General features: G+C 37.2%; 45 protein-coding genes and 3 long non-coding RNA genes across 113 annotated transcripts; 21 read left to right on the top strand and 27 right to left on the bottom strand.

Moving 5' to 3' along the window:
• The first annotated feature begins 1,612 nt into the window (after positions 1-1,612).
• Positions 1,613-18,243, top strand: LOC117213727 (cleavage and polyadenylation specificity factor subunit CG7185-like). 16 transcript variants are annotated; one of them, XM_033459323.1, is made up of 13 exons: positions 1,614-1,788; positions 2,140-2,172; positions 3,078-3,302; positions 3,416-3,643; positions 4,397-4,696; positions 5,709-5,753; positions 6,453-6,579; positions 6,857-6,970; positions 7,456-7,748; positions 7,897-8,194; positions 8,348-8,612; positions 13,481-13,561; positions 14,367-16,752. In XM_033459323.1, the coding sequence occupies exons 1-13, from the start codon at positions 1,732-1,734 to the stop codon at positions 14,533-14,535; spliced, it is 2,235 nt and encodes a 744-aa protein (XP_033315214.1). In that variant the 5' UTR covers positions 1,614-1,731; the 3' UTR covers positions 14,536-16,752. The 16 variants fall into 16 exon arrangements, with proteins under 16 accessions (XP_033315213.1, XP_033315210.1, XP_033315214.1 ...); XM_033459312.1 differs by having other exon boundaries at positions 4,214-4,696; positions 14,388-16,752; XM_033459309.1 differs by having other exon boundaries at positions 1,616-1,788; positions 4,214-4,696.
• Positions 18,244-20,975: 2,732 nt separating this feature from the next.
• On the bottom strand, positions 20,976-27,498 carry LOC117213725. Its single transcript, XM_033459307.1, has 6 exons — positions 27,265-27,498; positions 26,670-26,780; positions 26,323-26,556; positions 24,205-26,195; positions 24,015-24,132; positions 20,976-23,877 (listed from the first exon to the last, which is right to left on the bottom strand). Exons 1-6 carry the CDS (start codon positions 27,349-27,351, stop codon positions 23,623-23,625), a joined length of 2,796 nt encoding a protein of 931 aa, XP_033315198.1. The 5' UTR covers positions 27,352-27,498; the 3' UTR covers positions 20,976-23,622.
• A 249-nt stretch (positions 27,499-27,747) lies between these two features.
• On the bottom strand, positions 27,748-29,829 carry LOC117213726. Its single transcript, XM_033459308.1, has 2 exons — positions 28,406-29,829; positions 27,748-28,308 (listed from the first exon to the last, which is right to left on the bottom strand). The coding sequence occupies exons 1-2, from the start codon at positions 29,489-29,491 to the stop codon at positions 28,096-28,098; spliced, it is 1,299 nt and encodes a 432-aa protein (XP_033315199.1). The 5' UTR covers positions 29,492-29,829; the 3' UTR covers positions 27,748-28,095.
• Positions 29,830-30,352: 523 nt separating this feature from the next.
• LOC117213677 (probable GPI-anchored adhesin-like protein PGA55) lies at positions 30,353-35,305 on the bottom strand. The gene is made up of 3 exons (XM_033459218.1): positions 35,255-35,305; positions 34,570-34,768; positions 30,353-34,428 (listed from the first exon to the last, which is right to left on the bottom strand). The coding sequence occupies exons 1-3, from the start codon at positions 35,303-35,305 to the stop codon at positions 32,078-32,080; spliced, it is 2,601 nt and encodes an 866-aa protein (XP_033315109.1). The 3' UTR covers positions 30,353-32,077.
• A 2,038-nt stretch (positions 35,306-37,343) lies between these two features.
• On the top strand, positions 37,344-43,100 carry LOC117213687 (probable cytochrome P450 301a1, mitochondrial). The gene is made up of 11 exons (XM_033459232.1): positions 37,344-37,753; positions 38,588-38,661; positions 39,370-39,751; positions 40,591-40,707; positions 40,959-41,035; positions 41,118-41,319; positions 41,403-41,565; positions 41,646-41,815; positions 41,918-41,996; positions 42,110-42,313; positions 42,869-43,100. The coding sequence occupies exons 1-11, from the start codon at positions 37,743-37,745 to the stop codon at positions 42,974-42,976; spliced, it is 1,587 nt and encodes a 528-aa protein (XP_033315123.1). The 5' UTR covers positions 37,344-37,742; the 3' UTR covers positions 42,977-43,100.
• Positions 42,868-48,941, bottom strand: LOC117213688 (probable cytochrome P450 301a1, mitochondrial). Its single transcript, XM_033459233.1, has 11 exons — positions 48,702-48,941; positions 48,285-48,531; positions 46,120-46,236; positions 45,702-45,778; positions 45,401-45,596; positions 45,159-45,318; positions 44,857-45,026; positions 44,568-44,646; positions 44,219-44,416; positions 43,060-43,179; positions 42,868-42,983 (listed from the first exon to the last, which is right to left on the bottom strand). Exons 1-10 carry the CDS (start codon positions 48,898-48,900, stop codon positions 43,072-43,074), a joined length of 1,551 nt encoding a protein of 516 aa, XP_033315124.1. The 5' UTR covers positions 48,901-48,941; the 3' UTR covers positions 42,868-42,983; positions 43,060-43,071.
• Positions 48,942-50,465: 1,524 nt separating this feature from the next.
• On the bottom strand, positions 50,466-53,918 carry LOC117213801 (RNA-binding protein 28-like). Its single transcript, XM_033459463.1, has 11 exons — positions 53,727-53,918; positions 53,501-53,646; positions 53,258-53,426; positions 52,876-53,168; positions 52,476-52,807; positions 52,035-52,371; positions 51,795-51,963; positions 51,475-51,692; positions 51,235-51,384; positions 50,781-51,146; positions 50,466-50,700 (listed from the first exon to the last, which is right to left on the bottom strand). Exons 1-11 carry the CDS (start codon positions 53,737-53,739, stop codon positions 50,584-50,586), a joined length of 2,310 nt encoding a protein of 769 aa, XP_033315354.1. The 5' UTR covers positions 53,740-53,918; the 3' UTR covers positions 50,466-50,583.
• A 583-nt stretch (positions 53,919-54,501) lies between these two features.
• LOC117213800 (transmembrane protein 131) lies at positions 54,502-64,765 on the top strand. 2 transcript variants are annotated; one of them, XM_033459462.1, is made up of 23 exons: positions 54,502-54,893; positions 55,651-55,715; positions 55,978-56,006; positions 56,476-56,559; positions 56,631-56,754; positions 56,916-57,029; positions 57,112-57,234; positions 57,378-57,541; positions 57,608-57,794; positions 57,870-57,978; positions 58,039-58,298; positions 58,375-58,791; positions 58,877-59,065; positions 59,169-59,397; positions 59,493-59,874; positions 60,546-60,761; positions 60,835-60,974; positions 61,134-62,383; positions 62,482-62,806; positions 62,886-63,313; positions 63,392-63,599; positions 63,697-63,878; positions 63,950-64,765. In XM_033459462.1, exons 1-23 carry the CDS (start codon positions 54,800-54,802, stop codon positions 64,037-64,039), a joined length of 5,409 nt encoding a protein of 1,802 aa, XP_033315353.1. In that variant the 5' UTR covers positions 54,502-54,799; the 3' UTR covers positions 64,040-64,765. The 2 variants fall into 2 exon arrangements, with proteins under 2 accessions (XP_033315353.1, XP_033315352.1); XM_033459461.1 differs by having other exon boundaries at positions 54,503-54,893; positions 62,883-63,313.
• A 275-nt stretch (positions 64,766-65,040) lies between these two features.
• Positions 65,041-66,275, bottom strand: LOC117213804 (cilia- and flagella-associated protein 97-like). Its single transcript, XM_033459468.1, has 2 exons — positions 65,255-66,275; positions 65,041-65,182 (listed from the first exon to the last, which is right to left on the bottom strand). Exons 1-2 carry the CDS (start codon positions 65,942-65,944, stop codon positions 65,099-65,101), a joined length of 774 nt encoding a protein of 257 aa, XP_033315359.1. The 5' UTR covers positions 65,945-66,275; the 3' UTR covers positions 65,041-65,098.
• A 232-nt stretch (positions 66,276-66,507) lies between these two features.
• LOC117213803 (THO complex subunit 3) lies at positions 66,508-68,235 on the bottom strand. The gene is made up of 3 exons (XM_033459467.1): positions 68,117-68,235; positions 67,572-67,732; positions 66,508-67,339 (listed from the first exon to the last, which is right to left on the bottom strand). Exons 1-3 carry the CDS (start codon positions 68,160-68,162, stop codon positions 66,557-66,559), a joined length of 990 nt encoding a protein of 329 aa, XP_033315358.1. The 5' UTR covers positions 68,163-68,235; the 3' UTR covers positions 66,508-66,556.
• A 27-nt stretch (positions 68,236-68,262) lies between these two features.
• LOC117213802 (protein ABHD18) lies at positions 68,263-71,408 on the top strand. 3 transcript variants are annotated; one of them, XM_033459464.1, is made up of 9 exons: positions 68,263-68,752; positions 69,056-69,140; positions 69,210-69,392; positions 69,472-69,584; positions 69,682-69,820; positions 69,929-70,126; positions 70,205-70,481; positions 70,829-71,186; positions 71,314-71,408. In XM_033459464.1, exons 1-9 carry the CDS (start codon positions 68,661-68,663, stop codon positions 71,372-71,374), a joined length of 1,506 nt encoding a protein of 501 aa, XP_033315355.1. In that variant the 5' UTR covers positions 68,263-68,660; the 3' UTR covers positions 71,375-71,408. The 3 variants fall into 3 exon arrangements, with proteins under 3 accessions (XP_033315355.1, XP_033315357.1, XP_033315356.1); XM_033459466.1 differs by having other exon boundaries at positions 68,264-68,752; positions 70,919-71,186; XM_033459465.1 differs by having other exon boundaries at positions 68,264-68,752; positions 70,901-71,186.
• Positions 71,409-72,097: 689 nt separating this feature from the next.
• Positions 72,098-102,696, top strand: LOC117213571 (la-related protein 1). Of its 8 annotated transcripts, none has more exons than XR_004488685.1 (18): positions 72,098-73,981; positions 86,009-86,082; positions 86,284-86,337; positions 86,731-86,899; positions 87,006-87,110; positions 87,179-87,333; positions 87,551-87,669; positions 87,746-87,935; positions 88,301-88,870; positions 89,189-89,346; positions 89,660-89,885; positions 89,955-90,122; positions 90,216-90,469; positions 90,558-90,718; positions 90,965-91,219; positions 91,456-91,589; positions 91,675-95,117; positions 96,568-101,800. XR_004488685.1 is itself a non-coding variant. In XM_033459022.1 (18 exons), exons 1-17 carry the CDS (start codon positions 73,150-73,152, stop codon positions 92,176-92,178), a joined length of 4,128 nt encoding a protein of 1,375 aa, XP_033314913.1. In that variant the 5' UTR covers positions 72,098-73,149; the 3' UTR covers positions 92,179-92,199; positions 102,393-102,696. The 8 variants fall into 8 exon arrangements, 5 of the variants coding, with proteins under 5 accessions (XP_033314913.1, XP_033314912.1, XP_033314915.1 ...); XR_004488684.1 differs by having other exon boundaries at positions 91,675-96,753; positions 100,279-101,800; XR_004488683.1 differs by having other exon boundaries at positions 91,675-101,408; positions 101,514-101,800.
• A 616-nt stretch (positions 102,697-103,312) lies between these two features.
• On the bottom strand, positions 103,313-105,672 carry LOC117213699 (PBAN-type neuropeptides-like). Of its 3 annotated transcripts, none has more exons than XM_033459255.1 (3): positions 104,706-105,672; positions 104,101-104,337; positions 103,313-103,654 (listed from the first exon to the last, which is right to left on the bottom strand). In XM_033459255.1, the coding sequence occupies exons 1-3, from the start codon at positions 104,809-104,811 to the stop codon at positions 103,410-103,412; spliced, it is 588 nt and encodes a 195-aa protein (XP_033315146.1). In that variant the 5' UTR covers positions 104,812-105,672; the 3' UTR covers positions 103,313-103,409. The 3 variants fall into 3 exon arrangements, with proteins under 3 accessions (XP_033315146.1, XP_033315147.1, XP_033315145.1); XM_033459256.1 differs by lacking the exon at positions 104,706-105,672 and having other exon boundaries at positions 103,313-103,507; positions 103,601-103,654; positions 104,101-104,542; XM_033459254.1 differs by lacking the exon at positions 104,706-105,672 and having other exon boundaries at positions 104,101-104,539.
• Positions 105,673-110,472: 4,800 nt separating this feature from the next.
• Positions 110,473-115,584, bottom strand: LOC117213697 (heart- and neural crest derivatives-expressed protein 1-like). Its single transcript, XM_033459251.1, has 3 exons — positions 115,242-115,584; positions 113,816-114,453; positions 110,473-111,528 (listed from the first exon to the last, which is right to left on the bottom strand). The coding sequence occupies exons 1-3, from the start codon at positions 115,324-115,326 to the stop codon at positions 111,394-111,396; spliced, it is 858 nt and encodes a 285-aa protein (XP_033315142.1). The 5' UTR covers positions 115,327-115,584; the 3' UTR covers positions 110,473-111,393.
• Positions 115,585-127,379: 11,795 nt separating this feature from the next.
• Positions 127,380-146,556, bottom strand: LOC117213685 (O-acyltransferase like protein-like). 2 transcript variants are annotated; one of them, XR_004488701.1, is made up of 12 exons: positions 146,158-146,556; positions 136,251-136,462; positions 134,588-134,799; positions 132,967-133,058; positions 132,383-132,576; positions 131,905-132,240; positions 131,115-131,314; positions 130,418-130,550; positions 129,818-130,007; positions 129,423-129,565; positions 128,161-129,165; positions 127,380-128,129 (listed from the first exon to the last, which is right to left on the bottom strand). XR_004488701.1 is itself a non-coding variant. In XM_033459228.1 (11 exons), exons 1-11 carry the CDS (start codon positions 146,426-146,428, stop codon positions 128,647-128,649), a joined length of 2,502 nt encoding a protein of 833 aa, XP_033315119.1. In that variant the 5' UTR covers positions 146,429-146,556; the 3' UTR covers positions 127,380-128,646. The 2 variants fall into 2 exon arrangements, 1 of the variants encoding a protein (XP_033315119.1); XM_033459228.1 differs by having other exon boundaries at positions 127,380-129,165.
• A 4,952-nt stretch (positions 146,557-151,508) lies between these two features.
• On the bottom strand, positions 151,509-154,194 carry LOC117213620 (UMP-CMP kinase). Of its 2 annotated transcripts, XM_033459115.1 has the most exons (3): positions 154,051-154,194; positions 152,077-152,427; positions 151,509-151,969 (listed from the first exon to the last, which is right to left on the bottom strand). In XM_033459115.1, the coding sequence occupies exons 2-3, from the start codon at positions 152,395-152,397 to the stop codon at positions 151,688-151,690; spliced, it is 603 nt and encodes a 200-aa protein (XP_033315006.1). In that variant the 5' UTR covers positions 152,398-152,427; positions 154,051-154,194; the 3' UTR covers positions 151,509-151,687. The 2 variants fall into 2 exon arrangements, with proteins under 2 accessions (XP_033315006.1, XP_033315005.1); XM_033459114.1 differs by lacking the exon at positions 154,051-154,194 and having other exon boundaries at positions 152,077-152,563.
• A 39-nt stretch (positions 154,195-154,233) lies between these two features.
• LOC117213617 (4-hydroxybenzoate polyprenyltransferase, mitochondrial) lies at positions 154,234-156,868 on the top strand. 2 transcript variants are annotated; one of them, XM_033459112.1, is made up of 7 exons: positions 154,234-154,338; positions 154,403-154,855; positions 154,952-155,118; positions 155,178-155,325; positions 155,607-155,800; positions 155,904-156,092; positions 156,174-156,868. In XM_033459112.1, exons 2-7 carry the CDS (start codon positions 154,507-154,509, stop codon positions 156,363-156,365), a joined length of 1,239 nt encoding a protein of 412 aa, XP_033315003.1. In that variant the 5' UTR covers positions 154,234-154,338; positions 154,403-154,506; the 3' UTR covers positions 156,366-156,868. The 2 variants fall into 2 exon arrangements, with proteins under 2 accessions (XP_033315003.1, XP_033315002.1); XM_033459111.1 differs by having other exon boundaries at positions 154,261-154,855.
• Positions 156,582-158,546, bottom strand: LOC117213619 (protein Abitram). Its single transcript, XM_033459113.1, has 3 exons — positions 158,464-158,546; positions 157,941-158,052; positions 156,582-157,861 (listed from the first exon to the last, which is right to left on the bottom strand). The coding sequence occupies exon 3, from the start codon at positions 157,698-157,700 to the stop codon at positions 156,849-156,851; it is 852 nt and encodes a 283-aa protein (XP_033315004.1). The 5' UTR covers positions 157,701-157,861; positions 157,941-158,052; positions 158,464-158,546; the 3' UTR covers positions 156,582-156,848.
• A 416-nt stretch (positions 158,547-158,962) lies between these two features.
• On the top strand, positions 158,963-165,774 carry LOC117213783. Its single transcript, XM_033459438.1, has 7 exons — positions 158,963-159,430; positions 159,817-159,905; positions 159,981-160,126; positions 160,217-162,071; positions 162,150-162,356; positions 162,445-162,506; positions 162,593-165,774. The coding sequence occupies exons 1-7, from the start codon at positions 159,309-159,311 to the stop codon at positions 162,782-162,784; spliced, it is 2,673 nt and encodes an 890-aa protein (XP_033315329.1). The 5' UTR covers positions 158,963-159,308; the 3' UTR covers positions 162,785-165,774.
• A 339-nt stretch (positions 165,775-166,113) lies between these two features.
• Positions 166,114-171,188, bottom strand: LOC117213784 (protein king tubby). 2 transcript variants are annotated; one of them, XM_033459440.1, is made up of 8 exons: positions 170,309-171,188; positions 169,696-169,831; positions 169,542-169,634; positions 169,292-169,464; positions 169,056-169,223; positions 168,635-168,980; positions 168,408-168,560; positions 166,114-168,289 (listed from the first exon to the last, which is right to left on the bottom strand). In XM_033459440.1, the coding sequence occupies exons 1-8, from the start codon at positions 170,348-170,350 to the stop codon at positions 168,156-168,158; spliced, it is 1,245 nt and encodes a 414-aa protein (XP_033315331.1). In that variant the 5' UTR covers positions 170,351-171,188; the 3' UTR covers positions 166,114-168,155. The 2 variants fall into 2 exon arrangements, with proteins under 2 accessions (XP_033315331.1, XP_033315330.1); XM_033459439.1 differs by having other exon boundaries at positions 169,292-169,467; positions 170,309-171,186.
• Positions 171,189-172,581: 1,393 nt separating this feature from the next.
• LOC117213781 (transmembrane protein 62-like) lies at positions 172,582-176,563 on the bottom strand. Its single transcript, XM_033459436.1, has 13 exons — positions 176,051-176,563; positions 175,827-175,938; positions 175,609-175,746; positions 175,174-175,500; positions 174,834-174,966; positions 174,575-174,730; positions 174,329-174,476; positions 174,088-174,210; positions 173,924-174,005; positions 173,714-173,842; positions 173,454-173,628; positions 173,123-173,347; positions 172,582-172,979 (listed from the first exon to the last, which is right to left on the bottom strand). Exons 1-13 carry the CDS (start codon positions 176,252-176,254, stop codon positions 172,946-172,948), a joined length of 1,986 nt encoding a protein of 661 aa, XP_033315327.1. The 5' UTR covers positions 176,255-176,563; the 3' UTR covers positions 172,582-172,945.
• Positions 176,564-176,923: 360 nt separating this feature from the next.
• Positions 176,924-182,712, top strand: LOC117213780 (serine/threonine-protein kinase KSP1-like). 4 transcript variants are annotated; one of them, XM_033459435.1, is made up of 9 exons: positions 176,924-177,102; positions 177,181-177,191; positions 178,013-178,087; positions 178,247-178,447; positions 178,542-178,706; positions 178,779-178,928; positions 178,993-179,095; positions 179,162-179,413; positions 179,498-182,712. In XM_033459435.1, exons 3-9 carry the CDS (start codon positions 178,013-178,015, stop codon positions 180,886-180,888), a joined length of 2,337 nt encoding a protein of 778 aa, XP_033315326.1. In that variant the 5' UTR covers positions 176,924-177,102; positions 177,181-177,191; the 3' UTR covers positions 180,889-182,712. The 4 variants fall into 4 exon arrangements, with proteins under 4 accessions (XP_033315326.1, XP_033315324.1, XP_033315325.1 ...); XM_033459433.1 differs by lacking the exon at positions 177,181-177,191; XM_033459434.1 differs by lacking the exons at positions 176,924-177,102; positions 177,181-177,191 and adding an exon at positions 177,413-177,431.
• Positions 182,353-188,045, bottom strand: LOC117213676 (cilia- and flagella-associated protein 70-like). The gene is given in 21 exon segments (XM_033459217.1): positions 182,353-182,491; positions 182,493-182,590; positions 183,109-183,258; positions 183,372-183,492; positions 183,602-183,732; positions 183,854-184,000; positions 184,148-184,308; positions 184,431-184,579; positions 184,667-184,800; positions 184,909-185,091; positions 185,181-185,324; positions 185,571-185,694; positions 185,797-185,948; positions 186,012-186,157; positions 186,234-186,364; positions 186,474-186,574; positions 186,643-186,819; positions 186,965-187,212; positions 187,397-187,564; positions 187,656-187,848; positions 187,980-188,045. Coding segments are annotated over 21 exon segments (2,970 nt in total). The 3' UTR covers positions 182,353-182,445.
• Positions 188,046-188,742: 697 nt separating this feature from the next.
• Positions 188,743-217,571, bottom strand: LOC117213778. Of its 3 annotated transcripts, XM_033459429.1 has the most exons (27): positions 217,372-217,571; positions 214,272-214,608; positions 213,444-213,731; positions 211,163-212,899; positions 203,383-203,547; positions 201,698-201,883; positions 201,407-201,583; positions 200,958-201,123; positions 200,627-200,735; positions 200,326-200,452; positions 199,493-199,559; positions 199,319-199,428; positions 199,051-199,238; positions 198,799-198,916; positions 198,524-198,714; positions 198,299-198,428; positions 197,999-198,219; positions 193,651-193,760; positions 192,374-192,567; positions 191,806-192,258; positions 191,248-191,490; positions 191,069-191,167; positions 190,822-190,976; positions 190,405-190,600; positions 190,184-190,332; positions 189,956-190,114; positions 189,744-189,864 (listed from the first exon to the last, which is right to left on the bottom strand). In XM_033459429.1, exons 2-27 carry the CDS (start codon positions 214,500-214,502, stop codon positions 189,744-189,746), a joined length of 6,090 nt encoding a protein of 2,029 aa, XP_033315320.1. In that variant the 5' UTR covers positions 214,503-214,608; positions 217,372-217,571. The 3 variants fall into 3 exon arrangements, with proteins under 3 accessions (XP_033315322.1, XP_033315319.1, XP_033315320.1); XM_033459431.1 differs by lacking the exon at positions 203,383-203,547 and having other exon boundaries at positions 188,743-189,864; XM_033459428.1 differs by lacking the exon at positions 217,372-217,571 and having other exon boundaries at positions 188,743-189,864; positions 214,272-214,502.
• LOC117213782 (carbohydrate sulfotransferase 11-like) lies at positions 207,226-209,827 on the top strand. The gene is made up of 6 exons (XM_033459437.1): positions 207,226-207,756; positions 207,873-208,021; positions 208,371-208,542; positions 209,043-209,202; positions 209,294-209,493; positions 209,576-209,827. Exons 1-6 carry the CDS (start codon positions 207,613-207,615, stop codon positions 209,801-209,803), a joined length of 1,053 nt encoding a protein of 350 aa, XP_033315328.1. The 5' UTR covers positions 207,226-207,612; the 3' UTR covers positions 209,804-209,827.
• Positions 217,572-218,479: 908 nt separating the features above from the next.
• On the bottom strand, positions 218,480-220,671 carry LOC117213689 (UDP-galactose transporter senju). Of its 3 annotated transcripts, none has more exons than XM_033459234.1 (6): positions 220,584-220,671; positions 220,098-220,212; positions 219,980-220,026; positions 219,486-219,625; positions 219,256-219,411; positions 218,480-219,177 (listed from the first exon to the last, which is right to left on the bottom strand). In XM_033459234.1, the coding sequence occupies exons 1-6, from the start codon at positions 220,669-220,671 to the stop codon at positions 218,704-218,706; spliced, it is 1,020 nt and encodes a 339-aa protein (XP_033315125.1). In that variant the 3' UTR covers positions 218,480-218,703. The 3 variants fall into 3 exon arrangements, with proteins under 3 accessions (XP_033315125.1, XP_033315126.1, XP_033315127.1); XM_033459235.1 differs by lacking the exon at positions 220,584-220,671 and adding an exon at positions 220,296-220,558; XM_033459236.1 differs by lacking the exon at positions 220,584-220,671 and adding an exon at positions 220,353-220,558.
• Positions 220,672-221,348: 677 nt separating this feature from the next.
• Positions 221,349-226,458, bottom strand: LOC117213751 (TBC1 domain family member 23). The gene is made up of 9 exons (XM_033459373.1): positions 226,184-226,458; positions 225,453-225,673; positions 225,162-225,366; positions 224,836-225,072; positions 224,390-224,765; positions 224,113-224,326; positions 223,729-224,040; positions 223,236-223,368; positions 221,349-223,168 (listed from the first exon to the last, which is right to left on the bottom strand). The coding sequence occupies exons 1-9, from the start codon at positions 226,210-226,212 to the stop codon at positions 222,895-222,897; spliced, it is 2,001 nt and encodes a 666-aa protein (XP_033315264.1). The 5' UTR covers positions 226,213-226,458; the 3' UTR covers positions 221,349-222,894.
• An 844-nt stretch (positions 226,459-227,302) lies between these two features.
• Positions 227,303-230,946, top strand: LOC117213752 (mitochondrial import receptor subunit TOM70). The gene is made up of 8 exons (XM_033459374.1): positions 227,303-227,752; positions 228,118-228,291; positions 228,370-228,577; positions 228,665-228,806; positions 228,911-229,262; positions 229,413-229,637; positions 229,724-229,944; positions 230,064-230,946. Exons 1-8 carry the CDS (start codon positions 227,510-227,512, stop codon positions 230,227-230,229), a joined length of 1,731 nt encoding a protein of 576 aa, XP_033315265.1. The 5' UTR covers positions 227,303-227,509; the 3' UTR covers positions 230,230-230,946.
• Positions 230,947-231,075: 129 nt separating this feature from the next.
• LOC117213756 (UDP-N-acetylglucosamine--dolichyl-phosphate N-acetylglucosaminephosphotransferase) lies at positions 231,076-236,097 on the bottom strand. 2 transcript variants are annotated; one of them, XM_033459381.1, is made up of 7 exons: positions 235,833-236,097; positions 235,613-235,727; positions 235,066-235,511; positions 231,941-232,129; positions 231,798-231,868; positions 231,557-231,720; positions 231,076-231,363 (listed from the first exon to the last, which is right to left on the bottom strand). In XM_033459381.1, the coding sequence occupies exons 1-7, from the start codon at positions 236,009-236,011 to the stop codon at positions 231,298-231,300; spliced, it is 1,230 nt and encodes a 409-aa protein (XP_033315272.1). In that variant the 5' UTR covers positions 236,012-236,097; the 3' UTR covers positions 231,076-231,297. The 2 variants fall into 2 exon arrangements, with proteins under 2 accessions (XP_033315272.1, XP_033315273.1); XM_033459382.1 differs by lacking the exon at positions 231,076-231,363 and having other exon boundaries at positions 231,569-231,720; positions 231,802-231,868.
• Positions 232,557-234,980, top strand: LOC117213755 (beta-1,4-mannosyl-glycoprotein 4-beta-N-acetylglucosaminyltransferase). Of its 2 annotated transcripts, XM_033459379.1 has the most exons (3): positions 232,557-233,050; positions 233,332-233,621; positions 233,692-234,819. In XM_033459379.1, exons 2-3 carry the CDS (start codon positions 233,463-233,465, stop codon positions 234,817-234,819), a joined length of 1,287 nt encoding a protein of 428 aa, XP_033315270.1. In that variant the 5' UTR covers positions 232,557-233,050; positions 233,332-233,462. The 2 variants fall into 2 exon arrangements, with proteins under 2 accessions (XP_033315270.1, XP_033315271.1); XM_033459380.1 differs by lacking the exon at positions 232,557-233,050 and having other exon boundaries at positions 233,463-233,621; positions 233,692-234,980.
• Positions 235,890-238,897, top strand: LOC117213753 (E3 ubiquitin-protein ligase RNF14-like). Of its 2 annotated transcripts, none has more exons than XM_033459377.1 (5): positions 235,890-236,241; positions 236,962-237,840; positions 237,903-238,131; positions 238,240-238,412; positions 238,570-238,893. In XM_033459377.1, exons 2-5 carry the CDS (start codon positions 236,962-236,964, stop codon positions 238,849-238,851), a joined length of 1,563 nt encoding a protein of 520 aa, XP_033315268.1. In that variant the 5' UTR covers positions 235,890-236,241; the 3' UTR covers positions 238,852-238,893. The 2 variants fall into 2 exon arrangements, with proteins under 2 accessions (XP_033315268.1, XP_033315266.1); XM_033459375.1 differs by having other exon boundaries at positions 236,238-236,564; positions 238,570-238,897.
• Positions 238,898-239,274: 377 nt separating this feature from the next.
• Positions 239,275-241,370, bottom strand: LOC117213754 (tubulin alpha-1 chain-like). The gene is made up of 3 exons (XM_033459378.1): positions 241,197-241,370; positions 240,556-240,778; positions 239,275-240,474 (listed from the first exon to the last, which is right to left on the bottom strand). Exons 1-3 carry the CDS (start codon positions 241,197-241,199, stop codon positions 239,348-239,350), a joined length of 1,353 nt encoding a protein of 450 aa, XP_033315269.1. The 5' UTR covers positions 241,200-241,370; the 3' UTR covers positions 239,275-239,347.
• A 2,113-nt stretch (positions 241,371-243,483) lies between these two features.
• Positions 243,484-246,821, top strand: LOC117213750 (coiled-coil and C2 domain-containing protein 2A-like). Its single transcript, XM_033459372.1, has 3 exons — positions 243,484-245,480; positions 245,564-245,718; positions 245,801-246,821. Exons 1-3 carry the CDS (start codon positions 243,842-243,844, stop codon positions 246,338-246,340), a joined length of 2,334 nt encoding a protein of 777 aa, XP_033315263.1. The 5' UTR covers positions 243,484-243,841; the 3' UTR covers positions 246,341-246,821.
• A 223-nt stretch (positions 246,822-247,044) lies between these two features.
• On the bottom strand, positions 247,045-265,652 carry LOC117213757 (elongation of very long chain fatty acids protein 4-like). 2 transcript variants are annotated; one of them, XM_033459383.1, is made up of 7 exons: positions 265,313-265,652; positions 250,834-250,915; positions 250,506-250,693; positions 250,345-250,425; positions 250,101-250,272; positions 248,843-249,120; positions 247,045-248,771 (listed from the first exon to the last, which is right to left on the bottom strand). In XM_033459383.1, the coding sequence occupies exons 2-7, from the start codon at positions 250,910-250,912 to the stop codon at positions 248,619-248,621; spliced, it is 951 nt and encodes a 316-aa protein (XP_033315274.1). In that variant the 5' UTR covers positions 250,913-250,915; positions 265,313-265,652; the 3' UTR covers positions 247,045-248,618. The 2 variants fall into 2 exon arrangements, with proteins under 2 accessions (XP_033315274.1, XP_033315275.1); XM_033459384.1 differs by lacking the exon at positions 265,313-265,652 and adding an exon at positions 253,810-254,187.
• An 8,715-nt stretch (positions 265,653-274,367) lies between these two features.
• On the top strand, positions 274,368-280,075 carry LOC117213707 (glycine receptor subunit alpha-1). 10 transcript variants are annotated; one of them, XM_033459265.1, is made up of 10 exons: positions 274,408-274,647; positions 274,927-274,997; positions 275,366-275,377; positions 275,591-275,690; positions 276,079-276,266; positions 276,841-276,996; positions 277,817-277,957; positions 278,053-278,282; positions 279,024-279,161; positions 279,662-280,068. In XM_033459265.1, the coding sequence occupies exons 1-10, from the start codon at positions 274,574-274,576 to the stop codon at positions 279,914-279,916; spliced, it is 1,365 nt and encodes a 454-aa protein (XP_033315156.1). In that variant the 5' UTR covers positions 274,408-274,573; the 3' UTR covers positions 279,917-280,068. The 10 variants fall into 10 exon arrangements, with proteins under 10 accessions (XP_033315162.1, XP_033315156.1, XP_033315157.1 ...); XM_033459267.1 differs by having other exon boundaries at positions 274,424-274,647; positions 276,112-276,266; positions 279,662-280,065; XM_033459271.1 differs by lacking the exon at positions 279,024-279,161 and having other exon boundaries at positions 274,368-274,647; positions 279,662-280,075.
• Positions 280,076-280,134: 59 nt separating this feature from the next.
• Positions 280,135-284,488, bottom strand: LOC117213705 (periodic tryptophan protein 2 homolog). The gene is made up of 15 exons (XM_033459262.1): positions 284,344-284,488; positions 284,082-284,194; positions 283,895-283,989; positions 283,688-283,816; positions 283,312-283,582; positions 283,058-283,242; positions 282,734-282,971; positions 282,140-282,644; positions 281,635-281,972; positions 281,393-281,540; positions 281,135-281,300; positions 280,916-281,059; positions 280,772-280,846; positions 280,484-280,703; positions 280,135-280,425 (listed from the first exon to the last, which is right to left on the bottom strand). The coding sequence occupies exons 1-15, from the start codon at positions 284,359-284,361 to the stop codon at positions 280,284-280,286; spliced, it is 2,787 nt and encodes a 928-aa protein (XP_033315153.1). The 5' UTR covers positions 284,362-284,488; the 3' UTR covers positions 280,135-280,283.
• Positions 284,489-285,264: 776 nt separating this feature from the next.
• LOC117213709 (V-type proton ATPase 16 kDa proteolipid subunit) lies at positions 285,265-292,316 on the top strand. The gene is made up of 3 exons (XM_033459276.1): positions 285,265-285,617; positions 287,709-287,898; positions 288,437-292,316. The coding sequence occupies exons 1-3, from the start codon at positions 285,533-285,535 to the stop codon at positions 288,639-288,641; spliced, it is 480 nt and encodes a 159-aa protein (XP_033315167.1). The 5' UTR covers positions 285,265-285,532; the 3' UTR covers positions 288,642-292,316.
• Positions 285,420-286,188, bottom strand: LOC117213710. The gene is made up of 2 exons (XR_004488709.1): positions 285,770-286,188; positions 285,420-285,690 (listed from the first exon to the last, which is right to left on the bottom strand). It is a non-coding gene; the product is annotated as an uncharacterized LOC117213710 (long non-coding RNA).
• A 2,095-nt stretch (positions 292,317-294,411) lies between the features above and the next one.
• On the bottom strand, positions 294,412-306,370 carry LOC117213706 (eukaryotic translation initiation factor 4 gamma 2). Of its 2 annotated transcripts, XM_033459264.1 has the most exons (8): positions 306,259-306,370; positions 300,321-300,432; positions 299,975-300,191; positions 298,956-299,892; positions 298,738-298,875; positions 297,594-298,483; positions 297,086-297,388; positions 294,412-296,771 (listed from the first exon to the last, which is right to left on the bottom strand). In XM_033459264.1, exons 4-8 carry the CDS (start codon positions 299,851-299,853, stop codon positions 296,664-296,666), a joined length of 2,337 nt encoding a protein of 778 aa, XP_033315155.1. In that variant the 5' UTR covers positions 299,854-299,892; positions 299,975-300,191; positions 300,321-300,432; positions 306,259-306,370; the 3' UTR covers positions 294,412-296,663. The 2 variants fall into 2 exon arrangements, with proteins under 2 accessions (XP_033315155.1, XP_033315154.1); XM_033459263.1 differs by lacking the exons at positions 300,321-300,432; positions 306,259-306,370 and having other exon boundaries at positions 299,975-300,202.
• A 531-nt stretch (positions 306,371-306,901) lies between these two features.
• On the top strand, positions 306,902-311,711 carry LOC117213589 (syntaxin-12). 2 transcript variants are annotated; one of them, XM_033459065.1, is made up of 6 exons: positions 306,902-307,106; positions 307,833-308,092; positions 308,166-308,331; positions 308,414-308,541; positions 308,981-309,114; positions 309,187-311,711. In XM_033459065.1, exons 2-6 carry the CDS (start codon positions 307,866-307,868, stop codon positions 309,360-309,362), a joined length of 831 nt encoding a protein of 276 aa, XP_033314956.1. In that variant the 5' UTR covers positions 306,902-307,106; positions 307,833-307,865; the 3' UTR covers positions 309,363-311,711. The 2 variants fall into 2 exon arrangements, with proteins under 2 accessions (XP_033314956.1, XP_033314957.1); XM_033459066.1 differs by having other exon boundaries at positions 306,905-307,106; positions 307,889-308,092.
• Positions 311,712-313,629: 1,918 nt separating this feature from the next.
• Positions 313,630-346,047, bottom strand: LOC117213588 (ankyrin repeat and BTB/POZ domain-containing protein BTBD11). Of its 5 annotated transcripts, none has more exons than XM_033459064.1 (14): positions 345,915-346,047; positions 336,918-337,152; positions 319,272-319,476; positions 318,763-319,008; positions 318,206-318,685; positions 317,137-317,467; positions 316,494-316,729; positions 316,214-316,416; positions 315,363-316,097; positions 314,989-315,257; positions 314,704-314,909; positions 314,330-314,623; positions 314,074-314,256; positions 313,630-313,945 (listed from the first exon to the last, which is right to left on the bottom strand). In XM_033459064.1, the coding sequence occupies exons 2-14, from the start codon at positions 337,118-337,120 to the stop codon at positions 313,739-313,741; spliced, it is 3,798 nt and encodes a 1,265-aa protein (XP_033314955.1). In that variant the 5' UTR covers positions 337,121-337,152; positions 345,915-346,047; the 3' UTR covers positions 313,630-313,738. The 5 variants fall into 5 exon arrangements, with proteins under 5 accessions (XP_033314955.1, XP_033314953.1, XP_033314954.1 ...); XM_033459062.1 differs by having other exon boundaries at positions 345,577-346,043; XM_033459063.1 differs by lacking the exon at positions 345,915-346,047 and adding an exon at positions 337,798-337,923.
• A 1,360-nt stretch (positions 346,048-347,407) lies between these two features.
• On the top strand, positions 347,408-349,622 carry LOC117213693 (ADP-ribosylation factor-like protein 1). Its single transcript, XM_033459249.1, has 5 exons — positions 347,408-347,608; positions 347,756-347,855; positions 348,127-348,243; positions 348,403-348,514; positions 348,692-349,622. Exons 1-5 carry the CDS (start codon positions 347,605-347,607, stop codon positions 348,899-348,901), a joined length of 543 nt encoding a protein of 180 aa, XP_033315140.1. The 5' UTR covers positions 347,408-347,604; the 3' UTR covers positions 348,902-349,622.
• Positions 348,671-355,291, bottom strand: LOC117213691 (DNA polymerase delta catalytic subunit). 2 transcript variants are annotated; one of them, XM_033459245.1, is made up of 15 exons: positions 355,134-355,291; positions 354,742-354,844; positions 354,518-354,553; positions 354,027-354,138; positions 353,784-353,956; positions 353,433-353,692; positions 353,127-353,353; positions 352,894-353,060; positions 352,547-352,792; positions 352,170-352,472; positions 351,644-352,114; positions 351,131-351,537; positions 350,404-351,057; positions 350,205-350,328; positions 348,671-348,883 (listed from the first exon to the last, which is right to left on the bottom strand). In XM_033459245.1, exons 1-14 carry the CDS (start codon positions 355,184-355,186, stop codon positions 350,232-350,234), a joined length of 3,309 nt encoding a protein of 1,102 aa, XP_033315136.1. In that variant the 5' UTR covers positions 355,187-355,291; the 3' UTR covers positions 348,671-348,883; positions 350,205-350,231. The 2 variants fall into 2 exon arrangements, with proteins under 2 accessions (XP_033315136.1, XP_033315137.1); XM_033459246.1 differs by lacking the exon at positions 354,518-354,553.
• Positions 355,292-355,312: 21 nt separating this feature from the next.
• Positions 355,313-357,440, top strand: LOC117213692 (leukocyte surface antigen CD53-like). Of its 2 annotated transcripts, XM_033459248.1 has the most exons (6): positions 355,313-355,695; positions 355,775-355,957; positions 356,034-356,204; positions 356,305-356,394; positions 356,596-356,715; positions 356,909-357,440. In XM_033459248.1, exons 1-6 carry the CDS (start codon positions 355,471-355,473, stop codon positions 356,963-356,965), a joined length of 846 nt encoding a protein of 281 aa, XP_033315139.1. In that variant the 5' UTR covers positions 355,313-355,470; the 3' UTR covers positions 356,966-357,440. The 2 variants fall into 2 exon arrangements, with proteins under 2 accessions (XP_033315139.1, XP_033315138.1); XM_033459247.1 differs by having other exon boundaries at positions 356,596-357,440.
• A 1,499-nt stretch (positions 357,441-358,939) lies between these two features.
• LOC117213690 (teneurin-a) lies at positions 358,940-1,061,796 on the bottom strand. Of its 7 annotated transcripts, none has more exons than XM_033459237.1 (26): positions 1,060,401-1,061,796; positions 855,767-855,802; positions 804,908-804,966; positions 790,553-790,798; positions 762,291-762,494; positions 761,353-761,520; positions 750,477-750,503; positions 747,870-748,040; positions 603,339-603,414; positions 405,418-405,698; positions 391,888-392,007; positions 390,659-391,302; positions 389,459-389,672; positions 385,414-385,678; positions 383,887-384,017; positions 382,967-383,113; positions 382,208-382,415; positions 376,125-376,151; positions 371,000-371,119; positions 369,081-369,265; positions 368,502-368,653; positions 367,543-368,201; positions 367,148-367,383; positions 363,728-367,050; positions 363,384-363,567; positions 358,940-363,072 (listed from the first exon to the last, which is right to left on the bottom strand). In XM_033459237.1, the coding sequence occupies exons 4-26, from the start codon at positions 790,785-790,787 to the stop codon at positions 362,111-362,113; spliced, it is 8,739 nt and encodes a 2,912-aa protein (XP_033315128.1). In that variant the 5' UTR covers positions 790,788-790,798; positions 804,908-804,966; positions 855,767-855,802; positions 1,060,401-1,061,796; the 3' UTR covers positions 358,940-362,110. The 7 variants fall into 7 exon arrangements, with proteins under 7 accessions (XP_033315128.1, XP_033315130.1, XP_033315129.1 ...); XM_033459239.1 differs by having other exon boundaries at positions 368,502-368,644; XM_033459238.1 differs by having other exon boundaries at positions 391,888-392,004.
• On the top strand, positions 373,655-377,209 carry LOC117213695. The gene is made up of 2 exons (XR_004488702.1): positions 373,655-376,022; positions 376,100-377,209. It is a non-coding gene; the product is annotated as an uncharacterized LOC117213695 (long non-coding RNA).
• LOC117213696 lies at positions 1,012,431-1,038,266 on the top strand. The gene is made up of 3 exons (XR_004488703.1): positions 1,012,431-1,012,448; positions 1,035,802-1,035,818; positions 1,038,255-1,038,266. It is a non-coding gene; the product is annotated as an uncharacterized LOC117213696 (long non-coding RNA).
• Positions 1,061,797-1,086,440: 24,644 nt separating the features above from the next.
• On the top strand, positions 1,086,441-1,089,719 carry LOC117213675 (potassium/sodium hyperpolarization-activated cyclic nucleotide-gated channel 2-like). Its single transcript, XM_033459216.1, has 3 exons — positions 1,086,441-1,086,676; positions 1,087,295-1,087,459; positions 1,088,528-1,089,719. Exons 1-3 carry the CDS (start codon positions 1,086,441-1,086,443, stop codon positions 1,089,717-1,089,719), a joined length of 1,593 nt encoding a protein of 530 aa, XP_033315107.1.
• Positions 1,089,720-1,099,175: the final 9,456 nt, after the last annotated feature.

The raw sequence follows: 1,099,175 nt of genomic DNA, 5'->3' as shown, positions 1-1,099,175 counted from the left end.
ACGGATTTTAATATAGTAAATATTAAATGAAGATAAGCATTTATGCTTCTTGAATGAAATGTTTATTTAAAATATTCAAATTTTAATTTGTAAAATAATAAAAAAATGGATAGTGAAATGATTTTAAAATTATCTAGTGAAATACTAGAGACGTAATTAAAAAATTATGAGTTTTTAATAATAATTCTAATTTTATAACCATTAGTTTTTACTTATCGAAATTTAGCGAAATGTAAATGCAGCTTTATATTAATAATTATTAAAAAGAATTGATTTCTCATATAAGCATTTGTGGCATTAAATATATATACATAAAGTTTGAAAAACCGAAATTCTAATATAAACCTTTTGTAAAATTTTATTTTGTAATACAAAAAAGTGTAAATAAAAAAGATCTTAAATTACGCATGGTGTTTTAACGAATATACATAGTAGCTCAGAGGAAATTTCCTTTCTAATAGTAGAATATACTAAATTGAACTAATTGATTCTAGAACCTTGTTCGTGTTCTGGTTGTAGTATTAGAGATGAGTAGCTATCATTTTTGATAGCATATACATAGTAGCTATTCATTCTAACCATGATTCCAATGAATTTGAAATAAGAAAATCGGTAAAGTGGCCAATAATATTCTTTTCCAGTTCATTGTAGCATTTTTTCGTTATACCATACTCCAGTATATTTTCCTTTTTTAAAAGAAAAGAACGAAGGCTATCAAATAATTTAAGTCAAAAGAGGTAAATTTAACTGATCACGTGATCTGTAACTATTGACTGTTATCGACTCGCTAATGAATTATTTCGTATCACTGTAGAAAATTTCCAACTCCTATTTTCCTTTTCTATGTTTATAAAAAATGTATAGTAAATGGTGTCTTATATATTTTATGCAAAGAAAGATTCTATATAAAGTAAATATATCGTTTAACCAATACTCGATTCTCATTTCCTAAAAAATAATCATTCTTCATTTTCAATATCTAATTTTTACGATGAAATATTTCAATAATAATAACTTGCAGCTATAAAACTAATCATAAGGCAGGGGGTTAATGTAAAAAATGTAGTTTGCCAGTTTATAACATATCAGAATTATACCAAAACCACCGATCAGAAAAAACCAATCAGAATCAATCGATTTGTTTTAAAGCGTAGATTATAGAAATACCAAAATTATTTTGCGAAATCTTATTATTATTAAAATATTTCACGATAATTATCTTTGTATTCTATTCGATTTTTCAACGGTGGCAGACATATTGAATGTTGATATAGGTAAAATGCATACAACATATACATATTTTATTTTTATATTATGAAATATTTTAATAATAATAACTTTCTATAAAATAATTTTGTATTTCTGTAATCTATGCGTTAAAACTAATCGATTGATATATAACATGTTGCAATTCGTAAAAGGTGATTTTGTTAGAAATATATATACATACACAGAATTATGAATTCGAACCTTTTCCCCTAGATTTCGATCACATGGTTTTATTTACCTCTCCTAACTCGACTCAAGCAAACTACATACACATAATACATATATATGTATAGTTCCAATGAATTTATTGGTTACCTCGGAAGGGGAAAAGATGGCGGTATGACGTCATATCCGTTCAGCACGAAAACGTAACGTAATTCGCTAACACGTTTTCTCCTAGAACAGCATATTTCTTTAGGCTTGGCGCCTTCGTCAAATGCAGTGAGCGTCGGTGTACGTAAAATGGCGGACGGTGACATTGATTTGTACGCCGACGATCTCGAGCAAGATTTCGCGCAGGTAATTCGTTTTTATCATTGCTAATAAGTAACGAGTTGTTCTATAGGCGTTGTTGTTAATTGGCTACTTTAGTAAAAAACATTGGAAACTGTGAGAAAAATGCGATAGCAGAGCGGGGTTGTTCGGCGTCATGGAGGAGAAACGGTAACGATTGCCTCGACAAGCGGTGTCCGATTCTCGTTCAGTCGGGATTTCGATTTTAACATACATCTCATTCGTGACGAGTAGACGTTGCATTTGATTATCACGACCGATAAACATTTTCTCTATTCTGTTACATAATTACCGTGGCCCGTGCACGTTCTATTGCATTGGGGAAAAACTTAAAAAGCAAATACGTGTAATACACAGATTCACAGCAAGAAAAGCAAAATGGTGTTAGCGGTAAGGCAAATGTCTCGTAGCGCATTTTATTCCTCCACTTCGTTTAGTTTTTAACTAAAGTTTTCATTATTGCATGCGAGACACCATTTTCTTCTTACAGCGTTTATATTATTTTGAAGTTTGAACACTTTATTTGTATGTGATGTTTTTTTTTTCTTTTTTATTCCGACCGAAATTGCACCGAAACGATCCGTGCTTATTCAAGAAGCGAATTTTTTTTTGTAGGTATGTGTGTACAGTTTTAATGAGCGTCAATGAAGCGTCTTATCCAGAAAAAATTGTTATATTTTTAATCTTTTTGTACTTTTTATCTATTACACTATTTTTTGACTTTTGTAAAATAATTTGTATTCTATAAGATGATTGAAATTCATTTTAATACTTTATAAATTATGTTTTTGTTCTTGAAGGAATATGTTTACTTAGAACTATTTTTTCTTCATAGTTAAATATTTATGTAATACAATGGGAATAGAAAATATTAGAAAAATATGTGAAAAAAAGGTAGTAGCATATGTACAATTTATAAATTATCCTTTATCAAAGAGATGGAAGGTAGTAAATTAAAATATTTATTAATGTATTAATTATTTTTTAAGCTTTCTTCAATATTATTTTTGAAACTTTAAGTAGATAACATAAAAATTGTATTTTGAATTTATTATTAATATGTATTAAATACTATGTATAATATTTGTTATATATCAGTATACTTCATATACTATATATGCGAATGATTTAAAAAGGAATTGAATATTAAATTAATTTTTGTTTGTATAAATACTGAAACTGCACATTATTTTCACAATATAATTTATAAGAATATTCAGTTCACGTGATGTAAATATATTAAATTCTTATGGTAATTAATCAGCTTATGATATATCTTTAATGATCTGTTTTAGGATGAATTTGCTGGTGATGGCGTTGATTTGTATGATGATGTGATAGCAGCTCCTGCTGGTGGTAATGGTGGCGTTTCTACGGGAAATAGTGGAGATGGTGCTGGTGATACTACTTCACCAAATGAAGAAACAAATGGTAGCGCACCTTACCATCAACTTGGAAATAATATTCAGCCAAACCAAATTGGGAGACGTCATCAATTATATGTTGGAAATTTGACTTGGGTAAATAATTGAATATTAATTCATTTTCATTAATTAGCCTTTACTTTAAGAACTTAGAGAAAAAGTCAATATTTTTGTAGTAATTTAAACTTATTGAAATATTTTTATTGCAGTGGACAAGTGACCAAGATATAACTGATGCTGTTCAAAGTATTGGTGTATCAGATTTTGTTGAAGTAAAATTCTTTGAAAATCGAGCCAATGGACAATCTAAGGGATTCTGTGTGATATCTTTGGGATCAGAACAAAGTATGAGGATATGTATGGAAAGATTACCTAAAAAGGAATTGCATGGACAGAATCCAGTAGTAACATTTCCAACTAAACAAGCTTTGAATCAAGTAAGTATAGATATATCGAAATTATGAACAAGCAACTATTTATGGGAAAGAAATAATTAGTACTGTGAGAAATTTATTTTTGTTATATGATTCTTTTCATGAGTTTTTACTCTGATAGGTGTAAGTAAAATATAAGATTGAATCTGCAGTTTACTTCTTTTCTTTTAAAAAAATTTACTTGCGAAAATGTCAGATTGTTGTTCATTTTTATATAATTTACATTAATATAGTTTCCATTCAAACTAAGCATAGTTAAATCTTTTAAAAAATTAACTCCTTTAATGTAAATAATTTTGCACTTTTACACATATAGAATTTTCATTATATATGATATATTATCAAGAAATTAATGTTGTCCTTTAATTAACTTCTCTCAATCAAAACACATATAATTGGTCATGTCTATAACATTTAGAAATCTTTTTTATTTCTTCCTTCACATTAGTACTGTATTGCATCTTTTCAAGAAAACAATATGAATTTCTTGATGGCTTAATCGTTATTTCTCTTCCCAATAAATAAATGAAAACTTGACATTTTGTACATTTGAAATTGTGTATATGTTCTCAGTTTGAGTCTCAGTGTAAGACACGACCAGCTCCGGCTCCTCAACAGAGTCAGAGTCAGCGTCCCCATAATCCACATCAGCATCAGTCACCAATGCCACCCCATCAACAGCATCCACAACATCCCCAACACCCTCAACATTCGCAACAAAATCATGGTCCTAGGATGATGATGGGTCCTCCGCAGGGTGTACGACCACAGAGAATGCCACCTCCAGGGATGGGTCCACCAGGTCCGGGTGGACCTGGCCAGCAAGGTCCACCGCGTATGCATGGTCCGCCGATGGGTCCTGGACCGGGACCGCACCATCCTTTACCTGGGCATCCTAACCAAGGTCCACCACCTCCTGGTTATCAGCAGGGCCCATGGAATGGGCCAAGACCTAATGGTCCACCTGGACCACCAAGAGGCCCAAGTGGACCTGGTGGTCCACCTCAACAAGGACCACCAGGACCAGGTCCTGGTCAACATCGGCCTCCAGGAATGGTATGTAATAGAGCTTTTATTTAATTATTCAATGTAATTGTGTGCATGTAGTTTGTCCTTTTGTTAATAATTATACTTTTTCTGAACCAATTTTTTATATCTATAAAACTTAATTTGTATTGCAAACTTGTGTTTATAGTAGTTGTGGGACTTTGCTTTTAACATAAGAATAGAAGGTAACTAAGAACGATAAGAAAGGAGATAAGAATGTAATATGTAATTGTCTAATATAATTGTGTATTATATAGGGTGTTTGGCTACAGGTGTAAAAATATTTAAGGGGTGATTCTTAAAGTTAAAGTAAGACGAAATTAAGAATTAAAAAATTGCATTTTTCGGCTTTGTCTATTTATTAATTATTTATGGAGGCAAAGGTTTAGGGGAAATATCAACGCTGTCTACTCGAAAATTCCATGAGGCGATTTTCGATATGCTGTTGTGGATTTTAGTAAGTAGACAGGTACAATGTTTAATCTACGATTTTTCTTACAAAATGTTGCGTAGGATGGTTTAAGTCTTCAAATGTCATAATCTTCTCTACGATTTGTGCAAGGTAAACTACTGCCCATGTATTGTTGGATTTGAGGATACCTATGGACCCCACTGTTTAGGTTGACCTACTTTCGTTTGTGTAAAGAGATTTTCGCTCGTGCAGACATATTTCGACTAATTTTTAATTGTCAATAACTAAAAGACAAAGTCGAAAACGCAATTTTTTAATTCTTGATTTTCGTCTTACTTTAACTTTAAGAATCACCCCCTAAAATCTTTTTGCACTTGTAGCCAAACAGCCTGTGTAGCTTCCCCAAAGCTATAGAAAAATAACTATAGAAAAGAAATTTTTTTATTATTCTTCAGATAATACTTGATATATTAATTAGAAATTTCTGTTAAAGCTACTCATTTCTTGGTTTTTACAATTTTATGATATATTTTATATAAATCGATAAATTATGGTACAAATTACAAGAATATTTTTTGCACTTACATGTCTTACGCTTCGCGTAAACAGAGTTGTACTAGAGACCTTTCAGAAGCCAGTTACCATATACCACAGGTAACACACAATGTGTTGTTTTTCCTGCTTTTCACGTTGTAAAAATTATCCATTCTTCAAACTTTTCAGTATTGATTTGTTTTTATACATAAAATCTGATCGAACACTATTAAAATTAATAAATATTAAATTGAAATTCTATTATTTTTAGAATTCTAAAATATTTTAAATTATACTTATATGGAAAATAAGATTTGAATTATATTAATAAAAAAGTCACCTAACTGCTATCTTTCAATATTTCCTAATTCAATTATCTTTCTTTTGAATGAAGCTGTATTTAGTTATATTTTGTATAAATTTCAAGTGTTAAAAGAAAATGTAATATAAAAATATAATCTGTAAAATTTATTTCTTTGAAAATTACAACATTAGCAGTGCATGAGATATGTATAACATGAAAAGCTCTTTCAGAAATCAATAAATTATTTCATTTCAATCTGTTTAGTGGTTAATTAAATTTATACAGCACATTGAAAAGCTTTTGATAAACCAATAACTGGCTCTGATATTTTAATATTTTATCATTATTATTAATTACTTTATGATCATTGTTTAATAATAGTATTCGATAGTAACTCGTGTTATTGATGCATCTCATTATTAATTAATTTTTTGCTGTTATTTTCCAAGTATAGAGAATGATTTTTAATTTAATTATGGTAGATTGAAATAGAATCTTCGTTTGTCTCCATTCAGCAATTTCATGGTGGTCCGCCTGGTCCACCTGGTCAAGGACCTCCACGTGGTCCACCTGGACATCCTGGTGGACCTCCAGGTGATCCAAGAGGTGCTCAACCACGTCCCGAATGGAATAGACCACCAGGTTTGTTAAATATCTTGATTCATTATAGATTATATACTGAAACATCTTGGACTCACACGCTCTGTTCTTTCCTTCATTTCATGTGTCATTATGATAAAATTCTTCTTTTTCCACAGCTTATAGTCTGCATGATAAAGTAGATTATGAAAATTATCAAATTTACTATACAAAACAGAATATAAGGAACTTTAGTAATAAATCACTTCCAATAACAAAGTATTATGTAATCAAGTTTTTGTGAATAAAGTTCACTGATGTAATTATTCAATGTGCATAGGAATGCATCACGGGCCTCAGGGACCACCAGGTTTCCCTCAACATCAACATATGCAAGGCCCGCAACCTGGTCAAGGCCCACCACAGAGAGGACCTCCTCCAGGTTCTATGGGTGGTGAGAAATTTAGGACGTTCATTGAATATTAACAATATCGCTATTAATTTTTCTTATAATAATGCATGATATTGAGGGAAATTTTATGCTTAGGAGTATGAAGGTACAAGGTGTTTCAGATAAAAGTAACATAAACAACAATTCAATTTTTGTTGTTGTCACAATTTCAATGAATATAAAGTATATAATTGAAAGTATTTTTAAATAATACTAAAAAAATAAGTAATAATAACATAGGAAAGAAATAGTTCAATTCGAATAAATATACTTAAAAGAGTAAAAATATATTATTAATATATATATTAAATATTAGAATATACAAAGAAAGATGGAAACTTGTCATAATCTTACAACATTGTGCAAGCATATTCTAAAGCAAAAAACATACTTTATCAAGTCAATCATACAATAAAAATTGTTTTGTGTAATGAAAAAATTTATAAGCTTGCTATACAGTGTTGCAAGCTAACAAAGATATTGATCAGGAATGTTACCAGGTCCAGGAGGTCCACCACCTGGTCATGGTGGCCCACCTCAAGGACCACCACAAGGACCCCCAGGAGGACCTGCACCACATGTGAATCCAGCATTTTTCCCACAAGGACCACCTCATCAACATCCAGGACAACATCCACCAGGTCCTCCTGGTCCACCCCATGGACCACCTCATGGTCCACCACATGGTCCACCACATGGTCCACCTCATGGTCCACCTCATGGTCCTCCACATGGTCAACCACATGTGCCACCTCATGGTTATGGACCACCTGCAGCACAGGTATATGGTATTCTATTTTATATTGTCCATTGTATTAATATCTTATATTATATTTCTGATATTATTTAGTGGCTTCACTATTACATTTCATAATACTACTGCTTTATTAAAATCTTAAAAAAATCAAGATGAATTATATATCTTACAGCCACCTTATGGCGCACCAGGACCTGATCATCGCCCAGAAGGTCCTCCTCCCCTTACAGAACAAGAATTTGAAGAAATCATGGGTAGAAATAGAACCGTTTCTTCTTCTGCTATTGCTCGAGCAGTATCTGATGCTGCAGCAGGGGAATACGCAAGCGCTATAGAAACCCTGGTTACAGCCATCTCTTTGATAAAACAATCCAAGGTTGCTGCAGATGATAGATGTAAAATTTTAATCAGTTCTCTTCAAGACACCTTGCGTGGCGTCGAAACAAAGAGTTATGGATCCGCACGTAGGGGTAAATATTTTATTTCTTACATTTAGAATAATAAAAAATAGATGTATGTTTAATAAATTTTTTAATCACTTGCAACGGCTTTCATATCTCCTATGATTCTATCGAAATTAAGATTATTGTATTAGTTAATCTAGATTTAATGAATTATTTCAGAACGATCACGTTCACGAGACAGGGAACGCAGTCACAGAAGAAGACGTGAGCGATCAAGGAGCCGTGACAGGGAATACAGAGAAAGAAGCAGAGACAGAGATAGAGAACGTGACAGGGAACGCGATCGTGAAAGGGAAAGGGATCGTGATCGTGACAGAGAACGTTATTACAGTGAACCATATCCACGGGAGAGATCACGAAGCAGGGAGAGGGATCGTGAACGTGAAAGAGATCGCGAATATAGAGAGCGAAGCAGAGAAGAAAGGTAAGCTCAACATCTCATAATTATTTTAACTGTCACTACTGGATGTACCTTCTTATTCAATTTAGTCAAAAATTAACTGACAGTTGCAACTTATAACTGATAGCCCTCGTAATAATAGCCACGTATGCGTGTGATTTAGAAAAAGAAAATGAGTACGATAAGTCTATATTTATATAAAATAATCCGACGTTTACATTGTAACAGATCGTATATAACTATATACAGATTACTAAAATATATCATGCAATTTTCTTCGCAAATAGATATAGCATTATAGCAACGATATTGATCTAAGTAATATAAGTCCCATTTATTGTATTATATATTTTGCAAACATTTTCAATCATGCTATTCAGAATATTGTATGCGGAGTTCATTCGAAACGTTCGATTTGAATACTTAGTTAAAATACCATTAAATGGTATGAAATTTGATAAAAGTGCAAGTAAATTAAATGAATTGTAACTGGTATTAATGATGTTTAAAAGAGAACGCGTTGATTTATAATGTGTTCAATTGTAAAATAATTAATAATGTGTGTCTATTTAAATACTAACGTATTTCATTGGGACAAATTTAACTGTCATTAAATATTAATAATTGTAACATTTCTTAATATTTCCGTATTGTCTGTATTAATTAGTTATTCTGGAAAAATTTATAAGTACAGACAAAGACCATAGATAATTTTACATGGTCATATAACAATAATTTATAAGACTCAAATATAGTTGATTTTATTAATGATAAAAAGTGAACTTAACCCTTTTGCTGTAATGTAATCTCAAATCTATGTGTTATAATTCTAGAACATCTATACTTTACAAATAGATGTCTACAATTGAACAAAAAGAATCTGTTGTAATTATTATGTAGAATAATTGCGACTGAGTTAGTTACTGAAAGGATATTAACTCTAATCAAGCAAAAATATTTGCTTATATAATTGACAGCGACAGGGTTAAATAAAATTAACGTTACTTTGATACATTAATTGTTATTGGGCATTTCAGATCTTGAATATTTATATATTTTAGTATGATATCTTTTTTAACAATTACTAAATATTAAATAAAAATCTATTTAAATGAAAGTACTTTTAAATTTTCTCTGCTATCAGTTTAACTTTAACCCTTTGGGGACGGGACGGTTTGAAGTTAACCGTACCGTGAGACCGAGCTGCTGCCGCGATAGTCATTTAAAATTGCCAGCGCGCATTAGATGTGCTTTTCGTTCATAGATGTCAAATTCTATACATATGTACATGCACAGATTCTCCACAGGATAAATAAAATGTGACACACATATGAATCCTTTGGTTCTATCAGTTGTCTTCTCCAAACGCGTATATGAGTTTCTCGCCCTTAGCGACGCGTTTACGTGGAACACATATATGAGTCGTTCGGCTCTACCAGTTGTTTTCGCCAAACGCATATATTAGTTTCTCGGCCAAATTGATGGCTTACGCAGAACGCATATATGCAGCGGTAGTCCGCGAAGGGTTAATTTATAAGAATTCAAAATATTATTAATCTTTAATCTTTGTAAATTATATTGGAGATAAAAATGTTAATCACAAGGATATTTTTTTATCAAAATTTTAGACATTCATAAAATGTGAAAAGTAACAATTAACGTATCAATTAAATGTTTTTTTATTATTGTATCAGATTGTTCGTTAATGTCTACTTTTTTAATCTACTACATAAAATTTGTTAAAAGCATTAATCAGAAACAAATATTATATTATTATAATAGTTACTTGATACTTTGAAAGCTAAAAGTGGACATTATTCTTAAAACAATTAAGTATCTTGATTTAGGTGCTCTGCGTTATTATTGAGTGTAAAAGTGACAGGTAAATTATAAATATTGAACTCCAAGGACTGTTATTATTCCTATGTTAGCTTCAATTTGCTGTGCATATGATTATCTAATGGTAAATATTATTGTTATAAAGTTCTAATATAAGATGATCTTCTCATTAGATAACTCAAAAGCGATGCCGCCATCATATTCTCGTTCCCATTCTTATTTTACATCTATATGTCGGAGAAGGAAAGACAGCGGGATTTCTCGTCCGGAATGTTGGGAAAAACCCCAATACACTAGTCCAGACTTTTACTATAGCCGCACTTAAGTAATAAAAATAAGAAATAGTCTTAATGTTCCAATCTGACTTTATGACGATGGGTTTGGGCTCGATATGGCTCTCCTTAAAACAAAGATTAACCCGAGAAATGGGTACAGGAGTATATAAGGGCAGCCTCTTTTGGATTAAGTGAGTTAGAGTTAGAGTTAGTTAGTTGGTTAGTGAGTCGTTGGATGAATTGCCGATGGAGTTATCGGGAAGTTACCCGAATCGAGCAGCACGTTAATACTAGTCCTCCCGTGGACCGTGGATTCATTATCGAACCTGAATTCGTTGTCACCATCATCTCGACCATCCTATTACCATTACTCGTAGCGTCTGGTAGTGTCCACATTCGTACTGATAGAGATTGGCTACATTCGCGACGGTAAAGTAAGTAAAGGTTCATCGAACGCCCCAAAATGCCAACCTGACTCCGACATATATATACATACATTTACCCTATTTCAGTGGTATCAATTTCTACTGATATTGTAAATCATACAACCGATATTGTTATTGGCGATACTGTTTTTGAGTTAATTAGCGAGAGAGTCACTAAACAGTATAATGAAAATATAAACGTATTCATCTTTTAATAAATCAGTTCTTTATAAAAAAATTGTAACACGTTATTATGATTTCAGTATTTAACAGTAACCTAAAATATTCGAAGCAACTAAATACAGTACAAATTTATTTCATACTTTTTAAAATGTTATTAAAACATTGGCAGAAATACAAATTATATTTAAAAGATGCTCAGTATATATTGGTTAACATAGGAAGAAATTGATTGTTTATCAAATAGTACAAAAAAAATCATAAAGCATCCTTATGTTTGTTTTAAAATAGCAGACATTTAAAATTTTTTTCGTCCTAATATCATCAATCAGCGATAAGTAGTAACCACAAGTAATCACTATTGATTTTCATTAGTTATGGTTTTAGAAAGTAACAGGGGCTTTTTTTATGATAGAGAAACTGAAAACATTGTGATCTCAATTTTTAAACAATATAATATTTTAGGAACATATATATATATAATAGTAATGTAATTTAAATGACACAATTGAAATAACAATTCTATTTGCGAGTTATAAATTTTATTGTAAATTGTTCAAAACTTTAACATGCACTAAAACGACGAGATTGTAATTTTTTTAATCTATTTGTTTATTGTTTCTGGCATATTCAATAGTAAGTGAGACTGAAGTTTCAAAGATGAAATAGCCAACAATAAACGAAACTTGCCCATAATTGAAATGATTGGAAGATTTGTAGATTAAGGCGAACATCCGTTCATTAATTAAATATTAGAACAGATTTAAGGAATGTTTGCATCTACATTTTTATTTCATTTTTGTAAATACGAGGGAAGAAATGAACTTTGTACTCAGTATCAATGATACTTCTGCAAGTTATTTTTGTCACATGATATTTGAAGTGTGTGCGTGGATACACTTAGAGTCTGAATCTTATTAATTTACATCAATAAAAAGATAAAGGTTGAAGCTGTGTAACAATAGTTTTTCTAATATACAATTGACAATTTTGGAATGTAAACAGATGTTAGCTTCTTCTTTGAGATAAGTCATACAGTACATTCAATACAATTGTTCCTTCTTGTTCCTCCTGTGTAGTTGTAATCTTTATTTCCAAAGTCGCCATTGGGAAAAGTATGTAAAAGAATGTGCATATCTTTTTTGTAGATATTGCTTTCTATTCAAAACACTTCAATATGTTTCATAGAGATATTGTAAATGAAATTTTTGCCAAGTATATTTAAGATGTGATAGAGAATTAAATATTTAATTTATGAACTACATCTATTGGTATTTTAAAAAATTACTGAGCTTTGTCTAGCAATAGAATTATTGCAGTTATTAATCCTAACAATTCGTAAGATTAACAGTTCATGAATTAAATAGTCAGTTTCCATATATTGTTATCTTTAGTTATTTATAAAACATGAGTAGGAATAATTACAATTTTACTTTATTTATTAATCTAGCATATTCATATCATGATATACATATCTTGATATACATAATGTAAAAATACTTACAACGTATAATTACTATTTATATATTAAGATGGTTAAATGCTTCTTCAATTTATATATTATGTTAACATATATTAACACAAGATCTACACTTATCCACAGAGATACTGTAATATTGATTCTAATATCAAGTTGATATATGTACAGATCTACAAATACTTTACTACAGTAAAGTAGTCATAATCCTGAAACCATAAAAAGAAATGAAATCTATGCAACACAGTTATATCTTAGAAGAAATTATCTTCTATTTTTTCATGTTTTGAAGTCAGTTATTCTTGTTTCATTTTGAATATTCAAATATGGTTACAGGTTTAACAACGAATCTCAAAACTTCTTTGAATATATGTAGTATTGTACACATGCACTTACATATAACTGGTAACTGTAGTTAGTATTATTTCGAATAACATATTGACATATCTTCTAATTTAATCTATATTTCAATAGAAAAATGCTAAAAAATGGTTGTCTTTTATATAAGCAATTAAGTCGTAGAGTAAGTTTACAATTTATTATAAATTTTGCTCGAATAAGTGATCGTTGCTAAATTATAGTAGACTGAAAAAGGAAAATTGAATATATTTCTTAACATAGCTTATTTTAACTAAAGAAACGTATTAAGCCTGGTAACAGTATAAGTCATAACGAAGTATGCATATTTTCCATTAGTACGACACGTCAGTCAGCCAGGCCAAGAGTAAAAGAAGAACCGCCAGAGACGGCTCCCGTCTCGTCTTCCAAGGCGTCTAGGTAATTTACACTTTTTTTTTCATTAAAGTGAATGCATGTAGATCTCATTACAAAGTATTATCTTGTTAGATGCAAAACAACAAATTAGAGTTATTCTTAAAGAGTTTGATTCAGAATTCATGTATTGATTACATTATCCATCATTTCATAAATAGGAATATTTTAGAATTTAAATAAAAATTTCGTAAATAAGTGGGAGAGAGAAGGGGGAGAATACAAAAAATATAAGAAGTAGAAAAATAAGAGACAAGTATAAAGAAAATGTTTCAACTCACTTTTGTTTCTTCACATGCATATAATGATGAGAAAAGGTATTAAAAGTTATAATTCTATTAGAATATCGCACGAATTCAGTGAATCTTTTGCTTTCTGACTACAAAATCGTTTATTGCAAATTGTTGGAAAATTTAGATAAATTAGTTTGTCTTTGTTATTAAAACTTCTTGTTAGAGTAATGTGTTTAGTTCTTGAAGTTATCAGAGACTTTTTTATGCAGTAAATTGTCTCTTCTAAATGCTTGGTAATTTTTTTCCTTTCTCTTAAGCCTTTGCAATAAGTAAAAACTTGATCGCAAAAATCGAAATGTTAATAGAGAGCAAGGAAACGAATAAAAAAAAATAAAAAGTTATCATGAACGAAGAAGGTAGGGTACATTAGAGAAAGATACATAGCGTATCAAAGAGTCCCTGAGTTAATGTAAATATATCTTAAGAAGGCATAAAAAGAATTAAAAAAAGAAAAAAAAAAGCAAATTAATAGTGTACACCGGTAAAGTAAGATAATTGGCTGACGTGTACTTGTGTAGGTATTATGACGATCGCTACAGAGAGCGTGAACGAGACAGAGATCGAGAACGAGAGTCGAGCCGAAGACCATCCGAGAGAGAACGAGAACCGGAGCGTGAACGGGAGCGAGAACGAGAAAGAGATCGTCGCGACGAACGTGGAGACTCTTCGCATCGTTCAAGGCATTAAAGGCGATTACGTGTCGGAGAGAATAAAGAAGAATTCTCGTTTACAAAAAAATCAGAAATAACAGAAAAAACAGTGAGAATAAAAATACAGAAGGGCCAGAAAACGAGGAAGAGGTCACGTCTTAGCATGCAGTGTTTGCAGGATCTTACCGGTCATTTTCTTGCAAGCGTCATTGAGAAACGGATCCAAGAGGACACTCATACACGTTTATCTCTTGAGAGCACATGCTTATCTTCTGTATTTTGTCTGAATATCAGTAGTATTTAAACACTTTCTCGGCTGAACAGGGAAACCATTGGTTTCGAAATGAAAGAAACACAGTGACCTTGCAATTAATTAAATTTTTTGATAAATCTATCATGATTCCATTTATATATGATCGGTAATTCAGAGCACCTTTCGATACAACAGATTTAGTCTTTGTATTAGAAGTATAGATAACCATCTTCCAGTTATTTGTTTTACATGACAAATAGCTCTGTACTAGAGGTCTGTAGTTTATGTGTATTTAATATCTATGTGTACACGTGTATGAACTGTATCTGTATGTTTTACCACGTAATTTTTAGTACGTGTTTATCTGTATATTAGGAGTATCTAATTCACGTATGTTTAAATATCCGGGTACATGCGTATTGATGCATTCATATTCTAACTTACAACTTGGAAGTCTATATTTAAAAAATTTTGTTTTATACACTTATTGTTGTACTATTGTATCTTATTAGTAGAATGGTTATTAATTCTTAAGTTTCATATTAAAGTATAAGATCGTGATCAATCACAATTCCCTTTTTTATAAACATTTAAAATTCTAATTATAGGGAATTAAGAACATGAATTTTGTATTTCCTAGTAACATGCTACACGTGTCTATTTATTGCACGTTTAGGAAACTATGACCTCTAGAATTTTTATCAGCTGCAACTGAATGACTATGTTATGATTGTATTAAATTATAAATATCTATTTTTAGGTGTGCTTAGATACATTTATCAGTATGTGACGAAGCATCTAAAAATAGAGAATCTCGGTCGAGAAAGTGGCGAATCCCAATTATGTTTCGATAACATAAGTTGCAAGTCTCTGTGTAAACTTTCGACAGAGTTCCGAATCGCGAGCATTTTAGCCAAATTACTACGGGTGGTTTTGTCATAGGGGATTCTTAGCAACACGTTGCATGGGTGGTTGATCGTAGAATTTGACATACAGTTTCTTTTTGAGTCATCGATGGTGTTGTTTTTTTCTTTTCTTTTTTCTTTTTACGTAGCATACACTATCATATTACTAAATATTATTACACTAATTATAAAAAAAACAACAAGAAAAACTGATAATGAAGCTAACGAAAACGCATACACCACATATGCATATATACATGTATATCTATGTAACATTTAAGCAGAGAGTATTTGTTTAGTTTTCAGAAAAAAGTAGTGAGAGTGAAAGAGCGAGAAAGAGAGGGAGAGTATGTGTTATTCACGAATAAAAAAAAAGAATAATGATAATAGCAACAACAAATTAACAAAAGGAAAAGGTGGCGAAAGCACAACGAAAGTTATGTTTCACGAAGAGTTGTGTTCAGTTGCGGTTTATAGAGAAGCTGAAGAAGAGGCTTGCGCCGCACCTATCGGCGAACGGTATTGTGTTTGCCGGTTGCCTCGGGGAAGAATGAAGATCACACTCTGGACTCTCATCATCGGTCTTCTATCTCCGCGACGATGCAAGATTGTATCTTAACTATAATATATATATACGCTTTCAAAAAAATATACGTGATAAACATGTCTTTACTTTATTCATCAGCACACACAATCTTCCTGATAAATATGTTATTTTTGTTTTTGTGCTATTGCATTATTCCATTTATTAATCGAAAGGTGGAACCAATCGAAAGACGCATACACGGCATCCGATTTAAACACTTTCGATCTTACCTTTAATTAATTTATTTCTGTACAATTTTTGATGTTCGTAACAACGATCGATTGGGGATCGAAAGTGTATGATAACAGGGGTGGAACACGATATTTTACATGTAAAATAATGATTATGTTCCCCATTATATTCTATGATATATACTAGTCTCATCCATGAAATTGGAAGGATCAATGTCAGAGTTATATATACTCTCTGATAGTTGAGTGTTTGAAAACTAACTTATCAAAACTACCCAAATCTGTTCATCTAAAAATAATAAAAATTATTATCCTGATATGATCATAATTGTGTTTATTAATTGTAAATAAGTATAGATATTCTAAGATCATCGACTTGGGTAATTTTGGTAAATTAATTTTATGTAATAGTGCCATCTTATTTTTCACTGTTTAGTTGAAACGGCATAGAAAATTATTTATAACGATACATAGTATATTGTGAAAGCGTAACACATTCACGGAACGACTTTGTTTGAATTGTCAAAAAGGTCCTGTGTATTATTTGAAGAAAAGAATTTCTCTCCTGTGTACGCTCTTACAGCGTACAGATTAATCCTCGTATAATCAAGGTTTATGTAATTAAGAGTTCTATGAAGAATTATGTTCACCTCTTATGCACTTGAATGTATAATTTAATATACATAAAAATATCATAAATATGATATTGCGTTCGTCAAATGTTACACATTTTGAAAATATGTATTTTAAATTCAGTAATATATTATGGTGATCTCAATTCTTGATTGTACGAGGATTAGAAACTAGAAAAGTTAGTATTCGTGTGCAGTAGCAGAAACTCTTTCATGTTTTAGAAGGATCGGTATTACTGTATTTTTCTATGCTCAAGCATGATGTTCTTAAGACTTAACGTCCCTCTTCCTTGTATATTTAATCTTCATTTTTATGCATCTTTTCCGATCTGAAACGAGAATATATCATCTTATAATTTATTTTTTAGTCACACGTTATATGTATTATTTTTTAAGTAATATGTTATCCGATCGCTATAGTTAGATGTAAACTAAACTACGAAGTTGTAAAAGTCATATACTACAAGCACTGAATTACGCATGAAAGAGTTGAGAATAGCTCGAAAGAAATTACAACTAAATTGAACACTATACATTCGTCCTCTCTAAGAGAGGAAAAAGTATCAAAAGTTAAGCAAAGACAGCGAGGGTGGTTCACCTTTCGAATGGATTTTTATCAGGGATCATTATGAATGATGATACACTTAATAATAGCTCTGTGAGACAACGTTGTATGTATATATTAATTTTTATCATGTATCGCATAATCATTCGTTGTTTTAGCAGAACCCTCGACGGTCTTCTTTCATGTATAACAAATTACTATATAAGATAAAATGAAATGAATTTTATATATATATATAAAATATATTATATATATATAATGTACGCACACATTATATAATTTCTTATATTATAAAAATTTATTACATTTTTAATATTTATGAAATGATTTTGTTGCGCTACGATTAGCGATATATTATTATTATTTCTATATGCTTGTGGAAGCTTAGCTGTATAACTTTAGTTTATTTCACTTGGTATAAATTTTTAACCAGAAGCGTCATGTTTTAGAGAGAATGAAAAGGGAAGAAGACCGCAAAGGGCTGAGCATTTGGTACCTTTTAACAAGTACCAGGAAACGGATGATGGACTCTCACAGAGCACAATACCAGATAGTTAAATTCTCAGCAACAAAAAAGAAGGAAAATCCCAATAAATTTTTATGTTGTAATATACGAGACCAGTTTGCATGATCACATACATATACACATACGTGTCTCGTGAATGATTATGTTTCGATGTGCCATTTTGAAGTAACCATATAATGGTTAACTTGACCATGCAGCTAGAAATAAGAGACACTGCTGGATGGAGTACGACCAACTCATAGTCCAATTGTTTGAGTTTATTCATGCTTTGATCCTTTGTGATTCAATGTTTCCAATTTAAGTTAATTTATTTTATATCAGTTTTCATTATTGTTATATTATGAATTATAATTTGTCAAACACATTTTCTATGAAATTAAAATAGAATTGTTTTTATCATTAATTTAATTCTTGTAAAAGTGATTTACGTAGCATATTTCGTTATCTGATACTGGAAATACAATTTATTTTCGTAGGATAATTTAGTAAAATGAAACAAGTATATTGCTCAACATAATTGAAGAATAAATAGTAATTACTATTAAAGTAAAGAATTGCAAAGGATTAATGTAAAATGCTTTTTTCACTCCTACTTATCTTTATAACTGAAAATTCAATATTTTTGCAACAATCAGTCTAAAAATCCGAATACAATGACTACATTATTTACAAACAGTATAGACAATTCGACTATAAGTATAGTTCTTAGAAAGTAAAATGTATAAATTGTAGTTCTTATGAGAATCATCGAGCTGTACACACACTGCAACAAAAGCCTGCATCTCCTGGATTTGTTAGCACTGTGTGCGGCTTTCTTTATGTATAGATTTTTTTACTGCGATTCACCAACCAGAAAGATATTTTACTATAGCTCAGTCATTTCGTCTTCGATTCCTATGTTATGTTTAAACGGTGATTTTTCGACAGAATAATTAAGGACACATTACTTTAACTTATCAGGATTAAAAAGAAATTTTTACCTTCAGTTCAGCGCAGGTTCCAACGATTTCATTGAGGCATCTAAATAATCGGAGTAATTATAATATTATTTTTTCTGTCATTTAAAATTGAAAAAGAAAAAAGTCTGCATTGCATTCTTACATTACAAATATGCGACAAGTATTTTTTTGTGTACTAATAATAAGAATTGTCCATTTAAAGCGCAATTTTAAGGTGACAAAATATTGGTGTTTGTAAGGTATTTGTCATTTTCTAATTTTTCCTTATTTTCTTTTTAATGTGAAAGAGATATTGTTTCAAAGAAAGTTAATGATTGTTTATAGAAAATTAAAATATACTGACGATTAGGTAATCTTATTTTTAATTCTTTTCTTTTCTTTTTTTTCAATTTTATCGTCTAACTTATGGTAATTAGTGCTAAAACTATTTCATAATCTTAGTGGTAGTTGCGTTTTAAATGAATAGTTCTGTATTTGTTTCTTATCAAGAGTACAAAGAGCTGTGAGATATTTTTATCTGTAGCTTTATTTTTTAATGATTTATATTTAACGACATTCTATTTATAGAGATCATATTTTGTTAATAGAGGTCTCGGTCAAGTGACGCTGTGAATTATAGGACTTATATAAACAATCATACGATAACACGTGAAAAAGGATAGTTTCAATTTTTTGAAACGCAAAGCGCTTTGTACTGAATAGTATTATTATACAGAACTATTACAGTTCTACGTGACGATATCAAATAATGCGATTATTATCAAGAAAATTTTATAAAAGCTAAAAGAATCACATTTCTGTGAATCTACACAAATGATTGTTAATATTTAGTGGTCTTAACGAAACCGACGAAAATCTTTTGTAATGTTGTGAGAGCACTATAAATCTAATAACAACTTTTGTAAGTAAGTATTATAATGGCATATTTAGAATCATGCAATGAAATGCATAGAATTCTCAATATTTACAATTCATGATATTAGTATAGTTTTTTTTAAATCATTCAGAATTATAAATCTGAAACATGAAAAAGATTAATGTTAATTTAATAGACAAACATATAATTGTGAATTTATGATCAATTGTCAAAAGAAATTAGAAAACTCTCAAAGAGATAAATTGATGTTAAAAGAAAAATATATGTATATATATAATACATATTTAAACTATATCAAAAGTTACAACTCTTCAATACAATGGAATTTTAAAGAAGTCAATAAATCAATAATAGATCTTTCTATAATATCAATGAAATTTTTGTTGTATTATCAAGATTTATAAATGTTTTAAAATACTTAGAAAAATACAAACGACACAGGCATTAGATATATATATATACTACGAATTTTCTTCTGTGATCTCGTAAAAACGTTTAAGAAACGTTAAAATATGCACAGAATATTGTAAAGTTTTACAAAATCAAATATTTAGTATTCTAATAATTTTCTTATTAGTACAAAATTAAAATCTTAAAAATGAACAAAAACATTCTGCGTTAATATTATAGAGCTTTAAAGCATTTGTTCCTGAAAGATAATAGAAAAAGATAACAAAAAATAAGTGATAGGAATGAGCGGTTTATTAATTATAATTTATTCAAATTCGGTAACAACATATAATGATGCGGATTTTTAATGAACGTAGGGGTTTAAAAAGGTCTATTTTCCGAGTATGCCATGCATGGCGCCCTTTGCACAACAATTGCTCGTTACGATTTCTTCTTTACGCATACATACATACATATATATATATACATACACATATATATATATATATATATATATATATATATATATATATATATATATATATATATATATATATATATATATATATATATATATATATATATATATATTGTTGTATAACGTACCACTTAAACCTGTTAATATTTTACTAAGTCGAAAATAGAGATTGCCTGGAGAAATGTGTATGGAGTTAATGGGTAAGTGTATAATATCACAGAATACAGCTTTAAAAATCGATACCTCCCATGGATCACGTTTGTTTTTGTACGTTTATCAATAGTCTACATTTATATATACATATATACGTATACTTCCAGTCGATATACGAGCTAAAATTTTGTTCAGACGTTTATATGTTACCCTGGTTTTTCTGAGAGCGTATCAAGTAGTTAATTGCTTTAATTGTGTAAGCAGGAATAATTAGTCCTACAAGAATCGAAGCTAAATTCGAGAATTCAAGTCACTAACATGTTAACGATTCAAGATGAAGGAAATTTTCTTCTAATTTAAACAAGAAAATTTGTGATTTTACATATTTGTTTGTTGTTCTTAGTTAATTAATTAATTAACATGCTGGTTTCTACTAGAGTCCTCGAAATTATCAATTTTGCGGATGTTCAAATTTCATCGATATAAAATTGATATTCAAGAATTCGAAATAAAAAGAAAGATAACAGGTAATAAATTGAAATTTGAGCATCGTTTTACGTTGATGATGGTCATAATTTGTATAAAGAAACATTGTACGATTTAATAAGATCGAAATTTTTGTGTACTTCATTACATATCGGTAAATTTGTCACTTTTGTATTATTCAGATACAAATTTTACAAATTCTAGTCACTTGTGCCTTTACCAAATTAAGCAAATTTTTCGATTTTCCAATTCGGAGTTTGTAGAAATAGTTGACGAAAAAATTTAATATCGTTCCCTCATGTGCTTTCAAAATCGAATCCTTTGTATAAGATGCTTTTAAAAAAAGTAATAATTATTCGTCAATTAGAATTAATTGCATAGAATGCAATTACGGCAATTATTGAGTTATTTATATTACAAAAAGAAAACGCAAGAGAGTTATATACATACATACATACTTTGCGAAATTTTACGCAACATGTAGTAGTGTATTGTTATATGTAAATCGATAACATTGTGTGTGCGCGCGCGTAGAAGTTATTTACATATAAATAATTTTACACGAAATCAATTCTTATCATGATAAATAAAATAAATATAATTCATATTTTATATCCTATACAAATATCAAGAAAGCAAAATATTTATGATTTTTGCATTAGATTCATTACATTATATTTTGCACACACTAAGAATTATAAATCACTATCGAAGTTGTAACATAATGATAGATTTAAGTATTGCGTGTCAAGAGAAGTTATATATCTTCCTAGTCAATTATGATCGTAGAAAAATCAATATTCCAATATCATAACGTATTGATCGACAAAATTGCATTTTTTGCGTGATCAAATTCATTGAGCGTAAAAAGGGGAAAGAAAAATATGCATTACATTTGTTACAAACAAATTACCATATGTCAATGTAATTCGAAATATTTAACAATATTTTGGCTCGTTACCGTAGAGTAAGGAATTTTAAATCCTGTTTTATGCAGATTGAGGCATTTTTAATAATTCTAAATATTTTTATCCTTCATATACTTTCTTTTTTGTTTTATTTAAATATATTTACTTTTAACAAAGTTGTGCAAAAGTTACGGAAAAAGTAGTTATTTTTGTTACCATATTACTATTATTTTAATCCTTAAGATATACTTATGTGGTTAGACCAATTTCTTCAATATAATAAATTTTGTTTCTTGCAGTTTAGAATTTTCTAATTTAAGGGATAATGTGATAATGAAGGAAAAATATATTCCTGACAACTTTTTAAGGGTCGAGGTTATGTACAGTGAAAATCTCACGACTCATTGTTTTAAAATGAATTTACAATGCACCCTCTTCTTTTTTCACCTTTTAAAGATACTTAAGACTATTATTAGAATGCAGCAAGTTTTTTGAAACACTCGTTTGTATAAAATTTTAGAATATATATAATTTGAATATGCCTCATACTGCATAAATATTTTGGAATTAAATAATAAATATATCAAATAAAAGAGAAGGTAAGTGTCAAATTGAAATTGGAATTCCTTAATTATATCGTGTATATAGTTGGTCGTAAAAGGTACAAAAAAATTACGATACATATACAAATATAAAATAGTACATTATTTTCTAGAATAAAACTAAATTTTTGAAATTATAACAGTCTAATTCTTAATTTTTATAAATATTTTAACAATTTCAAGTCTTTTAATAACTAATTTAAGGAATGTACTTTACTTATTACATAAGAATTTTCAATGCTCAATTTTTATTCATATACTCCTTTTACACAAATACTAGTTTCTATTGTAATTTTTATTACTTGCTTATACAAACAAAATTGTATTTGATAAAATCATTACATTTCTTTATATCATAAGAAACTCAAAAAATCTATCTTTTAAATTCAACTTCATTGTTAAACCGCGAGATTTATCTGTGATAACAATTTGTATTTCGACAATAAATTTGTAAATACGCTTATATGAGTACGCGCAAACAAATTTTTTAAAGACTAGATATAGTGTGCAGTTTTTCATTCTGTAAACTACCTGAATGAGACTTTGTTTACACGTTAATATTTGTATCTTCTTTTACGAGATTTATTTGTATATATTTGTTGTGCATGTACAATTAAGAATGAAGATTACAGGCAGTGAGTTTTTTTTCTATCATACAATTTACATGGTAAGCGTGGCCGCAATCAAATATTGCGATTCCATTATTACCTAATAGAACTGGTGTTTGAAGGGATAGTGTGCAGCAAGAACATACAGATAATTTATTCTGATAATGCATTCCCCAATGATGCGGCCCATTCTCGAAAATATTTTTATTAATCGGTTTACTTAAGTCTTTTTCAAGAACTTCTGCCACTTGATCTCGAATCTGTAAAAAACATAAATTGTTTATATATAAATTATGGTTTAGTTAAGACATAAAAGATATAGATACAAACTGAGTTTTTTCTCTCTTTAATAAATATTTTCTGATGACCCAGAAGTCAATTAAAAAATAATAATTACCTTTGTAGAACATATTGTATTGTATTCAGATGACTCCAAATTAGTTTTATTAAGATTAACGGCATACTTCATCCCATGTTGATATAAAAGTTTTGTAAATACTAATGACTGAAATATACTGCAAAAAATGAAAATACTTAATTATTTTTACCTGATTCTATGCTTAAATGTTTAGAAAGATAATACTCACTTTCTATCAATAGGAACATTTGGAATAGCTTTCTCTAATTTTATTAATAATGTCATGGCAATATCAGGTCCCTGTTTCTTCATGATTTCATATATCACAGCAGTCCAGTTTATCCATTCTTCGTGATTTCCTCTTTTTATAGACTTTCTACAGAACAGACACTGTCCCTCTTGAATTTCTTTCGCGTATGTCGCTATATAGTTCCAATGTTTCCCATCCAATAAAGGTAAAAAAATGGAAAATATAATATTATCTCTAGTTTGAAGACATTGGCGTATTAGATCATTCGTCATTATACCATGCTGTTCTGTGTAAAGTGGCAAGTAATCTCGCCACATATAAGGTACTTTGTTACATAAATTTATACACTCCTCCTTATATTCATCTAACATTTTCTTAAGAAGGGATTTACCAATCCCCAGGAACTTTGGTTCTATTAGTTCATTTGTTGGATACACACTACCACAGGTACATCTTCTGCAGCTTTGTGCATTTACATTAACAAAAGCTTTTATTATTTGTTTTATAATATTTTCATTATCTGTAGATTGTATTAGTTGTATTGAAACATTTTCTAATAAAGCATTGAAGTAACATAGTTCTACGCTTCTTAATATTTCATATACAAAGTTCTTTAGTTCATCTACATTTTCATATGAATCTTTGATAACATTCATTCTCCAATCTATATCTAAAATTATTTTTTCTAAGTCTTCTTCATCCATTGAAGGCTTAATATTACCAACTACCGTATATATAATTTCCAGATCTGCTTGTATTCTTTGTGTTACACTTTTGTTCAAATTCAATTTTTCTTTGGTTTCATCATGACCTTCTTCTACATCCTTGGCTGTATTGCAATTCGTGTCTTCATCCTTTTTCGTTTTATTATCGGAACCATCCAATAAATTGGTTGATGTTTTTTCTTTTTCTATGTTTAATTCGGTTTCAAAAAGCCTTTCATTATTTTGCAAAGAACAATAGGATACAGAATGAAGCCCCAAATTTTCCTCATCTTTCAGGTCTGAATTTCCGCAATTAACGACTACAATACCTGAATCTAATTTTTTTGGAATTATTTTTATATTAGATTCCAATAAAAGTATTAAAGGATGTAATAATGTTGACAATTCATCATCTTTAAATATCTGCAACCTATTCTCTATATCACAAACATTATTAATCTCAGTATTATTTACTAATTTTTTTAATTGTAGTTTATACATGAGGCATATCTCTAAACATTCATAATATTTCTTTTTATTATACAATCGTAATATTAAGGAATCTAAGAAATATAAAACTAAACAATGAAATTCCCCATCAGAGGTCATCAAATATATTTTATTCTCAATAGTTTCTGCTAAAGATATATTTGAAAATTCATTATTCCACAGTACCACAGTTGCAGTCAGGGGATCAATAATGTATAGGCCAGTAGAAGTATATGAAAATAAATACTTCTCTCCAATAACAGACAGATAGGAGAAATTAATAGATTGTGGCAGCCAGGTTGGTTCTGTTTGCTTTTGATAAACAGATTTTCTAATGCTTGGCCTACATATTCTTATAGGTGGAATAGCAAGTGCTTCTTTAAACTGATGAGTTTTCATTACTATTCCATTTGCAGACACTTCCCAAAGTCTAGATCCTGGTCTAGCACAAAAGATTTGAGGAAAATTTTCTTCTTGTATCTTACTGTTACCTTCTGCAATGAAATTAAAGGAACCCTTTTTATTGACTACTTTCCCTTCCTTTTGGCTGTCTGGAGCATTCTTATTCTCTATAAGGCATGTTTTATAGAAACAGGCACCAAATTCTCCATGCCGTGCTTTATTTCCTATTTGTTTATACTGTTCCTGTATTGTATCACATATGTAACAACGAGTCAAAGTTGACACTAATAATAAAGGTGATAAGAAATTAAGTTGTACAACGCTTGAATCTAAATTCATCAATGTACAAGTTGGTGCTTGAAACATGCCATTTACCTGAAAGATTATCATTTTATTAGTATTAGTTTACTCTTAGAACAATCTATATAAAACATAAAAGTTACTAATTTAGTAAAATATATGTTAATAATGTTTAAAATATTAAAATATTAAAGACTTATACCGTAAAAATAGATAGTGCCATAACAGAAACTTTTCCATGCCCATCTCCAATATATACCTCAGAGCTATTATCATTCCAACACAGGCAGTTAACTCGTTTGTGAATGTGCTCGGTTGATATAGCTATCAATTTTGGCGTAGATTTTAGAGCTATTAGACAAACTATGCCACGATTTGTTGTCAAGGCAATCGTTTTCTCATCAGGTGATATGAGAATACGAGAAACTGCACCTTCCTGGTGTTATAAAGATAATAATTAGAAATTATCTTTTTTATAATCTTTTACATTGAATTGATATATAAATTATGTAATTTCTTACTATAGTACATTAAGGAAAATTTATGTACCGATAAGGGTATTAACTGTATAAATGAGCATGGTTTCCTTGAAAATAGATAAATACTGCCACTGGTTGAACCTAATACAATATAGCTGGAAGACGTATTGAAACATGTATACTGAAACATAATTAATTTCATATTACTCTCAAATTCTACTTTCATAGAAACAAACTTTTTGAAACTATTTTATTACAATTTTAAGAATACTACTTAAAAAAAAAACAAGTATATATTTCTGTCCCATTTGAGAATTAAAAGAAAAACAGCATTTAGTTTAATTGGTTCTTACTATAAGTAGAATTTGTTATACACAATATATTTAATTCCATCTCACTTATTTAAATTTCTAAAATAAAATGTAATTTTCTAAAACAGATATATATGCTGTATGACACTGAAAAATAATTTCGTTTCAAATATTTGTGCAATTTCAAATTGTACTCCAAGCAATCGCATAAACCTTATTTAACAATAAACTAAATTAGAATGTGTATAGTGAGTCGTTAAAAATGTAATTAGTAGAAACAACACAATATTATGATAACACATAACATGCATTATTGTGTTGCATAAGAATTGTTTTTCAACTTTAAAGAAATACCTTGATTCGTTGAGTTGAGTTGATAGGCTTGTAAAGAAGAGGATTTATTTCCTCGTACTCTGATAACACGTAAGGAAATTCCTGCATAGTCCGCAAAAGTCTCGTGCGTAACTTATGATGAGTAACGATAGTTATTACGCACGAGTTTTACGATAATTAACTCTAATAAACTACGTTAAGTTTTTGCATATAGGTTCATACACACATACGCGGTTCACCGTGTTTCATACATGACTGTGAGATATATTTCATATAAGATTTGCGGAGCATCGAACGTTTTCATATAGAGGGCCGTCCTTACTATTTAAAGTTACTTACATGCTATAAGCAGTGGCTGTCAATAGATTAATTATAGGATCGTTTTATTTAAAATCTTTTTACATTGCTTAGGTTTTATAAAGTTGAATAGAATGTATGTTATTTAATTCAAAATAGTCTACTTCAAACTTGGTCATTAACATTTTTCTGCCTATTCTGAACTCGAATTTAAATCAAATTTAATTCAAACTTAATTCAAATCTACCATAAATATATCCATTTCTTACGCATATTTTTGATATTAAAACTAAACAGCGGCCGCATATACAAAACATTATTGAAGATATTATTTATTTAATTAAAATATTAAATATATACGATGAAATTAAACATTCAATATTAGTAAATTAAATTTACTAGTTTTTCACAATGTCATGTGTGGGTCAACATCCTAAAAAGGCATTTGGTTTTTATTATCATACAAAGAAGTAATATTTGTCACAAGTTATGAAACTGAATAAGTATATCATCATCTTCCTTTGCAGTCAATGTTTTCTTTCATTGGAATAGTCATTAATATTTTCGCGATTCTTGCGGAAGCTGTGACGTTTTACTATTTTCGAGATGTTTTACTATGTCCTTGATTGCAGAGGGTTTTACAAGATTTTCCATGCTTCCATGTATCAAAAGACGTCTACGATCTTCATTTTTTTTTGCAAGTACTTCCAAAAGCTGTTGATTTCTCTTCCCTCTATAAATAGGATGAATTGTCGCGTTACGTTTGACCTGTAATTTTTATTATGTTGTTAAAAGATCGAATGTAATTTAATTTAATAAACATTTATTCAATTAATTAAAAAATATATATATTTAATTGTTTTACCTGCTCAAAATTTTCTTGATGGAAAACGATTGCTTGATATGAAGAAGTTCTTTGTAATATTTTATCATTTTTACAACCAATTATTTTTGTGTCCTCCAATAAATGATCACAAGACATAAAGCGTTGAGGTCTCTCCTTAGTTTTAGACTTTTTCCACTTTATCATGGACACAAAGAAATTTTTGAGCGACTTACTTCTATTGAGTCTTTCTGTGAAAGTATTTCTGTCTAAATTTCTCTCCTCCCTCTCTGAATGTATAAATATTTTCTCTAACGCATTTTTTTTGTGATCGTCTTGGTCGTTTTCTAAAAAATAGGAATTTATAGTATCTGTTCGATTTTGTAACTCGACCCGATATCGATTAGGATCGAACGAAGAAGAATCATAAAATTTTTTTCTTTCATGGTTACAGACTTCGATGTCATTTCTTGAACTGTAGTGTACATAACCTTCTTTATAATATTTTTTATTTGATTGTTCATTTATTTTAAAATTATTCTCTTGCTTATTGAAAGTTTCGTCTACTGATTTCTTAGAATTACTATTTTGAATATAGATTTCTAGGGAAGCTTTTTTTCTCGTTCCAATATTTGAAGATACAGGTAGGTGATATCTGGTAGGCGTTTCTGGTCGAGAATTCTGTATCTTGTTATTATCTTCCAAAGATACTTTACTTGTTTCTGTTTCCATATTTGAAATTGGAATTTCATTTTTTATCTTGTTAGAGGTCTCAACTTTTCTATTGAAGGAATGATCAAAATTAAGATTCGAGTCATTTCTTCTGTTATATTTTGTAAAAAATTCGTCATTTGCTGTACAAGCTTTGTTCTTTTTTTCCAAAGAAGCAATTATTTTCCTCACGAAGTTTTGGGATTTATTCGCAAATTGCACCTCTTTTGGCTCACAAAATAAGTTTTCCCTAAAACATTTCTTTCTTACTTTGAAATTTTGGAAAGTATAGCTTGTGTATTTGTTTTCAATCGAAATAGAATTATTTTGTGATTTCTCCTCATTGTTTACTATTTCCGAAGTATCTGACGTAGGTTTCAAATGATTGCTTCCTGACTGTAGCGCCATCTTCTTCATTAGTTTTTATCTTTAAATGCAAAATAATAACAGGGAAGGAATTTCTCTTTGGTAATAAGTACACAAGTAGTATAGCTTGTAAATTTTTGATACTTTTTCACTTCTTGGATTCAAAATGTATTATGTTTGTGTCTCGACACTTAGAACGGTAATGACAACGTCTGTAATTTGTTGCTCGTTATTCCGTTAGGTGATAAATATGGTAAAGGTCATACACGCGTGTGTACTTCGGAATGTACACTTTATTTGAAATAGATTAATTTTTTCAGGTTCTTCTTATGTTGTTCTTAATCTTTCATAATATCAAACGAGGATGATACATTATTTGTATCACACACATACACACACAGAATGCACATATATAGTAATATAGAATGATTAAAATCGTTTGTAAACTATTAGCTGTGTGACAAAGTACATACAGAATAAAATTTACATCATTTCAAAAGAGATACGTATCTGCAAAAGTTTAAGGATACTTTCTGTCTTACATTATTTGTGTACAAGATTTTGAAGATTATTTTGTATTGAATAAAAGGCTGTCCATTGATCACGCTTTAGAATTTTGCAATCAATTATTCATAGCAATTACATAAAAAATAATCGATTTGAAATTTCAAGCGTTCTACGACTTTCTGCTGTGTTATTATTCGTTCGCGTAATTAATTATAAAAATATAGATCTGTAAAAGCGATTTATAGAAAAGGGAATTTGTTTTATGTAATTCAAATATATATATTGAAGATTATTTTTATTTTTGTTTAGATTTAAATTTATATTCTTTGCTTTATTTCTCCAAATCTACTTTTACAATTATCATTATCATTATCATTATCACGATATTATTTTGTATTATTTTTAAAAGATTATGATCATGCTGCTATAACAAATATTGCTTCAAAGATGCTGACTTACTTCGCATAAGAAATATTTTACAAAATAATTTTACTATTATATTGGAATTCCGAAATACTAGAACTTTGTAAGAATTCTCTCTACGATTTTTCGTTAAAGAAGCATTACTATACTTTACAGTAGTAGACACTATGTACTAGATGGCAAATAAGTCAGTGTTAAAACTTAATCTTATAATTAAACATTCCATTGCGTTTTAATTTTCATTCATACATTTCGTCGCATTCGGGATTCTAATGAATCCATTGATTCTGAAATACGTTAGCAAATAATTAATTTGTAGTATTACAAAGAAAAAAAATTAGATTGAATTTTAGAAAAGAGTTTTGCCAGTATCTTTTTAACGCGAAAGAGTTAAAAAAAAAGATTAATATAGGAACGTTAAAAGTGGTTTATATACGTAACTATTACCTAGTATTACAAGAATTTTTGTAGCTAATTTTCCACTAGAAAATTTCCAAATAAGTTCCTAGCCGAGACAATTTATTTCTATATAGTTATCAGTGACTATCGCCGAGTATCCTGGCATTTGTTCGAATCGCCAGAGAAAAAATTTTTCATCGAAGACATGAATAAATTGTATATATAATGGACAATACTATGTTTCATCAAACACGTACATTGAAACAATATCTTAAAATCCGCTTTATACACTTATGATTCGCATAGTTTATAGCTTTGAACATCACAACTGTGTCTTCACGTTGTCCTAGTCAGACTGAAAAGTATATTTAATGTAAAATAAAACTAGTTTGCTATACTATCGATGCATTATTTCGATACTAATATCGATAGAACATCACTTCCAATATAACTTTTTTACAAAAAACTAGTTAAGTTTATCGGTAAAAAACAATCAAAATCAAATTCTTCATTTTCAGATATTAAACAATATTAGATAGATATAGGAAATACAGTTTCGTATGCATATAATATGCGTGAAACGATTGAACATTCACAATTAAAATAATTCGTTATTCTAAGAGATTCGAGCTCGACTTGAAAGAGGAAGGCACATTTGAATTTCACGGAATGCCTACAATATTCAGACTTCGTTCATATCATTAGTAAATATAAAATCACATTATTTTGATCAATCACTTGCTTGCAATAAAAAAGAAAAAAAATAGATCAAAGTTGAATTGCAATGAATTTGAAAATTATTTACCGCCAATTTGTCGCATGCGTAATGTAACGAAATGTTCGCAAAAATATGAATATTCTCAATGTAACTTCGATCTTTCCAGTCTTTGTAATATTCAATATACCTATTATTACATATACATATACATTAAATTTTATTATATACATATACTATATCTAATTTCATTATACCACAATATTATTATTTTATATTTGCAGAATACTCAAAAGATACGATACGTGTTATATCCAGTCACTGGAAGCATCATCTGGAAAGTATCGAAGCAAATATCCAAATATTCGCGATTGTAGAAATAAATTCTCTGGCAATCAGATTACATTTTACGTCAAATTGAATCATGAAATAATTCGCAAATTCCTCTCTTTTGACTTTTACCGACTTAATCACTCGTAAAGAGTGACTACATTTTTCTCTGATGACTATTGAATGTAAATAAGTTTTTATCAGAAATTTTTGATACACTCGCTACCGTGGGAAAACTCAATGGTCGAAAAATAAGATCCACTCTAATCAGAGTATCCTGAATCTATCACTACGGTCTCGTGGAACAATTTCTTGGAGAGTGGGTTGCTCGTCTTGTAACTAGCTCCCCAGCTTGTTTGTAATGAATATTCGACTTCATTCGGGCTTTTAATCGGACTGATACATGGAGAGTGATCAGGGTTGGACCATTCGGAGATCATGCTCAATAGAGAACTACTTCTTGGTAGTGTAGATCTAGGTATGGATATCCAATAAACAGAATCATCCCCAGCACTTTTCTTCTCTTTGGCTTCCAACGTGTCTTCTTTGAGGCATTCAGAAACGAATGTTTGATCGTCGTCGCTGTTCAGAGTCGGCGATCTTTGACTATAATCACTGTAATCCGTATCCATGGGGAAGTTTGATGTGACGTAGGATTTTGTCTCTGATTCGCTGGGGTTGTCTTCGTCGATTGTAGAACTTCTTGATAATAGGGTTGTCACTCCAGAAATGTCTCCCTTATCCAAAGCATTCACTATTTGCTTCACATAGCACTCTTTGTCATCATCTTGGCTATGACGCGGCTGCAACGATTTTCTCTTTTCTTTTTCATTTAAGTTTCGAACGATCTCTCGAACTATATTCTTCTTGCAATTCAATTGTTTACTCTGTAACGAAAGCTCAAAGTCTATGGAGTCACTCGATTCTTGGAAACTGCTGTGCGTTGAATTCATTTCGAAGATAAACGTCTTTTCCAGAAGATTCGGAGATATCTTCTTAAATCTTCGAATATTCTCAGACTTGTTCGACACATTCATTGATTTGTTTTCGAAAATCAAAGATCTCTCCAGTATGCTGGGTGAAATATTCTTTTCTTTTGGACTATTGATGATGATAGCAGGTGAAAATAGTTGGGCTTGAGAGAATTTTGGAGTAGAATTGGCACGAAGTTTGAAGAATTTTGGCTTTACATCTGGTCCATTTAAAGGAGTCGTCACAACTTCAGAAGCTTGAGAGAATTTTGGAGTAGATTTGGTACGATATTTGAAAAATTTCGGCTCTACATCTGACGTACTTAAAGGAGTCGTCACAACTTCGGCAGCTTGAGAGTATTTTGGAGTAGATTTGGCACCATATTTGAAAAATTTCGGCTCTACATCTGGCGTACTTAAAGGAGTCGTCACAACTTCGGAAGCTTGAGAGAATTTTGGAGTAGATTTGGTATGATATTTGAAAAATTTCGGCTCTACATCTGGCGTACTTAAAGGAGTCGTCACAACTTCGGAAGCTTGAGAGAATTTTGGAATAGATTTGGTATGATATTTGAAAAATTTCGGCTCTACATCTGGCGTACTTAAAGGAGTCGTCACAACTTCGGAAGCTTGAGAGAATTTTGGAGTAGATTTGGTATGATATTTGAAAAATTTCGGCTCTACATTTGGCGTACTTAAAGGAGTCGTCACAACTTCGGAAGCTTGAGAGAATTTTGGAGTAGATTTGGTATGATATTTGAAAAATTTCGGCTCTACATCTGGCGTACTTAAAGGAGTCGTCACAACTTCGGAAGCTTGAGAGAATTTTGGAGTAGATTTGGTATGATATTTGAAAAATTTCGGCTCTACATTTGGCGTACTTAAAGGAGTCGTCACAACTTCGGAAGCTTGAGAGAATTTTGGAGTAGATTTGGTATGATATTTGAAAAATTTCGGCTCTACATCTGGCGTACTTAAAGGAGTCGTCACAACTTCGGAAGCTTGAGAGAATTTTGGAGTAGATTTGGTATGATATTTGAAAAATTTCGGCTCTACATTTGGCGTACTTAAAGGAGTCGTCACAACTTCGGAAGCTTGAGAGAATTTTGGAGTAGATTTGGCACCATATTTGACGTAGTTTGGCTTTTCTAGTGTTTCTAAAATAGTCGTTACAGCTTGGGGAGCTTGAAAGCTGACGTTCGTTTGTCTATTCTCTCTTCTTTTGTCTATTATCACATCGACGTTTCGTAAATCTTCAGTCTTAGTAGTCCTATCAACGTTAAATGGTCGTTCCTTTAAAACAAACGTCTCTCTACTATCGTCACCGTTATAGTCGTCATTACACATGTCTTCATTTGGAAATTCAATCTTCGGACCGGGTGGAAAAATGATATTTATGTTTTGGATTTTTCTAGAAGGCGACATTTTAGGAAAAGTCTTGGAAATTTGTCTAGGGAACTTCATTACCGGAATGTTCAAGTCCAATATTTCTTCCTTGGGTGAAGAAGACTTCGTCGAGGATCTCGTGTGTTTAGTTTCTGGTAATATTTGCTGACAAAATGTTTTGTTGTTGTAGGATGTTATAGGCGGTGCCACTTTCTTAGCTTTCTCGTGTACATTTTCCTTCACATGTGGAGATATATCTGAAATTCAAAATTATATTGTTAATATAACACAGTCAATATAACTGGCATACTTCTTTAAAAAAAGACCATGACTTACAATTAAAAAATCTGTCATTTGTTATCTCTACATTTTTATAAGAATCGAACATTAACAAATACCTATTGAATCGGAAGACGATGAATTTGATATATAGTTTCTTCTGAAAGTAGGATTCTTCCATGATGGTAGACGATATTCAATCTGCATGCCTTTTAATATCCTTTGTGGATTCGCATATTTGTTTTTATACCAATTTGTGGTGGAAATTTTTTGAAGAGACTGCTGAATTTTTAATTCGGTTTCCGCCAATTGCCTACTCTATTAAAGAAAAATAAGAAACAAAAATTATTAAAATATTCAGATCAAATAAAACTTAATTCTGTAATAAAAATCATGTATACGTAAAATTCCTCGACGTTCTAATATTAGTGATTGCAAACTAATTAATAATACAATTGATGCTCTGTGGCAAAAGAGTAACGATAATTAACGTATTGAATGTATGAAATACAAAATAAAATTGCAAAGTAAAGGGCTAAGGGAAATTTATTCAACGAAGCTGAACAAAATTTAATTATTGATTAAAGTTATACATTTTCAAAAGTCCGTTAAAATCATAATACATAAATTAGTTAAATAATTTTTCTTCGATTGTATCACGTATATTCAATAGTCTGTTCGAGGTCAAAGTAAATCACAGAATGTCAGTTACAAATTATGACAAATAGTACATTTCGAATAAGAAAACCATTTGATAAGGAAGAAATTTGCAATCACAGATTCAAATTCATAAAATCAACTTACGCGTTCATTGTCAACAAACAGCATATTATTTTTAATCCACTCTACTGCCATTTTCAATTAACAATTATCACCAAAACGAACAAGTGAAAATCACCCAAAAATCGAAAGGACTAGAACGGAAAACCAATCTTCTAACGCACCTTCCCGTAAATGACATGCCAACCCTCTGTGAGCTCCTTAATATAGTCGACTGGATCCAAATTCCCCCACTTCTGGAACAAGACGAATATTAGACGTGGATTCTTATTTCCAAGTACAGTTATTTGCAGTTTCTAGGAATCCTCGAAGGGTGCTTAGAGACTCCGTACCTGCAAATAAAGAATTACGAGACTACCTCGAGAGGTTTTATTGTAGCTTACTTGAGAGATCCGATTATCTTTTGAAGTAGCTTGCTAACAAATTTTATATCGCACTTTTACCTGGTTTTATTAGGGTCCATGGTAGCCATAATGAAAATGGAAAAGTTTAATTGCTTTCCCTTGGACACAGGGTACTTTCCTTTTTAAAACCTCTTAAATCCAAAACCCGAATTTCTGGCTTTTGTTTACCTAGCGTGAACGTCTGAGGGCGTGAATCGTGAATCTTCTGTTTATGAAACGTCAATTCACTCTTCCTGTTTACAAAGTTTTCAGTTGTATCGAGCATCGTCAACTGCGATAAACGTCTTCGATAAGCTGAGTTTTAGTTATTGTATAAATTACAATATGAAGCTGGAATTTGTTGAATGTGGCGATGAGTATTTTCGCGAATATAATATCATCAGTATACACGGTGATACGGAAAATGAAAATAATAATCGATAGGATTGTGTAACAAACTCTTGAAAATTTCTTGAAAATACTCGTTACTCATTTATTAAGTACCTTTGAATGCTGTATGAGGACCGAGGCTATATGTAACGTATATATATGCAAAATCGTGCGGGTTACAATGTGTTTATTTTCTGATATTGCGCGGGCAGTCTTTTAAAGTCTTAAAACTGAAACTACTTAAAACTAAGAAAAGCTTAAAAAATCTTTTACGGTGTTCGTACTTTAATCTCATTATTTGATGTAATATAAATTGTTTGAAAAAATTTTAAAGACGAAATAATAAAATTAAGGATATTCGCTACATTAAATAAAGTTACTATGTATATATATAAGATAAATAAATGAAATAAGGTTTAGTAAAAAAAATTAACAATTTTTTTTATGTGTTTAGAACGGAATTAAATGAGTTTTACTATTTATGGTGGGTATATAACTAACTATTCTTAAAATGCAGATATTGCAGGACAAGGGAGAAGAACTTAAGATAAAAGTAAAAGCACGGTCGCCTAATCCGCTGCCAACAATAAAATAGCCAGCCATGCAGAATGCAATAAATTATTCAAGATGTATACCTGTTCCTTTCCATAAATTATCCCGTTACTGTCGTTGTAAATTTACTGTTCTGCGCTAAAGTCAATATTCGTTGTCCTATACTTCAGCTACGTTAAATAAACATTTGTATACATAAACATATTGATAAAATATCATTTTTTGCATTTTCATAAACTTTGCACATGTTATTCTAATTATATGTAACGAGAACGATTTGCGTGAACTATTCCAAGTTAATAACTGTTGAAACATCTAATTAAAATTATAATGTTCACCTCTGTTGGAAAATGCTTACGTACATTTGCATGTGCATATAACTCACATGCCTATACAACACCTTGTTTAAGATAACCTACAAAAAAGTGATAATAAGTGAAACTGGCTGAGAAAGTTCATAATGTTTAGAAGATAATTGATAATTACGAGTGTAAAGAATTATCGAGGGCAATAACCTGTTGCATAATTGTTTAATTAAAGTTTGATGCAATCACAGTCGATGCGTGTTATCATAAATGTCCGTAACATCTTCTCGAGTATAAAAGATGGGTAATAATCAACGATTTTTCGCCAAGATCAATTGTATTTCTATTGTTTCTGTAATTATTACATATCATGTAATTATAATCGAAGAAAAGTTGGTAAAGAACTCAGAAAGCGCAATATTATTATACAGTCCTTATTAAACTTTCTAATATTTCCTCGATTTCCGCGCGAATTAAACGCGAAAGTGACGACAATACATTCTCCTTGGGTATCGTAGTGGTGCCTCCACCGCAGCAGCGAATTCAAACCGTTAAGTAATGGAGGGAGATTTCAAAGTGGGGAGTTCACTTCGGTTGGACACTGTAGTCTCGTTTTACGAAGAGTATTCCGAGCATTCCACCACGATCTCGTGCAAACCGTGGCGTCCCATCTATCAAAAGGAAAGGAACAATTATTATTTTTTCTTCAAACGACAAGTGTTAAAGAAGATTTAATATAACACAGTAGTACCTTCATATTGTTAAAGATTGCTTAGAATGACAATACAATCTGATGTGATTTGTCAGTATTATTTATGGTGAAGAGTTTACCTCGTGCCATAACGGGACCAATCAAGCTAGAAGGAACAAAAGACGATTTCAATGAATTTCAGGTAAGGAGATTATACAGGTATAACTGCAGGAATCCTTGAAACTGTCATTAGGTACTTGCATTATTGTCAGTCCAATGTTTATATATAGGGTTATATATAACAAATATATATACAAAGTGTTCTACTTTCTCTCGTAAAACTTTATCAAGATTTCCATGGGTATAAATAAAAAAATAAATGTTATTCATAATAGAGGTTGTTTGAAACTTTATCGAAAAATTATATGGAAATGGGGAATGCGAAGAGAACAATATTTAAGCTTCAACGAACTTACAAAATCACTAAACTTTCTATACATGGGAAATTTTGAAAGAAGAAAATATATCATATAATTATTGTGTGAAACATGTCAAGTGCTTTAGTAAATGAATAATAATGAATAGCTTAATTAGTATTTATCGTAGATATTTAATAATTTCATTTTAAATATTTTTACTTGTTTTAGAATATAATCTATAATATATTTCATCGTATTCGAAGAAATAATGTTTAGAATATTCACCATTTTAAAGCAATTCCGTAGGATTATAGTGTTATAATCATAAAAAGGGTAAGCTAGAGGCCGCGAGACATGAGAGTGAAAGCGGGTTTCCTTTAATATACAGTATAGAGGCAGGCGAAGAAATTGATTTCCTTTCTTTTGATATACGTGGGGAGTAACATTAATGCACCATGTAAAAGTGTATCTTTTTTATTACTCGAATCATTATTACTATCAAATAACGATTATTAACTTTTTCTACAAAAGTATATGATATTATTTACAATATAATAAAGTAATAATATACGATAAATATATTAATAAAGTAATCATATCTTTATTTGAATTAGTAGAATGACACGACAGCTATTATTGGTACGTCAGCTTTCACAATCACAAAGCGACCTTCGAAGAATTTTATGCACAGGTAAGAAAATAACGTAACAAATGATCGCTTTCTTACATTCATTTAAATATCATTATCATATCATCTTCATTGAAAGGCGTTCAGCGTAAAGCACAACATACAGACTTCAGTTTCTAAATCATGCCACGCAATTTCTTTTGAAAAGATTAATAAGTGAAAGAATTTTTTTATGAAAGTTACTTGGTGTTGATGGTAGAATATTTTCACTTGAAATGTAGCTTGTAATTTTCTTTTCTAGCAGTACGAATGAAATCTCATGCCGGTCTGTTTGTGATCACTGATTTATGATTGCCTTGAAACGACTTCAGGATTGTGTAAATGTCACGCCCAAGGTCTCTTAATACTTACTTTCGAAATGGATTCAATGTAATCAGTATTGAGACTGATTATTTATGTCTTGTTATAATAAAAAAATAGAATATCTTTTATTCCATATAATTTATCCAATAATGAATTTAGAATAAGATTCTTTCACAAAATTATTATTATATTATAATATAATATAATATAATAATATTAATTAAAGTGTGAAGAATAATTTTAGCAACAATTCTTTAAATATTTCTATTATCTTCGTACAAAACGTAGTTCGTTTAATTTTTTTGAAGACCTTCGAAATACATTGGCAGTGCGTTCGACCTTCATATCGAATTCAAAGTGCGTCCGTCTTCCAGACTTTTCATTGTCCAGTTCCATGCATTCGTACAGGTGCAGTGACCTCGACGACAAGGGAATGCACGGTCGATCACGATGCAACGATCGAAGTGAAGCCATACGAAGACATACCAGGACCAACGCCGGTACCAATTTTGGGAAATACTTGGCGATTATTTCCAATAATCGGCCAATACCAAATATCAGACGTGGCGAAATTGTCGCAGATATTCTACGATGAGTACGGGAAGATCGTTCGTTTGACTGGTTTAATAGGTCGACCGGATCTGTTGTTCGTTTACGACGCTGACGAGATCGAGAAGATTTATAGACAGGAAGGACCGACTCCATTTAGGCCGTCTATGCCGTGTCTGGTGCATTATAAGAGCGTCGTGAGGAAAGATTTTTTTGGAAGTCTTCCTGGTGTCGTTGGAGTGTACGTAGACATGATATTATAGGATGTGATGATGATAAAGTAGAGCGGTCTCTCCATTATTAGTACTCAAGTAGTGCTCTATATCACGAAATCTGTTTGAATAACAATTGATGATTTGAAAAATAAGAAGTTCATTAAAACTATGGTTACAACGGATGCATCTCTGATGCAATAAAAGACGTACATTGGTTCTTATGAGAGCAGTTATATTGTATGCATTTCTTATTTCAGGTGTTTCATTCGTCAATCGCATTTATTGTAATTATGATCTTCTCTCGTCCACCTGCAGTACTATTCGCTTAAATGGCCACAACTCAGATATTAACATTATGTGTCGTAAATGATAGATCGTAAAATAGATGCTGTGACCATTAATTTGTTAACTGAGAAAGTCGTCACTTGGATTACCAATATTTTGTACATAATAATGTATACACCCAGGAATCTTTTATCTTTAATACCTACTGTTTATAGTACAGGGGAAAAACAATACACTAAAACTTGATTAAAATTGATGCGCAAACGATCAACTGTTAATTTCGTTATTAAAGAAGTTTCTGAATAATTAACAAGTTATATGTATTGTTCAACGAACTCTGATACTAAAGGAGAAGTTTGCTTATGCATTGCGCGTTCTAAAAAGCGCATTAGCACTAGCACGATCACTGTTTGGACTATACCAACATTGCCCGCTTATAATTAAATTTTATGTCAACCTTCTGCTAACCACGAGTGGTTTTCCTTGACCTTGAAACCATTCATAAAACACTACGCGTAGAAGGAATGACGTAACGCATCAATAACGAATGACATAATGGAACATTTACACTTCTCTGCAGACACGGTGAGCCATGGAGAGAATTTCGTACGAGAGTCCAGAAACCTGTTCTCCAACCGCAGACGGTGAGGAAATACATAACGCCTATTGAGATGGTTACGTCTGATTTCATACAGAGGTGAGTTTGCATTCTCATAAACACTGCGAGACTCGTAACTTCTCGATTTTTAATTAATTTAATTGTTGAAGATTATCGAATTGTCGAATTTATAAGCAAGAGCTTTCGACATTCTGTTTAATCTGGATAGATAGAAGTAAATAAACAGATATATAAAGATAAAAAAAGAAGTAGAGAAGTTTTATAAAAAAATTTAAGATACAACACGACTTACAGCATCGCACAAAGACGTGATTGATGATTATTTTCAGAATTCAGGAGATTAAAGGAGAAGATGACGAATTGCCAGCAGACTTTGATAACGAAATACACAAATGGGCTCTAGAATGTTGGTAGAAAAATTGTTGCTTATACGTCTATAATTGTAATCTTATGAAATTAAAAATTAATCGTTCTGTTTAATTGTACAGGTATAGGTCGCGTCGCCCTTGACGTGAGATTAGGGTGCTTATCAGGTAATCTGACACCGGATTCGGAGCCTCAAAAGATTATCGACGCGGCCAAATTTGCTTTGAGGAACGTAGCAGTGCTTGAATTGAAAGCTCCTTACTGGAGATACGTGCCCACCCCTCTGTGGTCACGATACGTACGAAACATGGATTACTTCATCGAGTAAGCGAAATTTTACTGTTATTTTCGCTAGAATGTAATAAGAATTATAACCGATTTTTAAATAAAATTTGTCCGTTCACCAGAGTATGTATGAAATACATCGATGCAGCGATGGAGAGGCTGAAAACAAAAAAATCTGTTGACGAGTTTGACTTGTCTTTGGTGGAAAGAATTTTAGCCAAAGAAAGTGACCCTAAAATGGCTTATATTCTGGCCTTAGATTTGATTTTGGTTGGAATAGATACCGTACGTAAAAACGAGTACTTTTTTGTTATATTACGGAATATTTAATATACAGAGTATTAAATATTAGTGTTGTATTATAGATTTCAATGGCTGTTTGTTCAATATTGTATCAACTGGCAACTAGACCGGAGGAACAGGAAAAAATTTATCAGGAGCTTATAGAAATTCTTCCTGATCCATCTGTACCTCTTACTACGAGTCATCTCGATAAAGCTATTTATATGAAAGCCTTTATTCGTGAAGTTTTCCGGTATAATTAATCGCTTCGCGAGCATCTAAATTGCATGGATAAATGTAACACTAGAAGAATACTTTATAATTTCTCCATAAAAAAATATCGTATTTGTTTTAGAGTATATTCTACAGTGATTGGAAACGGTAGAACATTACAAAATGACACCACAATTTGCGGCTATAGAGTACCAAAGGGGGTCAGTACAGGTTTACAGTACATATACAGATATATAGCGCAAATTTTATAATAGCGATACATCTACCGTGCACTTTATTGTAACATATTAGAGTCATAACTATCTTATTGTAGGTGCAAGTCGTGTTCCCAACTGTGGTAACGGGAAATATGAAACAATATGTAAAAGATGCAAAAACGTTTAAGCCAAAGCGGTGGTTAAAAGAATCTTCTAACGAAACTTTGCACCCTTTTGCATCGTTACCTTATGGTCATGGCGCACGTATGTGTCTAGGTAGAAGATTTGCCGATTTAGAAATACAAGTTCTGCTTGCCAAAGTACGTACAAAAAATGTTTTCCACTTTTATAAAAAAGTTGCTGTCGTATAATATATATGTCGGATTAAGGTTGGAATTTTGGGGGCGTTCGATGAACCTTTACTTACTTTACCATCGCGAATGTAGCTAATGTTTATTACCCGAATCGTGTAATACACGATAACTCAACCAGCAATTCGTCCTGCCCTTATATATTCCTGTCCCACTTCTCGGGTCAATCTTTGTTTTTTTAAGGAGAGCCATATAATCATTCCATACCTCTGTCAGGTACACGTCCCTCCCGTGACCGTGGCTACGTCCAGTGACCCGCTATGTCACTTCGAGCCCGAACCCATCGTCATAAAGACAGATTGGAACACTTAAAACTATTTCTTATTTTTATTACTTAAGTGTAACTATAGTAAAAGTCTGACCAAGGTACTGGGCTTTTTCCCAACATTCCAGACGGGAAGTACCGATGTCCCTTCATCTCCGACATATATATAAGTTTAGCTATTATCATAATACATTTGAGGTATTAAATGTATAAATACTATTGCTTTTATTCGCTTACAGCTGATAAGATCTTACAAATTGGAATACCATCATAAACCACTTAAATACAAGGTTACATTTATGTACGCTCCCGACGGTGAACTCAAATTCAAAGTACTTCAAAGATAGTGATCATCTAAAACAGTATCCTTTTGATTTTATAGCAATAAAGGCAATAAAAAATAAAGGAAAAACATATCGTTTGTACATACATTTAAAAATTATTATCTGTCAATAAATTTTAAATTTAAGGGTCCTTTAGGCGTGTACATAGGATTGATGTAATACTCTAATTTCTCGTGATGATACTCTATCTTGTAACGTTGCAAAATCTGAAACAAAAAATTACTATATATTAACGCAATAAATTATTATTTTTGCTTCTAATGCAAAAAAATTTGTGCCTTCTTATTTATATACATATAATAAAGTATAAACATCACAATACTTTCCTAAAAAATCAAAAAAATTTATCAAAATAGCAGAGAGTAATTTAACATTTCTCCAGTTACCCTCTATCTAATTGCTTGGAGGGAAAATTGCAAGCTCGTACAATAAAATACAAGAAAATCCCCAATTCAAAAGACCATATTTGTTACGACATTTAACGCAAGCAATTTTGTTGTCGGATCGTCAAGTGAAAGATAATAAAACTTATAGGAGCCTTAAAATTAATGGAATAATTTATTATAGATCGAATCCAGGTGAACACACATTATAATATCATTTCAGTTCTATATTTATAATATTTCTTTAACCAACCATGAAGGAGATTACAAATCTAAAATGATGTGTGAAAGTTTTACTATTTAATATCTACAGAGGAAGTTGCCTGTCTGTATAAACGATAATTGATGATGCAAAATGTAATAACTGCTTTTAAGTATTTTTTGTGTTAAGAATTACATACTACATACTTGGCTATTCCTGAGAAAATTATAAATGTTAAATTAATATAGGAACAAAGCAACAAAAGAATCAACGAAAAGAAGCTTATGAGCATGTTTCGTACATCCTGGTAACGGTACAAATTACTGTGAGATTTGTGTGGCAAAATAATGACAGTCTAAAAAGACACATTGTACCTTCACACTGAAACGAAGATTCAGCTGCTGAGGTGAATGTTCATTGTCTATGGGAATTCACTGTGATAATTGACAAACTAAGTTATCCGGAGGCTATAGTCAAAGCTAAGCACCCAATCTATGGTAACAAAACTACAAGATTAAGAGGCACTCATTTTCTATCTTCTGTTGTTTCCTTTTGTATAATTCAGGAGCTCTATTATTTATATTTTATTTATATTCTTAACCATAACAAAAAACTTGTGCTTTTAAATATATAACAAAATAATTAAGTATTAATTATTACCTTACTAATAACAACGAGCATCTCAAGTTCGGCGAAACGTCGACCGAGACACATTCTCCTTCCATAACCGAAAGGAAGCGATGCGAATTTGTGGTACACACCGTCACTTTGCAACCATCTCTCTGGAAGAAATTCCTCGCTGCGTGGAAAGTACTTCTCAAGATTACTTATTACGTAATGTTGGAAAACTACTTGTACCTGTGTTAACCAATTTTTATTCATATTATAATTGTAACAGGCAATGTCCATTCAGCAATTTAGTAGTTATTATGAAAATTACGAAACCTTTACTAGTAATTATGCTAAAATTAATACAATAAAGTTAAATTGAGGAAGAATTTTTTCTTACGCCTTTTGGTACACGATATCCCTTGATTATTGTGTCCTTAGTCATACATCGTCCATTACCAATAACCACTGGATACATCCTAGTGAAAATAATTATTCTTTCATTAAAAACTATCATAATATAGTATTTCTTTATATAGTATTTTTATTAACATATTACAACCAATTTAAATACTTCGGCGTGAAAGTTGTTATTTTTGGTCTAAAAGTAACTTGACTTGAGTTCTCAAGAAGGCTAAGAATTACTGTTAGGATTAAGACCCTAAAGGATTAACGGTTGTCACGCAAACCTAAGAGTTTCCTTAATGCACGCCTTTAAGTATTTCAATTTATCTAAATGCGTCCCTTCAAGCTGCATATCTTTATCTGGTAGCACGTTACAGACTTCCTCATAAGCGAGATTTTGCTTGTCAGTGTGCAAAGCTAATTGATACAAAGTTGATGCTACCGCACTGGAAGTCTAAAAATAAAATTTAAGGATTTAGAAATTTAATATTGCGCACTTATGTTAATAAAATACATAAATAGTATTTGTGTTTTGCAACCTTGATATTTAAAAGTAGTAAATTCCAATTTTTATTGAGCTACTCACTGTATCAATGCCAACTAAAAATAAATCAAGAGAAAGGATAGTAGCCAATTTAGTATCATTTTCAAGAGCCAATATTCTTTGCAGAAGAGACTGTTCCTTATCAGATTTCTCTACTTCTTTTATCCTTGAAAGAGCAGCCGCCGTGTATTTAGACGTTATACTGGACATAAGGATACTTTTCATTTATATTTTGCATATTTTTTTATTTAGTTGTTTTGTAATTATATTTTATTGAAATTCACTTTACTATGGTGTCGAGAGCGTTCACATATTGTAGCCACGTAGGTGTATTGAATAATTTCCAGAATGGAATCTTTAATTCTAAGACTCCGACATTCTTAAAGAATATTGTAACTGCGTCAATTAATTGCTGAGTTTTGACATTAGCATCATCATCCAAACAACCCAATCGAACGTCCAATGCAACACGGGCAATAGCTATAAAAAAGGTGCTAAAAGCATTCTCGATAACATGAAAGTTTATTTAAATAAAGAGTAAACTTAAATGTTTAAAATCATCAGCATAATCCATTTATTACTCACATTCTAGTGACCATTTGTGTATTTCATTTAGAAAATCATCAGGCACCTCGTCATCTTCATCCCGTATTCTTCTAATTCTAAAAGTAAAAATTCTAAAATTACTCCAGAAAATTCGTATGGTTCTTTGTACATTTACTATTAAAATATTTTCTAAATTATCATTACAATAGGGTTGTATTTTCTAATAATTATCATAATAGAGTATTTTAACATATTATTGCGTAGGATCAGACAAGCTAATTATGCAATATAGACACGACCTATACAATCTGTCTTAAGATAGAAGATACAGCCGGATAAACAATGACGAATATTCTAGAGTATCTGATACATTGTATCTGAACGAGAACAGGGGCAGTAAGAAAAAGTGAAAGGTAAGGTGCACGTGTGCTATCAAGATGATTGTTTGCCAGCGAACCTGCGAAGAAATGCTAGACTCGCTTCCTCGATAGCGCTAATGTACATTCTTGCTGTTCGTGGTTGTAACATTACTTGTTGCACCTTGCTCCGGAAATTGTACCAGCTCTCACCATGTCTGCAACAATCGCTTTCATTACTATTTTTGTTGCTGTCAACTTTCTTCAATTTTCTTTTCTTCAATTTACGAAATTTGAATGAGAAGAAAATAAATGAAAAAAATTAGATAATGAACACTTTTGTAATGTATACATGTAACTGTTTTTTAAACTATTGTAAAAATTATTTATAACTTAACAAAATATTGGATATTATTAAATAAATTGTAAAAAGATATAATTTAAATCTTTGCGTTGTTTAATGACATTTTTTTATTGTGTATTTTACACCGTGTACTTAACATGATAAATCATGTGCATAGTTGATTATTTACTAGACACATTCATGAATATTTGCAATAAATATGAAAGAGATTGCAAAGCTCATTACATCATTCTGAATTAATTCATCCGTCGATGATCTGTAATAATCAATATTGTCGTGTTTACTAATCATCAAGTATAGTTCAATGAAATCGAAGTGAAAAGAGAATCTACAGTAACGCAGTCTTCAAGGTTCTGCTCTATTTCTCGTAAGTCGACATTGAGAAATTTAATAGATATTTGGAATGACTTCGATAAAGTCATTAATAAACAAGAAAGCCAATCTGTCTAGTATATTGAAAAATGTGTACATGATTAAGATAAATTGGGACCATGACATTTAGTCTACTCTACATATTCAAAAGATCGTGCATACATAATGAATAAAACGAATGTTAAAAATTTGGAAACTGGAAGTAACAGGTATGTGAAATATAAAAATAGTATAAACAGATAAAAAGTTCCCTATTTTTCATACAACACGCATATATTACGAAGAAATTTAATACATCAATCTATAAATAACTAAGTGACTTTCGCGATTTGAAATTCAAATATGAAATTCTTGTATCTAATACATTTCTAATTTACGATCTCGCTACATTTCTTCCACTAAATATGTAATTTGTTAATCCAATATAATTTTAGGTCTGGCCGAAAGTGAAATGTTGTTGCACAAGAATATCCGGCTGAGTGAGATAATTACAAATTAAGACATTACCATGTGTACGTGCGTGTGTTGTCACGCGAATATTAGGAAAAGAGGCTACATTAAATGCAATTGCAAAATACGTTGTCATGCGGGAAATGATAACATAACGTGCATCAATATCCGATTGCACAAAATTTACTTTCTAATAAGTAATATGTCTTGTACAGTATGCGTAACACTTAAAGCCACCACTTGTTTACTCTTGTCCTAATTTTCGTCCGGTTTCCGTTTCTATTTATGTTGTGACTTTTTCACACGAATATCTGTAATGTACACAAGTTAGATGGATGAATGCTTATTGCATTGTATTTTCATAACATTTATTCAAGATGGATGAATCTTGTCATTAAAGTAATGGACACATAAATAGTAAAGAGTGATGAAAGCTCACGAAGTTGAAGCGTGTACAGAAACAAAAGCATAGTGATATCTAGTTAGCACGTTCCCAAAAGCGCAAATACAATATGCGTAGCAAATATTTGCTATCACAGTGGTTTGCTAACCAAAAGAGTAAACGACACCATTAGAAGATCTGTAATTTCAATATTTGACCATTATGGTACTTAATGAGGTTTGCATACATGATGAAGTTGTGTGGACTCATAGATGAGTGTAAATATAGCGCACATTTACTCAACTTCTAGCATTGAATTATTCCATTATATTTTATAATATTATGCTGTTTTCATGTAGTAAAGATGCTATTTATGATATTTCAAAAGTACTATTAAGTAAAAGTCCCATTGAAAAATTTTAACGAAACTCGTCATTTTGAAGTCTTTATTTGTGAAAAAAATTATATAAATATTTTGACTAAATGAAGTATCAAAGAAATTCTTAAGATTGTTTTGTATTACATTTTCCATTAGAACACAGAGCGTTGTTATAAATGGTCCTATAACAATATGTATCTAAAATACAACCGTTCCGATAGACGCTTCGTATTTAACAATAATTAATAATTAATTAAACAAATAATAATTTTCTCGAAAATTAGTAAATACATATACAAAAAAATGATACAGTGCTTACACAGCGATTACGCCGGCATTATTTTTGAAGAACTCCTTTCTAAGCACGTGTTTGTAATAATTTAACGACGGCATCGAAGGTCTATATGGCATCCTCTCTTCTTGCCGAAAGATACGCTCGATTTCGTTTGCATCGTAGATGAAAACCATATCCGGTCTACCTAACAGACCTTCTATTTTCACAATATCTCCATACTCTTTATATAATTTCTTCGACACTTGATCTACCGCCTGGATCTCGAAGTTACCTGAAATGAACGCATCTTGTATGTTTAGAATATACAGAAATCGTCTTAGCACTAGTTTAAATAAGTTTGTAATGCTATAGTTATACAACACGGCCGAAATTGTATCTCGGTGTTCTCCCATCATATTTTCTGAATATTATTTAATCTATTTATGGCAAATCAGTGTATACCTATATATGGTATAAATCGCCACGTGTTACCCAAGAAGGGAATTGGTTTGGGACCAGGAATTTCGGTATAAGGACGACACTGCGACCACTCTTGCTCCTCGATTTCTGTTGTCAAAGTTTCTATAGTTCTAATAATAGAACTTGATGGTTCAATGGTATATTTTACAAATTTGATAAACTTGCGATTCAAGATACTCATTTTTAATCTGCAACGTAGAAAAATTATAGTAGAATTTTTACATTAAAATTTTGCGGACTGCTGTTAGTTTCTTTATATGATAAATTAATAAATAATGAAACGCAAAAACTATGCTTGCTTTCTTTTCCATAACACAGGAATTGCATTGTGAAAACCACAGTAGCCCTTCCAAGTGAAACCATGCGGCGTAATTGTTTTGTGCTATTTACCAGAATCGTTCGCAGAAGTGGTTTCACGAAATACAACGTGTCTCGTAATTTATGAAATATATCAAACAAGAATGAATTTTTTAAGAGGCATTATGATAAAAAGATGAAAGATTTCGAAGGACTTGTAAAATATATATTTTTTACTATCAGTCAGCTAATTGTAACGGAGTGTCCCTATCGAGATAACTCTGGCGATTTCAGTCAATTCAAATCTATCAACATGAAAAATGAAAGCAAAATGTTCTAACCAGAGTTACTGCATGCGATTACAGGCCGGTAAATTGTAGCGTCATGAATCCTTTTTAATATTTTTTCTAAAAGTACATCGTTGTAAATTTATAAAATTTCTATAAAAAACAATAAATTAAATTTTGAGCACTTTGATCGTTCTAATATTAATCTTGATTGTACATGTATATTGGAATTTCCTTCCTTGTATACAGTAATGCTGAATAGAGATTCCAAATGTTAAATTCAAAAATTTCTTGAAAGTAACAGCTCATATTGAATAATTTCTTTATCCTATATTTTAAATAAAATTTCATTGATGCCTACCAGAATAAAGATATAATTCTTCACAACGTATAAAATAGAATTTTTATTTCACACACATTTACTATGTCAATTTCTATCTACGCTATCCACAATTTGAAATTGCACGATTTTATTTGAAATGAATCATATTATCACCATCACTGATTTCAGTAAATCAGAAGCTGCGTTTGAATAAAATATTGCACATTTCAATCAACATTAAACTTTTTTTAAACGGCGACACATAAGTTTAATTGTCACTTGTTATTATTCAACATTTTACTTTATATAGACACGTACCACGCTTAATGAACTACTTTTGAATGGGAACACTTTCGATCGAGACGAGTGCGTAACCAGCCCTTTTATTCCTCAAGAGATCCGGCCAAGTATCAAACATTTCTCAAGGACTTTAGTCATCTCTAAATTTTCTCAAGATGTAGTTAAGATTGAAATAAGAGCAATGCATTTTATTTTAATCAAAATCATATTTACATATTTCACATAATATGTATACATAATAATTTTACGTTATATTATACATTTTTTATATAATATGAACTATATAATTTTAGAATGGACTTTAATATTCTTTCCAACTACTAGAAGATGTAATCTTTGAACTGGATCCTTTCTATTTTATAGAACAATGCTATTGGTTGAAAACGATTTGGGCATCACTTATTGGGAGAATTCTAATGTATCACGTGAATGGCGGGAATTCTAAATGTTTTACTATTTTATACAACCTCACATGGATTAAATTAAAATGCTATAATATTTATTTTGTAAGTTTTAAAATAAAAAGATGTATAAAGGTAGTTTTACAATTAAAACCCTACAACGTTTTGCCGTTTTATTTTTCTTTATAATGTGTATACAGAAATTAGCTTTTCGGTACAATTTCTTATCGTAAAATTCCTATTGTAACAATTAAATTCTATGATTCGTACCATTTAGATTTTGTCAATTCTATTGATTTTAATTTGTCTTTGTATTTATTTACAAGTTTCTCCAAATTCACATCATCGTGGTTTACTTTCGTTCTTTGTTTTGGCTGTAAAGAAAAAGTCTCCATTAAAGAATATAAATAATTGTTATGCAATCTTCAGTTTTATAGATTTAAAAAATGCTTACTTTAACTTCATTTCTATCGGCAATTTTCTGCTTCCTTTTTATTTCTAATTTTTTAGAAGACTTTTTGATCTTTTTCTCTTTTTTTACTGCTTGACTATGCACCATTGCTTGAATTTTTAAATTGTGTTTTGACCGTAATTTATTTTCACCAGGTTTTCCAACCATTCCAGCATACGGTTTTATATTAAACTTGTCCTCATTTTCAGTTTTTAGTCGTTTCGCTGCAACTTCTTGGTTTGTATCTTCTCCTTTCGTTTTAACTTTGTTTCCTGAGTAAAGAGGATTATTTTCGCGACTTTTTTGAAGTCTCTTTTGTTTAGCATTCACCATTACTCGGTTTTCTATTGAAAAGGATACAATTGGTCTCTAAATAAATAAAAATATGAGATATGTAACAGTGTAATTTAAAAGAAAATTATATTTATATTATTGATGTTATTTATATATTATGTACCCTCTTAGGAGTGAATATATTTGGATTATTATTCACACTTCTCAAAGTCTCAAGTGCATCTTCGTGTTTCGTAAACGAAACGAATCCATATTCTTTCGATTTCCACACTCCCTTCAGATCCACATTTTTTGGATCTCGCATAATACGTGCCTTTATAAAATTAACTTAAAAATTAATTTTCTAACATAAGTTTATTCAACATTAAATATTTAATTTGGAATTATGTAATCTAATAAATACCTCTCTTATAACCGCTGTAGGAGGACTATGACGTTCAAGGATTTTTCTGAATTTATCGTCATTTAACGTAGCTGGTAAATTATGAACGACAAGTCGTACTCTGGACACGAACATATTTAAATTTCGCAATATCTGTGATTTCCACCGTTCTATTTGCAAACGTTTTGACATATCTGTCGCTGAAACTCCAACTGCAGCTGAACTTCCAGCTAATATAACTAAAAAATTAAAATTTACTTATCAGTTAATCTCTAATATTATACAAAATTATTACTAAAAGAAATTTCTCCTCTTCTTTTTTTATTTTATACAATATATACCTCCTTCCTTTACAAGATATAAATTCCTAGAATCCTTTTGTTTGTATTGTTTTGAATTTGCCTTATTTTCGATTTCATTTCTATCCAATGCTCTGTGTGCTTCAAGTATTTGATCTTCCATTTGCAGTTCATTCCCTGCTGATAAACACTTTTCGGCATCTTCAACATTCTACAATCAAATCTTTTTGATAATGTAAGTTCTGTTATGAAAAGGATAGAATATATTTCATAAAAATTTACCTTAAATTTAACAAATGCTGTACCTCTTGAAAATTCAGTTAATGGATCTATGCACACGAGAGCATAATAAACAGGTCCATATCGTTCCATGTATTTCTTCAACTCATCATTTTTTACCGAATATGGTACGTTTTTTAGAAATATGGTTTTTCCTTCAGAAACATCATGAGATTTGAAACGTGGTTTTGTTTTTTTTACATCTATCTTTCCTTGTTCTTCGTCTTCATTTTTTTCATTATTTCCAGATATTTCACTTTCATTGTCTGTTTCTACTTCATCTAAACAATTGTTATCAAATTCAACATTTTCTGTGACAATATCGAGTTTTTCGTCTTCACTGCAATTACATTTTGTTTAGTTACATCCTAGTTGCATGCTTTTAAAACAGTATTTAAAATACAAAATTACATATCCTTTCTTTAAAATTATAAATTTACTCACCCCTCTAGCTCCCCGTTTAAACTTAATTGTTTTGTATTATCTGTATCTTCTATGTCACTTTCATCTTCCACCTTTACTCTAACTTCATCTTCCTGTTTATTTTCAGAATTATTTTGTGCAAATTTATTTTTAGATACTGCCCAATCAACTATAATGGGTCTATTTAAAAGTGGTTGTAAGTTTGTATAATGTATAGCTTTAGCTGCACTTTGTACATGTTCAAATTGTAAAAATGCACATCCTACATTTTTGCCATCACTTCTCTTCAAAATTCTGATTTCTTCTACTGCCCCATATGGAGAAAAATGTTTTTTCAAGTCTTCTTCAGTTGCCTACAATTATGATGAAAAATATAAATCTTTTAAAAGAAAAATAATGTAAATTTTTACCATTATCTTACCTGAAATGATAAATTTCTTATTATAATTCTTGCTCTCTTTTTTCTATTTTTGTCCTTGAACAATCTTCTCCTTTCCCTTTTTATTTGTAATAATGTTTCCTGTTTAGATGGATCTTCTTCTTCGTCTTCATCCTGTTTCATTTGTTTATTTTCATGTTTTTTATCTTGATTTCTCTCTGTACCCTCACTTGTACCATGTTCATTATCCAAATTTTTTGCTTTTTCTGAATCTTTTTTCAATTTTTCACAGTATTTTGATCTTGAAACAGCCCAACTACTATTTATTATTCTACCTAAAAATATGTTTTTAACACATTATTGTCAACAAATTATTACTTAAATTATCAATACTGGTAATTTTTATTTCTTAATAGAACAATACCAAGAAATTCCTTTTTATTTGTACTAAATATTGCTTTTGAGGCATCTTTTAGCTGTTTAAATTGAATAAAACAACATCCAACTGGGGAACCATCTGTCCGTTTTGGAAAATTTATTTCTAATATTTCTCCGAATGGTTCATACAATTTTTTCACATCTTCTGGAGTTGTCTAACGACATAAATAAATATGAATTTGCTAATATAGAAATATATTTCTTATTCAATATTGAAAAGTGCACTAACCTTAAATGGTATATTGCGTACAATAATCCTAGGTTTCTTATTTTCATCTGTATTGTCATCTATCTCTTGTGTCGATTTCTTTGATTTCTGTGATTTTATCTTCTTCCTACATATCCAAGAAAGTTTCTTTTTCTCAGTTCTATTGCCTATTTTATTTAGAATGGGGATTAATTAAATATCTGTTTAATAATAATTCTATTAATAATTTAACATATACATCACATACTAGTATTCCGCATTTTGAATGTCTATTTCCAAATTAGTAAAATTTTTATATTAAAATGCCCAATATATAAAATTCTTTAAAACATAAAATGTTCCCCGTAATAATGTAATACTTTTTTTTCTTATTTACTTATTAGGTTATATGCAACACATGTGCAGATAGAGCTTTCATATTTGAAAGCTTGAACTGGCTCCAAATAAATTAAATACTAGGGTTTCCTATGTTTCCCCTAGATATTGATCACATGAATTTCCCTATCTTCCTTGATCAGATTCATTGAACAAACTACATAAAATATTTATTTAAAATTTACAAAAATAGCTTTTTAAGTTAGTATTAAATAATCAATCGTGTTTATTTATTCAACTAATATATTAAACGATATAAAATCAACTTCAAACTTCAATAAAATATTCAAAAGAAACCGTGAAGTTGTCAACTTTCTCACAATAAAGCAACGTAATTGGATAGTTTATAATAAGGTTCTGAAATATTATTTACGATTTTTACGTAGGTGTTTGGAGATATAAAAATCAACAAAATTACACGAGCCAATATTTTAAATTGTATAATCAATTCTGGAATAATAAACGGACATTCTACTAATCAAATATAAGTATCATTTCGAAATCATCATAACATATGCATATACATATATGAAATCGCAAATTACCAATATATATTTTGAAATAAAATGAAAAACCACAACTTTTAATTACAAACTTGCAAGTCTTTACCCGCCTATAAATTATAAGTGATGAATCAAATGACGTGATTGTTTGATTACTTTGAGAACTTGAACTATTTACAGAAAAACGAAATAATCGAGAAATTAACATATCAGAGATTAATATATGAATGATACATTGATATAACAATAAGATATAGAGATAATACATATATAATCCATCTTCGTCAGATTGGTTGTATGAAATTTATCTGTGGAAAGGTTTCAAATCGGACGGAAGTAGAATCGATACTCCAGAATTCGATAGTGGCAAAAGTATGGCCGAAAGCGGATTTTCATTTCTGCTAAAGACAAAACAGCAAACAACACAGTGAAAACTATTATTATGACTGAGTTAAAAGTACTTTATTGTATCTTCTTGTTAACGTTTTTCGAGTTGACGTCACAAATTCGACCGTCCTTACATGGGCACAATAATGGTAAATGTATATTTATACTATTTTAATTATCTTCATTTCGCCACAATAATATACATCTTAAATAACGTTTCTGTACTGTTATTTGACATATGATCAGACATTGTTTACTTGAAATATAATTTTATGTTAATACAAAATCCTATGTGCTTGTTAAAAGTCAATAAATTCTTATTTTTCTAAGAAAATTTAAAGATCTGTACTTACTTGCTTGTTAACAAAGATACTTCATGGTATGTTTATTGATAGTTTCCTTTTTTATGTCGTTGAATTATAAATTAATTCATGTATTCGCACAAATACAAGGTTTTCTTTATTATTTTGTAGTTATCATTATATTGTGAGCATACTGTCAATTATAATGACAGAGATTTACAATGTTTGTAGTATTATACTGTGGCAGATAAAATGTTGATATATTATGTTTTAGGAGATAAGTAAGGAATTGTTAGTGACAATTTTATGTCATACATGTGCATAGAAACTTCATGAATGTAAAAGTATAATATGACATACATAAAATTTTATGTTAATGACATTAATGAATGACAATATTTACCAATTAATAACTGTTTTCTAATGATGAATCTGATTATTATTATATCAAATCTCTCTAAATGATTAATATATTTCTGAAGTAATATTTTATAACTTATGATGCTTTTATATTGTTTATATTTCATAATTTTTGTTACAAATAATCTGTATAAAAAATTGATAATTTATTTAAGATTTTTATCTAATAAGAAATGTTTCATAGCCTTCGTACAGGATGACAATGATGTTCAATACCTTTTGGACAACATACCTATGTCTATGCATAAGGTTAGTTGCATTTCTTTTCTTATCTAAATTGTCTTATCTTATATTAGATTCCATTAGATTACATTAGATTAGAGAAGAAAACCAAAATTTTTGCATTAAATAGATAGTTTCAAATAAACAAATTTTTAAATATAAAGTTGACTGCAATGAGTATTTTTCTCCAAATATTTTAATGAAATTTTTTTATTTTTTAAAAATATATATTAACATTCTAAAACAAATGTTATATGATTCTATATGATGTTAAATTTTTATTTTATAGGATTTTACTAATACAGTACAGGGGGCTGGGTAAGCATAATACTCATTAAAATAATGGTGAGTGAAAGTAGGAAAGGTTTTCATTATAAATTTCCTTCTTCAGTTTCAAAATGTTTATGTACAGTACTATAATTTTACATCAATCTCTTTTTTATTTCATGCAAGGCTAAAAATTGAAAAGATATGAGATAGATATTTAGGATTTTTAATTAATTAATTGTCTTAATATGATAGCACAAAAACAATATAATAGTTTAAAATGTAAAAAGATACGTTATTAAATACAATGATTTTAATTATTTAGTAAAATATTTTAATTGTTTTATTACAATAATATATTTAAATAACAGCTTTTTTTTAAATTCTAAACACTTCTTTACTAACTGTGATTACTTCAAACTAATTTTTCTCATACCTTTCCTATTTTCAATTTCCACTATTACAAATACGTTTGAAAATTATTATTAGATATATTAAAATTTTCAAACTGATTTTTAAGGGATACGACATCAGACGAAGATAAAACACAAGATTCATTATCTTATGTTTATTTCAAACCACATGTTTTGGACTTTAAAGAGAGGTATATAAATTTTGGCTGTGTCACATTAATATAGGTGAATATACATACAATGAAGATGTTTTTGTTTCTAGACAACTTGGTATACCTCACCAAGAAACTGTGATCTTGTTTAATAAAGATCACAACAAAACAATCCACCTTTTATCAATTTCTGGAAATACGCGTCATTTCCATTCATCATTCTTTCGAAACAAAGTAAGTTTTTCAGGGTGTAAGATTTTATGTCTATTTTTCAAGAGACAAAAGAAATGAAAATATCTAAAAGAAATAAAAGATTGATAAATTAATCTTAAAATAATATAAAACAATGTAAGTAAAATACAATAAGTTTCATCATCACAATTTAAACTGTATAGGTAATTCCACCATTGGGGAATACAACATTCGATGTTATCTTTCTTGGCCGAGAAGAAGGTGATATTGATATACACCTTTTCATACATACCGCAGATGGAACTGTGAAATATCAAGTAATCACAAACTATTGTATTTATAATTGTAAATTCTACATATATTTTTCTTTATTAAAAATATAATCTTATCTCCACATAGGTGAAGGGAATAAGTGTCAGTAGTCCATATCGACTCAGACCTGTAGTGGGTGTTAAATTACCTTTAAATGCAACATTTACTCCACTTATATACATGCACAATCCACACTCAGAAGCTTTACAAGTATGGATTTGTTTATATATTTTTTAAATTATTATATAATATTAAGTTATATATTATATAATATATAAGTATAAATTATTTTAAAAATTATTTACTTTTTATTTTATTTAATAATTATCTGTATTTTATATTTTATGAATAAGGTATTAGAGGTATATAGTAGTGGTGGAGAATTTCAACTAGAATTACCATCAGGAGAAGCAGAAGGTTCACGTGAACTATGGGAAATTCCACCATATCAGACAAAGCCTATCATAAGATTACATTTTAATGCTTACACAGAAAAAAATCATACTGCATACATTAGGTTTGTGTCACAAATGTTATCTTTAATTATTCTAGATTTAATTATTGATATTTGTCTTAATTACAGACTTAAAGTAAACAATACTTCAGAAGTGCTTATTGTAACAGTTGAAGTCGAAGTTAAAAGTGGGGCTGGTCTTCATTGGGGTGGAAGTTCTGGAGTAATTAACTTAGGCATGGGCGGCTCATTGCAACCTCCCATCCAATACCCTATTGCTTTGAAAAATTCGGCAAAAAAGCCAATAAAAGTTATGGTAAATAATTTTTTTAATATAATTTATGAAGTATTTGGATCATTATAAACAAAAGAATTTTTATATATTTTACAGAATATAATTAGTACGCCAGTTTCTAAAGCATTAAAACTTCATTTCGAGCAGGCGGTAATTCCTGGAGATACCGATATACCGATTGCCATAGGAGCATTAATTTATGACTGTACGTAATTTCGCAATATATATAATATATCATATAATAATATATACTATTTTATTTTAGGGAAGACTGGTTTAGAATTACAACATTTTAAGGGGAAATTAGTGATAAAAGCCATAGGTCCTGGTGGTTCTAGTCAAAAACTAACAATTCCATGGGTAGCACAAGCTCTACAGGGTGGACTAGAAGTAAACGCATCAATTACGCATTATTGTTCTCTCCAATCTAATCAAACACGAAATTTTAGCGTTGTTAATAAGTTTAAATTACCATTAGCTATTACAAATGTCACAATGTCATCGCATGTAAAGACACTTTTTACAGTAAGTTACAATGATAATACAAAACTCCAAGAAAAAATTTAATTAGAAATTAAAATATATATCTTTCATTTTACAGATAAAAAATTTTATTCCAAGAGTAATAAAACCAGAACAGAAAGTTAATATATTTTCTTTACAACTCGCAAAAGATAGGAAAACTGATAATGTGAAGATGGAATCGTCAATTTTAATTCATTCAAACGTTTCTGTAACTGAAGTTCCATTGCTAAGTTATGATGGAAAAGTAAGGAAAATTGTTCCTGAAGAAAGAGAAAGTGACGAAGGCACGATGAATTTTGGCACAGTAGGAAGTGGAACTGAAAATGAGGCTATTTTTGCTTTGGAGAATCAAAATCCAATTAATATAGATTTACATGGTTGGGGTGTTAATATGCCTGGTGCAGTATTGGAACTTATGGGTTGTCAAAAAGGTCCTGCTGATTTATTGGATAAAGAACTTCGTAATATAACTGTATGCAGTCACACGGGTAATGTAAGTAATAATTCTATTATAACAAATATTTATTACAATACAATAATCATAAAAACATTAATAAAACATTATTACTTAATTTTAGCAATACATAAAACCTGGTCACTTAGCTATTTTTAAAATCAAAGTTAAAACTCCAATGGTTGAGGAAGATACAATTGTGGGTGATGTATTCGTTAGGACAACTTATGAAAGATTTATTTTACCAGTTTACATGCGAGTTGCATATGGAAGAATTTCTTTGAAAAAACTTATTTTTACAGATTGTTTCCCTGTAAGTGATTAGAATATTGTACCAAATTATTGGTGGATTTATCTGAATTTTTTGAATTTTTAATAAACCTTTTTTAATAATTTCTATTGTAATAATTTTGCAGGGGTCAATTTGCGTACAGCAAGTAAAGGTATATTCAACATTTGTTAAGCCTATGCAAGTAACTCGAATCGCACCAGTAAATAAAGATAACAGAATAAAATACATACCTTTAGAAGAAGCATCAATGCCTGTTATAACGAAAGGAGAAAATTACATTGGTTCAGTAAGAATTGAACCATCAGTGGCTTGTAAGCATCATTGTTATTTAGGCTTATCATTGGACAGCAATGGTCAGTTATCTTATTATACACACTGTAATTTAAATGATGTTTATATATGTACATGTGCTTATATTATTAAACTCATACTTTTTATCTTGTTACAGCTGGTAAACAGTGGTTAAACACCTTGGCCCTACCTTCACATACAAGAGACTCTGATTTAAATTTATTAAATACCAGATATACACGATTTCTTAATTCAACAGGCGGTCGTTCTTGGGACAATATTACGATGCGTTTAGATACAACAGAAGTTCGCGGGCACAAATTTTATTTAAATATAAAACCACATTGGCCCAGTTTACTAACTGGTTTCGGTAATAGTAAAAATAAAGTCGCTTTGGTGTTTCCTTTGACGCAAATTGGAAATACATCCTATAGCACGATCAAAGTGTACAATCCAAGTATCACTCCTTTAATAATACAATTAGTTATGGATTGGAATTATCCACAAGGAACAAGACTTTATCATTCGTTACCTGCTAAGTATGTATTTTTTGAATAAATAAACAAATATATATACAGGGTGAAACTCATAACTTTTAGGATAGTACTTTCCAAATGATGAAAAAAGTCCTAATTAAACATGGGTCAAAAAATGAATATTTTCAAAGTTATAAACAACTTTATTTCGATTAAAGCGACAAACTTGCTTCGGGAGCTATCGTACCATATTCAAACAGTGGATTACATTATCATTTCTTCTTTTTCTGATTACAGAAAGCTTTCTAGATATCCGCCTTCCATTTTCACACATGCTTGACATATTTGTATTAAATTGCGTACTTTTTAAAAAATTCTTGGACGTGTTCTAACTATTTGACTAGCATTTTATATTTTCTGACGTAATTCGTCTATGTCATTAATTGTTGAAGAGTACACTATACTTTTAAGAAATCTTCACATTATTTCCTTATGATATGATAGCTTCTGAAGCGAGAAGGTCAGTCGCCTTAACTGAAACAACAAATTGTTTTTAACTTTGGAACTGTTAATTTTTCGACCCATGTTTATTAGGACATTTTTTCATTGTTTGACAAATACTATCTACCCTAAAAGTTATAAACTCTTTTTTTGTTTCACCCTATATAAAGTGTTGTCCATACAAAAATTATAACAAAAACATGTAATATGAATGAATATATTTTTATGTATAGGTTTAAATTTACATGTGTAGAATGTGGATCTACAATTGCAGAAGAATTCAAGTTAGAAGAAAGTATAATAGATAGAGAAATGTTCGAGAAAGAATGGGACATTACAGTAGCATCACAATCTATTCCTTTGTATTTAAAACCTTCGGAGTCGAGAACTGTACAAGTATCATATACACCTTTCTCACCATCTTTATCATCTGCACTTTTATATATTAGGTAAATTTCATCACCAAATTCGTCAAAATAAAGAAATGAGTAATAAATCTTCCTTCATTTTCAATAATTGTAGGAATAACATGACTATTTTGGAAGTATTGCGTGTGATGGGTCAAGGAGCAAATGCGCAGTTTAGATTTGGAAATCGAAAGCCAGGTTCTACTACGCCTTTACTATTCGAACTTGCGGAAAAACATCTTAAAGATTGTGAACGTATGTACGTTTCTCTACCCTCGTTCTACCCTTCAAGCATAATGAAAAAATGGAATTATTTTACAAAAAATTACTATCTATTTAATAATTACAAATTAACATGAACTAATACATAAAAAAAAACAACTTAATATATCTTGTTCTTTTTCTGAATAATAGGAGAACGATTTAAACGAAATCCGGTTCCAAATCTGACGGTAAAGAGATCCTTTATGGCAAGGAATACAGGAGAACTTCCTATAGAAGTCTACGATTTTTATATTAACGGTTTACGATGCGAAGGGTATGGTTTCAAGGTATTGAACTGCATGCCGTTCAAATTGAACCCAAATGCCACAAAAAAGGTGGAAATAGCATTTACGCCAGACTTCACCTTGTCACGAATCGAAAGGAAGCTCCTGATATCTACAAGTTTGGGTTCTGATAGTGATATCGAGAACGGTATGGTGATACTTAATTTACTCGCTACTCTTCCTCCGCATTCTTTGGAAGCTTGCACAGCGGCACTTGCGAGACCGTCATGGGAATACACTGTGCAATGGGCAGCTATAAGTCTTTCGTCGATATTATTAATATGTGTTCTCGCTATTTCATTTCTTGAAGCGGATCGAATATTACGGGGAGCTTTAGCTAACTTCTCGAGAGAAAGTTCAGTTCAACCACCTCTAGATTTAAGGTTATTATCGCACATGCCTGTACATACAACGCAAGATTCGACTTCTTTGAAAGAGAAATTAATAAACGAGGAAAAACAGAAAATGGCAAAAAAAGAAGAAACGTATCCAGATTGGGCACTGATGAACGTGAAAAAGTATAAGGACAAAGATAACATGCAAAAAGGACTGAAAATTCCTGACTGGTCTGCGGATGAGGAACGCAGATTTAAGCTAGACACCGAATCAAAAGACATGTTGACATTTAAACGGTGCGAAGAATCGAATTTAGATAACAGTAACGTTATAAGCAATATTACGCTTGGTGTCAAGAAAAGGAATAATAAAAAGCAAAACAATGCACAGGAAGTTCAAATGGATAATTCTGTGGCAGAGAACGCATTTTCTGATATCCAGGGAACTCAAGAAAAGAAATACCCTATAAATACGCTTACAAAGACAAGTCCTGTAACGAATAGGAAAGGGAAGTCTAATCAAACAACAAATGTTAAGACGGAAACGAAGCTGGTCGATCATGAAGTTCAAGTTGACACAACGGGACTTCTTAATAATACTCGAACTAACAAGCTAGATAGTAAAAGAAAACAAACTGCAGTTGGAAATAGCAATAACAATCACGTATCCTTTAAAAAATTTGAGCCGAATAGTAATCAACGGAACATTCATCTTTCGGAGGAAGAAACGTCGTCTACAACAACAGAGAGTTCTGTTCAAGATGATCCACCGCTTTGTAAGGTGAGAAACCTGGTCAAACTGTATGTACATCAAATTACTACTTCTATTCATTTTACAAATTATAAAATAAATTTTACAATAAATATTATTTGTTACAGAATTTCGATCAACCTTGTGGAAAATCCGATAAGTTGCAAAGGAAACCTGCAACTAAAAAGACTAAACCTCAATCAATTGTTTCTGTGCCATGCGTAGATTATAGAGATAATTACGAAGGTGACTGTGACGACGATGAATATGATAAAGAAAGACACAATAATCCAAACAGATGGAAAACGAATACAAGATCTACTATGAAACACCATATTCATACAACCCGTACTGTTGAGTCATCCTTCAAGTTACCACGACAGAATAAAAATCCTCCTAGAAAGGATAAGGGATCCCAGAAACGTCGAGTCATCGATAAAGGACATATAAAAGGTATATAAAATCTCCAAATCTCTTAATCTAATTTTGTTAATTATTGACCATTAATTATTAATTATTTTTATTATAGTAGCAACATTAAATGGAAGTACTAACCAAAGAGAAGATGTAACACGTGCATTGGGAGCTGTTTCCGCTCCGTTACCTCCGCCACCATCATATTGGGGTGAAAATCGAGCTAGGTTTAGTGACGTCGTAGCACGAAATCAAGAGAGTATTTCGTCGTTTTCGGGCTTAAATAAGTTGCACAAAACTCAAACGACCACGCATAACATGTCAATGGTTTTCAATAACGACACCAAAGATGTAGATTATACTAAACAACAATCAAGTCAAGAATTAATACATAGTACGAAGGAATACAGAATGGTATCGAAATCTCCGTCTTTCTGCATTCAATCTGTTGAGAAAGAGAAGCCACTTAGTCAAGATTCTTTGAAAATGCAGAATAATTCGCAACATTCAAATAGTTATTTCATAAATGCCTTCACAGAACCACTGGTAAGTTAAAAAATAATTTAATTTATGACTGTGTGATACTAATATTTTTACAATCACAATTCGATTGGAACTTTTCAGTTTGAACGTGAATTGGTTCCATACGACGATCTTCCAGAAACCGATGAACCATTAATGGAATTAGAGAGTCCTGAGGAAGATACACGATGTCAGTTATGGGAAGATAATAATCCTATGCTTAAATTATTGTCTGATAGTACAACTGGATTTCAGTTGGATTCACCAAAATCCTCAGAGAAACCTCCAATGTTAATGGATACATTAAAGGGTAAAAAATCTTTTTATTACATAGTATATAGCAACTAAATATGACCATATTTTTTTTATTTTAAAATAATCAAAATATTATGAACTTGAATTTACAGATAACTGGGTAACAGTTGAATCAAATTGGGAACCTTTATATACTAGAACAGCAGTAGGAGAAGAAAGAAGTGGTGTTTGGGGAATAAATACAGGAGGTGTATGGGCTGCAAGTCCATGGGGTGCAGCTGCACCATCTCTAGTTTCACAATTATCTTCATTACAAACAGAATCGGATACACAAGTAAGAGAATAATTTTTTACTCATATATTTATCTCGATTCTATATACAAAACTTTTTCAATATTATTTTAGGAAAGATCGGATTTCGATCCATTTCGTTCGCTCAGTACAATATGGACACCATCATCCTCAGAGTCTTGGAAGAAAAAGCACGAAGACTAATCTCGTTTCCAAAAATTTTCAATATTGTATCTTGTGATATCTAGACCTGGTTAAAGCAATTTTCTTTTCTAATATGGAAAGTAATAATGTATTTATTAGCAACACCTTTCGTGATTGGTAACGCTTAAACCACAGGCTGATTTTGTTATTATTCGTGTTTCGTGCATTTGTGATATGTTGTTGAATAGTACCTCGTATAATAATACCGAATAATTTCGGGCAAAATTGTTTTGTACTTGTTAAATTTTTAACGTTATCATTTGTTGTCTTATGTTATTATTGGTACTTTAATATGGCACGTTGAAATTTCGAAAAATATCGAATCGAAATCACAAGCTTTTTCATTGTTTCGAATTAGAATGACCAACTAAAATCTGAATTGGAAGTAAAATTTTACAACAATCGAAGCATAAATCAATCAAAGAAATGAACATATAAAAATAAGAGAATTTCTAATTTATTGATTTTTGTTTTTTTGATTATTTGTTATTTTATACTTTCTACTCATACATGAAAAATTATTACAATACTCAAAGAATGTTGGTCTTGATGTTACGTAAAGAAAGGTAATAATTAAGTTATTTGGAACGAGTGTGAACTGTGATTTTTATAGTCTTGACTTGTAGAAATTTCTTCGGTAAGTTTTCAAAACATTTTACAAAGTTATGATGTATACAAAACAAAATAAAAATGTGTACCTACTCTTCAAGACTGGTAAAAAAGTTACTGCGTTTTAATAATTTGAATCTTACTTTTATAAATAATTTGTTTTAAAGAAAGTGGCTTAAAATATTCAATTATTTATGAAAAGAATTATTAAAATCTGCTTAAAATAATTTAGTAAAATAAGTTTTATTACAAAACTGATAAAGTATATTTATGAAATTTGACATCTTTTCTTTATAATTTTAAAATATAAGTATTTAAAATTTTTTGTGGTGCAGAAAATAAACCACAGTTATAAGGTTTGTATTACAGATAGTTAATGTAAAATAAGACAATATCAGTCAAAAATTTTCTGTAATCTAAGACATATAAAAATTATTTTTTTCTTACAGATTATAAAATTGTCTGTCTACAACCAGGTTTTGTTGTATTGTTCATAACACGTGATTTAGTTTGTTGTATCCTTTGCAACAGTAACTGTAAATGTAAATATATTTCATTAATTTATCCTATAACTAATTACATTAAACATATTTACTTATTACATACTATATTTTCATTTTCTATTTTCTTCTGTAATTTCTTTCTATTTATTGCAGAGCTGCTTATGCGCGTTGATGGGACATTTTCATGAAGTATCTTCTCCTTTGGTCTTTGTTGTGCCATTATCTTTCTCAAAAGAATTTGATTCTCCCATTCGATCTTCCGAATTTCATCATCTGTAAAACTCATATTCCTCCTTCTGTTCCTTACCTGTTTGATGCCTATAGAATTATCTTCAGATATTGAACTTCTACAGGAAACTAAGTTTGTAATTTCATTGTTTTGTATTATATTTTCAGATCCTTCTTCTTTTTTACTTTTTCTATCTTTTTGATTACTTGTGCAATTAGTGATTTCAGGAGAATGATGGGACTCATTAAGCGATCTTGATGTGATGTTAGTTCCTTCAGATTCATCGCCAGACTCATCAGAACAGAACGAGTCATTGCTATAGATGGAATCTTCATCTATAGTGTCTTTTGCTAAATCTGCAGATTGTTCAATATCTTTGGGGGTCTTTGATTCTTGATCACAGGTATTTTCCTCGTCAGTTTCTTCTTCATCCACTTCATGAATACTGGGCACATGATTGAAACTATCTTTCATTTCAGAAAATTGTTCATGAATTATTGCATCTGTTAACGTTAATGTATACAGACACCTACAATCAGCCTGACTCTCTTCTAAGCATGACATGGGAATGTATAATCAATAAAAAGATTCAATAATAAAAGATTGAACTAATAATAGTATAAAATAGATTCACTGATATTTTCAGGTTAAGAAAGAATTATAACATATATGAGTTTTAGTAACTATGGCAGCAAAATAGCAAAACAATAGAATATTGAAAATCTTCATCAATTGAATGTTTCAAACACTATATACAGGGAGGCAAAACTAAAAGGGATCAATTAGTACAGTGTTCATATCCAAAATAGAGCACTCTACACTAATTACATGTAATTAATTAATTATCTAGGAAATCGGCATAATAGTATACAGAGAAAGAGTTACAGTTTTAATTTAATTTAATTCCTAAACAGGTCAAGGATTTGCTTTGTAGACTGAGAAATTGAATTTTTTAATTACGTCATAAAGAGATTAGTTCCATCTTTCCACTGCTAAGTGGTTATAGCATTTTAATGTTCATAGATTAAACTTTTTTTGAACCAATATACAATTATGATAATCTGAAGTATTTAAAAGTATGTATTTAAAAAATTGTTAGGACAGGTACGAAAATCAAGTTAAATCATTTTTTTTACACAATAATATATTTTTATATAAAAGTTTAAAAATATTGTTTTAGTCATTGGCAAATCCAAATACTTTCAAACTGCCAGCATCACGTTTTCTGTCATAAGTATCTTTGTCATCACATGCATATGCTAACAAATATTGTTTTGGATGCCATGCTACTGTAAAGGTTGCTGCCTCTACTGGTATATCTGCAATCTTCTCTCCAGTTTCAACTTCACCTATATCTATCACAAGATCCTCAGATGCTGCAGCCAATAATTGTCCATCATAAGAAAATGATATGGTTCTCACTGGCCATTCTAATCTTGAAAATGTTCTTAAACAACACAGTTCATCTGCATCCCATAAAGAAACTAATGCATCTGCTGAACCAGTTGCAAAATACCTTCCAGTAGGATCAAATTCTATACAAATACATGTCCCTGGATGTGCTTTGATTACATGTAACAGTTCTAAATCTGGATAGCTAAGTATATGAACACAGCCTTGGCCATTAGTTAGATAAAACGTATCAGAATCCTTATTCCATGAAATTTCATTCACTTCAAAGTTAAATTGTTCTTCCGCACGAATTTTCATCACCCGTGCATCAATAAAAGTCACTAAATCTTCTTTATTTCCTACTGCTATTGTATTACCATCAGGTGACCATGATATATTAATATTTTCACCCCTTGTACTGATGTTTGCTGTGCATTTTTGAGTCCTCGTATCCCATATACGAACTGTCTTGTCTCCACTCGCAGTAGATAATAATTCAGGGTAAAAGGCATGCCAGCACAATTGATCCACACTACCACCATGCCCTCTGAAAGTTGTTTCTTGTTTCTACAATGAATTATATTAATAGATTGAAATTGGTCGAACTGGTTTTTAGAACCACAACCTCAAATAATAAAATCATCAAAAAGATTATTTTATATTAATCGTAATTTCATAAAACTGCAACTAACTAATAATAAACATTAGATAACAAGTAAAATTAAAAATTAAGTGTTAAATAAAGAAATCACAACACAAAAGAGAAACGAAAATTGATATTGAGGTTATATTAACTTACTAAACGATCTGGACAAAGGGAGAAAATGCAAACAGATTTATCAAAAGATCCGGAAGCTAACAGTTTCCCATCGCAACTCCATCCTACGCTATGTACTTTAGCAGAATGACTTTGTTGTTCTCTAATTTTGTTGTGTGATTTGAAGTAACTGATCAGCTCATCTACACGAGAAGCGGACATTGTTATTTTCATTAATGTTAGCTTAGCTAACTTTGTTTATTTACAACCGTCTAACTATTCCTTTTTCGATAAAATATAATTAAGTAAGAAACAAGTGACATGCAAATATTTACATAATTCTTGATTAATTATTAAAGTAATTATTTACATGTTACACGTTTCATTTTAATCACAAATGAATTATGAGCAAGACCTCATATCCAATGCATTTTTGTGTCGCATAATTTGACAATTTACAAACTTCCTTAATATTTTCAAATTATTTACAATATTACTATCTTAATACACAACAAACATTTATAGGAATGGTTAGAAATTCAATAATGTGTTATATATATAGTGTTACAAAATAATATTATTTGAACCATTTGATATTCCTTTAAAAAAATAAGTAATCAATAGATGGCGCATATTTATTAGCGAAATTAGATAGAAATCAGGAAAGTCTATCTAATTTTATTATTTGTGCTCCTTGGTTCGGAATTAACATTGTAAATACGTAACAAATCGAGAGGTAGCAGCCTCTTACCAATGGTTGATATTTAAGGAATTTGTCCGTCGAAATTGTAGTTGTATTTGTAGTGAGGTGAAGATGCGAGAAGCGGATGTTCATACGCGATATACTCGCAGAACGTCACCTGATTCGATCATTCCTATCGCCTGATTAGTATACGCGATAATCTGTTTATCGCGGCAAGTTTGCAGTCAGTCCAAGAACAATGTCGACATCGTTAACAGCATTTTGAAAATTGCGATATGAGAGTGTTTGCGCAAAATATCCGAATTATCTCAAATCACAAATCGAATAACAAATATCCGAATAAAATTAACACGTTTTTATCTCAAATAAATTTCTATCGTCATTAGGATAAAAAGCGTTTACAAATTTTTAGAAATTAATGATTCATAATGCCACGAAGTCGTTTGGATGCCGTTTATAGAAGTATTTTGCTAACTAAATTCTTTACGAAGGGCTGGGGTAGTCCTCACAATCTTAAAAGGTAAGAGTACTTTAATTTTTATCCTATTTAGAATAAGGTTGAACATTTGCACTGTGTTCTAGAATATTCTAAAGTATACATATACCAATAAAATGCTTATTATAACGTTAACTATTATTTTTTATTTTGTGAATAAGTAATATTTTAGTCTTGTTGGGAGAAAGATATGAATGTTTAATTTTTAAAAGGAAAATAAACAAAATTTTAAAAAATGATGGATTCTGAAATTTAAAGTAACATAAATGTATATGCAAAGTAACATATATGAGTTATAAAGTATTAATCATTAAATTTATATTTTAGGATTTTTGAATTTAGAAGACTCCTTGCCAACAGAGAAACATGTTATAAACTTATACCCCGTGACTATCCAGTTAACATAACTAAGGTATAATATAAATGTTTTCCTAAAAAGATATATGTATAATATCTGTAATTTATATATATATTTAATTAGGATGAAGAATGGTCAGATTGCCATATCATAGAAGGATGTTTTGAAAGTCCATTCAATAAACACCTCCCTGATATAATGCCTTATGAGACAATAACTGCACATTTCCAATTAGTACTACCACCAAAATGGCATTCCCATAAAGTAAAACCTATTTGTTTACATCTTGCTGGTACAGGAGATCATGTGAGTAGATTATTTTTTAAATAAATTATAGTATTACTTTTCATTTTAAATATAAAACTTACTGAAAACATAATATCAGTTCTTTTGGAGGAGAAGAAATCTAATTGCCAAACCACTACTAAAAGAATCAGGAATTGCATCTTTGTTATTGGAAAATCCATTTTATGGTTCAAGGAAACCACAGAATCAAATGTAAGAACTTATATTCCAAAGGTTTGTAACATTAAAAACATATTGTATTCCAGAACAAATACACATTTATTTATTAATATGGATTTGATTTTTGTAGACGATCTTGTTTACATAATGTATGTGACATCTTTATCATGGGAGGGTGTTTAATAATGGAATCAATTGTTTTACTAAATTGGTGCGAGCAACAAGGTTTTGGACCTTTAGGATTGACAGGCTTATCAATGGGTGGTCATGTTTGTATTCTTTAATTTCATTTTAAATCTAAAGGTTCAGTAATATTGATAAATTAAATTATTTATAGTAAACATCAACAATGTATATTGATTTTTTGATTTGTTTAGATGGCTTCATTAGCAGCGACTAACTGGCCAAAACCAATTCCATTAATCCCTTGCCTTTCATGGTCAACAGCATCACCAGTATTTACTCAAGGTGTAATGAGCGCTTCGATTAATTGGACGCTTTTAGAAAACCAATATTTTGAAAATGAACAATATCAAAATGATCTTGCCAAAATGGTGAAAGTTATTGGTAAAGAAGTAAGTGGATAATTATCTCAAACGAGACATAGATTTTTATACACAATTGCAAGAAAAAAATATTTCGTTTATTTCTAGGATGCGTTTTTAGCTGGCCAACATTTTGCACAGCATTATCCTTCGAGTATGAAAAGAGTTAATGAATTAAATCATATGTCTGACAATACTACCGAAGATGTACATACTACAACTGCCTCTGAAACTGTGATTAATAATAAAGTACATAACGACTGTGATTCGCAAAACCAAGACAATACTCTGAAGAATCAAGTTGCTGAGGAAAAAGCAGCAAGGATATTTCCTTTAAACATTTTATCAAACAAATTTGGATTTAAAGATTTAAATACACTTAAAGGTAATCTACCATAAGGTAATTTAATACTTTGTATGTATATTTATAACATATTATCATTATCAACAATGATAAATTTATTCTTTCCCTTTTTTTTTTAACAAAATATTTCTATGGTTTAAATGTAGGTATCGAAAAACATAAAATTCTTCAAAAATTAATTTATGTATTTGGTCTCCCATAATTTAATAATTCTAAATGGTAACGAATTTCGTTGTTCTCATACATTTAGAATAATTCAAAGAAACGTTAACCACAACATTTACAAATGTGTAATGTGATAATAGATAACAACCTACTAATAGATATTTACATTGCTAATATATTTATATTGTTTCTATATTCCTCAGTGTTAAATGCTAAATTTACAAAAGCATGGTTTGGTACAAGCACGTTTATAGCACGTTTTGCTTTGGCAATAGGTATTTGTTTGTTACCAGTTCCAAGACATCCGTTATTTTCGGATTGTAAATGGCGCGAACGAGAAGCATTGCAATTTATGTGCGGAATAATGGACGAATGTACGCATTTAAAAAATTTTGAAGTGCCTGTTGATACTGAGCTGATTATTGCTGTCTGTGCAAGGAACGATGCGTACGTCCCACGTGATAATTGTATGAGCTTGGATAAAATCTGGCCAGGAGCTGAAATTCGGTACATAGATGCTGGACATGTATCTGCCTATCTTCTTCATCAGAAAGTATTTAGGTATGCAATTGTATGTCATATGCAGGAAAATATAAATATACATATATTTGGCAATAAGTACTATATTTCTTAACTACAATCTAAAGTTACTCTTTTGGTTTGTATTTAATTCGTTTACTATTTGCAGGTCTACTATAGTAGAAGCGTTTGAGCGATCAATGAAAAAATATCCTATGCAAGTCAGCTGATATCTACATACGCAATTTCAGCAGATGTCTAATGTCTTGTCTAAAATTTAGATAACTTTAAAGATAGCCTGAGCAAGTGGTTACTTTTGAAATGGAATTTTGTGTGATTATTCATGATATTATTAAGAAGCATTATATTTAAATCATTTTTTAGATATTTTACGATTTTTATTGTGTCATTTGATCGATTTTACGAACTAAAATACCGAGTGAAGATAATCGTATATGTGAACAGATCCTTTATACATTGTATAATATACAAAATGTTGTTTATTATCATATAAAAACTATATAAAATAGTTATATTTTATGTAATGCGAATAAATTGTAACATAATCTGTAAAAACGAATAAAATATCTAAATCATTGTTTATCTGTTTATCATGTTATTCATATATGATTAGTGGAAGCTTACAAGGAATAAAATATTAATGTAAAATATTATAGACAATGTGAATTACTTATCTTATCAATAAAAATCATACATATTACAGACCGCCATATAGAAAACAAGTTAAATTGTATTAAATATTCAGTGAAAATATGTCAAGTATGGACAATAGGATTAGAGGTAAACAGATCTTTTTCTTTTTTATTTCATTTAAAACTTTTGTTTAAAATTCTCGCAGTTACCCGAACGTACTAATTTAAATCGTGCTGGCATTAATAAAAAAGGAAATACGGTGCTGCTATCTGCAGAACTGCCTAGTAAAATCGATTAAACCGGAAACTGTGTAGCCGCTCGCATACAGGCCAGGAGCAAGCGTTGGCCACATGTGTTTTGCAGACCGTTTTACCGTGGAAAAAGATCGCCGAAAATGTCGTGTTTACGTAATCCGTGGTAACGTGACGTTGAAACGGTGCTCCTGAACTCGCTGCTGTTGTGACAAAATTTTTGACATCAAACAATCCAGGAAAGATACGCAAAATATAAAGAAGAACGCAAAGAAGAAAAATTACTTTTATTAACAAGGTGTATTCTGATTGTCTACTCTAACTTCCTCGTTTCTACTCGGCACGCACTGCGTGTACTCCTGTATTTCTTCGACGTATATCATCTATAAAGAAGGTAGATTAACCATCATTTAATTATTCATCGGTTAGGAAAATATTTGTACCGGCTGATTTTCGATCGTCTAGTGAAATCGCCGAGTCAGCGTGTTCTTAACCACGCAACCTATTGCCTCGTGTACATAAAACGAGAATTCTTCGTACATTCGATTGAATTTTAGTAGAAATTTTTTCGTCAGAAATTTGTTCTTCGTTGAATTTCTAAAGAACATTCTGGTACGGCTGAATTAAAAAAGTATAAGAGAAAAAAAGAGACGTTATAGATATTCAGTAACGACCGCGTGTGCACGCCGCGCCTTCTGGAAAGAGCGATTCCTCGTGACGAGTTTCGAGTGGGCGTTCTATTCGTCAAGGAAAAGGAGTAACGGCTAATGTTCTACGTTTGTGTTAAATTTAACGCCAACTTCTATTAAATTTAATGTGTTCGTGCTTTGTCGAGCACGAACTCAAAAGAGACATGAGTCCAGTCTGTAGTATGGAGGATATCCTTAGACTGATATTTTAAAGCCGAATCGACACACGATACGTCTCGAATCTCTAATCAGGCAACGAGGCTGTTCGGTTAGATTAATGTGTCCGAGGGTGTTCGACGTTCCTCAGGACTCCTCAACCGCCTGAGAGGAAGCAATATCTTATAAAACCTTTTTGAACAAAATCCTCGTGTTCGGACCTCGTGTTTTGTCTTTCGGCGCGTACTATTCAAAATGGCGGCCAAGGTGGCCAGTGGCACGCAGGGAAGTGCCGAGAAGGAACAGTGCCCCGGAGTCTCTTATGCAAGTATCTTGAATCCAAAAAGTGGCACCGAGACCCGAGTTGTTAACAAAGGTAACAACAAGGAGAACATTGGTAGTCAAGTGGTTCAACAACAATCCGTACCTATCAAGGATTGTATTGCTTCTCAGAATTTAACTGTTAAAGGGAAGTCTTATCAAAGAACTGGAAGGAGAATCAACTCACAAAGCAAAATCGAAAAATGTTATGGAAACGAATTACCAACTGGCATTGAACAGAATCAGTTAGTTATTCAGAAGGATAATTTAGTTGAGAAAAGACAAGAAGCCACTGTTGAACAAATGAATGGTGACATAGGAAGTGATGGAGAATTTCAAACAGTAGCACCAAAGAGTGCTAGAAGAAAAGAAAAGTTAAGGGAACAGCAGCGAGATTTTAGAGAAAGGCAGAAACATCGTGATCATAGACATCCTCTTCGTGGTCATACTGGAAGCAATGAAAGATCTTATAAGGAACGAGATCGTGGAGATAGAGGAGGTATGGAGCATGTTGTGGGAAATAAAGATGTTTTGAAAGATAAAGAAGAAATAGAGGCAGAATCGGAAGTTCAATCTTCAGCTCCTGTTAAATATGTAGAAGCTCCTTTACCTGCAGTCAATCCGTGGACTAAAAGTAAAATTATAACACCAGTTACACCTGCAAATTTTGTCTCTACTGTACCTTCAGGGACTGTGGTATCTATGGAAAAACAAACTGACAAAGAAAAAAGAATACTTCAACCTCAGCAGCAGCAAGGGATTGTTGGTAAGTGCCAATACTCATTTGTGTTTGAAATTATTTATATGTATTACTTATACACTATTCAAGTCTTTGTTCAAGAAAAAAGTCCCAATTTTTTAATATACTAATATAACAGAGTTGCATGCTTTTCATAAATTTCAATGTCATTACATTCCAAATATACTATACAGCTTTGGAAATACTTTTACAAAGGTATTTTCATTTTGTTTGCTTCTTTTAAATTCTAACATGATTAAGTCATGGTGGTTATCAAATTTATTGTGAATAGAATTACTGTGTAAATAAGCTAATCAATTTTTATAAGTCCTTCTGTCTTATGGTATTTTTATCAATATGACTTTGTACTTTATACATGTGATGAAAAAGATTCTTATCTAGTCAGAGTATATGGAAGTACTTTTTCAAAGGTACTGATGATATGGATAAAGTATTTGGAGAAGGGGAAACTGTGGTATTTACACAATTATTATTACATAAATAATACTTATAATGCAACATTTATTAATATTTTATCAAAACAATTTTAAAATTACTAAAAAGCTTACTTTTTAAAAATATTTACTATTTATTAAAATGCTATTATAAATTATTACATATAGTATACAGGACAAATTATAAATCTTGATGACCTTAAATAATTTCTAAGAAGTATGTTGCACAGAAAAATATCTTTTTAAAAAATTACACCTTGTCAAAAGTAATAAATGATGCTGAAATGTATTTTCTTATTAACTTGTTTATTGGTAAAATATCAAGGTCATTGGGATTTTTTAAAACAATATATAATTTTCGTGCCAAAACTTGGAAGAACAGTTACATTTTGATGTATTAGTGCCTACTTTGCTAATAATTATTAATAATTATTAAAAATATTTACAATAACGTTGATGGTTTGACTTAGTTACTTTCTTTACAATTAGTAACACTATTAATCGCAACAGCAATGTCGTTTTATTGTCTCCGTACAATCGGCACACGTTCACAAACTATACAGTTATTAGAGAACGGCATGTAATGAAATAATAAAATTGTAACAAAGTTGATATTTTTTACATTTAATTTAATGCATGAAAGTCAATAGAAACCATTTTGATCACTTACTGCAATTAACACAGTTATATTGTCATGCTTCGGGTCATTTTCAATCCATTTATGACTGAAAATGAAAGATAATTCTTTCTCGCGAAAAAATTGACTATTATTTCAAATTTTTATGCAGAACATGTTTTTTATATTATTTTAGGAAATATGTTTTAAAAATTCATTTCAGCATCATATGTAATACTAACATACATTTAACATGTAATTTTTTAGTAGAACGTATTCTTTAAAAATATGTGTACGATTGTATAATGATTTTAGAAATGTGATTTGTAAAATATTGCAAAAAGCTTACATAAATGAGCTATGTTGCTTAAAAATCCAACGAAGAAATAAAAGAGAGTTCTCGATTTCCTTATCGTGCATTTGCTATGGAAAGTAGGAAATGAAAATGTGTGCTATTACGCTGCGCGCCAATTTTGAAACTGGTTATAGACGCTTAACCATAAAGACGATCAATCTTAAACATTATTGTAGACGATTAATTTTACAAAAATTCTTGTGAAACACATTTCTATTTGCAGATTGTCAGTAGTTTCTTAGTTTTGAGCGGAATTATAAAAATATTATATGAATAAATAAAAGTAGGGAATTATTGAGAAAGTGACCTAACTACGAACAGAGTGGTGTATATTAGGTGAGACTTGTTACGAAATCTCGAACACAAGTAGAAGCATTAATAAATAAATAATAAGAAAAATTCAAAATCAACATGATATGTTACATTAATTTTGCGACTTAGGAATTCCTTGTTTTAATATTCGAGTTTCCCAATTCTAACAAAAATTTATTAATTAATTTAAAAATATAATCTTTCTGAAGAAAACCTTTTACCGAGTTTTTTAAATCATGTCTAATTTAATAAAACGGATTAATCATATACGTAATATATTAAAACGTAAGTAGTAATAGAATTTTTGAAACTTTTTATATGTAACTTTTATAAAAGTTGCAATTTATTTCTCGTGTTTGACGCGATATTCTTACATAAGAATACGCGATGTTAGCAAAAGTGAACAAATTTCGTTATATAATGTAACAGCTTTTACAATGTTTAGTCAGATGTAATGTTATTTAGGAAAAAAACTGCATCTCCATGTAAGAGTACAGGTGGACGTTATACGTATCGGTAATTCAGGTGTTCGATCACTATAACAATAGTAGTAGGGAATTTCGAATGGTTGATTCGATTGTCTTATCTGAACACTGTTGACAAGTCTTCGGTATACGTGGCCAGAAAATAACCATGTTGGCAATCGAGCACAACACACGTCACCTATAGTCTTTCTTCATTTGCATAACAAATTTTTGATCCCCTTCCCGACCGGTCCTTTCTCTGCTTCGTAAAACTTTCGATCACTTGATCCAACATTTCTGCAACATTAATAGCGCTATATATATAATATATCTTATTATTATTTCAAGCATTACTTAAGATATATATAGCGCCATTAAGAATCTACGTGAATTGGTCTTTTTTCAAGTTAATTTATTTAGAAAATACGTTATTATGCACGCTATGTAAATTGAAAGTATTAAAACAAAAAATAGTTAAATTAATTAAAATTAAACAAAAGATAAAATAAAAATTGTAGCGAGCGATACAGCAAAAATTTATTAACATTCAAATGAATGTAAAATTTTAAGAAAATATCAAGTATTACGTACAATATAATGTAGAACATTGCTACGTGACATTGCAATAATATTAGTGATCGAAAAGTTATTTATAATTTATATTATGAAAGAGGGGCTATAAAATAGGAAGGAATTAAAATAAAATGAAGCTATTGAACTATTGGTAACACTAAGTATGTAGTTCGAAAAACGAGATGTTTGACAGTAGAGTTGTTGGTAAACTAACTAATAAGGTTACTTAATAAATTCGAACTGTTAGAAATACAAGACCAGATAACGATTGGGTGATTAGTAAACGAGCTATTAGTTACGATTATGAAAACAAATGTATAGTATGGCAAGCTGATGTGCAAGTAATTAGTTAGTACAGGTGTATATTTATTATTCAACATAGCTTCTGCTGTAAAAACTTGTTAGTTTATATTAATACATTAAAAAACATACTGATAACATACATTTTTATTTGAAAGAAAAGGCTAGTATATTAGCTGAATGTTACTTTTAGTTTACTACATGGTAACTTTTCAGAATTGCGAAATCTATCGTAAGAAGGAAAAGTAATTAAAGTTTTTAATAACCAAAACTAATCTAAATCTAGTTAATGTTCTCTAGTTAATGAACTTACGATCCCTAGGTAATGGATCTACATAAAGAAATCAGTTACTTCGTAGTTCAATTCATTTGGCGAATCCATTGTTGGCAGATTAAGTTTCATTATTTGGTTGCTATCGATCAGTCCAATTATTCGATTTATGTGCAAATAGTGAAGACGTCAAGACAGCATTAACACTCTTTTTTAACGGTTGACAGTAGGGAGTAACACGTGATGCAATTATAAAAGCCTCGTAACCAGGCCTGTGAAGTTGGCATTTCAAAGTGCAAATTTGTATAAAAAACAAACAGTATTATTTATCCACATTTGTCCAACCGAAATTTTTATTTGTCCTTTTTTCAAAAAGTGTTACGACGAAATTAAAACATTTGATATTAGCGCCCCCAGGAACAACTATGTTTATTTACGAATATTTGAAAAGCATCCTTAGTTTATTACGGTGTTTAAATATATAGAGATCTTATAGATTTCTACCAACTTTTCTTTTTTTTTTTTTTTTTTTTTTTTAATACTTAGCCAACCGTGCGCGCCATAGAGAGCAATACGTTTCCACCGTGCTCGGACAAGCCAACCTATACGCTGTCCACCGCGCATTTTTCCAAGTATCGGAGACTAATATTCACTACTTAAAAAACAAAGAAGTCTAAAAATTATTTAAGTGGTTAATTATACGATTTCACATGTTGTTTATATAAAATATCAAATTGAAAGTATATATTAAAAGTATAAAAAAATATAGGTAAAATTGAGAACATTAAAGATGACTAAAGAGAAATAACACGACTTCAACGTGAAATTAGTAATTTATAATGCATTTTAATATTTTCTTGCAGTGTGGTATGGTTCGATTATAACTTTATTTAATCATAACTGATAGTGTAACTTTTTAATTAATTTTAACATCACTAAATTGCTACATTTTATTATATACTGTACTTTATAAAAGCAGAAAAAGTAGTACAATTAATTGGCAACAATTCCAGGTAAACAATAACCAATAATAACAAGAACAAAAAAGAAAACGCGTTGCTGAAGTTAAAAAGGGAGATCTCCCCTTTCTGTCACGCAGCGATGTTCTTCACAGAAGGGAGATCTTTCCGTTAGGTTGGCTAAGTGCTAATACAATTCTACAGTCATTTTCAATACATTACAAAAATGAATTACCGGAAGCATACCTCTCCTGACATCGTCCTCCGGATGGCATACCTGTCCGGGATTTTGGGTGACCTTCGGTTTACAATACGGACAGCACATCTGTCTTTTTGGGAAAGTCCGAATTTCCTACCTTTCAAGCTATAAATTTTGCGATGCATACCTGACCGAGAGGTTAGTTAACACCCTAAGTGCTCAATAGGTCCGCTCTAAAGTAAACATCTGGTATCAAGATGCACCCACGATGGTATACAATTGTAAGATTGGAAGGAATAGATTCCCATCCCATAAAAACTATAATGAGAAGGACAATCCCTGGACAGTGCAAATAAATCAACTAAACATAACATTAGTCTGCATCTTTAATTTACCTCCACTGTGAGCGTTAATAGCGTTCACGGTTAACAATATCAACCGATCAGTTGCAATCTGACTGATCGCTATCTAGTTGATAATTCGTATCATTACTCACTCTAATATTGTCCATTAAATGACATATGTTTCTATGTCTGTCAATTCTGTTACATGGACTATTAAAAACGATGACTGGACAAACGATTCTAACGTTTAATTTACAGAAAATGCAATAAGAGATATTTATGGAATTGATAAAAAATGTCAATCGGGGTGCTGATGTAAAATTTGTTAATTTGGTCACAATCCTTTCTTAAAAGAAGGAAAATTTAAGAAAACTTAAAATTTTGAATCGGCAGTCGCGAAAAAACGAATACCGTTTGTTCTTCCTTTTATAAAAATTTACACTCCGGGATTCATAGGCCCTCTCATAACTGTATTCGGTATTACGTTCTTCGTTGTAATTCAGACATTCACTCTCGAATTTCTCTAGGATGTAACCAATGAACAGCGAGTACGATTGCAAAAGAAGAGTGAATAGTTTCACATTTACAAGAATAAAAGATCTATATAACATGCATCATACACATATTTGTAAAAGTTTGCCAGGATAAATGTTTAAATACTTTCAGTCATTATGAATCACAGCAAATGCTAAAAACTGAGATGAGCTGAATTTAAAAAAATATATTTACAATCGATTTTATTTCGTGCACTGTTCATAGGTTAAAGAAATATCTGATCGTTTCTATGTTTCAATTAGTACTTTTTTCGTTACTGGTTCCAGTATTCACATATGTTCACATTATTTATTTGTTAGTAGATTGAAATGCGCATTGCAAAAAAGTTGCAAGGCGAGTGGTATAATAATCTCACGTCTACGAGGGAAAATTATAGTCGTTGGTTCCCTCATTATTTCAGCGTTCCATATATTTTATTAAAATGTTTCGCAGAAAGTGAGAGTGGTGAGAGGGAAACCTGTTTCAAGTTGTAGACCTTCTACCTTCGATAAAAGTAGAATCGTAAAGGCCAATGAATGCCTTTCAAACGTGTATGCATTTATGTTAAATAAGAATACAAATAGAAAAAAGTAGTCGTAGTGTCAAGATCACTTCCTTTTGCATTTGAATGCGATTACATGACGTAATACACGTGGATAATATCAAAATAATAGTAGAGTAGAATACTAATAAGAGCTCGTAATTTCACAAAAATTTTAAAGTAGAATATTCCAAGTTATTGTATTTAAAGCAACGATAAGAATTTAGCGAGTTTCTTTCATCAAAGATTGTCTTGTATAAAATATATACAATACATGTTTATACATATATTTTAAATCGTTAAAATCGAAAATGAGGGTAATTTTTTTATGGAAATGAACGATTTTGAAAATTCGGTCTTATGAACATCTGGCAGGCAAAGACTTTAAATGCAAATCCATGTAAGATCATACAGAGCTGTAAGTGGTAAGCGGCGAAGCAAGTAATGGCACAGCTAATGCCAATGTTCCAAATGTCAATTTTGCCGCTCAAATTTGCACATACACAAAACGATCATAAAACTAATCTGGACGTACGGAATACCATTATGGGGGACAGCAGCAATGAGCCATATAAACAGAATAGAGGCAATACAAGCTAAAATTCTTAGAACAATAGTAAACGCCCCATGGTACGTTAGAAACGAGGATATACCGAAGGACCTGGGAATACCAACGGTCGAAGAGGAGATTAGCAGACACGCAAGAAAATATAAAGAAAGAACAGAGTAGGAACACACACACTCACAAAGGACACAACCTAACAAACACGAAGATGGTATCCCACTGGGGGTAGCCACCTACATGATAATCTAACAACTAAAAAATTCTACCAAATGTCCAAACTGGACAAATTGTGAATGTAATCAATAAAATAAAAAAAAAAAAAATTTGCACATACAGCTCTCTGTATGATCACGGCTTAACCAGTCGCCTCACGGCGGCCAAAAAATGGAAAATAACCTAATCCAATACTTACAATACAATAGGTTAAGAGTACCAAATTTTAAGAAAGGAAGCATCAGAATCCACGAGGAACGTCACATTAACAAGTTGACCGAAATTTTTTGAGCCTTATTTCTGTTAAAAACGAACCTAACTTTCGACTTCAGTGACCCCAAAAACTTCCAAAAAGTGTCACTCTAGCCGAATATTTTGTAGTGCGGATACTATACTATAACTAAAATTTATATTTCTACTAATTAGAACAAATATTGTAATATATTAATAAGAGTTATTGCACTCTCTTTTGTCTCATTTCTTGCTAAAATTAAAATTTCAATGAATGCAAAAAATTATTCTTTTTTTAGAGTCATTAGTAGTTGACTTGTCTGGTTAATCATGAAGAATGTTACGTCAGTTATCGTTAAGGTGTTACTTAATGAACCTAGCGCGTTGAAATTCTTACCTCTAAATATTCAAATGAATATTTCATGCTAATTAACATTTTTTGTTTTATTTATAAATTTTCATTTCACCGGTTGCAAAATATATTACATTGGCATTTAAGAGAGAGAGAGAGAGAGAAAGATATTGATTCGTTTTTACGTCGAACTTTACATGCTATATTTTTAACATTGCTTTGAGCGATTCGCTACAGGATCTGACACGAGCAAACAAGTTTTCCTCCGTTCTCCTTGTTCTCTGTTCGTAACCGGCCGCCGGCCTCCTTGTGCGGCACCCATGAGTTGTTCCTACGACAAATTTACGTATTGAATTGACCGGAAGTTGTTGAGCGCGCGTACGCGTGTTATTGTGTTAGTTAGTTATCGATGTAACAAGATGGAACAAATCGGTTGCCATCAAGCTTTCCTGCTTGGTTACTCCGTTTCGTAAGAAATATTGATTTCTTGCATATCTCGCGATATGAGAAAAATTTACTGTTTGTTACCTTGTTACCTTGCGATAACAATGTCAATATTATGAATGAAATTGAATCACGCCATTTGTCAGTTCTTGCCTAATATCATAACTTAGGCAGACCCCATTAGTAAATAAATGACAACTTTTCCTTTTTACTTGCCATAGACTATGGACTATGGAATAGACTATGGATTCTTATACTATCATAGATAACGTAAAATTACTCAGAGTACACATAGTATACAAAAACATATAAAATATTCTAAGTATAGTATTCGTTACAATATTTAGTATGCAAAACAACTGTGTATCTAGATTTCATTTCTTTAATTATATTTATAAAAATATAAATTTGCAGTAATCAGTCTTCAATGTTGTTAAAACATCTTTTAACAACAGATATTACATATTTTGAAACAGGTATTAATTAATTTAAAAAATTACTATATCATTCGATTGAAAAATCGTCGATCTATCTATTTCTAACGGACTCTTCCTAGATCGAAGACGAAAGGAGCCAGTAGAATGGAGATGAAAATTGGATTTAATGCTGTTTGCACATCAAAGACTAGCGAAGCAGCTGCAAGTATTTACCGTTCTTGGTCGCTGCAAGCGTTTTCGATTCTCCCGTTTTGCCTGGTGGCTCAGTGCACCGTTGGCTCTCGAGCTGCAGCTACGAAATAGTATATGGCGGGTTTCCATTGTGTCTGTAGTCAAAAGAATTCTTTTCTAATATTCACTATCCTTAAAACATATGTATTAAAAAACTCTTAAAAAAAAAATTATTGTAGTGCAAGATAGGTATATGTGTGAGCACTTAATTCCAAACATTAAATAATAACATTTCGTGCAGTATAGAAATTAGAGAAATATTCATTGATGTAAAAGTTTGTTCATCGGGAGTGCATCTTTTTATTCGTTTCGAAGTAATAAATCTTATTGGTTAATAGTTGCCTTATTTTTAGATATAACATTGTCAGTAAATTGTATTTATGTGCTCTTGAATATAAGGTGCAGCAAATTTCATAACATATGGAAAAAACTTTGTATAGTTTTTAGTTGGTGCTAGTTACTATTTTGTGTACGCGTAAAATCGGTGGGAAGATTTAAAATGATCTTATTGGGTTCGTTAACCATATAATAGCACACTAAAATTCTTTATTTTATCAGAATAAAATTTCTTATATAGATAAATATAGTAATTTATTTGAAAATACAAAACTTTCTGTGAATATTAAATTTTGTAACATTAAACTAGATATCGCAAAACTATCGTATGAAAGTCATATCGAACTAGGAAGTTTCCATTATAAGGTTCATATTAACTTATATTTCTGAAGAACTCTGCTTAATAAATGTTTATATACAATAAAGTGTGTATAAAGAAAAACGGCAAATGAAGGTACACGATTGCACCTGTTGCGCGAAAGTGAAGTGACCGTCGTAACGCTATATAAGTGCGTAAATCCGATTATAATATTTCGAATTTAGCTGTTATGTGCTTTTCTCTTCTATATCATTGTCAAGAAGTATTAGCTTACGCGCGAGTCTCTTTATATGAACGTTATATAAAAGTTTGAGGTATTCTGTTCTACGTGTAAACAACGAAGAACTGAAATCTAGTGAGCAGAACCGAATTTTTAACGAAGACGTTTCTCATATAAACAGAGTCTTCATACACAACATACACAATGAAGATAAATAAAAGTAAAGGCAATACTGTTCAACGTGAGTTTTAATTGATTCTTTAAGTCAATACTAACGATAATATTTTTATGTTTTGTTCAGAGTTATTGCTATTAATCATATTTGTAAGATGAGAAAATTTATATTGCATCTGTACTAAGTTTGAAGTAAATAATATTGGAGAAAAAAATGCAAACATTTTTCTGTATTTGTAATATTTTTTATTGTTCTTCTATTGATAATTGTTTATAAGACGCGTTTATACTAATGCGTTATTATTATTTTACAAAAGCTTACTTCTGTTGAATTAATTTGAATGCAGAAAAATTGGAGGCCAATCAGTTAAGAAGATAATGCTATGAAATCGATTTCTCAGCTAGAAAACAATGCATACTAAAGTACAAAGAACGAGATCCCGTTGAACCGGAGTCGAAAAAAAAACGCTCGGGGCTTTTTTTATACGCGCGCGATTCTTTTTCTGTCCTTACGAGGATAACCTAAGCCTGAAATGTTTAGATTACGTTTCGAAGAGATCGAATTGCTTGGAATGGAATGTTTTTGCTTTTCCTATACGTTGATATCGCAGAAATCTTCTGTGCAACATCCTTACCAAATACCCCTTTATTTTCTATGATTTAGTATGTATTTTATTTTGTTTTTATTTAGTAAGTCTTCTACTATAAAAATTTATCCTACGCGTGTTACTTAATAAATTTATTCGTCGTTCGTTACTCTTGGCTAATGATTCTGAATCGATTCGAAATTTTTCAACATATATTATGAAAATTAGAACATGATTAAATACTTAAAAGTATTATATTGGGTTGGCAACTAAGTGATTGCGGATTTTGTTGTGGTATTGACAAAATCCCCAATTACTTAGTTGGCAACCCAATACTGAAGACTTCAAACAGTTTCGAATTTTAAATCTTAACAGGTTGTGAAACTTAACACCAAACATTACTATATTTTACTGGTAGTACCAATCTTTCAGTGTACTCAAATTCTATTACACATTATTCTAATGTATCATTGTGCAAGATACGTAAGATTACTTTTGTTTCCATCTCCTTATCTTTATTGGCATCTTTCTGCCTGGAATTAATTATGGAAGAGAATTTTTGTCAAACCCGTTAGGTCTAGATCATCGAGACTGTAACGCGAGAAGCAGGACACGGTAATGCGTGAGTTACTTTCGCTTTCGCGGTGATTTGTGTTTTCGAAGCAAACGAAAGATCGACTCGACCGAAAACAGGTCAACAAGCAAATCTACAGCTGGTATCACTTGCGTAACATGCGCCCTATGTTTCGAGAAGTCGTTTGTACATTTCTAGCGCATACGTTGCATTGCTTATTTATAGAAAATAAAGAAATCGGAGATAGTGTCAAATTCTCGTTTGTGCGTTTTCAGTTATTGCGTGTTTATACAGGATTCGAAACTTTATTAAAAAGTTATAATAAAGATGGAAAACATGAAAGGAGCAATATTCACGCTTCCAATATCAACTGATTTCATGTTACTAAATTTTTATATATTGATAGTTATAAAAAAAATATATTAAATAAATATTAATAAATATGAACTGACTGTACTAATGACTGTATGAACTGAATGTACTGATGGCTGTGTGGACTAAATGTACTGATGACTGTGTGGACTGAATGTACTGATAACTATGTGGACTGAATATATAATTTTTTACCACAGCTAGCGACAGAAATAGTGAACGTTGTGAAAGAGACATTTAGTGATTGTATAGATCAGGAGGCTATTCTTGTTTATTCTTTCATAAAAATTTATTTAGTAAAATTTTAAACTGTGTTTATATTTCTTTCTGATTTACACTCAAAGACATAGATCTAACAGACTGAAACACGCTGTATATACAATACGAACGACGTACTAATAAATTTGTATTTGAGAAGGGGATCGTTTGCAAGAAATATAACAAGGATAATTTATTTGAAGGGAAAACATTATTTTTGATAAATAAGTAAGAAAGCTATAAATGTAGTTTCCATACTATGGAATTTTACGAGCAGAATTTTATATGTTCATAGTTATACGAACACAAACTTTATGATCTAATAAAATTATATTAGTATTAAATAATTCATTTATGTTGAATATAAACTACGTATATGCAAATGTTGTAGAACTTTTGTTGAATGTTTAACGAAGATAAAAAATTATTTATTACTTTATTATTATTATTTATTATTAAACAGGAGTGATTTATGGTGTAAATATTAGTACTAAATAATAATAATAATAATAAATAATACTAAATATAAATATTTTCACGGACTTGTTGCTTAGTAACATTTTGCTTAAAAATCTAGAAATTACCTTGTTGATGATAATAGAACCCAATAAAAAGTGCCGTCTTTTTTGTTTAAAATCTTTGTGCACTTTCTTCGGGACACACGGTCGTAGATAAAAGGATTTATGAAGCACGTGTTCTGTAGATAATATAGGTCACGAAGTTACGAATAGATTATAAGTGACACGATAAGAATTAGTTTATGATTGAAAAGTTTGACGTTAGAAAATATTCTATTCTATTAAAATACTTTCTTACAGAAAATGGCATCGACACTGGAAATCATCCGACTATTGTGACGGTGTCAAAGGATAGAAGAAAATTTAATCAAAAGGTATATGCAATGATTCCAATTGTATGGTAAAATAATGATAATGTTAATATTTTTAATAACATTAGTAATAATGTTTGATGGTAATCGTATAATATAGTAATTGTGTATAAAAATTTTCTTTTAATTAAAATATTCTTAAGATACCAATTTCTTATTATATTTTATTGGATACAACTAAAATCTAGTTTGTGACTTTAACAGGCGAGCGACTTCTCAGATATCGGCGATTGGCCAACTTTAGAAGCTTCAGGAGAGGTTGGTTAAAATTATTTGTCGTGTTTTTGGAATGCTTACGTTATCTTGTCAACGCAACTTTTTAACAAAATAATATTTAATCAACGCTACTATATTTCATCGTTTAATTTATCAATTAAACAAAATTTGTTAAAATTTACTTTAGTTATATTTGGGATTCTCAGTTATTGTTTTAAAAGTAAAAAAATGTACTATGCAAAAGCTAGAACTCATAGAATGTAATATCATGTATTTATCTATGAGCGTAAATATTTTGCTATAGTAAAATCGAATGTTATCTCATTGCGGACGTATTTCTTATCCGTGAAATCATTTGACATTCACACAATTATTTATTTCTTTAATATAATTTTCTTTGTACATGTCACTAACTAAAAAAATATTTTCCTTTAGAAGAAGACAGTTGTAACAGCACAGAAGCAAAATGGTGTGATTGAACAAAATAACTGCAGAGAAAGTAGCAGTAATGCTATTGAAAGCAGAGGAAAAGAAAACAAAGAGCAAAACCATTGTCAGCATGATGATGAAGAACATTTGGATAGTAATGAAAAGAAAAAAAAAGGTAACAAGCACTGATTTATTTTCTTTGCTATGACATAAATGATAAAAGATGAGTGAAGAGTTATTTTTTAAGTTGAATCTTTAATATTCTTGTTTCACCTTTATAGTGAACAAGCAGAAATGGGTACCGTTGGAAATAGATATAGCAAAAAATCGGAGCAAAAGAGATCGGTCACCAAAGTACCATAATCAGAGAGAAAAGAGTGGAGAAGGTATTTAATAAATATTTCATGATATTCTAAGTATTGCATATTAAATTTAGAATTATATCTTTTAACAGAAGCAGATTCGTATAGAAATAGAGAGCATGATAGGCCAGCGTATATTACAAGAGGTGGACGAGGTGGGCGAAGTTACAGAGGAAGAGGAGGGCGTGGTGGACGAGGCTCTTATCGTGGTGGTTTCAGGCACAGACATGACCAAGTTTATATGCAGGTAGTTTTATGTTTACTATTTTCTTATTACCTACATTTCGTATATAACAAAAATAATAAATAATATAAATTATATTAATAATGATGATAAGCTAATGGGAATCTCTCAGAATATTCTTTGAAGAGTAGCGAAAGTAGACCTGATATTGAATGTTAATATAGAGATAAAGAACTTTAAATCTCTAAACAAATTATTTTCAATTGACACATTTTTTTAGATGCATAAATTTGGTCTTTTGGATCCTAATTATATGGTGGGTTACATGGGAACATTTTATTTTAGTAATTTCATGAACATAAATACATCGGCGCTTAAGGAAATTCTAAGGAATCAAATGTAAGTTTTATAAATTAGTGAAAAACAAAAACAATACACAATTCTTTTCTTTAATATGTAATTTATATTTTCACAGAGAATATTACTTCAGCGAAGAGAACCTTTTAAGGGATTTCTTTTTGCGTCGTAAAATGGACGCACAAGGCTTTTTACCTATTACTTTAATTGCTTCTTTTCATCGTGTACAAACGTTAACGACAGATGTTGGACTTGTTATTGAGGCAATTATGGAATCCGATAAATTAGAATTAGTGGATGGATTTAAGGTAATGTAAACGTATATTCATTATTCTAATAATGCACAAATCGAAATTCGAATCCAGCTACATCATTTTGTGTCTTTGGTGAAAGAATTGTGCTAGATAAAATGGAAGAGGATTCGCTGACACCATTCGAGCTTAATTTAAGTTCAATGAATGGAGTTTGAAAGTAGGCCTCCTCACAAATTCATCCCTGGAAAATATATTTTTTGCTGTATTGTAGCGATCGATTGAGATACGAGTTATCAGTTATTGTTGTCTTTTATGAAATATCAATTTTGAAATATTATTGCAGAATCTCTAAAATAATTTTCAAGACTAATGTTATTAATTTGTTATTAATGACTAATGTTATTATTTTTTTTTATTAGGTCAGAACGAAAATAGATCCTTTGAAGTGGCCTATCTTGGACGCGGCTGGAAATCCCGTATTCTTAGAACCGTCTAATACTTCGAATTCATCTCAAAACGAAGTAATACTCTCCTCCACGTCCGAATCCGATTTTTGCCCTGCTGCGAGACCTTTATCTACAATTCCTATTCCCCCAGTTCCGCGCGTTCTTCAATCCAACCATACTATCCCAACAATAGGAAGGCTTAGTGAATCAGAAAGTATATCCTCATTAATAGGCGACAGTTTAAATCCTAACGTACCGGAGTTCATACCAATTTCGAACGAACTGACAGACAAAAATAACGAATCTGTTGTATTCGATAATACAAGCGAATCGTTCAAGACAGAAAAACAATCAGTAGAAGTGAGAAGCATTCCAGTACTATCGAGTGACAATTCATTACTGCTCTCAAGAAACAAAGCTTCGAAACCGGACGATAAAATGTCCACAACAGTCAAGTGTTCTAGTCCATCCTCCGTACCATCCTCCGTACCAGAAGTGCAAGTCAACGGAGAATCACAATCTGTCAATGATGTTTGGAAAGAGGTAATCTTTTTTTCGTGTATTATTAGTACCAACATTGAAATTAAATATTCGCGTTTTTTTAATCCACAGAAAAAACACTTCCACTTTTACGACTTATTCAAGATCTTAAATTGAACTGTACTTTTTTACCTAGAACTATAAAGAATGCAATGAATTTATAAAATGGTCTAATAGGATGTTGTGTTACCGATTAAGTAAATTAGAATATTTGCCCGAAACGTCATCGGTGTATAAAAATTGCGACACAAACTGTGGATCTATTTCAAACAAGTTATTACTATTAGTGATAAGTAATAACTGAGTTCATGAAAATGATAGGTAAGGCGAAGGGTGAAACCGTCACATAAGGAAAGAAACGAAGAAAAAGAGAAAATTGATAACGTTAAAAGCGAAGAAAGAGAGGAGTTAGACTTTCAATTTGACGAGGAACTTGATACGCCACCACCAACTGGTCGCCACAATGCATTTTCTGAATGGTTTGTTGCTATTTGTTTGACTTTCTTTTGATTATATTATGAATTTTATACATGCATTCATAACTTAAGAGTATATAGTATTCATAAAAAATAGCAAAAAGTATTTATCTATTACAGCAAACTCCAGATTAGCATTTTAAAGCAAATTAAATATCTTCTTAGAAAGAAATTATAAATAAAGTTCCTGATTTATTTTGAATTGTTAGTACGACATTATATTTTTATTTTACTGATTACTATATACTTCTAAACTATTGTGTCTTTTTCTCAGGTTACTCTGTATGTGTAAAAGTTAACATGTGATATATTGTAGGTCTGAAGACGATGAAGATTATGAATTGTCAGATAGAGATGTCAATAAACTTTTAATCTTCACACAAACGTCGGTGCCCATGTCGACACGTATTCCGAAACACGAAGGTCATGATCGAACTGGTGACTGGACAACAAGAGTAAAAATGACCCAGGATCTCGAGCAAGCTATCAATGATGGATTATACTATTATGAAGAAGATTTATGGATGAAAGATGGTCAAAGGGTAAGTTTAAATCATTTTTTAGAATATTTCTCTGGTATACACAGATTTGAGTTACTTCATTCCTTATAGTATGGATCTTCGTCGTCAATTGGAAGCTATAAAACTGTCAATGTGATTAGTCAAGAAGATTTTGAAAAAATGGCTCCTAAAGCGCCTAAAAAAGCTAATCCGGAAGTTCCACCTCCACCACCATCCGCAATAGAAGATATGGAAGTGTCTCGTTCGCTTCCAACGCAGGTACTTTTTCATTTCATATTTATTTAATCTCATTAATTATATTAATTTTGTTCACTTCACATTTTACATTTAATGTAATTATTGTATCCATAGATGTCAATAACTACAGATGGTCAAGAGAGAAGAGATCGTCGTGTAGATAGAAGTCGTTGGAATGATAAATCGAGAAGGGATAGTAGAAGAGGAGTGGTTCCTCGTTTCTTCGCGGTAGTAAAGGACGAGCCTTCGGTAGATCCTAGGACACCGCGAAAAAGAAAAACACGACATAGCAATAATCCCCCTGTTGAACATCACGTTGGCTGGATTATGGACGTTCGGGAGCATCGACCGCGTACATATTCTACGGGGTAAATTTACATCGCCAACAAGTTGTATAACAAGCGAAAAAAGTTTAATAACAATTTAATAACTTTACATTTTTATTGTATTGTACAGAAGTAGCACAGGAACAAGTCCAAATGAAGGTTACCTTGCAAGTAGTTACGGAAGTGCACCACAATCATTACCAATATTTCATCACCCGAGTCATGCTCTTCTAAAAGAAAATGGTTTTACGCAGCAGGTCTATCACAAGTATCATTCACGTTGCTTAAAAGGTGAATATAAATTTTCGTTTTTTAAATTATTTCTTATGATTCATGAAATGGCATTATCTAAATGAGTACTATAGACGATTAATATTTTTCATATAAGTAAACATAGTGATGAATTATTTTATTTTTGTCTTCTTTTCCCGACTGAGGGATATCATGAAGAGAAAAGAGGATCTGAAAATATCTTAGTGTACATAAATTATAATTCCTTTGGGTACACAAATTTTCATCGTATTTATATTATTTCAGAACGTAAGAGACTTGGAATTGGCCAATCTCAAGAAATGAACACACTTTTCCGTTTTTGGTCATTCTTCTTGCGGGAAAATTTCAATCGTACTATGTACGAAGAATTCAGGACTGTAGCCAAAGAAGATGCCTCTGAGGGTTACCGATATGGTTTAGAATGCCTTTTTAGATTTTATAGTTACGGTTTAGAAAAGAGATTTAGACATCACCTGTATAAAGATTTCCAAGTCGAAACGATACAAGATTACGAAAGTGGTTAGTGTATTTCTTTCTAAAACATCCAACTTGATGCACATTATAGGTTGTTTAGTTATAACATTTATTGTTAACTAGACGGTGAGGGTGTGCTAAAGTAAATGAAATGTTCAGTTGGTACCATAAGATCAATTTGTCTTGTGTGTGGTACTTAACGTAGCAACAAGCATTAATTAAATTAAAAACCGTTGTTTAGTTTGAATACAATGTGCTAATATTTTATTTTCCCTTTGTAGGTCAACTGTATGGATTAGAAAAATTTTGGGCGTTCTTAAAGTATTATAAACGCTCTGATCAACTTCAAGTAGATCTTAAATTACAGGAGTATTTGTCTAAATTCAAGAGTATCGAAGACTTTAGAGTGGTCGAGGTAAATGTTCTATCTAAACATAAAAGATAACACATTTCATTAAATAACATTCCTAATTATGTTAATGTTCTTAATAATGTTACAGCCTCAAATAAATGAAATGCTGCAAGCATTTGCTGCAAACTCACGATCTCAGGCCGCGAAGAGACGAAACAGAAGTGTGTCCGAAAGTGCAGGTGACGGTGATGCTTCACCTACCAACAGAGTTCGTCGACTATCTGGTGGTTCCAGTACCGTAACGTTGCCAACTTCAAACTCTGAACATAATTCCGTCGCGCAAAAGTCTCGTGTGGACTCAGTGAATCTTTCGCAGTTTCGTAACAGAGCCGATTCGTTTGGATCTGGACGATTAGGCCATCCTAGAAGACGGAACGACGCTGGTCCCTCTTTCTCGAATATTCAACGAGATTTAAGTAAACAACAACAGCAATCACGAAGCAAGCAAAATTTCGGCTCATGTACGAAAGCTCAAGAAGTGAGTGGCAAGTCTCAAAACGTCATAAGGGATCGTTTCCTGGCGATCTCTAAGACCGAGCAGACGAAGTCGGCCACAATCAAGACGGATAGCACGTCGATTTCTCAAAAATGAGATCAGCTTGAAAATTGATGGGTAAGTGCATAAGCACTTACTCGATTTGCTAAATTGGATAAGTGCATCGCTCCTGGGATAGGGATAATACTTATTCTAAGAAAAGGGAAAATCTCGTTTGAAAAAGTAATAGAGAAGTTATGCATTGTGTTAGAATCACATAAAAAAAATGACCACAAGACTCTTTGTATACAAAACGATGAATCTATAAAAGTGTATCTCTCTGACGTTGGGGATCGTTAGAGAAGAATAATGAAACACACTGTAAGTGAAGGTGAAAGAATTCTTCGTTCGTGAGAGAAGTTTAGCAAGCTATTTTTAAGGTAGTTCATTAAGGTTGTATTTACGAATATATATATTCGGCTATTTTTGCTTATATTAAACAAAATCCTGTTCGGTTCATCCGCTAGGATACTTTCGCTAAAAATCCTAGCAGGAAAAAAGAGAAGAACCGCCCGCGGAATGAACGAACACATGAAGAATCCAGGCACGATAGCATGTACATACATTTCATATTGCCGATAAATTCGTGTTCGTTTAAAACATTTATCCGAGCTAACTGTTTCATTTGAAGAAATTGGGTTACAGGTCTCTTACGTGTATAATGCATAGATTTATTACGGCATTACTATCGTTCTTCGCAAAACTTACAATTGAGAAAATATTTTCCTTTGTTTTATCATCGAACAATCATTGCTTTCGCATCCATGGAAGGAAATGATTGAAAGATCGAATTGTACGATACAAAAAAACAGAAAATTGAAACTCCAGTTTAATGGATGATCGCACAGTATAAATATTTCAGTAGTCACCAGTATAAATTTTTTAACAATTCTCAAATTTAGACATGTTTCTTCATACTTTATTGATATGAAGAAATTAACTAGATTCTAAATTAATATGTACAATTGGCAAATATGTCTTATCTCGTTGTAAGTTACTTTTAATATCATTACATAAAAGTCATCGCTTTGAAAAGATAATGAAGTGTATATCGTTTCTTCATTAAGATTTATTCAAAATTTGAATTGTGTCGGTAGCAATTGGAAGATATTATAAATTGGTTGCAAAACGCATACAATTTTTATGGTCTATGTATATTTGTTTTTTTAAATTTTGTAAAACATCACATACATCTATATTCTATTATTTATCATTTTAGATAGAGAATTATCTTACCATGAATGTTGTGTAATTTGCGCAAGATACTAAATTAATTACGAATGGAAAAGTTCCAAAGATTTGGCTTCATTTAGATAAATTTTTTTTTAGCAAATCGTAGTACGTTATTAGCTATATAGTAACACTGACTAAACTCTTAAACAATTTTAATACCTAATGAATTGAACCAACTATTGAATCAAACAGCAAAGAGAAAAATGAGGTTGTGTAAAATCATAGTAAATGCGATATTGACACATGGAACAATTCGTAGCCGCTGCACAATGAAATATTTTATATATAGAAGCTTATAAAGTCGTTTCTTTACAAATATGCATTTAAATCTGTTAATATTTAATAATGTTATGTGGAAAGTTTAATACTATAAAAAAGAGAAAGTGTAGTGGCAACAGTAGTATCATAGACAATGATGATAAACATTAATATCATTAATAATATCGATTCTAAATAGATATTATTTTATCTTTCATTATCAGTAATTAAGATTCGGTTCTATTGCTACTCTTCTTATAATTTTTGGGCTAATAATATAAAATTCCAAATTAAATTTTGTTTTTAAATAAATTTCAGTTATGCTTGTTCTAAAGTTCAATTTCTAATACCACTAATATTTTTATATAAAATTAGAAATTGAAAATAACGTAATAACTAGAAGGTTCATTCTCAGGTGTTTGTTATATTGCATATGTTGTCTTTTTGCTATTTATAGGAATGAAACTATGATTCTATTGTCATTTAACTGTTTTGAACCCCTTTGCATTCCTAATGAACAATCAATCTTTTATAGTTACTGACTAATAACTATCTATTTGTAGAAATGTATGATTACTCTGATGTAGAATTACTCATCCGTGTAACGCAGAATTGATACAGTCATTAATTGGTTCTTTAATTCTATGAAGATTTCATCTGATCGGTTGTCTCAGACACATGAAGGAGTTTTCTTTCTTGTTAACCTGATTAACCTATTACGGACTAAACAGTCAAATAATGTATAAAAAGATTCGTATAAACGCAGCATTATTGATAAACGTAAATAAAAAAACGTACACATTGTTTTGTCAAATTACAAAAATGTATTAGAATAGATACTTTGCAAGAAGCCTCATCTTTAAAAAAATCAAGTTGAAAAGTCTATCAAGTGCACATGCACTTAATTAATTTTCGATTGAATAAGGATTATAAAACCAGGCAGAAGTTTACATGCTGAAATAAATAAAATGTGTAGAATAAAATTGTTGTCTTTGAAGCCTCGTTTACAAGAAAAACAAATTTGAAATAACGGTCGTTAGCTATATGGGGTTCAATTTAGGGTTAGCTGAGTGCATGTGTACGCATTGAATTTTCAAACTCGGTTTTTTAAAAAAAGAAAAGCGTAAGCAAACAGATAGCAAGAAGTAAAATTACTTCTTGTCTATTCAATAAGTCTCATTGATTTATTTTTACATACTGAATAACCTTTAATTCACTATATTATTTTGAAACATTAAGTATATACATTTAACGCCAACTTGTATACTATATACAATATTACGCGCTAAAAAAATAGGATACGTAGAAATTATAGTTCAGTGATGATGTAGAAACAGATTAGTTGGACTGGATGAAGTTTTGAGGTTAAGTAAAATTATTCTTCAAATTTGGCGTTCTAGTGAAGCAAATTACAACGTTATTATAACAAAACATCAATGGATTCAGATCAATGTTATTAAGGAGAACAAACACAAATTGAAAATTTAATGCACGAGTGAAAACATGTATGTACACACAATACGAATGGCTGGTTCATTCTATACGCAGCGTTTCAATTTTCCGTCGACGCGCTTTATGTATTGTCGTTTAGTAGCGAAAGAGTTGAGAAGTCGACATTAATTAAACTTGCATACAAGTGCCTGGAGACACTGCAAATCTGTTCTCATCTTTTAATATACTAGTCACACACTGACATCAGTCAATGCATCGCGAATATGTTTTCACAAAAATAATGATCATAGTTACAAAGGAAGAGATCTTTTTCTTTCTTCTTATTTTACATATCGCACTTGTATCGTACAATTTCATACTTGTAAAATTGTGATAACTGAAGAGAAACTGCACCGCAGAACGATTGCTTGAATCTTTTGTAACAAAAGTGTAACATTTCCTGTTGAACATTCCTCTGTGTTACTCGTGTCTCGCATATGAAATCGAATCATCTTCGTTCACAGCGCCTATACTTCATAAATTCATCTGTCATGAAACAAATGTCAGTATGTACTAATTTTCAAGCTGGAGCATTTTTTCATCCTTAAAGACTATTTCAAGAAGATTTCTTCTTTCTAACGTTCCTATATATTCATGGAAATTCCACAAAAGATAACAAGGCTTATTTCCGAACAGTTGCCAAGTGTTTTATATTTTTTTATGTTTCGCATTTTCCTTTTTTTTCTCTTTGTCTTTTATTTCTTATACATACTGGCTTTATATGGTTTTACTTTTGTGCAGTGTTTTCTGGATTAATGTAATGTTTTTTTGGTGTAGAGTGAACAAGACAGAGTTTCGTATCAGGAAAACGTAGTGGGGATGGAGCAAGGATAAAAATGTTACACTGATCTAAGGAACATTGTACATTCGAGAAGTTCAGTTAGGGTTTCAAACAGAATAAAATAGCGTCCGCTTAAAATTGGAATAACCACAGTTGATACGTATATAAATATATTTCTTCTCTACTCCTAAGAGTAAAAATTGACATACGTCGATTTCTCAAACAAAAGTGCATTGAAAAGTTCATAAAACCTCACACAATCATAAAAATTTAGGATATAGGATACGCGAATTTTCGTTATTGATCGAAATTGAAAATTCGTTATTGCCATATCCACGAATATATCAATACCAAATCCCTGCCATTCACAGATCAACTCTGGCTGAATAAACACTATCTATACTAACATTTAGTGGAAAAGAGAGATACTCGGGTTTTCCTAGAAATATACCTCCCTCGATAACTGGCCAAATAAAATCCAACTCATGACTAGTTAACGACACACGACTGTATATGTTGTTCGTGTGACAAACAATGTTTACTAATAACCAGACAAATTGTTATATAAGTGCATAAAAAAGAACTCGAAATGTCCAAGTAGTTAGCAACAGTTTAATTAGAGACACGATATCGGGCTGTCCAAAGTGGTGGAATATCCTACGAAATTTCTTTCTTTTTTTCAGTGGCCTTAAAAGAAATCTGATTGTGCCTGAAGTTAATGGGTTACATCGAACTTCATCCGAGTTTACTTTAGCCGGACGCCACCGAGGAAATTTCATCTGTCGAGTTTGAATGCATGAACTAAGGGATTAATTCGATTTTTCATTCATCATGTGAAATTTTCTCAAATTATCGGAAGCTTAAGAAAAGTAGGGAGAGATCATTTATACGTAAAGTGTATAAGATGTTTTATAGTAGAATTAATCAACGATTACTCTTCGTAAAGTAATTCTTTTAAAAAAAAAAAGGAAGCATATTTGCTTCTTTGACTTTGTTCTCGGAGAGACAATAGATTTCGTAACTATTTCTGAAAATTGGTGATTTTTACATGTGTTCATAAGTTTCATCAGTGATTCCGTGATAATATTATTTATGAGGTGTTGCTTTGTGCGATAAGTCAAGCGTTCCATGCAAGTTGTTTCAATTGTTTAAAATCCGAAAATTGTACCTATTGAAAAAGCTCATTTAAGTGAATATAACAGACGTATATTTTTTAAAAATATTAGACCCAAGGACCGTTTATAAATTCATTTGTAAATTATTTGACACGTTACAAATTATAAGTGTGATTTTTCATCTATGCTGAAAAACATTTATACGAAGCAGGTTATTTTTATCAAGACTGTTGGTACAATCTTTCAAACAATAATATTAAACTAATGTAAAGTGTGAAATAGGGTTAATGCTCCCTATGTTCTCTGTGTACTTTCTGTTTCTTCCTCTCATCGTCTTCCTTTTGTATCTTTGCCAGATCTGAATTTCAACTGAAAGCTGAACCTTACCAACTGCTATGTTACAATTTGTTTTTCAATTATTTATGATTTTCTCATCAAGTCAGTGAGCTTCAGATCAGCTATTTAGTTGGCAGTATATTTAATCGAATATTTGTTGGCTCTTTAACTGAATTATAGTTAGACAATTTTTATAGAATTGTACAGGTTATGATTAATTGCGTGTCGATTCTTGAAAAACCTAACCTCATACTAATTACAAAGAAAGGACGATACCTGTCTTTAGGTGATCATTCTAGAGTTCCTACGTCCGTTCGAATGACTTTTGTGCTTGCAATGAGCATTTGACACGTGCTCAAGTCCAAGATGTATTATTCTTTGTAACAGTGTTGCATGATTTGACAAGTAAAAATTTAGGTATTTTTTTAGTAGTGTTTTGAGGAAATGTGTTACAGATAATTGTATGTCTTTTTTTGTATTTATTAAAAAATACAAAAATTATATATGTCCCTACGTAGTTTTAGGTCAATCGTATGAATATTTTCTACGTTGCATTTAAGAGATACCATTATTTTTACATAGTCTAACTATTTTTAATAATTTTCTTGAAAAACATTCTTCGAAATAAATCGGTCGAAACCTAACAACCCCGTAAATTGTACATCACGTGTCTACTTAGAATTTTTTATAATATTTACACATACGTTTGCAATAACGACTATTCAGTCTTTTTTTTTACAATTTCGAGTAATTACGAAATGTTTTCTTATTTATTTTAAATCACGCGTCACTATCATATAAGGTACATCACGGATATCAAGCTACTTTTATATATAAGAAATACAAATTCAATTTTTTAACCAGCCACTTCCTATGCTTCTATGTCACTTGATATGTATTCCTGCTCTTTTTTCTTTTTCAAAGTGTTTCGTGAGTCAGTATTTTATAACTCACTCAATATACACATTTTGACTTGGTTTTCTGTAATTCGTACTTAAAACATATACAAATTAAGACACGCGTTAGAAGTTTCTGAATTTATCTTCAAGTAATTCCACGCTCCTTTGTCTAATCTATGTTTTCGTTGCAGAAAATGAAGCGATACTTTTCTCGTGAAACTAAATATTCGAAAGCTCAATAGTTTATCTTAAGGTTTTTCGCTCGCAGGTCCTTGCCATTTTACAAACATTTTCATTCTCCCTATATAAGATTACAGAATTCAAAATACCTGTATTAATAAAATTGACAATTTTTTAAAAAGTAATTCGTTAATAGGTCATAATGAAACGTATAAAATAAAATCGATAAAACGATCAACTTACAAAGGTATTAACAATAAGGAAAGCGAGTACGATGAAAACGAAAGGAAACAAAGATAACGTAAAAGATGTTACATACAGCAATTTCGAACGGACGAAGATCGATTAGCACAAAGCAACAGAGACAAAGAGAATAAACGCGAAAACGAATACTAGAAAGAAAAATATGGTGCCAGGAACTAAGCTGTAGACGAACGAAGGGAACTTCATAATTAAATAGTGAATATCTTATGTACATAGAACGTGTTCGTAGTCTATTTTGCCATTTCGTATACAACGGCGTAGGATTAAACTGAAACTAGTTTCTAAGCGAGTGATTCAACTTAAACTAAAAAAGAGCGCATCGCTATAATAAAAAAAAAAAGATATGACTGTAGGCTTAATCGAATTTAGATTAGGAGTAACGATAACTGTCGCTAGGATTCGATCGTCGTTCTTTTTCAACTTCATTCTCCTTTGTCGTAATTGGTTTTTCAATTAATCTTGTGCATGTATATATATATATACACATGTTTTTTTGTTATTTTTGTGTTATTGTTTAGTTGTTTTAATGTTTAAGCACGATCGTGAAGTAAAGAAGAGATTATATGTATGCATTTGCACGATGACTGGACGTAATCTGTTATGACGTTCTTGTGAAATTTGGGAATTTATCTCCCTTTATCTTTGAAGTGATCACGTTCCAGTGGCTATACATATGAAGGATACTTTTCTATTGACACTTCACTTTTACCAGCTAATAGTATATATACATAATAAAGAATGATTTTATTTAATCTTTCAGTCTATTTTATGAACTCTTCATTACTTAAATTTTGCTTGTTTCTGAAAAAGTAATCGGCTATATCGATTCTATTAGTAAAAAAACCACATCGACCGTTTTCTGTTATAAATACAAAATTTAGGTCCGGATCATTATCAGAGGATCTAACTTAGCTTTATTGCAACTTTATCTGCCATTAATTTCTAAGAAGTTGAATACAACGAAACTGAGTAAATTCTACCGTTAACGAAAATAAATCAGTACAACTAGTTGAAAGGTATATCAATTTTTCCAATGAATATCTGGAAGAAAGCTATGTTTCTTTGAACGAACGACGATCTTGTAGAATACTGTAAATAATTTTTACCAGAAGTCCTTGGAGTCACGTCAGTAGACGGATGTCCCGTTGTAAACGGCTGAAGAAAATGCACTACATTGCAAATTCTTGTATTGTTACTTATATGCGTACATATATATTCTATATATATATATGTAAATTACACAGTTATACACAGGATACATAATTTAGAAAAGATAAGGACAAGTGAGGGTTGAAAAGAAGGAAAACTGCTTTCTCAAACGTATCTTTTTCATGGGAAAATTAATTCTTGCTTTGTTTCACTTTTTTCCCTTTTCTTCTTGTATCTTGATCTCTTAATTAATTCTTGTATTTATGTATGTATGTATAGTATATTTATACTCATCTTTTCTTTTAAGTCCGTTTCGTTTGTTTAGCTGTAATGGATTGAAGAAAAAAGTTATTAAAATAAAAAAAAGATTGTGTTAGTATATGATATTTACGTATAATGATATATTTAGGATTAGAAGACTAAAATTTCTTTTCTTCGGATTTTTCTCTAGGATCGATCGTGAAAATTAATCTTTGGTATATTGACGACGTTTGCAGTTATTGTAACTGGTTTTTGGAACGATCGAACGAAGTTCCATGAAACGTTTCAGGAAAAAATTCCGTTCTGAATTTTAAACTAACGAGAGATCGATTTTTCTCGATTAAATCTTCTTTCTGTTGTTTCATCTTTTCAAGTGGATAAAACCACTTGAAAATTTTTTCGAACGGAATACGTTTCTTCAAATGTAATTTATATCCAAAATCCAATTTGTGATTTTGATCGATTCTAATTTTGTATATTGTAATTAATTCGGCGATCATTTTCGCTCAATAACTGTTGCAATTTGTCTTAAAATTCCTTGGGACGATATGAAAACGATAAGAAGGAGAACACTGACGATTAACAAATCATTAATTGTGCGATGATCGATATATCATTCGAGAGAGGATTGATTATTCAATAAACTGTAAATGAATTTTAATTATTTATAATCGATAAATCGTTCACTAGAATATCGATCGTGCGATAATCGATAAACCATTTCCTAGAGAATTTGCTACGCAATAACCTATGGATCATTTCGTAAGGAATTAATGGAAATTAAAGTACGAAGCAAAGTGACTTAAGAATCATACATTCAGAATATCTAAAATAAATATGAGTGTAATGAATTGGGAAAAGGAGTATGTCAGCATTTTAATCCTCGTGTTACTAACTTTAATTATCAATCGATTATTATTACGCCATAAGCTTCCGATCAACGACTATCTCTTTAAAACGAGCGAAAAAAACTAGGTAAAACATTTTAACAATTTTTACACTACCATACATGATTAGATGACACGAAAAATAGATATAAAGTAACAATAATTAGAATCGACTGAAAGCAATAGAGGAAAATAATACCCTAGATTAAAAGAATACACTGATCAAGAATTTTATTCGAATTTTGTAAGAAACGTGCATAGAAACGAACTGATAGATTCCTTCGAAGACTATAACTATGGTAACCTACTATTATACTCTAAATAAAAGGGGGAAAGTGAATTATTAAAAGAAAAAAAAACAGAATATTTAATTTGAGAAAGGTCGACGGTATTTACTCGTAACGATGAATTAACTTGGAGAACGTGCAAAAATGTGAGAAATTAGAAAACTTATAAAATAGAATCATAAATCGATTGAAAATATCGATTGTGCTCTCCGTTTGGCGGCCTCGTGAAAATAACCGATTTATTTTTTCAGATTTATTAACCATATTGATGCATACATATGGCGTAGATTACGTTTTCTTACAATCCGAGCTATGACGATGATTTTGCATAACATTACCAATTTCAGATCCCATTAAAACGAAAACTGTTGATCATGTAAATACGATATACATTCATAGCGTACGAATATTATTATTATTATAAAAAATAGATAAAACGAGACGAACACGTGTGCGTTCACGTAATATGTGTATGATAGAAGATTGTATGCGTGTGAACGAATGAGAGGAAGATAGAGAAAGTAAAATGAAAAAAAAATATAGACATATATTATATATATACAAACATATAATTTACATATTGTAGTTGTAATACGCCTAGAGATATTTAAGTAAGGATGTTATACGTGATGAAACGAGCTGTCGTGTGAACGATTTGTGAATGTTGTATGCGTAGAAAGATTGTAACATTTATGAATGCAGTAAATAATAATAATAACAATAATAATAAAAAAAGGAAAAAAACCGAATTGCAAACAATATTGTATTTTTTCTTCATTCCATAATGCATATCTCGTATAATTTAGAATCTTTTTAGGTTAAAATAAATTTATTATTTTGAATATTTTTTTTTCGGTGAAGTGGAAATTTTATTTTACGATTATAACTTTTCACAACAATAAAGTTAAGAAGTTTTAAAGGATGACATAAAATTCGTATCCTGGTTTTTATAAAATTACAAGCATGAATTTTCGACTTTGCTATCTTTCTCAGGTTGAAATAACCTAAAAATTACTAGAAGTATTAATATCTATCAACGAACAGAAAAAGTTTTTCCATTGAACTATTTCTTGAATTAAAGCAGGAAGAAAGGAGATAGCCAAAATAGGATCGTTTCAATTTTTTCACAGAGAGGAACCATGAGTGCAACGAGATAGGGTTAAATTTCTGACTGCGGTGAAAGAAAGAGGAAGGAGGCAAAGGGAGGAGCGTAACTACGCGTGTAATTCCTCGACCGGAACTACCGTGGGCCATGTGGCAGCGTAGACTGCGGTCGTAACCATAAAGCTTGGAAACACATCCAACAGATACAAGTTAACCTTCTGCCTCTCCTTGCTCAAGTAACCATTTACTATCAGAACGGACAGGAATAACAACCACGGTTTTAGCGACTCTATTCTTTTAATTACATGATATTTTAAAATTTGAAAATATGTTGTCTTTCATTTTTTGTTTATCTTTTATCACAATGTAGAAATTGTTATATTTGCAAATAGTAAAATAATTGGAATTTAAGAATTATTATAATCATATTTAACAAATTTTCTTATTTTTAAAAGTATTTCGTAGTAATAATAATTATACCAAGGTTTAAAAAATATGTATCTATCTTTTGAGGTGGGATATTGATGATATGAAAGTCGAAATGAAAATAAAAATTTTATAGCTACGACACATCTTGTTTCTTTTGATCCTAATTATAGTATATTTGCGATATTTGACAGATTATTTTTTTGCAGTAAACTTCCGATGATTTATTTTTGTACCGACAATTAGATTTAAAAATAAAATAAATATCTTTGTTCTTTTGACTCTTGACATTGTCTGGTTCTTTTTCCGTCGGGAACGAAAAGAATTTACTGAATTAAAGTAGAACAATGCTAACAATCCCTTTATTATAACAGAAGTGAATGCGTATACTAGCCCATTACCTCAAGCCTAACCTAACTTCTAATCAATTACATGGAAAACCAACCTTCATTTCACAAAGAAAAGAGACAGAATAATAATAAAAACTAATGAAACAGGAAAAATATCGAGCATTCCTCGATTATAATACAAATAAATACAAGTCCTTTATTTTCTTAAATATGATCTTAATTACACTATATCATTAGCTATTAATCATCCAGCAGGTCGAACCAGTCTTAAAAGCGTGCATCATCGAAGTTCTGTCTAGATTTATCAATTATATTGTGCAATTGACGTCCAAGCCTCGGAGTTGGTATCCAAGGTACTTTACGTCCTAAACGTGGTGCAAACAAAGGTGGGAAAATTTGTTCCTCCGCGTACAACTCTTCCTGATCATTTGGAAACCCGTATGAGAAATATTCTTCGCCTGATTCTCTCCCCAAACGGGGTGTGAACTGCTTTGCTTGACGCCTATCTGTTCCTGAAAACAAATTTTATTCAAAAACTCAATGATTGAAATATCAAATATAGATCGATGTTCTTTGCCATTTTTTAAAAGAAAAAATACACATCTTTCGATTCTTTCAAATCATACAGTTAATTTGTTTGTTATTGTTTAAATCTTGGAAACAAAATTAAAGAAATATAGATTTGCAAAAGCATGAATATTCTATTCAGAGAAAAGATATTTAAGTTAGGTATTCAAGTTGCATCACTTCTATAGAAAATAGTGTGATATATTCCATTATCAAATTAGTAAAAAATTTGATTCCATAATAATATGATATTACCGTGAATTATATAAAATAGAAAGCTACTATTTTTCTTTTTTTTTTTGGAAAAAAACAATCACAAAAATACACTAAAAATACGAAGAGAAATTCATGAAACTATAAAAAACGTATTTCAAGCATAATAAATATATACCTGGAATCGTGATGATGGCCCAATGTGACCCATCGAGCGCGTTGGCCAGAGTTTCAATGTCAAAATCGAGCTCCGGTTTTCTGTCCGTCCTGCGTCGTCGCCCCAATCGTGGGCCAAACCACATACCGCTGGTAATATCCTGCGGGGTACGTTTGATGCACTTGCCGTCGCTGCACGAGCCAAACTCGTTGCTCGGTGCTCTGTCATTGCTCGTGCTACTCGAGGAATCTCTACTTTCTATTTGAAAGAGTATAACACGTACAAATAACGATACATATGGAAATGGAAAAATAATAACACGTATGTATATGTAGTTTCTCGGTCTTTGACCTAGCTTCCTTAATATCTCTTCGAAATGCATCACGAGAGAGACTGAGTCAAACATTTTATCACAAGTTCCACATCTTATAAAAAATTGTTCACTTATAAAAAATTGAAATGGTTGAAAAGTTGGAAGAATATACCTCTTCTAACTGGTAATCAAAATACAAAAACTTTTGCAAGAAAGGAATAATTGTTTCCTAAATCATCCTGAATTTTTCGTTATATTACACCGTCAGAGGGTTGTTAAACTTCCTGTATAATTCACAATCGGTAGAACGTACCGTATTCTCCGGAAGCGCAGGACACCAAATAGATTACACATAGCAGTACGCAAATTGCCATGGTCATAAGGCGGTTGAAAGACAGAAACGCGACGGAACCGATCATCGCTTCGTTTGAGGGCACGTTATCGCGGAACGTTGTCGGCGAATGATGTCGATACGGTGTTCAGTCGCTGGTTTTATAGGGGTGCAAGCTACCTTACACTACTCTATTTTTCCTTTCTCTTTTCTTTTTCATCCAATTGTCGCTTCCATGGAGTAAACCTTATTTTTCTTCTCCCTTTCCTTGACAGTATCGATTTCATTTGAAATAAAGTTCAACTGAAAAAACCCACCCCCAACCGAGGCCAATCCTGACGTCCCACGAAGCGATTCATCTCAATTTCAATCGAGATCTACGCTCCTCCATACTTAATGAGGATCGTGGATACGTCCTGGGAGAACCTTTGCAACCACCCCCATATCGTTTCTTTCGCTTTCTCATCGTTGTTTATCTCTTTTCCTCTTCCTATCCTCACTTTCATTCTTTGTCGTCACCGCAAGACGGAAATGTTCGTACGGATAGATTCATTGACTCTACCGGGATTTGTAACAGGTTTAACACAATCTCCGAAGCTGTGCCTCTCTCTTTATTGTTTCCTTCTTCTGTTTTTCTCTCTGTTCTAACGGAAATAGGATAGTAACTTTAATGGATCAATTGTGGACAGTGGAAAAAATCTTACGTGGATGATGAGTGTATGTAGAGAATAAGTTGTTGAATTCTCATTTATTTGAAATTAAATTATTTAGAATTTCATTTGTTTGTTGTCCATAGCAATAGATTTCTCCATTAGAAAAACCTACCTTAAAAACATTTCTTGAAACTTTCCTTAAAAATCTATCACTACTTGTATATAGTTACTTATTAGAGGTTATGAATTATTAGATAATCGATACAGAAGGCTAATAATTCACATATAAGATACAGTAGGATTACCTAAATGGCGGCAACTTCTTATAGAATGATTGAATTGATAATTCTATTAAATTGACAAGTGATAAGTTTTAGGTTATATACTTTTACTTTTCCTTTAACAAATCCATGTCCAATAAGATAATCTAGGCTAGTATACTGTAAAATCCTCTTAATTTGAACTTCCTCCTGTGCTTTACTGAGGTAATTTCTGTGTAAAAGAATTTTTATATTAGCATTGGTAACCTATAACCTGTAAACTTTTGCTAATGTCATTTGTTCAGCTGCGAACGTTCAATCGATCTTGAATTCCAATAAAATCTCAATAAAATTAGAATGAATTAAATCCATCCTAACAGAAAACGATTCCTATATAATTAATGATTTAACAGAATTCAAACAAAGACAAATGCACGTCGAATGATTTGCAAACATTTATAAAATGTCACCTATCAGATCGGAAAATGTCAGCATAGTACCTTGGCGTTTTCCCTGTCGCTTGTAACAGATCGAACTTGGCACCCCAGGCGATCAGTCGGACAATCTGTTCTCGATTAAGTCTGTCAATTAACCAATTCAATTTCGGGACGAATGAGACCGAAGAGCATGGAGAGGAGATCGGGCGTCGTTCGTATAAAAGCTCGACTGTGCGTCTGGCTATCGACACATTTATCGGTTGGTCGTCTTGGAAGCACGCAGTTTAATTTACGGTAAAAGCGTAGTTTATATAAATGCGACTAGAAGACTGCTTTTATGCGAATCTCTTTGTAAAGAGAATCTGTATTCGTATATTTATATGGGACTATAGTGTTTTAATATTTTAAAGTTTTGAAATTTTAGTAAGTATCTTGTATTTTGTTATTTTGAAATTAAAAAATTGTTGATATTTTGGTATTTTGGCATTCTAGTATTTTTATATTTAAATATTTTAGTATTTTGGTATTTAGGTATTTTAATATCCTAGTACGTCTGTACATGAATATATAAGATACCGTAAGTAATTAGACTAGTAACTTTGAAACATATAGAAAGTAGGAAAAAATTTCATTAAGCTAAATGAAATGTAATTATTCTGAAAGTACATGCATTTACCGAATTTTCTAGATAGCCTCCATTTTTTTAAACGGAGCTATCGTTTTATATAGATGTTTTTATATACGAAATAATGTGTAATTTTATTTTCTACAGAAAGGTATCAAGAGGTACTTGAGTTTAAAAATACAAGGTACTTGTGTAAGTTAAAAAGATATTTTAATTTTGTGTAATGTATTACACATAAATATATTTACGGGATAATGTAAGAAACATTGAGCTTCTAGTATATCACAGCAAGCATTCCCGTTGGGTATTTGCGAGATACTAAATCCGAACACTCGGACAGAAGACATAATCCATCTTAGAGAAGAACAGCATTGTTTACATATGACGCACAGTAGTTTCGAAGGGTAAACAATTTGAACCAAGATTTGTAGCCGTACTAGCATAGCGTAGCTCATTTGCTCCTTTTTGTAATATCTCTAATGTTTGTCTGATAAATTCCAATACTCAATGAATTTACTCGGATCTTAAATTCCGATTCTTTAATCAATCCGTTTCCTACTTTATCGACACATAAGTTACGATAAAATTATATACGGTACAATAGTTTTCAAATAATGTAACCAAAATGTTATGACTAGACTGACCCGAACGTTTACACAAATTTATATTTCTGCGAATACAAGTAAAGAAATGGAACCTAAATAGAAATTTGGTTTACACTTTAAATGTTATAATTAGACTGCAGATTTTTATGTATTTATGCATTTATATATCCCTAATTTGTTTATGATAAGAGTACTCTTCCAGATATTTTTACATCTTTGAACATGATCCACACATACATTTTTATACTTTTAAATTTCCTATAATTATGCATAATTTATACATATAAACATCAAAAGTCTAGTTATGGTTTTCAAAGAATCAAGTTATACTTAATTTTCTCATTTGTTGATAAAAGAAAAAATATCATCTTAAAAAAATAATTAGGAAAATATATTCCCTAATCGAACTACCAAAGTTTACTATGTATCTAATAAAAATATCCAGAACTTGAAAACATCGATTTTCTTTTCATTCTTTTACCCCATGATTAAGAAAAGTAACGTTCAAAAGGAGCAATTAGGTAGAGAAGGTTTGCGCGACACATGCTAAGGGCAGTTTTTCACAAGACGCCTAAGTGGTCGACCGTACTTGGACATTCTCGCGAGTAAGTATATATGTACGTGGACCTTCGATACTTGTCAAAGCAAACAAACGTCCGCTTCATACTTTTTTCCTTTGGCCTCGTATACACATTTGATACGCGTGTTCACGTTGACATACACTTATACAAACATATACCCACGCGTGATTGTTCGGTCGCGATGCTGTTTCGAAAATATTCCCACGTAAGAAAGGCTTTTTCTTTTCTTCTTAGTTCTTTTCGTTACATCTTCATTTGTCAAATCACCAAACAGTGGTAGTAAAAAGTAGAAGGGGAAATGCAAGTAGAGGGCGATGATAATGGAAGTGGGAAGAAGGTTAGGTCTTCGTGTTCGGTCGAGTATCAATGAAATTAGTTTGAGAGGAATCGATAACGGAAGTGTTGTATATATATAAAATTATTAAAATTCCAATCTTTCATATAATAAATTTCGGTTACATCTAGTTAATTCTTTTAATGATTACCTTATTATTTCATTTATAGATAAAAAGTAAGAAAAATATAATATATACATAAATCTTTATCCGACAAAATAGCAAAAATAATATTGAAAGAACAATGTAATGTTCCCGGTTGATCTTAATCTCTTTTTATTTCTGACTGATGCGAGAATTGGAAATCTTCCTTCCCCATTTCTCCTATAATTTTTCCATCTCGTGTGCTTTTTCCCTGAGTCATTCATTTCTTCACTATACATATACATATGTGCATATGTATGTATTAAATTTTGTATAATATGCAAAAATATACAAAATAACCGAAATTATAGTACCAGTTTAACATTTAGTAGATGAATTAAATTCCTACATAGGTAACACTCTTTTAATTGTAAATATCCGCAATCTAATAATAATATATACGGATCCGTGCATATGTATACAAGGTCCCTTTCGTACTATACGAATCGTACATGGTCTCAGTAGCACAGCAGGGGCTTCATGGTAAGGTTTTGACAAGGAAGCAACGATCTCTTTGCTGCTACCGAGAATAACCGAGTTCCTTAGGTACTGCGGAGTGTTTATATCGTCGATTCGGGCCACGGAGGTGTTCTGCGCTTCATCAACCGAAGAGTTTACAAAGCGGTACCGATTCACCTCCTCGTGTTTAACACCTTCTACCGGGAAAGCATGTGCCTCTTTGTTCTCCAAAAAAGTATCTACTTCTGCCTTTGCTTTTTTCATTTTGTTGTTTTTTATTTACACATTGAGTTTCTAGAATATTTTCATTTCATTGCGCTCTGCGATGACCTAGTATGTAGATGTTACAGAACGACAATAAACTCGAAGCTCAATACTGACAGACTGATCGATGATTATTTATTGGAATGAACGTCGAATGGTGCTATATTATCATAGAGATATGAAGATAGAAGCACACAAATCGTACGTATGTAAATGAATACAATATGGGGATAAAAAGAGAATGCTCCATAGAAGCCCCTTCTACCCTTGTCCGATTAGGCATGCACACTGCCGCCGCTTGTTGATCAGTGTCACACTTATATATTTATGATATGAATGTGCATGCGTTACTAGACAAGGACACAAAAGATCTCTAACAGCGTAACAGAATAACATAATCCATTGCATGCTATGATTGGTATACGGATGATATCACTCACATGTTCGTATCATCGCTCACAGAATGAGGATAATTAGCCATAAAAAAATAAGTCCAGTACCTAGAATAAATTTCATCATTCAACCTAACCTTCACAGTTCCACAAATTGGTTTGGATTTTTAAAAATATTTGATTCTGGGTATTCAATTTCTTAATATCATTCAATTTATGAAACATATCCGATATTTTTAGTATAATTTTGTGTTTTCATTTAAATATCAACGTGGAATTCGTCCATTAATTGGCTTCTTCTTATGCGTGGTTCGATTGATCGAGGACAACAGATTTACAATATACAAAGCCGACAATGTTGTCACTATGCAGTTATCGATGAAGCTAAATACCGTATCGTTGTCAGATAAAAGTGCTGCAAATATTTAGTCTTGATTAATCGCGGCGCGTCTACTTGTTTATTTGATACTCAGAAAAATAATCTGCTGTGGAATGGTACTGAATGACAAACATGTCAAGGATGATTAAAGATCATTTATTATAAACCAATGAAAATTAATATACTGTACGCAACTCTCTCAAACTATACTTGCATGATTTTCTCCTAGAAACGAAGGACAGATGTTGTATGGATGTAGGGGAATCTTCTTTCCTTTCAATAGATGTATCAGCAACACGCTCAAATTAAGAAGCTGAACGTGGATCAAGTACCGGCGCCAGAAAATCCAAGAAATTTGAAACCGTCGCCGAGGAACAATGCTTTCTCAGCATGTAACTAAGGAAAACATATCTTTCAGACAAGTCAAGACCTCAACACAAGAGCCAGGAGAAGATCTATTTGACTGAGATTGAGAGCTCTTCCTCTGTTTACAAGCTAGACTTGGGATTGTTTCCGTTTAATTCTTACTACTTAATATTTACATATTTACTATTATATAATTTTAAAACATATAAAATGTACGGGGGGGGGGGGAGAGAAAGAATACCCGAGAGCTTAAGTTACTAGATACCCTATTTATTACTAGTGACTTTTTACTTTTTATACATTGTTAAAGATAATCTATACAAAAGTTTACAAGCATCTTAAATCAATTGACTTGCTTAGATCTAACGAAAGAATGATATCACTTAAATTCTTTAACTGATAAAAACTGTATGAAATTTTGATTTTCGATGAAATATCTGATATCCAAACTTGATATTATGTATGTAAGATCACCGATTGATTTCGTGAATTGATTTTTCCTTCAATGAAGAATAAAATGTTAAAGGTTAACGTAGAATAAAATGTGAAAGGATAACGAGGTTGACGTAAATTATTATCGACTAAGAAATAAGATACTCCTATTTACAGGCAGACCTATACTCGCAGACGCGTATTTACAAACAATCGCTTGTATTTTACAATAGACTTATCGACGCTTTCTGCGTTCAAATAAAAGTAATGCCCTATTTTTTATTGAGATTTAGCAAGTTCTGCTCGTAACAGAAATTCCAAAAATCATCAAAAGTGCGAATCTGTTAAAAAAAGTCTTCTAGAAAGAGAAAAGGAAAAGTAAAGGGACTAAAAGAACGATTTCGATTTTTCACCCGCTTATATACACTCATACACATACACAATACTTAGCGTAATTTTTACACTAACCTTATCTCGCAGCTATGTGAATAAATTAATCTTATTTTATACCGCAACATTTCGTCGATGATGTAAAATGAAAGAGTAACAAATATTTTTCTTCTTACTATTTATGTTCCACGAAATACTTGATAGCTGTCTAGGAAAAGTTGAGAATAATCGAAGTTTCCTGGCTAGCCACCAACATTGATCTAACTTCAATTTGTTCGGTTTCTCGATAACGACGGAAGAACAGAAGCCATAAAGTGTCAGAAATAGATAGATCGGGAATCGATGATCTTATTGCATCTGGTTGGTAGGCGATTCCTGCTTCAATTCGAGGGCCCACATATGCTGCGGCCAACCAGTTCGGCCTTTGCTTTTCGATGATTCCTCAGACCCGAGGCCTGATGCCTGGTGTAAATACGACTCGTTCTGCAATGAAAAATTGAATACATACAAAATACGTCTATTATAAAATATTTATATTCTCTAGATTTAAATATTATTTATATCTTTTTTATTGTCGCATATACATATTTATGTTTTTATACCTCATATTTTTTATTTAAACTTTAATATATACAGAATATAAATATTTTATAACTATGTTTTATATCGTTGTCTATTATTACATTTAATATTTATTACTTTGCAATTGTAATCTTTGCTTACATTTATATTTTTATGTAAATTCTAGTTACCTAAAGTTTGAAATTTATATGGTAGATATGACAGATCAATTGAAGGTTGAAACAAAGAAAGTTCTCTTTGGGTGGCGAGGAATTACAGAAAACAGGAGAAACCACGAAACTACAGGGTGGTCCAATAGTCATCTTCGAAATTTAAGTTACGGAAACGATCTAAGCTATAATATATAGTCGAAGAACCTTTGATACCTGGTGATCTAACCGCAATCCAGTTTATTCACCACTTCACAAAAATTCTTTTCTTCTCGTTCGTTAAATTTTTAGTCGATTCTGTCGAATTTTAAACGTACCAATCACTTGTTTGTCTAACTAAACATTTTACGTATGACATATTAGAATTCTATATTGCCAATTCCACTTATCATTAATTAATTCAAAGAATCGATATTAGAATGATATTTGAAATATACAGGAATATAAAATTCGTATGGAATCATACTGGAAGCATTCTGAGCGAAATAAATTTTAATCTCCAACATCTCTGATTAGGCTGTTTGACATCTCTAACAGGAATGGTTACTAAACATCCATTAAATCAAAGGAATATTCAGTTCTGTGTACAGCTAAAATTTGTCAAGATTATACTAAATTTCTCATTTTCAAATAAACAGAACAAGTTACACGGATGAAAATTTATTTGTTGCCTGGCATCGATAAACTTATTTTGTCACAATGCGGAAGACAAGTATGTTATATGCTGAATTGAGAACATTCGTTTCGATGGCACGTGAACACGATGAGATTTTTCTCCTCTGTCTTTCTTCATCTAAAAGTTTTAGTATGACAAGTTTAAGGTCGAGTTCTCAGGCGTCGACGAACGACGTCCAATTAAAGAGAACGATGTTTATTCGAAGGCAACGCTTACGAAAGTGTTCCAGGAGATTTAAAGGAAAGTAGACGAAGGGCATAAATTCGTAGTTGAAGTGCATACCGCCGATTTTCGCTGTGGAAGTACGCTCGAGGACCCTTTCAGAGTATTTTCAAGTTTAGACATCAGAATATGATTATTTTCTTGATTTTGAAGTTTTCCAAAAGAGATTTAAATTATTGATGATGTGTATTTATTTATCGCTTTCTACAATCTGAGATGTTTAGGTCATAGAACGAGACCTATTTATTATTACAGGATGAAAAAATATTTATATTTCCATACTTCAAATGTAGAAACGGATATTAACAGAAATATCTATGAGCATTTACAGAGCAAGATTTTCAACAAAATGGTAACGCTGTCTTATTAACAAATACGTAAATAAGTATGTCGCAGAGATAAACAAATGGATAGTAAACGAAATAGTCTATTGATTATAACATAATAAACCAATATTTGCTCACGTTATTATATCTCACGTTATTATATCGAATATGAAACACGTGAATATAACCTGTCTCGACTTGTCTGAATCTGCCTATATGGGATATCAAATTCGCTGCTACTTGATAGTACAGTAACTTGCTAAAAAATAATCTATCATGCAATACGATACATTCTGCGTATGATAATATTTATATTGGAAATTTGTCTTCCGCTATATTGCTTTAAGACAAGTTTCAGCATGTCTAGAGCACATTACTATGTCTAAACAATACTCCTTTACGACAATCAATCAAAATACAAAAACTTCGCAATAAAATAAAACTGGCCTTCATTTTCACGATCGAAGCTTCCAAGTGTGAGTTTTCTAGAGACTCTGACGTTTTGTTAGTAGTGCAGTTAATTTTATCAGAATTCGGTTGACACGATTAAACGTATTTTCACCCGGAAGTTTCGATTCTATTAAAGAGGCAGCTACGATATTTATATAAATTATATTTGTTGGGAGAGGAAAAAAGATATAACTTTCACATTCAAAAGTGCAGAAGTTCATTATTACAAATAATAGCTGACAGTGAATGTATATAATTTGATTTTTGTCGGTTTACTCAAACTGCTAGAAAGTAGAGCTGCTTCCTTATTGTAGCCTTTTAAATTCTAATTGCACCGTGAAAGCTGGAAATTTCTAAAAACTAACCTGATTTGCCTGAGCCGTCTTGTTCCTTCTGCCATTAGATAAAATTTCAGCGCGAAAGGTCTGCGGCTCTTCTCCTTCGTCGCTTTCCAATACCGCCATCAGGTATCCAATATACGAAGCTGCCAACCTCAATGTTTTAATCTTCGACAGTTTCGTATCCGCCGGCACATTGGGTATACAGTCACGAAGATCGGCAAACGCATTGTTAATACTTTGTGTGCGTCTTCTTTCTTTCTTATTCGCTGTATTCCTTCGTTTAGGCCTAACGACAACTCCGCCGTCTCTAGTTCCTTGTCTGAGATGTTGTTGAAGCGATCCATCAACTTGATTCATCGAAGAAACTGTCGAATAATCGCCGTCTCTTCTGTGATTTTGTTGTTGATGATGATGGTGATGATGCAGGTGATGATGTGAAATATCTTGTTGAGGTGGGTAAGGCAAATTGGGATAGTGTTGGCTGATAGAAGGGTGTGGATATTGTTGCAGGGATGAGTAGCTTGGTTCTTGGACGCCGATCTCTTCGATCAGGGGAGGCGTCGAGGCGGTGGGACTTCCGGCGCCAGAACTACCCCCAGAGATCCCGGAATCCGCGCCCCAGTACGTCGATTGGCTATCCGCGTCGGGCACGTTCAGCGGTCCTACAGAAGAGAAATGGAGAATTTTATATATCGAATGGCGAAGTGTGCAACAGTTTTTACTATATTTTGTTTTAGATTTTAATTATTATCTCGTTTAAGGAATATCGTTTTATTATTATGCTACAATTGCGAATGCGTTTAGTGGATTTATACCATTTTTTGTGGCGCTTTTTATTTCAGCGATTTCTTTTTCTTATTCATTTATTTATCGTGTTACTTTACTATTATATCAATTATCTTTTGCAACGCCTGCGTTATTCATTAATCTATTCTTTGAAAGTTTTGTAAGATAATATAATATATATGTGAATAACGAAATAGTTATTGAATGTTAATATAAAGATACTTTTTTAGACTTTAAAGATCTTCCTAGTTGTACTATTTTCTTTCTAATAATTAAAGCTTCTGAATTATCAATCCCATCACAATCTGAAGATTACTTAATATTCTACAAGCAAAATTCTCCGTGTTTCACTAAAAAAAATTGAACGATTCAAAATTTTGGAAATTTCGTCTATCTATATTTAGAAGTCATCTCATTTCGAAGCAAACACACGTATGCAAGTGGTATTCGAAACTATTTCATTTTGCGTAATGAAATTTGTTTTCTACATTTTTTCAGTTTTAAAAGTACTCTTTAGTCTTTTTGTAGGCAAATCGCATAGCGATGCTATAAAATTCTGATACGATTCTCTTTATGATTCCCAGATAATAAACCGTATCAACTAACATATTAATAAAAGCTACAAGTAGATAAAAAAAATGAATATCTATAGAATAGAACTTACCATATGGTAATTGCGTGACGTAATTGTAGGGTTGATGCCATTGCGGATAATAATCCGGCTGCGCCTCGTAACCCCCGAGCATCATTGTAACTTCTTTTCCTTCACTTCCTTTCCTCGCACTGTCACAATAACTTCACCAATAAAAATCTCACTAGCGATCAGCGAATCAATCGCGTACAAAGTGGAGTCTGATTTTTTTTAATCTTTTTAACCCTGATTTAATTCTTCCATCAATCGCAGTTCTTCTACAACAGATCGTTCTTGAAATCGACTCCGAACAATGTTCTGAAAACCTCGAAATCTTCGTTCGTTGAGAACTTCGATTACACAAAATTTCCAAGCCCAATTATCTAAACGAAAATGTAATTTCTCTTGTAAGAACTCTTGTAATTTCTCTTCCTTAACAACCCGAAACGATTGAGAAATCGGTTGGAATATTTCTTATCCGAAGGAAGGCATGAGGGATGCGACGAATGATGCCGCGTTTCACTGGTCACGAGGTCACTGCGTTTCCGGATGCGGTCCAAGTGCCACTGAGAAAAGAACGCCGAATTCGGAGGTCGCCTCGAGTGGCTGGGTTATTCCGTTTGGTACTCGAGTACGTCGCTGGTGGGTGTACACGCAGACTCCAGAGGGAGAGAGTCGAAGCTTGTGGAGAGGAATCAAAGGGCGGAGCTCGAGCTGGTTTACGCCCATGCAGCGCATATCGTTCGATTCAATTAAGAAATTGAACTGAACGGGGAATCAGCCAACACCGGAGTGCATGATTTATATAAATAGTGAAGGCAGAGGATCCGATATATACCATGGATCTGAGATATATTGGACACGCTATAGTAATCTTCCTTTTCTTTGTTTTCCTTGTTTTTCCATTAGTGGATGGTGGTGGTGGTGGAATCTTGAAATATAATAAAATATAATTAAATATAATAATAAAATATTTTTGAATTGATAATTTTTGTTAGAACTTGCTAGAAGACACTTAATACTTGTTAATGATTTTTTCTTCAAATGAATTTAACATTCAGTTCTATTTGTTTATCCCCCTTTCTCTGGTCATGCCATTTCATTTTCTTCTTCCCCATGCAATAAGTAAGTTTCATCTATTCGCAAAGCATTGTGGTTTTATATTATACGTATTAGACAGGTTTTATAGTATTTATATAAATGTGGATACTGCTTATGTGATAACTTAACTTTCATTACGATTAGAGTTTCGACCAATTATGACTGCCTCTGTGTCACATTGCTAAATTCAAGAACAAGAGGATCATGGAACTATTCGTGAACATGCCTTAAATCTATAATTAAACGTCAAAGAAAATTGGGTGCATCCGTCTTCAATAAATACACTTCCACGAATTTCATCCAAGAGCGTCCTATTTTAAAATTCGTTGGCGCACTTTTAATCCGCAGTGTCGGAGCAATACCAGGGTGGGGGATGCTCAAGTGGCTTTCGATAAAGGGTTGTCGTAATTAGCGGCAAAAAGGACTGAAAATAGTAGTGGTCAGCGCACGATCCTCCTCCACAGCTTGGAGCTACTTTAAGTGGCTTTATCTGTCTTTTTCCCAGGGCCGATGCTTCTCCGGATGGCAAAAAGCCCCCTCTGTCAGTGTGCGTTACCGTCAACGCGTCGTCGCTCCACTTTTTTACCGATTCTTGCTCGCGCGACTCAATGTCGAATAAATTAACATACTTATCTATAGTTTGAAGCTACGCCCAATGTTATCTGAGGGATTAAAAGTGGATTTAACTTTATTTCCAGGGCAATGTCTCGATTGGTTCGAATGGAAGAAAATAAGAGAAGGGTCTTTGACATTTATCTATCTTGTTTGTTATTCTGATTTACCGTTTTATGCGCAATATTATCCTTGATACTTACTTTCTGTGCAGTGAACTAATCATTCTTTTATATTCTACATCATCAAACTTCCTTTTTTTCTTTTTCGATTTCTGGCAAAGGCTATATTACATGTTCTGACGATAGATTTCACACGTCTGACGGTCGACTAGTTCAAAGTGAAGTTTACGACGATAAAGATGATTTAAAGGCAATTTTCTGAGAACCAGGTCTTTTTCGGTCACCCTTCATTCCCTGGTCAAAAGGAGAATCTTCGGTCGGTATTTCTTGAAATGCGACACCGTTCGAATTTTTATTAACCCAGATCAGGGATTGCGTCCCCTTGACAACGAGCTACTGTGAATGTCGGCCTGGAATGAACAAAAAGGGTTTGTTTATTATTCCAACAGCCAAGAGTAACCTTTCCTTCGGCTACCACTCGTTCATTACCAATCAAAGTCTCCGTTGTCTTTATCCTTTCCATTTGTTATATAGGATACGTATATTAATATTTAGTCTCCCATTAATTAAATCGAAACAATTTGAAATTAATGAAATAAAAATGTCTATTTCTTCTACGCCTTGTAGAACCATTACTTTCTTCTAAATCCGTTCCAAAATTCATGTTTCCCTAAAAATACAACTCGCCAGTATTTTTTATAACACATTACTATCTTAGATATTTATAATTTGAGATATTTTCAATTTTCAAAAATTTGAATAAAAATTCTACGTTTCACAAATTTATTTTTCTTCATTACGATATACAGCATATTTTGATTTTAATATGAACACGGTATGAATGAACTGTGTATTAGAAGGGTCGCTTGTAATATTCGGTACTTTCCTTAAAAAAAAAAAAGACCATAAAGAAAAAGGAAGGGATATCTTTGGTATGCTTACCGATGGCCCGTTCACGGTTTAAAGGGCTACCGGATTTTCATGAATGAACCCAGCGAGCGGACGTAGCAAGAGGAAAAGGCAACCGGTTTTAAGGATCGTCTACCAGTTTATGATATACAGAGGACACGTGTACGCGATCCCAGTGTTTATGTTTTCAATTTGTGACACCGGAACGGATCCGAAATCTGGCATGATTGTGGATCTCTTTAAACAAGTTATCCTGGCCTAACGATCGTAACTAATTTGTATTCTTTCTTGACCCTCCACCCTAGAAGATTTCTCATTTTCTTGGAATTTCTTTCTGTAAAGTTGGTGAAAGTATGTTAAAGATATAATTTCGTTATAATTGTGCAAGATAATTTTGTATATTATTTTTTGTTGTAATATTGCATCTTTGCAGGTTTTGTGTCAATTATTTTGTGAAATTTTTAAGGAAAAATTTGCAAGATGTAAACTGAACTATCTAATGTTTGGAAGTATGCAAATTCAAAAGCGGAAAATCGAAAATATAAAAATATGAAAGCAGTAATTATGAAGTTTAAAATTTTGAAAGCGGAAATTTGGAAGTTTAATTTTGAAAATTTTTGAAATGTGATAATTCGAAAACTGGATAAATCTATTTTAAAACTGCAGCCACTCCATAAACTGAAATCCAGACTATACAGGAAGTTGAAATGCTGATTGATTTCAATATTCTAACCTTTAACTTCTTTCTCTATTTCTGTATTTATCGTATATTTTGCGAGTTTTTCTTAGAATACTAATTTAAAACATGTATATAGATGTATAGATTAATGGAATACATTCGTCAGTACACAATAGGAGATACGGCAGATACATTAAAAAGTCTGCATAAATCAGGCTGAATTAATAAACACGTTCCAGTCTACAAGAATTAGCCAAAACGAAGTTACTGAATAATTTTTTCCTATACATTTCACAGAACAATAAAATTCCTCTGCTCTTTTAAAAATGATTTTACCTATATAACTTCTCGATTGAATACAATAATTTTGTGATATAATGATAAGGTAATTAGAATAAAACGCTACATTGTCTGCTATTTCTCATATTAACATCAATTAATCAACGCTTCAATTATCCTGCAATATTCATAAAAAATCGAAATTTTCACACGTATCCGCATAATTACTTAATTACTCAATTACTCAATCAATCAGGATCTATTACCAAGTTTTATTTTCGGTTTTCCGTGGCTGATCCGTAACGCTCGATAGTTTGTCTGTCTTCGTCCTTCCTATAGGAGCTCCATTAATACTCGGTAACGCAATAAACTATATTTAGGGGGCGGCATGGCGTACACGTAGTATGATTTGATATCTCCTGAAACGCCACATGGCCCCTCTGAATTTCTCTCTTCCTCTCCGCAACTGCTGTCTTAACCTTATTCTTTCTCGCTTCCTTTTTTCATCTTCCCTTTCATTCTACCTCTTTCTGTTCGATCTTTCATTTCTTTCCTTTTCTTTCTGTTGGTAGCTCACCATTTATATAGCCGTGTAAGTCGTGCTCCTCTCTGAAAGATTAACTTTTAATGACCATCGATCTCTTTATAAATCTCTCTAAAATTTCTTGCCACTTTTTTGCGGATTGGTCGAAGTTCCTTCTGAGGCGATGATTAAGTTAGGTGAATAAAGATTGGCAAAGTGACATAAGTATATAAATTAAGTGGATGGAACTAGTTTCATTTGTTTACAATTGAGGTTAGGACACTATCACTTTTTTTCCTTTTTTTTTAAATAAAAGCTTGTCATATTGAATATGTCATAGTGAATTTTGTGAATTAATCAAAGATTATTCTTAAGAAGCAATGACGAATCGAGAATTGATGTCTGTTTTGGAAAGTTGCACGGGAAGTGCGATCGTCAGGGGAAAAATGAAGAAAGATGGGAAGAGGAACCACGTGTCATCGCGAGAAAAATAAATAAATTTCTGTTGCTGCGTTACCGACAGAGCGCAGAACACCGTGGTTCAACTCTTTGTTTACGTCTGCTGGCGTTTTCCGAAAAAATAGCCTACTTAACGACGGAAATAATAATTAGTAGACCGGGCCGTTCCAGAAACTCGAAGCCACGAGACTGGCACGCGTTTCGCGCGGAAAAAATTGTCCCCTAAATGGGTCACTTCATTATGTCAACATCAGAGTGATGAAATTTTAATGAAATTAGGAAATTATCGTTATTGTTATTGAACAGTTACAAGATTAAGCATGTATACTTTGGTTGTTATTGTATTATGTATATTTATCAGACTCTGTTTAAAAATGAATCGATTAGATATTCGTTCATCGTTGTCCTGAAATATTAACAGAATGCAATAAAATGCAACAAAACCATACATGGTTTTTCTCATATGTTTACCTCACTCTCAATTTCAAAGATCCAAAACCAGCCACCGTTATCCTAAGCCAACTAACCATGATACTTCTAATCAACATTCTACCTCTCAATTCTCGTTATCGCCGGAAGTCACTTAAACCTTGATACATATATCTATTTAAGTAATAATCGCGACAGCTCCACTCGTGAAGGGTAAAAGAAAAAAAAATTGAAGGAGCGTGCGTCGCATGGTTGAGAAGAAGAAGTGGGGACCAGCAGCTTCCAACCACGGAGTGGCAGGGTCTCGTATCAGTCCCGTGGGTGCGTGGTCGTCCAATTCGGTGTCTGCTACTCGACACAGGGGTGTAAAACTGGCGAGGGGACACACGCACCGCACCGAAACGACGCGCCGTCGGCTTTTGCGTTGCTGGAACGCAATCCAGAACACCTTCTTCTAATCACCCTCTAATCGCTCCTACCTATATTTGTGGGAAACCGCACCACACACCATCTACATAGGCGCCACCTTGTGATTTGTGAATATACTTGAGTTGTCCCTTCCGATAAGTCATTCCTTTTTTATTGTATTTTTTCTTGCCTTTCGATTCTATGGTCTTGAAAAGAGGTGGGATGGTTTTATTTGAAGATTATAGGGAAAGATATTGTCTTGAGTGTTGTTCCCTTCCAAATCTGAGGAGAACATACATTAGGCTGATTAACGCTCTTTATATGTAAATTTTATAACTAGACTGCAAATGTTTATGTAAATTTATATGCCAGAATATGCCAGAGGAAATTAAATTTGAATGAAAGTTTCACCCCATAAATTGTTTTACGTATTTTTGTACATTATGTGTATCCTTTGTGTTTTTTCAGTTTTAAATATTTCATAAATGCATGAACATTCGTAGTTTATGGTTGATCCGCAGATCTGGTTGATTAATGACTTAGTACTTAGTGTGTATCTAGTATAGATTGTCATATCTTCCATTCCCTGATTAAATTAATATATACTTGTATTTTGCGGTTCCATTACTTGTATTACTTCCAAGAATAGAAAAGAGTTGATTTGAAGAAATTGTCCCGGAAAAGTGTGGGTCTAAGGAAAGGCGTGGTAATCGGCCGCCTAGCATCAAAGAGAAGAAATTAGTCGTGTTCAGAAGTGGTCGGTCGATCGCGCGGCATTTCCCTTTGACAACATCTCGGGGTCTGTCAAGAAGTTTCTGCGACCAGACTGGCAGCCAGCCACTCGACCAATCACTTTCTCCCCTATCCCCTGGAAGAAGAACCAAAAATAAAAAAATAATATAAGGAAAAAACGAACATAGTAAGCGTTTGGGAAGAATTCCGGAAAAGAACAGAGCTGCGAATAGATATGTTTTAATAGTCAATTTGGAAATTAAAAAATTTAAAGTTTTATAAAATTAAAAAATTTAGACACTTGGATCGAGCTTAGAGAATATTTTTTAAGAATTCAAAGATTGATTTGGAAATTTACAAATTTGGAATTTAGATTTATTTTTAACTATGTATCACATGGAATTGGTAATTAATGATGGTATTTCAGGCAATAATACTCATAACAATATATGTACCTAATTAGAAGTTATGCGCTGTTGATAACTGTAACTAATTATTTAAGCATGGATACCATGTCTGGCAACAATCGAGTATAAAACCAGATGCCTTCTGTTATCACTAATAATTTATTTCAGTTTTTCTCTCCAACTTTTCCGAACTTTGTCGTACATGTATGTATAGGTTTACGAGCCTGACTCATTCGATTAACATTCTTCGATAATGTAGCTTTTGATCCGTGCAGCCACTTAATGACTCATACTTGTGTAATACATCGTTTCATTTAAAAGCATTATACATACTTTTGAAGTTTTTCGAAAAAACAATCACGGAATTGTTGGACGATTGATATATTAAAGATTGATGATTGTTTCTAAAAATATTTTTAGTTATGATTAAATGGGGCTATTAAAGCGATATTTATTTTGTTTTGTTAATTTGTTTTAATTAGATATTAATTGATGCGACATGTTGGAACAGCACGTGTGACTGTAGAGCAAGGAAACAGGTGCCAGGTTACGTATTTATGTCACAGGTTATCCCTAGGGATAGCTACCGTTTAGGGTGAATCTCTTTGACGTTACAGGATATTCTAACCTCTATGGTCGAAACATCGAAAATACTGCAATTAATTCTGTCATGCCGGAAATCGTGGGCATTAAAGTTGAAAAATCTTGGTTTTCACATGTTCCCCGGGTTATTGATTACGTGTATACTCCTCCGTAAGAAATTAAAAGTTAAATGATATTTCGCATATTTCTGAATTTCTCACTGAAAGTAAAATATTACTGATGACAATTGACTTTAATTATTATTAGGGATAAATATTAATGATAGTTACAAAATATATAATGAAATATTATAAATATTAAATAAATAAATATAAATAATAAAATATGTAATGTAATAATGAAATATTTGGAAATTAAGTTATCAAATTAACCCTAACCTACATTCATCTATTCTTCATTCGTATTAAACTGTATAATTCCATTAACAGAAATTCATTTGATTACATTACTCGATTCTTATTACTTGATTTTGTTGATTACATATTTCCGATTAACATTTCACTATTTGTTATCTACAAAACAGAAAAAACAAAGATTAGTAAATGACAAGTCTAAACAACAATATTTCAATTATCTTGTACTCAACAATAAAAAACGGGATTGATCAATGTCGAGCACGCCATTTTGGTACTAATAGGTGAAGAAGAGTCGAAAAGAGCCGCTGAAGAAAACGAAGAAGAAGCTTGTCAAGAAGGGAAAGAAGTCGCCGGTTACGCCCTCGTTTCAAATTACTTGACGATGAGATCGGCAGCGGCAATGGGCGTCGATCGGTAGGATCTCTTACATGAAACTCGATACAGATCTTTTTTCTAACGACTAAATGCTTGGCGAACTTTTTATTCAAAACCTTTTACTGCTTATTCATTTTTCTATTGTTGAGTTGTCGAATTTGAAATATAGCAAAGACATGTGTATTGGACCCAGCTATCTCTTTCACCTATGATTTGACTAATTTGTCAGTTTACTTATATATTCTATTTGACAAAAATTGGGATTATGCAAGGGAATTCAGATCTTGCTTTTATTAATCACTTCGCAAGGAAATTATGGAACAGAAGAAGAATGGAAATGTTTAGAAAGCTATTGAGGAAATTGGAGCAAAGGATAAGTTTCTCACGTGGTCCTCAAAATGGTATCTACATATATTGGGACATAATAGCTGAAGTTGACCTTGGAATTTCTCTGGCGCCAGTCTCTTACTATGGATTTCGTAGAAAATTTACGAGTTTTCCTCGAGTTTCGTACACCGTAAGAAAAGAAGAGAAAATAATCGTTGACGTAGGTAAAAGTCTCGTCCCTCATGTGCAACCACTTGAGCTTTTTTACGTGCCTCTTCATATTTCACACTCGAACCTCCGATTCGTCTTCCTTCTTACTTTATCTTCTTTCTTCTTCCGCGAACCTTTTCACGACCTGTAGGTCCCTTTGCGAAACTTATTTTTGTTTCATTGAAATGTCTCCTTTTCTTTTTTAAGTAGAATATAATAATAATAATTTTAAAAAAATTATTGCATTGCTATAAATAAAACGATAATGAAAGAGGTATGTTATCGGATATAGTTTTTAAGAAAAGTTGTAATTCATTTTTAGTCTGATAAAGGAAGACCATAATTTGGATGATTGCTTTTTAAATGAAACAGGGATATAAAATTTGTGACAGGATGAATATAAATAAGATATAGTTAAATTAATAAGGCAAAAAAAAATATTTCTTAATATTGAAAATTTTTAATCGTTATGCGGTCTTGACTGTTAGAAATAGTCAAATTTTCCTAATTTCTCTAATTTTTAAGAAAATTATTTTTTTCTTTTTTTAAGTCTACCTTCAAATTTATTTCATCAATTAATACATCTACAGATTTTTACAATAATGCAGATGAATTGTTGCATTCTTACCACGCATCGACATTACTCTTTTTATCCTTCATTTCTTTATTAGTTTTATCATGCATTCATTACTCATTGTTCGCAGATTTTTCCAAAAGGAGGATATACATAGATGCCAGATATTAAGCTTTTTTTTTTTTTTATTTAATTCTTTACACCCACAATTTGTCCAGTTTGGATATTTGGTAGAATTTTGTTAAGCCAAGTTATGTTTCCTGTTTGCCCAGGAAGTTCGATGGTCAATTACAAAGACGGAACAGATTTATTGTATTCTGACCTAACCTTAGGGTCATAGATGCGGTCTCAGTGAGCTCAGCATTATGCGCCCTCGAGCTTCGGGTTACCATTTGTTGCGCAGATTGTCTTTCCTTGGTGGCGCGTGACACAGGTTAAGCTGTCTTGAAGAAGACAGTTTTCTTTCATTTCTTTGGTTTCCTTAACTCAACGAAGGAGGTCGGCGCCAGTCTCATCACGGGATCCCGTCGATATCGCAGAAAGAGACACAGTTTCTTTAAATATAGGGATCGGTGTCCAGGAAATTGGAGACTGTCTAACTCACAATGTGAAAAACGTTGGTCTGGAATTCGACTTTATGTCTTTGAAACTTGAAACACCAAACGGAAGTTAGATATACAAAATTTACTTTACACTACGACTTCTTAAACTGAAAAAAAATTTTTTTTTTATTTGGTAGACTATTTACAATAAATTCTCGTTGAGAATTATAATTAAATTCTTTTGGTACTATAACTTGGATTATAAGAGTTTATAGTATGTTTGATTCTAGAAAACTGAAAAATTGAGAAAGAAAAAGCATCTTCTTTTTTCTTTTACTTAGATAACTCGGAAAGAATATTTTTTCTTCTTTTCGTTCAATCACTTAATTTATTTAATTCTATCCTCTACACCATAAGGTTGGTAACATAATCTATCATTACGCATTAATAAGGTAATATGTATTTTATCTTGTTGTACATCTCATTCTAGTTACCTTATCATTGCATCATTAATCATCGTATTACTGTAATTCTAGAGACTCTAGACATTTATTAGCATCTGATCAAAATTCTAATCTGAATTTAATATAGAAAGAAGATAAAAAAATATTTGTAGTAATTTTATTATAAAATCTTGTTAATTTAAAAACTGAAAAACGAATTACATCAAATATCATACATGCAGACGATAAGAATAAAGAAATAGAATACTGTATACATAACAATTCCTAAAACTGTTTTTATATCATCCAAAAATCACAAGTCACTTTCCGTTCCCCAAAAATTCTCGATACTCGTAACTACCGTGTTTCAAAGCTTCTTTCTTATTTTACCAGTTCATTGTGCATGCTAACAAAGCGTGGAAAGAACGGCTGAATGCTGTGTATGGAAACTAGTATCGAAACCAGACTATATTGGTAGGGACATAAATGACGTTTACGAGAAGAATAGAGGGGACAAATGTTTCGCCGTTGCGTTAGTTCATTGCGGAAAAACGATGGGCTCTCGCAGATGTCGACCACGCGTGGATGACGGTCCAGCACTGAAATCCGCTCCCTGTATTTCTCACAACGGGGCGTCTACCGTTTCCACCGACTACGAGAACCTAACCCCAATTTACGCAATCACGAATCACGCCTGCCATCCACTCCTCCGCACTCCGTAATAACTAAATGCATTCCATTCTACATAGGGGTTGTGCTGGCGGTTGGATATGATACTATCAATGTAGATGGCTCTATTGTTGACGGACTGTATTAATTAGATTATTGGCGAAGGACTGTAACACATTAACAGCTGGCATGGCGAAATTATAATTTCTATAGATTAATGGATTCTTTTATCTCATCTTAAGATAATTGAACTAATACTAATGTATATTTAGTAACCTAAATTTAACCTAGCCTAGTAAATACATGCGTAAATACTTATGTATAACCTAAAAAGAAAGAAGAACATTTCTTAAGAGCTTTCCTCTCTTCCTTATGGAAGTTGTGAGGCTTCTTCAATTGCCTACCCAAGTTGTTAATCATCTGCAAAGCACGCAGATGCCTTTTTAAATACTTGACCGAAAATATGGGGTTGATTTTCCCACGGAAGGACGAACGTCCCAAGGGCGCTTTAAGCACGTGTTGCAAGTGCACTTGCAACCCTTGGAACGTTTTCTGTTAATGATGTCATCAAATTCCCACATATTCATTGTCGCTTAACCAATATATACATATATTTCATAACAATTCTAATAACCCTCTTTTGACTCAATTTTCATTGTATTACTCGATGATGAAAATCGGCTTATCTTTTATTATACAAATCTCTGAAATATACATTCTAAATGCACATTCTATAATAAATTTTATTTTTCTTCGTAAAAATTTAATGTATTTAAGTACAAAGAAGAATAAAAAAAAATTGATTTCTCAAAAGGACGGATTTTCTAGTCGTAAGGTATCAATTTCTTCCACGGATAAAACAAGCAGTTCATTCTCTTCTCGGCTTACTTGTTACTTCTCGTGGATCGCGTTAGAAGAATGAAAAGAATGTGTTCGTATAGAAAACGTTAAGCGAGGTAAAAGCATCAGTTGAAGACTTAGACCTAAGTAAACAGTGACACGAACTGAGGCTAATGTTGCAGTAACTAGAAATTATCCTGACCTATTTTTCTGTTATTTTATCGTCCTAATATCATAGATTATATTTACGTATTTGTATATCATAAAATAATTCAAACAATTTAGGAAATATTGAAAAGGAAAAATGAAGAATAATTGTATTATGCATTAAATAATTCATCTTTTTTTCTTCATAAACAATATATACCAAGGTATTCAAGATAAGAAGAGCCTAAATATAAGAGCGATTAGCCTAAATATATATATTATAAAATATCAATATAACAATATAACAATATACATCATTAAAAAATATCATTGGTGTTAAAGAATGTCGGTAATTAGTTCCTAGTTATTGTATACTTCATGTGTAGAAAAGTTGAGCATGGCGGAAGAAATATTTCAACAAAACGAAAGCGATCTAACAAGTTTATTTCGTTCCTTAATTCCTGGTCATAATATAATCTATAATTAGAGTATTTAACATTAGTTGTAATACTGTACTTTGTACTGTATTGTCTAATTTTACTGATTAAAAGTTAAAAGTTAATAGTATGTATAATATCTGACTTAAGTAGTATTTGTTTTATAAATATTGAATAAGAGGTTAACTGAATTTGTTAAAATTGATCTTAATATCCTGAATTAACAATAACCACATAAAAGAGCATTGTTCATTATTAAGCAGTATTATTAGTATACTTAAGAAAATATTGAGTTAGATAACATTAGCGAAATTGGAATACATAATTACGGTATTCACTGATTTTGTTAGATTTCCGAATTTTGAATGCAATACGTACACTTTCGACTTGAACTATAACGCATAATGAAAAATAACCTTACTGACTTTTTATTTTTGTAAAAGTTCTATTTCTTTTTATAAACTGACCATCGAGAAAACACCTCTTAACTACACTTAATGATAGTCGATGATTTCTCACAGCTAATTTGTACCTTTATTTCTTAACTAACCTTTACCCGTTCATATTAAATTATTATTTTTACACCGATGGATCAACATCGGATTGTGAGAAGCACTTCGAACTAAATCTATAAGTACACAATGGAGTCAAATAATATATAATTATAAAAAAGATGATCCTCCGTACGATAACAAATTATTTTCTATAATGAATCCACTTATATGAAATTTGGTCCATCTACGTATATATATATATAAATATATTGAACTGTTGGAATGAAATAGACAAAGTATGTCAAATATGGTCCCAAGTTGTCCATCTAATCCCAACATTCCAGAACAACGTAATATTAAAATGTAATATTATAATGTAATATTAAAATGTGGTGTTAAAATAATGCACTAAATAGTTCTCAAAGATTCACTTGATAGAAACCACTAAACTTATCATTAAACCATACGTACTCTTAATTTATCATCGTACAAAGAATCTTTATTTCTTAAATCACACCACATACCTGGCGATATTCCTTAATAACGACTAAGAAATACACAAAATACTTGCAACAGACAAATATTCAGAGAAAAACTACGATATGGCTATCACTCACTACCTACAAGAGTGCCTGAATCAACAAATAGATATCACTATATCAATTATATAATTCCTTAAAGACGTTTCCTAATCTCGCCTCTATTCGCTTATAAACGCTTGGCCAGCAAGCTGATTCGATATTACACGGGTAAATTGTCGATCAGCTACTGGTGGCCTGATCCGATTCCCTGGATCCTTCTTTCCTTATGAACTCCTCGTTTACGATCGATTCGTAACAACAATCCATTCTTTCCTTTGTTCTAGATTTCGACGGTTGATCCGAGTCTTCGTCAAAACCATTATTTTGATGAACATTTCTCAACTGTGCCCATGAATCGTTGTCTTCAGCTTTAATTACAAAAATGAATGGACACTTGTCATCTTTGTCGTCAGATTTTAAATCTTGATCATACATGCTGTTTTTATTGGACTTTTGGTTAAAGGTGCCTTCACAATCCTGTGTAATTGTAGCAGAAGATTCCTCCGTGGAACGATAGATCTCTTTACTAGAATCGATAGAACCGAATATTTTTTCTTGGTTTAGGTTCAAGGATTTTGATTGACTTTGACGGTGAGAAAGAAAGGTATAATCTAACGTCATAAAAGGCATCTCGAAGCACAGTGTCCAAAGCGCAGAAAGCAGTACCGTGAGGCAGAGGTTGCTGAAGAAACTGCGAAGCTGCAAGTTTCGACAAATAATTAATTGCTTGCGTATAAAGTGAGCTTAGGAAGATAGTTGCAATTCAAATAAATTTAAAATTTGATTTAGGCTTGAGTTTAATTTTTTTACGATCTTTGAGAATCTTTTATAGTATTTAAAGGTTGGATTTTAAATTAATCTAAGTTCAAACTTAAATTCCACCAAAGTTAAGAACTTGGAAAATAAAAAATTAAGAACAGATCTATTTTAATGCATTTAAAGATCAGATTACTTACAATTGCCATAGTTGAAATTATGCCCGGAGTTCGAACTGATCCAGCTTCTACTAAGAGAAATACATAATGGCACAGGTAAGCGCTGTAAGTTAACTTACTGAAGGGAACCCAACCTTTCCACGACAGAAATTGACCCACAAAACCTTGCACAAAAGAAAAGTACAATTGATATCTCTATAATCACATGAATATATTTATCCCGTATTTTGTTTTTATAATTACTAATAATTAACAATTAGTATTTCAAAATATGTGTAGAAAGTAGGAGCAAATGAAGTTTCATGCATATGTTTTTTCGCATAAATTTTCGCTATCGCACTTGCCATGCATTTATATTATTACTAAATGAGTCATGTTTTGTTTAAACAAAAGATTAATACAAAATTAAATCTTACCGCCATAGCCATGAACGCAGCAAAAGATGATCCAAGAAATAGAAAGAGCAAACATTTGTCTGTGGAAACCTGCATAAAAACTCGCTTCTAATTCGTTATAAGAGTAGTCGTCGAAGTACATCCACCGAGGACACATGAATATGAATGAACCGCAAACTGCCGCTACCAGCCAACCGAAAATCACGTATATCTGCAGAAAATCATTTGGATTTAATTAAAAAATGTCGATTATGAAAAAAACGTTCAAATATATTTTGCTACTATCTTTGATGAACACACATTTCATATGTCACGATCACTTTCTCTTCATTTCAGCGTAATATTCTTCTTCTTTCATTTCTAAATGAAGAAAACGAAATTTAAGTTGGGCCAAGTAAATTTATGAAAAGTTTTAACAAAACGTTAAGAATACAAAATAAACTAAGAATAATACTTAAAAAGTTTATTAAAGAATAATAAATTAAATAGATATTTAAGTAAATAAAAACACAAGATATTATTTAACTGTAGATTCCAGACAACACCCATTCAAGTTCGATAAAGTTTCATGATAAAATTATGCAATTATACTTATTAAGTAGAAGAACTTGGCATACTTACATAACGAATCTTCACAACTCTTGATCGTTTCTGATACAACAAGTAACCAAGAGCCAGACCAATAATATAAGATCCGTATCTGTTGTAAACTTTTGTGTAAATTTCTATGAAAACATTGGCCAGATCCGTGTTACTAACAAAAACAAAAAAATATGAAGATTAAATTAATGGTCCACTCGTTTAATTTTAGTTTTGGTTTCAGTAAGATGATCTTGAATGGCGTATTATAAATACTTAATATTCCCTGAATCGTTTTATCGATGTTTACAGATTTATCAAAATATATTTTATATAACAAATAATATTTTGTAAATTTAAAAGTATCAATAATATTAAAGTACTGAGAATGAATATCAAACATTCGAAATATGAATATGACAAAGAAAAGACGGACTGGAATATCTATTTCAAAGTAAAAAGTAGTCGTGTGTGGAATAAATCAGACGGTACAATACGGCGCGGCGTAGTAGCAAGATGAAAAGAAAGAGAGATACAGGACGTTCCGAAAAGATTCTGTCAAACTTTAAAGGCATATAATATTCGTTAAAATAAAAGTAAATGATTTTTATACACAAATATTTACTGATTGTTTGTTTATTTTAGTAGATAAGATCTATTTTAAAAATTTGGTGCAACTTTTCGTGGACGCCATGTAGAAAACAGGAAGACAGTGAAAAAGGCAAATATCCACACTCACTCCTTGTAATAGAGCATAGTTCCACTAAGCCTGAGACTGAATGTTATTAGGAATGGTATTAGAATGGAGATAATTAGGCCTAACGCGAAAACGAGCCAGAAGAAGATTTTTCGCGTGAACTTGAGCATAGGATACAAGAAGATCGGTGACAGCCAGACGAGTTGCATATCGGTCGCCAGATACCAAGACTGAGACATGCACTAAAAACAGAAGTAAGAAATAAGCAATTATTGGACAAGCCATTTCTAAATTCCTAGCGTGTAACGTTTTTTTTTTGTTATAAACAACTCGAAATAAGAATATTTATTAAATGGTAGTACAATAATTGATTAAATAAAATGTAATAATACATTTTGTAACAAAATGCACGAGTGCCTAGTTCAAAGTAATTATCTGTCATGCAACATACTTAGGAAGCTATGCCAGATAACAAGCAAATACATTTCTTCGTAATTGAGGTTAAGAACATTGGAGTTTCAAGAAACGAATAAAAGGATTAAAAATTGAACTTAGTAAAAAACGTGAACCGCGTATCTAAATGTGATAGAATTTTCTTTGAAGTTTGTAGTTCAATGGCAACATGTAATAAAAAATTTTAAATTTTAATCTTCCATTATTAAACAACATACTTCGATAAAAAAATTGATCAGTTAAATAATTCAAATCAATCTAAAGTACATGGTAGTATGCGCTTCATGCAGAATACAAAAAATTGTTCTATAAATATCTATCCATTATTCCATTAGAAAGTGTACACACAGTAATTGCATCATTACTAAACTTCACTTACAATTCTAGATAGATTGATATAATTATTCAAGTAGAGCAGGTTGATCCACCAGTTTTCTTGACAATAGTCTCTATTAGCTCCGACCCATTCATCCCAATAAGGGCCTGAGCCAACTTTGTAAAACAGGGTGGCATAAAATCCGATCATCATAGCGTATGCCGGGGTTAATCTTAAATAACGGTGGAGATAGAGGCCAATTACGTCGAAATAGCCTTGTGAATTTTTCTCGTTTTTTTTTAGGACCGTGTATGCCATTAGAACTCCACTTATAAGGAAAAACGTGTCGGTGATGATATTTGAATTGAGTACTAACATGTTGGCCCAATTTGTATGCATCTTGAAAGATAAGACATTAATTTGTTGAAAATTATAAAATTAGTTCGTGTATTTTAAATTTATTATATATTTGTATATGATTACGTCATATAATTTTTGTTTTTCAATTTAGACATCAATAGAACATTTATAATTTTTTTACCTGTGGAATTTCGCTCAAGTTCATTTTAACACCAACCACCTCTGTATAATGAGTGTGACCATAAATGATCCAACAAATACTGATATAGCGCAGTCCATCGAGGCATTTGATCGAATCACGGTGTCTGTCCGTTTTCAACAAATTTTTTCCATTCGTGTAGATGGAGAACGAAGTTAGAAGAACGTGTCTTTTATCTAAACATACATAGTGTGCAACATTATTTGTATATAATAAATAAATAAATAAATACATAAATTTAAAGCTTAATTCAATTATTTCACTGCATCTAGTTCTATTTTTTTCATTTTTCTACAAAGTATGAAGAGATTAAAAGAATATAGGAAATCGACACTTATCAATCACCAAGAGCATCGATAATGCTCTTATGCAAGACAAATAAAGTGTCCTTAACACTGATCTTTATCGCGCGATCAAGAATCTTTATCGGTCATATGCGATGCAATCTCGCAACCGATCTTTTCCTGAGTTCTTTCTTCTGGAATCGTAATAACAACGAGATAAAGCGATCAAACGACGAATTTGCACTGAATTTTCATTTACGTAACAGAACGAACACAACTCACCTTTTCGGTTCAATGTACTCAGATGGCCTTGTGTAGCGATGTCGTAACTCGTGCTAGCAATTATGATTACCACGAATATCGTCAGGATCGATCTGAAATTTGATATGACCTATATTAACATGCAAGTCACGGAACAGGTGGATAGGTATATATATATATATGAAAACATTATTTGTACAATTTTTAATCTTAATTATGTTAATTTAATAATAATAAAAGAAATTAAAGTTGTTTTTGCAAAATTATGCAAAAAATATAGAATTATGAATTTGTACAATTTGTAAACTGTTACGAAGCTAAATTTATATTTTAGCAAAGATTATTGAATTTTAATTTAGCACATAATTCTATTTTCTAATTATCTTCACTTTGAACGAAATACTTGCTAATTTTTTTAAATAATTTTATATTAATCACTATAATTAGATCTTTTATCGTCATATAGTTATTAATAATTCAAATTTCTAAATATATTATCTTTTTTTTTTTTTAAGAAACCATGTTCTGGAACAAACAACTTTTTTCTTTGCATGTTACCGCTGGACGCTTTTGGTTTTTCAGATATTCAGAAAGTGAGTCGATACCACTACAGTGAATTCTGCCCACATGTGTGTATCTGTGACACAGCTACATAGTTACAAGTATAGCCGACATATTCGCCTCTTCGTTCGCCGCTTGTCGATCCGTTTACATTACTTTACATTCATCAGCCATTGATCTCTTTATCTTTGTACCATATTTTACGAATCTAAATAATCATTCACAACTGCACATACAAGACTGGAAGAAATGTCTTCAAAAATTTGATCCGACGAGAACACGATTTTGAGAATCGAATAATTAAATCCTTTGATATCATGGCTAAGATGGTTTCCCACTTCAGACAATAACAATAAAATATAAAGCTTAATATGTATTGTAATTATGTTATTATCTATCACCTAACCCAGACCGTTAAAGGTAATTATTTTTAGTAAGCAATTGTGCATGAAGCTGTAATCCGAAGAATCCGTGGGATAGTCAAGTTCATCCAGGCTTCGTTTATATATACTACAAATAAATAAAAGATAAGAATTAGGTTTGGCTTTTTAACTCGGCCGCTACGAGGCAGCCGACGACCAATACTAACGCGTACGTTATTACCGATGCACAATTGTAAACAGAATTCATCGTGTGTAGTAGTACCAACAGTTCTTTGCGAATATCTCGGAAACTAAGACCGAACGGCGGTTACATGTATAGGAAAAGATTGTTTAGAATCATTCCCGGGACAACACAGTAAAAAATCATCGAAATCCAAGATAGCTGCAGTTTCCTAAATATATCGCAAAAATATTTATGGTTTATAAAAATCATACATTATTTCTCGATTATCCTAATTCAATATTATTCTGAGAAAGATCCGATAAGCATACCTTGAGTCAATACCGTAAACAATAAAAGTTACGGTACTTTTACGTAACAGAGATAAAATTCTAATTGAGAAGTTTGCCGTGCAATGCACGCATTCAGCCTTGCCCTCGAAGCAGCGAGCAAACAACCATGCCACCACGGTCTTACGTTACTGCGAAAACTGCCGCGCCGCGTGTTGGAACACGATAATATGCGCAGATCTACCTACATGTAAACCCAGTCAGTTACGTCGAAGATCGGCCGATCCATTTCTGCGGTGCGACACGATACCTTTATCACCATATCCACGCGTTCCTCCACCTTCAGAGGGTCGAGGCCAAGCTCGAGCGCCTCCTGGATTTCTGTGTGGTTGCAACTCGATGGAACGCACCACATCCACTTGTAGTTCACTGAACGCCCCGATTTCCATTTCGTATATTGCTGAATCAAACAGAACGAATATTTTATTGCAATCGAGTAGGTGAAGGAGAATAAAAATAAGTTCTCATTTATGTTTGACTGCCACTCTTAACTCTTTGAGATATGAGACACGAAACAAGAGTGGTTAGGAGATCTCATGATTAAACGAAAATTTGGATCTGTTTGATAAACCTGAGAAACCCATTAAATATTACTGATAGCAGTACTTCCAACTTGAAGATCGGTAATCTCGATGTGATAGACGCTGAATGGTACGATAACGATAATGATTAATAAGATCGAATAGTGATAATGCTTTTGAGCAATGACCGATAAACTGTTAAATGAATCAAAGTTGTGTGTTATCGTGGTGAAGAATAGAGTCTGGTATTATTGTCTTGGTATTATTTTTTAAAGTTCAGTCTAGATTTTGCAAAATTTGTTTGCGACCTGTTAATCATTTAGATTCTACATCATAGATTCCCAAAGTGTGTATAGCCTTAAATATTAAAATTACACATTTATTTCTTAAGGAATTCTTCAGTTCTACTCATTGAAAATTATCAGATAAGCAATTCAAAGTCAACTATCTTGTCTAACTAACTAAGTCTAGTTTCTCTCAACTCGCAGATTTATATCAAATCAGTTTTGAATTGCTTATGAATCAACTTTTTTTTCACAGCAATAACCGTTTTCGCAAATGGGTCTCGACCCATAAAAATTTGGGAAGCCTTCGTATAAATAATTATAACATATTCATATACATATGTGACTTTAAAATCATTAATTTCATTTTAGTTTCAAATTAAACATTATCGCTTCATGTGCACTTCAATGCAAACTACACTCATTATTAATTATACATTAATAACTCAACTACAAAAAAACTTTTAGACAATGTATAATATCATAATAATTGTACTTGCATGAATAATGTAAATTAATATATTCTGCTAAAAAAGTTTACTAAAGAGGTATTCTATTGTTAAAGATGCTTTTTGATCAATAAATAAATAAATAATCATTTATTTTTCGCCAATAAATAAATACATATATCTTTTTCCACGGGCGAATTTCTTCAAAAGCAGTCTCAATATGGTATGTTTCATGCTACCGAGAATTGCATAACATTTTTTTGGAGTAATTTCAGAAACGTGACGTAATTGCGAAATCTTGTTCATAACTTGATTGAGCGTTTGCAATATATCCAGTAATAAATTCCGATTACTTTAGTTAATTTTTGACAGAAAAAACACTCCCACTCTTATAACTTTTGTTTAATAATATTTAATTATTATGAAAAATCCGTGGTTTAATTTTTATTAATTATATGTAATTTTTCATGCTAAAATTTTCCTAACTTCAACTTAAAAAGGAAACTAGAATTAATTATTTTACATATATTTTCTAGACGATCAAAAATTAATTTTTCTCCACAAGAATTAATAGACTAGAACTAGTATTTTACTCACCGAGGCGACGGCTATATTCAGAAGCAGATCACCCATGTCAGGCTGGCGTGGTTTACCGTTGTCCTTGGCGATTTCGAAATTCACCGTGGCACTGCACGCCTTTCCGGTGAATCCGTATTTGCTTTTCACTTGTAGACACTCGTCATAATTGCCTAACTGCTGGTAATTGCCCGTGATTACACCCGGTGGAATTTTCACGGAGGCGTCGTACACTAGAATCCACAGAAAGCTCCTTGTACTTTTCTCTGTAATCGTTTCTTTTTTCAGATTTTTTTTTTCTACATTTTCTTGTATTTTTCATATGCCATCAGTGAAATAGTTATACCCGTTCATATTTCTATAAATAAGTTTAAAAAAATGGAACTTAAGGAGAAGATTATTTTATCTGCTAAATATAGTACAAAATAAATTTTTGTATTTCTAATTACCATTAATGTTATAATTGTGTATTTCTATATACGTATGAATGCTAATGGTGTATATTTACATCGTCCTCTTCATAACCTCTTTCGTTTCGTTTAATCCTTTAGATGATATCTTCACCACTTATATTTTCATGCTATTTCATAATTTTTAGGAATTTCTACAGCCTGATATATTATTTAAAGCTATTAGAATTTTTCGTTTTGAAAGGTTTCGTTGACGTGAGGAATTGGTTAAATGTTTTTCTTTACTGCATAACATTATACGAATAAACAAATCTTAAGTTTTAAATGAATAACCGTAAATTATCAACTATCTTATTAATATATGTCGTGAAACATGATTCTGTGAGAGGACATACATGCCTGTAACAGGTTTCTTTCTCTAGCAATACTCTTCACTGATTGATCGTTTGTTTGTCTTTCACGTGTACTATTTTAATTATGCATTTTTTTCATCTGACAATGGCGCTTTATCCAATATCTATTCATTTTCAAGCGCGTTTCGAAATCAAGGTGTACATCCCACGTTTTACATCGCGTTCAATTTTCATGCGTTTATCTACTTAAATGGTTAATAGATACGTTGTGATTCTCTCGATAAATTACTGCCATACGAGTGCATGCTCATCTTCACCGCCAATATTCATTTTAAAATTGGTAAACAGAATGAAATCTCGTATTCACTACAGATCTTTGAAAAGTAAACATAATTTAACTACCAGAAATGAAATGTTCCAATTTGCATTCATTTTATTTTTATCTACATTCACTGATGCATAAATTGAGAATCGGTTGATTAATATGTCGAATTATACATTTTAATTGTTGTACCACATGGTAGACTGTGGAAGAAATAAATGTATATGTAAATTCGGAAGAAAAAAAACATACATATGCGTTGGAAATTATGAAACAAAGTACATAAAGTGAATAACCTCAATTATGAAGAAGCACATCGTATTACCGCGGAGATACACCTGGAAGTCCGGAGGTATTTACTATAACCTATCACATGTGTATGTATGATAAAACCGAGACACGTGTAAGATCAAATGCAGTCATGCTTCTTTTGAAGTACTCTTGCCCACAATTACTTGAAACAAGAGCGTTAACGTCTGTTAATTTGTTTTTATTATTCGACAGAATATTCTGTTACAACTTTTATGCGATTCACCGTTTAATTACACGTTTTGAAATTAGTGATTGATCAGTTGAAAATCAATTTTTTAAGTTAAAAATACATTTTAACATAAAGATTTGCAATTTTTTATATAATTTATATCTACAACAATCATGCCAATCTTAACCTCCAAATTACAATTATTAAAAAAAATCGTGAAAATAGCAATTCCTACACTATTTTCCAAAACGTACCTTTTTATTCTTAACTTTATCTTTCAATTCTATCTAAGAAATTTTTCTTCATTAGCACATGTGTCTATCTGTGAGAGAATTAGAACTATTATAATAAACTCAATGCCGACACCTCTCTTACACGGAAGTGAGATAGTCGAGAAACACACGGAACTGTAATCAGTGCGGGTAACGCGTAAATTGCGAAACAGGTCGGCCGATAGGGATAAAAGAAAGAAAAAGTGACTGCGCGATAGAGCGGATTTTTCATTGATGCTCGATAGCGAGGACATGCCGGCTACTCGCAAACAACCGTTATGCGAGTTATACGATTATACAGTGTCATTTATCTAAACGAAGTGCATCGATATACACAACACATGTTCGTAGCATGTAAACATATGTCATGTTACATAAAGTGATCAGCTCAGAGACGTTGCGCAAAGTTGAAGTCGCAAAATTCTCGTTGTTTTTTCTCACGAGAAAAACACACTATTCACAGAAGACATTTACCCCTACTCATATTCCATATATGCCATTGCAATATATCAATGTAAAAGAATCTATTGTTATATGAGTTGTTCAACTCCAATTTAATTACAGTTAAAGGGCTGATGAAAGCGACCCTTGTCAATGATGAATATTTCGATATAAAAAATTGAAATGTACGGAACAGAAATTAAAGACACTAAAGTATTCTTTCGTTTTTCCGAAAAATGCCACATATAAACAAGGGTCCTTTTTATTATGAATGCCTCAATTGTAATATTCTAAGACTCAAGCACTTCCGCTTATTATCTAGTTATATTTCTTTAATCTACATTATGATGCAAATTAACAGTGACTATATGCATATTTTAAAGAATCTTTTGATGAAAATTTTCCGTATCGGCACTACAGTGCCGTCAGAAAACGCGTCAGCTTCAAAGAAATCCACACAGCTGTGTCTTTTACCTTTCGCAGAACCTTGAGGATAGTTCATTCAATGGATTCTATCAGTAACCTTCAACCGCAAACTTCGATGAATCGTTGCAATTTTATTCTTCGTGAGTAAACTTTTGTTTCTCTTATTATGAAGAATGTCTTTTGACAAAAAATTCGTGATGTAAGAGAGTAAGGTTATGAAAAACAAAAAGATCAAGCAAAGTATAATGGACAAAGGAGAACGATTATGTTATAGAAATAAGAAACTTTGATTTGAAGTAAAAGAATTTTAAGATATTTGAAAAAAAATATAAGACATTTAAAATTAATATAAAACAATTGAAATATTTAAAATTATTAAACATATAAAACTAGTGAAATATATTTACATGTGACTCTGAAAAGATTTTAACCCAGATTTAAAAAATAGAATATTTTAAAAAATTACACTGCAATAAGTACTGAATAATTTAAAAAATTTTTTTAGTTTTTTAAAAAATTTCTAGTTCATTGAACTATACAATAATAAGAAGAACGTTCTTATTTGCAGCTCTAACAAGAAACTGCAGAAAAAATATTTTTTTAGTTTTTTAAAAAATTTCTAATTCATTGAACTATACAATAATAAGAAGAACGTCCTTATTTGCAGCTCTAGCAAGAAACTGCAGAAAGAAATTAGAAAAACAATTACATTTTTCTTAGAAGCGACAAGGGTTAATAGCATCTCCGGAATAGGCTGATTGTTTAAGCGCGCATTTGCAATGAATTAGCATTCTAAGGTTACGAGTTCATTTGCTTCCCCATCGATACTTCCCGATCAATGACAGCTGAGTCACGTTCTCAGTATCGCTGCGAGAAGTATTCTTTTTCGAGCGATTCTCGAGGAAAATTTCCTAGGTAATCGTGAAGTCTAGCTACGACTGACATTTAACATGGCAGATCCTTGCAATTTTACGTATTCAATGTATGTACGCGTCGTTATGCGTGTTGGATCTACTGTATTTCAAACGTACGCATTTCAAACGTACTTCTATTTTCCTCTTCCTCGTTGGAAAATAGAAGTTTCTTCGGACTGTAGAAGCCAGTTGTAAGTTGTAAGACGCCAGTTGTAAGTTGGAAGTTGTAAGTTGGCGTTGTAAGAGAAGCTCTAAAAGATATTTTATGATCTCAGACGATAATAACATTAAAAAGTATGTATACCTAAATAGTATTGAAGCTATGATTTAAAATTACAAATTACAAAGAATTCACTTTGTTCCTTTTATATCTTTTAGTTAACATACATATCACTAAATTGAAACTTTAGATAAAAAACTCTTTTCGAAGAATCGCTACTTACCTTCGTATCATGATAATTTAACATCTCTGCCAGTTTGTCGTATTTAATAGTTCTTTATTTTAACCAGTGACCATGATGGAGCTCCCGCATGAAAGATTTTTAATATTGATTTTGATGAAAGATTTTTTTTCGTTTCCTCATTTTTTAACAGGTCAGTCTTCCTTTCTTTAATTCTACGAAATGAATATTACCAGATGCCGATTCAAGAGCCAATCGAAAATGTTTTTCCGAAAGAACTCGCATAAAAAATCGAGAATCAAGTTATATACGTCATCGTGGAGTTCACAGCTGGCCAAATGCAGTATATATATTTTTTATTCCGAAATTCTGAACATTGAGCAATGAATATTTATCAAGGTAACAAAATGATAAATGTCGATGCTGTCAATCTGAAGGTTACAATTCAGAAATCTTCATACTCAATTAATAGACGAAATTATTGAAAAAATTCTCTTTTGAATATTAGGCAAATATTCTCCGTAAAGAGAACACAAGAAATAGTTCATCGGCTATGGCGATGTAATAATAACATTAGAACGTGCCAGTAGTCGTATCAGAGCTATCGAAACAGTGCTTCGAACCGTTAGCCGTTTGGTGGTAGCGCCACAAACGAATAAGAGTAAAGAAGGTACGCAAGAGATTCATTAAAATTTCACAGACTCTGCAATTGGATAACAGTAATCAGTGAAACATGTGTCAAAATGATATGGTATTTTAAACAGATAACCTTAAACTCAATGGGATATGCGCCTTATGTCTTTTTGTTTATGATTATATACGAAATTAGAAGGAAAATTTTTTACAACAAATTTTTTCTAAACAAAAAACTATTACATTAAATCTTGAACAATAGTGCGTGTTATTAATGAACATCATAATCAAGAAACAACGTGTCAAAATAAAGATTCTTTTTTACAGTATCATTATCAATGGATAATGATATCGGAATCTTTAAATGGTGCAGCAAAATGACGTTTTCTAGTTGTGATACCACAGATAATGGTATCAGAGTTGGCAAACAATGCAGCTATAATATCACTAATGAACATTAAATTGAAAAAAAAAGCATGATCAATTATGCTTAGAACGAAGCTTCACATAAAAACAATTTTTAATTTGTTAAGATAAAAATCAGTCTTAGGAAACCGGTCGGTAAGAATAAAATAACAATAACAATAATAAATAGAGGTCAATATTTTCAACAATTCCTATTTATAAGTACATGTGTACTAAGCACTATCGTGTAAGAAAAGTCTAAGAATGGATCGGAAAGAGAAAAGATTGATCGATCATCGGTCAGTGAGCAAAAAGACCAGCTTTGATACACAAGGACGGTCATCGCCACAGACGTTATTCCTTCGTGACCCAGTTTGTGTTCGCCTCATGACGCACATTCCAATTCACCGACGCTCAGAAACACTTCTTTTTCCTCATTCAATTCCCTTTCTTCATCTTCTACATTTCCTTCTATGAGTCCTCGATAGTTCACTAACATTTCGCCAGATGACGTCACTAGTAACTACCATTTCTGCACAAACTTAATCACAGGTTAACACCATTTAACGTCTTAACAGATTCGCCGATAATTATGTGAAATCTTGAAATACAAAATCATAGCATTCTATGACAAAGGTAAGAATTTAACAAGAAGTTAATACCTTTTATTACCATTATTAATCGAAATAAACATGAAAATTTTATTCACTAACTTATTTTAGTCGTGGAAAAATGTAGCAATATAGCAACAGTTGTTGTAGTATGTTGATGACGAAACTTTTAACTTGATTTTTATCAAGACATATGTTTTGAAAAGCATTCAAAGTAGTTTATTGCAGAGATAAATACAAGGTTGTAAGATAGAAAAATGCACAACATGACTTAAGCCTATAAACACCACGTGCATTTTCTTTGTTTAGGTCGAAGTCCTGGCTGGGAAAACAGAAATGTACTGTCATCTGTTACGTGAACTAATAATAACTATTATTGTCGATATTGCACAATCGGATCTGATTATTATTTGTTGCGGTCGTTACTGATAGTTTAATTACATCAATAATTTGAGGGACGATTAATTTGGAGGAGGTAAGCGATTTAGACTGTGTTGGTTTGTAGAAATCTTTTATTTCGAGATTAGTAATAAGAGATTATGAGGATTAGAGGGGGATTAGTGAAGGACTAATTTATCAAAAAATTGCTTCAGGTAAATCGATCAAAATATAACTATCTTTCTCACATGCCTAACAAATCCTCCATTAAAACATGTGTTATGGACATACGAGGTTATCTTAAAGTTCTTCCAGTCGACTTCGACATCGCGAAAATAAAGCGACTTACGAAGATCTGCAAATAAACGTGCAATGTTATGACGTAATTGTAATCGCGATGGATTCATAATCTTTTCTTTGCTCTCGCTTCACGTCAATATCAACATTGTATCATCGAATTCAGATTCCGAGCATCCATCATCAATGTTCACATATTGCTCAAGGACAATTTTGTTAATCTCCAAGACGTTGCAGCAACACGATTTTCATGGTCATTTATTTTTGCACCCCATTAGATCTTAACTTTCTTGCACAATTTAACTAATATTACTAATGAAATTTTACAAGCCTTAGGTTAAAAGTTACCAATATAAATAAGTTAGTTTGCGTCATAGCAATTTATCTACAAATTATTTACAAAATCTACAACCTACAATTCGTGACTCGTCAATTCACTAATATTATTAATTGGTAAATTACCGTACAAGAGTCATATACAAAATGTTGACATAACGAAATAAAATGGAGAAATCCAGAAATCTAAAAAAGTAGAAATGTATTAAGTGGGTTGAAAATTTTATCATTTAAAAATATTTTACTAAATTTAATTCTATGAATGGAATTTTGTACATATGGAAATAGAGAACCTAACAAAAAAATGACTTATATAAAGAAATAGTTGTATGAAAATACATTTATATATGTTATACAACATGAGATGTTATACAACATGTAACAAATATCAACACAACGCATTATGTCTGATTATGTAATTAATGCGATCTTTTGAGAACATTATCATCTGCGAAAATTTTTAGCTTATCTTTGTATTAATGGATTTACGGGTCAGCGAAGCGCAGCATAATTAAGTCGACATGAAAATAAGACTAATAAACATTGTTTTTCATTATACAATGTATTGTTTTAATTTCTCGACATAATTTCCTTATATTATATCGATTTCATTAATTGAATTACAATCAAGGATGTAAACACTGCTACATTAATTTTTCATTTTTCATTATCAGCTGAATTAATAATTGATATATTCTGTACAGAAATAATTTATAAAGACAAATTTTGTGACATTTTCATGAAATCGACGTTGACCGTGACGAACCGGGAGAAATGATTAATTGCTATCTAAAATTAATTGAGTTTCTTTCTTTATGGGAATTACGTGATTCAACAATGATCACTTTACGTAACACCATTTGTTATAATGATGTTGTAGCGATTACGTGCCTGTCCCATGTCTACTCGCAGCAACTTAAGGTCAAGTTCAAATATTGACTAACAATTATCATGAGAATTATTGTCAGATTATTTAGTATTTTAGTGATTCTTTTGGTTCATGGCATACCTAGACTCTTGCACAATAAGTTATTAATTAATAATATTAATAATTTTACAAGTTATAAGTATATATTATATTTCACAATTTCACAATTTTAAGTCAAATTTAAATATTATCGTAGTTCAATTGTACAAAAAAACTTGATTAAATTTTGTTTTAAACAGACTATCGAATGCGCGCTAAATTTGAAAAATTTATTCTTTATCACAAACAAACGTAATTAGTAATATACCCAATTTGAACAAAAGACACATTTGAAATCGTTTGGCTGAATGATTAATGTCTGGGTTTCGAAATAACATTTCTAATTCGAGGGAGTTCCCTTAATTCTTCTATCGAAACAACATTGATCATCGGCCCAGGCTCCTTTCACTTGGTCTAGACACTCGGTTCCTTTCTTTTCGAATTGTCAGAAAGAATCGTTCATCCTTTGTAAATTGGAGAAAAAGTGACATATGGACAAAATATGTCTAATTCTTAAATTGAAACATATTCTCTGCAGGTGAACGACCTGTTGCACCTCGATTGAAAGGAGAAAGAAAGAGAGTCGTCTCGATCCAGTTTCTCGATCTCCTTTCGAATTCATTCGATACTTTAAGGAGATCAAAAATTAATCATGATACTTGTAAATATATAAATACATACTATGTACCAATCAAAACTTCGTCCCTATAAGGTCATGTAATTTGAAAATCTCACTTTTTCAATTTTGTTTTATTCGCTTTGTATATTGTATATTGCATTGCTGTATCAAACTATATTTAATCCATTTTAACTTATTTCTCATTCCATGTTGTACAAAATTTACGTATTTTAATCTTTCACATTTGAACTACTACGAAATGTACATGATTTTCTTGCCTGATTATGTAAATTAATGTTCACTCACTCAAATTCATAAACTTGCTACTAACTTCCGTTATTCGTTACTTCATTTCCGTAATTTAGCTTCTTCCAGAATTAGAAATCGCTTACGTAACCTTAAATTACATGTAATCAGTGATATTTATTTGCGTTTATCGAACAGTGTTATCTACTATCAATTACTGTTATGATTTTCACGTCGTTTTCACTCAATTTTCACGGAATAAATAAATGAGAAGACACTAGTTATAATCAATGAAGATTAGTAATATTTAATAATTAGTAAAGTTACCTTTATATTACGTTATAATTAATTCTTCTACAGAATTGTATGTTACTTAACAGTGTCATCTATTACAAGCTATTATTGTTATTGTAATTCAATTAAAAGTAAAATAATTGTCATCCTTTTACATAAATAAATAATTACTAAATTAATTAAATAAATACTAATGATGAATGGCGATTTCTACCAATTCTTGTCCATTTCGGAGATCTTTATTCATTGAAAAGAAAACTATAGTACGCGCGTCCTAAAAACGTTCCCAACATAGTCGCCACCATGCGCGCTTCAGTACCGATTCGGAAGTGATTGAATCTCAGTCAATATTTGAAATAAAAAAATGTTAAATTCTATAGGGTTACTGCAAGACGGTGCATCGCTCATCTATGGCAAGTCTTGTGAAATGTGCGGACGTAGTACATATTTAGTAGAAAGCATCGAATGCATGCGCGCGCAGCACATCCTGCGCACGCATTTTACCCTTACAAAAATCCCGCCTTAACCTCTTACGTAGTCCCTCCCCGAATTTATGGGAACTTTGGAGCTTCGAGATTTACATTAATCGTCATTGATGAACGAAACCGATAATATGCAGTGAATGTAACGATAATGATGTGTACATTTAGCATACGTTTATCAATCTATTATTGATAAATGTCGATAAATACATGAATCGATTCCATTTCCAGTATTATCTTAGGCAATCATTAACTCGTTAATGTCCTGAAATGTTGATAAAACAGTTAGTAAAACTTCTTCTTACGGCAAAGATCTCTGAATGATGTGTTTGAACGTCCTCTTAAATAATTGGAATCAAATCTAATACCTCCCCTATATGAGTCACTATTGTTTTTCTATTCCTTTCAACGATTAGTCCTTTCAACGATTAGTTATCTATTTTTAACTCATAAAAACTAAGTGTACAAAATACATTTTTTTTTAGAGTTATGTTGGAATCAAGCCTGTTATACATATATAAAACTGGAACATTAGAATTAACCCTATGTCAATTAAATCATTAGATTGTTAGACAAAATCATTAGATAAAATGAAACACAAGAAATTGAGAAAAGTAAAAAACTAACAAATTGGACTTACTCTGAAGAGCCCATGGCATGTACTGACTGAGCTCCTTCAAGTAAACGGCGCTGTCCCGAAGACACTCTTCTGATGCACCATCGGAGGGTGCGAAGGGTTTTGAGAGAAAATCCAGCAACACCGTTTCTGGTTTATCAGCCGTTCCCGTTAACTCACCAAACCCGCCCGACAATAACAATAGAAGCCAAAAACCAACGAACGAGGTAGAGGAGCCCGATTTATAACTAAGAATATCGAATTTACAAAGTAGAAAATTACCGATGAACTCCATAATAACGGGTAGTTAGGCCTAAGTTAGCACACGTGTCTTTTCGGCCGAAGCACGTGGCGTACGCGATCACGTGTCCACTATTGGCCTAGGTATACACGCGTGAAAGGAGCGTAAGGCGCTGAAACGTGAACTGTACGTTCTGTCAATCGCTGGTGCATTTATATATTGCTCGAGGCGCTGGCACGATGATGGGGGTAAAAGCATTCGACTCGACGATGGGCACCTCTTATCGATGCGACCGGAGGATTACGCGCACAGTAATCTGTCTCTCTTCCAAGGAATACAACAAGGAAGGAAGAAAGATCGAACGAAGAGTCGTGAAAAGAGATGACTTTGACTGTTTACTCCCAACAAACGAGACTTTTCCCTCCTTTCCTTCCTTTCCTGAACGAGATTTTTTGTTTACTTGTTTATTTACTGGGTTAAATTTAATGACATAAATACAGTAAGAATTAAATATAGAATTTCATCAATATAGCTTGCTAATCAAATTTAGAAAATTTCATAACAATTATATAGGAACTTAATGTGATTTAAAAAAAGTTTCTGAGGAACTATCATCCAAATCATAATATTTTTATAATATGCATTTTCTTTAAGATATAGCATCCCAAAAGTATTTTTAATTTTATAACATATCTGTACATTAATCATTGTAATTGGATATCTCTAAATTTTATGTAGATCATTGCAACTCCCTGTTCCATTTTCATCTGTGATACAGAAGATAGTGTACTTGAAAATAACGTTTATTTTTATTATTTCCAATTGACCTTTAAGAGTATACAGTGCTAATATCGGGATAATAACAACAACTTAGAAACTTGTACACACACGTATATTCTTCCTAACCTAATATGATCTTGAACATACTCGTGAATGTTACACAGATTATTAATTCTTACATCTCTCTCTTTATAGTTTAAGAATTAATTGCATACGGTTCAGTAAGCTCAGTTATTCAGGCTCAGTTACTCAAGGAGGACCAACGGAACCACAAAGTAGCTATAACCCAATGACAAGGATAAGTAGGTCGTACGTTTATGTGAACCTTTTTTATTGTCTCTTTTTAGTATCGAATGCTTTCTTAGAGTGGACCCGAAGTAATAAAAGAATATCCCGTTTATTATATTTTACATACACAAACACGTAGAATTTGATGGTGACGTTTGGTCAACTTTACTGCTACTTTCTGACCATTAGCGAACTAACCTGTATCGAGTCTTTCGAATTCCTTTCGACAACTATACTATAGATATCTTATAACTGAATTGCCAATTTTTATGTATTTGTGGAAAATCCAAAATCTTATGAAATTTGTCTGCTCCTTTTTGCAGAATAATTTAACTAATATTATTAATGAATTTCCAAGTTACAGATTATAGATAGGGTAATAATATTAATTCAATTGGCTCTGGTATACTTAATAGAAAAAAGACGACACACCAAACATAAAATCAGAGGATAGACATTATTATAGAAAATTTCGATTGTAGAGAAAAATATCACGACTCGACAAACTCTATCAGCCCAGTCTGTTTATGCAGGAAAACTCAACGTTTGAAGATAATTGTGGAAAGAAAAATATAAGAAAATTGTAGCATTACATAAACCTGTGGAATTGGCACATGTTTAGAATGTAATTGCCGTATACAACTAGAGGAAAATATCGGAAAAGTTTGCGACAAGTTCACTGACCGAAATCACGTGTACCAGGGAATGTTTCTGGTGGGAAAAAAAGGAAGTCAACGTGCTTGACGTTCTAATTGGAAAATGGCGAGTGACGTAGGTATAGCGCCGAGGCGGAAACATGGTGGAATAGACGCGCGCATATCTAGGGAACTAGAATAGAGAGGGGTGAGATGAATCCCCTTCTTTTCTCAAGTGAATCACTGGGGACAGTATCCTGAAACTTAACTTGACCATAGAGAAAATATGGTTGAATGGGAATCTAGCGTGATCGATATGGTTTTTTGGTACCAGTGACAGGTATAATCTTATTCGAATGACGAATAAGTTTTCATTCGAACAAGAATTTACTACGGAACCTCTGGTACATCTGATATAGAATTTAGGACGACTGTGGCGACTTACGTATGGAAATTGTCTTTTCATAGAGAGTTGGTTATCTTTAGAAATTTAAGAAAGTTAGACGAAGAAACTTCTATTAGTCACTTCAGAAAAATCATAGTAAATATGAGAAGAAGACAAATATTAACAATAAATTTGAGGGAACTGGACGGACTTTGTTCATAAATTCGTCGATAGCTCACTCGATTTGTCATCATGTCAACGTATAGTTACCGAATCTCCATCGAATATCTTAAGATATTCGGTTGTAGATCCAATCAGATATTTTTGTAGGAGTCACGTTGTTGATTACGTGTATAATTATGATAAAACAACCAAGATACTTTTGTTACAATTCATAATAGATAACCACATCTATCACGCGATTTAAAATTTCACAAAAGTTGTCGCTTTAGACGCGTATGGTATCCCGCAGCAGTAGAAAGAAATGAATTGTGGAAATGCGTTTTGAAACTTAAACATAATTATTAAATCTAAAAAAATCCTATGTGATCTAAAAAAAACTATGTGATTCTTTATAGAATAAAGAATAAAAAATATTTCAGATAGAATATTTCAAAAATATTTCATATTTCTCTTTAAAAAACAAAAAACATTTTTTAAACAATCAACTTTTTGATTTCATCTATTTTTTATTATGCTCTTTCGTGGTTTCAGAAATTGTTCTATACTTAATGAAAAAAGGTATATGAAGGAAATTACAGAGATCATAGAGAGCATGACCGATAAAGATTACCGTGTGGAATAGAAATGCGGTTTATTCCAAGATAATCGATACAGGGAAATTGAGTCGCGGTTATTAAACGCAAAACTCTGATAACCGAGTGATTTGATACTGAATAAAGATATGAATTGTGGAAAATTTCATGAAATTACTGCCAACGTACAGGCATTGGCAGCTTTGTTGAGGATTATTTTCACACATCAGGGATTCTGGTTCGTGGTGGCTCATTTACGATATATATTTCGGCTACCTCGATGAGAAAGTTGAAAACGGGTCAATCTTTCGTTGGTGAAGGCACGTTAAAACAGGAGCGGGGATCAGTTTATAATCGAACAAGGAAAGAAATCAATGCCCTTTCAATACAGAATTTCAACTTCTACTTTGCCTTTTGTCTCCCATCTTATAAACGATCTTTTCCACATAGAAAACGTTACTTTTTTCTCAACTTTTAATATATATATATATAGATATAATAAAATATGTATTTATCTATTAAAAATCTTAACAATATATCTAAAACTTAATTAGTCTTTAGGTTAAAAGCATGAGAGATTACGTAATGTGAACTTCATAGCTTTAACGGGAGATTATTCTTCATCCAGAAAAAAACTTGAAGACGTCGAATGAAGTTCTTTTGTATGGAAAGTGTTTCGAAATCGAACACACGTGCAGCCGATTCGGGTTCCTGTCCTTAGATTTTAAACTTCGTCTGCTCAGTTTCTCTTTTCTTATTCAGAATTCACGATCAAAGATTAACGTAACAAAAATCATTTATCATAAAAAAAAATTACATAAATAGAAATTCTACTTATTTAAGTAAAATACATGTTATACATTCAGTAAAATTATATATCTTCGATAAGAATTTTTATTGAATTATTATTGAATAACATTTTTATTCTGCTCTATGAAAGCTATAGTTAAAGTGGCGATGAAATGTACTTGATAGAATGTTATTTATGAAAGTTTTATGTTCAAGAATAAGTTTTTTTAGAAATATTCCAATAAAGATATTTTTATTCAAATAGATTTTCAATCTATTTTAGGACAAGAAATCATCCTCTTTTCAACAAGAACTGAATTACGAGATGATCTGTGTACACTGTGCTACACAATATCCAATATCTTGAGAGTTCAATGATTCATAGGCTAATACGTGACCTCGGAACGGATACGTCATTGTCAATTAATATTGTTTACATTTTCATTAGTAATATGCTTCATTCTATGAATATTTGTTATATATTATGTATGTTTATTATATATTCTAAAAGTATTTCGAAAATGGTTGTCGATAAATGCAGGGTTTACAAATAAATTTTTCTCTTCCTACAAAATCTTTTATATCTATATTACAATAATTCAAATAATTGCATTGTGAATTTATTCTTTCTTACTCTTTTTCAATAAAATGCATTCTTTTTAGAGAATTCTAATAATCAGTTAAGTTTTTGTACCTAAATTTTCTAAATATTTGATATTTTATCTAAATAATTATATTTGTTTAAGTAAATAATAGTTATTTTAGATATTTAAAAAATAAAAATACGAAACCATTATCGCCTGTAGTATGGGAAACTTATACTCAAACGTATATTTGGTTGCCTCTCTAAAGGAGCTCAATATTTAAGTCAAATTGTTAAAATTTTAAAAGAATCTTTCGATATGTACGATCACGTATCTATCTTATTTTAAAAATGGAATATATAACCATGAAAAGACTGATCATTTATCTTAATGATAACCACCTATGTAATGATATACATATACATATATAAATATCCTCCAAGAGATTATAAATTATAACAAGAATGATTACTGAAAAGTGATGAAAAAGATATCGTACTTTCAAAAAACAATCAATTCAATATCAATTAATTAAACTCTTGATAATATTTTTTTGTGAATGCTATGTAATATAAAATCAATATTTTCGATTATAATGTTCAATTATGAAAGTGTAATTGAAGCATCAGATTTATAAATAAAGATCTAGTAAAAAACAAGTTACTATTGCAGCAAAAATATATTTTATATAGTATAATACATTTCATTCAAATGAGAACAGTACAAACATTTTAAACAAATGTCAAATTTATTACAAATGCTCTCCCATATAGATAATAACAAAAATCGCAATAAAATATTTATAGATTCTTGTAGAAAATTATTGTAATGTTAAAAAAGTGTGCATATGGATCATTATGCTACCTGTACTAAGAAACTAAAAAATACTAAGGGTATATATTGAAACCAAAGCAAATTAATATTCCCGACATGTAATTAAAGACAATATAAATATAATATATTGCACTAGTATGAATTAAATTTTCTTACAATACATATACATATATATGTACATTTTTTTTCTTTTATGAAATAACATTAAATGCAAATGGATTATAACTTGATCTCACTGAGATCAATTAACATTTCCTACTAATTCATAACCATCCAATTTTAGATAAAACCTCTTTAGCATCTTCGAATACTTTATCTGGTGATTGCATACTATTAACTTTGTATACAAAGTTTTGCTTCTCATAATACTCAATTATAGGTAATGTATTTGTAATGTAAGTTTCGTGTCTTTTGACTAAAACTTCCTCATTGTCATCAGACCTGCCACTTCCTGCTGCACCACGATTTAAACATCTCTGGGTACATACTTCTTTACTACATTCACAGAACAATACTCCTTTTATTACACATTTTTCTGACATTGCCTAAATTAAATAAAAGGTATTGTAAAAAGAAGGTAAGCATTACACAATTTCGTCCTCGTATAGAATCTTTCATTATTTAAACAAGATATTTATTGTTATCTTTGTACCTCATTCCAACCATCAACATTGTCCTGGTTTCTTGGAAAACCATCAATCAGGAACCTTTTATGCGGACTATTGCTGGTCTGCATGGCATTATCTAGAAGACTGCAAGTAATTGCGACTGGCACAATTTTTCCATCTTTAATATAATTTTCGATAAGTTCTCCGTACTTTGAATTCGGCTTCATACGTTCCTCTCTTAACAGATCTCCAGCTGACAAATGGACATAACCATATTTTTTAGTGATGTACCTGCACAATGTTCCCTTACCCGCACCAGGACCACCCAAAATAAATAAAACTTCGAATTTCTGTTTTGCAGACATTTTAAAAAGCCGCAGTCCTCCTGAAAGTACCTTGAACATAAAATAACACCAGTAATCGTAATCAGTTACACGTTACACGTAATAAGTACCTATACTCATCTATCGTCCTATGAATATTAACATGGAGATATTATGGGGATTTTTCAAGAACAAGGTTTTTGGTATACAATTTAACTACTTTTCCCAATTTTGACTATTTCACAACAGTTTTTTTTTTTAGGAAGCTTTATTTTACTATTACAAGAAGAACTCAATCGGGGAAGATCGAAAAAATAGTACAGTTATTGTCATTTTTTTTTTTAATGCATGAGATTAAAAATCTTTTTTATTTCGTTAAAATAAATAAAAATATAACATTTCTTCAGTTTATACCACCGTCCTGTAAGCAGGTCTCAACACCTGCTAGGGAAAACCACCCGAAAATTGAGTCGAGAAAAATCATTGATATGTATACTATATACTAGAATATATGTATATCAATTTAATTATCCTATCATCCTACTAACATAGGATGTAGATGATATAAGATAAATAAATTTGAATCACGATTATATAAACAGGTCTCGACACCCATATACTGAAGCCTAGGGGAAATTGTTCGAAAATTGAGCCGTGGCTGGTTGTGAGAAATCAACATAGAAGGTTTTCGTTCTGCGCATGCGTGACATGTTATAAATGTCTCAGATAGAGACAGAGATACTCCACCCATCTCTGTCTATCTCGCAAAAACACAGACTTTGTTGACTTTTTATGTTGATTTTTCATGCCTAAACATGGCCCAATTTTCTAGGTTTTCCCTGGTGAGTGTCGAGACCTGTTTATACAATCGTTATTTTGATGAATTAATTGTGACATAGAAATACAGGGACCTAGTACAAATTTGATTGGCTGGTGTGGGGTGTGATGTCACTTTCGGAGAGCGGGATATTGTAAGTAGTTGAGTATATGAGCCATAGTAGCTCTATCTGGTAGTACCGCTGAGGTGCTAACTTTGTCCTGACCAATTTTCGGATTCACTTCTACTCATGAACATATCCATGCTTTCGGTCACAAATGTCACAAATGTTACGCCTCTCTCCCGCTGAAGTCGCTTCACCCCCCTCAGTTATTATTCGGTCACTATATTTCTACGTCTATGAGATTAACGTGTTTATGAAATTAACGTTTACAGGGTAGATATGTTAGGATTTTAAGATAGTTAGATTAGGCTAGGTTATATTTTACAAAAGAAAGAGAAATGCAAGGGGAGAGGCAGGATCTCCCCTCCACCCACATATTCGCTAAAGATTTATCTATCTATCATAATCCTATCATTTACAACTAACATCAGAAGCATTTGTGAAATATTAATTGATTAATGTATATATATAATTGATAATATTATTATCGTATATATTAATATATAGTGTAGTGTTATATATGTATAAAAAAATACTATTTTTTTTAATTTATTTATGATCATATGTTATGACATACATGTATGGTGACGTATGCGTATATAAATCTCAATATTTTTATGAAATACGTTTTAAAGAAATAGAATTATAGGCATCTTTATCTCTTTGTTATTTCTATATAACACAATATTTAAGTATATTTTTATTTAGTGTATTTCTATATTATCTAATTATTATTTACTTAATTTATACTTACTTAAATTAAGAAAATATTATGTACAATTAAACAGGATCTTCTTGAATATGCCAGCAGATTCGAATCAGAATAATTGAAATGTTACTTTACCATGTATTTATTATATTGACAGTACAATATCATCTTAAGTATCGGCGTATCGAAATATACTACGCGATTGCGTATTGTGCGCATGCGAAGTATGTGTTACGCAAGATTACATCCATGTAGTACAGCTATAAAGTATGACGATTCAATTTTATAGCACGTTTTATTGCATTTCTTATGTAATGTAAAAAGTACCACAAGGTTTGTTATCAAGATGACTTAAAAGATATACTTAGTAACATTACTAAGCAAAATGTACGATTAGTATTTGCAGTAATTTATATTTAACCACAACATGACGTGAATTAAAGGAAATTGAGGTTATGTCAGATTCCTAAATATTATTTACAACTAATAAAACACGAAACTATGATAATGATGCAATTGTATCAACAATTATTTGGACGTGGGAAATGTTTAAAATTTTACCTGCAATTTAATCAAAGAAAATGTGTTGTAAACTATTTGTACTCTTGCAATACGGTTCATACCATATCTTGCATGTATGATAAACATAATTATGAAAATGATAAAACACCGACGCAAGAGAAATTAAAGTCAATTAAGATCTTATCGAATACGGGTGATGAAACAATAGAATTTGCTAAAGCAGCAAATGTTCAGTCAAAACAAAAACTCACATTTGCAAAATTAGTAAATAATTCTCCACCTAAAATAAAACCATACCTGAAACTCATAAGATTGGATAGACCAATAGGTAAGAAAGAAGTTAGTTAAAAATTATTATTATTACAATCATAATATAAAATGAATGTAACTTATACAAATAATGATCAGTAACTTATAAATGTAGGATCTTGGTTATTATTTTGGCCATGTGGTTGGAGTATAGCCATGGCAGCAGCACCAGGTGCCTTACCAGACCTTCAACTTTTATCTCTTTTTGGGATGGGTGCATTCATCATGCGTGGAGCAGGGTGCATCATAAATGATATGTGGGATCAAGATATTGATGGGATGGTAATATTGTCTTGACAAATATTTTAAGATAAGATATTATGAGGACATTTTAATGCTAGGTAGCCAGAACAAAAGATAGACCCTTGGTTACTAGGGAAATTTCACCCCTACAATCATTGATTTTCCTTGGAAGCCAATTAACTTTGGGATTGCTTATATTGTTGCAACTAAATCTTTATAGTATTATATTGGGTGCAAGCTCACTAGGTACTACTTTTAAACAGTTTATATAAAACAGTATTTCTTAATTTTATCAATTAATTAATGCCAAATCATTTTCAATTTTCAAAGCATTATCTTTATTATAACTTATTACATATATATAAAAATAAAGAAGCAACTGGAGATCATCTTATTAGTAATAGAGGATATAAAAAAGATTGTGTTTCATGATTACAGTTTACTAGTCTTTCTCAGAAAATTATTAATTAAAATTTAGAAATACTGTTAAAGTAAATATCTTTAAATCACTAAACTTTTTGTTACAGTCTTAGTAATAGTATATCCAGTTATGAAAAGAGTAACATATTGGCCACAATTGATCCTTGGTATGACTTTTAACTGGGGTGCTCTTTTGGGTTGGTCTGCAGTGCATGGTTCGTGTAATTGGTCTGTATGCTTGCCACTTTATACTGCTGGAATTTGTTGGACACTTTTGTATGATACTATATATGCACATCAGGTAAATTTCAACTTTCTGATATATTTGATTTAATATGTTACATAATTTACTGATATAATTTACTTTAATGTGCTTTCATATATTCTCTACTTTTTAATTATAGGATAAAGTGGATGATGTTATAGTAGGCATAAAATCAACAGCTTTAAAGTTCGGAAATAAGACTAAACTTTATTTATCTGGATTCAGCACAATCATGATAACAGGGTTACTTGCATCAGGTATATTAACTGCACAGACTTGGCCATATTACACTGCAGTAGGATTAGTTGGTACACATCTTGTTAATCAGGTATGCATTATATAATTTTGAAACAAGTGTATAAGGAAAAGTTATAATCTAAAGAAATATTCAATGTACATATCTTTTTAGATTTATAGTTTGAATATCAACAATCCTGCAGACTGTGCCAAAAAATTCATCTCTAATCACAGGATAGGAATGATTCTCTTTGCAGGAATTATTTTAGGGAATCTCATAAAAGATACTAAATGTAACAAAGATGACAATATCGTACAAAAATCAGAAAACGAATTTACTTTTATCAAAGAAACGCAAGAGTAGTTGCATCGCTATTATAAATGATTATTAAATATACGAACTGAGGTACTACAGAGGCAAATTATATGTAATAGACAGAAAGCACGAGGTAAATAACTGGCTGGTTCCAGTAAATTAAGGAATTACATAGTTTTAATTATATGTTAGGTGCCATAAAATAATTATTGATTACAATGTTTACCAAGGTGTCTTTAGTATCATTGACAATTCAACTCGGAGTAATTTAAATAAAAATAATTTTTATTTAATACTATTCCAAATTTATGAACTGAAAGGTACACCAAAGATTACAGCAGTGTAGATAGAAAACAGTTACTGGAACTACTGTTCTGAAATGTTGATTATAATAGACAAAAATATAAGTAAATATTTTTATGTATATACATGTTGAAGGTTTAAATGAAATGGTATAATATTATTTAACCAAATGAAATCAATTAGAAATAAGATTACATAATGTAATTTGGTTTTCACTATAGTAAGTAATTAAATTTCCTTATTTATTATTTTTAGGTCATTTTTTAATAAAGTATTTGATGTGCATATTTCTGATATTTCCAAGTGATTTGTAGTGCTTCGTCGCTCTAGCATCTTCAAGTCATATTGTTCTTGAGTTAATAAGGATTTTTTCATTTTGTCTAAAAGTTTTATATTTGGCAGTACTATAGCTAAGTAGCCTGCTCTATGTGGAGGTTCCAACAAGAGCTCAGGATTTTGTATTAGTGCTTCATTTACTTCTACCAATTTGCCAATTATACAACATTTTATAACATACGTTTTTTCGTTTGAACAAGTAATTATACAAATGTTAGAATTCATTTGTAAAGGTTGAGCACCATGTTTACTTTTACCAGAAACTTTATTCTGAACTCTATCTAATTTATTGCTAACTTTGAAGTCTACTTTTATTATATGTTTATCATCTTGAAGAATTGCGTGACTCGGAGCAAGAGTAAGCATGCAAATTCGGTTACTATGCATTAAAATACAAATGTCATCTGCGGGACTTTGTACATCTAATTTATAATAAGCAGTAAAATATCGATCTGTAATTGTAGGAAATGATCCATGATATTTTACTCCTTCCAACATGTCTGTAACATCATTGTCAGGAGGAAATGGAAATAAACTATCATCATCATCATCATCATCATCATCATCTTTATTTGATAGCAAAATACTTTCATCTTCATTATCTATTAAATCCACCATTTTTTGACATTCAGAATGTTTATCTGTGTCACTTTCATCCTCTAAAACACTGAATGAATCATTTTCTATATCATTAGATTTAGTTCTTTTTTCTACTGGTTCATTGTTATCCGAGTTAATATTCATTATTAAAATAATAAATTTTTAATAGTGTGAAGATTTATTTAAAGCTCGTTTAACAAAGTTAAGGTAGATATTGTACATTAAATGTACATTTTAGATTATATAGTTAATCCAATTTGTTGTTTTTAAAAAATATTGCTGCTTAACTTCTTCCAATTTTTTCGCTAGAAACAAAATATTATATTACAAGATTAATGAAACTTAAGGAATTTTGATCATTCAGAAGTAACATTTAAAACTTACGTCTTTATGTTATGCACAAAATCGGTTGTTTCTTAATATAATTACACTTATTACCACAGATAAACACCACAATAAACAATCATGAAAAAAGTTAGGTTACATCCACATTAAACTAAAACATATGTAATGCATGTCAATCATTTCTCACTTTACTAGTTTTATTTGGGACTATTTATCACAAACGATAATTATTAAATGAATTTGTAGTACTGTCTAATATAACGTGTATGATATTTAAGTTCAATTATTAATGAACATAAGAAATTGCAAAATAATTAAATAATTTATTGTAGTAACTAAATTTTATTAGTTACATTAATTACATTCAATCATTTAATATTAATTTACAAAATATAAAATATAAAATATGCAAAAACATGTAAAAACATTTACGATGTTATATAGACATATCTAATATCTTTTCTGTATTTATATTTACAAGATGTACTAATAAATTTTGATCCTAACAAACTCTGAAGTCGAATTGACTTCGATCGGAGAAATTCGAACATCTTATACTCACTATTTTATATAACCAGGGAGGAAGTACATATATAACAAACTTGGTTTCAGTTTAAAAGATAAGATACTACACATGGGAGAAAGAAATTGAACGTTAAAAATATTTTCTACTAGATTATTAACATTTTTATTGTTTTTTTTATTATTATCTAATCTTCTTTTTGCTAATATCATAAACGAACGAATACTAATATGTAATTAAACTTCTTAAAGCACGATCTCTACGTAGGCTAGGATAAAATTTTTAAAACCATGTATCAAAGAATTCTGAGAGAAAAATAAAAGACTACTTAACTATATGTATAATTAGTGCAAAAAAATTGTTACCCTCTATCGGTAATTAAATTTACAATCTGTTTTTTAAAGGCATGTTCTGAAGTAAAAACTAAAGGCTATTACTCATTATTCCCTAGATTTGCTAAGACTCTATTGGGCAAATGAAACTTGGAAAAAAGAGATTGTGAAAGAGATATTAAACCACAATAAAGTGATATCTATAAAAGGAAAGTCAAAGGAAGTTGAAAGAAAACGCAATAAAACGAACCTTCTATGAATTTATTTTGTACCGTGGTCTGCGTTGATTCTTCTTGAAAACAAATTGAAAATCCCGAATAAAAGTTCCTATTGTCCTATCTGTGGTTATGTTTGTCAAGGGTTCAATTCATTTTAATATATATACTTTTAAACTGTAAACGGTGCCGAATACCGAGGAATTTTGTAAATGACTTGGCAAAACGTGACACTATTTTTATATATCTACCACGTCATCGAGCTGAACGGGAAAAGGCACTTTAACGGTAAAATATGTGTTCATCGAAACTTTTAATATCGTAATCTGAGCAAAACATGTCAGAAAGGAAAGTGGATACAGAAATTGTGCGGCAGCAGTATACAAACGATACGAGCCTTATTGATGAAACTGAAATCATTGATGTGTCTGTTTTTGATTTTGATGATAGTGATGGCTGGTAAGTAGTTCTAAGATAATTTGTAATTATGTCGAATGTTTACAATAGTTGAATTGTTTTAGCTACTGTTTAAGTTTCAAAAGAATTGTCATTTTCTTATAAGATTATCATACTTTGTTATTATCATACATTAAAAATCTTAATTTTTTGAAAATTAATTAAAAAATTCGCTGATGTTTTATAGAAATACTCTTTAAGCTTATATTTTTTTTTTATTCTTAGTACTAAAAATATAACAGCTTTTAAGAATTTAAGAAGCATATATTTCATAATGTATGCAAGAATATGTATTTTAGTTTAATGAATCATTTGGTAGATTCTATATTTGTCTATGTAAGCTTCTGTTGAAGCAATAGCTAATGATTATGAATTATATCTCTTGTTAGGTTGTACATACCATCAGAATATAAAATGGAATCCACTGTCCATGATTTGTACACCTGGTTAAAAACTGAACCAGAGTTAAATTTTTCAGGTATTGAAAATGTCAAACATTATTTTTTTACAATATATTTATTTTATATGTTTAATTTATATATATTTTATTCAGCTAATAAAAAATCTATTGATACAAGAACATTTACAAGATCGAAAAAGCGGTCTAGTAGAACTACTTTTGAATCTATTTTGGAATCTTTATCTTCACCTGTGTCAAATACATGGAAAACTTCGAATTTTTCAAATATAGAGGAAGATGTAAGTTTATTTATATTTATATATTATACATATAGTATATATGCTCAAAGTATAAGTTTAAATTTAAGTATATTTCTTTTTCGTATGTAGTTAAACAAATATTCAGACATATCTACTACAAACAAAGAAGAAGCTGTGCATCCTATGTTAAAAATGGCACCTAATACAAATATTAATTTTCTCCCTGATGAGCCTGTAACATCAGGTCAAGAAAGCATGGAAGTATTCTTAAATATGTCTCAATCAAAGGGAATTGACTCATTTATTAATTTAATGGAACCTGGCCTTAGTGATCCACTGATGAACGTTTCACAACCTTCTATTTTTTATTCATCTATCACTTCATTACCTAGAGATGATTCATTACATAATACAGAATGTAACAGAGATGAGGAATCTTTAAATATAACTCAGTTGTGCAGTCAAGAAATTTACAAGTGTGAAGATATTAAAGATTCAAATGTCAATGAAACTTTCTTAAAAAGTAATGAAGCAGACAATAACAAAAGCTACTGCCTGAGCACAACGAATAAATCTGATGACATTGAAAGAGAATTAAATGAAACTTATAATGCTGATGAAGCTTCTGCAATGGTTGTGTTATCAAGTTCAGATAAAGATAGATTTAGTATAACTAAGTTGTCTTCCACATATGTAAATAAAGATGATACTAATACACAAATATTACAATCAGAAAATAGTGAGAGAAAAGAATTATGCAATTTAAACACTACATATCCTTCGGTTTTTCAAAAAGCAGAAAATTCGCATATTTTAGATACTACATATTGTACAGCAGATACTGAAAAAGCAATTAATGGTATAATTTCAACTGGTAAAAATGATATGCAATGTGATAAAGATCAAGTATACGATTTGCAAAAAGGTATAGTTCATGATGTATTGAAAGATAATGAACCTTCCATACCTTCTACAGATTCTTCTTTTACACTTCACGATGATGCTTTCAACCCTATATTCAAGTTGCCTATTCCTCTTTGCAACCAGTCAACTCCCAAAAGTATAGACATGTTAAATTTCACGCATAGAACGATTACCAAGTCTAAGCCTTTAGAATCATCTCGAGTATACAACACAGCTTTAAATTCAAATTTTAAAGCGCCGACATTGAGGAAAGAATTATTATCGGAAATACACAAAAGTGAAGATCATAGACTGGATTTTACCTTCAATCATGTAATTAAAGAACACCAAATTGGGAAAACTAAGAAGGAAATCAATGAGGCTCTAAGCCAGAATGTCAAGAATGATATTCCTATAGAAAATAGATACAATACATATAAAAAGGAATCACCAATTAACAAAATTAAACTTCATGCCGAAATAGCAGACGAGGCAGGAGCTTGTATTAAAAATTCGCCAGAAAAGAAATATTATACATTCACAAAAAAGAGTAGTAATCATGGTGGCAAAACTGACATGGAAAATGCAGAATCATTTGATAACGCGGACGCTACATTCGTAAAACCAATTTCAAAATTACAGAAGCGGAAGCAACATGTACCGCGGATGTTTTCAAAATTGCCACAGTTTCTTCAAAAGTCTAATCCGAATCTTGTATCAAATTCGTTGAAAACTGTTAACATAACAGGTACAAATGTGTCTAATTATGGATACATGAAAGGTTCGCAACCAAACATTGTAAGAGATGTTGAAAAAACTCTAGCAAACAAATTGTATTCTCTCGGAAAAATGAGAAGTGGTTCTGAACAACGCCTTTTAGAATTGAACACAGGTGTTGGGGAACTTCAAGTATTAGGTGCTGCAGGATCTACAGAAAGTATTGAAAGTACACATAGTGCTCATAGTGCACCTGATTTAGATGATAGACTTAGTACATGTTCGGATAGTAGCCACAATTCATATACAACACAGCCAATGAATATTGAACAACTGCATCAGATAGTACGGATGCAAGAAGAAAGTTAGTAATACTTATATCATGATATTAAAAATATATTATGTTATATAAAACATAATGTTTATATTCCTTATATTTTAGGTTTGAAACAAGATGCAACATCTGGATTAAATAGGCGAGTTTTAGAAAGTGCTTGGGTTGATGTAAAAAAAGATTTGTCTTCTCCTATACTAAAGAATGGTATTGATAATTGTGACAGTGATTCGCCATTAAGTATTGACTTCAATGTTAAAACAAGCTCTCCAATATTAAGTCCTACAAGATCTAGTCAGTCAATAAATACTGATGGTAAGTTACAATAGTGTATTTAACAATCTTCATATAATTTTGATTGTTTCGACTATATAAAAAGTATTTACTAATGTGTCTTTTTAAGATCTATCTACAGAAACTGTATTGAAACAACAGAATGAAGTAGACATGGTAAAAAAAGTTGAAGTGAGTTTTTTGTTTGTTTTATGTATATAAACTTTGTTTACGAATAATTTTTAAGATTACTTGTTAAATGTTACACTATCATACAGGCTTTTAATAAACCAGTTATGAAAGTTGAAAATAAAACGAGACTGCGACAACCAACAAATTGGAACACAGGCAATAGACCTTCAAATCTTATGAGCGCTATTCCTAGACCACCATCACGCATACCAGCACCTAGATTTGTCAGGCCAACCGCAAAGAATATTCAAGGAGATATAAAACGAGGATATATGTAAAATTATAAGGGGTATCCATAATCAAAGTATGCGTTTTTAAATAATATTCGTAATTTAATCTGTATTCATACTGCAACTTGTATAAAAGATGTTTTAAGTTATGACCTTGGAGGGAAGATGATAAAATTCAGTATTATTAGATTTTCAAGAATAATAAAAAATAGAACAAATTGAATTTATATCATACTCCTAACCTTTTTGAGACTGTTTATGTTTATAAAGAAAACAACAAATTTAAAAATGAAATATCTTTATGACAATTTGGTGTACAAATATTTTTATCAAATGATCTGTTGAAAGACTATTTAGAATATAATGTTTCATGTTAACCTTCTTTTATCTAAATTGCTTTTTTTAAAATATTGAGATATTTAAAACCAAAAATTACCCCTCCAAATTTTTAGCTTTTCAGTAATTATTTATAGAGTCCTTATATTTTAATCTGAATGATTTTCATATATTGCGAAAATGCAAAAATATAATGAATATGAATTGCTATATTTGCAGCATGAGATAATCCCTGTTACATGTGTAGATATATAAAAATCATTTTTTATAAAAATGTTGTTAAATATAAAATGGAATTGTATGTCAACAAGAGAGTATATGCACGATGTGTGTATTCCACTTACAGGGTTAATAATATACCAGTAACATGCTGTGTGTAGCTATAAGAGAAATTTTTGGATCTGACATTTTTATAAACTTTATTGTCAGGAAAATCACATGAAACAGTGAGAATGGACTGATATGAAAAGTATTTAAACCTAAGAAAGTATTTAGAAATAAGTTTATTTTATACTATTACAAAAAAATCACATTCCACGTAAAAAAAAAAACTGAAGAGAATAAAAATTTACAACAAAAATATTCAAGTGATAAAAATAATAATTTCCATAAAGGGGTATATACAAAATATGAATTTTGTATTACATGTAGTTATAGATAGGCCTGAAAGAACATCAAATCGAAATTTTTTAATGCAATTTTTTTCTACAGAACAGTATTAAAAGTTTAGGGTTTAATCATTATTACATAAATTTTTATAACGACATGTAAAGTGTATAAAATCATCTAAAAAGAACTAATGTAGTACCATTTTCAATATATATGGCCTATGATGTGTACTAAAGTAAATAATTAGATTGAATACACAGCAATTTATGGTATATTATCGATTCTATGCGATATATTTGTATATTTTTAATACCCTTGAGCATAATTTCTTGCTGATCTGCAATATTTATATTTTTAACTCTGATTTTTATAATAACTTCTATATTCTGGAAATGAATGCTTTTAAATACATGAGAATTAGTGGAATGCTCTTCTGATTTTATAAACTTTTACATCTTAAATTATAGTTACCAAAAGTTAATTAAAAAATTGTTCGTATATCATAGAAGAAGTCAATGTCAATTTAATTACTAGAAATTGCAAATCTTTAATAATTCTATTTATATATTAAAGTGAAACCAAAAAATATGCTTAGTACGCTGAAAATTGAAAATTTTAATCATTCGTATTAAAAATGTATATAAAATATTTAAAACTCTTGAAATGTTTTGTAGTACATTCTACAATAGCCTTCCATAAAGTTATAAAAAATATAATTCATTTGAAATTAGAAAATGTAATTAAAAATGGAAAACTAAAATATCTGTGAAATACCGCATTTATCTTTTAGGACAAATAGAGTAAGCTCCTCCTAGAATAAATTAATTACTGTTTCTAATCAAAAAGTATTATTTGTTAAAAAATAATATTCTGTGTTACTTTAATAAATATCTCTGAATGACGTCACTTCTTTCCTATGCTATGGAGCTTACTAAACAATGTGTACAATAAATCATCATTTATTGTATACCTTGTGCATTTCATTTCCGTCCTGAAACATCATTTTTTATATTAAACCAAGAAATTGAAGATTATAACATATCACAGCGTACAGATGCTTAAGAAAAATGCATAGTCAGTTAATATACAATTATACTATATATTATATTATATTATATATATATATTAAATTCAAGTTCCATTACTATTTTAATTGCTAACAAAATAATATGCTATGGTAAATACATCAAATATCAAAACTCTATATAAATAAATCAGTAAACAAGTAATAATTATAATTAGGATATCCGTGAAAAGTTTTTTAATGACATAAATTTTAAAGCTTTCACAATGAACTTTATAGAACAGTTTTTGGTATTTTTAAAAGACTCATTTGTAAAGAAGGCTTTGCAATATTATAGACTCTTCAAGTATGTTTTATGTACATGGAAAAACATTTATATGAAATGATATGTTTTGCTTCTTTAAATCAAGTTTGCAAGCGATTTGTCTTAGTTAGTATTCTGATACTTGACACTCTGTTCAACATTCCTCTTCTGTAATTCTTTGCTTGAAGCAATAACAGCAAGAGGAGCAATAAAGTGCTCATTCATTAATGTGGTTTTAAGGTTATTATCAGTTTTATACGCATGGTTACAACTTCGATATTGAATTCATTTGACATTGAATTTTAATGCTACATATTTTATGATAAATCGTTGCGCTTGTTGTGTTATGTTTGAATTTGTAATGATATAAGCTTGGATTTATAGTTATTTTATAACATATACAATATAGAGTATATTTGATCATATTTTAAAATGTTCTTCGAATACCAATAATTCTATGCAATTAATTTGGCACCCCTCTATAGTAGTAAATTAAGGTATAAAAAGTAAAAAGTAAAATTGGAAGGTCTAGTTTTACAAGATTCTAGTTTGGATATATTTTTAAATAGAAAAGAAAAAAATATTGATGAAAACAAAACAATATTGAAAATAGTAATATATTTAATATGACAATGGAAAACACAAGAATAAGATTCTTGAATAGTATTTCTGTATATCATTTCTTCTTTTGATTAAACAAATATTCAATTAAAATTTGAGAACTTGTATTCATGTTGTAAATAATAAACGTAAAAGTGATAGTCACATTATATCCTTTATTTATATCTCTGAATGTTAGACCTTAAGTGCCTTCATTGTATTTCAATACAAAAAATTTTTTTTATACATTTAAACTAAGGGAATTAATTACCTGTTCACTAATCTTATCGTTCAGTATTGGTGTAAAACTTTCATGTGATCTTTTTCTATTAAAGTCTCTACTAATAAATGTTCATAAATCATAAATATTCAACCTTTCAACCATTTTCTACTCCTTTTGTGCCAAGAATTATAATTCCTTCATATCTTTTAAAGAATGATTTATTATATACAAAATTAATGTTCATATAAATCTATTTAAGTTATGGATCTGAAAACAAACCATAAAAAGTTGCAATTTGTATTTATTTTCAGATTGATGAAAATATAATACCCATTGAACACTTCAATTCACAACATTAAACATGATAAGCTAATTACAGATTTTACTTTTTAATGTGTACACGCACACTCACACGCAATTAAAGTATTATCAATACATCTTAAATGCTATTCGGTATTAACATTACTGAAGTAAAAAATAAGTCCAATATGAAATATTACAATTATAAAATGTCTAATTGACATTCTAAATAATATTAATACTGTTTACTTGTATAGTATTTAAATTGGTTTTGCTTTATCTTGATAAAAATGATTTTCCTTTAAGTAGCACCTTTCTTTGATAAAATACACATTCATTTTTTATAAATAGCAGTACTTTATCACAAACAAAACTTAAGATGTATAAAATTTATAAAGTTACAAATTTTCTCCGATACTTCTATAATGTCGTTTTTCGCGTTGCAATTTGTTGCAATTTTACATTTGTTTACATCTCACTTTACTTTTTGTTCTTTTATCTTATTTTATTATATATATATATGAACATTTAATACCATATATATCTAATTCCCAGCTGCATAAAACACACTAATAAATGATCTTACAAAACTTTAAAATAATAATGAACTTTACCTTTTGTAAATTTGATGAAAATAGTACATGATTATTAAAATGCTTATAAATGTCGAATTCATTGGATGAAGATTTACATAATGAAATAAAAATTGTCAAGTTTTTCTTTGCAATTCCCTAATGTGCAATTAATGTTATGTAAAGGCACAGCATAAAAATATTTTTATCAATGCTTTAATGAATTCATTCTACATTATACATAAGTATCAACATATCTTTGGTATTTTTATAAATATAAGGGATTTTATGTCAATGATAACATGTTTTTTGAACAATAAGTTGTATATCAAATAAAAATACTTGATATGTATTTTGAATGATACGTTTAGACAATGATTAACAGATCCATTATAATACGTACACTGAAATCGTGGTTACACTGCTATAGCAATATCTTTGACTAGTGCACTTAGATATTAAAAAATTTTTCACGCAGTGAGATACAATATTATGCACTGGGAGCTATACACAACATATTTTCATGTAAATAAAAACATATTTGTCATTTGTAAGATTATTCCCAATTCTAAGAAAAAGTAATAAATTACATACAAATCCGTTTGCAAATAACTGATCATTTATCTCCTTAATGTCAGTTCTAAAAAACATTGCAGATAAATATTACCTTTAATCTTACTTCTCATATAATTTTTTGTGTTATTTTATTATCATGAGTGTAAAATGTGCTTGATATCTTCAAGCAAAGATATTTAGCATAAAAATAACTCGACATATATGTATTCCATATACTTTTGATACAAAGATTCATTATCATCTGTTTAGGCAGTAAATTGTGCAGTGTATCAATATTAATATCATTGTTATAAAATATCGTTTGTGTAAAAACCTGATCATGATAATACCAAAATGTGAACCTTGTAAATACCAGACATTTGATTGCACAAACATAGTTTAAAATATTTCAAATATTGAATAAGAGAGCAAACAATTAATAAAATATAAATTAAAGATTGTACAGTTTGTTTTTAAATTATAATTCTTTACCATGTATATTATTCATCACTGAACGTCTATAGGCAATATTATTATTACAAGTATTAACAATAAAACATTGCATGTGCAATATGAATCGAAATGCACATTATAGCACAATATATTAGGATCAACAACAATACAGTTATAACTGTTATCTTAATCCTTGGGCGCAATGCATCAAATGTGAAATGTATGTTTAGCATTTAAAAACAGTATCTATATATAAGAAAAGTGAACACACGATTTATACCGATTATCCTTATATCAGATATCAATAGAATAGTTATTGTTACGGATATGCTTGTAGAAAAACATCATTACAATCTGTTGATTGTCCATTGCGGATTCTTCTAACCAGTGTAGTTTATCGCCCATAGATGTATAATCATTTTTACGTTCAATTATGAATTATATTATTCACAAGCTAACTTACTATCGAAGCTACTTAAAGCGATGGCAAATGCTTGAAGCGTGCACAATGGAAACCTGTAGTCCATTGTAAAAACATCTTCTGCCACACGGCCAAATTGCATAACAACGTAATCAACTAAAACACAAAATCATAAAGTGATTTTCTTTAATCTACAGAAGTGTGACTATTATAAACTTTCCAAGTATTCTTTCATCTAAAATATTTCCTTATGTCAAAGGCATAAAATACAAACCATCACTATCGTGTACCACTTGAAAATTTTTCACAGACGCTTGAGTTACGCGTCCATGGAAATTAAGTACATATGACTGTGTGTCATCGTTCCATACAGGAGTCTTATTGTGTAATTCTATTAAGTTGTCCATATTTTTTGTTTTCCATCGTTCTGAGGAAATAAAAAATAAAGAGTAAAAATACTGATTCAATAATATCTGCATTAAAATGATAGTTTATATATACCAAGAAGTGTTTCGGACTCATCCCGTGGGCAAATCTCAACTCTTTTTTGATCCGATGTCATTCCCGGGATAATGACAGTCATTTTACGTGGCCCTTTAAATCCTAAAACGTTAGTATCGTATATTACCGCCGCTAATTCTTGTCTGGGATTAAAACGATCGTCTCTTTTATCATCTTTCATTAATGAATATCCATTATCGTATACGGTAAATTGTGTTCCCAGAAGATTTGATCTTAATTTTCCAATATAAGATTCGCCTGCTCTTGAAAGGTCCGTAGGATCGGTAGAAATTAAATAGTTACTTGTTGTACTTTTTTTTCTTTTACGTCCAGCTAGTAAGAAAATCTATAAATGAAAAATATATTGTTTGCGTTTTGTAGATGTATTTGTTCTATAGAGATTTTCTAAAGAATCACATACCTTCTTCCCATAATCACGTTCTAAGTGTAAAAAATAAGTTGGGTAGAGGCCACGGTCCATACCCTTTCTATCACGTGTTATCCTACATTTGTAATGCATTTTTTTATTTGCTGGTTGTAATACAAAATGCTCTATATTCCCTTCCACGTTTCCCTCTAATTCTGGACTCTGAATGATAAATCAATGATACATGTTTTAGATGATATATAATTTTTTTTAGTTAAAAGCAAACTTACTGAAGAATTATTCTCCCTACTGATAAGTGTGCTAGCACCATCTGATGGAGCTACTCTAAGAGGTGAAGGACATGGTAAAGATTCCGAAGGAGAGTGTATATCTATAGGTGACGATTCTTCATCTGCACAATCTGCAGCTTCCATAGTTTGATAAAAACCTCCTTCTGTGCTTACTTCTATGACAAAAATGTGACATTCATATATCTGTTATAGTTACAATTAAATTAAATTAAACATCTAATTAATATACCATGAATTCTTGATTCCACATCCTTATTTTCTGCAAAGGTATTTAAATCTGGGTTTGTGTGTGATATATTAAACTGTAATGGCCCATCATATCCTAAGAAAAACAAAAATTATATATTTCATTATAATTAACTTTCTTATCTCATTAAACTTACCTCGAAGCTCTTTGTTTGGATTCATCCATTTTGTAGAATGACTTGTAAGCTGAGTGCTTGATATGTTAGATGCCTGTACCATTCCACCAGCGCCACTTTGTCGTTTTTGTTTCATTTTTTGTGCAATTAATTGCCTCTGTAATTGATAAAATCATTATAACACCAAATGTTTTAGAAAACTGAATAATAATTTTTAATTGGAATTTATGAATAAGAAATATATATCAAAAACGTGAAAAACATAAAATAAATATATTTTTTCACAAATTCAATGCAAAATAGAATATTTGTTGTCTTGTCAAATCAAATTTCAATAAAAGGACCATTATATTATAATTGCTCTATATACAAATTTATAAATATTTAAATGACCTACTTTCTGTGCATGTATACGTATGCGTGTACATATATATATAATAGTATAATATAATTTGAAATTCCGGCTAAAGAAATAATTTTATTATTTCTGTCTTCCTACAACATGATATGTACTCTAATAACATTCTTTCATCTTTTAAAATATTACAAATACAAAATACATGATTGTGATTTAAATGAAAATTCAACATTTCAAAATTATCATCAGAAGTATTTAAATCTATTACTTGCGTACCTGCTGTTCGAGTTTCTGTTGTCTTAAATCTAGAGATGTCATATTGCCGACATGTACTAACAAGAACTGTCATATGCGATTGATTTTCACAAAATAATTCAGCTTCTCACGAGAACCAATTTGTTTACGCCAAACATATTTCGTCGTCCGTGGCTACCTAGGCAACCGTACGATGGAAAACCCTAACATATTTTTAGGGAGAAATCTTAGCTCTGTTGGTACTTATGCCGGGGAAAAGTTACAAAAAACTACATGGAAAGGCATCTACAACTATTATAAGTAGTAATAAATCGCGCATTTCCATTCAGCAGAATTAATTCCCGCGCATTTCTTTTTAAAAGCAGTTTAAGAACATTTAAGAAATGAATCTTAAGGAAGCATTTTCGAATTATTTCCTTTATTAACTTTCGAGAATTATTAGATATATTCTTCATTACGCATTCAAATATTAACATTACATAGAATGGTGAAACTTAAATTATGCGATACAATTAGGATAGTTGGGATAGTTTAAAGTCGTAATGTAATTAAAATGAATAAAGTCGAGATGATTAATAAGTAGACCGCGGATTTTTATGCATTTATGAGAAATTTAAAAAGGCAAAAATATATAAAATATCTAAATTAGACTGCTCGCACTATTTAGTAGGTGAAATAAATTTCCACTTAGCTTTTTCTTTGCGTTTATAAAAATATGAATTTGCATAAATATCTGTAGTCTATTCAATAATTATACAATTCTCAAATTAGTCAAGCTATGTATAACATTTATTAACACTTACATGCGTTATTGTGTTGTAAACTTTATAGTATATATTTTACATATTTTTTATATTACTACTCAGTCGAGTGATTAAAGATATATTTTATGTTATGCATGAATTATTTGAAAATAATATTTCTTATTTTTCTTGTAGCAGTTTATAAAATACATTAAATGCTCATACTTCATAAAATAAAGAATTAATTATGATTCCCAATAATTATTAATTTCATAAACTTTTGAAAATTGTTTTGTACAAAACCAAAAAGTACATGAAAACAGGCACTATAGTTATTAAAAAGTTGTAGGTATATTGTAAATTAATATTGTGTATACATTTATGAATAATAACTAAAAATGAACTTTCAATCACATTCTTAAAGTTTTCTGAAAATGTATATTTATGGAAGATATTAATGCATATTTATGGAAGAAATTCATAATTATTAATGATTGGGAATCATTGGTCTACTGAGATCACATTTTTACAGTTCTGAGATCATATTTGAGAACAATAACAGTTAGATAGTTTGTAGAAAAATATAGGATAGCAATAGAACCTATTCTTTAAGGAAATATTGATTTGTATTTTAAAAAAGATGTCAATTATCCACACATTGTTTCATTCTCTTTTTGCCTGAACCATCTAAATCAAAATATAATTATATGAGTAAAATATAAAAAGGTATTAAAGAAATTTATAATTAAAGAATTAGGGCTATTTACCTCAGGAAAAATAATACCTTTCATAAATTGAAAATAGTAAAATTATTAATTTTACTTATATTATCTTCAGTTTTTTAAATTAATTTTGCTTCTTGTTACATGGATAAAGTTTGGCTGGGCAATATTAACACACAGAAATATATGATGAATTAAATTTTAAAACAAAAATACTTATAAGTTATTGTTTAAGTCATTATTAAAAATTTATCTCTAAAATAAAGCCAGACAGTTTCTTCTATTATATTATATATAAAATATAATGTTATTACGTTTTAATATCATATGTTATTGCAATTTCTTTTTCTTATTTCTATAGATAAACTTTTAATTTAATTTTTAGCTAAAATATAATATGTAGCGTAAAATAAATAATTAAATTTTCTTCTTGTTTTGAATGAAATCCCTTACATAACATATTTTATGCAAATACTTCTGTAAAACAACATGGAAGCACGTTAATAATTGTTATGAACGGAAATTATTTTAAAATTAATTGAAAGAGATAGTTAGAGAGTATTTAAATTAGTCATTCAGAACACATGTTCTTAAATTACTGTTTTGAAAACATCCGAGCACATGCAAATTATTAAAATCAATTTACGGATATTAAATGTGTAAAAAATATTAACAGTCTTTGCTATAACTCCACCAGTTGATAAATTCTTTGGCATTCTCTAAAGGAACTTATTGATTGTAATGTACGATTATAAATAACAATTACAGTTATTTCAATTTTTTTTGATAACGTAAGCAATAAAATTTTTATTTTTTACACTAATCTAGATTTGTGAAATGTATCATAGCTAATTCTGATATACACTATATGATAATGACTTTAAGTTTACATTTACTGGACAAGAAATAAATTTATAATGGCCTATTTCAATTTGATATATAAGAAGTAAGTAAATAAAAATAGACATACATACATATATACGTAGGCGTTGGAAAAAATGAGGAGGGCTTCCTACTATGTGCAACTCTATACATTTCGTCAAGGCGCCTCCCTAATATACATATATATGTAAATGTATATTTTTATAAATTGACTACATAATATGTACGTGAGGACGTGAAAATATTCCAGCTATATAAAATTAATACTGGTAATTTGCTACACTTTCATGGTAAGTTATATTTTCTATAAACTAACCAAGGGGAGACCATACTTTTGCAGCAGACCTTTATATAAACAAAAAATCATAATTAATATAAGTAGAAACTATAATAAAAGAAATTTAGCAATAAACTATTACTAAATCCAATAATTCATGGATTAGTAATTTAAATTTCTTAGGATATCTAAATTTTGATATAATACATACCTTAGACATGAATATGGCATTGTATCTACTTGATGCCACAACATGATTGCTAAAAATATACTCCAAGTGCGTAAAGGACATAATATGGTAGCCAATGTCCCATATGCTAGCCAGAAGAAATAAGCCATACACGTTTGCATCATGATTAATAATATTATTGGTAAATATTGTAGGACAAAACAAATCTTAGATAATGGTTTCTCATTTGGTTTAATATTTTGTAACCTGTAAAATCATTGAATTAAATTTTGTTTCATTATGTGTATATTTATTTAGTGATATGCATAAATATGATGCAACCTGTGACAAAAAGTGATACATTTTGTCTTACCGTTTATCCACTCTATTAGCTAAGATTAGCATCAATGGTAGATGAAAAGAAAATAATTGGAAAAATCCGTAAGCATAAGTAAAAGCACCGGGTAAGAAAGATTTTCCAATAAATGTTCCCCATGCAAAAATTACACCCGTCTGATTTTCTATTACTTCACCAACAGCCCATGGACCTTAAAAGTAAATATTTCGTTTTTGTAAAATTGCATGTTCAACAAATATGATAAATTAATAAATGCTAGTTAATTAAATGCTTACCAACTGTTAAATATAATGTATACAATACTAATGGAAAAAACAGACGATCAACTGTAGATAATATCCATAATTTTCTAACCCATGAATAAAAAAATTGTATTCTGAATCTTGGTCGATGCATCTGTTTCCCTAATTAGGGAAAAGTTCCAATTTTAATTTTCTACTTAACATTAAGAACTTTCTAGCAATATTTAATGAAAGTTTACTCACTCTCACACAATATATGAAGGAAACGAAGTACACACAATGGGATTACTAATAAAACTAATACTGTTCCAAAGAGGAATTGGAACTAGATAAGAAAAAGATTATATCAATACCTAAATTTGCGCAAACAGGAAATTATTTTGTAATATATCTATTAAGCTACTTACAATATTACTAACGTTAGACATAAGTATAAGTCTAGGTAAAACACGAAATGATAAACGTGATCCATCAAGAGCAAATGGTTGAACTACTGTTGCTTCTCTTTCATCCATGTCGGAAACCCTTACCTGTGATTACTTTTTTTGTTATTAATTTTCAATACACAAAGCGTTATGTAATATCACTAATATTTAGCGTTATAAAGCAAAAAAATAACAAAAAGTAAATGAACATATTTTACTAAACTCGAATAGTATGTATTCCCTTTCTATAATCTGTGGTGTTCCATCTCAAAACATAGAGTGGTCCTTTAACATGTTCACATTCAGACCAAGGTTCATCATCTAACTGAACCTCGACAATCTTTATTAACGCTATCGAGAATGCCAATATCCTACAAAAACAAGAACGTGTAACGATAAAAATCAAGAATAATATACAATATTTAAATATAAGAAAAAAACATACACTTCATTGTAGAAAAATATTTACCTAATATGTGTAGATTTAATAACAGATATTATATTCTCTTTCCTGGGCATTGTATACAAAGCATGTTTAGGATTAGTTATTAGTACTACAGGCCATTCTTTGTGTTTTACATCAATGAACGAAAATTGACCATGGTCAATTGCTCCTAAACGATACCTGAAAATAAACATAAACAAATATTACAATCAATTATAACTTAATATAACAAATAAGTGAATGTGCTTCTTATTATAATGAATATAAAGTACAAATAGTTTACATTCTGTTATCTTTCCAATCTGCTAACTCTAATTCAAGGAATCCTCCTCGTTGTAGAGTGTACATATTAGGCACTGCTCCGCCAAGCGTATGATAATGTCCACAAAGATATACCATACTTTCTTTATGTTTGCCTGAAAGTATATTTTAGAATTTCTCTAAAAATTATACTTTTAAAATAACATGTATTATCATTGAAAATTTTGGGATCATACATCATTCTGCACAAACAAATTAAAGTAAAATTAGAATTTCAAGATTTTACTTATTGAAACAATAATAAAATAAGTTAATAATCCAATATGTTTAGATGTAAGAGTATATATTTTGTTAATTATTACCTATGATATTTCTAATGCTGGTATTAGTTTGTGATAGTATGCAGGATGTGGGATAATGACCAAACCATATTATAAAATCTGCATTATTATCCTTGGACTTATCTACTAAATTGTATATACTTTTAATTTCATGCTCATCTAACATGCCAACAAAATTGAATGGTCTTCTCGGGCCAGGTTTTAAGCAAGCATCTATTGCAATAAATGTATAATATTTTGAACCAACATTTATGGTATACATATAAGATCTTGGGTGCTTCTGTCCTTGAATGGAATAGTTTGAATAATAATTATTTTTTGATTCAAGACTTAATACATTGAAATTATCTGAAATAAATTTAAATAATATAATGTAAATAATATTATATATTTTAGCATATAATTTTTTTTAATAAAAATTGGTCTTAAAAATGTGTACTATGTTATTATCCCTACCATGATTGCCTCTCACATCTAACCACAAAGTCTTTCTGGTAACTTCAGTATCATCTAAAACACGCTTATAATATTTCCATTCTTCCAATATTTGCTTTGATCCCATTTTATCCTTGGCTTTTGCATCTGTGAGATCACCTGTTGAATCATTCATTATTTTATCCATAGTATAAAATTTATTTTATAAAAGAATATTATTAATATCAAATGAAATTTACCTGAAGCAAGAACAACAGTAGGTTTAATACTGCTCACAGTAACATTACAAAATTCCTTTAGCTCTGTTATTCTAAATGGATCTTGAAATATGCTTATATGTATATCTGATATCTAAAAAGATTTAAGGCATAAATAACACTGATTCAGAAATCAACTAAAGGCAGACACAACTTACTTATGTATAATTCCTAAATACACAAATATTTTTATGAGAAATACAAACCTGTAAAAACCACATTAGCTGGTCAAAAGATTCTCCAATATCATAAAATTTTGGCTCTGACCATCCTTTTTTCACATCCTTGTTATGCAAAGTATCATCTAGTATATGATTATCAACATTGATCAGATCAGCAACATTTGCTACAAATATCGATAACATTAGTACAAAGACTAGGAGGATTACGGTGGATTTCGTTATTTTCATTTCTAAAGGGACTCCTTAAATGCTTTACACGACAATTTTCTTATCAGAGCCGACCACGTTCTATGTACTTTCAATGTTTACAAATTCTATATGTTAGGTTATAGTTTGAGATACATATGACATTTGGAATGACACGGTTTATAGAGACCGGAAAATAATTTGGAATTTGAATTTTTCATAGTTTCACAATTTGCCGTGATCGATTGACAATTATATATCACAATATAATCACAATCAAGTATCTGATCATTGTAAAGCATCGAAGAAAAGAATTGACATGTTCTGCGCATGATAGATTTTAGCAGTGATGCTCATGAAACATTTATCATGGCTAGCTTTGTGTTTCTTTTATTGCGTATCTACCTTGATACGTCACAATTATGATTGCGAATGTTCTAACATTTTAGCGCGAATTTTAAATCTTATAAGATTCTGATGGCTCGTGTTATTATAATTTATATTTAATAACACATGTTACATACAAATTGCATTAATATATATGTATATAACTTTTATAGCTACATATATATCGAGGTCTTTTGAAGATTCAACATGTTTATAATAAAGTATGTAATAAAAATATGCTTTATGGATAAAATGTAAAATTAAAGGTGATGATGAAAACCACTGCAACCATCACCACTAATAATTTTCTTATTCGAGCGAGAACAAATCCGTGAGCGCTGTTCGTGAGTGTATGTGCGGTGTCAATGTGTCCCTGTAGGAAAAATAAGGGTAGTGCTCAACAGTGACATATGTGGCTGATTTTTAATTGAAGCAACGCAACGCTCTCCTTCGTGATGTTCTAATTTTTATTCTCTTGACACTATTTGCAGCTACTTGCAACCGTACGTCTTGTTTTAATTCTTTTTAACGTATATTATTAACATATTATATGTTCGATTCATTCCATTTTTACGTTTCAGAGAAACGGATTGTACATTTGTATAACCTAATTTTACATAAATGATAGCTTTATTAATATGCCGACTTTATGCAGAAATCTTTGTGGTCGTGCTGATTTCCTTAATTTATATAAATTGACAAGGATATATGTGAATGTCTATATATAGATAAGCTCACCTTTAAAAAGATTAGATTTTTTTAATGGCTTGAAAAGGTTGAAATCGATTTTAAATTTAAGCTGTCGAGTAGGAAATAGTTTGGTTAATACGATGTATAATAGTTGTTAATTAACTTATGGTTAATCTTTTATTGATAATAAAATTTATATTTTCTTATAAATTGGTTCCACGCATACAGAGCGGAAGAATATGATAAATGTAAAATATAAATCTTTTTCATATAATAAATTGCGTATGATCAATCGTAATATTTAATTGAAGGATGAGAAATTCGGAAGTGAAGTTCCTTTTGAAGTAGAGCAACGAAACGTGACACGAATATCTACTTTAGTACTTAAAATGCTTGACTTATTACGGTTAATCTATCGAACTTATAGCGTTTGTTATTCGCTTAATTTCTACTTTATACGACCTTAAATTAGTTATGTTAATTCCTATGTAAATTTATATGAATGCATATAAATAATTAATTTCTATTTAAAATAAAATATTCAATATTACTTTTCTTATTTTTACTAATTTTATTTGTAAAAAAGGGGAAGTGAGAAATAGTATAGATATTTGAAATATGAAACATGTTAATGTAAATAATTATATCACTTTTAAAAAGCAGATGATTATCAAATGAAAAATGTTTCTATCTATTTTGATTTTTTGAAAAATAATATTTCAGATGGCATCTAGTGCACTCGAAGAAAAGATCAATAAAATTCGGCAACAAAATGAAGAAATTAGGAGGAGATACGAGGTATGTATTATGATATAATAAAAGTTTATATTAAGTTTTATACATATACACTTTATGCTTCAATATTGCATTATATATGTAAAGCAAGTCTATTCCTTGACTGTGAGGTCAAAATTAAATATATACTTTATGCTTCACAAATCATTCTTATTGCATTAGGAAGTTGAAGAAGATAAAAAAAATGCAGCCAAACTGAATGCTTTGGTGCAAATGGTACCATCAACAGATTGGCCAGAAAGGAAAGAACCACCAGAGTTTTCAAATCCTCCTAAAACCAAACCGAAATCAACCAAAGAAAAATATGAATATACATTGCAATCTCATGGTGGGGAAGGGAAAAAAATTCACTCTTTTGCTCAGGTATTAATAGAACTTATTTTCTACTGTGTTAAATTTAACATATGTGTGTATGAATATATTTGTTTATTAATTATGAGAATGAAATATCATTCAGGGAGAAGGACCACCACCGGATCCTAAATATAATTTTTTGGCAGATTCTGAAAGGGAAGAACCTACCATAGAATACACAAAAGAAAATAGTGGGAATAGGTCTCATCATAAAGCAACAAGAGGGAGTTTCAGAAAAAAAATTAGTGGAAGAGAGGGTAATCAGAAAGTATGTAATAATATTTTATTTATAAATTTAATTAATTATATCAAATGTAAAAGACTTCATTTTTATACATAGGATATTAAACCAAACAAAGGAAATTACAGAGATGAATCTCAACCAGGATATGATGCCTGGAGAGCAGAAAGGAATCGTATCGACGAGGATCGTATTAGTAGACAAAGAACTGCAGAGGGAAATTGGCGTCGAGAATGGGATAATGATAAAGTAATAAATAATTATTTTCTTATGGATGAAGCAATATCAGATTGATAAATTGTTAAAATTGTAGGTTCATATCATAGATGATGGAATAAAAAAATCATCAAGGCCTACATTAGGAGACTTTACGAAAAAAGATCATAAAGATTCCGACCGGAAATATCATGCTAATAGTATGTTCAAATGTTATTATTAAAGTTTCATATTTTATGAAGATATTGTTAAAATATTGTTTTTAGATAATGAATATGTCAATTACACTCGCGGTGGCGGTCATCGTGCTCATCGTGGTTCAACAAAGAATTTTTATAGTAACTATGAAAATCGGTCTCATAATACCTATGATCAACATAGGAATAATACAGCAGCATCAGCAAAAACTTCTGTTTCTCCAACTTCTGAAGAAAGAACTGTTATTGCAACTGATAAGAGTATCAAGGTTACAGTAAATCAAAGCAATTTGATAAAAGGACCAGTGATGAGCGTAAAAGGTATTGTAAAAAATGTTATGTAAATCTAGTTTTTGAACAAGTGTGATAAATATAAATTTCCTAAGATATAAATGTAAATTTTAGTGAATTCACCAAGCATAGCTGGAACGGGAAGAGTTGGGCCACGACAAAGAACTCGTGTAACATACAGTCATTCAGATGTTGACGTTCCTCCGTCCGAAGGTGAACCTTTCTTTCGCCAAAAGTCATTTGAAGATAAGTCGAAAGGAACTTATTTTAATAATCAAAAGTTCTCTAATTTGAAGAGGTCTCATTCGCAAAAGAAGAAAGAGAACGAGACAAAATATCAGTACCATCAAAGGAAAGATATAAAGAAGGAAGATAGCGATGGAAATTCATACAAGCATTATGATAATGAATTTAAATCTTACACACAGAAGGATCAACAAAGATCTTATTCTAGTAAATCACCAAAGCTTTCGAGAGGAAATATGAAGATAACAAAACACGATTCTTCAAGTGTAAATGCTTCACAGAAACGCGATGCTGAAGAGTGTTCAACTTCTGATCAAGTAAAACTTGAACAGAATTTTGAACCGAATATTGAACATAATAGAGAACAAAATCCAGAACAGAATACTGAACATGATATAGCAGAGGATAGTAACACATTACAGGAAACTAAATCTGAAGCAAATGAAAGTTTCAATATGGAAAATGTGCAATCGAACATTGAGAATGACATTACGAAAAAAGTGTCGTCAACGAAAGATGGAGAAACTGAAAAAATTTTTTTTACTTCGATATCAGGTACAGATAATCCTGAATACATCGCTGAAGATAGTATGAATAAAAATAATGTTGAAGATAAAGAAGCGTGCTCAAATTCTCTTGCAAATAACGTAACAGAAGATTTGCAAAAAAATAGTAATACGTCTTCCGAGGTATCGGTTCCAGATAATGTTCAGTCTAATGAGGAACTTATGCCAAACGCAAGTAATGAGGTATTAAACAATATTGTTGCGAAAAATACTACATTTTTACATGAAGATGATCAGCAATCATCGGAACAAATTACAAAGCAGCTTGTAAACGACGACTGTGATAATATTGAAAGCGAAGTTACGGTGCAACGAAGTATAGAGGAAGTAACAGATAATTCTGTTTCTTTGTTCGAAGATAAAACATGTTCTGTGATAGAAAGTAATAATCAGTCGGTATGCAATAATGAGTTAGTACAGGAAGAACAGTTAGTGCAGAAAGAAACATTGAATATAGAAAAACAAACGGATCTTGTTTTAGAAAACAAGACTGAATCACCTAATCAAAATTTAGAGGATGCTCTAAATTTTTGCGAAATAAAATCTGAAAACTCTCTTAGTCCTGCAAATGTGGAAGAAGATTTAGTAGAAGATACTAAAGAGAAAATTGAGAAAATGAAGGACGAGAAAGAGGAAAAAGTGAATGAAGAAAATGAAAAAACATATTGCAATAAAAACAGTACCAGTTCTTAATAACACGTGTACAATAACGTAGTTATACTGGTACTTTTTGATGTTAGAAACATTTCTAATGCTCATTACGACTAAAAATATTATGTTAACATATAATTAGGAACAAATTTTATGAAAATGCTAACTACTGAAAATTTCTTTTAGTCATTAGAAATTAGATTATTAATTTTCAGTTTATGATTTTAAAGTATTTTACAGCAATAAAAGTAAGTGCATTTTAACTGGTCAGTTCATCAGCGTTAAAAAATTTGAAACATTTATTTTTAAATTTTTTAATCTTTTTGGCAAAGTATCCGAAAGACATTTTTTAAAATAACGCATTTTCGAATCATTATAACTAAGTGATCATACTTGCGCACAATCGTTAATGTTATTTAATTAATCCTTTGCGGATTTACATTTGAATATTTTTTGCGGTAACATTACTTCTTTTAACGACTCTCCTGTAATTGTCACAAGGCCTGCCGGATGGGTTATTAATTAGTGAGTTTATTAGTAGGCTCCAGATAAAAAAACACTCTCCTTTGCCTTTTTCTTTATTTCTCTTCTTTTTCTTCGTAATATTACAGCATCACAAGTCACATAAATAATGTTATTTTTGTTAAAGATCCAAGTTTAATCTTTGCTTTTTATTTTTTTAGAAAAGTAAAAAACCGCAAAGGATTAGCGCACTAAAAGTTAATCACTACAGTTCTTTTACAATACATAGAAATTGACAAGGCCGTGACTCGTATTTCTTGATATTTTATATCAAATTTTACGACAATAGAATACTGACATCGGTTCAGATATTCCGCTCGAATGATATTTTTATAATTGGCTATAGCAATTAATTATATATTGGAGATTGATATATATGTATACAGAGGAAAAGTCGTATACTTCAATATTTCGAGAGCTGTTGATTTAGAAAGGAAGAAAAAAAAAAAAAAAAAGAAAAAGCAATCGTTTATAACATTCTAAATATTATAACATTAAAAGATAGGCTATATTTATTTATCTTTAGTCAAAAGCAATGTTATGTTACTTTATAGTTTATATAATTTATTTGCATCTTTTTACTAAAAGATTATTTATTGCACGTTTCCTTTTTTTATTATTATATAATATTTTGTTACATGCTTGCTTCATGTTTTATTTTTCATTTATGAGATGAGATATTAACAAATTGGCTGAAAGATGCACCGCTAAATATTAAATAAGAAGAAAGAAAAACAATAGAATTGGATTTCTAGTAGTTCAAAGAGGGAAATAATTCATAAAACACACAATTGTTTATTTTTCATATTGTTGGTTAAACAAGAAATGTGGTTATATGTTTATTTGTAATTCTCCATTCGATAAAAAGTTAATGAAGTCTAAGATTTATGAAGTATATGTGATAAACTGTAATGACCAAAATTATAAACGTTGATAGAATGATTTTAGTTACTTTTTATTAATTATATTCGTTTTCTTTTTTTGTTATTTTAATTATTTCCACCGATTAAAAATAAGTGCCATTGTAATCCTTCATTTTACGAGTTCGTGTCTTTTTTTAATTTTGTTTAGGTGCCATTAGTTTTCAAATTGTTCCTCAAACCCCTCTGTGCTATGATCCTCCATCATTGGCTTGTTTCAAATTTGGTGGTGCGTAATCCAAAGCTTTCATCAGATTCGTTATTCTCAGCCACAGTTTTCTATCTTTAAGATTATTCTGATACTTAAAAAAAAAAGAAAAAAAACAATAAAAATTGTTAGTAAAATTTTGTTGTCTCTTTTCCCTTAGTCATATAAAAAGTTACCTGTTGACAAATTTGTAAAAATAAAAATGCGTTTGAATTATGAGGTTTTTTAATAAAAAAACCTCATAAGATTTAGATTATTTAGAGCTTCATTTTTTAATTTCGTTGTAAAGAAATTAATTCGACTTTATCGCTGCTAGGCTATAATGTTTTATGGTCTATGGATTGCACAATTTTAAAACTTGTTTATAACTAAAAAACTAGAGAGAACATCTAGAAAAAACTAATTTTAATTAATTCTGTGGATTCTAAACATTCATTTGAACTATCAGAAGTTAAAAAATTGTCTAGTATTGGCTGTGCTATGACAATTCTTAAGGTTCAATGGAATTATCATTGTAAGTATTTACAAATAATTAAGAGATTTCCACTTTGTATGATAATATATTATAACACTTTAGTAAGTTTAAAAAAATATACCAAAATATAAATTTACTTTGATCATTTCCGTATAGCATTGCGCAAACTCGTCGTATCTTTCAAGCGTCATATTTAAAAGGCATAAATAGCCCCACACATCCACATTGTGATTATTAATCCTATTTGCTTCAGACAGAGACATTTCTGCCTCGTGAAACTGGTTCAACTGAAACAAAATATGTCTGTTACAAAAAAGATTTATAAATTTTGGCATATAACGACACTATTCACAATTGATTGATTATAATATAAGATAATATTAAAACAATTATTTCTTACCTCATAACAACTGATACCAACTCCTAGCCAAGTTAGACAAGTTGGTGAGGATTTGCATGCGCTCAAAAAAATCTTTCTTGCGCGATCGAAATTTCCAGTATCATAATAATAATATCCCAATCTGATATTATTTGAAAAAGATTATATGTATTACTTAAAATGTATTACATTAAAAATACATTGACTTATTTATTATTACTTGAAATTTATAGGATGATTGCTATTATTACCTAACTTCCACTAAATGTAGATCATCAGGTCTATCAAATAGCATACGTGCAAATTCGTAGCATTCTATTGCTTTTTCTGTGTTTCCTATTTTGAAGTAACAATGACCCGTTAAACTACTGACCGAATAATCCTGGATAGACAAATTGAGAGGTATTGAAAAATCTGTCATAAACATTATTGGAATTATATTCCGTTTATAAAATATATCGTTGTGATTTAACTTTTGCATTTGATAATTGAAAGATATAGACCATTCCATAATCGCATCGAATTTCTTCTAGATGCGATAATGCATTCTCGTATTTGCCAGACATATAATGTTCTACTGCCATGTAATATAGAACGTGCATGGATCGACCGGAATTTTCCATTTCCTGTGCTAACGCGAGTGCTGCTAGCTGGAACCGTTTAATTTATGCTTTCAAAGATACATTAGTATGTAAAGTATTTTCTATTGCACTTTTTTATTTATTGTATTCAATTATTTTTACCATAGTAAAACAATACGTAGTAAAATTACGAATTTTATATTAAAAATCGTTTACCTCACAAAAGTTCAGTTTTAGTAAAAATGTTGTAACCATTATATACACATTATCATTGGGACAGTGAATCGTGGTCCAAGAAAGTGGTTCTTGATCTAGTATTATTGTACGAGATTTGTCTTGCATACATTTCTTTGCAATACGAAGCGTAAGATCTACTCCTAAATAATATTAGATGTATTTTCAGTTACTTGTATTGTTTTGATTTTTTCATTTCAGTTTTTTCTTTATATTTTTCTTTACCAACAAGAAATAATCGCAAGAAGATAAAGAATTTTCGTACCTGGATAGTATTCTGTTCGTATAAAAAAAAGATGTAAAATAGTCCAGCCTTCAAAAAATCGTGGATATAAATAAGTGATAGCTCTGAGGAAAATCTCAGTTTCTTTGTATTCTCTATTTTCAAAAAGAATCATCGCATACACTAATAATCTGAAACCGTTATAATTTACGATCACGTATCTTTATTTTATGTTTATATTAATAACGAGTTATAATGGATAATGGTGTTTTACATACGCCATTGCATGTTGATGATTTAAAGTGATTGCTTCTAAGCAACATTCTTTTGCACGTTCGATGTCACCTATTTTCTTAAGAAATATGGCATATTGTGTCCAAGGATGCGGGTCAGTTTTATTCGATGCTATTACCTGATGACAAGAATTATAGATTTTAGATATTAAAAGCATTTAGAAAGATTTGTCTGTTTCATTGAAATTACTTAATTTTTTATATTACAATTGAAAAAGATGGTTTACTTTTGTATAATAGTCTCTAGCCTCTTCGAAATTTCCAAGCTCATAAGCTTCTTCAGCATAGAAATATACCAGCTTCAGGTTTAGGTCGTTTTCCAAATCTTGCGTAAATCGGCATTCGAGCATTTGATTTATGGCAAGATGCATTTGTTCCACTAAATATGTGTATACAGAGCAGATAAAATTCTGTGAAAGTTTTAGGTAATGTAATTAATTAAATTCAACAACCCAAAAATTTTTTATATTAAGAAGATAGGAAAATATAGGAGCTGTACATGAGATTCCTTAGAATCGATTAAATTTTTAGGCATTTTGAATTTTTGATCTATCAGGAGGGGAACTTTCATTCTCAATGTATTGCGTACAGATAAGTATACTCCAGTTTTGTAAAGGTATTGAGTGAAACACGTTAACTCGTCCTGAAATGTATCAACTTCCCTTTGATTACTGAAGTATATTTAAAAAATATTTTTATAATACATTACCGATTCTGGATCGAAGCAATATTTTTCTTGTGGTTTCTCCCCTTTACTATTCAATTTTTTATTCTCGTCACAAAAATCCTAGCTTAAAAAACACAAAGAATTCATTAATTATAGAATATATTATATTTTAACAATAAAAATTCATAAATTATATATAGATTATATTGATCATTTTCATACTCGATAAGATTCTGTGAGGACTTGCGCCAATTTTTGAATACAGTGCATGTACTGCGCTTCCGCTACGTCAGCAGAATATACATAATGTTGTTTCTTTTCCGATTTAGGTATCATATCATTTATTCTAAAGTAATATTAAACAAGGATAGCTTATTAAATTTCTCTTTTGAAATGATGGAACTTGTAATCGAATAGGATGAAAATAGGTTAAAATTACAAATCTTACAGGTTTGTGAAATCCTTTTCGATTCTACAAGCGACCAGAGGTTCGTAAAGTTCTATTTCAATTACTATGATTGTCGGCTCTCCATTCTCTATAGTAATTGGTTCACTTGCTTTTTGTGCTGTTTCAGTTTCCGATTGAATCGATTGCGTGTTCTAAAATCAAATATTTCTCTATTAATATTATTTTTACTAATATCGAAATATTGTATGTTTTACCTTTGATGTTTTACTTCTTTTATCTTTCTCTTTTACTTCTTTGCGTTGTGTTCCTATACTAAAAATATTTTGCTCGAGCCCTACCTTTTCAGATATGTCTGATGGATTGAACTTATACAATTGTCCTATGACTCGACAATTTTTTCCTGTGTAAGCATCATTTTTAACATATCAAGAATTTAGCAATAAGGTGTTTGCATATTGTAGAATGATAGAATTTACTGCCTGGAAAAAGAAGTTCGGAGACATCGACGTAGCATTGATACAGCTGTGTTGTAAATGATGAAGCGTTTTTCGATTTCGTCGGAGAAGTTTTCCCCGTTATTTCAAATTGAAAAGGCCAATATTTGTACCTTCAGAGAAATCATTCGTAATTAATATTTTTATGATAAAATAATTATATAATATGAATATTAAACTATTATTATGTATTTTCATAAAAGATATTTAAATATTTATTACTTTCTAATATGATCCCGCATCGCTTCGATTCCACTCTCCCATAAGATACACCGATTCAAGGAATTCCATTCTATTCGTGGCATATCTTCGCATATTTTCTTCTACAAAATGGATAATCATAATAGTTAATAAACAACACAACTAACATCATGCAAAAGTAAGCCGGTACCGCTAAGTCAATCTGCTTATTAAATTTATTTTTCACTCCCATAAAGTCGCAGTCTAGTTTGTATTTAGATAACTGAGCTCGATTATCTATATGACGTAAACTGTTCCATCGTTTTGTTCTCTCGATGTCTCGATACTTCATCCAACGACCATGATCGAAAATTATGTTTTCTGGAACCTGAAACGAAACACAAATGTCACAAAATATTTATATACAATCTTCTTTATTGACTAAGTTCTTTAGCGCTCACCGGATATTACAAAATAAGCGAGTATGATAGAGGAATGTCTACAGTTTTTACCATCTTGCTCATTATAAGTACCTCGTTATTAATATACGCTATCGTGCCAGCTTTGTATTGAAGACTTTCTGTGAAAATTTCTGGTACATTATACATGCTCTCGATGGTAACGTGAAGAAAGTTCATTGCTTCGTTTGGTTGAAAAATCGGTACATGATCTTGCAAAGCTGTTACCGTAAGACGCGGAAGATTCTGCCACGAAATTAATTCACCATCAAAGGAAAAGGTAGGTGTTTCTAAAATTAGCTTCTCGGTGAAATTGTTTCCCCCTAAAATTTTTAAATTTTCTTACTTCAATTTAGCTCTAATTTTGCAGGGAAAATAATTTTTAATTTGTTGAATTAGTCGATGCTTGAATTTTTTAATTTGAGAAATCTTTAATTTAAGAGCATCGGAGAAAATTTGAACTTTATAAATTTTTAATTTCTATAATTTTGAAATTATGTTACTCACCTAATATTATTGGCATCAAATCGAAATTACATATCCATAATAACTGTGGTGTGGGAAGTGCTGCAGATTTTGTACTGAATATTGATTTTTTCTTAACTTCATTTTTGTTAACTTCATCTGATGGAGTTTGTGCTTCCATCGCGTCGTTTATGATTTGGACAGTTTTTACTATGTATAAACGTGCAGTTATTAATATTAAAAGGCAGACATGATTATTATATAATAAATAATTAACTGAGCGATATAAATTAATATTTACTTAGTACAGGAATTGATACAACTGAATTAACCATTTGTTTATCTTTTAAAGTAACTGGCAAATTAACAGAGAAATCGATAACATGAATTGTGTTGTCTTTACAATCCGATTTGATTAATGTTGGATTACTCTCGCCCAAGATAACACCATTATGTTCTACTGTGATTGATATGTTCGTGTCTTCCTTTCTTATCTAAATTTTTAAATAATAAATTATTAAATTATTAATAATATTTACTTATGATCAACGATATAGATACTTAAAAACTATAAACAAATTTTTTATATTATAAAAAAATCTTCTCCTTTTGCCACGAAACTTACGATATTTTCGATGGTATGTATAATTAACTTGATATTTTTTTCGCCCATTGAAATCCACTCCTCCATTCTAGGGGAAAATATTTTTATAAACCTTTAATATTAATAATCAACGTGAAGATATCACTTCAATTCAGTGTTTCAGTTGTTTTATAAAAAAAGGAACGAAGACTTATGAAAAATTGTAATTAAAAAGATGGATCGTAGTATAACGTTTTCAAAATGGTTAATATAAATTTTTATTGATACTTCGAAATTTTTATTATAATCTTTAATATAATGTAATATTTTATATTATATTATAAAATAATATATTCCAATTATTTGACGTAAATAATATTTGTAATATCGTTATCTAAATGAACAATAGTGAATTTTGGTCTGTTTGAAATGGAATCATTGCCATCAGCAATGTATTCCTTTCTTCTCTCAATAAAATTTACTTATAATTTTCTTCCTGCAACTTCTTGTAGAAGAGTTGGTGAAGTAAAAAACATTATTAAATTCCCATACAATCTTTCCTTCTGTAGATTTATGTGGTTTTAAAAACTTAGTTTTTAGTAGAACTCGATACATAATACTATTTCTCTTATATCACATTTTATTGTATTAACAGTTGTGTATAGGGACGAGTGTTTGTTCGAATGAAAATACATACGTAAATATCTGAGAAATTTAAATAAATTGTTTCCTTCATTTTTTATAATCTAATTAGTTTCACGTTATTAAAATTTGCAATACCTACTGAACAACTAAATTTTAATTCCGATAAATATTTTTACTAAACAATAATGATTATTATAAATTATAATTCGTCTAATTAATAGATTGAGCATTATGATTTTAGTAAATCATTATTACATTACATTAATGCAAATGTAATTCTCATTAACATAACTTTGTATAAATCTTTTGTAATTATAATAAAAGTTTTTGGTTTCTTAAGGCACAATGTTTTAAGTACAAGCGTTACTGAAAATAATTTTCACCTAATTGAAACGAATCGTTGACTACAAAGTGAAATATTATTTGATAAATAACATGTTATATAACATTAAATTTCTTCATCTTTTAGGTTTAAAAGTAAAAATTATTTTACATATCCTAGTTTTAATATGTTCTCTTCTTTCTTCAGAATGATGCTTATATTTGATAATTGAGCACAGATTATTTACATAATGTGAATTCTATATATTTGAAATTTATCCAGCTATCTATTCACTTAACAAAAGATGCAAAAAAACATTTTATTAAAAACTGAAGTCTTGAAGATTCTCTTAAGTTTTATCAAAAAGAAAGAGACACACACAAACGTATCATAAAGTGACAATGGCTCAGGAAAACAAAATCCTAAAAATCCACATTATGTAAATAAGTTTCTCTCTTGTTTCTAAGTACACTGCTTATACAATGGTATAAAAAAGAAATGTACGGATGTACATCAGAGTATCAAAATGTTTGGAAAGTTAAAGTCAGTCGACTAGAGCAATCATGCTTCCACTTTTCGTCCATAGCTATCGTGCGATTAAACGTCAGGGAAGAAATACGTATTCGTGCATGGAGGAAAAAATACCAACAAGGTGAAAATTTTTTCCATAATCTACGTGAAATCCTATCATTTTTCCCCGTGCACGAAGGTCGTATTGAATATATTACTGAAACTCAAATTAATAGCTTCAGTTTCACTTTTCGCAAAAAGCAGTTTTGTTGGATGAATTAGATCTAGATGGCAAAGCGACGTGCGAGATTACACGACCAATTGGTTGACTAAAGGGTTTTCAGGGTCTTGTCGATATGTCTTAAAGTTGTTTCCGGCACGGCATCTGTTAGAGCTTTTCGAAATCCTTCGCAGTGCGAAAGACGTCGGAACATCCTTTTTGCGTGGTTTCTATAAAATCGTTTATAAAAATATTAATTCATGAAAGTCAAGAAATTCACAAAGTCATGAAAATTATGAGTAAACTTATACATGTTATTACCTAGTATCGAGATTTCCATCGATTAATAACTTTGCACCCGTAGAAAGTAGCTTATCCTTCACGTCCCTCGGTAAAATTAGAGTATGTTCTGGTCCTATCCGATCGACTATAGAAGCCAACAATCTAGCCGTGGCTGCTCTTACTATGGCATTTTGATGACTAAGTAAATAATACATAAATGAGAATAAATTATGAATTCTATATATTACTAATTGATAAATAGTTTACCTTGCACCACGTAGTACGATGACAGCAATCGTTTTATGAGGTGGAAGATGTTCTATCATTCGGTCCAAGGCTGCGTTACTGTCTGCTCGAAGAAATCGATTGGTATCTGCTGTCCTGTGGAGCAATGACCCGGCTATATCATCGAAATCCTATCAAAAATAAAAATTCTCATTAGAAGAATGAAGAGATTAATGTATTTAAAAAATGCTATGATAATTTACTTGATCTATGCCACGAATCTGCGAGCTAAAAATATCGCCAGCTGTCAAGCATGCGGTTCTCGCCACTTGCGATCGGAGACTTTTTATTTGGCGACCTAAAAGCCGGCTTATCGTTGGGGCAGCGCATACGTCCAGGTATTCTGGTTGTTGTTTTGCGATCTGGGACAAAGTTTTTAACCCTTTCATAGTAATTTCCCTGAAAGTAGAATAAAAATCTAATTATAGCAGTTGATCCCATCTATTCAGATTTTTGTAGCTGTTCCATTAAAGGCTAGAAGTTGAATATGCTGTTAAATATTGCAGAAGGATATTAACAATACTAATCATTAATCAATTAAATTAAGATTATAGTAATTTTAAATAATGTAAAATTTTTTTTCTAATTTAACTTCATTTAATTATCTTGGTGATATTTACCAGTCTTTATTCTCAAGTTGAGCAAAACACTGTTGTACTGTCGGCTTTATCTTTTCCGTTTTCTCCGAGTTTCCTTTGCTTCGACCTCTTACTGCAACCCGAGGGACCCTGGAGGGCTTTCGTTTAGTCGTAACAATTGGTTCCACAGATTGACTCTAAATACAAAAATTATTTAATATATATAGATATATTTTTCGTAATAAAAGTCCTCAAGATTTAAAGAAATGTTTTTGGAAAATTATATTACTTCGATCTTTAAAATTCCTGGTTCCGTATTCGTTTCACTGGAACTATCTCTACTTTGTCCATCTTCCAAATTATTATTCTCATTAGATTCATTAACAAACTGAAAGGAAGTATTTTTATTATCAATGAAAATACAAAAAACCTTAAATCAAAATATTTATTTGTATTCTAGTGGCTTACCCTGAGGGCATTATCATTTTCTTCTATTTGGATAGCACTATTTAAATGACTTTCAACATAATTGGAAACCTCAGTGGATGAATGAGGCCTGGAGGCAATGATGATGGCTGGGGAGTCTTCTGATTGCGATCCCCTGCGTGACTGGGTTGGTTCTTCCAACTGGATAGAATCGCACTGCACCGTAGAAGAAACTGTTTTGTCTTCACCCGAATCCGCCGAATCTTTATCTTCCAATTCAAAACTCTGCGAAAAGAACATAATACAACACTCTTAGAATTTTTAAGATCCTAATTGCTTTTTAGTGGGTTTAATCGAAATATATTGTTTAGTTCAAAAAAGACAATTCTCTCATTTATAGATTACAATCGATGCTATGAAATTTAAACAAATTTTTCTGTATGATCTCTAAATGAAAACCACGACAAATATCATTACATAATATATATTTCTATAACATTTTATATAATGCATGCATTCTGTATATTTTTGTACATTTAAGTTACTCGTAGTTGCATAAACGTCTGCAATCTAATTATGATTTTATATTTATTAACCAACCAATTTACGCGGACTGCCTCGAGAATTACGCCTTGGTGACTTCGATGTCTCAAAATCAACGGAATTTCTACTTGGTGATCGACTGGATTTTTTAGGACTGGTGGACATTCTCGAAAGCGATGGCTCTTCATTTTGGAAGTCCGAATGCAGAATATCACTGGATGTTTGTAAGCTTTCATTTGTTAACGCTCGTTCAGCCGTCAAAATGGATACAATAGATCTTTCTTGGAGGCTCGACACTTCATCTGTTCTTGCATTTTCATCTGACGTGCTGAATTCGCTCTCGTTTTGATTATCTTCGAGATATTTAACGCGCTCCGAGTTTCTGGATACCACACGGTTTTCACTTCCAAATTTTAGCTCTTCTTCGCTGCTCCAGTCTTTGGATCCATCGTCGTCGATCGACGTAATCGTTGCTTCGGTTCCAGTTCCATTTTTTTGGTCCAATGTAATCTAAAATAGGATTTTTACAATTATGTTATAATTCATTCGCAATACATTTAAATAAATAAATATCTTTTAAAAGAGATAATGGTTATTATGAAATACTGTTAGGATTAATATTTACAATAAAATCGACGGTGTCTCGACCAGAAGGACTCGATTGACCGCTGATAATATCAAATGCAGCGTCCACATTTTGTCTATCGGGAGTAGACGATCTGGAATCACTGTCATCTTGAGTATCTTGTACGTCCTGTTCGGTATCTTGGTGGTAGTTATTTTCTAAGGCGTCTGATGATGAAAGTTCTTGGTCATCCACTGAAAAGTAGACCAGGCTATTCAATAACAGATAGTAATAACATATTTCAGAATTTAAGTGTTAATATAATTCAATATTTTGAATAAAATAAAAAAAAAAGTTTATAATATAGAATTATAATAATGAGCTAACGCGCAAATGTCTAGACCGCAGACTCATTTATCTGACTTCCGATCTAAATACCAAAATCGATATGCTGAATATTCATATTTATGCGAATTAAACCACGATATAGACTGAAAGAAAGAAAACAACATACAAATATTGTGCCACGCAATGAAATGAAAAATGCTGAAATATATTATCCACGCAAGAATCAGTCTGGATATTTCCATACATGATGGCGTATCTTATGCTAATCTCGATCTAAATTACGTCTCAAACCATTCTCTTTATATATGTTTATCTTCGATTCATCTATATCTCGAAACGAAGTAGTTCATTACTTAAAAATAAAAATGAGAAAGAAAGAGACCAGATATTATTCCATGGTTAATAATGGTATTTTAAGTGGCATTGAAAGTTTAAGACTGTAGAGAAATTTAGTCTCCCTTTTTTTTATTTTAGCCTATTTACGATTATTTCAAACTTTACGTCAGAAAAATATTGATTGCTCTTTATAAGGAGAGAAGATTTTTCCTACTTCTTTTTTTTTTAGTAAAAAATTGCTCGTTTAGGTAATTTAAACGTTACGAGCAAAATATTGATTACATCGTCCGAGGTTAAGAACCTCGCGTTCCAGTTCGTGGACTTTCGATCGTTCCAGCAGGTCCCACAGGTTATTATGTATCGCTTTTAATGCTTAAAAGTTTACTTGAACGCTTCAATGGTTTTTATAATCCATTTTTCAAGCTCTAATCTATTTGTTTGGCTATAGATGATGTTAAATTCAACTTTTTCACGAATAAGAAATTTCTTGATGAATAATTTTATAATATAGTTTAAACTTAAGAATTTATTCATATAATTTATTTCATAATTTCGATTGAAAAATTGTTATTTAATTATCTAATCAAAATTTACTATAAACTATTTAATTATTTAATTATTTAGTATCTAATATTATTACACCTTATAAATACCTTCATATTGTGCTTCAATTGCATCTACTGTTTTCACACCGAAATGGTCGTCTGGTAGAAAATGATGTTTATTTTTTTCATTATATTCTTCTTCGTTCACTGCTTTATCTCTGAAACAAAATTTTCGACGACGAAAGTTGATTATTTTTTCTTTATTCATAAAAAGTACAATATACAAAAACTTGTACCGATTCATCGTATACTATTATAATTTACGCTATACACTATAGATTTTTCTATACGTATCAACACGGCTATCTTTTCTGCATAAAACATTATTTTGATGAATATCGAAGAGTCACAAACTATACAGCTATAATGTACTACATAGTTATAATATTTTATTTATTTGTTTTGAAAACATACACCGTGTCATTACTCGAATTTAACCTCAAAGGAATTACAGGAGTGGTATTAACAGTGGTAACAATTGTCGAAATAGAATCTTCCTCTTCCTTTCCGATATCCACTGGTTGCCTACATCTAAAGGCGCACGGGCAATAACGAAGAATAGTGTTCGCGATTTTATATTCCTTTCTCCTTGGATTACCAGGTTCTTCATTGAAATTCTCATCTTTCTCGATCGAATTCGACTCTCTGCATTTCAACACTGTCGCCTTGTCGGCTTCTTCAGGCCAAGCACAGTACTTAAAGATCATTTTGATTGATAATGGTTCATCGATCACGATCGAAAGTCCTTGCCATGACACTAGCGCTGTTTACGTAGTTTATCGAAGTTATTTTAGCACTATTAACTTGTCTCATTCTTTACCTTTCACGATTCACTCGTATTTCTTCTACACTTGGCGCAATTAATCAAATATATCTGACGTCTTTAGTTTATTTGTGTTTAATAGTTATAATGATCCAGGTTATCTTTATAATTTTAGAAAATTGCGTATTATTTAATGTATAGAAAATTTTTTATAGGATATTTAGTATTATATTAATTGTTTACTATTTGATGATGGCAAAAGGGGTTGTACTACATTAACTAATTACTATGCTATCACATTATCATGTAATGTAATAATTATAGTACTTTGTATATTCCTTCATTTATTAATTAAAAAATATATCAAATCCTGAAAAGATATCATTTTTAAGCAATCCTTTCGAACGTAATTTATTTACCAACGCAAAGATATTTACAAACTGATTATTGATCTACCATGAAAATAGTATTACAAGTGAATTATAAATTATATCGAATCTATACAGTACAATCGATAAATAATCTTTGTTCGGCTATACATCTGATGAGAGACCTTAGGAATAATAGTTAGTAGTCTTTTGAAAATTATAATAATATAACACAATATTTTTTCAATATAAATTAAGTATATTCTGTTTATAGTAATATCTTTTGTAATTGCGGAAGTTAGAAGATATTTTGAAGCAGTAGATTTCACGTGTCTAGACAATATGCAATTCAAATTTCATATGCTATTCTGGAGCTTCTGCTACATTTCATGTTTATATTCCTAAGGTTAACGAATGATCGATTAACAACCTGTTATGGAACGCTCTTTATCTGACGGCATACGCAAATATGTATAATTATATAGCGGAAAATTTTGAGCTCATTAACAATTAACAAAATATACTAAACAAAAAAAATCAAATAATATTAAACAACATATTAAATAAAATAACGAATTAAATAGAAGTAAAGAATATTATTAAACTATAGTATCCTATTTCTCTAACAATAGAAACTTCATTTCCAAATAGAAACTTAAGTTCCAAATTACACGTACACTCTAAGGGGCGAAAATTATCAAAAAAAAAAATATACAGAAGAATTGAGATAATTAAAAAATCAACAGATTTCCATAACAAAACACTACTTTTCTAATACAAATTGATACCAGATAAGATAAATATCGAATTTAACTTTTTTTAACTTTTACCATCACCAAATTCCTTATGAAATTTAAAAAGCAAAGCTACGAAGAAAACTATCTGGATCTATGGCGCACGCACCGATCGATCGTTGTAGTTTCGCGGCAATTAAACTGAACTGTTAAACTGAAATTACACCACACTCGAGCACATAATCGCGAACTATTAATCTTCGGATCATTTTGAAATCACTTTAACAAATTTCACCAAAGTGAAAATCCTTCAATGGATTTTTTTTTCTGGTTTTTAAGAATGAAAATGAACAAAATAGAGAGAGGGCAAAAAGGGAATTCTAACGACGCGACAAATAACGCCACATGCACGACTGTGCTCATGTTAAACGTCGGCTGTCTCGACGCTGACCGCTGCCACTTCCCTTCACTCCTACCTCCCCTTCTGGTTCTCGGTTCACTTGTAACCCCGCGATACCATATTGAATGGCTATACACTGACCGCAAGAACCCCCCTTAGACATAGGGGTGGAAACGTACACGAGGGTATAGGCGTCAAAAGTGAAAATGAACAAGTGTTATATTATGACACTTCAGACTGTTCTTTTTGTGTTATAAGTTTTGCTTATTTCTTTATTTCTTTCAATGCATTTCCAACTTTTATTTTTTTTTTTATTTTTACTATTTTACTATTGAGACCGTACCAATGGTTGCATATGTTATGAGAGAAGTAGAGAAATGTTACATGAATTTATGACCTAATAATTATGTAATTTAACCTTTTCCAATTGCGAACCTTTCCCGTATGAATATGTTATCAGCACCTATTGTAGAATATTTTTGGTTTAAGTGCTTTTCATATATAATTTTCTCCATTCAAATATTTTATTAAGAATGCAATTGTATTGATTATATTTAATCCCTGGAAGCCGTAAAAATTGATCTGTTTACAGACATTTTAAGGAAGCGTAACTAAGCCCAAGATCATGCCAAGGTTATCACATCATAAATTATTGAATTTGTTTTTTGCTTTAATTATTAACCTTTCCGGTAAATCAATTATTACTTTTTCATTTTATTTTTAATTTTTCCAATTAAATTTCCACTTCTTCCAATTTTTTAAATTAAAATATTGATATTATTATTTTGATATTAAATACATTATATACATATAACATTGTATACAGGGCTTTTATTTTAATAAATAAATCCTTGATAATTATATCGAAGTTAGTAAGTTAATAATAGTACTAAAAGGTTATCTGCGATAATACATATTTGCATAATGTTGAAACATAAAATTCTTTCGTAATTTAAATCATGAATGTTTTTGAATTCCAACACGGCACATTAATCTACCAATGTGATCTACCTTATGATCCAGCAATATATGTAACACTCTATGTGTACATATATTTTCAACTTCTCGGGTATCCACGTCCTAAATTGCAACACAATATTCGCAGAGATTTCTTCTTAACGAGTTGAAATTGTTATGTAAATAGCACTTAGTGGCGTGGTTATTCAAACCGAAATACAATCGCAATTTTCCTCTCACGCGACGTTCGTAAATCAGGGAAACAGAAACGAGAACGAGGATGTATTCCTCAATGCATTATTGCTCATTTTCTATAACATAAAATTGCTTTTCTTAAAATCAAACACTGTAGCTGCTAAAATTTACCAAAATTATATCAAAGCAAGTATTATCATTTTATAAAATAATATCTTTTTAATTATATTTATAAAAATATGAATTTGCATAAATATCCGTAGTCTAATAATAGATAATCTGAGCTTGCTACACTTTGAAATACTATAATCATTCATTTTCAGTGAAATTTAGCTGACCTAAAAATCTGGAAAGGCTAGATATACAACGTCACAAGAATGGAAGCGCCGCCATTTAAGGACGATTCAAAGGATAAAACTGTGAGTCACCTTCAATTCAACATCCTGCCATGAAATCGATCGTGTAAATAGAGTAGATTTGTGCTGATATCACCGATTCAATGATCCTTGTAAAGTCTGCTCTTAAAAAGTGAATTGTCGTGTTCTTAGAAATGCCATTAAGAAATTTTCCCTCAGCTACTATATGTATATATATACAATGCGGTTATGATAGTAAAACTACGGAAACTCTGCATTTGTCGCCTTCCCAGAAGCATAGTTAAGAAGTTATAAAAGTTTGCACGATACGCCTAGCATTATTATAGCCAGTAATTTGTCATGCATGTGAGTATGGAAATAATCATTTGCTAAGGTCTAAGGGGCCGAAGGCAACAGATAGTAACTAGAAAAAGCGACAGCAATACGGGACTATCGATAGCACCACCATAAAATTGCGCCGTTAATTGTAAACTAAAGATATTGTACCACCCGCGGTGACATTTTAGTCACAATTATCGAATCGTAACCATATTCCAGGAATTTTCTACGTTATTGATCGCATTAATTTGAAAAGCAAAAGAATTAATAAAAATATTACTTACATATCAAACATGGACAATGCATGGACTTCATGAGAAGCTGTTCTAACAAAGTGTTGATGGTGGTACAATTGGGATGGAGACAGAGAACGTAATCTTCTTCTGTAAGGGGTTTCGGAACATATTGCAGGAAGATATTCACTAGTCTGGGCATCTGATGATATTACTTCGACATCCGTAATTTTTTGAGCAGCTACATCTTTCGTTTTACGATGAAACCTCATCTGTAATGTAAACATATCATTTAATAGCACCTTATCGCCACTTCATGTGTTAAATATATTGATAAAAATGAATAAGTACCCGTGATATATTTTTATCATTATTTTCTTCAATTTTATTATACCCATATGTTAATGCAGGAGCTGTTTGTAATGGTCGAAAGGAATTTTCATCCACAAACCGTCCCTCTCTATGTGAAGATGTGTTGTAGCTGAAAAATAAAAAAAAGAGTTTAAATTTTCACTAAAATAAATTACATATATATTTATTATTGTTTATTATTCTCGTGAAATAAATTATACTTACATATTATGCATAACAAATGTTTGTTGATGCATATTTCTCGATAGTGAAGGCTGATTGCTTTCAATAGAACTCGACCGAGGATATTTAGACTTGACATCGGATTTCCTTGAATATCGATCTCTTCCCATAAACTTTTGATACATTCTAGAGTTACCGTCCGAAAATGTTTGATTCGTACGTTCATCCATATTCTGAAATATTCATCACGTTCATAATTGTTGTACATATAATTTTAAATGGTATCACCAATACTAGTAATTGAGAAAAATACTTACATTACTATCTATATTCGCATTATTTAAATTTTTTACTGATCGATAATTGTCATGATGCATACTTGTACTTTTTTCTTGTTGATTTCTTCTTCTTTGATGATACATAGTTCCACAGCTCCTATTTATATTTCATTAATTGTGTTCAATCTTTTTCTTTATTCAAAGTTTAACTCATTCGAGAGATGTTAAATTGTTATGCATTTTTCTATTTCTTTGAATAAATTAAAAAACACAATAATTAAGATACACTACCTAACATTTTCTTCTTGAGAATTTGCGCAGTCGCTAGAGTTTTCTGTGCTGTCCTTTAGCCTCCTCTTTAAATTAACATTCATTACTTCTGAATTAGACGATTTATCCATTAGGAGGCCACTAGACTTTGGTACACATTCTCGAGTATAGAGTACAGGAATTCTAGATTCCGTTTTATTGTTGTTTTCCTGAAACATATATGTTCAATTGATATAAATCATTATAATTACTATTACTACAGTGCATTGATATATTTTATGAAATTTACCTTTCTTTCAAAATTATTTTCGATGATATTACGATAATTCGCAGATTCTTTAGTAGTTCCTGAAATTTTCGTTTGATTTCGAGATTTTACGTCTGCATTGAAAGCTTCACCTAAAAATATCAAAACCATTAGCATGTATAATTAATATTAAAAGATTGGAATTATAATACATACCATTTCGTATACTTGTGCTTATATTTCGATTTGCTTGCAAATTCAGTTCATTTTCACACTGTATGTTCTGGAAAAAAGATACATACACTTATATGAAATTATAGTATTTAATAAATTATTACAATTGTTATGAGCTTAAATATGTCATAACTATTATTATAATAGTCCACATATTTTTGATTAACAGCAACCTAAACTACTAACCTGAAATATCTCTAATAAATCAGTAAGATTCAAATGGGACATAATGCCAATCGATCATCACCGGAATTATTTTTCATCGATCTTCTACACGGAATTAAAAATAACCCAACACTACGAATAAATTTTCTCATGTCTACTTACTCGATAAACGAATAAAAAAACAGAAAAATGTGTATTTTCAACACAATGTCTTGAATTCATTCACAAGTAACGTGAAACGATTAATCGTTAATATAGATATTGCGAATCATGATCTACACACATATCGTGTAACATATGATAATTCCATTTCTTTATTTGTTAATAGGGCATTTAACATACTGGTAAAAAGTATAAAATGGTAAAACGATACATTTAGCTATACACCATAATTTAAATTCTTGCAAGTGGAGTTCCAGAATAAAGTGAGTGAACGTCAACAACGAGCTTAAAGTCTCTTTTTTTAGTTTATGTTTTACTAATAAACCCATTGAAATTTTTAATAATTGCTGGAATTCAGTTTCTCATTCCTTCTTATTCTATTCTTATGAATTAAATGAATTAAATCTATATAATCCAAGAATTCTAATAATTACTTGTTAGGTATGGTACTTTATTTGTTATTGTTGAAATTTATATTGAAATTTTACCTGATTTTGTGTTGGAATTATTTGCCATACAACAGGTTGTTCTGGCTTAGAACGCATACCGACTCCAAGTGCAACGAAATTTTGTCTGTCGCTCCATAGATTTTCACGGTAATTTGCACTTTCGTTTCTAAAGAAAATACAGTTATAATCTTCTATTATTTACTAAATTTTGTATTATTTACTATTTTCTATTAGTTACTAATTTGATATATGATATATGATGACATTAAAGAGAATGATAAAAAACATAAATGGAAAATAATGGATACTAGCTTTATATTCGTATCATTTAGGAAATTACCTTGCAAGTTTTTCCTTTTCTGACCTCGTTGCTATAACCTGGCCTTTAGTACGTCCGATACTGGGTGAGATTGAGCCACTTCCGGCCACGATCCAATCGACATCAGGACCTACACGAATGTAATCAAGTTTTGCATATAACTTTCAATATTAATGTATTAAATGTTATACCTATATCGAAAGAATATTCAAAGGAATTTTACATTCTGTTCTTTTAAAATATCAAAATGTCTATATAAATTTTATTTCTGCAGTAACTTTTAATAAAAAGTTATGTCGTAAAAGTTTGAAAATTTTTCATTCAAAGGTAATGTTAAATAATTATAATTTACCTGTAGCTATTTGAACGTTGGGTGAAATTTGCAAACCATACATAACAAGACCGTCAGCAGAGACTAAAGGCAAAGATTTTCGTGCCAGACGAGCTCTAATGGCAGACATCATCGCCTCCCCATCATGATGACCCTCTGATGCACGTTTCCCCGCTGCTAATACCTCCTGAATATAGGATTAATAATTCTATATTAACGTTTCCTTAATTATAATATATATAAAAGATATTTTTATATTACACCACTTAAGATACGTAAAAAAGGAACTAAATCGAATAACAATAGTTTTTGAATAATTCGTGCGTCCCATCAAAGACAAATTAGTGCGCTATTTGGTGAGAATATCGAGAAATATCTCGAAAAAATTTAATTTCAAAAATCTTCAAATATTGTGCATTGTACATGCAGCATAAATAAAGTTTCTCTTATGAATACTATAAAATACGTACCTCGGACTCATAGATTTGAGCCAATACAGCCAAAGTATCAAGCGCTGCCTGTCGTACCCTGCGTCGTCGATCTCTCACCATCTTAGCCACCTTATTAGCCACTGCATCCACTTTGAATTCTGTACTTGGAAACGTTACCAGCGAGAAAATTAACAACTGTAAGGTATTTTCCCTAGTCTGTAATGAATAAAAAAAAGTTTAATCTCTAATTAAATTTGATAGAAATTAATTAAATTTGTAAAACTGTATATAATGTTGTTTTATTAGACAATCAATACAAAAAATTCTCACCTTGGCGTTTCTTGCATTCAAACACTGCGGCTGCAGAAACTGTTCTAGAAGAAGAGCAGGTCTGAGCCTAAGCATCGTGATCCTGGCCAATTGAGCCGCGCTTGGGCCACCGTGTCTCGCTAAACCCCATGCCAATTGTGGCAAACGTTTTCTCAAGGCCTCATCGCTTACTCCAGCTATGACTACCTAATAACAATAAATGATTAAAAACCTTTTCCCATAAAAAGAATCTTAGATGGAAGCATAAGAAATTGGAAAAAAATAAACCTCGATTCAACGGTTTTATTTCGTGACACATGTCCATAAAAAGTAGAATTTAGTGGCATATTATTAAAATGTTTAAGCACTGACGTGAAGAAAGCTTGGAGGTCCAGTTACTAGTATAGGTACAAGTTTGTAGTTTAATTTAAAGAAAACTTTATATTTCTGTGGAGTAGTTTCAAATTGATTAACGATATTTGCTCTCTGTTAGGTCATACTATATTATAGTAGAACAAATGTGAATTTTATAGTTAGCACAAGTATTGCGTTGTGCTTTACCAATATTAGATTTACAAATGAAATATTAAATAATATAAAGTAACAGGTCTTGTAATGTAACCTGGAAATTTTTTCTTTTTTTTTTTCTTATTTCGTATGAATGTCATTTTGCACTCATAAAAAAATAGATTTCATGAAGCAAAAATGATGTATTTTTATCAAATGGCAATGTGCCATTCAATGTTTACGTGACCAGAAGTAGCAAGCAATCTGTAGAATATTTTCTCGTGACCTAGGTGGTATTTTAAGTCCTGTAGATTGTAGACTTTAAAGAATGCTTGACAATGCAGAATTACACTAAAGTTCATGAGAAAAGTTTCAAACTGTAACTTCGTTATTATTTACGAAACATTGCTATTTTTAAGGTATTCTAAATAAGAATAACAATATTTGTAATAATAAATAATATAATGAAAATAAAATAAGAATGAGTTCTCAAATTTGTCAATACAAACTAAATAGAAGCATAGCATAGTATGAGCGATGTTAAATAAATCTACTGTCATCGAATCGCCCGTATTAGAGCACATAAGTAAGATGACGTTCTATATCAGACACAAGCAACTCGTGGCGGTACATTGCTATGATAAATCTACTTAGCCCGTGTATCATCCACACAATTATACTAACCAACATTTTTCTTGAAAAAGATGGTACAAATTAACAATTATTTTTGTACGATATTAATAAGAAATTACAATATATGTATGTATGTATATAAGAATGCATGCTGGTAAATATGGCTTTTGTGCATTCCAAAGCATTTTATAATATATCTTTATCGCTATGAGTTTGTAAATCATGAGATGCAGAATGACACTTATTGTTTATGTATATAATAGAAAAAAAACATAATACAAAAAAAATTTAGCCAGACATGAATATTATATACGCAAAAGTAAGAATATTAACTAATGTTCTCTGAATTAGAAATTTAGTTGATAATAATACTTCAAACACATGAGGGAAAATATTACTTTCAAAACTAAAACGTGGAATAAATATGTCAGTCACTTGTCTCACAGAAATGTACAAGTAACAGGACGAGGATGTATTGGTGAGCCACAGTACGTTAAATTAGAAAGTAATACATAGGAATGAGTAAAGCAGTTAGATTGATTTAAGGGGGCAAATTTGCGAGTTACCTTCGCCACGGCCAAGCCTGCAGCAGCTACACGACAGCTCCTTTCACAGCCCAGCACTGCATGCAAAAGAGATCCTAATCGCGGTTCTATCGCGATCAGAGCAGAAGACGTTCGCAAGGCGGACGCTACTCGTTCTAAACCTCTGACACGAGCACGCCAGTCGTCCTGTAATCGTTTTCTCATTTTATATAATTCCATTTAACCATTTCTATTTCTTTAATTATTTCTTTATATTTAATGAATTCTCTGTTTACTATGAATTCTTACAGGATTACCTTAATACGAAGAACACCACTTTAACAATGAATACAAGAAGGAAATGTAAGAACAAAGAATAGGGTTGTATATAAATATTCTACTTCAGAAATAATCTAGAAGGCACTACTTCTTCTTTAATATTTATATATTAAACATTTCATATTTTTACATCTACATTTCTATTTATGATGCTATGTTTTAAATATAGTGGACATTTATATTTGACATTTACTAGTTGGAAATATTTTACCTATTGATTTGATTCATATATTTCTTAATTTATGACACTATAAGAATCTTTCTGTCATATATTATTTGATCGCCTTGCCTAACTTGATCTTCTAATAAGATAAAAAATTTGATATGTTTGATTATATGTGAAGAATGAATATACTATATATGGTCTATAGTCCGTTATTGACGACATAATTGACTTATTTTTTCCTGAAGAACCGCTCTCTTCTTTGTTATATCACCAATGACAAACTAACTTTTGTGTTGTCAGAACGCTCATATGGAAAATATCATCTATACGCAAATCCGTTGGTCAAGAATCAGCAGTCGTCGAGTGAACATTATCGATCGTTGCAGCAAGTCTGAATGCAATGCACTTGGAACATCTGCATTCACTTTTCGATTCGGCTCTATTTACACGGAAATGATCAATATTATCGACTTTACATAATTCCATTGAACCTGTGGAAAATTGCGGAACTACGTAAAGTTTGACTACTGCATAAATTTACCCATTTGATTTTTATATCTTAATCCCTCTTTCTAAATTATTAAATTAATGATTGAAATTCCTGAGGTTATCAATTTTTAATTCCATACTCTGTCTGAATTTTACTCTATATAATTATGTTCTTTAAATATATTCTTCTTTCTCACACTTTTAAACACATCTTGATTACGCGTACTTGGGTGTATCGAAACGAAGCATACCATCAATTGCATTTCGCCGTAACGAATTTCAAGATTCCCCGTAAAATCCGATCCATCGTGGAACTCTGAAATTGCCACCTAGATTTGCATATACACAGAAATGAAACTTTCGACGCGAGGCGACGTGTTGCACGCAACAACGTCCCTGATTATTTTCTTGTTACTCACGAGTCTTGTTTCCCTTGGCGGCGCATAATATTGCGCGCAAGGAAATCTCTCTCGTTTTTCATCCGTAGAATATTCATATTAGCGCCGTCCAGACGCCTAAGGACTATTTCAATGGCGTCCAACCGGTAGAAAACGAAACAGCATGCATAATTCAGCCAGTGTTTCACTGTCACGAGGATGGGAACGTCGTCGAGAGGGGAATACTTGGTGGAAGTGCGATTAATCCAGCTAATCGTGTAGTATGCTACGATTCTTTATGGATGTTAGGGGTGGAGAAATTTTACGAGGAAAAAGGCGATAACGAGCAATAAAATCAACGTATTAGTTGACGTATTTACATACTACTTATAAATCAGAATCCTGATTTGAAACGTAAAAAATACAACGTTTTGTTTTAGGTATTCACAGGATTAGGTTGATTATGGGGCTTTTGTAAATCAGTAGCCGACTGTTTTGAAATGACAATTTGTTGTGTTTATCTCTAAATACGTATCATTTTATATTAAATAAAAGTCGATCATATATACATATAGAAAATGATTTCCTTTATACGAACAAGTTATTGTTTAGGATCGAATTATATGAACTTATAACTGAGCTCCTATTATTCATCATTCGTTAATCCTTTGAATATGGAGACTGAGTCTTTGAGACGCACCATATGACAGGAATTCAGTCGCAACATGCACCGAGGAAGGCGAAATTTTTTGTTAGGCGCGCATTTCTGAGAAAGTATATTGAAATAATTAAAACACTGAATTCCACTACATTAAACCGATGTCATTTATTCATTCGTATTCTCATTTATTCGAAGTCATTTGTTTCCACACAATCAGAATATGAATCATTCGTTGTTTTATGTTGCGTGTACTTTTTCTGACCTCTTTATTCTCCCAATTTTTCCTTTTTCAGGGTATAACAAGAAACAACTGTAAAATAAACGTATTTAAATAATATACGATTAACGGAATATGTAATTGTTCAATTAACATTCACTTACATCTGGTTCAAGTGAAATCTGCTGGAACTTATAGTTGATAAAATTTTCCGACCTTCTATAGGTGCCTACAGTATGCCATAAGAGCAACTTTTTTAAGCGCCTTTAGACACTAACAGTAGTCAAAGGGCTAAAGTCGTACACGTGTGATACGCAACTGAAAGTCTGAGTCGAAATTATTGTTCAATCTCAGGACTTAAGTTATCAGAACGTCGGCTCCTATTATGTCGGAACTAATAAAAGCAGCTGGTTGTGATAGCTGGTAAACTCCATTATCGGAACTCGCCGGTTATCCGAACTGCCTTGTCCCCGACATGTTCGGATAAGCGAAATTCCACTGTATCATTTTCCATTATATATTTCATTTTGTATTTACTATGCATTGTCCCGTTTCTTGACAGAGCGATTATTAAAAAGATGGTGATTGAAAACCGAATAAAAAAGTCAAAAGTTAGATAAATAATTAATTCGTGTGTGAAAAGGAATCTCGCTACTTTGCACTGAGTATTAGATATGTGACGTATGAAATCGATATTAAACGATTCTATCTGCTTTTCTACTTCTTATTACACGGTATGTAAGTGCGCGACATTCATGGAAAGGCATAGAGCGACCTTGAACTTCCACTGAATGAAAGAAAGGTACTTTCACGGTCACGAGGAGCGCAACATTTTTTCACGATATCGATAATCGCGTAAAGCTATATTACTTTCTCTTTTGAAAGTGTATCAGTTTTAAATCACTGACATTAACAGATTATTGCACAAAACATACATGTATTACTTAAGATATGAGTAATTAATAATATCGTATTATCGTAAAATTACAAAATTAAATATTCTTAGCTTTCGTATAACATTTTTGAATAAAACTTAAAAGACATCGACCCATAATAAAGAATAAATCAAAGATTACTTATACATATGTTACCTTTAGTTTGCAAATTATGTCTATTTTCAACGTGAAATGTTACGTGAAATGTTTTTCTTATCATCAAAAATACAAAAATCTTCAAATAGTAAAAATATAAGAATGTAAAAGACGATTTAAAAAGAAAATTCACAACTTTTGGTTCCTTTTAATCAAGTAATTTTCATAATTAACTCTGTTCTAGTAAAATTCCGTAAAAGATTTAAACGTTACACGATCTAATTTCAGTACGAGAATATATTTTTTTATCTACTCATCGATCTGACCATCGAAATACCTGAACCAAATTAGTATGCAACGGAGTCTCTTTCGTGCTGAAATGCCTTCAACTTAACTCCAGGAACGGCTTTACTTGATAGCACCAGATATCTTTAATCTAGATTATAGTGTAAATAAATGTTTATCAACGTAACCATACATTTTTCTTTATTTACAAACGTTTAAGCAACCTGTGTTGTGATAACAAGAATTTTTTCATGACTCTAGATCTTGAACATACTCATGTTACTGTTAAGACAATATTTTGCTGTACGTTTAAATAAAACACGTAGGAAAATATTTAATTAGCTTGGAGAATTCGAATGTAAAATTTAAAATTTCGACGTAAAGATACTTGGCACGGGTTTAGAGAGTTGCTAGATCCATCAGTGTCAGAACACAACACGAAACCGGTCAGTCAGCGTCTTGCCAGAAGGAAGAACGAATATTTACTTCATTCTTCTCTTAAATATTCTTTCCGTCTGTGAAATGACACGCAATTTTTACATAATATTTTTAGAAATCTTTTAATCAATCTTTAAAAATAATCTTTGATCATGTTTGTGACAGTGTACAAAAAGCGTTTAGTGTTTAATAATTTTTTTTATCATATAACAATGAGTGAAATAATCTTTAAAGTTTAATAATAATTCTTAGAACGAATAAACTTCACCATGTTTAGAAATCATAAAAGAATCACTATCCAAATTTTGAAATATGTTATTGGCTGTGGCTTGATCTTTTGCATCATAAAATCGTTACTCGTGGGAGATGAAAATAAAGAAATACCAAAGTTCAATGATCTGGAGAAATTACTGGTAGGTGAATAAATTTAATAATTATAGACAAGTTTGCGAGAACGAAATAAAAATGGAAAGAAAAGAGTTTACTACGTGTCTATAATACGTATCAACTTCAAAATTGGTCATTTTAGATTACAACAGATGTGGAGAATTCAAAGCGGTTGTTGACCGTGAGAAACACGTGTCAAAAATATAATCTAGGGATGTACAAAAATCCTAATAAGCCTTCTGCATTTAAACATCCACCAGCACCGCAGTATAGTGTCTTTTACATTCTCAGGTTTGTAAATACAGTGAATTATTTCAAAAATATTAATTTTAATTTAACATATTACTTACTAAAATATTAAACAATACTTAGAAATACCATTTTCTAACTGCTACTTATTTACCTAAGACATTATATTGAATAATGCTTAAAAGTCTTAATTTTTCAATTACTTCATTTAATAGCAGTAATATATATTCCACGAAATTAAAAAATAAACATCACGATCAATTCAAATGAGTAATGAAGGGGAACGTTTCACGCGTTGAAGATAGTAGTGTTTAAATAGAATCGGTCGTTGTGATTATTCTAACAATAACCGATTCAATTAGCAGCACTATCTACATTATTTGCCACGCAGATCACGCGATCTTTCATACTGTCCAATTTACAAAGCCGGCAGTACAACGTGGATTTACAATTTATGTCTCCTAATGAACGTGAGGGAGGAGGAGTTAAACAGTGGAAAGGAGCAGATATCGACCATCGCCAGAAAGGCGATACCGGAACTCGAGTTTCCAGAAGCGGACGAGGTATACTTCCATCTGTCATCGAAACTCTACTCACGCAATTTTACTAATTACACGTTTAATATGTGTACGGTATATCTATAATTCCCAATTATATAACTAACGAAATTAAACAGATACAAGATGTAATTATTAAGGTATAAATAGATACAAGATGTAATTATTAAGGTATAAATAGATACAAGACGTAACTATTTATTTATTACAATCGCGTCTCGCTAGCTGACCACGGATAAGAACTTTGTCTTGTACACCTTAGTAAATTCTTTATATCTTGCTTTTCTATTAAGTTCCAGTGAAATATACCAGATATGCCTCTTCATATTTTGCTCAAACTTCGTATAATGAATAACTTTCTTAACGAAGCAGAATTAAAAATTCGAACTCCGCAACAGTATTAATTCCAGAAACCTAGTCTTAATCCCGCTCGCTCTCTCAGAGCCCAGTGATTTAAATTGCGATCAACAGTGTAAAAAGTGACTAAACCCGTGAAACTTACGCAGGCGCTAAGAGCGACGAAGAAACTACTGGTAGTAAGGCACCCATTTGAAAGATTGCTGAGCGCGTATCGCGATAAGCTGGAAAACTCTGTGGCTGGAAGGGAACACGGGACACTTCACTTTTATCGGAAGTACGGCAGCAAGATTGTTGAAAAGTACCGTGGTAAGTCACGACAAGTTATCGACCGTGATGTACGTTATTCGTTGCTCGAGCACTGGGTTAATGGCGAGGCTTGTCACTCTCGTTTTTTAAGAGACGAATTTCATGCCGCCTGGAGAAGATCTGGTAATCAGACGAAACGGTGAACCTCCACCAGCGGGAATCGAGCCAACTTTCCGCGAATTTGTGCAATACTTAATTCACACTGATTTGGCTAATTATGGAGATGATCATTGGATGCCGTATTATTTGTACTGCACGCCTTGTGCAATTGATTACGACATTCTTGCGAAGGTAGATCAATTGCATGATGTTATTATTAGATTACAGAAATGTTCAAATATGTCAGAATGTCGTAAAGTATAACGTTTTATAGGTAGAAACATTATGGCAGGATCAGATTTATACGATCCATAAGTTGCATCTTGAAGATGTGATTAAACCAAGATGGCGACATAGTGGTGGTTATCAGAATGCATCGAAAATATATTTTGGTCAGTTGAACAGAGAACTGGTACAAAAGTTTTATGAAAAATTTAAGCTGGATTTCGAGCTTTTCGATTATTCGCCAGACGACTATTACCAATACGCAACAGCTTCTTAAAATTCTATAATAAATTTTTCTATAGAAACGAGATCTTTCGATCGATGGTTTCTACCCTTGATCCATCCATTTTCCATCCTGTTATCATTAATTAAAACTTAGCTATTATTTCTCATAACCAACTGATTCCGAAAAATATTTCTTCGAGAAATTTGATTAACGTTATAAAATTTATACAACTGCCTTTTCATACTTTTCAAACTTAAACAGTAAATAGTAGTAGTAATGAATTTTAATGAAGGGAATAAATTTTTTAATGAAAAAGATTCGAAATAACTTTGACTCAACGCTGCTTCCAGTTAATAAATAATCTGATTAGTAGGTTATACCTAAAGTAAGCGTCATACCACAGGATTTTCCTGTTATAACAATGAGTCGTTACAGAGCGTGTCAGTTTTTCGTTCCTTAGCTGTTAATTCGTCGAAAAGGGGAACCATCGACTTTAGGACAGATCTTTCTGATACATTACACCGAAGTAGGTCAATCGATTTCCACGGCAAAAGTTCGTCGCGTGGTGTAACGTGATTTAAACGCCATCAATTAGAATCGCTTATGCGTGTATCGACTCTTTGTTTCTTTGTCCAATTTTTCCCTCGTCTCTTTTTTCCCGAATTTCCGAATAGCTTTCGCGTGCAACTGTGCATATACTCGATGCATCGATCGATAAAAAATTCAGAACGGGCCCATAGGCCATTAACGTAGACCATTGATTAACTTAAAAGTCACGTAAATGAGCAACTAACGTCGAGTGCTTATGTTACGAGTGCCGTTCCTGTTGAGCATCGATTCTTCTAGGCTCTTGAAAAATATCCATTCTTATTATCCTTCCTACACGATAGATCGTGGAATAATTTCCATTATAAAAATTTTATGATTTTAATCATGAGCGAAATTTTATTCCTATAAACTATATTTTAGAAATCAGCGTCTTTCTTTACAGAAACAGAGGAAATTCGCACATTCATTGTTTTGATATGTACTTACGTACAAGAGAATTGACTAGATTCGAGGGAATTCAGCTATAATTTCGCGCGTGCATACGTATCTACTATACAGAAAAATAGAAACCTGATTCGTGATGGAAATAATTAGTTTCATTACAGTTAAGTATCTAGGTAAGTGGAGGAACGAGAATTCGTGATGTAAATAATTAAAATTATTAGGTTTAAGTAGTATGTCCGCAAATGCTTGATAAAAGTTAATAGTATAAATAAAAGTGAAATTATTTCTCTAAATTTCTACTAGATCTAATGCTCTAAATTAATTATAAAATTATATTTAATCACTACACCATACAGAATAAATAATTCAAGATATGTATACACATGCACGAATAAAATCCTTTATTGCAAAACTTACTTTATTATGCAGATCCTCTAACACTTCCTGGTCAACCAGTCCAAGTTCCTCCCAGCTTGGCTCTCCTGCTATAGATTCCATCTCGTCAACCCCATAAATAGTATTGCCACTTTTCTCAATCACACTTGCACCCCCTTTATCGCGATTACTCCTCGACGTTCGTTCACAATCAACATTTCTCAACGACTCACGATCACCATTATCGTTCCTCGAACTACTCGTTATGCAACCTCTTAACTTCGCAAAATCTTTCTGCACAGTTTCATTCTCGTTCACCTTAATTTGATCTTGATTTATTCTCGAATAATTCTGTTCCATTTCGTTATTCTTCACCACAGAACCAAAGAAAGAATCAACTTCCTGGTAATTTTTTAAAGATTTACTTTCCTCTTCTGTATTCTTCTTCTGAACATTTTCGGATATTTTATTTTCTAAATTACTTTTCCTATTAACATCTAATTTCTTATTTTGGGCTCCAAAATCGTCAGATTCTAATTTTGAGGTTTTAGAAATTACGGGCTCCATTGTCAACGAAACATCTTGCTTTTCATTTTTCCATAAAATCTCATCCTCAGAACTTTCAGAATTATTATTCTTTACATTTGAATCCAAAATGACATTTTGAGCATTCTGGACCAACCTAATCTCTTCCTTCTTGACTTCTTTCACCTTCCCACCCGTTTCAATAATCTTCATGCACTTAACGTCTCCATTCTGGTCCATATTATGTTTACCATCTTTATCCTCCGATCTACTCACGGTTTTCTTCTTCTTCAACTGCTCAAGAGCCTTAGCTCCGCTAAGCAATGGACTGTTAGTCCTAGTAAGAATACTCTTCTTAGGACTCAGATCCGCATTATACGTATACATTTCTCTTTTGGGACTACTAGAAACGGATCTAGACGCTCTTCTAGGCTTGCAAGACTCTCTATGAGGACTACAGGGCTGAGAAGAAGGTCTAGGTCGAGTGATGGGCATTTTGGTAACTGGAGAAACCGGAAGTGGAATCTTAGTTTTAGGAGTAGATTCCAGAGACTCTGTATCATCACTATCTGGAGTTCTTAGTTTAACAATTTCGCCCCCAAAATGAACTCTTCTGGGCGTTTTTCTTTTATTAGGATCTTCCTTCCCTTCAGCTTCGTTTTTTACATCAATTCCACCTTCTTCTCCATCCTGCTCCTGTTCACTGTCATCTTTTTCTTCAAGAATAGTCATAGTGATGGCTGTTTCCTCGTTAAACTTAATCTCTGTTTCTAATACGATCCTAGCAGCAGGCATAATCGTATTATTGACTTCGTCCTCCTCTTCAGCAATACCGGAAGTGTCACTATCGCTCTCCCATTTACCTTCCAAGTTTTTATTCTCCACTTTCTCCACGTTCTTAACACCTGTATCTTTCTTAGAACTTTTCTTAGCAGATTTTACATTGTAGATCTTGGACAAGATTTCAATATTTCTTTTCAGCTTGTTGTCGTAGTCCTCCAAGTAACTCTCGAATTCTGCTATGCCAACTGCGTCCCGGATCTTCATTAACGATTTTAATACAGCTTCCTGATGCGGTACCTGAGCTAAACGCGAGGCTAGAGCTATCGTCGCGTCCTTCACGAGTCGAGGATCGGGCAATGGGCTGTTGGTCGATGGAAATAGCAACGAAGGCACGCTTAAGATCACACCGGTCGTCACGTTAGTCTGGAAGGAGTCCCGTACCTCCGAACGGTTCAGCCCATCCTGAAGAATCTGCAAGAAAATGGTCGATGCAACTGCATTTAGACATCGATCCACGATAATACAAAGATAGTGGGGAGATTACAAGGTCATGGATTGCTTGCGCATCACGGACATGTCCGGCATGTTTGTCGAAAATTTTGAAAGCTAGGATCGGTAAAGATTATTGATGTAGAAAGGGAAAAGAGAATGGAATTAAATATAATATTAGTATATAGCATCCACATACTGATTATGAACTAAATAAAGATCGTATCCGCATTGAAGCTTGTGAATAGCTTGCAAACAAAATACAACAAATTTTTTGCGAACATATTTTCTTTACTTCAACGTAATACGTTAATGTGCTGCCTCTTGAGCGAGTATTGTACGCTGTTCTGTATTTGTGCTACTAATATACATGGGTCCCTTCTAATGAGCATGACAACACAATATGAACGCAGCTTAATGTTTTTGAGTTGTTTACGATAATCTAATAAAGAAAATGTAAAAGTTCGTAAAATTTCAAAATAGACAGAAACGAGTATTAGAATTGGAAATTGGAAAATATCCGTACGTTTTTAATAGTGTTATCCCTGTCGTGACTATGAATGAGAAAAACTCGGAAGGCGTCCAAGACGCCTTTACGAACGGCGGGAGCAGAGTGACCCAAATTATTGACCAGCTCGGGTACCACTGGTTGCATGACCTTGTCCACGATGTCAGCATTCAAAGTCGGTAACACGTCTATAAGCACACGAAGAGCGTGCTGGCGCACCTCCCATTCTGGATCACGCAGTCTCTCGGATATCTCCAGGAACGTCGAATGGGTATCCACTTCGCTTGGAAATTTTCGGGTGCGTACCTGTACAAGAATACATATAAAAGACGTTCAGTTCAAAACATATTAATTCTATAATTCTTGCTATGTAATTAGTAATATAACTTTTAATTTCTTCTAGAACAATGTAAGAAATTCTAGACCCTCTTATATTCATAAAAACAAAACATTTCCATTTGAAAACTACATGGAAAAAAGTTGACAAGTACAATTTTGTTGATTTTTTAAATCTCTTTAAATCGAAAGATGTGAGCCTTCTATATATAAATGAATCTATGAAATTTATAATGTAGAATATATATATATATATATATATATATATATATATATATATATATATATATATATATAATACTACGACAGTTTTTGATAAAATTAAATTTTAAATTGCTTATCATGCTTTCCCCTATGGTCTTCATTTGTAAACTAATTCTTCTCCAATTTTCTCTGCAGAAAATATCTTTATTCATTCGTTAATTCTATTTCGTCATCACCAATCTCTGTTGCTCATCAGTAATCCATCAAATACAGAAGTCATTAATCAGATAGCACGACTATACAAACCACATGTTCCCAAAGAGGAGTCAGTTGTATTGGTTGGCCGTTCGGTGAGGTCAATGTCATCTTTCGAGAGTGTCGTTGACGGTGAGCTCGAAGAGTTGGGCTCTCAGGTGTCGAATAAAGATCGAGGGGAGAGGATCGTGCCGGAAGTGGCGAGGAATCCTTCTGGGGCTGCAGAGGCCCCGAATTTGTCGATCCTGTCATAGATAAAGTAAACTCCAGGCACTTGGACATACCACCGTTACGTCTCGTCTGAAGGAAACCATGGGTCCTTCATCGTCTTCCACGAGGATTGTTTTCCTGATTCTGGATCGTTCATCGAGTCACGCAAGCGACAGGCCTGATTGACAGATTCGTTAGATATTTACTGTGGGCCAAGTAACGCTGTAACGCTAGTACACCTGTGATGTTCGATATATTCAATGACCTATATGCATAGTGAAATGTTACAACATAATATTCTAAAATTTATTTATCACTTTCTAAATTATTTTTAAATAGCATTTTTAAATCAAATGGAAATCATAATGATAGATGTGAATTAATATTTATCCAGTAATATTATTAATTTATATTAATGATCCATTCCGGTCCAAAATATATAATTCTTGTTTGTAATATAATTTTGTTGAGTATTACAATTTTCTGTATACCACGACAATGGAAGCAGTGGAATTGCACATATGTAAGTGAATTATACAACTATAGCAGATGTGTACCACTGAAAACTATCATTTCCCTTATCGAGATGCGTATACAATATATCCACTTACACCGTTGATATAGCTAACAAAAATGTTTTTACTAAGTATACTTGGACCTACAAGAACTTTGAATTAGTTAAAAGTATGTAGCACGGAATTGTATACTAATATGTATATGTAAGTACATGTGCGCACGTAGTGGCTAAGCACAAATTATCCACATCTAACATAGACTGTGTTAACTCGTCCTTACTTTCAATCTCTAGTATACTGTATACATGTTCTAATAAATAATATTCTTCAGATTATAAAAAGTTTGAGAAAATAAATTGTAATTTGATATTTTTTATCTATCATTTTATCTATCATTTCTTCATTATTTTATTATTTATCATTGTCTCATTTTTTATAGTTTTCAAATAATTCATCCAGGCTTATTACGAATACTCATTTAAGACAAATTAATATTTTAACGATTTTAACGGTAGATTTTGATTTCCATAATAGAAACTAAAGGATATTTCCTTCACTTCCGGCAGCAATTCTTACATACGGATGTATAAAATGATTGACATTGGTAAAGCTTTAACCGGTTAACCGCTAATACATCCCATTTCCGATTTCAGTTGCAGAATCAATCACCGTAGTCACGAAATCAGTTTTATTATTAATCGATACTCCTTTAATGTGCATTAAAACGCTTGTCTTTTCTTTAATAAGAAAATCAATAATTCATTACGGGATATATCAAACTTTTCTTATTAAAAATTGATTAATTTAACAATGATAATAAAATACAATTAATTTTAAATATTATTTTAATGTTACATGGAATAAATCTGAAGGAATTACTTTCGAATTTAATTTTTTGTCAAATTTACGATAATGATCTTCTTTAAACAGTATTATACAGAATTACAATAAAATTACAATTTTACAATATAAATCTATAATAATTTTATAATTTCACGAATAATTCCGCTTTCTATATTTCGAATATTTCCGCAGTATTTATGAACCATAGAAACGTGACGTTCCTAGTTGTTAAAAATCAGCCGTGTGATTTTCGTTTCGTAACAGTATGCCAACGAGCCACGTTATCCCAGCCCCTGTGGCAAATATTTTTTAAAAAAGAAATAAAGGGACGAAGTCGCAAAGTTTATCATCGGATCTCGCGACACGAACACCGCATAAAACTAGTACACACGAAAGCGATTGCATAATCCAAAGAAAACGTGCGTGCGTCTCGAGGAGTCGCGAAAGAAGAAAGGGGCCGTCCACTTGCAGCAATAAAGGATACATACATACATACTTTTCCAGCGCACTTAACCTCGCGTCAACCGTGATTTTTTCCTTATATATTTATTTTTCTTCTTTCTCAAGTGCACGTTTGCTGAATTAACCTGCGTCATCAGATTACAGTTGAAATTTTTGACTCAAAAATTTTGACAAATGCACTGTTGTGGTGGATTAAATCATGTTTATTATATTAGTATATTTACTAGATGTTTATATTAACTGGAATGGATAAATATACAAGTAGCATGAATAGGTATTGCTTGTTATTGCATCATTTAATGAAAGAAATGGCATACTGGCAAATATTAATTGTTAAATAATCATTCAATAAATTGATTTAAAAATACACAACATTTTGATGAAAGGACGAAAAGTTTGGAATCATAGATTAAATACATTACTTAATCCATTTGCAAAACAATACGTCGTTGGTAAAGTAGATTTTATATAGAAATAATAATTTTTAGCACTGTTTTAAAGAAATATGAACAAACTTATTACACAACCTAATACATATATAAGAATCTTCGTATAATGTCATTAACCTCTTGGATATTAGAATGGTGATTTTTAGTATCAGACCAATTTATGTCAGGTATGCACCTCTTCCTGAATAGTTCAATTAATATAAGGTAATTTATGTTGTTGAAGTATTTGTTTATAGAAAAAAATAAAATATTTTATTGTTGCTTGGCGCGATTTTCCAATCGCACCAATCACGTATCACTAAATTGTCACGTGCCCGAGATCGTAATATGTAAGTTGATTTATATAAACAGTATCGCGCATAAAAATACAGTCTTTAACCCCTCATTTACTCATATTTTATTTAACAAAACATCATTCATAACGCTTTTAGAATATCATTTTAACAATTTTCTCCAATCCATAAATAATATCAGACTTTTTCTATATGAACCACCATAATTAAATAATTCAAAAATCCTTGAAAAACAATTATAGAAACTATTTTTTCTACACACAATCTCTATTTTAGACGGAGATAGATAATATATTTTAAAAACAGATATTTACAATTTATAATCATTAAATTACAAATAACGATATTACAAAAATTATATTAATATGATCTTACTTACCTTTTACTTTTCTCTTCGTGTATAAGTGAGACAAGAACTTTTTTAACTATAGTAACATATTTCACACTTTTTTAACTGTAATGCTATAATTTATTATATTATGTTTGAAGTTTTTTGTACTGTTTCGAATGCACATTTCATTACAAACGGCGCGACAATCGAAAAAATCCAATACGGACTTCACGTGACGGCAGCCAACATGTGACTACCGCTACTCTATTCCGAAAGTAAGGTGATTTGCAGGTAATATCGACCATCCACTCCCCACTTCTCGAAAAATGGTCTTCTGTAGATGTATACAATAGGTGGAATTGCAAGAATAGCTAATCTTAGAAAAAGTAATTTACATTAGTCGATATTGACTCTGTTGTATCCTTTCGATTATTTTATTAATCTAATTCTGTTTTTATCTTTTTAATGGTTAATGAATTTCTCAAATTCAAGGTGCTTCTGAAAAAATCGTTATTAATATGTATAATTTGCCATCTTCACTGCATGATAAAGGTTTTCTTAAAAGCTCAATAATCTTCTGTTTATTAAAATAAATATAAGTTTGAGATACAAAACTTCGAGTATCACAGCAGGGTTAATAATGCACAATAAAATTTGTCGATGTTTAATTCTATTCAAATTTCCCGCCAAATAGAATTTCGATAAATCGAAGAATTCTTGGTTTGAAATTGTACATAATGCGCACATAAAAATATGTATTGCTTAATAAATTTTATTACTCAAGTACTTTCTATTATAAACAGCTTTTAATAAATTACTTTATCACTATTATTATATATATGTATGAAATATGTAATGCTTTCGAAAAAAGAAACTATTACTGTATTCTTTTAAATACGGTATAAAATTCCAAATATAATTTTGTCATTGTTCTTTTTTACAAATAATATATAATAATAATACTTTTATAATAATCTATATATTATTTCCTAATAATACAGTTACTCACTATGTACATAATAACACAATTTTTTAAGTTCCACAATTAAGATTCAACCACTTAATTAAACCACACAATTACACATGGAATATTAAGAATCGTAATATTTTATAAAATTAGAATTAACTATTCATAAATACATGTATAAGATATAAATATTTAACACAAAAGAAGGAAATATAATTCATATCTCTATAACAAATCGTTTTCCTTTAATACCTATTAACATAAAAGTTCTTCAAATTAGTTACATTTATAAATCTATGCATACATAAAGCTATACAATAAAGCATAATGGGACAGACACGTGAGTAACAGGTTTACATCAGGAAAAATCCATGTACAGAATATAATTAAGGAAGGTTTTTAATTGATGTCTACTAAACTATGTTATCAGCCTTTGTTCGTTCTTTGGTCCAGGTATTTTGTACTGGATTTTGCGAATACAATATAACTGCATAACTTACCATAGCGATCGAAAGTACGGTATTTAAATGGATTGGAATACTAAATATCAGCCAACACAAAACCGCTGTGAATATCAGTTCTAACGCACTAGCGAAAGTTTTTAAGATAGAGTTCAAGTTTTTCAAGAAAAAACTTGTGATAATTCCTATTGCTGTATTATTCAGCATTATTATTATTATCTTTGGTTGCATAAGTATACCAAGATCAGCATTGTTCAACATATTAGAGGCATTATTTGCTGACATAAAAAATAGTATAAAAACTATAAGGTTACAAAAGATACTATCAATATACATAAACACATTTTGTACAAAAATATTGATGTTTGCCCCTTGCTCTTTAAGTAAATATTCGTTGTAAACTCCAGCTAGGCAGGAGCAAATTGTCTGAAAAAGTTTAAAGATTACAACTTATTAAAATTTTCTGGATCAGAGAATATTTTTTCTTAATGATTCTATACATACCTGTATAAATACTAAAATGATGTTACTACTCAAATTAATTTTAGCATTAAATATATTGACGCTAAAGTCCAATTCTATATGTTTCACCATACATCCAATAGTCAGTAATACTAGCGAAAACCATTGTTTCAATGATAATTTCTTGTTAAAAACGACCTAAAAAAGCTACATTTTAGAAAATACTTTTTTCCACTCCAATGTAAGTTATAACAAAAGTTTCTGATATGTACCTGGAAAATAATTCCAGTCATGACAACACGAAATTGCAACAACACATAGTAAGTTGTTGGATCAAATATGGCCAAATTAATAAATGCCAGATTATTGTATAAACAATACAAAAATGATGGTATCATGTACAGCAATAGCACTAGAATAAGAGTATTTAAATTTACTTTATTTTCTATTATATTAATTTCACAAATTAAATGAATACTTAAAGAACATCTAGATTTTAGTCTACTTATTTAAATCAATAATCATATTATGAAATATTTAGTTTTCAAAAAGTGTATAAAACTGGAATCAATAATTTATCTTATCTTGTGTTCTATTTATATAATACCACAACATGATAATTTTTAGTCCTTAATTACATCTACCAAAGTAAGTCAAAGATTTGCTATAAATAGTTTATCAATTTTAAGAAATAAGTATAAATTTTATCTGCATAACTAAATTATTTTAATGTATTGAATTCTCCAAAATAATATACAATATTTACCTTTCTTATTTTCCTTTACTTCTTGGCACAAACTTCCAAAGCTATTGCTGAAGATAAAATAATAAGTTTTGTACTTATATAGAAATTTCAAAGAATAGTATTTAATTTATTTACTTACTCTTTGCAGTAGAATATTATAGAAGTAAATAACTTTAATATTTCTGTCATCAATACTACCATAATAATATTATATTCATAGTGACCATCTCTTTGAGACCAAGTTACAATAATACCTAAGATAATAATAATTTTAGAAATATTTTAATTAAAAAAATACAATGTATATTTTTACAAAACAGCAATGGGGAAAATTTACAAAATATTACATAGAAATTGTTACGAAATTTCTTGAAATTTACAAAGTAACCTGTACCATATGCTACTAAACATTATATACTACAAAACATTTAAATCATATCTAAAACTGATAAAATAATGCACACGATATTCATAAATAACTATATAGTTCAATGCTAATTTCTTTTTGTATTGTCATTACTGAGTAGTTTCTGTTTGACAAATATTAACAAATAAAATCATGTAACAAGTAAAATCATGTGGCAAGAATATAAACAAACAGAGAAACATAACCACATTCATGTACCTTGGTTCACAAACAGAGCCATGTATGAAATAAAAATGACAGGACTCCATCTTCCTGGGAATAATTCACCCCAATTGATGGTTCCCATTATAAACTCTATTATAAGATATTATTACGTTAAAAACATTTGTAAAGTATATATATATTGCTAACTGCTTCGTTGCCGGGACTTCTGTTAACAACTGATAACAAGATCACGATTTACGATACACTTTTATCGCATCAAACATACATCAAATTGTACAAACATACATCAAATTGTACAAACATATATAAAATTGTTCATTTGAAGTTATATAAAGAAATAATATCTGTTATCTGATAAAAATGTCCTTTTTCCAAAATATGCTTCAGTATTGTTTCATTATTCTCCAACTTTTGCCTTATTTGTTAATTGAATATTAACGTGTACTCCTACGCAAAAGATTATCGTAGGAAGTAAGGAGAAAGTTATTATATTTTTTAACTTTATTAATTCTTATTTAATTAAATCTTATTTTTATAATAAAATTTATGACAGTAATATATTTTATATTTTATATTATTCGAAAAATTTTGCAAGGTTAAATGAACGATTAATGATGATAAAACAAATTGAGATATTTGAAATATAATGAAAATCATTTTTTATAATACATAATGATAATCATAAGTACATATTTTATTTTTACAATCTTTTGAAAACATCTATCGTTTAAACTCATTCTTGATGCGTTACATAAAATTTATTTACATACATAGAATGGAAAATTTGCATTTAAGAAGTGCTTTACAATATACTATAATTTATTAAACTTCTATAATTTTTTACGTAACAACTATCCCGCCATTCATGCTTTTCATTCGTCGTGGAAGCACATAAATAGAAAAAGTTTTTTTTATACATAGAATTCATTATTGTGTATCAAGAAATATGTTACAGATACTATTGTTAAAAATATTAACAATGCTGACATATTATCTACAAGATCAAAAATTTCAATAGTTTTATTAAGTATACATTAAATTATGCTTTTTATAATCTTTAAACATAGAATAGACGCTAATGTACATCATAAATAATCTCTGTAATCTACAATGGTGGAATTAGAACCATACTGAAACGTGTGTTCGTAATTTACACAAAAATGAACGTATGTTGCGAACAATATTGTCCCGGATTACAGAAAGACAGCGCAACAGTGTGCACGAAAACCCATTATGAGGATGATTTCTATTGATATATTATTATCAGTATAATCTTAACAATAAATTCGGAAAAAATCGTATTAGATACTTAATATTTTAAATACAAATTCCAGAGAAAAAGACAGAAAAATCTCGCTATGAAAGATTTTTGTATGATATATGTTCGAAAGATCGTAAATCGAAAACTTTAAAAATTCTTCGAAATATAATCAGGCAGTGTAATAAGTATGCCTGTAAAAGTGATACAACTGTTTACTTTTCAATATATTTTGTACCTTCTGTAAATATTTTATAAAGACATTTAGTGCAAGACTATATGCTATAAAATGCAAATATTATAACCATTCTGTTAATGTTTCTCGAATCGTATTACATTAGGACCAATTATCAGTTCATTATAACATACAGATACTATGTAGTAATATATGTATGCATGAAATGCCATATTAGCTTGTGATTCGAAGTTTTTAGTGTCCTGTAAGGAAAAGAAATAAATTATTCGCATTTCTATAAACATTGGTATCACATTACGAATCATATTTATGTAAAGGAATCAATGACATTTTAATTCATGGCACGTTACACTCCATCGTAGATAATCACATCAATGATTTGCAGAGTCCATTACCTCTCCTATTCATTTTTATAGTAAGGCCACTGTTTAGCCATATGTAAAGTAAATACTAAATCAAATATTATTAACATTGATATGATATTATTACAAAAAGCAATAGGAAAAATGCAGTTTTATGAAAGCAAAATATTTTTGAGAACATTAAGAAAATGCGTGAAGAAAAATGGTAAGCGTAAATATAACTGATAAAAGTAATGACTTAGTAGAAACCACCAAAATCTTAGAATCCAAGTACAAATCGTGTTAGCCATTTTATCGATGGTACATTATATTAGGTTCATATACGAAACATTCGATTTATCGTTAAAATCTTTCACATACTATTTTCTTTAATTATACTAATATTACACGTTGTATTTGTAGTACCATTTAATTAAGAAAATTCTAGCCGATCGAACAAATAAAAAATTTCATTTCGGATATTCATTCGATAAAATTTGTTTAAAACGAATAAAATTTCATCACTCGCGTACCAGCGCGTACTCAATATCAATCTGATGTTTTCAATTGTTTTAAAATCTGTTGCGTGATCAATTTAGTAGCCTCACTCGCATTAGGAATAAGAAATTTATCCATATCTGAAATAACCGTATCGTTATATTGCGTTGTACCGTATTTAAATGTAATCAAATCCGAGTGTCTCTTTCTAGATGTTATTTTTACAACACTCGTCAACGGACGTTTTACAATTACATGTGCTGCACCTTTCCTTTCTTGTATTTCCCGAAGTACTACAAGGTGAGTATCAGTAACCAAAAGTATACTGAAAAAAAATGTTTTTTTTAATGTTAAGTAACAAAATAAATTAACACTTTGATTTAAATATTCACCTATCACAAAGATCTCCATTGACTTTCACTTCTTGACATTTAAAGGAATGTAACAATTTTGGATCCTTCAGCCACTGTTGGATAGATACAACTTCAATAGGTTCTTCACTTTCATTATTTGTCATTGTCATATCTGCGGCATATAATAATTATAGAATATTAATAAAATAAATAAATAAAGATGTATTTGCAATTTATTATAAAACTGCATTATCCCATCAACGCTACAACACTGATATAAAGCATAACTCTCGTATGATTTTCGATTAATTAAATTAAATTAATTTTGATCTCAATAATCTCGATTATATCACAACTCTTATAAATCTCACATATCATCTCTCCACGTGCATTCTACAAATCGCTCTTCATTCACAATTGATACTTTAACATAAATATTCGCTCAAACCATGAGTTTCGTATAAAATAACTTGAGATAGTAATCAATCAAGCATGCAATTTAAGGAATATCTGAATTCAAATAAGAACGTACCCAATTCTTGATCATCGTCTATACTAAATACAGGGCCTGTCTTTTTTTGTCGCTTAACAAAATCCAAGTCTTTGCCGTTCCTATTTTCTATGTTATTATGAACACTTGCTGACGGATTGACGATATAATCGAATAATTTTCCCTTCACTTTCTTAATTTTTCCAAAGAAATCGGAATTATTACTTTTAACTTTGACAGGACTTGTTTCATTCGAATTTGTCTCCGAAATATTAGCACTGCATACTAAACAGTGCTGTGAATTATGATCAACAAGACTAGAAACGACTTCATCACCAAAGTATTCATGTATGGCTGCAATGAAATGCTCTTGCAAAATAATTATTTTGAATGAAATATTTTAAATGAATATAATATAATAAATACCTTGATATCCTGATGTGACCATACTAACATATTGCGTGTGTTTCTGTAAAAAAGATGCAACTACCATATGCGTGTAACGATCTTCCTCTTGTCTACCACTCCCTAAAAAGCAAAGATGTTCACCACCAGCTTGCGATCCAACCGCTAATGCTTGGCGTTGTGCTTGCAACAATCCTTGTACTGCTGTGGCAAAAGCAGCAGGTTCTTGAAGCATCTAAAATGAAATTTATAAATTTAAAAAGAACTTCTATATATAAAAAAGACAAAAAAAACATACCAAATTACAATCTAGATGAAATGCAGTTGGTAAATGTCCTGCATTGTATTGTTCAGCAGGTCTACAGTCTACTAAAAAGAACTTGACCGATTCAACCGAGGTATTAGGTATGGACGGACTCTCGATAGAATTTTCAACTAATTCTTGGGCTGATACGGGTAAACAAAGCGCATGAGATATACATTTTTCATCGAAACCATCGTCAAATATAATAGGATATAAATCTTGTTTAAAAGATGATGGTGTCTTCATTGCATAATACTGTGCCAAAGAGCAAAAGTCTGTCACATCTTCTGCTTCCAATGCACAGGGCATAGCAGCAATCGCGTCTATTATAGTTTGTTTATCATTATCTTTCATACTTAAGATTTGCTCCCTATAAAAAGTAGTATAGTAAATTTCATAGTAATTTCATTTTGGGGGGAAGTGTTTTGTAATTCTCCTACCTAGCATTTATTACCATGATAAGTGAAAGGAATAACATAAAAAATGGATCAGCTTGCATGAAATATAGATCCCACATTGTACAAACAGCTGGCAATGAACATACACCAGCAAATAGTGTAGTTACCCATCCTTTTGTATATTGATCAGGAGATACTCTTTTCGTATCCAAGAAAGAACATAATTCTGGTTCATGATAGAGTAGTAATAGTCTTAATACAGAACTGTATGTTTCACCTCTGTAAGCATAAAATAATATTACTCATAAGAAAGATAAGGAAAGAGTAATGGTGGAAGAAAGGATAATTAATTGTAAAATATTATATACCTAGGTATATAAAAGTCTATTATTGCTTCAAATAAATTATATGTTGCACTTCGTGGAAGTTTTAAAGCTATTAAGGGGCCCAACAGCTCTATCCAGCCATTTCCTCTCTTATATTGTTTCCCACTATTCTTACAATAAAATGTTAAAATAGACTCTAAATCAGAAACAACAGAAACTTTGTCTTCATCATCGTTTCCTAGTTTTGCTACAATAAAAATATATAATCTATAAAATCTATAACAAAACAGATGTATATAAATAAATCATATAATGTGCATGCAAATAACTTACCAACCAATTGCTGACAATCATCACGTATAATATTCTGTTCTGGTAAATCAAAAACTTCATTAAATTGACTTAATTGATTACCCCGATCGATAACATCTAAACATGCTTGCCATACATCATGTCTTAAATTTGCAGGAACAGCTTGTCCCTTACAAATTGCGTATATGTCGGATGCTGATGGTGCTTGTGTATCAAGTAAAGCTGCTTCTAGCTCCAATACCCTAAATGTTTATCTCATATTTATATCCATTTATTATAATAAACAAAATTTGTTCAACTTCGTGTTATTATTCTTTAGTATCAATAAAGTGTACGGTACATAATACAAATATTACAATATATGACAAATGTTTACATATTTTTTCACAAGGTAGTTAATAAACATTTGCAAACATATGAACAAGCTTAAAGAAAGACATAAATACTTAAGTATCCACCATACTTCTTTTTTAGCCAGGAAGGATTAAGAAAAAATTTATTTAACAGAATGATATGTAAAATTTGCATATAATCATACGTAGACTTATTTATTTTTGGTATGCTAGTATTGCTTTTCAATATACGAAGAAAGTAAGAAGATAAAAGTACCGCAAGACGTCAATCGATATTAAGTCGCAAAAAAATAAGTTGGAAAATTTCATTGATGGAACGAACGACTAAAATTCATGTTTATTGAAACAAAGAATTCCTTCTCGTTTGAAAAATATAAAGAAATTTGAAAATTAGCTCACCAGGTGTTTTCATCTTCTTGTAGTGCCATTTTGGTAAACGTCACACTTGTATCGTAGTGTGCAAAATCGTGAATTCGATATAAATTATAATTTTCTACAGGAGAATAAACTTTTTCTATCAGTTAGCATTCTTCGTCGAGTTTTACAATTTTCATCACATTTCTTGTGGTTTACGTTCTGTTTAAAATTCAACGATCTATAGATAGCACAGACGAAAGTTCGCTCTTGTTGACAAATCGTTGCCATCTTTTAGATAAAATTTTTATATGTGTAACAAAACGCGCGAATATTTAATCATCCTGTTTTACATATATTAGAATGAATTTATTTTCATAATAATACATTTATTTATATATAATAATGAATTTAATAATAAATTATACAATATGGATATATTTATCTATAACATAGATTTATTTGCAACAAGTAAAATTCCATTTTTAATTAATAATCAATATTGTATAAAATAAACATTATTCCTTTTAATTTTTAATAAAAAATAAAAAAACGTTGTTTTAGAAGCTTATATCATTGATTTAATCTAATCTATTGCGGTCGTATTACGAAATGTTTGTATAGTAATAGTATACCAAGGAAAATGATAATCCACTCTTATACGATATATACATTGACTCGGGAAGTATTTAAACATTTACCGTAGAAACCATATATATATATATATAATGGATGCGTTATATAAAACATTTTGAAATTTCATTATCGCTGTAATGAGATCCAACTATCATAATTATACTGTATATTCTATGTATACATTTTAAAATCGGTTTCAAATTTTATTAATATATTCATAATAATAGTCAGGTTTCATTATTACTGTTTATAATGTTAATGAAATTTTTTAATGTTTCGTATAACACATATATATATTATATAATATATAATATATATAATTTATAAAAGGTTTCTACAATTGTTTGAATACCTTCATGAGCCACTGAAAACAGAACAATAATCGTTTTCAACTATAATCCAATGGTAAAATGAGAAATTGTTAAAATTCAACGTTATACGAGTATGTATATCGGCCTTAATACATACAATATTGTCACGGTCGTATACACGGGTACCTTGTGACTGCGACCGTTGATAACATTTAGCGCTAAATTCACACAGCGGCGAAAATGTGTACTAAACGATTCATTTCTTCGAGGATTCGTTTGCAAATGCCTATAGTGATCTTTCCGCATGGTCGCTCGACTTTATATTAGTTCTCACTGTTCGTTTTTATATCGGTGAGATTAGAAGAGCAAGGCGAAGTCGAGAGAAATCCTTGACACTTGAGGACAGCGAGAAATTCGCGACAAAATGACGGGAGCAAGTGGCGCGAGCGTGGCCGGTAGTCCGCTGCCAAAATGGCAACTCGCTTTGGTTGTTGCAGCGCCGGTAGCGTTGGGCCTTGGTTACATATATTTTAAAAACTCTAAACCGTCATCGAAGCCTAGTCGCGGTAAATCGAAAAACAACTTGAAGAAAAATGGCACGACATGCGCCGATAAACAAATATCAATCGATACAGAGAATCCACCAAAAAGCACCGATGATGCAGAGGTTAGGAACATTTTGATTATTACATTTTCATTTTTGTTTTATCAATAAATGGTGAATGTTCATGCGTTTATAGGGAATCTAAATGTGCAGAAATGTACATAATACAATGAATCATAAAATATGTAAAGTGCTTGATATTTAATAGGTAATAGGAAATAAATCTCTTTTAACTTCTATTTCTTTAATTATGAAAATGTTTAGTTTTATAAAAATATGATTTTGCATAAATAGACTATTTACTATAGATTATTCATATTAATTTATGACTTATTAAATCGCCCATAGTGAGTTAAGATGTTGAATGAGTTATAAAGATAAATTCTTATAATAAATCTTGTATATTAAACAAAGATATATCATTGTAGACTCCATTGGAAAAAGCTCAGAAATTAAAAAATCTAGGGAATGAGCAATTCAAAATAGGAAAATACGACGAGGCAATAAGTTACTACAATAGCGCAATTGAAACTTGTCCACAAGAGAATTCAGAAGCTATAGCTACTTTTTATCAGAATAGAGCAGCTGCTTATGAACAACTGGTAATATATTATTCACAGATGTTATAATATTGATATCAATGTTAGTTTAAATTACATATTACTAATGACATGTTACAGAAAAAATATAGTAGCGTGAAAGCAGATTGTACAAAAGCCTTAGAATTAAATCCAAGGTATGCAAAGGCACTACTACGTCGAGCAAGAGCAATGGAATATTCCAATGAATTAGAACCAGCTCTAGAGGATGTCACTGCTGCTTGTATTTTGGAAAACTTTTCAAATCAAACTGCAATGATGATGGCAGATAGAGTTTTAAAACAATTAGGTAAATTGTGCATGTAATATGAGGTTATGGCATTTAACAGACTTAGGTAAAATATAAATAGAGATATAAATCTGAAATTTCTTTTAGGTAGACAACATGCAACAGAATATTTGGCAAAAAAGAAATTAATTATGCCTAGTAAATATTTCATCAAAACATATATTATTACTTTCCACAAGGATCCTGTTTTTTCAATGCTTCAAGATACCGATTATAGTGATATATCACCGTAAATATTCATATTATTTTCAATTTTATCTTGCTAAATTATTACTAATTTATATAATTAAAATTTTATATGTTTGTATTTGGCAATTGTGTGTTGTGCTTTAGGGGTTTTGCTAAAGCTTTACAATATATAAAAGAACAAAAGTATGAAGATATAATACCAATCTGTACTGAAGAAATCAACAGTTCTGATCCAAATACATTGCCACATAAAATGAAAGTATTACTCTTACGAGCTACATTTTACATGTTATTAGGACAACATGATGCTTCAATTGAAGATTTTGGAACAATTATAAACAATGAGAGTGTTTCAAAAGACATAAAAGTGAATGCCTTAATAAAGAGAGCTACCTTATTTATGCAATTAGAAAATCCAGACAAGAGTTTTTGTGATTTTGAAACTGCTGCTGGACTTGATCCTGAGTGTGGCGATGTTTATCATCATAGAGGACATGTATCAATTTTTATAATTTTCTATGAAATATTTAAAAAATCTGTTAAATATACATAATTAAGTGAAACAAATAAACAAAATTGCAAATATGACAGTACTACTGTTGCATCATAATATGATAATTAAAAAAGATGTATTATTCGATTGTAGGTAAATTTAATTATGGAAAAGATAGATGAAGCCAGAGAAGATTTCAGAAAGGCTGTTGAATTCAATCCTGACTTTGGTGTAGGATATGTACAAAAATGTTACGCGGATTATCGTTATGGGATAGTAGAGAGAAGTAAAGAAGTAATAGAAGAAGCCATGAAAAATTTTGAAGCTGCCTTTGAGAAATTCCCAAACTGCTCAGAATGTTACACTCTCTATGCGCAGGTATAAATAAGTATTCTAAATATTCCAAAATCACTACTAAATAATATACAAATTCACTATATTTTGCCGGATGTCTTATGGTGTAGATGTTAACGGAATTACAAGAATATCAGAAAGCAGACACTTACTTTGCTAAAGCAATTGAAAAAGATCCAATTAATGCTACAGTATATGTACATAGAGGTTTATTACAACTACAATGGCATGGTAATGTTGAGAAAGCTATAGAATATATTAATAAAGCATTGGAGATGGATGATAAGTGTGAATATGGATATGAAACTTTGGGAACGATTGAAGTTCAAAGGTAAATTGAGATTTAGAAATATATATCTCTTCTTTTGGTAGATAAGTGTAAATAGATAAGTAGTATGTAATAGCAACTTTTATATATTAATCTGAAACATAATTTCAATTTCTTAATAGAGGAAACGTAGAGGAAGCGATAAAACTATTTGACAAGGCCTTAACATTAGGTCGCACGGCTATGGAACTTACACATATATTCAGTTTGAGAAACGCCGCAAAAACACGGCTCACGATAAAAGAAAGATTAGGTTCCGATGTAATGTTGAATTTCCAGAATATTTAATAAGTTTCTATAAAACTATTCTGATTAAATTCGAAATTTCAAATTAGAAATATATGTGGTTACCAGAATTAAAGAATCAAGTTTCATATACGCAATATGAACATAATTTTGTACAGGGTTTTAATAGAAGTTCTGCAATAATAGAATCATTGATTGATTTTGCAACCATACACATGTGTATTCGTTCATTATTCGATTCATAAACCTACCTATTCTATGAAAATTTCAAGTATATAATAAGAATCGATCATGGTTATTTTGTAATTACTTTATTATAATATTTTTTGTTGATAATTTCTATAAATAAGACTTTTGAAAGTTGCATTTATGAAATATTTAATTTGTTTTCATTATATCTACGATACTACAAAAGATAAGACACCTATCATTACTATAATCGCTGATTTAGAATTTTTGTAACAAAAATTTATATACCATTTACGTTATTCGTCTGTTTCACGAATTTGTCGTAATTAATTATGTTTAGATTACTTAAGTGTCCTAAAAATTCTTTGCTATATTTAGAAAAGTATATTTTATATATGTAAATGCTACTGCAAGCGCGCGCGCGAGAGAGAGAGAAAGATAAAAAGCAATTGAAAACTTGCATAATTTAATAATAATTTATAGTAGTTTAACAAATCTCATAATCATGATAAAAAAAAACTGTATTTTGTATTATTTTGTGTATAAAGCTTATAAAACATTTTTAATCAAGTCATGTATAATTTATATATAAAAATATTAATATGTTATATTATTTTCCAAATGTTATAAAAGTTATTTTATTCTAACCCAATTCCCAGTGCATTGTGATGTTTATAATTAATGATCATTAAATGTTACAAGAAATAAAGAAACATACTTTATTTCCTGATAATAGTGTAACAAAATAATATTCGCATAATCCAAAGCTGTTAATAAATATACATTAAATAATAATAATTACAAAGTATGAAAGTACATTTATATTGGAAAATTCTTCTATAAAAGAAGTTTAATATAACAGATACACTATTTCAATATGAAAAAACAAAATAACTTTGTACTTTCTAAATATGTACTTTTTCAAACCTCATAGAAAATCGAAGCAAGAGGATATCTTATGAGAAATGCTAATGAACTGCTAACAACCTGAAACATTAATAAATTTTTAACATATTAGAACTCACTATGTAAATGGTAAATATACAATGCATTTGCACTTCTGTGCAAATGTATAGATTAAATATGATATTTTCATATTTCCTGTAGAAAACTAAAAATATTTAAGAAACTATCAGAAACTATTTTGTTAAGCTTCAGGCATAAAATATTAATGTCTTACCTGAATTAGCAACAAAATCAATGTAAGTGTAGGTTCATTCATTGGGCCAGTATTAATAAGCACGAAATTAATTAGTGTCAAATTATTACAAGTAACAATACCTTGATCATCTTCTTGCCATTTTATTATATTTAGTTTCCTAAATATCCATGCTATAAATTTACCTATGAAAAAAAATTCGTTTAAATTTGTTAAATTAAACTCCTATTAATATATATGTATATAAAACATATTTTCATACCCACAGAACCAATATCCTTTTTATTGAATACTGTAGTACTAATATCTAACTTATCAGTTTTTTTATTGTATCTGCAAATAAATTGCATATGTAATACTTCATAAAAAATAATACAAAAGAATAGTTGATTTTTTGAGACCTACTTTGGCAATCTATGTCTAGGACATGGTATCAAATGAAATAATTGTGGTACACTATAAAGAAAGTTAATTATTTGTGGAATAAAGAATAATAAAGTTGTTTTACTGAAATGTCCAATTATACCAACAACAGCAAATGTCATTCCAGATAAATAGCAAAAAGTATCGCCCACAAATACCTGTGCTGGGTACCTTGAACAAAAAGATGAAATCTTTAAAAAATTAATTTTATTGTGTATTGTCACACTATGTACTACAATTTATTATTAAACTAAAATAAAAAATAAAAGATGGTAATCTCTTCTAACAGACTAAAAGAAAAGAGTAAGAATAGGATTTTAAATAACATATATCTCTTTAAAGAAAGCAAAAAGATTAAAAAATTAAATAAAAAATAAATTCCATAAATAAATTATAGAAATTCTAAAATTAGATATTTCCAAAGTGCATTGAAATTCCTAAATATAAATTGAATTCAATACAATATATTATTATCATATCAATACAATATTATCATTTATTGTACATAAAATATTTATTTTCAAAAGACACAAAGAAATTAAATAACTAATATTAAGTATCTAAAAATTATACAAAAAATTCTGCTTAAATATATTTGATCCAAAATTAATTTCTATAGCTGATTTTCGTTCGTTATTCGTATTTCCGCGAATAATAAATCTTTCTGATTAATTAATTGATACTTGGAGACGCGTGCGCCTTGAGTGGAGTTACGACCGCGCTTGATACGGAAGTAAGGTAAAAGAGGTTGAGTAGAAGGAAGCATTCGGGCGTGGTTTTCCAACTGGTTACGCTCCTTTCGGCAGGCGGTCCAGGAATACTTCTTGTGGATGCTAATGGAACGGCGGGATATCTTTCAATAACAAATTCGATCAGTCGGGGGAGGTGAAAATATGTGGCATTATGATGCGAACGATTGTACGATCAGTAAAATACAAAAAGTTGGCTAGGAAACGTTGTTCTATTTGTTGAAGAAGTTGTCAATGAATGATTGAGGCCATTTAAAATTAAATGGCACGCCGGAGAGCGGTGACATCTCGATTTAAACGTCACGACGCGAAGGCATTCACATCATTTGCGTCAGACTATATTGTGAGTTTCGTATACGAATTATGTATACCTTGTATCAAAAACCTCATTGAACATTATTTAACGTTTTAATTAATAGCCGAAATTTATTAACATATGACAAAAATTGCGCTTTATATGTAAAAGAAATTTTTAAATAAAATCTGGCATATAAATAAATTTTTTGCTCTTTTTATATTTTAAACATGATTTCTAAGTGCTAGATATCGCTTGTTAAATATAAAAAAGAAAGTGAACTATCATTTGTATACAATGTATCATCAAGCTAAACCTTCATTTCATAGACTTATACATACATTGACTGTATACATGCTTATGGATGGGCCTCTTTAGCAACGAAAATGTTATGATTAATGTAAAATTCCTAGAAGGTGTAAAATGAAAAATTAATAAAATTAAAGCAAAGAATAGTGCCATGCAGCCCCGCCTAGATGGGAAACTGGCCTTACTATATACATTATTAGTTCTCCAAGTACTGATTGTTATGATTTATGTGGCTACAACTCCATCTTCTGAATTAACTATGTCTACAACACATACCTCTGTTACATTTGTAAAATTCGAAGAACAACAGGTAAGATACAAGTTATTTTATATGTTATTTTTAAGTCTAACAAAAATGTTAAGCATATATTACATTTCAGGAACCAAAAATTCAACTAACTATTCATAAAAAGTTTCCCATCTACCAGACAATCAATGAAGAAGTAGTATTAAATGAGATCAAGACTTTCACTCTGTTTGAAGTATACAATCATACAATATGTTGGAAACATGGAGTGGATGATCAAAAAATGAGAAGTAGCGAAGACCTCCAGAAATGTATTTGTATTCATGGGTGGCATGGCTCAGACTGTGGTCAACCAGAAGTTGTCTGGAGAGCAATCATGGCATCAAAGCAAAATGTTAATCTAAAGCATCGTAAAATAGCTAGACGTATTATTCATACATTTTTTCTACATGAACATAACTCAGCAATTGCAGAAGTGATAGTAGAAGAACTATACAATGTAGTGGATCTTTTTGTAATCTGTGATTTCAGTAATGCAGAGGATAATTTTCATCATAAGCTATTTAAAGGTTTATTACAACAGAAACAAAAGAAAATTTTATATATTAATATAGCAACAAAGATGCACAAACCATCGAGAATAGTATCTAAATACATTTGGGACAAGCTGAAGACTGTAGTACGAAATTTAAGGGATGATGATATTTATATAACGACTGAACCAGAACAAATATTAAACTCCAGGGCATTAATGTTCCTCAAAGTATATAATGGATGGCCACAACCTATTGGTTTTAGATTAAGATGGTCTGTTTATGGATTCTTCTGGCAACATCCACTTAAGACAACGATAACAGTTGGTGCGTGTACAATTGGATTAATGCGTGAAGCTTATCAATCAAATTCTATTATGTTAGAACAACTGGAAGGAGATTTGAGTGAAAGAGATAGCCTAGGCCTAGTAATAGGAGATTTAAATCATTATGGAGGATGGTACTGTTACCTATGTCAGGCACCTGCAAATATTATAACTAATTTGCATAATAAAGTTAAATCCAAAGAAATTCAAATAGAAAAAACTATCGACGTACCGTTCATTGAGGACCTAATAGGAAGTGGATTATGGTTAGATGGAAAAACTAATCTCTTAAGAGTCTCTAAATCTCAGGACCTCTATTTTGCGCCTGAAACAATACTTAATAATACATGGAAATACGACTGGCTAGTAGAAAATTTCTATGCTAAATTAGACTATTATTGACATATTGGTCACACCTGACTGTGATATTAACTCATACTCAATACTCAATGTAAACTATATAATATTGTACTGAATTTATATACCAAAATAATATGTTGAATGAATTGTGAATGTTAAATGATTTATATACATATAACTTATAAAGAAAACAGTTGTAATTACTTTTTCTTATTTGAATATCATTTCATATATTACTGAAGAATTTAATTTACACATTATTATTTACCTATTTTATATACAACTTACCAATTAAATTTTAATAACCCCAGTGATGTTGCTATATATGGAAGCATGAAATACAATGAAAATTGATGTGCTTTCCACAGATCTCCTGATAGCTCTATTATATTAAACAAAAGAATGCTTATTGAAATTACTAAGCTCTGTCCAACTTCTAAACCATTTATACCAGCTAATATGTTTATAGCATTTGTGCAAAACACTGCTAGCATCCCCATATATAAATAATAAAATATCCAAAGATCCACTGAAAGACCAAACCATGGTCTTAAGGGTTTTGGCACAATAATTAATGTAGAATTAAAATTAATGTAATACACCATTAAAAGTGGTAAGGAAGCAATAGTAGGTAATAATAATTTGTGCCTCCAACGTAGGTCTAAAACATCATCAGCAAACCCCAAAAGTAACATACAACAAATTGAGAGTAAAGCTGCCAAAAACTCCATAAACTGTAATTGAAATTTGATATATTATCATTTATTTAATTAAAATTAGTACTAAATTTTCCATATAAAACATGGACATCCAATGAAAATTGTTTGTTGCATACCTCATTATGAGGGAAGTTTATGTCATTAAATATATAGTTTGTAAATGGTACAGGAATAAAAAGAAAGAGCGTTATAAGAAAAAGACATCCAGTGACAACACCTAAAGCTTCGGGCCTGTAAAAAAATTGACATGTGCAAATTACCTGTAGCGAAATTAGTGCCCATTAGAAGAAATGAAGAGGCTACTAAAAATTATACGACTAAGAAAAATTCACTCACACTTTTTCACCACTTCTCTTATTCATATCAATACCGTATAGGTTAGCTTTGACAAACATATCTTTTATCTTCGGTATTAAACGTATAGTTAAAAAGTACACAGTGGTCGACATCGCGAAATTTATTAAAATTGGGAAAATAAATTTCCAACTGTTGTCATCGTATATCACATTCAACATTTTGAAGATCGTACGAAAACAACATAAAACGAATCATATGTTTAAGCGAATGATTGACGTGGCCTATTACTGATATTACCAATTATGTATTGCTCTTTTGTGTAGATAGTGTAAATACAGTAATACTTCTTTTAAAATAGTACACTAAAACTCGATGTGTTAATGTATACATTTTTTCTTTTCAAATGTGAACATATCGAACGCTTAATATTCTCAGGAAAATTACATAGGTAGGGGAAAAAATTCGTTACAAAAGTTAACTTCGAATCGGGAAATTTTCAATAACAATATACTGACAAGATATTTTTATTTGTTTTACCTATAATTCTGTTACATAATATTATTATATTTTTTCGATATTTTACAGTAAAAACAGTACTTTCATTTTTGTACGTGACCGAAAATTCTTACGTATTACATCAAATTTTATTAATGGTTAAGATTTAGCTTAAAAATTACACTTTATTCTTATTGTTTGTTTTTGGTGAAAATTTCCTTTGAATAAATATATATTCATCGTTAGTGCATGTATTTTTCGCGTAATACGATTGAGGTAATGTGATGTTGCAATATTGAAGTATTTGTTATACAAATATGACTAATTAATTTACATTTTTCTTTTCTGTTTTTGATTTTGATACAAATTATCAATTTTGATGTTTAATTGTAATTAAAAAGTCAGAAATAACATTTTTTCTTTCTTAAATGACTTTTAATATTACTTAACCTAGAACTGTCAAATATAAAGTATATCTTTCTTTGCAATAAAAAAATAACATGAAAATAGCACGTTACAAATTATATATATAGAAATTTATATTATTAGTTACTTATAAAATTTGTATGTATACTTTACATACACATTTTATACATCTTTTGTTAAGTTTTGTGTTATTTCAGTGCAGATTTAATCTTATATTTTTCTATAATTGATCATCTAATTTATACAGATGGATAGTGAAAAGCAAAAAGATGAGATTGTCGCGTTGGAAAGTATTTACAATTCAGAAGAGTTTTCATATCACAAGGAGAATGATCAGTACCAATGTACTTTTACAATATTCATAAATCTTCCTGTAGATTATCAAGCAACATACAAGGATTGTAGGCAAGTGGATGAACCGGAACAAAAGATTAAAATATCTCATTTACCGCCATTAAAGCTTCATGTACTTCTACCAAAAAATTATCCTTCGGAGTTGCCACCTACATTTACTTTATGCTCATCTTGGTTGTATCTCTCATTGTTAACTAAACTATGTAAAAAATTAGACAAGTTGTGGGAAGAAAGTAAAAAGCAAGAAATATTATTTACGTGGGTAGCCTTTCTGCATGATGAAACTTTAGAATTCTTGAATATACAAGATAATCTTAATATGAGTTATGCTTATACACGTTATAAAGAAAATTTGGAAATAGCACATATCATTCATAAGAATAAAATAGATAATATAGACAAAGAATGTACAATTGAAGGTGCAAAGAATACCATAAAGAAAAAAGTTAATGACAAGCAGTTAAGTAAGTTAGTAAGGAAGTATCATGATAAAAGGGCTGTATTAGATTGTCCTATTGGAAGAAACCCAATACAAACACTGATCGATTACAATGAGAAACGTAACCAAATTGAATTTAAAAAAAACTTCTATACTTGTAAGATTTGTTTTGTGGACAAATTAGGAGAGCATTGTACACAATTTTTCCCTTGTGGTCATGTATTTTGTAAAGATTGCATAGCTGGTTACCTAGAAATAAGAATCAAAGATGGAAATGTGCAAAATATTTATTGTCCAGAAGAAAAATGTTCCTCTGAAGCAACTCCTGCACAGGTGAATTTTTCTGTTCATTTCAAAGTCTGTTTCTATTCCTTTGATTATATTAATGTTTTCAGATAAAAGACTTAGTAAGTTCAGAATTATTTGCAAAGTATGATTCTATATTATTGAATGCCACATTAGATACTATGGGAGACATAGTATATTGTCCAAGACGTAATTGTCAGTATCCAGTTAGTCGTGAACCAAATGAACAAGTGGCAAATTGCCCAATCTGTCAATATGCATTTTGCGTTTATTGCAAAATGGTGTATCACGGCATAGAACCATGCAAAGTTTATTCAGGTATATTTTTGCAAAATGTTACTTAATGTTTAAAATCATTAAATGATTGCTCATGATATGTAATATTAAAAACATTAATATTTCAAATATATTTACTCTATTATATAGCTGAAATACATAAAGTGGTAGCTGAATATCAAGAAGCTCCTGATGATAAGAAACAGCAAATGGAGCAACGTTATGGTAAAAAACAACTCCAAACTTTGGTAGAAAATGCTATGTCTGAGAATTGGATTAAAAGTAATAGCCAAAAATGCCCTAAATGTCAAGCTGCTATTGAGGTATTATCAGATAATAAACAATAATGTTATTTAATATACACATATGTAATACAGAATGATCTGCTTGCTATAAAGATGGTATTGCCTTAGAGTTAACTCAATAGGATCACTCTGTATAAAATAAGTACTTTGTATATATAGTGCAATTATTTCACAGAAATCAGATGGTTGCAACAAAATGGTGTGTTGGCGATGCAATACATATTTTTGTTGGTTATGCAACACTGTTCTCGATCGTAATAAGCCATACGAACATTTTCAAGATATGGATTCTAAGTGCTATAACATGTTATATTATGGAATGCCAGTTGAAGATAACGATGACGAAGGAGATGGTGAAGACGAAATAGGAGATGACGTATATATGTGGCATAATTTCCAACTGTATCCAAATTATGAATCAGAAGATGATGATTTTTATGAGGACATTGTAATATAAAATGAAAATAAAACATGAACATACACGTTCAGACAATTAGTAGCCATTATTGCTTCATAAATTATTAATTCGCGAATGAATGTTTAATTATGAATATTCAAGCTGTAGACAATACATAAAAATTGTAAAATTTTGTTTACATAAATAGCACCTGTTTTCCGCATATTGATTTATAAACGTGTTTGTACGAAAGAACGTAAATTATGTATATTTTTACCGATTTATCATACAAATATCAATTAAACAGGGAATTATTTTTCCAGAATTTTATAAAAATTTTTGTATAAAATATTAATATGTATATCTAAATTACGTGGGAATGAAGTTACACAGATTGTAAACGATATTTACGAATGTATAAATAAAAAAAGACAATTATTCAACATAAAAAGGTCTAGGATTTTTTAATATAAGGACACACCGTTGCTGAAGACAATCTGTCTCTTTATTACCAAAAAAAAAAAGATATCAAAACAGTTGTAAATACTCGAGCTATTTAGTATTCTTCGGCACCTTCTCCTTCACCTTCGGCGGAATCCATGCCGACCTCCTCGTAGTCTTTCTCAAGAGCCGCAAGATCTTCACGAGCTTCGGAAAATTCACCTTCTTCCATACCTTCGCCGACATACCAATGAACGAATGCACGTTTAGCGTACATAAGGTCGAATTTATGGTCCAGACGAGCCCAGGCTTCTGCGATAGCAGTCGTGTTTGACAACATGCAAACGGCACGCTGTACCTTGGCAAGATCACCACCAGGAACCACAGTTGGAGGCTGGTAGTTGATACCAACTTTGAATCCAGTTGGACACCAATCGACAAATTGAATAGTACGTTTTGTTTTAATGGTGGCAATCGCAGCATTTACATCTTTGGGTACGACATCGCCTCTGTATAACATACAGCAGGCCATATATTTTCCGTGGCGAGGATCGCATTTCACCATCTGATTGGCTGGCTCGAAACACGCGTTTGTAATCTCTGATACAGAGAGCTGTTCGTGATATGCCTTCTCTGCGGAGATGACGGGTGCGTACGTTACCAAAGGGAAATGAATCCTGGGATAAGGTACTAAATTTGTTTGGAATTCAGTCAAATCAACGTTCAGTGCACCGTCGAATCGCAGAGAAGCTGTGATGGAGGATACAATTTGGCCGATCAATCGATTTAAATTAGTGTAAGTAGGTCTTTCAATGTCTAAGTTACGGCGACAAATATCGTAGATGGCTTCATTGTCAACCATAAATGCGCAGTCGGAATGTTCAAGAGTGGTATGCGTGGTCAGAATTGAATTGTATGGCTCGACGACTGCAGTGGAGACTTGTGGAGCAGGATAGATTGCGAATTCCAGCTTCGACTTTTTGCCATAGTCTACAGAAAGTCGTTCCATCAAGAGAGAGGTGAATCCAGAACCAGTGCCACCTCCAAAGGAGTGGAAAATAAGAAATCCTTGAAGACCAGTACATTGATCAGCCAATTTACGAATTCTGTCTAAGACAAGGTCTACAATTTCTTTCCCAATAGTATAGTGACCACGAGCGTAGTTATTGGCCGCATCTTCCTTGCCAGTGATCAGTTGTTCTGGATGAAACAGCTGACGGTAGGTACCAGTACGTACTTCATCTGAAATAAGAAAATCAATTTGGTTACAAATTTACATAAACAACTACATCTTATAATGTAACAGAACTAAGGGATATTAACCAACTACTGTGGGTTCCAAGTCAATGAAGACTGCTCTTGGTACATGTTTCCCTGCACCAGTTTCACTGAAGAAGGTGTTAAAACTGTCATCACCCCCACCAATGGTTTTGTCAGATGGCATTTGGCCATCAGGCTGGATGCCATGCTCCAGACAATACAATTCCCAGCAGGCATTACCAATCTGGACACCAGCTTGTCCAACATGAACTGAGATACATTCACGCTAAAATAAAGATACAAAATACATTTATAAATTACAGAAATAACTAAATATTCCATATTTAACAATCCCCATACTTAAATTTTTAATAATAATGAATATCAATTTTCTTCAGGATGATAAATTAACATTTCAATGCTCAAAGTTCAATGAACTTAACTGTTAAAATAAAAAAAGAAGGATCATTTAAATAGACATATAAAACATGAAAAAACTAATATATACAATAAAAAGTTAAGATATTAAATAAAGAATAATCGAAATAAAAAGAGATTCCAAAAATACGTTAACTCAGCATAAAACCGGAAGCCGGCCGGCATTTAACCGTTACAAGATGGCTACTTTCTTTCCAGTAGTGTATCATTATCTTTTCACCTTTCTTTAACATTCTTTAAAATATAAAAAGGAAATTAAAACTTACCATTTTGTAGTGTAAAGTCTTTCAAAATTCTTCAAAGAAAGAAATAGAAATAGACGTAAGACGTCGATAGTTGGCTCAAGCAAGTAATGGAGCTTTCGCTAACAACTACGGCACCTCCGCCCAAAAATCGGAATGCATCACCGGCTCCTAGCACGGGTATTTATACCTTCGGTAGGCAACTTCGTCACTGTACGCTGATTGGTCGTCGGTGGCCTCATTCCCTTTCGTGATTGGTCTTTTTTCGACCGCAGTACCCACGGCAACTGAACACACAGTCCTTATACGGAAAATATAGTCCCTCGTATTAACGATATAATTGCTTGTTTCTCTGATATTAGACAATATGTTTATTTATTACGTTAGATTAAATGAACAATAATAAAAATTAATTTTTAGCCAAAGCATCTGAACAAACTTTAGGAAAATGAGGATAATTTTTATAGAAAAATGTAGTTGCGATGCGCGACAGTTTCTTCCATATTTGGATTTTGCATTTTTATTGGTGACTCATGTAACTCGTGTAACCCTTATAGCAAAATGTAATGCATTTTTATTCCGAAATGTCGCAAATCTAAAAACATTATTTCAGAGATAATAGATTAAAGATTACTAAAAAATTATTGCTTTTCATGATACATAAATAATGTTAAGTAATGTTTCATGTTAAATAATATAACATAAATAAATAAATATATATATATATATACATACGTACGTGTTATAAATAATTTAAACATTTGTTAATTTTTTTATTATTTCCAATTACATTTAGCATCTGCTTGGGACGGTAATTTAATTTGCATATTAATATAAAATATAAGGATTTTAAAGTGTAAATTATAAAATGAATAATAATTTTTATTAAACGGTACATTTGTTTATATTTTCTTAACTTTTTCTGTATGAAGTTTATAATTGTGTATATTATAGTAAATATGCAATATATGTACCTTCAAAAGTACATTTAAATATTTTAATTCACAGAAACAATTGATATTTAATATTTCGATACAATATTATAATACATAATGTCATAAAATATATTGAAATGTAGCATGTGCATTAAAAAGGACATAGAACCTTTCGAGTTGGCGAGGTGTATGGGATCTTATAATATGTATTTGTATTATGTACACCCATATTAGGTATTGATCTTGTCTCCGTATACCGGGTGTTCTACAAATATGAACATAACTGAATTTTCCTAAAAATATATTAAAACTGCTACATTGCACATTCCAGGAAAACAGTTTTAGTTCTTATAATCGGGAAATAAAAAATAGCACCAAAATTAATATACTGAAATATTAATAACAATAAAAAATAATAAAGCTGAGAATAATATAATGTAAAAATATTCAAACATCTGATTTAACGTTATGAGTTTTAAACAAAATTTGCGAATGTATACTGTAGTTTACTAGCAACTATTTAAGTCGTTAAGCAGATACGTTAATTTGTTATAAGAAAGATAACATAAGACTAAAGTAAGGAATGCATCCAAGATCGACATGTAAACTTCGGTAGATTGATTATACGATGAATTGTAGTTGATCTACTTCCTGCCCACAAGCATAGACCGTATCCGCTCTCTATTCTTGATTCTGCGATCTCACCTTACTGTGGTTTCTGACCTCTTTACAGTTTTGTATCTCTTTTGGTCTTGTGAAATCTTTCAATCGTAAAATCATACAAGAAACGCAACTCGAATGATAATAAAACAATTCACTCGAATATATTTTCTTTATTTCATTTGATATAGCGAGGTTATCTCTAAAATGGATAGAATCATGTCTATCACTATAATTTTTTGCATATGTATATTATCAATTCTCAATTGAAACAAATGGAATAAATTACAGATTCCGCCTTTATTAGCCAAACTCTTTATTACTAATTTTCTAATAATACTAATTACTTTAATAATAATAATACTAATAACTTTATTACTAATAATCTACTAATTCTTGGCCATATATATCGATGATTAGATTATTGAGAATGAAATCACGAATTTCCTTTCACAGCCTACACATATTCCAGTATTAAAGAATAAGAAGCAGTACAAGTATTTTCCATCTTATGATTGAATATTATGGTAGACAGCTGCTCCTAGGATGCACATTTTAATATAGTGCTTGTTAATTTTAACTTTGTAAAGCAGTACTTGTATTTATGCCTTTATGTTTCTCTATCATAGTTTTCTTTATGTATTTCATACGTAAAATTTTGCAGAGTTGTTATTCTTAAACTAAATATAAGTACTAAGTTCATCAATTTGTAAAGGGTAGAGTAAATTTATTGATGTTTTTCTTTCTAAGATCAATATCTTAATTTACGTGATACGAAATTCTATTTGTACTATATACTGTCTATGGTGTAATTTAACTTTAAATATAAAGTCATTAAATTGATAAAGGTCGAATCATTTAATAAGAGGATACTGGTAAAGTTTTGAATTTCTAGATGGCGCTTTCATCACTTACACGTTGCTAGGCAATCTTTTTAAAATAAACATTGAATTGTGATGAAAGGAATATAAATGAATGAAATAATAAAAATATATCAATTATATTGATAGTTTTGCAACAAATTTCTATATATATATATTTACAGTAATTGATTAAGACATTATTGTTTTAAATATGTTCAAGAAGGATATCGATTTCATTAAGGAATATGCACAACATACAGAAGATAGAAAAGAACAAGATTTAAGTCTTTGTTATGCATATCCCATTATGAATAAAGTTTCAGAAATCAATGTTCTTACTAATGATACTAAAAATCTGCGAAAATTATGTCAAGAAACTACATTAGTTGAGGATGGATTATATTCTTCTAATCATCCATTCGTTTACAGTGATATTAAACTTTCTGAACTTAGTAACATGAAAATTTTACAATACGAATCAAAACGAAAATTTTCTGGCAAATTGTTAGAAATTGTAATTCGTGAAGTAAACATTAATACCAATCAATCAAATTCTATAGAAATCACATCTGTTTATCTGTTATTCAAAAAGAAAATTATATGTAAGGTAAATAGTCCTTTTAATAGAAAGATGCATAAATTGTTAATAAAGAGTTCAGAATGCAATAATCTTTCTACACAAGTACACACTAAAAGCGGTCAATCTAGCATCTTACCATTGCCATTGCCAAAACGCAACATTGAGAATCATACAGCAGAAATAGATTTTGCAATAAGTGACAATTTTGGTAGAATACACGCTGGAACCGTCACTTGTACAATTACTTTAAGTAGTTATGGTGAAAATGAACAAGAGTCATATGCATCTCATTTTTATAAATTAAGTAATGATCCAAATGATCCACAAAATCATTTGTCTTTACTCAAGTCATCGAAAAGTATTCATAAAAAGCAAGTGAAATACTTTTTACTGGAAGACCCAGCATTAACTTTTGGCAGAAATTCAGAATTTATCACACCTAAGAAAAGTCAAACAGAGGAAACAAAATCTCCAGACATAGTCATAACAGAACAACCTGCATTTTCTTTGCTCAATATATCATTCAGGAACTTATTCCAAGTTAAACACCCACTAGAATCATCATCTGGTACCCGTAGACACCATACAATAGGAAAAACAATTTTGTCTGTAACTATTCTGCGAGGAATAGAAATACCAATTAGAGAAGAGTCTGCATTAGTTCAACCATTTGTAGAAGTTGAATGGGGTAACACAGCACATACAACAGCCATAGCAGAAGGTTCGGCACCTATATGGCACCAAACAATGTACTTTGAGTTACCAAGACAAAATGAAGAGCATTGTATAAAGATTCGCTTGTTTGATCAGCATCCTGTTTGGGGTCAACAGTGGATAGGTGAAGCCAGAATTCCTCTTGAACATCACAGAAATTATCAAGAACTTGAGCGATGGATTACATTATCTCCATTATTTAGCCCAAATTTGTTATTTGGATACATACAAGCTAGTCCTGGTCAATCATGTACTCGTATTTACGTTCTGATGAAAATGGATCATTCAAGTACTCCTAAGTCGGTTGAAAGTACTACTATAAATACATTATTGAAAGGAATTCAACGATGTCTCGTTACATCATATAAAATTGACGGCGTCGAAAATCCGAAAGATGCTGCGAGATTAGTGATGCTTGTACCATCGTTACCTAATCATTATGGGCCAATCACCCCACGTCAAACATTAAACATACGTAAAGTGGATCACTATGGAAGAGCAACTCTACTTGCAGTATTATTACAAGGTTTCAATCTGCAGACATACGTTTTATTAGGTGTGTAGTAATCGTACTTAGTCTACTATGCTTTTAATTGTAAACAAAAAAATGTATTAATGATTTTTATATTTATATAATAGGTTCTTCTCAAATAAGTAAATGGACGTCATTTGTTTTAAGCATCAATGAAAACGGAATATATACGCTATGGGATGCAGAAGTTGGAAAATGCTATAAATTAGATGATACCCATTGTCCTTTAATGAAGGTGTCTCGACTAATTAATCATTCTGGCGTTAGTATCATTGTTGTTACACATCAATTTATTTAAAATAATATTAATTTTTTTTAATTATTACGAATAACATATTTTTTAGATATGGGAAAATTTGCAAAAATCTATTTTGGCCCATAATCTCAAATACGACGTGAAATTAAGCAAAGAATGGCGATTCATTGATATTACGACGTCAACTAAAAATGATCATACTGTGCAAGTATTAGATTTAAGTATTACAGAGGAAGAACTAAGGCAAATTAAGAAGACCGCTATGGATTTAGAGCAGGCCTTAAAAGATAAGTTAGCTCATTGGCGTAGCACAATTGGTTTAACGACGATCTTTAATCGACATGCAATAACTATCTTACGAAATTTTATTTCTAAAATAGAACCTTCTTCAGAAGTACAATTAGATAAAAGGGATTTGAAACAATTATACAGAGCTTACCACGTTCATGGTTTTATTTTAAACAAACGTGAATGCAGCATCGATGATTTGAGCGAGTATTTACATGCGACGAAGATTTATAATATTAATGATCCAGTTGAATTTGCTGTGGTATGTCAGATACAGCCTTACATCGGTAAAATTTCTTCGATTTGGCTGGCTGTTATAATCCTTAAAAGTCGTGATTAGTTGTCTGTACGAATTAATATCAATTTCTATATTAAGTGACATATTAATTAGAATTTAGTATTTAGTATTGATTATATTCGTTTATTGCATATTTTTATATTGCATTAAAATTAATATTACAATGTTCATGAAGTAGGATAGTTATTCTTTTTATCATATTCCGAAATTTTGTATAAGGTTTTGATAAACAAACTAATAGAATATTAAACTTTCGTAAAATAACGTAGCATTTTTTTATTATCGAATTATTTACTTCAATAATATATAATAATTGTATATGAGATTAAAAGTTTATGATACAATAATTTTATAAAAGAATTAAAAATTACAACTATATTGTCTTTTTAATTATGTTACCTTTTTTTGTAAAAACGCAAGCTTTTATAATCCTAATTTTTGTAAATTCAATATACATTTTTATCAAATTTGTGTGTATAATACAGTAGTCCTTGGAAAATTTTTTTAGATTTTGAGAGATTATGAGAGAATCAGTAAATACCCATAATTTATTTACTTATTTTGTTCCAAACAATCATGTAAGGATAAATGGTTTTTTTCATTAATGTTATTCATACCTGTTGCAATAGTACAAAAAAGGTGGATAGACCAGTTTTTCGAAATTTTAATCAAACGAAACCCGGCATCTTTTATTCCGGAACTACAGCATTATATCATCCAGTGAAATTTAATACAAGAAACAAATATCCTTACAGTAACAGACATTTTAGCCTGATTTTAATACGTACATGTTTATGTTATAGTGACAATATACAACATAATACATTTTTATAACCTCTTTTATATCTAAGTTTATCTGTTGGTTTGTGTCATTTTTTTAATATTATTGGAAAGTTATAGTGAACAAATATTATTGGAAATAAACATAATGCATCTTTTAGTTTTTTGCATTGCACAGCAATGCCGTTTTTATAACAGTTGCAACGTTCTTTACATATTACGCCAATAATAAAATGTATTAACAGTGTTTTGTTGACTAATAATGTTTAGAAATAGTTTAAATAAACAAACATGCCTAAACAATTCGAATTAATTTTTACAAACGATCATGATCATTTATTTTGTAAAAGTTTTGCGATAATCTATGTCTTCACGGACGAGTTATTCGTTTGTGCAATAAAACATCTAAATTTCCAGAAAGTCTTTATGTATAAAAAGTCTTATTGTTTTGATATTTTTGGTTGGAACGTATAAAATTTTTTGCACGCAATTAATTTATTATGTGTATTTATATCTGTATGTAGAATATTAATTGTAGAAAAACGTTTTGTATAAATATTTATCTAACTTATCAATATCTTACCAATTGACATAGTGAATCAGCTTTTGTTTCGAACGAAACAAATTAAATTCGAACGAAAGGATGGACATTACTACTAGTTTGTTATTAAACAAACAAATCTTCGAGTATAACTAATAAAAGAATATCTTTTGTTACTCCAAAAAAATCATGTTCATTAAAAATATCATTAAATAATGTACAAAGATAATCTTAGATGTATAACAACAAAATTTAAATTCAAATTCTTTACATTTTCATGAATACTAGTTCATGATCGTGTTAGAATATTGTTTTCCATTTATTCAAAGAGAGACTGCAACATACTCGAATATCACGATACAGCATTAACTAGACGTCAAATGTGCAAATATTGGTACTTACAACTTTAACGTGACCGTCATATTTGAATTCTAACCTTAGATTTACTGAGAGAAAAATCTAAAGGCAGTTTCCGACACGACGATCTGTTTCATTTTGTTTTTTTTTGTTTTACAAGGCAGATTTGAACCGTCGAACACAAAAGATCGCTTAGTTTAAACTTATATAACGTTATCATAATTGATCACACTGGATCTTATGTAATTCGCCTACTGACGACTAAACTGCTAATATACTCGACTAATTTGTATTTACAATACCTTAGACCAGCGATCCGTCGAACTTTGTGCTGCTGATCCAAGAATTAAAAAATCGCAGGCCGGTAAGTTTATAGTCGCGTTTACCTTAATTCGTCAAAGAAATATCGGTTTCTTTTATTAAACTCGATCTTTCTGCAACGATATATGTATAAGTATAGTGTATTGAACGTCACTCATCACGAAAAAAGTGGCAGTTGCAAGAACTAAAGATTCCGGTTCTAAGTTATCGTTACCGATCGAATTATTTTTCAAGAATTTCCGTTCACTTTTATTTTGTAACTAAATATACCGTAGTTCAAGCGATCTTAATATCTTAACGAAGGACTTAGGAGTGTATTATTCATTGAATCTTCTTAGATACACCATTCGCATATCCATTGGCGTGTCCATTCGTAATGTTTCCGTTACACATAGCTGCGCCGGTAATTTTTTTCTTCAATTGCGTATCCGCCTTCATTTTTTCTAACTGTCTTTCTGCGTATGCTTGTTTACCCTAAAAAATTATTATTAGAAATGTTAATATTACAGTTAATATCAATATAGGGAGACTTCCAACAAATTTACCTTGGCAATGTAGGCTTTAGCGTAGAAATTTCCGAATAAAACGATGAAAGAGACCATGTAAATGACAAGAGCATACTGCATCCAGAGTGGGAAATCGCATCCCGACCGAATCCCATTGATGCCGAGGATCAAGGCAGTAGTAAATTGGATTAATTGAAGAATCGTCAGATATTTCTTCCACCAGAGATATTTAGCTACAGAGGGTCCCAATGCGGCTAAGCCATAGTATGAATACATGAGGACATGGATAAAACTGTTCACCATGGCTGGCAGGAAAGCTAAAAAAAAGGATTTTTAATTAAACATTTCATTCTAACGAGTTGAAAAGAAAAAACGAATACATATTACATTAAAAAATTTAATACACATGTGATTATATACTCCAAAAAGTATTTTTTATTTCAGTGAAAACGAGACCCTACGATTTCCCTCCTAATTTCGTAATTCATAAATGTCTAGAGATATTATGATATGTTTTGTACATAAACCAAGAGATATTATAATTTCCTATAATTGCGTGAACTTTCTATAAAATCTTGGATTCGTCGATTAGCATGACTGGAATTAATGTGTATAATTTAAACAAATCTAGAGAAAATATATTGTTTAATACGGTTCAAGCTTAAGCTTTACTACAATGTAATGAATTACATATTAGTCATAATACGATAACATAATATAATAATATTGCATTTAACGCTATTTAGAAAGTGGATATGTTAGTAATTAACGTGGGATACGCTATTGCAGATGTTTATTAGCAGTTTTTATACTTTTATCGTATTTTACCAATGATATTCATTTAAACAGTCATTGAACGGTTTAGAAGTAAGAAGGAGAAAGTGGACGAATAGTTGCGTTTCAAAATTTAATGAGAAATATAAACAACTTTTCGCTTCGAATATTAACTTTAAATAAAAAAAAGTTATTGACTGGAATAGCTCATTCTATAAAGCAGTATAAATTGATATATTTAAGCATTCGAGTTTGAAATTAAGAATGATTAAAAAATGAATTTTTTTACTTTATATTTAATTTCGATGCTATTTTTAATTAAAATGAGTTTTCTTTTCGAATATTCCAATTAAAAAAATAAATATGTAAATAAAAGTGTCTAGAAACTATATGGATCGGTAGGATAGTTTAACTTGAAATAAATTATAATCGATGACACAAGTGGCAAGTTATGTATTTACGTAGTCAATTATCTATATCTCTATAATTGTCTGGAAAGAATTGGACACAGATAAATACTTACTAGATCCGCTTGGAACCCATTTGATACCAATCCACCACAACGAAAACATAGTGGAATGATGGTAAACATGAAGAAAGCTTAATTGATTATCCTTCTTCCGCAAGATAAAGAAAAACGTATCACAGAACTCCAAAAGTTTGCTAAAGTAGTACCACCAGACTGCATGAGCAATCTAACAGAAACAATTGTTATTTTATTTTTCAATCAATTAAATTTAAATTAAAAAATTTATATTAGTATGTACCTGCAATTCGTCTGGACGAGTCACGTGCCTAATCGGCTGACACACATAACTATAACGTAACCTGGTGGAAGCTACGAATAACTGCAAATAATAAATATGACAAATTAAGATACCAGGATTATAAAATGCATAACCAACTCTTAATAGCGAAAACAATGTACCTGTATCGCGATGTACGCGTTAAGACAGGCCATCGCAAGATTATACGGAACGAGTGCCCACGTTAGCTTGAAGGCTTTTCGATTTCTCATGATCTTTGGCCCGGCCCATACAATGAGTAAATACAACATAGTGTATATCAATGTAGGTTTTGGCGAATCGACCAGAAGCCATCCTCTCGTTCGTTCATCTGTAAATGCGTAGTTACTAAATTTAATTGTTAAACTATTATTAAATTATAATAATTAAGTACATTAGGGTTCGAAATAATGCATTTTTTATTTAGTATCGAAAGAAAATTGTATTTGTAATTTTAATATGGCTGTTTACCGGCAAGGGATAGCGTCCAGAGGTAGTAATTGTAGGCATCATTTATTAAAGTTGCTGTGGAATTAATTAAGCTTGCCATTGCCTGAAACAAGATTAAATCGTATTACACTTGTGAACGGATAATTCCAGATTCGAGATTGGAGTGTACTTTTAATAAAAAGTAAACTGAATGTAAATTACAATGCATTTCACGACAGTGACTGTAAGCTCATATATAAGCTTATCTCCAATTACAAACGATTATCATGCCTATTTTAATTTACATTTGTATTACAGAAAACGAATATTTAATTACTGTAATAGTCGGCTATAATTTTATAACTTTTTTGTAATTACAGCAGAATTTTCATGAGACCGGTCAAACGGTACACATACTAAACGAATGATTATAATAAAAATGAATCAAAGATTTCCTGTGCGGAACGTGCGCACGACTGTGCACGTGCGATTTACCACCATTATCCTACGCTTAATGAGCAGCTTCTATGCGCGTTATCCGGCCGTTCACTTAAAGTTGGAAACGTCATATGTAACTTTCACGTTATACCTGTCAAACCGAACGCTATCTCCCTAATCGTCTGCGGGAAAACACGTTTCGTTGGATCTTTCGAACAGCTCGGGTTTCGAGTTGGGTCGATGCTCCGACAGCAACTTAGGAATGTCTACTTTCATTTGCGGTTTAACTTCGCCGTGAACTTGTAGCAAGTGCAAGTGCATGTTCTCCCCCCGGTATGGCAAATTTAGCTTTCATCTTGCATTAATTAAACCACCTTATGGAGCGTTGATTGGATCCGCGAAATCTGACGCTGTTTGCATGCTTCTTGTTAATGAAACTTGTTCGACTATTTCTTTAAAGTTTTGTTGATTTTTTGTTAAATATATATATAAGAAAATATGATAGAATTATTGTTACATAGATATTGATATTAAATTTTCTCTTTGTATAAGATTTTTTATTTTCTTTCGCGTTCATTATTTTATAGAATTATCAAGGGATGGAAAATTTTGTTTATATTTAAACCGTCCAATATCGGAAAATTAATTATTTATCGATATGTAATTAACCCTCCGTCTGCATGTCGGGTCATTTTCGATCAATGATTTTAAACACTTTTTCATTATTTCTATATTTCTGTTTAAATTTTGCTTTGCTTAAAAAAATTAAGGTAACATGTAGCAAATAAAAGCTATTGGATGATATTCTAGAGACTTGGGAGAGTATTCAAGAATTTCGAGGGATTTTCAAAGCAAAAACCTGAGAAAAACTGCGTGGATTTAGACGATTTAATATGTAAACGGCGTCAGTAAACGTAAGGTCGCAGACGGAGGACTAACAGTAATAGCGTCAGTAGAAATTTGTTTATGCGTAGTCATATTTGGAAAATTTTCAAATTCAATTTCTTTGAAAACGAAGCTTTACATTAGAAAGCTTTATTCTATATTTCTGATTCATTCTCATATACATGATCATTTCACTTTCGAATTTATCGTTTTATTGCAAGACACCGCGTATATGGTATGTGGCAATTGGAACTACCATACAGCGCTTCGTCCAATTTATACATTCACTCACCGAAAGTATCATTTTTGAGTCTCACTTAAAGAAACAAATACGGCCAATCATCGAGGTTAAATTACCCGAAAAAAGAAGTTACAACTTCTTCTAAAACAGTTTCTCCCCTTGTGATTAAACCATTGGAACGAACCGACGTTTTTATGCGATTTTGAAGAAAATAAATTGTGATTTTTATTAATCGTTGGCAGAATATACAGCTACAATGTCACTGATCTTTAAATGGCTGGTACGAGCAACGAGCGAATGATTTCTCGGGAGAAAGTCTCTCTGATAAATCAATTTGTAATCTCTGGAAGCTGAGTGAAATTACCTACAAGACTAGTTTATTTGCTGTAAGCAATGGAATGTGCCGTGGATATCTCACAATCGACACATGATACAAGCTGTTCATTGTCGAACGATATGTTAATTTCTAGACACCCTCGTTTACGGTGTATCGTTTTTCATTCGTTTCTCTTTCCTTTTTTAAATATATTCTTTCACATAGTAGTTAATTGTGTTCTTATTTAATTTTGGTATTTACATCTTTCTGTTAGTGAAATTTAATTTTTTTTTTTAAGCTTTTAAAAAGTTCCGTATTATCTGAGGTCCTTTGAACTTTAGCATAACTTCATCTTTTTCGGAGTTTTAAACGATTTTAATACGAATTTTAACACGAAAAGTATAAAAGTATAAATAGACAGATATTGTAAAAGTATTTAATTAAACTTTCAACCGATTAAATAATTAATTAAATTTAAATATATGTATTTTATCAAAACATTATTTAGTTGCATTATCAAAATGTTTTCTATGATTTTATTATACGATTTATGAATACTAATAGCCTTTGCAATATTTATAATTTTTTCCAATATCCGAGTTTTCTATTATCCGAGATAGACTCGTGTCACATTACCTCGGATAATCGAGGTTCTACTATATCATAACGTTAGCAGCTATTCTTCTGTTAATCTCTTTGATTTTCTTTCAATCTCTGACGAAGGATATGAAAATAATTACAAACTCTTCAAAGGAAAAGTACACCTCATTGAGAACCTCATCTAGAATTCTATCCAAAACTCCATTAGGGACACCTGAATCAAAACTATATTTCTCCCAAAAAATGTTTAAATTACATGCTCTATGAGAGTACAAAAAAAAAAAAGATAAGAATTTACAATTTTTCTTAATTTTTCTTTTTCTTTTCCTATTTCAGAAAGTTTAGAATTTCAGGAACAGGATCCAAAACTTTCATAGAGACTTACTCTTGTTCAAAAATGCCCAAAAATCACATATTTTCCAGATAAATTTCCACAGGACCTCCAGTTAAAGTCTTTCTTTCACACTTGCACATAAAGTTGAATTTTCAAAGAGCAGTTGAATAGATTTCAGCACAAGAAGGTCAGGGAGTTTCTTACCTCGTATACTACTGATCGTCAAGAAGCTAACGGCGATACCGTCGTGATCCTTTTCTTCCCCGCACACACCAACGACGAACGTCTAATACGATTAAATATTATACAAAAGCGGTCTAATATCGTATATATCGAGAACAAATAGTCACTAGCGTCTCTACGATTACTCTGCGATCTACTCTCCTGCACGCAGTCGCGGTTTTGTCAAAGTGACATGACACGTTTTAATAAATCTACTGTCGGACAGCTGACACCAGCGGAGGTGCCGCTAGGAATCGGTACTTGTACTTGTTCACACGAGGAGAGGATCGTCATACGACGAGGTCGATCGGCAAAGTGGCAGCGCCTTGTAGCCTCTTCTCCGGTCCACTTTATAACTTTGGTGTCGTCCGTCTGCCGATTCTCCTGCTGGTGGTAACCTCACGTTCCCGGAGGTGGTACGATTTCATCGGCACGTGAAACGTTAAACGAGGCCAAAACCCCTCCGCTACTTCGAAGATTATATCGAACCCGTGGGGATAGATCGTTTGGAATCGGTCAAAACGATGAAGGCGCGTGTCCCACCCCGCGCGATTCGTTTGCTTTCCTCTCCCCTCTGCTGTTACAGCGAATGAGGGGCTATAATCGAGGGGAGTGTTAGTTCTTCGAATGTACAGTGCTTTGAGAAGTGGCACTTCGTCGCCAAAATTGTAAATGTCTTTATATGTATCTATCTTTTTCCAACACAAATCTGGGCTGAACTTCGTTTTGGAAAACACCGAATTTGTGATTTTTTTTTTACAACATGTATGATTGCTTTGATGATCCAAATATCCAAAAATATTAATTTTAAGATGCGGAGATCATTATTTACATTATACATAAAAAGTTTATGCATATCGTGCACTTTATTTAGACACATATTTATGTATGTTTTATGACTTACATGTATCGGCAGGTGATTGATTAACGGAATGAATTGAATATCGGTTTGGGTTGGATTTGATTAATATTATTAAGAAACACGTTGAAATAAACAAATTCGTGCCCTATAGAAGATTGGATGCGCAAGAGAAATCGTTATTATGAAGACCGATCAAAGTCCAAGTTACGTTTCAAAAACTTGGATTTTGACTGTGAAATTACCACTTTGTATACCACTGTGGAACGTTACCGACGACGCTGTGTGTGGCTGATAGATCGAACCACAACCGGATCGGTTTCGAGAGCACTGGTTACACGACTGTTTCGTTCGTGGCCTCGATTTCGAGGTGAAGGTTAGGATGTTCGGCCGGGGTTTTTTCTCTCGTTTTTGGTTGAATGATTTGACAGGTGGAGATGCTTGCTGGTCGAGAGAAAGGGAAAGGAAGAAGTACAAAATGGTACCATTATAGGAGGGTGAGTGCGCGATGGGAAATGGTTCAATTTAAGGGAGACTGTTGAATAGCTTCAGATAAATATTGGCTTTCTTTGAGAATAAAATGGAGCTGAAATAATTAAGGAAGGTTATGTTTTATAGAAATTATAGTTTTTGGAAATGAAAAATTTCCATATTCATTGATTCAAAATTGGATCAAAGTAGTATCGGGTTATAAGCAAATTCGTATGTGGTATAAGCGTCGATAGAAGTATGCACAGAGCTATTTACGAGACTTTTAAGAGATGTCGCGCGGGCAGATGTGAGGATGTAAATATGGATCCAAGAGAAAGCGATACACAACATAAAACTCGTCTTTCGAGTGATGAATTAAAACAGGTCAGTGGTCCTCTTTTAACCGTAAAACACGTTTCCGAATATTTAAATACACTAATTCTTAGTTCTTAATCATCTCTTACTTGAAAACATTTTTTAGGCATTTAAAACCAAATATAAACTTATTTATTCCTCAATATAAGCTTCAAACGAAAAGTTACGTTTCCTAAACGAATCTATTAAATTTTCGTATCACAAACCCACGTGTTTTATTGCGCTATAAATATATTTGAATAGCAAGTTAAGTTGCCTTTCCATTTATCACATAGCAAGCAATTTAAAAAAGATTTATTTTCGCTATTTGCATAAATGTTTAGCTGCCAACTACAAAATTTGGGACATCATTTAAATAAACATTTTGCATCCGTCCCAAGATAAATTATAAAATGTAAAAGAGAAGGACAAAACTTAACCCATACCAACTAGCATTTAGATAAAAATTCTGCAGCTGTTCGAAGATAACCTAAAAAACCCAAAAAAAAGAGAAATAATTCATGAGATTCGCAATTGTCAAAATCTCTTTGACATAAAAATCGTTGAATACATAATCCTACTTTCTGTACCCTAATTTGAAGGATATAACATTAATTAATTGTCTAACGTAAATTGGATAAAATATGGATGAATTTGAACAGGAAGCATATGCTTCTTTCGAGGAATCCGTAGACGGAGGTAAGGAAAAACCGATTTCGATTCATCTCATAGATATTTAATGGGATCAACTAATTGGAATGTTTCTGTCAGTTATGCATTGCAATAATCGATGCATAGACCACATTAAAACTAAAAAGTACAATATAAATTAACACTCCTCTGCTAGAAGCAAAGAAGTCTACTGGAACCAAAAGCCAATTTCTTTTTGTTATGATTAATGTCTAATTTTCTGTTTAGTATCTAACACCGTATGATGATGATGAAAGCGATTTATCTTCCTATAATGTAACGTAAGTGTTACAAGTTATATATGCATGTATATATGTATCTATTTTTTTTCAAATCTTATTTTATCTCCTGATTACTACTCTCATTATAACACAATTATTGTATAATGCTTTCATAACAATCATGACCTCTTAAAGAGCACAGTATCATTTGTAAAATGTTTTATAGTTTGAGTTAGATCTTTAAGCTTAATTGAAAAAGTTAAAAAGAAAGAAAGACGATTAAAGAAATTGGTGGTTATTCATTGTTGTGCTACATAACCTCTTAAGTCACTTGTAGGCATTTCAAAGCTTGACCTGTGAATGCCCATCATGTCCATAACTATCACTGACCCATCCTTTTTTCTCGTGCTCTGACAAAAGTTAGAGGCGGAGGAGGAAATGGAGACAAAAAAAGAAACAGTTGAAGGAATCTGACTGCAGAAGGAGAAAGCGCGGCCGGTTACTTTCGTCGGCGTACACGCGTATAGTATACAGCAGTCCGGCCTGTGCTTTTTTCTTCGCGCTTCGGCTTCATTCTTTTTCGCTCGGCCTGGTATTTATCTCGGTCAAGAAACTGCTCGTTCACGCAGAAGTTCCGTTGCATCGTCATTTAATCAATCAATCGACCTTTTGAATTTCGGAATACGGTTAATAAAATAACCCTAGACTTGTCGATCTAAGATTAATAATTTTAAGGATTTAAGAGATCTTGTGCTATACTTGAAATATTTTTAAAAAGATTTAGATAACCTATCAAAAACATACACGCGCAAGATGTTTTCTTATTTTATAGAATTTAAATATTTCAAAACAGAAATTTTTATTCTTATTACGTTATTTATATAATTTAAATGACTACTTTTACAAAGACTCACTCGAATAAGTACATACTTGAATCAAAACAGTTATTTATACAAAACTTTCTTCATTTGTATTCATATGAAACTTCGATCAAAACTTTCATTTATAAAATATTCATTTTAAGATTAATAAAATACAAAATACAATTTTTGATGAATTTTGTGTTTTACCAAATTTCCTTAAAAATTAGATAATTTTCTTTGTGTGTTATTACAATGGTTCATGACCTTAATTATAATAATTCGCGTGGTTAATGAGAATTGGTAAAAATAAAAAAAGTTGTTTTCACGGACAAAATGAGATCAATGGAACCCAATTGCGCCCGGAGCAAACTTTCATCCGGATTTACTTCTTTCCCTCTTCCGTACGCATAGCCCATGAGCAAATGCCACACTATTGATAATGAAATACATAGCTATTATAAAGATGTAAGATGTGATAATATAAAACTCAATTACTATACGTGTAGTAGAAACGTCATTGATATCAATTAAAAAATAGTGTGCAATCTGGATAAAAATATTTCACTAATCACACTGTTTACTTTTCGAAATAACACTCCTTATTATTAGCAGTGAAAGTATAAGCAAAAGCGTTTGAAATAATTATAATAAACTGAGTAATCCATATAGAGGGATTAATATTTCATAAAAATTATAGTAATAAAAAAAATGATACTTATGGAACGATTAATATAACAAATGTGATGTTGTTTCCTCTTCGATTATTTTCTCTGTTTCTTTAAACTATGTGTTTGCTATATTGTAAATCTGATATCACATTAGAGAAAGTTGCAATTAACAAACTATCACGAGACTTCATCCTAAACATATTTTACAACCGTGAAAATATAATGCTTTGCTTAATTATACATTGTATTTCCTGCATAAAATACTCTTGTTCATTTTCTACGCCATTTTAATCTTGTACATGATAACTTTTTTGTTAAGTTTTGAATTTAAGTTCTTACTTTCATTGCAAACGAATGACGTTAAAGACCTCGTAATTAGAACGCTACAGTACTTGTTTGTGAAATTAATCGATGACGATGCAATAGCACGCGAATTGTACGCGTTTGCATTTTTATAACCCATAAAATTTGCGAATTAAGCGGTATACTTGTCATCAAAGCTGCAATTCTCGGAGAAATATTTTACGTGATTTCAAAATTATTACACATTTTACACATTCATCCTTATGCAATGTATCGTGATCTTTACGCAAAAACGAATGAAAAATATGAAATACATTTCTTTGATATGAAATTTCATTTTAGAGAAAATTAACTTTTGTAAAATTTACCAATATTTATAACCAATATTTTTTTCATTACTTAGCACTTTAATATAATACTGTTAGACATCTTCTACGAGAAGTCTTAACTGTTTAGAATTTGGAGAATGCATAAGTTTAGGAGAGTTAGCATACTGCTCTAGGCATAATATGGCGTGACCAAATTTTCTAGTAAAATATCTTACCAGAAGCAAATATATCTTAGCCTTAACCACTTTTTAATTTAACCTCCAGTTTCCCTATGCATATGTATACATATATCTGTATATATGTATATCTAACCTGCAATTTTCCTAATTTTCCTATACATATGTATATGTATGTAGACACATGTATGTACGAATCGAGAACTCATGCTTTGAAAAGAACATTTACATAATATCAACGCTTATTCTGCACATCAGGATTCGGTATAAGTCCTAATTGAACATCAGAACGTTTAAGAATATAACGTACGTTTATTAATGCCAGAACAGATAAACTACATGCTCTCAGATTCCCGCATTTCTCATTAAATTACAAGAGAAAGTTGGACTTAGATTCCACAACACATTCTACGTCAACTACTTTGTATAGAACTCTGATTTATCCTAATTTTTTATAATAAATAATAATAAAAATTTCTTCAATTTATATATTTCTAGAATTCTTCAAATCCAGGAGTTTTTAGCTAGTCCCTTTTTTAAATTGAGGTTACCTTTGTTATATAGTACAACGTATGAATTCTTTCGACGTTCTGAAATTCCCTAAAATTCTTTTATTTGGGGATTTTGGGAAAAGGTTAATTGAACGCTTTATATGTTTCCATTAATAATTCATATCTTTCTAATTAAAAATGACATGTTTAATTGCTCTAACGATACACTTTGGTTCGTTAAAATTATTTAGTAAACGAGAATTATATATCGAATCATTCTCGCGATTCCTAATTCATGTAACCCGTAAAATTAACAGTGAACAGACAGCTGGTTAATTGCTGCGAAACGTATGACAAGATTATATCAGGGATAAGCAAGTAATATGCAGATACTACTGTCATATAAACAAGAAGCAGTAATTTTGTATTCTGTATCAGAATAATGTATGCACTTGCTTAAGGGCATAAGTTAATGTTCCAGAAAAGACAATGAAGTACAGTAAATATGAACACTTAGTCACTAAACCACAGCAAAAGTATATTTTATCCTGACTACAGTTTTGTATCTTTCTTATGTTTTGTACGACTTAAACATATCATTTTTAACGTCTGATTAATTTCATGTTTATTATCTTTAACATCATAAAAATTTCATGATCTTGTTGTCTTTCTTTTAATAACTATTGAAAAAATTCGATGATTAATCGGTTATCTTAACTCGAATAATGGAATTAAATCATATAAGCTGATTATTCCCACGACGGCGCGTGCATCGACAAATGGAATATCTATTTCTATAAGTTATACATATATGTAATACGTGCCGAGAGAATATGATCTACTGGCATACTTTGAATTCGTGGATACCTGTATCACGGAAATGAATATTGCGAAATGTATGTGGATTCAAAGAGTTAATATTTAACTATGTTCGTTAAATATTTGTTGACTGTTACTAACGTCTCGAGAACCGGTCGTAAATATTTCATTGTTTAAAAATCGTCACCCTCCGTCGTTATCAGAATTACGAAATGCAATCTTTACACATAGCTTATTTAGATGAACGATAGTTTATTTAGATCTTTTTGCAATTTGTTTAAAGGAAAGAACTCGAAATTTTATATTTTAAATATTATATGAAAATTATATTATATCGATACGAAAAATGGCAGTGGTTTGACTTACATCATTATGATTCTTAGTCTTCTATATCATACGAATGAAATACCAATTTACGATAAAATAAGTAGAAATATAAACATACAGCCGATAAAATATGTAAACATATGTGATGAAAAGAATTTTCGCAACCTTGATATGTGTAGGATGTGTTATACTGTACTGTACTGTACTTGTACTGTAGAACATACGAACTCTAACCTCACTGCTAGTAGTAAGAAACTACATAACATCAGAAGCGCAATCGGCGCGGCAGTGGCGGATAATCTTGATGTATACTACTTATAGAAATGTGAAATCGGTCTTAAAAAATAGTTCTAAATTTTTAAAGGATAGTTTAGTCTACATTTGAAAATCATTCCCGTTAGTACAAAATATGGTATTCAGATTTCAAAGAGCTCGCAATTATTTGCCTATAGTAATTACATAATTATAATGCAACAAAGAGTACATATTAGTTTTTCTATATTTACATATACGTTACGTTTCTTTTAGATACACATATTTTTGTTTGTAACTAAATATACGTACATGGTTACTCACCTAAAGCCGAACAAAAATATGTGTATCTAAAAGAAACGTAACGTATATGTAAATATAAAAAAACAAAATTCTAAACAATTTATCTTATTTTAAATATAAACCACAAAATTTATCCCTGATTCCTTTTAAAATTAATATTACAAAATGATCAAAGATTATTACGAACAATTAAATTCCGTCATATTTTTCGAGGAATTGTCTACGAATCTATTTATACATTTTTATTTCGAATTGCCTGCAATGGAAAAATGAAAACTTTTACACGAATCGTTATTTATTGGGGAATAATTTGAAATTATTATATCTGGCATATGATCTAAATAGTTGATTCAGTGAAACTGCTTTCCAGAGCCTTGCGATAGTCGATTGCCGGCGAAACGACCGGTCGAAACGAAGGAAAAAGTTGTCAGGTAGAGAGTGGTTACCACACTTCCTTTCTCCCGAGGCTAACCAACTACACGTATAATCAGTCGAAATCATCAGTATTCTTCAGATCGTTATAACCGTGAAATCATTATTATCGTTCATCGTTGAATTCAGAAAATTCAGACCAATGATAAAGAAGGAATCTACACATATCAACCGATAACTAGACCTCCAATGCGATCGAATTTACAAGTTACCGAATAACTATACATGATTAGAAGTAGCGAAAAAGGAAAGGATAAAAAAAACAGAAATATATTATGGAAGAAATAATGAGATAGTATACGTGTTTTACATGAATCGAAGCCAATTTGATTCCTCAATTATGAGCGTATTATTTATTGAGTTTCTAAAAATTTCTTCTGTACAATTGCGTTAAGTAGGAATTTATTTTTTCTTTTAGCTATAAATTCTAATGAACAGTTATTACTAACTTCCATAGCATTTAATCCTTTCACTGTTCTGCTATTTCTTTTTTGTCACTTCAATTAGTATGTATTAAATGAACCATGATAAATGTCTAGTAAAGGTTTCCTTTTGCAGTTAAGAAGTAAATTAAAAAATCTTCTTTTATTTTACTTCATTCCCATAACATTCAGAAGGTTTCATCTTCTGAGAACGTTATGTCTGCTTTAATACGGATTTCTCTACTAACAGAGTTTAATACCCCTCCCCTACACCGAATAGACATTAGATAGTATCAACTGTCATCTTCTATCGATTCCTGCGAATGATACAATATTGTAACGTACAAGCCATTGTCATTAATAGAAGCAGATTATATTGAAGGAAATCTGAGAGAATAGACATGGTGAAAAGCAAGCTCCGATAGCATCCAACTCGTGGGTATCTTAAAAGGTGAAAGGTGATTGATCTTGTATACTACGTACGTTTTACAAGTTTCATTTTGAAAGCAGTTCTTGCTTTGCAGTGTCTTGTTATTTACCTTGTACTCTAACTTTCGTTTATCATTGTTCATTACAAGGTGTTATTTGTTTTTGGAGGTTATCTCGGCCTTTGCATCCTATCTTTATATTTAAGATTATTAATTAATTTATTTTTCAAGACGATTCAAAATCGATTTGATTGGAACTGTTTAGGAAAATATAGAAAATTTTACATAACGTAACAAATTGAAAATATGAATAGACAAATCAAAACTATATTTAAACAACTTTTCAAAATCTTTTTAAAGGCTTCTAAAGATGCTCTAACGATCATCCATGGAAATAACCAAAAAAAAAAAAAAAGAAACGTCTACTGTGTATGTCGGAAATATAAATTTTCAATTGATGTAACATGAAACAAATTAACAGATTCGTCTAGACAGGAAATTTATAATGAACTACGTTTTCATTGCAACTAATGCCAATGTCAGCGCATGCATATGTCGATAAAGACAATTTGTTCAACATTTTCCTGATGCATGATTTGATCGGAGGCTGGCTCGCACTTTCTTCTGTACCGGTTGCTTGAACTTGCCACGATCAACCTCACTTTCAGGTCAATGTTTAGACTCGAGAGAATAGCGAGAAATATACGATGATTAATAACAGCAAGAACTTTCATATCAATATTTATTTATATATGCTATTATATATACTGCTTAAATTAATGGAACTAAATAACTAAGAAAAAACAATAATATTTGTGTTGATTTAGTTAATGTTTATTTAATTCAAATGTTATAGAAAGGATAATTACATTTCTAAGATCTAACTAAAGATTCTAGATAAAATCGTCATTAACTGTCATTAACAATACCTAAATATTTAAATTATTTTTTATAGAAAAGCGATAAGATTTAATTGTTATGTATACACATGCACTTTCAATCACATTGATTAAAAAAAAATGTCTGACAATAGGCAACCTATTTTCCTTTTTACTGTACTTTGACTCTCTCTTGTTTTCTAATCGTACAAATTAATCACATATCACCTTATATCTCGCTGTATCGTGGCTGCATTATTTTGAAAACTTTTTAGTGAAAGTTACTCTAATCACAAGAAAAGCTATAACAAATTCAAATCTATTGACAATTCTATTTAAAGATTCGAAATTATCCCGTCATCCAACGATTTGAATCGTCAAAACTGCGTCTCAAATTTTTTTTGTAGAATAAAAGATTTATGTTACAATAAAAAATAATTCAGAATTAATGATGTACTAGAATACATTTATGTATTTGATATAATGTATATATGAAAAAGATATATATATATATATATGTTATTTTTACTTCAATATTTGTATTTGCTGTCATTAGTATTTTCATGTCCATAACCTTAAAGTTATTTTTTTTAAATTCTTTACATAACTCGAAAGGGTATAAATAAAATATCCATGTGTATTTCCTCAACTACAATTGATATCGTATCTAACCAAAATGATGAACGCCACCGACATCGCCTAACTTATAATCGATCAGTTATTACGCTTTATGTCTGTTTTTTCGATCGGGTACTCTTTCTCTATCTGTCGATTTCACCGTGGGTCGATTTGCATTTCCAACCGCGAATTTACCTGTTAAGATTGAAGACGCAGCGAAAGTGAAATCTCCCCAATGCAACAAGCATGGCGAGATACCACACGCATCTAATCCTAAACGCGATTTGTTTGACTTGTAAATTACAGTGTTATCCGAGCGACCGGACAATGAAAGTTACTTAAAGAAAGAAAAGCAACTATTCGATAACGCAAATGTTTACGATTAATTACTTGTGTATGTACTACAAACTGGTGATTTAAAAAACAATGATTTTGAGGTTAGAAAAATGAAAACATTGAGTAAGAATAAATATCATTAGAATAGAACATTTTATATAATGTTTTTGTTAGTTAAATTTCATCACGTAAGAGGATACTATTTATTTAGCAAACTTCGAAATTACTCATCAAAACTATTCACGCAATGTCATTTACGTAAAGCAAAATTTTTTTCGAAGGTCACTACAAAAAAAAGGAACAAGCTGTAGTTGTACAAATGTTTAACTTTTACTCTACGTTTGAGCAAATTCACTGTTATTCGGCGAACAATGAATATTTATTTCGATGAATATCTAAATTATCGCGCGTAATTAATTTGAATATAGTATAGTGAAGAAGATGAGAAGTTGTACAAAACATTTTCTTATTAAACAGAACAGAAAAAGAAATTTTTAAATATATCGAATATAATACAACATATAAGAATGAAGAAGGTATTCTTCGTAGAATACGGCACAAAATTTGAAATATTGTAAAGAAAAGTAAAAAAATAGCCACGTGCATTTTATCTAAAATATAATATGTACTTGGTGCAACCCTCTAGAGTTTAGACGTTCGATCGCGACTGTTCGCCAAGTCTACACCAGACTTAAAAGTGAATGGGGAGTAAAAATAGAACTAAATAGTTACACCAAAGTTAACCACAGTCAACTTGCCTCTGAAAAAAGTTTGAATTTCTACTTTATTATCTATTGGTTGTAATCTAGGGGAAGATCTAGTGAATAATAATAGGAACATAGACACTTGGACACTTTTATTCATAAAAAATCCTAACAAACACATATATATCATTGAACAAAATAGCTAAATTGGATTTATTTGTATAGTATGGCGATTTAAGCTATAATTCGGTTAATAGGTTAATAAATAAAATTATGTACCAAATGATCTGAAAGGTTATACATCTATGTTAATGGAAAAAATAATCAAAATAGATCTCTAATTGAGGATTAATAATCTTAGTGTGACAGTTACGTGATTCATTCTATATAATCAAATATATACACATAACTTATTATAACTATTTTGATCGGCACGCTGTTCCAGTCCGCACTAACGAACCTCCCAGAACATAACCAAAAACATCTTAAATCTTCTCTTTCGTATTTAACCACCATTTATCCCTTCGAAAAAATTACTCACCGTCTTTTTTTTAAATTATCACGAGACTCATGTCAGGAATTTGAACACCAGTGGTGGTTTCGCGTCAAGGACCTCGCAGACATACGAACATCATCGTCGTTGTCGAATCTTCGCCGTTTCGTCGGTTATGCCGCAGTTAATAAGTCCCAAATTTAACAAAGGAACTCACGTAATATGTATGCCATGCACATCTGATTAATCTTTAAATATATAACATAGATAGGAGACACTGTACACGATTCATTAATGTATTTCGAGGAAAACACGACAAAAGCTGTTTTAGGTTTCTCGAGTGTGGACGGTGCAGGCGCCGGTCGGCCGCCATCATAGAAATCAATACAACTGCTAACTAAGGGGAGCTCACGTCGTATTGTATGGGATATTAGGATGAACGTAGGATACCGTTTGGTTACAATGGATTCTGAAAAACCACATTCTAATGAATATGTTAGAACAATCAAATATGTACAATAGAACTTCGATTGTTGTACAAAACAGGATTGAAGAAACATCTAGATATCGAGGTTCATGCAATAAAGGAAGTGACCAATCGGATGGTTCACAGTTACAGTCCACTGTATACTTCTTATTAGTTCTTATGGTGTATGCTCTTCATTTGTATATTCGTAATCAATTGTACCCAATATGGATATAAGATATTAACCCTTACTATGTATTACCACATGGATACATAGAACGAAATTTTCGTGCAAATGATTACTGCAGATTCTTATGAAAATAGTTCAATGTTTTGGATACATTTGATATTTACAATATGCATAGCCGTTTTATTGTTCATGTGCATTTAATGCTATAGGATATTCAATGAAATATATGTGTATGTATGTACAGTTTCGTTTAAATCCAGAATCCGACGCAGATGAGTTGCGCTCCTCATCGTTCCTTGATTGTGTCATTGGAGTTAAAATAAATTCGTTTAGGATTAGTTTTTGAATGAATTTACGAAGTGATGATGTCAACGAAGTGACGTATCTATTTATTCTTTGGACTTTGGACTCTGGGCTGGATTTTGTATTTACCGGTACTGTTGTCCTCCTTTGTAAAATTATATTTATGTTATAATAGTAATTTTGAATAAGTATTTTACACACTTTCTTAGTTTCTTTATTTATTTCGTATATTATAATGGACTTTATAAATTTTTCAAACTAATGTAATCTTTAATACGCTTCATGCCACCTATAAGTATACACTACCGATAATATTCTTGTTTTAAATTATATAATACATATTATCATAATGTGCGCAACTAGTGGTACACGCTGAGTAGAAATTCGCGTGAAAGTATTGTACGGAACGTATTTGTAATTGTTTTTAAATTAATTGAATTATACAAAATTATACGTTAGTAATTACTCTGAATCTATTCTTACATGTATATTATAAACAACTATTATATGTATTTGGAGGACTACGTACAAACAGCTAATCTAATATTAAAATGTCAGTGATAACAATTTACCGATTTTGCTATAATAAAAAGATTAAGTAATCGATTAATAAAGAAAGATGGATAACAATATTTTAGACACAGTAATTTATTTATCCATATATCTCTTATGTTTTTTATACATTGTTACATATTATCATTCATATTTGTAAAGTTTGATGTTAGCTAATTCCTAACCTTTAACCTTATCTAAACATAAATTTTCTAATTTGAAACTTTAAAATTGACACATTTATGAGGTAAAATTATGTAATTAGTGAATTCTAAGGAATTACTATTAAATTTAACCTCATTAATAATACTCTTCTTGTATTCGAATCCATATATAATTTATTTAAAGTTCGTGCTGCATAATAAAAATTGTGCCGATTCGATAAATCAGCTCACATAGAAACAGAAAGTTATCTACGTTTTTCGTATCACGTAAGCTTGATGGATATAGAAAATACATATTATGACGTCAAAGAACGAAAGTAAAGAAATCACATTTGACAAATAATTGTTCTCAAATATGTATTCACTCGTAAAAATTAATTAACGCATATCCGCTTCCTGATTGGTCGTCCTTTAGACCTCGCTTTTTTCTATTTCGGCACTGATTGGTTGTTCGAACTCGACACGATTTCTACGATAATTGGCACATTCCAGAGAACACCATGCTTTTTATTCCGCGGGAAACTATGTGGCAAGAAGTTTACTGTATGACAGTTTAAAAATCAGGAAACACAATGGCAGTCATAACATCAGGAAAAAAGCTGATAGGTACTTTTATTTCTTATAGACTTAAATAAAAATTACAGAATTAATTATTTTTGAATGTAAAGGTTTAAACATTAAGGACATTTTAGATTTCAAGCTTTCGCTATGATAACTTGCACTTGTAATTGCACTTTGCGTCGACATTTCATAGACATAACAGTCTACTTCTTCAGGACAGACCTCTTCAGGTGCAAGTGTAAAATAGACACGATTGTTCTCACGAAACCAATAACATGACATGAGGAATATGTTGTTAATTTTCAGTTAACCCATTAATGATCAAACAGTGAAATAATGTATAAAAGTTAGGTTAATACAATATTACTGAAAAGTGTAAATGGTTTATGTATTGTTAATATGTAGAATAATGAATACTCTACAGAAGCCCACTGCATGAATAAAAGACACAAAAAGAAATTCCCATGATTAAAAAAAGAATAGTGTATCATATTATCATAAATATTTAAATAGTATCTCGATGGAAGAAAAAATAGTTATGGAAAAGATATCAAGGAGAAAAAGGATTATAAATGAAATGAGTTAGACGATTACACAAAATAAAATAATTCAAGTATTGAAAGGTTAGAATGTTAAAAAGTGATTCAGATCGATAGAAGTCGGATTTACATGCAACAAGAGGAGCTAGCATCTCACACAAAGATAAATTAGGGATTATATTACGCTTTCTCGAACTATACGTACGTAAAAGCTTACCGTATACTGATAGCTATATTGTATACAGTTATATTAGATGTCCCTAATGAGATTCTGTTCTTGTTCGATTGAATTGTATTCTGTTGAGTTTCCGTTCCGATTGAATTGCAACATCTTGCTAACAAAAGGAGTTCCTTTAAAAAGATAGACATATAAATTTAAAAGTTCGAAAATTTACAACATTGAAAACTCAATGAATTATTCTAGCCGACTGCGCTGAATGATGTACCTCATATGTAATTCACCATTTTTCTTAAGTTATAATTAACGATACTCGCGTAAGAAGAACATAATCTAACTAACTAAATTGTTGTCTTGAAAACCGACCCGTCATTAAAATAAAGTACACATATACAATATATGTACCTTAAATGTGTACAATAAAATGAAAATAAGTTTTATTAAAGATAGTTTTATTAAAGATAGAAAATTTATGTGTTATTTTAATTAGTAGATTGTGAGCAATTTATGTTTATAATTAAGGAAGAATATAAATTTTTATTAGAGAGCAACGATAACATTGCATCTGTGTTAGAGAAAGTGCTCGCGAATCTACAGCATGTCCCGCTCCGTGATTTGTGCATATGTCAGAGAAATTACATAGCAACGATGTTGAAAGATATTTCACATTAATATTATTCCAGTAGCACACATTTAACATTTCTTGATTATTTAAGTTTTCATAAGCTATTATTAGCTTTTTTTATAATATATCAAATAATATGTTAAATTGAACTAAGATTATTTAAAATAAAAGGTTTATAGACTTATGTATGCAAGGTTTCGAATTTTCAAATTTAAAAATTGCTTAACTTTCAAATGTTCAAAGTTCTAAGCCTTATTACTTCTAAATTTACATTGTTTAAGACTACAAAAAGAAAACACGCCTCTCCAACGAAAGTTTCTCAAGTATACCACGTAGCTTCTTAACTTTTTCTAGCAATAATCGCGCAAACCTTACATGGCCCTGGAACAGACGCATTTCCTTATAGCTGAAACAATATATTCTGTTACATCGACATCTTACAGAATGTTACAAAACGTCGAAGCATTCAAGCATAAAAGAAATGCTGCATTCTCCATAATTAATAGCGACAGCGAGGCGCACGAAAACATTCTTAAATTATCGCTAGAACGGATAGGAAACTATAGTAGCTGTCTTTTTGCGAGCAACGAGATTTCACCACAGGCGCGTTACCGATAAACCAATGCAACTTCTGGCTACTAGCACTAGGTATGTATAAAAATATCGACGCCAGCTGACGGCGTTGATATTTCCATGAGAATGAAAAATATAGAAGCGTGTATAGGTGTTTAAACGTGTGACTTTTATGTTTGAGGAGAGAAGCGTAAATGGGACAAGCTCAACGGTCACACAACCGTGACTTTCTAGCTATGTTGCGTCGTTGAGGCTTTTTGTCGTGTACCCAGTCGCTGTTTGTGCTTCCGCCTACACCGTTGCTTGAAATGTGTTTTCTAGGGGAAATTGAGTAAATATATTGTTTGGTGCGAATTTGTTTTACGCAACTATTTAGATTAACGTGATATGTTTGAGAAAACTTGTATATATAATTTTGGAGCGGTTGTTGTCATTCAAATTAGTTGATACTTCTAAGAATTCTATATTCATAAATTTGGTTTGAACATAGAAAATTTTTATTATTACAAATGCTATATTTATATTTGTAGGTTTGTATGGAATTAAATTTTAGATATATAATGTGACGACTATGTAAATGTTCTAAATTGTATCTGAATTATTATATGGATATTTTAAATTGTGTAAATTTATGCAAAAGTATTAACTAATTTAAATTTTTAAATTAGTAGATCTCAAAATAAAAGATTATTCTTGCAGTTAACGGAAGAATCGATTCAAGATGGTTCACGCTGACTGTCTCGTTCCACTAACTCACAATCAATTTGATTGGATTTCTTCAATTGAAGTCACTTAACGCTTAAGGTAATAAACTCTTGATTACCTACGTCGTTTGTACGTGGTAGATACGAGAAAGCGCAGTTCCGATGCAAGGTTTATAAATCTTATAGCTAATGTTTATAATTTAAAAAAAGACAAAGATCTCTATTCTTTTTAAATGAATTTCGATGTATTGAATGGTGAAGTTGTTTACAAATTTACTACAAACTTATTCGTTTAAATTTACCTTCAATACGATTGACATTATTCTCAACAATTTGATATAAGTGAGAAAATAATTTATCAGATACTGCACGACAATGAACCTCATACATAGTAACTAAGTATGAGATAGTTATTAAAAATTTGGATCCGAATCGATACGGATTTATATACATGCGATACAGCTTTATTATTAGATCAATGGCTATTCCAATTGGTTAAAAAACTGGAAAATAATAAAGTTTAATTACTCAAAATCGATAGGAAGGATAATAATTGTGGAGCGAATGACTTAATATTATGCTATCTGTGAAGGTTCCAGAGAAAGAGAGCTTTTAACATCAATCAACGTATAATGTTCCCTAGAGGTATGCGGAAGTGACCGATGATTTTCGTTTGTCAACGATAGTTGTTCACATCGCGAAACACGACTTTCAAATAGTTTCTAGGAAATTATATGTATATTATGTTCCTTTTATGTAGGTTATCGACTCCCTTGCTGTTAAGTATAATTTTCTATATAGGCGATGGTTTTTGCTTTGTAATTTTTTATGGCCACGGATTATTTTCTTGTATGAAATTTAATATAAATCGTTTCGCTATTCCAAAAATTTGATTATTCGATTGTCTCGAATCTGCGTTATTTCGAATATTCGAAATATGTAATGCTTCATTATCTAAATTTTTATTAATAACACTATGGGTATAATTTCGGAATTATTTAAGTATATTAAATATTATTAAATAATACTATTTATCTATACATCTTTATAAAAAATCATTACAATTACTTTGTGCAATTGCTACTATACTTTTCACAAATTTTCACTATGTTTTTATCTCTACGGGATACTAATATTAAGTTAAATTACAGAGATCATGTAATTGACTGGGATACATCGTTTAAGCTTAGTTTACATCCAAACGGTAGATCAAGTTAAATCGAACCACGGAAAGAAATCAGGGAAAAGTGGACGAGAGGAAGACTCATCGAGGTCGCTGATCGAGGTCAAGTTTTAGACTACTGTAATGTCTAATCGTGATGCATGTGGATGCTGGTGTCGTTGCCTTCTCGCAAATATCATATCCTGGAGAAGGGGAAATTCCATGGAGAAGTTAGAATATCGGAATCTCGGGCTCTTCTTTGACTCTTTGAATTTTTCAATCTTTCAAATTTCCAAATTTTCGAATTTTCAAAATTTCAAATTTCTGAATTCTTAAACTTTCAAATTTTCAATTTCTCAATTTTCAACTTTTCGAATTTTTTAATTTCTAAAATTAAAAATTTTTAGCTCATCAAATAAAATATGCATTACCCGATTCGTTAACATTAAGTTCTCATAGTCTCCAAAACTTCTAAAACATTCATCTTCAACAAAAATTTCTAAAACTCAGTATTTTTAATGTGACCTAACATTAATGTGTGATCGGTGTGTATGATAATAACGATTATGCAAACTTTACATGTTCCTGCATTGCGAAGTCATATTTTACACTACTGTGATGTCTAGTACCGTTGTCTTCTTATAGCAGTCAGTTTCTGGGGAAGTGGGAATTCCAGAGAGAAGTCGAGAGATTGGAATCTCGGGCTCTCTTCTGACGTCTGTTTAGCAGTACCACTCACTCTCTCTTCTTTTTTCTTTTCCTTCTCTTGGCTATGCTGGTATACATATATCTAATGTCTTATCTGAGCTTAAAGGCAAGTTGTTCGATTCAGTAACCTGTCTGCAACAACATTCTAGATTACCACTGGGAACTCCCCTGATCTAATTTCGTTTAGGCTTATGAACAACTTATTGAGACTTACGGAAATGTAGAAAGGTATTTTAATGGGATATGGGCATCTTGAATGATGGATTGAGTTTTTATATTGCCTGAACGGAATTGAAATTATGTGAAGGAGAGTTATTAATCCATATATTAATTAAACAATTTAAAAAAATGAATAAAATTGTTACAAAGAGAACAATGTCTTTTTGACAAAATTGGTAAATTTTGATTTATATATCGAAGAGATTTAAATTTTATTTGATTTGGCTTAATGAATTTTGTGGATTAAAAGAATTCTTCTTTATTTGTATAATGTCGAATTTTATTACTTGTTAATTACATTAACAAGTAATTACATTCTCTATCGTTGAAAAGAGAATTAGTATAATCCAATCGCAATCAATAAACTAATACGTAAATTTTCATTGCTTGATTTATACAAACAATGAAATTATGTAATATTAGATATGGAGTTTATCTTTATTTATCAATCAATTTATCGATTTAGAGGTTTATAGATAATAAATAAGAAGTAACTTATATATGTACTAGCATGAATATATTTGACAATAATAAATTAATTGTGATTTTTTCCTGGCTGTATTCTTAATAAATCTTAAATAAATGAAAAAGTTTTTTAAATTTCACATTTTTTTGCAGACAATTCTTAATTGCGCCATCACTGCCCTCTATGATTGTGTACTCTAATCAGACACCATAGGCATAGAACCATATGCATATGCGTCGATAAATAGGAATAAAATTGAAAAATCCGTTAATTCAGTCTTCTTCATCTATGCATTTAATTAGAGATGAAGTATATACAATGACACACGAAATAATTTACATATATAGATGCTTTATATAAATATATGTATTATATGTGTCATATGAAATATCATGAAATTTCATTAGCGCTGTAATTGAGATCTTACTATGTTGCTATGTTAAAGACTTGTCATGTTTATGATATTATTATGTATGTACCATTCATTCTATTATTCTTTTCTAGTTTTAATAGAACTTGTATACAAATCTGTTGAAACACCCTGTATGTATAAGAAGAAATAACGTGTGACAGCGCTTCTAGTACACGTCACTACAAGATTCACATCACATACATATGTAGAATTGTCACAATATCTCGCTTAAGCATGATCATACAAATCCGTCCTTTGATCTGACCTCCACTGTGTCTACATCTAGGCACGAACTTGTTCGAAAGCCATAGTGATAAATTCACGAAGGTAGATCTCGGATGATTACAACCTTTCATCTTTCCACCTTTATCTTTCTCCCTTTTTCTTTTTAACAGCGTTACAAAATAGTTTCGTAAAACAAATTTTCATATCAAAAAACAGTGGCGCTCAAGTCACTTGATAAATTTGGAAATCCATAAGTATCAATTGCTAAATTAAAATGAGATAAAGGAAAAATGAAGAAAAGATAAGATAAAAGAAAGTTGATACTGTGGTCGCCTATTTTCTTATGGAATTTTTTACTCTTTTGTAAAAATCTTGCTTTTATATCAGTACAATGTCTAATCTAATCGTTATTGTATCAATACCTAAAGTCACAAAGAAGCTTTATATTAAGTTTTTAAGAAGCTCAACAAAAGGTGTTGTGACTATCACAAAATTTTTACTTAGAAAATAATTGACCTAAACTTAACTTAATCTAACAAAGTACATTATTGGCATCTTAAGCATCCATACTTTGTAAACACCCGATCGCTCATCTGGACAAATAGACGTTCCAAAAATCGAGATTTGCGGTAGCTAAAACCCGTTTTATTGGATTCCTCCACTCTTAAGCTTTTTACTAATATACCATACCTTACCTTACCTTACCTTAATACCTTGCCTTACCTACCATACCTTAATGAAAATTGTCCCAAATACATACTATAGTAGTGATCAATGAACTTATTCTCTTATTCCAGAATTTTTGTATAAAATAATGATAGAAAAGAATGAAGTAATTATAATCATTAATAAAAATATAATATATAATTACAGTTCTATAATCACAATTCTTTTTAGAATGACTTTCCGAATGAAGAATCTCAAGAGAATTCATATCTTTTTTTTATAAGAGAAAAGTTTCATTAAATAAAATAGATTATCCTGAAAAAATGGATCATGTTAATTCGATATTTTAGGAAGCAATTATTTAGGAACAATATCACTGCGTTTAACAACATGACGGTGACTATATAACCTTTTTCGCAGGATCGTTGCGCAACTACAAAAAAAGGTAATAACTACTACATTGTACTGAAGATATTCGACAGCATTTGCAATTGAAATAGATTGCGTGTAACTGCCATTGTAATAGGTTAATTGGAACGCGTCGTAACTGGTAAGATGACTGATCAAAATGCATCGGCAGTTGTCGAAATCTTAGGATGAAGAACACGATCCTAACAGTACTTTTTTATTCATGTCTGAAACTTTTCGCGGAAGTGCGTTCTAGTGCAAGGTATTATAACTAAAAAAAGCCCATTGTCTCTCACTAAAATATTAATCAAAAAGTAATAAGTTTGCAACTTTCGAAATATATTTTGCTTCATCGTACTTGCAATTTAAAAATATTTCAAAGAAACTTTTCGTCACATACAATATTTTTTTCACGTTTACTAGTTTTCACATTTTGTATATTCTTTCGTATACCTTCTTCTGTATATTTTCCAAAATATTGTAAATATTTGTATAAATTCTTTTATAATTTTACCTTCTATCTTTTATCATTTTTTCATAGCTTTTTGACCGATGACGCGAAAAACACCACATTAAAATCGAGGATAGTTCTACCGGAGTATTACGTGAAAGGTTAGTCAACAATTCAATGAAATATCTTTTCCTTGAATAATATATATACAAAAATGCATTCCACATATGTGTATATATATATATATATATACAAATACTATACTATATATATATACAAACGAACTATTAGCTTATATCACGATTATACGTATACATAGTATTAGAATTGTAAATTTGTTTGAAAGTATCATGTGTACGTATAGTGAGTAGTGAAACTATTTGTATCCTGTTGGTACTTATTTTGATATTTCCGTACTTATGTAATTGTAACATACACTGATTAAGTAGGCCTAAACATATGTTTCCTACTAACCTAAACGTACTTTTATGCAATTACAAAAATCTGGTGTCGTGGAAATGAAATGCAGACCTGAATCAAAGTACGTTTCATTGAAAGACATGGGTATGTGTGAATACTTTTTAGATATAATAGCCACTATCCAAGGTGTCCCATTTTGATTATTAAAGATCATATTTTTTGAAAAGTTATTTTGGTCACGCTAAATAGGGCACCTTGTATATGCGCGGTTTGTATGATTGTACGTGTAATTGTACGCTAATCAACATGGGTTAAATGCGAAAAAACAACGCAGAGATCAGGCCTCCATCGAAGCAAGGTTTTCCAGTGGTAGTGGACTTCAATATCTTTGTAGCTGATATCAATTCAATAAATGTAGAGGATATGGATTTCCGGTGAGTGGAGATGGTATATTAACGAGATCATGCTACTGATTGATATGCACGTGTTTTGCACGCTAAAGTATATTAAAAAATGTGCAAATAATATTTCACTAGATAGATTCGACCTATTTTAATTGATTTCGTTTTACTAAATATAATTTACTATCATAGCACTAATAACTCTATACATATTACTTAGGTAGTAAGCTTTTTTGACTTGCGGTCCTTTTTTATAATAGACAAATTAAATAATAAATAACCATCCTTTACTCCTACATAATAAATATTTTTATGTTGGGAATGTAATATTGTATAATACATATATTGAATAACTTCCAGTCGATATATTATCTATTTGTGTTTTACTATTTCAAATAATTACATGTTACGTATTCAACAGTTGCCACAGAAATAATAGAATTACATCAAATAGGGTAGACATGTTCGTTCGTCAGAGTTGGATCGAATCTCGACTTGATATGCCGGACGAGATTTTCGAGGAGGGCGATGATTACGTGACACTGCCTCCTGAATTCTTCGACAGTTTATGGCAACCAGATCTTTACTTCTTAAACGCGAAAGTCTCTGGTAATTTTTGTCATAAATGCTATATATATGGATCATATAAGGACATGCGCAAATAATGTTAGATTAAAATTTCTAAAACGTTACTAACTGCACGTATAGACAATAACATTGCACTTCCAGTTCTATTACAAATGAAAGTTCACAATATTATAAAATTGAAAGGAATAAGACTGATATTTGATACAATGTAGCACAAGGATGATAAATGAACAACTATTTCCTATCTATATTGACTAAACTTTCTAATACTCTGTTGAAGTCTTTTATTAATCATTTATTATATCTTTCACTACTTATCTAATAATAAGTATTCATATTGTATCTGGCATTCGTCGAAAAACCGATAACGATCTACCTGATATGGATATTATACGCGTTAATGATCCGTAAAATTCTGAATAACCTTGAAGTAGCCTTGAAATGATCTTCAAGTAATCTAAATGTACTTTCATAATGACTTTAATATGTTTTTGTCCAAAACATGTTTGATCTTACAATAGTCTTGAGGTGACCATGAAACTTTGTAATAACTTTGAAGTATCTAATAATGAATTAAAATCATTTTCTTTTTCAGAAATTGCGGCGTTAAATCACAAATTCTCATCTGTTACGTTGTATAGAAACAAAACGGTCAAATATTCAGCACGGATGCATGCCATCATCGCCTGCCAAATGGAATTTCAACTCTACCCAATGGACATTCAAATATGCCCTATCTACATAGAAAGTTGTAAGTTCAATAACGGAACAAGACTTGCTAACAGGATATGTCACATTCCTGCATTTTTATTATTTTTTTCAATTAATCATTCTTCGCTTTAATCATACTTAGTTAGACTGTTCTTTTAATTGTAACGATAAAAATAAAAATTTACATGAATATCCGCGGTTTAATCATATTGCCGAAACATGTGGAAAATTGTTACTGGCAAGTTTCGTCATATCTCTAAAAATAACACAAATGATGTGAATGTGGATGAATAAATTTATTGGTACACCTTGTATGCAGCTTTAGACTGTAGAACGTCACAGAAGTCTTGCAGCAGTTAGCGATAGATCATTGTCGAAACAAATTATTGCAATTTATATTTAAAATTTCAATGGAGAATGGAACGGAATGGAATCGTTTAAGATCTAGTGCGTATATACACTGTTGAACTGTTGATGTAGAAACACCTGCTTCTTAATTCAATCTTCTTATTAATATGCCACGCTTCTTTATATTTATATTCATTACCAATTAATCCCTTAAAACTTTGTTTAATTTTATTATTTAAACGCGCATTGTTTAATTTCATTAATTTTATTTTATTATTTATTATTTGGTATCAACAAATAGTCAATTGTATAAGTTCATATTTAAATATTAAATTATTAAAATGAGAATGTTCAAATATTCAAATCTTAAATATTGAAACGACCTTGTAATCTCATACTGTGGGCTCTTGTAATATTCTAATCCATTTCTATCCGACCACCATCCATTTCTATAATCCCAAAACTCAACATATTCACTACTTTAACTTGGAAAACTGCATTACTCGCGATAGTTTCCTATCACAAACAGAAGTTACGCTTAAGATGGGGATTGGGCGCAGTCACGGTGAACCCAGAACTGAAGCTTTTACAATATGATATCGGGAAGCCGGTGGTTGCTGAAGAAACTGTCGATTATATGCTCGAAAAAAGTGGTACGATTTTTGTTTCGATGTAGAACGATGATATCCAGACATATATATATGTATATATTTCATATTATATATTTCATATATATTATAATTTACAGGAAATTTTTCACGACTGGTAGTGTTCTTCCGATTCGAGAGGCAAATTGGTCATCATCTGATACAAACTTTCGCACCATCCACGTTGGTTGTGATGTTATCTTGGTTTAGCTTCTGGTTGGGCTTAGATGCGATCCCTGGTCGTGTGGCTCTTTTAGTAACCAGTATGCTGACCTTGGTTACTATGTTTACTGGTCTGAAAAGCGATATTCCGCCAGTTGCTTACGTGAAAGTAGGTTCCAATATAATTCAAAGAGTATTACTACTAATCGTTCAACCGTATAATTCTTCTTATTCCTTTTTTACACTTGTTCTCTTTTTTCTGGAGGGGAATACTTTATATTCATAGAAGCATACAAAAATTCTCATTGACCATCTCAGAAATAATGTTTTGTTTTACAAAGTACATTTCTGAGCTTGTCAGGATATGTTTAGGCGAACATGATAATAAGGACATTCTGTTCAGTCAGTCTTACTTGTAACTTGATTTCTAATGGAATTTTCATATCATTTGCGTCATTCATTAGTTCTTTGAACAATACCTAATACTTCTTCATTACATTTTTATTTGTAAATAGCACAGTGACGTTTTCTTTCCTTATCATCTTTGTTACGTAATAATGCTATACGGCAGAAATCTTTTGAAATTATCAAATGATAGCTATTGTATGAGATGGAGAAGTATGTATCGTTTTTGTATCAGACATTATCGGATATGAACTGATAACATGAATTCTATATCTTCGTCTGAATGGAACCGTTCCATTACGACACATTCTGTGTCTGAACACATAATCTAAACCGATCTTGGTACATATGATACCGAATATATATTAAACTATTTCAATGTTTATGTAAATTATTCTGATGTTAATACCTCTAGTTTTCTAGATAGCAAAATAATTCGAAGATTTATTAATATATCGAAACATTGACCGATAAACATTGTGGTAACGTATCTTTATGCGTTTAGGCACTAGATGTTTGGATGGCAGGCTGCATGATGTTTGTATTTGCTGCTCTCGGTGAATTCGTTGTTGTAAAAGTACTCGACTTGCAGTACCAGTTGGAATATGATCTACAATCGTCAATGTCCCGACATTATTCAACAGTTCGTATAGCAATTTTGACATTATTGTCATAAGTACAAGTTAGAGTACCAAAATTTTTCAATACTAAATGTAAATTAATTTATTATCCCTGTACGTTACTATATCATTTAATTCTTGTTCTATCTGCTTATCTCTATACCATTGTATATTATTAATACGCCATTATATTAACATTAAATAATATATCTCTAACTATTTCTCGAAACCTAAATATTTTTAATATTTACCCAATTTTATATTGCATTAAGTCCCGACCTTGCTTAGATCCTTAGTTATTTAACACCTTATATAGATGCGTGTGTTTTGCAAGGTCAATACTATTAATCAATTAAAGAAGTCTGCGGATTAATGGTTAACAAGAGATTCAATAAATGCGTCAAGTAATACGTTAAATAAAATACAGCAAAACAAAACGTAAAACATTAGAAAATTTGTATTGGATAACTAATAATAAAAGCATACAAAATTATATATCTAATAAGTTCCGCATTATTTTTAGCGTATAGTTGCCATGGAAAAGGGTCAAAGTATTTGGGATTATGACTCAACATATATACCAAAAGCAAGAAATAAAAGAGCTGGTAGCAAACATCTTCTACAAAATGCCTGGCTAGATACTGAATATCCAATGATACGTGTATGCAAAACACGGTCACAAAAAATTGACAATTACAGCAGAATAGGTTTTCCTATACTATTTATGCTGTTCGTCATTTTGTATTGGCCGATACTCTTACTTAAGAAGGCAACGTAATGCTATAGATACATAATATAATTAAATAAAAATCTATAAATTATTATTAGCGAAATTATCACGTATTGCATAGTTTTTCATAATTATAATACCTTAGGGCTGGAAACGACTATATAGATATACTGTACTAGAAATGTATGAAAGTAAATAGGTCTGATGTATTTTTTAAATACATGTTATTTCTTAAATTGAAATATACATTTAATAAAAATAACAAATAAGATACTAGATGAATTTATTTAAGATTACTATAAAACTTATAAATAAGCTGTACACGTGTATGAAATAGTTCTATGATTGTATTCGTGAAATATTTATGTGAATAGTAATCTATTTCTTTATTATTCAGTCTTATCATTAAGACGTTTTAATCAATTTCAATTTCTTCCACCGAAGACTTTCCAGATTCCTCATCAGTTTCCATTAAATTGTCATTGGAAACAGCTTTTTTGGCTTTATAAGCACCAACTTTTTTCAAATAACTCATTGTATACTGATTGAAATCACACCTGTAAAAAGAATATTAATATTTTTAAACAATAATACGCATAAAAATTATATACTAACAGTTTACTCAAATCATCGTATTTCTTTTGCATATTTTTCTGCAACATTAGCAATATCGGCATTTGAAGAGCCGTATCTATTCTTGGTCCGTGACTAGTCAATATAATTTCTATCCAAAGAAGATAAAAATGTATATGCCTAGTAAATTCCAATTCCGATGCTATGAATTTTAAAACCTTCTCGACATAGATATTGGATAAAACCATTACTGTTAAATCAACTGAAATCAGAGATATAATAAGTATATTGGATGGCTAATATTACATTAATAAACTATTATTAACTTACTATCTGAGCACGGAATATTTTCTATAACGCATTGTATTAATAATTTTTCATTCAGCTTCAGAGCCATCATTAATGCTGAAAATTTCGTTTATTAGTGCATTTTTATTTATTCTAAAGAAATTAAGTTATATATAAATTCCAAACCTTTTGCGTACTCCATTTGACTCAAAGCTTTTTTCACAGCTTCTGGTGTAATTCCTAATTCCAATTCAAATGGATCAAATACCAATCCAGCATCTAACGAATATAATAATAATCCTTCCGTCGTTGCCGCAGCCCACGCCTGTCCTATATGTAAATACTGGTTTGTTATTAAAATTACGTCATAATAATATTCGGTATAAATTAGAAAATAAATTCAACCTGTTGGAGAAAACTGTAAACTATATACTCTAACTTCTGGTTTTGTATTTCTGCTCGCCATATCTCCACTTCTGACACCTGGTAATTGTAAATTTACATTTCCTCTTCGTTTTTCCACTAATGCCATGTTTCCAAATTCTGTTAACTTTCGTTTATTTATGAAATCCTATGTAAAAATAAATTTTTATTAGAAAAATATTCCCTCCCAGAAAATAGTAAAAATATTATAATTTAAATTTGACATAAAAAGTTACTTACGTCAACTCCATCCAGTGATCTATTCTGTGTTACAACAAACTTTTTTATAAGTATAAATTCTTGTACATTATAAATGCATATATTTTTAGAATGCCCCCCAGCTAATATGCACGTACCATCAGCTGAATAACAAAGAACAGTAAACGCTCTAAAAATTTGATTTAATTAAGGTAATTTTAATTGTACCCAAATTACTTTTATTTCATTATGTATGGTATGTTCATACTTTTAAAAATACGTACTTGCCCTTAAGACTTTGCTTAGCTGTAATAAGATCAGTATCACACCTTCCACTGCCTAGATCATTTCTTCCTTCAATACTACCAATTTGTACCGCTGTTCTACAATTGAAAAATGAAATTTGCCCATCCAAAGTGGCAACTGCTACTTCTTCACCGTTTGGTTTGTATGTAACATATAAACCATCAGCAGTTAACTGTATCGTTTCATGTAAAGAACCACTTTCAATCGCATTCCATATTTTCAGTGTTTTGTCCCAAGATACGGATACTAATTCCGTGCTTGTAACACTTGGATTAAATGCCAAACTGGCGATTGGACCTTCATGTCCACTTAATATCTAGAATATAAAATACACAATAACACTTTAGCAAAAATTCTACAAATTTTCGAAACGTTAATACGTTGAAGATTGACCTTATATAAATCCTTCTTAATTTTATTTAACTGAACTTAAATCGCTAATTCTCAATGTGTGCAATTTTAAGATATTTTCCAGAAATATACCTCCAAAAGTTTTCCCAGTTTGACACTCCACAAATAAATTTCAAAAAAGTCTTGGCCTCCAGCTGCAAGAAACTCATCACTTGAATCTAAAGCAACGCAGGAAAACTGTACGGGTCGCGGAGAGGTAAGAGTTCGAAAATTTCTGTACCTCGCTAAATCATATGCTCTAACAGTTCCGTCAAGCGATGCAGAAACAATAAATTTTCTATTATGACTAAATATCACTCCTCTTATCGTAGATGTATGTTCTTGAAATGTAATAGAACAAAATCCATTCATAGTGTTCCATAATTTAACTTTCCCGTCATCACCTCCGGTAATAATGTATTGGCCATCAGGACTGTATGCCAAACAGTTTATATTATTACTGTGGCTTTGTTGCTTCATGGCATAAGTTTCACTTTGCCATTCCCATACTAATAATTGACCAGCTGCAGAACATCCTAAGGCTATCCAGTCACCAGTTGAATTTATGGCAATCGATGTAATATATTGGTCTGATATACTGAAAAATGAAGATTATTAAAAATAAATTACATTAATGTTAAAAAAATATAAATACTATATTAAATAATATAACTAATTAAACAATACCTTAGAGAATGTATCATATTTACATCAGGCATTTCGTATAAATAAAATGCACCAATATTGAATCCTACTACTAGGATATTAGTCTCTTGATGATATGCAGCTGTAGTTAATATTATTTTTACTTTCTTTTGGCTTTGAACTACATTAGCTAGATAATGACGACCCAATTTAGTATAACGTAATTGTTTGGTTTTTGTTTCATTTTCAGAACCTTCTACAATTGGTTCAGTTAAATCTCCTGTAAAACATAATCTGTATTACATATCTTATGTCCTTCTTTAATTTATTTGTATATTAAATACAAAATTATAAAAGAAAAATTACCTGATTTCAATAAATTGCGTTCATGAGCTTTAACCTGTTTGTCTGTTCTCTCTATAGCTTTTTCAATATTAACATCATCTTCTTCATCACTATCTGTTTTCTTGTCTCTTTTAATTGGAGGTACGTTGGATGGCATTAAATCTTCTGGATCAATTGTACACTCCCAAATACACAATTGTCCATTTCTTTATAATATATTTATATTATATTATATAATGACATGTTTCCATGAGAATTATATTCTAAATACATACCTGCTAATTGTAATTAAATCATAATTCCTTTTTTCAAAAAAGCATGCTACAATTTCATCAGTATGGCCACCAAGATTAATATATCTGAAGTTTTCATATTTTTCTAAACTGTAAATTTTTGTAGCCATATCTTTAGAACCAACAGCTAATAACTTTGAATCATAAGACCAATTAATAAAAGTTGTGGTATCCGCAGCTGCATGAAATACATGTTCCATAATAAATGGATTATATTCAGCTGTTTGCAAACCAGGTGCATTAAAAACAAATACTGAAAAATAATTGTCATTAATATAATTTTTTAATCAATTTTAATGAATAAATAAAATTAATTATATGTACATGATATATATTACATATCATATGAAAGACATACCATTATTTTGTTTACACACTGCAAAATGTTTACCATCTGGAGAAAATTTTACACATCTTACTGGTTGATGAAATCTATATTTATGTATTACCATTTTACTAACCATGGTAATTATATGAGCATCACCCACTATTAGAAAAATTTTCAAATAAAATTATACTGAAATTTTAAGACTAACTTCAATCATATAATATGATATAATTGTACCTTCGTTAATTGCAATTAGTAATACCCCATTGGGTGATAAATCTATGCTTCTATAATTAAATCGACTCTCCACAGGTAATGTTTGAGACTTATTACTGAAAATAATTTTCATAAAATTATTTCATTTATTATTAGATTAGGAATCATAATTATTCGAGTGAAATACTTGAATAAATATTATACTTGCTTTTTTAAGTCATATATCGTTATCCGATTTCCCACTGGGCTAATAACCGAAGATCCATCTCGAGAAAATATTAAATTTCCTTTACTATAAACTGCGCCCAGCAGATTACTGAACTATAAAAAATATTTATAATAAGTATAAAACTACATACAATATTGAAATATAGTACGTAACAAGGTTACTAACGAGGTTAGGAACAGTACAGATTTCAGTATCCATTACAAAGTTATTATTTCATAAATCACAAATACATTCTTCTTACCTTATATGCAAACTTCATGGTGTTTTAATGTATAAATATACAATTTTTATTACAAATATATTTCAAAATCATAGAACACGTTTAACATCATATTCGTTCGACATCTTATTTGAATCGTGCTTCGTCCATATTATATTGCAACTTCCGCTGTAGCACAACTTCCGCTCGGTGAATCGAATCACGTGTTAAAATTAAGGTGTTGGCTCAACATTTCAGTAACTTCCTATTAAATATTATAACTAATTATAAGTGTAATGATAAAAGCGTTAAATTATTGTTTTTATGTATTTCACGTTCCAACGCATGCATATCCAGAAGGATACTGCAAAATACATCATAAGAACTTCTTACAATTCATATGAATTTTACACGAACCGATTTCACGCCTATAATACAAATTTAAACTGAAAATTTCATTTAAAAAATCAAACATGTATTTTCATGAAACGAATGAAACGAAAATAAGCGCCTACGATAGCAAAATGCGTGCATCAAATTGCACGTGTAAATATAAATCTTTAACTATTCCATCGATATATTAATCAAAAGAATATTTAAATTTTATACAATAACCACCTAACTTGAAAAATCATTGTAACTTTAACTAACATTTCCAAAATGAAATTACAAATGTATACATCTCTGTTTAAACGTAGTCACGTGTCTGCGTACATTTTAGTAAAATAACCTCAAAATGCATGATAAATGTTGTAAGGGTAAGTCGGACGGATAAATGAGATTTCGAAAGCAATATTCATTGTATTTCTAGATGAAAGTATATTATAGAAATTAGCATAAGAGATAAATAAGTAAAGGAAACGTATGTCACGCGGTCCGAAAAGCAAAAGCTTGCGCAGTGGAGGTGCGCAGTGGTTCTGTACAGAGCGTATAGCACGGCTGACGTCAGATATAAAAGATGAAAGACGCGACTGGATTCGCTTGGAACGGTGTAGTCCGCAGTCGCGAACCAATAGGAAGGGAATAGACATTACCGAGTTTCGGCAGGCTCTTCTTCTCTCACTCGTCACTCGTCACATGACCCGCACTCCTGTACGGTAGGCCATATTTGACAGTGGCACTAGTTTAGCGAAGTGAGTGCGTGAAGATCGCTCTTCATCCCACGTTCGCGTTTTCGACAACCTGTAAATACTCGTGATCGATTTGACCTACGAGTCTTAAACGCATCAAAATGAGCAGTGAATATTCAGAAGGATCTCCTGTTTATGCTCCCTTTTTCGGAGTAATGGGTGCCGCCTCAGCCATTATATTTTCTGGTGAGTTTCAGTTGTTTGAAATTGCTCTAGAGACACTTGATTTGAAGAGAGCGCGAACTTAATAATTTATGTTCTATATGACAAAGTATATGACACAATTATAGATGAGAGAGTAGCTCAATAAATGTGCTCTTAACATTGGCAGTTCTTACCGTACGCACGCCATTTTCTTTGTTACAAACTGCATAAAGTATGGAAAAACAGAATATATCACGATGGATTAACAAATTTTTATTATGTAGTTGTAACAGCCCTCTAGGGAATATCTAATTTCGTTAATCGTTCACGATATGACTCATCTTATTCTTCAGTCATTACCGATAAAAAACTAGATTCGTAGAACAATCAATGAGAATGAACGTCTATTTCCACTATCTCGTGAATATATTTTGATACCGTGTCAAATCTGTCATCCGGTAATATATAATATTAGTCTGCGATACAGGTGCCTTCTAATCTGAATTACACGCCGAACATGTCAAGGATAGAGATTCAATTTTGAAGCGCCATTTTTCTAGGCACGTAGATCTAGGATTTCGTAATGTTCCGTAAATGCAGTCCAACAAGCTTAATTTTACATTACGAGAGAAACATTCGTGCGTCGCGTTTGGACGACCGGGGGATATTGGCTGTATTATTTCGTAATGGTGACCTCGTTGGATACTTTTTGAATAAAAGTCTGTATGAATTGAGTTGACGGGTATGGAAGGCAACTAATACAGAGGATTTACGGGGATCGATGGAAGATTCCACCAGATGCAACTATCGATATCATTATCTATCGATTTAGGTTTTAAATTTGGATAAAACATTTTTTCGATAATCTCTTATAATGGAGAAAGGAGAGAGGAAGGCAAAGCATGTTCAAGCGCGCAAACTTAAACTTTGAAGCGTCGTCGGTGGGTCCCTATCAAGGAAATCAATACGAATCCCTTTTACCGTGTGCGCCAGTCTTGAATGGACGGCAACACATGAGAAAAGCTTGACCTACGAATCAGAACCACGAGGAGCTTCGAATGTATGAAAAATCCTGATCTTCGTTCAAACAGAATTATCCCACTTGTCCAGAATACTCTAACATCTCTATGTTTTCATTCTTCCTTTATTATATCTATATACGAGCTACTCATAGAAGCTAAACTGATCAACTCTATCGAGGTTAATTTTTTGGTTTTAAGCAAGTTAAACGACAATCATCTATGTCACCATAATAATTAATTATACTAATGTTAAGAAATTTTCAAAGACTGAAGTTGATCGGTTTGAATTGTCAACGACTTATATAGTTGCATATGTGTGCGTGTGTGTAATAAATTTTCTCTGGACGCTGCTCTCTTCTATTGCTGAAATCAAAAATTGTTTTTGCTAATCAAATCATGAAAATTGAAAGGAAGAAAAGAGATTTTCTGGTTGTGCCACGCCCCCTATTCACGAGATGGGACTTACATGATTATCATGTGACTGCCAACGTGAGAATCATGTGACGATTTCCAGTCACAGCGGAATAATTTGACGACTATTACCTGAGATTTCTCTCTTTCTTTTTTTCTTTTTACCAATGTAAAACCCCAAAATTTTGAGAGACATGTCGACAAAAATAGCTACAGTATCGAATAATGCCATAGAAATGGGTCCGTGACCTTCTCATTAGAGATCAATATTAAACGAGATCGATAGCTCTCGATGGCTAGGAAATATCGTCGACACATCACAGAGATCTGTCAAAGTTTTTATTATGTATTTTGTTGCACGATTATTAAAAGAAAGATATTCAAATAACCGCATGTTATAATATTAATTCCAATCGTTTTATATTCATTCGTTGTTTTTCGATAATTCTTATCTCATATCACATCCGATACATAGATATGTATAAATATCTATCAAAGTATAAAATGCTTCACTTATACTATGGATAAAACCTTCTATACTATGTCTGAGTAACCATGCTTTACTATTTTAATAAATATTATATTGAAACGTATGTATTGTATAATCATAGAATCTTGTATTTAATTGTAATATAAATCTTTAATTGATAAATGCAATTAAAAGTTACTTATTTTTATATGATATCTATTTTACTTCCAGCTCTAGGAGCAGCATATGGCACAGCAAAGTCAGGTACAGGAATTGCAGCCATGTCTGTTATGAGGCCAGAACTTATCATGAAATCTATCATTCCTGTTGTTATGGCTGGTATCATTGCCATTTATGGCCTTGTAGTAGCTGTTCTCATTGCTGGTGGTCTAGAAGAACCTAGTAAATACAGTCTGTACAAGTATGTTATACAAGTTACTTAATTATTCAAATATCCTATAAAATAGTTTAGGTCAATAGTAATGTAACAATTCTATATAATAGGAAACAGATTTATATTTATTCTTTATGTATTTTAGTACTGTAAGTATTATATTTAAAGCATAGATTCATATTATATTGAGGTTTAATTTGATGTTTTGGTTCTTTTGATATATTTGATAAAAAGTATTGTAGTTATCTAAATATTGTGTTGTAGCTATTAAAAGAAATAATTTTTGAACAAAATTAAATACAATTTGATTATGTTACAAGCAGTATTCTAGTTTATTTTCTATGTATTAAGAAATACCTAGGTAGATTGTTACAGACCATAATCTACATGAATTAATTGCTCTAGAAGTCTTAGCAATGCTTCTCTATACATATTCTTACTTAATCAGTTTGGGGCTTACCTAGTTTTAATTCTTTTTGCTTTACTAAATGTTAGTAGTTTCATTTGTAATCAATCACTTTTCTCTTCCATAGTTAACAAGAGATTTTTTTGGTCTTTTTACTAGGGGTTTTGTTCATCTGGGTGCTGGCTTAGCCGTAGGTTTTTCTGGTCTAGCTGCTGGATTTGCCATTGGTATTGTTGGTGATGCAGGTGTAAGAGGTACCGCACAACAACCTCGCCTGTTTGTTGGTATGATCTTGATTCTAATCTTCGCAGAAGTATTGGGTCTCTACGGTCTCATCGTTGCCATCTACTTGTACGCCAAGTAAAATGATTTTAGTAGCAGGAATGCAAGACTCGTCGCCTGCAACCAACAGCGCTCCCCGACTATTAAAATATTACGACTTGTTTCGACATTTTACTTAAACACATTTTTTCCATACATACTCACATCGACTCATCTAAGCATCCTTCTGTAATACTGTATTCAAGTTGATATATTAGAGTCCAAGCATTTAATAAGTACATATTCATTATATAAATAACATAATTGTTGAAAAATGCTGCAAGCAAGTAACAAGAGTGCTGAAAATCTAATTAATTGATTAAATATTTTGAATTGAAAAAACAAATAATTCAGTCTTGCAGGAAGAGGATGTATGTACAGAAGATACGAAAAGCAACAGGCGACAGGGAGTTACACTGAGGAAAGACCCCAAATATCCCATGTCGAACATTTCTCTTTCACTGTATAGTAATCATTTGTAGTGTAGTTTGACATTGAATTATCAATTAAGATAATCGGCTCTACTGAGTGTATAAAGGAAAAAACTGTTAATGATAAAAGAATATTTAGCACAATTACATATATTAAACGCGATTGAAGTGGCAGTATACAGATTGCAGATGAACGTCTTTTACGACAAACGTCTACATAAAATTATAATATTTAAATCAGAAAGTGGGAAAAAAAAATGCAAGATTGCATGTAAGAAACAGCATAATATGCAATGGTTGTACAAACTATATCTTGAACAAAAAAAAGGAAAGAACGTAGATATTGTACAATCGAAATTATAAGACACAAAGTATAGTATGTGGGATGAAATTTTAGAGAGGAAAATGAAATGAATGTGAGTAGAAAATGGACAGATACATGATAGTATTAAGTCAATTCAGAGACTGCTGGACGTATTAGGAATTTGCACTTATTATGGTTTTGAATAATTCTGGGTGACTGCATAGGCCAGCAGTAATTCCCCTCTTTTAGCTGTAAACATACTTATTTCACGTTTCATTAGAAATATATATACATATATATATATAAGTTAATGAAGTGAAAGGTATGTTAAGACATCACAAAAAAAAAAGATTCCATACGTTCCAGCAGATGTATGACTACCTAAGAAAGGGGTTACGAGATAATAATGATGAAAAAAATCATTTGTACATTCCATACTAAGTTCGTTTTGTGCAGGCGAGCGGGCGCTTGTAATGGCGCGACAAATGTAGATTTTTTGGGAAAGAAAAAAAGGACAAATTATACGTTCGATACTTCACATTTTCTTTCGTGACAATGTTTTTAAATAAATATATTTATGGGGTTGAAAAACGGTGCAAACGAAACTTTTTTCGGAGGTTCATTGTTATAGGAGCTGACGGTGAACTCTGATATATGTGTTATGGCCTTTTAATCGGCCACCATCTCTCCCCGTAATAAATATATCGTGTCACGGTCGAGGACAAGAATTCTTTGCGCCCGCTTGCCAAATTTTATTGACTGCGCAGTATTTTCTATCTAAAAAACAACAAAGCTCAACATGTAGGCGCATTTCCGGGAGAGAAATAAACATATAAAACACTAAACATTTCAAAACCATTTCAGTTTACGATAATAGCGCATGAAACCAAAAAGATGCGAATCCCATTTCTTCGAATTTATCTGATCGGAAAAAGAAGAAAAAAAGAAACAAATGCACGAGTAATAGGAGAAAAAAATTTTAGCTTTGAGATATCCTTTTATTATTGATTGATTCTCGCTTGAAAATATACCTATATTAAATTGCATTGCTAATAACAGTTTTTTGAACAAATAGGCATTAGAAATTCTATTGCTTTCTTTTTTTTCAAATTCTTAACAACGATGATAGAAAGAAACGGAGTAAAAATGGCGTAAAGGAAATGGAAGAAAAATTGAACATTTTTTGTGAATAATTCGTAACTAGCAGTATAACACAAGTGAAACGCAAATGCGAGCCGGGGAGCGGTGGTGGTGGCTTTCTGCAACGAGATAGAATGAAGGAAAGATAGAGTGATAGAGAGCGCAAGAGCGATCTTCACTTTAAACAAAACACAACTTTATATTCGAACAAAATGCAAAAAAGCACACGAATATATTACGCCAATTACCTCTGTTCCCCCTTCTTCCTGCCATCCTAAATATGTTTCCTATCTATCTAATAATGATAATTAAAAGAAAAAGAAACATCTGTTATCTAATCATAAATTGTTCCCGTGCAATGTATATATCACCCGCCATGCTTTACACAATACGATTAAAAAGAGTTTTTTAGGCTAGATTAGGTTGGGTATTAATTGTATACCAAAAAATCTTGTGTAGTTGAGAGCGAAAGTAAAAATTGATGTGCAAATAGGCGTGTATGTGTGTGTTGTGTGTGCGTGGTAAAGAAAGGAAGTCTGGTGAATGCTAGTGTATGTGAGGAAGAGTGAATGAAAAAGCCCAAAAAGTAAAGAAAGGGAAATAAATGAGAAAAGAGCACTGGCAGATGGAGGAAAGACACCGCTGTCACCGCCGCCGCCGCCCCTCATGTACTATCTTCCAGTGTTATATTAAAAATAGACTCATTGTTGAGCGCAAAAAAGTGATACTGATCAATAATAATTATTTATGTTATAATTCGTCCTCGATGTTACAGAAAAGAAAACCGTGTTTAATAAAAATTTAATTTGGACAAACAGTATCAGTACTCACTTGTGTATCATCGAAAATTTACCTAGCTGTATACATACACTATATTACTAGCGATAAGAGTAATTAAACGCATGATGACGATCCATTTTTTATCACTGCCATTCAATTTAAAGAACCATGCTTTCTATATTACATCACTGGTACCTAAATCGCGTCTCACTGCAACATTGTTCGATGTTTTACGTGTTCGAAGAAAAAGAAACAAAACCTAGAGAATGAGATAAAGAAAAATTTGTGTAAAAAAAGTAGCTGGAAAAAAGAAAGAAAAGTCAATACGATACAGAAGAAAGAATAGTTTTATTGATTTGTCAAAACGTTTTAGTTTTAACCTTTTTTAACGATCAAACGATATTTCATCGGATACTCAATCTTAACATACTTATTCCTCGCTTGTGAATATAAATGATTGTTTACGTAATGTATTCAGTAAACGTTGAAAATTGAATTAACATTGGACGAAAATTACTGTTAAAACTGCATGTGAAGGGAAATGCAAATTTGTTACGTAATCGAACTTGTTCTACAGATAGGAAATTTTATCTATGCGGTCACACACACATATATTCACATATCCCTAAAAACATGTACACACAACCATACATGCATACATACGTGCGCATATATATATATATACATGTGCTGCGTAGCCGAAGTAAAATCAGGTCGTACTCTAAAATAAATCGATACCCATCTTACTTTCATTTAAAATGGTACAACTATCACATTGTTAAGCAGTTTATCAGATAATATAATATAATTTGTTTGAGAAATGTTAGTTGACTTGTATCGAAAGTACATATAAAGCAAGTATTGCTTTAATGATCGATCCTTGCTAATGTAAATACCTTAAAAAAAATATATCAAGATAGAGTCTGTGATTAGTTTATCTTATATTATATTTATATTTCTCCGCGACGATTGTTCAGTTTTATTAAAGTCGTTAAAGTTGGATCATTGATGAGAGAGACCGCTCGTACGCGCGCAACAACAAAAATAAAAGAACAAATTATTATCGCACGCGTCATTTTTAAAACATATCCTATATTTGCATTGTGTTTCATTTGACAAAGTGTTTTGCATCGTGCCGTAGAACGCATACACATAATTTGGAAACGCTGGCACGCCAATTAGACTATGTATACATACATGACACATACTTGCCGTATAACGTTTAGCGACAAGTTATGTTCTTTTACAAAATGTAAACTGGATTATCGAATGTCCTCGACACGATAACGGGATTCGCGTAAGAAGGTAACATCTAGAAACGATACCTTTTTAGATAACATTGAAATCCGTTTTTGTTTCATCGATTTCGCGGCGAAAGTCTGTTGTAAAGGGATCAGTAAAAAACAAAGAATGAGCAAAATTTGTTAAAGGTAAGATTATAAAGTAACGTTGTACGAATGTACTCGATATAACTTTTTACAATATGATAAAAGCATTATATTTCGTTTATATATACTATATACTAATGGCAGTTGATAATATGTTACATCAGTTTAATGTAAATGTTATTAGCAATATAGATTTAAAAAATTGAAACGCTCGTAGAGAAAGAAAGAGAATTGCTGAAATACCGTCGCGTATTTAGAATTATAGTTAACTATAATTTGTTTATATGTATGCAGAGTTGTGTTTTCAAAAAAGGCTCTACACGTATACCAAATAAACACTGTTTATTAGAGCCAAACACGTGTAATGCTATATTGCATGCAGTAATAATATACACCGAACGCACTTTCTCTTGTATAATATCAAGTTTTTGTTATAGTTATTTATTTCAGTCGAAGTTTTTTTCTCGATAAATCTCAAAATCCCAGAAAATCATCACGTATCTCCATATATTTGTATTATTTGTTTTCATTATCGAATATATATAATATATGTATATATACCTCTAAATGTGCAGTATATAAATAGGAATATTGGTACGAGAAATGTTCTTTTTGAATCATTTTTGAGCGATTTTGCTTTACAAGTCCAACAGTGCTATTTTGTATATTAAAATGTTGACAATTCGACGTTCAAAACTTTAATTTCGTTTACCCTTCTCGCCGTAAATATGTGACGAAAGGAAAGGAGGTAAGTAACAATGGAGGTAAAAAACAGAAATCTTGATTCTTGCGTTGATTAACATTAAACGATCCATTATCAATACGCCTTCTTATGAGTTACGTATGTCGTAAGTTATGGACAAGTATGCGTATAAAAGTCGAGTTTAGTCATGTATTTGGTCAATTAGAATTTTTCCCTGTACGATTATTGTTTCCACGCGAAATATACATAAAAAAGATATCAGGTGACTCATATTCATGAAACATTATAAGTGCTGTGAAAGAGATATCGTCGAAATATCGGTAGCTCATCGTTCCTTCATCATGTTCTTTGACAAATTTCAACGTTCACATGTATAGTGCGAATTATATCGCGTTTACAATTAAAGAATTTTTTTTTATTATGTCCATTATCAACAGGACATTCACTGAGTTGTAATCGTTGGTTGATAAACTCGATTAGATGATGCTTTCTATCTACTACTTATATCGTTTCAATAACATGATATTTTTTTTCAAATGTATTACTCGAAATACATATATTCAGTTGTCAACACGGAATTTAACATAGTATCGCTATTACATATATATATGAATAGTTTTGAAGAACAAAATATACACAAAAAATCGGTATGTCAATTTTGAATTGATCTTTGAATATACATATTGTTCGCTTTTATATTATATAGTATGCGATAGAGATAGAATATTCATGATGTCTCAGAAGTCCATGAGATGATGAAGATAAACGTGATTTATACAAAAGTAGATTGTAAAGCAATACACGTCATTGTAAATAGAGATTCTTATGTTAGTAAGAGGATGTATGTATGTATATACATATACACACTGTGCGCATTTATTAAAATTATCATGTGAGTATAACAATGGTAATCGAGAGAACTAAATAATGAGAAAAGGGCGTAAAGTACCATTTTGATATTTTTATAAGATTATTTAGATAATAATTTAAAAGTACGACAAAATAATGTCATATACTGTGATAATGAAGTTAATGCAAGATGAGGAAAGAAATTTTTTTGAAAATTATCATGAAAAAATTTAATACTTTCGTAAATTTTTTGCTAACCGTGAAAATGAACAGTGAATGGTGAAAGAGAGAACGACAGACACAAAGTCGCAAAGATGATAATCCTAGGAACAAATTTTATTGATAAAGATAAAAGAGATTTCTTATCAGTTTAATGTCTATGATCAATTAAAAACGATTATAATGTAGTCCATTATGTGAGAAATAATACTGACGATATTATACATGATTCGTACGTTGCATTATTTGTTTTTTTTGTTCATTTTCAATTAATTTATAATTAATATACGTGGAAAAAAATAAATTAATAAAGTTGAAGTACAATATCGCATGTTACATAGCAGCTGAAAAATTGAATAGTACTTATTGATATTAATCATTTACTAATTATTTATGTAGATAATTATTTTTTCTTATTTTTCATGTTCATAATAAGAAGGCAACAAACAAAACACATAATTATACCACAAATATTCATTAAAATATTACACTAATGTCACTATTAAATATATTCCACGTACAAAGAATATTTTCAAATTAGCATTAATTTATCGCAGCGAGAATTAAGTCATTATCTTTGAGAATTAAATAAAACAGTAAATGAATACACATCTGATACACACGATTTAAATTAAACGTATCGAGAATAATGAATTTATTTTTCTAGAGCGAGTTTTCAATTAATTTGTGAATAATGCGTACCTACGATAAATGTGTATTCAAAAAAGAAATAAATTTAACAATGATCGATTCAACATAAGTATTTGGACTGACGACACTCTGGGTGCGAACTACCTACTACATGGTGGGAAAAAGATGCAGTTTAATTTAAATTCTTCAGTACGGCAACAAGAATTAGGGGGCGACTTAGCAATTAACAATTTTTTTTAATACGTACATTATCCTGGAATATTATCGATAAATAATTAAAAAAAGAAAAAAGTATCCAAATTCTTATGTTTAATTAATTGGTGTATAATAATAATTACGTACAAGGAGGCTTAACAAAATTAATTCGATTCGAATGTGCTATTGGGAAAGCAAAAGTCGATGGATTAATTTCTAAATTGATAATATGCTTTCTTCTTTCACCGATCATGAGAAGCTGCGATATTGCACTAACTTTCTTTTAGGCGAACTTATGGCATCGTGTCTGAAAGTTACGCACTAATTAAAAAAAAATATTGTATGTCGATGCGTAGAATTCTAATTAGGAGAGACTATAGGCAGGAAAAGAAGGTAAGGTGGCTGTTGGTTCATCGACAGAACAACCAGGGGGCCATCTGTAATAAATTACACCAAGGTATGTTTATTTTTAAATACGATTTAGTCGTGTCACTAAATTCTTTTTATGTTATGTTACGTTAAAGTGAATTGTGATGTTGGCTGCTGGTTGCTTTGATTAGTATTTTAGAGTAGAATTAATGGAGCAGCAAATATAGGTACATGGACAAAAATGGTGTTTGGTTGATTGGTGTGTGTATAAGTTTGACTCAGTGTTTTCCCGTTTTTTCAAGATCTACAAATTCAACTCAATTTTTTTTCTTTTTTTTTTACCTTTTAAAGAGAATTAATTAGTCGCACTTTATATATTATACTACTGAGTCAGTCCTCTGTTTCTGATGGATATCTTTTTCTGTTTCTTTAGGAAAAGTAGATGTATTTCGACTGTTGTGATGAATTATATAATAGTAATAATAATATAATAGTTAATAATAGATAATAATTCCTCATAATAAATGTAAAAGCTGGTACACAGAAATAACAAGCGACTCGCTGGTGACGCGGACAAAAAGACTTACAAAAACGTGACACATGCACAATACTAGACAAAAACTTTGACAACACAAATCACCAGACTAATTTTTTTCTTGTTTCTTTCTGCACCGATGTTCATACAGCGGCGAATGTTGATACATCTGCTGGCCCAATATGATAACAAATCATATCAATATTCAATTATCTAAAACATTCTAAAACTTCTTCCTTAGAAAGTCTGCTGCAAACCACTCGATGGGTTGCAAACTATATGTTTTCCATATTTTTTTTTTTTTTTTGTGGACATGATTGTAAAGTCCTTTTCTTCTTTGTCTTCTTCATCTTCTTTGAACGAGGGCTTGACACAGACTAACAAGATGTTTGTGGCAATAGATGGAGACAACTCAATTAGTAAACTGAAACCGCCTGGTCCAGTAATATAGATAGCAAAACCCTATTCCAAATTATAGGTAACCGGAAGAACGTATTGTTCTCACAGTTTTTGCATTCTGTAATTTTTATTGTTGTCTTCATCGTCGTTATGATCATCACTTTCCTCTTCTGTTGATGCAGTATCTAACCATGTTAACCAACTGTTGACCTACACCATTTAAACATTATTAATTAACACATGTTTCTTTAAGTTTAGTTTGTTATCATGATATAAATTACTAATCACATGTCAAAGAGAATAATTATAGTTATGAAGACAAAAAAAGTATATTGGTATTAAGAAGATTGGGCAAGAGTTTCATAGAAATTGTTATGCAATTAAGTGCACTTTTTATAGCACAGGAGCATTTCACCAATAAAAAATACTGATCATATTGTACTGTATAATATTGTGCTAATTTGTAAACATACATAAAATTTGAAACATTAATGTAATATTATGAAATTTGAAGTCCTATTTACCTCAAATAATGCTTTACCCTTGCCCGGATAAGCATCAGTAACACATTCTTTCCATTTGAAATAGGCATCTTCTTCAATCACTTCTAATCGATAAAGTCCATCAAACCATCGCAATAGCATCCCTTTTGGAAAATTGTGCGAGAACCAAAATGCTTGAAGTGCATGGAGAGCAGTCACTTGAGACTCTATATCGACGAAGAGTAAACGCATCAAACGTGCATATTTTTCCAGTAATGCTTTTTCCTTATCTATTACTGATTTTCCTACACTAGAAGGATCAACCCCAGGTGCCAGTATTGTTTCCTAATACAAACATGAAAAATAGAAATAATTATAAAGATATCAAAATCAAGTATGGAAAAGAGGACATGAGATTTTTAACTATTTACAATACCAACAAAATGACTTAAATATTGATACAATACTAATAAAAGTATAAAAAGAAATTATACGTAGTTAATAAATATAGTAACATAAAGTAACGATTTTAATTAATTTTTATACTAACATGTGTAATGTATTTCAGAAGAACGTTCATCAATGCGTTAATAAACTCTGAATCAGAATGATGCGAAGGTTCTAGCTTTTCTTTGATCCATTTGTAAAGAGTATTAGGATTTGGGTCATATTCTAATTGACGCCATATATCTCCCTGGATCTTAAGAAGTGGATAAAGGAAAGTCAACTCTCTGTCCTCTAAGATCTCCGCAAGTCTCTCTTTTGTTTTGTCTGCTTCAGGTAGTTGGCTAATAAGATTCACCTTGCTCTCGTTAAAGATCTGTGTGAGTCTTGCTTTGCCTTGGCTTTTATGTAACTGCTGAAGTGTAAGTAAAAACAACGGATGATGCTGACCGTTTTCTGTCACAGCAACCAGATCGGTTAATTGAATTAAATTATCCACAATAGCCTTGGCTGTTAAGAAGGCAACATGAGAAGCTACACAAGGCACAGTACTCTCTTTTTCTGGAATATTGGATACTAATTCTTTCCATCCCTCATGTATCTGCTGTACGGTAATCATGTCTGCTTTCTCCAATTCAACTACAAGTTTAGCTGCAAGTTCACGCTCAGAATCTCCGCGGTCTAATGTATTAGAATATAACGTATAAACTGCATGACGTAAAAATCGTTCAGGTATTTTAAGATCTTGAAAAGCTGTTATTGTGTCCTGTATATTCGTATGAGAAGCAAGATCGTCCATCAAAGAGTTCACTTTTTTCAGTATCTCTTCTCTAGAGGTTCCTTTGTCCTTTCTATCACGAGCTTTTTCTCGTTTATCTACAGGACCTTGTTTTATTACGATTGCTGGTGACAATTCCTTGTGCAATAATGGCGAGCTGGGTTTTAATGTGCTAGTACGTAGAAGAGGTAATTCCGATGCTCGTCCTGTGAACAGATCTATTAATTGAAATAATAATTAGAAATTGTCTGTGCGCGGCCATGCGTATTAGCATTTATATGTTAAATTTGAACATCTAAATTAGATATGATTATTTAAGTAGAAGAATATGAATTTGGTTGAACCATATGTTAATGTTATTATCTTTTTCAACCAAATTATGTGTATACATTATTTGTAACAGTTACCGCTAAGCATTTGAAAAATTAATATTAGCAAAACTAAATAATATTTTATTAACTAAAATACATACCACTGTTGAGAGGTAGGTTGGGATTGATGTTGGTTTGTTTAAACATCATAGAATTAGCTGATGGTCTTAGTGATACTTCTTCTGGATGTCCAATCAACATCTTATTTTTATTGAAGCGTAATTGTTCTTTATTGCTATCTGTAATTCAATGAAACAGATTCATTAGCAAGACGTACGTGTTTTAATAATAAATTACCATTTAATAAAGTAATACATACTGTTATTGAAGTTTTGTGGTGAATTATGTTGCTGTTGATTGTGTTTTCCTTGATAGTTGTTTTGGTTACGATTCTGATAGTAACCCGGCTGGTTACGTTGATTGTGACGGCCATAAGTAACCCCGGAAGATCCAGAGAATCCGTTAGGGCTGAATGGGGATGGCATGCCGAACGATGGAGAAGTCAATGGTATACTTCCCATCATATCCATGTCTAATCCGCTACGTCCCATTTTTCTTAAAAATTCAGCTCCGAGGCGATCCTCACGTCTATGGAAGCCATTTCCCCTCGAAGACTCTTCATTATCACTGCGAATTTGATTAATTGGCATTGGACCTTCAGTGCTGGTAGCCTTACGCGGTACCCAGCCATCACGGCGTAGCTCAATGACATCACGCAGCATAAACTTGATGCGTAGAGGAAGATCTCTGCTCTCAGCTAAGGAGTTCATACGATTGAAATATTGATCCATAAGTCCGCGGCCTTTATCCGAGTCAAGGATACGGCCGCAGGTACGCATGATTTGACAAAGGCATTCGATATCCTCGGCAGTATCCCCCCTGGATCTCCTTCGCCTTTTCTTCTCCAATAGTTGCTGGATGCAACGATGTAAAATCGTTTCCGATACGATTCCCAATTTTCCCAGTTCTCCGATGAATTTAATGTTACCAAGCATTTTGCGCTTAGCCACCTGTCGGCGTTCCTCTTCCTCTGGGCCAAGTTCATCCTGATTTTCGAATGCCTCGCTTGCCTTTGAACGATTTTCAAATTCGTCTTTGCACTTGTTAAGAAGAAGAACTGTGAATGTGCTTTGGCCTTTTTGACTTTCAATGAGTGCTTTTCGTGGTTCAAAGTTTGCAGCTTCGTCAGACAGCCGTTTGCACAGCTGTGCGTACATAGAACTGTACTTGGGTTCATCAAGTGCTTTTTCAAAGATCTAGAAGTGTAATGGTAATAAATATTAAATTATACAGATTTTGATTTTATTTTACATATTATAGCACTTATCATCTACTTACCAAAAAAATGACACCTCTGAGAATCACATCAGAATTAAGCTCAACGTTGAGCAGGTCGCTGCTCAGCTTTGCGAACTTTTCCGGCGTAAGCTTATTAAGAATACCCCGCACCTTTCTAAAGATGAGATCATTTCTGCTTTCTGGGGTGAGTGCATCGCGTCTAACAGTTGAAGGAGGGATCCAGCGTTGCTCAGCGGATAGGGAGCGAATATCGTCCCTGGAAGGCATCGAATTTTTTTAATTTCAGTGTGTTACAAATAACAGTGAACACAGAAGATTGATTGGGTGTAAAAAGAAGCAGCTCGTGTATGACTGTTACAGTCAAGGTAACTTTCTAGACCCTGACCTTCCTCCCGAGACACGAGAAGCACCCCCCGGTCCTGTGGGGTTGTCCGTTGTTGCGCGTGTTTCGGCCCCCTGAGTGATAAATCACAGCACACAGATCTTCCTTTAGGAAGCTGAAACAAAAAGAAGATTACAATAAGAATACCTGTCATTTCATCAATAATTTATTGCTTACACGCATGCTACTCCATCCATGTTTGACTATTAATATCGCAGCCTTTTGTACCTAATGATGCAAAAATATGATGTATTAACACACATGCAATTGGGATGCTTAGAGTACAAGTTATCGTGTGCAGTCTGAAGAAGTATATTATAATTTTATCTCTTTGCACAAAATGCATTCCTATTATTTCTCCATTAAATCTAAGCAATCTTTGAACTATGTGTACTATAATATATTTAATGAATTTTATACTATTGTCATCAAATTATTATGTGATAATTATATCATTATGTAATATCTTATAAATTAAATGTTTCTATGAAAGACCTCTCAAACGGAGGGATAAATTTATGAAAAGAACAATTGAAAAGTATTTTCCAAATAAAGAACACCCTACTTTTTTAAGAATTTACTAATATCAATACATTAAATACATAATACTCATGTAAACTGTACAATGCAAGTTTATTTCCAAAAATAAATTAAATTTTCAAACACGTACAATTTTTGTAAAGAAAAAGGAACATAGATTTTTTCTTCTTTACATTTCAACATTGTAGTACTAAATATGATTATGCAAAATGGGTGAGAAACATTCACTCTCATCCAACAATTAATAAATCATAAAAACATAACACAAATATCTATTTATTTCTCTTCTGATAATAAACATCATTTTGGAGTCAAGTAAATAGAAACCGAGCATAAAGTAACATGTAAAATACAAAATCACAACAAAACAAATTTAAAAAAGAATAAAATTAAATTTCTTTTCTTCCATCTATTGTATATAATAACAAAATATCAATTGCTTTATAAGTAGGCTGCTAGATGTTTATGTAAATTTTTATTTTTTGGAATGCAATTAAAGAAATGGAATCTAAAGCAAAAATTTATTTCGTTTACTAAATATTACAGCAAATATTATTATACTTTGAATAAACTATAGTTTTGCATACTATGTGAATTTCTGGAGCTTTAAGGTTCCTATAGATGCATAAACATCCGCAGTCTACTTGTAAGAATAAGACTTCTAACGGCAGGAAGCACGGATTAACAGTGTGCAGCCTTATTGCGCTCACAAGTGAAGGTCTTCAACGGGCAGGACGAGGACCTTCTCCAGGGAAACGGCTTTGATCTTGAGGTATCGGTTACGAACAAAACAACCAAAAGCCGTGGACGATAAACGTGGAGAGGATCGTATGTGGGGCGCGGCTCATGGTCAGACGGTCAATGAACCTTTCGTCGTCTCACCTCGACCGATCTCGGCTTCTATCGCCAGCATGATCGGGCGAGGTCGGACAACTTCGTCCTGACTTCGACTAAGGTCGCCTTTGACCGCCTCTACTAAGCGATCCATGTATTTAGGGTGCATGACTGGAAAACCTTCGGTCTGTTTTCAATTATATGCTACCGGATGGAGGAAAACAGAGAATAGCTTTATCTCGAGAACAGAAAAGATTCCAATATCAATTCTATGTACGGTTCTTTGTGCAATGTTCTTTTTCTTTGAATCGCAGTATTATAGACTTTCTTTTTTTTTTACCATGAAAGAGATTTCTCTCTGTATACAAGATGAAAAAGTAAGGTGGAATCTATAATAATTAGAAGTATGTGCAAAAATTGTCAGACAAATATACATGTATAAATTTGAGTTTTAATGTGTAATTATTGTATGCATTTATGGTAATTTACGCGATAAATGAAACTTGAGTAATCTGCGCAGTGTTTTGCTTATCTTTATAAATGTACTTTATGATGAAAAATAAATGTATTGAAATAACAAGCTTTTTTTCCGATTAAAATAATTCCAAGAGTAAACTGAAATTGTTAACAGTAATAGCATAGTATAAATGGGAGATATATACGATATTGCTGTAAATTATTTTGGATGATTTTTAGGAATGTAGAAAATTTGGATGAACAATGTAATTTTGGAATATCAATGTACGGTTACAAAAATTCTCGCTCGGTAAAAGCGGAAACTAAATACCATTGAATATGTATGTACTTACACATACATATATTGTGACTTAAAAAGTATTGCTTTGGGTTGCACGACGAAGGTCGCTATCTGCAACATGCTTCGACATTGAAAATTTCTTTGGTGCATTAAACCGGTATTTGGTTTCGTTTCCTTTTAAATTTATATTACTTTTGTTGTCAGACAAGTACACGACGGTTTAGGGAAGGCAATCACTTTGACTTGTTCGATTACCAAAATAACAATTGAAATTTCTTAGTAGTTCTAAATTTATCTTGTTTAAATTTAAATATACGCATTTAAATATCTACCGAACATTTCAATTTGGACATAACAAACGAAGTACTATATCCAAATAATTTTACAAATATGTAATTAAACTATAATCAAATACTTTTTGCAATTTTCTTCTTTTTTGTGTAATAATTCAATAATAATTTTAAATATTGATAATTTCATCGTAAATTGTATACAAAACTTGTATTGAAATGCATCATAAAAATAATGCATTCTATGATTTAAATGTCTATGGAATTCTGGGACTATGACACCGGAAGTTCAAGATTGCAAAGAAACAGTTATACCAATTTTATAGTTTTTGAAGCTACAGCGCATGCCAAGTTGAATATGTCATAAGTATATCTACGAATGTTATTATCGTAAAATAAAGCAAAAAATAATCCAAAATTTGTAATGTCTTTAAATATGTTTACCAAAATAGCTATTACCTTGTAATAATTTATACTGCGTATTTTCCCCTAAATAAAATTAAAATTACTGATGAAAATATAATTAAATAAATAAAAGTGAGGACAGTAACATTTTTAACAATTTTGAACAATGCATAGTGTAAAGCTACGTTAAACGAGGCCTTAAAAAATAATTATATACAAGTGGAGCCACGTGCTAACAATAAACAAAGAGATAGCAACGAAACTCAGATCGAGCAGTTGCTATCCTTCTTTGAATACTTCAGACACTCCATTATTCTGTTTCCTCATGACACGTCATTGATGCGCCGTGACGGCTGCACTCCACGAGTTAGAACAAGGTTGCCAACTTTTGAAGGCCGATAACGCATAAGATCAGCGATTGTAGGAAAAAGAAAGTGAAGTACCTCTAATTTAAATGAAATTTTTCACTAAACACTTAAAGCAATTTCTATAGAGAATATTTTCTCGTTAATAATATTCTAAAATGTTTCTAGAAAGAAAGAAATAGCAAATAGATCTATGGTAATACTACCAACATTATAAACAATAATCGCTAGAGAAATAGCATTACACAAAAAGAGACCAAAATTCCTTGCCTCTAAAATTTTTCATGACAATGCACATTATTTAACATCTCATTGTTTAATGAATTTCATGTAATTTAAAAATTTTTCGACATTCCAACTATAATCTAATTACCGGGGAGTTGTAATTTTGTTTTATATATTCACGATCGTTTTTATGATTCGCATAATTAGCACATGCACAGAAACACAGATGCCGAATTTACCAAAAATTTCTAGCAAGTGACATAGTTACGTGGCGAAGTGCAAATTAGCCGCACAAAGTGGACAGCTGAAAGAAAATCAGTACGTCTATTCATAGTACGATAAGCGTTTAAGTTTGGTGTAACAAAGAGGCCACATACGGTCGTCACACGTCCGACATAGGAACAGTCATATGGCCGAGCATTTAAAGGCGCACAGCAAACGCGCTCGCCACGGGTGCGCATGTTGTAACACGCTCTGCCCCAAGTATTAAATGTTTCGAGGTTGTAATCGTTAGAATTCTGGATCGTTAGTATGGCATTATAGAAACTGAGGTGGCAAATTTTTCACATTGAAACGAAAATTAATTTTGAACGAATTACATATACTCTTATTTAAAAATTGATTCTAACCGAATTATGCTTATAAATCTTCGAATTTTATACCCTAATTTAGTTTTCGTTTTAACAAAAAAGATACTTTGATCATAGAAAAGATTCTAACTTAAATTTGAAGAAAGAAATCATATATATTAACAATGTATTGATATATTAAAAAAAAAATCTTTAATGAGAAAAACACAATGAACCAAAAATGAAATTGAAGATCACTTGCTCAAGTATTATGACGAAATGCTTTTTTTTAAGTAAGCAGAAATCCGAAATTTATAAAAACGATTATAAAAATTCGTTCTCTGTTAGGAAGATAACGCAATATATTATTAGTACGGCATCATTTTGTAGTTTCTTTGTTCAACCATAGCATACAACAATGAACAACAATGAATAGAAAGATAAATGAATTATAAATGTAAAATCTACCAAAGGAACGACATTATAATTTTAAATATATAAAATGAAGAACATGAAAAGTATCTATCTTAATCGAAAATTTTAGACCATATATGTACAAAAATTCCAGCGGAACGTCAGAAACATGACAGTGTACGGCTGGTTGGTTTCGTGATGCCTATGCGTATACGTGCACATTGATCGATGAATACGTATGTGTGCTCCATGCATACATATGTTTACAAGAGTCTGTCTCCATATCCGTCACAAAACGAATGTATCAAAGTGTATCGAACAGCAAAAAATTTGTCGAAACGAACACTTTTTTCTCAAACTTATTCTAGAATATATCACTAGAAAAATTCTTAAAGATTCTTAAAAATTCTTAAAAATTCTAAAAGAAATTCTTAAGAAACGACTAACCCTGTTAATTTTTACATTCCAACTTCACTTTTTTTCAACGAGTAAAAAAGCTTTTAATGTTTTAATCCTTTTACCGGAATTATTACTTCCGCCAATAAAATTTAAGAGCTACGTGAAAATATATCTTCGTTTTTGAAGTATGATATAGATAAAATATGGCCAATATGGGCGTAGGAACCAGAGCACTACCCCCATTTGTAAGGGGTTGTAGAATAGCAAAATAAAATTGAGTTCACTAAAATAAATTCTTGCATTTACATAAAATTATGCGTATCAAGAATGGCTTTTCGATAGTATAAGTGAACTTAAGAAATTCCTATAACAATAAAGAAACAGCCGATTGATCCGAAGATGAGCAAAAGAACAGGGCAGAGTTAAAGAAACCTTTGACGTAAGCAGTGTGCATAGGACTCTCTAAATAAACGAATCGATTTTGCAACTGAACAGAAAGTAACCAACAATCGAAGAAAGGAAGGTACTAATTTCAAAATTCATCTAAAAGGAAGCTAGGCAACAGAACGTAATGGTGGAAGGAGATTTATTATAAACATCGAAAATTTTGCTTTCACGTATAGCTTAAAAGAAAATATGCTTCTAATTAAAATGCGAGATGTGCATAGCTTGAAACGTGTATAAAACATGCTAGAAGATAAAGGAATGAACCTACACCAAAAGTCACACCGATTAAAATGTCAAAAGTGGGAGGGAGTTGCGTAGGTGCTTGCAAACAACACTCAATTACCACTCGTGCATTGTTTAATTTTGCTGTTATTCAAACGAGAACTAGTCGATCGAATGAAAAAAATTGGAATTAGAACAAGATATGAAATATGTAAAATATGATAGGGAGTCGACGGAACGGAAGATGCGTTCGGAACCGACATGACGCACGACCTATGTACGAGCTGTATTGACTCGAAAGCAACCCTCGAGAAAATTCTACCAAATTTCCCAACTTTTAACCAGATTTTTTGTGAAGAAAATACACGCAACGTGGTAAACTAGTATTAAATTGGTTATAGTAACAGGCAGACAAATGAAAATGTATGATTTTTGCGAGTAAAACGATGAGAAATCACAATAGCGTTTACTTACGGCCGACGGTTGTTGTTTCTGAAGGCTTTCGCAATCAGTCGGTCGTACTCGGGAACTTCCGTACCGTACGTCTTGTCAAGCCAATGTCCGCCATGCGACTAACATGTAGTCCCGCAGGAAAGTAGCTTATTAGTCGGTTTAACTGTTCAATAGAAAAATTTTATTACGGATTTTTCTTACCTTTTATTGCTTTAAACGTATAGAAATATATTAAAATAAATGTACCGTTAGTTTTATTTTTGATCCTAGCGGTAGTAATATATAAGACGGTATTTCAGACATTCGTTTCTATGAATGGATAAAAAATTATTTTATATCGGAGGTTAATATTTTTATTTACTTTTCATAACAAGAAATTTTCTAAAAAAATTAATTTCTTTATATGAAAGATTACAATTTATATTTGTTTATTATAATAAAATAAAACAGTGTTTACCAAGTGGTGTTTTGAATCTAGTAGTACTGACGGTGTTATAGACACAGTAGACTATATTAAATTCCTTTTATATTACAAACTAATTTGAAATTTGCAAGATGTACATTATATTATTAATAATTTATTATCAGAGAATAGATCTATCTTTATTAGTCGATAAGTAAATGGATTATTTACACAGATACCGAGTCCGGACTTAAAAAATATGAAAGGCCGATAATGTGGAAATCTGTCTGAATCGCAGTTTCGTATACAAAGGGGCTATTGTCACATAGGCGGTGGATTAGATCATTTAGGCAACTGTCAGTTTCTAAGATTCAGTATATAAAGATAGTTCTCTTGATTTTTAAATGTGAATTAATAAAGCAATTTATATTTAGATATTAAGAACATTTGTGATAAAATAAGTCAGGTTTGTTTTACATATTTGTCACATATTCATTTATGCATTTTTATCTCGTATTAATTTTATTCTTTCGTGTACGTATTTGCCGTATATCATTAAAGATCCGAATGCTATTCAGCTGCATAATGACGAATAGAAATAGAACAGAATTTTAATACATGCTGATTAAAATTTTGATTTACTATATAATATGTGTATCATATAATATTATACTATATTATTCTAACTAATATATCATTTTTATGACAGCTTCAAAACATTCATCTGATACATATTTATATTGTATTTCCTAGGGTTCAATAAATTTTACATTTACTAACAATATTACCACTGACAGAAAATTTAAAAGTTTGAACATTACGTGTTTTGTATAAGTATTGAAAGACACTTGAAATACGTGTAATAGGTACATACATTTAACAGTATTATGGAAAGTAAGATTAAATATATTTGATCTAGGAGAATAGAAATTATATACAATTATAAACAAATAAAAGATGATGTTAATTTAAATACATTGGAATACATAAAAATTCTGTTATAATGTTTACATGTCCTTAAAATTTTAATAGTGATTCATATATGTGATAATTTATCAGTGTTATTCATGGATGTGTCATATAGGTTTCATGATTTCATTGTGTGTTTATATATATAAACATAAAGTTACACGTAAAAGAATTATTCGCCAAAATTTTAAATGTATTTATTTTTTATTTTTAAATTTTGCAGGTCTCTGAATCTTTTAAAAGTAGAGAAATTTTAATGAAACTTATATTTATTTTTAGAATGGCTCACTGTTCTCAAACATATGGGTCCACGGATCAACGGACAGATGTACCTGATGTAGGATTTAGTCCTACTGAACTTTATAGTCTCAGTGAAAATATTACTACTAACATATATACAATAAATACAAGTTGGAAGACGCTTGAACGTGCATATAAAAATGTTGGAACCAATAAAGATAATCAGGGTCTAAGAGATAAGGTGTAAGTAATTATAATAAATTTGAAATAAAGACCAAATAATTTAGAGTAATTTATGTATTTATTTTGTAACAAGGCATGTCACACAGTTAAGCACAAATCAAGTAGTAACCCAAACCAGCAAAGACATTGCAAGACTGACAGTGCTAATGAGGCGAGGTGATAAACAACAGAAGTTGCAAATTGAGAAACTTACCACTGATTTCAAAGATGCATTGCAAAGATACTCAGATATGCAGAAGGTAAAATATATTTTATTAATTGTGTCCTAGTTAATTATAATGTTATCATGTACTTATAATTTCTTTGTTATGGAATTTGTAGTCAATTGCTGAAAAAATGAAGAGACATATTTTGCTTACAACTAGTATAGAAAATCCTATGGATCCCGAGGAAGAAGAACAACAACGTTTACTTCAAGCTCAGGAAGATGAACACAAAGTGACACAAAGGTTTGAAATAAACTATATGCTCATTTTGATAGATATACATAACTATACCTGCACACGTTCGTAGTGAAAAGAGCTTGATTATTTCTCACAGTCTGCATACAAGCAATTGGATGGGAAATGGCTCACATTATACTAATTTTATTAAAAAAATGAATATTCAAATAGGTCTTTTTCATGATTTTTGTAATATGAGCTTAATTCATAGATTTTATAGTATGAATATTGAAATAGTTTGAATTAAAAATTTCATCGAAAAGATTAAATAATTACAGTGTGTATTATTCATATAGAAAAGTTATAAAATGCATTTGAGTGTATGGTAAGTTTATTTTAATCAATATTCTAATACATAATACAAGTCCTTTAAATTACGTTATTGATCATACATAAAATGATAAAAAAGTAATCTACAAGTACTTCTCTTTCCTGATGTGCTTAGGAATCTTGAGTTCCAACAGGACATACTGTTAGAGAGAGAAGACAGGATAAAACGAATTGAAGGTGATATTTTGGACGTAAACCAAATAATACGCGAACTGGTAGCATTGGTGCATCAGCAAGGAGATTCAATCAGTGAGCTATTCTGTCCAAATTTTATAAAAATATCTCGTTTTTGCATATTTTTATAAATGCTTATTATTGTAGACACGATAGAGAATCAAATAGAAGATGTCCACGTGAATGTTGAACTGGGAGCACAAGAATTAGTTAAGGGAAGTAATTACCTAAGTAAATATCGACGGAAAGTTTTTGTCCTACTGTTACTCGTGATTATAGTTGTCGTTATATTAATTATTATTCTAGTCACTAAATTAAGTTAGCGCTCCTAATCATCGTAGATACTGCGAACAAATGAAAAAGGTTGTCTCAATCTATCTTATTGATCGTAGTACTAATATCGTGGAAAAATATAAATTGCCAGTTTATATATTGGATATGCAATATGGGGAGAGGATAGACTTATTTTATATTCATTTGTAAATTAATTAATTAATATAATTCAAACGTATTATCCTTGTTTACTTTCCAACTTGTAAAACATATTATAATGTTCTTACCGCGTAACTTGTTTTTTATTTTCCATTTTAAGGCAATTTCAATTTAATAACTCAGATTGAAGCAAAGCATAACAAAGATATTAAATATCCGCGTCATTTTTTATAAAAGGCTTTTAATAATAGCAGAAACAAACTTTTGAATATTGCAAAGTAACTAATTTTTGTTGTATCTGCAAGCTATTGTCTAACGAAAACTTTGATAAGTCATTTTGTTATTAATTGTATTATATATTATTTTTTCAATAAATTATACAGCATTATAAATACAACCAGCATCGAAGCAGAATGTTAATGTTATATTATAGCTTCAAATTTTATGGCAATAGATACTGTTTGTTAAACATTTATATTAAAACTATGTACTCTACTGATTGACTATATATAACATTTTGATATATACTTATCATAATTAAACAATTACTTAATGTAAGTAGTAAAATTATTCATTAATTTATTTATTATGATAAATCTTTAAAAACCGTGTTATTTAACGTTTTATTATATTGATATTAGGTCACAAATGAAAGCATAAAGTGATTAAAAAAAGATACAGATTTATCCTAGAATTACGTGAAATAAACAACGTGGCACTACATTGATCAATGTTGGAAGATTTGTATAGATAGCATTTGTTAAATGAACTATATCTTGTTTTAACATTTTTTTATAATTGTGCGCTATAAATATGTAATTACTATTCTATACCCTGGTTTTTATTTAAAAATGTAACTTTATATTGCATATATTTTACTGTTCAGATAAATGATACATACTGATAGATTCTGCTCAACTTTATTAATCAATTGAATGTAATGAGAAGTGATAAGTGGAAATTATGTTTTGTAAAATAGATATTCTTTTACTAGCTTGTCATTTACATGTTATCATTTTGTAACAATAAATTCGTTTCGTATTATTGAATAATTAATTATGTGTTATAAAAGTAATATATAACATGTTGTCTCCATTCTTTATTTTAGAAATATAAATTTGCACAAACTGAAAATGAAATTTTGATTATATAATTATGTCATGAATACTGTTACTTATCACTTTTCATCTTTTCATCTATGTTTAGTTATGTATAAATTAATACGAATACATGTATTTATATGTATGCGCACGCAGCTTTACTTTTACAGATCAGTCACTTTAAACAGCTTTACAATATAAAATATGTAATGTATTGAGAAAAAACAATAATTTACATTTTTCATGTGTTTGAAACATTTTACTATTTTATATACAAACACAGGTACTAAGAAATATTAAAAGATACTTATCGCAGTTTACGATTTATGTCACATAATATAGGGAATGCCTACTGATGACTTCTTCAAAACTGTTTTCAAGCTTACATTTTTACAAGAGACTATATATCACTATGTAGTTCTTATTAACTACATGATAATTTATGTAAGTGAGAACTTTTAAGGACATATAAAAGATAAAAACATCATATTCTTAATCTAAGCATAATTCAATTGTATAAATTGTGAATATACCATAATTTTTTATAATCATTCTTTAATAGAATTATAATATTGTTTATTATGAATTATGCGTATTTTTGCTGAAGGTTACAACATTAAAAAAGGAATACAGTACAGATTATCATAAGATTGAGACAGCCATTTTCTATAAATCAATTTGTCTCTTATATGATTATTAGGCATTCCAGAATTTAACAGTTCAGTGATTACATTATCATTAAGATTATAACTTGAATATTGTATATACAACTAACCACTAACATTCAAAATAAATTGCATTATATATGATACTAACATTGTTACGTTGTTGACATATATACAGATGACAACAGTTTTGTTACAATAATGAACTCTATGATGTTTCACTGTATTAATTGTAAGTTGTGTTTTGTTCTTCTTTTTCTTTGTGAAATGTACCGCATTCTTTGTAACATTTTATTAAAAAATACTAGCCTCAGTTGAAATACAGATAGCATGAAAAGAGGGCAACATTTTGCATTAATTTCTTGATCTTTTACATTTTTTTATGAGTTGCTGCAAGTGTCATTGTGATACAAATTATAAAGTTTATGTAAACAAGATTGTGATGAAAAATATAAACAGTTTTGTTAGGCTTCAAGAAGTGAAACAATTATCATTTAATGTTTTCATTATCACAATATTTATAATTTATTGCAACCGAGATGTACAAATTATGTTGTATTATTAATACATGAGATAACATTTGAATATTTCGCACTATCATTTCTTTATCGCGTTTAAACTGTTCAGCCTATTTTATATACAAAATATATATGTTCATTTGTTATATATATTAATAGCTTGCTATCACTAAAGGCTTACAGCATATACCACCGTCTATACTCTAAATTATTTTTATATTTACATGATTTAAAAATTTGTGATGAACAAATTAATTTAAAAAAAATTAATACTTTAATTATAGTATGTACGCATGGGATTCATTTATAACAGTAATTTATATAATTCGTATAGTATCTAATGTACATTTATAGCACGTAGTTTACAAAAAATACTTAAACTAGAAATACTATACAAGAATAAAACAAATGCATAACAGAAACGTAAGTTTTATGGTTCATTAGTATCCCGAATGAAATGCTAAGGTATTAATATTAGGTTAAGTAAAAAGTTCTGAGCGTTTTTCGCTAGATGTCTTTAGTGAGCCATATCTCACGATGTGCACATCGCATCGAGTCATAGTATACACCGATTTCAAGGTGATATTACGCATCAAAAAGGTTCTTTGTCAGTTTTGTGTTCGGTGAAGCCAGTTGTGTGTTACAGCGTTCGAAAATGGAGATAAAAAAAGAGAAAATTCGATACATTCTTCAGTACCACTACGACCAAGGTGAAAAGGCGGAGCAGGCGGCCAAAAAAATTTGTGCTGTTTATGGACCCAGTACAGTATCGAATGCAACAGCAAAGCGGTGATTCCAACGATTCCGTTCTGGTAATATGGACGTCGAAGATGAGGCACGCTCTGGTAGGCCAATCGTCGAAAATGTGGATAAAATCATGGAAATCGTCGAGTCGGACCGGCATGTGAGCACTTATTCCATTGCCCAGGAACTGAAGATTAGCCAGAAAACCGTTTGGAACCATTTGCATAAGGCTGGTCTCAAGAAGAAGCTCGACGTATGGGTGCCACATGAATTGACGCAAAAGAACCTTTTGGACCGAATTGATGCCTGCGATTCTTTGTTGAGACGTAACGAAATCGACCCATTTTTGAAGCGGATGGTGACTGGCGATGAAAAATGGGTCACATACGAGAACAACAGCCGAAAAAGATCGTGGTCCAATCGCGGTGGGCCGGCCCAAACGATCGCCAAGCGTGGATTAACGGCCAAGAAGGTTTTATTGTGTGTTTGGTGGGATTGGAAGGGAATCATCCATTATGAGCTGCTCCCATCGGGGCAAACACTTAATTCGGACCTCTATTGTCAACAACTGACCAGACTGAAGCAGGCGATCGACCAGAAGCGGCCAGAATTGGCCAATAGGAAAGGTGTTGTGTTCCATCAAGACAACGCCAGGCCGCACACATCTTTAACGACGCGTCAGAAGCTCCGAGAGCTTGGCTGGGAGGTTCTATCGCATCCGCCGTACAGTCCAGACCTGGCACCAAGCGATTATCACCTTTTTAAGTTTTTGCAAAATTTTCTTGATGGTACAAAACTGGCCTCAAGAGAGGCTTGTGAAAATGAGCTGGTCAAGTTTTTTACCAATAGGGACGAGGACTTCTTCAACCGCGGAATTATGAAATTGCCTTCAAAATGGACAAAAGTAATCGAACAAAACGGCGCATATTTAATCTAAATCGAATAATCTTGACTATGTTAATTTCATCGTCGAAATAAAGCGAAAAAGCGCTCAGAACTTTTTACTTCACCTAATATTAAATCAATAAGTATTGCTGATAATTTATATTTGAATAACCGATAGAAAAAAGTTAAAAATAAATCATGTAAAACTCAGTCTTAGTTCGCTTACGGGTCTTTTTTCATAAATGATGTCATTTAAACATACGTGGATATGTTTATCACTACAAGTGACGATAGCGAAAGTAAAATGATAATGACGATGCTAATATAAATATCGTGCATGATGTTTAACGTATCTCTAAGCTTTTATCTTATTTTGTTGCTGAGATCGTCTAGCTTTTATTCTTGCTTGTAAAGTGAGAAGAAGGCCTGCGAGAACATCGTGATTAGGCAATTTCTTAGCGAACAATAAACGTTTAACTGAGTCATCGTAAGTTAATAAAGCGACCATATTTTGTAGTAAAAAACCTTGACAATATTCTAAAAGTTGCGTGGCGTTGTAAACCTGGAAATTGTTAAACGACAAATCATTTATTTCATATTTCCTCTTTAACAAAAAGTTTTTTTATTTTTTTATTTATAGTTTTTTTTATTTATAGTTTTATTATATCTAATAAAATCTAAACAAGATACCTTTGCGTGAATATACATAGAAACGATATTGTCGAGATCAACCATAGAAGAACATTGTGCCTCGCAATACCTAAGTAATCCATCCAATTGGAAAAAGTTTGCGGCTGCCATTAACTCCAGAACATCACTTTGATTAACTTCTAATGTAGCACAACCACCATGGTATAGAAATTCCATAACCATCTGAATATTAAAATATGGTTTAAATCTTAAGTAAAAAGCTAAGGCTTTTTAGCTCTTTTGGAGTATTATATACCTGGAAAATGTGGTATCGAATATCGTTAATTTGTACAATAGGAGGATTTCCCTCGCACAGTTTTGAACTTAACATATTCCTAAATCTCGGTGACGATGTGACCAAAACGATTTTATGGCCATAGAAGACTCTGCCCTCCACTCTGAATTGTACATCGCTTAATTCTGGATTATTTACAAACTTGGGATCTATTCTGGATCCACTAGAAAGTGTTGTATCTCGAATAGGTTTTATTGGTTCCCATCCAAAGCACGTACAGAAAATATCCGCGAGGAGAAGCGTCGTTCCTTCTTTCTATAGAAAAAATACAAGCCGAAAGATATAAGAAATATCCTTATTCAACTCAACTTTAATCAAGTTGAAATATGACTTACTTTACTATATCTAAAAATGTTAAACAACAGTGGGAGACATTCTTGTACGAATTGTGTCGAATAGTCATCTGGGCAAACTTGAAGAAAATCTTGAAGTAATTGATCTATTACCGAATCTAATCTTATTTCGTGAGCTGTTGCAAGACTATGCATCCAGCAATGTAACGTCCAGCCCACTTTTAATCCGCGAAGTTCCATCGTGATATCTGTGTAAAAATTCATATGTTTATACAAAAAATATATAAGTATACTTTTTTAAGATGATTTTTTCCAAATTTATTTTACCTAAGTGGTTGCTTTCAGCACTATGGTACATTGCTTCTTGTAAAGCTTTAGTTTGAACTTTATTAAAGACTGGCTCTTTGCCTTCTCTTCTATTTCCTCTTCCATCTACAGTTTGTTGTTGAGGACTAGTACCGGCACTACCTTCTGCCAAAATTTCTTCCAATGACAATACTTCTTTCTCTCCTCGTTTGGCAGAGAAGTTTAATGGGTGAGACAACAGTTGATGAAGACAACTCCTCTGACCATGAGCTGTTGCTACTGATATTGCACTGTAAGATAAGAATACAAAGCAATTATAATTTACTACTTCTTTGGACAATAATAAACTATATTAGATCTGTCATCAGGAAAATTAAAATAAATATTTTACTTGCCTATAACAGCCCCGCTGAGCAGAACCAGAGTATGAAAATGAATCTTTTATCAAAGTAGATAAAAACGGCTGAGCTCCATGAGCCAACAGAAGTGCAACCATTTCATAATTGCCAGATGCCGTAGCCGCTTGCAATGGTGTAACCGTAGATTTATCTTCGCTCAATTTAGCCCCACCTTCAACAGCTGCACCCCTCTCCAATAATATTCTAGCAATATTACAATGTCCTAACAACGCCGTGTAGGTTAAAGCAGTCCAATGTTGCGTTTCTGCATTGAATCCAGATTGATTACAGAATGTACTATTAGAAACGTTACTAGAGGCACTAGGTGAATTGGAAGACGAATTTGAAGACTGCACATTCTTTCCTGGAGTCATTACAGCAGATGACGTCATTGGACTTCTAGCATTTGATACATTTAGAGCTGCTGGAGCCTTGGAAGGTGTGTTCGCTGATTGTCCAGTGGATGGAGGTGGACTTTCGATGTTTAAATCAGCGCCAGCGTCTAACAATGCTAGAACAGCGGTTTCATCACTGTTTATACACGCTATCATTAAAGCAGTGAAGCCATTATCATTCACAGTGTTGATCTTTGTTGACGGTAAAAGAGGCATGGCTTGAGCTATTAAATCTGCACGACCGCTTGTTAGCATCTTGAAGGCCATATCCATAGTTAGGAGCCGGACGTATTCAGAATCGTCAATGCGCTTCGAGCAGACTGAAACTTCCTCGAAGCTGTGAACGAAGTTTATTACAAAACCTTATTAAAGAGTTAACGTTACATTTTGGGACCTTGCCTTATAGGGTATCCAAGGTACTTTTATCACTCTGTAAATTCTAATATGTATTACCATATCGGTCTAACAGGACAATCTACTCCGGGCAATAGCAATCTGGCAGCTTGATTAATGTCATCTTGATCCACAACTAGACCGTGCCTGTGTTCTGCATGAGCGGTCGCAACTCTTAGCCATTCAACTAGTGGCGGAAGTACGACGTACGCTCGTTCGTATGCGAGTTCTTGTATCCCGGAACCTCGTTCACCGTGTTCCAACTGTATAAATATTGTTTTATTACATTACGTTCAGACAATAGAAAAGGGGAGCAAAGATTAGGATCAAATGGACAAACCTGCGAACACCTCATGTAATAAAAGAGAGCATTCAATGCCTTGGTTGTTAAAGGTATAGGTGAACGTCCTGCTTGAGCTACTTTTGATATTAAATCTACCAGTTCTGACATTGATCCTACGCAGGTGGTTAAAAGCGACGGTTCTAACGCTGATCCCGCTGCATCTCTTCCGCTGCGAGATGATGAGGAGGAATTTAGAGAACTGATACTGGCCCAACGTGGCATGGCAAGTGCACCTGCGAACATTATGAGATTCTCCTAAGATTATGGAATATGGGAGTATTCTCCTAAGATAAGAAAATGGATTAAATGATCGATTTATTTCATTTATAATACAACTTAATACGTTAAAAAGCTAATAATTTATATAAGAAAATTCAAAGCTTACTAGGAATATTTATTGTCTGATGAATTTTTTAATAAGTTCTGGAATATATCGGTTAACAGTAAAAAAAAGAGAAGAATTACATTAGTAATCGTAATTAACTATAGTAATTAAGTAGTAGATGGGGTCATAATATGGTTAAAGCGGGAAATAATGAATTTTAAAATAATATTAATTAGCACGTTGGAAAATACAAGAATACTTTTCGCGTAAATAATTATTGCCTATCTAGCTTAGTTCCTAACAAAATAATTTTACCTGATGCCGTTCGACCAGCATTTAGATGCGCGTACGGTTGCAGAAGACCCCATAAATCTCCACTGTTTGCAATAGCATGTTCCAACATGGTTGCAGTCAATGTTGTATGGGGATCAGTCGGTATACATTGTAGTAGTATTTCTTCCAACAGATTTTCGATTCCAGCGGTCAAATATATGGCTGCATACTCGTGTATCATTCTTCCTAGTCGTACATCAGACATCCAACGAAGAAATCTTCCCACTGGTAGTTGTAGCCCGGATCGAGATGCTTTCGATTGCTTTAATTGATCGCCAGATACGGCGAACATCGCTGCAGCACGCAAGCAGGCCTATAAAAAGACAATAAGTAGATGAATGTCTGTACTAACGTAATAATAATTTGCCTGAAATCTGTCTGTTATTCAAGGTCGCCAAAATATAATACCCGTCTATTACTGGGACAAGAAGTTGTCTAGTTTTATGGTCGTACTTTCTCGATTGATTATCTAACTATTATTTAAATATTGCTGTTTACATATAATACATTCAATATAAACAAACTTAGCTATTAGAATAAGTGTTTTCTGATATGAGCCTATTTTATGAGCCCATTATGTTACTATAACATTACCTATCTTTATTGTATTATCTGTTTTTACATTACTATATTATTACCTTGTAAGTGATTCCTAGTTAAAGCAAGCGTGTATAGAACAAACATATATAAAAATTAGTGCATGGCTATATAGTACAGAGTTTGTACTTTGTCCGCTTAGGGTTATTTCCTATGTAAGCAGGGAGACACCCGCCATCTTCTAAATTCACGCGGATCAAACGCTTACGGTGTAAAGTTGAATTTATACCTTTATGAATCCTGAGAGATACAATGACGAATTTATTTTAATCAGCTCAATTTTAGCCTTTGCTAATATCAGTGTAACATAATATGTTTTATTACTATTAATATTGATTAATGAATAAGATAATAAAGGGTATTTAGATAAGCAATTTATGTCTAGTATATTAAATTAGCAATTTACTCATCTTTAATTATCACATCAACGAATCACGTGTTTTATTTCACGTACCTTGGTACAAGAATCTGCTAAGGCCGGACAAAGCACGATTTTGAATGCGCTGTATACCTCGTGTTTACTGCATAGACCAACAGGTTTAGCCAGTCTCTGAGTTTCTCGACCGATTCTAACCAGCGCCCGTTGCAGCAGGTAAGAGAGACGCGGTATCGTTTCCATAGAGACTTGCTCCATGTGTTCTCTAGTGCGACCATTTTGCAACACGCGAAGGACGTCGTGGTGCGTCCATGGTAATTGCTGTAACTCTACCAGCCGATTATGAGAGTCTACCCAGACGAACTCGTCAGCACTGGTTACGTTGGTATTTATGGTTTCTAGGCTGGAGTGTCTCATCAGTCTCCTTACAGCTGGTTCTGAACTCTCGGATCCGCTCAAGGAGGAGTAGGTGGAAGACGATTTATGGGAACGCATAGTAAGCTGCTGAATTGCTAGTTTGATATCTTCTAAGCCAGAACCTGACCATGGCACCTGTAACTACAATATAGTTATTGGAAAAAGAAATTTAAGGTAATGATTTTTATCAACAATGGATTTCTATGCAAAAAGCACACCTTAGCGGGTGTAGCTCTGTGTCTGTTACGATTCTGTCCAGATCTATTCCTGCCATTTCTCTGAGTAACCGAGGCCGATAAACGATCGTCTTCTGGCACAGAGTTCAGCTGCTGTGGACTGTGTGCCCTATGATGACGATGCGGTGGTGAACTGCTACTCGTGTGGCCACCTGTGTCCGACATGCTTGCATGTCCTGACGATCGATTTTCATCTGATGAACTATTACCGGTACATTCTGGTCGCCTCTACAAAAGATGTTCATATTTTATAGCGTTTGCTCTTCAACATCATGATAATATATCGTGAGATGATGATGGATGGTGAAGAAGGAATATAAGGAATAAGGAGTAGATTGTTGGAGTATTAGTATCTTTAGAATTGTGTAATGATTAAGTTCTTGAGAATGAGAATGGAAAGTCGAATACCACGTTCATATCACTATCACAACACTAATGAATGGATGGATGAATTAAAAAATACTCAGATTGCAAAAAGGACATTAAAATACCTGAAGCGCGCGAATTTCATGTAAACTAAGATGGTAGTGTTGAGAGTGATGGGGATGTTGAGGCGTTGGCGTTGGAGCAACGCTGTCTGTGTCCCTTTCTGCCACCATGTGAACCATATTATGAACACCGTTTTTTGGAGAACTTTCCGTGAAGTCCTTCGAGTATGGAGGACAGTACAATTCTCGTCCACTGCCACCGGCCGGTCTATAAAAATTTTTTAGATCATTTCAAATTTTTGAAATAAATTTAGCACATTTAAATTTTGAAAATTTTCCACAAATGCATAAATATCCGTAATTTAATTCATACGTAATTTACGTAAATACAATACGTAAATTAATTCATATACTATCTTTTCGAAGAAGTGGATATTCCTTCCCAAAAGAATTCATAATTAAATAATTTAACTAATTAACCAAAAAATATTAAATTATATGATTATCTACATTGATATAATCAAATAAACTACTGTTCTATAAAGTCTACTATTACTACACATTAGCTGCGCGTGTAGAGCATATACGGGGGGCCACGTTATTCGATATCCTGTTAGGCAAGTTTCTCGTTAATTGCCCGCCAAATAATTATAATCCAGCGAAGCCCGTGCCAGTTCGATCTTTCTTTTCCACTGCGCCTTGAAAAAGCAAGAACATTGAAAAAATACTTGGTTACCGCGTATTCCGTTAGAACGATTTAGCTTTGAAAGAAATCACGTTCTCGAATGAATTCAGAATCTATGGAGCAACAAAAGTATTCAATGTCTTCATCAGAGATTGGAGAGATAAATATAATAGAATATTATGAAAGATCACTGCATCGAAATATATGTAATAATTTATGTATTCTGATGTAATATCGTGATGAATGATATTTATCGCTTATCGTATGCTTTTGATTATTTGAGGTTTGTTGTTTTTGTTCTATATTAGGATTAACTGAATATTTATATATACAATATGTATTATACAATGATATATAATACTTTCATTCGTAAATTGCATGATACATAATTGTTTACACAGCCTAATCGTTAACCCCATCTGTTTCATTGATTCATTAAAAGCGCTCTCTATTCACGGAAATTGGTTCGTGTAGCGCTCGAACGATAAAAGCGGTCGATAAAAGTTATGAGTTGTTGTTTCTTACATATTTGTTGATTTTTTTATGCCCGGTATTGCCCTAATATTATATAACCTAGGATTGCATGCGAACGAATCACGAATGAACACATGAACACGGCTCAAGCGTACAAATTAACAATATTTGTAGCCGTATGAAAATAGCAAGAGATTCACGTGCTCGATAAGTTTTGGGAAAGGTAGATCATGGTCTACATGTGTTTCGTGTATCTCGATTGTGACCTCTTTGTTTCTCGCTATTGTTGGTCGCGTAGGGCGTCCACGCGCTTCAAATTCTTTCTCGATGAGCAAACGACCCGACTCGGAAATAAATTCGATTTGTTTCGAATTCAGAGAAAAGTATCGCGTTCCAAAAATCTACGGTCGTCTTCTTGGCGATCCTCCCGGGCCTGTAATTAATCGTACGAGCCGGTTTCTGCGTAAGCGACGGAGCTTGCGTGTTTCCCATTAGGTCGCGTTTCCATCGTACGTACAGGTGTGTATTTTGACGTTGAGTTTGAAGTCGTTGAAAAAGGGTAAATTCCAACCTTTAGTTCGAGAGCCACATGGATAAAGATTTAATGGATTAACATTAAGTAAAAGTGACTTGATTAATGGAAATTTTCTAGGAAATTATATACATTGCCGGTTGAATAATGTTGATGTAGCTGTGATGCAGGGGAGAGGAGACAAATCGACATCGACTGGTTTCTACTAGTAAATCAATGTATATAAAGGGTTAATGGTGCAAGGTACGAGGATTGATTGTTAAGTTTTATTGTGAAATTTGTGCAGATTTCAAAGTAACTTAGGTATGCAGTATTCTAACCTTTTTATACTATTTGTGTATACTATATTAAATATAAAAGTAAATGCTGCACAGTGTACTAATTTCACAGATACTAACTGACCTAGAAGAGTAATGTTCTGGTGAAACAAGTTTCACACTTTTATTTACCATTTCCTCTGAAATTAAAATTGTACTTAATACCGTTAACGAATGATATAAACACACCCTCTGTTTCCCTAAATCAGTAACACAATCTTCAATAGAACTCGTGTACAACTAATGATAACAAAACCAAAGAAAAACAAAACTTGTATTATATAATGACAGTAAGCTTTCACGTTTGGATATAATATCCCTTTTCTTCCCGTCTAATGCTCATCATCAAGCAAACTAGTCTACCCTCCTAACAGGAAAAAGCCGATGGAAATTATACTTATTTAATCTTCAAATTACGCCACCATCCCACCATTGAAGTTACAAAATAAATATTTCATCTCCGGAACGAATTTGCAAATAATATAGCAAGCGTAGTTCAATAAATAATATTTCAGTTATTTTTAGTCTTACAAAGTGATATTACAATGAAAGCGACTAATAAAGATATACTTATCGTGCCTTTTCCTGTGATCTTCGTATGTTTAAATCGCGTGACTCACTCGATATAAATTAATATTCGTGGTACGTGCAAGCCTCCGAATCATGCACCTGCTTTTTACTTGAACTGTTCCGCATGCGCGTGTTTCATGCGGACCAGTGGAAACGCGCCCTTAATGCAATTACAGATAGTCGCGAGGAGGAGCGCTGCAGCTGATAAACGTTTCATTCACAGGGGCTTACCCAATTATGCCCGGTGAGAATAATTTGTTCTTTTAGAGTCGGGTATTCGATCAAAATAGGTTAAAAAAACGTGATAACTGACAAAAACTATAACCATAATGATTTCTATTTAAAAGATCATTGCAGTTATCACGGACATTTTTTCTATCTATAGCACATGCGTATTTCGATTAATTTATTTTATACAAATAATTTATTTGTACATAGCGATGCAATTAAAATTGTTAATACTGCTAAATTGTGTTTTTTATACCTGTTGTTAAAATGTTTTATTATACCGATCTCTATGCTCTGTTATAACTAGTTTTACCTCAGCAACCAATTTCTACATACAAAGCATCTGTTCCACCTATGGATGCCTCAATTATACGTTTTTAATTAACTACGATTAAAAAAAAAAGATTTTAAATAATCTACCAGATTGTAGTCTGAAATATTTTCAATTTTTTGCGTTTCTTATTGTTAGTTAACTTCGTATCGCGTTAGTGAATCTTATTAGCTGTTTATAAATTTCCAAAGGCAAAAAACAATTGCAAATGGATGAGATGAAAGGAAGTTCGAGTAATAATTGCCTTTCTAAAATCTGAAAATTCAACTATCGATGGAAACTTATACAAACTTGGAATTTATCTAAAACTAACATAAAAATTTGTCGAAGCTTCTCATAAAAATACTCAAACTGACCGGATAATTTAAACTTTTCCATCATAACTTCATTTCATCCAACGGACCATGAGCGAAACACCGACCGTGTGTCGTCCATCAAACCTCACAATCCATTTCCCGCGACCACTTATAAGTTTCCGCAAAAACCGTTAAATACGACGAAGACCGAACCGCCAAGCGGTTACGCGAATTCCATATGCGGGCCTCACGGGTAACATGCTCATTTTTCATCGTCATGGTAAACGCAATGCTCGCTTGATTTACCCCCTCAGGCGCCACTGTTGAACGAAGCTCCAGTCTGCCTTGAACCCGGTGTTGTCCCCCGGCAAGGACCAATAATCCTCGACCTGGCTTTCATCCTCCTCGATCTTCAGCACGTCCTCCCTGCTAGGGCTGACGTTCACCACGATTTCGTGCGTGACCTTGACGTCCTCTTCCTCTACCAGACTCGCCGTGGACCGTTGCCTCTCGTTTTGTCCCTTTCCACCACACCTTTCGTCCTCTAGACCATCAGCAACTTGCTCTTCCTTCTTCGACTCCATTATTTTTAACTCGCCTTTGTTCGTTAATTGAGCTGGAGATTCCTTACCGTTGAATCTGTGATTTGGTCTCTGATTCGTATCACCGAAGTAGATCACAGTCTTATGAGCTATCTCCTTGTCACTCTTTTTAATGTTACAGCCGGTTACCGGTATCATCGTACCCTCCATTTCTTCCCTGTGATTAATTTCTTCCATCGCGGTACCATCTTTAGGGTCACCAGAATTGGGTATATTATTACCTATATTTAACCATTCTTTAGACGGTGATTTACTAGTAAAAGGCAGGGCGCGACGCAGGATGAAGTTGACGCCCTCGCGACGAGGTGGAGCCTCTAGGTTACCAGGCATCCTGTAGTTGGTCAGTTCACGACATATCACGCATTTGCAATCCTTCTTGTTGCATGATCTTCGTTCCGTCAATGGCATGTCATCCGATGCTTTCACGTAAATGCATTTCGTCGTCGAGTTCCTTGGTTTGGTTGTGTGATGGGGGAAAAATTAAGTCGGACAGATGTATCAAGGGAATGGTTTGTAACCGGAAACGGGGTATTCTAAGTATACAGTGGTCGAGTGGTCGGTATCTGAGAGGATGTCCGCTGACTGCCTGCTTTTTGTTGGTTATTCGGCGAATGATTCTGGTTATCAGGATGATGAAATGCTTTCCTCGATGCGGAGGGAGCGAGAATTTGCTGAGTAATTTGTTGGTAACAGACGCTGATTCATGGAGGATTCATGGGTTTCTTGGGTTCTTTGAGTACAGCGAGTGGGAGGAGATAATTTTTTGCAGACGTGAACTGGGAGAGTCGCTTTTGTGATGTTATATCATTGAAAAAGTTCACTGATCTTTTTAGACCCACGAATTTCGATCGATTTTATATTTTATTAACGAACGGTTTTGAATAAATGATTTTATATTAATGAACTTCACTGATTTTAACTTTATTATAGCGATGCACGTATGTACCTTGATTAAATAATTTGAATTGACTTACGATAATGCGATATTTCTTGGTACAAGTCAAAAGAGTACTCCAATAAATTTTGCAATCAACTACAGATTATTTTATAATGCAATTTAAGTCACCTCTGCTCACAGATATCACGGGCAACTTCAAATTACAAAATGCATTCAATAATCCATTCAGAAAATCACAAACAAAAATCACAATTGCCGTTTAGTAATTGAGAACGCAATTGGGAAATTGCCACTAAATTGCATAATTACCGGAATATAAATTTGTCTAATCATCCACAATCTATTAATGAAGTAAATCGCGTTTAAGTAACAGCGAATCACTAAGAATTATCAGCGTGGTTTTGCGTGGTTTTTGACCTGTCCTCGTTCCGGCACGCGACTGAAAACACTATGGTCTGCGGCGACGGGATCAGCAGGTGAAACGCGTGCACTTCCTCCGCGGACCGCAATGTCGGCGAATAGAGCACGGCTCCCGTATCACTTTCCTTTCGTTGCTTCTTTACCCCCCGGGCACCACGTAACAGTATCACGAAAGCGGGAGCTTCGACGTTTATCGCGTGAGAACGTCTTCCTTTCTTTCTTTTTCCTTCTTTTTCTCTTTGCGTGTTCTTTACTTTTTTTCAGTAATGGGGGACAGGCATTGACAATAAATGTCACCTTCGCACGTTTCCGTGATATGATTTATGTTTCTGTATGAAGGGAGCGGTAATTCAAATTATGCGGAGAATTCTTGGTTGTCTTCCTTTTTAGGTTAAGGTTAGAAGATGTTTGATGGAACAGAACGGTGAAACGATGATTGTAAAAATTGTCTCAAATTTTAGTACTTTGTTTTTTAGGTTAAGATAGAATACAATGGTAGAAAAGGGTTGTAAGGTACTCGACTGATATTAAATAATGTTCAAACAATTTTGAAAGATATTCAGAATGCTTACGATAACCATAATGTTAAAACTCGTATAATTCTTGAAAATATCAACCGAATAATAATCAGAACTTAAATAATTGCTCAAACAATATTCAAATCCTCAACAGTTTACTAAAGTCTTCCATACAGAACGCGATTCGCAAGAGAGACTGGCGTTTATTTGAAGGTAAGCCCATTTCTGACCGGCAGAAATTTCGTTATCCAAGAATTCGTGAGAAATTGTACGAAATGCTCGCCAGAATGCCAAACATAGAATATAAGAGACCAATTACGCGCATTCGCGCTCCAGACTTTCACCGTTCTGCTCCGTGGAAAATTGATTCCAAATGAAATATCTCCAATTTCTAGCAACGTCCACCAACCTATTAGAGCTCATCCGCAGATTACTTTATAAAGATCATTTTATACTTTGTATGAACCTATTTCTCTACCTCGCTTGATTGTGAAGTTGTTGACTTATTATGCGATTTCATAAAATTGTTCAGTCATTTGGATTATGCATGTCTTGGAAATACTGTTTGAAAAAGTTAAAGATAAATAAAATTTAATGACTTACGCGCAGCTACAGATACTAACTGTAAGATGTTATGTTTTAGGAGAAAAATTCATGGTTGGTAAACTAGCTGATTCGATAAATTGATTGTTTTTAAGAAAATTCAATATTAACAGGATTTACTTTCAATTGCAGATTTAAATTTAAATCCAGTCTAGAATCAATCACGACTTGCAATCTAGAGGAATGTTGCGTATCACTCTAGTCATATTTATAGTAATTTGACAAATATACGTATATTAAAAATAAAATACTTTACTAAAAAAAAAAAATAACACGATACTTTATTTTAAATACGCAAAAATGTTATGAATAAGAAAGATCACTTTGCTTTTTAAACAGTCATATCTCGTGCCAGACCGTGCTTACTTGAAACATTTACGATATGACAATTAATCAAAACCCAAGAATATTATGATTCAACAGAAACGATAAGGGACAATTCCACACTAAATCACTTTACACTTTCATCGATCGCATCTTTTCACTTCACGCCTTCTCTTTCATTCACAAATCACAATAACCTTCACGACTGCACAATCAAACGACGATTACAACATCGAGCAACAATTGCATGTCGAACTCTTTTACACTTTCGAATGTTCAATCCGTCCTCTTAAGGCACAATATTATATATCGCAAGAAGCTATTAGAAGTGAGCAAAATGACAATTACGAAAGAATAAGAGCAACTGTAACTGTACAATTGAATAGATGTTACAATTGAAACTGTAACGGTGAGAATGACAACAGCGGACACGAATGCGTAGAGTTCTCTACAAAACGTCTCGCAATAGAACAAGATTAAACGCTGAGCGTTCCACTTTAATTCGCGATCGGCTATCACGCACGCGGCGCTAGTTTCTTGTCCCGCTCCGTGGCATGGTTAAGTGCTGGCTGCCACTTGTAAACTGTTATGCTCTTTTCACCGGACAGAGAGCGTAGGAAACAGGAGAGTGCAAACGAACAGTGTCTTTAGAAGCCCCACCATATAGTACGTGTTACATATGTATATACATGCATACTACTGTATACATATGCAGACGAAGCGTTTGAGTTTGCTACGTTTGTTTCGGGGGAGAATTTCCGCCGACCATCCTACTTCCTATGACCGTGTACTCGAATCGCCCTAACCACATCCCGTGACGATTCTTGTATACGTTACTTGTTTTCGATCCTTTCATCGCACTCGGCCGATCCCTTCTCTATGCAAAAACCGCGTTTATCGCGATTGAAGGGCGTAAACTGTTAACTGGTCATGTTAGGAAACATAGCAACGGAATGGCGCGTGAATGAAAGGAGATAGGAACGTTTCATGAACGGTTCTACTTTTGTAAATGTACCGTTGTATGAAAAATTATTCTTTTTTTATCGAATTTATATATAAAGTTTGAAATTGTTTTCGCTCATACGTAGATAAATGGTGAAGAATTGAGACATAAGATCATGCTCGGAACCCCGGGATGACGGAGTTCAACGAATTCAAGTTAATTAAGACACGTTAGGGCAGAAAGCTTTGATGAAGCAGCTGCTCCAATTATAAGTTTTATGGCCCTTAAAACAATACGAGACAAACAATGCAACATCGTATAGAAGGAAACGTATAGATATAAATTAGAAAAATAAATGATGGAAAAAAACATAACAATTCCAAAATGAATTTAAACGATGCACATAATATAATTTATGCTTTGGAGGTCACGAAATGAAGAAGAAAATACATAATGGAAGAAAGCAACCGGATAATGTTAACAGTTTCCGGTACCTTAAACAATGTCGAGGAAGATTCTCAGGTGTTTTCCAAGTATAATTAGCGTAGACCAAAATTCTTTTAGATATACTTTTATCAGAGAATACTATGATTTTCAAATACCTTTCTTTTTTATTTATTCTAAAACCATTTTGTATTTGATTTTTAATCTCTAAAAATTGCCTATAAATTGCCTAAACAAAGTTACAAGAAATTTTTAGTGTTTTATATTTAAAAAAGAAATGATCGAGTAAGCACAGATCTATATATTTCTTAAACTAGGAAATTGCTCAAGAAATAATAAAGTGCAACTCAGTTGAAAAAAATAAGTAAAATGGAGAGTATAAAAATATTAATTTGTCGTTATTGAAGAAACAATAACGCCCAGTACAGATAATAAAACGTTCTAATTGATCACGAATAGCGTTGTTCCCGTTGAAATACGCCCGTGATAAATTCGCGTGAAAGTCATAAGGTAATTTTACTCCCTAGACAAACCGGTCTTCGTTTTTTCCCCCCTTTATGAACTGCATTCTACGTGTACGCGAACATAGGCTATGTACGCGGTATTATTATTAAACCTAAAGTTAATTCCGTGTTTGGAAAATGTACACGATATCACCTTTCAATTCGCGGTATATTAATTCAGACAATGATTTCTTTTTATCTAATAATGCATCGCGATTTATTACAAATAGATCCATTTGTTCGTTATATTGTTGGAAAATATATGTTTTAATCTCTTCCTTTAAACTGCCAATTTGAACAAAATTTTCTAATGAATCAGAAATGCAAAAAGGAACTTGACATGTACTTAATTTAATAATCAACTTAAATCTTCATTAACTGATTAAATAAGAATTCCAAGATAGGCATAGAAGAAGCAGGAAAGAGAAGAAGATCTCACAAAACCATCATTTCAATTCATCTTCTCTTCTTCAACGTCACTGTTACATTCCAGGGGGAGAACTGTATGACTCTTCATTCATAAATTCACTTTCGTCGCAGTGAAACAACGCCATCTTTCTCCTCCATATCGCCTGAGCCGCTAATTAAAGGCCAATTAAATTTATCTGAATTATCGGTTCCCTGAATACCCCTTCAATGAACAAACGGCACGTTTCGGCCCATCACTTTATTCGTGGCTGATGCATCCTTTCCGAGAACGCACGCAAACAACGGCGGAAGTCTTTAATCTATAATATAACGTGCCCTCCACAAGAAAGGTTTTGTAAAGGAAGAGTTCAAGGCGTATATTGTTCGTGCTCATCTGGCGAAACTCCGGTGTCAAGGGCGACAACCATTCCAACCGGAGGATATTAAATTAATTACCGAACCGTGCCTTCCTCTAGCGGCACCATACGTTGTAGTTTATAATTGTAACAAAAATTGTCATTGCATCATGCTTACGCAACGTTTGTGTTAGAAATTATTCTAGTTACCTACTTTGTATAATAAATGGACCACTCTATAAAATTATAGTATACTATGTATTATAATGAGACAGGAATGAATTTTGCAGTTTCGAGTTTCCAATGAAAATGAGAAAATTTCTACTGGTCGAGAATAAATTGCCTTGAGTCAAATTGGAAAGATTTTTGTTTACAAATAATTTATTTCCTTTGACTACGAATTTTTATATAAATCTATATTTTCGTGGATGAAACAAAGGAACTAAAATCTAATACAAAGCCCACGTTCTTCTGAAACTTGACTCATTCATTCAGTAATTATGAATTAAGCCTGACTCATTCTTTCATTTAACCGAGGGCTAAGGTCATCTTCTTCCAATTAAACACTCTACAACGTATGGTGTTCTAAAAAAGAAGTCAGAAACTTGAAACGTATAGTGCTGTATCAAAGAAAATTTTAATAGACATACATCCTGTAATAAATGCTTTTTTTTAACTACAAATGATGATGAAAGTAAGATTCAGTACAGAATTAATCTACTGTTACTACATATAAATGCACTAGATAGGTATCTTATGTGACCAACTCATGCAAGTAATTCATGAAACTAGTTATTTCGCTGAAGAGATTGATTGGTGTAGTTTATTACAACTTTTGATTAATAATACCAACAACTTTTAGGAAATTAGGTAGTTCATGTATTTTATCCATGATAGTGGTCCATCGTGTTTTTATTTTTCATTGTTAGGTAACTTTTAGCCAAACTGTAGTGAAAATGAAAGTCAGTTCGCCGTTATTCATAATATATTGCGTTTGCTACTGTATTCGTATTCCTTAATGATAACCAACCAAATATTATATCGATGTTATTTTATTTCATAAAAATCATCACTTATTCGATCAACTGAAAATCTTATAAAACCTTCACAAACCACTCGAAGCACCGCTAAAATGAACTCTTAACACAGATCTCAGGGGCCAATGAACAAGTGTGTAAAATTACATTTCAATCATACCGGTTCTGGACAAATAAAAACCCTCCATCAACCTCATAGTTGCCTACTGAATGTTTCATTTCGTGTTTGAGCAGAATGAGCAGAAGCCACAGGAAATAGATTTTGTCATTTTCCAAGTTAGTCGAAACAGTTTTACCGAAATACGATTTTATATAAAGCACGTGAACATTAAATGTTTGATATTTTTTATTGAATGCCGAAAAATGTGGAAATGATTTTTCAATGATACGGTTATTATTATGCATTATTTATTCCATGCTATTTGTGAATATATGTGCTTAATTGTAACACGGTATGGGCAATAAAATGGTATTCCTCGAGTTCCGGAATGTATTCTGGAATGGCGGGAATTTTGCTCGAGATTAACTGAAACTGATGTAGGTATGTATATATCTACGCATTTAACTTTTTAAAGTTGGTACAGAAGTACTGTTAATTTTCTTTTTCGTATTACGGAATGGTATAAAAGGAAGGAAGAAATTACACCCTTGTGGAATGACCAGTTAAGTTATGTTTGTAATATTAAAAGGTATCGTCTAAGAAAAGATTCTCCATCTAGATACAACTATAACTTTAGCAAATTTTTCTCATGGTCAATTAAATAATGAGATGAACAATGAATGTTATATTGTTTAGTAATAATAGTATGTTTTTAAAAATAACACTTACCAGTGAGATTATGTGAAGAAAGTGAATGAAGCAGGAAGACCACAGAAGATACACGCTTGACCTACCGAGCTGAGATGAGTAACTAAGATGTTACCGATTCCGAAAGAAAGGAAAAAGGTTCAGAAGAGAAGCAAGGTAACCTATAGATGTCTTGTATTTTGTCATTTATTTTTCATATTAGCGGAACACACGATCAGAATCGGTTGGCGTAAATTTAAGTTGCTGCAAATAGAATGCTACAAGTCGAACTTGTTTGAAGCCGGAATCCTAGCTGTTCGAAGTGAAGTGACACAGATCCGAGCGGATCAACGCTGTTCAAAACGGAAGGACACGTGTTCGAGGGGATTGAAAAAAAGTGCTATACACTTCAGTCTCAAGTGGAGAATAGATATGCGGATACGACCGAATCAGAGCGGAAATTTCAATATATACAAACATTGAATTAGCCGTAGCGCCTGATGCGATAAGCAAAATATGCTTGATTTCTAGATCATCTTTGCTCTACTTCTGTTTACTCAAATCACAGGAATGTGAAGTTGCCTCCTTATTGCAGCAGCCTCTTTAGATACACATTGTACTTTATTAACAGAAATATTAACCTAAAGCTTAAACTGAAACGGTATGAGATTAATAAGCGATTAACATAAGGCGATAACAATTGACGATGGAACAAAATATAATAAATGATAATCAAACCTTGGTGAAACGACATCTCATACGCAAGAAACCTAACCTTCACGCGGCCGAGTTTAACACACTTAATCGATTCCCTGACAAGTTCTTATTCTAATAAGAATAACAATACACTTTCCACTTTTATTCGATTCACTGAGAAACAAGGATAGACATTTCTCTCCTCCCCTTCCCCTCTCTTTCTCTCATTGGCTCTCACTTTTCATCTTTCACCTTCCTTTCGTTCATCATCTAATCAAGAGATCACGTCGCTCAATCGGCGGATAGCTTTTCGCCGCTTTCGTGAAAGAACTATTCCTGTACACCTAACCTAAACTATCCTCGCTCCCCCCCCCCCCCCATTCTTCCGTTCTAATGTTGGACGACGAAATAGAAATTTTCTGAAGAATTTCGCGCGATCGTGTGAAAGGAGAGTTGCGGACTTGTTTAATTAGTTATCTGAAAGTAGAGGAAAACGTGCCGAGAGGGGAAACATTATCTGAGAACCGGGTGATCGCGATAATAACGCGCGTGAGAGGATGTGCACCGATGCTTAGTCAGATCTGGTCGAGATATTTAGGTTAACGGCCTCTCTCCTTTCCCTTCCTTCCTCTTCCCTTACAGCGTGGCTGATCGTAACCATCCGTCGACAAAACTGGGTTGATTTTGTCTTATTAAATTGGAACACATTAAATTTTCTTTTTCAAAGTTTTAAATTAGTATGTGGATATCGAACCTTAAACTTTGTTTGATATTCAATTGTTAGAAATCGTGATAAGGAAGAAACCTGCTATAACGCTATTAGATAACTATGTCTGTACATACATCTTTCGTCAGTCTTGTCTATGTTTCTACTACTGTTCGTCTCTGCTATTATTTATTTCTACTACTTTTATGTGCTACTTATATCTTTCATTATGGGTTTATGTTAACATTTTTCGTCTATGTAATTTTGAATAGATGCTATATCCCAATCTAAACCATATTTTATATATATACATATAAAAAATAGAACATGATTCTAATAATATCTTAAAATTATGATGTTCAACCAGACAGCCTAAAAACGTAATGTAATTCTCATATATTCCAGCAACCAGTATATCCCACATTCTCAATTTCCCACATTCAAACTAATTGAACTTTCACAAGTAACAAATAAAAACTAAAAAGTATAAGAAAACGGAAAAGAAGAAAGAAATTGAGAAAAGGTTAAACAATAGCAAAAACCATTCCAATTGAACAATTCTCCTATTGTTATCCTTTTTAATGGCTGCTTTACTGTAATATTAGGGAAAACATTCGACGTATACATACAAGGCGTATCACGATCGTGATACAGTTTAACGCTACGATGTAATTGTGTTATATAATATAATGTAACTTAAGAAACTCAGAAGTCAGATAAATACGTGTTTGTAAATACGTGTAATATTACTGGTTCTTACTTGTTAAGGTTAAAATCTTTTTCTTAATAATGTAATATTTCTATCAAACAAACTATTACAATATACTAATGTATTAAAACTCGAAAAGCAATTTATATCAAAATATAACGAATAAAATATAATAAATCTCAAATTAAAATATACGAATTTACAACACCTTTTCTATTACTTATCTATCTTTCACGTGGGTCTTATATATTGTATTACATCCTGTACGTGGACAGTAGTGTATTTTAATGGAACGGGACCCAGAGGAGACTCACGTCACCGTAAATCGGTCAGGCAACGAGCTACACGAACGGGCTTTCTCTTCGATAACCCTCGATAACCCTGACTCGACACGCGGGATATTTTGCGCTTGCGCATCTTCGTCGTCTGCTCGCGTGCGCGTGCACTTCATGTCTCGCGATTCATTGATACTCCACCAACGATTTGTCCCCACGACTATTTTATGGGAAATCGTTCTTAATTGCACGTCAATGCTTCCACGAGTTGATTTAAGGTATTCGATGTTTAAGAATAGTTTGCGGAGTTTACGGTACATGATAAAATATGGCAATTTAAGCAAACAGGATGTAATTTAATTGGTTAGAGTGGACAAAATGTGATGTTTTAGGTGAGTGGTTTTTTTATGAAACTGAACTATTATAAAAGTTTAGATTTTGAAATCAGTCGAAACGGACTCACAAAAAGATCTGCCTGATAAATATCGTTTAGCATTTACAAGTTAATACATTATTCATCTGTGTGGTCACTTTCCATTCGAAGATACAAATCTAAGTAAATCCTAACTTATTCATTTAGATACAGATAGGATTATTTTCTCCCCATTGAGTTTCTAATATATGTATATAAATTTTAAAGAACTGCAAAGGATAATACTCCAAAGTGTATAAGATTACCTCACCGCTATACCTTTACTACCTTATATTTTTTATATTTTTCATTATTTTAAAATAATTAAAACGACTTGCTTACTCAAGACGAATTCCTTCGAAGACTTATTCGATTGAAAATGACATCATAACCTCAACTGATATAGTATAGTTTCAACATATGATTTGACTATTACCCCATATATTTTAACGTTGACCGCAATAGTCATCGTCTGTGACCAGCTCCAATCTTTCAGTGACGCTCTAGTAGTCATTGGTAATCAGCACCATAGGTATTATTTAAAACAATTTTTAAAACACTTGAAATAAACATCTATCACCTTCTTTTGAGGTTGCACTCGATATACATACACAGACTCCATCGAAACAGAATGATATTCCTAACCTAAAAGATGTAAGTTTAAAGAACAGTTCCTTTTGGCGCGAGTACCAGGTACAATGCAAACTCGGCTTAACTCTCGAGACAGAGGCATCGAGCCATCGATCAACCACGTCAGAAATAAATTTCGATTTTTCACGGAGTTAGAAAGGGTAAGGGTGCGGAAGGGGGGGGGGGGAGCAGACGAGGGCTACTCGTTTACCGTGCGTTTCATGGGGCTTCCCGTTGATTTAATAAATAATACCGCGTGCTTTCGAAGAAGCTTAGAGGATACGCGTCACTTCGTCTCCTTATCCCCGACGATGATCATTCTCATACCATAGAGATTGCATTTGCGCATTCCACGATGCTCGTACGTATATACGATTACAGCGAAAGATGACTGGCGTATTTTTTGCGGTCGTTGACTCGTTCGAAATACAACGTGTCCGTCATTTAAGCTTCTTTTAAACTACCTTGCGCACTCACACGCGCAGACGCGTCCCTTTATACCATCTTACGCGTCCGCAAAGTACAATGTCTTTGTTGTATGCCTCATATATAGTTACAGCTATGGTAGTCTATGCTACTACGCGCTAAATTAATGTTTCATAATTGAATACATAGTATAAATTGTATAGTATGAATATTGTGTAGGGATATAAAATTGTCGCGAGATTGAGTGGTTAGAAGTTTTGTATGGTCGAGTAATTTAGGGATGCATAATGTTTGTAAATCTCATAGTAATTGAAATCTTGGCTACAGTGATTAAAGAAGTTTCGAACACTGTCAAACATAACTACGCGCTTCGAATTTATAGAAAATCGTGGCTAGGAACTGGGAGATCTTTTTTCAAATGTAGTCTAATCTCAAAACAGGTCAGTGACCGTTTTCACATTGAAAGCTATTTTTAACCGGATATCGGGGCAAAATCGAGAGCAATACGATACGCAATCGATAATTTTAATGTTACGCATCGATGGGCAATTATTATCGATTATAATTCGGTGTCATACATATTGATAAGGCCGCAATGGGCCGTCTTTTACATACGAATCACCGAGCGTGCACACGACACGCTAACGCGCTGGAATACCAATGAACCATGCATACACAGAATCTCAAAGCAATACACCCGACCTAGAAATTTTAACCTTCATGTCACGAAACGATTCTGCCTTTTAAAAATCACGCAAATTTTTTCATCTGTTTCGTTTTTCCCTTCCTTAATAACTGATTAAGTAACAAAGTAATTTAATAGGTAAAAATTAGATTAATATTTTTATACGAGCAAACTGATGAGATATTTGCATGTATAAAAAAATAAAAATTTTCTAAATACAGTTTTAATTTTTATAATATTCACGGCAAATTGAAAATACTTTCTATGATATACAAGACATAATGTACAAGAAATAAAGAATAATTCTGATAATTGTAACTCAAATTTGAGATATGAAAAATCCACAGAATAATTTTGACAATTAGTACATAGAGAACACTATGTGAGTCTTAAATAAAATCCACATGGTTTATTTACATTTGACGTTAGTTACCGAGTACGAGCTCCGTTACGTGTATACACCGGGTGAACGAACTTTGAGAATTTGTGGGCCTATTACGTGAACCCTTAAATTTCAGTGCCTATTTGTATGCCGAACAGATTTTTCAAGGGCCGAAGCCGTGGTGCGCGGCGTGGTGTCGATGGAACTAAATGATGGGGAAAGGGGAGGTGTGTCTTACGAATATATGCTCGTTCGACATCGTTAATCGAATCGGTCGTAATTACGTACATCGTAAATTTTAATGATCCTTAATCGGATCGGCAAGTGGACTGGCTTCTTTTAACGGTGATGTTTTGAGATCCCGCTAAACATCGGTCCAAAAGAAAAAAAATAACATTCTGCAGAGAACAAAGGCCCTTGAACTCGGTCCTTTCGTAAATATTGAAGAAAATCATTCGCTGGATTTCCGAGAATAAACCTCTTTAAATAGTGGAACTTAAAGAATCAAAATTATTATCGTACTCACACTTGGATATTGAACATTTTGTTTTGGTACATTTTAATACTTTTTAAGTAAATTTTGACCGATGGTACAAATAGAGCACCCTATATATATATATATATATTGCCATCGAGGTCAATAGAAATTTCATAATCTACATTATATCAATTTACAATATTTTCATGTTTCAAGTTGTTTTATCGTCACTCCCATCTGAAGTTTCCGGTATTAAATGTCGTCTTCTTTGACGAACGTTTTACGTTTCTCCAAGATCGTGAGGTTCAGATGCCGTATCGATATTGGCTCACCACTATGTTCTTAAGAAGCCCGTGCTCATGTTACAGATCATCGATAGCCAGTTATACATTGTTAACTAAATGACCGATTAAAAGAAAGTGGCAAGTGATTCTTATAACTTTCAAACGATGGCCAATATCTCTATCAACGTTATGAACGTTATCATCATCAACAAAATCACCGACTGTGCACAATCATAAATTGCTCGATTTACATAAAATCCACGATCTGTGAGAACAAGATACGACATTTTATCAAGCTAATAAAGTAACAAGTAAGTCAAGTAATGAAAGTTTACGAGTGATTTAGTAGCTACTTTGATTCAAGAAAGAATGAAAATCACTGCATTTAGATAACAATTTCATTTAATAGCTTTTATCCGATACTGCTACATAAAAAATGGATGATACATGGATAATTTACCTTGTCAATGCTCAATTTTGAATATTAATTTGTATATGAGATATATTTATGAGAGCTGTATAAAAAAAGGAACGATAGTTATTGTAGCATAGAACAATATCTAGTTTGGTGCTGTAGGAAGAGGAGGTCAACGTTCCAAGATTCCCGGGCGGTTTTAATCGATCCTTATCGGGGCTAGCGGATCACCGTGAACGCGACCATTAATCAGATCTTCGTTAAGATCGATATCGATTACAGAGGATCGCTGGTGGATCGGCGACTGGGTTCATGGAAAATAAAAGAAGACTCACCGGCGTGGCTTGGGTCGCAGTATCTCGTGACCGGAATCGGATATGCAGATACTCAGGCTCAATGGTCCCCCATAGTGTTCTGGAGGCGCACCGGTTTGGACGGTCTGCTGCTGGGGACTGGATATACCGCCAGAACCGGAAGTACCGGTCAAAAACAGCGGTTGCTGCCCGCAACCATCCATCGTGGCTCGTTCGACGTTCATTGTGCCTCCCGTTGCGGATTGCACTGGAAGACCTACAAATTTTCAAATAAAAATATTTTACGTTCTTGTTAAAAAAACATCTTAGTACATTTCACTTTTCTTGAAAAATTCTTCTAGAAGAATTTAGGTTGGTAGAAATATGGAAGTTACTGGATATTCTATTATTGTATAAGGTACTGATATTATTTATTTTTTTTAAATCGTAATGCAGATACAGAATGCAATTTTATCGTTATTAATTTAAATTTAATTATTTTTTTTTCTTACGTGCCAACAGAATCATAAAATCGCAAAAATATTATAAATCTTTAATAAATTTTATAAATTAATGGATTATTATACTATACTTTCGCTGAGTATACTTTTCAATGCAATTGCATGAGGTAATGAAACATAATAACATAATAGTAACTCTTCTCTTATCAAAAACGCGAGCAAAGCTAGCTTGTGAACGCGTATAGAAATTCGCCGCGAGAAATCTGCTCCCGATCGGGAAAATCTTCGGTAGAAAGTAATTATGCGAAACTTTCTTCTCGGTCTCGAAGGTCATTAACGAGCGTCTGGATGATTCTGAGAATAATTAGCAGCGCGATAGCATCGCTGACGGGAGGAAACAATTATTTCTCTGTTCATACGCGCGGTGTCTGTTGTCGCGCTGCGAACGTGCCGCTAATTACCGTTGGAAACACACCGAATATGTTAATAGGAAGAGCGTATCGTTCATTTCGCGCGAGGTTCCAATGCCTTTCGGGAAAATTTGCTGCAACTTTCTCCATTGAAAATATGTCCGCTTATAGAGTGATCTGGAAAAGGATTAAATGAATTAGAGGATATTCAGGATGTTTCTCAAATGAGGGGAAAACTTTTAGGAATGTAGTTATTACAGCGCTGAAAGATTATGTAGTTTGCAGATCTTTTATTTTGAGATTATTTGGATATTTTGTATTGAAGATTACTCTATCTACAATAAATTATGTTATTTGTGAATAAAAAATCAGATTGCACGTAACAAAGAGGAATTGATGAAAAAATAATTTTTCTTAAAAACATGTACATATTCTTTGACCAGCATGTAATATTGCAAAACTGGCAATCCTTGTACGGGCTAATAACCGTTCTATAAACTCCGTTTGAGGTCAATCGCTTGCTAACCGTTCACTACGCAATACGCAACTCATTAACGATAACAAAAAAAGTGAAATAATGGATTTGGTGAATTGTAGCAACAATGGTGGACAGACCGGTCTGCCGCTTTTAACATACACAAATTAATAAACACGTTCTACATGTACAAATACTGCGGTTTTAGCAAGTGTCTATGTGGTTTTTGTTAAAACTGGCCGCAATTAAGTTATGAACTCTGGAGCATATAGACGTAGTCTTTCTACTAATTTCTCAAGTAAAGATTGAAATCCACTATACGATTATACGTATAATTATATAATTATAGTTATAAATAAATAATTACATTCTTTAATTTTTAAAGAATTAATATTTATAGAATATAAATAGAGAATTATTTTTTAGTATGAATTCTAGTATTATAAGCTTCATGAGGATTGGAACAACTTTGAAACTGGAGATTTAATTAGTATTTAAAGAGGAAGAAGATTCTATGAGTTAGGATAGTATAAGTTACGGACAAGAGGGGAAAAGAGATTTATGATTTACGAATTAGAAAGTTGAATACCCTGAAAACTACTTCCCCTAGACTCTAGACTACAACCTCTGAATGTACCTTTATAAAGAATCGTTCATTTTATACACATAGGTACATAATATGTTTTGAGTTAACATGAATTTTATACTGTTAAATATTCTTTAATATATCGCAATACATTTAAATAATTGGAATCTCATTTATACATTTTCCTTAGATGACTATAAATATATAATACGTTCTTCCATTTATATCATTTACTTTGCAATTGGTTTGTGATACCAGATATCCAACGTCAATAAAAAAAAGGACAGCAGATATCAGATATAATAAGAGAAAGGAAGAAACAAAGAACGTTTTGGAAAAATAGAGATAGATTAAACAAAAAACAAAGAGAATGAGTATCATACGCAAAACAGGTTAAACTACTTACATACGAGATTTAACCTCAGTTACTGGTATCAGTACCACCAAAAACTTCATTGAAAAGAATCTCCGACCTTCAGCGTATGTTTTTCATTTCAAATATTAATAACAAACATACCAATGCGGCCAAAATGATGAATGATATTTAGAATAGAGGTTAGAATCTACATCTATATAAAATACATACATATGGAAAAGCGAACGTCCAAGTTTTGTACACGCGAGAGCAACATTCCTATGGACGAACGCTAATAGTTGCGAACGATCGCAGTCACGAATGAACGATCACGAAAAAAAAATGTTGTAACACGTGCGCCTTTAATTTTCCTATTTCGTGGCGAACCGTTGCCTCCCTTAACCCCGATGTTAGCGCGATCTGTTCCGGGAGGCGGTCCAGTTGATAACTGGTTTTCAATAAGTCACTCGTAAACGTGCTCGGACCCCGATATCACATAGATGACAGACTTTCTGCGGTAATTATTGAGTTGGACGTTCACGTACACATGTATCTACGTTCTATTGAAAGATGATAGTTATTATATCTAGCAACGGAATCTGAATAAGATGTGCTCACTTAGATGTTAAAGTTTATAATGTCCTAATAACGATTTACCGTAGTTCTAAATTATCTTAAGAATTTGCTTGATATTTGAAGTTTTACAGATCTTAACGAACTATGATTTATCATTATATAAGATATAATATAGAAGGTATAAAATGGATTCTGTAAATCTTCTATAATGATGTAAATTGGTTTTCTTGTACGATAGAAAAGAATTTACAAATGACTTTGTTATTGGTTACAACAGAAAAATCTGTATATATCTAAAATGAATTACTTTGTGCATGCACTAATGATCTAACCTAGATGATGAAAGAAAAAGCATTCTATTGCAGATGTATAAATAGAAGTTATGACCTGCATGAAACAGGTGGTTTTTGGAAGTTATACAAACTCAATGAAAAATGACCAATTAGAAACAAAAAGATTTAAAAAAATTGATGTAACAATTTTCTAGAACACTTTCCTGAAAAGCAAATTTTCTAGCGAAAATATCCCTTTAAGTCAAACACTTCCGCAGAAAGATAGTGAGGCATAAGAAGCTGATGGACGTACAAAGTACATGAACGGATCGATGCACAAGAGTAAACAGCGATGGGTGCGGTTCGATGGTGTCCCGTTGCATAAGTGGATGGCTATAGGTTGGCAGTGTAGTTGGATTAACCCCTTGAAGAACTGCAATTTTCCCCGCATGACCGATCCCATAACTCAATGAATAGAGCCATATGGGGCAACTCACGGATCGATATCTTGTTTAACCAACCGCACGAATTACATTTCGTTTCATCGTGTAGGCGTAAGGTGGACTGAAGAACGCAGTTTTCAGCTCGTTAAATCGGTCAATAATATCGACGATAAATAATGCTTCACAGCTACGTGTTATTGACAGATTTATAATTGTATAGATGGAATTGTTAGAATTCCCGAAATAGTTGTAATTCATAGTCTAAAAAGCTTAGGATATTCTGAGATTAGTACAAGAAATATATATTAGTCAAGTGAAACTCAGCTGTTTAAATCGAACAATAAATAGTTTCTGTTTGATTGTACATTAGGTGGAATATTCACTAACTTCTCCCTCATTATCTTCTAATTACATTAAAATATCTATAAAAGTGAGGACTTTCATTGCTATCTATTTATACTGCCTATATATATCGCCATTTTATTTCAATTAATTCTCTTATTTTGATAGAATGAAATTCTATCAACTAACGAAGTCGAGAAACTTCAAGCGAGATACCTAAGTAACAATTTAGTCCCTATTTAAAATCTTGTACATACTTTTATAGCTGCAGCATAGCTCAAACCATATCCCACTTTACTAGTTCTAATAAAACTAAAGGGATTTGACAACTGTAAACAAACTCTCATAAATCCGTTACAATATTGTAATATTCCAATTGCTATACAATACACCAAATTTCCCGCCAAGCTTAATATAACCTACGAGTAACAAGAAAAAAGGAAACATAGAATATTCTATACTATAAAATTAATAAAGAAGGAAAGAAAAAAGGACAAAGAAGAAAAGAGATGTAAAAAGAAAAATAACGAAAAGAAGCATCAATTCATGTTGCAAATATGAAGCACAAATGGTACAGCGTAAACCTAAAACTTTTTGGAAGTTTCCGCAAACGAGACTCGACGAGAGCGTGGTCTCGTGTTGCTCGCTTTGACGGCCCCTTGTATGCAATTACTCTGGCTGGCTCCCAAAGTGCTTCCTTAAGCGTGCATATCAGGAACAGAGCGTCTCGCGTCCGCCCTCCCCCCGCCATTCCCTTCATACCCCTTTTCCACGCGAAGTGAAAGCACGCGCGCAATGTTGGCTGCCCTTTCGCAGAATTTTCATCCACGTGATGTTCGCGGAATGTCGACATTCTTTAAGATCCTTCCACCGTTTTTACCAGAGGAAGTAACTGTGTTCCGATCCTCGTTCTTCCACCAGATCTAAAAACGTCCTATCGTCATGACGTCTGCTGGTTTTGTGTCACGCTACTTATCGTAAGTTCTTGTTGGTATAGTAATAATAAACGCGTTTTAATCTATTATTTTACACGCGAAAAAGGAGCAAAGTGCATTTTAATAGATTCAGTACAAATTTGCCAGTGATTATGAAATTGGCCCGTCAATAATCAAATGATTGAACTTGAATTGAATTCCTTGTCATTTAATCTGAACAAACTAAATAAAGAAATTGTATTCCGAAATATTCCAGGTCTGCTTAATAATATTTTTTAATACTATTGATATATTTGCAGAAAGCTGTACAGTATGTAATTTTGTATGATGCGTGATGTTGTATTACAATAATTCTAAAATGTAGATCGCTTGGAACAGAGCTGTATAGTTCTTCGTGACCCACTTACTCGAAAGCTTTGGTCTTGTACTATTTCTCTTACTCTTTTATGATACATAACCGACGTTTTCCTTTCCTTTTTTATTTATACAATTCGTTATGACTCGGTTTCTCCTCGTATTCGGGTTCTGCTATATTTTTAGCATATTTCTCATTATCAGTCTTTCCATAGTTGAAATTTAACCTCACTTTATTATCGTGCGTAACGCACACCGAATGATGATTTGGAAGTAAAATTTCGAAATCTTTATAGTTTTTATATTATACACATAATGTAAAGAAGTAAATCCTACGTATTTATGTGATTTGATTATGTTTGAAACAATCTGAAACTAACACGTCATAAAAAGATAACGGTGTATCACATCCTTTTCATTCAACATAAATACCATCTGTCAATATTAACAGATTCTTTTGGCTTCCATAATCGTCAACTAATTGTTGAGAATTAAAGTTCCTCATATCTGAACGAGTTATCTAAACTATAATGTTAAGAAGAACATTTCTATATGCTGTATGAGCCAACTTTTTAATTGTTTTATCGAGTATGTCTATGAGACAACGTATACAATAGTTTACAAAAGTTCGTTCGCACATGGAGTGATTTGTTACGCTTGCGAGTGGTGACAGTGGAAATACTATGACAGTCATGGAGTGCTCGTGATTTACCTGCGGAGCAATCGAAAATTCGTGTTCCAGGGAGGAGCACGTGGGCGTAAACAAAAGTATGATTCTGCCTCGGGCACAGAATGTGCTGGACGCGGCGCTGGGTCCTGTACACCGGCTACGCCGTGCGGCATTGAGTGTATATGTATGTATGTATGTATATACGGCGTGGCATGGCGTACGGCCGTCCGCCCCGCGGCCACCGCATTCCAACGGCTGCCCAAACCAAAACCTATATCGTGTATACCCATCTCGCTCCTCTCTTCTCTTTTCACCCATGTACTCGCTCTTTTTCCTTGCTGTCCTACTCTTTACCCACTCCACTCTGGTCACTCTGTCCACCCCCACCACCGTGCCTCTTATTCGAACCCTTACCGCGATCCTCTTCGCAGGAGAAACGCGGCTTTACATTGTCTCCCTCTCTGGCTCCCTCTCCCTTCCTTCCACCTCTCTCTATCTGTCTCCGTTCCTCCCTACAATATCACAACGACACTTGCCATGATCTCGCAACGAATTTCTCGATCAATTCGGTCCATCGTGTGCCGTCTAGCGATGGAGAAATATCGACTGTCATAAGTAGACTGTTCATCTTTAACCATTTATGAAAAATTTTGAAATAAAAACATCTTCAGTACTTTATTTTTTATTTAAAATAACAAAGAGATTTTAAGTGGGTAAAATTGATGTGACACCCTGTACATTAAAATATTCCCATATCAGGAAATTAAAGAAAAAAACACTTTTCGATGGCGAATTGATATATAGTTGTTTATGAAAGTATTCGAATGTTTACGAGTATTATTTATTACATACACACGTTTATGAATATTTGTACATATTATGTATGTTGAATCATACCTGATAGCAGTTCTAACGAAATTTCAAAATGTTTTATGTAACACGTACAATATCTGTAAGAGGTTTCTATGGTAGGTGTCCAAATACTTTCATGAACCTGTGTTATCTCTATCTGTAGCGTCATCCTTTTTATTGTATATTAGGAAATCGAATGAACCACAGTCGGAGGACATCACGAAATTTCCCACAAAACATCGTGAAACCCGAATGACCTTTCACAGAAACGAACCTTCTCCCCATTTGTCATTATTGCTTTATACCTTCCACGATTGGATTCACTGTCTTATCGATTCCGAGACAGAGACACACACCGCTCCCCAGCATGCATTCCTTCGTCGCGTATCATCGAGGACAGCGGCGTACATTACCGGCTGCTTGTAACAGTTCTTTTCGTCATTTCTTTCGCGATGTTACAGTAGGATGCACGTAAACGCCCTCCCCCCTGCGGGACCGTAGATCAACACGATTTATGAGATCGTTACGAGCTGGCGGATCCATGGATACGGCGCAGTGTAACGTAAACGATCGACGATTTAATAAGTCCTGGGTAAATGTATACCACGCAAACCAAACTTTATGATGCCAAGCACTATGTTTACGATTCTCCGTGAAGTTTCAAACAAATAAGACTGGAAATTATGCGTAATATGTGGGCTTTGGTACATTAATTGTACTTGTCATATACGGTACGAGTTGTGTGAATTATATACCTTTATGGGCAAACATGTCATAAATGTATATATACAGTAGTACTTTGTTTATTAACCAAGGATTAATCATATCGAAGAAGATTTATTTCTAGAAAATCTCTAGCATTTCTTTTCTATGTTAATTATGAGCATGATATCTCAGACATGAAGCAAAATCTCAACAGGTTAAAGCTGTGGTTACAGAGGATGCAATTTTTTATGAATACATCAAATCAATCAAATATATAGATTGTTATGAGTACAGTGGCTACAAAGTGTATTTCCACATACATAGTAATTAATTAGGTTCGAATATATTAAATTTAAATTACATCACTCATAGTACAACTTACAAAAATTGATACTGCGAAAATGAAATATACAACTTAATAAAGAATCGGAAAATGAAAAATAGAAATGAAAATATATGTATATTTCGATCTTCAAATGTTTCATTCGTCAGAATAAAAGTTCGTCAGAACACCGTAACCAAAGGCTTCAACACGACACGTAACGACGTAACGATATATGATTTTGACAGGACGATCGGTCTTCGACTATGCATTAGGTATTAGATAGGAAAGTTCGATGCTGAACTTGTATGAGCGTCTCCGTGTATACATATGTATATATAAGCACGTCATTGAACAGGCGAAAGTCTGAGGAGGATCATGACGATCTATCAGAAGGTTCTCGCGAGTGTGCAACCTACGTGACAACCGGTTAGCTGTAAATCCTTTCAGAGGTCCAAATTGTTCTTTCACGAGGATTTATGTGATATATACCTTACGATTCACAAAGAAATCGGAGCTGGTGGGTGCTTGAGTTTTGGGATAGAACCGAATCAGAGGACGACTCCCATAGGAACATCGCGTGCACTTGAGAAAAATTTCATTTTCGGGAAAACCGGTTTCCAGCGGCTATTAGACGTTAGAGTGCGCGAACTTTCTGAACTGACTCATTTACGAGATTTTTTCACCGTCAAATAATATTTTATGATGATTGTTAAATATTTTTAATACTCAATTTAATTATGGAAATATAAAAATTGATAAAAGATTATATCGTTTTGTCATGATATCATATAGTTTATGTTACCGAATAAATCTTGCACTGAGATATAATTTATAAAATTTTGTTTTAAATAGTACATTTAAAGAATTTTTACTATTATCGTTTGATAGTAGTAATGTCTAAAGATATGTATTGTAATAGGAAATGTTTTAAAAAGCTTACCAAACTTTTCTCAACGTATTGGTAGGGATGAACATATGTACGTATTCGACATGACGGACACTCGAGAAACACTCGATAAAATTATCAACAAAAAACTTCACTTTCGTTCAATGTTCACGTTGCGTGAGCATTTTTTTCTTTTCACTATTCTATCAAGGATATGATACATGTATATATCCTGAACACGTCGCGAGGGTGTACATAACGTTTTTCACGGTTTTCGCGAAACTGTAAACACATACGAACTTTTTAAATTGTAGCACGCAGACGATAATGTTGGTATAAATGCATAATGTGTCGAAACGAATCCGGGGGCCACGGAGATGAGACAGATTCACCTTGTTTCCTTCAAATCTTCGCGAGTAATATCTTCCATCTCATTAACGAGACAACATATCTGCACACGCATCCGACCAAGTCGCCGCTTTTCGGCAGCTGTCAATTACTAGCAACACAGGCGCCGCGTTTGTGCAGCATCCCAGCAGAACCACTTTCGGTCCAGGCTATGAACAAAAAAATCTCTCGTACTCTCATGCAAGAAACCAACGTAGAAGACGATATCTCTGCCATCTATCAATCGTTGTGAGAACTAGCGTCGTAACTCCCGTTATTAACAGAGCCAAAACGATGTTCTAAGAAACGTATATTTTAAATTTTGTATACATTTATGATTGTTTCAAGATTGAATTGAATATTGAATAAAAGTATTCATATGAAATATGGAGAAACTTAAAATTTAATCAATTGCTTCTCTAACATACTTTTTAATCTTGTTCTTATCTGTTAAAATATATTATTTAAATAAAAAAAAGTAATTTATTTATAATTGCTCTTGTAAAGAAATTAGGTTTAATATCAATTTAGAATGAGTTATGTCATAACTAACATTTAAGGACTGCTGATTACTTTACTCGAATAGTTTGTTCTAAGTGATCATATATCACAACTATTCATATGTTAGATGTAACTAAGGAATCAAATATAACACATATACGTATGTCATTCTTTCAAAGGAAGGATTATGACAATATACGTTATCAGTTTATTGAAACAAGTTTTTAATCACGAGAAGTTAACAGAAAACAATATTTCTAGATAACGTAAAGCACGAGGAATGTTCATTGTAAATATCGACAAACATGAGACCGTTTGTATTGGGATCTAATATTTTCAACAACAAAAGATGTGTAAAAATATTGTTAAAAATATATCAGAAAATTTAATTGTAAACTTGAAGATTTTGAAAAAAAAATTTCAGTTTTCGAAAAGGTTTATTTCACAAATTCTATATATTAATTTATTTAACAAAAAAACAAAGTATATATTATTTAATAATCAAGTCACATAAAAATATAGTATGTCTTATGAATTGACCGTGAGTCAGGACCAAATTTGGCCAGTTAACAAGGGACAGTATTTCAGGGCTTTCTTACACAATATACACTAATTAATAATATTAGTGAATTAACAAGTATAATTTATAGATTTCTATCATACAGATATTTCTATAAACAGATTTCTATAATTTTAGAATTTTATGTTAAACAGGATTGATTTCTATAGTTTATAAAATTCATTTATAAATCTTTATTTAATTACCAAACTTGTTACTATTAAGGAGAGAATTTATTAACGCCGGTAACTTATAATTTGTAACTTGCAAAATTTCGTTAATAATATTAATTCAATCATATGTGTGCAAAAGAACCCAGAGAACATAGTGAAATAAAAGAAATGGCGGGGACAGCGATGGTCAATTGGTGAAGCATGGTCAGTTCACAAAGCAGTACTGTACGCTGAATATAGCAATTTATGCATTATTTGATCTATCGAAGATACACAGAGAACAGAAACAACTTCAAGCAAGTTCGGTAACGACACAAGTCAGCAAGTGATCTGAAGCGGACTGCATCCGTGGACAGTCAAAGGGGTGTGCGCCCCGGTTACTTGGATACAATTGTGATTATTATATTTGACAATAAATCTTAATTTATACTATATGAATTGGAAATAATACGTAATTGAGATATGGGTGAGTTGTGTGATAATTCATGAAGGTACATGTTTCTGAAATCGGGACCGAATCTTATCGTGTGAATACAAATTTGGTCGGTGTATAATCCGTTAAGATTTTCTCCATTAATATTTCGATGTAATTTTGGCACTTTTGTCTTTCCAGGTGGATTACTCAGTTATTTTCGTAATTTACTCGGCAGCCGGGAGATGCGGATTTTAATTCTAGGCTTAGATGGAGCCGGAAAAACCACGATCTTGTACAGGTGTGCTTCACATTGACAAGCTCTGCTATGTTTTACTTGACAGTTTATGTTTTAATATATACACATTCTCCATGTGCTATCACGTTGCAATTATTTCTTCATACATTACTTATTTCTACATACGAATAGTTTATCTATTTTGTGTTTCAACATTTGTATCCAATAATGTTTATAATCAAACATTAAGTGTATGTTTATGTGACATAAATTTAAAACTTACATGTGATACACTATGTATGTAATATTTTGTTTTCAATCTTATATCTATCAGATTGCAGGTTGGTGAAGTGGTTACAACAATACCTACTATAGGATTTAACGTAGAACAGGTTACATATAAAAATTTAAAATTTCAAGTATGGGATCTGGGAGGTCAAACTAGTATACGGTATGTTATATAATATATGTGAATTCAAATATAGTTTTAGTTTCACTTGGTTTAATATTTTGAAATGATGTAATATTTATGAGAACTACATGACATTGATTAATGAGAATTACATTACACATTACATTTATTAAATGTAATTATATTTCAAATTTACAGACCATATTGGAGGTGTTATTACTCAAACACGGATGCAATAATTTATGTTGTGGATTCTGCAGATAAGGATAGGATAGGCATATCAAAAGATGAATTAATTTATATGTTGAGGGTAACTATTTTTTTTGTATTAGAAATATAGAAAATCAATTCATCATCATTCGTTCAATATAAAATACATCATACAATAAACTGATTTAATATAGTGTTCCTAACATACAAAATAATAATATAATACCATGTTAAAACTATAAAAAACATAAATATATATATTTCTGTGTATGTTTAGGAAGAAGAATTGCAAAGTGCTATTTTAGTGGTCCTGGCAAATAAACAAGATATGGCAGGATGTTTAAGTGTTGCAGAGGTGCATCAAGCACTTGGATTAGATGCTCTTAAAAACAGAACATTCCAAATCTTTAAAACATCTGCAACAAAAGGTGAAGGACTTGATCAAGCAATGGACTGGTTGTCAAATGCACTGCAAAGTAGAAAATGATTAATATTATTAAAAAATTTTTCTACCCAAGCCTTATTAAGGAGACTAGTCATATGACTGTCAAATTAAACGACCCATGCAAAGATGGGCACTTCATTCTGTCTATTTATTAAAACTATATTTTAAATAGTCTTCTATCGGAAGGCGATTCTATAATTTGTCACAATTTTCGTAATGTGAAGCAAGGAATAAAAGTACCAAAAATTTTATCTTTCTACACAACTTGAAATAAAGTAAACATAGAGATTTGTTCAATCTAAATATTTTTTTCCGCACCATTGTCGGATGATTTTATCATTGCTATACTACGCAGCTTTTATTACCTAATGATATCATAACATTCTTTGGATAAATAATTTTTGTTACTATACAAGGCAATACAAAGTTTATCGGCATTTAATAAACAATTTGCAAAATTATAAATTTATTATTATATTGGCAATGGTATGTGTAATGTATATTGATATAGATAAATATATCTATTACTTATATTAGCCAAAAAGATCATTTATAAATATTGCAGTAAAATTGGTAATTGTTTGAAATGTCAACATTCTGACATACTGTGTGAATAGTTATGTAAATATGTGTAACTGATTTAATTTCATTCATATACCGTTAAGATACATATGTAAAACGTTCTCTTTTATAAAAAACACAATACAAAAAATTATATGAAGATTTGGCGTAAATTAAAGCACAATAATGTTTATAAATTTAATACAGAGGATTTGAACGATATAATACTACCGTAAAAGAACAAGATTAGTTAGTAAAAAACAAGACATTTGAAATTAATATTTGAGAAAAATAAAATACATTTTGTTAGTTTTTATTTAATAGTGCATTATTTAATTTTATTGCCAAATAATATTAAATAATTAAGTACATTATTCAAATAAACTACTTGAGCAGTGTACTAAAATTTGATAATTAATTTATGTATTTAAAAATCTTTATAAATACCATTTCATAATAAATATTCCATAAATATTAACTGCATTTATATTTTATAAAATATAATTTTTTAAGTGTAAGTAAAATGTGTTTTATATATATATATACAGAAAAAGATTTTTCGATTTACATATATATATATGCAATTATAGCGAATAATATCGCTATATTAATTATTATACAAATTTATAAATTTTTGATACATAATTTGTACAAAAACTTGCAAAAAGGATTAAATATTTTATGTTAATTATATAATATTTGTGAATAACTATATCTTAATTTTGCATTGAAATTATGAAATAGCGATTTTTTTTGCATGTGCAAGAAACAATTATAAACATACCTGTTACGTTTTTTAATCTATCTAACTTTACCATGTTGGAATTCCAAACCTTTCAATTCGTATCATTTGTGTATCTAATTCCATTTGAACTTTCTTTCTCATATAAAATATTGGACAATCACGGCTAAAAGAATATAATATTAGATTTACTATCACACATACACAATAGAAATGTACACTAGTTGATTATAGAACGAACCTTGTGCATAGCACTTCCTGATGAAGACTTCCCTGACATCTTTGACATTCCGTCCATAATCTACAGAATTTTTCTTCTAATTTTCTACCAAGATATAATTCGGTTTGATATAATTCTGCTTCTTTTGGTTCGCAATATTTACACAATGCCATCTTTTCTCTTTCCGGTGTTAAAACTGCTTTGCAACCCAAGCATATTTCTTTTTTACGTGTAAATGCAGATAGAGCACCGACTTTCGACGTAACAACGGATTTTGTGCGCGTATGATCTCCTTTCAACAAAAGTGATTCAGCCTTTTCGCCCAGAATTGGTTCAAAAATACGTACTAGTGGTTTGGCTAATTGATTTTCCAAGTAATAATTTGTATCTATAGGAACATTATTTTCTAAGACATAGATGGGATCTTCAGCCTTTTGATAAGCCGGTGTACCTTTAGCTGCTCGTATGAAAACATATGGAACTCTGTCACCAAGCTTTGGCGCATTTCCGGCATCTCGTTTTTTCATTTTGGCTGCTAATTCAACATGCGCTTGCTTAGCCGCGTAATCAGTCTTAGTTAATTCTTTTGTAACTACTAATTGAGAGATATCTATACGATTACATAAAAGATCGCTTATAATCTGTTTTGCATAATTCAGCGCATCATTGGGATTTCTATAAAAAAGGAACAAAAATAGAAAATTAGATTAGTTTTAATTGTAATAATTTAAATATAATATTTAATTACCTATCAATCAGTAATTTTTGTAAACAGGTATTCATCATGTTTGCTACTAATGGACAATTATCTCTTCGTACAGTTTCTAAACCTTTGCAATCCATTTTATCGTATTTGTCTGGACGGGTAAAATATAGACCAGCGTATCGTTTCTTGTTAATTAACAGGTATGGAAAGTATACTTTTTCAAATTCCAGTTTTATCGGTTTCAAAAACTTTGAGGACACATATTCCGCTGCTTCACGGCCGAGTTCCATTGCCTCTTCGACTGTTTTCACACCAAACTTTATCATAACAGAGTCAGTATCTCCGTATACGACTACTGCGTCATTTTTATATCCTTTGGAAACGCAATATTGTTCTTCTACTTCTTGCTTTGTTCGTTCTATCATAGTACGTCCATATGCGGTAACACTCTGAAAATTAACCATTTTCCATATTAAACCATATAACCAAAATTAACCATACTATGAAAGTAAGTAAAACGCAGATTACTAAGAAGTCGAAATATTAAAATCTTACAGCAGAAATGTCTAAACAGGGTAATTTCCCCATTTGCGCACCAGTGAAACCATACACAGAATTAGCAGATACTTTCAAAGCATATTGTCTACCATCCAAAACCTTTTGTTTCAATGGATCGGTTTCTTTCTTCAGTTCAGCTTTTGCTGCTTTTCTAGCCGACAAAAGACTTTCTAGGATTTCTGGAAGAATTCCTTTTCTAAGAGTAGCTTTAACAAATTTTGAGTCACTTGGAGTTACAGTAATGTCATCTGAATCAATTTTAAGTTTAATTTCCGTATCGCGTTTTAACAATGTAGTGTAACATAGATTGTGAGCCATGATAATACTGGGATACAGAGAACTGAAATCTAAAGTTGCAATAGGATCGCTATAATATCCTCGTTTTGGTTCTATAACTGTTGCGCCTTCGAACTGTTCGTCGCTAGCTTGACTCCGATGGACTGGGATTAAGTAGTCTTTTTCTCGAGTCTGAAATTACATATTTGTGGCATAACTTTCTAAAGAGATAAAAAAGAAGAATTACCTTTCGTAATAATTGCGACACAACTTTTATTTGTTGCCCCCGAGTTAGTAAACTACATATGGAAACTCCAGTGACTCTTGCCATTTCCATGTAGATGAAAATACACATTAATTTATCCAACAATCTAAGTGGTAAATATGCATCTTTCAAACAGTAAACGGCAAGTCTTCGACGTGTTTGCGCATTACCATTTTGCAAATCCGTGATAATACTATGATGGACATCTTCCTTTTGCTCTTGTAGAAAATGATATGAAACGGCATTTAGAGTATAAGATCTTAATTTATAATCTCTAACCAATACCTAGATGTGAATGTAAACTTAATGTACAGTTAAATGTAGTAATTTATAATAATTTTTAGTATAATTAGTTTTACCAGTAATAGATCAAATGGAACTCTCCCTTCAAAATTAATGGATTTATTTTCACGTCGACCCATCTGTTTGCTTTGAAGTACTTGAGTTTTAATTACTGACTTTATATTTTTTATTCGACCAAGAAAGTAAAAGTCTCTCACGTTGAGATGTTTTGCACGATTAATCAGATAAGGAAAGTCAAAATTATTTATGTTATATCCTGTAAAAATATCGGGATCTAACTGTCTCACGAAATCCGCCCATTTCTATGAAAAATAAAATGTCACCGACTGAAAATATACTATTTTATTTTTACTAATTGTTTTACGATCTAAATTCAAAAATTAAATTTTGGATATATTCATACCTCTAACATTTTTTGTTCTTTCTCAAAACTTAAAACTTGGCAACCAACAATCGGTGCACATGTATCGAGAGTAAAAATATTTCGTAAAAAAGGTTCTGCTTCTCCTTGTCTTATCACCATATTTGCAATTTGTATAACGGGATCATGATTTGGCTCAGGAAAAATACCTATACATAAAAATAATAAAATACCTATACATATAAAAGAATATTCAATCAAGAGCTAAATTTTACCTTTGCGACCCGCGCATTCAATATCAAAACTAAGAATTCTAAATGGTGCAATTTTCGACCATTCTCCTTGAGGAGCATGAGCAATGAAAGCATCCCATGCAATATCTACTTCCAACTGGCACCTTGAAGTAAAGGGTAAATTATGTCCATTATGCTGTCGAAGTTTCCAAGTTTTTGGTGGTAATTCAATCCATGAACATCCAACTACTGATGTGTCAACCATAAATCTTAAATAAATAATTATCTAGTTAGACAGGAATGAGAAACAGATATTTAAAAAATAGAAAACATGATGCAATTACACACCTAATATCAAAATCAATGTTACTTTCGAAAGCCCTATAGCAATGATTAAATTCGGATAAAATGGTCTCTTCTTCTACCACTTTCTTACAACGTGCTACTAGTCTTGGAAGTGCCACTGTAATTTTTAAAAACAACGATTTTTCGTTTCCTGTGTAGCCATACATATTTTGTTTATACAATCGCTCAACAGCTAATACAGCCTCTTGAATATTCTCTGGATTTGACCTCATATCTTTTAACATAGCCTTGTTTAGAGCTTCCTAAATAATATATTGAGATCATACTACGAATTGTGACTACTACTTTAAAAAATCTTTTTAATTACTACTACTAATTTCTAGAATTATATACCTTAAATAATCTACAATGATGTTCATTAAAATTTTGTGGTGCTGTGACATATAAATAAGGATTAAATCCATGTACATGACAACAAACTGAGTTTCCTAATTCTGTAACACCAAACATCCTCATTATTGGTACAGGAGGTATGTTACTGCCAGGCATTCCAGGCAATGGTATACCTTAAAAAAAATACAATTTAACTAATTTGGAGTAGTTGGATAGAATTTGTTTATTTGTTGTATTAATTACCGTTATAATGGTCTATTTCTATTTGCTGAAAGATTAATGCATCTTTTTGTGGATTTAACTCTGGAGGTGGAGGTCTACTCCATTTCGAATATGTATTTTCTTGTGCAGGACCCTGATAAGAATACAAATTCATTAAACAATGAATGTATGCTATATAATAAGTTTACATAACAAAATATGTAATACATAAAAATAATCAAATACATGTACAAGGAAAAGCATTTAGCAAGCACAAATTAAAATAAGCCTGCAAATAAAACACAACTTTTCTAGCATTGAGTGAATTATAATAAATCAAATTTAATATTATTTATGAACATAATATAAATTAAATGGTGGTAATAATTGAAAAAATGTGTTATTATATGAATGAAAAGACACATATCATAACAAAATTAGCAAATAACATAGTTTATAGCATTTCAACAGTTTGATGCATCTAATATTCACAGTATGCTTAGCAAATATGTCTTTTATACGAATTAACTCACTCCTTTTTCTGCTTTACTTAGTTGTACCTCAGGTGGCTAGGATAATAGAAATATTACTTAATGATATATCGAAATTACTCTTAATATAATACTATATAATGCTACTCTTAATACATATGCAATACTGTAGTAATCAATGTTGATGAAATATCATTTTGCAAAAATTTCATATTATAGTGTATTAGCAGTACAAAGAGGTAGTATATTATTTAATCCTTATATACCTCTTCCATAACCTGAGATATATCTCCAAATTCATCTTCCATTTCATCCATAGTAGCCAGTTCGGCTTCAAATGAACCAGGATAATCATCTTCATCATCGTCTCTATTAGTGAATATGAAAATTAATAAAATATGGAAAAGAAATATGGTAATAAAATAATAATGATTAAAAGATATAAAACAATGAAGACACAATAAAAAATTTATTTATATCACGTTTTTATTTTATTCATGGAATAGGTAACAGTAAATTAATTAAACAATATTTAGACCAAATTTGTTTTAATACAGTCTGTTCTTGTTATTCAAGAGAAACAATGAGAGATTTGGGCAAAGTAAGAATAACGTTACTATGAATTTGTGAGGTTAAAATAAATATTACGAGTATTTACCGATATTTTGCTCTTTTTACAGCAGAAGGTGCCGGAAATTGCTTTTTATTCATTTTATTTTGTTATATTTTAACCAAATGACGCGTACATTAAACACAAAAATGTTTCAAATGTAACTTTTATTGGCAACTGTTTGTATAAAACTGGCGCGAGAAAGTTTCAATATCTAGTTACTTCAATGACGTTACAATCAGGACATTATGTGCAATATTAGAAAATAAATAGCTAGCGTTATAAAAACTTCGAATCACATAGTTAACATAGAACTGTTATCATTTTTTAGTCATTTTATTCATTTATTATCTCAGCTACATTCTAGTCATTGGAATAAATTTTTATGAACTGGAACAAATTTTTTACCGGTACAGCAGACCACGGGGATTATGGGAATGAGGAGGAGACGGAAACGGAGGATGATGAGGATATCACTGATAGCACCGAAACTGTATCCACCGATAAAAAATCGCACTTTCTAGGAATGCACTTTCATAAATTTTCACATAATGACTTACCACAACAATGTATTAAACTGGCTTTCTTAATAATCAATATTACAACTCTTGTGAGTTTTACAATATAATTAGTAACAAATTATTAATGGTTTATAAATAGAACTTTGTTCCTAAAAAAAATAATTAAAGATTGCAGGCATTGTTGGCGTTGTAACCTCTATATGGATTTTCACTGACAATAGAATAATGACAAGGCTGATAGATCAACGCTTTCATGTTACATCGCTATTATTTATTAGCTTCATTGGATCACTAGTATCGTCATTGGGGATTCTTGGTGTACTTCGAAGAAGAAGGAAATTTTTAAATATTGTACATTGCATTGTCTTTAAATACTAGAAATTACATTACCGGCGATAAAGAACCTTAAAAGATTATTTTATTACAGTATGCTTTGTGTTACTTGACATTTCTCTGCATCATATTTATCAGCGCTATAATGAGTTTCTGGATTTTCGAAGAAATCACGAAGAGGATTCAGTTTGACATGAATACCGCCATCGAAGGATATCATTCTTCGTCTTGGAGCAGAGAAGCTTGGGATAATACCCACAGATATGTAAGAGAGTATCTCGTACTTACCACAAGATGTCTCTGAAAGATCTTGTACAAATTTTTATCTTTCAAAAATCAACTGTTAAGAAAACCTGTTTTTTTAGTTGAAATGTTGTGGAGTAAAGTCTGCAATGGATTGGGCTAAGTATCACGTTGAAATTCCGACAAGCTGTTGTTCCAGATCCATCGGACAAGTACATTTTCTTGTTTTTTTGGAAAATTATACTAATATTAGTCCTTATTGTGAAATACATATATCGTTTTGTAATACGCAGTTGTATTCTAATGTGATGTTAATTATTTCATAAAAATCATCTTGTATATATCAACAAACGTGATATCATTATCTTTCATCCTCTTATTCATGTTGAATTTATAAAAACAATTTTTTACAGTGTTTACAAATGACAGAAGCGGTGGCATATAAATCAGGATGTCTAAAAAACGCGATACTATTACTGAAGTCTCATATACACATCATTAGTATATCTGTGCTGTTGATTTTTCTAACCATAGTGAGTAGAATAATTCTTTGTGTGAATATACGGGACTTATCAAAATATGTAGACATGATTTTAGGTGTCAATACGTTATATAAGAATGACAAAAAAACTTTACGACAGTATACGATAAATATACTTCCCACATATTTTGAAACAGCCTGTACTCAAAGCAGATCAGAGTCACTCAATTATTTTCCTGTTTCAGTTAATGAGTTTCGTTCTTGTGCTCTGTATACTTGCTAGAATGAAGAGACAAGATTGAAGTTGAGTAATCGAAATGAAAAATATCAGGACAAAACGCGAGAAACGGTAAAATTTTAGTCGGAATGAGGCGAAGGTGAACGAGGATCAATGACTATAGATGAGACAATGACAAACTCGCTGTGAAACGTTTTCTCGCTTTTATTATCATATATAGATCATATATTTTCTGAAAACACTTAATATATTGTACTTATGATAGTAATATTGTAATTGTTACTGGACATGCTGGTTTGGGTTTTTCGCGACACACGTGTATGACAGCGGAATTTGCTTCGAAAAAAATTTCTCTTCACGTTTCTCTAACAAATGGAACCATCGATCGATGGATGGCAGTTTCGTCGAGGGTGTTTCTTTTTTTTCACCGCGTGACACGGCTGGATAATAAGATTATAAAAATTCTGTCTGACCATCGTTCGCTTTCATCCTCGAAAATGGGCCTTTGTTGCGTAGCGAATTTACCGGGTTTTACGAAATTCGTCGTAATAGTTAATAATAATAATAATGGGCAAAATTCCGACGCGGATAATCTCGTCGTTATATTATGCGACGCGAAATATTGACATCGTAATATGTATGTAATTCGTCGAACGCGATACACAGAATCTTTCTGTCTTTATCTCTCCCATCGTCGATAGGTCACGCAAGCAGCGCCTGTGCGTTGCACCTTACGTTTTTGTCCCACGAATGTCTCGGCATCTATCTTCGTTATCATGTACAGTAATCCCCAGATAAGCGCCCACTTTTCTTTTTAATTAGGATAAATCACAAAAATTCCTTAGTTCCTCCGTATATTTCTCCGTAGATCATGAATAGCCCATGATAACCACCGAGCTTAAAAATTTCTTTAACTTTAAATATTTCTTCGAATCGTTAGAAATAAGCAATATAGAGATTGAGAAGATAAAAGTATCAGGAATTTATATATATATACCATCACTTCTTTCTAATAAAATCCAATGTGATTTTTAGATTCTTAATCTCTATTTGGAATTTCTTCTGAACTTTTTAATTTTCCTATACATATAGATAGACTCTGGTATAGACTCCATTTCTCATGGACCCTATTCATGGACGCTTAACCGGGTGTTATTGTATACATATGCATATAATATCTAGTACCTCTGTGTGAATCCGTATACGTGTGTGTGTATGCGTGAGACACGCGCCAGTCTGATGTATAGGTCTGTGTTTATGTGAATACGTGTACAGTGAATCATTGATCATAGAGGACAGGGCTGTGGGCGCAGTTTCCAGGCAAGTTCCATTCAATTACAGATATATTATATCATAGCAAACATCGTGACTATTTACAATAAATACAGTCGATTAGATTATATAAATAAAATATATCGTATCGTTAGTTTAGGTTTACAGCAACACGTGACAGTAAACAATTAGATCAGCGGCGAAGTAGCATAATCTACTTAGGGTAGTGGTCGTAGTAGCTGTAGCATGACTGATTGCGCATTCATTCATCTCTTTTATACGTTTATTTCACGCGCGCACTCTCTCTAGTTTCTCTTTCATTTTTTCTTGCTCGCTCACTCTGAATAGATCACCCTCATGTTCTAACTTGTGCTCAAACTTCTGTGTTGTTCTTGATCTCGACTTCATTTTTGGTATCATTGAAGGACGAAGTTCGCTTCGCGAGAATCGAGTACACCACGTGTGGTCCGACGGATTCAGCTAGCTCGGCCATAACTATTTAATAACGACATCTCGCGTTCGTTTCCCGTACAATCCGTGTATCTTTGCGTCGTAGTGATAATTAATGCAATAATAATTAGTAATAATGACGATCATATTCTCGTTCGAGCTTTCTCTACCCCGTTAATTCCAGAAGTATTTATATTTATATATTTATACGTATATTTATATATTTATATTTATACTCGTATTTATAAGTATGCTTCGCGTGTAAACCCCGCGATCGAAAACTTCGGGGGAACGCGTTCGTTTATCTTTTTCTTTGTTTCTTTTATAGAAAGTTTTTAGCGAGACGAGATGAAACTTCACGGAAGTTAAGAGAGCGAATCTGTTCACTTGTTTTTTTTTTCATTTCGTTCCTTTTTTCTTTTACTATTTTTTTCTTCTTTAGTGCTAATTAGTTACTCGAATAGTACAGTTGAGACAAAATGGTTCTCGCGACCCTGCACGTTGAATCCGCCTTTTAAAACGCTGATCAACTCGCGCCGACCTGATCCGCTTTTAATAATTTGACACTCACTTTGATACTTCATTTCATTTCTTAGCCGTTTTAAAAAATAGTCGATTCTTTGAACGCCATTGCCGATTCAACGGTTATACACGTTATATATGTATGTATAGATTATACGAATAAACTGGGGCTCGAGGATAGGGGAACCGGAGGAATGGGGCAGGTTGGGATCAAGGTTAAGGAATGTGGAGTGTTTAGAAATCCATGAATCGATGCGTGGTTTGACCACCAATGTTCTCGTAGTCCTTTATCGCGTATAAGCGGCTCGCCCTTCCGCCACATGGTGTGATTATGATATTGGCAGCATAAGTTCGAGAGATAATGGCGGAAGGACGAAAGAACACGTTAATTATCGAATATATACGATATCGAGTATGTAAACGACAAATTTTTAACGTATTTGAGTCATATAAAAAAAAAAATGTAAAAAAAAGACGAAGAAATCAATTTTCAATTTCGTTAGGTCACGACAGCTTGCTTGGACCACAGAGTTTGGAGGATTTTTGATGTTCAATGCAGCTCTAAACACTCGCTCGAGTCAAAAATACGTTTATGAAGCTTTCCTATATAATCTCTTTTTTCTTTCTTCCCTTTCTTTGTTTTTCTCTCTCTCTCTATATATATATATACTTTGTAATTTTTCTTCGTTTATACATTCAGCGTAAGGTAATTCCTTTTTTTTTATATGTTTTTTAAATTTTTCTCATCTATCCAGACGATAATGTTGCTGTACCGCTATCTATCTGTTTTAAGAACGGCACTGTCTAAAGCCATATTCGCAAAATATTCAATGACAAGTATGAAATTTTTTGAAGAAATGCGGAAAAATAATAGGGCAGAATTGAGATTAAAAGAAAAAAGATGATAAAGAAAAATAGGTACGGTTTGAATTGAACGAAGAGCAGGACGGAGTAGGAGTATAAAGGGTGGGATTAAGAAAAGTTCAAGACGTATGCACGTGGAACGGGCAGTGATCTAGTAACTGGGGTTTTAGGGTGGAGGTTGGTGCTAAATAATATTCTTATGTACGTAGGTGTATATGGCGTTCAGTACACAGCAAAAACGATCGGTACTGACGAGCATTAAATTTAGATATACACACTTAGTATTCAGTGAAGAAACATAGTTAACGTTCCGTTATTCATATCCAGCAAGCACAAATATGCAATAATATCTCGTGTATACGTATTATTACCGATAATGGAGTTTATTCTTTCTTTCTTTCTCTTTTTCTCTCTCACACACGCATACATCTCCATTCATTTCAATACTAATTTAAAGATACAAACATCGGTTGGCTCGTCCGACATTTTTTTCTGCCTAGTCATTCTTGTCGCAGGAAGCAAAATGGTGATAGATCTTTGTTTATAGTATTCTTGTTCATCGTTCCCGCGACGATAGAATTTCTCTTTCTTCCTCTCGCTCTCTTTTGAACAACAATTCGTACGTGACGCGACATCAATTTCCGAGGAAGTGGACGCTAGCGCTAAATGAGGGGAGTTGGGTAGGACACATTCATCGTTAAAAATACGTTAGCGACGTTATGCAGTGTACGTGTGTGTGAGTGTGTGTGTACGTGTACATCGACGTCCTGTAATTAGTCACGCTCACCATTGTCGAACATTGCACCGATATTTTCTTCTTCGCGCGAGAAAGCACCACTTTTATAATACACCATAAACATCGCCTCTTTCTCTCATCTTTTTCAATCACCTACTTTAACCTTTTAAATTCGGAATATCGATTCGAAACGCGCCATGTTGATCGGCCGCTTCTATCGAACGACACCAACATTCTTCCACCATCTTCTCACGTTTCATTGACACTTTGGACGCTGATCAATCGTCATTTCTAGCAAAGGACGTTGTTCTTGATCCTATTCGATACAGGGCCATTCATTGTTGAGATACACGCATGCGTATTCCTTTTACGTTCACTTGCGATCCGTATAGGTTATGTTCGTACCTATTGTGTATCTATTTTCGACAGAATCGTTTCTTTGATCGATCTTTTATCCTCTTTTTTATCTAAGTACGATTAAGGTATCGCGCGGGTAAACAATGGGCGAATGGGTTACACAAAGTTTGTTTGTTCGCGTGGTACATCGACGATCGCGCCTCGTGTCCTTATTCTATTGGAAAAAGTTTATACGTCAATGTAAAGCTATATATTGACTAGTTTCTCTCACTCGATTCGCCTCAACGACGAATGGCCTGCATTCCTGCATTCCTCTTTTCGTCGTTCTTCCCTCACGTTCAATGACGACGCGATGTCTCGTCATGATCATTCGTTAATGATGAACACACACATAAACACGTTCCATGTTTTCCTCGACAATTCCTCCCTCAGTCGTTATCGCAAGGAACTCTTTCTTGTTTCGCGAGCAGGGGAACAACAAGTTGACGAGCTCTTTGTCGTTTCCCGTAGTTGCTACAAGGACGTGAGCTTCCCGGAACGTATTCTATTCTCCTAAGATGGCCGACGACGATAATATGCTTCTGCTAATTCGCGAAGAAACCGCGAGTTGTGATAGCACGGTCGCGCGCGGAGACCAACTTTTCTCCGAGATGCTTACACACTACACCCTAAATCGCGGTACAATATAATCGATATAACGTTAAATGTTTTTGGCATCTTCGAAATACACAAATAGACTTTGGTATAAAACTTTTTTTTTTTGTTTCTTTTGATAGTGTTCAGTACGTTCATACGGAGGACAGCTGGCTCGCTGCAGCTTAATCCTCTTATTCCTTTCTTCTTTGATCCGTTTCTGATCCTCTTTTTCATACTCTTCCAAATACGTCACAACACGCTCTACCTACGCCAATTCGGAAATTCCTGTTACTTCGACGATTGGACAATTCTCCTGGCAACGGCATGTGTCAGGAGAGGAGGACTCCCTGATTTAACGGTACCTTGACCCGATTAGCAGATTTTATCTAGCCACCAGAGTTTGCACGTTGGCGCGCCTCTCCTCCTGCGGCGTTTCTTGCTCGACGGGTCAACTGCCTTCTTTACGAATCGGATGTTGTATGGATCCTCCGCGAGCTCAGGGTACAGTTGTGCGTCGTGGATGTACTCACCTTCGTAATTGGACGCGGACCCGGATTTTAGAATCTCGTCCTGTTCGGCTACCATCCACTCAATAGCCGTTGGTGTGTTTGCTTTCAGTGCTTCGCGTTCTCGATGCCAAGCCTTGCGAATGGCAGTCGCTTTGGCGTGATGTAGCAGTCTTTGTTTCTCTTTCTCAGCTGTGGTACCGTAACGCAGGTTCACTATATAGCTGGCGCCATGTATCTTCACGTCTATCAGCGAACTGCTACCACTTCCGTTCTCGCTTTCGTGGAAAGTCGTATTCACCTGACCACCTAACCGTTTTAACTGACCACGATCTTCACTAGCTCGCCAAGTTTCTTCCTTGACAAAATAGAAGGCGTCCTGCTGCGCACTGTGCACTACGAATGTGAACGGAAGGAAATACGACCGATTGAATACGGAGGTGAAAACATCGCCATAGATGGCGTTAGCGGTTGGTACGCTGGACACTACGGCTTGACCATCAGCAGTCCTTGAAACCAAGATTCCTTTTCCAAATGGAGGATCCGAGGCTGCACCCAGGCGACTGGGTATCAAGTCACTGGTGTCTTTCTTCAGGGCTGAACGAGGTGGCGCTGATAAACTGACAGCGTCTCCTGAGTGTCTTTGTGCGATGTAGGCTAGGAAGCCTGATTGCACACCAAGATTTCTGGATCTCTTCTTCTTGCCAAATATGGAAGTACCTGGACCCAAAGATGGCGGAACGAGGCTGTCTGGAAGCTCGTCAGGGAAAAGTTGAGGGGCAAGGCTTTTCAGGTCGTAACCGAGATGCGACAGCCATGATATGTGGTCTGAGAAAGATAGATAGGTAGATAGATAAATAAATAGAAAGATAGATAAAGATAAGAGAACTGTGATGATGAGTAAATAGTAAAATATTGATACATGTACTTCGCGTGTCAAGTATTGTTTAATATAAAAATAGTTAACTCTGCATAGATACCATTGTATTATATAGAGTACTAGACATGTATGAATTAAATTCTCAGAGATGACTAAGTAGACGCAGTCCATCTTAGAACGCGTCAATATTGACCAAACTAGCTATGCAACCACTAAATCTTCAATAAGGTATCTCTCCTCGAGAGAGGAGTAAGCTTACCGGTTGGTTGGTTTGGTCGGTCTGTGTGTCTAACATCAATAGGATCGTTTCCATTGAACCTGTATAGATGTAGATGAGTCGGAGTGTCCACTCTGTCCAGAACATTCTCCCACAAAGGAGACATCCACTGACCTATCAGTGGATCATAAACTTTGCCGTTTGGCATGTGCACTAAGGACGTTACCTGAGTTGAACAAGATTTAAAAAGATGTACTTAAATATAGAATATAAAACCTTAGATCTTTATCATTTTTATCATATTACATTAAAATATTATTATTAAAACTAAAATCCTATATACATTATATCGTTTAATAATTTTACACTATCCATCTCTAACTTACCTGATCTAAGAGTCCACCACAGAAGTCAACAGGCAAATACAAATAAGGATTCGAGTCATAAACGATATGTCCATAGGGTGATCTCATAATTTCCCTAATGCCTTCGCCATATTGGCTGAAAATCATGATTGGAGTTCCACACTGATCGGTGGCGATATAATATTTATGCCGATAGACTTGAGCGTAAATTAAGTGTCCCCTGTCATCATACACTAATGACATCAGTTTGCCATCCCTTGGACTGTAAATCTGGCTGACTTCATGAGGACGTTTCTGATTGTTATAGAAGAATTGGGTGACGTTTCCGTAATTATCTTTCCTAGTAGCCAAACGATCTAGATGATCATAGTAATATCTGACATCGAATCGTCCACGTTTAGTGGCACGAACTAAAAGTCCTTTAGCGTTGTAGTTGAACCTCTCCTCTCTAGCATTCTGCACCACCAAACCTCTATTATCATATTTATACAATCCTTCACCGAATTTAACAATCCTGTCCAAGCTATTATATTCCATAGGTATAGTGTTCCCTCGATATGTCAATGACAACATATTTCCGTTTGCGTCGTACTTGAATCCCCATGGTTCTTGAGCTTCTACCCCAGTCAGCTGACCATCACAGTCCCAGGTGTAATTTTTCACATTGGTGTAAGTGTTAACAGCAACATTGCGCGTATAAGTCCTAGTCTGGTTGATACGATCGCGAGTATCATGTGTGAATTCCATCCTGAAGACCTCCAATTGATGAATCGTCAAAGTCACTTGGGTCTCCAAAAATCTATCATCCGTGATTCTTGAGAATAACGCAGTTCCATCGAACACGGTGGTTTCATTAGGCTGAGGTCTGGTTATTTTGAATTGTCCAATCTGCTCCAGCATACCGGTTCTAGGACTATATGCCATGGTATGAGTTGGAAGGGTCTGGCCACCAATTCTACCTTGTACGTTAATCAATCTGAAGTTTGAATCATAATCGAAGGTAAACTTGGCGTTGCTGAGACCAGTCTTTGCACCAAAGTCTATACGTTCCTCAACTAATAGACCAGCGCTGTATTGATAGTCCCACTTGTACTCTACGTCTCGTTCAGAGTGGATAACTTCTGAAGGCAAACCACTTTCTGTGTATCTAATTTCACTCTTTCCATCACCGTGAACAACTTCAGCAAGCTGTCCTGAAGTGTGATACCTGTAGACGATACGAGCTCCATCTCCAGGGAATACAGTTTGTAATAAGTTTCCATCGTGACTATAATGTTGAAGGTAAGCTCTGCTGCTGCCTGGTGGAGTATAGGTCACTCTAAGAAAACCTAGAGAAGCCTGACAGGAAAACGAATGTTTAGTTCCTGATGGGAGAATGATATGACGTAGTCCACCATCATCGTCATATTGCAAGGTGAAGTGCCTATCGCTGGCCAGGGTAATATTGGATAATACGTTGAAATCGTTGTAGGTATATCGTTTGGTTCCATCCTGATTGCTAGTGACTTCAGCCAATTGTCCGTGCCTATCGTACCCATAAGACTCATCAGACGGGCCCCATTTCCAGCTTTCGATCCGATTGAATCTATCATATATGATACTGAGGTTGTAACCTTGCTCATGCGGTTGCCAGGTCAGAGGAAGGCCAGCAGGGTCAAAGGTAACAGTCAACAATGGATTTCTTGCTTTGTCATAGAATGTTTCTCGCCTGAAAGCTTGTTCGAATTCTACACCAATCACGCGAGTGTCATTTACCCAGATTTCTCTGTTCAAAGTCTGTTGAGTGTGGCTGACGTCGCCGACAAGGTTGTAGGTGGTAGTCATTGTGTTGGTTAGTTCACCTAAAGACATCAGTTGGTAGCTCCACATTGGCAACATTTCAGCCTCCACAGGTAGTGCAGCTTCCAGGAGAGGATGTTTTGTAGTGGCTGCACTTAGCACTCTGCCACCACCAGGAAGAAGGACCTCTAGGCTGCTGTTAGTGAATGCGATCGCTTTCTTGATCTTCGTACCATCAGTAATCGTTAATACCTTTGATCTTTCGTTCTTCATCTTGAATTCCACGATTCTCTGCTTATCGCCCTTTGACAAAGCCTGAAGCGGGGCTGATACTTTAACTGATAAACCTTCGTCGTCGGACAGATCTGAGAATAGCTTCAATTTTTCACCAGTGGGTAGAATGACGTCAGTAACACGACCCAAATTGTCGTAATTGTAGATGTACGTTTCACCGCCTCCTGATCTACTTGTCAGTAATCCTGTTGAACCATCATACGCAAGTGCAATTTCGGCTCTTCCACGTTCAGACAATTTTTCCAAAAATCCAACTGCAGAAATCTTCAATTCAGACTTGTGATCTTGCGTATTCTCTATAGAATTGACCACGCTACTATAATCCCTTAAGAACTGAATCTTATTTCCAGCACTGTCTCTCACTGTAGACAACTTTCCAAAGCTCGTGTTTTTACTATACAAGAACGAATATCGAGTTTTGCCAGACGTCAAGTCCTTCGTGGAAATGTGTTGACCATATCGATTAAACACATACACCTCGTTCGATGGTGGGAAAGGAATATGGAACTCTCCACTTTCGTCGTGATTTGGAAGATAGGGTTGTAAGGCAAGGATGTGAAGACTACCCTGATCAGCCACGTGTAGGACGCCATCTGGTGACACGGCTAGAGCAGAAATGGCGGTAAACTTGGCGTTCGATGACAATAAGGTTTCTGTACTACTGGTGTCATCGGTGCATGAACAACTTTCCAAATCCTTAGTGCTTGGAGTAGTATTATTACATTCGCATTGGCCACGCAACCGCTCTTGCTGTTGTCCAGCAAAATGAGACATTTTTCCTGAGCTGTCTACGATCTTGATAGAATTCACTTTGTGTGAATCACTTTCTGCTATGTAAAGTTCTCCAGTTGGACTGAAGCTGACAGCAAGTACAGAACCAAGAACTTCATCGGATTTCTTTATACTGGTAGTAGTCGTCACATTCACCTTTTTCAGATCGCTATCATTGTTGTTTCCGTTGCTGTTAGTGTTACTAGTGCAATGCAGGGGCGTTCCAGCTACTACACGAACTTTTAGATCACTGGTGAGTTTCAAAACGAGCCTGTCATCGATGAAGTGAAGAGATCCATCCAGAGGACTTAAGGTTAATCCAGTCGGCCATTGTAGTTGAGCTTGATGAGCAGGTATAGCACCGACGCATGGAGCTGGTGACCAGTGATTATGGTGTCCATGGTGTCCCACTAACGTGTGGATGATACCGTGGGGATCTACCGCGCGTATGTTCCGTCCATCAGCGATGTACATGGTCTTGTCGGCAGCGATAGCGATTCCTGTTAATGTTAAATGCATAGAATTAGTTTATCTGTTTACTAGGTTAAGAAGATGATAATAGGCAAATGAATAACTAAAACTTGATCTGAAGTTTACCTTTTGGATGAGCCAATTTGGCACGGATAGCTGGACCTTCGTCACCACAATGACTTTCGTCGCCAGGAATGCATCTTTCTCCGCTTCCAACGACGGGTTCGATATTGAGGTTAGGATGTTGGACGTTTTTCAGCGACAAAGCTTTTAATATTTGATGTTTTTCTGGGTCACTGATATATAAGTGTCCGTCCGCCGGAGAAACGCAGAGATAATATTCGTAAGCCACTTGAGTTGCACTGAAAATACATATTTCATAGCTCATTCAGAAATTCGTTGATCTTAGAGATTAATAACACTATTAGACCATTCAGAAAGATTTCAATAAATAACTCGATCTTTCCTCTTTTCCTAAATATCTCTCTACTTTTCAAATTCCTATATTGCTCCAAACATACCTCAAAGTCAGAACAGTATATACATTTCCTTCGGGTGTAATCCTGCGGACTAAATTGAAGTCTCCTACATAAATGCTTCCATCTGGACCACTAGTAAGCGCTACGGGTGTCAATAACCTAGCATCCTTAGCCAAACCATCGCAATCCTGGCACACCAAGCTTCTCTGCAGTCCAGTACCCATTACCACCTTCACTGTGCGAGGATACTGCTTGAAATGCATCGTGGTACCATCTCCTTTTTGAAGTATGCCTTCGTGGAAGTTGTAGTGATGGTGAATGTCTAAACCCCAGCCTCCAATATCCGAGATATCTACGTCAAAGCCTTGCAACGTGGCTGTTTGTGTCTCCCAAATCACTGCTGGACAAGTGGAATGTTGATAGCCGATCGAAATTCTCGCCTGTGCCACACCATACACCTTCTGCTTGTAAACGTTTCGCTTGTTCCAGGCGAATGTGTGCGTCAAATTTGGATCTGCCTCGTAGGTCTTCGTGTGCAGTGACCCTTCGATCTCTACGTGCACGTGCACATGCGTCAGCGATTTTGGGATGAATGGCCCGGTCAGCTGCATTCTCACAGTCGATAAGTAACCAGCCGCCTGGCTGCTCTGGTACATCAAGTGTAGATTCGAGCCCGGAATGGCGATGCTCTCCTGGACGATCTACAAGAAGAAAGGATTCAATGGGATGCTAAACTGGAGAACGGAAACATTGTGTTTGTCAGAAATTTGGTTCTGGATTGGATATCTGAATTTTAGATCAGAAAAGGGACCTGTGTATGAAGTGTGAATATGAGATTATATGATGCATAATAATTGTAGGGTAAAGGTTAGGAATTTTGGACGTTTAGGAGCAATAGCCATATTTGGTTTTAATTGCCCAAAATTTGTGAATTACAGTTGAAATAAAGTTGATTTCCAACTTGTAATAATTAACAAAGAATGTAAGAGAAAATAATTTACCTGACTTTCAGCGAAGACCAAACTTTTGCCTGGAAGGTCGCCCACTTTTTCTGGCATCCAAGTGCTAACGATGATGGGCCTTAACAGCTCGTGATCGTGCTCCAGGCACGGGCCATGTTCGCTAAATAGTCCCATCGATATCCCTGGGGAGCCTATTATATTGTATGCCATAAATGGTAAGGAACTTAAAAACATAAAACACTTAAGGACGGAACAAAGACGGCACACACGAGCAGCAACGGGTCCCTTATAAATTCCTCTTTGCACGTTGAAGAAGGATGACGATGAAGCAGTAAACAATTAAATAACATTCATATTTCTCAAATATGAAAAAGAGAAAAAAAATAAGAACTGATAAACAAGAAAACAACAAATTGTAAATAAAGGAATTATTACAAACAACTGTTGTAAATAGTTATTATAAATACTTATTATAAATAGTCATCCAATTTTTCAAACATTAGACACTTTGGACCACCGTTCATGTTTAACACCAATTGATTCCGTGACACGACAAAACGTGAAAAAAGGTAGAAAAACAAAAAGAAAAGTAAATAATAATTGGAGATTCATACTTACCGACAGCTGGACTCGGAGGTTGATTAGATTTATGAGATTCGCCTTCCTCGTTAAGGGTCATCACCACAGGAGGCAGAACCACTATTTGATTCCATGGCACGAATACCGTCCTCGTGAGGGGTTTGAAGGGGCTACGCTGGAACTGAAGCGTCACCGCACCGCCTCCGTTCACCAACACGTCGAACCTAATCGAAGTACGTAAATGCATTTCAAACTATACCTTAGCTTCCGGTATTACATCGGGTTTACAGGCTATGGATGATCGATAAAGGATACGCGTCGCTAGAACCCCTTAACCGTCTCGAAATTCACGATTCTGGGGTTAATTTTAACGTTCAGAGTAGTAACACTCTCCCAATTTATTTTATGGACCAAAAACTCTCGCGAGTGAGTTTGATGTTCTTCGATGTACGCCGAGTGAATTTTTGTGAATAGAGGAAAGTAAATGGAATTTGGATGCTATGGTGAAATACAGAGCTTAAATCTCCTGTGGCTAAACCTTAGGAAGCTCAAATTAAAATAAATATTTTCAGCAATATTTATAACTATATGTTCTTTCACCAACAGCAGAGCTTGTGGATATAAAAATTTCTAACAATGTGTGTTCAAATATCGTTACTGGCTTCTAAGAGAATGCCCGAGCAGTGCCCTCTATCAGTCGTTCCTGTGACTTTCATTTAATCGCGCGACATCGACAGGTGGCAAGCTGAACTATGCCATTGGGTCCAGTTCGCCGCAACTTTTACCTGGACATGTTTGAAATCCGATTTGAAAGTCCTCTGTCGCATTACAAGAACAGAAATCATAGGAACGTCTCGCGTACAACAGATTCAATCATAAGCCGTACTCGTAATCAAGCAACGACAAACGCGTATTTATCAGACAGTCTGGCTGCAATAACTACCAATCTATCACGGTCCTGTATTCATTAACCCGTGAATACAACGAGGGAATTCTACCTCGAACTTCTCTTTGGGATTACATGAAACTGCAAGTTAAAGAGAGAGAGAGAGAGAGAGAGAGAGAGAGAGAGAGATGACGCTAATGAGTAAGATAGATAGATAGGTAGAAGCGGAACTGTTATCGTTTCGACGAGTTCCGTCAATGTATAATTTCTCTCACGTTCACAGTTCACTATATTATGGTAAAATTTTGCCAGCGATCCAACCGGAGGGGGTAGCAAGGGATAGACGCAGGTCAGACTAATCACACAGGTTTGCACGGAGTAATTAGGAAGCTTTCGACATCATTAGCTCGAGCTTTGATGTGGTTTACCAGGCCAACTCCTCCGGCTCCGTGTTTCAGGATTATCCTCGCCAGGATTACTATATACCTGTTTGATATAGGTGTTTCACCATCTACCCATACTCCATCCAGTTTCCCCATACCCTTCATTACAATGCACCCTTGATCCTATTAGGAAGGACGCCCAAGCTGCCATACACGCCCATCAGGCGCAAATACTACTATATTACCCCATATGTTTGTGTATCTATTGATATGCGATTCTGACTTTTCTGTTTCTCCCTTTTGTTTTAAACAGGAGTGGGTATATTGAGTTGGGTTGTTCGATTGGACGGTGTGAACTGCTGAGGTACTGATTTGGATTTTGCATAGTGTGAGAATTTGATTTGAATGTGGGTTGGTAGACATGTGTCTGCTGTTCCTTTCATCATCTCTTAGTAATTTTGATATACGAGAATATAGAAATCTGCTACAGAAATTATGTATATAGGATTCCCATATATGTGTATATATATGTAATAATTATATAAAAATCTATTACACGTATATATAATAGCTAAGCTGAACTAAAATTGATAATTATCTTGGTCCAGTCAATTGAGCGAATTTCATGTATAATTTCAATCGCTATTTTTTGTGATACAATGTGATAGAAAGTAAAAATTAGTACTCACCATCCATCAGCTCTGGTTAACGTGAATCCAAAGCGAGGGTCCCTGTCCACGGACACCCTGATGCCTACTATTCCAATTCCTTGTTCGGTTACAACTTGGCCTCGCATCACCGCAACTCGACTGTTATAAATCAAAGATATATCGAGATCTTTCGAGATCGGATCGTATCGTTGATCCGTTGAACCGTGGCACGCTGATTCGAAACATTTTAAATCCTATCGTGTACCAATCAACAGTAATGAAATTCCAATATAAAGAAAAAGAAACTAAAAATATCATCGAAAAAGGACAAGAGAGAGGAAATATACACATATTACAAATTCTACAATTTTTTGTATAAAAATAAAAATAGATTCAACAGGAAAAAGAAAAAAAAAAGGAAATTCTCTGGACTAAAATTTCGATCGTGGAACGCATGTATTCCAAAACAAAGTTGTCGAGAGCGCGAACAATCGATTTTGTCTGTCAAATCAGCTTCCGCGGTCAACGGTTCAATGCGATCCAATATTCTCACTTCGCTGCCAATACAATCCGCAACTCCATTCGAGCCAGCCTTTACCGGCCGCGATAGTTCGCGCAAGAGGAGTTAATGCCACTGGTTGAATCCAAAAGCGATACAAATTGATTTTACAAACGGAACAATGCACGCGGCATCGCGTGTATGCAGCGAACCCAGATGTCGCCAGCGTCAGTTTCTCGATCATGCTTACAGGTTAGCTGTCGCATCGTATTGGCAACGACGCGGGAACATTTTCTTTCAGTCACATTCACTTTCTTGCAATTTGCATGGTATTTTGTTCATGGTTGCATTCTTTTAAGAGGTTTTGTTCATTTCTTCTTTTTTTGCTTGACTGTGGGTAGTTGTTCTTTTTTTTTTAAAGAGTATCGAGCAGATTGTCAATTCGGGAGCAAAAAAGAACACGATCGTCCTGAGGCAGGATAATAATAATAATAATAATAAATAAAGGGCGGGTAGTAAACTTTCGTGAGAGTAGAACTGCATGCATATATAATCATGTATAAATAGATATGTAATAAAGGCAATGAAAATATGTACGTAATAAGTTTCAGGGCTGGATTATCTGCGATATATAAAAGTTGGAGTATGTTGAAGCTGAATATTTTAAGCGATTTGTGTAATAGTGCTGAATATAATGAGATCGATATAGGTAGGTAAGATAATAATAATAATGATGATAATAATAATATATAGAGAATATGCTGTGAATCGGGTACATACGTACGCAGCTTGTTATGGGGCGCTGTGTAATGAGCAACGACATTTGTGAACGAAGATATTATATACGGTGATTCTTAATTACCCATCTCTATATGTTTGTGAGACACTGATTTAAGTAAAAAATGGAACTGAAAGAAATTATAATATTAATAATCATTTATAATTACTTTATGTATAAAAATTATGCAGATTATATTTAAAGTGCAAACTGTACAGTCGGAAGCTGCGACTGATTAAAACATTTTGCGCCATGTTTGGGGTATCATATTCGTTGGAGAATTGTACAAAAAGTTGTTTAATCGGAGAATGCTGTATGAAAATTCAACAATACCTATAAATCACAAACAGGTTGGTATCAGTGATTAGATATTTTCCATAAATGCCTCCCGCATTTGTAGAATATGGAGAAAGTAATCTATATCCGCAAATAAAAAACATCTTAGAATACTGAGAAAGTCGATAACTTTTCATTCTTGAGACTTAATAATGTATAAAGAAATCAATTAGAATAGAACGTATTTTTCTTTAAAAAAATAATTATAATCACGATAGAGTTGTTTTCACATAAAGAAACTCGAATTTAAAATATTTATTGTAAGTTATCCTGTTTAGTTCATTAGAGTTCATGAAACGTGAAAACACCTCTAATTTACATAGAATGAGTCTACGGGGGTGTCGAGATATTTACATCTACATTTGCCGAATTTATAATCAAGAAAATAGTTCTAATAAATAATATTAAAACAATAATTTAGTTTTACTTTTATAAACAGGTTAAACATCTTATATTTGAACATTCGCCATGAAATACTGTTCTAATAAAAAATAACGAAGTTCTCTTAACATTCACAGTGCCCCTTCAAACTCATCTACTGGAATATATTTTCCAAATTATTCTCGCGTAATGAAGAATCATCTTTCCTTTGTCAATTTTAGCAAAATATGAAAATATGATAGAACACGTACAACAAGCTGCATAGATGTATTCGATATATGTATAAATATATATATATATATTCATTGGTCCCTAAGGGATTGCGTATGGGGGCATGATTCGTTCTTGGAGGATCCACACATTCCCCCGTGAATCGAAAGTCAGACGATATCTAATTCGTCCAAGGGACAAATGATCGCATCATCGTCCCGGAAAGTGAGCAATGCCGTGCACTTCCGGCTGCGCGCACCGTGCCACCATTCTCGTTCCATCGGCGACTTGGGGATCAAACATTACCGGGGTTCTGATCCTTCAAGTACGAGCATAGCAAGGTGGCAGGCACAGTTGTTACTACTGGTAAAAAAAAAAATAAGAATAGAAAATCCACAAACCAGAGTGAACGGTATATAAAAAGGAAACGCAAATCAGTTTAACTCAAATTGAAAAAAACGTAACGGAAAGAAGAGAGAAACGGATATATATATATATATGTACATGATATATCTTGTATATATATATATGTAGATCAATTTCAAGACACACCGACATCTGGCGGCGGATACTGAACCTAGATGTGTGCAAGACTGAATAATGGAAACGTAGAAAAAGAAAGAAAAATAGTAAAGAAAGAAAAATCAAAGAATGACGGTATCTCGATAGAGAGATCGCGCGATACACCGACGCAATGCCGAATTCTATCTCTCTTTGCTTGGAAATTTTCCCTCCATCTCGGTCAGCGATACGACGGTTATCTAAGTTATCTTTCATCGCGCCATATTTCTTTTCCTCCCGCGCGCGCTCACTTTCAAACGTGTCAATGACTTTCCTCTTTTCTGCCTGCTCTTTTTTCTTCTTTCTCGTTTTGAAAACTTTTCTGTGGTTCAGATACTCGTCCGTTTCTCATTCTCGAATAAAATAACATGTTCTCAAACGATTTCAAATGATCTCTTGATTCTTGTTCTTTTCAAAACGTTCGTATAAAATTGAAACATTCGAACCGCGAGGTTATGCGATATTAATTGAAGGAAATTTTTTGCTGTCTTCTAATTTATAAGAAATTATTTCCGGTTTTTGACGTGAACCACGGACGGATACGGACGAATCGATTTTCTCCAAAAGAGGGTTTCTGTCGTGTTTTGGTATGAGATATAACTTTCGGTGGGTAGATAGCACGGATCGGTTAAAGACAGACACAGGGCTTTTGGTGTAACGGGGTTATTGGCACATTGTAGACAGGTGATAACAGACGTAGACAAGGGACAAGAGAGGGAATGGTCGTTCGGGTCCTTCGTATCATATCCTGTATCATAAAGCTGTGTGTTGAACGGTTCCGATTTCGTAATTATTGCCGATCCGTCGATTCGGAACAATATAACGTGATGTGAACACGTTTTCTCATTCTCGTTTTCATCGTTTATATATATGTATATTTTATTTGATTTTGTACCACGATTTTGTATCTCCTCTACTGCATATGTATGTATATATATATATGTTGATAATGATGATGTATAATATTTTATATCATCAATTTATCTCGACAAACGACGGAAAGGAACAATTGAACAAAAAATTGGAACGCAAGAATATATATGTCTTTGACGCAAGAGGCGCGCAATAAAGTCAGCGTTCGTGTATAAGATGCTAGGGGACAAAAAGTCACTAGAAACAAATTCGACAAGGGGTTATGAAATACACAACGTACATAAAAAAGTGCAAGCCTGGCAACACAAAAAACAACACAAGACCAGACAGGATATATATCGTTACGTAAAAAATTACACGATTGTCAAACATACTATTACTTGGTTTGTAGCCGGTTACGGTATATATCAGGGCGATCATAGTAATAGTAGCTAAGAACTCAGCGCTAAACAGGACAAGATGACAATACATAAACAGAACAACAGAGAAGGAACGAAACAGAATAAAGAGAGAAGTAGAGAGAAGGGCGGACAACGGCAGGATTATAGACAACGATCATCCGACGACATATCACAGATAACACAGAGACACTTCGATACGATTATACTTTCAATGTAGGTGTGAAGAGAGTGCTCGACCCTTTGGCTGTGGCGATACGTTCACGCGATTTCGATTGATTTTAAATTTTCCCCGTTTGAAGGCTATCGGTAAAGTAGATTCGTTTTGTTATCGACCCGTCAAAGTCCCTAGATTAAAGGCGAAACAAATGCGATTTAGGTTTCGAATTTTGGTATCGTTACAGGGCTACAACTCAACTGCTAAACGAATCAGCGTAAATTTTGTTCGATTATCAAATACTCGAATTCCCTGTGTCGTACAAAAGTGATATTAACGAAGCTGGACCATCGAACCTCGTCGAAATTTGTTTTTCACGCGAACAGTAAGCGGCAGCCGTCGAGTCGGAGATGACAGAAACAAATACGCAGGTAGACAGGTAAAAAGGTAGCGACGGAACTAAAAAATGACAGAGCGACAGAATGGAAAGAAGAGAGGAAAACGATAGACAGGCGATTAAAAACGGAGTATAGAGGGTTTGAAAGGGCGGAGAGACGAGTCAAATAAGCGAGGTATGATCAAACACTGGCAAACATAATTGGTAACGTAACTGAATCGATAACAGGCTGAACCAGGGTCGATAGAATAGAAGAAATATAAAGAGCGTTGAAAAAGACCAACTGGGAATATATATAGAGTAGTATAGAGACAAAAACAATAACTGAAACGGAGAAAGAGAGAAAAAGAGAGACGTGATACGCAGGCTAAGGGTATGAACATACGTATACATATATAGATAGATTACATATAATGGGACATACGAAAAAACATGTAAGATGAATGTTACGAGCGAAACGAGCAAATAGAAGGTAACTTTTTCTTGCTTTTTTTCTTTCATTAAAAAAAAAATTCTGTTTTTTTTTCTTTTGGATTAATGAACGATTAGCGAGAGAGCTTGAGCTGCAACTTACCGCGGTGTAAAGGAACTCCAGAACGTACTACGTGTGGGAAAAAACCAACGAGAAGAAAGGGCGTTACCACGGTCACAGAACCCGCGTTTGCGGGCAAAAAAACGGACGCGCGTACGCAGCATTGCGCGAGCAATCGTCTATTTCGCATAATCATACCTTATTGACTTTATTCCCTTTCTTTTGCATCGTTTTTCATTTATGTATTTCAAATTTTCGCGCCATCGCGGCATAACCGTTTCGATATAGCGAACCTCGATTCCCTCTCTACGATTGTTTCGATCGGAGGTTAACTTCCGAAGGTTCATCCCCACTACACGACTCTAGACATCTCCCCCACCCCATTGCACGTTCGCGCCAAGTTTGATCGTGTACGCGCGAATCTCGCGGCGAAAATCGAATGCTCTATCGCAATGTTCCGCACGCCGTTACAGAAACAATAGACGTAGACACACACTAATCAAGCGTACCCATCACACACGCGATCTTCGCCAGTCACGCAACATGAACGCAGTCACTCACAGACTCATCCAACATAGAGTGGTAATACACGTGACAGACACAAGTTGGAAACTACGCACACACATCTGTATATATACGACGATTATACACGTGTATATAATATATATATATATGTATGTATATATAATAATATCCATATATAAGTAAATATATATATGTATATGTAATATATAAAGGCAGAGTAAAGAGAGAAAGAGATGGAGAGCTCCAGCGCGTCTTCGCGTGATCGATGCATTTGGAACGGGTACTGCACACGCGTTAACGAGACATGGCCGTCGTCGTTTCGTTTGGAATCCAACATCGACGTCGATTCGAGATTCGTCCCGTATCGAGGGAGTCACGAGTAACGGGTGTCGCACGAAGGATCCTCTTATCGCGTCGCTCATCGAAGCCGAGCCTCGAACTGACAATGAGGAGAGATTCCATCGGAGCTTGGACTGCCATGTTGGCAGACGATCTTCGAATATTGATTACGCTCTGTCCGAGCAATCCCGATGCCAACCTGAATTTCTGATTCACCGGGATACTTGTATGCAGTCTGTACGCTCGAGATTCCATTGAAAGTGGTGGGGAGAATTAGCGTTCTCTGGGTCGTTTCATAAAAAACGACCCTTTCTTTCTTTCGCTTCGCGAATGATCCAAATTAATTTTATACTATGATACAAACTGCAAGTCTTACTCTACACCTTTTAATTTTATATATTTTCCAGAAAGGAGAAAGTAGTTACCGTAGTATGATTGGAAAACGGTGATTCTATGTAGAGATAAATCAAAGTTAAGAAACGAGTATGCTTCGCCTTGGCGGGAATTTTGAATATTGATATTGATTGATTGATGACTGAATATTTGATAGAAGTTATCTGATTGATCGTGACTGTCCTGAATTTTCAACTAATAAATGTTGATATTAAAAGTACTTCGAAACGTTAAAATTGATTGTAACTCATTTATGAAAGCTTGAAAAAATGATAGAAGATGATTCTGTTAAGTTTAACGAAATTCGTGCATTTGATTTTATGTATGTAATTATATATTGCCACCATTTTTAAGTGAATTTTATTATCAATTCAGCAAATTATTATATTTGTGTAAATGTATCAAAGATAAATGTTAAAAAGCAAATAATTCACAAGGGGTTTCATGTTTTACATCAGCATTCAAATGATTGTCATAAAAAGAACAAATAAGGTCAAATAAAATTCCTTCATGTAATATGTATCAATAAATATATGAAATTTTGAAATAGAATTAATGTTTAAACTAAGCAAAAGATACAAAAAGATAGAAGCTGTAAGTTGCAATGTTGTGAATTTGAAGAAAAATAAAGCTCATGTTATTATACAAATATTTTCTCTACCACTTTCTTATGCTTTCACTAATTGTAAGTAGAAAAGCTTACCTCAGTTCCTAGAATTATCTTGTAAACCACAATTTCTTTGTTCGTTACACAAAATATTTATATATTTAATCAGGATGTTTTTCATCTAGTTACCATATCTTTCTAAGTACGTCCTTCTGTCAAAGTTCAAATTTTCTCTCCGAAACAACTAAATAAAAATCTAAGTAAAAAATACGAAATAAAAACCATTTTAATCAAATGCAAAAACAGACAGTCTGGTTATAACAATTTTGTTTCTCGTGCGTTGACATGTTTTATTTACAAAGAATCATTCTCGTCTCCAACCATAATTTACATATTAATTTCGTATCCTTTAGTCATTTAAAGTGCCCTCACCATAAAAAGAGATTGTAATTCTAACAGCGTTTTAAATGCAGACTGTACAAAGCTTATACCATTCTTTCGACCGGTGAAACACGTACGCGTAGCCTCCCAAGCAGAGTAGTTGCGTATGTAAAGCACATACAAAAAAAAAAAGAAAAAAAATTTTATCCATGTGGATCGAAGTGGAAGAAGCGTTTCAAGGCGGCAGCAAGGGTGCTCGGAGAAAGTCGGTGATCAATACCGCGACGAAACAATGGGCGCTACAACAGGACCAAACAAACTTCCGTTCCGCTCTCCGTACGTCTCTTTCTCGGACACACACGGAACTATCGTGTATCATACGCAGAACGTTCGATTTCGTGGTGTTGAACTGCTAGTGGACGCGCGAGAAAAGCGACCGAACCGCGGCAGATTTCAAACTTGTGTCTACCATTTCTAGTAATAATTTTACTCGTGGGCGATCGACTCTCGGAATTCGTTGTTTCTTTCTATCGATGTTCCCTCGTACTAAAATAATTCAAGAAAAAGCAACAACAGATTGTAGTCTGATATTTGTATCAAAATATCTCCGGATAAAAACCGCGACTCGACCGCCCTCGTGCGCTTTATCTATGAATCTCCCATTGTCGGTGAACTGCTTAAACAAATGGCCGAAATAGCTGGTAAGTCACAAGAGAAATTTGGAAAACGACACGGTCTGCTTATCGCGTTACCGTTCAAAGGTTAAGTATTATTCTGTTCGTATGACGCGCTTGTTTTACGGAACAACGCGATGCCTAGAAGCTGTATATTGAAAAAAAAAAAAAAAAGAAAAAACTTCGCACGGATAACTTAATCCACTAACCGACCGAGAATACCGAAAATTCAGTCTCTCGAATATTTTCTCCGTGTGCAGACTTTTTTTTTCAATTTCTTTGTCTCTTTTTCATCTTTTTTCTGTCTTTTTTTTTTTTTCTTTCGACAGAATTTTGGTCTGTACTTCACAGTCTGTACGTAGAACGGAGCCTCTTTCGGTCTTCGGCTGTAGGGTGAATGGTGATCTGGTGGTGGCAAGGGTACACACAGAGGATAAACACTAGACAAAATACACGAATCCCCCGAAATACGCTCGCTGCCGCTCCGATGCGTCGGTCAGCACGCGTCCCGAGCAAATCTTCATCAGTGTCGAACAAAGGATGCTGACCGTGAACGCGCCCGATCAAATTTCTCGCTTTTATTCGCTTATCGAATTACCAAAGTGACGTATATTCGCGATATACTTCCATGAAGTTATTACTCCTTTATCTACATGTTACAGGGAACAGATGAATATACTGTTCGTAAACAGAATGGTTTCTTTATTTCGGAGGCTATGTGACACAAAGGATAATTCTACCAACGCTTGGAAAATAAAACATTGGTTTGTTGAGTTAATAGATGGATTCGAAGCGTATTATACGTCTTGAAATTGAGCGAAGGGTTTCAGTAAAAGGAGTTCTATAATTATTTAGTTCATTCAAAATACACGCTGGGGCATCATCTCCGAGGCTGATTGTTCGCAAAGCTATATTTATAATATTGGCAAGTTACAAAATTAGGTTAACTTAACAATAGGATAAAATTCGTTTGTTGCAACGGTAGGCGACGATCGGATAGCATTGAAACTGCACGTAAAGTAATTTTTATCCTATATGGTTACTTATAAAGTTACTAGATAGCTTTATTCTCTCGTTTCACCCTATGTTCGCTTTACGTCTATTTCAAATTCCCTAGCTATTCAGCAAAGCAAACAGTTTTGAAACCCATTTATCAAAACCCTTTCACTATTCTTAAGACACAGAGAAAACACATATTTTTGTTATTTTATCAAACAATAAGTTACTAAAGCAAATATCAACGATTTAGTTTCATAAGGTGAAGAAGATTTGCAAAACGCGATTGCTTGGAAGAACCTTCGCGAATTCATCTCGCGAGACAAGATTCATAGCGTGGCATGAAACAGGACTAAACTGCTAGCAATTAATATCAGATGCACGCGAGGAAGCTCCTTTGATCGACAATGCTTCCGAGATGATCACTGACGCGTTCGGCATTCGGGGGAGGGAGAGGGTGAAACACGAGGAATAGGATGGTTAGAGGGTTGGCAGGGTTGTCACCCACCGGGGGCTCTCTTGATAATTCAGCTGTCACGGATATACCGGATTGTTTGGCATGGCGGTGCAAGTAAATCTGATTCAATCTTTTTTTCTTCTTTTCCACTCTTTTTTTCGACACTGAAAAATTGCTCACGATGGGGAAAACGCTACTCGAGTGCAAGAAAACAGTTTAACAACGAAACAATTCCCTTAAATAATTCCTTTCTCATTGTGATCTTCTATGTTTCGATATATTTGGAGAAAAAAAGGAAAAAAAAGCAAAACGACTAAAGACAAATATTTGTAAACTGAAGTGTAATAATATTTGACAACTATTGTAGTATATAAATCGCTATAAAAAATATTTCCTTTTTCTTTTTTTAATAATCCATGTAATATTTGAAGAACAATTTAGAACTTTGATAATTTTATCGTAACAGATCGATACGAAAGGGGAGATTGCCGAAAGTTATGCAACGAACGATTTTCCTATGGTATTTTACTATTTTGCCCCATCGTGAAGCTTCGTCGGAAAAAATGGACCACGTAAACAAAACTCTTCGGCGGAACCATCGTCCGTGTGTGATCAGACACGTTACGCTTCTCGAATGATACGATGTGCTTCTCTCACGTTTTTTTTTTTTTGCATGTATATATAACACATACTGCACATATGTGTATACATATATTCTTCGGGCTTTTTTTTTTTACGTGAAACACATCGTTAACGTACCGTACGGGTAAACAAAAACAATGTCCCTTCTGAATGAAATCAATGATCTGCGCAGTTCTCGTGGATGATAAAAACGAGGAAAGTAACAGCCGCGTAATATGTCAAACGCATTCGAAAAATGTAAAAGGCCAGAAACTATGACACGCAGCTATGCTATACGTTTCTTTTTTTCTGTTTGTTCTTTTCTTTTCTTTTTCATTAGTTAAACGGTACGTGTAAGTATCGACGACTATCGAACGAGCCAGACGTTGTTATGATTGAAAATTAATCTTTCCCAGATTTTTCCATTTTATCCCGTTGGATACTCGAAAGGGGGAACAATTGAATGTTTCCTGCAGTATCTAGTTTTAAAGATCGAAGAAATTCGTTATTATTAAATAAAACATTCCGACCGGTTATTTATATTTTTCAATTTCTAGAGACGTGGCAATGCTAATTTAAAAAATATATTTTCTTTTCGAATATTTAAAATACACAGATTCTCCCATGGTATGCATATGTGTCAATGACAAATACATTAATGCAATACAAGAATGGGATATTTTTAATATTTCAAGGATAAATTAAACCCTCTATTTAACATGGAATTAAATTTCAAGTAGTTTCTACTAATTACAAAGACAAACATTCTATTCTCTGACAACTTCAAATATACACTTCAACTTTCAAATATTTCCACTAATTAACTCCGATTACAAAATTGTAAAAGTCTGTGACACATTCAAACCTTCCCTTTCATGTCCCTTCTTGCTTGTCGCCGATGTAATTAATACAATTTTTCTATTGAATCAGCTAATGAAAGAGATTTTTCTTAGAAGCTGAAGAAAAATTCAATGCACTTGATGTCATGTCAACGACTCGCTCGTTCTTCGAAACGCAATTATATCCTGTTAGACGTCGTAAAAATAAAGTATATATAACTAAGCGTTCCTCTATAAATATTAGAATGATTGACTGAATGTAGAACCGTGTGAGAAGAAGTGGTCGATCTTACCTTTCGGTGTACTCGTTCATATGAGCGTAGCTTTGTACGCTGTTCTCCTCAACGAGGAATTTCACGCGCTGGTAAAAGGACGCGGTCACGCTGGGCGGTTGTTTGCGGAGAAGGACGTCCACGGGATTATTACTAGTAAGGCACATGATATGCTCTGCGCAAGCTGCGTGCGAGCAACACTCGCTGTCAGAACAGTCCATCATGCCATCTAAGAAACATTACTTCTTATATCAAACGTTCGCTGAATATACATATTAAGAAATTATCGTTTAATTTTAATTTTGGATAAAACTCGATTTTTATTGAAATTCTTCAGGTATTTTTAGCTTTGTTAGAGCTGTTTAGGAAGTTCGCAATTTTATTGGAATTCTATAGGAATTGTGAAATCGCCTTAGAAGTTTTTGGAACTTTAGGAATTTGTAACGTATCAAAAGAACGTGTATTTAATATCACTACAGTCTTTGAATCTTCCGTCGAAATTTAAAACATTTTTTAATCTTCAGGGCAGTAGGAAAAAATTAGATATTACTGTAATAGAAAATATTTGAATAGCCTTTAAGGCTGTTCCACAATGAGACACCTATATTTTCTATAAATATTTGCCTTCGTTTTTTTAGGTTAGATCAAAATAGGTGAAATAGTAAAGCAGTAGAAAAAGTATATATCATGAAAAATTACACGATTATAATTGCTTTGGTCTAATAATCTTCTGTTCCTTCTATTACCATTTCTTTCTACTTATAATATTTATACACTCACCCTGATCGTTGTCAATAAAGTCATTACATTCCATTTCGAGTCGTATGCTGCAATCCCTTCCCGCCCAGCCGGTTGAACATCCACAACTGTATTCGCCATCTTGCAGAGTGCACAGTCCGTGGCGACTGCATCCGTTCTCGCATCCAGCTGTCAAGGGAACGGCGTGAATGTTTTAATTGAAGATATCGGGCAACGATCGGAGCTAATTGAAAATCGATACTAGCCCCGTGTTGGGAGAATAAACGATACATGTGATTCCATGAAAGAATATATCTCGCGATAGAGGAAATAACTTTTCGATAGGAACGATTCTTGTATAGTTTTAATTAACATTTGGTTGATATAACGTTACAATATAAATTATTTGAGTGAAATATAGTTTCGATCGATCAATACTCCTAACAATATCCTACAGTATATACATACATACATACATAGTTGTATAACGTAGTAAGTGAAATTTTAGGTAATTAAAAAAATACATAAATAATTATATAAAAATAAGAGAAATAACAGTACTGGGATAGCACTTATTTGTTATTTGAAAATCATTTCTACTTGTAAGTATAAATTATTATTAAACGATAGTTTCTTACTGCTCTGTCTGACAAAGTATCGACCTCCTCTACTTAAGTCTCTTTATACCTATATCTACGTTGTTTTACTCTTATACAATCTATCTTTAGAATGATATCATTTTTCGAATCTACTGCCCTAATTACGAGTAACATCGGAAACAATCAATAACGATAATATAACAGTAATAACAGTAATAAAAATAACAAAGTAATGACATTGAATATCCGAAGTCCTTGATCCGCGATTACATCAACGTTTTACAATTACCATTCCATGGGAAAAAATGGAGAGATCATGAATTTAAACGGCGTCACCGGCGATGCCATTAATATTTTACTTACGCAACGTGCAATGTCGCCCGTTCCATCCTTGACTGCAAACGCAAGTTCCATTCTTGCACTGGCCATGTTCCGCACAGCGTGCATCGCACGGTTTTTGATCGCACTTGGTTCCAGTCCAATCGTCGTTGCACCTAAAAATCACATACCTTTCAGATACTCAAACTCCAAACCTCTTTTTTTCCTGCAGTCTATCGTTACTTCAATTTACGTTACGTTAATAACGTTTGCCAATTTAATATTGACATCAATTTTTAGATGCCATCATATCCAACTATTTATCAAATTTGTAATCTTCTTCCTCAGAGACAAGCGAAAATCAGCTTTTGAAGGCTCAACATATACAATTCAAGACCAATGTTCCGAAGGCGTCCTGCACAATTTCTGAAGAAAAATGCGCTCAGCTTTATCGTCCAAATGCAAAATTGATTTCCTCCGCGCGGAACCCTTCAGGAAAGCGGGAAAAAGACACGGATTCCGGCAAGTTCCGAACTCGTCCTGCCGCGGTGGGAACTTTTTGCGCTTACGGACGCTCTTTCACGGGACAAGAGGGGAGAGGGAGACGAGAAAGGCGTCAACTTTAGAATATGAGAAAGGAGATCTTCTTTCGTGTCCTTGATTCTGACAAAGGAACGTCGGGAAGGTAGGGCGGTCCTTCGAGTAGTGATAAGTTGGCGGCCACCCCTAAGATAGAGCCTTTTTCTCGCAATTTTTCACCTCCTTAGCCTCGACTTTCCTGCCTCCGATCTCGTCGGCAATTTACTCATTTTTAGCCTCTACGCTCTAACGCCACCTCCTCTCCTTGTCCCTGCTTAGGATTCCAACACTTTACGATTTTTCTCCCCCTTTTTTTTTCTCTCTTAACCGTTGCTAACTTGTCGTGATAAACTCGGTCGAAGAATCTTTGAATGTCTTCCAGGTATATTTTAAGTGAAGAGTAGATGGATCTGAATTAATCAGACTGTTGTGAAAGTTGGCGTTTCGTGGAACAGGATTCCGAAGACGGGAATGTTGGAATAAAGGAAATAGCTTGACCGGAGGAAGAAAGAAATATTGTAATCTCGATCAAGGTTCTGTGTAAAAAAAATAAAATAACGGAGCAATTTCCAAGTTGCTAAAATTCTGTTGTATAAATTAATGAACGAAGGATCGGCAACGTTTATAATATTCGTTTGCCATGCAAACGGAAATATTAACTCACGTAAACTCATTTAAAATTCTATTTCTAAGAATTGGAAATTACCTAGGAATGATTTCAATATGAGCCCTCTAACCCTCGCAAAATTCCTCTTGCCAAATACCCGAAAAGTTACACGATATGTAACCGAAATCGCGATAAAATAAATCTTGCTGACTTAACCCACACAGCGAGGAACGAGGTTAAAGAGCAAAGGCCAGAAGGATACGCATCACTTTTCCTACTGAATACGGAAACGCGTCCAGGTAACCCAATTCAAATTCGCGAAGGACCCATAAAGGACGACAGGGAAACATGTGGTAGTAGTGTAGCGCTATACAACGTGTACTGACTTGCAAAGACCCTGCTCGCAGGTTCCGTGTGGTCCGCAATCGAGGCCACAGCTTGGTTGCGAACAATCTACACCGGTCCAGTGTCCCTCGCAGACGCAACTTCCGGATTCGAGGTCGTACGTGCCGTGGTCAGAGCAACGAGGCAGACATTGGTACACCTGCTGGTCGACCTGGTTACACCTTTCACCCTGCCAACCTGCTTTGCAATAGCATTTGCCAGCAACGCAGGCGCCGTGACCACTGCAGTTTGGATCCGAACAATCAGCTGTAATTTATTGTTAATTACATTTATTTTACATTGTAAGTTATATTTGCTATATTAATTTATGTTTACTAGTAAACCTTGCCGTTCTCATCGGGTCTATATGATCCGAAATAGATTTAAATTTCAGTAATATATTTTAATATATTCCTAATATTAAAATAATTAAATTATAATAAAAATATATATTAATATATATTTTAAAAATATAGGTCGTTTCTATTAATCGTACAATATTTTACAAATTTACTGTCATCACTTTTTGATAATTAAAGATAAGATGGCATACAACTTTCTGTTGTATATATTTAAAAAGCTCAGGTAAAATTTGCTCAACTTTAAGCGTCCAACAGTGGTTGTGACTTTATCCAAACAACTACTTGCACCTGAACGGTGAAACGGAAATTCTTGAAGCTAACCCAACAATCTACCAACAAATATTTCCTTGCCGAATCACGCGTATTATTAACAAACTTCACCGTACCGGACTGGCATATATGACAACTATCTCGAATTTTCTGCAATGACCTCTTGCTGCTATGAATACGCTTAACATTGTTTTTAAGAACACGAGGCATCTTCCGGTCTGTCGACGGTGATTGCGCCCTGGGCACCGACGAATGGACCAACTTTTTAAATTATGGCATCGGGACAATTGCATTATTCCCGCGGATCCCAGCTGCCCCGGGGAAATTATGAAACTTAATTCCGAAGCGTCCTTGGCGGCGGGATGCACGTTGCCATTTGCGTCGTATGGGGCCGGTTATACGCGATCTCTCAGTATTTGCCGACTGATATATTGGCATGTTTGTCGCTGCGATACATTGGTATTTTTATACAGAGTGAAGCAATAAGGAAACAGATTATTCTTAGAAAAATCACATTAGCCTTCTTTTTCTTTTTTTTTTTTTAATAAGATGTGTAACAAAAGAGAGGCAGCTGCATTATTCAAATTGTGTAAGATGTTCTATAAATATGAAGATTGCAGGGGAAGAACAGTTTTTTTCATTTTACTTATAAAGTTTCGTTGAAACGAAGATATCAACAAGAATGCATTTTATCATGTTTTTGGTTGGTACTATAGGAAGCGAAGAGTAGAATGATGATAATAATCATGCAGTAAACGTTAATTATGCCTTTTTGTGGAGCTATAAAAGCTACATGGTACTCCGTGAAATGTAATTAACAACGCTGAAGTACACGATAAAAGCGACTTCTATGTGAAGTGATAATCGACATTATTGCAGAGGACCAATGTAATTGTGTGTAAAGAGACTCGCGTTAAAATTACGCGACACGTACTCTTTCTACCTATTGAGGCTCCAGTTTCGAGGGTAAAACTAATCTACGAAGTTCGACCAGTTTTGGAAACTGTTATTAATATGAACGCTTAAAATATTCAAACTTCGTTAATGACATATACCAGAAAAAGCCACGAGTGTGTCATATAGTTGCCATTGATAACATCGTGAAATAATTAAAAGCATTAATGAGCGATTCAAAATAAAAAAGCAGTTTCATTTGCGAGAACAAAGTTATCGGATAATCTCTATGTTATAAAATTGCACTGGAAATGTTACGATTTCGAATGCTACAGATTCTTTGGTCTGTGTCGGAGACAAAAATTCTAGTAACCTAATCATCGAACAAATGCATTCTGCATCGCGGTGCCAACGCGAGATCTTAATATGAAACGAATATATCCCATCGTTTGTTGAAGAATTATAGAGAAAGAAGCGTTATGATGAAATCGTAAGGGTGTCAGAGACAAAGCGTCTCCTTTCCCGCGAATAATTTCCCCATTCGTTCCAACAACGTCATTTTTCCATTCCCGCTTCCGTGGAATGGGTCTAACAAAGAACACTTTCAAGACGTTTAACTCAAATTTTATTCCTTCCTGAAATATATCATTAAACGGAAAGACGCGAAAGGTTTACAAGTAGCAAACTGTAATTGTAATTGTAAACTGTAATTCTAATTCCAATTGACGGATTGAAAATCATAGTGGTGTAAATGATAGTAGTTATGAAGAATAAGACATTGTATACGTATCTAGCTTTATTCACGTGCTTCGACTTTTAAAAGTATCTCATTATCGTTCATGAACTGAAAAACTATAATTAACGATAAATACAGAATACTGTTGTTTTATAGAATAATAGCAATAGACTGACTTGCAGCTCTTCGATTGTCTCTAAAAGTTCTATTTTAATACTAATTTCATTGTTTATTCGTTTAAAGTCTCTCTTAAAATACAGAAGATCTTTTTGTTCGTTAAAACGAGAGCAAGGTTAGGATATAAAAATTTGTAGACCGCAGTAAGATTAATGGGATCGTAACGTTAAACGTCTCTACAATGTTCCTTTTGGACACAGTTACACTAAATCAAAAACAATAGCAAGATGCTCGTCGAAAGGATTAAAACGACCATTAAATACGACGAAACTAATCGCCCGGTTGAATTGCCGCAATGGTTGACCCATATGTAAATTCAACGAGAGAACGTGCATTAATTATAGGTTATACACAGAGGCATACGGTATACGCTCGCCTGGCGGATGAGGGAACGTGCATTACTAATACCTTGAATCTGTCCGGATAGTGGTGTACGGTAGAGGGCAGGACGTACGGTTGAATTATGGGGAAATTAATGGCGGTGTGACAAATATGAAGAAACAACATCCGACGCAGAAATAGACGAGAGGTAAACGTTCGTCGGAGAGGCATTCGCGTTTCCGCTGCTCATTTTTAACGCTAAAATATGGCGCGATGTTGTGCGCATGCTCGTACACATTCTGCCCATAATGTCGCCGTTAATGAACTCAAAAGTTGGATCATCTGTCCCGTTTTAAGGCCACATTTACATTCCATGTTTCGCGGTATTTCTTTTCTTTTTTTTTTTTTTTTTTTGTTTTACATCTATTACACAAAGATGCTTTTAAGCGAAACAAACTCAAGCTTTGCACATATTTAAATCCTGAGATAGGTGTAATACAGTGACAGTACCATTAAATTGAAAAATGCATTACTAACTATGAGCTAATCGAAAAAGAGCTAATCATCTAATAAACTAATTGCAATAAATCTTTTCGTTGATGAATATTTTGCTTCTCTTTTTTCTTTTTTTTTTTTTGAGAATGTCGATCTTGTCTTATCAGTGTCGTTATCAATGTCAATCTTAATCCAAATCACATAGACGTGCACCCTGCGTTCCAGGGGGCTCGCAGCTAGGTGAAAGTAAGTTCTGCACGGTTTTATCGCCAAGAACGTTGGTAATTCGAGGGTGAGCGAGAAGCCGATTAAACAATCGGTCTTAAGGGGTCGTTACTAGACGTCGAACGCAGACTTGGATCGTTCGCCTAACTGAACTCCACTGCTCTCCGTACTTCGCTTATACACTCCGTATTTCGCCTTACCCTCGTATACCTTTTCTCTTCTTTTTTTACGCAACTAAGATCATTAGCATTTTTATTAGGCCATTCCATTATGAAATTCGAGTATTTTTTATGATGCTTAAATTTGTATTTAAATTTTTGTACTTAGCTTCCCGTATCTTTTAGCGCTATCATTAAAATTGTTAGAAAATTTTTAAATTATTTGCTTTCCTACGAAAATCATGTTGCTAACAACCTTCTCGTGAATCGTTGCAAACATTTTCCACGTTTCAATCGATAACAGAAGCAGCGAGTACTTTAAAATTGTTTGCTGATTCCAATCTGAGCTTTAAATTGTATTAAAGTAACTACTAAGTATCTATAATAGCCAGACACGTTTTTAACTTACGTTCGTCGCAGAAGGAGCCTTTCCAGCCAGGATTACAAACACACGATCCTCTAACGCACTGTCCGTGTTGATTGCAATCAGGAACTTGGCAGTCTCCTAATGGTATATCGCATTCGGCACCTTTCCAGCCGTCTTCGCAGTGGCACATACCACCACCATATTGTCCATGAGACGAGCACAGCACCGGGCACACGCTCTTACTGCAATCGGCCCCCTGAAATTTTCATCGATTCTCTTCTATTATCTTCCATTCTCTCTGCTCTCCCATAAATATGATCGACGAGCGAGTTTAGCGACACCATTTCGCGATCTAATCGCTTCGATCGCTGTGTAATTCTTTTCGAATCGCTACGTGAAGGAGGTTGATGGACAAATTGAATCGTTCGAGGTGATTTCCTGCGACTATGTGCAAGATTTGTGACAGTGGGTCTAGGAAATTGTGGTATTGGATGGCAAAAGACTGTTATTCTTTAGAATGATTGTCGGTATTATGTTGAGACTGAAATACGACGATTATGTACGATCGTGAATTCTCATTTTTACGATTTTCGAACTAGTGCTTTAGATTTTTTCTTTTTTTGACTTTCTAAAAACTAGTAATTAACGATAATTGCAACTAAGAAATTTACGTTGAAATGTTTTTCATGTTACCTATAAAATAATTAATCCCTAGCCGGAACCATACGTGTTCTTTTGAAATGTTCTGCTTATATGCACGTGGGTAGATAAACAGCAATTTATTACATGTATTAATGTTCGCAGTTCCGTAATCAATTAACGTAACATTAATGTAAGTGTGGTTATATATTTATCCAGCTGAAGCGTATATTCTACCTGTCCACTTGATCTCGATTAAAGTGACCCCACCTTGCCTGTTATATAACAGGTATTCACCTCATCAGTTGAGGCTAACAGGGGAGCGGCACAACGTACAGGTCAATGATTCGACACAAATTTAGCACACAGTACACATAATATATTATACAAGCATCGAACGTACTGAAACATACCATTAAAAAGATAGAATGTGAGGTTAAAGTTATTTAAAAGATAAACAACTTTTGATTCTTTATCTTTTTTCCTTCTGTTCTTTCAATTAAAACTAGATTTTTTTCATGTATTTCATTAACTTTACCACCCTAAAAGTTCCTAACCTTCTTAACCTCGCGGCAGTCTTCGAAGAAACCTAAGGATACACACCTGATAGCCATCGATGCAGTCACACTTTCCAAGATAACAGGATCCTCTTCCAGAACAGTCGTTGGGGCAGGTAGTCGATACCCCCTCGGCTTCTGTCACGACCAGGGTGACCTTGTATGGCTGCAACTCGTCGTTATACACCGAAAGGAACCAACGTCCGGTATCCAGATACTGTAGCAGGCTAACGTTCACCATCATCGGCTCTACGATCGTTCTTTTGATCAGCACATGTTGGTACGACCGATTGTCGCTAGATCGCGCTTCAGTCGCAGCTGTTTTCATGAAACTGACAGCCTCTGAGCTAGTGTCTCGTTTCAGCCTATGATCCACTCTGCCACCTTTCACGAATTCTACGAAATCGTATTGCGTGACACTCGGAGCGACGTTTCGTCTTCCGTAGACGGCGAAGTTCGCGCCCCAGGGTAGAGTAAGGTTCAGTCGGATGAAGGCGGGCTGCTTGTTCCGGAACTCGGTGTTCCAGAAATGATAAGGCGAGATCACAGCCGAGTGAGCCACGTTGTATGCCTGCAGCTCGAGCACCGCCGGCCATTGCTGTGCTGATTGCTGAATCTGAGGGTCACTCTGTTGGTCCCCGGCACTGTCCGACGCACTCGAGTGCTCTGCCGTGCTCGTCGGCAGCGACTCTGCGTAGCAGCAGCAATTCGATTACGTTCTGAGCTCTTATTAAGCGTAATTTTACGTATTTTAGAGTAAAAGTATCTTAAAGTTTCCTCTTTATGTGAACGTGAAAATACAAAGATATTATTTGGATAGCTAAGATACGAAAAATATTCGACGAACGAGAGTACAGAATATTCTTTCGAAAATGTATAATAATTGAATAACTGTGTGATTGAGTTCATATCCTCAAGTAGACTTTTTTTTATAAAGATTACAAAATTCAAATCGAGAAAAATATGGGTATTCTGTTTCGATGGTGTCTTCAACGACTTTAACGGTCAAAGCGGAAACGTCTGCCGCGCTATTTAGTCTCCTAGTCTCGCGACAAATGTTCCAGTAGCATAACTCGACGAACGTAGCTACACATCAGAACCGATATTATTCTCAGTGTGGCCATTGTATGGTTATATACGAGACGGCCGATATCAGGCCGGGGAAGCCATTCGAACGTAGCAGACGCCTCCCAAAAGCAATTACCGCGAGACGTCGTATGCCGGAGTATTTACATCATGCATAGTGGATGCAAATTGATACCGCTCGATATTTACCTTCGGTGGGTATTTGCGTTGATATCGGGTCGTGAACGTGCGCGTTCTCATGAGTGACAGCCTTCACGTCTTGGACCACTACGCATTTCGTGCTGTCTATCGGCCGCATGGAGCTCACTGCTGAAAAGAAAACAGAGTTTCCCCTTTAACATCAAACACCGTACGTCTCACAGGAGATATATCGATAACACATATGGAGGATCAGTCCTGTTTTAGAGTAAACAGATTTTTTTTTCTACTTGATCATGTTTTTACAGTGTTTGAATTTTCAAAATAGCTTTGAGATATATGTATTATAGAGCGACACACGGCAAAGTGGAATGGAACATGAAAACTTTGTTTCCACAGATCGCGTGATTTTAAAAAGCATATCTACTGATCGAACCGCTTTTTGTTTTACGAGCAGACGTCAAAGTTATTTTATTCGTTTAAAGGTGGCTTTGTATTTGTATTTTCACGTATCGCTAAAGCATGAATTTTCGTTTAATTTTGCTTACGCGTCATTTCTACGAAAACCTAAGAGAACCAAAGAATTCTAACCGGAAGATGTTCTACCGAATCGTTGCGTTCGAGAGGAATATAAAAATCCTATTATTCTAGAAAAGCAATTCCAGAATATATATATATACATATTCCTATTTTATATATATACATAAGAGTAAAATAAGAAAGCAACCATTTCATGTTTTACATTTATCCATTTAAACGCAAGCTGCTTGCGCGCCAATCGGAAGATACGAGCCATAGATTCGTCATTTCGCTGGAGAACACTCGATCTTGGAAAGAATGGCGCAATCGCGAGAATTTCCACGTTGCTGGACCACCGCGATATTACATCGTAAGAAAGTTTACGGTGCCATCGTCGGCCAGCTTTCTTTATAAACATACACAGAGGCGCTCACGTACACCGTACGCTTCGTTCATACAACAAAGGCGCACGCAATCAGCTTGTTATATTCTTAATGTAGGTGGCCGCCACTTCAGACAAAATACCACCGTAACGCGACTCTTTTATTGCGCCAGGAATCAGGAACAGAGCTTTGGTGGAATGTCCCGTGGCGTCCTAATGGCTTCATAAATTCGAATAATCGCTTTCGAATTACGATGGGACACTAGATTTCCACGGCCCGACCACCCTTGGTAACTTTTCAAGGCGGCGCGGCGAGCCGAACGACAAAGGCCGCGCCTCTGTTTCTGCGTTTAATACCCGCCATTGGTAATTGGTCCAGTTCCCTGTTTGCCAATAAAAATGTACGTTCTTTCTACTTCAAGATCAAACGGATTACGAAGTTCTACTTTACGGTATTTTATCAAATTCTTTGTTATTTTTAATTGTAGATTTTTTTTACTTCTTAGGAATAGAATTCTCAGTCGGTACACTTTACCTTCTGTTGGTTATGATTAGGCTAAGGATCGTTTTAGTTTAATTGCGTTTGTGTGAAAGTTGAAGGTGCATAGGATCTTTACAGATTTCGACCTTTTATGGTGGTAAAATCTAGACGTAACTATCAGAAACGATGATTGGAATAGTGAAACATCGACTCTGGTCGATCTACCCAACTTTTTGTTATAGGAGGAATGTTACGTGTATACGTAATGCGAAACGTTTTTATTTTTATATACAGGGTGGTTGGTAATTGGTGGTACAAGCGGAAAGGGGGTGATTCTACGCGAAAAAAGAAGTCGAAAATATAGAATAAAAATTTTTTTTATTTTTTTCAATTTTTCCATCGAGACAACGATCTACAGTGAGATCCGTTATAACGAGACGCGATAAAGTGCACGCGTACCGAGCCAAAATTCAATGTCGATTTTCTCGAAAACAAAGCCTCGAACGAAAAATTTTTATTCTATGTTTTCGACTTCTTTTTTCGCGTAGAATCACCCCCTTTCCGTTTGTACCACCAGTTACCAACCACCCTGTATATACGTAGACACTGTTTTTATTGCAAAAATTGTGTCATATATGTTTGATGTGCAATTTTCTTCACGAATCCGTAAATTTTCTTGCATATGGCTATGGTTTGTGTGGAATGAGTAATTCTCACTGCAAAACAACGGTGATTCTAGTTAGTTATAAACAGTTGTAGTAAGTTGCAGTTCGGTTGGCAACGCACGATCTTCATTACAACGCCGCTAACGTATTTCGTTCGCCATATTTGCGGTAACATTCTACAAATACAGTTTCAGAAGCCGATATTGTTTACGTGAAACGCGACATTAATGGGGTTGTAAAAGAAGTAGGCCACCCGATACTCTTTCATGGCGGTCTGTATATACATACTCAACGTATTTATGAACGAAACATTAGCTGAAGATTGAATGGAGGACGTAAATTTTAACGAAAATAGATAAAACTACTAGCTAGAGTTTTGTTAGAGTTTCAATTAAAATACGTAAATCGTAAAGATTATTAAAAAAAAAAAAAAAAAAATACAGAAACTTAATTATACGTGAAAAATATAACAAAAATTTAGTAATGTGTTTTTATGATTATCATTATTGTTATCATTGTTTCAAACATTTTTTAAGCCTACTAAAAAAACGTAAAAGGAATTACGAGCACAGAGAGAAATACGTTTAAAACAAGGGATTCTTCGAAGCTCGATTAATTTAATGCCACCGTTTAATTAACAGAATCTTGTTAACCATAAAAATTTTACAGCTTGAAATGCGATTTCCCAGAAAATTCGAACGCTTCGCCCTACACTTTTCGGATATTATTACACGCGTATAATTCTGCACAAAATTCGAGCCAAATTGGTGACCTGAATTTCAGGTATTCTCTCTCGTAAATACCCTCCGTACGTAACTATAGCATCATAAACCTAATTCCAGAGGAATCCCCCTAATTTGTCAAAGTGATATTTCTTCAACGGATCTGCAGGCGCATTAATCTTTTCGCATTTTAAATATATGTGTATAACCAGTAATAATACCAAATTATTATACCCCATATTTTTTTATATTTTTTACTTTCTTTCTTTTCTATTTTTACATTAATTACTTTCGTTATTTTTCACTATCTTAAGCTAATTCCTAATACCGTACTTTGCCGATGCTTGCAAAACGATGAGACGTGAGTCACTATACTTACGTGAGATATTTATGTAATTCAACAAGATAAGCAATAACACGAGATTATGATGAATCTGTTAACTTAATTCTTCGATCTTTTCGTACGATGAACACAGATAACGCCTGTACTTCTCACAAGTTTCGCTAAACATCCGTCTCTTCATTTTCCTATATTAATGTCTTCCAGACAATGAGAGGGCAGTTCGATCAAATTTAAAGCGGCACAATGAATCTCACAATAAAATCCTTATCCGCGGCTGAGAATTGTCATGGCTGAATTAATTATCTGTCCCGGTGGCCGCGTTCGCGTCCGCCAGCAGCGAATTAATTACGCGGGTTAACGAGACTTTTTAAAAGCGAACATCCCACCCCTTTGCCGTTCTTCCTCATACCACTTACAATACAACGTGTCTAACGACCTCTTGGCTTATCAACGCGTTCGTTGCCTCCGTGCTCTTGGCTAATTGAATTAACGTATTACCATCGTTCGAACAATCTAACAAATAGAAAATCACGTTCTGTTCATCAGTATTTCTCACTAACTTGTCTATTTCTCTTCTTTCTTTTTCCTTTACTTTCCTCCTCTTCTTTTTCGATATTTTCGTTTGATTATTTTAATCAATTTCAGTCTCGTCAGCCTAGAAATGGATTTGGCTTACAATTCCTTTCGTTCGCGCTTCCACATAAACTATCGCTCCTTAGTTGATCGATTGCTTATTTGCTTTTTTACTGCTTTCTTTATCGATATCTACCTATCTGCTATTTTCCTTGCACAAATATACATTTCTATATTCTTATTGGTTGTTCTCCTATTCGATAAAACGAATCGCTTTTCAGCCTTTAAATTAACGGGATCGAATAAGAACATTATTCCAAACGTTTCTATGTTATCCAACTACGAATTAAATTTTAAATGTAAAGAAAGTGAAAAGATTCAATGATAAGGTAATTAGAATAAGACGCTACTCCTTCGATTTATCGCATCCGTAATAACATTCGCGTATAGAAGTCGCGTGATCTACGGAGACGAAAACCGATCAATCGTAGGTGAGGTCCGTGTCATACCGATGGAAACGGTAATTTGTATGTCGGCTAATATTTTCTTTCCCGCGTCATCCGGCTAAATTCATGGGCTGACAAATAGAATTCTCACATGTACGACATTGCACGAGCGTGTTCCATTAGCGCGTCGACGATTGATATGTATATTTGTCGGGTCGACTTTTGATTGCGGTCTGTTAACAAATCTGTCTGTATTGGGTTTTTGTTAGGTATCATCGGTTTTTGTTAGTTATGCCGATTATTTGATGTTCATGTAGTCGATCATTCAGATCGTCTGTCTGTTGCGTATACAGAATCTACTCGGTGTCAGATTGCGCATTTAACGGTAAGATCAATTTTTTCCAATCTCTCTTATCTTCCTATTAATAGAAATTATTTTTTTCATTTGATCGCACATACACAGTACAATAGAAGCAACAGATACCTCTTACCAAAAGCGCGTACCAAAACTTGCTATCCTCCTTTTTTTTAATTGTCACGACTAGCAATTAAAAAAGGATACTAAAATACATATTCAACCTTTATTCTCCATCAGAATTCTCAATCAACTTCATCGCACACTCTGCCGTCAATGCACTTTCCACCTCTCCGTCGAAAAAAAAAAAAAAAAAAGGAAAAAGAAAATAAAAATAGAGGGAAAAAAAAAGAAGATACAACGAACGAACCCCAAGAACCAAGCGTGCAACTCCAATTACGAGCATCGTCCCTTTGATTCCACGCGTCAGCGGTGACAGACAAATTACTGTCCGCGCGTGGAAAAGCACGCATGCGACCTCTATATACCTCCCTTGGCACTATGCACGCGAGAGCATGGGAATCGACTAACTCTAGCTGTGGATACCGTGCGCTGCGAAATAACTGGAAAAGAAGGAGCGTCCCCGTGAGATCGACGCTGCTCGTTATGTAACTATCGTTAGAAATTGAGTTGCAGTGAACTGTGAACTGACCTTATTTCGCGAGCATCAGGAGCAACCGTGGCGTCGTTTTCGTCCTCGTTTCGCGTCGATCGCCAATCGCCCCTTCTACGTGCATTACGTGTGTGTCACACGACCGCCACTCTTCCGCATGCATGCGTATATACACGCGCACCCGTATACCGATCACGATGAAACCATGGCTAACCCTCGAATTGCGAATTCGTCTCTCTCTCTCTCTTTCTCTTTCTCTTTCGCTCTGTCTGTGTTTTCACGTTAAAACGAGTACGTGCGGAGGTACGTTTGGTGAATTTTATTGTACCGTAGCACAAGTGGATTGAAATTCACGATAGCGGAACTCGAAATAAGTTCGACTTTGAAGATGAGCTTGGTATTTCCCTGTGGGCGAGCTGCAGGTCAGGGGCGCACGAAATTTGTCAGGTAAATATGGAGAGGATCGGAGTTTAATAATTTATTAAAATTGGGTGAGTTGGTGAAATAGACGTTGGTCGGGTAGAATTTATTGTTATTATTTCTTTTAATAAATAAATTTGTTTCCCAGGTTAATGTAGAAAGTTGTAGTTTTCAGAACGACGGTTGAAAGCTGAAATATTGTACGGCTACTAAACGCGTGCTTCCTTAAACTTAAAATATATCGCCTAAGATTTAATCTAACCTAATTCCTTACTCATTGCGTGAATATTTCGTGTAAATTCAAAACTGTTCGCCTTAAATAAATTTCCCTTGCACCGTATTCTCAAACTGATAAACTACGAGAACTCCTCAGCAAGATTAATCATCGATCTATTCAACATCGTGAAATTTCAAAAATAGAAACGACGAGAAATTTGTAATATAATGCATAATAATAGGTAATCACAAGGTAGTCGGCTTTCCAATATTTTTAAATGGCTATTACACGCTTTTAACTGTGAAAAGCATAATACCACGCTACAGGTAACAAACGTATTAAAAAGGAAACTGTATGAGATGGCGGAGACAGTGAACTTTCATCATCAAAATCGCCGGAAATTTGAAATCGGTTGAAGGATGAAACACGCCCCCCCCCCTTTCTATCCTAACAGGGCAGCCAGCCTAGCACCTGAATTCACCCTTTGATTCCAGACAGGGAAAAGGTGAAGTCGGCTGGGAACGACAGGCAACTCGACTGACGAGAGCAAAGGAACAACTTTTTCAATTATATTCCCTCGGATCGATAGAGCGATTCATTCCCGAGAATGATTCCCGGATTATCGAAGGATTATCCGTTCTTCCACGCCCACCTTATGCTTCCGCTTTCTTTCCGTGCGTTTTAATGAAATGTTTACCATCGATCCGACTGTCGTTCCTTCTAATCCACTGATAGCAGTATAATTTCCAAGAAATCAAGTCGCTACAATAGTCTCTCAATATTTTGAAAAGTTTTCCATTTTCTACAATTTACTCGTACGAATAAAATATTCCCTTTAAGTTACTTGTAAATCTCTTGGGTTTTTAATAGATCTTTGTATAAATAGATTCTACGTGTATGGTATAAACAAGAGACAATCTGTCAGATAGGAAAACAAAAGCGTTTTAAAACTAGGTAATAAATTCATGGAGTTGTGCAAATAAGCCAGCAGCATAATTAAGGTAGTGGCCATCGATATTTTCAAAATATTCAAGAGAATGGGAACGTCTATTTAATAATTCCAGAATCAAATAAACGAACGGTCTTGACAATGTAGAATTAGTTGGCAGTGTACTGAATATAAAAATTGTCGCTTTATAAGAGATGAATAAGTCTTACACATTACGTTTTTCAGTTAAATATACACGGAATATCCTGTAAATTAATAAATGTAATATGTAAATAATTTTCACTGGTACTGAAAGAAGTTATTACGATCTACAATCTCAGTTTTCATTGCAGATATTTATTTCAATATTTTTAAATCGATGCATTTCATGTATAAGAAATTTTTCTACGGTGGTCGCTAAGTGGGCAAAAAGAATCTCGTTATTTCTCTTAAATGAAATTTCGTACGCGATGAAGTATATAGTCTCCTCGGAAGAAACACCGAGAAAGCTTTAGGAAATATCTAAACGAAAATCGAAGAACTTTTTATTTGTAGAAAATGTTTTCTTCGAGATTACCAATTAATTTGATTCGAAGACACCAAAATTCCATACGAGAAATTCGTAAGGTCGTAACGTCGTCGCTGTCGAAATCGCAGTTTGCCAAGTAAACTTCGCCGATGAATCCAACTAATCGATGTCGAAAAAGCTTCCTATTCTTTCCTCCTCCTTTCGCGACCCATCGTTTCGAGTGCCAGCTACATAAATGTGATTTAATTTTCAGGCATCCTGTCGGGACAACGATAGACCGGTCCCCTTTCTAATTTATTAAATGGAAAGGTACACGTAGGTGTACGCGTACACAAAGGTATACGTTGTGACGCTTAACCGCGCGTTAATACCTCAGGGGGATAAATCTGGAGCACGAAACGGGGGAAAAAATATCGTATAAATATAAGTTGCCGGAGAGATAATACTTTTCTTTTTTCTGCCCTTTTCTTTCTTTTTCCTAGTTATTTATGTATAGTAAATTAGTGGAAGTGCCTCGAGGATTCCTCTATATCGCGTTGCAATGTCTAACATGTTAAAAATGCAAATATATGTTGCTACAATATTAAAATATTTCGTGAAATGAACTCGAAAAAGTTTAGATGGTTTATTTTCGAAACAGGTCTCGTTTATACAGGTTTGAAATTGTTAGAGGTACGTCCATTTCATTTGCAAGACAGTCGAGTAATTTTACGCGAGGAGTCCAGGCTTTTTTGTGAATGTGCTTTGTGAGATAATTATAGTAAAAGAATTTTAATCCTGAAGAATACTTTCTATGATACAGTATTCTGTATAACTATTTTCCTTCGAAGTTCACGTAGTTAATCGCAGCGATAACTCTAGGAAATCGTGCAGAAATCAAAATATCGGCATTCGACGGGGGGAGGAAAAATGTCGGTGGCCAAGAGGTGATTCGTTTCCTCTTAGAGCACGGTGTCTTCAATGAAACGCTTCGATTCCTTGTTCACGGTTCGGTGAAAAGAAATGAGAGCAAAAATTCGTTCGCAATTATTAATAGCCAACGATTCGGTAGCGGTCGTGGCAGCAACAACAAATACGTCGAGCACGTTCACTGTAATGAGGGCGATATTTAAAGCCGCGGGTCGAAAAACCGAAGCTGTCCCGATCAATCTGCTTTTCTTTTTTTCTCCATTTCTGTTTTTTTATTCGTTGAATCATTCATAATTATATTTACACGAATAACCTTTTACTGTGGCATTTTCGCGGATAATTTTTATTGTTTAAATCGTTTCTAGATCTAATAAATGTCAAGTTAGCCAATCTAAAACAAACAAACAAGCGTAAAACAAATATACAGGTGAAAAGAATACCGATCGAAAAATTTAATGGATCTACAAATACATAGAGTGTCAATAATGATTTACATAAAAATATACAACATTCATTTGAGAAATCACATTACGAAAATTTCAAAGAACGATGTCGGTCTAGCCAGGAAAATCCTGAACCGTCTCGGAGACCAGGGAGAAACACAGACTGAAAATGAGGGTAACGACGAAAGAGACAGAGATAAAGGGAAAAAAGAGAGGCGTGGGTGTGGAAGAGGGTAGTTTGGATGCAGTAGCAAACAGGCAGATTGGATTCCCGACTCGATTTACCGGAATGCAGAAATAACAGCTGGCGAAGTCTCCTCGAGGCCGATCCGGCTTTGCAATCTTCTCCTCTTTTCTTCCTTCCGCTTTTCAGACACGCGAGAGAAAGGGACACGGGGTGGACGGAAGAAGAGGAGAAAGAAGAATGCAGACGCCGGATTCAAGGGACAGTTCAGTAAGGGTAACTCGAGAATGTTTTATATACAGAGTATTCTACTAAAGTGTCGAAATTTTCAGGGCTTTCCATGAATTTTATAAAAGATCCTGTTTTACAAAAATTGAATTATATTCGGGAACATCCAATTCTTTTAAATTAGACTTTCTTTATTCCCATCTTTGTACAAAATGTGTCTTTCAAATGGAACTGCAGCACTTTTGTGAATGTGCTTTTTTTTTATCGGTTACGATATTATAGGATAAATAACGACGTAATACTTTTACAAGTACAAATTGCATTCGTTTTCCTATACATGAATGATTATTTTTATTCAACTCTCATATCCGATATATTTATAGAAAAAGAAGACACAATATCGGAAGAAAACTCTTGTTTCATCTATTTCAACAGATCTGCCAGGTACGTTGTAATACGAGTTAAGAACTACAGATAGGTAGAATGCGAACGTAATGCATAGAAAACTAGCGAGATCATTGGACAGTAGATAATCCAGACAATGGTCAAACACTCTTGTAAGTAGACACGGCAAGAAATAGACAGACATTTACTACCACGACGCTCTGAAGTAGAAACAACGCCCTACGGTCGGACATTTACCGCAGCTCCCTTAAGTAGAAACAACGCGCAATGGTCAGGCATACGTCGCGACTCTCTTAAGTGGAAACGGCGAGCAATAATCAGGCAATTCATTACGCTTTACTACGTAGAAACAACTAGCAATGATCAGACGCGTCACTACCATCGTATTGAATAACCTACGATCTTTCTGCCTAAGTTTCCACGATTAACTTCTTTAATTCCTCCAAAGTCTAAATAAATATTTACACTGATAACTAAAGAAAAACGCTATTTTTACATTAATAATATTAACATAATAGAGCAAACAATTTCCTGTATAATACTTTTACTTGTACACAATTCTGAATATGTGCTGCTAACATCTAAAATAACAAAACTGTACGATACACAGTTTTACCATGAACTATATATATCTAAGAAACAATACGATCAATCTCTAACTCTGCTTCCCTTCTTTCCTGCGAAATCCCCTTTATTCCACCTTCGAAAAGATAAACCGTAATTCCGGCACAACAAAGACCTTGACCGCGAGGGCTTCGGATTCAGGGATTTGTCGAGTCGGACCGAATGCAAAAACGCAATTTCGTCAGGCTACCGCATCACTACCGAAGGGAGCCAGTGTTTCGCGCAGATAACGAGCAGGCGTTAATTTCTCTAATCGGTTAGCCGGCTTTCGTCGTCCCTTTTTTCCACCGTTTCGTCGATGCAATTTTCGTGTAACGGTGCCGGCTAAGCTACTCTTTCCCTGGATTCTTACCACTACGGACCAGTGCTACTCTTTGATCTCACGTTTCTTACGCCCCTTCACAACTACCGCGCGGAATAGTTAATCAGCGGAGGAGCCAGGAGAAACGTGGGTTGGAACTCGTGAAAGTTTTATTGCAAAGTGCTTGCCAGCTAGCTTTTAAGTGTTTTCAGTGCGTGTTATAGGTCAGTTTTAAGTATGTGGCTTTTCGCGTAAGCGTCTAGGTTGGACTCTAGTGGAGGATAGTTTATGCCGTAGATTCTCTCCTAGATATTTAAAAATAGGCAAGGTAAAAATACCTTCTGTTGGAAATTATTCCTTCGAGCAATTATTTTTATAACTGATTTTTTGGATTTGTAAATTCTGTGCACAGACATTCGTTATTATGATCGAGCAATCAAATACTTGACCATATTTTCAAGAAAAGTACTAAAAATATGTAATAAAAAGCGTAGATGCGAAATTCAGAGAGGTCAACGTCGAAGCCATCAACTAATAAGTTGGAAGATAAATCGATTTATCCTTCCAAGTAACTGAGCCACAAAATCTACAATAAACACGACTATCAGGAGACAGAAAGAGGCAAAAATACGGTCTTAACTGCGCACTCTACATTTCACCATGGTAAGAAAGAACCGCCGGAGCCGCTCCCATTTGAGGTTAATGCCTATCGTGGAATGGAAGGATTTTCTTTGAATCGACCTCATAAGCTCCCGAAGATCCTAAATTTATTGCCAGTAAAACCTGATACGTATCGTCTGTACGTCTCAAAGTCGCAACTATGGTGACGGGCATCTTATTAACGGATAAAGATAAACGTCACTATAATCCCCTAGTCACGGCCAAATATTTTACGGCGGGCATATAATATTTCGTTCCAATTCGTATCTACTTATTTTATAAATAAAGTCCACAACTTTCGACTGCACTAACTATTATTATCGTTTACTTCATCAGGAATTATCTGTGAAATGCTATAACATATCAGAAATGTTATTCCTAACCTATTTAACCTCTGTCAATTAAATTGATTAAATTTTGAAAAAGATCAGCAACAATATACCTACAACCTCGTAGCAACTAAGAATAGTATTATCACCTCTTTAAATTATGATATAAACATGTGAACACTTAATAATACCAAAACAGAAATTTTCGTCTCTCAATTTCCCTAGGTGTCAAAATCGAGCCGATATCTCCGCCGTTTCTCGCACGATCGATTCTCGCGTGACCGTTCAAGCTCGCCCTTTACACTCCCCCCAATGAACAACGAGGCAGAGAGAGAGAGAGAGAACATAGTGTTTCTCGAGGCTGATCATTATTGGCCGGAAACACGGGCCACGCTGTCGAAGCGCTTCCTCGCCATCGGTCGGCAATATTTTCACCTCTCCCCCAACCGGATGAAGGCAACCGCCGCTCGCTACTAAACGAACCATTGCGCTAGTAACGTTTACTGCGCGGCTCCGCGCGCTTCCTATCGAAGATCCGGACTTCCGTCGTTAAACGGTATTTAATTCGCCGGTGTATAGACCAAGGGAGAATATCTACGTTCGCTGCTAGATCTAGCAGCTTCCCTTTCTGCTCGGTGGAAATTAAGGCAGCTTTGTACAGCTACAGACTACAGTATTTTACAACTATATGATCTTCACTGAAAATTGTCACTGGGAAAAAATTCTTTCACATTGGAAGTTTTGCTGAGAAAATAATGTCGTATACGTTGCTGCTAAATATTTTTACCTTTAAAAACCCAATATCAGTGGACAAAGAATAAAGCAAATGAGACACATTCTCGCTTGCAAATGGGAAAAAGAACTAGATTTTCACCGATTAATGGTTTGATCAACTTTGACTAAAACATCCTGTTGAAAATAGAGAGGTTTTATCGAATGATTCACAGACAGCAGAATTTTATTGAAATATTATGTTAAAAAAGAGAGTCGTCGTTTGGCGACAGAGGACCGGTGAATACATTTCACAGCGGGTAGGAAAATGAAATGGAATGGTACGGTTAGAAAAGCGGGAAACACCGTGAAAAATTTTCGATCCCTACCTCGTTTTGCGTCTAACAGTACCCATGCGAGTGATATAGAGCAGCAGGTGAAATGCTAGATGAATTTTAATTTCAGCTCTATAATCTGACAATTAATAATGATAATTTTAATAATAATACATACTTGGTAACAGGTCTGTCTAAACATGTGTCCATAATTTTGAAACACTCTGTATAAATCCTAACCTCCGAAAGTGGGGATGAAATATACTCGTTAAATATTAAAACTAAAATACTAACATATCATATAAAATCTTTTTTCTATTAAATTTTCCATTCTCTCTGACATCCAGTAGTGCCAACAATACACCGCAGTCTCAAGGAATCATTTTCATTAAATCGAAATTCAACGGAGAGGAGAAACTCTCGTGTTTCCGTCCGCAGCCAGATTATATATTGCAAGTTAGGCAAATCGAAGTCCAGGTGAATTTCGACCGAGCATCTCGTCTCCCTAACCAAATCTGCAACTTGATAATGAGTTATTGTAGCGTAAACTGCGGATTAACGGGCAGAAGGATTTTCCGGGCGGAGTGGCGATAAATTCACGGAGGCCGGCGTAAATAAGAGCTAGCTACCGACCGATCGTCGAACCCACTCATACATAATAGATAAATTAACTGTATTTTGATTCCCGCGCAGACGACCCTTTGATCGCGGCCATTTTCGCGTTACCGCGAACCGCACTGGCGAATTTCTCAGCATGCCTGTGCATCGATTCACCACAAACCAAATTCGAGTCCTCTGAATTTCCAAAAATTCACGATATGGTTAACGGTGAATTTCAATGGAATCGAACGACAGAACCTGGTGGAAAGTGCTAAACTTTTGATGCTTTTTGGTTTGCTGATGTCAAGGTTAGGTAACCTGATCGATTCACAATAGTTATAAAATAAAATAAAATGGATAAAACATATCTACGGTTTTTATTGAATATTGGTAAGAATTGATTTTACTCGTCTACTCAACATTGTTGCATTCACGACACCTAACCTCGAATTCGAAACCAATATCCTATATTGTGAATCATTATCAGTTTTCCTTTTAAATCCCATTCCCTGGCATCCAAATATCCCATTAACTTAATTTTCAAGGCAAACAAAAAATAAAATAAGAATGACGAGACATGGACGCTTTTTAAAATTCACGAGACTTCCCGTAAGCTTATTAGTTGATCGAATATTCCAGGTTATATTTTGTTTACTTACTGGCGAAGTAAGCCAGCATCGCTGTCAGCGCAACAGCGAGGAGGATCAGTGCGATCGAGAAACACTTCCAGGAGCATCTGTGCTGGCACCGTTTGTCGATGTGAAAACGTGACGGCGAATACGGTGAATAATGCGGCACCGCTGCAGCGCGAAGTGGAAATCCTGGCATTACCATGGCTTGACCTTGGGCGCCCACCGTGCCTGTACCACCATTTCCAGCGGCTGCACCCAAACCACCACCCAGAGAACCGACTGTCACCTGCTGCTGCGGCGGCGGAAGTCTGTAATAGAGACAGCGAAGAATCGGCATTATTACTTCGCAAATTGGCATTGTATTTCTAAGGTTATTTGTGTAGGTTAGAATTTTTAGTTTATATCAAATTTTTGCTTCAGTCCCATTTCTTTAATTGTATTAGTAAAGATATGAATCTGCATAAACATTGGCAGTCTAGTAATTAAATACTAGATTCAGTGTACATTATATAACCAACGTTGACATAAACGGTTTAATCTTTTAATAGTCTTAATAACACATGGGAGAATATATACCGTGTCAACCCTTTTCACAATACTCTTCTCCATAATCACAATCTGAATAATTCTCTTCTGCTACCAACCTAACCTATTATCATAGCTACTGTTAGATCACTGTGAACACCGATATCTAACACTCATAACGTCAATTTCCAAGTTACGCAATCCATTTGGTTGGTCATCCAGATTGACAACTTTCATTAATTCAACATTCAATCAACAACACGCGACAGAGAAACAAGCGAAGAACGTATTGTACCCATCGAATTCATCACGTCATCGAAGAAAGAAGATGGACGTCCAATGAAAGAAAAAGGGGGCGCGACCAAGCGCGCTTTAGTGGTCACGTGACAAGACAGCGCGTAAAAATCGCTCCTATTAACCTAGACGCGGTTGTATGGCACGTCGAGCACGCTTTTGGCCAGGCCACCTCTTCGGGGTGACATGTTAAAGCCGAGTCACGTCGAACCTACATCAAGGATTTTATTTTCATCACAGACGATATTTATCTTCATCCCCGTATCGAGAGCTAGCTCTCCATCGCTGGGTGAAAAGGGCAACGTCGAAACAGGGATTTAATACGGTTTCATGAACAAGTACAGTGCGGTCCAAAGACGGTTTCCCGAATAAATATACATATATTCTATGATTTGAAACGATAGGTAAACTATAACGAAAGAAGACAGGTTAATAATCATTTTAATTTTGAGCTACATCGATGTATATTGTCAATTTTATAGGTTAGCTATAGCTTAAATTGGAAGGACTTCTAGAAGTCTTTTATTTATTGAACTATATTGATGTTGATCTTTTTTCTCAATTATAATCATTTCGAAATGCTCTCTACTGAAACATACACTTTATTTAACCGCCAAAAACTCGCACCATGGACGACTCACCCAATATTTAACTTTTTTAGCGCGGAAAATTCCGTAGAAGAATAATGCCACTACCGTAGTCAGATGAAATCGGTCTAAGCGGCTACACGAACTTAACAATACCATCCCGGAGCGCTAATATTGAATTTTCTGCTTAAGATTCAGCCGAGCTTCCGACGATGGGCAGGTGTTGTAGCAACGGGAGGGAATTACATGGCTTGGAAACGGCGCGAATTGGGACATAGCCTGCTGGCCGCATCTTCGACTGTGGAAAATGGCGAAGGAACATTTGGATCTAGGACAAGCGGTTAATTTTCACGGCAGAAGAGATGAGACGAATCATATCGAAAATTTTGGATACTTGAGTTTAATTCCTATTCTTTCATCATCATTAGGGGAATTAGGGGAAGATCGAAGAAACTGCTATTTTCTTTAATTTCAGACTTGAGATTATTTTTCTATTCTTCCTTCCCTTTTCTTTGTTTGAATTTAACTGCTGTACGATACAAAGAGCTTACATACTGGAATAAAAGATCCAAAGATGTTTCTAAAACATTTGCTCGTTATAAAACAAGCTCGAGGAACTTCTCGCAAGCGCTGCAAAAGAATACTGGCAAAAAATTTATGAAACGAAATGTCAAAGGAATTTTCTGCGACAAAATCACCGGGTCACTCTCGGCCACTACATCATCACTTTTTTTATATCGACCTCGCCGGGACCGGGAAATTCTCGTGTTTGCCTGGCGAGGGATCATTAAGATGTCTCACCTTGCTCGCGTAACGTATCAGTTATTTAACAACGCTCGACAAACGCCATAAATAATCGCGCGCTCAGCTCTTGCCGCTTCGCGATCCTATAAACGTCTGCTCATATTTCCTCCGGCCAGGAAGCAATCAGGCACGACGCAAAGAGAGGACCAGAATAGAAAAAAAGAAGAACACAAGCAACGTAAATGTAAGAGAGTGAAACGTAGAAAGGAGAAGAGAGAGGAAGAGAGAGAGGGGGGGGGGGGAAGAAAAAAAGGAAAATATCGCTGGCAGAGGTCCCGATGTCGGTGCTTTACCGACCGGGTGACAGAAGAAACGAGGAAAGGAATAGTTGCGAGCAATAAATATTGCTTTTTCTTTTGGGGATCATTAAGTTGAGAACAGACGGCGGCAGAAAATTAATTTACTAAAAGTATCGGCGGACTCGTCGCGGCCGGCAAAAACCGGCCGGCGAAAGAACTTTAATGGCGAAATAATGGGGGTCTTAAAACTTGGACGATGGCCAGTGACATCTTATTCGATCTCTGAATCGTCGTCTCGCCCAGTAATTCACCCTACGCGTCTCTAGGATCGTTGTGTTTATGCTCGTCACCGCGAGTCGTCCGTAATTTATTGCAAAAAGCATGTCGCTTAAAGAACTCGAATATGACATTCTATTCCCGAGATGTCTGATTCTTTTTCGATAAACGAATATTTTTTATCGTACAGGTTAAAGATCTCCCTATTATTCGAATCGGATTTATAAGTATATCATTTCGTGATAAAGATGCTTTACAGGCGAGTTTAGTCGTGTTACACGGCATCGTATCTCTGGATTTAATTAAATCTATTATAATACTAATGGAAGATTCCTGTACGCAGTGTGCACATCCCCGTATGATAATGACAAGGAGAAGTTTGACGAAACAAGTGAATTTTGCTGTATAACTAAGTTTCAGTGTGGTTATAGTCTCAATAACGTAGATCATAAATCTTTCTCTTGCCTATACAGTACTACTGTACATACTGTGTATATGGAAGAGTATATAATTATTGGAATCTTTGTAATATCCATATAACGAGACAATGAGTTAACAGGTTTTACAATATTTCACAAGATCCAACGCTTTCTCTCTCTCTCTCTCTCTCTCTCTCTCTCTCTCTCTCTGCCGTTTTAGACGAAAGCGTCGCTAGAATCGACTAAAGCAAAGGACCACGTTCGCAGCTTGAACATTTAATTGTCATCGGAAACGCAATTCCGTAACGCGCAGCACTAATCAACTCCCGTGGCGCGGATAAAGCTTTAATGAGATTGCGAACGCAGCGAGAGGAGAGTGAAGAGTGAGTAGCAGACGAGCGCGGCGAATTTTCTTCGACGGTGACAAATAAATACAGCTTAGGTTAAGAAGCTTCAGACAGCTGTACAGTCGTTTCACTACGGACAACCGGATTCCTGATTGCACGTAACGGACAAATGAAGCGAGGGGAGAGTAGCTGAAAACAAGATGAACGACTGCACCGAGGAGAAGAAGGGAATGGGAGACAGAGAGGGAAAAGCATGGCGGAAGAACGGAGTAAGCAGCAATTCGGCGTGTTAACGCTGTGGCCCCCTCTTCAAGCTGAGTTAATCCATTTGCGCGAGTAAATCAGTTAACTGAAATTGGGTTATATTTCCTAATCGATACGATGGATTAGCTTAGTCGTTGGTACATTCGGTGGATCCTCGATCACAGTCTGTGCATCATTTTTCCATTCTATCTTCCATGCTTCTATGGATACGATATGTGTTTTTGAAGGGATACAAGAAACATCGCAAAATAATTTAGCAACTAAATTCACGCACCAGAGGGCGCAATTTCGTGTAGGGAGAATCCCGAGTAAACGAAGCTGAGCTTGAACAAAATTCCCTAGCCATTGGAGTCCCTCATGGCATCGCTAAAGTTTCTGCTTTTGTTGCAATCTTCCCCACCCCCCTTTCCTCTATCCTCATCATTTCTTCAATATTCTAATTCCAGGCACGTTCGACGTTTCAGGTACATCGTTCCAAGCTGCCGCGTGGTATATCCCTGTTTCCTCTCTACCATCGCATGTCCCGACGTGCGCTACCAACCGTTGAACATCCAACGGTGGCGTGCTAGCGCGCGCGGCTACGACACCTACACCGATTAAGCGAATTGACCGGCTGTCTGATATATTGGAAGTTAAAAGGGTAATTGCGGGTGGCGTTGCTGTCACATATTGAGTCGAGTGTTGTCTGAGTGGAAGATTGGAGCAGGCCCGAGGATAGGGCCGAGCGTGTGATCCAATTATGATGTAACGAACGCGTCGTTACTCGGAACACGCTCGATAACGAGACACCGAGTATAGGCTTTGAACCGTGGTCAGACATCAAACGTTCTTTTCTCTCGAGGTCCGACCACTTCGTTAAGACTTGTCCGTTCCTGCTGCCTTGACGATCGCGCGCGCCACGTTTTAAGAGTAAGAACAGTGGGACAAGAGGATCGCGGAATATCAAGAGGATAAGGAAACGTTTTTGGTAAAGGCAGAGTGTTTAAAGTCGATCTTTTAGAAATAGGAGAATAAGTTAACTTGGTCCAGTGGATGTCAAATTATTGCTGTTGCAAACATTATATTTTATCTTATTTTATACGATTAAAACGGAGAACCGATTGAAGAGTATTCTTGCTTCTATGTGATGATCAAATTCGCTTGAAAAATAAAATTGTATCGTTTGATATAATAATATTTAAAAGTGGCTTAGAAAGTAACAAACGTGACTTATTTATTTATTTGCTTATCAATGCAACTCGATAGATTAAATAGACTTATAATTCTCGTAACAATCGTTATTTTGATCCCTTTTCGCTAAGCTAGTAAAGAAACTGCATGCAAAGAAACGACAAGTCGGCTTTATTCACTGCGAACACGATCCGTGGAAACGCGACCGATCGTAAGGTTGGCGCGCATGTACAGACAGAAAGGGAAGACACGTCCAAAGAATTCTAATAAAAATCTGACACCTCAGGCGCGTTCTCGAAAGAAAGGTAAAGCGACACGAAGATCCGTAACCCGACGCAGGGGTCGTCGTCGCTTGAAATTGAATCGTACTTCCAGATGAAGAAGGAAAAAATAAGAAAGGGAAGAATTATGGTTACTGCTGCAACAAGAATAACGAGGTCCGCTCGTATGACGGAAGAAAAGCGAGATATTACCCTGCTTGAGATGAACAGCGCCTCTTACCTTATATTTGTAATTAAATAGTTGAACAAAACTTAAACAGATCAATTTTTTTTAGAAATCTGATAACTTATATAAACAATTGTATAATGCTTAAGAATCAGCAATCAAAAAAGTAGATTATGTTGATTCTATGAATTAATTGTACATAATTGAGAAGGAACACGAGATACTCTTGTCAGAGATAATTGAACAACAGCACTGGAATGGTAATGGATACTCGTTATGGAGCTCGTTATACGAATTCAATCAAGAAATCTGGAAGTTTCATGCCATAGCATTCGAATAATTCACCTTTTCAGTTTAATATCCATCGTTCCCCTATTTAAGTGGCTGACTTAGCAGCACAAACTTTTACCAGCTATTCATTAGTGAGAGAGTTACTAAAAAACTTGCAGAATTAAAGGATTTTAATTACTCATTCTTAAAACACGTAGGTATTTTCCTAAACTCATTACCAACTTCAAAGCGATCAAAAAGTTGCAAATAGCAGTTTTCTTAAGATTCTATTGAAACTCTTAATAGTCATGTGGAAAGCAGATAATTACTATCCGAGCACATTAAAGAACATGTAAATCAACATTCGATAGCTGTATCAGCTAACAGCGACTCCAATCTAATTACATATTAATGTTGCTCTTGTTACATTAATTAGAAGCAACCTGTGGTACAACAGCATGGCCACATTGAAATTATAATCTTAATTGGTCGATTATCGCGCTGGTAGCGCCCCACGTGACATAATTCGTAAACACAATCTCGCCTAACCTCCAAATCAACGAGCCTGATTTCTTTACTTTCCCTCTGTAATAAAGGCGGTAAACTTAAGCCTAATAGATACGACGATGCTGAATATTCAAGGCGATTCCACGAGCAAAAGATCGAGACGTTACCATGACTTTAAAGGAATTTCCGGAACTCGCGCGTTCGATGACCTCGCATCGTTTACAGCCGTCATAGAGTCGGAAATCCCGCATGATGCAGTGCCCTTTGAATATTAATCTCACCGAGTAACAAGGAAACGCAACGACGGAAAGATCATTCGCTTGCGTATCACGGGAACGATCATTGTCGCTTGGCAAATAATTGGCCAACGATGACTCTCGGAATCGTTCTAAAGGTAAGGCGAAACTATGATTTGGTGTTTGGCAACTGTTGAGCACTTCATGACGCGGAAACGACGTTGAGAATATTTGTGGCTCGAATTCTTAAAGTCGATGTTCTTTACAGTTGGTACGAGTTAGGCGAACTTGCTGGATTGCTTGTATTATTTGGCTCGCGTATTTCAAACATTTGTCACTTTTTCTGGTTTGTATTTCGTGTGGAGTACAAAGGCAAAAGCTAGTGATAAAGACAATTGGCTGACAATGATATATGAATGTAACGATAAAAAGAATGAGAATCTGTTAGGGGTTTTGAATTAGTATCTGTTTTTGCCAAATCACATATAAACTTCCTAATAAAACTGCCAAGTGAAAATTAAGTAACACAACCAATATGTAATAAATTTGAAGAGTCTTGAAAGTGACACTTCAACGAAGTTTTAGCTTTTACAAGAAATCTACTATCACTGTGTTAACGATGCATAAAGACGAAAATGTCCATTCCGAAAATCACGTGTCATCGTTCCATGGTTCGAGGAACTGGCATAAAGGTTGGTTCGTAGGAGAGCTGTTCACGGTCAGTGGCTCTTATTAAGCTAGCGGATGAATCTTTAAACGGGTTCCATAGTCTCTCAGTGTCTCTCCGACAGTTGAACACGAGAAGCAACGGCGGCTAATGTCAGTCGCGACGTTATAAAATGTGACACCAGGCAGCTGCTGCGCGCTCGGTAATACAATCCCGCGTAAATCCTGTCTCTTCTTCCACGCCCTGTACCAGCTTACGTGGTTTATTGCTATCCGGCGTCGCGTTAAAAGGATACCGACTGTGAGCGACGAAGTTACTTGGAAATCGAATCCCTCGCGTTTATACACGTAGCCATTAAATCGTCTTACGCTAACCAAAAATGAGAAGCGTTTTGCGATGCGCAAAACGTTAAACGAGTGTTCTACGCATTCAACGTACAATGGCAAACAATTTAATAGTAAATATAAAAGGATAAGTTTTATTTTAACTAGGCTTCTAGGTTCTAATTAGGCAAGGCGAGTTAGATCGTCTTTCGAACTATCTCTTCGCGAAATGCGTTAGTCCAGTAATGATTTCTCGATCCACGAGCACAGCGCCACGTAGAGAGATAAAATCGCGTGGCACGTGAAAGGAATCCCCCCCCTTTCACAGGCCGTGTTCCAAACGAAAATCTGATCTTTGTATGTCAAGCCGGGTTTACTGCGTGGACGAGTAATCTCCCTTCATCATCTATTGATATTTCATATTGTATTTCCCTGTCCCTCGAGTGCACGCCTATTTTCTTTTCAACGATGAACAGAGCTCGGATGTGAAAGAACTATGAAGTTGAGTTGATATTCTCTTTGGGGAATTTCTTCGTCTGCTTTTCTATTTCTAGTGAATTCCGGTTGATGCGGAAAAGGACGATAAGATCTTCTTTAACTAAAGATATTTTCTGTTCTTTAGTAATCGTATAACTGAATGCTATTCATAGAATTCTTTTGCTTTGTTTTACAAATCACGGTTTGAAATAGGCGCGAAAAAGTAGAGCGTGTGCGCGCGCATCGCTCAAGCTGACCAACTCACGCGAGAACTTTTATCTCGTGGAGAAAAATGCTGCAACATCCGTCTGCCATTTGATAGCCTCCGTCTCTTATTCCGCTTCTTTATTGCGGCCGATCGGAATTGAATAATGCAATGGACGTTCTGCATTCAAAGGCGAACTCACCAAGAAGCGATACTATTGTGAATACGTCTGTGTCAGGTCGTCGCTGCTTTTGCGCGTAGTCAGTGTGTGGCGTGTCTGCTGAGGAATTTACGCACGACGGACTTCGAGATTCGCTTCGCCGATAGTTTTAACGCAGATTTATACCGTCAGACGGCGTTCGCGAGAAAAATATAGAATGTGAGACATTAAAGGAGAAATTGGAATTTCTGCGTATCTGGTTATTTTTCGTTTTAGTGATCTTTTAGTGAAGCTTTTCATGTTAGAACCAAGAGATAATTTGTCGAAGGAACGATGCATTTCGCCACTGTAGTTTGCTAGATTTTTTTCACTATACCATGGGTGGTACGTAAAATATTAAATTTATGGCGAATAGTATAAAATAGTCGAGAGCTATGATCTTTTTTATCGCCACATTTCTCTTTATTGTAATCAAATTGTGACTATTCAAACGTTCGTAAAAGAAGAAAAACCTTAATCTCGCCATGCAAACTCTGAAATCAGTGGAATCGTCTTGAACATCGAAAATCGCTTATCTTTCTCCTCTTCCTCCTCTTTTTTGAGCTGTCGAATAAAATTGGCATTTCAGGTACGGAACAGGCACGCTGACAATCACGAATTCCCGTTTCGAGGCGTCGAAACGAACGAGCCGGCACGGCGCGCTGCTTGCTCCTCGTTTTGTTGCTACGCTGCAATCTACCGACAAGCCTGCCAAATCGACTCGTCGATTCGTCCGCGAAATCTCATTCCTTCTGCCGGCTGCGTCGTGTGATCAGCAACAGCAGTTGGCTAGAGCCGAGGTGGGGATTAATAAAACGAGTTGCAACGCAACCGGTGACCATGATTCTCTATAAAATGTTTCAACCATAATATCGTTGTTATGAACGCTGCACATTTCCACGAAATTGTCATCTTTTCTCGTCTTATTGATCTTCTACAAATCTCCTTTATTCGTCTCACCACCTAAATATTACATAGCAAGTACCCTATTCTCTATATTTTATGTATTCTCACATACTATTCGCGTTCCACGTGTTCTATACTTTTAAATTCCAGGTAAACGCATAAAAATCCCAAGTCTACGCGTTACAAAAGGTCTGCCTGAGTTTTTTATCGTTAACTTTGTATTCACGCACGCTGTCACGCTACGTAGCGCCTTTGTCGTTCAAATGTTGCAACGAACTCGCCTATCTTACATTCTTTGGCCCGTGTCCCGTTTACTACGGGTAATATCCGTTTCAATTCGTTACGGGGCCATTGTATGCGTCGACTCGAAAATTGTCAGCGTTTCAAAGTCATCGATAGAGGAGACGAGTAATGCGAGAAAAACGTTTGGAACGAGCGCGTTGGAGGACGCGCTAACGAGAGGGTTTAGTGGACCGTTTTTCGTCCAGACGTCCCTGTGAGCGATTTTCTTTAAGCTTTTGCTACGGTTAGATTCGACTATGCGTCGCATGTTTTACGACATATAGTTGTACGTGCATGTGTGTATAGCCTTTCTGAAGTATCTATGAATGTTTCATCAGCAGAGAATTTTTATCGACTTTCCGGTGGTTGATTCGTACAAGAGGGTTTCCGATTTATTATTCCGGTTTTTGCGGGGGCTGATCGTTAACCTCGAGCAGATGTTTCAAAGGCCGGGGTGGATATAGGCCACGAAATGTGAAGCCTGTGTTATTTGTGGCTCTCTAGAGATCTATTTCTAGAGTCTTAATGAATCAAGAAAAATGAGCCGGCTAGTTTTTTCTGTCGGTCTAAGTGCATGGCAATTATAACTATATTTAAACCCTATTTATGATTTGTCGCTTCTGTCACTACTTTTATATCAAGCGGAGAACAAAAGAATCTCGATTTCGTTTAAAATTTTCAACGCATATTTCAGATCAGGTAAACTTAACTTTAACGATATAAAATATTCAATGCATGTGCACGTATTAGACGAAATTCTTTGTACAGATGACATTCTCTGATAGAATTTATGTAATGGATTACACGTTTGTCGTGCAACATCCTCGCTGTGGGGAGTAGTATCAAACGCAAAACCGACGCGAATATACGAAATTACTCAGGCATGTCGAGTTTCGCGTGGCGCAACCGTCGGGGTTCTTTCTTAGACGCAGCGCTTGCATCCTTTAAAAAGCTACACCGCCATTGTCGGAGTGCATGTGCGCGGCCTTCCGTAGCGAAAGGGTTGCTCTTTCGCGGGGACTGACTTGAAAGCTTTGCGCTCCCGCCGAGATACACGTGAAACCTTTTGAATCATATCGAACGCGCGATGAAAGCCGTAGATCATTTCGGATATTATTTGTTCGCTACAGCGAAGCGCACTAGGTATACCAGGTTGTTGCTTTGCAATATGCAGAAACGGTGAAAAATTTGTTGAATTTCCGAGGTTACAGTAATCTAAGAATTCTACGCTTGAAAGTAACTGACAAATTCGCGTTACATTTGTAATTGAACATTTAGTGATGATGAAAAACGGGATACGTATTCAGCAAGCGATCTTAACGCCAACCAGGCCCGGTTTCAAAACTTGATTTAAAATTGTACATTCGTTGTTATTTCTTTTGTTCATCTAACTTTATGAAAATTCTTATCTTAACAAAAATTGAGAAATTGATTAATCAGATAATATCAGAATTTACATAAAGTTAAACAAACGAAAGAAACAACAACGTGCAAACTTAAATTAAATTTCGAAACCGATCATTTGACCGGCACTGGTGAGATTCGTGTTGACAAAGTAGTATAGGTCAATATTTGGTCAGACATTCGATTGTTTTCTCAAACTTCTGAAACATAAGATGATAATTTTATTAACGCGCGATATATATATATATATATATATGTATACGATTCAACACGGTCATTTAATGTTTAAATTTGAATTACTTTGAACGACGAAGTACCTCTAATAAACGCGCATAAATGAATGGCTTATAAATAAATTCCACCGATATGTAGGTAGCCTAAACCTACAGTCCTTGAAACCTCTGAACCCTACGGTAGCCCCATCTGACAGCTTGGTTCCTAACAAGCTCCAAAATTATGCACATCGGCGCCTAAAACTTCAAAACACCGTTCCGCAGCATCGGATCACGGGGGCCGATACATAATGGTGGCGGTATTGTCGAAACCGGTCACGTCCGTGGCTGCTGTTCGCGACACGCGCGCCGCACCGAACAAACGAGCGCGTACAATGAGAGAGACAGACAGTACACCCGCCGAAAAAAAAAAGGACGAAGAAGCGTCATCCGATGGGAGAGAAGAGACGTTATTACGAGACACGGACGAACGGAGCAGCTTGAACGGGGAAAGGTCGGTCGCCTACGTGTCGAGATGAGAGGCGATGAGTTAAGAAAAAGATGGCAAAGAACAAAGACGCTTGAGGTTAGGTACCGTGGCAGCCATCTTCCGTCTTTCTCGTTCGCATCGTCTCGTACACACCTTTTCTTCTTTCGTTCTCCGTCTCTGCCATTCCACGACACAACGACGCGTGGCTTCGTCGAAGGATCGACAGAGGGATGTATCATCGGCGTGGTGGTGGCTGGTTGCAAACTTTGCCACTATTCGATCATCCACCCTCCTGCTGTTCCGTGGTGGATGAGCGCCGCCTGTCGCATTCTAACAATGCGAACAACGCGACGGAGAAGAAAGAGGAGGCCGCGAGAACGAGTCCAGAGAGAAAGAAGGCTGGGAGAGTAGGGTGATGCGAAAAAGGGGGAAGGGGAGAATATTACGCCACGTGTGCCGGTAATAAGACCGCGCGCGCGTGACGATAATGCAAAAATACCTGGCCACCGAGGACGTTTTTGTCCCCCTGTCTTCTCACGACTCGCGTTCCTTCGTTTTCTCGTTATCTCCAAGCCCTCCCCTCCCACCAACGCCACCGCCCCCATGCTTTCTTCCCTCCTTTTTCTCGACTACTGAATATCGCGTTGTCCTTTTCTTCGGCGACGCTCGATTCGCCAGAGCCTGTCTCATTTTTGCTCGGTCGCGACGATTACCAGCTTTGGCGCGGACTTGCCGACAACAGAAAAAGGGGAGGGGGAAAGTTGAATTCAGTTCCGTGAGATGATTATACCCGTGAAGGGACGTCGCGATGTGTTCGGGGAATTTTGGAATGATTTGCCGAGGTCTGATTAAGTTCGGTACACCTGGGTTCTGTCCTGAGAAGCCTCGGCTGTCGTTCGGCTGCATGGGGTTAGGCTCGAAAGGGTATACAGGAATTTATTAGTGCTCTGTGGCGTGGAACTGAGAAAAGAATGGTAATAAAGCGGGGTTACAGTGGTAGACCTTTGGGATATGTATAGAGGGTGGGGTTAATAAAAGGGCTAGGGATAACCTGATAGGGAATTTATTAGGGGACTTTAATTTATATGCGGGATGGGTCATTAATTATATTGTTTGATATATATTGAGCATTCGAACAATGCAGAAAAAAAATTGCGATGGAAATTGTAACATCTACATACTTACTTTTTTTGTAAATTAGTCTAAATCGTCTCTTCATCTTTTCATCGCTAGTTTAAAACTAGATGATAGAGGATTCGCCTGAACGGTGAATTATAGAAAATTTTCTTTGAACTATTTCCTCTGATATTTAAACGCAGAAAATTGTATTAAAATCCATGTCTACGAAATTATCAAAGCAATTTGCATATATATCTTCTTCATTATGAAATTTACTTCGAATTAATTTACCAATCGATCTACGGAAATTCTAAGAATTGTTCCTTTTATAATGCTATTGCCAGCAATATCGAATCACCTTCTATTTTATCTTAAAAATATTCCGACTGGTATATTCGCTATCACATCGCATAGCTCATATCGTCGCTAATCACGTTTTCGTTGGAAAGCAGCCATAAGGGGGCCGGCCACGACATTATTCACGGTTTCCTCGAACACGAATCGTCGCTAGTGCTCCTTTTCCAAAACCTCCAAGTGTCCCATTAGCCTGGAAATCCGGGAAGTCAAGTACGGTCCACCGGAAACGGGGAAACAAAACGAGTCCAGCTTTGACGTTCCTGCTTCACCCTCTTTTCGACGTTCGCCGTTCTCGAACGATGATGGTGAAAAACGACGAACCAAAAATATTTTGAAGTCCGTTCGTATGACTAAAATTTTATACTCGTAAATCCTGACTAACAGAGAGACTCCGACTGGGAATGTTGAAATATTCCAAAATGTCTTCGTTTAATACTTCGATAATACGAAACTACGAAACATCTGTAAAACGTATTAAATTAAAATATCTTTGCCAAGAAGATGCATCGCGTTTCGATTTTTGAATACACGGGAAAGCTGACTTAAATTTAACTGTACACCGCTTTTATCAAAGTACCACGATATATTTCAAGTAAAAATAACCTCCCATGGAAATTCTTTTTCGATCCGCTATAACAGCACGCTTCGGTGCTACCAACGCTGCAAGATATCCAGGGAACTGGCTCGAGTTCGAGCAACGTTCAAAGCGATTGCTCGCAACCAAATCGCTCGAAAACTCTCTGCGGGAAAGACAATCGAGAAGAAGAAAGTCCCCTTCCTTCTGCCGCTTCTCTAGCCACAGGAAACTCGATGTACCAAGGAAGGTCGGTCAGTGACGTAACGAAGAAAAATCGCGGAGGCTTCGAAATGGTTCGTGGAAAAGATGGAGCCAGGGAGAAAAGGCGGAGAAAAGGCGAAGAGAAGGGAGAGAAAGCGAGACGGTAGCCGCGACATCGAAGCGCGAGCCATCATTATTTTGAGTGCGACGCGGAGGACGAGCGGCGCCGAGCCGACGAGCCGAGAAACACTCGAAAGGCCGGTGTTTTCTCTAACGACGATGATAATGCTGTGTTTGCACGGCTCACTCGTCCGCTCGGCTCGTCCCATTTCCCAGGAATAACAAATGCGGCCGGATCGTTACGCGGCACGCGACATTAACGCGCGCGATCCGTCCGCAGCTGTCTTCAATGACCCGAGAACTCGCAGAGGAACTGGGGACCCGCCGGCAAACATGGCCAACGTGTCGAGTAATTGTTAGTCCGCCGTTTCTCGCCCTCTATTCCGTTGCTTTTTTTAGCTTACGTGTCTTACCCTATTTTCCATTCTTTTTTATGTCTTTCTCTTTTGTGTAACCGGTGTAATTGTGGATCGTACGATGGAGGTTTCTATATTTAATGTACACGCGCAGGTTGTATCGTGTACGTATATTCAATTGTTGGCTACTTTGAATTTTGTCTTCTATTTAGTTTCATTTTTGATAGATGGATATTATTATTATTTTTCAGTCTCTCTTACGGTACGATTTAGAGTATCGATAAAAAAAACAAAATGTATTTACTTGGTATCGCATACGTATAAACAGAGCCTGTACGAGAGGCGGAAAAAAATACTGTGAATTAGGGCGGAAAACAAGCGTGGTCCGGTTCACGTGGAAACATTCGTATCGACGCAATTACGACCAACGAGTTGTTACGAGATAAATAATATTTGCTCTTCATACGAGTGGACCCCGAGCACCGTACTCTTCAAGCAGCCACTTAGTCATGCTGCCAGTCCATTGTCTGACACGAAGTATCTCTTGTCGATCAACCGCCTACTCGCCGTATAATTTATCTTAATTCATCTTTATCAACTTTGGGCAACGGTTAAGGACTTTGCATCTTATCACGCATCTGGTTCACATTAACCTGAATCACTAAAACCTGTCATTTCATAATTCAAATTCGAAACGCGCCAACACTTTTGAGATATGTGTAATTTTGTGTGCTACATTAGATTAGCCGCGTAGTAGTGACACGCATATACGAGTATGAGTGTGTGGAAGTATGTGCGTGCACAGCGTCTCGTAAAACAGAAGAATGCAATTGTTCCGTTGGTAGCGTGGTAATGAAGATGGCGAGGCAAAGAGAGTGCTGAGACGCGTGCAAATACGTATCGACGAATATCTTGTACATCACATATTAAATAAATGTGAAACTATCTTGATATCAATTCTAAATGTAATCTAAGTGTTCCTATACATTTATTTCGGCGATCAGGATCCACAATTCTGAACAAACACAAAGCAAAATTATCGCTCTGTTAGCGCACAATTTTGAGATAGCGCGTCGCTCGTCGAGCTGCTGCGCGTCATCGGTCGTGAAAACATCGACTTTGTTCCGAGTGATTTTTGCTACGAGTAATCACCATACGTAATGATTAACGTCGTCCCGTGTCACGCTCTTTCGAAACGAGTTCGAATTTATTAGGCTCGCGAGAAATCGTTGTGAACAACATAATTAATGAACGTCACGTAGCCGGCCGACCAACGAAATTAATTGATTCAATGCGACGACCGGGTTGCTCGCTTTTTATCTCGGCTCGCAGCTATCATTAGCTTCTTTTCGACTAATTATTCAGCGGAGCCCCTGTTAATGATTGCAGTATAAACGGTGCGAAGCGAGCGTTAACGACGCTCGTGACGATATTCGCGGTTTGATTATGCTCGAGTATCTTCCATAGAGGGAACATTATTGACTCGGTTGAGTGCGCTCTCTCGGTGCAAGGTAGACGCAATGTTCGATTCGTGATTTCACTGTTTCAAGGAAATAATTGAATCAAACGTAGGAAAGTTATTGATAAACTAATCTAACCACTTCTTCGATACAATATCACCAATAAATGCAAATAGTCGTCTCTGTAAATATTTACTTGGTAATTCAATTGCTTTTCCAGTTAGTGTAAAAAGTTCTTGAGTTGGCAGTACTGTGTAAGAAAGAAGATTGATCGCGAAACTGCTGTGAGCCATGTGTGTTTTAAAATCCTCCATCTAGATATAGAATACGTACATTTTTATTTTTTAATACACCTACGACGGTAATTATAGAATATTTGTATAGATGGCATCCTGACGGAATATAAAAGGAAATATAAATAAAAGAGAAAATAACAGGATATAAACGGAATAAAAATCTAACGGAATGTAACAAGACAGATTCGATTTAAATGGGACACTGTGGAAGATTTGCAATAGCGAATAACCGGTTATTATCTCTTCATAACGCTTGTCATATCTCGCCTGTCTCCACTTCAAATCGTCTCAATTCGATCCGACTTAGTGGCCTCTTCCACTTCGATCCGACCCCAGAAGAGCTGACCTCTGTTGTCCTGAGTCAACTGCGGGCCAGATAAATCTAATTTCAAGGGTCACGATTGTACGTTGCATTATATATGCTCTGTCTGCAGACCGGGTACTCGAGCTGGCCAACGTTTGGACGCCTGGTTTTAGGAACAAGTGGCACGTCCTTTCTCCGTCTAATTTTCTTAGCGTCTTTTCACTCGTGACTCATGGAAAAATTAGTAGCGGCCCTTGTAGGATCTGCGACGAGCCAATTTACCACGCTCCGCAATTTGTGCAGCCGCCATTTACAATTAAGACTTTTTCCCTGGCTTGTGCTTAATATTGTATATCACTTACAAAGCCATCCGTTTCTTAATCTTACCAATTGAAGGAAAAGAAACGTGCAAGATTTACACGAAAGAAGAGATTCGAGAATATATCAATAATCGTGCTCGTAAAATTACATTTTTTGGCATTTTTTGGCCAAGGTTCCTCTGCGATATTTTTTCGAATCTCTTTTGAAACAGAGCTGTAACCTGACCTACTTGTTAGAATCGTTCCCCACATCTGTTATCTGTCACATTTTATCTATTTTATTGTACACATCCTTCTACGATACAGTATAATATTGAATTGTTCGGAAGCTTCGTGATATTTCTAAAAATTTAGCAAAATATTATTTCCTATATTATACCGGGTGATTGGTAACTGGTGGTACAAGCGGAAAGGGGGTGATTCTACGCGAAAAAATAAAAATTGTTCGTTCGAGGCTTTGTTTTCGAGAAAATCGACTTTGAATTTTCGCTCGGTACGCGTGCGGTACGTTATAACGGATCTCACTGTAGATCGTTGTCTCGATGGGAAAATTAAAAAAAAAATTTCTGACTTCTTTCTTCGCGTAGAATCACACCCCCTTTCCGCTTGTACCACCAGTTACCAACCACCCTGTATATTATAAAAATATTCTAAACAAAATTTCTACAGGTATTGTATAATGGCGTGTCTGAAAATTAACGTTTAGACCGTAATTAGTCAACGTACGTATAAATTAATTTTATCACGGCCGATAAGTGTCGAAGTGATCACGGTTGCCCCTTTCCACCGCCCAATGAACTCGAAAATCACTTGATCGCGCCAGCTTTCGCCCGTCCACTTCCGACCACGGGATATACATAACCTCCGTTCCTCGTTTGACGCCCTATATACACACGTTAGTCGCGTATTTATCTATTTATAAGTGGAGAGTGGGTTTCTTCTGTGTCGCGCGCCGTTCATTCAAGCCGGCGCGTTCGCGTGCGCGCGCAACAGGAGAAAAAGGAAAAGCTGGATGATAATTTAGAGGTTAGAGATTAAAAGACCGGCCGTTACTCGACTGGTGGACGACGTCGACCAACTAGTCCGCGATACCTTCTTTCAATGTGTCACGCCTACAGACGGAAGAGCTGGTCGAACAATAATCGCGGTTGCTTTTAGCATAGTGATCGATGGTCGTTCTTTCTACCACGCGAAGCGTGGAACGTATTACTTGCTCGTTTTATGGAGACGATGACGAAGGTGCGGAATTCCTTTTTAAATTTCGGTCTCGATAGAGGCAGCAGCTTCTTCCAGATGCTTGGTTTTTTAGGTTTAGTGGAAAGGCTTTGATAGAGTAGTATTTAATGGGTCGATTAGTTTGGTTAAAAATGGTCCAACACGGCGATTTACGTGCTTTTAAGCTTCTGTTGATTTTTATTGTTCTTGCATTATGTAGCGATAAATTTCTACTTCAAAGAGTGACGTGTTTAGGTTAGGTCGTGTTTTTTATACCGAGAATATTTTACGATGGATAAACGCTCGTGTATATGAGCAAATAAATTAAATATTAATATTTACAGCGTGGGAAAAATCAACAGATCAACTTGCGATAATTACAATTTTTTCCTGATGCAGTAAAAATCGACAAGCTGTTTTATTCATTTCTTAACAATTTCATGACACACGTCTTGTGTTCTATTTACCTTATGCAAATATTAAACAAGCCCTCTATCGATACGTGTTGAGATATGTATAATTTTCTGTGCTGGACTAGGTTAAATGCGCAATAGAGATACTTGTATGTGAATATCAGTGTGTGGAAGTATGTGTGTCCGCAGCGTCTCGAAAACAAAGAAATGTAAACTCTTCAGTCGGTTAAGAGTCGGTTAACAGGTATAGAAGAAAGTGCTGAGACGCGTGCAAGTGTGTATCGATGAATATATAAGGAATCGTTCATGAAATAAATATTTCATTATTTTAATATTAATCCTCAGTATAAATTTAGTGTTCCTATAACATTATTTCGGCTTCAAAGATCCACAATTTTCAACAATACGAATAAAGGGAATTCTTTAACCTCTGGCTACCGCGTGCCTGCGAATCGTTTCTATTTATTGCCCTTAAACTGTGCAGGTGGGCAAGATTTATGATAGCAGGAAACCCGGTTCGATCCGTTGCAAATCTATCCACGGGCAATATTTCATCGGGGGCATGTACTTTACAGTTTTTTTCCGGAACTTATCCCGGATATCGAAATAAGCTTGCTACCGATCGATGCCATTTCTTCCGGACAGCGTATTACCGACGACAAACGAGGAAATAATAAATAGTCGCCGCATTTACATAATCCAGTTATACGTTTGGTTATCGTGCCTTTGTTACGCAATGTTACACTGCCTATGTATATTGCTAATTTATACAGTGAACCGCGTTTCCTCTGTTTCTTATACCACTAAAGACGTTCCATTATACGAAGCTAGAGCGATAGATCTTGCTATAGATAGCCTAACAAGCTTCAACATTCATTTAAAGTAAAGCCTTACCACCCTATGCCGTACTACTAGTTCCATTCATCGAGCATAAATCAATTCGAACCATTGACTAACGTATATAGCTCTTATTAGCGACACGAAGACGTGTTTCTGAATTTATAAAGATCGACGATACGTCACCGGTAAGGGTCGCATACCGGAGAACGATGGCCAGTGAACGCGAATGGCTCGCGAGGCAGAGAGTACCATTGGCGCGTCTCCTGGCGGAAGCACTATTTCAACGTAATTGTCGTTTCATCGTTCCCTCTCGTCCGTACCGTCTCCGTGCGGTGTACATACCGGCTGCCATCGGAGATTCCGTTTTCGTATGGGCCACGCACACGATATTGCTGCATAGTTACGTCTTCGGACTGGCAGACACCTAGCCAGACGAAATTAACCAAGGCTCGAATGCCCGCACGAGGAAACTACCAGAAAATGAGGAGTAAGGGCCTTGGGTATTTATCGACTTCCGCTGGCTAGGCGTTCGCCGTTGTTCCTTTTGCTTCGTATCGTTGCGGTGCAGGCGAATGGACGAATGAAGAGAGCCGGGCTTACGTTTACGGGGGAACTTGGCTCGCGGACCGTGTATGTATTTCGGGACACGTGCGTTTTGCGAGTTTCTTTAGGCACGGCGTTGGAAAGTCAGGTGTGCCGGCAGACAGGAAATGGGGAGTTAGTAATTCTTTTTTCGTTATATTGAGCGCGGGTCGAAGTTACGTATGGTCGAGGCGAGTACGGCTATGTTTCCTTTGAGAAGTAAGAATGAGACTTTCTGAATATTTATGCGGTGCGTACGCAGGTTTATAAGCTGCGTGGAATGTCACTTTCTTTATACAATTGCTGTGTTCAGTGTAATCGAGTATAATACCCTAAACGTCTGACTTTGAGCAAAAGTGTATTCATATCAACGTATAGCATTAGATAAATTGTGAATGCTTCAAGGAGAAAAGGATTCTGATCGCGATTTTCGATAAAACAGACCAATTTACCGAATTCAACATTTGGTTTTACGACCGAGATCTGAGATGATTCGAATAAAGCATAAGTCGATAAAACGATCATCAGGACAGATATCCCGGAAGGTATCGCGTGAGTGGAAGCAGCAGAGCAACAATACAGATCGATCGGTAGACGCGAACGATACAAGAACGATATCGACAAATTGGTGGGCTGGTCGCGGACGGATATATCCGACAGAGTTTGTTAGTCCCTCGCGCCCAATCTGTCACGCATCGCCGCAACGTTTCCATGTGTACGCCATAACTCTTCCCCCTTATATACATCTACGTATGTACACCTTTGCTACAACTCCTCTACTTCCTCCATTTCTTTCCTTCCTTTCCTCCTACTTTCTCTCCGTGCCATTTCTTTTCACCCTTCTCTGTATCTCCCTTTCAACCCTCATCCAAAGAAGTCGAATAGTGTTTATTTCAAGGCGAGCTGCGAGGCTAACGGCGGGGAAGCGGCAAGAAGAAAAACACCAAGGGACGAGGGTGAGAAGACTAGGAGAAGGCAGAAAGGGTCGTTCCTTTCCGGATGAATAAGGGAGCTCTGGTACGGGGATGGGCATCGAGTCGCCGTAGGTGTTAAATCGAAGGGTGAGAATCGAGCCAGAGGCGGAGCTAGAAGAAGCAGAAAAGCCGGAAGATCGTGAAGATGGACGCGGTTTATCTCGCACCTGGGCCTCTTCTAATTAAGAGCGAGTTACTTGAGGGAGGTTCGCGACCGGCTCTTAACGGGGACGTTGCTCCAAATGGACGACGAAGCTTCGTTTCGCTACTTCTTGGATCGAAAGATTGAGAATTTTTGATCCGGAGAATTCCTTTGAAAGAAATCGTGTGAAGTACGCCGGCCTTGATCCCACTCCACAAGAGTATTTACAAGAATTTCCAGCCATTTCTTTGAAACTTCAACGACTCCTTTTAATTTTGTCATTTTTATCCTCCCTTTGTACACATACCCCATAGATATTTACGATTCGTAATTGGAAGAGGTACGTCCAACACAAGCAGAGACCTAAGATCTTTCACAGAATAATAAAGTTGATTGATCGTATAGAAATTTTGGAAACAAGATGAAATTTGTAAAGAGAATACCAGAAATACGTGTATACACGTAACCAGCGAGTTAGAACCACATTAAAATGGAATTAAGGCTGCTGAATATATAACTAGCAACATATCAAACGTCTCGTTAAACTGATCTCTATGTTCCAACCCATTTTTTATATTAATTAGAAGGCATTTAGCCTACTAACGACTAATAATCCAAGAATCGTTGATACCCATCAGCTTCCATATTTTAACCTCAGTTTTATTCAAATAGTCTAGGTCAGAGTTATCATTGCCTGTGTATCAACGTTACAGATCCACGATAACCAGTATTAAGTTTAAAGGCTAGTAAATTCAAGGCGATAAATCACAGAATCGAATAGGTGGGAGCCTAAGAAGCTTCGTCACTTGTTTCTTTTCTTCGGTGGCCGCGGTAAGTCGCTTTGGTAAGCGTCGCGAAATTCCATTCTCGCGGTATTAATTATGAATAGCCGCGACACAGATTACAGGGAAGCTTAGCAAATTGCCAGACGTTCAAAAGGGGGACGCATTACCCGGTCGGTACGGGCTTTTAGATTTTTTACGTGGCAGAAATTACAATGTTGCGTAACAGCAGTCCGGCACGCCAGAAAACTTGTCGTTTCGCTCCGACGTAGATTTTAAGAGCGCGCCAGGTGCGATGGAAAGCTTTATAACTGCGAGTCACGCTAATTTTCCTTACGACCGCGATCGTTGCTCTACTCCCTTTAGGGAGAGATCACCGCGTCTATACTTTCATTGTAAACAGCACTGTTCTCCCCACCCTTTTTTCGGGATGGCAAATAAAATACATATTATACAGCGGGACGCTGTATTATAGTACACAGTTCGTTTGATCAATCACCATTAGAGAGAATATTACGCGGCATTGGGGCGTGTAACGTAGTCATGGTTCTCCGTTTGTAAACGCAAAATGCAAATACAATAGCATAACAACCGGGAACACATTATCGTATCGCACGGGCAATCCACTTGTCCCCTACTCTGCCTTACCGACAGTACTGGAAATATAAACTCAATTAGCGATCAGTGTAATCGAATTGAATATTCGATAAAAATGAACCTTTGACATTTTCGAAAGTATGAGACGAGGTTTTTTTCTGTGGTATTTTCCGCATGAATTTTGTAAATTTACATAGAGCCATTCTTTGTTTTTGTTTTTTTTTTTTCTAAAATATGTTTATCTTCTTCAGTTTTGCGAAATATCCGTATTTTTTAATGTAAATACAAACTATTTTATATTTTTTATTTAGTAGAGATTTAATCTTCTATAATCAGAGAAATTAGTTAAATTATATATCGTAGCAACAGTTTGCGATTAAAAGAAATTGCAAGTAACCACAGTGAAATAATAACGCGTTTTTACCCTCAAACAATATTCAGCGATCTGGTATAGCAGATTACTATGTTTCATTTAACATGGTTGAAGTTGATCTTGATACGATTATATGAAGAATAACCCGTACGTAGATTAACCTCTTTTGCGATATCAAACTATCTTTAAAAAAGACTTACAGTACATTCGTGTATAACATATTTTCTTATCTGCAGATAGCTAGTAAACATTTGTTACATTGAAGATATAAATCGTACACCTGATACAACAAACATTGAAAAATAGCGTGCAAGCCTGATGTGTAGAAGGAAGTGTAATGCAATGCATGGAAAGTGTAAATCCTAACTTATCCTACGAGGAAACATATAAATACTCTAACCTTTCTACGTTGTATTATCTGGATCGCCAATCCAAAATCCATGCGAAATCTTATCAATGATTGCCATTCGAATACAAATTTTTATTTTCAACTGTAATCCTCGCGAAATTACAAAACTTTATCCTCTTATCATCTACCTATTGTAACATCTATACAATCGTCCTTTAATACAATTCTTCGGATCGTGAAACAGAAACGAATACATAACCACGGTAAGCACCCAAGAGAATCGCGTTACCAATCTACTTTTAATCTCGACAAAGACAAAAGCGAGACGCAACAAACAAAGATAAAGCTGCTAAACCAATTGTAAACAGCATTCTTTTCCATATTTTTGTGAGTTTTGTATTTGCTCGAACCATATACAGGATGGTTGGTAACTGGTGGTACAAGCGGAAAGGGGGAGATTCTACGCGAAAAAAGAAGTCGAAAATATAGAATAAAAATTGTTCGTTTGAGGCTTCGTTTTCGAGAGAATCGACTTTGAATTTTCGCTCGGTACGCGTGCGGTACGTTATAACGGATCTCACTGTAGATCGTTGTCTCGATGGGAAAATTAAAAAAAAAAATTTTCGACTTCTTTCTTCGCGTAGAATCACCCCATTTCCGCTTGTACTACCAGTTACCAACCACCCTGTATGAAATAAAAAATCTGTATGATCTATGTGATCGATCGAAGACCTCCCACCTTGTTAATCTGATCTATACAGCGGCGCATTCATTACACGCCCTTTTAGCGTTGTTTCCTCCTGTCGAACAATCATCCTCGATCAGAGCAAACGCATAAACCGGTGGAGGGTAACGATGCATGTCGAAAGCATGCGACAAAAGCGTGGTCTCGCGCGAACGGTATTAGTGGCATTGTGCGAATGGCCGAAGCAACATCCATCGCGCGATGCGTGAATCCCTCGGGAGATTATTAGACGCGGGGAGCCGCTGGTTAGAGCTTGTCGTACAAAGACCCACCGGATCCGTCATGAATGCCAATAGACATTTAGATAACGGTCTCAATAGGAATTACGAGCTGCTCAAGGGGTGGGGCAGATTAGTCGATGCTCGTGTCATCGTTTCCACGGAGATTAGTCGTTGCGATAAAACGCTAGATGTCGCGCTTGTCCGTCGCGATTGATGACTAAATATTTCATATCTATAGCAATTGATGAATCAGGGACTATTTGAAAAGAACGAGGCTTTTGGTCAGTTACTGAGGCAGAGAAACACGCAGGTGCTCTTCTTCTCTACTGGATGCAGTCTGTTTAAATGAAGATACTGGGTGTCTGCGGGTGGAGAGACGAAACGATACAGACGAAACATCAGGTTATGTCTGTGTAGGTTCGAAAAAACGGTTGAGAAACCGGCGAGAGAAAGCTAATTAAGTCCACGAGATGTCTCGTTAAGATCGCTGATGAAGACGTTTGTCCGTGCCGCTTCGGCGGAGAACTTTGGACCGTGGAAATGGCGGCGCGACGTTTTGTCGACGCGTTTCCGCGCGACTCCTCCCTCCGTTTTGCGTCGTCGACGATAATTTACCAGCGCCGCACGCTCGCAAACACCGCTGGAGAAGAGTTCGGGAAGTTCGAGTGGAAATATAATATTTCGAGCGTCCCGCGAGTCACCAAGCTGAGCGGAATAATTCCGCGAGAATTACGTGACCGTTCTGCATCGTCGGACAGTTGCCGTTCCTCTCTCGACTCGCTTTCTCAAAACCGGCCAGTTTATGAACAACGAAACTGTGTTGCGTTGAACCGAGAATGGTTTCCAAGCACATCGTTTAAGACAATTTTACTTCTACGGAATGTTAATAACTGGGAAATTAAAAATCGAGCTAGAAGGAAAATAGATAGCGTTAACATTGATCTAGTAACTTTAGTCGTTTCGGAAAGGGCTATGGGGATATATTAATAATTGACAGGTTGGAAATAGCGCTAGGACAAAGATAAACAGTTCCAATGTTAATCTAGTAACTTTAGAACGTTCAAGTCTTCGTACCATGTAGTTCGGAATTCTTTGACCGTTGCTTGAAATATTTAGAACTTCTACTGAGTACATTTTGCGATAAATTTACATCACGCTGTATAAAATATTTTCACAAACGTATCACCATAGGGTAACATATCCTCTATATCCTTTCATCGAATCTATACTCCGCGTATCTAACTTTGAAGTGAACGACGCTACAGATATCTAAAAACAACATTTTTCATCCTCCGCTATCTTTAACTTCAAATATAATAATAACATTCATCTTTCTGGGAACTCGACGGAACCCTCCGTTCGAAGTCCTGTTGCTCATCGAAAAGGGCGTATTTACTGTCACGCGATCCGACTCGCGCCTCGCACAGGGGGCGAAGGAGAGTCTATCGGACCGGCACGACTGTATCTCGCAAGATAACAAGGCGACACTCGGATCATTCGTAAAGCTGTCGCTCGAGCGATATATCAGTATCCTTTTTGGTCGTTACGGTGACACACCCCTCCTAGTCGAGTGCCCCTCGAACGGGACAAGTGGCGACGCGCGCGCTAAACGACACACGCGTGTATTCGCGGGCGCACCAACCGAGTACAAAGCGGCAATACGGAGAGGCTTTTCGGCGTAACTGCATGGTCGTTAGTTAGTGAGCATTCATCATCGTATTGTTATCGTTAGCCACGGTCTTCACGGTTATTCGAGCCGCCCCATTGAAATCACAATGCGACCAGATGTAACCCAGGACGAGGAGCACCGCTCAGCACGGATAGCTTTTCTTCCTTCAATGCTTGTCCCGATTCTGGTGATTCGCTTGGTTTTTTGTGCCGTTTCTGTCTGTCTGTCTGTCTATCCAAGTTTCGTCGTGTGTTTGCCTGTCCAATGTTCTATGGAGGTTTGACGGACTTAACTTTGGCGTCTGGCTATGTTCATCGGGTTAAATGGGAATTGAACTTTATTGTTAGAATGGTGTCGTGGTATGGGGATAGGGATGTTTTTGTCAAGCTCGGTTGGAGGATTTATGGAGTGGTGAAGGAATCATGAAGCAGTGTGCAGAGCTGTACGACGGTAATGTGTGTCAACGAGTAACATCACGTGCGATTCTTCGGTGGGAAGATTCGAGTTTTGAGAACAGAGTAGAAATAATGTTTATAACAACATAGAAGCTTGAGCGTATGTAAATTTTAACGATTAACCAAATAAGATTAAAAGTATCGAAGATTAGTTTCCATATACAGTACAGCTTCATAAACTTTATGCCAGGTTTTAACTTCGCAATGAAGGTCACGGAATTGGTTGCTTTAAAATGTTAACTCCACAACAATTAACAAATTCCATATTTATGCATGAAGTATGATAATAAAGTCTCTACTGGAGAAATATTCCAAAACTCTTAAACGTTACACGTACAGTTAACTAGTCATGATCACAACAATTGAACTGATTATAATCAACAAACATTCCAACCGTTTTATACAAAAGTATCTTCTTCATAAATAACGCTATTAACCGCTATGTATTACATGTAGCACGATTCTATGTCCTTAAAATCTCGAGCAAATTGAACAGAACTAAATTTACAATATTCTTCGAACTTATCAAACTGCAAGAGTCTCGGAAAACAGAACTCAAATTTAATCGAAATCGCTGCCATTAAAACAAACTAACGCATCCGAGAGACTACTACCATCCCTTAAATTACAACGCAACGGGTCGACAATTCCCTCGGTGGAAAAAACCTATTTTCTCAACTCGACACCCAACGGACAAGAATTCGAAACGAGGCCCGGGACAATGTCGAGTTACGTGTGCAACCTGTTCCTGGACTGATTCAACTTACCGAAAGTTAGCTTGCTTTTCCGCGCGGCCAGAGAGTTAGGGAAAAGGTGGTAGGTGGCGGAGGAGGAAGGTTTGTAAGAAAAAGTGGGGGAAACATTCGCAGAGTCGATGGCGCGCGATGAGGTGCAGCTTTCAAAAGAAACTTCTTTATTTGCAGACAAAATAAATATTTGACCGGGCCAGGCAGTAGCCTGGTGCGGGGACCCGAATGGATTCTTTCATTCTTAACGAGCACGACTCCCCTCCCTCTCGGTTCAGTACTCACCAGACAAGGCGTTGTTACGACCTCGCCTTTTTGCCAATTAGTTTGCTTTTCCGCCTCGATCGTGTACTTTCCAATCCTTGTTACGACAGGGATTTGTTGATTGATTGTGATTGATGTTTACAGAGTTGTGTATGTTTCCCAATGGTGTGGTCTTTAGAACGTTTTAATCTCTGACAATGGTAAGATGGTGACGATCAGATTTTGAATGATTTTTAGGATATCACTGAGGATAGTTTAACGCTGTGCTTGAGAATAGATTTGATCGAATAGATTACATTTGAATAGATTGAGAATTTATTTATAGATTACTTAGTCCGTGATGAATATTTTAAATGGATGCACTAACTGCAGAAACTTTTATAGTACTCCACAGTTTAATTCCATGCAAATGGGACAAACATTGTGTAGAACAGAATTAAATTGGTTGTGAATATTATTTTTTTATTACATTTTAGACAATCGCATGAAGGATAAAAGAACATGGAAAATATTTGGGATACTGCGATGCAACATTCCTTCTATATCATAGAAACTCAATAAATCCATATGATAAAAGTGCAATACCAACGAAATGGAATCAAAATTCATTCAGTTCCCTGTACATCCTCGAACCATCGATATACACGCATGGCAAGGTAATTTTTCGTAGTGTTATCGAGGCAACGACAGGCCAGGATAAGCTCGCGAGCCACAGGAAACCGTGGCTCTCGCTGTTCTTTCTAGGTCGCTTTTAAATTCGAATTTCCCAATGTACCCGTATCCCGGTCTGGCCTACTTCGCCCGCTGATGCCGTTCTGCATGTAACTGGATGGAATACTCGACGGAAATAGCGAAACAGGGAGACAGAGAGGAGCGAGGCAGATAAAGCGGGAAAACTGAATTGCTCCAGGACTTCAAAGCGTTCCAGTTGGAGAATAATGACATGTACACAATACGAAACCACGCTACACGATAATATTTCAGCGTTTACCCCTTCCATTTTGCCTTTGTAAATTATCAAGAAACATCGGTGTCGATCTTGATTTCGATATTTCTCGAATTAGAAAGAATTTTTTTAACTATGAACCGAACTAAAGAACTGAAAACTAGAGGATCTTCACGTTTGAAGAGTATTCAATTAAATATTCAATTTTGGGACAGTTTACATTTTACGTTAAGAAATGTTTTATAAAAAGTTTGCCAATTTATCTCGCTGAAGTATCTTTCAAAGTATCGGTTACTTTATTTCAATGAGTGGACCATTCCAATTATTTCGAATAGCTTATTATTGAAGATGAATACATTAAATCCAAATTTGCATATCATTTGAATTGAAACTATATGATAGCCTAGAGGGAAGATTAAACATAGGTGCCTCTATAAATTCAGAAGTATATAATCTTATTTTAGCGGTACATTAAAACATGGTACCGTAACGTGACATTTGAGAATAGCATTTATTTATACTATTAAAAAATCCTGTTCAAAATTCTCTGAAATATTCTACGGTATACGATATATAATATATACGGTATTGTCTCAAAGCTTATCAAAAGAACGATGCATTTCGCATATTATTCCATCTTCCAATAGTGAAGAAGTAAGTATATCTGTGTAACCTAAATTCTTCTCTAATCTAATGCAGATTCTGAAAAACTCATTTTACATCACATTTCGACTCTATGGAATCGACGTTTACGATCGCTATATAAAAAGCAATTCCAAAGCAGCATGAAAATATTATCTTAAAATGATAATATTTATCTGACAGCGCAGAAGCAAAAGCGTCTCCGGTATCAAGGGAAAGAAAACGGCGGAGAGGACTTTTATTTCAATCGTTAGAGTTTCCTGCAATCTCTCTGTTCGGCCAGGATGCCAGCGCTATTTTTCCAACTTGTTTTGGACTGTGTTCCAGGTATACGGTCGACGGTCGATGGCCGGCCTCCACGGCTGGGGAAACGTCGAACGGATTGACCCAGTTCGAGACCGCACCAGCTAATGCTCGCAGATAATGCGAGAGTTTTCTCATTTCTGCGACGTCGTCATCCCTTTTGGCTAGATAAGGCAAGAGGACCGCACCTTCGTAATTTCAGACGTCTTTAGCTCGGATACCGATGAGGGAAACTTTTTATTGCTAGTTATCATCGTTGTTGGTCTCGACATCCAATAGAAAGCACCCTCTCGGCGATCTGTTACCGAGAAAATGATAGGTCTTTGCACGTGGTACTTGTACCGAAGCTGCCTTTAGTCTCTGGTTAAGTTTAAGTTAGGAATTTCTTCGTATGAAGTTATCCGATAAGTAATGTACGGATGTGTATGCAATTGTATATTTTGTTGAGTGCAAAATTTATTGTATCCAGTAAATGTTACAACGAGCGCATTACTTTCGATATTTTATATATTTCTGCATTTTGTATATATTCTGTACAATCTTTAGATTTCCCATAAATGTATAAACGTACGAGTTAAGAAATATATTTCGCATATATCTTCTTTAATATTCGAAAATTTGTTGACAACTGTATGTGATACATCATAGAATTTGTATTTTCCTATTGAATGTGGTAGCGCGATTCCTGTTAAGTAATTGTTATTTACGTGACAACAGTTGTCGTCGCTATCGCTTGCTTTTACTGCGATCGCAACTCAGACGATTCTAATTTGCGCAATCACCGCTCAGAGGATAGGAATTTGCGCAATTACAACCACGATGAAACCACTAGAGGGCTTTCCGCTGGATCCCATTCTCGCAACTTCTTGCCTCGCCATTGTTTTCCGTATATATAGGGTGAGAATGAACCAGATTTGAAGAAACTTTGCAGTTCAATGGAAATCAGTCAAACAAAGAAATTTTTATCAATCGCTAATGTTTCAAATAAGAAATTTTATATCATCTATGTTTAAACTATGTCTTTCTCATATATAATAATTAAATTACGCTCTTTTAATCGTTTTTCCCCTTATGGATTTATTTTTGCAAAATCTCTCATTTCCCAGTTCTATCCAACCTAACCTAATTTAATGTCCATAATTTTAAACATTATGCAGATACGTATATGTTTTATGTTCAATCTATGAACATTTTCAATCGTACGACAAAATAGATTTCCATCGTATTTCCTTCCAATCTTTCGTCACAAGAACTGTTTAAAACGAAAAAGAAGGAATAATGCTTGTTCTTATTTCTCACTTTTTAAACGAATAGCGAAATATTCGATTTCTCATCCATGCTTCAAAGAACATAACCTACATTTCTAGTACGACCATTTACAAAAAAAAAAGAAAAAGGAGAAAAATATTATCAAGATTCTCATCAAAAACCGGTTTCATTAACCTTCTCCCCTTTTCACTACTACCATTCCTCCTTATAGTCTTCAGCATCAACCCTAACCTCAATATCAGTTCTGATTGCATCTTACGAGGTCACAATTCGCAGGACGTCAGCCATTTAGGTCGCGTGCATTCGGATAATCGCGACTATCGCGGCTATGGGTCGGATTATCGCGACTGCTCCGATCACAAGTTGCGAAAGCTCCAGCTGCTGGATTGCAATTCGCATGATTGTTACGAGCGCAGCTTGCAGGCTTGCAATTATCGTGACTGCAGTTCAGTCAGGATCGAAATTCACGCGATTGTGGCTATTCCCAAGGCAACTCGAAGAATCGCAACTATGTATGTATCGCTCGAACATATTTTTGGGATTGTTCATTTCGAAATTTGGCATATTGAATGCTACGATGCAAACAGATAGGATAAACATAATTAATAGTGTAAGCATTGGAATTTTAATTTGCGTGCAGGGCTTAAGTGTGATCTATTTTACATTTTATAATCTACTTAAAATTTCTAATTTTTAATTTTATTGTATAATTGATCTTTTTTATTTTTTATTACCTACCTCGAAATAATAATTAAAAGTTAGTTTATTACCGTAACAAAGAGAATGATATTGTCAATTTGCGAACGTTTAAAACAACATCTCTTTGAGAACCTTCTACCTTAATAACTTCAACAACTCAACCCTTTATGATTCAAAGTTTGACAGAGCGCAACTCGAACACAAAATACACACACGGTAGCCAATCCACTCAGACGACTGTAACCAATCAGATATGACACTCAGGAACATCGGTTGAAACCATAACACACCGGTAGGGAGTTGTTTTCAGAAACCCCTGGCCGAAGCTAACGTTAACAGCAAAACAAACACGGCAGCGAGTTTCTCTTGCAACAGTTTCAAACTCCCTCTCTAAACTTGCTAGACGCACGTTCCCCGCTTTCTCAACGAAAAACAAAAAAATACTCTGGTCCTAGTCTATCCACCGCAGAACCACTGACGCTGTATAAACGACGCGCCAATAACGTTAACATCGTCAACAATATAATAATCGCGAAGAAAACAACTTATATGCCGATATACTAGTTTCTACTAGTAAAATACTAGTAAAATCAAATTTTGCTATATCTACAATCCAGAACGTATATAACTACATTATCCCAATTATCCTGAGAGGAAAAAGTTTCCTGATCTATATTCGCATAACCTCTCATCATCCTTAGTGAGTATAGTACAGAAACCAACATACGATCACCTATTTCGATTACACGCAAGAATGTTCAGGAATATAACCGGGTCTTCTTCCCGGTCAGATTTCCAATTTCTCTGAAGTTGCCAAGTAGGCGGCGCTGGCAATCCGTCTGTTGGATTTTGGCGTCTGACTGTCGTCGAAGAACTTCCGTCCGTGTATCGTACCGACGCGCGCGCCTGCACACACACACACACACATACCTACCTGCATGCGTCAGCTTCTATGGGATCTAATCGACGAACTTGTAATTACTTCGTCGACTCGAGTGGCCAAGAGACAGAGGCGAAACTAGAAACCGGATGGAATTGACGAAACAGGAAACGCGGTTCAAGAGAAACAAACGGGGAAGAAACGTGTAAGTAGAAATGAAAAGGACGAAGAAGTGGAAGAAGGAGATCAGAGGAAGATCGTAGTTTTATTAGTTGATCGCGAACCGATGGAGATATCGACAGATGTAATGCCACTTCTCAGACTGTCGCAACTCGCCAGGCATCCGCCACTTTTCTTCATCTTCCGCTTCTCCTTCCGTTCCAGCGTCAGGTTATAGAGGGAGCTGCGAAAGGGATGGGATTCTTTTCGCGAGTGTGATTACCGAACACCCTGGAAATCCATTACTTTATATCAGTTTTTCTTAAAGAGCTCCCAGTGATGGCGCCTTCTTAGAAAGTTCCTCGGTCAAGTGCCTGGTCGTCTTCGGCTTTATTCATCCCACCGCCGTTATCTCTACAATCCCTCTAACCTTTCTTTTTCTTTCTTCTTATCGCAGCCTTCCTCCATGCACTTCGTTTTGTTCTACTTCCTTCAATTTATTTATTTAATTATTTACTTCTCTTCGCTTGCGTGCTCTTTTCTCTCCAAATGAACATTTTACTCTCTTTGTAGTGTCTCTGTTTTGACACGTATAACCAGTTCCGATGACGGACGCCTCTTCTACAATTGCAACGATATGACGTGCGACGAAGACTGTAATTTTCTGCCGAGCAGATAAAATCTAGTTTAACTTTCAATAACTTCAATCCTTATCTAGTTATTCACCATAGACTTCCCTAGTAATCATCGTATTAGATTGTAGCAGCTTAAAGTGGTGTCTAGAGTCGCTATACTCTGGCTATAGTGTCATTTAGAAGAAGGATGAAATTGCACATAATGTGTACATACACAAAAAGTGTTTCTCTATTTAAAGCCTCGATAGTCAAATTCCATCGTAATACGTCATCGAAGTCATCAAAACTTCACTCTTCTATCTTTTCCACTAAACGTACAGAAATTTGGAATTTTTCAATCTCATATTCACAATGAGGTATTCAAATTAATAATAAATTGAGGGTATAAGGAAAGCTAGCAGCGATTCGTTCATTTTTGCCACGTTCGCCGGGTGTTCGGTCAGGAGTCCTGAGGACTTTTAATCGTCTAGGCGAATTGTTGGCGTCACAATGAAATTTCGAGGATCGACGCGGACCGGAACCCTGGCCTCCGCGTGTACCGGACACCGGCGTGAAATAACGTTCGCTGAAAAGCCGCCGCCATGGCTTAGTACGGCGGATTCAAGGCGGTTTCTCAAAAGCCCTTTGATAGAATGCAAATAAAGACGAACTTTTTTGCTCGCGGTTAATATGGAATCTTAAATCTTCCTGATCCAGGAGAGAGGAAGAGGGACGAGGCTTTTGTGCGGGAAACCATGGTACAATCGAGTACAGGATGGCCCTTTTGGCAAGGATCTTGAAATTACTTTCTTTCCTATTTTACCCCTTCTTGGGGGCGTCGCGGAAAGTTTTGTTTTCAAAGAAAATCGTGGCTAAATTTAGGGCAAGGCAGGGTGGTTTCACGTGGAATATGCATTAATTATGGTTTACGTAAAAATCTCGTCAGTTTCATAGAAAATTAAAAAAAAAAAAAAAGAAACATCTGCGACTTGATCGTTTATTAATTGAAAAATTTCGAATCACAAATTTGTAGGAATAAGAATAAATGAACATCGAAATTGGTAATGAATGCAATCAATTAAAGTATATGAGTGTAACCAATTAATAATGATGATATAAATTGTATCGGTAAATTGTCCATGAAACTATCGTTAATAATATTTATTATTAATTTATTAATATTCTTGTTACTTCCATGCTAATTTATCAATCACTTTCGAACCCCCGTGACAGGAATCATATTAATTTAGCAAATTATAATTTTCAAGGTTGCTCCGTGTCCCATATTTTCAACAAATATACGTACAATTTCATATCATACACATATCATCTACAAGTAACTCATCTATTACATAAAATGTTTTCTCATCGCCACAAAGATAGTTCACAAAATAAAATTGCTTCAATCATCTATTTTCGCTCTAGAACTCATTCTCGAAACTTCACCAAAACTTTCCAACTAGTACATCCCAGTTCCCATTTAGTATTAAATCCCTAACGACACAGCCAGAGCTTCGAAACGCGAATGTTCCAAGATTTTCGTTTAAATTATGAATCGATCCTTCTCCTTTCTTCCACGCTGCTAGCAGCGCCTTCCTGCCGAACCTAACCTCCTCTACGCCCTACGCCATCGGCAGACTCGAGTTCAGTTTGAAGAATTCTCTGGTGGGATAAGAAGAAGGAAGTCGAAGGAACGAGGAAGAAGAGCCCCCCGTGCAAGAGAAAAGAAAAATGGGGCGAAGCTTATGCGAAGCCAATTAATTATCGAGCTCTTCTTTTCTTATGCTTCTTCGCGCTAGTACGCCCTCTACCTTCTCCGTTCTATAAGCGGCAGATATTATTCTCGCGAGCTGCACCAGTCACCTCTTCACCCTCTCTAGGTTGGTAAAATCGAGCGCCGAGCTGGGGATTTCACGTCTTTCCCCCTTTCAGACCTTATTTATACCAGACCAGAACGGTTCTGCCCCCGTGTTGAGTTTTGTATGCCGGAAGAATCCGACGACGCCCTCTAATGATGGTATTATGCTCGTTCCGTGAGCTCACGTGATTGCGCCGCCCTCTCTATTCTGTTTTATACTCTCTCTATCTTCCACGTTATGATAACCGATCATTTTAATTCATAGATATCGATATTTTCGGAAATCATTCGTACTTATCTTCCTCCGGCTTTTCTCCAGATCACACTTCTCCCATTGCTTATACAAATCTCCATGATCCAGTTATGAAATTGAAGTTTTCCATCAAATTATCTAGAAGTGACCTCCTCGTGTAACCGCCGATGTTTTTGCAAGGAAATGGAATGTTCTATGAAATCTATTCGAGTGAGTATTTGGCAAGTTCCTTCCTTTCGTGCGTTTTGCGAATCGCGAATGTATTACGTTACTACCGTACAACCTACACCCTTCTTCCTCTTCATTAAGTTCCTGTTTTTTCCGTCTCTATAGCATCCCTCTTGCGGGAAGTACACGTTTCCCAGAACGCGTTTTCTGTAGTTGGCCGGCCGGTGGAATCTTCTAGCTGTTAGAGAATTACACGGCACGGCGGCTCGCACGCGATTAATTTATTTCCAGCCACGGGCGAGAGTCACGCGCGGTGACTCGTCGTTACCGGAGAGAAAGCACTACCGTAACTGTCCCTCGAGAAATCTGGACGAAAGGACGCGGTTCCTTCCACCTTTGTTCCCGTTTATAATTTTATTTTCTTTTTTCTCGGTTTCTGTAGGGCGCTTTAGCGCTTGGTCAAATTGAATTGGTGGCGTTGAAGCTCAAATGAGAGATTTGACAGACTGAATTAAATTGGTTATAATTATAATTATATTTAGTTGCAATTAATTTTGTTACTTTTTTAGTATGTTACTTGATTGCGATTGTATAGAAAAGGATTCATTAAATAGTGTATCTAGCAAGTCTATTTAATGTCAAATATCTAATGTTCTGAACACGAAGAGTAATTCTCAAGTAGAAGTTACAGCTCACTAGAGAAAAATGGGAGATCATATCCCCATCGATCGGAGATATTAAGTATGGTAATGTCACCATAGAAAGATACACGAAGAAAAATGTATCAGTAAATTTTAACTCAGCATTAAGTCCGATGTTTAAAGTACTAACGTTCCCTCTGAACAAGTCACATCTCCTTCAGAATTGAAGCTATTCAGTGTTATAAATGTATGCTTTATTGTTATTATTGCAATCAAAAGCAATGTATGCGAGCACTCGTTTAAGCAAGATCAAGTATCAGTATGTACTATACCATAAAAATCAACATACATGGTTATAGCTTGTTAGAGGGCAATTCCCATTCCGCGAAACGGCGGACGAGTATCTGGTCGCCATCATAGCGACAACATTCGCGAACAACGAGCGCAGTTTTAAGTGCCATTCAGAAATTTCATCGTACGCAACATCGCGGTAGCAGTTTCTAACAAGTTCACGACTGTCCCCGTTAACATAATCGCGTTTCCACCGCAACGAATCCGTACTTCTCCTTAACGATCAAATTGGTCGTCTTACAGTTTCACGATACGGATCTATCTAAAAAATTATCATAAACGTTTTTATATTCGATCAAAATGATACCTACAATAAGAAAACCATTTGTATTTAAGTTTGCATAAATTGAAATAATAAAGACAAATTATCATAACAATGCAGAATGTCACTCTTGTAGAACTTTGTACTAAACCTAACCTCACTTTATCCTGCGTAGCAGTTCACCGTTTTCTGATATCATATGATCCCATATTATCTGATATCATGGACGTTATTTCTAATTCTTCTCCTCAATAATTTCATCAAATACTAAACTAACTCCTAACCTTACCTTATCGTACATAATAGTTTGTAATTCTCTTAGGGTTTACCATGCACTAATCATTGCAACGCTTTCTGACTTTCTGCTTCATTCCTTCAATTGTCTCATAGAATACGCGCGTTTTCGTCGTACACACCATCGCCGATATTTGAAAACTAACGCGGTTAAATTGCTCTTAATTTCCTGGCACGAAGCAACGGCACGCGGCGTCATAGTGAAATGAGAAAACGCGACGGCTCGTAACAATGGACGATGGCGCGCTAGTGGCAGCTGCGATTTCGGCCAATGAGTGTTTGGTTAAAGACCACGTGACTTTTGGTGACAGCGGAGCAATATGTATCCGCGCGACTAGCCAACCGTTAATATCGTCAAACGAACGTGACGATACACAAGAGGGTCGACGAAACGTGCGCTGTTCCTAACGTAAATATGACGCGAATGTCGCGCTATCGATTGCGAACACGCTTTATAATATCCAATCAACTGACCAACTGACAAATCCGCGGACCTACGCTGTATCACTAGACTTTCCTAATCAACGTCACGAATTCATCAATTTCTATTCACCAACGAATTTTGAACTGATCTTAAATGAACGAGCTTTAAAAAGAGCTATGCTTATTGCTATCTTTCAGAGAATATTGTTTCAATGGTAGACTCAGAATCTAGGGATTTTATTGAATCGAATGATCAATTTCTTTATGATCGGGGTTTTATTTTATATATATGGAAATTTATACCAAAAAGTGGATGTTTAAAAGATTTCATGGAGTCGAAATTATGGGGAACTTGGAAAGAATATTACTTAAGTGTAGAATGTTTAAAATGAGACGATTGTAGGACTTAATGATCTAGTAACTAAAATACTCTCCAATCTGTTTGCATTAATTTTTCCACTCCAGCTTCTAGCAATTTAAATCTAACACCGTTTTAAAAAACCTGATCTCGATCGCGATCTGTTCGGTGATATATTTACCGCGGTAATGTCGTTCAATCGGTTCAGTAGTTGCAGTCGAACGCGCATTCCGGATTAGAATAGCTCCAATTCGGGTTAAGTCGAACAGTTACGTTCGCGCGCTTAACGATGTACAAGCGCAATTGCCGGAGTTCGTGCCGCGTGAAATTAACCTCTGCTCGAAAACTGCAGAGATAAATGCACGCGCGTCGCGGAAAACGCCGACTTTTTGTTGCACCACGGGATACGTGTAGCCCAGAGACGCCACCATGCCGCGTTTTAATTACGTCACCGGTAGTGGCTCTGGAGACGCGGTAGCAACAACAACCGAGCCCACTGGCGTTTGTTAATTGGGATATAATTAAAATCCTGTTGGCCGTGTTCCCAACGATGTTCCGTATCGAAGAGAAGATAATATGAGATATTTCATTGGAATAATGGCGGCTAGCATTATGGCGAAGACAGCGAAATAGGTTTATACTTCACGCTTAGTGCGTATAGTTAGCGGCGTTATTAAGTAGGACGCCATCTATAAGACGCAGCATATTCAAGTTAAAGAGAATTTAAAATGTTTTTTGAATGAATTGTATGGGAGAGAAATATATATGCGAGAGAAAGAAATGATTTATTTAAATACTGACTGTATTTAAAGAAAAATTCTAGGCTCTAGAACGAACACAAAAATCGCTGGTAGCAAATGTATAAGAAGAGAGAAGAGTGGCAATGAGGCTAAGAATGAACGGGTTTGGTAAAAAAAAAGTGGTCGCATCTTTGAATAAATTAGAGCGGAACGCATGGTCGCTTTACATGACATGGTTAACGAACCTACTTCGCGGAAAAACAAGGGGTTGAAAGAATAATCTATCATACTTATGTGCAGGCTATACACGTCTGACCTACGACGATCGACCGTGGCGCCGCGATATATTTCTGTGCCCACCGTTACGAAAGAACAGTCGTGTCGCGAACACGTCGAGGCAACGTGCCGTAAATCGCTTTAATAAACAATGAATCCGTTGATTTGTCAACTAACAGTGATTTACGATGCAGCCGGTGTGTTTGCAGATATCGACAACCAACGATGACTATAGTCAACGGTAGAACGTGACTTCGCATAATTAAATGCATTTTTCGTAATGTAGTCAATGACGCGACAAATGATCGAATGTATAGCCGTAACGCTATCACTGGAGATGATTAAAACCGAACAGTAATTTAAATAAAATATTCTATTCCTTCAGGACCGAAGATAAAAATTTTACTGAATTAGTAGAAAGTAGCTTACAATTCATTTCTTCCTTAAACTATAAATATACCTAAGTATAAAAGAATAAGTATTTCAAATTAATTAAATTAAATTAAATTAATACTTGATCTTCTATTTAAAGTTTTACCGATGACCTTGATTTTATCGTTATATAGAACGGATTAACGAACCATGAGCCGCCATTAAACCTTTCGTTATTTCCTTTCGCATATGCCACGGAGACTGGGGAAGGGAAATTCGATGTCGTCTACCAGCGTCAGTGCAGATCCACATAAAAGATCACTCACATACCGTATATATACAACGAAAAAAGATGAGAAAAAAACTTTTCGAATGCATGCACATCGTTAAAAGTTAACAATCCAATGAGGAACGCAATTACACGGTTCTGTGACGTTTCCGCTTTGCATTTATTTTCGTCGCATATTTTCGATGTACAAATGTACAAACATCGAAACTCATATCTACGCTTTCGAAAATGAGAGTCAAGCACCGAACCAGTCAAAGTTATGCCGCATGCGAGTTGAAAACTGGTAATTGGTTAATGTGCATACAGTAACAATACGGCGCTTTGTTCGAGTGTATAAGACGGGAGATGTTGTTATCTGCCATGTTTGTTATCTCTATATTTGAAATTCATAAAAACCAAACTAAGAAATTTTCATTACCCTAAATAACAGAGATATGTAGACACATACGATAAAATGATTGACATCCGTAGACTACCAAACTTTAGAGAAGATATTACACACGAATTGTCCAAACTCGTAACGTATTCTCCACTGAATATGAGTTTCAAATTGCTTTCAAAACTTGATCGTAGGGAGTTACGAGGAGTTAATATCACGAATATCTTTCAAGATTTGTAAGATCTATAAGATATTATTCGTGAATTCACATTGGACGATCGCAACTTTAATAAATCGATATTCTGTTCCCAAACGAAAACTACTAAAACTTGATTTTTTTCCTTTATATTTATCGCCTCTTCACCCTTCCATATTCATACCACATAACAAACGATGCAATAAAACCATCCACATAATAAATAACCTCTCGATCCTAACACTTCTACCGGACGGAGAAATAACCAAGTTACCAGTGACCACAATGCACAGATAAACACAATAATACATCACGGACGCGAGAGTGCAGCCGCAACATCGCTCACAAATTTTTTATCCATGCCACAAGATGAACATCGAATCTCAAAATTTCACACGAATCTCCAAATCAGGCGATCGATCGACGATCCTGAAATTTACGATCGATGGACATCGTTAACACGTTCGCGAGGTTAGTTCTAGCCAGTTGACCGCAGCGCCGCCTTTTCATTTCGAATCCTAGTTACCAACGTTTATCCGGTGCAGTATCTATTTATACCGTCGCGCGAGTCTACTCTCTACTTTTATCTCTTAGTTCATGTTTCCTATCTCTGTCTGATCACCGCGTGCTTTCGGGCGAGAGTTACATTCCGAGAAATTTTCGTGTGGTGTCTACTGTCATTGGGAAACGTCTCATCGGCGAAAGGCCTGCATTAATCATGACGGTCGAATCCGCGAGACTCGAAGCTAGCAGTCGAGCGTGGCGACGAGCGACTCCCAGTCGTTTGTCACTGCACGCGCTGGCGGACCTCCTACGATTCTCCTCTGAACGGATCCTTGATGGAAACGCGACCACGCGAAGCAGTTCGTATAGCTTTCGCTCGAGGCTGACGCGCGCGCGCGCACGTCTACGTTACTGTCGCCTACGTCTCGATGAACGCGGTTTTATGGGAAACGATGCTTTTGATACGGAACAATAGATCCATTTTGTTCGAGGGAAACCGTGAAATAATACTGCCTGAGAACTTTTTCTGTGAGGTATACTTTCTTTGTTTATTTGCCTTTGTAATATGTGGGCTGAATTTTGCTGTGGCAATAGTATAAAATAAAGGAATTGGTCATTTTGACGGACATAGGCAGATTTATGTCCTAAGCTATGTGTAGAATATCTCGACATTAGCACTAGAACTACCACACCAGGGAAAATGACTGGTTCTACAATTTTATAAATGTACCGATCCTCGTTCAGGGATCATGGTCTCGGGTGGATTAATAATACCAAAAATGTACTACATAATATGTAATTCTTCCTGTAAGAAAGTAGTAAATCAATAAATATAAAAATATTCTATTATTATGCATCTTTTAAAAGACCAGTCATTTTGACTGGTTTTGATAGAAATAGCTTTGTCTTAACTGTCGATAGTTCTAGTGTTAAGAAGATTGGTGTGTTGGATGGTATCGAATGTCGCTTGTGAAGGGGACAAATGATAGGCATGTCTGAAGTGACAATTAGAGCATTTCGATGGCTTCTTATCATGACAACGTAAAACGATACATCTACAATACACAAACTTTTTTATATATACGACATGTACCGGCAACGGTAGTACAATCGGCAACAGGGTGAAAAAGTGAATCGAAAGTATAAAATAAAAATTTTCCATGCGACACTTCGTTTCTGGGAAAATCGAGTTTGAAAATTTGCTAAATAATTACAAACAAGACTTAAGTAAACGACCAGCGGGAGGCTATTATACGTGCGAAGGTAAATAAAGAACGTAAGATAACATTTTCCCGCTTCAAGCTTTGTTTTCAAGAAAATCGTGCTTGAACGTGATTAGTTAAGAACTGTTGTAGTAGATGCGCGTAATAAAATTTCAAATTTACTTTCTCGAAAACAAAGCATCTTCTGAACAAATTGTATTCTATATTTTTTGCTAATTTTCTCATGTAGAATCATCTCTTGTCGATTGTTTATTCTTCTTCAATTCGCATTAGTCAATTTCAAGTATACTTGACAAATTTTCAAACTCGATTTTCTCAGAAACGAGGCAAAATTTTACTCCACATTTTCAATTTGCTCTTTTACATAGACTCATTCTATTATCGATTGTACCACAGTTACCAGGGCACCCTATATATGTATATTAATCATCCACTGTCGAAATAGATATATATTTTGGTGCTGGAAAATATTTATAGGACAAAGCACTTTAGCAGAAACATAATAATACGTTTAAAAAAGAAGAGAGGAAACGGTGAAACAAAGGGGAATTTAAAAATTCCATTTATCGGTTATCTAAATGCCTTGGTGGATATAATTGAAAGCAAGGCAAGTGCGTTGTGTTAGAAATAAAGAGAAAAAGAGGAGAAAAAGACAAGCGCAACTGTATACGCTGGTCTTGTATCGTATTTCGCCTAGGAAAAAAGTCATATTACGGGAGAAAAGTCTTTTCACTAAAGCATTGAACCTTTTTCGCTACCAATTTTCTCTATCTTCGCTCAGGGGAGGACGATATGAGCTCGTCCTAGTTTCTAGAATTACCGTGTATAAGCCGGTGCTGGTGAAGATGTTTGATCCCCGAAAGTTCATGGAAAAGCGCGGAGAGGAAAAGGAACGGTAGAACAAAAACGAACGAGACGTGTATTTAATGGACTCGTCGGAGAGGTTAGGTAATCCGCGTGGGGACGTTCGGCGTTAGAAAGCCAATCTATTTGAACAAGTCGTTAATTAGCTATAGTATAGATGTGTGCACGTAGAGAAGATGTGATGGAACGCTGCTGCAGGATAGTAAATGGGGGAAACTCAACAACGTGAAATTTTGTTGGAAACCTATCTTTCGACGAGTATACACTTTTCTTCAGCGAAGGTTATTTTACATTGGGCGTGTACGTTTTCTATGACCCTTTCGCGAAGAAACTTCTTCGAAATGTACGCATACGTCCTTTCTAAATAGGCAATAACACTCTTTGGATATATGCACTCTATACTTCGTAAGTAGAGATCACTTTTACAGATTATACACGGTTCCTTCGCGAATAAATGTTTCGTCATCGAATACGCTTCATCCTATATAAATATGACTTTTTGGGCCTGGCATTCTTCGTCCGTATAGGTTATTATTTATACCATCCCTTTTTCAGTGAAACATACAATGCAATATCGGTCCGCGCACGTGGATTTTCATTGTCAGATCTCGTGGTTTGCTTCATCCCACCACGCTTGCTTCATCATATTCACGAATATACGCGTGTTCACGCTCGTGAATATTCGAAAACGCGCGGACGTCCACTTCCTAGCGAAACCCACTCTAAAACAGCGAATTTCAATAAAACGACAGTTGCCTCGTTTTTCGCCGTTGCCTTTCCCCTTTTCTCGAAGCAGTTGGAACGCGCCAGCGAACTTCTCTACCTTTTCACCGAAGAATTCGATCTAACTCAAAGTCTCGGGCAACCGTGGTAACTTGCGAGAACGTCAGAATTGAAACGAAAATTTCGAATTCCCCAGATATTTCCGAGTACGCAACGGCAGGCTTGCAAACTGTCGCGATGAAAGACTCCCACCACTTCCACGTACTCCTATTCGTTGCTTGGAAATTTCGATCGCGGCGAACGCTTGGCGATTTTTATGCAGAACCCGAGCGTGTCGGTAGGGAAAAACTGGATCGCATGCAAAATTGACCATTCGCGCGCGGTCAAGAGAGTTTGCAACGCTTCACCGAAACTCGACGAAGGCCAACGGGTCAACGTCGGCTTCGTTTGCGCTTCCTTGTCCGTCGGCGTCGACTCACTTTTCGCTCGGTCGTCGTCGCCCGCGTCTCTGTTTTCTATTCCGGGGCCGATATTGATCCGACCGCGACGACGTGACGCTGCCGCCCAGTCATTACTTTGTGTGCCGTTTTCCTGCACGTGGCAGACGAAATATTATGCGCTCCTTGTTTGCATACGTCACACAACGTGAGATCCGCGCTCGAAAATCCACGCGCCCAGACTTCCAAACGCGAGAGCGCGCCCCACACGTGACTGCAACACGGACCGCGAGTGGATCAAACTCGGTCACTGGACAAACTTTTTGGCCAGTGCAGTGGAGCGAGTAGCATTGTTATCGCCAGATGAAATGAAACGTGAATTCGATATCGATTTGTCAAAGTTTTGCACCGTCGAGTTATACATTTTTAAGGTGTCTCTAACTTAAATAAGAATTTTCTGTTGCTCAAAAGCAAAAAACTATATCATCCTGTTGAAAATTCTAAACGTGTCTTTTATTTAACAATTCTTTGTATGTGGATACTAATAATTCACTAGAAATTTCGTACAGTCATCGCAGAAATCAATGACGCGGGTCAACCGTATTTCCTATATGCATTCCTAAATCCATTCCCAGGCGAGCATCCCTAATTCTAGCGGGAAGCATCGTTAAGTTCGTGCCCAGGCAGTCGTCCTTAATTTTGTCCCTAGCGAACGCCACTAATTTTCCCCTAGCGGCGCGCACGGTAATCTTGCATAAGAATTACATACGAAATATGTCGCGGTGGCTCGCACGAAAACGAGAAAGAGTACGTGCGTTACGTGCATGCAACGGAATACTTTATTCGCTTACTTAATGCGCCACGTATTTGCAACTCACGCTGCTTAATATGTCCGCGCCACGGATGAAGAGGGAGGGAGTACTGGCTGCATAAGTGCACGCCAGCAATCGTGTTTTCAGAAGCGGATAGAAAGAAGACGTCGGTGTATGCGGAAATTCCAGAAATGTAGCTGGTCGAGGTTTAATTCCAGAAATTCTTCTCTATTAATAACCTTGCATTTTCTCATTCTCGTGTTTATTTTTATGTCTCGTGTATAACGTTAAAAGAAAGGTCATTTATTTTAAGTTCAAGAATTACGAAATCCATCTATTTAAAACAAGTACCAAGGACCATGAATTCTATTCGGAAGCAAATACGGTTTCTATCGTTGGCTAAAATAAAATTCTTCCCAATTAAATATTCAAAGAATGGTACTATTCCGAGTGGAATGGTACGATAACCGTTCCGAACGATCGGGTTGTTGTTTCCAGCTGCGATCGATCAAAAAAGCCGAGAGCGAGAGAGCGACAGAAAGAAAAAATAACAGCTATCCTTATTAATATTCTGCGTTTCGTAACTTCCGTATTTCCATAATCAATTAATTTGCGTCAATTTCATAATTCCCGATACCATTCGCTTCAATCGATCTCTATACCTTCGACCACATAAATACACGTACACACGTATCTTCCTAAAATGCACAATTTCTACGCTGTATATTGTCTTGATAGTGTCTGGTCGAAAATATCAATGGTTCCCGGCGAATCAAGGAGACTGCCTGACCGACAGATACCTTTAACCCCATCCCTCCATCCGTCGCTCGTTTAAAGCCGAACAGAAACGATACTTGGATGCCGTCTTCCCGTTCCAGGGACACGGGACGAAGAGCGTCGATTCAATTTCACCGTTCCAGACTATGGGCAGGGAAAGAGGAGGTCAGGAAAAAAAAGAGACGGTGACAGAGCGACAGGAGATCGGATGGGGAGGCAGCGCCACGGGACGCAACGGTAGAAGAGGGATTTAGTGGAAGGGAACGAAATGTAAGAGGTTAATTGGAACAGATAACTACGTCTGCGTGTGTCGATGTGCTCTCACCACCCTTTGTGGCGGATCCACTACCTTCACCACTTTCTAGCCTACCTTTTTCTTATTCCGCGTTTCTCTATGTCTCTGTTTCGCACGTTAAGTACCACACACACACACACACGAAGAGACTTGCATCGCTAGTCTCGTGTGAGATGGTCTCAGGTATAATGTTGTTTATTCATCGTTAACGCTACATACATAATTTTTGATATTCTATTGTGAAAGTGTTTACCAAAATTTTCGGACTTTCTAGAATTTTCAGTTGCGACGCGGCATGTAAATATAACAGAGACTTGTCTCGACATAGGTTCTCACTGCGACCATCTCAACGATGTATCATGCAACTTGATACATCCTTACATACGATCTATTTGATCCTTACAATCTACATTCGACTCCGTGCGCCGATCTTTACGATCTGCTTTTATGGAGGGAGTTGGTGTTGCTCGTTACATACGTGCCACCCAAAACCAACCGCGTAAATTTTGTAGGTTTGAGGTTATGTGCTTGCTTCCTTTTCGCCAGGCGTGGAGCGGCGTAAGCATTTTCCCTGCTCGTTGCCACACGAAGTCTCGTCATTAACGGTTAACGGCCGTCGACTCGACTGGCGCACGTTTATTTACATTGGGACACGGAATATGTCGAGATGCAGCACTCTGACTGAGAGAGCAGAGAGATGCATAAAGGGATGTGTTAAAAGTTAAAACGATGTAGGAAGGAAATAGGAGTGCAAGTAGACGGAGGGTGTGAGTAGAATAGGAAAAGGGGTGAGGAATATTTTGTTTGAAGCAAATTGGGATTCGTATTCAGTCAAAAAGGGCAATTCTCTGCTATAGTCCGAAAAATACATATATATCTTGGTTATGTTTATGGGGAAAAGAATTCTGAGTTATTAGGTAGCAATAATATTTTTTTGTTTCTATTGTGACTATAAAAAGTATTAAAAATCAAAATGTATCAATAAGAAATTTCTACATTTTATCCTTTTATATCCTTTGAAATTCAACGTAAAACATTCTATGCCAAAATCACCAAGAGGTTTATGTATTTGAAATTCACCTAACTTAAATACATTAACACAATGACTATCGTTTATTGAAACCCGACCATTTATGAAAATCACAACCTATTTTCTAAAATATATAAACATACTCTATTCAGTATGTACGAAACACAATTTGAACCACAAATAATTCTTACTAAATAAACAGTGACATTAACAAAAATTCGCGCTCCACATAGCGGTAAGCGTATTAACTTTCACTAACATAAGTAAACTAGAAAGAGAAAGAGAAAGAGAGGGAAGGGAGTATGGTTTTCACAGAGACATACCGAATCAACGACGGATCTCAATGTTTCGTTGCAGCTACCAAGCGATGAATTACTTATAACCTCCTGAACTCCTCTCCCACAACCATCCAACCTAGGATCGCGTTTCGGTGTATCCCGTACCACTGCTGCCATCGAGCTGTTTCCTTTTGCCACCGTTTGTTTTTTTGTTTCTTTACGCATAGTTACACGTAACCGTTTCATCGTCTTCAAGTATTTATAAACTCGCCGATACGCGTACGTTATTCCCGCGCGGAGTCAATTGCGTTTATTTATTCAGCCGGTTGCACTTGACGGCAACGCAAGAGCAAGCAAATCATGCACGAATCGTACGTATGTTAATGGCGCTGCAAGTTTCACGATCACGTGACGTGAACGCCGCCATCTTGATCGATATACACTTCGCGTATTTTCGATAACACTTTTGTAATTGATTATGAATCATTTTTTATTATTATTATAAATTTTGTTTCGAATTGATTATAAAATAGAAGTAAAATTGGCGGAACTGCCACATTTCGCCTTTAAAACATACACGCGGATAGAAACAGAAATATGCAAATGTGACTGGATTACTGGTAATTAATATCAAGTATACAGTACTGATAGTTCCGCAAGTGGCCCAAGTTCCAAGACCATCAATTTACGGTCCATCACAAACAGAGATGTTAGCAACACAATTTGCATTTCTGTTTAGATTCAATTTATGTTACTAGAACTACAACTTACAGGTACCTTAACTTGGGTAATTCGTCCCGTATATACAGCCGTGTTACTATTTCGTTACGAAAAACGATTCGAATTGTAATTGCAACCTTCCAAAAAGATTAAAGACACAATCCATACTTTGCAATTATTCCTTTCCTTTCGAATCTCTGATATTTGCGTCAATGAACAGTATATTATTTTCTATCATCAACAGTCCTCTCTGCCCGACTATATCAATCTCCCGGAGTCTTTCATTCGACTAGACAACAGGCAAAACTCGCTCATAAATCCTCAAACGAGACTGCTTCCTTTCACTGTATTGTAAGGAGAACAAATCTTCGTAAAAAGAGACCAATCCACCCGTACTTCACCGAATATCTATACGATACTGATCTGGCTACGAAACCGCGCTCGGAAGAAGCAGTCCAGATGGCGCCACTGTCACCAAAAAACTGCCGGTAATCAGAGATCAGATGTCGAATCGCTAGTTCATCAAACGGTCGCAGCGTTCTTACCGATTATCGAGATGCAATTTCACGGTGGCAGAATCCAAGTAGCCGGAAAAACGAGAAAGAACAAAGGAACAGGCTGGAAATAGGAAGAAAGACAAGCTAACGGCCAAAGAACTTGATCTGGGAAAGAAAGTGCAACTCGAAAGAGGGAAACGGAAGACGATGGTTTTGATCAGTACAGAAGGGCCGCGGCCAGTTTCACGGAGACGAGCTACGAGGTATTAAGTAACTCGAAGCTTCGTGCCTCTTATCGAACGGAACTGAAGCGGAGACTCGTCCCGAAGACCGAAGAAGCGTAACGCGAAAGCCGGAGCCTACCTCCTCTTCGCTGTTTCCCCCTGTTTCCCTTTCCATCCTGTCGTTTCAGTATCCACAGGCCTCGTTCGTAGAATACTGTGGCGCTCGCGAGCGTCAAGCTCGGGCGAGATAGATTTTACGCAGGAATCTCGGGGACGGAGCGGCGCATTACGGATAATAAAGGAGATTGACTCTAAATTACAAAGTCCGTTGCAGACGGCCGCGTTGAATACCTCTCAGGCACAGAAGCGTCGCCAAATCGGTTTTACGGTCGGCAGGTGGTCCAACTGCTCTTCTGCACTTACGACTCGCCCGCTTGTCTCATTCGCCCCACTTCTCGCGAAAGCTCCAGCTAACAGAGCTAGCTCGTCCGTTTCACCTACCCGGTCACTCTAGTTTCTTTGTATTAATCGTTACCGTTTCAGTGGCATCGCGTCTGTTCACATTGGCGACACTGGTGCCGCCAAGTCTTCTTCTCTCGCGCTCTAATTACGCGATTAAAAGAAAGTTAATCCACAGACGACACGCGGACGCATAAACAAACGATGAGAGAGACAATCATCGAGATAGGAAGAACAATGGCGACGACGAGTAATTTAACGCTCGACGAGATTTATTAAAATCTTCTTCGTTTTTTTTTTTTCTTTTTTTGGAGATAGAATACGGAGTAGGGAGAACGGTATGCGGGCTCTCCGTGATATAAACGGTTTTTTGTAGCGAGCACGCCAGCGGAGCGTTTCTTTGTAGTAACGGCCACGAATTTCCCCTCCGGTGCTGCCACTAATTTTCGGAGTTATACTCTTTTGTGCGCACGTAATTATAAACACGTCCGCTCGCTCCGCGCAAATTTTCTCCCTGATGGAAGGTCCTCTGACGACAATCCCCGAATGCTTTGCTCGGTGAAACGATGAAAAGGGAATTACAGACAGATTCCGTCGATGATACGATTTAATATTTTGATCAAAGAATCGTAATTAATTATTTACACTTAAGCAAATAGAGAAGTTTGATTACAGAAAGTTACGTAAAACGACCCTAAAATTTGATGTAAGCAAGAAGAGCCGCGAAGAAGGTGCAGAATACAATCGTGTTCTTTCACGAGCTTTGCAAGCTTCCAGGCGATGGTACCCGTAATTTAACCTGTCAGTCCCCTGGCTTATAAGAGAACTGTGAAGAACAGCACGGCACTTACCCCAGAATTTCAAACACGAATGCATACCTAATCGATTCGTTCAATACCTACCATAAATTTTGCAGTTTCCAACATATTCCTGCGAACAACTAAACCAATAGAGATTTACAAATATCTTTATTAAGAGAAGCTTGACAAAAATTCACAAGAAATAGGTAGTCAAAAAATGAAATAGAAAATCTAATTGTTCAAAAAGCTAATTTTAAAATTCCACCGTCTTCGCCGATGGCACGATCAAGAATTCAACGTTTCGGATGGTTTAGTTTTCCTTAAATTAATACTTGCCCACTGAAGCGGACCGAAAAATTTCATCCCTGTGAACCTCTGGCGGACTCGAAGGTTAAATCGAAAACGGCTCAAGGATCCGTTTACGTCGGCCGCACACAGGCGCTTCTAATGAAATAAATTTCATTCCTTGTGCCCCGAAACTGGGCCACCAGCAGCTCTCGCCTTCCAATCTTCCGTCTAGACGCTCGTACTCTGGCTACGTGCAGAGCGGACTACCAGCCCTTCCAATGCTGCTACCTAAGTTATCTTACAAATTATGAGGATTACCGCGACCACCCCCAATCTAAAAGAATTCTAAAAAAATCATTTTCTTATCAATTCTGTAATATGATTATTTTCATAATTCGATAATCTTTTCTCTGTTCTTTTTTGATAAAGTAAAATTCTTATTAGCTTTAAGTAAAAGCGGACTCCACCAAAAGTGAGAGAAGGCAATGTTCTTCGGAGAATCATGATTAACATATCATATCATAACCTCAAATGCTGGAAAACGCAACGGCTTACAAAAAAACCCGTACACGTCACAGCATCTAATGCAAAAAATCGTTCTTACCGAATGGTTCGCGTGAAAAAATAAAATCAAAAGACACCTAACCTTGTACTCGCGCAGATATTACTGCCAGGCTGCTCTGCTAGTCGTCGTAAAATGCACGAACGTCGTGCCCACTAGAAATTCTGCTGGAATAGAATCGTCAGACAGAACCGAAGAAGGAGAAAAAGTGAAAGAAAAGGCGAGCAAGATGTAAAATCTAAAATGCGTGGAAACGAGGTGGAAAGGTAGGCAAAACGCGGCATCGTGCTTGGTCCTGATAAAGGTAGGATACGTAGAGGTTTAACCGCGATGGTGAAAGTGCAGCGAGATATCCGCTCGGCGGAGCTTCGACGCGTCGAGATGTTGCAAGGAGGCCGAGCTTACACAAAGGATAAAGGCTGGTAGTTGAAGGTGATGAGGCAGAAAAGGGGTGTCTGGATGGCGCATAAGACGAAAACGCGAAGACAACGAAAAACCAGAGTTAGGTATTATCTCGATGAATATTATTTGAATAAAATATTCGAAAAGTGCTTATCTAAGTTAGTAACGAATATTTAAGTTATTAGGTGCTTGAGATAATGCTGAAAGAATGAACGAATTGAACTCAACTGACTCAAACAAGGACATGATTTCCTTCCGAATGATCTCCACATTTGGTTGTTAAGTGAAGTAATCTTTTATATGTGTTTTTCCATTTTATGTGTGCGTGATTCATTGCTTCAAATTGTCATGTTTTATTTTTATTTCGTAGAACATTTTCTCGGATCTGACAAATTTGTGAGAAAAGCGTGGAAAACGAAAGAGACGCGAGATCGTCACTGGGGAGGGCTGGCGACGGTGGCGCCCTCTGGAGAGGAACTAGTCCAAGCGAAGCAAGCAGGAGGGAAGAGAAAATGGGAAAGAGAGGTTAGAGGCGAAAGATACGAGGCAGAAGCTACGAGAAGGCTCGGCTTGGGAGTAGATTTTACGAAGGTGGATAGGTTCGAAGGGTTGAGAGGGGGGACCAGCATGCTATACGAACTGATGTCCCTTGAGGTCAGCCTAGCGTGACTACCTATCAATTGCCGAGACTGCGTCTAGTCCGCCTAAGTGACGCGATGCTGGATATACCCACTTGGATATTCTACAGACACTCCTCAACGTCGATTTTCCGTAAATACGCCGAGATAGCGTCATCCCATGTGTACGTGGATTCTTCGTGTTCCAGTAATGGGACTTACCGACTTTTTACCTCGTCGTTCCGAACCGTGACTCGCGCGTTACTTGTTTCTCAACTGTCATCGTAAAACTTGGAATAGTTAAAGGCAAGATAGCGTGAGTTACTATAGGAAAGGTGGGAATAGTTGGAAGTATGGAGACGGAACGTAAATGTTAGGTTATGTTTCGTTCGATCGGTTCTAAAATTGTCTGATCTTTTCTTCGTTTGGGGTTTTACAATTCGGATTGTAGGTTCTAGAAATACATAATAATTGTATCATTCAGACTACAAATTTTCTGCACTCCTGACTTAGTAACTAAAATTTGTTTAGTAAACACTTCAAATATACCTGGAATACTTGGAACAATTTATTGTTTCAAAATTTGGCCGAGGAAATTGTACTGTTTGAAACATTGCTCGTGCTGCTTAAAGGTTCTTTTATAGAGGAGATTTTCTGGTCGAACTCTCGTCCCCTTTAATTGCTCCAACCGCTTTTCTCACATTCCCTGCGAAGTTTACCATAGCGCAACTGTAACACTATTAGTTGTACTTCCCAACAGTTCGAACCTTGTTCAACCACTTCAATAGCGTCTAAAGTTGTTACAACACCGATACTTCTTTATTTCGTTACAACGGACCGGCATTATCGACAGTTTATCGTCTCAATTTACTCATGGAACCCTATTGTTGCATACTATTTAGATTAACGAGTTATAAATTTGTCCGACATTGTAGCATACAGATAAGGCGTCTTCTATTACACAGGGGTGGGGGCAGAGGCGAAGCGGTAATCGTAGTACAACCGGGCAAGGATGATGGAATTTGAAGGTTAGGATATGCTTCTGTAGTTGGTTATAGATTATGTCTACTTCACTGTTGGTGAACAGCAGACATCCAGCGAAAAGCAACGTAGACTCGAGGAATTGGAGAGTAATATATTAGCTCTCTCTCATCTTGGCTGTCATACGGTTGAAGAGAATTTTATTAGCGATGAGTATGTAACGCGTATGTATTACAAACTTCTCCCTAATATTAGCGTGAGACGAGGAGTTAATCCGTTATTGGAAAATACTTTGATAGAGGTTAGGGTAAATTATTGGAAAACGCTTCTGTGCTGTATAGAATGTGTTAATTCGTCTTGAATATTTGCTTTACTGACACAATAAGACGATGAAGTTGAAACTGACAAAAAAAAAAAAGAAAATGCGAATATTCCGAAGATTCGTGATTACAATTAATGAAAATTTTTATTCAAATTCGTAATCGAATACACTTCGTAAGAAATGTTCATCGTAGTCAGTTCGTTTTTAGTTAACGCGGTTTCTAGTAACCGAATATAGGCCAAAATTTAAAACAGATATGCTATCCACTGACTAATTTCAAAGTTTGGCAAATTGACATTTCATATGCAGCAACCTAATGCGTACAGGTCCGCAAATTGATCATTAGGTCGCAACATGAACGTAAAAGCATTAAAACGGAAATGTAAATGAATGTAAATAAACGTAAAGGAACATATAAATGGTTAAAACAGATGTTCAAATTGCATTCCACTTTCAGCAACACACCGAGTTTCTGCTCTCTTTAATAAATCAATTATTTTATGTCACCGGCAACCAACTGTAACTTCCAAAAAGATATAATGTTACATCAGTGGCTACGAACGTGTTAATATACTTTTGCAGATTGATATTTTTCAGTTTAAATTTTGCACGCATGGGAAAGTATTTCATAATGGAACGCATACCGTGCTAATTTATTTAAATCTTCATTGTTTATTTTCCAGCAAATAGCTACGAACATTCGCGAATTTAAATATGTAGAACGTCACAAATCTCCGTATAAATGTTATTTGTTGTCACTAGCGTGTACATAGTTGACATGTCAATGGCGCCATCGTTGACCCGCGGCGTTAGAATTAATCAAATTATAATTGCCTGCATCTATATATTTTTGCCTGTTCCTATAAATGTCTAAAAATCAGCAGCTTAATTGTTACATTCCACGTACTGATGATTCGATAGGTCGTTAATACTTAAACGGATATTACGAGATGATAGTATTAAAACAAAAATGGCGGGATAAAGTTTCACCGATAAGTGTCAGCCATTAAGTGTCAACTTGAATCTAACACTACCTATCTCTCTCCATCTTCAACAAAAACCAGTTTATCCTTCAATTAAACATTTCCTGATCACCTTCGACCCTCCTTATCTCGTTCACACCCTATCAGTTTATTCTTTTCCTTTCAACGATTCCACGTCTCACGAACCTAAGAGCTTGTCGTTTTACGGTGGGTTGGCCGCGTGTAAACAAAGCGTCGAGCGGAAGTAAAACGGCTGGCGTTGTTTACACACTTCCGCCAGTCCAAAACATTCGCAAGCTGGCTGACGTTTCCTTTCCAGTTTCTCTCGCGATAACCTATCTGAAAGTTTATTTTTGGCCACCGTTACGTTCCCATGTCGCCTGGCAGCACCATCGCTCGCTGGCAACGCGATTTCGTCGTAAAATCACGTTAATTAATCGTGATACCGCGAGCTAAAATTTAAACATGTCTTCTGAACGATTTTTAATGGAAACGCAAGTTCCAGCATAGAAGAGTATCGCGCATACTTTCTCGCGTTTTATGCTTCGATATTGATGGAGGTTAGGAAGGAACGCAATAGTATTGGTTAACGCCACCTATGCATTCGTTGCTCACCAAGAACAAAATCACCCGAAAATATCGTACACTTTCCAGCGATGTAGAAGGACAAAGAACGATTGCAACCGCGATTTGTCGAAATATATGTACGTTTCAAGCGTGATCGTCCCCATCTAGCGGAAAAATACCGCTGGTGTACCGATATTCCATTGCAAGTGGAATATTCCTGGCGGAAAGAAAAGTCGTACCATCGTTCATCCGCGCTGTCACGTAGAGCGGCAAGCTCTTATTCTACAGGCATTTCTCTTCCTCTTTCTCTATTCGCGTATGTCCTCTAACTCCTTTCATCCTCCACAAGGAATACATTCTCTACCGCCATGAAACGCCAACAAGCCACGCGAAGAACAAAGAGAAACAGTGTACTAACCATGGTGGTCGCGTTAGTATCGAACGACAAGGATATTCTCGCTCGAAATCACTGGCAGGGCTGGCAACACTTCCGCTTGGGTTCCAACGATCCAAACAATCCTTGGACAAGCGATATACCTTGGGGGAGCGGATCTCAGCGGTAATCTCAATGTGGAGAAGAATTTTTGGGACGAAAGATATTATGGAATAGCAGTTGATCGAATAGTATTATTATATTTAGTATGGTTTGCTGGCATGCAATGGGGTGGCTGATGGATGAAGTTTTTGTTATATAGGATGATAGGAGCTGTAAGTTCCATAGGGTTCTATTTCACGGTATTTGGCGATTTTTAAATAAAGTATAAACGAAGTTTGTTTTCACAATTCGCAGAATAATTTATTAAATTCTATTAACCATAAGATCATTATGTAATTTAAATGTCGTTGAACTATTGTTCTCCTAAAATTTCTCTCTAAACTTGATCGTTCGCCAAAGTCAGCGACTGACTCAACCACTTTTCCAGCCCCCATAACCACCCAGATCGGTAAATAAACGATCGGTAAATACACGAAAACCGTATCTGTCCAGCTTTCCCGAGCCGGAAACGTCTCCGCGCGTCGACGGAAGCGACACCGAGAAACCCCGGAACGATTCGGACCTCGTTCCATCCCGGAGAAGAGTACAGTTGGTGCAAGGAATATAGCAGAATAAAGAAGAAAGGAATATGATACGATATAATATAATAAATTAAAAGTTCGAGTACCGATACCTACTGATATGTCCAGATGACGAAGTCACTAACAGTAAAAATAAGTACGTCCTATTTTGAAAATTGCATCAACGAAAGATAGTCTTCTATATTATGAACCTATCAAGCCTGCGCTTCTTTCGCTGATCCATTATTTAACCACGAACAATATCGTTAAAGTACAGTACTGATTTTAACATCGAGGTACTGGTATTTTCTTTTACATTTCTTTTAAAAGTACTATGAAATATATCCACGAGTCGGTTCATAACTTATTCGAACACTACAATCATGGAAGTGATAATAATATCGGTTTCACCGAGTACGCTCACGCCAGGCATCCCTATGAATTCACATGGGAGGATCAAACACGTGAATGACAGGGTACAAACGAGGAGATATACAGAGAAACAGGCCGGGGTCTCGTTTGGGGGACCTGCTGACAAACGTGCAAATTGCTCGAAGAAACACACCGGTCTCTTTATGACGAGGCATTGTGTAAAAGCGCGGGAAAAAACCATGTAGAACAGACTGGAGTAGGAAACGTGGATGACCGGTGGTGCGTGTTCACGGCGGGTAGGAAAGACCCACGGAAAAAGAGGAGGGTGATGGGTAGACAGCACGGAAGGTAGAAAACACGTCGGTAGGGAAAAGGTGAAAGGCGAGGGGGAAAGGGGAGGAAAAAGAGAAAGAAGACTATGGTGGCGCAATGGAACGAGTTGGAGAACGAAATGAATGGAGGGAGAAGAGAAGATAGAGGTGGCCGGAAACGGCGGAACGCAACGTGGTAAAGGAGAAGGGGTTGGAGGAAGAGGATGAAGGAGAAAAAGGGTGGATAGAGGTTCGGACGAAGTTGGAGAGATAGATCTCGCGTGGCAATGGTACAGTGCTTCGTAAAAGTATTTGTACACTTATCACGGAACACCTGATGTACGTTTTACATTACAAATGTTGAAGTTTTATCAGCACCGTGATCAAATTTGTAACCAATCTTGTAATTTCTATACGCTGCATATATTTATTGCGCACATACGTTCAACAACAATTTAGTACACAACCAATACAACTAATGTCACCAATACAACTATGATCGTCGTGCCTCGTTCTAGTGCTAATAAAATTTCAAAATGTTTTGTGCAACACATAATAATAATAATAATAAGATATCTATATACGGTTTAGATAAATGTTGAAATACTTTCGTGAACCACTGTATACTAGTATGGATATAGTACGGATATAGTAGGTAGTCGTCGGTGGGACAGAGTGATGCATGGCTATGGGGTCGGTCGCTTCACCGCGAAATGTCGGCGCCGAGCAGCCGCCCCGCGTTGCTTGCTTGCCTTTTACATACTCCACGCGGCTCCTCTTGGCCTTCCTGCAACCCTACCACCTATACTATATTTCCTACTCCTTCCCGTTGCTTTCCTCTCGTGTATCTCCTCTTGCACGCAGTTCTCCTATCACTTTGTTTGCCTTTCGTACGCCGCGTTACCTTTCAGTTCCAACCATCCCCGCGCAAGTGTATATCGATCGGACGCGGAAACGACGGATGCAACGGTACCCTGTTCTCTCTTTGCTTTCGTTCGGGGTACCAGTCCTTTCAGGATGATTTTACGTCCAGCGGGAATTTTCGAATTAAGCGAAGATCGATAGCGACAATTTTGTGCAAGATTAAATACCACGCAATTTCTATTATCCGTACGTGGTTTACTTTCACAAATTCGCTCGCTGCAATCAGAAGTTTTCCAGTGTATTGGGTTGGCAACTAAGTGATTGCGAATTTTGTCAATACCACCTAACGACAAAATCCGCAATCACTTAGTTGCCAACCCAACAGAATTTAATTTTTGAAAATCGCATAAATATGTGCTACGTTAAATGTAAGAAAATATATCGGTTCTTTGGTGAACAAGCGAAGAATTGAAATTTGATTAATCAGTTATAATTATATTAGAGTTTGCTATTTTATCAGATGGACTGGTTGATGGCGAAAGAGAAAAAGAAGACGAGTAATTTATTTGGAGAAGAAGTGGCTGAACGACACGGTTCGTGCGTCTTCAACCTTTCCTACCTTCCGTAAAGTCGTTAGATCGTGTGTACCATGCGAGTCAACCTCCCAAGATTTTTCTTCGTTACGTCAGCGACTGACCCTCCGCGCGAAATTGAGTTTCCTCAGGGCGCACGGCAGCCGGATGGGAGTGTCCCTCTCAATTGCTTCTCCACGAGAAGTTTTCGAACAATTTGGTTGCACAAAGAATAGGGAACGCTTTGAACCTTGCTCGAATTTAAGGCTTTCCTTCGTCCAAACGATTTAATCGAAAAAAACACCAGCTACTTATGACATACAAAAGTTAAGTGTCGACGAAAAGTCTAAGTGATCGTAAATTAAAAAAAAAGAGAGAAAAGTATTTATAAGTAATTTAAATAGGTGGGTCGATATCAATTTGCATAGATATCGCGTAAGCTAAAATATCGATGTATTTACCGATTGCTAAAGCTTCGTTAGGTATATCGATAACATACGTTATAATCATTAATATCGTTAAAGTCGATATAGAGTTCGAAACAAGAAGAATAAATTAAAAAAAAAAAAAAAACGCGTAACAAAACACTTCGTATTATATAAAATAGCAAGAATTTTGGAAATTAATCTGGCAATAAATTGCAGAGTAACACCCGTGAAAACTTACGAAGCAAAACTCGCGACAACTTTCAAAGCGGCGCGCTATACTTGTTTTAACTAAAGCGAAACGATATCGTACGATAACCAGAAACGCATTCGCGACAAGGAGCGACGTGAAACGAGAACGAGACAGCGTTTAACGGAGAGACTTCCATTACGTTCGGCGAACTTGCACTCGGGGCAAACAGGTTGCACTGGGATTTCCGTGTTTGCGTCGATGCAAATGCCCCTCTCTCCTCTCTCTTCCTTTCGTACTTCGAAACAACCTTCGAGGGTTGCCGTCACCGTATCACTTTGTTTGTCTTAGCTCGAAGCTTTGATACACTCACCGGTAGGTGAACGTGTGACCGCGCATGCGCACGCGTCGTTGCATCCACAGCTTCTTATCTTGAACGGTGCGGATAAGCGTCTTATTGTTCTCGCTAGAGCTTCACAGTTTTGAACGTGCAATAAAAAGACACGTATGTACAGAGGCAGCGTGTAAGTCGTATTACAAATAGAAAGCAAACTTCACGTTCTTAATTACGTAGGAGGAAAGGTAGGAATTTTATAGACGAAATTAATATATTTTATATATATTAATAAATATATTTATGAATCTAATGAGCATATTAATGAAAATAATATGTTACGTCGCGATTCAAAATACACGGTCGTACGACTACAATGGAAGCGAGAATATTACAGAGAGGAATCTTTTATCTTGAAATATCTCTGGAAAATATTATTAATAACGTAAGTAGGTTAGCAAATATACGTGGAACAGAGATTTCTATTTGCCAAACACTATCAGATACGATTAAGTTGGCAGATTGTAGTTGGCGCTGTATCGGAGCAAGAAAGCGGCAGATTTAAATTCTACGGCGCGGCAAACTTGAAAGTCGAAACTCTTCGCACGCCTTCGTCGATACCGAACTCGCCGACTTCGCGTAAGTTTAGCTGGAATTTTTTCTCCTCGGTAGTTTCACTTTATAGTTGCTTTTTTCACGAACGTCTCTTCGCTTTTTACGTGGAGATAGTAACTCGTGAAAATTAAACGACGTGTTTTTAAGATATTCGATCAAATAGTTCCAATTCTTACTTCGACTTGCTTGGAATTTCCTTTTTCTTTTTTTTTTTTTTTTGCGAATTCTTGGAAATTTTACGTAAAAGCTTCCACGTACGCTTTCTTAGGATTTGTTTCGAATTGTATCGAATGTACACAGACAAACCTGTACTACCGTAGTTTTCGTTATTTTATGTCATGCAATTCACACAGCAACAATTTGCTTGAACGTAACGCGTATGCGAGTAATTAGCAGTAACGATGATTCCAATGGGACTTAGAAGCAACGGTACATTAGCAACTAGTCACGGCACGTTAAACCTTATGGAAATGGTTCTGGGCGGGTTCCAAAAACTACACCCACGTTTTCGCCAAAAAAGGAATAAGAACTTTTGGGAGTAAACTCGATCCAGATTAGAGACTTTTGTGTGTCTCCGCGGAGACATCATTCTATTCTATAGAATAGTATATTATCGAAGGATGATTGAGCGTCGCTTTACAAACACTGAATCAATTTTTACCGCTACGATGGTATAATAGAAGAAAAGATAGAAAACAAAAGAATAAAAAAGTACAGCATGCGATTTAAAAATATATCGTTGCTAATACGTTACAGTTTCCTCTCTTCGATTATCTTTCGGGGATAAGCTTCTGATGTTATTTCAAGATAACGATGAAATTTATGCATCTAAAGCTAGAAGAGAGACCATAAAGAATAATTAGGAAAAGACGGAAAACTGATGTGCGTAATGCGGCGATTCAATTAATATAATTGGCCATTTCGATTACGATCGATACAGCTAATGGCCGTGGGTGCTGCCCCTAATTAATATTCGCTTTTAATTACGTCCACGTTTCAGAAACGACCGACCACGCGTCGCCGAATACTTCCGGTATCCGTTGCGCCTTTTCCGAGATGCATCCGTCACTCGAGAGCTGCGATCGTCAGGAGATTCGGCAACGATCGGTCCATGGTGTGTTAACTTAACGCCGAATGAGCAAATTATTTATCTATAAAATCATAGCACCCGTCTTTCCACTAAATCTCTCAATTTTACAAACACTTCGACAAACACGATCCCTCGATTTTCTCTTTTAGCATATCCAAATGGAACGAAGAAAACGAATGGAAAATGAAGAAACGGAGGATCCAAGTAGCCGCGCTAGTCGAACGATAACACTAAATCGAGCGAATATCGCACAGGTATCGGTGACCTTTTCCGTCGTTTCGGGTGGAAAAGGTATCGCGCAATAACGCCGCCTCCGAGCCCCCGTTCAAAGGGGGCATATATCCCTTTCAACCGTCAAACCCTCGGAAACCTCTGTGCAGACCGTTAGTTGCAAGTTTTCCGTTTCGAATCAGCGCATTCTCATCGAACACGAATCGATTTCGAAACGCTCTCGAGTGCCGGCTTGTCATTAACCCCGTTCTTCGGGCGTGAACCTCCGAAACGAGCCACAATTCCATCGTGTGAGCACCTACTATATTGGCCCGCAAGCAGACTCGCGAAGCCATCCCCCATTCCCCGTTCAACCCTCGCCTCGTATACCTACCAACCCCCTTTTTCAACCCTTTGCCACCCTTCTTCCATATATCGCGTTCTTCCACTTTCTCCCTGTTGCTATAAGCTGAGATATCTGGTCGCAGAATTTTTGGGATTTCCTCGATAACGGAATAACTAACGACGCATGAAAAAGTGGTTTCAGGGGAACTTTTAATACGAAATGCGTATTTTATTTCTTTTTTTTTTTTTGTTTTTTCTTTTATAGAGAATGATCGACTACGTGTTCTTATTAAAAGAAGTTCGATCTCTTTAATATGGAGTATCAAAAGCCAGAGTATCAAGCACGAGATACAACGGACGATTCAATTCCACGGCGAAAAATCGGAACGGTTTATTATCGAGACTGAAACCAGTTGGAAACGATAAAAGTCGCCGGAGAAATCAACTTTCCAATAAATAGAGAATTCACTCGTAACCGGTGCGGGTCACCTGGGTTTTCGTTTGCACTTGCTCAACAACCACGGTCATCGACTCCAAGAAACGACCGACTATTGGACACAATTATACTTATTGCCAAGCACGAGTCATTGAATTTCAACTACCCGTTATTCCAACAAAATTACTTCTGGCCAATTTTAAATACCCTTGGAAACGAATATATAGAATATTGTAATTCAGAGTAAATTCGTTTAACATCGGAAGCACTGAAAAATAAAAAATAAAGTATATCTATAGTTAGTGGGTTTAAAACAAAAGATCACATTTGTAAATTAAAGTTAAGGTTGTTGATATTACGGTATTAGTAATCATATCGATGGCTACGATAAAGAAATCAGAATGTAAATGAAATTCTTTCTCCGTGTATCCATAGTGGAAACTTAGGAGCGTGTGGAAAGTTAAATTTCTGCAACTAAGAGATTTTTATTTTGTATTTAATAAAGAAGCGAGAAAACACGAAAGGAATATCTGAAATTCTGTAAGTAGTAGATGTCAGTGAATAATACATCGCGTACTTCCGAGCAAACGTTCGCCAATACACAAAAGCTTATTCTCCGATAAAATATCTAATACTTTAAGAATTTCAATATTCTCTACACTTTAAGCGTTTTGGTAAAAATATTTCGCGCTCATCTTCACGGTATTCGAATCATCCGCTTGAATATTTCAGATATCTGAACCCGGTAACCGGATCGCGTGACACAATATCGAACTTGAATTTGCGCGCGGTATCATTATACGCGCGGATCCGCATACTCACTTTCGTTTTTATTAAATAAACTCGGCACGTGTATTACCAAAATCTCTTTCGACGCGCATACATTTTAAGCCTGTTTTTAATCCTCGAATAAACCATTCGATTATTTGTTAACCAGTTGACGTAACCACGGGATTAAAAATTAATAAAGTCGTATCAACTTTGATTCTTTCCGACCTCCCCCTTTTCGCCATTTTTGTAGATAATTTAAGATATTATTGGTCGTTAGGTGGTGTTGACAAAATCCGTAATCACTTAGTTGCCAACCCAATGTGTCTTAAATTATCTACAAAAATCGATTTTATAAAATTGCACCGCATGTCTTATTAAATGTGTCCAGTGGGTTGGCAACTAAATGATTGCGGATTTTGTCATTAGGTGGTGTTGGCAAAATCCGCAATCACTTCGTTGCCAACCCAATGTGTCTTAAATTATCTACAAAAATCGGTTTTATAAAATTGCACCGCATGTCTTATTAAATGTGTCCAGTGGGTTGGCAACTAAATGATTGCGGATTTTGTCATTAGGTGGTGTTGGCAAAATCCGCAATCACTTCGTTGCCAACCCAATGTGTCTTAAATTATCTACAAAAATCGGTTTTATAAAATTGCACCGCATGTCTTATTAAATGTGTCCAGTGGGTTGGCAACTAAATGATTGCGGATTTTGTCATTAGGTGGTGTTGGCAAAATCCGCGATCACTTAGTTGCCAACCCACTGGACACATTTAATAAGACACGCGGTGCAATTTTATAAAATCAGTTGTGAGATAAAAAGAAGAAAAAAAATGGCACAAGCAAACATGCAAAAATCTACTAAATGTACGATCCTAAATTAAATTCTTGGTCTCTATGTTCATAATTTTATTGTATAACTCGTCGGGTTCGTCAGCGCCGAATCTCGATAACCGCAACAATAATAGCACGCACATTATCGTCGATCGGTCGTGGCATTTTCGTGCTATAATTGCAGCATCCCGAGCAACTGAGAACGCGTAAATACACCGGGCAAGCGTAAATGAAGCTCTCCGGATCGGTACGATTGTTCCCCCGTCGTAAATCGAAAACGGTGATTAAACTCGATATTTGTCGACTCGCGATTCGCGCACCGACAACAGCCGGTTAAAAGTCTGCCTTTTATTCCAAGTCTGCCAACGATCAACCTATGTACTTCGTAGAGACGATAGCGACGTTAGAAATCTTGAAACCGATAGTTTCTTTCGTTCACGTTCAAACGTATGGTTCTTGGTGCGTGTACCACCAGGAGAACGTAAACGACAGTATTCGAGACTATAATAGTCAGTTATACAGGGCGGTTGGTAACTGATGGTACAAGCGGAAAGGGGATGTTTCTACGCGAAAAAAGAAGTCGAAAACATAGTACAAAAATTTTTCGTTCGAGGCTTTGTTTTCGAGAAAATCGACTTTGAATTTTTGCTCGGTACGCGTGCACTTTATCGCGTCTAGTTATAACGGATCTCACTGTAGATTTTTAAAAAAATTAAAAAAAAAAGAAATTTTTTTATTTTATATTTTCGCGTAGAATCACCCCCTTTCCGCTTGTACCACCAGTTACCAACCACCTTGTATTTCGATAGGATAGATACAACGTTTTAAAACGATAGAAGCAACTTTCATTGGACTCGAACCATGAAGAAGAGTTGGACCAATTTGTTCCGATGAGTTACGGTACAGCGAATTATTGCGAGAACAGTGTATTTGTTATTATCAGCATAACCGGAAAATTTAATCTTTATTTCGTTCGAAACACGTTCCACCAGTTTGTTGCTACGAGACTTACCATGTAATAATCGCAGCGATACATATTGCGCATCGATAGTATCGGAATTTGATCTGGAAGTGGCTGTAACTTTATCCGGTATAAATATCGTGTATATAGCAGAGAATTTCTATGTGTTTCGACCGACGAAACGTAATCTCTTTGTGAAAACATTCCAAAATACCAAAGGAATTAGAGGGCAAATAGTCGATAACTTTCGTTCAAATCAACTTAACAAGAGAATAATCTTATCGGTCATGAAATTCTAATTCTACTCAACAGGTAAGCAAAGCTATAGATAAACTGTAGAAATTATTTCGATAACCGACGCGTGAATTATTCGTTGATTCTTTGTAAAATTTGTATTTTTAAGAATTATTCGAACACGGTCTAGTTATGTCACTTTATCCTGCCATTTTATCGCGTACTCTGTTGTTTGCCAAGTATAGGGAACGTGTATAGCGTTTCACGTTTCGTTAACCCGTACATATTTCGTTATTTTCACGAGAGTTTACTGAAAGTGATCACGGGATATTTTTATTTCATTTTCTGAATTTTTATTCGCTTAGGTACGTTGAAAATGTCGCTCGATTCCGATACTGTAAACGCATACTGCCTGTTCCATGCTATTTGCAAACGATCGAATGAAATTAGTTACACTGATTTCATCGGAATCGTCGCGGTGGAAAACCAGCTCTAACTCGGTAGCGAAACACAACTTGGTAACATATATCTTATATTCTTCGCGATTGTCAACCGACGAATTCCTCCGCCAAATGCGATTCATTGCATCATTAGTTTTTCACATTTTTCTGCTAAAAAATCAGCGATATCCCATTTGCGATATTTTACGAAAGGAGTCACGCGAATGGATCTACCAGCTTAACCAAATCCTACATTCACACACGAAGGCTCAGAGAATTCTTCCTGGGACACAAATTTTGCTACGTTACATACCGAAAGATTCTGAGGAAAGCAGAAAACAGGATAAGAAATGAAATGAAATGAAAGAAAATAAACGAAAACCTGGAAACAGCTATATCTCCGTAGAATCGTACGCAATTGTCCTATTTCAGAAAATCATCTTATAGTGCGTGAAATACATCAAGATCTCCCACTAACCAGCCACCGACAAGGAAACAAAACAAAAAAAAGAACAAAAAAAAAAAAAAGAAGGAAATGAAAATCACTAAGAAACATGCTAGCACGCATTTCCTATCGACCGAAATTGTTATCCACCTTTAACGAAAATTCCCACCAAACAAGCACCGAAAACTTCATTGAATCGTCCCGTCGCACGTACACGTACATATTATATCGCAGCACGGTAAAATGATAATAACTCGGATGATCTTACCGGACGTGGCGTCGCGGCAGCGGCGGCGGCACGGGGCTGTGAAAGTTCTCCATCATAGAGTAAGAGTCACGCTCGGCCGCGGACTTATGCTCGAGCGCCTCCAGATGGTCGAGTCGCAGCAGCTCCGGCTCGCGAGGCGAGTGCAGCTCACAATGGGCGACGTGAAGCAACGGCCTCAGCGACGAACCGCCTTCGCATCGTTGCTGCCGCGAAGGCGGCCTCGCCACCTGTCTGTCTACACCATCCGACGCGTGTTGCTCGTCACCCCAGACCTCGAACTCCCCCGCCGCGGAGTAATCGCCGAATCCACCGTTACCCTTCACCGTTGCACCCTTTTTCGAACGATCGTCGACGAGTACGGGCCACGGGGAGCCCCGTTGCTCCTCCTTGCCCTCGGCTACTCGTCTATCCTCCTGTTTCCTCTTGTATTTCACCAGGTACTGTCGTTTCCGGTTCGAGAGCGACAACGACAGGCTGCCTCGGCGACCGGAGCAGCGACGGCCCGTCAGATTTCCGGCGGACGCGCCGCGGTCCGCATACAGGTCCTTCCACGAGCGGGTCAGCGTATCTTTTTCACCTTTCGGACTTCAGCATGTCACGTTTCTAAAGCCACGATCCAGTGGTTGCCTTGTTCGGTGATGATCGGCGGAGGCTGTTGCTTCGAAGGTCGTTCCGTTAAGACAGACACATTCTATGGTTGTGGTCTCGTTTTCGTGACTGGCCGCCGGCTACAGACCGGGTTAACGTGTACGCAAACTTTCTTATCGATCTGTCAACGCCAACGAGAAAGTTGAACTCCCGCGCGAGGTTAGATAAGAGAGAGAAAGAGACTAACTGGGTAATGCCAATCTCTGGCCCGTTGTCGATCGTTGCTTCGTCGCAGATTGTATTTGTTCGATGTAAGGAGCGATACGTCGAACGGGAGACAAGATGGACGAGGATATCGTTAGATGATCTTTGGTGGATGATTAAAGTTTCTTGACGTGGGTTGGTCACTTTTGGCAAGAACGATTGATAGATGCTTGCAAGGTTCGATGACTCGACGTGTATTCCTTTCACTGCACTCCGCGAGCGAAACACTTGACGAGCTCGATGCTCTAACACTGGACACTTTTTCTTCACCAATTCCAAGATCGTAGACAGTGTCGTATTATGTTTTCTTCGAGCAAGAAGTATAGCCAGCGGGATCCCCTCAGCGGCACATCACTAGACAAACGATCCCGATGACAGAAGCAGTTCCCTTCCAACGACGAGCAGCGAACGTACGTAACGGATACTCTCGTCACGGAAGAACTAATTGGGTCATGGGGGTTGAGAACTGCACGCAAATCCGTACCGGTGGAGCGTGAACAGCGTGCCCCGAAGGTCCCAGGGGTACGAGCGAAGAGACTGTATCGTTGTGGACCAAATACTCGAGACGATTCCTCTGAACCAGTTCGGCAGCTCGACTTTCCGACCTGGCACGATAATTCCGATTCGTTCGCGAGACCAAACTCGTAGTTAGAGAAACAAGTGGGAAAAAAACTTGCAGGCACTTCGCGGAGAACGAAGCTTCGATAACGAATTTAGTCGAAGCGTGTTTGAACACGTCGCGAGATATGTATTCCGATCGCGTGTGATCCAGTCGTCTAAACGGTCTAAGGGATGATGCTCGTGTCACCGTTCAGCGTGTTCCCGTAGCGTAGACACGACGGAGAGAGTGTACAGTGAGAGGTTACTGCACCACCGATCTACCGTGGTCGCCGACTCCCCTCTTAATCGCGTACCGTCAGTGAAAAACGATTTCGTCGTTCGAGAAAGAGAGATCGCTCGAGGGTAACGTACACACTCGCGTCAGCTGCGGATCAAAGACTGAAGGGCCACGGCGCCGCAACGCCCGGCACCGAGTGACACTGAGTGTCCCCACCACGCTGCCGGTGACGCGCACGCGCGCCACGCGCTCCAGCGAACCCCTCTCCCTCCAGTTCGCGGAGAAATCCCTGGAAGAGAACGCCGCCATGCGGGTGGTGCGCTCACTATTTGTTCTCGTGGTGTCGCGGCCGCCGTATCGCTACGACTGGCCGTGTCTACGCTTGTTTTGCGACGCGGATCCACCGGGGTGTCGATATCCGCGCAACTTCGTCGCTGTTGAAAAGTTTCGAGAGAGATTGCTCGTGGGACGAAGGCTGGAAAGTTCTGGGTTTTCTGTTTTTGTCGGTGGCGGTTGATTGGATATTTTTGATGGAAGGAAGGGGACGAGGGCCGGGGTGATTCGGTGGAATTGAAGAGGTGCGTGGGTAGTTCGGTATGGGATTACGGTGCGGTCGGGTATCAACAAGTTATGTAGAAGCGACGACGTGAAGCGGTCAAACGTGATGACGGTGCGTGTGCTGATTTTTATCGTGAATTGCGACCGTTGTGAAGATTTCGAGAGTACTCCGATATAAAAAGGTGAAGCGAACCTCGTTTACGTCGAATGAAACAAACTTTGTCGTGCGTACTATCAACGTGGAACTTTCTAGTTAACGGTAAAATTATTTTCAAATAGCGAATTTGGTGAATAAAAATTTGTTACGATTTATTCTATTGTCGTTGTATTAGTGGATTGTAAAGGTTGAATAAAACGAGTTGGAAATTATTAAAATCCAAATGTCCTTTTTCCTCTGTGTGTAAAAATATACAGAATGATTCTTTAAACGTTACCAACGCTATGACAAAGATATAGCCACGATTTATTCTATCGTTGTTATTTTAATGGATTATAAAGGTTGAATAAAACGAGTTGGAAATTATTAAAATCCAAACGTCTTTCTTCCCGCTGTGTGTAAAAATGTACAGAATGATTCTTTAAATGTTACCAACGCTACGACGAAGATATAAATAGGAATTTTATCATATTCGAAATTAATAACGCGCGGTGTAACGCGGAAAAGGCTGCTTTCCCCATTGTGAATTTACTTGTTCCTTTGTTCCTTATATACGCGTTGTAGCACTGTAGACCGTTTTTCTTTCTTATTAGCTTCATTTTCAGTGTCGTATAATAGGTTATGTGCAACTTCCTTAGATGTCGCGATCTTCCTTTGATCCTCGCTGCTAAATGAAAGGAATTTTCGTCCGCAATTCATAGCGCCGGTAATATTGCCTTTTCTTTCTACAAGTATGGACGTATTTTCATAGCTTTTACCTTCATCGCGTTAGAATTATGGAATTATTACGTTTTCACAGAGGGATTACGGCAAAGTGTTGTATAGTCACGTAAGTAATAAACGGACCCATTGTAGAATACTTTACAGCACTCGCTGAAATTGAAACGTTTCAACTGGAATTTTCCAGCGCTCGTTTCGTAATCAGAAAATCCAAATTTTTATGTTTCGACAAATCGACTTGGAAATAAAAGGGAAGAGCAAAATTTGTCTAGAGGAATTTTTCTCTTGAGATACCTAACACCAGTTAATACTCTTGCTAGACTCTCGTTTTGAACTCTCCCTCTCTGAACCCGCCCTTGGAAGATTCTACCCCTCCTGCATACACGCTCCGCTGTTTTTACGCTCGCATACTTTAGCATATTTCAAGGTTCAATATAAAATATGCTTCTATATTATATTTTTAAATTCTTCTACTCGTTACAGGTTATGTACGTATTGCGATGAACTTATCACGGACTAATTTGGAAGCGAATTTCAAATCTACTAATTGTAATTTCTAATTCTACAATAACTAGAAATCTCCACCCTTATCCGTAGACTTGGCGTAACGCGCAGACTTTCAACTATTCGAAACATGGCAAGTGAAAACGAGGATGCGATGTAAACAAGCGAGCCGACATGTAAACAGCGCCATCAGCGATCGTCTGAGACAACAGAACGTATAGACGAGCGTGCCTATCGTATCTTCGTAAGAAATGCATCGTGCTGCAATCACCTAACCTTGCGTAACGACGTCCTTCCTGAACATCAGAGGCACAGACCATTTAATTGTTTTATCGTGGAACACGGTGTCTTGTTGTACGAGGTATTGTTCGAACGGAGAGATAACGCAAACGACAATAGAGGATAATAATAATCACGGTGGCAAACGTTAACGCGATATCTGAAGCATATTAATTGCAAGTGCAATGTACAATTAATAATATCTTGTTACAATTATCGGTCGATAAATGGATGAAGGGTGAATCGATATCGTTACAACATCATTTACTCGTGCCGTCGCTGGAAACAAAAGGCGAAACGTCCCGTGCTGATTGACTTCCGTCGCAACAATCCCCGCCTGAAATCGTAAAAATAATTGCTCCTTTCGCGTTAAATGTCCCGAGCAATTACGTCGTTCCGGGCAACGGTATTGCACGATGGATGTATATAGTATATATACAACGATTAGATGTCCGCGACAGTGTACGTATATATCAGGAGATCTCTATTGATTCGAAAAATACGAGAATGTTATAGAGGACGATGTTGTGCGATTCGAACGGGTCAAAGATAGCAGAAATGGATTTCACCTAAATATTCTTTTCCTACGTTTTATTGTTACGAAGGTTAATTTGAATACAGAATTTTAACTGGAATCCTTATTTATTTATCAAATTATATCTATTCTTTGAAATCATTTCCTTTCAATTGTATTTGCAACAATATATCTGTATGTTTAAAAACAATAGAATAATCCCGAATGAAAGTTTTTAAAATCTTATAAATCGTCTTCTGATTTTTACTTTTCAAAAGTAATAGAAACGATTAACTATTCACTAACGAGAATAGCCAGTTAAGTAACTGGGACCAATTTCTTCAGCTCGACGATCAACAGTCACGTATCACCAGGCCACTCTATCTACCGCTAATTAAAACCTACCGCTCGTAAAATCGGCATTTCGACGATTCCCGTTCCGTCAAAGAACCCGGCTATGTACCGCCATCGTCAACTCGTCGTCGATTTAATCGCGTCGAAAGTCTGGCCCTCTCTGCATCGATTACACCACGCTCGAACGAGACCGCGAATTCCGTCGAGGAGAACTCGAATTTATAATTAAATACTCGATCGTTATTTCTCGTACGCTCGGTAACGTGCAGCCAGCCAGCGATCCTAGATCGCTGCTTTTTCCCCCACTCCACGTGCTACATTTGCCCCCACTCCTCTGACTGTATCTAGACATCTTTGCAGATGCGACGAGGGTTATAGAGATACTATTGACTCTCGAAGCTATTCCGACGAGAGCACGGCTCTCACGAGTCGTGCTCTCGCTCGCTGGGAAGTTTAATTATCCCCTTCGGTACATCCTGCTGGTCGTTGATACTGACGAACAATCGTGCGCGCGCGCGGACGCACGCATATACACGATGAACGGAATGGAGACGCGTCGATGGGCGAGAGTTACGAAGAAGGGACGGGGGCTAGATGGATGGAGAAGTTGTTTTAGCCGAAATCTGCCACGGCAGCCTACAACGTTTACCCTTTTAGTGGTGGCGACCCCCGCTGCCACTCGGCTCGCTCGCCATTCTTCGCCCGCTGCTTCCAACCACCGTCTCTGCAACTACCCGGCTCCGCCGTTTTACCGTGTATATGGGGTGTTTCTTAATGCTTCATCGACCGATGCATTTTTGGTCAGTGCCTTTTTTTTGTATTAGATACACTTGGTTGTCAGATATCTAACAATTTTCTAAAAATAACCTATATTAAAAGCAAATCTATGACGATATTCGAACGAACTAATAAAGCACATTTGCGGCCACATTCAGGAAAAACATCTCGACTATCGATTAATGGGCTAAACCGTAAAGAAAATACTATATCTCGATATCAAATTATAATGGCTGTAACAAAGAGAAATCCTCGTGCCATTATCATTCTCATCTCGTCAATCTTACATACGAGCTCCCATATATTGCGAACACCCTGTAGAGAGGCACGCAAAGTACGCTATGACCCGAAACGGAAGGTGCAGGGGGTATGGGTACGGCGAAAGGAAAATTCGCGACAGGGCCTTTGATGTCGCTTAAACAGAAAACGTCGGCCCCTGCTGTTCCACAGCTTAGATTCTTCCTTCCTTCTTTCCTTCTTTTCTTCCTTCCTTCCTTCCTTCCTTCCTTCCTTCCTTCCTTCCTTCCTTCCTTCCTTCCTTCCTTCCTTCCTTTCTTCCTTCTTTCCTTCTTCCCTTCTTTCTTTCAGCCAGCTAGCTTCTTACGGTCGTCTGCGCTCACGGCACGTTGGATGTCTTTGAATCTCCCTCTTCCTCTCTTTCCTCTCTCCTTATCGCCGCGCATCTCCTTAGTCCTTTAGTTCTGGCCGCTTTGAGAGGCCGCCGCGACTACTGGCAGCCCCGCGACGATGAAGATATCGTCCTTCTGCCATAAGCACTCATTTGTTCTCCTTATCTGCTCGGTAGGCACTTCTCCGCCTTTGGGACATCCGGACAAGCGCGCGAGCTTTCCTTGTTTACCATACCGGTGGAATTTCCGTCCGTATACGCTATGTGTACTTACATCGCTTACACTTACACGATCGCGACTGTGCGCCATCTTGAGCGCACGTGAGCGGCCGCGGAAGCGGAGTGGGGGAAGGGGTTCATTCGCGAATACCCGAGTTTTATCGAGCACGAACGACGAACAGATCGAGGAACGATAGCACGCGTTTGAAGACGACAAGCGGTGGGCCGCTTTGACGGCGCGTTTCTTGCATTTCGAACCCGCCTAGGCTGTGCCCTCCCGCTGCGGGCATTATACGAAATTTCTGCTTGTTTTGCGAGAAACCAGCCGACTGCCCGTGGCGTTTGTGATTTTAACTCATACCCCACTTCCTTCGTTGAACTACCGTTAACTCGCCCTTTGTCAGAGAACGTTTGCACAGCGAAATTCGCAGAGCATAGGCGGGCCGCGTTTCCATGCACTTCATTTCGGATTTTCTAACCTCGTCGTCGTTGATGATTACACACTTTCTCGGCAGTCACGAAATGAAACATCGAAGGATACCGGAACAAAGAACACGACTTGGTGCGGACTAGATCGTAAACGCGTACGTCCATCGAGAAATCGATACGTATACCTATGGTAGAGGAGTGTGTGCGAGTGTGTGAGAGCGTTGATTCCCTGGATTTAGGTAAACTGATCCTCAAATGTATATGTCGGCGTCGCTCCTGTAATACAGCGAAGTTGGATGAATTGTAACCGTTCAATTACTCTATGATGAATTACAACACGTAAGATCGATACCTACTATCGGTTTACCCGGTCGTCGAACAAGTACAGTCGCCGGTATAACGTGGTTCGAGTATGGTTCGCACGTATTAGTTTCGTGTGTATGTGGAATTTATTGGAAGAAAATGAAAACATATGAAAAATGAAAGTTCGTATATTGGACCTTTTATTTTTACGACTCATAGTTGATGATAAATGGAGGAAAGTGTGAGAGATGTTTTGGCGTAATATAGCGGAAAAAAAGAATTAGACGCGTATGTGTCTTCTTAAGCTAATGTTTTATAACAGGGATTAATTGTCGAGGACTTTTGAATTCGTAAAATTTACCTTTTTAATAATACAGCTATCTCCTTTCTGTAGCTTTTAGAAATTCCTTTACTTTTCCTACATTTTCCTATATTTTCATTCTGTAACGTCGCAGACGCTTTTAATCCTTAATACGAGAACACGATGGAATGAAAAGGCAGAAGAAGGCATCTGCATCCTTTATGACGCTTCCTGTAACCATTACAACACGAAAACGGCAGAATTAAAAGAGAAGGTAGCGCCGTTAACATGAAAAGGATTAACCTGTTCCAGCATTTAAGAGGAACGTTTTTTCCACGTGGTAGAGTTATAAATATAGCTTATAATAATTCATTTTCATAACGAGAATAATGATAAAGGTACGTATAAATTTTACTATTCAAATTAGAAACGAGAAGAATTTGATTATATTTCTAACTGAAACGAACAGAAATCTTCGGTAAAAAAAAAAAAAAAGAAATTTGAATGTAACCATAAGTAAAAGATTTTTCACTTAACTTGTACCATGGTCATAAACTTTGGCACGTATCTTTTTAGCAGCACGCGACGGTCACGCGAGAACAATCGAGATCCACGAGGCACGATTTCGCTCGTAAAGCTGGCTCGCGCCTTTTGAATTTCCCCCGGTGCTCTTAATTCAATTTTAAACTAATTTCCTTAAACCGTTCTATATGCATGGATATTGTCCGGCGTCCAATCTTCTTAAGTTTTTTAATTCAATTTCAAACTAATTTCCTTAAAGGCTTCGACCCTCTTTGGAGATCCAGGCCCGCGCGACCAGTTACTCGCGAGTCACCGACCGAACGCTTAGTGGTGTCATTAGCGTTGCATAAAAGGAAAGCGGACAAGTGGGAAGTAAGGTTATTTTTATCGTCACTTGCAGCCTTATCGCCACTACCAGCAGGCCGCGACAACGATGTGCATAGCAATTTCAAAGCGAAAGGAATACACATCACTGATTCATGGTATTTCATCGTGTAATGAGAAATATTATAAAATTGCTAATCGCAAGAGGAGAGAGGTTAGTTTCATTTATATCTGCTAACAATACTTTAGTAAATTGTTTAGGAGATAAATTTAATTTTTTGAGGTTAGATTTGTTCTTCGTTTAGTTCGACAGTATCAAAGTTTCAGTCGGAGCCAAATAACTTTCAAAATAGCAAACAAATAAATTTTCTTTTCTATTTGCAGAAACAGAAATGCAAAAATACATTGCAACGTAACGTATTCACAATGAATAATGAACTGATATGCGTTGGCAAATAAATAAATATTTCGCCATGAACACACCATCGCTAGATATGCCAACGTTCCTTTCGTTCGTCACATGACACGAAACCCGCGCGTCGCTCGCCAGTTTCGCCCGCTGGAACGTATTAAATCTCTCGTGACAATGACGTTTGCATTTCTGAAGTGCTGACGCGACCCATACAGGCCGTCGGGCGTGTACTCGAAACAAGGGTACATCGTTTTCACGACGACGCGCGACGCCGTGTTTTTTTTTTTGCCCGCGCTACTCGCTGGCGTATACGAGCTTGCGATATGGGGAACAGAGACACTTGACACCGGCTGTTTGCTCGAACACGCGACAAACATGAAAAAATATATATATGACGAAAACCGCCGATCGCCAGACACGTTATCAACGGAACAAATCCAACGGTAACGCGAACTGTCCCAACGAGCATGACTTTCCACGTTCAAATTGTCCCGCCAACAGCCTCGAGATGGTCCATCTACAAATACGCTTACTGTGTTTCGTTTATGATCAAGATTCTGCGATATACTTGCCAAAAGAGAAGTAGAGTATTTCGTTGAATATATGGCGCGCCCAGAAAATGGATAAATTGAATCGGTATAAAGGAACGAAGGAGAATGAAAGATAAAGAAAACGACTGAAACGTTTGTAAACGATGATTGAATAAATGAACGCTTATGTAACTATCCATTGTTTGCTACTTAGAATGCTATAAACTACGAAATGTGAAATTGTATTATGATTATGATTCTAGAGCCTGTGTAAAGGAGCTGGATAGTATCCGTGGCCAATCTTGATAATACAAGGAAACGATTACTCCAACGTATTACGTATATGCGCCTACAGTTACAACATGAGATCGTAAATATATATGTACATATACGTTATACAATACTATATTAAAGTTATATTACATTATACAATATTAATTAACCTTTAAATCTTAAATAACTTTTAAAATTTTCGAGTCACACAAATTTGTTCCTTGAAATTCATTCTTTGTTATATCGATCTTCTCCGCAACAGAAAAGCAGGGGAAAAATTCCAAATACTTTATGCATACAGAAAGCATACCGTTATTTCGACAGGGAAGCAAACGCGCTAACACGATTTTACTCGCGCGAGCACACGTTGCGTGCCCAACGATAAGGTTTTCCCAACTTTATCTCTGGAACGGTGGATTCGTTCGGGGCGACAGACTGGAGCAGAATGGATGAGCCTGCAAACGCATGGCCATGGTCAACCCCTGGTCGTAATATCGCGCCACAGGGAATACGAGGGTGGAGAGACTGCACGGACTGATTTCTCCAGCCATGCCAGTGAGCACGCCAGTCGATGTTTAGGATCTCGGAATTGTTCCAGCTAGCGGTGGACGTTCGATGCCCCCCGAGTTCTTGAACCATTGCAAGCATTGGAATGCTTCTGAATGTTTTAAATTACGTAGAGGAGGATGCACGATCATTCGGTTTCAGATATTCGTATTGATAAAGATTCGTAATTAATCGTTGGATAATCAGATTCTTTTGATGGATAAACTTATTCGAATAATCTGTTAAACATCGAAGGCAACAATCAAGATACAAAGTAAGATTCAATAGTCTGCATAAATTTCAAACAACCTTATTTTACCATAAACTTCGAGCACGATAAATGAGTTTTGTGGCGTCTCGAGTCTATCGCTATCTGTAGAAGGGCGAATGCGCGTTACAACGCGAACCTATCTTGCCCTTTTTCCCCACTTTTTCTCGTTATTTCTTGCCTCGCCGATTCTCTAGCAGCCATGAAATCTGACAGCCGTAGGCCGTAAACGTGCAACGACTGCTTATTAAAGGGAACTGGCTCGCTTTATTTCGCGAAGGGAAACAAGAGACAGAGTAAATATGTCGGCTGGATGTGTGTCCACGTTGTCGCGGAAACGCGGCGGGCGTCCTTTGAGTGCCTCTTACGGACGGTGCCTGTTGACGCCTCGTTTGCTCTGTGATTGAACGGCCCGCTTCGTTTGCTCAAACGGCGTTCGCGTGCCCGTAATTTATAGAAACGGATGTTTTTATTAATTTCCTGTTGCGTCTTGTAATTGGTAACGTTCGAACGGTATATAAGTATCCTGGTATCTGACGGCTAGATATTACAAATATAATTATCTACGCGACGCAAATATAATTACCTCCAAATTATATTATTATTAATCTAAAATAATTTAAATTTAAAACATTTTTAATTTAAAACAACTAACAAGATTTATCAATCTTTTAAAGATCTACGATCGAAGCCTACCTAGCAAAAGTATGCAGATATAATTCCTTCCAAATGACCGACCAACCTAACGCAATCTATACCAGTTACATTTGCCTATCTGAAAGTCCGTCATTCGATGACGGTCGAATAGTTGACCGTTCATTCTCTCCCATCGTCCTCGGCAAAAGTTCATTCACCCCGTGTTTCTCGTCATTCACACTTTCACCCCCCGAGCGAAACGCACCGTGTGGCCCGTCACAGGGACGAGGAGAATGGATACGGTGAATCTGACAATTGGCGCAGATCCAGGAACCGCGTTATCGCGACCGTCCACTGTATGAACCCGGACTCTCGCTGACTCGCCTCGAATTACGTTGGCGGCCAGGACAACGGGAGGTGGTGCTGCCGGCGCAGACGTCATAATATCCGTCGGGATATGACGTTAAACGATGCACGTGAACTAGCAAAACGCTGTTAGACGAAAGGCGCACGACGATCGAGAGGTCGAACCGTTGTTCGTGGAACATTGGTTGAGCGGTTAATGGGCAATCGAGGAGCGGACAATGGCAGCCCGGCAACGAGTCCTCTCCACGGAACTCTCCTTAATACCGTTCGCTTTTTTAAATCACAGCCGGCCGTCGTTCCGTTCGTGCCAACCTCGGCGAAACTGCCCCTTCTTTCCCTCGCAAAGCTTCTCTGGATGGCTCGAAGAGTATTACCTCGATCGTTGTATAGTAGCGGATGGTGTTTAGGGATGAAAGGGTTTCGCGGTCGAGATCGTTGAATGGACGTTACTCGGATCGAAAGTAAATTGAGTTATTTTCTTATATATGATCTTTGACACAATGTTGTTGCCTTGGTATAAAAGAAATTGTGACATTTTCCGAAATATCTTCGTTGATGAAACCTGATATTATTGTGATTAGTATTATTGAAATAATCTTAAAATACTGTTGGACATTACCACGAAGATAACGTTATATTTATTTGTGGACAACAGGTCCAACAGATCGTAGACAAATCTGCAGTCAACTTTTTTAGTTCTCATTTTGGAATTTCGTTAAACGGTCTGAACAAATATCGTACGTTTCAACCAATCGTAACCGGACCATTCGGAATTATAGTTCCATTTATGTCAATCACGGTCCTTTCTATAGACGACAAATATTTTGACTACATCAACTAGTGAAGTGTATTATGCTTTCGAACGACGTTTCGACGGGGCATAAGTATCGACGTGTTTCTTTTTATATATTTTTTTTTCATTTTTTCTTTTTTTTTTGTTTTTCAGTCGGCTGTTTCGAAATGTTAAAACGTCACGATGCATTTAAATTCGCTGGATGTTTTGAAGCGCATTTGTCATCTGTCACATAACGAACGTCGCCGCTATTTTTCCCAGCGCCGGTGACAAGCGCAACGCGACTCGAAAAAGTATCCTTAATGTAATTACGAACGTGCCTGTTTAACGGTGATATTTTAATAAACCGTTCCGTGCGTTAACGGGACGCGAAAACGAGTAATAACGTGGCCCAATGAGAACAACAAAACGAAAACCCTTTACATAGCACCCGTTCGGATGATTAAATCTGTTCAAAACACGCCACGCTTTACGCGAAAATGACGATCTTCGGTATCTTTGCGCGCAGCGAATATTTTGCTTGTCATTTGGAAAATAACAAGAATCATAAAACGAACTCGAAATATAGGATAGAACGGTAACTGGAAATATCGAAACCTTTCCGAATAATATCATAGTCAGATGTTTCATTCAGACGCATAAAATTCTTCTCAGCTTTCTAAATCGTACTTTCAGTTTGATTCGTAAAATACAACAGATACGTATCCTCTATCTCGTAATTTTCGTCCCAAATTTTTCTCCTCTAACAAAATCTCAGATGCCAAGGATCTCGACTAATCTAAAAAAAGACGCAAACAAAGAATCCCTTCGTTCGATAAATCTGTGGATAAAATGAAAAAAAATTCAATTTCCAAAACCCTCGATCATCATAGCCCCAAAAATCTTCACTCTTTTTTACTATCTTCACTCTCGGACAGGTCCAATCGCAAAAGGCACAGGTTCCCTACAAACCCATCTATCCGTTACAAAATTCGTATATACGTCCCAATGGCTGTACACGTGACTCCGCCGTCCCCGACTCCGCATGCACGTGTACGCGCACATTCCTAGCGCGCGCGTGCATAATGCACGAAGGCCCTGCTGAAGAATATATATCCGCGGTACGAAGGGCCGAAATGTATTCACCCAATTATCTCCGCATCGGCGTGCTGAATTCTTCCCCCACTCCAGTCGCTCGCCTTCCCCCACCCACTCGAGCCTGTGCTCGAGAGCGGTTCGGTTCAGCCGACTGTTTCATCCCCCTCCATTCGGTCAACTCAACGTTCACCATGGTCGACGGCGCATTTGCATGGAATGCATTCATATGAAATCGACCATTCTTCCAGCGACTTCTTGAGAAGGCCCGTGTATCCCTTGCTACCGGCGCGTATATACTCGTCTCAGAGGTACGCGTGCGCGCGCGAGATATATCCCGACGAGGGCACTCGAGAGATGTACGTAAGGTTGCTCGTAGAAAATTGGTTCCGGTAATGACGACCTATCTTCCGGCCGCTCGTCGTTCTCTTCTGCGCGACATGCCGCGGCTATTACCGGTTCGGGGACGATCCCGGATACGATTTTTCCCTTGTGCGGCGAAATTTTGGAATTTGCGACTCGTTGAGAGATTTGCGTGGATAGCATTCCTTTGGCGATGATACGTTTCCTGAATAAAATTCGACCTGGCACCCTGTGTTACGTACCTATTAACTTCGGTATAGGATACTGTATTCAATGATAGATAAAAAAGAAGCGGCCGAGTTTTAATGGAACAGTGGAATGTGCTTCTGATGGCCTTAAACGGGAAATTGATTTCGAACAGCCTTAAGTGACGTATAAGGGGGGTTTTTGTACAAGCCGAGCAAGGTAATCTATTGCGAGTCAATATGTTGGCAACTAGAGAAGATACAGCAAAAATTCTTGATAGTAGTTTAATAGTATGAAGCGCGATGCGTCATCTTGTGGTTACTTGTCTATTTAAAGGCCATTTTCAATTTTTTACTAAACGATATCAATTTTTCTCCACGACGCTATAATACAGAACATTTATCTACATTCGGTGTGAAAAAATTTCATTCATCTTTTCTATTCTGCGAAAAGCTTTATTATATTATATGCAATATCTGCCTTTAAAAATAACGTAGCATAGAAAGAATCGAATTCCAAAAATGCTCACAAACAAAAACTACCCTTTGTGCTTCTCACGCACGCGCGCACACGTACAAACACTCCATAAAAGTTGCACGTTGTGTTCAGACCATCCCCTTCCAATGGACCACCCAGTATATAAAACTTGATTGCATTAGCTGGGGAAAACGGTTCAGGGGTGATGTCCGTTCGCGTTGCAGGCTTTCCAGTCTATTTTTTCTATTAGCTCGCAAAGTCCTCTATTAATTTATTACCCCGGATTGCTCCAGTTATTGCGTTCCATCCCTTCGTCACAATTCGATCGTGATTCATGGGCGAAAGCAGGGCGAAAGATCTATGGGATGAGAGGGATGACCATTAAATAATCGCAAAAATTATTTTTCTAACCTACAACGTAAGATAATTCCTTCGCGTATGTTGCATCGCGACCCTTATGGAGGGTGCACATTCTAATACACATAATCTAAAATTACTATACGTTTGCGTAATAGCTTCCACAAGATTTATTCGAATCGTTTATAGTCGTTTAAGTGGTAAAATTGAGAATTTATGCTCAATCGGAAGTAGGAAAAAGTAGGTATTGTTCCATTCTCTTTTCATCATTTCTTACTTGGTAATCAAAGTTCCATATATTGGAATCGTAATCTAAAAAGTTCTCAAGATCAGAGTTTCGCACAACCTATTAATTTTCCTATTGATCCGCGACGGTTCGCGAAATCGTGCACCATTTTTCTCGAAATTTTCAGTCGCCTGATTTTCGTGCAGCAAAACATTTCACTCTGCGAGAGATTAATTAACGGACAATTTCACACGAGAAATATTGCCTTGGAAATTCTCGATAAAAATATTATTACACTCGGCTGTAAGTGAGCTCCTTCTATAAATTACTCAATGAGACTTGTGTTACAAAATGTACAGCTGTATCCTGCACAGATTCCACTAAAACGAGACAAAGAGAGGGAAATGGAGATCGATAGCATCTCGTGGTGCGGCTATGAATTATAACGGAGGCGAGCAAGTAGCTGGAAGCGTAGCGCGGTAAATAACGAATAGCGTTTACGTTGTCGAAAATGACTGGTAGATTGTTTATGTCAAGATCGCTTAGCCGGTACCCGGCCTGTTTGCCGTTCGAGTCAAGTCAGCGTGTTTTCACGGTTTACTCCGCTGCTCGCCGTGGACGTGATAAACAGGTTTCGATGGCGTTTCGGTAAACTGTAACAGCGTGTGCATCGACCGTTTGCGTCATAGCGTGTACGTTGTGGAATATTGTGGACGGGAACATCGTGGCTTCTGTGGGTGATTAATTCAATCGGTTAATTCGAGGTTAATCGAAAGGGTGGACTGATAGGTTAAATTCGAAGCGTGTTACTTTTGCTTTTCGTCTTTTTCTCGTTTTCATGATTAATGGCTTGGTAATGCGTTTCCCATAACTAGAATTTTCCATCACTATGGTGATTTACTATATAATCCAACATTTTTTTTTTTTTCATATTTCACAATAATTTATTGGGATTTTTTAGTCATTGATTTATTGGAAGAGAATGATTAATAGTATGTAAAACAACGCTTTAATCTCGCCTTTAGATTAAATTACCATCGGCAAATCCTGTAAATGCCACCTCTCTAATCCTTAAGATCAAAAGATGAAACGATGATTGGACATAAAATATTAAAACGGTAAATTCTATTAATCAAAACGTATAAAGGAATTATACTTAAAAAAAAAAAAAAAAAAAGAAAAGAATAATATTTGACGGAATTCATATGAAGCACGTTTGATTGCAGGAAGTTTATGTTAATTTGGATACTATTGCGTGCGATTGCAATTTGCATGAGCGCATGACAGCAGTTTCTATGAACGTTAGATCGTTACTTGCAACATGGTAATTCGTTCACTCGACACTTGCACGATTGTAACACAGTGAATAGTAAATTTTTGGTTGTAAACGCAAGTCATCTGATTATTATACTTGCGTTGGTAAGGGCCGATCGATTACTGTTCGCACGGTTACAAATTTTACCGTTGAAATTCGCTTCGGTGCAATTAATCCGATATCAACTCGGTCGACCAGAATTCCTGCGATTGCAAACCCTGGCGATTACAATTTCTACGATCGCAACTCTGTCGATTACGATTCCTGCGATTGCGGCTCGCTCGCTTGTAATTCCTGCGATTGCAAACTTGCCTTGGTTACAGCTTCTCGCAATCACGAAGTTCTTCCATTCTAATCTTCGCCGGACATTTTTCCATTGACCTGATCCTTATCCACGGAATGTCTAAGAGGCAGATGACACGAAAATACGTGCTTAAACTAAAACCAAATAAAGAGACAGTTCGGGGATTAATTGACAGCGTAACAGAGTTTCAGATTATTTGTGAAAAATGGAAATCTGATTTATCATTATTTTCCATTGTAGTCTTCGAATATGGTGGTTCTTATATTATCTATGGGTTATACAGGATGGCTGGTAACTGGTGGTACAAGCGGAAAGGGGGTGATTCTACGCGAAAAAAGAAGTCGAAAATATAGAATAAAAATTTTTCGTTTGAGGCTTTGTTTTCGAGAAAATCGACTTTGAATTTTAGCGCGGTACGTTATAACGGATCTCACTGTAGATCGTTGTCTCGATGGAAAAATTAAAAAAAAAATTTGTATTCTATATCTTTTTTCGCGTAGAATCACTCCCTTTCCGCTTGTACCACCAGTTACCAACCACCCTGTATAGTAGGTACAAAAAGAAAGACGTGTAGGATATTAAAAAACAAGGAATATCATTTCCAGCGTGAAAAAACGTTACCACAAGTCCAAGTGGATGCAAGCACTCGCCTTCCAAATGGCTGTGTCTCTTGAATCGTCTGCTGACCGAGTAAATATGTCTATACACATTAATGTCTGACCGATTTTACGACTTCGCTACTTCTGTCAAGCATACTTCTCGATAACGCATTTATTTGTAATCTGTGCAGTTACAACTCGCGTCATTGAACTTTTTATAATAACATCCCTCTCCATGCCGTTTCTCCAGCTCTGAAGAACACGATCTATAAATTATTTCATCCTTCGGAAATAATTCTTTCCCTCCCGACTGTAAAATACATTCTGTCCAAAAGTTTCTCGCAGCAAATTCAAGGAAAATCCTCGTAGAACTAATCAGCCATCCAGAAAAATCATCCGTAAAGTCCAGAATCAGCTCGTGGCGAGATGGAACCCACACGATTTCTTCGAGGTTCTTCTGAAAAACTACATGGAGACGGTTCTATGCCAGCGTTCGACCGCGTAGCAGCTTAACGGCCCGGAAAGCGAAAGACCATTACGAAGAATCACACGCTCGAAGACACTCTACTACTTACGAAGCCATATTAGGCTGGCTCGTCGCTTAACCTGTTAACCGAATGGGACGAGTTAACTCGTCACGCCAACTATCGCCGTGTATAAATAATTTATTATATTATACATATAAATAATTTATTTTTATGCGATACAAATATTTGTCCGAGGCCCTTCATTCGGGAATTCTTCGTTTTTAGATTCTCGATCCCAGGATCCTTCGTTTCGAGATTTTTCATTTCTGGATCGTCTCCTCATGATCATCCCTTCGTTCGATAACAAAGTCACGCCAGAATTATTTTCGCGTTCGTTTCGAAGAAAAGTGCGTTTCCTCGCGGTTCCTATTTCCTGTTCCGCTTCGTGTCGCTCGATCGTTCCTGTCACGTTCGTTAAGAATTCCACGCGTCGTGGATGGCGCGCGTAAGGGCGTGACTTGTTTTTCGCATTCGTCGTGCGATCATATAATATACGATTTAAAATGCCGCGCCGGTGTGTTCCGCGATTATGATAATGTAATCGCCGCCATGTATAATTTATAACGTTGTCCCATACTCTACCAGTTTTTTCTCGCCTCTCTGTCTGGCTCGATAAATAATATAACGCTACACCCACACCTTTTCTCGCCCTTTTGTTGCTCGTCGCTTGTACCGGTTATCTCATTCGCCTTTATCTTCGTTCGACACGCTGACTGTCACTACTGGCCGTAGACGTAACTACTAGTGGCGCCACCATCGACTGCGCTGCAATTATTCGATATGTTTGAACGAAATATCGCGCGTGAAAAACTGCGATATTTCTTTCTGGAATTCGACTATCGGTCACTACCGGGAATATTAATCGAAAATAAAAAAAATTATCTGTTGTGTCGAATTAAATTATTAGCTTCGTGGATATTAATTTCCTCACTAGGATGTTCAACAACTCTAATAATTAGTTTCGTACTGTTTTTTTAAACATCGTCTCGCTATCTCATCGCGAGACGATATAATTTTACGCCACGGCGAATGTCTCAAGTTTCCTTGTTTACAAGATATGTTTTTCGGGATCTTGGTTGGAGAAAAAAAATTAGAAAATGTCCGGTAAATCGATTTCGGAACGTCGATAGTCGGCCATGTTGTTTCGAGACCGAAGTTAACGACCGTTAATTGGCGTAATTATTCAACGGGCCGATTAGAACGCTCCATGCTGGCGAATTTTTGCGATCGAACGGATCGATTAACGAGTGCCTCTTGGTACGAGCCAGGGGAAACTGGGACGATTAAGATATATCGACGTCCGATTCATAATTAAAGCAACGACTCGGCAACTTACTTCTGCGCGAGTTCACAGAGATCTGGAATCGAGTGTCGTTGAACGACCTGACTATCCCTTCGCAGAACGTGGAATTCGTTAGCATCCACTGTTTTCTTTGATTTCTTTGGGTCTTTGATTTCAAAAAATTAATCGCTATTTATTGAATATGTACTATTACATGTATTTTTAAATAAATACGTTCGTAACTGTGATATACGAATTTATGACGAAATAACGAGCCAAATATAATACTAAAAAATTGCATAGTTAATTCTTGTATGAATTTTGTCGTAAGAAATTAGTTATAGGTTATGTTACGTAAAAGTTGTTACACGCAGATCTCCTATTTCGTTATCGAACATTACGAGGCACTAGATATCGATAAAAATGGAAATAAAGATAGGTTAGGTTGTTTTCGAAACGTTTGGATAAGTTTCATCCGTGTATTATCAGACGATAACCAGCTAGGTTATGAAGTTTGGAAGAAAGAATTTGTCAACTGTCTGGATATCTTATTGGTAGAGCAATCGCAAGGATGGCGGAAGATTCAGGTTCGAATCCTGATCCAATAATCCGATCAACTGGTTCTTTCTCTGCTCGCAATTCTGTCAGACATATTGATAGAAACGTTTTTGTACAAATGTAAGTCTATAAAATACAAAGACTGTAAAACCCTCGAACGTTGTAAGAACTCCCTCAAGCAATCTGTCTCGCATAAATGTATGGCATTCGTAAAAATATAATCGTCGTATTAAAATATAAAAGTATTCTCTTGCGATGGATTTAGATGGATACGTACATGCTTCTCCTCTTTCTCTTTCTTCCTTATTCTTCTCATACGTGTTCCATGCTTAATCCATAAACACAAAGATCAACGAAATTACATGCTGTACGATATTTAAAAATTCCAATTGTATGTGAGAGAAGAACTTCGACGATTCGTTCTCTAAAATAAACTCGCTAAACTGTTCGTATCAGAAAGGTCTTTGAGGAATGTCCTAGGAATTCAATTTTCCAAAACCTGTCGTCACCTTTGCTCTAAAATGCACCAAAGCAAAATCTGGCAAAGGTTTCGGTGTAAAGCGCAACGAGAAGCCCGCAAAGCGTCTCCACGGATCGCTTAATTAATTCAAAGACAGTGGGGCACGCGACGAAGGGAACAGAAGAGGGGAGGGAGCAATTCGGTTGAAGCCGCACTTCCAACGAGCGACAATGTTTAAACCGCGGGTCGCGCGATTCATAACACACGAGGACACGCGAACGTTGTGGCGTCGAGAGATAAAGCGTGACGCGGAACGTGGGGTTGCAGATAAAGTTAATGGGATCTTATCGGGCCGTATAGGACGATTTTAGTTGGCTGACCAGTGGCCGACCAGAATGAAGCTGAAGGGTAGAGCACGGTTGAAACGAACTCGCTTCATGCTGTTGTCGTTCGTAACCTATCTCTTAGTAAAACACCTTTCTAATTCTCCCAGCGTCGCTATCTTTCTTCTTTCTCCGATACCAATTAGATCCTGACTATGCACGCGCTTAAAATGGCCAACGTAAAGAGTTCGATTTCCACTAAAAAATTATTGAAATTATAGGAATTATCCTTGTGACATTTAATCCTAATTCTATCGAAATTATCTGTGCTGAAACTATTATATCTTATATATAACCTCGTCTTTCCAACGATAACACAATAAGAATTTCCACGGTACATGGAAATAGGTGTATCACCTATACTACTGTCGCACGTATTTATTAGCCGAAAATCCTAGAACACCGCGCATAAACCACGACGAACATCGAGACCAGACGTTTCTCACTGCGCTATAACGTTCACGGGTGGTCAGGATCGACAACGACACCGTCTCTGCTGGATCAGCCCTGGGTCGTTCCAACGACGAGGGTAAAAGCGTAGCCGAGGCGGAGTTGGGGTAATTGATAGAAGCGCAAGGAGACGCGCGATGTTTACCCGTGGAAGGATTGACCGGCGTGGTGCTAGGCGAAGGCACTCAACTACATACTCCCTTTACTCGTCGTCTGCTCGTTTTGTTCGACCCGTGGCCATGGCCAGTCGTTCGGTATCCTGCAGATTTTACTCAGCAACGATTGGCTAGCACTGGCTTCGCAGCCCATGTCCGGCCACCTACGGAGAGGGTCGTGTAATTAATGCCTGCTAATACAGCCTCGATCTACCCGGTCGTTTTCGACACTCGTCCTCGCACAGTGGGTGAGTGATAAGTGCGTGTGCGTGTAATTTCCACCCCAACGAGGAAGGACGTTAATTGCATTGGACGGCCGTTTCCGTGATTTTGATCGTGTACGGGGTGGGAGGGTTAAGTTAGATTTCGCCTCGGTATGATTTAAGAAGGGATGGTAAGAAGGTGGAGCGACTGAGAGTATGAACTTGTTGCTTCTGGTGTTTGGGGGCGGTTTGGAGGGTCGCGTGAAACAGGTTTTGTTCGTCATACTTTCGTTTTGATAATTCATTGCAGGAAGATTCTTTCCGCTCGGTTGACTTCTGCGGGGGTCACCAGTGACCTGCACTGCATAGACCTGTCTGTTACACTATGAGAGCCGTTCGATGACTGACAACATTGAAATTAATTAACCTGTTAACCGGAAAAGGCAAAGTAAAAATTTACTTGCAAGAGCAGCAAGGGAAAGAGTTGGACAAAGGTTGATCACCTTTTTCTTGATGAACTTCTTGGAAACAGAAAAGAAGTTTCGATTACGGGGAAAATGATGGTTGAAACTCGTTTAAAAATTTGTTCACCGACGACGAAGCAGCATAAAGCGTTTCGTAGAAACCAATTTATTATTTCTTTAATCGTTTCCCAACTTTTACTAGCGGGACGACTCGTTTTACCTGGAAGATGAGACGTTTATTTTTAATAAACGATACTCGCGGTGTTTAAACACGTAGAAAAGTCTAGGCTCTGAATTCTAAAGTTATTACTATAGGCACTAGTCGTTAGACCGGATATTTATGTAAATACATATTTTCGTGAGGACGACTAAAGCAGTAGAATGTAAGCAGAGATTTGTTTCACTTTCTAAATTGTAACGGATGTGGTACTTTGAATACTTTATACACTTTTGCATCCTTAAATTTCCTATTTTCCTAAATACATAAAAATCCGCAGTTTACTAATAACACGTACACTCCATAATAAGTAATAAACGCTGGCAAGAAATTGAATCGAACCCTTTTTATTTTCTACGCGAGGAAACACTCAGCGTCCAATCAGAATCAACAATTCCATTTATAATGGATCTACAGGTTTCCCCGTAACGTTAACCGTGCTTTTGTAAAGTTTCCATCGCGATGCAATTACAAACACAACCTGATATCATGGAGTATCGCTTATTAACGAGTCGTCTGGCGGCGGCTACGCACACTATAGGGAACCAGCTAGCCTTCTCGATGGTTTCGTTTGCACGTGTTTCGCAAAAACATAAAGCGTCGATTCGATGCGATCGATTCCTTGCTTCGACTCGGAAACCGATCGATCCGCCTCTTCTGTATACTGACCTCTGTTCGTCCAACCAACACAATTTTTCTACGTATGGAAACGATGCAATCGAACTATATAAATGGGGAATAAGATGCGTAAAAACATAATAGTATTGTCGAATATTAATAGATTTTAAAGAATTTGTATCGGATAATATCGCTCGAACAGCCCCTTTCAATCTTAACGATAATTGGCAATGCTAATGTTACCAATATATCGGAGGCATAGTGTTCGGCAATTCCCTTCTTTAGGAAATTCCGAATTACGCGTCCTCCCCGAGCTGTAAGCCTAATGACTCCGAGGTCAGGTGAAAACCCCCGGGAAAGTACCCACCGGAAGGGCACGATGGACAGACGAAACGGCTGGTAGGAAGAACCAGCATCAGACATCGTACCGTGCGGGTGAAATACTTCACTCGCAACAAGATCTTACCACCGCCGTGTTCATAGCATCAACGTTACTATTATACAACAAGTGCAAATACAGTACTAGATTACTCTAACACTCGATCTATCAAACCTCCTCCACGTTGAGCGTTAATTCATGACCGGTTACTCTTTAGTCCAGAATTCGCAACACATAGTATTTTATTATTCTTCGTATAAAAGATCTAATGCTTTATATCCATCAATGACTGAACGAATGATATTTTTTTAAGGCATCCAGTTTAAAACACAAATCATAAATTCAATAATAAATCGCAAATTCTCTAAAGTCCATTTTTCTGAAGTACGAGGCTGCCCCGTATAAACTGCGAAACCGTGTTGTTTTCATGGTTAACACCTATTACGCGGTAAAGTGAGCCGAGCCTTGAGAGTCTGGCAAATTCGACCGTATCCTAAACATGTACCGTAATAGCGGAGGGTTAAGAAGAGGGTAATTCTCCCCGCGAGAATTGCGCCAGAGGGACGAGCGGGGACGAGCCAACCGCGTTCGATGGCTCGATTGTCGTGAACCATAGTATGTACCAGCCCCGTACGCTAGTTTATTAATGTGTCGGTTGAAGTCGCGTTGACAACCGATCGCTACTTTCAACAACGCTGACAACGCATTTTTTTTTCTTCTGCCGTGAATTATAGGGAGAACGATAGTGTATAAGGTTCTAGACTGAACGGTCAATCATTCCTTATAACGCGACGATTGTAACGCGCGCTTTGTTGGGAAATGCTTTCAACTGTCATTTCAATGCTGCCTCTTGTTAAGCTGTGGATTGTGCTTATTGGTGTAACTAATGATTTACGGTGGATCTTTTAAATCGATGATTAATTTAGAAAAGCTAAAGAGACGATAAACCTTTAATTTGAGAAGTAAGAATATCGAATAAAGTAATATTAATACACTGAGAACTTTGATTAAAATTAATTGAAGCTACCTACGTCTCTAACTAAATTACTTGAGCCTACGTTCGAGTAGAATAGCCTAAAATTTAGATTAAGAAAAGCAAACGTAACCGGACTAACGATAAATTAAACGTATTTGACTGATATATTGTCTAACAGCAAGAAGAATCGATTGAGGCAAGAAACGTGCATGCAGAAGACCAGTAAAGGATATAAGAGTTGCGATGCAGGTGAAATAGGAATGTTGGAATATAAACAGAGGAAATTGGACCAGAGTGACGATGAAATGTAGTGCTGGGTAGATTTATGCTCACGGTACGACCAAGCTACACCGTTTCTAAGAATTCTCCTACAATAAACATATTCGTAATTTCCTACTATAGACACATCCACGTTCCAACTATTTCTAACTAAATTACGCATAACGGTAAATTTATAATTCCCTCTATTTCTATCGTCGTTCAACTGTAACTCGAGGGCATATGTAAATAGAGAGTTAGAAAAGCAGCAGAGTTAGAAAAGCAGAGTCAGAATGGAAAGTACATAGAAATCGCCGCAAGATCGAGTGGAAACACGGCGCTCCGCTGCTGCTGCTTGACGTGGGGTTAAAGTTCTGCCGTGAACATCAAACGGCCACGCGGGATTACTGCGTGTGTTCCTCGTCTCCCTTTGCGTGCACATGTCACCCGCCGTGCACGAGTCATGAATGCGGGCGTACGACGCGCGTTTGCCCTCTGTTTCGCGCGTATACGCCGCTCGTTCACGTCTCGCGCAGTCGTCCCTCCGTGAATATTCTTCTGGCGGGGCCATCCCCGACGGGACCACGGAAAAGGGGGGGAAATCATGCGTTTTTTTCTTGACGTTTATGGCCTGAGTTGATGGTCTTATCGCGTTATATATGTGCTATAATTGGTTTAAAAACATTGCCTGTAGAAAATATTGCTACACTATCTACTTATCTGAACATTTATACAGGGTGGTTGGTATCTGGTGGTACAAGCGGAAAGGGGGTGATTCTACGCGAAAAAAGAAGTCGAAAATATAGAATAAAAATTCTTTTTTTAATTTTTTCTTTTTTTTACATTTTTCCATCGAGACAACGATCTACAGTGAGATCCGTTATAACGAGACGCGATAAAGTGCACGCGTACCGAACGAAAATTCAAAGTCGATTTTCTCGAAAACAAAGCCTCGAACGAAAAATTTTTGTTCTATGTTTTCGACTTCTTTTTTCGCGTAGAATCACCCCCTTTCCGCTTGTACCACCAGTTACCAACCACCCTGTATATACGTATAGGCGTAGTTAATTTAGTAAACCTTTTACGTGACAGTAAAGACATAATACTACAAAAGTGAGACGTAGAAGTTGATTAAAAAAATGTTTTTTTGGAGGTAAGAGCACGCATGAATACTTCTTGCAGCTACCGTATCGATGCCAATGTATTATACGCGTCTCGTAATTTAACGATTGAAATGTTAGCCTGGGATGAAGAGATTCTTAATACGATGTCAATGGCAGTGGGATCTACGATTCGCATAGATTAATGCATAATTAAAATCTCAGTCAATTGGATAAATTAATAAAGTTTAAGAAATATGTACATTTTTTTTATCATTTAATTTGTACTTTACAATATCTCCAGCTGGACATTTGATACATTTTTCTAATTTAAAATGCGTACATGCAAACCGTCCATAAAAATATCATTAAAGAGTATTCGACCTTGAACGGAAGAGCCATGCGGCGACGGAAAGAAATTATCCCTGCTGTGGTAAATCAACTCTCCGGTTGCTCGGAACTTTGGCCCAAAGGCGATAACTCGCGGCCCCTGAGGGTTCTGGGACGAATCTGCAACCGCCGGGATTAGGCACGTCTCGTCTAACATGCTGGAACGAGTCGAGTTTGCGGAACTTCCTTTCCTCCGGTCGTATCGTGTTTCAGGAGTTACACGTGCGCGCGTGGAGGCGCGCCCTAACCTCCGACTCGATGTGTTTATGCGAAACGTTGCGCCGGAATAATGCATACAGAAATTCGGTTTCGACGTTCACTCACCTGACTGGTTCAATGGTCACTTGAATTCTGTTAAACCGGCCCTACAGAACTTTAAAGTCGCGTATATTATGCTCTGGTGTTAATATACCGTCTATAAAATTTTGTTCGGTTCGTTGATAAGATCTTTAATATCGCGACGATGAAAAAGAATTCCAACGATTTGCCCCATATCTTCCTCCTTTCATTGTTCAGTTATGGAAATCTTTCTCGATCTTTGATTTATATTATCATAGTCTATATTTTTCGATAATATTGTTTACCCGATTCTTGCGGGTTATTTCACTAATCCGAACTTACAAACGCATTTAGATCGCGTTATATTGTCTGTTACGACCGTTCGCGAGGAAAACGCGTCAGCGAGAGGCATAAATTCTCGCTACGATTCTGATAATCGAAGCCACGAATCAGTCGTTCCCCAGTTTCGATTAGGATAACAGAGGTAGTTCAAATGCTTGTAACACTGAATTAACAGGGTTAACATAAACTTGTATATTTAACAATATTTAAAATTATAATGAACACGTCACAAATGATTTAACGATGATACAATTAGCTTGTTACTGTAATACCACCCGATTTTATGATATTTCTCGATGTATTCGTTTGACTAAGCGACTTTGATTTATTCGTCTGAACACATCCACCACCCACTAAAGAAATAAATCAATCAAATTCGAAGATGGTATCCCACTGGGGGTAGCCATCCACATGTTATATTATTATACCACTTACAATATTTTACCAAATGTCCTACTGGACAAATTGTAAAATGTAAATAAATAAATAAAAAAAAAAAAATTCGTCTGAACCTCTCGATGCATACCGTTCGAATCCTCATTTGCCACTGTCTGCCCTTGGATTTTGTCTTTGTCTTTGTTTGGGAGACGACCTCCACCACGCTCGGGTCTCGCAACCGCTCGCGCCTATGATCACGTATGCCACCTTTTTGTGTAGATAAAATAACGAACCGAAGGCGAATACGATGTTTCCAGAACTCGCTGCTTAACGACAACTATGCGTTTATCGCTACTTTGTGTATATATCGACGGTCATGTAAGACGATCCGTCCGCAACACTGCAGCACCAAAGGAGACGCTTAGGAACACGGCCTATAGTGAGAGCCTCGGGGCGTAACATCGTCATCAGGACATCCGCTGTCGTTTTTAATATCCTTCAACTGTTCGATAAACGCTTTCATAGAACGATAGCATTACACTGAAACTTTTCCATTTTCCTGCTGACGATAGACAATGTCGCGACACTTTGTCGACGATCAGACAGACCAACTCTCGTTGAAGCGCGCCTCGAAGACCATGAAAACGACCAAATTGTTTTTCGATCGATCACGGTGAATCGTTCACGGTAGAAGGCTTCGCGGGCTGCTATTTTCGACGTATACATTACAGCGGGGTAACGCGCCTCCCAGAACAAAGAGGGTAATCGCGGCCCCTCTAGTATCGTACTTATTTCACGACAGACGAGAACTGTCAACGACACGCGACGCAGTTTGACGCGTGTCCGCGTAGAATTCTCCAGTGTGCCTTGTGTCGACGTGTGTATGAATACACGTGTGTATATAGAGTACTTTTTTTCTTTTCGAAACTGTTTTCAGAGACCTGTCATCGAGAATTGTAGGCTCGATCGAGGGAAACTGATCGAGTTCGTTGACCGTCGATAGTCGCCGGCGACGATTCTGTCATGAACTTGTCACGAAATGGAGGATACGGAGGTTATAGTAATCGCTGGGTATTTTTGGCGTTCGACGTGTGGGAATAACAGGGTATGTTGTTGAGGGATTATGGAAGGGAAAGGGCACGGATAAATTGGTTAGATTTCAATGGTCGTTCTGTAACGTTCTATAACGTTATTTGATATTTCAGGTTACGCTATAATATTTTATGGTATCGCGATGTAGAGAATTGCAGATATGTATCAATTGTTTATATCATTGAAGTTTTATAGCAAAAAGAATTATTTGCCAATTTCTCGGATATTTATATCACAATGATGAAAACTATTTCTAATACGCATCGGCAATCACAATACAATAATTGCGTAAACATCGTGCAATTTTAATTGCTGGTCTATTGATTAATTTAACAAACCAAAATCGGAGTCTCGCTAGTCAACACCTCTACAACAAAGCAACAGGTATATACACAATTTTAATCCCCATTACGTAAACATGGCCTCATATCCCGGTTCTACAAAATCATAATCAATACCATTATCAAATACTAACGTCTACAATTTATACCCGATAGATAGCCATTACAAAGTGTAGTAGGGAACAAGTACTAGTCACGATAGTCATAGCGCACAATGCCAACTATCGAAAGAATCGAAGAAGATAAAACGAGATGGGAGAAAAATTGAAAATGAAGAATTCCAGTAAAAGACAATTTTTTTCCAAAGAATTCTCTTTCTTCGTATAAAGAAAGAGGTGGGGATAGGAGGAAGAGGGGGGTGGGGGGAGAGCAAGTACATATAAAGCGAACAGATCGAATCATCTCAGCACCCTTAATGCATGACGTAGCACGCAGGGGTGGCTGCACCTTGCAACCTGCACCCTGCACACGTATTCGATTGGCCGTGCTGCGTCGCAACGCAATAATATCGCAACGATCCATCACACCTCCGCCGTCAATAAAACATCTGCCGGCTCTTGGCTCCCTCGCGTGACTGCTCTCTCCTTCTCACACGTGTGTACTTTCACTCTTCGATCGATAGACTTTTTTTTGTCGCCTTCGACGAACCGAGGGATTCTCTTCCTGGCACGTATCCTGTTCTTCCACTCTCCCATTTGCTTTATACGATGGGCGTGTATTCAATAGGATTGTATGTATTAGTATCACTTATACGTGTTAATTATACGATTTGTACAAATTTTTTTCGCGATGACACTTCGCCTCCATGAACGTTCAATGTATCGGAAAGACACTTGGAACAAATCGAGGTTCGAAGTAAGCTTACAACAGAGAGAACAAGTATATACGTGTACATGTACGCGTTCGTGGAAACGTCAAACGCAGTCGACAGGTTTCTCTTGGAAATTGGATCGCGTGGCTCGACAGTGGCCGACCACGTCACTACATTAGCCATCTTCGTTAATGAGAAATTATGGACCGCGTCTTGGTTGCGAGACGGATTTACAGACGATGGCCTTCGGAACGTCAACGTGTCGTGATACAACTGATAAGAGAAGAATTGTATTCGTTCGTGTTTCGCTTGAATGTTTCAGAAATACCGGGGTACGTAATTAAGTGGAAGTTTCTCAAATATTTCGAACACGTACATACGAAGAACGATATTCGAGCTGACAAATTCTGAACTATTAGAATATTACAATACAGTAGTAGTGAAATTTGGAAGAACGTACGGGATGGATATCGTACGAAAATTTTCGATTACTTTAGGACTAGAACTACCGATAGTTAACACAAAGTTATTTCTACCAAAACCAGTCAAAATGACTGGTCTTTAAAAAGTACGTAATAATAGAATATTTTTATATTTATTGATTTATTGCTTTCTTACAGAAGCAATTTCAATATTATGTAGTTCATTTTTGGTATTATTAATCCATCTGGAACCATGATCCCTAAACGAGGGTTGATAAATTTATAAAATTGTAGAACCAGTCATTTTCACTGGTGTGGTATTTCTAGTATTAGCATCTAGCGATCTAGCGATCGATCTGGAATTTTCCTGATATCTGATATCATCATATCGAACGATACGCAGTAAAAATTTTAAAAACATATGGGAAGCTGTACAAAACGAGGAATCTGGTTAATTGGAGTTCGATAAACAGATTACAGGACCCTTTTACACTTTGACAAGCACCAGCCATTTTGACCGGTATTGGTATAAATAGCCTCGATACAAAATTATTTCGAGTTTGAATACATAAAGAATAAAATAAAATTCATTATATCATTCTTTTAGTTATCGTTGCGAAAGTCATCACATCGTCGTGGAAAAAAATATAACATTTTTTTCTTTTCTTATATTTATTTATTTTCATTTTACAATTTGTCCAGTAGGACATTTGGTAAAATATTATAGCTTAGTGATATAGTATTATAACATGTGGATGGCTACCCCCAGTGGGATACCATCTTCAACGAAATATAACATGAAGTAGGAATTTTACAATAAAATTGTAAAACCAGTCAATTTGACTGTTAGTTCTAGTGTTAATTCATCCTTATCGCGCTGGTGTCCACTACAAACAAATTTTTAATCCAATTTTAAAGTCAACTATATAGAAATAATCTATATCTATGTAGTTGCAACAAACAGATCGTTATCTCTAGCCATGGTAGCTTCTCACGTCGTTCACGGCATCGCGATTATACCTTGCGAAATTCCGATTCGCCTCTCGCGTGCGCGGTCTCCCGTTTCGTCGAGGAATTCGTCCGTCCATCCGACGGATAGTGGCGTCGTTGAAGAGTGAAGTGGGAGGACACGGACGAGGGGAAACAAGAAGACGCGACAGCCGGCCTCTTCCTACGAATTCGATTCCCTTTCATTGAATTGCAAAGCAGCGTTCGCTGAATTTAACGCGGGAAATCGCGACGGCGTGTCCTTCGTTCCCGGAGGTCGTCGTCGACGTTGCGAAAGAATATCGTTCCTCGCCGGTGCCGTTTGATAGGAGGCAAGGGAAATTCAATCGCAAGTGCCAATTATCGCGTAGAATTGGATACCGCTTTCTACGAAAGAGGATCCTTCCATGACCCTCTGTGCGTGTTTACCTGTGTACATGTGTAAGAAAGATAGCGACAGGAGCAAAAAGAGATGGCAGGAGACGGCAAAACACGACGATTTGAATGGCGGAATATTGGATACAACGGTGGAATAATGAGTGGCGGTATCGGGTTGCGGTAGCAGCGAATTATTCGCGTCGGAACGTGGAGCCAACTCGCGATGTAAATATTACGAGAGCGGCGCTGGTTGGCGAAAAAACTCGTCGGGACTGTTTTAATGGGACGACGTGAATAGCGTGTTGGTAAAGTTAGATACGACGACGGCACTGTTTTTGCGCACGACTGCTGCATGTTGTTGCGGCCCGATGAAGACTACAGAGTAGGATTACTTGATTATCGTCGAGGGAAAATGCGACTTGACAATGGCAGATTTGCGGCTGTTAATTCTTTTTATTACGCGCGATAACGCTGCTTGCTCTTCAAATTTATGGCCACGTTACACGATTTTCGAGTATTAATCAAGAGGTTAATTGAACATAACAGATCTTACATATCGCGTATATCGCAGAAAGTTTAAAAATAAGCACCGCTCTGAAATTCTAGGGTAACCTAAACGATTTACGCACACGTACACAGGTTACAATTGAACATCGATTCTCCTTCTCAAACATAACATAAGAATACGTAAAACTTCAACGAGTAGGATTTTCCCGACAGATGGACTCGCCTGATTTCTGCACTATAGTCTTCGATTAATATCTGTAAATTCAGATTCCCAGATCGTTTTACGCAAAACCAATAGCAATTGAAAATTAGTAAGAAAATGCCACCAATTCTCTAGAGAAAAATCAAAACTTCGTGCCTTCCAGTTCCAGTTTACTATCCATCGAAATTTGGCGCTTATGCAGACACAGGCAAAGTGTCTTGCCCAGTAAACGAACCTCGAAGCGAGCAACAGCAAGCTAGTCAAATCAGAAGGGTAGCCGAGGAAGAGGGCTAGTCAACGACGACCTTCGGTAACGATGCAATAACATTACCATTGAGGTTCAAAGCCAAATGAATGGATGTATTCCACGTGTGCCGGCAATTCTGCAAGGTAGCGAAGCACGAGTAGCAACGGGGGCGTAGAAAATAAAAGGGCGCCGCTAGAAAGAGCCGCGTAATAGCCTGTGTGTTACCTGCCCTTGCTGTCTGCGTCCACCGTTTCTACCCGCGTTTCATGTTTTCCCTTTCACGCTGTCTCCTCCTCCTTCCATACCGACCTAACCTATCTTTCGTGACTCCATCGCTCACGTTCGTCGTTTCGATAGTCTTTGACCATTCACTCTCGCGTTTCTAACGGGTATCTAACGTTTCGTTACTCTTCGACCTTTGTTTCGTTCTTTCACCTCATTTGTTCTAGCGTCAGGTTGATTCCCTAATGAATAGAAACCGGTATTTCTCCTATTTGGGAGTTCAGAGTACTCTCTGATATTGATTTTTCAGACAACGTCTCCTTATTTAGGAAACGAAGAAAGTAACAGTAAGTATTGGGTTGGCAACTAAGCGATTGCGGATTTTGTCATTAGGTGGTATTGACAAAATCCGCAATCACTTAGTTGCCAACGCAATACTATGATTGCTCGTTATGCTATGGCTAACCGTTTTTATCGAGTTGTTCGTTGACACTAATAAATCTTCAAACAATTTTAACAGCAATATTCGCAGTATATGTATATTTGCATGGAAACGAAAATGACTGAATTTTAGTAACGCGTTGAATATTTTAATGAAAGTTTATTAAACGTATAACTTTCATGCTGGCTGACTTCGAATGTGGCCCAGGAAAGCTACAGTATTTTTTTCTATACAAATACCGTTCTTACATGCAAACTGAAACGTCACAGGTACTTAAGAAAGAAAGTCAGGCTTTGTCGCCTCATAATTTTTAGCCAAGTCGAAGAAAGCGTTTTCTCCCTTCGACCTTTCTTCTAGGTTTCAAGCCTACAATTACAACTGTTTCCAGGCAAAAACACGTGCCACCGTTAGTTACGAAACCCGAGATTTTAGGCTCGAGTGACGTTTATCTGAAATTTCTATGTCGGATAGTGTGCCATAGAAGGTGGGACCGTTCGTCCTTGACCCAGACACGTTCTTCGTTTGAGTTTGAAAAGACTTCCGCCTGACCTTTCTCGAACAACGAAAACCCAGATATCACTTTTTTCCCCTTGAGAAATTTCAACGTAGAAAATGCACGGACACGTATTGTCGACGAGCATTCGCAGATCTCGTCCACCTTCTTCCAGCTTGTTAAACGGCTGGCATTATACGCTTGTGGCACCTTTCAAATTTCATTTTTTAACATTTTACGCTGTCAAAATAAGTAACACATTTTTTATTTCCGGATAATCATAAGCATTCGACGTTTAAATTGTTCACATTGAAACAACTTCCTCGATATTTTATCGATCTTTTACCTTTTCCTCGCGCCATGTTTATCGTAACAGATCTCACAAAGGACATAACCTAACAAACAAACACTCGCCTCACTAAAGAAATAAATCAATCAAATTCGAAGATGGTATCTCACTGGGGGCAGCCATCCACATGTTATATTACTATACCACTAAGCTATAATATTTTGCCAAATGTCCTACTGGACAAATTGTAAAATTTAAATAAATAAATAAATAAAAAAATTTATCGTAAAGCCGCAAAAAGTCCATTGATTCCCTCGTTACGTAGCTTTCGGTGATCAAAACTTTGGTCAGACTTCCTACGCGTTTAACAGTCGAATTTCAGTAATCGTAGCGACTCAAAATTTTAGCTAATCTTTCGTCGCGTAGAGGCTACGTTTAATAGGGAATTATTTAACGCGCGTACACAACGGGCCGTCTCTGTTTCAGCGAGAAGAAGCTTTGTCAGTAGTCGTAACGCGACAGCGGCAGGAAGGGCCGACGGAGTAATTTCGATTTCGAGCGGAAACAAGGATATTTCACGTGGCATGCTATATCGTATTCCGTTTCGTGGCGGTACTATCCATTTTTGATGCCACGGACAAACGGAATCGGTGAACGCTTTATGACGAGCACCGGCCTCTCTTTGATGTTTCTTGCAGAGACTTTGTTGCACGACCCCGCAATAACGCGCCGTGTCGTCATGATTCTCTCGCGAAATCCCATGCCGTAACGCGTCGTCTTGCCATGGAAAAGTAACGAACCTGCGGAAATTTCGTTCGTCTCCGTCTCGCGATTTCCCACAATCCGCGAGAAGCAAAAGGCGAACCTTAATACGTGCGGATCTCGCTCCGTAACGCGAGTAGGTAGACGTGCTTTTTACAGCGGAAAAGTGAAAGTAAGCTGATGCTTTTTTTGGTCCGGGGGCTCTGAAGTTGACGCCGCGTCTATTTGCTGTATGCTCGCCTCCCGAGGTTAGGTTACGATGGTGCTGCTAGTGCGTGCAGCTTTTCTTTTTAAATGGCAGATTAGTGCGTAAAGCGAGCGTGCAATAGTGGAAAGAAATATCTGATACTTTTTTCATTCTCAGGCATAGCTTTCTAGCTTTACTACATCCTTAGATTTTTTTCTTTTTTTTTTTTTAGAAGTAGTTTACAATCAATTCTCATTGAGAATTATAAGTAAATTATTCTGGCGTGGTACTATAACGTGAATAATAATAAATGATTATCATATGTTTGATTCTAGCTGAATCTAATGTTTAAATCTAGAGGGTAATGTCTTTTTAGTCTGCGGATCTGAACCGTCGTGTCAAGTAATTGGGTAACTAATAGGTTTTGGTGGTTGTTAACTCTTATATTATGTCTGTTACTGAATTTGGATATTTCTTCTTTAACTGTGGGTATCTTAAGGTCGCAATGTATCGTTTCGTTGGTAACATACCAAGGTGCATCTATCAAGGATCTTAGAGTTTTTGATTGGAAACGTTGAAGAATTTCTATGTCAGAATTACTAGCTGTTCTCCATAGTTGGATCCCATACGTCCAAACAGGAAACACGCACAGTGACACGAAAATCGATACGGTATGATTTAGTGAAATTAATTTTTCCTGGAATAATCTTGAGTTTACGAAATCATCCTACTTGGTTGCACGAATATAACAAGTAATTTCTTATACAGGGTGGTTGGTAACTGGCGGTACAAGCGGAAAGGGGGTGATTCTACGCGAAAAAAGAAGTCGAAAATATAGAATAAACATTTTTCGTTCGAGGCTTTGTTTTCGAGAAAATCGACTTTGAATTTTCGCTCGGTACGCGTGCACTTTATCGCGTCCCGTTATAACGGATCTCACTGTAGATCGTTGTCTCGATGGAAAAATTAAAAAGAAAAAAAATTAAAAAAATTTTTATTCTATATTTTCGACTTCTTTTTTCGCGTAGAATCACCCCCTTTCCGCTCGTACCACCAGTTACCAACCACCCTGTATATTACGTGTCATTATACAAAGTTAATATTTCTAGGGATAATATTTATAAAAATACAACGTCGATAGTTCTGAAAATGTTTCAGTGGAAGAGAAGATAATTTAGTACACGTGTACGTGTATCGATACAGCATTGTTGCTTTTCTACGGATGTCTCTCGATTATATCGATGATTGAAAGCCCGTTAGGTATTACGTCGAGTACCTTGGAAATCTCTGGCCAGATCGAGTTGCTTATCTTTTCCATGAGAGGCTGGGGTTAGGGGTCACGTTTCGTTATAACGGATCTCACTGTCTCGATGGAAAAATTAAAAAAAAAAAATTTGTATTCTATATTTTCGACTTCTTTTTTCGCGTAGGATCACCCCCTTTCCGCTTGTACCACCAGTTACCAACCACCCTGTATAAACAAATGTACATGCAGTTTTCCATATCAATTCACAAATCTGCATCGTCATAGCCACACTGAACATCATTCACGCGCATTTATAATTTTCATTAGCCGTGTCGTTTACCTCGAGACGATCGGCGTATTTCAAAATTTCAAGCTGCCGGGAGTTTCAACAATAATGCGAAACGTATCAAAACGCGCGTGAATAATTCGCGGTAGCTCAAGACGATGTGTCGCCTTGTTTTCGTCACACGCGTAGACAAATGCGTGGTGGACAATGCGGCGCCATACTGCGCGTATTATTCCGCGCTGTCGCGTTTGGTTCGTGTTAAGGGTGATACGTGACGCGTAATGAGCGGGTACCGGCGAAATTGTCTGTTTTCGCGGAGGTAACGTACCGCCCTTCGAGACGTATCATTAAAGATTGTTTGAAATTCGTTGCGTGTCGAGGGAATTTCGTACGTCGATGGAACAGCGCGGCCGGAAGACCAGCAATAATCGCTGTCTATCGCCGTTCGATAAATCAGTTCCGCGAACCGATTTCGAATTCGCGATTGCGATCGAGCCGACTGCGGCACGTGATTCTATCGTTTCATACGCAACTCGCACGTCCTCATTTAGAATACTATCGTATTCGTTGTGACAATACGAAAGGGTTGAGCCAGCAATTGTATCGTCAGTATGTACATTTCCTAAGTGCGTTGTTTTAATATTGAACAGATTGTAAGAATCGACGAGATACGTAGAACTATCGTCGAATTGCTTGTAACTCGTAATATCTGGGAATAAACGACTTTCCTGAAAATCATACTGTGTTTTTGAGAAGACAGAAAAACACGGTTCGGATCTTCTACACACAGTTCATAGTTCTTCTACGGTGAAAATTTGAAGAAAACGTGACACGGTAAAGAAATTCTAGAAACGAGGAGGCGATACACTCGTGGTTGAAAGAACGGTATCAGCCTCTGATATCAACCTAACCCCGATTCATCAAAATTTCTTCAATGCGACGGCGAGCAACTTGAAAAAACAGAAAGAGGCGACACTCGACTTGTCCAATAAATCAGCCGATCAATAACCTCGTCCATCGTCGCATCGAGTTCCTATAAATCCCCGTCTCTCCTCGTCCTCTTTTGATCGGATCTAAAATAAAAAATAAAAAAAAAAAAAAGGAAAAACGCGCAGACACAAACGTGGAATATGAAAGACGGAGACAGAGAGTTTCTCATTTCGACAATGAGCCCTCGTCGAGGAGCAGAAGTTGCGGCGCTTATCGGCCCTTGAAATTTTTGCGGACGAATGCCGATACGGAATTAATTCCGTTCCTTTTAACCGGCAGATTTAATAAACACCCCTCCGTACGCTTGTATCGCGTTCCCTTTCAATATGGCCTCGCCCCTGTTTCGTTCTTTCAACGAGCTAGCGGCGTTCGACTCGCTCCCTTTCTTTTTTCATTCTCTCTCTCTCTCTCTCTCCTCTTCTCTCTGTCTTTCTATTCGCGAGCGATCTTTATGGCGTACGACACGTCATAGGGAGATTCACCGTGCAAGATGGACCGTGAAAACGACGCGACTCGCCGGAGGCATGCTCGCTTGCCGAGCAATTACGTCGTTTAAAATGATCTCCGTGGACCGGCTGATGGACGAGCGACCGTAGTCAGGATTTTTCCGCCGCTCTCCGTGAAATCGATGACGCACCAGTAGGATGCTTTCGCTTCGCGTTCGCCGCTACGTTGGACCGTTTAATGTCGTGTGTGTCGATTCGATCCTCGTGCAATCGAGGGTACAAGATACGCTCGGGCAGATTTTTGAAGAAATACGAAGCTCACGAAGGAAGCGTTGCACGAGTTTTCCGCGTTCTATCTTAATTTTGTACGATTGCAACTTCATCTTTAAAGTGATTGACAACATAATGATTACAGTTTGGAGCAACGTGACTAAAGTTATGGGTTGTGATTAGGCGTGCTTGGTGTATTTGCACGCAGAATGATTGACAGCGAACTAGACACGAAGAATTATTATGTATTTTTTTCTCATATCTAAAATGTAGCTTGAAGGAAACTCAATGATTAAAGTTTCTAGCTGTTCGATCGACCAGCGACTATTTTACGCGTATAACATGCATATACAAATATGACATTGATGTAGGTTGACAATTGGTGTGTTAAATGTCCCATGAACCATCGAGTGTCTACAATGTAAATTTTACGCGGACGGTTTAACGCGGTTAAATGATGTATCCGTAACAGCTATACAGCAGTACATATTACAACGTCAATTAAATATTTTTATTTGACATATCGTATTCTCTCTTCTCTAGCAATATTTTATTGTAATTTCTAAAAAATGACGTTCTAAGCAATCACAGTAAATTCCAGTTTCCATTAAACGTAGCCAAATTACAATTGCTGTTCTACAATAATACCAAACCGCGAAGTACGTTTAAGGTACAAGAACGAACAAAGCATTCCAACCATTCTAAGAATTTACATCCGTTTCCCTCCGAGACCAACTTCAGTAGAAACCATTCGTTCCTCGTTCCATTTTCATAACATTCCATTCATTTCAATTATACAAAATAACGGTGGCCCTGCCAGCATATGCAACGTTACGGTTGCATACAGTAATAGTCACTCGAGACATGATTCCACTGATATCAACGCATTTCTTGTTCCATACCTCGGGGAACGATATCCCAAAACATATTAATTTGAATGAACACGTTTCTTCTACTCAGGCCGCGATAACATCTACGAGAACTGGCCTGTTGCGTCTTCGCTGTATTAAGATAAAAACGCAAGATGCGGCCGTACATAACCTCTACATACCTAACCTCGATTCAAAATGGCTGAAATAAAAGGAAGAAGTCGTTAGAGCCGACAGATGTTGCTATCGATAATGTTTTAGATAAACGTCGGAAAAAGACGTATTTTGTGTTGTTACTTTTACAACCATTTGAAATATATTTTTTAAAATGTATTTATAGATCTTCGTGCATAATTAAATTGATATTATTAATGATCGCTGCAAGAGGGCTCTGATCAGAGGTACAGAAGACGCTACACATCTAAAGATCTTCAATCATTCACATCCTTGTGCCAAATGAACGGAACAGTTGTACAGTGAAAATACACGAACAGATCCGAACGATAAAAACTCTTGCATCGTACTCCGTGTCAACTGCTCCCATTAATTTTAACGATCCATAAATATCTTCATGAAATTATCGGGAAATCTTTAAGTACCATATTATCCATACGATCTTGCTGTTAAAGCTAAAGGAATCGTTTATGGTCAATCAGGTGTCAGGTGGAATGAAATATACAAAACGACTTAAATCGACAACGCGGTGCAATCGAGTGTCGAATCGTAACGGACTGTCGTTTCTCGCGCACAATTCGCAGCTAATTCGATTTCGCGGCAATTAAGCGATCGTATTTGTCGGCGTGCGGTGAAAATTTTCATTACGAGCTCGTGGACTGCACACCGGTCGTAATAATTCGGGGGCGCGCGCGCGCGCGCACTGACCGTGGCGTGGCCGGTTCTCACGTCGAAAAGCGATAAACCGTGACATGGCTATGCTGCGAGAGCCCCGGCGCGAAATTAATGCCGTCGTTAAGTTTGATTAAAGTTTTTACGAGGTGTCAAGCAACAGCGTCGTGTCTCGCGATTAAACGGTCCGCTCGACCTTCTCGCTGCTGCCTGCCGTTCAACCTGATCCACGCGATTACGCAGCCACGTAGCCGCTGTACTATATTTTTTTTTTTTTTTGGTTTTTTAAACTTCCTACACGGCACATGGTCGGCGTAGCCATCGGGTGAAATCGTTTTGAAACCTTGTTTTTCGGGTGGCTGTCTTGTTAAAGATGGCAAATGAATTAGAATTACTTGGGGTGATCTTAGTTAATTTTCTACAAATTGACCAAAGAATCGTTTATATACAATTGAAGCTTAGGTTACAGGAATGTTAACAAATTAGGCAGTATGAAACATTTAAAGATATTACTCATCTTTCGAATTTATTCAAATAAAAGATCCTCCACCGACACGAGAAATTAATCGTCTACGTTATATTCCATCGATTTATCGACGTTCGAAACGTAAAACAAATTTAGCAACCGCGCCTAACGTAATCCTAGCAGCTCTGTCGCTATTACTCTATCCGATTATGCAATAACTGCGTACAGTCGGGACGATAGATCACGAACCTGAATGCGTTGTTCGCAAATTCGCTGGCCGATTTTATTGCACCGTCATTTTTGTCGAATTCGCAGTAGCGCGGTCACGCGAGTCGCAACCAGCCACCAGACGAACTTCGCGACACCAGATGGGTCGCAGCCGGTGGTTGAAATCTCCGGGGTGACAGCGGCGTCGACAGAAGCAGAAACGCGACTCCGCAAGTAGCGGTCTGCACCTCCAGAGCAGTCCACCCTTTATCACATCCCTTGCCTGCCATTCGCTTATCACGCGCTGGCTTCCCTCCGCGGCTTCTCTTACTAGTTTGCGCCGCAAAGGAAGTCGTGGCCACGAACTTACTCTGAAACCCCCTCGGAGAAGATGGCGGCGCGCACTGTAAACAGGGACCCGGATGGGGATCGGAACCAGCGACACACGCGCAAACAACGACTTGTCGGGCTCGCGCTGCCTCTTGCGTATAATGCGCTCGCTGGAGTAAGTCAAATAGCCTTGGAGTGCGTTACCGCCCCCCCTCCCCCCACTAGGCTGTCCTTGGGTCGCGAATGTCACGGTTTTCATAGAATTGTAGCGTTGATTGCTGCTCTCCCTTACGCGAGAACGTCCTCCCCCTAAACTGATAATCCTTTGATGCTGAATTTTTTCTTTTACTATACACTCGACGAGTGGGACACTTTAGTCTTCTTATTTGTGTAAAAATAAAAAATTGACGTCGCATAGAGTAGAAAGTTGGGGTACTTATCGTTAAATATCCATTAAATTATTTAAAATGCACGTTAATATTTAAACCTGGGTCAGATACTTCAGGAAACATTGCGATAAAGCTTATTAAAGTCGCAAACCACCTCGGTGTGGGAAGCTCAATGAAGTAGAGTAGCAAGAACCCATCGAGTCGGAGTGGGGGAAATTGATTTCGTCCGTGAGCAAAGCCCGATCTGCACTATTCTATGGACATTAAAAGTGTCACACCTGTCCAATCAGCATGTCGTGGCTTCCGGATACGGCTGTCATTCATTAAAAAAAAAAAAAAAGAAAAAGCTCGTAGTTCCTTGCATCGAGTGGATGTTAGCGATGGACGTTCGTAACAATACGAAAAGGAGAGTGGCTGAGGGTGAAGCAGTGTTGGGGGACCGTTGACGGTTGCTTTGATTTTATTTTTTATCCGTGTCACCGGGGAGGTAATTAACGAATCGATTAGCTATGCGATCGAGGGTGGAGCGAGGTGCTTGAAAACATAAGAAGGGGAGTATAATGTATAGGGCTGTTCGAAGGGACCCTTGCGGCTTTCTTGTCATAAAGTGTTTGTTCTTCGAGAGGTTAGGTTTGCTTGGAAGGTTGAAATAATTCGACTTTATGCCAGTAGGGTAGGGTAGTCCTGTTTGATGACTGTTGTGGTATTGTCCGATTTAACATGTCGCTGATACGTTATTATTGCTGACATTTATGGCAAATACATTAACCCATTTGTGACAAAAAGCGAACGCACACGAAGAAATATAAATCAAGAGACGCGAGTATATCTGAAATTTTGTCAGAGCAAAATAAGACAGCTGTCCGAATGAAACATGGAAATTTGAAGGAATCGTGCGAAACGTGTCAATATTTTTCTGGAAACCGATGCAAGGAACCGACGGACGTCCCGAGAGCAAAACTAGGTGACGAACCGGGGATCTTCGTGTCATTTATTTCCGGAGAACAGGGCGGAGCTCGAAATTCCGAAAAATTATTCCTCCCGGTGGGTGTGCGTCGCGAATTTTTAAATATTCCGCGCGTCATCGCGCCATACGAGCTAACGTTTTCGAATGTGAAATGGAAATACGCGTTGCCCTGTATCGCTCGGTAAAATAATAAACGACTCATCCGTAAATGAAACATTCAGAAAGGTAACAACGAATGCGAGGGACGCACAGTGCGTCCCTGACCAAGATAATTCTTTTAACTTCTTACAACATCCTAACATATATATGTATTTTGTTTCTTTCGTTCCATCTCCTCTGTTCACTTTTTTCAAGGACACCCTATACAATCCATAGATCAAACTCACATCCGACTTTCACAAAACATCGCGTCGTATAAAATAAAAGATTACGAACAAGTTACACGGACCGGTCGTGAATATGTAACGTACGTAGATCGCAGACTCGCATAATAACGTAGTCTCTTTTTCCTTATTCTCACCTTCCGCAGCTTTCTTTCTTCGTTCACGTTCCCCATCCTTCGCTATCTTTCACCCTACGCCTGGCTCGAGACGGTTTTTACAGTTGCTGTTTCGCATCTGCATGATGGCGCAGCGTGTGCTCCAGTTGCGCGTGACAAAGCCATCCGAGTTGTCGCGGAAGTTCGATTTTTGATCGAGCACGGGTCGATGGGACGTGATTTGATGTTGCGCGGAAGACGAACGGATTTAATATTGCCGGATAGAGCCGAACTTTCCTCCTTGTATTAGTCCGTTGCCTATGAAATTTTCCATATGATATCGCAAACGTGCCCAACCGTCAAAAATTTAGTAGACACGTTCTTGCCAAAGAGCATTTACTACATATCGATTTATAATATTACACAGGACGTCTTCTTTATGCGGACATCGATGAAACATCTCGCGAGGAATCGAAGATTTGCGATACGATAGCGTTTGTCGTTCAACTTTGGAACAACCTTATATCGTTTTCTATACAAAGTGGAATTTCTCGGAACTTCGTTTATTTGTACATTCGTTCTTCTTCAATTTCCCCCTCCCACGCCCCACCCAAAAAGACGATAATGTACAAAGTGAAAGAGGAGCGTGTAAAATGCCGCACCGCACGAAATCACAGAGACTGGCCAATGGAGAAGCAGACAGTTCTTGGAAGCGACTTTCGTGACGGAGACGGTGAAGATTGTTCGAGCAATAGGCGCAAGGTTTTCCAGTGGTCGGGGTTACCTGTTAGCCGGCGTGCTCCGTGCTCGTTAGGAACGAAGCTTTGTCAAAGAGGCGAACGAAGACGCTAATTACAGAGAAGGCTACTTCCTGGCTACGTCTGCGCTTTCTTCGCGAAACACAGGACAACGCCGGGTCAGATGATCACGTCGTAAGGAGGCGGCCAGCACCACCACTCGGACGCTGAGACAGCTGGCCGGTTTAACCCGTTGAACACAACCTCGAAGACGACGCACATCAAAGACCGCCGTATATTTCGCGCAGATTTTTCTTTCCTTTTCGTCGGTTCCTTACGTAGTGGAGTTTTGCGAGGCAATTGATTCGCTGGCTAATTGGAAGACAGATGTGATGAAATTTTGCAGTTTTTGATGCTGATTATTCCTGGCATTAACTTGCTACTAATAACGAGAACTTGTTACCATTCAACGTTATAACTACTCGCAGTCGGGGTCATACATGGCCCAAATCTAAGTTTAGACAGGTAAGATAGTCGTAAAAACCATCTTACTATCCGCCATGCAACCGTCTGCCACTTAAATTACCTAAACTAACATTCCACGCGAACAGGAAGCGTCAAAAATGCTATGTGTCTGACATAGTACAGGGGTGCCAATTATCGCTAAGAGATATGCAGGTGTTCCTGTCTAAAATTTCCTTCAGACAGGGGTGCAGTTATCTTTGCGTTTATATGTATAAGAACGTGGAAAGCAATGAGACACGGGAAAACGTCGAGTGTAAATGGGAACGAGCATACCGCGCCTATTTCTCGCGAACCCCGTTGCATTTTATGTGGCTCGACGTCGCGCGTGTCTCTATGTGTGTGGGTGCGCGCGCGCGCACGGGACAGGCCTGTTTAAAAGGATGAAGCGCGCCGTGTGACAGCAAGGTGTGTCTGGGACGTGAAATCAATGTTACTTCCGCCTTCGTCGCGGCTGCCGTCGTTCGAACGGAAAAAGAATTGTCATTGGTTTTTCCGCGACAAGCCGATCACTAACGTCGCTACAAGAATCGGCGTTTCTAGCGAATTAAATGGGCCATGGTATCGGTCGTTGTGGCTTACCGATCACCGCATAATTGTATTCTTTCACGTTACAATTATCTAATCCGTAGAAACAATAAATTTCTGATTTTTCGTTATATACTATACGTGTGTAACGCTTGGATTTTAAGTATTGCAATTTCGTATCAAATATTATTAATTTCTTCGCTCTTTGTAAAACTTTGTGCAAAGAATTATCTTTCGTAGGGTCGTGCGACGTTCGCATTTCCATTTTAGAGACTAGGTACGTAAATAGTAAGTACGCAAGAAGTTGGAATCACGATTATCAGGCAACGGATCGCTGTGGCCACGATACTCTTCGATTCTCTCATTACGTCGTCGCGGAAGTTGGCGATAAAGTTGGCGCAGCGGAGAAAAACGAACGGAAAAATCTGGAATATCTCGGCGTAGTAAAAGAACGAGGCAGGGAGGAGGGTGGCTGGTTAGATGGGGGTGAGTGGTCGGGAAAATTTGCCCCGATAAAAGAGCATTCTTCGTTGGCGAAGTTTATAATTACAGAGTGGAATGAACGGATCGAGCGGAAACACGGGGATCCAGGATCGCGAAAACAATCTGTCTGTAATTATATACGGTTTCCGAGAGAATGGGGCTTCCCCGTCGCGATATCTGCCTCTGAACGCGGACGTCGACTGTGAGATTACTCGTAAGTGCGCCGAACAACTTCCGAGACGACTTTTATTTACAGTACAGTAGAACTCCATTTATCTGAATCCGCCGGAGAACAAACAGTTCGTGTAACGAGTTCGTACGGGGTGTCCCGCATGTGCGAAACGCGGAGGTGAATTTAAGATGCGAGAATAGTAAAAGAAACAGATACGAAAATAGGAAAAACAGTTCGTATTGTTACGAAGAAAATTTGCGTTTCTGACAAATCAGTGTAAAGGTACATTGGAATTGCAGTCACCGGTTAATTTCAAAAATTAAGCCATTACAAATTTACCTTCTTGCTATCGCGTCAGAATAAATTTCAAATTCACGTTGGAATACTTGGCTGCTCTTTCGTATTATAAAAACCACCGCTAGTAGTTTGTCACATTATCTCTGCTATTCTGGCGTACTTTTCTCGGTTTGTTTTAAAAAAGAGAGGGCGTGTATATTGGAGGAAAGTAGCGAGATCTCTGAAAGAGGAAGTTATTCACAGGGTCGTAGAGTAGGATCGGCTTTGAGCGTCGAGCCTAACGAAGTGAGACATTCAGATGGTCACTTGATGCTTTCACCGTACTCGTACTATTACGCAGTAACAACGAGCAACCTCCATAAAGGTAATGACACTGTAACTAGCGTCTTGTTAGCGCGGCAAACGGTTGTACGGCGGCACAGTTTTACGTCGATTCCGACCAGCGTGCGTGATATCCCGTGGACTACGCCTCCAGCTGTTTATAAAAAGGCTCTGTGGAAACGTTTCCGCCATACAGGCTTTTCGTTAAATTCTCTGCCGTCCGTTTCCAGACTTGGTCGTCGTGAGTCAATTTGTCGCGCTCATAGAAAAGAACACGCCATATTGTTTAGCTGGTGATTTTTTATTTTATCACTGTCGTGCTTTAGTTTAAAAATGCATGAAATTTTATACTCTATGTTCGCGTTAATACAAATCTGTTACGTATAGTACGTGATATGCAAGGTTTTTTTTTTTATTTAATTGTTTACATTCACAATTTGTCCAGTTTGGACATTTTGGTAGAATGATATGCGTTTTGGTGTTGCGTAAAATGATTTTCATAGATGTAAAGAATAAAACGAAGACTTTATGGTAATGTAGGGAGAAGCGATGGAATAATAATTGCATCGGTAGATGAGATAAGAGTCACATAAATAAAAATTGAAGCATATAACTTCTGATTTGTAACCTAGTGTCTTTCGATAATTAAGTTTCGTGTTTGTAGAACGTAATGTATTCTTTATAGTTGGAAATTGCTTGGAAATATTATCCTGTACCGACGCATTTCTTAAAGAAATCGGGACTCGGTCGTAGAGGAACAGCGTGAACCGACGAGATCGAGAGATGCTTGTACCATTCGCAGCAGGATGTTCCGAGAATTATGTCGCTGCATTCTTTATACATATTTTCTCCATGTTTCCTACGTATATTTCCTACGCTGTTGTGGATAATATTACGAATGTACGAGCGAGAACAACATCTGTCCAGGATTTATATTCTTAATGACCATTCACAAAATTTTGACTTGCACGTGACTAGTAATATAGTATACTGTCTCTGCCTTTATCTTCTTACCTCTTTCGAATAACGTGACACGGGTACAGGACATTTTATTTGCAAAATAATGTATTTGTTCAAGAAACTGAAGAAAAGTCAAAATCTAAACATAATCTAAAACACAAAATCTAAAGTAACATACACGATACAATGAACGACAATCATCAAGAAGGAAGAACGAAAGACAAATGATTGGCTGAGTAATTAAATCGGTCGCATGATCTTTGGCGCAACCTGCATAAAACTCTTTCAAAATTCTCGCAGAACCTTTCGCTCGTGCGACGTTATTATTCAACAGAACTCTTTCTCAAAAATTTGAAATGATCCTAACCTACCACTAATCCATTCGCATTAGCATCGAAATACGATCCGAGGAAGAGACTGTTGCCGACAGCGGCGCAAAGAGGTTCTCTCGGCGCGGCATCGAAATTAAAAACGTTCCGCAGAGCGCGACCGGTCTACGTCGGTCTGTGGATATTTCCCGAAGCGAGAAAGGGCAAAAGGAATCAACGGTTGAAGATCGCGTCTCTCTGTGAGCGTAGGCTAAGAGTGGCGCGCGCCTCTCGCTTGTATTACACATTCTCTCTGCGTGGAGCAGATTTTAAAAAGCCTCTCTGATAGAGGTCGGCACCGGGGAATCTTTATTTATGAAGTCAAGCAGCATACGACACTTTACTGAATCCAGCGTGTCCTTTTACGCTGGTGTAGAGAGGCCGACGTGTCTCTTCGCGCATGCTCGCGACAAACGTACATACGTGTACACATGCGAAGATGAACGAGAACGTCCTGGAGGAGGGACGAGTCTATCATCCCCTTTATGGCTAGATAGGTTAAGAAAAATGAATCGGTACTGGAAATAAAGAATAAATCGTCTTGGGATAAGAGAAATAGGGGACCTTCCGTATGAACCGGGAATTTTTAATGGCCAGGATGATTGCGACGTTGCAAGGGAAAATAACATATTGCATATCATTTAAGGAAGCGACACAGCTTGACAAATGTGTTTATAGCGTAGTATCGTGGACGAAAGGCCTAAGAGATATCGGACGAGTTATAAACAAGCGGTTGCGGAACATGTGCGTGGTGGGGCTAAGACAAAAGACGTAGGGCTAAGACGAGAGACAAAGGGTTGCTAAGGGACAAAAACGAATTAACAGTCGTTGCGAGTTGAGACGTCAGAGAGTGCGAATTGCGTTGTCTGGAGAGTGTTGCTAGTGTCATACGCTCAAAAAGACCACCCGCTCAGAAACAGTAATAGGGATAGGCTAGATATCCTGCGTATCACAGCCATCGAAACAATAACCAAATAGTAACGGAATAGGCGCTTCTGAGATACACCAGACGACAACCCCTCCAGAGGGACTATAACCTCGGTATAAAAACCGTCGAAAATAAGCGCTCGCCTCAGTCTCTTGTAACACTTTGAATCATTCTGTCGTAACACTTTGAACCGTCACTCTGTTGGATTTGCATAATAAGTTCTATTGTCACATACAAAGTTCAATTTCTTCACCTTATTCGTGAAACGTTCGAACTGCGACGCGAGGAGATCACCGGCGATCTCCTACGTGTGTCTGCTACGTGACGTCGTCGAGAGAGCGTTGGATCCGTGGTGACGAGAGTTGCAAATTAACTATCTAGTTGCCTTAATTATAATACGTTATTGTGATTAGTTCACGTTAAACAACCATAGTTTCCTGTTTAATCAACATCCGTTTAATCCATTTATTGTGAATAAACTAATTGTAGTAAAGATCCTACGATAGTCTTTTTTTTATTATCTAATTTGTACTTTACAATTTGTCCAGCTGGGAATTTGGTAAATTTTTCTAACTTAATTGCCAAATAACATGTGGATGGCTACCCCCGGCGGGATATCATTTTCGAGATGTTTATAGTTACGAAAATATGCTTAGGAGTAGATCGTGTTGGCTATTGCCGATACAACGATGTTTCGTATGAAAATTGATTGATATATGTGAAATAAATTTCAAATTGAAACGAAGCATTCGATTAAAAGAACAAACATAGTCGCATCGATTGGTTTGTGATAGCTCTGGCGTTCAATGGAATTACAACTATCGCGATACACTTTCCACTATACCACTTTCCATCTATTTGTAACGAAAGAAGTTAAGAACGACTGTTCTAAAGGGCAACGAACAGAGAGAAGACTATAAATTACAAAATAACTTTCTAAAACTACGCCTACGCTAAACATACCGATATCGATTATCAAATTAAACGACTTTCTTCTTTCCCTTGTTTCTACGCTCCGAAGAAAACGAGTACTTTATTAATTCACCGCATTAAGCGTTTTATAGATTATGATACACGGCTTGTATACACTGGGATTCTAAGAATTATTCGACTATTATTCGATGCGATAGATCTGTTACAGTGTTAAGGAGAGACATAAATTTTCTGCCCTTGGTATCTTCTTGGAAATCGAGTTACCTTTGAACGTTGGAAGCGCTAGCAGTTAAGTTCTGTTCCAGACGATGTTTGCTTTGTGAACGTGTAGGTGAATGCTTTCATAGAAATAATAGGACCCTATCATGCTGTCTACCTTATAAACTCGTGTTAGAAACGTATAAATGTATAATTCACTGGATCAATATGTTTTAAGATTATCCGAGTATTTTCACACACTAATACAGTTGTTACAGTTAATATATTAATGTATCAAGCATGTACACTCGTTATTCGATGTATACATTCGCTGAGATCTTTAAAATAAATATGCTAGTATGTTAAATACAAAACGCTAAGATCCATTATAAATGCACCCTGGTATGCCACCAACGAACTAATACATCGCGACCTCAAGATATCAACAGTCAAAGAGGAAATAGCAAAATATAGCGACAGATATAGCAAAAGAGTCAACAAACATCGAAACCCCCTAATTACTGGACTACTTGATACGTCGGACCAGATCCGCAGGCTGAAGAGACACTACCCGCTAGACCTAAACGTTAGATTCAATTAGTTATTTAAATTAATGGTAATATTTACTTATTTATAATACTTATTTATAAATTATAGTTATCTATAATAAGTATTAACTTATTATAAATAATTAGCCATAGCACTGCGCCACGCCAGAAAAAAATTACTGAAAATTCTCAATGCGAGAATTGATTGTAAATTTGAATAAAAAACAAAAAAAAAAGTATGTTAAATACTAAATGTACTCATTGCACTAGTAATTGTATAGATACATTTATTAAACTCTTCTGCCTTCCTGACGTTCCTTCTCATTTCTATTTTTTGTTTGTGTATTTCATATTCTCAGAATTCAGTATGTATTTAATTTAATAATTATAAAACAGGGAAATATTTCTAGACGATGGTTGTGTGGGTATGTTGTTTAAATAACGAGATAACTCGAAGTTGGAAACCGTCAAGTATATTTTAAAATAATTAATAAATAAATACAGACAATATTCGCTAAGACGCTCGTACTAACGGATTCGCTAAAAGCAGTGTAAAAATCGCTAATGAGATCGTTCGAGACTAACTGATAACTGATATTGATTCGCACGACTGACTTACTGACTTCTGGAGAATATGGTTGTCTAATTATACTGGTACCGGAAAATTCAAATTTTTTTTTATTTGGTAGACTTTTTACGATCAATTCTCGTTGAGAATTGTACTGTAACTTGGAGTATAACAGTTTATAATATGTTTGATTCTAGTTGAATCTAATGTTTAAATCTAATTAAATTTTAAATTTAAAACTTTTTTTAAATCTAATTAAATCTTTCTCCTTTTTTTTTATTATTCAATTTGTATTTTACAATTTGTCCAGCTGGACATTCAGTAAATTTTTCTAGCTTTATTGCTAAATAACATGTGGATGGTGACTCCCAGCGGGATACCATCTTCGAGTTTGTCTATTTTATTTCTTTCGTGAGCTCACTGCGGTGTTTTCTCTTTAGTCTTTTTTTTTATTTGGAAGTAGTTTACAATCGATTCATTGAGAATTATAAGTAAATTATTCTGGCGTGGTACTATAACGTGAATAATAATAAATGACTATCGTATGTTTGATCCTAGCTGAATCTAATGTTTAAATCTAGAGGATAATGTCTTTTTAGTCTGCGGATCTGAACCGTCGTATCAAGTAATTGAGTAACTAGTGGGTTTTGGTGGTTGTTAATTCTTATGTTATATCTACTGCATAACACTTACTTATACTTATCTATAATAAGTATTAACTTATTATAAATAATTAGCCATAGCACTGCGCCACGCCAGAAAAAATGACTGAAAATTCTCAATGCGAGAATTGATTGTAAATATTAATAAATAAAAAAAAAATCTATTGCTGAATTTGGACATTTTTTCTTTAACTGTAGGTATCTTAAGGTCGCCATGTATCGTTTCGTTGCTAACATACCAAGGTGCATCTATCAAGGATCTTAGAGTTTTTGATTGGAATCGTCGGAGAATTTCTATGTTGGAATTACTCGCTGTTCCCCATAGTTGGATCCCATAGGTCCAAACAGGTTTTAATATGGCTTTATATAACATTATTTTACTCTGCATGTTTAAGTTGCAGCGTCTGCTAATGAGCCAGTAGAATTTTTTTAGTTTTGATTTCAGTTGTTTGGATTTATCTACGATGTACCGTTTCCATGTCCATTCTTCTGCCCAGAATCGTGCCCAGATATCTGACTGTATCTGGTTGCACGTAGCGGCGACATTGTTTCGCCCGGAGTTTGTTTATTATTACATTCTGTATGTCCTAAGGATGTTGATACTCCGATGCAAAACAACAACATGATTTGAATTGTCCTCTAGTTTATGTGCCGCTACATATTAGCAATTTCTAACTTCAAAATTCGGATACGGTAGAAATGAAATTATGATTGAAGCTATAGATACGCGTATATTGCAACATAAAGAAAGACCATTACGATATAAAGCGATCGAGTTAGAGCAGAAGTTGATCAAAATGCCGGTGAATGTCCATTGGACGAAATTCACAACTGTGTGTAGGATTCATTGGACGCGTGGAACAAAACTCGAAGAAGAGTCAAAGTTACGGCTTGGGAAACGTAATTTCGTAGTTTCGATAGCACTGGCACGAACATAAGAAGTTGAATGCGCTCGGCCAGCGTTTCGTCGAATGGCGCTCGCGTATCCAGAATCAATATCCATCCGTGAATCGCGTGATTTATCGTGTCACAAGGAATTTTCAGTTTTCATATTGTGACGGAACTGGGCTATGAGCCGCACGCTTTGTTGTCCAAATAGTTGATTCGTACGATGGTCAATATAAAAGTTTCGAGGAATAAGAAATGAATTTTTTCTGTAATCACAGGTATCGGTATCACTTTAGCAACAGTTAACGTGTTATCTAGTCATCGCGTTATCGAATTCTTTACTTTCTCTTTCGTAACTAGAATTGTTCTACTACTATCAGGTTGTCCGAAAAGTTTCTTTCGTCTCATAAAGTGATAATAAACGAACAACAATTTCTGTTTTATATTATTTATTACTGAATTAGGTATGATCAATTTCGTTCTATTTCTATTATTACGTTCGTGTATAATTAAATAAACTAATATAAAACAAAAAAACATTGTGCGTCTATGATTTCCTTGTAAAACGGAAGAAACACTTCGGACAATCTAATAAAAATGTAAATGTCTAGAGGTCGTGATGTTATAAATACAAAAACTAATTAACTTCATGCCACCAGTACATTAATAAATAAAAATAAAAAAAAAACAAAGATACAATTGATTACAACGGAAATAAAACTGCAGAAATATTGTTGCGGGGGTGTGTAATCTCCAAGTGACGTGGCATTACAGAGAGAATAATTAAACAAATGAAAATTAATATCCACGTTCCGAGAATATTCCACGTTACTTCCGCTCCCCTGTCCATCAATAAAACCCGGACCGATACTCCATCAACCGGAACAGAGACACAAAGGCGAGCAAACAACTCTTTCGCGCTTCTTTCTTATTAATCGAACTTACAATAAACCATGAAGAAACGGCATAGTATTCAACGACGATGATTACTCCCGCCAGTCGCCCGGCCAAAGAATAATACGCCGGACCCGGGGGAAAGGGTTTAATAAGTTTTCCAATTATTGTCGCTCGATATCATCATTCCCGTTGAATTGGGACGCGGGGAATGGCCAGGATGGCTGGCTCGAGGGATCGAACGGGCGAGACTGTCATAGCCACGTGTTAGGCGACCTCCAACGGTTGCTCACCCCACAGTGTTTCGTCTCTCTCGCGCCCGCTGGCTGAAGCTAGACGCGTCAACGGACAGCCTTGCGAGAATGAAGAGTGCACGACGCTCTTTTGACATCGGCTGGAGGATCTGTTTGCCGGATAAACAATTCGCCGGGACGGACGTGGAATAACAACCTCGCAGCCGATGAGCGGTAGGGAAAATGGCTTTTGAGAAAATTTTTCGTCTGTTAAATGGGAAGATAGAGCGTGTTTTAAGTAGTTTGCTCGAGGTGGAGAACTGGCTCGCGGATGAGAAGAGACACGTTTCCAGTTGATGGAGGAAATGGCGCGTGTAACGTATCACTCGCGAATAAGACAGTTTCTTTATTTTTATTCCGAATGCGAGGAAAAGGGGAATTTTTAAATGGCGAGCCGCGTGCGTCATTAACGCTTTATATATTTGGTTTTCGTGCTGTCCGGAGTCGTTGCTTTTTATTTAAGTTTCGTTCAACTCGTGTCTCTCTTCTGTGTTTTTTTTTTTTTTAGTTTCTCTTGATCGAACAGTGTCGGAAATTACTATTATTGAAAATGTGAAATAGGATTGGTTCTTCGATATATAAAGTGTTAAAGATAAATATTAACCTTCCTATGTAAAAATCCCAAATTATTCTTTTCGAATGATATTCCTTTAAACATCGGTTCATCCAAACATCATTTTACGTGACTGGAATCTCTCGCTGCTTGCATCGGAAGGAAAGACTCTACAAAGAACCGAAATCTAAACAGTAATAAGACACGACCAGATTTGCCTACATTTCCTAGGAAAGTAGTAACGTTTCGTTCGTCGCCACACAGACGGTGTATTGCAAGTACCGTAGCCTTTTGATATTCCACTGACCCGATGCCTTTTCATGATCTCGAGGTAGCATGGCCTCGTAGCTTTTCGCATCTTCGATATACAGAGTCTGCCAAAAGATTCCCACCGAATCTATTTACCATTGCAGTGTCCGTGATTCCACCTGAATTTCTGTTCCAACTAAAATCCCAGTCGATTTATCAAATTTTTCTTTCTACCTGTATATTAAAGTTAATACACGATACGAACGTGATTTTCTGTTCGAACGAATCAGGCGCGATCTACGCGACGAAAGAATTGCCGCGAAAACTGGCCAATAACAACGATCTAGTAATTTCCATCTCTTTCCTGGCATTTAATTTCCGCGGAATTATCCGGCGAACGAGTCGCGAACGGTTCCTCCTCTCCTCCATCCTCGTCTCTGACGCGAAAATACGAAACGCCGATTGAACGCGGTAGAACGAGGAGAAAAGAGGGAGGAGGGTTTCGAACTCGACTGACAGCGAGAATTATTTCATTTTATCCCGTCCGAGGATCGGTCGCGAGTCTCGCCGGTGGTTACCTTTTTTTTTCTACTCCCATTTCCTCACTCTGTCCGCACTGCGCTCGTTTTTCATCCTTCGATCTTTCCAACTACTGCTTCGTATGATTATGCGTTTTACACGTGGCCTACTCAAAGAACGTTACATGACAAAACGTAGAAAGATGAAAGAATGATGAAACGACGTGTACTGCTGCTAGAGAAGCGGCATAAAACAATTACGTACCAACTTTGCTAACCGATCGTCCTACACGTCTATACATCTCGTCCCATTTAGAAACAGAATTGTACGTGATTACTCGGTTTTATTTTCCAGCCTCTGAAAGTAGTTCGAATAACGAAATATCAACGTCGTAATAAGTTTGTAAGAGCCAACGAATATAAAAAGATAAATTTGTAGAGGATGGTTGGTCGTGTGGTTCAAATGACGAGATAACTCGATGTTGAAACCGTCAAATATACAGGGTGGTTGGTAACTGATGGTACAAGCGGAAAGGGGGCTGATTCTACGCGAAAAAAGAAGTCGAAAATATAGAATAAACATTTTTCGTTTGAGGCTTTGTTTTCGAGAAAATCGACTTTGAATTTTCGTTCGGTACGCCTGCACTTTATCGCGTCTCGTTAAAACGGATCTCACTGTAGATCGTTGTCTCGATGGAAAAATTAAAAAAACAAATTTTTATTCTATATTTTGAGACTGAGACTGAAAAACTAGTCACCTTACGGTTGCGTTTGTTTATTTATACTGGTCTTTTTATACTTATTTATACTTATACTCATTTATACTATTTTATACTCATTTATACTTATAGAGGTAGACAATTTTTTTCTTTTTTATTTGGTAGAATCTTTACAATCAATTCTCACTGAGAATTACAAGTAAATTATTTTGGCGTGGTACTGTAACCTGGATTATAAGTGTTTATGATTATGAGATTTCTTGTTGTTTTAGGAAGAGTTCTAGTTTGTATTTATGTCGAGCTAGGTCGTTAGCATTCCAAAGAGCTATGCGCATTGGTTTTATTTTACGTCGGAGTGTGTTAATTTGTCCACTATGATTGTAAGCAATGATAGCAAGTTATTAATTTTCTCTGTTTGTTTCGTGATTAATTTTTCAAGCCTATTGAAGTTATCCGTGTTTTGTGAACTGAGAACACTATTTTTCTATGCTTTACTATGCTTTGATTTCCTTGAACTACCTGTGCATAAGAGGTTGGAGGAGTAGTGAATTTTAGCGGGAAAATTTAAATTCGACTTTGTTTGACGGTTGCACGTAGCGGCGACATTGTTTTGCCCGGAGTTTATTTATTTATTATTACATTATGTGTATCCTAACGAAATTGATACTCAGAGACAAAACAACATTTTTTTTTTTTATTTAATTCTTTACATTCACAATTTGTCCAGTTTGGACATTTGGTAGAATCAAAACAACAATATGATTCGATTTGTCCTTTAGCTCATGCGCCGCTGCAAATTCTTCGTGATTTACGTTTAACAACAACAACCGGTCATGCGAAAAATGCTCATCCCATCGTCCGTAATCGCTTCGTGGTCCGTCTGAAGAACACGTCATTTCGTACACTCCGAGAGAAAGCGCATCGTGATTGACAGTCATCCTTCCTCTTTTAGCTGCTTCACTCTCGAGAGCTTTAAGAGCTCCGTGAAAAAAGGGGACCAGCCTCAGGGACATAGCGAAGAGGAGGACAGGGATAAATCTGTCTGGACCACCGGCTCGACCACAGAGATTATGGAAATTCCGAGAAACGGACACGAAGGACTCCTCAAAAGGATAGTGGACGAAGCGAATGCGCGAGCGCATCCGCGTGCACGTTGCATTCAACTCGCTTTATCCTCATTGTGTTCGCCCACGCTGCGAAGGGTCCTGTCAACGGGGGTTGCTCTCCTGCCGTATCGTCCTACCACCTTGTCCCTGCAACCCCACTTTTCGTCGTTCATTCCCGGCCTGGGGCATTAATTTTTGACCGACTGTTATTTCCAACCGTTCTGACAAAGATGCACCGTTTATACAGGGTGACAGGAAAATGAGTGACCAAATTTTGGTACCGTATTCTGAACAACTATGGAGGAAGATGGTGTTTGTTAATTGGTAAAAGGCAGTTAGCTTGTTATTCGGATTGCCAATCTCTTGAATATTGGACTCTTTGTCTATAGATCCATATTTTTCCTTTGTGCGTTTCATTTTTGTTCGAATTAAATCATGTCGTATTCATATGTGGAAGGAATAATTTATCTGGAATTGATCTGTCTTCGTCAACTTTTAATTTTATTGTTACAAAAGTTTCTAGCTGAAGAATTAGCTTTTATCACAACATTCGTCCATTCTCAATAAATATTTTATCTTAATTCGAAAATTGTATCTCATCGTTGCGCCATTATATCGCTATCAGACGATCTTCTATTTATAGCGAGCGTTAACAAACAGTTGCTCGATTGCTTATGAAATTCTCCTTTTGCGAGCAAAGAAAAATCCACTTATGGAGGCTTGATCCTTGAAAGAGAATCACTTCATTGATCGACAGAGTATTTTTATCTATTTTATATCCGATCCTTTGCAACGCAGAATACATCTTCTTAATGAACAATTACGATAAACGGGATCTTCCTTAAGACCTCAATCGCTACGATTTAAACGCAGACGGTGTCCCGTCGTCAGAAGCATTCTTATTAAATAGATAATGAATTCAATTGGATTTCACTAGCTTCCCATAAATATTGCAAGCCTGTTACCTATACCCAGACAATTTCGCTATTTAAACTTGTAGCACTCGCTGATCCTGCAACTGGCTTCCTTGGACAACGTCCAAATAGCCCAGTTCCTCTTCCTTTAATTCGGGATTATCAATTGTCAAAGGAATTAAGAACTCTGGAAAAAACAGTAGGTCGATGGTCCACCGAGTGGATCAATTATATTGATAATTAATTGTTTCGTATCTGAATAAACTTGTTCTCTGGGTGATCGATAATCCTGATACCGCGAGTGAAAAGTATTAACGCGACGCGATGACGCGACTCAATCGCAGAAAGTTTTCTTCTCACGTGGGCACGCACAATTTCTTTTTTTTTTTTTTATTATTTAATTTGTATTTTACAATTTGTCCAGCTGGACATTCGGTCAATTTTTCTAGCTTTATTGCTAAATAACATGTGGATGGTTACTCCCAGCGGGATACCATCTTCGAGTTTGTCTATTTTATTTCTTTCGTGAGGTCAGTGTTTTCTCTTTAGTCTTTTTTTTTTTTATTTGGAAGTAGTTTACAATCGATTCATTGAGAATTATAAGTAAATTATTCTGGCGTGGTACTATAACGTGAATAATAATAAATGATTATCGTATGTTTGATCCTAGCTGAATCTAATGTTTAAATCTGGAGAGTAATGTCTTTTTAGTCTGCGGATCTGAACCGTCGTGTCAAGTAATTGGGTAACTAATAGGTTTTGGTGGTTGTTAACTCTTATATTATGTCTGTTACTGAATTTGGATATTTCTTCTTTAACTGTAGGTATCTTAAGGTCGCAATGTATCGTTTCGTTGGTAACATACCAAGGTGCATCTATCAAGGATCTTAGAGTTTTTGATTGGAAACGTTGAAGAATTTCTATGTCAGAATTACTAGCTGTTCTCCATAGTTGGATCCCATACGTCCAAACAGGAAACACGCACAGTGACACGAAAATCGATACGGTATGATTTAGTGAAATTAATTTTTCCTGGAATAATCTTGAGTTTACGAAATCATCCTACTTGGTTGCACGAATATAACAAGTAATTTCTTATACAGGGTGGTTGGTAACTGGCGGTACAAGCGGAAAGGGGATGATTCTACGCGAAAAAGAAGTCGAAAATATAGAATAAACATTTTTCGTTTGAGGCTTTGTTTTCGAGAAAATCGACTTTGAATTTTCGCTCGGTACGCGTGCACTTTATCGCGTCCCGTTATAACGGATCTCACTGTAGATCGTTGTCTCGATGGAAAAATTAAAAAGAAAAAAAATTAAAAAAATTTTTATTCTATATTTTCGACTTCTTTTTTCGCGTAGAATCACCCCCTTTCCGCTCGTACCACCAGTTACCAACCACCCTGTATATTACGTGTCATTATACAAAGTTAATATTTCTAGGGATAATATTTATAAAAATACAACGTCGATAGTTCTGAAAATGTTTCAGTGGAAGAGAAGATAATTTAGTACACGTGTACGTGTATCGATACAGCATTGTTGCTTTTCTACGGATGCCTCTCGATTATATCGATGATTGAAAGCCCGTTAGGTATTACGTCGAGTACCTTGAAATCTCTGGCCAGATCGAGTTGCTTATCTTTTCCATGAGAGGCTGGGGTGGCAGCCGGTAACCCGATAGTTTCACTGAGATCCCCGAGGACCTGCAGCCTGCTCTACAATTATTCGATTTGTCATGGAAGATACCTTCCCTTCTTTTCCTTGTAAATACGTGCACCAATGTGATTCGGTCGATCGCGGATTAAATAAGCTGACCCGAAGCAAGCTGAAACCTTTTCGTTCTACTAGCTGTAGGATTGTACGATTGAATTGCACACGTGTCGAATAGGCAGATTGTCATAAGATTTCCAATTTCATAGAACGAAGTTCTCAACGAGTGTCTCAAACTGCACTGTCATCCCAAGTATTAGGACATCTGCTGATACGTATTAGAAATTGAACTTGTTTCATTGTAACCGTAATCCAGTGGCGGATCTAGAAGATAGGATTTTCTTGCACAAGGGTTCAAGAGAAATAAAACATGAAAATATCATATTATATTCCGAGAAACCTTTTAGACGTATGATCAACGTTGATTCAATCATTTCGACTATAGCATCAAATAGACGTATTAAAATATAAGTTGCAAATAAATTTCAAATCCTGTAAAAGAGGTTCCAAGAATGAATACTTATCTATCTTTATACATTTCGCCTCCCCAAGGAAGATTTCTGGATTCGCCATTCCCATCATCTACCACCCAAGGCCGACGATGTATCTTTCGTGGCACGGTATTTTATACGCGGAAGAAATCATAGAAATCTTCCTGAACCTACGACCGATTGCCTCTCGTCAAACCGTATTCACGAAATCTCACGAAATCTATCTACGCGATAGCGCTGGCTATTCGGTTGATGGGAACAGAGAATTGAAGCGTATCCCCCGTTTAAACGGCAGAGCGAGCTGACATCGCGCTTATTACCAGGCCAGGGCCGTGTCACCGCTAGGAAAAAAAGAAGAATTAACGGAGGAAGGCATAGGGTGGGCTGGCGGTGAAGGGAATGAAAATTCGAAGGGTAGAGCAGATCAAAGGCCTGCCGCGACAGACAGGGAACCGGCGGATCTCACGGAGAATCTCTTTCGCGCGTTTTCAGCGAGCACGATTCGCGCTCTGCCGGATCGTATATTATCGTCCGTCTCCTGGATACACTCCGGCAATCGAATGGAGGGGAAACGGACGCGACCTCGACGCCCGAAATTTATTAGCTCTAATTCCTTTCATGTCACGGTCAAAGGTAAATCCCCGAGCCGCGCGGACGTGGTCCTTTGAAAAAATCACGAAGAGGGGCGGGTGGGAGAGGGAACGTCTGACCGGATCGACGTTGCAAATTCCAATTGCTTTCGTGATATCAGCTATTGTTTTATTATACGTACAGCAGCTCGTCCGTGGATTATACCGAGGTTGAGTTAATAAGAACTGTCATGTGAAATGACTGGACTACGGATGTTTATGTAATTATAGGGAATTCGAAGGTAAAAAAATACCGAAGATAAAGAGCTTGTTATAACGTTTATCGAAACTGATCTCTATTCAAGTTATGCTCATAACGATATTGTTGGGGTTGAGGTTGATTGATTCAAGAACGAGTGGATGAATTTGTAATAGAGAAGTATATTGAAATAATTTGTAGAGGACTTGTGTAGAGGATGGTTGGTCGTGAGATTTATTAGACGAGATCGTGCCGCTACAAATTAAAGGTATAAGTATAATGTATAAGTATATGCTGATTCGGATCCTTATTCTCTTTGTTACTAGACAATGGAACGATAGGGCACGTTCATATATTTCTAGCAAAAGGACTACCAAAAAAAGTTAACTTTATAGCTTCGGCTAGAGGTTACAGGGAACATAAATAGAAATCTGTTTATTAGTTCCTTTGTTCTTAGACCTTGCAACCGAAAACATAATGTATATTGAAGGGTACAGTAATATGCACCGCTCCTTATTTAGAATATTTCTGCGTAATAGCAGTCTCCAGATCACGGATATACACAAATAAAGATGTACAGTTTTCCTTGAAGTAATTACTCCGACAGATATGAAATTGCATAAAGATACGCAGACCAGAGATACCTCGTCGTCTAATGATTTGGTAAAAGGCGCGACTAATATGAGATACATTGAGAAACCTACATTTTTTGATCGAAACTTTGTTCATTCTGAATAAAAAATCGTTGGTTGGTTGGAAGTATAAAAATGATTACCAAAGAAAAATTATGATTTGTCTCATCTAATCCTTCCACTTCAATATTCACGCACGACGTGAGATTTAGATAACCCAGCCCCGACAAGTATTTCCAATCTCTTTACCTTAGTCCTTTTCGTTCGTTATCCCGATTCGTGGTGCAGCCAACGGAAGGTAAAACTACGTACCTGTAACACACAAAAAAGAAGAGAGAACGATGAGTCATTTAATACGGTCGCTTGGCGGGCAAAGGAAGAAAATCGAAAGGAACGGTCTTTTGGTCGAAAAGCGAAATCGTTCGACTACGCTCGCGGAGGCAAATAAATTATTTTTCCCCGGCTCACGTACAAACACCGGCGGCTTGACTGCGGGAAAAATGTCTCGGTCCCTTTTAATGAACAACCACTGAAAAAATCCTTTGACGCTTTCTTTCCGAACTGTGCTCGGGCAAATTGGCAGACGACATCGATAATCATCGGCGACGAAGAGCGTCATCTCCCTTCTCGTGCCTCGCGGCTTGTTTGGACAGAAATTACTTCTATTCGACGAGCACGTGGCTCTCTGTGAGAAGAAATTCGCACTGGTTCTACTGGCAGCTAATCTACCGTGTGAAATGAGTGTCGTGTTGCTTGCTCGATTAAAACGCTATGAAGACTATGGAATATACAGAATATGGGAAAGAGCGGACGGATATTTAGGAGGTGTGATCCTGTGCATCAAGATAATGAAAAAAGTTCATAGAAAAATGAAGCTTGTTCTCGAGTTATAAATAATAATATAGGGGTAGTAGTTCGAGTCGATGAATCGTACTCATAATTCATGTTTCTCACTATGAGTGAAACGACGCTAATATTTCATCTTATCTTTAATTTCGTTCGTTCGCAAATTTTATTAATTTCAATTTTCTTTTTATCCTTTAATTAATGTCCTTCTATTTCGTTGAAATAGAGAGGAAGTTTTGTTCGTATAAGTCGAAAGATATATTTTTAACAACATTTTTATGTATGAAACTATTTCATTGCTTTGGTGTTTAAGTCCAAATCTTTTTTTTTTTTTGTTGCTCAGTGTATAAAAAAAACGTAATCAATTACTGGGCGAAACAGAGAAGAAACTTCGTAGAACTTGAAAAATAAATCTCGTACAATATTTCTGTACGCGAACGTCCTCTATCGTCTTCATGTTCAGGATTACACTCGTCTTTTTTCACACCCTGTGTATAAAACATTGTAATCAATTATTAACAACGCATACAGTTTATGAAACACGATATTTAGAAAATTACGTGTTCGTGGAAACGGATCTTAACTTGTGCTAAAGTCGAGACACAATAGGGCCTGATAAAAGCGAAATTCGTTTCTGGAACGATACTCGAGTCACACACGACACTGTTGCGTGATCCTCGAATTAATGTGGACTGGTCGTTTAAAGTTCGCGTTTAACGTTCGTTGTACACGCAAAAGCGTAACAGAGATTGTTTCTCGGATGACTGCGCCGATTTATTATTTGTATATGATATGAAAGTGTTTCATTTACGAAATATACAAAGTAACATACAGCAATGAATAAAACACGAGTGTGATGATCCGATGTTATACAAAGTGCACGAATCTTTAGAACAACTAGAAATGGAAGAATATTACAGGATATTACATAGAACTAAATGATTTTGCAATTTTCCGCTCTCTACGGCAAAAGCGTTAAACAACTGGTATCTTAAAATTGTTATTTTAAAACATGAAACACGAATATTAGTAGAGAATAGAAAATTGAAAGTATGATTGTATATTTCAATATTGTGGTTTTCCCATATTGAAATATACAATTACAAAAAATACACAATACATATGTTGTCTATTACTTTGTTTTTCAAGAATTAATACCAGCACTTTTCTATACCTTCAAATAAATTCTCCCAACTTTGCTTTATTACTTCCGCCTCAGGTAACTTGCTAAAATTTAAGGCAATTAAATCGTTCCTCAAGTTTCACACTTTCCTTCGAACGCACACCTAACTTACGTGGGAGGGGGCCAAGCTGGAGAAAGATTACTCTTCGAGTGACGTAACACACGAGCGTGACGGTCACGCGATCTCTGGTTGAACAACCTTCGGGACAATATACGATTATTCGATATTAGCATTTACAATTTCGCTGCACGCCAAACAAGTTGTCCGCCCCAAAGTGTAATTTACCTCGCTGAACACGATGGTGTCGTAGTTGTAAAACTTACGAATAACGAATATTTTATGAAGTAATTACGTAGAGAAATTATGATAGGCCACTAAAGGTCTATCAGAAATTTGTAACGACGCTTGTTCACAGGCTCTGTACGTGTAATACGAGGAACACACATTCTTATGTACGCACGAGTATCTTAACAATCACAGTCTCAAAGCTTATAATTCCAATAAATCATTTCATTCCCAATAACTTCAATTATTCTACATATAAAATATATTAGGTTGTCCGAAAAGTTTCTTTCGTTTTATGAGGAAGTAATAGACGCACAACGTTTTTTGTTTTATACTATTTTGTCGAATTACGTACGATCCATTTTGTTCTGTTGAGACAAACACCGCGACATTTCACAGACTTGGTTTCACGTTTCTATGAAGGTGCACTGTTGTAAAAAACACGTTTGCGAAAGAAACACATTTTTTGGACAATCTAATACATATATATATATATATATATATATGCGTGTGTGTGTATATATATCCTCTTGGCGATAATTAATCCAAACCATAACTTCAAACGCCGTAGCAAAAATAACTTTGGAAACCATAAAGCTAGAATGAATATTGCAGATGACCTCGATCATGGTCAAAAATTCCATCGTTAACACCTTTCTACAGATCGGTCGACCATGCGCCGATTACTGTGGAACCGAAAATCGATCCTGCTATGAGCAATTCCCGCGGATACGTATCCCAACGAGGTCCTTTGTATTCGGAACCGCGGTTTCGTCCTACCCGTAAGGATCCTCGTGGACCCTCTAACGCGAGAGGAGCACGACGTAATCCGCGATCCTTTCACCACTCGTCGATCTCTGGCCAGAAATCGTCAATGTGCGGTAATTTTCGTCGGTGACTCCGCGATTCTTGAAACGTTAATCTAGCGTGGTTATAGGGGACTCAGCCACTCGAGGACCAGGTCGAAAAGGAAGGGTTGATGGATTGCGTTTACCGCGAACGCGAAGACAGGGGGTGCTGCACCCTTAATCCCCTTGATGAGCTGCCCTCCAACGAGAGCAGCGTGGCTTTGTGTTTGCCTCTCACTGTCTCTCGAATGTATTTAAACTGGGAGATTCCATCTCACGGATCGTGTCCTGCTTTTTCTTCCTGTGCCGGGATTAGGGGTACATGTTAGATTCGGTTTCGTCGGAGAAACAGGAATTTGAGATCACAGGTTTTCGGTCTGGAAGTTTCGAAGCTTCGAGACCAAGTTGAAGGCTCTTTTGGGGGATGTTTTCGGTTTTGCGTGGTATCACGGTAAAAGGGGATCGTGGACAGGAGCAACTTCACGAAGAGAGGCAGGTTAGATGGCAAGGATTGTTTATTGATAACCTTTTTACGGTCGAATTTTTCATTAGGTTAGGTTAGGTTTAAAATTACGGGTTCTCGGTTTGCAAGTTTCGAAGCTTCGAGAGGAAGTCGAAGGCCCTTTTGGGGGCTGATTCCGGTAGTATCGGGGTAAAAGGGGATTGTGGGCAGAAAGAAATCCACGATGAGAGGAAGGCTGAGAGGTAAGGATTGTTTATTGATAGCTTTTAGCAGGGCGAAATTTTTGATTAGCTTGGCTTAGGTTCAGAATTCGAGATTACGGATTTTTAGCTTGAAAGTTCAGAAGATCGAAGACAAGGTCGAAGACTTCTCTGCGGGATGTTTCCAGTTTTACGTGGTGTTTCGGTGGGTGAGGATTATGGAAAGGAAGAATTCCACGAGGGAGATGGTTAGAAGGTTTGATCGTTTGTTGTTAACTTTTTTAAGGCTAAATTTGAGGTGAGAGGGAAATTGTAGCCAGTGGAAATTCTAGAAGGATATCTAGCGAGGCATCCATCGGTATTGTAGTAACGAGACCGAGTTTCCGCGCGTTAATACGCTTCTGTCGGCGAGCTGACGAGCAACACGGAAACCGAAGACTAGGCCGCTGCTTGCAGAGCAATAGATATTACGAGGATGTTTCCCAGGAATTAATCTGCGTCCGGGGATTGCGGCCTTTAAGAACTTCCTACAATTCGATGCCCCAGACCGTTCTACGTGCACCTTCTAATTACGTCCTGCTGGGAATACATGTTCTAGGTGCGAGTATTGTTGTTATGAAGTAGCGTGATTGAAGCAGGGCGGTTGGTTTATGAGTTGGTTCAGCAGGGTTGATTTTGGGTATTTTGTTAAACCAAATCGGTGAGCGAATTGGCCCCAGAGCGTGATGTTTCTAGTGGTTTGAGGTAATACGGTAGCATGATTGCCGTAAGTCGGAGGGATTTAAGTTGGCAAGGGATTTCAGGATATGTTGTACATGAGGGAATTTGAGATTTTTTTATCAGGTTTATGAAAACAGGTGAAGTGTTTGCCGCAAATTTAATTTAAAATGATATGCAGCAGTTTGTGGCCGGATAAAAATCTCTTCACCTACCTTCTAATTCTAACATAATCCAACATTCCAAATTGCATGACTGAATTAAAATGCAAAGTTAAATTTTTCAGTGGCACAGAAAGAATAATATTTCAAATACAGTAAAATGTTACGGTCGTATCACTCTCCTATCTCCCCCAATCACTACCTTCCATTTCTATCCACCAATTATTCTCCACGCCCAACGAACTAAAACAATGGACTTTTACTCTAATCACAACAGAGACTGCCACCGTGCCAGTCGCCCTTTAACATGGTATACGCAGAGAAATCACGCATCGCTCGCGTTACATCAGACTCATCAAATTACACCCCCGCCCTAACGCCGCAGTCGCGTCCCCCGCGGCGTCATATCAACCTTAATTACACCCAACCTCTCTTACGCATTTCTGCACAATTGTGGCTTATCTAGCCTTATAGCGAGCAACAGCTATCTCGTTGGACCGGTCCATCGCAATCTGCATTCGTCCAGCTTGAGAAAGACTCGACTGGTTTTATGGACGACGAGATCTTGCCCATGTTCCAAACGAACCTACCCGTTTAGTCGATTTAATACATCTATCCCGAGGGAGAACGACAGGATCGTGGTGCGACCCTACAGTCGCTCACGAAGGGGCTGTACTAACATTTTGGAGTACAGCAGATCTGTCATTTCTTTTTATTGTATTTTTCGTACAAATTTATTATACGAAGATGGTCTCAAATATCCAAAATTTGTTGTACGACACACGCGTTCATAAAACATTTCTACTATTTCTGCGAGTGTTGGGATACTTTCGTGAACCAGTGACTGCACTTCAACGCGATTGGCACTCCTTCATTACGCCTGGTTTGTTTATCCTTCCATCTGTCCGATTCGGCGATCCCTTAATAATCCTTGAGCAGCCGAACGGTTCATCCCTTGCCCCCTTTTAACGCGTGCACAGACCCTCGAACCGTGCTGGGCCCTGAATTCAAGCTCGTTGAAAGCGACGCCAGCATAAACCGTGATCGCGACCGAAAATAACGGAACGGAACCGACACGACCGGCCAGTCAGGTCACGCGGGTTGCTTCGTAATGCGTTTCGAGCACATTCGTTTATGCTCGACTGTCTAGACTCAAGAGTGGGGGAAGCGAATAATAGTGGGGGGAACGTTATAGAAGGAAGAGCAAGGGGTGCACGAGGAGCAGATTGGTGCGAGACGCGACAAAGTTGGCTCTGAAATCCAATTAATTCAGCCTCTGTCGTAGACAATACGGTCGCCATCTTGATTTGAAAATCTAATTTAGCCGCTCTTTATTTATGATAACGCCCGCCACTTATTGTGCGTCGTGCCGGTACAAGGGTTCGACAAAGGATTGAAGACGATGGAGGGTGCCGTTGTCACATTCAGCTTAGACGACGGGGATTCGCTTCGCCTGGTCCTGGTACACAGGATCCACGCGCTGCCTGTGGCGATGAAGAGAGGGTTGTTTCTTGGCTCGAGTTTCTTCAATACCTTTATTTTAACGTCGGTGACAGATATGTGGAGTTTGGACGCGCTGTTTCGTCGGCAAACGATCAGACCACCAAAATCCCCTTTTCTCTGCAATTTCCTCGCCTAATTGGAGTAGACATAGGAAATTTCCAGGAGAACTCGTTTCGTTGGCCTGGCACGATTAACGCGGTAACCAGATTAATATTTACGCGATGGGGGTGTGTCTCTCGTTACTCGTGATACGGAAATGCTGATCAATTTCGCGCGTACTAGTCCGCTTGTCTATTAACCGAGTACACGGTCCTGCCATTAAAGAGATTTGTCGCCGATAAAGCGTACTTAATGGTCAGCTGGTATCTTATTGCTAGCCGCCTTTCTGCTTCTGACTACCCCCTTCTGAAAGTTACGGCCAACGATCGGAGATTAGATTATATATTACGGATAACGGCACAAGCCGGTACAGATACTGAAGGAAAGAGGATTCGCCAGATTGTAGGTTTACGAAATAGAGCGGGCCTGAAATGGCTACTTCGGTGATTGGTTGACCACTTCGTCTTGGTTGATTACGTGACCACGAGTATCGTAGCCAGACCAGTCAGTGTCTTTTACTATACAGCGGTTAGGTATTAATTGTTTTCTTTCATAAAAAGCTAAGTGAATAGATGAATATCTTTTATATATATTGATATGCTTAACTCGAGTATCTCGAATATCTTGTTTTCAATGATGAGAGAAAATGTTATAGAAAAATATTATTCGTTCAAGAGTTAGATACTTGTATCATTGGAAGCAAGGAATTTTGTTCATATAGGGCCATATCATAGGATCAGGTCATTTAGAATGAAAGAAATGTTGATCTTGAAATTTAACACTCTATATAGTTATGTCTTCAGACGTCGAATATCAACACGAATTTTAACATAGATCACGTACGACAACGTTCGGAATAGAGGGATCGAGTGGAGGCCAAATTCTCATTCGCGTCGAAGATAACCCATACTTACGTTCGAAACTGTAACCGAGGAATCCTTCGAAGAATTTCCATAACATGTATCTGCCATTTAAACGGGACATACGAACAAAAACTCAATCGCACATAGTCGCCCATTCGACCATGTATCGAAAAGTAGAATTTGCCCCATTTCTTCGGGCGTTGAACGTCTTGGCTTTCACATGCTTGAGGAATATTCTCGAATCGATTCAAAAAGAGCTACAGCAGACGAAGGTGATGTATATCGAAGAAAATAGCGAGATATTTGGTATTTTCGTACTTAGCTTCTGACATAACGAGATATTTGAAAGTCGTGTTAAATTTCCATTTACAAAGATAACAATTTAGTAAACGCCGGATAGCGTTCGCTGACATTCGTTGTGACAAGGCTGTAAATTTTCTTTGCGGCACTTATGTCGCAACACATCTCTGTATCCTATTTGACGTTCTCTTGATCGTTCGAATAGGCGTCCACTTCAAGCAGACCTTACAATTATATCAATTTATCTTAAGAGCAACGGTTCGCTGCGAGAATGGGACAATCGTCATCTATTGACAACACGGTGCCTCGGTACAATTAGAGGTTACAGATAGAATCCACTTAAACTGAATGAAGAATGTAGTGTCAATAAGAGCTCTTTCCATTGTACTTTCGAAAAAATCGGTTCCATTAATGCCGAAGTGGATAAAGGGGAGCATCCTTGGGGATAGCGGTACTCTTCTAAATGGTATTTCAACAATTTTCAAGTACCGTTCTATCCTCTGTAACATATTCTATGGATACAAGTTGTAATCTAAAGCTTCTTCTGATAGTTCGTTTGAACGTAAAACGCGTTGCTGGAATTATGTAATATTTTGTATCGAGTGGAAAAATTTAATGAGAAGGATATCTTGAGAATACGTAGATGAGTGGATATTTTGAAATAATTATTAATTAATTAACAAGGTACAAAGCATTGTAAAGTTTCTTACAATAACCGAACTGTGTACTTTCCACGCGAAGATATGCAAAAACGTTGATGTATACGGAACCGCTACTCGTCCGATACTCATTTACATATCCTTAGATTCAATAACAACAACGCCGGTTCGTAGCTTTCAGAGGCAACAAACTCTGCTTCACCGAGTCTTTATGAAACTGCTTGGCTGAATATTTTACGAGCAAACGAAGCAGCCATCGGTAACAGTTTCTCACGGAACTCGGCATCTAATTTCTTCGACCACAAATTTATCTGTCACGAGTTCTAATTTAAACTAAATTTTATCTTACTAGAATATACGTTAAATCCTTGAAAATTATTGCCACTATGAAATAAACAGAATAGAATAGGATCACGAAACAAACATCCATTATTCCATTTTACCAAAATTAAAAGCACAGCGATCATCTGATTATCCAATGCAACGTAACTTAACATCGTCGCGCACGAGATATTAGTGGCGACAAGACCAAATTTTTCTTTCTCCTCGCAAGAACTAAACGGGGGAAGAGTACAAGAAGGGACGAAGAAAAAAAAGAAGGAAACGCAGACTCCCAGAGGTGGTGGTGGTGGTGGTGGTGGTAGCCAAGATGCTTCCGGGAGCCAAGAAGTACTTTCAACCACTTGCGTTCAATTACTAGTGGCGAGGTTATGGCGGGCTTCTCGTGTCGAGGCCGTAGGAGTGGTCTGTTCGTTCTCTCGTTCCTCTGCCGCACCAGGCCCGCTTACGAATCTCTTCCAGTTAACGTCTTTCCGCTTCCCTCACCCCATTCGCCCTAGGGAACACGGTTCGCCCCTTTTGTTCGATGGTTCTGTCGGGCCATCGTGCTCAAGGTGTATCGTGGATAAGTTCCTTCCTAGCTTACCCGAGACTGGACGCCATTCGAAGCACATCTAATTGTCCGGGTCTTAATGAAAATGATCCCTGAGACCGGCCACCCTTATGGCGCGTTCTCTGTTGCCGGCTCTCTTGGCCAATGACGTCCGCTCTGTGTTGTCCATTCGTCCATGATACCGTTCACCGCTTTGCACTTATCGTCCCGGGTACATGAGCGGTGATTGCCCGCGGATCGCATGACTAATTAAGTAAATAGACCGGCGTTACTTACAAATGATCGAGTTTGGTAATTACTCGACTAACGCGCAGTGTTTGCGACATGCATTTGGTAAGAAATATTTAACGATCGTTGGTGTGGCTTAAGTTGGTTTCTTTTCGAGACAAGTGAGTTAACGCGATGGACAAACGACGGCTAGTTTTGGACGAATAAATAAGTTTGCCTTATTGTTAACTCTGATAGTCCGATTGATCCGCGTCCTCGTTGTTCAACGGTTAATGACAAATTTTGGATAATAATCTTTAGCCGTGACGTTTCAATATTTTATTCGTTCATTGACTCGCATGTTTCGCAAGTATGCCAATTAGCCGTGCAAGAAGTACGACGACGTGTACAGCGCTCGATCTGAATCGCGACAACACGTGGCCTCGTTAAACGGTCCATCCAACTTATTAACCCGAATTCATCCGGGCGTTTTGTTGTTCGCTGTGGCCACTATAAACCGGCGAGTTTTACGAGGCGCGCAATGCCCGTTGAAACATTCAGGAGATTAATTTGAATGAATGACAGACTGGACATCCACGGTCCCGTGGGAGGGACCGGTCTACGCCCCGGTGATTGCCGCTGAATGGCCTCTCGCTTTTGCACTGCTGTGCTTCTCTCTCTCTTTCTCTTTCTCCTTTTCTGCCTCTATCTTCGTCTTTCTTCTATTCACGCGGGCTACTCCGTTTTAGCAAGCCAACGCTGCTGATTCGAGCCGCGTGAAATTGCTTCTCGAACAGTCGTTTTCCATCGTCTAATTAGGGGGCGCACGGAGGATGACAGGCGGAGGACGCCTAGTTGCGAAACTCGATGACGCTCTCTTTTCACTCGGCGATTTTGAATTCGCCTGTTGGATAAAGGGGACAAGTGGAGATGGTCTGGAATTTGATAAAGGAGTTTGTGGAGTTCGCGTGATCTGTTTGGCGAGGGGAAGGGTTTGTTTGGCTAGCTTGGTGCTGGTTACCATCGAGAGGTTAGGGTAGGTCTTTTTTTGTACGTTATGAATTTTAGGGGATTGCGTCTATGGTAGACTTGGATAACACGTTCTGTGTTATTTCCAGCAGGTTTTTTGTTAGTTTCATACGAATTTACAATTTTTTATATTACTCGTATCTTTGACAAATCGAATAAAATTATTTAAAATCGTAAAACATGTCGAATCAACAGAAGGAAGGACGGTTATTTATCAGGATTGAAGGGAACGTTGGTTTCGCTCAATTAACGCTGGATTCAGGTAATCGTCGTGAGCACAGCTGCGAGTAGTGGACGGTTAGAAATTACAGGACAAAAAGACAGTGACCCGAATTCGGAACGTTGCTACAAAGTTTTCTTAGGACGGGGCATCTAATTTTGAGAAATCACAGGGAAGTAGTGCCGACTTTCGTAGGTCGGGCAGGTGCTTCTGTAATTTGTGTCAACCGCTTATTAGATTCTGAACAGGGATTACGGTAATCGCGTTGGAATTTCCGGCCCCGAGGCCAGAAACTTCGCCACCTTCGGATTTTTCCTTACTCGTTTTCGACGTTGTCGTTGAGCGCGTCATCTCGAAACTGTTACACTCCAATTTTCAACGGACAGGTATATTTCCGGTTTTGCCCTACTTGCCACGAAGAGCTGCATTTTAGAGGATGGCTGCTCGATGTAACTTTAATAACTGGAATTTTCATATTTTTTTTCTACCGATAGAATGTTCAGAAATAGGGGTTCAACATTTCAAAGATTTATGGCAGAACTTATTTCGAGAGACAAGGAACCGAACAATTAATATATAATTTAAAAATCGTTCTACCTGCCAAAGTTAGTTGCTAAAATTTAATCTTAGGTTCGGTGTTTTCACGTAATGCGAAATATTTTTCAACGAATAGAAGAATTAAAACAATTAATACATAATTTAAGATCAATCTTTCTACTCGCCAAAGTTATTTGCTCCAATTCAATATCATGTTTGCTGCATTTATGCAGTGTAAAATATTTTTCGACAAGTAGTCTTCGTAATTGTTATTCCTGAACTTTCACGAGCCATAGAACTTCCATTGTGAAAATAATCCTGTACATAATCATAAATTTCATTTGCTCTAACTTCAACTAATCCATATCGCTCTCCCGTCTTCTACAATTTCTCCCACGCTGTGTATATACATCCATATAGCTTTCAAGAAGCGAGTATCCCCTCGACTCTGCCGATCACGGGTCAAACAGGCAAGAAAAAAAAGAAAAAAAAGAAAAAGTTCGACGACGGGAAGAAAGAACATAGGCCGAATAAGATCAGAGTCGTGTATCCGGATGTCGCGTCGGTCCAATCAAAAATTCATCGCCTCTCCGTTGGTACTCTCCACGCTACTTTTATATCCTCCGCTCTATTATGCATGTCATCGAGTATGACCGTATCGGCGCGTGCAGATGCACCGCTGGCAGAGGCGCAAATAGGACGCAGATTTCTCGAGAGCGTTCGTCCCAAGGCGCGTCTGTTTGTCATAAAGGAACCGTTTCTAGGTCTGGATCGGCTTTTACGAACATAGTCACGAATTTCTTCCAGTGTTCTGCCAATTTCCATCTTCTGTGACTTTTCGTGATCGTCTGGCATCGGACGTCTTGAACGTAGCGTCGTCATCTTGCTTGTAACATGTTTATTTTTCAATATCGTTGAATGCAAATGAAATGGATTGTTCTTTTTCCTTCTGCAGCGTGTATGCGATATTTTCTTTTTTTTGGGGGGGGGGGGTCGTTGGTTCCTGCTTTATTGCGAATTTAATACTCTGTAGCAGAACTGGGTCGATGACGACCCAGGACAATTTCTCTTTCCCGAATTCGTATCTTTTTGTGAAAATAGTTTGGCAGATTCGAAAATTTCTGAAATAATGATAAGCGTCGTGTATCGGCTGAATCGTCCGTTATTTACATTGGTCGTAGATTCGTTCTTTTTCATCGGACCATTTACGTGTCGCGTACCAGACTCATGACGATTTTTAAATGACCGCTATTGGTTGAGACAATTTCACGTCTGTTCCTCGACATTGGTCTCAGACGATTAATTCAAACGGAAGCGGACATTATGTAGGGTGGAATAGAGGAGTCTGGCACTGATTTAGGTTGACAGTTGTCACGTCTGATTCCTACGAAGGCAATAAGTATAGACTTTGACAGTTCGTATGTGCCCATTAGAAAGAGTTCACTTTATCATCTAACGTTGAATCGATGTTATTAGATAATACGATTACAAAAGATTATGATTGACAGTGGTTTACGATAGTAGTTATTCGGACGATAAAATGTTAAATCGCTAAAGACACATCGTCATAAGCAAGCACTTTGACTGGTCATTAGTGGCTTGAACTTCTTACAATTGTAAAAATTGTATGAAAATTGACAGTTAGGGCATTTTGAATATAATCGATAAATAAAAGATACTTTGAAATAAAAAGTGCCCCATTGAACAATTAAATATTTTTATTAGAACATCAATAAAAGAATGAGAACAAATCTTGCATCTAACGGTGCACTGTGTTTGCATCCATATCTTTAAGGGGTGATCTACGAATATTATTATAAATACACTTTAGAAAATAATCGTAAACGCTGCTTTATAATCGTCTAATTGAAGTTAGAAGTGTGCATATATCTTACTATTATTCAGGGTGGTTGGTAACTGGTGGTACAAGCGAAAAGGGGGTGATTCTACGCGAAAAAAGGAGTCGAAAATATAGAATAAACATTTTTCGTTTGAGGCTTTGTTTTCGAGAAAATCGACTTTGAATTTTCGCTCGGTACGCGTGCACTTTATCACGTCTCGTTATAACGGATCTCACTATACATCGTTGTCTCGATGGAAAAATTAAAAAAGAAATAAAAAAAAAAAATTTTTATTCTATATTTCCCTTTCCGCTTGTACCACCAGTTACCAACCACCCTGTATATAAAATGAGCAAATACCGTGTACTAATATCTTCTACACGTTTTGCTTACGACGAAATAACGAATGCGAATGGTTTGTTGAAATAAACGAAGTCTTGTTATAATATGTCGCTATCAACTGTTATCACAGTGGTCACCCGTGACCACCAATAAGATAAACGGTCCATTGGGGAAGAATGTTGTCTTGCATCATCAATTTATTATTATTCTGCCATTATATGCTTTGAATAATAAAAATACTCACGTGGCGTCCTTGAGCGAAACATGTGATTTCGACGTGGCAATCAAAGTGTTAAGGGAAAAGAGACAGATAAAACGGATTTTCCCACTAGAGTAAGCGGGTGATCGCTACAGGGCTAGTACAATATCGTATCACGCACGACGCACGACGTGCTTATCAGCAAATTGGAGCGACTAAATTCACGCGTGTTAAAATGAAGCATAGCAATACAAATTGTTTCGTGCCGCTATCGTTTCGCGCTAGAAGACACAGAGGGAGGGTTAAAGTAGTCGAGTCAGTATAGTTGATTTACAACACACGCTGGCTGTTTCCTGGTGCGTTTTGCCGCAGTCAGCATGACGATGATTCCGAGTCACGTTGATCTCGAAGCGTGTGGCAGTGCAAACGCGGCAGGTCCACCGAGGGAATTAAGCGGATTAGATGGCGGATCATCCTCGTGCTTTTTCCAGATCATACGGGATTAAAATGACGGTGTATCTTGGGATTGCTCGGCATACGTTCTCGTCGATTCGCTGAGAGTCGAAATTATCGTAATTTTTTTAAATATTGTTTCTCTGATACACGGAAAATTAAATGGCGAAGACTACATATATATATATATAGAGAGAGAGAGAGAGAATTCGTTACATTCTTTAATGTTGTTCACGTAATATATGGAAAATAAAATGGCAAAGAATATTTCATATTGTTACATATATGATATCGTTCCAAACAATATCATTGTCGAATTTGCTTTTATGTGAAATTTTATGTTGGAATTTTTTACGACCTATTTGGCTTTGTAAAAAAGGGTATAAGGTATGAGCAAGTGGTCGAGAAAATAAATGCCAGCATGCCAGCAGATAGTGGTATGAAGAAGCTATTGAAGTCCTTGTTTCTTGTCATTCGTTATTTATGACACTTTGGCCGTCCATTTTAGATTAGAATCCGACTTGTTGAGTGCTTTAATTGGTTACATAGTATCTCACGCTTAGGTCACTGCTTTCTCACATAAGTTTTCTAGCTAAGGAACATCACCACGTCACACCATATGTCGTACCAACGATATCGTATAATAATAAATATCAAATAAATATCATAATTTAATCACCAACTTGAGATCTAGTACTTTTTCATTAGAAACCCAAAATTACATTCCAAATTCTGTCAAGATTTTTAAATATATAGGTCGCAGTGCAAAAATTCCCTAGAATACTAACCTAACAAGACGCCGTAACCTAAACATAAACCCGAAACACCCGAAACCTATCAAACAGAGTTACGCCATCAAATTTCCGTACACCTCGCTCGAAACCTCCCTGAAACACGCCGAGCGAAGGAGAAAAAAGAAACACAATCACTTGAATTCAAAGCGAAGTGAGGTTAAAAATTGCAAGTAGCACTAGGCGTTACCGGAAATAGGGGAAAGTGCTAGCCTCCGGGTACCGCACGAACCCCCTTCCCTGATTATTGTTCCCGCTTTACGAGTACTTACTTGATCCTCTCTCGTGCGCGAAAAACGAAATCGCTCGTGGAGGAGAGAAAGAGAGAGTGTGTGTGTGAGAGAGAGAGAGAGGAGGACCGGTAGTCGGAGAGTGAATTTTCGTGAAAGATCGGGCAACAATGAGCTGGTTGAAAGGATCCGGCTCGACCTACTTTGCAGGACCGGAACCGAGCCGATTTTAGAGGCGAAGTTAAACCGCGGAGCTTTTCAATCAACTTTCCCCGGAAAGTTTCATAGCGGAAGCAAAAGAAGTGGTGGGGCAAGTTAAACCCGGAGGGGACTGTTTTTTTATAAAATTAGACAATCCTTTTGTATGGAAAATATAATCTATACATGAAAGTTGGCGGAATAGACACGATATAGGGTATAGCCGTAATTTTGTTCAAGCAACGATTTATTTTTATGGTACAATACAATTTAGATAGTTCAGTTTTGGAAGAAAAAATATTATCGAGCTTATTATTTTACTTCAAGATCGTACTTTCTTTTTTTCTTTTTTCTGAATGAGAAATTTCGTTGTACTATTTATCATCTATGTTTCACTTGTAATTTATTTCGGTTCTCATTTCTATTAGTGCGACGATACAGAATATGCAAATATACAGGGTGCCTGTTTTGTCTGAATACGAAATCTCATGAAAAAGTGTGACGAAGAATGGACCCATTGAAAGTAGCAGAAGTCTAAATATGGTCTTTGTCAAAATAGAGCCTCGTTCGTAATATATTTCGATGGAAACTCTCGAAAGTCTCAACTCTCGAGGTCCATCCGAGATCCACTTCTAAAGTTCGTAATTTTCGAGTTACCTGTTTCGAGTACCGAGTTAACGTCATTGAAAGGAAACGCTTCACCTTTGAAAGAAAGCAAGCTGAAAGATGAAGGGTGTAAAAAAAAAAAGGGGCGATCGACGCTGGTCGAAGGTTGCTATCTTTGTTGGGAACAAGTCGCCGGGAAAAACTCGCTTGACCCAGTTTCCGGGACTGATACGACGGCGATGGCCACCGAACACCGCTTCCAAACGATTTATGTACAGACTTTTTCTACCTCTATCGTATCCTTTTCTATTTTTCTCCATCTTTTTTCCCGGTTCGGCACGTTCTATCGATGGGTACAATCTTTCACAGGTGATTCAAGAGGGAAGAGAGACGAATAGCATGAAACTTAACGCTCGTTACATCTTCAGTTTGTTTTTTCTTTTTTTTATATAAAGAATAATAAAATACATCGATTAATATATAAAAGAAAGAAGAAAAAAATAGTTCAATTTAAAAAAATAGAAGGTTGTCATTTTTCATGTTTCCATGTAAAGATTTAAATGAGTTTATCGTAGTTTCATGTAGCTGAATAAAAACAGAAGTTTAGCGTGCTTTGGTATCAAGTGGCGATTTTCTCGTATGACTCTGTGTTTTGGCTCGAAGAAAGTGGACATGTGTGTTTAGGAGAGCCCGGTGATGGTGCACATTTAAGAAAAGGGGCAATTGAGAACGAACCCAAGTGAGAGCTGGAAAAAATTGACCTAAAAAGTATGCTGGTGAGAATTGTGAAAAACGAGAACGTAGCGTGATACTTGCGCGGTTGTTCACAGTTTCCTCTTCATTTTGTAATTTATCATTTTACTTTGGTATATGTTCCTCGTTTATTTTAGTATCTGTCATAAATACGTCAACCGTGGTGACTGCTAAGAATAAAATTCACGTTTCTATTTGTTACACTTGGCCGGCGTAGAACAAGAACTGAATCTAAATTGGTCAACATCTGTGGTATGCGCAACTGAAAAATTCATATTCGTGCATAGCTGGGAAACTTAAATTTTCTATCGACGTTTTCGAGTCTACACGGTATTGATAACGCTCGTCTGACTGGAACGTTTCGCTATTTGCATAAAAATTGCACGTCTGATGACCATTGTAAATTCCAGCCAACAGACGAACTATCGATCGTTGTGGCCGACGTATCGCGATTCCGCGGACGAAGATTGACGTTTCGACGAGTGGATATGAAGAACCGTTACGAAATTATCGTTCCAAGGGAATCCTTGAAACACGTTTGCAATCGAACATCTTTAAAAATAGCTGATCTTCGTCGATGCAAATTTTAATAAACAAATCACCGAGAGTTTAATCGAATAATATTCTCTTGAGGATGTAAAATTATCAAGAAATCTTGACACAACTGACCAGTGAAATAAAACCATTCGAAGCCAAGCAATTCTTGCGAGAACAAGAAAGACTATAAATTTTTGTAAATTAGCTTACGCGGTAGCCTAGACATGAAACTTCTGTCGATGAAACCGGTACGAAATATAATTTTCCAATTATCAACGTCACCATAATGCAAAGGGTCAGTGGATTACAAGGGTTAACACAACCGCATCGCTTGCGCTTAGAATGTCGACATCCCTTGCCAAGAAATCCCAATAATTCAATCGCGATCCGAAGTGCATCTCGCTCTCTCGGACCGTCACTCGAAGAACATGTGCGCCATCTGAATACATACGTCGAATTACCAGGCACCTGTTAGACCACGAACAAAACGTTGTCCGGCTCCCTTCAACTCTGTTCCTGTCTGTCGAGCGCTATCTCGCATCTGCAAGGTATTAAGCGGTTGCACAAGAATGAGAGAAGAGAGCGGCGGAGAGGGGAGAAAGAGGTAGACGAAGAGGAGGTAGGAGAAGAACGACGACAACGACGACGACGGACACGCCGGCGAAAACATTATTTCCTAAGAACAGAGCTCGCTTTGTGAGCGGGACAGTTTGAAGTGCGTCCATCAGGGAGCAGATGCTGGGGGCGCACGAGTGTCGTTGAATCATAGATTCCTAGATTACAGGCTGACTGGAAGGAAAGCGGGGAAGGACCTCGCTGTGAAATGCAAGAGACGATGAGAAGGTGTCGGTGAAACGAGAGCCACGGACAGAGGAAGAGAGGACCGGTTGATTTAACGGAGCCTGCTTCTGACGAAGCGACTCTGTAATTTTGTTATTTCCTCCCTTTTCTTTTTTTTTTCCTTCTTCTCTTTCGCTCTTTCTCGTGGAAACAGGGGGACGAAAAAAAAAAAAAGAAAAGAAAAACGAACGTCGCGTCTAGGGATAGTCTGATTTGTCTCGATTCGCGACCGACGTCTCGAGCACTGTGATTGAAATCAAGACAAGGATTTAGTCAACTTGTTATTGGATTAGGTTTCTTCAATGACGAACGATAACTAATGTCTGTACCGTGGATTTTCGCCGAATTTATTTGCTTCATATGTACGTGTCTCGTATATTTATCGCTTGGTTTCTACATAAGCGTCCTCCCAACACTTGCAAATACAGGTATAAATACTCTTGGATGTAAGTTGTAAGAAATATGTGCGCATGTATGACGCGTTTCTATTAGAAGTCCTAAGAAGAACGCCAGTGTGACATTATTGGACTTCCGTAAAATTTACAATCGTTTTATGGCTTGCAGCTTTCACGTAGAACACATGGCTGAAGCATTCGAGGAGCGGACTTGAAGTCACTATCGAGTGCAGGAGGACCAGCTGCTGGAAAAAACAGTAAATACGAAGGAATAGCGAGCACACGATCTTCAAAAATGAAGATCCTGTTCGCGTTTCGTCCGTCTCTGTTTCTCCAAAAATCACGCTCGTTTCTACCTAACCGATATCCAGTACCTAGCAATTCGCCAGATGCTAATGAAGAATTCACGCTTGTGCTCATCCGAAATCCTCTTTAAATTCGTTGCACTGGTCGTTTTACACCGCTTCCTCTCCCTCTTCTTCTTCCTGTCTACAATTTTTTTTCTTCCGTCTTTTTTTCTATTTTATTATTTTATATCACGCCGATAGAATTCATTCCGGAAACCACGTCGCGAAATGACGCGCGGCCAGTTTTTATTTCATTAATTATTGGAATACCTGAATACCAGTCAGTTTTATTCGCGTCCCCCCGGGGAATTTTCATTAGTAGCAGTTTCAATAGCGGCGTATGGCACTTTACTGATTGCGTGCCGGCCACAATGGCGGCTGTACGCGGCGCAGCGCGCACGCCGCGCGTATCGCCCGTTACACGAGCGGACCGCGAGCCCCGTGAAATATCGATGGCAATAAAATTTCATGGACGCGGGGGTAATTCTATCGTTGCCACCGTCGTATGCGTCGAAGACACGCGGCTCTCGCGATATCATCCCGCGAATTTTTCGCCCGCCAGCCGGATTTACGACGGCTCTTCGTCATACCGACGCGAATTAAAATGTCCGTCGCGACGACTGGCTTTATCGCCGCGCGAATCTTACCTGTACATGGTGTTAGAACAGGTTATGTAAGAATACATAGATTTCCAACCATGTTATTACAATTAATCTTCCGATCTATCTCTTTCGCTTCTATTCTACGTCTTTTTGTTTTATTATTTCATTTGTACTTTACAATTTGTCCAGCTGGACACTTGCTAAATTCTTCTAACTTAATTGCTAAATAACATGTGGTTGACTATCCCTAACGGGATACCATCTTCGAGTTTGACTATTTTATTTCTTTAGCGAGGTCAGTGGGGTGTTCTTTTTCGCCATGTACGGAATGAATTTTCCAACGAATTCACAACGTTTTCACTATATTCTATGATCTTACTGAAACGTAAGATTGTAGTTGATAACCGCACCCTGGTACAGCACATTTTTTTTTTTATTATTATTTAATTTGTACTTTAGAATTTGTCCAGTTGGACACTTGCTAAATTTTTCTAACTTAATTGCTAAATAACATGTGGTTGACTATCCCTAACGGGATACCATCTTCGAGTTTGACTATTTTATTTCTTTAGCGAGGTCAGTGGGGTGTTCTTTTTCGCCATGTACGGAATGAATTTTCCAAAGAATTCACAACGTTTTCACTATATTCTATGATCTTACTGAAACGTAAGATTATAGTTGATAATCGCACCCTGGTACAGCACATTTTTTTTATTATTATTTAATTTGTACTTTAGAATTTGTCCAGCTGGACACTTGCTAAATTTTTCTAACTTAATTGCTAAATAACATGTGGTTGACTATCCCTAACGGGATACCATCTTCGAGTTTGACTATTTTATTTCTTTAGCGAGGTCAGTGGGGTGTTCTTTTTCGCCATGTACGGAATGAATTTTCCAAAGAATTCACAACGTTTTCACTATATTCTATGATCTTACTGAAACGTAAGATTATAGTTGATAACCGCACCCTGGTACAGCACATTTTTTTTTATTATTATTTAATTTGTACTTTAGAATTTGTCCAGCTGTACACTTGGTAAATTTTTCTAACTTAATTGCTAAATAACATGTGGTTGACTATCCCTAACGGGATACCATCTTCGAGTTTGACTATTTTATTTCTTTAGCGAAGTCAGTGGGGTGTTCTTTTTCGCCATGTACGGAATGAATTTTCCAACGAATTCACAACGTTTTCACTATATTCTACGATCTTACTGAAACCGCACCCTGGTACAACACATTTTTTTTATTATTATTTAATTTGTACTTTAGAATTTGTCCAGCTGGACACTTGGTAAATTTTTCTAACGTAATTGCTAAATAATATGTGGATGACTATCCCTAGCGGGATACCACCTTCGAGTTTTTTTTTTTTATTTTATTTATTAAAATTTACAATCAATTCTCGCATTGAGAATTTTCAGTAATTATCTTCAAGTTTGACTATTTTATTTCTTTAATTAGTGGGTGTTTTCTTTTTAGTCTTCTTTCTATGAGAGTTTTGCTCGCTTTAGCAGCCAGTTGGTTTGGATGTGTTGCTGTTCTTTCCTTGTGTTCTATTCTACGTTGACGATATCGGAAGATTTGTGATAAACATCATATCAACAGAAACGGAGTTAAAATTAACGCTACGTTACATGAAATGTATAAAAACGTCGATACAATGCTTTACCGTTGCAGACCGGAGATCGTTGGTTGGCGAACGCGAGCAAAGACAGTCCTCGACATTGAGAAAGGGCCTTGGCGAGGCTACAGTTCGGGAAACGCTTCTTGAGACCTGGTGCAAAATTATGATACGCACGGCGCCGGAGCAAACGGGCCCGCTGCACATGGCGCCTCGTGGAAAGAAATAAAGTAAGGTCCTGTCAGTTATGGGCCAAATTTCTCTCAACGCTGTAACCTCGCATTCAGAAAAACGTATCTAATAAACCACTCTCGGTGTACTTGAATTACGATACGAGAGAAATTTTTATCATAAAACTTTCCGCCTAAAATTCTTCTTCATGTCGACAAATTTGTGGCTTCGACTGTCTACAGTATCATAGTAAGAAACATGTTTTATTTCATTTTCTTGTATTATTCCACTTGAAAATACGTCAATGACGAAAACACTTAGCATGTTTAAACCCTAAAATTCAAAGACGCTTCGACTTGTTTAACAAAAAAAAAAAAAAAAGAGATCTAATTAATCGGGAAAATATGTATGTTGACTAAATCTGAAGTAAAAACATCAGCAAACATCGCACGAAATTCCAAGCAAACCTTCTTTTAAAGACATTGCAGAGCTTATTCTTGTCCGCATCTTGTCTCGTGTGTATCCCGTGAATCCAGAAGCCACGGCTTGTTTCAATATTTTTGTTCACGTGGCGTGAAGAATTTGTCGCCAGTCCACGGTCGGGCCATTATTCCGGCTCTTCAATCTCTCCGTCGCCGGGACTCTTCGTCTTTCACCTCGAATTAGGTTTGACTAGTGGTGTGCGCGTTCGCGTTCGCTAAGCGCGGACGGTTCATAAATAGTGAACAGTGTCGAGTTTCTTTGACGGTGGCCGCCGCTCTCGGGGTTTTTCGACTCGCCTCTTATTTTCAGAAGCGACGATTAATTTCCAGCTACGAACGAGCTGACGAACGACGCTACGAGCACAGCATGAAAACGAGACGGACGTGGCCAGGCGAAAAAGATGGGAAGACAGGACGAAGGAGAGAGAAAAGAGAGTGAGAGAGAGAGAGAACATGATGACAGCAGCACTTTGATGTCACGAAACTCGATTAAAAATCACTGCGCTCCTCGGAATGGATTGCAGTCGTACGCTGGCGTCGAATAGGGTTAGAAACCTAGTTTATTTGTTCGCGTATCCGCCAGCGTCTGTGTAGTCAAATTAACTAGCCTCGTTATTCAATGACGCTGATCGAATTTTCTGAAATAATTGCCATCGGTGCGACAAAATATGAAACTAAAGATTATGCTGCATTCCAGTTATTGGAAATACGTATAGCAGCGGACCCGATATATTAAACAATTGACGCGTTGTCTGCGTTTCGTATTTCATGGGTTTCCCATGGTTTTATTTAAGACGTTACTTGTGTTTTGATAAATTACGTTATGTAGGGAATGAATTTTTCAACTAATTCACAACGTTTCCACTATATTCTACGATCTCAATGAAACGTAAGATTATAGTTGATAACTTCAACCGCACCCTGGTACAACACATTTTTCTTTTTTTTTATTATTTAATTTGTACTTTACAGTTTGTCCAGCTGGACATTTGGTAAATTTTTCTAGCTTAATTGCTAAATAACACGTGGATGGCTACTCCCAGTGGGATACCATCTTCCAGTTTGACTATTTTATTTCTTCAGTGAGTGGGTGTTTTCTGTCTAGTCTTCTCTCTATGAGAGTTTTGCTCGCTTCAGCAACCTGGTAGTTTGCATTTGTTGCCCTTCTTTCCTCGTATTTTTCTGCGTACCTGCCGATTTCTTCTTTGGCCGTTGGTATTTTCGAGTCTTTGCGTATATCCTCGTTTCTGACATACCATGGGACGTTGACTATTGCTCTCAGTATCTTCTATTGTAGCGACTCTAGTTTATTTACGTGGCTCATTGCTGCTGTTCTCTATAGCGGTATTCCATACGTTCAAATTGGTTTTATTATCGTTTTGTAGATTTTCAGTTTATTTTCTATACTGAGTTTAGAGTTTCGACTAGTTGACCGGTACATCTGTCTTCTTTCTATCCGTATTTCGTCTATAATTGATTTAGTACGGAACGACACATTTGCTACGATAAAAAAATCACTCGGTAGCTAAAGATCAAACTGTGTTTAACCTCGTAATCAATCGTAAATATTTCTAAGAACCATGTGTACGCACGAAATTCGTGACGTGCGCATCATCACAAGATAGAGAAACATCGAGAAACACAGGAGCCCCGATTTTCACTGTTACGTTCGCTCTTTGCCAAACGATTCTTCCTCGAAACGCATTACCGCCACCGGAGTGTTTTGAAAAAGCTCACCTTTCGCTGATTCTATTTATGAGATTCTCTCTAGAGAGACACTCGTGCGTGGCCACCGGTACGTGGTAATGAAGGCGAGTTACTAGGACGCGGGATCGCCGCGGTTTGTAAGCGTCCACGCATGCGTGTATTTTTCCAAGAAACGCGACAGATACAGCGAGACCGTGCTCGACTGGTTCTCGTTTGAATAATGGAGAAGCAAAACCTCGTAACTTTGGTCAATGTTATCTCTCAAAGCTTTGTTCTCTCCGTGGCCGTGCCTCATCCAAACTCATTTTCATAATTGCGCACTATGTCATAGCTTTTTTGCGCCCCTATTTCTCCCATCTTTCGCAGTCAGCGCGCCGCTCTAATTCTCTTTTTCTCTCTAACCACTAGGGCCCCACCGCCCCTCCCTTCCCGCCTCCTCTTCGTTTCCTTCTTTTCTCTCTTTCCTCTATTTTACGCGGACGACGTCGCGTTAAAAACATTTTTAATTACATTAAATTTCGTTTTTCTCAACGTTTATTGCGCGTCACGAGGAAGCCAGTGTAATCATAACGTTTGCACGTACGCATCCTTCCGCTCGCGAACGTCTTTGCCGTCGTTGCGCTGCTGCTCGGCTTTTTCCTCCCCGGCCGGAAAGCCCTCGGCAAAACAAACGATCGCGTTATTTACCGGCGCATCTTTGAATAATTAGAAAATCGTTTCGTTTACTATTATTTCGTGCTTAAACGAGATCTGTGCAATAAAGGTGGAGGATTTGGGAAAATTAAATTCCTGCGGACTATCTTGGAAGAAATGTCGGCTTTTGGGATGCTTGAAGCAATTAGCAGAGCTGGGTAATTCGAGATAATGAACTAATCGTTATAAAAACCAGGTGAAAAGCAGCGAAACTTGGAAGGAGATATAGGTCAGTCGTTGAAGCAAAAACTTGATTTTATCTTCGTTTCGTCAAAGTATACTGCATCGAGCACGTATGAGGTTTTTTGCGCGGCTATCAGAGATATCAAAAAGCGGCGGAACAGCAGCGCGAAACATCGCTTTTACTTTCGCAACAAGAAGGAAACGTTTTATGGAATCCGTAAACGTGGAAGCGTGTTCGCGTAGTACGGTTCAAATTCGTTACATAATTCAGCCGTGCATTTGCATAAATTCAAATTACACAGCTGTGTGAGCTCGCCTATGAATAAAACTGGTCCGAGAAACAATATATGCAATATATTACCTCAACGAGCATCGAATAGAACGGCTGAAACGGTTTTGTCATTTAGGCTAACGAGCCGACCGAATTCCATCCACAGATTCTAACAAATTATTATAATTTATCGATTCTATTTAAGAAATTCAACGTTGCTTTCACTTTGCTGTAAGAGGGAAAGGTATTTTTAAAAAGCTATTGACGATCTATTTACACGTTACAGAAATCAAAAATACGTTGAACAGCCTATGTATGTGTATCCATAAGCAGTACATAGACAGGAATATAAAAAGGGAGAGAAGATAGAGACTCGAACGAAATTACGGAACTTTAATTTGCAGTATACTTCCTTTACATCTCACAGCGGGAGTGCGAATATTTTTCACAGACGGGAAATTCATATCGGAAAAGACATTAGAGCGGAGTGTGGGGACGTTTTAAAATTCTGGGTCAACGAAAGTACTAATTAACATGCAAATTGTACATATTAATCTTATAAGGCTCCGTTTCTGCTGGCAAAGTGAAGCTCTGTAATCAAAGCGCGGCAACGCTTACGCGTCACCAGGCAAATGCAAATTCGATCGTAAAACGGCTTGCAACGATCTACCGACACCCCCCTCCCCTATTTTCCCACCCTTTTAGATATCACTTCAGAACGTTTTGAATCGAACGGGTAATTAACGAAAGAATAATCAATGATAAACTGTCGTTTCCGTATAGTCGTTGGTATCTTTTTAGTAGGTAGTAATTTTGGCCTGCGTGCTTCCGTAATTAATATCATTTGTTCGTATTCGAGCCGATTTCCCTTGAAATTAATTAAACCGAGAACAATCGTATACCGATGTTCTGTTGCTTGAATTTCCAATAAAAGTTCAGACAAATTTAAATGAAATAAACCGAGAGAAATATTGGCTATATTCTTCTCTATCTAACTAGATCATTATTTCGAATCTTTTTTAAATCGACACATCCTCTTTTGTAATAGCTACAAATATAACCTGCCATCTTCCTTCGATTAAACGAATATTTTTAATGAAATACAGTTGCGTCAAATTCTACCAATCTTCGATAAAAAAAAAATCATCTTGGCGATGCCCTGGAAAATATATTTCGTCAGCCAGAGATCGAGAACTCAGGTCCTGGATAATCTTGAAATTAAAATGATATCAAATGGTAACATTTTTTAATTACATTCCTGTGATCGTGATACATATTTGACACGGTACGAAAGGATCTCGGTAAATGGAACATCTCATTATTTACGCCTGGCCTTAATATCGCTGTCGCTAATTTGTCGGATTTTTAATACGTGTTTCTCTTTCGCCCGTTTCTTTTCGCAGGTGTTGGTCGGAAAAATTTTTACACGTTAATCGCTGGGACCGATCGAAGCGAGTAATTTGTACAAGTCGGCAGATGACACGCGAATCGTGCATTAGGGGTGAGTTTGTATGTAAAGAGGAAAGGTCGCCGATCGATGTGGTCGCCACACGAACAGAGACCAATCGGGCTCGAAGTCGTTGACTTTTCAAAGAAAGTGACTGCAGGCTATAATAAAATGTTATTTATAGAACTATTATTCCACGTTCTTGCCTATGCAAGTGAATAATAAGGGACTTTTTTTAGATTTATGTTCAAGGCTTGTATTACCACGGTTCTTCGATGATATCTGCATGTAAAGTGAGTTTCTTTGGCAAGAAAAAAAGGACTGTTCTGCTTCATTAGCAGTTCATTACTCGTTATAACCTAAAGCAGCCAGAGAACATGTTAATTGAATGGACTCGCTAATTTTCCCTGCATTATTCCTGTCGTTTTCTGGAATCGATTCTTAAATGCAAAGGTAAGGAAAAAAGAAAGATCTCGTTGATGGAGATTCGTTAACTCGACGTCATAGCACCAGCCGCATCACGCTCGATTAACGCGCCACTGCTCTGACGAACAAATAATTAAGCTTCATGATAATGACGCGTCAGTAAAATTCCAGGATCTAGATTATTTTCCTATTTGGAAAATAGATTTATCGAGTTATACAGGAAATCGCGTGAAACGATTAGGTTCAAACAACATGGTTAACAAGAACTATATTTGCTTCGATTCTTAACTTGACCGCTCTTCAAGCGTTTCGTTAGATCGTAACACAAGTCGATGTCTGGTTAAGCATTCGACGAAGCAACATTTACGTGCGTGTAAATTGTTAATCAATAACGGACTGCGATTTAACAATTAGGAAACATTGAATTTTTAATATAGTTAAAGTAATTTTCAAGCAGAAAAGAAACACGTAACAAACAGAAATAAACCTAATGAGTTTTCACCCGATACCAATAAACGATCGATAATTGCAGCTAAAACTAACGCTTCCCTTCCGAACACCACTTATCAATCAACAAAAAACAAACTTTTCAAAACAAATAAACAATCCATACGTCGTAAAACAAAACAAAACAGAAAAAAAAAACAGTTCGACGAATCCATCGCACTATCCCGGCTCTGAAATCCAAAGATCCAAGCGAAACCCAATAAATCACGTCGCGGATGGTTTCAGAAAAAGCGGAACGCCGGCAGAGCAAACAACGGTAGCAACAAAAATAAACGTGGCGAACGCTCGCAAATCGAACGAGGGCCAACACTCTTCAAACTCCAGAAATAAAAGCTTCGCTCGACAGTCGATACACGCCCGGTGGCGAAGGTGAATGGACGTCGACTCGACTGCCGCAGAATCGCCAAGAAACCAAGACCTTCCACTAGCAATACTATTAGTTCTGTCGAAAAGTGTCCACGTTTCTCTTTTTTCCGATTCGCACGGAAATCTACGCTGTTCAACACAGCTTGTAATCTTTATTCGTATTTATCAGATTTCAATAGTTGGAAAATACGGTTAATTATTGACGTATTTTGAAAAATTCGATAAATAATATATAGATGGATTGTATGACAAATTATACGAAAGTTCTACGAAGCCAATTCTATCGAGATGGTATCCCTCTGGGGGTAGCCATCCGTGTGTTATTTAGCGATTAAGCTAGAAAAATTTACCGAATGTCCAGCAGGACAAATTCTAAAGTACCAATCAAATAATAATAAAAAAAGTGTTATTCAATCACACGAACTCTGATTAGTCGATTTCTTTAAAAACAAAGCTTCAGCCGACAAAATGTCGTATCAAATTTCCAACTCGTTTCTTCGCGTAGAATCATCCCTCTATCAATACTCGTATTACCATAATCGTCTACGTTTAGTTGAAAAATTATTTAAAATTTGCAGTCCGGTTTACATTTACGAAAATTCCATATCCCAAGGAAATCAGAGAGTGACTTTTGGCCCACCTTGTATTCTCCACGGTCGACTTTAGCCGGCCCGACTCGCTTCATTTTTTTTATCCCTTCCCCTTTCACGCAGACGTTTCCCAATTGGAGCTCGGCTGCACGTGAAAATCTCTGCACGGTCAGTTTATTTTAGACGGAAGACGCGAGTCGGCCGAGGGGTCGCGTTCGAGGGTGTGTTTACGCGCGTGTGCACGCCAAGAGGACGAAGAGAGAAAGTGCAAGCAATTTCACGGGCAACACACGGCCAGGCACTCGGCGGTTGCAGCAGGTCGAAGAGGGTAAAAGGCTGCTGTTGCACCACTCCCCCTAAACCCCTCGTCCCTCGTGCAACGCACTTACCCAATCCCAACGTCCGCTCAGCCGTGTGCATCGCGGGTGCACTCGCGTTAAACATGTTGCTCCGCGCGAGCTGCCAGCGACGATCAAAAGTGCCGTCGCGTACCACTTATTGTAGAGACACGGTTTTTTCTTTTTCTTTTTACCCCTTTGCCAGCGCGAGAGGAGAGAGCTTTTGCGTGCTGCATACACGCAAGGACAGGATCGGAGAAGAATAACTAGGGAGAGGGTTGGTTTCTTCGAGTGGGCTGTTTCTGTTTGTGGGTCGGACCTACGACCGGAGAATTTCGATTGATGATACTTTTAATTATTCGCTCGGCTCCTTCGTCGGTGTAATTGGCAGGATATGATGCATTTCGCTGTTTGATTTCGATGGTCGTGGGGTAGAGGGTGGAGTCGAAGATACTGTACGTCGCAGCCTATAGGTCGGTTTATACATTGTATAAACAGACGGTTAGTACGACACTTAACACTAGAGCTACCACAAATTGACTGGTTTTACAATTTTGTTTTAAAAGTCCTACTTCGTGTTATATTTTTTTCCGCAATGATGTAATGACTTTCGCAACGATAACTAAAGGAATAATATAATGAATTCCATTTTGTTTTTCATGTATTCAAACTCAAAATAATTTTATATCGAGGCTACTTATACTAATACCAGTCGAAATGACCGGTGCTTGTCGAAGTGTAGAAGAGTCTTCTATTTATCGAACCCCAATTAACCAGTTTCCTCGTCTTGTACAACTTCCCACGTGTTTTTACAATTTTTACTGCCTATCATTTAATATGATGATATCAGATATCAGGAAAATTCCAGATCGACCGCTAGATCGCTAGATAACGCTAACACTAGAAATACCACACCAGTGAAAATCTACAATTTTATAAATTTGTCAAGCCTCGTTTAGGGATCATGGTCCCTGGATGGATTAATAATACCAAAAATGTTATTTTGACTGGTTTTGATAGAAATAGCTTCGTGTTAACTATCGGTAGTTCTAGTGTTAAGTTAATTCTGAGAATTCGTCTAATTGTAAGTAGCGTTTAATAGAAAAGTTGTATTAGCGAGTCGTAGCTAAGCGTCTACGATTTCTTTCTCTGATAAGCGAACGAAATTCTGATCGCGAAACATTGAAACAACCTGAAATTCTATCCCAACGAGGAATAATCGAAAGGCAGTATCGAAAAATAGTTTGGAATTTAAAGAGACGCAGTAACGCAAGATCCGAGTATAGGATTTCAAGCGACTGAGAGTCTTAGCGTTGGTTCCAGATATCTCCGTTTCTTCGCTACGCCGTTGTATCGCAATCGCAAACACGCCAAACGGAGGGGAGTGCCAGCCGGTCGTATATAACAAGCAAGTCGAGAAGAGCTTCCCTCCGTTTGCCTTTTGAAAGCAAAGAGTTATTTAAATAATAACCTTGCTTTACCATCGCACAAAAGTGTAACTGAGATTTCGCCCAGCCGTCTGGAATAGAATGCAAATGAGAAGACACTGCGAGTAATTATCCCCGTCTCTCTTTTCCTTCCTCGTTTCTCTTCTACTTGCACCCTCTCTCTGTCTCACTTTTTCAACGTTTCCGCCTCTCTGATGGTAGTTTTACCGTGTCGGAATTTCCGCGCTTTCATTGCGTGACTCTTTGTGTTTACCCGTGGGGGTCAGTACACGTTTCCGTTGAATTCATCAACGTTGTTGACAAAGCTGCGCGCTCCTGGCCCGCTATCGATAATTTTTAATTGCGCCTCGCAGACAACGGTTAATAATTGACGCGGAATTCCTGCCAGAGGACCACCGGTTGAATCCGCTCGTCCGGGTAAACGAAACACCAATGGAGAGGGCTTTGCCCGTGTATAATTGGACGGGTCCGGTTCGACCCGCGAATAAAATTGTTCTACGTTGAGATCCACTGATTAGGATATCCAATTCTTTCGTTTTTCATCGCTGTTTCAACGCTTTTAGTATAGAGCTGGAAATTTGCTACAGGACGAGCTAAGATATAGCTAAATCGCGAATTAAATCATCGACTGACAGAAACATTTGGTGTCTTAGGGGCGTAGAGATAGCGCTTAGGGTTGTATATTTCATTTCTGGCTAGGGGGATTCTCCATGGTAGAATAACGTTATGACTCATTCGATTAGAGATAGAAAAATTGGAAATGTTGATGATTGTTTAAATAAATTTGCGCCACTTTTACCGCGCGTTTCTACCGTGGGTTATACAATTTTTTTTATTTAATTTGTACTTTACAATTTGTCCAGCTGGACATTTGGTAAATTTTTCTAACTTAATTGTTAAATAACATGTGGATGGCTACCCTCAGCGGGATACCATCTTCGAGTTTAACTACTTTATTTCCTTAGCGGGGTCAGTGGGGTATTTTCTTTTTAGTCTTCTTTCTATGAGAGTTTTGCTCGCTTCGGTAGCCAGCTGGTAGGTTATAAAATAACGTTGTATTTGAATACTTTTTACAAATGTGGCTTCAGCGCGTATCGTTAGTTTGGCAAATCTTATAAAAGCGTAATGGCATAAATCTACTTTGTTCACTGACCCGAAGTGGGAAAAAATCGCCGTACAAAGAACTTTTATACAATCCATGAAACGTAGGGAATTCGAAATCGTCGTAGAAAATATGAAACCGCCAACGTTTCTATCGGTCGGACGCGTTTCAAGTGAGCAAAATAGTTTTAAAACCAGTTGTCACAGCAAGAAAGAAGTAGCGAGTCTCAAGTACCGTCCGAGCAGCGTTTATTATTCGGCTTAACGCGTTAAAGAGCAATCGACACGGCGCACATGTTGCCATTGCTTCTGCGTAAATAATGCTCGCCACTTACCGGTAATAGCGTCATTCATCGCAGCTGTCAGACGCACAAAACGCGCTGACGCAGTGGCCTCGCGTGCACAATGCTCGAAACGATCGGATAAGTAATTGTAACGAAAACGATTGCCGGCCATTGTCCGCCACTAAGCTCCGTTTAATTTCGGCGTTAAGCTCTATTCAATTGATCCGGCGTTGCTTCTGTCGTTGCTTGAAAACACGCCGCGTTCTTCTCATGTTTGAGCCGCGTCCACTCTTCAAAGATCACGCAACAATATTGTTCTTGTTCTTATAATTCGAATAATCGATCACGAGTGGCAATAATTTCATTCTGTGGTTTGTTTCTAAGGCTTTTTGTCATTGGCGTTGGTTGATTTAGTTTATGCTGACATTACCCTCTAGATTTAAACATTAGATTCAGCTAGAACCAAATATAGGATAATCGTTTATTATTATTCACGTTATAGTACCACGCCAGAATAATTTACTTATAATTCTCAATGAGAATTGATTGTAAAATTCTTCCAAATAAAAAAAAAAGTTTATGCTAGGTTATTGGTGCAGTAGCTATCGTATCATAGCAATCATATTTGGAGTTTCATTTATGATTGAGAATTTACCAGACATATTACGGATTAAATAACTTTTCGACAGGAAAAACAAATTTAAAGCAGAAAAATTGGCGCGGATACAGGTACACAGACACACGATGAGAAGTTGAAGCAACTATTCGATTTAAAGCGTCGTCATTACCGGAAGCAGCCGTGTAATTAAACAATTATTTCAATCAATGCAACCGTACTCGATTTAAATCCGAAACTCGCGCGCTTCCACCGTTTAATCAGCCGTCCTCGTCTCGGGCGTAATTCATTTCGCGACGATAATTGGAAAACGAACGGCGGCAACGTCATCCGCAAGCGAACGTGCGAATTTCGTTCACGACTTCCGCGCCCACCGAATCTTCCTCTTCCTTCGTTGTTCGCCCTTTTCCCGCGTTATACGCGTATTTTCGTAAAACGAAAGCGTTACTTTCGATAAAAACCTGTTGACGTTTCGCAAAGCGGTGGATCGTTCGGAAAATTCGCAGCGAAATTGAAGAAAAATTGGAAGAAAATAAAGAATCAGAGATTGCAAAAGGGAATTGAGAAAAAGGTAGTCGAATGATGCTGATCGCGTACCTAGACACGGCGTTTCTACGAGTTGCGTCAATTTTTTTTAACAACGAAATAAATTCGGGGAAGCTGTGCAACGTTGTAATCTTCATTTTTCCTATGGTTCAATATCCTATACATTACTGAAAATTCTCAAAGCGAGAATCGATCGTAAATTTTAATAAATAAAATAAAAAAAAAAAAAATATCCTATACGGTTATAATTAACGCCTTCCCTAGACAAAATACCCCAATAGTGAATAAAATAAATCACTGGCTAGGTTCCACTACATTAATCGTATTCACAAAAATATGAATTTGCATAAGCATTCGCAGTTCGAATGACAATATAAATACGACCGCTCCCTAACTCGAACATCTGTAAAAACTTCATCAATCCCTAGTCACCCCTCTCAAAAGGGCACACAGGATCCACTCCACATACCGATCCACACCACGGCTCTAATGAAACAATAAACCCGCATTCAGTCTGTCTCGTCGTTCCATGGATCACAAACAGCCGAGCTCGATGGCTTGGTCAAAATCACAGAACTCGGGAAGACTGGTGTATCAAAAACTGGCTCGTTACCGAGCGCATCAAATCGATACATTCTGCCACACACACACACATACACGTGCATACGTGCATGACCGCTGAAAGACACATACATAGACACAGATTGAGCGCATCTCTGTGTTCCTAAATAAAAGGAGGCCTTAGGAAGCGCTGACAGTAGCGTAACACAATACGTGATACACACGTGAAATATCGGCATCAGGGGGACCAATTTCCAGCCTCTTTGGTACATCCGTCGAAACAGGGGGTGCGCGTGCATCTGCGAGGCATGTGCGTTCGAGGCGCCCCGTGGCGCATCCGAGAATTTGTTGCGGCCTGAATTTGTTTTGGGCCGCTGTTTTCCATGGGTCTGCACGAGTGGCCCACCTATTAGAGCATTTGGGAATCACGGTGCCTCTTTGTAACAACCTCGTTTCCTACGAGTGCTTTCTTTCCTTTCTTGTTTTTTTTCTTTTTCCTTTTTTTAATAGCGTATTCGTTCCTTTTTGTTTCCCTTCCGTTTCTCTCGTGTATTTCTTTTTATTCTTTCTTCCCTTCTGTTCTTCGCCCTTCGCCCGGCTCTGACAAGGAGTCTCTCTGTCCGTTGTTATTCGGCCGTGTTCACGAGTGCTTTTCTATACAGTTGCGAATCACGTGCGTCCTTAACACGCGTGGCGGCTGGGAATATTGTTGTGGGCAAGGAGGAAAAAAAAAGTGGAATGAATACTTGGCGTTGCAGCGGCAGATACGGTGGGGATAGGCTCCTTTTGTCGTGTTTCAGCAACGTAATTTTTTTTTTTAAAGGATCGGTGCGCGATAGCGGGGTGCGGCATGGATTTCTTGTGCGGTCGGCTAGAACTTTCAGTTGCAAGTGAACGAATGTTAACGACAGTTACTATCAAATATTTGCAGTGTTGTTATTAACGTGCAGTCAAAGTGGCCACACGGATCGATTTTCCACGTACATACATATTTCCCACCAGATTCATTTCAACGTGTATTTCACAGCGCGCCTCGGGAATACTATATCTCTCGACGTATAAAAATCAACCTTTACTTTAAAGAGAAGAAACGCCTCTCGTGACGCGTTCTCGTGCGCTAGTTTTCGTATATACGCGAAGACGCGCGACAGTCAGTCGAATCGCGTGACCATCAAAAATAACATCGCGGAGAAATCGTCGCGCGAAAATCGCTTTCTCTATATTTCGGCTGACGTTTCTTGAATTTGTGTCGAGCGTATCCACACGGTCGCATTATGGCGCACCGAATGGAAAATTCTAGATGGAAATAAATCACGTTGATCGACGCGAGACGAGGTTATCAAGAAAATTATTACTAATAATTAATCGAAGAATCATGAACGAACAAATCGATCCAGCATATTTGTCATGAAACAAGTCTTTCCACTGTGGGTCGCATGTTACCCACGTCGACGTATACGGAACAAGAACGGGTGAAAATCTCGTTTACTCGCGCTTATTTACGTGCGTGGTTCGAATCGAACGCGAGAGGAACGTTAATTGCGCGAAATGCGTCGACGTGGCACGGTGTTCGTGATTTTTGTAATTATATTTTATTGGGCAACCGTTTCGAAGAAGATTTGATGGATGGATTTCACGGATATGTCGTTTTCAGTGACCGTTTCTCTGTGTTTTTAATTAATTACTGTTCCTACTAATTTTATTATATTTACTGGCACATACAAAATGCTAAAATTCGACAGGACAATACTACTCATTAAATTTCATCGAACCACGTTAAAGGAGAACAAATTTATCTAATATTGTGTCGTTCGGAAAGTCCCGATTTATATTTCAACTTCACATACATTTATTATACATCGCGAACTTAAGATACCTACAGTTAAAGAACAAATATCCAAATTCAGTAACAGATATAACATAAGAGGTAACAACCACCAAAACCCATTAGTTGCTCTATATTTAAACATTTGATTCAACTAGAATCAAACATACGATAAACACTTATTATAAACGTTATAGTACCACGCCAGAATAATTTACTTATAATTCTCAATGAGGATTGATTGTAAAATTCTTCCAAATAAAAAAAAAAGTATACATTTATTGTATCATATAGGTGGCATTTTCTCCCACAACCTTTCTCCATCTTCCACACAACTTGAATATTCCATCCTTCTAGGACCTTTCACGTTTATACAGGGTGGTTTTTCCATCGAGACAACGATCTACAGTGAGATACGCTATAACGTACCGCACGCGTACCGAGCGAAAATTCAAAGTCGATTTTCTCGAAAACAAAGCCTCGAACGAAAAATTGTTATTCTATATTTTCGACTTCTTTTTTCGCGTAGAATCACCCCCTTTCGGCTTGTACCGCCAGTTACCAACCACCCTGTATATCGGCAAAATTTGAATGTCGATCAGAGATTCCTAATGAAAGCATCAGCTCTACTATTAACAAATAATTCTACCCTATTTGTCGATAATCAATAAATAATATATTTATGCTCAGATTCCATGATTTTTTTACCATCTTTCTACCGAGCAACCTATTCCTCTTCCAAGTATCTTATCTATCCCATAAAAGTCAGACTCCGGAGCCACTCACCTAACCTAAAAACGTAACGGTAATACAGAGATTACTTACTTGAAACCACTGTCTTTCTACAGGAGGACACTATCGTGAACTACCCCTTCCAATGGACACAGGGTTCTTTAAATTACCCAGAGATATCCCATCCATCCTTGGTTCTCGCAAAATAGCACACGGATTAGATAAGCGTTGTTTTTTTTCTTTTTTTTTTTTCTCAGACCGAGCAAGAAAACATTTCAGTGACGCGGCGGTGGATGTACAGAGGAACCAGAAGAGTCTGGTCTTTCTTTTTATCTGTCCCTTCGTCTCGTACGAGTGGGTCGCTGGACTCGTTAGCCGAAATTCGTTGTTTTTGTCCGCTGTCATAGATGACACGTACCAAGAGGTCGCTATCTAGCGAGTTTGCATGAGCGGTAAGAGTTTAAAAAGTAAAAGCGAACCAGACACCGGCCTCTCGTAACCTTCTGCCACTGTGCTACGGCCACGTTCTATCGTTCTTCTGCTCGTCGTCTCGTCTCTTTTCGGCGTGCACGCTCTTAGAGCCTGTCGGTAGTTGGTGAAAATGACAGGACCACACACAGCGGCGTGTATAATGCACTGCAAAGCGTCGGCTAATCGAATCACCGGCTAAAAGCTTCGTCAAATTTTTGCTCACGGAGTGACCGGTGCCTGCGCCCACGCTGCCTTGTCCCCGCGCCGGCAAACGACATTGTTTGGAAATTAAGTTATTTTTCGTGATGGAGTTACGCGACCTCGACGATCGCTTCGTCCACGATGTTGACGTTCTTTTGTGTGTTGTTTCGTTGCAGGCTGCGTAAATGTGTTGGGTCAGCGAGTTGATTTCTCAGAGAGATTACCTGCACACTGACAAATTGTTTCGGTGTTTTGATGGATATGGGAAAAATTAAGAGAACATTATGACGAAGATGGAATTTGGTAAATGTAATCTGCGAAGAGATTTCACAGGGTTGAAGAGTTTACTTTTACTATTTTTCTTGGAACGAAGCAGCCAAGTATAAGCGTTTTGAATGAAATAAGAATTGTTACATAAATTTCTTCAGGTTATTATTATTGGAATATTTGTTTAAAAATCGAGTGTGATTAACCGATGAATTTTTATACCAAGAGCTCCGTGTCACGCACGGTTGTACTATGTCATATTTAATTTACTTGTGCTGTGCAAGGAACGCCATTTTAAAAAGCATTATTCAGTTTATTATCGCGAGAACTAAAAGCTGAGAGAAACAAGTAATATAATCGTAGTAGTGCGTTGCATTGACGCATAAGCTTTTGAATTTATGCTCAAACGTAATACAGAGCGATATACAGGCTCAGAGAAAGATCAAAGCGTGACACGAGTTATTATACGTGGAAAACTGTGATTTCGAAGCAGCAACGCTTCAAAAAATACCATCTGATATTTTTTACTTTATAATCCGATTCGTTCACTTTCATCGTTATAACGCAAGTTGTTGAAACAAAGCGAATTTAAGAAAGTATATCTTCTCTAATAAATCAAAAGCAAAATATTTTAGCCGACATTCGAAAAACGAGGCACGTTAAAGTTATCGAAAGTGCGATTTCCAATTCTAACAATTACCAACCATTCAACAATCGTTACATGAGTCGAGTCATTTCCATCTTTTATTTTAAACAATAACTCCAATTAATTCATACAAAAATTCTATCAATGGTCAGACCGATTCCCCCTTCTACACATTACGCGAAAAAATCGTTTTCAGTAAAAGCCAAGCCTATCCGAAATAATTCCACTATCGATGGACATTTCACAATTAGCGTATAAATTCACCGAACGAAAAAAAAAAAAAAAAAAATCCCGCAGCGAGGATTGCCGGGATTTGTGTATCGGTGAAAATTTCGGCGGCATTGTGCGATAGTAGCGGTCGAATTTTAATTCGGCCTGCCGTTTACGAAGTCAATTTTCGCTAGAATTTTTCTTCCTAACCCCTGTATCCACCGGTAATGAAGCAGGGGTTATTTCTATGAAGCTTTTGTACCATTTTTACGCGGGGATATTTTTGCGCCATCTTGCGTTAAACGATGCGACGCGACGGTGTGAATACAGGGAAATGTTATTAACTCTAGACGAGTACAGCGGTGCGACTCGATTTTTCGGCTGGGGAATTTTCAAATGTTTTATCTCTCAGTGCCCGTTGCCATGTAATAAGAGATTCATTATCGTTTAAACTTTCCTCCTTTCTGTCCTCTCCGTGCGCATATAATTCTTTTTTTCTTTACGCTTTTTCAGCACAGGCGGACCAACGGTTTGTATTGAAAATTATAATTTGCGAAAAACGAAATTAGATGGTATTTCGGTTAAATTCGTCTCGGCGGTATTCATATACGGAGAGGAAAATTAAGAGTTAATATTAGTAGTTGTGCAAGGGATATAAAAATGGCCAGAGTTCGATACAAGAGCTCGTATTATTTTTTTGTAATTTCGATGTAAACGGTTGGCTGGTCGAATGACCAAGTTTTTTTTTTTTTTGATAGAAATAACGGTAATTATATGTGTGCTATGAAAAGATTCATCGAATCGTAATTGAAACCCTGTGCGAATATGAAGCGCTTTTATGGTTACGTTTTACCAGCGGTTACCAATCGGAGAAAGATTGATTAAAAAACTTGATCATGCAATAGATACGCACAAATGTTTGGGAATTTCAGTATCTAAAATATTACTCTCGTGACTTAATTTCTTTGTTAAGTTCGTCATTTGTTTGGCATGAAACATTTTTTTTTCACAGAATAATTTATCCAGAGAAAGTCTACTTGTATATCAATTCTTGGTGAAACATATCGGTGAAATCTCGTTGCTTTGTAAAAACTATTCATCTATACAACATGTTCTTCAACACAGGCGATGCTGCATAGTTCACCTCGCCATACTATCTATTTCAGAAATATTCCAATGCATTCGAACTCGGAACAACCAGCAGACTATGCACGCGCGAGCCACTCGAGCTGCAGAAGACCCGCAACTGCGGCCCCACAAAAATGCAAGCGCTGCGTAACGTCGGTTTTCCCGCGGACGCATGCACTTCACCAACACCATGAAAGCAAAGGAAGAAGAAAAAAAGGCCAGTCTAAACAACAGAGGCTGCACGATGTAGAGGGGAAAAAAAGATCGCACGAGCAACGAGCCAGCAGCGAGAGGGTTAACAACTTAACCTGAGCCGAGCAAGATCGACGATGCACGCGTGTGCATTTGCGTAAAAACGCGTGAATGAGTGGCGAAGGAAAGAAAGAGACGCGTAGTTGCGACGACAGATCCCGGAGTAGACGATGTGTGATCGGTGTGTTGAAGCGTAACGAAAACAAAGGGTCCATTGGTTCCGCGTGCACGGTCCACGCGCATAATGGTGGCGGCATAGCTGGCATATGGCAGCGAGCTACGGGCAAACAAATACACTCACTCGACGCTTGGCTCGCCAGACGAAACGGAGGAGGTCGGTTTTGCACCTTATGGCGCGGGATTTCGAAAATCGCATTGAATCGGCGCGAGGCACAGTGGCAACGAGGTAGTGGGAGGGGATGAAGCGCGCGCTGCGCTTATTGTTCAGCGATGCCTCGCGTGAATTAATTCCCCGGGCCAGGATCGCGAACAATCGACGATGCAGCGTATCTCGTCCGGTCACACCTCGCGTGCAACAACGAGATTGCAGCCGGCGAGCTGCCGTCTCGCGTACACGTTCACCTCCCTGTCGATGGCGCGCGACCAAATAATAATATCGAGAGTCAACGATATACAAGATATTTCCCGACTCGCGACCATTCAGTTCAACTTTTCGCTGTTGATACGCGTCTCTCAAAATAGTTGTTGGCTGCTGCATAATGTTTTCGTTGGCACGCAGTAACAAAAGTTGTTGTTTGCTGTCTGTTTGCTGTTGCATCGGCAAAGATGAAAGAGGCGTAAGAAACAGGCGACGACACGATGCGACAGAAACAAACGTTTAATCGGTATGTACAGTTTGTCGAGCGTTTGGCCAACTTGTTGCAAAAATTGGTATTTGTTGGATATTGTTAAAAATACGCGACAACGACAGGCAACGGAAAGCTTTTCGTCGGTGTTTCAGTGAGAACACAGCTTTCGACGGACAGGGAATCTTCTCGGACGTGGTTCGATCATGGCGTCACGTGATGTGATGGCGGATCGTATCGTTATGGGTGATACGCGATAAGGGGTTTAGCGAAATCGCGTCCACCGGATGTTTTCGCAATTTCGTGGAAAAAAATGTGATCGTCAGGCTGGGTGGATGGGTTTGTGGTAGTGAGGTGATTCGATTTGATGGGTGGAGATGTAGTTTGGTGGATTTGAGTGGTTTCGAATGAAGGTTTGTTCGGGCAGTTGGGTTAGGGAAAGTGTGGCTTGTGGATATATACGAGGTGTAACGGTTTAACACTAGAACCCTGGGAATTTGATCCTACCCCTGCTGCTGGTTATTTTGATCACGTATGAGTTTGTTGTCCGCGCAACTCTTCGAAAAACTAATTAAAACGTTACGCATGTATTTTACCATCTTATCTTCGAGAACATTAGAAACGTACAGATTTGTCGAATTGATCTTGTCTTATAGATCGTTGAAATCCTCTGACGCTAAAAATATCGTTATAAAAAAGTACATCACGTCACAGAAAAAAAATAGAAGAAACGACGAAACCTTTAAGAACCCTCTATTTTTTAAAAAGAAGATGACTTCAAAAAGAAGATTATAATGGCAAATAAATTTTTCTCTTATCTTCAAAACTAACAGAGATACATAAGGCAACCAAGAAATATTATTTCACCCTGTATATCCCCTAATATGCATACATCCCCATATATTTTCCACTATAGCGCTCTGATCCGTCTAATAAACCTACCAGGTGTCTCGACTCGCGCGCGCTATGGAAACAATCCTGGTAGGGCGCGATATTTAAAACCGGTTGATTACGTCACACACGCGCGTGCACGATGGTTGCGGGTCAGGGGTGGCTTCGTTCCAGCGTAGTGAAACGCAGTTTTCACGGTTACCGCGAGGGTTGCGAATCAGCTGGCTGCGTGCCTACCTTTTTAAAATACGTGTCTATAGGGTGCTTCTACGTCGGTTTAACAAGCCTCGTGCAAGGATCCAGGCTTGCACATAGGCCTGTGGAACAGCCTGCCCCTCGACAGATATTGAATAAACGGTTAAGGGCTTGTGTAGCATGTTAGTGGTTTGGGGCGGTACGACGGTGAAAGGGAGAAGGGTTGTGTGGACGGGGTGAAGGTGCGTGGCGCGTTCGGAATTCATCTTGATTTTCATGCGTGAGATTCGTAATGGATGGAGCTGAGAATACGTTTCCGGCGATGGACTATTTCCATGGAGAAGTACGAGAATTCACGTTTTACCCTAAAATCAAATACGTTGTCTCGTACAGAGCACGAGACGCCAAGTGTTTTTTAGTTTAGTCTCGTGACGTTTACGATAGGTAGAAATTTAACAATTTCGACTCGTGAATTTCTTTTTTGTTTTTCAATAAGAAATCGAAAAATAAGAATATACAAACCGTCTGATCGATACAGTTGCAGTGCTACAAAGACGCAAAGGGCTTGAATAAGTAAAGGAGAGAAACAGAGGGATGGGATCAGGTAGGAATAAAATGCGCGCCACTAAATGCAAAGTCTTTAACTTCACTAACACCGACGAAGGAGCCGCTCGTCGTCGGGATATTACTCAATTTAAATGCGAACCAGGGAGAGAAAAAAGGGGGATGCGAAGGGCAGAGGGGCTGGAATAGAAGGAAAACACCCTCAAAACTTGGCTGTCGCGACGTCTCGTTACGTGCTGGTAAACACTGGCGTGCTCGATACCGCTTTCACAGACTTTGCATCAGTTCTTCGTTCATTTTCTTGCCATCGTGTCGATATTCATGGGTCTCTTTTGGTTTTGGTGCTACTGAAGCGATCCGCAATTCTCAAAAAGGAAAAGGAGAAAAAAAAAGAAGATCCGTTTTTGAACAAATTTATTTCATTAGAATAAACAATGAATTTTTATAATAAATTAAAGAACTTGGACTGTTTTATGCAGCTATATCTAGAGCAGATGTTGATAATCATAATAGGATAAAATATTTTAGATAATAACGATTTTTCAATATTTTATGAAGTTCGACAGTGTCATGCAACGTATCAGACGTTTCCTAACCTCTCACGACTTACACAAAAGTTCCATCTATCCAAGTCCCCGTTTTAATAAAATGAAAAACTACCAGATAGGGGATAGGAATCGCGATATCATTGGATCGTCCCTGAAAATGGCCACATTCCCGAAAAAGAGGCTCTCCGCCGTCGAGATAAAATGGCCAAGTATCCGCCACGCGAAACGGCGGATACTTTTTTGCTGATAACTCGACGAGAACACGTGCATCTATTTTGCGAGGGTATTTTCGTGGTCATCCACACGGGTTTCGATCAATGATAGACACGTTTCGACAAAACGTCGAACGAGTTTCACACAATTTCGAGGAATGAAAGAAACGTAGAATCATACGAACGATATACGTCGATTTAGAAGCCTTCAGTACTTTTTGTGAAACTGCGCAATTCCTCTGTTTCATTTATTTCTAAGTTAGAGTTCTACAGCCGTGAATTTTCGTACGAAAGAAATGAATAGACCTTCTTCTTTACGCCATGTACTTATCCAAAAAAAAAACCAGTCCCTGTCAAGAATCTCATACGTCTGCAGAGGAAAAAATTCTGCAGGTAGAGTACTTTAACCTAACGAAACTGCAGACAGTGTTTGCCAGCTTCGGTGACACATAATATCCATCCACGTTCTGTACTTTTTATTCATCCACCGAGCAGATATATATTTGTCAGAGGGATAATCTTTTTTTCGGTGTTCAATAACGTCCGCCCGGAGATTTCTCTTCGATTCGGCTGAAGGAGCATGAACCCCGTGGCAGGGCTGGAGTAACGAACAACAAAGAAGCTCTTGCGGCAACCGTACCATCTGCTACCCCGGGAAAATACAAACGTCGCTATATTGTGATCTTCGTCAAGGTACACGGATCAAGGAATCAAAGGTGCACCGTACGCGGATCGGATTAAGTCGATGCAGTCATGCACCCTGACATTTCTATTGGAGGCTAGAGTTTCTATAGGAAGCACGTATACCAGACAAGGTAATAGTATTTTGCTTTCAAGAACGAACAGTGGTGATTCGAAACGCGATTTGCAATTATTGTTTGGCTAGGTTGCATGATTTTAGTCCCATTGGAGGATTATTCGGATGCTGAGAGCTTGAATCGAGGCTGGTCTATTCGACGTTATGAGGCTGATTCGCTACACGGATTTGGATTACTAGAGAACAGCAAATATGGTAATTGGCCTTTTTGTGCGATTTCGAAGAAAGACGCGGTTTAATTGTTGCGGAACGAGTGGTTCGATTTAAGTGCGTCAAGCGAGCAATTACATTTTTGTTTATTTATTTTTTATTTTATTTGCTTCCACTAATTTGACATTGACGAAATGAGCGTGGATCGTGTAAAACCGACGTCGTAAAACCTCGAACGAAAGAGATACGAGCTCCTTATCCAAAAGTGCTGTCGCGACTATCGTAACACGTTCCAGATTCACTTTACCGGTCCACTGACTTTATGATCACGTAATTTTTCGTTTCTCGGCTATACGTTAAAGATCAATAGACTAATAATGCGCGGATTACCGACCAGATGATGTACCTAGCCACTTGAGCCGTATGATGGGATTCTCACGGACTCGTAGTCACGGTCATCTTACTTTAAAACATTGTTATGTTTTCAAATAGTTGATTCACGCTCTCGTGACTCCACAGGAAGATGACAAGTGTCGCTTCTTGTTACTAATACTACCTTAATTTCACTTAGGCGAGACTCATATACCGTTGCTATAATCCAACCAGAGTGGATACTTATGAAGGGTGGTATTCGTAGATCGATGCACGCAGCTACAATTCACGTCGCTTTTCGGTGCCATTGCGCATGAAAAGTGATTTGCACGGCAGCGAAAGCACCGAGCCCGGCTTGATGGAAGGTCTATGTTCGTACATAAGTACACGGTGTGTACGTACTGGCGCGGGTGCACACGTGGAGGCGCGTACATTGCGGGTTCGCCCATAGTAAATGCACTTCGCCGATAAAATGGAACAAATCGAGTTGTTGGCAGAAGAGAGCGCACCTCGCGCCACGCGTTACTCGCGCCTAGACGTTCGAAATCAGACTGTCTACGCGCGGAATCAGGCATTCGATCGACGACTTTTCACGGTTATGGATTTGATTAGCGGCGGACCAGCTTGTACGCCTGTACGTGTGACAGACCAATGGAACACCGCTTCAGTGTGAGAAGGATGTATCGATGGAAAATGCAAAGCTGTTGAAGAATAAATGAAGGGAGCCCAGTCGGGGTGCATTAAAGCCTTCCAATAATCCAATAATAAATACTTTCGGATGAAATGGACGGAGCAATGCGCCGACCATTGTTAGCCTGGGGTCGTTTCGTGAATTGACTCTTGATTCACGTCGAATTGGTCACCTTTACTCTTGAGTATGGCGATTTACGTATGGATTGTTCGATTGATTGTCGATATTGCACACGTAGATAACGTTTGTTGAGTGAACTGAAATTTATGTACTTGCGTTAATGGCGATTTTAGTAGATATTGCGATGCTATGGAGATGATATAACTTCAGAGAGAAAATTAAAAAAAAAAATTGCAGAAAATTTGCACGTAATTAAACAGACAATGATAAGCTTCCTCGTCTGTATCCTTCATTTCAAATTTGTAATTAAAAACGATTGCAGATTAGTAGTAGTTGCTTCGTTGATTGCTTAAACATATCAATAAAAGAGAAAAGACGTAAAGATCTATTCTATTGGCTCAGAAAAATCGACTGTCACTTATTGTGATTTACTTTAAGATCGCTTTTCAAGGTATTACCGCCGTGGATAAATGAAGTGTCATGTTCCCGATCGGTCGGGCGCGATGTTTCGAAACAGAAATAATTTAATTTCTATCCTTTTCACGAGTGATCAAGGGAAAATCCAATTTGGACAGGTTTCATTTTAGGGATAAAGGGGGCCCCTTGCCGTCCTAACCCATACACGTTCGGGTGGCGCTGTAAATCTCGTTCGAACTCGACGCGTTGTAACTCTACGCTTTTTCCTTCTCCATCTTCTCCTTCCCATTATGTACTCTGCTGTGTAAAAGCCTTAAACCATCTCTGGTCTTCGCCAAGAATCTTTAGATATCTCTTCCATTTTTTAGTATTTTATTTATAGTTCTCCTGGGTTCGCAAATTTTGTGTAAAAAAGAATTGCGTGAAATATTAATTCTTCGATTAAATACTTGTTCGGGTACAATCAGAATTAAAATATTAATTCTAACATCGAAAAGAAATACTAACGTTAATATTAATTCTGTCTCAGATGGAAGTGAAATAAGAACAAATATTCGTCGGTTACAACTATACCACGGATTTTTATGAATCCATAGAAACCTTGAAAGTGCAAAATCATAGAAGATCTACATAATGCGTATATAAAAAGTATATAAAATATGGTATAAAAAAGTATATTAAAATATAAAGTATACGAGAAAGTATGTAAAATATTCAAAATATACTGCTTGTTATAGTATTCGGCAGGTAAAACAATTTTTTACCGAGATCTCATTTTTTAAATTATATCCTCAAAAACATGGATCCAGCGAAAAATCCACTGTCTAACTACGATCATCGATGACAGAAACATATTCCCTTCTGATAGGCTGTTCGAAACTTTTACACGGTGTATGTACATACACGTTTATGTATCTATTATATATATATAATATATATGATTTCTGAAAGTAGCTCGCGAGATATGCTGACGTTCTTTGAATGCGTTAGATAGAAGGGTCTCGATTCAAATTGCGTTAATATCGCCGGGGCGAAATTTTTCGTATCTCGACGATTGTAATTGACGTCGTCGCATTCAGGGCTCGTTCGCCCGAGGATCCAGCTGTCACTTTGAATGGTACGTGATTGGGAGGGCAATGAAGCGAATTACGTAGCGAATGTGCGTGGAGAGGAAAAGGGGCGAAAGTGTATCGCGAAGTATCGCGCTCTCAGGTAGTGATATATCGCTTCTCGCACAGCCCCACTTCCACAGCTAGTGATAGTAATCTCGTTTGCGTTTGCCGGTCTAATGTATACACGTTCCGTGTCCTTTCGCTTAAAGCCGACGGGCAGCGCAATTCGTACCTACGCCCGGGCTTAGCGAGAAACCTTTTGCGAAATGTACTTTTCGAATTGGCTTTCGAACGGTGAATTCGTTTATTGTATGCACTACCGATCGCATTTTCTGGTAACTTTGTGACATAACTTCAAAGTACTAAGTATTCCTGAATTTCATGGTTTCTGATGTAAAGTTGCCAGCGTACTTTTAGAATTTCATGCTATTAATACTAAGAGTTCATTTTAGAAAGAGTAGACGAATTATTCAGATTATTTCTTGCGTAATTAACGAAATAGAAAAGTCTAGCTGTTAAATAATCAAGATACCAATCTATAGATATTATAATTCTTAAATAACCAAGCTAACGAAAACCTGACCTTCAGATGGAAATTTTAAATAATTAAGCAAATCTGCAGCTAATTTTCTCACCTACTTTTAAACCATCAGAAAAAGAATCTGTTTCATAAATAATTCCAACACCCTGTGAATCAATTACTTACGGTCAATTAACGATACTTATCAGCTTAACGATTAATTGTCAGCTTTCGATGGACGTTAAAAACACCTTTCGTGTCCCAACTCTTTTACGGATAGTTCTTCAGTTAAATAACCGAACGTAACTTGAAAACAGATGGAAGCAGCAAAAGGTACAAAAAATTTAAGCGTTATCTAACCACCAGGTTTCGTGTTAGTATTTACAGAGTGATCCAACTGTTTCTACTCGGTCGGGCCACCCCATGTAATGTATATACACTTAGCACATACATATCTGCAGACCGCATGTACATAAGTACGACCTTCAAACCTTGAAAGTTACAAAAGGTACAGAAAAAAAATTCGTGCAACGCGCTACCCGGATCCCTTCGAAACATCCAATTCTTGCCGATGTTAATATTTACAGAGTCATCTAAGTGACGCCGGTTGCGAAGACTCCACTCTATACGTGCTCGCGTTACATACATTATATATGCGCATGGCCCGCATGAGTACAGGCTGTTCCATTATAGCGAACCGATTTTTATCCACAGATTTGACAGAGAGTTGAGAAATACTTAAGTGGTTTACCAGATTTTTTTTTTTTAAGTTAAATAAAAATGTTATATTAGAAGGTAATAAACATCTTGCAAGATACGACGCGTTAAATTGTCAAATGTGGAATAAACTAGAACTGGAGGTAGTTCCTGGTAAAGGATGGATCTGAAAAAACGTAACCTGGAAGATATACAATAGTTAGCAAGCAGGATCACATAAATTACACATTTTTACGATACTTTGTGGCAGTGAACTTACAGTCTCCTTTGAATAAAACATTTTTGTAAGAAGTTCACGACTAACATCTACCTCGCTACTGGTACAACAGAAATTCTTTCTCATCGAACTTAAAGATGAATTTCACGTTTAGCATACTTTATAATATAAAATAGATACAAAGTTTCTTTGTATAACTTAGAATAAATTATTATGAAAATTCGAAACTATGATATTAGGAATTCACGTAACCTAATTCGCTACTTAATGTAGTACTGCTAACTTTTAACGAGATAATAAACCCTTCTATAAGGTCAAATAATTTCCGCGATAAAGACCACGAAAAATTACATACTTTTATCGATTATATCGATTCGAATGTCGTATCTAAAAACTAAGAAGAATTTTTACGAAGTTAGTCAGCATTGAGTTTCAGTTACGATGTTTGTCTCGATTCACGATATTTCATCTGATACCTATTTTGTAGTTTATGTATAATCATGGGAAATGTAGAGATCAAGCATATACAGGAAATATCTCGTATAACCTAATCCACGACTCACCAATGAATTAATACAGATTCCAGTCATAATGAAACACCCTCTATACATTCGTAACTCATGCATACATACACAGAAAGTCCCCGCACGTGCGTGTACATGGCTTTGAGGGTAGTTGCGAAAGCCCCACAGTGGCAGGGTTACCCAGGTAACGCATCATTCCCCGTGTACCCATGGAAACCGTCCCAGACTCCGATCTCTCCCATCAACAAGCCTTTTCGCATTCCAGGCTGATCCGCGCGGCCTACGATCGCCGTGAAACGACCATACAAAGTCGCGTGCAGGCCACGTGATCCACCATCGAAGCAGAAACTAGCGTTCTCTCCACGTGACGAAACCTTAGGGCGCTACAGTGGTTGGCGTTCAGCAGGTGCGATCGATCATGCTTAGCGTAAATCGCCGATCGTTGGTTGCGTAACCCTATTAAGGAATTAAACTGTATCGTTTCAATGGAAATATCATATCTGTCGGAGAAACGTTATTTAGCTTTAACAGATTTATATTGTTAATTCGATGATTTTACGAGTGGTATGTTTTTTGTCGGTTACGCGTATTAGTTACACTTGAAAATTAATAAATATTTTTTGATGGTTATTAGTTTCTGGAATTATTGAATTTTTATTGGATTGTTTGTTCGATGATTGGAATATATATATATATATATATATATATATATATATATATATATATTTCGCTCATAAAAAAAGATATTTTTTTTGTAGCTTCATGGCTAGATTGTCTGTTTAATTGTACTTGAAAGTTAATAAATATTTGCTCCACGGTTATTGGTTTCTCGAATTGTACAATTTTTATTGGATTCAAGCGAGATGAGATTTAGATTAATAGCAACATTGATAGGTCTTTTACACAATTATAATGCAATTTCAGTCAGAAATAATTTACATTTCGATCAGAAATTTTTAACAAGCACCGTGTCCCAATAATAAATGTTAAAAATTAAACGGAACGTTTACGCTAAAAGCCTATCAAGAGCCACGAAGCGTTATCCAATCCAAGCCACGGTAAAAGCAAGGTTCCGCGTTCTACGGTGGCTACCCGTTGCTCGCCTCTGATGTCGTTAACATCCGTCGAATCGCGAGATGCTTTAACGAAGCAAGGAGCATCTCCATAGAGGATACAATAGACGTCGGCTGGGTCCCTGGGCGGGGAGAGATTCCGGAGTAATTGCGACTAGACCTTGCGGCCCGGTGCTTGCCGAGCCGCCAAATAATTTCCTCTCATTAACGCAACCTAACGACGGTCAAACAAAGCATAAATCTTCCATCCGTCTCAGCCAAGAGAGACAACGTTAGGCTACCAAACTAAATGAGAAAGACAGAAAGAGACAGAAATAGAAAGCAGTTCTTGATGGAGCAATTATTTTGATATCGGGACCACTCGGCATTGGCTCTCTTTTCTTTTTACCTGGGTTCCTTCCTCGTTCTTCCTTCCTTCCTTCCTTCCTTTCTCCGTTCCATCCACTTCCGCCGCATCTCCACTCGTTCCCATCGTCGCTGATGATAGCTGGTTCCGACTATTTCACTCTTACTCCTGTCGCCGGCGTCTATTCTTCGTTAAATCGGACTTAATTACTTAAATCCCGTCGGGAAATGCTGATGGATCGGTTATAATTAAGCGGATTCTTACAGAGAGGACCAGAGTCCTTCCTTTCCCTCCATCGTTCCCATTTGCTATTTCTCTATCGTCCTCTGTCTGTTCCCGAATCCCCCGATAACAGCCACCACCTCCTCCTCTTCATCTTCTCCTTCTTCTTTCTCGTTCGTTCACGAGGATGGCCCTTTTTCATTCAACGCGATAAACGCGCCTTCGTCGACCATCCGGCTCGATGTATTTCCCGATGACGAGAAATTTAGACGATGAGTTTCCGGCTTTCGGTTAAGCTGCCCCGCTTCTTCTTACTCGTCTTCCTACCTCTTTTTGGTCGTTTGATCGTTCGTTTTTAGTCTTCGTTGTTCTATCAACCGCTTTCTGCCTCCCGTAATGGGTTATTGAAGTAGTTTTTCGTATGAAATCGTAAATTAAATAGAGATAAACGTTAATATTAATAGCGGACTGATCGATTTAGACGTGACAAATTGTAAGAGGTTTACTCTTAGGAGAACAAGCGGCGCTTCCTATTCTTCTTCTATTTTTTTTTTTTTTTTTTTTTTAGATGGACTGGCGTCTTAGTTTTTCATCTTTTGGACGGTCGCTGAATTTAGTAAAATTTATATGATACGTATATTTGATAGTTCTGTTCAAGCACTAACCAGTTAGTGACTTCTTTGAAAGTTTTGAAAAGTGTGTACCTAACATGTTTTTTTTTATTTATTGATATTTACAATCAACTCTCGCATTGAGAATTTTCAGTAATGTTTTCTGGCGTGGCGCAGTGACATGGCTAGATATTTATAATAACTTAATACTTATTATAGATAAGTATAATACCTACCTAACATGTGTCGCGAAAAGTAAGCGATGACGAGTATACTCGCCAAACACAGAGTATGTTTGTCTGTTATAATATAGAATTAACTTGTAACGAAACGATTGTTTTATTTTTGAATTTTATTGCTGATAGGACTCGTCAAAAACAGCTAACCGATTAATAAACGTATATTAATAAGTACATATATATAATAAAAAATTGCAGATATCCGCTTTACGATCAGCGCGGCAATAATATTCGGTACAATTTGAACTTTCTATTTTCGTTAATGCTCGCTGGAAAATTCGTTACATGATTTATCGCGTATCGAGAGCAAGTGATTTTTCAGCGTTCACAAACTCGTTCCATCAGCGAGAAGAGCTCGGCAGAGTACGATTAATCGGCCTCTGGTAATAATTCACGGGCATAATCCCATCGGTCTGTTTTTCGAAAGAACGTGGCCGGCCAGTGTAAACGAACCACGTCCACACGTAACATAGCACGATCGAGTAATTCGTACGAATGAGAAACAATTTGCACCGAGCCCGTTTTAATTTCAATTTTGATTCTGCCACTCTGTACACCGCGTGTGTTTCACCGCAGCAAATGTAAATCGTGAGCAAACAAAGAATCGACGTAGATCTGTCGCACACGGCTGCGTGTGCTTTCTCTTGTTTATTCACGTTGAGCTTACGCGGCGTCGGATCGTCTTGGATTATCGTTGCGAATATTCTCAAACAATGAGGTTACGAAGAATCTGAGACAATATTTATAAAAAGAGAAAAATTATACAAATAAATAGGTAAATTTATATTTGAAGAAAATTCTCCAATGAATTTCGTCATCTAAATCGATGATCTTTTTTTAGAATAATTATTGACTGATCACTATATCTGTTAATTATCTGTTAATTAATTATGTTGTTATATCACTATATCTATCATTAAGCGTGAAAAGCCTGCAAAAACGATCGTACAACATCGACTGAAAATATTTGTTGCACATTCTCGGGGATACCAACTTTCGTGAGCGCAATTGTACACGTTTCGAAATTCTCAGTGAACTAAATAAGCTGCTAACGTTCCGTTTGCGTTGCGTAAGTTATCGAAACTGCGCACGGCTCGTGGCGGTGAAACGTTAACACCCGGTCATTTTATTCCACGAGCACCGCGAATTTCGCTATGCCGTAATGAAATCGTAATATCTCATTTGGTGCCACAACCCTCTGTCCTCTCCCTGCCTGTTACTTTGAAATTCCATCCTGTACTTCGTTTCGCTACTGGAATATCAAAGTATCATAGGTATTGTGATTCCTGCGAAGGAATTTCCACGCACCCGCTGAAATCAATTACTATCCGTTTCGTAATTATACTTTCAAGAATATTTCTCGCCTGTTTGATACGTCGTTGCGAGTCTATCTAATACGTTTCGACAGATAACAGTTCATTCGAATCTAATGTCGTTATTGTACGCGTACAATTTTCTGTATATCCGTGTACTTTTAAATTTCTCAAAAATCCACTAAGAAATCCACTGTAATTCTTATATCATATCAGTGACAGTTAATATCTCGAGGATGTATCGCTTACATACAAAATACACGTAAATGGTGTTTTGAGAATGTTTAGCCATAAACAGAACAGCAACATAAATCCTGGTGTGGTAATACTCGAATTAGTAATTGCGTTTGTGACCGAGGCACGATGAGTTACGAGTGGTCTGTCTCGAAGACGATATGCTGAATCGCTCTACGTACAAAGTTGGCGTAAGCTGGACCGTGAGGGGGCATTGCGTTACACGTTAAGACGGACAGACGCAGAAACACATAGCCATAGCGATAGCCGTAGAGTATAGAGTACGAGACAGCTAGACCGACCGCTCGCTGTTCGTCAGGCTTAGCGCGCAATATTGGTTACCGTGGACGTAATATATAACATCTTGTAACGTCAAATGGATCATAACATTGTCCATGTAATGCCGGCTATCTATCTGGATTCAGCTTTCGCTGGGCGCTGGTTAATTTAAAGCGTGGACGTCGCCTGCGACGATTTTCCTCGAACTGCGAGTTTATTCCACCGGCATCAATTTTCTAATCTTACTATATCGCTGTCATTAAATGTACGATGTTGGCGCACGATGCTGGCGACGATACAGCGTAGCCATGGATGGTCACGGACAGTTCGACACGTAGCAAGGAAAATAATTGGCTTGGTTGTTTTTCGCGAAAATTCAACGCACCGCGCTCGGCTTTCGCATTTTCGAGGCTGGCTTTAGCGAAAGCCGGTTGCGCGCGTGCCCACGCGTAATTGGCCGTTACGCGATCGCCGGATCCAACGTCGCGGCGCAATCAAGAATGGGATAATACCTTTGGAACCGACGGGACAGTTTTTGGAATTAATGCGGATATTTGGAGTTATGTAAAAATCGTTGCGTTCGTTTTTCAACTTTACAATCGGTTCGCGATAGCGTTTTCGATTTATTTTTGTTGCGCGTGTATCTCTGTTGCGAATGTAAACTCTGTCGTTAACGAGGAAATATTATCTTAGTTACATGAATGCTATATTTGTTCTTTGTTCGACAGCCTCAATGGAAAAGTGTATTTTATAAACAAAAGTGTACACGCGTATAAACGTATTTTTTCCAGGCTGCATTTAATAAACTCCGCTCTATTATTTCATTCCGTCTCGGCAAAAGAACTCAATTCACATTAAAATTTCCAACTCGTCCCTTTCAAATCAAATTCTATTCACCCAACAGGCAAAAAAGCTATCGTTGCATTAATATCCGCCAGCATATCAAAGTACAGCGGTACACGCGTAATTATATAAGTTACGGTATACATCGACGTTCAGTTGGTCTTTTTCCCCGAGCATCGAACCGGTTCGATACTCGTGCATAAATTACACGAGGTCGGTTTTCATTTTTGTGGAAACCCACCCTCTGGGCCGGTCTGTCGCGCATCGAACTGTCTATTTACACAGCAAGGTTCGCGTGTGACGCGGGATAACGCAAACGTGCCCTTATTATAATGTATTCTCTTCGGGTTGGGCCTCTGAATCCATTGCCAGTGGTAGCCGGAGGGGTGAATCCGACGTTGTAACGTTTAGCAGAAGGAAATCCCGTGGGTTTAACTGGCCTCTGCCGGTGCTATATATCGGGTCGTAAACAGAACTACACCGACAACGACGCTCGCGGAAAAAAGATCCGGATTTTCCGGGACATAGTCCTAAATATTTTTTACGACCAGCTCGTCGAGTCGAGGTGGAAGTTACGATTATACGTCTTATTACTGGCTACCCGTTGATGGCTGCATATTTTCTCCGGGCTTTCGATTTCACGTTAGATTTCATATCTGAACACAATGGCAGGTTTTTTTTCGCCTGGATACCTGGATGCAAATGTTCTACGTTATTCGCACTGCTATTCTACTATAACAGGTATAACCTATTTTTTTTCAGTTAAAAATGAGAGATAGTTGAAAGTGTGGAGAATTTTGTAATTGGTTTACTTTTATCGATATACGTATCGATATCCAATGTTGTTAACAAACGTGTATCCAATCTCGGTATCTTTTTTAATAACAAAATCTAGGAAATAACAGTTTTAATCGTCTAACTGAATGAAAGACTGCGGAAGACCTTCCGTAGTCCTTTAAATTCTGACGGCATCTTAAAGTAGCATTTTCATTAAGACGCTATCTTGAAAGAAACGTTTCTAGACCTCTGATCGTCCTTAAAAATACTATTTCTATAGAGTTCGTAAAAAGATAATCCTAAGAAATGTAGACGATTGTTGTCAGTGTAGAGGATGATTGGTTTGTTGTGTTTAAATAACGAGATAACTGGCTGTTGAAAACCGTCAAGTGTATTTTAAAATGATAAATAAATTAATACAGACAATAATCGCTCGTACTAACAGATTCGTTAAAGACAGTGTGTAAATCGCTGATAAGATCGCTGATAACTCGTTGATAACTGATTTTGATTCGCACGACTGACTATCATATTTCTATCATACGTGTAGACATATCCAATACAAAAGATAGGAATAATAATTAAGAATCACGTAATTCAGACCATAGAGCGTTCAAAAAAGGTACAATAGAAGCGAACGAAGAGGAGCTACGAGATAAATAGCTAAATGTTCCGCATTTCAACCATCCACAATTTCCTTCAACGATTCAAAACAGAGCAAGCTACGCATAGAACCTGAATGTATGGTAAACTTCATTTACCCATAACTCGTCGTACGCATCGGTGGCACGCGATCTCAGGCGTACGTATACGCCAAAGATACCGGCGCTTGTTACAAGCAGCCCTCGCAATATCGTCCAAGTGTAGAAACAATATCACCCACACCAACGGCATTGAAACCTCGTACTATGCAGCGATATGCATTCAACTAGCCCGAATGCCTGCTGCTTCGATCTGCTCCTCCTCCCACGACGCAATTGCATTCCGGTGAGTCTTGCCCTAAGGCGGTTCCTGATTTTATGACGATTCTCGCGCGCTCGATCTTAGGCTATCAAATTCAACAAGTTCGAAATTTCTATCATCCGTAAACTTTCCTTCGGATATTTGTTACGCGGATAAATAGAAAATTTAATAGCAGCTTCGCGCTTAATTATATCGCGATTTCCATGGAACGTCACGATGTCTCGTTTCTCTGTTTTCGTTTCATTCTACCTGCCTTGTTATTCTTCCTTCTGAATCTTCTTTCCTACTCACGAGACGATCAAAATTATTTCACTTCACTCTGTATAAAACTTAAAACAAATCTCTGATATAATTCACCTGAATATTCTTACGTAATTGCCGTGATGAATCTTCGACGTTTCTCCTCATGGTTAGAAGAATCGAAAGAGGGTGGCGGCTTAATTAGCTGCGTTAATCACGATACGAAGGGGTCAAATCCAGGTTTGATTTACCATTCACCTGTTTTATCCGAATGCAATTATGCACCCCTTGATGTATATCAGGGAATACATATATATAGGAGGATTATACGAGGGCTCAGCGTACGTCGACAGAGGAACGGTTCTCCTACGGTGGTGGGGAATTCGATGCTTTTCGCGTTTTGCTACCCTTCATTCGTATACAGCTGCATAATTCCATTGTTGTATCGATTGTTAGACAATACGAGCTTAACCGTTCAACCCCGTTTCCTATTATCAGAGAGGGTGGTGAAGGGGTGAAAAGATGGCAGCTCGGTATAACGAGCTTTTTCAAACTCAATTTTGACGACGAAAGTAAGGGAAAGACGTGGACGAATAAACGGCTTGGCGCGTGCAACCCTTCTCTCCATGTTTTGCCCTTTTGTTTCTGTGTGACGAATGACTGTCGGTATGTTTTATCTCTCTCTCGTTTCGGATTTTTAGATCGGCAAGTTTTTAAGCGATTTTCCATTTCATTCTTATCGAACATTATCAGGATGCAGAAACAAATAATTTTGTTTGCAATTATCCAGACTTTCTGTTGTTTATTCTTTTTCACCTGTAGCCCGCACGATACAAGTTTTTATTTAAAATTTAAATCGTGTTTCAAGTTGTACATATTTCACGAATTTCTCTAACAACGTATAATAATCGCGTTGCACTTTGATCGTTGCCCGTGCAGAATTCATTGCCTAACTTATCTTGTAGCGCATAGATGGTCATTATAATCTCAATTAAAATGTCGACGGATGTCGAGCGTTTGCCAATCAACGGAATATTTTCTGACTGTCTCTAATTACATACCTTCGTTACAGTCGTGCTTCTACCACCGGTACAATGCACATCTTTGCATAATTTTATTTAACAAGCAATACCGTGCACAAAGCACCTATCGGACAAGATACAAAGTCTCCTCGTAATAATTATGTAATATTGTCATCGGCAGAATCCTCCCAATTACCATTTCCTACCCAATAAGGCGTTCTTTGAGAGATTCGTAACGAATGTATTTCTTGCAACGTTGTCTTTCGTCCTCTCAAAGACACAGATACGCGAATATTTTATTTCTTAATATTTGTTTATACGCGATCGTATTTTTTACACACTACCTTCTATCCATTAGGTTGTCCAAAAGTGTCTTTCTTTTACAGACACGTCTTTTACAACAACGCATCTTCATACAAACATGAAACCTAATCTGTCGAACGTTGTGATTTTTATTTTGATAAAACAGAATGGATCATACGTAATTCGACAGAATAACATAAAACGAAAGATGTTGTGCATCCATTATTTCCTTATAAAACGAAAGAAATTTTTCGAACGACCTAATACATATTTTTCCATATTTTTACCCAACTTGATTACTAATCGTTGACCTTATTATATAAACGACGAATGTTCAACAGTTCAATGTTACAATATCTCGCTCTGTTATTATTTATATTAAAATTACTATAACCGCTTACTTACCTGTAAAAAATGTCAGTATGTAACCTGTATAACAGTGTATAACAAACGCCTGTCAAAACTGATGACACACTGTACGTTGTCGAACAAAAGGAAGCATATCAATAACTCGTCTTCGCACATAGTGTACACGTATACACGCGTCCAATTATTTCCCTGTAGAATTACTAACTAGAAAGAGTCCGGAGAATGACTACACCAGCGGAACAACAACGGCGAACGCTGCGCGTTATATTCAGGAAACGAGATCGCGCTTAACCCGGTTTTCCACCGAGGACATGGCGAATAATTAAAATAATAATTGTATTTAAACCGAGCTGAATCAGTCGTATTTGCAAAGTTATGAGATGCACGGTCCAACCGACAGGCACAAAAGACGCGAAAATCCACGTCAACCGGTCGTTGTAATCGCGGCGAAGGAACAGCGGGGTGAGAGGACTATTGGTGGGGTGGGACAAAACGGGAGGGACAGAGGGGGTGGGAAACGCGAGAGAGACGCGATTAACCGAAACGAGTTTAAAATCCAGGAGTCTAATGTACGTAATCCGGGATGCAATTTATTCAGCGATCCCCGCATAAACGGACGTTTACACGCGCAACACCGAACAATCCGCAACGGGCGTCGTTTCGGATTTCAAAATATTAACGATTCCATCCCTCCGGCTATTAGTTGCAATTATTCGGCAAGCGGGCTTGTATCGCGTTTCAAACACGAAAATCGCGCTCGACGAGCACACAGTCGGCAAGAGAGTGAGTTTCATTGGAAACTCGCGTGAATCGGGTTTTCTCTCTCTTCTCTCTCCCACCACTCCCTTTTCTCTTTTCTTTTTTTTTTTTTTTTTTTATTTTGTTCCGCGGCAATTTTCCCTTGGTTTTTCGATTTCGTTGAACGAAATCCTTGCAAGAGAGAGGACTGAGCGGAGCTCATCGCGAATACCGACACGCCTCGTTTGCTTTAATTCCAGCCAGACATGTCGTTCGTATTAAATATAAATCGAATTCTCTTCCGAATTGCCAGGCTGCGCTCCTCTACGAATATTCGAATGCGTGCGCGCGGAACTCCGATAGGTTTAAGGCTGAAATTGCTGGTCGTTTATCGTTGTTTTCCGAGTTCCAGAATCTCCAATTATTCAGTTTGACGTTATTAGCGAATAGACGCGAAGTAAGTATACTTGTCATCGATGGATGAAATTGTTTGAAATCGACAATAAAAGTAACATCCAGTGGAACGTTAACTGCGAATGAAATATTCTTCCCGTTAGTTTCTATGGCCTTCTGCTCGATCGAGTCTTTACTTCCGGAACAAGTTATATTCCAGATATGTTCGTCTATGAACGATAGGATGGTTTTAAAATAATTCTCCGAATCCTTGGCCTGTTCCTAATAGCGCAGAAACAGGCTGTCTCGAGAGGCCTCTTCTACGTAAGCGAGACGTCTGCGATTTGGATCCGGGTGTTCGTACTCGACGGAGAAAAAAGAAGCCACGACCTAAGCAATAAGACTTAACGACGTGGCAAGAAGACAGCCCCCGCTGGAGGCGGCTCGTAAACCCTTCGACAGCGTCCGATTCGTGTCTCTGTGTAGGATGGGGCTAAGACACGATTCTAACGAGGGAACGTACAAGATAATCTTGGAAAGAGTTTCTTTGAAGAAGATTAGATCGAAACGCTGGGAAATAATGACGAGTGGAAATGGAATTTAGGGTGCCAGATGGAATTAGTCACCCTTTTTTATATGACGTGATCCTAATGATACGAAAATACGTTTCTTCGAAAACGTATTTTTCGAAAACCATAGTCTTGCAATATTATAGAAAAATCGTTGCTTGAATCGTTTGTTCGAGGGTTATTTAGAATAACCGTGAGAGCTGTTAATCGAGCTTTGTTTTTATTCAAAATTAAATGTTTATTTCTATGAAATCCACGTTGGAAATATCATCGTAACGTTGTTGGTCCTCTTGTCGCAATAAGTCGTTAACGAGTAACACGTATAAATTGTCGAGTTATAGACGTTCCCTGTATACGATTTTATATCTTTGCTTCAAACAGTATAAATATTCCGTTCTTCAAATAACGTAATAACATTAGTTCAATCGTGTGCAATGAGCACTTGATCCTAAGAAGATAGACGATATCTCGGCAACGAGCAGCGAAGACATTATATGAACTCCTTTCGGTTTCAAGATCTTTTCTATTTGTAGGGGGTTATGTAGATTAAATGTTCAGCGATGTTTTTTCTCTTCATTTACCATGACGCATTGTGCACTCTACCACCGACGCGACTGTCTACACACAACGTACGATCTCCCTCGAAAGTTTCGCGATGCCCTTAAAAGTCTCACTTTCTCTTTTTTCCGTTCGAGATCTTCCGACCGACCACGAACTCAGCGACAAAGCTCGCGTTCCCAGTTCATGGTATTCGGTGGTTACGCAATGTTATGCTCGTTGTTCCGCGGGAACGGTTTAAGCGATTTCAAGGGGCGAGGGAATTCGTTGTAGCGTGCTTCATCGCGTGTAATCAATTGCGGAGGGTGTAGAAAAATGGAAGGAATATTATGTGACTGGTTGGCTTGATACGAATCCAAAGTGTGGAAATAACGTCTCGGGGGTATCTAACGACCGAGTTCACCGAACATAAGTGTTTTCTGATCCGATTCAATGTTTCCGAGTATTATACGTTTATTGTTTCGTATAATACGGAATTACGATAGTATTGTATATTTTGGAAGCATAAAATTTAGGTAAATGTAAATAGCAGTACAATTAATGTAAATAGTAAAACTAAAGATATCCATATTTTCTTAATATTAGAACCTTCTCTTCGAAAATTAAAATCACATTGATCCGCATAATGACCAAAATTTAAACTCTATCATCTTTATCGAAATAATCAACTGAACCGGCAACAATCCTCTAAAATAACTGAAATTATCCTATCAACGTCCTGTAGGTAAAAATTGTCACATAATATCCATCGTTATATTGGGTTGGCACTTAGTTGCCCCAAGTAGAACCCAATAGTTCAAGAATCATCTCTAACGTCTTATTTTTCTAAACTTTTAAACGTAACGACTATAAGGTGCCTGCTAAAAAATAAATGCCTAGGCTTGCAAGATTACAGATATTTCTCTTTACTATCAAAGTTAGAAGATCCTATTGAAGAAATCCGTTCTTTCATATCGCGTTTCGTCATGTAACGAAAGGAGCGGTTAATGCGTGGCGAAAGTTACGAGCAGAAAACACACTTGTCCGGAAGAATAATGGCCGCCGGGAAGGGAAACAACGTATACCCGAAAGCACGGAATAACGTCGCTAATGTATCTTTATAACGGGGGCGAATCGAGTTTTATTACAACTCGAGATTCGCTTGAATATTCTCGCCGCTGTTTCCGTTTGACCCTGGCCTGTTGCTACGCAACTCACGCCGCGATATCTCGAACAGCCAGTGGGGTATAAGGGGGTTGTTTTCCTCACGCGCGATGCTTCTCACTTTCATTTAAATCACGCCGAAGTAATCATGAAGCGAGGAAAATAATTCGAGTTGGAAGTTCGGCCGCGGCGGTGTGAGATTCGAGGAAGAAAAAAAGGGATAAAAAGAGGAACGTGAATTAAAGTCGAGCCCTAAGTCGAGTGGGTGTGACCGGGAAAAAGTTTCGAGGGTGGTTTCGTGGCTTATCTGATTTTGTATGGAATATTACGAACGACACCTTTTCTTATTACATTTCGCTGAATTGATAACTCTGACGGTGATTTGATCCTTTTAGTTCATTTACGATTGGCTGAGCGTACAGCTGTCTCTATGGAATTTGTACGAACAACGTAAATCAACGAGCTTTTCTTGTTTCTTTCTTTTTCCTTCGAATTTTCGTGATACGGGAACTTTGAAGAGTTTCTGCGTGCCTCGTATCTTTACAGAATGCCATTTTGACGTTATTACCATACGAACGCTCTATTATTATTTAACGATTGTAATGTTGATCGTATAAAAATATCGCGTTTCTTGTATCCAATTCTGTCTTTATATTCAACAGCTGAGACTTATTTCTAATTTAATTAATAATCTAAATCTACATTTACGTTATTTACTCCTAAATATCCCTTGCTTTGGATTATGTTTCAAATATACCATACACGATCGCACTAACTCTATTATATCAATCAGGATAAGAAGGATTATCTGCCAAGCAAAATAAAATAACCACCTTCTTGGTAATATAAAATAAAAGGTCAGACACCCTCGTAAAGTCGCTTAAAACGAAATCAGCCGGTCAATTTTTAAATCGTCCACCATTTACGGTTCACTCAGCAAACCTTCGGTCGTGACTGTATCGTCGGCTGTAAATACAAAATTAAGAGGAACACGAACCGGGGAGCAAATTTCTTTACGACTGTCCATAACGTGGCGAGAAAAATGATTTGGCCGCCGGAAATTCGTCGGTCTCCGTCGATCGTCGGTGTCGGCAAGAGCCATCCAGTCGGTCGGATTGGATTAGAAAAATTTACGCGGATAGTCGACGATATCGCAAAATAACGCCGGGAATCCGAGGTTAGCTCCGTCCCAGTATATCGATTGCTTTCTTTCGCGTTCGCCCCACGTTCGACCGAACGATAATATTGACTGCGCCGAGTCTTCCGTACACCACGCACGCCGCAGACTCCCCGCTGCTATTTCATATCGGTTCTCGCGAATCTCTCAGCCCTGTTTTTTCCCTTTTATTTCGTTCCTCCGTTGTTTCTGCCGCGCCATTTTGCCATTTTCTTCTAACTTACTAAGACGCGCTGCGTCTAGTCTTGTTTATAATCTAACGACCATCAGATTGATTTTCCAAGCTTCCTGAACTCTTCTTCCGATTATTTACGTTGTTTGTATTAAATAAGTTGATGTTCGTACAAGTGCAATCACTTCGTCAAGTATCGTTCGAATTCAAGTGACCTAATTTAGCTGAATATCGACTTATTTAGGAAAATAATATTAGTAAGTAGGAGATTAGAAGTAACGTCGTATTATCCGAAGATTTGAAAGCTTGCAGGATTTAGGGAAGAGAAAGAAGACGGTCAAGAGATTTCAGATAAAAGAGAATTGTTATAAAACGAAAAGAAGAAATTGTTTAATTTCGATCGGCAAACGAGTTATTGATAATTGACAGCGGACGCGTAATAATCTGCGTACGTTCAGCTTACCGTAGTTGGTTAATTTTGTGGAATATATCCATATCCAAGAAGTATTATGCAACTAAACAGAGATTTAGAGGCGATTATGATGGTGGAATAATTTAAATAGCGAGTTAGTAGGATTACGGAGGAAGTTGTTTTAGTCTCGAGGTACTCGAGCACACGGAAACAAATATGAATGCGCAAAGAAGAAAATAAAAATTTATACAAACGTATCAATAAATCGTATGAATCTTAATAAATTGTTAACAAATAATTCAATAAATTGTCTAACTCGAAAACAAGAACTTCACGTATCACGAAAGTCTATTTACATGCCTCGATCAACTATTTTCTATTATTTAACCAGCTGAAATTCAGAAGCATTTTTCTCCTCAGTTTGTTGTCTGAGAAACGAGAGGTTGGGGAAGAAGAACAGAGAAATCCGTGAGCTTTGATCTCGGCTCTTGCGTACTCGCGACTCTTCACGATAAATAAATATCTCGGTAATTCGATGCTGGCCCATTAGAAGAAAAACAAGAGGACTCGTGTCGGATAGAGTTTTCCTCGAGAGCGGATAATTGAAATTGGAGCCTTGCTCGCTTCGCGTGCCCTTTTCTCAGCGGACTTCTTTTTTATGGAGTGTTTTCTTCCCGTTACAAGGAAGTCTTTGCAATTTTTTTAATTACGTCAATAGTTTCTCCAGAAGAGCGTCGTGCTGGGGTAAGATTCGAGCGATCATCGAATCATTTCGATAGGCAGGGAAATTGTGATAGTGTGATTACAAAAACAATAAACGTCGTTTCAGGATGACCGACAATCGATGGGCTCGTCAAAATTATTCTTATCAGTACTTGTCCTTTTTTAGGAAAAAACGACAGAATATTTTGTCGTCTTTAATTTCTGTTGAAAGCATTCGAATTTTCTTAGTGAAACGTTCATCGTATTACGCGATAAATTACAACTTATTTTGTATTTTCTGTTTTAATAAAATTTTCTACTATACAACTGCGGAATATTAACGATATTCGATATTTGCGATATTTCTTCCCTGGCCTTCTCCATTTTCCTCTTTAATAAAGTCTCGATTTCATTATTTTAGAATATTCGCATCATTCATGGGAAAGGGTGAAATGTTTGATCAAGAGAAATTTCACCAAGTGAATCACCGTCGTCTAAAAGATTAGATCTATCATCGACGTTCGAGCCACGGTCACGGAAACAACCACGTAATATATCTTCCGGCGGTGAACAGGTTTTTGCATAAATTGCAATTAACATACCATCAATTATAATTACGACAGACGCGCGCGTGTTCAAGCAGATTAATGTTTATGGTCGGAGAGAGGGAGCTTTATAAACGCGAAACCGAGTCGGCTGGCAAAGCGGGAATCGGACGGCAGTTCAAAGTATTCACGGCCTCATTGACAATGTCAGGTAATGCCTGTGCTAACAGTGACGTAGTGGCTTCGAAAATTTGACGTTGTCAGAATGATTTGGTTGAAACATTGATTGTCAGATTCGTGGCAAATACAATACAAGACTGAGATTAATTTCTATCGCTGATATATGACGTTAGTGTATGTTCTGTACCATGGTATTTAATAGCGGTGAATCAAAAACAAAACTCTCAAATTTTGGTGGAAGAAAAAAATTGAAGATATCCAAGGGATGTATTTGAACGAACCGCTCAAAAGGCAGAAAACAGAAAAATGCGACCGTGTTACAAATAGTATTAGGTGAAGTAAAAAGTTCTGAGCGCTTTTTCGCTTTATTTCGACGATGAAATTAACATAGTCAAGATTATTCGATTTAGATTAAATATGCGCCGTTTTGTTCGATTACTTTTGTCCATTTTGAAGGCAATTTCATAATTCCGCGGTTGAAGAAGTCCTCGTCCCTATTGGTAAAAAACTTGACCAGCTCATTTTCACAAGCCTCTCTTGAGGCCAGTTTTGTACCATCAAGAAAATTTTGCAAAAACTTAAAAAGGTGATAATCGCTTGGTGCCAGGTCTGGACTGTACGGCGGATGCGATAGAACCTCCCAGCCAAGCTCTCGGAGCTTCTGACGCGTCGTTAAAGATGTGTGCGGCCTGGCGTTGTCTTGATGGAACACAACACCTTTCCTATTGGCCAATTCTGGCCGCTTCTGGTCGATCGCCTGCTTCAGTCTGGTCAGTTGTTGACAATAGAGGTCCGAATTAAGTGTTTGCCCCGATGGGAGCAGCTCATAATGGATGATTCCCTTCCAATCCCACCAAACACACAATAAAACCTTCTTGGCCGTTAATCCACGCTTGGCGATCGTTTGGGCCGGCCCACCGCGATTGGACCACGATCTTTTTCGGCTGTTGTTCTCGTATGTGACCCATTTTTCATCGCCAGTCACCATCCGCTTCAAAAATGGGTCGATTTCGTTACGTCTCAACAAAGAATCGCAGGCATCAATTCGGTCCAAAAGGTTCTTTTGCGTCAATTCATGTGGCACCCATACGTCGAGCTTCTTCTTGAGACCAGCCTTATGCAAATGGTTCCAAACGGTTTTCTGGCTAATCTTCAGTTCCTGGGCAATGGAATAAGTGCTCACATGCCGGTCCGACTCGACGATTTCCATGATTTTATCCACATTTTCGACGATTGGCCTACCAGAGCGTGCCTCATCTTCGACGTCCATATTACCAGAACGGAATCGTTGGAACCACCGCTTTGCTGTTGCATTCGATACTGTACTGGGTCCATAAACAGCACAAATTTTTTTGGCCGCCTGCTCCGCCTTTTCACCTTGGTCGTAGTGGTACTGAAGAATGTATCGAATTTTCTCTTTTTTTATCTCCATTTTCGAACGCTGTAACACACAACTGGCTTCACCGAACACAAAACTGACAAAGAACCTTTTTGATGCGTAATATCACCTTGAAATCGGTGTATACTATGACTCGATGCGATGTGCACATCGTGAGATATGGCTCACTAAAGACATCTAGCGAAAAACGCTCAGAACTTTTTACTTAACCTAATATTATTATATTTACATTAGAATTTATTATCATATCGTTGTGATAATTAAATTTTGGTTTGCAAGTAAGCGATTTGTTTCTCGATAAAAAAATTGGAATCATTCGAAAGGGTTAGATTGGGGTTATAAAATTTTAAACAAAACGAAGCAATTAATTTGCGTCTCGTTCTTGTCGAATTTCCCACGATCATTGCCTTTAATTGAGAAAGAAAATCTTTCAATTACGGTTCGAATGCAAATGTCCGTAGTTGAAATTAAACAAATCTGCGTCTTCACCACAAGCAAATGTGATTTGGTAATTCCGCGTCGTTCGTTTTCTCGATTTCAATTTGATGAATTTGTTTACGAAAAAGTGTGCGCGCTGTTGAACGCCACGTCACTTTGGATGCAAATTTCTGCATTCGGAAATTTTTGAGCGAAACGCGTCCCAGCTACCCTGTCGAAGAAGGATTTATGTCAGCGGACCACGTGACACCCGATCACGATGCATCTCACATGCAACGCCGTAATTACCGGTGCAATCGAGAAATCCTGGTGCTTCGATGGTCTGTACGCGAAAATAGAAGCTGAACGAGTGTATGCATTAACTATACGATGTGTGTATATGTAGAGTGGATTTTAATGTATTTATAATGTGACTCGTATAGAACATTTTTGATCAAATTAACGAATAACGAGCTATATATGATGCCAGTAATCATTAACTCAACATGTAGCGGAATAATTAGACTGCAGATTTTTATACATTTATGGAAAAATCAAAGATTAAAAAATGGATATAATGAAAAAATACATAAAATATTGAAGTGCTTGTTATGATAATGACGAAGAGAACATCTGTCTAGGTTTTATATTGTTTCAGATATCTCCATGAAAATGTGAAATTGTATAAATATTCACAGTCTAGTAGTAATAATACTACGATTGAATCATTAAAAATTCGTATACTATGAGCGATTAATTACGTACGCATTAATTGTGTATCAATAAAATATTTCCTGAATATGTGATGTTCTGAAGCACGAATAAATAAATACCTCATTTCTACGAAGGTTTTGTAGCACGAAACGAGTCCTAGCGATAAAATAATCTTTTATGTTAGAGGTTTATGAAGAAAAAGATGTTTAGCAACGTCAAAATCGATTACCGTCGATTCGGTGCCACATTTGAATATCTTCTTAACATGGCGCATTAATTTTCCCATCAGGACGAAAAAAAGTGGTGGGTAGAAAAAGAACATTTTCACGCGACGTGCTCGTCTTGCGTTTCCGTTTCCGACGGCCACGACACCCGTCAACGCGGACGCGTTAATTTTTGTACGGTATCCTGATTAAGAAGTTTTATTGTGCCGTGCCACGTAATTAACGATTAGTTGCGGAAGTTGTTTAATTACGAATTTAAATTACCAATATGACAGAAAGTTTTGCAAAACGAAAATTAACCCGCGCGATTCCACGCTGACGGCTGTCCCGAATTTGAAGAACAGAGGTCACTAACCTTTGCACCAAGAAAAGAATATAGATTAGCGCGTTTATAACAGCGAATGCTATTCTTTGATTTAAAAATGGGTTAATAGTGGCTTAAACAATTAAGCTGTTCAAATTTTAAACAGATATGTGCAAGAAGAATATAGAACTTTCTAATTAAAAGTGCTTGCTATTGGGTTGCCAACTAAATGATTGAGGATTTTGTCATTACCACCTAATGACAATCACTTAGTTGCTAACCCAATATATAGTTCCAAAGCTTTTCAAAGTGTGGGTGATATTAAGACTGTGACAATCGGTGATATTTCACTTGATGATATTGCAATGTGCAAAATGATGTGACTACATATAAACAAAATTCCAATCGAAACTAACCGATCACCATATTGTTAAGACAAAATTTAACTTGTATTCAATTAATAATTTTTCTTTCTTAATTTACCACAAACTCGATAAAGGCGTATCTCGCTGTTTTGATCAGCGACCCTTACATGATCACAGTAGAGTAAATAACCATTTCCAGGTCGAATTCTAAAACGACCTGGACAGAACTTGGCGACTTTTAATCAGCGAGCACGCGAGAACTCGGCTTTGCGATTTTACGATCTGTTCAGGACTATTTCTCGCCGCGCGATATCGATCATGGTCGTGGCCGAAATTACGTTCCCTTGTCACGGATTTACGCGTGAAATTTTACACGGGCCCTGTGCCGTGTAAACCGGCCAAGAGGCTGCCCGCTGCTGAAAAAATATTATCGTCGCGGTATCACACGGTGTCACGCGAACGTGCACGCACGCGCACGCGGATTGTTATTAACACAGGTGCCAGTGTCGTGTTAGCTGTGGCCCCGGCATTCTTCTTTTTCACGGGCCCCATTCGTTCTCAGTTCTGCTAACCTCTGGAAAACGCGCTTGGTCTGTTTTACCCTTTTAACCTGGAAATGTTACAGTCCGGATGACGATACGCGAATGTGATAAAAATGAAATTGGTAAAAGTTTTCGTCCTGTTGAGAATTGTCGTATTACTTAGATTAGACTCGTGTTAAGTGTCGTTCTCGTTCAGCGAAAATTCATTGTGTTTATGTTTCGCTGTTAAACGTCCTAACGAGGCTTTTTTGAAAGAATTATTTCGTAGGAATGGTTTGACAAAAATCCAGGGCAACGTATTCCTAATTTCGCTTAGAGTACTGCTATAATGATTCGAGGGAATATTCTAATCCTAATTTTAAATTAGATCAGACGCGTGGCGGGTCTGGCAGGCCGAAGGTGCCGCGTACGAAGCCGTAAAGCTGTCGAAGAATGGTGGAAATTTCAAAGTTTCAAAGAATCGTAATCAACCCGAGTCCTAGAAAAGTAACAAACCAGCCGTCTCCCAGCTCCCCTACCACCATTTCCCACTCAGTAACGAAACAACTGACGAAAAAGAAGAAGGAAAAAAAATTTCCTGGCGCGTACATTAAAAACTCCTTGCTTCCATACAAGCCACAACGCCATATTCTGCTCAATTACCCTCGACGAATTTCAAGCGAGGCTTGAATTGTGAATTACACGTTACAATCCTGCGGAATAACAATAACAACAACCACGACAACGACAATGGGGATATTGTAACGCAATTACGGTCGTGTTTCTTCGAGCGTACTAACCAAAGAGACGTCCCCTTGCCCCCTCAGCCACCTTGCAGAAGCATAGGTGGGGATAAAGAAGCGAAGAGAGAAGAAAAATAAGGGCCCGGGCGCGTTTTGCGTCTCGTGAAAGGCGTAAGATCCTTTTTGTTACTGCATTCGACGCAAGCATAAAAGCTGGAAAACTGAGTAAGAAGAAGGGAAACAGATAGAGGAACTGAGGAGGGTTGGAGTCACGTGAATTGAGGCCGAGATTAAGACGTCTGGGGGGATTAACCCCTTGACTATAGGTGACGCGAGACTGGAACCTCGAGTAGATAGCCGAGGGACATTTTTAGGAGGTTCAGACATCTGGTAGAATTCTTCTGAATTTTAGTAATTATTATTATTTATATAACGTTGTTTGTATGCATGACACAGACGTTAAGCTCTACCTGGCCCATTCTACTTGAATCAATTTAAACGAAGCCTTCGAATGGAAACTATTTACGATTTAAAATCTCTACTCACGATTAAATATTTATTGCAATTATATAGGTGAATGTATAACTTTAAACATTCGTTTTTTGTTTATAAATCTAGTTTACCGGAACAAAAAGATATTTCCTTGAATATTACGTACTTCCGAAATATCATTTATTGAGAGAGTCGAAGAAATTCCTCGACAAAGCAAAAAGTTTCTAGTGGAATGTGCAGCGGATATCGATTAAAAAGGGAAGTCAGTAGAGAAAGGTAAACTGTCACGATGGTATCTAACGATAAATCTTTTGGAAGCCTTATCGTCGCGCCTCATAATTTCACGATCTCGTGTAAAACATCGATGGTCGTCGTACACCCTTCGATACTATAGCAGCCATCGGTATCGTCATGACCTTTTGTATCCACGACGAGCAGGTTCAACATTATTTGTTCCAAAAATATTACACCGTGGCAAGTTTTGCTACATCGAAATTCTGAATTCCGGGAGTTTCATTGCGGCCGATGCTTGTGTTTCGTTTCCAGTTATTTACGTTTCAAATTTGGACGTTACGAATATCATTGCATATGTATTCTGTTATTACTGAAAATATTTTTCGAAAATTTTCCTCTCTATCATACAAGGAGCACGAGTACTGTGTATTTACATTAAACTGTAATTTATTTTAAAATGTATACAAATCGCGTAGAAGTGAGTCTCCAATTAAATAGTTTCGCTAAATTTTATACAATAAAAATTCACCGACAACCTGAATATTCTGGTATTTAAAAAATCACAATGGAAAGGAAGAGAAAAGATATCAGAAAAATATTTTTATTCCTTTGATATATGTTACATGATCGTAACACCTAATAAATAAAAATAACAGCGTACAATAATAATAATAATGAATAATAATAATGTTGCATTCGGATTAAAACTCAACCTACAAGAAGATTAAAAGCTCTGGAACAGTTTTATATGTATGAAACGTAACGTTTAGATGGTTTATACGTGCAGTAGCGAAACACTGATAAATAAGCGAAGCATTTTCCTCGATACATTCCTTCTCTTCGAACAATAACGAGTGTGTGTCTTCGTTTTTGTTTTGCGAAGACTCCACCAGTCAGGAGTCTCGAGAGGAACGATATCGAGGAGATAAAGATGGATAAGGTGCGGCAACGATCGGGAAAAGAGAAAAATCCAAAGGCTTTACTTTCGATCGAGTGCGGACGGAGGTTCTTTTAGCGAAATTGCTTCAGTTAATATGTGATAAGTGCTAACGACGATTGCCTTTGTTCGATCGTATTGAAACAGAAGATGGTTACATCGACGTCTATATTGGAAATTATCCTCTGAATTTTGCAAATCTAAAGTGTCTCATCTTGGTATCGTGTAAATGTGAATACCAATACAAACGCGATACACAATTTAAACACTGGCAATTTTCCGTAGACGAAAGTTCTCGAAAGCTAACAGGAAACTTCGTTCTTTAACTTAACTTCGATGATGTTTGTTGTATGTGAATAACGTTAAGAGGATGTAAATTTCAAAGGTATTTTAGTTATTGCGTGTAGCTTATGCAGAGAAGTTAGAAGAAACCATTTGTAGTATAAAACCGACAGAGGTAAAGAAATACATCTTGAAATAATATAACGAATTACGTAAGTACGTGCAGGCGGTTTGGCGGCAACGTGTTTATTCTCACGAAGGAATGTGTTTACTTTCCTGTAAAACATGAATATACTCGTTCGCATTCAAAGTATGGTTGCGCCATTGTTTGGAAAGGATAATAACGCATCAAAACACGTTGCGTTATTTTACAAGGTTTTGCATACTTAATTAACGAATAATATTTTACTTCCAAGTTCTGTCATTCGATACATAATCCCTTTCTTAAACTATAGAAAATATATCCAAAAATATATGAGACGTTTCTAGACAGCGAAACAACGAAAATGGTTATATACAAAGACGGAACACGTCGTACGAGACAAATGTTATCTTACATCTTCGACTTTTACGTACAGAATCACGTTCTTCTCGGTTGTAGTAGGATTTCGGAAACACCCTATGTGTAATAGCCACGTAAAATCCGTTTCTCAGTCAGACTTCACCTAACCTATCCTCGCAGCGAGAGTTTGACTTGCGAATCGCATTAATATATCTTAGCAAACTTCTAGTCGTCAAGATCAAGCAAATTGTAAGGAAGAATTGTAAAGGAATTCGCAGCACGAGAGACACCATCAATGATCATTACCACTCTCTGGCTTGAACAGCGAGAGTCGTTAACGATCCACGTTCTACGAAAGCGGTGGAGAGAAAAAAAGAGACACGAAGTGAGGTTAGGACCGACGGATGCGGTGGAACAGCGGGAGGAAGGATGAAACCTTTGGCGAGGGACACGCGTGTGTCCTTTCGGCTGCCGGTTGCCTCAGCAACAGAGTACCTTCCGTCTCGCTGACCCGTCGTTTCCGGTGACACGGATGGCCTTTCCTCTCTTCGACGTTTCAACCCCGGCTGGAACGCGTCTCCGAAGAAGAGAGGAAAGGAAAAAAAATGTACGAGAGTCAGGGGAGGCCGGTAAAGGCCGCCATTGTTCGACGATGGCCCAACTATTTTTCGTGGTGGAACGAGGTGGAAGAAAAAAAAAAAAAAGAAAGTTTCGCGAGTTCGCTGTTGGAATTATTCGCCGCGCAGATGGAGCCACGAGACATCGAGATTCGGGACCGATGTTTTTACGGCATCACTCGATTTACGAATATCGCTGGAAGGAACGGAATTTAATTTGACCAGAGAATGCTTTTCGTAGATGGTTTTTGGTGAACCTAGTGGATCGAATAATGGAGCTGGATATTGTGGAGCAGAAATGGCCGATGTATAGGGGGTGAAATCGTGAATGGTTCATTGGAACTCTATACGGATTATATCACGTTATTGGTAACGGTTATCTAAGTTGAATTTGTTTTTTTTTTTTTTTACTGGTACGTATATTTTCTTTTTTCATATTTATAACTTTTCGTTGTTGTTTCTCTTCCGAGTATTCGTTACATTCGAACAAATATTTCGAAATTTACTCTGTTCCATACAAGTAGGTTATTTTTGGATTGTAGGAGACTGTCGAAAAGTGGGAATTAATATTTAATCGATTGAAACGACGAGTTCGATTACACGAGAAGGGATCATTTTTCGCGCCGTTTCTCCGGTTGAAAAAAAGTACATAAACCGCACGATTAAACAGGTTTGCTCAGAATCATTCGGCTGTGACCTCGTTTCACACTGCATCCGTTTAAACGCGAGTATAACTGCATTAAGTCGTACTTAAATATCACTTAAACGGCGCGCAAATTCATTCCTCTCGGACTATTACTCTTCTGTGAAATATCAGGGAAACAATAAGAATATGAAATTTGTACATCCAGTGGAAAATCATGCACGCCACCCTGCACGAACTTTTGTTTTTCATTAAACAATTTTTTAAGAGACTAAATTAAGTTCGTTGTTCCTCAAACAAAAAAGGAAATTAATTAATTTGTTTTCATACTTGTCTATATATATATATATTGTATATAATGATTTATATGGCTGGCAAAATTATGAAATTTGTAAAAAATTATCATATTTATAAAATAATTTATGAAATAACATTCTCATACGTTGTTAAATATCAAGTACATTTTATTTATGAAAGTTGATAATGAAGGCTATTACAAAACTCATTAAAATTCGATATATATGTGTCAGAATAAATTTCATATTTCTTAACTTGGCTGATAACGCGTGATGATATGATAAAATTTAATGAGCGGCATTGACCCATCAAATTCAAAGAAACGACATTTCATATACGCATCGATCTAATATTTACTCAATGATCCTCTGTTTTTAATGCATTGGAACGTTTCCATTATATGTACATAATATTATATGCTACAGCTTCGACTATTGGAATATTCCCAATACGTATACGGAGTATCCCACAGGTTTCTATACAAACTTTCCTACCATGTTCAGCGGCTAAAAATAACATAAAAGTAGTATATAAACGATCATTTTTAACCCCTTAACGTTTCAGAATCTTAAATTTTAATATCAATTGATCAACGTACTATATTACGGATTCCAGAGCATAGAACACAGAGTTCCGAGAATTTATTTCAGTGCACGAATATTTATTCTCATACGATAAAATATAACTAATAAATATATGATAATAAAAATATTAATAAAACCAAACTTCGAATTCTTCTACAAATTCGACATTATTTTTAAAGCTACAATATTACGCACTAAAATTCTTACTCGACAGTTTTCCATCAATTTTCCTAAGGAAAAATACTCTAGAAATCTAAAAAACCAATAAATCTACTCGAAGCGCAATAAAAGTAACGACACAAAATAAATAGCGGCCTAATTCGATATGCATCGTCAACGACGAACAAATCTACGAAAGCAAAGAAAGAAGGACACCCCATAAAATGGAGGGGAGATCCATAGGACGACGTACTAAATATTTTAAAAGTTCGATTCATTTGAATCGAAATGTCTTCGAATCGTCGTCCCTGTCCGTTCGTCGATAATTTTATTCGCGGTTATTGCTCTTCCGATCACGTTCGAGCTCTATTCAACCGAATGATTTGAATATTCTCAACTTCTCCATTCTTTTAAAATTCCACGAGCCACCAGAGTTTGGAAGAATCGCCGTTGGCGAATTCGAAATTGTCGCGTTGGTTTCGTGCGTCGGTTTTATTGGCACGGCGAACGCGAGCTCAGGGAACCGTTAATGACTCGCTAATTGCCGAAAGTGGCCAGCCAAAGATTTGTAATCGTTAGAGAGACAGTAAACGACAGCCTCGCGGTGGATAATGGCACTTCTGCGGTTCGATACCGTTGTTTTCACGTCGCTAATATCGTAGCTCGTATTACAGACCAGCCAAGTGTTGAACGAGTTGGACGCGTCTGGCGTTAAATTAACATCAAATCCCTGAATGCTGTTATGTTGACTATTCGCTAGTTTTTCTTCTTCGTTACTGTAGTATCCTGTAGGATAGGATATACCGTGGCTCACAGAAATATCATTTGATATGTACGATATATCCAAGTGACAGAATATTCAGACTTTAGGCAGAAAAGAAGAAATATAAGATAAAGTAACAAACGAATAATAGTTTATACAGCCATAGGACAAAACTTATTTTAGTTAAGTACAACTACTTGCGAGAGTTGTACCATTTGTATCTTGGAATATATTTGAAATATAGTATAAAACGTTGAGACACTTTAATAAATCAATGACAATGTTCTTCCATACGGTCACGGCAAGTGTTCTTTCCTCCTCTTCAGTCAATAGCGAACCTCTCCTGCCAAGTAGTGTTTTTCTTTTCACAATACATTTCGATAACGCTATTGCTTTAACAAGTTGACAACGAAAATTTAACACAAGTGAAGATTATTTACGAACAATCTGTTTCTTTCATGACCGCCTTCTGTATATTCTGTATATTCTTTCGTGATTCTTTCATCTTAATGAAGAAATGGCGTACTTTAATAGATCAAACGAAAACTGATCTCACCACGCCCTACCAAGAATTCTAACAAAAAAAAAAAAAAAAAAAAAATTGGGGGACGAAAAGAACCAGTTTGGAAGCAACTTAATTCTATAATCGACTGTCCGAAGTACACCTGCGCCTCCTACGCCAAATCAATTTCAAATTGCCGGTCGTATTTCGGGAAAAATCGTAAATGATTCGTATTGGATCGATCGTAACGGCGAAGCAGAGAAGAGTCGGTTGATTTCATGTTCCTCGGGACGGATCGAGGGACGCGTTTTCGAAGCAGAGTCAACAACACGGTCGATTTTTCGTGGCTTAATTCAACCATGCGAAATCCGGCAACTAGGTAAACCGATAAGTCTCGTGGATTTGTTGGCGGCCGCGCGAAAAATCCGCTTACGCGATCTGGCTTACGCGGAAATCTGTGTTATTGCCTTCTCGAATATGGATGCGCCGGGCGACGCTCTCGATCGAGATCTCGCGTGGGAAATTCGTCGCGTCTACCTCCTACTACCACTTACCTGGTTACGGTCGGAGTGGAAGCGACCCCTGGGGACCGGGCCGGGTAGCTCCGTGGATTCCCTGACATCAAGTACTCTGTAACAAACAAACGGAAACGTGTTTAATCCATCCTGTTGTAACTAATTCAGGTGAACAGTTTTGTGAATGTTGGGACGATTTTAGACGCGCGGCAAAGTTACGAGAGCTGAACTTATAGAAATAGGATCGACGAAAGAGTAGAAATTTGTAATTTTGTGATTCGCAAAATACATATCGTGATTTGTTGTACAGTTAACCAATCTATAATTTAACCACTATCGGTGGGTGTATAGTCCACGATAGATCCACCCGTTGTATTGTAAATTTCTGAACCTTTCCTTCTAAATTCTCGAATACCAACTTCCTTAAATACAATCCATTGCAAATATATTTTACCATTCTAAACGTTAAATAATATAGAACTTAATTTAGAAATCCGAGCAAGTTAGGAAAGCTCGTATTTGATTTGCTGGCGAACTATATGACAATTTAACCAGTGCAGCGACTTACAATTTCTCGCGTTACGGCACGCAGAATTGGCTCGATTGAAATGTAACGAGGCCGGTAACGAGGCGAAGAAAATCAGCTACTTAACTGAAACCCGACGCTGGCCTGCGTTTCCGCCGTTATAGATTAACAACGAGCAACTTCCGTAAAAGTAACGACTACGTAACTAGCGTCTTGTTAGCGGGGGCAAGCGTCAGAAGTTACGACATAGCGGCTGATCTCCGCTAGTAGCAGCAACTTGACCTACGTTGCCGCCACGAGATAATTGAATTTATTAGATACGAGTCGCCAGACTTTTACCCCAGTGTTCACGAATTATAGTTCCGCGGTTCCTTACGAGCTTACGCAGACCGTTCTAAAGGTGTACTTGCTTCTCCTTATAGATTAGGTTCAACATAGGTTTCCTATATCATCAATGTACAATAACACTCCCGAAATGTCATTCTACAGTTGAGAGTTAAGATTATATTTATTTTATGGAAATATTTCCATTTTAGTATGATATAATAAAGAAGCACAGTATAGAATGGAGGTTAGGATTCCATAAAGTTTCCTAACCTCACTCACCGTTCGTAGAAACCTGTATCATCCTCTTCAAGGAATAATATCAGTATATTGCAATCTACGAAACATCAAACGAAAAGTATATCTTATAGCACGGAGCTGTGAGAGTATCCCCAGATAATTTTTATCTACAAACATCTCTTCATACTTCTTTAATATTCTTTGATGTCAACGTACATAAACAAATACACATCGCTTATTTATTATACATACTATAATCCTTGGCGTAGTGGTTTCTAGCATCCAATGTCATTCAAAATTCCCTTAGCCCTTACATTCGAAGCAAGAAGTACTATATCCATTTGAGCATAAAGTATCGTATTATTAAACACGAGGTACATCGATATAACCAAGAAAAGCAACAACAGCGCCACGAAATCTGCATCGAAACGCGTATTAGCGCACCGAGAGTCGGATCTGCTGGTTAATTTTTAAGCCTTCTTTCCCGGTCGATGTCAGTCTGACGTTGCAATTCAATTCTGCCCTCCTTCATGCACAGTCCCAGGAAGCCAACAGCGGCTCGAAATGTCATGCATATTCTAGTTCGTGGAACATTGCGAACTGACGTTCCCTTTATCTGTATAGTTAATGACTTCATAACTAATGTAGCTGCTACTGACGTTCTTCCATCGATCGGACCAAATCAGCCGCTGCACTTTTTGTCTTCAGAACACCATAAACGCTTTCCATGGATTAAGTCGATCGTCTCACCTTTCGTTCCTCGGTCGGTAACACCCACTGAACTCTAAATTACGTAGAGTTCAGTGGTAACATCAGTGCTTGAGAGGAACTGATTTTGGAGGTTAGGACGCGTGGCGTGGTGAGGTTAGGTAGATTGTTCCTTTGTTTATGCGGAAAAAGTAACGAGCAATGCGTCAAACATCAGAAGATACATGCATAGATCATTATTGTAATGTTCTAAATGGTCCTAAGTACAGTAATGTATCAATTGTTATGAACTTTGCGAGTTAAAACAGATTTTCATGAAATCATTCCTGCAAACACCTAAACACATCACCCATCACCCATCACAAGAAGAATAGAATACCAGAGTTCAAGTCTGAAGTCTCTTCTTGAAATTACCAATTAAACCAAACGTTGAAACCAGGGGATAGAAAAAAGGAAAGAAGAAAAAAAAGGAAACAAAGAAGTTTGGTTGGAGAAAGAAAAAAATTACTGAAGCTGAACGGCGAGTCATTAGCGAACAGAAGAAAGGAGGTTAACGTTCCTTCTTGCGCTTCGACGCAGCAAAGTTTCGTCTTCATCGGACCGGAGGCAAGGTTGTTTCAAGACGTCTTTCGCCCCTTTATCTGCCCGGCAATTCGTCACTGTCCTCGCGTTCCAGGATTTTTACGAAATTCTCTGGATCCTCAGGGCACGCTTCGGTACACAACAGCATGACGAATCGTCGTCGCGATATTGTTCTTTTCGAATCTCCAGGATTTACGAACTACCAAGAGCAGAATACTTGCGCGCGCGCGCGCGCCATCCTGCTGGACAAGAACGTTCTTAAATTTGACTAGTCCACACCAGGATATATATGGAAATTATCGAACGTTTGAAAATTATTCGAATATTAAATATCGAGTTTTCCATAGACGATGGAGCGCATAATATTATGAATGACAAAAAATATTTGAGAAGGAAATAAAATACTGCTAGATAGAAGGTTATTTGGAAATAAAATGTGGAATTCTGTGCAGAGGATAGAGCACATAATATTATTCGAAAAATTTTATTCGTATTCTGGAATGAGAGAAAATATTTGACAAGAGAATCGCATAAAATGTTTTACTCCCGGATTTTAATGAAACTTTGTAAATAGAGAAGTAAAAAATTATTTGATCCGTATCCGTAAATACGAGATATCCAATAATAGATGTTTAACAATAAAAAATAGATATCCTTTGGAAGAATAAATATTACTACTAGCAAATAATATTTTGTTGATGTTCCTTTAGACTTCTAAATTAACAAGCTAATATTCCTATTATTTGTATATAACTTTGTTTACGATATTATCAACCAATGATATCAATTATTTTGATTACGATCAAAATAAGTCAGTGTGGTCTCTACAGTGATGAACAAATGACCTTCATTTTAAAGACCATTGGTACCACATTGACTGAAGTATGTGAGTCAGAATTGACCATCTAGATAACACCTATCAAACATGTATTTCCAACGAAATATCTTGTTTGTTATTTGAGTAGATATTACAATGAACGTGCATATCGATTGTTTCCCCCCGTGTTGACTTTCAAGTCACACGTGTGTACCGAACAGTCCCGTGATAAGAACTGCACAAGCTATCCGATGCAACTGGACCATTCGTGCAGCTGTACAGTGCAATTATACTACTCCCTTGTGTTCACAGTCTGTTCGTGTTTACTAACAACTCATCGAACTGCGTTCGTACGCATTGGTCGTTTTCTAATATCTTGGAGATGCAGTTGTTTCGCAGTTCGTTTTAATTTCTGTATAATTTATCTTATAACAATTTCACATATGGTAAATGTTCAAACAGTCTTTAGAGTAAACTATCAGATATAATAAATTTTATTTTCAATTCTGACTAGCATTATTAATTTTCGCGATACAGTATCTTCTGCAAATTTGTTTAAAAATTTAACGCTGCTAAAGCCTAGCCGGTTAGTAATGGACCAAGACAAACTTGCTTCGTATCTCTAATCAGCATACTTCTGTGAGATATCTCATACCGTATATCGTTATATACAGAATGTTCGCTATATTCAATGATATATGTAGATACCGCGTACGTACCAGCTACTACTGCACATTCACTAATCGCGAGATCATGTGCACGTACTGTTCCTGATATTGTTCTTTCATACGGCGAGAATTTACGAACTATGAAGAGCAAACCTGAGAAGCAGGTTGTGCGTACGCGCGAGCACGCTGACTTAACAAACATGATCTTAGCAAACACCTCGAGTCCGCGGAGGCAGCATCGCTGCACTGGCTAAAAACTGTACGGTTAATTTCCACGGAGTTCGCTTAATCCAATTTACGACTCGCTGAAACATTTATGCCGCGTAAAATTTGCTTATGCAAATCACACGCAGTAGTTACCAACTTGGCATAGTTTTGCACGTTGCGCTGACTCTAACGATCGCGGTCATCTTTTTTTCTGATCAATTATTTGAGATATTCAGTCGCGATAATTTCGACCTTGAACAAATAACGAATCGAACAACTAACGATTAGCCTTGCTACTTTGTTCAACGATTCAATTTGTTCAGAAATCATGAAACATTTGATATGAAAAGATCCTGCAAACCTGCACCTAAGGTTATGCCTGAATTTCTACTGGATTCTACTAGATCTAGCTACAAATTAACCTTTGTTCATTCTATTTTCTATCTGAGAAATTGAAAAACGTATAATTGATAGTGAAGCAAGCGGAAAGCTACGTATTACGAGTATTTGCACAAAAATATAATAATATGGTCAATTATAATAGATATACCATGTGAAACTGTCATTTCTAGTCGACACTGTCAGCCACAGCTGTCTCTCGATAATGTCACAAATCATGCTGGCCATTCTGCAGGGATCAAACAATCCAGTTAAACACATTTCACTCTCAAAGCAGCGCGTAAGTGGACGCAAAGACGTAACACGGCGTGAGGAGTCCATTGTCAGAATCGCGAGATGTTTGTTACGCGAACCGATAGAGGGCCGATCAGAGGAATGTAGAACTACTGAACCTTACGTACCTTCGCAGCTGCGATCGAAATTACGGCGTCATTTGCAGACGGAGGGTCCAGGTCGAGATCAAAGGCTTTGATCGTTGCACGCGAGAGACACTGTGACAGATCGAGCTAGAACGCGCCGCCCTTTGTAACAACGAGCATAAATTGTTGCGCGTCAGACACGCGGTCACTGGTCATTTCACGCACGTAAACAGCCGTAACGCCGCGCAAAAACTACCGAAAACGAGTCGTTAAGTACATGCGTGAAACTTATAATGCGATTCAGTATTACCAGTTTCAAATTGCTTTTTTTTCTTTAATTCTTCAGCTTGCTGCTCACTCGTCCAATCCTGTTTCACATAATACGACAAGAGAGTGCCCGGAGCTCTCATTCCCGGCAAATGGACACTAAAAACGTATTTAAATGGAAAATGTAAGACAGTCTGAATTACATCAAAGAATGTAAGCGCTCTAACAAATAAAAACTACATAGGCGCAAAAGACATCTTCTGATGAAGTATCAGCAACTCTTAGTCCAACGCTGGTTGTTCAATCGTATGACAGACATGCCATACTAACAAACCTCAATATTTGTGCGATGTGCAATTAATTTGTAAATGATAGCTGGAAGAAGAACCGCTCGTTAAACATATAATATATACAGGGTGGTTGGTAACTGGTGATACAAGCGTAAAGGGAATGATTCTACGCGGAAAAAGAAGTCGAAAATATAGAATAAAAATTTTTTTTTTTTATTTTTTTAATTTTTCCATCGAGACAACGATCTACAGTGAGATCCGTTATAACGAGACGTGATAAAGTGCACGCGTACCGAGCGAAAATTCAAAGTCGATTTTCTCGAAAACAAAGCCTCAAACGAAAAATTTTTATTCTATATTTTCGACTTCTTTTTTCGCGTGGAATCACCCCCTTTCCGCTTGTACCACCAGTTACCAACCACCCTGTATAAATATATAAGCGTTCGAATTACACGAAGAAGAACAACATTAAGCGAAAGTGCTCAACGAATGAGCTTCCTTCTAGCCATCAGATTTATACACTTACGTATAAAAGTTTATCTGCAATTTCTGCAAAAATATAATTCTGTTTAGACTGAATATCGAAGTTTCTTCGTTGAAATACAATATTTCTTCAATTTACTTTTACGTTTCTGTTTGTTTAACATGCCTTACATGTACATTATTGTACATAGAGTTCATACAGATCGCGCAATCATGGCAATAGAACGAAGAACATAGCTAGAAACAATCAAAAAGTGCTTCGATATTTCGTATTTTCCTTTGACCAGTGGTAGAGAAGTGATTTTCGTCGTCATTGGTAGTTCGTTTCGTTGGGAAGCGTTCGGTTGCTCGCGAAGGAGGAGTGCTTTACGTGGTTGTTTTTTTCCTGGAATGTTATTGCCGACTGAAAAACGATTCTGAAAGGGGAGAAAGGCGCGCTTGAGCGTCCTCAAATGCGTCGGTATTTTCGGCTGGTCGTTTTACCGTTATTCGCCTTCGAATCCGCGCGAAAGGAATTCTGATCGTGCACGTGTGTAAATTTTCATGCTGTACTGTGTTTGCGCTGGTTATGTCTTTGACATCCTTCATCGATCTTGCGGGTTGTCATCGTAGATGTCTTTGTTTGTTCCTGAACGTTTGCTACTTCTTTAGATGAATTGCGCTACGAGTATGATGTAGTGGATATTTTACGTTCCTCCGAAGAGAGTACACATTGCAATTTCTAATATTGCAAATTTCTCGTGTTTCTTTGGTGATTATTTACAGTAGAATTATTAACAAACATATTTCTCTTGGCTGAATATTAAGGTAGAACGATATTTACTGGTATGAAAATTTTCAAAAGCTTGAAAAACTTTAACTAATACACGTCAATCTGTGATCCAAACTACTGTTCGTGCGTAGAATTCTGCTCGTTATTCTACAAATTAAGCAACGATCAGAAATTCCCAGACCACTCGTATAATAATCCTGCTCCTCGCTAAACATCGTCCAAAATTCCCTTTAGTCGTCGCGCAATAAAATCTCATGCTCTTGAAGCTCAAACCAGTCTTCTCTATTTCACTCTACAAATTCAGGAAAAATTATGAAAGAGCTACCCGTTTTCGGCCAATATCACATTGATGCACGCTTGAAACGCCGAAATTCACTGCACCCGTTCGAGCACGCTCCTCGAATCGATCAAACTGTCCGCCGTTGGATGCAGAACATCGCGAACGATTGACACTATTTTTTCCCCCCCTCCTTTTTCTTTTCCTCTTTTTTCTTTCAGGAGAACGAACGTATCGGCAACGGGAGGGAAGATCAATCATCTCGCGTGACTGTTTAAGCTCGACTCGATGAAATTGCCAGTTCCGTCGGTGGTTTCGTGTTCCGGCCGATTTTCACCGTGAAAAATCGCGACGTCCGCTGTTAGAAACGCTGGCTCGTCATCTTAACGCTGCCTCGATCGATATTTTCTTCGTTTCCGTAAAATTGAAAATCGTTGCATGGGAAACGATTGTTAAATCGGTCGAAGAGAACATTTTTGCCTTTGGAAGTTTAGATTTTTATATGGAAGCTTGGAGATCAAGAAATATAAATATAAATATGTAATTTCGGCTTGAATAATTCGATGTATTTACGTATGGCCATTAGAAATCTGTAAAGTTCCTGAACTCTACTTAGGAAGTACATTAACTCCAAATATCCCGATTCATAGAATCTCGTGTAAAAATAAAATCGTTGAAAATAAAGGTTGGTGATCTCTGACTCGATGAAACCATCCTCAAGACACTTTATCCTTCGTTCAAATAGTAACAACGTTCGAAGACGTTCGCAACCAAACGGGCGGAACGATCGACGCCGATCTAGCTAGTCTACTTCCGCTCGAAAAAGTGTCATTATCCGCTAATGGCGCGGCAACAACTGGGTCGATGCACCAGTACGGTTAATGACACGGGCTGCTTCGTTCCATCGATCGTACGACCGATTATCTTACTGCGCTTATATTTGTTCATCGATGCATTTTACAGAAATTCTTTAGTTCTAAAAGATAGAATTTTCACTGAAATTCACCGTACAATTTCATTGTATCAATTTTGTCGGTCGAAAAGTACGTTTCGTTAGTAAATTTATACCGCACACCCTGGAACATCGTCTTCTACCAAAGTGACATGACCCGATCGTGTCGCGCACCGTCTTAACAAGAGCGATCGAATCCTGTTAGCTAAGGAAATGCAGGAATCTACCTCAACGAGAGAATGGAAGAGTAGAGAAGCAAGTGGAAACGAAACGAAACGAGGAGAGAATCAAAAGTGAAAGAAAGGATAGAGGCGGTGGATACGAGAGTGATAACCGACGCGATAGCGAGCAGTTGGAGTGACAGTCGAAAGGACGTGCAAGAAGAAGCGGAGGTGGAGAGAGCAGCGTTGCACGTTAGAAAATGGAATTTCGGTAGCGAGAGATGCGAGCAAAGAACTGGGAGGCGAGCAGGTGGAGGGATCGGTGGCTAGAGAGAGATAGCGGATACGGAAAGGGAAAAAGAGGAGAGCTGGATGGCTAGGTCCATGGATGGAGTGGATACAGTTGAGTCTAAGGGTTTCTTGGTTGTTGGGTGTTTGGCTGTCCGCCAGGGAATCTCTGGAGCGCGACGGTTACCTTTTTCTCCACGGGCAGATCTCCCAGCACGTTTACAGGATGTTTCAAAACACGTGAGCTTAAATTCTGGAATAAATTGGAATGCGGCAATTGCGCAGAAGTTTGTGTGAACGTTCGTACGTCATGAACGAAGTTTGTCTATCAGCGATAATGTCTATATACAAATTATGGTCCATTATATTTGCTCAATCTAACGGGGAAATTTCTCAAAGCTTGTTAAATGGTGGAAAATTTTCCTCCACAATTTTTCGTTATTCTCGCTTGAAATAAACATAGTGTAACTGAATTGCTGGAACCATCTTGTATAAAGAATAAAAAGTAACTTATTTTGAAGAGTACAGAATCACCTGTAAGCCCCTTCACCTATAATTTTTCCACGCCCCGTGCCATTTCCTTCGATATTAAACGTTAAAGGTCACTTGAAGCGACCTGCAGCAACTCAATTCCGCCATCTTCCGCCATATCCCGCATCGACACGTAACCTCGTCGTTCTTCTTCATTCTATCCGCTCGTAAAACGCGCGTCTCGCTAGTGTGCGTGGCGGCAGGATGCGTTTCGCGGCGCAAACAGCGCCGCTTAAGACTCCGTAAACACCAGCTTGATTAACGATAATGGCGATCTAGGGCGATTCCCGATAGTCTGCCACTCGATTGCGGGATTTGAAAGGGTAGGGACGATGGAAGAGGACCGAACTATGGCGGCGACGACGAAGGGTAAACCATCGTGGTGCATCGTGCAACGAAAACCGGCCGGCCAATGGAAACAACGGGCCGTGGGGACGGCGAAGGTAATCCAAGAGGGTGCGTGCCCAGGCATCCTGATCGCCGCTTTACCCCTTATAGGTTTGCATGATGCGTTATGATCGTTAACAGAGAGTACTTGGTGAAGAGCCGCGGATATTGTCTGACGACCGCTGCCGCCTGTGGTTAATCGACGATCGTTGCTTCCATTGGAAGCTTCTTGTCCCACACCCTCTCTACGCTGTTCTCTCTCTTGCGTGAATAGCGTGTGGATGGATTAATATAGTTGGGAACGGGTCGTCCGAAGCCGCGGACTGGCGAGCTGCGGTGCAATTAGCGGCGGACGTAAATGCCGTCGGGACTGCGTTTCTCGCGTTTCGCGGGCTATTAACAGCGTTTCTTGCTACGGAAATTGTTGTTGCATTGGTTCTCGCTGCAAAGGGATTCAGATGCTGCTGGTACACCGATTCCTGCATGTTTGCCATGTTACCAGGGAAACTGTGCAAAGGGCTTAGGTTATTTTCTTGGATATTTAATTCTCATTATGAGATATGCGTAATTTTGTGTGCTATACTAGATTAACCGCGTAGTAGTGACACACATATATGAGTATGAGTATGTGGGAGTAGGTGTGTGCACAGCGTCTCGTAAGACAGAAGAATGCAACTGTTGCGTTGGTAGTGTGGTAAGGAAGATGGCGAGACAAAGAGAGTGCTGAGACGCGTGCAAATATGTATCGACGAATATCTTGTAAATCACATATTAAATGAATGTGAAACTATTTTGATATCAGTTCTAAATGTAATCTGAATGTTCCTATACATTTATTTCGGCGATTAAGATCCACAATTCTCAACACTCATTTATCGTTCATTTCTCTAACTGAATTTCTTCCATTGCGACAAGTTGAGAGAATGGGAAATAGCGAATATAATAGGAAGGCAGATAGGTAAAATAAATTCTCTCGTTGAAAACGTAGGGGCGAAATTGAAGGAAGTTTATACGCTTTCGAAATAACTTTTAGAGAAATCCAGCACACTTTTCTTCTCTGATTATTGTCACAAAATCATCGATATCAAGTTTCACAAACATCGTTTCATTATTCAGCCGCTTCGCGGTGGCGCAAGCTCGGTAATAATCCACAGAGAGGCATTGCACCGATTCCTTTCCACTTCTGATCTCGTAGCCCAACAGCAACTGACAACCAGTAATCTCCGACTGTTCACAAAGGAACCGAGGCTTCCGCAAAGCCCGTTTGCAATAAGATCAACCGTATATCTCGATTTAGCCTGTCTGATCTTGTGGAGCGCTTGTGGCGCCCTTTCGCTACCGCAAATAGTTTTACTTTCTGATAAAATGCCGCTCAGAATCTATCTATGCGACCAATACAATCACAGTAATCGTCTATAGAAACCCAATTACCAAAAATTTAACCTGTCAATTTTTGCAACATCTATTTGCTTGGACGTGTTAAAACACAGCTATAATTGAATTTGGAAAATCGATCTAGCCAATAAAATTATTGAAACTCTTTTAATTGGATAAATTGTCATCAAAGAAACAAACACCAAACAGGCTTTAAAAGTTTCACACTATTCAAATTATTCGGCTTTATAGAATCGGACAGATTGGTCTTTGCCGACAACAGTTAATTGAAACGATCCATCTCGCATCATATATCACAGAAGACGACCATTCAGAAAGAGAACGAACTTTCCCTTCTCTGTCAACAAACGTTTGCCCGTTTCGCACCCCTCTGTCGTGCATCAGCAACCGTACTCGTTGCCAATATCCTCAGGATCCTATCGGTTTGGCGACTAATGAATGTTTATTAGTACAGGATCTGCCGACGTATCGTTCCAGGCTCGAGACGGATCGATACGGGTCTAGACGTTTGTGCCTCGAAATAATTGATTCTAACCTGATACGAGATCCACAAGCTAAGGGATGAGACAGCTTGAAACTGTTCGTCGAGATACGCTTCCGTGATATTCCCGGAGACTACTTAAAGGAGACCGACTTCTGTGTGTTTCTTGGTCGATGAGGAAAATAGCGATAGGACCTTCTGTTCTGAAATCACTTGCTCAAACCTTGTCAAACTTCCGAAAGGAGGAACCTAACGAAACCTTGACATCAGCTATTTCATCTCGCGACACAAATTCCTTATTTTTAATATGTATTTTAATATGTATTTCACATAGTTTCGCGAATTGTTAATAAATTGATTCGGCCGCAACCTTCTGAAGCCTCGTCATACCTTTGCAAACCCAAAATTTAATTATCATCGTCCAGTAGATTTACATCATCTACGGTCATTCAATTTACCAAAATTTCTTATCCAGCTCGCAGATCGAAATATCCAGCCGTGTAGTGAGGTTCACGTCGTGTTCATACGTACATACGTTGATACGTACGGTAGGTGTCCGCGTGCGTACACGTTCGCGCTTAGTGCCCGCTATTAGGAGTAAAACCGGAAATAGAAGTGGCTGAACTTTAACTAGCTTCGCAGCGGAATGGTCTCGTTCTCTTCATCAACTCAAACTACGGGAATTAGCTTCTGGCCCCCGTCCAGATTACTTCTGTACGCTCTCTTCCGCCGCTTGCCCCGTCCCCATTTATCTCGTTCCTTCTTGCTTCCTCCGTCAAGAAACTTCTTCCTAATATGTTAATTATGAAAACGATAAGCGAATGATAATCAGCCGTGGTTATTTCGAACCGCTCGTCCTCTCTTCGACACTGTACCAATTTTCCCGTTATCGCCGTGCTGCAACGAGTCGGAAGTAGCTGTCGTTCCTCCTTCGTTCGTTAGGGCTAACTGCCGCTTGAGGCGTGATAGTGTTCTTGTCTTTTCGAATATCCTTCTGATTGAATCCTTCCATAATATGCGATCTCCTTGCTTCTTGTCTGATTTTCTTTTTTTTTTAAGCGTAAAATAGATCAAATAAGAGATAATATAGTAATCACAAAATTCGGAATAAAATTCAGCTCTCTATAGGTAAATTGTATTATTTATGTTCACGCCTAATTCTGTTACTTATTGAACTCTTTCGTATGTTATAGTTAATCAAATTTTAAGTTCAATATTTAATAGATTTCTCAGGAAAAATGAATATCTATTTTGGAGAAATGTACGTGTGAAGTTTCGCCAGGAATGCGAATGATCCAAAAGGGTCTGCGATGGAGTAGAACAAAGTGTACACCTTTCAATAGCTTTGAACGAGTAATTGATTAAAAATTTAATACAGCTTCATTGTCGTCAACAACTACGTGTATCGAAAGTAACGCATATATCCACATCATTGTCATATTTGTCACCTACTCAAATTAGCAACGCCGACGTAATGGCTCGTTACAATTACCAGCTGCCGCTTTTCAATTACATAATCGAGTTAATTAACCTACCGGCGTGCAATTAACGGTAAACCTGGCGCGACGTTCCTCGAAAGTAACGAAAGTTCCATGAATAGTAACGCTCATGGTGTGCCCCAAAAATCACGACGGTGGCGGCTGCATAAAGCACAAGCTATTCCAAAATTGAACAGGAACAAACGAGCCACACCGCGCCGGAATAAAATATCATTAATGTAATGAGTCGAGCGAGAAGTCGTTTAAACAACGTCCGTGCAAATGATGCGATTCGTTAATGCAGTCGCGAGCAACCGGTGAATTAGCGTCGGAGACAAACGATTATACGATTTAACGGGCCGGTTAACTCGTCGATAGCGTTTTAATACGTTCGCCATCCTCCGAATTATTTCCACCGATCGTCGATGTAACAGCGAAGAGCGCGATAAATGAGAAACGTAGATATACCGAGTGCCTAGTTTAATTATATTCGTCTCTAAAGTTAGTAATAATTAATTAGTAATAATTCCATGTATATAAATAGATTTTGAGCAAAAAGAAAATACTCTAAGCTATGTAATCTGCAACTTCTAAATGAGAGGTTACACCCTTAGTAATCATTTTCCAAAATGCTATAACACAGTTGCCATATTAATGGTAGTAAACTCTAAAAGCTCCATTTAGATTACGCTCTATACCTATGTACAACCCTAGCTTTACAAGCTGTATCACGTATTTCGATATTTCTATGAAACATATTCTCGCGTTATTAAATATTATAACGATACATGTTATATATATAATTATGTTAAATTTAATATTTTAGATGAAAAGGACAAAAACGGTGGAACGATACGGTAGAATTACAAGGAAAATTACTAGTGCAAGGATCGATATGCTGAATTTACTTTTAGGGCCGAACAGTGTGCATTACATATAGGAGGCAAATTCGTGTACGGCCGCGGATAAATTGCAACGAGCGTCCTCTGGTCGCGCCAGCTGCCGGCGAATCGCGCATTTGCGTCACGGTCGTCACGTAACTTGTTTTACATGGCCGCTTTTGTCCTGCATGAATCTTATTAGCGCCAACCCATTTTCCCAGGAATCGAGTTAAATGCAGTTTTACACATTAAACCGTTCCCGTTGCTTGTTCATCGTTCCCAACAAATAGGAAGGGCGAGTTCGTTACTTTCGCCGCCAGCTGTCGATCACTCGGAAATCATCGATTAATAATTAGCTATCACTTGAAACGTTTGCATACCACGCGACCCGTGTTTTGTGTCAGTCGAGTCAAAAGTGATGTATTTGTAGGTTATTTTTTAAGAAGTTGATAATATTCTTAATACGAGGAATTTGTTATTAGCGTTACTAAGCGAAGGATGGTCTGCCGTGAATAGTGCGCGTAGATAATATCACTATGGAGAATGTTAGTTCGTAGTGGCAAGCATTTCGGAATTGTAATTCAGCGATACAGGGAATTCTGAAATAACGACGTGTACAATTATCTGTAGATCAGATATACACGCGAAGATTAAATTTCAATCTATGCTGTTTCATGGAAACGCCAGGATAGTGGCCAGTCTCTGATTCGTCGGACTAGTTAGCAAGTCATAATCTCACGGAAAATTATCGTTGCTGCTTTAGTGTATATAGATAGATTGCGATCTCGTTTAAAGCTAATCGAAATTAATTACTGCAATATTGAAAACAAATTCTTAAGCTCTCTATCTAGCTAACGGTCTAACACATTACGAATCTTTAGCACCACGTCAAATTACATTCCTTCTGACGAGTATCGTAATTCCGCGCAAACGGAATTAACACATTTTAAATACTTGGTACATCGTAGGACGAAACGTGCGAACGTACGACGAAGACACGACGACGCGACGGTAAAAATACACGTCGTACTTTTTTTTTTTCTCACCCCGCGGCATTGTTTCCACGGGGAAAGTGGTTTATATTTACCCCCAGGGAAGGATGACTTTTATAGGAGAAGCGGAATCCCATCAAGCGCATAATATAGCCGCCTATCGAGTTGGTCGGGAGCGGCGCGCAATCGACGCGCGAACAATACGTTCCGTACGGAGCGATATAATCGTTAAATATTTCGTTTCGCCGTTGTATAAATCGTATCCGTCAAAGCGTTATTTTTTTCCGCGCTATATCTTTTTTTCCTTCGTTTTTCATCCGTTCCTCTCTTTTTCTTTTTCGCTCTTTTCTCCTTTTTTCATCTTTTTTTTTTTTTTGTTCGATCGAGGTTGGTTGTTGTTTTAATCCGAACTGTTAATCTCATAGATCGATCTCCGGCCGCGGCGGGTAATTCAATACGGCCGGGGCGAACAATTTTCATTCATCAGCGCGAATTCCATCAGCGAAGATATTCCAACGTTTGAAACACCGTGCTGAAAACGGGGTGAAAAAAAAAAAATTGTGCGAAGCGCGCTTTAGAGAAACGAGGCTTCGATATTTTCTAGCGATTTCCGCGTCCTCTTCGCTGGTGTCGCTCGTACGCTCTCGACACTGAATTATATAGGTTAGACGGAGAAAGTTTCCAGCGAGTTTCTATTATATTTACCACTTTATTCGATGGCTGAAGGATTCTCGATTGTCGCTTGGTAACCTATATGAACGTTCGTGACGAGGTTTCTTTGGAAACGTTAATTGGGCGTTGTCGTGGAAACGGACTTTCTGGAATTCATTCGACTTCATGCTGTGTTATAGTGCACTATTGTCGGTTATGAATAATGTATTTTAGGTAGATCGTTTTTAATAGGCCAGATTATAGATATACTTTCTCGATTGAATTTTAATTAAAAGTCCATAAAATACAGTGATGTGCAAAAGTGTAAACACACTCCGCTGATTTTATGTAAAAGGCGATAATACGACTAATTTTTCAAGTGATCGGTAAAAATTAGATAACAGTAACAACAAGCTACGTCTGATTAACGAAATGTAATAGTACATTTTCATTAACATTAATAATATACAGAATATTTTATAATAATTGTGTTTTGAAACAATGTTTACAGTTTTGCACGTTTCGTCAGAAATATAGCATGTAAGTATAGTATGAAGATAGCATGTAAATGTCAGGGAAACGAAACTGTCAATAAGCACTGATTGTCCACTGTTTCGCAGTCAACTGTTTCACACCATTGTTAGATTACTTTTCAGTTTGATATGCTTAATCCAAGTTGAAGCCACTTAGTGAAGATAAAAGGAACAGTATTATTTGTTTGTGTGATAAAGGTTTGTCGTTGCGGCAAATTGCAAAGAAGCGGAAGGGAATGATTCTACGCGAAAAATCACGCGCGAAGGATCGTAGGGATATTGATGGCTCATTAGGCCTGTCGGCGCTTACACTTCGGTGATACTTGTACCGACGAAACTGTTGGAAAGTTTTGTTGTCGAGTGCCGCTACAAATATTTTTTATATCGAGATAATGTCTCCGATGTTTGTTTGTTGCTAACTGCGATAGTATTTATAATTTATAATAGTAATATTCTTGAGTATTCCAAGTACTCTCAACAGTTGCGACCTCGTGGGTAATCAGACGGTCGTCTCGCGATTTAATGTGTGTGCGCCTTATAAAAACTTCCGAGTGGGAAAACAAGGAAAGCGTGGAAAGAAACGAACCTAGATTCTCGCAGGATCCATGTAAATTTTGCAGTAAGAGAGGAAAGATGGGGGATGGAGCCGTCTCGCAGGATCGATAGAAACTTTGCTCGATTCATCGTGGTCCGCTTGCGCTACTATCGAAGGATAAACGGTAGTTTGTTCTACTTTTATCATGGCGGTAAGGAGAAACGCTTTCTACGGCGAATATTTCTAAAATCTTTATTACTGCTCATTGATAGTTAAAATAAGATTATTTCCATCTAAGATATCTTACTACTAAAAATAAAAATACTAAGCCGATATACGTCATACTCAAGAATAACTGTTTGAAACTAATATCCTCTTCAAATCTAAATTAAATGAAACGAAATTCTAATCTAAGTAATCTCTGAACATAATTTTTCAAACTATCATTCACTATTATCTATCAATTTACAATTATTATCTGTAACAGGATGACTGATTACACGTATATATTATTATATTATTACATCACGTATTTATTAGTACTCATATCAGTTAGTAATAACAGACACGGAAATTGAATAATATTCTGTTACTACGTGACGATGTAGGTAATGCGATAGTGAACTTAAACGCGTTCATTATAAAATTAATTCACGCACACTTCGGTTATTCCCAGATGAGGAAAAACGACACTAGTGCCGCGACAGTCATCTCAATTCTCTCTGGTCCTCGATTAAACGCGAACGAACGAGATGGTTGCAATTTAAAGGGGACGATGATCACTTATGGAGACACTTGTTTGCGCCGAGGCGCGTTTCTGCACGACAAGAGCCCGCGGACTAAAGCCGAAACGAGGGATGACAGAGCACAATTGACGGCCACGGCGATAGCAATGCCCATTTTATCCCCAGGAGGATATAAATAAAACTCAAATTGAGCGAGGGTGCGCCACCGACGCGATGCGCTGCGTCTACAATGTATTTACGCAGCCAGCACTTCCACCCCGTAATTTCATTTTAGATAAAAATTCCGCAACCCTTCCCGACGTCGATATTTACATTTTTATCCGCCCGCTGATATTTTTGTTTACTCGCCTCGTCGTTTCCACTACAGTTCTGGTTTCCGTGGTAGATTTCACGGTTGCATCATGGCTTCATCACAGTCAAGTTTTTCATTCCCCTTTCCTTTCTTTTTTTTTTTTTGCTTTCGATGAGATTCGCGTAAGATATTTACATATCGCGATTTACTGTGTTCCTGAACATGTAGTTCATGATCAACGCATGATCCGTGATTGCTAAACTCTTCTGTCTCGTATTTGTGGATTTTCTCCTTATCCAGAATATTTGTAAAATACAGAATTCGTTAAGAATTACCGTACAACCATTTAGAAAATTTCAGGAATTTTTTTTTCTTAATTCGTTGAAGCTAGATCACCAAGCAATGGTTTGCCATATTGTAAATTGATTGAAAATAAAAGCAAACGAAATGTTGCGCTAACATTGTACCTTAATGGTAGTGATCCTATGCATTCCACTGAAACCCTACCACCACACACAATCAATCAGAGAAAAAAGGCAAAAATGTTTCCCTCGGTCGAGAATCGTCGCATTAAATATGTATTACCTAGGCGTTGGTAAGTGGCGCGCAATTAATACTTTCGAATTCAATTAGCCAGGCGCGCATGAAGAATCTTCGAATAAAACTCGCGACCATTGCCGCAGAGACGCGGAGAAAACGTCGGCCGTGGTGAAAACGCAGTAAAAAACGTGGGCGAGCGCCACCCTAGCCTGGGCGGATTGCATTAATTCCATGCACGACACGTAACCCTAGCAATAAAGTGGCGTAATTGCCGATGCGTCCGTGCCCTTTGGGCGAGAAGAACACGGGCAGAAAAGCCCATTGGCGTCACGGCTACGAGAGGCGGAATGGAGGAAGGTGGCCTTACAAATCCAGCTCGACGCGCCCCACACGGAGCACGCAGACACGAAGCCGACTTATGCGAGCCACGTGCGCCATTCTAATTTGCTTACGAGCAGCGTGGCCTTAAAGCAGAATGCGTTACGGGGAACCCGTACGTGCGACGACCACCATGGCGCGAACAATGCGACGCTGTCCTGCTCGTTCTCCTTTTCTTATTGTTTCGCTGCTTCTAACCTGGACATGATCCATTCGGCCGACATTCTTTACGCGACCGAATAAAGAAGTCAAGTGGCGTTCCGCGTGAATACGTCGTTTCACGGGGTCTGATCGTTTGGTGAATGTGTACGGTGCGGTGGAGACAATTGACAGTGGACTGTTTGTATGGGTGGGATTTTTCGGAGGTTCGATTGATGTCACTGGGGGATCAATGGGGTACTGTGGATTTGGAGTAGGCTGATAAGGCCAGAGTTTGTAGATTACGTGGAGTGATCGAGGGGATGGTTACTTAAGTGGTTGTTGTTCGGTGAAGTAGGGTAAGATACAGGGGTTAGGTGAGGACTCGTTAACTTGACGAAAATATTTAATCGTTAGATATTTTTATTACTTGTTGAACGAAATCTTATCGAGACTACAATAAGATATTTTCTCGCGAATATCGTTTTGAACAAACTGGGAGGATGATTTGCATGTACTCGATCCAGAACGCGAATCTTTTATTCTTCGATTGGAAAGCGAAATCGATGCGCTTGTCGCGGAAAAAGACGTTGCAAATTTTATTCCATTCCTTCATTTCGTCGCTATCGTATCCAGACCAATTTATATTCCGTCGGAGAGTCGCGCGGAAAGCCTGAAGGACCTAATATAATCCTGGGTACAAGGGGTGGCCGGTACGCTTGGGATCTAACCTGCATACATTTCCCAAATAGGCGCGTTAATGTTAAGAATACCGCGCGCGTGTTTTTCCGCCGCGGAGGGGCGCAAGAAAAAAAATATAACCGTGACGAAAATATTAGGGGAGGTTCGTGTCCCGAGATCTACTGCACCTCCCTTCCTGTAGTTTCGTTCCTATTCGGAAGCAATGCTGAGTACGCATTTATTTCATAAGAGATACTATTTTTTGTCTTTAACTTAATAATAGTGGAGTATATAGGATGGCGTATCATCGAGCGTCGATCGGTGTCGCTTGAGGGATTAGTTCACAACATGGCAATATTCGTAGCAGAAACAGCAGCAACAACTACCGCAACGTCTATTAGCCCTATAGTTCACCGTTGCAAGCAGCTAAAACTACGACAATCGCATCGCCGAATTCCATTTACCGCGATACGTCTGGCGTGGCGTAACTCGGCAAATTAGATGACGTCGTAAGGTAATTTGAGCGGTCTCGAAGGAGCGGCTTTAATTCCGTGTAAATACGCGAACGAACAATTTACAGCTGGAACCCCGGGCCTGGATGAAATTTGCGATTTGACCGATAATTCTACGAAGTTACCCGACGTCCGGCATTTGCATTGTAAATCGGCGATGTCGCCGCGCCGTGGATCGCTTAAGGAGCCCAGCCCGACAAACTTTGTAATCGTATACAATTCTCCAGCTGGCGCTTTTTCCACCGAATAATTAGCAACGCTACCTATTTCGGTACTGGTGTTTCGATACAGCGTCCGTTGCTCTCCAGTATCACCTTTAACAGGTGCAGTTTTGGGTCAAAGTTAAAAGTGGACCCATTGACCTAACCTCGTCACGTACGATCGATCGTTCAACGACGATCATCGGGCAATTATGAATTCGCTAACGATAGTAAATTATTTGTATGATTGGTTAACCATTTAGCTTGTAGAATTTTGTTATTGACTTTCATATTTTGTAAATGAAAAATGTGATTTATATTAGATACCTCGCCGTTTTTCGTGAATTTTTAGGTTAAATTACAGTTGGATGGAAAAATATATTATTTTGGAAAAAACTTTTCATTTAGCTTAGGATGCTGTTAAATATTTTCTAAACGTAATTACGTATATTGGATTTTCTACTTGGATTTAGGCAATTTGTAGGTTAACGTAAAGATAAAATAAAGTTCTTCACAGAAAGAAAGAAATAAACACACAATGCAAACTTACAATGTAGACATTCAACTCAAACATAAAAATTGAGAAAGAAAGAAAACAGAAATAAATTATCCTAAGCCAAAATAAACAACCAATTTTGATAAATACAACAATTCATCTTGTTTTTTATATTAAATTTAAAAGCATGGCTCGCAGGCAAACTGGTAAACATTAACCTAACCCAACTTCCACTTACCAACACGGTCTATGTCTTCTTGCGTATAGTAGTGATGCATCGTTGCTGCTGGGTCAGCTTGCGGTAGCAATTGAATCACTCGGGCGACAGTTTATGGCCGTACGATGATCATCACAACCAATACAGCGGTCACTTTACTCAGCTATTACTCACTTCCATCTCAAACAGTCGCGAGACCGCCCATTCGCCACTTCCTGCACCGTATATAGTTTCGTCCGTGTTTCCAAATCGTAACACTTTATCTAAATCCACGGAAGCCACGGTTTTATCTCCCTCCCCCCCCAATACCAGACTCCAGGTTTGACAAACGAAGTCAAAACGAGTTGCAATCTACGAAAGGCAAAAACGCGTAAACAAGTCACACGACGATCGCTGAACGAAACGACGGTCGTTTACCTTTCACCCTTCGTCCCATAGTTCAACGAAACGTAAGTCGGTCGTATGTAGACCAACGTAAATAATATTCTCGATGATACTCTGGATAAATCGGCGCCAGGTTACCTCGACACACCTTGTCCGCGCACGACGCGGTTAATTTTCGACGTGGCTGTCAAACCAACTGATCTATCGACGCGCGGCTCTTCGGCTGCTTTGCCGACGGCACTGTTTACGTGTACGCGCGGTTACACACTCACACACAATGTATCAGAGCCGTGTTCGTGTTGCAAATCGCCAATATACTCGTGAGGTGCACTCGAATTTTCGCGCGAGGTTTTCGAGTCGAACTTTAAGGTTATGATAGAAGTGAAAGCCTTAACGGGATGCTGTATACGTACGCAACACTCGGCGACCAGGTGGCGGTTGCTCGCGTGGCCGAGCCGGCGGGCTGTGTAATCAGGACGAAGAGAGAAGGAGATAAACTGAGAAAACGAACGAAACGTCAACCGGCGAATCGATTGACGCGATGGAAATTTTCTTGGCGACACAACGATATCAACAACAATCGAAACACGGGCCAAAACGACAGGTCCAACAACATTGTGGTGGAAAACGCTGGTCCGCGACGCGAGTCTGCGCAGTAGGCTGTTCGCGCGGCAGCCACGCTACGCAGCCAGTGGCGACGGTGGCGCCATCACAGTCGTCGCGCCAGCGTCGACACGCAGTACACCCCCGCAACATCCTGCTGCTGCCTACTGCCACCTACAACCCCCCAAAATCTACGGTCCTCATCGTACGCGTTGCAAACGTTCACCAGCCTACAACCGCCGCCACCGTTGCCGCCGCTCGTTCTCCCATCCGCCCCCGACCCACCGTCGCTCGCTGCGGTATCGATTGGCCCAGTTGTCCCTCGTCAGAACGCCGCGGCCGCTCCAACATTCGTACCGTCGTGTTTTCTTCATTTTCGTCTTTCTTATTTCGCATTGCCTTTTTCCTGTTCCGATTTGTTACTTTCATTTGGATGATTTTGAAGAAGAGATGAATGATTGAGGGAAGCGTGTTTTAGATTAGGCTCAGATGCATGTTTTCGTGTTTCCTACGTCTTCGTCTCTCTTATGTTGCTTATTTTCCCTATGTCGATTCATTAATTTGACTTAAACGATTTTAAAGAGAGATAGCATGAACACGATTGAGTCAGGTGAATTTTTAGATTAGATTCGATTAGATATATATCAGGGTGAGGCGAGTGACAATTAGTCTATGTTGAAAGAATGCGATTGGAAGTTATAAAATGCGATCTCTTAAAAACTGAATAAATTTTTTTAACTTTCGTTATCGATCTCGATCTCCATACCAATGTCTTCCTGTTTGTTTTTTATTGAAAAATTACTACCTTTAACCACTTCAAACAAATGGTTGAAAACTGACAAAGAATTTAACTTTCCACCCCTAAACTAATTGGATCAATGAAAACGAAAAGTTTTCTTCAGAATTAAATCTTCGATAATAGACGAACTTCTTATAATAAACGAACGATCAATTCGTAGCAACTAGTTCGTATAGTAGCGACTCTTTTAACAAAAGGCGTCGGAGCTTTGTGAGATCGGCAAAGACGAATCAATTGCACGATCTGCATGCTTCTCAGACTGCGATCCTCACTCGAGGACATCTCAAACAACTTGCTCACGGAAGGACAATTACCAAACTATAGGATCCGGACTGTAGACGGTTGTTACACAATTCGGAATACTGCAAGAACTTTCGATCATGCCCGGCAATCCACCGGGCGATATTGCATCCCACTAGAGGAAGCTACTTCGAACGTTCACGCTGATACGCAGCCTCTGAAAGCTCAACTTCCTCGGGAATACGACACTTCTTCGTCTTTATCGCCGATAAAACACTCTTCTACAATTTGGCCAAACGTATCCAAACCGGGCCTTTCTTTACTAACTTTCGTAATGTACAGGCTGTTCACGAATTCATGGTATCGATACATCCAGTGTATAGTATTTATCGAGTACTTATTGAGATGGCTGGCAAAGTAATGGCAATCGCGATAAAATAATACTTTCTTTTATTATTATAAAAAAAACATGATAAATGAAGATGAATTTTTCATATCTTCTTCCATTAAGAAGAGAAAATACATCAGAATGTGTAGTATACTATCTTGCCGCAAAGGCTATTCTTGCACAATTTATTTCAACCAAGACTCGATTATATAAATTTCATTTATTATTCAATTATTTTGTACTGAAGGAAGCTTCCATCAAAAATACCTTTGTCGGTACATTTTATTTAAGACACACACACACACACTCTCTCTCTCTTTCTCTTTATTATCTCCTCGCAGAAAAAAAATCTTCACATATCAAGATTCTTCCAGTATCAACGATAAAATAAAGGCGAAAGCACAATAGATTTTTGGAAGAAAATTCCGGAATTCCAAGGGAAACTAGTCCTTAGGCTTCTTCTGTTGATCTGAACGAGGGTGGATCGTTCGCCGGGAAACACGGGGTATACGGGGCAATGGTAGCCAGTGCGATCGTGACCGGGGAGAACCAGAAAACAGGAGGGCGCATAAACGACAAAGGAGGGCAGGCATTATTACGTGCCAGGGCTGAATGCATGACAATGCCAAGCGAGATTCTCGTTCCTCGTTCGTTTCCACCGATCCCAAGCATCGAGTTCTCTCTCTGTACTTCGGCTTTGTCCCCTTGGTCGGTGGGAGTCTCGCGGGTGCGGCCCAAGCACCGTCATGGGACCGCCATCGCTTCCACAATGCTACGCTAACAAGGTCAGCAATTAATGAATCGCTGGAAACGCGTCGCCATAAAAATGCGACTATTCTAGGGGGACTCTACGCATATGTATGGCACGGGGTGACTAGAAATCGACTTCCAGGTTGACGTGGCCCTTTAAATTTCGAAAAGAGAAGAGAACCAAAGAACAAAATTGCGTATAGAACAGAAGAGTGTTCTCTAATATATAATAATATAAATCTAATATAAATTGTCGATGTGGTGAATAGTCCAATCAGTAGATATTGAAAATATATATATACAAAAAAAAAAAAAAAAAAATTGATGTACACTTCTGTAGATGATATCAAGAATACTTCTATACTTTCTATACTTTATGGAAAACGAAGTTCTCTCTAGATAACAATTACTGCTGCAAAGGTTCGCTATAGCTGGTGTCATAAATTAAAAAAAAAAGAAAGAAAAGCAAAAAAAGAAGAGGGAAAAAAAAGAAGTAAAAATAATACTACTATATCTATGCATATGGTAATATCCACGTTTTTTAGCTCGCTAACGGACTTTTCACGTGTCAATAATTCTATCGTCGCGCGAAAAGAAATCGTACACGCGTTTCAAAGTTTTTCTGTTTCGCGTAGCGCAGCCCTCTCTCTGGCGCGCGTCCTCTTTATGAAAACTCGCGGCCATTCTCGTCCGACTGCCGCGGTAACGGATGAACTATTTTCCCGTGAATATTTCGGAACTATCAAAAAATATCCTTTGAGGTAAGCATCGCTGGAGAGGCCCGCCGGTGGTTTGCATTCGCCTACTGTGAAAATGGAACTCTTCAAAAATTGAGCGCAACACGTTCCAGATTCAACCAGCTGATATTTCTATTCAGTTGCAATAAAAAATGCCTCTCTTCTTTCGCGTTCCTCGTTACAAAACAAATAAAAACAAATAAAAAAAAAGCGAAAGAGGAAAAAAAGGGAAAGAAATGAGAAAAAAAGGAGGAAATCCTTGTACTTACAAGGAAACGGTAATATCGATGAGGTAGATAAAGAAACGTAGTTTCATTCAAAAATCTGTGGCTGTTATTACTCGTTGGTGTCTCGAAGTTTCCTCGGTTTTGCTTTATTCGTCTGTTATTAATACCAATATTAATCTAGAGACAAATATTACACGGGATTTCACACACGTTATCGAATGAAAATGTTTTCTATTTGTACGCTCGCCACTGTATAAAAATTGTCTGAATCGTATGAGACAGCTTTGCAACCTTCCCAACTGCAATTCAAACCGCAACGAAATAGATGAAACACAAACTGCACAGCGAACAATGTTTTATACGTTACAGATCGTTATACGTTAGAGATAAAAAGACCAGGGCTGTAACAGCGTGGACGTTTGACGTCAGTATGGCGAAATGGTTGGAAAATAACGAAAGTAAAACGGCGGTCATTCATCGTCGCCTACCGCGATTTTTTAGCGCGCTGGAAATTCGCACTTTTATGATTTCGTTTAAATTACACGGAAACCGGGTCCCCGTTCGACTGGAAACATTACTTTGGAAAATTGACCGCGCACCGGCAAGGGATGGAAGAGGAAAGAACACGAGGGGTGCACGCGTGTTATTTCCATAAATGTCCCCAATGCATAGAATTCGAACGTGAAACGGTAAAACCTCCACCTCGAGGAAATCGATTCTTCGTTTCTGAATTTTTTAACGTGGTTTTAATTTTCGAGTTTTCACCTAGAAGCTACAATTGTTATATACTTCCTCGTTTGGATCTTGTTTCTTTTTTAAATGATTAATAGAACGAGTGAGTGTGAATTATTTGTGTTGGTCCTTTCGACAACTTGAATTAATAATTTATTCGCGGCGCGCAGAGAAAGTTGATTATATTCGTAAGAATTTAATGTTTGTCATTTTCAATTCATTTGACTGAATTATCTAAACGCGAAAGTGAAAAGTGAACAGGAAAAATGATAGAAATACGTAAAACAAGGACGTAGTCCGCTTTCTTACGGTAACCCAACACCTTAATTAGCACACGATCACATTCATAATCCAAAGTGGTTGAAAAATTAAGCGACAGAATCGTGTAATGCCGTCTACGCGGATGCAAGGTCATCAGCGCGTATAATTCGGTGTTTAACGTAAACGTTAGCGCATTCCTTCGGCGCCCTAATGCTTGCAACGATACGTAGCCCGTGAAAGTAAACCACTGCCGCGACGGATTCCTCGCCTTGCACCGGGAGCCACTAATTACAAGGGACCCGGTAAATTACGTAACTTTCACAAGGCTCTACGTTCTAATTTGCCTCGATCGTTAAAAGTGTCTTCGCCCTCCAGTTTATGCATATTCATCGGCCAATTTCCTTCCTTTCTTTCCTTCCCTTATCTCTCTTTCTCTCTCTCTCTCTCTCTTCCCCTTCTTTTCTTTCGAATCGTTTCTCTCTTTTTAACGAGTCGGCGAATCCGAATGAACACCACTTGATTTATTCCATTCGGAACCATCGACCAGACCGTCCCCTAATCATCGTTTTGTAAATTAATGGTGGGCAACGTCGCGTCGCTTCGCGGTTGATCGTGGCGTCGCGGCGCGGATATAATGCACCTATGCGGCATCTCCAATTAACGCGGATGACATCGCTGCATTCCGATAGATACGAACAAACGTGAATGCATACGAGAGAAAAAGAGATAGAGATAGAGATAGATAGATAGATAAATAGATAAAGAGAGAGAGAGAGAGAGAGAGAACGACAGCATTTCTCGTTATTATACAACGTATAACGAGAGGCTATAATTACCTTCGTATATACGGTGCACTTCGTTATCTACGACTCACCGCTGCTAATTATCTCCGCGACTTTTGATACCTGTTCCTTTTTTACTGTTTTTCCTCTTTTTTCAGGATATTTTTACGGGGGAGATCTAATGACGAGTATATAGGAAGGTGTGGAGGGTGCGAGAAATAGGGTTTTATGGTTTTTGTGGGGTGGGTGTCGCGGGTCTCTTGCAGAGTTTATGGACAGTTTATTCATCGTATAACGATCCGTACAGTAAATTCTAATCTTCGAAGTAGAGCGTATTGGATTCTGCGGGTTTATTGGGCAAGGGTGAATAAAAGAAATTAAAGAGGGAGAGGAAGAAGAATGAAAGGAAATGGGTGGAAAATGTAAGGGGAATGGAGTAAACATGGAACAGAAGAAGAAGAAGAGAAACGGAAAGAAAGTTAAAGGAAAGTACGATGAAAGTTCCAAAATACATCGTTGCTTATGGCGTCGCATCAAGCGTGGGATTAACTGAAGTGAAAAAGCTATTACAGAAGAACGTTCTGGCGTTTTCAACTTGAAGCATCAAAAAAACAAAAAAAAAATTCATCCCCCATTTTTAAAACGCTCGACCAGCTTATGAAGGCTTTCTCAATGTTTTGAAGAATCTTCATGCTCGTGAAAGCATCTCGATCAATGGAATACCAGCTACGACACGGAAACTTCATTCGGAACCACAACTCCTCTGGAAGAAGAGTCCATCGAACAATCGTAATCTGGGAACCGGTTCGGTACCTAATTCGTGTTACACGGCTCGCAAAAACCGGTAACAGAATTCCACCTGGCAGTGACGCGTTGGAAATCAAATTGGCCTGGCCAGGGTCACGCGACCTCCGCCGACCGGTGAGAGCAAAAAGAAAGAGACAGAGAAAGCGAGCCATCCAGAGCGAGCTGATTAAATCAACGAATCGAAACTTCACGGCAAGTCGCGGTCATTCAATTTCCCCTGGACTCTCCAAGGCTTTCGTCGATGCAGCCGTAACCTGCCGGGAGCTACTGGCCCAGCGAAAAGTTCTCTTTGATCGTGGATTGCATCGGCCAAGATAAAACGGGACGCAGAATAGAACCTACTAAAACAGCGAAAGAGAAAGAAGCTGAAGCGGCAGAACTAGAGAACCGAACTAGAGGAACGAGGAAAACGGAACAGAGTTCGCGAACAGAGAAGGAACCAATGGAGGGTGCAACACAGAGTGAACACGGTAGAGTAGAAAGGGAAGGGTAGACGAAAAGACAGCGGAGCTCGACGTGCCGCGACGACTCGCAGCGTGAACGAGAACGAGAACGAGAGGAAGAGTTGGTTGGTAGGAGGAGAAGAGTTACGGGAGCGCATCCACCGAATCACAAATGAGTTGCGAGACTCGATTAAGCATCTTCCGGATGCATTATTAAGGGTACCGGCTAAAGGGGAGAGGAGTAGCGAGAGAGTGGACTCGTCCAGAGGGTTGGATACGTCGACGTCAGCTAACTTGGGGGGTGGGCGAGCAACTAATGGGTTGTAGCCGGTATGTGCAGCGGATTATACGTCCTCGGTCAAGCCGGTACAAGCCATCGTACGTGGAGAAGCTCCAGAGAGCGACAGAGAGAGAAAGAGAGAGAGAGGGAAAGAGAGAGAACTCGATAGAGCGAGAGAACGTGAATGTGACGAAAGAGCAGGATATCGCTCGAACTATCTGTGCAGGCTTAACCTGCAGACTTTATGAACGGACCAGTGTCGAGTTCAAGGAAGATAAGAGCCAACCACCTCCGTGGTGTCTTCGTGCCTTCGTTCGTTGAAGTAGGAGATGCGGCCTTGCGAGTCTGTTCTCGTTTCCGTTTTAGGAAAATGCGAAATCCGGTGGATGCTTCCGTAGACACGCGGCCGTCGCTGGGGGTACATTCCATGCACAGCTTTCCAACGATTAACGGTAGATTTCGTGATGGGGATTTTGAATTTAGGTGGGTAGGATGGAGGCCTGTTAATATTCAAACGGTCATCCTCTCGAGGTGGAAGTGGAGGATGTAAAGAATTAACGGCTAGGTTATCGTAATTTTGTCGTCGTTTGGGAATGGCACGGCTGAATTAATACGAGTTGCGAAGGATTTTAATGGGTTCTGTGAAATGGGAAGCAGTTGGTTGAGAGGATGGTCGGTAGAATAGCGCAATGTGCTGTCAACTAGAGGTTTAAACGCGCGTAGTTTCTTCATAACTTCCACATCTTTTCATACAGAGTCTGCTGATTTTAATCAGAGCTCGATACTACACGTAAGTTGTATTGAAAATGTTAAAAAATAAACGTTGATACAAAGGGATTCCCAAAAGTAAATTAGTACGTTCAAAACAACGGTGATTCACATGATGAATTGGTCCATCCTTCTCACGCAATAAATTAAATACGTTCCAATTTATACAACTCGATATAAAATGCTCAATTTAAGCGCTTGTTTGCGTAGATCAATCGACAATTGAACACCAATTTAGGTTACCTACCAATTTCATTTGAAAATCTCCGGGAATTAATTCGTACAATTAATCAACTTCTACAAATTTCCAATTACTATCAGCAAACTGAAAGTTAATCGAGGAATAAAGAATTCATTGCCGTTGTTAAACGTACTCCATAATCATCAGCAGAATGTATTCCTCCATAGAGAGTTGTTCAACAAACCCATAAAAATAAACTCACTAGACGGCAAAATTGAAGATGACAAGAAGTAAAATCGATCTCCGTCGTTGTCACGTCCTCTACAAACTTGAAATAGCGAAAAATTTTTATGGTTTCGTAAGAACCATCACATATTCCCTTCGCCCCTTGTTATCGAGTCATGTATCCTGTTAGATTTATAAATATTATATTTATAAGACTAAAAAGATGAGAACTTTTCCAATTTAATTTGGGATATCGGAGTTTCTGACATACCATGCCCAATTGAAAGGCATCCAGCTAATGTAATATTAAAGGAAATTTCCCTTTGGAAACCTCGTACAATTATTCTAGCATTCCTTCCACTTCCTAAAACAATTTGCTGATTTCTTTTTTAAAAGCTCCATTATCTACCTGGTCGCGTTCTCTTGTATCTCTTAATTAAACGTTGCCTTCTATTTTTCTAATTAAATTCAATCCGTTTGCAGTTTCTTCCGTTGAAACGACAATTTTAGCTTTGCAAAAATTTCGAATTCGATGGGAACCAAATCTGGGTCATAGAAAAATTGGCAATCCTGTATGATACGCTATTTTGCAAAAAATTGCTAAAATTTAAAAGTCAAATTTCTATCGCTTGTTGATTATCAATGCAACTGTTACAGAGCGCATAAGCTGATACGTAAGCTCCATATATATGTACATATCGTCCATACATACGCAATAAGGTTTGTTTTCAACGTTTGCTAAGTTACATCAAGATCACGCGATACGTTTACGAGATATTCAAATGGCTGGATACATTCCGCACATCGTATTGCACGTTCAACACATATAAAAACACATATACTTTATACTTAGACCGTCCGATCTACGCTATCTTCGCGTAAGTATCCATAACCGAGGTGACAGGGTCAGCCTTGACGGGCAGGAGGTGACTGTGAGGGCTACTTCGCGCGGGATTTCAATTTCATAGCGCGCCAGAACGTCATTCGATCCTTATTCCCGCTTATAAACGCGAAAGGCGTTGCGATAAAAGTTACCAGGCTGTCCAACCTCGAGAAAATGGCAGAGTCATGGCCACTGATGAAACGAGTACGTAGAAAAGGCGATAAGAGAGTCGAACTCTGGCGCGTGAATGGATACTTGGAGAGTTTTTCTGTTTGAGATGTTGCGTAACATTTTATATATATTTACGTAGAGTGTTATTAAATTAGAGAATTGAATAGAGAATTAGATTGCTACAGACGACAAAAAATAGGATAATAGACCTACACAGATTGCGAATGAATACTAAACTAAATGAATAAAAGAACTAAATAAATGTCACTTTACATTTCTTATCTGTTCATGTTTAAACATACCACGGGCATAAACAAAAGATAGTCCTGACTATAAAATAGAATTTGGTTGATAAATCAGCATGGACAAGCGACAAATAACGAGGTTGCTTAAAAAAATCAGTTAACGGGAATATTATTTAAATCCGTGATGGCAATAACGGGAATATCGCGTGAATGATTACGCCGTGCCGGCTGAGTGGGGGATCACCGCGGAGCAATGGGCAGCGTTACTATCGCAGCCGACGCTACCACCAGTGGCATCAGCAACGCCATCAACGCCACCACCACCATAGCCAGCATCCCCATCGCGACGACCGCCGCCACCACTGGCAGCGTGGCCGGCGGATAACCTCCGTTTGTAATATTATTTCAGGTATGTGTACGCACGCACGCAGACCTATGCTGATACGATGAACAGCTACATATTATGCGCGTACGCATAGACACGTGGAGCAACGCTGGTGTTCGGTCTGTCGCCGCACATGTTGGTTGCCTGAATGCACGCGAGCCACCGGTAGCGCAATCGAACAGTATAAAAGGAGATAGCGGTCCGAATATCTGCGAAACGCTCTGAAACGGCGATGCTTTTATTCGCGTGCGCCCGCCATCACCGGCAAATAGCTTTTGCATAGTTATCTCGGTTCTCTGATATCTGTCGCCGTTCAAATGTACCGCGTCATTAGTGGCGGCCCAAGCGCTGCGCGCGCACCTGCAACGCTCTGTGTCACGCTGATATGCTCTCGGCGCTTGTTTACGTTTTCCCCAGCGTAGCTTGCGGCTACGTCGTTACGGTTCGCTCGATGCACAGCCCATTTCCGATGCAACCCTCGATTACTCTTCGGGAATGGACTTGACGGAGAATACTACGAAAGTTTATTTTGTAACTCGCGTGGATTTGTTGATGGGCGCCTCGCGAGGTTTGCATGCCGATAATTGATGTCTAATGGGCCGCGGCTCGATTCAGAGGATAGCTTGTATCGTAGAATGTTTTGATTAGGTTAGAAGAGAATAAGAATCTTAGAGATGTAAGATACGACTCGATCTATTTCCTACTGGAAATCTTTTTACGCACGATTTCTTGTAATAGCGTATATGCGCTGAAATAGAGTATACATCAGTTCATACGTACAGCGATAAGAAATAGAGAGGCTATAGTAACACTTCGTAGTAAGTAAATTGGGTCAAAGACACAGGAGTACTTTAGACAATTAGGATTATACTTCGTATGTACCTTGGAAATCAAATTGCAGGTTATACACATTTACCAATCTCGGTAAACGTTTAACCTTATTGCAACTAGTACTTCTAAATCGTAGTATCCAAAATCTACACACTAAAACGTGGGAAAACTTATCTGAATCTTCCCAGAAGTCAGGAATCCTCATCCTCTGACTAGGATCCAGTACGAAGGGAGACGAGGAAAACGGTAACGACGTTTCGGACACCGGGCTGCCCTGATGTTATCGTCCGCGAGAATTGGTTTGCGCCCCGTCCTTTACACTGTTTAATATCGACGCATGTTATTCGGGTCCGATCGGCCGATAACGATATTCCATCGACGAGGGCGTACGCCTTGGGTGTTCGAAAAAAACGTTGAAAGAATGGGTTCGAGGGGTAACGGGAAGCGTCACGTGCGCGAGATCTTGATCGTGTCGCCTCGTCGACGTGTCGGGACACGTGTTATTCGTGCTGACAGTTGCGCAGCGGAGATGGCCCTCGGATTACGCCGCCGTGAGGATAAATCCTCGAATGGGGCGCGCGACTTCTGGCTGCCCATGTCGATCCGAACACGGCTGAGCAGATATGCTCGTGAAACGCGAACTGACACGCAGATCGAGTCGATCTTCCTCCTCTAGTTATGTGGATGTGCGCAACACATTCGTCGGGGAAGATGAAAGTTAGCCGGGGAAGATGTGGGTGGATCATGATGTAACGTGTTCTTGGCTTTGAATGAAGTCGAGCTGGATTTCGTCGTCGTCGTTACACAGTTGTAGGTGTACGTGTAGGTACAAATTGTTATTTATCGATATTTTCGTATTATGGTAGAGCTTTAGTTATTTGAAACCATCAGGCTACAAATAATTCGCGTAACGAGAATGTTCAAATAAATAAGATAAATTACGTTTCACTGTAATTGCATTTTTTCAAAGTTAAGAAATCACGAACGAAGAATTATGAATTAGGTTGCAAGCAGACATCTTCAACAAATGCAGTAATATATACTCGACACATGTTCGACACTTGCCAGGGAAATCTGCCTAAACTTCCATACGTGACAGCAGGCGCGATAATCGAGCAGATCTACGAGGAAGAAGCGATCACGTCAGCGCACCAACGTTCAGAGCCATAGACCGAGATGGTGTCGGTGCAATTTGGAAGAACGTAGACGCATTCGCCATAACCGTGCCGGATGCGTCCGGCCATATGGTATATGCACGGTTAAGCTGGGGTAGCTAACCGTTCTTCCACCTTTGAAAATACATTTTGGACAACGTTGTCGTTTTCCAAAATACATTTTTCAATGGCAAAGTCGTCACCTTATGTTACAAAAGTGTCATGAATTCCTCTGATCCTTATTCTTTATGACAAAAGAGAAATAGGGTTTTCTAGCTATGTTCATAGAAATTTACAACTTATCATTATCACTATCATTATGGCCCAAGTATATTTCATCTTAAAATTTGCCTATGCTCTAATTCAAGGACGCCAACGTCTCTCGAATCGATGTTCCACGAATTCTAAAATATCCCTCGATTCATCCGCAGGGACACGAATAGAGGATGGTAATGTTCCATGGATGCGACGATCCATCCCCAAGGTCGTCCCTGAAACCATGCACAGTGTCATGCAAACGTACGGAGAGGAAAGTGACATGGACCGGCTGACTCTTCGTTGACCTCATCCTTTCCGGTTTCATCTGCCCCGCTCCCTCTGTCCCCTTTGACGGCGTGTATCCCCATAGCTGGCGGACCCTGAAGATCAATACACGCACTACGCTCTCCACCTCGCATGACTTCGTACGGATTCTTCATTCAACGTCGACTGTTTTGTATTCCACCGGCCTTCGGAACGCTGTTTTCTTGGTCATTTATCGTGCGTTATACTCGTCGCCATGAATATCTAATAGATTCGCCCATTCCGTCCCGTTACGTTCCATTACTTTTTGCATTGTTATTCATAGATTATATCGGCAGGCTGTTGCTATGCGTTCCCATCGCAGTCGTTTCGTTAACGCGTATGTGCTTTTTGTCATCGACTTTGTTTTTAAACGAGGAAATCGTCATTTCTCTGTGAAACGTTTTTGCGATAACATCGACGTTGAATGTCAGCAGAAAACGAAAGATCACCGAGATTACGTAATTGACACTTAAGATCGTTACACGATCGCGTGATCGCACGATGTTATCAAGAAACTATCATTAGGATTCCACGTTTAGGGACGGAACAGGACATTGAAATTTGATCGTATACGTAGAAAATTATTTTTACAGTTAGTGTTAGTGCAAAGATCGAAATTTAGGAAATAAATCTAACGTATCGTTAACGACGTATCAAAAATCGCACACGGAACAACATTCCCTCAAATTGTATCGGAGACCCGGTTCGAGCTAGAAAGGAAGCAACGTTTCGTCAAGTTCGAGCAAGATCCACGAAGCGTTCCCGGTTTTCCTTTTACATTCGATCCGTTAGCAAACGTATTTTCCCTGGGACAGTCGGGGAAACGGCGCGAGAAGGAAAGACAGAATTATGGAGATAGCATTAGAAAATTTATACGACAGCCGGCCCGAGTGGCTGCACGGAAGAAATATGTTCACCGGATAATCGGATTGAAGTTACTGCACATACGTAAATGCGCATCGGAAACACGTTATTCGGCTATTTTTAGAAGCTGTTTTCCACCTCATAACACTGAATTCGACGAGTGCTGGCTGGTCTGGGTCGGTATCGCGCCATCGAGCGCGCAACCTGCGAAGCGCAGCAAAATTTTACAGCCTCCCTTACCTCATTCCGGGAGTTGCATATTCCTGTCTTTTCCCGATATCACGCGCGAAGATTTCCGCTTATCGCCCACCTATAATTTTATTCCATGTGTAATATGCTGTTCTATAGAACGGAATCGCTCGAGTCAGAATTGACCACTTGAGTATGGAAGGGTTGAGTATGGTACACGAGAGCTTGACGTCGATACTACGATTTGCAGTAATTAGTAGCTTTCTGAGTACGAAATAGGGTTCGATACAGCACTTCAAATGGCTGATGTTAGTTAGAATCGAATCTTATTTAAGAACTGGAATTATTAACATTAACCAATGATAGCTTTCATTGGATTTCAAGTACTCGCGGTACTCTAAAGTTTACGTAGAGAACTGTTGGATGACTGATCCTTTCTTGCAATTAGCCATGATTCACAAAGGAAACTTGAGACTCCTCTAAAACAAGTTACATTGTTGGCTTCAAAGCAACGTTACTGTTCCGTACTATATATACAGTAATTAAATCAATGATAAGGCTTCTACAAACAATAGCTTCAATTGCAACATTAACATTTCCAACATCTCCTGTGAAGGTAACCAAACATCAAGTAATAGAATACGATCACTATGTACTTTGTAGACGCGATCAAATAGGACTCGTCATCTTCCTATGTCACCCCTTTATCATTTCAAAAGTTGAATCGATCCGAGAAGTATATTTCACGTACTCGAGCAATGCGACGAATCTAATCATTTTCGTTGAATCTAAATTATGTGAAGTATGTGGTCAAAGAGTCAGGCAGAACATAAGCAAGCAATGAATGCATTAAAACTTTATATGAGAAAAGTATAACTCGCTATAGCAAACTACACTAATTAAAGCCTGAACGTCTAATAAATCCTCGCTTCTTTCTCATACATCGAATCAAAGATGAACAAATAGTTTGCTGGCATTTAAATTACACCGGTGTAGCGAAGTGTACAACGCGATGGTTTGTCGCGAGCGCAGTAACGATCCGTCGTGGTGATCGGAGCTAAAGAGAAGAGCCACAGAAGAGGAGGATGCAAGATAGAAAACGATGCGACGAACGTCGAACAACAACAGCGGAACCGAACGACGGGCAAGTTGACCAAAATGGAAACGAGTTTCTTCCTCGGCCCGTTTTACAATACCGTGCGAATGACACGCGCGGAAAACAGGTGGACACGAAAGTTGCACCACGTTGAACGCCCCTGGCACCACGATCATTCCCATGTTCATTAAAACGCAAACGAATTCCATGTGGAACGACGTCCACCACCGAAACGACCTGACTCGACCAGTTGTCCTGTCTTTTCGTCCTCGACCACAGGGATATCGTGTCGCCTGATATTCTCTGTTTCGCAGTAACTCGCCGGAATACGCGAGAACTCGAGAATATCGCGTTGGAGAGGAGAATGGTCAAACAGTGCAAAATTTGTATCTCTTCGGCCACTTAAAATTCTAATAAGGCGTCATTCTGTAAATCCTCAAGCATAAAAGTACAGGTACAAAGTTGTAAAGAACGTGGATGAAGCTGACGGTGTAGCGAAATACGTTTCATCTTTTCTTAGAAGTAAATTCCAGTATAATTACATTTTATGAGATATTTACATCGTAATACATTACCTTAATTCCTGGTGCTTTATCGTCGTTAATTAACAATTTCGGCCATGTTTTTACATACTATATAAATATCGATTCTCCTTTACGAAATGTAAAGGTTCAAACCAGCGTTTGAATTTTTGCATTTCATCCACTCATTTCGAAGTTACCACTATGATCATTTGAAGTCGGAAAGTTGCAATTGGCTTTCCGCAGCACCGACAACTTCATCTACATTTTTTACAATTTTCCCATCACATTTGTTACAAATGATTGTACTTTTATTATATCTCAGGACACTGAATCCCGATTACAATTTTAGATTTATTGAAGGTGCACACATTTGACAATTTTCGACAATCCTCCTTTTCATTCAGATTGATTTTTGAATCTTGCAAATAAATTTTTGAATTTCCTCGGCGCAAGAATATAGAGGAGACTATGCACGTTCCCTCGATATTTTAATTCACCGAAATATTCTCCGTTTTATAGTTAATCGCAGGAGAGAACTCTCTCAAAATTTTCTTCTGTAAGTACCAACGACATATTTCACTAAATAATTCACTAGCTCGCAAATACATATGCGCAATGTCAATTGATATTTTATGCATCTTCAAAGAAACCGTCAATGAAGATACAGCTTGCAGTGCAGTGAAGTTCACAACTCCATTTCCAATCTCAGAATGGAATTCTTCCATGTTAAGTGGACGCTCGTTTGTACGAGAAGAAATAAACGAGGTTAAATAAATGTCGAGCGTACCAACCCCTCTTCCTAACGGCTTTCGCCTTGATTCTTCTGCGTTCCCTGTCCAAGTTTCCCAAATTTCAACCCTAACGACCAGGCGCATACACGGGGCAATCAAATTCCGCGTTTCCGCTCGCGATATCTAAACATCACCCCTCCAGGAACTCAGAAGGAAGTCGCCGAAACGACTCTGCAGCTCGACGAGTTTCCGGCAGTCGAATCGGTTGCTGCGAATAAAACCTTCCTGGCAGGCGAACTTCGCATTAGCATTTGAAAAAATGTACGGACCCTCCTGTGTAAGCGTGCACGTGGCAAACAGGGAGAGAAATGATGAGATAAAAGGAGAGGGGAGTGAAAGGGTAACATGCGAGAATAACAGGTTTCGAGATACAATCGTGTTAATGTGATTGGTGTATCGAAATTTTGTTGCGATAAACGATTGTTCCAGTGCAAAGTCAGAGTCTAAAAATTAATTACAGTTTTGATTACGCTTAACGAGTTCATGATGGATTGCTGGCGTCGGCAATCGATTCTTAACGATATTTAACAAAATTGTAACTTACGGGTGAATTCTATCTTTTTTTTCTTGCCTCTAATTTGTACAAGGAACGTAGGTAAAAATTTGTGAAAGTAATCAGATAGTAACAACTATTTAATTGCCATTTAAACATCAATCGATCCCAACTTTCGAACATCGTTTATACTATTTTCTTCTTCTATTTTCCTATTTATTATCTCTCTCTCTCTATTACTCGGCGAGTATTTGCCCAACGAAATATTCATAGCCTTCTCGTGTTCGTACAATAACCATCACGTTAGACCGACGCGGCATAATGATCCACATCGATATTACTATCCTTGTAAGATGAAAAAGAGGATAGTTGGGCAGGAGTCGTTCCAGCAGACTCGCCAATTCGAAGAAGCCGCGATCCATCGATCCTATCGCTTCATTTTCGCGACGTTACGACCACGGAACGGCGTTACAACCTTTATCGGTGCTCGTCGATTACTTCCAGCGATCGATGGAACGAGTTACGTCGTCGTATCGCGTTGTGGAAGAAAGTACGGCGGAATCGATTTTCAAACACGAACAGAGAATAGAGATGGAAGCGGATGAAACAAACGATGATGTTACGTGCACGACAAAATTTTGGAATTTCCAGATTTATATGGTGAACACACTAGATGCAAAGCTAAAAGTTCAGAATCATTTTCTGCGTGTGATATTTTTATATCAGTTTATCTCTTAAATAAAGTAGATTCGAAAGGAATTCATTTTATTGAGAAATGTATAATTTTGTGTGCTAGACTAGATTAGACGCGTAGTAGTGACACACGTATGTGAATATGAGTGTGTGGAAGTACGTGTGTACGCGGCGTCTCGAAAAGCAGACGAATGTAACTGTTCCGTTGGCAGTGTGGTATGGAAGATGGTGAGACAAAGAGAGCGCTGAGACGCATGCAAATGTATATCGACGAAGATCCTGAAAATCGTTTATTAAATAAAACTATAACTATTTTAATTTGAATTCTAAGTGTAACCTTAATGTTCCTTTACTTTTATTTCGGCAATTAAGATACCCAATTCTCAACACATTTCAAATAAGGTTTATTACAAAATAAACTCACATACCATAGTAATGTGAACACAAACACACACATATCTTCTCTATTCATTTGAAAAGTTGCAAAGTTTCGTGAAAGTTTCTAGAAGGAAAAAAAGACGATTGCGGATGAAAGACGGCCGTCAGCGAGTTTCCGGCGAATCCGAAAAGTCGGTCGTCGCGGGCCACGTAAAACCGGTGGAACACCACCGGCAGCAACCGGGCCATCCCTCTTGCCGCCGCGTGCACACACGTACACGACTCGACGCCAGGGGATGGAAATATAGGCGGTCATCCCCTAAACCAAAGTAACGACAGCCGACGCCGCCGGCGTCCATACGTCTTCTCCCTAAACCGTCCAATAAATCGAAGAAATCGATTGCTGATTGAATGGAAGCAAGTAGATTGCCATTTACTTTCTCTCTTCGTCCCGTGACGGTCCGAATTCTTCTCTTCGTACGTCTTTCTCGACGACCTCTCGGCGCGACCTCTTAGAAGCCAGTCGAGCTCGGTGCACGCGCGTGAATTTTTTCGCGAAATTTAAAAAATGATTTTGTAGTTTGAAAGGTGCATTTCTCTCGACTATAATCTATAGGGGATGTGATTTCGTTTATCGAACGCGTAACGGAAGGAAGTAACGATGATAGATGGTGGCTGCTTCGCGTCGATTAAAATTTCAGTGTCCCAGATTGACTGGTTCTCGAGGTCGGGGTTGCCTTTAGTTTTCGAAGCAAGTGGAAACACGTCCTTTGGGAGGCCGGTGATTTGTAGGTACTTTAAGGGTTGCTCGTCGGTTTGCGAGTTGGAAAGGTACAAAGACGAATCGCGGCGAGCTCTGGATATACCATCGTTGGCCACCATTCAACGCGGTATTTGCTTTTCGCTCCTGCGCTTCCGTTTTGCTCGTAGACGCTCGCCTGCATGTTTCATGGCCGAGTTTTCGAACATTGTAACTCTTCTAACGTAGAAAGAAATATCGATTCTGTCAGAAGCACCAGGCTTATTGATCCACAATCTTGACACGAACCTCGGACACTTCGACACATTGCAGATTAAATACTGTATTATCAAGTGTCATTATTTTAAAGTCACTTCCAACTATCGTCGTTTGTTATTCTGCCGATAATTATTCTTGATAATGTACGTATACGGAAAAATCGGAAAACCTTCTTCTCGTATATCTCACGCAAAGGATATTTCGTATTTCTTTCGAAAATAAAATATTACGTTGGCAATTAAGTGATTGCGGATCTTGTCATTAGGTGGTAATTCCAAAATCCGCAATCACTTAGTTGCCAACCCAATAGACAAACTCGAAGACGGTATCCCGCTGGGAGTAGCCAACCACATGTTGTTTAGCAATAAAGCTAGAAAAATTTACCAAATGTTCAACTGGACAAATTGCAAAGTACAAATTAAATAATAAAAAAAAAAAATTTCTTCCCTATGTACATTTCACCTGCCAAAATCGTTTTCAGCCTTTCTATTAAACTAAGTCGGCTATAAAATCTATATTTACTCGGAGACGTTTATATTGTTCGATATCGTGCAAACACCTAGCGACCAAATAACCTAACCTCACCAGGAATTAATATCAACCGTCTCGTTCCGGTTGACGTTAATATGGATCGAAGAAGCCGAGTAACAAGTTGTAGAAATTTCGTCTTCGACGTTCCCTCCAGACGCCGTAGAGTCGACGCGTGTGACGTCGATCTCAGCTGTACACTCAATCGCGAACAACATATTGCGCCTGATACGCTATTCCGGCTTAAATAATACAGGACAAGGCTGTAATTCGCGGGGGACCGTCAACGTCAACGTTCCCCCTCGCGAATCGGAATTACGAAGGGAGCACAAGGAATTTCAAGGGGTTACACCGATCGTTGATCGGTCTATCGCGAGCGAAACGAGGATGGAACACGAATTATGTGGACGAGATGGAGAGGTGGGACGACAAGGGGTGATTTTAAATGATCCACGGACGAACGTTCGCATTTCTGACATGGATAATGCAATGGGAATGCTCGGGATGCGCAGCTGCAGAAAATTAAAAACGCAAGTGGAAATCGATGGCGCGAATTATTCGATCTTTCCCTCTGGTAGGGGGATTTTGTATTAATTTACTTGTAAATGGGACGAGGACTGAATTATTGTTGATAAATTGCGAGTAGTTTATAATGCCTGGTGTGTGCAAACTATGGGGTTATTAACGCGGAGAAAGGAATAAATTTTAGTATTTTTTTGGTTCGGTATTTCGTGGAGAAAAATTGGAAGGATAAAAATCTCGATATATTGTTTTAGTAGCTTAATCTACAATTAGATCGCAACATAAATTCATAGTGTTTCTATTATACCATCGAGCGAAGAAAAGGGGACGAATATATGTTACAACCTACTGTATATCAGAAGAGATACAGAGTCCTATAGAATACAAATCCACTCATCAGCGTAACATACCAGCTCTGTTAAAATTCTCTCTATATATATATATCTGTACAAATATACGTATCTATATACATGTCTGTATAAAATTCCTAGTTGCAGCATCAACGAGTCTTCCACGTGAAAACGAAGCTATCCTAACGATCACGAGCAGTGAACAAAAGCCTTGCCAAATATCTAATGCCGATATCTATACCGTTCCTCCGTTTATCAGCGTTTTTATCGCGTCAGCCTGTTGGAAGTTGGCGACTCGCGATTCCACCGCCACGCTCGATCGATCACATCCGCATTCCGGATGCATCAGCGACGCGCGTATCGAACTCCGCGTTCTCCGGGTTGAAAGTTGGCCGATGGCGAATACGAACCGACAGCCAGAGAGATTGATAAAGTCCGCTGAAGCAGAGAGGGTTACAGGGGGTACGAAGTTGGTAACGAATTTGTAGACAATATTTGAGGCGGGACGAGCCACGTGCAACCTGATATCCATCTTTTATGACACCGTTCAGATTCAATTTGCTTCTCAATATCAACGAAAGCTGAGCTGCTTCGACTCCAGCCCGGACACGATCGTGTCTCTGTCCTCTTCTATCGAACGCCATGTTACTAGACGCTCGTCTCTGCTCGAACTCAGGCGACTCTGGTTTATAGGGTACTCGAGTCGTTGTGCCGTTGTTGCAATATATTTCTGCAACTTAGAAATATTACATGACGACCGATGAACGAGGGACTCGGCCAACGTAATCTTTATCTGCTATCGATAAAGAAGGAGAACGCTATCAGAAACCGATCGCGTGTTCGATGCTCCTTGCCCTACGTACTTGCTTTCTATCGATGGGACGTGTGTGTAATTGACGAGGCGATGTATTCGCTCGGACAGCAGCGTTTTAACAGATGAAGATAAAGTTGCGTGGATAGGAAGAATTAATGTCGCGTGACTAATCGTTCGATCGTACGTTCGAGGTTTGAACGTAGATTTGGTGAGGATTGCGGCACGCGAGTGAAATATTTGGCAGATTCATTTTCCAATGATACACGCGCCATACATTTTCGTCACTTCGACAAAATCTAGCGAAATTTTGCGCCAATGAACGTTGCATATCATTTCGTAAAAAATAGAATCGATCGGTTCTACGATTCTCAACCAGCCACGATTCACCGTTGTGATTAACTTCTCGAGAAATGTAGCAATATAGTAGATATGAATACGGAGCATTAGAACGAACCACGTGAGACGATTAAATTCACGTAAAGAAAATCTAACCTAGTTAGCTTATTGAATGTAATTGTATACCAATTATAGAATCATTAATGATTATACTCGAATTTTGACTTTGACGTAATCGAGGCGCAAATTATCATGGAGATTCGAATTGGTAACGAGACGTCTGACAGCAATACGTGTAAGCTTAATAACGATTTCATTCTTTTGTTGTCACTAGAGTTTTTCTAATGAGGCTTGAGCGACAGCTATGTTTCCCAATTGCATTTTGCTATTCATACGTCGAGCACGTGACGGTGAAAATGACAATTAGCGTTTCAGTTGAAATGTACAGTTCGCATGGAATTATATGCAGATTATTAACGTCCGCTTGTCCATTCTTTACCGTTGAATTCACGTTCCTCGTATCGTCGCACCATTTTCGGATCACTTTACGAAACTTTCGCAACTTCCGCCTATACAATACAAAATACGATATAGCAATTTCTTGCTTCTTTGAAGATAAGAGAAAATTTTTGCGTGTAAAGGGAACAAACATTTCTACGAATTCTTTTCCTACGTATATTTTCCTTATTTTCTTCGTTATTATTAAATAATCTTGGATTAAAAATCCAAGTCGCTCATAATTCGTGCAAATTTCAGTATCCGTTTCAAATTAATTTCTCTCATTTTCCCAAGTCATTGCCTCATAAAATGAAATCATACTCGCAATGCAGGTCGCGAACGAAGCGCGGCAAATATGAATCTCATTTACAATGCAGATTATGTACGTATTTCGATATAATATGAAAATACTTTATTCGAATGCAATTATTTATATTTCAATATGTTTCACCTGTTGCCGTACACAAGTAATTAAGCAACTAATTTCAGCTGTACCAATTAATAAAAATACTATAAAACATTGACCGGTCTTAAACGGTTTTAAATTTACTGGGAAACCGTAACCTGATAACCTGCCCCGTTAAAAATCTTCTTTCGGCAATGAACCATCTGCACTTGAATCTGATATTTTAGAACGCGTATCTTAGTACAATTGTGTAGTATTCGTCTTCAAACAACGTACGTTCTACGCGATATAATACGCAGAAAGTAGATCGAACAAACGCACGATGACTTGTGGTAAGAAGCGAATTAAAGTAAACCAGATGACGCTGCCTGTGGTGTGTTGCCTCCTTTTCTGATGCTCGACACGACGCGTTCCACGCTAAATTCTATAAGTTAAATTCAACGCTAACTCGGAACCCTCTTCCTGTATATGCCATCTTCTCAATTTTCGGTAACAATCGAATTGGCCCGGTTTCCGCTCCGAGGAACGAAACTTCGTAATTGTCCGTGTCGTTGAACGCCGGTTGTACATCGCGTGGCTGTTCCCAATCGAGCGAAGAACGCGGTGCGGCGCGGCGCGACGGCGACGGAACGACTGGCGAAATTGGAAAACGGTCGATCGCGGATAGAAGAGGCCTGTATTCACAAGTCGCGAGCGGATATCTAGCTGTATCGAGGCGCATTATCGAAGAGAGCAGCGCGGAATAATAAAACGGATCGGCGCGCTCGATAAGAAAGGATACGACGCGAATCGAACACCGGGGCTCCCGCTAATAATGCAGACATCGCGATCCTCCTCGAGCGTTTTCACCGTTAAAGCGCTTAAATAATCGTTTATTCCGAAGGGAATTCGTAGTCGCACCGATAGGAGCCGGCGATCTCGAGGATATTGCCTTGCGAACGTGTTATTGGAAACGGCACGAATAGCTACGCCGTGTGCGAGAGCGCGTTAGAGAGCGAGCTTTCGTTCCTCTCGTTCGTCTTCGATGTGTGAATCATTTTAAAATTAAATATTATAATAGTTATCGAACTCTACAACGTGGAATTTCATTGATTTAACTATTTCACGGTAGAAAGTTTTTCACGCAATGTATAGAGGAGGTGGAAGGATCATCGTTCAGGAGAAAGTTATTCCACTAGTTTGATAGAAAACTTTATTGCTAGATATTATTAAATAAGACTTATTTATGACACATTACAGAATATTTTGTATGAAATTGAGGGTGAAAGATGTCATAGATATCGAACGATAAAATCTTCGAAGTTTAATCGATCTTACAAATATACATTTTTCTTCGTTTTATATCGTCAAAAATTAATGGCACGTAGAAACCTTTTATTTCATTCGAATCATACGTTGCTTCGTAATATCATTTCGTATAATACCTCAAAAAATCCGAAAATTCCATGAAACCAAAGAGAAAACTGGATATCATTTCCAAAGGTAACGAAAAAAGGTAGGATCAGTCTGGAGAGCGAATCAGCCGATAATTAATGGCGAGGAACAATTTAGTTCTTTCGCGAAGTGAGACCGCGCGTTAGCTCGTCTTTTTTCCCAGTCGCGTACGACTCCATCTTTGCGACGGGGAAAAAATGGGTCTCGTTACCGGATATACGTGTAATTAATAGCGGCCGCGGATCGGACTAATCAAAAAACCGTGGACACGGGAGAGAAGCTCTTCAGCATGCGTAAAGCTGTCGAAAAAGAGGAGAAAATTAGACTGCTTTTATTAGTCCCGGCCTTCGCGTTCGACAAATACAGATGCAAATGTAAAAATGGCTCGAACTCAACCGGACCGGAAACCTGTTTCATTCATATTCATCCTGGCCGTTGGTCGCCGCTGTGATGCTGGTCGTAGAATTTCTTCCATCGCGACAGTCACATTCAATCAACATCGTACCTATTTCTACAGGCTGCTTCAGCGTATGAGTCACTAAATTATAGGGCTGATCTTTGGTCACGGTAACAAAGATAAAATAAATTTATATAATTCTATATCGTGGATCGTATTAGCAATATCATTGCTGAACGTATTAAATTATTAAACAGCTGTGTTTTTAATATTAAAAGGCTGTTTCGCAACAAGAATTACCGAATGATACGAAAGAGGTTAGAATATTCGGCAACGTTGTTCGATGAACGATACCCCAGGCAAGACTTCCTTCCTTTTGATTCCCTTGAATCTGAGGTGGTTCTACAAACGTGTCTTCAACGCACAATAAATTTTGTAACGTTCGATTTAATAAACGCGATTTTATCGTATTTCGATTTCGATGCACCTTTCCTTTCGGTATACCGATAAACGTATCATAAACCATAACCTAAGCAAAAATTTTCGTAGAAAAGTATTCGCCGAAAAGGAATGAACTACGTGTGTGTATTCGTGTCCGTACGATCTTCTAAAAGCACTGCGATATTTACTGCTGGATCAAGGTTGTTTGGTCACCTGTTTCTGAAACGCTCCATACACGAGCGCGTTTACGATCTACACGCTAGAGAGGTATATACAGTCGACTGGTATGGAAATAAACTGATGGCATGGAATTTTTTGCGTTCGCGTTGCGGAGGGTGGGAAGGAGGTGGAGAACGTGGAATCGGCGTCCCTCGTCGAATGTTTGGCGAAATATTTTATGCGTTCTATGGGATCATCGCGTATTTACGCGTCGAGTCGCGAGAGCGCACCACCGTCGTGGAAAAAGCCACGGGGATTTCCGAATCGCCGGCTGTTTGCGCTTCGATTTGTACCTACCTGGCAGCGGTTAAACGTTAGGTTACTTTTTGACGTAGTTAGGGGATTCGATGGGATTTTAACTTCAATTTTTTCCAGCAGGGTTCAATGGAGTTCGATATGTTGCGTTTAAACGGGACCAGGGTAAAAGCGATTAAGGAATATTCGAGAAAGAGCCAAGATAATTTGACGGATCCTTTTTCGTCGGATAATTTTGTTTCATTATTTGATAAAATTTTTTGTTCCGCGAAATATGATTAACCCTTGGAACTCCTTTGTCGTGTATCACTCGATATCGATTCTATTCACAAGTCCTCCTTCGTCCAGTTACATTACACATTTTTAGATTCACCATTCGCGTTTATAAATCTTTCGACTTTTACAATTCCACAATTTTCATATAACTTGCGATTTTTGCACGAGATAGATTGAAAATTATTGTGGAAAAGTGGTGCGAGTAATAACAAAGCAAAATTTGCGTCGTAATATAATAGGTTCCATTGTAACCTGCAACTAGCGAGAAAAGCTATTTCCTCGTCACAGAATCTGGAACGGCTACCGAATTCTCGACTATTTCCTGTGAAACGAAAGGCGACGATCACACTGGCAACGTTATCGCACGAATAAGGATCGAATCAGACCGCGGAACGCAGCGATCCGTGTTTCAGTGGCGCGGCCCGCTAGCTCGGGGCCGAGCTAAAGGCGAGTTTCCGTAATTCCTGCTGATCCAATTACGCTAACGTAGGGAATATGTTGGCACGCTGGGCGCGGCTATAAGCGCTCGATTTCTAAACAAAGCACGAACGCCGAAACGCTAACCACTCTCCGCCATCCATATTCTTTAACCGCATCCAGCCGACTAATTCAAACTCAAATAAAAGAGTTTCAAACAAGAGGAAAGGCAACTTCCTGCTAGCTACCTAGACGAACCTTAGGTAAATATCACGCCTCGTTTCTAACAGAATTCATTTTCATATGTTGAGAATTCTTCGTTTCATCGGTATCAAGATACATAACGAATAAAAAAATATGCAAGCAGAATTTTTAATAAGTAAGTTGGATGAACGATCGTGATGTTGTCCACTATGGAATAAACGTCGATATTAAGCGAGCAATAGAACAATTCTGTAGAAGAAAAAGGACGCTTCGCTGTCTCGTATCAACAATAGCCGAAACCGAATGGTAAAACCGAGAGTAGAAAAAATGTTACAAAGGGATTTCCATGTAAAAGATATTAAAATACATGAACAAGAACATATGTAGAGCAGCAGTGGTGGTACCAATAACACCACTTTGTTCGTTCAATAGCAAACGCGATCAAATATTTCACCGATACATTCCATCGTCGTTGGTCGTATAAACGGACAATATTCAGCGAAAACTGTTTACATACGTGCGGAATCGATAGCCGCTTGTTGCGTCCTCGCGAGCCGCGTTTCTTCCATCCGGCGTAAACACGAGCCAAGGCACTCGAAATCCGGTTCTCGTTGGTTTCGCACAGAGCCGTGTGCAAAGGGCACGTAGCCAGTCGCCTTTGTGCAACGAAAGAGGCCAGAGCCTCTCGTCTCGCTTTTATTAGATCCTTGTAGTGACTACGTGTGCATGAATACGAAACTTCGGCCGACATAGGCGCGCGCGTGCCTTACCAAGCTACAACGATAAATCTTTATAAATTCCGCTCTTTCTTAATCCCCGCGAATTAAAGGGCATACGTCACCGCAAAGCAAATTACAAAAAGAAATCCCCGAAGTCTCTGTTAATCCCCTGTGATCTTTCTCCTCGCCCCCTATTCATATTGTTCGTTTTGTCCCTGTTCTCATCAATACGCTCGTAAACGATCTGGATATTCTCCGTCTTTATCTGTTGCACCCTTTTGAACACCACCAACGTTGAATATCTTCGACCCCGTTCGTTTTCACGCCGGTTTACGTCCGTGAACGGGAAATCGACTACATACTCTGGCTGCAATCCAACATGCACCGACGATGAAATCGTGGATGGCGCGTCGAGTTGAATGGAGCGGGCATTGCACGATGTACACGCCATGAAGATCACCCTATAGTGGCTTGCCAGGCTGTCGATTAACCTTGCTATAGTTTGATACGGAACGGTAACGAGGCTAATTTGTTCGATGACGAAATGTGCGACTGGAACAACACAGGTGGCTGCATGTGAAAGGGGTCGGTTTTGGGCATCGCTACACTCGCGCCACGTGTTCGGCGAACGCGTGTACTATCCGGGACTTGAGTATGTCGAATGATTCGATTGCATCGAGGTGATGATTATTTTTAAATTTCTTGTTTCTGCTTTAGGCCTTATAATAAGTACAAGGATAAAACAAAGTAATTAGAATGTACAGTGTACTAATTTTCTCATGAAAAACATGACATAACGAGGTTTGGCGTAAACAATGTAAGTTGCACTGCTGTAATTTTATGATCAGAAATGTGGAGACGAATTAAACCAGTCGCTCAACTAGATCTCAATCACCGGTGTCGGAATATCAATTAATTGTTGAATTTACCGTTCTGATTAGCCCCGATTAGTAAGTATCGCTCGGTAACTTCCCATTTACTGGACGTACATGCTCTCAACCGAGACAGCCGAGCGATACGCCGTAATTAGAACACGAGTCCAGCCGACTACAGCCGCCATATTTTACATTGTATTACGTCGAGTTGCCGTTACAACGCCACCGACGAATATAGTGGCGCTCTGACTATGCAATCTACGTCCCTGTATGGCGGAATGCCACCTAAATTTCCAACATATGATGCACTGCCACTGAGACAAGGAATAAAAAAATTTCTCTATTTAACTATGACATTTTTCTCATATCTTTCATTCGTGCTGTAAAAATGAGGTCTTTTTTTTATATTGAAAACTCTTTCTGGTCAGCGTTAATCCCTTGATCAAATTAATTCTTATTTCACTGATCAGTAAGATCATCGCTGTAGATCATCGCAATTATCAAAAGGTTAAGTAAATATTCAAAGCTTGAAACATCAAATCAGATCTGTATTTACACTGTTTCGCTCTTCTAATTGCAATTTCCATAAAATTCGACTGTCTGCATAAAAACACAAAATTCATTGTATTATTATTAAAAGGTTAAGTAAATATTCAAAGTTTGAAACATCAAATCAGATCTGTATTTACATTGTTTCGCTCTTCTAATTGCAATTTCCATAAAATTCGATTGTCTGCATACGAACAGAAAATTCGTTGTATTATACTTCCTAGAAATAAATTCTTCAAAGGCGAATGCACTGTGGCGATCTTAATCCATTCTCATAAACGATAAACGTACTAGCCATCCGCTCGAAATCGTTATTGTCACTCCATAGTTAGAAGAGTTATGGCTTTGTTGACGACGCCGATTGATCGACAGAACTCTTAACTTTAGGGTTAACGATGAAGCTCAAGTAACTTCGTTTATTATGCCATTTTACCTTAATTAGAAAGTAGCTCGTTGAATTTTATGCTTGTAAACGTAGATTGCATGTTCAGAGCATTGCGTTTGATGGTCGATAAGCAAATATGGGAGTGGATAAGAAATTAAACCATAAAAAAGACTGGCATATTTAGTGTCTTTTGATCCTTACTTTTAATTTGCATATTTTAATTGATAATTAAAAGTACACCAGGCTGAATTTTTATACCAGTACTAATTTTTAGTTTCCATAAGTCATACGTCATTTTTAATATTATACCGTAATTTATATTACTAATATGATTAATTGTAAGTCGTATATCACGTAGTATTTATTTTTATACTGTAATCCAATCACAAAAACAGCAGGTGTCGAATTCTGGAAAATATTCAGAAGTTCGTAAATTATTTTTAAAAATTGCCCGCTGACAAGTTTCACGAAACATTTATCAAATAAATACGAAATGTGTATTCAGTGTGTTAACATCGAACAAACATGATATAAATAGAGATATTACTGATTCTTTACAAAATTCAATTTGTCGGCAGCCTTTTTTTTTTAAAGTGCTATGTAGCGCAATCTCCTGTTTCCAAAAGCTCCTCCTGTTTCACGTTGAAAAGTGTCAGTTACTGCTGCAGGCCTACTGTTTCACGTGCAATTGCGTTTATGAATATAAAATGTAATACACGATTTTTGTCCAACAGGTAAAAGTATAAAGATATAAACAAAGGTATGAAATGTAATTGTAGGCACCGTGACGTGCGATTAGCTTTGGCAGAGTTATTTCATATCCCCTTTTACAATCGACGTGCGGACTAGCAAAAAGTGAACAACATTGTCAACAACAATTAAATTGGACTGCTCAAATGTGTTTCACGACAGCTGTGTTACGAAAGTAGTTAAAATACTAACTACAATGAAACAGTGAGCAATACTTGCAGTAGAATTTTTCCAGCAAAAAAAAAAGAAAAAAAATAAAAAAGAAAGAAAAAGAAAAGAACTGAATCGTTCCAATAAGTACAAAAATGATCTGTTCGTATAGAGTTGCATAATAGCATTTGATATCGATTCATGGCAAAAACGTTATATAAGTATGCCTCCCCTTCGCAAGAAAATTCCAAGTTGTATGGAATTTCTTTGAAGGAAGAAATATTTTTCCGCGCTGAAAGGAATATTTCTTCTATAGAAGTGTTTTTCAAATACAATAGTCGTACGTGCCAATATGCAGGACTATACATTATATAATTCCTCTTACGTATCGAATCTTTCAATCCTAACATCTCTTTGTTATCTTACTCTTCAATGTTCTTAGCTGAACCTAATTACATACGTATTTAACGCAAATTTTATCCATTCTATACGTTCGTCGATTAAATTCTTATTAAAATTCCTTTCAACCATTGTCGTTTTGATCGTGATTCCACTTACAAGACTTATATACAATTCAATATTTCTACAATATGATTACAATATCAATATCAATATCAATGCTAACTCTAGGTAGTACAAAGTCTATCTTCATATCCACACACACACACACGTAACTATATATATACATATATCAAACAAAGTACTTACATATATGGTACATTTCATATGCAAATCTACATACATCATTAGCTTCACTCTGCATACAACCAGAATCGCTAAACAGCACAGATACTTACGTCAAAGTCAACATAAATCATCGGTAGGACGATATTTATCCGAGCAAACCCATAACTAACACGTCTCAATCCGCTGTACGTACGCATAAACCTAACCAACTGTCGAAACACCTAACCTAACCTAAACCTAACCTAACGTAACGTAACCTAACCTAACCTAACCCCACCTATGCATCCCCTAAACCGCAATAAAAGAGTTCCGGAGCCAAACATCGAGACAGCGGTCCCCCTATCCAATAATACTAGTCGAAGAGGCGCAAGTTTTTCAGCCGGAAGGTGCGCCGGGTAATCGGTCTCGCTCGGCCGAGTAATAAATTTCGTGTCCGCGACGCCACGTGACCCCGATATTCCGACCCTCGAACGTTGCCCCATCGTTCATCCTATATTTTATCGCGCCGCTGAAAATATATTCAGGAAAATCCAGCGTAATCGTTCGACCCTTCCCCCACCTATCTCTCCAGCCTCGTAATTCCCATCGTTTGGGACGAGACCACGGCGGAAAACCGTGCTCGAGGATTCGATCGGGTTTCACACCGTGGCCCCGCGGATCAGCTTCCGGATTCACCTAGGATTTAGATCATTATCCTCTGATACGAGCGGGGAACACGTCGCTGCGAATCGACGAGGGTCCGCGGCACGGGTCAGGGCTCTGTTCTTTGATGCCCCACAAATCCGTGCGCGCGAGACGATTAATGCCGAGCGCTGCCACTGGACGGTAGAACGTGCGTCAGAATTGGAGAGCCACAGAGAGGTGTGCGTGTATGTAGTCAGTGTTTCCTGTGGTTCGAGTGCGTCCGCGAACGGACGAGACCGAGGGGATCTTCGGATTTAGTAATTACCGTGGGACAATGATTTTTGATTAGATCGGAGATAGATGGGCGATGTTAGGGGTGCGGTGAGAGACAAAGGTTTTAAGCCCTTGCCTTACGATCTTTTCGAGAGTTATTTCAACGGATGTTAGCTATTCATTGCTATGACATATTAGTCGCGAAGTACAGGAAAACAATGTTAAACTTAAAAACTTAAAAAACAAGCATCGATGTTTTAAATGGAAGTTACTCAGAGACCAACATTTTACGTCCTAATTGTAGATTTTCTATCAGTTCGTTTTAGATTAGTCTTCCTGTACTAACATATATTTCATGTAGCATGTGCTTTAAAGGGAAATTGTTAACAAACGATGTATTAAATTGAAGATCAAAATTCTCGTCTCGTTGAAAGTCTCTTCAATTTAGTCGTGTTTACTGTGACAAACCATATCATGAAATTCCACGAAATCGGGAACGGGAAATATATTTTCAATAGACCTTGTACTTTCCGTGTATTCAAACACAAACTAACAAAGGATTTACAAAAATAACCATCCTCAAACTAGAGAAGACCACTCATACACTTCACTGTCCACGAATACAAAGAACCCAAAGAGGAAAAAAAGCCTGGCAACTCCATCATCAAAGGCAAACTCCAGCTCAAACACCGCAATCTCTTCGCAAACACGTTCCCCGGGAAACTTCATCGCTGCACCACGGTGGTCGCGGAAAAGGGCAGAAATTCTCGATGAAACAGCCGTATTCTGTTCGTTTCCTCGCGTCGACGAAACATGTTTGACGGACGGACGGACGCGCACAAGTCGTACTACGTTAAAATTACATCAATTGGTCAGCCATAAATCGCTAGACGCACCGCCCGCTCCTTAATTGCAGCTTTTAATAAATTCACGTGACATTAGCGTGAAAGTTACCGCTGTGAAATGCTAGCGGTTGGTAAAACGCTAGGAGGAACGCGTTATTGCCTCGTGATCGCGCCGCGGGATCCTTTTGCCGCGGATTGAGTCGTAACAGGCGGAGAGAACGAAATGAAGGCGACACGTGTCGCGCATTGCGCTGATGCGCGCTGAAAAATGATTTCGCGGTCACCGCAGGGTGTCACCGTCGACGAACGTGCGATTAGACGTGCAATAAAATAGTCGGGGTCCGAAAGAAGTGAATTCTCCCTTTTGGTGCGTCGTGGCTATGATTATCGTGGGGCCTAATGATTTTCGAAGATTACCGTGTACGACGGGCTGCACGTGTTGCGAGGTTATTTATAGATGTATTTACCATGCTTTCGCTACGAGTCATAAAATAGGGGTGTTTTTAGCTAAGGTTTCAGTTAGATTATTTTCACCGAATTTGTTGCACAGGTAAAAATAGATTCAAAGTTTTCTATTGTTATCGTTGTTCTATACATCTCTGTAAATATTCTTTTCCTTTCACTTCATTCATTTTCCCCCACCATATTCCACCCTCCTCCATTCCAAATTTGACACCACATACGACGATCACCCACCTAAACAAACATAAACAGCACTTTCCTTTCACAAACGTTAAAGAATCGAAACGTTCAACGTGTCTTCTAGGCCACGGTTTACATACCAGGGAAAAAGTATGTCTCCCTTTCGACGGCTAATCGCGTTGCCATGAAAGTGCTGATCAGCACAGCGGGGTGATCAAAGAGCCGGTCGGATCAGCATGAACGATGACTCTCGCGAGCCCCCTCGCATTTGTCCTGCCTCCTCCGCCCTCTATTGTACATCGTCAAAAAATATCAAGCTCCTCTTCCACCCTGGCTCTCGCAGGATACTTCCTCAAGGGATGACATTCAGACCGTGTTGCCTTGACTCGTCCCGAGCCGTCTTTCCGACATTTTGATGAGGTGGGATTTGGCCGGGAGCCAGTGCAAATGCCATTCTGTCTCACTCACCCTTGTCTCCGACCCTCTCGCCCCTTTCCATCTCCTTTTTCTTCGTCCTCCCTTCTTTTCGTTCTCCCTTTCGTATCCACGACGAGAGCCCCCCTCCCCCGCTCTGCACACCCGCCACTCAGATTCTCGTTATCGCTAAGCTGCAGTTTGTTCTGATTCGTATGCTACAAAATAGAATCTAGCGAGTAAGATGGATCGTCTCTACAGCGATTTTACCGATAGACTAGAGGGCCACGTGGGTGGATTAGGTGTAAATTAGATTTTGGTAGACAGGATATGGTAATTTGGTGTATAAAATACACTTCTTTGTATAAATATTGATGCATCATATCGATGGATTAGCGTGATTTCGATTTGGATTTCGATAGGTGCTAATCCGATTCCCTATGAAATAGAGTTCAGCAGGAAGATAGATTTACTAGTGGATCACGTAGATATTAGGCATAGCTTAGGTTCGGGTAAATTGGATACATAAATTGTACTTCTTTGTCTAACTAACCTAACCCCATTCTGGCCCTCTTCAAACGAATATAAATGCAAAAGCTATATAAATATCATACGTACATCCACACTAAAATTGACTATGTAAGAAACAGTATTGCTAACGACCCAACAAAACAAAAACAACTAAAAATTAATCATATATCATGCCAGAGCTTTCATCCATCTATCTTTATCCGCTTGCACTGACTCTTGTTTGTGCCGGAAATTCGAGAGATCACGCGATACAAAACGAGAGAAGGAAGCGAAATGAAACGAAACGAAACGGGCATTATCATCGATAGAGGGAAACGTAACGTCGTCTCGTCGCTGTGTAGCTGTGAATTCGTTCAAGAAGATCCGCGCGTCTCCTCTTGCGCTCCGCTTTATTCGCCAACTACACGACCTGCTAGGATTCTTTTGAGAAACAGACGATCATGTTTCGTACAATAAATGTTCTCCGTTTTCACAGGCTAGTCCTGCTCTGTGTGTTGAAGAAACCTCGCCGGAAGCTGTAGGCATCGTATTATAGACGCGCGATCATCTACCACCCTCTATCCCCACCCGTTAAAAGGAGGAGAATCTTCACGGGAGATATGAATGAATGGTAGCGACGTAATAAGAGATGAATTTTTCAGTACTTTCTCCGTCCCTGGCGTCTGTCTGCAATTCCTCGGGCGCGTTTCGCTGGAAACTGGAAGGATGTTCCAGTGTTCGTAAATCGATCCTGCGAATAGAGCCTTAACCGTCTACTTAGCGAATCATTTTAGTGACTAGTGAGATGGTTTTTCTTGACAGGTGATAGAATCGGTGGAATGGGATACAAAATACTTTGGAAACGTAAGGTAACTTACGGTGCTTAAATGGAATGTTTTTTTTAATACAAGAGGACGAATGGTTCGTAGCAGAAGAATGTATTTTTGTGAAATTATTTTATACGATATATTCAAGGTATTTCTGGGTTAAACTTTGTCTCGGGTATTCTAAATTTTCGATTCAATATTCTTGTTTCGGTAATAAAGAACAATAAGATTCATAATTTTCCAAATAATAGGAACTTGTATTAAAATCAAAATTCGGCTAAAATGAAGTTTGATTAAAGTGAAAAATAAAATTGTGTCATCTGTGTCATAATTTCTGCGATTATCCAATGTTACGAAACGCGAGTTAAAATAATATGGTAAAAGTGGAACAGCAAACAGCAAGACAAAGAATTAACGTCGCTCAATGCCTTCACAAGTTGCGAGTTACATTCATTTTTGTTTATGGCGACGCGCAGATTTCGATACTGTTCCACGAACTCTGTTTTCCCAGAATTTGTTTCCTTTTGCTCGTGTGCAGCTATTTTATGTCGTAATATAGTGTTACAGTTCGACAGTGGTATAAACTCCGATGAAACACCGGCGGAAACCCTGGCCCGTCCGGAAACGAAAAGCAGCTATCGAGCTACCGAGAATTTTAGCGGGAAATCGGATTCCCGCTTTTGTTCGCTATACTTTTCGCTATTTCGCCGTTGCGTTTATTTAATTACGTGGTGGATAATGATCGTGAAAATGAATGAAAAATATGCAATTAACGCGAACTTGTGAATCAATTCAGACGAAGGCAAAAGAACACGGAATGAACGGAAGTGAGATATTTATTTAAGTTGCACTCAGAACTTTTGCAACTTTTTTGTACGGTAGATCTTACTTACTTAATTTTTTTCTTCTTTATTTTTTCTAGTTTTTTAAGATAGTTATGAGAATTATTGTTGTATTAATTACGAGCTATTAATGAGAATTTTAAAGCAGTAGGATTTCAGATAGATACATACGTTCAAACCACGTGACATCATAAACGGATAACATTCGATCATTGTATTAATGAAAGTTAATTAACGCTATTCTACTATATTATAATCTTTGCACAATGATAATTACGATAAATATTATATCGCATGTATGTGGACAAATATCAATTGTTATTTCAACAATAATAAACGATAATAAACAATGATAAACATAACACGTCATCGTAAACAATATACGTTGCTCATGCTGTTAATAACTTCACTTGGCTGTGAAATTTATACAAATTGTTCAATGTATAATTTATTCCTTTCTTTATAAAAAGAGATTCTAGAAATAAAAGAAACAAATCAGACATTGGAAAATAATAGGAAAAATAAAATCATCCTAAAGTTCATTTCCAATATTAACGTGCCTTGTTACCTTAATCCTGACTAACTATAGCAAAGATCATGTTACTATTGCATGGCGACCCCTGCGGCGACTTGTCTCCTTCCCCCATCGATACTCCGTTACATTAGTTCCCCTAACTTTTTACACGCGAGAGAAGCTCCAATTCAGCAACAACGTACCGAATCTCCTGGAACGTATTCCACAGCACGTAGTCGTTACATTCGTCTTGGGGTTGGCCCCCGATTATACTTCGCGTTTGTTGATCAGGCTTCTCTATTCCGGCCATATGCCCACTGCCACCGTGACGAATTAGTATCACTGCGTCATTTCATGCATGAGCATTCGTTCAGATTGGTCAAGTTACGTGAATCCAAGCGTCTCAATGTCGAGTAACTTGGTTATCATAAACCAACTTACAAGTTCGAAAGAATATTTCAAGCGAGTAACACAGTGGTAAAGCGGTCTCAAGTTGTTGGAATTCAGGCGACGTGACTGATCGTATGGTAAATTTTTACGATAGAGAGAGAGAGACAGAAAGCGGATGAAGAGAAACAGTATGAATGTTGAAACTAGCGGGTTTGTTCGTGTTCCAGGAATTAAAATAAATGAACAGCGAATTAGCTACGTAAATTAATTAACACTAAATTAACTACGTAACGATTACGAAAGCAGCCGAGGAAGGAAGTAACAATGGGCTGAGGAAAGTTTGGAAACTCGTAACACCAAACGTAATATCAGAAATGTGAGTGGGTTCCTTTTTCTCGTGAAAGAACAAGACCTTGTTATTTTGTTAGCTCGCTTACAATGCACGCCGCCAGCATTTTCGGGAACAATGCGAGAGAGCGTGGCCGCGTGCGTTCGTTCGAACAAAAGAGGTCAAGGGAAGAGACTTCGTTGCGAGAACGATAATTAACGGCTTTGATTCGAACTTTCTCTTTGTTCGTTCTCTCTGACGTTCTAGTTTGTTGACCGTTCGCGATGAGTTTCTTGTAATCTGCTTTTTTTCCTCCTCTTTTTTCATTTTTGCTTTGCCGGCTCATCGAGCGAAAGATGTGCGTGTATTTGCGCGAAAATCCATAGTTTAAATTCGTCGATTAAGAAACGTTGTCACCGTAACGTGAATGATATATTTGTAAAATAAATGGTGTTGTTATTTCTCGACACGTTGCACAAACGATAAAATTACATAAGGAAAAAGAAAAAAGAAACACGTACTTCAAGCTTTATGCTGATATAGGGGCTGTCCTATAAGGAACTTGTTGTAATACGGGCGATCAAAGAGTACAGACGTTGAAAGACCAAGATATATCAGAAGATTCCTCGTCGAACAGTTCGTCGAGTGTGCTTTAATTCCCGCGCGGATCCCCTAAGAACCATCATCCCTAAACGATTCAGAACGATGCACACGGGCGGCGCATTAAGCGCGAACAGACGGATTCGCAGACGATCGGGATGGAACGACACGTGCGTCGACGTAACGTGGCATTACTCGTTGAATCGTTCGTGACGCTGATAGGGGGCGACTCGAGCCGCGCACCTGGCAATATCCACGAGATTACAGGTTGTCGCGCCGCGTTACGCTTTGATGCTCATCGGTCTGGAAATGAATAAGTATGCGTCCAAGGAGACGCTCTGTCCCTTGTTGCAGGTGGTCCCGTGCCATTGTTCCCCCACCCTTTCCGATACGCTCGATTCGCGCAGCGGTGGGGAGCATAAAGGCGCTAGAGTGGGGGAACGATTCTCGCGAAGATCACGCGAGTGAATACATACAGCATTGTTACATAGCACAGCATTAGCTGAAAAGGTGCTCGTTTTCAATTTTCTTCAAACACGCGGAAGAAGTGAGATGAGATTGCGAAGAAGAACGCGAAGTGGCAGATGAAATTTGGGTCATTTTAATTCTTAGAAATTTCCAGAAGTTGTTCCCGTGTAGTTCGGCATATGTGTAGCAAGTTTGTTTTCGCGATGGAGCATTTAAACACTAGTTCTAGTTCTAACACTCGTAGCTACACTCGAGGAATCTTAATAAAACGTATCCGTTGTTTCAATGAACGAGGTTTTCGAGTTTCTAAGGATTTTAGCACGGAACTTTGTCATTCATCTAAGATAGTATTTCGAATAGACCAATTTTGTAACTTTATTCGTTAATAACTCGAAAATAACTTTCTCAAATTTTAGACACTCTGTGTGGATTCCTTTTGTTGATTTTAAGCAACGTCTCAATTTCTTCCTATTACATTACGCAATAGATGATGGATGTACCGATATCTCTCCGATAATTTACTCGCTTCGATTATCGTCATATTCCCTGACAATCCACGATATAGTTGACTCACGAATTTTCGACTGACACCCTAAAACCTGTACTCATCACCCGACACACTCCATTATTTCTCACCGTTCAAACGATCACCAACATCGTTAATCATCCGCTTATCCCTTATTCATAGATCTCCAAACGATCCAGCAGGTTCTAAACAGGACACCAGACCATCATGAAATCGTCAACGAAGTGATGACCGATTAGTTCTAGCCACCACGCATATGGTGGCGTTACCATGCATACACGAAGCTGTTGAGAGTAGTGCGACCACAAAATTGCAAGCCATTAAGGACCAAGCAGTAAAGTAATGCGATGCAAAGGTATATGTGTAACAAATGGCTACACAATTTTAACACATTGCGAGCTAACGTTGCGTTAATGTAACATTTCATTTACAATTTTTGTCCTTATTTACACCGTTAAAGTCTGCATTACTGTATAGCAAGCTTTCTAACTCTGTTGGTATTGCGGTTGAAAAATTCGCATGACAATTTTTTCCACGATATTTTCATGGATCTCAACCTACAGGCTACAGTTTTATAAAACTTTCAGGAGTTTTACGAGGAGTTTCTATCTATTTACGGAAAATTTGAAGATGCAAGAACACACAGAATACACGTCGTTCGCAAAAATATAGGAACTATCGAAAATAGACTATCCATTGGAATATTTGTAAGTTCGACTAGATCTGAGAAAAATATGGATCTGAATAAACAGACGTATATCGGCACTGTAAAACAATACGTAGATGATTTTCACTCTACATTTCTTCGCTAATGTTACATTTACGCGACTATCACGCGTTATTTTAACGCCTGGTCCTCGGATAGGTTAAGCGGGTTTGTACGTTCTCGAGAGACGAACACATCAGCGACGAAGGCGTAACGAGGAAGGAAGGAAAAGCGATTTATATCGCGTTTAAAAGAGCCACGTTGCGTATCCACCGTGTGGAATACTATAAATGGATATTCGGCTGGAGTTTTACAGCGCGAATAATTAGGGTATACAGGACGCTTCATCGTAGCGTTCGAATGCGAACTTCCGCCTCAAAGATTTCGTTTCGCGGAGCTGATGGTGCTGGTTAAAGCGAAAAAGTGGGAAGGTGAAACGGTTGTCGCTTTTAATTTCTCCGGGATTTCGGCTGGGCTCGCGCATTTTGTCTCGAATGGACTCCTTTAACCGGCGTACAGAATGTCGAGCGCAGCCAGCTATTCTTTCCATTAAAAAATTTCGAAACCAGAACGACTTTCAATGCAATTCCCTGCCGTGAATGTCTTCGGCTTATGAAAGAGCTCTGGAACACCGCTGCGAACGCCGACTCCGTTTAAACGACCCAGTTAAAGCGAGACGCTTGTCTCCCACGTTCGAGGATGTATCCTTCGCCCTTGTGGCGTTTATTCGAGAACTAATTGCGATTTTTCTTCCTCTTTTCGCTTTTTTTTAAGGAATTCGCAGTTCAACGTGGTTTGAAGGTTGAATAGACGCGTGCAGGTTGATTTATCTTTGCCTGAAACGGATCTTTTGAGATTATGAATGCCACGGTGTTTTTCCGCGCTTTCGAATCCGTTAAATGCATTTTCAACAACCCTAATTTGGCCAGTGCTGTTTGGTTATTGATTCGTAAAAGATTCAATTTCTTTTGACCGTTAATATGTTAATTAGAATGATACGAAAAATACGTTGTGAATTTTACTAAATTAAATTGCCAAACGCGATGCGTTTTCCAGTATGAATATAAAGGTATAATAACCAAAACCGCGGATGATATACGGTTAATCAACGATAAGAAAATGTTGAATATTAAAACTGACATCGATTTGAAAATTATAGAAAAGCAGGTAAAGAGGGTATTTCATAGCAGAGCTTATGAAACTATCTGAATGTAGAATCATGGCTTAAACACGAGAATATTCGGTATTAGGATGAAGTGTCTATATCTGAAAATCGATGGCTATGTAGGCAAGAACTTGCGGAAGTAGAGATTGTTGGAAAGCTCTATAATAGCGGGTGTGGTAGATGTCATCGTATGTTCACGGGGACCCGTTAATGAAGGCCGAAGATGGAGAACCGTATGAATGAGAAGGAATATTCTATGTTATGGTTGACGCTTGATAGGAAACTTATCTAATTATGTAAAGTTATACAGCGACTTTTATTCATTTATACATATATGCAGGTTTAATATTCAAAATCGATAAATACGTATAACAATGACTTTGATTGATAAAGCAATAATTTCTACAAATTTCCTATTTTTCAATATTTGTTGCTACTCTGTTGTCATTTACTGTTTTACATAAATTCGATATCGCTCGTTTCAGTTATTCAAAAATTCCTGAATTTTGAATTTTACATACAACGATCTATCCCGCCGAATTCCCAATGAAATTTTAAATAAGATTTTATATTCCATGATAATCAGCCGAAATGAATAAAATTCATTCTTCGTATAATTTATCCAATACAGATATTTTGCTTCATGAATTATTTGCAATTAAAAATTAGCAAAGATAACAAATCTTTCAGCTACTATTTAACTGTGAAATTGCCCTGCAATCGAAAGATCCATAAACACGCATTATACACTCGAAATCGCTTTATATACTTAATTTGCATATCGGATATCAAAATCAAATAGCCGAAATTCGGAAAAAATCGAAGATAAACGCGAAAATCATCCCTATATCAAAAACCAATTTAATCATCTAATTTGAATGTCAAATATCAGCAGTAAATGCATACATTTTTTTACAGAAAAAAAATATATATATGTACGAATTTATTCTTTATTTGAAACAAATTAAAAAACACTATTTTCGATTAAAAGTTAACGATTAAAATATAAAAATTACTTGCTTCGCCACTCCATAGTTCGACATCTGTCTCGTTAGCACAATACTTTCTATTAAATAGAAAACGTGATGTCGCCCCGAAGCAAATGATTTTCGTTATCTCAACGGGAAGCCGTACAGCGTTTGAAGTTTGCGGCACGGCGCGAACGATTCGCAATACAATCACGTTCGACTGGCTTTAAACTAAGCCATCCTTGAGACCCACCGACCTTTTGGAAAATTAAAAGTGGAACCTGTTCCCGGGGCAGAAGTCACGCGTGAAGAATCGACCGAAATACCACTGGTAATGGAAACGTTTAACTTTGTATCCCCTAACTGTTACGGATTGCTGAAAACGTTCGGTTTCTCGCGTGGTTTGCGTCAGGAACGCTCGGGGAATAGTTTCACGGATCAAATGTGAAACATCGTTCGATAATTCGAAATTGCGCTGGAAATTATACAGTGCTATAATACATTTTATTAATTCGATGATTTAACAAGATAAATAGAACTGTGTAATCTATCTAAATGCAAAGGATCGATATATAATATAAACGAAATTTGACGTTAATAACGAGATTGTAAATTTTTATGCAAATTAACACTTTTATTCCGCAGTGAGATAATAATCCTGAAATATTATATCGCATGAAAAGGAAAAGAAAATTATGTATTAACTGTTGGCATGAAATTGTTCATTTTTGTGTATTAGTTCCTACGTAATGCGATTCGAACAATAATCTGCAAGCTTACCTTTTTGTTATTGTCACGCGTACGGGATTCAAAAAAGTTTCGCGTTATAGAAAAACGTGATTTTTCATTTATAACTTTCTGTGTTTGATCGGCTCATGGGTTCGTAGCAAATCGTAAACTTTTCTCAGAGAGTTTTGTTCGGAAGGCTTGTTGGGAAAGTATCGATTCGCTACCCTTCACTTTTATTTTATCCGGTCAAAAGTCGACCAACAGAAATTCGAGATGAAATTTTCTATATGTGGCAGAGTTATCTTGTACTGATTCTCGGAATCAACTCAAGCGAGAAAAATAAAAAGATCGACAAATTTTGTCCTCGGTACAATGTGGCGATGTCTTGTCCTCAAACATTGCGAGATTTACTTTTTCAATTCTTTATATACCTCAATATCGTAATTTTTCTCCTTAATTCTCAAAAAATCAATTAACACACTTAGATTATATTTCATTTCAGTGTTTAGTCACTACAAACTTTCTTTTCTTTTTTTTCTTTTAAAGAAAGAATACATAAGGAGGTCAAACACATGTAGATACAAATAACACGTCAACAGACAACCCTAAGCTCATCAACCGAAATCTTATGTATATTTTATAAGACATGTTATACAAGATTCAGTAGTCATATGACGTGTAGGTTATTGTTCTCCGTAGAACACTACGCTTTAATCGGAAATTTGTTCGCATTATCGAAAAATATTCGCTACAAAACGTGTAAGAAAAAGGAAGATTAACTGAAACGTTTGTAGGAGACGCACATCCTACGGTCGTTAAAACAAAATTGAAGGAACTACATTTATACAAAAGTAGAAGAAATTAATTACGAATATCGTTATTGCTCTTTCAGTGTTACTTTCTTTTAAAAATATTCTCTTCATTCCTCTCCTTTCATCCTTTTCCAACCATTAAACTACAATAACCCTAGGAGATTACATCCTTTGACTCGCAAGTATTTGTGAAACGTGTGTTATACTCGCTTCCTCGTTTGATAACGTAATTGGTTTCTCCAGTTTAACAGAGCCACTGTTTTTATACCGAAATCGAGAATCATCGTCGTAGCCGAGAGGAAAAAGAGAGAGAGAGAGGACGAGAGAGAGTTCAAAGAGTTTCACATTCTATGTATATTTCCATCGTACCCGTTTCTAGCTATTCACCCTAATTATTCTTCACAAGCTCTTCAATTCGTTTACCGAAGCACGATCGTGTCTACTTCTTGGAGTACATAAGCAATTGTCTGCAATTTATCAACATAAAGCGTATAACTTTACGAGAAGCGTACAGATACACCTTGTTTTCGTATAGTTTCAGTATTTCTCATCGAGAAGCGTTCCTTATCCGTAAGTAAATTAGGAAGCAACTTTAGAGCAAGAATACTTTAGAATATTGCAGTAGTTAATCGTCAGAATCGTAGCATAATCACGTCCTTACTTTAATATCGATCCACTGTTAAATACGGCCAGATCAATCTTTTTCGAATTTTCCCTCGAAGAAACATCTCAGCATCGTCCATTCTTACGCAGAGCAGTAAAACACGCTCGCAAATTCTCTTATCGACACGAGATCTTTTAGACTTCGAATCGAGCAACTCTCGAAGAATCGAGATATTTTCTTAAAAAAAAAAAAAAAAAAAATTCGCCCAACCAAGTTTGCCCGTTTAAAAATTCCCGTACCGCGTAATTGCAGGAATTTCAAAGATCGTTTCCCGCCAAAGTACCAAGATACCCTATCTCGAAATTCCGCTCGTACTCCGCTATACTCGACAACGAGTACACGCCCCAATAAGCGACGCGTGTCGAGAAACGGGGGAAAAAAAAAGAAGAGGAGCGGGCACGAGTCGCAGGAAAGGATGCTCGGTGGCGTAACGTAAGCCATTACGCGGCGGTTACGCCGGATAATCGATCGGTGGATGAGCGACATCAGCGACGGCCAGGCGGCCAGCACGGATAAATTAGATGGGCTGCCAATAACGCTCATTAGCGTGCCAAGCACAGAAAACGCCGCAGGCCAATTATGAAACGCGAGCAGAGAATGGTAGCGGGGATCGAACCGCGAAATGGGACGCGTGAAAAACAGGCTGGGTGAAACGCGAAAAACGTCGGGCCAGGGTTGCGGAGTGGAAACGACGACGCGCAGTCGAAAATGAATTTGCGGTTCTTGGCCAATGGCTGAGGCCGATGTCGGGCTGCCTCGTTATCAGATGGACGTCAAAACGCGCGTACGATAAAGCTTGTCGTCCGCGAGGATGGCGGCGAATCCCCTCCCGAAAACCGCTGTCCCTTTCACGCCTAATTCATCCGACCGCCACGTAAATCGAATTAATTGTTATTCAGCTTTCGATCGTATGATTTCGCGTTCCGTGAACGCGACCGCCGCGCCACCTGGATGGGCGCATTAGCCGCGGCAATGTAATTGGCCGGCTGCGCGCGGTGGTCGTCGACGTTTTTGCCCGATGACAGCTCTGTGCCACGCGCTCGTTACGCTCTCTTCTGCGTGGAAATTCCTGTTTCCCTGTCGAGCCGGTGGGTGGGCAAGGTCCGCGGGATTTGGATTTTCGTCGGTTGCGAGCGCATGTCATTTCGATACTGTCACAGGGTGTTGTTTCGCGTGTTGTTATTTTGCCAGCTGTATTCGGCTCTTGCGTTTCGCTGTTTTCAAGAGAAATCGATGTTGTAAGTATTGGTATATGATCAACAGTTTATTAAAGCGATGTATGAGTCCTTCAGGAGCAACACTGATCAACTCCATAAATCGAGAAGTACAGAATTTACCCCAAGTTTTCTTACGAATGAATTCATGGGAATAGTCGTTTGTTTCTTAAGAATCGAACGTTAATCGCGTACTTAGAATGAAATTACGAAATTAATCGAAATTTGAGTCGATAGGTTTGCTTTAGGGAGGTTCAATTGATGCTACACGTTTCGAACCTAATCGTAGCTTCGATCACAACGCTAATTCGCTTGCTTCGACATCAGCATTGTCGATTCTCTGCAGCAAGCGTTCCACATTCCACCGTAATCATAAAAGACGCATCAACCTTACCGATCTTTTGAAAAGCCGGCGTCAACCTGACACGCGACATCAATCGAACCTAATCAGAGAACGAAAACCTTCGCGTAGTTTTAACCATAGTCTCGATTGCGATTTCAATAACAATTTAACCGTAGCCAGTTAACGTGCGTTCTGCCGTGGCACGGACGGGCTCGCGCGCGAAATTCGTCGGAGAATCCCGCGTGAAATTCGCAACGGCCTGGCAATCAGTCGCCATTCTCCTGTTGTTGCGTTGCAGTTACGTGCCGCGCTTACGCGCGATAGTACGCGAGTATGTGGTCGCCGTCCATTCGCCGGACTTTTTCTCGCCGTTGCACGCGACACGTACGCCCAAGGGAAACCGACTTAATTAAGAGAGCACCGCCCTTGCTCGATGGCGACTTATTTCAATCCACTGTCCATTCAACTACGCTATTAAAACATACTTTTCATCGACGTGGCGCTTGTTTTTATTTTGCTGATCATTTGAAAAACAGTTCAGGGATATTCGATAATAGGAAGGTTAAGTTGCCGTTGTACCAAGATTTTGATTTGATCCTTTGTTAATTGGTATGGTTAGTTAAGACGAAGAGGACGCCTCTTTTCACCGTGATAGAATATTGTTTAAGTGGAGTGTCCGTATTATTTTTGTTACTGTTGTAAATAAAAACGGACGACTACGTACGAGAAGCTATGTTTTAAGAGGCAGATACGTAGCTCGTGCGGTTTTAAGATATTATACATATCTGACAGAATGCTCGTAATGTAATGTAAAATAAAATGGTATAATTTTAAAGAAGAGAGTAAGCGTATCTAAATTTCCAAACAGTGGTTAGGTTTCGCAATCGAGAAAAGATATTCTTTTCATTCAAAGTTATGAAATTTTCACGAAACTAGAGATATAAAATGATCTCCGGCTGATTAAACTTGGCAGCAAAGTTGCATTAAATTCGTACCTGTTTAACCTACTTGCCCGATGTTTGCGATCCCTGCCGGTGATGTATTTTTTTGGCTACAACCTTTTCGCATTTCTATCCTTAATTACATTGCCCGCGGTGAAGTTCTCTTATTTCCGGTCTTCCGCTCTTCAAGGACCAACGAAACGTTCCATAATTACGCTGTGTTATCTTTAGAACGCGAATAAAAAATTAAAAAAGAAAAAACAAGAAATAGAAGGAAAAGAGATATAGAACAAAAAAAAAAAAAAAATCACGTTTACCCTTGCATTATAATTGAAGCTACATTTTTGTCCGTATGTTTCCATGAATTTCCCCACGCGATTGTAATAATCAAAAAAAGAAGAACAGAGTAATAAAATAACTCAGAGTCGAAAATACGTAGATACAGAACGGTCGATAAAATTTCACGAAATAAATTTTAAATGATATTTGATATATGTATTATATAGAAAGAACGACTCTATGGTCGAAATATTTTTTAAATTAATTCTTCTCAAACATCCTGTACTGCAGCTTTATAGAGAATAAAAAAAAATATATGTATATATATATATATATGGGCCAATTTAAAAACATAGGAGCGATCTTGAAATCTTTGAAATGCCACCATGTTGGAGATAAATGCATTTTATAAATGCAGCTGTGGAAATCATTCGATTTTTTCTGATGAAACTTTCATCTACCTTTTTCAGTGTTAAAGTTACGTTTCGGTCCAGTTGCGAGAACAATCTGTATACGTGTATGTATACCTTTTCTATTTGTCGTGGTATAAATAAACGTGAAACTCTCCATAGAACGCGAGAAAACGCTCAATTTCATCGCGTCGATTTATAACCGTCATGGAAACGGCGAACGTTTAACGCGAACGATATAAGCTTCGTTGTTTTCTTTCAATCTACTCCGTGTTTTTTTAATATTTTTTTTCTGTTTTTTTCATTCTTTTTGCAGAGAAAGTTATTATGTTTCTATAGCCGAATACGCATACCGCGGACGATAACAAATCGTCTTTATATAGATTCGTTACTATGACTGCACGAGTGCACGGGTTTCCGTCCTTTCGACGATAACAGCCATTCGATGGCGTTATGAATTCGATGTTTACCCGTGTTCAATTTGATCGACGAAATTCCGTTCTCTGCCCCGTTGTTGTACATAGAAGAGTTACATTAGAAAGTTCCCTATGATACACCATCAAAACGTGTTTGTGAATCCGTGAAAGGAAACGCGTACAGCGAATCAATGTACTTACACAAGTAGATTGCGTTTTAAGTTTGTAAATGAATTGAGAAAACAGAGCAAAGATCGGAGAAAATATTATTTAATGTGTTTCGATATTTTTTACGTATCTGTGGAATTCTCAGTGATACTCTAAATGGTATTAAAACAATCCTGACGTCACGGAAATAAAGATAACTGATATTACATTGTGATTTCATTATTCGTTTCACGATTTATTTTCGTTTCGACTTATTAATTGGATAACTGACTTTTAAGCAACAAATACAAATTACAATGCTCGTACAATGCTCGTTGTGTATTTTATTTTACAATCAGTCAATATTATTTAATTTTCTACGAATAACGAAAGTCAAATATAAAGCCGCCTGAAACAAGCACGGAATTCAACGTACCTTTGCAAAATACTAGACAATTCTGTGGTAATCTAATATTATATACAGGGTGGTTGGTAACTGGTGGTACAAGCGGAAAGGGGGTGATTCTACGCGAAAAAAGAAGTCGAAAATATAGAATAAAAATTTTTTTTTATATTCTTTTTTTAAATTTTTCCATCGAGACAACGATCTACAGCGAGATCCGTTATAACGAGACGCGATAAAGTGCACGCGTACCGAGCGAAAATTCCAAGTCGATTTTCTCGAAAACAAAGCCTCAAACGAAAAATTTTTATTCTATATTTTCGACTTCTTTTTTCGCGTAGAATCACCCCCTTTCCGCTTGTCCGAAAAGTTCCTTTCGTTTTATGAGGAAATAATAGATGCACAAGGTTTTTTTGTTTTATGTTATTTTATCGAATTACGTACGATCCATTTTATTCTGTTGAGATAAACATCGTGACATTTCACAGACTTGATTTTCTATGAAGTTGCACTGTTGTAAAAAACACATTTGCGAAAGAAAGACACTTTCCGGACAACTTAATAGAAAATCGTCTAGAAAAAGGTCCTATCTAACTGACTAATTACATATATCCGTAATATATGTGCAAGATTAAATTCAATTGAACAATTTCCACATCACATACGCATACCTCTCCCGTAATAATCGTCCAAAAAAATATATTCCCGTGGAATATTGTCATTGTATTGGGAACGAGCATCTAATTCGAGTCTGCTATAACCGCCATCAATCAATTTTCACGTTACTTTATCCTGGTTCGCAAGCGTTATCTGGCGGGTCGGCCACAGCACCAGTACCCCTCCTACTATCTGCGATATATTTCACGGCCACTGCATTACATTAATGGGATTTTTGCATTACTGACCCGTTTAGATTCTATCAAAACGACATTATACCGGCGCGTTCGTTATCGAGCTACAAATTATTCTACGGGGGAATCTGTGAACGAGTTCGTCGATCCTTCTCGAACGTTTCTCTTCTTATTTTTTAGGTCCGGTTTCCGCCTAACCGAACCGGCCCGATACTCTTCCCGCGACCACGTTTATTTATGGACTGATAAAAAGCGGATAATTTTGCGTGGTCGGGCAGCCGCCTATTACGTTATAAATTATCGTTCGGCCATCGAGGCTGGAAATTAATTACCGTTTGCCCCCGCTATCACTTTTATGCGCCGCGATAACCGCCAACTGGCGGAAACAATGACGCTGGATGCTGTATCTTTTGGAGCGTTATCAACGCGCCCGGACCTCTGCATACACGCTATTTTGCTCGGGTCTACTGCAATTTTCGGCCGAACAGCATGGTGAAGAGCTTGAACCTGCATTGGAAATCAATGTGCAAGCGATTGTGGTGTTTCGTTTGTCCAACGTATGCTGCCGCCAATGGTGTAAACGAGGTACAAGGCTGTGATAGACGGTAGTTTTTTAATTCTCGAAACTTGCGCCAACAATTTGCTTTCGTTTAATGATTGAAATTTTTGGTCGAAATTGTGGCGCAGATTTTGTGTTGCAGCTGTGTTTGTCATCTATTGTAAAGAAAGCTTAGAGTGTTACATATTACTGTTACATGATGTGATCACAAGCTTCAACTGTATCATACAGTAAAAATCCAAATTCACTTTCAGATTCAGTACGTATCTCAGTAGTACAATATAATAATCGTTCGGTAATCAATGAATGTAATCCATGAGAAATAAAAAAAGCAACATCCATCGTTCGAACTCGAGCCATACTCGAGAAACGCATTCCCCCTAACAAACAGTTGATGCTAAACAATTCGATCATCCTCGATAGAATCTAGCTGAAGGTACACGCTCTGGTTTATCCAAGCTATTCCACAGGAAAGCCGAGACGTCTCCAATAACCCAGCGCAACGTAGCGAAGTAACGACGATGGGCGAGGGGTTGCACGGTGGGTGGAGTGACTCTCGTATATACGAGCAGGTTAAAGACGCGCACGAGACTCTTCTTTCTTGGAGACGGGCCGCATGCTTCTTCCGTCCCTCGTCGTCGTCTTCTACGCGTCTTGGCAATCGCATTTTCCGAGTGGCGCGCTTGGAAAAGCCGCCCTCTTATTTGCAAGATCCGTGCGGCGCCGGTGGGCCCCGGTGCTACTCGACCGGCGGCTATAATTGAAGAATATTGCCCCGCAAGGCTCACAAATGGAACACGACTCTAATTTCATTATCCTGGAGCGTGGCGTGCGCCGACGACGCTGCCACAGAGGGAATACGTCGCGAAGGTGACTCGAGCCACCGGCGCGCTCTTCCTATTGCTATTAGAGTGCACCGAGTGGGAGGGGAAACGAGTGGCTGAAGGCAGGAGTGGGGGAAGGCAACCATGAGCGTCCTTGATGCGAACGTATACGAGCTTAGTTCGAGGAGAGCTGCTCTTCCTATTGGGATCTCGCCAAATTGTAACTGTATCGTGTGTGGTTCGTCTTAGATGCGTTTTTCGTTGACTGATATTGCTTGTGTCTGTTAGGAGATGCGAGTTAGCTTGAAAGAATGGATTGGTTGGGACTTTCGAGTGATAGGTTCAAATCTTGTGTGCTTGGAAAATCTGAAATGAGTACAACGTTTTGAGAAATGAAAAATTCGCTAGGAGTATTGAACTTTGATCTTTTTAAACGTATCATCTGCATATCTTAACACGTTCAATGTGAGAGAAATCTTATGATTCTCGTCCTTCGCGATGAACAAAATTGAGAATGGTTTCTTATACCTAGTTTCACTTAAAAAAATGCCAGAACATACGTTGTATTGTTGAGAAATACTTAAAAAGATGTCGTTGAATTCGATACGTAGAGCAAGTACTTAAGATTTATCTGCTGTTTCATTAACTAACAAGGATTGATCTCGTAAGATTTAGCGTGTAGAACATAAACAATAGCATACGAAAGAAACGCAGCTTACTACTTTTTCTGTCTTAGTCAGTACCGTACTACTGGTACTTAAGTAGTATATATCAATACCACATCAGACTGTACGCATATTTCCAGCATCCTTTCGAATAGTATCAACATAATCGCGAAAATCGTGTCTAATCACGTTTTTAACGAAATTTCAAAATGTCGCAAGACACATTCGTCAGCCACTATGTCTGACTTGCCTATCCTATACTACTGATCGCTGGTGCAGCAAGTAGTACGTGTCAATGCCGTGTCAGCCACGATATAAGAAATATCGAATCGACAAAATCTTAAGTTTCTTTCTCGACTCACCGTAAAATAGTCGATTGTTAATTTGCTTCGTAATCACGTGGATTAATATAATTTTCTGTTTCTCGCAGAGGAAGCAATTCGTATCGTCGGTTATCGAGGCCAAGAGTGTCTACCATCGGAGCAATCGAGCACAGAGTAGCCACGATTGGTGCAAAAAGGAGTTAATACCGCAGGAGTCGTTCGAAGGCGATCGCTATATAGGTTCAGTAATACGGCAAATAGTCTCTTTGTCGAGCAAAGAAAGGTATCGATTTCTTCGGGTGTACGTCGAGGGAACGTCGAGTCTCGTTTCTGAAAGGGCTTAAAAGATAACGAGTAAATCCAGCAACGATAGGTACGCGTTCCTCGAAAGAACACGAACGCGACCGTCGCTTATGGCTCGTGATTTATAAACATGGACGGAGGCTCGGATATACCTTCGACGAACTTCGCCCTCGAAATACGTGATAAAAACGATCCGCTTTGGATAAAGAAGACAGGGAAACTGATATTATTGGATTTCCTTTGTCGAGGTTTCGTAGGAACGCCGTTTGTTTCCTTCGATAGAATGAAAATACTTGGAATTGTTCAAATTTTTGTCGAGAAATTTAATGGACAGAATTGATATTAAGAAGAAGAATGGGAACAAAACGATTTATTAAAATCTTAATTGCTCGTGTTTCTCAATCGTTGAATCTTCTAACCAGGTTTTTTATTTATTAAATTAAGTAGATACTTTTGTTTATTTCTGTATTTGTTAGTTTCCGATATTTCGAAAACATAAGAAACACACAGGATTTCGTAGAAACTAAATATAGCCAAATGTTGAAGCTTGCAAGCAGCCGCCATCAAAGCGATACCTAAAGTTATGAAGATCACCATCGCCGCGGTGTTTGCCAACTATTCGCAGGAAATTTTCATCAGGAAATTCTCCACGTTCTCCAACGAACTACGTGTGTCCTATAAAAGTATTTCCTCGAATCTCCTCTCAGAAAAGAATTAACCGTTTAACGCACATGACCGACTTACAGATTTTGTGCACGTTCCACAATCACGTTTATATCTCTTCGGATATCTCCTCTTTTGTAGTACATTATTCATACAAAAGACTGGAATACACGAAATAAAACGAAATATTTCAAAACCATCTATTTCGTCATAATGTTAATAGCATCCATTAAAATATAAGGCCCATTCCAACGAGTCCTACAAAATTCTGATAAAGAGAACACTCTTCTACGTTAGTTGAGTATTTAATTTGGAAAAAGCAACGTTCTAACATTATCCGATAACGAACGAATAGACCATCTTCGGCTGATCTATCCTACGAAATCAACCGAACGCCAAAACCCATTGATCCATCCGGTACGACCAACAGTTTCATCCATTTGCTAACCGTTATCATCACGAGCCACGCGTATTCAATCTCTAACGAGTAATCATCGATAGGGGGTTGTGCGTTGATCAGAAAGCATCGGGAACGCAGAGAAGCGTCTGTTGGAAGGAGAGAAAGTGGCGTTTCTCCGTGGCACAGAGCGATGATGCGATCACACGAGCCACGAGGCCGGACATTTACACGCATTTAACCCTTTGACAGGCGGAAACACGCGCGGCGAGTCGCCCACGCATTCGACGCACATGCCTCGGCATCCAATTATCACACAGCTCGCCAACGCTAATTTCACCCATTCAGATATCATGCCGTCCGTCAATGGGTGCCTGATTACCGATTGTACACCGCTTTCTATTCTCGTCATTCTCTTTTCGCGTATTCGCGTAGTATTGCACGTAGTTTTATGTTTCTATTTTCCTTCCTCTCGCCTCTCATCGCTTTTCTTTCATACGCCTATCTATTTGCAATTTGTCCACTACGTTCCTTTTTCAATGTTGTTCAATTCGTATAACCGGACAGCTCTGGAGTAATCGAAGTAATATAGGATATTTCTCTTTTATTTTGCGGTTTGACTTTTAAACAGTAGTTATCGACATACAATTAACAATTATTACTGTTTTATATAACGTCACGTAAATTACATCGTATCGATGGGTCAAACTTCGATTTTCTCATAGCTATGCTTGACGATAGAATCATCGGTTTGTCAAAACGACAGGCTTCAGAATTTCTCTTTCTCTTCAAGCGATAGAAAATGTGTAGGCAATTTAGGGAAAATTAATATTGACATCCTAACATAACAATATTTTATGTAACTTTCTGGACACGAGTGTGATTGCACTAATAGTGGCTACATTGTAGTTGGTAGATGGTTGTGCAAGAATAGAATGGAATGGCAGTAGAATAGAGTAAAATAGTAGTAGTAGAATGGCGAGCGTGGAGAGAGCGTTCATGTGGTCGCTCGTCACTCCATCACCATAATATGGCTCGGCGGTCGGCTGTCAATTTTGCAGCTCGCGGTCGTAAACACGGGTGTTCCATTGCAGATAAAACTTGCTCGTTTGACGGCTAATGACGCGGCTCATATTCGACGCGTCGCTACCACCAAATGAAATCTCGCGCGAATTAGCCGCTCGCGGATCGCTGTTTTCGATCCTATCGATTTATTGTCAGTCGTAAAATTGTTCGCCAGCGTTAAATCGCGCACCTCTTTTGTCCCGTTGGTTCGTTCGTTTCGTACGCTCGCGTTTAGTTATGTGTCCGGAGTTTCAAATCCAGCTGGAATTCTACGCGCTATAGCGCTGATAGTTCGATAATTGGTAGAATAGTAAGATACTATATGTATAGTGGCGCATTATGGTTACGTTCTGATTAAAACGAGCTTCGTTTATAAGTAATAGAATTAATTATAATGTTGGCTCAGTTTGTGTACTTTTAATTAATCAAGGTAAAAAAGTAATAAATAAATAACGCTTTACTGAAATACAAAATTAACAGACGTTTGAAGAGAAACGCATAAGTAACAGATATATAGATCGAGTTCTTACAACACAATAGACTTATCTCGATATACATAATAAATAATCAGAATTCAACTAACACAAGTTGCTAATGAAGAAAGTTTCCCAATGAACTTCGAGTAGAAATTTTAAAATGCCCATTGCAGAAAGTTTATTCGCGACTCTGTATAACCGATCCTGAAGACCAACTCCCACGACGACGATAAAACAATTGAATATCCTGTTGAAGTAATCGAAAGTCTCAAGAAACGATGCTTAACGTAAAATAAAACAACGAAGAAGCGATCAAGAGTTTTCATTCTGATCATCGAACACAATATTAATTTGACTATCGTTCTCAGCTTTGTCTTTATACTTCATCGATCAATAAATTTATGATATCAACGATATATCAAGTAGGTAATATTGCAACGACAAAAATTCTACCGCTTTTTTCTATATCTTCTGTAATATAATTTTTATGTAATCTAAATTATTCAGTATAATTTCCCTCTAATTAATTTTATTAACGCAGAACCAGTCGATTGCTAGATACATAATACACAATGCACTGATCCATATCAAGAAACATCCATACTATGGTACGTATAATACTGTAGTATCGTGGACAGATTGCCTAAGAAATATCGGGTGAACCATAAACAATGTTGCGAGAAAGCGTAAATGCCGACAGACCAAAAGGATCTGGAAACTTCAATGGGCCGAGCGGCATATCAATTTGTCGTCGGTTCTTCAGTTGAATAGTTACGCGGAAAAAAGGCTTGGAGTGACCATGGCCGCGAATGGTTGTGGAACACGTACATGGTAGGGCTATGAGAAAAGGCAAAGGGATGTTTAAGGGAGGAAGACGAATTAACAGACAGTCGTGAGTTGAGAAGTTAGTGTTGTCAGCGTTGTCGAGGAGGGTGGTCAGCGTGAAAAAAGAGCGTTGGAACTGTTGTAACAGGAGGAGTGAGTGACGAATGGTGACTGGCATATAGACTGACAGAGCATCGTATTTGATTTTGTGTTGGCGTGAACGATATTGAAACAAATTATACCGTTACCAAATCTACTAGCACTATACTTTCCTGTAATACGTACAATACTAAAGATCAAATTATAACGTATAGTGTAGTGCGATAGGAAACGCTATAATACAGATGGCGACGTCATGTTGAATCAGCCAGGAGAAATTTGAAATGTTTATGACCGTGGGAAATTCCAAAGTTTCGTCGATTTGAATTTTGGCCAAATTGCGGCATAATTGGTCGTTGACAAGCGATATTGAAGTAAGTTGAAACAAGAACGACAATTGTGTCCCGTTGCCCGTGTGCTACCACGTGCGAAGGTATGCGTGCGCGTATGCGTATATGGTCGCAGTCACGTTCGTTAGAAGTGTCAAGCTCAAAAGCAAGACAAACTTTTGGCTCGATAGTTGCCGTCTAAGTGTCCTGCCCCTTGTGTTGTATTTTCCATTTCATGACCTGGCCACTTAGTTAACCCTTATTTAGAAGCTCGGCCGACAAACTGTCAGTAAAGTTCAACTGTATCGATGGCCCTGTTCTTCGTAAGGGACACACGCATGTGGGTTACCGGGGAAGAGTACATGATAATTGCAGAAAATATTTACATACATTAGTGTTCTCTGGCAAAACATTTTTTTATCAGATCTTGCAGTTCGCTCATTAAACATTAATTGTAAGGTATTTAGTATATAAAAACATGTACACAAGATTATCAGTATGTAGCAGACTATTGATGAAAAGAACAAATGTAAATATGTAGATATCTACTTATTAGATGATAATCAGCAACAACGTGAATATTCTCCCTTCTTTTTTAAGTGTATTCATTTATTTAATCCTCAACACAATAACAAACACTGGTCTATAAGAATTTTAACTCTAATTTTGTTAGAATCGCTTGTAGCGACATTTGCTTATAGCGTGAGTGAATTAATAGAGCAAGGAGAATAACCTCCTACATAGGCAGACATGATTCAATGCTCATGTGAATGCTCATTATGTTAATATATTCTGTAATGTTGTATGTGCATATACATTTGTTTCCATTTTCACTTAAAACGTTAATAATTTATGTGATTTATTTAGCATGATTACTTCGTTAACACTTTCGCGTCGTTCAAAAGCAATCCCCTTTGAGATTTTCTAGTTATTTAACAAAGTTGTTGCCAATATATATCGTGCATTGATTGTTATAATTGAATTTTCACTTTACTTCTTCATTGGTTTTGTGCACGCTCTCAACGAGGTAAAAATTTTATAATAACATTTTCAAAGCAATTTGATTTCGTATAAATATTTGGCACAACTTGTTTCCAGTTGAATTTGAAATTGCTATTTTTATAGTAATTCGCGTGGTTATTTCAAACCAGTGTTTTATGCCAAAATATATTTAAAGAAGTTTCATTAGATAAAAAGAGAAAAAAGAAACAATGCCAACGATGACCAACGAAAATTTTTCATTTTTTATTCTCATGATATTTGTTCCTGAAAACAAGTATTAAGAATTTTAGTAACAACATTTTTCGATGTTTCTAATATGAAGATCGCACATTAAATACGAAGATATTAATATGAAGATACTATTTTAGATTTTCTCCTGCATGTTATTTCTTTTAATAAATCCTACGTTTCAACTACGATTCATATGCTACAAATTAAAGTCGAATTTAGTTTGATGCACATTTTTCATGATATCTATCATAAGCTTTGCGAGAGCCAGCGACGTTTATTACGAACGCGTGCTTTCTAAATCGAATTTTTTTGCAGGCCGTTTTCCGGTCATCGCGTAACACGCCTCGGGGCATAATTAATAAAGCAACCGGAAAATTAGGTTCTCCCTCGTAATTTTAGAATCGCCGCCGCGAGTACCCTCGGTTATTATCTCATCGGCGATCATTAAAGTGATGGTTCCGAAGCTGTGTTCAGAAGCTTTTAGTGTACAATGCCTTTTTTTAAAATCATAATTTTATTCATTAGATGTTGGAACAAATAAAAGGATTAGAGTTATCCTAAGACCATTTTTCCAGAAAGTGGGTCAACAATTTAATCGATTAATTACCAAAAAACGACTGAAAATCTTCATTGTCTTAAAGATTACCAAATGATGTTCAGGTTAAAAAGACATACTTTAAAACCTCAGTTTATCTTTAAAGAAATCATTAATATGTGAAAAACCATTCCATATGTAATCAATTTAAAAAGAAAGGAATTATATTTCAAATTTTTACGTTTACTAAAATACAATCTAATGATTCATGATTCACAGAACCATGAATTTTCGCGGAAATTGAACAAAGGCTAAATAAGAACCGAACCCCGTCATACACGTCGAAACGATCCAATAACTCATCAAAATTCCATCAATCTTCTCAGAAAGTAGCGATAAACCAATCCATCGAAATTCCAACTCGGTGAAAAATCAAAAGTGTGAGAGACAATGCGGTAACCTCTCTGTTATTAAGCTTGCGAAACTTGCTCCTGCGTCGACGATTATTCCTCCCACCATAGAATCCCAACCATGCCAGTGCGTTTGGTCCGGGCTAGCGGCCAAGGATTATTATTTGTTTTCGCGTTAATTCGTTTTTATTTTATTCGCGGTACGGGAATTCCGGTGCAGCGTCGCGACGCGGCATGGGTAAACAGGATACGGCAACGAAGGGCAATTCTATCACGTATGCGCGTGCCTACGTGCACGCGTTGCTAGTAAGCGCTCGAGCTTGCGCGAGTAAGCGCCAGCAAATATGGTAATGTGCTCGCGGGGGAATGTGTTTTCCTGGAGTTTCCACGAAACATCGTCATCCTTTGCTTCGTAAACAATCTCGCAGTGTGTTTCAAGTCTGACCGTTCTCTCGAACTTTTCCCTATAAGAATGTTATACGTTTATTTTCTACGTGATTATCAGAATATAACGAAAACTATGAGTAAGGAATTTCTTGCATTGCGATGCAATGAAGAAATATAGGAGAAAAATATATTAGGTCGTCCGAAAAGTTTCTTTCGTTTTATAAGGAAATAATGGATGCACAACATTTTCTGTTTTATATTATTTTATCGAATTACGTATGATCCATTTTGTTCTATCAAACTAAAGATCACAACGTTCGACAGATTAGGTTTCATGTTCGTATAAAGATGCGTTGTTGTAAAAGACGTGTCTGTAAAAGAAAGACACTTTCCGGACAACCTAACAGAAAGAAGACACCTAACCTTCGTTTTTATTTTATTTCCAGTCACAGAATCATCCTAACATCGCTTGTATCGCAAATTTAGCCTCGCGTATATATTATACTCGCTTATGTATATGTATACCGATATTACGATTGTAATATAAATAATAATACTATTGCGTATTTTCCTCCAAACACCACTAAGTCAAACGCGTGCCATTCGACAATATAAACGCATAATTCCTCAATCACGCGTTCGTTACGGAGATTCGCCACAGAGGTAGCCCATAAAGTAATACCAATATTACTACCTCCATTACCCTAATCGATGCCCGGTAATACCAACGCTGGGGTTGAACAAACGTAATCGAGAAGACTACCAAGCCCGCTTTGGCTAGCAAAGTCGATTGCGTTTCACGACCCTCGCGATTATGGCCGATGATCCGTGGCGAAATAGGTCCTGTTTCCAATCGTTTCTGCGCGTTGCCAGATGGTCAAGCGTTCCCGCGAAATCCACCGGCTTAATCCTAAACCGCGACGCGTTTAAAGTATCTTGGAACGATCCTTCTCTCCGTGGCTGATCGGCAATTCATGAGCCATCTGTTGTTACTGTCTGCCACAGTTGCCTGTCGCGTCTTAAATTACGACTGCAATGAATTCGTGAGCGAGCGCGAGCGCAGAACGTCTCTGGATTACGTTGCTACTCGCCTCTTGGGATCTGATCTACTTTTGTGTGCGTAAGTGCGTCTGTGTAGAATGCTGGGATATAATGTCGAAATATCAAGAATTATATGTTTGGTCGAGATGCGAGTGTATAGAAATTGGAATGTGCGCAGATTTTAACGAAGAATTAAATTTGACAATATATTTGTTGTTGAAAATTGTATCGTGTATATGCGTAAAGATAAATATTGGGAACTGTGCAGATTACATGCAATGGAAAATTAACCAGTTAACTGCGTTTGACGAATATACACGTTAAATAAAAACTTTATTTCGGTGCGCTTGACGCGTATACTTGTCGTTGCTTGTATTTATTTCCATACTCCACGATCTACCTCTATAAGAGATTTCTAAAACTAAATTTTAACGCAGTTAACCGGTTAAAGTGGAGATTAGGCGAATTTGTTTAAAATTATGTATATCGTTTAAATGTGAGGGATTAGATATTGCAATCGACGTCGATTGCAATGGAAACAATAGAGGGATTTTTTTTCGTTTGCAACAGATTAAAGAGTACGGGCTAGGTTTGCAAATGTACGATCTTTGCTTTGATGACAATCATGAATAAACAAATATTGAATGTATATTGGCATGTGTTCGATATTGCACACGAAATGGAATTCTGTTCTGTAAATACTGTTCTACGTTTGATAACTTGCGAAATAGCAGGATGCGTCATAAATCATTTTCGGTAACAGCGTGATCGATTCTTTAAATCGAGCAAATTAACTTTCCAGAATGTTTTACTTCTACGATATAAAAGATAATAGAGATATAATAGAGGTTAGCAGTTTAAATTATTTACAAAGATAGATATATCCCTCCGTTATTACACAGATTAATTAATTAATCGATGACATCGTATTGCGTCCATTACTGTCATTAAGTTCCAATTAAAACTGCATCTATAACAGTGTTTAACTATACATTGCCCCTTTGGTTAACCTAAACTGTTAGTACGAACAAATTACGCGCTAAGAGTACTGCAATTTCGCGAATTAAATCAATACACCTATATACTCGATAGATATTGTTCTCATCATTTTAAAAAATAAAGAAATTTTATTTTACAATTTCCGCAGAACATATATTTCCGCAAGACACTATCCTCTTCCCAATTGTAACACGATTTCTACATCACCATCACCTTGTATAATCCTCGGATCCAAATTCATCTTGGAGATTATCAATCCAATCATTCCATCAAAAGATACTTGCCAAATCCTAATACTCACCGCCCACTCAATTCGATCCTCCTTTCATCCCAACTTCTCCCACCATGACATCCATTTCTCTCTCTCTCTCTCTCATAACACAATGTCCAGTTAAACAATATCAATTAAACTCTCGTCCTGTCTCGAATTTACGACACAATCTCGCTATACGCCGGTGGGAAATGATTTGGAATGGCGCGACGCGACAAGCGTCATGGGATGGCGTATGGTGGCCAAGCGAAAAAAGCTTTCCGTTTATCCCTTGAACTTTGATCCCCCGGTGGCATGCCACTGACAGCTTGTTCAATGTTTACTCGGTCGTTTGTCCTGCAGACCGGTATTTGGTTAATCAGCGAGTTAGTTGTCCATGCTCGAATTCCTGTCACCATCCCCTTCCGGTTGCCGCTCTATTTGCCTCTCTTCCTTCCTTCCTTCCCGTTCCATTCTCTCGTTTTCTCTCTCTCTCTCCCTATCTCTCTCTTTCTCTCTCTCTATATATATATATCCATCTCTGTTCTCGGCCACGTGTTTTTCCATTCGCACATTTATTGGCCCTTTGTTGCGTCAGAACGCGATTTGTCGAACGGAATTTATCGAACGTGTCCGCGCGTTCACGCACGCTAACGCTTTCTACGTAAGACCAGATAACATCGCCGCGTGCCTCGAATCATTCAGCGCACCCTATGCTGCCGTTTGATTTCAGATTGCGGAACAATGCGGCCCAGACGACGCTTTCGTTTCCGCGAACCTTCGAAATCGCATGCTTAGACTTTTAATTGATTAAGTTTTCACGAAAGGTGCGTTAGGTTCGTGTCGGTGTTGGACGAGTATCCTTGGAGGGTAAAGTGTCTTTGTGGATGGTAGAGAAGTTAAGTAGTCTAGATAAGCGGATAGGGGTACAGCGCGAGGCGAAGAAACTGTTATTGGCTACTGTTTCTGTTTCTGTCTGTGATTAATAGTACTTTTGGTTTGTAGATATTGCCTGCTAGTTGTTTGCTTATTGAGAGGATATCCGTGTTAAGTTCTAAGTGTATCGTTTGGCGTGCGATTTTTTAATGGGCCATTTAGCTAAGGAAGAGTCGGTATAAAATAATTTTTGCTTCAACAATTACTTTTATACGTGTTCGCATATTTTTTCGCTCGGTTGCCCCGCTGTATTAGGCAACAAATGTGATATATGATAACAGGGTACGCATGAACTTTAAAAAGTAATTTTCCCTTATTTTTATGTTACATCGTGAGGTAATATATCTACATTAAATGTCGCTGTAAAAAGAAACCGTCCTTATACGATAAAAATAAAGGAACTAAAACAATGTTGATAGAAGAGCACAAGGAAAATCAGGAAAATTGCTTGCTCATTCTAAATCGCACGTATATTCCAACGACGCTATTCTTGAATGAGTAAACACAAAGCCGATCGAACTGGGTTACCAATAAATCGACGAATTCGCTAATAAACATCGAACTTCTGTAACAATGCGTATATCAACACATAAAATTCGATTGTCCAACAAATGAATTGTGCGTTCTCGTTGATCGGATGTCGCTATTCATCCGGCGTTCTCGTTGCCGTTAAATTGTTTGTGCTCTAATTGTTAATTTCATTAGAAATTTTGATTGCACCCGGCGGCAAACGGTGCTCGATAATTAACGGCGGAGGAAAACGATAACCTTTGTTTCCGTACGACGAGTCGGCAATGCGACAAATCGATGCAGGCGAACTGAGTCGCGGAAACATTTTCCTCTGTTCCCATCTCCCACCCACTTTCGCCAAACCAGTTCATCGTGTATAACGGTGTCCCGCACTCGAACCGGTTGGAATTCGTCAACTTTTAACGATCATGATACCGTATCATTGTTTGCTCGTGTTACCGTCTCATTATTTTCCCGGGGAAAGGTAGCGCTTGTTAAAAGCAGGCGAGCGAGCGGAGAGACCAGATGGGACACGGCAATGTTTTAAATTGACTCGCAGTGCGCGCATAAAATCCCGACGAGATCCACCGGTAACGCTGAATCCTGCTGGATCCCTTCGACCCTCTGTAGTTCCATGCATTTTGTCTTTTTATCTTTGTCTTCTAAATTCAATATACAGCATTGTTCTTCGAATAGATACACGTATGTTTAGTTCGTTTCGAAAGAGTCGGATTTACTTGCAAGTACGACAAGGTTTATAGGCCAAGAGAAGCAGGTTGATAGACTGCGTTGAATTAACAGCACTTTCCGTGAGCTTCTTCTCGCTAGCTTTAAAGCAAAATGGCAAAGAAACGTAGCAAAGAGCAATTATACGTCTGTATAATATAGGAGAAATTTTTTACGAAGATCATGCTTCTGTCGGAATATCATTAATTGAGATTCAATTAGGCTCTTCCAACAACTATAAGTGCTCTCATCTTTCGCGAAGCATCGAAAATAAGAAATGTCGATCGAACGAAGACTAAATAATACAAGATCAAAGTATCCAAGAATTCCACTTTACGTCGATATAACTCAGCACAGTTAATTTGCACAACAACGATTCGAAACATTCGCGTCTATACCAAAGACAAAGAGGAGCATCAGTCTGTCGCGTAACTCTGCCGCTAGGTAGCAGCAATCTCGTAGAAACTTCGGTGTTCAAATACCATGAGACCGGTTCTTGCAACGCGGCTTACGTACATCGCGAAGTTTCGGATCATGTTGGTGCCATATTTTCTCATCCAACGTTTCCCTATCGGGCGACGGTTGAAGCTCCCTAAAAGCGTATCGAATTTCCATCTGCACAGATCCTCTCCGTATTCTTGCCATCCGGTAAAACGAGACCTATCCAAATTCCAGGAATATCCTTTTTAATTTCAATATCCGTATAAACATACGACAAATATCCACGGTATCCCAGACAGCAGATAACGTAATGTGATCCTTTCACGGTGTGCCGTTCGTCTTGACGACATCGTGAGTTGGAAATGCGGCCTTCTCCCGGCTTCTCCAGTCTCCCCATCGCGATGTGTGCGTCAACTTGGCGAGTTTGCGTAGTTAGCGTTACTTGTGCATTAATTGAGGATTACAACGGCGACGAGATACGAGGAGAGGCGAGCAACAGAAACGGAGATCGAGCCGAGTAAGAGCAGGAAGGTTATATAACGCGGAGAGAATATACAGAGGAGAATCGACGAAGCAGCGGAATAGAGAGAAGCAAAGATACAACCGGACGAGGAGCGACAGATCTCGAGATGGTCGACAAGTGCGAGTACAGAGACCCATAGCGTAGCCTTCGGTCTCTGAGTCTGATGCGCGCGGTAACTTTCCTAATCACCGTACGAAGCCCTGAGGTAGTCACCCGCGTAACCATCATACCGTCTAAGTGCAGTAGACACGGAAGCTCGATTAGGGACGCGGAATTCGCGTGCACAATAAGCATATATAGTTATTCAACGCGTAGATGGTGCTGCCAGCCAGCTTCGCGTTAATTTTGTAGGTCAGCTTGCAGGTTAGTTTGCAGGTTGGAATCGACAGCTTGCACCTGGCCCGATGCTTCGCTTGCAACTTTTGCCGCTCCTTCCAGTCTTTCCCATCGGTGAGGTCCCGACTCGGAGGACACGACGTTGATGTATGTTCTAGCTTCGACAAAGAAGCTCGTTTCAAACGGAAACTCGAAAGGAAACGTTGCCCTGGAGATTTTACGCGACCAAGACACACTTTGAATCGCTCTGATCCAACTGGTTAAATCTTTCAACCTTGTGTTTGAGTCTATTTAGATTTGTGTTCCTAAGGGAGTTTCGTCGGATAGTTTAGTTCGCGTTGTTTATACTGAAATGGAATTTTCTGTGAAAACGATTTGTACATTTGGAAGCATTAATTATTGCGTTACAAAATGATAGAAGAAGGAGGAAGACGAGGATGGTTTTATACTGATACATCGAAGTTGAGCGTCGTTGCTTCGAGCATTGATCAATCGTAACACGGCGGACCGATCGAATATTAAACGGGCAAACTGGGTGAGGGAAAGTTAAATACGAATGTGAAGTGCAAGGATGATGTTGACTCGAGTCTACAAACGGTTTCAAAGCGACGAATTTTGCTCGACCGCCACGACCACACAGTAAAACGCGACAACGAAGTCTCTTTAGCTGGCACGCTTTGACGTATTGTGCCACTTTTTCTTTTACTAGAAAGTTTCACTCTGAGCTTGCGTCTTTTGTCAGCCGGAAAGTGACAAATCTTTTCAGCAGAACGCGTGAAATATTACAACATTTGGAATGACTTTGTACGCTGTAATATAAAATATCGTCGTTCAAGAGTTAAGGTTAGGTTAACCTAGGATCCTTAAAATTGTGCAATTAATTTCTCTGACTGTTTTTACGTACTTCCAATCTTAAAAGAAAAATTCTTTCATTCTCAATTGTTCCGAGAATTCTTTTATTTTCGCCAGCTTTTCATTTCTTACCAACAGAATAACTTTTCTTTCAACGGATAAATTATAATCCAATCTTCCAGAGGACTCCAGAGGACAATACTCGATAGAGATAAGACTATATGACAATCCTAGTTGAAACCTAGACATGTGCTTTGAAGGAACTATACGCAGTTAACAATTCCATCGCACAAAACGACATTTCGTACAGACCAGCGTAATAGAATGCGCGTTTCACATCGGTAGACAACAGGATGTTTACATTGGTCAGGCGGCAAAGTCCTATAGAATAACCGGAGGCACTGTACGTATATAAGTTTTCCGAATGCAGATAGAAGAGGCCTGGTAGCCATGTAGTACACGGTTTCTCTTCGTGGCCCACATGAATTCCGCGGGACATGCTCCGAGTAGTTTGGCCTGATGCGGAAGGACGTCTGAGCCTACAAAGCGGCCCTTTGTGCGTCCTGGAGAACTTGTCTTCCCCTTTTCAAAGAGGACTTGGGTCCACGTGCACGCCAGACACTTTGCTGAATCTCGTCCTTCCGTTTTGGCTAACTCGATGACGCTCCCGTGTGTACGTGAACTCTCGGAAGACCCTGTTGACAGCTCTGAATGGTTGCTATGTCTGGGAATGCTTCCCGCCATTCCTGCAACGTGTTTTGAGTCCCATGTAATACGGAACTAACGTTACTCGCGGCTGTTTACGCATGGCTGATGACGATCGTGTAGATTTGATACTCTTAGAGAGTAAAAATGCTTGTAAAATGTTGATTGCACTGTAACACGTGCAACGTGTCGCAGTATAATTACAGCGTCTTCTTTCATATTGTTTAATGGTGTTTTCGGGTATGTAGATTTATCTCGAATTGAAATTGAAGATGATGTTTAAAATTCTATTGTTGAATAATTTTAATATTGGAACACAGTTGCCGTTAATTTATTTTAAATTGATAGATTAGTGAAAAGAGAAGCAGTTGGAAGAACTTATGTAATTCTTAGATCGAAGAAGATAAATTATAATTTTGGTTGGTATTATAAACATAGATATAGAATACGTACGGTTGAGTAATCCAAGAAAGGATTTGTATAATTGAGAAATTGCATCATTACACGGAAGAAGCTTTGAGACTGTCTTGGAGGTTAACTTGTTGGAACAATTAATTTCTTGCTAATGAGTTGCACACTCTCTTGTACACTCAGCGAAATTTGCAGATTTGTCCAGCTTAATTCAATTGTGATTCGTTTAAACGAGATAAGTTGGCGAATTTCTCATATATCGTTTAAACTACTTTCGAATTTCCCTTCTCAAATCTACATTCTTCACTCTAACCGTGCTGCGCTCGTATTTCCATATTTCGGTCTTGTTCTTATTTTAGCAAACAACAAGGATTTGCGATGTTCTAAAAAGATGCTTAGCATAAAACTGAAACGAGAAATCATGCATACTAATAAGATTTTTTTCATATTCCGTTCAAGCTCGAGGTGCCTTTCAACGTTAGAAAAATACAATTGGGTCGAAAATAGTGGAAATAACGTAGCGCGCTTGAAGTCAACGTTGTTTAAAGCAATTTAACAAAACAAATGAGACCACTAAATACAACTCCAAACACGAATAAGGAGCAAACAGAAGGTCTATCCATCCGTCTGTCCTCAGCATCCTCTTTTGTGCAGGGAATTCGGTCCCATTTCGATCGAAGACGATAAGAGCGGAAGTTGTTTGGTCTTCCAACGCGCTTTGTTTATTCGCTCGGGCCGAGTGGGTTTGCCGGGGTAGTTTCCAGAGGGTTAACGATAACAAGTCCAAGTCCAAGGCATGGGAAATTAAAGTCGTACTTCTACGAGAACGAGATGGCCGGAGCCGAGTTACTCGACTTTAAAGCCGTCAGAGAGACGCAAAGCTGAATAATTGCGTTAAGCCGTGGCGAAGTAAGAAATACCACGATATTTCATGCAATAAACCGCGGCTATATCGCGGTAAGCTCGGCTTTAAACTTCTAGACGCGTCCACGAGAACTTCCAGCGACATATTACCGGGCAAACGTGAGAACCGGAAGTATTCTTAGCTACTTTTTCACACCGCCTCGCTCGGGTACTATCTCATCTATAATCGATGTATTAGAAAATCCTGTACCAATACTTTTGATAGTTGACACGTGGACGTCCTTCTTGGCGAGCTTGAAAGAAATTATATTTTACAAATAATTAAGAATAAAATAATAAATGACAAATAATCGTAAGATGTATAAGTACATATTGAAATTGATTCCATCATTACTTAAGAGTATTACTTTATTTTAGAAATACTCTGTTGAGGATGTGTAAAAAGGAGAGAAATGAGTATCGTTTAAAGTTCCTCGGGGACGGTTCCATCAAGGAAGTCGCTTTATAGGGGGAAGGTTATCTTTTCGTGTCATCAAATTTATCTCTTCAATCTGTGATTGTACAGCCGCTCTTTCGTTTGTTTCGACTGTACAAACAAAACGTGGAAAGGAAAATGTATGGTCCGCGTGGTACCAGAAATACGGATTTGATATTTTCGTGTACAAATTTATGAATTATCAACAGCGGACAAAATTGACATTAGATTTTGATTAAACAATACTCATCGTTATATTTCCGTTTGGTAAACGTCTTTTTAACAGACTGTATTCTCTGTTCATTAAAAAACATAAATCTTCTAAACCTCTCATTTCGAATTACCAATTTTCCTATGTTTATTACACTTTTTGTACTTCCATCGATCTGTTTCATAACAAAAATGATTCTTATTGTTCGAAATCCGACTAGAATAAAAATGTCGAAGGGTTATTTGTAACACTCGATATGACGAATTCCATCGTAATATTGTGGCAATTTAGAAAGCAATATGTACCCGTTAACCCTGTTACAGCCAACTGGTCATTTTCCATTCAATCGAGTCTTCGTTTCTTTAAGAAATTTTCTAGCTTTTCGGAGAAATATGTGGAAGTCTCTAGCAATATGTGGTTTTCTTTTGAAATTGGAAAATTTGTTTTCAAGCTACGACAGCTTGATCGAATAGAAACATATCACAGAAACATGACAAATTTCATATGCCACAATATTTCTTTTAGACTTTAAAAGTAGCAGATATTTTTACAAAAAAGAAGAACAAACGAGCGGATAATTTACGCGTGAATCTTTATTTTAAAACTTCATTATGCTGCATCATCTTTGGAAATCACTAAAAATTCTACAATGTTCTATCATTCTGTATACATTTAACACTAGAACTATCGATAGTTAACACGAAGCTATTTCTACCAAAAGCAGTTAAAATGACTGGTCTTTAAAAAATAAAAAATACGTAATAATAGAGTATTTTTATATTTATTGATTCATTATTTTCTTACAGAAGCAATTCCATGTTATGTGGTACATTTTTGGTATTATTAATCCATCAATTATTTTGAGTTTGAATACATAAAAAACAAAATAAAATTCATTATATTATTCTTTCAGTTATCGCTGCGAAAATCATTACATCATTGCTGAAAAAAATATAACATCAAGTAGGAATTTTAAGATAAAATTGTAAAACCAGTCAATTTGACCGGTGTGGTAGTTCTAGTGTTAATAAAAATTCGTCAAGAAGGCACACGCACTCGTCAAGCTCGGTTTCGTGCGTTAGAGGAAATACAATGATACGAATACAAGAATAAGATTGCGAAGCCTCGCGGACGTCGAGAGAGTGCTGGGAAAGATTTACTACGCGAAAAAGGAAATGTAGTTTGATCTCCGAAGATGAATACGCCGCCGCGCCGCCGCCATTCCGAATCGCTCAGCGCCGCGGCGCGTAAGGAACCGCCGGTGAATTTAGAAAAGGGGGAGCAACTCGCGAGACACCCCTGTCTCGTGAAAACGCAATTCTTCATTCTTTCATGAGATTTCCCGGCGAGAATGTGTCGGGCTTAACGAATTGAAACGAGCATACATTCTCAACCGCGTGACAGTGCGTGTCTTCCGGAATACCGATGTGTAACACGAAATAACGCCGTTTTCAACTTATTCTGGCGACACTTTCCGAAAAATTACCCTGTCGACTTCCTTTGACGCGAACCTCTTGTATTTTCTATCCTTTGCTATTGAAATTTCAATTTTCGAACGTACTCGACCAGTAGTAGAATTTACTTGGAACGTTCTACTTCCAAGTAGATTTTCTTTCTCTTTCTATTTTCCTTGTTCTCCGTTCTCTTTTCTCCCTTCAAGTGCCTACTTGTAGAGTCCAAGTTTGTTCTATCTACTTGAAGAGTCTATTTGAAAGTACTGCTCCCTTTATTCGATATATTTACAGGCAGCACTATTGTGGATTTTTTAATTGTTGGGCAGATCAATTAAACAGACCCGCAATGTACAACTAACGATCTCTGACAAGAGTATCGTCGAGTATCAGATTGTCAATCGCAATGAAGTTTTTGGCACACGATTATCCTCCAATCGTTTCATTATTCTATCCTATATTCGTAAATCAAACTTCTACAAAGTACCATCCAACGTCTGTTTGATATCTATTTTTCCAACCATTTTTAACCATAGCTATTCATTTTTTCTTTATAAACGTACGAATGAAAGCAAAAGATAAAAGTACATTTACTAACGATACCACCTACGCAATCAAATACAAAAGCAACCACCAAAAATTCCTCTCAAATTCCACTCACCACTTATTATCGCTGTTATCTCTAACCACTTGCACTAGCCCCATCCCTATCCATTCGTCTGTATAGCATTTACTTCTATAAACGTACGATTGCACAAAGAAAAAAAAATCCTCCGAACCGAACTCGAATCCAGTAACGGTACTTTTATGTAACTTTTATGTAACCAAAAATAGAAGCAGCAAAAATTCTTCTCGAACTGCTCTACTCCACTCACGACTTATTATCACCGAGCCACGTTATCTTTAGCCATTCGTATTATCCCCTATCCTCTCGCATGCCCCTTTATTACATCTAGTCCGACGAAGCTACGATCGAGCCAGAAACGAAGGTACACCCGGTGACGTTATCGTTTGAAAATCGTTCTATATAAACACGGAACTTAGCCGGCTCACCCCTTTCTCGATACAACGCAACCCAGGCCGAGATTGACCAGGGTTCGAGAGACAGAGGAAAGGGGGTTGGCTTGAACCATCGTGCTCCGGCATATTCATGAGAGCTGAGTGCGCAGGGTTTGAACCAATATACCAGCTTCTGTTCGCCGTTAGTTTGTGTGTGTACGGCCGTGGCCACGCACGAACGTGTGCGTCCAAATACACGTACACGCGAGCGCTGCAGAACTAGCGGCTACTGTATAGGAGCACGGGGAATGGTTAACTGGCCACCGTAAGTAAGGATGTTCCGTTTATTCAGCAGCTTTCGCGCGGTTATGCGACAAGCACGAAGAGAGGACAACGCGGGTCCGCGCGGACCCTGCAACTTCCGTGATCCGATCTTCGCGCGGACGTCTGCTTGCCGAAGGAAACTTGCGGCCAGACGGGGATGGGAACGGTGTTTAGGTGCTGTGCGGCTGTTTTTCACATCCGCTAAAAACCTGACAAACAACTAGCAGATGAATATTTAGAGACTTTTCTTGCAGGGGAGCGAGAGATTCTGAGACATTTCAGCTTGCGCTGATTCAGGTTATGATCACAGCTGTGAGTTTCGAGGCTTTGCTACGGTGAGGATCAGCAAGTTAGTCAAAGTGTTTCGTACGCAATGTCCGTTACGATGATGTTTATCATTTTATCGTTGGTAATCAAAGAATTAAAAATTCCCAAAAATCTGTCCAGCAGATCAAACAAACTACAAATTTTCATCTGTGCAAGAAACACGCGGAAGACAATTCTAACGGTCTCAAAGAGCAAATACCGCCCAAGAGAATCTCTCGTTTTGATCCCTTTATTACGCATTTTCCCAATAAACCACCCGCGCTTCCATTACACTGTTGATACCTCAAAGCGTGAGCACGCTTTCGAGGCCACGCTAACGCGAATCATCGGCCATTAGCGCAACGATCTGCCACCGATGGTTGTTGGACGGATCGTCGATCGGCCTGCGGATCGTTCCGAAACGAAAGCCCCCTTGCAACGGCACGCAAACGCCCCGTGGAACGTGACTCGCGGCCCGATTCCCTTTTTCCCCTTCCCGTACGGCCCTTCACCCCCGACCCAGCCGAAAACAGAGGCAGAGGGCCAGGGAGGGTTGACGTAGGAAAACTGCAGAACGCGGTTCTCCTACCCATCGGGCTCGTATTTCAAATCCGACGGTTTCGCATTTTGCATGCAACGACCGAGTCCGGACGACCCGGACGCGTATAGCGTGTGGCATCGACCGGCTCCACGAGTATGTGGGTCATTTCCATCGCGGCCGAAATCGGTCCAATTACACCACTATCGAACGCTGCAATTACTCAGCGATGAATAAAAAAAAAAAAAGGAAAGAGGAAGAGAAAAAAGGAAAAGAGAGAGAGAGGGAGAGAGAAGAGAAGAGAAAGGGAAAAGAGAACAAAAAGATAACTGATCGGAAGAAAAACGAGAAAAATAGAAAGAAATAGATAGATAGACAGATAGGTGGAGAAAGAGAGAGGATATTTATAGATAGGTTCTGGCCAGGTTCGAGCAGAATTCAAATCGTATTTCAGCGGCCATTTCCACGGCCTCCAGGTAATCCACCTCTCTCTTTCTCTTTTTCTACTTCTCTCCTTTTCATTGCTGTGAACCGAGGGAACGAAAGAACGTGGCGAATTGTCGGCAATATTAAACTTCCATCGCCAAGCTACCCACCCCCACCCCCGCCTGTTCTCCTTGATATGTATAGATTCGATACGGGAAACTCGGTTGCGGAGCTGGTTGTTTGCTGTGTCCGCTAAGAGGGAGGGGAATGGTAGATAAAAGTCGACCGGGGGCAGTCCGATGCAGGCGTGCCCATTGAAATACTTTAATTAACCCTTACGGCGCCTCCTTCCTCCCCTCCGTAGCCTCTGCTCTCGGGGTGGCGAGCAGTTTGCTTAAAATGCTTTGTTGCGCCGCTCAAAGGAACAGATACAACCGTGAACCCCGCGGAGATTGCTCGCGAGCTCAAACGATGTGTAAATCACTCGTTTGCAAGTACCGAAGATGCATGTTGAAAAAAAGGGGTGAAAAAATGCCGATGTTCGATTTCTTTCACGTTTCGGGAAAGGGTTCACGTTTTCTCACGTGCTTCAACCAAGTTTGTACGTTTACTAACAAGTATTTTTATTGCACGATTTAATGAATATATCGAATGTTCACAGTGGTTGAGTCAGGAGAAATAAAAGAAATAATGCATAATGCCAAATTTTCAAAAGTTCTAAGAATTCATAAAACACAATCTTCTTTACTCTATTCTCGATCGACCGACGCGACGACAAAATCCATTCAAACACACGAATAAAATTCATCATCGAACAAGTTACGAACACGAACACGAACACGAACACGTCGAAATTATTTAAATGATGCCGTGATATAATAGAATCAATTAATTTCCATCGCTCTGAAAGACTGCGCGGCGGCATTCTTCCAACTTTCGTTGTATACCATCACGTCGCGTTGGTATAAATTGCGCGTAGCTCGCCCACGCATCCCCGTCATCGGATTTCACCCTGGTTCCGGTCAAATTTTATCGTTTGCATATCGGAACGATATCCCCGTCAATATTAAACGTCATCGCTGCACGGCACCGGCATTAACTAATGTACAACGACGTTAATCTATTTTAGCTAACCGTAGACCCGTAGCAATCATAAACTATTTTGCATATAAACCATTCGTAGCGCGGCGCTTCCCTGTTGGAAAATCATTTTGCAATTCATTCCACATGACGCAGGCCCCGTTAACGCAATGAAAGTTAAGCTCATGCCCGACACGTTCAATTCCCGTGAAATCGACGACATTCATGAAATGAACTACCACGATTTTTCCTGCGCCGATATTATCAAATTTTACATCTTATAAAAAGTTTTAATCTCCGTTAAACAGCGCGAAATTTACCTTTCCGTTTATCCTTTTTGTGTTTGTTACTATTTCGCTCGGAATACGGATATGTAGCGTGACCCAATTGGAAAAATCATTCTGTATAGGTACATATTGTATTGTTAAAATACAATCGTTATACGCGAGTTTCGTCGGGTTCTAACTATATTTATTAAATAAAAAGGTTTACATAGCTTGACCCAGTTGTGAAAATCATCTTGTATATTGCGTTCCTAAAACACAATCGGTGTAGTCATAGCGGTGTAGTTCACTAGGTTTTATATTTTTTAAATAGAAAGCATTTTTTGTTTTTTAAATGAAAGGGCTAGAACAGTTCGAGGTTTGAAATAAAATTCGAATAAAAATTTCGGTCCGTTGTTGCGGTCAAAATTCACCAACACACCATTCAATGCTTCTGGTACAAGCAACTCTATCAAATCTCTTTACCCATCTTCCAAGAAATCGTCACTGCTTCACTGTTGTCTTAGAAAACAACTACATGCGAGCAGTAAACAAAAAAAAAGGAGAAAAGAAGGACACAAAACTACAAACTAAAAGAAAAACAACACTAAAGCATCGTAAGGTTACAAGAAACTAGACGAAAAGACGGAATCGAGGAAACATTTCTTTAGAAAGTTCCTACATATATAGGGTGATCTTCCTTGTAGCTAACTTAAATGCAATATCGCAGCAGCGATGCTCACAATGTTCCCTTCTATACCAAACAGTACATTTTATTTTTTTTTTTTCAATAACTTCAATCCATTACAAGATACTCCATTGTTTTCACTTAAATGTAACATCCCGCGTATAAAATAAAAAATAAAAGCCTGCCATACACTGTTACTGCTTTTGACTTAGCTAGCCAGAGGTTCACCCTGTATATAGATGTGTAAGCAACAGCTACCCAGTTGTCCAGGAGATTACATCGGTACTCACGGAGCGGCGCAAAAAGACAAATAAAGGTTGGGCAACCATAAACAGGAGGCGAACTACATATATAGTTCCACTATGTCGGGAAATACGTTACGGACGTAGCATCAGGAAGAGACCGGATGGGAAACATGGAAGACGGATAGTTTTCTTTCCCTTTCGTAGAATGTTCGCCATCGATTGCTAGCCATCGTCAAAGAACCTATCGATCTAAGTCGAACAAAGGAGCTACTTTAATTATCGACTGTGTCTCCCGCGCTCGTTGGCACACCCACTCGACTATTTGGTGTCCTTTGTTGCGAACTCGGGCTGCGGGCGAAGTTGCGTGCCGGGAGAGCGTGGTGGAAGGGTGAGAAAAGGGTGAGACGAGAGGGTGGACGTAGCAGAGGGCTGCTGGTCCAGCCTGTCGACGCTTTCAGCCAGCCGGTAAAACAATATGGGCCAGTCCCGTTCACTGACGGCGTTAATAAGTAAATACGAATTAGCATGCCGAGTCCTTTGCCGGTATAAATCAAACGAATTAATTACGACGCCGACACACGCAGCTCGCGTCGCGTTGCAACCTCCTCGAAGAAGAAAGAGTCTCGAGAACCGTCGTCGACTGCTTTGCATATTCCCCAGCGTAAATACTAATAAATCCCTGTCCGCGGACGCGCACGTATACCAAAAGACAATTTAAAAGCTGCGAGAGAACCAGCCGGCTCGCTTCATTTAACGCGCCATCATGACGTTGCTTCGACACCTCGAACGCATTGTAATGGGAGTTAGAGAGTTGAGGCAAGGTTGTTGCTGTTGGAAGCTGCTTATTAGAAGCCACACCTCGATCAACTGTATATATTGAACAGTAGAAAAAGTGGCGACATTGCAAACATTACTCTTTCAACTCCACAGTGAAATTTACTGCTATATGCACGATCTTCTTTCGACAAATAAACTCGCGAAAGTGATCGTTACGATTTTTGAGAAGTTGAACAATGATTATGTTTCTGGCTAGTAAAATTGAAAAAGTTACGAAAGTTGAATTAATCAATATGAGTTCCGAGAGATTCATTTAGTATCTGAATTTCCAATTGTAAATGAAACTATTTAAGATTTTATCAATAGATTTATATTAAAGGTGACTGGCCAGTAACATAAGCAATGTAAATCCACCTGAAGTTTTGCCAATGTATACAATGTGTAACATGATGAATATCGGATAACAGTAATGTGATCGGACATGTAATTCGATTAGCCTTTAAGTGAACGATGACCGCTCGTCACTGACGATGAGTTATACTGTGTTGTCCTCCATCTAAAGAGATGGAACTTAAGAAATTTCAGTTCCCTTCGCATTTGACACTGCTCGTCATCGATCATGTCGTCCAAGCACTTCTATCGCAACGACGGAAGTTTACAACGCGCGAGCATAACCACGATTAGGCGTCTACCCTCCAACACTGTATTGCCAAGAAGGGAGGAAAATGTTTGCTTATACATAACTTTAAATGTATGTACACGTAATAAATGTATGAAATTTATAATACAAATCATTGCAAAGACAGTATTAGAGGCGGAAATGTAGGATATTATTTCGATTCTTAAGAAACAAATTACCGGTTAACATTAGAACTACCGATAGTTAACACGAAGCTATTTCGACCAAAACCAGTCAACATGACTGGTCTTTAAACAGTACGTAACAACAGAATATTTTTATATTTATTGATTTATTACTTTCTTACAGAAGCAATTCCATGTTATGTAGTACATTTTTGGTATTATTAATCCATCTAGGAGCATGATCCCTAAACGAGGGTTGAAACGTTTAAGAAATTGTAGAACTAGTTATTTTGATTGGTGTGGTGTTTCTAGCGTTAGCATCTAGCGATCTAGCGATCGATCCGGAATTTTCCTGATAACTGATATCGTCGTATCGAACGATAGGCAGTAAAAATTGTAAAACGTGTGGAAAGTTGTACAAAACGAGAAAACTGGTTAATTGGGGATCGATAAACAAATTGCAGGACCCTTTTACGCTTTGACAAGTACCAGTCATTTTAACTGGTATTGGTATAAGTAGCCTTGTCAAACCAGTCAAATTGACTGGTGTGGTAGTTCTAGTGTTAACGTTCCATTTACATCCTAAACGGAAAAATGTGAAAAAGTTCACGAAGCTATCTTTCTTCGATGCAATTCTATGGAAACGAAAGGAATCGTAATTGCAAAAACCTACTTCTTCATCCACATTCATCTATGACTCAACCCCCAATAATAAAATTTCGTACATTGGTATTTATTACAACACCACTTACTCTATTCAGCATTTTTATTAGCAATTACCACGTTTAGCATTTTTACGATACCGTGACTAGTTATCGCGTCGATCAAGGGGGTAACGTTTAATAACCAAGGCAATTCGAAAGAGACCTTTCGTTATTACATTCCAGGTCGAAGTTACAAGTTGCTGGAAACTTGGTTCACGAGACGAACGAGGAAACAGTCAGTAAAGCAGTGTACGCGGCGAAAGGATCAAAGAGATTTATTTCATCCCTTCCACGAAGGATAAAATGAACTTCCTAAGTTATATACCCGCGGAACATCCTGCGCGATTAAAAACCGGAAAATAAGTTTCGTCGCTGCTATTCGAATCGAACAGTTCGGAAACGTTCGAAGAGAGGTCGTTTACGATTTTTATCCAAAGACTCGATATTTCAACGCGGAGGTATACGAATGGCCAAAGTTCGGTTTTGTTATCGAGCTTCCGTCGCAGAGGGACCCATCTTCTGATTTCAGATTTCTCCTCGTTTTATACGAAAAATTATCGAGTTTTCGAAGAAGCAAATTCTAGGAAATGAGTCGATCAGTCTGATCGAAAACAGTATGTTCTTTGTGTAGGTGGCGACAGTTTCCAGCACAAAAATTTGTCACTGTCTTCGACACTTAGATTAAAGAAAACCAATGTCAAATACAAAAGAAGAATTGTGTCACGAATTGATATTTAGATAATACACAATTGGGAATTAGAATATGTTATAATATTCAGAATTCAGGTTTCTGTGTATTCGTAAATTTCATATTGTTATAACGCTACCAAATATAAACGTTTTCAACACGTTCATTTCATACCTGAGTAACTAAGCTATATTTATCGTTGCTAAAAAAGTCAATGTTTCCAAGAGACATAACGTTTGAAATAGAATACTAAGAGTAGAATTGATAATTCACATTGATCAGTTTAAAGCTAAATTAAAAATTTTCCATCGTAAAGAACCTAAAGGGAAGAGATCTATGTTGCTACAACGTTTGAAACAGAATAATACTAGAACGAAAGTTGATATTTTACATTTATCAATCCTGACCTATGTTAGAAACTTTCAAATCAATCAATTGAATCCTTTAATGAATATTCCTGTCAGTGATGTTAATCTTTTAACGTTTAAACCGTATCGTGGTATATCTCTAGCAGCCTGAATCCCACGAAATCGTAAAGCTTTCACGTGACAAAATTTTAGCTACATATGCAGATTCCGCAAGTACGTCGGTATCGATGATTGACGGCAGGCACGTTATTATTCCACTCTATACGCCGGTAATACAATACGAATGGCACTGGTAAACATATCGATTTCCGGGAATGACGTAGTGCAGCATCCACGGTAAACAACATATGGTTCTCGCGTGACGTAGCACTACGTCACCGGTCAACAAAGTGACAATAGAACAATGAGCATTCTACGGAAGAGTCACTACATCAAAGTTCGAGTAGGGTCCAGGAGTAGGCATAAGTAGCTGCAGCTCGATGCGGATGACATTTCATTAAATATGCAGACCGATGCTTAAAAGCGAGGCAAATAGTAATCGAGAACCCACTGCCATCGAGATATGTGCGAATTCTGAATAGTGGATTATATAGTTTGTTTACGTTGGCGATCGTAGTTAGTTATCGCACAGAAAACACAAATTATCTGAGCTGTCTTACGCAATTGTACTGATATTATTATTGCAATTTTACTAATCATAAGTGACAAGTTGCCAATATTAACAAATATCTTCACGTAACACTAGCAAACTTTACAATAAAATTTTCACGTTACAACTCATTTGATTATCTTATTCAACAAAAAATTATGATAAGAAAGAAATCAATGACATGAACCACAGCTTACAATTGATTCATTGCTAGCATTCGCTGGTAACGTTAAAGTATTGAATCTACCAGAAGCAAACCAATCGACGATTCGCATAACGTAGCCAATTATCACAGCTCGATGCAACAAACTATCCGAACCTGATCCATCCAAATTCGATCATCGACAATCCCTTTACGCCTACTTCCATTAAACAACATTCAATGCAAACCTTCATAAGCTTTGCAACCGAATACTCTTCCCTCTTCCCTGCGATTCATCATACGACACCATACGTTCTTCCAATTTGATAACAAACTCAGATTACCCAACCGGGCTACAATCTACAATCCCTCGGCTGACGCGAAACGTTACACGCGCGCACACCCCCGTGAACTAACACATTCGCATCGAATTCACGTTTCGATATTTAATTTGCCCCGTAGCTCTCATTCGTCCCTCATTCAGCTAGTTGTCGTCGCAACGCACAAAGACGTTTCAGGCTGGGTCGACAGGCGACGATTAAGCCTATAATCGAATAAACAACGAGCCGACGTTGCTCATTTAGGAAAGGTCGCTTTATCTGTCATACACAGCCGCCGATAATTCGGCCCAGCTAACGACAGTACGCGTGTGAGTGCATTATGCATAGGATCGGTGCAAGCATAAACAGCTCTAGGAGAAACCGAGTGGAGGATAGGCTTTTCATTACTGTTTGGTATCGTGTTTCCAGCCGCCCTAACGAGTCGAATGAAGGGTTGTCGTGGTGTTCTGCGCGAACTGGTTGCCGCCAGGGGAGGGAAAACCGTGGTAGAGGTTAGGGTGGGAAGAAACGAGGCAATGTACGAGTGTGAGGTTAAACGGGGACGGACGGGCGAGAGAACCGAGACGAGGTTGTTTGCAGTTTCTCTCTAATTTTGTTGGAAACATCGTTACACCTAGATAGTATCATCTTGTTTATGGGCTTATACGTAGATGTTCGATACTTGCTATAGATGATGATATTTGCCTGTCTCGTTGCTTGTCGCGTCGTCTGACATTTTATTAGCACGATCTTGTGGATATCGTTGCAAGACAATGGATCTGTCGAACATTTTAATTTTGTGGAAATATCCTATTAATTCTTGGATTTTATAGCGCCGAAGGAGAATTTATGGAACCTCTTGGATCTCAATCCCTTCTATGGCGTAGCTCATAGCTAGTAATAAATTGTGAAATAGATCTCTTTCGGATGGATAAAATGGAGTAAATGAATTTAATTGGGCAACTCTATTTATTAGTTTCTGCATTATCGCATGATGTCCTACGTCCCTTTTTAGGACACAAATAACACTAAGTGATAAGGAGCTTACTAAACTAAAAATTTTATTGCCGATCGATATTGTGGTAATGAAAGGAACATTCGACTGTTCTGTCTTTTGCAAAGAGACGAAGTATTCGAACATGATGTATTTAATAAGTTTCACGAAGTTTTATTGAAGTAGATTTTAGATTAGTTTCTATTAAAGTTTCCTAAGATATAAAAATGCTAACCTGTAACTACTAACTTAGGAACAGACTTAATTTCAAATTCGACGATAGAGTAACGATCACCGTCACCAAACTTCACAGGGAAAATCATATCACCGGAAGTCCATTTACGTTCCCGACAAGACGATGTACCCTTATTGAAAAGAAAAATATGTATTGGATAAGTTGGACGAAGGAGTTCGAACGACCCCGGGGAAAGGTGAAGACTTTTCCCGACCGTTTGGGAGTTCCGCAGACGACGTAGACAGCCGAGGATGATGTGTGGCGATATTTTGCAGCCCGACAATGCGCACCCTTTCCAGTTTCTGTTTATCATCGTATTACCAAACTTGGCCAATTCGCTGCTAGCAGCGACGAGATAACGTCTGCCACGAAAGTGCCCACTATTTTTCACGTTTTTCAGAAATGGCTATGAACGAGGGCAATCGTTCGAAACTGTTCATCAGTCACCAAGCACTTCTTTTAATTTTAGGTACAAAATGCGATTAAGGTTAATTTAGTGACAAAAGTTTGGGAACTTAGTGTCCATATTTTGTAAGAGAAATTTATTTTCATAAAAGGAAAATATTAATTCCCTATAACGCAAATCACCGATAAATGTTAATTTCATTTTACATCTTTTTTTCGAAGTAGGTGAAGCATATAGTCCTTCTTAAAAGATATAATTTTCATTATATCTGTTCTGTAACTTGTGTATTTTAATCTTGCTACATACACGTACAACTATTTAAATGCATTTAAAGCAATTTAACTTTGATCACAGATGCAGCAATGATCCTGGATGAGCAGTATAATAATAGTAGTACGCGTGAAAGCTAATAATAAAGAAGAACCGATGAACAGATTCAATGTAATTAATTACTTTTTCAATTACAAACGTTTACAGTGTTCGTTGTTTGGCTTGCTTGACTTACTACGCTTACTGGAAAATTGGGAGTAATGGGAGGAGGTAAGCTCAAACAAAATTTCATCTAATTAAACAAGTAATCGATCGTAGGTGATACGATAAATATTTTACCATACACAAATTAATTAACTTCGATTCGAAACACAATATACGAGAATGCGTGAAATTAGCAACGTTATTCTCAATCAATGGTAATTTAGATCACTCTTATCATTGAATTTTCATATTTTCATTCTTTGTACTTTATATACAATACTTGTTATATCAATATTAATTCTACCGTATGTAGACACAATAACTAGGTAATATTTACGCCAATGTAAGACCTCATTGTACAATATAGTTATATCCCGTCTGTAAAAATTTAGGATACTATTATAGTTAAAAACGTGTAAAAGCCTCAAACGAGGACAATGTTTATGATTAACAGTCTTGATTGAGTTATGATAAATCAAATTTAAAATCGAGTTTACTATAATTAATATATAGCAAGAATATAGGTTAGGGTACAAAAATCCTACTTACATTTGGCGGGGTCATTCTTCCTGAAACTTTAAAATCAGTTAGAGATGAGAAGGTAGATAGATAGTTTTGCTTCTCTTCCAATAATATCCTTCGCAAGATTAATGTTGTACAAATTGAAGCTGGAAGAATATCTGTTCGTTTCATCTGGTCTACGAAAAACACATGATCCATCGTGTACACGCGATAAAGCATTTAAAGTGATAAAGTTCAAAAAAACGAAATTTTAAACGCAATTTTATCGTCAGTCTCTATCTTCGCGCATCTGCAGTACCATGCACGTTTAGGTACGAACAATAAACACGACGATTCCAATACGTTTATCGTAACCTAAAGAACACATCCGCTAGCATGGTCGCTTGCTTGGAACCGCTTGGTACACGTTCACACACGAGATGGACACCGACCACAAATAACCGACAAGGACCACACATAGATACATCGGGGTTCGCATTGTACGTTCCACACGCGCGGAAAAATAAATCTTATTGTTTCTGAAATCGAGTTTACTCGTGCGGTCCGGCTGTCACGCTCGTCAAGCGGCACGACAAAAAGTTTAACGATGTTATCGCGCTGTCCAAACAGAGGTGGCGACACACGCGTGCTCGGCCACCGACACACCGTGCAAGCAAATGTACACAACGCGCGACGCTTTCGTCCTCGTGATTTGCGCGCGAGTCGCCCAAACGTTTCGACCAAGCGTGCAGGGAAAATTGCCCCAGACACATACAGCCTTCCTTCAGCATAGAGACGTTTCCCGGAAAAACATCTCTTTTGCGACCTGTAGACATTAACGTCGACTCGGATGCAAAAATAATAGCAAGTTTCTATCATACTTTTCGTGTCAAGCTTTTTCACGTGTTTACAAGTATAGATGTACGTAAAGTATGGTTATATTCGCAATATTCCTAACCTCAAAAGACGTTACATTCTTCTCGCATCTTGATCCTAACTAATTAATTGTTTATTGTTCGGAGAATCTTCGTCTAGCGACAATTTTCGAAAGAGAACGACGATCGCAGTGAAAAGTTAAGCGAATGTTGCGATTCATCGCGAGAAATGGGGGCCGGTATTTGCTTTTGCGTGACTAGTAGCACGCGAACACTCGTAAACTCCCAAACCTCGAAAAATTTCGTCGAAAAATTGTTTCCGCTGTTGTAGCAATGATTCCCGGCCACGAGTAGTACTAGTACCTGCACCGTTTTCATATACATTTAAAAACACACTGTCATCGATTCGAGTGGAATTTCGCGTAGCTCGGTTCGCTATTTTCACCGTGGTTGCCATTTTTTTGCGAAAGTACGATCCAACGTATTTTTTCTTACTTAGTCTATTATACATATATCGATACTAATATAACTAATCGATACTAATCGATACTAATAGAACTAATATAATTTATACTTTTAAAAACTGCTTCCCAAGGATTCTTTAACGATTGATTGGCAAATCTAAAAGTGACCCACGCAAAATATCGCAATTTTCTTTGAGAACGAATCGACTATCCTCGTTGTCCAAGAAGCAGGGGATAAAAAAGAAAAGATGAACGAAACACTCGATGAAGAATTTTGCTCTTCCTCGATAATTAATAACGAGAGGTCCGCTTAACGAGTGATCGAAGACTTCCTTGACTCGAAACGGTCGAGCGAAATCAGGGAAACGGGTAACGAGCGTCGCCCTTAAATTCAGTCTGCGCGTCTCTGTTCGCAACATAGCCACGCGGATCCCTGAAAGGAGCTCCCTTCTCCCTTCCACAGACTCGATCGTTCAAAAACGATACAATTAACGTCAGCCTGGGTGCTTTTCGTGGCCCGTTAAAAACGAGCGCGAGCAACCACCGCACCGCCGTGAACCCTCATCGATCTGCCAGAAGTTTCTCGAATAATCGTTGCGACCTCCTCTCTTCGCCAACCCGCGCCTTCTGTTTCGCTCGACGATCATCGCTGTACAACACGTTATTGTTGGAAGAAACGAGAAGACGATGGACGATCTTCTCGACGTTGTCGTTCACGGGTGCCATTCAAGCGTAATGTTCGATTCAACGTGATTCGATCGAGGCAAAAGCGATAAACCCGTCTCTGAAAGTGCACCGATATTAATAATCGCTCGCAACGAGCACATTCAATCGAGTTCGTAATATACCTTTCGGTATCGGCCTCCTTTCGTATTAGTCGAGCCGTGCTATGGCTGTTCATTGTCATATTGTCGCACAAGTGGCATTGATAGGCGCTGCTTTAGACGGGCCCTCGCGTATACACGAGCCAGGCGAACATGCACGTTGTCCTGTACGTTGTCTGTCTCGTATCAGTGTCCTTGTCTTGCTACCAAGAGAACGGTTGCTCTACGACGCTCACTCTGATTCTCCACCCGAGTTCACTTTGCACTTCTGTCGCAAGATCGCGACTGTGCACGTAGCTGCAAATGGTCTATACAGAATGGTCCGGTTAATATACGTGTGTTGCATAAGATTGGTGCATTAAAGTTTTAAAAGTAAAGGTGGCGTGGAAATAGAAGCACAGAGTGAAGTATAGGGTGACCTAGGAATAAGCGATGCTTCGTTTGAATCTCCCCAAATTATATCTTAAATTAAACCTTCATAGACTACCGACAAAGAAATAGAAATGTCATCAACTAAATTTTCTAGCACCTAAACGTTTCCTTCGCGCCTCTAATAACAAATACGATCCTCCTTTTAAAAAAACATTGTCAAACGCTTCTAACACTATATTCAGCTACCAATTAATTACCGAATCAGCCAATACACCACTCCAAATGCAGACACCGTGGACGAAGATCAAACAGCGCGTGCACACATTGTCCCAAACGCAGACGCGTAACACACTATACGCCATTACATCAAAATATAACCATAGTAACATACGACTGCGTGACAATGGACTCTATCCGATCCAAGAGCGCCGGGGATTCAGGATAATACGCGACGACAGCGCCGTTCGTTTTGACGGCGTTGCGATTAAGCCTTTTGACGCGATCGCCGCGCCGTGATCCTTGAAACAGGCCCAACGTGCGGACCCGCTCACGACTAATTCCTGGATTCCTGGATACAATGGCCATTGTTCGATGCCGGCTGTTTCGATCGCTCGCCGATCGTCCACGCGCACAAGCTCTCATCCCTTCTGGCTGCCCCTTGTCCGGATTCGAAATTGGTATGCACTGGCGGCGATTTTGTTCATTACGTCTCCCTCTGTCTTTACGCGTTCTCTCGTATCGGTGTTAATGATTGTGCTGTATTATATGCGGTTAGCCAACACAGAATCGGCGTACAATTTTTTGTCACCTAGATTAGTGTGTCAGAAGTATGAGCCAGGTGATACAAAGTTCGGAAAGATTTAGACGTTCAGAGGAATTCCAAATGGACCTTTTTTCGGTTATTTTGGAATTGTATTTACGCCTTGTTTAGTGGTTTCAGCGAACTCTTGTTGAGAAATTAAAGATAAGTAATGCGTTCTGATACTGTTCGTTTTCGAGAATTTATTATTATTGAGAATTGGATGGACGAGTTTAGGCAAGCTACTCTTATTCGAAGAGTATGATTTAACTTGAAAAATTATAAAATTTGTTTAATGTACGATTAGTTAAAAATATTATTCTACCGATTGAATAAATTAATCTCAGCAATGCCATGAAACTAATATCTAATAATATCAGCACTATCGTACAAAAGTTACATAATTACAAACTTTGGAAAAACACATCCACGGAATTAATATCATAATTGTGAACATATGACAAAAATAAAGTTGTCAACTCTCGTTCACATTCTTGTACGTAACTACAAGAAAGTTTCGACATGAACACGGTCAACATTTCCTCGTCGTCAATACGCTCCACTTCTGCCATTGAAGGCAAACAGGACGCGTATCGGCAGACGTTGGGGTAGCTGACAGAAAGACGCGGGCAAACTCTCTCGAGCATCTTATATCCCTGTAATATCAAACTTTCGTAATATGTTGCACGCAAGAAACAAGATTTAGGTGCTTAAAGTCGCGGCAACTTGCATATTCCGCCGCGAAGTAAAACGTCGACGCAAAAAGACGCGGAGAGAATGGAAAAAAAGGAAGAAGAAGAAAACCGTATATCGCGAGTCTCTATCACAGAGATAAGAGGGGAAAAAAGGAAAAGAACGATACCGCGCTCGTAAACCGCGAACAGTTATTATCTACTATGAAAATACTAGCTGCTTAACGAACCTATACAATTTATCATCTCGCTCGGTTTCATTATGAGATCCAATTAGTAAGCTTCCGAAAGCAGAGGACACATAATTCTTGTTAACTCCCTTGCACCAAGTCGTTCGTTACAGGAACTAATTAATTACTAGAACTTTTTCGTCACCCTTCGCGGGAGCAAGCTGGATAATGGTACTAACGTTCATTGGATTCGTATCGTTGTAACTTTCCACGTTTTTCCAACGTTGTTCGTGACATGTACTTTGGGTATGTGATCTATGACAAAATAATATTAGGCAATCGTATGAAATGTCGTGTAGAGATTGAATTTATACGGATATCAATATAGAATATTAAATATCGATGGTAAATGCAAACAAAGCTTTTCCATATGTATCGATTTGACTGCCTAGTTCTCCACAATTTTACAATTTTCCATATTTCACACAAAACGGAACAATACAACGAGACGCTTCGTTAAATTTATTTCCACAAATATTAACGTGTTTTAAATAAATGAATATAGTGTCCCTCTGTAATTTAAGGAGATATACGCGTAAGCGATCAAAATTATAATATTCACTAATATCTTTAACATTTAAGAAGTTGCAACCCCGTAGAAAGTCAAGAGGCCTCCGGTTGAAGCTTCGCGCGTATACAATCAAAACGGAAGATGCATGTAAAGTGTAGGATATATCGTGCAGCAATAGAAGGTAGAAGTTCCGGGTACTTCGTGACAGGTCGTCGTATTTCTCGAAGCTCAGCTCGAAAGAGAGAACTCTGGGAGGCCGTGTGGACGATTAAGCCTCTCGCGTCCCTTACTTCGAAGCCTCTCTCACCCTATAGTACAGAGCGTATCAATTTCCTTTAATGTCACTTTGACGATGCCATTAACAGATAGACATACAGTGGCTCTATCTACCGTGCCGTTTACCTACGTCTACCTCCGAGACAGTCAATTGAAGATGCACGTCCGTGAAGTGTTTCAGAGCCGCCGTTGTATCGTATGGGCGCGTATTAAATCGCTCTTGATAGATTTCTGGCACTGAATAGGTTTTCAATTTAAATCTCGAACGCGCTCGGTTAACGTCGTGTTTCGCTTTGTTTTAATTCGTTAACCTGGAAAGACGACTTAACTCGTCATCTAACTTGTCAATATCTTGGATCGAACAACGACTCTTTATTTTCTATGCGTCAAATTTTAAATTATTTAATACATGCCAAAACGTCTAAATGAAGTTATTGTATTAAAAAACGTAGGCTGCTAAGCCAATAGCGAAGTCATATTTTGTAAGTTCTTTAGCTCTTTGAATATTTCCAAAGACGATTCCTTTTCGTTATCGAACATTTTCAAAGAGATTCGAATACTCGCCTTTTTTAGAACTTTTTAAACGCAGTGTTCGAAGGTACCTATTGATTTCCTCCAACGGAATTTTTCTTCAAGTTTTATTATTAAAGTACTCGTTTAAAAAATAGTTCGAGTATCTTTATGCGTATCGTAATAACGTTCTATCTAGAACTTAAACAAATGGATGTTATTGTTAAGAGGAAAATTCACACTTACAGCTAGCAATCCTCAAACTTAAATTTCACGACATCCATTACTCACCACGAGTAAACACAAAAGAAATTCACGTTTCATCGACTGGAACTCGGCGCTATGACCGCAGGATTCCATTTTCACGGAGCAACGACTCGATGAAAAAGCAGGGAGTGGAGAACGAGCAACGAAAAGAATCGGCACGCGCGAATAGTGCCTTTGACAAGTGGCGTGGGACTCGGTTCTAGGAAGGTTCTGACCCAGACGACGTCGAGCCACGGTAATTTGTGCCGCGACAATTTCACCCGCGGGAGCTGTTCGCCGTCCATCCACTCGAGATCGCGAAAGGAGACGTGCGCGCGTAAACAAACCGGATTGGAGGAAGGGGGTAGCGTGCGGAATGGAAATTGCACGCGAGGATAGATAAGAATAAAAGTGGCGAGGTAAACAAAGATACGTCGGGGGACTATATGGGATCAGAGGAGAAAATGTACGATAGAAAGAAAAAGAAATTGATTAAGCGGTGAAGCCGAAAAGCAAGAAGGGAATATCGTTTTAGAGCAGAAGCTGACAACCTGGAACCTCGCGAAGCACTTTTTGGCTCCATATTAATAAACCAAATCGAATTCTTTATAATAGAAAACGACTTACGATGCAACAAGGTATATTTGCTATATAACGAAATATTTGCTATATAAATATCTTAGTATCTAAGGTAAATATTGTTGAGATATGTATAATTTTCTGTGCTGGACTGGGTTAAATGCGTAGTAGAGATACTTGTATGTGAATATCAGTGTGTGGAGGTATGTGTGTGCGCGGCGTCTCGAAAACAGATGAATGTAAACTGTTCAGTCGGTTAACAGTCCGGTATAGAAGAAAGTACTGAGACGCGTGCAAATGTGTATCGATGAATATATAAGAAATCGTCCATGAAATAAATATATTACTATTTTAATATTAATCCTCAGTATAAATTTAGTGTTTCTATAACATTATTTCGGCTTCAAAGATCCACAATTCTCAACAAATATAACTAACTGGTATCGCAAAATTTTCATCCGTACGATATAATTCTTTTCATAATTGTCTATTTCCAAAGAACTGGGAAGTGAAGAGATCCGAATGTTGGCCTTTAAAGAATTATTCAAACTTGAAATCGAAAAGGATGCATTGATTTGCATCGAGCGAAGAAAATGTGCAATCAGCAGGTAATTCGTGTACTCTCTTTGCCTCGTCGTGAAGGGTTTATCAATCGGTTGCAATGAAAGGAAAATTCCGGCGGTGTCGATATATACGATGAAACAACAACGAAGGAGATCGCTCGGCAGGCACGTTCGCCCGCTATCAATAACGCTGTTCAAACAGCGGAACTCGCATCCGTCAACAATTCGAAAAAAAATACGAACACCGTAGAAATTAATGTTTCATCGTTGACGAGCAGAGATCAAAACCCCGTCTCTCTATTGAACTCCATCGTTTCACTCGGCTATTCTCTCTCTTCCCATCTCTCTCTATTTTACGCTTCTATTTTTCTCTGGCTCGAATTCGAAAATCGCCGCGTTTTTTTCGCCGTAACTCGACGCAACTCGATGCAGCTCGTGACCAACGAGTATTCGAGCTTGAAACTTGAACCCGATTCATTGCGATCGTTCAAACGCACGTATCGGCACGTGAAAAGGCTCGGCTCACGTCGTTGCGCACATTGCGTGCGCGCCGTTAGCCTCGGCGGCCATGTTTGCCTGGCGTGCGCATTCAGAAACCGTTGCACGCGGCCGGACTGTTTTATCCTGAACGGGTTTGCTTCGGCGTGTTTCACCCTTCGTCGTCCACGGCCTTCGCTGAAAAAGCTACAGAGAGAAGCTGGTGTTCACGGTTTGTCGAGCACGATTTCATCGCGTCCACCTGAAAGACGAACGAACTTCCTGCTTCGACGGATACGCACATTCGTTGTTTCCCTTTCTATCTATTCGTTGATTTTCTCTTTAGTTCTTCTTTCTTCCTTCCTTTCTCTTTTAAGATTTGTATAGTATGGTGATGTTTTAGCGTGTTCGCGTTAATGCGGTAATTTTGTTGCAGATACAAGGGACGTGTTTGGCCGACTAATTTCTTGGTCAGACACTCCTTTAGTCGTAGAATTAAGAATTAAGTACGGGCAATTACGTTTGGGTTTCGACCAGTGAAAAAGGCATCCGTAATGCACTTCATACATTATTTGACTAGTCTACTCGACAACCGTAAAGTTCTACTATAAATCTACTGTATTTAAAAATACTTCATATAGATACTACACATAAACTGTTTTTTAAATAAAATATATGCAGTAACCACGTAAGCTTCACGATATCTCGTTTCATTTAGCAAATGTTCATTTGTTATAGTTTGCATGACGCGACTCGCTTAGCGATAACTTATTAATATTAGCGAGTAGAACGAGGTTCGTGAAGCTTCTACGAGAGTCTCTCAATATCTACGAAAATCTATATATTTTGTTCTTTTTTTTTTCATTTTTGCTCGCGTCTTGCGCCATTTAGCCAGTTTGAATATCGAAGTCAGAGTCGCTTTGCCCAGTTGCACGCAAACGGTTCAAATAGAATTTAAATTATGGTACTTATTACGATACTCAACCAGGTCGGATTAATTCGCTGGTACATATCGAGCGTGATTTCGTTTTTCTGCCCGCTCATTATACGCCACGTTATTTTATACGCGTTCTATTTAAATTTGTCATTAATATAAAGTGACCTGGGTAATAAAATCCTTTTCATCTCGAACGTTTTAGCACGGAAATGAACGCGTTACCTGTTGTGACTGCAAAATTTTTCATCGTCGACGCGATGAGATCTTATGACAAAGATTCGCGGGGAAATGAAAGAAATATAGAAAGAAGAGAAGAAAGAAAATATTCAACGCTACTTTTTATGGCGCCATTCTTTTACTCTGTATTGAGAATTAATTGCTCGTGTCGACTCCTCAACAACTCGCGTACTGATAACTTTTATGTTTAAATGGTACTTTGACGTATTTTCAACGTCTACCAGTTTGTTTCTCCCGTGTTTTTATCGTTGCACGTTAGGCTATGGCTACAGTAGATGCGTGTTTTGATATATTATTCGATATACAACCATCGGTCATTGAGAGGTTGCATATGTCCATAGAGAACAAAATAAGGAAAAAGAAAAGTAGTGGAAATGAAAAGTCGACGAAATGACCATGGTCGTAACACGAAAAATTAAAGCGGCGAAAAGTAAAACCCGCGGAAACGAAGTGAAAATGGGTCGACGGCTTCACTTACGCGCACAGGAAACTGTTATTACGAGAGTTTATGGCGGCAACGTCATAATAAAGATTGCAATCTTTAATGTAAGCACGAATATGGACATCATTGCGCTGTACGCGCACTTTCAAAGGACGTGCTACGGCGTTTCCCTAGATAAAGCGAAACGACTGGCTCGTCTGTAACGTATTAACGCTTGAATTGAATAACATTATGTCGAATGAACGTTTTTATCAACGTTGTAGAAAATTTGTGAATTAATAATAACTCGTCGCAATCTTCTAATACTCACTCGTTCTTTCAACTGCAACGTACAATTTCAAAATCGTCAATCACGTAATAATACTGTCGGTTTCTATCGGCTGATTGTGTCCTAGTATCTATGAACAGGCGTGTACTACATACATAATTGTATCGATCCACGTCACGTTGCCATACAGCCGAAAAATGTATTCTTCTTTTCCAGCTCATTTCCCCCTTTCCAGTGTCCATCGCAAAAAAGAACGCTTCATCCTGCCGTTTCGCTTGAGAAAATCCACGCATGAGAAACGCGCGGCGAACATGGAAGCAACTGGCACGCTTGGCGAGAATAAAATTGCCGGCGCGGAGAGGCAAAAATTTGAGGCTATTCTCGGAATGCAATCTCAAAACGTGGAGCTAAAAATGCACCCTCGCAATTTCACACATATTACCGCAAGAATGCCGGAGCTGTGGCGAGGGGTTGGAAGAGGGTTGCAAGGGGTTTGGCCGAGTCTGTAGGGTGGTCAGGGGAAGGCACGTGCGTTTTTGCATTCCCCTTCTCGCCCGCGAGTAATGCGCACTGTAAAAAACCCCGATATCTTCCTCTTAATATCACGGTTTAACGAATTTTTTCATTCCCGGTTTATCGCTCGTCCGCGATTTCGGATTGGCAAACACGGAAAGGGTCGCGCATTTCGAACCTAGCTTTACGCTTTTTATCCACGGTCCCTCGTCCATTTGATGGTACTTCGACTTTATGTCCCCGATATTTTGTGTAATTTTTTTTATATTTTTAATTTACGTCACTATTTTTGTTTGCTTCTAAGCTGCAGAGAATAAAAAGGTTTATAGGTTATAAAGGTGGAAATAGTATTTTTAGAAGAAACGAACGTTTTTGATTATTTCGGTAAGAACGATTTGCGTTTAATGTCCTTGATACGATTTGTTTGCTTGTACTCTTAACAGAGTAAAATGCATTATAGATCGGAAGGGTGATGGTGAGAATTTTTTCATAATTTTTCAGAGAAGACTATGTGCTTTTAATACCTTTGACGTGCTCTTGTGAATGGACTTTATATAGAGGAAACTAGGTTAATTGTGTGATAATCTAGATGAAATATCATAAGTTTATAATGTGGGTGATTCATGAGAATGTTGCTTCGGGAATAAAGTATTCAAATATAATGCAAGTTTAAGGCATTGTAATTTTGTGAAATAGTAGTATTGCTTTGATGAATAAATTTTCTATCGAAATTTCTTAGTACTAGGAAAATATTTCTTAAATTATATTTTTACGAAAAGTGGAATTCTCTTAAATCGTCGATAAATATGCTTTTGACATTTAATCTGATTTTTTCACGCTCGTTTTCTTTTCTTCTACGTTAACAAGCTTTAGTTCCAGGAAAACTGAGTAGATTAATTAAATTCCATAGCAGGATTGGCACTTCATTGTACATTTTCCATCACGATATAATACTTTCTTTCTTCGATATATTTTCCTTTGCGAGGTTAATTAGATGTTAACTATTGCATCCCTTTAGCACAACGCCAAAGTGACGTAAAACAAAGAAGAGATTGTTCTACGAAAGTGTTAATTCTTAGAATACAAGGTTATTAGATAATATTGATAAGTTGCTACACACTTTTAGTATGCATATCTTTCTAGCATTTGAATCATAATTAAAAATTACAATGGCATTGTTCTAAAATTTCTATATTGTATTTAGTGATCTGATTAAAAATAAAAATTACAAACTTTATTTAAAAAAAAGGTGAGAGAGGAAGGAAATCAAGAAAGTGGGAATAGAAGTTCGAAAATATTTGAAACTTCAATTTACTTACAAAGTCACAAAATTCTTTTACCTTCGAAGGTATTTGATATATCAACTACGTTTATTAGCAATATAGGAGAATACCTTATGGCTCACAGAACAACATGTCCACTTTCAAGCTTGTTCGCCGCATCTCTAATGATGTACAGATTTTCCCCCGAAACAGAACAAAACGAAAACGTTGTTATCCTTAATGAGATGTTCCCGTCGATATAATTGTTTAAAGATCCGCTTGTACATGTTCCTCATAGCGAAGCATCGAAATTCCAGGAATATCAAGGTATCTCATGTACATATAGATAGCGTTCAGAATTTCATTCTCGAAAAATTTGATATTGAAAATCCGCAGATTATGCATGATCAATAAGCAGAAATATATCAATCAAATAAGAAGAAATGTATCAATCGTAAGGATTGCACAAAAGCTGTGGTAATAATTTGCCGCGTTGTAGGTATTTATAAGTCAATGTCAAAGATGTCAATATCTTCCATCCACAGATCCACAAACATTTTATACTGGCAATTTAGCGAAACAACAAAAATACTCTGTCTACAAAACCGTCTCGTGTTACTTTCCACAAAAGCTCTTCATCAATATATACGCATACTCGTGCAACGACACAGATTAGCTTTTAATATACATAGAAAACAAATTGGCAGCAGCGTAACAGGAGAAGGCCGATATTTATTCACGCGTAGAAGAGACACGTGAGCCAAAAGCGAGGCAAAGAACAGCCTGTGCACCGAACGCGAAACGTTTTTCCGCGTGGCGATAACTGATTAACGATAATTCGCGTTCGATCAACGAAACACGACCGCCGTTGTAAACCAGGCGGCGGATCCCCCGAAGCAGATTCCACCGATCAATATGCCACGGGTATTAAATTGCAGAAAGCCCAATTAATTTAGATTTCCTGGCAATATTACGCTCGCCTCTATCACCGTTTAACGTAAACAACGCGCAGATCTCATTCGACTGATTCCACGGTAACGTTTCCTCCGCGTCCACGGAAATTGTGTTATTGTCGGTTACGATTCTAGCGTTTAACGTGCCCATACATGGAGAAAAAAGTCGTGTAGATGTACGTACGAATTTGTATGCGTTTATGTACATCGAATTCCTGATTCGTTTTAGCGGGATTTTCCATTGGCTTTGGTAATACGTTATTCTACTTTAAAAATCGAGGAATACCGTTCCACGTGGTTTAAAAAATTGCTTGCTTACGCGTGCCGGCCGGAAATTAATATTTTAATGGCCGGCGATACGAACCTGACTTCTCGTGTCAAACGACGAGAAGTTTACTCGATCGAATTCGCCGACTTGTCGCGGGTTACGAGTTTCAAGAAAACGTGTATTGAGTCCCTGTTTTCCTCCTCGAAATGGAAATTCCTTCGAATAAGAGCGAGATTGTATGTGCTGATCTTGTATTTGTTATTGAAATGATTTCGAATATTCTTTCCGATATTCTTACACAAAAAAGAATCGACGAGAAATAAACATAAATTGAAACGAACTATAACTTAATATACCGAAACTATAACGAACTACAGGACTGTCACTTAAACCGAATGGAAGAGGTAAGACGATCGTTTTATAAAATTATCAACACGTTCCGAAACAAATAGCAGAGAACAATGAATCGAAAATCGATGAGTCGATTAGCGCGCTATCTGGTGGAAGTTGCTTATCGGCACCGATTACCGGAATTTCACGACGTAATGACGATTGCGAGTAAAAAGTGCGAATTACACGTCCGTGAATTCAATATACGCGGGGTTAATCGTCCGGGGCCGTTTGCCAGTTGCGAGCCGAACCGTTAATCGGTCCATCAATTGCCCTTATATTAACAAGAATTTTTCTGCCAGAGTGGCTTGGCTTGGCGCAATTAAAACTGGCTGAGCTGGAAAACGATAGCGGTGATCAACGCTTAATGCGACCGACTACGATGCAAGAACTTTCCCGACCGTGGAATATCGTTTGAGCTGCGTCAGCGTGGACACCGATGCCTCGAATATAATACGATGCATTTGGAACCAGAGAGTGTTACCATGCTAGATATTTTTGTTGTCTCTTCGTTAAACATAATCACAAGAAGATATTCTACTTTGAATATTTTATACATTTTTACACATTACATGCATCCTCTGGATTTTTGTGATTTCTCATAAACAGAGAAAAATCGTCAGTCTAGTAATAACATAATCATGGAAGATCCAGCCTCACAGATTCCAAACTATAACAAGTCTGGAATAGGATTAGAAACGAATAGAAGACTATGAATTTTAGTTGAGAAAAACAGAAACTTGCTAATAAACGCACGCAACAATTCTCATACGTTCCATTATCAGAACATTTCACAAAAATACCATCTTCAATTTCAAACAATTCCCATATTCCACACAAACCAAACATCCAACGCGACTAGCAACAAGTATATCTCACGTTTGAAAACAGGTTAACTTATTTCGCTCGCCATTATCGAAAACTTGTTACAAGACACGAGAGTAAACTAAAGAATAGCGAGAATCGATTATCCCAGGAATAAAACGACGTGTACGCCGAGTGTTTTCCCGGAGCATAATTACGAACGGTAAAAGTACGTTGATTAAAGTTTCAGCTGAAAAATCAACGTCGACGGAAGCGCGGATAATGGAGTGTAGTCGAACGCCGCTACCGATCGGCAGAGAACGATGGAACTACGGTATATCCCCGTTCTAAGGAAAGTAGTTTCAATCTGGAAGTTGGCGAGGTTATAATTTCTGAACGTCAAAGGAGCAACCTGTGTGCGCCGCTTATCCTTCAAATTACATTCAACGTTAAACATATCATACAGCCGATTGGACGAGGGAAGGATACACGAGCGAAACCGATGAACTTAAGGAAACACAAGGGGGCGAAAATGAGCCTTTAAGAACATGCTTGCCAGACTTCGTGTGAACAGAGACGAGGAGCTAAGAGAGCACAGAGTTTCGAGGTTGCAGGAGTGACTGCTCAATCTTTCACGCAGCCTTCCATCGATGATTAATACGAGAACGTCGCGGAGAGCTTGACGATTTGCGTATCTGAAGTTGATCCAAACACGTGTCTACACGCTTCTAACACTGACGGTTCTGGAATAATTGTTGAGCTTTTTGTTTTGTAAAAGTTAAGATGAGATGAATGAATTTGTTAGATGGTAAATTTGGAGAAGAATCTGTACGCTTGAAGATACGAATGACGGGGGATAAGTACGAGGAATAAGTTTATAATCGTTAAGTCTTTGTACTTTTGGAACGATCCTGTATGATTTTCCGCACAGATTTACGTGATATTGATTGTCATGAAATATTATATAATCTAATATTTTTATGAATTTTATCGACTATTCATATTTGTTATATTCGTTCTTTGAGTAACCCGCAAGACTACGTAATGGGGCGTTGTTATAAGATTCAAATATCAATTATCCAATCGTTTTATTCAGGGGGAGAAAAAGTCAATCGATTTGATTATTGGATAAGTACTCTGTCAATCGAGGTAACTAGACAGCTGACAGATTCTTCCTCGTCTGAATTTAATGCCGAGACATGACAGCAAATATGTTCGCTTTAATTCATCAAGAAACAGAATCGTTGGATGTCGATGTTCAATAATGCTTGAAAACGATTTATTGCTTTTGAGCGATATAGCTATGACGAATTAGTGATAGATTATTGGGGCAGATTGATAAATCGATGAAAACTTAGTTATATGTATAACAAAACGTATGCGCATATGAGGTTGAGGAACTTCGCACAAAAGAATCGCTTGTTGGCTGACGTCCAAAGTCTTTATCCCCTTTACTACAACAGCGTAAAGAGAAATCAGATATATTTTCATTACACGAACAATTGTTCCCTTTACCCAGTTGACTGACACGATGGTTACGAAATATTTTATACAACGTTGAAAAGCGGCCTAAATCACAAATCAACAATTATCCAGATACAACTTCAAAAGGGCCAACATAAAAATAAACACGGCGTACAATATCACACGGTATGCAATCCCATCGAATACGCTATTCCACGCGATGCACACTTCTGTAGAAACATAAAGCCCATAAAAAATTCCAAAAGAGCCCTTTCAACGATGGAGATCGCAGATTCTCGACGCCATAAATTCTCGCCTGCCTAGCCGACTCGTATACAAAAAGCGGCGCCCATCTAGGCAATTTGCATCATTTAACGATGCCACGGAGCAGTCGTGGAACTTCCATCGTTGCGTTTCGACGCGCTCACGAGCCGCGACTGTAAGCCAACTCAAGATGTAATATCTGATAGAGCGGTACACGTAAATGGTTTTAAGTGTAGGCACCTTTCTCGCTGGTTCGGTTTAATCGCGCGAGTACGTGGCGTGCGCCGATTTCATTACACAGTCGATCGGCCATGGGTCTCCTTACCGATGCATATGCGCCGCCGTCGAGCTACTTTCTCCGACCATTCGAGTACGCAAACCTTTTCGTCTCTGCTCAATATGCGAGGCTCGATTCTATTCCTAACGCAAATAAATTCTCACCAATGAAATCCGACTCATGAATAAATCGAGCATTCCGATAATTTTGTTTTGTTCCCGAACCGACCGCTATTTTCCAAGTTCCAGTTAATGCGTCCCTCGAGTTGTGCGTTGCATCGCGATTTTCTAACGGTGGAGTGCTTGGAACTTGGCTGTGAAATGGCCCGGTTCGCGATCGTTAACGTGCTTTGATGAAAGGAAGCCCGAGGAAAATGTACAGAGCGAATTTATGCCGAGATTGGGTGTCGGCTGGTTTAATTTCTGTTTGCTGCAAGTTATTGCGATAAGTATATAAAGATAGCGGAATTTTAATGGTAAGAGCAGAAATATATTTAATGGGTATATAGTATATAGTTACGTAGCATTGCAAAGATGAAAGTTATTAGATATTGTTTTCGATAAATGGGAATTTTAATTCGATAATTTAGATACTTCATCATAAATTAATTGTGATATTTCAATTTATGTTTACCTACAGCTATCGCAGCGGAATTAATGTAACTTGATAAACAGGGATATAAATTAGATGCGTACAATATTGCAACTTTTATCATGAAACGCTTTATGATGATAAGAACGGTACGTATTTGCGGGACTATTTGCATAAGAAACGTGTAGCGTGATATTTTACATTTGGAATATTTCATGCCCGAACTACTTATTTACCTACTTAAGCTTAAGATGATTACGTTCTTAGGTTGGCTTAGATTCTCCTCGCAGCCATTAATTAAAAAATAAACTTCAGTTCTAAGAGAAAATGAGGCAGTGCTGTCATAATAAAATATTTAACCCTATAATACTCTTTGTTTCCGTTCTTATCGTCACACACATACACGTTCTAAAAGCTACTTGGACTATCTACTTATCATTTTATGTTATTATGCAGGGTGGTTGGTAACTGGTGGTACAAGCGGAAAGGGGGTGATTCCACGCGAAAAAAGAAGTCGAAAATATAGAATAAAAATTTTTCGTTTGAGGCTTTGTTTTCGAGAAAATCGACTTTGAATTTTCGCTCGGTACGCGTGCACTTTATCACGTCTCGTTATAACGGATCGTTGTCTCGATGGAAAAATTAAAAAAAAAATTTTATTCTATATTTTCGACTTCTTTTTTCGCGTAGAATCACCCCTTTTCCGCTTGTACCATCAGTTACCAACCACCCTGTATATGTAAAAATATATTATATTACGTAACCTGTTGAAAATGTAAAATTTGACCGGCGAACAACCACCTTTTACTTAAACTGCGATAACGGAAGAGTTAAAAGGATTATATCGAACTAAGAATTACTTCATAAGTTACACCTACGTAATATTTAATGCAGTTTGCCCTATTACAAAATTTATCACAGTTCTCAAGCTTCGTGATGAAGCTTAAACTACACACGTCGAACATCGATCTCCATTTTCAAAATTAGCCTAAATCGTCACTTACGAGCAATTTACCACTCATCGACTATTGCTTGCTTCTAACTGCTTCCATCAAATGTATAAACACGAATCACATGTGGGCAATGGAATGGCCATTAAGAGTTGCCCTAACCCGCATATGGGACCGATCATCGACGTCACGTCTTCGCCTGCTTCGAATTTACACGACTATCCTTGCTCGACAACGCTTTAAACCGTGTCACGGTTTTTGTAGGTAACATATACATACGTGCAATATACACATACGTCAAATAATTTATAAATCAACACATGACTAAGGTAAGGAGAACAAACAAAATAATAAAACAATTTTTTAAATATCTTATTACGTATAGGAAATTAATATATATAGCTTAATTATCTGCGTAATTTTGACTATATATATATATATGAAACTTTTTAAGATTTTCGACTTTTAGAGCTGGTATATCTGACGTTTGATACACGTTTACTTTCACGCTTGACCAGTTTTAAGAAGCTCTGGCCATATTTATCCGAGCCACGATTCATTGTGACAAATCTGTCAACCGTCGAAATTTCCTCAAAGAAGACGTCACGATGCGACAGCCGTATAATCCACGAGGTTGCGTTTATGTCGTACACGCCCGAGTGCGTTCGGACATTCGCGATCCTATCTGTCCCCTCGCTTTAGACTTTAGACGCTACGTCCACACGAACCCGTATCGCATCTACGATAATCCGAACATCGAGTAGACGAGAGAGGAGCCGCCGGTATACGAGCGAACCTGGACCTTACTCCTGTAAGATTTTCCTCGCGATAAGAAGTGCCGATCTACCTCACTGCCCTCTCACAGCGAACGAACATTGGACGTTGGAGCGCTTAACGCCATTATTGCAACGTGATCCACTATGTCGATGGGGATCCTGAGTTTGATGCGTTACTACCCTCTGAGCTGCATTCTCGAACGAGTTTCCTCGAGATGCTGGATTTAGTTACGCTGCTTTTGATGGGAATTCTTGATTTATGGTAGTTGTGCGTTTAACCTCCTGACGAGGACTTTATGTTACGCGTCAGAGGGTGAGTTCGTGAAAGTGGCGGTTACGCAGTATAAAATTACTTTGGATAAGTTCTACAAGTTCTATGTGTGTGGTCTTAGGTGTTGTCTTTTTCTTTTCATTTAGTTCTGTAGAATTAATCTGTTAATCAAATACTTTTATAATTAAATCCGAATGTTAACGAAGATAAATTAATTCCAGTTAGGTCGGTCTTAAAGCTTGTAGATGTACCGCAACGAAACATATAAAAATAGAAGAAAAATAGATTGTTACACAAAAAACTTATGGTGTCTCGCAGTTTGTTTAGCTCATCTTCCTCGGTTAACCGGTTAACCATTAAAATTTTATTAAACTCTCTTTGTTATCCTATTTGACCACATAATTATTTCTACATTTCGCAATAATTTTCCCAGTGTCTACCGCGTGCAAATCACGTGCCATTTCATAAGAAGGGTGAACATTTCTTTATCTCATCGGCTACGTTTCTTTATCTTAGTGAAAGGGTTACCGGAGAGTTAAGAAAGGGGGGAGAGAAAGAGAAAAAGAACAGAGGGCAGTGAAAAAGTTGTCGGCGAGATTGCGGACAACGCAATAATTCCGGAGCCGAAATCAGTGGACGAGCGTCAGCTGGGAGAGTGACGAATCGCAGGCCAGTTTTTCCATTCGTGTCTCGAGGAAAGGGGATGGAGAGATAACCGGTGGTGTTTGCCCGCACGTTTTCGTGCAAGGGAACAATAAGAGGAAGGAACGAAGAGGAAAGGCGAGCGGAGCAGGAAAAGCAGAGATTCCTAGTGACTCTTCCACCCTATAAATCTTTCGGATATTAAAAGTAATTGCTACGAGCTGCCGCGTTTTGCCCGCTTACGTCGTGCTTCATGTATCTTGCATAGCAACAGCGTCTTCTGGCGAGCCTGGGATACGCTTTCCGTCGCTCGTATATTCGCTAACTCGTTCTAAATTCGAACATGCGAAACTTCTACAAGCTAAAAAGTTAGCTGGTGCGCGTTCAGTTTGTTTTTCTTTACTCTGTCCCTCTAGCTCTTTTTTTCATTTCGCCAGAAAAAGGACGTATCGTCGGCAAGAGGATTTGGTTGAAAGTGGACGAAATTGGGACGCAAAAGGGACGTGCGATATTTTGCGTAATCGTCATAGGCAACTGCGGACTGATATACCGGGCGTATAAAAATTATACGTCACTAGGCAAATTCATAGAACTTGATGTTACGATTACGATATCACGAAACAGAGTTGAACAACATAAATTAACCGAAAGAGAAATTACAAATGAAATGTTGGATTAACGTTGGTCCTTAACGAGTTAAACAAGCTGTCTATAAAAACGAAACGTAAGGAATGTACGAACCGTCTCGTTCATCGAAAGCATCGTTTATAGTAGGGCTTTTATAGGGCGTAATTTCGAATGGGCTGTGTATCGGTAGCCAGTAGCCAAGCATAGCCCGTAGGAACATTAAATCCGAGACATCCCCTTATTACACGGCACGGTACGTTGTTTTATTAGACGCTCATCGCGCGGAGGGCACCGTTAATTTAACCATGGCGGTTTTAATTTGTCGGGGAGGCGTTTCTCTCTTCCCTTCCGCGCCGTGAGTCATAAGTCGAGCGCCGTGGATAATAGAATCCGAAGCGTAACCGTTAAAATGCCTAGAACGGTTCCCGTAGGCGCTTAATCGCCGCTGATGAAAAAATTTCATTTACAAACGTAGCTAACCCCTTTTTTTCTGGCGTCGTTCACGAGATCGCCGTGAAACACGGTGACACACCATATGCACGTCGTTCGATGGACGTGAACAAATTGGCCGAGGGATTTCCAGCGATTCATCATGCTCCAATTTGTAAGGTCCGAATGTTTCCGTATTGATTATTTAATTGCGATAATATTTCTCGCCTTGTGAATGATCGAAAACGATTTCATCTTTTGGCGTTGATCTGTGTTAATTTGGTGCGTAAAAAGTTGATTTATTTCTATATTAAACGTGGCTTATAGAGTAAAGCTGTGACGAAGATGAAAGAAGAAACATGCATTTCTATTATAGTGTTAATATGTTAATTCTAATCCTCGCGAATATGAATTTTTAGTTAATTCTTCTTACAAATAAAATTCTACTCTACTAAAAGATAAATCCTATATAGAATTTGTTATTCAAATGGCCGAAATTAAATCGGATAGTCAACAATTACAAATTAATCTCAAACTTCCAGTCCATCGCCTAAATTGAGAAAGAAATTCCAAGACTTCCAAAATCGAGGGAACTTTCCAGCGAGCAACGCAGCAAAAACAATAAACTCGAGCTGATACACCTTGGGCTCGTTAGCTGGCAATAACTTGCATTAACTTGTTATTTAATTAGAAGTTTCGCTAAAAGGCCGTCATGTCGCAAAAGCGTACACGCAGGCGTGGCATAGAACTCGCGGAAGCAAGATTTCGTCTCGTTAAAAACCATTGTACAGTTATCGTCTTTCTCTTGCTTACGACCAACGAGACGATCTTCTAATTAACAAATCTCGAAGATAGCTAGGAACAAGAATCGAAACACATCGAAGCGTTAATATCTAGACTCGAATATGTTTAACTCTTCTTTGCATCATGAGAACGTCACTGGCTAGTATTAGGTTGTCTGAAAAGTTTCTTTCGTTTTATAAGGAAATAATAGACGCACAATATTTTTTGTTTCATATTAATTTATTGAATTATGCACGAATATAATAATAGAAATATAACGAAATGGGTCATACGTAATTCAACAAAATAATATAAAACAGAAATTGTTGTTCATCTATTATCATCTTATAAAACGAAAGAAACTTTTCGGACAACCTGATAGTTAGCTAGTGGTTATTAGCGTGGTTAGCTAGTTATAACGATATTTTTCCTTAGAAAATGAATTCTACAAGTCGATGGCTGATGCGACAGTTCGTGACGCCACTATATCTAGTTATTTGCGACAGAACTTATTACCTAGCAGTAGAGTAACTATGGGCTAGGTTTTCAGCAACATCGGGACAAAGCTTCGTCGTTAATTGCACAACGCAACGTCAGTCCTCTAGTTACTTCTGCCCGGATATTTGACAGTCGGTCGCAAAGGTTCTCTTACGTGCGCCCCTCCGTTGGAGCGTAATCGCCAAAGCCCCGTGAAAAACTCGAGAGGCCGCCTTTTGCTTTCCGCGCGCGAAGGATTAGCTCCGTTCGTCGGTTCTCGTTCGACTCGAGCCTTTTCCACTGCGTACATATCCTCTTCTCAAGGAACAAAAAGAAACCGAAAAGCGAGACAGAGACCATCATATATGTGAGAGATTCAGTAGAATAAGACAAAAAAAGAACAAGTCAAGCCAGGTAGCAAGGGACCATATCGAGTTCGGAGGCAGATAAAGACCGTGATAAAAGAGAACAAGAAGAAAAGAGAAGGCAATGCAGGAACTGAGGAGAAAAAGGGGGAGTTTAGGTGCGGCAGTCGTTTCAAAGGGGCTTCGAGAAATAGCGAATTCACTCAACTTTTCTCTCACTCTCTCTTTCTCTCTCTCTCCTTTTTCTCTTCTTCTTTTTTTTTCGAGACCCTCTCTCTTTCTGTACAGCGCGCTAGAGTCGCTGGCGGTGGTAAAGTATTCAGCCCCAATCCTCCCCACAACTGGCTGTCCGTGGCAACCCCCCTTTCCTTTTCCACTTACAGGCCGTATAATTTCCCCTCGCCCGTGCATCATACACTCACTTATTTTTGCGCTACAATGAACCGAGCGGACGTGGCGGTGGGTTAAGCTCGGGGGCGGTTAACGGGGCTCCCACGCCGCATAGAGGGAAAGAGAAGATAGATGCAAAGGGAAAAAGAGAAAGGTTGGCAACCCTACGACGAGCCCGTGGTCGGATAAATTATTACTTTCGTTCTTGGTGAAGCAATATCTGTGCTAATAGGAAATCACGAAGGGCTTCTAGTCTTCTTGCGCTGCTCACCCCCTCGACATCCTTTTCGCCTAACGACGCCCGTTCTCCACGTGGAAATGCCACGCCACACGGACAAGTTGTCAGAAGAGCGCTCTGCTTTCCTTTTCATCGCGCCTGTTAAACGGGATATGAGAAATTACGCGATCCATGCGAATTCGAGCTTCGCTTTTTCTCCGTATTTTCCCTCTGTATTTTCTTCTAGTTCTTTTTTCCTCCAGTTAGTTTTGTTTGAATGTTTAAGTCCTTTCAGATATTAAGAATTCTCTTGATATACGTAAAAATTATTTACGTAGGTTTTCCTGGACAAACATTTGTACAGTACTTTTACACAGAAAGCCTATATCATTCGAATAATTACATAGAATCTTCGATTAGCCGATAGACGATAAATTTATCGGCAATAATTCGCAATAAATGCGATTAATATAAAGTTACGACCCCTTCATGCGTAACAACGCTTTAATATTCATAAATGAACCGAATATGATCCTATTTTCCGGTTTATTAGTTACTCATCGTTTATGTAAAGAACCATTTCCAAATCATTTGTCGGTGCTGAAACCAAATTTATTGCCGCTAACTTTCAATAAACGTAACGGGAAATTCGATGTGTTGCACACAGTTGTACGCAGTATTTGGAAACGAATCGAACGCGATCAAACTGTATGGTGCACCAGCCATTTGTTCCGACTGCGGAGACCCTCTCATCGATTGCTGAAAGTGAATTCGTTTCTGGTTGTTCCTATAATTTTTGAAACCTCTCACCCTGTCGTCCAACTTCTTCGTCATAAATTTATGAATCTTTTATCCGTTTGTATTATAATGCCTTCGAACATCTGATATTTTTACAACACCTTATACATTTGTTATCAGACTGCGAATGTTTTATGCATTAGTGGAAAATTTACTTTCAATCGTAGACATAAAAATATAAATTTGGGCAAACACGCATACTCTACTGATCGCCATAGACACTCCAATACCACTGACCGAGTATTAAGTATCGAGTCGTTGTATTAATTCGACGAGATCAGTAGCAATATCGACGATACATCGCGGTATAATTTCTATTAAACACCTAAACTGTAACATCCCCAGTACCAAATCGTTCCGCCAACTAAACACACCCCTCGAACGCTTTAATAGAATAACGATTAACGTCTCGAGGACATGTAAGAAAGGAAACTGCGCAGGACGAATGAGTTTTGCCAAAGTAGGGTTAAGTTTCAGTCTGCAGTCTCGAGACGAAACGAGAGGGAGCCAACAGATATTATACTTTCTTCGAGACAGACGAGTCTCCACCCTAGGCTCTCACCCCTTTTCCCATTTTCTGGAAAACAGGCCGCGAGACGGAGCAGGAGATGGAATTAATTAACGTCTTCTTCGACGTGAAATCGAAGGCACGCACACATCGAACGACGTCGTCAACGATGGAGAAAGTTGGCCGACTTGGTAACACTGGTGCGTGACAAACAGCGATTTCAAGCATTTTCTGAAACAACGAGTCGTTCCTAGCTGAGCGTTGCCTTACCGCGCTAATTATTGTTATTCGATCTGTCAAACGGCCGCTTGCCAGACGTAGTGGTTACTACTCCAGCGGACGCGACACGGATCTCTCGTTGGCTGACGAGGTGAACCAAGATGCAAATCCCATTAGCGAACTTGACACGACTTCTTGGCCTGGGTGGTTGCGCGTCACAGAGGAGATCGAGGATGGAAAGAGGAAGAGGAGCTCAGATGATGATGGGAATGTTGGTATGGATGACGATGTTTCAAAGCTGAATTTTAACAGTAGGATTATGGATTAACGTGTAAAATTTGTATGAAAGAAATAATAATAATAATTGTTGAGAGTAGAATTCTAACGATAGTTTTACTTGTCCGAAACTAAAGTAGAGAAAGATACGTACAAACAGAAGAATAATTTGTACGCGAATTTATAATTTTTAATACTCGAGTGACATTTGAAAAATTTCTGTCCGACATATACACTACGTTTATCGAAATTTCCCGTAACAAATGTTCCAATATTTTCATGAATGAAAACCGTTATGGATGTAGACCTATATAACTTTGTCTGCGTCTCAAGAGCATATTCTCGTTTGCCATTTCGCATTTCCGTCTGTTACATTTTCGAACGTAACCCAACGTCGACAGCCTAGATTTCGTTGGCGTCGAAACGACCGCAGAAGGTGACACAGACAGTGAAATTATCGTCGTCGTCGCAGTGTGTAACCTATGCGCGAGTTTCCTGAGAATTTGCACGTCGATAGTTGGACTTACTTGAGGAGAAGGAAATCCATACGGGATGAACCGGTCCTTAAATTGGTAATCGCTGAGTTGCGGAGAGTCACAGTCGCGTGTTTCGCGTAGATTCGCCGGTTTTCGCGTCTTTCCGCCGCCATGGAGCGCAAACATCCGGCAAACCCGACATCGAATGTCTCGTGTTTGCGGAGACGCTCGGCTTCCGGTTTAATTCGCGAATTTAAATGCACGCGCACGCCCCGCTCGTCAGAGCTACAATTACCGGCGTGTAACTTGCCTAGCCTGCGTATTCCAGGAATTTTAGCTTTTGGACACGTTTGGCTCGCGAAACATTTCGAAACGGAGTCTGTTCGGAAAACGTGTATGATAGGAATTTAGCCTTGGTAGTATCGTTAAAGTCTTTACCGAAAGCTGTATGTATTATTCTTATCTGAAAGTGATTTTACTGTATTATAAATCAGCCAGCTGTTCAACCTATTAGTTAGCCAACATTCTACCCATTAGTGCGTGAATAGCTATTGAAATTTCAAACTCTCAAAACATTATGCATGAACGTACCGGTAAAGTAAACCTCGGATGCTTCTATAAGCAGTCATGAGAAAGAAAAACATACCGTATTGGCCGATGTTCACGCGTGACAACACAGCTCCATCGACATTAGCTATGAAGACACGAGATGATCTACCCATTCCGTTTTCTTTCAACTTTGCAAATTATAATTTCCTTCGTTCAAACTGATCACGAAGATTGAATGAACGATGAACGATTATATTCGTGCATTAAATATTGCCAAATTCGCTTTTAATAACTATTTACTTACTATTCCATCGTGCGAAACTCAACCTATATCTCACGAAATCAGGATTCCCATCTGGTATTCACCTGATCCATATAGTTAAGAAAATCTCCGCGTGGTGCGCTCGGATCGTCGGAGAACGTCCTGCGTGCGGATTCCTCGGCAAATATTTGCACGACGATCGAGCATCCGCGAGTCGGATGCGTTTAGTAAACGAAAAACGATCGACCAAGTAAACGACACCGTCTAAGCGAAGAATTTCAATATGCTGTTAGTAAAAATTGGACATTTTATCGAGTTTAGTTCGTCGTGAAGCGTGACCGCTTCGAGAAATTAAACGCCGGCGCCGAAATTTCGCAAGCAAATTTCTTACGCGTCGCTGCGTAAATATTCATTAGATGAGAAAACTAGCGTCGTCGAGGGCGCCACAGGCCTCCCTTAAAGGGAGAAGGAAGAATTCCTCTTTCGTCCGAGATCCTACTCCTGCCTCGACAGCGAGCGTTTCAAAGGAGCCGCCGAAATAATCCGCTATGCATAGCTTCGACCCTCCTTCGCGCGGCTCGCTATTAAATTCGGATGTGCGGGACATTTACCGGAGGCTACACGGCAAATGGTTGGCAAGAGCGTTGTCGTGAACACCTTCTTGTGATCTTTTAAGGGACGTCAAGGTTTCCTTTGTTTTCGCCATTATTCGCCATTACACTGACATTCGTTTTCCAGCATAAATGTAACCTTAAATTAATTACGTGATAATGCTCGTTCCAATTCACCACATTCATACACTAAACGTTTAATTTCCTTATATTCACTTTTTAATAATAAAAATTATGTCCTCTTTGACCATACGTTTTTTAAAGTTGAACTCAGACGTTTCGTATTATTCTATTATACACATTTCTGCGTCCTGCTTCACTTCCACGATCGTTCTACTACCAGAACAGCCTCTCTGATTAGCCTATGCATTCTTGAAATCGCCTCGGCGCGATTTCACGGGCGTGAAAGTTTAATCGTAGCCCGCGACGCCCTGGAAAGTAATCCAAGACGGCTCCTCTTTTTCAGTTCGTGGAATTTCGGCGAGATTATTCGCGATTCTAGTGAGTACAGTAATGCCTGCATCAATTCTTGCGAGTGCAGTGGAGCTTTCGCGAATTCGCACGCACTAGCGAAACAATTATCCTACTGTTAGTTTCATATTATTTCCTTATTCCTTATTCTCCAGGATTCTAAAGGAAAACGGTTAATGGAGTTGGGAGTATGGTAATATCCAGATATACAATTTTTATCTATTTGAAATGTACTATATAGCAACTCTGGTAATTCCAACGAATAGGAAAATGGCAATCGTGAACGAAGAGGGCTGTTACGCGTCGTAAACCGGAAAGAATGCTAAGAACGACTTGTGCAAACTGGAGAAAGAAGGACGAGGATTATACCGTCTGAGCCGGTGGAGCGGTCGAGTTGCAAGATTCTTGCCATGCAAAAAAACGAGATTCCTGTGACATGAAGATTATACATTGAAGCATGCATTATGGATATTTTTAAAAAGCATAAACTTTGAATCTCGTCGTGAGACGGCGAATGAGAAACTTTACATGCACGCGATTCCAGTGAAAGTTTCCTTGAGATTGTATCAAGTGGCTTTGTTGAATAAACAACGAGCGATGAAAGCAGATTCATTCAACGCAATATTCAGTTAAAGAATGCCCCGCGTTAGCTTCCGTGTCTTCGCTTCTCCATTACATATTTCACGAGTCATCGATGTCCGAAATATTTCTACTAATTATAGTCCTATCTAGCCAATAGTTCTGTCACGGCCGTCAATGTGGAAGTTGAAGGCAGAAAATGGATATCATCTTCGGTGGCGGAAATAATACGAGGAGACAGCACGAGGAGGGTCGTGACGAAGCGAAGGGACGGCGGCAACGAAGACCACGAGAAAATGTCTATGCGTGAAGGGACAATTTGCCGGGAATTTGAAGAACGCAACACCTTGATCGGCGCGAAATGAAATAAGCCAACGAATATTAATTCGGCTACGCCCAGGAGGGGACGTGCAGACGCACGGTGGCCGTTCGATACAGATTATCTGACCCATCCCTTCGATGCGATGCGACGACGAGGGTCCTGCGAATGCCTGCGCCGTTGCCAAGGAAAACGCACCAGGCCTCATACGTCTGTGGACGGACGTATCGACGGATGAAATATCGTTTGTGTTTCACGTGATATCATTGATAGTTGCTTAAATTTTAAATATAGTTCTTTTTATGAAATTCTACTTTTACATTTTATATTTCAGGACCGATTACTCGGATTAATTTTATCTTGCTAGCTTCAAAGACTAACGTGCGGACAAGTTTTAAAATATATATAATTAGCAAATTTATCACATTTGTACCTTTTAATTATTTCAGATATACTCTCCAATCTCCATTCCCTCTCTATTTTCTAACTTTAAACCACCGGAGAAAACATGAAAAGCATATTTATATAAACGAAACTTAAGATGGATTTTTTATAGCAACGTGTACATGTAAGTACTTCCGTTGTTGTAAGCGTATGCGTGTATAAAGACACGGACGAATTTGCATACATATGCGAAGTCGAACGAGCGCAATGCACATTTATAACGCTGCGAGGTCACGCCATCACCTCCGAGATTCCGCTGGCTTTTGCATGCAACTTATGATCGTTACTAGCAGAACATTATGTAAGCCGCGATAAGCGCATAATAGTTCATTCTAATCATTATTTAAAACGGTCCTTCCTATCGTGCCAGACTTGTTAACTGCTCTGTAATCTTCCTGGAACATTACTAATTGTATTAACCTGGCTTTGTCCGTTCTCTGATATTATCAAGTTTATTAGATTCGCGCTGCATCCATCGATGAATGTTGTGCTTCGCGCGTATTTATCTAACGTCACTTTTATTCCACTCTCGTGTTCAAATATTTTCCACGACTAATTTGGCAATACTGTTACACGTATACCATGTATTTTTGTATCTTTATGTTCCTATAAATGCACAGGGAAACTCCCTCAGTCTAATGGTAATTTACAGGATGTCAGTTACGAAAAATATAAAAGAGAAAAGTTCTCTACTCTTGAAAATTTGCATTATTTTTGAAAATTATTGGATAAAGAAATTGCAGTCTGAGCCATTGTTGTTTGCAATATCCAAAGAGGAGAACTCGTAAAATAAATCGCTCGATTAATTATAACGAAAGTTCCGCGATCCGTGTTTAACAAGAAACTTATTAATGAGTTGTTAAGTCGAAAATGTCCGCTTCACTTTCGTCTCTCCATAAATATTCAAGTCGTAAATGATTCGGTTCTCTCCCACCACCAGCTCCAGTTTGATCGTTGTTTCTGTAACCGGAGAGGAAGTTACTTTTCGATATAACTGTGTTTGCGAATCTCGAGAAGAGAATTTAATAAAATCGTTTATGCGAATTAAGTTTGCCGAGTCGGACAAGTTCCCTAAGAACAACGTCGAGAGACGCCCGAATCGCTTGCACAATGCTGTAAATACGCGCCACCAAAACGATAAATATCTGACTTGACGTAGAATTCAAGGTATTACAAATTGGTCAAACCGTGAAATCTTTTTCTTTTTCTTTCTTTTTTTTTTTTATATGATATGATATTCTCTTGGCAGAACTGTTGAGATCGACAAATGAATTCTATTTCGTACTTCGTGGATTAATCTTATTTCGAATGACTGTTGAAAAATTTCTTCCGACAAATTTATTTACAAATTTTGTCATAATTATTCCATAAAAAATATCAATATGGTTCTGAAGTGGCGTAACCTAATTTTGGCGCGTTACAGAAAGAACACATTTCGGAACTACTGGTCGTAGAAGAACCAGAAGAAGTCGAGTTCCTTCGTCGATCTACCTTCTAATATCCGGCACAAGGGTGAGAGCAATATCAGAAAGTGTCGCACGATAGCAATACCATTACATAAGGTGTCCGCAGGTATACACGTGTTACGATCTTCTTCGAGCAAATGTAGGTACGGTAAGCTCCGAATTTACTTTCCCCGCGAAATCAGATCGCCTATCTCGATGGAAAATAGATATTGTATCTGAATCGGTTTTGCTGTAACGATTTGATTCGCTCTCGACGGTATCAACGATAATTGTAGTACGGTGAATTGCGTTTCAATCTTTTTGCGATGGCAGCGAGCGAGCAACCATCGAGCCATTATAGCGTTGTCGATTCAGTTGCAACAAGAAGTTTATGATATTAAACTATTTTCGTCTGTATTGCATCTTTGATTGCTATTGCACACTATATGTATAAACGATCGTTGATGCAATTGCACTTTGTAAATCATTTCACTCGTTCCATTTTGTTTCAATTATTTGACTTGTCTTGTTTTGTCGTAGCTTGCATATTAACGATGATGGATCATTTTCGGCGATATTTAATAATAAATGTAGGAAATGATAAAAATCACGAAGTGACGTGTTCTCGGTTAAGATCAACATAATTTCATGCGAAACGAATATCGTATTAACTCGTAAACGTAATTTTCGTGGAAGCATCGACGCCATGCGCGAAATGGGTCGAGCTTCAGACGCGAATGGAAGCCGTGAAACGGTGAACTTGTTGCGGCGCGCATTAAATCGTCCTATCTTATTAAACTTCTTTGAGCTGGAAGCTTATTTCCACGGAAGCCGGTGTTTCGTGTAACGAGGTTCCGTGTGCCACACTCTGCTTTGCTCTAGTCGCGACAACGCTAAGATTTAGTGGAACTAGCGTCGTTCGGAAGAAGGGAAACCGGATCGATCCAGCGTCGTTTCTGAATTCGCGAAAAAGTACTGTTTATTTGTCAGCCATCGAACGAATCGTTACGCTATTTTTATTTTATTACGAGCTGTTCAATTTATCATTGTTGCAGTTGAAATGGAATTAGAATTACATTATCGTCTTTTTTTCTTTTTGTATATCAATTCTCTATAAGCTTTGGATTTTAGCGAATTTTATTGAAAATTAAATGGAGCTAGTCTTTAATTTCCAAAGTAAAATAATAACGACAATGTAGCAATTCTCGTAAAAAGCTTTGAATTATAGTAATAACTAAAGATAAGAACGTGCTGCTGCGTGTAAAAGCATTTCGAAGATAACCGCATTCCTCGATTCTGAAAAGCTTAGGCGCTCCCTCGGAGAGGATAAATATCTGGTCGACCCAACCGTTTTCCTGCTTTTGTCCGCTCTCCCTCAGTCCTAATCTCAAATTAATTACATGACAAACAATTTCTTGCCGCGTCCGCGCCGTTGTCTCGTATATTCTTCAGTCCTACGTGAAAGCCTCGTTCCCCTTCAAGTTCCTTCGCCCATTAAAATATACCGGAACTTACGAAAATGCTGATAAGAATTACCACGATTTACAGACGCTCCTAGGAGCGTTACTCGCCAAGAGATTTTCGTAAATGCTAAGGTAATTTGATTTACGCGATGACGATCGTTCGTTCGTAATTCTGTAGGTTTATTAGTTCAGAAAATTGTCCTAATACAATATTTGATGAACTTCGTGTTATATGTTATACATAAGATTATGTTATAATCTTGTTATATAAATAAATATAGTAGTTACATCGTTTATAAATATTATTATAGAAAAGTAATCTTTTGAAGACAGACTTCCATCGTTATGGTATCTATGGTAGCGATATCTTTTTTATTTTTGGAAGAGGCACTGGTAGAACGAAGATTTCACATGTGAGGTAAAAGGTTGCATGCCCTGACGTTAGTATCTACATCGATGATGTATTAGATCGTGAACCATCGATTATCGGAACAAGCTTATCCGGAATTCCGATTATACGAAAATCTGTTCTTTAGAATATCGATCAACGAGGACAACGCAGGAGCCTGGCGCGGATGCGGCGGTCTCTCGAGCTTCCGTTTATTAACAAGCTAATATCGCCGCAAAAACGTTAGATGGTATTTATTCGATACAATGAATATGCAAAGGGCCGGGAGATACGTAGCAAAATAGCCAGACAGGAAACCCAGATTTAATGGAAGTAGAAAGGGAAATGGAAAAAGTTGGGAGGACTTGGAATTTTGAACGGAAGTGATAATATAAATATTCGTTTATCTTGCCATATTGTTCGCGTTCTGTAATAAGCATTTAATACGTTATTAACTTGATATAGGTATCTGAGAAATACTTGGATCTTTTCCAACATATTCTAATGTTTTTTTAATTATCTAAAGAAATATTCTCTATAATTTTCAAATATTTCTTTATATTATTTATCATAAACATGACGTTGTGAAAGTTACATATGCTTGTAAATTACCAACTACGTATCCATAGAATCAATCTAATTCCAATTGAAAAATTTTATGTTAAAGTCCCTAAACGGTTTTCTCTTGGTATGCTAAGGTTTAAACGACGATATATTTAAATCTCGCGCTACAAGATGTGCCGCGGTGATTCCCCTGGTCACAACTTTTCAAGGGCCGTTTAAATTTGGCAATAGTGTGACACTGGGAACTCAGTATTACCAGGGAAAAAACGTCCCTAGCTCACGGAAATTGAATCTCACTTTTGCCGGCGCAAGATGGGAGAGACTACTTAAGCGTCTGCTTCGCCGGCTGGATTTTGATTGTAAACTATCCTATCTCGTTTCTCCTCTCTTTCCCTCGCTCGATATTTTCGCCATCCCTGCCTGATTCGAAGCCGTGGATCGTCCCAGAGACCGCGGATATTATTGGAAAAAATATATCGACGTCGTAAAAACCACGGAAGCCTTTAAGCTGAAAATTGCTTTTCGGTCGAAAAGCGGCTGTTTCCGGTGCCGCGATATTTTTCACCAGATCCTAAGCCTCGATCCATGAATTCGATAATCGTTGCCGTTAATCGTGTATCCGATATGAAGTTACTCTGTTGGTACGTTTTATAATTCGTAATATCGATTAATATATCAAAAAATTAGAAATTATATCGGAAATCTATAATTATTCGAATAATTTCCAAGGTACAGCTCTTTCCATTAGACAGAGTTGTTTATCTAAACTGAAAATATTGAATTTAATTATCTCTTCAGTAAATTATAAAGCCAGAAAACTAGCGTCAGTGAGACTTCATTTTAATTTCGCTTCTGCTAACAGAAATTACCGTGACATTATATATTACATGGTTCTATTGGTCGAACTGAATTTACGTACAGAAAAGAATTTCAAATTAAAATGAGGATTCGCCCTGAATATATTCCCTATTTTATGGTACAACTGTGACTCGATATCACAAGATAAGAAATCCATGATGGAACGCACGTTATTCACGAAGCGTCTGGGATTGTAGTAAAGGTGGGAGTATTTCGTTAATTATAATCATCTAATTAGAGCATCTTCGCAGTCGGTCCGACGGAATTGGAGGATGGTAAAGCCAATTAAAAAATTTTAATTTTCACGTGCTGGAAAATGTAATGAAATTTTTCGCCGTTCGTTTCGTTTTTTCCCCTTCTTCCTACTCCCACCCCCTTTTTCTCCCTCTCTAAGCCCTATCCGCTACTGCTTCTTCCGACGAGCTGTGCTCCATTTTCTTTTTTCCCCCCACCACTTTCTTTTTTTATTTCGTCCGCTGTTTTTTCGTTTTACGTTCCTTTGCTCTGTTTTCGTCACTGAAATGCACTCCGCACATTCTACTCTAATTAAATTTAATCTTACCTCGGAAACGGTTCCGTTATTTCCAACTAACGAATTCGTATAACCGTTCTCGACTTTATCGTTTATTTGGCTGGTTATCGCGGTGAGTTTGTATCGTTACTTTCAAGCGTTTCCACCTCAATCATTATCTGTTGATAATGTGATACAAATCTTTGTAAGTATCATGATACAAATTTTCGAGGAAGGATATTTCATATGGGCGAATCTAGTACAGAACAGTACTACAAAGAGAATTCGAAGTAGAATACGCCAGTAACTAGTCAGACGGGCCTGACTACGAGCGTCAAAGCATCGAGATCGCTACTTAAAAATGTATTATACTTATCTATTCCTTCTATATTCTATTTATTCTTTACAACTAAATATAGAATTTTCTGATTCGTTCGAATAATATTTCCAACGTACAATAGACTCGACAGATATCAGTCGTCCAAATACTGATTACTTGGACTTCCAATTATACGGATGTTGATTCGCTGACTACCGATTATTCGGACATGTAATCAGAAATTCTCGTACTCGAGACAAGCGGAAACTGCTTTGCCTGTATAATCGAACGGATGCGCCATTAACGATGTAACCCGTTAACTGGGAAGTAGGAGTTAGCTCGTCATCCGGTTTGCCAATATCTTGAACTTAATAATTCATTGGGTAAGGGATCTCCTGGGAGATAAAGTGTAATATCACACCGTAAAAATGCAAATCTTCAGGAGATCATAACATTTATAGAGAAACGTGATATAACAAGTCCACGAAGTATTTCAGAATTAAATAGAACATAACGCGTGAATCATGTCGGTCTAAAAGAAAAGTCTCAATTTTTAATGTTCTCCACTTCTTAGTGCGTTCCTTTACGTTTTCCACTAAAAATCACTACGCATTTCTTTTACCGCGGAATAAAACAAGCACAGCTTAAAAAACGAAACAAAGAGAAATAAATCTTTTTTGGACAATTCCTCGAGCTCGATCGGTCACGCAAGAGGTTAATTCCCAATGGAGCGGACGTCGGGGAATTCCCATGGCGCGAGCATGGCGACGTCTGGTAGCCGAGAGGATGCTTTATGCCAGTGCGGTACGGCATGGCATCGAAGCTTCGTAACAGGCTGGCACGGCGTGTCGCGGACGTCTTATAAATTTCCCGACGACAAGTGTTTCAGCGTGCCGCGAGCCAACCGCCGGTGCTATTGTTGTCCCCGCGATAAGATCTCGCGTTAAATCCACACCGAGTCGGCCGCCACGGCGAGGACAGTTTGAGTTATGCCAGCCGCCGCGGAAACGTTTGCTACTACGAGGGTCGCCCGAAGGGAGTCCGTTGGAATCGTGGACAGAGGGGTGAAAAACCGACGTTACGGATACGGAACACACGTACATATAGACGATGAAAGAAGCAAGTGGCGAAGGAAAAGACAGAGATGGAAGGAGGTTGGCCAGGATTTATAGGAGGTTACGCATCACGCGAGTCGCAACGGCCTGTTAGACCCGCGGACAGGTATTCCTGAAACGCGCCACTGTTATCGGACCGCTTGTTTTCGACGTATCAATTCGCCACGTGAGTTATGAATATCGGGTGGACCATCAGACTGTGGCCGATTTCTGGGTGGACTTGCGTGGATAGATGTGGCGGAGGCAACTGTTTTTGGAATAGGCAGGAGCTCGCCAAGGTAGACAAATGTAAGGTTCAGTACGTTTAGATGTATATTGGATATCCTATGGAAGAAAGCCTGTATCGCCAGATAAACGATACTAGTCCCTATAACAGAACTGCATTTATTTAAATTTGTTGACACGCGAACAATTCATATAAGTGCATTTTTCATAATAGGAGTTCTTTGATTCTGTTCGTTATTTGTGAGTTTTCATTAAATGGGTTTATCAATGGAACAGAGTTTATTTAATCGGACAGTACGTTAAATTGAAGTTAAAGATTACTTGGGTAGTCTAACTTATTAAGCTCATAGAAGTTTGTATTTATTGGCGATAGTCCAAGAGATCAAAGGAGCTGGACGTTGACTGAGATTTGTCGTGTTTGAGTGTTTTGGTGGGTTTGATAGTAGAGCGTTTGGCGTATCGATTCGCGAAAACGCGGTGAAAAAAAATACAATTCTGTCGAACGCGAGCTCTTTCCCGGGGACACCATGCACGGACCATTTGAAAATCTGTTGACGAATTTCGCGCAGGCACGAATATTGGCTACGAATCGGGACACCGTGGTTCCTAATTCGATAGATGGACGTAACACTCTTTTTTCCCTTTTTCTCCCTCTCTTTTTTTTTTTGCGACTCGTTTGGTTCGATGAATATTGTAAATAATGTTTTGATAAACCTGGGGAATTGGCGAAAAAGGAATTAAAAACACAAAAAAAAGTGGCGAGAATTGGTAAAATAAACATGGAAATTGTGTTCTGTATATTTGATTGAGATTCGGTTCGCACGGGCGATTTTCAAACAATCGAGGCTGATCGACTTCAGTTGCCTAATGTAAACGTAGCTTAATCGACATTAGTAAGGAATTCCGGATTCTGTAACACACCTCGATAATCAAATTCAAAACATTATTCTATTGTCTTCATTTCTTTATGATTTATCTGCGTAATATCATATTTCATGCAACACGTTGTTCAATAAACGTCACAAAACCAAAACAAATAAATACAACGAAAAATATGAGAGAAATATTTTTATGAAGTATAAAATTGACAAAAGATTATATTTTTTTTTTATGGCAAAATTATATTACCTTGAAAGAACGTTGAAAGATTAAAAGGATTTCTACCTTCGTAAAATTATTTTAGAAGATTCCATAGAACCAAAGAGAATTTGTAACACATCTCAAGAGGATGAACATGATCTTAAACTTGATGATATTCCAACCTCGTCGTGATACTTTCTATTTGAGTTAATCATAAAGCTTCTAATTAACGTTTATTAAGAAGGTGCGTGCACGATACGCAACAGTACCCCAGCATCGTTAACAATACCAGATGAGATTGGACGTCGTTGGACGAGGTTTTCTCGGATCAAAATTTCTTTTCCATGGGCGAGAATTTTTAAGATCAACGCGGAACTGGTGTGGCTAACTATAATCTTTGTGGTATATCGTTCTAGTTGGATAATAAATGGCGGGTATTAAAATGCTTCCTTTGGTCTTTAATCGATAGTGCACGTTTTATACGCGAGACACTGTTTCTTATTACTTAAGGGAAGCCAGCGAGTATAATTACCAGATGGAGATTAAACGAAAGCATTGAATAATTTATATTTTACGAGCTTGTAACGCAACGTTGTGAAATGTAAGATAGGCATGAAATTGGTTAGTGAATTCGTAAGAAAAAGCGAGGAAACTAAGTGACTTTATACTTTCATATTTATATGCACAGAGTATATACTATATGGGAATCACTAATAAAATAACTAGTAAGTTGGTGGATGAGCAAACGAAAATAATAACAAAGAAAAACAAGCTTTAATAATATGTGTGCAACAATGTAATACATAGAAGTAATAACATAAGTATAAAATGTAATAATAAAAAATAAAAACCTGTTGGAAGAAACCAGAGAAAAATTGTGTATTTGGATAAAACCAAGATCTATTATTATTTTTATGTATTATTATTTTTATGGTAGCCGTAAATTCAAAGTATACATTTCTCTACATTTTTTTTTTTTTTAATGTCATAAATGAAAGACCTTCTTTTAACAAACAGAAAATTCGATTTCTTGTAGCTTATTGTCAACAACATATTAAAAATCACAGCACATATTTGATCGCTATTATTATTAAAAAATTTGAATAATATTCTGTACGAGAAAGGGGAGGTGTTTAAAATTATTCTTATCTATCAATGCAGCTGGGCTAGGATATTACGGAAAAACGTAGGGGTTAGTTATTCGCATACACGCGCACAAGGATATTAACATATTAGATGTCCTTTTTTCGCAGACGTCTAGAACAAAATGTATGACGGACGGGAAATCTAGCGCTACGTCATAGTCTAACTTGTGAAGCGGCTGGATAGCACGTCAACAAGTTTCAACTTTTACAAACTAAAAGACGTAGCACTGTGTCATCAGTCACAGGAGGGATTAATTGCGAAAGTGAAGCTCGAAGTTCGTTTAAGACTTGGGAAATGCTATGATGAATCAGAATGTCACACTTTGGTTTTAATCTTATCTTCAAGTGAATTCTAATAAATAACGAATAATGAGAATCGAAAAAGATGAAAAAATCAATAACCAACCTCCTATGATAGAAATTAAGTAGCAGGCGAATAATTCATTCCTTTGAATCTACTATTAACCGACGAATTTTGATAAAAATAACAATCCGAAAATTTTATCCGAAAACCATCCAACCTAATCTTCACTGATCCTTAATACTGCAGCACAGTTAATCAATCCTTTACTCGATGCGAAAACTAATTTTTCTGCAAGCTAGAAGAAATTGCAACGTCACAAAACTTCCAGGATCTTGCGGAAGCTTTCAAAACTTCGAAGCACTTCCCATTAAATCCGCGAAATTGCATTAAACTCTTTAAGATTTTCAAAAATGCAAGCAACAACCACGTCCATCGCGAAGATTCGGTGAATTCCGCTCGCTAACCGAGTATTTCGAATTTAACGCGTGTTCCTGGATCGCATTAATCGAATTTCCGTGCACTTTGTTGTGGCAGCGGCCAGGCGCATTGGTACTTCCGTCCGGGGTAACCAGAAGAAGGCAAACATTCGTCAGTTTTCCGTGGGTAAACAGTTCTCTCTCTCTCTCTCTTTCTCTCTCTGTCTTTCCCTCCCTCTCTTTCTCTCTCTCTCTCTGGAGCTTGCGGATCGAATTCGCCCTTACCCGCGACGAGCATGCACAGAGGAACCACGGAACTCGAAGCGATTAAGGCAGCCCTTTGAAAAGCCGACTCAAGGGCTACGAGTTCGCGAAACGCCGCTCGAAATAATGTAGTGTGCTACTCGCAGAACCTAATAACCAATCTCGTTGGATCCGATGATATTTATGCTTTTGGAAAATAAATAGAAGGAAAAAGGAGGGTGCCAGCGACGCAACGATTCGCTTCTGTGTATGTATGTGTTGTGTTCGGTGATTCTTGGCTTCAGTTGTATGTGTAGCGGCACATGATTTGTCGATCAGTTATCTATCAGTTATTAATCAGTATCTACGAGTATCTATCGAGTATTTATCAGCGATCCTATTTTACGACTTATACACTGTACGAGCGAATATTGTCTGTATATTAATTTATTTAATTATTTTTAAATATACTCGACGGTTTCAACGACGAGCAATCTCGTCTAATAAATCTCACGACCAACCATCCTCTACAAATTGGTGGCCTCGATGTGATAAGTGAACGAAGAGATGGCAAACACTAACGAAGATAGCAAAACTACAGCTAATATAACGATCAGTATGCCTCCTCTGCAACCTCAAACATCACGGTGTGGTTTGCCTTATTGGAGACGCAACTCGACATTATTTATATCTATTCATTTATTTAATTATTTTAAATATATTTGACGGGTTGCAACAGCAAATTCTCGTTATTCTATATTACAATCCTCTACTAGTCCTCTACATATGCGCGATTCTCTCTTTCATTGCGGTGATGGCTGATGTTTTAAGTTGGGAGCCTAGTATACAGTATACGCGTATACACTGAAAGGATATATAGTTTCAGTTTCGATCTTCGAATAACTTATTGTTGGAATCTGGTTATTAAAATACTACGCTTGAAGATAACGTCAATTAAAAAATTATTTCTCCTATAGAATAAATCTGAGGTGCGATACGTAGCTTTGGATTATACGCAGGACTTGAATTACTCCCACGATTCGTCGTTCACGAAGAAAAGTAACGATGCATATTTTCCACGCATAGTCGGCCGTCGTTTCGACCGAAATGACCCAGTGGTGTAGGGTTAGCGGTCGCCTGGTTCCGCGAGACAAAATTCACCGTACCCACGAGAGTGTCTACACTGAAACGGATATTATTATCTGCGGTACTTAAGCTTTACGTATTTTTGCATAACTCGAAATTAGAAATAATTATTGTTGCACCTTCGGGAACGCCGCGATACCGTCTCGCGTGCGAACCGCTCGGTACCGGTCGCGTCTTTACGGGCTTTTATTCGGAAAATAGAGAAAACCGCATCCAGAATTATATACTGAGTTTTTACCGCGACCATTTCCATGTCACAGTAAATTATTCGCGCATTACTTTTTACTTTCGTTTCTTCCGCTCTACTCTGCGGACGAATATACGAGTTCGTCTTAAATTTGTGGTTTATTATTCGCGATATACTAGATTCATCGTGAATATGAACAATTTAAACAGCTTTCTACGCGCATTTAAATATATTTAAACACCGAAAGAGTCTCATTTTTGGATAAAAAGCATATTGATAACTAATCATAAAACCACACATGTAAATAATGTGCTCGCATTTCTACATGTTGAAACGTTCCCACAAATTAAAATCTAACCGGACAAATATTTGCAAGTATATTGTTAAATGATCCAGAAACGAAATAGTGGACAAAGTGTAGCAATAATTCATTATAACTCGAAAACCGTTTATTGTCTTTATAAACAGCTTATGCAAAATCTATCCCCCACATATAATATTCCAATCTGATAAATCTACATAGATTGCCTGCCGCAAGCACCGAAATTCACACCAACCCACACGAATCTACACATAAAACGTACTAATCCCCAAAAACAAATCGGCCGAGTCGTCAAAGAAGCTTGATCATGGCCCATACCAATGCCATAGCATATACCAAATATCACTAACGCCATCGGTCGCGATCTACTATGCATCACAGAGAGGATATAGCAGCGGTGGTAGAGGGTTAAACACGGACCAGGCAGTTGGCACGGATTGTTGCGTTGATCGTGCAATAAACGCCGCTTAACTGGCGCGGCAAAAGTGCAATACATAGGCAGCGTCGGATAGAGCAGGGCCGTTAGAAAGCGCTCGTTGACATTCGATGCACGCGTACCGTGCGTGAAAAGGATTTCGACGTTATTGTCGCGTCGTTGGTCGGCTCGTAAAAAACAGTAAAAATTACCTAGCGCGTGTATAATTCGACGTACGCTGGACGCTGAAGCTGATTATTGGTCGGAAAACGGTGAGAGTGCGACGAGGAGAGAACGACTGGTTGATTCGAGGGGAGTGTCGCTTTATTGTCCACGCAAGAATTGCCTCCGGGCATATACTGTATATACGTATATCGCGGTAGTAGCGTCAGTTAGTTACTGCCTCGTAATGCGCGGCATTAGCCGGAAAACACGGCGATTTTTCGGTCGCCATTGCGCGCCGTCAACGCCATCCATATTCGCACTTTATCGATGCACTCAACGCGCCGTGATAACGATTACTTTTCAATTTTAGTCAGCCGGCATTATGAGATTCTTTGATGCCACTCGTTTCATTTCGATTTTGCTCGAGCCTCGAGCTGGGTTATCAGACGTTTTCTTCTGAGTTAGATGGACCTCGATGGAGTTGCAAGTTTGCAGTTTATCGTGTCGACTGACTGCAATTCGGTGAAACGTAATCTTTTCATTACGATTGCTTTGCTCGGTAAGATCGTGGAACGGAATGACATTTATTTTCTGTCTTTTTTTTTGTTAAGGTAGATTCTTTATATATTTTTACAAAATGATTAATATATATAACCGAACCAAGAACAAAAGAAACGATACACAATTAAATGTTCCTGCACTACGAACGAAAAGAAACACTGACCCATAAATCTACGTGCTTCGCCTCGTATTCTAAATCCACATCACAGAGGCAAATTTAACGAAGGTTTGTCTAAAAGCAAAAGAAAAAAGCAAAATCGTTTGCGCTTTATGCTTCATCGAAGGCCAACGAAAGGCTGCGATAATGACGCGTCGCTCGAACCACGAAGCCCGGTTGTTTTGTACTTTTCCGCCACTTAAGGGGCATAAAAATTGGAACAAGGTCGACAATAAACGTATCGATTTTTTGCCGCACGGGTGGGATGATCACAGGTATTCAATGAAGCTTCGCGGTCCGTTAAAGCGATACGGCTTACCGAGAATGCATTACTATAAATTCGCGTGTAAACATAGCGAATCGCGAGCCAGCGCAAACGATACACAAACTAGTGAAACGTAGCCCGTAAAATTCGGGTGATCCTAGGAAAATACACATAGAACCCAGCCAATCGTTTTGTATTGCTTCGTACCGGCGGCGACCGGAAACAATCGCGTTCGGTTAAACGCCGCGCGGTTACCACTACAGCTCATAATCTCTTTTATGGCCTGTTTTTCCAACGGTGTTGGTTTTCCATTTTCGGTTGAAGGAAGTGGAAGATATTCATGGATTCACGGATATTTGAAGAGTATATATATATGGAGATTTACAGAATTTGCTGATCTTGAACTATTCTTTAAATGTTTATTACTCGTCTGAAAGAATGAATCTTGTGATATCTTATCATTTCATAGGATAATATGTTCGAAGTGGTTAAGACTCCGAAATAAAATTTTTATCATCGATATAGTTTCCGAAATGTGACTCGTGATTTATAAATGATAGATTTATGAGCCACATAAATTGATCACCATATATAATTAAAGTACCATTAATATTTGGTAAAGCTGAATTTATACAGCAAAACAATGCGAAACGATATAAAAATTACCAAATGTTAGTACACATTATTGTATCTTCCAATAAATTCATAATTAAGCACTCTGAAAATATGAGAAAAAAATTCTCAAAAATTATTAATACACAGCTGTAGGAAATAAGCTAATGAAAACGCGGCTGCGTTATTTACGGAAAATGAAAAATCACCTACACATCGGAACGATAAATATTGAAGGTAAACCGACACAGAAATCCCAGGTACACGAATTAAATACTGGACGCAAGCAATACGGTGAAATCGGCGAATGCCTGTACCGTAGAAAAAACACATTTTGAACATTATTAAACGAAACGGTTCGTATAAAATTGGCATTCCGTCGGTGCATAGTTTCAACTGTGAGATGCATTGGCCGATAGAAATTTTTAATTGAAATAACACCACGTTCAAAAAGACGGAAAACAATTTGCAAGCAATATGGCGGCTATAGCTCCAGAGAAGGTTTAATTCTCGAGCTACGAGTGGACGCATCGAACAATATTATTAAATTAAATATTATGATTTGCAAGTGGCGTGGGGATGCGTCCTGTAATATTATTAAATCAAACATCGAGCGATCTTAATAAATTCGTAATATCTTTGTGTATATTTTTAGGGACTTTTAATCAATTTTCAAAGCGGTAAAGTCGTGGGCAAAAATATATAAACATTTACCCGGCTGTGTGCATAGAAAATCGCGGATAATGAACGTGGAGTCGGTATCAAGCGAAACAAGGAACATGACGATAATAAATCCTTCGTCCATGGTGGTTGAAAATTATTAGAAGCCTCGTTAATGTTTGTTGGATCGTTTCCTAGTTAGTCAGTTAATTAATTAGCTACGCCTACTACTATTTTAAACAAAGAAAAATTCATATTTCCGTAGAATGAAAAAGTTGGAAAAAATTTTATTGTGTCTCTGCACGTTAGTGAAAACAACAGCTAGTACTAGTTCATGGATTCGTCGCTTTATCTCTGCCGTTTTTACATTATCTTCTCATAACCAAACCAATCTACATATCAAACACCGAACCACATACCAAGAATAAAGACAACTTGTCAAGATAAACATCGAATCTCATCCAGGAGTAACATTCTAGCGAATACGAAAGCATTGAAGAGAGCTACGATGCGGAATATCGGAACTCGATCGGCTGTATATGACGATGTTCGTCGTGTGTCCCGAAAACACGTTGTAACACGGTCGAACACTCGAAAATATCGTCTCCAGGCAACGTCGGATGATTAATGACCGGCGATAACCACGCTGGTTAATACCGCGTCCCTATTATCGTAGAAGTGTTTATAGCATCGGTAAACGTGAATCGAACGCGGTAGTATGTAAATCGCGCATATAACATAGCGTAGAGGCGGGGGTGTAGCTGCACTGGCGAGTGCTCGACGTGCACGTGTGTTACGTCGAATATTCGGTGAAAAGAAGGCTGTGGCGGGGAGTGCTGTTATGGGCGGTACAAACGATGTTTAGTCGCCGAGCAATATACTAATGGTGTATGTACATAGAAATATAGAGAAACGAATACACACCGAGTATATTTACAATGAATTAACGGGGGCGTTAATGCAAAATCCCCGGGACTACTCGCCATTAGTTTAAACAGATTTCCAGCGTACCCGCGACCTCGCATCTACATAACCGGGACAGAGAGGGCGCGCGCCGAAATTAAACACTCCTCGTTGAAAACTGAACCGCATTATCTGGAGCTGGCGGGACGCCTGAATCCTCCTCCGCGAATTTTCCGGCCAGCCGATGATACGCTTTGCCGGATAATAGGGTCAGTACGAACAATAACCGGCCTTTCTTCCATGAATATCGGCGCAGCTACTGTAGTAATATTGGTGAAGTACATATTTGATATCGAAGGAATTGGATGGGCCGGAGCTGCTATAATTTTGGAGTTACATTGTGGCCTTTGTTGATAAGTTCAAGCAGTTTAAGATAAGATTATATGTACATATAACTATGGTTAACGCTATGGTATATAGCTGCGGTAGCTCTAGATTATTTTAACTAATACGCGGGCAAGAAAGAAAGACTAAAAAGAATGTAGAAGTAAGTAAAAAGATGTGTTCTAAGTTCTAATAGTTGTAAAATAGTTCTAAGATCAGATATTAGCGTGTATAATCGCATACGTTAATATTTTTTGACATGTTAACACGTCTACCTTTAACGCAGGTTAAACAATGTTGATCGCGATGTGAAAATAATCTTAAACGATGAGATATCAATGAAATTCGCGAACCTCAAAGCTTTTTTCGAAAAAAATCATTAAAGATTCATGTTCACGTTCATTCATAAAACAATCCTTAAGAAACTCCAGACACCATTCCATCTTACTGGAAGTTATTTTCACGACATTTTCCAGCGATCCGTTTTCTCGTTCGCGGATGACGAATTAAATAGTAATCAGTTTTAATAAATTCATTCAAGCCCCTCCGTTCGTTCGAACACGAACAGACGAACTGCTCGGCTTCCTGCCGGCTCGTCCGGAGATTTTATCTTTCTCAAACTTTCATAACTAACGGGCTGCATTGGCAATGTATCTTCGAGGATTCAATAAAGCACGAAGGGCCGCGGAAATAACGAGGAACGCTGCCGACGCGTGCACTTTGTCAGCCGTTCCCTAATTAATTCCGAGTAATCGCGTAGAATGTTAATCTGATGCGTCAGCGATCGACGTGCGTGAACACAGACGAAAGGGTTGTTCACTATACGATATTGCCATACTGAATGTTCCTTTATGCTTGACGTACACTCTCACGTTTGTAAGTCAGCTAAATGTCTGGTTAGTATCGTATGAAAAATATATATTAGAAATTCCATCAGTTCCTACGAAACAGTATGAGTAGCAAAGTTGAAAAAGGTTCTATCTATAGACGCGGATAACCTTTAACCTTTTGTGAAGTTTGAACGTGATATTACAGGACGCGTGGACAATTCAAAGGAAAATTGTCGATACGATTGAAATACGACATGCAATCGGACACTTACCCGAATACTTCTCCGACTGCATCTGTTCGGTTGGCACGAAGTTTCCCGTGGCATTCGGTGGACAACCATTTCGATTTTGTTGCGTGCGTAGCGTGTGAGTCGCATGCAGAGATGGACCACGCGGTGGTACTTCCGGTGGTGCTGGTTCTGGAGGCGAATCTCTACCAGTGTCTGTAAAAGATCGCGTAGCAACTTAGATTCCTACGTTCCGTCGTGTTAAAAGATCGAATAAATATTTTATACGTGCATTTATATTTAAAACATGCAGGGAACCGTTTGCAAGCTGTTGAATTTTAATCTCGCCCGATCATTTTGTCATCGCATTGTTACGATGTAATTAGCAACAAACGTACGTTTCGATATTAATCGTTTATAATATAATATAAGATATTATAGTAATTCGCTAATGAATTTTATCTTTTCCAAATGACGTGAAAGATTGTAACAACCAAGGCCGTCAAAAAAGGAGACCACCCACGGGACGCGTACCATGACAAAATTATTCGTCAATGGGGGCACGGGTGCACGGGACACCGTAGGAAGGACGCATCTTCACCGACGCGTGATACACAACGTTTATTTCACGGTCGAATTATTGCATATATCGGCACAATTATATGAAAGTCCATTCTCTCTCATTTGCGTCCCCTTATCCGCGTTCCGTGATACCGCGATTATCGCCCAGTGGAAACGCGAGCAATTAAACAGCATCATTGACTGGCCGTTTCCTAATTGCGTTTTATGCATGCGGGTACGAAGGATGTATTTTACATCAGATTATCTATGTCGGCCCGGTATACGAAGAGAAAAAAAAGAGAGCGAAAAAATTTGCGATGGCCGTTTCTCCCGACAGGTACAGATAAACCATGTTCTATCGTACACATAGGAAAAATCAATCACGCACGTATCTAGATAGTCGATATGAATGTTCAGCTCTGCTCTTAACAGTGAACGCTTATTACGGCGTTTAAAGCAGCGACGGTAATTCTAAAAATTTTTCATTTCCGGACAGGGTGCTCGGTTCCGGCCCTTAGGGGTTCACGTTGCGGGCATTCCGTAGTCGAGTTGCTTATAAAGTTATTCAAACTTGTAAGGAACTCTTGCCGGCGAATAATTAAAGTTACCTAAATGCAAAGGGCACAAAAGAAGGGCTGGCAGGCATGCTGCGAGCAACTAGACCGACCGTTCAGGCACGTATTCATGAAAACGCATGCCCGAATGGCGTCGCGTACGCATCCACTAAAAATAAACACTTCATTGTACATGACCGTTCTTCTTGGGTTTATGAATGGTGCATGGAATTAAATTTCAAAAAAAAAAGAAAAAAAAAAAGAAGGGAAAACCCACTATCCTGCTAATGAATATGGAGACTTTTCTCGTGGATGCACAGGCAGTTAGTAGAATTTATAGGTGATTCACTCGAAGAACAAATTGAAAGAATAATTCTTATCGATAATAACAATTTTCCAACAGTTAAAAATGAAATCTCTTTACACTTTCTTTTACATTATTTTTATTCTTCGTACAACAAATCTATCTTTCTAAAAATAATCGTTACTCGTCGAAGGATATTTAAGAACTCCATATAATAAGAATCTTGCATCGTGTACAAAGAACGAACTATTCTTCTCCCTGGTTTCATCGACTGAACAAGTTAAACCGAAATTAATCGTACTTATCTCGTGCAAATTGCAATTTGCAAACGCGATCCGTGTATCTTGTAAGAACACGTGAGGATAATAGATACTGCCGGCAATAAGGGACGATGACGCGGCAAATCGATAACGCGTTAAGCATATATATAATTGAGGCAATGTATAACCATTAGGGGTTGTTAATGTTACAGCGCGCATTATTGTAAATCAAGGTTAACTGCAATACGGTGGTTTATTACGCTTTCGCGAAGCTGTGTAACTTGGTTTGCGGCAACTCCGACGCCGGATAATGGAATTTCGCTCTTCAGCCATCTGGATTAAAATCTATTAACTTAGCGATCGCAACTTGCTCCTGCTCCCTCTCTAATTTCATATTCATGTGCTGGCAGCTGACTTATTTCGTGATATATAAAACATTTTTTCTCCACGAGGCTGGCTTTATACATGTGTTGACATTTTATTAATCATCGAGCTTGGCGAACGGATTACACTACGAGACACGGTCAACTCTCATTGATGAAATCTTGAAGAATATTAAGGTATTCTAATACAATGCGAATTAAAATTACTCGGTGCTAAAATAATGAGTTTTGCGTAAGATTTCCGAGATTTTCAAGTTGTCGAAGAAAAATTTTAATAGCTCGAGATCTATCAAGATTCAGAATGCGGAACATATCAACTTTTAAGTACTCAAAATACTCATGAGAAACTTCAGTTTCATCCAAGAGTTAACATTTATCAGATCACAAGTGAAGTTTTATTGAGAATTCAAAATTCATCAGAATTATTAAGCGTGGAATCGTGTCCCAAGCGATCGAAAATATTTCAAAGCTCATCATAATCATAAGTATCTTTCAAAATTCACCGGTGTACTTAATCCAAGTACACTGTCTCAAAGCACAAAACGACGAACTACGTGCAACGAGTGCAACGCACATACAATGTTACGTACCTGTGAAGTAAATAGGCCTGGACAGTGCTGCGCGTGTGAAGGAATGTGCAGAAGAGAAAAGTGCGTTAGTGCGGCAAGGTTAGGCGTGTGCACGCGAGAATTGGAACGTGCTGTTACGTGATGCAAGCCGGCTTGGTGAGCGAACAAAAGTCGAGCGATGTGTGAACGACCGCTTGAATGAGAGAGAAGAAAACAAAAAAATAAAAGGCCAGAGAAGAAATAAACGAATAATGCCGAATGACACGACGTTGCGCCGTCACGCTGAACGATAACGACGATGTAACGAAATCGCGCGTGTACGTGCGACCTGAATTACGAAAAATCAGTCGCTGGTAATAATTAAACCGTTCAAGCTCTCTTTCCACGTTGACAGCGCTGAGAACTTCGCTCGTTAACGCGAACCTCGCCTTTTTTTTTTGTCATTTCATACTTTTTGTTGCTTTTATTGGTAGGTCCAACTCCGAATCACAATGATTGAAATCGAATTGTAACACTTTTCACACAGCGTGATAGGCGATAACGAATCGTCATGCGAGTCGTTGATCTGCAATAAGCTAGATTGATACTATTGATACGAAGGAATAAAGATTAGGTCTTTTCTACCTGCTAGCGATCTTGAATTGTTATTTCTATTTACTTGGTTCACTTGAGAGGTACATTTTGCCCTTTTATCGTGTTTACGCAAGCTTTTATTCAATTTTGTTTCATAGTTATTTATTTAGTAACTTATAACGATATTCTCTCTGCTTGAGAATTCACGTGTACTCTGATATTTCCGACGAACCATGTCCGTATTGCTTCTATCGTTTCTCTAATAAATTCAGGATCGAATTGCGATTCAATTCAATATGTTTAATATCTCTTATAATTAGTATCGATTTTCATCTACAATAATTATTCTAATAAACGTGCCACAACAATTGAATTCGATACTAGACACAGACAACAGATCCAACGTTCTAATCAGCCTCGTATTTATAAGAAATTAAGAGAAATGCAACATTTTAATTTTTTTCAATGATCCATTAATATGTACTTGAATTATGAATTCTAGAAACTGACAAGAATAGATCCATCACATTTACAGATAATACATAATGTAACACATGTATACACGAATATGGACACAAGGATTATCCTGTTGTGTATGATTACGTTAGAATTAACCAGGTGCGTCGATCAATAGCGCGAATTACAAACGAAGACCGTTTCTCTTCGGTGCACCGGAGTGTTAGTCGATATTTTCCGTAATAAGCGGTGATAATTGCTTAATTAAAGCGAACCGTGAAACGCGCAATGCGTTCCTGTCAGTGGCAGCCGCGTCGCTCCCGTATCTTGGACGACTTTACCGTCGAAACGTACATTCGTTGCAGTTATTGAACAATCTGCCGGCATTGTTCGAGTGTTGGGAACACCTGTAACGCTCAATTACAAAGTCGATAGCCCACGTTGACGAGAAAAATGTCCGCCACGGCATCTCGCGACTCGCCGATGAGTTATTCTCCTGCATTTATTGACGACGATGCAAACGAATAGCAGCGTATCATTTTCTTTCGTTTTTATCGTCATTCTTCTTGAAAAAGGTTCACGTTTTTTCTACTATACTTTACTATATATGTGGTAGAAAAAATATGACGAGGTTGTAAATTAATCGAGCGTAAAAGTACATACATGTCGATAGCCGAAGCAGAAATTTGAGACGATCTAAGGGGAGATAAGACGCCTCGAGACCCGATAGAAGTGTTCAACTCCATACAAAAATGACGTTTGGCTCGTTTCAGCGAAAGTAATTTAGTCAATATATTATTTCCATATCGAGTTTCTAGTAAAAATAATTCGTGAATCGACAGAAATTACAAAAACCCTTCTTTCTTTTTTTAAAGCTAATAGCGTGTCACGTCGCTTTTATTTACGGCTTCTCCATTAAATAATTAAATTGCAAACTCGACACGTTACACGCTACGGCCTTATTTTTCTACCATTTTTATAACAATTCGCAATTTACAAGATCTATTATTATACTTGCGGTTAACGATGCATGCGCCGGAGGTTATTGTAGCGTGTTATCAACAATAACAGTATCGACGGATTGTCAGGGTTGTCAACGACGGTGTTTCTATCGTAGATTATAATCGTTTGTCAGTCGATCGTTTTTATTTCGTTCCTACGCGAAATCGTTCTACATGGATACGACGGCATAATGCTAGCTGCAGGCAACGCGTTGCCCGCATCGAGTTAAAATCGATTGTTGCCACGATGACGGTCCGTGCGACGTCATTGACTGCGGTTCAAATCGCATTGTGATCTGTGATGGATTACCGTTTATATCGAAGCGTACATCAAATCGAAATCAATTTTCTTTCGCGATCGCCAGAATTATCTTCGTTGAATGCGCGCACCGAACCATGCCCGCTACGTGAATACGGAAAATCGTGTAACTTCAGGAGCATTGTGGTTTCTGATGGACTCCAAATATCGTTTCGCCAACAGGAAAATTAATAACTTGATTTAACGTCGTTCAACATATAGCGAGTGTATACACGTAAAATATTCAACTAAATCACTTTTTATTGCGTCTCAAATATAAACGCTCAATCACGGTAGAATTTTGAGTGCTTCGCAGATTCTAACAAAAATATCTTCTTTTCGGCATAGCTTTACAATTGACCGTTACACTTTGACTGCCACGTTGGTCTTATATGACCAGTCACGGACGCTACGGTGGTCATTGATGACCGGAGCGCTTGAATTTTTTACAATTGTAAAAATTGAATGAAAATTGACAGTTAGGGCATTTTGAATATAACCGACAGATAGAAGATACTTTGAAATAAAAAGTGCCCCATTGAACAATTAAACATTTTTAATAGAACATCAATAAAAAAATGTTAACTCGGAACAATCTTCGGATAAACCTTTACGTCAGATGAATACAATGATAAAATCCGATGATATACGCAATTGTATTACTACGGTAGAACGACATTGATATAAAATTCTTTGAAGAAAAGTAATGATATTCTACATTGCATATTTCCACGTACTCAACTGTTTCTCATTATCATTTTCAGTCACAAAACTTGGAACCAAATCTTCAGCCAATCGAATTTCTCTCGTTTTCTTTTTCGATTAACAACTGTTGCAATTTATAAGTTTATAAATTTATAAATTTGTATACTATCGATAGACGAACTTGGCTATCTACAGGACGCTTATTTATTCACACGTTTAATCCTACGCGAGGACCGATAGGACATTGACGAAGTGGAAGTTTAGTCAATCGCAGCTAACCAATCGCGGATCGTGATGGCGACCGCGGACAAAGGGGCGAACCAGGTTATCCCTGGACCGTGGATAGAGTTAGTCAGACGCCGGCAAGGGTGTACAAGGTGGCCGACAGTGACTTGATGCGGTTAGCGATTCGCGCTGCTAACTCGATTTGATGCTCTAATGCCTTCGTCACGTCCGACGTAGCTGGCGTATTCATGTAAATACGAATTATTTCCTGGCAGTCGCTGCGGTCGCGACGTTCGTTGACCACTGCAACACTGCTCAAGGATTCATCTTGCTTGGCGGAAATTTATTTGTGACTCGATTCGAATTATGATAATATTATTCGGCATAAAATCTAATGAGAGAAGATTTTAGATTGACGTCGATAATGAATTTTTGAAGATTGTTGTTACATCTAAATTTTTAGTAAATTTTGTTTTCCATTGAAGGAAATTGGGGATGGATAAAAGAATGTGTATCTAATCCGAACTCAGAGCAACGAATACCGATGTTTCAGATATTGATGTCTAGAAATTCGGAATTTTATTCGTAATACTTGTGATTTTATACGAAACATAAAAAGTAGAGTAAACCTAGTTACTTTGAAAAAGCAAACTTTCAAATGTAGTTTAAATTAAAAGTAAATTCGTAAAAAAACCGAGGTACGAAATTTGTTTGCTTTAACACGAAAAACTGGGTTATAAAGTTTATTTGCATAAAAAGTGTGTTGCTCGAATCAAAGAGAATCACGTCCCCAAATAATTCATAAGAATTCACACATGAGTAAAACATTTTCCTATGAAATTTTTTCATAAATATAACATTCATAATTTACGATATTATGACAAACATCTGGAATAATTTTGAGTTTGAATTATACTAAATTACGCTAAATTACAATCTTTTTCTTCCATAAACAAATCAAATCTTCATCGTAGAAAGTTAAACAGCCAACGAATTACAGTCGAAATTGTAAAGTCTAAGTACACACATTCAACTCTATTTATCTTCAGCAGCGATAATCGCTTATCACTTTTATTCGAGCTACCGAAACAATGGCTCATTAAGAATCCCGTTCGCCGATGGTAACATCCGATAAGGTTCAGCCTGTTAAAGTTTCCATAAACGAGAACTACGGAGATTCTCTATTTGGTTTTGCCGAAACGTATCACGATTAAGCTCGATATTAGGTTACCGCATGCCCGTACATTTTCGGTCTGGAACGAAGCGGAAGAAGTACAACGGTAACGATAATGGTGAACACGGACTATTGGCATAGTTTTCAAGTGGTGCTTAAAATTATTCCTATTTCGAGAAACCTGGCCACAATCCAGCTTGTCTCATGCCTTCTAGACCAGGTCCTACCATTTGAACAAAAAGAAGAAAAAAGAAAAAAAAAGATAGAAGAAGATGGATGAAAGATTTGAAAAAAAAAGATAAAACTGGAAATAAAAGACAAATGTTTTATTCCATTCACGATCGATAGCACTGCGTGTGGCACCTTTTCCTCTTGTGTTCGCTTTTTCGTTTCCCTGTAATTTATACGATTTCCCGGCCGATCGTATTTCACATTAAACTGCCGACCGAATGGATCAGATGTGCCTGGGTCCGTTCAAAGATGCGGCTTTGTTGGCCGCATTATTTGCAATTTAAATAATCCGACAGATCGGTAATTAATCGTCCGGTTCGACAACATTTTTTCCCCCGCTCGAATAAGCTAATATCGGCCGGGGCCGGGATTTACATTGGTACACGAACCGAATGGACACACGATCGGCGCAGTTAAATTTTCTAGGGCAATCGCACCAATCGATATCATATTTGTTGGCTCGCGGCTTCGTTTCAGGAAATTAAATTCTGCAATCCGGGCCCCACCGGCGCGACGCTGGGCACACGTGTTCTTTGATTCACCGCCTTAATTGCCTTCCGTCTTTTTATTTCGATGGTAATTGGAACGGTAATAGGGAATTTTTGTGCGGAACGCTCGGCAATGCCGCCAAACGAGATGCTTTTTGAAATGTATACACTGTGTGTAATAGACGGTTGTGATGGATTTGACATTCGAAGTATAAACTTTTATATTGGATGTTGAAAATAGTGATTGCGATTCGGAACTAGATTTTGAATTACATATATCCTTTTAGTCACAGATGGAATTGCTACGGAGAAAAAGATTTTTTTTTTTTTTGATATTTTAAACGTTATAACGAATTTAATTAATTGCGGATAAAACTAATTTATTTAGAAAATTACGTAATTGGAAGTTACATGAAAATTATAATTTGTAACAAAGTTCTTCCGCTTCTAATAAAAAACAGCTAAAATACATTTGCTTTTACACGATGAATTTTATCGTATTTTTTCCACAAAGAAAATTATATATATAGCATAATGCTAGGGATTTTAATCTCTTCTCTCTTGTGCCTATTCTAACCTCAACAACTAACGTGGGAAACGGCAAACTCCGAACATGTTTTCATACAAAATTAAATTTCATTCGAAGTACCAGGATATTTTAGTATTAAAATAGTCTTAATTCTAGAATATTTTATACAGAGTAAACGTCATCTTGAGATCCGTAATTCGACAATCTTCGACGCTATATTGCCTGTCGGAATGTCCCTGCGGTCTAATGGAGGATCTCGTGGCATCTATTAGCAAATGGTTCCCAACGGTCAGTGCTTGCCCGCGTTAACCCCGTGCTCGCCACCGTCAGAAAGACGATTGATATTACATTAGATCAGCGTAGTCTAATATAGGCCAGTCGAAAACCATGTTACTAAATTGCTGGTCACTAGGGACTCGGCACAATTACGATCCCACGTCCACATAAACCTACTCCAGACACGTATTAAATGCGAGTATATAGCCATGAAACTCTTGCTTCCTGACGATTTGCAAATTTCAAGGGACATATAAATATTTTGACGTTTATTATATCGAGTTTCTCTCTCGAATTGTTTATTAAAATTTTTTAACCAAGTCCTATTATATTCTGGCGATGATTATAAGCGTAAAATTGATCCAAGCATATGTATCTACATCAATTAGCGAGAAATTTCTACGCTTTTATAAAATCCACTGATCCTAATCAAACTCTCCTCCTTACGTCGAACATCCTGGACATCCATCTTTTCTCCCTCAAACGTTAGATTGATTTTACAATTTCTCATTTCACGGTCCGAAAATAAATTTAACCAATCCTCAGGAGCAGGACATGGGATCGGCGGAGTAACCGGAGGCGACACACGCACCAACAGATACCCACATCTATGCCGTCGTCGTTCACGTGTCACTGATACGTCAACGTCGAGAAGTTTGATCTAGCGATCCGCTTTAACGGGCGCCTCAGTGCGCCCGGAGGGCAAAGACTCGGAGCCGAGTATCTGTCTTCGCAGCGTTGCGCCACCTATGTACCTACCTAACCTTATGTACGCGACCTAAGAAGCTCTACATAGGCGTCGAACGAAGGGAAGCAGGGTCTTAATCCGCGCCGCTAATTTCCACGGAATCTACGCGTAATGCGATCACACTTCGGCAAGCAGAGGCAATGGCTGGCGAAGCAGCAAATTCCCGGACGAAACGACCCGTAACCAGCGCGGCGTGCTCGATCTTTGCCCGGCTGTTCCTATCCTCTGCCTTGCCTCTCGGCTTTCCTAACACCCCAACACGGTTCGACATCGTCGTTGTTTCGCGATATCGGCAGACGACTAATTGGTAGCCGGGGCTCCGGCGTCAACGAAACACCCCGGCCAAACGAGATCCGACGAAATTTCGTTTAAAAGTTTGGCAGCCAGCCTCGCCACGACGACATCGAGAACTCGCCGACGGAGCCACGGCTACGGTGGCTGAGAGGGCAGGGAACTCGAGAAGCCGCAAAGCTACTTTCTCATCTCCGTGGTAACGCTAAAACTGCGTTACGCGGCACACCGAGGAACCTGCTGAACGACGTACCCGCGACCAGCCCAGGCCTAAATACCCACGGCATTCCAAAACAATATAGCCGCTCAGCTAACTTCTAACGCTGACCTACGTTCTAACTAGTCCGGCCTCGCTACTCGCAACTGCTAACTCGGTTACTCTTCCAGGCTCCTCGCCTTCCCCTGCCCTCTTCGCCATCGTTTCGTGTTTCGCTTCTCGAAGAGCGAAAATCTTCCTTTTGGTACTGGGTGTTGTTCAAATTTTTTAAATAATTATATAGTAAACAGGTAACTATCCGAACCAATTGGAACCGAGGTGATTCGGAAAATCGAATTATTCGAGATAATGAAACATGCATGCAATCACCAAAAAATGCTACCTTCGAATGCATTAAAAAAATTCTTTCTTCCTTATTTCGCTACGCAACAATTCTGCTTTCTTTGGTTAGAATATCCAATCCGACATTTTTTAAAATTCTGAGTGGCTCGTTCGTTCACGGAAACGAGTGCAAATCGGATCAGTATTGAGCAATAAAACAAAACTTCACTTAACGAACAAATGAAATTTAAATTTCCATGCAACCTTCTTTGAGACTGCTTGCTTGGACCAGTCGTTTTCTCGTTGACACTACGAAAGGAAAATGTGTAAGGCGGACATTGTCGCCCTTATGGAAACTTCGTAACCGGTTACATTGACGAGCCACGACACCGCAGGATCCGACAACAATGAACTTATCTCTCAAAACCGAGAGTCCCTTGGTTATTTAATGAGCCGACCCATAAGGCAGTTTGTCGATTACGACGCTGTTAGCCAGCGTAACGGTGGCGCATCGTCTGAAACATTTGCCTTTGCCTCAAGATCCTCCGCTCAGTCCCTTGCCTACGGCCGTTTCGCGAAGCATCGCAATTACCACGCCAGGAACTGTGCGCCGAGCAAACCAGAAATTCGAGTGTAATTGTCCCGCGCGGCCCGCGGTAAAGATCGAGACGGAATTGGATCCTCGCGGGAGATTCTTTGGCGCCTGGTTTATCGCGATCTCTCGTTTCTAACCTTTCGAAAGAACAAAGACTTTTCTTATCTGCTTGAGATACCTGGGTTAAGTTTTTGGAAACTTTTGTTAGACTTTTGAAGCAAACATTTTGGAATCTTGCAATTATACATGAAACTTATGAATGAAATTACAGAAGGACGTAAAAGTTTAATACGTATAAGACATTTTTTTTTTCTTTTTTTTTCTTTAATGAACTCAACCTTGTTAAACATTATATTATTTCTCGTTTTCCCAATCTTTGCTCCTACGGAGAATTTTAACATCGCGTATCGTGTTTTGAGTAGGTACAGAATATAATAATACGATGCAGAGAATAGAAAAAATAAGTATAAAAGGAGTACATGGCACGACTTACTAAAAATATCTATGATCGACTTAGCTTGGCTTAGCACCAGAAATCTAAAAAATGAAGTCACTCACAACAGATCACAATTTACATGTCATTTGTGTCACTCTGTTCGGTATGGAAGAAAGACACGGGGTTTGTATCGAATTACAACAATGCACCGATAAAAATCTCAGATCCTTCCGGTTGAACAGGGTGACTATTAATATTAAGCTTTTAACGAGAAACACGTTTACACGAAACCCGATTTAACTCAGGCCAGGGGCTCGATACCAGCCGGTAATCCTGTTAGTCTGGTAATCGTATTTGAGGCACGGATCGTTAACTTATCGCTTCGCGGGAGATTTTACGTTGCGATTTCCGGGACCGGTTGCGCTCGCGGCAATCAATGAATTTATTCGCGCGCAACTAGCCAATGTTTCGAAATGCGCGCGGATTTTCTAACCTTGTTACTTTTGATATTCGATTGTAAGCATTTCCTAACCTCTTTGCTTTCGATGCGTTTCGTTCCGATGTATTCGTCCCGATTTTTGAAATCGGCATTCCTTGTATAAAATTTCGAATTTCCGTGTTGTTGACACCTGATCTCTTTCGTGTTCCATTGCATTTACTTCGTCGTAAGATACGTGACGAGTAATGTCTACTAACCTCATACGTGGAATGAAAATTTAAAATGAAAATTTCATCGAGATCGCTTAACGTTACTGTGAGCTACAAAGGGGTAAAAAAAAAGGTTGAAAATCGCAGTTTCTCACAACATTCGACCTATAACTGTAATAAATCTACATCTTTCAATGTCTGCCGTTTGTTTTTGCATCAACCGATTTTCATGAAATTTTCAGCATGTCATAAATCTTCAAAATCTGTTGTTTAAATTTTTATTACAGGCTCAGATGAAAAAAGGTTATAAAAAATGACCTTTACTTTTTTCTCCGCAATTCCAACCAATTGCAATATTTTTGAAAAAATTTTTACGCTCCACCTAACAAATTAATTCTTTTAACTCCTAAAAAAACCAGTCTGATCCAATTTTAAAAAGTTATTCTGTTCCAAAGAATTCCAGAATATATGTTACTGCATACCTATGTATTTTACTTTTACTTTTTCTACAAGAAAATTCCATCGTGTACATTTTTTTGATTTCTCAAATGATACCCCGCTCCTATTATACCGATCAATATAAAGACATTAAAACAAATATAAAAACGCTCGTTTTTTACAACGTGTGCATTTAAACATTGACGATCATATGGATACTCTCAGTAGTTAATTTTCTGTCATCAGTTGACGTATCAAAATTCTCAGTATTGGATCGTTCGGAAAGCTAGTTTCGATTTATATTTCGATTCGATGTACATTTATTGATATAATATATATTATATAAGTGCTATTTTGTTCCACGATCTTTCTCCATCTTTCTCGCAAATTGAATATCCCATCCTTTCAGAACCTCTCAGGTTTTTCGCCAAAAAACTGTTTAATATGCCTTTTTACATCGACCAAATTCCTTAAAAATTGGAACGAACTTTCCGAGCGATCCAATATATGTTATGAGTAATACCTGAGCGAGGTGAAGTCGTTTCCGAGGAGCGGGGAACGTTGTATTTTGAGACTGCATTGATAATTGGTTGTGATCGCGCAAGCGCTATCTTATTTTCATCGAGTAAGAGTGAGTCAGTGTAAATGCTTAGCTAATTTATTTTCTCCTTCTGACATATATCATTGAGTCAGTTACCAATGACCAATGCGGCCCCAAAGTGCCACGTGACCGTGTTTCCTGCTCTCCGGAAGTGGCTTTATATCTCTCGCCAGAAGTGGAGCTTTATACTCGGATCTGCATTCCCATGTTCGTGATATCTATCATGGTATCGATATTCCTATGTACACTGTTCCTCATTCTCCAATATTCTTGCCACCGATGTACAATCTTTCTAATTTTCTAATTTCTTTTCACTCCGTAATTACACGTATTTTCTAATCTCGTCATTTTCAATATATAATTATATATATATATCGAATGCTTATACGTCATTGCTATAGAATTTTCACTGTCAATATGCAATCGTGCAGGCTTGATAATTTCTTAAATCTCAAAATACGAACCTGTACGTCTTCCGACGGCGTTACTTTAGTTCGCGCGCGAGGATAAGTACGAGAATTTGGCGGCAAATGGAATGACTACATGCAATGGGCAAATAATACAACGAATAATGCATGATGCAATGACAGGCAATGAGAATGGCGCGAGAAATGGTGGTGCTGAGATGATGTGAAAGTGAACTTACCATTGGTGAGATGCATGCGAGAATGCTCGTCTGGGAAGACAGTTTCGGAACGATCGCTGGCCGTGGAGCTGCTACTCAAAGCACTCGTGTGACCTCGTCGCGTTCGTCGCCCCAAGGTCCCGCCACCGGTGCTCGTCTTTTTCGATGGCGCCGCATAAACCGTTTCACCTACGGTGTATCAGAATCGTTGGAATATCTTTGGGTACATTAGAATATCTTTTCGTAGAGTCTTGCGACAGTTAAAGCGAATGGAATTTAAAGATGCTATATGCTATCGGAGAATAAGGATACATTTTTCAGCTACTGTACATTTACTCTGGGAATTCGTCGTGGAATGAAATGGAAAAGGATAAACAGAAATGATATTTTTTAAACGTCTGGTTAATTTTTAGACGGATACTTGATATCGTACTTTTTCATTCTTCAAGTACTTTTATAACCAAGTGCCTTTGTAAAAGAAAAAAGAGTACAGGTTGACGAAGAAGATTCAAATTTAAAAACTAAGACGAAATAAAAACCATCGAGACAAATAATAAAAATAAGAACTTTCACGTGAGTACTGTTTAAACGAATTTTCCTTATTTCAACACTCGGTTTCGTTTCTCCCAAAATTAAAAGTTTCTCAGACATTCAAGTACGCTTCTACCGACTCTCCATATTTTTCTGAAAGAATCCTGGTATTCTACTCTAACTTTCCGACTACGTTAACCGACAATCGATGCAACAGCAAGTTAATATTTGCAAGAGCCAGAGACGAGATATCGTGAATGTTATTCCGAATCGCGTAGCGAGCGTTTCTGTTGCATTAATCAAGTCGACCGGGTTGACTCGCAACATAACGTTAGCGAGACTCGTCTCGTGGCATTTGTAAGTATCATCTTCGTTGCAAGTGTATACGAGCAAACGTAACTCGCTCGCGGCTCTAATTAACTCCGTACCGTTGCCATTGCGGGATCTCTCCGATGATATGCTCCCATTGTAATGATGCCGGCGAGAGTTGGTGCTCTCCAGGGGAAACGGAGATGCCTGTCGATGATTCGGCGTCAAGGTTGGAGGCGGCGTTGGGAATGGTGTTGTCGGATTATCGGTAGTAGCGGCGCCCTCTGTGTCGGATCCTGTACGATACGATCGGTCACCAACGCCTGCAATCATAAATTTTGCATGATTTTAGTGCTTGAGATTGCCAATGATAGATAATTGGGATTGGCGGAATTTTATGGTTTGATCGTTTTCCTCGAGAGACGATGTGCGTAAATTAAATATCGTTATCAATTCCAAGTTTCCAAACAGATGTAGTATTTAAAATTTGTAGTAGATGTAGTATAAAAGATGTAGCAAAGTTGTATTTCTTTTTTATAATAATTCCAACACTAAATATAATTTTCCAAATATTTTCAAATTACCAAAATATAAGTATTCCTCACAGTCATTTTGCCTCGTTTAGTCATCTATATAAAATTGCGTACAATGGGATGAGAATATTTTGCGGACGTTTAAAGATCATTAATTTTCATCTCACGAAAACAAGGTTTCGGATCTCTCTCCAATTCCCTTTCTCATTGTAATCCATTAACTCATCGACAAAGGGTCGCCCGTATCCTCAGCGGACCACGTCAAGCCTATCCCAACGCGTCTGCTCTTAAACGTGGCCTCATTGTCATCGGCTTGTCCATCGAACCGAACGAGTGTCCGACGTGTCGCTCACTATGCAAATATGATTGTTCAAGATCGAAATGGGATGTAAACCTGGTTGTCGGACGACGGATCGGTGACTAGTGATTTCATCGCGTTTAAGAACGAATACACTACCGTTCATAATTCATCATATCACTTGTTAATTACAAACCTAACGTTTATTAAAACAGATTTATAATAATCCTCCATAGGCAAACAAAATTTCATTTCTTGAATTTCTTTTTACTAAGTTTTTATTTTTATTTGAAAAACCTTCATAACAGAGACAGAGAAATATAACTGATAAATTGATAATTATCCTAAGACTATGTCAAGTTAATTGGAAGCTTAGAATAATAGAAAAATTATACGTAAATTTATTCTATAATTCCAATGTTCCTTTATAATCTAACTTAAATATAACAACGTCCTACTGACTTATGAACGGTAGTGTACCTCTGTCAAGTTAATGACGGGTATAGTCATCAACGCGATTTGACGTATCCGGTTATACACGGCATACGCTGCACAGCTATGTCGAGAACAGCGTGCTCTCGCGATATCACCGTCATTTCATTTTACTGCCACCTTTCTTGGCAAGCTTCAATTTGCTCCTGTCCTTGTTAAACTTTCTTTTGTAATTAATTTCCATAGGCAACTTGCAACGGGCACTTCGACCCGTGTCGTTGCTCGGAGTCCGCGTTTACTTAAGTTGCACGTTGCGAGAACAATCCCACTTTTTAAATCGTAATAACGTAAAACTAAAAATAGTACTTTCTACTGACATCGTAGCGAGTTAATTTGTTGGAGGTAGAATATTTTGTCCATTCGCATTCGCCATCACCGTGCAAATTCATTTTAACTCGCTTTTGTTCCGTTCGTAAATGCAAAAAAATGTAGGAAAAATAAATCACGCATCACCTTCGATAGCAGTTACTACGTATCATTTCAATTTTCAGTGGAATCGCCACTCGTAGCTCGTACGACACCCGTCACATACCGTCGTATCCTGTTTACGCGCAGGCATCCTGTGCGCTACCGATTGGCTGTGACAATCGGCGCACATCACAGCGGCAACGGTTCATCACGTCGAAATATTCTTGTCGACGATGCTTGACGGTCCGTGACGCGAAAATGACAGTACGCGTGGCTCGATTCAACGCCGCGGCTGATTCAACGATGCTTCGCTGTAAGTGTACCTATCATTTATGTTACACGGCTCAACAGGCGTGATTTTGGTTTAATCCGGAACAAATTTTAATGCTATCTCCTCATTCGTCAGCAGCCTTACGTAGAAATTTTTGGAGAACGTGATTTAAGCTTAGTTGTAGCATTTTTCAGCACTTGACTAGTTTTCGCAACAAGTTATTTTGTAAACGATTAAATATTTTTGAACATCGCGTAGATCTTATGGATTTTAGCATGTTTAAATTATCCAGAGAAATCCGCAGTTTAGCGATGAAATGCTAGAGCTTTGTACGATATCTGCACTGGAAAAAATCCAAAGATAAGAGTATAGTATCGGTTTTCTAAATGTTGCAATACCACCAAATTGCACTATAATCCGGACAGTAAAGAACTTATGTAAAATAACAGGATTTTGCAGGGAATCATGAACTGGGATTGCGACACTATAAAGTAGCCCAGATATTTCAGGTTAGCTAATCCTGGCTGTAAAGTGCGGAACCGTTCGAAAAACAGGATGGTTGTGGAAAAAGTTACGGTGGATCGAGGGAAGTGTAGAGGATAAGAACAGTAGCTCGTTGGCTGGATTAGGAAGGTGGTTAGAGCCCGTGTTTCGATAGCCTCGCTCCTATTTATCAGCGTGTAAAGAGGTACGAGACTACGTGTTGGAGTACTTAAAAAAATCACGCTGTTCCGCTATTCTTTTTACCTTTGCTCGCCATTTAACCTTCGCTATGGTATAATGAGAACAATTTGAAATTATGTTGGAGATCTGGCCTGTAATAGGCGGCATATTTCATGTAATTCTTTTCATAGAAATAAAGTTGAAAGAGCTTAATGTTCGTAAATTTTGATAATGAAAATATCACACGTTTCTTGCTTTTTAAAAAAAATTTCTTCGTTCGGTTGTTAACCATATTTAATCTGCTGGCTAATCTTTACGCTACGTAACTTCCGCCAATTAATCCATCCCTCTCGGCGTATGTCGAGTGGTCAGGGCGTATCAATCAATTGTCCAGTATTCCTGGAAAGTTCCAATTTAAAATAGAAAAATATTCTTTAATTTTCAATGTTCCTTGTTCCTCTTTTTAGATGTTATTCGTGCAATATATGCATATCGTTGTGAATCTTTATAGCGAAGGAAAACGCATTTTAATAGCATCTGAAATAAAGTTGTATTTCGCATTCTACTGTGGTTAAATGCTGCAACAAAGTTTAACCGATGCTCGGTCACCGCCTGTTGACTCGACCGAAGTACGACATGGATACGATATTCGTCTCGTTAATTGGCGAATAATTGCTCGTTGAAGGAACGCGCGATCTAATATACTATTAAACTACCTTCCGCGGCGAAGGACAAAAGGGTATCAAGACAGTGGGAAAAGATGGGCGTCTCAGGAAGCTATAGCGGGAAGAGTTTAGTATAGAAGAGATGAGGGGATTGAATCTTGTCGGTAATTAATGAGGAAAGTTTTACAAATAGCCGATGGCATAGTCACTAAACGCCTTAGTGAGACCGTGAATTCCATCCGCAAGCAAAATATATCCCGTGAAAGTTAGTTTTTAATTGATAATCTTTCCCGGTATAAACGGTAATCAGCATTCCATTCCGTTTCCCTGTCCACCTAATTGCTCCTTCTTCCCGCCTCTGGCTCGTCGATAAGCGAAAGGGAAACGAAGAGAACGAGACTTTCGAGGACTGTAAATAAATTGCGCGTATAGATTTTGCGGGATTTAAGTTTGTTTGAAGGGAAGAGAAAGGCTTTATAGATACTGGGGTATTATACAGCGTATTAAGGAAGAAAAGGGTCTCTTTAAGAGTTTATGGTAGCTATTCACCAAGAAGAATAAAGTGTTTGATACCCTTTTTAACAACATATGAGATGAAAAAGGGGTTAACAACTCAATTCTATATTTCAGAACGTGCAAACATTCATAGGAAATTCATTTGAAAAAAGTGAAGCAAAGCGACAAATCCTGAACGAAATGCCGTTTCTACCAACTCATCTATTCGCTATCCATTGATAACACTAAGCACCGCTTAGAATTAAGAATGCTTACAACTATCAGAGAATTAAAAATTCGTTCATTCGTCGACGATTTTACAACACCTCAATGCCTACTCTCGCTCTCTCCCAAACGTTCATCTACCATTTCTTTATCACGACAACGAGACCAATCCTCGCGACATCAAAGATGGAAATCCGGTGAAGAAGGCATCGTGGCCGCGATATAAAGAGAGATACGGGCAAGATGGGCAGGCCCGATAGTCGAGACGTCTGATAGAACGAGTAGCCGAGGGCCGGGGCAGCGGCGCTGATATTGCTCGCATTAAACTTTCATATTCAATCTTGCCACCCACCGTTGGGCTCTTTCCTTCGTTCCCTTCCTTTAGCCGGAAGGTCGTGGCGCCGAGAGCAAGCTCGGCCCCGCATCAGCCCCACATGTAATTGTGTTATGCCCTCTTCTCTCCCTTCGAGCTCTCCCATTCTCCTTTTCGCGAGCTTTCCGCTCTTCTCCCCCACCGTCACGTTTCGTACTCTTCGTTCCCGCAATTTCGTGCCGCGTTTTCTATAGATTGGATTTTCTAATTCGCGTTTCGCCGTAGCTTCCGGCTTTACGCTGCGGAGATGGTTGGGTTTTCGGATGCGTAGCAGGATTACGCGAGTTATGACTCGGCGAGAGTTGAGAAGGTTAGTATTGGAAGCTGTTTGCAACATGTATGTGTTTGAATAGCGTGGATAGGTGAGGAATGTTGGCTGTTTGTGGATTAAATATTTCGTGGTTGGATGGTTTATGCTGTATTATGTAATGGACTGGTTGGAGATTTATTATACGCGAAGGTAGGAATGCGTTTAGGTGTAATTTGTATCGGTATTGTAGATTTCGTTAATAAACAAATTTTAGTTACGATTACCTCGGTAATATCAGTTTAAGCTGCTTCATTAACAGGTAACGTGCCAAAACCCACAAAACCTAATCCTATCGTACTTCGTTCAGAGCAACTGAACCGTATGATGGGCTGAAAATTATACCGGTGACAGCCAGTTTCTAGTTACTTCGATAAAAATAAATTCAAAGTTGTTAAAAGTTGTTTAAAATCTTGCCTAACGCTACTGTCATTTTCAGCTCGCCATATACCCACGAAAAAGCCTCGTATTTAAGAAAATTCATCTCCATATCGGTTCTTTATTCGGCGTGGCTAACGAGCGCTGGATGTGCAGGATAACAGGGACAAACGACAGTAGCACTCGACACCGTGCTCCCATTACACGTCCTCCCTCCATCAACCTCTCGGTGTCCATGGTTATTCTTTATTCGACGGTGTCACGTGTCGCATATTGTCGAACATGTAACGACGCGTCGTACGCGCGTCAGGTAATAAAATCGATAGTCCAGCCGGCCAGTTTTGTCGCTGTCGCTCACACTTCCGGTTAAAAAACTAAATCGGCCGGTGCTGCAGGTACCACGGCTAGAAAAATAATAGTGTTCGGGTCTGGTATTCACCGGTAGGCCGGAGCCGGTTCCATAGAATCGCTTTGATTCGGTAGCGCTAGCGTACCTGTGCACAGTTTATTGTGCTGACCAGCGTTGATTGGAAATATTGGTTCGTTGTTTACCGTTATTCCCGGCGCGAGTATCTCAGAACAATGTCCACCGTGGCCCGGCACGTGCAACAAGCGCCGCTGTTTGCCTTTTATTCCGTTTCCTGACGATCTTTTGAGCGCCACCGCTCTCGAAACCTGTCAATTACGCTGTCGTATTTACGTACCAGCGTCCACCGTTGATCGAAACAAATAACAGACCGTCTGGCTTCGTATAGGTTATAGTATTATAGGGCTTCGATTTATTGTCATATTTCGAGAAACTCGCATCGCCTTGGTCCCCTCTTCAGTGTCCGGCTCACGAAGGGTAGCGCACCCGGATGAAAAATGACCCAACTATTTTTCTTCGATTCCTTACTCGATGGGACATAATACGCTGCTGGAAACGATTAGGACCACTCCCCGTATATACCGGTCATTTTATTGGTCGATGAAGTATTCATTAGTTTCGATGCTGACGGTATTGGCTTTTGCTGGACTCTAGGTGTAATCTGATGATCTTAGAGGTAACGTGGATCCACGGGTTTAGCGAATCCCCGAGATTTATAATAGTGGATATAACTGACTTCTGTGGCAACATTTGTTTTAAGAGGAATGCACGAATATTAGGAAATTGTGGCGGCACATTTTCATGCACAATATATTAGGTTGTCCGAAAAGTGTCTTTCTTTTACAGACACGTCTTTTACAGCGATGCATCTTTATACAAACATGAAACCTAATCTGTCGAACGTTGTGATCTTTATTTTGATAGAACAAAAGGATCATATGTAATTCGATAAAATAATATACAACGGAAAATGTCGTGCATCCATTATTTCCTTATAAAACGGAAGAAATTTTTTGGACAACCTAATAAAATCGATACACAATCGCATCATAATTCTAGTAATCATAAGATGTAGAGATACAGCTATTAAATTTTACATATACAATATTTCTACGAAGATATAAAAAATATTCGTTCGCAAAGATATTCATCATTTATACATATTATAGGGAAGTTGGACGCATCGTGCGAATCCTTCGAAGAGTATTAGCGTGAAGACTGAAAAACGAGGAGTTGTAGGGCGGCGAACTTTTCCAAGTAAGCTCGATGGAACGCGAGAGCGCGTCCAAGGTGCATTCGATGACTGAGCGACCGCCGCTGTCATGGCAACGGTCCACCGCAAACAAAATCCATCCCCCCGCGACGCGACGGTTCTCACCGCGGAAGGAATTCCCGTCGAGCTGAAGAAAGCCCGCGCTCGGTCAAAGACATGGGTCACCGCGAATTCCGCTTCCGGCCACTACCAGCCAGGATCAATCCTTGCGGAGGATTCCTTGTTCCAGGAAGCTCGAATCGCTTCACCGAAAACCTAACCCACTGAGAATTTACGAGATGCAATTTGTAGACCAGTAGGAAAGTGTGAAGATGTTTTACACGAGGGGATGTTTGGAGTATTAGGTTTAGGGTGCAGGGGAAAGGCTCTGGTAACTTCAAGGGAATGAAGTAGCGGTTGGGAAAGATTGGTACGTTTGGTAGTATTAAACTGAGATTTTGACTTAATAGGTTAATTAGGTAGTTGTTTGTAGGTTCAGGATTTAGGGACGTTAAGAGTGATTTTTCTTACTTTGAGTTTTCTGCAATATGTTTGGAATACAGAGAGTTAGCTAGGCTGTTTTGCTAAGAGAATGCTATAAAATGTATAACTTGGAGTTATATTTTTTATAATTAGAAAATTTTTTGTCAATATGCTTTACTATTGGCAAGTTAGAATTCGAAATGGTCCGAACGTAGGTGGAATCGATATTGACGAGTAATCAAAATGGACAGCGCAATCAAATTGCAATCTACGATATCTGACGCACTCGACGAACTCCCCTAATTAGTTGTGAATAGTGTTACGTCCGAGAAGAATCCCTTCGATCATGGAACCTGACGATTAATCTGGAACGTCGGTAATTTTATGCGTTTCGCCTAACGAACGTGGGGCATTTGACGAGGGTCGCGATGAAATATGACTGTCAGAAGATAAATTGGGGTTACAGCAAATTGCTGGCGCATTCAAAACTTGTTTATCCCGTGGCCAGTCCTCGGTGATAAATACAAATTAGAAATAAAGAGATGGCAATTGAAAGAACTGTAACAATGGACATTGTAGTTGACGTTACGAAAATTGGTTCAAAATTGAAATATCTTCTCATGACCCATTCGTTTATCTTTTCTTTTGTTCTTGTAATTAAATTCGACGCTGTTCTTGAAGACTTTTAGTTTATTAATCGAAAATTAAACGATTTTGCTAATTTTATAGAAGGATTTTAAAATGGACAAGAAGAAGAAAGAATAACGAACAATACGTGAAATATTTTTGTTTTTTCAATATCGAAACTCAGGCAAAATTCACATCCTATATCATCCAAACGTCATTAACTATTCAGAACAGTTTCTTCGAAGTATGCTCATAATATCGTCATAAAAAATCGATTTACTAGGGATTCATAAATCCACTGTCGAAAGTTCTCGCCACTCCTCCCAAGTTAAACACGAATCCCCGAAATTTGAATAGCATCGACGCGTTCCAGGCTAGCCTTTCCCTCTCAACGCAGCCTAAATCAATATGAAGCTTTTACCCTGCGACGTAGGGGAGCCATCGAGAGCAGGACACGTCTGTGGGAGGGAGCTGCTCATCGGGTGCCCTTACGTATCGAAATTTAATATATAGAGAGATATAAGATCCATCAAATTACCTGATGAAATCGCTCGCGTACAAGAAAGTACGGGACCTCTTATCAAAGATTAATTACAGAGAGACAATACGTAGAAGAAGAAAAGGCAAGAGGAGCGTCTAGACAAAGACGGGATAAATAGAAATCGATAAAAAGAATATCTGATCTTAATCTGTAACTGGTGTAATAACAAAAGAACAGAGAAGAGGAAGAAGTAAAAAAGAAACAACTAACCCAATCATGGTGCGAGAGAAACTACGTTTCATTTTCCTACGAACGGTTGCTAAACAATTCGTTTTACAGCCACGGCCCATTGAGGCTGGAACAACGTTCCGACGTGCCGGCTACGCGAATAAATACCGGTAAAGTATACACTGGATTGGATGAACAGAGAGAACGTGAAAAGAGTAAACGGTGCATCGTTGGAACAAAAATCGATTCGAGTTCCACGCGTACCGTTGGCCATCGATTCACTCGATGCTTGGCCGTCTCACAGAAATGAATTCCCTTTTTCCTCCTCCTCTATTTTCTCCTTTCGTTCCTTCCTTTCTCCCTCTCTCTCTCTCTCTTTCCTTTTTTTATCCTGTTCTTAATCGGTCGCTCGGAGAACGCGAACCACCCTCGCCGCTTTCGTCGACGGAAAGAAGAGGATAGGCAGCGGAACGCTTGGCGGGTTATCGCGGCGGCACGATAAAGGGCACGGGGGAAAATACGCGTAAGAGGTTGTAGCCGGCGCGCACAATGTGTCTTTTTACTAACTGTCATATGCATAGGGAACAACGGGGACCGTCTACAGAGGCTGCTATCGAAAAGCAATTTCCGAGACGTCAAATGGAATGGAATAGAGTCGGGGAAAAGAAACTTCGGTGACATTTTCGTTGGTAACCCCCGGTGCCCGTGGCTCGAGATCACTTTCAGTGTGAGAGTAAGATTTCCTAAAAAAAAAGAAGAAGAGAGAAAAAAATGAATAGAAAAGAGGAGAAGGAGGAGGAGGAGGAGGAGCAGGAGGAGGAGGAAAAGAGAGTGGGATGGGACTCGGAGGGAAAAGAGGGTAAAAAAGAAAAGCGAGCAAGAAATAGCAGAGGAGAAGCCGTATCTTCAACAGGTGCAAAGTGTCGTCCGTTGAAAGGGCCACTCCTCGTTTCGCCTCCTGCTTCAATCCCGTTCCTCTTCCTTCCGCTTCTTAAACCGCAAGGCCTTTGATGAAAGGCCTAAAGCTAGCGCTCACCTTTGGGGAAAACGAGCCGCGGTCCACCGCCGTGTCATAATAAGCCGATGCTCTGTTTGGCAATCTAATACATTTTCTAATGAGTATGCGTAATAACTATCGTTTCTCTTCTTTTCGTACGAAATCGATGTAGTTTGTGTCGTATTTAGTTGTAGTGTGAGTTTCAGTTTCAACTAGTGCATCTATGCGTGTGCGTGTATAAATATTAAATATGGATAGCGTATATTTTATTGGAAAATAATAGAAATTCTTTCGTTTCGTATTGCTTTATTTCAGTTGTGAATTCTGGTACCGTTTTCGTTTGATATTTTGGGACTCGAAGAAGTTTTTGTTAGGGACGAATTCATTACTGTTAGAAAAATCTCTCAGTATCGTAAGTAAATGATCAGTAAGACTTGTTTGGAAGAATGCGATATCTCAATAGTTTATCGCATAATTTTTTCGGATAAGTAAATTGATTCGTTTTACTTTTTTATATTTAATATTTCATACTATTGATACTTCATTAGTAATAAAATCAAGATAACAAGTTCAGGACATAATAATTCATAACTATGAAATTGAAAATCTTTGTTCATAACTTTATGTAGCAATATGAAGATTAATGAATTTGTTGAATATATCAGAGATTAATAACCCATTTTCAAACATTTTAGACATAACTCATAATTATTCATTGGCAAAATTTCAATCATTAAGCGTACAAATCGGTCCAAGCTCAATCTGTCAAAGCGTTCAACAGCATTTCAATTTTCAAATACAGACATTTCTAAATCAAAAACTTCTCACACAAAAATTAGCACACAAACTCATTAGTATTCCCGAATCCATCACATCACGTTAACTTATTAGAATACGAAAGCAGCTTACTGCAAGCCAAAGATATCTGATTTGTAGTAACAAAATTGAAGGGAAATTCAAAGGAGAAATTTATCTTCGATCATTAAGCTTCCCAACTAAATTGTTATCAGTCTGTAGATTTTTACGTATTTATGAAAAATTGAAAGGTACAGAAATCCACGGAATGCACATAATATCCACGAATATATAAGATCCAAAGTAGAATATTACTCATGAATATTTAGTAGATGGCAGAAATTCCTCTTGAAGTTCAATTCCTTTATCTGTATTCACAAAATTGCAACGTGCACAAACACCGGTAATCTAATTATTATAGAATGCCCCATAAACCATAAAATGTCCCCTTTTCGTGAAGATAAACGAGCCTGTTTCGTCGATTTGCGAAATAAAGTCATCGTCGAACAAGAGTAAAACGGTTGCACGCACGATTGAACGTAAAAAGTGGCGGTGGCGCATCGAATCGAGTGCCTACGATGAAACTTCCTTTTGCTGAGCATAAAAAACCAACTGCTCCGTAGGAACGCCGCTTCTGCAACGTTTAATCGCATTTCGCGCGAACAGAGAGCTTCTACCGACGCTGTTTTTGTCCCATTTAACGAATCCTCTGTTTCTCGAGTGCAGCTGCAGTCTGTTTATTTAACCTAAGAAAGATAACGAAAGGAAGCAGCCAGTTTTAGGACAATTCTGTGTGTGTTGGGGGTATGGTATACAAAGCAGTGGTGACGAGAATTACACGTCAAATAGGAAAGGTGGTCGTTGGTAGTGGCAACGTGTAATTTAAGAGAGGCTGGGAAAAGGAAGGGACTCGGAGAGTGCCACTTTGAACCCCTGGAGAGTCTTTCGTTTTCGTTGTGATTAGGTTATGTATGTTTCTGACGGAGGAACTAAGAAAAATTGCACTTAGCTTCTGAAAGAAGTCACTTGTTGGCTTGTTATAGTTCGGGAATATTGAATTTGGATTGTATAGCGTTCTCATACTGGCTGTTCTATTCATCTTCACTTTCATGTTGTAGTTAGAATATTCATAAATACGATACAGTGAAAATTATATATAGTCAGTGGATTTTTATAGGAATTTATATTTATATGTTCCAGTGAAGAACTGGAATTTCGATAGAAATTTGTTTCTCCTATTAAACATCATGATTCTCAAACCTTTGAATATCAGGTTCTCTGAATTTGAAAGCTTTCGATATTGTATGTATTTTATGTATTTTTACACCTTCAAAATTTCGGATAAATTAATAGGAAGATACGCAGCGTATGCAGTATATTGTTGGAAATTTGTGCTCCGTTCAATTTGCCTTTTTCTTGCGCGTCGTTCCGTTCCCTATTAACGTTTCGACGTATATTACAAGACAGGCGTTCTCGGAACGTTTTGTCACACAACTAGCAACGGCAACCGTGTTACTGTTAGATGTTAACGTTTTAAATTAGTTTTACGTCACCGGTGATTGCATAATCGTTCATAGAACTTACATGCTCCAACGAATGTGCAACAATCGCGCAGCGCCGGGTGGTAACTCTCTAATTTGACTCGATTATATCAATCAAAAACAGTAAACTTGCAGTAGCAAAATTTGTTATTAAATAGTTTAACTTTAAATTAGTTTAAAAAGTTCAGTTTGAACAAATGATATAAGTGATTCGTATAATTTTTTTTTTAAAAAAGTTCACTGATGAAAAAATACGAATAAATTGGGTTAAATCGTGATTTTAACGACGTTGTTTTAACGAATCTACGGCAAGTTCTTTTTTAAGGATAGCCCAAGTTGATTTTATCGTTGAATATAAATATGCAGCGACAGAAAAAAGATAGGAAGTGAAAAGGTAAGTAAATGTCCTGGCTAGTAGCGTAGTCAACCAATCCTCAGGCAATGAATCACAGTTTCGTTGAAATAAAAAGTAGAATTATGATTTTTGCAACCAGCTATTTTCAAAAATTTATAAAAACTGTTGTCAAATTAATATTAACCTGGTAAGGAAGGAAAGTGAAAATCAGAATTAGCCACGATTAGACCAACAACTTAGAACAAATCGAACGACATTCCAAAAACTCCACCATTCAAATTTATTCACAGTATAACTTAAAAATGATATAAATATTCTCAGAATTGATCATCGTGCACCAAGATAATTCGGTTACTAGATCAGAATAGAGTTTTAATCCTCGCCTCTCTGCTAATCGACGACGAGCTACTAGAAAATATTTTAATGTATCATTCCGCGGGAAGGAAAATAAATGTGGGAAAGAAGAAGATGTAGCAACAAAAAAAAAATGAAAAAGAAAAAGAAGGAATAGAAACACCGGTAAAGATAGAGAAATTGAAATTTCAGAGTTCTGTATTTTCCCTCGTTGGATTTACACTGTTTCAACGTTGAAGTCACGTTATTTTCGAGCGTAATGAATGGCCACTACACCTGTTACAGTCTATATTTCACAAACGCCGCCGCGCAACTTCTCTCGTCATCGTCATCGATACCATGAATTAGTTATCGAAGCGTTTCATTATTCGCGTACTGACAATAGCGCGGAGAACCGCAACATGCCGTCGCTTAGGAAAGTTTCCCTCTACGCGAGTTCCCCTTCAACTTTCTTATTTTATATTCTTCGAGGTCGGTCGTTTCCTGGTGGGATGAACACGGCACGGCGTCACGACGTCTCCAGTCGATACGATTGGTCGCGATGGAAAATAAGAGAAGCAAAACGAAATTAAGCCTGGGCAAATACAGGAGAAATTAAAATAGAACGCAAGAAATTGAGAATATGGCTCAACGCAAATCGATATGACGGTACAGGAATTTTTTTTAGAAAGAATTATTTTCGAAGTTAATTGCCCAAACATTCAAGATCTTAGATTAACGTTGTCGAAACACACATAGCGCCCCGTTTGCCTTCTATTTTCTGACCCAGTTGCCTCAAAACGTTCAACGATTCGCCTATTTCGTTGATCGCGATAAAACCGAAACTGAAGTCACTTACTTCCAAGTCGCTTGCTTAACCTGAACAAGGTTTTAAACATTTTGGCTCTTCATATCTCGGCCGCGAAACATCTAGTCTTAAACGCTTTAGCAGAATTCAACTTGCCCATAGAACGTATAACCTACACGCTAAAAGGTTTAATGTCTCGAAAGAATAAATTCCTGTCGGCAAGGTCCCGTGTCGAGATACGTCGACGACACATGGCACAATTAAAATAGTAATAACATCTTCGCGGGGATGACGACGGAAAGGAGATTTAACGCCGGTTTCCGGGCATGAAACAATCTCAGTCACGCGGCGAGCTATGTATCAAACAGATTAGAAGATCTAAACCCGCGGTATTACGGACCCGGAAACGGTCGGCTCGTAACGTATTTCAACGGGTTATCGTTCGCCGCGGAACACAGCCATGTCGGTGAGATGTGCATTGTTAAACAGCGAACTCGGTAAATTCATTATAACGAGGCGACTACTTCGGGTGAAACCGGGCTAAGTTGAAACTACTTCCAAGTACGGTGGATTGATTTTACCGCTTTACACTTCGAAATCAGCCAAGTTCGCCGAAGTTAAAAGCTTCCTTCCGGCTCGTACGGTACGTAAGAAATTTCCAGCCGCATAACGCGTTGTCCGTATGCTCGTTTAATCGTCTGTACTTTATCACTTACACTTGATTACACTTGATTTTTTCTTGGATAGCTTTTTGATCTAACCTACGAGAATCCGGTAACGCGATTAGAAATTAGAATTGACGACTGTTGAGTGACGCAATTCCGAAAATGATAAATATTACCGTTCATATCCCCTGAATTTTTAATCGATCTGCTTTGCATCGCGTTAGCTGAAAAACTGATGTGACAACGTGACCGGGTAACAGTCAGTTTAATGTCACTCGTGAATATCCTTTAAGAATCTGCGGCAGAAAGAGAAGCGTTTGAGAGATTTGCTGGTCCAATAATTTGAGTGGACGATACCTTGCGAGTCGTTCTTTAGCCGCATTCAATCAATCGCAACTATATACAGGGTGGTTGGTAACTGGTGGTACAAGCGGAAAGGGGGTGATTCTATGTGAAAAAAGAAGTCGAAAATATAGAATGAACATTTTTTTATAGAATGAAAAATTCGACTTCTTTTTTCGCGTAGAATCACCCCCTTTCCGCTTGTACCATCAGTAACCAACCACCCTGTATAGGTAAAAAAGAGGAACTGAAAAGTTACAGTCAAAATTTACCCACGAGACTTAATTCTTTCGCGATACAACGTTAGAAACGCGGTTAAGATGCAGTGGACGAACAGTGAGACGCGTAGCGTGAATAATTCCGTCTGCTAACCATTCATTTCACGGCCGATATAAATTATTACCGGCAACGCATTAATTTCCTTTGCGAATAATTAACAACCTGCCGGACAACGAAACCTCGCTCGGGCCGGCGATGGTCAGTCTTAACCCCGGTCGCCGCCATCGCCGAAACGCCCAGTAACCCCCGTGCATGGTCGACATCTGAAATATTAATCATGACTTACACGAGCCGCGTCCCGGACCACCGGTATTCTCTACCTGCATTATTAAGTGGACTCGCGCACGAGCGTAGGCTCGACTGTTGTGGCGGTGCAAAACGGATATGAATACTACCAACCTTCGACGGTGTTATCTTGGGGCAAAAGGGAAATGCGATCACATAAAATATCGAATTCATAAAATCTCTGTTATCAAAGTTGATCAGTGTTGTAACCGATAGTGCATCGATGATTTACTTTTTGTGGACTAATTTCTACTTAAGGTTTCTTAATTATTAGGTCGTCCGAAAAGTTTCTTTCGTTTTATAAGGAAATAATGAATGCACAACATTTTTCGTTTTATATTATTTTACGGAATCCATTTTGATCTATCAAACTAAAGATCACAGCGTTCGACAGATTAGGTTTCATGTTTGTATGAAGATGCGTTGTTATAAAAGACGTGTCTGTAAAAGAAAGACACTTTTCGGATAACGTAATATTAAAGAGATGATAATACCTACATTTGCTGTGCATTTATCAACAAAGAATCATAAAACGCAGTTAGCTGATGCAGCATCAACGCACTCGAGCGATAACGTCGCAAACTAGTCGATACTGTTCTATAGAAGAAGAAGGAAACGGCGTGGTTTTCTAGAACGAGAACACTCCAGGGACCGTGGAAATCCGGACGAAAAACCAATAAATCACGTTGTGTTTAACGAACCTTCATGTTTCTATGCACGCCCTTGGGAATAACAGGCAGCGGAAGTGTTGTTTTCACAGGCTGTTGAGCCAGCCGGTCTGTAATGTTCGAAAAGAACGAAGACGATGACGTTTGCTGGTCTCGTTACGCGAGATGCATCTCGCAAGTATACTCGAGCGAATTACGAAAACGTCGACGCGACCGTCGTCATTATCCCTTCGTTTTCACCACTGTAATGGACAAAACTGATCATATTTAATGTCTCTGTGACGAAGATCCAACGCGAATTGCCTTAATTATGTACCTCGGCCCGCTTCTACGTTTGTTCTAACCTATTGATATGGTTTCCCCCTTTTCTATTTTCTAATGTTTGTTTTACTTTCGTTTACAGCTTTTCTTTTTTACTTTCTCCCTTTCCTATCATTCTGTACACGTTGACGAAACACAATTGTAGCAGATCCAAAAGCTATCTAAACGTCAAAGCCATAACTGGACTAGTAATCTGCGCACGATCGTAAATGTAGATTCGGCTGTATAAGTGACAAACTGTCTCACGAATGATAAGGGATTGGGGATCGGCTAATATCCAAAGTTGTACTATGATCGTTGTTCGATACGATACGATGTGGCTATCAAGCGATAGATGCGGAACTACGCATACCGGTCTAATATTTCTGAAGGACAAGAGTTATCATCCTCGTTCTATTCGACGTGTATTCGAAACGTTGAAACATGCGCGATATTGACAGAGTATTTTATCTTTAATTCATATTCCTTGTACCTAGCACCAGCGCAAACGCAATGGCACATCTATTACTGTTATCAGTAATAGCTAACCTCTGTAGTGCTTTTACTGATCTATCGAATATGTTCCAGCATCTCGATCACATATATATCTATATACATTTATCTTGATGCATTGGTATACGGCGGACATCCACTTACAATTATCGTAAGTTGCTTCTGAAAAGAGTCGTTAATTCGTAACTTATATGGTGAACACTTTATCACATAAACATTCAAAAATTTATACAGCCAGTGCTACTGGTTATTCGCTTATGTGTTATTCGCTTATTTATTATTAATAAACGATGCAACATCTCGCAAGGCGTATTTTCCAAATCGCTACCAAAACATAATTACCAGTTATTGATTAATTCGATTGTACAACATTACAAAAACAACTAAAACTGTTAAAGCTCTGGTCGTCAGCAGCACTCTGCTATTAATTCTCCCAATTTAATTAAAGCGAATTCTATTGAAAAAATCATATGCTTCTCTCAGGATCCTATCTTACGTTTAAAGGTTGACTGCCCCAGCTCCAGCTTCCAATTCAATCACCGCCATCACGAAAGAAGAAAAATAACGCTGCGGAGGTGGTCCGAGGGACGCGCCATCTAGCTCCGGCTAAATATTTTACGCGCGCGACCCATTAGATCGGCTAGCGTAATGGCTGGCAAAGTATTAAATCCGTTCGACGTGGAAACAAAGTTAGTCTGGAGGGCTGTGGACGATCGCGGTGGTCGATGGCGGAACGACGTGGACGCCTCGTCCTCCTCGCCTTCGTCTCTTCTCTCGAATTTCTCGATCCTCGACGCGGCAGCCGCAGATGACGGCAAACTGCTAATAGGAGGCAAGTTTTAAATGCGTGTAACGTAATAACGCGTGCATTAGGCGACTACTATGGCGTCGGCGTCGTCTGCGGCGGCGACAACGATAGCGGAGCCATTCTCTGTAAGGGGTAGTTTGCCTGACAACTCGATTACACGATACCAGCCCGCCTGAGTGGCAAGTGGTGATATATGGCACGCATATACACAGCGCCCTCTGCTTCTCCAGTCACTTAAAATAATGAGAAAGCCCGGTGTATCGGCTCTCCGGCTACGCTCGTTTTCACTTATCCTTTTTTTTCATAGCGATCCCTTACTGTACCCGTTGTAACAGACTCGACGTGAAGCGCCCTCCGCGTCCTCGTCGTTGTGGCTCTTCGCCGATCACTCTTTACTCTCCACTCATCTAACTACTCCAAGTAATTACCATGGTGAGGCTACTTTTTACTCTTAATTGAGTAATCGAAGTATAAAGCACGGTTAGTAGAACGGTCATCGCATAATAAATTTGTGTTGTACCGTGCAGCGGATAGTAGAAGGTTGAGCGTGGCTTTATAAGAGGCCAATGTTATTAGGACTGAAGTACGGCGGTTACATATCCCACTTTCGGTCGCTGGAGATGTGGAGTAGGGATGATGACGAACGTTGTATATTTTCGCTTGGAATTTCTCCGGTATTAATAAATGTATAAAAGTAAAAAGACGCGTTGTACAAATATTTTGGAAGGCCAAATTGGTAAAATCATTACGACAATTTTCCATTTGATTACGTTCCTGGCAAATGAATGACAAAGCAAAGCAAGGAGTATTGTTCCATTCTTAATTAATAACCTCGTTTCGTTTGATAATATTCGCTTACGAAATTTAAATAAATTCGTTTGAAAGTGTCGCTACATTAACCATGGAAAGTATCTTTTTGGTGCTGGAAACACGTTCGCTTGGCAACGTAACAACCTGGTAAAGCGCCCCCATAATCGCGGCAAATTTAAAGGTAATTATTTCGAAATAAAATCAAGTGTCGTTTGTTCAACTGTTAAATTAGACATGTAACGTAAATTAACATAAATCGAACAATTCGATAAAGAGTATTGTGCACTAGAGCATTTATAACGGTATGCCAATGTTATTATCCGTTTTACCAAAAGGGAAGTGTACACAGTTCTTCGTACAAAGGTTACACCTAATTACCGTCAACCCTATGGCTCGGTTTAATCAGTAAAACGCCAAAATTCAAACTCCGGATTCGTTTTCACCTCATCCCCCCTGAAACGAGATAAAAGAGACCCATTCCTTTTCACGTTCAAAAATATTGCCTCACGTTCGCGCAAATATTAGTAATCATTACAAAGATCAATGCAACGCAAAGTTCTTGTAATTCCACTCGTGCTTTCACCCAGTGATATCTACGATTTACGTCTTTGTATAGAAACATCGTTTATCTGTTCTATTGTCGACGAATTTCTCATGAAGAGCGGATAGAAGTGAATAGCGTAGAGCAGCTTATTTTCAATATCGTGGCTATTAAGTAACCCTTTACTCGATAAAATACTGAAAGTTTAAGCCTAGAAAGTCTAATACTAGGCGAGCAGCATACACCAAATAATGGTAAATTAGAAATAATAGCAAAAACGAAACGTATCGATATTAAAAAAAAAAATCAATTCGCTAATCATCAAGGCTCTGTTCGCTATGCATGTATTATAATATCGATCAAATTACATATTTGAATGTCGACAAGTACTCGTTGCAGTATAGATAACATCGTAGATAAAATTGTATGAAGATTCGGACGACGACTAGCAGAGGTTGCGTTTGATTTCAAGTCGCGGCGGTGGCACGGAAAACGGTTTAATTACTCGACAGCAATAATAAAGCCAGAGAAACATCGTCTATCCCCCTTTTGGATCAAGGGGCAAGGAGCGTTTCCTCGTTAGGGTAACCTTACCTCCGGCGTGTTTATTCTGCCGATGAGAAGCCGCATCTACGTAAAACGAGAATGATATTTACGACGAGGTCGGTATGTAGAAGCCGGAACGAGCTTTATGATCAAGCTGTGCCTCGGCGGAAGGAAGGGCGGGCTTGCCACGGGAAACGGGAGATGCGTATCCAGTTCGTAATTTGTGTGTAGCCAGTAATTTCGTTCTTGCGCCGATTGCGATGCCTGTTGCTTTATAACACCGCGTCGGTTCTACGATTACCGCTCGATTTGTGATCTTCATGATGAATATTTAACCAAGGTACACATTCTTTGCGTTTGATTATCGATGTAAAATGTAAAATGTAAAATGACGATGAATATATAACGAGATGGTTTGTTCAATGTTACTGACGATTGTTGAACAACTATCGACATTCTTTTGACGTAAAGAACTTATACACGAATTTTTGCTCATCTTTTTGAAACACACCGTAATCGTGGCAATCTCTAAGTCTTCTACGCTTACGCCTCTCAAAATAAAATAAAAATTCTTTTATATTATCATCTATCAAGACACTCTAAAAAGCAGCATAATTTCCCTTACGAACCGCGTTATCTCTTCGTGTAAAACTATTCGACGTTCCAGAAATCTCATGGCAAAAATCTTCCATTCAACTTCACAGAGAGCGGCCGCGTCGCAGCCCAATATTAACGGCCGGCATTATCCAGCGACGCAGACGTTTTATTTCCACTTGACCGCCAATATATTCTGCCAAACTGCCTGCAAATGCCAGCGCTTCGTAAGCTGAATTCAACGGAAATCGCGCGATCCTTCGTTCGCTACAAGCAATAACAATCGTACTTGTCTGTCCATCGCGATCGTTCAATCCCAAAAACCAACGGTTTCCCTTGAATGATGGACGAGTAGCTATCGTTTTAATGGTAGCCTGAACATCGTGTAAGGAAGCGTTGTGGCAAGGATTTGCAGGAGAATTTATTGACAATCAGGTACACATGTACGTATGCAACGTGCTGGACCGTGTTGCGGTGGCGCCTGGTGCTCGATATAGCCGCCAGCGGAAGCTGTATCCGCGCTTATGCTCGTTGCATAGGCCTAACCTGTACGCCGTTCATCTGCCATTTACGTCATGCGAATATTAGCCAGGTCCTTTGAAGCAGCTCCCGCATACCACTAACTAGTCATGCGCTATGTTACATCGCAGATTGCCACACGTTGTTTGGCTTGCTGTCTCTTTGTGTTGGATTCCTTGAAAATATCATGACTCCAAGTTTGCATGATTTGATGGTATTTGATATAGGTAAATGTGGTAGTTTGAATGGGATTGAAATCAAGATATAAAGATATATTTTAGCAAACTCATAATTATTTTTTCAAAATTGATCCGATCTTATAATTGGATTAATATTGTACAAGTTTTATGAGTTATGAGATTGATGTTATTATAGTCTCTCCTCGATGATGGTTATTAGCACAGAGATGGATACACGCTTCCACGCAACACATAGCATTTCTATAATATCTCTTCTAAATTAGACCACGGACACAGATCTCGATCAGATCCCAAAAATATACATACGTAGACCTTGTGCATTCTCCTAGAAAGGTCATGGCAGAGTTATTCTCGTGTTTGTCGACAGACGCGCAGTGAAGACGGATATACGCGCCGAGACGACAAGATTTGTCAGAGTTTTCTTGTTACGCGGCAGAGCAGTCGTTCCGATAGAAATTCGATCCGGTGCATTTTAATGAACCGGTTCGCTGGCAATAGAGTGATTTAAATGGATCGACCGTCTGTAACACAATTATTCAAGAGATCGGCTGAGGAGAGAGGATCCCTGTAATTTGACGTTCAAAGCGATTCCCAGACACGTGAATTTCGATCGCGCGATCAGACGTCCTTAAATTATTCATCCCTCCTGAGAGCTGTGGCTCTCGCGTCTTCTTTTTCTTATATTCTTTTCCTCTCTTTCTAGTTTCTCGAGCGTCGACGAAAGAATAAGTGGAAACGGTGAACACCGCCTTTTCTTTCCCTGTGTGGCGAAACTTTCGTATTACCTTGTAACGAGCATTGCCCCGTCTCTCCTTCGAACTTTCTCCACCTAATCTCGTATATACGTTAGCGTCTTCCGCCTCTCTGACCACCGAATGTATGTTGTTAAGTTTAATCTTGAGTTAGAGGCCTGCTAGGTACCCTTTTTCTGGGAAAATAGAAATAGCAGCGGTGCTCCGTTGGGAGTGACTATACACAGTCACTTACGAAGGTAAATTTTTCCTATACCTTTGAAGAGCACCATTTTTATTCAAATAAAACATATATATGTAACATCTATAATAGGACGATAAGAAACCTTAGGAATTCTTTTCAGAAGAAATAATCTTCAGTTAATTTTAATTGATATTTAAATATTCGAAATGATTCTAACTTCAAACTGTTATTTCTGCGTAATTATCAACGAACGATTAAAAATATTGGATATACCACTGACCGGATGGAATCGGTTTCAACCGCAGCTCTGTTTCCAGCGATGCTCCGTGATCGTTCGATGCGTATTTTTTTAATTATTCCCGAACGTCACTCGATTCTTTGAACGACGGAACGCGGGAACGAATCGATAGCGCGAAAAGCGTTTCGTTATCGCTTGGCGAAAAAACCATGTAGTTTAATTTCTCGTCCCGATCATTTGCATGTATCACGGCAGTATTTTATAAAGCCGGAATCTCTGGCGGCCCATTAAAAATTTATTCTCGGCTTAACATCGTTTCCGAAGATCCGCAAGAACGTGCTCGTGTCTGCGACTCCGTAATGCGTTGTAAGCCGAAAATATTCGCTACCGAGACGGAAAACTCGGGATCCACGACTATCTTGATTCACCGCCGCTGAAGTGTCTTCGACTCACATTTTCTATCCCTTTTCCAGACTTTCGCGTTCCATTATTTTACGCGATATTTCAAAGCCCATCACTGCTTTACGCGAACGTAACAGCGAAAATACTTGATAATTTTTTTTATATTAATCGTGGAGTTTTCCTTTTAAATTAATACTTTATAATAGCCTACACAATATAATCTTGAATGAAAGGTAGAAACAAAAAAACGAGGAATTTCGAGTATTTCAGTACATCCTGCTACATTCTGTGTACTTTTCGATTTTTATAAATAAAGCATCCTAGAAAAAGAAAAAAGAAAAACATATGAAGAAATACAAACACAAAGTGAGGAGAATAGTAGGATTAACATTTTTTTTCAATTCTACCATTGTACGTTCCAACAATGTTCTCATGGACAAAAATCCTCCTTCGAATGTTGCACACGAGAGCAGAGAAGAGTAGGGCGCGGTAATTAACGCAGTAAGTTCTACCCATGATTCGCCACTGTAGCTATATCTGACCGCATCAAATTAATAGTTCGCGGCGTCTATGTAAACGCGACGCGGAAAATCAACACTTACAATGCCGCGGGAAGCTATACATTATCCGGCGCGTTATCGGAATGGCGCGCGCGCGGAGGTCAATATTTTCCATGGAAAAGCGGCGAAGCGTGATGTGGCAAACCGTAGTCCGGTGTGTAATGAGTTGACAGTGTAATATACGGAGTGAATCGTAGATCTGGAGACACGGTGCGAGCGCTCTCGATATCGTGGACATCGATGTATTAATGACTCTACGGGGAGAGGTTAAGGGACGTTATCTACACTGAAACGCGGCCATTACGAGAACTACTTTTTGAAGAAAATAAAAATCCTTGAAATTTGTTATTAATATTTACAACGAATTAATATTATCGGTGAAAATTTCCAAGCGCCCGAATTGTAAATTTCGCGTGCAAATAAATTTTATCTGATAACAGTATCAAATTTGACAGTATGTACACCGAATGAGAAAGTCTGTAATTGAGTTTTACGAGTTAACATTTGAAGATTATAAAAAAAAGTTCTACAATGTAAACTTATTATTTGATTAATATTATTAGATGGTAAATTATAGTGAGAAATCACGATTTATAAAATTATATTTTTGTTCTATAAATTGTGTCAAACACCTGAGTGATCATCTATATATGCATATATATGTATATCAATAAATGGTAAAGATAGCAATGGTTAGTTAATAAGAAATTTTTCATACATATAGATGATTTAGAATTAAATTGAGGATTAATATAAGTCAAGAAAGCGTTGAGAAGAAAGAAAACACATTAACTACTATTAATGGAACCCGCTATCTAGTGGCTGATCTCCGAGCGGTATTTTCTCACCGCTGGCTCTCCATACATATGGTGTCCGACAGGAGGATTATATTGCGTTAATGGTGATGTCGATTCAAAGGCTCTCTGCAGGAGGTCCTTCGGTGAAAAATAATCCGTGGACACTTTATTAGGTATCACCGTTACGTTCCGTGAAAGCGTAAGTAGCAGATCGCGTTACGGACGATTGACAGGCCTGTTACCGAGGAAGCCGCGTTCGTAAAACCCGCATTGTCGCACGTTCTTCGTCTTATATCACGGATCGAAACACTTTTTACGATCTCTCGCCTCGAATAGAGCGAGTAAAGCTTTAATAACAGGTCATGTCAGCCTTGTGTATGTTCACCGCGTTAAGGTTCGTTTATATTACCCATTTAGACCCGCAGCGATAGTGACACGGTTTCGTTCAGACAGTTAATTGTCTACTTAATTAAATATGATTATTTATATAGCGTCCTGGACGAGTCTATCATTCTTCGTAAGAATGTTTTACTTTGCAAGATATTAGATTGTCCGAAAAGTTTCTCTCGTTTCTGCTTTATATTATTTTATTGAATTAGGTATGATCCATTTCGTTCTACTTCTATTATCACGTTCGTGCATAATTCAATAAACTAATATAAAACAAACAGCATTGTGCGTTTATTATTTCCTTGGAAAACGAAAGAAACTTTTCGGACAACCTAATACATGTTAAATTTGTCGCATCTGGTATCAATTTCTATGAAGTTGTATCAAGTTTGCATAAGGTACATTCTATTCAGACAATATACCATTAGAACTTGCAATTTAATTTAAGTGCTTATCATTAGAGGCATGCGATCTATTCGTTAGTAGTGTCTGTTGATTAAAGGTGATTTAAACGAGAAATTTTAGGAATACGAGGAATAAATAGTTTTCCTTATTAAATTCAGGGTATCGATAATTAATATCATGTTATATCTACTTTGTTCGAAAATTTGGCATAATATCTACGTAATATAAATCTTGAGAGGGGTTTGTGTAGCTATACGAAGACGCTATTGATTAAGGATTTTACTTCGATCCAAACGCCACCTGGGTATCTCGCGACAGGAAACAGATCGCGTTTACGTGATCCATAGCGCTCATCAATTATCGTTCTCGGTACTCGAGTGCGACGCAGCCGGTCGTGAAGTTAATTAACCGCGTGATTCCAAGGCGACGCGGCGTCTGGAGTGTGGCAATCAAGCGTGTCTCGCAACAACCATTTCTATCTTCAGCGTCGTACGTGTTTCGTACGCTGTATCCGTCATATCGATCCAAATACGTCTACGTATACGTCCTGACGATAGGAAGCGCGAAAAGAATCGAGCGTCTATGACTTGGCTAGGCAAAGGAGTTTCATAACTCAAACAAATTTTCTTAAGAGAAACGAGAAGCTATTTGAAATCTTACAAAAAATTGTTACTAAGCAACTGAACGTTGGCAAAGGAATAGTCTGTAAGGAACCATGATCAAATATTATTGTTGAAATTGTTCATTCTCTTGAAATCCTTCTTTAACGACTCTTGATGTTCTTCTAACATAAGACTGCATTATTTAAAATTGTGATACTTTTGAAATACGTGTGCGATATAGCAACACGTAACATTGAGCTTCGTCTTCTCATCTTTGTATAGTATGTACGAAGCATCGATAACGAAAGGAAAGAAGCTACTGGCACAAGTCGAATCCCTTTGCGACCGACAGGCGGTGGCTCTCTTTCGACACGCTTCGAGTGTGGTTACGTGACACTGTGCCGCGACGAATCGAGACTGGTCGAACCGAACGAGTCGAGTCAAACAGCAGCAGCGAGGGGGTTTGAAAGAGGGACAGGGCGGAAAGGGGATGGGAACGGAGAGGAAATGGGAGAATAGGGATGAAAATGGGGAACGGCGATGAGGGGTCGAGACTGAGCGGCGTATCCAGGCCGGGAGGGAGCGGTAATCGGCAGCAAGTGAATTGGAACAAATGCAGACAGACGCGAGGTGGGCTGCTGGCTCGCTTGATACCGCAACCAAGAAATATAGTATAAACCGAGCACTGGTATTAATTGAGTTCGCCCCTTTCGTCCCTTGTAACCTGGCCACCCCCTTCTCCATCTTGCTCGTCTATTTTGTCCGGTTTCAAGACGAATCGATGAAACGTTCCAAAGGGAGAAGTGAAACGGCAAGTCGTGTCGAGGATCGCGCGAAGAGCGGTCGGAAGTGGACTCGGATCGGACGAAACCTTCTGACATTTCGCGTGTCTCGATATAAGTAGCTTTAATCTATTAACGCGTTGACTTGCACACCAGGTTTATATGCTGATGTTTGTCGCTGATTCTTTCGATTTGTAATTCATTTTGGTTCATTTAATACGACTTCGTTGTACAGATAAGATAATTCAGACCACAGAAAGTCATTCAATCCAAACATTTTATTCGAATAAATAAATGGTATCTACAATTTCTCGTTCACATAGCTTACGTTCACATAGTTTGAACAGTTTACGTTCAAGTAAGTAAATTCAATCAGCAGAAGTTCATTTGAGCAGACACTAGCTAAAATTTCGTTTCGACCAGAGTTATACAAAACGAATATTATATGTGTACGATATACAATTATCGTGATTAGAAAAGATGGTACAACAAGTGCGTTGCAATTTGATCGTTTAGGGCTACACGTTTCTTAATTTTACCATTACAGATTTATCTTTTACTTCTTAAATAAAGTAAGTTCATTTTTAATACAATAACTTACAGTTTCTACACAGCAGATTATTCTTCCATCAAAATACGCTGTTGTTTATTAAACCAGCAAGATTAAATATACGCAGAAAGCACACGGGAGAGTAGTTTATCCAAGATTTGTTGAAACGCGAGGATTACGACACGCTCACAGTGTATGGGACAAAGATTATACGACGATGAAGGTGGTAGGGTACGAATTTGTAGATTTAATCGGGATAACCGGCCGTATCCGAGGTCAAATAATGGTCATGCAACCGGAACGCGCGATATTAAACTATTATTTGCGTAAGTAGTAATCCAAATAAGCCGTCAATGATAATGCAGTTATGTGGCGTGTGATATTTATACGGCGTACCACAAACGAATCGCATAATCGATACACGGAATACGCAAACGAATCGCAAACGAAAGCAATGGTATAATCATATACGGATAATTATCCGTGGATACAGAGTCGTTGAAAATATCCATCCAAATATCGATCGCATCGTTTGAAACCTCGTTTCTAAACGTACAACGTCAATCTATGCCCTAAAATCGATCTCATTGAGTAAAGATAGTTACTACCAATTTGATACAAATTTTGGGCGAAATTACACGGAACGAGATTAATTCGTTCGATGAAATGTCGTGCATGCGAAGATACGAAGATGTCCTTTTAGCATCGACAATTGTTGAGCTGGAATCTCACTCTTTTTTATTATGACGATTCCAATACTACAAGATTATATCACGATGATCCATAGTATTTTATTATTAATCAGGAGGTCTAAATTCAATTTATTTTCCTTCCATATTGTGGAAACCAAGTTTTTATAAAGTCTTGTTTAGTAGAGATACAACTGGTGGTCACGGAATACCTGTATTAACCAAGATGCAAATGCGGATGGTAAGCGGGCAGCGCTGCATTTTTAAGATATTGTTTACTGGAACACGGTCCACGACGCGGTGCTGCGAGCACCCCACGCTTGGCAATCTGGGATTTCGCCTCCGAACTTAATATCCGGCCGCGCTCGTAGACGACGCGAGGAAGTAAAACTAATTTCGTAAATCCTTTAATCTACGCGTTTGCCAGGGAGTCGAAGGAAGATTATGGAAGCGGGAAGCGGTGGAACAGGAGGTGGAGGAGGAGAGGAAGGCTGAACCGAATGGCCGAGAGCGTGGTCTGCGCCTGTTTGATGGAATATGATGAACGAGCCACCGTGAACTTTATTATTGGCAGCGGCAGATCGAGTCGAAAGAAATAAAAAAAAGGGGAAAAAGTTGCCGTCAGTCAGCCAGTGTGTATCGTTAAGCCGCGTCCAGAACGAAGCTCTCTCTTCGCTTCGACAGGCCATTACTCGATGATCGCGCCTGTTCGCGCGGCTATTTCCCCGACCTGTTCGTTTCGCGCGGCCGATTTAATTGTTGCAATTGAAAGTTCATAGGTTGCTCATTAAGTCGCTCGTTAAAGTTCGTTTGAATCCAGCCGGAAGACTGGCCGAACGAAGGGTCATCCAATCAGAGCTACGCCTTAGAAGTCGAATCGTTACGTTAATTTCTTTTGTCTAGGAGGCGGACGGGCTCGATGAGTCGCGAACCGTGTTTCCGCTTAATGAAGATAACGGTTGTACTTCTCGTTGTGAGATCCTTTTTTACGCTGGTTGTAGATATTTGTATAGAATTATCGTAGTGTTTCACTTTGCTCCAAATCGCCGGCTCTAATTTCTTTTAAGTTTCTTTCTTTTTTTTCATTAAGTTAGAGATATTTGTAATCGTGTTTAAACCGCAGAAGCATCGTTTCATTAAGAACAACTTGAATATATCTTTTTAAAATTACTATCAATTATCGATTCCTCCTTTAATAAGCGATCGATTAAAAAGTAACATTAAACGACAACATATACTATCGCTGTTCCTTATTTATTCCAACGGGACAATCAATTAGAAAAACCATTAGAAATTCCAAAGGATCTCAGACGGACAAAGGAAACTGATATTCCGGGCAGAATAAAATCAATCACGGCGATGCAATACTTTTCCCTGCTGCTACCCTGGAAATCCGTAGTCCCTTCGATAAATTACCAATTCCCTCCCAATACGTTTCACGGCAACTCCCATCAAACACCGTTCCTTTGCCCAAACACAGGCACCTCGACGAATACCGGCCACCTACATCCGCCAAACTTTTTCCCGTACGGCTGGTGCGAGGCTTTCGATCAAGGCATTAAACATCAATTATATCATCACTCACTTCCATACTGCTGCGCCAAGAGGGAGGCGAAGACCTGGCCTGGGCTGCGAGCGCCTCTACCGGCGGATGAAACGGACGCGGCACCAACGGCGTGACGGGAATTTTCCTCGTCGTCGCTGCTCGATTGGGCACTGGGCCCGTAACCGCGCCTCTCTCGCCATTCCAGGGACCGTTGACGGCGCAGCCCACGGCCCCCATTTCCGTGACCGCGGCCCAGCGTACCCTCACCGTCCATCACTGCAGCATCTGCCAACATAAGGATACACATCAGCGAAATTGCCTGCAACGAAGCGTGCAAATTTGTAGAATATTCAATTCATTGGAATTCGTAGCCAAGTTATACGTACGTAGCGTTCAGATACAAAAAGAGGTGGTAGTTGGGGAAAAATGGAAAACAGTTCTTTGTACCTTTGAACAGGAAGAAACTTTAGGAAAGATAGCAGGATATGATATATAGTAGAATATAAATTGGGAGATAACGCCGCGTAGTCGGCATGTATTTTATTAAATCGTCTTAAAAATAATTGAGAGGTACTTGTACAAATATATTTTCTCCAAAATTCGTCTCTTTATTCCCAGAAATCAGTGTACACACAAATATGACACACATAATATTTTCCCAATGGTAAAATGAAGAACTGAATTCCATCCATTCCATTCGCCAATAAATAAGAAATGATTTTTCGCAATCACGGAAGGGTTAAACAGAAGAGAAATATAGATGACGCGTAACGTCTGTCGCATTCGCGGCGGCGAATCGAAACCGAAATTTCATAGTCCAAAGAACAGCGAGTGATCTTAAGGTGGTCGATCGAGCTAGCTGGATCGTACCCCGAAGCATCAATCAGCTGTCTCTGTAATCAAGGGAGAGCTACTCGCTACGAGGACGTCTCCATGGGAATTTCGAGAGGTATCCACCACTCAATTATCCGATCCCGTACACATTCAAGCTGCTATCGATCTTGGAAGACCCTGTCCTACGTACAGATGAGATAACCCGAGTAATTAAATATTCTGAACAGGTATTGGTATCACTTCCTTTTTATTAAAGGAGCATCTCGAAAAATTCATCGATAAAAATGATTTGAATAGCATTCAATCGTATCCTCAGCTTTCGTTTGATAATTATACACAGAATATCTGTAGGTAATTACCTGTCATTTCTACTTGTTATCTAATTTAACACTACTTGTCCAAGCTTAGTAAATACCACACTGGTAACAATAGACAAGCCGACACCGAATGAAGGAGGTGCGGGAAAAAATGTTCATGCAACGTATATCCGTCGGTTACACCAGAGGTTTTTACACGGTCCAGAAACCATCGGCTGCCACGTTCGTTTCAATTTCAAACGCTCCGGGTCAACATCTCTGTGGAAGAGCAAATAAATATTCAGGTTCTGGGAGAACGTTGAAAACCACTTGAACCACGTCGATTTCAGCGGCGCTGAGCCGGGAGGATGGGCGAACGAGAGGCAGTGGTGCGAGAACGAGCCGGCCTCGAAATTAAGAGCAACTAAAAATTCCCGTTAGTCGAAAGTTTATCAAAAAACGCAAACGTGATACTCCGTTGCTGCTGTTCGTTTCGAATGCGTGGCTGTTCGACAACGAAATATTATATATATATATACGATAGTAAAATAACTTTAAATTACTTTCAACAGACTATCCATGCTATTCTTAGAAATGTGAAAAAAATTCGTTGGAAAAAGCTAAGCGCTCAAGTTAGCAACGTTATGCACACTATAGTATACACGAATATATCGGTAGTATTATCGTTAGTCAGACAATCTATGCACCATACGGGTAAGTAGAATTAACCATCAGACAATCCGTTAACCGTTGGTCAGACAATTGGCGCACCGTATGAATCAGTAATATTAACAGTTAGTCGGACAATCGGGACATCGTTTGCGTAAGTGGAATTAATCTTTAGTCAGACGATCGACACGATGTATGTGTCAGTAGTATTAATTGCAAATCAGACAATTAACGTACCATATGCGGTAGTAGAATTAACCATTAGACAGACAATTAAAGCATCGTATGCGTCAGTAGAGTTAACCATTAGTCAGACGGTCTCGGTGTCATGTACATAAGTAGAATCAATTGTTAGTCAGACCATCTGTGCGTCATAGGTATGTATATATAGAATTAGCCGCTAGTCAGACATTCAACGTACCAACAAGCGTATATGCAATAATGGATGCAGCTTCGTCATTTTCATAATAAAAACGTTAAGTTATGTATGAAAAAAAAAACAATTAGTTTAGGAGATATTTTCTACACGCTGACACATGTATTATGACATGGACGGTTACCTCGAATAAATCTCAATGGCACGGATAACTTGTCCTCTGGAAACGAGTCCTTATGCATCGCCGGCTACCTCTAACAGCCACTTTTCTCACTTGCCTGAATGCCGGGCTAACAGGTCGCATCCTCTACAGACGAGAGGGTGCTTTACGATGTTTTGTTTCACCGACCCTTCAGACTACTCCTTCTTCGCTCGCGTGTAGGCGCGCCCGGAACGTGGCGGACTTGTCAAACCGTAAGTGAATCGGAAAACTTGGCGTCGAATTAACGAACCCTACTCAACCCCCGCCAGAAACGTACACCTCCGTAGCGGGGAAGCTAAAATTTCGTGAGACTCGAAACTCACTTTAATCGAAGTTTGATCGCTGTTGTGGTATTAGTTTGGAATTCGATGTCTGTTGACTTCGGAGAATCGCAAGGCAGGTTTTTAGTTCCAATCGCAGCGTGACACGGAATTGGTTAATTGATTAGATGTTACTAGACGTGGCCCCAGTGCCTTTGAGTAATTTTCAATTCCATGGAAATTAGTTTACTTTGAAACGATTGATTTGATTAATCGTAAATGAATCAGATATATCTTTAGTACGACGAACTACGATTATTTACACTATGAATATTGGCAAACTGATTCCAAATGATTCACAAGTGCATTAAAATGAGTTATCCTCGAAACGACCTTTGACCGACCACGAATAATCCTCAATAATTTCGAAATATCGTAAAAATGGCATTGAAATTATTTTGAATAATTTCCCAGCGACGATAAAGGAACGCGAGTAACGACAAAAATCACGAAATGATTATAGTGCGTCAAAATCTCAAAACCTATTTAAATCGCACAAATTTTGTCCATTCAATGTTACAACGAAAAATGACGAGCTGAGAATTGTTACGTGAATAAATTGCGTTTATTTCGATTTTGGAGCAATCTTCGTTTATCGAAAAACACAATGACGATTCCGCGTGATGTTACAAAATAAAGCACTTTATGGCACATCATTTACGACCATCGTTCTCTCACTGTTCGTTTCACATATTAAGAACAGCATCCGTCCTTTTAATAGAACACTTTCATAAGGAGCTATAAACGCGGACTACTCAACCGTGTAGGGCACTCTTATTGCTATAACTTATAACACGTGGCATTAACGGCCGATAATATGACAGTCTTGTACAATATAAAAACTTTAACGCGAGATCCTGTCGCGCAGTTGCTGACTATACATAGCGAGCGTATTCTTCCTGCGATGTAAAACGTTAGGCTTTGTATATAAAGAAAAAGAGGACCATCCGTTCTTTTATGAAACGGTCCGCGTGATGCCCCCTTTAACTACTTTCCCATTCTTAGGGAATATCTTCCAGGAAGAGGTTACCTCGTAAGAAGCATGTATTTGATAGATCTTTTACGTTCGTTGCTTTTCCTTGGATCCTAGCGAAACATTTCCAAACTGATAAAAGAAACCCGATGAAAAAATTACTTAACAAACACCAAGCGCTTTAAAAGTTGAAGCGAATAGAATTGAATTTACTACCCGATGGCATTTCAGGCCCTTCAGCATCCTTGCAATTCGTGACTTTGCAGTTACGTCAAAAGACGATACGCATTATGTCATAAGGCTTGTTCTAGAAATAGAAAGCTAAATTCTGAAGAAAATTATCAGTATTTTAAATTTAAGGGTACAAAAATTTTCGCTCAGTTTCCCTACTTGAGTTTATGAAACTACGAATTTATTATGTACTAACCATACGTTATCACACTCGTATGACACTAATATGACGTCGCCGGTCTATATAGCGGTAAAAAGAGATCTGTATCGGTGTCACGACAATCGCCAAAGATGACCGAATTTTAGACAATGCATGTCTACGGCAGGTTATGAAAGCGACGCGAGATCGTCGTTAAGAAAGTATCGAAAAAGTTGCACGTTCTGGCTGGTCCGTTGCCGCGGAGAACTGAGATAACTTCTTGGCAATAATATACACGTGTGACCCAGCCTGGTAATAAGAATAACTTTTTCCCTAATGCCTGTGCTCGTCTTGACGTCGGATGTGTCCAACGAATCTTCCCTCCTTCCCAGTACGAGGGAGTTTCCTCTCGCGTTCAATTACGATTCTCAAGTTTCGCTCGTGCGTGAAATATGACGCCGCTGCCTCTCGTCGGGCAAACAACGTCGCGATGACTCTAATTTCCTGGACAAAAGTAGGAGTCAGAACCGGAGGCTGGGATTGTTTCAGCCGAGCCGCGCGTTGTCAGGGATTTATTAACCGATGCTGAACTCACGATCGTTGTTCCAGGCTCCTCGTTTGACATCTTCGAAAATATATTGGAAGAAAAAGACTGGCACGATTTTATTACAATTAAAATCGTCGTACTGGATGGAAAATGTCGTTAATCTTCTACACTTTCGCTATACTTGTAACGTGTATTATCAAATAGCAACTCTAGTTTATTTACTTTAGTGAAACTTTTTTCAATCATATCTTTGTAATTGTAAAGAAAATAGGAGATATATCAATTATATAAAGTAATTGATATATCCATTGTAACAAGCAAATCCATTCCTAAAATACATTGTCACGTACCTACCTTCTAACAATGCTTCGTTTCGTGACTTAAGCCACTTGTTAAATAACTACCGTTACTCAAGCCCGTCAGCCAGCTCAAGAATTCTTTAATCGAATTCAAAGAACATCAAGCGAAGTTCCTCTGCGACGATAACGCAAACAAGTTTCCAAGAACGGTGAAAGAACGAGAACAAGTTAAGCGGTCACCGAATTCCACCTCCCTCTCGGCCCTGGTAAACATAAATCAGTCTGCGGGAGCCTCTCGGAGAGAGGTTAAAAAGTCAGGGAGCCACACGAACACGCGTACTCTCGCTCACAGCGGACATACCGTGGAACGTGTGTGCAGGACGTAAAACCGCGAGAAACGTCGCGTCGTAATACCTAGGCTGGAGAATATAGTGGCACTCGGAGTTTCAGGCCACGAATTCAGTCTTAGAGGAGGCACACTATAAAAGGCTTTAAGAGTTTCCCCGTGTTCGCGCGAATTGAGCGGGATTTGCATGGCACTGCTCGTGGCGGGAATTTTGTGTGAAATGTCGACGAGCGACTTTTTAAACGGCACCTAATGAACGCGACAGCCGGCGACATTGTTCAACTGTTCCACGGCCAAGCTGGACGACACGATGGTAAGAAGGGCATCTGAATGCATGAAACATAGGCCGTGGCCTCGGTCGTACCGTCGGATATGGTTCGTGAGACCGACACCGAGAATTTTGCATATTCATCGTGCCTCGTAGACGTGGATCCTCCACGCTCGTCAACAGGAAGGCCACGCTTTGGATCTTAAACGTTCAGACACCGTACCTGCCGCCTTCTATTCGCGTCATCTCGCCATACTGGATAATTATGTCTGTCTGTAATCTCGTCGATGAAGCCCTCGACGTCCTTTTCGGTTCTCCTCCCTGAACGTTCTTCCTTCTCGCCGCCTTCGATGACTATGCTCTCCTCATGAAAATTTGAATAACCGCTAATCACGTCTCTCCGTGGCGAGACACTCTCGGCGTGTATTACGTGCGTCATTAAATTTGCTTTGTAAGCGACACGCGGAATCCACGATTGCCTTTTACATATACCGTGGCACGCGTGACGCCGCAGCCATTGCGCATCGAATGCACGTGAGACGCTGCGACGTATTTAGGTTGAACTGTTTCGTCGAACGAAAAGCCGCGTAGCGACGTGACGCGGCTTGACGTCGTAAGAGTCGGAAGGAGAAGACGATTTTTTCCTCGTTAAATAATCCAGCCTATTCCTACTGTCGATCTAATCACGCCATCAAAATCTAAGACAACATCCACCAATTTGTTAAGGGCAAAGTCAAGTTGCATGACGCGACTCGATCGATGATCGCCCTTTGCCAAAAGGAGGAAGCGAACGGCGATTCGCGGCGGTTGAGAGACGAAGAAAATTACACGAGGCGTAGGACAGGCGGTATTTTGCGGCGCAGAATGTCAATTAAACGGCGTGGCCGATTAACCATAACCGAAACCTCGACAAAGGCCGGAGCGTGCACCGTTTCGCACTCCGGTGGGTTCATCACGCGATAATTTATATGGTAATTCCAGGGACGTAATAAGTCCCCCTTGGCAAACTCTGGCTGCCACTACACACGAGGCAACGTACCAGCGCGGCGTTCTACTACGCTGACCCCGGACGTTCCATCGGGAGAGAACCGCCTGCCATGTACACATCATTACTAAAAGCGGTCATCGATTCATCGAACCTCCGACCAGCTCGGTTCGCTCGTCTGCTCGTCGATCCTGCTCTCTGTGCCTCTCCTGTAAGCGCGTACACGCGCCTTTATGCGCGATCACAACCTCTCATGTATTCGTGTGTGACTGTATACATAGTCCTGTATGCGCGTCCATTGTCGAATTTTCCCACCAGTCCAGAGATTCTATGTGTTGGATTTAATTAACACCATCTCGTTAACTTTCGTTACGGATCGCCGTGTTCCGATCGGATCCACGGATAAAGATGAATTTAAATATCGGGACCTTTGCCATCGTGATTACATCCTGCCTCTGCAAACTCGTTAGACTATCGTACGCGGTCAGACGTGTTCCAGCTTTTGCTTTATTTTTTCGTTTCGAATTGCATTTTTCTTGATATACGTTTGTGGTATTCTCTATAGTTATGTCTAGTAGTAAAAACGTAAAAATGTCCTTTGTAAAAGGAAAAAAGAAAGAAAAGAAAATTTGGAGAGTTTATTTTTAAATTCGTACATTAGCTTTCGCGCAATTCCCGTGTGAATAATTTCAGCGGAAAGTGTCGGAGTTAAAGTATAGTTAAGTTGTCAAAGAGGAAAGAAATTGGTTCTAAGCTGTTTCCAACTTTTGACTTGATCTTCTGAGATGTACTCGAGAATAGAAATAGAAAAGTTAGTCGGGACACTTTGAGAAACTATGTGAATTTTATATGTTGTTGTACGAAGTTTGTATAAAGCCATTGCACAGCTTTCATTCTTGGGATTTAACATCCACTTTGATTTATGACATACTGATCGTCGCAGACGAGGAAAGGAAAGATAAATCACAGAGATAGCCTAGGAAAGAGCTTGATATTTAGGTATGTTATTAATCTAGTCGATATCAAAGGTCCTTTAAAAATTTCAGAAAGATTTGGAATTATTAAGCAAAATTTTATGTGATTAAGCTTGGTGCACGTTTCGTACAGATAGGATGTCGAATAATTGAAGTTTTTGAACGAAACGATTATCGAACAACCATGACGTGAAATGTATTCCAAAAGTGACTGCACTCAGGGACGATGTTGATTCGCGCGGACGAGAGAGAGAATATTAAAAGCAACGATAATCGATGAGGATGGATGAGGTTATAACGTTACGGTGAAACGATTTACTCATAAATTTTGTTTGCTTCCGTGAGATCGAAAAACCGCGACGCATAGGGGTGAGTCGATGTTACATGAAAAATATATGTACGCCGTGTAATTTTCAAACAAATCGAATACATTGACAATCAACGATCGTACGGATAATGAAAAAATTTTTTTACTGATTGATTAAAATAAATGTAAACAATAATTCATATTTATCAGAATGAACGAAATTTCAGTTTAATGTATTATATTTTCATCAACACAGGCGTGAATCTCGTTTTTGGTCAAACAAACGAGCACATTGTACGGTTTTTCAAATTTTAATCTTCCATGACTTTATTATTTTCTAGAAAGATCATCGATATTTTATATTTCTAATTAAATTTACAAGCGTACATGGCGCGTTATTCGGCGTCCGGTATGTAACTGAACAGTAAACACTTGAAGAAATTGAAGAACATACTTCTGTTATCGTATTTTTTCATATAAAAATATCAGTCGCTTTTAAAAAAATATTTACATGAAAAGCTTGTTTGCATAGTACTTCAGATATGGTATTCGCATCCATTTAGATTCCAATTCGATGTTTCATTTGTTTTTACTCAACTCAAAAAAGTATCTGCATGTAAAACAAACAATTTGCAACAATTGTACTGTTCATGAAAATTCAGGTACTCTCCTAAGTTGTAATAGAGTTTTAAATAGCTGCAATTTTTTTGTGTCCAGTCAACTACAAAGGATATGCATATTTTAACGACTTTACTAAAGGACAAAATTTCAAATTGTACTAAAATTCACTTTGATAAGTTCGTTCCCTGTGTTTGCAGAAATGTACGAATATTACATACGAATGTTTATACCGTTTCATTTAGTAATTTACATAATAAAAACACCAGATGTAAAATAATATCTACAAATATCCTATGTTCGCTTGTTTATGAACAGTAATCAATTAACTATAATGACAAAAATTAATATTTCTTGTTCTAACAGTAAGAAATAAATAAGATTTGATTAACGATGATTTGAATTTCCCGCTGCTTCTTTGACGATATCACATCGAATGGAAACTTTACGCCAATTGATGAAAGGAAAACAAAAGGAACGAAGAAATTACCGTTTAATTGATTACAGAGAAGAATTTCCACATTCGCCCGTCTGCACAGGTTAAAGCACCAGTTGATTGAAGACAAACGGAACCATTGCTGGATCTTCCAAAAGCGACTCGTTTGAGATCAAGAAAGAGAAGACGTAGCTCTAACTGCAGTGATTGCGAACTCGATTGCAACGTCTATTTCTAGGTTCGAAAATGCTTCAGCCTATTTCGTGAGATTATCAATGTGGATTTTTTAGCTAACTTTATAAAATATTATAATTCATTACTACTCTCTTGTTTGATTCGAAATTTCTTGGATTAAATAGTCGTGCATGTCTTTCAACTAATAAAGTTACTGTTATTCGTCATCGTTCGAAGTCATTATTAAATCTTCGTCTATTAAATTTCTTGAAGTTTATTAGTTCAATAAATCGGAATAATTCGAAGGTTGTTTGATATTGAGAAAGAAAGCTTTTAATTTCATGACGCGAATGGTGACACCGCTATTGAACTGTTTCTTCCCCTTTTATGGCTTTGAGCTTCATGAACAATTCCACCGATGTTTCCTCCAATAAAGGAAAATGATACTTCGACCTTCCCTTTTCCCCCAATTTCGGCAGTAATCCCGGAGAATGTGATAAATTTCATAGACTCGTGTCAGATGGTAAACACTTGACCATAGCTTCTAATTAGTTCCGCTTTCAATTGAAAATGCAGTATAAAGAAAGAAGTTCCTTTTGTAAAATATTTTTATAAAAAAAAGATAAAGGGGGCGTTTAGTTAATAAAAAATTGTCACTTTATACGATCAAAAATTGTCACTTCGAAGTCGCGTCGTTTAAAATTCATATCGTATACATATATTTCATGTACGAAACATTCAAAATATTCCAAAGTAAAATATTCGATATGCTCTTTATAGAATGACAATTTTTGATCCCTGAAAAAAAAAAAAAACAGAATAGTTATTTTCTCTCGTAAATTTGAAATCCGTCACGAATAATAAAGCGTGCACAGTGGATCGTTCTGTTACTGTAAACGTAATTATCTGAAAAACGAGTTGTGTGGAAAATAATACAAATATAAATTTAAAATGTTTCGCAGTCTTCGAGTTTTAGCGTTCAAACTCTATTTTCTATATTTTGAAAGTTAGGGGACAGAACAAATCTTTCTCCAAATTACTTATTGGTCGATAAGAAATTCAGTCGCATTAAAAAGAAATACTACGCGCTTCTATGAAAAAAACGCAACCTTCCTTAAACAATTCATCGTCTTCCTCTCATATTTCCCGAGGACAATGTTGTGTATGAAAGCAACCACAATTAACAACTAAATCATTCAAGCACTGTGTAATGAGACAGAGCACGAAACGCGCTATTAAGCAGAGACAAAGACACATTCGAAGGGGGTAGCTTCCGACAGACGATCGCTTCGATCACGTTGGAAGGAAGCCCGGTATACACGTTAGAGGTTCCAGCTGTCGGTGGTGTATCGCGGTCACAGTAATCTACGAGGCAGTTTCGTCTTCATTTGCCAAATGGTCGGTAAATCCGCGTGTCACACACTGCCACGTGATGGAGGGAGAGAAGGCAGTTCGGCATCGCGTTAAGGCGAAACTTAACTGCGATGTAAACTCACTTTGGCCGCCGCTAGACCGCCACTCCTAACCAATACCGAGCCGCTGCGGCCATTCAACGACTCTCCCGTCGAGATTACGTAGCGTAGCCCTTGATCTGTTCCTACCGAGTTCTAGGCAAAACGGATTTGTTTTACTGCTGTCTTTGTGTAAACGTTCGCTCATGGCGTTGCTGGACTTGTATTGTTATTACGGTACTTCGTGAAATTCACGAACTTGATCTGCCAGTAGTTTTGTGGAGAAGTAAACTTGAACGTGTTCTAACTTTGGTATATGTAGAACAAATAGTTAGAGAATTACCGATTGTTGCATTGATGAACGTCACGTTAAGGGTAGAGGAGTGTAACAGATTTATGATACGATAAAAGCATTTGCTATTTTTGGAAATTTGAATTTCGAGAAACGTGGGAAACTTAATTCCATATAATTGGAAAACAAAATGAAATTTTAAAAGTAGAAATAACTTCCATGTAGCGTGATGCTTATTATGGCACATTGGTTTGCCGAAATAGGATTTATTCTATGCACATTTTATGTGCAACACATTCTTCTTGCTAAAAACAAATAGCTTCTATAATCTTCGCGTTACGTTTGTTTTAACCTGTTAACGGAGCTTTTAAGAATCTTTGTCCATATAATACTCTTATGCTATTTTTAACCATAAAACACGGTAACAAAGTTCAGGTGGAAACTCTGTACGATATTCTCTACGAATGTATAGAAGAAAACGTAGATATACAAAATGTATATTCTAAAGTATAGAAGGAACATTTCTGAAAACATTTTCTTTTAGAAGAAAAACACTGTTATTTTATGAGAATTTAAAATAAAAGAGAAGTTAAAATAAATAAAAGTACTCTTCAGCAGTAACCCTATTGACACGCGCAATGTCGTAAACTTTGACGAATACTGGAATACAGAGTATAGAAAAAAGGATTTTTAACCGTACTTTTAGTCCAAAGCACCCGTAATTGTATCCTCTGTTAGGGAAATATATTTAATTTTATGACAGAGCACGCGCTCATACATTCGTTCGTATTCTCAGGAAAAACGAATGAAATCGTTCAGTTGCAAACGTCGTAAAAAAATATACTTTCATCAAACTCACTTGCTGGCGTTCTTAATCATAAAACGAACCGAAAACGCATTCCACGGCACTTCTTTATTAATTCAACTTAATTACGTAACGTATACCACTATTAACTTCAAAGTTCAAAAAATTGTAACTTAAACCACGACACTTAAGGCCACGCGCACTTTTGATGAATTTTTTTCATCGGCGAAGAGCCATCGAGCTCGAGTAATTTAAACTTCAAGAAGCATCGTGCGCGGGTTACCGGAAATGCTCGTTACGCGGCGGCTATCTTGACGACATTGGTGAGAAAACGACTCGACCAACTGAAGGCTGACCACGCTAACGAAACACGAAAATAAATCGCTAAACTGGAATGAAGTGTTCGACTCATAATCAAAGGAGGAATCGAACAGTCCTGGGTTACGAAAACATTTCTAGAGAAACGTTCTAAAATTAACATAATATTGAACTGCGAAAGGAGGAAATGTTTGATTAAAAAAGGTCGTACGTTCCTAAAAGAAAGAAAGAAAATGTTTGTAAAAAGTTAAAAAATCCTCGTGCTTTTGTTAAAATGAAAAGGGTGGAAAAAATGAGCAAAACTTCCAACCTAAGGAGGAACATATTCGATAGATATAGTGAAAAACTTTGAAGTATGTAATAAACTGTATTATATATGGTTTTCGGCTGAACTTTTTCACTTGAAATATTTTTGCTCCATTTAGAATTTCATAAAAATGTTTCGTACAAAAATTGCGATTTTAAATACAACAGACATATTTCATGTGACAGAGTCCGGTGAAATAGTCTGTATATAAAAATTTGAGCACACGTTTCGTCCATTATTTTGTGACTGATTGCCTTCCGTTATAGATGGATTAAAACGCGCCATATTATTTAATAGGAAAAGATAGAAGCCGCGGGTAAAAGTTTTTTCAACGTCGAACGAAATTTGACGGGAAAGGTGTGTCGAAAGATTTTTACGTTACTTTCACACATATTACCTATTATTTATCGTCTTTCCTTACGGACAAATTTAAACATAATATCTAATCGATTCGCCACAAACTTACCGAATAAATATTTAATTCATATTGATAGGCCGAGTAATATCTAAATATAAGATTAGTTTTAGTAATTGTCCCGAATATCATTTATTATGTGCATATTTAATTATACGATAAATTCAAATCGAATAAATTTTGGTTCGTAATATTTCATTATTAATAACGTGAAATGGGAATTCCACACATATTTGATATATCTCATTTACATTCAAAATAATCCAAAGACTTGAGCCGTAATAATCGGCAAAGTAAGTAAGATATACTGATGTTTTTCGTCAAACGGGCTAGATATATATTCCAACTTCGTTCGGGCTTGAATTCAAGCAACTATTTTACTACTTTCAAGTTTCTATCCTTCACATTAGTCGAATAACATTACTCGAAATGGATTAAATCGACTAATCTGAACGAGGCATAAATGAGCCAAAATTTTTAGAAATAACCTTCTCCGATCATATATCATCATACATATATTTACGGTACTAACCTCCCAAAATCCAGCTTTATTAATCACTTAACCAAGACAGTAAACCCACCCTATGCCCGAAATCAAACGTCACCGAATTGCCTGCAGACCATAACACGACCAATCCGGAGGGGCTATTACCGCTTCGAAACGAGACCCGTAACGATGCTCGTTTCCCAAGACGTGCAAAAACGTCCCCTCTGCTTGGTGACCGCCTCTTCCGGATCGTATATAATTCCGGCTTTCGTTTCAGCGAGAAAAACCTCTCTTCCTCTTCTCTTTCTCCTTTAACGACGGTCCGAGCCGCGATCTCGTGAAAAGTCGGAGGCGTAGTCCGCGATATAAAGCCCCGTGCTATTCTCCCCCGACTGGTGTCAACTCCCTGGCGCGAGAATGCAAAGCGGAACGAACATTAAGTAAAATTCCGCCGGGGCGGTGCGACGTTTTACGCGCGGTGCGCCGCATAAAGCCTCTTACGCGCAAGTAAATTGTAAGTCCCTTATAGCCGACTGGTCAACGGCGTAAGCACTTTCGTTCGGGCCGTGGCAAAAACAGCGCCGGGTACGACGTAAGGAGATTAGGGTCGTTATTGCGCGCGCGGGTCCCTCGGCTGTACAGAAGAGAAACTTGCGACGCGGAAAAGTCGTCAGCTACCGTCGCGGTGTTTCCAAAGGTGCGGCGAAACCGCGAAAGTGACAGAAAGCCGGACACAAAAGAACCGTCCCGTATTAAACGGACGAAGTTACACAACCGGCTGAACGGGGTGGCGTAAAAAGCGTGCGATTCACTGTTGGGAGGAAAGCCGGCGATTGTCGAGTCTCGCGTCTCGTTTTCTTTCTCCCTCGGGTCTCAACGATGTCCCGGGCGATACTTAACGGAGTACTTGCACCGGGAGATGTAATTGATGGCAATTTGATTGAGCCAAGTCTGGGACGAAGCAGGTACTTTATACCTGATGCTTTGTACCATTGTGGATGATTATTGGACTTTAAACGGTTGAGAGGGAAGAAGGGTTTGTGTGGAGATTTGTTTCGAGCGACAGAGGATAGGGTTATAGATGCGTGCGCGTTGGACAACTGGAACTGAAATTGAATTAGTAGTGCTATCTATGATTACGTTTCTGCGTGTTCTGGAGCAGCATGAAATTTTATACCGAGTTTGTATACGTTGTATATTTGTCGGAATATTGGTAAGCGTACGTGATATTCGGTTTTGAAATTGTCTTCTTTAAACTATAATATATTACATTCTACAATTTCGAAAATTCACTGCTGTGTAAGATGAATAAAGTATATACTTACAATGACACGTCAGACTGGTGGTCAGAATCTGCTTGTTGGAGTCCGCGTGCTCGGTAGAGCTGAAAATTAAGAAATCAGAATATGTAAAATATATCCATAGAGCAGATATAATCTTACGTAAGATATTTCTCTATCGCACTTTAAACGCGATATAAGCTATAATACTGTTTCATCGTGCCTTCACACCTGTTACGATCACCATTCACAAGAGAAGAACATCCTACTCGCGGTTGTATATTCGGCATTCATAATGTCCAAAGGATTAAGTTCAATCCTACCAACTACTGTTAACCCCGACGCAATTAGGTCGACCAATAAGATCTACCAAACTCAAGTTTGCGAATCTACAAATCTCTCTTTCGACCTAGGTAACAAACAGTCCTTGTTAAATTTATACTCGGACTTAATAAATTTACGAACGGTATCGCGCGGCGGATATCCAACCAGTCGGATATCTGGCCACGGTAGCGCGATGCTCTCTGTTGGCGCTCGGTTAATGAAGAATTAAAGTCGACCTCCGCGTTCCTATTACGGAACGGTATGTTGGAACGATACACGGGTCGAGAGAGAGCCAGGCCGGAGACCCCGTGGATTCCGAGGATCCACGAGCGGTGCATGTTTGATGCCGGAAGTGCTTCGAGGCCCGGGCCTACCATCCTCTGGCTGCGGTTTCCGCAACCTCCGTAGGGTCATTAGCCAACCATTCATTATGCAAGTGCGAGGCAGTATTGCGTCAATATAGGAGGGGGGCGGCAGATTGTTGGCCCAATCGATAACAATGCGCCTGTTTACCGGCCGGATAATCAACAAACGCAGCTTCTGCTACCTGCTACCTCCGAAGACCAAGCAAGTGGGAATTACAATCTGCCTCGTTCCGAATGATATTGCGTCCCGGAAGTGTTGCGTCCTCTGCCACCCTCGTCCTCCTGCTACTCGCGTCTACGTATACTCGTCAGCATCTCTCTTGATCCTGTCCTCTCCCTGTTGCTATTTACGCGACACAGTAGCTGGAGTAGGTGGAAATTCAGAATGGAAGCCAGAGGGTGTTTTTGGGGATTCACCGTTGATTTTGCTGGTGTCAGGGACAGTGGCGTTTTGCCCGTGGATTTGGAACTAAATATTTTTCGACGTTGTAGTTTTGCTAACCTATCAAGGGCTAAGCAGTGAAAGCCCGCTATGTATAAAAAGAGAAAGAATTTCTATAGATCGAAGAAAGATAGTTTAACATATCGTTATAAAATACTTCCTAAAATATTTCTTCAGATTTTATATTTAAATACTAGGTAGCTTTACCATAAAGCTTTGTGCCATATTCTATTACCTCTCGAGATTTAAAAAAATTGTAATCTTGCTCCAACTATTAATCATACACTATGTTTCTGCTGTTGTGTCATCCACAAAACAGTGGTTTTATCCATTCCAATCTTCAGAAATCAATAATTCATAGACATGAAAGCTTCCATTCGACCGAAGAAATACCGAAAACATTAATTCCACGTTAACTACAATACTATACCCAATTTCATTGAACCTTAATCCCTCTCTTACCACAATCTCCCTCCAAAAAAGTAACAAAGATATTCCGAGTTATCGTAACAATATCGGACACCGTACGTCAATCAGATTTCCCTCTAGTACCCGATACCGCCCCACAAACCTTAGTCACGCAACAAAAACATCCAGCAGATTCCTATCAATTCCTTTCCAATAAAACAGGACTTGCGTAACCTGTTACTCAACCCGTTGCAGAAAACCCGATCTAACCTGTCAGACTATTCCGGATAGAGCACTGGCTCGAGCGTCGTAGACAGGGTTCCATAGGGGCCACCGGTCAAGCAGCCAGAATTCGATATTCGTCGGCGTGTCGGGCGCGACAGACAAGCCGGAAGTATGAAACGCGGAGATGAAAGGGGGCCCGGGCGATATTCCGAAATAGGAGACGGAAAGAGCAGCATGGGCGAAAGGGAGCTGAGAGGGAAGGGGAGGCGAAAGGGTGGAGAAAATGGCCGGGGGTTGGAGATCGACGGCCCCTTTGATCTAAGTTTCTGGGAATGCAGGCCGAAGGGACAGCGTGCGTAGAGCTGCCGCCCAGGAAGTTGCTGGTAATTTGCTTAGTTGAATTAGATTGTGAATTTTGTACCGCAGTGTTTGAGACCATCGCGTGTTCGTCTGTCGCTTCGCCCCTCTCACTTGGCCACCCCTTGGTCTCTCACCCCCCGGTCCTTTCGCGCTCCCGTCGTCGTCGTCGTCGTCGACCTTATAATTACTGTTCTATCTTCAGAGAGAGAGAAGTTTGCCAATTCGTTGCCGTCGACGGAAATCCGCGCTTTGATCCGCCAAGAAGCGGGTGCCACCCCCGCCATTTCACCATCCTCTTTCGTTCCGTATCTGGGGACACTTGGGACGTTCCGCGGTGAAGAGCGGAATCGCGTGCGATTATGCCGGCGTGATTTCCGCCGCTTTGATCCGGATGCTAAACGGAAAAGATGATCGCGAACGGGAAACGCAGAGCTGCTGGGAATAAAATTAATCCGACATCAATGGGACGCGAGTGTACCGTGGCTCAGACGATGTTCTCGATTACTTCGGGTTTCATAGTTCGAAATAAATACAAAGTCCCTGTGGGGAACGGGTGAAACGTTCGATGTGTTGTAATTGCGTTTGATGTCGCGAGTTAATCGCACCAAGACGACGGTTCCAGGGGTGGGTTAATGAGATCTGTTTTTCAAATCGATGCCGTTGGTAAATGGCTTAAGTAGCAAGATTGTTCAAAGGAATGGCATGAAATAGCGGATACGAGCAATCGTGTGCATCGGTTCGCTTTTTACAACAGACCAAACCCAAGGACGTTTCACATTACTTTCCACTTTATAAAACCCTTCGTACATCCCTCAAAAATAAAAAAAAAAAAAAAGAATTCTCGCCATCCTATAAATTCCAAAAGGAGAATCTCCACCACCATATCCCACGAGACAACGACGATATCGAATTCGCATCGAAATCTGTTCTCTCGACTGGAGTTCGTTGCACCCCGTTCGTTGCTCGCGTTCAACTACCCCCATCCCCGAAGAGTAACGATCAAAAAGAAACGAAAGAAAGAAAAAGGGGAAGCAAAAACGAGCAGAGAAGGAAGAAGATCGTCAGACCGTCGACCCAAATTCCATCATCGTCGAATTCCTGGCGGCGCGGTCTTCGTGATTCGCGTGCGGATCGCGATACCGATAGACGCGAGGTCCTGGCTACATACCGGCTAGAGGGTGGAAGACATAGAGAACAGGCGGACGAGGAGGAAGGGGTAAGTATGTATATATGTATGTACACGTATAGATGCAGGTACCATGCCACCGTGCAGGAGGTGTACGCACGCCGTGCAGTCGGATATAATCCCGTGGAAACGGTGTTCCCGTATGCACGAGCTGGCTGCGTGTGCACGTGTGCGCGGGCCACGCGGCAACCGTGCGAATCCTATACGGCGGGCTTCAGGCACGAATGGGGGATCAATGTTTTATCGATATTGCAGCAGACGCGGCACTGATACGTCTCGAGTCGGCCGTCGTGCATATATAGTGCGTGCTTTCTCCCGTTTGCCGGAGGATTTATGGATTAGCGTTTGTTTATCGCTGTCCTCGCCGCGTCCCGACGTTCTACTGTTCGTTGTTCGCCGAGGGATGCTTTTTCTACGAGGATGCTCGCTTCGAACCGTTAACGCTTTCCTTTTCGTGTTTCGTTCGTACAAATAGAACGAGGTTCGTATAATTAGAAGGACGCGCGATCTAGCTGCTTAGGGTTTGCGTTGCATAAGCTGCGCGGGGATGTCACTTGAACCTCTCACAAGACAAACTGATCGACCTAATTTTCAATAAATTTTATAATTTTATTGCGTAAGTTACTTTAAGAAATTGCTATTCAACCTCCTCGGAAACAGATGATCTTCCATCAGAGAAACATGTAACGACAAAAATTCTGGAGAACACGAAGCTGCAGGTCGTACACGATGCTTCGAACGGGATTACCCGTGTGCGCTGAAGCGAAATCGTGGAAACGCTTGTCTGCCTGCATAAAGTATCGATCAACGCACGCGTTTGCCTCCGGTTTTCCTGCTAGACGATGCAAGCGCGCTGTCACAGAGACATCACCTCTCCCCGGAGGGAACTTAAAAGACGAGCGCAATTTTATCGCCTGGTCGGCGTATCGAACACCCGAGGTTCGTGTAAGGAGAAAAAATTCCAGCGATTAGGGATGGGTTGTAAACAAAATAGCGATGGAGCAATAGTCTAGAAGCACTTTGCGTGAACGCGAACCTAGAATCCACGAGGAACGGAAATGACGGAGAAATTCAGACGAGTAGAACGAGACAGGAGTAAAATGGGCGACAGAGGGGTAAGATATGGTAAACGTGACGAAAGAGGGAGACGGAATTGTGCAAGGGCGGATGGAGGATGGAAAGAAAGCAAAGAGGTTGCCGCCGTCAGGAAACTTTTGTTTAAAATTGGAATTCCTTTGCGGCTCGTTGGGACTAGGAATGCAGATAGGGTGAAGGCGACGAAAACCGTGAGAGTGGTTGAGCGAGGGTGCGGCAAAGGGAGTGTGGAGGGAACACGAGGCGAGGGTATCCGAAAAAATGGCAACGCACGATATTGTTTCGTCATAGAGGGAAACTTAGTAGCAATGGGTGCAAGTATACTATCTTTCAAAAATATACGAACACTTGCTTTATATCTTTGACAAGATTTATTCGCAAAATTACATTTATATTCGCTTATAAAATATGAAAAAAAATAAAAATGGGGAAAAAAGAGGAGACGAGGAATAAAAATCGAAATTTGCGCAAAATATCCAAAATATCAAATTCGAAGAGAACAAGCACCGCAATTATTAACCATACGACGGCGTACGAGCTGTCGAGCAGCCAGGAACGCCGATAAATTCCGCGGGCCGCAATGTTCTTCGACTAAAGACAAGATCTACATGCCAGCGCTCGAGCTACCGATAAACACATACTATTCGGCAAACCATGGCAGCCGCTTAATTAATTTGCAGCTATCTTACGAGAAGCTGGAATCATGTTACCGGTACGTATGTAGCCGCAGCTAAACGCATTAACCCGTAATTATCGAAATTACAGGACCGCCAGCAAGCCAACCGAACACTTCCTCTGGTATCTCTAAGACGTATCTTCCCACTTTCTCCCTTTCTTTGTCTTTCTCTTACGTTCTCACACACTCCTTCTCATCCTTCTGACGCACCATTCTGCGACCTACTGCGGATACTTAAATAAGTGTCCCATCTCGCTAATTATTCGAACGCCCTGATGGGCCGATTCTCCCGCTGCTCTGAACTCCAGGATATATAGATCGTGACGCGCTGAGGCGGGTTTTAAGAAATTGAAATTTGATCGGGTGGGGTGTACTAATTCGACGGATTAACCAAAGGAATTGTAATCGGAATTTTCGGAGACGTTGAAAACACACAGGAAAAACGTGTTTGGGGCACTGAAGTTTGGAGAAATGATGATAGCCGAGAGTGTAATTGGAGAAATGGTTGATTGTTCGGGCAATTTGATTGAACATTGTTTGGATAAGTTTACGGATGTTTTCGTTCGAACGTTTCATGTCCGACTAAGTTGGGACTTCTCTACTGTGTTGTATATTACCCGACTCTAAATTTATTTTGCTATTTTTCAAATGATTATAATTTATTTTATAATTATAAATTCTATCTGCTTTACTATATTGGGGACGAGTCGTGCAGTACAGATGAAAATTATCTGGCTTTTTTTCCTGAGATATTAGCACTTTTCTTTAGATGAACAAATTAATATAACAATTCCGTGTAACATATTTCGGAAACATATTGTTTATTCCATTGTTCTGATACGTTAAACGTTCACATTCCGAGTGTTAAAAGTTATTTTCTAGAGCTGATATATTGTTTCGTACAGATCACAACATTTTTACTTTTGCAAATTGCCAATTCTTATTATTGAACTTCATAAAATTAATTTTAAATTTCGATTTTCACCGACTCCAGCCCAAGATACAACAATAAAACTTAGAGCGATTGGTACTGCACGACTCTTTCTTAAAATTTCTTTATAGACTCGCACGAAAAAGAACCGAACGATCATTGTAAGATTACGTGGAATAAAAAGAAAGAGTAGAAAGAGGAAACGAAGAGTAGACACGATCAACGATTGCCAGAGAAAATGGCACCACGCGGTAGAAGCTTCTTTAATTTGTAGTGGAAACGGTGAGCGAATAGCCCCGGAATCTCGCATCCGGATTGATCGTCCGGAACTATGAAATATCGTCGCGACCGATGACGTATTTCATTTTGCCCGTCACTCATTTTTCTCTTCCTCCAACCGTTTTTTTTTTTTTTTTTTTTTTTTTTAAGACACCCATCACGAATATCGACCGGCTTTCAATCGGCCAACAGATGTCCGAAGAAAAATCTACGCGAGCCGTGTTTCAGCAACCCGTCATCGACGATGTCGTTTTCGATGCTGTCTGCGTGTAACGATAGCCTGAGTACGTCACATAAATAAGGCACATTTCGAAATTGTAAAATAGGAAATATGATAGAAGTAAGAGATATTTGCACACCGTTTCTTCCCATTTGTACAAGGTGTTTTAGAATTCAATGGGATATTTCGGTGGCTGTCAAATTGTTTGGAGGATTGTGTCGTGATAAATAAAACATATCATACAAACCCATAAACATAGACTTTTATATACGATATATAGCATCACGAGATTAAGGAGAACACATAAAAAAGAAAGAAGAATCGACAAAACAGATCGTCTAAATTTTTGTGTCTTATATTAGATATGGAATGAGTTTCTTTGAAAAGAAAGACGAAGGATCGTGAATGAAAAAATGCATTTTTCGCGAAAGCGTGTTAACAAAATGAAATGGGAAGAGGAAGTTAATTTTTACCATTACCCGTGCCAGCGGCACCCTTTTAACCGTTTCCGTCTTTCCGGACTTTTACCCTGATGAGCTCTAGACAGGGTGTGGCTGATTCTGTCAAGGAAATTTAGTGGCGATCCTGGCGACCAGCAATTAGAGAAAGTAGGTGCGCATAAAGTTTCTTCGACCGGTAATGGAGCGGGGACGGCTTTACGATCGCCGTTTATCCGGAGGTATAGCGAAGGTTAGAGAAACTGTCTTAATTTGAAACGTTCGAGCTTCATTTACGGTGAATTTCAATTCGAACGAGGGAAACGGGCTTCCCTTAATCGCGCGATAAACTGCGCTCGCGCCAATTACGTGCGCAAAAACCACGGGACAATCCCATCGTTACATTGCAGCACGTGCAAAGCGCAAAATCGAAATCGATTTGGTTACATCTTTTAATTTGCTATTTAGACAAGTTCGTTTGTAAATTCCTATAAAAAAAGTGTCAGGAAACACGTTCTGCGCATAGTCGAATACATAATGAAATAGATTTAGAGCAATCTAAAATGGTGGGGTTAGGTCTATAAATTTTTAGATAATAGTGTGCACGTAGTGAAAATGAATTATGGATAGTGGATTTATCAGAATAGGTTAATCACTGGTAGAAAGTAGGCAAGCTGTAGAAGTCAGATGGAACGATAAGCAAAAGTGCAGCAACATTGTACGATTTGTCTTTGAATTAATGAACTTTTTGCATAAGGCCGCGCTTCGCGATAAGACAAAGTCAATAAATGCAGCATTACAATTTCAGTAAGTAGAACAAACTTATTTTTACAGTCTACAAATAACCCTACAATATCTTCCAGGAATCCTAAACTCTATTACCTGATAACGCATATGTATGTATATGACATACATAAAATTCTCACTTCATCGTTCACAATTCTGACCAAAGCCCAGCGCCATTAATTTAACATTCCCCGACACTTGTGTCTCGATATCGTGGCAATTCTAAATATTTCACAAGACACAGAGTCGATTTCCTATTTGTAGCTGCAGATCCGTGTAGCTCAAGCCTGCATACGCGAACGTAAAACAACGAGAGAGGGAGAGAGGGAGAGAGGGAGAGAGGGACTATACTTTAGCAGTGTAGGAGAGTCGATTACACGACCTCGTTCCCGATCATTCGGGCAATTAAAGCGAGGATCGAGCAGATAGTCGCGTGCATTATTTGTACGCTAATGCTTGGCTCGATAGGAACGATCAAGCTTCGAGCCGACAATAATAACCTCGGCTCGGGGTCTGCTCGAAGCAGATTACGCGGAGAGGCACGCGATCACGCGCGTGTGCGTGCACGTGTAGACACGCGGCATCTGCCACGACGACGCACACGTAGACCATCGTCGGCGACGACTACGGCCAGGGAGTTGTTCAGCCGACAACGAAGCTAAGGGTTTGGCTGCTGCCGGCGTCACAACTCATCCTAATTACATCTACCCTCGTTTCCGGATTCGGCGAGAGCCTTCCCTTCAACACAGAGGGTACACTAGGCACTTAATTAGTATTGCCAACCGGACTCGACGGCGCGGAGCTCGCTGCAATTGAGACGTTTAACTATATTTCCGCCTCCAAGGACTATTACCACCTTGATTTACGAGCCGAGAGTGGAGCAGAAAGAGGGAGGTGGGAGAAAGACGAAGGTTTCTTCTTAGCTGCGAGGCTAATCGCAGCGCGAGGACAATCGCCGACTCGCGACGTTTTAATCTGCTCGATTAAAGGGCTTGCCTCGATGTCCTCCCGTTGGACTGGGTTAATGTGCTGCCGCCAAGTTGCTGCACCGACGTGAATTCGCGGTTCGGTAATCCGGTTAGAGAACCTCTCGTGATTTCGGAATGGAGAAAAAGGAAGGAAAGTTTGTTTCCACCCAAGATTGATATTGTTTGGTTAATGGAGAAGCGAGTCGCGAACTTCTGATGTGATATATCTGTAGTTAAGATTCTTCTGCAGCTTGGAATTCCTGGTGATGGAGATGGTTTTAGGAAATCGTATTTTGGATTGAATTATTGTTTGCAGGAAGTAGTTGTCGATCGTACGAGTACCTGAACTTCAAGATTAGATTTGAAGTACGGAAAACGATACACGTAAATAAAAAATAATGTGCACATATATGTATTGGTTTCCTTATAGCACTATTCAATGCAATATAAGAAAATAAAAAATAATATATTACGCCAAATCGTGTCTTATTAATTTAGTTATAAAAAAAACATTTTTAGGCATTGATATTCCTTGAAAGTCCTTGAAAGTATACAGAATTCGTTATGTCAACAGATCCAAAAATGATGATCACAGACCAAAATTCTAAGAAGGAGGAAGCCTAACGACCCATCCAAGACGATCTCCGTGGAGAAAACGTTCTGTTCCCTGGGCAAAATTTTGCCAAACGATTCGGCGGAGCGCGCGGTTAATGAAGCATCGGGAGGGCGATTTAATTGAAACGAATTCAACGTGACTAATGAGGCGATGGCTGGCGGTAGTTCTGGGATGTGGATATACACGACAGGTTGAAGTGGGCCGCTCCGGTTTCACGAATCATTTATAACCGGCTCGGCTAAAAGATCTTAACGCTCGTGTGGCGTAAAAAATGAATCAGCCGGCCGACTCGAGCCCACCGGCAATTTTATCCCGCTGTTACATTATTTCTAATTACCAGAGATTTATTAACATGGTCTCCATGAGATCCGCTTCCGTTCTCACGCTGTGGTCAGGCTGGTCTATCGTGTTTTGTATCGTGAACAATTTCCCTCGAGCATACTTTGCGCATGTTGTGCGCGCGTAATCCTATTTGCCGCAATTTGTCGATCTTTCGGACTACTTTTATAACAATAATGAGAGAAATGGCGTGTAGAATTTGCTATATCCTGACCTGTTGCTAGGCGAGTGAAGTATTGGCAGTGTTAATGGGCTAGAAACTTGCAAATTGTAAACTTAAGAAATTACTTTAACGCTTTAAAGGGATAGAACAAAACGATAGAGAACTCAGAATCAATTATTTCTTTATCATAAAAATTCCTTATGTTTCTGTGTACTTTCTATTTGTTACAAAAAAATGATTATACTTAGTATACACGTGTCTATTCTAACACTGGATCAAACTTTCTTTCTTCCAAAATACGCAATTAGTTAAATGGCAAGTTGTTTATTTGTTATTTATTCTAACTTTCAGACGACCACATTTTTCCATTACATTCTCATATACCACGGGACTTCTACAGTCTCGTAAATTCAAATTACACGTGCATCTATTGCTTTCTCTGCGGAGGCTCGCGTCTGCAAAATTGTAGAACGTAGTAACGCCGCTTATAAGGAATACCAGGGTGCGTGGCAGTGGCGTATAAAGGAGGTCTCAGTGGCTTGTCACACGCATGAAAGGCGAACGAATTCCATGCCAATAAATTCTGCGCGTTATAACGTGTTTGCCATAGTCGTGTTCGCGGGCCCCTCTGCCCAGTAACGGGCCACAATACACGTTGATGATGAAATCTCTCTGTTAGCGTGACCGACGAAAATGAGACACATTCAAATGCTTACCTCGATTCGCGTGTCGAAAATTACTAGTGAAATTGCAAACAAGCGGCTTGTTATTCTACGTACAGCGCCCATGGTGACGGGAATTGTTCGCTTCAGCGACGCCGCTTACAAGTTAGAATAATATCAACGTACGGTATTGAAAAAACATTATTGTAATCTACTGTTTATCTATATTTTTGGATAGCGATTTTTGCGAATGAAAATACGCTTTACGTTTTAGGTCAAATAGAAACGATGTGAAATTTTTAATTGTGAATTTTCAGTATCCAGTCGAATTTTTAACTCTGGATTTTCAGCGTTAAACTGAAACATTGAATATTGCACACTGAATTATACATTTGTATCTTCATGCTTTGTTTTTTAGAAATGTTTCAACGTATCCAATTAATTATCTCATTAACAATTTATAAATCACCATTCACAGAAAAAAAAAAGAAGGAAAAAGAGAAATACAATTCTGTACTCAAAATACCTGTGATATTCCATGCAAATTAAAACTTCAAAACCTACTAGAAAATTTACGTTCATCTACGTGCAGATAAATTTTCAACGCTTGTTTGTCTTCTGTCGTTCCGCGTACCCTAATTTACTACGCATCGTCACCGGCTTCGTTCGCCCAAAATAAAAGAGAACTGCTCGCATCATCGAGTTCGAAGTTTATGCTCACGGCAGGCTGAAGGGTGGACTCAAATGACGGAGAAGAACGAGCGGTAATTCTCGGAGCAGCTGTCGGAGCGGGGATAAGTGGAAAGCAAGAAAGTCAAATTGTTGGGCGCGATCTTGAAATTAGGGATGAATCGGAGCCGAAGGGCGAGAACAAAGTAACGAATAATACGATGAAGTTGTTTCCACGATGGTTCGTTATGTTGCAAATCACGGCCATTCTAACAGATTTATCGAAATAATTCCATTTTCCAATCTCGAATGATGGTTATTAGTCGTAATGTTATATTGTTCTACTTTCGCGTACATGGTACGATATTTGTTATACGTTATTTTACACATATACAAATTAGCGATAGTATCAACAATTAAATTGCGAAATTACTCGACGAGTTTGTTTTTAAAAATATCGAAAATTACATTTCTCAATCTTGTTGAAGAAATTGCATAAAATTTCGAAACTTTCTACCAGCATGAGAAATAAAAAGATTTTAATTACATTATAAATATAACGTACAGGTCTGGGAGGAAAACTTCGTGGATTAAGTTCGTAGATAGAAGCCTTCAATGATTAAAAAATTACCTGTCAGTCTCACTTGCGCGATTCATTTCGCGTTTCAACTTATTTCTCGTTCGCCTCCCCCCACTGTGCCTAGTGTCCCCTTCACCCTTCGCGCCACCTTGATCTTGGAAGGTGACTGATTAAAGAAATCCACGTCAGGTGTTCTCATCGTGGACGGGACGGCTGTCAAAAGGTTGCGTTAATTGTACTGCGTCTGATTGATTAAGGTCTCAATCCTATTAACAGCTAAAGAAGATTAGGCCCACCTATATCTGAAGCGGAGACCAAGGATCTGGTAATGGCATTTCGTTAAACGAGTTTACTTCTGTCTACCCCTTTGTTTCTACAAACAAATTCCTCTCGTTCAGAAAGTTTCCTAATGTTTCCATCTGAACTGTGTCTGTCCATGATAGTCATATAGCGTGCGTAGCAATTTTATTCGATTATATATATATTACGTATATTATATTACGTCTTTTTTGCTTCTTTTCTCTTTAATTTATCAATTCCCTTCGTTTGCAAACTCGAACGCATTTCTGCGATAAAATTGCTACAATACTACAATGTGAATCTTCGATTTGTGAAAATTTAATCAAGTACTTTCGTATGCTTAAAAATTGTATTTTAATTTGGTGACTGTAAGAGACCGAGTACAATAGCAGCGACGCATCTGCAACATTACTCCACACGTAACAAATCAAATTTCTTCGTTTCTCGCGTATTCCTTTGTTCTGCTCCCTTTTCTAAGTCCTTTACACGTGTGTACCACGATGAATAATCACAGACATTGGAAAGATACGAGAAGATGCAAAATGTGCGCGATAACAATTACACGAGGACGCCGTAATTGGAGATATAGAGGGAGCTACGGGTCCTGGGCATAATGGACGACATATTTTGCATGAGAATACAATCAGCGCGATTCAGTGGCCGCAAATACGGAGCGTATCAGTGTGAAATGTGTTCCCTGCATACGTAACGATAAGTCAAACCGGTGATCGAGAGTGGCGAGGCAACCAGCTGCGGAAGAGCACCGCGGTTGAATAGGGCTAATTTATCTTATTAATGCGTGTGGCTCTCGCATCTCGAATCACGGTTATTAGCGGCTTCGGACTTTTTCACGCGGACTCCAAGCCACCGACGAGTCACGCCTATGCTCGTCGACGCGTTCCACCGCTAGACTTTTTGCTAGAGTTGATGGACCGGAATGAATCCGCCATTTGTGACGGCTTGAAAAACGCGGGCCAGAGCCCTCTCAAGCTTCGTTTAAATCCACTTACGCCGTCTCCTTTTCAGTCGACTCGAACTACGTGTAAAACCGTGATACTTGGAATAATTGGGCGAAGATTTATCGTCTGCAGCATTCGCACGCGTGTCTGTATGTCTGACGGGTTTTCCAAGAATCAAGCCGTCTATTTCGCCTTCTTAATGAAGATGGAACATCGTCGGTAGATCTGGAATTTTAGTTTGGTTTATCGCGTAACACAGTCGTTCTTTCATCTGACTATGTGTATTTCGGTGGATATGTTTCACGAACGTGTCTAAAGAGATCGAAGCTAAGCAGAGTTATATTTCACTCTCTAAATAACAAGTATTTCAATTGGAATATATAAAACTATCAAAAAAATTCTAAACAAATAATATCTTTTTCTTTTCATAGGAGTTCGTTCCTGAATATTGATTAGCTTTGGCCAGCGTTGACCAGCCGATAGTTGGTTTAAAAACGCTGGAATAAAATGAGTTAGCTAGACAAAATCCAGGCAATTCGTCAAAAAAAGGACAACAACGCGCTGAATAAAAACCGAGTAAAAGCAGAACGCAAAAAACATTGGAAAACATTTTACACTTTCATTTCCACTTGGTTATTTACTCTGTTGCCAAATATTCCCTAAACAATCGTTTATTTGTTTGCAATTCACCCTTGAATTTCATCTGAGCTACGCGAGAAAAATTGACTTTCCTATCACCGACCGTTCACGGGATTAATTTTCCACCGGAAAAGCCAACGCATCGAAAAACTAACACAAACGTTACACGCGCGCGACTAGTTTTAAACTCTGTTGTAAAATATCAAGGGCGCAGCGTCGAAACTCGAGCATCGTTGAAAAACGTTTTACATCGTCGATATTAATGGCGAATATTGTTGCCGTAATCCTCGTATTAATAGACACAGGCAATTAAAACTTGGCTGGGCACGTCCACTGACGTAGGGCAGAGACGCGAAGGAGAAGTTAGTTCCGCGTGTCTAACGGAGCCTCGAATTCGCCGCGTATCAAGGCAGTTATGCGAATTGATACCGGCAATTAAAACTTTCGCTCCGATCGTGCTATGATTTCGCCCTCGTAATTGCGTTTCGCGTTCTAAAGAGGCATCGGCCAGGTCAAAGAGACACCCTACGCGCTTGTTAACCTCCTCTCATGATTTCGACGGTCTTAATCCGTTCGATTTGCCGCTGAAAGTATTCTGATATCATCGTAAATGATCACAGCAGAGGGATAATATGAATCGATAATTAAATATTTGATAAGAAGAGCGAGGAAAAGAAGGCTGCGAAAAACTTAATTAAAGGTTTTTGTTCTTATCGTGGTAAACATGGAACCTCGTTAATAATTTCCTTAAGTACAAGTCTAACTTTGTTTTTAATTGCTACTTTAAAGAAAATGTTAATTGAAAATGAAATTACCATTATATTGTATCCTTTTTATATTGTAGTCATTAAGTAATCGTATTATTTTTCTATCTTCTTATTCGTTAAAGTTGTTTTCTATGAAACACAGTTATATTTATAGAATATACAAGATCTACCATTACGATTTTTCTATATAATCATTTTTCGAAATATTCGGGATGTAAAGATTGTTTTGAATAGAAGACACTTTATATTTCGATATACTATAGATTTTCGTGAATCACGCAACGTATCGCGTTCTTATCACTCCAGCTAATCTAAAATGATGTCAACAAGTAGTCGTAATCTTTTCACGTGCAGCCTCTCGCGATAACTGCGCGTCGACACTTCGACGCGTCGCTCTGCTTAAGTATCCACGACAAAAGAACACTTGTGAAAAGGGACCAAGGGAAGGCAGTGACTCGGTAAGTGTGAAACGAGGGAAATCGTTCTTCCAGAAGGGTGTTACTTGCTCGGTCCAAAGGGCGTGGAGGGTGAGAAATCATGAAAGGGGGAAGGGACATGGATTGATAGACTACGACATGGACGACGATAATTGGCATCCGATGGAGAGACGGAACCAGTTTGCTGCAGGTACAGTAGGTCCATTTTTTATCGAAATTTTAATCTTGACAAAACACAAAAGTGTTATAAGAGATCAACGCTGATATTTAATGTTAAATATTTTGCCCAATCGTCCATTCAAAGACAAACATAAATTCGTAAACTTCGACAAATTCGTACAAGAAATAATTACATCTGTTTCACAATTTGCAGTACCAGATATTCTTTACCAAATCGTTAACATTCGAGTATTGCAGCCATTACGAAACACGTTGCGCCAAAACTGGCTTCCTACGAACGTATCTAGTGAACGCGGCAAAATCGGCAAGCGTATAAAGTATAATCGGTTCGGTTATTAAAGCGAGCGACGAATACTTCATTAAAGTGCTCATCGAAATTATCATATTAGAGTGGACTTAATTACGGGATCGCGGGGGAACGCAATTAACGCACCATCGGCGACGATCGCGATTCCACCACTACCCTCGTCCTGTTCGTCCCCAATGGCCAGCGGGATCTCGAAAATTATTTCGTCGATAGATCACGCGTTGATCCCGTCGCTCCCTCGTCCGTGGACAAAAATGGAGGGGTGTTAGCCTGGCAAGAGGAAGAGAGAAAGGCAGCGAGAGAGAAGGAGAGGTATACAGCGGTCGATGCCACGAAATATCGCAAATTGGTATTAGCGGGCAATCGAGCACGAAATAAACAATCGCGTTTAAACGTAGATCTCCGCCATGAGTCGCCATCGTCCATTTGTCAGGGAATATCACATTTTTCTACTCGGCTGGCCCCGCTTCCGAGGCATCTTGCCCGCTCTTCTCTGTGCACACAGCGAAATAAATCGCGGCAAATAAAGAAAGCGCTAAGATATGGCTTTCCTCTGTCCCTTTTCTCCCGCGATCTTTTCCTTTCTTCCTCTTTCTCCATCGCTACCATCATCCTTCCCGAGTATTCTTTCCTTCTCCTCCATTTTCCTTTTCTTTCTTTTCTACTTCCGATCCCGTTCCTACGACGTTTCCTCTCGTCAGTTTCGCCTGGCGAGACTCTCGTTGTCTCTCTGGAAAGCCTACACTTTCGCGTCGCTGGAGGATGCCGCGCGATGGGTGAAACGACGGCGTCGGCAAGGGTTCGGCGAGGAATGAGGGTGAACCTACCTACCGTACCTTCGCGTCCTTACTCTTTTACTTCGAGCTAGCTGGTATTGTACTCTCTTTTGGTATTTCTAATAACTTCTTCTTCTTCGTTCCCTCCATCCGACGTTCCCCTGCGTCCCTAACTCCTCGGTCTTCAGATCTCTGGCAACCCCCGTTGCTTCATTCACCCCTTCCACTGAAAACGACCGCTGTACTCTCCGCCGTCGCCGTTTTCTTCTTTCTTTCCTTCTTCCCCGCGTCTGGACTTCACAATACCGGCAGTAATCCGACACTATCGGACCTTCTTTTTCCTTCTTTCTCTCTCGCAGTCACCGTTGCTCCTCAACCATCAGCCTGTTCTTCCGTCCCCACCGTCGTCTACCCTCGGTTCCCTCTGAACAACAATTACTCCGCCATATTGTCCGCTCTCCTATATCGTAAACGAAAGGAGCAGCGCAGAAGCCGGGGGTGGATGCGAGTCGAAAGACGAAGAGGACGGATGGACGGATAAAGATGGAGCGGCGCGGCGGGATCAAGTTTTTAATCACTCTCCAATGTCAGTGGAAAAAGAAATGCGAGAAATGCGCGCGAAAGCAGCCTGGCTCCTGTTCCTTTCTTTCTTTCTTTCTCCCCCTTTTCCTTCGTTTTCTTTCTTTTCTTTTTCGTGTGTCAGCGAAGGCGTAAGTATCGCCGCCTCCCTTCGTTTCACGTTTCTCGCGGTCTATCTTCGTTTGGCTTTCCGTTTTTCACGCTCTGTGCGCGCGTTTCTAGGAAAAGGAGGTGTTTATGCAGATGAAGCAGCTTTGTGCCTGCAGGTCAATGACGCGCTAACGATCGTCACTGCGAGCCCTGCGTTCGAAATATTCGACGCGAGGATAATCGATGGGTGTATGTTCGCGAATTATTGCGAAAGCCATGAGAGTGTGTTCGCGAAGTTTATCTAGGTGACCTGTTTAAGTACGCGGGTCGCGTACGTTCGATGCGTGTCGTTGATATAGACTACTTGAAATAAGAGGAGAAAAGAAGTAGAAGAAAATAAAGTAAAATAATAAGGAATTAAAATACGACTCGTATTTTACATCAACAATTCGATACTATTACCATTTAATCTTTTATGACTATCAATATCCTAGCATACATAAAGTAAACAACGTGTACCACGGGTGGTACACGAAACGTGTTAACCGATTAACGCAGTTAGAGAGAGAGATATTTCGTTTAATCCGGGACTGATACGAGCCAATTTTTCTGTCAGCATTATACCAGAACGTTATAATCCTCGTTCCACAGTAACGCAATAATAACACAACGTTAACTTCATCGCGAATTCCATGCATTACGACAATAACGATCGTTTAATGCCGCGTTATGCGGTAACGAAGCCACCAAGTAATAACTTACGACCGACGTTATCGCTTTATTCGCCTGATTAACTTTATGTTCGCGCTCACTCCATCCCCCTCCATTCGGTTGCTCCATCTCCCATCGCGTTTACGTCGTCCTACTTGAAATAAAACCGCTCTGCTGCTTTTCAATCAGAAAACGTTCGGTGATCGTAAAACCAATGCCCCAATGTCTTATCGCCACTAGATTTTCGTGAACCAATGGCCCGAAATTTATTCAACAGTCAAATTCTTGTAACGTTTATCTCCTTCGAAATGTACTTGGGGTTATAAAAACGGTTTCGTAGAACATTTGGTGATATTTTTAATATTCTTCGAGGGTTTCTTAATATTTCGTAATAGTTCTTTGTCGGTTGTAGCATACATGTAAAATCTCAGAAAGAAATTCAGATATTATCGAAGTTAGAAGAGATTTGAAAGAATTTCCACCAGATGTCGCTAGCGATCAGACAATTTTTTTTTTCTTTAATTCTTCATAAAACACTAAAGACAAATTTATACAAGTGTAATGTGTTATATGGAAGCTACTCGTTTCGTGAAATATTATCGCCGTAGTTAAAGAGAGGATTTCATATTTTATTCTATCGGCGATATGGCCGAACTGAATAGTTCGCTTAACGATAGCGAACGACAAATTTATCTGCCTGCAGGGGTTTCAAATGACGTAGGTTCGGTTTTGAAATATCTCGTTCCCGAACATTCTACTTTCCACACTTGCGCGTAATAAAATATATCCTTTGCACGCTACCGGTCTTTAAGGCTAGTTTGTAAAAAAAAGAGTGCATGTTTTACTAATTTTTTTTAATTAATTGCGTATTCTATACTTTCAATGTGATTTCAATTATCGTAGGATCTTTTGATGGTATAAAGATACCAAAAGTCGATATTATTAATAATTACGAATATCAGATATTAAAACTATGATGAACATATATATACCAAGTATCGATAAACAATAGCAAATGTAGGAAGTAAATGAGAAATCCAATATTTTAGTAGAATTTCGATTGGAATGGCTCTCGCAATCAATGACACAATTATGCAAATGCCTTAAAATAGATTTACATTTGCATCCGCGAGTCCTTGGCTAATTTGATCTTCAACGACTCAACTACGAGAACGACCAGCTTTTGTTCGATTCTCAGCTTGTCAGCTTAATCCGGAATGACTTCGTTAGTGCTTTCCTGTCTTTTTCGCACAAGTGCTTCGCAATATGATTTTTATCCGGATTCAACGAGTGGAGTCTCTCCATACGAGTGGCATGTAATTACAATTTCTTAAGTGCACGAGCTTTTTAATAACTACTTTACGTTTCGTAGCTTGTCGAAACGAACGAGCTACGAGTGGTACAAACGGAGAATATGAAGCAGTTCGCGATTAAACGAACGTAAGGAAATGGACAGTTACATGGAAGCTGGAAAAATTTGAAGGTTAAGAACTTTTTATTCGAGCTTTAACATTGCTTAACATTGCTTAATTCGAGCTTAACATTGATAATGCTTGGTCTCGTTAAGCGATGACATCAAAGGCTAATTAATCCTGCCAAGTTTCTTCAAATTCCAGGGATTTATTTTGATAATCCAACGCTTTGAACCTGCACGTTAACAGGAAAGGAAGATTCCAATCGTTTATATCTTTCCACGGTTGTAACTTCGTATTATATTAATATTCCGGTTCTCAACGTTAATTTACACGAGCGAATTGTTACATAATAGGATTTACCTATCCAAAGATGTATAAAGATATTTAAACTGAAGTGGCACTGTGCCATGAAAGTAATCGAGAAGCTCAAAGGTAGTAAAAACGCTATAATATTGGCAAAAATATTAAAACACAAATAATAGTATCAGGAAATTTGCGACCACGGAATTACGTTCAAAAATATATCTAATTTATCAATCTATAACATATAGAATCGTGCGATATAAACAAATAAAGAAATTGCCAATTTTTTATTCCTATCTGAATAAATACAGTTTAATATGAAAAAATTGATTTTTATTATCTGAATAAAATTCCAATTCTCTTTATTTCTATCCATGCAAATAGCATTTAATAATGGATAATTGACTGTTCTATTAGTTGAATACTCATACGCATTATTATTCAAACACAATATTTTCTTTTAACGCGTTCTTTATCACGTGCACCATTTACAGTGCATATTCAACTTTTGCCTGTAACGTGTTAAAAAGTAATCGTTTTCACAGGGCATCGCCTCCGATAGTGCAGAGCAAAGCATAGGCGAACAGTTTTCCCGTGTGTTCTCAAGCACCGATGACAATCCCATCGATCACCTGACGAGAATCCCCTAGCATAGCACATCGAAGCACGACTTTTCATCCCGCGTCCAAGCTGTGCAACGTTCGCCCCTTCGATTGTCGCATGCATATTCTATCCTCCGTTTACGTCGCGACGCGGCAAAGATAGCCACGACTGTTTCTCGTCGCCGGTGTCGCCGTCCACTATAGATAATTCAGCACGTAGGTGAAGACAGAGCGATAATGATAACGCAAGGGCAAGGTACAACAGGCCTCGTCTATAGACCGCGATATTCTCTGTTTGTTGCGTGCACGCTTGTCAGCGCCATCGATTTCCATTCTGCCTTCCCTTCTACCTTCTATCTCAACCGCATATATTCGCATGCCTGATAGTATTGGATTATTCCATAAGTAAAGTCGGTTTACAAGTGTAATTTCAATAGGCAAGTAATATTTAAACTTGGTTTTCATTAATAACACAGAGTTATGTAGGCTCAAATTCGATTTGATGGTAGTAAAAAATGATATCTGGTCGTTCGTCAAAACAATACCATTGGAAGACAATGAATTCGTAGATTGATTGTGTGAATATGTACGACATCGTTCTTGCTGTCGTAATAGTAATATCGATTTTATGATATCAAATATTATATCGTAATACCAAGTATTACCGAACTATAAAAGTGCTACTATCAACCCATATACCGGTCAAGTACTGCCAGAAAACATGGGGATTAATCAAAAACTTTTGACGCCCTGAAACGAAGTTTTATCCACTTTAGAAGTAGATACGTTTTGTTATAATTTAGAAGTAGTCGTATGGTAGTCAATTTACTCGCATCTTTGATTCTAAGAAATTTCTTAACTGTAGAAAAGATCTTATTAATCTTATTTGTCAAATAAGTGCAAACTAATTTCCAATTCTAATCGCAAAACTAGTTTCCAATTTTAATTGCTAAGCAATCCACAGTTCTTCGATCAAGAAAAAGGAGGAAGTTGAAAAAATTGGAAGTAGAAAAGGAAGAGCATCGCCAGACGTAGGTCTGACTCGGCGCTGGCTGGTTCCACTAGGAGCAGCCGCGTTTACGACGCGAGACACGTGCAAGAATATCTGCAACCGCGAACGAGATCGATACCGCGAATGAGATCGATACCGCGAATGGTGTTCGTATTCAAGCTCCTTTATGACCATCGCTACACTAAAAGGCGCCACGCGAAATCAGCCTACGTTGACTTTCACCGCGGTTCTATTGATCTGGTTACGTGGCATACCAGCGTAGGAACGCTTTATCGATACGGATGATAATCCGAGCCGCTTCGTACGCGATCCTGCTATCTGCCTAGCCGGCAAACGTGCTCATTTCATAGGGAAATGTATCGTATCTTATGCTGCCTTTCAAGCGAAATTTTGGGAAAAACCGAAGTACCTAGAGTTTATCTTTTTTTTTTTATGAGGTGGATACATGGTATTTTATGTTATTGTTATCTTAAATCTTTTAAATTTTGCAATTTGTTCCAGATTCTTTGTATATGTGTATTTTTATCTAAGTAAAGATCTCAAGTTTGGTTAGTCATTTTTTATTGGATAGTGAAAACTTGAGAAGTTGAATTTAGAGACGTAAATAAAAATTCTTTAGATGTTACAGTTGATGAATTAATCTTGGATAAATATTTTATAGCATTCTTTATTAAATAAAAATTAATTTGAACTTCTGTTTAAAATATTCTTTTGCTACTCTAGCAAAGATGGGCTAAATATCGTAGTAACGTGTTCAAAGACCTTATACGTATGTATGAACATTGACCAATTCTACTTGCCAAATAAGCTCAAAGTACAAAAAATGTGATCTCACAAAGCTACCCCGTTCTCAGTACAGCCAGCTCCATCCTGTGTTCGCTTCTACTCTCAATCCTGCGGAAAGATGTCTCGCAACATACTCGATCGGTAATAACTACCCCTATGCAATCTCTACAGGTCTCCCTTCCTTACCGACTACACTCATCAAGACTACCCCCTGCAGTATCAACACTCACTCGGCAACTCGCCATCGTTTCACCCTCTTTTTTCTGTTTTACCTTCTCAGCTACCATACACCAGTAAAAAAATATACTCCCTACGTTGATAAAAGGAAAATTCATTTTCACTAAAATATTTCTCACGTTTCAAGACAATCAGCAGTTTCTCTCGTTTTAATTAATCGAAATTCTAAATCCAAATACTAACAGTCATTCTTCGACAATTCTACAACGATTCGAACTGAGAGAAGGTAAGTCGTCCAAATGGAACGCTCCTTAGCAATTAATACAAGCAATTTCTACTGGATTTCTTCGAACATCATTTTACCAAGGCGTACCATCAAAAACGGATATGTGTATATCCGGCGATTGTCATGCTCGACATTAAAAGCGTAAACGCGCAGTGGCGTACGAGGCCGCAAGTAAATTACCCTCGTATGACATGTTCCGTAATCACACGTACCGGACGAAGTGCCGTTTTGAACTTTCCAGGTCAAGAAAACTCGATGCCAGGCCAGGAGTGGCCAATTCAACTGCTGATGAGCTGCTACGTGAGATGGGCCTCTAATACCGGGAATTCCACCTAGCTGTCGGCCAGACCCTCCCCTTTATCAGAAATCTACCCAGCGAACCTTTGATTGTTGTCCATGTAACTCAGATTCGGACTGGTTGAGGGGAATTTACCGCATCTTTTGTTCCTCAGAATCATCCATACTACTGGTCTGAATATTCTTTGACGACGGCAACCCATTATGATTCGAATTATAATTAGTCTTTTGTTCTGATTGTAGTTAAAGGAGGGAATATACGAAGGTTTGGAAATATTCCAAAATTTTTCCATTGTAGAATTACTTTGTAATTTTTGTAAAAGTAAAAATCGCGAAGATTTAAGCGTCGCCATTAATGGTAGGGAAGTGCATTCCATCATTAGTCGTTAAATCGTTATGTTAACTACTATATAGTTGTTATTAGCAAAGAAGTAAACGTATCAATGTATCCATCGATGGGCAAATAAAAATAGTAATTGTACTTTATTTATTCCATGGTTTATAATTAATTAAAAACCGGCAGTACTTATTTTTTTAAATAACCTTCGGACGTGCAACACGACAAGTGTAACAAAAATATTATTTTCGCTTCATTTATTCAGTGAAAATTGATGTTAAAATGGTCACAATGCCGCTGCGAATAAAAATTCTGGCTGGATGTTACATTCCTCTGCAAATCAACCAATTTTAACAAGAATACATATTTGTACATGTAAACTAAATATGCCGTAAAAGCAAAGTTATTACTCTCTATATTGAATCCTTGTTGTTTCCAACTGTTCTCTGCTTCTGTGCGCATCTCCCTGAATAGTACATATATAATATATATATATATATATATAAAATATATGCACGACATTTTTAGAGTAGAGCTAAAGTACTTTACATTTAAAAAGTGAATTATTACTTTCCTTATTTATCATTTCATAAATTTAATATTACCTGGGAGTTTCGTACACGTATAATCAAATAATTAAACAGTAATAGTAATAAATAACAATTAGATATGCAAATATATTTAAACAGGAATTAAATGATACCTACATTAAATTCCTACGAATAATCGAACGTTTCATTATTAAAGCAAGGAGTGCGGTAGCAATTACAATCTTTAATTACGACATCCATATAAATGTGTCCTGGCTCTTTACCATTTCAGAGACAAACAACCAGAGATAAATCTCTCCTTATTTTGAAAAGCATTCGCGCAGAAACACGCTTAGACCGCAGCCTTGTTTCTCAGTGTAAACGAACCAGCAAAAACACCAAAGCAGCAAAACATAATAAAAAAAAAGAGAGAGAGAAAAAAGCCAGAAGAAGATGAAGAAGCGAAGAGGAAAAGAAATAAAGTAGATCAACAGGGTGAAATATACGACGGCCAAGTCTCGACGAAATTTCCATTTCTCGCGGTCGTAGCCAACGCGAACAAAACGCGCGGAAGGATACTACCTTACCGTGAGACATTAATTTATAAATGGCACAATTTCATTAAGCACGTAAACAAGAATGGTGGGAGGAGTTGGACAAGCGGCGAAATCGGAGTTCCGCGTCGGTTCTTGTTCGTTAAACAAACGATCCGACGCGACGTTTCACGAGTTGTCCACCGAGTAATCCCCTGCGATACGTTCCCTAAATACGGCCGCGCCAGGCATTTCAGTGATAAATAACGTCACATTTGTAAGGTCGTTTCGTGCGCGCGCGCGAGAGAGAGAGAGGAATGCCACGCACGGCCGCCACAAAAGAGATAATAACTCTTTAATGCTCAGTCCTGGCCGCATACCGCGTAAATCCACGCCAGTATCCCCGCGAATATGCAAATAATTCGCTCATTATCGCAGGCTGCGCTGAAAAACCACGTTCGACTTCGCCTTCGCCCGATATATTTGCAGCAACCCATGACCTCTCCACTGGTATACGCTCCGACAAGGTTTTCTTTCGTCGTTATCCACCAACAGTCAAATCTTCGTTTCGAGAGCCTCGTCTATAGTCACTGGAATAGTCTATGGGTGATGCGAATTTAATACGACTCTTTGATGTCGTATGATAGTCGGTGTTCAGGGCAATGGTTTCAAAGGATGGTAACACTTGGAGAACAGATGTGAGTTAGTCTTTCGTAAATGATATCCATTCAGGATGTCGTAGCAGAACTCTACACATAAATATGTAGATTGTTTTAGGGGCAAGTGAATACGTTGTTTACGACGGTTGTATAGTTACACGAAAAACATAACGTGGTATGTATATTTTCCTTAATGGGGTTTCCTTCAACATATATGAGAAATTCTAAGCGTACGTTCCAAGTTATATTCACCTTAAAAGATTATCTGAAAATTTCATTTTTTTCCAACATTATAACGAACGTCGTTTCCAATTGAAATAATTCGTCGCATTTTCTCAATTCTGCGACCATCTCGAAACCGAAAACAGCCAGTGCCCCCAATTAAAGCGCATTTCTCAAATCCCCCTACATTATTCCATCGCGGTTCGATCATTTTCCTAGTCCTCGTTATCCCAATCTCAAGACTCCTCTGACAGACACATTTTTCGCTTTAAAAGCATCGCTCAGCGTATTTCCACTCGGTTCCACCTAACCTGTAACCAACGTGGAATCATTCAGCAGCGCAAAGACGTTCGTAAACAGCGCGACGATTTTTCTCACGGTTCTCTCCGGTCGTAGATCTCGTTCTCCGGGTCCGGCGCCATGGAATTGTTTTTGCCCCGTTCGTCGTCCATGATCCGATGGAAAAAGGCGTGCAGGCTCGACACACACGGTCGTGCACGCCATATTGAAATTTCCATAGATATCCGTGGCGTGTATCAAGCTTACGTACACATTTGGCCGCGTTCGTACACGTACACGCGTGTGTGCAGCGATGAGGTGGGACGGGAAAGGTCTTAGGGTCTCTATTGGATTACAGAACAAGCGGCTAGCACTCAAGCCTCCGTAACCCCTGCCACGCTCGGGGCAAAGTAGTTTAGCTTTCGAGTATAGCCTTACCTATCTAGCCTTAGCTTGCCTGTCCATCCGTTACGTTATGTATCCAGGATCCACCCTAACCTTACAGTTCCCTCGACCCCATGTCTCGCGTTACCTCCCCCCCTGCCGCTTCTATGCTACTATTTCTTCTACTTTCTTTCCTTTTCTTTCTTTTCGTCTGCGTTGCCGTCCCACGCGCAGGTAAGAGAAAATAAAGGAGCGGTTGGTACCTTCTTTGGTGCAATCTGCAACCTCGCAATTTATGCGTGTGTATTAGGATGCAGTGGGAGACGCGACGCCGCCCACTTTTTCATTTATCTTGCTCTGCGATGTGCAGTCTTCGCGGGATCGATTGGAACCGAGTGGATTCCAAGGGTAGAGTGGGAAATGTGCAAGAATCTGGAGCTGTGTAAAGAATTTATTGGCTCGTCAGGTGTGGTGGATGCGGTGTGCGCGGGTTTTATTAGCGGCCTTATTCGTTTCTTCGGCGTATGAGTTGATCCTCAGCGGATCGTGTACGATACGATGTGTTGCCATTATACGTGACGTCTTCTTGCGATGTATGAACTGATGGAAGTTAGTTACTTGTTTTCTGAGAATTCGATATTCATCGCGTATACGTATTTACATATGTAACGAAGTTACGAAATTGATAAAAAGTTGACCATCTTGGTACGTATAATATGATCCTCAGAATCCTACAAATTCCTGTTGTCCGAAAAGTTGTCTCAGTGGACGAGACAAGACGGCAAAAAATATCGCATACGTGTAGAAGTCCTCTCTGTAGCGAGTTGAAAAGCAATCGTGTCGTTTCTTAGAAATATCATCAGTGCCGCTTGGAGCAGCGCGTATCATGTTACAGCGTTAAATTAGCGGTGCTACTTACTTCCTCGACAGTGTCAGCTGGATATACGTTTTGCGAGTCGTGATCTTTCTGCTTCGCGGGGACGCGCGGGCGTACACGGTCGTCGACAAGCAAACAACGGGCGTAACTTGACCCAAATACTCGAAATCGTTTCTGCCTGTCGGACAGTGGCTGCTGGCAAGTTGTAGGAGCGCACGTCACCCAACCACCTATGCATAAGAGCATAACGCGGATGTGGCTGCGTGTTGCACCCGGAAGCCCATGTTATTAAAGTAGTAAATTTCGTCGTTGCTAGGATATGGATTAGACTTTGCACGTCGAGTACACACCAACCAGCCGAAACTTCTGCAATCGAAGTGGCGTGACGTCACGGAGTGCTTTTCGTCTTGCTGAGTGAAATTGCTGGTGTGATTTCTGCGGACGAAGCTCGAGGATCTATGGATCATCCAAGCAGTTGTTGTGAATTTCGAGTGAGGTTAGGAAGGTACTGTGTTGTAACCTGGATAGGTGTAAGCTTAGGGTTGACTGATAGTTTATTTTAATTAGAATGGAAGTTATAAGTATATTGCGAATTTTTTTGTGTATTTATGAGAAATTTAAAAGTGGAAAATGCACAGAGTGCACATACGTAACACTTTCTAACATCACAGTACCATGGTTCTTTGCACGTAACATTTTCTAAAGTGTTAAAAGTTTTAGCATGATTTATCTGAAAGCAAATTTTAAAAGCATATATATATATATATATACATTTATGTTATTTCTATTATGATGCACAATAAATTTTGTACGGTGTTACTATACGAGCAAGTGGAAACCCGCGGAACGAAAAGCATTATGTCTTTTTAAGGCTGGAATCGAGGATAAATTTATGTAATAAGACCATATAGAATTCTGCATAGTATGAAGGTAGTAAATTCTATTTGTCCTAGGTTACGATGTAGGTTACAAGCGACCTACTTATATATTCTCGCTAGCTTAAAAAGTGTAAAATTAAAATATCTTCTCGTATTACGCCGTGCAGCACAATTTTCATCTAAAGACTAGAAATTACCGACAAAATTTTATCGTAAAATATTTCAGCGTGAAACCATGGTATTCATCTTTTAACTTTTTTTTTTTTTTTACGTGGAGGAAATCTTCATAGACACCTTGCCACCCTTGTACAGGTGGGCAGAAAGTAGTGCCGGATTCTTACCGGCTAAAACCTCCACGGACGGGACGGTAGAGACACCATTGCGAGTTGATCGTCCGTCAGGCCCCTGTGTGCTTATCACCAAGCACCTTTAACCGAGCATTCCCAGAAAGTACACCCCCACAACACACGCAAGGGAGGGGCTGGCCACTTGCCTGTAGTATAGTACTTTTAAGAGAAATTTTGGTTTTTCCGTCCCTCTTATACTAGTAGTGGCATCATGCTGCTGACTGAGGATTCGAACTCGCGATGGCGCCGTCTTCAGTTCTGAGCCTTAACCAGCGTAGCTAGCTGTCCCGCCATTCATCTTTTAACTACAACGTCTCTTAATGTAAAACTCTTCTAGGATCATAGAATTTGAAAAAGGAATTTTTATTATGTCCATCCTAATTTTAACAAAACAATATGTAAGTTAATAAATTTTATATAAACTAAGACATATTTATTTATTTTTATTTATTTTATTTCTTCGATAATGTTACGCTTACGTAACTTTCGCTCCTTATTTCGCTGTATAGTCTTTGATAGATTAAGAATTCCTGAAGAAACCATAATACATCAAACCAGACTCCATCAAACCAGCGTTGAACTCGAGGCAACTTTATTAACGCAGTAAAATCGGTGTTGCGGCATGCGGGTTAGACTGTACTTGTTGTGTGCTTGTTAGCCTAAAGCGACAGGATTAAAGTTAGTTTCCATTCCACTATACCGTGTCTTCCATGAGAATTGAAACTATGCCATGCGCGGCAGAGTTCGACGAATACTCGCGAAAAATATTTAATCTATTATAAAAGATGACTCGAATTCAATTTCAACTTTTTCACAATGTATGTGAATATAAATTTATGAATTACGGAACTCCCAGTGTCCTAGAATTTTTATTGTACTTGTTAACCTAAAACTATTGGATTCGAGGCGGTATTTCGACTAAAAGGGTCATTACTAAGCTCGCTATAGTTACGTCAGTTGTGACAATGTTCCGAGCGAAACTATGAAATATCTCTACTCTGTCGCCAGAAATGGGTTAAGTTTAACACGAAGTTATCGTACTAGTAAATTTCGTTTCTGATAAAACGTGGATTTGACTTTTCTGTTGGCATACGAGAGCGAAACGATAGAAATCAATGTAAACTCGATTCTTATCGGGTTAACAACACAGTGGACGTAATAGATTTTGTATTTCTTGGTACAAATAATGGTGATGGTATATTTAAATATAAAAATGGTATATTCAATCAGAAATTGCATATATCAGGTATAGCAGAGTAGTAATATGGGGTAGAATAAATATCGATAAATACCTGTTGTGTGATTATTTATGTGATAACCATATTTTATGGATGCAAAGAAATGGAACCTAAATATAGATTTATTTCTCTAGATATTGTAACGAGTACTTCGTTTCGAATATTTTGTATATCTTTGCATGTTACGCACAGAAGAACTATTTTTCTGATATTTGGAAGAAAGTATAATTTTCCAAAATTTCAATAAGAGCTCTTTGCTATCTTTAAAATAATCATGCAACTATAAAATCAACAAACGCTTTAAAATGCTACAAACTTCTTTCATTCGTTATCTTTCCATAAGCCGTGATCTCACGACCCTTAAAACAACGATAGATGTTGCAAATAAAAATCAAGCAACCGAAGTCGTGATACATCAAGAGACATGTATTAAGTCTCATGGAGTGTTCTATGGGGAACGAAATTCTAATTTCTTTTAATCAATATGGATTAGACATCATCGGCCTGAAATTTTGGAAACCAAAGTTCTGTCTCTCTGTTTCACACTGCAAATGGTTGTCTTCTACCAACGCTACGACTTCTGTAACCTGTTATGTTCTCGAGTAGCGAACTGATATTGTCCGGACTGTAAAAATCTGCCATTTATCATTCAATTAGAGACACGAGAAAGAATGACGAAAGTATTGAATAGGAAAGTAAATGTGTCGATCGATCGTGCCCCTATAGGATGATGCATACGGCGTCCTATTTCCTTAAATTTGCACATTCTACATATTCTTAACATTTCCTTACGAAAAAATTGGAAAATTTACCAAATAGGAATATGTTGATCTGTCCAGTTCGATTCTTTGTTTTTAAGTTTCTTTTCTTGGAAGAAGAGGAGTTAATTGATTGCAGACTTTTATTCTGAGATCTGAAATTATATTAGGATCTTTTAATTTAAAGTTCTTGAATTAATATCTGCTAGCAAAGGTTGTTTGGTCTCAGAAGAATTGTAAATTAATATAACGTAAGAGAAGAAAGATATAGAGAGAAGAGAATATTATAACAAATTTTCTCATAATATCTATGCAAACGCATATTTTTATGAAAATAATTAAGAGATAGAAATATATCGTAACTATTAAATATTGCAACGAGAGCACTGCAACTCCTACATTTTATATATTTCCACGTGTTACATACACTCTATGCATTTTCGCAAATCTTTAAATCTTCCTGTAAATGGATAAAAACTCGTAATCTCTTAATAATTACTAAATACGGCACTATCGCGTATCTCTTTATTTCTCAATTTATTAAACAGAAAGTAGATACTGGAAAAGGTGCGGAGCGTGTACCATGTTAACGAGACAGCCAGTCGGTAACTTTTTCGGATAGGATAGCGCGATAGGAAGCGCGAAAAGCGGAATTTCCAAGAGCGGTCGTCGTAGCTGCAGCTCGATCGCGGTTAGAGACAATTTCGAGGTTGGAACTTGCCAGCGGAGGGCAGAGGGCCGCAGTCGTTACCCTGGAAATAAGCGGAAATCGAAATTGACGCAGAGAATTTGCCCGCGGACGAAGTTGCTGGCAAATGAAACGCGAGGCGGAACCATGTTGACGAAATAAAACGGGGAATAAAGTTACGCCAGACCCCCTCTGCCTCTTTGCCTCATCCCGAAACCAGATTTATGGGTTCCGCCCTCGATTTGATTTACAATTGATTCTATCCGAGCCTTCTCGCTGAACCAAACCTTGTCCTCGTAATGGACGTTGCCTGTCGATCCGCGAATTATTAAGATGATTTATTGCGCCAAACATTGCGCGTTGCGTGCAATTCCTTTGTTAATATTTTCCTAATTTTTTTGTTTTATTCTACCAGCTATTGTGTCGCTAGCTATTCTGATCGTTTAAATTAAGTTGAATTTATGTGATTTAAATTGGGCTGCTTCATAAATGAACATTTTTGGATAATCAGATAATGAATATTTTATATTCTCTAGGATTTAATGATCGGTGATATTTCTGTAACTAGAAATACAAAATCAAGTGTTAGGTATAATGTAGATTAGCAAATAGCTTACGATATATTCTACGTCACCGCGATGTAGATTAGCAAACTGATTTTGTGTGGTTAATATTACAAAATTGTATTGAAATTCCCGAGATAGAATTCTATGAATTATGGAAATGATTATATTGTATATTATATATTATAGAAGCTATATTATTACAATTCATTATCTATCTATTAAATTCAAAAAATTTAATTGGTCTTACTGAAAATCTTGCCAACCTCATGATTAATTACGAAATAATGTCCAAATGACTTTTGATACTAACTCTTAATGATCCCTTAATAGCCCTTAATGATCAACGTCACAATAAATAGAGAAGAGAGCAATGGATAAGCAGATTGAAGAAGTAGAATGGTATCGCGAGTTGGAAAACTGTTAACGAGAAGCTGGCGGTCGGCCAGTTAATTAAAAGCAACATGTTCCTTAACTGGATTCTCCGAAGTAGCATTTTAATCCATTCCGGATATACGTATATTCGTAATCGCACGATTATAACTGCATCAGTATGAAATTCGTTTTACATATACTTCTGAGTGGATGAAAGATCAATTAGCTTAAAGCTTAGTTCAATTTATAAGAGAAGTTACTATAGATAGCAAAATTCATAGATTAGTCTAAATATTGTTTTTTGGAATACATTAAGCTCTTCAGGGACAAAATCAATATCAAAGATAAACTTGCAATATATGTTACTGTAATTCAATTGCTCAAGAGAGTTCGCTATAGAACTAAATGAAATAGAATGTTGACGGAATAACAGGATATTTGTTCGATACTAGACCAACAAATATCTAATAAAATACGAAATTTATTTTCCAAATACAAATACTTTACTTTAATTGATTCTGATATTAATAGTAATCTTGGAAAGATTCAATTTAATATCATCATGTTTCGATTTCACGTGGACACAATGCCATCTTTTTAACCTTTTAGTCCATGATCCGAACATTACAGAATGATCTATCACACAAGTGTGAAAGTTATCCCTCCGAATTTTTAGCAGACTGAGGCAGACCGAGGCAGCAGACACAGCCTTCTCAGCGTCCCTCTTCCATTTTCACCAGTTATCACGCGATACTTGACCCAATATAGCAACGTGGACAGCCCAAAGGTACGTTGTGCAAGAAACAAGAGGAACACAAGCAATAAAGCTCGCCTTGCGACTACGTCGTTCGGATTCCACGCGAATCCCGATGATTAAGGTGAATCTTTCAACGAACCAAGCTTATCGACGATCGATAACTCTTCCACTCCAGCATCTTTCGATGGAAGCAAATTAAAAGAAAAAAGAAAAAAGAGGAAACAGAGAAAAAATCGCCAAATTAAACATCACAATCAGCATTTTATCTGTGCTCGTCCCATTTTCCCTGCCATTGTTCAATAAATTGCAAAACGCGTCATTTGGGAGAGTTTGATCGGTTTTTACCGATGGATATTTGCGTGTACATATAATGTATATTTTACGACGACCAGAGCTGTTTATTCGACCCTATTTTTATTTTTATAAAATCGACGGCAAAGGTTATTGCGCAAGTAAAGTTACTTCCGGTAGATTGACGATCGAGGAAGAACGTCTAGAACGAAAGCGTTTCGCCTGGGTACTGCACGTTAAAGGTGGCAGGAAGTTGTTCGTTCGATTTCATCGTTATCGCGAGTTGACTTCACTTTGCTTAATGAAGCAAAGAGACTCGGGATCGGTGTTAGTGACTCGCCGGAGGTGCAGCCGGTAGCGAGCCATTATACTGAACTTCTAACGCGTTTAAAGTATACCTACTATGTACTTTAACCGTGAATCGTTGCACCAGTCTCGAGTTATGATACAAATATTCGCTTTTGACTTATCGATTGCCCTAAAGAGGCGGTGAAAGTCCAATTGAAAACAATTGAAGACTCCCAACACTGCTGTGAGTAATTGGAACAACGTTTCCATTAGTGTTTAGCCTCTCAAGAACATATTTTTAAAGGGACCGTGAATTTGTAGTCGAGATACGTAGAAATATTTCTATAAGACCAATCTCATTACTTTCCTCACACTTTCTGAGAAATTGACATACTACACCGCGAATTTTCTATCACAACGAAATTCCAGGAAACAAAACCCGCCAGAATTCACTCACGTTTAATTATCAAGTCCGCCCGATAATCGCTTTGAACCTATCCTTACTATCCTCATTTCCAACTTACAGAGAACAATCCACAGGAAAAACAATTAACATAAACGGCACACCGTCTCAAGAAAATAGCCGAAAACTCTATTAAAATCGATAATCCTCAGAGTCTTGGGTGCTCGGATTTTCTCAAGAGCCGGAAGACTTCCAACTATTACGCAGGAAGCATGGAAGAGAGCACGCTCTTCTGGAACAAGGACAGCGGGTTCCTGGCGCGGAGTTTCGGCGAGGAGTTTCGGCGAGGACTTGGTTCGGGCGTTACACGTAATTGGAAACTGGCGCATAATTATCCTCGCAGCTGGCTGCCGCTCTTCTTGTCCGGCCGTGCACACACGCCTAACAGATTCTCGCGCGGCTGCCGGCAAAACACCGTCATTAACGTGCCTCGCTCGTCAGCCTGTGAACGATGCTTCAAATGTCTTCGCTCCACTTGTCGGGCGAAACTCTCCGCGGCTAGATGCATTCGGGTTAAAGCGCCTTTGTGGCCCGGACACGGCATAATCGTTACCGCGAAATCCGATTGCGGTTGTTTCAGAGGATTAAACGACACCTGACTACCGCACACGATCGTCGAACGTCGCTAGGAGTCCAGCAATCATCGCGTCGCGTTCTTAAGCTCACCTCGGTCACCGATGCCGAATCGCAAAAATATTCGGCTGCGTGAACACAGACCTTGCGTTGTCGGAGAATTTGTTTGTTCGGCATTGTTAATGCGGTGAGACGAGAGACCGATTTTTACTGACCCGAACAGGGGTTTCGACTTGTGTGGTTGGCGCTCTATAGTTTGCTTTGATTTAGCTTAGGTTAGTCGTGCTTTGGGTGGATGGTTTTGGAGAGAAGAGTTGGAGGAACAGTCGGAGGTACGAAGGACTTGTGGTTGGAGTGTATGTGCTGTTGAGTTGTGTGGTATAGCGGTTGCGGTAGAGAAGGGTGAATGAAAGGAATGTTAGCCTATCGATAGTGCTTTTCTGATGATGACAGTATGAATTGTACATAAGTGTAATTTGAATGGAGAACGTGTGAATCAATTACGAAGGAGAAAAGATCTTGAGCAGTCAGTTGATTTTGGACACGGGATAATGCAAGTTCAGATTTTTAAATTTAAAATTGGTTATTCTGTGCCTCTATCAGATTGGATTGTGCGATACAATGTAGTGTTTGTTTCACGTATTTATGAAATTATTTTTACTTGGCAGTTCTGTACAATCTTCCCCATATTCCCTACGAAGTATCAGCGAATATTGGTCTGTTAAATTTCCAACTTCCGTCAATGCTCCAGAAGAACTTTCGAAATATTATGTGACATTTATTTATATACTACAGTCGACCTACTTTAGAACTTCCATTACCTTCATCAATAAACTTCTCCTCGAGCCTCGTTCGAACTTTTCCTGAACAGGAAGAAAGGTCCGATTGGCGTGAAAGAATTTGGCTTCCCTCTTGCTAATCAAGTCTTACTTCGGTCTCACTCTAATTGGCCTAAAATTAATAATTCGCTGCACGATTGAGATTTAATCGATAATTTCCATAAATGAAACGAAACGTCGTTTCAATTTTATTTTATACGTTTCGCACACGTATACCGAAAGAAAAGAAAGGAAATATACATTTACTCAATAATAAGGCTTCGGATTAAATGACGTAATTAACATGAGAATCGCGGTTAATGTTTACAATTTTTTGTGAATCGAAGAAGTGAGAAATTTTCCTGCTTTGTTTAATAATAATCCTTCACGAAGAACAGAATAAAATGCCGCGTCGTGTACTGCTGAGCGATTCATTCGAACGGATAAAATGATCTTCATCTCTCTTCCGTTGTTAATCGACCGATTTTCCTGTGGTACTGATATTTCAACTGTGTTCCATGTTCTCATCGAATCAACGTTATTTACTGCCACTCCCATCGTTAATGTTTTCATCAGCGCGACCGTGGACGTGAACAGAAATCAACCACGTTCAATTGATCATTGAAAAGCGTTCTCTGATAGTCAATAGAAAGCCATTGATAGGTTCTTGTACGTGTGAAATTTTTTTCTAAATGAATTCACAAGACAAAGAAAAAATTACGTATAGGAATATGTGGCTAGATAAAATGGCCACAATCGTTATATTTTTAATTATAATGTAGATATTGAAAAGATTTTTTGTTATTTCCATGTTGGAAATTTTATCGAAATCGGTTTGATACGGAAACAGGCGACTGGCATCGAAATATGTAAAAACCTTTAGGTTTTAGACCGATGGAGAATTAATAATTAACTTAACGGTGAAAATCTGTGATTTTCACCATTTTTAACTGCTTGAAATTTATAGCAATTTTAATCGATTTCGATGAAACTTTTAGCACGTATATAACTCGCATTTATTTTCAAAATATGCCGTTTAAATTTCCATTCCAGGATCAGATAAAGAAATTATAAAAATAGACCTTTACCTTTTTCCTTGCGATTACGACTAATGGTAATTTTTTCAAAAGTCGATTTTTTTTTATGTATCGTATAGTATAACTAATTCTTTTAACTTTTCAAGGAAAGTCGACTCTGGTTCAATTTTAGAAAAGTTATTCTGTCTTAAAGAGTGCCCGAATATTAACCCCTTCCCGTGCCATTTAGTTCGACGAAGCAGACCAGACTGATGCTCGTAAACAGGAACTAACATTCAGTCACGATCGTAATGGGCAAAAAAAAAACAGTCCCTCTTGTTATGTTTACGTTTGGCCCAAGTATCTGGTCGCGAGTCAGACTCGCGATATTCATGTTTGGACCAAAATCTTCATCGCGAGTCTGACTCGCTAAAGTACGGGAAGGGGTTAATGGAAGTCACTGTGTATACGACAGTGCAAATTGTATAATTTCACTTATCTATGGACTGGATGAAGCATGTGTGAAAGATTGATAGAATCTAAGCAACAAGTGCCAACAAGTCTATTAATCCTTCTGTTATTTGCTTGAAACAAATCTAATCAGCACAGGGATCACTATAGCACAGTGTATAATTGTTATTTGAAGCACAAGATGCAAGATGCATATTCATGGGCGTCTATCTAATGATGTCTTGGAAACGAATTGATTTATTTGAACAAAAGAAATAAAGTATATATTCAGAAGAAATTCCAATAAAGAATATATGTCGAAAAATAAAAATTATTTTCTGTAAGACAGTCCACTTTCAACTCATTGAAGAAGATCTTAACAGTGCAAACGATGGAAGCGTATATTTCTAACAAACTTTTGCATCATATATACCACGATTTCCACTTGTAATGTAAATGTTACCACAATTATGCATCGTCTCCCTCTGGTTGAGAAGCTGCAAACTATACGTATATAACTATACGTATCTAAATGGATGGAACGGGAAGGCACCAATTACTTGGGCTGCACAATCCCCGGATTTGAATCCATTCCATTATTAATTACGGAGGCATCTAAAATCCATCGTTTACGCAACATCTATTAATAGCTCTGAAATGCTTGGCGAAGGAGCAAGCCAGGCTTGCCAATAAATGCGAACAGTAGCTGCATACAAGGATCGTGTGTGAAAGAAGTTGTAAACCTGTCATTACTTGAAATATACTGTGTTCTTTGGAGGATTACACCTATGAAACACTATATAAGATTATATTTTAAAAAGTATTTCTATCGAAATACAAGAAGTATTGTGAGAATGAACGTTTTGTATGGTTATTGTCGGATAGGAGCATCGAATGAGATGTTCAAGAAAAAGTTTTCTTTTGTCCTAGTTTCTTAACTCTTCTTATTTCGATATAACGTGGTGTTTGCGGGTGCAAGAAACAAGATGCCGTAAAGAAGTACGAAGAAAATCAAAAGAATTGCAAGAAAAGATGGAAAGAATCAGGATGAGGAAAAAGGTGGAAGTCGTGTCAGAGCAGAAGACAGGCTTGGAAGTTGGGAAGTTTCTCCTGATCAATTTGTCAGGAATAAGATATAAGTACGTACGTACGACGTGGCCGAAAAATGGAAGTTAAATTTGTTCTCACAAAACATATATATTTTAAGACAGCATACTTAAATAGCGAAATATCATTTTTACAAACTTTCGACTCATTCTACAATTAAGCTAATCTATAGTATTTATAATTTTTCATCGAAATGCTATGATCAACATTTTATGTTTCTTTAGATTTTATGTTATCTTTAGATCCCTGAGATGCCCCTTGCAACTTACGTTTAATAATATTCAGTTCTATGAACTGGAATCAAACTTGAAATAATGATTTATCTTCTACATAATCCTCATTTATTATGGTTGAACCATAATCTGTCACAAGAGTGACTCGATATTATCCAAGGGGTTACATAAACGAACGAGCTCCATCCCTGTCTCATACGCAATCCAGACCACGCACCTGTTTCTAATAGTCCTGTCCACCCTTCTCCATTCGTAATCTTTTCACGTAAGAGACTCACCGTTCCCCAAGTTTTCGCTCGTTTGCACGATCTGCCCTACGATCAACTTCACATAACCCTACATCAAATCTGCCCTTCTTCACTGTCTCCGCTGCTCTCTCGAACCACTCTGTGATCTTCCATTCGACTTCGTCGAATACCCTATCCGGATCACTGACTATCCCGTGGAAGCTTTTTAATATTAAATCGCATCAATCTTTCGAACGTACGCCCTTCGTCACGACGTTTCATCCCTTCAACGCTGCACCGTAGCTCGAAGTGAGCGAAATGGGAAGCGTCGAAACGAGGCCACGTTCTGATCCGTCCGTATTCCAACGCCGTACAACGATGACCACCTCCGCGATAACGGTAGAACACGCTCCACGACGGAGTTCGTAAAGTTTCATAGTTCGCGCCATTATTCCCCATTCCCTCTCCCTTTCTTCTTGCTTCTTTCCTTATCTTTAATATATTATATCGTTTGGAAAGTTTGGAGCGAAATTTAAGAAAAATTATGTGGCAGTACTTCTTATAGAATTGTTAGAATTTCATTAAATAATGTATGTTTATATTATACCAATTGATAGCTTTTTATAAATTGTTTTAATGAACCTTTGCAAATAGTCTTTATCAAATCCTTCGAGTAATTAATTCGTTAAAAACGTGCTGCAAGGATTAGAATAAACAATAACCGTGCTTTGCTATATTTGATGGGCAGGAGATAAAGTTGAATATTTTATCTACGAACTAATTGTTTGTTTCTTTCGTCATTGTCTTAAGTCGCATCGACGCCAAGATCATTAGTGTCTCAGGTATGGTACCGCGGAGCTATTACACGCGAGAACTATGGAAGAATGGTGAAGGTGGACTTACATGTTTTAGGTGGATTTCGAACCACCAGAGCCACGCTGAGATACGAACGATACAACTTCGAATAAATCGAATTGCAGAGGTGCCGGCAGCGAATCGACTGGAGTCATTGAGATTCGAACCAGTGGATCTCTCGGATACGAACCCAAGCCGCAGTCGACTGAGCCAACGCGATCCTTTACGAACTAATATTTACGATATTGAGAGTAAAAGAGGACTAGCTTAATTTACCGCAATGATGGAATTCATTTCTTCCAAATCAAATCCAGATAACATAACGAAATCAATTTCTGTATTGAATATTTTATACTCGCATGTATTTTAAACAATGAATTTCTTAGTTTCTTGAGTATTGGTGTTAGTTGACTTTTTCTCCCAATATTTTATCGAATACCTAGCTTTCATCAGTATTTTACGATATTCTGCTGAAAACCGATACATTATCTATTAACCAAACCGGACGCTTCCCTCTAATTTATACAATAAACGTGCAATTAAGAGCAATATTTTTTAAATACAGCATTCCATTTTTCGACAGAATAATTCATCCCAATTTGAAATGAAAAAGCAGAACACGATATCGATTATCAAAAATACTACGAGCATTTCGGACAAACCAATATTATCCTTTTCTCGATCATCCATTCGTTATCCCCGTCTCTGTCTTTATTTCTTCTTTCTCTGTCCGATAAATAGGTGGTGCGGGGGCGTTATTTCATGGGACAAGACAGGACAACACGGGCGGAAAAATTCTCTCTCCAGCCATTAATTCCATTGTCCTTCCAATCACGGAATCTATAGTCGAGCTTTGTTCTCGGAAGGGCCTTGGGAAAAACTTGCGACCGAGCAATTCATTCGCGAGTGGACGGCTCTCTGGCGCGAGATAATAAATCTTGCACGCTCGCTCACTCGCGTGCACGCGCGCGCCCGCTCCTGTCATTTGAACGAGATCGCGGGAAAAAATTTTCCAGCTCCTGTTACGGTCTTCCCAAATAAGCGCCGCTGTTTTGTTTCCGCCAACGGAGAAATAAACGCCGAGAGGATGTTTTTTGAACCACCCTTGGCTCAGATTGTATAATTAAACGACAAATATTCAAAGTATTTGCTTTTGATCGATTTATCTCAAGGGTCGTAATTTCATTAGATATTGGACAGTGAATAAGGATTATGCATTTTAGATCATTGAAGAGAAAAATAACAGAGATTCTAAATGAATGTTATTTCGATGTCCATTAACTGCAAAAGATTCGATTTTAATATACGTATATTAAATCTCATTCATTTTTCCTGTGAGAATAAGTAATGAAAGATGTAAAAAATGCAAAATGAGGTTGAAAATTAAAAGCGCCTCTTTCCTTTCAATATTGAAACCTATCGAAAATAGTTGTAGAAATTCGGTACGCAATGTAAAATTCAAGACACTATAGTAATTTATTCAATAGCCAATGGTGGATAGAAACTTTTTATTTGGCGAACGATTAATTTATCGAATTATTTCTGCTGGCTGCAGATTGCTACTGTAAACGATATACGAGAAAAAGATATTCATTAAAAAGGTAAAACTAGACTTCTATTAAGCCAAAATGAAATACGTCAAATCGTACTTTAACTCCCTGTTTTTGGTATATCGCAGATTCAGTCAACCACCGCCTATGAATATCACGAGCAATTCCAAGGATCTCGTAAATATCACATTCTACTTCGCTAAATGTGGTTACCTCGTGGCACGTCGGTGTCGACCCTAATTTTACGCCCAGACCTGTAACCCACTCAGTTGGTCGACTCTGTTGCTGTGGTTAAATCGAATCAAATGGATCAATGTAAAATTTTTATGCTCATATTCATATGATTTATATTAATTACCATATGAACAACATTTTACTAATTACTTAGACCAAAAGAGAAATCTATTCAAATTGCCTTTTTTCTCGAGATGACATTTATCATCCAATACCCTAATATTCATATTATTTCTTTTTTATTCACTTTTTTTTTGGTTAAATACTTCAAGATTCTTAATCCCGAACGCCAGGGTCACTAGGATTGTGTAACAAATGCAATCGCCCTTAATTTCCTCTTTCCGAAAGTTACACCAGTTCCCGTCTCATTTAAATAATAAGAACTTTACGAGAGAACGGTCATCTTCATTCATCTCAATTAAGCCGATCTACGGGTCGTTAGAAAGAATCGAAAGGACTCTCTCGTATTAATTCGAGGAATTCTTTCGACGAACCATACTCCCTTTAAACATTGACTCAGCCCATCGAGAGGATTCAGAGAGATCGCGAGTAGGTACGTATTCGTAGGATCGATGATTAATTCAGTGAGTGGAGAATGTCCTTCGCGTAATTTTTCTTCGTTCTTCTTGCGTTTTTCGACTCGCGGCCATTTTCAATTCCCATTACTCGTTCTCTAATTAATACGCTTTTTCCGATCGAAAGGTGGCCAGAACGGCTGGAAGAGCGACCATCGGCAAACACTCCGCTCCTTATGCATTATTAAACCCACGACCAAAGATAAAATCGCGTCATCGATTCGTCGTGCTATCGCAGAGGAGCGGTCGACGATTCAACGAACTGTTGTGTTAATATATGTACATAGAATTAAACGAGCTGCTTTTTTATCATGAAAGAGCTGTGCTAACACATTACAACATTGTGTTAGTTGGAAGGTACACAGAATATCTCACGCAACTCAGTATATTTATATCTTCAATTCATAATTGGTACGGTGAACATTTTGTTAGATAGTAATTTAGTTAGTTCAGAAATTTGCGAGCAATTAAAAACATAAAATAAGTGATACTGTAGTTACGTTTATTATTTTATTTAAAAATTTGTTGTTCCGCCAGGTAACTTCGACGTGATTATTCGTCAAACGGACCCTTTCGTTTCTCGTTTGCTTCTCCTTTGCTCCTCGGCGACGTTACTCAACAGCGGCCATAATGAACTTTTTTCGTTTCACCATTTATTCGCCCCTTTGTCTTTGACTGCGCTTGAATATTTATCGAAGTTAAACCAAGACGAATTTAATAAATACGTTATGATTTAATCGAGAGCACCGGCGCAGCGGGAAGTCGAGGTCGAGGGGCTCCAGATTACGTGCCTAAGGGATCGGCTGAGGAAGGGGAGAGGGTGAACAGTCGCGGGATATAAAAAGGAAGAAACGCGAATCTCGCTTAAAAAGTTGATGAAGGATCTCATGGACCCATGGGGATGGAAAGATGCGCCACGTGAAAGAGAAGGATGGGCCGGCTAAATATTAATCGCGTGGTGAATGAAATTAAAAGAGTAACTCGTCTGGCTTTCTACATTTTATTGTTGATCTGATTATATACGTTAAAACAAATTAACGCGTCTGTGATGGTGCTTCTGTTCAATATTCTTTCGTTTTCTCATTTTCTTCAACCATTAACGCGTACAATTTACAGTACATATGATTTACGTATATAATATAAAACTGTCAGATAAATCTATCGGTATGTTGTCTGTCTCTTCGCCAATTTGGATGATTTTTTGTTTATGTTGCAGAAATCAACATTTTGGATAACTTTATCCTATTACTGGCGATCTCGCTTCGTTTCTGAGCTATTTAGGCAAAATTGACGGCATCATTACAGTGAATTCTGTCTATAATCGTGCGTCCGTGACAGCGTATGAGTTAGTATTGGTAGCCAACCGTTTCGTGGCACGGCGGCGGCTGGATAAAACGGCACGTAACCGCAAACCTATATAAACTATAAACAAAAGACAAGAATTAGGCTTGGGTTAGGCGTTGTTTTATCCGGTCGTATTACGACGCTGATACGGACGCACAATTATAGGTAAAATTCACTGTCTAGTTTTTTGTGAATACCTTGGAAACTAAGGTCGAACGGGGGTTATATCTATAGGAAAAAGTTGTTCAAAATGTTGATTTCTACGATATATTCAAAAACCAATAAAATTGGCGAGAAAGTAACATATCGATAGATTCACCAATTGTTAATTTTTTTACTTTTATTTCTTATTCTAATTTTTCATATAATTGAGCAAACTGAATAAATAATAGACGTGCAAATATTTACGAGCGATAGGATAGGATGAGGGCGGAAAGTATTAAATTAACGGGTTTCCGGTAAGTTCGGGCTTCATTAGTAGATTGCACTAACCTAGGACAAGCATACCCCTTGGCTCTTTAGTATTCTATGTTTTTTTAACTTCTAAAGGTATTTGCATTGTAAATTAAGCTCTATCGCTACGATTCATTCTGTCCGTAATCCATTTTTCTCTTTGATTCTTTTATACTCTTTATAACTCTTCTCATTACTACTGAGGAACTGCATTTGTTTAACACTGTTTGGAAACAGTGCCATATAATTAACGAAATTCTCGTTTCTCTGCCACGAATCATTCTAATCTCTAATTACTTTACTGTTTTACATTTTACAATTGGCTGATTGACAATCAAAGATATGTTACAAACAAATATTAGAAATTCCTTCGAGTTTCTATGCTCATTCCATTTCAACTCGTGGAATACATCTTCAGCAGAGTTGCAAGTATAGCAACAGCGAACTATATCGAAAAGACTGAAGGAAAAGCAAGAAATTCTACCTTAGAAACTTTCGCCTTATAGACACAGAAACATACGTGCCTGAACTCCTATATTTCGTGACTCATTTAAAACTTGCCTTCACATCTCAACAAACAGCTATGCCAAACATGTTCATGCTAACCATCACTTGATTCCACAACAAAACTTCAGCAGTCTCACTCTGCAATTGCTTTGCCAGTTGAATATATATTACGAATTCATCTCTCTCTCTCTCTCTCTCTCTCTCTCTCTCGTTTCCTTCACATTATTTTAACTTTTCCAAGAAACTTCGCTTCTACTTCTAATCAATAACTTACACCAACCAAAGTGCAGGTACCTAGCCAAATTTCCTAAAGAAAAATCAAATACAGTGAATGTAGTGAACTACAATACACGACTTTAGACAACCAAAGTCTACCTCAGAAACTTTCACATTCACTGAAACACGCGAAGCTCCGCCAGCAAGAACTTCCCGGTATTCTGACTTATTTAAAACTCGCCTCCAAATCTCAAGAAGCAACTACCCGAAACGTGCTCATGCTAACACCACCGCCACCTGGTTTCACTATAGAAAATCCTCGTAATTACATCGTTTTAAACTGCCACCATTCGCCAACATCTCCTTGATATCCGTCCCGAGAGGCTGTGGCGAGCCTTAACGTGAAAGCATCGCGAGCCCGCCAAGAATCGCGGTATCCTCGTTCGCTCGTTCGGCCACGGGGATCTCTCTGGCCGAAACGATAATTGCAAGAAGTGAAACGGCGGTGGTTCGGCTTTCTCTCCGGTCGTGGGACAGTATCCCTTATCTCGAGGTCGTTCCACAGTTATCAGAAGAGAACGTGCGAGGTAACTGGCACGGTTCCCAGGGATTCTCATGGCGGCAAAAGAAAAGCGCGGCGATCGCCGAACAACGCGCTCCCAGAGAGATAATGTTAATATCCGTGGTTCGTTTTCTAATTGCCAATTATTTCGGCTTATTCCGATCTTTGCTTGGCCGCATTATCCTGGACACTACGCCTGGGATCCCAAGAAGAATTTACGAACGTTGGCTTTATGCAATAGTTAAAGATCTAAGTTGTGCCTATTATGGTTGGAAAGGCTTCTACGTCTGGCGGAGTTTGCTCTTAGATTCGGGATCTGATCGTCGTTCGATGAGTTTTTCTTCAGCAAAGAAGAAGACGATATCTTTTCTGAGTTTTAGAACGTCAGGAATTTCTCGTTCTCGCTGCTTGGACGTTATTGTATTATATATTTGGACGAAGACATAAAAGATTCTAAGGATACGAATAGCGTCGGAAAATAGTCTACAGGCAATTTTGTCTAAAAACTTTTAACTACGTTTAGCTACGTTTCGAACACAATTCACTTAGCCATAGAGCTATCAAGCTCCTACAAGACTCGCATTCGTTCGAAGGCGGTCGTTAATCATTAACTAGCTCCGTGTAGCCAGCCAATCGATCAGACAACGGTACCACACAGTACCCCACCGAGCATCCTCGCGGAAGCAACTTCCGCCGCGTTTTCCCCAGGACTTTTCTAAAATTCTCCTCTGACTTGCTTCTAACTAGTTTCCAACCCAGGTCCGCTACATTTTTGTCCGGTCACGCGATATCACGACCACCACTTTTTACCATGTTAAAGAATAATCGCTCATTCGAGGTCTGGCCTCGTGTATCAGCGCTGGAAAGGGAAGAAGTAGAAGAGTTAGCAGGTGGAATAGGGAGAGTAAAATCCCTATCCCGCTTGGGGTGGAGGCGAAGGGGTTAGATTAAACGCGATAATACGCCGTCCCGATATCTTTTTGGCCTCGAACGCAGCCAGCTGAGTTTCCCTCGTTATCCGGTTTCCCCGGTTACGTTCGCCGCGCCGTTCGCCACGCCACTCGCAAGCGGTGGCTCCACAAATTTTGCAAAACACCGATATAAATCGTTTGATAACGCGTCTGGCCCTGGGCGTCGATATATGCTGGCGCGAGGAAAAAGCCCGGCGCACCAGGCACAGTTAGGAGAAAAAAAGAGGGATGGTTAGGAAAGGGGTGGAAATTTGGCGAAACGCCAGACGCGGCCTTCCGAAGCCGTTTGGAAAGGCAAGTATAAACAACGATCACCGACGCGTCGGGTTATACCACGCTGATATCAAGCTAATTGCAAAAACTACATCCTCCAACCAACTGTCGTCCTGCCTCCCCTGTCGACCACTTTTTAACGCATTTGTGTATTGGTGTAGGTGTAAAAAGGTGACTCATGGATTTAGGGCTAGGTGGAAGTTTTTAAATAGTTGTGATATCCCGAGCGAAGCGCACATTGAGTAAGTTGATCTTAACTGTTGAAGGCTAGCGTGGGTTAAATTTCACTTTATACGAATTTCTTTTTAACGTTATTAACGGCATATTAATAACGTCATCGCGATGCTCTTATTTGCAACCGAAATAAGCAATAATTTTTCTACTATTCATTTAGTATTGAATAACAATAGAACATTTAATTCCATTTGTTCAACTTTATCAGATACTTTTTTAATTTAGGAAAGATGTACTGCGGTCAATCTTCACTCGTGATGTTCTTTAAGTATTATGTTTTCGTTTATAGATATCAGGTTGACTCAAAGTCATTCCGCTTCAAGTGATGGATAGGGCAGCACTTTTCATTAGATTTACAAATCTACCAGAAACTTTAATATTTTGGGAAATTTCACTAGTTTCATCTTCATTTACAATAACGAAACAATTCGAAATGCGAAGTATTTAATCTCAGGAGAAATTTCTTACACGTTATCTACTTAATACAATTGTTAATATCAAACTAAAACACAGAGAAGTTGAAGGAGCAGTAGAATGTTGACAAATATTTGAATACGAAAACAAACGTATACCAGGCTAATTGGTGAGTTATCTATTTAAATGAATATTCAGTAGTCTGGAAGCTTCGACATGTTGCGTGGGTCAGATATTCTCTTTGTCCAAACATAGTCCAGAGCTAAATTTCGTCGTTATATTATTCAGTACCCTCAATTGTATTTGACCTTAATTACTTACGCATACCATTTTACTGTTTTATGACTTGTCTTGTGCATACTGTGTACCTTTCTTGCACACTTCACTTTCAATTATACTATTTTTGATGATATCGCCAATATTTGATGTTCAGTTTCTGCTGTCAGACGTATAATTTTGTTTCGTTCTAAAGATGAATACATTATACAATTCAATTATCAATTTACTAGTATACAATTTAAGTATCAATTTATGGTATTTATTTCTATATAAATAGGTGATAATTGTTGCGTATGAATTTTCCACAGAAGTTTATTACCCTTAAAATAAAAAAGCAAGAAATTCTCATAAAGAGGAAAGGAGAAGGGCAGAGATTCTTTAAGTAACTTTTCAACTGCCTCATCATGAGATTCACTCTCAACCAAGGATTCTCCCCGAAAGTCTTTCGTCAACCCTTCACTAACTAGTTTCGGTTAAGACCGGAAAGACGATACTTTAGGCCGAAGAACAACACGCTTAAGGTTCCCTTTCCTGAAGCTCATGAATTAAACACTCACGAAATTTCACGATACTGCATAATGAACAAGCAACCTAACTACCCCTTTGGGATTTACCAGGGGTGACATGAGTCATGTGGCGCGACCTTGCGGTGTTTTAATATCAGGTTCGTACACATGAAATGATGTTTCCCAGTAGTTTCTCCGAAATGTAATATTGGATGCTTCGTATTAAATAGAATTTACTCTGTTCCGAGGATTTCTTCTTCTCAGAATGTTGTTCTTCGAAATAATACCGACAAAAATTATAATGATGCAAGTAATCGATTCCCTATAAGAATCACAGCTTATCGATGCTCGCCCAAAATGGATTCTGTTAATTTTTTTTCCACCTACCCCCAGATAGCTATCATCATTTTTCTAAACTTCTACAATTCATACATTTTTCTTTCACTTCGAACTCAACACCATTCGATCCTTCCATGCATCCCTAATTCTATTCACTCCAAACATAATTATTCTTAATAAACATTCCCCCTAAGTAACCATACACGTACACAAGTACATATACTTAATATCCAGGAAGATTAAATAGTATGCGTCCCATGAATAAAGTACCTGGTTTTCATAATACCAGACGACTAACAAACCTTAATATTCAAAATTTCATTCTCAATGTTCACACAAAATTTTCGCCCCGGGTATACAATAAATAGACATGGACAAAATACCCCCAAATCCACGAAGGAAGTAGCTCGTTCCCATAATATCAAAGCCCTGTGGAACCCGGGGCAAAAATCCTGACGCAGTCTCTCCTTGAGGAAATATTTTGAAAAGGCGAGCAACGATGCGCGGACTCACGGTAATTAAGCATCTTGCCGGTGCAGAGGCTCCGCAAACCGGCAGTAAAAACTAAATAAATAGAGAATGTCCGGCGTAGAGCCTGGCCGCGGCGAAACACGCCCGGTTGGATCAGGCCGAGGAAGAGGGAGAGAGAGTCTGCACGCGGCAGAGCTTGCGCAAACACAAAAGCTCACGTCTGAAGACAAACAGCAGTGACTGTAAGCTGCAACGTGGCCTGGGGCGCTGCGGCCCGTGTGCTATGAGAGAAAGGAAGGAAGGAAGGAAAAGACGAGCCGTGGGACGGCAAGGGGGCAAACACATCGGACAAAGACGATGAAACTCCGCCGGTACGAGGTGAAAAGGTAAGACAGAGCCAAGTGAGACGTTGGCGCCTATACCCGACGGCCGAACGTTCTTCTTTCGGAGACGACCTCGTGCTTCAGTGAACGCGATAGCGTCTTGGAGATCTTGATACTCCTAGAAATGAACGAGCAAAGGAACATGGACAGAGAATTTCGAAGATGCTCGCTGTTTTTTCAGAAATAGGATTCGTTATTTAAAAATGCTCGTTGTCTCGCAACGTATATATTAGGTTGTCCGGATGCGTCTTTCTTTTACAGACACGTCTTTTATAACGATGCATCTTTAAACAAATATGAAACCTAATCTGTCGAACGTTGTGATCTTTATTTTGAGAGAACAAAATGGATCGTACGTAATTGGATACAATAATATAAAACGGAAAATGTTGTGCATCCATTATTTCCTTATAAAACGAAAGAAACCTTTCGGACGACCTAATCCTAGAGGAAATCGGTGAAAATTTAAATAAGTGCGTTTTAAGGCTCTAAGATTACGTATCATTTTCTGTATATATGTATCATTTTTGGAAAAAGATCCCCTGGACTGTACCTCTGGCGAGCCCCTCAATTTAACCGAATAAATTCTCCTTTGCAAATTATGGTCCTATAATTATTCGCTAGATGCACAATTGACTTTATACACCACGCGAAATCGTAGATAATGTGGCCATAACGCTACAGAAGAATCAGTCGAAAGCATAATTACGCGAGAGCAATGGGAAGGCGATATTCATACGCTACATTCCAAGTGTGCAACTCTCACGTTTGTATATACGAGGTGGAAAACAAACACTCGACGCGGAAACATATGCTTATTCGGGTGGCAACAGACGCAGATTGCACGAGCGATGAGCGTGGTAAGGTTCTCGAGTTGGTTCGCGAGCATTGTCCTATTAGAATCAACCCTCTTCGGGGAGGTTTCGAGTGCGTTCCGCAACAAAATGTCGCAGCCGTGTAAACGCGCTCTAACAGCCGAAAGCCTGTGTCGCTTTCGAAGATACTCCAGCCGTGTACACGCGGTGTATTAAAGCCGTGTACCATGCGTATATACGTACTGTATTTTCGGCTAGGATCCTCCATTTCAAGGCGTCTGTACGCGGAAACGCATTCCACGATGCAAGAAACCAAGCGGATCTTGGAATCCTTTCAGGCGTAGAGGATGCTAGTTCATGAATACCGTTGTGCACAGGCTTCACAGCAGGTATTCGAAACGTCTAACGTGATGCAATTGGAGATTTGATAAACCGACGATAAACGAAAATTAGAATTATTTTGTATTTCCGTAATATTTCATCCGAATTTGACTCTAGAGAATTAGTTTGTGAAACTGCGATAATATTACAATGATTTATTATTAATCTAAGCAACGTGCAACAGATAGAAATTAGTGATTAATGGAATTAGAAAGTCGATATTTAGTTAGAAATTGTCGAAGAAATAATTTATAGATATTTTTGAATGATTTTTACGAATTTTGTGGATTCAACAATATGCGTATGTAGATGTAACAAGCTGAGGATCATAATGATGTAATTTATCTACGACATCTCCTAAAATAGCGTTTCACGTTTACCATTGTAAAAAATTCGGTATAATTTCCGAAGTTATAAAAACATATCTGGGACAGTGAACAAAATAACAACTTGGTTAACTATGAAAGTAAACGGATGGTACTTTTAAAAGTTGAAAAGCATTGTTAAGACGCAGGCCATTATGAAAGCCGGAAGATCAGCATATTCGGGCGCCAGACGCGTTTTATGGCACCCAAGTGTCGAGCAGCCGTGTGTAACAAATTTTCTTCCTCGAACTCGGAAAAAGTCAGAATTACTCGAAAAATAAAACAATCTTAACTTCTTCGAATAGTTCTCAGTGATAGCGACATATGTATTATTATTATATTAAGGCATCATTAACGCATCATTAATCCATTGCTATTAAAGCTAAAACAAAATTCCAGGAATATCTATTAACTGCGTGTTGATGTATAAGTCGACTTGCATCGAATCACGAGATTTTTCACGGTTAGCGTAACCTAAGCGCTTTGATCGTTCAACGTTGATAGCTGCGATGGCGACGATATCAGCGATATTCGATTTTCCGACGGAGCGGCCGCCAGGTTTCCGGCCGGCTCTAAAAAAACACATGCCACATGCCGGAGCGCGATTTTTGTTCAACGTGAAAAGCGAACAGGTGGCCCATGTCTAGAAAGCTAATCGAAACGCTCGTTTTCGAAATACGAGCAAAAAACATCATTTGCTATTTTCTTGTACATATGTGTATAGAGTGTCCCTTTATAATTGTCTCACGACACTACTTTTTGAATTAAGTATACATGCGTTGGATAAAAAAATGTTTCGAGTAAAAGTTTGTGTTGGTTACGTCACTGGCAGTATACTGTTACGTACTTGGACATGCACTACGTAGAAATATACGGACTTTTAACTATTTGCTAAATGGGAATAAACAAAATACCGATTTTTGTTGAATATATGTCAGTTCAGTATTTGATTAAGACATGACACATGTACCGAAAGTTCAAAACGAGAAGATTTCCTTACCGCGTGTGACTAACCCTCAAATCAATCGAGATTATCCTAATTATAATTATAATTTCAATTTGTTTCGACCGTTCGCGGAGAGACGCGATCGCGAGATAGCACGTCAACGAGAGTCGTAAATTCCCGTTACGATTAAATAATCGACACCACGAACTGATCGATCCCCTGATTTCTGTTACGATAATAGGGGTGGTTCAACTGAGGTTATACTGAATTAACAGGTATAAATTAACGTTTATTCCAGCAACTTTGTAAAGAAGGTAATTACACTGATGCGTATGTACAAGCTAAGTAAGTGATTGATTTAAGTATAAAAACCCGATGATGACACGTTGACTATTCTAACGATGAAGAATAAGTGAAGTAAAGCGAGAATGCTGTGTCGAAGGAAAGCTAGTCATGGGTGGGTCTAATCTACAAGAAAGAGCTGATTTGTCAAGGGCAAGGTTTCATTGGGAGAGTGAGGGAAAGACTTCGCTGTTAATTGGTTAATTTTCTAGGTTGGTTGGTGAAGAAGGGTGCTAACCGCCCCCGAGAGAGAGAGTTGCTAGTGGGAAGCATCATACGTGAGAAAACTAACTTTCCCGTAGTAACAATAAGCTTTAGAAACGATTCAGTAAAGAGATGTTTGTTCGGTCTGAAGGACCTTAGCTAGCAAATTCCTGAGATTTATGATGGGTCCTTAAGACTATTGAGGGTACGCAGTAAGGATGAGCGGACATCTGGTTCCCATCTTGCCCGCGGTGTGTGGCCTGGTCTAGGTAGAGTGTCGCCCGACGTAACACAATTCTTTGAAATTATTGATCTTTTTTCTTCTTCGACGCTTATATATTCCATATATATATATTTTCTGCTTAACAACTATGATAATTTGATTCGTAATTTGATCCACGGTAGTACAGATAATTTAATACATCACGGATGTCACTCACCTACTATTCTTGACGTTGGAGAGGTCAGCGATCGTCCTGTAACAAAAATAGTTATATCCTGTTATAACATTTCAGAGTAAGATCTAGATATTATAAGAGATATAACATATTTTTATATCTCGTTCTTCTTTTATAAATAATAAGAAGTACCAACAGGACCAAATAACAAGGCTTTGCTTTTCAAACTTAAGAAAGATTGGTAAATATCGAAGTAGAACTTTTAAGATAATCGAAAACGAGTTTCACGTACTATTACTATTAATTACGCGTGATCTTCTGAATTCTATATTCTATAATTATCATTGATCTATCATATTGATCTAACATATTGATCTATCATAAGAAATTTCCGCGCATTGATGCGATAGATTAGAGTAGCTGACCAAGTATAACTTATTGCATCTAATCTAGCTTCATCACTTAACTTGCAACTAGGTTAGTGGACGCGAGCTCATCATCCGCAGGAAGGCTTGTACTTTCCAACTACGTGGTGTAACTTAATTTACGATACTTCCAGCCCGAAAACCAGTGTGTCAGTAATGAACGGAATTAACAGATGAATGTTGCATGTTCTATGTCCGTTTTGCCAGCTTTCGAGCATTGAAACGTGTAAATCAAGCGGTACTTTCGTCGTTAACCGAAATTGAATATATCCGTCGAATATATCGAAACAAAACATTGATATAAATGTAACAGATAAAAATTGTTTCCTTGGTTAATTTTGAATTACATTTTAGGATAATATTTTAGTCGATATCTTTAAAGTAATTATTATATACGTTGAAATTACTAATTAATCGATGAAACGCTGTAAAAGATAATAACGTATTTAATTGTCCTCAATTTGGTAAATTGAATCCGAAGTTGGGATTAAAATTAAATTTCATGGTAGATGCAGCTCATGTTTGTTATAGCTGAACTATAATTTGCACCACGAGTGTAACTCGATATTGTAAGGCAGCAGAGTAATTGTTTCAAATTTTCGTGCAGCATGACGCAAAGAATTATCCAATTAAGCGCGATTAAATTGATGTGTATGTGTTATTTTAGTTTTATAGTATATATTCAGAAAGACTATTTAAAACGAAGCAAAAGATATTTTTTAGTTTCTAATCATTAACTTCTTATTTTTTTTTTTTAATGAATCAAAGAATTATCTAAATTATTATAAATTTTATTTTCCTTGAATAGAATATCTAGGAACGATATTAATGTGGCTAACCATTCAACTTTCGTTTAAAAGGTTGATTTTAAGCATAATAATCTGTTAATAATGTCCTCTTTACTTCTCTCCGTACTGGCTCCTAAAATAATTTTATAGATTACAATCTGGGATTTTATGTTGACCTGTCCCGAGGTTCGTTAACCGTAACGCGTAGTCTCGTTTTAAGGCGTTACTACTACGATGATCGAAGACCGCGTTATTACCGACTCGTACTACTTCACGTCGTCTTCCATCAAAGCAAAGTCGCTTCTACGTAACCTGCACGTAAGTAGGGGAAGATGGACGAGTGTTTCACTTGCATTTTATTAACGTCACAGTTTAGATCGTTTATGACTTCATTCTCCCGCTTCTTTGCTACTTTATATTTTAATATGGTAAAAAGGTCCACCTATTTCTATTAGTTACAAGGTATAATCTTTGATTGGCCATCATTAAAATATAATATATGACATTAAACATCGTTCGCATCGTAAATTATTAATTAAAGATCTTCATTAGCACGATTTATGACAAGATACCAAAAAGATATATTTTTAAAATTAAACTATTTTAATTGCGAAACGACGAGGTATCCTTAACTATTTTTTCAAACTCTTTTCAATTATTTTCCGTTAATTTTCAACTGGGCATGTGTCAATTTCCTCGGAGATCGATGAAACCATGATCAAACGAAAGTACTGGATAATTCCTTCGAATATCCCCCAGGACGGCGCCATTCCGAACGATTATCCATCGAATTTATCGCGTGCATATCTCGCGCGGGTGACTGCACACGTCGCTGAGGCGGCTGTAATTTATCGTCACTTCGCGTTCGCGAAAAATGCCTTTACTGATTCATCCGCAGACGCATAAAAAGTATGCGGCCATACGTTACGTTGTTGTGTGTTCTGTTCTACGCACACGCAAACGTGCATTATAAAACCTAAAGCTGTCTCACCTACGATATTTTTTATTCGTTTCTCCTTTTAGTTTTTTTTTTCTTTTTCCCCGTCTCCTCGACTATGCCAGTTTTTCTTCAAACTGGTCAAAGTCAACGTGACTGCGTGCATGGAACATAACACAAGTTTCGAGAACTCGTAGTATGACGTGATGACGTGACGCGTGAAAGGTCGATGAAAAACCGTTTTAATAGGGCCATTCCTGATGACCAGTCGAGTTGTAAGCTCTTTTTTACCAGGGCTAATGATTACGTAATATTTTCCGCGTGGAGGGTGTGTAATTGTGTTTCGCGCGCTCCTGGAGCTGGCCAGTTGCGAAGAATAATGTTGTTTGCGGAAATAGCGAGTTGGGTAGCGTGGTTTGAAGAAAGAATGGAGGAGGCTAGCGGCAGATTATAAAGGCGATGAAAAGCTTTCTGCAAAATTGTGCCAGTGTAGTCTGTACGTGGAAATTAGACATAAACATCGAACAAACATAGGCTCATAAATTTAACGTAATGGTGAAAATCAACCAGAAATCAATACGTTGATACTTCGTATTATTGTTACAACTTTTGATTTACGAAACGTTCATTATGAATTATTTATGAAGCTCTGTTTAGACCATATATTTTTCTTATTTTTTCACGTAGAATATTTTAGCATCGTTTTACCGAAGAAACGAGTGATCGACGTATTATAATATTCCAGCAGTCAGTTTTTTGTGAACTCGAACCATCGTGCCGTAGCATTATCCATTTTTCATTTATAAAACATATACGAAGCACAAAAATAAATACACGGCATAACGATAACAGAATCTCCTAGCGGACACATTGAGAAAATTTTGCGCAGGATTCGCGTGAACGAATATATCCTTTGACATGAAGGAATACAATAATAAAAAGAATCAATCGATAAATCAATATCTAGAACAGCAAAGAGCTGGCGTTTTATAAAATCAAATACTTGTTCGTTATAAAACGTAGTACAGGTCGATATTATTGCGCGATTGTCCGGCTCTTGTGGAGTAATCGTTTCTTCGAATCTTGTCAGCGTGATAACGTATTGCTCTTCGCGCAAGTATCCTTAGGCTCAAGAAAAGGTCGAGAGTGGAATGAGAGTTGGAAGGCCGGAAGTCATGGCAAGATAACGGTCTACCGTAAGTCTGGACAATGTGTTCCGTAGACGGACGCCTTTGTCGTAGATTAGCACGATTCCTTGACTTCGTCGACGGAGTCCTTGAAACTCGACGAGAGATACGGGACGGGATATTGTTTTCTCGCTATCTAAACGTAACTCTGGCTAACTCGTCGGAAGAATGAGAGGAACGGGATTCTGGAGATCGGTCGATCGTTTCCAGACGTCAACTCGACCAGATGGTTCACCTTCTGTACTCATGGGAAATTCGATTTGGAGGATAAAAAGAAAATTCGATTCTTGTAGACATTTTGTTCCCCGCTATCCATTTAATTCAATTTAAATCAAAATCAAGTAAAACATAAACCGAGCCGAGAAAATACACTTATTCCTCTGTAATCTAAAAGATTCGTTCACGAATAAATCGATCTCGTGATTCCTCTCTTCGAGTCTTTTGAAAAATCACTGACCGAAAATTGCGCTATATCAAGAGAAATTATATCAGTCCTACACGTAAAAATAACATTTCGAGGACATGGAATTGAAATGAACCCCGGTTGAAAGGAGGACAGAAAAAATGAAAAGGCAAAAATAGCGGAGCAGAAAAAGCTCGACAAGCAACGATCGATTATTACGGTCGTCTGGCGGTAATCGTTTTTTTAAATCCCGACTCCGTCTGCGTATTTGCGAAATACGTAATCATCGTTGAAACGTGCTTTAAAATAAATAGCAATTCCCTCCTTTTCCCCGCATTACCTTACAGAGAGGGGGGAGGGGGCAGAGATACTTGACGGTATCGTTGAACGTAGTACGCAAAGTAAGACTTTTCCACGGCACTTCAGACTTCTCCGGTGCACCAAGTATAAAGCTATTTACGTATCCCATTTCCCGCAAAGGGCGATCTTTCTTTTTCGTTCATTTTTTCTTCTCCTCCCTCCGCAGCCTGATCTTTCTCCCTTTTTGTCGTAAATATATAACGGGGTGGTCGCTTTCAGGATAATACGAAAGACTCTTAAAAAATTCGCAATGCTCAGTCACAATAAAGTGGTTGGCTACAGGCACCGCCGAGTCTCGCGGTAATGAAATTAACGAGAACGTTGCGCATACTAGATTATGTTCCATCATATGTCTTTGCAACTTGCGAAGTAGTATAAGATCGTTTATAGTCAGAGACACGTAAATTAACTACTTAACTGTACGCGATAGGCAAATATATTCTACGTACCATTGTAATACAGTTAATGTGTATCATTAGTTGTAAAACAGCGGTATGTTAGTATAATAAAGAAACACAATCGCTTGAAAGTATAATAACTTAATCTGACTGTGAAAAACCGATACCGAAGGAAGGCTAAATATAGTATCAGCTGAACAGACGTAAGAGAAAAAGAAAAATGCACGCAAACACTTTTTCTATATGAACTTTATGGAACAGAGAGTTTCGAGCTATTTAATCGGTTATATAAACCCTACAAAAATAGGTTTTACCAATGTTCCAGTTAAATGAAAAGTTCTTCTCGAGAATTTGCTGCAAAAATAAACGGAACTATATTCGAGTATTTCCACGAATACGTTATGTTTGCGAACGTACACATTTAACGTGGAAGGTTTAAGCAATTGAAATGCGATTGGATTACATGGAATTACGATACCAGAGGGTGAAATATTTTATTATTATTAAATTATTTCTGATCAAAAATAGGTCGTTCTCAGAATTTAAAATCGAGAAATGTTCATAATCTATTAATAATTTAATCATGTAATTTTATAATTTAGTCATAAATATGACATCAGCCTCGATTCCAAATCTATTCTTATCCATCTATTTATTATTATAACTTTTATTTCAATATAGATATCTATAATAATTGGAAACATTAAAAAACAACATCGGAATTAAATATGAAATGCCATATTACAATGTTGAATATTCAAAATTATTTTCTGTTCAAGCGTATCACACAGTAATGTAGTAGTTGGATATGTGATTCGTCAGACAACTGTGTACTCTGGCAGTGAAGGAGTATAAGACCGTGAATAGTCAGACAAATGTTCCGCAGTTTGTTACCCAATGTTTAAATATGCATTCGAACTTTCTTTGTATCAGGAAGATTTCATTATATTTAAGATTATTTTAGATAAAATATATTTAAAATATAAATATATGATTATTATAATGTATTAATCCTTTGCCGTTCAAGTTACATTCTATACTCAATTCAAACTGATTCATACTCAGCAAATAATCTTCAAAAATTATTAATAATTTATATTTTCGTATTTATATACAAGTATACTATATACATTATATTTTTATATTATATAGGACATATTTTTGTATTTTTGTGCTCAATGAAAAGAATAAATTACAAGAATAATTATCCTCGATATTCGTAACATTGATTTAATTTCATAAGTGTCCTGCAAAAGAGAAGAATCTCACGAATTTTCTTCAAAGATCAATAAATATATTGAGAAGATTATGAACTAAAATATTTCATATTTCTCTTAAAAAAATCTTCAAGAGGATGATCTACCTTCAGATTCATGTATATACAAGAATATTCCCTTAATAATATATTCTCTTTCAGTCTCTAAAATCACAACAAACTTCGTTTCTCACGCAACGTGAACGATGCTGTACGCTCCGAAGGAACATTATTAAACATTATTAGCGGAGCACTTCGCGTAATCAAAACATTTTCACGAGAAACAGCATTTAAAAAGATTTCACAAACCGCTACCATACTTTGTTAGACGTAAACAAAATTTCAGCAAATTCTGGAAGCAAATAATAGACGAAAATCGAGGCAAAAGACGCAGGGATGGCACGTTTTTAAATTTTTTCCAAACCCGAATCCGGCTCGATGCAAATTGGATGCTCTAAGATGCGAATAATCGACAGCATTTTATCATTGCAACACGGCAGCAGGAGTTATGCACTAAAAAGGAATCGATGTCGATGCTTCAATGTGTATATACGTACAGGTACATGCATGCACATAGGTAGGTGTATAGCCCAGTTGCGCCAGAATTCGAAACAATTTCCAGTCTTTTCTCGTAATTCATCGATAGGATTATAAGAACGTGATATATATCGCGCGCTAATAAATGTCGGTTTTAATTACTTAAAGTATCGCGTTAAATTCGACGAGTTTTCATGAACGTGGCAACAGTGAAATTTTCCTTAAACACGTCGATCAGATATTAAAACAGGTTTGTTTGCATAATGCTTCAAAGGATGGATACGTACATAGTAGATTACGCGAGTCAGGAAATGGAACGCGAACTTAGTTACACGAGATTAAAATAGATGCTTGGGTATATGACACATGTTTGAATTTATTATGAAAGCTTATGCTTGTGTGGATGGTTGAATTTTAACATTGTTTTCAGTTGGAACAACTTTTTATTCCTGTCATGATTTTCCTTTTTGTATGCCATGAACGTCATTAGGGAACACTTTACCGATTTTCCATTGATATCGACTTTATATGAAAATTTGTATATCCTCATTGAAGGTGTACAAATATATTGCGGCACTTTTGAAAACAATTATTTCGTTTAATGTATTACATAATCTCTGTATTCTTTAAGTGAATTAATATATGTAGCGCAGTTTGAACAATTCAATCACATAATTAATCACCTTCTTCTCGCAAACATAAATTTCGTTTATCTCTGCTTGCATTTATATTTTTGTAAACTGCACAGAGTTATTTAAGGTTACGCACGCAGCTAAGGAATCTCCTGACTAAACTTATTTCTGAGGAACGGCGCGTTTTAAAACCCTTTCTCCAGAGCCTATGCCCTAGACCGGCCAGCAATAAAGTCCACGATAGTACACGAGCGTTTTATAATTACTGGTTTTAATCTCGCGACATTATTTCTGAAGAAAAACACATAGAGAGAAATTTTGCCACCGAAACCAGGGGAGGAGGACTAACAAGAGTTATTCATTGCGAAGCATTCTTTTCGTTTATTCTATTTTACGGCTGGACTCGCGTTGGTATATCTACACAATAAAAAGGCAGCAAAATGCATTAAACGTACTTTAAGAAATTCAAACACTCCAAGAATATTTGTCGAATCTTCAACAGGTTTCAGGGACGAATCGTCGTTAAAGAATAAATTCAATTTATTCAGTCTTTTATTTACCAATCGGATACTTGATCCTTAACATAATAGGCAGCAATTAACAAGTAGCAATCAAGTCAGCAAGTACAATAGGTTCCTGTTAATTGAAGCAGCTCAAGACTAGGGGCGTCTAATTAATGCGACATTGGCGAGTTTCTCTTGCAGGAATACCCAGTCTTGAAACCGGTATTAACGTCCAAACATGAAATCAACAAGACTCAATTTAGTTACAAAAAGTATTAACGACGATTCTCATTAAATTAATACTATGCTGCTCTGAATAATTAATTCGGAAAGTACTGCGGTTGAAAAGTAGTAATTGTATTAGGGATATTAATAGCATGTCAATTGTCACAGTGTCTTCGTTATTCTGTTACATTTCTTCCATTATTGAATTACAAATTTTAAATTTAATATTTCTTAAAATCATGCTTGGTTTCTCAAGGATCAGAATAAATGGCGTTATTTTCGTACGGTGACTAAACTTGAAACGCAAATATCTCCCCACTATCAAGAAAACAAATTTAATTTTAGTAATTAATCGTGTGTGTGTGTGTGTCACATCTATTAGTATTTAAAAAACTGCTAGAGAATACTACGATCGTAGAAAGTAGCTTTCTCTTAGAATTAACCAACAACGAAAGAGAGTGTTCGTTGCTTTCGTGTAACGCTCGAAGTCGTTTCGAGTCATTGATACAACCTCGTTATTTTAACAATCGTTTCATCTTTTTTCAGCACAGTCGAACGTTCGACCACTAACAAGATGGATCGTGCAGGCGCAAACCGTGGCATAAGTCCTTTTTCCGTTGAGGTGGCAGTGCCGTGGTAAATGACGCCAACTCGAATTAATTGGGTCAAAATCATTATCAGCCCTTCTCGGTGGTTTAACGATCTCGACCCTGGCCGTTCAACTTGAATTACCGCCGCTACGCTGCATTCGTTGTGTCGCATCTCTCAGATATCGGTGCGCATGCACGAACACGCGAACGTGTATAGATGTGATTGTGAGTTTGTGTGAGCGTGTAGGGGATCGTGTTCGGAGCGAGGACGCGTCGTTGCAGATAATACGTCAACAAGATCGAGTCGAATTGATATAGGACGCGCTAAGACCGTTAATTCCGCGTGAAACGGCAGGAAGATACGGACGGAAGGAAGCGTGGCCGAATATCCGATTAAGGTGACTTGGGTGAATGCGACCGAATCACTCGTACATCTTCCAATAGCCACAACTCGCAAAACTGTCCTACCAGAATTGGGATAACGTTGTTATCGTCTTACCATTGGTGTTGTTTTCGTCATTTGTTATCGTTCCTAGGACGTAGTGCAAATTTATTCGTCCTATCCTTTCTCCATTCCTCTCCAAATGGATCATTTCGATCCAATTAGAATTCTGAGAACGCGTTTCTAGTCTCTGAAAACATTTTTAATGTTTTCGTCTGGAAATATATTTTAAATCGAATGTACTATTTGTTTCTGGTAAAATAATTAAATGCTTCAAGAATATAGGAACATTCATTTAAATCTTATATATGATTTTCTTTGATATCTAATCTTCAACAAAGTCCATCGATCTAAATTTCATATTCAATATCAACCATATTCAACATGCAATTCTCAACGCTGATCATTCCACGATTAGATTAACACTTCTATCTATATCAAATGATAACTCTCTATTTACCATAGGAAGACCTACAACGCTTCTATTGAGGCACCGATTATCGTTGACATTTAATGTCATAAAAAGAGCCTCACGCCGATCAAATCTGGCAATCTTCAAACCTTTCAATCATATCTTGTTGTTACGATTCGAACCTCGTCGCTACATACGGCGCAATGAATATTAAAATCGGTCCTGGCTCCGATGCACATCGACTTCAAAGCGCACTCATTAACGATTCAATTTTATGGACAATACATCGATGAATAATTTTTCCGGCCGTTGGCGACCACGCGCCACTAAATCGTCATTTGGTTCGTTTTTCATCTGGTTGTTTCCGGCCGGGTATACGCGCGTACCCTCTCACCAACCTGTATAGATGTATCCATTGCGTGGCGTTAATCTGGCGGAATTTTTTAGCGAGCCACCACGCGTAGATATCGTTCGTCACGACACGTTCGTTCGGCGACCCGTTCAATTTCTGTTGAGCGTAATAATGGCCGTTCGCGCAGTATTGGTCGGTTCACAGGCATTCGCGTGGGTGCCGTACGTTTTCGCGACAAACGATCGCCGGACCCGGCATCGACAGAACAAAAGACACGCGTAAATAGCCGGATCCGCGCGTGCACCCGACAGATTTACCAACGCTAATCGTCCGTGCGTATTAATGAAAGTGTTGGGTTATTGTTTCGAGCGGCGAGGCGCGACCGTATTCGGTGCAAGGACGAGCACGGGTGCAGCGGCAGTGCTGCTGTCGTTCGAATTAATTCGGTTTATCGGGAAACCGTAACACGCACCAGCGACACGGGACTTGGCAAAAACGGTTCGGTCGCGACAACGTGGAAGTGATCACGCGTAGATTCGATAAGGGAGAATAATCTGCCAATGGTCTCGATGTCGATCTGGGACGTTCGTTCAGCAATGCGACAACAGTGAGCTGTGTGACGAAATTGTATCGAATAGAGCTGATGGATATACAAATTGTCCATTTTTCGTTTCAGTTCTAAAATTCAACTTTACGTTTTGATAAATGAAAATGGGTGCTTATGTTGGTGGGATTCTATCACTTCGCTGAAAATCGAATAGAAACTGCATCTAATTAGAATCTTTTCTCCAAATCTGCCAAAAGCTCCCTTGACATTACACGATCCGAGGTACCAGAAAGGAGATTAGAATGTAAAATTCGACTAGGTACGAGCGAGAAAAACAAATGATCCCGAACGAAAGTAACTGGTACTTGGAGGGCATACGAACAGGACACGAATTTGCTCCAGAATCGTGTCCCATAGCACGTATCCGTACAGGTCGGCTTTAAACCAGGCCACGGTTGCATTTCGCCGGGGCGACAGGGTGCGCGAATGTGCGGTTTGGGTGAGCAGGACGGCGCGGGAACAGGGGTTTGGGACACAGGGACAAGTCGGTGCCGGGTTCCAACAACTTGAACAACTTCACAATGCCCGTTGCCTTTTGCGTGGAATAAACTTCCGCCGCGTAACTTTAAAATTGATGATCTTGCCCAGTAACATACACACGTAAGTGTATCCTGGCAGCCGGCCTCAGCTGTCGAGGTTTATCGTGGCCCGGGGAGATGCTGCCTATCTCGACGAAAAATTTATTTCGGTGAGCCGTTTAACGGTACTGATAATTATGTCTCGCGGGGAGGAGAAGAGAGAAACGTTCGCGAATCACGCACCAACGCTATTGAAATATTGCTGAGAAACGTGCAGCTGGGATATTTCTTTCTAGGGTTAAACTTCTTTTTTTTTGTTTAAGATGCTCATCCAATTTGAATTTTAACGCTCTGTTTGGTTGTTCGATATATTGATATATGCCATGCATATTCACATATCTTCTTCAAGATAAAAATAAAGATTAAGATTAGAATTCCTCTTTAACTCTTGAACAAATTGGGTCAATCCTGACGTAAAAATATTTCACATTTATTATCTTCTCATTTTTGTTTTTGTCTTATTATTCTATCAAACCGTATTAACAACTCTACTTTTTGAATAAATTTTATTATGACATAGATCTGCAAGTATTTTCGCTGGGCTGTTACTATGAAGTACAACATTCGGTTCATTTAAAATTCAAATTCAAAATATCTGGTGTACCTCTCCATGTAACGTCATTCTCTAAAAATAAATCTGAACATAAATACGTAAAATATCCGACACACGAACTTTCAACCGAAACTACATCAAAATATCATCTGGCAACGCTGACGAGATAAGAGCTCGACAAAATATCGTATTCGCAAGTCAGTAGCTATCAACAAGAGATAAGCCAGTGTACATGGCAGGTTGTCGGAGCGTCAAATCGGCGAGTAATCTCCATTATCGTGGTCTCTCGCATATGAGAATCTCCAGCTGGTCGACATCTACAGTCTCTGCTTAAGGATAACGTTTAGAACTTGGCAGCGCGTGCAGGCTGCTTTTTACATTAGAAACGATGATCATCGAACGCTTAAACTCTTCATCGTGAAACGAACATTGCGCGATTTTACTATCGCGCGAATAGCGACAATAAAAAAATTTCACATCCTATAATAATCGTTGGGTATTGTAGCGGAACGTTCCAAAAGTCGATACGAGTTGCAGTTCGATTATTTTGATAATCCGTATTAAATTCTATCGAGTTAATAAATTTTGTAAAGTAATTTAGTATGCTACGGGTGTGAAATTTCATAGTTCACAACTTCAAGATGCATCCTGTTCCAATAGAAAGCTATCTATATAATTTCAATAAGAAGCAAATCCGTATTTCACTAAGTGAACGTTGTGATAAATATAAAGTTGGAAAATCAAAGTAAAAAACTGATACATGGGATTACTTCTCATCGAAATATTTGATTTATTGCATTCTCAGACTCTCTGCTTAGCGTGCTCCACCTGGTTGTTACGAATGTCGGACGTAAAAGGAGTTAGCAGCAGTGTGGTCGAGGGCGTCGCAATCACGTCGCGATTTCAGCCAGCGAAGGGAGATCGTAGTGGAAGATAGTGGCGTTCAATTGAAATTACGCAGCGGGGTGTTTAAGCTTCGAGCATTTTAAAATGTAAGTGCCGATTGAAATTTATTGCGGACAATGTCCCGTTTCTTAGCCGTTTCCTACCTTCTCCCATCAACACACTGTACAGTAGCAGAATGTGTTTCACTATGGACATTTACGGAGCGTCGTCGGCTTAAACGATCGAGTCTTAACCTGGATGCGGTGGAAGAAGAAAGCAAACGCGCTGAGCTCACTGGAATTTCAACGTCGTTACGTGTAAATTGGTAATAGTAGCCGTGATATTTACTTTGTGGCATTGATATCCCGAGAAGAATGGAAAATTGTGGTTTACGGTTTGTTTGTCTCTCATTTAACGAATTAAGAGATTGATAGTGAAAAAGGAATTTTCAGCTAAATTAAATTTCCGTTACGATGATGGTGGTATTAGCACGCAAAGGAAAACACAATCTGAAAGTAGTATTTTGCAAAGTTCAAATAACATAGGCGAACGCGTAGCATGATTTAATGCAATAAGTATAGTACAATCTCTGTACATGCTCGCTAGGGTCACGTTTATTCGTCACGATTAAACGTTTAATTTTACCCCTAACAATTACTGAAACAACCAACGAACGCTTGCTTGTTACTTAAGTTTATTATTCAGCCGGTTGCTAATGATACGGATCGATTGAAATTACATTGTTATTTGTAATATCATTGATTGTAAAGAAAAACAGATACGTTCAGGTGTTATCGCTACGTTTCTGACTGGCTGATATGATTAAATAATTAAGAAGGGATAAAAATATCGTATCAATTCGAAAATGAAGGGAAAGGGAATTAACGAAAATACGAAGCATCACTCTAATTTGATATTCTCAATGGAGTTCCCAAATTAACGAAATATATACCATGGACTTCCGATCAAAGCGATGTACATTTTTTTGTTAATCTGAAATTATTTTGTATCTTTCGCGTTTAAATTTCGCTGAATCGGTTGCAATTCCAATTTCAAACAGAATTCTAACTGACGGTGCAAGTGTTTACGTTTTGCTTATCGCGTATACGCAATATAAAAAAGGTGAAATAATTTCAATAATTTATATTAAAAAATACCGTCAAGATATTCTTACTTGGTGATAGCCATTCTTCGTGAAAATTAGAACGATCATCACACGTGTCTACATTTTCCATTCGCTGCACGATTCATGCGTATTTCGTCAAAATTCTACCATTCTGCGAACATCCATCCTCTCAAGGAGCAAATCATAAATTTTCCTTCGCCCCGTTGCCCCTCATCAAGCGCAAAGAAAACTCTCGTTGCGATTCAAATGAAATCCCAAGATTAAAACCGGTATCCCGTGGTCTCTCGCGTGGGCCAGCGCAACATGGCGTAAACAAAACGGTGCTCGCAGTTGCGCGCGGACTGCAAGAAAATCCGCTGGAACGCTACAGTCTCGTCGCAAGTTGGCCTCGTCTCGAGTTTGCCTCGAGCCCGAGATAATTGTCGGTGAGTAACGTCAGGCTCGCCTAAGTAAGATTTAACTCGGTGCAACGCGGTATGATTCGGTTATAACTCGATATTAACTGTAACGAAGCACGTCTTGCCTACTCCAACGAGCTTAAGCACCATCGGGTTAACGAAGAACCTATGTGCGCTTATACCGAGCCATGCTCGACCTGCTCGCTGACCTACACGTGTATCGCTCCATATATATGTATATGCATATACAAAGCATACAGAGACCGATACAAACACTTACGCGCCGTTACACGAATACGTGTCAGAGGAAAGACGATATAGACAGCAAACTGGGGGTGTAAGAGAGAGAGAGAGAGAGGGGGGGGGGAGAGAGAGTGAGAGAGAGTAACAGTTACGGCATACGGTAACGTGCCAGTATTGACAAACATCTTCATTAGCTGCCGCTGCTGCTTGTGCGCTATCTGCCTACGAACGCCCTATATACGCTTGCCAGAGTCGCTTTCCACCTGCGTCGTTGCCTGCATTCCGCCAATACTCTCAGACACGCCACCGATCCAGAATTACCATTTGATACGTGAATTAAAACGACACGTTCAGGTGATCCTATGTACGTATATGTTTCCCTCCGACGAAGTCAGTCGGACGACCGGCTCTCGCCGTTGTTGTTCTTGTTGTTGCTTTGTCGCGAAATTCCGACCGGGAAAAGTTGGGCCAGTGTTTGCGAACGAGAGATGAGTTACGATCGAAATTTCTATGCTCGCGGTTCCGGGGTACAATGGTACGCTGATTACTTGGCCATGCAGTTTCCTAAACACTTGTCATTCACACTTAACGTTTACTGGAGCGCTCGCATCGGACGTATATGTAGGAAAGTTCGTTTCTGAGGTACGCGTGCATTGTCGGCATTTGGTAAACTCAGTTATCAGATTAATGTCTTTAATTGTTCTTTTTGGTCGTTTAGAAGTTCCGTGTACCTGTAGTTAGTTTTGTAAATTGAAATAATCTGCTGCGTGATTCAGGTTATGACGTATAGAAACTTAGAACAACAATGGTAATAATAATGAGACGTGCTGTATGTATTCAAAATACGTAAAACATTTGAAATTTTCCAAACAGTTATTAATCAAAAAAGAAAATACTTCTAGCAACTACGGAAGTATCCATAGTGACACTAACGAATCAAAATCCGTTCATATCATTAAGTCCTTCATTACTGTTAGCTGATAACTTTATACGAGCAACATTTTCCACGTATGTCGATAATTTCGTTCGAATGGAACATCTCGATAATGATGCGTCCGGGGAACTCTATTTCCGTAAAATTTGTCTGGGTACTCGGCGTTAAAGCGAAACAGCGATACGCTCAGAGGTAAAAGCGGAGTCTGTAAATTTCCCCTGGGCGAAAAGAAGATTCAGGAGTGTTCGAAATCGACTTGTAATGCAACGTAGTTTACGAACGCAAGTTAAGTCGGCGAATCGTCCACATCCGGAAAAGGAGATTAGCGTACGCGGCTAAGTAATGAGCGAGAAGCCGTGCTATTTAACGAGCCCTTAATTCGCGGACTTTGTGACTTTGCTGGCGAATTTCTCTCGAACCAAAGTGAAACAATCCCGCCGAATCAGGTAAGCTAATGAAGTTTCGATGTCGATACTTTCGTGTACAGCGAGAGTACCATTCCTTTCACTCCTTGAAAATAGAAGAGGTTTTTTAAAGAGCCGTTTTCAATGAAATAAAATCAAAAGCTATAAAGACTATGTTTTCGATGTTTTCTTGCTTCATTTTTTCTACTTTCTTTTTTCGTACTTTTATATTGATGAAAATTTTAAGTTTCCTCTCACGAAAACTTGAAATCTACTTGATAGAATATCGAAAATCTGTTGCTCGTTGAGTTTAGTTAAGCAGCACGTCTAAAAGTTGAATGATATATAGAGTGGAAAATATAATACGAAGCGCAGGGAAATTGAAAGAAAGGATGAGCTTGACATCAATTTCTCTTACGCGTACTCTTTGAAAATATGTTTTTTAGAATACGTCAAAAGATGTTCGATCTATTTTTTCAAGGTGGAAGAGAAGTTGGAATTTACATGGATTTGAAAGGAAAATTAAGGATGCTTGGACTAAACGCAATTCACTCGGAGCGATTACACGAACCGGTAAATCAATTTGTTCCGCGAGTATCGTGTCGAAACATGGTAAATGGATTCCTCTACCTATATTCTATATAGGCTACTTTCTCTCGTATCCTCGCGGTGATTTATGAGTGAAACTTTACTTCGTAAGCTAAACGACGTGTGAGCGATTATACCCGAGCTATAATAAGGAATTAAAATGAGCTACCGCGCATCGTAATATTCATCGCGGTATAAAATATAATCGTTTATTATATTTTCTGCTTAACCACTTTAAAGAGCTGTGGATGCTACATGGTAATATTTGTTGTTCTTTATAATTACACACGAGATATATTCATACTTTTGAAAATATTAAGAAATATGAATCTACTGTTTAAATAGTGAATATAATTTTTAATTAACCTATAGAATTTACTTATCCGCGCGAAGGGAAAGGGCAATTTTTTTAATCGCCAAGAATTATAATAAATTCTTGACTAAGTGAATTATCACCGATCATCAAAGATCACTTTGATGCATACGTTGCGTCGATCGTACAAAGGACAGTGGCGACAGATGCAATAACGGCTGTATTAGCAGAAGCAAGTGAAAGCAGACGCATGAGGCAACAGTAGTTGCGATGCAAAGAGGTAATGGTCATAATCCTGTTACCAATTCCATTTGTCGAAACAAACGAACTCCGACCAGTACGTGCCGGCGTCGCGCATATCTACCCCATTGTCAGTAATACAGTTTCTATCCCCTTTCGAATTGGTCCCTACTCTATTGTCGGTAATTAGAATGCCGGTGTGCTCGGCTGCGCCACTGTCAGACTTCACCAAGCTTTTGCGTCAAAGCAGACGCGTATCAGACGTGACCGTGCGACGATTGATTCGTATCGTTCGACCAGCTAACGCTTTTGTATATACTGAAATTTTACATCCAGTGTATGCACGTATGGAGATGCGAGTGATTTGTTTTAATCGTCTGGTATTAGCTTTGTTTGTGTTGGATTTTGGTGCGATTAGGGCTTACAGGTTAGGGGTTTGATTTGTGGCTGCGGAACTGCTTGATCGCGAATATATAGGGTAGAGATGATATTGAGTATTCGGTGATATTACGTTAATTATGACAGACGCGGGCAAATAATATGGGGAGCCGAGTATGCTTGTGTAAAGCGAATGAAGTACGAGAATTATCAGTGTACTTTATACTGCAACGTCGGTTAGTACTTGTCAAATCATCGAGTCCTTATATTACACATTCTAATCCTGTTTCTGTGTTGTGAACATGCCAAGACGCAACCACCAGAATGATCGTATCAAGAAACAATGCCCCCTAATGCTGTCCATTCTTAGGAGGGAAGATGTACAGGAATCGCATTGACGAATAATCAACGTTAAAAGTGAACACATCGTAACAAAAGCGGCGTATGACCCTGTGAAGTTGACGCTCTCTGATTGGATGTTATGAGACGCGCGACCATGCCATTATTTCCGAGAATAGAATCATTTTCGATGCTATTATCCTGTGTATAGCCGCACTGCAGTTCAACAGATAGGTACAATGGCGATGTTTGCACCGTACAGACACGCATATAGCCAGGCAAGTAGATTAGGTTGATAGGTGGTACAGGCTAGGACTGCCCAACCACGATATGCTTACTAGATTGATAATACTGGCACGCCGGGGATCGAATGGCCGATAGATAAGTAGAAGCTTCCCCGTATAGACGATGCTCCATTTGGCCATATACTACTCGGAGCATCTAATTGCTCGTAAATGACGGATCGCGGTGTCAGCTAGGGAGCTGAGGAATCGACTTGACGATCCTCCTACTGATTCCTCTCTGTCCGGGGGTCGTTGTGTTGAATTATGCGTATGACAATGTTTGTAGAAACTGAAATGTTTACCGACGCTTGCAGAAGTGAAATTATTTTATTAATGGACATCATCAATGAAAAGTTTCTGATCTTAAGGGAAGTTGAAGAATCTTTCCACGTTTATTTTATTAAGGTTTTTTAATCCTTGGATTACTAACAAACTTCCCTTTTACTTCCCTTTTAAGACAATTTAAACTTTATCTAGTAGTAGCTTAAATTATAAAAAAGAAATAATTTAAACCAATGTACCTTCAACATTTCAAAGTCTTTTTCTTTTAATAGAACCGTATCGCTTCGAAACGACTTCATTGACACAGGACATATGGGTCTTTGGAAGTCATTCAAGGTAATTTACGAGCATTCGATGTCTAGCTTCACTGAACTGCTGTAAGATTTTTCTCGCCATAGAAATTTGTCGGTATGGTCATAAATGTGACGTAAACTCACACGAACGATACGATTTATCGATACTCATGTTTACCAGGGTAACTTTCGAAGAGGTAGAACTACCATTCAGGGACAGAATAAATCAATGTATTGACACTCGGATTCTTCTTGCGAACGCAAAAGATAAGGTACATTTTTTGAACCTACAGAAAAGTTGGACATCAAACGATCATAAATGGTACTTTCACCTAGATAAAAGTGTTCATCGTAAGATATCTCCTTCAAAATAAAGTAAGTTTCATTTAAAACATCTTTTCGGGTAACAAATAGTTTAGGAGATAATAATGAAACAAAAATAAAAATTAGGTACTTTGTAGAGTTACTGATACTTACGTGATTCTGATTTTATACTAAACATCCGAATATCCGAACGATGTAAACCACGTCACAGGAAATGTGTTAAATTAGGAACTATTTTTGGGCACAAAGTCAAAATTTCATAAAGGTTAATTAATTCGCTTTAATTCGTGCAAAATGTGGCATGTATGTTCGTGACAATCTAATTTTAATACTAACATAACGATATATTAAAGATACAGGAAGTTTCTGAATAGATGAACAATTACGTTCGAAATATCGGCAATCTGCACGACTAGTAGGAATAATTTTATTTCTGACTATTGTAATGCAATTATTACTGTTATTACTATAGTAATCTACATGTTGGAAGATATTTTAGAAATTTAATTGATAGCGTAATTTGACAATTTCTACGAATGATAATTATTCTTAATGGACAGACAAGAATAACTATAATAGTTTCTGGATTAACAGTTTGAAATTTCTCGAAGCAAGATCTGTCGGTATGCTGTCAAATTGTCCGCTACATTGTTCGCGTACAGAACTCATGGAGTGTAGACAGTGTAATATGAATGACGTCAAAGGTCTAGGAACCTCTAACTATTGGACGTTGTGCACTATAGAGAAACGTTCCTAGGAAGTGAAATATCGCGTTGTCAGAAATATTGGAAAACTTGCACAAAACCCGGAATATTATCTTGTCTACGTATACCTGTCTATCCTCCAAAAATGTACATTTTTCAGTACCACTTTAATATTCCAACATACCGATGTTGGAGGACTGTTCATTGTCAAACCTATCTTTCCTCAACATCCTAGCTCTCTTTCGAAACTGACCTTCTGTCAATGATCGTAGCCATACATCGTGTTCAGTTACGATCTATATGAAAAATCTGTCACAAACCTTCTTCAAAATTTTGGTGGGCTAATTACGCCTTTCAGGTGGCAAACTGATGAACTCCATGAATTGAATCGATTATGTCTTTAACCATCATTGAGAATTTATTTACCACAATGACAATTTTATCGTAAAGCGTACGAATGATTTTCTCTCGCATTTGATTTTCTCTTCGAAAATTACACCCATTTTTATTATATCATTATGTAATATTATAATATCGAATAAAATTTTACTATCTTTTTCCAAGTACCTGTTTCATTTCGTATGTTGGTATACAACAGAAGCCACCAACGTAAGTTTCCTCTATCTGAAACAACTCTATCTATCCGGATAAAATGCAGAGTACTGTCTACTCCCTGATGTCTATTCCCTCTGCCCCATCGATTCCCTCTTTCTTCTCCTTCACCTTATTTCTTTCCCTACTTCTGCCCACGTCTCTATCAGTGGTCAACACTATCTCTTTGTACGCCATCACATTCGATCCGGCTATCTGCATGCTCATCCATCTGGATTTCGAATCTTCGGATACTCTCGATGCTCTTTGACGATCCCAGATCTCTCTGTCACCGCTGTAACTGGGATTTAGAAATAGGTCAACCGGAGCACATCACCCGCGCATCGGAAGAAACCGATCCGCGGATCCTTTTAAAAAAAAAGCAAAGAAAAAAAAAAGAAAAGGAGACGGAGAGAAATAAATAAAGAAAACTCGGGACCGAACACGATCCAGTGACGTTCGACTGGAAGACAGTCTTATTTTACGGATGCGCGTGCTAGTTTCGCGTTGCCGCTAATGGATTAGATCGAGCGCGTTTATCGCGCGTTCCAGATCGAAGTGTTTCACAGACAATCCGACGTTGTTAGCACTTCGTGTTGATTCAAGATTTTCGCATTCACCGTTTTACTTTTGGATTACAAATGTCTCAGCCTCGCTCAGCAGACTTAGAGCAGTTACTATATTTGTATCAAAACGGGGAAAGCGATCGTTAAAAGAAACATTATATAACTTGATACTTAGCAAAAATTTTACTATACTAATTTTATTATAAAATGTGATACAAAGTTCAGAATTTATATCAGACATTAAAACGTCATTAAAAATCCAAGTTGTGCTGAGAATTCTTATATTTTTCTAAGTACTTACGTTGTCTAAGTAAGATAAAATGAAAAGATATAAAATCAATTACAGAAAATATTTCAAAAAATCCGAAGCCATTAAACGTTAAAAAGAAGAGAACAATTTTTCAACAAAATATTGACAACCAAGTCGATGATAAACACGGAACAAAATCACTCTTCTAATAACCGTTCAGCACAGTGAATATGAACGGTTGGGTGATTCACGTAAACGCATAGATAATCGAGAGCGCAACGAAACAAAACCATAGCGGTATAGACGCCATCGCGCGTTCACTGGCCAGTGTATAACGGCCGTGGAATTTTACGGATACTTTGAAAGGGAAGTTTTTCACTTTTATGGGGAACGGCTGCATAGAAATGCACTCCACGACAGGAATATTGCGCGTGCATTTCGGGCACGCCTGACCATGGATAACGCGATAAACTTTACGAGCCAAAGCACGCCGCTCGTAATGGATTTGCAATATGTTGCAAACGGAGCGCGCTGGCCGCGTGAAGAGTACGACAGCTTGCCATCCGCGGGATTAATACGGGATAAAATCGCGTCCCCGTGAAATTTAGGGGCCATGAACGTAGGATTGACCATCCTGTGTTCTGCTAACTTTTGTTCCCGCGCATTTTTCCACCATGCTAGCGATTAATACCGAGCGTCGTGTTTTAGTGTAATATTTTAAAGATGGAGTTGAGATTGGATTTTAGTATATTTAAAAAAAAATAGTTATAGAATTATAAAAGGGGGGGGGAGAGGAGAATATATAAATTCGGCATAGAATATATTCCGAATATATAGTATTCAAAGAAAGTTTCTTTCTATTCTGTAAATATTAATTCAAGAACAATTTAAGTTAATCGTTATAAGATACGAACATCGTTAAAATTCATCAACCTAATGAAAATAATGTGCAATCAGCGTATATTCTAGATATACTAGTTAGGAACGTAACAAGATATGAATTATTAGGACAGGCGATACTCGAGGTTAACGTAGCGTAAGAGAGTATTCAGACCCTTATGTGTGTTTATTACTCCGCCACTGTTAAATTAATGGCGTAGAAGAGCTCTACCATCCTTTGTTTGTCATGCAAAGCGTCTATTTGGCAGATACTAACACTTTCCCTTACAGGTTGTGAATAATCTAACCGTTCATATTTTACGGAACCTGAAGACGATCCAGTTGGAAGATGATCAAATGCAGTTTGAAGCTTTGCTTCCTACAACATCTAATTTAATATTGTCGTAAAGTAAAATTTCAAATACAAACAGCAGTTAATTTATTATTAACGCAAAATCATTGAATGTACGATGACACTTAATGTAAGATAGATAAATGATCTCGATGCTGACAAATGATTTTCCTGCTTAATGGATTAAAATATCGTACAGATACCAGACAGAAAAGTTTGTGAACAAGAAACAAACAATGAATGAAACAATACATTGCATTGCATAAAAAATATTAAAGTATTTGTAGAATTTGCACCCCAAATTGTGTATTACGCAAAATTGTTCTATGATTATATCGCTAGATGTGTATGGGGTACCAAGCCGATCGACGTGTTTGATTGATGTATCGGAAGATTATGAATGCTTTATGCGTTTGTCGTCGGCCAAATTTCTAGATCCTTCTGCCAGTATTCTCGCGCGTCCATGAATTGAAACCATCTATCAAGTTCAACCACCGCGATTGGTGCTTAAGGTGGGTTTGTATCCCAGCTTAGAACAAGATACGTTGATTGAATAGAAGTTGATATACGAGCGACGATATCGAAAAAGGAGACCGTATCAATCTGCTTGCGCGCGAGCTTGCGCCATCCAGTGCAAAAAAAAAAACTCTCAGATAAATAACCTTTAACGAGCCACCCGCTCGAACTCGATATAACATCTTTAATTCTGCGTGCTACGTTTCGTGAATTTCATCAGGAATTTGTTCGTCACTTTTATTCGTCTCAGTTTACAAGTAGATGCTGGAGAAACAATTCAGAGAAGATGAAATTTTGTATTAATAGATAAAGCTAAATCTTGCTAGTGTAACAATGAATACTTTTGTTACAAAGATGATTACTATTTGAATTGATACAAGCAAGAGATCTATGTGCTTGTTTCGTAAATAAAATTTCATTTACATTTGTGTAATTTCGAATATCGAGACTATAAGGTAACACATGAGAGATCGGTAGCTTCGCGTTCGTAAATTACTTATCGAGCTGGCTATGATTCGATATTCATATCGATTCAGGATGAAATAGTCGAATTACGTCGCCGCGCCTAAGACTGATTAATTTCGTTACTTAATACCTGCCACTCTCCTCCGTGAATTAAACTCGATCCCAACGAAACTCTGCTTTTCCTCCGCCCCCTCCATCTCTTTCCTAGCTGTCGCGTCGTTCGAGCTCACCAGGCTGAATTATTGAAAACAAATTTTAAATGAATCGAAGAACCACTCGAGCTCTCTGTTCCGTGGAAGATCTCCCTTCGGCTGAGTGATAGAAATCGTTCGTTCCTCAGAAAATTATATGCTCTACCGTAAATAAATGACTTTCTTCCATCGAAATTTCGTAGGAAAATAATCTTGACATTTATCGTTTCTTGTATCTATACTTATATATATTTTGTTTTCCAGGAAAAAATACAATTCTGTTATTGCTTCAAGTTCTTTTTTATTAAAGAGACAACAATAAACTTTGTAAAAATTATGGATAAACAGATCTCCAACTTTGGATACGGAAATTACCGTTCAACGACTCTTTCGTACCTACAGCTATGTAACTTCAGAACTGATCTCTATTTCCGAAAGCGGTGATCATTTTCCAAGAAACTGGAAAAGATCTCTCGCCGAACTCTTTGAGAATATGGACCTTTCTACCAACCGTTTGAAAAGAACCACCATCGTGCCAAAGGATATTCAATTGGTAACCTGGAATTCGTTGGAAGGGAACTTAATTTGATTCCTCTGCAATAAAAAATTATGGAACTGATTGTCCTAGAAAGAATCTATGTTTTAACTGTTTTACCGCTCTAATACTTCTTTTCGTAGAAAAGGCAGATCAACTGCTCCAAATTGACTACAAATTTAAAATATTTGTTCTAAATAATATTTAAGTATTATGTGAAATAATTCTAGATTTTTGTTCGAACAAAATGTCAATAATACAACTTTTCATCGATGCTTTTTTTAGGTGAAATATACTTTTTTCATATTCTTATACAATATATTAACAACTTTGTCGTATCACGTCGATTTAATATCGAAATATTTACAGCGATATTATTCGTGTTGGCAGTTGGTACAAAGATAATTTAACATTTTTCTAAATCGAATTGCACAAAACGTACTTTGTGATAGAAAACAACCCGGACGTTCGATTTTTCGCCACTTTACAATTTTTACCCAGCGTTAGCTCGACTTTCAAAAAGTAACAAACACAAATATGCGGAAGAAATCATGCGAGAATTTTTTACTGAATCGACAATTATAAAAGCACTTCGGATTCGCAACAGCTCCAAATACCGAACTATGTTCGATTTCGGCTATTTCAAAAACGGCACGCGGTAATTATTGAAAACCGCAGTCAAAGCTGCCACCCCAAAAGATGATTCGCTAAAAATTAACTTCGTGTTTCCGACGATTCGACAGCTACGAAGTTTCCAGTGGAACTCGAGCATAATCGAAATGTTTCGAAAATTCATCGTGAATGGTATTTTATTTAGACTATGAAGAAGTTTTATATATAAAATGTATAAAATGCAATACAGAAAAAAAAGAAAAATTTGATAGCTAGTAAAATTGCGACGTTTCAACCTAAAAATTACGTTTCAACTACGGTTCAATTCGCTCGATTATATCAATAATTCCACCAATTTACATTCTACGAAAATATGAACGAAGATACATTTCATTGAAAAAAATCGATGGTCTTAAAATCGTTTGAATAATCTATTTGCTGAATAGCCATTTCTTTTTCAAAATTAATCTCCTCATTAACTCTTGAATAAAAGCGTGACACTAGTTTTAAATCTAATCAAAGAGCTCATTGATATTCGTCAAATTTTTAATGTTATCAACCGCAAGGTGAAAGTATGTTTCGTATTTTTCATGGTTAGCACTCGGTAATTTTCATTTGCGTTCTGTGAAAAACGTGTTTCCATGAAGCACCGCGTTACCGACGAAGAGTTACGTTGAAAAATTACAGATAGCAAGATACAGATACACACGACATAAATTTCGAGAGCTTTATAAATACTCTTCATTATTCAACGTCACTCAATTTCCTTAACTTCATCCACGCTCTGCCATTTCTGAAATCTCGGCAGGCCATCTATTACGAAAATCCTGTTTAAAACACTTTATCACATATGTTCCGGACTATTGTCGAAATTTTCATAGATCGCTAATCAAATGTCGCTGAGAAAAAATTCTTCATTAATCTACTCCGTATACAATGGTTACGAGGTTAATTGATTCAAGATTTTAACTCTGAGGTATTCTTGGTCAAAGCTTCAGGGTAAAGAATTGAAATGCCTTTTTATTCGCCGGTCTTGCTGCCGACCAATTATCACGTTTTTAAGACCATCTTTCTATAGGATCAAGTTTTATTTGCGAAGTAAGAATGAAAAATCGTCGAGAATTATCTACAATCGTAGAAGTTCTAAATAATGAATAGACACGCTATATTTATTTATACGATGAGCTATAATCTCGTATCGACTTTTATAAATTATATTCATCGGAATTAAAAAATACCATATATTTAGAAAGCGTGTTGCATTGTTACTATAGGATAATTAACTGAATATTTTAACTGCCGATCAGATGAATTTTTGAAAAAGAACGTCTGCCTGAAATTAGAAAGCATTAGACTGTCAACCAATTATTAATTTATACCTCCCTATATAACATCCACATATATTTTTCAAGTGTCCAAAATCCCGGGAAATTTTTCCACTTCGCTCACAAATTACCTCTAGATCTAATATTAAAACTGATTTTTCAAACGAACAGCTTCGAAGACATGCATAGAAGGATCGATTTAGACGAAGCAGCATATATAAGTATAATCGGTTCCAAGAGGATCGGTGAGGAGAGACGCAAGGTGAAAGTCCGTGGAAATGAAGCTACGTCGTTTTCCAGGCACAGGCCGTTTCCGGCGTAGCCGACGGCATCGTTTCGTCCTGTTAGCAGCGCGAAGAGCATGCATTATCCTTTGTTCTAGGTTAGAATACGGGGCTGACGCCGCTGGCGGGCCAAACATCGCACGGGAACGGCGCATACGTCATTGTCCAACCGGGCGTTCTGCGGTGGTAATTGTCATTTGATCCCGGTAACTCCCGGTATATATGTAACATCCGCGGTTCCTAGACCGCCTCGCAGACATTCATCATTTACAGACAATTGCCTCAACTTGCCTCGCGCGACGCGCAGCCCAGCGTAACCCTACGTCGAGACATCCTCCGCTGTTCATCGATGCAATATATATTCTGCACACGACCGCTAAGTACACGCGTCACGCGAGTAAGACGGCCGGATGGTTGCTCGATAGATGTGCGATTATACGTCCCGGTCTTTAACCCTATCCTATGTTTCCTGATCCTGACGTGTACTGTCTAAGTCGCTTGATTTTAATTTTTCAATAATCTTTCTGAATCATGTACGTAATCCGGAGTAATATTATCGGACATTTATTATTTTTAGAGATTAAATCAGCTATTGTTTAATTTTGTTTTTTTTTTTTCTTTTTTCCTAGGTCTAAGCTTTGGTAAGTTGCTCTGAGTTTGTTAAGACTCAAAGAGCGTTCTATATTTTTTAATAATAACTGCAATTTATATTACAGTACGTACTGCGTTTTGCATTGTCTTTCAATTTTATTCATAATCGACTAAATAATGTATAAGTTGACGAGTTCATAAAATTGAAATTATTCTATCTTTATAAATTACTTCGGAAATATTTTAGAGTATTCCGGTGATCCACTTTTTAGACATTTACATCTATAACACATGAATAATGACACGACATAGAAGGCTTGTTGGATTCGCGGACGAAACGCTATCGCGTTACATCGATTATTCATGGCAGGAATCTCGTAAGTCGTTTCGTTGCGTTCGCAATATTCGTTGATGTTGCGATATTCATGAGGTAGCCGGAGGAGTGGCTTCGTCTAAAGATTTCTGAGTGCAGGTTGTGATAGTTTTAGAACATTAGGCTTACGGAGAAGCATTCGTCGATGGCCTGGATAGATCTAGCTTTGTAACCCGGTCAACCAATCTAATAGACGGATTCTTTTTCTTCGTATGAGACGCGAAATTCGTTTTACAGTTACCAGCTACTCAATTTTGGTCGATAAATCCGGGAGTTTCGTTCAAGTTATTTGTGATGTCGGATATTTCGAACGAAACCTCCAACTTTTGAAGAAAGTTCCAACAGACGACTATTCGCTGTTTGTTATATATTAACTATATATTTTTGTCATAAATGTTATTATTTTGCTAATTATAAATGGAATGTTTAAAATTTTAAGAAAGCAGATTATTATGATGCATACAGGTATACTAATAAATGATTTAATATGTCAATAATAACGTCATTTTTTAAGGATCAAAAAAAATTATCTATATGCATTTAAAATCATCTTTTTTTACACGATCTTTTTTATTGTTCACGACCTTTATTTATTTATTTATTTATAGGTATTTTTAAATGAAGAGTTGCTTTGTACTGCAGCTATCTCGACAAAAGCGAATTGCGTGGAACATAAATTCAACGATTATTGTAATTCCGTAATCGCCGTTGTTATGTTGAAATCGAGCGAAATTCAGCGCGTAGAATACTAGAAAAATGAAAGGAACGTTTCGGAGGCGATTGGTATCGAATGCTGAACTCGAAATATTTGACTTCCGATCGAAACGATACAAAGGGATATGAACGTTTCAATTCATATCTGGGTCAGCGTTCTGTTTAATTACAAACCTGAATTCTTTATCGGAGCTGCACGTGGAAATTACGAAATTACAAGTACTTGTTGTCAAATCGATATCGAATACATGGCTCATTCCTGTCGATTAAAAATGAAACTGTCAGCTCTAACCGATTACGATTTCCATCGCGAAAAAATGATCGATTTATTTATTTACAATGCGAACAAAGCTAACTTTCGAGAAAATGCATACTGCCGATAAAACACCAGGGAGCGAAATTAATTCCCTCATCATCTGTTATACGCGTTTTTCATTTTGCACGCGAAATTTGTCATTTTTGTAGCCAATAAAGACCCGAATTTTCTCCATAATTCAATTTCATACAACGCAAATATTTTTTAACTCTTTCGTTTATATGGGCGATCTCAGTCGCTCGTTATTGAATTGTTACGAATATTTGGTACGTGTTTTGCAGAATATTTATTGCTAAAACGAACGTTTTCTTTCAATTTTCTTTAACTATCACGAATTCTATGATATATCGTACCGAAATTGAGGTAAAAGAATTCCTCAATAAGAAAAAAATGTCGATTTAAGAAGAATGACAGCAATCGTTGATCTTCTTTCGTAGTATTGATAACTAATCTTTCAATGCTTGTTTTCAAATGTTATTGACTAATAACTCAAGATCCATACACAGACATTAATTCCTAATCAATTATACTTAAGTTATAATTTTCTACAAATAAAAATCTCAAGATCATATCTATCACGTAGAAAATTAATTAATACCATTCCCAATCAATAGATGTCTGAACTTCAAATGTAACGATGCGAAGTATCATCAATCATTTATTCGGCATGAATCGATTCTGAAAGACAGCAAACATAGTTTCGTGATCGCAAATAGTGTGCAACGACGTTATCGGAAGCGTTTGTCCACTAATGACGATTATAACACTCGACGCCACTCGTCGCTACAGTCGCGATCTACGTTAATCATAACAAGGTTGGCATACTGCGTTAATTAGTTCACCGTTACATAAATAAATAGGCGTCCATTGTTCATTGGATTCGAGCGAGCGCCGGGTGGCTTTATTATTCAAAATCGAAGGAACAAACTTTGTTTCCAGCGTTATCTTTGCCCCATTTTCTGCCCTAGGAATAATACAGCGTCGAGAACTTCCGGGATGTATGTCGATCAATCGTGGGTAAAAGTGCAAGGAGAGAAGAAGCCGGCGAAATTTTGCAGAACTCGTTAAAATTCAACGTCTTCTTGGTAATTTCGAACTTTTGTTGGTTGTTAACATTCATACAGATTGTGGCGAGAAAATGTCGGATGCTGTGAGATATAGTTGGAACTTACTGTTACGAAATAATATTGCGTCGTTTGGTAAACTAACAGAGAAGCTCAAAATAAATTTTCACACTATTAACATTCTGTTGTATGGTATATTCGGTCATTTGTTTCAATCACAGCTTGTATCTTCATTTTCAATCGTTGATATAGTTAAAGACAATATCGAAACGGTGCTCGAAGCTAAAAAGAGGGGCGAAATATGCGAATCATCGGAGTTCTAAAACTATACATAGAGACTTTCGAATTACGTTGATTGAAACGCCTGAACTTTGGAACTGGACGTTCGCGAAGCAAAGTTTTGGACTTTAAAAGTAGCAACGTGAGAAACATTTAATCCCCATGCACTCGCCAACTTTTGAATTCAACTATCCGAATTCTTGTCGTCGTGCCAATTTTTAGTCTCCCTGCCCATTCGGTTAAATTTATGGCAATTCTGTAAAATCTCAAGAATTCGAAACTCTTAAATCCCACGAACATACACTATTAACCAAAAATTTAGAATCGATTCTGGCTATATTGACGTTCTTTGTTTAAAGTAAAAATTTAAATATTTCTAAATATATGCTCGAAAGTTTTCCAACATAGGAGAATTAAGCTGGCTATTTTTAAAAATTTCAGGATTCGTGGAACACGTAGTGCTTCCAAACTTTTGCTCGCTAATGTAAGTAGAGTCGTAGGAAATTTAAGAGAAAATTAGGACGAATTCCTCGTTAGGTGCCTCCAATAAAAACACTATGTCTTCTTGTACTACTGTCCCAGAAGTTTTCTGCCAAAAAATTTGCACAAATTCTATATCTACATTATTGTCCTACTTTTACTAAAAGACTTTTAAAATGTGGATTTATATAACGCAAGCTTGTGCTACATCAATGGCTGATGATCGATCAAACTACAGCTTTATACTATGTAAATTGTGAGCTTTTACTATGTAAATTACCATCGAAGGTGTTGAGAAAACTTTTGTTATACGCGAAAAATCGACAGGTTCGTAGGCGGCATAGATCAATCGCTCTAAAAGCATAGAATCTTTCCCTATGTCAAACATTAATGATGTTTTACTTTATCTTTTTTATTTTTGTCTTCGATGATCTATCTCACATTTTATTCTATCGATATATAATAATATTCTATGATTCGTATTATCACTTACTTCGCTTTGATTTCTGAAGTCTGATCTAACCTGAGCTTATTTTACTTGACCCGTACATTTAACGTTGTTACTTAATACTATTACTTTCTATTTTCTAAAACTCGAAATACGTCTTGAACAATATGAATTTCGCATTCGCTCGTACTATTCCTGATTGTCATTGTTATTGATATTTCAACGAACGTTACCTTCTTTGACGCTGTTGAAGTCACCAAGAATCAAACAACTTGAATTCCAGTGAACTGATGTCAATTACTGCCCAAGTAATCTAACTTGACTTATATAAACAGAAATTTGGACTGAAGCAAATTGATCCGAACAAGGCTTCAATTTCAATCTAATTTTTTTCCAATCTGCTAGGTTGCTGATGCAGCTTGATTTTTCGATTAATCGACATATCGTTAGAAGCGTGGGGTGCATATGAATCTTCGCCCCAAGGCACGAAACGCGAACAATTAGCATGGCAGCGATTCGGCGCGCCATCAAAGATAATTACGGCGTCGAGGGTCGTGGTTCCGAATGCCACGATAGCATACATTTCACTAGAGGATCCGGCTTATGAGATGTCGGACATCCGTGCCAATTTCGACTCAGAGATGCAAGCATTTCGCCGAGGAGTTCGATTCGATCGTTTGGCATTTCTAGTATTAACTCGGTATCGAGGTCTCCAGTCGATAGCTATGCGCTCGAAAACGATCCTTACCCAACCCTCTCATCTCTATCCTCTAGACGAAAGCTAACTAATTTTCCCGACTGAAGTCGCGGCCCATATTTCACGGCTCACTCGTGTCAATTCCGAACCGTTCCTCGATATGGTACAATATCGTTCAATTGTACCCTTGTCGTCGAAACAGGTCGATGTATTGTGCGCCAGAAAGTTATTAACAAGTCAATGTCTCAAAGATATAACACCGCGTAGTTGCATAAAACACTTTATATTTTATCGACTCTAAATGCTCTATATTTATAGCAATAAAAGCTGGTGGATCTGCAAGTCATTCTGTTTCGAAAATTAGAAACTGTTTTAAACATTTCAAAGTTCACTGCATTCCAAGTTGTTTCTACATTCAATGACCTTGTAATTTTACTGTTACTCTGTGTTCTATTAGAAAGTTTTGAAGATTTGCCGAATAATGACTGCCATTTCCGTAAAAAAAAAGAAAAAAATAAGAAATTGTTGACTAAAAAATGTATATATTTAGCTATAGAATTTTAATACCAAAGATCTTCAAGCAAAACAGGAATCTTCCTTATTGCTCCGAACCTAACCCAAAATCTTTTTAAATTGTCTTTCACGAAGCCGACCATGAACCAAGGTATCCGTTTATTCACCAGTCGGAAGTAAGTACAATCCAGTGCTTTAAATCGGTTGCTTTATAACTAGAAAAAGACAGTGGAAACTACGAATCGGGGCGAGCATCCGCGTTGCATAAGCAGTTGGACTCGGAATCTATTGCGGCTCTGCCGTGAATCTTCGAGGTAACACACCGAGAAAGTCTGTTTACGGCCGAAGTGTCGAGAATCGTGGAATTCAGAATTCTCATTTCCTCTAGATCGAGCTCCTCGTGCGTAAAGGGCGATTTAATGAATTCCCTAGGTCTGGAGGAAACGGAGCTTGGTTTGATGGCTACGTCAATGTTCGATATGTAAAATACGTACAAATTCAAGGATATCTATCAAAAATATATTTACAGAGAATTGTTTGGAAATAGTTTGACAAAAATAGATTGTCCGCGATAAATTGGACAATTTATTTTCTTACATTCGAAATTAGATAGAAAGGCGAATTCATCCTGGTCAGACATCCCTTAAATAAAAGCAGGTACTTTAAGACGACATTCTGAGACCTGGAACTAATATTACACGACATATCATTTCTTTCGCTCAATTAATTCCTTTTTAATGGATTCATATATTTTTATTATTGCCAATTTATTATATGTTTCCTAACGTGTTCAACAGCGCGTATAATACGTATGCTGCAATAGTAATCCATTGAATAATTTCCTATTTAATCTTTTTCTTCTCTAATTTGAATTTATCATGTTTAATTATAATTCATTTAATTTCTAACCTTCCGTCTTCAAAATAGGTAAGTATAAAGTAATAACTATTGAAATTCTCGTACTTATTCCCACGAATCTTTGAATTAATTTCGCGAGATTTGTAAATTAAAAATAAAGTAGCCGCTACAGCGATCGATGAGGCGGATGATATATGTAAAATTAAATTAATTTCGTACTCAAATAATTATTCATTAATGGCATAAACAATCAGGCCGCGGATGATACACCTTCATGCGATCGATAAACAAATTGACCTGCTGATATATTCCATTAGCAAAATCTCTTATTGGATGAACGATCAAATTTATGGTCATGCTCGAAAAATAGGTTATGTCCTAAAAAACAATGGGCATCATTTAAGTTAATTAATTCGGAAATTCGTGGACATTCTATCGATCCGTTAATTAGCAAGCTATTGCAATTTTGTTTCGATGCTAACACATTATGCAGGCTGTTATCAAAATATGTATGTAAATGCACAAGCTTTGGCGTTACTGTCCATTATGAGAGTTTTTCGAAGAAAGTTTGCACAATCCTAAAAATAATGCTTCTTTACATTTGCTCGCAGAATTTTGTTTGGTAGAATCTTTTTATCAGAGTGGTGGAGAACAGAAATTGTAAAAAATTAACGATGATTATAGAAATTGGAAACGAAAAACAAGTATCATAATCGTGTTAATTGTTTGAGCGTTATGTGATAATGTATAATAATTATTTATTCATTTCTTGTTTGCAATTAGTAGCTCAAGCATGAGCTATACAGATTAATGTTTCAGCCTTCAATTTTTGCATTGTTAGAGGAGGAAGAGGAAACAAGAGAAACCTCGTTGAACTTTCTGAAAAATAATGGAGGAATTATCTACATTATAAAACAATTGTTTTATACAGAGATAACAGTATTTCGAATTTTTCAAGAATTCCAGAGCTTCAGACCGTAGTAATAACGAAGCGAAAAAACCGTTGAAATCTCACGGACTGCTGATATTAAAATTGCACTCGAGTTTTTTCATTTTTAGATTTAAAAGGGCTACAGTAGCGCTGTAAATAACCCAGATTGCTGATCTAGTATTCGAACACTGATATTCGGCTTACTGGAAGATTGCTACCCCGATTGAGCTATTCAGACCATCGACAAATTCTTTCTCTCTGATCCTAATATTCGAGAAATGGCTGCCTATAATTTAATAGACGTGGCTTCACGAATCTCGGTATTCTACTTTCATAGCTCAAAGAACCGTATTATTCGAATGAAACATTACTCGAATAAGATACTTTTGTTGACGTGATCGAGTTCACGAAACAAAGGATATTTTTGAGAAAACATTAATCTGAAAGCCTTAATATTGATATAATAAAGAATGATATTTATGATAACCGTGATGGTTCTTAAAAGACATTGTTATTTTTTAATTTACAAACAATAAATAAGAATTTCAAAATAATAGGACTATTTGACTAGAGTGTATAATATACATTCTACCTACGTACTATACATAAGTGTGTACATATATCTTTTCAGAAAGCTTTTCATTTCAAATAACATTAGTATAATACCTGCAAGATTTCAAATGCACACAGCGTTCGATATCCGTGGCCAAAGTCTGAGGCGGATAAGTTTAATGGAGCGCGATAAAGCGGGCCCGTTTGTCACGGGATCGTGCGTACCAGCGCGTAACCTGACAACATTACAATTAACGCGACCAGCGGCTGTTATTCGACTACTTAACGCGCGTTTACCGCGTAGCCCTATCGCGGCCCGGTCGCGCCAAATGAAGTTTCAACGCAATTACAGCGACGCGCCGGGTAACAAGGACGCTGGAGATCTCTTCTCATACATTTACGCTCGGTTTCATTTCGCGTTACCGCGACGTTATCGTTTCCACGACGATTCTCCCTCTATCCTTCTCTTTCTCTCGCTTTTTCACTCCGATTTTCTCTCGTTCTCGCGACCAGAATATACTCTCTGTCGACGTCGTTCTCTTTTTTTCGCTCGTCGCGCCATGAAATAAGCATAAAATTAAATTGGACCCGGCCGACAGGGATTTCTTGGACCGAGAGCTGAAGAGAGAGAAAAAGAGAGAGAGAAGAGACAGAGAGCAACGATAACAATTTCACCACGACCCCGGACGGTCGCGAAAAATTATCGCGACGATCAAATTTCTGGGACGATTTAGTCGTTAATTGGCGGACGAGCGAGAGATCGCAGCTGCACGAGTGCAGCTACTTTCTTCGAATGTAGCTGCATGATAGGGAGAGATATCATGGGATTTTCTATAGGTGCGGATTTGTGGTAGATTTTAGAGCGGTTGCGAGGTTTTGCCGAGTGCTCTTGACATATTTTATTATTTGGTTTTCATTGCGGTAGAATTTTATGTGTTAGAAATAATAAACACATACCATTGAAAATTCAATATCGATGCTATAAATATGATAAAGAGCTGCAAGATATTATTTAACGCGTTGACTGTCAACCACGCTCTTTCCCATATCTCGTAGAGGACATATACTCTTGGAGTTTTAAAAACGCCAAAATGGCAGGGCTATTAATATAACGTTATAACGTTGATATGAATAGATCGATGATATCTTTATGTAATCGTCCTAACAAGGTGATTGGCTATGGTTTCGAATCAGGATGATGAAAGGCTTCATTGATTTTGATGATATATTGGGCGCGCCATTGTGGATGAGACCCAATTCGTTGGTAAGTGAATTGAGAAGTAATCAGGAAAGTTGATATGAACGTAAAACGTAGTTTGCTTACCGTGCTTTTATCAAACTGAAATTGTATTTTGTCAATGTAAAACAAGAACTTGTTAAAATTGACAGTGCATAATCTGAATTTCTATGACGTTCTATTATCGGGCTAATGATATTCATATATGAATTATAAAATTAGATTAACGATCGCTCCAATTTAGTTCCCAAAATTATCAAAAGTATTTTCAACTTAACCGTTCTGGTTTTATTAATTATTGGAAGCAGATGCCAACAGAAACGAATAATACTCCAAATTCGAAAATGGTCTTCTGTTATCAATATAACATTCTGCTATTTGAATTTAATCCTCCACTTCATCAGATATCAAACGTACCTTACGTTTTTACCCTTGTCTTACTTACAAATGAATATGAAAATATTTCGTACGTTAATCACGTCGTCACACGTCAGTTGCACACTTTCTCGTTAAAATTAATCATATCGTCGCACAACTACGATGATAAATTTGCAAACACAATAAGAATACGATAACGAGGAAATTACAAATTTAAAAAGCAAAACTCAATTTCCATCACATTCAATATTCAAAGAGACGAAAGCCATCAAAGGCGCAAACAATGCAGGTACGCGTACGAATCGAACAACTTGTTCTAGCAATCGTATTGTACCACAAAGCGATAGAAAATTCCAAGTTTTCAATACTCTTGTTCTTCTTATTTCCAGGAGAAACAGGTGGAAAACTGGAAGATTGAAATTCTGCATGGCGCGTTGTTGTTTGGACGATATCGAAGCCACTGAAAGGGCTGACTTATGACTTCACGCTGCAACACTGACCGGTCCAAACATACGTCCAGATATTCCACGTCATGGTTCATCGTTGTTTACGCTTTGGCTCAAAATTTGAAACATTTCTCCGAGCTATGGAAAGCGAGAACGCGTCTCGTTGAGGCAGCGAAAGAGAACCGGTCGTGCAATACGTTTCCTTTTTTTGGTCAAAGCCCCTTTCGATCTTTTGAGGCCGTATTTTCACGTGGGCAGCGCCATTTTTTAGCGCGATAGTGAAACTTCGTTTGAACAAAGGATTCCGATGGTAGTTTGTTGATTTGTCGGTTTATTAGATTAACGGTGGATAGGAAAGAGATAGACACCGGTATTTCATGATAGCCGAGAGTAGAAGTCGATATATTTTATCGGTGAATTGTTTTTCCTATCATTCTTTTCAATAAATTACGCGTTCCATCGTACACTTCCGAAGTCACAAAAGAAGTTTTCACAGTTTACTATAAGATGAGAAAGAGAAAAAGAGTAAAGAGTTTTCTTATCCGTATCGCTCGTGTTTATTGTAGTGTCTAAACGTATACTTCTTACGTGCACTATCCAAGAATACAAAAATAGCGCAAATAATATTTCATACATATTTAATAAATCTACGATGCATTGTTGTAATACTTGAATGATGTTTTTGTATAAACTTGTTCTTGTGTTTTGTTTTTCATACAAGCTTTTATTTTGATTCCTTTGGTACAATTTTTATATTTTGATCATGGTAATTCTACTAGTACCTTATCTTACAAATCTAACCCGAACATATTCACGAATAATTTTATGGAACGAAATTAAAAGCACCAAGGAAACTAACGACTATGTCCAGTGAGAAGACACGAAACGAAAACAGGACTGCCATCAAAAGGAAGCAGAAATGGATGCCACGCGGAAGAAAAGAAAATAGATCGCTTTGTACCATTCCTGGACTTCGGACAAGCAATAACAGCGTTTTTAATTCGACTAACGAATTTTGCTTCAGTTATTTATTCAGGATTCCATGAAGATTAAAGAGCTTGTTAGATAGCGGAGATACCCTCTCCTAGTGGTGCTCTCTTCTCCCATTGTTTCTTTCCTTCGTCTATCTTGGACAACGGCAGTGAAATTGAAGAAACAATGCAGTCCCCTTTGAACTACCGCGACTCAAAGTGGTAATCAAAATGAACGCGAAAAAGTTTCTCGTTCTGGAAAGAAATTAATTTCGTCCCTTTGATACAATTTATTAGTTTCGTACGCGGAAGTAGGGGCTGGGGCGCAATAACGTTCCGCTTTCTTTCGTGCAGCCACCGAGTTTAATAAGAAACGAGGATAGGTAGGCTGCTGGCTTTTATTCGCCACTTTCCTTCTGCTATTTCCTTCCGATCGAAATAGCAAAATCCGACAAACATAAAGAAATTTTGTGGTATATTCAATGATTTAAAGAACAAAAAGTTTCTGCAAATGAACTTGAAATTTACTGGTCACGTCAATTGTTGTATATAAACGTAGCGATACTTCAAAAGATATACAGGGTGGTTAGTAACTGGTGGTACGAGCGGAAAGGGGGTGATTCTATGCGAAAAAAGAAGTCGAAAATATAGAATAAAAATTTTTCGTTTGAGGCTTTGTTTTCGAGAAAATCAACTTTGAATTTTCGCGTGCGGTACGTTATAACGGATCTCACTGTAGATCGTTGTCTCGATGGAAATATTAAAAAAAAAATTAAAAAAAAGAAAATTTTTATTCTATACTTTCGACTTCTTTTTTCGCGTAGAATTACCCCCTTTCCGCTTGTACCACCAGTTACCAACCACCCTGTATAGAGAACTTCAGTGTTTTAATTTTAAATATCTCACGTACTGTGAACCTATCCAAAAAAAACTGAGCATCATTAGCTACAGTTTTTCAAGCCCTATACGCTAAAAGCTCATTAAGGAATCAGCATTACACTTCAAAATTTCCCCTTGGTAGTCAAATACCGGTTACACGACAAACTATCCCATGACGTGATGATAAATTACTCACTGTTAATATTCAATAACAAGGACTAAGTCCACATAAGTTTTCATGGCAAGTGTTAAAATATCTCCATGAGCCACTATATGCAAAATCAACTGTACGTTACAATAAACCAGGAATAATACGTGCTTCCAACTGGCGACAATCGTTTACATTTAACCCTTCCAATTGCGTTCTACTAATATTTATTGCTGAAAAGTATTTCAATACCGAATCACCCTACAGGGCATACATCCAGACACTGTTGTCGCGTGCTTAAAATATTTGAAGCGCACGCGGAACCAAAACGCATTGTCGAGGGAGAGGAAGTGTAACGTTGAAGAATTTACGTGGCCGCGAAAGCGGCATTCATTTTGCCGCATTGTAAAGGAGATAGCGGCTTCCAGCGCGAAAATATGAATTCCAGCGTTAACAACTTGCCACCTCGCGTACTCCGTAAATCCTTGAAAAGCGTCAAAAAAAAAAAAAAAAATGAACCGTCTGTGTTACGTGTGTGTTTTCAAAGAACGCTAAAAATCCTGTTCATTTCGAATCGGTCTTTGCTAAATCGCTAGGTGCAGCATTAGCCAACTTTGATAAAAAAAAAAAGAAAAAAGGAGAAAGAAGAAAGAGAAGGTTATTCAAGAGAATGCTAATTGATGCATTAGAGATTTAACGGCATTCGATTCACCGGTACGATCTTTTGTTTCGAGTGAAATACGACTGTACTACTCGGTGCAAAGGCATTTACCATTGAGTACCGTTGCAATTTAGTAATTATTTTCACGTGAATTCGAGATACAATCAAGAGATAAGCCAGAGTCTGTTTTAAATGTGCGATGTTCAGGTGCAGTAGGAAAAGTTCAGAGAAAATGCTCGATTGGCCGTAAAGGCCGAAACGATCGAAATATTTGATAGATAATAAAGAGAATTTAAAAAATAATTCGTCTCATAAACTACGTTTTCAGAATTTATACAGGTATCAGAAATGCGAAAACTAAAGTGACCAAAAATCTGAATACTCCGTGCTCCATACTGCACCACGATTTTCAAAGCATCCTATGGATGTAGGAAACAAAGGAAAGGAAAGAGAAGGGGGAAAGCAAAAGAGCAGAAAACAACCCTAAAAAGAAAGGTAGAGGGAGAAAAAGCGTCAATGGAGAAGGAGGGAGAAGGCCGGTTGAAAAAGCATCGAATTTCAGCGAACGACGCAAAGGATCTTAGCAGCGGGTCCCGGCGGAGTGCAGGTATTCTCCGATGGGTCGCCAGCAAAATCGATTATGCTCGAAGCTTGGAGAGAACGGTCGGACACTCGTTTCCGGGAACAAACAAAAAAGTCGCTGAACCGTCGACGGGTCTTCTGTCTCTCTGATATGCAAACGTAAGCTTCGCTCAGGTGTACGTATGTATAATAAGAGGGTCCAGCCAGATGCAGTATTATTGCTGCACCATCGTGACCCGAGTATACCGGTGCTATAGCGCGTCGATGGAGGCGAAGGCGTTGGTGTGTGCTACTGGTAGTAGGGAACGGTGTTGGGGTGTAGTTCCGAAAACGGTTGGTTCGGCGCGGAACAGAGCCGCGGGTGGATAGTTCCGAGCCCCGAAAGAGCGAGAACGGAACGACGAACGAGGACGACGATGAAGAGAAAGAGGAAGTAGAAGAGAGAGAGAGAGTGTGCTAGTACGGTTTCGCCCGAATGCATCGATAGCACTGTGCCCCAGTTCCACGTTTCTCTCCCTCTTTTTCTGCCCTCTCTCGCACGTTTCTCACCCGCCAGCCCTTCAACCGTCACCCAACCACCATCTCTTCTTCTCTCTTTTCCATCGTTTCTCGCGTCCCGTTCTCGCGATGCTCCCACGCCCTTCAACCCAACCCCCAAAACCGCCCCCTCCCTCGTCCATCGCACACTTGTCCTCCTCCTCGTCTCATGCCCGCTTGCTACGGATTTATAGGCAGCCTTATCGCTACATCCGCACCCTCGATAGACTTACGACGATGCGGATGCAATTTCCAAAATCCTTGGAAATACGTGTCACGTGGTACTTGCAAGGAGTATTGCAAGTAAGAATAGCGAGCTCTGGCTGACGGTTTTCAGATTAAGATTTATGGGCGTGTGCAGGTACAGTATTATGCTAGCGACGATGCATTTTAAGGGTTGTCACAGGCAGTTAGTCCAACAGTATTTTAGTTTCGAACAATTTATGGCGAGCACTAGATTAGGAGCATGGATAGTGAAAGTGCGAGCGAGATTGTGCAGATTCCTAACGATTACTAGTGATCCGAAGTTTGGTGTCGTAACTTTGATATCGAAGAATCGATTGATTGGGAAGGATATGAAAAAGTTTAAAAATAGTGCGATCGCTTCTTTCCTTTTCGCTTCCTTCGGAACTTTATGACTTGATATATGTGTGATTCGGTCACGTAATATTCTAATTGCAAACTAAAAAACTTTTAAGATTGTTATAATATCAGAATGGTACATGTAACTGAACCGGAAGAAAGAGCAAGACCATACGCTATAGTATTAACATATTCAGTGCTGTTCGGGTCTCATATTGTCCACGTTGAACTTTCTATTCAAAGCGCTGTTCTGGTGGTTCCACCGCATATAAAGCATGTCACGGTGTGCACCACGTGTTTGAATGTCTTCTAGAAATCTCTGTATCGCGTGAAAAATACGGATACGAACGATCCAATTGAAATCAGAGTTTAAACAGAATTGAGAATTTTCTAAAGAATTTACTCGAACTTAACGTTGCATTACTGTTCAGCATTATATGTAATATAGTATAAAATAACAATATTATTCACTTAATACTCGCGAAGAAGTTTGTACATATGTTGGTGTGAAGTAAGTTTGGTCTGAAGTAAGTTAGATGTGAAGTGAACTAAGTTAGTGAGGTAGGTTTAAAATGTTTGAAGTTAAAGTCTAAAACAGGAGAGGTCTCGAAACTTTTTGCTCCACCTCTGTGTCTAGTAGCCTCGTACAAGCTTGCAAATTTTGTCAGGTCTCGAAGGTGTTGAAAGTTTCGAAATTTTTTGACCCAGAACTTCGAAGATTTTGAAACCCTTTTCAGCTTGTAGACAAGGTTAAATTGCCTTTGAACTTCGTTTATTTGCTACTTAATGAATTAAACTAAGCATAAACAAATATAAAATCATCCAGTATTATACATACTTCAATTTCTTTTTCAGGGAGCAAAAAAATAAATAAAAATAAGTCGAATTGTCCTACCTCAAGAATCGATACAACCTCAACTTTTACGAGGAAACTGCAGGGACCAAGTACGGACTATGTTCAAGTCGAAGATTCTAGCCGCTCTGAAATTCAAATAACTTTCGTTAACCCCGGAATCATTTTATCCATATTGCGTTTCGTCGTCGACTTATAGCGCCATTTGCATTGTATCACTTGGCCCACGCTTATCAACGATCTGGCGAATACACTAAACCTGTCGCAGTGCCGGAAACAAGTTCTCGAATCCAAGCAGAAAAGTTCGCACCTTAACCTCAAGGAATAACCCGCGCTCCACGTGATTTCTCGGTTTGCCGCAATAGAGCTGGACTTTCTACTTACAAGCGTCAAACGTGTGCGTTTAATCGTATAGTTGGCGGATCCAATATAGTTAGGTTGTCAGGTGTTTTAAGTGTTTTCCAAATTTACAAAAACATAAATTACATTAATCAGGCTTATAGGAAATTTCAGTTCTCCCATTTTTCTCCAATTATAGGAGTTCCATCATTCTCCAATTGTAGAAACTAAATCGATTCCTCAGATATTCTGTGAGCCACCTGACCAAATACAAGCTCACATATCCAACCGAACGTCGCGAGCCCGATTACAATGAACTAATAGCATTTGTGATTAAAGCGCGGATCACTCGGTGTTACGTAAACACAGGCCAGGTGATTACAGGATTGGTCAACAATTAATTTCTTGCTACACTTGCCCTGTGATCTCCCATCGCGTTATTGTGTGTTCTTATCGGCGAGAATGTTTGCTGGAGTTTGTAATCAATGGGATCCTGTGATATATATTTGTTAATTGGCTGTAATTGTTAGTTGGATCGGAGAGTTCTGTTATTAAACTTTGTCTAAACATTTAGAATCTAATTCGATGGTTTCTAGAAGTCGTACAATATAGTTCAAAGTTTGGAATCGCTTATTTGACAGGAAGGTAATTTGAATTAATTAATAAAGAAAGAAAATAGATGTTTAAGTTGAGGCTAAATTTTCCAGCAGAAATATTAATATCCTAATGAATTACATTATAAAATTGTCTTATTCTAATTCTTTCTATTCTCTCTATTCTTAAAAATATGCACATTGAATTATGTAATTTGTTCCAAAAGTATCTACGATATTCGAAAATGATTTTGCGAGAATCGAATTAACAGGATATCTCGTGATAATTGATATAAAAATACTGTTCGAGTTCCAGTTCTACGCTTATGAACTGTTGTAACCAAGTTATCAAACTCTTCGTCCACAAGAGAGCTATTTACATTGGTTTTCTTTCGATGTCACATAAATGAGGAAATGGAAAGAGAATATTATTCGAGAATAATTATCCCGTTCCAGGCCCTCGTTCTATTTTAATAGTAATGTCAGCTGGAATTCGAATAATTCATGAAAGAAAAACAAGGTAAGATCTCGTTAATTCTACGTTATAATTCCTATGTTACATTGAGTTAACGAAGCATTCCTAATATTATTTCCAATATACATACGAAGGAAGCAATTACGTCATAATAATTAAAAAATTTATTTAAAGTACCTGTAAAAATATCTTCCAATTTTAACCTCGAATGTTATCTTTCGTAATAGCGTAATTTATTCTTTAAAATGTCATCCAAATCCCATTATCGCAGGCATTAATCTTTCCTTGTAATGCATTCAGTAGCTCTCTAGACAATTCTACGCGACAAAACGTTTGTAGTCAAAGAGAGCCTAAGGGTTGTAATTAACTATCACACGGACTAGGATATCCGCCATATTTTCCATCGAAAGGAACCGTCTCGAGAAACGACATTAAACCACTGAACGGGATAAAAAGGGTCTCTGCATGCAATGTAAAAACGAGTAATTCCTTTGATCTTACTTATAATCCTGTTTCTGCTAATACTTATTTCAACAAAGCAAGTACTCGTTGCATAAAAGTCTCGAGCGCCATCTGATGAGCGCGTTCTGTCATGAAAACCACCACTACACTTGCTATTTACCTATTGTGTGCATCTAAAGCTACCTATTTACCTATTTATAAATTTAAAGATGCAGAAATTCACAAAATGCATATGATATCTAAAAATATATAATATAAAATATCGCAAGTAAAATACTTGTTCAATTCAATCAAATATCTTTATTGTGAAACCAAGAATATTCTTTTCTGAGCTTTCGCACAGTACCGAAGGCAAGCGCTATAAATGATTGCTCCGCACGAAGGTTTTCAAGGTAATCAAATGAAAATTATACCAATTTGTCTCGGTTCTCAAATAAGAAATATGCCGATCAATCGCAATTTTTTAATGAAAATTATACCGATCAATCTCAGTCTTGAAGTGAAAATTATACCAATCGATATCACTTTCTAAGTACGAGTACAAATCATGCCAAACAAGCTCCTGTTAGACAGACCATACCGAAAGACATATAAAATTTTGTCAAGAAAAACACGCGACCTTAGAATCGACTTGAGGTTGGTAACTCTGCGGCATCGATCCACAGAAGCATTCGAGATTCGCAGCATGCAAATCACTCCCAATTACCGAGAGTGGTGCTCTCTTTAGCCACGGACCAGGACAGACTCTCATTTCGGTATCGTTTCCGAATCACCGTCCGCGACGATCGTCGACGTTCATTACGTAACTGATCGCGATATTGACGATGCGCTAATTAAAAATCGGCCAAGGATCTCTCAGATGGTAGTTGTTCCTGTTCTCTATTTTAGTGTCGACTTTTATTTTTATTATTTACGACAAGCTTGCTAACGTTGAAACGAGAATTTGTCTTGTCGATTTTATTACGGGTCCTCGATACACAGTACGAAGTTTTTATTCGGTGAATTCTCGAGTGATCTGACGACTATGAGTAAGAAGTTCGATTGTTCCGAAAGTTGTGAAATCCGGAAATTCCAAGCAAAATGTCACATAAATTTGGTTAAAAATCAGCGTAAAGTGCCTGAATGAAGACATATTGATAATTCAGACAGCAAGTACTGTTCGTCGCTCAGAAGATGACGTTTAAGATGGCACAGCAGTGTGTACTCTTATACGACTTTATTTGTTAATATGAAACTTTCACCGATACACGTGTCTATATTTATGATGATATTCAATCTATCAGAAATAATTGATCGACGAGACGAACAGTTAATCATTTGGTTCTATCAAGTTATTTTTTACATGCAAACAAGTTACAGAATTTATACAAACACAAATACAATAGAATCTATACTTCTTTTGCTAATACCAGGTTGTGTACTCAGAGAGCAACAGAGTGTTACCCAGTGATACAGCTTCAGTAATTTGCGTCCTGTAACAGCGCCAAACTCTGAATTCGTCAGAAACCCTAACAAGCGCAATTATCGCCTAATGTATTCGCGCGACACCGTTTCCATTGATCAACGACCGTGTCCCGTTCGAAAATTGGAACGACTCAAAAATCGTATGCAATCGGTAGCCAAATGGATCTCTTCCCCTAGCGAGACGAGAACGAATCTCCATAATTCTCGCGGCGTCGTCTCTTTTATCCTGGGTTAACCAGACTTAAAGATCTTCGCTGATCAGCGATTCTCTGTTTGACTAGCGTAACCTATTTCCCAGGCGAGTTCCACGACGCTGAGTGTGATCGAGAGAGACGAATATAGAGATAGCAACGGAGAAAAGATCGGAGCGAGGGAAACGAAGCGTCGTATTTCCTAACGCGCGACATCGAGCGCCACGGAACGACGAGGTTGAGCTCGTGGCGCATTCCAAGGAAAGCAAGCTCTACCTGGTGCTAGGTTTAATGGTTGTACCGAGTGAAGTTGCTGGTCGACTCGAAGAAACGACCCGCTTTACTATAAATTCCGGATAAGCCGAGGTTTACGGGTGCAGTTAAGACATCCTGCGCCTGCATCTATCGCGGAAAACAAACAGTCCGCGAAATTACCGTCTTCGTTCCGTTTGTCGATGCGAGATTAGAATCGAGCATCTGTCGATTTGTGTGTTTATGCAGTTGACTGAAACAAGGATGGGTTTGCGTAGTCGCGCGTGTATAAGGGTACGACGTTGAACTTGACGTACGAGTAAATCGAAGAGATGTAGGAGTCGGGTGATTTTTATACACGATACGATTGTGTAATTCATTCTATAGATTCTAAACTTGTTCTGAAACATAACGTTACACCCAAATCTATACGTCACGAAGTATACTTAGCCGTAACTTAGTGTTACCTTGTTAATAAGTACAATCTAGTGACTTCACAATATTGCCATCTACTAAAAAGTCTCCACATCGTACAACAGTAATCTATTCGTACACGCTATACATTTGTCAAATAAACCTCTCTAAATGTGCACAGTTTCGAAAATGTTAATGCAACCAGAGTAGCAGTACTAGTAGCCGGTGTAAAGGCAATTCGACGCGGCGGCAGGATCACAACTGAATAGCGGCATCGTAATCGCAGTGTGCAATATCTTAGCAAACTCGAATGAACCTATACCTCGAGCAATCCACGAATTTATTGGGCGTTCCGTTCGCCACGGCAAATAACCAGTGATGGACGTCAGGTTATTGATTTCGAGCGATAAGTGAAAATGAAAATCAATAAATGTGAGGATGAAGGTTTTGTTGGACGAAGAAATTATTGTGTTTGTTCCCAATGTAATGTTCCCAAAAATAAAAGTAATATCTTTATGACATAAAAAATTAAAGAAATCGTAGAAATGGATTGATTAGTCCTAGTTGTAGATTACCTAAAGAAGATCTGAGGATCTGTATGGTAGCAGATACATAGTTATCAAATGTACAATTACCAAATACATAGTTTCATATTTTGATTGAGTCAATGTTCAAGTACAGGATTTTGAACATTCAATGGATCGACATAAGCGTAGGATCTAAGCTACAGCATATAAAAAGCTAAAATCTGTACACCTTATCTACTGAGAATATAAATATATCTACTATTCTTACAAATTCTTATCGAATGGATATATCGATATCATTAACCTTACCGACCCGGCACAACAATGACGACGATACAAAGATGTGAAAGTATGGAGAGAAGATAACAGAAAAAGGAATCCTTCACATACACACACATACACACACATACACACACACACACAGACTGTCGTTATAGAATGGAAAAAGATTCAATGGCTTGGCCATCTCCAGAGTTCGATAAGAAAAGCTGTTTGATTTTTTGCATGTGATCGGTTGAGATTAATCGAATAGCGTTGAAGATAACGCAAACGGTAGCGCCCTTCGGATCACATGACAAAGATGAAAATAAGCGGGTCGCGTGCGATTACGTGAAATTTAACGCGGCGAAAATACGGAACGATTCGCGTGAATTCGCTCGTCACTAATCCGGCTTAAATGAGACAAGGATAATGATATACGAGCGGCGGAGTGTGTCATCAAGGTCGACAGCAACCGACCGTGAAATATCGCCGCGATGAAAATATTTTGTTGCTCCTCTTTGTGGATACTCTTTTTGGAAAGGGAACTGCTAGTGTCTGTGTGTAAATGTGAAAATATAACAGTAGGCTCTTGTCGTGCGTGGACGTGGTTGAAGACATTGAATGGATGAGAGTTTATAGGACGAGCAGGGCTGCTTTATTGTATTTCAGAATAGCAAGCTTTACGAGCCTAAAGAGAAAGACCATAGATCGGAAAAGTTCGAGAAATATTTTACAAATCCTCTCTTCTTTAATAAATATGTTTTTGTGTTCGGGATGATTGAAAAGAGTAGTGATTAACAAGGAGGAATAATGGATTGGCCTTGAACTACTTACGACGAAGCTATTCAGATGGATATCCCTGAACGTTCTACCTTATCCTATATTGTCTTTACCTTTATAAAGACCATGAAATCAATGCTATATTTAATCAATATGAATGAGAGATCAGATTCGATGTTAGTAATCCATAATAATGACTCATAAATAGAAGAGGATTGAAGGGTGAAAAAGGTCAACCTTGCCTTAGAATATCATGCTTTTCATAACTAAGAATCTTATTGTTTTGACTCCAATTAAACAATTAATAAGACTACTTTCGAAAAATAAATACAGAAATTGATCCATAAAGAAAACAACAAAATTATAGTATATCTTCGTTACTAGTTACCTTTAGTTCTGTGTAATTAATCTACAGATTGAAGGATGTCAATTAAAACTTTTGCTTTTCAGAATAATATTTTAGCATAATATCGTAAACGTCAGCTCGTATGGTGTAGATCTTTCGACGCAATTTCGTCGGGGAAGTTAAAGTAAACTTAAAGCTGCAAACGAAGAATCCTCGATCTGAGAAACCTCCGTTAAAACGACCAACAATTTCAAAGATAATCTCCTGGAATGGTATAAGTGCTCTTCCTTATATACATATATACTAATGTACAGAATTACTCTTAAGCAAGAATCCATGTTTTAGGTTACCTTACAAAACGTGACCTAAATCCTGGACAAGGAAACAGTTGTTCCTTGAATATATAGAATTTCTTTACCACAAAAGTGGCATTGTGATATATGTTGGTAAATGCACGCGAAAAAGTAACATATTAATTTTATTTTTTCCAGTTAAATTTAAAATAATACATACATAGAGGTCAGTTAACATTGAATAGCGAATAAAATTTAAAACTTATTATTAGACTGCGGATATTGATGCAAATTCTAAAGGAGCGGAACCTAAATAGAAATTCGTATCGCTTACTAAAAATTATAACGAGTATTTCACTTTGAATATCTTACATATTTTTCCATATTACTTGCATTTCATATATTTTCTAGCCTTTAAATCTTACAGAAATGCTTAAAAATCGACAGTCTAGTTATTATTCAAACACCAGTTATATCAAAATCCAAGCGACGTTTTATAAGAAATAACCGAACACAAAAAATTTGAAAACGTTCTTGCGTCGATATTCCGTTTTCATCAATTCAGGCGTAACATCTTGGACAGATTTTCATCGTGGCACTTTGCAATTTCCAAGTTCAATTTTTCGCTGAATATCAAACGGGACGCGCGACTGCCAGGCAATTTCTGCGGAGATTAAGCATTAGGAAAGGAGCGAGCAGGCAAGTTAGTTGGGAGACGAATGATCGTAGAAAGCAGAGACACGATACTCAACGCGGAAAAGCGTTTAGAGAGTTAGGGTGGTTCTGCCAACGGAAGTGATGATTTACTAGCCGACATAAATAATCAAGAATTTCACGGAAAGGCAAAACTTTCGACGATTATCGAGCGGTTTTCCTGAACTTTGCCAAATGGATGATAAATATGTTGCAAATTATCGACTAAAAAGCAACCGGTCAGGTCAAACCGATCGGTCGATATCGCGTACCTCGAATGAATTAACGCTCAAGGTGGAGGAGGTTTAATAGATCGAGTGTTGTCGAGTAATCCAGCACTGTATTCGCGCTTGTTGTATAAACGTAAGATGTGATGTTAGGAACATGGCGGTGATAAGATCTTGTTGGGAGTGAAGTATTTCACCCGTACGGTACGATGTCTGATGAACTGTCTTCCTACGTTGCTGATTCTCCCTACCAGCCGTTGGGTTTCGTCTGTCCCTCGTGCTCTTCCGGCTAATCTTTTCCCGGGGTTTTTTACCTGATCTCGGAGTCATTATATTTATAGCTCGGGGAGGACGTGTAATTCCGAATTTCCTAAAGAAGAGAATGGGCCTGTTCGTGCTATAAACGAACGGTCACTCAAATTTCCGAACATACCGAACCTCTTGAACGGTTCCGTTCAAAAAATTGCTGGTAGTGGTGTATATTTGTTCTATGGGTTCTTGTTCCTCGTCATCGATAGGTAATGGGCTATTTTATTGACCCCGCGTTTATATTCTCCGCTAGAATCCACTGCTCAGGAAGTGTTGTGGATCAGCTCGGCCCAGGAGGTATCGTTGAAAGGAACTCCGGTGGTGCTTGGTGCAGATTCATCAAACATGACGCGGAGTTGTGTAGTTTGGCTCCTGTCCCTGATTAAGTCGCGATGAGGCAGGTAGTAACTGTTGTCTGAAGGGTGGTCTGTTTTGGTCTTAGTCATGTATTTCGTTGGTGGACCCTCGTCGATTTCCCAAGCGCGAGCGAGGTCCATTTGTAGATCCGTCGTGGAAGTGTGAAAGATGTTTCTAACTGATTGGGAGACTGGGTTCCCCCCTATGACCCGTCCGAATCGCGTTTTCTTGATGATGATCCGTGCTGGTTATACTGGCTTAACCCGTGGACTCTTTGTCGTATCGTTAGAGCAGAGTCTCTTTGCCCAATTATATGCGGAAGGCAAAATAAGAGATATCTTATTATCCTCCGTTTGTTCAGATTCCTTCCATTTACAGGTGCATGCGTATGTAGCCATCCTACTTTATTGCGTCGATCTTTATTTGATGCTGTATCGTTCCGAAGTTGTCCTTTTGATATTGTCGCCGCCTTGTGGGTGATAGAGTCTGCTGGTTCCGCGTAACCCGAATTGTTATGCCTAGACTCTGGTTTCAGGGGACAGTTGCGCTCTAAATTGCCCAGCATTAGGCCTTGTTCCTTTCCGAGAGGTGTCACCATGCTGGGTATCACCACCAGCCTGAGCGGCGCACCGACTTATTTGCTATTCTGCGCGGCCGCACCGACTTAGTTACCAACCCCAAAAAATTGGTATTTTCATTACCTTTATCAAGTGGATGATAAATTGGTTCCTAAACAGATATTCCTCTCGTCTAGCAAATGTTCAACGTGTATACTCGACGTCCAGCGGTGTGGACCAGCGATCGTTGAGTGATGGCTTCCGGCTAAACTGGGTAACCAATCGAGATGCATCATGTGGTTTAACATTAATTTATTATGAATCATCCTCAAATGCCATCACGTTCACTAATGACACTGCCATGAACTTTAATAACCTTTAATGGTATTTGCATTATCTTCGGGAGGTCGTGATCTATTATAGAATGATGATTTCGACAATTTTTAACCTTTTCCAAATTACTTGAAATAAGGTTGAAGCAGTATTTAGTGTCTCAATGACTTCTATATGAAGTCCAAATTGAGACTATTGAACTACTTTCACTGTTTCACATTTCACAAACCTATTTTTAAATGAATAACACAACAGATATACGATAGAAACTTTGTTAAAGTTTCGATAAAATATTAAGAAATACGATCTGCAACTACAACAAAGATATCTAGCCAGTTTCCAGATAAAATATGTAACATAGCGGGAATTTTTAACGCGAACGAAGCGCCACCGAGGCAAAATTTCCTCGGTCTGGAATTCAATTTTCGAAGACATACATGTATTAATGTATTTAGAACGCTGGCGATGGTCTTAATCTGTTTAAAGGTCAGCCGATTAAGCGAGACTTGGCGAAAATTTAAACTTTGACAATAAGTGAAATAATGAATGCGCAAGCTAATTCTAACTTTTAAAAATATTTCCTTTTAAGAAGGTTACAGTAGATTTAAGTAACTTTTGTATATGTCTGAGAAGTATCTACATGTGGACAAGGTATACAATAATTATAATCGCGTGTATTCACGGTAGGGCGTGAGACATCAAGAATCGATCGCATAAAGACTGGGTCGTTAATTAAACCGCGTCAATTGCATATATTAGGTTAAGTAAAAAGTTCTGAGCGTTTTTCGCTAGATGTCTTTAGTGAGCCATATCTCACGATGTGCACATCGCATCGAGTCATAGTATACACCGATTTCAAGGTGATATTACGCATCAAAAAGGTTCTTTGTCAGTTTTGTGTTCGGTGAAGCCAGTTGTGTGTTACAGCGTTCGAAAATGGAGATAAAAAAAGAGAAAATTCGATACATTCTTCAGTACCACTACGACCAAGGTGAAAAGGCGGAGCAGGCGGCCAAAAAAATTTGTGCTGTTTATGGACCCAGTACAGTATCGAATGCAACAGCAAAGCGGTGGTTCCAACGATTCCGTTCTGGTAATATGGACGTCGAAGATGAGGCACGCTCTGGTAGGCCAATCGTCGAAAATGTGGATAAAATCATGGAAATCGTCGAGTCGGACCGGCATGTGAGCACTTATTCCATTGCCCAGGAACTGAAGATTAGCCAGAAAACCGTTTGGAACCATTTGCATAAGGCTGGTCTCAAGAAGAAGCTCGACGTATGGGTGCCACATGAATTGACGCAAAAGAACCTTTTGGACCGAATTGATGCCTGCGATTCTTTGTTGAGACGTAACGAAATCGACCCATTTTTGAAGCGGATGGTGACTGGCGATGAAAAATGGGTCACATACGAGAACAACAGCCGAAAAAGATCGTGGTCCAATCGCGGTGGGCCGGCCCAAACGATCGCCAAGCGTGGATTAACGGCCAAGAAGGTTTTATTGTGTGTTTGGTGGGATTGGAAGGGAATCATCCATTATGAGCTGCTCCCATCGGGGCAAACACTTAATTCGGACCTCTATTGTCAACAACTGACCAGACTGAAGCAGGCGATCGACCAGAAGCGGCCAGAATTGGCCAATAGGAAAGGTGTTGTGTTCCATCAAGACAACGCCAGGCCGCACACATCTTTAACGACGCGTCAGAAGCTCCGAGAGCTTGGCTGGGAGGTTCTATCGCATCCGCCGTACAGTCCAGACCTGGCACCAAGCGATTATCACCTTTTTAAGTTTTTGCAAAATTTTCTTGATGGTACAAAACTGGCCTCAAGAGAGGCTTGTGAAAATGAGCTGGTCAAGTTTTTTACCAATAGGGACGAGGACTTCTTCAACCGCGGAATTATGAAATTGCCTTCAAAATGGACAAAAGTAATCGAACAAAACGGCGCATATTTAATCTAAATCGAATAATCTTGACTATGTTAATTTCATCGTCGAAATAAAGCGAAAAAGCGCTCAGAACTTTTTACTTCACCTAATATTTCACGGGCACGTATTTCCTGTCAGTCGTGTCCATTAATTTACAAGCTGGCCTGCGTTATTTCCGCTGGCACGCGCTCGTTCATCAATTTTTATTGAAAATTTTTCACCCTCACGACGAGCCTCGCGTGGAACTTTTGACGAATGTCGTGTTTCAGATTACAAGATCGCGATTCGTGAACAATTTCCTGATAGAATGCTTTATTTTCACGAAGCAATTCTTACAGCAATCTAATATCATTTCTTAGAATTGGGTTCCTATTAAATAAAATTTAGAAAGTAATTTTTGTTCCTATATGATTAGAAACTATTTTCCCCTTTGAATTTATAAAAACTCAAGAAAAGCATGACACGTTATTAAAATCAGATGTTAGAAAATTTGAAATTTAGAAATTTTATGTTGATAAAATCGGGAGATAATAAAGTACTATTTACTTGAGTTCAACCAGTACCTTACTAAATAATAGATTGAAATGTACAAAATGCTTAGAATGGAGCAAAATGAAGTTTTATATTCAAGATTTATGAGGCAGTTGTAGCAAGTTCATAAGTTCCCTGATGTATAAACTGATGTACCTCAGAAGTTGTTTCTACGAAGATACTGGTGAAAATTGACTGACCCATGGGAGTTGTTCGTTTTTGTTGCGCGCTGTGTTATTCCTTAATATTCTTTACTTACATGGAGCTACAACAGTTTGAGAGCTAAATTACTTCATTTTACGCTATTTCATACCATCGATTACTGCATAAATGTAAACTCAGAGTTTCATTTATCTAACAAACAATGGTAAACATTAAATTAATTAATTAAATAATTTTGAAAAATTCTTCTTGAGCGTAATTCATCTATGTCGTTTTTCAATGGTATTTTTATGGAGAATGATCAACGAGCCGAAGCAATGAGAAAAGTGACACTCGTTTAATTCATTACCTGGCCGCGAAATCGAATTGCAAAACGAAAACCATTATCCCGATGCACATGGGGTAATATAAACGATTTCGCTTATATATCGGGAGTTGATTCGATAAATCGCGGCTCCGCGACACTTTATGGTTCCTATCCCCGGCGAATTACGAGCGTCAAAACGCTCGATCGAATAATTCGGTATCTCGTAAAACACGCTGTTTAACGTATGGCTAATGAACATTATACACGTGTGTTAGAAATATTTCATGGGAAACTATAATATTTTATCGCATGGATACAATATATGAACCACGCAGTACAATATACTGCGACGTTAATTCACTTGAGCGTGTGTTGTATCATGAAGTTCCCGGGTAAGTGGTCTGACATTCCTCACAGTCATCCTAAAAAGGCACTGTCGCCTTTTCCACCGGTATAGTCAGACCTCCTAAAAGTGCTACAACCTGTATTTCATACCTCACCACTATTTGACTGCAAGTCTGTTTTGTCATAGTTAAGTCAAAACTTTTAACTTTAAGTATTCTATACCTTGTCTGTACTTTTAACTGAAATTACTGCCTAAGCAGTCTTCGCTGATATTCAGACTGTATTTTTGCCAAAGAAGACGAGGAAAAGGTTTCAGATCTGAAAATACAACAGCGAAATTAATCAAGTCGCTCTACATTTTAGCTACCACTAAACTTTCTAATCATCCCAACTACGTTCAAATCACGTACATTTCTAATCATCATCTAAAATCTAAACGAATTTCATCAAAACCTTCCATCTTCCACTTCGTTCAACCAAACCCTCAAGCGTTTCAATCCTTTCAATACTTTCCAAACCAAATCTGCAACGTTGCGGTGGAAACACGCGTCGCAACGAACCGTGTACGATGCGCTCCAGTCGCGCAGCACGGTGGTGTTAACGTCGTAAAAAGGCAAGAAAAAAGGGAGCGCACTCAACGACTCGACGTGTGCAATTCTGGCGAAGGATTGCATTTTACCGGAGCGTGCGGAACCGAGCGTCGATAAATCGGCGACGAATCGGTCCAGGGCCGAAGTTGACCGAGATTGGCCCTGGCAGAGCACAATAACTTGCTGCATCAGGCGGCAGGATTTTTGCCGGCAAATAACTCTTGTATGCGCAAATACCGTTCACGAGCGTTTTCACGTTCCGGCAAACTCTGTCCCATTGAGTCGAGAGCCGACCGTGTGCTGTTGGCCCGTTCCCGGCACGTAAATGCACGCGATCGTTCGATAACGCGAGTGCTTCGATATCCTCCACCATGCGATGCTGAATCTTCTCTCTGTATTTCTCCTTGTAATTATAGCGGTTGTAGCGACACGCCTGGTTTGCTCCTCTTGCCAGGCTTCTTGCATTCGCTCACCGCGCGCTGCTTTCATTACCATGGAGAGAAGATTCAGCGATTCAAAGGATGTATGTATACGTATAGGTGCAAATTTCTACATAGTTGTTGATCTATTTTGTATTATGCGAAGGAGTTTATAGCAGTTGGTAGAGCTTTAAGAGAGTTCTAAATTTTTCTGCAATTTCTTTTGTTGAATGTACAATGGGTCGCGAAAGTATTTGAACACCTGTAGACATTTTTTTATGAATGGTTTATGTGTTTCATACAAAACATTTAGAAATTTCAATAGCATTATGATTATGTCGATAAAATTTGAAACCAATCTGAAAATAATATATATTTGTATTCTGTGTTCCTTTTTTGTAACGCTGAATCGTCTAGTGCGGTTAAAACGGTAAATATAATATTTCTGTCACATCTAGGCAATTTTTTAAAATGTTTTCTATGCATTAAGGGCTTTGCAGTAAAAAAAAGTGCAAGCACGAACCGCGGCTGTTGTTTGTAGAGAGTGAAGATGGATCAATAAATTTTTCGAATAGAAAAACGAGAGATATTAAATTCCTGAAACGTCGTGTCCTCGTCCAGCATTGTGCAAAAACTGTTCGTATTATATGAGAAAAAATATCGTGCAATTTTGTTACTGCGGTTATAGTGGAAATTTCTATCGGCTACTGATATTGTTATGGCATAAAAGATATTGTTTAACTTCCTATAGTAATTTTTCAGAAAAACCTCTCTATCGACTTGATTTTTTGTTGCATTAATTCATATATATAATAAAAGCAGCGATTCGATCATTGATTGCTTTTGATTTCAATTAAGTTTACTGACGGTAGATTGCTTATGAATAATATTTGTCTGCTCGATATAAATCCATGTTTTCAATATCGCTGCTTTTGCACAGAAGCAGTTTCATTAATTCTGTTAAAAGTATCCGACCGGAAGAGTATTAATGATATTGGCATGGTCTTTTCAATTTGTTAAATATCATGCAATGAAGAAATATTCGATCTATATAGAAAAAAGGACTCAATTTCTAACCAGTAAACACTGACAAATAATCTTTAATTTTCACTTTCGAAAGTTACCGCATCCTTTACATTTTACAATTAGTTAAAGCGTAGAAATAGTCTTTTATGAAATATTCAAACGAACAGGAACGCTTTGCGATTGTAGATTGGAATGCAACGTTTCAATTATTGGAAACTATCAAATATCGCGTAAATAATTCGAAACCGGATGCATTCTTTATTAGAAGCCCGCGAATGTCACCGATTTTTATGCAGACTTTTATCTGTGAAATGATAGAATTTACGTGTTACGAGAAACGAAAATTTCAAGGCTTTTAGGCCAACGTCAATACTCGGCGGATCCATTTCGACCCATCTCGTTGTACCTTTTCCAAAGACTTTATTTAAAAATGTTGAACCGTCAGATGGTATACTATGGGAATGAATTTTGATATTCAGAATTTCTAATAGCTCACGGAGATGGTCCACAAAAAATGAGAGCTGGAAGAGATTTCCACTTAGGGACGTGGACAAAACGTAGAGGGATAATACCCACGGAAGGATAATAAAAAATTATTATCCCCACACCTAGCTTTTGATGAAGGGGTGCTCGGGTTGGGCTCGTAAAGTTTTATTAACAGAAGATCATTCGGAATTAATACCAACTCTTTCCTGGCAATTTCATCCAGAATGTGTACAATAAGTAATAAAGCAGATCCAAGCAATAAATCAAGTGAAAATTGTTATATAAACCTAGATTGTATATATCGCGTGATTTTTACACGTTCAAGTGAGTGGTAATGTTTTAAATACAACAACGTTTTTTGTGTTCATATCGTTAACCCCTTGCTATACTAATCTTTTTACAATAAACGTTTCTATGTATATGTATTTTCTCTCAACCAAAATTACTATTTTTTACTATTATATATGATATATAATTAATAAAATATATATGATTAAAACAAAATTTTCTTCAACCTAAAAAGTATTCAATACTGAAATCAAACCTTAAACATTGAGTTCTTGAATTGTTACATTATATTGTATTATACATTAATTGTTACATTATATTGTATTATACATTATAACTGAGTATGTCAATGGGTTAACATAATTATAAAGAATATAGTAGATTCAATGATAGTCCTATGTGTAGCGTATAACATCAATAAATACATACAAAAAACCAAGATTAATCACAATATTGTACTATTAATCACAATAGCACGAAAGTATAGTTATAAAACGAACTATTTCTCATTGAAGAATAAACCACTAGATTTATCTTAGTTTTTAGATCTTAGATCTCCTAGTCTTTAAATCAATATAGACATTTTTATGGCTAACCTGGTGAATTATCTAACCGGAATCGACTGCCACATGTGTAACATTCCGAATGTTCATCACTGGTAGTTCCACTTTGGACACTATGGTTGAAACAAACAAAAGAAAGTGAACAAAAATAGGAAAACACATCTCGGTAAATGTAAAAACATAAATAATACGCATTTTCGTAGTGTGTTGTCAAACGTCGTAAATGAATTAACCTCTTACCTTATGACGTTTATAGTAGCTGTTTCAATCGGCATTAGTTAACTATGTAATCACTGCAACGTAATGTTACAAAATCAGTTAAACACTATTACACGAAATGAGTATTAATCGCAATACATATTCATTAATCGACACAAACTACAAATATCCGAACACAAAGTGAAATGTTAGATACGACACTGAACTTTAGACGCGACGCGAATAAAATCATACTGATCACGTGACTAGACGATTTCGCCTACAGCGCCACTCGTGTAAATTCAAACGACTTTTCGAATCTATTGCGTCAGGGGAACATTTCATTTGCAATTTCCTCGACGGATCTACATTTTTCGATTGTTTTTTCATATTGCGACTATGAATCTCAAAGACTCGTGCGATATTTTTGTCTTGTCAAAAGATTTTTTGTGTTTCTTCTACCTCTTCTGAATTCCAAAATTGTATGAAATTTGTAGAAATTAAAGTAGTTATTTATTTTCTATTTATGATACAATATTGCGTGAATATTTTTCTACTTCGAGGAATATTTTTCCAATCATCGTGTAAAATTATAAATCTATATTTTTCAATGTAGATTCACACTAAGATCCCGTATTGCGCAATAAAAAAATATTATTATGTTGCTATAACGTGATTTGAAAGAATCGTAGAATTTGCGAAATATAGCGCGAATATTCAAATTTTTTTTTAATTAAAGAGCAAAATGAGAGATTTTTATAGTCGAACTCGGTGTCTTTATCGGTCTGTTCGATTATTATCGTATTTAATCACACTTTTTAATTTCCTTTCGCGTTTCGATGATGTCAATGGTAGAGATTTATCCCCCGATATTTTAATAGTTTGCGCCGTGTCCTGGTTTCGATTTTACAGATTGTTTGCCCGGTTCCGATTGAAAAGGATGAGAGAACGCGTATCCGGTGATACGGTTGCATCATTTTATTTCATATAGGTACATGCTCGGCCGTGTATTCAACCATCTCTTTTTGGTTTTTCTACCTTTTCTCGTCCATTCGCTTTGAACACTCCACTGCCTAGGTAATAACACAGTGAACGAATGGATAATCGAGGGTAATAATCGACCATCGTTACTCTTTATGCCATTTCTATCGTCGTTTGCCGATCGATGCTCTTTGCATGCGAAACAGAAGTTCCCGTTTGCGGTATACATGAGCAATTCAAGTTTACTGTTCGTAAAGCCGCGTTTGCGTAGCTCAACTTTTGCTCAAGCAAGTCGATTGAGCTTTAGTCACTCAAAATCTCCTGTGCAAACCAAATTTCGATCAAGTGAATACGTCTTTTGATCGCTCAATTCGAAGTTATCTATTTCTCTATTTCTAGTTGAACAATCTGACGGTGTTAACTATAATTGATAGTGTAAAAAATAATTTTTAAGTGACACATTAATTTGCTTACAAATTAGTGGATTAACTTTGTCAAAGAAGATACTCAATATCTGTTCTGGTACAATTTTTGGTTATAGTTATTTCTGTAGAAATTCAATATGAGTACACTGCAATATTTTACTATCTTTGTTCTTGAGAACAATGAAAAGAAGAGATCAGCGATATAAAAATCGGAAGAGACAATACATCCAACAAAATATACTTTTCTAAAACTATTAAAAAATACTTTGTTTTTACAGAATCCAGCCACCGGTTTTACCAAAAAATATCCCGATCTCTGCTTCCAGAGCTAAACGCAAAAAAAAAAACACACACACACACAAAATTGAATATAGTGTTCCAGTGGCGCATACATACACGCCCAACATCAGGTAACAAGCTTTCGGTTGTGAGCTGAAACTGGCGTGGAAACGAGTGACGATCAGCTTCAGCGATAAATCACTGGATATCTGTATTAGCTATGAAGCTTCGCGTGGAAACGACAAATCCGTTTGGCACGGGGATCGCGCAGATGGCATCGGCGACGACCAGCTTCATCGGAGGCCAGTGTTCAAAGTACACGGGCATTCAACGATACTTGCATCCCGGTTTGCGAACGAACATCGTGTTGCACGATTTCATCGTCGTTTGTGAGGGGGAAACGCGCTATAAATTCGCGACGGTCGTTGCCATCGTTGGAACCATGCAGCGACTGATGAAAGGCATGTTCTCGAGGAATATAGGTCGGTGAAAAAAGAGCACACTCGACTACGTATACAAATAGAAAGCAGAATTTTTCTATTTTTTGTTAATTTCTTTCTGCCATCCCTATGGCACGGAATACGTATTTTTATTGTAGTATATTTCGTGGTAATGATACGATGGATGAATATAGTGGAGTGAAAAGAGTAGTCTAAGAAGTAGTTTTATTGATCTACTTGCAAATCTTAGATTGGAATTTGACATTTATAAAAGAGGAATTCTTCCCTTTTTTTAGATGTGATTCAAAATTGCATGTTTTACTGTGTTTGATTTGTTTCTTTGATTGAATCATATTAGTAATTCTTGTAGTGCTATAATTTGGAAGAAGAGAAAAAAGGATAGAAAAGGAAGCGGAAATGCAAGTGATTTAGATTGGACTTGCCATTAAGGTTACCTGGAAGTTCAGTATTCTTTTTTTTTCATCCACTTATTAATGACACTAATTTCTTTCTATAAAATTTATAATATTAACATAAACAACAGTTACTTATATCTTAGAGTATTTTATATCTTAGGTATAAGATATATACATAGCTATCTCTTTTTTTGATGGATAAAGAAATATTAGGAAAAGTATTAGAGATTAGAAATAATAACGCAAAATTTTTCTCCGTATTTTATTTTATTTTACTTTATCTTTATATCTGTCTCTGAGAATATTCCCTACGTGAAAATCACAGAGATTTTTCTCTGAGGAACTGAACTCTTCGCCGTGCATTCTTTGCACTTAAAAGACGTGTATCCTTCTCAGGAAAAGACACGTACGCTTTTCCTATATTCGATGTACTTTAACCTCGTGCATTCTTTGAATTCATTCTCACATTCTAACTTCAATATATCTCCCATTTTAAATAATCAGAATTCATGTTCGTAGAAGCGATCAATAAATTCTGTTCATTCGTTTTTACTACAGATATAATCTGGAATAAAAATCTGAAGCAAAATAAGCAACATTTGATAAGGAATATAGCAAATTACAATAATAACACTGCGACACTTCTTTCTTTTTAAATTTGATGTAACTGACAGATTATACAAGAAACATTGCGTAATCTGAAAAACATTTTAGTGACTTAAACGTTAAATTTAATAAATGATGAAGAGAGAAAGACAGCAGCCTGCCGACTGACCGGGCAGAGATAATTCCAGACGATTTTTCACGCAGGGTTAAAAAGCGACGCGACGTGTCAAAAGTGGTACAATAGCGGAAGGGGAGAAGTCGCATTCTTCACCAAGTGTCAAAACCACGAGGGCAACCCGAAGAAGAGGGTCACTTTATTATCCAACTTACATCCGATTAATTAGCAACAAAGAACCCTTCCTCCTCCATCTTCATCCTTGGTTCATCGTGTCGTTTATAAAACGCCCTTAGCGTTCGTTCTATAAAATATTTTATGGAATTCGAATGTTCCGAGGTTCCTATCTTTATAGGATTTTTACTTTCCTTATGCGTGAATGACAATGAGTTGCCCTAATTGAACGTAACTCGTGATTGTAATCTTTTCTTGCTTGCGTTCTCACTATATCTATTTTCTACTTCCCTTTCTACGCGTCTGTATTTTAGCGAAGTTTTATCTCAAAATTTATTTCATGAAACCAAATTTTCATATTTCTTCTTAAATAGCCAGAGGTCTACTTTAAGAAGCTTTTAAAACAACAAAGCTAACTTTTTTCTTCGATTTGACAATAGGCTCGAGCATCTTTCTCGTTCAATGGCGTTCTCGTTTCGTTCAGAAAATCTGCGAATATTCTTTTTAGAACAAGGAAATCCCTATAACGAGATACAAAATATAATTGATGCATGTATTCAGCTAAACGAGAGGCATGTCCAAATTTTACAAACTATATTTTTACATTCAGTTACTTCAGATTGTTTGGAATACTAAAATATTATTTTAACGAGATTCGAAACACCGCAGGTTGGGAAAACGAGGGGAATAAGCGTGCATGTATCGAGGATGGAGCATCGACAATTTACTCGGTTCGAGAACGGAACGACCTATTCACCAGAGGCAGCAACATTTTTTCGAACATCCACTCGACATCCGGGACCAAGCATTGCCGTTTCACATCCGCGTCGTAACCTCCGCTCGAACGGAGGCGGTACACACGTTTACGAAACGTTTTTCCAGGGAGTCATTTCTGGCGGAACGAAGTTTTCCAGCAGTTGCGAAAGAAGGATAGCGGACATTGGCCGAAAGGGTGGGATCGATCAGCTGATTCCTCTGGGGTATAGTAAAGAGCCGCTTACCCATCCCCTTGACGGCACCACGGGGCCATGGTGACGTGAATGTACCACAGCTTCGCGTATTCTGTTACGTGTTGGCCCATGCCGCATCAGGCAATATAACTTTCTCGTCAATTAATTTCTCAGCAACAAAAGCACACGAACGGACCAGGTTAAATGACGCTGACGCGTATCCAAAAATAATAATGAGGTTAGGCACGGTATTAAGGGTTTGGGAATGGTTTAGCTGTTACTTTTAGGGAGCAAAGGTGAAGGAACTTCTTTATGTATGAGAAGCGTATTTAGGAGGTGTTGGGGATTGGTAAAGGTTTACAATGCGGAGGACTTAACTTTGTACATGTAAAACAGTTGATGATCAGAAACGTATAATGGAAAAGGGACAAAATATAATGCACGTTGAAAATAGAATTTTGTAATTTTTGATGTCATAAGGGAGTATTAAAGAGTTAGAAATATATCAAAATGTGAAACGTAGAAGTTGATGAAACCTGCCGAAGGTAGTCGGAGTTTCGTAGATTGATATTGGAAGCGCGCTGTAGTTCGTTCGAAATCAATCATTTGCTTATACAGCGAACCCAATTTTAATCGACGCGCGCGAATATCTCATCTAGTTTTGCATTTGCTTTAGTCCACGTTTCCCCTCAAAAATCAAAAAGTGTAACGTACGTTCTGTTTTAACATTTCTCTCGCTCGAAGCGTACGATAAAAGGGTAAAGTAAATTCGTTCGTAAAATCAGTCCCGGTCAGAGAACAAGTCTTAAACGATTAATTAATTCGGAACAACCTCCGGCGCTTTACAGATCCCTGGAAAAACCGTTTCAAAGCAACTTCTGAAGAAACGTGGAATCTTCAAAGCTTATAAAAGTTAAAACCTACATTGTATCGCGTTCAGTAGTAGCCTTTATACAACTCTTAAACATAATTACTATTAATCAAAGAGCCTTCTTCTGCCACCAAATACTCTTACAATGCGTCGACTTCTTTACCTTAGGATATTCCCCACTCCTCCGCCACTTCTGCTCTTTTTTTTCAAATCACCTACCCTCTCCTTCTCCTCAGAATGCTCCCCCAACCGTTGAGCTTTTGTTCGGCCCCTTTTTCTCTTTCTGTTCGTCCGACTGTTACCGGAGCTTTTACCTCGCTACTCCGGCTGCTTCATACTTTCTGTCGTCCAGACCTACTTTCGGACTCATCGCCATTCCAGCCACCCTCGTCCTACTGCACCCCCGAGCACCCCACGGTTCGTACTCTGTTCCATTAATCAACTCGCAGATCCCTGCTTATAAAGAAACGTTACGCGTTTAAGGGAGCAGAAGTTACCGCTTGGTGTTGCGAATTTCCATTCCTCGATCCGACTGAATCGTCTCTTTTTCCCACGCTAATCTTCTGGCCGAATTCGTGTTTCCGTCACGTCACCGCGTGGTCGATCTACTCCTTTTTTTTAACGTGCTAACTGCACTTTGATACGAACGTTGTACTTTCGTGGTAAACATAGGTGTTAAGAAACGTGGAAAATATAGTACAGCTTTTTGGAAAGAAATTATAATTGCAGGGAAAATGCTTGAATTACGGAGATGGACCTGGCTGACCTAAAAGAGATTACCGAAACTCTGAAATAGACGTTACGTATATTTAAAAGCGGTCTGTTGCAGAAGTTGAAACGAATTACCGCTAAGAAGAGACGATGTAGTCTCTAATGTATATGTTGGTTTTAAAAGGTTTCAAAGCGAAAGAGAGAGAGAGAGCATGTTGGGTGGAACGTTTTATATAATTTGTATTTGACGCTGTAACACATTTTATATTAATTTATTAACATATTTAACTGTGTAACTTTTTGTAGGCCGTGGCTGGTTGACACCAACAAAAAATTATGTTATTTTATATGTAATGCCGCGTTTCTGAATGTTTTTGATTTATGAAGTTGATTAATATAGCTTTTGAGTGACTTATACGTACGTACTACTGTCTGACTGCAAACTCTTCAGTCTATTAACCGTTGTGGATTAACACTGTAGTATCAGGAAATTATTAAAAGGGAATTTTACATATTGGCAAATGGAATTGTTATATATTGTGCAGGTTATTCATGGTAATGATAAGCATGGTTCTAAAAGCATTGATCGTAACAGCTTTCAATTTAATGCTTTGATGGTATCGTGATTATTATTACCATAATTATAATTATTATTACACGGCGCTATTATCGCAGCTATTTTAATGTGCTTTTATCAAAATTACTGTTACTATTGTTATTATCATTACCGTAGTTATTATGTTGTAGTGCTTGTATTATTGATCGATTTATTTATTGCATTCTTATTACTTCATCCTGTGTTCCAGAAACTATCATTATTTTTCTTAAGAAACACTTCATGTAACTATGTTGCAATATTCGCATGTAATATTTTCCAAAGGAGAAAAAGAAAGAGGAAACGTGTCTACGTAAAAAATCACCTCTTGTTCAACAACATTCAAAAACTCTCTCTCCTTCTTTTGCTTTCTATCCCAACAGAACTCAAACAGAGCTAACGCGTAGAAAGGATGAGAAAGAGAAAAGATCCAAGGCCTCGACAAACGTTCTAGATCGCGACAAAACCGTGTGTCAGCTCTATCCAGCGCACCTCACGTTCACGCTCATGTCTACCATCCCCTATCGTGGGAACGTTCGGCCACGAATAGCGTTTCAACGCATCCGCGTTCCTCCGTCGGCAAAAAAATCCTTTTAAAACGGCGCGAAGCGGAAGCAGCTGGCGGAGGAAATTGGCCAAGCACACGAGGTCAGCGTGAAACGATCCAGAGAGCTGTTCGCGTGGGGGCGACGATCAAAGCTCGCGCTTGGTCAAAGTTATCTGTGGGAAATTATCTTCGCCCCCAGACCAGCAGGCCGACCGAGTTTCTCGGCGTTTTTCGCGCGCGTCGTGCACTTTCAAAATGCTCACGTTGCAATCACACGTTTTAACAGGCAAGCCAACGCTTATACGTCTTGATGTTGATTTTTATGTTTACCTAAACGTAAAAAATCTCCTTTGTAGAAAGAAGTCTTCGTCCATATTCTTAATATAATTTCGTGAAAAATCCACTAATAGAAAAGTTACGATGGTTATTGACATGCATGTCGTAATTGTGTAGAAAAATTGTGCAGAGAAAATGCGGTTGCTTTAAGAAATCGAACACGCTGATTCTACTAGCAATATTCAGTAGATAAAATTGATCAGCTTCTGATAATGATTGGCTTGTATCTCTGAAATACACCGTGATCCAATAAGAAACTTCTATGATCTGGCTCGATAATGAATTTTCAGAAGCACGACATCGTCAGGGTTGATCTAGGTGTGAAACGTAATCATTCCGCAACGTGTCAGGAAGGTTAACATTCGGCCGGCATGTCCCGGTTCCGGAAAGACATTTTCACGCGGTGCACGTGGTCGCGATGTCGCTCTAGCGTCGATCGTCGAGAAAGCGTTGGCCTGGATGAAAAAGAGAAGGAAAAGGGGACAGAGGGAAACGTCGGAGACGAGACATTTTTATGCATGTATTCGCACGATTCCCCGATGCATACTGCGCGGCACGAATACGTGCACGCGCCCTCTTCTGTCTCCTCGTGCAAGTGGATACAAGCATACGCGCTCGCGCTCGTACTTGTAGAGGGTGATGCGAATGGTGCATCGCGACTATACACGTACCGTACGTAGCAGCTTGCACGGGTCCCGATACTCCCGATAAATATTTGCACATGGGGCTACGGGGAAATTTCCTGAAAATGCGCCACCCACCGACCCATCCTCTCTCTCTTCTTCCGTTTCTCGATCAGCCCACGGACCCGTTATCTCGTTCCCGTGTATTGGCGCTCTATGGCGTGTATAGCCGCTGGATGGAATACAGCCTGGTTGTATAATCAGAAGTGTTCGAGTATTTGTATTGCGATCGTTGGCAAGGAAAATTTGATATGGGAAATCGCGTCGAATATGTGTGCAATCTTTGGTCGAAACTTTATTGAAGCCATGTGGGAGGCGGGATAGGGAGGGGAGTAATTTGATCCTACGCAGGTTTTGAAGATTTGTTATTTAAAAGTGAAGCCAGATCGAATGCGTGATACGCAATAAATATTCTTTAATGTTAATAAGTATTCTGCAGATGAATATTTGGTGTAAATTGTTTGTACTAATCGATCTTTATGAGATCATTAAATAAACTACTGCTTTTCCACTTTTCTCACTATATATGTAAGATCCATGTTACATATAGTGATGAGAATTAATGAATTTTTGTTATACGAACTCCAGATATATAAACTGCTTGTCTTCAAATAGTTTCACATAAACGTAGTTGTGCTGTAAAACATGTCTGCTGAAGTTTCGGGGTTGCATTGCCAATAAAGTTGATTAAAGACTTAACTAATAAACGATTGACCGGTTAGTACAAAAATATATGTAAAATATTTTATCCCTAAATGGCGGTTCGATGTACAGTTTGAATTCGTCAACGGTCCTTGACTCTCACGCATGAAAAATCTATACACGTCAAATAGAGGAAACAGATTGACTACTCGATGGTTACATGCCACTCAATAATTCGTCCATTAAATTCAGGATTAACCTTTTAGGTACCACAGAACCGTATAGAATCGGTGGTTACGGCTGCATCATATTAACATCACGATCAATACCGCTATTTAAAAACATTTCAACGTAGCGAGTTCACATAAAAATAATCGATGTGTATAAAGTAGTGTTATGTGACAAAACAGTTTTATTGAAAACAAAGGAAAATTAATTTTTCATACTTTGATCCAATAGAGAAGAAACAAGGTTTTTAACGTGATTTTTCATTGTTCACGTTTTTACCAAATATGAACAAAATTATTCAGAAAAATGGATGAAAGATAATTTTCTATTCTTTTAACATATTTACAAATTGGACATAACAAGTTACTTCTTTGAGTAGCTAGTAACAAACTACTTACAAAATAAGCAATTTCCATTTCCGTTATTTTTAAAACTTTATTACTCCATTTATTCCTCAACAATAGTAGACACATTGTACAAATTAAGATGTAATACAATATTCAACTTTTATTTCATAAAAGTACGTTTTGATTTTTTATTCATCCTGTATTCTTTTCAGCAACGTTGCTACCTTCTAGCGAGCGAAAGAAAAGACATTAAAAGTTTGTAATGTTTCAAAGATACTTTCATCGACAGTTGGACTACAGAATGGTAACAATGGATGCCGCGAAGGAAATATTGGTAGATATTTAGGGAGGGTGGGCGACGTCTCCGACGCACATAATACGAATGCATGTCGCCGTCGCAGCGACTAGGAAAAATACGAGCGCGCGAACACAAGTTGCAACGATGGGATTTCAGGAAATTCAAAACGAACGCTCCTTCCAACGAGCAATAGCATCGACTTTCGATTTAATTTCGCGCTGGTGATGAAATCGAAAGGAATGAGTGTCGAGTGCTTCTCTTTCGAAGGGCTGTGTTCTAGATTTCGAACGAGGCTGCGTGATTGCTTATGCGTAATGTGTTTCTTAATGCTGGAACTTTGGAAATTTCATATTACCCGAAGTTCCACTATCAGTTATTTCTAACGTATACGATTTTCCGAAGTCAACATGATAGTTAAATAATAATTTTATGAAATCTTTTTACAGGTATCGATTTAAAAACGTACACAGTCTACTCACGTGAACCTCGTAAGAAATTTCGAAAATCCATTTGAACCGTCACATTACAATCATTTAATAACTAGCAAGAAGTTGTTCTCTTCTATTTTTCCTACAAATACGTCATTTATAATAAAAATAGTAGAAATTAATAGCATGAACATCCTGTGTAATGAAGCTGAAATAGAACCACGGCTTGTCCATAAACTTTACCCAATATAGTGAACATTATACCTGGCGAGCCTATGGTATGTACATATGTATAAACCACTCTGAATTACTCTTTCTTGCTACCAAAATACATATTCTCCTTTTAATGCCAGTGAAACCGTCCTTACTCGTCAAACCCTTCCGTTTGAGCAAAAGCAAAAAGTGAACTAGAGCGTGCGTTAATGCGATCGACGGAACAGGATTTATTTCGAGGTGTAAAATCAATTGGCCGGGGACCGTCGCGTCCGCGTTTCAGCGTTTCGTATCTCGATTTGTGTCGCGGTGATCGCCGCTTCCTGGGGCGTTTCGTTTCTCGATAAAGCGTCAACCACCGGTCGGATATAAATAATTGTACAAAACGGTGGCGCGCGAATCACCATGGCGGCGTAGCGCGATAGTGAAAGTCACGCAATAAAATCATTCACCGTCGAGAAATAATTTTCGCGGAACTTGTTGATCGCGTAGATGCACGAACTGAAGATAAAGCCCAGGGGGCGCGTTAATTACCATAATGTTATTTATACATTTCTGTAATGCGCGGTAACAGTCGGCTTTCACGAGTGCAGTGCGCCGTGAAGCTAACCATGCGCACCCTTTAACGAGTAGACGAACTGTCATTTTCTTTCCGTGTCTCGCATTTGGAAAGCGGCTGGTGTGAATATGATAATGAATTTGTAGCAGTCGGGTTAATTTTTATGGATATAATATGGTGTATTTGGTGTAAATGTTTATAGCGAGTAGACCGCCAAGAGCAAATGAAATTTTTGGTCAGATTAAAAATCTATGGTGTGAAGATGATTCCTTCATTTTGTAATTCTGCAATCTAAATTTTGAGAATTTGAAGTTTCTCGGCTATTTCTCTATCGGTAGAATTAGGTTTCCAATTGCAAGTCTTGTTCTTGATCGAAATACAAGAATACCACTGAATCGAACTGTATAAGAATTAACGTTATTAACAAAGTAACGAACATTCCCTTGAATAAGAATTTTCTGGTTAAAAAGCTATATTAAAAATATAAATCAATCGTGCGACATTCAATATTTCTATTCGAATCTGGAACTTTTTTCACAGCGGACGTTCCGGAACGATTACCACTTAAAACACCATCCGGAGAAGTACTAGAGGAAGATACGAAAAGACGGAGCGGAAAGTGCTGGTCTGAAAGTTTGCTGCTCTTTATGAATACATTGACGTCCACGGGGTGACACTTTGTGACAGTACTTTGGTCCACTGAATTGAATCGAACGCAACGAACCACCGTAATGCAATTTTCCAGCGGTTGGCCCGTCGTGATCTGTTAACCCACTTATAATGATTACGCAGCATTCTGTACCATCGCAGTTCATTGGCGCAGTCATCGCTAATGCATCTGCTACGCAGAATTAACAAATTTTTGATATGTCACGAAATTATTCTTGAAAGTTACCGTTCACGTAACTTCCCGTGACCGTTAAGCAGAATATTCAATTAATTTCTGTGTGAATTTATTTTAATATCGTGGTAGAATATTGAGTTAACCAGGTTAATATGGGATTCATGACGGATTTGGTTCGCAAAATTTACTTCAAAATCTAGTATGATCTGACGGATTGAAATTCATAGTGATATAACTCTGCTAGATTCAACATTTTAATTTACAAGGACTACTAAAAACTGAAAACTGGAACTCGTCACTATGACAGGTTTGGTAGTTCTAGCGTTGTAACAAACTTATCATCTATACATATAAACCAACGAAGCAACGAAATAAAAATAAGAAAGAAAGGAACGAACAAATAAAAATTAAACGATGCTCAAATCACAGAACTGGACCAATTGTATCACAGGGTAGCTACAGCACGTACCGCCCTAGAGGACACTCTGCTCGCTCCTCCATTAAACGTTTTTCATTCGTCGTACGCTATCAATCGCTCGACCGCGCAGTAATTCGCGTCCGAAGTAATAACGGGCCGGGCCTTTTGCAAGGACGAACGCCGCACCTCTGTGTATCGAGGAAGCCGCAAAATCGAATGGAATCGTTGGACGGAAGCGGCGGCGGCGATGGTGGCGGCAGCGGCGAACTTTTAAAATGACACATGCACCCGTATTCGATGCACGTGACTCGCGTGCAGCGGCTCCAGCCAGGAGAAACCCATCGGGAAACGATCCACGCGCGCGTTACGTATTGACCTACTTCTCGATATGAATCTTGTTCTTCCTCAGCTTAACGTCACCGTCGCCCCGGCACGTCGCGTCACTCGCCAAGGAACAAACTCCACCGGTAAACTGATGAGTCGTTACTGAATACCATGCCCTCGTCGTTTTAATGCGTAACACGTTATGGCCATGTGTTTTGCGCTATGTGTGGCTCGTATGGTTTCCGGTCCTTCGTGAAAGCAAGGCCGAATTCGAGTCTGAGTAACGGACGATGTTAAAAAGGGGCAAATTTTGGATTCAGTGGGATTGAAAAATTGATTTATAGCGTAATTGCGTGGAATCGTTCGCCACAGACTGTTAAAAAAATGTAAATGATAACGTGTGATTTTTAGGCAACAAGACTATGGGAAAATTTCATATATAAGAATGTCTGTTTGATGCTTTTTCTCGATTTTCATTATCGTGAATAATAACTTCTTAAACTGTTTAGAAAGATTGTTATTCAAGATCGTTGATGGCGTTATATGAAAGGAAAGGTAGCATTCAAAGAACTATCTAACAAACAGTAACGAATATTACGTCCGACAGGTACGTTAACAGTACCGTTCCATCAGCGTTAAATTACGAAGAAATAGAACTTTCTATTAAATAGAAGCTTTTGTTCGTGACAGAACGGCGAAATCATATCGTCGAAGGAATTACATTCTCTCGTAAATCCAACGTGCGACGCAATAACATCTAATTGCATCCGAATTAGGGCAGGGGCGAAATTAGCTAACGTTACAAGGGAATCCTGAGGAACGTACGGAGAATCTAGGTTAAACACTTGATTACTCTTCAACTTTGTATTCTCTTATCAGCAAACCGTACGAAATATTGGATTTTCCGTTGTATCGAATTTTCACGATTGACTTGATGCACCCGTGGCAGACGAGCAGCCGCGCGTTAGATAATGGCGGATCTTCTTCTCGAAATCTCTTAAAGAATTTTATACGATTCTCGTTATCATCGGAAAAATAATGGTCGTTCCTCGGTTGTTACAATTATTCTTAGTTTCTTCCTCTATATAGATTTTTACCTTTTATTGTAATAATTAAGGGAACGCAGTTCCTTTAAAAACTGTTTCTCTCGATAAAGTTAAAGGAGATGGATGAATATGCGACTTTTGATTAAAACTGTACATGTTTATCGAAATTTATATTTTTATATAAACGAAACTCAAGAAGCGGAAGCTAGTTTCGATTTTCGATATTTCATGGAATTCAATTTTGAACAAAAAATCGTCATTTTAATCAATCACAACAATCAGTGAAAGAAGCCTGTGGCAAAAATAATCTCAAAAAGCCGATTGATTTTAATCCTATCAATTGACCAGCATGCTCTGCCTACCGCCGATGCTTGCAAATTAGAATTACTATTGGGGTGGAGCGCGATGTAACAGAATGCATTCGGGTCAGTTCACTTTCACGATGTTGCTTACCACGAACGCGGGCTTCACTGGGATTAAAGCGTATCGGGGGATCATATCTATGAGCCAGGCGCATGTAGTTTCGTTATGCGCAGTTCCGGCGAGTATATGACATTACAGCATGGTTAAGACCATTTGTTTTGGACCGCAAGTTGTTCGAGGCGTAGAGATAAGCCTGCACCTACATAAGTCAATTTCAAGTTTCCCCGCCTCGATCGACCCCAAACACCTCTCCAACCCTTCTTGCACCTCACTCGAACTAGGCGTCGCAATAAGGAACTGCAAATCACGTGCTTACGTTTACAAGAAACTTTGATATTGGTCTCGTGGTACGAAACAATGAAATTCGATGAGGTCGATGATGCATTGCCAGAAGCGGTCCACGTGTTTCCATAAAGGTGAGTCTAGAATTTTTTTCTCTTCCACGGAAACGGAAATTGTATATCATTGGTTAAAAGATTGGCTGATTAAAGAAAGTTGCGCGTGGTTAAGATACTATATCTTGTCAATTGCAATTTCTCATCCATTTGTTATAATCGTCTTATCGATTCGAAACAGCGATTAATCGTAAATTTACAAAATCTGGTGAAAATACTCGATTCAAATACATAAATAACATTCGTCGTGTTCCATAAGGATTCTATCTTTTTCAGGGCGCTTATCGCCAATACACATAGAGTCATTTTCTTACGTTTCGATATTGATATCCTGTTTGTCGGGCTCGCGAATAACGATGCTAATTTAAGGCTGGCGCGCGGTCTGTAACGATAAATTGAATCGTAAGCTCCGCCGTATCCGTACCCGGCAGTCATAAATCATTCATCGTTCGTGTAACTCGAATCGATAATTCCCGGTGGCTCTGGAGCCTAAACGTATCATGATTACTTACAACATTCTACTTATTAATTTGTAATTGCTCTTTTTTAATCTGTTGTACGAGTATCCTCAACTAGTCAATTCAGACATTTTGCACAGTTTACATTTTTAAGTCTTATAAGGATGTAAATTAATCACATCTCGTTCCCATAACCATCATTCTATTTGAATATTCTTGGTTCACACCAAATAAATTATCCTATACGCACAAACTTTTCTTGCTAACCTGGTATATCTTCTGTCACTTGCAGAAAGTACAATAGAATGTATAAAATTCGAATAGTTTAACAAAAGAACACGGCCATCTAACATTTTCACGCTAACCCTTTTCCCTCCATTAAAGTAGTAATGTTAACGTATCGTGTTAGTATCGTAACATTATTTGTCGGGCGCGTATTGGAAATCGCTTTTAAGCATCGTGTCGGGCACCCTCGAGCTTTCACCTATACTTCAAGCAAGAAAGGTGAGCCTCGATGCGGCACGGTTCCGAGGCCTCTGGCTTCTTCCATCCCTTGTTTAGTTCTTCACACCGTCGTCGGCACGCTTCATCCCTGAACTCCTGACACGTCGAGATGCGATCGATAACCCTCGATGCCTTATACGCAAACATTTTGATTCATCGAGCATCGTTGTTTGCAATATGAATATAAATCTCACCAGATCGTAAAATTCTTCTGTCGATGACCGCGACAATTTCCGGATGGTGTTCTACGATTTCCAATTAATAAAAGCGGATCTGTTGTGACTAATTGCGCTGGAGTTTCGTTTAACGAGAAACGAGTATAGTGCATTTTAATAAAGCAAAACAAACTAAACCAACTGGAATATACAATAGTATAAAAAATCTTTATGTTTCAATTCATGCGATGTTAAGGCATGCATCTCATTATAGATTGTTGAAGTAATTAGTTCAAGAAAAACTCTGCATCTTTCCTTTTGCATATCTGTGACCTGGAGACCGCGGTTACGAAGAGAATAGAATTTAGCGAAAAAAAATTCAAAATAAGAAGAGGTCCATATTATTGCGCCTTTGAATATAAATTTTGTTTTGAGTTACAAGGCCTAGAAACAAAAGAGCTATAAGTAGATTTCTATTGCTGTTTCTTGTAGCCTTCAGCTAGAGCTACACACGAAGGTTAGCTTTTTTGCTAATGTCTTTTGCTATAAATGCATGAACGTGCTTCCTATCATGTTGCTATTGTATTGTAACACTGAAAGAGTAAGGATCTGGATCTATACCTGTACTATACCTGTACTATACCTGTACTATACCTGTACTATACCTGTACTATACCTGTACTATACCTGTACTATACCTGTACTATACCTGTACTATACCTGTACTATACCTGTACTATACCTGTACTATACCTGTACTATACCTGTACTATACCTGTACTTATACTTATACCTATACTTATTTCAATATATTTTTCTATTACAAATTCATCCACTCGTTCCTCTATCAGTCAACCTCAACATAGATCTCTTTTAATTTTTTGGAATCTCTGTAAACTTTGTACTTCTAAGTTTTCCCTTAATTGTAAGAAAAGTTTTCATTTGTTGTAACGAACGTTTCTGGTTCAGGCGATCCGTGACTCGGCATTGCCAGGAAAAATCTGTTTGTGAAAGGTCGACGAGCGCCGAAGCGCTTCCTCTTAATTAACTCGAGTCGTTAATGAAAGCCGAAAAGTTACTGCCTTGAGTGGCGAATACACATCTCGTAAACTCACAGTGGAAATCCTTTTAGATAAGGCCGACGCCTCAAAGTTCGTTCTTTGTTCGGAAAACGAGCTTAGCGAAATCTGTACGGCCACGCAGCCCCGGTTAATTCGTTGGACATGTATTATGCGCAATTGATGCAATAATCCAGGTACCCACATCCTCCTCCATTTTCGCAAGTTTAGAAAATGTTTAGCTAAATTACGTCTGTGCATGTGCAACTCGATGCATTTAAATGGTTCGTTTCCACACCCTGTATGTAACTTCTCGACTTCTGCCATCGGAAAATATACATGAAACTATATACACAAAATTTTTTAAATTATTTATATGCTACTTTACTTAATAAGTGATAATCATTCAACTTGTATAAGGGAAAGATCCGAGAAGAATTTTACTTATTATAAATTTCAAGCTGATTTTTCACCCATAGCTATAAAAAGTATGAAAAACCCGTTTATACGAGTAAGCTCAAATAAAAATTCAGTTATGAATATAATATTTCACAGTTTTTATATCGAACAAATCACTTAAATTGATTGAATAACTGTGCTAACATTTAGAAAAGGTTAAAGTATTATTTGCGAGTTAAAATTTTTTGTAGTAAGTGCTCTTAGAATTGTGGAGGATTTAAGGCATATTGAAAATCTCTGAATTTATCATGAAATTCAACGTGAAATTCCTCGTTTTCGAATATCTTTCAAATGCTTTTTAAATGCTCGTTAAGGTATAAACATTAGTCCGTTAACAGATAAATTGAAACACACATCGCTGTTTGCCAACACGGCTAATGTATCAATGTTGCGAGACCTCGTCGCGAAAATGTGTACCAAGAAGAAAGCGCTATAACGCGGAAGCGTATCTCAAAGAATAAAACGGAGAGCAGGCGTGAAGTTGAACGAGTTCAAATTGAAGTCAAATAACGTGATCTAAGTAAATATTCCAGCACCTTCTGCGTTCTCCATCACAAGTTTTCATCGTTCTATCTAAATCCTTGTTTCTCAATGCTAATGCTTTTAAACGTTCGTCTATAATATTTATATAAATCGTTTTCTTTCCTGATCGAAGACATTTAGCATTTGAACGTTGTTTGAAAACAGCAATATACTAATTATATATTTTACGAACTCTGTAATCAGATATTTATTTATTTTTCATTTCTCTCTATGCACCGAGTTCTCCATCATCTAATATCGTAGCGAATTCAATATGCTAAACGTATGGTCATCATCGACAGTAAGTTAGAATTATAGCCTAGAAATTTAGATCTAAATTTCTTATTCAGAAATCTTAGAATCTTACCAGAAGGTTAACGTATTTTCATTATTCTGTAACATTAAACGGTTAAAATTGTATCAAAGAACAACCTATGCAGGGGAAATATTTTACTATTTTAACCTACTCCGCTAAAAAAAAAAATCTCTCGAAACTAACAAACGTCTTAGATTCACGATCCACCTGAGAACGCGCCAGCTCTTTCCAATTCCACGTACACATACACATACGTTTCCGTTACGATCTTCCGGGAGTGATACGACCGTAGCGAGTGTAATTCGGCTGAATTCGCCCCTTCCGTGGCCTGTCTAGCAAATGCGTGAAATCGACGCGACACAAAGAGAGCGATCTCTGGCGATTTTACGAGGCGTATAAATTTTTTTTGCGCCTCGACCCGCGTCGTACTTCGTCAGCGCTGTCGCGTCGAGGAATATTTCACGGCGACGGGGAAATCCACCCTTTCTCGTTCCTCTACGAAAGGAACGCGTGTCAGCTGTCATCGTGCACAGTCAATCGCGCGACGAAACTTTCCGTACGATCGAACGCTTTCTCTCTGTCGCATGAAAGGATTTCGCCTTCGTGCTCGCCCATTTTTCTTCGAGCCCTCGTCAAATTCTACCCTCGCGAGGTTCACATGGTTCCATGTTGAACGCATGTTGGATGAGAGCTTGTGACCGACTTTTGCTCTAGATGGAGATGATCGTGGCTTTCCTTTGAAAAGGAACGTTTGTTACGGTTAGATTGCTTGGGAGATTATTGTTACTTGGGTTCTCGGAGAAAATGTGATTTTCTCTGAGCTAAAAGTCGTGAGTTCATGTGGAGAATAAGAAAAGAAGTGATTTATTGCTTCACATTTAATTGTCTGAAATATAGTAATGAGTACAAGAAAGTTTATAAAGAACACGTCTTACGGAATTTAGGTTTTAATATAACAAAAGTGATTTTCAAGAAGCTGTTCATATTACATTTTCAAACATTGCACAGCATTCCATTTTATCCATAACTTCCTAAAGTAAGGAAATCAATTTTCATTAAACGCTATAAGTAGCATCGAGATTAAAACATGTTTATGCTGCATAAGATACACACGAACAGTTTTAACTCATAAAGTGAGCTAGTAGAGCTGGAACGAATAAACCAGAACTTCGTAGCAAAAGACTTAGGGAACTTATAGAACGTATTAGAACTTATATCCGCATGTACACATCACAGCCAGCAAAGTTACACGAAACTCATTTTTCGAAGCCAACTATCGAAAACCTATACAGTGGAATATACTTATTTCACCTATTATCCTTTTGCATGATTCAAAAGAAAGTATTAAAGAAGAACCCTTAACTGAAGAAGAAGATTAACAATTCTCAGATTAAGATGCTAAAATTGCTTCTTTAGATAAGAATTATTTGATCATCCCAGAACACGTAAGGATTCTTACCTCGAGCACGATTATGAAACGTATAAGTATAGAGAGTATAAAGGAATAAGCAAATAGAGAGACAGAAAGAGAGAAAGAGGTGGGGACGTACAGAGGCCTCCAGAAACAAGCAAGTAATTGAAACTTCGACAGATAGCGTGGCACGCGTTCTCGGTTCATTAGACGAATAATAAATTCGCTCGATAGACTGTCAAGTTCTGCCTAAGAGAATCAGGTGTACGTGAAGCGTAAGAACGATATCCGCACCAATAATAAGAAATGAAGGATTTTCCAATAACAACGGTCCCGCTAATACTCGCTGCCTTTAATGGGCAATGCTCTCTTTATTCCATTCCGCCGCGACGACACAAAGCGTTAACATCCGAGGACATGGACGGCGGAAGGAGGACGGTTAAAGTTGATGCGTTTCGTTCTCCGTAATTGGTTCTATCCAGCGGATTCACTTTGTCCCGGTTGTAAAAAGACAGAAAAGAGAAGAGGCAGGAAAGAAAAGAATAGAAAAAAGAGACTTGGAAAAAAGAAGATAGAAACGAAACACGCTGTTTATTCCCTGTTATAAGCTTTCCGTTCCGGAGAACGCGCGAGAAACGCCGCGGAAAACGCGGCTCGTGAAAACTGCAAGGTAAATACTTAAAGAAATGTAATATCTACGAGGACGGATACGAGGAGCGTGCCCATGTAAGAGTCGACGCTGAAATAACGAAAACGTAGCCGGCGAATACCAACGTTTTACGCCCCAGGCAATGCTTCGTGGTGTACACACGCACGCACGCACACGCGAATAACGGATAGCCGTGTGCGCGCACACGTACACATGGCTGACGCAAGCTCATGCGCGCGAACCCACGAGCTTTCCATGGTCTACTTTGATTCAAAGTAACCTCTCGGCAGTGCCGTCACGGCTAATAACCGTAACGCGGCGGTTAAAACCATAAAATTTATTAGAAACGGACGGTAGATTCTCCTTTGTGAGGTTTCGCGGTCACTCCATTCTCCCGGGCAGAAATAATCGTTTCAAACGAAATACGCTTTTCGCCTGGTGCTTCTCCAGAGACCTCGGCAAGATTATTTTCTTCCGCGAAACCCGACAAAACACGGATATTCCGGAGGACTACGATAATTCCACAGCGTACTCTCGATCATACGAAAATCCACGACAATTCGACGTAGTCTACGCTTGTATCTCTTTCGAAAGCCGATACAGGGCTGGCTTAGCAGAGACGACAGAAAAATACCGGCCATTGCTCGTCCCTGGGAGACTGCGCTAATACCGGCTTTATCAATTCTTCCTCGGCCAATGAAAACAATTCTGCTCGCCTTCGATGGAACATGGACACCGAACTGATCCCATTGGGCGCATCCATGTCGATTTTTATGATCTTGTACGAGATTATGTGGAGAGGTATACGAGTTATTTCTAATTGAGTGGTTGAACGATCGTGCGATTATGGTTCATAGTTTGATGGCAAACGATGTACATACTGCAGTTGTAAATGCAAGTTAAAAATGATTGAAACGGTTGAAGTTGAAGTTGAAGTACTGAAGTAGTGAAGTACTGAAGTGCTGAATACTAAAGTACGGAAGTACTGACGCACTAAAGTACTACCAAAGTACTAAAGCACTAAAGCACTAAAGTACTGCAAAAGTACTAAAGCACTAAAGTACTTGAAGTCGAAGTTGAAGTTGAAGTTGAAGTTGAAGTTGAAGTTGAAGTTGAAGTTGAAGTGGAAGTGGAAGTGGAAGTTGAAGTTGAAGTCGAAGTCGAAGTCGAAGTCGAAGTCGAAGTCGAAGTTGAAGTTGAAGTTGAAGTTGAAGTTGAAGTCGAAGTTGAAGTTGAAGTACTTCTGTGCTGAAGTGCTGAAGTAGTGAAGTGCTGAATACTAAAGTACTAAAGTACTAACGCATTAAAGTACCGAAGTACTACCAAAGATCTAAGTACTAAAGCACCAAAGTACTAAAGCACTAAGCACTAAGTTCTAAAGCACTATTTCACGCGTTTGCGATAACATCGCGCCAGATAAAAAAAGTAATCACACTTGGCATATCGTTTCACACAACGTTGAAGTTTCATTCAAAGAATTGACAAAAAGGAAAATAAAGGGGAAGGAGAATGCAGGAAAAGCCGTATCAACGTGGTCATATAACCGCGATTTTTATCACGATTCGTTACGCGGTATCAAACATCTGACAGACTTCGGATAATACGAGAAAAATATAAAAAAAAAAAGAAGACAAGCAAGTCGTTCACGGTTTTAAGCAGCGTTGTTTCGTTCTGGCTACCCCTTTTTATCAACTTTGTTTTACAATTGAGGGCCACTCGGTGCCATTTGCCACCCGGTACTATCTTCTCGAAGGCTCTACTTAACTGGATTCAATAACGCAGCTTCGCGCTGTTTGTTCGTTTCTTCCTTTCTTCGTTCCACTGGCGTAATTAAAATAACGACGAAAGCAACGTCTCGCATAAATTGTATTCCAACGACGGGGAACCGATAACAATTTCTCGCCTCAATTAATAGAGATTGCTCTGTACCGATGCGCTAGGAGATTTTATTGGATACTCAGGTTTGTCCCGGCTCTGTTTTATGCGTTTATCGATCCTGCATGTAATCACCAACTGCGAGAAACGGAAGTTTAGCGCACTTTGGGAGACAATGAGTCTACTGGATCTTGTGGATATGTGGGACTTAGAATTCGTTAAAATGGCGAACGTTGATTTTGCTTTAAATGTTCATCTTGCAATAAAAACAAGGAAATTTTAAAATTAATCTTTCCCTCACGAGAATGATTTTACTTCCACTGTAGCGAATTTCCGTCATTTGATCATATTGACTTCTTTTTAATATCTTCTGTTACACGGTAGACAAAAATTTATGCGTTTAAATTCAATGTCTACGCTCCTATATAGTGACCAGAGCGTTTGCAATTTCCTACTGTTTCATCCCTTTCAATGTGTGACAGAATAATAACCGAACGATCGCTGTCATTCCCAATAATCACTACCCAAATCCGCGATTTTCCAATACTCGTTTCAACAACTCGCTGCAACATGATTACAACCTATCTCCTCTCTCTCTCTTTCTCTCTCTCTTCGCCATCTATTTTTTCCAGTAGCGGCCGATGGTTTCTAGCGGCATTAAATAGCGCGTATGCGTGGCTTGTATTCAAGTTTTAACAGAAGGCACAATTGCGAACAATGGAATTACATATCTCGACCGATTCGCCGGTTAACACTATATGGCACGCGCGGGACACACGTATTTACATTGTTAATAGATACCAACGGTCGAGCGTATGGAGGTTACTGCCTACTATATAATTCCAGGCAGTAACCGTCTACCCGCACTCGCGGCCCGGTTTCGACCGCTTTTTGTCAGCGAATTTATTCGTCGCCAACTACAAATTAGTCATCAGTCGGAACAATGTTATCGGGGACGCGGCTCGCGACATAGATGGCGTCGCGAAATTCGGTCGGTGGGAGGAAAAAGAGCGTAGCGCTGGGAAATTGAATCGGCGAGCAGACGGCTCGTTGAAGCGGCAGAACAGATTGTGCTCACGAATGTGGCAAGTAGTTTTCACTCGCTTTGTATTAGATATTTGATTTCTGAGGTTATTATCCGCTGGAAAAATTGGAACGCCACTTCCATCTCGTTATTCTATCTAACCGTTCTGTTGGATGTTCATTGTGAACTTTCGTTAACTCATTCTTTTGTGATACGAAACTAATTGCACGTATATATTTTCAACAGTATCGCAAAGGAGGAAACTGATTTGACGACACATGCACAACTCACAATGTAAATTTCATGGTCAGTAAAAAATTGTAAGGAAAGAATCAACGTACTTCTGTGACCGGCTAAAGATTAGAGCGGTGTAAATCAATCCTTACTGCCTTTTATAAGATAATAGTTTGCGTTTATTGTCATAAGCTCGTTATATTTATTCAAGCCGTGAAAGTGTATCGCAAAGAATAAAATTGTAATTTAATTAATTGTGATAATTTAATTAATTGAGGGAATGATACTGACTAAATCCGAGTACTTGAAATCTCTACTGACAACACTATGATTTTCAGCCAACCATATATGCGACTTAACATTATTCCGAATAATTACTGACTCATCCTGGTACCTTGAGTGGCTTGCCGTTCTGTTTTACGGAGAAGGACGCGGTAAAAATGTCTTAAGGGCGTGCCATCTCCTCGACGGATCCGACGACGCTCTTATCCACGCGAAGTTTTTTTATTCACCTTAATTCCTATAAGTTATATACGTTCCTTAGGGCCGGAGCCGGTGCTTTCTCATGTTTAGTTAAAGTAAATAGAGGGAAATACGCGACGGAACTGTCTGAAATTGCTGGAGGGCCGGCGAGCGGATAAAAATGTCACACTCGTGTCTCCGGGGAATAAGTGAGCCCAAGAGTAACTGAGTGAGGTGTAGATAGAAAGTAGAAATAGCAGAGAGCGGTGCTCGCGTGTTGCTCGAGAAAACTGTACACGTTCTTTGCGCCGGTGTTCGCATCGCTGTTAGCTTTATCCTTCATCTATCTCCGAGACCCGGTTGCTCTCCACGGGCTTCGGTCTGTCAACTGTTTTCAAATTAGCGGCCACCACCGGCAGACCCTAATGCGCACACAGCAATCTTGCTTATACTTTCGTTCAAGGCTTTCAACGAATTAGGATACCGAAGATTTCTGTCTGGTAATGTCTCTGTTTGTCTTTCAACGCGAATGAAGACGAATGGAATTCTGTAATATTGTTCACGATAAGGCTTGTTGATGATATTTATTAATACATAGTTCTTAATCTTCTGCTGTTGAAATTAATTTTCATCTCTCGAACTTTTTATATGTTATATGCCTATTTTTTATTGGCATGTTTTCTATTAAAGAAAGGAAAAATGATTTCGGATGAATAAAAAGAGAACGAACGACAAAAAGTAGATTACACGAATTGGGATTAGCAAGAAATGAGCTGTCTCAGAAATTGAGGTTTAAATTAATCGAATTCAATTTCAAATTGCCGCGCGGATGCTCCGCGCTAATCTGTTGTTTTTCATTAAGGATCGGAGGGGACGGTAATTATTCACGGCGCGGCAATTTTGAATGGATCCGGTGGATATGAGCCCGGCCACGTTGAATTTTTTTATTTAATAACGCCGGTTACCTATTCACCAGGGTGCGATAATTGGGTTGCAAAATTCAAGCGATCCGGCACTTAGATAACGCGGATTATTAAGCGGTGCGCATCTTATTATCGGCCATTATCCGCATTTTATTATCGGTTCAGCCAGAGCGTCAAAATATACAATTATCGAAATATCGATTATCGTCGATAATTGCAGCCGTATAACGACCATCTCGTTAGCGACCGTCGTCCGCGTCGTCGTTTTATATCTATCTTACGCTTCTGCCATTAAAATCGAGACGCCATAAAAAAAAAATATGAGAAAAGGAGGGAGAAGAAAGAAATGACGAAGAAAAACGAGGACAGGAGAGGGCCAGGGCAGAAAAAAGGAGAGAAAGGAGGAAAGGTAGAAGTGGTGATCACTGGTTGCGAGATAATCTGCGGATAACAAGATCAAATGGCGCACCATATTCATTTTCAAGTCTATTCAATCGGACAAACGAATAACCTGGCCCATTGTATTCCACTCGCTAAACTTAATTGCAGCATCGCCCACGAAGGAGAGAGAAAAACATGGTTTTTCATTCGGTTTACAGTACTTTACAGCTGGTGGGAACTCTAGATTAAACCCGGCCCCTCTTTCGCGCATTACATCAAAGGTTAATTAGATTTGTTTGTTCCGGAACATTTCGTATCGTAGCGAAACGTGTCTGATAAGTCTAATGAGAAGAATCTTCTTTTTTTCGTGTTCTTGAATGGTGTTGAATTCTCTTCGCTAAAAGTTACAAAATATCTTATCATTATCAATGAAAAATGAATTCGATAAAATGGATAACGATGTTAATTTACTTTTCATTATATTGAATATAATAGACATTTTATAACAACTCAGTTGTTAAGAACGAAGCGAATGATTTATGTTTGAGAAACTCTAATTCAGTTACATTGGGTAATCAAGACACATCGTAAATTACGTATCACGTCGATCGTGATAATTTATTGCATTAATACATATTAATACAGCACACAAATTTGTATTTATACATCAATCATTATCGCGGAACTGGTTACAACGAATTTTAATTAGAATCTGTAGAATTCTAGCACGCTAAATAACAATTGAATTGTGTCATATACTACACAGTATCGTAACATATTGCACTATACAATGTAACTATCCAAACAGCGAGCACCTTTACATTTAAAGCGACTGCAGCATATTTTGAGTATATTATGATCCATTATATTAAATTAAATAAAATAACAAATAGCATCCATTGGTCGTAACATTTTCTTTCAAATAACATACCTCGATCCTCGCTACCAAAGAAAAGTAATAAATCTCTTGAAAGACACCGGTTAAACCACGTTTACTTCAAGATCTTCAAGACGATCCAACCGATCTGGCTCCACAAAACACAGCAATCAAGACATTAAATCCCCGAAGACACGCAAGATGAACAATAGACGAAGAAAAGCAATTACAGTCTTCCTTAACGATTTCATTCTTTCATCACCACGTTCGACGAACGTATTAAAATGTCCATTCTAGCAAACAAACGTAACCAATGACAGGGAAAGGTTAGACATCAAAGCATTATATCGGGTGAAGCAAGACGAAGAGGGTGTGAAAAGTAACTTAAGAGCTTTCATGAGGAACGTTTCCACGCTTGCTGGAGTTTCGAGGAAGGAGAATCGCGTGTCGAGAAAGCCCCGCTCGGTTGGTACCCGGCGTGCACTTCGGTAATCCCCTCTACGATCCCATGCCGGCCACGAATACGCTCCCTGTCGGGTGTATTACCGTTCATGAAGGCTGTAATTACCGATAATACCCGAAGAACTGGATGCCGTCCGACCACGTTGATCCTCGTGCGCCTTTTTTCTTCAGGATTTTTACGTGCGTGAAATATCAACCCATCGAAATACCACGCCAGCTCTATAATTCCGGCTGTGGCAGGGGAAACGAGGTTATTTTGTTGTTTATCGCGAGGTAATACGTTTGAGAGGAGAAATGTGATTGCCCCGAGAATGGTTTCAGATCTCACAGTTGGATTTCAAGTGTTTACCTGCTCCTTTTTTTATTGCGTAATCTTGTTTTATATAAAAATATTAGGAGGTAGTAGATGTTTTGGAATTATGAAAGAAAATATGTGAATGTGGTGGAATTTTGTAGTGAAAGATATGAATTGAATCCAATTTGAATAGAAAGTTATAAATTACTCTACACATTTTTATGAATAAAAAGCACAAGAAAATAACAATGTTATCGTAATAATAAAAAATGTTTAAATACCGCTAGAATAAAATTGACTAAAGGCACGAACTGTTTTATATTCAAAATAAGACGTATATCAATTAACCCTAACGTTTTCATACAAACGAGTAATTAATTACCAAAGCGATTATAACGAACAACGACATCCTATCAGGAAACTCGTCGCTCGAGACTTTCAGACACTTTCGAGCCATGTTGCAGTAAAATGGCTTACAAGTTGGTACTTGTTCAACAACCTCGGTCGTTAAAATATTTATTGCTTCTTTAAAGCTTCCAGTTGTTCAACAACCTTGGTCGTTAGAATATTTATTGCTTCTTTAAGCTGATTGCACCTTACATCGTATACTTCTTTGACCCGTGGATTTTTCCTCGTAAATAACATACAACCTTTCCCTTCTTTTGAAAGATTCAAGAAAAAATAGATGAGGGATGGAGGAAGACGCGAGAAAAGGAAACGATGAATTTTTTTATTTCTAAAACATTGTTTTTCCTATAATTAATAACGTATCTTTTTTATCTATATTTTTTTAAGCAAATAAGAAGAGAAAATTTAAAAGTTTATTAACCTGTCTGTTAACGTTGAAATAATTTTATAATTTCCAAGAAATGAATCAATATGATAAAGTAAATTTTTATTTTTTAACTTACGTTGGTTGTTCGATAACAAAATAACGGTAACCCGAAAACGAGTTCATTTGTAAGCAACAAATCGCGTTTGAAATTTCTCGGTGGCCTGAATTTCGGAATAAGCGGGACAGTAGAAACAACGGTACATGCAACGGCGCCGTTGTTTTGAACTTCGAAATCGCAACTGTCGCGGAAAAGCGACACACGACAATTGTTTCCATAGTCGGTGGTACCACAGTACCACGTACTCGCGAGACCTTTAAATCTAACTAGATTAATTGTTGCTTGAATACCTCGTTCATTATAAATATCGTAACGTTGCGCTGAATTCGTATCGAGTTCTCAGCCTGTTACATTTGCAGCTGCAATTGCGCCGTCGCTGCTATCCGAGAATAACAGAACCTCGGATGTTTAATTACACGTGCCAGATCGTACGGGTTAAATATTACAAATGGCTTTTGGGATAGACCGAACGCAAAGAAGATGGCATAGGTTAGCAAGTTAATGTTTTCATGGAAAGTGTGTAATTTATGGCTGTTGTAACGGTGTCAAAGCTTATTCGAAGCGGTTCCTTTACAACTTTGGGGACATAAATTACAATGTCAGCTGGTAACTTTGGTTAATTTCGATTTCTAGTTTCGTTATTATATAGCTGATTAAACACGCGTCAAAAGAAACATTGTAATTTCGAATAGAAATATTGTTCCTCCGCTGCAACAAGAAATTTCTAATATCTATTATCAATGGAAAAATTAAAATAGATTTAACGATTTAAAAATTCCCTACGTTCATTAATACATTCTCATTATATCAGCATTCCGAGTTTTCATAGACTCTTAATCACCGTACCGTTGCAACGCATTAATAGTAAACAGAAACGACAAAGTAATGGAGAAACAAGTCCATTAAAATCGATCGCGGGACCAGGAATTAATTAAGGAATATGAATTTCCCAGAAGCTAGCCAGGCTCTCGAATACGCCAATCTCTGCACTATTACCGGAGCACGTTTTCTCCTTCGATTAATTACCATAGATACCCGTACGGTCTGGCTGGCACACACGCATAGGCGCATAGAGATCAATCACCGGTGGAGCATAGCTGTGGTCGTTCGGCTTCCGTTATAGAGAATTTCGCGAAATGGGTCGACCGAAACGGTTTCGATCGCCTTGTCATTGTAAATCATACGGTCTGGCTTTGTATCTGGTATTCTTATCGCTACCGTTCCGCTTGCCGCAATGCAAAAATTCCCAGAGTCACCCGCCAATAAAGTGACTCAAAGCGCGTTGCTTGATTAGCTGAAAAATCGACGTGATGCACGCTTCTCTTTTGGTCAAAATAATATATATAAACGGCGAATTTTTATGGAAATTTATATTTTTATACAGACAATTAAAAGTGTGTAACCTAAGCAGAAATTTGATCTTCTGAAATAACTGTACTACTGCTACTATTATTATTATTACTATTATTATTAGGGTAGTATACTTTAGATATTTCATACTTTATTCTGTGCATTGTTGCACTTTAAATTAAATTAATTGTGATCAGTCAGCCCACTTATGGTATAATTAATGTCGATCTACTGCAGTTGAAGGAGAGACGTGGAGTTTTGGCCGATCAAAGCTATCGAGCGGTACCCTACTCTATCGTTCGACACTTCACTGCTTCTTCTTCACGGCTTCTTTGTTCCGCCTCAGTTACGACAGTCAATGCACGGATGTGTAATGTGTACACATCAGATACAATATACCATCGAGAGGAAGATCTACTGAATTGAAGAACGTAAAGAAAGACAAGAATTAACCTTGGTAAACATTGAACAGAGATTGGTTACCTAGATTTATGATTTCAAATTAATCGATTAATTTAAGATTTTTATACATCTTGCATATTTCTTATTTCAATTTCTTTGATAAAAAATTTAGCTCTACATTTGATAGTTCTAGCATCGAAAAAGAAAGGTAAGTATCAAACAGAACGAAATATCATTCGATATCCGTTTCTAATTCTCGTGATTACATTTCCGTCGACTTTAAAAATAAATACACCGTCTTCTAAAATAGCGTTCACCTCGGACTCGCGTTGTACCAACAACGGGGCGAACTCTCGTGATAGCGTGTTAACGGGTGGTTAACGCATTCCCCGTATCTGAACGACAGATCGGATGAAAGCACGGCGTGTGTTTCTATTCCTGGAAAGCACGCCGGCGCGGCGTTTGCACGTCGCGGCCAGCTTGGGGCGAACCCGAAGAAACCCGTTGATTCTATCAACGAATCGTAATTTTCCAAAGGTGTTATTCGCGTAAACGTGATGGTCGTCCGAATACTTTGCCTGTAAAAAGTTATGAAAAATAGCAGGTCGGTAATGGGGTTTTGCCATGCTTCGATGGAAACCGGCAACGGAGCGATAACTTACGAATTAAACGCTTTGGAACTGCGTTCGATCTGTCCATTCGTTTTTCCTTGTATTTTCCTATCTGTTTCTTTTTTTTTGCGTTAAAAAATCGAAGTGGAACGGTGGAAAAATTTGTCAGATTTTATGCCCTGAAAAATTCGATTTGTATCGTTCACGGAAAAAAGATTCGTTCTGTAGTATATTTACACCACCGAGACAGTTAACGCTATAGATACTCAAAGGATAGGCTATGAAATGCTAAGACAAGCATCATTGATGCTAATGATAAATCGTACTTTATGATTCGTTTCTCACGCAATATTAAAATATAAGCACGGTAAAGTGTTGCACGGTATGCAAAATATAACTTCTGTTCATTCACAACGGAATACTTTTTCATTCATAACATGATATTATGATTGAAGTGACTATACGGAAAGTAAAATGACAAATCATACATTCTTGTAGATTATGAAAACACGTTGTACAAAGTGGTAAAAATACGTATTTACTAATCCAAACCAAATAAATAAACAGTTTCGATCGACATTGATTGATTAATAATTAGTACTAATTAAATTACACTGTATAAAAAACAAGCAAACATCCGGATACGAATTAACTGGCAGACTCACCCGCAACGTGGTCAATAGACGCATCGCCTGACTCACCTGCAACAAAGTGTAAAGGTAAAAATTATTTTTAGGAGAAAACAATACATTCATAGAATAATATTTTACTTCGTAAACAGTTTACACCCACTAATGGATATTTTTAAACCGAAATGCAAATGTAGACGCGAATCCATGACGTTGCCGAAGGTTCTGATTTGCATGGCCGTGGTTAGGGTCAATTTTCTAGAGCACTTTCTTTCTCTTCACGTTTTACGGTTCACTTCCAACCTTTTTAGAAATGCATACCGTTACCCATCCCTCGCATGCACGCACGCACGCACGCGCGTATAGCAGCAAGTTTTAAAATTAAACAGGCCTCCTTGAAGCCAAGGCTGTAATACTTCAATCTGCAAAAATAATACGTGCCTCGTTCGATTTTGCTAAATTTACTCAAGAATATTTACCACTTTGTTAAGTAATTTGTGATATATCGAATGTTTATTAAGTTCTAAGTATCCGAAATTCAAGAAGAGCAACAAGTTATTGATGTCGTTGAAGTATATGAGAAAAATGATTGCAAAACACGTTTTATTTCTAAAAGTACGAAATTCTTTCTTACATTTAATGTAATGTTGGAATAAGGTATCGCGTAATAAATAGAACGTGTCAAGCGCCGTGTTTATTTCATTCTTTGCCGCGTTTATCGTTTGCTCTATTACTGTCTGACACGATAGCGAGTTATACTACTGGTTTTTATTTCTTTTACATAACGGAAGCTATTACGATAAGATTATAGCGATACTTTATGTGGTAATATTAAGATTATTTAATGTTTTACTATTATAAGAACTTGGTGATGAAATATGTAGAGTGTCTTAAACAAACCGATAAATTGTTTCATGTGTGAACCATTAGAGATAAGGACCACATTCGCTTCATAACTTTTACAGTTTTCACTGAAGTGTTCATATTTAATCTAAATCAAACGAATAGAATTATAAACTGTGATTGAATCCGCACGTCCCACAAATGGAAATAGAAATTAACCAATCATAGAAATATTTTAATCGTTTTGTTCGTTTCGACAAACTAACCTTTCTTCGGAACTTCTAATACTTTGGAAAACAACACGATATTTCAATCCATCTTTCATCATGTTCAATCCCAAACCTTTTCACCGTACTGTACAAAACGATCAACGCTTTACCACCGACGAACAATTCGATTCTCTCTCTCGACCGCGAGAGAACACGGCGAGGAGTGGGCTTCGAATATTTCCCGTCACATTCTGGAAAAATCCCTTTATCCAGTTTGCACGTCTGCAGCCGGTTCCGCGAATAGGATAACAATCGTCGATCGAGGCGGAGACGAAGTTTAATATTTTTCCTGGGCCGATGAATGAAGAGCTGCAGCCTCGCAACCGGTTGGCATTCGACGCAGGATTTTTCTGGTTGGCCCGCGCTGCGACGAACGAAAGCACGTCAAAATACATCGGGGCGCGGAGCGTTCACGAACGCGCGGCCTCCGAACATTTCATCAAATTCTAACGCGATACAAGGACGTGACAGAATTCCCGGGCTGTTCCCTGTTCCCCTGACGTTCCTGCGTTCCTGCGCCGACCTCTGCTATGCCGACGAATCGCGTCGGGCATAAAAATATTTTCCTAACCGCTTCGCGGCATCGATCGAGGAAACGCCGCGGGACATGCAGCAACCTATCAAGACAAAATACACTTGTCACTTGTGACCGATGTTCCACCATCGCTTTGGGATTGCAGAATATTCCTCGAATGGGCGTTCGGACTTCAGAGTTACCTGGTGACTATTCGATGCCAGATTCCTGTGGATTTAGTGCTGTGTACAGTAAAAAATTCGAGTGATCTCAGATTTTTGAAAATGTATTGAATTGGAAATATTATTTCATACTCACAAGGATCGATATAAATATGTATATATATATATATATATATATATATATATATATATATATATATATATAAAGAGAGACGAGGAAATATATATGTACTCCACCTCAATAAAAAAATTCTCTAAGAATGCAATTCCTACCTACAAACCTGTTTCACCGGCTGCAAAAACCATAATTTAATCTCTATATCCTCCTATAGCAAATACAAGAACGCCTATAATCAAACCAAATCCTTTTCCCATGCATCCAAAGAAGCTTACATTTTAATCCTCCGGCTCTTTAAAACAATATTACTTCATCAAGCACTCCAATTCCCTGCAGCGGCTCAACGAAGGAAACCAATCAACCCGACCTACCCAAAATTCCTCAAACTCCTCGATCCACGACCTTTCTATCTCTATTTTCTCACTTAGCAACGTTATCGATCTCGCCCCTGAACCAACTCGAAAGATTGGAACCGCCCCATGCTGTTCGAACCATCATCAGCCACCTCCCCTTCCGCTCCGGATCTACCGATCAACGATCTCCCTATTTGCAACAAGCCTCCGATCACATTGTACACCGCGTTCTCCGCATGTCGACTCTCTCGTCACGATTCGCCGGATATCGAAGGTTACATCCTCGGAACACGTTCAGCCACGTTGTCCAAGCAACGAAGTCACGTTCGACAGGATGTAACCGGGACACGAAGATTCAACGTGATCCAATGCGATTCAACTGGACAGCGAGGACTGATAGTCGGTCAGTCGTTTAGCGTTTCGATATCGATTCCCGGCGTGAAGCCTAGAATTCTGTTGGAGAGGTGAAGGACGATGGTTGAACCATGGGAGGGTAGCGTGGAATAGTGAGGCAGTGGGGCATCAAATGTATAGTCGTAGGAGAAGGGAGAGGGGTGGATGAAACACGTGGAATCTGAAAGCACGGAGATGCTTAGTTGCCCCAATTGCTGCCACTAATGTCTCCTCATACTAACTACCTTCTTATCCTTAACGGCGAGGCTAAAGCAAGGAGCCAGGTTGGGCTGAGTCAAGAGAATCCGCGACAGTTAAGATAAAATAGCTTCGAGTGGATGGTCGTCTTGTTCTTGGTCTCGATTTCTCTCCTCGAACTACTACCAATTCCCTGTCCTGACTAAACGATACTCGTACGTATTGTATCAATCTAGTATACCAGTATAATAACATAGTAGCACAGAACCAGTGCCCAACTATTTCCTATTTCTTCTTTCTGGGTTCTTCAAGTTAACGTTCATTCCCGATGTTTATGAACGGCAATTATTAAGGTCAGTTAATTTCAGGCTTGAGAAAAAAGGAGCGATCTTGGCGCGCACGGTTCGCCGGCGAATTTCTTCCAGGTCGAAGGAGCGAGATAACGCTCCGGCGAAGTCGCTCGTAGAATGGGAAAAACAGCTGCATGATGAAGATTGGTCGAGTCCGGATAATCAAGCTGACTATCTGCGCCGCCTCCGTTTCCGTCTCCTCCTCTCTCGCTCTTGTCCCCCACTCCCTTCTCGTCGTCTTACTCTATCACGTTCCCCTGCTCCATGTTTTCTCACACCCTCGAGAACCTTCTCCTGCTCCTTCCTCTTGGCGCGCAACAATGATGCAGCTGCGGGGGGTTGAACGGGGCCGGCAAATTGCGCTACTTTATCGCACGGATACTTCCGTAATCTTTATCGTTGGCCCGGCTGCGTAATGAGAGTCCGGATAATAATCTTTACCTTAGAAATATCTTATTCCGACGGATATCGTCGCCAGGCCGCGGATCGGGTTGCCGAGAAAAATGATAATGGCTGGGAAAGTGGCGTGCCAAACTGATGCCGGCCATATACGACGACCAAAGACGCACCCTTTACCGCGAGTTACGAGATTCTTTAGGTGTTATCCCTGGCAAGTGCAGACGACTAGCGCCGTGCAGCTTCACTTCTGTATAACTTTATCTTCCTATTGCTTGGTTGGGTGCTCGACAGAGTTATGGTTAGAAGTAGTCTGGCCTGGTGTATTAGTTTTCTCACTGTGGAATTCGGCTTTAGAGTCGAAGGAAATGTGTTTAAACACGTAGGTTTATTCTTGGGGTGGTTCTAGATGGGAATGTGTACTAGGGTTCTCACTGCGTTTAAGTGGAATTTGGTAGGGTTCGTGAATTTACAGGCGTTTGTTAATTCTTTGAAGGGTGCAGACAGAGGTGTATATTAGTTTCCTCGTTTAGATGGAATTTGATATTATGGTTCATGGATTTGAATGCACATTAACGCTTTGTAAACGGGTTTATGGATACAATGGTGAGCGAAAGAATGTTTAATATAGAGGCTGTATAACAGGCGCGTCGTCGCTTTATCGATGCAAGCATCCAGCACAGAGACAAAAGACACGAGATCGGCATATACAGCATGTTTCACAATTTTTTCAACGCTTTACGCATTAGTATCGTACAGAGAATTATATTTTGATTGCTGCACACTGTGGCACTGTTAGCGAGAAAAGTTTAAAGGAAACAGGCAATAACAGACAAATAATCGATACGTTTGATACAAGTTACGATCGATTGTCGAATACAAGCTGTCCGCTATAAATATATAACAACCGCATACGAAGAGCTTGCACTTTTAATACGTTGCGAAACGTTAAATCGAACCGCTTTGCGTGATTCAGGGAGACAAATCGAATAGAACGCGACACCATTTTACGATCAGCGAAATGCATTAACCACCGGTTAGAATTTCATTCGTTAAACCACGTTACGATACCGCCTCTACCGTCTCTTGTTTTATTATATCGTTGCAATTAGATTAAAAGGATTCGATTACTTATTATTCAACGTGAAATCGGTCGGAGGGATCCTGGACCTGGGGTTAAAGCGTTTCCTAGCTTAGTTCCTTTTTCTCCACAGGATCTCGACGAAATTGATTTCAATAAGACCGACCGATGAAGCAGATTAATCACATTTCCAAGCTAGCTTGCTCGAGTCGAGTTCCTTGGCAAGGAGGGCTTTAAGGCCGGTGAGCAAAGATCGGATATTTCAACCGATTTTTTTCTCTTCCATTCTTTCGCGAATCAAGAGGAAATTCTTGCACGAATTGGTTTCGAGAATAGGCTATAGTGATTGTGGGGATGTTTAACGTTGACGTCTTGGCGAACGAGACCGCGTACAGATTATTTGAGATATCGAACGATGAATCAAATGGATTAAATTTCGACCATCGGGTGGATTAAATGGTTTAAACGGATAGAAAAAGTCGTATAAGAATGGCATTTTAAACGGAGGAAATTGAATTAACGATGTTGATTATATTACAAGTATTTGTATAATACATAAATATTAACATTAAATATTAACATCGACATTTACATTTCGCGACATTTACTTTGTCTCACTGTTGAGTCAGAAGATGTATTTATCTTCGCAATGAAACGTTAAGTTATTAACAACAATGAAACATTAAGTCAGGTTATCATGGATAAATTGAAAAACGTTTTTTGTTTTCTTTTTTGAACTATCTAAAAACTATGTAAAAGCAACAAATAGGAGAAGAGCACGAAAGATGAAAAATAGTAATATTCTTATTGTTTTTCAGAGATGTTCTACTTCTATGGCTCGCTTAAATAAACATTTACACAGTACTTTACAAATACAAGCTTCGTAACAAATTGTTCCTGCCAAAAAAAGGGAAGAAAAAAAGAAAAATATGGGAACGCTTTACTATAACAACAAATATCAACTCAATCAAGGTAATGGTATAAAATGAAGGAAGGGAAACAGAAAAACGAACAAAAGCGCAAATAGAAAAATGCAGTGCGTCAGCAAAAAGCCTATCGATTCCCAATACAGTATTACGTATCAAACTTCGAGTAATCCAGTAGCATTTCCATTTATCAAAATTTAAATATCAAATATCTTCGCGCGCAAATAATTCATTTCCATATAACTGGTCGAGCATTACGCTTGTTATTAGAATTTTAGTATCAAATTGGCCATAAAAGTTTTGTATTCTACCTGTTCCAACTTTAAAAAAGTATTTAGACTGAAAACGTTATGGAAAAGAAGGTAATATTACGGAAATGTAAATGCTCCTTCGAATTGCAAGAAAATTTATAAATTATTCAGCTTATTATTCTACTGCATTTTCAAGAGTATAAGTTTACAATCAAAATACGAATCTTAAGAAATAAGATCTTGATCTACAGGAGAATCATTTATTTTATCATGGGTATAGTTCGTGCGCTATCACGTAACATTCGAAGTTAGCGGTCATCGCATTATCTGAACAGTGGTATAAGGGCAGTAGAATCACAGCGGAAGCTCATTTACCGCTCTGTTCTCTTATCAGACAGACTGAGAATTTAGCTAGGATAGTTCTGAGATGCGAATTTGAATAGGATGGACGAAGACTATCAGACAGAATTCTCAACTAAATACTAGCTATCGCCTGTTCTGTACACATTCTAGCATTCCATGTAATTCGAAATAAAATTTGTAATCCCTTATATTTATAATATAATTGCTCGCACTATGATGTAAATACTCTTCTTTGGATAAAATAAATTTCACCGATTATTATTATTTTGTAAAGATTACTCTTTGAGAATCGATGTCTTTCCCTGGTTAATCTTTCTAACGATTATATTTTGGAAGACGATACGAAGATAGACAATTCCAGTCTAGATTTCCCTCTAGATCTTCGGGTCATCTAGACTACACGTCATTCGCCCTCATTGTGAGATCTTCGTTGCATGTCGAAGAATACGTGCCTTTTTGTTCTAAGTATTAATACTTTAGTATGTATATCTCGTATCTGAAATTCCTTCTACATTTTCTTAAAGCCCCTTTGGGATTTTAGAAGTCTAGAATGAATTTCAGATTCTAGAACATCCATCCGCGACCCTCCTGCTGTTTGGAGAATGTAAATTGTCCTTTTAGATTGAATGTCTATCATGAATCCTCGATTCAGCTATTGTTAAGCTTTAGTATATTGTAACGTAGCAGATTGCTGGCTACAAAAGGAAGGAAAATTATCCTAAAAATTGTAGCAGTAAACACGTGTATTTGGCTTAATATCTCGAAAATAATCACAAAAAAAAAAAACACAGAAAAATGTACCAAATGAACGAGTTTTAATATAAATTCCTACTTCTCTATTCTTACTATCGCATACTTCCACGTCACGTCTTATTCACACACGTTGTTGTTACGACCTCTAACAATCAAAACACACGCGCATTCGGGCCAGTAGCTGTTAGCACGTCGGAGAACGCGGAGAGAACGATCGAGTAACGGAGAATAATTTCGCGTTATAGTTCATTTATGAAATCATACATTTCACGCGTCTATTGCTAATTCGCCACGCATACCGGTCGAGTTACGCGCGTCGCGGCCTAAATGCCGCATTGTAAGCCCGGCGCCTACGCAATTCCGTTTAAGTGGCGAATAATTGATCTGTACAATGTGACCGTGGTGTGTTCTATTGTGCGGCCGAGCTGGCCTACTTTCGATTACAATGCTCGCTTGCTATTGGAAACAGAACAATTTCGCAGTGTTGATTATTGAGACTTACGCGCGTACGTACGTACATATGCAAGTGCCCTGTCCACCGCCGTCCGCTCAGCCATCTAATAATAGGTAACCCAGAATCCTTATAATACGGCGACAATATGGCTCATGCGTTAATTAACAATACCAGCCGGCAGCGGTACCACCCAAACTCTGTAGACCAGCCGGAAATTTCCGCCGCGATATTTCGTTTCATCGAGTTCATACAAATTTGTGGTAATTGTTGCACAATTCCGAAATTGGCGCGGGGGGGGCGGGGGGTATTAAGTGGCCTACAGAGACGGCGATACTCAAGAGTCATTGTGTTAACTCGTGTTTTTCGAGGATTATAAGCGGTGGTTCGTTACGTTTAATTACGCGATGGTTAAGGTGTTTATGCAAATCCGACCAATATTTTATACATATTTTGTACTGTTCTACTGTGTTCGCGGGGAGACGCGTCTGTGGTGTGACTCGTCAACGAGAGTCGTAAAATTTCATCTCCATTGGTATCGACACCATGGATCGCCCTGTTTTTCAGGATTCTCTACTTCGATTACGATGATAGGGATATTTAGATAGAATCTGACACAGAGTTTTATAGTTCAAATATAACTACATATTTCACAAAGGATACCTTCGAAGATTGGATGTGCGGATGAATGTTAAGCGTGAGTAGAATGGTGTCGTTTTTCTGTATGTCTTGTGCGCAAAGCTGAGTATGAGTGAAGTATCGGTGATGTGTGTGGAGAAGATGGAAACTTGAGGTGGGCGTGTCTAGCGCGAGGGACAAGCGGATTCGTTAATTACAATTTTCGGTAAAAAAGTAAGGACAGCGGTCACCCTACTAATTGGTTGGAAAACTAGTAGAAAAAATGAGTACTGACCATCCTCAAGCTAGAGGTTACTCGCAGGTATGGGGCGTACCTTCGAGTGACACGCGCGGAACTCCCGCGTGCCCTAACGTTTATCGATTTAAACAATACATCGCAAGAATAAGAGACTCGACGGCAAACACTAAACCTTATGGCAGGTAAATGAAGTCAGTGGTAATAAAAACTAATTTTTAACATGACAGTAGCGGCTTCTTGGGGATTATTGCTGGTCCGAGTCAATGTGTTAAGGAGCGCGTAGACAGAGAAATGAAACTGGAAAAAGGTATATGGCATATTTAGAAAATTGGTAAAATTGGAAAGAAATGGTAAGTGTGTAATGAGTGAATCGTGGTACATTTGATCAGTGGAATGAATGAAGTACTTGTTGTGAAATTTCGTTTTAATCGAAGAACGTTTCTCCAAATATTTTGTAATTTGAAATTTAGTTTTTGGATCTATTCCCAAGTGAGGAAGGTCGAAGATCTCGCTACTTAATTAAAAAATTGTGTCGCTTTTTCTTACGATGGTATTAATCATATGAAAATGGAAAAATAAAAATTTTATGGGAAACTTTTAGACGGAAAGCTTTTAATCAAGACGCTGTTTTCGTTGAGATATACAGAAATCTTCCTCTTCGTTTCTTATTTTCCCATCCTGCACCCTGTGCTGTTTCTACATGAAGGATACAAATTAAAATCAGGTTTCCATCTGTAAGGACATTTCATTTCTTTCCGAGGAAATTCTCTGGTCGCGACCAGCCGATTTGTCGTCCCATGACTGTACACGACTCAAAAGAGGGGACACGTTCCATTCCGAATGGGAAGATTGAAAGTGGAAAACAGGGACAACTCGCGTTGGGAGAATAAATAGTCTGCTGCGCCGCCTTCGTTTCTCTCAATCGTTATCCTAGAGGCCGCCACAAAGCGGGGCAATGACGAACAATTACCGCCTGAAATTCCCTCGAAATAAGGTCAGCCCCGACAATATCCTCGGAGCGATGTCACCGTGTTTTTCTGCGGCTGAATTTATTGAATATCATCGAGCAGATGTCTTTGTTTTCGAGCGCGTCGAAAGAACAGCAATATGTATTCGAGTTGCTTCGAAACGCGTATACACGTCCGTTGTCTTTTTTCTATTATCCTCATTCTTCTATTCTTCTCTTGTCTTCCTGTTCTTTATCTTTTTAGTCATACTGTTGACTGATGGCTAAGTACAAGAGCTTAATAACATTTCTTGCTGTTAGAAATTAGAGTCGTACGGAATCATTAACGTAAATGATTAGCGTCTGCTTTAAATGAAACTTTCAGTCCGCTCGAGCTTGTAAAAAGGGAAGTTATCTTTGATTAATACGAGAGATTTTCTAACATCATGCGAGGGAAGGCTCCAGTGAATATCGTTTGGTTGAAATAAAATTGCGGGGTTTGGTTGGCACTTATAAGAAGCTACATTGTTTTTGATTAATATGAAAGATTTTCATTGAAAAATTGTTTTGTGCATGGTTGGAAGAAAAATCTTCTCCCTTCCTTCTTAACGCTTTTGTTGCTATTGATGTATTTGATATTGGTTCGAGAATGCAACTTCCTACTTCAATATTTTAAAAATGGTTGGATGACAAGATGGGTCACGATCATCGCGCTTCGTCGCAGTCTCGACTTAAGAATTCCATAACCTAAAAGCCAGCATTGGTGTTTCATCGAGTATCGCGTCTGTCGCAACGTTTTACGATCGCTTCGGGCAGTTAGTGTAGCCCTCGAGTCGAATTCGAGTCTCTCAGAATTATATACATTCTCGGGTTTTCGCCTCTACCTCAAAATCAACAGTGTGCCAGCCAAGACCAAATCTGACGAAAGATAAATTACACCACTACTCATTGATACTCATACAATTGTAGCAAAAGCTTAGGGATATGACTGAGTCTTTTCAAATTCACGCTCGCGATCGTAATATTTATGTGATTACGCTTATAATAATCCTATACAGCAATGTAATGTATGTTTTAGTAAAAATAATTATCCCCGCCTTTTGCTAAATATTCTCAATCTTGACAGTAACAGTAATGTACTTATAAACTCCTCTGTCTGATCATTGCACTTCTTATACTACTGCCATACTACTACTAATTTCAAAGAACATGTCATCTAATAAAATTTCTGAATTTCTGGTTCTGGGTCTTTATCCTCTCCAAAATATCACTTATAATCATCGTGATATACAAACTTTAAATTTTAATCAATTTTGCTCTCCTTCTCTCATTCTCTCACTATATCTCATACACCAACTGTACGAATGACGTAGAGATTGGTTTCTCCGGTCGCACATAAGTTTATTGCCAAATTCTTTTACTGCCATATACGCTTGCAGTGGCTAATCAGTTGGAAACGCGTCGCTAGACCTTCGGACGCTGAGCATAGACAAACGAAGCAATTTAATTAGCATTATCAATGCAATTTCCGCAGCGGCGTCGGAACTAATATTGGAGGCGACGAGGCTCGCCAATGTACGTACGTAATGTACACGATATTGGACAGAACGAGAGACGAACGGCCAGGGCATGTAGTAATTCTGTAATATTGCGGGTGATGGTGGTTAGCCTTAGGGAATGGGCAAACAATGACGTCCGACCGCTGCGGCTCGATTGCCGCGCCGTTTCCCAGCGTCGAACGATGACAACGTAAATACATTGTAGGGAATTATTTGACCGACGCGACGCTTTGGAAATTGTCGCCGCTTCTAATGCCGATGCGTGCGTCAATTCGACTATTTGTGGCAAAGAAAGGGCTGTTCGAGAGGTTAAGTTTAATCGCGCGAAACAGGTCTATCATACTGATATGCTCACGAGGAAAATTGAGTTAGTATGTGGGAAAGTTGAGGCGGAAGTAATGGTATAATAAATAATTGAGTTGGGCAGATTGGTCGTCTACTGGGTATTAGGTATAGTTCTTGTGGTAAGATAGTGAATGTTACTACAGAAATTGGATTTTAATGTAGTCTTAGTATCATCGATATTTGGAAAGGATAGACACAGTTCTGTCGTGTTTTTGTTAACGTGTCGTTGAGATAGAGAATTATATATATTATGAGGTATGTAGAGCGTTGATCTTTAAATAATCTTAAACAGTATCGCAAACAAATTTGTCTTACAGATGAAGACAGATTTTTAGAGTTGGAATATCGATATCCGCCTGAGGTCATAGGATTTATAACTCTTTGAAGTTTTAAGGACTCGGTTTAATTTCGTATAATCTCGCAGAAAGGATTTCTAAAAGGGGAATATCAATTTTCGTTCGGGTTTTGCCAGGATTCATAAATTTCTCATCTGAAGAACAGGATATATTTAGATAACCTCGTTTGGACTAACATGCTGAACAAGGATGAAATATTAATACAAGGCAAGTTGGATGTTATATTTTCCACCAGGAGAAATTCTGTCCTTGGCGGATAATATTTTTAGTTTTCAGTGCATCGTCATATTGACGTTAATTTTGAGTAAACGCGTACGTATCCAATTTCATTTTCCGGGCGTAATGAAAACACTCCGTTGTCTATTCTCGTTGTCTCGAAAAATGAAGTCGCTTCCATTTTATGGCGGCAGTTGTAATAATACGAAGCCGCCATATCGAAACGAGTACACAACTGCGTCTATATAACTGCGGAAATAGGAGCGGTATACGGCCCGTAATACATTACAAACATTTACTTTACTCCACGCTGTCGCTCATATTTGTCAACAGCTCGGCATCGCTAAGTAGCGATGCCTAATTCGTTCTACGTTCGATCAACTCTTTTTGTCTCCAATTTTATATACTAATCTTGATTGCCTTGTACAAACTCGAACGTTCGAGTCTTTCCCCGAATGTTATAAAAGACAATAAATTTTAGTTTGCCAGCCATGTCGTATTTTGTCCCTTTTCTTATTTTGAACGCCCCCTCGTTTCATATAGGATGGTTAAATCCTAAGTCAGGTATGAAAAGTGATAGAAAGTTGCTAACATTTTTCAGAAGACAAAAGAAGATGATGGCAATTTCGATTCGATGCCTTACAAAACAGGGAGGAAAATTGAAATGGGGATGCGCGCGTCTGATCTTTAATGAAAATGAAGGGCGGCGATCTTCGAAGCCCGTTAACGGTTGCCGCCGTCGTTGATTAATCTTTATGAAAGTCTCAAATATTAAATTTCATTCGGTGACCAGAATGGCTGCGGGCAAAGGGGGAGGACCGCGGGTAACATCGGCTACAATCGACGAAACCAATACCGACGTTTCTCGTCGAGCGAGCGAACAAACGGGAAAAGAGATGCGTATGACGTTACGCTCGAATAAACTAATTTTACTCGAGCATCCCGCCAATTTATCGAAAAAAAAGAAGCCAGAAATCCGGACGATTGGGTGACTTTTGTGTGCGGAAGAGTGGCCGCAAAGGGGGAAAGGGTGAGAGAAGGGCGAGCTGGAAGTCCGCTGACTGCGGTTTTAATTTCCTTTCGATATCCAGGGTTCCCGAAGGTTTTGAAGGTTTTTCCCTCTCCTGCTCTATTAATTCTGGATACCCTTGCGGCCGCGTTATTTTATACCTACGCTATAGAAAAGCTCGCGATTCTCCTCGCGTACGTACGTATATACCCGTCTATATGTGGAGTGGTTGATCCCATGGACTTACGAAAAAAAGGAGAAAAAGGAGGGAATTCGGTGAAACAAACCGCTCCTGACGAATTTCGACGTGGCAGGGAATCAAAATCTTGTTTTTTTCACTTCTGCTTCTACGTTGATTTTGCGTTAAAATATTTTCATTCAAGGCATAACGAATAAGTGCGCGCATATACAGTATTGTGGCCGTCGCTGTTGTCGACGAACGCTGTTATCGATTGTACGGCTAATGTTTACGCGTACGATTAATATTTACCTTTGTAATTCGCCAACGGTAGGAAATAAAATCAACGAATTCCGACGAATGCCTAGCCCGGAGTCAACACGCTGAAAATTTTTCTGCGATAAATTCGAGGGAAAAATAACGGAGACGTTTTTGTTGACGTTTGCGCTCAGGATGAAAGGTTTTTCCGTGAACCCCGGGTCAAGAATATTGAATTGAATCCAGTTTATGATACGGTTGGTGATACGGTTGGTTTTGTCTCCAGTCCGGTGTCTTCGTGGAAATGAGACTTTGGAGTCGTGGAAGAACGTATTAAGTTGCGATTACGGGAAGATTGAATTTCAGATTGACATATAAAATTCTTTTCCTGTAATGTAATGTAGCATACATCGTTATCTTGGATTTCGAACTAGTTACATACGGTAGAATTAAAATTGTTAATTTAAAAGTTATTGATGTGTCTGAAAGTAGCATTTTTTAGCACTATGACACTGTCACGTTTCTCCTAGGGTTCCCATTTTCTTTTTCTCCCTCTCCTTTCACTCATTAGTTACTAGGGAAGTTCGCATCAACATAAAATTCTCACAAATTTCGTCCTAATCATGCTTCTCATACAAATATGTCCTCCGAGGCGCCAATTCCACTAGAAGGTGTCAGATGAAGCGTATATTTTTCTCCTTCTTCTATTCTTCCGTCTTCCCTCTTTTCCTTCACTTCGTTACAACTTCACGATCAAGAAAAAAAAAAAAAAACGAAAGTAAATCACAAGAGACAAATTAAACGAAAAGAAAGATAACCTAAGATTAATTTACACCTGTTAGATATTCCAACCGACAAGACAAATTTTCTTTAAGCTACAATTCTTAATTTTATTTCCGGAATATAATATTTATAAAAGTCATTACAATAATGACTCACTTTCATACAACATCCCCTCGAACAACAAAGTAAATGAGGAACCACGAGTCAACACAGGGGATGGTCAAATACTCGTGAAAGGGATCTGACACACTCTTGGAACATCAAAATGCACGTTGCGGTCAAAGATCGAGATTAAATCGATCGATCGGATGCATTACATAGGAGAAATCGCCACCTAGGTTAGGAATGCAAATGTTTACATAAGAGTCCGGCCATACGCGGAGGGTTGCACGCGCCTCAAGTCCTCGAGAGAGGGTGAATGTCTGAGTGTATGATAACTAATACATAACCTGGACGCCGACGCTTGATCAGATGAAAAGTACACGGGAAATATTTAACAATCGCATCAATTTAGAACATCGATCTTTGGTACCTAGTCTTCCCTCGAAATAGAACGGGTCGGTAACGTGTACTAGGTGTCATGATGGGGAATTGACGAATTTCTTATGCATATATATTTGATCTTTCTGAGTCACAGAGGTCGCGAATTCTTCTAATTTATCTCATTTCTCTGCAAAATTCTATTTTTTTTTCACCTACAATGAATGAAAAATCTGCCTTTGGCAAAAAATGGAACTTATTTTCTTATTTTTACATTTGTGTATTCATTCTTCACCAACTAGAGATATTTCAATTGAACTAGGAGAATATACAAAAATTTAATTATATCAAAATATAAAATACAGAGACTGCAAAAATTTAGATTTAGATTTAGATTAATTAAAAAAAAATTGATTGTCGCCTGGATTCTTTTTTCCGTTATAATTAGAGAATGTCATTAAATTCTAAAAATGTTTGAAAATTTTGTACATGATATAATGAAATTCCATTTTGAAAGGAAGTTCTTCAAAGATTCTCTATAGAAATTGAAATGAAATGAGTATAATAGTTAAGTTTCTACTTGATTATAGTAGTTAACAGGTTCGGTTAAAGTGAGTTAAGTTTGATTAAAATTTAAATTACAACCCCATTTATCAAAACGATTAATAGATAGGTAGTTCGACAATTATACAATTAGAAGAAATAAGCTAACGGTATGCATGAATTTAAAGTATGAGGATCTGTCAAATATGTCAGAGAAATGTGTCAGATTCCTCCTAGGGACATCTTGTACATAACATATACGAGTGTGTCAATCATTGGGTTTTGCGCTGTTTGTATCAACTGTTTCTATTCAAGACACTTTATCACAGGTATTCCTTGTAGGTACGGAATTTACAACTCTCGTGCGAATGGAAGTGAGCGTACTCATCCTCTCGAATACCATCGGTAACTGGGTGGCTTCGGGAATCCTTCAGCTAATTTTAACAGTATCGAGCTCAAAACGGAAAGAACAACATTCACAACGGATACAGTTCGTCGTGGGGAACACAATAATTGAAACAATTCGGCTGATTTTTTACAGCTAAGCGACGGAATTGGGGCAAAAGTGGATATCGCGAATGATAGCTCTCAATATTTGACATTTTGCAGGCCTTGCACAGACGTTTCATTTTTAGCACGGTTCCCAGAAAAATAGTTGACTTGTACAGATACGTCTTTCTTTTCGAAACTGTCATCTCAAATCGATTTTAATGCTGTTACGTTATTCGAGTTATTTCTAAAGCAATCGTGTGCTTCTATTATTGAAACATTTCTTGTTAGTATCTATGATATCTCATTCCAATTTTACGTTAAAGTCTTCATAGCAATACCATGGAACTTTTCCAATTTCTAAACGAATCAACTGATCTCAGATACGATACAAGGCTCCCCATAAAATGTACAGAGAATACGAAAAATCTTCGTTACATCGTCGCATAACACACCACCGAACGCCCTAAAAACCGTAGATACACGCGCGCCACGAGGGAAACTTCGCAATCGAACAAGATCAAGAAACGAGCACATGGAAGAACGAGAAAGTGAATTAACAAAGTTCCTTCCGAAAAATCAACCTCATACGGAAGCATATCCAGTTGCTTGGCGACGCGTGTTTTTCCCGTGAAAGTTTCCCTTTATCCGTCCGCTGGAACAAGCGCATAATTTCGGCTCGAGGCGCAAGTCGCCGCGGCGTTATACGAAAAGTTTTTCCGGAAGAAGGGTCGCGGGTGTAAGGTGTTGTTGGCCCTCGGTGCACAGCATTGCCCGCAATAATTTCCATTTCGGCTGATTATTTGCGAGCTGTTTACGACTTAACGGAACCGCGCTCCTACGCACGATAACGACGGAAGTGTTTCTTCCCGCTATTCGTTACTATTTAGCCCCCGTGCAACCGAGAAAGGGAACGGCTGTTGTTGTAAATTCTCCTTTCACCGATAGGATACGGTTGGACCTTGCCTTCGTGTTTAGCCGACAGCGCCTGACCCGTGAGGAAACGATCCAGGCGAAAATACGTTGGTCACGTGCACGCCGAGGACCCTCGAACCGTGCAACGAGGAAAACGACCGACTCGCGTCGCTTTACGAACCATAACAAATTGCCAATCTTGAAACTGCCGCATTGATTCTAGGGCAATACGTTGCATCTGCGTTCCTTGGGCTGTTTCGCTTTTCTCCATTGAAATGACTCGTTTTTATGTTTACTGCTTGGGCGAGTTAGCAGGCTATCTGATACGTGTAAATGGGTGTTGAAGACTGTGTTTGTGGTATCGATGCATATTCGATCGAGAGATCTCGTGGTAGGAACCTGAGTGCGATGACAATCTTCTGCTTGGTAAAAATAAGAATTTTTCTCACCTGGCAGTATGTTAAATGCGACGAATTTATAGTTTTGTAATATCGTCCTATGGTGTGACAATTTGGTAAAAGAATTTTGTAAAGTGAATTAATCCGTTGAATAAAAATAATCTGTCTTTGAAATAAAATAATCGTATCTTACATAACAATTTTTTGTTGCCGCATTGGAAATATTCGCTAATTTTATAACACATACTTTTCGAAAACAGAAGGACGCATCATTGCAAACTAATATCACTCCTCTCTCATCGATAGAAGTACTATTCGTTGTTCATTTCATGGAGGAAGGAATGGAATCAGATCAAGAGCGGAACGTGGCGAGCAGAAAATCACAGAGGGGCAGGGTAAACGGTGGCACAAACCTGGGAAGAATTTAATCGAGAAGCTTGTAATGAATACGGCATGCTGTCGATGCAGAATTTAAGAGGTAATTAAGCCTGAGATATAGAGGAGGAATGTTGTCGATATGGATGACGTTCAGAAAACTATTTATTGCAGTATATCGGGGATCTATATTAGAACATAAATTTAGCGAATTATTGTTTATCTTATTGTTAGTCTCTGTAGTACTAGTGCGAATTAACATGTATTTAATGAGTTATACAGAACAAGCGAACTTAATTAAATTAATTATCGTAGTTAAAATGTCTAGTGTCTCAGACACTAAAGGACCGGAGCTACAGAAAACAATGTTGAAGACAAAAAGTAATTATATAAGGTAAAATAAAATAATTTTAAGTTGCTAAAATAAATTAAAAACAGCTTTCGAAGTACGAGATTAAATAATGCGTTGAGGGAAACGCGTAGTTCTATTTACAAAAAAATTCAAATACTATCCACGTCCAAATAAAAAGATTACAATTACATACAGCTACATGAAACACCCTGTGTACCATTTATTGCAAAATATTGAAAATCTCTAATAGAGGATATATACCAAAAAGTGTGTTACTTAATTATCGTGAAATGATTTCGAGCATAGTATATCTGAAATTTGTATAAAGATATTTTCTTTCCATAATATTTATTTCAACAACGAATTAAAACTCAAATGATCAACAAGCATTTACGTTTACATTTGTTTCGATAACTTTTATGTCGACAGACTTGGAATGACAAAATTACATGGATGGGGCATATAAAAGTGGGAAACACGGGACCATGAAGCGGCGGGCGAATATTTTTTGGGCATGTAGTTTCCAAATATTACAAATAAAGTAGCAGTAATTGTGCCGCTTGGAGGCTTGATGGAGCAGAATTTTCAACTGGCCGGCAATAAAACGCATTTTACCGTGCTCCATGCAGCAAATAGAATTTCACCGATTGCCGCGGCGGACGGGGACACAACGAGCCGAATGCAGAGGCTAATAATTCAAAAAATTTGCGCGCAATATCGAGCAGCAAACGATACGAGGCTTTCGGTTTGTTTTTGGCAATGTAAGTGATCCGGCCGTTTTATCCGATCTTTATTGCTGTTTTAGCTGTTGTATGAACTTTTATTGCGACAAGCATTATGCTTATCCTTATTTACAATAATTCCTTTGTTTGTTCAAATATAAATCTTTTGCCAGCAGTTACATGAATTGTTATTTACGACGCACAGTGAATCTCTACTTTTTAAGTAGTATAAATTATAATAAGAGTTTCGTATACCTCCCAATTTAAATTTGCAACTTAAATCTTTTTTACAGCGACCATTAGTTACACGATATTATACCAACATTATTTGTTTTTGAGAATAAATAAAATAATGGAAGTTGGACAGAAAGGATCTTTCATTTGAAAAAATTGTCGATATTCTTCAAAATAATCATAAACAAAGGTAATCCTTATTAATAACGAACTCTATAAATCTAAATAAAATTAATAGTCAAGCAACATGAATCTTTCCTTTCTAACTTGGTTTAATTAATTATAACTTTTATTACGTTCAAAGTATTATAAGTTCTAGCTTATAAAGCGCTGAAATTACCTGTCCATCCTACATCCGAGTCCTGTCACATTTACGCCAGCTATTATTTTTATCACTGGATATGTAAAACCGCTGGATAAAAAACGCTCATAAAATTCGAGAAACTTTATTAAAAGCTTCGGAACCGTTGAATTTCAAAACACCGATTTAAACTTTAAATATCACGATCATTTTCGTCGCATCAAATTATCCTGCATCGTATAATTTCTAAATTGAATTACGCAACGAATAACATCATCCACCTCAACAAACCTAATTCGAAGGCAATAGAAGTCGATCGACGCTATCTCTTTAAAGCGATTTCAAAGTGTTTCGAGAACGACGAAGCAATTTTTCAAGCTAGCAGGCGATCGTGATTTTCTAGCTGGTCGCCCGTATGCCCGGTCATCGCTACTTTCCTTGAAAGCACTCCACTCTTTTCTAACGCGAGTGGACGGAGTTGTATTCAGATTGAAATGTATGTAAAAGGGCCGATAGGTACACACTCGAGGATCCCCGCGTCTTGGCGAGCCACGTTTTACTTTCCTCGGTGGTCCATCTTCTCCGCTAAGTAGAGTGTCCACTATCCGCCAGATGCTTTCAGCATGAAGAGAGTCGGAAGGAGGACAAGTGTAGACACACCGAGGCACGCGGACGCGCCGCGTTATATCCGTGTTGACTATCGATTACCACTACGTCCTATTTCCACCGCAGCCTCCCTTTCCCTTTGCAAGACGCGAAAATTGATGCGCGCTCGTGAAACAATCGCGGAAAAGGCTGTTTGCGGTGGATCTCTGAAATGCTTCCAATATAATGTTCCACAGTGAAAGAAGATTGCCGTGGAAGCTGACTAGTAGAATATAAGGCAACCATGAGATCTAATTCAAGTATGTTACAGAATTGCGGCCTTTTGGGAAATATTGTACTAAAAAACTATTTATCTATTTTCTCAAGACAATAATGGTTTAATATATAATCAATGTATAATTGACTATATGAATTAAGAAAACAAAAATCTGATTTTTGTTGTGATAGGAAGTAAATACTCCGTGAAATTTAATTTCAATTTGCATTAAAAGTTTAGTATAGAAATAAAATAAAAGTTACATGTAATTCATTTGAGAATATTAACGGTATCAAATAATATTAAGTTCTAAAGCCATTCAAAGCTTCAAGTTCATAGCATCATTACGCCCGGAACGAATTATCATTTCTAAAAAAATTGTTCTACAGCTAATCAAGTTGGCTTCGTTAGAGCTGCGTGAATTAAAGGCACAATTAAATCGCCGCGGAGAAACAATAGCGAAGCAGAAGTTCGCAAAGAGCAGAGACGTTCAACCACGTTTAAACACGACTCACGGCCATCACACGAGAATCCACAAGTGCCGACACGCGAAAAAGGGTTGACGAGAATCCGGTGGCGCCAACGTGTGGCCGGTTCGCGCACAATCAACCCTCACCAAGAAAATTCCGAACAATTCGCGAACAATGAAACGCGCCACGTTCAAACGGAACACCGTGACGCGTAATTTTATTTTCTCCTATCTCCGCGTTTCTGTGTTTCTCTTCCTATTTCTCTATTTCTGACGCGACTATGACTACTATTATCGCGATTTTCTCTCCTTTTTCAACCAGAAGCATGCTCACACGCACGAGCGCGAATTTGACACATTTTCGTCGCACGAAAAGCGCGCCAACGGCATATTTCCACGTCCCCCCTCCCATACCTAGCTTCGTCTCCGCGTAGTCACTCACACGCGCCGCTACTCTCTCCCTCTCTCGAGCTTTTCACTTCATTATAACAGTTTGTCCTTTGCCAGTTATTTCCCTCTCTACTGTCTCTCTCGTTATTCGTTCTAACTTCTATTCTTTTTCTCTATCTGTTCATCTCTTTTTTTTCACTATTATACACATCTATATATGTGTATATATATACATCTACCTCCGCACCACCCTGCCCCTCTTTGTGTTCCTATATTCTTGTCCCTCAATTTCCTCTCTGTGACACCGCTGCCCACTCGGCGTGTTTGGTCCACTCGCAAACAATGCCGCGGCCGTTCTCGCGCCTCCGCGCTCTTTTCGCTGAATAAATTTAATTTAAATTTTCCTGCCGTTCGGAACGTTTATTAAGTAAATATATCACGCGGGACAGCGGTTTATACACTTGGACATTTTCCACGGGACCCGCCATTCTCTATGGCTTTTCCTCTCTTTCTCACCGATAGACTACGCTATTGTATCCTGTTGCAGCACGTGTGTGTGCACACGTGCGCGCGCGTTGCACCGTGTGACGTATGGCTGGGGCGAAACGTCGAAACAGACCGACCCCGATGTTTACGCTATTAATTTATTAAGTTTCGTTCTGTCGCTTCCGACTTTTCCCCGAACGAGCTTCCCACCGACGTGCACCGGCTACTCGTAAAAATCGTGGTTAAATTCATTGCCCCGTGTGACCATATCTCTCTCCTGACTCTGTGACTAATCGAGTATTTCGCCGTGACGTTTTGCTGGATAAATCTTCTTGATACTTCTTCTTTTTCTTTCTTTTTCGGTAATAGATTCGATGGGACAAACGTATTATATCATATCAGTCGGAAATTAATGGGTCCAGTAATGCTAGTGGTTTAATTAAATGGAAGTTATATTCATGGAGCGACATAATTTTGTAGTTATATGCCTACCCGTTGAAAGGAATAGACTTGTCGGAATCGTGTGTTTTATTTTTGCATCGGTTTCGTTGTCTCCTTTTGAATTGCTTGAAAACTTTGTTATATGTCATTGCTAAATTCTCACGTTCAGGATTTTGGTTAGAAGCATTGAGAATTCCAGCCTCGAGGAATCTTATCTTTTTCACACAACACAAAAAAAGGTATCATATTACAATGCGAAACCATGATGCATTAGCGAGAGATTGGTTTCGCGACGTTGCAAAAACACGCTCGAACGTAACACGCGATTGTTGATCAGTTGGTTCGTCTAGTGTACAACAACATAATACCGCCATTAAGCTGTTAGCCGAGGCATCGAGCGTTGGTGAAATGGCGCAACGTAGAAGCCCGAGTGTTAGTCAGACAAACCGACAAAGGGATGGGAGAGCGAGAGGTAATATTTGCAGCCATTAGGAAGCAATTAGCCAAACGTGAGCAGCCCTTTCATCTTCAACGAGCTAAATCCGATACTTACGGCCGGAATGTTTAGCGTAATACGAGCCGCCGATTTTCACTGTGGCTAGAGAAAACGAAACGGCGAGCGGACACGAGACCGAGAACACTTTGCGAATTCGAATTTCACCGTTTGTAAATTTCAACTGAACGTTCGATCAAAATTAAGCGTTCCGTATTAGTTAAATTTCCGCGGTGGAACTTCGGCGGTTGTAGTTTGAAGAAAAAGTGGGTAATTCCAGCGAATTTGGAGAAAATTTAAGGGTTAGTTTGCGAGTTTTGAATTTTACTATAATAGTTTGACAAATTTTTGAAGTAATAACCTATATAAATATGGTGTAAATTGATAGCGCTAATATTTGGATATGGTACGTTATTCTCTTTTATTTCGCAAAAATAGTAAGAGGAATCTCCTAACTTATAATATGATCGAGTTCAGTTACACGTCCTGGAAGAAATATTCAAGAATAGCAAACGATTGGTAAGCTTTTACTTTGTTTCAAAATTTTCTAATTCTTATATAAAAAAAGAATATCAAACACTTCACGTAGATTATTATTACATAGTACGTAAGCGAATTGCAGTTTCTAATAATTCCAATAATTCCACGGTATGGAAACAGAAATCCTTGGAAATAAAAAGATCTACAAAAAATTTCGCGTAACTATCCCTCAAACGTGGAAGAATAAAATTGTAAAATCGAGGATATTCGATCTCCGGAATAAATTCGATCGAAATTTATTCTCAACCGAGGAATTAAACGTTCGATCAAAATTAATCGTCTTCTTGAATGAAGGTCAAATTTCATCGTTGAAAAGGTTCGCCGTTTGAGACCCATAAAAAAGGTATATAATTCCGGAACAAAGCCCTCTCACTTGGAATTTCACGAGCCGATATCTTCTCTTTTCGCTCATCGAGCAGCGCGCTGGTTCTATTTGTCCATTAAAAGCTTCAAGATCCGTAAGGCCAGGAACGGGCACTTTTAAAATTCCGTTTGTAACGGGGCTAGCATCGAGCTGGCGTTAACTCGTCGTGCAAGCTGCTCGAAAACTCTAGGACACGTTCACCGACGTCACAGACACAATTTACGCGTCCCCTTTCGCCCGACTCGCCGCCCGATTCTTTTTCGTCGAAAAAAGGCTGGTACAACAAAAAAGAACGAACGGAAAAAGAAAAAGAACAAACAAACACACGAGGAGCGAAACGAGCGGGGCGAAAGGAAGAAAGGGACCAAAAGCAGAGGAAAGGAGAGAGGTCAGAGTTGAGAGGGGGCAGGGTTAGAGAAGCGAGATACGCGTCGATAAAGGTCGAAGAGGTCACAAAGAGCGAGCCGATAGAAATTGCCTCATCACCGGACGACCGGCGAAATAGTAGCAAGGCAGGAAGATTGCGCTCGGCCTCGGATTAAACTATTGCAGAATGAATCTTTAACCGCGGCATAGCGAATGGTAAGAGGTCCTAGGGGGACGGGATGGAAGAGAGAGGGCCACTTCCACCGAGGCGGTCGAGCCTTTTGATTTGAATGTAAGAGCGACTTTCCGTGCAAGAAGCTTGAAAATGTAAAAGCCATCCGCTCGAGAGTTACCGAGCCGAGAGAGGAGGAAAGGATGAGAACGAAAGAGAGGAAAAAGAGACGAAGGGGAGTGGAGAGGAAAGAAGGATGGAAAGGGAGCAGGAGAAATAGAGAGACGACGGATAGGTGAGAGGGTAGGAGTAACATAATTGCTTTTGCAAAGGAGGTCGCAAATTTACCGTTCACAGTCGGTCAGCGCGACTGAAAGTGTCTTCTCGAGCGTAAGCTTTTTAATACGAATCCGAGAACTACTTCTGGTTTTGAAAGCGTCGAAGAAGATCGCTTCCAACCTTCCACCCCTTCACCCTTAACCTACCCCTTCTTTTGGTCCTACGTTTCTCTTCATTGCTCCCTTGCTCCTCGCGTATTCTTTTCTTCCATCGGCTTCGCTATACCAATCGCTTCTTCTACCCGGTTATCGATTATCGATATTTATTGCCAGCCGGTCAGCCCTTTTCACCTATATATCCCCACCGTCCGCCGATCAAACCGTGGACCGGTGTACGATTTTCTAAACGGCTTACAAATCGCCGGAACCCCGTCTGCAGCTGCCCCGGGGAACGAGCTTTAGTCCAGCTGTGCGTGTGATGGAATCACCTGATAGTCGCCGCATAGAGCCGCTATACGTTATCGTCACGGTTGAAGAGCAGTCAGAGGTGTCGTCACCCGGGATCCTCGTCGACGAATTTTGCATACGTCACGCGCGTCCACGTGGACGTGTACAGCTGATGTTGGATAGACGCACAGCCACTGAAGGGACCAGATATCAGAGACAGTCGGACTCTTCTTGATGGGATTATTAAGTTGGCTCTCGGTGAGCGACGTGATTTCGTGGGGGCAGGGGGGAGGTAAAATTTAATTATACGATTGCGCGTTTATCAGGACGGTTATTGTTTTCCATGGGCTGTACGCTTGTAATTAAATTTGTTGCTGCGCATGCAGATATTCGTTTGTTGTTTCGTTGATTATTTTCGAGCATTATTACGCGGTCACGCGTTTGTCATTAATCGCCAGGATTATTATTTCGTATCTGGGAATCGAGATTGGGTTATTTATAATGGATGAGTAAATTTTGGGTAATTGTTCAGGAGATTACGGGCGGTGATACAGCGCGCAAGCGGGACTGAAGTTTATCCAAGGTTCAAGACATAGTTTAGTAGGGTATCTTTCTATTTAAACAGCTACAGTTTAGAGTTTCTTTGGTCTCCGGTGTTGGGAAGTTTAGTTTCTGGAGAGCGGCGTGCGTATGTATCCTGAGAATACTTTAGTTTAAAAGCAGATGCGAGCTGGAGCATGTCTTGAAAACCGTGCATGCTTTATGTGATCGTGAGTGAAATATGAAAGGATGCGTTTTAAGAAAATTGAGCGACGCGACGTAGACGCGTAATTTGAAACAGGAAGATATCTTAAAATTCTACCTCTTTCTGATTTTATTTTTGATTTTAAAATCAGCCTTCATATTTAAACTTTCCAATCGTAAGATCACGATTAAATGACAAATATTTACGTACAAACCTCAACAAAATCTTAATCTAATTACGTTAAAAGTCCTATTCAAAGGAAAGAAAAAGAAAGACAAGCCTTTTCGAACAAGAAAATAATTGCGCAATCCTAGTTATACAGGAACCAGCCTCATTACTTCACCAACAGCCCATATATATCTTAACGTATACAAAAGACAGAATATTGCGAAACAAAGAATATACATGGCGCAAACCAATTTCACGATCATGGAACGCGAACATCTCATGCCCCCGCTTTTCCCCGAAACTATAAACAACCCATTTCCCGGCCCACCAAAAAAAGCACGAGGAGAAAAAAGAAAGAGAAACTACAACAAACCACCGAAACTCGAGCGCATAAACCACCGTAGCAGAAACTCCGTCCTCCGAACAGGAAGTTACAAATCGATAGGCAAAGGGTCGCGAGCAGAACGACACAGATTTTTCATCGGTTCCGCCGCAGCCGTTTCCGTTCCGCTTGCATTCGACGTCAAACAACGGGATATGAATGTTTACGAGGGGGCACGTTATAAGAAGAGCGATTTACCGGTTGCATTCCGCGAAACGTCGCGTGTTTCGTGGCCTGGAACCGTTTCGAGTCACCGCCGTCGTTCCTTTCGCTCGTAAAAGTGCGGACGCTTTGGCGAAAGGCGACGCGTGTCGGCGGAACGTTCCCGTTTTCTCGAATCGAGAATGGCGCTTGCGATCACACGGGAACATAATATTCGCATTACAGAAAGGCGAAGAAGGGGTAAAAAGGATCAACGTCGTTAGAACTCTCGCGATAATCGTAAGCTCCGACAGGCCTAACCATCGTGCGCTCCTTCTTTTAGGGTTGAAAAGTTGCAAGGGCGAGGGCGAGTTCTCTGCGTATTATTCGCCAACTTTCTCAACCTCGTTTCGCAGGTTTCTTCTTTTTTTCTCCCTCTCTACCTGATATTTAATCAGAGAGTTTGAAACTCGATAATAATGATTGCGTTAGTCGCGACGATTTTATCTCAGCCGGAGAAGGGTGGATTTGCTTGGATCGAGGGTGATGCGATGAATGTTTATGATGCCTCTGTGAGAGTTTAGTGTTGGTAGAAATGTGATGCGTCATGGAATAATTATATTTCTAATTGGGCAATAAGTATTGTTAATTTCATTCGTTGGTGAAAGATTAACGTGTAACAATAGGATAAAAATTCTATGAATTTCTGATACACCATCATGTTTTTATCCCCAACAAAAGAAGGGAAAATTTGTCAATCGCTCAAACATAATAATATATAGACAAATATTGTTTACATATATATAATATATAAACAAATATCGCATATTGTTATGTATGCGAAACAGAAAAATTGGAAAGCAAACCTTCAAGTTGATTTAATTTTTCATTGAATTCTTAGTGTTTTAGTTATTTTTATCAATTACGAGAATAATTTATTTTTTAATAAATTACAATTTCGCAATGTTTGCGTGTCTGTATTGCGAATGTATACCTGTTGGAAGCATGGTAGAAGATAAAGAGAAACATTTTTAACGTCAGTGATGCAATGGTAGAATTACATCTCTAAAATCCTTTGCGTATCCCTGGTAATCTGAAGTATGCTTGTAACAACAAAATGGAAGGCTTTGAAGAACGAATTGAAAACGGGAAGAGGATTCCGTTTGTAACGAGGTGATATTTATCGTTTACGTAGGGTCTCGAAACAAATATCACGATAAATACGTATGCATTTAATATGCAAAAGCGTTTCAAACACGGCTACATGTTTGCTAATGAAATCCTTCAGCCGTTTCCCTCGCTTGCGTTCGCGTTTCCAACGAATGCAGAAGAAAGACGATAATGAAGAAGAATAACTACGTTTACCCGGCCAAGCTGGTGTATCCGTAAACACGGCATTCGAGTTTTATGAAAGCAGGAAATGAAAACAGGTTTAAAGAACCCGGACGCTCCGGTCAATGGACAAACAACTGCGCCCCGTGCACTGTGCTCGTTTGATTTAAATAAATTGCACGATGTCCCGTGAAAAATTTCATTCGTTCTTCGTGTGAGATATACAAAACGTACTACGTTCGTGTTCTACGATTGCAAGATCGATCGCCCGTTAAGTTGTTGTACAATTTTGGATGCCCTGAAGTTTGCTTCAGGAAGTAACGAATAAATTGGAAATCGATCGATGTTACGAATTCCGAAATAACGCAAGTCTGTGCAGTCTAATACGGTTCCATGAAAGTTTCTATTTTCATGCTAGTTAAAATGAGACGATGAAAGCAAAAATTGAGACATGTTCACTGTTCGAGATAGGTAAGATAGACTATTAGATATCCCGATAGAATGATCAGAGCCGCTGCTAGATGATTCGTTAAGAGGAAGCAGAGTGAAAAATATATATTGTCAGATATGGAATTTGTTGTAGAAACCTAGATTTAAAACTAGGATCGAGATGGCAAATAAAAGAGGACAAAACACGTTTCTTTAGAGAAATTTAAAACAGCAATTTAAAGTGTCGATTTAACCAGGCCATGGCACAGACTATCTTGAAACGTTTGTAAGAAACCATATAGCGATCCCCAGACGCTGCTCTATAGCATTGAAGCAACCAAACAGTATTCCGCAACACGAACGAACCGCAATTAAAAACGACGACCCAAAGGAGACTCACAGATAGACAGCGTGAATAAGGTGTGGTTAACCGAATTTCGTTTCAAGACCGCGTCTCGTTATTCGTTTATTCGAGAGGTTCCTGCGAGAGCAAAGACCGGCATATCGAGGCTCGAAGACGCATCCGGTAAGATCGTGGCCTCCGGAGACCGATGGGGTCCTCGATAATTGACTCTGTCTTCGGCTCCGGGCTTCGTTTCCAAGCCACCTAATTTATTTCCCCTACGTGGGTCTGGCGTATATTTTTCGTGCTTGCTTCTGCCAGCGTGCAACCAGAGGAGCGGAAGATATCGCCGGACACGGAGTTCGACTGTAAATTGGTCCGGCCGAGTCTGGCCCCGAACTCGTGAATGCCGTGCTTCTCGCGAAACGGAATTATCCTCGCTCGACCATTTTCAGTCCTCGTCTTGCTCCGTTTCTCTTCCTTCTTTCCTTCCTTTTTCAAGGGACGGAAATTTCCTGTTCCTTCCGTAAGAATACTCTCGTATACGTTGTAGACATAGCGCCTATACAAACAGGTAAACGATTATTCCATGGTTTTGGTTATGGTATAAAATTAGCTTGATTCGGAATACGTAGGGAAGTTAAAAGTACTGCAGAAGTTTTTTCGTATAGAGGTTAGGTCTAGGAAATTTGAATTTAATTGGGTGTAGTAGGGACGTTCGTAAGCTGATTGGTGTTAGTTTTGGTGGAATTATAAATGCGAATAAGTATTTTTTATTGTTTTTGTAAGATACACATAAATTTGTCTAAAAACAATTGTGATGTTGGTACATGAGCTTTTCAAGTAGATTAACCGTTTATAACCAGACGCAAGTAGTTGAGAGAAGGCACGTAAGTAGTTGAATCGTTTATAGTCAGACATTGCCATCTTACAGAAGGTACATGTCCTGATTTTCCGTAGGTCAGAAACGCAATCATAAATTAATTAACTTGGTATAGGTCATTCGGTTTTTTTTTTTTTGTTTTGAAATCTGTAAGTGACAAATACACTAATCATAGGAACCTAACAAAGTAGAAACGTAATTTTAGTAAACGAATTATACAGACAGACATGTATACATACAGCTTCGATATTTTAAGTTAATTCCTATTGAATATCGATTCTGTTGAAGTGGTCACCACATATAAGAAAACTCTACATCTGTTCTTTTTAGTTTTCTCAAACATTGAAGCCATCGACAGCGTGTAGACAAAAGACTGCGACGAAGACAGACCATAAACAGTAGACAGGCGACGTTGGCTACGGGATTTTCAGTTATTGGGTAACACAGCTAGCGTGCGGATCTGGACCAGCTCAAATTGTATTCTTACTTATAATTACACTTCTATTTAAGAATATTTTCTGCCTTAAAATTTATCCACGAGTTTTCTCTGTTTACACATCGAATAACCTCAACAGATTCGTATGGTCATGCTTCTTCCAACACATTTCATCATATTTTCATTAATTCGAGAGAACGCGAATAGAACAGAGTTTCACAGATTTTTATCATGGTATATCGATACTATCAAGCGACAAGGCGAACGAGATTCTTCTAAAACGACTCGTCTGAGGATGCCCCATTGACCGCAGACGCCTTTAGAATCGGTTTTCAGAGAAAACCGGAATCGCCGGCAAAACCGACGATTTAAAGGGTCGACCGCTCGACAAAATCCAAGTTATCTATCGAGTTTCATTGGCCGGTGATCGATCCTAGCCACTCGTTTGGGTGTAACCAGAGAAGCCAGATGTGATGTCAAAGTGGCGCAAGAGCAACAAACGCATCGTGATATTTTTCAGTTTTAATATATATTGCTAGTTAAATGCCGAAAAGGATGATGGAATCATCAAAATCTCGTCACAACAAATGTGACGAAACAATGGTTGATCTGTACTACTGTTTTCTACTTGTAAATTAATTTTAGTAGCGCAACATACGAAAAAGAATATAAAACGAAACTGTTTACTTACTTGTTAGTCTAATCCGCTCACTAATACAATTTTTCCTATCATATCAATTCATCCAATGCAACCTACGATCCATCAATAAAAAAAATAACTTCCTTTCACGCGAAAGATTCTAAAATATATTTTATTTCACCCATTACGTAGTAGTGACTATAAACGAAGCATTAAACATTGGAAAGGTGTACCGTTTGCGGTATACCATCAACTGTGCTTGCCACGAACTGGCAGCATTTCGAACCAACCATACATTCTTTCATTTCAACTATGAAGAACACTCTCGTTGAACAAGCATCTCCTCTCTGATTCGCGCCATCTATGTTTTCCATGAAAGTTTTATAGCAGCGAACACGTTTCGAGCTACAACATGTATTCGACCAATAACGATTGTCTCGTACAAGGCGTGTTGTAATGGAACGTGCAGCCAGTCGCAATAACTCGATACAAATTGCATGACCGATAGCTTATATACAAGACGCTTCGTTTGTTTTCAAATAAAAAGGCACGATAGGCGTTCGATTGTACTTCGATTGTATTATACTTCGAAAGTGAAAAACGTGCTACGTTGTTCAAGAGGAAATTGTTGAATAGTCACTAAAGGAAAAGCTTTAAGCTTTGACGAGAATACAAATATGACTTGGTACAATACAATCAGATTATGTTGTAAATTTATTGAAACTACTCATTTGTATTATGGTTAGAAATTTATAAAAATGTATACCTAAAATGAAGCATAAAGTTTAGCGTGTCTTATTACGAGTGCCTTAACTAGTTACTTGATTACTATAATACGGTAGACAAAATTCCACGAGGGAAAATAGGAAGAAAAATATAGATTGTGAAATCCATAGTAAGTAAATTCATATGGCAAAATACAAAAATGTTACACTTGATTAATAATTGACAATTAGCCACGTCGCTTCATCAATGCGTTCAAATGAAAATGAATAAAAACAACAATAAAACGTTTCCATTTCTACCGAATGAACAAACATATCTCGCGTTACAGCCTGGTAGATTCATCTGCAAGATTACATAAACATCTTGTTTGCTGAATCGATATCACGGTAAAACCACGGTGCAACTTCGCAATCAACACGGGGCGTACGACTGTAAAAGCAGTCGTTAACGATTAACGCGGTGGGTTATATCCACGGTCTCTGCGAGTTAAGGCGATATAAATTAAATTTATCAAGGAAAAAGCATTCTCGTGTCGAAGTGGAGTGCGATTGCGAAAGTAATCGCGACTAAAGGGTGCACTTTGATAGAATCCATCGGTGTACTTGGATCAATTTTCGGAAAATCACTCGATTTCACCGCTATTTTTCGGATTTCATATTTTTCGACCATTACTGGAGTCTACGGATTTCATACGTGCATAACATTTCTACCTTTTCTACGATTTAGAATTTTGGTCTCGTTTGGCGTTTTGTGATTGATCTACGTGAGGTGTTTTAATACGGACAGCTTTTATTTTCAGATTTATTAGAGAGATTTAATAGTAATGTGCATACACGTATTTTATTGATTAAATTCAAGGACTAAATGAGGGCCAGTAATTAAGTAATTAATTGCTAGAGTAACAATTTAATAAGACAAGGAAGTAGTAAATGAGAGAATCAACTAGTTCACATGTTAATCAGGCCATCACTTATGTATTTCATAATTTTAACAACTGACGATGAAGTTACGAATTAAGGCAATTACATATTCAACGAATGGATTCTTTCACAACTCCTATTTTCACTGGACAAATCAGTAGTGTGGTAATTCGTACTTTCTGCACATCGCGGTTCTCCAATGTCCCAGCTATATGTAATTCCATAGCAAAGCCTCGACGAAAGTCGCCTACGGGATTGCTCACGGCACGCAGTGAATCGACTCGTGTAACGAAGCGGTCGCCGCCGCTGAAATCAGATAAGAAGCGACTTGATCGGTGGCCCACTTCGCCGACCTGTTTGCATAGCTGTACGGATGCACTTTAAATATCTAATGCCGGAACCGGAGGCTAAACTGTCAGGCCCACGTGTTCTAACAAGCGTAGCGTGCTCGCGCGCGTTCTCTTCCACTGTCTAAACGGCCGAGATTTTTCTACGTGTCGTTTCAAAGGTGCACATTTTGCCTGAAGGAATATGGAAGGATGGCCGATAGGCGGACGTGATTATTTAAATCACGAGAATGTGATTAACTGGGACGAATGAGAGAGATTACAGCAGGTTAAATAGCTGCTTTTGTCATTGGATAATTTTATTGCGAAACAGGTTAAGTATAGGGTTGAGTGACAAAATAGGTGATAACAAGTACATGTATTTTATCCGTGAGTTATTTGATTCACTTTAGATTTAGTTACACTTGTAGCACATACATTTTCGCATTCAATGAATCGGAATTGAATTCCTTGATAGAGAAATGTAGATAATAATTTGTAGTTGTGTTATGATATAGAATATAGAATGTAGAGTAATATAGAGTAAAAATGGACGGAGAGATTCTTAGTATCTACTATTTCTTCGAATTTATTGTTACCTGTCATCATTAATCTTATGGAGGAAACACAATGAATTCACCTTCACTTCGGTAGATTTCTATCTATGAAAGCAATTAAAAAATATTATTCGTCATAATAAATCTATGACACTACAAAATATGAAGTACAGAATTGGTGCAGTGTATTTAACTAACCGGCAGATTGCATCAATGCAAATGTGACTTTGAAATACGTAAGTTAACTTGTAAATCTATTGAGCTTAAAACGGCAAATAAAAATGTGGCCTTGAAGAAAATGATAAAATGAAATACAACCCCACGATCAGTAATTAACACAGTCTGTTAGATTTTTTAAGTGCTTTACCGCCTCTAAACTTATCGTCGAACCGCAATATTCTAGCAATAATTTGCTGTATTTTAAACATTTTTAAAAATAAAATTAACTAAAATTAACTGGAAAATTAACTAATCGATATATTTTTTTTACAAAAAGATTTTCATATTGTCTGAATATTTTCGACCAGTTTTTTGACGAATTAAATTGTTCCAGCGACATCGATACAACAGTAAATTACGTTTAAATAAAATATTTAATGTGATACGTAATATATTATATTTGATAACATAAAATAATATTTAAATGTAAATATAATATTACATCCATATTTGACATGAAATATAATACAGACGTGTGTCACAAGCATCGTCGCATGAATAATACAACTATCAAGCAAATATTCGCAATCCATCAAGTTATTCTTGACACGGTATAGAGCGCTTTGAGAGTTATTCAAACGATCCAGATACATGGAGAACCCGGCGAAACGAGGATAGACAACGATGGAGGAACTTTATTGCTAACAATCTTTATTGCTACGTGAAAATGTTACAGATAATATAGAGAACGTTACGTCTTCCGACGTTTTACAGTTGCACAGTCAATACTTATCTGGTGAAACGAAACCGCGTTTATATTTCTACGGTTGTATCGTTGTAAAGACGATTTGCTGCAACATTCTTCACTCCGTTACATGGGCACCGTTCCACAATGTTTTATGTCCTGTTCTCTTAGAACTACGTACCTGTATTTTATTCTTCGTAAATTCACTTCGCACCATAGGTTCCTTTTTTTCATCGTGTACCTCTTCTATATGTTTTATTATTGATTTTAGTACTTGATACTAGAGTGGATTTATCTGCAATTCTATAGTGCGTTGTTATAAAAGAGGATATAAAACAACAATCCCTTATGTTTACAACAACAAAAAAGAAAACTGCAATGTAACGTATATTCAATTATAATAAGGAATATAATAATGTACGAATTGTGAAACAAAGCATATCGTTTTTTTCCTCTTGAATTCTGCAAAGCATAATGGAAAACGTTTCATAAAATAACAGATCTGAATGTTTTGTACCTATGCGTGAATATCGTGGTATTCCAACAGATCAGCCATTTATTGATTTCCAACGTAACCGTGTAAGAATTAATCAACTGAATAGTTAATTACTGTTTTACGTAAACAACTACAGTTCAATCTTCGTTGAACGTTCTTTGTGTGTGTTTGTCAACGTGTTCGATGAAATCACGCAGTGTAGGTGTATTGACATTCAATTGAGGTGATCAGATCGTCGCTATTAATCCACGGAATGAACATTTTCCCTATCTTAAGGTACAAATTGAATTAAAGAACAAGTAGAAATATCCTTTACATGGCAGACTAAACGTTAATGAGAATTTTTCACGAAACTCGCTATCTTGGACTCGAATCAAACACGAAATAACGAAACTTAAACTGTGCGAAAGTTTTATGTCAACTATGCCATTGATCTTGTGATGGTAATTAAATACATTTGTATATAGAATCCTTTATTTTTCTCTATTATACGGAAATTTTCAGATTTTTTTGATTGGCAATGACCAATTCTCGAATCAATTTAAGAAAAATGACGATAGAATCAAAATTACATCAAGCATTTTTAAGTTCAAACGAATAATACATTTTCTACAAGATAATCTAAAACTTTTATACTGTTCTGTACGCGTATATTCCTACTGTTCAATTTTCTAGTTTCTATAGGTACAATGTTCCAAGTATGGAGCGCTTGGAAACGAAAATGCCAGAAAAGGACCACAGTGAATCCCGTAAAGTTCGGTCAACTATTAAATTAATAACGCAACGCAGCAGGGATTGGGTCAAGAATTTAAATCCTCGAATGGGGAGGACCATCTGCGAACCGTTTCTCCCCGAACGTACCATTCTCCGCGACCAAGTGATACATTTTTCTCTCGCGGGAGGCAAAACGAAGAAGGAAGTTAATTGGTTCCTTTGGAGCGTTGTATATTTCAGGTGGAGGCACGAATAAATGTGTATCGCAGGGAGTGTAACATGTGAGGGTAATAACCGTTTCGGCGCGACTGCCGGAGCGTTGCCCGTGGCGAATCGGGAATTGAAAATAATTTGCAGCGTAAGGCGGGGAAACACGATTTAATTAGCTGTGAAACGACATTTTTTTAGGTTCATTAAGCGGTAATTGGCAGGGGCCGCGTCCCAAGGGTTCGAACCCAGTAGATTTTTTTTCTTTTTTTTTTCTTCTTTCAATGGACGTATCTCTTCCGGTGTGAAAACGCTGTGAACGGGGTTGTTAAACGATGATAGTGGTTACCACTAGTGTACTGTGTCACGTAAATTAGCGTGTACCGTAGTACTGGGATAGCAAATTGTAATTACGAAGAGTTTGGTGATGGTAGCTACAGTGATTCCTTCGTTCAGTAGGAAATCGTGGAATGGAAATGTAGAGATTGCTAATGGCCAATTTTGGAGCAAAGATTTTAAAACGTAAAGTTAATGGATGTATCGTTTTATACATCAGTCCATTTTCAATTTATACTATACCAAGTCCATTCATCAAAAATAGTTTTAAAAAAATCACCCTGTCGATTTTGGCTACCATTAAATAAAAGAGATATAAAACTTGAAACCCATCAAAAATGCGACAATACACAATGAACAATTTTTACGTGAAATAAACGTGAAAAATTAAACGTAGACTACACACGATCGACGAACCGTAATATGACTGATTATTTCGGTTAAAGCTTCACCATAATCCCGCATATTAAATTATAAAACACGAGTCGCACGTTTCCAAGCCTTTCAGCCTAACCCCGATTTCTAACTGCAAGTTTATAACTCTCCTTCCTTGACACATCCCTCCGTGTTTACCGTAGTACGCGCGTTAATGCGCGATCGACGCGGCCTGTTTTCGTTCCGCGGAACTTTCATGATTCCACCCCTTGGCCCCGTGCACCGGCGAATCAGAAAATAACTACGATACGAGCGTAACTCGCAACACTCCGTTTAGCGAGTCGCTCTCATGCAATTACCCTTCGTAGCCCCTCCAGTCTCCTGCGTGTCGTCGACTGAACTCACGTCCGTCGTTTTATGCCTGCGTTCCGCGGCTTTTACGCAGGTTTTCAAAACAGGAAGCATAAAGTTTTCATAATAACGCATCCTCTTCGCTAGATAGGGAGACCCAATTGCCGCAGGATGCACACAAGAAGGGTCTGCCTACAAAGGTTCGATCTTTTTTTCCTGCCTCGGTCGCATCAGCACGGAACAACGAACACACCGCAGCGTGTACATATAAGTACGTGTACTATACGCTTCCGCATGCGCACATGAGAACCCTTTCCCCCGTTAAGAGAGGCTAATTTTAGAGATTTTCCTCATTCAAAGGACGCGGCTTTGGACAGTTTTCGATGGGGAGAAAGGGGTAACTATCGCCTGCCGTTGTAAATAATACGCGTAACTGGTTTTAGAGAGAGTTACGATCGCGGCGTCGCCGGCTCTTACAATTAAATCTGCTCTCTGCTCCAGTTTTTTTCTGTGTTTTGTTTCGACTCTGCTGTCGAGGGAGGCTTGAATTTTTCCCATGGAACAAGGGAAAACGTTTATCAAACGCGATAAACGACGCTGGAGTAAATAAATGTTGTGTAATGATACGACTCGGAGATACGAAACGAGGGTGCGTGAACGCGCGGTCATGTGGAAAAGTGTAGTGCCTGATGAAGAAGATTGTGAAATAGTGCGCTGTTAGAGAGAAATTTTTATTATTTATTTCTTTAAATCTGGAAGTTAAATTCTTATCTACTACGTAATCCGTTAATTAACCAATATCGTTAATTGCTAAATTACTGTGCATGAGAGTTGTATACACAATAATATAAAGAAGCAGGAGTTCACCACATTTTTTCCATGATCCAAGGAAGTAATAACAATTTTATCCCATTTAACATTGTTATAAACGGAAACTTGTCTCGTTTGCCACTGTTGTCGGTACATCCCGTTCATTTAGTTGCACTTCATCTTTCCGCGTGGCGCGTGCGCACCACTTTCTAAAATTAAACAACCCGAGCTGAAATGCGAATCGTGTGTCAGCTCCAAATAAAACCTTTCGAATATTCGCGACCGATTTTCGACGATTCCGAACGAACACTTACGTCCGTGCTATGACGTTCGAGCGGGCAGTGCGCGTTATTTGCTTCGCGTAAAAAAACGGGACGCTGCAAAAAATAAAAAGGACAAAAAATCCACGAACTTTTCGCCGATCGTTACGCGAAATCTCGCGAAATCTCACTGGAAAACGTTGAAGCGTTGATTGTAAAACTCTTCTGCAGTCAGACAACCTGCCGTTTTTACAGCGTAAGCTTGAACCAAAGCGTACCCTGTTAGGGTTTGCCTCCATTCACCGCAGAATACTCGATCTACACACGCAGAAACGATTAATGGCTTCGATCCACGACCCATCGGTTCCACGATCCCCGTGAAAAAAGCGCTACGCTTTTTATCCTACCACGCATGTACGAATTTTTAACCATGCGCTCATTCGTCGAGTTATGGCAGTAATTTGTCGGTGGAAATTATTCAATTTGCTGGGCGATTTGATGGCCAGAAAATGACGTTTAATCGCAGCTAACATGTTGGGGAAGCTTGAAGGACCGGGTGTGAAAGCGTTGATATCATATTTTGTGATTTATTACTGCCTATTTTTCATGTGTACTGACGAATCGTCCGAAGTGTATTTTATTCTGCGCTTGAAATTTATCGATGACCGATGATAGAAGGTACAGTGAAACAGTTTTAATGTTTTTGCTGGTAAGGGCCGAAATTTGCTGAGCTTTTACATTTTAGAATAAAATTCATTTCGCAAAGAGGCACGAATTTTTGTAGTTTTCAAACATTTTATCTCGTTTCATCCCTAGTTTGAAACGTAGCACGATTTTAGCCGAGTCGAATTTTGGTTAAGTCTGATCAAATCTAAATCTGATGACAAACTAACTTACGTTAATTTATGTTTAGATTAAGTTTACATTAACAGGTAACACGTGTACGTTCAAAATATGCTTAAGTTAGATTTAGTTGCAGTGAACGTCAGATCGCATTGGATTGGACTCACATTTACATTAAGTTTGCATTAGGCCGAATTACCTCGAACGCGGTATTCGATTATGTACGGGTTAGAGTTAGGTTAGGTCTGAGCGCGGTTTGATTTAGGTCAAAACTACATTGAATTATGTTTGACTTATATCTGCATTATGTTTGTACTGTATCAGACCGGTTTGGGTTAAGTGTTCGATAATATGTAGATTAGATTTCCGTATGATTTGATTTGGAATTAACTGCAGTTAAGATCGAAATATGCGCGAAGAATGTAAACAGGATGAAAAACAAGTTTTATGAACGTGTGTTTTACTTAACTTGATATAGATAAGTCACTCCGTCAGAATACTCAAAATAAAAAAAAGAAACTGCTGAAACAAATCGGTTACACGTGACATACTTTTCCCTTGCGACTACCGTGCGAGATTGAAATTCACCTTCGTATTTCTTTCGAATTCACATTACTTTGAGTTTTCAGCATCACGCCAGGGAACTGATCAGCTGTTTCCTTTTCCCCCTTTTGATTCTCACTCGGTTTCCAAAGAACAATACAAAACATTGTTTTTGACACGACAATTTCTCCAAGCGTGTCGCGTCCCCTGAGAACACCTCAGTTCTAAAAATTCATTTGCTCGAACTTGTTTCGAACGGAATTTTACTTTATAATCCAATTCGTATTCTAGTCATAAATAACTCTACGTTACAGTCAGATCTATCACGATTTTACCAATCAAATTCATACAAAAATCTATTATCGCTATTCGATCACAAGTGCAGTACCAGTAATAGTACCTGTTCCAGTTTGTCGATTTCCAAAGTAACATTTACTTTCTCCTATAAAATAAGCGGCCATCGTTCGAAAGAGTGGTGAAACAACGACGGAAACGACCTGATCTTCCAAATCGAGCAGAGCCACGATATTTACCCTCGATGGCACGCTCCACTTGCATAATGCAGTGAAGAAAAGTAGTGAAAGAGTAATAGAGAATCGTGGAAACAGCGTGTACACTGAGACAGTATCGTAGAAAGACACACAGTTACAGAAGCAGAAGCGGGAATATCGTCGATGGAAAAAGGATTGAGTCGTTTCTTCTGCACGGCTATTCTCCCTTCCGTGCATCCGACAGATTATGCTAATATTCGGGGAGTTGTGCGGATTATCAGCTTGAAATACCCGCGTTCGATACGACGTCGAGATGCGAGTGAAACGTTCGATATAGACAGAGTCGTCGAAAGCGATACTTGGATGATCGAAGTAAAAGAAATTTTCCATTTAAATATCAAACAATTTTATTTAAATCTTCCTACGCAATTATCAAGAAGAATTTTAACAAAGAGATGAAAATTTACATCGTCGCTAATTCCAGATGTTTCACCCATAAGGAAGTTTCCATAATTTCGAATTATTTGAATAAAGCATAATTAGTATAATAAGTAGAACAGAAAGTAGAATACAACGATTTAAGTTACACAAATGTGAATTATCCAGATTTTTATAATATCATGACTCTTCTCAACACCGAGCGGATGAATATCGCCTCTCGTTGATCTATCGAAGACACAGTCCCTAATTCCATCGAACAGTGATTAGCATTGGTGCATAAAGAGTCTTACCTACGTCGCACGATTCATGGGGATATATCGGTAACGAGATTTAGCCGATCAAATGGCATAATATGCGAGAGGGATCTGTGTTATTGGATCTAATACGAGATCCTACGATTAAAGGCTCGGCGTTGATGCTGCTCGAGATTGAATTGCTCTTGGCATTAAGTGTATTGCTAGAAACTGCACTTGTGCTAAGAAGGGCTTGATTAACAATTGTTTCCTCATATTACGAAGTTGTTTCAGATTACTATCCTGATTCCATAGAAGGATTTCTTGAAATGTTCAGTACTAAGTTTGGACTAAGTTGTGTTATAACGCAGTTGAGCATTCGTACATTTGAATATTTTTTCCGAAGAAGGAAATAAGATTAGTTCGCACTAAATACAGATTCTAAAAATATACGAACTATTTGATGACGTGCACATCAATGATATTAATGATTAATTAAATAACAGTATGCGAATATCCATTAAAGTTACAATCGAGAATTCATTACCACAAAAATTAATTAATTATTAAAAAATAATCTGTTAACGAGATTTTACATTTTATACCACATTTAAAATAAACGAGATGTATGATGTTCGTTATTGCCTTGCTGATATACAATGAGCACGAAGCGAGGTAAATTACCATTAAAATATTGCAACTGCATATTGAAGCTAACAAATAATCCATGAAAAATTGTATTTGTGCGAATCAGTACATAAACATCGGGCAAAATTTGCAGGCAAAATTAATTTGTGTACGGCCAAGAATATTTTAAAACTCGTTTGTAATGCAGTGATACTGCGCTCTCGCACAAACGTTCATGCTTATTTATAAATATACAAAAGTAGTCACAACTTCCGAGTTATAACGCCCTATAGAATATCTGTTATTCATCACAGCGTGTTCTACGTAACTAGCTAGTACGATATTAAAATACACGATGGATGGTTACATAAAATTCTGATTGTATTGTTCTGAAAGTTACATAAACGGGGCCCATTAGCAGCTGTTCAATAGGAGCAAAGTATTGTATCACGCTATAGTAAGGCTATTATACTATCTGCTCAATTGAAAATGAGTGGATTTCTTGGATAGGATCGTGACTTTTATTGGCTAGAACATCGCACGTAATACTCGTTTGTGGATATCATTATCATGGAATGAAATAAAAGTTTTAGTAACTTTTGAATCTATATTCTATGGACAATATATGTATTATTTTTATCACCTATCTTCTATATCCTATTTTGTCAAACTTAACTTCAACTTAATCACTCTTTAACTTAATCTCTATATATGATATATATATGAATAAAAGTCACGATCCTTTCCAAATTGAACAAACGAAGGAACGAATGATGAATAACGGATAAGAAATAAACACTTATTCCTGATTAATTGATCGAAGAAAATTTTATTTTGTCCAAAGGACAAAATTACTTGGCGAATATTAGCCAACCACAAATATCTTCGACAGATTTTTCGCATTGCATTCCACCTTCTCAATTTTGGAGCAACATCCGGCAAAGTTCTAGATTTTCGATATGCAGAGAACGTTAACACTCCAGGGAGATTACAATCTTTATTCCATTGTATCCATTCAATTCTTTTTACGAGAGAAATACTTTGAAAAGGCGAAAAGTAGGTTAAAATAATGTTGAAACAGAAGAAATCGTAAATTGTGACACTAGAAACGGAAATTTTAAGCTCTTTGACACAGTTTCTGACACGATGTTGCTTTAAAAACCTTCTAACTTTCTTCTTCTGCAAATTTACATTTTCAAAGGTCGGTGTAAGTTCTGCAAAATTCGAGGAAAGAGGATAAAACTTTGCGTGTCTTTTTTTTCAAAGTTGTAAGCCATAATGTGTCACTCAGAATCAGATGTTACAAAATAGTAGAACGAAGTGGCAGAACACGATCGTTTTTAATCCTTTGTGTTCGAACGAAGTTTCGCGGCAGAGATACATAATCGAAATAATTTTCTGGAAAGAGGTCTTTTATGTAGTGAACATGGTGTCGTGCTAGAGCTTTTTGACTTTTACGAGAAACTTTTAACGACATCGTTATGGAGACATCCGTTATGCGTATAATCAGTTAAATATTCTCCTTGATACTTTAAAAGAAAGATCACGGAAAAAGGTTGGAATTTTGTTGGCAAATATTTTTCTTTAAAGCATATAGTAATTTTCAAAGTTTATAGAATAAATGTGAAGAAGAGCGTAGCTATTCTGTGATAAAATGTGTTCAAATTTTTTACATCCGTTTTAATAACATAATATTATTATTATTACCATAGTATTCTCAGTTTTATATTTTTCAAAGAAATACATTTCAAGAAAGAAGAAGCTTCGACAAGCACAGCGACGTTTTTCACCGAACATGAAATACAGTAGACGAAATTTCCACTTGCAGACAACTACGATAAACGTGTCTAGTTATCATAAGTGCAGTCCTACATCGTGAGAAAAGATCGACCAACCTCCATTTGCGAAAGTCCCTGCAGCAACGCGTTGGCCAACGTTGCTGAAGCTGTTTCAATAGAGACAAAACTTCGCTGCCACGCGAGCCGCATCATTTCCTTTGTGTACAACTTCCGACACAGCCGAGCATTTCCTCTCGACGCACCATGTCGAGTCTTGCAAACAATGTAAATCACGCCTCAGTGGCGTCGTCGTTTCTTTCTTTTGTATTTGCGATTCGCCATATTAATATGCGACTGTCCACGTTCATTTCATTTAAAGAATGCCGGTTTTGTTACAAAGTGAATAGACAGGAGACGAGTAAAATTAAGAAAAATTGAAACATAAGAGATCAGAGTGATTAAGTTACAGTTAAGTTTGACAAAATAGGATATAGAAGATAGGTGATAAAAATAAGAGTAAAAAATAGAAGACGAAGTTAAGAAACGTTGGCCAAAGACAAAACGTGAAGGTAATGCGATATGAGGTTGATAAAGGTAGCATACAGGAAACGGAAATAACGAAATTGAGATCGAGGAAGATGCCTGCATCGAAGACGAATTTGAAGAAGTTAAAATTGATAAAAATGAAGTTGTGCAATATGAAGACAAAGGTGAAGTATCTAGGACGAATTCTCCTTCGGTAAAGATCGATGACAAAATAATGAATGAAAATAACTGTAGCCAGAAGATACAAGAAGGAAGACTACGAACATGATAAAAATATCACCGAGGAACGAAGTCGAAGGCAAGAACAAGAAGCCAGCAACAATAGCGATGCCGGCGACTACAATATCGAAGACATCGAAAACAAGGACGAGGACGACAACAATAAGGAAGACTACGGCAACAATGTCGGAAGACTGCAACGTAGGTAGGGCACAACGACGTTGAAAGACGGTTGGATGCTTTCATAAGAATACCTTGGCTGATCGATAGCTGTCAGGTTGTCGGGGTGTAACGTTCGAGTAGCTTCGCCGCGTAGCACCAACGTTTCACGAGAACGTTCATATTTCTCAGCCAGCAGGATAACGCGCGGCGTGGTTTCATTGAATTCTACGGTCCACGATAATTTCCGGCGAAAGAAGCGGGAGATCGAGCGTAACCGGTCGAGATAAGTACACGACGTGGCTCGGGGCCCTGGTCAGGCTGGAGCAACGCCGTGTCGATGACAGGGCGATATGTCAAACCATTGTCCCCGTTGGTTCTCTCGACGGCGCCGCTCCTTCTCTCTCACCACCTTGCTTTTTGTCTACGTCACGCAAAAACCGTCCGCCGCCGTGCTGGCTAGCAGCGGTCGATGCATAAAACAGCCGCCATCGCGCCAGTTCCTTTTCAAAGGATCTTTCACGCCACCCAGGAGAATCGAGCCCCTGCGTGTACGCACGCAGCCGATAGCGTCCTAGGATTTTCACAATGAGTATTTTATTCCGTAAGATATAGCGTACTTTTTGCTTTCCTTTTAGAAGCACGGCCGTTCCAAATGGAACAAAACATTTTTAAATTACTACTTCATAAGTAAAACGATTTTTTCCGTTTTATTTGGAAAGCGTGTATTATCAAATTCAATAAATTGTACTATCGATATTATTAAAGAAAGGTCTGAGGTTTTCTCTTTGCAATCGACGCTTCTAGAACACTCCAGTATCTTGATATGTGATATGTATATTTTTGTGAAATTTCGTATCCTCCAAACAGTAAGCATCCTATTATTACGATTATAAGTTAATAAAAATTCATTGTCAACGAAAATGTAAACTTAAAAACCGAAGGTGTGACGATTCTATTGTTGGAAAACATTTTCGAAATCACTAGATATCGTGGCATAAATTTCATAGGGTGAGGAAGGAAAACATGCAACTCAACTTGTTTATGAATTTAGGAACGTTTTCCTTAGTTTAATGTTTCATGCAACTAAGTAAATTACTTGGAGCTGGTGAAGTTTTCGAGTCTCTAAAAAATATTGTAATTTTAATGAGAATGACCAGTACGGAGGACACTGGCGCTCGAAAACGTAGTATTTAATCGACTACACGCGAGACCGTAAAAGTTGGAGCCGATCCCCTACCGGCGGGAAACAAAAGTTAGATCGAACAAAGCAATTATAGTCTTGAAGTTGCTTCTGCGCTACCTGAAACTTCTAACCGCATCTGGTATTCATCCGAGAGACTGTAATAAAGGAGAGAACAAGACGGAAAGCGTGCTCCAAAGAGTCGCGGAACTTTCCATCGCCATCTTGCGCTCCGTCTCTTTGCTACAGATTTAAGAGGTCACCGATTGTCAATCGTCGTTCGACGTTCGAGAATCTCACTCTGTTTCACATAATATTCGATTATTGCGCGTTAACCTTTTAGTAGACGGTTGTAGCTGATACCTGCAAGCCGAAGAAATGTGAAAAAGACATCAAAGCAGAGAAGACGATAGTAGAAAGAAGCCAAGTGCCGTCAATTTAGTAGGACTAAGTTAAACAATTTTATTCAAAATTACATTGTCGCTTTATCGAGCGTTTAATTTTCCTCTGGTTTATGATTCTACAACAATTAGTTGTTCGCCACAGCTATGTGGCCGAACACCCATTAAACCAGATCCTTTTCCCAACTAAATCTTCGCTTCCTCGCCGCAATATGTTTAAGTGCTTCTCTATAAGCACTTGCGTTTATTTCCCAAACCGCCTGGATATCTATATACGAGGTCCGCAGCTTCAATACCTTCTAATTATATTTTATCATTGGCAACCTCAAAGTAAACGAAACTCGAATCAGAGTCTTGTCTAGAGGAGGCGACGTTCGGGGATAAAGCAGGAAGACCCGCACCACGTTTGCGTATATCGTCGGTCCACGAAGTAATCTGAAAGAAGCCAACCCAGAGAGGCGAAGTTTTTCCCCGATAAAAGCAATTATTGCGCGCGCGTCTTCGTCGCTCGAACAACGAGACGAAGAACTTGCACGCGCGTAGAGATATTGGGTTTCCCTCTGTTCTCTCGTTGTTAAATTGCTTGTGTATATGCGACGAAACGTGGAGAGTAAGTTTCCAGAGGAAGAAGCAAACCTGGATAGGTATATTTTTGTTTCACGAGCAAGTTTCAAGTTCCTACCAGTTTTTGTCCTATCTTCCATTTCAAGTTTATAGGAAACGTGATACGATCTTCTATTTTGTTTGTTAACCTATTCGATTAAAAAGAAGTCCCACTAAAATGTATACATTAACACCCGTGCTATCCGTGAATCTATCGTCAAATAAATTCCTCAAAATACAAGCAATTAACCTTAATTAGAAGCTATATCTAGAACCAGCCTATACATCTTCGTGGAGAATTTACAAAAAACCCGAGAAACAGAATTTATTGCGCTACTCTAACTCGGTATTCCCACGCAACATCTCCATTCCAGTCATGTTCCACATACAACCCCGACGTACAAGCCCGGTAGTCGGTGATAAATTCGGCTGGCAACCGTCCTATGACATCGGAGGAGACATCGGTGCGACAAACTACGAGGACCTCCGGTATAAATACGAAACTGTGACCCTTAAATGTTGCAAGAAATCTCGGCGTTTGTCTCGGGCACACCCTGCCCGTAAGAAGAAGACCGCGACAAAGAAGGTGATCGTGGTGAATGTGGCCTAGCATCGTGGGAGCCTTGAATAAAGAGAGTTGTTTGTTACAATTAGGGACGCTCTTCCCAACAATTCCACGCTTCCGCTCTCTCGGTTCCGTTTTAACGTGGCTCGTAGCCACTTCTGGCGGGGAGAGGGCGCCCCCAGGATACGTTCAGTCATCAGCGTCACCTCGTGCGGCCAGAACGATATTATGCGTAATGGCGGTCGCGTTTTCGCAATATTCGAGGGATCCCTGGTGTCTCTGCTCTCTCCGTGTCGAGCTAGACGGCGCCTATTGTGCGTGATTAGCGACGCAATCGTCTAAGCGTCGCTACGAGTACGTGCGCGTAATTGTAAACTGCCGACACTCCGCCCATTGTACTACTCGATCCTAACGTTTCATTAATTCGATAGGCGTTAGACTCGCTGTAACTGCGAACGCGATTAATCCGTTCATGTTACGGGAACGATGATGACATATGTAGCAACGTGCGGTGATTTAGAATATACGAAGAAGAAAATAGGGAGCGAAAAATAAGAAATGTCTATGTTTAGACATTGAAGGTAAGATATGTTGTTGGTGGAAATTGAGGTTCCAAAACTAGTGAATTATAGAAGATTAGATTATAAAAGTATAAGATGTTTGGTGGACTGATTAAATATGCAAAATATTTATCACTTATTGATTAACATTAATCTTCCCAATTTCCTTATTTTCGATTGAATTAGAATTAAGTTTATATAGGAAAACATTAACATCGACCGTTTACGGTTAACGATTAACGTGGTTTTTATATAGTTGACTCGTAAAGAAGGGTTGTTTTATTTAGATGTAGCAGAATTTGCTCTTGGAATCACCCCCGTTTCAAATATTTTGTCAGAGAGACATCCGTACTGTGGTAAATGTCTGCAAGAGTCTACGACGTTGCTATTGTATTATACTTAAGAAAAATTTCCTTTGCCTTTACGCGGAGATCGCGTGCCCGTGTGCACGATGTATTATGAGGAAATCTGTATTTCTCAGGTATTTGACATCGTAGAATCAGAAATTATTCCTGGAAACGTTTATTGAAATATAAAATAAAGAATTGTCCCATTCGAGAAAATATAATGAAAACATAATTAGAAAATGTAATTAGCTTAATAAAACAACTGAAGCAGAGAAAACAAATACACACGACGAGTCAGACATTAAAATTGCTCGAAAATCCAGGAAAAATGGTGAAAGAGAAATCTTTCTTTCCGTTTGCACCATACTACGGCACACCGTTTTCAAAGATAACTCTTTAGTTAATTCCTTTCATTTCGTAACTTCGCTACCTCTTCAAGATCTTGAAAAAAATTATTCTTCCCGCTACGTACACAACCAGTCCAGCCTGAAGTTCAACTCTCTATTTCATCACTTGCACTTTCTAACTTTACTGGCTCTCTTTACTTTTACCAACTGTCTTGTTTTATCTATTCGAGAGACGGAAACGAAGCACGCATCGGAAATTCAATTCTCTTCGGTACACTAAACAACTAGGAAGCAGCGTTACGATCCTCATAAGCCTGTGTATAGACAACAACGCGACAAAGAAGCGGGTTTGAATATACCGAAACGATCTTGGTCGTATTCAGAGTAGCAATAACACGGCGGGATTCCTTGGAACAAAGGCGTTGGCGTCGCGTGTATCCGAAAGTCCTTTCATCGATGGGAACATGGGGTCATCGAGGTGAGTGGACACTTTCTGATGACGACAGCATATTGACTTGACGGCACAAAGGACCCGATCGGCTCCGTGCTAACGCCAAAGCATTCAGAGACAGGATCATATCTGTCTATATTCATGAGCAATACGTATACGGGACGAGGTGTGTGAAGGGGGTGGAAATGCAAATGTCGTGCCTTTCCGGCCGAAGATCCAGGCACAATTTTCACGGAACCCAAGGGAGGACATACGTTTCCCGCGCTACGTCCGAATATATATTATAATAGAACGTAAAGAACGATTCCCCAGTTCCAAGGATTGCTTTCCTTTACGACCGCGTTATTTTATCCGTTCCCTGTTTTTTTCCAGTCGCACCGATAGCTATGTATATATCCTCGCATCGTATTTCTTGCCGTAGGATGATATCAGTCAATTCTTGATGCGAATTCGTTTCAATTATAACGATAAGACGTGAAAGATCGACGTCCCTGTAAATATAAAGGTTTGAAAGTGTAAAGGTAATGGAATGAGACGGGACGATAGACCTAAAACTATACATTAGTCGAATGGACGGAGAGATTAGGTTTTATTTGATGAAGTTACGATCCAGATTGGTTTAAGTTTTTCTTTGGGATCGATTGCGGCTCTTGAGAATAAACGTGGTACTCTTCGGAAATGATGTTTCTAACGGTGACATATTTAGTTGACAAAAGAGAGGAAATAGATTTTGTAGAGGATGATTCGTGACTAGTCTGAGATGATTAAAAATTGTGATAATCAAAATGCGTTTCTATCCTCTCAAAATCTTCGTTTTTATTAATATTCTTCTTAAAGATAGAGAAAGATAGGCGTGCGTTTGTTAGAATATGCACTTTTATCAAATATATCAATAACTTTCGACAATATGATAATAGATAAATCAGGGTAACCTGTTTTTCAACATTTTCATCGTTCCATAATTTCTTCTCATCATTTACTAATGTAACAAGCTTTCCACCTTTCCAATCTAATTCTTCTTTCACTTCCAGCTTCTCTGGATGTAATTAATTTCCGAGTGGTACTCTGCATTTTATCAATGAATGATTTAAATCTCCAATAAAAACTATGTCTCCATACACGAACAAAATACTTATTTCCCTGGAACCAGGTCATCCGATTGCCTCTTCTACCATCGATGACGTAAAAACACGTTCCGTAGAAATTTTAAAATGCGGAGGTAATACGAAATTTCTACGCGAGATTCCTACGAAAATGTGGAATAAAATTATTTTATCGGCGGCCGCATTTTCGAGAAAATCGATTTTGAAATACAGCGGCCTTTCCAAATTGCCCACTAAAGGAATTCTCATAAATTTTTGTTTCATTATTTTGCTCGTTACAACGCTTTTATCTCGTATTATAAAATGGAAAGCCAAGTATTTGCTGTCGGAGACACGATACTATAAATTTTCGAAACCCACGAACATACGTTTTGCCATTGGAATGGAAAGAAAATTTTAAAATACTAAACTTGATTCGACACAAAGTTGTTGTTGATACATTTTTACATCAACAGAACGTTTCAGAGAATCGATACGGTCGCAGTAAGGCAGGCAAATAGAAGTTAGCCTGCGGTGTTTGTTGGCCGTTGTTTCTCATTCGATGGATTCAAACACACGACGGAATCGTTCGCGAACGAAATTTGACCTGCCGGCGAAGTTTTTTTGGAGTACGTTTGGCAATGACACCGAGAAGAAGACGTCGACGACATAAATACCCATTCCGCTGATACAGCGCTAGGCACAGTTTTCCCATGAGGAACATCCAACGAGAATACCCGTCTGTAATTTCCGTGAGACTACAACAAGCTTCGGGACGGGTTATTTTCGCGTTTTAAGAGGATTCGTTCGATCGTTTTATTAAAAATTCATCCTATGATATTAGTATTATAATATTTGCATTAAATATTATATCGAATATTTAATACTGTTTATTTCCCTCAGAATTAGTACTGTAATACCTAACATTATGTATATCTGTAGTGTTAAATATCTGTAATATAATGGAAGGATTGAGAATTCAAAGACGATTTTACACATAAAAGCATAAATAAAAATATAAATATTGAGCACAAGAAAATATATAATTGTAAATGATTTGTATACGTGGAATTTTGTTTTATATCGTAACAAAAGATTTTACAAGATCTGTTTATCTACTTTGAAAGCCGATCGGTTTTTCCTTGTTTCGTTCAACGATAAATTACTTACTTGTGCTACATTGTAAAAGATATATTATTAAAACGCTTGTGTCAACGTTAATTTCCGATATTTTTTAATACATTTTGCTCGATTGTTAGACTTCAATAGACTCTATCGATCGGTAGAAAGTTTACTTTCGTCAGAAAAAAGCTTGTGTATGTACTTATATACTATACATTTATAGATTTACGTAGCACATTAACTATATTCGTTATTTTATAATACAACAGTAAACCGTGGTAAAACAGTCTGATACGGTTAATTAAACTTTGCAACTTGTAACTTTTTATAACTACGATTTACTAAACCTTAATTTAAAAAATTCTTAGAATTCAAAGTTGGATTTTCTTGTGTATTTTATAAACTTCTCCAACTATTAAAAATCTTTCTGAAGTATACTCGAATAAAAGAGCTATTTACTTAACCACAACCTTTCCTGTTTACCCAAAGGTGTTTCCTCTTAGGTAGAAATAATTCTAAAAACTTTACGTTCGTTCAAGGAATTGCGTATACACAACGAGCATCATGCAGACTACGCGTCAGCGTTCGAAAAGTCGAAAACGATAAGGATCACCGTCAGGAATCTACGACGTGGTAACGTCGGCCATAATAGTGGGAAAACTGGAAACTAGTATCGGTGTAATCTCCTGTTCGGGAAATTTATCCGCCATCCAGTCAGCTTCCGGCTACATCGCTCTTTCCAGCTCCTCGTTCGACCTTACCGTTCCTCTACGATTAATATCCACGAGCCGCGCCACCGTTCCCGAAGATTTACTACGAGATAAGGCTGTTCCGGGCGCTCTTTAAATCTCATTCGAGCGTCGAACCAATCCGCCACGCGTCACGATTTAAATTCTAATCAGATGGATGTGAACAATACTTGAAAGCAGTCTACTTTCGTAAAGCGACGTTTTCCGCTACAGTAGTATTCACCAACAATAAGACGAAGAAACAATATTTGAATAAAATCAATCGTCTAACATTTTTAAAAATGAATAGTAATCTCGAATTTGTACTTCCAAGTGACGAGTTAATTTTCTAATATTTCATTTTAATCGTTAATGATGTTTATCACATCATGAACTAACAATTTTGTCCACTTCGCCGCGTGTTTTTAACGAACACACAAAGACGCATACTATGAAGAGGTGAACGGAACGAAGTAGAATAGAATGTCGGTTCAAAACGTCAAAGCTACAAAGCTGCCACAAGTACATTTTCAAAAGTTCGATGAATCTCCGCACAAACAATGAAAGAAATAGAACGATATAGAACGTCGCTTCAAAGAGTCAAAAACTATAAAATCCGCATAGAAGTATATTTTCAAAAAATCTCGCTCAACAGTGAAAAGGATGGAACGAAATAGAATGTCGACCATTATATAAAACCTTCGCAAGTATATTTTCAAAATTTCGGCAAACTCTGACGAATCGCATACTTCTATCTTTCAACTGAAATTGTTTACAGCACAAATCTTCGATTTACGATTTCAACTTGTAGGAAAATTCTTGTAACTCTTTTTAACGAGGAAAATTCGATTCGAGTCGATTCATCGAAACTGGCCGCGCTTAATAGAACCGAACAAGTGAAAACGGAGATCAGTCAATCCCTCGCTCGCGGGGTTTACCGTGAGCATGGGGTGCAAAGCCTTTTGAAAACGTTTCGGCCTCGAAAAGTCTGTTTCGAGGACGAAAAAGTGCAATTAGTCCGGAGGGTAATCGAATGGAGAATGGAAATAACACCTTCAGCTAAAAACAACCGTTCAACTTTTGCCCGGTTATTATTTTCAGCGAGCATCAACCGATCGAAGGACTTTCGTCTCGCGAAGAGGAAATATGTTACCGATAAAGCAAAAAATAGCCATCCTTAAAATCGCCGGTCTTCCCCTTTTTCCTCATTGATCAGCGGCGATTCCAGAGCGATCCGCTACCGTGAAACTTTTAGGAAGCACTTCGATAAACTGCATAATTCAGTTAAAGAAACTATCGGTACCTCGCACGGCACCAATCTCTTCCCTGGAGTTTAATTAAACCTGATCCTGGCCATTTCCTGCACACACTTTCACAATAGACGAGCAGACTTACGAATTTTCGCGGTTTTATGAAAAAATGAGAAGGTACACGTATATAGCGTCGCAAGAAAGAAGACTAGCGTAAGAAATGCGGATCTGGTTGTTTCGTATATACTAGCGCAATAATAAAGATAAGAACGCATATTGCATGAGAGTGTAACACATACAAATAAAACAATACCGTAACGCGTGACGGTGGGCGATAGAGAACAGTAATCTTTACTTCTGCACCATCCTGTTAGTCATTTTCCAGCAACGCACAGTACAAGCTATTCGTTTCAACATTCTACGCGATTTTAACGAGATTTGTGGTATTTTACATTATGAACAATTTTTTTTTCACAGCAAACTCAAGATCTCACACTTTAAGCCTTTTAAATGAAACCAAATAATTATTGCTTCGTTATATTGTAGATATATTTATGTTTTTCACTTATGCAAATATAAAGTCTTAACAATTTCATAGAAACGTGAGAAACCCTCAAGATCCTGGAGATTCGAAATAATTCGGAGAATTCGTTTTTTTTCTGCTGCTTACCGTGGCCAATTTTATTTAGAACAAACCATCGAACCGCTAAAACAAATTCCACTGGCGGTTACGAAAACAAGCCCAAAAGCCACACACTATCGGCGGAAACAGTCGCGTGGAGCAATCAAAGCGTTGAAAAACACGGGAACGATCGGCTCTTAGCCGGCCATTTTTCCATCTGTAACGACAAAAGTTCGACCACGTTAACCGGTTTCCTGTGGTTCTAACGTGTCACTAATTTGGAAGTTTACGACAGAATCATGTGCAGCGCGGATTATGTTAATGCGATATTTCGCTGGAACAACGAGCCCGAAGTAGGGAAGCTCCATGGAAACTGGAACACCTAAATATTCTCTTTGTTTCTCTGTTTTTGGTGATAGAGACAAATGTTTGAGACCTACTTTTAGTTTCACGAGTTATGTATAGATTTATGGGGAATTCAAGTGCGTGAGATTAATTAAATTCAAGACGCTAAAATCCTTTTCTTTTCTTTCTAAATAAGCCGATCTCGAGCATGTGTTCGATGTAAATTAAATAGATACATATTTGCACGAATACTAATCAACCTTTCTCTTTGGTAACACACTAGAAATTTCTCTCCGTTTCTCACTGTTATAAATTGCAGTTTAAATTGTGAAGTCAGGCGCAAATCTTCCTTGATCCTTCCTAACAGGAGAGGTTAGTCAGAACTTACGTTCTCTCAACGTAAATTTTTTCCTACCCCAGATATGTAATGCAGATTCATCAACTTTAAAACTCGTTTAAGGTATAATCTACTCCAAGAAAGAAAGTTTTTTATTATAAAATTATCTGCATCCTGTTTACATTTTTCACAGAATGTAATATCCAATAATTGTACGGAAACTTAACCGACGTTGTTGCTGGTCGTTTCCCCTGTAACAATACGAGCTACTTCCGAGCAAATTTACCCGAACACGAAACTTAACTCCTTACGGATTAAAGTGCAACCCAGTTTCACTAACCGTTGCCATTAACGGGCCACCCCTAACTAATGAATTTGTAAAGTAGCAAGAAACCAGGGAATTGAGTTAATGGTATTTTAATTCATTCGACCGTTTCTTCGTTTGGTTTCGTGGAATTTTATTCCAGCGTCGGTAGAGAATTTGCAACGAGCCTCGTCGGGCTCGATGTTGTAAAATTCTATACGTGATCCTTTGTCTTAACCTTGTTGGCTCTTGGAAAGTTCGTGAAACGAATTGCATAACGTACAAAGCAAAAAGGGAAAGGAAAGAATACTTGTAAAATGTAGAATGCTTATTACACGTTAACAGGGTGCAACGAGTTAAATGGTAATGTTAAACAAGAGAATAAATATCCAGCGTGTAATGTTCAAAGATGTTGGAATAAATACGAAGACCGTGGTACCTTTATTCGCTTTTAGTCGCTGTGTTATATTTAGAGAAAAATAAATTAAAAACACAACTGAATCTGCACGAATGCCTGCAATTTTATTATTAATCAAACGGAAGAAGAGCATAATGGAACTTCATATCTGAAGGGTTATAAACCCCGATGTCTTCCCTTCGCAGTGCAAACTGGAAAGTCTTACCGCTTAACACCCGCCTCGTTCCATCGCGCGTTCTTTGCGTCGATAACATTACCCTAACTCGGCTGCTGAAACGAGAACGAGTGACGCGATTAGCGCAAGCCTGAGAGAGCTAATCCCGGTCCGAAGCGTTTATCCATAAAGGAAGACACATCGGGCGACAACGCACGGACCAACGCCAACCGGACTGTGTCCCCCATCTCCCTATCTGGCTGCTTGAAAGCGATCCACCGAAACATCGCATTAACATAATCCCGGTGTATCCTGTAAAGTCGTTAACTTCCAAATTGTCGGTGAGACGGATCCAACGCTGGTCGTTTCTGTTATCTACTCGAGATGGCGCACTATGGTAAAGGAATAAAAAGACAAACAGTAGAAAAGAGAAGGATCGGTTAGGGGGTAATGGTAACGAGCAGAAGTGGCTAAATCTCGCCGCATATCCACGTCTCTAAGCTACTCGCGCCATGCTTTTTGCAACCGCTTGTAGTCCGATGGTGATATGTAACCGCGTTAATCCGCTTCCGGCGCGGTTAAGCCAGAATCGTAATTCCTCAGGTGGAACGTATCCCAAGATGGAGGAGATGAAGAACAAAGACTAGTCTGTGGATACACGGGATGTATGTACGTCCTTAGTCATAAGTAACGGAAATTATTATGAAGCTTTATATCGTATTTATTTAGATATACAGGGTGGTTGGTAACTGGTGGTACAAGCGGAAAAGGGGTGATTCTACGCGAAAAAAGAAGTCGAAAATATAGAATAAAAATTTTTCGTTTGAGGCTTTGTTTTCGAGAAAATCGACTTTGAATTTTCGCTCGGTACGCGTGCTCTTTATCACGGATGCTCGTTATAACGGATCTCACTGTAGATCGTTGTCTCGATGGAAAAATTAAAAAAAAAATTTTTTTTAATTTTTATTCTATATTTTCGACTTCTTTTTTCGCGTAGAATCACCCCCTTTCCGCTTGTACCACCAGTTACCAACCACCCTGTATAGAAAAATTCCGAAAACCAAGAGATAGTTGTCAATCATTATTCGCCATATTGAAACTAATGAACGGTCCAACGGATTATGGAATTTATTTCATCTGTAGATGATATAGTCTTATTTTCGATTGATCTATGTTTTTATAATGTTCATCTGTTCGACTGGAGTCTGTAACCAATTATTTTCCATATAATTATTACCCTAATATCAATCGCAAGAACGATCATCTTCGTCATGATCGTTTTATTCGCTGGAGGCAGATTAGTTCCTCGTTATCGAGTTATCGAGAGCGTAACGATGCGATTTGTTTGGCATCGTGTGGCGTTTGACGCGTTGCGCAACCTCGCATTACCATCGGTCAAAGGATACAAAAGGATTTCATGTATGTTTCGAACTCCGATTATTTTCACCGGTGAAAATCCGATTCATTGTTTTTCGCGGATCATCCGTGTGATTAATGGGCCGTGGGGCCTATTATCGATGGACGCAATGTACTCGTTTCTGTGCATCACCGGTCGACATAAGTACCGTTCTGACAGGATAACTCATTTCGACCGACTAACGTTAGGGGAGCCATGTTCGCTAACGAACATTCATCCCAATATCCACGTACCCAGCCAAACATTGGCAATTAATTCTAACCGTGCGCCACGAATGCGCAGTATCTGTCCACTATCAGTTTGCAGCTCCGGGGAGTACGTGTATGTGACAGCCGAACCCATTTCCCTGCCACCCTCTCTTCCGACCTCCCCTGATATTTCCCTCTGTCCCTCAGCGTTTCTGCCATCGATGTCGCTCTTTCTCTCCTCTACACTCCGTTATACGTATCTCTCCGTCTCTTTGTCCTTCCTTCATCCCCCGATTGCAGCCTGTGACTCTATCAAGTTTGATCCCAACGTGTTGGCTGGTCCGTTTGGCACAACGTCTCCTACCTCGAGATTTCCATGTCTGGAAGTTCTGCCAGTTTACCGCCAAGCTGCCTGTTAGATCAGCACCGTGTAGGTATTACTCGAGGGTGAAACGAGCTTCTCTTACTCCTTTGTATTATCGCTGGTTCAACGCTGAGGTAGAGAAACGGGATGCTGCATCGGATTTGATTTTATTCGACTTCTTTTCGAAATACGGATGTCCTTATTATCGCGGCAAAGCAGTTTCGTACACGATCTTCTTTCGTACATTCGGTTTTGCGTACGCCGTTGATTCTTACGACGTTCATAGAAGTAAAAACAAATGTGTTTGAATAAATAGTCAAAGTTTTAACATGGAAAAATGCACCATGTCGTATCTATGACGACGAATGAATTGTGGCTATCAAATTATCTTGTTCTTTGTATCTCCCACTTTCTTCGTCGCTTTTCTCTCCTTCCGTTTCAATCTCGTGGCGAGTTCTTTTTATGGTGTCCCTAGCCAACGTAGAACCAAGGAAGAAGAAAGAAACAGTCCCTCTTCGTATTATCCACAAATGTTAGGTCAAGCCAGGAGTTAATGATCTATCTTGTTACACGTAGCGCCGGAATGCAGGGGTGCCACACTAGTGCTGGCGTATCTTTAATATAACCCGTGTTCATTCGAGACTATTCATGTGACTAAATTGCGATTTAGGGCTTAAATCGACGCCGCTGTTTCGTTGGTATTTTTACTCATTTTTTACGTTACACGTCCATGGGGTGAACCAATTCTTTCGTAATTGCCCTTTGGACTAAAATCAATCGTTTAATAATTATCCGACTCTTCTCACAAGATATTGTCAATCGGATCAATGTCGACCTCAATGACAAAAGATATCGAGTAATTCTCGCGGGGAACCTTTTCGCGGCTGTTTCATGGTCACTCGCGGGATCGTTCGAAATATTTCCATAATGGGGTTGAAGCGTATGATAACCGGGAAATTGATACTACTGCAGGCATTGCGAGACAGGAAAGATGCATCGACGGTTCGCGTAAAGGATGCTATCGTGCATTGTGTGTTATCCAATGAGATTGTCGGTTATACAGACTTCATATCCTATGTATGGCTTTATGACGCCGCTCTATTGCCTATCGTACACAGACCGTCTGTGTATACGCGTATGTGACGTTCGGCTTCTTCGAAGGTGCCATTTCAGACATCGAAGGAGGTAGTTTTATTCTTGGAGAATAACCCCAAGTACGCGTCAGGCTCCTATGCAAAAATGAATTCCCCGTGCGTTTATAGGCCACTTTAATGGAATACGAAAGTCGTACCACGTCCCATGAGCTTCGAGATGTTCTTAACGACCCTGGATATTTGTTTATTGACAGAACGTAAAATGGGACCGATCGTCGAGTCCGATAGAACGTAGAGTTAACTCCTAGTTCCGTGGGATTGAAGAATATCTTGTATTTTTTTATTGTGGAATTATAGTATTAATTTGTATAAATGCTATAGTATTAATTTGTATAAATGCTCAAAGAATATTCGAGACTAGAGAATAGAAAAATTATTAAAAGAAGTGTAAGTTCTAAATAATTCTAAATAATCAAACTATAGAGACTCAGTCACTCGCTATAAACATTCATATCAAATTCTCCTTACTATAACTGCATCTTCGCTCCAAAAACGGACGACATAATTTACGCATATGCCATCGTCGATGTAACTGTGTAGATCTTGCAATAACGTAATGATCTTCGTACATGCGAATCGATAAAGTTCCTTTGATATGCTTTGTGAGCGAGTATCAACCAACCACGTACCTTTTTTTAAATTTGTCAGAGATAACCTTGGAAGCGACATCGAGGGCTTTCATCGCGTTTTCCCGGGGGTGAAATAAAGGCGCGTGCGCTCGGTTTATTCGACGACACAAATAGGCAGGCAAAAGGGTATATTGTTTTGACAGCACTGCGGGATAACGGTGCAACTATCAATTGGATCGCGTAAGGATCAGAAGGTACTCGGGTCATTGTTCCCTCGGGCTTGAAAACGGCGGGCTTTCGAAGAAGAGCTATGATCGACAGCAATATTTCTGATTGAACATCGTCCTGCAATCGACACGAACAAAACAGCAACTACAGAAACGTAATTTCGACGCGATGCCAGTCGAGTGTTGCTCCTATATTTTCACTCGCAGAGCTCTCAGGCATAACTGATAAATAATCATTTTTGCACAAAAATTATATGGAGGAGTGAACGATATGGAATGAAAAATGTCAGTTTTTTCCGAGAAAAAACAGATAAATAATGGGAAACTAATATTAATAATAAATGAGAAAAGAGTAATAATTTATAAGAAGTTTTAGTTATTAAACATCTGTTAATCATAAGTTTAATTTATATTAAAATATTGTAAGCTTATAATAAGATTTCTGAAACATAATATAATTTAGAATTTCCCACGATACACGCAGTAAATGTGCAATTTGTAACTAGAATGTTCGTTTAATAAATGATGGCTCGAATAACGTAATAATGTAATAATATATTTAAACACTCTCCTTTCAAATCTTCAACACTCTAGGTTAATTTCCATCATATCAATTATTCACACGTAATGCCTGTACAAAGTATTCATCACTCTCTCTGTGCCAAATCTCCTTTATTCAAGAAACCTATCAGTCTCATATTATCTTCGTTATACTAAATATTCAATAACTTGTCAAGCGTATAATATAATATAAATCAAAAACTATTTTCATTTACAGCAAAACGATAAATGTCAAATGTTTCAATTAAAACGTTTCATTCGCGAAATTTAATAGAAGATACGCGTATCTCTCGCATAAACTGTGACGATTCTAAAACGTACCACGAACAACCATGCTGTATCAATTTGGCAGCGAGCTTTCGGCAGTGTGTAGAATATACCGGAGCGATACGCGTTCTCCCAACGAGCCTGAGACACATCGAGCGCCCCGTAGACCGTGGAAACGATTATTGCGTCGGTTATAAAACGTAACTACTTCCTTCCGTTGCGCGGTAAAGCGCGACAGTTTTGTAGTCACCCTCGTGTACCGGAGGGTGATAATGGTAAGAGAATGAAGTCCGCGGACAAGTGTCGGTGGTTGGGTGTTTTAAATAAAGGCGCCAGCCGCGTAATGTGATTTTTCGTTACGTGATATCCGTGGGGCTGATGACTCTGCCTTTCCATGCACCCTACTCAACCCTCTTCATGGTAATTGCGGCGTAATCCGCGCGACGGCGCGCGTAATAATCGAGGCGAACCCTGCCAGCTCGAATTCTCAGCTGAGCCTCAAATTTCGCGAGAAGCGTGGTGATTCATTCGCAAGATAAAATCCTTTTATTATATTTTTTTTGTAATTTATTTGTTTAATATTTAGCTAGACCTTTTATACGGCTCTGAATAAATAAATAAAATCACACGTTTCCAACTATCAAAATATTTGTACAAATAAAAAGAAGTAAAGAAATATGCAAATGCGATGACTATTAAACGAAAATGAAAGAACTTACGACAGCGTTTGCGCAAAGAAAACAGCTGCAGTTCGTTAATTTGACGCGTAAGATACCGAGGATATCGTACAATCGTTGTGGAGTATCGGTAGCATCGTTGTTGACGCAGAGATCCTAGCTGGGAAATTCTTGGGAAAATTCCGAGACGTGAACGAGCGTGCCCCTCGTTTCCTCCGATACGTCTGGCGACGATATCTGATCGACGTAAATATCCAATAACACGACTCTGATTTACGCGCACGACAGACGCGTCGTTACAGACCTTTCTAGGCTCAGAATGCGCTTTCGAAAGGTCGAGAAGTGGCTACTGCGAAATGTATTGCCTCCATTGAGAAAGTCACTTAAGAAGAGAAAGATTAAGGTGAAAAAGGTGGAAAGCGAAATTTAATGCATTTTGAATGTTCTATTCATCTGTAATATTAGTTCAATAGTTACACGAAGAAAGTAGATGTGGCGTAATTAAGATGAAAAAAATCAAATAAATTTCACCAACTTACGTAAAGCTTCATCTAAAGTAGTACGCGATGTTTGCAACTAATTTAACAATAGACAATGGTCGAGGAGCGGACGAATTACTTCCGTCTTCCAAAACAATCAAAGAATGAGGATCGAAGCTTAAAGAACAAAGAGAAGTCCCGAGGGGATCGAAGTTAAAGACTTTTAAAAAATTCGGATGTAAAGATAGAATAATATAAAATTCCGGACTGTTCAATTTTTACTGCAAATTAATTTTAAATACATCCACGAAAACACTTGCAAAATTCAACAATTGCTTCTTAATTAATTTGAACTTCTCAAGTTCGACCAAATATTCGTCGTCCGTAACAACTTACTGGCAAAAATTTACAACTCTCAAATTATTCTTCGTACAGTTCATACTCTGGACGATAACAGGAATATCCAGTCGTTCGGTTGTATTGCTTTGTCCATTGTTCCTTCTACCTCTTTAAGCGTGCTGCGACTAAATTTATTTCCGACCATTATTCGTGACATCTCTACGGTGCTCTTTCCGAGGTTCACACTTTGCTCGGTTTTATTATTATATTACCGTTCATCATTTTCTACGGCCTGTCTACTAACTTGTATTGTATTCAAGTTTTACAACGAAATCGCGGTTACTTTCTCATCCTATTTATTTATTTGCCCCTGTATCTTGAATTTATTTCGCATGCAAATACAAATCCCGAACGTTTCGGTCGAATGCAAATACAACAACGGTTATCGATTTTATTACGTATTTTACGATAGAATTTTTATCATATATTGCCTTGTTCCTCTGAGAAGCATAAGAGAAAAATAGCCAGTGTTATTTTTGACAATGCAAACAATTTTGTACAGAATAGCTTTTGTAACCAAGTAGATATTTAAATACCGTAATGGTACGTCATAAAAGAAATGGAGCATCGTTGCATGACAGTTTCCAGTAATAACGATTAAAGAAATATAGGAAAATATTGAAAACATTCAAAGAGTTTCTATTACGGTATTTGCAGGACGTGACAAAGCTTTGTTTACATTCCATTCTTTTAATTACGATCCGTAATGTAACGATAACTGCTACAAATAAAATAAATAAAAAAAAAATCTTTTATCCGAGCACTGACTTTTCTGCCTAAATTCGACGCAAAGCGATCATTGGCAACCGATTATTGATATTACTGCACGAATTTTGATTTATCAACGTATACAAGGTTTCCTGATAAATTTAAATATGACAAAAATTGCTACAGAATATACAGATATTCGAAATCAGTCCCTATATTCCCCTTTGAAATCTTTCGTAACAACGGCGCGCATTAAAGCGGTGCATCAAGATGCTTCCTATCCTTGAGATGAATTTTCTGTCGTTCCTGGAAGCAAATGGGGAGATTTTCGAGTAATGCCCGAAGGGAGACGAAGTTCCTAGGGCAAACTTGTCGGCACTTGAATTTTGATCGTGTTTACGGAAACGCTTTGTTCCCGTAGATTTGAGTCGAAACCCTGACAAACGATCGCGATTTAATGCGCCGTAAAAATGGAGTTCGAAAGAAGAGGGGTGGGCGTCAGATACTCGGCAAATAGCTTCCGATACATGGTAATCCGAAAGGAATTAAAAGTTTTACCAGCGTCTGACGAGATTCGCAATGGACAGGAAGCTTTGCGAATCGACCTGTTAAAACTTCCACTATTAAAATTATCAAGATCCCCTTGAACCGAGCTCAAGGAACGGGTTTGAAGAAACGGGTACGGGTGTAAATGTTCATCTAGGTCATTTGAAGAAGACGAGCTATGCGATGTTATGTAATGGAGCGCACATTTAGAAAAAGAATTGGACAAAATTATTTTGTTAGTCTCAGCAGTTGAAAATAGTGAAACCTAATTATGTAATATACCTAACTTTACTGGAAAATGCAAGGAGGGATGGTACATTCGCACATGGTAAGTCGTTTCACAGACGTAATATATTTTAGTATGGAGGTACAGTAGAACTCCATATATCGAAATGAAATTTTAGTTAGTGCCCGGTTAAATGAACTTCTGTCGATTAAATCAAATTATTTGAACGAGAAATCGTTAGTGGTGGGTAGAATTAGTGAACTTCTATTAGTACATGAACTTTAGTTATATACGAACTCCTGTCCCCTGATGGGTTCAGATAAATGGAGTTCTACCGTAGTTCACACATCGGTCGCCGCGCAGTCATATTTAATGCGTCCCCTGCCGTGCTGTTTTCACCCGACTTCTGTTTAAGATCCAATCCTGTCATGCGTTTATATTCTTAAAATGTTCTTTTATAGCGTTAACATTCTTTCATTAATATAGTAACTATGGTACATTTTGTTAACTCGTTACTGGAATCCTCAACTTTCTCTAGAAAAAATTATGTCGTATCTTCTTACATTTGAAATTATTTTACGTTATATGTGGAAATTTTTTAGTTAAGGGACGACGTAGTTAAGAGATTAATACGGCAACAACGAGATAGTAAATTGGCGTGTGATCGTCTCATGTGGACGCGCCTTGCGTTTGCATAAGACCGTAACTCGCTAACTTTGAACAAACCTATCTCAGTTGGCAAATTAGACGTGTCAACCTCTGTTTAAACGTTATTTCAATTAACACAGTTTAATCGTCGCTGTGCAAATGAAAGTGGAAAGTGAATTGTATTACGACGGAGTTTTGAATTTCGGTCACGTTGATTTTATCGTAATATACAGATTAATGATTAATTTCAAGTACTTACACGGTGCTTGTACCGTGGAGAGAGCCAAGGGAGATGCATGGCTTACCTGAAACAGAAATTAATAACGTGAGTTGGCAAGTCTTTGGGGTACTATAGTTTGTTTGAAATCAATTGACCGTTCAAGGTCACTGTGGAGTTGCTCTCCGCCACACCGCTTAGGTACCTACTCGGTTATTGTGACACTTCCAGTTCTGCCTGAGAGTTACTACCATAAGTTACACGGTTAGATACGATCATGAAATCTAGTATAACGATCCTTAATATGAAACTACCGTAAAAATAATATCGAATCTATATATACATGAATTTTTACAATTATATCAGCTCATTACTTCACAATTGTATTTCTTCAACAATTATTAGTTTCTAGATTTCAAATTAGAATAAAAAGCTGCACTCAACTATAGTCTTTTCCTTTCATGAATAAACGAAAGCTCAGATTAAATGATAAAGAAAGTAGCATTCAGTAGCATTAACAGAGCTTTCTTAACTTCTATAATAAATTTCAAAGCGACCTAAATATCGCTTTGTCTAAAAAGTATCATCCAATTGTCTCTCAATTTTGCAAGAGCGCGTAATTAGCTCGTCACTTAAGACGACAGTGGCAAGCGACAAAAGGAAGGGGGTGGGTGCTGGGAAGATTACAGCAAAATGTATACGAACTTTTAAAGGAAGAACAGGATAACGCTCGTTAGCGTTCTGCTCCCGTTCCCCTTTGCTGCTTTTTGTTTACGTTGCGCGATATTATGAGTAGGAAATTGCGCGAAACTTGAAAATATGCACGCCAACCTCTTATTATTCCGGCGCGATTGCGCTGGCGGAACGACGGCAGAAGGAAAGGGGAGTGGAGAGACACGATGTATTCATTGAACCTTTGGCCCCATTGTCCGTACTTTGGCTCTTTTCAACAGTGATAAAACAAATGGCCTTCATAAGTCCATCAGGAGAACTCTCGTCCAAGTAATTTGAAATAGATTCCCGGGTATCTCAGTGCAGTTTGCACGAGCCCTTTCTTCCGCAGCCGGATGAAAACCGATGAGAGGAGCGTATTTCAACCGTGTAACCGTACATACCACCTTTCAATTCTCTCTCTTCGACGACGACGTCATAACCGCGGCGGAAGCGCCGCCGGCGGAAGCGGTGCTACTGAATACCGCGAATTTCGCTGGCATTAAGCGATTCAACCGTCGGCCCCTCCTCCTCTCTTGTCGGTCTCTTTGTCTTTTAGCGAATCGTAACTTCCCTGTAACGTTTGACGTTCTTTTCCTGATTCCTCTTTGCTCGCTTTTTCCTCCAGTGTTCTGTTCTGCCTGCTTGTTCGATGTTATTGTTATTCGGTAGTGCGACGTACAAGTTTCTTCGACATTTTGGTTTTAGTTAGAATTTTAGGGGGGAGTTTGATTCTGATTATCTCGAGGATTATCGATATTAACTGTAGAGGATTATCGAACCTAAGAGTTATCGATGAAAGTAAAAGATTTAATAAATATCGTTGTGGTTTTTTATGAATGGTTTGTTGGAGTGACTAGTTTGTTAAGTTAACAATTTTATGTTTGAACAAACGAGTGAACGTTGGGGACGAATTCGGCGTTCAGTAGTGGCGAGAGTAATAAATATCAGGAAACGTGAGTTATTCATTTTTCTTCTGGCTTTGCAAGGATCCTGCGCAGGTTCTTAAACACAAGGTCTCCAAGCTCGTTCAATGCGGTATAAATTGCTATTCTTCACGGAATGTTTTATGGTTGCGAAGTGGAAGTAATTGCATAAATTTTCCCTTCGCCTTCGCCGCATTGCATGGACATAAATAACCCGTGAATAGTACACCACTAATATTACACGACTAAAGCAACTTCAAAGCAAGTATTTAAAAAAAGATAATTCTTAAAAGAGAAGAGCAAACTGTTCTGATAACTACATCAAACAAACGCCAGCAACTAATCAAAGTAAATACTTGAAACACCGATCATGCCATTAGAGAGATGACAAGTCACTTTGACAAAATCTAAACACGTTCGTCCAAATTTCCGCCTCCACAAAAACAAAAACTACACGCAAGCTTATCAAGCGAACGCAAGCTACGAACCGGTTACACAATGCCAAACAAGCTCAAAGGCAAACACATGAAGAAGAAGAAAAGCAAACCGCAACAAGCACAACGTGTCCTATTCTTCCCTCTCGCTCTTTTATATCTGTTCTCGTTTCCAGATATCCACCACGAGTAGCAAATTGACCAAAAGCGATTCTCAAAACGGCAAAAGAAAAAAGAAAATAAAGGGAGAAACGAGGCATCGAATGAAAGGTGGTTAGTAGAGAGATCAGAAGAAAGAGAGCCACAGTCCGCATCGATAATACACTCGTTAGATGGACGGTGACATTTATTCGAAGGACAAATTGCCGAGCACAGTTTCGGCTGGTGTTCAATCGGGGAAAAAAGCGATGAACGAAAATTGGCATCGATGAAGGAGAGGGTTGTGCTGACCTGATAGCTCGTCCTTCGTCTCCTATTCTCGTGTTTCTGGCCGTGGCTGGGCATCCCTAATTAGCCAGACACACGCGACTTGCCGTTTCGTCGATTGCGGCCACAACAATGCAGCGTCTCTTGCTACTTGTACGGGGCGACGTTTAACCCACATTTCCGTGAGGATATGTGGCTGATCCTCGAGACGGCGATTAATTAGAAGGTCGAGCGTGATGAAGCACTCGCGTGCTCCTATTACTGTCGATCGTTTAGAAACTGTGTAATCGTCTATTAAAAGATGTTTCTAAAACCGTGGTTACAATAGACGCGAAATTACGCCAACTGTCCTTCTGACGAATGAAACGTTTGAAGACTATGTATTTGATTGTTCTGGTGTTCTTTTTCGAGAGAATGATAGTTCATCGGAACAGGTATCTACTGTAATCGTAGCCTAAATATAGCGATATATTAACGCCTTGCCATGCGCATAAATTTGTTAGTAACGTTAGCCAATAACCGGTGTTTTTTGGCAAAAGATTTCAAGCTCATGAAGTTTACGTAAGAAATCGATTTGCACGTGGCATTAACGCGGTGTCACCGGATACTAACATTTGGCCTGTACTTGATAACACGTTGATGCCATCGAATGTGAAGGTGTTAACATATCAATACTTGGAAAACATAATCCTCGCTTACGTTAATGTTTAATGCAGCAAGGATAAATGTAGGAACGTGAAAGTATCGCGAAGGCAGGTGCGAATTTCATTGCACATAATTTCTTTAAATTGGGCGGAGTTGTAACGACGATAAAAATGCTAATGCGGCCACGTGTCCGGCCAAGAGGGAATCTTGGTACGTGATCGTCGCTTGTAATATAAGGGACGCTTAGAGAATGCGCAAGATTTGATAACACTGAGATATGCATATAAAAATTGAAGAAATTAAATAAGGATTATTCGAAACTTCTTTCGTGCAATGTAAACAATTTATTCCGGAAGTAATTTGAATTTATCTAGAAAAGATGAGGAAATTATACAAGTATCTATTCTAATGATATAAACTGCATTTACGTTTCAAGCCTTAAAGTATTTTAACGATTTATTTAATTTATTAATTTATTTAAAAAATATAGGCATTAATTAGCGATATATACAAACAGAAAAAACCGCGCTCGTAATAGTAGAATGCTGTTGAAAGCTGCGCTCATTTACGAATATGGAAAACACGTAGCATGCTGCAAAATATTTGATGTAATTCCAAACGAAAGTAGGTCTTTTTAAAAAATTCAATTGAAAATACAGAATGCAATTTTTCTATACGAGTCACCGCTTTCGGGAAAATCGATTTTGAAATACGGTTCGGTGCGCGCGCACTTGACTGAAACGGTTCAATGGATCTCTCTACACATCTCTATCGTGTTTGTACACAAAATGTACACGGCCAGTAATTTATAACCGAAAACCCCTATTTTTACAGTAAAAGTACCGCGCACCTTTTGTAACCGAAACGAGAAATTATACGAGCTTTGGTAAAGCCACGTTAACAAGGGTCGATGGCAAATCAATGGAATAAAAAAAAAAAAAAAAAAAAGAAGAAAGGCAGGTCAGTTCGTTCGAATTTACTTCTTTAGTGTGTAAACAGAATGGATTTTATTTTTTAAAGTACTGAAAATTTTGGAATCGATGAATCAAAGAAGCTGCGCGTTGTAACTATGTTTTATAAAGAAATTCTACTCGCGTTTTAATCGATTGGCATTCGTTCGATCGCTATTTGTTTTTTTATTACTTACTCATTCGTTCAAAAAAAAAAAAAAAAATGCAAAAAATTCGATCCTAGTTGGCGAACGTTCTAGCCAAACAAATCAGGAAGACCTTTTATTTTACGAACGATATTCTAACGAAACAACCACAAAGATTTTTCATTATTTCATTTGATTATTCTTTTACGCTGCTATTTTAAGCGAAATATTCCATCGTACCTTATAATTCAGAGAACACAAAGACGCCAAATAAAAAGACATTTAGTAAGTAAACTTAAGATTAGCTTGAAATTCAGTAGTATTGTCTGGTTATAGTCAGACGAACAGAAGAGCTACAACTGTTTCCACTGGGCGTTTTAATTATTTTGACTACTGATCAATTTTAAAACTTGACTAGATCACATAACACCTTAGTATAATAATTTCAAATTTGTGTTGCCAAAACCGCAGATTTTCTCTGATTTTCGTGCCTATCATAAATAGCGCAATCATGCTCTAACTCTAACAAATAAACTAGGCGACAAACTAAGCGCAACCAGGGTGTTTTCCATGCTATTTATTTGAACAATGTTTTCCTAAAAGTTTTCCTCGTGTTGCGCCACGACTTTTCTTCTTCCCCTGGCCTTTTTTCTGCAACACCAGACGCCTCATAACTCTCACACAGGCTCATCTGGAATTTAAAAAGAAGCCGAGGCAATACCGCGGCAAGGGCACGGCACCGCTGTAATCTTACTAATTAGCAGCGATGGCCTTTGTAGGCGGTTCCGAGCGTTGTTTCCTTCCGGCACTGCGTGGCCGTTTCATCGTGCGGATGCTTTGAATCTCGCCGTGGCTTAAACGTCTCGCTACCGAGGAAAAGCTGCGTGGGTGAAAGACGTTGGTCTGAAACATTTTCACGATACTCTCTTGCCTGGCCAATTCGTTTTGACCGCTTGGCGTTTTGGCTCGAGACAATAGGAGTTTGGTGTCTTTGGGCTTTCGGCGGTCGCCTAGAAGCGCACGGTTTGTTAGCTATTTCTTCCTTTCGTTCCTTTTTCTTCTTTCTCACGGCCCTTCATACGGCGGTAAGGAGTAAATTACTGCTTAGCTGCGATGCGTCTCTATGGTGCGTACCAATTTTTGTAAGTATCTAACGAACCGTGAAATTAGTTTTCTACGCATGAGCCGGCTAAGCTAGCTTGTAGTCCGATTCTGTGGCAGACACGACAACAGCCGCGCGGATCAACTGAACCAGATACCTAAGACTAGATGTCTTGAAACAAAGAGAGCTTCACAGAGAAAGAATTAAATTTCTAAGTGAAATTAAGATCAAATAATACAAGACAGGAATTACTGAGAGTCAGTTGGAAATATTACGAAGGTCTATATATAACGTACCAGATATTTTTCTACTTATGCGGTCGGATATGTGTCCTAGCAACTTCATTCTTGCTGAGTCAAGTAATAGCATTCTTGCTTAGGTCAGTTAGGTCTATTTAGATGTTAACCTCGATCTTTTCTATCGCAGATGCTAGCAAATACTCGGAATGTTCTATCAACGTATTTTGACCGTGATGTTCAACAAGTAGAACAAGTAAAGGGTTAGACAAGTATTTGAGCAACTGTAGGAAAGGTTTCGATAATTCAATTAATGTGAAAAGCTACTTCGAAGTTGACATGGCCTTGAAAGGTCTCTGAACTATCTTGGCCATGGCCACCAAAGTGCTTTAGATGACTTTGACCTGATTTAAACAATCCTGGCCAGTTTCAGATAACTTTGAATGATATTCATACTATCCTGATCATGATCACAAAATACTTCAAGTAATCATGAACTCAGTCTCTCATTTCCAATATATTTAAATATATTTTACTATCAATCTGATGTACGTTCTATTATCATCTAAAAATAACGTTCTTTACGATCATTATCTCCAGCTAAACAAAACACCAAGAAAAGCAGCAGGAGAAGAGAAAAAAAGAAAATGAATTAGAAACGCGACACGTAACAAGCACCGAACAACCGACTCGCGCGTTTCTCGTCGAGGGAATGTAACGATAAATTTCGCAGAGAACGCAAGATGCCCGCGAAAAAATATTACACCGGACCCCGAAGGGCTTGGGGTTATGAAGTACGACTCGCTGCGCTGATTTCCACCGTGCAGATAACCGCTGGCAGGATAATTAGATAACGAAGGGTTGCACAAGACGGCCGGGAAGATTTTAATCTTCCGTCGCGGAGGAATTCGTCGCACGTCGCGCCATAGGCACGCGACAAGTTCGGTTTATTCGCGGCAACTCGAAGGGGGCTCTCGGTGCCGCGTGGGTTGCTCCAGGGAGATTGATGGCGCGACTAGTCATGTGGTTCTAATTTACCCTCTATTACCACGCCATAAATTTCGCCGGCGAAAAACGCCCCGACCGAGATATCATTATGCCAAGCGAACGAACCTTCGTTGCGGACGATACCAACAGAGGGACCTTATGGCCGGAGAAATGGAAACGTCATTGCTTTCGGGTGCGAACAAGGGTTGTTGGGTCTCGTTACTTTCTCGTTTCGTTCGTTTTATTGGTTCTTCGTAGGTATAGTTTCGTATCTATAAATGTAGGTATTTTCTCTTTTTTTTTTTTTTTTTTGGCGTATTCCAGACGAAAGGGAATTGTATTGGATCCTATAATGTGCCGTAGGAAGGATATTATCAGCAAAAGCATATTATTCTAACATAACTAACATAATATTTATTAGAATGTAATGGACAAGGTATTTGATGTTTCGTAGGTAGTAAAAATTCATAGGTGGGATAAAAATATTTACCTATATTCGCAAGGTAATTGAAACATAGGCAACTTTCATTTTCAAATGCCAAATTTGCAATCATAGGTCTATTGTCAGTGTATAAATTCCGCTTTATAAATCCGTCGAGAGGATTTTATTTCTAGTTTATTTCAAATCGTTTTATTTTAAACTTTGCATATGGTGCAGTATTATCGTGTTTCCGATATTTCGATTCATATTTCGACTATCAAAATTACACGGGAAAATGTAAAAATAGGAAAATAGAAATGTATCTCCGATGTATATAACTAATAATTCAAATGTTAATATATGAAACTCGAATTTCAGTTCGACGATCCTCGCGATCAGATTTTCCATTTTTATATTTCACTATCTTCCTATAAAAGCTCTTTAATGAACCAATCTTTTGAATTCTTTGATCACTATGATTTTCACAGCAATGTTTCAGCTTCGAGGAACTACGTGTATTACTAAAAAATCTAATGGTACATGACAGGCAAATTGAAATAGTGGCGATACAGCACAGATTCATATTTCAATTTCATTGCCTTAGGTATATGCAAAAATATTTTATACACGACGGCGAACATGATCGTAATATCGATAAAATCCTGACATAACTAGCAAATTTGTGTAATGCATAGTGATGTATGCATCAATGTTGCTACTCGCCAGTTTTTTTTTTTTTTTTATAGTTGAATCATGATTAGCAATGGAAATGATCGGACAGCAAATATTCGTTACGAAATGTTGGAGACTTATAAGTGCATGAATTGCTGTCACAGCAAGGTTGCAACATTCCCAACAAGGGGGAAACACGGGAAGGAAGCATGGAAACCAGGACGACGTCGACAGTTCGCGCTACAATCAAGCCCGGTTTTTATTTGCATTTGCTTTTAAATGGTTTCACGTGTGCTACGCGAAATGTTATGCAGAAGGTACGCGTGTAAAAAGTAATCGATGCACGACGCAAACGTGTATATTCATGCAGCACAATGGCTGTTTTGTCTCGCGTATTTTTCTTTCTTTCCTACTTTCCTTTTCTTCCATTTTTTTTCTATCTTTCTTTTTTTTTTCGTTCCCCGTATTTCTCGCTACGAGCTCGCGAGCTAGTCGAGCACGACGTTTTATTTGAAAATTTACCATTGTGAAAAATCGTCGTCGTCGGCGGCGGCTGAGGGAACAGCGAGGAATAAATTAATGGCTCAATCGGACCGAGTAGACATTCCTTAAACGTATTTGTCAACGGGTATCAATTCAATCGAACGCTCGATCGAGGAAGTCTATCCGGTTAAAAGCGATCGCTACCATTCGCAGACGTATTACCGTAATGGCTAATCAGTCTTGCCTGGTAAAAGCTTCGCGGAATTGTATCCTTGAGTAGCTGTCAAAACCAAAATCCGCGTCCACCTCTGTAGTCACCTAGCCCGTTCGTCTTTCGACGATTGGAACTTGAAACGATTTCTTTCCATTCAAGGAATTTCTCGAAATAACAGTAACTTTCAAATGATGTTTGCGTTTATAGTTAGTGCTCCAATCGAGATAAGTTTAACGTTCTAAAATCTATATTTTATTTATTTTTACGCGCTGTCTTTTTCTATTTTCACCCAATCCTCTAAATATGACTGCAATAATCGATCCACGAAATTACATTTTCACGTCCTTTCAATTCTATTTAAGCTGACAATAATAGACGTAATCGATACCAACACTAGTCTTAGGAAGCAGAGACGCAAAAATGGGAGTGGTTTGACGAAGGCAAATGCGTTGCGTGTTCGGTTTGCTAATACCTAGTTACCAATACCAATGAAATTGCAATATGGTAGACATCGTAAAGCACGACGAACGGTACATTATGCCACGTTTCACCGAGGAGAAAGAAGTTGACGAAATTACGCGCGCGACGATAAATCATCGCGTAAGCTTAGTTGGACGCATAGAATCAAGAAAAATGTGTACGCCGACTATGCACGTGCTCTGCATCGCTTTTTTTGCAATGTTTTTCCATTGAACGTTTATCAAATGGCGTTTGGTTAATTTATCGAAGCAAGCACATTTTTCCTGCAAATAACGTGACTTTGGAATGAACAGCTTTAAGATAAACATATAGGGAGATTATTAATCGAGTTATTATTAGTCGCAGGAACACGTATCATTTTTTCATTTTCACTCTAATAACGTTGATCTAATTCATTTTTCCACAAATCATACGCACGAATAGCAACATTCCAATTCCTAAAATATTCCAAAAACCTGGAAATAGATAAAAATTACATAATGCGCTCAAATCACGTAAAAGCAAAATCGCTATCTCTGGTACGTATTCATTCTTCTAGTTCAATTTACGATGCTTAATACCCGTGACAACCCCGCCCTAGCCTGGTGAACGTGTTCCGGAACAAAGGAGGCCGATGTTTATCATCTTCGGAAGGGGTGCCACTGTCTCGACACGCTAAACCGGAAATCTGCATGATATTTGACGATTCATAAATTCCCCGGTAGAACGACTGTGTCGTACAAAGCACTTATTTCCACGTGACGGTATCAGGTTTAAGCGGTTCCTGTGAAATTTCGGCTCGCCGCGGGCGTTAGATCGCGTGCATATACGCGTGCCCACGCCAACGTCGTAATGAAATATGCTTTCCCGATATTCCAATATTGCCGAGGAACAATTTATCTCCTTACGAGTGGCCAAAACTCCGGCTTGTAATACGATAATGAAAAAAATCCTACGCAAAGCTTCGAATAACTGCTGAATATTGTTTTCCGTCTGAACGGCTTTCGCGGAGCTTAGCGACTGGTAATTGAAAGTTTAAGGCTAACTTAACGGTACATTTGGAGCATTGCTACCGACGTAAATAACGTTTAGTTACCCGTTCTTCGCACTTATAAATGAATTTAAGGAACGATTTCTCGATGTCATGGTTACTATGTTTCGTGTCTCTTTTCCTTTAATTTTCTCTTGTATAGTTCCGCGTCATAAGTTATAATTATTAAATAACCTCCGATTGAAAAGAGTGTTTAAAGACCATTATCATCAAAATAATAGTATATTAAAATTTGATTAAAATTGCCTCAGCGACTTAACAGATGATAGAAAATAGGTCACGAAGTTTAAAACTTTCATATAAGCATAAGGCTGGGATTTACGTTATCACCGTATTATTTTATTTCAACGTTACATTATAATTATGCCACAGACAGACCTATTTACGGTAGCTATTAGTTCTTCCTTATTAATTTTCATTGCTACGGGAAATACTGGAATTAACTAGAATTTTTTCCTCTGACGAGTCGTAGAGAAATCCGGCTATAAGTCGTTAATCCTTTTAGAACGATTATGAGCAATAATTAAATGCTGCTTTTAATTTTTTAATTTTTTATTTTACGATTGTTTGGACAAGTTTAACCGAGGATTATGCGTTAAGTGTTGGGAGTGATCATTGAGAACGTATTCTAGATAAAACTGTCCGAAACAAATTTATTATTCCAACTGACCTCGTTTGAAGACAGTATAAACATTACAAGAATTCAATCACCGAGAGTTGTTCAAAAGAAGATTTTTCTTCCTAATAAAAAATTCCGTAAATTCGACAGAAACTGGAAATCAAGTTCGAAATAATGGAAATTATTTCCATAGATACCTATAAATGTTAGATTACATTTAGTTTCAGTTATAAATGGCAACCATTTGACGTGCTTTCCAATGACACCGTCATAATTACAATCCTAGTTGAATCAATAATGCCTATTGGCAAAGAGATATCAATTATTCTATTACTGTCACTAAATTAATATAGATTAATATTACTGATGATTTGTAATTGCGTTATTAATTGTATTATTAAATACAATTTCACACTGTATGACTCAATAGAATATCTCTTATCTAGAGTACAGATTACGAAATATACTTTTCAAAATGTTTATGATTTTATCACACTTCTATCATCATTATCTGAAATTTATTGAGATAATTAAACAATTACCTGAAAATTTTACGATCACACTGTCTTGAAATATTTCAGATTGCACACGTAAAAATATCATTTTTCAAAAATATTAAATTCAAATATCTCTCGGAAATGTCTATCCGTTCTCGCGTGGGTATAACCTCGTTCTCCCGACACGAAGCCAAGAATAAATTTTCTAACTGAACGCCTTATCATATCCTTCGAAAACCATATATCCACGAAATTACTCCCCTTTAAATAAAAAGAAAGAAATCAATTCGAAACCACAAATAATTCGATCCGATTCTCTTCCACCGCTAATCCGATAAATAGAGTATCGACTCAATTCCTTCTGCAAATAAACTCAAAGCAGCTAAAAGAAAAACTTTCTAAACCCCAGATTCCCAAGCTCCGGGACTTGCAGTTGTTTCCATAGAAAAATTTCAATGCTGAAAATTTCCACCATTTATTTGTTTCAATACGATTATATGGTAATATTTTACCAATGTTTTCTCGTGTTTTGCGCAGCGGTTATGTTTAATTGCAATTATTTTCCTAGAATATTTCACGACCAAGACTCACAGCTCTTATTTATTTCCGTGGCAACCTACATTGCTATTGCCGTGATTATTTTTAGTTGCAGTCATACATATATTGTAGAAACTTTCATCTCGAAAATATTCAGCAATATGGCTGAATATCGATATTCTAGCAGCTCCTTTCATTTTCATTGAAATTAGTTCTATAGAAAATCTTATTACGAATATTTTCAACATTTAGTAGCGCAAAAATCTTAAAACATCGTCGTATTGACTCATTCGCTAGAAACGAAATAAGAACAAAAATAGATCTCCCCTGGAAAATGTTTGAGAAACACTGTTCTAAGCGAAAGAACTCTGTCCAATCCATACCAAACGAAGGAGTTCATTCAAAAGCTCTCCGCAAACGATTTTCCCGATGGAGGAGGATCCACTTCATCCCCGACGTGAAGGATTTTTCGAGCGTCGATCCTGTGGAACAGAACCTAGCGGAGAGAGCGAGTGACTGGTTCCATTAGAAAGGGAAAACTCCCAGAAAATGTTTTGGATTTCAGATAGAGGCTTTCCTCGCAGATAGCAGTAGTGAATATCGGTATCGTTTCAGCCGGGTGGAAGGAGGATGGGTTTGGCAGTGGAGTCGGTCGAAACGTGTCGGACGAGTTGCTTGTCGGGCCAAGGACGCGCGAAGGCCGAAGAACGCAGGGACGGGAGGACGTTCGGAGGAAGAAGCGACGGCGAAGGTATCCGAGGCGGAACAGACGAGCGCACTCAGCAAGGGATACCGAGCTGTCTCCGATCTGACACGCTAGGATTACCGTCGAAAGAGGAAAAACGCGTACCACCCTTCCACGCGCAGCAACCATTGGTAAAAATAGAGTCTCGTCTTTCGCCGCGTTGTCCACTTCAAGACAGAAACGGAAAACGGTGAACAAAGAGTTTATATAAACATCGCACGGTCGTAATTGATACGTAAATTTATTACACCTTTAGCTCTTGGTGTCTAGAGATTGAAATTAGTTACTGCCTCTTATCCAGAGTAAAGTGCAATTATAGGCGTTTGTCGTACGTCCATGAAGAGAGGATACACGAATTTTAATGAGAGAAGAGTGGAAGACATATACATATGTATGGATCTGTGTAAAGAGTTTTGTTCATTCGCTATTAGAGATTCGACAAAAATCGCCAGTGATTAATATTAATGATGTCGATTACAAACGAAAATGATGAACGTTCGAATCGATCGATTCGATTTGTGCAAATTCGCGAAGCTCGGATTTTTGTTATCCGAAGAAGCATGAAATTGCATTATCAATAATCATGATAATATAAATGGACTCGTGTATGAATACTTTCCACTTCATTTCCACTAAACTTTGTCATGAACGACATAATTTTCCCAAACTCAAAGTAAAGAACAAAAAGAATCGCTTCGACACGACATTCGATGTATCGCGATATAACAAAACGTTGGAAGAAACATACGAGTGAAAAACCTTCTTCGGAATAATTCGACCCAGTTTGCGAAACTCCTGCGAAACTTGCATGGTGGTTGGAAGAAATGCGGTCGAAATTGAATTATCGCCGGCCATATTTCAAACTGGCGGCGGCAGCACGGCCACCCCATTCCCGGATGTACGTATATATGCCACGGGGCGAGACGCTCGAACGCGCGAAATACGTTCCTGCCGGTACGATTAATACTCGAGATTAATTAACCGTGATATATAAAAGTTCCCTCTTGGTATGGATGAGCGAGGAGGGGAAGTCGAAAAAGCGCGAAAGGGAACTCCGATTTCGAGCTAAATTAACCTATTAAATCGTTTGCGAAACGGATTTCTCGTCGGATCCGATTGAATTTGGTTTCGCCGCGGTTTAATTACCCGACCATTATCTTCTTCTCATTATCTGGATTAATCGGCTATCTGCAGATTACACGTGACAGATTCACCAACAAACGTACGCTGAAAAGTTTCCTCGTCCTGCGCCTCGTCGATCGTGATTCTTTTATAAGAAAGGGACGTTTCCTACGCAATGATGAAAGTGAGAGGATTAATAGAATCAATGAATACTTTGGCGTCACATATCCCTTTCTTCCGTTCTCCGCCGTTGGTTGCTTTTGATCAAAGTTTCACGGAGGGGGAGAAAAATTTCAATTAAACGAACGCTCGTATCTTTGCTGCTCGCACGTACTTAGGTCATTACGTACGAAGTACTCATAGTAAATTATTCTCTTTGAAACTGTTCAGATCACAAGAATTTATTTTTAATCCGCGTGCTACTCGCGTCCTGTATCATTTCTTTATGAAAACCGACGAATTTCGAGGATGTTTTCGAAACGAAGTGGTTAATTTGTGGAAAGGACGTGGGGAAAATTATGTTATATTTAGCGAAAAACTGTATTATACACAGTCACGGTAAATTTCGCTAATAATTAGTTGGGCAACCATTAGGGAAATAATAGGATTGTAGTCGTAAGCCCGAGTATGGAGATTTAAATTATTAACGATATAAAGGATCAAAGAGCACGGTATTGAATTGTGGATATTTGGTTCAAATTACTGATGAAAATTCGGATACTTAGAAAATTATGGAACACGCGAAAGAAACAAATTGGAAGGGATTTAGATCACAAAAATTCAATCTCCCCAGTAGTCGCCAAATTTACTGCATCCAAAATGATTAAATTGGAAAAATTAAGAGAAAAGTAATTAGATATCCACAACGTTCCAGTGAAACGGCTTGGAGCACTTTATGTAATTAATTAACTAATTTAATACATAGAAGGGTGAAAACGCTATCAGCACAATTAAGTACAATACACACCTCGCACAACCATATTACGAGGCTGCTTTTAAACAGAGACAGGGTTAAATATCACAGATCCAATTTACACGCGAAGAAAAAAGAAAAACGGATGCCTGTAACTAGCAAAAAATCCTATTAATACGCAGCAGCTGTTGCATCAGTCTCGCCTTTGATTTCATTATTCCGACCGTTTCGAGCTCGTAGCTGGATTCCAATAATAAGCTTCGAAGCTTCTGTACCTGTGACCACACACGTGTGGTCATAAGGGGGTGCACGTGCCCGATCGTAATAGGGAATATACGAAACGAACCAACTTTTTATTGAGATCGCGCGCTAAATCGGCCGCCATCTGCACTGGGCATAAAGTAAAATACTGTATTTAATATAAAATGTGCAAACAGTACTGGTAAACCCTTTTAAACCCGCGTGTCCCCGCAACTCCCGTTTCATATTAATATTCGATATAATTTAACCAACGGCTGATTAATCTGTGACTTTTTCAATAATTCACGCTTAATAATCACCGCGGTACGACTAATTCCCGCTTACCCTCTGTTATCGATTATTAATTGCTAATTATTCGTTCATTATTACCACGTTACCCGAGGCGTTACGACCAAACACGCGTATAAACCACGTCCACCATCTCTGCCCTCTGGCTGTTTTTTTTTTTTTTTTTCAAGAAAATAATATCAAAATCATGGAAAATCTTTTGCAACAGAACGAATTGGATTAGTCGGCGACCTCACTCGAAATTCGCCCCAAGCCGGTAGAAACGAAAATCCGAAATCAGTGACTGCGGGCGCGAGTAAATCGCCTCTGTTACACGAATGAAAATTATAACAGATGAGAGGTTTCGTTTATTCGCTGGGTGGTCGCGAACGCGAGAATAAAGCGGGCCACTTTAATCTCCAACGCCGATAACAACCACGTTGAAACAGAGAGTAAAAGAGAGAAGAAATATAACGGTGTAAAATCTGAGCTAGATTGGTGCTAATTTTCGAACGACTGACATCCTCGGTTGAGTTTTACATTTGTATTTTTTCATATGTAACGCGTCTCAATTAGAGTTTTCGAGTAAGTAACTTGCTTTGTGACGATCGTTTCAAGCTGAAAATAATTCTGAACTATTAAAATAGAACAGCATTTTTAATCTATACGCTAAGCAAAATACAATTGATTCCAAAGTATGACCTCACATATGGCGAATTGCTTTACAAACGTTCAAAATTTGCATTTTTAAAATACTAAATCAATGAAAAGAAAACCGAATATTCATTTGTTATACGAACACGTTGTTGTTTTCATCAACCCTTTTCACTTTCTCAATTCCTGAATCATTCTATATCATCCAATGCAAATTAAAAAATCAGAATTAAATCTAGATCCATCATCGTCTCGCGCTGTATTATATCGAATCGTCGCGTCGATGGAAAAGTAAGTATCGAGATGCGGTGTTCTTCCCGCAGAAGAATTGACCGACTTTCGGATCAACGATCCGACCAGAAACGATGTGCAATCGTCGCGTCGCCTTCATCAAATTGTCGACCACCTTTTGTCACGAGAAACTATTCCCTCTTTCCACGGTCCCATTCGCCGCAACAAGGTTTAATCTGCTTAGTCGCATTTAGACTGCGTGGGAAACTGCACTCGTGTAACTAGATCGTGAAATCTAGTATGTCCGTAAAATCGAGGCCGTGTTCCTGTCCCCAATGAACTATGGTGGGCCACCCGCCCACGGTGTGTCTACAAGCCCACGTTACAAATTTAAATAGTTCTATCGCGCGCCGCGTACAACGTCCGCGCGAGCACCCCTAACCTATCTTCTTCCATCCCCTTTCTGCAGCGGCCATGATCGGAAGCTTTTGTAATTTCATGGTCCCGCGCGCCGCCGCGTGTTTTTGTCCCGATAAAGATTATAGGGGGAAAACGCGTCGGGCACTCGACGTTAATCGAACGACGACGACTCTGGCTCAGGTCTAATGAAACGATTCGTTGGACTCCGGCTCGTCGGGGGATGGCGTCTCTCTCATTATTTCGTTGAGCGAGTGTAATTTATAGTACATACGTGTGTGTGTGTAATAGGTTGAGAATATTCGAATTTCGATACTACGGTGTTTTTTACTAATATATTGATCATCGATGGCTAATGACGATAGATTGCTGATTCGAAAGTAGAAAATGGCCGATTTGAGTAAGATTAGATTGGAAATGGTCGATGGTTGGGTATCGTTAGATGATGTCGTCCTGATGCGTGGCAGTAAAAGTAAAGATATACAAGTTCGATAATCGAGTGATCCGATATCTTGTCAAATCTTGTTCCGTTAATTATACAGCACACTCCAAATTGGGAAACTTTAGTCTGCTGTCGAGCTTAGAATTCTGCTGTTTTAGCTACACTTGAAACATTTCCAATATTGAATTTTATTATTGAAGTAGTAAAAGTAATACAAGAAATGTTAACGTTCTCATCTTTAAAAAATTGAGCGCGATGTGGAAGCGCGCAGCTTCGATAACGTTGCGTTTGACATAACTGATCGTGATTTACTATATGCTGACGTTTGCGCTGCGAAACAGCGCTAAAAATGTGATGGCATCGTGCTCAGGTATTCGTTGAGACACGTTTGTTAGGTAACGTTTCCTAAATCTGCAGCTTCATATACAAACTGCATATTTTATCGACAGAAGCAGGTCATGTTGATACGGCACAAGATGTTCCAATAGATATTCCGATAAATGCTGTTCGTTTCCTAGGAAATCTGTCGAGAAAACTCTTCTACTGAAGCGTCTTAAAAGCAGATACAGTCTCGAGTATAACGTACGTTATACACATGAAAATATCCGCGGAATACGGGAAATATAATAGACAGAATTTCTGGAAAATCATTGCATCACGAAGGATATGTAAGATGATCCATGTGTAGATCGATATGATGTTTAATGAGATCTTCTGTAGCAATTAATTATAGGACAAAATGTAATGGATGATATTGGTCTGTTCAAATCGAACTCCCCAAAAATAATATTTTATAGTACATTTATTCTCGTGCAGACATTCTATTAATTTAATAAATCATGTAATAAACCAATGAACAAATGAAATTGAGAAAACGAGGTATGGGTGATAGTGAAAATTCCAACGCACCCCTAGATCTGCAATAGCTCGAGGCCAGAGTACAGCTGATACATTCTCAGCGACTAATTCAATATCAATCGTGTATCGGCTGGTATCGTGGAAGTTTGTTAAAGTAACTCGATCCGCCGGGTAGATAGCTAGCAGCGTGCAACATGTTGTGTCACCCCTTTCTTCAACCCCTCTTGGCGTCTCGAGGCTGCCAGCCAGCGTTTGCCACTAGCTTCCTATCGGCCGTTTCGTTTCCCTCTTTTTCTACGCCCTCTCGTTCGCTCCCGGTTGCTCGATTGCAGTTTTTTACGCGAGGCAAAACCACGATGTTGGCAACGTCGGAGGAACATAATACCGGATACAGCTTATCCGAATGCTGATAGAGCCCAGGAGAATCCGACGTAAGCGCGGCCGTAGTAGGCTTACCACGGCTTAAGGGTTCTTCTTCTTTCTTGGTCGTTTGCGTGCCTTTTCCGTCTCGCTCTATTTTCGCTGGTAAGCTATCGTCTGAGCGGCCTCGTCTCGTGAAATACGCCGCATTCAGAAAGGTTATCCGAAGGCAGAAAAATGTTTTGCCAGATTATAAAATAATACCCGGCCCTCTCGCAGTTTCCCTCCGATCCTTCTTCCTCGCATCCCTTTTTCCGCAATGCCTCTAGTATCTACTTTTGTATTCTTGCACCGGTTCTGTTTCGCAGTTTTGGAGGAGTGACACTTATCGGTGCGGAAATTGAATAGGTTTGCAAGGGATTTGCTGGTTTAAGGTCTTAATACAGAGAACGTGTTAATGTGTTTATTGGTGTCTTGTGGATTGTTGGTGGAGTTTTTTTACGTCGTATGTTATTAGGTGTAGCGAAAATTTCTTCGTTCTTTTATTCTTCAGGTAATTTTCTTTGGCTATCATTGTCGCGAATTCGAAAATTTATTACGTGCTCTTTGATAAAATAGAATTAACATTTACTTCGTATAATTAATAATACTGAAAATAAAAATTCGTTTGACAGTCCGAATAGTTTCATTTGGAATATCTGTAGTTTGGAAGTATATTTTTGTGGTATTTTATGCTCGAACGCAAGCGTGATAAATTTTTGTAGGCGGGTCATGAATAATTTGTATTATTACTGATGGCTGTTCGCGCTTTCCATGGAAACTTAATAAGTTACCAAAATGTTCGAATTAAAAATTTCCAAGTGAAAATTTTTCATTACTTAAATGAGATTGTTTCCATTGTGTGTAATATACGCAAGCTAACATATTAATGATATGATATAATATAGTAGCATAATACACATTTGCATTGTACGTTATGTTAATGCCGCAATGTTGACAATTTAACATATTGTTACATTAATAATAGTGATAAAGTACGTGACTTAATGCACTGATATAATTCGAGATAATCTACACTGTTTTGTCCTAATGTGCATAATACGTCTCTATTCTTCTATTATTACTGAAATGTAAAATAGAAGGTAAATTGAATCGGAAAAATCAAAGGATCGCCGATCGGAGGGTCACATAAAGAAAAAGCAGTAGAAGGAGATGCTAGGAACGCCACTCTATTTTTAACCCTGTAAGATGAGTTCAAACACCTCAGGTAAGGTCATCCAAGTTCATAACCTCTTTTCAGAGATACTTGAACCGTGAACAAAGCAAATATTACAAATAATTGGACTATACAATTGAACGATTGAGTAATATCAAGAAATAAATCTTTAGTGCGATCTTAATAGTCTTTATTAATTCAAAAAGGAAGAAACTATAATGCTTCGCTTAAAATTGATCTTAAAACGTACTGAACGCATCCGCCCATTTATCTACGGAATAAACCATTTATTACTTTTATTGTATACTTTAATGATTCTGTTGATTTATTTCATGCTCCGTACTTTCTAAGACGTATCTGCTTATAGATTAGAATGAAGCGTTTCGTATACAGGTTAAATTAGCATACAAGGACATTTGAAATATGTTCTCTTTTGTCTTTCGGTGTTACGGGAACAGAGTTATAAATCTAGATTTTGGTCTTGTGGCTTTAGTTCGACGAGCATGGCTATTGATCAAAACGCAAATAAATTCTCTCTGACAAAAAAGAAATAGTTGTGGATTACAACTGAAGCTAAGAAACCATTAGTTTCAATGTATAGATTCGAATAAAAATTCATATTTCACCTTTAAGTACTGAATATTCTGAACATAAACGTTTCCTATAGACATTATGCGATTTGCTATAATCATCCTCTCACAAGAGTTAGCACTCGCCATAACCGCTTAAATCAATCCAATCACACGCGACAAACGCCTAAACAAAACCTAAGAGAAATTCCCTTTCAATGCTCGAGCACCCCTTTCAGGATGCAGCATGGTAAAGACAAGGATTAATTACATTTTCTCTCGTTCCCTCGTGCTACCGTAGAATTTCAGCTTCCTTCTCGATGTAAAGTCTCGACGAACTCTGTCGTCGCATCGCGTCACGAATTCGACGCGGTTCGTTTATGGTCGAGTTACAACTCAGAAGGCTGAAACGCGGAAAGCGGTTAAAAATCAATTACGCGGTAACGCAGGCGACGCACGGTGGCGCGACGCGTTTCCATTAAGGCCGGTACACGCCACGTTGATTGCGTTATTTCTGTTTCGAATGGAAACGCGGCATAACGTGGCCGGTTAACGGTCCATTTGCGCAAAGTCGAAAGCAGCGTGAAAGAAGAAACATCGCTCGCGGATGCGCCGCGCGTCGGTCTCGGAAATGCGAAAATTAGAGGAACAAAGACCATAGGAATTGATTGCAGCCTCTCTCCACCTCGAATATATAGGTTCGTGACGGCTTGTGATGCACATAAAACATCGTGCAAACGTGTTCAGCTATGATTTCGGTGTTTATGAAGTATTTAATTCAAGTGGCAATTATCTGAAAGTTTAATAGTGACAGCCCTATCAATTTGATACTTGATGATTAATTTTTTAATGTACTTATTTTTTGCTTTCTGTCATTCCACTCCAACTACTTTAATGTTTCAAAAATCTAATTTACATCTCTCGCTCATTTATCTGAGTTGTTTATAATTATATTTATTATGATATAATTATATAGCGTTTAATAATAGTTACGTTAAGATTCTATTTATTGCAAAATCTTCATTTTCAATGATTCGTTTGCAAATTAGATCGTCGCAGAACACGTGTCTTTAAATTTATTCAGTGTTAATCTTCTCGGTTCCTTTCATTTACTGCCACATTTGTTTCCCACTCGATGACGACGTTCTTTCAGGATCGAGCCGAGAAACGGAACGAACAGAAGACGAACGAGCACGAAACTGGCACACGTTGATCGTCGAATTCGTCGTAGACCAGCCAGAGGAAAAGATTAATGACCGGAAAACGCGCGGCGCCCTACCTGCTCGAATTTACACTCGATAAAATTTGCAAAGCTTCATCGATCCGTTCCTACGCGGCCCTGTGGAAATATAACGCGACACTCTACGGTAAATACGTATGCACATATCTTTCTCTGTGTATTGGAAATCGTCTTCAGGCGGTTTTCCATTTCGACCGAAGAATCAGCTCGGCCGGGACAAGTTCTTCGCGGAAATCGCAAATTCGAAAGCATTTTTCCACCGACGCGTGCACACATTCGCGCGTTTACGCTTTACCGACTATACCACGGCGCAACCGTTTCTCGAGATTTGCGGAGAACGAGCCTGAAAGCGGATGAAGCCCGACCTTATCTGTCGTGGCATCGATGAGTATCGACGGAACCGCAGCCGCGATTGAAATTTCCAGCGCGCGACCCGTGTCTTTAATTCGATTCATAGCGAAAGAATTCTGGTTTTTATGCATGCACCGAGTTATGCCGATTGTGCAATGTGGAATGTTTCGCGTCACCACACGCCCGCCAATCGTGAATCTCATTCTTGAACGCATCTGAATTCCAAGAATGTTCTATCAGATTTCGATGCAATGGATGGGTCCTATCGTATTATCGTTCTTTATACGGATTCCATAAAAGGGCGAAAGATATTCTACGATGTAAATCGTTCTGTTAAAGGTTTCCATTCTATTACAACGATTCGTGGGTACTCGTAAATAAAAAAGGGCGAAGGATGCAGTCAGAAATTGTTGCATTCGGTGAATTTTGCGCGTTTTAATTCCTGTTCGCGATTTTCCGCCACGGGAATTGAGAAACTGTCGCATGGTCTTTTGGAATTTCAGTATTGGAAAACGTTCTGAGAGTATCGTAAAAATAAGACGATATTAAGATGGTGAGAAGTATAATATTAGATCGCCGTATTGCTATATTTTAAAATGAGTCTATAATATTTTATGTCTCCTGAAAATAAAGGACTTCTTCATAAGCGAGTTGCAGTCGTTCTTTTTAGGCGTCATCAAATTTTAATTGAAAAGATTTTATGCAGATTTAAAATTATTTCGATATTTTCAGGGACTAAGTTTTAAAATTATCAGACAGTAAGTGCACATCTTAGATAGCACGTATAAAAAAAAACCAGGGTGGATAAATTTTCTTTTTTACCGTAATACGTAATTCTCAAACTTATTTTCTCCAAATATCTCTCACAAACGACTTGTCTCGTTGTGTCGGATGTCTGTCCCATAAACTGGACTTTCAAAAGTCCCAGCAACTTTCAAGCACAGGAATCGCAAACTAGCTTTCATATTGTCGCTAACAACTCTCATAGCAGGCTCCAACAAATTTACCGCTGAACATTTACATCGAACCAGTCTGACGTTGCATCAACGTAAAAATACATTTACGGTTTCTACGAAGACCTAGCTAATTAGAGTCGATCTAAATATGAAACTCAAAAAAACCGTAACTTAAGACTTTTTTGAAAGTTGCAATCAAAATTTCTTTTACTGCTGGCCACGAGTATTATGAAACGCGTTTATTACATTTGTTGGGAAACTTTACCAAATTTTATTTTATTTAATATTTTACATCGTAAGGTACGTATGACATAAACGAAATAACCAGGAAGTAAAAGCAATGGAAGATGTTGAACTTGCATTAAACATCGAAAAAACATCCTACTACTATTGTCCGGCAGTATACGTTAAAAGAGAATTCTACATTCGTTCAATCATCACAAATTCAAACTACATATATCCAAATCATGTATCGATTACACCTTCCATATAACTGTCTCCTCTTCCGTGCCACCAACATTCCACAAAGTCACGACGTTGGAACGTCGACGATCATGAAGAATGGAGGAAAGTTTGAAGTCAGGAGTCCATGAATGATCACCAACGAGCTCGCTTCATGGCTCCCTTTAAAATCTGCGTCACGTAGACCGTAACACGCGGCTGTTCGACGCGAGCTCGTTTAATGGCCGGATTATTAGTGACAATCGCATTAAGGATAATTGCGAGCGTCATCGCGCGCATAGAAATCTATACCGATTCGTCGAGAGCACCGGTTGCGCCACCAAAGTACACGAAACACATTTAGTATGCCGTCTTGAGCACAGAACTTATGGCAGTTTGCTCGTAGCTCGCCCGAGTATGCTCGTTCAAAGATTTACCAGCACCCTTTGCTCGGATACCGTGAACGGTTAAACGGCTCTGCTGGTAATATAGCTGCCAGCTTATTCGGGAATGGCTGTCGCGAGTTTTTACTCGACTCCTATCGTTCGCTCAACTTTCCAAACGACTCGTGGCGAATCGCTAGTTCGCTGAGCTTCCCCGAGAATGCGAGAGTGACGTGCTTCGAGCGTAAAAGACAATGTTCGCGCCGCCAATGTAGTGGAATGACTGCGACGGTTCCAGCGTTCATCGTTTCCTTTTTCGCCGGATCCTCAGGTACGCCATCGGTTGAATGGTTATTCCCCGGTGTATCGAGACGGCGAGGTTAAGTTTTATGTGACATTTTACTCGAGGCGTACAGTCGAAGTCTGGCGCGTGCAAGTTTTAGTCTGCTAGGTCGACGGGTTATACTACTTGGTTGATTAGGGAGTTATATCGAATTTTGGAAAGCTACAGTTTCAAGGATGCAACATTTTCAGTAAAAACAGTTCGGCAGATGAGAACTCTGACATTTGCTACGATCTTTGCAGGTTCATTGAATAATTAATCATGAAGTTAACAGAGAATCGAATTAAATGTAAAATTTTTTTGGATAAGAGAGTTTATGATAAGGACAGAGATAACAAGATACGACAAAATTTAAGCCATCGAATCAGAGATAACACCATTTATAGGGTATGCCACAGAAATGGCAAACGACAGTGCTATGACATACTCATATTGAACATCATGTCATTGCTGTTATAATTTACGAGAAAAAGCTACATTAATTTATAATGGAAGATTGCTTTTCTTATTTACAACTATTGCTCTTTACGAAACTCAACTCAAATCTAATTAGTATCCAAAGATAAAGTTTCCTAAAAACAAACAAAAAGATAGAAGAAATCGTTTGGATGATCGTTCTCGTGTTATTTGTTGCCAGAATCTCTCGGGAGGCCAGCTAGCAATCGACGCAGGGGACGATGAAAGGACATATATGTATATATATGTATGTCTTTCCGGCGGTTCAGCGTCGATAATCGAATTGTCAGGATAATTGTAGCGGCAGCAATCCAATCACTCAATTAGAGAATAACAATACATGTGTATATATTGGCATAGACGGCAACGAGCAGCGACAGTTTTCTGTCAGCTTGTTTGTGAAAGCTTCCAGCATCGAACAAAGGACGCCGTTTTGCGAAAGCTACCGATAACAGACAAAGGATCCCACGAATAGGATACAGATGTCGGCCGAATGAATACCCTGCGAACAGTTGTTTGTCCTGCACGACGATTGAAGTGTAATTATACACGAAGGAAAGTAATTGACGAATGTTGTCCATCTTCGTTTGATGGTCGTTACGTAACGGCATTCTGCTGGCCGAAAAGAATGTTCTCTTTTTTGATTGTTAATCGAATTAACACTATCCTACATATATATTTGTGTCACGTTGTTACTATACATGATTGATTATTAATCAACTTTAATGTGTTACCAATGTTTATAGCGTTATTTTTTAATAAATCAAATATGCCGTTGATAAAATATCGGGCAAATAATCAAGTTAACAGCTAGTATGGTATGAAAAATATATCCAAGATTATGTTGATATACTTTAAATTTAAAATAGCGCTCGCAATAAGACATTTTCGTAAAAATTTCATGCAACAAAGACAATTAAGCTAGAGTCTTTACAGGAAAGATTCTGCCAACGTAACCCAATGCTCATTTTTCTTCTTCTAGTAAATCATCTTTTTGTGCTTCCTTCATTTTTATATTTAGTTTTCTATTCTTCCCTCAGAATTGGTATCCTTTACGTCACAGGTAAGGTAAAGGAAAAAGAGTACAAAGAAGAAAATATCGATCGGCATACCGCAGGCCTGGCGAAACCAAAACCCTTACTCTCTATTCTAACATCTTCTTATAATCATATTCACTATCTTATATCCCAAGCTTCCCAAATAAATCTTCGCTAATGAAGTTCGCTAATGAACCCAAGCCCTTCCACAGCCATACACTTCATGCTTCCAAATATCAGAGATGTAACGATAAGCTTACAGAGACTTAACCAGTCAAGCTTAACCTAGGATAATTCGTAATATAAATTCGTAATATAACGAGTACCTATAGCTCAGAGTATAGTACAATACAAAATGTCAAAATCCACCAAACGAATATCCTCGACACCCGAACGTATCGTAAATTGAAAATTTGAAAATTACACTGTTTAAAGTTAGAACACATACGTACTACCATTGCTATTACATTGTAGGGTGTATGTTTCCGAGAACATGGGTGAACCGATCCGTGATGGCGGTCTAATTTCGCTATCGTGTCTAATATATCGAACGTGTTATTAAATTTAAAATTACCAGCGAACACACGACGCTAATCGATACACTCCTGGGCGTCTTATTTCATCCGTTACCCTGTGTTAGCTTCGAGAAGACTCACCCCCTTTCTACGTCCGTAACACCACCACCGAATTAAGCGTAAAAGAAAGAAGGCGCCCGGACGTATTTCTTATTTGAACAACGCCTGGCGATCGAATATTGGATATTCGAGATGCGAATAGCGAACACGGTTCCCTTTGATTCCTTTATCAGAGACGGCCCGTTGATCCGTTTGTTGCGCGCATTGCGATAATCCACGATGTCACAGGCTGGCTTAATATTCCGTGATTAATGTCTCCGTTATTGCATGTAACAATATCTGTATATACTTTGAAATGATGGAAACAGGAGGAAATTATTTAGTATTTATTAAGTTGGTGAGAAATAAGTATTTGATTTATGGAGAATTGACAGTGTGTTTATTGGATCAGTGAAAAGATAAAAGATTGTGAAATACCGTGATATGCTTAGTAAAATAAACAAATAAATTTGTGGTTACTGTGGATGTTTTTATTCAAGCCACAGACATGAAATATATCTCAGCTTCAATTTAATTCCTGTCGGGAAATATAAAGTACTGGATGTCACCGAGTCAATCGATGCCACTATTACATGTTATAAAACATTGCTATATTTCCACTATCGACAATACATCATATAATTTAGAATAGAGGATCTCAACGTTTCTACAATGTTTTCAGTAATAGAAAAATTCCCTCTGTCGAATCTTTCATGTTTTATCTTAAATAATCTTTTCATGAATATTTTTCGAGACGTATAAATTCATCTAAAATTTATATAACTTTCTACAAATATTAAATTTATGTATTACGATATTTTTTCATTGTTTTCTAAATTTATATAAATGGTTATACGTATATTCTAATTATTCGCGATAGTTGATAACAAAAATCTTATCATTCAATACATGTATATTGCAGCCTTTCTTTGCTGCAAATGCTTCACTTCAATGCTTACTAAAATTTGACAGTACCAAATTTAATGGGTAATATTAATTTGTCAAATTCAAATTTCGGAAAAATTCAAATTTCATCTGTGTGTTCTGACACTAATAATTTTTCGTCCGTGTAGCTCCTTCTTCACGAGATTTGGAGTGTGATGTTCAGAAACTCGTAGCCGGATTACTATAATTTATTAAAATGCGCTTACAGTCAGCTGGATAGTAATGAAAACCGCGAGAATGAGCGAGAGATTTGCATTGGTTAACGTGTGACGCTAATTAAAAGAGACTTACCTGCGCGTTATATTAAAATGTAAATTAGTTCTGGAGGATCGCGCTCGTTGCGTTCGCGTTGACCGATTCCACTATTGGAAACTTGCGATTCGCAACGTTAGACACAGATTTTTTGGCAATTTCATTAGGAAAGAAAAATTACATTTCAAGTATCTTAATAAAAATTGCTTTAACAGTGGAATAAGTTAATGGATTTATAAACATCGAGGTTATTGGAAATTTTAATTTCTCTTAGTAGAGGCATCAATTCTGAAAATTATCTCGTAACTTGCATAAAAGATTACATATATCCTTAAAAAATTCAAACCACAATCCGAAACAAATCGAGCTAAACAAATTAATTTATGAGTCAAATTACAAAACAATGCTTCATTAAGATCTACATCGTTACTCGCAAACGTCAACCAACTGAAACACAAAGCTGCATATTCTCTACTTGGAACTGCATTCGTGGTCGCGAGCCATTGATATAACATACTAGTACCACGGAAATCCTCAACGTGTAGATCAAAGCACAAATTATAATACGATGCCGGTCATATAGGATCTATTTAACAAAAGCAGGACTGGTACAATTTATAGCCGAAAAATAATTTTCAGGTAGAATCTATGAATATTCATATAGTGGTGTAGTCATTAATTCATGCACGTTAGAAACAGTCGTGTAGCGTTACCAAAAATTAACAAAGACGCTGTAAATAAGAAAGTCCGTGAAACCAAGCCAGAACGAACAAAAATCGTATGTTGAACAAAACAGAATCCCGTTTGTGACTCATGCGAATGTTTCGGTAACTGCGTTCGCTACCTTCCAAACGAACCGTACAATTATGGAAAATATTGTCCTTTGAACAAATGCGTACGAGTAGTAGATTCGAGATCGCGATTAACCTGTTCCACTTCGCCACAGCATTATCATTATCGTATGCTCGTGTAACGTACGTGAACACGGGAATGCGCCTGTTATTGTGCGGTTGCTTCGTTCCAATGCAAAGATTTTCCAATATTGTAGAGGGAGAGAGAGAGAAAGAGAGAACGATACGTTTATATATTTGCAATGCAGCTCGGATATTTTACGTATTTTGGTTTTGATAACATAAGAGTGGATTGTTAAGGGTGGATAGTCGGATCGTCACTTGTTGATGAAATATTAGATATTTACATGTTAGCCTGTCTGCACCTTACAACGCAATTTTGATCAAGAGACGTTGTAAAAAAAGTTCGTGTGTATTTTTCAATATTTATTATTGAATATTATTGAATATTATTTTATGTGAAAGAACGATGTAAAGGATTGACTTTGAAGATAACGTATATTATGATCGGTGAAGTTTTTTTACTTCATTTTTCTACTAAAATCTACCAAGCAAATTCGCTGGTTGCTTGTAACGAAAGGAATTCGTGTTATGTGGTTCTACTGTTGAACAAAGCAACGAAAGGAAGTGAATTTCTATAGCACATACTTCTCATGCTATAGATTGCCAGCAAGCCTGACTTATTACGGTGTAGTACTACTTGGATGTACAGAATATATAATAGATTGGAAGGTAGGATATATAGACATATTTATGAAAAATGCCTAAACGAATCCGATTAAATTGCATGTTTTATGAATGAAATACGTGTTGGCAATCGAGAATATATGAGAATATTGATTAAAAATATAACACAGTCCGCATGTATTCCCAATATTGCCTGACACTGCCTGAGTCCAAAAATATAAGAGTAGTGATTAACAATTGAGTCCAAATACTTCGAAAGATAAAAATTAGCAAAATATTGGAAAAGTATAGAGAAGATATGGGAAAATTCATATTGTAGTCTTTGAAATTTTTGTATGACTAATGTCCATACACAAGCTCTTGCATTATCAGGCAACAGGATTGGTTTACGTTTATTGACCAACGTATGTTATTTCTTTATTAATTCCACACACATTTCATCTATTCGTTTATGATATGTCCCTGTTTGGTTTCTACCACACGTTTTGCGAGTTCATCTTTACCGGTTCATTGTCCCAAATGTAATTTGATTATCATACAAAATCCATTTTTCGTTACAGGTTATAGTTATATTCAGTAATATCTTCTGAATGTTACAGTCTATGGCACTTTCCTTTTTCAATGAAAAATTACCAACCCAGGAATTCACGAGGCAACACCGATCCCTCGTAATATTTCCATAACTTCTCTAAATGCTAAATTTATATTTCTGCAATTTCTTCCGCACTTTTCCCGAATTTAAATTCACATTAGAAAGTCATATGAATATTCAGGTTATTCGTGATGCCTGATATAACAAGAGCTTTATGTTTTGATTATAAAACTTATTAGCATTGCAGGCACGTGTATTTCAGCAAATTTCTTTCTTCATAATATGTTAATTAACGGTAGAACAAAAGTTAATGAATGATCAAATTTCGAAAGCAAAATTTCACATAAACCAACATTAGACTTAAAGATCAGAATTTTTACACTCTGCTTGATGCTCACTACTCCTATTTTGGAACAAATAAGTGATATGCATGCATGATCCAAAGAAAACACTTTTCATCGCTGGAAGCTGTGCTTTCCTAGACCTGGAAGCTCGGATAATCGAGCAACCAAGTAATCGAATTTCGTTTAAGCTAGCCTCTTTTTCTTCACGATCGCCTGTATCACGTATTTTACCAAGGACTAAAGCAACGAGGGTGAAAAAACGGAGAAAGTCTAGCGCGTGTCTAGTCTAGCGCGCTATCTGGTGCGCGAACGTATACAGACTCATTGGAAATTGACGAAGTGTTCTTTTAAAAAGCGAAATGGTTAGCAATAGGATTTCATGTGTGGGAGCGCAAATATTAAAAGTTTTCTCCCAGTGAGACTGGAGTCAATTGGAGAACGGTGGAAAATGGTCGATAAACAAACGAATCTGATTCTCTTTTATCGGAGAACAACGCGAGGAGAACAACGCGATCGAAATTACAGCTGACAAATATTAGCGATGCTAAATCGTGAAGAAATTTCAGTTCATTAAGTATCGGAATAAATTTTCATAAATTATCATCCGATAAATAAATTTCGGTACAGTCGCGAGCAGCTTTTAATTTATTCGCTCGCTTTAATTAATTTCTTCCCCGGTAGAACGAATTAATGCGCCCTCGACATGTTACGATTTCATTTTATCGGATGGACCGACTTGCGTTTACTTGCCGACGGTTTAAATGCTCGATTCCCGAAGTGGTCGTGTCTCTCCACAGTGGTTAATATTGCACGCGGTTGTCACACGGTAATTCCACGCCAGAAAGACAGAAATTTGTCAGATGAAATTGTAAAGTGGTGTTTAATAATCATTTGGAACAGTATTTTTGTTCAGCAAATGAAATTGATTAAATTATACAAATCGAAAGCAATTTAATTCCACGAAACCTACCGAGTTGCAGGACACGTATATTTCAGACTTGTTAAACGCTTTTTATTTCCGTTTCAGACGAGATAGTATTTTTTCAGAGTTAAGGTTCTACTTTGTACGCGGCACGCAACCTCCATATTCTACAATTTACAACAAAATTGTCCCAATAAACTATGTCTGTTACTTTGAAAACGAGACATCTTCCACCAGAAAGGCTTAGCTATCATACGAGGCATCGTCCGGCGAAAAAGCGCCGACAAATTGCGAACTCTCTCTATTAACTCCGCTGAAAATCAACTTCCTTGGATATCCGAGAGTAAACCTTACACCGAAACTTCTATCTCGGCTGGATGAACAGCAAGCTGCTCTACTGTTAGAGCCGAATAGTCACCCGGGAAGGTATAATCCCTTTCTCGTGGAAAGTTAACTCGAGACAGATCAAGTCAAATCCGACGTCTAAACGAAGAGAGCCAGCTCGAGCAGTTTCGCATATTCAACGTCTTCTTGACCGTACTGCGATGTCTGATCTGAATGGCTGCGCCGACTGAATGGCTGTGCGAACTGAATGGCTCATATGAATCGCTGTTAGATCAATTAGGTGTATCACGCTTCGTGGTGAGAACGACCAAATTTTGATCTTCTCAAGTAACCTTGGAATAATCTTAAATTTTATGAGTCTCTTACACGCCTTGAATTAACTTCGATTTTTACTTCACATCTTAGATAACTCTCAATATTTTCGAAAAGCAGTAGAATCTTATAAACGACCTTAAGGAATTTTTGTTTCAATAGAAACAGAGGTTACTTCTTCAATATGTTCTCTTATATCTCCTATCTTCCTTTCCTGTACAAATATTGACTATTTCTTCTCATTTCGTTCCTCCTTCAGACATGTCACACACAGGATAACTGTAAGGATAACAAACTCCTGGAAATGTACTACCGTTTTCTTGTTTCAAAAGATACGCTCATAAAACAGCGCTACTATCGAAGAAGAAAAAATTTATTCATATTTGAATAAAATATAATAAATATCATCATTATCGACTCATTAACATTCACAAAGTTACGCGTAATTTGCTCTTGTAAAATGAAAATGCTGAAAGAAGAAAAGAGGAAAGGGAGAATGAAAAGCGATAGATAGAATTGTTTTTCATCCGTTTTGTAATTGATATTAAAAATTCCAACGATTCAGTCGTGAAATGACAAGAGAATAGCTGACCAGAGAAAGTTTTTGGAAAGCTTCTCGCGACTTTATTCGCCGTTGCGGTTTACTCTGTAGTTGATGAGCACCGAGATAGAACGCTACGTGAATACAAGTGCTCATTGACCAACGCGATGTTGGAATTTCCAGAACAAAAAGCCAAGTTGCCCGCTGTCCCGTTATATCTAAATCTACTCTCATTCGGTGATTTTCTTTCTTCACTTTTCCGTAAATGGTCGAACAACAACGTTAACTCGTCGATGTTATCACGTTCTATGTGTGCGTTTCTATCGTGTTGAGTTCCTCGAATAACCAAATAGCGATGAGGACCGATGAAAATTTGAATCGCTCTGGTTGAAACGTCGAATTGAATTAATTATCAGCTTGCGATGCGGACTCATTTTCTCCGCGAGAATATAAAACTTTGTGCGTTCCGAGAATTATTAATATTGCTAATTAGGAGATGTATACTTGGTAGAAGAGATATAATGAGGTTGTAAATTGAAACATTAATTAGCGATACCGAATGATGTAATCTGGTCTAAAATCGTACGCATTTTATAAAAACATCTGGAAATTTAGGTTGTGAAGGTCAATAGTGAACTGATACATGAAATTTCTTTCTAATTGAAATGCTTTCCAGAATGTGTACTACACGTATTAAAGTACAAAGCAAATTAATTACAGTACAAAATACAGAAATCCTGTGAATCTCGTAAAGAGAAACTTTTTTATCGAAATTGACATAGATTCGCTGGTACGCATTACAATAGGGTGCACTACCTGAAGAAGTGTTGCGTAAGTACAATTCGATGACCAACTTTGAACGTACATGCAAGTAATTTTAACTTCAAATGCAAGTCCCAAAAATTCCCAATGAAAATCTTAACTTAACGAGCACGTTGCCTCATTTCTCATAACGAATCAACTTTTCGTCGAAGCATCCACGAAGCTGACGTGCGTGAACACCGCGAGCTTCCAGGGAAAAAACAGGTAACTCGATTCCAGTGAAAAGCGAATTTATCGCAAACTCGACGCTCCGTTCTCGGTACAGAACAACTGTGAAAAATAGCGACGGTGATTGATCCACCAGGCCGCCCCATCTACCGGTCGTTTCGTAATTATGCAAATCTGCTTTCCACGTTCCCGCCACGCGTACATTTTTCTTCGTTGCACGGAAACGCGAACGCAGCGCGATGCTGCGTTTCCCAACGCGTTAAATCTGTCCCTCGGTTATCCCGCGAGTCGTGCAAAACAAAAAAAGAAGAAAAAGAGAATTTAAAAAAAACAGCGAAACTGCGATGAATTAACGGAGTGGTCATCGATGTCGCTGGAAAAATTGTTCGATACGCGTTGACACGCGCAACGTTTTCAGTGTTAACGTTCGATGAGAAACAAATCGAAACGGCAAAAGCGTTAAGGACTTTTCCGACTCGGTTTCATCAATTCATTCATATAATGGAACATCGTACCTGTTAACCTATTCAGTAACAGCTGGTTTTGTAAATTGAATTTGACAGTGTGTTATTCGATGTGCTGCGAAGTGAAAAGTGCAATGAAGCGATCTTGGTTTGTCGTCCATCACGATATATGATAGAACCTTTTTGTACGTACCACCTATCCTCTATCTGTGAGCAAAAGTGTGTGTCAATGCCTTTTTTTACTCTCAATGAATTCATACGATGAGTTTCATAATTAAAGAAAAGATTATAATTTGTACGATTTGGGGAGTGACGAAATATTTGTTACAGAACGATGAAAATTCCTTTATTTCTCCATGACTGCCTTGAATGACTCCTAATCTTGAAATTATTCGACTGGAATTATTTCTTCTACAAAAAGTTACGCAATGCACCGATGTTTCAGGAGAAAAAGCAATTATTTCGAGAAGAATTGCGAAATTTCACCAGGGGACAGAGATAAATTCAACCCAGTCATCGTACGTTTTTAATTAACACGTCCAACGTGGCGTGGCTAGGTGGTAGGTCACAACATCGCGTTTCCACGAACCGTGTAACCCGTCGATGATTGAAAACAGCTTCACGCTGATTGGTCCCAACTATTCAACCAACTACTGGTCTGCTCTTTTCTTTAATTTGCACGTCGATGACAAAATTTTGCATTTGACTAATTTCGTATTCTCTTTTTCTCGCGGGCTTAATGGCCGGAAATAAAGGTAATGACGCGTGGCATTGTGAATATCACAAACTCCATTCGTATAGTTCATTGTCCAATAGAATATTCATATATTCATATGGTATCAAAAACATATGTCGAATTGAATATATCTGGTTATCACGCATGAAATATATACATGCGTGTATATTCAAATGAAATGTTTCGGCATTTCCAGACAGAAGAAAATGGCCGAATCTGGTGGTTAAAAATCGTGAAAAATTCGATTATTTCAGTATGATAGGCATATACATATAAATAGAATCGAATATCATGCACGTAATTTCATAACTAACAAATTACTTTAGAATGAGATTCGAAAGTTTCAAAATGAATTATTCTTGAGGAAAGTGGCCAGAATTATATGGAAATTGGTTTGAAATAAAAGAAACAATGTTCTGTATTTAAAAAACCACGTCGAAATTTTCTGTGGAAGAAAGATCCTTCATACATAGAAACTAGGAACCAGGAACCTACTAATTTCCCAGCGCTCTATCAGAAATCACTTCCAATTGCATCGAGCAATACACGCTCTGCATATTTCTTTCTGGCCACTTATCCTCAATAAGGGGCCAACACGCACTTCCTCGCCAATTGCCTACAACCTGTAATCCAGTCTTTTGAACAGTCATAATTTTTTTTACACAGCGGAAAATAGGTGGCGTTGGACGCATGACGAAACGGTTAACAGTTGTCAATATATCTTTTTATTGCTTTGGGATTTAGTAAAAATATAAATTCTGGCCACGATGATCGAATGATTCGGTCGCGTTTCCACCAAGTATACCGACTCGTTCAAAAGGAACAGCGACGTAATTGAAGTTTTCGAGATCGAAGTCCAGTTCTGCTGATAGAATCACACGGCACGATGACTTGACTTAAGAGCTGTGCGCCATAACTCGAAACTTCGTTTATCAAAAGATGTCCGCGGGGATCACGCGTTAGCGACGTGAACCTAACGTTTAACTAGGCGGGCTCGTAACTCAATTTACAAGCTTTGCTCTGGTTCAAGTATTTACAGATACCAGAAACGTCCTTCGATATCTACGTGGACCACCAAGCGGAATATGTATTACTATTTCGTTCACGCGTAATAAAAAATGAGTAGATTTACAGATTTCACATTCTTAGCTAAATTTATAGTAACATTAAACTTCAAGCATGATCAATTCGCCTTTATTAATTGTTAATTTCGTATTTAAAGAAATTTTCCATTAAAAAACGAGTATGTATAACAGAATAGAGAGACGGGAAATTATCATGAAGATATTCATAACAATATTCATTTTATAAAAATTTAGATATTTCTACTTTAACGACAAAAACGACAGAGTATCGATTACAATGTTATCACAGAGTGAAAAACGCAAGAGATTATTATTCTCTGAGAACACTGTTCGTGAGGTTCGAGCACCGGCAGTGCTTAGGGAAGGGTGATGGTCGACAGAAAAATGGCAACCACCACCGGTACGAGCCATTCGATAAACACCACAAATCTCGATGGCCATGGTCAAGCGTATAAGTGTCTTTTGCTGGAAAATTGCGTTATACCGGTTCAAACATATTTCCTGTTGTCGATTCGCCGATTGCTTCTGCTCGAAGAGGATAAAATGAAATGCCGTGATAAAGTAAGAGTAATGAGGAAATCGACGTTGATGCGAACGAAACATCTGTAACCGTAAACTGGTAAGAAAACTGCACGTTGAAGGAAACCGTGGTGATTAAATAGCAATCTTTGTGATAAAAAGTAGTCAAAGATTGGAAAGAATGGATTTGTATGACTCGCGATATAATTTCAGCGTAAGGATAAGTTTTGAGGATTTATAGTTGGAAGAATTATTTAAGTTTAATTATTTAAACTCACTTTTGCAGGATTCGCATAACTCATCTTAATATCAATCACCGTATAATACAATATAGTATGAAGAAAATGAATTCACTGTGAAAAATATGATACAAACACGCTGTCCATGCAACACAGATAAATTTTACTAACTTTTTTTATTACATTGCTGCGAACGACTGAAAAATTGTGCAGACTATCAAACTGTAAAACAGAGTTTTAACTATAACGAGAGTCTAAAACTAGACCAGAGTGTGCCAACCTAACTAAGAGTACGCCAACCTAGGGCAACACGCGATTTAATAAACCAACAACCGCCCGAAGATCGAAATTATTCTGTATCCTCGTTTCATCTAAAATTCAAACTTGGCTCTGCAATGTTAATTTGTAACAGATATGGCGTATGGGGGTCATCCTATATCCGTACTCAGTGTTAAACGAATTCATAACTCGTTAATCCAAACAGCGCACATAACTATCCCTTAGCGACGCTATTCGTATCATTCTCTGTTAACTGTTCCATTTCTAAATTATTTAGCAGCCAAAAACACTTGTTTTTAATTCTTCTGTCCATCAGATGACAGGTAAGCGATTTGTACATTTTCACATTTGTATAAAATTCGCACCCTATAATTCTATGATCAACTGTCAACTACAGTAACATTGTACTTCATAATTCTAGATATACGAAGACTATGAGAAAGGAATATGACAAGTAAAATTTTGTTGACTTGTTGATTTTAATGTCAATATAACGTGAAAGTAAAATAACTTCCATTAGAAGTAATATAACTTAAGGTTATAATATTTAATCAACACAGTCATATTCAATAAACGTTATTTATTTATATTCTCTTGCATAAATATCCGAAAGCCTCATGAATAACCAGCAGGGCCTTCGATCACAAGAATCGTCCGCCACAGGTTGTCATACATCTTCTTCTTCACGTTGCAAGGCGAATAACAACGAACTCGTAATTAATTGATCGGTGATGGCGGCGCGTTCTAATGTTAATGGTGCGAAACACGGTGCCGTGTATTTTCAGTTTGCCTAATGCATTTGCGGGACGGCTCATGCGTATCTTTTGATCGCACTAACGTACCCGGCTACTGCTATGTGTGTGCGTATAAGTGTGTGAAGGTGCGCGCGTTCACTCGCCCTCTGTGCAACGTTCGGTATAAAGGATTGTTATTTACGGCACGGTTTATATTTCATCGGAATATAATGGAAAATGGACCCAACGTTATGCGCAACGTATAGTTTCCCTCCCATGACCCTGCTAGCGGCACATATATCCTTGCCGTTCTCACTTTGGCGCTCGCCCAGCGGTGTATTTTGACATTTGTTCAACGTTGAAATATGCACCTATAAGCATCTCTGTAATTATTCGAACGGTTATATTCACGCCTGGTCGCTACGACTATTTGAAATTATTAATCCATCCGGAGAGAATTACGCTCGATTTACGTGGTTTAGTAGTTCAACCCATTAGAAACACGCCTCTTTGGACGATTATAAAGGAGCCTGCAAGAGGATCTCAAAGGGAAGTTAGCTCGAATGTTGTGTGTAAAACTGTTTCAAGGTGAGCAGTGAATTCGCAAATGTTCGAGGAATGTTTGATTTGCTGAATTTGAGGTCGTTGAAAGTGAAGTTTTGGTAAAAGGAATTCAAAGACGGTGAATCATTCGCCTTGAGAACTTAATTAACTTCTTGGCAGCTTATTTGAAAATACGAAGTCGAAGCATTTAAATAATTTTATATAGAATCTATTCTTGCATTAACAAATTACCTTCTTTGATATATTTGAACGTAGCACTCAACACTGAGCGAATGTTATATGACTATTGTCTCGCTATAACTACAAGAAAATCCTAAATGCAGAACTACTTAGTAATTAAATCCACTTCTTTTCTATTCTTTCCACTCTTTGCCTAAAAAGTTATTCAACTTCGCGTACATTTCCAACCAAACGAACTTCGATCCTTCTTTCCTGAAAACCGGGCTCTGCCTTCCATCCTACACAAAAATCCGCACCATGCAAACTCGGTCTTTCAGTATAGAACTTTGTAACTTCAAAAATTGACGCGATTCAAAGTAGCCGGTGCGCAATTTGACGCAAACTAACCTAGGCTAGTCCAAACAGTCTTTGAAATTTGGCTTCTGGTGCAGTTGTGAAAAAGGAAAAAATCTTACACGTGTATGCGAGAGAAGGGAAATTTCCACGAAAGTCAGTCAAAGATCAGGGGAAACGATGTAGCGGAAACGAAGCTCAGGCAGCGCGCGTATCCGGTCTCCGGAGTCACTTCAGTTCGCTCATTTTGCCAACTTTTTCTTGCGAGTCTCGCACGCGACCATCAAAGAACGTAATTTCCTAGTCGGTGAGACCAAGAAGGAGCCATGGAACCATTTCCGTCAGCTACCATGCACGCGCGTTCATAATGTAAATGCAATGATTTAAAATTACTATAATTGACACAAATTAACGATGTACGAAAAATTATTCATACGAGTTCGACGAGACAAAAATTTGCCATTACCCATTCATCAAGAATACCTTTACGGCATTCAAGTTAGAGAAGACACGTTTGGAAAATAAAAATAGTAAACGATAAATTTAAATCCTAGCTTGCGAATCAACAGCTTTCATGCCTTATTCGCGAACATCGCTTCGTTCGTTTCCTTTTCTCCAAAAGCATGGGTCACGTGTCTAGTCGCAACAGTCACCGCTTTTCATCTTACGATGCTTTGGACAAAGTTGCATCTAGCTGGATGCTGAGGAGGCTGGTAGAAACGGCAAGCACAGACGAAAAGCCACGACAACCAGGAGCAGGTGCGACGGAGATGGAAAAGAGGACGGAGGAGAGCAGGAAAGTGGGCAGGTTACCGGATTGTTACGAGAGCGGGTTTACGAGGTCTCGGTGGACAGGAAGCTAAGGAAAGGGGGACACGTCGCTTCTCTGCGAAAGGGGAAAAGCGTTATCTTGCCGTGTGTGACTCGAATAACGAGAGCAGCCTTCGTGAAGTCCGCTCGCCAGACGTCTTATCGTGGCAACGTTAATGCGATTCCTGTTTCTACAATTCCGGGTCTTCGTGCTCGATTTTGTCACCAAGCGGCTTCTGTTCACCCTAGACTCACTTCCGCCCCGAAAGTAATTTTTTATTGGCTGGAATAATGGAGGAGAAACGTTGGGGCTGAGTCTGGGAATGGAGAACGTACTCGATAATGATGGCTAGCACCGAGAAACTTGAATGCACCGGTTATTTGGCCGATCGGATTGATTTCTTTTTAAACGGATAGATCGTTTTGCCGAGTATGGGTCGTTACTCTTGGTTATCGTTATTCGTAGAGATTTTTGTAATATTTATAGTATACTGTGTTCTGACACTGGCCTTAGGGCGGAGAATTCGGGAAAATAGGTCAGTACGGGTCACACCATAAATCAACCTCAAGTATTCCGAACCTTCATCTGACTACAATAGAATTCTCTCGTTGTAAATCGATAATGTACCCTTTGAACAAAGTCTTCGATCTGTTACTTGCTTTTTCTCGTATATTTATGAAAGCTTTAGTAATCACATATCATTTTCTTGTATTATCTGATTCGAAAGGGATCAGATTTCGTAATAACAGAATTTTTATTTCGTATCGAACGAAACACACCGTATCGTCGACTAATCACGTCTCGTAATTGTTGTAATTCAAATATTTAGCCTCACTTCAAGATCCATATACATCCACGATATACGTATCGCGCGATTACATTTTCTGCTCGGGTTAATTTCACCGTGCATCCACCAGGGCAGGCGTATCGCAAATAAAAATCTACACGTGGCAAAGGGTAGTCGTTTCACGTATGGCCGCTAATAAGGTTACACGAACAGAAGATGATCGAATCAATGAGCGGAACTTAATTGGAGAGTAATTGGATCGGGTCTGGCGATATCGACGTGGCGAGGCAAGGTGGATGACACAATGAACCGGCCGGAAGAACGTCAGAAATGACAAAGTTTGCCCAGGGTAATCTTCCGTTCCGGCCCGGTTCGCGATCCCGATAGGCGTTATAGTCCTTCCCGGATGGTCGGCCATTAATTCAAAGTCTAATCTCCAACGTAGTTTCCATACTTTTACACTGATCCTCAATTTGCCGATTACTCCGTACGGTGTGGTACCGACGTTTATATACCGCGAGATTCGCCGCCGTAGAACGCGAATTTGTCACGACATCTATTTTATATCATGACTCGTCCCGGGCCACCGTTTAAAAATCATCTATAAATTATGCAGACCCCACCGACGAGCACATGATATTAAACGCGACCTCCGTGGCATAATGTCTTCATACATATGCAACGAGCATGGAAAAATTCTGAAACAGAGGATCCTTAAGGGCCAACAAAGCATCGAGAAGTAGACGTTTGATGGCACTCTTTCGAGTGCCGAACATAGACGCGTTTCAAGAACATGGTAATGCTTCAGGAATATCTGCTCGTGCTTCGTGATCAACGAACAGTTTCGGAAGAAATATAGAGACATATTTTATATTCTTTCAAATTGTAGCATTTATAAGATAAATTTTAAAAAATTTAGTTCGTTATTTGAAATAAGTCGACAGAACAAATTACAATTGCACAAAGTTATGTAAATAGAGAGACTACTGCAAAAGATTCGACTTCGAATATGATATACACGTTAGACGCAAATTTATAGCGGACTTAATGAGTGGAAATTAGATGGTGGCGTTCAAATGGAAGCTGTCATGTCCAAGCTTATTAGACAAACGGAGGTACGTAACGGAACCGGAAGTGAACGTGCTTGCTCTTAACTGTACCTCGAAACAGACTTACGAAACGAAACATTTACTTCCAACTAGATTGCTCTGTTATCTCGCGACAGTACCTTGTTATTCATACTGGAACATTATTTGCGAGGTTCTCGGAGAGTCTTGCTCGGTAATTTCTATAAAAATATAAATATAATATTTCCTCTCAACATGTTGCCATTTTCCAATTAATTATTATCACGCATATCTATCACATCTTTAACATTCGAAACTCAATCACTCGCTGTAAATATTCACATGAAATTTCCATCTCCCATTTGTTACTTTAATAACGAGGCAAGCCTCGCGATATATTGTCCGTCAAAAGTGAAATGGTTGGAATATCCTCCAACAGACAGGAATTGTATGACCATAATTAGTTCACGTTTTAATTTCGCCTAAACCCGATTCCGTCCACCAATAAACGTATTTGCCGCGCCTCCGTTCAATCAACGCAATTTATACAAGAAAATCGACAGCTAACCGATAATTAACAACCACGATTACACGCTGAGTATACTAATCAACGCAGTATATTCAACGCGCTGATTCCACTGAATAAACGGTAACAGTATTACGTGTGTACACAACGCGGCGAATGCAGTTAGATAACTAATGCCAAATCGAAATAAATTACTCATACCTTTAGTCCGCGAGTGATAAATTGTTATCGAAACTTCTGCGCGTCCCACCGACCGCACTCGAGTTTGGAAAATGGCGGGATTAAAACACGCGTGTTGAACGTCCATTAGCAAGATTCGAAAGGACACTGTCGCGCTTGTATTCCGTTTCCGTTCAACAGGAAGCACTTTCATCTATTAATATTTAGTCAGAACAGCACCCGTCGATACTTGATTCATTGATATGCAAGTGACAGCCGTAACTATTACGTAATCTACACGTAAATTTCGTATGCTCCTCGTGCACGCCACAAAATGGATCGAAATTATGGCCAACCGTGGCGCCTCGAGTACGATGACAATTCACTCACAGCAATTAATATAGCGTACCAGAGAAAAATTTATTCGATTTCGTCCGTGTATTGAACTGTTTCTGGTTGTGGATTCGATATCTCTTTGCGAGAGACTTACTCGCTGAAATTATTCGTTGGAAAATATCCTGATGTGTAGAAGCCAATATTATTTCGAATACCTCGTATGAATAGATACAAATATAATTATAGTAACCAGTAGTTATTATGTAATTTACGTGTGCATTAACTTGGGGGTAAATGGGAATAAATGAACGAAGAACGTTTAGAGGTATATTCTAACAAAGTTTTTCGACATCATATTTATCTTCTCTTATTATTTTATTTTGTTATTTATCTTTTTATCTACCCCTATATAAACACTTTTTGCACAAACATATTTATTCTCCATTATCATACCGTGATAGTAAACAATATTCGATGCACGAGCAAATACTTACAGACGCTCGAGCATATACACACACGATGTGTACCAATTACGTTACTTAATCACACTTATCGATCCATCAATCCCCAAAAGGGTTAAACTGCATTACCGACTCCCAAATTACAACGCCTATTAAACCCTAACCCGATCGAAAATCACGAAGCACACACAAATTTTCGCTGTCTGAAAGGAACCGCGTTATTCCTTCATCGTGAGTTCTCAATCAACGAATCGATCAGTTGTCGATAACTGGTTAAACTGAGAAAAGTGGGTCGACTGAGGAGTCTAAAATGAGTCGAAAACTATTCAACTTTTACGGCGAATGCAAAACAGTCAAAGCTTATCTCGCGCGTGCTCGCATGGTGATTTATCCTTCCGGAAGTCGGGAACCTCGGGCACCGTTGGCCTACATAGTGAAGAGTTATGCCCGCGCCGTGGTACCGTGTCATACGAGTCACCGCTGCGAGACGTACGAGGAAATAGGAGCATCACCTTGCTTGAGTATCGCCGGAAATGCCGGAGACAACATTGAACACGGAACAACGACCATGGTCTTCTCGCTTAAGCGTCTGGCATGGCGGGAACGTCGTCACGATAAGCGTAGCTTCTCTCATCGATCCAGTGCACGATCAACGATAAAATTCGCCTCGTGATAAACTCTCTATCTTTCTTCTTCTTCCTTCATCCCTCTCTTCCGTTGTGTTCGTCCACAGTGAATCTATTCGGTAATATTCACGGAATCGATCGAGACACGAGCACGCGACCACTTTCTTTGCCTCGCCAAAAGAAACTCTCGGAGTTGTGTTCTTTGATGGATAGTTATTACGCAGAAGTTTCAGTAGCTTTATGGGATGACCTTTGGTCGATATGAGAAAATGAGTTGATAATTTGCTAATGCGATTGAAGTACAAGCATTAGGCACGAATAGCACGGAGTTCGAACCACAGGGAGAATTATTAAAGAACACGGCGGAGAATTACGTCAAACCCTCGAATTATATCGTAGGTTTTTAATTAGATTTTTAGTTTGGAGTTACACGTGCGATCAAATAACGGTTATCTAATAATGTATAATATATGACTCTTGTATGGAGGTAAAAAATTTGTGCAAGTTGTAAGTCTTGGATTATATACTTTTGAATAATACAGAAGTAGTTCACTATATTATTCGAGACATGGTTGCATGTAGATAACTTTGATTAAAGTTAGCAGTGGTTGTAAAGAAAATTTGATGTATAGTATGGAAATTGGTAAGAAAATTTGATGTATGAACCGCATTTCTGTTGTCTGATATTATCAGGATATGTACTAGGTAAATTTAAAGTAAATTTAAAAATAGGTCCTTATATTCTAATATTATGGAAATAGGGTAGGTATATAAGATATAATATTGCGGAAAATTTCAATAATAGTGTATGATTTTCTGAAGACTTTTGGCTTTTTAGCTCTTCCCCCGAAAAAAACCTAATGCCACGTGCCACGGAAACAGTGAACGACCGATCATAAATAGAGAAATTAATCCAGATTAAATAATATAAATAATATTCAATTTTTTATTCTTTAAAAGTCTTTCAATGTAACCGATAAAAGTAAGAATCACAAGAATATAACATAGAACACAATTAGGATTATTAATATATTGAAATAACTTGCACATAATTTACTATATTGGAACTGGAATGTTCAATTGGTCTTTCACGAAGTAAATTTAAAACAAAACGTAAGAAGTGAATCGAAGTAGACTTTGATCGACAATTGAACTGGAAATATCGCTGCTTTCGCGGAGAAAATGCATCGAGCTTTTAAGGTCATCAAGCGGAAAAAGTAGAATAATAAGTCAGAACGAAAATGTACAAGATAATTCGGGTCACTGATTCAGTCGTACAAAAGATATATATAATCTTTCTCTCGAGCAATGTAAGGTAAGTGACGAGGACGACGGTCGATTGAGTCTCAAGACCGTCTGTTTATCTCTTCGCTACGTGAATCGAGTCGCATTTGTTTTCCTTGGCTAACTGAGTCGAGTCTGCGAAGTTTACTTTGGACAGGTGAGGTGAGTCCCATCTACACAGAAATTTACATTAGGTTTTAATTATAATTTACCCTTTGTATTTAACCCTTGACTGTTATGATGAAATGGAAATGCGTTAATTCTATCGTTTAGTTTTCAAATATACCTCGATAAATAGTTCACTTAGGTAATGAAACTTGAATATTTTTGTATAGCTAAAAACTCGCATTACAGATTGCGAAACGGTATAGGTACAGACACTTCTCGTTAATCGCGAATACATGCAGCGTGTACGCGCCATAGAGGGATGAACGTCCGGCATTTTTACGTAATTGGAGAGTTGTAATCTGGTTGTCTGTAGCAATTAGCGTAATTTCAGTGCTTAAGCAGAAAACATTTTTTTCATGTACGCTTTATCGCGTGTTCGCCGGTTGGTTAGCGTGCGTAGCGCTGTACACCAGGCCATGACCAACCAAATCGATAAGCCAGGATATTAGCGATATTAACGCTTCTCTTGTTCATTGCTATTCTTTCCATCCTTTATTTTTTTTTTTCTGTTCTTCACGGAGACACGAACTTTTTTGTACCGCGCGATACAATCGATTTAAACGCCGTCTTTAAATTGGTTCCTGTGTGTTATCGGATTTTATTTGGTTTAGGAATTTTTATTTCTACAAGAAATTTAATTCCTGTAAAACAATTAATTTATTGCTTGTAATTTACTTTTAATTTTTCCATTGTATGCTTTTAATATAGCTTCATTAATCTTTGTATACGCAAATTTAATAGTACAAATACATTATTTTAAAAATATTAAATATTACAAAGTATCTAAAATGATTTTAGTCGTCACATATTTTTCTCCAAGTATTCTATTTTATATGCCTACAGCTGATAAATAAATGGTACTGAAACTCGTTCTGAAACTTCGTTCCTGACTTTTATTCAACTCGGGCACTGAGAAAACACGGTTCCATCCAAGTAGACCATGCATGAAAAATTCACTTGACAGTATCGTATTTATTCCATTAAACTAATGAATTTTCATTAATATTACTTGTTCATGTACCCGAATGTGTCGAAGGTATATGTATGTATAACGTATAGAGACGCACCATTACAACTCTCCTCATTTCTAATTTACTGTACGAGAGATGTTGTTACAAAATAATGACCCAAGCCAACAAATTCTACCTATATCACAAATTAAACATTATTACGTATTTAGAATTCGATTTACTGTAAAACGTTGCATTTAAACATCATAGTATAATTTTCTAATCGAGATACATTGGTCTGCTTAACATTATCAAAATCGGATATAAATACTTACCTAGCTTAAATTACCTTATTATATCAATAATCAGTTCCTTGTCATTATGTTTTATTCACTCCGTCAACTAGGAAAAACGAGTTAACTTTCTATCCCCTTGAATGTAATTATTTCAGATTATTTAACACCTTTACAATCTTACCAGAATTGTAATAAAAACAAATTAATCTGTCTGTATTGATCTTTGACTTGCTGTTCAAAAGAAATTTCTCATCGAAAAATAATCCGCTTAAAATTAGTATTTGTCGTATAAGCTGTATAGAATAACAAAATTTTAAGTCTAGAATAAACGAAAATTTAGTTTTTGTTCATCAACGCAAAATCGTACAAGAAATGGAATAATCCCATCATGACTGGCGGAAGATCAACGAATATCACGATACATAGTACGTAGACACGGGGAACGACCGCGATATTCCGGCAAACTTCCGCCATTTCCGCGGGATTAATACAATTCCATGGAACTTTAACAATCCGCGGCGCAACTAGCTAAACTAAACAGATTTCGTTGTGCGAGGAAACGTCAATTCTGACGTATGCGTTTGATTTTAACGACTTGTATACACACCAATACCAGAGGTACCGAGGCTTGTTCGTAACTGACGGCTTGACGTTTGCACGCTGATGTGTACTGATTTTGGATTTCCATCCGCGGCATGCGGGGAACAGAGACGAATCGTGTATTCGCCGCGTCACGGGTAATGAGGAAATCATGCCCTGTACAATTAATCCCGGCCAAGTTGAAATCGTTTCAACGAAGCACCCTCGATTACCAAGCGCAAAACCGCCAAGACGATCGACTATCGAGGGTACGCGTATAATACCCGGCAACGATCTCGTTTGTTCCAGAGAATTTAAACGATCTTGGAAGATATTTAGTTCGATAACGCCGGTTTACTGTTCAAAATTTATTATATGTATGGAATGTTGCGGAATTACTTTGGTAGAAATTTAATAGGTAGACTAAAGAATAAATATCTGTAGAATAAAATACAATTATGGAAAATCTTAAAATCTTTAATTATTGACTAGCGCAACTACCCTTCGGACATTAGCGAAAAATCATTGAGTTTATGTGAGGACTAAAGGAAGACCAAGGTGATATAGGTAGAATAGATAGAGAAGAATTAGAGAAAATACCTAGCTAGGAAAAAGAAAAAACAAAATCCGCTAGCGAAGGACACGTTCCGATGAAGAAAAGGTCGTTAACAGTGGAAAGACAAAGCGATTGAAAACTGAAACGAATAACAAATCCTCTTCGAGTTCTATTAATAAAAAATTTCAGCATTAAACTGAGGACGAACAAACCAAGAAAGAACAGAAAACAGGATACAAAGGTAAGGTAAAGGAAAAAAGGAATTGGTTAACGGAGCTTTATCCCCCTTGGTAGGCTAGATAACCGGACAGGTATTCTGATCGCGTATCAGAACGATATCACGTTCCCTAACAGCAATGCATAACGTGCACATGTATACGTGATCATGGGTGTAACGCAACGCAAAGAAGGGAGGCGACTGGATAGGCAGCCGGGGTGTAACAAATAACGCCCGCACTTATCTGAGTCATGCACTTTTCAGTGACAAGGGCGTATGATTTATTGCCTACAAGCTTGCTACAATGAGTCCAGGACGTGTTAAACTGACCGCGTTCATCATTAAAATTAATGGGTATTGGATACCGGCCGCATGGACGTATACATACATATATATTGTATATATATATATATATGAAAGGGAGGCAGGGATAAGCGAGACAGATAGAGAGGCAAACTCCCGGGGACAAAAGGATCTCGTAATCATTTGGCCCTTCTAATTATTCATCCCGTGTTCCGTGTGTTCCACAGAAACATATTTAAAAAAATATTCGTAGTCTGGTAACAACAGAATGTGTGAAATATTAAAAGAAATATAGTATAGGAACATGTAAACTTGTAATACGCGATAGGTTATGGGGAAGGGTTAGGTCTCTTGTGAAGGGTGAGTTAGCAAATTAAGGGCGTAATTGAGGGGAATCTCTTGTATTGATAATGAAGGGTTTAAACGATATTTCGAGGGAGCTTCGATGATATACTCCGTAATTAGACATAAGGAGAGCATGTATTTCAAGGGACGCTTTAATAAAAAATTAATAATAAAAAGTCGAAGTCTTATGAATACAAAACGACAACCTAAATGAAAGTTATGGAATGAAAGTTAATTAAAGCTGTTGAAGCTAAATAATCTTACACGAACCATCTTCGAATACAACTACGGATACCAAAAACTCGAGTGCGAATGGTAACACTGTATAACGAACATAATCCACGCAATCCAGACAAAAATTCATTTACCTTAAACCACTTAATTCACGAATCTCCATTACCCAATCCTGCCCATTCAGCTCGTCGAACCCGTAATACTACCATCCCGGCCATGCTTTCTCCGACAACTCACCCAGGCAAGGTCTCCGTCTGCGAAAAATTGACTTGAAAGCCGCAGAACCGCGGTACCCCTTGTTGTAGAAATTTCGATCGAGGGGCAGAGGGAAATGGTTTATTTTAACGCGATATTCGCCCGAACGTTTGAATAAAATTCACCTTAGACGTACAAAAGAGAATTGATGCTACCGCGTCCCTCGGTTGAATTTTAAAGCGAAGTGCCGACGGCGGCATTGGCGAATTGAAATTCGTAATACGCGGCGGATGTAAAAACTCCGAGGTTCGTGTAGACGGGACCGCGTAAAAAGCACTTCCGGAACCGGCCGTAAAGTTCTACAATGTGTTGCCGCGGCAATTTACGCGAGAAGCCCGTTGCGGCGAGTTCTAGCTGCTGTACCGTCAATCGTACATACGTATTACACGCACTCATCTCAGGTGTTTAACGTTCGCCGTCACGAAATTGTCCCGGAAGCGACGGCGTCCATTGTGCCCGGCGAATATGAAACGTGTTAAACTAACCGCCAACATCCATTAAAATTAATGGGTATTGAATAGCGGAGATGGGGCGCACTGCAAGCCGAATGAAGTGCTACATCGTCTCTGGCCAGACGCCTGCCTCGTACCCGGTGAATCGCTGAAACCTTTCAGTTGGCGATACAAACTACCCCTGATCGAGCAAAAAACCTTGCTCGAGGATCGAGCCAGTAGAAATGGAAAAGTTGAGAGTACGTGTACATACATTAAATGCCATGGTTCACTGATCTTTTTATTAGTGTACATTTATCTTCGAATGCGATTATTACTCTGTGATTTATATAGGAATAAATTGCTGCTTTGTGATTATTATTAATTTACTGTGATAGTGACTCTACATTTACTTTACTTGATTTTTATTAATTTAACATATAATATATATATATATTTTTGTGTTATTTGCGGAGAAATATAACTATAATTAATCACAATCATTACCATTGTAGAATTTTCCAAACGCCAAACTCACTATTAAAATTTGCGGCGACACGTTTCTCAATTATATTTTCGAAATTTTCGGAATTGCAGCTAGAGCATCACGTTTAATTGCATGATATACAGTACACCCGTGTACAGCATCAATTCGCATTAAAATTAACACGCGATTAAGAATCAGTGCAACTTATCTGCCGCGAATACAACAGCGACGCTTGTATCAAAGAGATTTTGCTCGTTAATAACGACGAATAAACGCGCACAAAAACATCCGTAAATTCCCCGGAACAATTCGAGAGGAGGAATTCCATTTGAATAATAAAAGAACGCTTCTGTGGGCGAGAGGGTGGAGAGGTGGAAAGAGTAGAATATGCGAATGAAGAGTTTCTCGGAAGAGAACGCTAATTCAGGGAGGAAAGAAATCCCGCCTTCGCCCGGTAACAACAGCTTTTACGTTTCGCTTCTAGTTATACTTGACCTAGTGCCACCGGGCGCGGTAATCACTTTTCTTTTCCGATGAATTTCCCCTCGATATTCCCGGAAGTTCCACCGCGACAGCAGGACAGTAGACCGTTTGCCTTGTACGAAACTTCTGAGAAACGAAGCTCGATAATATACAAAGCAGTCGGTCATGCGAACCAATCGTAGATCACGGGCTTCTGCATAATAAGAAAGGAGAGGAATTTATCAATTTTCTACTAGTCAATTGCTGCTCTGTACTTTGTAACAGAGATCTTGTTGCATCTGTTTTCTGCTTTAAAGCTAACGAATTGCTTCGTATTTACTATACAGATTATCTCGAGCAACTCGACTCAAACTTTGTAATAATAGAAGGCATAACAATTAAATTTTGATATGCAAAATTAATAATATCTGTGTTTCGAAAGTGAACGTTGAGAGAAACTTTAAAGATTCAAAGATTATCTCCACTGTATAAATGTAACAATTTTAATACAGAAGATGATGAATCCAAATATAATGAATTAAAAGATAATAAATCTAAATAAATCTTGCAAACGTTTATAAATACCGGAGGATGTAGTTTGTTAAACGATGATTAAACATTCTATTCACTTTTACACCTGTTTTCCTATTATGTGTATTGAAATTCGCTCGATAAGTTGCGTAAAATGTGTAAATGAGAAAGCAATATCGTTTAAAGTCAGAAGTTTCTGTTTCCAATTCCACTTCCATAAATTTCGTTACAAAACCGAGTAACGAGCCCCGCGGAATACGCAGCGAATTTCCTGGATTAAAAGGGAGGCGGTATTTTGTTAAAAATTTCGTTGGTATGCAGAAACGATACGAGCATTGTTTTACCGAGTACAAAGATGCCAGTACTGATTATGTTACGGATCGCGATCATATAATGTTATTCAATGTGGAAATCTGTATCGGTTTTTTAACGAAGCTACTTGTAGCAGTGCCGAAAATGCATTCGGAAATTATAAATAATACCGATAATATAAACATTATAATACGAAATTGCAATTTTAAATGGGCAACAGAACACGCGGAAAAGAGTTTTTATATAAATGTATTGCAATGCTTTATGATATGACACGCTTTAAATTTATTTTACCTTTCTACCGTATACTTCCATTAAGAATCTACGGTTCTTCTTCTTACTTCATAAATATAAATTTAGGTCGGTTACTATTTGTTATATTCATCGATAATGTTAAATTAAAATTTCGAATAATGTTACGACGTGTTCAATTGTATATTTGTAACAGAAATTTCTACTACGAACGATACTAAATATATGAAAATAATTAAACTGAGAATTCACACTTCATTCGAAACTACGACCGAGAGTCTATTTAAAATTTTTGCTGAATATAAAATGTGGCTGCTTTTCATTATTTTTTAATCCTAAAGTCGACTATCAAAGATAAATTCAGATAGTTTTCGCTGTTTATGCTATATAAATTTCAAAAAACGATCGATCTTCACGAGAAACATCCGCGAGGCATAAAGAACACTTCTACTGTACATCACTGCACGAATGATGATTTGCATACAACGGTGCAGCGAAACGAATTCAATCTGTTAAACAAGCCATGGCTCGATCGCTCAAACGATCCCAGTGAGCAAGAAAAAAATGGACCAAATCAACATCGAAAAAAATAAACTACAATCAGCCAACGAGCTAGGTGAACTCTTCCGATGTAACACAAAAATCAGTATTCCACTTCGTAATATCAATACAACGAAACATACCATAAGTTAAATTACTTCTGTCATCACGCACACCTCTGTCGTTCATCTGCACATCATACGCATTATTCTTCAACATTAAGATAAAAGATAATATTATAATTGGCTGACTGAAAAATCCCATTTCCTAAAATCAAGCTTTTGCTCGAAACACGCCTTTAAATGATTCTCACTGGCACTCACACGTACTTTATTTATCGTATAACCTCTCAAGCGAACGCAATGAACAAGGGAAGAAGTCCTCAGGAATACTTCGTCCAAATCTTCTTTAAAACCTTCGCATTAGCGCGCATACTCCTCAAAATTCGCTGTTCCTTCATCACTAATGATCCACGTTGCAACAATGAAATTTCGTGAACAGGTCGGAGATCATGGAACGAGAAGTGGAAACGACAACGAAGTAGAGAAACGCAATGGTGGAAGAGGACAAAGATAATGGACACGAGAAAGGCAGTGCGACGAGGAGCAGCACAGGTAAATCGATCTGTCGGCGCACGTAACACGCGGTTAAGTAGCGCGTTAAAACTCCGCGAACGTTCCGGGTATGCTTTCAGCATATTTGCATAAGACTCTACTTTGTGGCGCGTACACGCACACACGGTTGCGTTACACTCACAGTTACGAGGATGTCACATGGACGTTCGTATGTCCGTACGAAATGATGAGAAAACCGAACCATCCGCCGCCCGGACTGCGTTTCTGCGAGATGTATAACGATTAGTTAAGAATCTGATTGCACTTATTGAATCACTCTTAGAAAGAAAGAAGGTTTCATGATCAATCATTCGTGCATCGACGACGATCGCGTGACTCCGTTTAGACATTCCTCGGGGCGAAATTGAAAACTCGCGTGGAAATGTTTTCCTTCCTCTTATTTACTCGTTACTGACGATCGATGTGCTGCTCGATTATAGCAGGATTGAATGAAGATACCGCAACAGTATGAAAAGTGATAGAAATTTAAATATTGGGGAATACAGCTTTCTTTGATTTCAGTGAGAGACTTTATTGATCAAGGCAGTTAATCTTAGTTGGCAAAAAGTGACACGTGAAAATAGAGAACACATAATAAATAGCAAGAGGCGATGCTATTTTGCAGTTTCCGGGATAAAAGCGAATTCGTTCTAACGCGAAAAAGGGGAATATTTTTAGTTATAAAATATAACAGGATATCAAAATGAAGCGAAGATCTCTTCAATAATTGAGAAATATTACTTCAAATTTAATAATTGACTGTTTTAAACTGAATGGATAAATTTTTGTACGTAGTCATTGGAAACGAAGTTATAAAAATCGAATAATTAAGAGTGACGAATACCAAAGATATTAAAGGTATCCAAGGAAAGATACTTTCTAGTTTAGATGAATGGTGAATATAGAAGAATTATAAATTTCTGTAATAAGATATATCCATATAATATATATATTCCTTATAACTAGAAAATATCCTGAATCATATATGAAAATACTAAAAATTCTCGATAATCAATCTTCCAATTCTCAGGAAATATTATCTTCTTCTTAGAATCTACGTGTTATAGACCAGATATAGAAATCGGAGGAATAACCTTCAATATTAAAAGCTTTGGCTGGCAGAAAAATGTTACAAACATTTAAGAAGAAACGTTTAAGTTCTCTCTTCTGTCTCTTACTATCTCCCTCTCTCTTTCTGATACGCATTCACGATTCGCTGGCAATTTAAAATAGTGCCGTTTGCATTTCCCTCTCAATTACGGAAATATCAAGCAGAAACGCCGAGAACTTCAAGTATCCCGAGCATAGTTAATTTCTATTACATTTGTATATTTAATCTTCTCTCTCGGAGGAATAATCGCGTCGGCGGGTCAGAGATTCCGGAACTTTTGATAAAACTGTAAATAACGGCGACGCGGCCAGAGCTTAACTTTTACCAAGAGTTCGCTGGCCCCTCTAATTAGCGACATTTGTTGAAAAAATTATCGATAGAATCGAGTAGAAAATGCATCTGTGGCCTACGCAATGTCACTTCAGGTTGAGTATGTCTCGTTCGTCTTCCTGCCAAGTATTGGACGACCGAGAATCCTGTTTTTAATTTCAATCAAAAACTATTATTTATCATAGTAATATTTAATTTGCGTATACTTCGCTATCCATCGTGATTGTGTGTTTCTAGCAGTTGGTTAAAGAATTACTTTTTTCGTAATAAAAGTATTCAAAGCAAGCTCGAACGATATGAATTCTCAATTTGAATATATTTTATCGCTTGAAAAGAGACTTTTGCATTGCACTCTCTTAGAAACAAACGTCGATTTCTTCCGTTTTCCAGCCGGAGTTTCAACAACATCAAGGGATTTTAGCGACATCGGGAGATAAATAAAACGCAGCGTTAAAGCGCAGTAAAACGTAGCATTAAAAACTCGTCCTCTTTCTAAACATTGCTCTCAACATTGCACGACCTCAACAAAAAAAAAAAAAAAAAAAAGAAGAAGAGAAAAAAGCGGAAGGAGAAGAAAAAAGAGTTCACCTTTTTGTAGAGCACAGGTCAAGCAATAGAGCGACGTATCGTGCCACATTCTTTTTTTTTTTCATCGGCGTAAGCCTGCAGATCGCCGTTAACGTTATATATCGAGTTGCAATACCAAGAAGAATTACGTCCGCTTTTTTCCTTTCTTTCTCCTAGTTGCCATTTAAAAACGTCATCGAGCCGATATTAATAGCTATTAAAAGCGACGGTGGACTTGTAATCGCGTGAAATCGAGTTACGCCACGGAAATTAGCCGCATACTCTGTAATAAAAACGATTACTCGAATAACTTGCGGCTACTGGCGAGTTGTCACGTGACTGGATCATTTATGGCCGGATCATTGGCGATGCGCGGATAAAAGTTCGTGCACCATGTAACGAGCGGCCTCCGCGGTGGTTCGCCGCTTTGTAAAAGCGACCAACTTAATTTAATCGGTCTCGAAACGCGCGCGCACACACCTCGCCGGTTTAATCGGCAATTACGTTCAACGAATATCGCGCCGAGGCCATTGGCGGGTTTTGCAAAACGCGATTCATGGTCGCGTGGAGCCCGCGCGTTGTTTGACAGATTGTTTACGGAGATTTGCGGTAAACTTTACTTTTAATGTATTAGCAGCCGCTGCCATAAAATTAATATCGTCAGATTTTTATTTATTTTAATTCACAATAATACGATAATCGATTAACCTAAAACATTTGTTAAAGAGATAAAAGTATTCTTCGATACACCGATTAAGTAAAGCAGATGTAAGAGAGAGAGAGAGAGAGAGAGGGAGAGAGAGAGGGAGAGAGTCAAGCTTTGAACCATTGCAAAGTAAATACAGTATTATGGCCGCAAAGTTGAACGTTATTTGAATTAAGAATGACTGTAAAGAAATAGGAGAAAGATGTTAGAGCTTGGATATATTCTATACTTTCTGGAATACTTTAAATATTTGCTGTAGGTAAAGACCTTTTTTAGCGTTTCGATTATTAATATAAGATCCGCGGTACGAGTTTCTTTCACCGGAATACTTTTCACAATATTGTACAGCTTTACATTATCTATTATCTCTCTAATATTTCAGAAGTTTCATCGCCAAAAGAGGGTACTGTTTGCAAAGTAACGAGGTAATCAATGAATTTTTGAACGCCTTTAAAGGTTATAAACTACTTTTCTTTCAATGACTGCTTTACTGAGAAAGGATCTCGTAGTTTAAGTATGAATGTGTGACTGTTTAATGCTCTTAACTCTCAATCCTCTTTCAGATCTCTGGCTAACTGAAATCAATACTAATTCAACGTTAATACGCTCAAAATGCAGAAAACATAGTAAGGTACTGAATATAATATCTACCACCTGGAACAACAAAATTTCAATTTGCATAAAATATCATTGCTCGTAATATTTTTGACATTACACGATTCTACAAAAATACTTGTCTATGTGTGTGGGAATATTTGCAAAAAATACTAGTTTTAATGATCATAAATTAATGACTAAGATAATCGTATGACTATTTTTATATCTCAGGTAGCTATGAATCTACTGAAGATAGTAAAATATTTAAAAATTCTGTGATTTATAAGTATCACAAATCCCTAAAATCTTATAAGAATATTTGTAAATTTCCTTCATGTCACGGCTCAGTGAAAAATGTCGCATAAAGCATACTAACAAAAGTACTACCAGAAGACGCGCGGAATTATCGTTGAAAAATGTTGTACCTGCGATTGAGGAACGTCGAAGCGCGAGAAACGAATAAATTCGGTCGCAAAATATCAAATTTATCCGTGAGAAAAGAGAGAGAAGCGGCGGAGGTGCGAGCTCGAAGCGGATCGGTACAGCCGCGTGGGAAAGTTTCGCGCGATTCTCGAAGAATTCGAAGGTTTGCGAGGGAAAGGAGCATCTCCTTTAGTTTCGAAGCTTTAAGAATACGGGGGCGATCTGAAAAATGGGTCGAACGTTTTAAAAGTGTATAACGCTCATAAAAATAGACAAGCCGCGAGCCGGTTAATGTAAATCCGTGAATCTGTTTTAATATACTTTGCAGACACTGAGAAATTGCTGTATTTGCGGTTAACGGCTTCAATATAATGTAAAGATATAATGTAACGTCTTGTATCGTGACAGGAACTATAAAATGTTTACAAAGAAATTCGACGTATATAATAACTTCCCGAAATAAACATGGTTCCGTGTTTAACGTGTTTCGGATTTATTTTAACATAGATCGCTACGTAGAATTTCTACGTTGATTTCTCTATCAACTGAATTCCTAAGTAGTATACCGTAAAATTGCTCAGACGCGTTCAACGGTACTGCACGTTTGAAATAAACTGAAATGATAAAAAGACGCACAAAGTGCATTTGTACACTTTTAGATCGTCTCAATATTTTTATGGTAATATAATATTTGTAATTTGTTCAAATCCTCGTACGTAGACACAGGTATTTCATTGCAATGTTTCAACTTGAAACAAGAAAATATAAGAATTATATTTGCAGATCGCTACGTTAACGACTGTTCTACTGTTTACCTTCACAAATGCTGCACACTCCCAAATTTTTTACACCGTTCTCCAACTAAACGTAATGATAAACAATACCTTATTGTAAGATTTTAAAATATAACAAAAGAGTACACGAAATCAATGCGCAAAGCCACATTAAAGAAATATTTTTTGCTTATTCTCGTGAATACGTCCTCTCAAATCCCCGCAACCCTCTTCGAAATTACTCGGTATACAATCGTTATTTCGTCGGGACGCTTCAACCAACCGTGTAAAAAAGCGTATACTCGTATCTGGGTCGTAGGGAATAGAACAAATACCGGAAATATAAAAATCATAACGAACCGTGCCACTTTCTTCTCTCTTTAATACGTGACTCAAGCGATGCGACGCGCGGCTCAAAGCGCCCATCGTTTAATTAAACGGAACATTTACGGGCGACTCCTGTTTCTTTGCGCGGGAATAAACGCAAAAGGGATTAATCGACATCGAAAAAACATTTTCCAAGTGTGTGTACATGTGAATCACCGAGAAAAGGGAATAAAAAAAGGTAAAACGATCGACACGATGTTTTCACGGTATCCGTAGGTGTGCCCAATTCATAGTTCTACCCTAGCCAATTATAATTTCATTCCCCGAAATTCCCATCGATTAATTCGAAGCAGCCGTACTCTCTAATTAAATCCCAGCCATGCAAACCCGAATAATTCACGTTTGCAAATCAATCGAATCGCGCGGTAAAGATATCTCCAGCCGCCCGATATCCATATAGGTACGTATAGTTTGTATTCGTAACCACAAGGGAACTCACCTTAATTCGATGCTCTGCTTCCGTTTATCATTGATGCTGACGATCACGTCTCGAGGCTGTATGGTTTTGTCGTCGTTGCACTTTGTGGAGGTCACTTTGCCGCACAACAGTTCACCAAGATCGACCAAACGGCTCCCTTACTCGCGCGTCGCCGTATCACATACGCTGACGCGAGCTAATAACGGCATATATTAACGACAGCACCACGATGGACGATAAGGTTCCGTGGATGGACGCGCGGTTTAATCCTACGGGAATGTGACGGCGCGTACGCTTTCTACCGTCGCGTCGCTTCGTTGTTAAGAAGATATTAACCGATTCAGAAAACCGGGCAAACAGTTCTTATTTCACTGCACTTTTTCTCGTCGAAACACGCTTAGCCGCCGATCAGTTTGCCCCGGGACTTTTCAATCCTTTTACCCCTCACACGCGACGAGAAAGTTTCGTTCTCGTTTCACTTTCTCGAACAGCGGCAAGACCTGTCCCCTACGTAAACACGACTAGGATGCACGATTACGCGCTAAAAAACGAGTCGATCGAAACGATTCACTGATTTACGGACATTCACGAGTATATGTAAGATTATGTAATAGATAGAAGCTCGTGTCACACGTGATGAGACGATACAGTCCAAAACAAAACAACGTCACCAGCTGATTCCGCTTAACCGGTTGTTTAACCGCTGACAGAACGCAAACAGAACGCGACAAGGAGAGAACGAAGAGAAGAAGACGAATCAGCGCAAAGTAGGTAAAAGGAAACGCGTAAGAGGAACACACGAAAGGATAACGCGAACAGTAGAAACAGACAGGCGGTAACAGGAGCGTGTGTTTCACCGCGCGACGACGTAAACACTTCGCACGAAAGCTCTCGACTGGCTCGGCAGGGATGACCGAGCGGCACAGTTCAGTGGTTCGCGCAAGTAGCTCGGTAACGCGGCGTAACAGTGCGCAAGCTGTGCTTTTGTGCGGCAGATGCAGCCCCCGTACAATCGGTAAGCTGACAGTTACTCTCTCTCCCTTTTCACCTGCCTCCCGCCTTCTTCTCTCGCGTGCCACTATCGTCCTTCTCTCCTGCCTCTCCCGTGCGTATTTCTTCCTCGTGTGTCAACCTCTGTTAACGCGTGTTAATCTCGTTAACGTATGTTAACGCACGCCAACATGCGCACCCGTTGCTCGATTTCCTTTACGTTCGCACGTTGCCTGCCGTCGAGGTTCTTCTATGCGGGGCATCCGAGTCGAGATGCGAAGCAAAATCTCGAGAGAGGAGCGTGGTGGTTAGATACGAGAGATCTCGCGCGAACACTACGTTCTCCCCTTTCCCTATCCGTCGTCGGACTGACGAACTCCGTGGTGAGACTGACCGTCCGACCTGTGTGTACCTGCGCCGCGGCAGAGCGGCCACGGTGGATCGCGAAAAGTAACTGGCGAGCCGACCGACCCCGATTGCCTCGAGTCTGCGCCCTAGCGACATTTCTCGTGTACCGGATATAAAATATAGACGCCAGCTACCGTGTACGTGTACCTACGCGTCTCGCGCTCTCCATTCTGCTCCATTCTGCTTCACTCTAGTTCTTCCAGCCTCTATACTCTATACTCTCTAACCTCTTCTACACCGTGTTCTTGCTCTCTCTTACTCGTTCGTTTTACTTTGCCACGCGCGCCTTCTACTATCGTCGACTATGGCGAGACTTGAAAAGGAAGAAACCTTCCACCTCCTCTTCCCCTTCCTTCCTCTTTTCTTTCCCTTCCTTCCTCTCCTCTTTCTTGCCTCCTCTTTCTCTTTTCCGTGCACAGCTTTTATTCGCTCGGTTCTTGCTTTTTCTTGCCTAAGCTCTCCACTTTGTTTGCCTGTTTCCTGCTTTCTTCCTAACGCTTCTCCTTCTTCTTCTTCTTCTTCTACGTTCCGTGCCGTCTGTTTGCTCTTCTGATCCCTCGCCCGTCTGTTCGCGTGTCCCTGCCCGTCACCGCTAGTATGCGCTGCTAGCTGTTTTAATCGTGTTGCCATTACAATCTTAACGCTAGTCGATTGTATCGAAAGGTATCGAAGCGTCACCAAAATCGAGACGGTTGAGTTCTCGCGTGTCGAATGAAGTTCTCAATTGGTTCGTGGTTTCGTTAGAGGTAGACCTGGTTAAGTAGAAACCCCGGTTTTGCTGGAAGTTCGAATCGAAGTCGTTGTTTCTTGAAAATCAAAGTGGATCGAGTTTCGTACAAAGGTTCAGGTGAAATGTCCGTACCAAGCGGTCGTATTGCAGTGTGTCACTTGCGGTTTCTTGATTCATTTTGAGGTTATATTTGCATTAATTTCAGATTGAAGTTACGGCTTTAAGGGACTTTATTAACTAAATTTTTATTCGAATTGAAACGTTTTGAGTATCAAATGCATTGACATTTGTTTCCATAAATCGATTATACTTCTTAATTGATTTTTGATCCCGAGATTATATTTATCAAACTTTGAATTAGACTGATTTAATTTGATTATATTCGATTCAATTTATGTTAACTCGTAATCAAGTAGAATAAACGTGATTATACATTGAATTCTATACCTCTGCATTCGTTTATTCTTGGAAATTATATCAAAAGATGCATTTTTACCGAACAATGTCTAAAATCAATTTATTTATATATTTTTCGTACATCTTTGTCTCGTTCTCCCTCTGCATTGGTATCAACGCGATATTTATATTAGTTCTTGATTAGAACTAGCTAATTAGGTTAGATCCAAGTTCAACAGATTTCTTGTACATGTTGTTTTAAAATCGCTACCTTGTCAATCACAATCTAACCCCAATCTGTATCGTTATTTTGATCAATTTAAGAATTTCGAAGGTACTGATACCTAAATAAAATATATCTTTGGAACGTTTGTATCTTAATACGTCAATAACGAGATTTTCAGTCGCACAGTTGTCGCCGGTCGTTAGGCCTGAATTGGATCTGATTTAGGAGCTGGTTAGGTCGGGGTTAGACTACGGGGTTAGACGTAGACTACCTGTGGGTCTGGACTGGGTTACGTCCGGATGAAATACTGCTCTCGTACACGTTGCCAGGATTCCCCCCGAAATAGACTTGTCATTTCCTTGGGAGAGTTTGAGTTATGTCTAAATTAAGTCCAGGGCTAAGCAAACTTCTCCATGAAGTTAGCAGAAGTTTCTTTTGAAATCGAACTTGTCATCTTTCCCGAGATCAATAGAAGTCGATTGTCGAATGTCTTCTGTCCAACATTGACAAGTTAGCTAATTAAGCTAGAAGAGATTTTCTACTTGTTTCGGGTAGATTAAAATTCAATATGCAACTGGTTGCTTCTGTTCGGCATGTATCAAGTAGCACAAGGACTTCAATGGAATGGTGAGCCTGTTCTGGTTAAACCAACTCGTCTCATATTCACGCAACACTGGTTGGACTTCAGCTGATGCTACTTCTGGAATGTGAAAGAATGAGTAGTACCCCATTAATGTCGAATACTGTTTTACTGACTAAATGATATTAATATAATATATATCAATAGCCTAGTAAAATTCTTTATGGTCAATGGAATTAATCGCTATGTCCTAGTCAAATGAATTAATAAAAAGGCGATGATGTCATTTACTCTTTCCGTTAGCCCCTGATAGTTGTTATAGAGGCTAGAAAACACTGGTTTTTGAAGATACGCGTCTTGATAGTCTGAAAGCTTTGGTTCGAGTAATATAATACTAACTGCCCAACATCGACATTTCCCACGGTTCACATTCGAAACTCCAACTCTCCTTTATCTATCTCGTGTCTGAATTAATTTTGAAAACAGCTCTACGTTCTCCTTTTAGTGGAGCTTCCTTCGTGCCGGTATCGCCTCCTCTTTTTACACCGAGCACATAGTAATTTTTCAAATTTGCAACAGCGCTAGTTTCGCGGTAGGTCGCGGAATATTTTTTGCGAACGGTTATCCTGTTTATGCGATGAACGCGAAAATTCAGCGCGTTACCCGCCTAACACGATGAAATATTTTAACATCGTTTACACACGAACTAATTTCGGAGTATTTTTTCTTTCGCTGTTTCGCGTGCATCAATTTCTTGCGAACATTATGAATTTCCTAGCCGCCCAAGCGGAAGGGCTTTACCACCACGAAAAAGGGGCGAGCCCGGTGTAATTATGTTTATCACCGACTTTAATATACATATTTATCAGCGCGTTTAAAGCGTGATTCAAGTCAGAAGCGGGTAAGTGGGCAACGCTATGGAAATGTTTACGAGGGACACGAAGCTGTATATCCTTGTTGAATATGAATCCATAAGGTACCTACATGACGATACACTTGTCTGCTTTTTTCTTTCTTTCTTCTTTCTCTTTTTCTCTTGTCAATGAAGCGTCCAAGCGAGAGTAACCAAGGGATACAAAGAGCGTAACGAGCCACGCCTGTAGAATATATTAGGTGAAGTAAAAAGTTCTGAGCGCTTTTTCGCTTTATTTCGACGATGAAATTAACATAGTCAAGATTATTCGATTTAGATTAAATATGCGCCGTTTTGTTCGATTACTTTTGTCCATTTTGAAGGCAATTTCATAATTCCGCGGTTGAAGAAGTCCTCGTCCCTATTGGTAAAAAACTTGACCAGCTCATTTTCACAAGCCTCTCTTGAGGCCAGTTTTGTACCATCAAGAAAATTTTGCAAAAACTTAAAAAGGTGATAATCGCTTGGTGCCAGGTCTGGACTGTACGGCGGATGCGATAGAACCTCCCAGCCAAGCTCTCGGAGCTTCTGACGCGTCGTTAAAGATGTGTGCGGCCTGGCGTTGTCTTGATGGAACACAACACCTTTCCTATTGGCCAATTCTGGCCGCTTCTGGTCGATCGCCTGCTTCAGTCTGGTCAGTTGTTGACAATAGAGGTCCGAATTAAGTGTTTGCCCCGATGGGAGCAGCTCATAATGGATGATTCCCTTCCAATCCCACCAAACACACAATAAAACCTTCTTGGCCGTTAATCCACGCTTGGCGATCGTTTGGGCCGGCCCACCGCGATTGGACCACGATCTTTTTCGGCTGTTGTTCTCGTATGTGACCCATTTTTCATCGCCAGTCACCATCCGCTTCAAAAATGGGTCGATTTCGTTACGTCTCAACAAAGAATCGCAGGCATCAATTCGGTCCAAAAGGTTCTTTTGCGTCAATTCATGTGGCACCCATACGTCGAGCTTCTTCTTGAGACCAGCCTTATGCAAATGGTTCCAAACGGTTTTCTGGCTAATCTTCAGTTCCTGGGCAATGGAATAAGTGCTCACATGCCGGTCCGACTCGACGATTTCCATGATTTTATCCACATTTTCGACGATTGGCCTACCAGAGCGTGCCTCATCTTCGACGTCCATATTACCAGAACGGAATCGTTGGAACCACCGCTTTGCTGTTGCATTCGATACTGTACTGGGTCCATAAACAGCACAAATTTTTTTGGCCGCCTGCTCCGCCTTTTCACCTTGGTCGTAGTGGTACTGAAGAATGTATCGAATTTTCTCTTTTTTTATCTCCATTTTCGAACGCTGTAACACACAACTGGCTTCACCGAACACAAAACTGACAAAGAACCTTTTTGATGCGTAATATCACCTTGAAATCGGTGTATACTATGACTCGATGCGATGTGCACATCGTGAGATATGGCTCACTAAAGACATCTAGCGAAAAACGCTCAGAACTTTTTACTTAACCTAATATTAACGCATCGGACATTCGTTTCTCATCGAGCGGGTTATTTCTTTTTCTGTTTATCGCTACGTGCTCTATATTAGAGCACATACAAAATGCGATGTCACGACGATTAATCTGAGATTCATATCGCTCGTTTAGGTAACTTTTCGCTTCTTCGGGGTAGTATAGTTCTGTAGTTGTTTGCGATAACGGGACGGGATTCTTTTAACGACAAAGATTTTACTTTTTATTTCGTAATTAAAAAGAGGAACAACGAACGGATACATATCGTGCAATTATCGATTAATGCATGCATATTTCATGAAGACTATAAGTCTTAATAGAGATTCTTTAGAATTTCGATAAAATGCCTACTACTTCTGCAAATTTTCGATATTCGGCATTACCCTCGCTTTAAAATTATTCATAAAGAAAGATTACTCGCCGTTATTAGATTACTCTACGTTAATACTCCAACGATAGAACTTTTTTCTGGCGTCGAAACGTCTGAAAAAGAACAAGCAAGGGATGGAACAGTGTAACAGGCCACGCCTATAGAATACATTAACGCATCGGACGTTTGTTTCTTTCGGGGCTGGAGCAAACAACAGCGTGTAGCACACGGCGTGCACGCGCAATGCAAACAACGCGCGGCGGCGTCCAATTTGCGAACGTTACCTTGAACATCTCACGTATTAGCGAGACAGTGGGTCAAATAAAGTTACCCGGGGAATCCAAGCTTGCGCTTAATTTCGCGTCGTTAACAGGGATAATTTAAATCTCGCCTTGTTCGTAGTTTAACTTCGGAACAATGTGCATCGCGATGCTGATCCGCAGATCCTTCCGTGGAACTTACATGTTTCGATGCTTTCGGAGGTTCAAACACAGAATGACTTAGGGACGTACTTGAATATATATATTTGCGACTTTTATCGTAGACTTTAACACTCGACTATTATCTATCGTTGGAGTACCTAATTTTGTAGTTCACTGATGATCTACTAAATTAATTTTTCATTATAACTGATATAATCTTCAGACTTTCCCGTTGATATACATGTCACATTATATAGAATAAATGTAAGCATACAAGTATTTTCGTGAACCACCGCAATCAGGTAAAACCCTATTTCATACCACTAAGTTAGAAAGATGGAGTGTTAAAATTTTCCACACGTCTCTTCATCCTTCTGCTCTAATTAATTGTTAGATGGGCTGCGAGAGATGATTTAAACGTCACACTATGGTTAATGGGTCAAAAGGAATTCACAGTAGATTTTTCGTGGGCATAAGATATTTCGTAGTGCTCACATGTAGAATATTATATAAGTATAATCTAGAATTCTCGTCATAGGGATATCTCCACTTCCGTTTTCATACAAAATTCTGTTTAACTATAAAGAATATTTCAATCAAACGTCACTTCCGCGTCCGCACTGATCCAAACGAAAATGGAATTTTATATCGTATGTATCTCATAACTAGATTTATTTGGTGAAATTCTCTAAACGAAATCCATAACAAATATCAATAAAAGAGAGAATTATAACATCCAATCTCTAAACGAAATACAGAAAATGTTATCAATTATTAAAATGGTAATTAATAGTACCAAAGGCTATAATTCATTTAAATGGGGTTTAAAAAACGATCAAGATTTCCAATGACAGTATCTTTCCAACCGTTAATGTTCGACATTATATTTACACGGCACGTATTCGGTATAATCTCCTCTATCGACAAATAAATTTCCCTGTACGTGTTATGAAACACTCTAAGTATAATATATAAACGCTGCTTACGAGTTGATTTTCGTGGGCGCTCGAACCATACCCTTGGATCTCGGTGCTCTCTGATTTTGTCTAAATTATTCGCCATATTATATTGACCGAGTGTATCGCGTTGGTATTACACAGTTTGTTGGCGGACAAAGTGAATGCGAGAGGCCGTTTCTGTCGGGTCATTACATTTCGTTAATGCACGGGACTCCATACAGAATTCATAGCTCGATGAAACGCATGGACATAACCGCATCTCTTTCTCTCTGCCCCTCTTCTCTTCCCTTTCTGTTTCGTGAAAGCACGTAATCTGTAATTCGACGTTGAATTTCACACTGCTATTGGCTCTTTAAACATTAATCGTTCAGTCACTTATTTGGCATGGCACGACCACGATTTGTTGGATTAGGTGGAACGAAAAGATATCTTGCGATCAGAAGTGGGATCGAAGTGCGAGAATTTTAAACCGATATAATTTATTCGGAGCCATCGTCTTGCAAAACTTTAATATATTTTCGTTGTTCGTGTTAAAATCTGTTAAACACCAATCGTCATTAGTTTGGCAATTACTTAATTAACAGGACAACGAAAAGTATCGTATGGTTTATAATACAGATCGTTGGTTACATTTCTCTCTGTGGATGTTACAATGGATGCTCGGCGTGTTGCGAGTTAATTGCGTCGTCGTGTGCCTGTAACGAACGCCTCGCGGCTTTACTCTTTCGCGAAATCCTGTTATTTCGTGTTATTTCGCGTTGCAACGGAGAAAACAAAAGTTCTAGACGAGAAATTCCACGTCTATGTATATATATATATTTATATATATATATTTATCGCGGTATGTTTGACGGTGGAGTGACAAAAGTGGAATGAGGAGGAAAGGGAAAGGCAGGAGCAGAGTGTACTCGCTCCTGCTCAAAAGTTGACAATTTTAGATCTTAAAGTTCGAGAGTAAATCTTAACTTCGAGGGGCTGAAAGTGGAATCAAAGTTTTAAGTTTTGCCTACAAGTTTTATCTTCCTAGCGTCATTTACACGGCGGAGAGAAAAAAAGGGGGACCGCGCAAACAGCGGGACAGATTTTACCGCTCGGAATTCATCTGATACCCAACGTGTGCTCGTTACTTTTTCAGGATGTAAAAAGTCCTGAGAAGGTGCAGTTTTCAGAAAATAGATACGCCTATAGTATGAAGATAATAGAATTCGGTTATACGTGTAGCATTCTTTCTCGCGTTGCAAACGAATTGTTGAAGTAGAATTAAAAATACGACCTCCGTTGGAAATATAAAATTAGATAGTTAAAATTACGTACGAGAGTTAGCCATTGTTTCAAGTGAACATGAAATTAGTCGGATATAATATTCTTCCGCATTTGTAATATAGCATATATGTACTAGCGAAAAGTACAAGTATTTAATAAGCCCTGATAGAAAAGTGAAAATGAAATCGTCACGTACGGTGAAACGGTGGGAAATTAATTGACGATTAACGTTCCTACGCCCGTATCTGATGGCGCGTGCATGATGTAACGTGAAAACGTTAATTCCTGCAGGATGTACACGTCGAGAGCTGTGTGCACCTTTGCTGTTTCACCAAACCGTGGCACGCCTCGGAATAGAGACCAGCAAACGGGGAACCTCGACATCATTCTAATGCATCAAGCCACGTGCACGTGTATCGAACAGACTTCGTGCGTAACGAGACAGCCGTGTTCATCGTGATAATCTGGCATCGAGTTGCAAGGAATTACTCGACAAAGTCACGTACCGGCGGAATCTCGGTAATTTTCTAAAGAGAAAGGGTTCAGTGCGTGGTTAATTGCAATGAATCATCGATAATCATCTCGGAGAGTAGAAAATTTTCGATTTTACGGATTTGTTAGATAAAAATTTTAAAGCGTTCGTATCTTCATTTAAAATCAAGTAGAATAATTATTGTATCGCGCTGCTGTGGGTGTAAATGAGATTTTTTAATATAGATGAACGATTCGGGAAATGAGAGTTCTGTTTAAAGGGTTGGAATAGCGAGAAGCGATTATCTGGGAAAATTGAGAGCTTCTTATTTTGTAAGAAAATTACAGATGCTGATGGATTCTGTAGTCAAAGGTTGTTGGAATGCTTAGTTACATTTTATCGCTACAGATATGAAAGCGAACTTTAAATGTTAACTGTAATTGAAGAGTTCTTGTTTAACGTGGATAAGATTTATGGGTAAAAGTTTATCCTCTGCATAGACAGTACTCTTTAGGAATATACTCATCCTAAAATAAAACCAAATGGTTAATACCATTTAGAGTATATTATAAAAGTTTGACAATAACTCTTGCAATAACATATTTACAAAAATAGAGATATTTCAAAAATGCAGTCCCTGATTATTTTATATTTTGTTGCCTCTTTGACATATACCATAATCACCGCAGTATTTAACACGTATGCTTTATGTTAGGGAATGAAGTACATCAAAGAAATGTAACAACTAATGAAATACAGCTGCACATTTTAAAAGCTGAAAAACATAATTTCCACCGCGGTTGAATGAATTGAAATGATTGAATTGATTGAAAAATAACAGCACTGTACCTTAGTTGTATTATTACAAATTTTCAGGTTAATTCTGTGTAGCTCGTAACTTCTAATTACACTAAAAAAATTATACATCTTTCAACATTCCTCTCATAGAATAATCACTTGCATCCTCCGTATTTAATTGTTGCATCAACCATTTAACCATAACAAATCGGTCTTACCAGTCTCATCATCTTCTACTTTAACTCGGGCCCGTTTAACCCGTTTCGCCTTAATGCTCGACAAGCCTCCCTAAAGTCGCACCCTAAGTCACCAGGATTAACCACGATTGGCTGGTGGCCGATACGATTTCAACGAAGATGGTCGTCGCCGAATTCCAAACCAAGCCGAACTTCGATTCCCTGAGGAGTCGGCCAGACAACACAAATCGCCCGGAACAGTCTCTGATACCGGTCAGATAGGCGAAACTCGAGGTTGAAGCTAAAGCACCCTGAACGTCGACGTCCACATCGAAGCCCAACCTAGGTCGACCATCTTTGGATTCGATCGATGCTTATCCCAACTCGGTTCGATCGAATACGATCCAATAGTTGGATGTTGTTGCCCGACAGTTTCAATGAGTCGATTCAAACGCCGTCCGAAATAGGTTTATACGATTCAGGTACGTTTAATCATGTATTCGATCAACGTCCAAGCGATTCGATGACTGATAGTAATTGATCAGACGCTGAAATAAGATCAATCGGTTTTGCTCGTTGCTTGTATGTACATAAATATTTGACAATATTGGTTATCTCAGTAATGAATAAAATTTTATTTTTCATTCGTCCGTTCCTTAGTCGTTCTTCACTTAATCATTTCTCCAATTTTCCTGGATCCTCGGGAAGGAAAATACTTTAATCTTTTTTAACTTTTTATTATTCGAAATAATTTTTACCCTATGGTAATCATAATCGGCTGGATCATAATCGTTGCGACACAATTTTGGAAAACTTCTCCGCTAAATTTCAAGGCACGTACCACAGACCGATCTGTTTATTATATTTTCTGAGACAACGGGCAAGTTACAGATTTTCTGTATGCATCCCAAATCCCTTGAACCGTTTAAGCAGTATAAAAGTTGTTGTTACGTCCATGATTCTGAATCCAACTCGAACAAGTTGCGTTAAACATACGGCCGAGTAATAATTCCGTCGTTTAGCGGCACAGCGTGTCGGATAAAATTGCTAGTCGTAAATTATGTCTATGGTTCTTTTTTTGCTTCCAGTTTCCCTCTGTCTCGGAGTCTTGAACGTTTATTGTGGTCATGTGATATTTTCAAGCAGCACAGGAGCGAAGCATTGATATAGAAAAATTGGTCGTCGGAACGGAAGGCGGCGACATGGGTAAAAATGAAAGGTAAGACAACCGAGTTTCTTGCGTATCATATAAGAAATATGATTCTGATTGTGTCTGACGCAATAACATCCCTTAGACAGCTCGTGCATGGCATGCAGTCAGGGTAGTCACTTGTTATGCATGATATATTGCGGCGTGCTTTCTACGTGTCTTCGTTATACCGCTGTTCATATCTCATCATCCCGTGATAGCTGGCTCTATTATGCGAATTTTCAAAATAACGTGCCAATTATCCGTGCGGAATCCACGGATCTGTAACGCCACCACGTATCAAATTGAACGTCGACGTTACGCAACTACACGAATTAGAGGGAATAATATATTGTAACAGGGAATGGAATGATGTAAGTAACTACGTATATTCCTTAAAATAATATGAAACTTTAATGAGAAGTGATGCACCTTTGATATTTTTAATACTTTACTTTCAAATTTATTTCAATTTTTTTCTATTGTTCCCCTTAATCATCAGTACATCTTTATTTTTACGTGTCTTGTAAATTACTTACTTAACAACTCCATTATTGTATCCTATTCAAAAGACTCTCCTCGCAGAGGCGCATTGTGTAGGAACGCCATTCTTTCCGCGTTTAAAGCAGGAAAATTTATTTCGTTGTGTTCAAAGAGATAAGGGTTGAACGTCTCGAACGGGGTTGACTCTCTAATCTAAATCACCATCGAAAACGTTGACCCACATATTACGAGTGAACCTGTGTTAAGCTGGATTTTTACGCTGGTAATAAAGTCGTCGCGATAGCACGGGACACTTTGTGTACCCGCTTATTGCTATTTAAGTAACACCATTATATTTAAATGCTAACACTTCATAAAGACGTTTCACTCGTACTATATTTCGTACTATAGTCGTTTAGTGTTGCATCATTATCGAACTTTACTATTTTCTCTTGCTCTATCTCTTTTTTAGTTGGGAAACAGATAAGCTCGTTACTGATAACTCTATGAAAGTCAATGAATTGACAAAGGTCCGTGGTGATTTTTAGAATATGCATACCGTGTTGGTAACTCCATAAAAGCGTCATATAAAACTTCGAAATTGTGATTCATGGAAAATGTTTCATTTAAATCGGCCGCTATTTTCATGTTGAAGGACACAGAATCATGAAACATTCATGCAGCGCTATTAACCTGTGAGTGATCATTATATGAAGTGATTTTATGGTTGTAGAGCACAAGTTGTTTCGATCGATTAATAGTTTTTACAAGGCAGGACGCAGATACTATATTTATAATTAGCTCTTATACGATGATAGTTTACAGCAATTCGTACCAAGATTATTAATATGATGAAAAATTTTAGATTTACTTCATGAAGTAATAGGATAATGGAAGGATTAAAAGAAAATGTAAGAGATGTGCTAGAATTTGTCTTTGAATTGTGTTCGTCATGAAAAGAGTACAGTTAAAATAAGTACTAAATATAAAAATGAAAGGTAAATGGTGAACATTTTATATAGTTAATGCCCAGTATATTATTACGATAGTTAAAATTCATCTGACGTCATTTTGTTTGCGTGAATATAAATACACCACTTCTGCAACTGAGCATCTCCTCCCTTTAGGCAAATATAGCTACAATAATTGCAACAAAAGGAAATTTAATATGTTTACTCCTAATTAATTAGTACACAAATACCATGTAATTACACTTTGCATTCATTGTGGCTTAAAATTTCAATTTCTTTGGTTTTATATACGGTTACAAAGCAGTTGGATAATTTAATATAATCTGCTTCAAAACTATGCTATTAAGGTTGTATAATGGAAGTGCCTTTTTATACTGTAAGTTTATATATCTGACACATTTCATTCTCTTATCGTTACACGTGTTTCATTTCATCGTATTTTAATATAGAACCCAACGTGCATTGTGTACATTCTGCAACCATAGCTACATGAGAACAGATTGTTAAAACTAAGTAATTTCTTTAATTATATAGCATACATTTTATGTTCTGCTTCCGTACTTTAAAGTATTACGATTATAATATACTAAAATATAAAACGCGCCGTGCGGTTTCCATAAAGCACTAATTATTATTCCAGCATACACGTATGAAGTACAACTAAGAGTAAAGTGAAAATGATGCATAAAAATAAATATTATATGAGAAATTTGAATATTCAAATAAATATTATTGATTAAATAAATAATCGAATGATCCGTGCCACAAGTTATTCGATATAATAATAAGTCAAATAGCCAATATTCCAGAAGATGGCGACTATTTATATCTTCGCACAAATGACAGCTCTCAGATCGCGACATTTAAGATATCTGTGACATATATTAATTTTCGTATAATTTCTTTCAAATGTTAACGATACTTTATTCAACATATTGTCTATACATGATTCAATTTTTGGAGAACCTACGGAAATAGAAATGTTCATCTTCAAAGTTGAAGGTTTTAACACGCACTTCCTACAGTACGCCGTTGCAAAAACTGACTTTTTGACTAATTATAGAAAAACTGTCGTTACAAGGTTATTAAAAAACTAATATGTAAAATGGCTAGAAGAATTTTCTTTTAAGGAAAAATTTAACTCTCATTATTTTTTTTTTTTTTTTTTTTTTTTTTTTGAATGTAAGTAATGTAGAATATATAATATCGGTGTGCAAAATGTCGAATACATGTATGAAGTGTCCGTTATGTTCATTTCTGAATTGTTTGTTAATGTGCGCGCATAGAAAATACATACAGCCAAGAAACTTCTTCCTAGAAGGAGAATCTCAGACATGCGTGAAGAATATGACTTTCGAGTCTCAACATGTTTTACTTTTGAGGGACATTGTTGCACTAGAAATACCTTAACAAAATCAACTTGGGCTACGCGGAATATTTTTGTTTATGCCGGCGTTTATATAAAATTAGGAGGGTGCAATGGAATGCACATTAGATTAGATATCGCCCGGTGGAGCCCTCGCTCTCTATTTCTCCGTGGAGTTTGAAGTTTATGTTTACCCTAACTTCGGCAAAGAATGTATCAAGTGTGTACTATCCGTCTCGAGAGTTTTACAGTTACTATGAGCCACCGGCGGCAGCGCCGCACGAAATATTCTGATTAAACGTCGGGAATGCAGCTCTCCGACTGCAAACAATAAACATTTCCGGCTTGATGAAAATTCTATTGTACGATGAATTTCTTCCGCGACGTTCGTCCGGTCAGAATTATCACTATAATTAAAAAGGACAAGAATGCGATAACGGCTGGCTCTTATGACGAATCGAAAATAGATTTTAATAGATATATAGGACAGTTAGCTGTTCTTGAACTCTTCGTGACTTTATTTAATAAAGATTTATTGACAGTGAGGCATGAAGTTATATATTTAAATAATTGTCAGAAAGAAATTAATGTTAATTTAGTTAGAAGAGTATTTTCATGTTCCTAAATTATTATTATGAATAAATTATCAAACAATTTGAAATATCTCTAAACTAATTTAGCATAGCAACTGCGCTTACTTTGTTCACGGACTGTCTGTCTCTAAAATGAAAGAAATGGAATTCACGTAATATTCATATGAAAAAGTTTATAAAAATATCACGTATTCGATTAGTCTATCACTATTGCTCCAGTATTCAGAATTTAATTAAACTTGTTTTAGTGATTTGACAAAAAATAGGTTATGAAGTCAAACATTTTTTCATAAGGATAAACCTAGCTTGTGAATAGCCTTAAACAGATAGAAGTTACCACTTTCTCCGTTTCTTGTATTTATTCAAAAGCTTAAACGTCGAAAAGGCACGTGGCATTTTTACACGTCGATAAGGGCTGAGCGACGCGTAACTCCTTTCATATTCAATAATAACGTCACGCCACAACGTAGCGACGCAACTTTGAATACGTATATATCAAAAGTTGGAAACTTATAAGATGTCAAGAACTTTCTAAGATAATACAACACGACGCGAACGCGTTCTGGCAGCGGAACCACCCCTTTCTTCCCCTTTCGTTCCTTTACCTTCGCCAACAACTTTCCCAATTTGCTATCTATGACTGCGACTACAGATTCTAACTCGATACACGGGGGCCTTTTAATATTCATTAAATCGCAGCCGGCTGTCTTGAACGTCATTTCACGAGCCGCTTCGTTGTCGGATTAACTCGTTTGTCGTCGAAAGCGCGGTGACGTCCGTCGTCGAATATCCAATTTTCGCAGAACAACGCGTGCTCGCTGAGGAAATATTATAATTCTGCGATCAAAGGTTTCCCGTTTTTAAAGCAATACGCAATCAGCAGCAGCCGAGTATCTTTCCAATGGATTTATGAAACGTTTAACTACGAACGGAAAAGCCCGAAATAATTTTTCCTGATACTCGCTGGAAAATATTTCCTTCGCCTCGTTTCCTCTTTCGGCATCGAAATTATTTTTTGGTACTACCGTGATTTTTACTTTTTCTTGTTTTTTTTATTTTTCTGTTTTCATCAAAATGTTGTTTCCGTAACTCTGTTAACGCGGAGAAATTAAAAATTGCTCGTGTATATTTCATAGTATACGATTCCCGCATTTTTCTAAATTTTCTCGCGAATTGTTCTACTTCTATTCTCTTCCGCTAAATGAACAATTTTGCGAACGTTCTGCTGGCAAAATATTTCAGTCAATCATTGCATTGGTAAGTACATTTCCAATATTTAAAAAATAATGATTTGAAAAATACGTATTGAAACACCATTCCTACTTTCATGAAACAAATCATACAAAATATTATTCCTAGAAATTGTTACTGAAGGATTCAGTTCCATTAAGTTCACCTTAAAGCCAGGGTGACGATCTTGCAGTAGATGATCCAGTCAGATCTTTGTAACATGACGCATCGATAAGTGAATTTTCAAGACTTCAAGCAAAAGGGTTCTACGTAGGAAGATGTTCGTTAAGACCATGGTTACAGGCGTGCCAGAAAGAAAGCATCGTTTTTAACACACTATTGCGGCGCGCACCATGAATGCATAAAGCGGCCCGGTTCTACCATGAAATTTTCATAACTCACGCCACTTACCGTGAATTTATGCTCGGTCTGGCCGCATTGCCAGTATTACCCCTCGCGTTGCGCGACATTTTATCCAACATTTATGATCACTATAAGCTAAGATCGTTACCCCTATGCTCGTATTTTTCACCATTATCGGCTAATAGGGCCATAAGTCTTCGTACGACACAAATGAAAAAACGCGCCGACCACGCATCCTTATAATGATCCTCACCGCTACGATACGTCGGACAATTTGGCTTTAAAGACAGTGTATCCGTTGCTGGGTAGAAATACAGCTCGGCTAAATTATGTTACGGTACGGGAACTGACGTGAAAGAACCTTCGTAGAAAGGATCAGTTACTGAAAAATTGGAGGTAATTTTCATAATGGCACCTTTTGGTTTAAGTTTTTTCAATATGATATGTGTGTATTTTCTTTAGACGAAATTGTAACGTTGTAACGTAGCTTTGTAAATTATCCTTTATAGCACGAGTACAGTAGTATCAGTGTTAAGTATAAATAATATGTTCGTGTAAGCGTTAATGTTAATTAGAATAGTATCAGTAGTGAAATCGGTACGTAGTATATTTAGTATTGGCAGTGTGCCTGTATCAGTATTAATCCAGGTGTAACAACGGTTATATATATATATTACATCCTATGTTAATGCGATAAACTTTTCACCAATACAGCATCAAACTTAAATAAAGTAACTTCTGTATTTGACAAAAATTATACAACTATAATAAACTCATCGCGAATTCAAATGCAACTCTACGTTTGTCATCAGTGGAAATTCAAGCCATAGAATCCAGAAAGATTTCTCCCCACAAATCCTCGCGCACCGCAAATTTCATAATTCACATTCGCAAGCTGCATAAAATTCTCCTTGGTGACAAACATCCACCTACTAGCTGCATGAGAAACCAAGAAAAATGTCACCGTCCCAATGTCACACGAGAACACCCAATCTCTCAACCACCACCTTACCACTCCCCTTGAATAAAATTAAGACTCGAAAGAAACTCTCGTTGTTAAGACACCCTAAACTTTCCCAGCGGTTAGAATATCGCGAACGTAACAGCCAAACAGAAATACAAGTAGTCTGATCCTTCCTTTAAGTTAAGTTTAACTGTAAATTAGCATTCGGTCTCTGTCGATTTGGGAATAACGGGGCGCAAATAGGCGGCGCCATACTTTGCCTCGTAAATAGGCGAACCACAGACGTAGCCTCGAGCGAACGCAACGGCTTGGACTTGGGATTCTGCGCGTAGCAGCTCGCTTTGACAAGTTTACGACGTTTAACGGGATGCAAATGCTGGGCCGCGTCCGGGCGCACCCCCGAACCGACGATAAAGAGTGGAATACATGGACGTAATTACACGGCGTATGCTAATCCTCATATAACGGGACAGGCAGAGCAGACAGAATGAGAGGAGAGAGAGGATCGTGGACCAGAGAGTCCTCAAAACGGGTGTTAGCCACGAAACTGGCCGTATGCCAGCTGCTAGACGTTAGAAAGTGCTCTTTTCAATCGGCGAGCGAATCGTCTGTGCGCGGGCACCCTCGCGAACTGGATGCGTGTGCACGCTGTTCGTGTAGACGTGCGAACATAAGTACTAACGACCACCAGTTGCCTGCTCTTTATGTCGACAGGGGTCGAACTTGAATGGGTGTGAATGTATAGGACAGGATCGTTGGTGGATGCATGGTAGGAGGGTGTTTCTGATTATTTGTGGATCGAGGGGAGTGGCTGGAGTTTGAGTATTGGTGGTGTACTTTTTGACTTTTTAATGTTTTATGTAGGAAGCTGATTTATTGAATTGATGGTAATATAGGAAACATGACTTTAGATGTTAGAAGTTCCGAGATATAGGAATTAGAGTTCAGATTATTCACGAGAGTAAATAGAATATAACGAGGAAACTCAACTTTGATCGTCTACAAGTTATTACTATTTTTATAATGTGAATTTCGATATTATAATATCGTTTCTAAAAAGAAAATAAAAAAAATATGATTCTGAAAATACAGTCTTCTTTTAACGTTTCGTTCTAATACCAAGACATAGCTTCTGTTAATTGCACAGATCGTCTGTCTTCTATAAAAAAAATACACCTACTATCAATATAAATAAGCGACAATATAAATTTTGTTGTTATAAAATCGTTGTCAAGCACAACTCGCGAGTCATGTCAGTGTTGCTCGCAGACTGCTTGTTGCCGAACTAGAATAAAGGTGGCACGCGAAAGTTTCCGTGAGAGATTCTTGACGGTGCAACGACGCGATACGGATGAAAGTTGCTCGAAGCGCATCACCCACGACATTTTGATGGATCTTCATCGAGCTCTCGCTTGTGGCGCTGCGCCGTGATGCGACTCCTTGATCGATTAAGAGTTGCTGCCAATTCGACGTAATCTTTTCCCCTTTTTAATTTTCCTATCTCCACCGGTGCCGACGGTTGTCGGGACTTGAAGAACTTCCGCTCTTGGTTGTTCAAATGAAGCGACTTCACCGAGTGACTTCGATAATATGGCTTTAATGAGTTAACGAGTAGCTCTAACAGTGTCACCCGCTGTAGACGCTCGAGTCCCTATCCTTAACTTTTGATTATTTCGTACTGTCATCGTTGACGTAAGTGCAAGAAGAGCATAATTTTCGCGAACTATATATACTTATATACATCACTATGAAAACATCGCTGACGTTTCATATATCGGAATAAGCGCACAGTGGCGGGCAGAATAAAGATTAATTAAAAAGAATATCTTAATTTGATCTAGACATAACACATTTTCTAATATAATTAGGTAGAGCGAGATAGTGATTGTAAGGATCTTTAAATATGTAAAACGATAAGTAACATGATATTAGAAAATTCTACAATTTGTAATGTGATCTATATAGTGTACAAAATTATACAAGACCTGTATTAATAGAAAATTTCAACTATATAAGAATAGAGACACTTTAATAAACAATGAGATTTTTTAAATAATGATCTTAAAAAAAAAGTGAAGAAGGAAGCAGGAAAAGACTTATTCTACTTCTCACCGCATCGTAACGTTTCAACTAGTATTACACTGCGCGTCAAACACGCGACTAAGTAGAATTTGAATATGTCGCAGGCACCTTCCAACTTTTCAAACACTTCATTTGAAAGGTATGTTTATCGATAAATCGCTGCCTGAAATATCGTGTCAATAAAAATAAACAAGTTATAGCCATGAATTGCTTTCCAAAGCAAAGTCCTTGAAAAACTTTTACCAATAAAATACCGATCTTGAAAGTTTTTCTATCGTTAAAGAGGAATCATTTTATCCTGTTTTAAACACATACATATTTCATAATGTGCGATACTTTAATAATTCATACTACTAATTTTTTCATACTACTTGAGACGGTTAACGCCAATTCCTAACAATGTAGCAACAAAGGAAATTATAAAATAAGCAGACTACATTTGTAATTTGCCTTACTTAATAAGACTTACTTAATTAAATATATGATCGTATTGTAATAACGTTCTTATATCAGTCGTTACGAGGTAACTTCTTTCACAAATCGAAGAACAAAGCGTTATCGAAGCCAGATGGAGAAAGAACGGTTGCTTCTTTCGCGCACGTCACACGGTAGCTTTCCCCAGCGTACTGGAAACGAATTTAAGTGCGCTCTCGCATGTTTATTCGCCGTTATACGGTTGCCGCGGGAATAATTGCTCGAACTGTAATTTTTACAACGGGCCAGCGTGGCAATAGATATCAGCCCGTATAAATTGAAACGGCGTGCCGCGCGCGGCAGTACGGGAAAAATTTTAATTTCGTTCCTGTGAACGGAGAATTATTTTCTCCCTTGTGAACACATATATTTGCATTGTAGTGGCGTGCACGTATGTATGTATGTGTGGTTCGGTGCTCGCGCCACGATTGCGTGGACCAACTGTAAATTACGATCAGGTTTCAAGTTGGTTAGGCATCCGAGAGAGTTAAGACGGTCAGGATACACAAGGTTCAAAAGATCTATTTACTGGCTTAATGAGCAGTGAAACGCGACACCCGTCGGTAATGAAATCAATATGTGTTTGTATGTACCTAACAAAAATCATACAGGCCATTTAACAGCGACCAATCGACTTCCCGGACTCTATACCGTTGTACTCGACATTCCGACGTTATCGCGATCGTTTAGCAACGATTGCCGATACTTCTTGGCTCGATTCTTTTATATTTTTATAAAAGTAATTTTTTTATATCGCTTATCAAAGTAATTCAAAGATAATCTTAGAAATAGGTTTCTAGAGTTCCACTCGTATCAAAGTTAAGCACCTAACTTTACGTCGCAAAGAAAGAAAGAAATGAAATCAAACGCACTATCAAAAAATAATGAAAAAAGACGAAAACCAATTCAGCACCATTCGCAATAACTACGTATTCGAAAATTCGTTCAGCACCGGCCAGGAGAGAACCAATACCCTTCTATTTCCATTTTTGCGCGATGCAACTCACATCGTGCATTATTCCATTTGCATCGGGAACGCGGCGAGCATAAAACGGCCCGAATTCGGGGAAAATCGAGCAACTTGTCGCCAATTTCCAACAGCCGATAATTGTCTTCGAAGTCGAACCGTTTCGCGTTCTGCACACGGCTATCGATTATCTATAGCTTCCCACCGCCCGATCGGCTCGTTCTATTTTCGAATTACGATTATCATCGTAAACGGGCAGATGGCGCGGTATACTGCGGCATACGGAAGATTACAATTTCGCTTGCACGGCCAGTCGCGAGGACGAGTATTCCGCTTTTATTTCCATCGTACCTTCTAACGAGATATTGATACAGCTGGTGGAGCGAGTAGCTGTAACTTTCTACCCCTGTCTCTCTATCTATCCGTCTTTCTCGCTCTCTTTCTTTCTGTCCTTGTCTGACAGCCTCGAGTATAGACTCGTCCGCAGTCAGTCGTCGTTACGCGGCAGGATGGGCTCGATAAATCCACGTTAGTATGTGCAGAGGGTTGCGAACGTAGCCTGTGTGTAACCACCCTTCTTGTTCTCGAGCATCGTCCATAACATCGTTCCAGAGTTCTACGACGCCGACGGACGACTCGAAAATTTATTATCGAAATGCGAGGAAAAAGGTGAACACGGAGACGAATCCCGGTTCAGTCCCCGTGTCCTCGACTCTCCAGTCGAATTCTTTTTTCCGGGACGGGACGAGCGGCGACTGTAGATTACGCGTTACCACGGAACCAATCGATTTAAAGGAAACGGATTCCAAGCGCTTTTCGATGTCCACGTTAAAGATGTTTGGTTTCACATTGGCAAATTATCGTATTATCAATCGGTATTGGAGAAGTTTCACGAAGAGATAGGAAACACATCTATCAATCTTGTGCAAAATTCGATGATTATCACTTGTATCAGATTATCGGGAAAATGATTAATACGTTAAAGTAAAAAGTTGTAGAAACCATTTGCAAAAATTGAAAGAAAATGTATAATGAGAATAATGACATAGTAAGACAATAATAACGTATGAACGAAGATGTACATATGTGTGTCGCTTTCCATTATTTATGTCGGACTAACGTCAAACATGCGCTACAATGATATAGTTATTCATTTCTTGGCCATAAATAAATGAAGTCTATTTTGAATATTTTAGCTCTAAGCCACATACGTATTTGTGATATATTCATACAATATATTTAGTTCAGCTATTAGGTACGTTTGATATATAGAAGTATGCAATTCTATTAATGCCACTTCGTTCATAACAGTACTACGATGATGATAGAATATCAAAATACTACAATACTTATTCCAAATAACGTTTTTAATTCACTATGCAGCTATTTGTATTCTGCTAGTTTCGTGATTTTTAATGAACTAGGATTTTCAAGAGATTGGTATCTCTTTACCTTTCCGTAAAAACGAATTAATGCTCCATTGTATCGCAACATCGTCATGTATTTCATCCTTAAGAGTTCGTCGTAAACTAAGTAATTCTAGAAGAGACATAATTTTAGAACTACTCTTTCTTCGCTGCTAGCAGATCTTATCGTGCGTGTTTTACTTTGACAGCGACGCGTACGCGTTGTACGACGACGCCGCGTCGATGCAATCGGAGGTCATGTTCGTATAATAATTCCAGGTTTGAAGGTTCACCAGCACCGCGGGACAAGAGAATTATTTTCCATACGAACGTTACCTACGCGGGAAAGTCACGATCATTGATAATGAAGCGTGTACGGTGAAAGCTTTGAAATTTTAAACATCGCGGTGCGTAATGATACCTCAACCATACAGCTGAACGCAATTGTCTTCGTTGACGTGCGAGCATTAATTAAACGAACTGTATGTCGATGTACTCGCAAAAAAAAAAAAAGAAAAGAACAAATGAGGGGCCAAGGAAAGAAAATATAAAGAGAGAGAAAGAGAAAGGTCGTTGGCGCGACTGCGAAACCGTTGAATCTCTAACGAGTACACGTTTTATGGCTGGGACGCGATATCGGTAGGAATATAATAAATACATCCGTAAAAATACATTCATACACGGTGAACAAATAAAATCGTCCATAAAACCTCGTCGTTACGTTGGAGAATTCGCCACGCCGCGCAATATGCAACCGGGAAAAATTTGTTCTTATGCGGTGCACGCCACCGAGCCCTGAGCCCTCGTAAAACCAACTTGTATATAACGTCACTTAAATGTACCGTCGGGCAAGGTCATCTGTCTTGGAAGCGCGACCCGCGATTTTCGTAAGCAAAGATCCGTTCTTTTTGCCGGAATGAAAAATACGGAAGAGAAGAGAAAGTATTCAAAGAGATCGATGCTCACAGACAAGGGGAATAGCAACGGAGAACAAGAGGGTAAAAAGATATAACGCAAATAGCGTCGGAGAAAATCAAACATGGCCGATGTGAGTAATGGTGCGATGTGACAAACGAGGGAGGCAAAGGAGTTACATACAGGGAATTTACATATCATTATTTACGCGAACCTTATTCACACACGATTAGATGGTACTTTGAGATGTACCACTCACGCACTCGGTGTATGCATGGGAATTTAACCGCTTTCGTGAAAATCAATTTACGCGGAGATAAAGCATTTCGTTGGATATTTCTCTGCTTTCGATCAAAGGAAGGAGCGATGGTCGTTTGCAATTTTCGTCTTAACCCCTTAATCTATGATTTACGTTCGAGAATTTTGGGCCGAAAACGTAAACAAGCAATTATATATTATATTATATATTATATTTGGCCCGATCATCGTACTACGAGCTGTGCCCGTAGTTGTAGGGTAAGGGGTTAACACGTTACGCGCTGAATTGAACATTTACGATAACTTTGAAAGTCAGAAATGAGGATTGTAACGGAAACGAGACCGATTTTGGTGGGCTTACTGATTTAATTAAATAATGACAAAGAAGAGAAAATACTAGCACCGAAGAACCGGGACATTACCTAGTTAAGTTAAGTTTTACCTTTTGAACTATCGTAGAAGTGAGGGAAATGTGTTACTTTTTAGACTATTGCAGATATATAAAGTTCTATATCTCGTTGCGATTATAGGATATCCTGTTCTATATTTTATTCGTACTTTTATACAATGCTTTAGTTTTAATTCAAACCAGTTCGATACCAAATCGATAACGTCGCATGTGACACGAAAATGGTAAGGAGATCGAGTGACTCAAAACGTGGAACACAAAAAAGCATTGCATGTCACATCTATTTTGTATTTCGTCTGTGATTGCATTGACTAAATACAGGATAGGCCTGATATTATATGGGATTTCGTGTCTCACATTCTGAAATACCGACCTCGAAAAAAACCAGAGTATTTCCTACGCCCTCTACGATTTGCTACGGCGAACATAGGAATTATATTGCGGACGACTCGTCTATGATTATTGATTATATTCAATTCAATTGTCAAAGATGATAAGGTCAGTATCTCCACATATGACTTTGAAAACAATAAAAACATCTTGAAAAGAAGAAAATAAGGGAAGAAAGTTATGAAAATAAATTCTAATTTTACTCGTAAATTGTTTGTTATGGTATACTTCATTGAAATGTCGATTTCGAAGAATATATGAAATACGCAGATTATGCAGACTCTTCGTGAGTTCAATGAAAACAGCGAATACTTTAGTCCCCTAAGATAAATAATCTAGTCCAAGTCTATTGTGCGCGTTTTTTGTATAAAAATACTTTGCTCAACTTAGAGCGAAAAGCTCCTTTATCTAATGCTTTTAAATATTAAATTATTAAACAGAGCAATTGATTTATCACGGTATTTATAGTATGATTTTTAAAATTTCGTTCCAAGCTAAAATCTTTAATACGATAGATTGCCAGTAATCCTGCAACCTAGTATATTTTAAATTAGTATCTATCTAGTATCTATCTTTGGTATCTGCTTTTAGCTTAATTTTGCTCTTAAATAGGTTTTAGTTCTAAGATCTAGATTAGTCAGATAAGGTTAATTTTAAGCCTCATTGTTGGGCGGCGAGGAACAACGAGGGACTTATTCTTTGTTAGTCTTAGTCTTAAACTTTAATCTGAAACCTTTTTTTCAGCCATAATTTTGATTCGTATCGTTAGTTATAAACCTTAGTTTTAGTATGTTTCTGAAGATCGATGTACTTGACTGATATACATTGATATTTATTCACAGATGCAAGATTCTGATGAATTTTTTACTTCTTTCGTCGGTCTGTTACTCTTTTCATTGGGCGTTATTTGTCTGTTTGGGTTATCAATAAATTGCGTCGCGAATTTCTGAGTTAAACTACCTACAACTCGTAATATATAATTAATAATCGATTTAAGAATACAAGGATGAAAGTAGAAAATATTTAAAAATTCACATTTTTTATGTTTCAGATATATGAAGTCGCATTTTTATTTGAAACTAATTAAACGAATCATTTAACTGTTACCGCTCAGTTATTATATAAAATTATATAATTCATTGCAAATATAAGATGTCCTATTTTTTAATCATTTTAATCCAAGTCAGTACCATACCGAATCGATAACGTCGCATGTGATACGAAAATGGTATGGGAGGTCAGGTAACCCCAAAAACGTAGAACATGAAAAAGCATTCAGTGTCACATCATTGACCTACCTCATCGATGGTCACGTCTATTTTGTACCTCGTCGGTTTATCTTGCCTCCATCTGCAACCTCATCTACTAATATCTACAGTTGATAATAAAAATATGTAATCATAGAAATCCAAATGTTCTGTTTTATCATCGATCGGCAATCTCTCAGTATCATATTGATATATATTTCCTACAGTAGATGTCGCCCTAGTACCCTTTAAATCTTGATATTTAATTCTCGCGGAAATTGCAAATTATGACATCGTTAAATTGTAAAAAAAGCTATCACCTACACGTGTCTATAAATTTAAATTATTCTATCCTATTTAAATTGATTTCAAACACGAAACAAATTATATCAAAGTATCTTTCTACGCACATTATAATCGAGATATTTGAGTATCGATATTGTAAGATTGTAATATTAACTGAGGGAACCAGCTGATATATTAATAATTTCATTATGCTTGCCTTCATTCATTTTTGATCCTTAACCTTCTCAAGGGATTTTCTTTATATTATATATTATCCTAATTCATTATGATACTTCATGCGGATCACGTTTGCGATATACCGGATGAAGAGAATGACATAGTATTCCTTCCTGGTAAGGGACCAATCCAAAGAATATTCGATACTGTACGTCTCTCGCTGTTAGCCTCTCGAAAAAACCCAGCCGCTCACAAATTTCTTCGAAGCAATGCTTCCATAATCAACGAAATACGTCGTCATTGGAGAAATTACGCTTATATCATTCACCCGTTTAGCATGTTCAGGTATACTTATCCGTTATTCTGTTATGAATCGTAAATAATAAATGAGTGACACATAAATCACTCATCAATCCCATCGAAGATTATAGTTCAATCCTTTAGACACTATGTACCCTAGTACTAAATTTAGGAAATTTAAAACATAACTGCGATTAATTACTCGTGCTTCTTAATGCCTCAAATAATGAATATCACAGCATCGGAAAAATAAAAATTAATTTTTAATAAAAAGGAATGTAAGCTTCTTGTCAAGTATGAATTCTATAAAGTCTTCTTCAAATTCTACAATGTGCAGCGCTAATTCGTTCCAATTTTCAAAATTATCAGAAAATAAAGCTACAATCACGAATGTCAGTTTTAAACCAACATTTCACCGTTTATACCGAAGATCTCCATTGTTGGCACTCATGTACGTACTTACGTGCATCGGTTACCATTTCAACTCCTCGATTCTGCTTGCAACACCCGATAAAAAGGGTTATTACCGTAAAAGACCGCGCGAGTGTGCATCATAAAACGTACGGTTAACTTGATGATAAATCGTTTCGTGAAAGTTACCAATAACTGTCAGCACATCCGGTCTACTTGGCGCGCGCATTATGCTCCGGATCGTTATTGCAGGCACTACTGGGACTTCATGATGATTTTCGTGATAACCAGCGTGTTGCTACTCGTTCCCTATCAGGCCGCCTTCGAAATGGAGAAAAAGTCATCGATCTGGAACCTCAGCAAGAACTTCTTGCTGCTCATCTGCTGTGGGGACGTAGTGGTTAACCTCAGAACGGGGCAAGTATCGCGTGCGTGTGCCTGTTCCGAATTTCGTCGCGATGTCACTGCAGGTAAACTTGTTCGAGTACCGATACGAGCATTGACTGATAATCCGACCGATTTTAAACGCAGTAGACAGAAACGAAACATTTTATAATTTTACAAAGTAGCGCCAGGAAATCTTGGACAGGTCAAATATACTATCGATAGCGTTACTATCTATAAAAATTTATATTTTCTATAGAACGTTGAAAGTATGTATCTTTCTCTCTTTCTTTTTCTTTTGTATCTGATGCCAGAAGTGTAGAGAAAATTTGGACGATAAAGGAATAATTATTTTCTAAATGATCTTATTCTGAATTCTTCGTTATTTTATCTTGTGAAAGGATTAATGATGTAAGACGAAGTTGACTTTATTTAATTTAGGCGATTTTATTTATATTCATCCAGACTTTAGTAATAATTACGTTATATAACATACAATAACAGTGACACGACAGAACTTTCATTTGGATGCATAAATACATCTGGTAAAATTAGAAAGTGGAGTAGAAAAATCTGCATGCTTCCGAACGTTAACTCGCGTTGTTACGTATTCACATCCCGCACCTAAATCGGTATCGCACGTACATCGTAAAATTACATGCCTACTCGAATCCGAGACGTACGTGGTGAACGTGTTAATTACTAAGACTTTTTATCGAAAGCGGTGATCATAAGTTGACTGAACACTTTCTGACTTTTGACCGATTACCTTTAACTTCGTAAGTTCGGAACACTAAATCATTTATAATTTCCATAACGTTACGTAACTATACATTAAAAGTGTATTAGACAGTGATTTTAGACTTTCACGGTTTAACCTAATGACAACGATTTGCAAACAAACTCTACGGCTGAAGTGTCATTTATGACAGAATCATTTTACCATCATGCCTATTTATTATTTCTTTCACAGAAGAAAAGGATATAAGGATAAACAATTGGCATTTAATGAAAATTTCCGTAATTTAGAAATTTTTTTTTGCAAATTTACAACACACATAGTATTTCAAGATTCGTCTAAAATGCTCGTTTCGCTCTTAGATATTTCAATAAAGAAACGCACTCGACGGTACTAGAACAAAAGAAGATAATCAGTCATTACGTGAAACACAGCACCTTTTTCCCCGATTTCCTTGGTTCTTTTCCAACGGACCTCTTCTATCTAACCAGATGGGTGGATCTCACAGTGGCTCGCAAGACGACATCCCTCATGTGTATCTTTCGTGTCTTCTCCCTCAGTTCCTACGTCGACAAGCTGGCCTTTGCCTACGATATCCCTTTAGCTCTTCAAGAGTTCTGTCTGGTACTCTTATGGATGATACTGTTACTACATTGGCAATCTTGCTTACACTGGTTGATACCCATAGTGACTACCTCCATACGTCAACCAGAACGTCCCTCCAATACCTCCTGGATCGAAGTGAATAAACTGTGGGAGGTTCATAGGGCTCAGCAATACTTGGCCAGTAGCCTACGCGCCATATCTACGTTTATGAGGGCTGATCTGTTGTATACGCATCAACAGAACGTAGGAGATATTTACTTGATTATCTTTCTGCAGCTGTTTGGTATTGTCGCGCCCTGGTTCGTCATTACGCGAGCAATGCAATTCTTTAAAGGACACAACAGCTCTCGTCTCAGGTATCAAGGTACCGTGGCTCAGCTAAGACAGTACATGAGGCACAAACAATTACCATATCCTTCTCAGAGAAGGATCATTCAATATTACGAGTTTCGTTTTCAGCATCGATTCTTCCGCGAGTCGGAAGTCATTAATACGTTGTCGATCCAGATGCGTCACGAAATCAGGATGCACTCGTGTCGTAAATTAGTGGAAAACGTATCGTTCTTTAATAATTTACCATTGTCGTTGCTGGGTCGAATCGTGGCGCTATTGAAGTCTGAGATCTTCTTGACCAACGACGTGATCATGCGAGCGAATCAACCGGGTGATTGTATGTATTTTATCGCTACCGGTACTGTAGCTATTTATACGAACTCGGGCAAAGAAGTGTGCCATTTGGAGGACGGCGCATACTTCGGCGAGATCGCACTCGTCATGCCCAACGAGTTGAGGGTAGCCAGCGTGGTCGCTGTCGAAGTATGCGAGCTATACCGGTTAAGTCGAGGCGACTTCGCTAGGACGATACACCCGTACCCCATGCTATGGGAGACGATCAAGAACATCGCGATTGAGAGACACGAGAAGACGATGATACTTAACGAGCAGTAGATTGTTAGATAAATTCGTTCAAGTTGATCTTTTTTTTTTTTTGTCAAGATATTTGTATTATTAATTTTGTCGATCTTGATGAAATTATTGGAAGATATAGTGGATGTTTGTATTTTGTTGAAAGTTAATTGATGTTATAGCATTCGTGTGTATTCTTACTAGTAACTTAACGTGATTTAACTATCTATAGGAGAGTAGAAAAATCGAATGAAGTGTTCCATATGAAATTTGAATAAAACAAACGTAATTCATCAACAGTTTTTCTCATTCTCAATCTTTATAAACCTATACTTTATAAATAAGAACGTAATAATAAGAAGAGACTTATACTAATAGCAAAACTAGACTGAGAAAGCTAATCTAAAGAACGATATTCGCTGATAGAATTATATAGAAATTATACGTACCAACCACCTACACGATGCTTCCTGAAAGAGACTACTTATGCCTCTAGCCTCATTCGACGGTACGACATTTCACGTTCACAAACCTAATAGAAACACCAGAAGTGAGCTCACTTACGATCCTTATCCACTCTCACATAGTTCCACGCACTAGATAAATGGTATCTTTCCATACGCGTAAACGTCTAATACATTACGAGTCGATATATTGTTACCATAATACCAGGCCAAGATACGCGGATAGTAGGATGGAGGGGAGACGAGAACCTCCGTTAGATCATCGTGAGTCCAGCGAATCGTTAATGAGTGGCGAGCATAATAGCCGGGAAATTGTTAAAGGCGCATCGTGTCTCGAGCATCTGATAACTGTTTCTCCCGGGGCCTGGCATTAGCGTGGAAGATTTATTGGCGCAATTGCGACGATTTTTGCACAGCGTAACAGTAGGCTGTGCGGCGTGCTCGCGAGCGAGTACGCACGTCCGCGCGCTGCTTTAAAGAGGAGGTGGGGGGCGGAGGAGTTCGCGATGTCGGAGCTCAGACAGGACTGCAATTTCCACCGTGAGCATACGGCCCGTTACGGCGGTCCATAGAATGAACGTGGGAAGAAAAACCGCGTCGAAAGCGTTGATTTAGTCGTTCGGTCTTCAACGAACGCTCTCGGAACGATTTCCAGAGGAAATCGACGAGTTGTCGATGATGTTTCGCAGACGTTACAAGAACTATACGAACGTCAAACTCTGATCGACTTCGTTAAGTTGCGGTGATCGATTTTTCCAGAGTTAGACATTAATCACGTAGATATTTTGATGGTAAAATTAAGAAATTTTTAGAAAATTTAGAGCTCACGAGTTTGGCTTCTAAGTGGTTCGTTATTACATGGTAATAACGCGATCGTTTAAAAAATTTTATTTCAAATTTTTACTAGCGATTTCTACGCCTCAACGAAGGGGAGAATTTTCCGGATACAAGATAGAAAGCAGTCATTCAGTGCACCATTTGGTTTAGAACTCGTTTCGCGCAAGCTAATAAGCCTATTGTCCTGGAATGTGACTTGGAGTAAAAATTTGCGTTCTCCTACAATCGGATCTCTACACTTCGAAATGCTATTCAGTCACGTAGGTTTGCGAATGGTTCGCGTTGCAATCGCGCGTATTTCACAGATCGATTCAACTTCATGCGAGCATAATCCATGGCGATAATCGGTAAACCGGTGTAAAATATCGCGCGCTATTTTTTCCGAAAGAAGTTAACGCGTTGACCGAATACTGCAGCTAATGATAATGCCTCGTGTAGATTCGTTTCGTGAGAATTTAGACGCATTGGTAGGTGTGGCCTTCGACTTTTGTGTACCGTGTGATTAAGTGGAGGGATATAAGAATGTTTGGCCGCTAGAATATATACGGTTTCTTAGAAAAGGCATCTTTACGGTGGATACTTAGACGGTTCCTGGTATCGACAATTCTCACCTGTTACAGGAATTGATCTTTCGACCTGTTGATTTATAGGCTTCTTCGTTTGAGAAAAATTAGATAGTAATGTCTTCTTTATATCTGTAGAATATGCAGTTACGATGATGGAAATAATTCTTTAATTTTATCCTGGCTTAGAAATCACCTGATAGTAATGAAGAAATAGCGAAACTGGTTAAGAAAGTTGTACCTCTGGGTAAAATACTTCGAATCAAAATAGTTTTCTGGTTATTGCTCGCAAAACTTTCCTCGATCATCCAGCGATATAGGTGCCAGTTATTCAAGTTGACCTCGATAAACGATATTGGATCAAAGATCGAAAACTCTTTGATTATACTTTTACACGAAGTACATATACGACATCGTGCTTAACAATCGTTATCTATGAATCATCTTACATTTAACGAAAAGTGGTTCGTCGATAAAGCGTTAAACTACTTCTACGATCCCTTTATTTAGCGGACGATGAAGTTATCCTGACAGGCCTCGTTAAAGCCAACTACTACTAGATCCGGTCACGTCGTTATCCACCGCGTCCGTGGATATAAGTCCACTGCTTGATTGTCCCCGGCGTCCTCCGTATATTACATTTAGAATGCACAGGCGCACAGAGGGAACGGATCTGATTTACTTCACGATGCCCTGGCTTATCTGGCGAGATTCGCGTGTCGAGTTATCCCTGGCGACCGGTTCCAACGTTGGCTATCTACGTGCCGCGATCCAACGATACCTGCGGCCCGTTATTAATGAACACAGTTTTCACCGAGAATTCGTCGTTTTGTTTGGTCTTCGCGTAACGAGATTTCGTACCACGACTTGTCACGTGGAATCACATGCGACCGACGGGGCTCTCTTCGTTCTGGAAGAACCGACTCACGTAAATCATCGACTCTGGCGCGCTCGCGATCGAACGAAGATCATCCATATCGGAATCTTTGGTCAAACTTCGCATTCGAGCGCTAAAAATGTTTAATTAATTCTCGTTTGTTCTAATTGCGGCAAACTGTACGGGATAACCAGAAGATAATGGCATTCGTACATATTTTCTTATAGCTCATCGAAGAATAATTAGGTGTTTGCTTCTACATATAAGGAAGGGAGAAACTCTATTCAGCGGTTTTTATTACGTTGAATTATTAAATGTTATTCCGCGACGGAAATGACGCGGTCGAATGGCCAGCCTGTTTACGATGTTCCTTCTTTTTACGAGAACCGTGTTTTCGCTTTAATACGCAGCGCTTGATCTCCTTCTCTTGATTTTCGTCGCTTGTTTGTTGCTTCGGTGAAATTGGCGCGATGAAATGGATTCGCGAGAGAACGGTGTTGATAACTGTAAATTGTTGATGCACTGGCTTTTTGTAGATTTTGTTATACTGCGTTTGAGCAAATACATGCTTATTAATAACACGTGGTTTTATCCATACAAGTTCATGCTTGCTCGTCTTCCATCGGAACAAAAATCGAGAGGCGATGAGTTCTTTTAAACGACAATCATCTCGCTTTATTAGAAAGTCTTAGACATTAAACACGAACTATCATCGTATTACGTTCCATCAAAATCGCAATCTTGTCCTACGAGAAACAAAGCAACGTTCGTTCCTTTCGAAAATTACTCTGTTAAATCAGCGTGTCACGACGCCGCGCCACGTCAACGACACAGCATCGAGGTGGCAAGCGTCGATGGCGTCGCGGTGCAGAGAGGGCCGCCCATTCCGGCGAAACAATGGTTTGTGCGCATCGACGCATGGGCAGAGTGGCGCACGCGGCCGATGACAATGAAACGCTTAGGAAGGCTGGCCATTGTAATAGGTCGGCGATGCGCTTGCTTGGTAGAGCTCGGTGCCGTACGCGCGCCGCGTATCCCTACCTCCTGCTGCCTACTCGCGAAATCCGCAAGCGGAAAGAGGGACGGAGCAGCGCGAGCGCGATAGCGCGTCACAGTGCGACAAAGAGAGTAATAGCTATTGTTATCAGAGCACCGAGTAGCGTGAACTCGCAACAGAGAAGGATAGACCGATTGGTGCGATGTATAGATGAAAAGAGAGCGAGAGGAAGACGCGTGGTAGCAACCGAGACAACGGATTGCGAACGAGGAACAGGGAGGGAAAAAGAGGAAAGAGAAAAAGGGGAAAGAGATCGTTGCGGTTATGGTTATGTGGCCACACCCCGCAGAGCCAGCCAACGGGCTCACTGCCGACTGACGGACCCACCTGATCCTACAATAGCCAGATTCGCTGGCGCGTAACGTACTCGCTGGTTGCATTGTTCTCTCCATGGGCACTTGAGCAGCGTGCGCGCTCGGATGGATGGAAGACTGGTGGGTGGCTGGATGCACCGGCTGGAAGAGACGAGGTAACCGAGGGTGTATGAAAAGAGAGACGAGAGGGTGGTGGGCCAGGGCGAAACAGCACTGTGCGCTCGCGGCTCGTACGCGCTCTCTCGTCCGCGACGAACGAGCAGGACAAACGATCGTGCCGCGACAACGACCACGAAGAATCGGAGGACGTATTCCGGGCTCGCGCATTCTCAACGCCCGGGCCCGGGTCGTTAACGGGTTTAACGGAGCGTGAGTGACTCGGATCGCGATACATCCTCCTCCGGAATGCCGTCACGCGAACGTGTCGCTGGTAATTCGAATCGACCGTGACGCTGCCTCTGTCTGCCTCTTCTTCTTCGTTTTTTCTTTCCTCTTTCCCACCCCTTTGCTCGCATTCTTTCGTTCGTACTGGAAGAGACGTCTCGGTCGCGAATAAGGGAAAGTATGGAAGATGACGCGGTTTCCCGGCTCCCGGAGGGGAGACTTCCTGAAGGCGGGCGTGGGGATGAAGAGGTGTAGGTTCGTCGTCCGGCTAGGCCCGGGCAAATGTAAACTTTGGCGGGAGGCAGAAAGACGCGGAGGTAAGATGGCTTTCGATTGCAGAATGGCGGGATAGTTGGAACGGTATTCCTGTTGAATGTGTGAGGATAGGGTGAAAGATGTAATCCTTTGATATTTGAATCGATCTTTAAAATCCTCGTTACGTCTCAAGAACAGAGACTTGTGTTTTATTAAAGGAGAATCTTATTCTAACATAACTTCGTATGAAAATTCAGACAAAGAGTAATTCTTCCATCGATAGAGCACTATGTACGTACGTAAGTTTGTCTGCATTGGACTGAATGGCGCCTCGAGGAAGCTCGCGTTTCTCCGCTGAGCGTCCGGATCTCCGAAGGTCTTCACACAGCTTCCTCATAGACGGGAACGCGGAGCACAGCTATAGCAACAAAACCCGGCGACGGCGACCCTAGCTACCTTCTCCTCCACGGTGGGTCGATACTCTGCGGGCCACCACCCTCCCCCAGCCTGTTCCGTGCTCTCTTGCCGTGCACCCTTACCTCTCTTTCTCTCGTTCCATCGCAATGAACGCGATCTCTCTTCGTTCTACCCTCTTCCCGTCTCTCGCTTCCACCCCTTCCCCGAGCTTGCTCTCGCGTACCCATCTTCGCCCACCATCGTACCTCGTTCTCTCTCGTCCCTTTCACCCCTACCATCTTCCCGTTCCTCCTCTTCTTCCACCTCTTCGTCTAATCATCCAACGTCTCCCCGCCGGTCACCACCGCCGTCGCTGCCGCCGCCTCTCTTTTGCCCTTCTCGCTGGTCTGGTCCATAGGTGTACCGGTTGATTGATCGTTTATCGATACGCGGAGAGAGAGAGAGACGACCCGGCCGGCGAGTTGCGGCTACGTCCTCTGCTCTTCCCCACCTTTCAAGCATACGCATTACACATTTATAAGGGCGTTAAACACGAGCCACATCGACGGCATAGAGTGCTGTACGACATACATATATATATACATATATATATATACATATCCTCGTTTTCCCTCTGCCACCCCGCGTAGTCCTTTAGCCCTCTCTCCCGGTATACTACAACCCCCAACCTCTTCCTCTTCCTCTTCCTCTTCCTCTTCCTCTTCCAGTACCGACTACCAGCCTCTCCTCCCCCTGCGCTGTTCGTCCGTCTTGCTTCCCTTTCCCACCCTTTGAAACCGACCGGCCGCCTAGCTAACGGAGCCCCCTGGATTGGTTTTCTATAGGAAAGGCCATGCTCGATTGGTGTCGGTGTGTTTGTAAGCGCGCCGGGCAACATCAATGTTTCGAGTCGGGCTCGTCCGCCCCCATTATTTCACCCCCAGCCGCGGAACCACTACCACCGGCTGCCTGCCCATACAACCCCTCGCCTCCCTCCTCCGACAACCACATCTCTCGTTCTCCCTCTTCCGTTTCGTCCCTCTTTCTCTGTTCCTTCTTTATCAGTGGCTCGCGCATTTTCTCTGTCTGCCCTTCAACCCCTGTGTGTGTGTCTGTCCCGCTCCGCCACCCCCTTTCTCTTCGTCGCTCTCCACGCGATACGATCGGTCTGTCACTATCCTCGCGCGGTCGTAACTTTCTCCACACACGAGTCCTTCTCTCCCTCCGCGCTCTACAACCGATACTTATCGATATGGGCTTCCGTTTACCGTTGACTACATACGTAACTTAACCGGTGGCCCCGTGCACTTCCGAAACTACTGTATCAATTTTTAACTGCGCGCCGGATTTATCGAGGCTTATATTCCGTTTGCTGCGCGGCCGCGCTGTCTATTGGATCGGGGATATTTCAACCTCGATCTCTTCCCCCTCGTCTTCTTTTTCCTCCTATTTTCTCTTCTCTGTCTCGTTGTTTCCTTTCCTTCTTTTTCGTGTTTCTGCTGTTCCCTTTTTCTCGACCGGGAAATATACACGTTGGGCGAGCCAGCCAATAATTCTATGAACGAACGACCGGAATTGGATTGAAATCGATGCACAGACTGAGCGTAAGGAATTAGCTCTTAATTATGATTCTACTATAATGAACGGTGAACTATGAAGATTATAATTTAACTATAACATACGGTTAACCATAGTCTAGTATTGTTTTTTGGTTACAGTTTCCTTCGGTTCTTTAATTTTGTAGAGCTTTCCAATTAATGACAATGGAAAATAACCGTCTAAATAGAAATAGTTCTATCACAAGATAAATCTCTCCGTACAGTGTCTCTATACCTAGACGATCTTCCAATAAATATATTATTTTAGACCGAAGAAGCCGCATAAAACGTACGAATATTTTAATTCCGGATCTGTTGATTATTCCTAGTGTTCGAAACAGTGAAGAAAGATAACCGTTGAAATAAATGAGAAGAGATACAGAAGAATTTTAACGAACTCCAAATAAAAGCTATTATTTCCGCAATAATTTGCACTTCTTACCAACGACAACTCGCAAGAACAAGCTATAAACTTGAAACCTCAGCTCTATCGTGAAACCTCGCCACTTCATTTCCCTGTTAAACCATTCTCCTAAACCGCGCAACATCATCATCTCATTCACCCATCCATTCCCTTCGTCGAATCGCCCTCACGTGACTCCTCTCATGACACAACGCCGTCGACAATTACCATGGACAAACAATAATCTTGGTGTACCATGGTGCGACCACTGTCGCTGGTACATACGGTCAATTATGTAAGTTTGCGTGCGCGCATGATTATCAGGATCGGCTGAAAGGGCTCGGCTGTCGGGCGCGCGGCCAATAGAATGAAATCGCGGCTACCCCTATCGAATGCCGGCTCCCAACCGTGACGTTGCATTACGGTGTTGACTGTCCGTCACATATCCCCGAGCCAGAATGACGACGTTTATAAGGTAGTGTCAACAACGGTGGGTAATGATGTGCGGCCCCCATGGCCAGGCAGTATAGGAGTGTGCCAGCAGGCGGTCAGACACCCGCAACGTATCATCCCGTCACGCTACATTGAGCGTCATTGTCCGAGCTAAAGTCGCCGTTTATCGCTCAACGGGTGACGGCATGCGGATCGAGGAAACCGAACCGCTCGATCTCTTCCTGCCTTTCTCCCTGTCTCTCTTTTTACCAGGCCGTGCAAAAAAATAGCGGAAGAGAATCGTTGCGTCCCATAAGCTCGAAAAAGTCTACGGCATTTTGCGATCGCGACCCTTCAGGTCTGAGCGATGAAGGAGCTCCCTAGTATCAGATTCTTTCGTTTTTACTTGAAGTTTGCTTGTTATTTCGTTTTTTACGTCTTGCGTTTAATACATAACTAGTATATCCACCCTCATGCTGCATCGACATTGTATACACGTTTCGTTTGTCTCGGATTGTTTAATTTCTTAGTCACGAAAAATTGTATCAGGACAAAGTTGATTGAAAATGAATGAGCGAGTTATACCTGCAATAAATTTTCTGCTAGTTTTCTTACTAATTTCCTCTCTAAATTTTAAACAGTACCGCGCGGATATACTAGAACACATAATACGTCGAAATCAACAGCTTCTCTGAGAGGGAAACAAACGTCGTTTGTACGAGGATGCGACACCCCAAGCGTACCAATTGATCTGCATAATTTGAAGCCGGTCCCTGTCTTTGCAGTAGCAGGCACCCTCCGTGCTAACGAGACCGGCTCGTCGTAGGGATGTTTCTGCAATTCACCTTCCGATCCGGCCGTTCCGCGCGCAGTCAACACTCGATTATCTTTCGCGGCTGTTAAGGCATTCACTGCAACTGGTGGGTAAAACGGAAGATATGACCGGGGCATGATTTGCAAGAGGAGGTAGCCGCTTTAAACGCGAGCCCCTGCCAGCTTTGCAAAAGAAACGGGGAGAGCTAAGCACAAAAGGGATCGGTTATTAATCTATGTCAAAGTTTCACGGAACGATCGCGCGCCGCTGGCTTCGACCGGCATTTGGCCGCTCGGCTTTTTTTCCGCTAGCGTACGCGCTAGCTCGATTATAATGGGGCAAATACGAATCCGCTGGCCGTTACGCGGAAACTGGTACGCGTTAATGAAGTGCTCCTCTGCCGGGAACGTCATAATCGAGCGGCTGAAGGAATATTATCGCGACTCAGCGGCCACTGCTTTCCTTTTCCTCTCTCTTACTTTTTTTCCTCCCTTTCTCTTCCTTTTTTCTTCCTTTCTTCGTCCCTCCTCCCTCTCTCTCTTCTACACCTTCTTTTTGCCTGCGAGCTGGAAAAAAATCATCTAATTAAAATTGTGTACCAAGTTGCACGCGATAACGAGGCAGTTTGCGTTTATATAATAGCGTGAATTCTTTTTTAAAACCGCGAACGGATTTTTATGTTTACGGTAAGTGATGCAATATCTGCTCTTTGCCCGTCTGGTGGCCAACGTTTACGAAGATCGAGCGTTTGGTGAAGAACATGGTGAAGTTCGAGGATCCTGTTAATTCAGTCGTGCGAGAAAACACGAACAGTCGCCGGATAATTGGATCAACATCGTGTATCGTGTTTTGCAGAACCTTTTTAGGTCGAGAATAGCGCGTAGAAAATTTCATAATTGCTAGTGCAAGTTTGAGCAATGTCTTGGACGTATGACGGTTACATTGATTCACTGATAGTAAAATCCTAATTTTTAACCCGTGATCACAAAGCGAGTTCGTTTATATTTTCTAACCGAAAATGTCCAGAATATTCAAGTAGATATAAGTTAATGCGAAGCCATACTATTAATTATCGAATTATTTATAAGTACTATCTTTGCAATT

The sequence above is a fragment of the Bombus bifarius genome, unplaced genomic scaffold (assembly GCF_011952205.1).
Source record: "Bombus bifarius isolate JDL3187 unplaced genomic scaffold, Bbif_JDL3187 scf7180000009125, whole genome shotgun sequence".
NCBI classification, from domain to species: Eukaryota; Metazoa; Arthropoda; class Insecta; order Hymenoptera; family Apidae; genus Bombus; species Bombus bifarius.
This window is presented reverse-complemented; position numbering and strand designations above follow the sequence as displayed.

Coding starts and splice junctions, on each gene's coding strand:
- LOC117213754 (XM_033459378.1), bottom strand. Junction 240,475..240,555: donor CTTGGAACCCACAGTAGTTG/GTTAATATCCCT, acceptor TTCTTATTTCAG/ATGAAGTACGTACTGGTACC.
- LOC117213706 (XM_033459263.1), bottom strand. CDS start 300,202: ATGCCTTCCAGGGACGATATTCGCTCCCTATCCGCTGAGCAACGCTGG. Junction 298,876..298,955: donor ACCACAAAACTTCAATAACA/GTATGTATTACT, acceptor ATTGAATTACAG/ATAGCAATAAAGAACAATTA. Junction 297,389..297,593: donor TTCTGAAATACATTACACAT/GTTAGTATAAAA, acceptor TGTTTGTATTAG/GAAACAATACTGGCACCTGG.
- LOC117213589 (XM_033459065.1), top strand. CDS start 307,866: ATGAAACTTATATTTATTTTTAGAATGGCTCACTGTTCTCAAACATAT. Junction 308,093..308,165: donor CAGGGTCTAAGAGATAAGGT/GTAAGTAATTAT, acceptor TTTTGTAACAAG/GCATGTCACACAGTTAAGCA. Junction 308,332..308,413: donor GATACTCAGATATGCAGAAG/GTAAAATATATT, acceptor TGGAATTTGTAG/TCAATTGCTGAAAAAATGAA.
- LOC117213800 (XM_033459461.1), top strand. CDS start 54,800: ATGACTGAGTTAAAAGTACTTTATTGTATCTTCTTGTTAACGTTTTTC. Junction 60,762..60,834: donor TCTGCACTTTTATATATTAG/GTAAATTTCATC, acceptor CAATAATTGTAG/GAATAACATGACTATTTTGG. Junction 60,975..61,133: donor ACATCTTAAAGATTGTGAAC/GTATGTACGTTT, acceptor TCTGAATAATAG/GAGAACGATTTAAACGAAAT.
- LOC117213617 (XM_033459112.1), top strand. CDS start 154,507: ATGATAATGATGCAATTGTATCAACAATTATTTGGACGTGGGAAATGT. Junction 155,119..155,177: donor ATCAAGATATTGATGGGATG/GTAATATTGTCT, acceptor TTTTAATGCTAG/GTAGCCAGAACAAAAGATAG. Junction 155,801..155,903: donor ATACTATATATGCACATCAG/GTAAATTTCAAC, acceptor TTTTAATTATAG/GATAAAGTGGATGATGTTAT.
- LOC117213688 (XM_033459233.1), bottom strand. CDS start 48,900: ATGAGTATCTTGAATCGCAAGTTTATCAAATTTGTAAAATATACCATT. Junction 45,597..45,701: donor ACACAAATGGTCACTAGAAT/GTGAGTAATAAA, acceptor CCTTTTTTATAG/CTATTGCCCGTGTTGCATTG. Junction 43,180..44,218: donor TGCTCGTTGTTATTAGTAAG/GTAATAATTAAT, acceptor TTTTTGTTTCAG/ATTTTGCAACGTTACAAGAT.
- LOC117213750 (XM_033459372.1), top strand. CDS start 243,842: ATGTTCAAGAAGGATATCGATTTCATTAAGGAATATGCACAACATACA. Junction 245,481..245,563: donor GCAGACATACGTTTTATTAG/GTGTGTAGTAAT, acceptor TTTATATAATAG/GTTCTTCTCAAATAAGTAAA. Junction 245,719..245,800: donor GACTAATTAATCATTCTGGC/GTTAGTATCATT, acceptor CATATTTTTTAG/ATATGGGAAAATTTGCAAAA.
- LOC117213751 (XM_033459373.1), bottom strand. CDS start 226,212: ATGGCACTACAAGAAGATGAAAACACCTG. Junction 223,369..223,728: donor AGACGATGATCAAGAATTGG/GTACGTTCTTAT, acceptor TATATGCCGCAG/ATATGACAATGACAAATAAT. Junction 223,169..223,235: donor AATGGAGATCTTTGTGATAG/GTGAATATTTAA, acceptor ATTTTTTTTCAG/TATACTTTTGGTTACTGATA.
- LOC117213571 (XM_033459022.1), top strand. CDS start 73,150: ATGGCGGCCAAGGTGGCCAGTGGCACGCAGGGAAGTGCCGAGAAGGAA. Junction 73,982..86,008: donor GCAGCAGCAAGGGATTGTTG/GTAAGTGCCAAT, acceptor ACTTTCTTACAG/AAAATGGCATCGACACTGGA. Junction 86,338..86,730: donor CTTTAGAAGCTTCAGGAGAG/GTTGGTTAAAAT, acceptor ATTTTCCTTTAG/AAGAAGACAGTTGTAACAGC.
- LOC117213778 (XM_033459429.1), bottom strand. CDS start 214,502: ATGTCCAAGTGCCTGGAGTTTACTTTATCTATGACAGGATCGACAAAT. Junction 198,715..198,798: donor ATGCGAATATAGATAGTAAT/GTAAGTATTTTT, acceptor TGAATATTTCAG/AATATGGATGAACGTACGAA. Junction 198,220..198,298: donor ATGATAAAAATATATCACGG/GTACTTATTCAT, acceptor TTTACATTACAG/ATGAGGTTTCATCGTAAAAC.
- LOC117213691 (XM_033459245.1), bottom strand. CDS start 355,186: ATGAATAAAAAGCAATTTCCGGCACCTTCTGCTGTAAAAAGAGCAAAA. Junction 353,354..353,432: donor AACATTGATTTTGATATTAG/GTGTGTAATTGC, acceptor TATTTATTTAAG/ATTTATGGTTGACACATCAG. Junction 352,115..352,169: donor TGTCGCAATTATTACGAAAG/GTAATTCTTCTT, acceptor ATGTAATTTCAG/ACTCGAGAAAAAGACTACTT.
- LOC117213727 (XM_033459309.1), top strand. CDS start 1,732: ATGGCGGACGGTGACATTGATTTGTACGCCGACGATCTCGAGCAAGAT. Junction 8,195..8,347: donor TTATGGATCCGCACGTAGGG/GTAAATATTTTA, acceptor GAATTATTTCAG/AACGATCACGTTCACGAGAC. Junction 13,562..14,366: donor TCGTCTTCCAAGGCGTCTAG/GTAATTTACACT, acceptor GTACTTGTGTAG/GTATTATGACGATCGCTACA.
- LOC117213755 (XM_033459380.1), top strand. CDS start 233,463: ATGCAGCCCCGCCTAGATGGGAAACTGGCCTTACTATATACATTATTA. Junction 233,622..233,691: donor TAAAATTCGAAGAACAACAG/GTAAGATACAAG, acceptor ATTACATTTCAG/GAACCAAAAATTCAACTAAC.
- LOC117213803 (XM_033459467.1), bottom strand. CDS start 68,162: ATGCGCCATCTATTGATTACTTATTTTTTTAAAGGAATATCAAATG. Junction 67,733..68,116: donor TTTTAAAGGAATATCAAATG/GTTCAAATAATA, acceptor CTTCTCGTGTAG/ATGAGCTGATCAGTTACTTC. Junction 67,340..67,571: donor CCCTTTGTCCAGATCGTTTA/GTAAGTTAATAT, acceptor AATTCATTGTAG/AAACAAGAAACAACTTTCAG.
- LOC117213709 (XM_033459276.1), top strand. CDS start 285,533: ATGAGCAGTGAATATTCAGAAGGATCTCCTGTTTATGCTCCCTTTTTC. Junction 285,618..287,708: donor CTCAGCCATTATATTTTCTG/GTGAGTTTCAGT, acceptor TTTTACTTCCAG/CTCTAGGAGCAGCATATGGC. Junction 287,899..288,436: donor AGTAAATACAGTCTGTACAA/GTATGTTATACA, acceptor TCTTTTTACTAG/GGGTTTTGTTCATCTGGGTG.
- LOC117213687 (XM_033459232.1), top strand. Junction 38,662..39,369: donor TCGAAGAATTTTATGCACAG/GTAAGAAAATAA, acceptor GCATTCGTACAG/GTGCAGTGACCTCGACGACA. Junction 41,566..41,645: donor TTTTGGTTGGAATAGATACC/GTACGTAAAAAC, acceptor GTTGTATTATAG/ATTTCAATGGCTGTTTGTTC.
- LOC117213804 (XM_033459468.1), bottom strand. CDS start 65,944: ATGTCATGCTTAGAAGAGAGTCAGGCTGATTGTAGGTGTCTGTATACA. Junction 65,183..65,254: donor AAATAGAAAATGAAAATATA/GTATGTAATAAG, acceptor TTACATTTACAG/TTACTGTTGCAAAGGATACA.
- LOC117213753 (XM_033459375.1), top strand. CDS start 236,538: ATGTATTTTTCGCGTAATACGATTGAG. Junction 237,841..237,902: donor CTGAAGCAACTCCTGCACAG/GTGAATTTTTCT, acceptor TAATGTTTTCAG/ATAAAAGACTTAGTAAGTTC. Junction 238,132..238,239: donor ACCATGCAAAGTTTATTCAG/GTATATTTTTGC, acceptor TCTATTATATAG/CTGAAATACATAAAGTGGTA.
- LOC117213689 (XM_033459234.1), bottom strand. CDS start 220,671: ATGGGAACCATCAATTGGGGTGAATTATTCCCAGGAAGATGGAGTCCT. Junction 220,027..220,097: donor ATAATATTCTACTGCAAAGA/GTAAGTAAATAA, acceptor TTTTATCTTCAG/CAATAGCTTTGGAAGTTTGT. Junction 219,626..219,979: donor AGTAAAGGAAAATAAGAAAG/GTAAATATTGTA, acceptor CTCTTATTCTAG/TGCTATTGCTGTACATGATA.
- LOC117213675 (XM_033459216.1), top strand. CDS start 1,086,441: ATGATACTTCATGCGGATCACGTTTGCGATATACCGGATGAAGAGAAT. Junction 1,086,677..1,087,294: donor CACCCGTTTAGCATGTTCAG/GTATACTTATCC, acceptor TCGTTATTGCAG/GCACTACTGGGACTTCATGA. Junction 1,087,460..1,088,527: donor GTGGTTAACCTCAGAACGGG/GCAAGTATCGCG, acceptor TTTCGCTCTTAG/ATATTTCAATAAAGAAACGC.
- LOC117213801 (XM_033459463.1), bottom strand. Junction 52,372..52,475: donor TTAAACGGGGAGCTAGAGGG/GTGAGTAAATTT, acceptor ATGTAATTGCAG/TGAAGACGAAAAACTCGATA. Junction 51,964..52,034: donor CAGCATTTGTTAAATTTAAG/GTAAATTTTTAT, acceptor ATTTGATTGTAG/AATGTTGAAGATGCCGAAAA.
- LOC117213693 (XM_033459249.1), top strand. Junction 347,856..348,126: donor AAAACCACGATCTTGTACAG/GTGTGCTTCACA, acceptor TATATCTATCAG/ATTGCAGGTTGGTGAAGTGG. Junction 348,244..348,402: donor GGAGGTCAAACTAGTATACG/GTATGTTATATA, acceptor TCAAATTTACAG/ACCATATTGGAGGTGTTATT.
- LOC117213699 (XM_033459254.1), bottom strand. CDS start 104,485: ATGTTTGACTCAGTCTCTCTCGTGATGCATTTCGAAGAGATATTAAGG. Junction 103,655..104,100: donor GGCCATCATCACGATTCCAG/GTATATATTTAT, acceptor ATTTGTTTTCAG/GAACAGATAGGCGTCAAGCA.
- LOC117213783 (XM_033459438.1), top strand. CDS start 159,309: ATGTCAGAAAGGAAAGTGGATACAGAAATTGTGCGGCAGCAGTATACA. Junction 159,906..159,980: donor ACCAGAGTTAAATTTTTCAG/GTATTGAAAATG, acceptor TATTTTATTCAG/CTAATAAAAAATCTATTGAT. Junction 162,357..162,444: donor TCAGTCAATAAATACTGATG/GTAAGTTACAAT, acceptor TGTCTTTTTAAG/ATCTATCTACAGAAACTGTA.
- LOC117213781 (XM_033459436.1), bottom strand. CDS start 176,254: ATGAAAATAACGAAATCCACCGTAATCCTCCTAGTCTTTGTACTAATG. Junction 174,477..174,574: donor ATTAAATCTACACATATTAG/GTAAATATTTTT, acceptor TTGTTTTTGTAG/GATATTGGCATTCTCGATAG. Junction 174,211..174,328: donor AGGGAATACATACTATTCGA/GTTTAGTAAAAT, acceptor AAGTAATCACAG/GTAAGGGTTTCCGACATGGA.
- LOC117213588 (XM_033459060.1), bottom strand. CDS start 323,651: ATGCCATTGACGGAACGAAGATCATGCAACAAGAAGGATTGCAAATGC. Junction 315,258..315,362: donor GCTCAGCGGGGCTGTTATAG/GCAAGTAAAATA, acceptor CTTATCTTACAG/TGCAATATCAGTAGCAACAG. Junction 313,946..314,073: donor CTATGTATATTCACGCAAAG/GTATCTTGTTTA, acceptor AACAATTTCCAG/GTTTACAACGCCACGCAACT.
- LOC117213707 (XM_033459265.1), top strand. CDS start 274,574: ATGAAGAACACGATCCTAACAGTACTTTTTTATTCATGTCTGAAACTT. Junction 275,691..276,078: donor GTAGAGGATATGGATTTCCG/GTGAGTGGAGAT, acceptor CGTATTCAACAG/TTGCCACAGAAATAATAGAA. Junction 276,997..277,816: donor CCCTATCTACATAGAAAGTT/GTAAGTTCAATA, acceptor TACTCGCGATAG/TTTCCTATCACAAACAGAAG.
- LOC117213726 (XM_033459308.1), bottom strand. CDS start 29,491: ATGAAGAAGATGGCGCTACAGTCAGGAAGCAATCATTTGAAACCTACG. Junction 28,309..28,405: donor ATCAAGAAAATTTTGAGCAG/GTAAAACAATTA, acceptor TAAAAATTACAG/GTCAAACGTAACGCGACAAT.
- LOC117213685 (XM_033459228.1), bottom strand. CDS start 146,428: ATGGAGTTCATCGGTAATTTTCTACTTTGTAAATTCGATATTCTTAGT. Junction 136,463..146,157: donor CATGCCATGGGCTCTTCAGA/GTAAGTCCAATT, acceptor TGTGGATTCTAG/TGTACGACGCCTCCGTGAAA. Junction 131,315..131,904: donor ATATCAATCTATCTAGAATT/GTAAGTGAAGTT, acceptor TTCTGTTTTTAG/TGCATGTCTCAGTCTTGGTA.
- LOC117213690 (XM_033459237.1), bottom strand. CDS start 790,787: ATGGACGGTGAGGGTACGCTGGGCCGCGGTCACGGAAATGGGGGCCGT. Junction 603,415..747,869: donor GCAGTCGGAGAAGTATTCGG/GTAAGTGTCCGA, acceptor TGTTTGTTACAG/AGTACTTGATGTCAGGGAAT. Junction 363,568..363,727: donor GTGGTGGACTCTTAGATCAG/GTAAGTTAGAGA, acceptor TGTTCAACTCAG/GTAACGTCCTTAGTGCACAT.
- LOC117213752 (XM_033459374.1), top strand. CDS start 227,510: ATGACGGGAGCAAGTGGCGCGAGCGTGGCCGGTAGTCCGCTGCCAAAA. Junction 227,753..228,117: donor AAAGCACCGATGATGCAGAG/GTTAGGAACATT, acceptor ATATCATTGTAG/ACTCCATTGGAAAAAGCTCA. Junction 228,292..228,369: donor CAGCTGCTTATGAACAACTG/GTAATATATTAT, acceptor GACATGTTACAG/AAAAAATATAGTAGCGTGAA.
- LOC117213677 (XM_033459218.1), bottom strand. CDS start 35,305: ATGGCAGTAGAGTGGATTAAAAATAATATGCTGTTTGTTGACAATGAA. Junction 34,769..35,254: donor TGTTTGTTGACAATGAACGC/GTAAGTTGATTT, acceptor TTTCTTTAATAG/AGTAGGCAATTGGCGGAAAC. Junction 34,429..34,569: donor ATCGTCTTCCGATTCAATAG/GTATTTGTTAAT, acceptor TTTGAATTTCAG/ATATATCTCCACATGTGAAG.
- LOC117213692 (XM_033459247.1), top strand. CDS start 355,471: ATGAACTGGAACAAATTTTTTACCGGTACAGCAGACCACGGGGATTAT. Junction 355,696..355,774: donor TAATCAATATTACAACTCTT/GTGAGTTTTACA, acceptor AAATAATTAAAG/ATTGCAGGCATTGTTGGCGT. Junction 356,395..356,595: donor GTTCCAGATCCATCGGACAA/GTACATTTTCTT, acceptor AATTTTTTACAG/TGTTTACAAATGACAGAAGC.
- LOC117213697 (XM_033459251.1), bottom strand. CDS start 115,326: ATGATGCTCGGGGGTTACGAGGCGCAGCCGGATTATTATCCGCAATGG. Junction 114,454..115,241: donor CGTCACGCAATTACCATATG/GTAAGTTCTATT, acceptor TCTCTTCTGTAG/GACCGCTGAACGTGCCCGAC. Junction 111,529..113,815: donor AGACGGCTCAGGCAAATCAG/GTTAGTTTTTAG, acceptor TTTTCATTGCAG/AACGAGTCGTATTTACACCA.
- LOC117213802 (XM_033459464.1), top strand. CDS start 68,661: ATGCCACGAAGTCGTTTGGATGCCGTTTATAGAAGTATTTTGCTAACT. Junction 69,393..69,471: donor TTGCTGGTACAGGAGATCAT/GTGAGTAGATTA, acceptor ACATAATATCAG/TTCTTTTGGAGGAGAAGAAA. Junction 71,187..71,313: donor CTTCATCAGAAAGTATTTAG/GTATGCAATTGT, acceptor TACTATTTGCAG/GTCTACTATAGTAGAAGCGT.
- LOC117213784 (XM_033459439.1), bottom strand. CDS start 170,350: ATGACATCTCTAGATTTAAGACAACAGAAACTCGAACAGCAG. Junction 169,832..170,308: donor AACAGAAACTCGAACAGCAG/GTACGCAAGTAA, acceptor TATCAATTACAG/AGGCAATTAATTGCACAAAA. Junction 168,981..169,055: donor AACGTGATTATGGGAAGAAG/GTATGTGATTCT, acceptor TTTCATTTATAG/ATTTTCTTACTAGCTGGACG.
- LOC117213620 (XM_033459114.1), bottom strand. CDS start 152,436: ATGTTCAAGGTACTTTCAGGAGGACTGCGGCTTTTTAAAATGTCTGCA. Junction 151,970..152,076: donor ATGTTGATGGTTGGAATGAG/GTACAAAGATAA, acceptor TATTTAATTTAG/GCAATGTCAGAAAAATGTGT.
- LOC117213780 (XM_033459432.1), top strand. Junction 178,707..178,778: donor GAAGAGAGGGTAATCAGAAA/GTATGTAATAAT, acceptor TTTTATACATAG/GATATTAAACCAAACAAAGG. Junction 179,414..179,497: donor ACCAGTGATGAGCGTAAAAG/GTATTGTAAAAA, acceptor TGTAAATTTTAG/TGAATTCACCAAGCATAGCT.
- LOC117213725 (XM_033459307.1), bottom strand. CDS start 27,351: ATGCAGGAATTTCCTTACGTGTTATCAGAGTACGAGGAAATAAATCCT. Junction 26,781..27,264: donor ACTCAACTCAACGAATCAAG/GTATTTCTTTAA, acceptor ATTATGTTTCAG/TATACATGTTTCAATACGTC. Junction 23,878..24,014: donor ATACAATATGTTCTACAAAG/GTAATTATTATT, acceptor TGTTTTTTACAG/ATTCGAGATCAAGTGGCAGA.
- LOC117213757 (XM_033459383.1), bottom strand. CDS start 250,912: ATGGCAAGCTTAATTAATTCCACAGCAACTTTAATAAATGATGCCTAC. Junction 250,694..250,833: donor CTGGACGCTATCCCTTGCCG/GTAAACAGCCAT, acceptor ACGCATTTACAG/ATGAACGAACGAGAGGATGG. Junction 249,121..250,100: donor ATGGGTTCCAAGCGGATCTA/GTAAGTATTTAT, acceptor CCTTTTTTTTAG/CTTTCCTGCCAGCCATGGTG.
- LOC117213619 (XM_033459113.1), bottom strand. CDS start 157,700: ATGAATATTAACTCGGATAACAATGAACCAGTAGAAAAAAGAACTAAA.
- LOC117213756 (XM_033459381.1), bottom strand. CDS start 236,011: ATGTTGAATGTGATATACGATGACAACAGTTGGAAATTTATTTTCCCA. Junction 231,869..231,940: donor CCTAGACATAGATTGCCAAA/GTAGGTCTCAAA, acceptor ATTTATTTGCAG/ATACAATAAAAAAACTGATA. Junction 231,364..231,556: donor TGATTTTGTTGCTAATTCAG/GTAAGACATTAA, acceptor TTAATGTTTCAG/GTTGTTAGCAGTTCATTAGC.
- LOC117213705 (XM_033459262.1), bottom strand. Junction 283,817..283,894: donor ACTAATTGCAATTAACGAAG/GTACAATTATAT, acceptor TTTTTCTAATAG/TGGGTGATGCTCATATAATT. Junction 281,973..282,139: donor AACTGGGAAAACTTTTGGAG/GTATATTTCTGG, acceptor TTTATATTCTAG/ATATTAAGTGGACATGAAGG.
- LOC117213782 (XM_033459437.1), top strand. CDS start 207,613: ATGTTTAGAAATCATAAAAGAATCACTATCCAAATTTTGAAATATGTT. Junction 208,022..208,370: donor AGTGTCTTTTACATTCTCAG/GTTTGTAAATAC, acceptor TTTGCCACGCAG/ATCACGCGATCTTTCATACT. Junction 209,203..209,293: donor GATTGTTGAAAAGTACCGTG/GTAAGTCACGAC, acceptor TCGTTTTTTAAG/AGACGAATTTCATGCCGCCT.